Genomic DNA, 1153433 nt, shown 5'->3' with positions numbered 1-1153433 from the left:
GAATACATAGAAGAACTTTTTTTAAAAAAAGACTTTAAAAATCAAATGACAGAGATTGAGGAAAAATTAAAAAGAAAAATAAGAACAATCAAAGAAAAACAAGAAAGTTATGAAAAGAAAGTCAACCAACTAGAAAAGATCTGGAATCTTAAGGAAGAAAATGACTCCTTGAAAATTAGAATTGGATAATTGGAAGCCAGCAACATTGTAAGAGACCAAGCAATAACAAAACAAAATATAAAGAATGAAAAAATAGAAGAGAAAGTGAAATATCTCATAAGAAAAATGACTGATTTGGAGAACAGATACAGAAGAGAAAACATAAGAATAATCGGACTACCTGAAAGCTACAATCAAAAAAAAATCTTGATACAATAATACAAGAAGTAATTACAGAAAATTGTCCTGAAGTATTAGAACAAGAGGGGAAATTAGAAATGGGAAAAATCCACCAATCACTACCTGAAAGAGATCCTACAAGGAAAACCTATAGGAATATCATAGCTAGATTCTGAAACCACTAGCTCAAGGAGAAAGTATTATAAGCAACAGGAAAAAAACAATTTAAATATGACAGAGCCACAATTAGAATAACACAAGACCTAGTAGTGATGACACTTAAAGACTGCAGATCTTGGAACACCATATGTGAAAAAGCAAAAGAACTGGGGTTGTGGAAAAAAAAATCATACCTCACAAAGTTGAGCATAATCCTGAACAACAACAACAGAAAAAAGGACATTCAATAAATTGTCAGACTTTCAGAATTTTGTTGCAAAAGACCTGAAATCAATATCAAATTTGACATATAAGATCAAAGAGAAACATAAGATAAATATCAAAGACTAATTACAAGGGATTCAATATAGACGGACTGTTCACTTTTTATAGTAGGAAATGTAAATTGTATGTCTAAGATTGTTATTAGTAGTTGGATAGTTTGAAAGAATGATTGGGGTACAGTTGAATATGATGTGATACTAAAAAGCAAACTGTCTAGGAAAAGATAAAAAGAATCATTATCCTATACAAATGACACGTAAAGGGAAGAACTGACACAGAAGTAATGGGACCCTACTCTTATTGGGAATGGGTTAAAGGGAACAACACACATATATCTAGAAGGGCATAAAAGTCTTCTAAATTCGGAAAGAAATAAAAGGCTTGGGATAGGGAGTGGAAGAGGATAAGAAGGGATCTGAGGGTGGAAGGAAAAGGATAAGGGAGGGATATTTGTTGAGGGATAGGTTAAGTAATAGGAGGGCAAGGTAGCAGGTAGAAGCAAAGTAGAGGAGTCAGCAGGGATAGAAAATAGGAGATACAAACATAAAATAAAGATCAGGAGAAGAATTTATTAGGGAAAAAAGCAGGGGTAGTAATCATGATCTTGGAGAAAGTTAAAGCTAAAACAGATTTAATCAGAAGAGAAAAATAGGGAAGCTACAGTGTATGTTAGCCATATCAATCAATATTGTCTTAGACTATTTTAAAAAAACTAGACAGTATAAAGTCAGAATATTTCTGTGGTATAGGAAATGATGAGTTGGTGGACTTAGAAAACTAGGGAAAGACTTGAGGAAGATGTTATCCACCTGCAGAGAAATATAGGACACAAGTATAGTATGGTCTTACATAGATGCATATGAACAAATATATCTATATATGAGTATGATTATAGATAGCTAAGTATATGTATTTGTATGTATATATGTATATATTTGTGTATATATGTATGGATATGTATTATATGGATATGTATGTGTATATATGTAGATACACACACAAATATATCCATGCTTAATTGTAGCCTTCTTGGGGGAGGGTGGGCAGAGGAAGGTGGGAAAAAAGAACAAAGTAAAAAGTTCACAGCAGAGAGCAAAAGAAAACTTACGAGGAAGCAAAGAGAAAATAGAAATCCCAGAACACATGTGTAATATTTATTATATAATAGGCTTTCTTGAAATGGAAATTTGTTGTTACATAATTTGAATTCTCTCTTATGCTCTGCTATATGCATGGCAATGCTTTTTTCTTTTCTTATTTTCTATTTAAGGGTTAGGATTTAAGTTTATAATGTTTCTTTTTCTTTTCTTATTGTGTATTTAACTTTCAGCATTCAAGTTTAAAATAAATTAATAAAAAAAGCAAAAGAAAAAAAGAATAATTTCATATTACTTATTTAGTTTGGCTCACATTTAGAGCTATGGACAATTTGTTCCAAGAGCTTCCTGTTGTCACTTCCCCTTATAGGCTTTTCCTTTATGACCCTTAGAGACTACTTTGCTTCTAAACAGGACACCCCGATTCCACCTCATAGCCCAAAGTCAAACTTCTAGGCCAGGAGTTCTCAACCATTTTGTATGTGTCATGGACCCTTTTTTTCTTAAATTTTAAAATTTATTTATTTATGTTTAGTTTTCAACATTCACTTCCATAAGCTTTTGAGTTTTACATTTTCTCTGCCTCCCTACCCTTTCCCCTCCCCAAGACAATGTGCAATCTGACATAGGCTCTCTCTATATATATTCTTATTAAACATATTTTCACATTAGTCATGTTGTAAAGAAGAATTAGAATGAATGGGAGAAACTGTGAGAAAGCAGAAACAAAATAACAAAAAAAAAAGAGAGAGAGAGAGAGAGAGAGAGCAAATAGTATGCTTCGATCTGCATTCAGACTCCATAGTTCTTTCTCTGGATGTGGATAGCATTTTCCATCATGAGTCTTTTGGAGTTGTCTTAGATGCTTGTATTGCTGAGAAGAGCTAAGTCTATCAATATGTATGTGTATCATATGCTCATACACACATAAATATATCTGTGCTTAATTGAAGCCTTCTTGGGGGAGGGTGGGCAGAGGAAGATGGGGAAAAAAGAACAAAGTAAAAAGTACACAGAAGAGAACAAAAGAAAACTTACAAGGAAGCAAAGAAAAGATGGATAGCCAGAACACAATGTGTAGTATTATATAATAGGGTGCACACAATGTGTTTGTTACTGTGTACAATGTTCTCTTGGTTCTGCTCACTTCACTCAGTATCAGTTTATGTAAGTTCTTATGAACCTTTTAACAGTCTAGTGAAGCCTGTAGGCCCCTTCTCAGAATATTGTTTTTAAAAGCATAAAATAAAATAGTGGGGTTACAAAATTTTTTTTAAAAAAATCAAGTTTTTGGATCCCACCCCACCACTGACTTACTTTGTTACCTTGGGCAATCACTTAACATTTCTGACACAGTTTCCTTTTCTGTAACATAAAGGGAGTCATAGATGATTTTAAAAAGATATGGAAAGACATATGAACTGATGCAGAGTGAAGTAAGCAGAGTTAGAATAATTTATACTATAACATTACTATTATAAAAATGAACAATTTTGAAGACTTTGTGAATTGATAATGAAATGAGCAAAACCTGAAGAACAATTTATACAATAACAACACTATAGATGATGTTCAATGACCCTTCTGCCCAGAAAATGCTATGATTTTACTGTCTATAACAACTCTTTTGGTCTTTGGAGAAGTTTTTTCTTGTTTTGGCCTTAAATGTTATTCAATTTCTAGTTGAAACTCACTTGGCTAGCTTCCTAGCTTGAATAACTCTGAAAGGCAACATGTTGTATGGGGAAGTTCAGGGGATTAGAAGCCCATGGGAGAGTCACTTAACCTCTGTGGGGCTTTACTTCCTCATATGTAAAATGAAGAGTTTGAACTAGAAGGTCTCTTATAACTCTAAATCTATGATGTGATCTACTCTCAAATCAGATCTGGTGGCAAGTGCTTGGGGTTAAGAATCAGAATCTCTTGGGAAAGTCACTTCACCTCATCTGTTAAATGTAGGGGTTGGCTGGAACGACTTATATGAACTGATACAAAATGAAGTGAGCAGAACCAGAATATCACATGTACATTTGTTGTTGTTCAGTCATTCAGTTGTGTCTGACTCCACATGACCCCATGGACTTTTGTCCATGGAATTTTCATTGCAAAGATGCTGGAGTAGTTTGCCATTTCATACTCTAGTGTGTCCTCATTTTATAGATGAGGAACTGAGGCAAATAGGGGTAAGGTGACTGGCCCAGAGTTACTAGTGAGTAAGCCACTGAGTGTCTGAGGCAACCATGAAAGGTAATGCCCATCAACTGAGAAATGGCTGATAGGTTGTGGTATATGAATGTGATGGAGTACTATTGTGTTGTAAGAAATGAGGAAATAGATGATTTTGAAAAGACATGTGAAAAACACATGAACTAATACAGTAAAGTAAGCAGAGCCAGAAGAATAATTTATACTATAACATCAATATTATAAAAATGAACAATTTTGAGAACTTTTATTAACTGATAAATAATGAAATGAGCAAAATCTGTAGAACAATTTACACTATAACAACACTATAAAAATAAATAGCTTTGAAAGCTGTGAGAACTATAATCAATACAGTGAATATTCTTGATTCCAGAGGATGAATGATAAAATATGCTATCCATTCCTGAGAGGTGATGGATGTTGCATGCAGAATGAAGCATATGTGTGTGTATGTAATATATACACACATACATTTATACAATACACATATACATACATGTATACATATATACATATTTGCATAGAGGGATTGAAGAAATTTGATTTCTTTGACTATGATTACTTGTTATAAGAAATTTATTTTTTCTTTTCTTTTGTTTTTCAACAAAGTGGAAGGGACAGAAAATATATTTCTCTTAATTTTTTTAATAGAGAATGAGGGGGGAGTGGTATAGATATGAAATATTGCATGTACTTTCAGATGAAGTCATTGATTATTAGGGCTTTTTAAAAACTGTATATTTTGTCATAAAAGATCTCTTAAGAAATTGAAATAATTTGTAGATATTTTGTTAAAACAAAATATCAATAAACATAAAAAAGAAAAATAAGTATGCATAGTCCAGCAAAACAAATGGCCATCTTGACCATGTCTAAAAAAGTATGTCTCATTTTGCATTTTGAGTAGATTATGTCTTGGGCAGAAGGTAGTTAGCATGTTTCACCTTCAATCCTCTGTACTCACTTTGCCAACATTTTTGTCATTTTTTAAACTTCATTAAAATGAGTAATTTGTGTTGTTTTTGTATAAGTTATTGGAGTAATACTTTTCATGCTCTATATCTATTTTGCTTTAAAATTGTAATCAATTTGCTTTCAAACTTGCTTTCAATACAACAGGAAGTGGATTTCACTGTATTTAGGTTTTCTTAAAAATTCCCCTTTGATCTGTATAATCTAGGTCACCTATGTGCCACCTTAAAAGAAAAATGACCAAGTGATTGCAAATCACCCTTAAAAAAAGCCAAAGGGTTATCTTGTTAATGCTAATAACTAAACCTTCTAGAAAGAGAGGGAGGAAAAAGAAAAGATTGTCAAGAACCTTGAATAACTGACTCAGGAATTTGAATTTTATTTGGTGGCAATAAGAAGCACTGAAGATTTCTGGGTAAAGATGTGACAACCTCATAGTAGTGCATTAGGAAGATTATGCAGGCAGCAGTGTGGAGGCTGGTCTGTAGAAAGGGTAGACCTGAGACAGGAAGACAAATTAGGATCTTACTGCAATTATCTAGGTGAGAGTTGAGGACCTGAACCAGGGTGGTAGTCATGGACATGGAGAAGGGGTCTGATACAAGAGGTATTATGGAGGTAGGAATGCCAATTGCATGAGTTGGTGATTTAGGATACCAAGGACTTCTTTACCCACTGGACAAAAAATTAAAAGTCTTCTGTTCAGGCAAAATTTTATTGAATTAAAAATAGCCAAAGTTTAGAAATGCTTAGATAATAGCCCATTGTTTGCTGTAACCAGGTAGATAAATGTTTGAAAAGAAGCCCACAGAGACATACTTGAAATACAAAGGCCAATATTTCAAATAGGACATCCACTTCACAGCTGCATCTGCTGCAGAATCACGCTCATTTATACTTTTGTGTATGACGTGCGTGGTATTACTTCAAAATAATGAAAATGTAATTCCTTAAGAAATATGTTGTGATTCTATCTGAAAAGCACCTCCTCACTTAGCCTACTTAATTGTGGATGGGTGACTTTTATCTACAGATATGGATTATAGCTATGATCACAGATTTAAAGCTAGAGTTCATTTGAGAATCCAAAAACTCTCATTGTTACACAAGAAATTTTCTTGGCACAATTACTCCTATATGCACACTTGTTTTCCACTTGGTGCCAGGATTTTAACTGGTGCTCTCTGGTTCCACATCCAGTACTCTTTTCACCATGAGGTGGGGTTGAAGGTACTGTTATTTTTATCCTTGTGGATTGTGTATGTCCACCTCGATCTGTCTAAACATAGTGTGCAGGAATAGACAAGAATAGACATCTCCTCCCTCCACCCTTCTCCAAAGGAGACTTTGATTCCTACCAGCAAGAGAAGCAGGAGTTTGGGGCCAGAGGCTGGATTCTTGGCTCTCATCAGAGAGAAGGGGTACTGTGCTAGACTATCTGCTTCTTTAAATATTATTAGTTTAGAGGATGCAATTTTTAGGCTCAAGATAAATTCTAGATTACTGTTCCTTACTGGGAAAAGAAATATTCCAAGCTATATCTGAGGCTTGGCTTCCTTCCTACCAGTTCTACAATAGCAACAAAGCAAACATATGGGTGTGTGTGTGTGTGTGTGTGTGTGTGTGTGTATGTGTGTGTGTATAATAAATATAATATATATATATACACATATATATACACAGACATACACATACACACATATATATACACACACATATACACACATAATATATATCATATATACACACATCCATACCAGCCAATATACATTGAAAGAGCTCTCCCTTTGGGAATGAAATAACACAGCTCAACCAAGAGAAAGAAAGAGTCCCAGATCTTATTCAAGGAGAAATTCCCTGAAGTCTCTAATGTCTTGAGTCGGGAGTAGGGACATAATTGAAGTTCTGTATGTTGACTTCTTTCCAGAATTTTTCTCTCCTTTCAGTGACCTGAAGAGAGGTTAGAATTACTCTTGAGGCTAGAAGTCAGAAAAGACTGGATCTCTCTTTTCTCCCACTATCACAAACTCCAACTTTACTTCTCACATAGGTATAGGACATTGAATAATCAATCAACCACTGAGGAGAGAATTTTATACAGTTGGCCCTTTGAGCCAAGAGTTATATCACTATTTCATAGTGTTTGCTCATCTATCTTGAAAACTATTTAAAGCTGTTCTACATACTCTGTCACAGTGCTCCGATCTGTCTTATGGACTATGGTCCAGTAATCTTCTAATACACATTGTCAGATTTCTGAGAGGTTCAGGAAAAGAAAGCCTTTATATTATTGGCATAGAAGAGGATTGAAGCAACTTGTCCAGTGTCAACGTAGAGACTTGGTAGCAGAGGCAGAAACCAAACACAGATTTCCTTATTCCTTTTTAAAGATTCTTTGATTATGAGTCCAAAAAGTTGTTTGTTTAGGATAATATTCTTGATCACAGATTCATATCTACACTCTATATTTTTATGCCGATAATGAACAATAGGGTTACTGCAGCATTGTGTGTGTAATGAAAAGGCTAGGGGAGGCAGGGCAGGAGACCTGAGGTTAGGTCTTGGCTTTGGAGTTTATATGCTGTATGACTTTGGGCAAGTCTTTTAACCTAAACTATAAAAAGAGATAATTGTATTTGTCTTGCAAAAGGATTGAGAAAATGCATCTGAAGGCATTTTGTAAATGACAAAAATGGTACAGAAATGTAGCTATGTGATTTGAGGACAGAGTTTCGTGGTAGCTGCCAATTTTTATGGAGTTATGGGAACACTGAGTAATGATTTCTGTGTCTCTGATATGTTCTAGGAGCAGAGGCTGGAGATGTTTCAGTTCGAGTCGTTGAGTCATTTCAGTCATATCTGACTGTTTCTGACCCCATTTGGGGTTTTCTTGGAAAAGATACTGGAGTGGTTTGCCATTCCTTCTCTGGCTCATTTTACAGATGAGGAACTGAGGCAAACAGGGTTAAGGGTCTTGTCCAGGATCACAGCTAGTAAGTGTCTGAGGCCAGGTTTGAACTCACGAAGAGGAGTCTTCCTGATTCCAAGCCTAGTGTTCTATAAACTATGCCACCTATCTGCCCCTGTAGGTGTTAGAGTAGGCATAAATTACCTGCCTGCAGTCAGTTCCACAGCTTCAGCCTTTATTCAGATGATTCTCCTTTCCAGATTCTATTTCCAGTCTCAACCTCTCTTTCCAGTTCCACCCTATATTTCAACCCACTACCTGAAAGTCCTGCTGGCCTTTGAAGCTCAAAAGTACCATATCCCAAATGGCACTGTTCATCTTTTTCTCTGATCCCTCCCTCTAACTTATTTTTGTTAGTGGCACTAAGATTCTCCCTGTCTTCTAGTCTCAAAACCAGTCATCTTTGATTCTCTTAACTTCCTCACATCCAATCAAGTCCTATTTATTTTATATCCTGTTTGTCACAGCTTTGTCACAGAGAACAAGATCTGTCATAGAGGTTAAACACACACAGATACAGACACACACCCCACACAAGCACACATTGAACACTGAATTATAGCAAGCTGTTAAACTTGAACCTTGAATAAAATAATGTGGTTGGATTAGAAATCCCTAAGGCGTCCTTTAGCTCTGCTTCCTATGATCCCATCGTGATTTTTGTTTTTGACCTCTTAATAAGTCTACTCATAGTTATCTCTGACCTTGATTCTCAATATTCTGCTTAGATCTCGTTGAATCAGGTTTTGATCCCACTTCTACCCTAAACACTATTTTCTGCCTCTAGTGATTCAGCTCCATGAGCTCAGTTGCCAACCTTGGGTTTTTTCCCCCTAGAACAATTCTGGCTTAGAAACTTCTAAGCCATGGCATTCTCCTGCACTCCCAATTGAATTAAATTGAGCAAAATGTATTAAGTTTATATTATTTACTTGGCATTAGGTATACAAGGGTTGAAAAAAAACAATCTTACATTCATTCTACTGGATGGCAACAATATGAACACAGATAAGTAAAGACAAGACACACACACATACACACACACATACACACACACACACACAAAATGAATACAAAAGGCAGTGATGTGCTGGTAAATCTTTAACAAGCAGCTCTCTGGAAAAATTACACACTTTTAAAGTTTAATTTGTATTAAGATTTTCTCCATTACTTTCTTAAGCCTTAGACAACTAACAAAGCAATAAATCAAACACTGATTTTTACCATTTTCCAATTTCCAAGGTAAATGCTCACACAGAAAATTTAACAATCAGGTCTTCTGAGTGTATTTGAGTTAGCTCCAGCACACCCATGTTTGATGGTGTTGGAAAGAGAATTACTAACAACTGAGGGAAATTCCTCTTACAAGAAGTGGCACTTTAGCCAAGCCTTGAAGTAGTTAGGAGGAGAGAGGGAGGGTACAAGGGAGGGAAAGAGAGAGAAAGGGAGGAGAAGGAAAGAGAGAGAAAGAGAGACAGAGACAGAGAGAGAGAGAGAGACAGGGAGAGACAGAAAGACAGAGAGACACAGAGAGAGAAGAAAGGAGGTAAATTTCAGGAGAGGGGAACAGGTACAGACAAGGGAGCTGTAATATGCTAGGTTTAAAAAAATAGTAAGTAGACTATTTTGGTTGGAAAGCAGAATGAGTGAGGGTAAGTAATGTGTAATCAGTCTGGAAAGAGAGAATGAAGTCAGATTATGAAGGGGTTTTAAATACCAAACAGAAGAATTTATACGTGAAAAAGTAGAGCTTACTCCACTTGTGACAGGGCTTATGTGTGATAGCAGTGCTGGTCTCAGACATGGTATTAATATAGATATGTTATAATTTTCTGTTGGAGTCTTTGTAGAGCAGTGAATCTCCCCTTGGTTCCAAATGTCGGTATGTCCTAAGCAGTTTTTAGGATGCTGTTGGGAAGATGAGAGGCATGCTGGATCTCCATAGCTCATGAGGTTCTCCTCTGGTCAGTGTGGGAGAAGGCTCCAAGGTTTCCAGTCTGGAAAACAGGAAAGAATCATAGTGCCACTAACACAAATAGAAAAGTTAGAGGGAGCAATCAGAGGACTACTCGAGAAAAAAAAAAAGATGAACAGTACCATTGGGAATATGGCCCAGAGGGTCTGCTTCTCTGAAGTGTTTTCTTTTTAGCAGGTTATCTCTCCTTTTGACTTGCTTGAATTTTCTAGGTGCTGAACTAGCTATTTGGGCTACTAGGTAGCACACAAGATAGGGTGCTAGGTCTGGAGTCAGGAAGGCTCATCTTTGTGAATTCAAATGTGGCCTCGGATACTTACTAGCTGTGTGACCCTGGGCAAGTCACTTTAACTCTGTTTGCCTCAGTTTCCCCATCTGTAAAGTGAGCTGGAGAAGGAAATGGCAAACCACTCTAGTATCTTTGCCATGAAAACCTCAAATGAGGTCATAGAATCAGATATGACTGAACAATAACAGCTTACATATCAAGGGGAATAAATCCACAAGGAGCAAAAGAACAGTAAATCATCAGAGGATAGTTAGCTTGGATCACCTTCTGGGGAAGGATAAGGAAGGTATGGCCAAAAGGGAATGGAAAAGGCTTTCCTCTCTTAAATCTTCCCCTTAGTGGAAGGGAGAAAAGACAGAAAATGAATGGCATGGAAAATTAACATAGGGCTATTCTTTCATCTGGAATGGAGAAGTATAGCAGGTTGGTTAGGGTCTGTGTCTATCAGCCTGCCCTTAGCTTTCAATAGTCTTTTTGCCTCAGCCTAAGCAGCTTAGATCAACATCATTTGCAACTGCAACCCTTGAGAATATCCATGTGCAGGAATTATAATGGGGAGTGTGTGAGTGTGAGGTGAAGGGCACTCCATATCATCTCTAGCACCTCAACCTAGTATTGTACTTTAGAGTGGCAGGGATGGATTCTTCAAATCTGTGGCATCTTCTATCTTCTCAGAGTTCTTAAAGTCAAGTTCAAATGTTTCTGAAAACTGTTTCTGAGACATCTGAGTAAAAGTCTACTCGTTTGCCCTAGCTCCTTCTGGCATCCTCAGTACCTGTAACAATGCTGAATACCTGGAAAATCTGGGGGCAAGACTACAAATGTGTGTGTGTGTGTGTGTGTGTGTGTGTAAATATAAATATGTATTTTTTTTTGTCCTAGAAATAGCAGAGAGGGGCAGCTAGGTGGCTCAGTGGATAGAGGACCTGAGTTCAAATCCGGCCTCAGACACATAACACTTACTAGCTGTGTGACCTTGGGCAAGTCACTTAACCCCATTGCCTAGCCAACAAACAAAAACAAAACAAACAAACAAAAAGAAAATCCCAAAAGGGCCATGAAGAGTTGGACATGACTAAACAACAACCTTTTTTCCTTCTCTCTGTCCTTAATCCTTTGTTTTCTTTTTGGCTTTTTTTTTTTGATGAAGCAATGGGGTTCAGTGACTTGCCCAGGGTCACACAGCTAGTGAGTGTTATGTGTCTGAGGTCACATTTGAACTCAGGTCTTCCTTACTCCAGGCGGAAGCTCTATCCACTGCACCACCTAGCTGCCTCCCAAAACTCTTTTTGAAGGCAAGATTGTCTTGCATCCCTTCACTTTCTCCCCATGAACTCTTCACCCTTCATTCATGCTTCCCTGCCCCATCCAAAGTTGTCTGAGTTTAGTTCAGTCATCATTCTGTCATCATTGCCAGGATGACTGGCAATGGCTGATGGCTGGGGATGCAGGGGATGACCTTGGCATCTTCAGTGTCTGACTACAGCTGCCTTTATAGCCATTGGAAGAAACTGTTCATAATTATTTGCCCATTCCACTGGGGGAAATCTTCACATGCTTGGGATGGATATCCCCCTAACTACCAGTGGGTTTGAAGCTATGGTCCATGAGGTCAAGAAGAGTCCAACAGGACAGAAAAACGGAAAAACAACAAAACTAATTACTATGAATTCCTGGTTTAATCACTGTGGTGTAAAAGGAAGTTAAAAAAAAGGTAGATAAAAGCTTCAAAAGTGTGACAGTAGAAAGATCACAAGATTTGGAGTCTGAAGCCTTGACATTTAGTCTAAATTCTGCATGTGGTCTGGGACTGGGCACTTCCCTAGGTTTCATTTACCTCCTCTTTAAATGAAAGTTGGACTAGATAATATCTAAAATTTCCCTCTTCTACTCTGCATCTATTTATTGCTTTAGACTTTGTAACATGATCTATATGCATCATCTCATCTAATAATTCACAACGACCTTCTGACACATTATCACACCCACTTTACAGATTAGGAACACGAGACTCAGAGGTTAAAGTGAAATAACCAGGGTCACACAAAATCCTATCACCCTAGGGACGTTAAGGGGCTGCCAACCAACGTTCAGATTGGCATCTGACTACAACCTCCTAGTCCATCTTCCCCAAATATTTTTGGAATGGCAGGGAATAAATAGTTCTTGAGTTACACAACAGAACAAAATGCAAGTGGGCTTGTTCTACCCGGTACATTTAAAACAGGCGCCAAAGAAGAGGGGTACATTTCCCAGGCTCTTCCTCCCTTCTCAGAGAGGATGAATTATTTGCGTGCTCCCCGCCCTCCACACGTCCAGAGGGCGCTGTTCTCTCTCCCAGCTGGGGCAGTGCTCGCCAGCTCGTGCGCGCCTGCCCTCTCGCCACCTCGGGCTCTTGCCACATCCTCCGCCCTCCGACCCAGAAGTCGCGTCAGACCTCGACCTGGACCAATCAGCGCCTTCCATGTATCGGCAGAGGCGGGGCGATAAGCGGGCGGAGGTGGAGGGGGAAGATGGCGTCGGGGGCGAGGTGAGGTGTTGGCAGTAGCTAGGGGCTCGGGCTCGGGGGGGGAGGGGGGCATCCGGAGATGGCTCGCGCCCGCGGCCGGTGAGGATAAGTGGCACTCGCGCCGCAGGTGTGGCGGCCGCAGCGGCTGCGGCGATAGCGGGAGGGGAGGAGGGCCCGGGGCAGCGGCGCCTGACGAGCCCCGAGTTTCGCGAGCATGACCGGGTTGTATGAGCTGGTGTGGCGCGTGCTACACGCGCTGCTCTGCCTGCACCGCACGCTCGCTTCCTGGCTGCGCGTCCGCTTCGGCACCTGGAACTGGATCTGGCGGCGGTGGTGCCGCGTCGCCTCTTCCGCGGTCCTAGCGCCACTCGGCTTTACCCTCCGCAAGCCCCCGGCGGCGGGCAGGAATCACCACCACCATCACCATCACCACCACTACTACCACCACCATGCTCACTGCCGCGGGGCGCACGGCGCGGCCTCTGCGCCCACCCACCACCGGCTCCGGTGGCGCTCGGACGGCAAATCTCTGGAGAAGTTGCCGGTGCACATGGGCTTGGTGGTCACAGAGGAGGAGGAGCCCAGCTTCTCGGACATTGCAAGCCTCGTGGTGTGGTGCATGGCCGTGGGCATCTCCTACATCAGCGTCTACGACCACCAAGGTGAGGCCCTGCCGGTGGGGGTGGGGTGAGTGCGGGGCTGGGACAGGGGGAGGCAACCCTTGGCCTGGGGCTCAGGCACCTTCTTTCTCATCCCGCTGGGGAGGAGCAGCCACCCAGCTTCAGGCTTGGGAGTGGGCATGGCAGAGGGACTGTCAGTTTTACCCTTGAGCCATTCGAGGCGGCTCAGCCTGGACTGGAGAGTCTACCTCACCTTTACTTGTAGGTGAACCCCTTATATTTCCGTAGCTCTTCAAGGTTTACAGAGTGACTTCTTCCCAAAGATTGTACATAGTAGATGGTTTATGATTAAGACCCTATTTTGCAGGTGAGAAAACTGAGGCAGGGAAAGTCGAAGTGACTGTCCGCCCGTGGTCACACAGCTCATAAAGGGTAGAAGCAACATCAAAATCCTAGTCTCCCGACTGCAGATTCAGTCCTGTTTCTACGAAGAAGGAAACACCATGCTAGTGTGTCTTCCGATTGTGAAATGCTATGCACTGTCAGCAATGAATGAGAGTGAAAGCAAAAACTTGCTAGTCTTAGCTCAGGACACGGAAGCCGCAGCCTCCTGAACGTCACTAGGCGCTGTCAGAGGAAAAGCGCGCTTAGCGTTGTAGAAGGCTGGGGAGAATACAAGGAAGTGTAAATCACAGTTCCTGTTCTCCTGGATATTACAGTCCTTTGGGTACAAGACTTAAGCATAGGAAAAGTTGACTGACAGTCCAAGACAGCATATTTTAAGAGCTAAGTCATGGCTACTGACTATACTGGATAGCCATAGGATTTGAGCTGAGGTAGAAAAACCCTGGTTTGGTTTCCTGAAGGAAACCAAGGCTGGGCGGGATTTGGATTGGTGGAGAGTTTTAATGACTGGTCAGAGACTGTGAATAGATCAGTTTGAATAAAGGGTTCTTTTAGAGGGGTAGTGGTATTAGACACCGAGGTGGCACAGTGGATAGAATGCTGGACCTGAAGGCAGGAAGACCTGAGTTCAAATCTAGGTTTAGAAACCAACTAACTGTGAACCTAGGCAAGTCACTTAACCTATCTGCCTCAGTTTCCTGATCTGTAAAACAGAGATAATAATAGCACCTATATCCCAGGATTGTTTTAAAAATAAAATGAGATGACATTTTTAAAGTGCTTTGCAAACCTTAAAGCAACATATAAATGCTAGCTATTTATTATTGTTGTCACATTATTTCATGAAGTTGGGCCTAGGTAACAGAAGTCCTTGAATGGCTGAGCAGTTGAGCCACTTGAAATACTTTAGGTAGTAAGGAGCCATAGAAATCTTATTTAGGGGTGGGAAGAGTGACAACGAAAGATAATTTTTAGAAAGTTTAAACCAGAGCTGGTGATTGCTGGATTCGGTGTAAATCATAAAGATGAGAGGGACTAGATCTGTGATTCCTTGATAAAGGGAACATCCAGATAAGGAGACTCCCTCTATCTGTGCAGATTGGCATGTTATCTGTCCTTTATGCTCATAGTTTGCTAGAATACTGAGAGGTTACTCAGCTTGCACAGAGTCATTATATATCAGATGAAGGAGTAGAACCCAGGTCTTCCTTTCTCTGAGGCCAGTGCTTTTCCCACTATGCTATGCTTCCAGGAGAGAATGTATGTTAAGGGCAGAAGGGGGATACGTTCGTTTTGGGCATCAGGGTAAAAGGACTGATCTGATATAAAGCTTAACAGGAAACGAAAAGACCTGCACACTAATAACTGATAGAGGAGAGGGAGATTAGTGGAATGAAGCAGTCCCTGCATTGTATAAATGGGAGAGTAGATACATGCATATAGAGATGACTCTCAAAGAATCAGGGAAAGGATCTTGGAGGAGGTGGCAAGGAAGGGAGCATTTTCATTATGCTTAGTGGGGAGTCCATACTGAACGTAGAAGCATAAGCAAAGGACTGGAGACATTGAATAGCTCAAACTAGCTGGTGTGGAATGTGGAGAATGTGAAAGGGAATAGCATGAGATGAAACTGGAAAGGTACAGAAGGATGGAGCTAAATTGGAGGGTCTTGAATGCCAGAGACAGTTAAGATTTTGAATAGACCTGATATGATTCTGGGTTTATTGGGAAGCTGACTAGAGTAGTATGGTGGAAAATGAATTGGAGAAGGGATAGGCAAGATAGGGAAACCAGTTAGAAGGCAGTTGAAATAGTCTGTGTGAGTTAGAAATGAACAACTTACTTAGTGTGTTGCAGTGTGAATGGAACAGTTCGAATAACTAATCAGAAATAAATTTGGATTCAGTAAACATTTATTGGACATCTACGTGAAGAGCAATGTGTTAGGTACTGAGGAAGAAAAAACAGTACTAGACAGGAATTACTGTAATGCAATTCACAATCTGTTAGAGGGATAAAATACAGACACAGATAACTACAATATAAAAGGATACATGATCGGTGTCCTGAGAATAGCATCACTCTCATTCTTGGTAGCTAGCCCTGTCTCTAGTCCACCCCTAAGTGCCATGATCCTGGAGAGTAACCCCTGTGAAGAAGAGGGTCTGCCATTCCTGCCACTGCCACCATTGGCTGTCAGCTGACGGCCGCTTCCTTAGCAGGCAGACCTTGAAGATGACAGTCAAGACCTGTGCTCAGGAGCCCTAGGAATTGCTGTGTCTCACCTGGCAACCAGCCATAGTTCTAGCCCAGTCTCTGCTGCTGCTTCTGCTACTTCCCCTGTGGAGAAGAGAGTGCTCCATCACTGATGTCCTTCCAACTATCAATAGCAACTACAGCAATTCATTCCCTAGAAGCCTTGGGTTCAGCATCTCTCCATTCTTCTTCCACTTTCTCCCCACCCCCTTCCCCTCATCTCCCCATCACTACTCTTGTTTCCAGTCTGGTCCTGAAACCATTGTTCAGAGAAGCAGCCCTTATGGAGATGTAATCTCAAAATAAAGGCAGCACAATACAGTGTAAAGAACATTGGCTCTGGAGTCACAGACTTGGGTTAAGTCTCACCTCTGATTACTACTACCTGTATGCATTGGGCAAAGTACCTTCTTCCTCTGGGCCTGTTTCCTTATCTGTAAAGTGGGAAGGCCTAACTAGATGACCTCTGATGTTCCTTCTAACTCTACATTTATAATTCTTTGAACTGCCTGAGGGTGGGATCTTACTATCTCCTGCCTTCTTAGCAGCCATGGTACTAAAAACCCAGGGGGAAAAATTCTCATCACCAAAGTCCTTGGCACTGTCAATTTCAGGTGGAAAAGAATCATACTACATCTAGTTCCTGACCAGAAAGACCATGTACAGGATCTCAGATGGGGGCTTATGTAGCTTCTATGTGAAGACCTAAAAAGAAGAACTCACTGCTTCCCATAGCAGCCCATTCTGCTTTTGTATTGCTGTTTTTACTTTTCTATCCCCAGAGAGTGGCGCTATGCTTTAAACAGAGTAAGCACTTAATAAATGTTTTTTCATTCATTCATAGTAGAGATGTAAACCAAGCATTGAGTGAAATCTGAAGGGTGAAGAATTATTACTAACTGCATGGATTAAGGAAGGTTTCAGGTTGTACAGTGGGTAGAGTTTTGGACTTGGAGTCAGAGGAAGACCTGAGTTCAACTTATGACGTCAGTTACTAGCCTTGTGACCCTCTCTCAGCCTTAGTTTCCTTATTTGTAAATTGGAATAATAATAACCTTACAGGGTTGTTGTGAAGAGTAAATGAGGTAACATGTGTAAAGCATTTTGTAAACCTTAAAGTGATCTAAAATAGTGATGATGATGGTGAAGAAAGGGGGCAGCTTAGTGATACAGTAGTAGATAGAATGCTGGGCCTGGCATCTGGAGGACCAGAGGTCAAATCTGGCCTCTAGATACTTACTAGCTGCTTGACTCTGGGTAAGTTACTTTGTTTACCTCAGTTTTTTCATCTGTAAAATGGATAATAAAAGGGATGATAATAGCACCTGCTTCCCAGGGTTGTCATGAGGAACAAAAATGATAATGATTGTAAAGTGCCTAGAATAGTGCCTGGCATATAGTAAGTGTTCTATAAATGTTAGCTGTTGCTGTTGTTATTTGAGTGGGAGAGAGCATGAAGGCAAAATTATGAGTAATTGCAGGACAGAAGAACATGGTACCTGGGTGGGGGAAGGAGGATACTGGTATTGGGGCCCAGGGGGCAGCATGACCTTCTGGACCATAGTTTACAAAGCCCTTGATTTTGTAGCTCAAATGAGTTTCTGTAATATGGGCTATTGTTTATCTTATCTCCTTACCTGCTCTTTGAGATCTAGCACCATGTCGTACCTAAGCATTCAGTCTTTCCCCAGGACTAGCACAGTGCTTTAGACATAGTAGGCACTTTGTTAAATGAATGGGGATGAAAATATAATGTCTTAGATACCTGGTCTGAGGAATTTGGACTTTATTACTAGGTAGCAACTATTGAAAAATTTTGAGAGGAATTATATGACAAACATACACATATGTATATATATATAGAGAGAGAAATTCTCTTGGAAAAGTTTAAAGAAGTGGGAAAGGGAGACCAATTATATTATTATAATAGTTTAGGTCAGTGCCAATGATTAATAGAGAGGAGAGGACAAATACAAGGACAGTTGTTTGGGCGTGGGAAATGAAAGAGAGGGGCAAGAGTCAAAAGAGTTTCAAACATGGATGTAACTTCATGGTTGGTCCTTTTGGCAGCTATATTGCACAGTGGATAGAGCACTGGACCCTGTGTTATGCTGAGCAGTCACTTATCTTTAACTCTGTTTGCCTTAGTTTCATCAGCTGTAAAATGGGGATAATATCACCTACCTCCCAGGATTGTAGTGAAGATCAAATGCGATAATAATTTTAATGTGGTTAGCACAGTACCTGGCACATAGTAGGCTCTATAAGTGCTTATTTTATTCCCCTTCTTCTTTGGTAAAAATAGGGAAGCCAGAAAGAGGAAGCAGGTTTCAGGGGAAAGTTTGGTTTTGGATATATTGACTTTGAGGTGCCAGTGGGATTTCCGTATAGAGAAGCTATTATATATTAGTCTTGATTCTATTTTTCAACCATTTGACTGCCAGATTAGCAGGTTTAGGTGGAGTTTTGGTTTTCAGAGTGGGGCATGGGTGTGATTGATGATGCGTTTTCCTTATCTTTGTATTATTGATAGAATCCTAATAAAGCTGCCCCCAGTCCCAATATTCTAACTTACTTATGAGCCCTATTGAACAGCAGACATGTCCTGATTTAACTACAGAGTCTGGCTTTAACCACACCACAAGCCTCCAGGCTCAATAGAACAGCTTTCCTTACTTAGCCATTCCACTGGCCTGGCCCTACCCCCAGCAATATCTTAACTTCCTCATATATGCCTCACTGCTCACTAGAACAGCAGGTGTGACCATGGATTCATATTTCTCACAGAAACAGCACAGCATTTCCATGTGATGGGATCCCAGCCACTGCCTCTAGCTAGACACTGCCCCCAGACCCATTCCTCAAGTTTCCCATACAACAGGTATGACCATGCATTCAACTACAAACCATATCCATCTAGTCTAAGACAGGACCACAATAATCAGTCAATCAGAAAGCAGCACTACCAGGATGCCTGAGCAGGATGTAGTCCCCAAAACAATAGAAGGGACTTTGCCTAAGTAGGCACCTGAGCAGTAATAGCAAAAGCTATCCTTTAGGTGAACTTATGACAGAGAGGCTTATTATAATATAATTATCACACATACCCTCCCAAATGGGTTTTTCTGGAGACAGGTAGGTGGCGCAGAGGATAGAGCACCAACCCTGGAGTTAGGAGGACCTGAGTTCAAATATGGCCTCAGACACCTGACACTTACTAGCATTGTGATCCTGGGCAAGTCACTTAACCCCATTGTACACTTACTAGCTGTGTGACCCTGGGCAAGTCACTTAACCCCATTGCCTAGGCAAAAAAAACCAGATAGGTTTTTCTGTATGCATTATGGATAATGAGGCTGGGGCCCCTCTTCTATTACCTAATCCCTTAACAAACCCCGCCTGCCTTTTTGATATTCATAATTCTTGTTGTGTAATTTCATGTTTACCCTATTAAAATCCATTTTGCTTTCACTAAAGTTTCTGGTTCCTGTTGGAACCACTTCTGAGGGTTATCAATCCTCAGTAAATACCTATACTTGGATTAGAGGTGGTCTGGCTCTGAATTATTTGAGATGGTGCTGCCACAACACACCATGAAACCAAAACATTTTATGATATATTAGAATATATTAGAATAATTCCTTTTGTTTAGCACAAACAACAACAAGAAGCAAGATGAAGTTAAAAATTCTTGGTGATTGGCCATTTTATAAAAATAATTGAATGAACCCAAGGCAGTAAAGATTGCATGACTCTTGAGGACAAAGAAATTTAACAATTCCTGGAAGAGTATTATATAAAGCAGAAGTAGAAATTAGGTAAGTGCCTTAAGCTCTTTTTAAAAATGTAACTGGGATTACTTATGTCCAGTTAATATTCTTTTAATAAAGGTACGTTCTCTAGTAGAATAGTTGAAATCTGCAGTTGTATATGTGATTTCCTTGCTTGGCACAGATTCAGATTCAGACAGCTGACAGACACACTTCCTTGTTCAGACAAGTTCCCACTGCTATTTAATTGCTCATGTGATCCTAAAGTGTCCTGTCATCTTTGCTTTACTCTAAAAAAGGTGGGGAAAGGAGAGCATGGAACAAGTGAGACCAATTATAAAGAAAGCAAGGAGACTTTAAGAAACATTTTCAAACAATATAGTTGGGATACTTTTTGCCTAACTTTACTAGAATAAAATCTGAGCTTTCTCTAATTAAAAGAAGAAGTAAACATTTTATTTTTATTTTGTAACTATTCATCTAACTAGTAGAACATTTCACTGCAAGTTTTGCTCATTAGTAGGTTTTGGAATGAAAGCCTTAGTAAATCAAGACTTTGTTCAGGTAACCTATACAAGCTCAGTTCATTTAGTAGTCTGTTTCTATTTATTCTTATATTGATAACTTAAAATTTTAAAAATGAGAACACTCATCATCTCATACTTTTTGCTGGGAATACTAATCAATTAATCAAACATTTATTAAGCACCTACTATGCTCCAGGTGCTGGGGAGACAGTGAAAAAATGAAATATTTTCTGCCTTCAAGACGCTTACATCCATTGAGGGAGATATAATATACATAAATATATAAAAAATAAATACAAGGTAAATTTATGTTAGGGGAAGGGTACCAGCAGCTGGAGGAGGGTCAGGAAAGGCTTTATATAGACAAAGTGGTGCTTGAGCCGAGTGTTGAAAGAAAAAGGATTCTGAAAGATGGAGGTGAAGTCGTTGTACTTTCCTAGGATTTAGAATGGGGAGATAAAGTGGTATGTGTGAAAAGCAGCAAGAAGGTCAGTTTGGTGTGAGAAGGGGAGTAACATATAATCAGGTTGGAAATGTAGGTTGAGGCCAGGTTGTGAAGGGCTTTAAAAAGCCAAACAGAAGAGCTTATATTAGATCTTAGAGGCAATAGGGAGCCATTGGGAATTGAGTAGGGCAGTGACATTACTCAGACATTAGTCAGCCCTTAAGGAAAATCCCTTTGGCCGATAGGTGTATTGGAGTAGAGTGATATGACTTAGGGACACCAATTCAAAGGCCAACTCAGAGGAGATGGGGGTCTGAACTAGAGCAGTGGCCATATGGAGAGAGTAGGGGACGGATGCTATAGTGATATGGAGGTAGAAACAACAAGATTTGGCAACTGGAAGGATGTTCCCCTTAAGGAAGCAGATTTGGAAGCAGAATGAGTTTTAGGGGAAAGATAATTACTTCAGTTTAGGATATGTGTACTGACTTTGAAATCTCCACGGGACTTCCGATTTGAAATTGAGTAGGCAGCTAGAGATGTGGGCCTGGAGCTCAGAAGAGACTAGATTTGGGAGTCATTTGCTTAGAGATAATAATTAAATGACTAGGGAGGGAGCTGATGAGGTCACCAAGTGAGAAAGTGTGGAGAAGATAGATTAAATGTATTAATACATTAAACATGATTTTTGCCCTTAAGGAGCTTATAGGTGGGGAGATAACACAGGTGTTGTTAAAATCTAAATAGGTACCACTTCAGTTGTGTAGATATTAACTTCGGTAGAAGTTTAGAAGACAGAAAGATCACTGTGGGCTGGGGTGGTCAAGAATAACTTCTTCCTAGGAATTAAGACCTGAACTAAGCCTTGAAGGATGAATAGGATGTGTATAAGCAAGTTGGATAGAGAAGTAGAGAGAACGTTTAGGTAGAGGAGTGGGTCAAAGCAAGGACATGTAGGCAGAAAGGTACATGCTATGTTCGAGAGACAGCAAATAGGCTAGTTGGACTGGAATAGAGGATTTGTCTAGTAGAGTAACTGGAGTTAATTAAGTTCATAGGATTAAATTGGAAGTTGACAAGCCAACTCAAGGATACAGTAGGAAGGACTAGGGATATAAATTAAAAATGAAAATCTCTGCTTCAAGGAACTTGCAACATATACATCAATAATAATATACAAAATAAATAAAAGGTAAAATTATTGAAAGTAGAGCAAAGCATCTGGGAGCAAAGCAGCTGGGAAAGAGTCGGGAAAAACTTTATATGATGCTTGAGCCCCATTCCTTCTGTTAAGAATTATAGTTTGACCTACTTTGTATCTCTCCTGATGTTGTGTTCAGAATCTATTTACTTAAGTTGAATATAGAGGCAAGATACTTGCTATTTTGTTTTTATTCACTTATAATGTTTTCTGTTGTATGTCCTATTGTAGCAGTAATTTTCACTTCTGTGGAAGTTGGAGCATTTTTATTTGCAAGAATCACCAGAATGTTGATAGACCCTGATGTGCTAATAAGTAGACAAGGCTGCTGTGTGTCTATGATTGCGGATTCATGAATAAGTAACAGGGAGCTTTCAGAAACTGCCTAGACATGACCATGAGGCTTAAGTAAACCTTGTTTATTTGAGTTGGATTATTCATAAAAATCATCCATCCTTCCTAATGCTCCTTTTTTTTTGGCTTTGTTTTGGTTTGGTTTTTTGGAGGGGTTTTTTTTTTTTTTGGTGAGGCAAGTGGGCTTCAGTGACTTGTCCAGGGTCACACAGCTAGTAAGTATTAAGTATCTGAGGCAGGATTTGAACTCAGGTCCTCCTGACTCCATCTTTTTTTATATTGAGTGTACTCTCAATTTAGCTGTAGTATTAACTAATATATATTTCTAGAAGAAAGAATTGTCTTGGGTGTGTGAGTTGTACAATGAAAAGAAAAAGCAAAAATCATTTTAGTATTGCAGTTTCCAGTGCTGCCAGATAAGTTTATTAGGGTAAGCTGTGTTGTAGTGACAGGGAACATTGGATTTAAAATCAGAAAACCTAGATTTGAACTGAGGCTTTGTCAATAGCTGTGTAACTTTGGATAAATCATTTAACCTTTTTGAACTTTAGTTTTCTCTTCTATAAATTGGAATAATGGTATCTGTCCTGCCTGTTTCCCAAGGTTTCTGTGAGAATCAAATGAGATGGCTGGTATGCCTCTAAAAGTATTTTGTAAATTATACAACACCATCAAAATTTTAGGTGTTGTACACACATTTATAAAAATTATGTAAACATAATTTAGAAGCACACATATAGGAATTTTTTTTAATTTTAGCTTGCAGTTTTATATGGTTTACTTCCCAGGCAAGTTTTCATTGTTTTCTCTTGCTGACTGAATTGGGTTCAAACTCAGCTTCACCTTGAAATTACAGTTCTGAAGTTATGTAGTTAGTAAACTTATACTTTAGCAATATATCACCCATGGCCAAATTATGTAATCTGCTTTGATTTCATTGGTATAGGGAACTCCCTCTATTAATGCCTTTTAAAAAGGTGCCTGCTCTACAATTTATAGTCTTAGAGAGTCCCTTAGAGCACTGAGAGATTAATTGACTTATCCAAGGTTGCAAATAATAATTATTGCTAACTTTATAGCACTTTACATATGTCATTAGACCAAACCATTATTTGTTGGAGGAGGAACTTAAACTCTGGAGGTCTTCTTTCTGCCCTTTTTTTAAATTAATGTATTTTTAGTTTTCAACATTCATTTCCATAAGCTTTTGAGTTTTACATTTTCTCCCCGTCTCTCCCCACCAAGACAATGTGCAATCTGATATAGCCTCTACATTTGCATTCCTATTAAATGTATTTTCACATAAGTCATCTTGTAAAGAAGAATTAGAACCAATTGGAGGAACCACAAGAAAGAAGAAACAAAACAAAACAAAACAGAAGAAAAAAAAGAACAAATATATGCTATGATCTGCATTCCAACTCCGTAGTTCTTTCTCTTGATGTAGATGGCATTTTCCATCATGAGATGTTTTGGAGATGTCTTAGATCCTTGCATTGCTTAGAAGAACTAAGTCTGTCAAAGTTAGTCATTGCACAATGTGTCTATTACTGTGTACAATATTCTCCTCGTTCTTCTCATTTCACTCAGCATCAGGTTTTTCTGAAGTCTGTTTGCTCATCATTTTTTATAACACAGTAGTATTCCATTATATTCATATACCACAGCTTGTTCAGCCATTCCCCAGTTGGTGGGCATCCCCTCAATTTCCAATTCTTTGCCACCACAGAAAGAGCTGCTATGAATATTTTTGTGCATGTGAGTCCTTTTTCCATTTTTATGATCTCTTTGGGATGACAGCTCTAGAAGTGGTATTGCTGGGTCAAAGGGTATGTACAATTTTATAGCCCTTTGGGAATAGTTCCATATTGCTCTCCAGAATGGTTGGATCAGTTCACATCTCCACCAGTGATGGCTTAGTGTTCCAGTTTTCCCACATCTTCTCCAACATTTATCGTTTTCCTGATTTGTCATGTTAGCCAACCTGATAACTGTGATGTAGTACCTCAAAGTTGTTTTGATTTGCGTTATTCTAATCAATAGTGATTTAGAACATTTTTTCATATAACTATAGATAGCTTTAACTTCATCTAAAAATTGCCTGTTCATATCCTTTGACCATTTATCAATTGGTGAATTCTTCCTGCTTTTGAGGCCATCCTTTTCACCTCTATTTATACTTTCAGTATTACAGAAATACTGGATCTTCATAAACTCCTTGTACAGCTGGCTTTATGTGATGGGGGAAAAAAGTGTAAATGGCACTGAAAGGCAAATTGACTGTTCTTATTCAAGTTGATAGAGACTTTAACTCTATTAGCTATATATCCCTGTGGGGACTATATTTTTTTATTTCTCAGGATTAGAATGGAACTGTGGTATGATGGAAAGAGCACTCAATTTGGAATCAGATTTGGTTCTGTCAGTTCCTTAGAAGATGTGTGAATTTGGGCAAGGCACTTCTCTATGTTTGTATTTCCTGGTCTGCAAAATAACTGCTGCAGAGTTGTGTCAAACATACTGTAAACCATAAAACATTTATCAGCTGTTATCAATAATACAATGTGTGGATCTGAATTTTTCTAAATATTAATAAATATGCTTAAAATTCCACATATAAATTGTTCTTATATTTACTTATATGTTCTTATATCTAGCTTTTAAAGTTTAAGCCAAAAGACTTTATATAGTTTCTATACTTAGTAGAGAACACGTTCTTCTCAGGAACATTTTTTCCTGACGATGAGGGATATGATGATTTCCATACAGAGGAGGTTGAAAAAATAACTTTCAAAGGACATATATACAAAGCATGGTACTGGGACTTAGTTTTAGAATGCTTGTCTGTAGCACAGACTTTGACATAGCACAGATCTGTCTGTGATCTTCCAGTTTTCTCTGCCTTTTCTTTTAAGTTGTTAGATTGTAGGGAGCCCAACATGGCTGCTATTTTATCCTATAGCAAATAGGGAGCCACTGAATGTTTTTAAGATGAGATGTGAAATAGAACTGTGCTTTGGAGATTATTTTGGCATCTGTGTAGAGAATGATCACTTAGGAAGTCAAGAGATAATAAGGGTCTGCATTAGAGAGGGGTGTGTGAGTGAGAGAGACTTAGCAGTTAATTGGACATAGGATATGAGAAAAGTTTTGATTGGCTAAGAGGTAAGAACCTGTGGAACTGGGAAGGTGGAAGGTCCCTTCAACAAAAATGTGCATGTTTAGAAGAAGGGCAGGTTCAGGGCAAAAGATGTTGAGTTTGAAATGCCTATAAAATATCCAGGGGGCCACTGATAGTATGGTACTGGAGTTAAAGAGCGACATTAGGACTGAATTTATAGATTTAGAAGTTATCTGCAAAGCGATGATACTTGGAAGGTTTAGAAGTTGATGAAGCTGCCCAGAAAAGTGTGTATTGAGAGAGGTAAGAAGAGGGATCTAGGACACCAAGGGGACTAGAGATGATGATCCAGTACAGGAGACTTTCTTTGCTTGGAAAAAGGGAGGAGTAAGACAGGTAAGAGGACAACAAGAAAAGAGGAATGTTGTGGAAACTGAAGGAGGAGAAGGCGCGCAGGAATGAATGTGTGGTCACCAGTATGACAAGTTAAAGAGATTAAGAATGCTGCTCTCCAAAAGTTGTGTGTGCACGTGTGTGTGTGTATGTGTGTGTGTGTTTTAAAGGTAGGGTATAAAATGTAGCATGACATCTTACAGTTCTTTTACTGAAATTTCCTGCAGCAGTTCTATCATCATGTTTGTCTGTGCCAGTGTGATGCATCCCCTCCAAGGTAGATTGGATTTTGAGAAATTAGTAAATTGTATTGTTATAGTCCTAAAACATTAGGTAATTTATCTTGCATTAGGGAGAATTTTCACTGGGGTAGGATTGCAGAAAGCCTTCTTTGCAGCAAGGTCTGTTGGATTACAGGTTACGATTTGCTAGGCTGTACTCCTGGGCAGTGAATGAGGTTCTAAAACTGTGCTTGTATTATATACCTCATATATATGTAAAACATATACATATGGGGGTGTGTGTATCTATCTATCTATCACTATCTATCTGTAGTAAATTTGAGAGAGAGAACACACACTTTCTGAGTTTCTGCCCTATGTACTATAATAATACAACCCCAAACCTTCACATGTTTTATAGAATCATAGCAGCAGTTCTTTCTACAGGTATCTTTGTCAGATTATTTAATTTGATCCTTACAACAGTTGTGTAAAGTAGTCAGGGCAGTTATTTGCATCTTATAAATAAAGAAAATGAATCTCAGTGCGGTGCTGAAAACACAGCAAATAACAGCAGAACTCAGCTTAAAATTTAAATTTTATCTCTAATTCTTGGTCTAGAATATTATACTTCTCTATACAAGCCTGTTCCCATATTCTCTTCTTTAGCAAGCTAATTCCATTTGAAATTTTATGTTCTGAAACAGCCTGGGGCTCCCGGAAGCATGTGTCCCAATAAAACTATTTATTGGCATATAAAATTTGTTTTGTTGTAGATCTTTTAATTATGTATAATTTTAGTGGTGGCTTTATTGACTATAATCTTGATAATTTAAATGATTATTTCATAACCAGAGGAGTTGTTCTTTTTCCTTCCCCAAATATTTTTCCAAATAGGATTTTAATTGGACTTTTGAATAGATAGAGTGATAATGATAAGTCACTGGGTAATTTAGTCAAATGAGTTAAAAAATTTGTGTATTTTTTAAAAGTATTCTTTGAAGGGTATTTTTATTGATGAGGCAATTGAATATTAATTTCCAGTATTAAGGTAATCTTGTTCTTTGTGATTTTTAATTAACTCATACATAATGGTGACCACAAATTCTAATTCTGTTCTTATTCAGTTATTTACTTTTTATAGTGATGATCTGCTTTTGTAGAGACTAGTTCTTTCTGATTTATTGGGGGTGAGGGAGTTGGGGAAGGAATTCATAATTGTGTCATTAATTTGGTTCAGATTCCAGTTCCATCTCCAGCACTTTCTAACCATGGGACTTTGGGCAAATGTCTCTGAACTTTAGTTTTCTCATCTGTAAAAATTCTAGCAAATACTGTCAATCTTACAGGGTTTTTGTGAGAATCAGAGTCTGTAAAACACTTGGGAATTTCAAGGATAAAGACTTTTCTTAAAAGTCCTTAAAAAAAAGTCCTTTCTTAATATCCAAAATAACATGGTTTTTAAAATTTTAATTGTCTTTTGTTGATTAGAAATGGAACTGCGGTTTTCTTTACTTTTCTTTTTTGTTTTTTGTTTTTTGGTGAGGCAGTCAGGTGACTTGCCCAGGGTCACGCAGCTAGTACATGTCAAGTGTCTGCAACTGGATTTGAACTTGGGTCCTCCTGATTCCAAAGCTGGAGCTCTATCTACCTCGCCACCTAACGGCCCCCCCATTTTTAAAATTTTCTGTAGCACTGTTTTGAATTTAGAATAAATCAATAAACAATGAAAATTTTAGTTGTTTTCTTTATTTTTTGGCTGATTAGCTTATTTATGTCCATTGATCTCACTTCTCCCAGTTAATCCTCTTCTTTGTCTTTCCATTCATAGTACCTGCAAATAAATATCAGATGCTTGAGACACATGTTTGTGAAGAAGGGAAGAGAGCACAATAAAATGTGTAATTATGTATTTTTAAGAGAGACTAAATATGTACTTAGCCAGATTATATAAATTTAACACTCGATTACATTTTAAAAGCAACATTACAGAATACTGATCAGATTTGAGATTTACTGTCTGAAATTTTTTTTTTACTATATTTACAGTCATAGTCAGTAAACATTTACTAAGCACCTATTATGTACCAGGCTCTATGGGATACAAAGAAAGGCATGAGAAAACCCTCCCCTCAAGTAGCTGACCATCTAAGGGGAGGAGGGCGGGAAATTACACATTGAAAAAAGTTGAAAAGTGAAGGGTGGAAGGGAGATAATCTGAGTAGGTTTCAGTTTCAGAGTTGATTTTTTTCCTGCAGAATCATGAGTTTCTGGGGATAAAGAAGGCCAGAGAAGCAACTGGTAGGAAGTAATGAGGTGAATTTCCAGAGAGGCCTCCTTACGTGGTGGAGAATCAGTACAAGCACTTAACTACCTTTATTCTTGTTACCCTCTTTTGGGGGGGGAGTGTTGTCAGTTGCCATCTTTGCGCAGTTCTCAGTCCCCTGTGTACAAGAATCACTGGGAAAGTATGAGTATTGAAGTTGCATATAATTTCCTAAACCTCCTTTTATCCATTATACTAAACTACAGCCTATTTAGATGTCCTTCTGTGATGCCTTGTGTATAGTAGCGATCCTTTCTTTCTCAGTGCTAGGCCAACAGAACATAAGCTCTGGTAGGTTCTACCAGATTGGAAGGACTGCAACCACGGGCACAGTAATGGACAACATGTCTGTTGTTTCAGGGCTAGCCTACCTGTTTGGAGAGTTCACTAGCCAGGTGGGCCACAGGGTGATTAATTTTTTCAGATATGATAGCTTTTCATGACTGTGTTTAAATGATGGATTGTAATCTGCATTGATGGAGTAAGTTACCCACTCAAGTGAAATCATGGCTCTTGAGAGTAGTAAAGTATTAAACACTGAAGATTTTTAAAAAGATATAAAAGATCAAATAAACCTACTCAGTTAAACATACAAGAATATTTGCAAAGGAATATATAAATGCATATTGATATTGGGGAAACTAAGCCTCCAAAGGTTATATACAGTAGAATAATAATTATAATAGAGTAATATGAGGTGGGTATACTTGAGGTTTAGCAATTTTAAGCAATAAATCAGACTAGCAAAAACAGCATTTTCTCAGTGTGAATACCAGCAGTACTTGTCTTACACATATAATCAGGGCTGAAATATCACCATACCTGCCTTTTTTATATAATTTTTTTCAGTGTTGTAGTAGAAAGTGCTGAATTTGAAATCAGAGTACCTTAATGTGTCCTAGCCTTGCCACTTACCAGCTGGTACTTTGGACAGGTCATTTCCCTTCTCTCAACCTCAGTTTTTTCCTTCATAAAATAAAGGCAGTAATACTTGTAATACTAACTTCACAGGGTTGTTGTGGTAAATTTGGATTTGTAAATTGAAAATCTAGTATTACTATTAATTTCGTTGGATTCTTAATAAATGGAATTTAGTGAATATGATCTGATATGTTCTTCCTTAAATTTGGCCTGAATTTATTTATTTGATTGATTATTTGCATGGACAAATATTCAGTTTGTGGAAAAATTAGCCTAAATTTCATAAAATGTATATCATTAGTTTAATCATTTTCAAATATTAGAAATAGAACACTGACATTTACCAAACTTTGTCAAGAGAAGACATTCAAAAGACAAGTCATTCTGCCACAGTGATTATTATCACTACTATTGGTTGTGATAGTAACTGGCAGTATAAATATAACTTAAAGTTAAAAAAAACACCTAAAACTTACTTCCTCACACCTACTTTATTATTCTCTCTCTGATTTTTTTTTAAAAACCCTTTTTTAAAACTTTAAAGAAAAGTTTTGGATGAGAAAGGAGTTCCCCCGTGCCATTTCCTGAGTCATTTAGTCTCTAAGAATAAATTGTTAGTGTGGTAGAAATGCCTACTGAATGTAATTTAGCACAAGCCATTGTTGAAACTTGGCATCTAATTAATGAGGGAGAAACCAGTGGATGAGTCCAGAGAGATTAAAGTAGTTTGCTGAAAAGATTGCCTTTTGATTCTTAGACCAGTGTTCTTTCTGCTACCTCTTCACTGCTCTTTTTTAAAAAATGTAAACACTTGTTAAGCATCAATAAATATATGGCACTTGGTTTTTTTGGGCTCTACTCCTAATACCAGAGCCTTTTAATAAAGTGGAAATAACCTTGGTTTTTGAGGGTTATGTCAGTGGAACAAGATGTGGCAGTTTCTTTTCTTTTTCTTTAGAGGGTTATGCAAGTGGAACAAGATCTTGTCAGTTTCTTTTTTTTCTTTAACATTTTTTAAATTCTGAACTTAAACACACACACAAAAGCATATCCATACACAGCAGAACATAAAAAGAGGATTCTGTTTGAAACTGAATCTATTTTTCATGGAACTTGCATTTAAAAAAAAAGTACATAATAGAATTTTCATTCTACACTTTCAAAATTGTCCTGCCTGACTATATACATCTTCTTTTGTCTTTACATTTTAAAAAATGTTATAATGACCTTTTTTATGACTGTTCCTAATAACCTAACCCCCAATTAAAAATCGAGAGAAATAAAAAAAAATCTTGTAATAGATAAGCATATTCAAACAAAACAAATCCAAACAATGGCCACATCCAAAAATGTATGTTTCTTTCTGCACCTTGAGTCTTTTACCTCTTTGTCAGGAGGTAGGTAGCATGCTTCATCATAGGTTCTTCGGATCATTGATCAGACTTAAATCTTTCTAAATTATTTTGCTTTACTATGTCCTTGTAAAAATTGTTCTCCTGTTTCTTCTCACTTCACCCCATATGAATTTAGAGCATCCAGGATTCTCAGAAACTATCTCTTTTCATTTCTTAGAGTGCAATAATATTCCATTATATTCACATAGTGCAGTTTGTTCAGCTATTCCCTAGTTGTCTGAGAGGCAATCCAAGGCATATCCTCAGATTCTATTTCTTTCCCTCTCCTGTTCCCTGTCTACCTCTCAGACCCCCCCCCCCTTTTAGTTCTCCTTCAGGATCAGGAAGGTTCCTTTGCTTGTGACTATTTTCTTCCTGGTATTATCCTTCCTCTTACCCTCCCCCCCAGCCCCCACTTGTTTACTTGTCAAGTTAGATGTTTTTCCACAGTGAACTGTTTTTAGTCTATGAACATGTCTAATCCACCATTGTTCCAGATGAATAACATATATCTCATGCTCATCTCCATCCCTGCTTTCCATTTTTGTATGCTCTTCTCATGCATCCCAATTTTGAGAAATAGCGAATTCAACCCCCTTCTTTCTACACTGATATATTTCATTTTTCCTTCTTTCTCTTTCAAGCCCTCAGAACAGAAACAATTCATCTCCAGAACCTTTTTTTAAATTTAACTCCTTCTGTAGGGACACTTCTTTCTTCCCCTGTTAGAATGCTGCTTCTCTGGACTCTTCTGTTGGCATTTCAAAATTTTCTATTCCATGAAAGGTCCATTTTTCCCCCTGCAATTTTATACTCAGCTTTACAGGTTAAGTTACTATTCTTGGTTGTAAGACTGTCTTTTTTGCTCTTTGGAATATTGTCTTCCAAGATCTTCATAGTAAAAGCTGTCAGGTTTTGTTTTTCTTAGTTTTCTTGAGTTTCTTGGCCCTTAAACTAATTCTTTCTGGATGCTCGCATTATTTCTTTCTTTGATGTGGGAGCTCTAGATTGGCTATGACATTCATGGGAGTTTTATCTTTTCTATTTCCTTTTAGCTGGATTTTCTTACTTTCTCTACTTTGCTCTCTGGTTTTAATAGGTCTAGGCAATTTTCATGTATGATTTATTGAAATAATAATAATAGCTAACATTTATATAGCACTTACTCTGTACCCTGCACTGTGCTAAGTGCTTTACAGTTATTATTTCAGTTGATCCTCACAGTAACCCTGGGAGATAGGTGCTATTATTGCCCCATTTTACAGTTGGGGAAACTGAGGCAAATAAGTGACTTTCCCAGAGTCACCCAGCTAGTAAATGTCTGAGGCTACATTTGAAATCAGGTCTTCCTGAGCTCTATCCACTGCACCACCTAGCTGACCATCATCATGGTTTTTAGGGAGTCTAACGATTATTAAATTAGCTCTTCTTGACTTGTTTTCTAGGTGTTTATATTAGACATCTTATGTTTTCTGTTTTCTTAATCTTTTGATTTTGTTCTCACATTGTTGCTGTGTTATAGAGTCACTGATTTCTCTTAGGTCTGTTCTGGTTTTCAGGTAGTCTGTTATTTGAGTAAGATTTACCACTTTCTCTTCTTAGCCATTTATCATTACTTTTTTCCAGAGTTTTTATTTAATTTTTTAATCTCTTGCTTCATCTAGGTATTTGTGTATTCCTTGTGGAAAATCTTTTTTTTTTTGTGAGTCTCTGCAGTTGCTAACGGAGTTACTTGCTTGTTATTTTTGAAGTTTTCTAGATTTGCAATAATTTTTTGATACTGGTCATTGTTTTCTTTGATTTCCCCATTAGTTTTAAATTTAAAACACTTTAGTCCTGAACTTGGGATTCTGCCACTTCCAGGTTCTGTTGGCTTTTCTTGGTATTGCCCTAGATCCCCTAGTTTCCTGAGTAGACCTTTGCCTCCTCTGGCTTAGGTCCTTGTGGATCTTTGGGCTTCAGAGCCCTGCCTCTTAGGGAGCCCTTTCTGGCAGTTTAGAACGATGTTAGGAATCTAGGGTTCTAAGAGAGGCCTGATCAGAGTGCTGGACTACCACCTGATTGTTGTTTTCAAGATCTCTATCTTGGGGCTGTCTCAGGAGAGGTCTGCTGCTATTGTCTGAAGTCATAGAGTCTTTGGTCCAGCTAAACTTGATGCTGGCTTTGCTGACTGGCCCCCTTTCTTGCTGCCTTTGGGCTTCTGGCTTACTTTTTTGTCTGATTTTGGTTTGGAAGAAGTCACTTATCTGTGGTTTCTCACTGTATTTCTTGATCATTATTCAGTATGAGAACAGAGTATATATGTGGTGGGAATGAGTGAGAGCTGAGGGATCTGCTTCCATTTTGGGCAACCATCTTGGCTAGAAGTCAATCTAGCAATTTCCTCTAAGTTGGAAAAGCTTTGGGTTAGAGGCTTGAATACTTGCTATGTCTGTTTAAGTACCAGTCTAATTAAGATTGGAGAGAATCATCATCACTCCAATTTGATGGAATTTTTGGCCAAAGACACTTTGACCATCACTGTCTACTAAGTCATAGAGAGGTGGGAGAAAGTACTCATCTTTACATAGACCTACACAAGCCCTTTAGGCACACAAGTTCTGTTTTCAAGTCTCTTGTGTAGTTTTAAATTACTTTTAAAATCCTAGTGAAGTATAAGACATCGCAAAAGTCTTAGTGCATTTTAAACTGTTAAAGCTTTTAGTTTCATTTGAAATTGTGCTTTCATCATTTCACCTGTAGAATATGAAGTAAGAATGTAAATGGGTTCAAAATGTTTATGAAGGATTTGTATGCTTGTCCTATCTGAAAAAAATTAGGAAAAGCAAGCCCCTTTCAAACATCTTGAACACAATAGCCTTATAGTGACTGAAAGTTCAGCACTAGTTTTTAAGTAAAAATTCAATATTGTGAACACTTCGTTCCAATATCTCAAAAAAAATGGAAGGAAAACAGCTAAAAGAAAAATCCAGCATATAAATGTCTATACATGTTATAATATTATGTGTGTATGTATGCATGTATTGTAGAAACCATACTTTTAACTAAAAGATTTGCCCCTGATTGAGCATTCAAATAAAATGTGAATGTATGTAAAATGGCTTTTCATAATTGTGAATTATTGTGGAAAATACCAAATCTGCTGTAGTCTTCATTTCTCCTTGTATTTCATTTGCAATCTATTTTTAATAAACTTTGTACATGTTTTTCAAAAAAGCCTTAGCTTAAAACTGCACTAAGATTTTTAGGATTCTGTGTAGTAAAGGGATAATATTGGCATGGTGTTTCTTTAAATTTCATTTACAGTTTTCAGTATAATTTACAGAGTGTTTTGTCTTTCCCTTTTCAATCTATTGTTTCTAAATTGGTCTTGCTCCAAACCTAGTCTATAAGATTGAGATTTAACCATAGTTTAAAACCATAATTTGCTTTTAATTGGCAAATTCTTCTTTATAAAACACAAGACAAACTAAAGAAGAAATGTCACTGGGAAAGAGAATAAATTTCAAAAAAATTTCAAAAATAAGATGTTTGTATAGGAACTAACTGCTTCTTTAAAATTTAGTCATTGTTGTCTCTGAGTGTACTACCAGCTTAACAAGCTAAATATAATGCAGTATTTACGTTTTAATGCCTAGAGGAGATTGTACAAGTTTTTACATTAATACACGAACTGTAGATCATAATTAGGTTTTTTTAGTGTCAGACCTCAAACACAATAAATCATTTCATTGTTAATCTTGCCATTTCATCATTTCCTAGAATTCATTTTCCTGCCTCTCATTACCCTTTCATTAAATTAGTCAAACAAAGGTCCCATTTGAGATAATTTTATGAAACAGTCAGTTTATTTGGAAAGTACTTTGGAAAAGTATCTGTAATTTCTTTTCCCCTTTTAGTATAATTCTCTCCTGTTTCAAAATCAGGAAATATCTGCATTCTTGGAAACCTGTTAAAAAGTGGGTCTGTAGTTCTGCCCTCACCCCGTCCATTTTAGCCACTAGATGGCACTCACGTATTAGTATGATGAAAAAACTGAAGCCCAAGTATGTATCTTTGTTTAATTCATGGTCAGAAATCAGGAAAACTACAAAATGAGGTGTTAGAAGACAAAAAAATGAAGTACAGTTTTTCTTTTTTCTTCCCAGGATTCATAGTATGCATTAAGTAAACTTGTAAAGTGACAAAAAAGTGGAGATAAAATACAGAATATTCCAAAGGTCTCTGTGCAGTGTTAATCTGTTAGAGTTTAAAACTACACTGAGACTTTTGGGACTCCCTGGTATGTTATGCTACCTTGATCCCCACAATTATCTCTTTATACTTCCTATATCCATATTCCTATGTCCATATACTCCTAGGAAATTTTCATACTCCATCGTAGATACTCAGTAAATATTCTTTGGTAAAGACCAAAGAAGACAGTGGATCATAAGAAATTATCACTTAGGAGACCGAAAATAAACAGAAGGTTGATGAGTTAATCTTTTTTTTTTCCTTATACATATTTATAGTTCCTTTACTTTGGCCACCTACATGGCACAGTGGATAGAGTGTTTGCTGGGCCTGGAATTAAGAAAACCTAGGTTCACATCCTGACTCAAATGCTTAATAATTGTGGGCAAGTCACTTATCCTCTCTCTGCCCCAGTTTCCTCAACTTTGTACAATGGAGATAACTCCCATCTCCCAAGGTTGTTAGGATAAAATGAGATAGTATTTGGAAAGCTCTTTGCAAACCTTAAAGCACCATATGAATGCTGCTTATCTTCATCATCATCGCCTTTCTTTTGAACTTTTAGGCCTGAATTAAAGTCTTTTTTTTCTTTTTCTTTTTTTTTAGGCAATTGGGGTTAAGTGACTTGCCCAGGGTCACACAGCTAGTGACTGTCATGTGTTTGGTCTGAGACCGGATTTGAACTCGGGTCCTCCTGACTTCAGGGCCGGTGCTCTGTCCACTGCGCACCTAGCTGCCCCCTGAGTTAAAGTCTTAACTTCAAAGGTAGCAAATTAAAAAGTAATGGCTGTATAAATTTTAGTGGAATCCCTTTAGGCTTGTTAGCATTGAAAATTTCCTTTGATTATTATTTTACATGTGTTATACTTTATAGACTTTGTATATTATTATTTTATATGTCACATATACAGAAAATAATGTGCACATATTATTTTACACTTATATAATTTGTTGAGTCATAGAAAATAGGATGTTAAATCGTGAAGGGACCTTGGAAATCTTATTCCAACCCTTTTTTGTGTGTTAATTATGTAAAATAACGAGTTCTTAAAGTTGAGAGATATGACTCAAATGATGTATGTAAGGAATTTTGTAAACCTAAGTATTGTATGTTATAATTACTATTATTATGGCATATATGCTAAAGGAGAAAAATAGCTAATCTTATTCTTTTTTTTCCTTGAACTCATGCTCATTATATACATGTTCTATTTTAAGAGTCTGTGGGTCATCTTTTTTGGGTTTTATGCTGAAAACAGAATCTGATAGTAATCATGAGGTTTGATTTTAATACTTACTTTGGTGATTCTAGTTTAAGGCTGGTCTTTGCTATTTCATCCTGAATTCTCCTACCACCCTGCTATTTTCACAACAAGCACATATTGTTTATGGGAAAAGAAAAAAGGAACCCAGTTATGATTTGTGTTTTTTTTTAAAGGTATTTTCAAAAGAAATAATTCCAGACTGATGGATGAAATTTTAAAACAGCAGCAAGAACTCCTGGGCCTAGATTGTCCCAAGTACTCACCAGAATTTGCGAATAGTAATGACAAAGAAGATCAAGGTAGTTATGTGGCTAAAAATGTACATAAAACATGCACATGTGTATTTTGTCTAAAAATATAATTGATCGTATCTTCTTTCTCACTCTGTTAATACCTAATTCCATCAGATTAGTAGTCGTCTTTTTGTATTTGTGTCTTTTTTGCCCTCTATTACCTTAAATACCAAATTGCTCACTGGTTTGCAGTCAGTTTATAGCTGTTGACATTTTATTGTGAAAAATGTAACTCTCTACAATTAGGGCTCTTGCTTTATTCCACATTAATTCCCATATCACCCAAACTCAATGTCAAACCTAAAGACTTTGGAAAGAAGATATTAATATAAATCTAACACACACATGCAGTTGTATATCTGTGTACACAAGTACATGTGTGTTTTCTGAGTATGGTAACTTAAGTGTACTCTAGTATAAAATAAAGTGTTTTCATCTTTTGAAAAATTTGGACCTGAAGTTTGCATTTTTAAAACAACTTGCTTGCTTTTCAAATAACTTTGAAAGATGGTGTTTTATATTTTACTTACTTTTTTTCTTCCAGTTTTAAATTGCCAATCATCAGTGAAGGTGCTGTCTCCAGAAGATGGAAAAGAAGATATTGTGAGAGCTGCTCGAGACTTTTGCCAGTTAGTAGCTCAGCAGCAAAAGAGATCCACAGACATGGATGTCAATGTTTTAGACAATTTACTTAGTAAGTTAACTAATTCTACTTTTAAATAATTGTGATAGACAAATGCAAAATCTGAAAAGTAGTAATAACTAAAAGTATCCCCCAAACTGAAAAAGCAGCTGTTAGTAAAATTAAATACATATCACATAGTGAAAATTAAATATATATCAGTACTAAAAATGAAGTGGATTACATGTAAGCAATGCTTTTAGACTAGACTAATGACAAATATGGATAATTCCTTTGATTGTGGTGGGGGTGGTTGTTATTAAAGAAAACAGTGCTTAGGTTTCTTCTTTAATTATGGCCTCTTTTTTTTATTAATTTATTTTGATTGATCAATAATCACTTCCATAAGCTTTTGAGTTTTAAATTTTTATCCCCCTCCCTCTCCAAGACAGCACGCGATCTGATGTAGGCTATACATATACATTCCTATTAAGCGTATTTTCACATTAGTCATGTTGTAAGGAAGAATTAGAACCAATAGGAGGAACCACCAGAAAGAGGAAACAAAACAAAACAGAAGAAAAAAAAACTAGCAAATAGTATGCTTTGATCTGCATTCAAACTCCATAGTTCTTTGTTTGGATGTGGATAGCATTTTCCGTCATGAGGCCTTTGGATATGTCTTAGATCCTTGCATTGCTGAGAAGGACTAAGTCTATCAATCTTAGTCATCGTACAGTGTGACTGTTACTGTGTACAGTTTTCTCCTGGTTCTGCTCACTTTACTCAGCATCAGTCCATACAAGTCTTTCCAGGTTTTTCTGAAGTCCATTTGCTCTTTCTTATAGCACAATAGTATTCCATCACATTCATATACCACAAGTTGTTCAGCCATTCCCCAATTGATGGGCATCCCCTCAATTTCCAATTCTTTGCCACCACAAACAGCCCCTCTTAAAAACAGACATTTTATATGTGTTTTAGTGATTTTTTTTTGTCCTACACTTAAAAAAAAAGAAATATCAACATTTAAGTTATTTAAAGAAGAACACTTGCATTTAATAAATTTAGATTAGGATTTTAGAGATTGAAGTTACGTATTAGAAATAATCTAGTTCAACCAGCCATTTGATAGATTAGTAAACTGAACCCCCAGTTGTAAGCAGCAGAGTGAGAATTTGAACTCACCCGTAGGTTCTCATCCCAAAGTCCATGTTCACCTGATTATGAGTTTGACTTTGCTTTTTAGGAATCTTTCCATCATATCCAAATCGAGCTTTTTGATACAGCTTGTCATTTCTTTATTAGTGTCTGTGTTTATTTGTTGACTTAAAAAAAAAAAGCAATTAATCCGGAAGACCAAAATGCCACCTTGAAAGCTCTACTCTAAGTATATGCTAAAGTTCTGCAAGTCTTTTAAAGATGTAGCAGCGGATATTATTTTGACCTTTTCATTATTATTATCAAAAATGTAAAATAAGGAGATGTGAGCTTATCAAAGGTGTTTGCTGCTGTGGTGGAGGATGTTTAGGGGAGAGTCTAAATGGGAAAGAATTCCTTATAGATGGGACAGTCTTCCAGATGCTTTGGTTTGTGAGAGACATATTGATTGTGCTAAGCCCCAGAGTATTACAACTCCTTCTGTTTTCATATTCATTGAAAATAGTTTGGCCTAATTATTCACACAAGAAAAACCAAGTAGATAAAGGATATCTGACAGACTACTATATGCAGTTAAATGGACAGGCTATAAAGTTGATCCACTGGTATATTTATATTTAGAAATTTCTCATGGAGAGCTGAGCCTGAAATTAAATAGGAGTAAGAGAATGGGTTGAATTGTCTTTGGGAAATTTACACAGCTTTTAACATCTTCAGACTTCTCCATGAAATTAAAGCTCCTGTTTTTAACACCAATATTCTTCCAGTAATGGCATGTAACAATGAGTCATGGCATCCCATAGTCTCCAAAGAATTAAATTTAAGATCACTCAAACGACTATAGAAAGGCACATGGAATGTATGAGTAGGCTGCAATACATTGACAGCTGAGAACTGCTTAAGAGAAGGAAGCAATCTAAAGGATATCGCCAGAAATATCTATCACCAGAAAGAAGGCAGGCCAGACGTGGTGAGAACAATAACTAACTGATAGACAAACATGTTTTTTATTGGTATGTCATGTCAAAAGAATTGGTAAGGGTGTACAACATTTTTGGTAGACCCATTGTAGAGGACTTATGGGAAGGTATGGATAAAAGCTTCATAGGAAGAGAGAGCATGGATATATTGTGATTTGCTTTCTTGGAAGGAGTACCTATACCAGTGAGATGATTTTTTCTTATTTAATTTAATAATTTATTTTTTACCCAATTACATGTAAAATATTTTTAACACTTTTTTCAAATTTTGAGTTCCAAGTTCTCTCCCTCTCTCCCTTACCCCCCCTCCCATTGAGAAGGCAAGTAATTTGACATAGGTTATACATATGTAGTCATACAAAACATATTTCCATGTAGGTCATGCTGTGAAAGAAAACATAGATTAAAAAAACCTAAGAAAGTAAAGAAAAAGTATCTTTGATCTGCATTCATGCTGCACCAGTTCTTTTTTGGGAGATGCACAGCACCTTTCATCATAAGTCCTTCAGAATTGTCTGGGATCATGATATTGCTTAGAATTGCTAAGTTATTCACAGTAGGTCATCATACAATATTGCTGTTACTATGTACAATGTTCTCCTAGTTCTGCTCATTTCACTTTGCATCATATCATGTAAATCCAGGTTTTTCTGAGCACATCCTGCTTGTCATTTTGTATAACACAATAGTATTCCATCACAATCATATACAGTTTGTTCAGCCATTCCTCAATTGATGGACATCCCCTCAGTTTCCAATTCTCTGCCACCATTAAAAGAGCTGTTATAAATATTTTTGTATACATAGGTGCTTTTCCTTTTTGTTTTTTCTCTTTGGGACACAGACCTAGTAGTGGTATTGCTTAGTCAAAGAGTATTCATGGTTTTATAGCCCTTTGGGCATAGTTCCAAATTGCTCCAGTGAGATCATTTGTGCTATACTTAGTATATATATATATATATATATATGTATATATGACTGTTAAGAACTTTATTCCTTGCTGAGATGTTCCTGGTGATATAATGCCTGGTCAGAGAACCCAGTAGAGGATATTTTAGTTTTGAGAGGGAAAATGCTGACTTGGTAATCTTAGGAGTCAAGCAGTTATTTATGATGATGAATTCCAGGATGTGTTTGGAGTCATGGAGGCTGAGGGGATGTCATTGTTGATATTGCTGTCACCAGGAGGGGATAAGTGAGCAGAAATGAGTCTGTCTCAAGTACTGAATCATTGAAGAAAGGAGGAAATGAGTCCTATATGCAATAAAAGACAGCAGTAATTATTTGAGAAGAGCAGTCTATGTGAATGGCATGAATTTCAAAGGAAAGGCATTATTACATTATTGATTATGAATAAAACTGATTAACATAAGGGGTGTACTTAAGTGGAGCTGAAAGACTTTGCTGTCCACTTAGCCCAGGGATATCTTGCATTCCCTTTTCCTTTCTAAAGATGTTCATTTAATTTAGAGATAACAACCGGAAATTGAAATTTTTTTCTTTTACTGTTTAATCTATAGCACTAAGTACTTACTAGGTATGACTGAATGTCATGTTTCTTGGTTGCTTGACCATATCTCAAATCTTATTTAGGAATTATACCCACCAGTTGTCTGCAAGGCCTTGAGGTGCCTTACAAAATTTAACACATTGGAGGCTGATCAAGATGGCACATTTACTTGAACTTCAGTTTCACCTAAACTTGTCAGAAGAGGGTAGAACCCCTATCTCCTATCCCTCCCACACATATAAAGAGTTTGGTGCAGAAATATATCAACTCAATAGGGCTACAGATAGGAAAGAGAAGAGAGAAAAGGGGATCATGAGAAAAAGGACATATTCAAGGAAGGATTTACTATGAGCAAAACAAACCCTAACCATGGCAAAAGAATAGTGAAGAGAAGATTAAATAGTTTAAAAAAAAAAGGTAACAACTTGAAATAAACAGGGAGTGAGGAGTATAGAAAAGAAAAAGTGTAAGAAAACAGGACAGAGGGAAATAGGCAATTAATAATCATAACTGTGAATGTGAATGGGATGAACTCAGCCATAAAATGGAAGAGATTAGCAGACTGAGTTAAAAAGCAAATTTCGATAATATGTTGTTACATAGAAACAATATTTACAAAATACAAAAAATGTGTTGTTTGTAGGAAACATATTTGAAACATAAAGGGGCAGCGAGGTGATGCAGTGGATAGAGCACCAGCCCTGAAGTCAGGAGGACCTGAGTTCAAATCTGGCCTCAGACACTTAAAGACACATAACACTTAGTAGCTGTGTGACCCTGGGCAAGTCACTTAACCCCGAATGCCTCACCAAGAAAGAAAGAAAGAAAGATAAAAACAAAGTTAAAATGAGGGGCTAGAGCAGAATCTCTCAGCTGAATACAGAAAAGCACAGTTAGTAATTTTTATTTCAGACAGGATAACAAAAATAGATAATTGAAATACATAGAGAAGCTGTATTTTGTTTAAATAAGCAAAGAATTTAAATATTTAATGTATATGGCATAGCTTCTAAGTACTTAAAGGAAAACTAAATGAATTACAAGGAGAAATATGCAGTAAAACTGTAATAGTGGAGCACCTGTCAGTCTTAGATAAATCTAACAAAAACAAACAAACAAGAAAGAACTTATAGACTTGAATAGGATTTTAGAAAAATTAGATATGATACTCCTCTAGTAGTTTTTCAAAGAGAATACAAAGGAAGAATATAGCTATTTCTCAACTGTTTGTGGCACCTTTACAAAAACTGATCATGTTTTAGGAAAAACAAATATCATCCTTTGCTGATCGTAATGCAATAAACGTAATGGGTCACTGGGGAAAAATATTAAAAATCAGTTGGAGACTAACTCAGTCCTAAAGCTTTGTTAGGTCAAAGAACAAATCAAAGAAACAATAGATAATTTCCTTAAAGATGACAACAGTGTTAAAACATGCCACAATTTTTGGGATGTACTCAAAGAGATCCTTAGGAGAAAGTGTTATCTCTAAACATTTTTATTAACAAAAGAGAAAGAACAGATCAATGAATTGAAAATGCAACTAAAATACTAGGAAAAAAAAAATTAAACCCAGTTAAACACCAAAATAGGAATCCTGAAAAATCAAAGAAGAGATTAAGAGAATTGAAAATTTTTAAAAAATCAATTAGTAAATAAAAATAAAAGCTTTTAAAAATAATAGTAATAAAATAGGAAAACTATTAGCAAATTTGATTAAAAAGAGGAAAGAGGAAACCAAATTAGAAGTATCAAAAATTAAAAAATGACAATTCACAAGTGAAGAAGAAACTTTTAGAACTTATTTTGCCCATCTGTATGCCAGAAAAGCCCAACTTAACTAAATGAAATAACTTAAGTTTTATAAAAATATAAAATATTTAAATTAAGAAAACAAGAATACGTTTCCAGAGGAAGAATTGAACAAGCCTAAGAGATCAAAGAAAAAGGAAAAGGGACTTGATGAACAGACATTTTTATAGCAGCTCTTTTTTGTGATGACAAAAAGCTGGTAACAAAAGGGTGCCCATTAATTGAAGAATGGCTGAGTAAGTTAGGGTTAGTTAGTTATATGAATGTGATAAAATACTGTCATGCTGGAAGAAGTGAGGAAATAGATTATTTCAGAGAGATATGAAAAGACTTCAAAGAACTGATACAGAGTGAAGATATCCGTATTATAAAAAACGATTTTTTGAAGCTTACTTTATAAATTGATGTTGAATAAAATAGGCAGAACCAGGAGAACAATTTATACATTAACACCATTGTAAAGAAAAACAACTTTGAAAATTATAAGAATTTGATCTCTACATTGATCACTTGTTGTTCAAGAGAATTGCTGATGAAACATACTATTCACCTCTTGACAGAAGTGATAGATTTAGGTTGTAGAGACATATTTTTGTTTACTGCCAATGAGAGAATTTATTTTGCTTAGTTGTGCATAATTGGTAAAGGGAATTTGTTTTTCTCTTTCTTTTTCAGTGTAGCTGGAGTGAGAAATAATAGATTTCTGCTAATTTTAAAAATGTAAGAGGTACTGGTAGGAGCACTACACATGTGGAATGTTGAATGTTTCAGAATAGGCCATTGTATTGTTTTGATTAATTGTTTTACTGTGTTACAAGAGAGCTCTCATGGAATCAAGATAATCTGTAAATGTAATATAAAAACGAAACACATCAATAAAACCTTTTAAAAATAAAAAAACTTATAAAATGATACAAAATAGATTTAAAAAAACAACTAGTACAACGAGAGAATAGATACCATCCAGTACTTAGGGTAGTTAAGATGTATAAGTAATGAATTTTGCTTGCTCTTTTGCTACTTAAGGCAAAAAGCAAATGTGTTGTGCTACATAGCAGTAGTGATCTGATAAAACAGTATACAGTTTGAGCCCGAAAAAGGAATTTTTTTGGTATTCAGTTTACAGAGGAATTTATCTAGTAGGTTCTTTATGTGTGAGGCCAATTGTATAACCAAAGAGTGTCTTTGCTGTGTTCCTGTAAAAAGATTCAGAGATGTTACTCAAATAAATGTTTATCTAATAAAATTGCATTGCTTAGTGTAAATCTTAAGTCACTGAAACCATGTTGCCAACCTTAACTGGATATAATGGTCTAAGTATGCTACTTTCTGATGGCCGCTAGGTGGCACACTGGGCCTGGAGTCAAGAAGACCTGAGTTCAGCTATGATCTCATACACATGCTAGCAGTGTGACCCTGGGCAAGTCATGTAATCCTGTTTGCCTCGGTTTTTTCATCTGTCAAATGATCTGGAGAAGGAAATGGCAAATCACTCCAGTATCTTTGCCAAGAAAACTCCAAATGGGGTCATGAAGAGTCAGACACATCTGAACATCATCATCAATGTGTATTTTTTGATACTCATCATGTATTTTTGGTACACTTGGGAGGCTGAGTTGACATTCTCTTGTGTAAGTTTGAATATGACCTGTATTCTCACCCATTAAGAGTCATCTCGTTTCCATACAAAATGAACTATAGGAATTTCTTTGGTTATGGTTAGTTTTCCTCAGAAAGGAACTTCAAAGTTGCTCCTTAGGGAAAAGCACTCCTCAACTGAAATCAGAATTCTGTGCTTATGTAAGATTATTTTGGTTTGAAAAATTGGTCATAATAGAATTTCAGTTTAGTGCTTGGAGGATGTTTTGATTTTGAGTAGTACTACATCCTGACATATGTGATAGAATGAGTTAGCTTTAGGATAGAATGAATTGGCCTGTTGGATTTGGGGTTATTTAGTATTTTGTTTAATAATATTTTAATGTTAGAAAATATCTTTGAATTCAGTGGTTTAATTTTAGTGTAATTAATGTTGTTTTTCTTCCTGATAATAATTAGCAAGAGGTTCCACTGCTTTCTTGGGTATTTTTTAGTTTTAGTATAGAAGCTGTTTATCGTCCTGTTGGCCACAGTTAGAGGGTATGCATCTATTTTCAAGTTCATAGAATCACAGAATTTAGAATTGGAATGGACCTCAGTGACTTTCGAGTCCAGCCTATATTCAGAGGGAAACCCCACTATTCTATTCCTGACAAGTGTATACTTTCTTGAAGCCATGAAGTAAGGGACAACCCCACCACTTCTTGAAGCAGCCTGTTTCATTTTTGGACATCTCTAATCTTTAGGATGTTTTTCTTGACATCAAATCTAAGTTTGACTCTTGTCAACTTCTACGCATTGCTTCTGGTATCTATCCCCTGGAGCTAAACAGCCAATTTAGGCCTTCCTTATTGTGATGTCCCTTTAAATGTTTGAAGACAGCTGTTCCCTTTGAGCCTTCTTCTCTCTAGGAAAAGTCTCCAGTTCTTAGATTGGATTTCAAATAACATAGACTTAAAGCCTTTTACTCTCTTCTGGACATTATCCAGCTTTTTAGTGTCCTTCCTAAATTGTGCTGCCTTGAACTGGACACAGTGCTCTAGATGTGTTCAAAGATAAGGAGACCATCTCCTTATTCTTGGAAGCTGTGGCTCTCATAAGGCAGCCCAAGATTGCATAGTTTTCTTTAATGCCATGTCACAGTACTAACTCACATTGAACTTGTAGGGTTTTTAAAACCTTTAGATTTTTCAGAGAAACTTCTGCCTAAACATATTTCCCATCTTAGATTTTTGAAGTTAATATTTCAAATCCAAGCGTATCACTCTTGTACTTGCTTATTAGATTTAGCCCAGTGTTCTGGCCTGTTTGTTTCTTTTGGGATCCTGGCTTGGTCATCCCTTGTGTTAACTATCCTTCCCGACATTTTTGTCATTAGATTATATATTTAGCAGAGAGAGCCCTAGAGGTCATTTGGGCCACACCTCTTATTTTATAGATGATGAAACAGGTCCAGAGAAGTGAAGGGAATTGCCCAAGATGGTATAGTGAATAGTAACAGAGCTGGTTTAGATCCATATCTGTCCTTTGAGTCACGCTCTTACCTGCCAGTTTGACAAACATGCTATTGATGCTTTTATCCAGGTTTTTAACAAAATTTTAAATGGTATAGGGACTGGGTTAAAAAGTTATATATAGGTTATCTATAATTATAAGTTAAAAAGAAGAAGGACTAAGGGCAGCTTAATTTAGATATTTTAAAATCACAGTTTCATCTGTCATAACTTTAGACGGTTATTTATAGAAGTGACAAGACCTTCATTCCATTTATTTGCAACTGTATAAACTTGCACTTTTAAGTTTACATATATGGTCAGACTCTTAGCAATATGAAGCCTATTGATCAGTATGCATAGGGGGAAACTGATCATTTTTAACCTGGCATAAAATGTCTCTCTCAAGAATGCAGATAAGTAGTAAAGGGCTAATTATTAAATAATTAGTAATTCTGGTTAGACATGAAAGGAAAATTCTCCCCATATTTTACCTTTCAACTAACTTATGTAAGTTGGTGATGATAATTGGATTGATTAATTGTTCTTCTCTTTGATTTAGGTAGCTATCCATGGAGAAATGTCCCTTAGTAATTCAGTCTTTTCATCTTGGGTTTATTATGGATGAAACTTTGGCAGAGTCATTGTTAGTCCTAATATTCAAATCATCTGAAATTATTTCCTCAGTTCATGAGAATGACAAAGTTTGGAAAGTTATTGTCATTGCTTTTAAAGATAAAAGGATTCACTATATATATTAGTTGTGTGTGTGTTTGTGTGTGTGTTTAAAGGACATTTATTAGAGTGTAATAGACAATTTCAAAGACACTCCCTGTCTTTGAGGAAAGAGACTAATCTTTGTATTTTCCTCATTATCTAGCATGGTGTCCTGTATACAGTAAATATTTATTTTTATTGAATGAATATTAGGTTAATTCCCTATTCTTTTCCCCCAAGAATGGATCATAATTAGAAAGAACAAGATTTTGTTATATGCAAACTAGGCAGCTCAGAGGCTAACCTGCCTTTTTTTCTGTCAAAATTAGTTTGACAAAAGGCTGGATGAGGAAAAAAGCTGAAACCTTGGACATTGGGGGATTTGTTTCCTAAAAGTGAGATCTTTTATGAAGACTTAATATCAATCCTAAAAAGAAAAGTTAAAGGGTCAGGGCATCTTTGTGTTTGCTTCCCTGATCTGCCACATTTCAGAACAGGATTTCTGGTTAAAGAGAATTGTGTACCAAAACACCTTCAGGATCAGAAAAAGACTCAATTATTTTGCATTTGAGGGTTAGTTGATTTCAGAGGTAATGAATTTTACCACAAGGGTTTGGTATACCTAATTCATCTCTATTAAAATGTTCATTACCAAATATTATGCACTAGTTTACTCTTTCTGGGGGAAAGACTGTTATTAATCAACCAAACTCACATTAAGAAAACTTCATTGTATTCTATGGCTAAAGTGAGTATACTAGGTGAGGTAGGTTAGGTAGGGTCTCATTTACCTAAAAAGCGAGGTTATTAGCTAAAAGAAAATTTGGATGAAACTTATGTCTAACTAAGAAATCACTCTCTTCAAAGTGTTGTTGGAACAAACAGTGTGAATAGGATGAGATTCCCCATCATGTGTGCACTAAAGAAAAAAAACTAGGTAGAGGGCCTGAGATTAGTTGGGAATTTGCTTAGTGAAACTGTTTCAAAGAGGCAGTCATTTTTTATGTCTTATCTAGCTTTTCATCAGAAAGGCCGAAAAGGTACCGTCTGGGACTTGATTGAATACTTTCTCTAGAGATGGCAAAGGGTCTTTGAGAGAGTCAATACCTAGCATAGTGTCCTAAATATTGTAGGTACTCAGTTTTTATTGAATGAATGAATTTATATGAGGTTGATTTCCCCTCACCCCTCTCCCAAAAAAACAAAAAAAAAACATGGATCAGGATTAGGAATAATTAAGATTTTGTCCTATGTACTAGGCAGCTTGGAAGCTAGGCCTTTTCCTCTGCCAAAATTAGTTTGTCAGAAGTCTGTATGAGAAAGGAAGCTGGATGAAGGATGAGGGAAATGAAGCCTCCATTTTTATCCTGCTAGGATTATCTATAAAGTTTCAATGTTTTCTCTTTAAAAATAATAATTATGACAGTGAATATAATAAGTAAAAGATTAAACATAGTTTTATAAAAGAAGAAATTGTAATAAAGTGAAAAAGATCACTAAGGGCTGAGTTTCTGCTAAGATACGAGAGACTAAGGCTATAAAATCATTTATTCATAGGAAAGAACTTTTAGGCCTTGGCTTTTCAGGTTAAGGCTTTAGTAGGAAGTCTTTGGATAGGCAGAATCCATAGGCTAACCTTGCTTCAGGACAAAAGTTTGTGAACTATGGACCTGAAAAGGATACAGGCTGCCCTAAGTCAGTGGGGGAAGAAGCACATCATGTGTCTACCCTCCACAAACAAAAAAGGTATGTCCATTACAGGCTCTTGGCATACTTGTTGATAACACCACTTTATGTACATTTCCTTTTGCCCCAGAATCTACAAACATACTTTCTCTACATTCCACCTTTGCCAGTTGGCTCCACTGGATACTTACATTATCTTTTTAGACATTTTTGTAGACATAGTTTCAGTGCTCATTTCCTCCATTGAGACAGAAGTTACATGTTAAAGTATATTTCTTCACTTTATTCATTCTTTGTTCCTGTTTTCCCTGAGTGAAAAGTTTTAAGTGATCTAAATAAAGACGTATGAGAAAGCCTTCTAATTAAGCATTTATACTATGAGATCTTTTTTTATGCTTGGAGTAAATAACTCATGTTCATTTCATGTATGTTGCTTTATTTTCAAGGTTTGAATGGTTTCCCTGACCCCGATTTAGTATTGAAGTTTGGTCCTGTGGACAGCACATTAGGATATCTTCCTTGGCACATTAGATTGACTGAGATTATGTAAGTAATTAAAGTGGTGTGCTTATCCGAGTTTAAGATAGTAAATATATATTTATGAAATACCCACTCTAAGAACACTAGGTGCAATGGAGTGAGTTCTTACTCTTAAGTAGCTTCAGCCTTAACAAGGAAAAAGCTCATATGAAAAAGAGAACAGTAAGGGACAGTGTGGTGTAGAGGACAGTGACCTGGCTTTGAAGCTTTGAAAACCTGGATTTAAGTCATTGAACCTCTCAGTACTCTAGAAAACTTTTTAAGACTGTAAGGTGCCAACTTGCATTGGTAGAGGGAGTTCTCTATACTAATAAAATTACAGGTCCAGTGTTTATCTTATAGACAAAAAATGTCATAGTTGGTCAGTATAAAGGTAATATTGCAGATGATATTCAAGAAGATTAGCTATTGAACCAGGGAATAACATGGTAAGAAAGTATTTTAGGAAAATTTAAGGGAGGGAGCATAGTATAAAGAATGATTTAGGGTTGGGACACGTTTTATGAGTTAGTGAGGCTTTGTAGTAATGTAGGTGAGAGGAATGAGGACTCAGTTGTAGAAATGAAGATTGGGGTGGGGGTAGGGGGAAAATCCTAGAAACCTTAATAAGGAAGATTGATGAGACTGATTCTATACAAGGGATGAAGGACAGGAAAGAATAAAAAAAAATTTAATAGAGAAAACTTTACAATTAGTGACATCGGGAAATTGAGGGTGCTGCTAAGTTTGCAGGAAAGATAGTCAATTCAGTTTTGGAAATAATGTATAGAATAGAGTAGAGGATGGACAGTTTTTTCTTTAACCAAACATTTTATCACCCTGTGGTGGCTAGACTGGGAATGAGCTGTTTCAGACTTAGTGAGGCTAGTTCTTGGACATTAGAGATCCCTAGGCCTGTAGATGAAGACATTCCATCTTGGCAAGACTTCTAGACTTTATTATCCACTGCTGTAACCTTTGAAAATCTAGAGTCACCTCCATGCGATAGTGAAGCTGGAGTAGGACATTAGTGAGGAGTTTCTATTATACTCTCAAGGAAGTTTTCAGAAGGAAAGGTTGACTGCAGAGTACATTCCATTTGTTAGTTGCGCATCTCACTGCTTCAGGATTCCACCACATGAAAGTTACCCTGCTCATGGGTCCATGACTGAGGCCTGCATTGATGCCTAAGCAAACAGTACTATTCTTAGATTACAAGTATTGAACACTTCATGCCTAGCCTTGAACAAGAAGTGTGTTCTTAGGGAATCTGTAGTTGAAGTGGTTGGACCATGAAAAAGAGAATTTGCCTTTCTCATTTTATGGAGGACACGTGTAACAAGAGATTAACAGTCTGCCAGTACAGTTACTTTAGCATGCCAGAGTTGTCTTTAAAAACTATTTTTTGATATATTTTGTTTTTTACATTACTTTTATTTTTCAATAGATCTCTCATGCCACCTTCTATAATCTTATAACAGTATTGTTTTGTCTTTTGCCTTTTAAACACTGCCCCCATTCTTTAACTATTATTTTCTATATTTTCTTACCAGCTCTTTGCCTTCACACCTAAACATCAGTTATGAGGACTTTTTCTCTGCCCTCCGTCGGTATGCAGCCTGTGAGCAGCGTTTGGGAAAGTGATCATTGATTGCACTGCTTGAATTCAAGCTTTTGGAGGAAAGGACCCAAGGGATTCTGATGTTTACAAGCACCTGTGATCAATTCTGTATACACCCAGTTCACAGTCCTCCTCATAATTTATCGACAAACTAAAAAAAAAAGTGTCTTACTTGAGAGCGAGCGTGTGTGTGTGTATGTGTGTGTGTGCATGCGATTGTGAGTATGAAAGTAAATTTATTAAATGGGAAGTATTAGAGAAGGAACTATATAGACCTGCAGCTTTGAGAAAATAACACTATCCAAGTCTGAAATGTAGGTTTCTCAAAGGCTTCAGCCTCAATCTCTTCCCTATTTTTTGTGGGGAGGGCAGAGGAGGAACGATTGAAGCTGTTTGGTTATTGTTTGGGGACTTTGAAGGAGGGAGGGGAGAGGCAGGGTTTGGTGGGTTTTTTTCCTAGTGACCAAAATTTTAAGTTTTAAGAATAATGTATTGACTCTCTCTATTAAATGGAAGCATTCTAAGTTTGAGAACTCTCCAGCCTAACAGTTTGGCATGTTGCTCACATGTTATAAGCATGCACCTTTGGAGTAAAGAGGGAATTTCACCTATCATCACATGTCCGTCCATTCCTGTCCCTTACTGCATCATGAACTAGCGGGGTCACTTTAGAGCCCTTGACCTAGTGTGCTTGTTTATGGTATGGACTGTGAAGGTCAGGGACAAAAACGTTTTCCAAAAACATGCTGTTGTCCAGCAAATAGTTTGACCATTGAAGGGATAGTAAGTTCCCTGAGACTAGAAAAAGCAGCTTTGGTCTCTCCTTGTTTTGGGAGTAGTTTGTTTTTAAGCAGCAACCAGTGTTTGTATTCGACCTAAAGTGTCTAACTGTCCATTTACAAATAGCAAGCAAGTGAGTAAAGTTAACAAAGGCAGCTGGTTATCTCCTCCAGAAGTGATCCAACATCTTCAGAATTCTTCCCTCCTTGGAGTAGCATATTTAAGTTCCTATGAATGGAGCTATAAACAGTTTTTATATGGCATTAATTGGAATTTTTTTTAAAAGATTGAAGCCTCTGCAGGGAGTTAAATATTACCAAAGTCTACAAAAAGATTGGGCTTAGGTTTTTTGTTTCCTTTCTTGAGAGAGAAAATAGCACTGGTTTCATTTTATTTTTAAATTTATGAATATCCATTTTTTAGGCATTTAATCGTTGCCTCTTCCCTCATTCCTGCCCTTAAATTAGGCATAAGTCACTGTTCGGATTTGCTATGTTAGTTTTGGGGAAAATCTGTCTACAAGTGTACAATATTTGCATTGGAATTGTGCATTTGGAATAGGGTTATTATTTAAAATTTAGGTTTCAGAAGCCTATAAAGTAGTAGTTAAAGACTGGATTTAGAGAGCATGGTCTGTAATTGTCCATTGAGTTCTGAAGCTATGAAGAATAAGTGTATTTCAACAATGGGTAATGAAATCCCCACAAATGATTTGAAAATGCACTTGAAATAAAATCCATTAAAAACTGAAATTTGGTCAAGTGATATTACTTTGCACTTCATGTTATTTATATGTTGAAACACTCTGGGTTTTTAAAATATTAATTTATTGCTGAAAGTTTTGTCTTGATTGAAGTTACAGCATACCTCTTACTTAACCTTTGCTGATGAACTGTAGATTAGTATTCCAATGCTGTGTTCCAGGTTCTCCTGGAACTTTTTTGCCTTCATTACAGATTGTAATACTCCTGTTGACTTGGAGAAAAGCTGGAAATGTTATATTTCATTTTAAAGGAAAAAAGGAAAGTACCAAGGTGAAGGGAATTAATATAACTGTGCGTTGAATACAGTAATAATCAAACATATTATGTGCAGTGGCGCATTAAAATGATGTAGTTTAAATTGATGAAAGTTACAAGGCTGCTCTATTTTCTTCTACTCCTCTCTTTTCTTAAGAACTGTATGTCTTGCATCTAAAATAAAGGATTAAGCTGTGACCTGAGTAGTTTGTATATTCCTTTAGGGAAGGACTAAAGAGATGGCTTGAAGCTCTGTATTTAGATATGGACATCCAAAATCTCATACATGTGAGTTGGACTGTACAACTAGTATATTCTTTTTTTCTTTTCTAGCATTGGCTTTTAATTACTAGTTATTATTCCCATCAAAATCAGAATGAGTTATGCATTCTATGCTCCCAGAAGGAAACAGAACATTTAAAGAAAAGCATTATTTAATTATCTTTCTAGGCAATTAAAGGCATTTAAAAATTGTTCTTTTTAACAATCCCTGCAGTGGTAAAATATCCAAATTAAATCACTCATGGCAATAACTTGGAGCACAGCAGGAAGTTGGACATTTTAATTTAGTTGAGTTCTGGTTGTGTTCTCCAGTTTCTTACAGATTTCTCATTACCAGGTTATGAAGTTAGGGAGCTCTTTTGGGTTCTGATAGCAAATTATTGCATATTGTGACTAAAGCTTAAGAATTCCTGTCTTTGAGAGGCAGATGTTAACTTTACGAACAGTGCCAAATACACTGCGTATATCTACAACTTGATCTTTGAATGTATGTCCTTTGGTTAGCCCTTCCCATTCTGTGTGATGGTACCATGTGTAGAGCCAATTAAGTCCTCGTGATATTCTGTATGGCTGTAGACTTTGGAAACATGTAAATAATGTGTAAAGCAAGTTTTTATGATTAAGGAATCAAATTTATTGAATTTTATTATTGAAAGTTGAACCTGAACCTGTATGACAAAAATAAACCAATAAAAGAATATAATCTTTCCATGGGCTACAGTATTATGTGAACACTACATTTATTGCACTAAATAGCTAGAAATACTAATGGCTAACATTTATATAATGCTTTAAGGTTTGCAGAGCACTTTGTTATCTCTTTTGAGACTTAAAACAACCCTGTAAGGTAGATGGCTATTATTCCTATTTTAGAAATGAGGTAAGTAACTGCAATTAAGTCACACAATTAGTAAGTATCTGAGGCAGAATGATTCACTGGGCAGGCGTCCTTATTCCAAGGCCAGCTTTAATCACTGTGCCATTTAGGTGCCTCTGTTTGTAGGAGTTTGTGCCCATACTCTAACCAGCAAGGCGTTTTCTGTACTCCTGGATCAATAATGTATGTGACCAAACATCAGCGCTATTATAAGTTATAACGTTGGTTCTAAAAACATTCTCATTAGTTTGTAATAGCATGGTATTAGATAGGGTATGTAGCATAGTGCCTGGCACATAGTAGTCTTTTATTAAATGTTTACTGACTGCCAGTGTCTAGACCAAATGTTCAATATTATATTGTAAATTCACATCAACTGGAAAGATGAATCCAAATTATAGGAAATTTTCATTTAGTTTTATTAAATTCATATGGTGACAAATACTGACCTAGAAGTTCAATATGGCTCTATTTTAAATAATTGTGAAATCCGGGTATAACACATTATTGATATGTACACTAGAGGTGATAAACATGCAGCCTGTGGGCCACTTGGCTTGAAACAGTGCAGCCAGAACCAGATTAAAATGTAATTGGGAAATGCTTAACAAAAAATAAAAACAACAAAACATATGTAGTGTTAGATTTTAAAACAAGCTAATATGGTTGCTACAGGGATCCCTATGTATGGTTTACTGGCCCCTGTTTCTATTTGAGTTTGACAGCACTGGTATACACTGAAGACTATTACAAATCCTTTTGGAAGGTGGTACAGAGGTAAAGTTTAGCTAAGGCCTAGTGTTATGAATTATCAAAAATATTGCATTACTGAAATGAATGAATTTTTCTGTATCTTTGTATCTTGCAAAGTAAAATAATGTTTTACAGGATTTTTGAGTAGACTTAAGGTTTTAGGTAGTTACTTAGCGCAAACTCAACTTCATTTAGTTTTTTTTAAGCCTTTAGAAAAAAGGTATTGGAGATACCTTTTTTGTTTTGTTTGTAATGTTAACTTACGGCTTTCTTTTTTTAGATAGTATTTTCCCCCAATTATATGTAGACAATTTTTTGTGTTTTTATAAGATTTTGGGTTCCAAATCTTTCTCTCTCCTCCCCTCACCTCTTCCTAAAATGGTAAGCAATTTGATATAGTTTATGTATGTGCAGTCTTGTAAAACATTTATATATCAGTCTCAGTGTGAAAGAAACAGACCAGAAGGAAAAAACGAAACAAAACAAGAAAATAGAGTATGTTTCAACTGTTTTCAGAGTCTGTCAGTTCTTCATCTGGATGTGGATAGCATTTTCCATCATGAGTACTTTGTAGTTGTCTTGGACCATTATGTTGCTGAGAAGAGTGAAGTCATTCATAATTGTTCATCACGCAATGTTACTGTGACTGTGTACAATGTTTTCCTGGTTCTGCTCATTTCACTTTGCATCAGTTCATACAAGTCTTTCCTGGTTTTTCTGAAATCTGTCTGCTCATCATTTCTTATTGCACAATAATGTTCCATCACAATCATATACAACAGTTTGTTAAACCATTTCCCAGTTGATTGGTAACCCCTAAATTTCCAATGTTTTGCTACCACAAAAAGAGGTGTTTTAAATGTTTTTGCACATGTAGGTCCTTCCCCCCCCCCTTTTTTTGAGGCAATCAGGGTTAAGTGACTTGCCCAGGTTCACACAGCTAGTAAGTGTCAAGTGTCTGAGGCTGCATTTCCTTTTCTCTTTTTAATCATCTCTGGGATACAATCCTAGTAATGAGATTGCTGGATCAAAAGGTATGCACAGTTTGGTAGCCCTTTGGGCATATTTCCAAATTGCTCTCCAGAATGATTCAATGGGTTCACAACTCCACCAACAATGCATTAATGTTCCAATTTTCCCACAACTCCAACATTTGTCATTTTCCTTTTTGTCATATTAGCCAATCTGGTAGATGTGAGGTGGTACCTTAGAGTTGTTTTAATTTGCATTTCTCTAATCAAAAGTGATTTAGAGCACTTCTTCATATGCCTATAGATATCTTTGATTTCTTCAACTGAAGACTGCCTGTTCACATCCTTGACCATTTGTCAATTGAAGAATGGCTTGTGTTATTATAAATTTGACTCAGTTCTCTATAGATTTGAGAAATGAGGCCTTTGTACAAAAACTTTAATGCAATCAAAATTATCTATTTTACATTTTGTAATGTTCTCTATCTTTTGTTTGCTCATAAATTCTTTCCTTCTCCATAGATCTGACAGGCAAACTATTTCTTGCTCTTCTAATTTACTTGTGGTGTCACCCTTTATATCTAAAGCATGTACCCATTTTGGCCTTATTTTGGTATGTGGTGTGAGATGTTAGTCCATACCTAGTTTGTGCCATATTGTTTTCTAGTTTTTGTCAAGTAGTGAGTTCTTATCCCAGAAGCCAGGGCTTTGGGTTTATCAAACATTAGGTAGGTTATTATGGTCATTTACAACTGTGTTTTGTGTACCTGTTATATTCCACCACTCTATTTCTTAGCTAGTACCAGATAGTTTTAATGGTTGCTGCTTTATAATGTATTTTGAGATCTGGTATTGCTAGGCCACCTTCCTTTGAATTTTTTTTATTAGTTCCCTTGATAGTCCTTTTGTTCTTCCAGATAAATTTTGTTATTTTCTCTAGCTCTATCAAATGATTTTTTGGTAGTTTGATTGGTTTGACACTGAATAAGTAAATTAGGTTAGGCAGAATTGCCATTTTTATTACATTGGCTTCACCTACTCATGAGCAATTGATATTTTTCCAATTGTTTAGACTTGAATTTATTTGTGTGAAAAGCATTTTTGTAATTTTCATATAGTTCTTGGGTTTGTCTTGGCAGGTAGACTCCCAAATATTTTATATTGTTTATGGTTATTTAAAATGGGATTTCTCTTTCTATCTCATTTCTGGGATTTGTTGGTTGTATATAGAAATGCTGATGATTTGTGTGGGTTTATCTTATATCCTGCAATTTTGCTAAAGTTGTTAATTATTTCAGGTAGTTTTTTAGTTGGTTCTCTAGGACTCTCTAAGTATACCATCATATCATCTGTAAAGAATGATAGTTTTGGGGCAGGTAGGTGGCATAGTGGAGAGAGCACCGGCCCAGGATTCAGGAGGACCCGACTTCAAATCTGGCCTCAGATACATAACACTTACTAGCTGTGTGACTCTGGGCAAGTCACTTAACCCCATTGCCTAGTCAAAAAAAAAAAGTGATAGTTTTATTTCCTCATGGCTTATTTGCTTTAATTTCTTTTTCTTCTCTTATTGCTATAGCTAACATTTCTAGTACTATATTGAAAAATAGTGGTGATAAGTGGCAACCTTGCTTTACCCGTGATCTTATTGGAAGGTTTCTAGCTTATCCCAATTACAGATAATGCTTACTTATGGTTTTGGATAGATACTGCTTATCATTTTAAGGAATGCTGTCTTTATTCCTGTGTTCTCTAGTGTTTTTAATAGGAATGGGTGTTGTATTTTGCAAAATCTTTTTTAGCATCTATTGAGATAATCATGATTTCTGTTGGTTTTGTTATTGATATGGTCAGTTATGTTGATACTTTTCCTAATACTGAAACAATCCTGCATTCCTGGTATAAATCCCACCTGGTCATAGTATATGATCCTTGTGATATATTGCTATAATCTCTTTGCTGGTATTTTATTTAAATTTTTGCATTAATAGTCATTAAAGAAATTGGTCTATAGTTTTCTTTCTCTGTTTTAGATCTTCCTTTAGGTATCAGTACCATATTTGTGTCATAAAAAGAATTTGGTAGAACTCCTTTTTTCCAAATGGTTTACATAGTATTGGAATTAATCGTTTTTTAAATGTTTGGTAGAATTCCCTTGTGAACCCATCTGGCCCTGGGGATTTTTTCTTAAGGAGTTCATTAATGGTTTGTTCAATTTTTTTTTCTTAGATGGAGTTATTTAGACATTCTATTTCCTCATCTGTTAATCTGGGTAGTTTATATTTTTGTAAATATTCATCGATTTCACTCAGATTGTCAGATTTATTGGCATATAACTGAGCAATATATTTACTATTGATTGCTTTAATTTCTTCTGCATTGGTGTTGATTTTACCCTTCCCATTTTTGTTACTGGATATTTGGTTTTCTTCTTTTAAAATCAAATTAATCGGGGCAGCTAGATGGTGCAGTGGATAGAGCACCGGCCCTGAAGTTAGGAGGACCTGAGGTCAAATCCGGCCTCAGACCAAACACTAGACAGTTACCAGGTGTGTGACCCTGGGCAAGTCACTTAACCCCAACTGCCTAAAAAAAAAATTTTTTTTAAATAAAATGAATCAATGGCTTATCTTATTTTTTTCCTCTTAAAACCAGTTCCTAGTTATATTAATTAGCTCAATAGTTTTCTTTCAATTTTATTAATCTCACTTTTGGTTTTCAGGATTTCCAACTTGTTGCTCAATTGGAGATTTTCAGTTTGTTCTTTTCCTAGTTTGTTTGTTTGTTTGTTTGTTTTCAGTTGCATGCCCAATTCACTGATCTGCTCTTTCCCTCTTTCCTTGATGTAAGGATTTAGAGAAATGCATTTTCCTCTAAGTACTGCTTTGGCTGCATCCCATAAATTTTGATATGTTGTCTCATTGTTGTCATTCCCTTTAATGAAATTATTGACTTTCCGTGATTTGTTCTTTGATCCACTTATTCTTTGGGATTAGAATGTTTAGTTTCCAGTTTTTAATGTATCTTTCCATGGCCCTTTGTCTAATGTAAAATTGTTATTGTGTTATGATCCTAAAAGAATACATTTAATATTTCTGCCTTTCTACATTTGATTTTGAGATTTTTATGCCCTAGTACATGGTCAATTTTTGTGTACGTGCCATGTGCTGCTGAGAAAAAGGTATATTTTTTATTCTCATTCAGTTTTCTCCAAAGGTCTGTCATATCTAACTTTTCTAAGATTCTCTTCACCTCCTTTAGTTTCTTGTTTATTTTTTGGTTGGATTTATGAAGTTCTGAGAGGGGACAGTTGAGCTCCCCAATAGTATATAGTTTTGCTGTATATTTCTTCCTATAACTCATTTAGCCTCTTTAAACAATTTGGATGCTATACCACTTGGTACATATATGTTTAGTATTAATATTACTTCATTGTCTGTGGTACCTTTTAGCAAGATGTGGTTTCCTTCCTTCTCGCTTTTACTTAGGGCTATTTTTTTTTTGCTTTTGCTTTGTCTGAGGTCAGCAATGCTACCCCTGCTTTTTTTTTTACTTCATCTAAAGCATAATAGACTCTGCTCCAGCCCCCTACTGTATTGTAGTTATCTTTATGAGCAAATAACACAAGACTAAAGAGAATGGAAAATAAATTGTTGTAAGGAATGGGGAAGGAAGTTCATAAAAAGAATAGCTAGATGATTTCAAAATCCTTTTCAACTCAGGATTTTAAGATTGCTTATCTTCAAAATAGCTTGAATCTTTACTGCACCTAACCTTACAAGACTATGAGGTAAGTCATGGAAGTATTACTATCATGATTTGGTGAGGAGGTAAGGTGGACCTGTGATTTCAGAGTTATGGGGAACTCTTAATGTGAAACTTTGCCAATTCAGATTAACAAATTGATTGCCATTTCATAGATAAGGAAACTGAGGCTCTTAGAGGTCAAATGACTTGAAAATCACACAGTTGGTCATTGTTACAAGCCAGGAGGATTCAAAACCAAGAAGTAGTGTGATATAGTGGAAGGAATACTTGAGCCCAGGCAGCTGGATGGGGCAGTAGATGGAATTTTGGACGTGGAATTACTAAGACCTGAACTGGCCAATGTTGTATACAGTAACAACAATATTGTATGATTATCAGCTGCGAATGACCTACCTATTCTCAGCAAAACAGTGATCCAAAACAATTCTGAAGGACTTAAGATGAAAAATGCTATCCACCTCCAGAGAAAGAACTGATGGCATATGAATGCAGATTGAAGCATACTTTTATTACTTTCTTTATTACTGGGGATTTTCAGCCTATGATTTTTTGTTTTGTTTTCGCAACATGGCTAATATGGAAATGCTTTGCATGATTGTATACATATAATCTATATCTGATCCTTTTCAAGAATGAAGGACAAACAACGATCTATGTCAAATTGCTTTCCTTCTCAAGGAGGAGGAAGGGGAGGGAAGGAAGAAGAGAATTTGGAATTAAAAAAAAATTTTAAATGAATGTTACAATTTTTATTTACATGCAATTGAGAAAAATAAAAATTTTAAAAAACCCAAATCACATTTCAGATGTTTACTTAGCTGGATGACTCTGAGAAAGTCACTTCACTTCTCTTAGCCTTAGTTTCTTCATCTGTAAAATAAGGATAATAACAATTCCTACTTAGTCGTCCTGAGGATCAAATGTAAACTTATGTAAAGGACTCTGCAAAATGTGAGCCTTATATAATTGATGTTGAGAATATTGATGATGATGATTGTTATGTATTAGTATGGCTCAAGTCAGCTGTGATATTTACCACTTTGAACAAATCACTTCATCTCTCTGGCCTCAGTTCCCTCATCTGTAAAATGAGGGGTTTGGACTGGTGGTCTCTAAGCTTCCATCTAACTCGTAAGTTCATGAATCTCACAGTTCATGATCTCACAGGTTTTTAGCCTGGAAAATATAGCATATGAGGTAAAGAATGCAAAAGAGAACCAGAGTTCTTGCTGTGCTGCATTTCCCTAAAGCCTGTTAGGGCTTGTTTTAAATAATTTTCAAGCCCCTGACTATACTTTGATTAAATCTGTATAAAAGTAAAAGCACTGATAAATGTATGGGGTGTGTGTGTGTGTGTGTGTGTGTGTGTGTGTGTGTGTGTGTGTGTGTGTGTGTGTTTATGTACTGTTACTTGTAGGACTTCAGTGGGAAAAATGTAATATTGGAAACAAAAGACATGTTAGCATTCAGGGGATTGATTAGTGAGGGCACACACAAAAAAATTCTCTAAGCTAATGGTTCCATTAAACATTCATTCATCAAATGCTTGAGAATTGAAGCATATATATGCATAAATATAGATCATGCAAAACCACATGCAAAACCAAGGGCACTTTAGAGTTCATTATCCACCAGCTGGAATATAAAGAAAGCCCTCGTGCTCACGGCTTACCAACTGTGATTTTTAAGGGTGTCTTAAATCATTTAAAGATGACACTTTCACAGCAACCAATCAACAAATTAAATGCCCACTATGTGCCGGGCACTGTACTAGTTACTACAAAAACAAGGAGGTACTTTTTTTTTGTTGTTACGGAAGAAAAACTAACAAAGCAGGTCACTTACATATGGTGGGCTTAAGGAGATGTGTCTTAGTCAATTTATTGAAGGAGAGAGAGAGATTGAAGGGCTAGTGTTAGCTGACCACCAGCTTGTTAAGTGTACTTAGACCAGACTTAATTTTATCCCAGGACGAAACCAATGCTGGGTATCTGGGATTATCATTGAGAATATCTGATATTGGTTGGTTGGTACTTTGTCTATTCTTTTACTTTAAGAGTGTATGTTAGCTGTTCTGTGCAGTGGGTAAAAGGGATCCTCCTCCTCTCCCACTCTTTTTCAGCCTAAAATATTTGACTGAGCTATCTCTAATTTTCCAAACTTAACTGCCATACCTGATTCCATTCCTGTGTTCCCCTTCTCTCATCAGTGAGTTCTTCCTGGAAGTTCTCTCCATTTTGAGGGAGGGCCCCAGATCAGCCATCCCTGATTCTCCAGGCTTAGGCTATATGCCCTCCTTGCCTAGGTATTTTCTCCTCCCCCAACTCCCTATCTTTATCAGCTCCCTTTTATGTGTTGTCTTCCTGCTAGAATGTAAGCTCCTTGAGGGAAGAGACTGCCTTTCTTTTTGCTTGTATTTGTATCCCCGCTGCTTAGCATGTTGCCCAGCTCATGGTAAGTGTTTAATAACTTGTTGACTGACTAACAGTTATCAACATCTTTATGTAGCTCCAAGCCTAAAGATATTAGAATCTTTGGAATACAGAACAGAGCTGGAAGAAAACTTAGAGGTCATTTGGCCCACCTCCCTCATTTTATATTTATGGAAACTGAGGTCCAAAGACATTAAGTGAATTGCCCAATGGCACGCAAATAGTAAGTAGCAGATCCAGGATTTGATTCAGGAACTGACTCTTAAGTTCAATGCCTTTCTGTTATACCATATTGCCTCTGTGAGGGAGGAAAGGTAGGCAGTCATCTAGAATGTAATACACATGAGATTCTTAGCAGTGTATGTAAACAATCTGAATGCTTTTTAATATTACTTTATATAAATGTGGTAGGGGCTTAATAAATATTTGTTGAATGAATGAATGCACATAAATCAATAGAGAATGTACCTTCCAGAGGAGTATCTGGAAAGGAAGCAGCAACATTAGACGAGGTTGTTAGATGATTGTTTTTCATTTTCTCTGCTGGTATACTACTGCCTGCTAAATAATTAAGCTTCATTCTCCCTTACTCTTCCATGCCCAGCAACAGCAATTGGGGAAGTAAAGAGAAATATATAAAGATCAGCAGCAAAATCATAAGGTCATAGGATCACAGACTTTGAGATAGAAGGGACCTTAGAGGTCGTTGCCCCTCATTTTACAGAAGAGGAAATTGAGGCATAGAGAGGTTAAACGGCTTAGCAAGGGTCATGCAGCTGAGGCAGGATTCAAACTCTGGCCTTCTTGATTCCAAGTGAGTGCTCTAGAACCACTTTGGCACCAAGCTGCATCTAGGTGGATTGAGAGGGTAGCTCTCGTTAGATAATTGGATTTTGTCTTGGGTACTAGATTCTATCTGTTCAGTAAATTAAGATTCACTCCTCTTCTCACCCCCAGCAGAAACAGAGAGTGTAGCATCTAAGGAAGTACAATTTGGCCAAGGATTTGACAAAGTCTTTCATATTGTCATTGAAGGCAAGATGGAAAGTTATGGACTAGAAAATAGTGGTGATAGGTAGATTTGGAACTACGTAAGTCATTACAGTTATCCCTCCCACATCTTGGGGATTAGTGATGCAGCTCCTCTATGATCTTGAAAATCTGCATAAATTTTTTTGGCTTTTCCTTTGTACCAGAGAAGAATTCTGAATGTTTTCTTTTTCTTTTATGAGGTGTTTACAGCACCTTATTGTAAAATTTGGGTTAAATATTTGGTCATAGACTATATACAAGTCAAAGCTATATCATCTACAGCTTCTGAAAGCTCCCCCAGTTTACAGCAATTTCTTATGCTGACCTATGAAACTAAGACTCAGAATAGAGGTAAAACATATGAAGTTGAACACTAATAAATGTAAGCTAAGGACCCTACTTTTTACTTGACTGAAATGGGGGGGAAAAAGTTTGTCCCACATTATGACAAATGTTTGAATCCTTTGGGAGACTGCAATAAAATCGGTTTCTTGAAACATATTGTAATCTTGCTTTTTGATCACCTATCCTTAGGCCTTAGGACCCTTTCAAACAGCAAATGTCTAAGTGTTTCTTCTTTATTTGTTGAATATTTCATTCCAATTGGAAAACTACAGAGGAACTGTTCATTCCCACTAAACTTTAATGTAGGCGCCATACACCAAAGCACCAAGGAAGACAAAAACATATATATTTCATCTTTGTGAGCACTAGGATCTAAATAATTGTGAATTTGGGTAGCTTTAATGATACCTGAAAAGAAATAGGAATTGAAATTATGCTGGTTCTATATAGTTATATAGCTATATTAACCCAGGAGAAGGCCGTTGTTATTAATGTGTTGATGAATTTTGGTTCGGCATAGGAGGAGTAGGAGGGGGAGCAAATTTAAAACTGAAAATCTTATAGAAGTGAATGTTGAAAACTAAAAATAAATTAATTTATTTTATATAAAAAAGAAAATTACTTGGATGTCTATGCCGAACCAAAATTCATCAACACATTAATAACAACAAATAATGAAGAAACACTTAGACATTTGCTGTTTGAAAGGCTCCTAAAGGATAGATTTCTTGATTTATAAAATGGGTTCATAATATGCCCACAACCTTCTTCACAGTTATAGTGAGGAAAGCTAATTGTCAACTACGAAGTGCTACATAAATTCAATGTCTTTGGTACTCTGTTTTTCCTTTGAAACTTTGCTCAGTGTTTTGGCACCTGTGAATACAATCTCTACAACATCTTCAACAAATTAGCAATGAATTTTTGTAAGAAATATTTTTCACGTAAAAAACAGAATTGCAGCATACCCCTCATTTGGGGACCATATTTCTTCATGGAGAACAGTCATTTAAATACAAAAAACATTTATTGTTATCTTTTGTCTTTACATCAAAGTACTTTTCAGATATATTCCCTTGCCCTCTTTCCCCCAACACACATAGATGCCAGCCTTCTCTTGTAACAAAACCATTTACACCAAATCAACCCACATAGTGAATAGCATCTGACAGTTGTCAGCATAGATAACATCCCATAGCCATAGTCCCCCTGTCTAACAAAAGAAAGGAACTTTATTTCCTTATCACTTCTCTAGAGGACAAGATTTGTTATTATAATTATATCACATTTGGCTTAGTTTTATTGCTATTTTATTACATACATGTAGTCATTGCGTATAGTGTTTTCTTGGTTCTAGTGACTTCATTTTGCATAAAGTACACAAGCCTTTTCATGTTTCTCTGATTTCTTATATACATTATTTCTTTTTTTTTTAATTTTTAAATTTCATTTTGAACTTAAATACAGAAAGACAAAGAAAAGGACATTTCCATGTACAACATAAAAATAAACACAACACAAAAAGAGGATTCATTATAAAACCATGAATTTCCATTTCACACTGTTTACTTTCTTGGGGGGAAAACCATGTAATATATACATACATGCATGCATACATAATACATATTTTATACACACACGCACACACACACATGTACACTTGTCTAATGGTAGCCATCTTAGGGGGAAAGGAATGAAAAAGAAATTTACATGCTAACTTTATTATACATTTAAAGGAAGTGCATGTTGTATGTAACAGATTTGCAGTTTCATGTGTAATCATCTATTTTTTATACTTGCTTGTTTTATTCCATAAATTAAAAATTAAATAAAAATTTAAAAAGAAAACTATGAAATAAATACTACACATCATTTTCAAAGCTACCCTGATTTTCTGTACTTTCTTCTGAGTTTTGTTTTGTTCTCTACTGTGCACTTTTTTTCCCCCATCCCTCATCATCCTACCCTAGAGAAGACTACAATTAGACACAAATATGTGTATATAAGTAAAACCATACTCTACATACTTCTATTAATCAGTTCTTTCTCTGGAGATGGATAGCATCTTCCTTCATGGGTCCTTTGTAGTTGATTTGAATATTTATTTGAGTATTTGTAATACTCAAAATGACTCAATTGTTCAAACTTAATCTTAGAATAATATTGCTGATACTATGTACAACATTCTCTTGGTTCTGCTCATTTCACTCTTCATTATTTCATGCAAGTTCTTCCATGGTTTTCTAAAATCAACCAGCTCATCATTTCTTATACTGCAGTAGTATGCCATCACAATCATATACCACTACTTGTTAGCCATTCCCCAACTGATGGACATCCCCTCAATTTCCAGTTCTTTGCCATAGCAAGGAGAGCTGCTACAAATATTTTAGAACAAATACATCCTTTTCCTTTTTCCCTAATCACCTTGTGAAACAGAACTAATAGTGGTATTGCAAGGTCAAAGGATATATACAATTTTATAATTCTCTGGGCATAGTACCAGATTGCTCTCCAGAATGGTTGGATCAGTTCACAGTTCACCAACAGTGTCTCAATTTTTCCACATCCCCTCCAACATTTGTCGCTTTCCCCTGCTATCATTTTAGCCAATCTGATAGGTTTAAAATAATATATCAAAGTTGTTTTAATTTGCATTTCTCTAATCAATAATGATTTAGAGGATTTTTTAGTTTTGATTTCTTCATTGAAAAAATACCTATTCATATCCTTTAACTATTTATCAATTGAGAATGACTTGTAGTTTTATAAATTTTAAAAATTCTTTATATATTTGACATATGAAACCTTTATCTGAGAAACTATAAAAAATTTCTCCCAATTTTGTTTTCCTTCTAATCTTGACTATATTGGTTTTATTTGTACAAAACTTTTTAAATTTAATGTAATTGAAATGATCCATTTCACACCTCACAATGCTCTCTATCTCTTGTTTATTTATAAATTGTTCTCCTATACATAAGTCTGATAGGTAATATGTTGTTCTAATTTTCTTATAATATTTTCCTTTATATCTAGGCCACGTATCCATTTTAACTTTATCTTGGTAAATGTTATAAGATATTGGTCTATGCCCAATTTCTGCCAGACTGCTTTCCAGCTTTCCCAACAATTTTTTTTCTGCCAAATAATGAATTTTTATCCCAACGTTTATCAAACACAAGGTTACTATACTTATTTGCTACTGTGTATTGTATGCCTCTTCTGTTCCACTGATCTACCTTACTATTTCTTAGTCAATACTATGTAGTTTTGATAATTACTGCCTTATAATTTCAAATCTGGTACCACTAACCCTCCTTCCTTTACATTTTTTTTTCATTAATTACTTTGATATTCTTGACCTTTTTGTCTTCCAAATGAATTGTGTTATCATTTTGTCCAGTTCAGTAAAATGTTTCTTTGGTAATTTAATTGAGATGGCATTGAATAAATAGATTAGTTTAAGTAAATTTGTTATTTTTATTGTATTGGCTCTGCTACCCATAATTAATATTTGCCCAGTTGTTTAAATCTGACTTTGTATAAAAAGTGTTTTATAACTATGTTCATGTAGTTTCTGGGTTTGTTTTGGTAGGTATACTCCCAGGCATTTTATACTATCTCTTACTCTCTCTTCTTGCAGAGTTTTGTTGGTGATATATAGAAATTCTGATAATTTATGTGGGTTTATTGTATATCCTTCAACTTTGCTAAGATTATTGTTTCCATTAACTTTTTAGTTGAATTTTAAGGATTTTCCAAGTCTATCATCATATCATCTGCAAAAAGAGATAGTTTGTTACCTCATTTCCTATTCTGATTCTTTCAGTTTCTTATTTTTTCTCTTAGTACTATTGCTAGCATCTCTAAAACAGTATTGAATAATATTAGTGACAATGGGCATCCTTGTTTTACTCTTCATCTTATTGGGAAAGCTTCTAGCTTATCACCATTACAAATAATGTTTGCTGATGCTTTTAGGTAAATGCTTCTTATCATTTTAAGGAAAAATCTATTTATACCTCTGCTTTCAAGTGTTTTTGACAGGAATTGTGTTGTATTTTATCAAAAGTCTTTCCTGCATCTCTTGATGTAATCATGGTTTTTGTCACTTTTGTTTTTGATATAATCAATTATGTTAACAGTTTTCTTTATGTTAAACCATCCCTGTGTTCCTGGTATAAATCCCACTTAGTTAGAATGTATAATTTTTGGAATATATTGTTGCAGTCTCCAGCTAGTATTTTATTGAGGATTTTTGCATCCATATTCATTGATGAAATTGGTCTGTAATTTTCTTTCTCTGTTCTTGCTCTTCAGTTTAGGTTTTAGTGCCATATTTGTTTTATTAAAGGAGTTTTATAGGACTCTTTTTTGCCTATTATTCTAAATAATTTAATATTGGAATTAGTTGATCTTTAAATGTTTGATAGAATTCACCTATAAATCCGTCTGGTCCTGATACTTTTTCTTAGGAAGCTCATTTATGGCCTGTTCAATTAATTTTTCTAAACTGGTTTGTTTAGATATTCTGTTTTCTCTTGTGTTAATGTAGGCAGTTTATATTTTTGTGAATATTCTTGTATTTCACTTAAATTGCTAAATTTATTGGCATATAATTAGGCAAAATCACTTTTTGACTTCATCTTCATTAGCAGTATAGTCACCCTTTTCATTTTTAAGATTAGTGATTTGTGATTTGGTTTTCTCTCTCTTTTGAAAATCATATTAACTAATGGTTTATCAATTTTGTTGGTTTATTTTTCATAAAACCAACTAGTTTTATTAATTAATTCCATGGTTTTCTTACATTCAGTTTTATTAATCTCACCTTTAATTTTTAGGATTTCTAATGTGTTTAATTGCAGATTTTTAATTTGTTCTTTTAAAAATTTATTTTAATTTATTTTTAGTTTTCAACATTCACTTCTATAAGATTTTGAGTTCCAAATTTTCTCCCCATGTCTCCCCTCTCCCCACCCCAAGAAGGCATGCAATTTAGTATAGGCTGTACATATACATTCATATTGAACCTGTTTTCACATTAGTCATGTTACAAAGAAGAATTAGAACCAATGGGAGAAACCATGAGAAAGAAGAAACAAACAAAAAAAGAAAGAAAGGAGAGAAAACAAATAATATGCTTTGATTTGTATTCAGACTCCATAGTTCTTTCTCTGGATGTGGACAGCATTTTCCTTCATGAGTCCTTTGGAGTTGTCTTGGATCCTTGCATTGCTAAGAAGAAATAAGTCTATCAAAATTAGTCATTGCACGTTGTGGCTGTTACTATGTACAATGTTCTCCTGGTTCTGCTCACTTCACTCATATAAATCTTTCCAGGTTTTTCTGAAGTCTGCTTGCTCATCATTTCTTATAGCACAGTAGTATTCCATTACATTCATATACCACAACTTGTTCAGCCACTCCTTAACTAATGGGCATCTTCTCAATTTCCAATTCTTTGCCACCACAAAAAGAGCTGCTATGAATATTTTTGTAATGTGAGTCCTTTTCCCATTTGTATGATCTCTTTGAGATACAGACCTAGAAGTGGTATTGCTGGTCAAAGCGTATGCAAATTTTATAGCCCTTTGGCATAGTTCCAAATTGCTCTCCAAAATGGTTGGATCAGTTCACAACTCCACGAACAATGCATTAGTTCCAATTTTCCCACATCTTCTCCAACATTTGTCATTTTCCTGTTTTGTCATGTTAGCCAATCTGATAGGTGTGATGTCATACCTCAGAGTTGTTTTGGTTTGCATATGTCTAATCAATAGTGATTTAGAGCATTTTTTCATATGACTATAGATAGCTTTAATTTCTTCATCTGAAAACTGCCTGTTCGTATCCTTTGACCATTTATCAATTGGGTAATGACTTGTATTCTTATAAATTTGCTTCAGTTCTCTATATATTTTGGAAATGAGGCTTTTATCAGAGACACTGGCTATAAAAATTCTTTCCCAGTTTTCTGTTTCCCTCCTAACCTTGGTTACATTGGCTTTGTGCAAAAACTTTTCAATTTAATATAATCAAAATTATCCATTTTGCATTTCATAAAGTTCTCAATCTCTTGTTTGGTCATAAATTCTTTTCTCCATAAATCTGACACCTACACTAATCCCTTGCTCTTCTAGTTTGTTTATAGTATCAGCCTTTATATCTAAATTGTGTACCCAATTTGACTTTATTTTTGCATATGGTGTAAGATGTTTATCTATGCTTAGTTTCTGCCATCCTATTTTCCAGTTTTCCCAGCAGTTTTTTGTCAAATAGCGAGTTCTTAGCCCAGAAGCTTGGGTCTTTGGGTTTAATTTATTCCTTTTCTAGTTTTTATAATTGCATACCTAATTCATTGATCTGCTTTTTCTTTATTTTATTGATGTAAGCATTTAGAGATATAAATTTTCCTCTGATTACTGCTTTTGCTGTGTCCTACAGGTTTTGATATGTTGTGTCATTATTGTTATTCTCTTTACTGAAATTATTATTTCTATAATTTGTTCTTTAACCTACTTCTTCAAAATTAAGTTGTTTAGTCTCCAATTAGTTTTTAATCTGTGTATCCATGGTCCTATATTGAATATAATTTTTACTGCAATGCAATCTGAAAAGGATGCACCTAATATTTCTGCTTTTCTGCATTTAACTATACAGTTTTTATGCACTGATATATGAGTTTTTGTAAAGGTATCATATATTGTTGAGAAAAAGGTATATTCCTTTCTATTCCCGTTCCATTTTCTCTAGACATCTACTATATTTAGCTTATCTAAGATACTATTTACCTCCTTAACTTCTTGTTTGTGTTTTGGTGATTGGTTTTTTGGTTAGATTTATCTGATTCTGAGAGGGGAAGGCTAAAGTGCCGCACTATTATAGTATTACTATCTATTTCCACTTGTAGTTCATTTAACTTTTCCTTCAAAAATTTGGATGCTATATAGCATTTGGTACATATAGATTCAGCATTGATATTGCTTCATTTTCTATAGCACTTTTTATCATAATGTAGTTTCACTGTTTCTTTTCTTTAAATTTATTTTACCTTTAACTTTGTCTGAGATCATAATTGCTATCTCTGCTTTTTTTTAAAAAAAACCTCAGATGAAGCATAATAAACTCTATTCCAGTCCTTTATTTTAACTCTGTGTTATCACTCATTTTGAAATATTTCTTTAAACAACATATTGTTGGATTCAGATTTTTAATTCATTCTGCTTTCCATTTCTGTTTTATGAGTTCATCCCATTCACATTCAAAGTTATAATTACTTGTGTATTTCTCTCCATCCTATTTTTCCTCACTATTATCCTTCTCACCCTCTCTTTTTAACCCTATCCTTCCTAACATGTCTGATTTACTTTTAACCACTACCTCTCTAATCTGTACCCTTTTAAAGAATCTCTCCCTTATCCTCTCCCCCTACCATCCTACTTCTTGATCTACACACCCTTCTAAAAGTTCTTCCCTTATCCTGTCCCCCTGCCTGCCTATTTCTTCATAGATTTAGAAGACTTTTATGCCCTTCTACATTTACATGTTGTTTCCTCTTTAACTTAGCACCAATGAGAGTAAGGTTCCAGCCTTCCACCTCCAATTACTTCCACTGTAGCAGTTCTTCTATTCATGCCTTGTTTGTATGAATAATTGCTCCCTTTTACCTCTCCCTACCCAATTTTATTTTTTAGAATCATGCCATCATATTCAGCTCAACCTCAAGTCTTCTGTTTATATATGGCTTTGAAACTCTCCAAATAATGATAGCATTTTTTTTTTGAGATAAACAGGGTTAAGTGACTTGCTCAGGATCACACAGCTAGTAAGTGTCTGAGGCCAGATTTGAACTCAGGTGCTCCTGACTCCAGGGCTGGTGCTCTATCCACTGTGCCACCTACTTGCCCTAATAGCATACTTAAGAGTACAGATAACATTTTCCCGTATGAGAAGTAGAGAGTTTGACCTTATTGAGTCCCTTATAATTGGTCTTTAATGTTTACCTTATGTTCTCCTGGATCTTATATGTCAAATTTTCTAGTGAATTCTGATCTTTTTGTCACAAATACTGGAAAGTCTTTCAATTCATTAAATATTCTTTCTTTTTTTTTTTTTTGCAGGATTATACTCAGCTTTGCTGGTAAGCTATTCTTGGTTGCAAACCCGCCTCCTTTGCTCTTTGAAATATAATGTTCCAAGCTCTGCAGCCTTTTAATGTAGAAGCTGCTAGATCTTATGTTATCCTGACAATAGCTCCATAGTATTTAAATTGTTTTTTTTTCTTGTTGCTTTTAGTATTTTCTCCTTAACTTGTGAGCTTCAAAACTTGGCTATGATGTTCCTGTGAGTTTTCATCTTGGGATCTCTTTCAGGTGGTGATTGATGGATTTTTTTTTTCTATTTCTATTTTACTCTCTTGTTCTAGAACTTCTGGGCTATTTTCCTTAATGATTTCTTGTAAATGACTAACAGGTGGATTTCAGAAAAACCTGTAAAGACTTACATGAACTGATGCAAAGTGAAGTGAACAGAACCAGGGGAACATTGTACATGGTAACAGCAACATTATGCCATGATCAACTATCTTCTCAATAATACAATGATGCAAGACAATTCCCAAGGATTCATGATGGAAAATGTATCCACATCCAGAGAAAGAACTAATGGAGTCTGAATGCAGACTGAAGCATACTATTTTTACTTTCTTTACTTTTTGTGTGTTCCCCCCCCTTTACTGTTTCTTCTTTCACAAGTAATAAGGAAATATGTTTTAAATGATTGCACATATGTAACCTTTATCAAATTGCTTACTGTTTTAGGGAGGGTAAAGAGGAGGGAGAAATTTGGAACTCAAAATTTTTAAAAATGAATATTAAAAGTTGTCTTTACATGTAATTAGAAGAAATAAAATACTATTAAAATAAAAACTTAATAATTTCTTGTAATATCATACCTAGACTTTTTTTTAAAAAAGCACAATTTTCAGATAGCCCAATAATTATTATATTGTCTCTCCTCATTCTGTTCTCTAGATCAGTTGTTTTTCTAATGAGATATTTCACATTCTCTTCTATTTTTCATTATTTTGATTTTGTTTGATTATTTCTTGGTGTCTTATAATATCATTAACCTCCCCTTGCCCAATTCTAGTTTTTAAGAATTATTTTCTTCCTTTTGGATCTTTTTTTCCAATTGGTTGACTTTCTTTTCATAATTTCCTTGGATTTTTCTTATTTTTTCCCCAGTTTTCCTCAACCTCTCTTATTTGATTTTTGGCCTTTTTTAAGCTTTTCCAAGAACTCTTTTTGGGCTTGTGACCATTTGACATTTTTCTTTAAAGTGTCTTTTATTATTATCATTATTATTATTATTTTATTAGTAGCTTATTATTATAGTCCAGTTCTAGTCCTGAGGTGTGAGGGATACCTCAGGCTTCAGGTTTTTTTCTACTGTTGTTTTCTGAGCTCTGTTTGCAGGCCTGGCCTCAGGTATTCCTCTCTGCTCCCCAAACCATGGCTAGGGCCCCAAACCATGCTGTCACCACAAATGCTCTTGCTCCCTGTAGTCCCTCCTGCCTCTGCAAACTACAGCTCATCCCTCTGCGCTAGAACTGAAACCAGGGACTTCACTCTCCTGCAAGTGCCCACAGCCAGTGGGGTCCTGGCCCCTCTGCTACCACATGCAGTCCCCATGTGCTTGCTCCTCACCCACAGCTTGGGACCACATCTGGTCAGCACAACCGGACCTGGTGTCCTGTGACAGCAGAGAGTCCTTCAAGCTTCCCCTGCTCAGATGCCTGATCCCCACACTATCCTTGAGGTGAAAGTTCCTGAAGCCAAGGCTGTTGCACAGCTCTTCCTCCCCGACCCCTAGACTTTCCTCTCCCCCGCCCCAGCTTTCCCCAAGGTTTGCTGTTTGTTGATTCAGCAGAGTCTGCTTGGAGGTGTTTGCACTTAAGTCAGGCCAAATCTCTTCCACTGGAGGTTTGGTCTTTCCTAAGGTCCTCTCAAATTGTCTTAGGAGTTCAACTGCTTTACCTTGACTTTTAATTATTTCTACCACTCAAAGTTCACTTTGAGGCAATATTTTATCTCCTTCATGGGAGAAATTTGGAAAGCCTGGTATTTCTGTCTTAATCCACCCTCTTCCCCATCTACATTATTTCTTTTTTTTTGTTGGGGGGGAGAATAAATATTTTTTAAAATAATTTATTTTTAGTTTTCAACATTCACTTCCACAAGATTTTCAGTTTTAAATTTTCTCCCCCTCCCTTTCCTCTCCCCCCCACCACAAGACAGTGTGCAATCTGATATAGGCTCTGCTTATACACTCATATTAATCATATTTTCCCATTAGTCATGACGTAAAGAACAATTAGAACTAATGGGAAGAACTATGAGAATGAAACAATAAAACAAAACAACAAAGGAGAAGGAGAGCAAATAGTATGCTTCCACCTGCATTCAGACTCCACAGTTCTTTCTCTGGATGTGGATAGCATTTTCCATCATGAGTCTTTTGGAGTTGTCTTAGATCCTTGCATTGCTGTAAACAGCCAAATCTATCAAAGTTAGTCATTGCACAGTGTAGCTGTTATTGTGCACAATGTTCTCCTGGTTCTGCTCATTTCACTCAGCATCAGTTCATATAAGTCTTTCCAGGTTTTTCTGCAACATGCCTGCTCATCATTTCTTGTATGACATTAGTATTCCATTACATTCATATACCACAACTTGTTCAGCCGTTCCCCAACTGATGAGCATCCCCTCAATTTCCAATCCTTTGCCACCACATAAAAAGCTGCTATAAATATTTTTGTAAGTGTGGGTCCTTTTCCCATTTTTATGATCTCTTTGGGATACAGACCTAACAGAAATCACATGACCATTTCAACAGGTGCAGAAAAAGCACTTGACAAAATACAACATCCATTCCCATCAAAAAACCACCATAGAGTATAGGAACAAATGGAGTCCTCCCTAAAATGATACATAGCACCTATCAAAAACTATCAGTAAACAAACATATGTAATGGGGATACATCTTTTAACAGATTTTTTAAAAATCTGCAATTTTTAGAAAACCATTTTCTCTGACCTAGGGAAAAATAAAGAAATAAATACATGCTTATCACTTAAGAGGTAAGTAAACTCTTGTATTTTATAATTTCTGCTTGATAGTCATGCATCAGAAAAGGAAGTCAGAAGTGAGAAGACATTTTCAATTATTCCCACCTCATCTTGTTGAAAATAAAAATTCATGGTAAAATTATGAAGTTATGATACAAAACACATTTAACATATTTCGTAAATCTGACCAATGACGTCAGGAGGGTGCATTTTGACGTGCGAGTGAATTGGCTGTAGGTGAGGAAGAGCTGTGCAAAGTCATCAACCTCACTCTCTCCTCCAGATTCACAGGGCAAGACATAGGTCAGGACAGCTGACTCTGGATGCAGTGGCAGACCTTTGCCTTTTTAAGCTAAGGTCTTTCCTGGGAAAAGGTCTGTTTATCTGAGGCAACACCCATCCAGTAATTAAAGGCTAGGTAAGAATTGAGGCAAAAGACGGCCTAGTTTGCCTTCACAAAAGAATCATTCTAGAAGGGTAAGAGTTTCTCTATGCAGTTAATAGAGTTCTGGGAGTGGAATCAGGAAGACCTGAGTTCAAATCCAACTTCAGACACTAGCTAGCTGTGTGACCCTGGGCAAGCCACTTCACCCTAGTTTCCACATCTATAAAATATTATCTATAATAGCACCTGATTCCCAAGGCTGGTGTGAGGACCAGATGAGATAGTCAACATAAAGTTGCCTGGAACACAGTAAGCTCCACGTAAATGTTAGTTCTTAGTTTTTATTTAGCCCATGTACCAAATGACTGGCATTCTCCAAACACAGCTAAACGCTCTCCATATCTCCTGGGTCAGTCTCCTTGACAGAGGGAACACACCCAAAGCTAGCACAGCCTGGCTCTGCCTTCTCCCCATGTCTCTGACCTTCATCCCACAGACCCAGGCAGGGCCTGGCCCTTCTTTGATCCTCAGCTTTTCCCCGACATCTCTTTCCAAAAACACAGCCCAGGCCAAAGCAAAGCCTTCCATCGTCCCAGCTGGTGGCCAGCATCCTCTTGATCTCTCCTGCTGCCCCGGCCCACTCCATTCGGCTCCTCCAGCCTGGAAGCCCCAGGAGGCTGAGCGAGCACCCCGGGCGTCCAGCCCCAGCTCATGGTTTCCTCGTCGCTTCCCTTTATGTCTACGTGCATGAAGTATTTCATGCACACAGGAGGCATTTCATTAGAGCTGCGGCCTGTTGTGACTGGGAGAGACTGCTGGACTAGCCTTGGAGAAGCCCCAGGGCCCCTCAAGGTCTGGGACCCCAATCCTGGTCTACCTTAGAGCATTGCATATCTTAGTTTGTTTAACCATTCCCTAACTGATGAAAACCCAGTATGTTTGCAGTTCTTTGCTACCATGAAATATGATCCTATGAATATTTTGGTATGTAGGGAACCTGTCTTTCTGTCTTTGGTTTCCTTGGGATATATGCTGTGCAGTAGAATAAGAGAAAACACTTTTATCTGAGCACATGAGGTAAGAAGTAATTCCCATCGATTCATTTTACGAGGTGGCCACACATGATTAATAGAACAGGACATCATGTATTACTCACAAAGCTAATGTGCCATGTGAATGCATGCATTCTTTGCATGATATGATTTGTGCCTTACATGACACTTGGTTAACATTTTAAAGGTTTAATTGATACCCTGTTGAGATATTTCTTTAAATCCAAAAGGGTTTCTGACTTCTGGCACTCAGGCTTGCAAAATTATGAAAATGAGTCTCCACCAGTTCTGGAATGTTAGGTCATCTTTTCAGGGTAGACCAAATTGGACATATCAACTTAAATATCTGACAGGTTTCTGGGATCAAGTTAGCATGTGTCTTAAATGTCTTTGTATCTTGTGTCTTGTATTTATGCGCCTTGTATTTATTGAAGGTCCTCATTTCTTTCTTTGATGAACGAAGGATTGAGTGGTATAATGTAGATGGGAAGAAACTGGGTACCCAAAGGTGTGACCACTCTCCCCCATTCCCACTTTTGTACCTCGTTAGCAGTCAAGGTCAGTATGATCTTCTGACTTCTCAAGAAATGACTGCCTGGCTTCTTGGACCATAGAAAGCTCTGCCCCTGTAAGAACTGTAGAGTCCTTTGAAACTGTAATGCATATATCAAGTTTGCAATACAGCTGTACAGATGATCCAGTTGGGATAGCAGGTAAAGATTTAAGCCATCTGTAGGCAGTTTGGAGATTCATAAGCCAATCTGCATTTAAATTTAATGGCAGCCAATAGAGATGATTAATAGTAGTGAGCTTTTTCTTACCTGTGGACATTTTCTTTCTTTCTTTCTTTTTTTAAAGGAAGATCTTCCTCATCCTGTAGGAAATCATTTGGGACTGCTTAAGGCAATCTCAGTTTCATTGTTCAGCTGAAAACCATATGGAGTGGGAATGCGAATCCCAATATAAAAGTGCATGGAAAAATAAGTCAGCAAAGGTTGATTTTCATGACCAGGCAGGCAGAAATAGATAATATGAGGCCTCTATAGGAGGTAAAAGGCTTGGCGCTACTCTCATTTGATGCTGTGCTATCCACCTTTTTTGGCATGGTAGGCCACATTTATATTAAAAAGTCTAGATAGTGGTTTCTGTATACCCGGGTAGTGTTTTCTGTTTCTGGAATTCATTTGTCTCCATTTTCTACTTACTCTCATATTTTTTTCTGCCTGGCCCCGTGCCTCATTCCTTACTGGGCTCTATTCACTGTCTGACTGACTCCCAGCATCTCTACAGCCACCACAACTAGCAGTCAGCTCCTCAAGATTGCTGTATGAGTTGGCAGTGGTGAGGAAAGTGGAATATGTGTGGGGGCAGGGTGTGAGGTCTTTCTTTAAGTCTCTTGCCTACTTCAGCTATGAGAACAATGGTATCTGATTATCTTATCTATGCAATTATCACATAGCTAGTGGCTGGGCTAGGCTGTATTCCTAAGGCATGAGAAAGTGGGGAAATCACTTTTTCTAAATCATAACATTTAGAAATAACCTTAGACATCATCAAAGTCTAAACAACTCATTTTGCAGGTAAGGAACCTTGAGGCCCAGGGGAGTTGAAGTGATTTGCCCAAGGTTACACAGTTGCTAAGAAGCCGAGTCATGACTAAAACCCGTCTTTTTGTTCCTAAGTCACAACTCTTTCCACTACCCCAAGCTATTTTACTCTATGGAATCATAATTTGTTCCTTGGAGATTGGAAGTGAGGGCAGCTAGGTGTAGATAGAGCACTAGGCCTGGAGTCAGGAAGATCTGAGTTCAAATCTGGCCTCAGACACTTACTAGCTGTGTGACCCTGGGCAAGTCACTTCACCCTATTTGCCTCAGTTTCCTCATCCGTAAAATGAGCTGGAGAAAGAAATGTCAAACTACTCCAGTATCTTTGTCAAGAAAACCCCAAATGCAGTAACAGAGTCAGACATGACTAGAACAATTGAACAAGAACAAAAGATTGGAAGTGCATCTTGTGGAAGGAAGGGATTAGGAGGACTGGACAGTCTGGAGAGCCATCAGGAGGACCTCCTTCTATGTATGTGTTTGCATTTTGACATATAAGATCTATTACGACCCATTAAAATCGACTTGAAGGAGGCAGTGTTATGTAATGGAATGTAATGGAGAGACTACCTAAATAAGGATCAGGATTTTTGTTGCTGTTCAGTTGTTTCGTTGTGTCTGACTTTTGGTGACCCTGTAGGCCATACTGTCCATGGAGGTTTCTTGGTAGAGATACTGGACTGGTTTGCTATTTCCTTCTCCAGTGGATTAATGCATACAGAGGTTAAGTGATTTGCCCAGGGTCATACAGCTAGTAAGTGTCTGAAGTCACATTTGAATTCAGGTCTTTCTGACTTTAGACCCAGTGCTCTATCCATTAAGCCATCTAGCTTCCTTTACAACAGGATACCTTGGTTCTAGTTCCTGTTTGGCTAGTGGACAAGCTATATGACACTAGGGAAGTCACTTAATCTTTCTGCACTTCAGTTTCCACATCTTTGAAATGGGTCAGAGTTCCCTAAGGTCTCATCCAGTGCCAAAATACTATGATTTATGCTATATAAAATATATGCTAAGACATTTCCTTTCCCACCTGAAATTTAGATTCTGAGAGCAAAAGGCAGTGTGGCCAACATACTCACAAACTACTTTTCTTTCATTCCACCAAGTTCCAGAGGATTCCTGAATCTGATAACCTGGGAAGTATCTGGAAGTTTAACTGTACTATTTTTTGCCTGACCTAGGAAGATGGTGAGGTAACTAATTATAAGAATTAATTCCACTGATCCTTTCCCAAGCAGAGTGAACAGTCAGGTCTATAAAAACCATGATCTCAGAACTCTCAAATACCTCAAGGGCACATTTTGGGGCCAAAGAACACAGTATTGTGAGAACCTGCTCAATATGTCTATCTAGACTGATGCCATTTCAGTTGAATTTTGTAAAGATGGTTTGTATTCATGCACAGTATAGTTTGAACATGCAAATCGTATGGAATACAGAACAGAACCAGAGGATGTCATTAATAAGATGCTCTTCATGTACAACCTAGACAGAAATCCCTTTTGGTCAGTGGGTTTTACTTATCTGAATAAAGGGAGAAATGTTGAGTTCCAAAGAGCTTTCTGGAATTTTAGGTAGAGGTTTTGGCTCCTTCAAACTTATGTTTTATGTTCTTTTCAGAGTCCCACAAGCAAGGGAGCTTCTCAGACAGATTGTGGAGTTATTTTAATCCTAGGCTGAAGATTCTGTATTTTATTCTAGGAGTAAGGAAGGAAGGAAGGAGATGGAAAGAAGGAGGAAGAAAGGAAAGAAAAAAGGAAAGAAACAAATATTTATTATTATTAAGTGTATACTATGTTCCAGGCACTATGACAAGCAATAGGGAGTCATTGAAGGTTTTGTGCTTTCTTGATTCTGTTTATTTTTTTTTTTAAATAAGGGGAGTGTCATAGTCAGATCAATGCCACTGGAAGATTATTTTGGCAGTTAAAAGGATCAGAGACTGTAGGCAATGAGACTGGAAGCAGGGTCACCGATTAAGAGGCACTTATAGTCATTAATATGAGAAGTGATTGGAGCCTGAACTGGGGTATAGGGGTGGGAACTGGGACAGATTTAAGAGAAGCCCAAGATATAGAATCCATAGGGAGTCAACAGGGTCACATGGCCAGAAATGGGACTGATTAGTCACTTTCACTAGACATTTTGAATTCCAGAAGCCTACAAATTTAAAAAAAAAAAAGGAATTTTGCACCAGATATAGAGCAATTGCAGTTGAATGCACTGGACAAAGAAGAGAAAACCCTGACAGGGTAAAATCCTTATGAATTCACACCCAAGAATGTTCCTATTTAGATATGTGGAATTTGAGATACTGATGAGACATCTAGGTGGAACTGGCTAGTGGGCAGTTGGTGCTGTAGGACTAGAGCTCAAGAGAGATGTTAGTGATGGACATGTAGAATTGGAAGTTATCAGCATACTTATGATAACTAAATCCATTATGAAATCTATAATGAGATTTTAAAAAATCATGAAAAAGGAATATTCACCCATGCTTGGCAGCAAGAAATGGATAGTGACCCAGGGAAGGGAACTGATAAGAAATGGTCGGGCAGGTAGGAGGAGAAACAGGAGGGAATTGTACATAGAAGTCAAGGAATGGGACAGTATCCAGGAAGAGAAGTTAGCAGAATCAAGAGTTATGGGGAGGTCAAGATGGATTAAAAAGGCTATTGGATTTATCCATTAAGAGAGCACTGGTAGATAGGTCTGAGTCACATGGGCAATGAGATGGCAGATGAGACATTTTCTCTGATCCTCATAACCTCTGAAATCTCTCCAAAACAGAAATAATGTGCCAAAGATAAAGCAATTTCGGCTGCCTCCAAAGTCTAGGACACCCAGAATCCAAAAGAAGGTTAAAAACAAAAACAAAAACCCAGAAAAATACTTATTGACCCTGAGTTCACTTAGCATCCCTCCTCTATGTCCTATGCTACATGCAGCAAGATTACATTAGGAGAGCCAAGGGCATGACACAGGCTGATGTCAAGACCCACCCCTATACCTTGGTCCCCTCTCCCTCTTTCCAGTACCATGGAAACCCCAGATATAGGCTGCAAAAGTTTGTTCAAGGCTCTAAAGCCAGATTGACCACAGTCCTTCAGGAGGAAAAACCTACTGGGAGGTTGCAACATGGAAGTATTGGTGTTAAAAAGCTCTGAACTGGAGGTGCTAGGGAAAACAAGCTATGAACTACTGGTGTTGAATCAGAGAACTGAGGAATAGAGGGAGTAGGGCAGCTTACCAGGATAGTACAGAGTGTGTGTGTGTATGTGTGTGTGTGTGTGTGTGTGTGTGTGTGTGTGTGTATGGTGTGTGTGTATGTGTATATGTGTGTGTGTGGTGAGGGCAGGTGGAGCACTCCACCAAGCCTGAGGGAAAGAGTACTGAAGCTAGCTAGAGCCATTTTATACCACCCAAAAGTCAGCTTGGGGAGAGACGTAAACAGGTGAACCAAGTGGGAAGTCTGAGATGCTTTGAGATCCAGCCCCAAGGAAACCACAATTAGAAGGGATGGAGTCAGGAAAATACAGGGGAAACAAAGACTAACAGTACTAAAGATTTCATAAAAAGAAAATTCAAAGACCTTGAACATAAACAGATAAACTAATAGGAAAAACAGAAATAACAGAAAAAATATGGCTTCCATCTAGTAAACATTCAAGCAACTATGAATAAATGTTGCAAAATAAAGGAAAACGATTCAACAATTGATGAAATGGAGGCCACCTATGGAATTTGAGGAGAACACGGAAACACAACATACTGTTCCTGAGTCGTTTAAAAGAAAAAAGAGAATTATGAGATCTGAATTTATATCCTGAAAAGCAAAAATAATGAGCAGAATAGAAAAACTTGAATCTGCAATTACAAGCCTCACCAAAGAAACCAAGGAGAACAATAGAGAGGGAATACAAATACCCAGAAGTAAAGGATAACTTAGAAGAAGAGAAACAAAAAACCAATAATATTTTTAAAATGTGATCATTATTCAAATAAGACATACTGATCTCCCCGAAGATGACAACAGGACAAAACACTTTAACACCATAATGAAACAAATAATGGAAGAGAATTGTCCACTACTTTTGAATATAGAAAATGAAATTCTAATTGTAAGAATTCCAGAAAAAAGTCCAAGGCTGCATTCTCCAAGACACATAATGGTTAAATTTAACAATTCAATTCAGAAACAAGAAGTTCTGCAAGCTATTAGGAGAAAGACCTTCAAATATGAGGGGAAGTACATTTGAATAATGTACTTTTCTGCACCCACTAGAAAAAGAAGAAAGGAACGGAATAATGTCTTTCAAAGACCAGTGGAGGTCAGGATGTAGCCCCAACCTCTCCTGCAAATCTTAGCTTAACCATACAGGAACAAGATGGATGTTCAATAATAAGAGTTTGAAAAGATTTTAGAAAGAAAATGAGAACTGAAGAGATTATTTGTTTCTCCAACAATCCAAACAACAGAAAGGCAGGAGGACTGAATCAATGCAGCAGTCAGGAACAGCAACATTAAAAACTAGTAGGAAACTTCTTTCTGAATGTATACAAGGAGACAGGAGTGAAGGCAGAAATCTGGTAGAGGTAACAGTGAAGGGTTAATGGGGGCCATTATGGACAAGATCTGGTGACACACTGCCTAAGGGTAAATGCTTCTTTTGTAGGACTACATTACAATATGGAAGGTATATAAAAGGGAGGGAGGGGAGCAGGGGGATAGAGAGGATTGAGTGAAGTGCCAGGATCTAATCAACAGCTAGTAAAGAGTTGAATGTAAATCCTGTGGTCTCAGAAAGAGAAGAGCCTACAATGGAGTGGGGGAGGAGGAGGAGGGAAATGGTGAAAAGGGGGGAAAGGAAGGAAGTCTTACTTTGGAGGGGAGAGGAGAGTTTCACTGATGAATAGATATGAAGACCTTCCCATTGGATGAGGCCTGGGGGATTTGTCCCCTGAAAAATCTACTTGTCCTGGGAGAGGGGGAGGTGGAACCTCTGTGGGACAAGTGGCACCAAGAATGGGAAAGTAAGAGCCCAGGGAAGGGATTTCCAGGCAAATGCAGGAAAAAAAGGTTAACAAGAGAAAGTAGAGATAAGTGGGAGGTTGGGATTGGGGGGGGCAAGGCCCTACCATGGGGTATTGTCCTTTCTGACACTTACAATAATTGGCTTTGTTCTGGGAGTGGGGAATAATGGAGAAGGGGAATATGTGTGGTAAACCTTACAAGACAGTGGCAGAAAGCACTTAGAGGGGAGAACCTAGACCGGATACCATGGAAACCTTGATTACATGAAGAATAAAGAGAAAAGAAAGAGAGAGAGAGAGAGAGAGAGAGAGAGAGAGAGAGAGAGAGAGAGAGAGAGAGAGAGAGAGAACAGATAATTACAGGAGTCATGAATCAGATAATGAGGGTCTAGAGTAAACAGAAAGAAAAGATAGATAATGAAGAGGGAGAGAAATCCTTTTTGTAAAGAGGCACAAAAAAAGAAATTTTAAAAACTCATGGGTAGGACTAGCTGAAGGAGAGGAAGGGAGAATATATTTGACTAAGAGGAAAAAAGTTGGGGAAGAAATATATACCAGATAAAAGCAGTAGAAAACAGAGACCAAGAAGAGGACATCAAGGGTGAAAAGAAAAGCGACAATAGGAACAGGGCCACTTAAAAAAAAATAAAGTAACTGAAGGAACAGACTACTGTGTTTACAGCAAAAGAGGAAAAAAAATTAACTTGGAATAAAAACAATTTTAAAAACAGATGGAGGAAAATATAAACCTCACAATTTTAAATGTGAATGGATTTAAAGAATCCAATAAAATGTAAAAGAGTGACAGATTGGATGAGAAAACAAAAACCTACAATCTGTTGCTTATAAGAAACACATTTAAAAAACAAAGACATACAAAATAAAACTGAAGGGATATAAAAAAAAATGTAGTATGCAACAAACGGATTCCTCAAAGCAGGAGTTGCCATCATGCTATTAGACAAAGCAAAAACAAACATTCAAAAATAAAATGGAATAAACAAGGAAGTTGTATTATACTGAAAAGAATCATAGAAAACATATCAATATCAGTTATAAATTTAAATGCTCCAAATACTTTCACATCCAAGTTCATAAAGGAAACATTATTTGAGCTTCAAGAAGACATAGATGATAACAAAATAGTGACAGAACACGTCAACATCCCTTTATCAGTTTTGATTAAGTCTAACAGAAAGATAAACAAAAAGGGAAATATGGAACAAAGAGATCACTGGTAACCTTTGAGAGAATACTTTTGGTTGAGTTGTGGGTTGGAATCTTGATTGCAAGCATTTGAGAAGTGAATAGATCATGATAAATTGGTATGTAGTGTTGGTTTTTTTCTAGGAGTTTGGAAAGGAATGAGAGGTAAGATATCACATTCTTGACAGGATGGTAAGGATTAGGGAGACCTGGACATTCTTGTAGGGGGTGGGAAGGAACCAGTAACTAGGAAAAGACTAAAGATGAGAGAGAGAAGAACAAGTCGTGCAGAAGAAAGGAGGAAATTGGGGTAAGGCCACAAGTAGTTGATTGTGGCCCTAAATAACTCTTGACTCCTAGCATGTCTATGGGCCAGTAGTCGTGGCCCTTTTCAAATTATCTTGGTAATTTCACTTAGCAAAGAAGTGGGATTTTTTCCCCTAAACTCCATTGTGCCCCTGGTTGCTATCAACTCAAGAGCAAGACTCAAGAAAGGGTCAGGTGAGTTGGTAAACTTTGCCCTATTTCCCACCAACAAGCAAAATGACTGCATTTCTTACAATCGTTTGTTGAGTCAAATCAACTACAAGCATTGGTGTTGCATAGCCTGAGGGCATGTACAGTGCAAAGTGTGTATGCTTTGTGTTCAGAGCCAAGGCTGCAGGGAAGATATGGATGTCATTTGGGCAAGTGCTACCAGAAACATCTCAGATTTATCACATGTTGGATTTTTAATTAATTTTTGGCCATTGCACATTCAGAAATGTTTTATTGTTGCCAAATTTTTCTCAACCCCTTATGGGGTTGCTACTCACAGTTTAAGAAGGGCTGATTTCAATCATAAGGCCTTAGATTTACTTCTGGAAGGGACATTAGCAGTCATCCAGTCTGTCATAAATGAAATTTGCAGTAACTGAGGAAATAAAGGTTTGATCTTCTGAGCATATCAATTTATTGGCAAGGTAAGCAGTTGCACAACACATTGGAGTTCGGCCCTCCCAGAATGCACTGGACCTTGAATACAGATTTTATACATTATAAGAAAACAATAAACAGGATATAAACCAAGATGCAAGATTAAGTAATCTAACTTCTTATTGGAGGAATGATTAGGGCTTTCTGAGTCATGAGGGGGAGAGTGAGTTTCAAGGTTTTCCCAGAGTTGGGAGGGGTAAAGCAGAAAATGAAATCTCAGTGTCAAAATGGAGTCAGTTTTATAAGATGGAGTAAGTTTAGTTCACACAATTCCTACAATTCCCCCCTTTGATCCCTGGTGGGAGAAGCCCACCCTATCCCTCCATGGATCATTTATCTATAAACCAGATTTATAGTTTTTTATACGTTCATCATCAGAATTACATACTGTGGAGGGGTCCCCTGAACATATTTTCTTGAGTTGCCATATTTTCCAGGATGAAGCCCTCTTGAGCTAACATAATTTGCTACTTTCAACCCTAACTAAACTCTTAGTGTGCCCTTAAAGTTGAATCAGCTATAAACCTGGCTCCAGCCAGTCTACCCCAGACTGATAAACTGTTTGTACAGCTGGGACCCTTTCAGATAAGCAGAACATTCTCTATGGTCCTACAGTTCCAAACCCTCCTACTCCCTCTTATTATCCCTCCCCTAGTGTTCCTTTCCTACTCCCATGCCACTCCCATTTGGGAGGGGATCACCCTCCATTTCTCCCATGAGACCTTCCCTTTTTGCTGTAACCCATAAATACCCAAGGCTCTGTCTGCCTGTCTTGTGGATTCCTTTGTACTTGGTACAAGGAGTTCCCGCATGCATGTGCCCTTTTTCTTGAAATAAATGAAGTTATTACTCATGTCTTGTGGAGTTGTGACTTTTGGTTAATAGTACCAAGAAAAGACCATTAGGAATCACCTTCTTTCATAGCTTAGTACAACAGCTATAATAATGATCATCAATATTAAATAACATCAGGTTTCCTTGAATTCTAGTAACCTACTCCCAATGTCTGCTTAGTCAGCACATTTCATCTTGAGTCCTAGATATCCCATGTAGTCATCTGGTCCTTGGAAATATCTTCTTTTGGACATTCTGGAGCAGGTCTCATTCTCAGAACAGCTCTGAAGGCTTTGCTTCTTTGGTTTCAAGTCCCTTGTAGAGATTCTTAGGTGATTCTACTAAAATCTGCCAGTAACAAGAATCAATATAATTTAGTATGACCTCCTAAATTTGGTGAAAACCAGCTCAAACCTTATGGTCCTGATCCTATTAACAACAGAGCTATGAGAAGAACATCAAATTAGGAACCCACAATTCATCTGAAACTTCAGAGTTTCAGTTTTCATATACCACTTGCAGTTTCTGTCTTGCTTTAAACCTTGTACTTGATATAAACAATTCTGTCAACAGGATGAAGAAAGAATCTAAAAAACAAATCCATGAAGCCCTGACTTAGGAAATGAGGCCCTCTGTTTCTTAAATCAGATACTTCAAAAGCGGAAAATGATTTAACTTTATAATTATTAATGCAATTTTATACGTAAAATCTTTAATCCAGTTTTGAGAACTTATTACTAAAACATACTCAAAGTCTGAATTTCCCATTAGAAATATTTGGAAGTCAATTACACATGTACTACCCCCTCCTCCAATTTCATAAATGAGGAAACTGAGGCAAGAAAGGTTAAATGACTTATTCAAGATCACATACATAGTAAGTGATGGGGAAAGGATTTGAACCAAGGTTTTTCTGCCTCTAAATTCAGGATTCTTTCTATTGTAATTTACTCCCTCCATGTCTCCTCCTGTATTCTATTACAAAGGGGGGGAAATAGCAGTGTAGAGGAAATTCAGTATATTAAGTAAAAATAACCAGTTAATTCTGGGATTGTGGGAGATGTGACTATAAAGTAACAAACCTAATTTTAAAATAAGTGCACCCAAAGGTTCCTATCCAACTGAGCATTATGCCTTTCAAAATATTCATCTCAGGAGGCTATACAATCATTCCAGTGATGCTTCCATTACTTACAATATTTTCAGACCTGCTCTTTGGGAATCACTTTCAGAATTTGCTGACTATTATTCTGAATATCCTGAGTGGAGGCAAATTTCATTATTTAAGGATGGACTTGATTTCAATAGAGGGTAAAGTCGTTTGGAGCCAAGTATGTTCAAGGCACAAGTCTGACAGTATCAATCCCTGTTCAGAAACCTCCAGTAGCTCCCTAGTGCTTCCAGGATAAAAGAGAAATATTTAGCCTCATATATAGGGCCCACTGCAATCTGGATCCAAGTGACCCTTCCAGGTTTATTCTATATTACTATACTTAGCATATTCTACCTTCCAATATGGAGCAGCTAGATGGTTTAGTGGATAGAGCATTGGGCGTGGAGTCAAAAAGACCTGAATTCAAGTTTGACCTCAAACCCTTACTAGCTATGTGACCCTGGGAAAGTCACTTAACCTCTATTTGCTTCAGTTTCCTCAACTTTTAAATAAGGATAATAATAGCACCTACCTCCCAGGGTTGTTGTGAAGACTAATCAAAAGAATATTTACAAGAGCTTGACAGTGCCTAGCATGTGGGAGGTGCTTCGTAGATGCTTCCTTTCTTCCTTTCAGTTCAAATAGAGTCCTAGATGTTTCCTGAACTCGACATTTAAACTCTCACTTCCATGTGTTTGTTTCAACCAGGCATGCACAACCTGTGGCCTGCCAAAGGTTTTCTGGTGGCCCACAAAATATGTAGAAGAAAACCTTCTACATTTTTCACAGGTCTCTCAAAATCCTTTGGCAGGCCGCAGGTTGTGCAGGCCTGGTTTCAACTATCACCTATCTCTGGAATGTACTTCTTTTTCGTCTTGGCCTTTCATAATCTATATCTTTTTTCAAGGTTCATAGCAGGCATCATTTCCTCTGTACAAAGCCTTTCCTGACCCCCACCCCTCTCCCATTTTTAATGCTGGTTCTGTACTCAAGTTACATAGGTTAGGCATTTCTAGTCTACTCATTTTATTCCTAATCAATTAGCAAACATTTCTTAAGCACTTACTTTGTGCAAGGTACTGTGTGGAGTGCTGGGAATACCAAGAAAGTAAAAAATGTGGTCCCTACCCTCAAGGAGTCTACATTCTAATAGGAGAGGCAACATGCAAGCAACTAAGTTCATACAAGTTAGTGTAAATAGAAAGTAATTGCCAAGGGAAGGCACTAACCATGAAGAGAAACAGAAAGGACTCTTGCAAACAGTGAGATTTGAGCTTAGTCTTAAAAGAAGCCAGGGAAGCCAGGAGATAGAGGTGAGAGGGAGAGCATCCCTGGCCTGGAGGACAGCCAGTAAAAAGCTGTGGAGTCAGGAGATAGAATGAGCAACAAGTCTAGTGTGGCTGAATTGTATGGTGTGTGGAGGAGAGTATAGCATGAGGAGAATAGAAACGTAGGAAGGGACTATCTTTTGAATGGCTTCAAAAGCTAAACAGAAGATTTTATGTTTATCCTGGAGGTAATAGGAAGCCTTTGGAGTTTATTGAGTAGGGGGATGACTTGGTGAGATTGGTGCTATAGGAACTTTATTAAGTAAAAATAATCAGTTAATTCTGGGATTGTGGGAGATGTGACTATAAAGTAACAAACCTAATTTTAAAATAAGTGCACCCAAAGGTTCCTATCCAACTGAGCATTATGCCTTTCAAAATATTCATCTCAGGAGGCTATACATTCATTCTGAGTGGAGGATGAACTGAAGTTGGGAGAGACTTGAGGCAGTGAGTTCAGTCAGAAGGCTATTCAAATAGTCCAGGTACGTGGTAGTGAGAGGCTGTAAGTGGAGCAAAGTCACAGATTGGATACATGGAATGAGTTGAGAATGACACTGAAGTTGTGAGCCCAAGTAACTGGGAGGAAAGTGGTACTCTTGACAGCAATAGGAGAGCATTTGTATTAGATGTGTTGAATCTGAGTTGCCTAATTTGAGAAAGAAACATGCAGGCCAGGTGGGAGACGAGTAAAGAACAAGCTCCGTTTACTAATCTGAGGGTTAGGGTTTTTATATCTTTGACTCACGGGAATATGACCCAAAGTAATAGTAAGTAAAGCAACAAAGTTTACATGTCTTTACCAACAAGCAACACCACGAATTTTTCTCATGCGAATACTAACCAAAGTAACAGCAAGTACATTTCTCATGGCAACATTATCCTTGCCATTTCCTTATCTCATGGGAACATTAACCAAGGAATTATCCTGTCCATTTTCTCTATTCCTTGCAATCTCCAAGAGCATCCTGTTCTCAAGAGACAGAACAAGAGGGTGGGAAGCCAACATACCTGAATTATGTAGCCATCGGATATAGGACAGACTACAGGTAAAACCTGGCCTGAATCCTCTGACTCTTCAGAGCTGGCCCTTTACAGAGATCTTCCTTGAAACTTATTACCTTGGAGAGCTCTCTGGGGCATTGAGAGTTTACATAACTTGGCCAGGCCTACGTAGCAAGAATATGTCAGATGTGAAACTTGAACCCAAGTCTTTGTGACTTTGAAGCTAGCTTTTTATTCACTATATCATGGTACCTCTCTAAGGCATGCTAGGAAAAGTCATCTATTGGAGACAGACTATAGTGTGCTTGTCTGCCAATATCTTCTTTTGTACCTCCAGTGGAAGAGTTCCTGCCTTAACAGTGATCAGGCCTTTTCCTACGACCCTCCTTATCCTCCTTATGGCTCTTGGGTCTGGATCTTTGAATGTCCTACCATCCTGTGACCTTTTAGTCCAACTTTTTTATTTTACAGATGGAGAAAATGAGGCCAAGGGAGGTTAGGTAAAAAGCCTAGGGTCATAAATATCATAAGCATCAGAGTGAAATTTCAGCCTAGACCCTCTGACAGTGGTCTTTCTCCTATACCACAGCGTTCTAACAAGCCACTTTACAGATAATGAAACTAAGTCCTAGAGAGTTTAATCAAGTTGCCCAAATAGCAGCCAGTACTCTCATCACTAGTAGATGCTCAGTAAATGTTTGTCTAATGAATGATGATAACCCCAAAAGGTAAATGTTTAAGGAGATGATAAAGGGAAGATGTTGAAGCTGTCAGAATACTGCCTAATCTTGGAGGTCAAGGGGATGAAGTTTTGAATACATAGTGTGGGCAACATAAAAATCTGTCCTATTTTCTTTTGCAGTCTGGAAGCAGAAATATTTTGCAGTGTGCTATGATCCAGTCTGAACCTTTGGGATATTAGCTTGGTGCTTCACATTCTGTTGCTCTGAGTCGGGCTTGCCCTTGTCTTTTCCCTTCTGTTCTTTGAATTTTTTTTCCTTGCCAGCTAAGTGTTGGCATCCCTGCCATTAAGTACTGTTGAATATCATACTCTCGTGTGAGCCATGGTGGAAAGCTGTGCAATAAAACAAGAGTCCAAGACTGTGAACTATTTTCTTCTCATTACTTTGAACTATTTTTAACTAGAGAAAATGAAGACCAATTTTATATGCACTAATCAAGCTTTTTTGCTAAGAGTTGAAGAAAATCCCATCTCAGAGTTGCAGCCTCAGCAAGTTTCAGCAGGGCTGTTTTTAAATATATTTGGCTGTGATGAAGGCAGATTCATTTCCCTGTGGTCCTTATCTGTCTGAAAATAGCAAGTATTAAATATGCTAGTCTTTGCATCTAGAATATAAAATCTTGCTGCCTTTCTGTGAGATCTCATCACCACTAGGTTTTGCCAAATCAGTCAACTGAGACTGAATTTTTAGGTCACCTTGACTGAAGTTTCTTATTAATATGTCAAACATAATTCTGAGGTTCTGGTAGCATACCACAATTTCTCTAGGGATAGAGATGGGAAAGGCCTATAACATAATGATATGATATAACATCTCCAGCATTACCAAGCTGAAATTCTTTTAATTTTCATCCAGGAGGGACCTTCTTTAGAATGAAAATATATTCCAACAAATGCAACTGAATCATAGTACTCCTGGCCATCTGAGATAGAAATGAGCCCAGAAATTATTATAACTCGGTTTAAAAAAAAACTTTCTCCCTGAATTTGCTCTTCCTCTTAATTTCATTTCTTTTGTCTTTGGCACCATTGTTCATCCAGTCTCTCATGTTTGAAACTTTGAGGTTGACTCTTACCTCTTTTTCACTTCTCATATCCAATCAATGACACTAAGGGTTATAGTTTTCATCTCTAGAATATCTCATGTCTATCTTCTCTATCCCCACTGTCACCACTCTATTATAAGTTCTCATTACCACCTGTCATGTTGTTGTTGTTGTTATTGCTGTTGTTGAGTCATGTCTGACTCTTTTGACCTCATTTGGGGTTTTCTTGCCAAAGATACTGGAATGGTTTGTCATTTCCTTCTGCAGCTCGTTTTATGGCTGAAGAAACTGAGGCAAACAGGGTTAAATGATTTGCTCAGGGTCACACAGCTGGTAAGTTTCTGAGGCCAGATTTAAACTCAGCTCTTTCTGATTCCAGGTGTGGTGCTTTATCTACTGTGCCACCTAGCTACCCTACCACCTATCTAGACTACTGCAATAGTTTCCTAACAGGTCTTTCCACTTCCATTCTTCCCCCCTTTCTAGTCTGCCTTTTATTTAATCTTACTTATGCTCAAAACATTTTAGTGGCTTCCAGCATCTACAGATCAAATGAGATAATGTACATAAAAAAGACTTTGCAACATGAACTTGCTGTATAATGGTGAGCTGTTATTATTACTAAGTAGAATTCAAACTCCTCTGCCTGTGGCCCTCTAAAATCTGTTGTCATGCTATTATACCCTTTAAAATTTAAAATTTTAATTTTTCAATTATACTAGGAGGATTGGAATTTAAGAATACCTTAAAGGACCAAACTGCATCAGTTGATGCAGAGCATTTGCACATGCAAGAGATAGTAAGACAAAATTTTTTATTTCAAAGCAAAATTATAATGTTTGTAATTCTTAATGTACATTTGCACAGATAGAAGAAATTATAGCAAATTATAGTAAAATTATAAAAAACATTTTAAAATTCTTGCATCAACTAATGCAATTAACAATCCTGGTCCTTTTCTTCTTCCAACCCCAACTCTCATTTAAAAGAAAAAAAAATCTTTGTAACAAATATGTAAATTCAATCGAAACAAATTTCTGCATTGTCCTTGGCCAAAAGGTAGGTATTATTCTGCAGCTTGAATCTATCACCACTCTGTTAGAATATGGATAACGTATTTCATTATCAATGCCTTTGAACTGTAATTGGTCACTGTATCTACCGAAGATCTTTAATCTTTCGAAGTTGTTTGTCTTTGCAATGTTGTTATATTATAAATTATTCTCCTGGTTCTATTTATTTTACTTTTTACAGAAGTCTTCCCAGGTTTACCTCAACCAACCTGTTTGTCATTTCTTATAGTAAAATGGTATTCTATTCCATTCATATACCATAATTTGTTCAGCCATTCCTCTGATGATAACTCCCCTTAGTTTCCTTTTTTTTAGACTACAGAAAGAACTATGATGAATATTTTTTGGCTCAATATTTTAAGGGCTCTTTTCCTCTTTCTTTGATCTTTTTGGGACATAGGTTTAGTAGAGCTATCATGAGGTCAGTGGATATACACATTTTAATGACTTTTTATTTACAATTCCAGATTACTTTTCAGAATGATTGTTACCAAGTCACAGCTCCTACAGTGTGCATCAATGTACCTGTTTTTCTGCAGTTCCTCCAACATTTGTAATTTTTTAAAATTGTCTTTGCCAATCTGACAAGTGTGAGGTGAAACCTGAGTAGTTTTAACTTAAATTCATTTCATTATTAGTGGTTTGGATTTTTTTTTCATATGGTTGTTGATAGCTTGAATTTCCTCTTTTGAGAACTGCCTGTTCATGTTCTTGACCATTTATCAATTTTGTTGAATGACTCATCTAAAACTGAATCAATTCCTTTGGAATTGGAAATACCTTTATCAGAGAAACTTGCTACAAAGATTCCACCCACCTTCTCAGTTAACTATTTTCCATTTAATTTTAGCTGCAATGGTTTTGATTGTGTAAAACTTTTCTGTTTTATGTCGTCAAAAGTGTCCATTTTATCTTTGACGAGCCTCTGTTTTTGTATAGTCATGAACTCTTCCCTTCAAATAGAAGTGAAAGGGCATTTCTCCTTAATTCCTCTAATTGTTTATGATATGAACTTTTATATGTAGGTTATGTATACATTTATAGCAAATGTTGTTTATGGTGTGAGGTGTTGGTTTAAACTTACATGGAAGTCTACCTTTCTAACTGTGGGTAGCTAGGGACAGGATTATATATATTATATAGGGAGGAACAAATCCTATGGAAAAGATAGAAGTTCAAGGGGAGCCATTCCAAGGCTGTCCAGAAGGTAGAATTTTCAAGCTCTGATAAAGACTGGTACTCTCTTAGTTCAAGTTCAATGTTGAAAGAAAATGAAGCATTTGTAGGCCATTCAATAGTTAGTGAAAGAAGGTTTACTTAGTTATAGCACAGAAAAGATATTCAACAAGGATACAGTGTGGGATATGGGGTCTGAGGACATCTTAAGAGTACTGATTTCATGTGGGTAGGCATTTTTATATCCTTATGAGACCAAGAAACCACATCAGCATGACTAGAGGGTACTAGGAAGTGACTTTAAGGAAGTGCATCTTGAGCTTCAATATCCTGAGGGCAATCAAGTCCCAGGGACAGCTTTGTTGTCACTTTTTAGGAAACAAACCAAGTAACCCATGTTGGGGGGGGAAGGAGGAGAGGGAGTGGTGGTAGATAGTGATCCTATCAACAGAAGGGAGAGTCAGAACGTGAGTAATAGAGGAAAATAAGGGGAGGGAAAGACTGAAAATTCTCAAGAGGAAGAAAATTCAAAGACCTTGAGCGTGAGCAGATAAACCAATAGGGAAGACATTAATGGCAAAAGGAAATATGTCCTCCAGATCTAGTAAATAAGTTTAGGCATCTATGAATAAATATTGTAAAAAAAATAAAAATTTTGAAAAAAGCATGGAACCAAACATACTGTTACTGAGTGTCTTAAAAGAGAAATGAAAATTGTGAGAGCAGAATTTATGGCCTACACAACAGAAATAATTGGCAGAATATCTAATTTCTCTCTCCTCTATGCTCCAGCCAACATGGTCTATACTCTACCCTCTCTACTCTGAACAAATTCTAAACTCTTCCACTTCTGTGTTTTTGCTCCCAACATTTCTTGTTATTTCCTTCTATCTCTTAACTCACTTGTTGGATTTCCACCCAGCTTTTAAAGTCCAAAGCAAATAGTGCCTGATTTATGAAGGTTTCCTCAACCCTGTGGTTAATAATGACCTTCTCCTTTGAGACCCACATAGCACCCTTTTCCAGAACTTTATAATGCACTTATCATTCGACATTCTGTACTATCTATAATTCTATGTGTCTCATCCTAATAATAGACTATAAGGTTATAGTGGATAGGAGCCATGTTTTATTTAAATTTTGTATCTTCTAAACAGTGTAGAGCTTACAGGGCTCCCTTCATAGCAAACATTTGGTGTTTGTCAAATGAAGGGATGAATGAATAATTCTCATTAACTTGCTATGACTTTGGGTAAGCTGATTAATGTCTCTGAGCACCTTTGTTTCCTCATATGTGAAATTAAGATTTTAGAGTAGATAAACTTTAAGCTTCCTTCCAAGCTGAAAATTCTATGATTTTTACCTTATGTTATTTTTGTATGGCATGCTTTTTGTTGTTTTATTCTAGTCTTTCCTTAGAGGTTGAATTTGATTTCCATAGTACTGAAAGCATTCTACCTTTCCCCATGCCTCTCCTCTTTCTTTATGGGGCATGACTCTGACTTAGTATTTAGAGAAATTATGGGGGTTTTCCCCCTTCTGTTTGTTACCTGAAATATAATGGACTCAGTTCTTCCCTCTGAGATAAGGTACTATAGGATGTTAGGCATGTGTACTGGTAGATGCAACAGAAAGAAAAACCATAATGTCTAGTACATATGACAAGCTTAACAAATGCTTATGGATTGTCTGATTGGTTTTCCTGCCAAAGATTCTTAATCTGTGGTCCCTGAACTTTAAAAAAATTTTGATAATTATTTCAACATGACATAATTATTTACCTTTGCAATCATTTTTATTTTTATGTATTTAAAAACATCATTTTAAAAAGGGATTCATAGACTTTACCAGATGGCCAAAGGAGTCCTTGACATAAAAAAAGTTAAGAACCCTTACTTTAAACACCTTTCTACTAGTTCCCTTCCAAGACTCTAGCACTTATATATATCCTAATGGAAATACCAGGCTAAGTAACTACTTCCCATGTCATCTGATCCCACAATGGGAAGAAAAATGGAAAGAACTTTCTTTCTTTCCTACAAATACTTTTCTTCTTTGCCTTTCACAACCCCCAAACATCCTAACCTCCAAGAATCCACATTCTATGCTCTGGTGTATAAGTATTCCATTTTCCCCCAGGTAAAATTTTCATTGTGCTGTTTCTATGTCACATATATTTTTCTATTCAGTACCTACTTTCACAGTTTTATGGGAGCTCCTCCACTCCCTGACCCCATACTCAAAATATAAAGTCTTTGTTGGATATCTTCAGAAATAGAAGCTAACTAGCCAAGCACCTCCATATACATCTTTTCACTCTTTCTTTGATTTTCCCTAATAAAGTCTTGCTCTGATATTACACTGTGGTATGGAGATGATTCTGGGCTCTTAAAGGTTATGCCAGTGGAGCAGATGTCTAGAAGGTCCTACCAAGTTTGAAAGGTTTTAAATGTCAACCCAGTGATGGACTGTATATCTACCACAAGAGGACTAGTCCAGCTAATTTATGAGAAGAGTATCACCAGGTTGGCTCCAGGGTAATAAAATTTCAGCCCTGGCAACTTAGGAAAATAATAAGACACAGAAAAAGACAAATGGGTACAGTGTATGGAAACTTAGCCTTGAAGTCAGGAAGAGCTGGGTTCCTGCTCCATCTCTGACACATACTGCCTCTGTGATCTTGGGCAAGTCACTTAACCTCTTGGTGCCTGAGGCAATTGGCTAAGAGTATCAGTTCCTGAACAACTGCCAATCTGATCTGGGAGAGGGAGTTTCCTCTCCAGGGAGTTCTCCACATCAATAAAGACATAGGTCTAGGGAAAAAATGGTATGGAGAGGTTGTGATCCATATTCTATGCTGAAGAAATCATGGACAATTGAAGTATATTTTGACTACAGAGGTAAACACTGCCAAGTCTTATTTTTGGACTATCCTTTCTGGCACGTGTTACATAAAATATTCACAATGTTTTTCCATATAGGCTTTTTAGAACTTATTTTTAAAATTAAAATTAAAAAATACGTTAAATATATATTAAACATGAATATATTAAAATAAATTTTATATATATATATACATACACACTTCTTCCCTTCTGTTTAAAAATAAAGAAGACATTGGAGGTCCTAGCTTAATACAAGCTTCCATGTACCCATCAAGGTAGTCTTAGCATATTAGTTTCCTTCTAATTATCTCAGTCCACAGTTGGATATTTAAGAGGAAAATTGCAAGCAGGATACCTTGTAGTACCTAGACTTCCTTATGTTCCCTTTATCCTATTTGGAGTTGCAGAGTCTATGTATTTAAAACAATTAGCCTGTGATAAAACCCTAAATTCAATTTGGACAACAGGTTTTCTTAACAGTTTATGTTGATGTTTTAAAAATTATGACATTTTGATTTCCTTCTTATGGAGGATGCTTCCCTCTGCCACACACTGAATAAGTAACAGCTCTTCTCTATGTGATACCACTCATAGGACCACAGATGCAAAGCTGGAAGGGACTGGCTGGGAGGCCATCTACACTGACCTTTTTTAAGAAGAGGAAACTAATGCTCAGGGAAATAAAGTCACACAGGTAATTAAATGTTGGAGGTGTTTGCCCTAACCTTTAAAGTCCAGGTCATAAAAAAGGAGATTTGGCCTGAGGTCAGGGTATAGCAGGGGACAAAAGTAATAACAATTCAGGCTGCATTATATGAGACAATAAAGACATAGAGTCTTCCAAAATGCTTTCTGTTCGAATATTATAGATACTTAAAAGGTATACTTAGACCTAAAAAGAAGGCATCCAGAAAAAGTAATATTATTGTTTTATTGAAACTGCTTTCCTTTCTATTAAGGAATCCTTGAAAAACCTAAAATATTTACAAAAGAAAAAATAAGGTTCAAGATATACATATACACACACACACACACACACATATATATGCACATGCACACACACACACACACACACACACACACACACACACACACACACATATATATATATATATATATAGACATGTACATATATAGGCATATACACATGCATACGCACACATATGCCTTCTGAAATATCTTGAAAAAGACAAATTCGAAGTGTAGTCAAGTGAATTAAACAAATGTTAGTTTCTACTTTGTGCAGGCACTGTGCCAGGTTCTGAGAACACAAAGACAAAAGCAAAAGTTCTTGTCTTCGAAGAGCTACATTCTACTGAACTTGGAGACAGGAACCTGCGTTCAAATCCTGACTCTACCTCTAACCAGCACTGTGATCATGGACAAGTTATATTTTCTCTGGGCCTCACTTTCCTCATCTATAAAACAAGAGAGTAAAACTAAAGCTCTTGTAAACTCTAAAATTTGATGAGTAACCAGAGCTGTCCCAATTTGGGTGGAATTACCAGGGCCATCTCTAAAAGATACAGGGCTAGTGAAAACCATAATTGTGATCACCTCTACATTTTCCTTTTTTTCCTTTTTAATAGCATTTTATTTTCTCTGATTACATGTAAAGACAATTTTTAAATGTTCATTTTAACATTCATTCAATTTCCATATTAGTCATGTTGTGATAGAAAAAACAGACCAAAAAGAAAAAAAAACCATGAAAAAGATAAAAAAGTGAAAATAGTATGCTTCCATCTGCATTCAGACCCCATCAGTTCTTTCTCTGGATGTAGATAGCATTTTTCATCATGAGTCCTTTGGAATTATCTTGGATCATTCCTATAACATTTTCGTATAAGTGATACCACATTAAAATGAATATTATGATCCTGGAAGAGGAAAGAGACACAAAACACTACACTGAAAGGCTTGTGTTCACTGGGTGAGTGTAAATGTGTATAGAATGAGTGCTCTCATCCCTTTACTCTGGTGATGGTGGGTTGCTTGTACCAAAGGTTAGTAGAAGCATAGTATAATCCCATTCAATGCAATAAGCATTTTATTTAACTTATTATATGCAAAGCACTGTGCCAAATGCTGGGAATGTAATGATTTAAAATAGGATAATTCTTGCTTCAAGGAGCTTATATTTTGCTAGGAGATAATATTTGTGTAAAAAGTGGTGCCTCATACCCCTCAATACCATTTAATGTAACTAACATTTTATATGTATGTATATATATTACCAATAACATATAGGTATATCAATTTGGAAATTATCTGCATAGAAATAGTTGGGTTATATGATCTGCAAAGTTATCTTCCAGCTCTGGATGTTATAAATAAAATGATTTTCTTTTTAAAAAAATCTGTCACTATGTTGTAACTTTTTGTTTGAACTTTAAAATACTAGAGGACTGATTTCAATTGGTCAGTTGCTGAATTCCATAAATCTAATTCAATTTTTTTTAGAATTTGTTTAAACATCACATATTGATGTTTAAACCAGATTTAATATAAAGGCCTCTGCTCCCATCCCATGACACATCTTCATTATCCTTTAAAGCTTCTCTCCTGTGCTACCTTATCAATGAAGCCTTTTGAGCTTCTTGAGGGCATGGACTATCTCGCCTCTTTTTTGTATCCTTAGTGCTTAGCACAGTGCCTGGGACATAGTAGGTCCTTAATAAATGTTTATTGACTGACTTACTATGAGGATTCCCCAACTATCTTCTTCACTTAGAAATGCCTTTTCCTTCCTTGGACCTCATATGCTATTTTATACTTGTCTTAAGCACTTCACATTCAATTTACTCCAAAAGTCATGTGCCACATTGCCTTATAGATTGAAGTCTGTGAAAAGACCCTACAGGCCTTACCTAATCTTTGGAAACCCCCTTGGACTTAGCAATTAAAGTTTGTTGCATTAAATTTTGCAAAATCATTTTCTTACAGGTGAAAAGCTGGCAAAAGTACTAGAACAAATGAATTTTTGGTTATTCAATCTGTTCCTTCTGGTGAATCAAAATGTGGCATACTAGAGGGTGAAAAACATTAAATAATTTCAAAATTGAAATAAAATCTTGAGACATATGTTTCATCATCCTATTGTTTCATGTATTAAATCTGTCATTTCCATTTCAGGACATTTCAAGTTATTCAGGATATGGAGAAGTAACTTCCTTGGCACAGTATCTCAATAGCATCTTCTGCCATGGAGTTTAGTTATTTTTCAGACATAATTCTCATGGTTTAGATGAATAAACATCATGAGGTTTAGGAATTACCTGGAGTTAAGCAGTTGCACCTGTTTATATGGACAAACTAAAACCAAGAATTCTAACTGTGATTCAGGCACTCTGTTGGAACTTTGAAGACTATCTACATTGTCCAAATTACCTGGATTGTTTATTCCATCACACTTTTCCTAGGTAACTCCTCTTCTGTGTTTTGGCTCCTAGACCACGGAGCCAAGGCACTAATATGTAATTGAGTGCATGATACAGACTAACATCTCAGCTATAATTACTCTCCTGGGAGAGAAGAGATGTAACATTTTCCTATTTGACTAACCCCATTATTCCATTTAGAGTTAAAGGCTATGGTTGGATTCATAATGTGTCTTCATATTTAATGTAATTAGGCAGTAATAATCAGTGGGCTACATATTTCATGGTAGTTAGTGACTGGACGGGGACGTGAGAGCCTGAGGCAAATTCATTTCTTATTAAATTACTGAATCCTTTGTTCACTTGTCCCTGTTCACAGCCAGATATCTTGATTTAAGAAAAAAGACTTTCCCTATAAACAACTTTTAGAAACCCTTGACAGCTCATGAGTGGAGATTTCTAGAATAAAATTTTATGCCAGCCTCTGCAGCTCTTGAAACAGTGTGCACGGTAGACGGACCCAGCCTTAGAGTCAGAAAGACTCCAAATCTTGTCTCTGACACATACTGACTTTATGACAGTGGCTAAATTATTTAAGCATTCAATGGCTTCAAGCAGCTATAAGTCTAAATCAGGGGTAGGGAACCTGCAGCCTCGAGGCCACATGTGGTCCTCTAGGTCCTCAAGTGCAGCCCTTAGACCGAATCCAAATTTCACAGAACAAATCCCCTTAATAAAAGGATTTGTTCTGTAAAACTTGGACTCAGTCAAAAAGCAGCACTCAAGGACCTAAAAGGCTACATGTGGCCTCAAGGCCACAAGTTTCCCATGCCTGGAATGATAATGGAATTGTTGATTTGCATTGGTGGAGGGAGTTTCCAAGCCAGATGGTCATAGTAGTGAAGTCACAAGACTGGGTCAAAACCCAAAACTGTAGCAGCTAAGATGGCATGTGAGCAGAAGAAAGGGTAGAAAGTTGCTTAGGATATCTGCATGTAGATGAGGATCCTGGAGCCAGTTTCTGGTCTTTAGTTTTGCAGGTTCTGAAGCTTGATTTTATTAGTTCATGCAGTGGTGGCTGGTATGAATTGATTTCCCTGTAGACTAACAAAATCCATGATAGACTGATTTCTCAACAAGAATCCTAATCCATCAGTTTTATAATGGGAGTGAGAGAAGCAAGCAAACTGCTCACATACTTTTTGGATCCATAGATCCTACTAGTAGGCATATATACCACAAGCAAGTCAAAGACAGAAAGAAAGATTCTAAATATACCAACATATTTATAGCACCACATTTGAGGGCAGCAAAAAACTGAAAAACAAAGTGGTTGCCCATCCATTGGGGAGTACTTCAACACATTGAAATGTAGGAATGTAATGGAATATTATTGTTTTATAGGAATTGATGCACACGAGGAATTTGGAAAAAACAGGAAAACTGGTTTAAACTGATGCAGTGTGAAATAAGTGAATCAGGAAAACAGCATAGACAATGACAAGACTCTAAATGAGAAGACCACTGAAATGAAGCCAAAGTCAAGTGTGATCACCAGCCTTGGGGTCAAAAAAGAAATGACAAAAACATACCTATTTCTTGTTGCTGGAGAGGTGGAGGACTATGGGTTCTGAATGTTATATTCACTGTCAGACACAGTCACCATATTATTTAATTTTACTTGATTGTTTTTCTCTGTTACAAGCGAAGTACCACTGAGTAGGGGTTTGAGTATATTCATGTATTAAATCTGTCACTTCTTCCATTTCAGGACATTTCAAGTTATTCAGTATATGGAGAAGTAACTTCCTTGGCACAGTATCTCAATAGCATCTTCTGCCATGGAGTTTAGTTATCTTTCAGACAATATTGTCATGGTTTAGATGAATAAACACCATGATGACTGATGTAAAAATAGTAAGCATCAATAAGATGTTAAAGATTTTTAAAAAAGTTTCAAAATTTGCCCTGGTAGTTTTATTTAGCAGATTAAGTAAGATTATGCCATTTGCAGAGAATACAGCCTCCTCGTGGGAAAATCCATCCAGAACAACAAATTACAGAGCAACAGCATACTTTGGGATCATATAACCAGAGCAAAAAGAAGCTGATGTACTAAAGCAATGTTTCCATCAATCTGGTAGTCTGGCAAATTCACCTCCTCCAGGACCAAGGACTTAGAACTAAAAAGAACCAATGAGGGCATACAACGAAACCTCCTTATTTTATAGATGAAGAATCTGAGGTCCAGGGAAGTTGAATAAGTTGTTTAATGTAGCAGAGCCAGGATATGAATTGAAGCCCTTGGACTCCAAACACAGTACTCCTTCTGCATTACCATGCTACATCCCATCTATAGATACGTAGCACAAGTCATTAGAACCAGATCATTGGAAAGTGTTGGAGACACACTGCCAAATTTTATTCTTTGGCTCTTCTTCCCTCATTTCCATACCCCTTCTGTTATGACGTTGTCTATTATAACGAATTAAATCACAGTGTAAATTATTATACTTTATTATCCATAACCGACAATTAAGAGGTACTTCAGTTTCATTGGCAGCACCATCACACACCAATTCTTGGGATCACTTCTGTCTATTGCTGATCTTATCCATTTTGTAGCGATGTTAACTATTTCAGTGTTACATTTTCTGAACCTTCTACCGTATTCTAAAGGAGCATGCTATTTGTAGGCAACTCCCTACGCATTTATGATAAACTAGACAGCCTTGATAGAACAGGAAAAAATAGCAACTTCCTTAGATGAACAGATTTCTGGAATGTAGAAAATGGAATGTGACAATCCACATTCATGGAACTCTTTCAAAAACTCGGTTTCTTCTTTTGAAGAAAAGAACCTTAGTCACTTGAAGAGGTCATCTTAAAATCAGCCATCTAGAATCTTTCCACACCTCAGAGCAGGACAATCAACAAACATTTACATGCCTCCTGTATGCCAATACTGTTAAGTACCGGGTACACAAAGACAAAATTAAACAGTTCCTACCCTTAAGGAATTAAGGGACTATATTTATGGTGACTCTGTAGGGCACCAGTTTGCCCTCCATCATTGACTTTAGAAGGAGCCTCAACAAGCAATGAGTATATAGGCCACTATTTAATTATATCTGCTCTAGATTTTATTTAGTGACTATAGAAATCAGATAGAGTCATGATTTTGGTGAGGGGAGACATCACAATAGTGAAATCCTAGTGAGGAATCATACACGCGTGCACAGATCAATAACTGATCTTAGAACTGCCTGGAGCACAGAGATAAGTGACACACATAGGGCCACACATACAGCAGGTGTCAGAGGCAGGTCTCATATCAAAAATATATAAAGACCTTTGTCAAATCTATAAGAATGAGTCATTCTCTAATTGATAAATGGTCAAAGGATATGAACAGGCAGTTTACCAATGAAGAAATCCAAACAATTTATAATCATATGAAAAAAATGCTCTGTTATTATTGATTAGAGAAATGCAAATTAAAACAACCTTGAGATATTTTACACCTACCAAATTAGCTAAAGTGATTGAAAGGGAAAGCAACAAACATTGGAAGATGTGGAAAAACTGGGACATTAATTCTTTGTTGGTGGAATTGTGAATTGATGCGATCATTTTGAAGAATAGTCTGGAATTATATCCAAAGTGTTATTAAACTACCTTATACCCTTTGACCCAGAATTACCACTACAAGGTCTGTTTCCAAAGATGATGAGGGAAAAAGGAAAAGAATCTATATGTTCTAAAATGTTTATAGCAGCTCTCTTTGTGGTGGCAAAGAACTGGAAATTGCAGGGATGCCCATCAATTGGGGAATGGCTGAAAAAGTTGTGGTATGATTGTGTTGGAATATTGCTATGCTAAAAGAAATGATGAACTCAATAATCTTAGAAAAACATGGAAAGACTTACATGAAGTAATGAAGAGTGAAATTAGCAGAATCAAAACAACATTGTATATAGAAACAACAATACTGTTTTAAGAATGACTTTGAGTGAATAAGCTATTTTGACTATTATGAATATCCACATTAGCTACAAAGTACATATGAAGAAAAATGCTATCTGCATCTAGAGAAAGAACTGATAGATGTGTAGAATAATTTCACATACACATACATGCATACATCTATCTGTGTCTAATGGTAGCTATTTCTAGTGCAGGGTGAGGTAGGGTCGGAAAAAAGAAAAAAAGAAATTTACATGATAATTTTGTTGTATATTTGAAAGGAATAGCAAGTTATACTTAGTAGATTTTTATTGTATTATGTTATGTAACTTTTATTCCACAAAAATGTATTAATGTAAAAAAAAATAAAAGGGAAAAAAGTGTCAGAGGAAGGACTGAAACCAGTTTGTCTTGACTTTAAGGCTGGCTCTGTACCCTTTAAGAAAGGCTACTTCTCCAACCTTAGTGTCCTTTAAATTCTCAAAAAGGAAAAAAAAGTGACTTTTAAAAAAACTAGTCACAAGTCACAAAAAAAGATCCCATGATGATAAAAAAACAAAAAAAAATTATGTTAAATGTTTTCTTAACTCTTTCCTTCTTCTGATTGACAGATTGCAGCCCATGAGGGTTTATTGAATACCTGCCATGTACTTGGCCCTGTGCCATGGGTGAAGATGATCTGGTCTTTACCCTCCAGAAACTCTTAGTTTTGTCTCAATATATGAGATAAGAGTAAACAAGGGCCAATGTGGTTTAATGCAGTGGTCTCCAAACTTTTTTGTTTGTGTACCTCTATCGTTAAATCTTTTTTGAGCATGTTCCCAATCTTTATATATATTTATAAATTACATGCATGGACTATTGCTCTATTGATGACATGCATTCTAAAACTTATACAAAAATAGAAATTAAACAAGGTTAAAATAAAAATGAAATAATATTTAGTCTCCAAATCACTATGGAACCATTGGAGTTTATTGAGGAGAGAAAGCTCAGGCCTGCGCTTTAGGAAAATCACTTTGGTAGTTTATGTAGGGCAGATTGGCAAGGTGAAAGAGAGTGATGTGGGGATACCAAGTAGGTTATTCCAGGACAGAGCTGATAGACATAGGATAGAGATGATAAGGAACTGAAGTAGCTTGGTGGTTGTATGAGTAGAGAAAAGGAAATAGATTGCAAGATGTGGAGATTGAACTGACAAGATTTATTAACTGATTGGATATATGGGGCCTGGAAGAGTAATAGTCCAAGGTAATACTAAGGTTGTAAAAACTAAAGTAATACTCCCCAATTGATAAATAATAAAAACAAAAACAGGCATTTTTCAGAAAAAAACCCCACTATCAATAGTTATTTGAAAAAATGCTCTGAATTACTAATAATTTGTTATTGTTTCAGTCATGTCTGACTCTTCATGACCTCATTTGAAGTTTTTTGGCAAAGATACTAGAGTGGTTTGCCATTTCCTTCTCTAGCTCATTTTACAGATGAGGAACTGAAGCAAACAGGGTCACACAGCTGGTAAGAGTCTGAGAACAGATTTGAATTGGAGAGATGAGTCTTCCTGATTCCACGCCTGGCACTCTATCCACTGCACCACCTAACTGCCTAAACTAATAATTAAATAAGTGCAAATTAAAATATCACTTGAGGTACCACCTCATACCCATCAGATTGAATAAGATGACAGAAAAGAAAAATGATAAATGCTCGAGGAGATATGGAAAAATAGATACACTAATGGACTGTTAGTGAAGATGTGAACTGGTCCAACCATTCCTTATTTTTCTTTTAAAAAATTAAAATTTATTGACCAGAATTCATTTTCCCCAAATAAATATACAACCAATCATTCCTTGCCTTGCTGCATGTTGTGATTTTATTTGAATGACAATATGTTTAACCTTTTTTTAAAATTTGAGTTCAAATTCTTTCTGCCCTTTGGTCCCTCCTTCACCTAATAAGAAGGCAAGCAATATTATATCAATCATACATGTAAAATACAATTTTTCACATTAGTCATGTTGCAGGAAAAAAGAAAAAAAGTTAAATTATGATTCAATCTGCATTCAGACTTCAGTTCTCTCTGGAGGTAAATAGCATTTACCATCTTGAGTCCTTTAGAATTGTCTTGCATTATATTATTAATCTGAATAGCTAAGTTTTTCTACAGTTGATCATCATTACAATATCGCTTTTAGTGTACACAATGTTCTCCTGGTTTTGCTCACTTCACTTTGCATCAGTTCACAAATGTCTTTCCAGCTTTTTCTGAAACTATCCTGTTTGCCCTTTCTTATAGCACAGTTGTATTCAATCACAATCATATACTTGTTCAGCCATTCCCCAATTGATGGGCATCACCTCAATTTCCAATTCTTTGCCACCACAAAAAGAACTGTTAAAAATATTTGATCTCTTTGTGGTCATTATTATTGTTGTTCATCCTTCATTTTTCAAAGAGGATCAATATTTTGACTTGCACATGAGTTGACTTTGTGCAACTCTGCCTCATTTAAATCCATCACCCTCACTCAGCAAGGTCCAGTGGCAAGACAAGTCAAGACGACAGGCAATAGCCCAGAATGCAGTGGATGACCTTGGCATTTTTGATGCTGACCAAGCTCCAAGTGCTCCATAACACTTGCTTCAGCTGCCTTCATAGCTGTTGGAACAAATTGTTTTCATCCACGCATTCAGCCAGGAAAAGTTTTCACATGGTTGGTGTAGACATCACCCTAAAATCACCAACAATTGGTTACCCTCACCCTTGTTTAGCCCACCTGCCAAGATTATTTACTGAGGTATGGCTTCTGTACATATTATAGCTTCTTGGAGCCACAGGTGAGAGATGGGTGAAGGTGGCTCCCAAAGGTGAATGAGCAACCCTGAAAAGGGCTCAGAATGCCCTCACACCAGAGGTGTTAGACTTCCCTGAAGACCTCATACATTTCATATAGACCTAGTCTGACCATTCTGAAGAACAATTTGGAATTATGCCCAAAGGGCTATAAAACTGTGCATACCCTTTGACACAATAATAGTAACAGTGATATTGTAATGACAATCAACTGTGAAAGACAGTTCTGATCAATATAATGATCCATAACAATTCCAAAGGACTCGTGATAAAAAAAATTGCTGAGACAGAGCTGATGAACTCTGAGTACAGATTGAATCATATTTTCTTTCACTTTATTTTTCTTGGTTTCTGACCTTCCTCCCTTCCCCTGTAACATAGCTAATGTGGACACACGTTTTGCATGACTTTATAGATCTATAATGGCTATTATATTTCCTGCCTTTTCAATGGGTGGAGCAAGAGGGAAGAAGGAGGAGGGAAGGAGAGAATTCTGAACTGAAAAAGTTTTTTCAAGAAAGGAATAAATGCTGTACTAATGAAAACTACAACCATCTAGAGCTCATCTTGTGTAACTCACTCTTCCCATCCTATGTGAAAAGGAGTAGGGTTCTTATTCAAACGTCACTGTCACTGCCATGGCCATAGCCACAAAGGTGATCTGGGTAATGGAGACAGTGAATAGGGGTGACATTTTCCTAATGGCATCTGTGCAACTTCTGTGGGTAGCAGTTAGTTTGGGTTTTAACCGCCTCTGCAGAACCAACACCTGCCTCAGAAGGGGGGCAGGTTTAGAGCTTGCACAACACAGGGAGGTAGCAGTGTTGAAATGTTGAACTGGAGGACCTCTAAGATCCCTTTTCAGCTCTTAATCCGAGTCAGTGATCAGCTTCCTGGATATGCCAACCTCTTCAGAAGGTGAAGAATTAACTTCAAGTCTCCTCTTCTCAAACATCTTTTATTTTGTAAGTGGGCGGGAACCATATCTACTTAAATTATAATTTGTAGCAAATGCTATATGACTTAACACATATTTACACACTACCTTGAATTGTCCTTGTATAATGTGATCATGATTTCCTAGTGAGACTTAAGCTCTATCCCTTTTGGCATATCATTTAGCAGGCACCCATACTTGTTCACAGATTAATTGCTTGCACAGTAAGATATAAGATACCAGCGCACACTGATGTTTCCCTTCTGAATTCCCATTGTAATCATGACCAGTATCATGATGGCAAGCATTTGGCTCCATTTCTCCTCTTTCCCCCCACACCTCCCCACAGCCATAGTCTACTAACAACGACAACAACAACAACAACATGAAACTATTTCAGTCACTGAAGTTTGCACAGTTGCCAGCTGCTCATATTAATATAGAAGGCCTAAGAAGCATCTTCAGATGTAGTTAGCTACACAACAGCTTAAGACTCAGGGCAAAATAATGCAGCTATGTAGTGCTCTGCTCTGACATTTGTATTTTGTATGTTTAAAAGGATAGGAAGTTTTGGACTTTTGAATTCATATAGTTAAGCCTTCAATTTTTTTTTGCACTAATCAATGGGGTTAACTGACTTGCCCAGGGTCACACAGCTAGTAAGCGCAAGTGTCTGAGGCCAGTTTGAACTCAGGTCCTCTGACTTCAGGGCTGGTGCTGTGCTACCTATGATATCATTGGTCCTCTTCAAAAATCAAAGATGAACAACAGTCTAGGACCAAAGACCCTCTTGAGAAACAATCGCCTTAGCAAATATGTTCAACATTACAACGAAGCCTGGGACAGAGTTGACCTGGTTGTGGATTGTAAGGAAGAGTTCCTCAAGCATACCACATCTTTATGTAACTAAATAAACCCCAGACCTCCACCAGCCTCTGCATTTAGTCAATCAGTATACTCCTAAGGCTGAGATTATGCTTGGAGTCTAGTTCTAAAGATTGATACACTTCACAAAAGCATCAGAACACAAATGATCAAGATTAGCTTAAAGGTAGTAATTCCCTGCATATAATTTTGTACTGTTTGCTAACACACTGAGCAAGTAATGATTGGTTCAACTTTTTCCTTTTTTACCCATTGTTTGAAGTTGGCTTTTTTCCTTCTGCTGATTCCATCTATTCCATTGTCTCACACACCTTCAGTGGAAAATGTTTCTACCTGTCATCTTTCTGAGCTCATCATGAACTGAATTTTTCTACTTTGACTCCCATAGCTAGATTGATTAAATGTGATTAGGACAAGAGTTAGAAGCAGTTATATAATTGCTTGGCTCCAGAGCGGCAGAAGGGTATATAACCCAGAATTGGTGGTGATGAGAGGGAAGAGAATAGCCTCAGTAGTTGTTTCAGAAGTAGCTTTTAGATAGATTCACTTTTTGTGAAATTGGTAAAGCTAACCCATATGGCCAGCTACGAACTTACAAAAATCAAAGATTATTTTTATTCACAGAAATAAAGAAAATCTGTATGAAGTGATAGTGAATGATCATGCAGAGGCTTATTTAAGACTGGTCAGTTTATAAACATTTATGAAGTGCTTACCCTGTAGCAGACAAAGAAGAGGCAAAAGACAAGCCCTTGCTTTCAAGGAACTCACAGTCTAATGGAAGAAACAAACTAGATACAAGATCCATAGAGGATAAATTGGAGATAGTCGACAAATGGAAGGTATGAGAATTATGGGGAATCAGAAGAGGCTTCTCATAGAATATATGATTTTAATTGGGACTTGACAGAAACCAAGAGGCAGAAATAAAGAGGGAGAATATTTAAGGATACATCAATTCTTAATGCACAGTGACTTGTCAGTAAATGCATATCATTCATTTAAAATTGTTCATTCCCCCCCCCCCAACAGTAATTGGCCTCTCCCTCCCATTAAAGAAGAACAAAACCCTTGTGAAAAAATATGCAAGCAAAACAAATTCTTACATTGGCCATGTCTGAAAAGAATGTTTCAAACTGTATCCTATATTGCCTCTCTGTCAAGAGATAGGGAACATGTTTCATCAAGAATCCTCATAGTTGATGGTCCTTAAATCTTTCAAAGTTGTTTGTCTTTATGATATTTTTAATTGTGCACGTAGTTCTCCATTTGTCCAAATCCGTAATTTTAAGTCAATCATGTTCCACTAAAAGTAGGCCCTGGGAGATAGATCAAAGGTGAAATGTCAAATTCTCTTTCTACTTAGAGTTCATCGTGGGAAACATTAGAGGAGCATGATGCCATTTCACTGACTCTAGGCAGGGAAAGCACACCCAAGAGAATGCTGTCTCATCTACCAAGTATCAAGTATTGGTTTTAGAATTTTTTTCAGGTTTGATTCAGCTTGTGTCCATGAGGTACTCCAAAGAGACACTGAAGCACTTTGGTTAATAGAAAATTACATAAGTCCATCTAATATGTAAAGGATTTAAATCTTTATTTACTTTCATATTAAGCAGTACTCTCCAACATCTAGATTAAGTTATTTAATTCACAAATTCTCAAAAAAAAAAAGCTTAGGGGCAACTAGGTGGTGCAGCAGATAGAGCTCCAACCCTGTAGTTAGGAGGACCAGAGTTCAAATATGACCCCAAACACTTACTAGCTATGTGACCCTGGGCAAGTCACTTAACCCCAATTGCCTCAAAACAAACATAAAGGTACTTGTCATGTCCTGAAAGTTTTGTTTGGGCCCAGACTACTTCTTTGTAGAAGGCTGGAGAACCCAGAGCCTGTCTCTATAGAGAAGAAAGAGGACAGGTCCCCAAAACACTCCTATGTGCACACATGAGGACATGAGTGAGATGATCCTCTTCCAAATCCATTCCTGAGAGCTAGGACCTAGACTTCTCACCTCATCTATACTCCTAGCCACTTTTGTAACCACCTCAGCTCAGCACTGGATATTGTGAAAAGGATTTCTTATCCTGGGGTGTGGGTTTGCTATCAAGAAACTCTGAAGAAGTAAGGGCTTTTGTTACCTAACAAAACCAGAGATATGTGGGGGGGGGAAAAACCTGATCAGGTCAGGTTTTTTTTTTTTTTAAAAACACACCTACCCAAGTCCTTTGCTTGGAATAAAACCCTTCAAAAAGTGTAATGACTGTGGGAAAGGCTTTAGTGTTCCTTCATGATTGAAGACTTTTCACATCTTATTTAGGTGTCTCCTTAAGCTGTGGAAGAGGCTAAACCTCCTCATGAAGAGCTTTGAGAACAAAAGCTATGTGTTCAGAAGTTTTAGTGGTCCTTCATATGAGGAAGGCATGGGACAATAGTACTAGAAGGATCTTCCATAAAAAACATTCCAGGAAAATTCATCATAGTCAGTTGTCCGAGTTTTCTAGCTGCTGATGTACATAGCCATTTTTTTTTTTGTTCAATTGGCGACTGTCATGATTTGAAGTAGAGATGGAGCAATCAGGGTGGGGCAATTATGGGCCTACTTTTTTTTTTAAATTGTCCCAGAGACAGCATCCTTCTAGGAAGTAGATTTCTGATTAGTTACCACATTTACATAGATTAAGTAATCATGATCCAGAGCTGATCCTTGGATTTTAGAATAGTTCTATTTGGGAGTTCAAAGAAATTTTTTTTTTGTCTATAGTTTCCTTTAACCGAGATGCATCCAAAAATCCAATAACTTGGTAGCAGCATGGTCTCAGAAGCTTTCATCCTTTATTATAAAGCTCTATTTAACATTGTAGGGAACATCTTCTACTTTTTCCCTCTCATTTTCTCCCTTCATTCCATATAGGCTGCCTGTAGACCCAATTGTTAATTACATAGTCTTGGCAAGAGGATCCTTTAAAACAAGACAGCTTCCACAGGGGGGCAGTAACTGCCCAGTAGTAGTTAGGTATCAAGTTACCCTTCATGGTTTCTGGAGGCTTTCATTTTTACTAGTCATGCAACCTCTAGCATTTTACCTGTAATAAAATGCCTCAGAATAATGGATACAGTCTGAAGGTAGGAATAAATTAATCCAAGCAGCAGGCATCAACACTGCATCCATATTCCTCAATGTTGTAAGTCTTTGTTCTGGAAGAAAGGAAAAAGCTTCAGTCCCTGAAAGCCATAGTACAGATAAAGAATACATATACCTGCACTGTTCTTTTCTCCAAATTGTATTTTAAGACAAGATTAGCTCTAGACACTTTAGTTGACCATGAGTAGTGCAGCAAGAGAAAGAAAATAAGTTGATTATATGTACTCCATCCCAAGTTTATTCACTGATATCCTTCCTATTTTATTCTTTGAAGGCTGGGGTGGGGGGGGAGGGAAGCTTATAAGCTGGTCCGCTGGAATCACTGCATTTTCCACATAGGAAGAGGGGTGCATTTTCACCCTTCTTTTAATGAACTATCCCACAGAAGTCACAGCAGCGGGAATACTCACATCCTATCCCTTCCAGCCTTCAGAGCTTCCTCCTGAACAGGAAAGGTCTCTAGAACTTCACCAAGGCATCATGGCCTAGTGGAGAGGTAGATAGCTAGCCTCTGAGTAGGGAAGACCTGGGACAACTTTTGACTCATCCCGATAACAGACCCTGAAAAGTCCTTCTCTGGGTGGATAGGTGGGAATTTCTGGACTGGGCATTATGGATAGGAAATTCTAGGTCTGTCTTGAAAAACAATGCCTACTTTATTCCTTCTAGTCTATCCCACCTCCCCCACCCCCCCAAATAGTATGTGATGAAAATAACATGACTCAGCTTGGCCCTAAACCAAAGAAAGGAAGACGGGAGTTTTCCTTGGCATTGCATAGAACTGGAACTATGTTTTGATGACTTAGGCTAAATTCTATTCTTCAGTGAGGTGGGGAAAAAAGTGACTCATCATAAGGGATTTCTCTCTGGGAAAGAGAGAGGAAATACCTTGGGAAATGGAGGTAATGTCCATCCCAGAGGCATTCAGGAACAAGGGTTAGCAGTAGGAAGAAGGTAGAAATAAAAGAAAAGGAAAAAGTCCAGTGGAGTTCAGCTCTCAAACCCAAAGAACACTCAGTAGTCACCTTCTCCAACCCTCTCCACCTTTTTTTCTAGGTGAGGTAACAGAAGCCACAATGGGCTAAGGGATTTGCCCAAGGAAGTCCAGCAGAAAACCCTGGGGACCACGCTATAGCCCAGGTTCTGCAAAGGTCATGGAATTGAGAGCTGGAGCTTTCCCCCACTCCCCACTTTGAGGTCACTTCCAAACCTAATCCCTACCTCCTTCCTTTTACAAAGGAGGAAGCTAAACCCCAGAGAGGTAAATTGAATTGCTAAAGATAACTTAAGTTATAAAGTAGGGAAATCAGAATTCAAATTCAGAGCATTTAAGGAGGTATTCCAAGAGTCAGAAGAATCTTAACAGTTCTGCCTGACCAGCTGTTCTTTTATTTGAAATTAATATCTTTTCTCCCCTTTCCTTCACAAAGCTGCAGGCTAGGAATCGAACTTATTAACTAAGGGAGCTTCTTTCTGGAACTCAAGAAGACCAGAGTTCAAACCCAGATTCAGTCACTTGCTAGCTATGTGAACCTGGGCAAGTCATTTAACTTCTGTCTGCCTCAGTGTCTTCAACTGGAAAACGGAAATAATAAGGGTTACCTCATAGGGTTGTTGGGAAGATCGAATAAAATGTTTGTAAAATGCTTAGCACAGTGCCTGGTTACTCCTTTCTCTTCCTAAAGGAGGATTTAGACATGCCTCACCTTTTCCCTACCCTGAGAGTTTCTCTCTATTGCGAGATAAGGCTTACCCAACAGTGGTCAGGAATATAATGTAGATTAATTTGGGGAGGGAAGAGCCTTGGACTGGTCTTTTGTGGCATAAGAATACCAGGGTTCTCTTGGCATAGGGCGGGGCACAGTCTATCCCTAAAAAACTCTGAAATCAGTCATACTATGTTCACACTCACTCTCATTCCCCGCCCCCCAAGTTGGGCGGGGTGGGGAAGGAATTTTGCTCATAAATGCTCTCTCATTTTGAAAGTGATGACCCTCCCGAGGGAAAAGACCTTAAGCATTTCTCACTCAAATATGACCGTGGTCATGAGACCTTGAAGTTTATAAGCCTTGTCCAGGCAGCCATTCACTATTCAGAGCAGCTTTCTAGACATCATGGGACAAAGAGCTGGAAGGAACACAATAAATAATTTCAGTACTAACATTTTAAAGTTGAGGAAAACAAGACATAAGAAAGTAAAACGACTTACTGAAGGTAAGGAGCAGACACAGGCCTCTGTTGGCGAATTTCTTAACCTAGAGGTTCTAAAATCTTCCTGGAGAGCGATTGGGCCATTTGACTTGAGGTCAATAAATCAAGAATCAAAGGTAGAAGTTAAGTTAATTTGTATCAGTTGTTAGAGGAACAGTAACTCCTTAGAACCAAGAGAGATACTTATAGAGGGTTTTAAATAGCCTTCAGCAGGTAGCCGAAGGAGCTTGTCAGGTAAAGCTACTCCTCCCCTTTCCTTATTTGGGAAAGGGAATAAAAAGGACAAGAAGTCAGGTGATATGGGGGAGGGGTGGGAAAGGAGGAGAATGTTTTAACCCCGCGCTTAAATTTAATGTTGCCCAAGATCCGGTCTCTTCTGGGTGGTGGCGGGGAGGGGCCAGAGTATTTCCCCTGGAGTTAGTTTTATCAGACCCTCAAAATGTCTAGGTAGGGCTGGAGGTCTAGTTAATAGTTCAGAGCATCTGGCAAAATCTGCCAAAGATTTCTAATGACCGGGAGACTTTCCAAGATACTACCTTTCACAAGCGTGTCTGTGTGTGAGTCTCTGTGTTTAAATACACAAGACATCTTTAACCAGAAGAGTTCTCTGCCCAAGTTATAAAATTGCAACATTCTAACAAAATAGAGGATTTAACCTCCTAAAGAAATACATCATACTCTTGATAACATGCCATAATCCAACAGCATTTCTATACAAAAATATCACAATGCAAGGAACTCTTAACTATGATACTAACCTAAACCATGAACCACAAATCTAAAACATGAAGCACAAAACAAAGAAAGACTTACCAATACTGTGTCGGAAACAGACCTTTTTTGATGATCTCTCCTTCTGCAGGAGTCTTAAGGGGGTCTCTTGGGCTCGACCTTTTGAATGGTTCTTGTGAGGCTCTGGCCCCACCTCTGCTTCCTAACCTCCTGAGCTCCTCAGGAGAATAGGGAGGCACTTATAGTTAACTAGCTATTGATGATCTGTAACTTTTCTTAATTATAACTTTGCACTGGCCAGCCTTCCTCCAATCACTTCAGAAAGAGCTTGCCTTCTAACACCTTGTTACTTCAAAAGAAACAACACCTGTCTCCCTTAGCCTAAATATGATTCTCATTGCTTTTCTCCCTTCACCCCCATTTATTTATTTTATTTTTAATTTATGGAATAAAACAAGCATTTCCATAGCATAGTAGGATTAAAAACAAAAGATGATTGCATGTGAACTTGCAAATCTTTATGTAAAGCTTTCAATTTCTTTTAAAGATACAATAAAATTGTCACAAATTTCTTTTTTTTTCCTTCCGTTCCCCTCTTCCCCTCCATGGCTACCATTGAACAATTTATGAATAAACAAGACATAGAAAAGTTAGTTACAAAATGGATAATTTTGATTACATTAAATTGAAAAGTTTTTGTACAAATAAAACAAATGCTAACAAGATCAGAAGGAAAGCAGAAAATTGGAAAAATTTTATAGACAGTTTCTCAGATAAAGGTCTCCTATCTCAGATATGTAAAAAACTTTGTTAACTCTATAAGAATACAAGCCATTCCCAAATGCTTTTTTGCTTTCCTGATACAGATCAAAATTACATAAACCTGGCATAGGTTTCTAATAAATGTACTTAGCAACTGCTTATTGATTGATTATAGAGTGACTGATTTCCAAAAACTAAGGAAAAGATTCAACTTGTGGGACAGGTGCTATGGGAATTTTGAGGGTTGAACTGAAGTAAGTAATTTCAAAATATTTTATTAGACCTTTTAGAGTTATAGTAGTACACTGCAAATTTTTTTTCATTGAATTAATGTAACTTCTATTCTCCCTAACATTTATTTTTTTGGTTTATCCTTGAGCCTATCTCTATGGGTTTCACTGACCCCCATAGTAGTGGCAGTTTCCTGCTCCCCCACCTAATAGGATACCAGATTCTTCAAGCTTGGATTGATTTGATCCTGGGCTCAAATCCTCAGGTGTTCCTTGTCCCTGGCAAAGTAGAATATCTTATTTTCAAAATGACTTGCCCTGAGAGTGACTGCTAAGTGGCTAGAGGTGTCATGAGACAAACTCAGCAGGATTTTATCAATCTGTTAAAGGATATGATGAATATCATGCTCCTCTGTAGAGCAATGAACAATCTGCATTACAGGTTTATCTGTATGATGTCTTTAGGCCCCAAGAAAACTGAGGAATAGTGAGATTTTAGAAATCTTGTTATCCTTTTTATTGCATGACTCAAGGGGCTTCCTAGCCTTTAATTCACCTAGTTTTGAAGGGAGAGGGAAAGGCTTGGGTAGTAGTTGTCTCTATTGCCAAAACCCTTCTGTTAAATATTTCTTTCTTTCCTTTTCTCTTTTCTATCCTTTTTCTTTTTCTTAACTTTCTTTTTTTCCCCCATAGAGCACTTTAACAGCAGGACTGATGGAGGAAGGGAGAACACCAGCCCAGAATATTCTGAGACCAGGAAACAATTGGTGATACAGAGAATAAGAGAAGTGGCCCAGTTCTCTGGAAGTGTGTTCTCTTTGGGAAAGATACATTTGCAATATAAAGAGAAATGGGAATGGAACTGATGTTGGGAAGGGCAGAGGAAGAGAGGGTTTATTATGGGCTGAGGAAGAGATATAACTCTTGTTTCCCCAGAGACAGACAGGGTCACTTAGTTTCTTACCAGGGGTCATATTTTCAAGAGTAAGCTTGAAAATACTTTATTCTTATTTGACAGTAGCAGGAACAGGGAGAGGGACCCATCTGCTTAGAAGACAAAGTGTGAGGAATGAATTTCTGGCATAGATAAATAAATTGTGCTTCTGGCTGTCCTTGCACCAGGAACTTTTCACATGTGTAGCCACTACTCCACTCACTACAAGAGAAGCACAGAGTTACAGTGGTAGGAAACCTGAACCCTCAAGGCCAAATGTGGCTAAGTCCTTGGGTTCAGCCTTTTGACTGAGTCCAAGATTTACAGAACAAATTCTTTTATTAAGGGAATTTGTTCTGAGAAGTTTGAATTCAGTCAAATGGCCACACTTGAGGACCTAGAGGGCTACACGTGGCCTACAGGTTCCCCACCCCTGGAAGATAACTGCTTAATTCATCAATTCTCAAAGTGTAGTCCAGTGACCCTAAGGGGTCTCCAGTACTTTTCAGGGGATCTAGGAAGGCAAAACTGTTTTCATAACAATACTAAGATATTTAGACATAATCAACATTAACTAAAGTTCTTTAGAATCCTGAATAAATTTTTAAAAGTATAAAGGACTCCTGACACTAAAAAGTTTGAGAACCACTGGTCTAAATTATACCAGCATTCAACGGACATTAATTAAGCAGTATTTATGTACAATACATTGTTGTAAATACCAGGGAGACAAAGACAAAATGAAATCATTCCTGTCCTCAACAAGCTTAAATTTTCACAGGACTGATGTGAAGTAAGTAAATATAAAATAATTTGAGTAATGAGAGATTACTAACAACTGGGAGTAGAGCTGGTGCAGGATCTGGGAAGGCTTCATGGAGGAGGTAGCACCTGAGCTGAGCCTTGAAAGAAGATCAGGATTCAAAAAAAATAGAGATGAAGTGTGGGGAACAATATTCAGGCACAGTATTAGAAGCCTGCTGTGTTGTGGGAGTAGCTAGTACCCATTTTGGCTGGAATGTAAACTATGTACAGGAGGACAGAGACAAGGACCTGTGATTTTGCTGCTATAGCAAGCCCTCAAAAAAGGAAACTCTTATTACAGATCAGCACTTTCTCTGTAATTGAAATATATAGTCTCCCAAGAATTGCCTGGAGCATACTGAGAGATTAAATTTCGTGGTGTGGGGGGGAGAGAGAAGGATGCCCCAGGGCCATTTGAACCCAGGTTTTCCTGGATCCCAGCCTGGCTATCTGCTATCTCTTTTTAACTCTTGAATGTGGGAGTGATTTGATATAAGGCTGTAAAGGTAGGATAGAGATAGATTATGCAAGACCCTAAATGCCAGACCTCCTCCTCATATCTATTTCTTGGCACTCCTGGGTTCCTTCAAGACTCAGTTCAAGCACTGCCTCCTTCAGGGAACCTTTCTGGATCATCCTCTGATACTCCCTCCCCAAGCTACTTTGTATTCATATTGTACACATTTAATATACATGTGTGTGCACGTATATTTATGCTGTCTCTCTCATCAGCATGTAAACAACACCTTGAGGGCAGAGGTTTTCAAGTGTGTCTTTGTATCTACTGTGTAACAACCAATGCACATAGTAAACACTTAATAAATGCTTGTTGATAGTATTATTATAGAAGTGATGGGCAGCCATTTAAGGTTTTTTGAACTGGAAAGTGACAGGGTAAGGGCTGTTATATTGGCAGCCATCATAGAGAATGGATAGGAAAGAGGAGATATTGGAAGCAGGGAGACCAATTAGGAGGCTATTTCTATCTGGTGGGATGTGGTGAGTACTTAAAGGAAGATGGTGGCTCTGAGAAGATGTATTTGAGAAAGATTGTGGACATAGAAATTGACAAACTTGGCAACAGCTTGGATTTGGGGTTTGAGAGAGAATAAAGTTAGGACCAGTTAACTTAATCTTGTCAACTTAATCTTGAGTTAAGATTAATTCTAAGGTTATAACACTGAGTTGAATGTTACTGATGCCTTCAATAGGAATCAGAAAGGTTGGAAAAGGGTGAGATTTAGGGGAGAAAGGGTTTTACTCTGGACATGTAGATTGAGTCAAAGGTTTGAGTCCTGGAAAATTCCTGGGAGAAGTTTGGTTGAAACAGGAGCTATTTTTCTGGGCTTTTCAGCCTGGGTTCAGCTGAACATTTCCTCAGGGAAATCTGTAAAGACAGCCTTCTTAGAACACCAAAGCACAGAGTACCAAATTCAGAATCAGAAAACCTAGATTTGAATCCTGGGCTCTGATAATGTGGTTGTGGGACTTTGGACATCTCACTTTTGCTCTCTGCTGTTTAGTTTCTATGAAATGGGGGAGTGGGACTAGATTATTTCCTTCTAACCCTAAACCCTTTCTATGATTTTATAAATCTCTTGTTTGTGCCTTTTATTCTGAGTTCAAATATGTGATTAATTTGTATAAATGCAGATATTTGGCAATATAGTGCCATGGAAAGATTTGGATTAAGAAGGCCTGAGTCCAAATCTTATATCTGCCACCTACAGTCTGTGTGACTTCTGTCTTCTCTGGGATTTTATTTCCTTATCTCTAAGATAAAGTTGCTAGGTGTCTGAGATCCTAAATTCTGGCCCTAAAACTATAATCCAAATGTAGGTATTTTTGCATCATGGACTTGGGTTTTTCATTTTTGATCCCTAGGAACCCTAAGTGTGGAAGTTAGCAACTTACTTGGTCCCCACCCTTCTTCAGGTAGTCCTTCATCCCCTCCTGTCTTCATCATGTCTGACTCTGATAGTTCAATTTACTAGCAAGGAACATCCCTTTCAATAAAGATCTTGTAATCTTTCCTATCTCTTCCTGGCAATTTCCATCAATGAACTTGTCCAAAACAAGCTATTTGTCCATCTTCTTACAACAGGGGCCTCTGGTGCCCTCAAGATTATGCTATGTTTCCAGAGGACCCTGATGAGAAGAAAGGTTATGAGTCAAGGTGAATTCTTCTGCCACTGGGGGGAGGTGAGGGCACCTACCATAACCATGTAAGTGTAGCTAGCCTCCTTGGAGGTGGGGGTCAGGGAGAGAGGACCTAATACCCCCCTCAAGGAAACAGTTTTTCAGTTTTGTTAGCACTAGGTGAAGACAGCCTTGCACTTGTTGTTGTGCTTTTGATGATTGATCACACAAGAAAGCAGTCAATATTTCCTTGCCCTGTCTGGCTTCTTCATGTATCTAACTGGCTCTTTTTTTACTGCTCCTTTGCTGACCTGGGTTTTCACTTCTTAGAAGCCGGCTGTTTGACATAAAAAAAGTATTTTTGTTAGTCTCAAGGCTCACAACATTAAAGTAGAGAAAAGCTTCTTGAATCCCGAATGATTAACTACATATGCTTTAGAGGTGCTACACATAGCTACTCTTCTTCAAAGCATACTTTTTGGGGAATCACCAGAACTCTCTCTGGATCTCAAATAGTATCTTGTAGGGTCAGAAGTTACTGGTGTCAGGTAAGAGGACTCTAGCTAGTTAAAAGTTGGTTCAATTACATGGGTCAATTAGTATATACCCAATATACATAGGTAGGTATGGGGACCACCAAGGAGCCCCTGTGAAACCTGGGTGCTGCAATGGCTGTACATTATTCAACACCTATTATTCACTGGCCTTTATGCTAAGCAATGGAGAATACAAGTGATGGTCCCTTCCTCCAAGGATCTTAGATTTTAGTGAGGGATAATAATATAGAAAAGGGGAATTGGAGGGGGTTAGGAATATGGGCAGCAACATGACAGATGGATGGCTTGGAAGGGGTATGGAGACTTGGATCTGAGTGAGTAAGGTAAAACATGGCTTATCAGCACCCAGGGTTGCTCCAGATTTGTAGTCTAAGGTTCCAGTGGGACAGGAATGATCTGGGAGCAGAGGACTTCATACCTGTAATGCCAAGACTCACAGCCTCATTGGGTTAATTCAATAAAATATATTTGTAAGTTTTCAGTAATGATGGAACAATGGAATAAGTGTTGGATCTATTGGTTTAAATCTCAATTAATGTGGCTATAGACAGATCATTTTAACTTCTAGGTCTCATTTTTATCATCTGTAAAAAGGGACTGAATACAATGACCTCTAAAGTTCCTTCCTACTCTAAGCTAAATCTGGGGCAGGTAGAAGGTACAGTGACTAGAATGTGGGGTCTGGAATCAGGAAGGCTCATCTTCCCGAATTCAAATCTGGCCTCAGACATTAACTAGTTGTGTGACTCTGGGCAAATCACTTAATCCCATTTGCCTTAGTTCCTCATCTGTAAAATGAGCTGGTGAAGAAAATGGCAAACCATTCCAGTATGGTGGCCAAGTAAACCCTAAAAGGGGTCACAAAGAGTCAGATATGACTGAAATAACTGAACAACAACAACAACCACAGCCACAACCACAACAACCACAACCATCACCACAATTACATGATGGTAAGCTCCATAAAACCTTGACTTTACATAAACTCTTACTCTAAAAACCCATTGTGTCTGTTGGAGCTCCTTAGAGATCAGTTGCTGAAGATGCTTTAGTTAGCTAGTTATGGGTTAATTACTTCTGCAGTGCCTTGGTCTATCTGGAGAAAGTCCAAAAGACAATGGAGAACAAGGAAAAAGTCACAGCAATCATGCTAGGGAAGAGGTAAAGTGTTTTTCTATTTTCTCAGTTCATGAATATTACTTTCATTGACCCTTTATGAAAGAAGGGACCTGTGGAAAGGCTATTTAAATATGGGGAAAAATCATATTGGCTTCTATATATGTTACTTAATTATCAAACTCATTTTAATGCTTTGCTAATAAGATGTCTCCATATCGTTCTCTGCCTTATTAAGAAGTGAAAAAAAATTAGATGTGGAGTTGACCTGAGTTCAAATCCCAGGTCTTTTCTTGTTATCTTTGTTACCTTAAGCAAACTGCTTAACTTCTCTGGGCTTCCATTTTCTTATTTATAAAATGAAAGAGTTGAACTAGATGTTGTTCATTCTCAAAGAAGAACATAACATCAGGAAGGTGCTTCCATGGCTTGCAAGTGAATTGGATTTAAGTGAGGGAGGGCTGTGCAAAGTCACCAGCCTCACTTTCTCCTCTAGGGCCATCTATGTCCAGAAATACATCAGGATAACTGGAGATGGCCCCAGATGGAGTATTCAAGGACCCTTCAGGCTCTAGATTCTGTGGTGTTAGGAACTTTTGTATGGCCAGATCAAGGTGGTTGCATGCATGAACATGACAAAAGTAAAGGGACATCTCTATTGGGTAGAGGAAGGAATCATCCTTCTCCACTGGAAAACTATTTTATAATTAGAGAGTAAGAGATCCCTTTCCTTTTGTTTTTGTTTTATTGATATTTTTAAAAATCACTGTCACTTTCCAGTAACCACACACACACACACACACACACACACACACACACACACACATACACACCCCAAAAATTTTTCCTCGTAAAGACAAGCAAAACAAATCAGCTCTTTTTCTGGACTTCAAAACTGTGTACCCCATTCCCTACCTCTAGTCTACCCCCTTTCTGCCAGAAGATGGGAGGCTTGTTTCACCATCAGTCCCCTGAAATTATTTTGGCATTGATGAAAATTCTATAGTCTTTCAACATTGCTTTTATTTGTGCTGCTCTGATCCTCTTGTAAGGGGTCCCTTTCTGAAATTCGTCTTCGTGGAAACCAAACACAAACTTAAGTTACTGTTTGGCATACAACAGTCATATCTATATGGACAGACTGGGACAAACTGAAGTGACGGAGATTTTGCATCAAAAATATCTCTGGTATGATTGCAATTTTAAAATTCAATGCAGCTAGCACAAGGAGAGTGGCTATGTTCTGAAACACAATCTGACATTTACTCTCATTTATTCTGAAATGCAAGTGTATCCAGCTTTTGCAGCTTACTAGCTTATTAGTGATCATGCTGATAAGCTGAATTTTTGAAATGCTGTTGCTAAGTGATGTAACTTGAGGCATGTAATGAAGCTTTCCAGTGGCTACTTGAATTGGGGAAAAAATTATCTTGGTTTTACAGGTTACTTGATCATCAACTTCATTTTAATGCTTGGGTGATAAGATGCCTCTGTATACTCCCTACTGCACCTAATTAAGAACTTAGTACATTTACTTCGCACTGGTCTTGCGTATAGATATAATAGTAAAGAGAAATCTCCATTGCAGAAATTATGTCAGTGTAGCACCTGAATAGCCCTGTCTAGAGCTCTCACAAAAGCTATCAGATGTTCCACATTCATTCAAAATTCTAGTTCACAAGCTCTCACCAATGTTCACTTTTATTAACCAGAAGACACAATTAATTTAAAGCAAAAGCATTTAATAGAATAACATAGTAGAGAAAGGAGTCATGCAATATTTCCCCCATAATTCTGTATGTTTCTTCCTGGTCTTTCTCCCACAATTCTACACCATCAGTAATTAGAGCTGTATAAGACACAACCTATCTCTGACAGTCAGTTGTCAACTTAGTGCTGGCCAAAGTCAAGAGATTGTTGTCAATTCATGCTTCAAATTAAGCTCTATGTATGTATGGGCAGGTAAATGACACAGTGGATAGAGTACCAGGCTTGGAATCAGGAAGATCTGAGTTCAAATCTGGTCTCAGACACTTACCAGCGGTGTGACCCTGGGCAAGTCACTTAACCCTGTGTACCTCAGTTTTCTCATCTGTAAAATGAGCTGGAGAAGGAAATGGCAAATCACTCTAGTATCTTTGCCAAGAAAACCTCAAATGGGGTCACAAAGAGTTGGACAGTACTGAAATAACTCAATAACAACAATGTATTCTCAGAATTTTTCAGTAATGATCCATTTCAAAGACAAACATTCTAATTTGTGCAAGGGATAACAAGCATCATTGTCAGAAAATCTTCTATTAGCAGATGTGATCCATTTCTGGTGACCATCACTCTCTTGGTAAAGGCCTCTCCCCAAGCCAACTCTTTTAGACTAATGTGCAGCACAAATTAGTTGTCTTAGAAACAAACACTGGTGCATGAATGAGTCAGTTGGCCAAATCCTTGAAAGATTGTTTATTCTTCTTAACCCAATGATTTCCAAATGGTGTGAAAAGGGTCTGGTTTTTCTCTTCCTTCTCTTTTATCAACAAATGAGATAAAGTCCTAGAAAAAGCTTTAATTCTCAAAGAATTTTTCTATGTGGCCTGTTGATAAGCCATACTATCTTCTCTGGATCATTGCTCATTTCCTGTTGAAACATTATGATTTACACACTTGCCAGAGGCTCTGAAGAGTTGGTGCCTTCATGGCTGAGGAAACAAAGATTCAAGCTTCTGAGCATACTGATATAAGCAATGCAAGCCAATTGCCCAACAGATTGGAAATAGATGCCTTCCTCATCTTTGGCACTGGACTTCAAATATAAGGGGAGACAGATTTTTATACATTAAAAATAACTAATCAAATAAAGCCAATTAATTAAAAGGAAACAATTAACTAAGATACAATGTGAGGTAATCTTATTTCTCATTGGAGGAAAAATTGGAGACTTTCCAAGTTGGAAGGGGAGATTGAACAAGTACAAGTTCCTGAAATCAGAAAAAGAGATGCCCTACTTCCCCCCAACTGTCTGTGAACAATCAAAGGAACATGAAAACAATAACTGGTTGATCACTATGAGATAAGACATATGGATTGCTTGAGGTGCATAGCTGTGAGAAAACTCCCTGCATCACTCTTCAGATCTGACCAGGTCTCTGGTCAACATAACCTATGTCCTTAGTTAAGGGTGTCTAAACAGCAGGTAGAGGCGGTCCAACTTCTCAGCCACATAGGACTGGGTTCAAACAATGCAACAAAGTTTTCTCACAATTCCCACAATTGAATAAATTTTTTTCACAAGACAGAAATTGGACTAAGCCCAAAATTGAAGAGAAAGGGAGCTGAGCTAGCTCCAGAATTGAGTCACAAGGTGGACTCAGCATGGTTCACTCAGTTCCCACCATCACTTGATGTTCTAATCCCCTCAATTGTCAATTACCAGTTCCAGACCAACTTATCCAGGACAATTTAATACTTGCATTAGTTTTTCCCTATGATCTTCCAAGGTATTCCCCAAAACTCTGAAGTCCAGATAAACTAATTAGATAAACCAACTCTTCTACATAGTTTACATCACCAGCCATTTTCTTCAGCCTCTGCAAAGTGGCAGGTAGTACATCTGAGCTAGCCTGGGGTACATGCTAACATTGGTAGAATCCTCCCAGACATTTACTTGAAGGCTATTTTTTCTTTGTCTTTCTCTGCCATAGGAATATAATAATATCTATCAGATAGGTATGGGTTCAAGATACCCTGTGGATTTGATTTCAATAAAAACTTCAGCTTATTAGCTCCTACTGATGTATTTACTTTTACTAGTCAGCTACAATTATTCAAAACCAAAAATATTTAATTTTAAGGGAAGGGGTCCTTGAATGAGTTGATTAATTACCTCACTAAAGTAAGTGATAAGATGCTACATCTTAATAAATTTATTAAATAATAAACACCTCCATTTTTCAGTAGATTTGAACAAGGCTTGGATACCCCCTTAAGTAAGATATGAAATCTGTTTGGATTGCCAGAGGGGCTTGGTCATGCCCTCTGGAGTCTGAATAAAACCACAGAGCTGGTTGGATTCTGAGATTTGAATGAGAAGAAGTCTAAGAGAAAGAATTCCAGAGAAACCTCAGAGGAGGAACTGGTTGGAGGGGGAAGAAAATACCTTGGCTTCCTTTTCCCCTTCCCCTTTTGTCAGAGGACTTTGGGAACTTTTGAAGGGTCTTGGATGATTTTGGAATCCCCATCTTTTCATTGGCATTCTTTAAGTGAGACATCTTATGGTAGTGTCGGAATTGGGAGCTAAGGACAGACTGGACACAGATTTGAAGCTCTACCAAAAGCCCAGGAAAAACCAGCCTAAACAAACAAAAGACCTACACCAGACCTAAGCAGAAGGTTTTGAGGACTCAAGCGAAAGCGCTTCCAAAAGCTTAGAATTATGCTTTTGCTACATGTGCTCTCTAAGCTTGGGTGTACTTTCCTCTGAACTCTGTATATACTTCTGGGAGAGTATGTCACAGCCTTTTGGGGGGAATGTTTATACCAGTTGTACCAACTATATGTCTTCAATAAACACACCTTTCTAATAGCTAATTATCTGGCTGACTAATATATATTAACTGATAATTGTGGAGGGATGCACATTGGGAGGGGCTCGTGAGTTATAGCAATAGGAAAACAACTCCCAGAGCCATGAGAAGACCTTGTAGATATACTCTGGAGACCCAATTCATCTGTATAAATGGGAGGTGGCATAGTAGTTTCAAAGCATGTGCTTCATAATGAAATATCACAGTAAGAAATATATAGGACGTTTTCCTCATAATCTTATGATCTATTCTTCTATAAATATATATTGTCACTGGGAAGAAGGGATATTACTATGAAACATGTATGTAGGGCATACATGTAGGTAATATATGGCTAGGGTACATTCAAAGAGGGACAACTGATTGCTCTAATTCCATAATATTATAAGTGTCTTCTTTTAAACCAGTGATGACATCATGGTGCTCTCTCTGGATCTGCTCCTAACTGGGTGTGTTGTCTCTTCTGTCTTGTCATGTGTCTTCTGCTATTCTTACAGTTGCCAAAATTCTCTTTGTTGGCAATTTCTTATATTTATCTCTTCAGCCTACCTTCTGGCCATCTTGGCTCCAGGGAATGTCAGCAGCTCTAGAATAATGAGCAGCTCTGAGTCACCACACTCAGCCAAATCTGGAGCAAAAATCAGGTGGAGGGCTCTCAGTGTGGGACTAAGTATATTCTTTAATTCACTTCCTATTGTCATTAGAATCAATATCTCTACCCCAAGGATCTATCTGACTTAAAGTTAGAAAATCTCCTGTAATTTCAGTGAGTTTTTAATTATCCATCTTCATTCTCCTTCAATCCATTTTGAGGGCTACCTTCCAAAAAAAGCTCTGTATAGGTTTGAGCTGCTGACTATTTCATAGCTCTGTAAGATCCTTTGGCTCTTGGCCATGCAAATAACTTGGAGCAAGCACAAAAGCAAAGCTAATGAATCATTCAATAAGTATTGAGTATATACTATGTACCAGGAGCTGAGGATATTAGTACAGTGAATAAAACAATCCTTACTCACAAGAAACTTACGTTCCATTGGGGGAGGCAAAAAGTGTGTGTGTGTAGGCATATGCGTGTATGTACATATATGTATATACATACATATACATATATGTATATATATGTATTAGCTATTACTACATATATATATATATATATATTATATATATATATATATATATAACACCTACATATGCATATATGTACTTATGCAGCATAAATATAAAGAGAAAAATTTAAGATAATTAAATGCAAGGTAGTATGAGAAAGATTGGGGGTTTGGGATGAGAATCAAGAAGGGCTTCATATAGAAGTAGATGCTTGGGCTATATCATTTTGGGATGGATTGAGGCAATGAAATAATGATAAGGCAAAAGTACATTCCAGGCACAAAGTCCTACTAGTGCAAAGGAATGAAAATAGATGGTATGTTGCATGTGAGACATAGAGAAAAAGCCAGTGAAAAAGGATGAGTAGTGTCCAATGAAGCTGCAAAGAAATTGGGGCCAGGTTGTATATTGGATTAAAAGTTAAATTGAGAAGTTTCTATTTGATCCTAGAGGTAATAGTAAGCCACCAGATTTGGTTGAGCAGGGGAATCACCTGGTTAGATCTGTGTTTAAGGAAAATTACTTTGGCAGCAAGTGGACTGGTGTGGTAAGGGACTAGAGGCAGGGAAACCAATGGGGTGGGGCTGTTGCATTAATTCAGATAAAGAGTAATGAGGGCCTGAACTAAGTAGTATTTGTCAGGTAAGAGAAAGGGTTGGATTTGAGAAATGTAAAGGTAGAAACAGTAAGATCTGGCAACTGATTGGATATGTGGAGAGTAAGGACAATGCTGAGATTAAGGGCCTAGGAAACTTGTTGAAACGGCAAAGACGTATCTTTCAGACCCCAGTCCACATTCCTGCATCTGCTATGTATGTCTGACTGGTAGAAAAAACCCACCAAAAAACTCCTTAGGCTTTTAATCATGCTTCACACCTGTGCTAAGGGATTTGAAGGCAGACAGCACATAGAAGAATGCATTCCTGGCTTAAGTGATAGAAGAATGCATTCCTTGCTTAAGTGAGCAGATCCAAACACTCAAAGGTATAACTGAACAACTTTGCTTCCTGGAAGTTCAACTACCCACATCCCACTTATTTCCTATTGATTCAGTTTCTTCTTTACATTGAGTTGGGTCAGTAAAATCTATTTTGCTTTCCTTTTCTCCTCTCTTTCCTACTTTCCTTTATGACTTTTTGTCTCATGAATTGTCTATCTGTCTCTTTTTACTAACTAAAAATAAGGCACCTGTTTCTTGTACAGTATTTCCCAGGAGCTCACTGAGATGAACTTTCTAATTTTTACAAATAAAGAAACTAGGTGACTTGTCTAAAGTCTTCCAGTTAGATGATGGCAGGGTTATCCTCTTAGAATGATAAAAATGGTGGCCATCTTGCCACTTGGGTTCAATACATAATCCCCCAAAGAATATTTTGACTTTGATCTGATTTTCTACTTTAAATCTTCCATATAGCCTTACTCAGTGCCTCATGATGGCAAGGAGTTGATCCAGAGGCATGGAAGGCTATGGGGCCCACTCTGTAACTGATTCTACCATGCTGGAAAGACTTTGAGTTCCTGGCAAAACACTGAGTCTGCTTTCCAAGAGCCAAGCTAGCTAAATATAGAGAGACTCTTCACCAGTTTGCTGTCCATTTGGTAATAAATACTTTGGCCATGGTCAAAGTCAAATATGGAATGGCCCTTAGCCCAATGCAATCCCTTCTGCTTTTTTAGTGATGGTGATACAGTGATGTAGTGATGGTGACTGGTAGAAAAATGAGCAGAGGGTAATAAAGATCACTCCGTTTTTAGACCAACTATAAACATTAATTTAGCTGTCAGCATTCTAAATATGAGATAATTGCCCAATAACTGAATGGACATCTTGATAGAATTGTACACACATAACTAGAATAGAATGATAGCTAATAACTAGAATAGGGTATGAATTAGAACATAAGTATCTAAGACAAATATAAAATGCTATGTGAATTCAGAGGGAGATAATGCTTTAGGCTAGAAGAGATCAAGGAAAGCTTCATGGAAGAAGCAGCATGGTACCATAGAAAGAAGACTAGATCTGGAATCAGAGGACCTTGGACTACAACTTGTGTCTGTCACTACCTTGGCCAAGCAACTAGGCCTCACTTTTTTTTAATCTAGAAAATGAGATTGGACTAGACACTTCTAAATTCCCTTCTAACTCTACAGCTAAGGTTTTTTTTTAAAGAGGTGGCATCTGAATTAAACTTTGAAGGATAAGAACAGGTAAATATGGGAGTAGGAAAACTTTGAGAGGTAGGTGCTCTTATGAGCAAAGGGATGAGGGCAGGAAAGGTAAAAGACAAGTTTTGAGGAATAATGTAAAGACAAATTTGCCTGGAGCACTGAGGACATACATGGAGATTGTGTCATATGAGATAAATCTAGAAAGGTAGGCCAGAAGCAGATGACAAAGGACCTTTATTTTTAGGCTAAATAATTTGGATTTTATGCATCAGGCAGTGTTTAGGAGCCATTTAGGTTTTCTCAGCAGGATAGTGGTAAGCTGAGAGTGCTGTACTATGAAGTTTGCTGCTGTGTTGAGTAATGGTAAATCTGAGAGTCAAAGGAGTCAAGGGACTTACCTGAGGAAGTCTAGGAATCCATGGGGGACAGAGAAAGATACTTAGAAGTCTGCAGAGATCAGGCATGACACATTTAACAAGTGGCCCTTTGCTATACTCTGATTTTTCAGTTGAAACCCAATAATAATGATAGTGATAATGATAAATAATAACTATTATTTATTTAGTACCTACTATGTGCCTGGCACTGCTAAGTGCTTCATAAATATTATTTCATTTGTTCCTCACAGTAGCCCTGGGATGTAAGTGCTACTATCACCCCATTTTTCCATTGAGGAAACTGAGGCAATCAAAAGTTAAGTGACTTTGTAAGAGAAACTGAGGAGGATAGATAGTCCCCAGCCCCCTAGTGTAACTGCCTCATGACCTGACATAAAGATAAATGGGAGTTACCATGCATGGCCGAGGTGACCATGGAGACGGAACATTAAATAACCAACAAACTATGTTACCCTGGAAAGAAATTCATCTCAAGGAACATTTTTTTCTTGAGAAAGGTGTGTGACTGTTCAAGGATTTGATCACTCCTTGGAGACTTATACAACAAACAGGTATTTGGGGCTTTGATCAAGCCCCAACCTTTGTTAAGATGTGTGCATGCCTGGACCTGAGTGCTCACCAGGGATACTTACACAAAACAAAATATCAAGATTGTCTTTCCCTGGTTTACATAGATATAAAAGGGATCATTTGGAAGGGGATTTTTGGAGTACTTTGATGCCAGAGATAGGGATGCCGAATCTCTGTTGATCAGAAACAGTCCGTGTGCATGGCTTCTGTTGAATTGGAGTGGGACACCACCCGGTTGCCTCCCTGACCAGACCTCTTGGCCATTCTTCAGTCTCCCCAGTCTAGTAGGTATATTTGAGCTTGCCTGGTCAGTGAGTGTGTATCCTTTCTTTTTTTATTCCCCCTTTTCTTTATTTTGATTATTACTTATTATATTGAATCTTATTCTCATCTTTATGTGTGTGTTTTGCTTAAATCATTATTAATCATTGTAAAATAAATGTGATAATTTGTTAAGTTTATACTGAGGATGTGTCATCATACCTCGAGATCCGAACCTAAATTGAAAGAACTGTGCAGTCCATAATCCTTTTGATTACAGACTTGTCCATGTTTATAGAGTTAGGAAGTATCTAAGGCTATATTTGAACCCAGGTTTCCTGACTCCAGGCCCAGCACTCTCTCCATTGTGCTGCCTAGCTACCCATCCCATGATGGATTATTATTATCCCATTAGGGATGCCTAATCCCATGAGGATTAGCTTCTCTTAGAATATCAGCTTTTTCAGTTCTCAGTCTTTGGCTCTGCCATACACTATCTGTGCCTGTGAGTGACAGATTCAGCCCCTGAAAGTTCAAGACATCTTATGGTAGATAGTGAGCAAAAATACTGAAGTCCCAGCTCCAGCATGTATTAGTTGTGTGACTGGTCATTTAATTTAATCTTTCTGAGTCTCTTTCCTCATCTATAAAATGCAGATAATTAATAGCTGACATACCTACTTCCTTTAGGATTGTTTTTAGGATCAGATGAAATAACAGATGTGCAAATGGTGAACACAAAGCTGTCACTTCTAGTATTCAGTAGATGTACATTCTCATTGTGCTGAACAAAGTTTATTATAAATGAATACATTATGTTTTACTGGTGTTTTTTTTTGGTGGGGGAAGGGAAAATTTGATTGGAGACCACCTGTTCATTTCCTATACTACTCAGATGAAAGCTGAGGCCACCAGGATTTCATCCAACTAGTGACTCAAAAGGAGATATCATTAATTAGTACAAGACCCCCTCCTTTTTTAAGTTCTATATGGTGTCAAGGGATCGTGCAGCTTTTTAATAATTTTAATAATTGTTAAATAATATGTGCTAAAGCATTTTCTTGGAATCATCTTATTATGCCATATTTAGGGTTTACCCATTAGCAGCCTAATGAAGCCCTTCTGTGCACAGGGGGCCTTTGGATGAAGTGCAAAGTGGCTGGCAGAACAGTGATGAGCTCAGAGCTTTGCGGGATTCATTCATCAACACCAGCAACACCGGCCAAGATTGAGCAGCAGCTTCTATTAGCGTCATGCTGACTTTTCTCACATTTTGCATAAGTTAAAACAGCCTTGGAAATATTTTTTACTAAAGCCTCCCTTCTCAAAAATTCAGTTGATTCCTGACTGTTTTTCACATGCCAGCACTATCCTATGTTCTCATCTGATGGGTAAGAGTACTGGGTTTAAAGGAAAAGAAGCTGAGTTTGAATTCTAGCTCTTCTACTTGCTATCTGTGTGACCCTGGACAAGTGACTTCCTCTCTCAGTTTCCTAATTTATAAAGTGAGGGACTTTAGATTAAATGCCTCCAAGATTCCTTCTTGTTCTGGTGCTTATTACCTAGGTGACCTTGGGTAAGTGACAACAGCCCTTGGCCTCAGTTTCTTTATCTGTAAAGTAAGGGATGTAGACTAAATAGCTTCTGACATTCCTTTGAACTTTAGATCTATTATCCCATAACCACCCTGTCTTCCTTAGGATTTCATATTATAGAGATAGAGAATTGTTTTTTGAATTTGTGAGAGACAAGTCCAGGGTTCCAGTCCTTACCTAAGGAAGATATGGAATCTCAAAGCTTTGTGACCCTCAGATCCTCTCAGCTGACATTGGCTAGGTCTCTGGTTGACAGCTGGGTCCTTCCTACAGTTTGCCAACAGGAAGGAATTACAGATCTGAATCAAGAATAGAGATGGTCAAAGTATATGGCCCATGGTCCAAGACAGAGCTGGATAGTGAATGTCATCACATCCCACAGGGTCAACAGTTGCTGAAGGTAGATAGTTCAAGCTGGGCTCCTACCCACGTATAAGCAGAAAGAAAAAGGACTTGGTAAACAATGCAAAGTGGCAGAATGAGCCAGGGTCAGAAAAGCCAGGGAAGCAGGATCCAGATGGGAGCTTGGAGCTATCAACTGAATGACAAGTTTGTGTGTTTGTGCACATATGTGCCTTTTTTTGCTTTAAGGGGACATATCTTTCAGAATGTGGGACCTGTACGGCAGAACTCCTGAAACCAGGGAAGTAAGTACCTGAGGTTATTTTCCTACTATACCCCTTTGAATCCCAAACTGAGTCCCAGACTTGGAGCAGGATTTCTAGCAGAATACCTGGATTGCTTTGATATGATATGATATGCTCTAGTATGAGCTTTAGCTTCTGTTCAAATAACTCTAACAACCCTCTCTTATTTTTCCATATTCTTTCCTTTATAATAAAGAAAAAACAGTCAAGCAAAACCAGCCTGTATGGCAACTGCATTTGTCTAAGTTGGCCACATTCGACATCCATAATCCTTTTACCCTACCCTTCCCCCTTCCCTGCTGCACCTAACTTCCCTCTGTTCTGAGAGGTCAGTGTACTTCATTATCTATCCTCTGAAACCAATATTGGTTATAACATTTAATCTTTCGTGCCTTCTAGTATTGTTTTCATTTTAATTATTTTGGTCATTGTATAAATTCTTTCTTTCTTTACTTTGTATATGTTCATAAAATCCTGTTCATATCTCTCTGAATTCTTCATATTTTTCATTTATTACAATATAGTCACATTCCAATGTATTAAAAATGTAAATATCAGATCGAATGGAAGTGTCTTGATACCAGGGTATACTTACTTCTTGTCTTCGTGTCCCTAACTCCTAGCACAGTGACTGACACACAGCTGGAACTTAATAAATATATATATGTATATAAATACATATATACATAGTAAATATTATTAACTGTTGACAATCTACTCAGCCATTCTCTGATGACAGGTATCAACTTTGTCTTTCTTTTTGTAAGTATCAACTTTGTTTCCAGTTTTTGATACTATAAAAATTGCTTCTATGGATATCTTTGTATACATAGGACTTTTTTTTTTTGTTTCCTGGGAGGACATATGCATTATAGTAGCATTGCTGAGTCAAGGAGGATGCATATTTTAATGACTTTTCTTGTATGATTCCAAACTGTTTTCCAGAATGGTTGTACCAATTTATTACTTTGCCAATTGCATATTAGTGTGCCTAACTTACGAAGTAAAACTCAGAGTTGTTTAGACATCTTAAATTCAACATGTCCAAAAGTCAACTCATCTTTTCTCCAAACTCTCCCTATTAATTTCAAGGACACCACCATATTCACAATCACCCAAGCCTGGCAACCTACTTGGCATCCTTGACTCATCATTCTTTATTTCTCCACATATTCAATCTATTGCCAAGTCCTGTCAATTCTACCTTCTCATCATCTTTCAAATTGACCCTCTTCTCTCTTCTGACTCTGTCTACCCTGGTGTATATGTCATCATTTCACACTTGGACTATTGCAAAGGCCTTCTGGTTGGTCTTTCTGCCTCCAATCTCTCCCCTTTCCAGTTTATCCTCCATTCAGATATCAAAGAGATCTTCCTAAAGTGTAGATCTGACCATATCTTTCTCTTATTCAGTAACCTCCAATGCCTCCATATCACCTGCAGAATCAAACATAAAATCCCATGACTTTTAAAGCCCTTCATAACCTGCTCTCTTCCTACCTTTCTGGTCCTCTTACACCTTACTTCCATTCACATACTCTTAGAACAATGACACTAATTTCCTTACTGTTCCTCACACGTGAGATTCCATCTCCCCACTCTCTGTACTTTCACTGGCTATCCTCCATGCCTGGAGTACTCTCCCTTCTTGTTTCAACGTCCTGGTTTCCCTGGCTTTCTTCAAGCTTCAGCTAAAATGCCCTATTTTCTAGGAAGCCTTTCTTGGTTCCTCTTAAAACTAGTAACTCCTCTCTCAGATCATCTCTACTTCATCCTGTGTTTATCTTGTTTGTATATAGCTCTTAGCATATTGTCTCCCCATTACATTGTGAGATCTTTGAAGGCAGGTACTATTTTTGATTTTGCTCCTGAGAGCTTAGCTAACAAGAATGTATTCAGGTACATCACAAGTGCTTAATAAGTGCTGATGACTTGTTGATTTGTTGGGTTTGATTTGTGGAAATATCAATATTTTGCAAGTAGAAAATTGAACCTATGACCAAACATTGTTATGATATCTTTCATATATTAAGAATTTTAGTTATTTTCATTAAATGCTAAAAACAACTGTTCATATTTTAAATATGTTATTTTATTGACATAGGTTTTCCTTCCACCAATGACGACAACAATTTCTACATGCCTTTTACAAGACGATCATTAAGAATTGTTATGAGTGAAAACATTCAGTGCCTGGTGGCCAGTTTTATGATGCTAAGCCTATCTGAGATGAGTTAGGCTGGGTCTGTGATGACAAGCACCCAGGATATCTCCAAGGATTTTGGCCCATGTGGATTCAAAACTTCTTTAGTTTAGTAGAATATAGCAGATCTTGTGACCCAGGGACAGTTCCATGCCATTATAAGGTATCAGAGTATAAGTTTAGTGGAGGGATACACTGACAAATATAAATAAATTATACCTGGTAACCGATTACTGGCATGAGCATTGTCTTCATATGGTCTAAGAATCATTTCCTGTGCTGAGGGGACCAAATGGAGCCATAGCCATGAAAATGGTTGCTTGCTACCCAGATGGGGTTGCAAAGTGGCCCTCTAGGAAAACTCCAGGTAACTTTCTATGGTTGTCTATTATCTGCTCTAATTGCTTCTTTCATTTACAGGATGTCCCAAAAGTCTGACTGAAGTTTTTACTGACTATATATCCTGGTTTATGGAGAGTTTACTGTGTAGAAAAACAGAATGTTATTCCATTCATTTTAACAATCATTTTTCAAAAATCTACAATAGGCAAGGCCAGGGGGAGGAAACCTGTGGCCTTAGGGTTCCCTACCCCTATGCTAGGCCCTAGGGATGCAAGGAAGAAAAAAAACCTGTTCTTTCTCTCTAGGGACTTATATTCTATTCAGGGAAAAACAGCATGTAGATAGATAAATAATTACAAAACATGTAGAAAGCAAATTCAAAGTAATTTTTGGAAAGAGAGAAGATACTAACAGCTAGGGAATTATAAAAGGCCTTCTGTTAGAAGTGGCTCTTGATTTGAGATTTAAAGGGTGCTAGCTATTTCCCCCCAGGTTACTCAAGTCATTCTCGATGTGGCTATCTGAGGGTTATTATGCATACTTTCAGGTGAATGCAACCAAATTTTTTTCCTACATGACCAGTGACCCCAGCTAACTGTGCTTATGGATCCTTCTATTCAGGTCATGCGTTACTTAGGTAAAGTATGGTGCAGGAACTGGGTGGATAAGGGAAGCTCCAGTCCGTAATATAGAACTTGTGCTCGTGGATGCCTTTGGTTCTAGAATCCTAGACTGTTAAAGACTTAGGGGTCTCAGAGATCCTCTAATGTGTACCCCCTGCCCAGAGAAGTATCCAAGGTCATCTCAAAGCAAAGAGAACCAGGACTTAGAATTCATTTTCTTAGTTTGGCACCAGAGTTGCGTATCTTGTGTAAAGAAGTTTCAGGACTCCAGTGACAACTCAGCCCATCCACTGGTCCCTGCATCCGGGAGAAGAATTCTCTTTTGTGGTTTTTGTTGTTGAGAAAAAAAGAAAAGAAAAAAGATTTTGTTATGAATCTTGCCTGCAAAACTGACTTTGAAACCAGTGGCAGAGCTATTTAAGTGTGATTACAGCCTGGTGCTTGAGCAAAATTAACTACCCTTGGGGCAGTTTCAGGGACCTAATAAATACTAATGGAAATCCCCCCATAGAAGCAGGAAATGTTTTTTAAATTTGATAAGAACATTGTTTTAATCTTCCATCAGCCCCCTGAATCTGTGATTACTGTCTGTATAAGTGCTAATATAAACATCAGTAGGAGACACTGTTGTTTCCACGCAAATCTTTGCAAGTAAATCTGCAAATGCTGTTGAAGCATGCAATGCACTGCATTCTGCAGTGGATGTTTAGCATCATCAGAAAAAAAAAAGAGGGGCCTTTTCCATTTGGCTGGTTCACGTCATTTGTGAATTCCAATGTCAGCTAATAGGAAATATTTTTTTGGTTCCTTGCCCACAACTTCAGTCAGTGCATTTGTTGGAGGAAGAGAGAGCAGAGGTAGATCAATTTTTTTTTCTCTCCCCTTGCACAATGAGATACGATCGATGTTTGGAATTTGAATTTGATGGCTTCCAAATATTCAGTCAAATTCAAAAACCAGAAATTTAAAGAAAGATTGACATTTAATTGCTTCATCATTGAAGTGTGCCACTTGTTACCATCTGTGATCTACATACTTAGCATTTCAATTTAGTGACCCAAGCTGCATAATTTAAGGTTGAGTCAAATGGGAGATGTATTTGAATAAAGAGTGCAAGCTTTAGATTTTGATCCCTGCAGGGGCCAGTTAGATGACATCTGGTCCCATGGACACAAACTATCTTCTTTCCATGAACTGACAGAACACAGGATTATAGACTGGAGCTAGAAGGGACCTTAGAAGTAATTTATTCCACCTCCTTCATTTTACAGTGGAAAAACCAATGCCCTGAGGGGCTTAGTGAGTTGCCCAAAATTATGTAATAGGATCATAGATCAGAGCTTAGAGGGTGGGGGTCTAGTCTAAACACCTCATTTTACAGATGAAGAAACTGAGGCTAAGAGAGAATTAAGTGACTTGTTCAAGGTCAGACAACACTCAATTATAGAGCTAGTATTTGAATTCAGGATCTTGAACTCCAAATCCATAACTCTTTCCACTGCACTGCATTTGTTAGTTATGTGTATCACTGATTAGGGGAACAACGCGGTAACCAGCTAATTTCATAGCCTGGGCAAGAATATAAAATTCTGCCTCTCTCCATCCTGATATTAGAGCATGCTTGGGACAAAAGAGGAATATTGTAATCTTTCTGCCCTTCCTCAACGTTGTGCGTCTGTGGCATGCACTTCCCGTGACTTACCATTGTTATGATTCTTCAGGGGCCCAAACTAGAGTTTATTGGAGCAGATCAATCATGACCCTTGTAGAAATGAATTTTGGTGAAAATCCTACTGAGAGAGGGTCAGTGCAATTATCTTCACATATAAAGGAGCAGATGTTGTCTTGCCAGCATCAGGAGATACATATAGATATACAAACATATGTGATCTGATTTGAGGGTTTAACTCTATCTTGTACAAAGCTATGGGAAAATACTAAATGGATTTACCAAGGCTAAATGGGCAAGTTTTCCTTTCTCTCTTGGATGTTGGCTCACATTAACATTGCCCCTCAGTTAATTAATAGTAATGATAACTCATGTATCGAAAGTACTTTCTGGCTCATAAAACTCATCTTGGCACAGTGGTATAGCCCCAGACCAGGAGTCAGGAAAACCTGAGTTCAAATCTGTCCTCAGACATTTATTTACTAACCTTGAGGACTTGGGTAAATCACTTAACCTCCATTTGCCTCACTTTCCTCATCTATAAAATAAAGATAACACCTATCTCCCAGAGTTGTGAGGATCACATGAGATAATAATTGTATGGCACTTAGGATAGTGCCTGGCACATAATAAGCACTATATAAATTTACTATTATTATTAAAAATAACATACTGTATTATTCAAATATATCATAAATATAAAAACAATATATTATAATAATACAATATTATAAAATATATAATGTTATATTAATATGGTATATAAATTTATATTATAAAATATATTATAAATATGTATTATAAAAATAATGTGATATATACTAATATAACATTATTAAGCTATTATTTTGTACATAAACCTGTGAGAGCATTGTTAGCTCTTTTGAAGAGATTTGGGCACAGAGAGCTTAAGTGATTTGCTCAGGGGTCATGAAGTATATAAATGCTAGGACAAAAACTCCAATTCAGATCTTATGACGCCTAAACCATGGACAGATTGGTGGCACGGTAGATAAAGTCCAGGAATTCAGGAAGATCTGAATTAAAATCTGGCCTGAGACGCTTACTAGCTGCGTGACTTTGGGCAAGTCACTTAGCCTCTATTTGCTTCAGTTTCCTTATCTATAAAATGGTGATAATAAAAGCACCTTCCTCCCAGGTTTGTTGCGAACATCAAATGAGACCATAATTGTAAAATGCTTAGTACAGTATCAGGCACATATTAAGCACCAGGACGTGTTGAGGGCAGTGAGGTGGTACCCCAGATAAAGTACCAGGCCTAAAGTCAGGAAGACTAATTTTCCTGAGTTCAAATATGGTCTCAGACATTTACTAGCTATTTGCCTCAATTTCCTTATCTGTAAAATGAGCTGGAGAAGAAATATGGCAAACTGCTCCAGACATTTACCCTTTCCCAATGTTGTGTTACCTCTTCCCATTCTCTCTGTTTTGTTTGTTTTTTTGCTTTAGCAATCGGGGTTAAGTGACGTGCTCAGGGTCACACAGTAAGTGTCATGTGTCTGAGGCCAGATTTGAACTCAGGTCCTCCTGACTCCAAGGCTAAAGCTCTATCCACTGCACCACGTAGCTGCCCCTCTCCCTGTTCTTTCAAAGATCATTGATGAGGCATAACAATTATATTTGCCAATTCTTTTAGTATCCCAGGGTCTGGTTCATCTAAGCTAGGTAACTTGAATGCATCAAGTGTAACTAAGTACTCTCTTACTAGCTCTTTATTCATTTTATGTATCTTTTCCTTCTTATCCATATTTGTTTTGCCTTTAAGAGACAGCTAGGTGGAACAGTGGAGAGAGCACTGCGCCTGGAGTCAGGAAGCCTTGATGTCAAAAATAGCTACAGACACTTACTAGTTGTGTGACCCTGGCCAAGTCACTTAATTTTTGCTTACCTCAGTTTTTTATCTATAAAAATGGGGAAAATAATAGCACCTACCTTGCAGGGTTATTGTAAAGATTCAAATGAAATAAGATCTGTAAAGTGCTTACCAATAGTACCTTACACGTAGTAGGAGCTATATGAATGCTTGTTCCCCTCCTCCCACTCCTTTCTAATTCAGAGCTCATTCTTTTTTGGCAGAGAAAATAGAAGTAAAATGAGGACTGAGCAACCATCCTTTTTTGCTGTAATCAACTATCGTTGTCCATCCATCCTAAGCAGTTACCCTGTCTTTCCCTCTTCTTTTCCTCAAGATAGTTTACAATAGCATTTTTGTTGTTTTCGGCTTTCTTCAACAATCTCATTTCATTCTGAGCTCCATCACTTTTCACACTATGTTTATAGGAGCAAGCCATGTTTTGTATTCATTCTCTTTTGGCTTCCCTTATTTCCATCTTTTAAATTTAAATTTCATCTTTTTAAAATTTGAGTTTCTAGGTAATTACCATGTGCACCCATATTAGTTTCTAAACAATTCTCCCTCTCCTCTTCATTTCTCCTTTGCCCTGTCACATTCTGTTCTGCAGCATATTTATATGTGCACATGTCATATCTCCTTTTGGACTGTAACTTCCTTAAGAACAAGAGCTAAGCTGTTTTTCATTCTTGTGTGTCACTGTATTTATGGTTTGTTGACTATTAAAAAGCTTTTGACTCAGTAAAACAATAACAACAAAAAAAACCCACCTGAAAGGTTTTCTTCCAACAAAGTATCACCTATGCATACATCAAATTTATGTAATGGAATCTTATTCTGGGACTCTTAGTTCATCAACACAAGGTGAAGTATAACACAGGTAGACCTATACCTGCCAAAGATGGTTACTATTGTCATGGAGGAGATACAGTAGAGAGTTCAAGTTGCAGCGGAATTCCTTTTGGATGGTAAGGCCCTCTAGATGATCCCATTTGTAGGTGACATTGTGCTGATTGTATCAATTCCTGGAATGTTGCAGAGACTCTTAGACACAATCCATAACCAATCAAGAGTTTGGCTCAGCTACCCAGACAAGAAAAACCAAATAGATAAAGCATATGATGTGCAGTTAAATGAACAGTCTATTGAACTTCTACATCAGGAAGTATATATATATATATATATATATATATATATATATATATATATATATATATATATATATATATATATGTATAACGCATGCATATCTATCTATCTTGATCTACTTACATATCTTGGATAAATATTGTAAATAGATGACTCAACAGAAGAAGATCAAGATAGATCGCCTTTGTGAAATTGCAAACCTTCTCTAACAACCCCAAATTTCTCCCTGATGTAAAGGCAGATCCTTTTAATGCCAATATTCAACTTATGTTGTTGTGTGATTACAAGTGATGGAACACCACAGTCTCTGAAGAATTAAAATAGTGTGTAATTCAGAGAGCAATGGGGAGGCACATGTCAGATATGAGCAAGTTACAATAAGGTAAAAAATAGAAACCACAGCTTCTTCGTTTATAAAATAAAGAGCCACTATGATCCTTGTAACTAGATGGACTCTTGGTCCTTTGTAACTTTAAATCTATGATACTATTATCTAAGTCTATGATAATTATGATACTAGAAAGAATCAGAGTATAGGATGTCATAAAAGAAATGTATGATTGAAAAAGATTGGCTGGTTATGTGGTAAGACTGAGGAATATTGTGATACATTGGGTAACTCCATTGTAGTGAATCAGTGGGAAGACATGAACAAGTCATATGAGTTGGGCAGTCATAGATGGCTTCCAGTCTGCATACACATCAGTGAAATTACAGATGCCTTTGAGTATGTGGATAACATTATCCTAGTGTGGATAACACTGTACCTAGTAAAGCGCCTTGCAAATTTTTGTGGGGTGCTCTGGAGTCTAGATATGTGACTTTATTGGTGTAGGGAATTATTGGTATAGAAACTTGCTTCACTGATTCAAATTAATTAATCTGTAGCTTTTAGTCTTCAAGATTTGTCTGGCACATTGAGATGTCAAGCTGTTTGACTGTGGCAATAAAACTATCATGTAACAAAGCCAGGCCTTTAATCCAAGTAGATCATCCTGATTCCAATTCTGTCCCTTTTCCCTCTTGGACATATCACCCACAGTAGGCATTTAATTGATGTTGTCGCCTTGGATTGGACGATCATCACTTAGCAAACTCTTGAGTAGTCCCACAAAGATGGTAAGGGAAGGACACCAGAAAGAGGCACTTCAGAGAATCTTTGTATCACTTGACATTTTAAAGCTTAACTATACCCTCATTTCTCTTTCTTGTTGCTTTCTTTCTTTATCGTACTCTGGTTCATTTCACTATGTACAGTGCAGTGAATACTTATGTAATAGGTACCATATAAATGCCAACAGAGATAGATGAATAAAATTTAGGACATATTTTATCTGACTATAAATTGTAAATACAGTCCCTGCTGTGTGTTGGGAATTTATTTTTGCACCTTCAAAGTTAATCCATAGCATTTTGGTTTAATTACTAATATAACAACAACACAAGCTGAGTGATAGCATGTGCACAGAGACGATTATTAAAGTGAGAAAGATTTATTCTATAACACTTTAATGTAGTTTATTCCAACTTCAGTTATAGCAACTGCTAAATGTGTTTTCTTCATTTTGCATAAGTAATTGGCAGCTCATTAACAGTCCATTAAAGACATTGGAAAAAATCAGGGATAAAAATATACTCACTCATTCTACTTGTAAATTAGGTGAAAAATTTAAAGTTTTTCAAGTTTGCGGCTGGCCCTACCTCCCTATTCTATGTAGTTTCAAACAGCTCAAAAGGCAAAGTTAGTATCTATCCTTTAGGAAGCCTGAATATGGACTATCTGGTTGGAATGGGAGTGTCTTTTTATAACACAATTGCTTAGTAGAGGAAGATATAGCTAGAGTAAGAGTTTTGTTGTTCAGTCATTTCAGTCATGTCTGAGCCTTCATGATCCCATTTGGGATTTTCTTGGCAAAGATACTGGAGTGGTTTGCCATTTCCTTCTCCAGCTCATTTTATAGATGAGGAAACTGAGGCAAAAGGGTTGAATGACTTGCCCAAGGTCACACAGCTAGTAAGTGTCTAAGGCTGGATTTGAACTTAGGTCTTCCTGACTCTAGGCCTGGTGCTCTATCCACTCTTACACCTAGCTGCTCTGAGAATAAGAGTTTTAGTTGAGAGTTATTCAGTAGTGTCATAGACTGAAGGAAATGGTTTTTCTATAAAGTGGAGCAGAATTTCTCCTGTCTCCAATAGCCTTGCCCCTTTCAGAGGTAGGTGCACAAAGGTAATAATGGGGATGATACTATCTTACACTTATGTAGTACTTTAAGTTTGAAAAGCACTTTATGTACATTATCTCATTTGATACTCAACAAAAGCATACTGAGATTAGGTGCAATTATTATCTCTGTTTTACAGATAAGGAATCTGAGTCCCAGAGACATTAAACAACTTGTCCAGAGTCTAGGGCCAGGTTTAAAGTGGAATTTGATACCAGGTCTGATTAAAAGAGCAGTACTTATCTGCTTGGTTACACTGCCCCTCCAAATACTGCCACCAAATCCCAATGAAATGAAGTATTAGCTTTGATCTGATTTTTGCCTCCTTTTTGTATTCATGTTTTAGATAAAAATGGATTAATAAGTTTTTTAATTAGCTAAATTTCTTATAAAAATGAGTTCTATTGTCATATTTTGTCTGAATATTTTTTTTTCTAAAGAAATTAATGTTCATTTAAATCTTCGGTTTTTGGAACCTTGGAACCTTGCAATCTACTTGTGTTGTTGATTGGGGCATGTAACAGTAAGATGTTACGGGATGTGCAGCACTTATCATTTGTTTCACGGGTTCGGATCTGTACCCACAAAGACATGTTCACACTTTTCCTAGATTATAAATGATTTAATAAAGATAATAATCATAAACACACAGGCACATAAATGTGATTACATATAATTATACAATCTTGGAAACAAAGACTATTAACAGAAAGATAGAGAGATAAAGAAGAAGAAATACAATCACCAATCCAAGGAAGCACCAACCCCTGAACATCTGGCTAGGGGAGTCCTGTATCACAGCTGTCAGGGTCTCAGTTGGGAAAGTCCCTACAGCAGAGCGTCCTCTCTGAGGGAGACTCCCAAAATCACTTTCCCAAGAAAGACCTTTTTTTATCATCCTTACACAAAGAAGGCAGGGAGCCAAGGAACAGGCCTTAAGGACCTGAGAGTTTTGGCTGAAACTCTCTGACCTCAAGAACAATCTTTGTTGTGTCAAAGATGTCTCGGGTCAATACCCAGGAACTGGCCAAGTTCCTGGATGTTTACCTTAAGACCTGTTTTTAAGGAATAGTTCCTCGAGGTGGGTGTGGGTTGAAACAAATCCCAGAACAATACGTTAGGGAAGTTCCTTGTCCCTTGGCTTTGGCTGTGGATAGGGAAGATCTTATACATCAACCCTTCAAGGCATAAATGACAAAAATCATGGTTGATGTATGAAAGATCTAGGGACTTACTTGACTAGTTCTATGAGAGAGTATAGGGAACAACCTTATTAATAATTCTGATACCTCTGAAAGAATACAAGTCTTCATGACAGTCATGAATTCAGTGAAAAAGACAGTTTCTAAGAACAGAGGAACTACCATAGTAGACCAGCTCTATGGTCCATACATTAAGTACTCTAACTATCTTGGGAGAAGGCTCATTTGTCCTCTTAGATAACAAAAAGAGACTAAGAATCTATCCAATAATAAAAGCAACGTACTGCCTTATACATAGTTGATAATTAATAAATGTTTTCTTTTTAAATGAATTAGTCTTATCTTCTCATACTAAAGGGCAATACTTCTTTCCATTTTCTCCAACTCTTTGATTATCATAGTCACCCTCCATTAGGTCTTCTCTGTCATAAGGTAGGAGGTATTTAGCTCTTAAGATGCAGAAAACTCATGGTTTTATATAGTAAGTGACATTTATATAATGCTCCAAAATTTACAAAGCACTTTTACACCCATTTGATCTTTATAAGAGCCCTGCAAGGTATCCAGTGCATGTGATTATGCCTATTTTACAGATGAGGAAATTGAAAGAGTTGACTAGTCCAAGTTCACAGGACTGGTAAATGCCATAACTGTAACTCTAACCATTATCTTCTGATTTAAAATCCATTGGGTTCCCCTGTTCCCCCATTATGCCATACCTTCTCAATACTAGGAATATTTTTTTTGTTCGTTCCCCAGCCCTCAATAACCTTTTTCATGTAAAGGCAACATGACATCATGAATAGAGAGTTGGTCTAGCAGCAAAGAAAACCTGAGTTAATTTGTAAAATCTTACAAAAAAGATGATTGAAAATTGTCAATAGTGTGCCTCATAAATTGGCAAAAAGGTGTGTGTGTATGTGTGTGTGTGTGTGTGTGTGTGTAAAGTGAGCTTAAAGAAAACTTGGAAGGAAGCCCAACAGAGCAAAAGATCTTTCTGAGGGTATTTAAGGATGGACTTGACATGAAAACATGAATAAAAATTGAAAAGATATGTAAAAAATTCTTACAACATTTTTTTTCCACTATCAAAGACAGTGGAACTATCATAGTTGGACTCTTACATCACAATCTTAGGTGTACTTATAAAGAAGGTAGAAATGGATTTGAAGAAAACAAAGAAAACAAAGCAACCAGACTGGACCAAATATACATAGAGGAAGTCAATGCTAGAGTCAACACAATTTTGAGGGTGTTGAGATATTAATTGCTAAAGTATCTAAAGGAGACCTCCGCTTCAGTGAGCCAAGATGGCAGAGTGAAAAGGTAGTCACTCTCACTCTCCCCTATCAACCTCTGAGAACACAGAAAATATCACCCCAGAAAAAAAACCCTGGAACATTTGAACTAGAAGAAAGATGGGGAGCTGCAGTGCAGCTGCCCAGCAAACGGGTCTCCCAGTGCCTCAGCAAAAATAAGGGGGGCAGAACTACAAGGGGCCCCAGGCAGATAAGTACCCTGAAGCATTCATCTGAAAGGAGGTGAAGAAAACAACCTAAAGGCTTCCTAAAGCTCCGGCGTTGCTGGTTCTAACCCAATACCAGGTGAGCTGTCGGAGCCCTGCAGCCTCCAATTGTGAAGAAATCCTGAAGCCCAGGTGGTAGAACAGGCAAACACCAACACCTGGACCTCTGAGTGCCTCAGTGAGGGGAGGGGGAACCGGTGGAAACCAGCTCAGAAAACCACCAGGTGCCTGGCACTCTACTGCAAAGGAATCTCCCAGTGCATTAGCAGAAATGAGGGAGACAACACTGCAGGGGGCCCCAGGCAGATAAACACCCTGCAGCACCCATCTAAAAGGAGCTGAAGAAAGCTAAAGGAAAGGAAAAGCAGGCAACCTAGAATTGCCTGAAAGTTCCAGCCTTGCTGATTCCAGCCCAACACGAGGTAAGCTGCCAGAAACCTACAGCCTCCAATTGCCAGCATAAGAGGCCCCAGCACACAAAGCCAGTGACCAAGACCTAGGCTCCCAACACAAGAAGCTTGGGTCAGTACCCTCTGTTCCCCAGCAGGAGAGCTCAATATCTTTAAAGGCCAGGGAATAAAGAAACCATGAGTAAAAAGAAATGTACCATAGATTCATATTATGAGAAGAGTGAAGATCAAGACAGAAATTCTGAAGAGGACAACATTGTCAACAAACCCACATCTGCAACAACAAAAGGGAATATGAACTGGTCTGAAGCCCAAAAAGCCTTCTTAGAAGAGCTCAAGAAGGATTTTAATAGTCAAATGAGAGAGTTAGAAGAGTCCTTCAAAAATACAATTGGCCAATTGGAAAAAAAATACAAGAAAACAAGTCCCTAAAAAACACAATTGGCCAATTGAAGAAGGAAACAAAAACTAACAGAAGAGTACACTGAAGAAAACAAGTCCCTAAAAACACAATTGGCCATTGAAGAAGGAAGTACAAAAACTAACAGAAGAAAACAATCTGTTAAAAACTAGAATTGGACAAATGGAAACTAATGTCTCTATGAGAGAGCAAGAATCAGTCAAACAGAAACAAAAAATGAAAAAATAGATGAAAATAAAATACCTCATCAGTAAAACAACCGACCTGGAAAATGACTCAGGAGAGACAATTTAAAAATTATTGGACTACCTGAAAATCATGATGAAAAAAAGATCCTGGACAGTGTATTTCAGGAAATCATAAAGGAAAACTGCCCTGAAGTCCTAGAACCAGAAGGGAAAAAAACCTAGAAAGAATCCACATCACCACCTGAAAGAGATCCCAAATTGACAATGCCAAGGAATATAATAGCAAAATTCCAAAATTACCAGATGAAAGAGAAGGTGCTGCAAGCAGCCAGAAAGAAACAATTTAAATATCATGGAACCACAGTCAGGATTACACAGGACCTTGCAGCTTCTACATTAAAAGACGGCAGGGTATGGAACATGATATTCTGTAAGGCAAAGGAGCTTGGAATGCAGACAAGGATCAATTACCCAGCAAAAATGAGCATCATTTTTCAAGGAGGAGGTGGATATTCAATGAAGACGGACTTTCTAATAAAAGATCAGAGCTCAGCAAAAATTTGATCTTCAACTAGAGGACTCAAGAAGGACTTAAAAAGGTAAATGGGACAGAAGAGATACAAATGTGTTGTTAATAGGGGGGGGCTGTTTAAACCCCTACAAGGGAATATGAGACTTGCAACCCTTGAGAACTGTATTGTTATTACACCTTGTTAAAGGAGTATACATAAAGAGGGTGGATATTAGTTGACTTTGATGTAATGATAAAAAAAAATCTAATCAAGTGGGTTAAATGGATCCAAATAAGTGGATCAATCTGATCTTAGAAAATGTACTGAGAAAGGAGGAGGCAGACAAGGGTAAATTACATTACAGGAAAAGACACAAAATCCTATTACAGCAGAGTGAAAGAAGGGGGGGGAGCATTGTTTGAACCTTACTCTCATCAGATTTGGCTCAAGAAGGGCATAATATAATCAGTTAGGTATAGAAATCTAACTTGCCCTATAGGCAGTAGGAGGGAAAAGGGGAAAGGGGGGAAAGAAAAGGAGGGGGGAAAGAAGGGAGGGAAGAAGCAGTAAGTAAAGGGGAAGAAAAGGGAAAGGGATAATAAAAGGGGGAGGGACTGAAGGAGGCGGTGGTCAAAAGCAAAACACTAGTGAAGGGGAAAGGAAAAAGGAGAAAGAAAAGCATAAATGGGGGAAAAGGATGGAGAAAAAGACACAGATAGTAATCATAACTGTGAATGTGAATGGGATGAACTCTCCCATAAAAGAAATGGATTGCAGAATGGATTAAAAACCATAATACAATATGTTGTTTACAGGAAACACATTTGAAAAAGAGTGACACATACAGGGTAAAGGTAAAAGGCTGGAGCAGAATATATTATGGGTCAGCTGAAGTGAAAAAAGCAGGGGTAGCAATCCTGATCTCAGACAAAGCAAAAGCAAAAATAGATCTAATCAAAAGAGATAAGGAAGGAAACTACATCCTGCTAAAAGGCACCATAGACAATGAAGTAATATCATTACTAAACATATATGCACCAAATGGTATAGCATCCAAATTCTTACAGGAGAAGTTCAGGGAGTTACAGGAAGAAATAGACAGCAAAACTATACTAGTGGGGGACCTGAACCTCCCCCTCTGGGCACTAGATAAGTCTAACCACAAAATAAACAAGAAAGAAGTTAAGGAGGTGAACAGAACATTAGAAAAGTTAGGTATGATAGACCTCTGGAGAAAACTGAATGGGGATAGAAAGGAATATACTTTTTCTGCAGTACATGGCACATACACAAAAATTGACCATGTACTAGGGCATAAAAACCTCACAATCCAATGCAGAAAGGCAGAAATATTAAATGCATCCTTTTCAGATCATGACACAATAAAAATTATATGTAATAAAGGGCCATGGAAAGATAGACTAAAAAATAATTGGAAACTAAATAATCTAATCCTAAAAAATGATTGGGTCAAACAACAAATCATAGAAACAATCAATAATTTCATTCAAGAGAATGACAATAATGAGACAACATACCAAAACCTATGGGATGCAGCGAAAGCAGTTCTTAGGGGAAGTTTTATATCTCTAAATGCTTACATAAATAAAATAGAAAAAGAGGAGATTAATGAATTGGGCATACAACTAAAAAAACTAGAAAAAGAACAAATTAAAAATCCTCAACTAAACACCAAATTAGAAATATTGAAAACCAAAGGAAAAATTAATAAAATTGAAATTAAGAAAACTATTGAACTAATAAATAAAACTAAGAGCTGGTTTTATGAAAAAACCAATAAAATAGATAACCTTTGGTTAATTTAATTAAAAAAAGAAAGAAGAAAACCAAATTACTAGTATCAAGAATGAAAAGGGTGAAGCTACCACCAAGGAAGAGGAAATTAAAACAATAATTAGGAATTATTTTGCCCAACTATATGCCAACAAATTTGACAATCTTAGTGAAATGGATACATATTTACAAAAATATAAATTGCCCAGATTAAGAAGAGGAAGTAAAATACTTAAATAACCCCATCTCAGAAAAAGAAATTGAACAAGCCATTGATGAACTCCCTAGGAAAAAATCTCCAGGGCCAGATGGATTTACATGCGAATTCTATCAAACATTTAAAGAACAATTAATTCCAATACTATATAGACTATTTGGGAAAATAGGTGAAGAAGGAGTCTTACCAAATTCTTTTTATGATACAAATATGGTGTTGATACCTAAACCAGGAAGAGTCAAAATAGAGAAAGAAAATTATAGACCAATTTCTCTAATGAATATAGATGCAAAAATTTTAAACAAAATACTAGCAAGTAGATTGCAGCAACTTATCACAAGAATAATACACTATGACCAGGTAGGATTTATACCAGGAATGCAGGGTTGGTTCAATATTAGGAAAACTATCAGCATCATTGAGCATATCAACACAAAACCAACAGAAACCACATGATCATCTCAATAGATGCAGAAAAAGCTTTTGATAAAATACAACACCCATTCCTATTAAAAACACTAGAAAGCATAGGTATAAATGGAGTCTTCCTTAAAATAATAAATAGCATATCTAAAACCTTCAGCAAGCATTATATGTAATGGGGACAGGCTAGAAGCATTTCCAATAAGATCGGGGTGAAACAAGGATGTCCATTATCACCACTGTTATTCAATATTGTACTGGAAACCTTAGCTTTAGCAATAACTGAAGAAAAAGAAATTGAAGGCATTAGAATAGGCAAAGAAGAAACAAAGCTATCACTCTTTGCATATGACATGATAATATACTTAGAGAATCCTAGAGAATCAAGTAAAAAACTACTTGAAATAATAAACAACATTACCAAAGTTGCAGGCTATAAAATAAACCCACAGAAATCATCAGCATTTCTATATATTACCAACAAAGCCCAACAGCAAGAGATAGAAAGAGAAATCCCATTTAAACTTACTGTAGACATTATAAAATATTTAGGAGTCTACCTACTGAAACAAACCCAGGAACTCTATGAACACAATTTCAAAACACTTTTCACACAAATAAAATCCGATCTAAATAATTGGAAAAACATCAGTTGCTCATGGGTAGGCTGAGCTAATATAATAAAAATGACAATCCTACCTAAGCTAATTTACTTATACAGTGCCATACCAATGAAACTACCAAGAAATTATTTTATGACTAATATTATTAAACTGAACCCTTCTCAGCATTACAAGGATCTAAGACATCTCCAGAGGCCTCAGGATGAGGCTGTCCAAATCCAAAGAAAGAACTATGGAAGTCGAATTGCTATCACTTATTTTTACCTTCTGTTGAGTTTTTTTTCATCTTTCTGATGGTTCCTCCTATTAGTTTCAATTTTTGCTTACAACTTCACGAATGTGAAAATATGTTTAACGGGAATGTAAATGTAAAGCCTATATCAGATTGTGCGCCATCTTGGGGAGGGTGGGGGGGAGGAAGGGGGAGAAAAATTTTCAACTCAAAAGCATATGGAAGTGATTATTGATAAAGCAAAATAAATTAATAAAATTTAAAAAAAATTTTAAAAATAAAAATAATAACAAGATTCATTTGGAAAAACAAAAAGTCCAGAATGTCAAAGGAATTAATGAAAAGAAATGCGGGGGAAGGTGGCCTAGCAATTCCAGATCTTAAATTGTATTATAAAGCAGCAATCGTCAAAACTGCTTGGTACTGGCTAAGAAGTAGGGAGGTGGATCAGTGCAATAGGTTAAATATGCAAGACACAGTAGTCAATGACTATAGTAATCTATTATTTGATAAATTCAAAGACCCCCAGCTTCTGTGATAAGAAGGCTGATATAAAGGCTGATAACATAAGTAAACTGGGAGAACAAGGAATAGTTTACCTGTCAGATCTATGGAGAATAGAAGAATTCATGACCAAACAGGAGATAGAGAACATTATGAGAAGCAAAATGGATAATTTTGATTACATCAAATTGAAAAGTTTTTGCACAAACAAAGCCAATGCAACTAAGATTAGAAGGAAGGTAGAAAATGGGGGGAAGAATTTTTGCAACCAGTCTCTCTCATAAAGGCCTCATTTCTAAAATATATAGAGAATTAAGACAAATTTATAAGAACACAAGCCATTCCCCAATTGACAAATGGTCAAAGGATATGAACAGTTCTCAGATGAAGAAATTAAAGCCACCTATAGTCATATGAAAAAATGCTCTAAATCGTTATTGATTAGAGAAATGCAAATCAAAACAACTCTGAGGTACCACATTATCAGATTGGGCAACATGACAAAACAGGAAAATGATAAATGTTGGAGAAGATGTGGGAAAATTGGAACACTAATACATTGTTGGTGGAGTGGTGAAATAAACCAACCATTTTGGAGAACAATTTGGAACTATGCCCAAAGGGCTACAAAAATGTGCATACCCTTTGATCCAGCAACAGCCCTTCTAGGGCTATATCCCAAAGAGATCAAACAAATGGGAAAAGGACCCACATGTACAAAAATATTCATAGCAGCTCTTTTTGTGGTGGCAAAGAATTGGAAATGGAGAGGATGCCCATCAATTGGGGAATGGCTGAGCAAGTTGTGTTATATGAATGTAATGGAATAGTATTGTACTATAAGAAATAATGAACAGGATGACTTCAGAAAAACCTGGAAAGACTTATATGATCTGATGTTGAGTGAAGTGAGCAGAACCAACAGGATTTTGTACACAATAAAAGCCATGTTATGTGATCACTAATATTGTTAAACTGAACCCTTCCCCAGCATTACAAGGATCTAAGACATCTCCAGAGGCCTCAGGATGGAAAATGCTGTCCACATCCAAAGAAAGAACTATGGAAGTCGAATCGCTATCACTTATTTTTACCTTCTGTTGAGTTTTTTTTCATGTTTCTGATGGTTTCTCCTATTGGTTTCAATTTTTACTTACAACTTCACTAATGTGAAAATATGTTTAATGGGAATGTAAATGTAAAGCCTGTATCAGATTGTGCACTGTCTTGGGGAGGGTGGGGGGGGGGAGGAAGGGGAAGTAAAATTTTCAACTCAAAAGCATATGGAAGTGATTGTTGATAAATCAAAATAAATTAATAAAATGTTTAAAAAATCAAAATAAATTAATAAAATGTTTAAAAAACAAAGTATCTAAAAGATAGGAAGATATAAAAGTGTGGAAAAGATTTCGAATCTTATTACTGTCCCTCAAAAATGACAACAGACAACATCAATAACTACTGACTTAAATATTTGTATACAAAATTTTATGAGAACAATCTACACACTCACAGTGGGTATCTTTTGGAAAAGAAAAGACAGACTTTCACAGGTGACATTCTGCAGCAGGCCCCAATCTTTATCATCACACAATCAACTGAAGGATGCAAAGAAGACAAAACCCTACTGTGATTACTGTTTGTTGACAATAAAGAAGTGAATGATTAAGTAGAACAAAATGCTGCCTTAAAAAGGTGCCTCCTGATTCAAGGTGCCTCCCATACATAGGTAAAAATTATACAGAACTCCTTGAAAGATATAACAGAGGTATCCTTGTTTGATAAGCCTCTGAGCATCAAGTCAAGTGAGGCATAAAACAGGAAGACGAATGTTCACCAAAGATGTTTTCCACTGTCACGGAGAATCAGTGGAGCAAAAGAGATTTCCTCCAGATGTGAGATCCTCCAGATGCTCCTGTTTGTGGATGATAATTGAACCAAAGCTCTGAAACAGAAAGCTGCCTTCTCAATCTGTACACAACTTTGACAATATGATTCATTGCTGCTGCCTTTCCTAAATCCTAGCTAATAAATAGCTTTGGTACTGAAGTCAGGTGATAGTTTTAATATTACTGAACACTATGCATTGCTAGGGGGGTCCAGACTATTGGTTTATGATCTGTGTGTCGTGTGTGGAAAAGCTCTTAGGGCCTACTTATTTCTCCAAGTATATCTCTTCTAGAGGCTAACCAGCTCCAAACACACGAATCTAGCATCTTTTGCTTCCTCTTGGTTTCTGCTTTGCCTCTCCAGCTGACTTAAATTATTCCTTGCTCTGAGTGGGTGGAATCCCTATTAATCCTTCCCTTCCTCGTGCCTGACAGGGAAAGAAAAAGACCTTGGATCTGGGATAGTTCTAGGTATTCTTGACAAATCATAACTAATCACTTCCTAAAAGCATAATATAGGTCATTTTTCTTCCATTTTCCAATTTTGAATCCCATATGGTCCCTCTTCATCTGATCTCATATCTAAGATCTTTCTGTAGTTTACTTTTATAAGTATGAGATTATATCATCTGGAAGAACTGAGTATTATTTGAATTCAAATAACTTTTAAAAGGCACAGATTTTGGGCAGAAGACTACAAAGACAAAAAGGAGAGAGTCCCTGCCTTCAAGTAAGTTTCATTCTACTGGGAAGATATAACATGTATGCAACTAAATAAATACAAGTTATATAAAAATGTAAACTAATTTTAGGTGCATACTAATAACTGAGAGAATAGAAAAGACCTTAAAGGGAACGGGGATTTTAAGGTGGAGATGAAAAGGGAAAGGATTCCAGACATGGGAGAGACTGTGTAAGGCATGAAGACGTTAGATGGAGAGTCGTGTATGGGTAACGTTGTGTAAGCCAATTTGGCTGGACTATACAATGCATAAAAAGTGTAAGGTGTAGTCACTGGAAAAGTAAGACAGCACCAGACTGTGAAGATCTTTAAAAACCAAAAGGAGAAGTTTGTATTTTATACTAGATAAAACAGGGAACCACTGGAGTTCTTGAGAAGGGCAGTGAAATGATTAGGTTTGTGCTTTAGGAGTATAAATTTGGCAGCTGTGTGGAGGATGGATTGGAGAAGGGAGGTATCAGATATAGAGAAAACTCAGTTAGGAGGCTATTAAATAATCCAGGCAAAGGATGATGAGGTTTTGAAATAGATGGACAGATGGAAGAGAGGCTAACAGAGGCAAAATTGATAAGAAGGCAACTGAATGGATATGGAGAGGTTGGTAAGAATGAAGAGTTGACTCTAAGTTGGGAGGCTTCATGCTGGAAGAATGGTGATACCCTCAGTGGGAAGAGGGCTGTTAGGGAGAGAGGTGAATAAGAAGAAACATATTGAGTTCAGTGTTTAGTTTGAGATGCCTGTGAGATATCTAGGTAGAGATATCCTGTAGATAGTTGTAGTTCTTGAACCGGTGCTCAGGAAAAAGATGAGTGCTAGATATGTAGGACTGGGGGTCCTACGTAGGTATTATAGTTAAACCTATGAGAACTGGCCTATAGTTGACAGAGAATAAGAGAGGTCCCAAGTCAGATCCCAGACTTTGAGATTTCACTCTCTTCTATTTCTTCAAGATAATTATCCTGCATTAGTATTCATATGTGTACAGTGTACTTGTTAAATGGGGAAGAAAAATATCTTTTGGGCATGAAGAAAAATTCATAAATCCATGTGTTAAGAAACAAAGTTTTTCCATTAAAATTTGAGGAGAGACATATATTGTTAGGATAATTGGATAAAGAACTACTCCTCAAAAGAACATACTGAAAGGCTTTGAGGGCAGTGAAATGATAGAGTCCACAATTGCTAAGATAATTTGCATATGACTGTTTTTAGAGTTTGAGAGGTCCAAGTGAGCAAGTTAGGTCAAAGAGTGAGAATGGGGCTGTACCATGTCTGGTCCACCATGGTGAGGGAGTCACCAAGGATCTATTGGGGGTAGCTATTTGCATTGGTAGGGGCCTAACAGAGAGTTTGCTCATCTGCTATTTCTTGGATACCCTGAAGTCCCAGGGATCCACTGGAGGAAAAAATTTAAAATTTAAAGAACAGTTTTCTGATGTATTTTTCCTTTTGCTAGCCAGACAATTTTCTGTGATATAATTTTGATTATATGAATATTTAATCAGTAATATGTGGGATTTAATAATAGCTACCATTTATAATAATAATAGCTAGCATTTATAATATTAATTTAGTGTCTTAAAGTTTGCAAAGCACTTTACAAATATAACCTTATTTTATCCTCATAATAACTCTTTGAGGTAGGTGCTATTATTATCCCCACTTGACAGATGAGGAAATTAAGGCCCAGGGCCACATAGCTAGTAAGTGTCTGAGACAGATGGTCTTTCTGATTCCAGGTTCAGCACTCTATCCACTGTATTACTTAACTACCAGAGCTTTTGGTGGATGATTATATTAAATATGGAAGCTATTACGAATAATCCAGGTGTAACATGCCTGTAGGATTGGTGTTTAGCAATGGTATTCCTATTAATTGAGGTAATTCTACTGAAGAAATAAACATTGAGACCATTTTGTAACATACTATTGAAAATTTGGAGAAATGTGAGTATTAACTAAGAAATATGTGAAGAAAAATAAAATGTCCATTTTTTTTTGGTAAATTAATTGAGTCTATTAGACTCCTAAAATTCCACTTTGGATAGGGATTTCAGGAAATGATTAGAATCTGATTGCCAAACTTCTCACAGAGGATGAGAGATTCCTCCATAAAGTTAAAATGATGTTAATTAAGAAAGGACTATTTGGAGACAATTCATTAGAATTAACTTGGAATAAAAAGCCATTTGAAATACCAAAAAGAACAACACATGCCCATAGACTTCTCCACACCATAGAGTATAATATCATGTCAGTAGAACCACAGACCTGAGTTAGGACTTGTCTTAGGGAAGGAGCTATGTCCCCTAGTTATGAAACATATGACATTTGGTTAATAAATATAATTGAAACCATACCACAGAGTTAGGAATCCAAAGTGGAGAAAACAAGTAGATTGTTAGAAAAAACAAAGCCACCATTTGGGATTGTGCAAAGTACAAAGAATGCACATCCTGAAATTATCTGGCAAGAATGTTTTTGGGGACTAAAAAGATAATTTGGTATTGATAGGACACTTCAGCAAGCATATGGCAATTTTATCCAGTATGCTATTCATTAAAAAGATTATAATTCTTTTGCATTTGTAACTCAAGTGGATAGTTAACTTCAAAGACAGCATGAAAAGAATGGTAAAACCGGAAGAAGCAGATATAATTAAACTGAAACAAGTGTGCTGGGGCATGGTATACCTTCAAAAGTGAAAGATATATTTAGTTGGTCTTGATTATGAACAAAACCGTTTTGAATGTATTTCCCAACTACACACCACAAATCAATTGATTCATGGAAATTCAACTCTATCTAGCTTCAAAATATCAATCCACACGTGTGATACAGACACTTAGCAGTATCCAGTCCTGGATTGCTCATAAATGAGAACAAGGCTTATCAATACCCCAATGAGAGATTGAACAGTAGATAGGACTGCTCCATGTGGAGAAATCAGAGATCCAGAATATTTGATGAAAAACCTCAAACAGCAACACATACATGAAGGACTAGCAGAACTATCTTTTGTTATACATGTGGATTAGATGGACATAGGAGTAATGTATGCCTTCTTCTTATCAAACTCAAAGGGGGCCTGAATTGCGGGTTTCTGTCTCTGTCTTTCTCTCTGTATCTCTCATTTTCTTACTTGTTGGTTGGTTTTTATTCTCACTCTTGCTGACTCTGTTCTCATTACGATGATATAAGATTGTAACTGAAATAATGTATTTGGAGTCAAAGGTGCTGGGTTCAAATCCCAGTTCTGCCATTTGTACCATGGACAAGTCACTTAAACTATCTCCTTGGAGTCAACAATTTTTTACATGTTGTTCTGTGCAAGGTGTTGTTTTAGGAAAAGAAGTGAATCCACTAGTTGGTCTACCAGGGATACAAAAATGATGAAGGAAACTATCTCTACTCACAAGAAACTTATCAGATAGTTCCTGTCCTCAAGAAGCTTACATTTTAGTAATGAAAATAGACAAAGCAAGTATATTAATCACCTACTATGATTGCTCCTTAGGTCCTCACTTTACCCTAATCAGAGGAAATAAAATGTGGGTGTTAGACCTTAAGGTAATTTGAATATATATATATACCTATATATATATATATATATAGGTATATATATATACCTATATATATATACATATATAGGTATATATATATACATATACATATATATGTGTGTGTATATATATATATTATATATATATATATATATATATATATATATATAGTGATGGATATTTTGAGAACTAGCTGAAAATAGATTTCTGCTATACCTGACTGAAGGAGTGCTTCCTGTATTTCTCAGAAGACAGAAGACTTGCTTCAGAGGGAAAACAAAGATACTGTTAGAGCTGACAATAGAAACACACACACACACACACACACACACACACACACACACACACAACACACACACACACACATATATATGCAAACTATCTTCTACAACAAACCCTGGCCAGGAAGCTAAGTGAAAGGAAGAACTGAAACATTTGTTCATATAATTCAGACAGAAAACTTCCATTGTCTGATTCCTCCCACCCCTATCACAGCCACTGCTTTGTACTCACTTTTTTGGGGGAAGGGGGTGGATATTTATGCACTTGTCCACATAGTGTTTCCCTAGAGTAGAATGGTCCTTTGAGAGAGGAACAATTTTTTTTAACTTATATATCCACAGTGACTAGACATATGTCTAGTATACAGCAGATGTTCAACAAATGTTTATCAAATTTAGTTATCTGATTTAATTTGAATTGAATCTAAAAGTTATCCCTATCTATATCTCTTTTTAATGGTGACATGCTTGACTAACTTAGTTCTTACTGTTTTCTTTGTTGTCTCTGTAGTTGACCAGTCTCCTAGTGATGGCTTTGCTGCATTAGTTGGCTAGTTCAGTAACTAGTCAGGGGTCTCTTCTTTGGATGGCCAGGGCTTGGGAATTTTGAGAAAATATTATGAAGAAGATGTGCTCAGCTGCCTTGACTGTATGTTTCTAGTCAGGATTATAATAAATATCACTAATATCACCATCTTCTTGGAATATGGAGCTTGGAAGGAGATCTCAAAGAGTGTGAAGAGGAACTAATTTAGGTTGAGTTCCAACGTATTAGTTTAGACTGAGAATTAGAAAAGACTTAAACAATCTAAACCAACTTCTTTATTTTACAGTTGAGAAAACTGTGGCCTTAAGAGGAAAAAGTGACTAACCTAAATTCATTCATGCTTCTCTTTTTTTAAAAAAATAAATTTATTTATTTTCAGTTTTCAATATTTACTTCCACAAGATTTTGAGTTCCAAATTTTCACCCCATCTCACCCCTCCCCCCACCCCAAGATGGCATGCATTCAGAATATCCCTTCCCTTAGTCTGTCCTCTCTTCTATCTCTTCCCACCCTTCTCCTATCCCCTTCCCCTTCTATTTTCCTGTAGGACAGGACAGACTTCTGTACCCCATTTCCTGTATTTCTTATTTCCCAGTAGCATGTGAAAACTTTTCTTTAAACATATGTTTTTAAAACTTTAGGTTTCAAATCTTCTCCCTTCCTCCCTCCCTACCCACCCTCATTGAAAAGGCAAGCACCTCACACTTCCATAGTCTACATGTTGTGAAAAACTAACTCTATTTCCCTTAATCCTATCCTGACCTCTCATTTATTCTATTCTTTCTTTTGACCCTGTCCCTCTTCAGAAGTATTTGCTTCTGATTACCCCCTTTACCAATCTGCCCTCCTCTCTATCATCCACCTGTAAGGGGGGTAAGACAGATTTCCTTACCCAAATGAACGTGTATATTATTCCCTCCTTAAGCCAAATCCTGTGAGAATAAGATTCAATCATTCCCTCTCACCTTCCCCCATTTCCCCTCCACTGTAATAGCATTTTCTTTTCTGATTTTTTTGTGAGATAATTTACCCCATTCTACCTCTCCCATTCTTCTTCTCCAAATATAATCCTCTCTCATCCCTTAATTTTATTCTCCAGATATGACCCCTTAATCTTCAACTCACCCTGTGCCCTCTATCTATCTATCTATCTATCTATCTATCTATCTATCTATCTATCTATCTATCTATCCATACATATAAATTTTTTTTCCTCCAACTACCCTAATACTGATAAAGGTCTCATGAGTTATAAATATCATTTTTCCATGCAGGAATGTAAACAGTTCAACCTTAGTAAGTCTCTTATGATTTCTCTTTCCTGTTTGCCTCTTCATGTTCCACTTGAGTCTTGTATTTGAAAGTCAAATTTTCTGTTCAGCTCTGCTCTTTTCATCAAGAATGCTTGAAAGTCCTCTATTTCACTGAATGACCATGTTTTCCCCTGAAGGCTTATACTCAGTTTTGCTGGGTAGGTGATTCTTGGTTGTAATCCTATCTCCTTTGCCCTCTGGAATATTATATTCCATGCCCTGCGGTCCTTTAATGTAGAAGCTGCTAAATCTTGTGTTATTCTGATTGTGTTTCCACAGTACTTGAATTGTTTCTTTCTGGCAGCTTGTAATATTTTCTTTTGGAATTTGGCTACAATATTCCTAGGAATTTTCCTTTGGGGATCTCTTTCAGGAGGAGATCTGTGGATTCTTTCAATTTTTATTTTTCCCTCTGGTTCTAGAACATCAGGGCAGTTTTCTTTGAAAATTTCTTGAAAGATGATGTCTAGGCTCTCTTTTGGATCATGGCTTTCAGATAGTCCAATAATTTTTAAATTCTCTCTCCTGGATCTATTTTGCAGGTCAGTTGTTTTTCCCATGAGATATTTCACATTGTTTTCTAATTTTTCATTCTTTTGGATTTGTTTTACATTGTCTTGATTTCTCATAAAGTCACTAGCTTCCAATTGTTCTGTCCTAATTTTTAAGGAAGTATTTTCTTCAGTAAACTTTTGGACTTCCTTTTTCATTTGGCCAATTTTTCTTTTTAGGGCATTTTTCTCCTCACTGGCTTTTTGGACCTCTTTTGCCATTTGGGTTAAGCTATTTTTTAAGGCTTTATTTTCTTCAGTATTTTTTGGGGTCTCCTTTAGCAAGCTATTGACTTGTTTTTTGTGATTTTCTTGCATCACTCTCATTTCTCTTCCCAATTTTTCCTCTACTTCCCTTACTTGCTTCTCAAAATCCCTTTTGAGCTCTTCCAAGGCCTGGGACTGATTCATTTTTTCTTTTTTCTTTTTTCTTTTTGCTTTTAGGCAATTGGGGTTAAGTGACTTGCCCAGGGTCACACAGCTAGTAAGTGTCAAGTGTTTGGTCAGAGTCCGGATTTGAACTCAGGTCCTCCTGACTTCAGGGCCGGTGCTCTATCCCCTGCACCACCTAGCTGCCCCTGATTCATTTTTTCTTGGAGGCTTTGGATGTAGGAGCTCTGACTTTGTTGTCTTCTTCTGGTTGTATATTTTGATCTTCTTTGTCACCAAAGTAAGATAATATAGTCTTACTCTTTTTGAGCTGCTTGCTCATGATCCCAGCCAATTACTTGAGTTTTAAAGTCTTTGTTAAGGTAAGAGTCTGCTTCCAATGTGGAGAATGTACTGTCCCAAGCTTTGGGGGTTTATTTAGCTGTTTTCAGAGATACTTGTAGGGACTCATAAATTTTCAATTCTTGTGAGGTGGTCTGATAAGGGGTGAGATGTTTACTCCTTTCCTGTCCTTTGCTGTGGTCTATTAGTGACCACAAGCACTTATTTCTGCTCTGGACACAGACACTACAAACTCTACCGTGCCAGCGCTCCTCCTCACCCCGGGACCCCTGTCCAGAACTGTGACTCAGATCCAAGCACAGGCAAAACAAGAGATTCCTGCTTCAGCACCAGCAGAGAGATCCCTGCAATCCCCATCTGATCAGCCATTCAATTCCACCTCAGTCTGTGGGCTGGAAGCTTGGGAAGCAGCTGCCCACCCTAGGGCCATGCTATTGGGGAATGGAAATGAGAACCCACCTTCCTCTCTCAGCACCACAGAAACAGACTTTTCCCGCTGACCTTCTAAATTGTCTTCGGCATTAGTGGATTGAGGAGTCTGGAAACCACCACAGTTGCCCACGATTCAGTCCTCTGAGGCCTGCTCCAGGTTTGCTGTGGCCTGTGTGCCCACGCCGCACTGCACTCTGCTTTCAGCATGGCAAGATATACCTTTTTGATCAATCATCCAGGTTGTCCTGGGCTGGAAATTTGTTTCACTCTGTCTTTTTGTGGGTTAAGCTGCCTTAGAATTTGTTTAGAGCCATTTTTATAGGTATTTGGAGGGGTTTGGGGGAGAGCTCAAGCAAGTTGCTGCTTTCACTCCACAATCTTGGCTCCGCCCCATACTTCTCAGAACAAAGATTCAAAACTAGGTCATGTGACTCCAACTACAACATACTTTGTACCACATTAAGTCATTTTCGTTACCTTAGAAGTCCTTAGAGAATAAGAGTTGTACCTATTAATGTACTTATTAATGACATTAATGTCTTTTGCCTTGCAAAAGACTGTGTGCAATTAGACAATTAGTAAGTAGTTTTTGTTTTTGTTTTTGATAATGTTTTGAAAGAATTCCTTGAAGCAGCAATGGATTAACCCAACTTGATTTTCTTCCTAGAAATCACATGACTTTTCCCCAAATCAATTATTTGTTTGTTCTTCATCATCCTATACTTACTGTTGGATCCCACCAGCTTGCCTGATGTGGAAATATGATTTAGTCATCTGTAATTTTCAAGGTCCCCTCTGGAAACTTTCTTATAAATGAAAGTAATGCAGGCAATCCACCAGTCTTCGCTTGGTGGCCATTTGTAATGACAGGTTATATATTTTGACTAAGGATTCCAGAATTTCACCCTTGAGTTCCTTTAAAACTCTGGGGTTAGATTTATCAGCCTTTCATTTGTTGATTAGGGCAGCAACATCAGGCACATTTACCATTTTTTGATCTAGTCTCTAGGTTCTATCTGCTTCAAAAGATAATTTGGAAATCTGAGTCTAAATATATATATATATTTTAACAGTCTTCAACAAATGCAAATATTCAATATGCAAAGAAGAAAAAGGAATGCGTAAGAAATTGAACTTTTGTGATGTACAGCTTGTTTTAAAATTTTTTATATTAAAATTTAACAAAGTAAACAAAGTAGTAATAAAATTGCTTTGTCTGCCTCCTATACTTTTTGTATTTTTTAAAAAGTTACTTAAAAAATTTTTGTGCATATCTCTCCATCTAAGAATGTACATCTCATTTTGTATCTCTGGTTGAGCACTTCTTGTCAAGAGGTGGGAGGTATGTTTCATGATCATTCTTTTGAGGTCTCAGTTATTTGCTGCTTTGATCTGAGTTCTGAGATCTTTCAAAGGTATTTTCTTTCACTTGATGGCTGCCATTAAGTATATTGTACTCCCGGTTCTTCTCATTTCACTCTGCATCAATTCATGTAAGTCTATGTCTGTTTCTTCTTATGGTACAATAATATTATATTACATTCACATACCACATTTTATTCAGCCAGTCTCCAAATGATGGGAAACTATTTTGTTGCCAGTGTGTTGTTATAATAAATGGAACCCCAGAGTTATTTTAATTTTCACTTCTCTTATTAATTAGAGCATATTCTTTAACCATTTATCTATTGAAGAATGGTTCCTGTTCTATATCTTGGATATTAGACCTTAATCAACTAATTTCTTCAGTTAATTGCTCCCTTTCTAATCCTTAGTTCTTCAATAAAGACTGAAATGAAAACCGAATCAACACATATGTCATGAGTGTGTATTATTTGTAAGTCTCTGTGTGAAGAATTCAAGGGATTAATTTGATCTCTCTCTCTCTCTCTCTCTCTCTCTCTCTCTCTCTCTCTCTCTCTCTCTCTCTCTCTCTCTCTCTCTCTCTCTCTCTGTCTGTCTGTCTTTCTCTGTCTCTCTCTGTGTCTCTCCCTCCACCCCTCCCTATCTTCTCCCCTTCCTCTCTGCCCCCTTCTTTTTATTCCAAAAGTATCTTTTGCTTCACAGTCTCCAAATCATCTCAATGATTTTATGTCTGGCTTCCTCTTTTTTACATGTTAAAGAATTTTCCATAAGTCCCTTCAAAGTAAGTTGGGCTCAGCTCTCCTTCCCTGGACTATTCTTCCTTTTTTTGGTGGGGCATACCTTCTTTTCTACAACAGTTTTTTATTTTATTATTTTGTTTTCCTTTGCCAGTTAGGTACCCAAAATTATTCCTTGCTTACCATCCCCCTTCTTTTCCTTCCCCAAAGGCCTGGCTTTTTCTTTGGCACATATTAATTCTGGGTTCCTAGTAAGGTTATTTTAAAATAGTCTTCAAGCTTTTTCCAAGTGGTTTATTCATTAAACTATTTCTTCTGTTTCCCCCTTAATGCCTGCAATTTTTCATGGTTTTCCTTTCTAAAATTGAGTAACTGTATGATAAATCCCTTTAACTTCCCTGTGAAAATGTTGAACTTGGTTGTGTTGTTATCATTTCTGCCTAGTGCTTTCCCCACGTTCCCCTGCTTCCTGCTTTAGTTTCTGTCTTTCTCGGAATAAACGCTGTCGATTTCTTTTTCCTTGTGGATTCTAGAAGCTACCAGTTCTAAGAAGCAGCTGTTGGTCATAACTTTAAACTATGTCCTTTCACATGCTATGAAGCAAAAATTATGTGTCAGTAATGAAAGTCTCCATTGTTGCTACCTAATCTAATACTGTAGCCTCTTCAATCTCATTTAACTCTTCAAACATGAGCTTCATTGTCCTGGCCAGGTGGTATTGATGTAATATTGCATTTGTATTATTTGTTTGAAATTTCCCCGGGCAGAGATTCTAAAGTATTTCTTCTGATCAATATAATTTTTGTACTGTTTATATCACCAATGATGACTTGCACATAAGAAGTGGTATTCATATTAAGTTGACTTTGACAAGCATTTGTTAAACACCTACTCTGAGCAAAACACTGTGCTCTAAGCACTGGGGATTTAAAAACTGAAAACAATCGTTGCCTTGAGAAGCTTACATTTGACTGGGAAATGTCTGGGGGGGAAAAGAGTTGGACTGATTATGTATCAAGAGTTATCTGTCTATACAGATATAGATGGATAATCTGAATCCTGCATTGGTATCCATAGATGTAAAAAAATCTAGAGAAAGATCTCTGACATATGCATTTGGATTCCTTACTGAGGATTGATGGGAAGGCATGGACAAGCCTCATACAGCTTAAGGTGTGGAAGGGTTGTGATCTAGGCTGTTGGAAGGAGTACCAGTATTAGTAAAAGTACAAATCCATTGAAGTGCTCAAATTCATTTTATGTCATTCCTCAGATACAGTGTGTTAGTTAGTCCATTCCCATATAGCTATGGGTGTTGTAGTCAACAGAGTGCTGCACCTGGAGTCAGGAACACCAGAGTTTAAATCTGGCCTCGGATACATTCTGCTTGTGTAACTCTGAGAAAGTAATTTAACCTCTTTGTGCTTCAGTTCACTCATGTGTAAAAAGGGAATAATAGCACCTACCTCCTAGGGCTGTTGTGAAAATAAAATGAGATAATATTTGTAAAATGTTTTGTAAACCTTAAAGATCTATATAAATACTAACTCTTATTATGATCATTGTTGTTGTAAGGAAGAGGAGTCCTTGAACTTTTTGTTTCACAGACCCTTTTGGCAGTATGTTGAAGCTCATGAGCTTTTCAGAACAATGTTTTTAAGTTTATAAAAGTAAACACACAGGATTACAAAGGTGACAATTATATACAGTTATCAAAACACTTAAAAAAATGTTAGTCTCAAGGTTAAGAACTCATAAAATAGAATGTCTAGCCTCTAAATATAATTATCTTCATTCTTATCAAGTCTTTAAGATGCTGATGGTAACTGGATCCTAAATTGACTCTAGGGATGTAACCTGGCAAGGAGAACCAATGAATCTTGGGATAAATGAATATTTTTTAAAATTTACAAAAGACATCATATTGAGGAAAAAAAGTAATATGGTAATAACAATCCCATTAATATTGGGGAAAGATAGATACTTTCTGAAAGAAAAGGAAATGTTCCCACAAATGATCTTAAAAATACCACTTCCACTCATTGCCAAGTGGGTTTTTAGAAGTACCAATGTGTATGGATGTGTCTGTGTGTTTATTCAATTATTACCATTCCATAATATACAATATAATAGCCTAGAGTAGTCAGTGAAATAAATCCTTTATTCTTTACAGTTCTAACTGTTAAAGAATTGCATGTCTTAGCTGTGAATTTTGAGACACAATCCAGAAAAAGAGGGAGGTCAGGAGGTGGAGTGTCGAAAGCTGACAGTCTTTATCATTTCCATTTTTTCTCCACTTATTCCTGGAGGGAGGACAAATATCTTAGGGAGAAAATAGATAAAGCAATATTTTTATTTTCTTGTGAGCTTAGGTTAAATGAAAATTTTTTTAATATATTCATGCTCAAAGTTTTAAAGAGCTTTGTGCCTTCCTTCCTCTTAACCATAGATGGAGCAAACAGCTGGTGAGTAAAATAATATTCTCTGACATTACCTTCTACAACCTCAAGCAAAGCAGTTATTGAGTTATTGCCTTTGGTGACCAATTCTAATTCTGTACAGGTTGTTGTGGGAATGATGCATCCCAATGGTATAAGCTAGGAGGGGGAGGAAACAACCTTATACAAAGTAGCCCAGAAAATATCCTACAGTGCTTCTCTTAAAACACAGTATTTGTTTTCAGAGAGTCCTTCTGTTTGTTAACTCATATGCTTCTGTTAGGAATGCAGAGCACGAAGCCATGAATATTCAGTGGTTTGAAAATAATTTTGCATTGCCATGTCATTGTAGTCTCTAAAAAATTAATTCTATGGCTTGTCATAGACTATGTCTCTACAGAACCTAACCATTAAGTCATTCAGTCAAAGGGATCAAGCATTTCAGAAAAAAAAAGACATTAAAACAAAATCTAGTCAATTTCTTTTAAAAAAAACCACCAATATTACTTGCTGTGATATTATTGTTGTTTTATTGTTGATGCTATCATTGTTGTTGTTGTAGGGTAGATGGGTAGTGGAATTAAAGGCAGGCCCTGTCAAAGATCCTTCTGCCATTCCACCTTGATGTCCTTTACTTTAAATCTTCAATTCCTGTTTCTAGTGGCTGAGAGGTGTGTTACATTCTCTTCATCTCTATGGTTCTTCTGAATTTTGGGGGCTCAATGAGTGGGGCTGATCTGAAGTACAGAGTATTAAGTCATCTGATAAACATAGATATTTGACACCAGATGCATATTAAAATAATAAAAGATTATTTCCAGAGGAAGAGAGTATTAATAATGGGGAAAAGGAAAGGCATTGTGTAGGAACTGGAATGTAAGTTGTGGCTTTAAGGAAACTAGAATCTTTTATACAAAGTGCACAGAGGAAGGAGATGGAATAGTATGTATCAGGAATAGCTAGCAGACTAGTTTGACTGGGTTAGTAGTGCAGGAAAAGGGAGTAAGGTGAAATAAATCTAGAGAAGTGGGTAGGAGACAGATTTGAAAGCTCTTAAATGTCAATCTGAGGATTCTGAATTTTATCCTAGAGGTAAGACAGAACCATTGAAGGTTTTTGAGTAGGGGGATGCATGATGGTCAGATCTATGTTTTAGTGGAGAATGGATTGGAGAGAGAAGGGATTAGAGATAGAGAGCCCAAGGAGAAGGGTACACAAAAGATAATGAAGATCTGAAGCAGGGTAGAAGCTATGGGAGTGGTGAGAAAGAGATAGATGTGAGAGATATTGTAAATGTAGAATTGACTAGGCTCAACATTGTGGTAGCAGCTGATGGTGCAGTAGATAGAGAGTTGGACCTGGAATCAGGAAGTCCTGAGTTCAAATTCAGCCTCAGACACTAGCTTTGTGACCCTGGGCAAGTCACTTAACCTCTGTTTGCCCCAGTTTCCTCAACTGTAAAATGAGGATAATAATAGCACCTATCCTGCATAGTTGTTGTGAGGATCAAATGAGATAACATTTATGTAATAATAAAACTGGCTTAGCATGATGCCTCTATATATACACAAAGGTGTGTGTGTGTATATGTATACATGAATATGTATATATACCCATATACACACATATGTGTATATGTATATGCATATACCTATATACAAATATATGCATACCTATATACATATGTATATATGTGTGTATTCATTTATTTAGCACATATATAAATGTCTTATCCTCTTCCCATCTTCCTTTTTTGATGGGGGAGGCAATTGGGGTTAAGTGACTTGCCCAGGGTCACATAGCTAGTAAGTTTCAAGTGTCTGAGGCTGGATTTAAACTCAAGTCCTCCTGACTTCAAGGCCAGAACTCTATCTACTGCACCACCTAGCTGCCCCGCCCCCACCTCCCTCTTAACAACCAATTGGATATATGGAGTAGGAGGGAGAAGAAAGAATCAAGGATGACTCTGAGGTTACATATCTTAGTGATTATAAGGTTTATATTGCCATTAATAGACATGGGAAACCTTGGAAGAGGATTGCTTTTGAGAGAAAAGATAATTCATTGTAAACATAATCTAACATATTTAGAGCTGACTCAAGTCAGGTCAACAAGCATTTATTAAAGCTCTTACTATGTGCCAGGAATTGTATTAAACCCAGGGGATACAAATAAAACAAAAAGAGAGTCCCTGTCCTCAAGGAGCTTACATTCTTATGGGGAAGATACCAGATGAAAGGAAACTGAAAGATGTAAGCGAGGGGAGGTACCCCTAAGGAGGCATGTAGAGAAAGAAGTCTAGAGAGTCATGAAGCTTAGCCCAGAGATGAATGAAGGAGTTAACATTTCTGGCCTGGGGACCCTTCCTTAAAATGAGCGGGGAAAAGGCAGGAGACTGGAGGGATCTTCAAGGAAGTAAAGGCTGCTGAAGCATGGTAGCAAAAAGAGCTTCCAGGAAGGGACCCTAGAAGTCATCAAGACTAACCCTCTCATTTTGACCAAGAAGGAAACTGAGGCTCACAGAGATTAAGTGATCCCTTCAGTGTTACATGACTAGTAAATGTCTGAGACAGAATTCAAACTCATGTCTTCCTGACAAGTCCAATGCTGTCTCCATTTTGCTACCTAACTACCTTAAATGTTGATTTTGAAATCCCATTGGGAACCCAGCTAGAGATAATCAGAAGCAAATTCATCATATGAGACTGGAATTTAAGATAAAGGTTAGGGCTAGATGTTTAGATTTAAATGTTAAATAAAATGATAATTGAACCCATGAGATCCAATTAGAACACAAGGGAGAGAGTATAGAGAAAGAAGTGAATACGGCACAAGTTAGAGCCTTGGAGGAAACTCACATTTATTGGGTAGGAGGAACATGGTGATGAAATGAAAAAGCCTGAGAAATAGTAGTCAGATAGAAAAAGAACTGAGAAAAAGCAGTATCATGGATGCTAAAAGAAAAGAGAATATCCAGGAAGAGAAAGTGGTCAATTGTAACAAAAGCTGCAGAGAGGTTAAGAAGGATGAGTAGTGAGAAAGATCATTGTATTATAGATATAAAAAATATCTTTGGTAACCTTAGAGCAGTTTCACTAAAGTAGGGTCAGTAGTCACATAGAGAAGTGAGTGAGAGGTGAGCAAATGGACACAATGAGTGTATAGGTAGTCCTTTATGAATTTGGCTATGAAAAGGAGAAGAGATTTTGTCATTGTTATTCATTCCTTTCAGTTGCATCTGATTCGTTATGACCCTGTTTGAGGTTTTCTTGGCAAAGATCTGAAGTATTTTACCATTTCCTCTCTAGCTAATTTTGCAATTGAAGAAACTTAAGCAAACAGCGTTATGTGACTTACCTAGAGTCACACAGCTAGTAAGGTCTGAGTCTGGATCTGAACTCATGATGAGTCTCTTCTTGATTCCAAGCCCAATGCTCTATCCACTGTAGCACCTTGTTGCTGCAGAAGAGATTTAAAACAATTTTAAACATCAGGGTCAAGTGAAGATCTTACTTTTTTTTAAAGGAATAGAGAGACTTGAGCATGTGTATAGATGTTGAAAGAGCTGGTGAATAACGAGAAAGTGATCATCAGGGCAAGGGAGAGAATGATCAAGGAGGCAAGCTTTTAAATGAAGTAGGAAGGGATATTATCATACCAGTGGATGGCAAGTGGAAGGAGGTTTTTTAGCTTTGGTAGGGAGGAAGCTCACTTCTTTATCAGAAACTAGAACAAAAGGAGGAGAGAAAAGTGGAGTTTTCATGAATAAGGGAGAGAAGAGAGAGCTCACAGCAAATAGCCTCTATTTTTTCAATAAGGCAAAAGAGATCCTCCAAAGAAGTAATATAGGAGGTGCAAGGAGAGAAGAAATTGGAAATGATTGCTGGGGAGCACATGACAGAGAGAAAGTCAAGAAATAATAAAAGTCTTATTGGGTAGCAGTGAATGCCAAGTTGAGATTAGATAGCAAATTTATAACAAAAGCAATTATCACCATTGCATAACTTTCTTCAGCATGTGGATTGGAATAAAGAAAGTAGATAACAAGGCAGGGGTGACATAGAGTTGGGGTTTAGCAAGGTATGGCTGGTGATAAGACAAATCCAAGGACAAGGACAAATCAATTAAATCAAGACTGAAGGAGAGATAGTGGAAGAAGGAAGTATGGATGGAAGGGGGATTTGTTGAGTTGTTTCAGTCCTGCCCAACTGTTTGTGATCCCATTTGGGGTTTTCTTGGCAAAGATTTTGGAGTAGTTTGCTGTGTCCTTCTCTAGCTCATTTTAAAGATGAGGAAACTGAGGCAAACAAGGTTAAGTTATTTGGCCAAGGTCACATAGCTAATAAGTATCTAAGGCCAGATTTGAAAGCAGGAAGATGAGTCTTCCTGACTCCAGGCCTGGCATTCCATCCACTGCACCATCCAGTTGTTCCAAGAATAGAAGAGGGAAAAGGGAAGGAAATAAGGATTCGTTTAGCATCTAATATATGCCAGCACTGTGCTAGGTGCTTTTCAAATATTATCTCTTTTGATCTTCATACACAATAGTGCTATTATTTTCCCCATTTGAAAAAAAAAGGTAAACAAAGGTTGAGTGACTTGCCCAAGGTCACAAAGTTCGTAAGTGTCTAAGGCCTGATTTGAACTTAGACTTCCTGATTCCAGGCACAATGTTATATCCACTGTATCACCTTGCTGCCTCAGGGGACTAGTGGCAATGGTAAAGCACAGTTTTATGAGCCACAAGGAAGAAAGAGAGACACTGAGAGGAAAACACAGGTTGGTGACATTGCAATAGGGGAAGGAGAATCCTAAAAGAAAAGAACCACAGTGACAGATCCCATAAGGTGGTTCCTATGGACCCCCATGCAAGTTGTAGGAGGGGGGAGGGGAACAATATGTTCCTCTCACCTTATTCTAGTTACGGATTTGTCCATAAGCAAGGCCCTCTTCTCTCTCCTACCCTCCACCCTAGGTTCTCTTAGGCTCAGGATCTGAGATGACTTAGAATTAGTTTTTCACTTTGCAACTAATAGTTTTCATATTTGAAAGGTAGCCTCCCCCCTCTGTGATTTCTCAATCTGGAATATCTTCCAGAGCTCACTGGGAATTGTGAAGTCAGGAGAGGGTAGGCTAAGTGTTAACTTCAGTAAGCCAAGCAAGTGCTGCATTGTTTTGGCCCTCATTCAAAGAGAAAGAAAAGTTAGTTTTCAAAAACTGTTTTTATTGGTAGACTCCATGGAGAAGAGCCAAGGAAGGGCATTGAAGCAATGCAGATTATTTTCTAGGAAGACAGAAAATTGGCAAAGTTATTGGACTTGGCTAGAAAAAACCTTGCGTGGCTGCTGGGTCAGAAGGCACATGAGCATCTTTCTATGCTGAGTAAGAAAAATCACCCTGTCAGGAGCTTCAAATTTTGTTTGATTGTGGCCGACATTAGCAGCTTTCCAGGAGGCCATATTGAAGATTGCAACCACTTTCCTTCCAAACATTTTTTATAATGCATTAGGTGGAAATTTCAGCTGCCAGCATGTAGTGTTCCATCTGGATCCAAGCAACAGAACAGCTCACATTTGGATACGGCACCATCACTGTACAACCAAGGCCTTAAATTGTCAACCATCATAGATTTGTAAAGACTTTCCACAAATTAACATAAAAGTCCTGTCACCCTTGAAATGAAGAACTTCACCTTTGAGATCATTGAGAGAAGTGTGTAAAAAAAGAATTGTTTCAATGAAGGCAACATTGCTAGTCCTCATTGCTTGCCAGGTCTCCAAAGTTAGGCAAATGCACAGACTTTGTTGAATAGAACTCTTGGGACCCTATTACTGGGCCCACCATGACTTAGATGCCCAATCCATTTCTTTCCCTTTGGCTTTTTTCTCTATAGACTCAGCACATTACGGATGCAAATTTTTGTTCTTGTTTTCTCGTAAAATCTCCTAATGAGTCAAGTAACCTTCTGCTGCATAGATTTTATTGGAAAAAATGGACAGAATTATGCAGATTTACACTGCTGCCTGAGTCTTGACTTTGCCACCTTCAGAGAATTAACTTGATTCAATTCAAGACAGAAAGAAGTCTCTGGGAAACAATGAGATGAAAATGATGTTAATCAGATTGATTTATGCAAAATATGTCAGAGAACTGAATAGACCTGGGTTATGCAAACCAGAGGCAATGTGCATCACAGTCAAGGCCACCACAAATCTTAATTACAATTGTTTTATATTGCAATACACAATCCCAACAGTAACCCGTAACAATGCTGTTAACAATGCAGCTGCTACCGAAATATTTTAAATGAGAAAGAGCAATGAAGAAAAATCAGTCATTCCTGGCTTAGCCAATTACCAAAGCTGACAAAAGGCTGAAAGTTTTTTTTTTACATATTCCTTTGTATTTTACAACATACCTCATATGCCTAGATTTTCAAACTATAACCTTTCCCATTTTAATACAATTCTCATCAGACAAGGAACAGGTTGGATTTAGTAAGAGAGCTATTTATTTAAAAGTAGGAGCATGTTTTCTTCTAAGTAGCATAATCATATGATTTTTAGTATAGGACTACACACACATTTTTATGTTGGCTCTACACCTATGATTTAATCACTGTAGGGTATTCCCAGTGTGGAAAATCCCTCCTATTGCAGATCAGCTACTCATGTAATTTGTGTATTTTTTCAAACATTTATTATTTATTTTTGACATTTTTTTCTTTTTAAATTTGAGTTCTGAATTCACCCCTTCTTTCCCATCCTTCCCTCACATACTGAAAAGGCAAACAAAATTATATTAATTAATTATACATGTGAAATCATGCAAAATATATTTCCATGTTAGCCACATTGAGAAAACAAAAAAAGAAAAAGAGTGAGAAAATTATACTTCAATTTGAACTTAGAGTTCATCAGTTCTCTCTCTGGAGGTGGATAACATTTTTTCATCATGAGTCATTTGAAATTGTCTCAGATCATTGTATTGATCAGAGTAGTCAAGTTTTTCACAGTAGATCAGCATTACGACATTGCTGTTAACTGTGCATAATGATCTCCTGGTTCTTTTCACTTCACTCTGCATCATTTCATAGAGGTCTTCCCACATCTTCTCTGAAACCACCTGCCTTGTCATTTCTTATAGCACAATAGTGCTCCATCACAATCATATGCCACAATTTGTTCAGCTATTCCAGAATTGATGAGAATCCCTTCAATTTCCAACTCTTTGCCATCACAAAAAGAGCTGCTATAAATATTGTTCATATAGGTTCTTTCCTTGTCTTTTTTATTTCTTTGGAGTACAGACCTACTAGTGGTATTGCTGGGTCAAAGGATAAGCATAGTTTTTATAGCCCTTTGGGCATAGTTCCAAATTGTTCTCCAGAGTGGCTGGACTACTTTAATTCTCCACCAACAGCTCATTAGTATCCCTATTTTTCCATATCCTTTTCAGTATTTGTCATTTCTGATAGGTGTGAGGTGGTACCTCATAGTTGTTTTAATTTGCGTTTTTCTAATCAATAATGATTTAGAACATTTTTCATATGACTATGAATAGCTTTGATTTCTTCTTTTGAAAACTGCCTGTTTATATCCCTTGACCATTTATCAATTGGGGAATGGCTCTTATTTTTATAAATTTGACTTAATTCCTTACATATTTGAGAAATGAGGCTTTTATCAGAGAAACTTGCTGTATGTTTCAAGCCCTCTACTCCTTTAATGTGGAAGCTGCCAAATCTTGTCTGATAATGACCATGGCTTCACAATATTTGAATTGTTTCTTTCTGGCTGCTTGCAATATTTTCTCCTTGACCTGTGAAAGCTCTAGAATACTGTAATATTCCTGGGAGTTTTCATTTTGGGATCTCTTTCATGAAGTAATAGGTAGATTTTTTTTCAATTTTTATTTTACCCAGGGCAGTTTTCCTTGATAATTTTTGAAATATGATGCTCTAGGTTCTTTTTTGATTATGGCTGTAGTACTATAATTCTTAAATTATCTCTCCTCAATCTGTTTTCCAGGTCAGTTGTTTTTCTAATCAGATATTTCACATTTTCATCTTTTTCATTCTTTTGATTTTCTTTCACTTTCTTCATGCCTCATGGAGTCATTAGCTTCCACTTGCCCAATTCTGATTTTTAAGGAATTATTTTCTTTAGTAAGATCTTGTACCTCTTTTTCCGTTTAGCTAATTTTGCTCCTTAAAGAGTTTTTCTTCAATGAATTTTTGTGCCTCTTTTTACCATTAGACCAATTCTGATTTTTAAGGTGTTATTTCCTTCAGTATTTTTTGTGTGTCTTTTACCAAGCTGTTAATTTTCTTTTCATAGTTTTCTTGTATAGCTTTCATTTTTTCCCCTCTATCATACTTATTGTTTTCTTTAACTCATCTAGGAATTCTTTTTGAGCTTGGATCCAGTTACCATTTTTCTTAGAAGTTTTCACGTTGCTGCCGTCTGAGTTTATGTCTTGGTCTTCCAAGTCACTTCAGTAGGTCTTTATGGTCAGGTTTTTATTGTTGTTTGCTCGTTTTCCCAGCCTATTTCTTGACTTTCAATTTTATGTTAAAGTTGGGCCCTGCTCACCTGGAGGTGGGAAGACATTGTCCCCAACTTCAGGCTTTTTTGTGCTGCTGTTTTTAGAGCTGGTTTTGGGGAGTCTACAAGTTTTCAGTGCCTCCAAGATGATGTGATCTGGGGAGAGGTGTTTTCTCTGCTTTCCTGGTGTGTACCCAGGAAGGGTGCCACTCCTCTGTAGCTGTAAGAATTAATTTTTCTCTTTGTTTTGGAATTGTAACCAGATCCCCTGCTTTCCTGAAGCCACAAGTGCTAATGTTCCTTTCTGCCTTAGAACTGTGACCAGCACTCCTGATCCCTTGTGACTGACCATAAGCACTCCTCTCCATCCTGCAATTGTGACCCAGAACTGCTATGGGCAATCAGCCATATTGCCAATCAGCACCAGCTGCACCTATAGCCAGCAAAGAGTCCTATGTAATCTCTTTCTTACCAGTTGTCTGAACCCCTTACCATCTTTGGCTGAGAGTTCCCAAAGCTGCTGCTGCTGTTGCAGTTACCTCCAAGGCCCATGGCTGGTGGTATTGCTGTCTGGGGGGACTCTTTTTTTCTGGGGGGACTTTTATCCTGGTGTCACAGACCTCTTCTGCCAACCTCTTATGTTGTCTTAGACTGGAAAAATGTTTCACTCTGATCTTCTGCTGGCTCTGCCTCTAAAAATTTTCATTTGAAGAGTTATTTTAAAGTTGTTTGAAGGGGAATGTTGGGAGAGTTCCCTTGGGTTGCTGCCTGTATTCCACCATCTTGGCCCCATTTAATTTGTGATTTTAGAGAGTTGTCTAAGGGTACTGAGAAGTTATCCACCTTGCTCAAAGTCACATAGCCAGTATATATCAGGGGCAGAATTTGAACTTCTCTTCCTTACTTGAAGGCCAATTCTCTATCCAGTATAATTGGTTTGCCTCCAAAAGTACAGGTAGGACAAAAACACCCCAAACCTGATTTCAATTGTCTTTGCATATCAAGATTTCTTAGAAGTCAGTTCAACAAATATTTCTTAAGTACCTATTATGTGAAAGGCATTATTCTTGGTGTTGAGCATTTAAAGGGGAACTAGGTACTATCTCTTCTCTCAAAAAATCTATAGATAGGGCAGGTATACAAATTGCTGTAATAGAAAAGATAACATCTTAGCTTTGAAATACGTAAGAAATGTACCAGCAGAGTGCTAGAATTAGGTGGACCTGGAAGGGTTTCAGCAAGCAGATTGGGGGTGGGGGTGGTTCTAGGGAACATTACGATCAAGGACATGAAGTTGAAGAAATGTGGACTCATCCTGGGTCTGGTAAATAGTCCAGTGTGGCCAAGCGTAAAAGTACATGAGAGGGAATTAGATGAAATAGAACTGTAAAGATGGATTAGTGTCACATCATAACGGAGTTAAGTTGCCAGACTGAGGAGTCTGAACTTTGTTCACTAGACCATAGGGAGTCATTAAGTTTCATGAGCATGAGTGGTGATGAACTCAGAACTGGGCATTAGGAAGATTCATCTGGCAACAACCTGGAGCATGAAAAAAGGGACAAAAATACAGGTAAGGAGACATGTGAAGAGGCCAACTCTATAATTCAGATGAGAAGTGATAAGGGCATAGTCTAGGGTGGTTTCTTGGAAATGGTAAGGAGGAAATGATTAAAAAGGTTTTGGAGCTAGGACAGGAAGGATTTCAGTGTATGTGTGAGATGAAGGATAGGGAGAAGTAGAAAATGAATGTAGGATTATGAACATTGGTGATTGGAGTATGGTGGTGACTGACTAAGATAAGGAAGTAACAAAGGAGAACATGTGCTTGGTGGGGCAGGGGCGGGGGAGATGATGAATTCTTTGCCAGATGTGTTTGTCAGAGTATAGGCTTACAAGGTTGTGGGGCCTTTAAAATGTTAGAGAGGGCAAGGCCACTATAATGATTCCCAAATAAAAAGAGTTTAGAGAGATCAGGAAAAGAGTGCAGAAGAAGGAGTTCATGTTATTGTTCAGCAGCTTTAGACATTTTAGCAGCTACTCAACTCCTATAGTTCATGATTCCATTTAGGGAACAATGCCCCCCTTCTAGAGAGCCTCCTAGGAAAACAATGATAACTTCTATACACTTGTTTGGACATTTTTCTGAGTTATTCTCAGGAGGATGTTAAAAACCATCATAGAACATAGGTTATTGGGAAGGGGAAAGCAATTTAGCCCCAATATATACCGTATGGGCAACTGGGCGTCACAGTGGATAGAGAACTGGGCTTGGAATCAGGAAATCTCATCCACAAATCCAGCCTCAAACATTTACTAGCTATGTGACCCTGGGCAAGTCACTTAACCTTATTTGTCTCGGTTTCCTCATCTGTGAAATGAGCCATAGGAGGAAATGGCAAACCACTCCAGTATCTCTACCAAGAAAACCCTAAATGGGGTCATGGAGAATTGGACGTGACTAAAACAACTGAACAACAAAAATATACTGTATGTAGTGAGTACTTTTACAGATTCTATGTTTTAAAAAAGACTAAGTAATTAGGGATTAATAATGATTAAAAAAACTGCATTTTACTACTAGTTACTTCTTATTTACTAGAGTAATGAAATTTAATTTTGAACATTGCTAAAACACTAGGTTAGAAAATTGCCCAGCACTCAATGATTATTATCTAATTCCTCCTTTGACCTTCAGTCTATATCTTTTTTTGTTTGTTTGTTTTTGGACCGGGTCTATGATTTCATTGGTTTGAAGAACTTCCAGTATGGAAACTTCTTCCGTTAATGCACATTGGCACCTGCTCTGCCACCTCATCTTAAAGTCTTAGAGAGTTGCCTGGAACACTGAGAAGTTAAGCCATTTGTCCAGGATCACATAGTCAGCATAAGCCCAGTCTTCTTGACTCCAAGGGTATCTATTTATTCGTTACACTACACTGACTCTTAGTCTATATATATATATATATATATATATATATATAATTATTTTCTGGAAATTTCGATTTTGGTTCTTTATATAAAGGACTCTGACCTATGTTATTACATTAAGCCATGGAAGTTTTCCTGTTTCAAACACTTTCTGATAAGGGAAATAATAATCCTATTATATATGTGCATTTATAGATGTGATGTGCTTACTATGTAAAATGCTTTAATGAAACTTTAAAAAACATGACATTATTTCTGATCTTTATTCAGATCCTGGAATCACAAAGGCACAGAATGCAGCTGATGATGAAAACCTCCTTTCCCAAGAGTATGAAATGGTCTTTCACTAACTGTAATGGTAATCCCAAAGGCAGTGGTTTCTCCTTACCTCTCAGATATTTCCCCTTGTCAGCACTCTTATTTGAAAGTAAAAGTGTAGAAAGTTCATGAAATGAAGCCATGAACCTGATGATATTGTTGCATGATGACAGGGATTGAGGAGTGTTCAAACAACCAAGAAAATATGATCATATTTACTTTTCCCTTACTTTTCTGGCCTTTGTCTTAACAGAATACATACTTTTTAATTAATTAATTTATTTTTAGTTTTCAACATTCACTTCCACAAGACTTTGAGTTCCAAATTTTCTCCCTATCTCATCCCTCCCCCCACCCCAAGATGGCATGCATTCTGAATACCCCTTCCCCCAATCTGCCCTCCCTTCTATCCCACCCCTTCTCTTAGCCCCTTCCCCTTCAATTTTCCTGTAGGGCAGGATAGATTTCTACACAGGATAGATTTCCTGTGTACAGAACACATACTTTAATGTGCCAGTGGATCTATGATTTTATTAAAACATCAATAGATCTGTGTTGTCATTGTGCATGCACCTGAAAAGATATAAAATGAAACCTAACTACATCTGTTTCTGTGCTACTGTTGTCCATATTCTCCCATGGTTCCTCTAAGATGGTTCACTTACCCTCCTACGGACTTTTACCTAGATTTCTTGACATTGCATACGTATCCAGCATAAACAATTTACAGTCACTGGTTTTCCATGCTATGACTACACAATCAGCTTTTTCATTCAGACTTGATGTAACCCAGGAAGCAGAGTACATAATGATCATAGCTATGTTCTAATCAATGTGAACTTGTGAACATCAAAGATGGATAAATCCAACTTTAGACACAAATTAATTACTAGCAGACTCCTGTATTGCCCCAAACTTGTATATTTGATTTGTTAGAAGACAAAATGATATTAATATTCACTTGTTGGTATGATAAATATTCTTAGATAATTTTGATCTGTATATCTGTTCTTTTTCCTTAAGTGAGACTATTTGGGGGCAAGAATGATATCTATTTCTTTTATACTATTTTCTTCCCACCCCTCCCATTGGTGTTCTGCACACAACAGTGGCTCAGTTATGTTATTTGACTGACTCCTTAAGAAAGTCTCCCATAAGTGTATGCAAAGGAGACAATGTTAAATAAATTGTCAGAAGATCTAGGTTCAAATTCCAACTCTGATTTCTTTCCTCGTGTGAACTTGGTTAAATAATTTAACCTTTGTGGACCTCAGTTTGTAAAATGAGGGGGGAGTTAGAATTGGTTGAAACCTAATATCCATTCAAAATCCAAATCTATGATTCCATGACCCAATTGGAACGGAGACTCTATTTGTACACTTCCTTTTCACTCTTGCTTTCTATGAAGAATATCTTTTCTATGAGGTATGCCTGTGACTGTTGGCAGTGTAAACCTTGGGTCCCTCTTTCTCCACCCTCCATCTCTGTAGAGCAATGGACTGTCCTTCTCATTATGTTTCTAGTATGTGAGCATCATTCAATGATAGACCCAGAATTGTCGAAACCAATAGCCATGTCGCACATCCCTTGCTTCTGGTAAGTGATTCTTAGCTTGGTGTCTGCGTTCACCTTAATTCTGAGAGAAGGGAAGTGTAAAGGAAAGATATTTGCTGCATGGTTCAATGGGCCTCTTTGTGCAAAGGGGAGCCAGAAGCAGGGAACTGAGAATAACAAAAACACTAACTCTGTATAACTAGAGGCCTGTCTCTAGGGCATTTGTTTCCTGAAACTGTATATCACATCTCCTGATCTCCATATCCCATGAGAGGCAGTTTAATGAATAGAGAAAAAAGAAAAATTGTGCTGATTGATAATTAGCAACCTCTGCATTCAAGTTCTGTAGTGACTTTTTTGCTTATCACAAACCTCCCCATAGTTTAGAAAACAGGTATTTTGGTAGCCTTGATTTTAAAGAACTACATTTTAAAATGTTTTGTGATTACCTTTTGTTTTTATATCAACTTTATTTCTGAATCTATCTCTTCCCCTTCCCTTGCCAAGAAAACCAAGCTGATCAGTAAAATTTACCAGCATATCAACTGATAGAATCTATAATATTCTACACCAGAGGTGGGGAACCTGTGGCCTGGAGGCCACATTTGGCCCTCTAGGTCCTCAAGTGCTGCCCTTTGACTAAATCCAAACTTCACAGAACAAATCCCCTTAATAAAACAATTTTTCTGTAGAACTTGGACTCAGTCAAAGGGCAGCATTTGAAGACCTAAAGGGCCACATGTGGACTCAAGGCTGCAGGTTCCCCACCCCTACCCTAGACCCATAGTCTCCTTTCATGCCTGGCACATTGTAGGCACTTAATGGTTGCTGTCACTTGTTCTTGAAGATGACCAAAATGACAACACTTTGTTGTGGTCAAGGTACAGTGTGCCCGACTGTGGTTAATAAGAGCAATATGAGTTAAGAAGGCTCTGCCACAGGTAGAACACAAATAGTTCATATGAATCTATTAACTGATTCACTTGAATTTAGAAGAAAGGGAGGACATTCATTTTCTCAATCTTCTCCAGGCCCAAATTTCTTGGTCATAATAATTAAACAATGTTTAGTTATGGGATTTTTTTGTTGCTAGTCTTCCTGTTTATTTTGTTCTAGTAACTATATATATATATATATATTTACCCCCTGGTTCTGCTTATATCACTACAAAGCAGTTTGGCTGAGTGAACATGGTGATGGCCTTAGTATCCTTAGCATCAGGAAGACCTGAGTTTGAAACCTTCCTCAAATATTTACTAGCTATGTGATCCTGAGCAAGTCACCCAGCCTCTCTTAGACTCAGTTTCTTCATTTATAAATAATACTAATAAAATGAGATAATATATGTAAAATACTTTGTAAATATTGAAGTGTTATATACATATCAGCTGTTTTGATTATTCACTGCATCAGTACATGTAAGTCTTCTCATGCTTCTCTAAATTTTTCATATTCATTGTTTCTTATGGTACAATAATAGTTCATTAAATTTCTGTGTCATCCATTCCCCCACTGATGGGCATATTTACTTCATTTCTACTTCTTTTCTACCACAAAAATGTTGCTATGAATGTTTTCATGTAGGACTCTTTAAAGAACTAAATTTAAAAGAATACTTATATATGCATATGTGTAGATGTACAAGTCTTCCCTAAAATTTTACTTGAATGCTTGATTAAGGAATAGAAATCATAGATTTATTACCAACAGGCATCTTTGAATCCATCAGTCTCAACCTTCTCATTCTGCAGATGAAAAAACTGAGTTGTTAAGTGACTTGCCATGGATTGCACTGATATTTAGTGTCAGATGTGGAATTTGAAGCTGGTTCTTACACACTGTAAATCCAATGCCCTATTCATGACATCATGCTACCTCTCAAACCAAGTGGTGCTGAATGCCCTAGTTCTACAGCAACAAAGCTTTGGTTCTTACTAGGTTATGGTCCTTCAGTTCCACAGTAATTTGAAGCCCTATCCTTTGATCTCTTTCCCAATAATATCTGTAGTAACTAGGTTAGCTTTGTTTTAAGAGAGGCTCTTATTGGCCTGTAGGCCTTCTACTTCCCACTCTAAAGATATAGGAAGCAGTGTGATACACTGGAAAGAGTGCTAGATTTGGGATCACTGGACCTGGGTTCAAATACTGGCTCTGGTACTTACGACCTGTATGATTTTGGGCAAATAATTTAATCTCTCTGGGTTATAGTTCTTCATCTGTAAAACAAGGGTGGTTGGATTATATGATCCCTAAGGCTACTTTCAGTTCTAAATCTATAATCTTGTGTGATGTAGGTGTTGAAGAGTATTGATAATAATTTAACTTGCCTTAAGGATGATTTCACAAGATTATAAATAGAAGAAATCCCTGCAATCTGACAGAGAAAAAGGATATGAACCTTGATATGCTGCCTGACCAGGCGCAAAGGGCACAAATATTGATAGGGAAATAGGAGGCTCAAGGGGAGACAGGGTAGAGTGATATCTGCCCTTGTCAGGGAAGAAAAATGAGGCTTAATGAGTAGAATCTTGGATCTCAATCAATTAAGCAGTGGGGATGCAAAGACAAAAGTGAAACTATCCCTGCCCTCAAGGAGCTTACATTCTAATAAGAGTGAAAACATGTATATTTAAGGGCAGGTAGGTAGTACAGTGGATAGAGCACCAGCCCTGGATTCAGGAGGAACTGAGTTCAAATTCAGCCTCAGACACATAACTCCTACTAGCTGTGTGACCCTGAGCAAGTCACTTAACCCCATTGCCTAACCAAAAAAAACAAAAACATGTACATTTGTTTTGTTTTTCTTAGACCTGTGATTCCATCTGTAGAGGAAGTTCACGTTGAGGAAAATCCTTTACCATTGCAGATTGGCACCTTTTCTGCCACTTCTATTCTTGAAGTGTTGTTTGGGGTGGGGGTGGGGGACCCCGAGAGTCAGGTGTCACATAGTCAGTATGTATCGAGGCAAGACTTGAAGCCAGGTCTTCCTTTCTCTGAGGCTAACTCTCTATACACATCGCAAACTGTACACACACACACACACATATGTACTTACATGTACACATATACATATATTCATATATAGAAAGTTTAGATAATATACATAAATATATATGGAGTATATTTACTTTTATTCTCAATTATATATACATATTATATATAAGATATTCATTATATATGAAGTATGGCATATATACCTCATATAACACAAGCACACATATGTATGTGTGTATATATACATAAATATATACACACACATACATACATACATACAGATATACATGTATAAAATTTTGGGTAGTTTTGGGAAGGAGAGTTCTAGTTGTTGGAGGTGGGGATCAGGAAAGACTTCATGTTAAAGGCGGTACTTGAGCTGAGTCTTGTAGGAAATCGGGTCTTCCTAGAGTCTAAGATGAGAAGATGGGTCTGAGCTATGCATATGCAAAGGAGAGGAGTTTTTGGCAGCACTTGAGACTGAAGTGTGGCAAAGAGGTTGGAATAAAAACTATGTTTGTACAACAAGTTTCTCCCCCACAGCTGCTAGCCAGAAGTATGTGGGCTAAATAACTATATAATCAGAGGTTTTAAACTTTGTATCACGCATTCCTTTGGCAAGCTGCTGAAGTCAATGGACCAGTTCTCAGAAAAATGTTTTTAAATGCAAATAAAATATATAAGATCTCAATTTGGAGGTGGCTTTACCAACAACACTTAGTTCAGTTTTCATGTTCTGACAAAAGGAGGCACTCATAAGTCATTGAATAGTTAACAAAAGGAGATTTACCTTTCTCTTAGCCAACAAAGATCTGCAAGTAGGATGAAATAGCACTCAGCTTCACTGGAGAGGCATTCCCCTACCTCCCTTGTCTCCACGTGGAAATGCATCTGGTCATGAGGGTAGGATATGGTGCAGGACATGGTGACTTCTATCGTCTTCAGAAATGCACCAAGTTAGAAACCCCTTACTGTACTTGTGCAGGACTTTTTATGCCTTTACATGAGTAGGAAGCTGCATTAGGGAAACGGGCTAATCAGGTCCCAGGATGGCCTTCTGCCCTTTTACAGAAAACCAATCTGTGCTGCAGGAGGGAATGAGGAAGGGTAGGCCTAACCCATGTTGCAGGGAAATACTAGTAGATATTAGTCCCATTACAAAAGGAAACCCATTATGTTGAAATGTAGTTATAAAAAAGCCCCACCAATTTTTGGACCTGAAATTAAGAACACAACGTAGATAAAGTCAGGTTTCCATTGTTATTCTATGATCCTGATTCCATGTGAAAAGTGAGCATCTGGGCAATAATAATCGGTTTTATCAAACTGGAAAGGTCCAAAGTAGGCTGTATATCTGCCATCTGAAGACTAGGCTAGCTAAGTTTGGAGAGGCTTTTCACCAGAAAGTTGCCCATGGGGTAATAATTAATGTCTCTGATCACAACAACGTGCAAAGACTCTCTAGTAAAGCAAAGAAGACTTGTGGTCTATATCACTGGGGAATGGCTATCCTGGAGAAATCACTCATTTGAATGTGTGCATAGGGGACTTGCTGTCCTTGGGAACTTCATCTTCTCCCTTTATCCCTACCCCAACCCCAGTCCCATGTAGAAAATATCAGATGTTAACACTTTTCCCAGTGAGGGCTACAGTTGTAGGTAACCTTTTGTGGCATAACTAACAGGGGGCTGGGGGTAAACTTCCACAAAAGAGATGGAACATGGGAAGATTTGGGAAAGAAGTTGGAAGGGAGGGAAATTTATTTAAGAGTGGATGTGGTGCCAGGAAGCTGCCCCATAGTTATGTCTAATTCTTGTTGCTGCCAATAAGAAGTATCTCTTTACTACCTCCAAATGAGGCCTTTCCTGATGCCTCCAGCTGCTACTGCTTCCTTTCTCCTCGCCTTTCCTTTCTCTACCCAGATTACCTTGCTTTTCCTACTTTTTTGCTAGGAAGTAATAATAATGACAAGGTAGCTATGTGGTGAAGTAGATAGAATACTGGGTCCAGATGTAGCCTCAGACACTAACTGTGTGACTCTGGGCAAGTCACTTACCGTGTTTGCCTCAGTTCTTTATAAAACGAGCTGGAGAGGGAAATCGCCAACCACTGCAAGTATCTTTGCCAAGAAAACCCCAAATAGGGTCATGAAGAATTAGACACAACCGAATAACAACAACAATGACGATGATGAAAACAATAATAGCTACCATTTATATAGTGCTTACTATGTGCCAGGCACTATACTAAGTGCTTTACAATTAGTAGCTCATCTGATCCTCAAAACAATCTTGGGAAGCAGGTGCTATTATTATCCCCATTTTACAGCTGAGGAAGCTGAAGCTAACAGGAGCTAAGTGACTTGCTAAGGGTCCAATAAGTGTCTGAGGAAGGATTGAAATTCAGGTCTTCCTGACTACAGGTGGCTGCAGTTACTATTCCCACAGTTGTAAGATTGTAGTTCTTTGCAGTTTCCATATCAACATACAACCTTTTTCAGATCCTGAGGTCCTGGGTTTGATTTTCTGGGCACATTGCTAATGCTCCTTTGTCCTTCCTTAAGCTGCTGTGGTGTGTCAAACAATAGATTAGGGAATAGGAAAAGCTGAGAGAGCTCTCAAATACTTTTCTTGTTTTCTTAGCTTGTGGAGGGGTGCTAATAAACCTGCTTAGTGGAGCCTACAGAGGGTAATTGATAGAACTCACAACCAACATTCTTTGGAAGTTTAGGAGGTGTAGTTTGGGGAAAAGGCAATGAGGTAACTGATTTTCAGGTATTTTAAAAACAAGAACATTAACTTAAATTTTAGCCAAGCACTGTATGAATAGAAAATAGGCAAATATAATGCAGATTGGGTAGGGGAACAAAATGATTAGCTCTCGTTTCCAGAGTCAAGTTAGAAGAGTATAGAGTAAAAATTAAAACACCTTTCTACATTAAAATTGTCTATAAATATTGTTCTGTAATACAATAATAAAAATATTTACTTAATCTAAGAAGCCGGTGTGGTTGTAACTGATTTAATTAATTTCTCTTCTTGCTTGGGTGTCATTTCTGCGTCTGTCAATAAATTTGTTGCTAGAACATTTTCTTTCTATGCACAAAAGTAGAACTCATTAATTGCTAAGCACATTCTGACATTCACTTTGGATTGTTGCTCCTGCTATTTTGTATTTCTTTGGATAGCATGTAAAAAGAGAACATTACAATATGGAGTACTATCTGTGAGCCAAAAAGTAGGAAATTGCTAATATCTCAAATCTCCTCTAAGGTAGCTTTTTATTATTTCCATAAAGCTTATACAGCTTCAATCATTGTTTCTTTTTTTCCTCCTCTGTCCTTTCTTACATTCTGAAATACATTCTTATCCCAAATAGACTATAGATAGCATGAAAATGTCCTCAAGTAATTGGAAACAATGTCTTTGCTTTCAGGGGTTCTTTTGATGTAGATAAAAGCTTCAATATGAACCCTTCTGTGGCAATTTTAATACCTAGTTCTCCATTTTGGGAAGAATTTAATACAAACCCCAAAAGGCTATGTGATCATCAAAGGAAAACTCTACAGGAAGATGCACAGAGACAGACAGAAACCAACAGAATAGCTGTTTCTTTCATTGAGCAATTTCTGAAGTTACTGAAGACAGTAACTTAGTTTTCTCAAGAACTTGGAAAAGCTTTGTTGTTGCAGGCGAGACAAAAGCGTACTTAAAAGCGTGGGGGAGGATACGTATGAATGTCAAATCACAAAACCTTATAATGCAATGACTGTCTTTCCACTATTTTGCTATTTTGTGTGTGTGTGTGTGTGCATATGTGTGCATGTGTGTGATGTAAAGATGGATTTTTCTTGATGCTGGCTCCAAATGAGCAAATTGTCAAGTTGATCAAGATAAACAATCCAAGCAAAGAGCCTCAACAGAAAAAATAACTACCGGCACCCAGCAATTACCTGTGATTCATTTTTCAGCCAGTGGCACTATTATGTGGATTCCTGGGGATACTCAACAGTTAGAATCTATTCCTGGGGGCAGAATGAAAAATTGGTTTCTTCTTTTCCCAGCAGCTTAAGAGAAAAATGATTGTTTGCTTGTGTTCCATTCCCAGACCACTTGAGGGAGGCCTCTGGGCTGTACTGTCACCACTGTTTGTTTATACTTTGTCTATGATGTTAGTTGTAGAGCACTTCAGGGGATAACTGAGCAGCTTTGATGCTGGGAAAATAATAATAATAATAATAATAAATTTTTAAAATAAACTGTCAAAAACTATTTTTTGAACCTGAAGCATATTTTTGTCTTGTATGCTATGCCCCAAGTATTTATCATAAATAAAACTCAAATGTTTAATATTGCTGTAGTCTGGAAAAACCCAAAGATTTTCTGTCCATACGCTCCTTCCCTTGCCTTCTCATACCCTTTCTGCTCTACTGCTTCTTTTCTGGGGGAAAAAAAACTTTCTCCATGTCTAGAAATGTCTATTCTTTGAAGCTCCTAGTTTTCTATCTAATTGGATCTCCCTAACTGTAACCGCAGAGCGTGGAAAACCAATCCAGTTCTACTAGATTTCAACTGTTCGCCTCCCTGTAAAACCTGTAGAGGTACCCTAGTCCAACCTTGGACATGACACAGGAATCCCTGGGAAAGCTTAGTGAAGCTTGCACCAAAACTTAGGAACAGCATCTTCTTGAGGTAGGGAAAGGGACTGTCTCCCCCTTCTGTGGCCTACAGATCATTCTGACATAGGAGGTCAGCAGTTGCCTTAATTTCAAGTGAGGGCATTGCTCTGGTAATCTTCACTCATTACTTACCTTCCCTCCTCTCCTTTCGCGTCTCACAAACCTCTGTTTTAAGACGAGGGTAGACATTTTTCTGTTTCACTGTGAGCTGAGACACAGAAGGAAGAATAGACATTGATTTTGTTTGGAGTTGTCACAATGCAAAAAAGGCATACTGTAATCATAACCTCAGGTAAATGCATGTTTCCACTAAATAAGCCTTTAAAAGGATGATATATTTTTATATGCACACTCCTAGATTTAACAAAGATAAACCCTTGAAGCAAACTTGAACCCTTGCAGAATCAGACTCATGTAGAGTAGCCTCAGAGAATCTGGGGTCTGCCTCATCCAAGAGCCCGCTTCTTTACCTCAATTATCTCAGTTCCATTTATCACTATTACTGTCACTAAGCTATGGTTTAGAGCTGGCCTCCAAAAAATTTCCTGAGGACAACATGCATTACAAATGGGGCTATTCTCCCTGAAAGGGACACACTAGGGTGCTCAAACTCACCATCATAGAGATAACTCCCATATTTGTGTCTCTAACACTTCACTTTTTCCCAAACTCCATTCCCACAACACAGGTGCCTATTGGACATTTCCAACTGGATTATCCTGTAAGTATCTTAAACTCAACTTGTCCTAAGGCAAACTCATTTGCTTTTACTCGAACACACCACTTGTCCTAACTTCCATATTTCCATCAAGGGCACCACCAACTTCCCAGTAACTCTGATTCATAACCTTGGACTCCTCCATGACTCTTCCCTCTCCCTCACCCACATATCAATTGCCAAGTCTACCTCCACAGCATTTCTCCCATCTTGCCACTTATCTAGCTTTGACTGTAGTTCAGGTCCTTATAATCTCTCATTGGCACTATTGCAATAGTTTACTAACTGGTCTTTCTGCCTCCAGTTGCTTCTCTATCTAATTTAACATCCACAAAGCTGCCAAAGTGATATTACTGAAGTATAAGTCTGACTATGTCTGCCACTTCCCTGCTCAAACAGCTCACTAATGTATCCAGGGCATGTTGGAGCAGCTTTAATGTCTAAGAATTAATGATTGATGTGAAAATAGACTGTAACATGTTTGTTTTTTTAGACTCAAAACATTTTTGTCCTGTTCTCTACATCTCAAATATCTGTTACTACTAAGATTTTGGTGCTTAGAATTAAAGCAGTATAATTATGTTCTTTGCAATTCTGTACCAACCCGGAAATATATGCTATGTCTATATAATGCCAAAAATTTGATTTATTTTATTAATTTAAACAGTCATTTAATTCAGCCATTTTAAAATGGCAATCACATTTATTAAGTAAGTAGAAATCAGTAGTTCTGCAGCTTAGCACTATCCCTGCCACTAACTTGAGGTCTGATTTTGGGCAAATCAGGTAATCTTTCTGGAACTCAACTTCCTTATGTATAAAATGAGGAGATTAGAATCATTAAGGTCTCTTCCAACCACTACTAATAATAGCAGTAGCTAGAATTTATATAGCACCTATGATGTGCCAGTCACTGTGCTAAGTATTTTACAAATTTATCTCATCTGATCCTCACAACAGCCTTGTGAGGTGAGTACTATTATTATCTCTATTTTACAGCTGAGGAAACTAAGGCAGACAGAGAAGTTCATTGACTTGTTCAAAGTTATACAGCTGATGTCTGAACTACACAAGTGTAGAACTCAAAAAAAGCAAGGGCTCACATGCAGGTCAGAAGAAGCAATACAAGGATACTCTTAAGGTAGAAGAGTTTTGGAATTGTGGAATTTAAAATTGTCTAACCTTAGATAAAAGAAACTGAGGCAGAGCTCTGAGCCAATGGCACCTTGTTAAAGTGTCCATGGTCCCCTCTAATGAAGTAGACCCCAGGCCTTCCTCATGATCTAAGATGCTCCTGGTTCACAGGACCTTACTTTTATAGGGTTTAATCCCCAAATATGTAAAAGAGGCATGGTAAAATACAGAACCTCCTTGGTTGATAAACCTTGCTCTTGAGGGCCAAAATTAAGACGGGCAAGGTAAGGGTCATTTCTGGTGACCAAGTGGTCACAAGATGATTTTAAGATGATTACCTGCTCCTCTTGGGCAAGAGAGGGGAGTCTGGAGATGCACAAAGAAGTTGGGGGACTTTCCAAAGAATCAAGGTATTCTACCCATGCTGGGTTTGGACATGAAATTTGAGTAAAACAAAATGGAGATATCTTTGTCAGCATTCTTGTGGTTGCACAAGTGAGCTTCATAACTGGTAAACATGCAGTGAATGTTGGATGAAAGTTTGAGGCCCACTAGAAATGCCTGCTATAAGAACCTATCTTATCTAATTATCCCTGTATGATTTATGTAAAATATCAAACTGAATAATACTGATTGGAATAGAGTAGGGGTCCAAATGAATCATTCCACACAGAATCGATTGCATGACATGGGAGACACTGGCAAAGGACTGCCCAGTATAGCATGTCTGCATCAAAGAAGGCACTGTGCTCTAGGAGTGAAGCAGAATTGCAGTATCTCCAAAAAAAAGTGAAATGCACAAATTTAGAGATATCTCCACTCCAATTGTTCACGTGAACTATTTGTGCCAAATCTGTGGTTTAGCCTTCCAAACTCTTCTTGTTCTGATCAGTCACAGTGGGATGCATTGTACCTTGACTTCAACATAGTGATGTCATTTTGGTTGCCCTTGAGAATGAAGGATGACAACCTTTTAGCTATTAAATCCTATGATTTGATGAGTGGTTATTATCATTATCAACTGGTTATTTAAAAGGACTGAAATTGCTCAGTCAAATCTTCTAATCTGAAGTCCCATGTAGAAAAAGCATTAGTTTCAGTAGAAAAAAAAATTCAGATAGGAATCAGTAAAATCAGTTATTTGAATCAGGTAGAAAAACCCTATTGCTTCCATGCTTTTCCTCATGAATTCCTTATTTCTGGAATGCCCCCCCCTTTCCTTTGTTGGATCGCACTCATCCTTTAAATACCAACTCAAATGCCATGTCTTAATTAAAGATATCCCAAATTCCTGTTTTTTTTTCTGACCTTCCCTTCAGACCTCACATAGAACTTTGTTTTGTGCTTCTCTAATGCACTTATCATATAATGCTATGAATTGTAGTTATATATGTGCTTCATATATGTAGGCCCAGAGTCAGTAAGACCTGAATTCAAATCTGGCCTCAGACACTTACTAGCTATGTGACCCTGGGCAAGTCACTAAACCTTGTATGCCTCAGCTACCTTAACTGTAAAAAGAGCTGGAGAAAGAAATGGCAAATCCTCCAGTATTTTTGCCAACAAAACCCCAAATGGGGTTACAAAGAGTTGGACATGATTGAAACAATTGAACAAAACAAAAATATGTATGTTTTATCCCACTACTAGACTAAATTCTCCTAGGAAATGGACTGACTTTTCTAAACATTTCATATTCCCCAGAACCCAACACAGTGCTTTACACATAGTATGTGCTTAGCACTTGATATATTGTCAAATGAATGAGTTTATCAGTATTCAAGTTATTCACTATTGCCACTATTGTGGCAAGGTATAAATATGGTCAGAAAATTACAGCTAAATCATCACAGGCATATGAGAATTGATTGTATTTATAAAGGACTTCTTTCTAAGTAATAGGAAGAATTATTTGGCTGTAATAGTTGTTTAAAAGAGGGGTGAATTCTAAAGATTTCTTGTAACATTTGCTTCCCTGTTGACCTTTAAAAGCAGAAGAGACCCTTGTCTATCAGGGATACTTCATGCAGTTGAACCAAAAGCAAAGAGATGGAGTTTTTATTAAGGTTGAAAATGGGGAAGAATTCTAGTGGCTTTACAATGTTAGCCCCAAATGTCTTGTTGCAACCATAGATAGGCTATTTTTTCTTGATTCCCCTCTTCTCTTATTGTTTAATAAGGAAAATCAGTATTTATGTTTTCTGAATATTATTGATCATTTCCCTTCAAATTTCTTGTCTTCAGAAAAAAAATGGGGAATAGTTAACTCAGGCTATCACTATCTAATGTCTATCAGTCTTTATTTTTACTTACTTTGTCACCTTTATTTACATTATTGATTGTGTTCTTTTGATTTGGCTTTCTTCATTCTGTATTCTTCCATATAAGTTTTTTTGTATTTCTCTCAATTCTTCATATTTATCATTGATTACAATGTAGGAATATTCCATTAGACACATATGTAGCAGCACGTTCAAACGTTTCCCAATCCTTCCCAATCCATTTTCCAATCCTGTTTTGTTTCCAGCTTTCTGTCATCATAAATAATGTTGCTATGAATATTTTGGTAATATGTCATTTTTTTTCTCTATCAGTAGGTCCCCTTTGGAAGTAGTCCCTAGTTGTGGGATGTCAGAGTCAAAGGATACGGACCAGGAGTGGGGAACCTGTGGCCGGGGGGCCACACGTGGCCCTCTAGGTCCTCAAGTGTGGCCCTTTGACTGAATCCAAATTTGGCCACGGTGTCCTAATCCCTGGTATGGACAATTTAGTAAATGTTCTATTAGTGGTATAATTCTAAATTGTTTTCCAGAGCTAATTTATAACTCTGCAAACAATGAATAAAGGTACTTGCCTTCCACAGTCTCTCCAATTTCAAATTTCCCACTTTTTCCTATTTTTGCTAACTTGGTGGGCATAAAGGTTGTACTTATTTTCATTTCTCTGTTTCTTAGTGATTTTGAATAATTTTTCAGATGGCTGTTATGGTTTCCTTTTTATCTTTTGGAAACTGTTCATATGCTCTGACCTCTTGTCTATTGGAAAATGGCTTTTAATCTTATAGTTTTGTGTCAATTCCCCATAGATTTTGGAAGCTCAACTTTTATCAGGTATATTTAATATAAATATTTTACCAGTCTGTGTCTTTTATTTGGAATCTAACTTCAAGGACTTAATTTTGATAAAAGCTTTTTAATATTATGTAATCAAGATGGCTATTTTATTTTTAATATTATGTAATCAAGATGGCTATTTCATCATTTATGATCTTCTCTATACCGAGTCTCATTATGAATTTTTCCCTTACTAATAGTTGTAAAAATGAAACATTTAATTCCTCCATGTATTATTTATGGTATGACTTTTATACTTAGATCATTTATCCATTTGGAACTTAATTGTGGCAAATGATATAAGATGCTGGTTGAAACATTTTTTTTTTCAGTAGAGTATTTTTCTGTTTTCTCAGAAGTTCTTGTCATATAAAGATTCTCTTCCTCAGGAGTTTGATAAATATTAGGTTTATTGAACACTGTCCTATTGTGCACAATTATTTCCATCTATTTTTCTTTTCTAGTCTATTTTATTTATCTAGTTTTTCATTTTTTTCTTTATGTGTGAGGCAATTGGGGTTAAGTGACTTGCCCAGCATCATACAGCTAGTAAGTGTCGAGAGTCTGAGGTCAGATTTGAACTTAGGTCCTCCTGACTCCAGGGCTGGTACTCTATCCACTATGCCACTACGCCGCCTAGCTGCCCCTTTTATTTTTTTCAGTAATGGCTATTTTGATAATTATTGTTTTGTAGTATAGTTTGAGATCTGATAATGCTAAAACATTCCATCATCTTCTTACTTTTTTCATTCAAACACTTTGATATTCTGAATTTTTTATTCCAAATGAGTTTTGGTGATATATTGTCTAATTATATAAAGTATCTCCAACAATTGATTGGTAAAATGTTAAATCAATAATTTGCATAATATTATCATTTTTACTATGTTGGCACAACTCAGTCATAGTCATTTAAATCTCTATAATTATTTAGATCCTTTATTTCTGTAAATATTGTTTTTACATACATACATACATATATATGTATATACATGTATGTATATATATATACACACACCATATATTTGATAGCCCTGTGTGGATCCTAGTGAGTTAACTGCCATATGTTTAATGTATCATGCTATTATGAATAGTATTTCTTTTCCTATTCTTTCTCCTTGGTTTTTGCTATTGTCAAACGTACTTTGCAAAAATGCATCCTGAATGATTTCCTTGAGGCTGCAATTGTTTGACTGGAGTGGGGGCGGGTAAAGGAAATGGTCCTTGAAATCCCGGTGCCTAATCACATATAAGGAACCAACCAAAAGTTATTAAACTAATTGTAAAAATGGGTCATAAATCCCTTGTGCGAGTCAGGAAGGTTTAACTTCTTTGGATGAATAAAAATTGGATGTGACCCTTAACAGTCATGGTTCAGAGAGTCAGAGGGAGTTCTATCAGGAGTCAGTAGCTGAGGAAGAGCCCAGACCTTGAGAGGGAATCACTCGCAGGGGATAATGAGGAAGTAATTTTTCTCCTGATTCTCCTATCAGCTCTGGTACCTAGCATCAGAGTTACACACCCCAAAGGAGACACGCCATATAGCGGTCGGAGAGTCAATTCAAGAGGGTTTGTGTGCCAGTGAAGGAGCAGGCACACTCTTCTGACAGACATGGATACAGAGAGGTAACAAATAGAGACTAGAATTGCCAGTTGCCTTGGCCGAATATATTTCCTGCACATGTGCCTCACTACCATTGTACTCTAAATTTGTGCTTACTCTTCCAATTGATATTGTGTGTGATTGTGGGAGAGTGATCAATGGGGGTGAATCTTTTATGGGTGGTTTTATTATTATGTCATCTGAGTAAATGCTTTCATTAAGAGTTAATTGTGTCTGCTGGCTGTCAAGAAGAAGCATACCAGTGGGGGCTATTGAGCTATAACAGTAAGAATGCAGTCCTAGAAGGTATCATGTAGTACCCAAGAGTAGTAGCCACCTTCTGGGGACCAAGTGTATCAGTGTGAGTACAAGTTGAAGAAGGCCAAAGTGTAATATACAAAATAACCTAATAATTTTTGTGAATCTATTTTGTACCCTGCTATTTACTAACACTATGAATTTTTGTGTTTTGCTTTGGTTCTCTGGGTAAATCAATATGTCACCTGCTTATAGAAATAATTTTATATCTATTGGGTCTTATAATTTTTTATTTTTTTCTCTCTATTTGCTATGATTTCATGTTGCTAACTTTATCATTTTAGCAATTTGATTTTTTTTTCTTCTTTTGAATAGTTTTTTATTTTTTGACTAGGCAGTGGGGTTAAGTGACTTGCGCAAGATCACACAGCTAGTAAGTGTTAGGTGTCTGAGGTTGAATTTGAACTCAAGTGCTCCTGACTCCAGGGCTGGTAATCTATTTACTGCATCACCTAGCTGCCCCTCTTTTGAATAGTTTTGCTGAAGGTTTCTTGGTTTCATAGTTATTTCCAAGAACAGTCTCTATAGTCATTTTTATTTCCATTTTATCTATATTTTGGCTATTTTAAAAATTTCCTCTCTTGAGCTTACTTTGGGTTTGTTTATTTATTCCCTAGTTTTAAAAACATTCATAATAAATCCATTATTTTTACATTTTATTAATATATGTTTTCAAAGATACAATCTTTTCCTCTGAGAGCTGCTTTATCTACATCCCAGAAATTTTGACTTGTCTTCATCATTATCATTCTCCTTCACCGGTATTGTTTCTATGATTTGTGCTTCTAATTTCTTGTTATTTAGGATGTCATGAAGTCTCCATTTGTGCCTTTTGCTTATGTTCTTTGTATTAATTGCTCTCTTTTTATTATGTTAATCTATAAAGCCTATGTTAAATACTTCTACTTTTGTACATTTATTTTCTGTGCCCTAGCAATGGTCTATTTTTATAAAAGTAATACATGATGATGAGAAATATGCCTGTTCTTTTATTCTCCCATTCAGAAGACAGCATAAACCTTTCAGATTTAACTTTTCTTACAATTTATTAAATTCTAAATATTCTTTTAAAATATTTTTCTGTTACACTTATCCAGCTGTGAAAGAGGTGGCAGCTGGGATAGATGATTAATTAGGTCCTTATTTTATTCCAATCAGTATTAATCAGTTTGATAGGATTCTGTAGAGGTAGTGATTATAAGTTCTTTATATTAGGCCCCAGAGCTGTGGACTGCAGATTGAAAATTCACTTGCTTAATCATAGGAAGCAGACTAGAGAACCTCTACTCTAATTTTTGCCTTGCTATGTTGACCAAGTCCAGTGTGGTGGCAGTGACTCAATGACATGGAAAGTCCCCCAGCTATTTTTGTTGCCCCTCTGTCCCTCATCATCCCTCTATTGCCAACATGAGGAGATGGTCGTGGGCACTTGCCCAGCAAGTGACCCTGTTTGCTGGCCTGTGGCCTGCCCGTTTACTAGCCCATTGGCCCATGTAGTTGTTTTGACATCTGTTTATCAGCCCAGTCCATGGGTTTCTTCATTGGCTTTGTAAAACCTCCTGAAAGGTCAAGATAGGTCTACTAAGGTCTCTTCATCAGGGCCTTTATCAACCAATGGGATGCTGGAGGAACAAAGTCAAGATCTATCACTCAGTGAGGCTCTGTATTTTATGGTGCCTCTTCTGTATCATCTGGGTATAAAGCACTATAAAATAAGGCCCCAAAAGAAGGGGCCATCTTAGATCATGAGGAAGCTCTAAGGTCCACTTCATCGGAGGGGGCCATGGAACCTTTAATAAAGTGCTATTGGCTCAGAGTTCTGCCTCAGCTTTATTAGATTGGACAATTTTGGACCCCATGGATTTGCTGTTAGAGGAGCTAGGTTTGGATTTCAGCTCTGCCTTAAAGAAGTTTCCCTGTTTATTTCTCGAAGTGAATTTTAATGTTTGCAACAGAAGCCTCCAGTTCTGCTTCTTTGATTGGACTCTTAGGTTGCTGTTGCTGCTGTTGCTATTACTGCTGCTGTTGTCGTTATTTAAAAACCTCAAGCAGCAAATGGCAGAGAACTATACGGTAAACTGGGTTTTTGTTTGTTTGCTCCTTTACAGCCTTTCCTGGTTCAGGCTTAGATCTCCTCAGCAAGAAACCTTACTCTAATGTATAGGTACCATTCAGTACATTTCCCCAGTCTTCACCCCTGTAGACTCTGGCTTTTTGTCCAATAACCACCAAACAACCCTGGGGTTCAGGGTGCCATAGGTTTTTAATTCCAAGTTTTTCCTATAGGTCATATGTAAATAATAGAATGTAGGGAGGGGAGAAGAACAAGGTCCTAAAAGCAACTCTTTTGACTCTGTTGCTTTCCCAACTTTGCAAACCAGCTATTCAGAGCTTCAGTTTGTTTCTTAAGACCTACAAACTTGGGGGTAGCTAGGTGGCACAGTGGATAGAGCACCAGCCCTGGAGTCAGGAGGACCAGAGTTCGAATCCGGCCTCAGACATATAACACTCACTAGCTCTGTGACCCTGGGCAAGTCACTTAACCCCAATTGCCTCACAAAAAAAGACCTACAAATTTGTAAAATTTGAAAGGGATATAGCTATACATTAGAAGATACTGACTATATGGAAGCAGAGGCTGTATTATTTTTGTCCTGAGCAATTAGGGGAGTGAGTTAGAGAGAAAAGGTGATGATAATGGGTGATGTTTGAGTACTAATACCTAGGCAATTTTTTTTGGGCTAGGCAACAGGGTTAAGTGACTTGCCCAGGGTCACACAGCTAGTAAATGTTACATATCTGAGGCCAGATTTGAACTCAGGTCCTCCTGACTCCAGTGCCAGTGCTCTATCCACTGCACCGCCTATCTGCCACCTAATACCTAGGCAAGGTGTATTTTATATTTTTTTTACTCCAGAAATGGATCCCTAGTGTCAATTCTGTACTCCCAGTAAGCCTTGAGTTGAGGGCTCAGAGGCAGAGAGTACATTCTAAGGTCACAGGCAGAGGCAGAGATCCCATTCCCGATTAGCTATCTAGAGAGGTTGCTCAGCCCTGGGACCTAGGACTAATCTTTGTAGTGGTGGTGATATTAGCATTCTGGGAGGTATGATGACAAAGCCCTGGAAGACATGACATATCTGACTAGTTTAGCTATGAATTCCCAGTAGTGTTAAGGGAAAAGGAAGTACTAAGGGTGTCCTGAGGGGATGCAGAGCCAGAGTGTCTATAAGTAGGCTCATGACATCAGGAAAGTAGATCGTCATGTTTGCCAAGGTTAATTTGTCTTGATAAGCATAGTCAAGTTCTCCAAAAATGGTTTAGTCAGGGCAGGAGTATTCTACGCAAAGTCCTGATTGAGATTTATAAGGAGCTGGCATATTCTAGTCCCTTGTCTTGATCAGAACTAGTAAGTCTACTGTTTAGCCACCTTAGCCATATGGAAAGAAAAGGCTCTCTAATTTGGTGAAATCCTTCCTCTTTGCTAAGTGAGAGGTTATCTTTAGCGACCAAACAGGTGGCTCATTTGGCTAGTTTGTTCTACCAGGTAGAATATTATGGAAGTAACATTCTTGGTGGTCAGCTAGATGGTACAATGGAGAGTGGGGGTAGGGGTCCTGGAGTCAGGAAGACTCATCTTCCTGAGTTCAAATCCAGCCTCAGATACTTACTAGCTATGTGACCTTGGACAAGTCACTTAATCCTATTTACCTCAGTTCCTCATCTGTAAAATGAGCTACAGAAGGAAATGGCAAATCACTCCAGTATCTTTGCCAAAAAAAATCCTAAATAGGTGACAACAAGTCAGACACAACTGAAACAATCAACCAGCAACAAAACTTTTTGGTGTGTGGGGAATCCCTGGGGCTGAAGTTCTATAAACATCTTGCATTGGGTCAGGAAACATGCTGATAGTGTGGGGCCCACAAGATCAGCAGACAACATAAAAGAGGAAAATGGTAAATGTTGGAGAGTCTGTGGGAAGATAGGTATATCAATACAGCTGGCAGAGCTGTTAATTTGTTTTTGAAAGCATTCAGGGCTTAGGCCTAAAAAAAAAAAATCACTAAACTGTAAGTACTGTATATAAAATATTCTTGCTGCTCATATACCTCAAAGAAGCAAAGACAGAGGGGAAAGTCTCATATATACAAAAAATACACATATAGTATAAAAAACTCCATATATACAAAAATATAGCAGTACTGTTTGTAGTAATAAAAAATTGGAAACATAGTGGGTGCCACTCAACTGGGAAATGGATATACCATGATGATGATAATATCATAAATGAAAACAATAGTGACGGATAATATAATTCTGATCAATACCATAATCATCTTGACTCCAGAAAATCGCCAGTAAAACATACCTCTCTCCTTTTAGGAGAGAAGTGATAGAATGTAGGTGCAGAATGAGGTAGATGTTTTCATACATGTTGTTATACATGTCTCTGTATATGTCAATGTCAAGTGTGTCCCTTTGTTTTAAGTATACTTCTTTTTTACAAGGATGGGTTCTGTTGTTGCAGGGTGGGTGTAGAGGTATCATGAACCCATATCATTTTAAAAAGTGTCAATAAAACAAGAGCATCTGGGGAACTTTAGGTGCTCTCTGGTGCCAGGGTCACTGACTTCTAGGAGTGTCTAAACCAGGAATTTTCTGTCTTCAGAGTTGCAAACATACCTTGTAGCATTGCTAGGTACTCAGAGGTCTGGGAAAGCCATCATCATATCCTTGTGGTCTCTGGGTTTCTCTTTTATTTGATTTGCCATATGACAAATGATTCTGGCATCATCATTTATAACCTGACTTCGGGGCAGCTAGATAAAATGATCCTATCCTGCCTGAGGCACAACAACAACCTGCTTATTATTAGACCAACATTAAGGTGAGGAAAGGGCAACCCTTACTTACCAATGTGAGTCCTAAGCTAGGAGGAGATCTGGTATAAACTGAGAAGTCAGGCATCATTGAGAAGAGTGTAACTGCAGAGAATTGAAATCCAGAGTTTTGAAATGAGCAGGAGAATTGGTTGCCAATTCAGAGATTCATAGTGGATAGTGTGTATTAGATCAGGAAGCAAACTGCAGGGAGTGTCAAAGAGTTGATCACTTGTCTAACTCAAGCTGTCACTTCAAAGTCTCCTTCTTTGTTTGATTACTTTTTGTGCCTCCTGCTTTACCTTGTCCTGACTCAGCAGCTTTGTCCAGACCAGAGCTTTGAATAAATCTCATTCTGCAGAACACAAAGCTACTCTTCTACAAAATGTGTACCGGTGTTACAGTGGGATGGGTCCGTCTTGGACTTGATATGAAAAAGTCCTTCTGTAGGATATTTTTACTCTCTGACTTGTGATTGGCTTCCAGAAGAAGGGAAAGGGATTCTAATTATAAAGATCATTCTCCCAGCTAAGTGGAGTCCCTTTCCTTAACAAGCACCTACCCTATACATTTATTTATGTGTTCTGCAGGTTCTCTGGTGTCCTTTGCTTCTTCCTTTCTGCCCTGTCCTTGGTGCCTGTGCTGTAGTGCCTCTTCCTCATTGTCCTTCCTGCCCTCTATGATGATGGATGAGGTCATGCTATAGTTTCTTTCTACCCTTGTCTTCCTTTTGGTTTGTTCCCTGCAATAATCTCATTATGAAGAGCCATTCCTCAATTGATAAATGGTCAAATCAGTTTTCAGATGAAATAATCAAAGCTATCTATAGTCATATGAAAAATGCTCTAAATCACTACTGATTACAGAAATGCAAATTAAAACAACTCCCATCAGATTGGCTTATCTGACAGAAAAGGGAAATGATGAATGTTGGAAGGGAATGAGAAAATTGAGATGCTAATATACTGTTGGTGAAGTTGTATACTGATTCAACTATTCTATCGAAAAATTTGGAACTATGCCAAAGGGCTATAAAATCATGCATACCCTTTGACCTAGCAATACCACCACCAGGTCTGTATCCCAAAGAGATTAAAAAAAAAAAGGAAAATGACCTATATGCACAAAAATATTTAGAGCACTTCTTTTAGTGGCGGCAAAAGTGAGCAATTCAGGGGATATCCATCAATTGGGGAATGGATGAACAAGTTGTTATAATGGTTGTGATGGAATATATTATGCTATAAGAAATAATGAGCAGGATGTGCTTAGAAAAACCCAGAAAGACTTGCATGAACTGATGCAAAATGAGATGAGCAGAACCAAGAGAACAGTGGGTACAGTAACAATAATATTGTATGATGATCAACTGTGAATGACAGCTATTTTCAGCAATGCAATGTTCCAATATAATTCTGAAGGATTTATGAAAAATGTTATCCGTCTTCAGAGAAAGAACTGATGGAATTTAACTCCAGACTGAAGCATACTTTTTCTTTATTTTTCTTTTGTTGTTTTTTTTTTTGTTTCACAACATGACAAACATGGAAATATGTTTTGCATAACTGTACACGTATGACCATTATTGCTTGTTTTCTTAGTGTGGGGGGGATGGAGGAAAGGAGAGAATTTGGTACTCAAAATTTTTTTAAAATGTTAAAATATTTTTACACATGTTTGGGGGGAAATAATGTCAAAATTTTAAAAAAGAATCTCATTATGATAACGAGAGCCTTCATTTTTTGGACAAATTTTTTGCTTCTTATCACCTGAACTATTTTGCTCTAATGGATGAGTAGTTATGAATGGGCTACTATCTGCATCATTAGAGGGAGGACTGATGAAATAATGGATCCACTGGCATATAAGAGTGTATTCAAATATAGCCACACCTCTGGTCTCTCCCACTTTCTCTCTGTCTCAGTCTCTCTCTCTCTCTGTGTCTCTGTCTCTGTCTCTCTCTCTCTCAACAAACTCTCTATAACTCTTGCATTTTGCCTGAACAACCAGGACTATAGAGGTAGGCTTGCCTATGACAGAAGATACTACTTGTTTCCCTCCCAAAATGGCACCATTTTCCTGGTTGGCTTAGGTTAAGGGTTATACTGTTTGGACCTTCTTTTTCATACTCTGGTCCTACTTAAGCAACTTTTCCTATTGTGTTATCATTGACATTTATTCTTACTGAATTTCTTTACATTTCACTTAGAACACTCCTTCAGTTTGCCTAGTTATTTTGAGACTTAGTTCCTATATGCTGCAACACTAACAGTGCCAACCAGCTGGGACTTTCTGACAACTTTATGAATGTATACACATTCCACATCCAAGATATTTGTAAAGTTATTGTATAATACTGGGCCCAAAACAGTGGAAATCTGGAAATGGATTTTGATAAAACTCTTTATTTGGCCCTGATAATCTTAGTACACTTCTCTAGAGTCAAAGAAATACAAAGGTCAACAATAGATATCTGGGTGATTTCAGCAAAAAAAAAAAAAGGTCACCTGATTTTCCTGGAATTATTTGGAATTGAGGATTATTTTTTGTTAGACAGAAATTCCCCTAATGTTTACCTTTCTTGATACCTTATTTTTTTCTATAGAGATCTGACCAGAGATGATGATGATGATGATGATGATGATAAACATTCATGTAAAAAAAGTTTATAAATAGTTTTATGCACATCACCTCATTTGATCTGAAAACAAAACAAAACAAAATAAAACCCTGTGAGGTAGGTGCTATTATAATCCTCATTTTGCAGTTGAGGAAACTAAGACAAAAAAAAATAGTTAAGTGACTTGCCCAGGATCACACAACTAGCAAGTATCTGAGGCAGGATTTGTACTCAGGCTTTCTTGACTCCTAGCCCAGCACTCTCTCCACTGTGCCACTTAGGTGCCTAAATAGAACTGCCAGGTAGGTCATGTAAGGAATACATAAGAATAGATACAGACATTATATACATATATAATATTATATGTTATATAATATTATTATAATAGATACAGACATTATATACATATATATATACATACATACACATTTACACACATATATACACATATATTAATCCTTTTCATTTAGAACTGTGATTTCATTGTATAATGACTTCTCAGGGAGAAAACTCCCTCTACTAACACATACCTACAATGCAACTTCTAATCGTAGAGAGTTCCCTGATGTCATTAAAAAGTTAAATGACTTACCCAGGGTCATACGGTCATTGCAAGGCAAAGGTCTTATAACACAATTGGTTCTTCCTGACTCTGAGGCCAGTTCTCTATCCATTAGGCAACACTGCCTCAATGTAAATACTGCCATTCTCATTCTACAGATGAGGAAATTGAGGGTCAGAAAATTAAGCAATTGGCTGAGGTCATACAGCTAGTAAGTGTCAGAGATGGCATTGGAATCCAGGTCTCCTGGTACCAAGTCTAATGCATTATTACATCAGTCATTGATGTTAGGTATCAGTTGATGTCTATGCAGAAGTAGAAATGTCATAGCTTAAACAAAGTGTTTTTTGCACTTTATTTTTTTCCAATTATATGTAAAGATAGTTTTCAACATTCATTTTTATAAGATTTTGAGTTCCAAATTTTTCTCTGTCCGTCCCTTTCCTCCTCCCTTCCCAAGACAGTAAGCAATCTTATGTAGGTTATACATGTACAATCACATTAAACATATTTCTGCATTGTTCATGTTGTGAAAGAAGAATCAGAGGAAAAGGGAAAAGCCACAAGAAAGAAAAAACAAAAACAAAAAACAAAAAAAGTGAGAGTAGTATGCTTTGATCTGCATTTAGACTCCCTTTTCTTTCTCTGGATTTGGATAGCATTTTCCATCATGAGTCTTGCAATTGTCCTGGATCATTGTATTGCTGAGAAGAGCTAAGTCTATCATAGTTGATCATCTCACAACGTGGTTACTGTGTAAGTGTTCTCCTGGTTCTGCTCACTTCATCTGGCATCTATTCATGTAAGTCTTTCTGGGTTTTTCTGAAATCCACACGCTCATTTCTTATAGCACAATAGTATTCCATTACATTCATATATCACAACTTGTTCGGCCGTTCCCCAATTGATGAGCATCCCCACAATGTCCAATTCTTTGCCACAACAAAAAGAGCTGCTATAAATATTTTTATACATGAGGGAGTTTTTCCCTTTCTTCTGATCTCTTCGAAATGCACACATAGTAGTGGTATTGATGGATCAAAGGGTATGCACAGTTTTATAGCCCTTTGGGCATAGTTCCAAATTGCTCTCCAGAATGGTTGGTTCAATTCACAACTCCACCAACAATGCACTAATGTTCCAATTTTCCCACATCATCTCCAACATTTATCATTTTCCTTTTCTGTCATATTGGGTAATCCGATAGATTTGAGGTGGTGCCCTCATAGTTGTTTTGATTTGCATTTATCTAATCAATGGTGATTTAGAGCATTTTTTTTTGTATGACTATGGATAGCTTTAATTTCTTCATCTAAAAACTACCTGCTCATATCCTTTGACTATTGCTCAATTGGGGAATGAATTGTATTGTCATAAAGTTGATTCAATTCTCTATATATTTCAGAAATACTGGCCGTAAAAATTGTTTCCCAGCCATCTGCTTTCCTTCTAATCTTGGTTGCACTGACTTTGTTTGTACAAAATCTTTTTAATTTAATATAATCAAAATTATCTATTTTGCATTTCATAATGTTTTCTATCTCTTACTTGGTCATAAAAATCTCCTGTTCTCCACATATCTGACAGATAAACTATTCCTTGCTCTCCTAATTTGCTTATTATATAATGCTTTATGTCTAAATCGTGTACTCATTTTGACTTTATCTAGGTACACAGTGTGAAATATTGGTCTATGCCTAGTTTCTGTCATATTTTTTTCCAGGTTTTTAGCAGTTTTTGTCAAATAGTGAGTTCTTATTCAGAAGCTGGAGTCTTTGGGTTAACAAATAGTAGATTACTATAGTCATTGACTACTGTGTCTAACCTATTCCACTGATCCACTACTCTATTTCTTGGCCAGTACTGATGTGAAAGTTATAAAATATTTAGAGAAGCCTTCCTTACCAGATAAAAATATGGAACGTATACCTTTTGTTAGGTCAGATTAAAAATTCAGCAAAGATATAGAGGCATGTTCCACAAAAGGTTGACAGCCAGCAGCCTTGTGTGATGATCAGGATAGCCAGTCACAGTTGGCCTGAATTTCACATCAACACCATCACTAAAGGATGCTGAAAACAAACACACTGAATAGATGAGCGCTCTCTCCCTCTCTCTCTCTCTCTCTCTCTCTCTCTCTCTCTCTCTCTCTCTCTCTCCTCTCTCTCTCTCTCTCTCTCTCTCCCTCTCTCTCTCTCTCTCTCTCTCTCCCCTCTCTCTCTCTCTCTCTCTCTCTCTCTCTCTCTCTCCCTCCCTCCTCCCTCCCTCTCCCCTTTCTCTCTCTCTCTCTCTCTCTCTCTCTCTCTCTCTCTCTCTCTCTCTCTCTCTCTCTCTCTCTCTCTCTCTCTCTCTCTCTCTCTCCCCCCTTCTACCCCCCCCCACAACTCCAGAAATAGATAATGTTCAGGAAGCAGGAAGAGAAGACTCTTAATGTCTCTAGACAGTGTTATATTTACAAGGTTGCTTAACCGATGAAACTGAGCACTGTTTACATAGCATTCATCAGAAAGAAAGAAAAAAGTACCAGAAACAATCTCAGGGCCAGGGATTAAAGATAGCATTTCTCAGCATCAGATAGGGGAAGCTTTTTCTAACTTAAGGCTGACATGTAGAGTTTGGGACAACATGAATACAAACTGCAGAATAGCAGTAACACAAGATTGGAAGTCAGTGCCCAAGGTCATTCCCAATATAGTCATTTACTTGTGTATAGTTATCATAATGGATATAGTTCCATCAGTTGTAGTATATGTGTAATGTCATTATCAAGTCATTAGAGATGTCAATAATGTAAGAAATGCCATTCTGTATGCTCTATGGTGCTGCTTTATTTTCTTCTCTAAAATGCTCAGTTCTTGGAGAGGTAAAGTGAGAAATGGATCCATGGTACATGGCAAGATGACAAAGTAGCTGAGTTAGTTTTATAGTATAATGGAGAGGGGTTGGCACTCCCTATATGGAAGAGACTGGAGAAGTCAATTCTGGAAAGAGATGGTAATATGTAAAGGAAGCACCCTACTCCCTAATAGCCTTGCTGTTGCTTCTATGTTGTGTCTATTCTTTCCTCTTTTAAGGTAAGAGATTAGAGATGGCTATGACCTTTTGAGCTTTGAAAGGTCAGGAGAGCAAATCACATAGAAGTCCAGAGTGGAATCCATGCTGAGTTTTGTGGTTAGCCCACCCAGCAGCAAAGCACTACAGAATGACCTGAGAGACCCAGCCCAGAAGTTGCCATTTTGTGGCCATGCCACATTTGGAAGTGAATCTGATAGAGTGAATACTATGTAGAAACTGCATCAAGTTTGAGCCTACTCCCCTAAGACCATGGTGGTATAAGACAGATGGTTTTGATTTGAGAGAAGTGTTTGTACTTTTGTTTTTGCTATATTTTGAAATAAATATACCTTTGTAAAACTTAAGTGATGTTGTTTGGTAGAATGGAACTGGGTGCTAATCACTGGTGGTTAACACTGGGGGAAACACCATGGAATGGGGACTTGAGATGAGACCATTACATAAGAGAAGCTCCAATTCTTTGGTGGCATCCATAGACTCCTGAGGGTAAAATATAGCCCTATTTGGGGACTTAGCTGATTTGTGAAAGTAGGAGGTAGGGAAAAGATGCCCCTGATATTACAGAAGCTACACTACAGAGGCTTAAGTTTTTAGGAACATATAAGCTAACATCTACAGTGAATATATCTCCCTCTGTCTAAAGGTTCTATGGAGTTTAAAAGCTAATTCTTATTTGGAGAAGGAGATGCTGATATGAGACCAAGATGAGAATGGATCACAGTACTGACAGAGAAAAGGTTGGTTTTTACAGCACAAACAGTGATTATGTTTCTCCTCATGCTGTGTGGGAGTGAGTGAATTGATCTTGGCTATCAATAAAAACCTCAAGCATGTGCCCCTAAAGTTATCTAAATGATAGAACCAACTTTGAAACTCACCTTTGGATCGAACATTGCTGACATTTTCTGGGGAAGGTAAGATGATGGGTACTTCCAGAACAGAATATGTTTTCTGGTCATGTTTATGCTCTAGAAGTCTCATACCCCAAATAACTTTTTAGTTATTTTAAAAAAGAATTAGCATATAATTTATTTTATATATGAAAAACAAATGAGATTTAAAATTGAGTCTAAATTAGTTTTTTAATGCCACATGATTGTTCCTCAAATAAAATTAGCTCTCACTTTTAAGAAGTTCAAAGAACTATGTTGATTTATTTTTCTGAAGATAAATTCTCACAACATCACTGAGAGGTAAGGAGGAGGTGATTCCATAGCCATCTTCCATAGAAGAAGTAAATCCCTCTTTTCTACCCCAGCACCTGAGTGGTGTTCCTCTTCTTATTGTTCACCTCTAACTGAATCTTTTGGAATTCAAGGAGTCACTAGAGTAGATAGAGCATGGGGCTTACAGTCAGAAAGACCTGAGTTCAGATCCAGCCTCAGATACTTACCAGCTATATGACCCTGGCCAAATTGCTTAACCTCTGTCTACCTAGGTTTCTTCATCTATAAAATGGGGATAATAATAGTAACTATGTCCCAGGATTGTTGTTATTGTTGCTCAGTTATTTTTTAGTCATGTCTGACTCTTTATAACCCCATTTAGGGTACTCTTGGGAAAGATATTGGAGTGGTCTGCCATTTCCTCCTTCAGCTCATTTTATAGATGGGGAACTGAGGCAAACAGGGATTAATTTGCCCAGGATCACACAGCTAGTAAGCGTCTGAGGTGGAATTTGAACAAAGGTTTTTCTAATTTCAAATTTTAGTTATGAATATTTGTTGCAAGAATTTTATTATTTTTTAATTGTTTCATGAAGGAGGAAGTGGGAGGGAAAGTAAATTCTTGTTAAGCAGAAAAAAATAACAGTATTTAATATGTGGAAAGAAAAATAGTAAAGGTATTGAAGACAATACTGAATGAAAATCAGGTGAAAGAAATGAAGATATTTAAGCCCCAAAGGGAAAAGACACATGAACAGAAGAGGCATGCATATAATAGCTGTCTTCTAGTATTTTGAAGGCTTGTTAGACTTGGCTCCAGAGGGCAGAATTGGGAGTGATGTGTGGAAGTTACAGAGGGATAGATCATAGTTGAACATAAGAATAAAAAAAAAAACCCAGGGAGGGGGAGCAGGTAGATGTTACAGTAGATTGAGCTCCAGCCTTGGAGTCAGGAGGACCTGAGTTCCAATCTGGCCTCAGACACTTGACACTTACTAGCCGTGTGACCGTGGGCAAGTCACTTAACCCCAATTGCCTCACCAAAAAAGCATAATACAAAAAACCCCAAAAAAACCAAAACCCATAAACAAAGACCAAAAACCTTCTTAACAATCATTGCTGTCCAAAAGCAGCATGGGATCCTCAAGATGTAGTGAACTATCTGCTCACTGTCCCAGAGTCCAACTGCTATATATTTCCCTCAGGGTTCTAGGCCTACCAGTAAGAAGTTGGGGTGGCTTTTTTTTTTTTTACTGCTATCAGCTTGAACTTCTGTTTTGACTTTTTGTCTCCAAAATGCAAGTCCATTATAAAAATAAAAATGCCTCTCCACAGTCTCCTCATTATGATCAGTTAGGCTTGACAAAGGGCCATAGGGCCGGCAGGGGTGGAGGGAAAACACTGAGTATAGAGTAGTCACAGAATAAATTATGTTTTAATATATGTTTTTCAGAGGTACAATTAGAATCCAAGTATGATTTTATAATAGTGTTTGCCAGACGCTCTTGGAGTCTCAAAAATCATGTATGACTCAAAGATTAGCCGTATAAAAATACATTGGGCTGCTGGGACTTATATAGGCAGGCTTTGTCAGCTTTCTTTTATTTGCCTGGATTTGGAAGTATAGGCAAAATTTGGGTGTCATTCCTGCTAGGAAGATCGTGGTTTTAAAAGTGTAATCTGAGTAAACATTAAATATTTGCTCCATGGATTAGAGGGTGAGGGGGAGAAAAGAGTGTTTATTAAATGTTCTTTTTTTTTTCATTCTTTCAGCTTGGTTTGCTATTTTTTATTTGCATGCCCTTGGTCATAGCTGGTCACCTTTTTTTGTGGTTGTCTCATTATTTTTGTAAAATTTTAATATTGAAGGAAATTAAAGGCAAACAAAATACTTTCCAAATCAAACCTCTTCCTATATTATGCATGACAAAGGAATAGCAAAACTTTATAAAGGCATTGTTTTCCAAGAAAAAAGAGAAAACAAACAAAAAACACCCCCAAACCCTTATAAAGCCTTTCCAAAAGTGCCAGATGGATATTAGATTACACCAGAGACTGAAGCTTCATTAAAATAAAAGGGAGGGGAACTCTAAAAATGTACTCCAGGGAATCATTTGATTCTGGCAGCAGGTGAGGATGGTCTAACTTTAATATCTGTTCTAACTATAATGCCCATGTCAATGGACATCATAGCCCATTTCAATCAACGTTGATTGAAATTCATGGATCAGTAGCTGGCTAAGCCCCAAATGCTACTTTTTGCATTTAGTTTTTCCTAAATGATTTTAGCAAATAGCATGTGGCATAAAGCTTTGTTGTCTTATGTGGACACTTAAAAAAATCAAAGCAAATTAAAAGACCTTAAAATTAGTTGTGGCTATATGCATGGGGAAAATTATAAAAATTCTGGGTTTGATTCTATTTACAACACCAGAACTCTATGACAACTGATACAATTAGCTTTCTCACAGTTTATTTCTTTGTATAGGTACCTGTCATGGCTAAAGACTACAAACATGCCTTACAACAGCATTAGGTTGCGGGCTCCTGCTGATGTCAACATCATTATGAAAAATACTTAATGTTGCACTGGATATGGCAACTGCCAGAGGATATTGCCCTCTGGAAGGGTATGGTTGTTATTTATTATCTTGGATTCTTTCCTTTCTTCCTTTAATATCTAATCAGTTACCTAAGCTTCTTAATTCTTCCCCACAGTATCTCTGACATCTATTCCCTTCATTTTGTTAATGCTGCTAATTCTACTCTAGAACAGACTTTCACTACCACCCATTTGGACTAATCAGATCTGGGATTGCCATGAAAGGCATGGTTTCCAGGAACTGATAGTCTTATACTCATCCTAGTCAGACAACAAGTGTGTTATTTTGTCAATCAATCAATAAACATTTATTAAGTGCCTGCTATGTTCCTGGCACTATGCTAACCACTGTGGATGCAGATATGAAAAAGAAAGACAGTGGAGAGCTAGGTGGTGCAGTGCATAGGGCACCAGTCCTGGAGTCTGGAAGACCTGAGTTCAAATCTGGACTCAGACACTTGACACTTAATAGCAGTGTGACCCTGGGCAAGTCACTTAACTCCATTGCCTAGCCAAAGAAAAAAGAAAAAAAACAGAAAGATAGTTTTTGCCCTTAGAAGGTTTACAATCTAAGGAGAGAAGCTGAAATGCAGTGGGATACTGCTGGGTGAAAGTACCAGTCATGGATACATGATGGAGAAATCCAAAGGAAAACAGTCAGTGGGAAATGAAGATATGTAACTGACCTGGGCTTAAATAGAGGTTGTGAGAGGAGGGGTCTCCAACTTCCAATCAGAGGAAGGGAGCGGCTTTAGGGGCCACAATTTAAGAAGGACTTTGATGAGCTGGGTAGATTCCAGAGGAAGGTAACAAAGATGATGAAGAGATCAAGGGACCCTCTTGTCTAACCTCCTCATCTTACAAATAGGAAACAGAGGCCCGGAGAATTTAGATGACTTGATGAGTGTCACACAGCTTCCAAGTATGAGAAACATGATTCAAACACAGGGCTTCCTCACTTCAAAGCCACCATCTACTGTACAACACTGTCTCATGAGTCTTGGATCCACATCCTCTGAGGACCAGCTGAAGGTACTGGGCATGTTTAGCCTGGAGAAAAAATATTCAGAGGGGACAAGACTGCTATCTTAAGTATTCTAAGGGAAGCTGTTTGGAAGAGAGAGTAGATTTGTTCTGTTTGACTCCACAGGGTAGATCCAGTGGGAGGGAGTTCCAAAAAGGCAAATTTAAACTCAAAGTCAGGAAAAACTTTCTAAGTTTGAACCATTCAAAAGTAAAATAGGCTGCTTCAGGAAGTAATGGATTCCCCTTCATTGGAAGTCTTCATGCAGAGTCTGGGTATCCACTTGTCAGATACATTGTAGTGAGGATTCTATTCTAAGCTACAGTGCTCATGGGTTAGACTTGATGGCTACTGAGGTACATTCTAATCCAGATTTTGTGATTCTATGATTCTTTGACTCCTGTAGTAGTCTCTTAACAAGTTTTACTTGAGCCACTAACTCCCCTCCTGGACCAATCCATTTTTCAGATGGCAACCAGGCACATCTTCTTTACACACAGATCTGGTCATGTTACTTCTCTGTCTCAAATCTTTCAGTGGATCTGAATTGCTGATAAAGTTAAAACTCCTTGGTCTCACACTGAAGGGTCTTAACAATCTGATGTCACCCTATTTTTCCTGACTGTCTAGTACTCATATTTTCTGTAAACACTATACTTCAGGTTAACTGCACCACTAACCATTCCCTACAATATGTCCCATATTTTTCTGCTTCTGTACCTGTTCTTATATGATTCCCTATGTCTGAAATATCTTATTCTCCTCCTTCTCCTCCCTACCATCAACTTAATTCCTTCTTATTCTATAAAGCACATCTCAAAAGGCACCTCGTCCTGGAAGCCTTCTCAGATCCTCCCAGTTGGTAATGAATTTTGGCTTTTTGAACTTCATACAACACTTTGTATGTTGGTATCTTTCTTGTGATGTGCTAATATAAGATATATTATCTCATATCATCCAATTTGCAGGGAGGCATTGTAGTTTCATAGATTAGCTAGTTGGCCTTGGAGTCAGGAAGAAACATCTGGGTTCAGTTCCTGTCTCTGGCAGTGTAACCTTGGGAAGATCACTTAATGTCTCAGTGCCCAGGCAATTGCTAGAACTGTGAGGGGCAGAACAGGCATAGATCTGTAATTATAGAGGGTTCTTCCTTACTAGGAATCCCCCACATTGATGAAACCATAGGTGTGATGCAATTACATTACATTGAGTTGGGTTTTCTTATGTTTTGTCATATTATATTATCTTACATTACATCATTTTCATTTATGTTCAATGACCCTCTGATCAATAAGTATTAGGCACAGCATAACCAGAGAGGTAGCTCACCAAGGATATTCACAATTGAGATAGAAAGTATCCAACATAGGATGCAGTTCAAGGAGGGATCACCTAGAGATAGTAAGATCCACTAGATTCTTCTATTTGCAGATGACATTGCATTGATTACGTAAAGCCCTAAAATACTGCAAAGTCATTTGGAAGTGATCTGTAATCATTTCATGATGTTTGGCCTGTCTGTCCTGCAAGGAAAGACCAAGTGGATAAAGAATGTGTGTTGCCCAGGTTTCAATGTGCATTTGTATGGAGACCCGATAAAGCATGTCCAACAGTATGTATAGCTGTGATAGACAGAAAGTGAGATTGTCTCAGTGTTGAAAAGGAGGAGGGTGGGCTGGATTACTTTAAATGCATTGCAAAGGCTACCTATGAAAGCAAAGACTGTCTTTTTCTATTAACAATTTACCACTGTTGGTCTAAAGCAGCAAGATATGGAACACCACTGCTCCTGAACAAGTAAAGATGAGTATCAAACAATGTGCAAGGGAAAGGTGCATGGTAATCATGAGCAAGCTAAAATATATAACCCACTGAAGAAACTTGAAGAATAGGAGTTAACGATGTCATCAAGGGGTTGCTTGACATGAAGAGAAGAAAGGCTGGTCATACATCAAGAATAAGGCATAAAGGGAATATCCAGAGTGCTCCATTGGTACCCTCATAATGTTGGGAAGAAATGAGGATAGCCTTCAGCATATTGGATGGATTTTGAGGGGCAAACTTTTGGGAAAGCATGAATGAGAGTTGCACAGGATAGGCAGGTGTTCATGGGTTGAGCTCTGCATCATTGAAGGAAAATCCAGAATTAATGAGATCATAGATTGATTTGCATATTCTTAAATATATTATAATATCATGTTATATAGTGACAATATGGGGGGAAATAGTGCATGCATCATCTCCTTCTCTTAAACTCGAAGTGCCATGAGGGTAGGCCCTTTGTTTTTCCCTCGGTGTTTAACACTTCTGCATGCAATAAGTGCTTTCTAAATATCTCTGGAATGTTTGTTGTTGAAATATCTTTCTAGTAAAAACTTGTGCAGTTGTTTGAATGAAGGGACTCTAAATGCCAGAATGATTTTTCCAGGACTTAGGACTATCATAAAAGGCACAAAACACACAAAGTTCTCTGTGGGAGAGAATTTGGGAATGACAGGGAAGAGAAATGTTCGTTTGGAGTTATTCCAGGGTTTCCTTGTCTATAATTCTTTGAAGAGGTAGGAATATCTTGGGGAGGAAACTAGGAGACAAGTTGGCAACCTAACTTCCATTTAGTTGCCCAATATTCTTATTCTTTTCAACAGCCCCAGGTCACCAGGTTATTTCCTTCGTTCTTTCTGAGCCTGAGAAAACTTACCAGGAAATGGAAGACAAAGAGAAGAAAGGACCAGGAAAGATCCAAGGAGAGACAGGACCTTTCTTTTCCCTCTAGTTTCTTCCTTGTAAGAGTTTTTCATTTATTTTTCAGATTTTACTTAGAAAGACAAAAACTTTACCTTGTATAGCTACTCTCCATCCTAAAAGATCACCCTTTTCTATTTTGAGTTCTCTTGGAGAAATCTCATAGCCCTTCATGGGAGAAATAACAACCAAAATCGACTGAAAATATTTCAAAGATTTGTGATTTTATACCTCCTCCACAGCCCCAAATCATAGCCTTTTTGCACCACAGCATATGGTCTCCATGAATTGCTGCACCAGCCTCTCTTTTCTCAGATTAATCACATGGTGGCCAATCTTACAGCTCTAAGCATAAGAATCGAAAAGTGTTCTGAGTGTCTTTTCTAACCATCTGAATTTAACTGGCTTATATGAGCACGTGTACCTCACCAATCTGGGAAGTACTTAAGCTTTGCCTCCCTTTTCCAGAATTTATTCCGGACTTCATTACAGAAGTCTCACTCGATTCTTGCTTAGCAGCAACAATTCTGAAAAAGAGAGCAAGAACATTTCCTCCTTACTAAATTGTCACTATTTCCGTAGATGAAGAGACAAAAACAGTCTAGTGGGAGATATATTTAGTATGACAGGTCTACCTATTTCTTTCTCAATGGACCAAATGCAGAATTACCAAAAAATTCTCCAAGTACTGTGGGGTGGAGAGTTGGAAGAGTTTTGTTGTTGTGGTTGTTGTTTTGTTTTTTATGACACTGGGAAAAAGAGCAAAGCAAGGAAGGACAAAATTATGGTTATTTTCACTTGAATTTCATTTTTTTCATATCTATGCTTTATTCTGTTTCTCATGCAATTAAATTCAAATTGACAAAGATTTATTAAGCACATCTCCCTTATAAGGAATCAAGGAACCAAAATGGAAAAAATAGAAACAATCCCCCTTTATTGAATTGAGCCACTGTCTTTCCCTTCCCCCATTTAATCTTTCCCTTCTTCTAAATTGGTGGAACACAAACCAAAACAACTAAACAACCCCAAACACATTTCCATAATGACCTCATTAGATAATATGCACCAACACCTGGTTGTTTAATCTTGTCAACCAACAGATATTTTTTGTTCTTTAGAAAAAAAAATTTGAATATTTTCCCATCAACTCTCCCCTCCTGCAACTATTTTTAAAGTGTTAGCATATTAGCAATTACAATTTTTTTTTTTGCCAAATGTAATTCAATCTGTCTTCTTTTTAGGAACATTAGCTTCCTCACTTCCAATTTAACTTGCTCTGATTGAAGTGATCCTCCCCACTGGCACACAGTTCAATAATTATGACTGGCTTCCCTATCTGTTTTAGATTACTCAACAATTAAACAAAGACAAAGGTGAGGAGAAAGGCATAGATACTTTGTCAAAATGATCATCCCCATTTAGTGTTTGTGAAGCCCTATACAGAAGTAACCATATTTTACCTATTGGGGAGAATATGGGAGAGGTAATAGGGACAAAACTATGATTTTATTGGTAGAGAGAACTTCCAGAGAAGGATACTCCCTTTACCAATGAAGAACAAAATTATAGTCTTACAGAGTTGCTTGGGTAGAGAGATTAAGCCTAGGGTCACTCAACTATTATGTGGTAAAGGTGGGCCTTGAATCCAGGTCTTCCTGTCTCTGAGGCCAGGTCTCTCTATATCAAATACTCCACGGACTCACTACTAAGTGGTGATTTCTTTTTTTCTTTTTTTTTTTTTTTTTTTTTTTTTTTGGTGAGGCAATTGGGGTTAAGTGACTTGTTCAGCTAGTAAGTGATATATGTCTGAGGCTGGATTTGAACTCAGGTCCTCCTGAATCCAGGGCCAGTGCTGTATCCACTAAGTGGTGATTTTTAAAGAACATATTGATATATATTCACCTCATTAATAGGGGAAGCAAACACAGAATTACAGCTCTATCATTCTATGATATTGACATTATTTATTTATCCAAGGTCTTAGCAATTTCATTCAATAAACATTATTAAACAAGATCACCATGTTATATAATACCAGGAAGGGAGAATGACAGTCCAAATCTATGTCATTTCAAAATACAAGTTCATATGTAAAACATTATAATGGAAGGACAGAGAAGATTCCACATAGTATCACCTCACAAAATAATGAAAAACAGTAGAAAAGAAAATGAAAGTGTAGAAAAGCTTGGCCAGTGACCTAAGAGCCAGATGGACTCAGAGGACCTGAGTTCAAATCATATCTTTCACTTACTGCCTATATGGCCTCAGGCAAATGACTTAAACTCTCTGAGCCTTGTTTTTCTCATCTGTAAAATGAGAAGACTGGGCTAGATGACCTCTGAAATCCTTTGCAGCTCAAAATTTATGATTCTATGACCTAGATTTAATCTTAGCCCTGTTACTACCTGTGTGATCTTAGGAAAGTCATTTAATCTCTTTAGATCTGAGTTCTCTCATCTGTAAAATGAGGGGATTGGACCAGATGACCTTCAAGGTCCATTCTAGCTTATCTAGGAGGATAACAAATCAGTCAAATGAAGTTTGGATAATGTGTTTTCAAATTCCACCTCTATGTGACTGAGCCTCTCTAAGCCTGAATTTCCTTATCTGTAAAATGGGGATAATAATGGTACCTTCTCAATAAGGTTTTTGTGAAGATTAAATATGATAATGTATATAAATTAATTTGCATACTTAAAAGCAATATGTAAATGTGAGCTATTGATGTTTTATTCTGTTATTATGTTCCAGTCATCATTTTGTTCTAGGGATACAAAGAAAAGAAAAATAATATTTTAAAAAATTTAATGCAGTCTACATTTTAATGGTGGTGGTGGGGATCAAAATGCTTACATGACAGGCAGTATGGCATGGTGGAAGATGATGCCAGGACTTGAAGTCAGGAAGACCTAGGTTAGAACATTGCCTCTGACCCTTATTACCTACATGAGTAACATGGTCTTTATGGATCTCAGTTTTCTCATCTGTAAAATGGAGATAGTAATGGTGCCTACCTCACAGAAGGGTTGTGAGGATATAATGAAAAAATGTATGTAAAGCACATTGCAAAAGATAAAGTGCTACTTATATTTCAGCTCTAATTATTAATCATCAATGTATAAGGGTGGGAGTCAATTGAATAAATCATTCACCCTACCCTATCTAAAATGTGCTAAGATATTCACCTGGGCATATATGTCAGGTAAAAATACATATCAGTTATTCAATAGATGTGAATAAGTTGTAGATAGCTCGCTGGGTATGACAAGAAGTCTGTTTGGATTGGCTGAGAGACTTGGTCATGCCATCTGGAGTCTGTTTAAAACCAAGGAAGTAGTTTAAATGCCTGGCAGTGCAGATGAGAGAGCACTCCTGTTAAAATCCTGAGAATGAATAGATTGGGGATAGCAGAAGGGGAGAGCCGTTAGGTGGCTCAGTGGATAGAGCACCAGGCCTGGAGTCAGAAAGACCTGAGGTCAAATCTAGCCACAGGCACTCACTAGCTATGTTACCCTGGGCAAATCACTAAACTCTGTTTGCCTCAGTTTCCTTATCTGTAAAATGAGTTGGAGAAGGAAATGGCAAACCACTCCAGTACCTTTGCCAAGAAAACCCCAAATTGGGTCACAGAGAGTCAGACATGACTGAAATGACTTAACAACAAGGGAGTGGGGGAAACAAAGCCCTGGCCTCAGCTTCAGTCTTAGTCTCCTCTTCTTCCCTCTAGGCTGGCAGAGGATTTAAGGACTTCAGAGGACTAAAGAATTTTGGACTGCTCCCCTTACCCCTACCAATTAGCATTCTAGCAGTATCCTATCCCCTGAATGGGTGATAGTAACGTTGCATTGGGTGCCAAAAACAGACTAGATGAAAATTCAAGGCTCTATAAAAAGCCTAGTAAGGGGGAACCTCCCCCCCTGCCCCTCAAAAAATCCCTGCATACCATACTTAAAGTAAATACCCAGAAAAGGGACTTCTAAGAGCATTGAGTATTCTCTTTGTTATATTTATTCTCTAAGCTTGAAACTGCTTTCTCCTGGAATCTGCATGTACTCTGTTTAAGTGTGTCATAGACTTTGGGGTATTGTTTCTATCAACTATTCTTACCATATTATCTTAGTAACCAACACTATATAAAAACAAATTCAGGCTGACTAATATCAACTGATAATCATGGTGGAGAAACACATTAGTGGGGGTTTATGATGTATCTAATACTAGAAAAACCATCCTGACCCCTCAGGAGTATACCTACTGCCCTGAGAAGTGGTAACTTTGCTCTGGGGACCCATCTTGCCTGTGTTAATAGATGTTTGAAGAATCACTTCAGTGCATGTGCTTATAAAGTATGTGAGTATACATATATATGTGTGTGTACGTGTGCGTGCGCACACACACACACACACACATACGTGCAATTTATACAAGGTAAATACAAAGTAATTTCAACAGGACCCTAGTAGATAATAGACCTAATATATGAGTTCACACTTGAGCTGAGGATTCTAAAAAGTGGAGTTAGGGGAGAAATTACATTCTAGGCACAGAGTGCAAGAACCCAGAGAAAAGAGATGGAATGTTGCATATGAAGGACAGAAAAAAGGGCAGTTTGGCTAGAATGTAAAGGTATGTGGAGAGTAATGTATAATAAGCTTGGAAAGGTTGATTGCAACCAGGTTGCTAAAGACTTTAATAGCCAAATAGAAAAGTTTATAATTTATCCTAGAGACAACAAAAAGCCACTGGAGGATTCTTTTATTTTGTTTTCCAGAAGGAAAGCTCCATGGTCATCTGTGCTTAAGAATGAATGTGTATGAGATTTAGAGTAAGACCTGGGTGCAGATCTTGTTTATGATAACAACCTGAATGACTTGGCCAAGTCACTTTACCTTGCTAGTCTCAGTTTCTTCTCTAAAATGAGGGGATTGGAGTAGATGACTATTAAGTTCCCTTCACCTCTATATCTATGGTCCTTTGGCTATCATTTGCCAGCTATTTGGATGATGGATTGGAGAAGTAAGAGAAGAGAGGCATGAGGAAAAGGCAAGAAGCTATTGTATCTACACAACATCTCTCAACAAATATATTAGAAGGGTTTGGGGTGGAGAGGCAAGTACAGAACTCCTTGAGAAAGGAGAGATAATTGCCTGCAGAGGTAGATAAGCCCTACCAGGATCTGCATAGAGTGAACCTCAAAGGAGGAGAAGTTTGCTAAATGATAGCAGCAAAGAGCAAGCCCTGAGATATGAGGGAGGAGCAAGAGTGTTTCCCCACCTCCTCCTCCTGATCCTGCATTAGGGAAAATGAGAGAAAATGCATCAAGGACTAGGGAGGAGGGCAAAAGATGAAATACCCTCTGGAGAAGTAAGTTCTTTGTGAGTGCCACAAGATGGCAAGAGTATAGGAGGGAAAGGTAGATAAATGTAAATTTGTAAACAATAGAATGGAATTCCAGGGGAAACAAAGGAAAAAGGTTGGACTGGAACTTGATTTGGACTTGGATGGGAAGATGGGGAATGAGAGAATAGGAAGTGATAGAAGAGGAAAGAGGTAAATTTCCTCTTAGACAATTAAAGAGTATGAACAGTAGTAGGACTTTGATAACCATAAGAAAAGAAGTGAAATGGAATATATATGCCAGGATTTCTGTAGCATTCTCTTCTCTTTTCTGGCAGTGAGCTGCCATATTAGTAGTATAAGTTTGATATGTGTTATATGAGGAAGAGAAAATGACACTGGAAAAAAGTGAAATTAGGAAGACTTATTAGAATTAGTTAAATACATACAGAAAAATCTGTCCCAGTGGCCTGATTTGAAAGGCATTCAAGATAAAATATTCAAGAAGGAAAATTTCTGAAAGGATAAAAATAACATGAATAGTATTATTACAAAAAAGTGAAAAGAAGAAATCAGTAATTATTGACAGATATGTGTACTTTGTAATTTCTATAAATTCTTAATGGCAATGGGTAATGCTTATATTGTGAGTATTCTTGATAAAAAATATAAAAAGCAAACAAGCAGGCTTCCAAGGGCAATTATCTATAACAAATACCCCAAAGACTGAAATTTGTAGATAATACAAGAACCCGGTAAACTAACTTGTTGATTTTTCTCTAAGAGTATTTCGTTAGGTAAAAGAAAACTTATCCTCAAAGGAGACTCTCACATGTATATATTAAGATCATAAAATTCTTTGACCCAGATATAACATCGTTCAACAATAACTCATTATCAATATTAAGTAAGGGGGTATACTCATCAAAGAGTTTTTATAGTATCATGCATATATCCTACACGAACCAAAGGGAAAGATATATTCCTTGTAGATGGTGAGATTCTCCAGATGTTCCTGTTTGCTGTGGCATTCTTCTGACTATATTTATCCCCAGATAATATTACCTGGCCTCCTCACTGAGACTCATGATGACCACCAAAAAGACATTGACCTAGCAATCAATATGGGAAAACCTGGATGAAGAAGTAGATATATGCATGCATGCATACACACATATATACACCTACATACAGATATATGCATACATGTGGAAAAATAATCACATATTGTCCAGATTATGCCATGCAGCTGGACAGACAACATAACCTAGTAATCTGCTGCATTTATCTTGAACATACACTGCATATGGGCCGAGAATTGAAGAAGGGAAGGAAATTTGAGATCAAACTTGAGAAATTGCATGGTGTTTTCATTGATCCCAAGATGTTTCTTGATTTAAAGGACTATTTTTTTTAATATCAGCATTTTTTTTTAACATCAAAAGTAAAACTATATTTTTTGAATTATAGATCACCACGTTCTCAAATAAATCAAAATTACAAGTAATTCAAAGGGTAATAGAAAAACACATTGTAGGTGTAAATAGACTGATATTTACTGGTGATGACTCATACACTACAAATCGTATAAATGACATCAGGACATGTAGGACTAAACAAAGGAGGTGGGCTAATCATGAATGGACAATAAAGGATAGCAGATGGATAATATTTTAATGAAATATTAATAGACCAACAAAAAAGCTTCCAAGACATAGAGCAGATGCTCTAGAGAGAATTTACAGAAAGAAATGGATGAGAACCATATAGGACAAAAGGGTATAGATGAGGTGAAATTAGTACCAGTGATGATTTCACACTGATGAAATCATGTAGGTGCTTGTAAATCTTAGGGAATACAATGAAAAGACAAGACTTTGCTTTCAAGTAGCTTGCCATATAAAGGGAGAAAATCTGTACATAAAAATCCCTGCAATAAAAGATGAATATGACATTCAAAAGAGCCATACAGGCAGTATACTAAGATTAATATGAAGATGAAGAGATGACTTTTGTCTGTGGGGGAGGAAAGAAAGGGTAGGGAAGACTTTGTGAGAGTGACACCAACTTTGACTTTGAAAAAAAGACGGGACTTTGACAGAGAAACAAATAAGAATAGTTCTCTGGATCCAGAGGATGAAATGGTATGCCCCTACAACTCCCCTAGCCTGCTTTTCTTCTATTGAACTAGATTTATACCTATTACTCAGGAGATCAGAGTTCAGTCTTGGGTCTGCCATTTAATTACTGTGTGACCCTGAGAAATCCCCTTTACTTATCTATTTTAAAGTTTCCCCTGAAAATGGGAGTAGTTAAACCTACTCTCAACCTTTCTTACTGGGATGTTGTGAAGATAAATAAGATAATAAGCCCAATTCTCTCTCTCCCTCACTCTCTCTGCCATCTTCCCTCCCTCCTTTCTCTCTCCCCCTCCTTTCTCCTGCCTTTTTCTTTATATACATATATACATATATATATATATATACATGCTTGTATAATATGTACACATGCATATGCATGTGCACACATATACATACATATATAGTATAAAAGAAATACAAGAAAAATATATTTATAAGTTCTAAAGTTAGAAATCAATAGTATTGACTTATAGATCATCCCTGAATCACCAAAATATTCTTTCCATATCATAAAACTGAATAACCTCATAAATATATATATGTAAAAAAGTACAACCATTTTGCAGAGGAAATAGGAAAATATAAGTTATTTTTTAAAAATCGTCATTTAAAATCTTTATTTTGTATCAATACAAACATTACTTTGTATAACAAATCTTTCAGAGTCTCATTAATTAAACAGAGGAAACAATACTCATAACCACTATAGTATCTGAGAAAGCTTCTATTTTCTTCTGGGGCTAGTTCTTTTTGGAGATAGGTTGTTTCCTTTCCCTGTCTGGGACCCCCTTCCTTTTCAGGAATCTTATATTCCTGGACTAATGCTAGAAACTTTTTGGCGCTTTCACCTTTTGGTCAAAGTTCCACTCTTCCATATAAAGCTCCTCATCCTTATCCAAGGGATGAAGCTGCCCTAATGCATAGAGTGATGATAGACCCATAAGTCCCACCCATCAAAAGTAGGATGAGTGGCTAGAGGCAGCCAGGTGGCACAGCAGTTGGAGCCCTGGGTCTGCAATCAGGAAGTAGAGTTCAAATCAGATTTCAGACATTTACTAGATGTATGACCTTGGGAAAGTCACTTAAACTCTGCCTGCCTGAGTTTCTTCATCTAAAATGAGAATAATAGCACTTACCTCACAATATTATTTTGAAGATCAAATGAAATAATGTGTAAAGCACTGAGCACAGTACCTAGGACACAGCAGGTACTTAATAAATGCATGTTCCTTTCCCTTCCGCTTGGCGTAACTATGTGCTGAGTGAAATAGGTAGTTTTTCATAGGACCCTTCATAGAAGCTCTTCTTTCTGCCATGACTTGGAGACCTTTGGATCCAAGGCTTTGGTTATGTTCCTATCTCTATCCCTTTATCACCTTTCCCCATTCTACTTTGGAGGTGTTGTTGCCCTGGTTTAGGAGGTAGGGGCTTTCATAGCATCCTTACCTTCCTATCCCAGTGTGCCTAGCACTGGCATTCTAGCACAGAGTAAGCACTTAATACATGCTCGTACTCTCTCTCTCTCTCTCTCTCTCTCTCTCTCTCTCTCTCTCTCTCACTCTCGCTCTTTCACTCTCTCTTTCACTCTCCCTTTCACTCTCCCTCCCTCCTCTTTCCCTCTTTCTTTGTCTCTGTCTCTATTTCTCTTCTACCCTTCAATGTCTCAAGTTAAGCCACTTTGCATATGATTTAAAATGTAAGAAATGAAGGCCATTGCTTTCAGCATTGACTGATTGGTCTAATTCTTAAACAGTCCCAAGACCCCTGAATCTGCCTGGAATAGTCATCTTGTTACACAGTTCTGAGGAAAAGTACTTTCTAAACCCTAAAGTGTAATATAAATATGAAGTGTTACTTGTATTATGATAGCTGTGCATACACACTTGTCCAATTCAATTCAATTCAGTTCAATGTGGTACCTATACCACATATTTGTCAGGCTCTTTTTTTTTTAACAGCAAAGAAGAGCAGTATGAACAGTTGCCTCAGCAACCAGTATACTACAGAATACATTATTTAATAAAACAATATGTTTTCCATGAATCAAAAAAAATCTTAACAATTAGACTTTGCATTTACGTTGTTATAATTAATTTAATTTAATTAATTCTTTTAGTTTACAAGAAGCACAGAATGTTTTATCATTAATCCCAATCCTAGTATTAGTTTTAGTAGTATCCTTTGAGATATGATGGCACAGTTATGGTAATTCAAACTCAGGGGAAAAGGTTCAGATTGGTGACCTGACCTTCCTAATGGGGACAAAGCTGCATTAGGAGAGTAAGCTAAAGAAGAAAGACTAGTTAAGAGGATCTAGCCAATTAGTAATGAAGAAACTCCTCACCTGCTGGCAAGAGGAAGCAGATCATTGAATAAGTAATAATAACACCTTGCATTCGTCTGACACTTTACCCTTACAAAGCTTTCTTTGTACATTACCTCATTTAAGCCTCACATCAACCCCATGGGTTAGGTAATTAAGAGCGTTATTTCTCCCATTTTATAGCTGAGAAAGGTGAGGCTCAAAGAGCATAAGTGGCTTGTCCAAAGTCACATACCCTGTAAGTGGAGGAGTCAGGCCTGAAACTGAGTGTTTTCACTCTAAATACAACTCTCACTCTGCTATATCATGAGTTAGTCTGGGGGATTCAAATCCCCTATTTTCCCCAAAGCCATTTAAAAAAATAACATGCTTCAGTTTGTATTCAAACAGTATCAGTTCTTCCTCTGGAGACAGATAGTAAGCTTCATCATTAGTCCTTTGAGATTGTCTTGGATCTTTGCATTGTTGAGAATAACTGAGTCGTTTACAGCTCTTCATTGAACTATATTGCTGTTACTGTGTACAATGTCCTGGTTCTGTTCACTTCACTTTGCATCAGTTCATGTAAGTCTTCCCAGGTTTTTCTGTGATCATCCTCCTTGTCATTTCTTATAGCACAATGATAATCCATCACAATCATATACCATAGTTTGTTTAGCCATTCTCCAATTGATGGGCATCTCTTTGATTTCCAATTCTTAGCCATCACTAAAAGAGCTGCTACAAATATTTTTGTAAAAATAGGTTCTTTTCCCTCTTTAAAAAATGTCTTTGGGTTAGAGACTTAGTAGTGCTATTGCTAGATCAAAGGGTATGCACACTTTTATAGCCCTTTGGGCATACCTAAAGCTATTTATATTAGGAGGAGAGGAAGGTGCTTGTGGGGGCAGGGGTGGGCAGCTATTTTATTAAGATCATTGTCAGGATCCTATGCATTTATCTGTAGCCACAGGCATAGAAAGGGTCCCCGCACTAAATTCAACATGCATTTGCTGAAATGTCAGAAAGAAGTAAAAGAAATCTTTAAGATATTAATAAGACTTTCTATTTTCAGTAACTGTCAGTTATACCTAGAGAGTTCATCTGTGTCTAGTCAATATTTTTGCTCCCAGCACATGCCAATTGCCATGCCTGTCTGGATTCCTATTACACCAACATTCACCCTGGTCACCTACCTCAGGCTATGTTCTAACCACCTCCTCTGGATTCATTTCAATGGAACAAATGTATAACCTATTGAAGGTTGCTTTTCTCAGACAATGAATACTAAGAAATTAAACAATTTCAGTATGGAAAACAAATAAGTATTGTGCTGAAAAAGGAATTGAATTGTGGGATTGGCAATTATAATTGTTGCATGTTTTAAGTAAACTACTTTTACAGAACTTAGAACTTGAAAAACTTAATGAAGTAGCAAGTGATTTCATTTTACTGAACCCCAAGTCTAACATTTTTCTAGGTTGTAAGCATCTTGAAAGCAGGTGTTTTATACTTTTCTATATTCCCCATTGTGCCTAGTATAGTGCTGAGCTCATGGTGCCACTCAAATGTATAATGATTTATTCTGTAGATTACAAGAGGTGGCTTGGTACAAGAAAAAAGAGAGAGCTGAATTTGGACTCTGAGGATCTGGCATCAAGTCCTGGTGCCTGTCATTTACTAGCCATAGGACCTTGGATAAGTTAACTAACCTCTCTGGGCCTTGCTTTCCTCATCTGTAAAATTAGAGGTTGCCCTAGGTGACCTTTAAGATTCCTGTGTGCTAGAAAGCAGCAACTACAACTGTAGCAATGACTTTTCCTGGAGCAAAGAGTCCCTGGGGAAGAGATGAAAGTTCATGAGGATCCGAAGCTTGATGAGTGATTGAACTTGAGAGATGTGTGAGTACTTCCCCATCAGTGTGAGAGAAGCCCTTTGTAAAATGTGAAACTGTAGAAATGTGAGCTCTTCTTTTTAATTAAAATAGTATTAATAATAATGAGTAAAAATGATACTGAATAAGCTATTCATATAGTATTACTATTATCTCCTTTCCCCAGGAATTTCAAAGCAACTTATGATAGGGTTTTTTTTTATAAGGGGTCCAATTTTTTTTTCTTTTTTGAATATAACAAAACAGGAGAGTTTGTAGACATGATATCTATTCTGTAAAGCTAGGAATACCTGTCGAGTAGACTCAATTATCTGTGCAGCCAATTTCTAGTCCCATGTTGGTTTTTCTCTATCATTCATCACAGTTGAAGGTTGCCTCCTACCACTATAGGTCAGTATGTGCTCAGGGAAGACCAAGTAATTTTAATATTAGCCAAAGGGCAGCATAATTAGGATACTAAATTTGCAGATAAAAAAAATTACATTATATATTCCAAAGCCAAATACAAATAATTCTTGAATTCCTTACTGTTGTGAATTACTAGAACCACTGCTCCTTAGTGATACACACACACACACACACACACACACACACACACACGCACGCAATGGGAAGTTGACTGTTTCGAGATAATGCGGAAGAAAAGGATATTCTTTTATCTTAAATTAAGTGGTTTATGTTTCATTTTACATGACGATTGCACAACTCTATTTTTCACATCATCTTGGTAGATAATATTTTTTGTTTTAAAATTAAAATGCATATATTAAAGTGGCAACGTGAGATCATTGTTAGAAGAGCTATCACAAGGCAGTCCAATCCTTCTCTCTAGTATGAATTACATTTTTACACTGAATTTAAAAGAAATGTGCTTTGCCCTCTGAGTAGGTGGTACTTTAGTGGATACATTTTCTTGCTCAATTGCTGCTGCTGGAGTGTAGAGCCCACTTTCTAAGGGGCCCTGCTACTGCAAATGATCTAGCACTGGGCACTGAGTATGCTGGAGAGTTGGGGTTTTTTTTTTTTTTGGAAGGAGGAAGATTTTCTCTGTGGCACTTGTCCAGCCCTGACCTGGTTATTGGTTTGACTGTAATTGTTCTAAGGGGCTGCTGGTAGATAATTATTAAGATAATTATTGAATATTTGCTTGCTGTCCAGGTCAAATGATTCAAAATTTACATAGAATAACTGAATACATAGGATGTTCCGTTAACCTCCTTATTGAATGAGCAATTTTATATGTAGTACAATGAAAATCTACAGGATTCCATAGCTTTTTTTTTTCAAATGGGAACTATTTTTTGACAAATAACCCATACTTAATGGGAAATTCTTGGCTTTTCCCCAGTGACTTTTAATTTTGATGTATATATTAATTAAATGATTAAAAATATTCTTCTTTGTTCCTCACATCCCTTACCTCTCCCCATTCTGTCTAGTATTTAGAGTTATTGTAAGAAAGGCAACAAAAGATTGATTTTTGATTATTTTATAGGAAAGTATGTGGTAAAAAATAGATGCAATTTGGAAACAGAATAAAAGTGAAAATTGTATTGAAAATTTTCAAAATGGTGGGAAGAACCATCAAGGCAATCAACAAACACTTATTGAACACTTTTTTAAAAAAAATGTCAGATATTATATTAGATGCTAGTAATACAAAGTGAGAAACTCCATGGCCTTGCCTTCAAGGAGCTTTCATGCCCCTCTGGGTTACTTCTGGAAAGGTGAGCTTCTTCTGAGGCTGTCTAGAGTGGCTATGAGAGAAAGCTGGGTCAGATGACTGGGCAAAATGATTTCTTCACAGTTTTTCTATGCAACAATTTCTTTAGATTTGCTTTAGCTGTGATAACTTGTATGCAGTTGTGTGTGTGTGACTGTTCTTTTACAGTTATTTATTTTTTACTTTGTTGTAATTATAAAAATTGTTTTAAAAGCCTAGGGTCCAAGGAATTAACCTCAGAGGGTCATGGACTACTCAATAGAAAGAGGTCTAGCATTCTTGAGTTTCCTCATCCATAAAATGAACAGGAGAAGGAAATGGCAAACCACTCCACTACCTTTGCCAAGAAAACTCCCCCAAAGTGGTCATAGTCAGACATACCTGTAAATGACTAAACAACAGCAATGACAATTTTTGAGTGGCATTACAGGTGTTATAGGTTATGTTATAGCTGTTTCTGAGGGCTTCCTATGTCCCAGCTCATACTGCAAGTGGCCTGAAATGTTGGGAACAAAGACCACATAATGGTTTGATGATGCTCAATCTATGTAACAAGGTTAATCAACAATGTGTCTTGCACAGCACCTTCTGAACCCTTCCCCATCCTTTGGAACATGCCTTCATCAGAAGTTAGACCTAGACACTAGGAAGAAATTAGATCTGATAGTAGACCTGGGTGAAAGAACATTTTGGCGGCTCCCTGTTCTCCCTACCATGACCTTGGGGAGTCTGTTTACTCCAACCCTCTGTTTCTCACAAGGGGCCTAGGTAAGATGGGCTCCCATAAGCATTCTATCAATTTATAAGATTAAGGTTTAATCTGCTTTAAGCTATAGAATATTTCACAAAAGGAAAGATAAATTACAGAGAAAGGCCAAATGGCTACTAATACTTGCAGAAGAGAATAGGCAATAAGTATATGTAGTTCTGTTGTGAAAGTTAAGCTTTCATTAACTTAGGAAGGCTCCCTTTATATCCTATACAACTGCATGTGTTCAACAAGTGTTTGTTATTAATAGTGAGGATAAAAAGGTTAGATATTGAATACAATGGGGTTTCAGATTTGTCTGTGATTTCATTATCCCTACCCACAGATAATTGAGGGATTATATTTAAATCAAGGGAATCTTTCTTGTGATTGTCCCTATACATATTAACAACAATAACAGCAGCAACAACAACAACTCTGTTCTTTGTCAAGAGGTATTGTGTTATCAGCAAATGGTCAGGTGTTCTAACAGAATAGAGCCTAGTGTTTGAGGTTCTCTCTACACCTTTTATCTATGACAGAGTTTTGTGAATAACACCTTTAAAATGGTACCTAGAAGCAGCTAGGTGGAGCAGTGGAAAGAATACTTGGCTTGGAATGTGGAAGACCTAAATTCCAATCCAGCTTTAGACACTTGTTGGTTGCCTTAAGACAAGAAGAAACTCCTAGAAAGTGGTCCCAGTGGCACCCCAGGGCACTCTGCCCCTGGGACACCCTCCCTCTCTTAGAAGCGACCAAACAAATAACTGTTGCCTGAACCATGAGTCACTAAAAAAATAATAATTCATGGGCTTTCTTTTGTCCTCACTATGAATCTTCATCTAGTTCTAGAATCCCTTGGGTGATTTCTCCTCCACTAGCCCTGCCAATCCAAGTACAACCATCTAGGTCCTCCAGAAAATAAGCCCTCTGCTCACCACATACGCTTTAGCTTTCATTCCAACTGCTCCTCCCACTTCCCCACCAAACTATAATCACTAATACTGAGAACTATAGATCTTTGTTGAAGCCACCACCGCTGCAGCCATGTGGAGTTGGAAGTCCCTGCCTCTCCTCCTCCTGACTCACTGCTGTTCACTCTCATCCAGGAATAAGTCAGTCTGGAAGCCACCCTACTGCCATGGCATTAGACTCCTGGCAAGACCCTTGTGGAGCCCAAAGTGGCCATTCGCTGGATCCATATCACCCTCAGCAGCTGCAATATGAAATCGCCGGAGAAAGTGTGTGCTGAGCTAAATTAGAGGAGCCAAAGAAAAGAATTTGAAAGTGAAGGACCTGTTCGAATGCCCACTAAAACACTTTGAATCACAATTAGAAAAACTCCTTGCCGTGAAGGTTTAAAGACTTGAGATCAGTTCCAGAAGAGAATCCACAAACACCTTACTGATTTGCACAGTCCTTTTGACATTGGCAAACAGATCACTTCTCTCAGCATTGAACCAGGTGTAGAAGTTGAAGTCACCATTGCAGATAGATGCCTAATCAGTCATTTCTTTTAATAAACTGATTGCAACTATTAAAATATATTGAGAATAGCTATTTGAATGTTTTTCTAGCACTGGAATGACACTAGCTGAGTGAGCCTGGGCAAAACAACTACTGTCTGCTTCAGTTTCCTTAAATATGAAATAGTAGCTCCTGCCTCCTGATAGGGTTGTTGTGAGGATCAAAAGAGATAATATTTGGAAAGCACTTAGCCTAGTACCTAGCATAAACTAGGTGCTTAATAAATGCTTGTGCCCTTCCCACCTAAAATCAATTATTAGACCTACCAAACCAGAAAAATTAGACCTTAGCCACATTCAACAATGCCAGCTTCATAGCATAATTTCTCTTGCTTCCTCTAAATCTATCATGAAATATCAAACATTATTAGTTGCATATTATGGTCTCCTCACGGATGCTAATTCTCATCAAATAAAACAAAGTAATCCCCCAACTCCAAATAAAGAAGAGAGGTAAAATGCATAAAATGTCTTTAAGTCCTGCTGCCAAATTTCTGCTTCTGTCATTGGCACTTGGTTGGTTGACAAGAAGGAAAAGGCCTGGGGGCTGCTAGGTGGCACAGTGGATAGAGCACTGGCCCTGAAGTCAGGAGGACTTGAGTTCAAATCCAGCCTCAGACCAAACACTTGACACTTACCAGGTGTGTGACCCTGGGCAAGTCACTTAACTCCATTGCCTAAAAAAAAAAAAAAAAAGGGAAAAGGCCTGCATCATAGATACATGATGTAGAAGGAATAGGATAGGCAGCTATCTCAGGAAGAAGAGGTGAACAGGGTCACTGAAGGCATGCAGCAGAAGGTTACTACAACTAGAAATGGCAGAGGAAACTGTCAAGGATGCTGGAGCAGGGGGAGGGGGAACACACAGGGATCCTGAGGGAAAAGAGTAGCAGCTTCAGCAGCATGTTTGGGGCATACCCTCTCGTAGGCTGAAGCCATTGTCTGGTGAAGTCAATCAGCCCATAACAAAAAGGCAATTTTAGAAATATATTGATCTGATCTTACTCTGAAGCTGGCCCCTTGCTTTCTCCATGGGGTGGGAGCAAGTTAACTGAGTGGAGAAGCTGTGTGAAAGTGGTATCAAAGGCTCGTGGAAGACTAATGCTCCCTAGGGGATTGATGCCCATACTCATCTGGGAATCCCGGGCCTTCTTATTTCATATGTGAACTTGTGTCTCTTCCCTAGGCTCTACCCAGACAGAGAAAGACAGCTTGGTGTGCGTGTTACTGGGAGAATTTGGAATCCTGGTAGGATACTCTGGTGTGTGTGTGTGTGTGTGTGTGTGTGTGTGTGTGTGTGTGTGTGTGTGTGTTAAGTTATGGGCAATGGGAAGGAGTCCAGAGTGAGATGATCAAATTGCTTGAGAATTAGTTAACTGATCAACTTGATAAAGTAATAAGCATCTAGGAAGTGCCTGCCATGTTCCAGGTATAGTGCTAGATGGAATTACAAAGATAAAAATGAAATTCTTCTTGCGCTTACAGATCTTAACATTCTATTGGAGGCAGTTTGGAGGGACTAATGACCACAAATTAGGCTAATTTAGGTCTCTACTCTTAAATTTCCCAAGAACTATGTTCTAGCTAGTAGGTCTACCTACTAGTCACCATAGTAGATGCACAAATCTTTAAGACATTGTTCTCAAGGAATTTATAGGCTAATACAAAATATATTTGCACTTTCATATAGTCATTTTTTTTGCTTTTTTATTTCTCAAGTTCAGAAAAAAAATTTAAAAGGAATTTACAGGCTAGATAAGGAAACATGGAAAAATGTAAAAAGCGATTTACTCTACATTTGGGCCTATGGTCATGCATTGATTTTCATTTAAATTCACTAGAATTCACAATGTTAAATTGAAAAGGGATGCCTAATGTTACAGGGTAGGTGAACGTTTCTTCAGAGTGAAGGGGAAGACCTTACTAAGATACTTCAGATAAGTATGATAGCTGAGCCCATACACACTCATCTGTTCATTCCTTCTCCTATCTTCTCTGCTTGAATCCCTGTGTTACTTGCCACCCCAAAAATGGGTAGATTAAATGTAGTGCTTTTACAACCACACCACAGGAAAATACTCACAACATGTTTCCTGAAAGTCTTCTCAAGCCAGGAGATGCTAAGGAAGGTCCAGAGGGCAAAAAAGACTTGAACTCAGGATGGCAAGGTCTTCTATGACTGTAATGGCTCACTTCCACGGAAGACTCCTTTTAACTCTGAGGCTTGCTGTACTAAGTTTGCTGCTGTTTTATTTCATTTATCTAGCTTATTGTTGCCATTTTTCAGGGGAAAAGATGCAGATCTGTAATTTCATCAAAGTAGAGAACTCCTGGGTTAAGAAATTCCCTTTGTTAATGCAGATTAGAATTGTTTAGCAACTCTTGAACTTCAAGAATTGCCTAGGGAAATTTGGAAGTTATGTGAATGGCCCAGGGTCATACTATCACTATGTATCAGAGGTGAGATAGGCCCCAGGCTATCTTTTTTTTTTTTTAATTCTGAACTTAAGAAGTAAGACAGGCATTTCCATAGTATAGAAGAACAAGGGAGGGAGGGCAGGGAGAAATGATTGTACATGAAACTACTAATCTATTATGTACAGCTTGAAACAATTTCATTAAAAAGAATCACAATAATGAGATAACATATCAAAACCTATGGGATACAGCAAAAGCAGTAATCAGAGGAAATATCTCTACATGTATACACCAATAAACTAGAGAAAGAACAGACCAATGAATTGGTTATTTTAAAAAAACTAGAAAAAGAACAAACTAAAAATCCACAATTAAATACTAAATTGGAAATCCTAAAAATTAAAGGTGAGATTAATAAAATTGAGTATAAAAATTAAATTAATAAATGAAACAGTTTGTTGTATAAAAAAACCAATAAAATAAATAACCCATTAGATAATTTTATTTAAAAAGAGAGAAGAAAACCAATCACTAATATTAAAAATGAAAAGTATATATATACCACTAATGAAGATGAAATTAAAGCAATTAAAAGGCATTATTTTGCTCAATTATATGCCAACATATAAACATAAAAATTTAAGTGAAATGGAAGAATATTTACAAAAATCTAAGTTGCCTAGAATAGGAGGAGTGGAAATAGAATATCTAAATAGACCTAGTTAAGAAAAAGAAATTGAACAATCCATAAACGAGCATCCTAGGGAAAAAGGACTAGGACGAGATACATTTGTACCCATGCTATATTGACTTTGAGTCTGGTCCTCTGTTCACTACACCACATTGCATTCTTTTAAAAAATAGTTTATTTTATTCTGAACTAACAAACATTTCCATAACAAAGTCGAATAGAAAACCACAGGATTGCACCTGCAATTGCAAATCCATTATGCACAACTTGTTACTCCTTTCAAATATACAACAAAGTAATCATAGAACTTCCCGCCCCCCCACCTCTTGTTCTCCCAAACTTTGAGATGGCTGCTTTTAGACACGAATCTCTCTCTCCACTCTTTTTCTGGATGTGAACAGCATCTTCCTTCGTAGGATCTTTGCGGTTAATTGGGGGTATTTATAATAGACTGACTTGGTTGCCCACAGTTCTTAAAACAATACTTCTGTCATTTTGCTCTCATGGAGGTCTCTCTATGCTTTTCTAAAATCATTGAACTCATCATCTCTTATAGCAGAGTAATATTCCATAATGAACATATACTACAATTTGTTTAGCCATTCCCCAATTGGTGGGCATCCCCACAATTTCCAATTCTTTGCCACCACAAAGAGACCTGCTATAAATACTTTAGAACATATAAGTTCTTTTCCTTTTTCTCTAATCATCTTGGGAAACAGACCTAATAGTGGTATTCCTGGGTCAAAGGGTATAGGCATTAATAATTCTTTGGGCATACTTCCAAATCTCTCTCCAAAATGGTTGGATCAGCTCACAACTCCACAATGAACTAAGGTCCCAAATTTTTCCACATCTCCTCCAATATTTGTCACTTTTCTCTTCTATTATTTTAGCCAATCTGATAGGTATAAATTGTCATCTCAGGGTTGTTTTAATTTCATTTCTCTAATCAATAATGATTTAGAGCATTTTTTCACATGGCTATAAATTGTTTTAATTTCTTCATTGGAAAACTGCCTGTTCACATCCTTTGACCATTTATCAATGGGAAATGACTCACATTATTATAGATTTGACAAAGTTCTTTATATATTTGAGATATGAGACCTTTATCTGAGGAACTATCTATAAAAATCCCCCCCCCCAATTTTCTGCTTTCCTTCTGATCTTGGCTACATTTGTTTTACTAGTACAAAACCTTTTTAATTTAATGTAATCAAAATTATCCATTTTACTTCTCACAATGCTTTCTATCTCTTGTTTGTTCATAAGCTGTTCACCTGTCCATAGGTCTGATAGATAATATGTTCCATATTTTTCAAATTTTCTTGTAATATCTTCCTTTATGTCTAGGTCATATATTCATTTTGACCTTATCTTGTAAGATATTGGTCTATGCCTAATTTCTGCTGGACTGCTTTTCAGCTTTCCCAACAATTTTTTTTAACCAAATAATGAATTTTTATCCCAAAGACTTAAGTCTTTACACTTGTCAAACACTAGGTTACTATATTCATTTGCTGCTGTAAATTGTATTTCTACTCTGTTCCACTGATTTACTTTTCTATTTCCTATAGAGTACCAGATAGCTTAGATAATTACTTATCTATCTATCTATCTATCTATCTATCTATCTATCTATCTATCTATCTATGTAATTACTTATCATAATATAGTTTAAGATGGTACTGCTAAACTGCCTTCTTTTACATTTTTTCCCATATCACATTACATTCTTTCTTAAATGCCTTAGAGTTAATCATGGATGTCAAGTATGGGATTGCCCAATGTCACTTCCCTTCCCAGACAAGTGCCAGCATTTTTCTTTGTCCTTCTACTTCCAGGGCACTGGGCTTACTAGTTCTCTTCTCTCCTGGCAACAACCATGTTCATTTCAGTGGTTCCAGGAGAATGTAAGTTCTTTGAAGGAAGTGATTATTAATTTTTGTCTTTGTATCTACAGAACTTGACCCAGAAGCCTGTTACATAGTAGATTCATGACAAATCTAGGGTGGCTTAAAGCATGGGCGATTTGTTGTTGACCACATGTATAATAAAGACAGGAATTTAGAAGGAAGAGTTGAGGTAGAGGGCAGAGCTTCACTATTTGCTGAAGTCAGTCAGTCAGTCTGTGTGTGTGTGTGTGTGTGTGTGTTGCACATTTCTCCCCACATTCACTTACATTGGATTGAAGGGAGTGTTAAGGAACCCTACAGCCCTTGATAGTTTACTGAAAGATAGCCCCCAAAGCTGATTTTGAAGGAGGTAGAGGTTGTCAATAAAGACTTGGCAGAAGTTAAAGGGAACTTTCTAACTCTAAGTCAAATAGACTTGCATTCAAGATGTTGCTCAAGATGAGAAAGAGGAAGCAAGTTCAAAGACAGATGAAATGCCTACAGGTTCTATTAAGCTGACAAAGTGTTCTATGTTTTAAAAGAATTCTCTCCTTCTGGAGAAAAAAGTTATACATAACTTAGAGTCTAGCATCTGATAGATTTATCTCCTTATGGAAAGAAACAGATGACTTATTTTTTTCTTTTTCTTATTTTTAGGCAATTGGGGTTAAGTGACTTGCCCAGGGTCACACAGCTAGTAAGTGTCAAGTGTTTGGTCTGAGGCCAGATTTGAACTCAGGTCCTCCTGACTCCAAGGCCACAGCTCTCTCCACTATGCCACCTAGCTGCCCCTGTTTTATTTTTTTCTATACTGATAACTTGATTCATGAAGGACCTGCCTTCATCACTAAAAGGATTCAAGCTTAAGCCTCTGAGTTCTAATACAAAAGAAAGAAGGTAGACCTCACTTCTTCTGTTATAGAGAAGAACTTCATATGAGGACTTCAGCTAAAGCCAGAAGCTGGTATCATAGAGAATCTCCACAACCCAATGTCCAGAGGAGCAGCACCAGGTGATTAACATGGGAATAGCAGATCATCATCTAGTAGTGGTCACATGAGATTAGAAGGGAGTAATTCCCTGAAGGAACTACCTACTTGGCAGACTATATACCAGGAGTGGGGAACCTGCAGCCTTGAGGCCACATGTGGCCCTCTATGTCCTTAAGTGCAGCCCTTTGACTGAATCCAAACTTCACAGAATCAATCCCCTTAATAAAAGGATTTGTTATGTAAAACTTGGACTCAGTAAAAAAGACCACACCCAAGGACCTAGAAGGCCACATGTGGCCTCAAGGTTGCAGGTTCCCCACTCCTGCTATATACCATGCCCAACAGTCACAGTGTTATGAATCACCAGAAGACATTGGAGAACCTACAATGTTGGGGCTTTAACACATCACCTGACCATTCTTATTCTCTACATATGTGCCTCTTCACAAATATTCTCTCTGCTTGTTCACTTTTCCTACTCATACCATGGGTATTTATGGGAAAGCAACTCCCACTTATTGGGGGAAATATTCTACAGCTCCTCATTTTACTATACTGTTTCATTAAATTGCTTTACTTTGTTTAATTGTGTTTTCTGTCTGTCTAGTAAATAGGGGCCTGCAAAACTATAGCTTTTGAGTGGATGTAGACCCATACAGTACCTTGAACATGCGATGGCTTGGAGCGGGACAGAAGACCACACATGAGAGGGTATGACTGAGGTGCTACATTCATATTTGTTGGATTAAATTTGTTCACTTCTCTCACAGCTCATTGACATTTCTAGAATGTAACTCTAAAGTATATTAACAATTTTTCCCTTTTTTCCCCTTTATTCCACCCAAAGAAAAATTAATGAGATGTACTTGTCATATAATTCTTTTTCCTATTATATCTCTTTTCTATTAAGTTCTAATTAGTGAATTAAAACTAAAGATTCTGTATTTTTCTAAATGTCACAAGTTTCATAGTTGTTGCTATAAATGTTCACTTTGATATAAAGGAAAGGGGAATAAAGAATGACTGACTGAAAGAGTTACACAGAGATTGCACATGCCCTGAACAGTACTTGAGCTTAGACTGCACATACAACTTGAAGTGACTATTGGAAGGTTTGGGGATGTGAATCAAATATTTTGGACTGTGCTTTTCTCTAAGATGATACAGCAGGTGTTGGGCATGGAATAGATTAATCACAGTGTTTTGGTAAGATTAGCATTTAAAATTCGGCACAGGTCAAATTTTACTCTTATGCACACACAATTAGAGATTTCACTGAAGTGAGCAGCAACAGGGCAGGTATATAAGAGCCAAATTTGGAGTCCTAAAGGATTTCAACTGTAAGGATGTGTTCAAAGAGAGATACTGGGAAAGAAGCAGAAGAGAAAGAAGCATTTGTCAGTGGAAATAGCAATAATTCTTTGTTGAAACAAAAGCTTTAAAAAATTATTGTCCCACCAATCATTGTTGAAATGTGCAATAAATCCATTTTCTGTGGTTAGTGGCTATGCCAGACACATTCATGAAAGCAAATGCCCAGAAGCAATTAGCATGGACAGTTCTAACATTCATCTGACTATGCTAGCAACTCTGGTAGGTTAACATTGCGAGCACAGTGGAAGGCTGTAGGGGCAAGTACTGTGTGAATGGTGAATGAGCTTTTATCTGACACGGGACAGCAGGTGTTGGATGTGGAAGAAATTACTGTGAAGTAGTGAGGTAAAACAGTGAGTCTGACAAAGAAAGGAAGAATAGAGTGATGGGCACAGGGCCAGGAAGACCTGGGTTCTAATTGGCTTGTGACACTTACTAGCTGCATGTCTATGAACAAGTCACAACCTCTCTGAGCTTTTTTTTTTGGGGGGGGGTGAGGCAATCAGGCAATAAGTGACTTGCCCAAGATTACACAACTAGTAAGTGTCAAGTTGAGGCTCACTTTCCTAATCTATAAAATGGTCATAAAAATACCTGTAGTACCCACCTGAGAGCATAGTTGCATGGCTCAAACATAAGATAATTTATACGAGATTCTTTGGAAACTCAAAGTGCCACATACATATCAAACATTATGTGTTAAGCTTAATACTCACTGGAAGCAGAAGCTGGATGACCATTTTCTGTGAAGTATTTTGTGATCCATGAATGTGTCTATGTGGGGGTAGGAGGTGACTCTCAATGACCTCTAATTTTCATTCCAAATCAAAGGTTTTATGGAAGTAGGAGATGGAGTATCCTGTTTGAGTGTAGGAAATATGTTAGTATGATTGAATAATAAAGTGAGTGGAGGGCAGTAGAATGTAAGAAGGTTAGAAAGGTATGAAAGGTCTGTCACATGGATTCTCTCAGTTGGGTACTGATCTGATCCCATCTACAAGAATACTCTTGAAAGGATTCAGCTTATCTGGGTTTTGTACCAAGCTTCCAAGCTTTCTAACTATTTCTTTCTCTGGAACTATTACTTTCACTTAAAATATTTTATTGATACCTACATTTTTATATTGCCTACATTTTCACTCTATCATTGTGTCTACTCAGTCCTAGAGAGCATCCCTTCTAATAAACACTTTTTTAAAAAAAAGGAAGGAAAAAAAGTTCAGCAAAACTAATATATCAAAAAGTCTGTGTTCTACACCCATGTTCCCTCACCTCTTCAAAGACAGACCAGTCTGCAGGTTCATTTTTTCCTCCATTATTTGAAGTATTTTAAGGTGTCACTGCTTGTACACCCTCACTCCCCGCCCATTTCCACTCTATTATGTTCTATAAATGATCTTGTACCTTGAATCACGTTGCTAAGAAATTTATCATTCACAATTTAAGATAATCAGTTGAACATCTCTACAAATTACTAAAATTCTTGGCATATTTTCTCTTTCAAAATTATCATTTATTCATTTTTAGCATTCATTTAAAAAACTGAGTTCCAAATTCTTTCTCCTTCCAGCCTCTCCTCTACCCATTGAGAAGGCAAGCAATATGATATTAATTATACATATGAAGTCATGCAAAACATGTTTCTATATTAGCCATGTTGCAAAAAAAAAAAGAATAAAAAAATAAAGTTAAAAAGTATGCTTCAATATACACTAAGAGGTCATCAGTTCTCTTTCTGGAGGTGGATAGCATTTTTCATCATGGGTCCTTTAGAATTATCTTGGATCATTGTATTGAGAGGACTAGCTAAGTCTTTCACAGTTGATACTGTTGTTTCAATTAACTGTTACTGTGTACAATATTCTCTTGGTTCTGTTCTCTTTACTTTGCATCCGTTCATATATGTCTTCCCAGGTATTTCTGAACTCATCCTGCTCATCTTGCCATATTTTCTTAACCATTGTCCTCATCTCCCTTCTCTAATCCATGCTATATTCTATTCTCAAACTAAAATTTCCTAAAATACTGTTTTGCTGCCTTTACTTCCCCCATCCTTTATATTTTCCATTGCCAGTAGGATAAATGAAGTCTAAAATCCTTAATCTAACAGACTTTCTCCTATTACTTTCCAGCCAATTTGTTGTTCTTTGAACTAGTTATGAGCATCCTTACTTCTGTGTCTTTTTACATCTGTGTCTCTTTTGTTTCCCTTGCCTAGAATGCTATCTCAGTTCTCCTTTGGTTACCTACATCTTCTATACATACTTATTATTGGAGATCAGAGGATCAGAGGATTTTTAACTGGAAAGGATCTTAAAAGTCATTTTGTTCTACCCTGTCATTTTACAGAAAAGGAACCTGAGAGCAAGAGAAGTTAAATAACTTGCCCAAGGTTATACAAGTAGCAAGTTGAAGAGCTGTAATGGAACTTATTCTCTCTCACTCCAAAAAGAGTGCTCTTTCCACTATTCTTGATATTCAGGCAGAAATTTATTAGTGATGTTGTAAAAAGGAAGGAAACTGGGTCATTTTTGTCTTTGTATCTCCGATGCTAAGCTTAGTGCTTCTTATATATCAGGCCCTTAATAAATGTTTGTATTGAATTGACTTGGGCTTAGATGGCCATTGAGGTCCTGTCTGGTGCTAAACACTATGATTTCTTACACTTGACTATGGAGAGTAAAGTTCACCTTCTCTAATTCAGCAAATAAAGACAGCTCTAGCATGTGAGGGATAGAGGTAGCAAGATCAGCAACAGCACATGAAGTAATGGGGATGAGGAAAGATCAGTTTCTAGGGCCTGGAGGTTTCCCCATTGCATGTTCATTCATATCCATATTAGTACATTCTATAATAGTTAACCTTTCTGCATCTGCTTCTCTGTCAATAACACAACACCTTGCACATTGGGGCTTCACAGGATGATTCAGAGAATAAAAAGGTAAGGTTCATAAACTGCTTAGGGATCCTTAGGTGAAAACTACTCTCAACAAGTACAAAGCAGAATTGTTATTTTACATGCTTTACTCTTATCCATCTTTATCACATTTTTTTCCCTTTTCTAACTCAGAAGAGATATAGATCATTTAGATACAGTAGAAAAATACTGTAGAATCCTTCTTGAGAAATGACTAGGAGTGAATGCAAAATTGGAAGTGCAGACACAGTACCAATTTGTGATGTGCCAAAAATATAAAAAAAAGGTAAAAAAATGAAAGAAACAAAACCAAATGTGAAAAAACAGGGCACCAAAGAACCCAATCGTTCATGACAGACACCTGGTATTACAATAAATATTATTTTAATAGATGAGTTTCTATAATAATCTGCTACCAGGTTAAGCCAAAATGCTCAGTTGAGCAAGGTTTTCATTCTTGTCTCAGAAATGTCAGGTCCTGAAGGCAAATCTCAGTGGTCCTACTGGGATTTTAGTGCCTTGTGGTAGACAGAGTCTTGGGTTCCTTTCAAGGTAAATCTTCAGAAAGTGCTATATGTTATTGAGTTGGAGGAAGTCTTAGAATGGAAAACTAATGTGGAAAAAGGAGGGAAACATGTCGATTAAAAAATATGTTTAATTTGGACTGTTTTGAGCTGAAATAGATGTCATGAGGGAAAACAGACTATCAGGGGGAAAAAATGAGATACATTGAAATACTTGTTATCTACATTCTCAAATTTCCAGTGCCCAAGTACATGGTAGAGGATGACTATTGTTCGAAGGGGGAGTAAAGGCTCAATTTGTTTAGTTTAATTAACTTTCACATTTGTTATTTCCCCATCCCCTCTCCTTGACTATACTTTTCTCACAATTAAGCATGCCCAGTCTTTTCCTTATTGATTCTGCTTCTATACTACTCTTCCAAAAATAAGACTAAAAGTATTTCTCATTTACTCATTCCTGTGCCTTTAATTTTCTTTAACTAACCTGTAGGAGCAGCATTCCCACATCTTCCTAGTCCTTAACTCCCCCACTGCTACATTCTTTATATATGTATGGTAAACAAACCCAGGGATTCACTATGCTTAAGATAAACAAATGAGAATGTTGCTTTAAAGTAGAAAGATAAAGTGTGCACATTATTCAGCAGGTGCATTGTTCATGAAATTTGGATTAAGAGGAATGAAATAATAAATACGTATTTTCCCTCAACTTCCATTACCTTAAGACTGCAGAAATAAATGACATGTATTATTTGGGATCTGGATAAAATCTATATTCTTGATCCCTTAAAATTGTCTCTAAAATATCAATTTGGACATATGTATGTAAAACACTTTGAAAAGCTTAATGCACTATATAAATGTGAGGTATTATTACTATGATACTTATCAACATCAATAAGAAGATGGTCAGGACACCAAACCAGTTTTTTTTTCTCATAAAGATATGATCTATTTTCAGTCTGAGGATACTTTGGATGCAAGTGCATACGTATCTTTCCCTGCTTTTCAAGATGAGGGTTTTTACAATAGAGAATTTCACACATTTCAAAGATTGAGGTTTGGTGTCCAATGTCTTTTTTTCCTCCTGATTTCCAGAGTGAGAACCATGTAGGAAACCGGTTGCCCACCCATGCCCTTAAAAACTTAGTATTTTCACCACAGGAGTTGTATAAAGGCGGAAATAAACGAAGTGTCTAATAGGCAAATACTGCCCAGCTTCTTGCCGCTGTCCGGAGGAAAGTGGTGCTGGAGTTTCTAGCAAAGGAACCTACAACTCCTGACATTTTAGGATAAGGAGCCGAAAACAAGCGAGTAGGGACAACTGAGTGATGAAAGAGGACAGACAGGAGGGGCTGGGGGAAATTAAATACCTCAAGGGCTCCCTCTGCCGAGAGGAAAAAGTGACTATCCCAGCGGAGCAGCATCCCCACATCTCCCTGGTCTGGTGCTGCCCTCATTGCTGCTCTCTTCTTTTCCTTCTCTCTCGGCCCCTTCCACTCGGAGAAAGACTAGCTAGCAGCTCGGCGGGTGAGGAGGGATCCTGCCTGAGTCGCTCCTTGAGGGTGAGGAGAAGCCTGAAGCTCACCTGTGCCATTTTCCCAAACCCGCTGCTCAAACGAAGAAGTAGGGGTAGGGGTAGGTGGTCTTGGGGAAGGAGAGTCAGAGCAAAATAGATCTTGTTGATTATGTTCTCACTTCAACTGTCTGAACCCCACTACCGAACAGGAACGGGAGAGAGAGCCTATCTGCTGACGCTCTGAGTAGTGTGAAAGCACTTTGGAGTCTCTGCGTGAGGAGGTGGAGGAGGAGGAAGAAGAGGCAGCGGAGGCGGCGGTAACAGCAGCAACAGCAGCAGTAGCAGCAGCTTGAGTGAGGGTGCGCGCACTCTGGACTAGAGTGAGCGAACGGTGGGGCTGGGGCTGGGTGAGGGTTTACACGCCGTTCGCCCGCGGAAACAGCAGCAGCCACGCTCTACCTCCCTGCCCCTCCAACAACAGCACCGCCTCTCCCCTGCAGCGTCATCCCGGGGACTCCCTCTTTCTCCTCCTTCTCTCCTCGCCTGGCCAGACCTGGGGCAGCGCAGAATGCGCCCAGCTGCTGCGTTCTGATCGCCCTCCCACAGCCGCCGTCGCCGCCACCGCCGCCACCGCGATGATCTCCCCGGAACAGCAGCAACAACAGCAGCAGCTGCAGCAGCAACAGCAGCCCAACCATGTCGTGGCCACCATCGAGAACCTGCCGGCCGAGAGCAGCGGCAGCAGCGGTGGGAGTCTCTCTGCCTCGTCCGCCTCCAGCGTGCGCCAGAGGATCAGGAAAATGCTGAACAGGTGAGCGGAGCTGCAAGGGGAGAGAGGGCTAGCCTACTGATCGGGAGGGGCGTGGGCTGCTGGGACCCCAGCTGCCGGCAGAAGCCAGAGGGGGCTTCGCTTGCTCCAGGGATTGCATTTGGGCCCCCTTGGGACTAGGCTTTGGGCCCGGGGATTAGGGAAAGGGGGGAGTGGTTCTGCCTGCAGCACTACTAAAGGAAGCGCACCCCATTGGCGGCAGCGTTGTCCCAGAGAGAGGAACTAGGGGCCCCGCTCTGGCTGGCTAGTAGGGGAGGTAGTTTGGGAACGATATTGTGCCTTTGGGATATGTTCTCTCTCTCTCTCTCTCTCTCTCTCTCTCTCTCTCTCTCTCTCTCTCTCTCTCTCTCTCTCTCTCTCTCTGTGTGTGTGTGTGTGTGTGTGTGTGTGTGTGTGTGAGCGCACATACGCACATCTTGGTGGAGAGGAGGAGGGGAATGCCCTCTTCTATTCTCATAAGTCCTCGGGCAGCTCATTACCAAGCCCTGTGCACTAAGCAGCCCTTGAAGGACCAGAGGGGAGCCAGGATCCTTTCTTGTTGGGGTGGTCATATAGAAATAGAAGGCTTGGGTGCAGCCGCGTCCCACTTCAGGCGAGCTGAGCCCCTCATTGTGCAAGCTACAGGAGGGCGGGGGATGGTGTCGCTGCTGCTGTCCAGGCAAAGAAAAGGAGGCAGGGGCAGGGCTTTTCTTTGCTTGTTTCTCGTGCCGACACACTGAGCCCTTTCTGGGGTATAAAGACAGAGGGAAAGAGGCAGGAGGCCTGGAGTACACCCAGGCAAAGTACGAAAATGGAACGTTGAGGAGTTGAGGGACGGCGTGGGGAGGTGAAGGTTGATCACTCACTGGTCCTGCCCAGCAGATCTGCCGGTTCAAGAAAGAAAGGAAGGGAAACATGGACTATGCTCTGTGGTCATTATTAGCATGGGGCATTCGTGCTTCTTTAGCTCTGCCTGCGATTGGGAAAGAATTCGTCTTTAACTGGCTTGAGGTGAATGAATTGTTGCTTCTAAGCATTTACATGGACAAAGAACCTTATCTTTGTGCTTTTGTGTGCCTCTGTAGTGGTGTGCGTTTCTCTGACTTTGTAGGGATAACTCTGGAGACAACCTTGGTCTCTTGTTCTGTTCATACAGGTTTCTCTGTGGTTTTAAATCTGAGTGAAAATGCATTTCGAAGGAGTTCATATCACTTTAACTGACTGGAACCAGAAGTGGGAGTACACAATGTATACCGAAATAGAGCTGTAAAATCAGCTCAGCTGGGGCTCCATCTATTCATTATCTCATTATTTTGCTGTGTGGTTTAGGTATACAAACCCAAACAAACAAACAAAAGAGCCCAGTCTCATGACTGGAAAAAGATGTTAGATCTCTTTGTGGGAACTTAAGCAAGTTTCTAGTATCAAACGAAGAAATGCACTGAAACTGACGTGGATTTGGTGATGGAACCTCAAGCTTTTCTTTTGCAGAGCTTGTGGCAGAGGATGATACTTGCCAAAATGTTAGATTGTAAAAACAGAAGGAAAAAAAAATAAGTCCAGGGGATGTTCCCTGTTTTGCATTCTATGCAAATTTTCTGGTTTCCTAAATGAGAAGTCTACAATGAGTTTTTAAAAAAATAAAAAGACAAAAAGGTAACTGCATTATTCATCAAATTTACATTATTTCCATTAATTTGAGACTATGGGTTAAAAAAAAACATTGTGATGAGAAAATGATTTTCTCAGACCAAGAAACACTCCTACTTTGATAAGCTTTTTGGTAGTTCTGAAGGGAATCTGATGTAAGCATGAATAGGCTCCCCCCCCCCAACTGATGATAAGTACATAGGTTCATTTTCCTTTGTTTAACCTCAGGGTTTTAGAAATTCCAGTTTAGTGCATCACATATGTTGTGCCTTAATGGAGGTAGTTCAGTTTAGTGGAAAGCCTAATGGAGTTAGGAGTCAGGAGAGCTGGGTTCTAGTTAGCTCTGTGACTAAGTTCCCTTGTAGCTCTGGGTGAGGCATTTCATCTCCCAGTTTTTTCATCTGTAAAATGGGGACAATAGTGCTTGCCCAAGCCACTCATGCAGTGGTTACGATTAATCAAAGGAAATTATATATGTGAAAGTACCATGAATAGCATGTCATTATTCAAATGTAAAATGAGATTTTTTGTTTGGTTTTTGATAATGGCAGAACATATTTGGTAATCAATCTTTCTGGCTTTCTATTGATGAATAGTAGTATTTCTGTTTTTTACAGAAGAGGAAACCAAAGCCAAAAGGCTAAATAAATGACATTTAATCACAAATGCATCTATAAATGGGACTTATCAGGCCATGCTTTTAACACTTAAACTAAGATCACTTAACTCTAATACCCAGAAAACTTCTGCTGAGAAATTCATTGGAGCTTTATTATTTCTGTTGGCAGAATGCTCCTATTGTCTTCAGCTAATGAAGTTTCCTTTTCCCTCAAGGACAAGTGTAAAATACATTTCTTCTGGGAAAGAGCATCTTTGGCTGGAGTTTAGAAATATCAGAACAAACAGAAGCTTATCCCTGATGGAATACTTTATTTAGCATGATTTGTTTTTAGTTGACTTTGCCTGGAAGTGAAAAGCCAATATGGCCAGAACATCAATAGTGGCTGCTAAGTGACTCGGGTTCAAAATAGAATGCTGAGTGTTGGTTGAGAGTGGAACTTCAATCTACATCTTTGAAGGAAGGAAATAAGCATTTATTAAGTATCTCCTGTGTGCTAGGCATAGTGCTAATGCTTTACAAACATTATCTCATTTGATCCTCATAATAACCCTGGGAGATAGATGCTATTATTATTATTCTCATTTCACATGCAGAGATAGGGTGAGAGACTTGCCCAGGGCTATACAATTAGTCATTTTCTGAGGTTGGATTTAAACTCAGATCTTCCTGACTTCCCGAACTCAACCCACTGTGTCACTTAGCTAGCCACCTCTTTGGCTTGTTTTCTCTTTCGTGCTTTAACACCTTCATTGTTAAATCCTCAGGCCAGGTCTTATTCCCTAGCAGAAATTAGAGGTAAGTGCAAATGGTGTTTCTCCAGTTCCATATCAAGCAAAAGCAGGTATAACAGGTTTGCCAAGAGTAGATGCAGAGAATATTTACTGGTGATTAGACATGGCACTCTAACCTTGGTCAGCTGTCTTTTCTGTTGTCTTGCTGGGCCAAGGAAAGGATGACTAAGAGAATTCAGATGATGTAGTATGAGCAATTACATTATAATAATATTAGTACCTCAAGCACAACTCCCCTTCCTGGCAGTTTATCTCAGACTAAATAACGGAAAAATCACCTTTTCACTCAAAAGGGGGCAACGTGTAGTAATACACATTAATAGAGTGCTTTAAGATTTCCAAAGTACTTTGTAACAGTGCTATGGGAAAAGGTAGTATGAATATTGTTATCCCCATTTTACAGATGAAAAATTTGCAGCTTAAAAAGATTAAGTAATGATTCTGAGGTCAAACTGCTAATACAATCCAATTTGAACCCAGTTTTCCCAACTTTATGTCCAGTGTTCTTTTCAGTGTATTAGACTACCCATTGTCTATATGTAGAGCAGACTTTCCAAAAAGAAGAGGGTTTTTTTAAAAAAAAATTGTTACTGTTTCTTTTTTTTTTTTACATCAGTCATTTCTTTTTATCCTCCTCCCCAAGCCATTTTATTGTAATAAGGAAAAACAATTAAGCAAAGTGATGGATATTGTAACTGCATTTGACAAGGTGTACCACATTCAATATTTGTAATCCCTACTACTAGAAGGAAAGTGTGTTTCCAGATCTGTTATTCAGAACCAAGATTGTTCATTAAAATCCTTCAGGGTTTTACTGCTTTAGTGTTCTTTTCTTTTACTTTATTGTAGTGATAGTGCATATTATTCTCTTGGTTCTGTTTACTTCCCTCTGAATCAGTTCATACAAGTCTTCCCACATATTTTTGAATCCCCTGTGTTGTTTTTTTTTAAGTGCAATAATCTTCCATTATTTACATATGCCATGATTTGTTCAGCCACTCTGCAAGTGATGGGCACCAATTTTGAGAATAATCATAATAACTAGCATTTATATATTGCTTTAAGATTTGCAAAGTGCTTTACAAATATTATCTTATTTATCTTCACAACAACCCTGCGAAGGAGGTGCTATTATTTCTCCTTTAACAGATTAAGTAACTGAGGCAGGTAGAATGACTTGCCCAGAATCATACAACTATGCTGGATCTGAACTCAAATTTCCCTGACTCCAGGTCCAGCATTGTATCTGCTTCAACACTGAGCAGCCTGGCATTATTTAATATAATGCAAACTTGAATGATTTTGTTTTATTTAAATAATACACAAACATATTTGCTCTTCATTTTTGAGTAATATGTAGATAGGCTGTTGTATTTTATAGAGTATATGGGAGAATTTTCACTGGTTAATTAAGACATTTGCTATCTTTTAGGAACAATGTGAACATAATAGCATATAAAGCGTCAATGCTGAAAGGTTACGAGATAACCTTCTCTTTATAGAAGCTAAAGAGGCCTTTCTCATCTTATTTTAGTTGTACTATTCAAAACAAAGGTATCAGCTTCTGCCCTAGGGTCATCTCTTCTTTATTTTCTGATGATTGGGAATGACATATTGACCCAGATGAGGAAGAATAAAGTATGACCAGCTCTTCTTTTCGTCTTTCTACTATAGGCACCATATTTAGTGCATGTAACCTTTCTCCTATACTTAAGGCAATGATTAAGCTTCACAATATGTCCATCTTATAACGAATATATGGCATAATTTACTTGAAATAATAATACTAACCAATATTGTTGAGGTAATTTAAATTTTGGCAACTGTTTTATATGCATTATTTCATCTGAGCCTCACAACCCTTTTTTGAGGTTGGTGCTATAGGTTAATTGTTCCTATTTTATATGGAATATAAAACTGAGAAAACTGATTAAAAGAGAAAGCTGAGCCTCAAAGAAGTTATATGACTAACTCATACTCACAATCTAATAAGTATGAGAGATAGATTTGAACCTAGGTGTTAATGAACTACAAAGCCAGAGCTTTTTCCAGTATGTTACACTGCTTACCAAGTAGAAGCTAAACAAGTCATGGCCTATCTGTTAAATCTGAAAAAAACGAACAACATTTTTCAGAGTTAAAGATGAGTTTCACTTCAGGGACTCATTTCCCTCTTATAGCCACTGAATCTTTGACTTAGGAAAACACCTGAAATGTCCTTTAGGCCAATTGCTGCCTGAAATACCAAGTAACATTTACAATAAGTGGTCATATAGTTTCCACTAGGCTTCTAGTTATTGAATTGTTACCACTTCCTTAAGCATCCCATTCGCCAGGGTCCTATGACCTCTGACAGCCAGGATCTTGAGATATTCTTGAGAAGGTAAAAATAGGTCACAAGGTATTTTCAAGTCACAGATGTCATTGACCTTGTGATATAGATTAATTTTGCCAGATTCTTCAGTGGCTGCTGTGCACAAGGCCTCACGCAGTTTACAGGGTAGCCTGGTGCACAAGACTTCCCCAAAGACACAACCCCAGGAAAAGACAGACAAACACTATGATGGGTACCCATCCACTTTGTGATTGCACTACTTGCCATGATGTGGTTACACTTTATTTGCCAGCTCCTCCTCCCTTTAAGACAGTTAGTTCCGCAGCAATATAATGGATTGTTGTTGTTCTTAAGTCCTTTTAGTCATGTCTGACTCTTCGTGACCCTGTTTTTGGGTTTTCTTGGCAAAGATATTAGAGTGGTTTGCCATTTCCTTCTCCAGCCCATTTTACAGATGAAGAAACTGAGGTAATCAAGGTTAAATGACTTGCCCAGGGTCATACAGCAAGTAAGTGTCTGAGGTCAGATTTGAATTCATGAAGATGAGTCTTCCTAATTCCAAACCCAGTGGCCTATCCTCTGCACCATCTAGAGCCTCATATGATGGACTAGCCTTTATAAATACTAGTCACGAATTCCTTTCTTTAATTTTATGACTGCAGGTGATTACAGCGTATGAGAGGCACGTAGTACCTTTATAAAGTTCCTGTTCCCCCCTTCCAATCAAATGCCTTATATTCCTTATGTGATACATTGTTTGTTGTGCTATTATTTATAAGGCCATAGATCTAGAGCTGGAAGGTATCCTAGAGGTCATTTAATCCAGTTCCCTTCACTTTATAGATGAAGAAACTGAGACCCAGGGAGGTTGAATGCCTTGCCCAAAGTGAAACAGATGGTGGTGGTAGTGGTGGTGGGAAGTAGTAGTAGTAGTAGTAGTAGTAGTAGTAGTAGTCGTCGTTGTTGCTGCTTGTCATTCATTTTTGAAGAGGACCATGACATCAGGGAGATGATGATACAGTTTGCAATTGAATTGGATTTGAGTGAGGGAGGACTGTGCAGTCACCGGTCTCACTTTTTCCTTCAGAGCCATCTGGGTCCAGTGGCAAGATTTCCATCAGAATGACTGGACATGGCCCAGGATGCAGTGGGAGACCTTGGCCTTTTTAAGCTAAGCTCTTTTCAAATTCTCACTTTGAGAGAGGCAACACCCATTCAATGAATAGGCCTCTTTAAGAAGTGAGTCAAGCGATGGCCCCTTTAAAACAAAAAATCATACTGGGAGGGGAAGACTCTCAGGGTTGCGGGCCAAAAGAGAAACAGTTAATATTTGCATTCACAATGATCCAGGAGAGCCCAAACAATAACCATTAAGCAGTGTTTGGGCAGGGGCCTATTGCTGTCCAATCAATGAGTGGTAGTAGTAGTAATGGTGGTGGTGGTAGTGGTGGTAGTAGTAGTGGTGGTAGTAGTAGTAGTAGCAGCAGCAGCAGCAACAACAGCTAATATTTTTATAGTGCTTACTATATAGAAGGCACTATGCTAAGTGCATTACAATTATGATCTCATTTGATCCTCATAAAAACCCTAGTAGGTAGGTACTGTTATTATCCCCATTTTATAGATGAAAAAAACTAAGGTAACGGTGGTGAAGTGACTTACCCAAAGTCACACAACTAGTAGGTATCTGAGGCCAAATTTGAACACAGGTCTTTCTGACTCCAAGCCAAGTGCTCTATTCACTGTGCCACTTAGTTACAAATAGTAGAGGTAAAGTTTTATTTTTAATACAAGTTTTCAAGTCAGTCTTTAATCTTGAATTTTTTGCAACTGAGGATGATACATGCATTTGGATTTCTTTTGTTTTCATTTTTTGTTTTTCAACTCTAATACTTAACCCAGTAATCAGTGTTTAACAAATACTTGTGGAATTGAACATTTTTGCATTAAAATATTTTCCTCTGAATATCTAACAAATGACCCAGATAATTATGGTTTAAATGCAAGAACGAGAATTGATTGTTTGTCTTCAATTATAAAAAAACCCAAACTTTAATATATTTGCTTTACCATATAGTGAAGATAGGTAAAGATGTTGACAGTAATTATCAGTCTGTCACTTGCTAGGATCTCCCAATCATGTACATCCATATTATACCTACTTTTGTTTCATTTTCCAATGTCAATCTAAGGTTGAAACTGATTTCCAAAATTATGAAATATTTTAATACTAACCTGAGGGCACTTGAGGGGCTACATACACAGGGGTTATTGGATCATTCCACTAGAGCTGGAAAGTATCTTTGAGGTCATCTAGTAATAAATATAACTAATATTTATACAGATCTTTAAGATCTGTAAATACTTTACATGCTTCCTCATCATAAAGCATTATACAAATGTGATGATGATGGTGATACTGATACTAATAAAGAAATTGAAACCCAAAAGGGTAAATGGTTTGCTCAAGGTCACCCAGGTAGGTAAATGCCAGTTCTGGCACTAGAAACCACATCCTTTGGCTCCAAATCCAGTGCCTTTGTTAAGGTAGTCAGTGTCAACCATTTAAGACCCCTGTAATCTCACCGTTGCATTTTTTGAGACAATTAAAAGAGGTAGGAAGGAACACAAAGCTCGTTCAAACACAGATGCCATAAAATAGAACAGTGTCTAAAATTAGCTATTACACCTAGCTAATGAACAACATCAGTACTATTCTGGGCAGTGTTCCCTCATCAGGTGTGAAAGCTTTCCCTGAGAAATTGATAGTAAGGATGCCATTTGTGGCTTTACCTCATCCTACCCAATCTAACAGATGACACAGTAAGGAAGGGGAGTATAAAATAAAAATTGCCTATTAATGAGGATAATCGAGACAAAATTATTACAAACAGTAGCAGGTGGTGTGTTGCAAACAATCATTTTCAAGACCTCTAGTAAATGATGCATATCTGGGGAACATTTTTTAGCAAAGGGCATAGCAGTAAAAATGGAATAAAACACTGTATGGTAAATTTCCTTTTATTCAGAATGGTTAGGAAATGGGATGTTTAGGTTAATTAGATATTTTAGTTAAGGCAAAGTCACCATGTATACCACACATAGATGGACAATTTTTACAATAAAATATTCTTAGTAGACCTATGTAGAATATACTCTTCTGTTTTTGATGATTTAGAAAAGACCTGATTCTTTCCTGTCTTAGTGTAACTACTATGAATATCACTTATTGTGGATGACTGGTAGATCTAGGAGGTATAGGAGTTTAGATAGAGAGTTTAATGAGAAGTCCCAAATATGAGTTCGAAAAGACTACTATATATATGCAGATACACACATGTGAAAAGAAAGATTTCAGCTCGATGTAAATATAATGAATATGCTCTGAGCTCACATCAGAGTGAGACTTACTCTGTTGCTCTGTCCAGGTTCCTGGGATAACCCTTGAGGGATTTGGAATAGCTCCTTCTTTAATGCTATCAGCTTGAGTCCCCACCAGTTCTCTTCCTACCACTGTTAGCAACTAGTGACTAACCTGCCAGTTCCATTTAACCACTTAGCATCAATGAGTTTTTACAAAGAAATATTTTCTTCAAAGATGTAGAAAGAACAAAAGTACAAACACTTCACCCTAACACCTCTGGGACATATTCTTACCTATACCACAGTCAGTCACTGGGGAGATTACGCTCATTTACAACCTAACATTGATCCCAACAATGTTATGTTAATATGTGGCGTTGTAGGGGCAGCCAGGTGGCGCAGTGGATAGAGCACCGGCCCTGAAGTCAGGAGGACCTGAGTTCAAATCTGGACTCAGATCAAACACTTGACACTAGCTGTGTGACCCTGGGCAAGTCACTTAACCCCAATTGCCTAAAAGTAAAAAACAAAACAAAACAAAAAAATAAAATGTGGCATTGCTGCCAGATGAGTCCTTGCCTCAGCCACTACTGGGCAGAGTACTGAGGATCATTTCAGAAAGTCACTCTTTGCTCCTGGGGTCATGAATGATGGAGATCCTGGTCTCCCCTCACCTACAATGAATGAACAAATGCTGAGGCAGGAAAATAAACTGGACTTGTAATCATAGGGCTACATGTTCTTAGAGAGGATGAGGCTCATGGATTCTCCCCTTATAGCATTGGCTATCATGGGACTCTTGAGCAAAAGAGTCAAAGAGATCCACTAAGATTGAACAGCCAAACAGAATATGATAAGGCTCAAGTTGCCAGACTCTTTTGAATGCTTCCACAAGTGATCAAAGATCCTTCTATTCACCACAAAGTAGGCCAATCATAACTAGTTTCAAAATATCTATATCTGCTCCAGTGTCTCTTCAAGGTACTTCTAATATATATATATATTCATTAATAATAATGATAATAATAATAATGAATAAGTAATATCTAGCATTTGCATAGCACTTTAAGGTTTGTGAAGTCCTTTACAAATATTATCCCATTTGATCCTCATAACAACTCTGATTTTACAGTTGAGAAAACTCAGGCAGAGCCAGGGTCACACAGCTAATAAGTATTTGAGGCTGAATTAGAACTAAAGTTTTCCTGACTCTAAATCCAGCCACCTAGCTACCTTTCCATGTGGGGAGATGCCATTAGAGGCTCCTTTGAACGTGCTAATCCCTGTCGATAGATACTTTTGATGAATATAACTATATTTAAAAGTGAATGCGATACCTCAGGTGTCCTTGATGATGTTAAGGGGATTCTTGGTCGGGAACTGAATGAACTAGATGCCCTTCAGATCCCTTCCAGATCCAAATTTCCATGATTCTGTACTGATTCTGAAAGGTGCTCAAAAATAATTTCCTGAAATCAATTTTAAAAATCTTTAAGTTGAATTGAAATTGGCTTATTTACTTTTTTTAGTTGTCTCTCATAAAAGTGTTATAGAGAATATGCAAAAATAAAATACAACGACTGGAGGTTCCTGGTTGTGTTTATTTCAGGCAAGTAGTTTAATATACCTTTAATAATAATAAAACTATTCCAACTTTTATAGTGCTTTAAAATACATGAAGCTTGGGGGGGGGTTGTATGCTGGAAACTCAAATCACAATTTGCTATATACAAAACATGTCAGAATCATACTTTATTCATGTGTGGCAAACTTTGTGACTATGTCCATCTAGTGTTTCTAAGGACTATTTAGATTAAAAAATGGACACTTTGGCCACTTGTATTATTTTTTCTCTGTATGTATGTGTGTTTACATATGTGTACATGTATCACTGAATATCTGAAAATTTCCAAATATTAGGCATCACATTGTTAAGTGTGAGGTTTAAAAATTTCCATCCACATATATTGGCTTTAGCTCTGGAATTGGAGTCAGGAAACCTGGAGTTGAATGCTACCCTCTCACAGTAATATGATCTTAGGAGAGTCATTTAACTTCTTTTGACCTCAGTTTCCTTGCATACAAATGAGGATAATATTTTCACTATTTCACAGGGTTGTTTTGAAGGTCAAATGAATATGAGGAAAGCACTTTGTAAATTTTAAGGCATCATTATAAATATTAGTAAGGTATAGGTAGCCATAGCTAGGAATTCTGGTACCTAGGGTAAATTCAGCTGGGATGGCCTGGGGCACACCAAGTAGAACCAATGGGGTCCATTGGAGAGAGTCTGCTAAGATAGATGCCAGCTTTCTATCTCTGCTGCTCTGTGACTCAACTCCTACTTTTCTCAGGGCCTGCCTTCTCCATCATCCTCCATAGGCATATGGGTTGAGAGAACAGTTAGGTGTTGGTATTATACTCTGTACCACTTCTGGAATAAAGCACACCTCTTATACAATATATGACCCCAATATGATGTTTGTGCCCGAGGAAAGGCCTTGACTATCTCATCCTGGTTAAGCATTGAGCTTGAAAATCAAGAGAGACTCATAAATTAGTTGGCTGCATTCAGGGTGATGAATGTTTTGACCATAGCAACTATTTAAGAAGGCCTACTATATCTGAAGCATTGTGATCTGTATTAGTGGAGAGAATGTTCACATTGATGAAATCACAGATCCTTGAAATACTGATGTAATTATTGTTAGCATGTAGAAACTTGCTTGAATAAATCATAGCCAGGGAAGGAAGATGAAAGCCAACAATAGGACAAAATATTAGGAACTCTAAAAATAATAACTGTGTCAATAGAAAGAAATTTCTTACAGATAAAATTTACTTTGTCACTGATTTATCAGTGGCAGCCTGCCTCAACTCTGTTAAAACAATACAGTATTTATTTTTAATTTTATTCTGAGCTAACCTCTAAGAATAATGCCTATAAACATCCAAAAACATGTCTGCAAAACAAGAAATACATTAGAATATCTATGCATTCATGGTTCATTGCTGCTCAGTAAAAGTTAAGTTCCTTACAAAATACAATTTTGTAATAGCAATGGCTTAACTTTACAAACAAAAGTTACGGGCCACTGATTCCAACTCTATTTACCAAAATTAATTAGTACATTCTACTGTAATTGTTTTCATACCTAGTCTTTTAAGAGCAAAGCACAGAGCAAATGCATAGTAAGATTTAAAAGAAATCATTCTAATCACTCTTAGAATTACAGAGACAGGAAAAGAGCTAAGGGTTACTGTTAATCATCTTTGGCTGAAATAAGGCCCAAAGTGCCCCAGATCTTACTTTATTATACTATGTGGTGAGTCTCACCTCCTGCTATAGACTAGCTGTGTGCCTTTAAGAGGGACAAAATTGTCCCAAGGCTTCTGCCCTTACTGTCAAAGCAGACAAAGATGAATAAAGGAAAAATAAAGTAAAAGCACTTATCTTTCTCTATAAGTGATAATAAACTCCTTCAGTTCATGAACAAAATAGTTCATATAATTCATAGTATTTTTCATCTTAATGAAAAGGCTCTCACTCAACAATAAAACAGAATTCCCACTAGAATCCTGGAAAGTACTCAGTGTCCTGCAATTCTGTCTTCTGGCTCAAAACAGGAGAATGAGCTTTCATTTCATGTTTTGGAAAAGAGGGAAATGACTCCAGATCCAAACTTGATTCCCATTTTACCTTTTGGGGATGAGGCTATTAACAGCAATCATCATATAACCCAAGGACACGTAGTTCACTGAACATCTTAGCATATTGACAGCTTTTAAATAGTGGTGATTGGTGGGTGAGGGAGATTTTAAAATTTGTGAGGCCTATGAGGATGAAGAAATGCAACAGTTTATTTTCCCCCTTAATGTTTGATGCGTAATGATACAAATATTTCAGTAAAATTTAGAATTTGGTCAATGATTGAAAGTCTATGCTTTTGTCTCATACCGAAGACCTGGAGGATGTTAGGCTGAGTAGATAGTGAGAGGGACTTGGAGTCAGGAAGACCTGGGCTTGCATTCCACCTCTGATACTAGCTGTGTGACCATGAGTAAGTAACTTAACCTCTGAGTCACTGCTTCCTCACCAATCATAGAACATAGCTCACAGGGTTGTGAGGCTCAAACAAGGTCATATCAAGAAAGTGTTTTGTAAAACTTATATTTATCTATGTATATATGTGCATAATACATAATATACATATGTATGTACACACACACACACACACACACACACACACACACATACATATCTGGCTCAGTTGATAGAGTACTAGGTCTGGAGTCAGGAAGACCTGAGTTCAGATCCAGCCTTGGGAACTCACCAGCTGTGTGACCCTGGGCAAGTCACTTAGCTTCCATTTGCCTTAATCCATTGCAGATAGAAATAGCAAACCACTCCAGTATCTTGGCCAAGAAAACCCCATACCTGGTCACGAAAAGCCAGACATGACTGAACAACAGCATAACTATATACATATATGTGTGTGTGTGTGTACGTGTGTGTGTGTATATATATACACACATATACATGTATCTATGTCTATATATATCTTGTAGTCATCAGAGTTGGCATAGATAGCCTCTAAGGTCCCTTCCAGCTCTAAATCTATGATTATCATCATTATATTAATGGTATATTATATGTAACATATAGTAATTTTGATCATATTTTTATGTTAAAGTGAGAGGAAGCATGATATAATAGAAAATAAGCTCCACAGTCAGAAAGATCTGGGTTCAAGTTCTGCCCATGTCAGATTCTGAGTGTGGGACCTTGATGATAAAATCCCTTACTTAGGCTTTCAGTGCCCCAGGCAACTCCCTAAGACTTTAGACCCAACGCTTGTAGATCACGTGGCTATCTGCATTGATAAAGGGAGTTTCTTCCACCAATGAAATTGCAAGTTAGGACAAAAATAGTGGAAATAGACCAGTCAATCAGCAAGTATTTATTAAGCACCTACAACGTGCCAGTCACTGTGCTAGATCTTCCACGTGTTTGTCAGGGGAAAAATGAATTTCCATTCAGAAATCAGGCTCATGTTCTTACTTTGTGAAGAGTAATCATTAATTTGAGTAAGACCTTGTGCTTTGTTTACAAGGTGTCAGCACATTAATGTTGTCCTTGCTGTGAAATGTAAGATGAATAAAATTCAAACATATTTCTGAAATTTTAACACATTGTTTTTCACTAGTTGCCATCCATGGGCTTTCATCAAGATATAGCATCTGCTTTAGACAAACAAATCATTAACCTTGACAGAAAAAGTGTAAACAGGAGCCTCTTTCCTGAGTCAGCTAATAGGTTCATTCTTTCAAAATTTAAGAATCCATTTCATATTGATGGAAAGGTTCTTCTTTTCTTGCTCTCCACTTCTACCCCGCAATAAAAGGCATTGTCTGCTTTCCCTGGAACTTGAGGGAAATTCCTTCCATTATGAGATTCCAACAGGATGCTGAAAAAAAGATGCCAGTGAATTAGAGTATGGTTCAATGCCTCCAACTTCAAAGGAAGGAACAAAGTTTTCTTGACGTTGCTGTTGTCATCATGTCTCTCCTAGATGCTCAAAAGCTATGCCAGCATGTGAAGTCTAGCACTAACACTCCTTCATCCTTGTCATTTTCCTTATGGAGCAGCTGCCTTGTCAGTCAGGGTTGAACATTGAAACACACTGATTTAACAGGACATTTCTGTTTACGGAGATACATTCCTTTATCAAAACAGAAAATAAAAGAAAAAATTTTAAAGTGTGTGGGGTAGGGGAGAAAGGAACTAACTAGATTTAATTGTAAAAAGGCATTTCTTGGAAAGAATAATTTGGCACAGCACATATGTTTCTGCTGTCTGTGCAGCTCTGAGTGATGGTGTTTAGAGGGTACCTGTTGTATGTAGAAGAGAGTTTGACAGACCTTGTCACAGAGGCTTTGGGAAAAGGTTAGTGCCTCTTGAACTGGGGAGGTTTCAAAAGAGCAGCAGCCTAAATGGCTCCATAGAGGAATGGGGGAGGGATGGACAGAGTGGCTCTGATGGAATGGACAGAGCAGCTTTAATGTGCTAATGAGGGAAAGCCCAGATGCCAGCAGTGATCAGAGGAGCTCTTTGTGACTCGGGGCCTTTTGAGATGGCTGCAGTCTCTGTCCTTATCGTGGATCCTGCTTCAGGCAGGGAGAAACCCTGGCACTCAAAGAGGCGCTCTCCTTTTTTACTTCGACAGATAGCCTTACCAATCAGCTAGTGAATGCTGAGGAGTGCTGAATGGATTGAGGAAAATCATAGAGGTGGGGGGGGTAGGGGAGAAGAAGGGAAGAAAGGGAAGGAGGCTGGTGCTAGGTGTTGTGTTCACTGAGCTTAAACAGATGGTGGTGCTCTCTGGCCCTGCTGAGCTTGGTGAGAAGAGTTCCAGTCAGTCCAATAGTCAGTGGTCATATCTTGCAAATTGGGAAGGTCAGTTTTTGAGTGGAGATCAGTTAAAAACCAAATAAAATTAGAAATGGCCAGTGTGATTTCTTGAAAATAATTATGAATGCCTTCTATGTTTATATTGTTGTTGTTAAGTCCTGTTCAACTCTTCATGACTCCATCTGGGGTTTTCTTGGCAAAGATAAAAGAATGGTTTGCCATTTTCTTCTCTAGCTCATTTGACAGATAAGGACACTGAGGTAAGTGACTTGACCAGGGTCACACAGCTAGTAAGTGTTTGAGGCCAGATTTGAACTCAGGAAGAACAGTCTTCCTGTCTCCAGGCCCAGCACTCTATCCACTGTGCCACCTAGCTGCCCCTTTATGTCTATATCACAGTCATTTCTAGATATATTTCAATGTATCTCCAATTACACCTTCCCTGGTAACAAAGGAAAATGGTTAAGTAAAAACAACAGATGAAGTGATCATGTCTGACAATGTATGCGATATTCTGCCTCAGTAGTTTTTCACTTCTCTAGTGAGAGGAGTATTGTAACATTTCATCTCCGTTCTCTAAGACCAAGATTTGCTATTAAAATTGTTTAACAGCCAGAATTCAGCTTTCTTTTTGTGTTCTTTTAATTTACATCTTTGTAGCCATTGTGCTTGTCTTTCTTCCAGTCCTACTTTCTTTGCATCAGATTATATCAATCTTCCTGTTTCTCTTTCTTTCTTTCTTTCTTTCTTTCTTTCTTTCTTTCTTTCTTTCTTTCTTTCTTTCTTTCTTTCTTTCTTTCTTTCTTCTTTCTTTTTCTTTCTTTCTTCCTTCCTTCCTTCCTTCCTTCCTTCCTTCCTTCCTTCCTTCCTTCCTTCCTTCCTTCCTTCCTTCCTTCCTTCCTTCCTTCCTTTCTTTCTTCTTTCTTTCTTTTTTCTTTTTTCTTTCTTCTTTTTCTTTCTTTCTTTCTTTCTTTCTTTCTTTCTTTCTTTCTTTCTTTCTTTCTTTCTCTTCTTCAAGGTATATGCCCAATGATGGGATTGCCAGGTCAAAGGATATGAACCAGTGAGTTCTTTGATGGGGAATGCCATGATTAGATACTTATTTCCATCTCATGATTTCAGGTTATTAGATTTTCTGGAAACTTCTGATCAAAGATACTGACCAAAGTTATAATTTTCAAATCTACTTAGTGCTATCTTTCTCTTTAATACCTACATTTTCTTTTCTTTTTTCTTTTTTTTATACCTACCTTTTCTAAATGAATCTTTATGAAAATATGAAATGGCAAACATGACATGGAAGAAGGTCTTTAGCATTCTGTCTGTTCCTCAAAAACCCACATACCTTTAGACCAGTAAAAATATTTTTCTGTCATGGAGAGCATTGGCTATAGGCTTTATGGCTTGGGAATGAACTGCTACCACTACTTTCTGGGTACCTTTTGCATCCCAGCACTCCTCATTTCTCATTTACCATAGCTGGCCCCAAGACTCCCTACTTCCTGAACTAGCACCATTGATTGGTTCTAGCTGTTACTGAGGCCCTTCTTTCTTCCCCACCCAATAGTAGAATTAGAACTATTCCAGAGCCAATGGCTACCAAACATTTTTCTTTGGTTTCAACTACTGCTTCAACTTATTTTCTAATCCAAGGCCATGAATCATGTACTTTGCTGAGACCCCTCACCTCCTTAAGGATGAATACCTAAACTAAGTATTTCTTAACAAAAATAAAATAGGGGCAGCTAGGTGGTGCAATGGATAGAGCACCGGCCCTGGATTCAGGAGTTCAAATCCGGCCTCAGACACATAACACTTACTAGCTGTGTGACCTGGGGCAAGTCACTTAACGCCATTGCCTAGCAAAAATACAACAACAAAAAAACCCCCCAACCCCACCCCAAATAAAATAAAACTAAAAAAGTGTGAATATACACAAGCACATATATATATATATATATATATATACACACACACACACACATACACACACACACACACATATGCAGGATCATATCACCAACTATAACTTCTTAGTGCCTTCTTATGTACAGTCATGCTGAGATCACTTACCATGAGTTCTAGATCTCCTCATTTCTCCTGGACATATTTTCTTCCTTGGAAGAGACTATAGGGAACTCAAAAATATAGTATTCAGATAGAAGCTGCAGTTTCTCATCCTAGTCTCCTAATACTGATATCACTATGAAGGGAGACGCTGGTTGGTTGTTGTCCTTCATTCTTGAAGAGGACCGAAATGACATCACTATGCTAGAGTCAAGTTATGGTACATCCGACTATGGCTGATCAGACAAATACGAGCTAGGAAGGCTCTACCACAGGTCAGGCACAAATAGTCCATGTTACCATTCGAGGTGGATTCTCTAAATTTGCACGTCCTGTGTTTCCTTTGATCTGTCTCAATTCTGCTTTGCTCATAGAGCACAGCTCCTTCTCTGATGTGGGCACGTCATGCTGAGTGGTCCTGTGCCAGTGTAGCCCATGTCACACAATCAGTTCCAAAGTTCTTAAGAAAGACCTTGAGAGTGTCCTCACATTGCTCCTTCTGACCACCATGTGAACACTTGCCCTGTGTTGAGTTCTCCATAAAATAGTCTTTTTGGAAAGCATATGTTTTACATTTGAACAACATGGCTAGCGCATTGAAGTTGCACTCTCTGAAGCAGAGTTTGAATACCTGGCAGTTTAGTTCGAGAAAGGAGACACTAGGACATTGAACAAAAGAGTCTCTGATCTCTCTCTCTCTCTCTCTCTCTCTCTCTCTCTCTCTCTCTCTCTCTCTCTCTCTCACACACACACACACACACACACACACACACACACACACACACACACGCACATTCACTTATATCTAGGCCCCTAACTACAAAATATCAGAGTGCAGCCCTGACACTATTGCTGTAATCTTTTGTGATAAACCTAGGGATTAAAGTCTAATTCCTAGTCTAATCCCAGGGGTGGGGAACCTGTAGCCTCTAGGCCATATGTGGCCCTTTAGGTCTTCAAGTGTAGCCCTTTGACTGAATCCTTGATGGCAGCCTCTTGGTCACTTAAGAGCATAAAAGAACCACACCCTTCTAGCTAGGGCTCTTCTGACTTGGAAAATGTGCAAAGACCACACCAGTCACTATACCACTATATCCTCCCCCACTGACTAGACATATTTCCATAAGGAAAGGCAGTGGTTGAGGAGGAGGGCCTACAAAATGCATCTGTAGAAGCTCAATGCCACTGTACCTTGTTGCATATCTTTGCTGGGTTAGTGCAAAATAAACGTCCTTTTGTCAAATGCTCAATGACTTGTGAGTGCCTCATTTTGTCTCAATATTGAACCTGAACTAACAGGTGCTGGCATCAGGCCCATCTCTAATACTTTCTAATTGGTTTCATATTCTTCAGTATCTTCCCTCTCAAATCTGTCCTCTACAGAGCTTCCAAATTGCTATTCCTAAATCACAAATGTGACCGTGACACTTGCCTGCTCAAAAAAGTCCTCTTGCTTCTAGGATAAAACACAAACTTTAAAAGTTTGGCTTTTAAAGACCTTCACAATCTGACTTCAGTCTGTCTTTTCAGGCTTACTGTATATTATTCCCCTTCATGAAAAGGAAGAAAAAAAATTTATTAAGGACTTACAATGTGCCAGGCATCATACTAAGCTTCATGCCCTTTATTGCATGAAGCCATAACAAGCTCTGTTTGTTGTTCCTCATGGAGTATATCCCATCTCCTGTCTCTGTGTTTTTTGCCTGTGACTCATTCCCCCCTTATCTTTGCCTCATAGACTGTCTAGCTGCTTTTGAAACTCAGCTCAGGTGCTACATACTACCTGAGGCCTTTCTTAAGCCTCTCAGTTGCTAGTGCCCTTCCCACTCAGAAATTATGTTGTATATATTTTGCATTTAATTTTCTATGCATGTGCTATTTACCCTTGATAAAATGAAAGCCCCTCAAGGGAAAGGACTATTTCATTTTTGTCTTTGTGTCCACAGGGCCTACCATAATCCCTGGCACACAGCAGGACTTTAATACATGCTTTTTTGGTGAAGGAATTGCCTCTTATTCACTCAGCTAATTTCCTTCTCTTCTTCCCACCCTACGTGCTGCTCCTACTCAACATCCACTTATAAACCAATGGGGTTCCCAATTTCTTAAAATTCCTTGTCATACATCATATGTTGTTCTCTCCTCTCATTTACTTTTCTGGTTTCTGCAGCTGTACAATCTCTTGGACCAGAATAGCTCTTTCTCTATACCCCTTCCTTCAGCACACTCAAGGGCTAGTTTCTATCACCAGACTATCACAAACACCAGTGTCAAGAGTACATCCTAGTGCTTCTTAATTAAGGGGCATAAATAGCAGCTTCAGGCAGATATATTTCCTCGCCACCTCCAATGCACAGCTGTTCTCTCTTTCATAGTGTTTTCAGGCTCTATACATATCTTTCCTATTATTCTTTTCTTCCATTTCTTTCCAGATGTAGATGGAAACCTATCATGGAGATTTCTGTGAAGAAAATGCCACCACGTTCCATACTGAGAATTTTATAATGTCACATTAGAGTGCATTCTGGCTATAAGTTTTCTCATATTCAATACATTCATGAAGATCAAATTCCTTGGGGTCGATTTGCCTACAATGTGTCTTTCTTGTAAAGTGTGGTTATAATCAATCAATCAATCAATCAGCATTTATTAAGGACTTACTATGCTCTAGGTAGGTACTGTGCTAGTTGGTTCTTGAACTGAGCTCAAGGAAACTATGTGTTCTATGAGAAAGGAGTAAGGAAAGAATATATTCTATGCATGGAGGACAGCTTATACAAAGGTACTATTATTTTGGTATTTATTTCTATCCCCAGAAATATTTCTCTTTCCCTGCCTACAAGTGGTTCAATTACAAAATTTATCTAATACTTCAAACAGTTTGTTTCAATTAGTTTCTCTGCCTACAAACAGTTCAATTGCAACATTTATTTGATATTTAATGCTTCAAATAGTTTGTGATTTCATTGATGAGATTATTCCATTTCCACATGAAGGCCAAAAAAAAAAAGTCATCACCTGGTGTCTAACTGCCTCTCAGAAGTGCAGTCCCTCCCTGGCATCATACTTAAAAACTTTACAAATTATAGAATGAGATAACGTGTGTGAGGTACCTAGAAAACATTAGAATGTAAGCTCCTTGAGGGCAGGGACTTGTTTCACTTTTGTATTTGTAATCTATAAGCACTTTGTGACTTTGTGACATAATAAACCCTTAATCACTTGATTAAAACTTTGTAACATCAAGGTGTCATTATTACAACTGGCCAGTTTGTGCTTTACAAGCATAGCTTTTGAGAGTCGAGGGTCTACCTCCGAGTCAATATGAGGCAATGGAGAAGGACTTGGATGGTGGTAAATCACTCTCCTTTTAAAGATAGTGTTGCTTGGTTTTAAAACTTTCCCCATGTTTATCTCCTGATATTCCAAGAAGCTTGAATATTTTTCCATCAAAATCTACCTTCTTATACTTTTTCTGTATGTTTTATGCTTTCTAACCTTAATTGGACACTTTAATTTCAGAAAAAAAGTGAGTGACCTCCTGATCAAAAGCCAGCAAAAAGTGATAAATTGAAAATATTTCAGGCATTGAAGGTCTTACTTATACAATTTCTAGAAAATAGACCGTTTTCAGCCCTAATGTTGATAAATGGACTCATTTGTGTCCAATACAACAAGACTATAATTATTACATTCCTTGCTCCAAAGTTAATTGTAACCTGAAAGCTGGCAATAGACGATGTTATAAGGAAAGCAATGTCTAAAACATTTATACCAAGGGGCATTCAATTGCTCAGCTTAGATCTGAATTTATAAAGGGAAATGGTGACTTGTATGGGAAAGAGAAAAAGTGAAGAGATTATGTGTAATGCAAATCTATTTGGCTATGGGTTAGTTGGGGGTGAGGTATTTCTTTGCAGAATTGCTTCACTTTCCCCATTCTTAATTTGACGCATCTGGCATGTCCTCCAAGTGAGTGATTCAAGAATTGGAAGGTTTTCTTCCCTTCCATAGACTGTAAGGCAGGTAAAGTGGCCTGTGGGACAACTGCTGCATAGTTTTTGAAAAAGGATGTTTACACAGGCTGGTATGTCTTGCATTTTGTCTTTCCAGAGGGTGTTAATGGGGAGATTAGATACTTAAAGAAAGTGAAGAGTTTGAGAAAGTTGAAAGTTGGGAAAAGATTTTCTAAGAGCAAGTCCTGAATTTTAAGGATCAAGGATTCAAATGCATCTTATTTCCATAGGGACACTTCCCACATTAGGCATTTTGGACTTCAGGTATCACTTATTAAACTCAGCTAAAGATGTATTAAGCAATGTTACATGAAAAGCAAGGACCTGGCAACTAAAAGTTGTCTCCCTCATTAGACTATGATTAACTTGAGAGCAAGGAGAGACTACACTTTGCCTTTCTTTGTATTTCCAGTGTTCAGCACAATGCTTAGCACATAATAAGCATGTTATAAATATTTATGGACTGACTTGTCTAGAACAGGGGTCAACAGACTATCTAGAATGGGATGCCAAGTTATTGACTCTATTTCTGTTGTATACCTAGGGATCATAGGGCAGGAAAGAGGTAGGCAAGGGACAAATATGTTTCCCTAACACACTCTGCCTGTTACAGATTTGTCTGCTGATAATAGGTTCATCATTTAGAAAAGCAAAAACATCCTTGAAGGGTTTATTGAGATCAGGAAGTATTTAATGGGTGCTCACTGTCTACAAGGCACACTGTTAGGAGCTATGGAAATACATTGAAGTTTGAGGCAAGGTCCTATCCTTATAGGACCTCCTAGGAAGAGGTATGTGCCTTAGCTTCCTCATATGTAAAAGCAGGAGGTTGGATTTGATGGCTTCTAAGGTCCCTTCCAGCTCTAGAGCTATAATCCTATGATTAGGTCAGCTTGATCATATTTTGATAATCAAGTGAATATAATAAACCATATGGGGGCAGCTATGTGGTACAGTGGATAGAACACTGGGCTTGCAATCAAGAACACTACTCTTCCTGAGTTCAAATCTGGCCTCAGTCACTTATTAGCTGTGTGACTCTGGGCAAGTCACTTAATCGTGTTTGCCTCAGTTTCCTCATCTGTCAAATGAGCTGGAGAAGGAAATGGCAAACTACTCCAGTATCTTTGCCAAGAAAACCCCAGATGGGGTCATGAAGAGTCAGAACAACAACAACAAAACCATATACATTTGGATATATTGAGGGGAAAAAATCACATAGAACCTGCATTGTTTTCAAATCTCTGCCCAGGAAAATACAATGGAACAATCTTGAGGAGCAAGAAAGTAGCAGCAACTCTTTTTTTAGGTTGTTAAAGATGATGACTCTCTTTCCCTTCCTGTCCTAGTCAGTCTTTTGTTCTTGACTAAGGAAAGTTTATTTTTTTTATCACGTTGGCATGGGGTTGGTAATATGGGGTTCTGTAACTGTACCAAATCTATGCTTACCTAAGGAGAGTCCGTAAAATAATCAGGTGTTTAATCTCATATTGCTAGTATTCCTGCATGGGTGCCTGTAGTCACAGCAGTAAGCCCCCAAATATGAAATGCTGATGTGACATAAATGTGTGCTCATGGGAAGATGATTAACTGGAAGACAAGCTAAACTCAGCAATAAGAAATACAGCCTCACACCCCACAGGAATTGTCATAGTGTTTACAGATGACACATTTTACACTGTGAGATTTTTGTTTTAAAAATCGAATAAGGAAAGGGAAAAACAAAATAGGTATTTGGTGAAGTAAGTGTTCTTTCTTCTGCTCCTCCTGTGTCTTCCCTCCTTTTCTGTCCCACTGGAAGTAGAAGTTGCTTCTCTCATAACCTGCTGCTGGTGCCTTCCTCTCTCCCTCTTTCCATCAAAATGGACGATCTTGTCACCTTCAGTCAAAGGAAAGGGAAAATTTGTCTATTTTAAGAGTTTTTAACCTGGGGTCTGTAAATTTTTTTAATCAATGTTTTGATAACTGTATTTCAATATAATTGGTTTCCTTTGTAATTCTATATATTTTATGCATTTAAAAACACAATTCTGAGAAGTCCATAGAATTTACTGGACTGCCAAAGGGATACATGACACCAAAGAAAGTTGAATTTTTGATCTATTTCAAGGCAGTCTTTGCTGTTAAGGGAGAAAAGGAAGGGAAAAGGAATAGAGGTCATCCATATTGTTCCCTTGGTGTAGAGGGTGATTTTTGGAAGGGAGATAAGTTCATAGAACATGTACCCTATCCTTACAGGATGCAGGGAAAGGGCTTCTAGCCCTGTCAGAGTTCCTAAGTATAAGCTATCTTAATGTTTCCCTGATGTATCTAGGATAGAAAACACATCATTTTGGGAGGGTTTGGATTCATAAGTTTGAAGGCGGGAAGGGACCTTAGAAGCCATCTAGTACAACCCTCTCATTCTACAAATGAAGAAACTCAGAGAAGTTAAATGACTTATCCAAGGTCACATAAGTAATAAGCATCAGAAAGTGGTCTGAAGGGTTCTGATTTGCCTCCACTGTATGATAGTCAAGATAGATTATAATATTTCATCACTGAAAACTCCAGTTTAATTCATAAGAGAAATGTGAATTAGACTTGCTGATAGTAAACATTTGTTCTCAAGAGGGCACCATGACTTTTGATTCAATAAATGTGATTAACAGATTCTGCTAAGGAGAGAAGGGACCAAGCTATTTCACAAACTATTTTGCCAGAATTAAATGATATTGCTTTTACAGCATGTCCTACCAGCTTTGTTCTTGGATTGCTACCTGGTGTGGGTGCTAAAATTCACATGAAAATCAAAGTCATAAAATAGCTTAATTGTAAATTTTTTCTTGCCAGAGCAAGACCATAATTAGTTGGATATATAGCAACATTTCCCTAACCCTTCTCAATAAAAGGAAGCTCTACCATGAGTAAAGGAAGGGGAGATAAAGTAGATTATAGTAATATGGCAGCAAGGATTCACTTCACTAGGTAATAGAATAAGGCATAGAAACTGATGCAACATTGGCCAGGGAGAATGGTTCCAGTTCCCAGCAGGATGGTGAGAATAGGTAGTGATTAGAAGGCACGTAGCTAATAGTGTAGTGGTGGAAAGGGTAGCAAATTTTTGTATACTCACACACATATACTCATATACATATACATAATTTATTTCATTAAATATTTCTCAATCACATTGAACATTTTTAACACTCATTCTTAAAAATTTTGAGTTCCAAATTCTCTCCCTACCTCCCACCCCTCCCCCACTTCTTGAGAAGGTGAGCAATATAATGTCAATTATACATGTGAAGTCATGTAAAACATATTTCCATATTAGCCATGTTGTAAAATTTTTTAAAAGAATATAAAATGAAAAAGTATGCTTCAATCTTCACTCAGAGTTCATCAGTTCTCTCTCTGGAGGTAGATAACATTTTTTAACCATGAGTCCTTTGGAATTGTCTTGGATCATTGTCTTGATTAGAGTAGCTAAGTCTTTCACAGTTGATCATCATTACGATATTGCTGTTACTGTGTACGTTGTTCTCCTTACTTCATTTTGCATTAGTTCATATAAGTCCTCCTAGGTTTTTCTGAAAGTATCCTGCTTGTCATTTCTTATAACACAATAGTATTCCATCACAATGATATATCACAACTTGTTTAGACATTCTCCAATTGATGGGCATCCCCTCAATTTTCTTTTTTTTCCCCTTTTTTCTTTTTCTTTTTGGTGAGGCAATTGGGATTAAGTGACTTGCCCAGGGTCACACAGCTAGTTAAATGTCAAGTGTCTGAGGCCAGATTTGAACTCAGGTCCTCCTAACTCCAAGGCTGGAGCTCTATGCGTTGCACCACCTAGCTGCTCCCCTTCATTCCCCTCAATTGTCAACTCTTTGTCACCACAAACAGAACTGCTGTAAATGTTTTTGTACAAATAGGCCCTTTTTCCTTTTCTTTGATCTCTTTGGGATACACACCTACTCTTGGTATTTCTAGGTCAAAGGGTATGTGCAGTTTTATAGCTCTTACAGCATAATCCCTAATTGTCCTCCAGAATGGCTGGATCAGTTCACAACTCCACCAATAATGCATTAGTGTTCTAATTTTCTCACATCTTCTCCAACATTTATCATTTTCCTGTTTTGTAATGTTAGTCAACCTAATAGGTTTGGGGTAGTATCTCAGAGTTGTTTAAATTTGCATTTCTTATGTTTCATAGGACTATTGATAGCTTTGATCTCCATTTCTGAAAACTGTTCATATTCTTTGAGCATTTATCAATCGGGGAATGGCTCTTATTTTTATAAATTTGGCTCAAAAGGATAGGGAATTTGAAGAAAGAGAAGGTCTGTGTTGAAATTCTACTTCTGCCACTTGATACTTGTGTGATCTTGGGCAAGTTACTTTCTGGGCTTAAGTTTCCTGATCTATAAAAGAAGGTTAGACTGGATAAAGTCTAAGATATTTTCTAACTTAAAAATCTTGTGATTTTATGGTTGTTATCCTTAAAGCACACAACTTGCAGATATACCTGGGATTTGGTTGGATGAGTTAGTCACAGAGAATTCTTATGTAAAGTCCTTGTGAGTTTCAAGTTCTGACAGCAATGTTAGGTTTTATGAGTCACTCCATGCATTGCTTCCAAAGTTGCCTCACATGTTATGTTGTCTTCATTAGAGGAAGCTGATGGATGGCTGCTGAATTCTTTAGCAACACGAAGCTCACGAAAGAGGTATAAAAGAAAAATAATGTTCCTGACTTCAGCTTTGTCAAACCAGTAGGTTTTATAGCTACCCAGAGGCCTTCAGCAGAGTTTTCTTCTTCTTTTCATTTCCTCCCAAATGGGTCAAAGTTTTCTGAAGAAAGGGCTATCATTTGGATGGAATCATAGAAGGGAATGAAGGTCATAAGCTATGTTTCATTGAACAACTCTATGCCTTGCTCTGGATAATAGTAACAACACCTTCTGGCATACATATAACACTTTAGCATTTGCAAGGAAGGTGCTTTTTACAAAGGATGGGTTTTTTCTTTCTTCTTTTTGATCTTCATATAGCACTTTAAAGTTGGTTAAGTACTTTATAAGCATTAAACTATTTGATCTTCACGACAAACCAGTGAGGTAAGGGTTACAGATATTATCATACATTTCCGTTTTACCCATAAGAAAATTTAGGCCTCGGAGAGAGTAAGCAATTCACCTTGACTTACAAAGTTAGTGAGTGCCTAACGTAGAATTTGAATCCAGGTCTGCCTGACTCTATAATTCTCTTTCTTCTATACCAAATATTGCTTTCTAAATTTATTTCTATACTCTGAATCATTAACTTATAATTCTAGATGTCAACAGTTATTAGCTAAGGATGAGTCAACCAGTTTCTTGTGTGGATTGATTAAAAACAAAAAATCCTTCACTCACTTTATCTACTGAAAAATATGTATATATATATATATATATATATATATATATATATACACATATATACTCTCTCAATCTTTCTCTGTCTCTCTCTCTCTCTCTGTTTCTCTTCTTATCTTTCATGAATTCAAGAACTCCCAAACAATACTATATGTTGTAATGAATTTCTAATCATCAGTAAAATTTGTGCTTGAAATATATGTGTGTGTGTGTGTGGGGTGTATATATATTTACTTATTACAATATAAGCTATATTAATGATCTTTGGGCTTGTTGTCAAGAGACTTGGCTTCAAATTCTGCCTGTAATATTAACTTAACTGTGTGTGTGACCATGAGGGGATTCCTTAAGCTTTTTGAGCTTTAGTTTCCTCATTTGTAAAATGGGATCATAATATATCCCAGTACCCAACCACTGTGGGACTTAAAGGAAGCTTCAATGAAGAATTAGAAAAACTATTGATTGATTTGATCTAATAGACATGGCATGTCTTTGGTGTGTTTTAATTTACCATTCAAGGAAATGCTATGTGGTTTCATTTGAGAATACCAAGGGTAGGAATATGGAGGGAAAGACAAAGCAGCAAGATACTTGGTCAACAACAACATCACTAGACATCTCCAAACTAGGGCATCAACTGATAACTCAAAAATTAGGCCAATCTCTCTCCTATTCTCTACCTCATTGCCACCCCCTGACAATTCCTGTACTTTTTCACATATTGTATGGGAAAATGTCACTGAGGATTGCTCAGTCTGACATCTGTATTCTAATACTGTTTTTTATTTTGATCATACATAAAACTCTCTCTTCCTAGGTACAGGTAGAGCTCCTGGAATTCATGTCAATGCATGTTCTGAGTCAAGTTCAGAAAATAGTTGTCATGTGGTCTTTGGTATATAGTTGGTTATTTGTCTTACCTGGTTGCTGGAGATTAGGCAGAAGTCAGTCAATTACTAGATATGTCTTAGAGTTGGAGAAGTCTCAATATGACTCTTGCATTCTATAGTTGTTTACCATGTTCTGATGAATACTGTTGACAAGAAGACCAGGTACACATCAGAGCATGTTGTGCTCTCAACTAGATAGTTCCAAATCTGGATGGCAGTGCAAAATCAGTATTTACCTCATAAATACATTTTTTTAAAATCATGATTCTTTAATTTTTAAAAAAGTATTTATACTTTAACCTATATCTGATTGCTTACTGTGTCAAGGAGTGGGGCGGTAGAGAGTGATAGAATTTGGAAGTCAGAACTTTAAAAAAAACCCCAAATGTTAAAAAATTGTTTTAACATGTAATTGGAGAAAAATATATAAAAAGTAATTATACTTTATTTTAACATTCTTTTTAAAATAATGTTTCATTTCCCCCCAGTTACATGGGGAGATCATTTTTTTAAAGATAAATTTATTTATTTTTAGTTTTCTATATTTACTTCCACAAGATTTTGAGGTCCAAATTTTCACTCCATCTCACCCCTCCCCCATCCCAAGATGACATGGATTCTGAATATCCCTTCCCCTAGTCTGTCCTCTCTTCTATCTCTATCCCCCCCTTCTCTTATCCCCTTTCCCTTCTATTTTCCTGTAGGGCAGGATAGACTTCTGTACCCCATTTCCTGTATTTCTTATTTCCCAGTATCATGTGAAAACATTTTTTTAAACACATGATTTTAAAACTTAAGGTTTCAAATTTTCTCCCTTCCTCCCTCCCCACCCACCCTCATTGAAAAGGCAAGCAACTCAATATAGGTTATACATGTGCAGTTATGCAAAACACTTCCATAGTAGACATGTTGTGAAACACTAACTCTTCTTCCTTTAATCCTATCCTGCCCTCCCATTTATTCTATTCTTTCTTTTGACCCTGTCCCTCCTCAGAAGTATTTGCTTCTGATTACCCCCTTTCCCAATCTGCCCTCCTTTCTGTCATCTCCCTGCTCTCTTGTCCCCTTCTCCCCCTATTTTCCTGTAGGGTAAGACAGATTTCCATACCCAATTGAATGTGTATGTTATTCCCTCTGTAAGTCAAATCCTATGAGAATAAGATTCACTCATTCCCTCTCACCTTCCCCCTTTTCTCCCCCACTGTAAGAGCCTTTTCTTTTCTGTTTTTTTTTGTGAGATAATTTACCCCATTCTACTTCTCCCTTTCTTCTTCTCCTAGTATAATCCTCTCTCATCCCTTAATTTTATTCTCCAGATATGACCCCTTAATCTTCAACTCACCATGTGCATTCTATCTATCTATCTATCTATCTATCTATCTATCTATCTATCTATACATTCAGACAATTATTTTCCCTCCAACTACCCTAATACTGACAAAGGTCTCATGAGTTATAAATATCATCTTTCCATGCAGGAATGTAAACAGTTCAACCTTAATAAGTCTCTTATGATTTCTCTTTCCTGTTTACCTCTTCATGTTCCACTTGAGTCTGTATTTGAAAGTCAAATTTTCTATTCAGCTCTGGTCTTTTCATCAAGAATGCTTGAAAGTCCTCTATTTCACTGAATGACCATTTTTTCCCCTGAAGGATTATACTCAGTTTTGCTGGTAGGTGATTCTTGGTTGTAATCCTATCTCCTTTGCCCTCAGGAATATTATATTCCATGCCCTGCAGTCCTTTAATGTAGAAGCTGCTAAATCTTGTGTTATCCTGATTGTGTTTCCACAGTACTTGAATTGTTTCTTTCTGGCAGCTTGTAATATTTTCTCCTTGACCTGGGAACTCTGGAATTTGGCTACAATATTCCTAGGAGTTTTCCTTTGGGGATCTCTTTCAGGAGGAGATCTGTGGATTCTTTCAATTTCTATTTTGCCCTCTGGTTCTAAAATATCAGGGCTGTTTTCCTTGATAATTTCTTGAAAGATGATGTCTAGGCTCTTTTTTTGATCATGGCTTTCAGATAGTCCAATAATTTTTAAATTCTTCTCCTGGATCTATTTTCCAGGTCAGTTGTTTTTCCAATGAGATATTTCACATTTTTCTTTTTTCATTCTTTTGGATTTGTTTTACAGTGTCTTGATTTCTCATAAAGTCACTAGCTTCCAATTGCTCTATTCTAATTTTTAAGGAAGTATTTTCTTCAGTTAGCTTTTGGATTTCCTTTTGAATTTAGCCAATTTTTTTTTAGGGCATTCTTCTCCTCATTGGCTTTTTGGACCTCTTTTGCCATTTGGGTTAGGCTATTTTTTAAGGTGTTATTTTCTTCAGTATATTTTTGGGTCTCCTTTAGCAAGCCGTTGACTTGTTTTTCATGATTTTCTTGTATCTATCTCATTTCTCTTCCCAGTTTTTCCTCTACTTCTCTTGCTTGCTTCTCAAAATCCCTTTTGAGCTCTTCCAAGGCCTGAGACTGATTCATATTTTTCTTGGGGCCTTTGGATGTAGGAGCTTTGACTTTGTTGTCTTCTTCTGGTTGTTTATTTTGATCTTCTTTTTCACCAAAGTAAGATAATATAGTCTGACTCTTTTTGCACTGCTTGCTCATGATCTCGGCCAATCACTTGAGTTTTAATCTCTTTGTTAAGGTAAGAGTCTGCTTCCAATGTAGAGAATGTACTATCCCAAGCTTCGGAGGTTTGTACAGCTGTTTTCAGTGATACTTGTAAGGACCTGTAAATTTTCAGTTCTTCCAAGGTGGTATGATAAGGGGCAAGGTGTTTACTCCTTTCCTGGACTGTGCTCTGGTCTATTAGTGACCACAAGTACTCCTTTCTGTCCTGTAATAGTGAGGAGGGTTTGCTCTGCACAGCCACTACAAGCTCCACCGTGCCAGTGCTCCTCCTCACCCCAAGATCGCTGCCCAGAACTGTGACCCAGATCCAAGCACAGGCAAAGCAAGAGATTCCTGCAATCCCTCTCTGATTAGCCACTGGATTCCTCCTCAGTCTGTGGCTGGAAGCTCAGCAGGCAGCTGCCCGCCACCCCCAGGGCCACACTCACGGGGGAACTGGATCTGAGACTCCACGTTTCTCTCTTAGCACCGCAGAAACAGACTTTTTCCACTGACCTTCTAAGTTGTCTTTGTCATTCCTGGGTTGAGGAGTCTGAGATCCACCACTGCTGCCTGTTATCCTGTCCTCTGAGGCCTGCTCCAGGATTCACTGTGGCCTGCGCCCCCACGCCGCACTGCGCTCCTCTATCTGTCCAGCGCGATATACCTTTCTGATCAATCATCCAGGTTGTCTTGGGCTGGAAATTTGTTTCACTCTGTCTTTTTGTGTGTTCTGCTGCTTTAGAATTTGTTTAGAGCCATTTTTTTATAGGTATTTGGAGAGGTTTGGGGGAGAGCTCAAGCAAGTCACTGCTTTCACTCCACCATCTTGGTTATACCCTCCATGAGTACATTTCTTGAAGGAAAACATGGAAGCCATCCATCAATGCCTCATTTTCTGGAAGCCCAATATGATATTTTCACTCTTTGAATTTCCATGAACTTATTAATTTGGTCAGGTTGGGGCACCCTTGACTCATACTACAAAAATCATTTTGTAGGAACCCAGAATTTTATTACTTTTGCCAATTTCAAAGGAAAGCTATGAATTGTGCATGGAATTTATTGTAGAATTTTCTATCTTTGATCAAGAATACTAGACTTGGAAATGGAAGATCCAGGTTTTAATGACAAATTCAACATTTTTAAACTGCCTACTCAATTCTAGGCACTTGACTCTGCAGTTTATACTACCAGTGTGCTCTCAGACTAGTCACTTTGGTCATTGAACCTTAGATACCTTACTTGTAAAATGAAAGCATTAGAAAAAATGAACTCTAAAGTCCCTTTCAGCTCCTTGATCTATGATTATATGTGACCCGACTAGGAATCTGAATCAAAGGCCTGTTTTGTTATGGCCTTGCTAAATTCATTTTAATGGTTTGGAGGCTCAGAATCCTCAAAGGCTTTGCTTCCTTCTCTTTCTCCTGAGACTGAGGAGGGAGTCCCCAGGATAAGGAAGGCTTATAGCACCACTCATTGAAAAAAGAACTCATTGGAGTCATTGCAGATAAAAACGACACATTTATATGACTGCTATCAAGAAGACTGACAAATGTTTCTTCTTCAAAAGTGAAGTGCTAGAAAGTTGGCAGAGACCCTAACTGAAGTTTGTAAGAATTTGTTTTGTCTCCTCCTAAGATTGCTGTGCTGCTCCGAAGAGTGCCTTGATCATATTTCTAACGTGTCACATCTATCATTACTTCCTTTGCAAAAGGAGAGAATTTTTTTTTAGGGAAAAAGAATAGAAATCTGTTTCCCACTTTTTTCTTCTGTTTAAGAAAAAAAAACAAGTGTATGTTTGACCATTTGGCAGCAAGTTCGGAGGTACAGAAACTCTGAATCAAAAAGACACAACTGGTTCCTCCAATTCAGCCCCAAAGACAATACCCTTCAAATCACCTCGCCTATTTTCACTGTATGACCCATTTGTCTCAAAGCTAATGGCTAACTAATGGCTTGAGCTCTGTCATATATACTCCCTAATGGTTCAGTTGCTAACTGGCACATCATTTGATAAGCTTTATACACCAGCTGCCTTACTATATCCACTTCAGATTATTTCATGTCTTCCCAGATGGCATTTTCTGTGAGATGGCCCACCTTACGGATGGATACCTTTTTAAAACATCATCTTTTTATCATCAATTTACTGAACACAGAGATTTTCCCCCTCTTCTTTCCACCTCTCTTCCCAACTCTCTCTTCTTCTTCCCATCTCTCCTTCTTCCCCTCCTCTTCTCTCCTCTCCTTTCATTTTTCTTCCTCTCCCTTCCTCTTCTCTTCTCTCTGCCTATCCTGCATCCTTATCTTCTTTCTTCCTTTCTTCCTCCTTCCCTCCCTCCCTCCCTCCCTCCTTTTCTCCTCCCTCCCTCCATCTCTCCCTTTCTCTCTCTCTCTCTAAATACACAAACACACATATATTTATGTATGTGGATAGATAGATTTTCTTGTTACTGTGCTACTAATCCTCATTTTACATAGGTGCTTGAAAGATCTTTTATTATCTTACTAGTAAGAGATCTTTTAACTTCTTCACATAAATGCAAGTTTCCATATACACACACATTATATTCTAGGTTGCTGAAAGAAATTTCAGAAGTCATTCCAAAACCACTATTAATGATCTTTGAGGAAATCATAGACAATGAGAGAAGGAACAGAAGATTAGAATTTGACAAATGTCCTGATTTGCAAAGGAGGGAAATGGTAGATTATGGAATAATAAGCTTGACATTTAGATTCCGGAACAATTCTAGCATAAATTAGTATACAACATTTAGAGGGGAAAATGTAGCAATCACTAGATACCATAAGAGTACATTATGCCATATTAAAATAAATATGCATCTTATCAGAGTACTTGACAATTTCCCATGAAATCCTCATGGATAAGATAATGTCCTGTTCTCTATAATAGTATTCTTAGGTAGAGTCATAGCTGGTTGAACATCTGTACCCCAAAAGTACTGATTAATGGCTCCATGCCAACTCAGATGGCAGTTTCTATTAAATTTTTAAAGAGGTCTATTCTTGGCCTTGCCCTATTTAACATTTTTTTAAGCCAATGATTTGGGTGAAAATTTGAGAGCTGTGTAAAAGATGTGGGAATTGATAATATGAAGAGACTCCTCTTGCAGTGGGACATGAGAGAAGGATTCATGGAGAAGGTGATACTAAAACTGGGCCCTGAAGGTGAGTAGGCTTTAAAAGATAGCTGATGAACGAATGGGGAAAGAATTACAGATATAAGGAACAGTATGGGTAAGCTGTGGAGGTAATAAAGCATGGGGTATGTTGGTATATGCCAAGTAGTCATCTTTGGCTAAAGTACAAAGTACCTGAAGAGAAGAGTGGGGTGCAATAATTTTGGAAAGCTTGGAGATGGTTGGGAACCTTAAATGCCAAGCTAAAGAGTTTGTGCTTTACTTGGTACACAATTGAGAACTATTAAAGGTTTTTTAACAGAATGATATAATTAAAGCTGCATTAGTAAGTTGAATTTGGAAACACTGGAGGAGGAAGAGAGACTGAAGGTGTTGGACTAGCTAAGAAACTATTGCAGAAATCTATGATTTGAAATAAGATGGTAGCCATAGATAAATGGAAAGGAGGGGATGGGTGTGAGAAATATTGTAGAGGTAGCATGGACAAGACTTGATAACTGAGGGGAAAAGGGACTCCTGAGGGTTTTTTTTTTCCCTTAGAAATGCAGGATAATGCAGATAGCTCATCCACACCACAGGAAGCAGATTAGGGGGTAATGCATATGTGTTTGTATGAGACCTAAGTAGTTGTATGGTGAGAATCACAGCCACTTGTTCTTGCTGCTGTTTTTAATAACTTCCCAGGGAGACAACGTCACCAATGACAAGTAGAGATCGAATTGTTCATGGAGCTGTCCTGTGTGGATTTCAGAACATCTTACCTTATTAGAAACAAGTTTTTGCTTTACTTTGGGGAAAACATGTGTTAGTCCTTGGGTTTCTGGCAGTTTGTCAGTTGGATCCATTGGGTAGATAAAGGTTGATTGACTTTGCTTTTACCAATACTACCTAGTCTTTTTACTTTAGAAGAAGTACTTTAGAACCCTCAAAAATATCAGCTCACTGATATCTATGAGAAGGGTGCTATGTCAGTAGGTGAGTAGGGTAGAAATAGTGCTAGATACTGGCATTGTGGCAATATTTCCAGATTGAAATTGGCATCCATTATACAACACTTTGGCAGTGATTGATAGAGGTCTTCCACTGTAGTTGTGGAGAGTTTTGATAAAAGCTAACTTTGATTACATGATTAATTTTTTTGTGTGTGGAAATTGAAATGAAATTTTATTCCATTACCAATTAAATATAAATTTTTATAATAATAATTAATATTAATAATAAACATTTATATAGTGATTACTACATACCAGGCACTGTGTTAAGCACTTTACAAGTGTTTGCCCAGATTAACAAAGCTAGTAAGTGTCAGGTCAGATTTAAACTCAGTTCCTAGGCTTAGGCACTCTATCAACTGTGCTACCTAACTGCCTCTCTTTTAAATAAGTAGATCCTCTTTTTCCTCCCCTCTCCTACATTCTGTTACTTCTTTTGGATATGTGTAGTGTAGTCTTAAGTCATTCCCTAAAAACATAGGCCAGATCTGTAACAAAGGTGGGATGACTAGAGCCTTGGCTCAAGGCACCAAAATCTAGAGGATGCTAACAGCATTCACAGGACTTCGACATGTAGAAATAACTGAGCTTAGTACCTATTGAAAAGACTAGTTAGTTAAAATAGGAAAGAATCATATAGAAAGCAAGGTTTACTTTGTTCTGCTTGCTCCAGGAGCAAAGATTACTAGTTATGGCTCTGTCAGAGACACATACAGCAACATATTCTAAGTAGTAAAAATCTACTATCTTGCCAACAGGAATAAGTAACTTAGTTAACTTTGTAGAGCAGTTTTCTTGCTAATTCACAGTGAGGTTGACTTCATGCTATAAATGAAATTGAAAATGGGAAAACAGTGGCATAAATACAACAACAGTTTTGAATATTCTTCAAGTTTTCACTTCTTCATATATCTTGTGGTCTGGTATTATCCATTCTCAGATGTTTTTCTGTCCTTTCTTTTTACTGTACCCTACTCCAGGTCAACTAAGGAAAATGTATTCAAATGAGACCCCATAAAGTCAATTATCACAAAGCCTTTACTTTTCATTTTATGATGCAACTACTTAAGGAAAGCACATTCCATTTCAGGAATATATTTTCCTAAAAGAAGGTGCACCATAGTTGTATTTCAGAGCAAGCATGTATGTCATGTGATGCAGTGGTTGCCATGGTAATTAATCACCTCCTAAAAGGAACAGAACAGAATACAAATCCATGTAAATTGCCCAGAACACTAGTTAGAATTGCCCCCTGGGCACCTTGGTTTTTGAAAAATTTCCAAAAAAGATAGGATATTCCCTCCCACCCTTCACTTCCTCCCTTGCTTAGAAAAGGGAATAAGCTGCTTTTTGTGCTCATTTTGCCTAGCTCCATCCTCTTTGTCTTGTATACTCCTGGAGATTCAGTGGAGTTTAGGCAGGCACTATTCCCCTTTTATAGATAATAAATAAGAAGATGCAGTTATATTTGGTGGGTTCTATCAATTCACAATTTTTTTTTTGAGCCTACACCTGAAACATCTGGTATATTCTCTGGCACACATCTTGGAACTCAGAACCCGATGCTCTACTGTGTTGGCTACTAATTTTTTGCTTTTCAGATATACACATGCATATTTAAATAATAATAGCTAGTATTTATATAGCTTTTCAAAGTTAGCAAAGCGTTTAGTGCAAATAACGAATCCCCAGAAGTGACCACACATGTTTGAATTTGCACTATTCGAAGTTATAATTATGTAAAATATTGTAATTGGTTCAAGCCTAGTGGAAATATGTAATTTGAATTCAAATAATTCGATTACTTCAGGGGATTCATTATTCTCACTAATCATGACCTGGATATTATATCTCATTTTACCCTCACACCAACCTTGGAAGGTAGAGGCTCTTATTATTCCCATTTTACAAATGAGGAAACTGATACAGATAGATGTTTTGTGACTTGCCCAGGGTTACCACAACTAGTAAGTGTCTAAGGCAGCATCTGAACTGAAGTCTTCCTGATTGTAGGTCTAATGCTCTATTTATTGAATTATTTAGCTAACATAAATGGCAGGAACATTTACTAAAATTACACAAAGGAATTTACTACAAATATACATTTGACAAGAATAAGCAGTGAAGTAATAGTTACAGTTGTCCTTGGAGTCAAGAAAACCTAGGGTCAAGCCATGCCTCTGAGACTTAATGTCTATGTGATCTAACCTCTTAGGCCTCCTAGGCAACTAACTCTCTGACACTTTAAGTCACAAAGGTGGAAGGAGTTTCCTTCCCACTTCACCAGTTGCACCGATGAAATCACAAATCCAAACCAACCTCTCCTTATTCTGCCCTCCCCATCCCCATCAAACACTCTACAGGAATAACAAAAGCAGAACAGTTTGGAAAGCCGACTTTTGTGCATATTTCTTTGGAGACAGAAGAAAGGGCTGGGAAGCTGTAAACGGTACTAAGTAGAGGCAATAGGAAGGAGTCAGCAGTATAATCATGATCTCCCAAACCAAAGGAGAGATGAGCAGTTGTCTTTCTGTGCTGAGAACGGGATTCATCTTCTTAACGTCTCCTTGTAGGTCAAGACCAGAAGCTACCAATCCATTTAAAGGCAATTCCATGTTCCTCAATATATTGTCATGATGGAGAACAAATCTCTTCTGAAGCCTTATACATTTCTGTTTGGTTGGCAGAAAATAAACTCTTCATTCTCAAAGCACAAAGTGAGGGCAAAGCCTTTTCTTCCTTCTATACATTCTGGAAATAACAACAGCAAAAAGATGAAGCTTTTGAAAATTACTATTGCTTTTCATGCCCTTGCTACTTTCCCCCTAAATATCTCTTTTAATGCTTCTTAGAATCCAATTATTCTTTCTTTCAGATTCTAACATTGTACCTATATTTTAAAAAATTCTTTAAAGCAGTTCAGGAAAATTAGAGGGTAAAACACTGTCTTGAATTAAGTTGCATTCTGTGGAGATTTTATTGGAAATGATTCCACCTGGCAAGGCCAGAGGGAATAGAGTTCAGTGTGATGGAGAAAGATGTTTTTAGTTAAGACAAATTCAGAGGCTGTAGAGTCCACCTTCTCCCACCAGTACAACAAAAAAGCATTAGAGTAATCATAATTGACATTTATAGAGCACCTCAAGTATAGAGCACCTGCAAAGTATTTTCCTTAAAGCAACCCTAAAGAGGTAGGTACATTACTCAGATAATATAGTAAGGCAACTGAAACTCAGAGAAGAAAGTCAACTTTTTCAAGGTCATACAATTAATACGATCAATCAGAATTTGAACACAGATTTCTCCCCTCAGGCCAAGGCCCAGAGAGATTGTGTCTTGCTCTTTGTACTTGATAGGTGTATCTGGGAGGGCTTTGAATGAGTGAATTTTAATTAATTCTTGAGGCTACACTTACAGCATGAATTTTACTTAATGAGATTCATCTGTATGGCTTTGCCTTCAAGAAGGTAAGGGCGAAAGGATTCCGTTTGCAGATTCAATTCTACAAGCATTCATTAAGCACTTTCTATGGGGCAGACATCATGCTAGGTTCTAGGGTTTTAGATAGGAAAAGCATTTATTAAGGTTTTACTACATACCAGCTGCTGTGCTAAAAACCAGGAATTTATATACTAACAGGCGAAATAGCTCCTATTCTTAAGGAGCTTACACACTAATGGGGGAAAGACCACACAGTAAAAGGAACTGGAAAGGGTCAAGGAGAAGGAGGCAAGGCAACTGGTGAGGAGGAAGAGAAGTCTGGAGAATCCAGTTAAGAATAAAATGATGCATGGCTCAGGTCCCTCCAGAAATCATGGTGCAGATAGGAAGACATATAAAGACAAATCTGAAAACACTCTTTACTTTCAAGGAGCTTCCATTTTATTGGGGGGAGACAGTATGTACACACAAAGAAATAAATACAAAGTCATTGGTTGGAAGAGAAACAGGGGGTTCAGGAAAGGCTTCCTACAGAAGGTGACATTTGAACTGAGCCTTGAAGGAAGGCTGAGATGCTGAGAGTTGAAGGGGGGAGGGAGAGAGGGCATTCCTGAAGAACTGTATTCACCAAAAGTTAAGTATAAAGTGAATCTTGCACTAAAATAAATGTTTGTTGAATTGTATTCAATTGTCCCATTGACTTTTACTACCAAATAAGAGATGCATTCCCCTATAAAAACACATGGCCTTCAGAAGTAATAAAACCACACTTGAGTACTATTAAAAATAACAATTATATGAAAATACTTTTCTGATAATATTCTTACTACACTAAATCTCAAAATATAAGACTTCTTACATTTACCCAATTACATTTCTATGAGAAGCTATTTTTTTATTTTTGTCTAAGAAAGTTAAAGATCTAAATAAAGTACAATAAACAACACATAATATAATTGAACAGAACACACTGGCCTGAAAGTCACTGAGTATGTTTCAAACCCCATTCTTAATTTCTAAAGTAGGTTAACATTGCTGTAATATTTTCGCTGCTCAGACAGCTCATATACCAGTCCCTCCTTATTACCCTTTTGTAATACCCCTTGCATTACAAGAGAAAAAGGGATTCTTGGAATTAATCCGGGTAGAACAAAAGGAGAGATTTCTTTCTGCACCAAGTTAGCTTGTGAAACTTTCGGTATAAAATGTTATCAAATGGAGTGCTGTGGTTAGTTAGGTATGGATAAATGGGATGGGAAACTTATGATCACTAATAACAACATTGGCATTAAAGGCCAAGGATAGCCTACTTAAAGCCTCTCTCTTCTGGATAAATTCTGATCTCGTGTAACAAGAAGGAGTACAGAGAAATGACCACTCTCCCAGAATAATACTGTCCTACAGAAGCTCTCTATATGTGACATTACACAGTTGGCTGGGTCCATTTTGGCTTCCCTCCTTCCCCTCGCTCCTCACAAAATTCTTTTAACAGGGTCACTAGCAAATGTTGAATACTAGGCTCGATAAGCCAACAGTCTGATCTATCATAGAAAATCAAGTGTCTTAATGAGTTTCAGGAAAGGATTATAAAGTAGGCAAATGTATAATAAGATAGTAGTGTTCTTCTACTAATCTCAAATGAGACTAGTGGTTTCCTGGCCTGCCTCCAGAAACCAATCTAAATGTAAACATCACTGGGGAAATGAGGCTCAACACCAGACATTCATTTCATTTTTAATGCCTTTTCCCCATCTGGTGTGTGGCCTTGCCTTTTGTTTTCTCCTTTTTCTATTCTTCTAATCTTGTGCCATTCTAGTCCTTTTGCTAAGTGGCTCTCTGTGCCTAATTGAGTTAGCAAACTCCTCCAGGAAAGTATCATACCTATTTCAGTGTTACTTACCATGCCTAGTACCCAGAGGACCCTTAATAGTTATTAAGCAATAATGATCGTTCAGACAGTCATTTTAGAGAGAGAAGATAGAATAAGCACAATTGTAGGAGTCAAGAATTCTGAGTTTCATTCCCGAATACTGGTGCTGACTTGCTGTTGACCTTGGAAAAGTCCTTTAGATACTCTCTATACTTAGCCAGTTACAGTTCTTTTTTAACCCTTTCATTACCTTTTTGCTTGCTTCGTGGGTGGGCTAATCTGATGTGACAACATCCTTTCATACAGAAGGATGACGTTTGATGTCCAAAAGGGACATTGGGAACTATGGTTCAGGAATTGTTCCATCCAAGAAGAAGGTGATCCTTTGTGGGGGGGCAAGTATGTGAACTACTATTTAATGACTTTTAGAGACAGAGAGGGTGGTAATATTAGCAGGCTTAATTCGTTCAAATATGTGTGTAGTACCTATTATGTGTAAAACACTATTCTACATTTAACTGCCAGGGATATTGATCTAAACTTACTTGATCTTATTCAAAAAAAGATATAGGTCTCAAAGACTGTCACACTCATCTTGATTAACCTGCTTGAGCAGTGCTGACTCATAAAGAAGTGTGTAGATTTGTGGATACACCTCGTTAAAACTTAGCTCTGAGCCCCTAGATAACGACCAGACCCTGCCTCCTACTTGAATTTGTTATGTTTCAGTCTTAGTCACATGGCCTTTTTATAATGCAGTCAGCTCTCCCAAGAAACAGATGAATTTGTTTAGATAGTTGTTTTTACTCTTAGCAAGAGAATCAATGAGCAAATAAATGGTAATCAGAGAATAATGAATAATAGATATCTGCAAACCACTTCAAGCCTGCCACACTCTCTTAGATCATAAAAGTACTCCAAGACTGAAGATCAATCCAAACCCAGGAGTTTAAGGAAATGTACAATTTGAGTTATCCCTTAAGTGAGAAAATGAGTGAGAACAATGCAGTTTGCACAGAGGGTTCAACTAATGTCACTCAACTAATGTCAGAAGGAGAGCAAGAACTTGGGCTCTCGATGGCTGGGTAGGGAACTTGAAATCTGATGTAGACTCAAATCACGAAGGTTTGTGCATTCCCTGCATTCCCTAATCTCAGCTGTGTTTTTACTTGTTAGGACCTCTGACTGTCTTTGACCTTAGCTAGCCTATCATTGAGCAGATCCAGTGAATTCAGAAGCTAATCTGGGCAAGGAAAAGTCTGACATCATCAGTGCTGTCCTGACTTGACTCTTTCCTAATTTAAATGTGACACCTCTTTGCTCCCACACATGCATCTCACAAATTCTTTTGACTACCTCTTTTGCTCACTATACCAAAGCAGTGGAGAAAATGGGTGAAGGATAGGCATGGCTATATTGCAGGCAAGACTGACAACTGACTATTCTGGGGAAGGAGAGATTCAACCCAACTTCTCACCCCTTCTGATTAATAACACACTCCTTGGATGGGAGACTCAGCCTCCTTGGTGTCATGCTACAGTCCTCAATTTGGAGACAATTATTGTAAAAAGACACATACAGTATTCCTAATACATGTGTGTGTGGGGGCTACCACTCCTAACATACTTGCCTCCCATTCAGGAGGATGCAGAAATTGTCTGGAGATTTCCAGAGTAGCCCACTGGAAAGACTAGATGGACTTGGATCTCTCTACACACTCTACTTTAAAAAACCTTCAAGTAGTCCCAGTTTACTGAGTGTAACAAATTGTGACAAAGTCTTTGCCTAGGACAACTCTTTTAACCCATCTTGCTACCATTTTCAGACTTGTGATTTGGTCCTGTAAAGTTTTGTAAAAAGACTTTGTCTGATGTATCCTGTCCTTAGATTTCCTTGTTGCCAAGAATAGGTTTGGATAGATAATAAGATTAATAGTTCATATTTATATTGTACTTTAAGGTTTGCAAAGTCATTTAAATACATTGCTTCATTTGTTCCTCAAAACAATCTCTTAAGGTAGGTACTGTTATTATACTCATTTTACAGATGAGGAAACTGAGGTTCAGACAAGTTAAATAACCTGCCCAAATTTGCACATAATGTATCAAAGACAGGATTTTAAACATATTCTTCTGATTCCAAGTCCAATTTTTTTTCCTACTATGCCATATTGCCTCTAAATGGGGGCATGCCTCTTCTTTTTGGCCCTGTTGGGACTGTGGATTGAAACCTAGTGTTTGATCTCCTCCTCTGATTAGAGAGACCTGTCTTAATCTCTGGCTTCTCATGGCCTCTGTATCAGCTTTCCCACTACTGACCAGTCTGCTACCAACAAGCTGTATCTTCTGACCTTCCCTGCTAACTGTTGATTGGTTTTAGACTCATGGTACCCTGTTTTGCTTAACCCCAGTAAGTTCTATGGAAGACTAATGGATACCCTGACATAGTTATCACCCTTGGTCACATTCCTGGGCTAGACCAAAAATACATATTGTCTGCATGTTTTTCATGTTTCTCCAGGATTGCATTTGTTTTTACAAGACCTGTGATTTCATTATTGAAGATGAGGAGGCTCCTCTACCAGCTCAGACGTACATCATCTTTGCTTGAGTCAGTTAAGGGACTTGCCCAGAGGCACACCATCGATATGTGGCAAAGGATATGACTTGAACATGATTTTCCTGACTCTGAGGCCACCAGATCTTTATCTACTAAGCCACACTTCCTTTGAGAGGATATAGTATATATGTATGTATATATGTATGCATGCATGCATCTGTAGGCGTATATGTATGCTTGCACATGTATGCACATACCATGTGTATATGCATATATGTATGTATATATAATGTATGTCATATATACATACAGATATACATATGAAACAAATGATCAATGAAGCTAGAATAACATAAATAGGAATAAATAATATGTTTTGTATAAAAGTTAAAGGTGAGCTGTTAATGGGGTAGTGAGTCAGTTTTATGTTTAAAAAGAAGAGTTAGGGAAAATTATCATTTCATTTCTGATTTGTCTGGGAAGGCTTCATGGAGGAGGTAAAATGTTAGGAACTATAAATACACTGTTGAATTTCTTTTTGTTGTTATGTGACTTAGTTCTGAAATATATTGTGGGAAGAAATGAAATGATGTAGTAGGTAGATTGTTGGACTCAGAGTGAGGGAGACCTGGGTTCAAATCCCAGGTACATAATAGCTATCTGACTGCAAGTTAGTTAATGTATCTGTGCCTCAGTTTTGTCATCTGGGAAGTGGGGATAATAGTTTTTACTTCACATGATTGTTATGAGGCTTAAGTGAGATAATATCCTAAAGTGTTTTGCAAACTTTAAAGTACCACAGAAATGTAAGTGGCTGCTGTTATTACTCCTTCTCCTCCTCTTATTATTATTATTATAATTGAAATATATAACTTGAAAAAAATATTGGTGTCTGCTTTTCCAAGTCTTTATGGCAACATTTTGGGCTTAAGGTCTTCTCAACCAGATCCATAGCTTGTATTAATTAAAAATAGGATGAGCTAGGTGATCAAATGATGATGAGAAGAAAACAGATAGGGGCCGATGAACATTATAAATGGTGATGATAAAAAAAGATTAATGGGGGCTTGTAAAGCAATTTGAAGAGGTAGAAAGAATACCGTGTTCTCTGATCTGTCTCACCTTTATAAATGGTTAGGTTGAACTTGGCTATAGGGTGTGTCAGTTTCCACTGATTTTTAATTCCATTAAGCTTGTTTATACATCATTAATTTCCAACAACATGTACTTAATTTTTTTCAGAATCATCAACATTTGCCAGGTGCCTGAGAAAGGTTGTCAGGATAATACAGTAGAGCTAGAAGGTAGTTATCTAGTTCAACCCCTTATTTTACAGACAGAGAAACTGAGGCCCAGAGAAATGAAATGACTTACCCAAGGTCACACAGGTAGTATATGGCAGAACCAGGATTTAAATGTAGGTCTTCTGATTCCAAATCCAGCACACTTTCCACTATGTTAGCATAGATAACTTTTATAAGAAATTAGTTCCAAAAATTATTAGTTAAATATGCACAAGACTATATATAAACACCACAAAATAAATTGTGAGACTTTACTACTTGAGAAGTACCTTATGATAAAAGCTAAAATCCATATCACAGAATTATATTACTGGGCTTCCCATTATTGCTTATTTTAAAATGGATAGCTCTTCAAAAGCTCATTTTCAAAAAATAAATTAATGGTAAATTTAAAGCTATTACCAACCATTAAACAAAAAAATTTCCTTTCATAGGTAGTGCATAATAATCAAACATTTATTTAGGGAAAAAGTAATTAACCTCTCTCCAGGATTTTGCACTCTGAATAAACAGGTAATAAATCATAGAAAACTTGTACACAGCAGTCCTCTGGAAGAGCCAAGAATAGCTCATAAAAGTCTCCCAACACCTGTACTTGAATAGATGTGAGTCCAATTAGGGTGCAAATGAAGAAATATTGCTAGTGAACTGGAGAAATGGGTGGATGCATTAGGGAATAGCAAAGATGTCTCAATTTCTAGTAAACCTTTGTTCACCTTCACGATGGACTCAAAGTTTTGGAAAATTTGAGAAGTCTAGTCTGTATGCTGTCCCCATGACACTCCTGCTCATCCCAACTTTTCTGATTAATCTTGGGCATCTCTTTTTCTCTTTGTGACTGCTAGTCATTGCTTTCTTCAGTAAACAGTCCATTAAACCTTCCCTGAGAAACGACTTCCATGAATCCATAGGAAGCTGGCCAACACCAAAGGAAGTTAGGCAGTTAGGTAAAAATTGGGCAAGAAATCTCAGAAGAAAATTAAACATTGTCTCTCTTCCCTTTCTTTGTACCTTTTTTTTTTTTGCTTAATTCCTTGGGAACCATTGTTTGTGTAGGGAATTTCAGAGACAGGAAATTGTCTTGGGTAAATATTAGCCATTTTAAAATCTAGAGACCTAGGAAGCAAGAGAAGTGATTTTAGAGGTAAGGGTTCAACTTTTGATAAATATAATAGAAAAGGTACTTGATAGTAGCAAAATCAATTCCCCTCTCTTCAGCTCATGCCTAATCCAGCTCCCATGTGTACAAAATGAAGGGGGTTGGATTAGATAATCTCTAAAGTCACTTCCAGTTTTAATGATTTTGTGAAATCCACCTGGATGAGGCCAGTGAATATTTTATGACAGAATTTTTGAGAGCCAAAATGATGTTTCAGAGAAAAATTCAAGAATGCAGTAAACTTTATTTTTGTTTATCCTATTTATTTGTATACATTTCTTGTCACTATTTTCCTGACATGGATAGGGGAGGGAGGGTGGTTTATGTAAGAATCTAGGCCTTGATCCTCTACCCTTTTCAATAACCTTGGTGAATATTTTAGAACAGTAAGCAAAGTTACACAGCAGTGAGTGATAAGGTTAGTGGCAGCCTCCATGAATAATTCTAAGGGGACTCGGAGCTAGAGGGGATAAATGGGGCATTAAAAAAGCTTAACAAGAGTAGCCCTGACAGCTGGGGGCCAGTCAGGGGCAGCAGAGAGTCACAAGCGTCCTTATATGTGCACTGGTGCTTCCAAATAGGTAGGTAGCTGATTACCAGATAGAGTAATCCAGCAAAAACCAGGTGAAGTCTGTGAGCTGAGCCATCCCTGGCAACCTAGAGCCAATCAAACCATAAGAAGGGAGATGGGGATGGGAGCCAGGGTCCCACATCCACAACAGAGAGGCAGACAAGTTCACCAAAAAAGCAGTCTGAATTAGGTCAAGATGAGAAATAAGGCAACTGAGGTATGGCGTGGTCAGACCATTGAGACTGGAGATACCTGTGCTGCTCTAGTCACATTTTGAAGGCCTCATTTGGCTTATACATCTCTCCCCATCCTCCATTCCCCCTTTCCCCCCCACCCCATTCAAGACCCACTGAAAATCCCTACAGGGATTGTATAGGAAGCCTTTTCCAGTTCCTCTTAATTCTAGGGCCTTCCCTGTCTTGATTATTTCCTATTTATCCTGTATATAGCTTGTTTTGTACATATTTGTTTGCTGGTTATCTCCCCATTAGATTGTGAACTCCTCAAATGCAGCAATTGTCTTTTGTCTCTCTTTATATACCCAGTGCTTAGTATTGTGCCCGGCACATAGTAGGTGCTTAATAAATGCTGACTGACATACTTCACAAAGGTTAACTCCACCAGGCCTTCATAGCTGGCCAGACTGACATAATAAAGCCCTTTTCTTTTGTGCTAGTTGCATTCAAAATGAAAGTGTTATTTAGAGAAGGGGAAAATAGATAGATAGATAGATAGATAGATAGATAGATAGATAGATAGATAGATAGACAGACAGATATAGATATGGACATATATAGACATGGAGATTCTGTGACACCAAGTTTCCTAAAAGAGCACCAGATATAGGGAGGTAGAATAATTTGCAAAAGAAGAACTAAAGAATCATAGATTCTTATGACTATACTAGATCTTGGAACTCCATTCCTCTTGTGGAGTTAGCATAAAGTTAGTAGATAGAGCTGGATTTGAAATCAGGAAGACCTGAGTTTGAATCATGCCTCAGAAAGCTTATTAGCTGTGTCATCCTGGAGAATTCACTTCACATTATCTTCATCTGTAAAATCAGGATGATAATAGCTCCTATCTCACAAACTTGTCCAGAGGATCAAATGAGCGGATATATGTAGAGCTGTTTACAAACCTTAAAGTACTACAGACATTTAACTATTATTATCTTGCAGATTAGGAAACCTGAAGCCCAGATGTAATCTAACTTACATTTGTGATTACTTTTCCTTTTACTATTGATTCAGGTCAGGAGCTTAAGCACCTTTAGGAGAAGCTGGCTTAGAGAAAAGTAAAGTTAGAAGCGGTAGTAGAAGGAAAAGTAGACTTGGCCCCAGAAGAGACACCTGAATTGGGTGACCTTGAGTACATTATTTTGCTTAGCCTCAGTTTCCTTACCTGTAAAATGGAAATAATAATAGTTTTAGCTACCTATCTCACAGTTTTGTGGTGTGGATCATGTAAAGTGTTTTATAGACCTTAAAGTGCTATACCAGGAAGAGCAATATGTCCTTAGCCATTGTTTTCCTTATAGAGTTGGAAGTGTATGGGGAACCTTAAACAGATTCCCTTGTTGCCCACAGCCCTGCAACTCCAATCCACAAAAGGTGGATGGAGGTGACAGACAAGGAAAGAGGCCAATGATCAGTTCATTTCTCCCTGGGCCCCAGTCTGTATGTGGCCAGCCTCTGATCTGATGATTGATATTTCTGAAGTCCTTGAAGAATCTCTGTTGTTGTTGTTGATGGTGGTGGTGGTGGTGGTGGTGGTGTGTGTGTGTGCGTGTGTGTGTAGGATTTTGCAAGGAATATCTTTCGATTGTCTTCTTAAAATGAATAGGCACCATAATAATAAAAAAAAAAAGATAGGAAAATGTAATTAGCAGAGTTTTTCTGTATTCATTGCTTCTGATCCCATGTCAGTCAGGGAGTGAGGATTACCATGGACGGTTAGGGTTAGAATGCTTTAATAGAGGGGCTCTTAATACCAAGAAGGACCAGGTGGACAACTGTTGCAAAATTTTGCTTGGTCTTTCAACATATTCTTAAATTCCAGTCTTTCTCTGTGTCATGGACCTCTTTGGCTGTTGAAACTTAATGGACTCATTCTCGAAATAATATTTTGTAGTCTATATTCATAATTGAAAGAGATGAAATTTCAGTTAGAGGTTAGTGAAGGTAAAGACGTAATTTTTTTCCCCAGCCATGCCTTTGAAGAAAGCCTTAGGACTGATAAAGTATAGTTTCAATCATAAGGAAAGCTTTAGAAATGTTATCCCTGTGTCTAATCTGCTTTTTGGCCACTAAAGCTGGCTTTACTTTTTTACCTTTAGATGCCTTTCACTTTACGCCTTAACATTCATTCATGTACTTCTTTAAAAAAATAAAAAGGTAATTTAAATTTACAAAAGCTCTTTAAGTTTTACATAGTACATTATTCATAATGAAAGGAGGCAGCCAGTGCAGTAGAAAAAAGTGTAAGCCCTGGAGTCAGAGACTCTTAGTTACCTCTATGTGATCTCAGCAAGGAATTTAATCCTGGGCAGTTTGCCCATCTATAAAATAAGGAGTTGGACTAGACATCCTCCTAGGTCCCTTCTAGCTCTACATCTGTGAGATTCTATTGTCCTGAGTTGGTAATATAAATATCACCATTCCCATGAGGACACTGAGACTCACAGAAGTAGACCAACTTTCTTCGGGTGACATAGCTAGTAAGTGTTGGAGCTGGGGTAGGAATTTCAAGACAAGTCAGTAGGCTTTCCACTCCACCACATTTCCCCCTCATAACTGAGGGCTGATTTGTACTTAACCTTTTTTTTTTTTCCTATTAGATATCTGATAGTAAAGCCATAACTATGAGGGGCAGAGGGGCATGGTGAGAGGCTGGGGATCCAGCATCTGAAAGAGTAGTTGGGAGTGGGCTAAGGCAGCAGCAGTGGTGGCACGGAAAACAATGTGGGTGGCACCGTTTCAGAGGCAGGTCTGCCAATGGGAGAGTTGTGATGGAAGCAGGTACAGATCATTTCCTGAAAAAACTCTCATATGCTAGGTTTTTTTTTTGTGGGGGTGGGTAGGTAGAGGGTTGAGTTGGAGAGACACTGTCTCTCTTAGAAGAATGATTCAGTAATACTGGGAGGTTTTTTTGGGGGCTAGATGAGGGCACTGGTTCTCATTGTACAATGTGGGAGGTTGGTATCCATCGTGTGTAGGGACTGCTATCATGTCCCAGAAGGGCACTACCATGGAGTCCCTCTGAGGCAAAGTTCCTGATAATTATAGTATATGGTATTTGTTGACTTGCTTTGAGCGATTCTAAAATTTCATCATTGTATACAGTTTGGCTTCTTTTGATGTTTTAAAATTAAAGTTTTGACTTGTTTGCTATGATGTTTAAATTAATTAAAAACAGGGCAGAAATATCCTTCTGATGTGTAAATTCCATACTGAAAAACAAAGGTGTTCCTGAAATAAAATGAAGGTTTTAGTACCTTAAGAGAAAAATCCTTACTTAGAATCAATTCTTTTTAGATTTAGATGCCTCAGGTAATGTGCGTGTGTGTGTGTGTGTGTGTGTGTGTGTGTGTGTGTGTGTGTGTGTGTGTGTAATGTTGGGAAATTTTGCTATTTTAAAATGTATTGAAGCAAATTAACTGCAGCAATTGTCTTTCTTCAAGGTAAATCCCATAGTGTTTTCATTGTTTTCTGCTTCTGTGATTAAGGCAAGAAACTTCATAGAATAGAAATTAGCCTCTCTGCAATTCCAGATCCCAAAGACCAAACCAAAGTTTTAAATCTCAGATCTTATTTAACTTGACTTAGAATTACGGGGCTACAAGATCCTAGTTCATCAGCTTCAGGGAGGTAACCTGAATCCCTTTTTTGGCAAAAGTATCCTATTTGATTTTGGAGATAATGCAACCTTTGGCTAATAATGTACCCAACAGAGCTCTCAACAAATACCTAATGATGATACAAGTTAGTCATGAGAAACAGAAGTATAGCAAGGAGTGAATTATTCATGTACTCATGAAGAATATTTGAGAAATATTTGGACAACCAAACATTTCCATTAAACACATATTTACTTAGGACCAACTATGTGCCAGGAATATTTACAAATATATATTGTTCAAGTGTTTGTTCATTTTGTTTGCTGGAGCCTTTTCAGGAAGTAAACATAGGTATTTTATGTGATTTCTTTTCCTCTGACATCTGGGAACATTGATCATTCTTGGAAAAGGGTAATAAAATGATTAAAAACTCCATAGATGGTATTGAGCTAGTTCCTAGGGGCTGGGTCAGGTAATTTTTTGTCATAAACATGGAACAGGAGGATTTGAGGTTTTGAAAGGGCAAGCTAAGGTTATCTTTCCCATTCAACCATTCAACTACATGTTTGTTCATGCATACCTCCTCTTATTTCCCTCTGCCTCCCTCACTTCCATTTAGCTTTAGTCAACAAAGATTTATTGAACCCCTGCAAAGTATCAGGCACTTCTATATATTGAGAACTGTTTGAAACCTGCCTTTAAGGAACTTATATTGCATTTAGGGAGATGAAATACAAACACACAAAAAAATAACAATTAAGGCACATAATCCTACACAGTTCTCTCTTCTATCTTGTTCACCTTTTTCTATGGATCAGTGTAATTCAACAAGCATTTTTATTCATTTCCTGTGTGCTTTTGCACTTAGTAGGTACTGGGACTATGAAGATGAAAAATACATTTCTGCTCTAAAGGAAGTTACACTCTAAAAGAGAAAAGACCCTAGCTTGTATAGGTAGCATCTATCCCCCTCCCAACTTTGACATAAGTCCCCTAGACAAGACTTCCTCAGATTTAAGCTACTTTGTGGATACATATCTTCCCCAAACCCTAGCTCATAAATCCCCAACCATTGTATTTACTTTTAGTAGTTATGCAGAGGACACAATTGGCTCAAAGAAAAAACACTCAATCTAATGGCAAAAAGGGAAAAGTAGTTGAAAAGTACTAATAAAACAGTTCCTCCATAAGTATGGGGTACACTGTCCCACAAACTTAAATACCATCAGTGGCAAAAGGGCACATGACTAAGGAACATGTTTGGAAAGACATGTGTAAGAACATATATGGCTAATACACATGTGTGTAGGGTTATACAGAAGAATAAATATGACATGAGTGGTGTGCATATGTCATACATACACGGAGTGGCACACGTAGGGAGTATGTGTGGTTAGGCCATTCATATAGAAGGGTACAGATATAGGGAATGTGAACTCCTACTTGTATTTTATAGGGATACAAATATGTACCTGAGTGCATATATACCTGTAGGCACATATATACACATGTGTATATAAACACATGCACGTATGTATACACACATAGAGATATAATATATTCTATATGCCACTCCGTGTGCTGCTCCACGTATGTGCATACACATATGATATATTGTATATCCATATGTATATGTGTACACATACATGCACATGTGTCCTTATATGCATACAGACACACATGTAGAGTGGACCACATCAAGTCATCTTTCATTTACAAATAAGTCATATAGGATCATAGATTCCTAAATATAGAACTGCAGAGAACCCTAAGGACCATTTAGTCCAACCTCATTTTACAGATCAAGAAACTGAGTGCCAGAGATGTTGAAAGACTTGCTCAGTGTCAAAAAAACCAAAAAGTAGCAAGTGAACCACCCCCCAGAGCCCCAGTGGTACAGGCCCTCAGTGTCGTGCCACCCTTAGCTACACTATGTGGACCCAGCCCCAACTGCCCCCCTGCCTCCCAGACTAGGCAAGCCCTTCCCCTCTCTCCTCTCCCTCCTTCCTTCCCTCTTCCCACCCCTGGGTCAAGGTTCATGAATTATGTTGGCTACCAACACAGACCCTCAGTACAAAATGGTTCATTGCATCAGAAGGATAGAGTGCATGACAGTGACCTTGAACCCTCCCTTTCTGGACAGTCAAATTAGGATAATAACTATCCCTCAATGACTGATCCCTACCTTTCCAGTTACTATCCACCATCTATTGGATTTCCTTACTCATGGAAGCACCATGATCTGCTGGTGGTGATGTACTTACTCCATATCTCACCTATGGACAGCTATGGACAGCTTAGTAATGGAGGCTATCATTCCATGTATGATTTTGGTTTTGAACAACTGGGGGTCTGGGAAACAATATCTATCAACACAGGTTTAATTTTTTTCTACAAAACCCTGCATTTTCAACATGGGGAGCAAGTGGATCCCAAGGACAACAAGCTCAAAGTTCAGGTTATGGAAACAGTTATAGCTACCCACTCAGTTCTTTGGGTAGTACTATTGTTTTTGGACAGAGAGAAGTTCATAATGACACTTTAAATAAAGCACCTGGAATGAACAGCATTGAGCAGGGAGTGGTTGGACTTGAGATTGATGGAGATGTGACAACATCTGCAGTTAAGATGATAGGATCTGTTAACAGTGCTGTAATAACTGGTGTTCTTTATGGTGATGGTAGATCAAGCGTAGACTTACCAGTTTCAAAACCAAAGTCTTGGGCTGCCGTTGCCAGCAAATCTGCAAAATCAAAACCTAAAATAATAACAAAAAGTAGACTTACAATTGGAGGTGCTTTACCTCTACCACCTATAAAATATAATATGGACACTGGTACTTGGGATAATAAGGGGCCTGAGAGCAAGGCTCCCACTCCCCAAGATTCCATCTCCTCAGTCTCTCCCACGGCCACAACAACAGACTATTCAACCTATTCCAACTTGGCCTTCTCGTTTGGCCTAGACACAATATCAGAACCCTCACAACTACCCTCAAAACCACTGGGGACCCCATGGAAACCAAAATGAAGCTTTTGGACCAAGTGGTAGCAATAGCAACTCTACTGGAAATGGCCAAACTAATTCTGTTCCAAGTGGAGAATCACATCCTGCCCTTGAAAAACTGAAAGCTACCCATAGAATTTGATTGGAGCCTTAAAAATGGATGTGTTCATACTAAAGAGTTATTCTGAGGAAGATACTTATCCTTCCATTAAATACTCCATGTGGCATGGAACATGGAAACAAACATTTAGACAGTGCTTTCCATTCTATGAACAGTAAGGGTCCTGTCTGTTTGCTCTTCAGTGTCAGTGGTGGTGGACATTTTTGTAGAGTAGTAGAGATGAAGTCACCTGCGGAATGTGGCACTAGTGCTGGTGTCTGGTCTCAGGACAAATGGAAGAGAAATTTTGATGTCAAGTGGATCTTTGTCAAGGATGTGCCCAACTACCAATCTGAAACATCAGGCTGGAGAATAATAGCAACAAACTAGTTACAATCTACCTTAACACATAGGAGGTACCCTTAGAAAAAGCTAAACAAATGCTTACAATTATTTCCACTTACAAGCACACAACCTCCATCGTTGATGACGTTTCTCGTTATGAAAAGTGCCAAGAAGGAGAAGTAGTGCACAAATATAAGAAAACTGGGGTCCATGAGCAAGCAAAGTGTGACATGCTGGTGATGTAGTACAGTCATTCATGTGTGATTCTCTCCAATCTCCAGGCTTAATTTTTCAGAAACAGCAGAATCAAAACAAACAATAAGAACCAAGATAAACTAGAATTGTTCACAAATTTAACTATGAAAAAAAATATTGGTGCTAGGCATCTGGACTGACTAAGGCTTTCAGCTCCAATGTAACTTCTTCTTGTGCAGGGGAAATTAAGTTGTTGTACCTTCAATTACTTTGTAGCTTTATTTTTGGCCCACGTGGATCTGTATTAATTTGTATTTTTCTAAGTACAATGCTCTAGAACTCATGAATAAAGCTGTATTTTTTAAGTCAGCTATTGATCAGACTGACCTAATAAACTATGAGACAAGCATCCTTAAAAACATAGAAAAGACAAGCCTAATGCTTCCCAAATAGTTTTGGCCAAAATTATGTTCCTTTTCTTATATTCACAGTAATTTTATATATCTATAAATATGAGCCTTCATGTACTCCCCCCTTTTATGGTTTTATAGCAAATATAAGAAACCATGCATTGTTTTGTCATGTAAGACATTCTATTAAAATACGTTCTCTTAAAAATACTGAAATCAAAAGGTAAATTAGATTACTTTGAGCAAATGTTATGCCATTTATTTTGTCTGTGATTATACTTCTAAAAAGCCAGAATTGTCAGTTTGATTTTCTACTAAATGGGGAAAAATTAAATTTAAAATTTTCAGATGCTGTGGAAAATTGTTTTGATATCTTTAACAAAAACAAAAGAATCCCTTTCAAGTTCTGTTAACCAGAGCTTTTTGAATGCATTTATTATATCATATCCTGCAGAGAATATTACTTTCACTCAACCATAACTGCTTTATTGTTTATATAGCTTAACAATGATGATGATGTGATGCTATTAACATGCAGGGTTTTTGAAAATGTGTTTAAAGCCTGGTTTAGCTTTCAGGTATTCTTAGTTTATTGCAGACATTTAAAATTTCCCCCTTATCCCTTACTCAAGAATCCTAATGCCATTTTAAGTTTTTATACCAATAATGCTGAGCTTTAATGTAGTAACTAAAAGAATGGAAAGTATGACGAATTATGCCTCAGATGTTTAAAATGGGCATATATATCTATATATATCTAATTTATTTTTCTGTTGAATGAGTGAAAGAAAAACTTTTAAAAACTCAAAAAAGTAGCAAGTGGCTAGGCTTTGAACCAAGGTCCTCTGACTCCAGACACAGAACCTTTTCTATTATACGATATTATCCTCATAGTACAATGTGATAGTAAAGGAGGCTAGACACTTTAGTCTAAAACAGACTGTCAAATGCTGCATCCACAAAACTCCCAGAACCTAGCCAGAACCAGATTAAAATGTAATTAGGAAATATTTAACAAAATAAATAAAATTACAATAAAACATAGGTAGTGTTAACATGTGGGGTTTTTTAAAGTCAGTATGTGGCCTACAGAAATCCAATTTGAAGGTGGAAAGATCACTTTCAACTTGAGGATGGGGAATGGTCTTCTCACAAAGGTAACACCTGACCAGAGCCTTGAAGTAGGGAATAATTTCCTGTCCTTTAAAAAATAAAGTCATTGGCTGCTGAGTTAGATAGAAAACAAGAGGAAGATGTAGGTGGTTCATGCTAAGATTATGTTTGAACTGAGGATATCTGGGTCACATGAGCAACAAGATGGTGGACTATATGTTTTCTCTGACCCCCATGACCTCTCAAACCTCTCAAAAACAGAAATTATACATAAAAGATAAAGAAACTTAAGCTGTTTCCATGGTCTATAACACCAAGAATTCAAAAGAGGGTTTAAAAAATACTCAAAACCCAGAAACTGACCTTCCCTGACCCTGAGCTCACTCAGCACCCCTCCCACACCTCGAATGCTATGGGTAATGAAGCTTCCCTAGCAGACCCAAGGATATGACAGGCAATACTCACACATACAACCTGGATGAGGCCTGGGGGTTTTGGTAACTTAGAAATCTGTTTATCTAGGAAGGGAGGGAGGGAGTTGAAACCCCAGAGGGGCAACTGGCACCTGGAGGAGTGGGAGAGCATGGACCCAAAGAGATTTCTAGGTAAATGTAGAAGAAGAGTGTCTTCTCTGACACCTGCAATAATTTGCATTGTCCTGAGAGAGAGCCACAGTGGAAAAGGAGAATCCAAGACAGTGGCAGAAAATGCCTGGAGGGAAAAACCTAGAATGGATATCTTGGAATCATTGATTGTATAAAAATACGCAGAAAAGTAGTAGACCAAATGATTATAGTGGTCATGAATGTCAGCTCCTTGAGGGCCAGAACTACTGGCATATAGTAAGTACTTAATTGCTTTTTGACTAACTGATTAATTACACACACACACACACACACACACACACACACAAGCATGTAATATACCTATGTACACATACACATACATATAATGTACCTATATACACACACATATAATATACATATACACACACAAAACACACACAGATATATACATATATACACACATATACACATATATACATACACACATTTTATACATATATAAATGAATGAGTATATATTAGCTATATCCAGCTGTATATAATTATCTTTCTATACAGTATGTATATATATATATATACATATACATATGTATACATATATATACATATATAATGTGTATGTACATATATATGTCTATCATTTTGCATGTATATAGGCATTCAGTAAATATTATTTATTGATTAGATATAACATGATCTGTTTTATTTCAAACTTTGGAAAATGTATTGATTCTATAATATGAGGATTAATGATCATGGCAGAGTAAAGGATTCAGGTAAGCTAACTAGGTTTTACAGCTTCTCAGTTTTAACAAATAATTAATTTTGAACTTTTGAGTTGAGATTCTCATTCAGGCATAGCCCTTTTCACCTTTTGCTTGTGATTATGCCTTCTGAAACTTCCCAAGTGGTTGCAGTAATCTTTAAGGTATAAATTCTTGCATAAAAAGTAACCGTATCTGTACTTGGAAGATTTGGTGGGTAAAGGGCAAAATTAAAAAATTCTCATGTCACCAGGTCACTTGGCAGAATTTCCAGGGGCTGGAGACTACTGCTGTACAACTCCCCCTATCCCATTCCCCTAGAATTTGCAATCTGGCAAGTGCCAGATTTCTCCCTGGAGTGGTCCAGTCCTGGATACTGAGGTATAGCACAGCTGTACCCTGTAGGCATGAGTTGATAAGATTAGATTTTGTTCAGATTCTAGCTCCAGGAGAAAGTCTGTTTTTCCCTGGTCTGTACCATTTTTAGTAAGGAGGTATGGATAAAAGTGGCTCTATTTCCAAATAAGACCTTATAGACGGTAACTATTCTTTATCATCCTGTTTGAACAAATAAAAGTTTGCTACCTTTGTTGGAGTAAACAGCAAATGTTCGAAATTGTCACTTTCTAAAAATAAAAATCCCAGTTTCTCCTTCCCATCCCTTGGGCCTTCAAACTTGAAAATGAGTGAAAACATGTTTTTGGTATTGCAGTAATTGAGAAGAATCTCTGCTGCCCTTTGCAGTTGATGTCATGTTTATTAAAGCTGTCATGTCTTTCACAGAGGGCTATAATAGGAAAGGCTTCCCTTCCAGAAAGTAATGAATTAATATGAGACTCTTTTGTATGGAAAGACATTTTGTATTTTGGGGGGAAAACATTGAGATGAGTTGATAAGCATTTATGATAGTTCCTGGAAAGTAAATCTTTGAAATGATGAGAGTTTTCGGAGTGAGCATTTAGGTGGGAGCCAAGGATAGGTCAAGGTTCTAGGAGAGGGGAAGGGGTAAAAAGCCTAAATATCTTTTGAGGACCACAGAATATCTTTAACTCCATTCACAGCCTCAGTTGTTACACAGATGCTAACATGATCTGCTTCTTCCTAAGACTCCTCTTTCCCAGTGACCAGACTTTTCCTTACCTCTGCTTTAAAGCAGAAAAGTAGGATAGGTGTGTATCCCCCTTCATTCTACACTAATCACTCCCTCCTCACCCTGATAACACTCTCTTCTCTGCTCTTGATTTATTAATTTTTGAGAAAAAGGGATAGGAGGAGAGGGTGAAGTAGGAGGGATGTTCCAAAGGACTTTGTATCTGCTTAGAAGTGTGTGAGCTGAATAATGCCTCAAGAATAGAATGTTTTCCCCTTTTCTCGTTCCCTGACCCCAAGAACCAACTGTGTCTTTTATTTTTTTTATTAATTTATTTTGATTTATCAACAATCACTTCCATATGCTTTTGAGTTTAAGATTTTTCTCCACTTTACCCCCCCACCCTCCCCAACATGGTGCACACTCTGATATAGGCTATACATTTACATTCCTATTAAACATTTCCACATTAGTGAAGTTGTAAGTAAAAATTAAAACCAATAGGAAGAACCATCAGAAAGAGGAAACAAAACTCAACAGAAGAGAAAAAAAAAGATAGCGATTCAATTTCCATAGTTCTTTCTTTGGACGTGGATAGCATTTTCCATCACTAGGCCTCTGGAGATGTCTTAGATCCAAGAGTGGGTTCTTATCCCAGAAGCTGGGGTCTTTGGGTTTATCAAATAATAGATAGGAACATATTGTAGAATTATGGTTTTTAATCCATTCTGCTATCCATTTCTGTTTTATGGGAGAGTTCATCCCATTCACATTCACAGTTATGATTACTATCTGTGTTTTTTTCTCCATCCTTCCCCCCCCGTTTATGCTTTTCTTTCTCCTTTCTCTCTTTCCCCCCTCACTAGTGTTTTGCTTTTGACCACCACCTCCTTCAGTCTCTTCTCCCTTCTATTAAGCTTTTCCCTTTTCTTCCCCTTTACTCTTACTGCTTCTTCCCTCCCTTCTTTCCCCCCTCCCTTTTCTTCCCCCCTCCTTTTCTTTCCCCTTTTCCCTCCTACTGCCTATAGGGCAAGTTAGATTTCTATACCTAACTGATTATGTTATGCCCTTCTTGAGCCAAATCTGATGAGAGTAAGGTTCAAACAATGCTCACCCCCTCCCTTCTTTCCCTCTGCTGTAATAGGATTTTGTGTCTTTTCCTGTAATGTAATTTACCCTTGTCTGCCTCCTCCTTTCTCAGTACATTTTCTAAGATCAGACTAATCCACTTATTTGGATCCATTTAACCCACTTGATTAGATTTTTTTTTATCATTACATCAAAGTCAACTAATATCCACCCCCTTTATGTATACTCCTTTAACATAGTGTAATAACAACACAGTTCTCAAGAGTTGTGTCATCTTCCCTTGTAGGGATGCAAACAGTCCACCCTTATTAACAACATTTTGTATCTTTCTGTCTCATTTACCTTTTTATGTCTTTCTTGAATCTTGTACTTGAAGATCAAATTTTTTGTTGAGCTCTGGTCTTTTTATCAGGAAGGTTTGGAAGTCCCCTATTTTGTTGAATATCCACCTCCTCCCTTGAAAAATCATGCTCATTTTTGCTGGTAGTTGATCCTTGGCTGCAATCCAAGCCTTTGCCTTAGAATATCATGTTCCACGCCCTGCGTCTTTTAATGTAGAAGCTGCAAGGTCCTGTGTAATCCTGACTGTGGTTCCATGATATTTAAATTGTTTCTTTCTGGCTGCTTGCAGCACCTTTTCTTTCATCTGGTAATTTTGGAATTTTGCTATTATATTCCTTGGCATTGTCAATTTGGGATCTCTTTTAGGTGGTGAGCGGTGTATTCTTTCTATGGATATTTTACCTTCTATTTCTAGGACTTCAGGGCAGTTTTCCTTTATGATTTCCTTAAAGATACTGTCCAGGCTCTTTTTTTTTATCATGATTTTCAGGTAGTCCAATTATTTTTAAATTGTCTCACCTGGATTAATTTTCCAAGTTGGTTGTTTTACTGATGAGGTATTTTATGTTTTCATCTATTTTTTCATTTTTTGTTTCTGTTTGACTGATTCTTGCTCTCTCATAGAGTCATTAGTTTCCATTTGTCCAATTCTAGTTTTTAACAGATTGTTTTCTTCTGTTAGTTTTTGTACTTCCTTCTTCAATTGGCCAATTGTATTTTTAAGGGATTTGTTTTCTTCATGTGCTTTTTTTCCAGTTTGCCAATTGTGTTTTTTAGGGACTTGTTTTCTTCAGTGTACTTTTTTTCCAATTGGCCAATTGTATTTTTTAAGGACTCTTCTACCTCTCTCATTAGACTTTTAAAATCCTTCTTGAGCTCTTCTAAGAAGGCTTTTTGGGCTTCAGACCAGTTCATATTCCCTTTTGATGTTGCAGATGTGGGTTTGTTGACAATGTTGTCCTCTTCAGAATTTCTGTCTTGATCTTCACTCTTCTCATAATATGAATCTATGGTACATTTCTTTTTACTCATGGTTTCTTTATTCCCTGGCCTTTAAAGATATTGAGCTCTCCTGATAGGGAACAGAGGGTACTGACCCAAGCTTCTTGTGTTGGGAGCCTAGGTCTTGGTCACTGGCTTTGTGTGCTGGGGCCTCTTATATTGGCAATTGGAGGCTGTAGGGTTTTGGCAGCTTACCTGGTGTTGGGCTGGAATCAGCAAGGCTGGAACTTTCAGGCAATTCTAGGTTGCCTGCTTTTCCTTTCCTTTAGCTTTCTTCAGCTCCCTTTAGATGGGTGATGCAGGGTATTTATCTGCCTGAGGCCCCTTGCAATGCTGCCTCCCTCATTTCTGCTAATGCACTGGGAGATTCCTTTGTGGTGGAGTACCAAGGCACCTGGTGGTTTTCTGAGCTGGTTTCCACTGGATCCCCCGTCCTCACTAAGGTCCAGGTGTTGGTGTTTGCCTGGCTCTACCACCTGGGCTTTGGGATCTCCTCCTGGTTGACTGTTGGAGGCTGTAGGGTTCTGACAGCTTACCTGGTGTTGGGTTGGAATCAAGGCTAGGACTTTAGGAAGACATTAGATTGCTTTCTTCAGCTCCTTTCAGATGAATGCTGCAGGGTGCTTATCAGCCTGGGGCCCTTTGTAGTGCTGCTTCCCTTATTTTTGCTGAGGTACTGGGAGACCTGTTTGCTGGGCTGCTGCACTGCTGTTCCCTGTCTTTCTTCTAGTTCCGCTGTTCCAGGTTTTTTTTTTTCTGGAATGATATTTTCTGGGTTTTCAGAGGTTGATAGGGAAGGGTGAGAATGATTATGTCTTTACTCCACCATCTTGGCTCCCGGAAGCAGAAGTCCTGAGAATTCTCCAACTGTGTCTTGCTTCCATATATTAGAGCTTTCAGATTCTTCTGACAGTGAAAGTGTTTTGCTTTGTATCACTTTCTGTTTTTTTTAGTTAGCCCCCAAAAATCTGTCATCCCAAAGGATTATTGGATATATTATAGTAAGTACACATTTCATCATGTTTCCTTAGTAATTGCAGAAAAAAATTGTCTGTTGATAATTCTATAATTCAAATCAAGGATTTAAAGAGAGACTGAAAGTCCTAGTTCATTGGACAACAGCTCCTTCTGAGCTGGCATCTGAGCTGACATCTGACATTTACTGTGTGACTTTGGGAAATTCACTAAACGTATCTGAACCTTAATTTCCTCTCCTGAAAAATGAGGAAGTTGACTTAGGTGATCTATAATGTACTTTACAGGTCTGCATCTATATTGCTTATATTTGTCTCAGCACATACAGCATGAAATAGAAGAGAAAGTGACCTAAGATCTAGGTCCCTGGTCATAAGTCCCCTGGAATCACAGTTTACAGTGAGCTACAAAAAGTATTTCTCTAGGTAAGGCTGAAAATAAGACTCAGAATCATTCAATTTAGAGAAAAAAACCTGAGCGCTGCTATTTGTCAAGAAGCCAAACTCTTAGAAAGAATCCAGGCTCATCACACAATTAAAACTGCTGTCTCCAAGGTTACTAACAATCTCTTAATTGCTAAATCCTATGGCCCTTTCTCAGTCTTCACTATGTTTGACCTCTCTTCAGTTTTTAACACTGTCTAGATAAACTCTTCTCCTTGGCTTTCCTGATACCTTGCTTTCTTGTTTCTCTTCTATTCCTCTAATTGCTCCTTCTCAGCATTCTTTGTGAGAGTACTATTATCTTCTCACTAAGAGCAGAGTAATCTTTGCAACCAAAAGGTGCAAGCTTTTGGAACAAAAACTCATTGTTTGACAAAAACTGTGGGGAAAACTGGAAAACTGCATGGCAGAAACTAGGTATAGACCAACATCTCCCACCATATGCCAAGATAAGGTCAAAATGGGTACATGATTTACATATAACAGGTGATACCACAAGAAAATTAAGAGGAACATGGAGTAATTTATCTGTCAGATTTATGGATCAGGGAAGAATGTAGGACCAAAGAAGATATAGAGAGCATTACAAAGTGTAAAATAGATACTTTTGATTATATAAAATTAAAAAGTTTTTGCACAAACAAAGCCAATGCATCCAAAATTATAAGGAAAGCAGAAAACTGGGGAAAATTTTGCAGTAGGTATTCCTGATGAAGGCCTCATTTGTCAAACATATAGAGAAGTGAGTCAAATTTATAAAAGTACAAGTCATTCCCCAATTGATAAATGGTCAAAAGATATTAACAGACAGTTTTCAGATAAAGAAATCAAAGCTATCTATAGTCATATAAAAATGTTCTGAATCACTATTGATAAGAGAAATACAAATTTAAACAATGCTGAGGTACCACCTCATGCTCATCAGAGTGGCTAATATGACAAAAAAGGAAAATGTTGGATGTTGGAGGGGATGTGGGAAAATTGGGATACTAATGTACTGTTGGTGAAGTTGTAAACTGATCCAACATTTCTGGAGAGCAATTTGGAACTATGTCGAAAGGGCTATAAAACTATGCATACCCTTTGATCCAAAAATACCACTGCTAGTTCTACATCCCAAAAGACATAAAAAATGTAAAAGAACCTATTTGTACAAAAATATTCATAGCAGATCTTTTTTGTGGTGCCTAAGAATTGGAAATCAAAGGGATGTCCATCAATTGGAGAATGGTTAAACAAGCTGTGGTATATGATTGTAATGGAATATTATTGTGCTATAAGAAATGATGAGCAGGATGCTCTCAGAAAAACCTGGAAAGACTTAAATGAACCGATGCATAATGAAGTGGACAGAACGAGAGAATGTTGTACCCAGTAACGGCAATATTGTTCAATGAAGAACTGTGAATGACTTAGCTATTCTCAGCATTACAATCATCCAAGACAATCCCAAAGGACTAAAGATGAAGCATACTATCCATCTCCAGAGAAAGAACTGATATTGATTGAATACAGGCTGAAGTATGCTGTTTCTCACTTTTCTTTCATTTTTTTCTTTCATTTGACTCTTCTTGTACAAAATGACTAATATAGAAATGCTTTATATAATTGCACATGCATAACCTACATCTGATTGCTTACCATCTCAGGGAGGAGGGAGGGAGACAGAATTTAGAACTCAAAACTTTAAATAAAAATGTTCAAAAATTGGAAAAAAAAATCTCATTAAGCGTGGGCGTTCTCCAAGGTGCTGCCCTCATCACTCCTACAATCACTCTGGATGATCTCCCCCAACAGATGACTTGCAGATCTATCTAGCCAGTCTGAATCTCTATTTGGAACTTTAGCCCTGGATCACATATTTGTTGCTAGAGATTTCCACCTGGAAATTAGTATTTCATTTCCATTAGTATTTCAAATTCAGTATGCTAAAAAATAAAACAACAAAATTAGAATTCATTTCCCCCCAACCCTACCCCAGTTCTCCAGTCTTCCTATTTCTGCTGAAAGCATCTCTATACTTCCAGATTCATAAATCCTGACTCTCTCTCTCCTTCATCTCTCATATCTAATCAATTAGCGCATATTATCAGTTCTGCTTCCACAAATGTGTCATGTCCATCTCTTCTCTACTCACACAGTTTTTACCCTAAATTAAATCCTCATTACTTCTCTCATTAACTATTGCAATAGCTTCCTAATTAGTCTCCCTTGACATTAATCTCTCTCCCCTTTTGAACTACTTATGACACTACTGACAAATTAATATTCTTAAGGCAGAAGTCTAATCATGTTGCTCTCTTGCTCTAAAATCTTCACTGGTTCCTATTGCCTCTAACTCCCTAGCCTGGCATTTGAAGCCTACCACAATTTGGCTGCCACCCACCTTTCCAGGTTTATTTTCACAACCCTAACCCTGTTCCAACCAAACTGGCTTGCTAGCTGCTTACCATATCTGTGCCTTTATGTAGTTTATTCCCCCAGATCCTGCCTGGAATGTACTCTTTCTCACTTTTGCCTCTTAGACTCTCTGTTTCTTTCAGGGCTCAGTTCAGGTGCCATTCATAATTTTTAGTGTGCCTTCCCTTCTAGAATTATCTTATATTCATGTATCTATGTTTATGTTGAATCTCCTGCTCCATCCTCCTTCCCACCAGAATTTTTTTCCTACCTCCCACTGGTTGGTACAGTACCTTACAACAGAAGGTGCTTAACACCTTTATGTGTTCATTTAAAAAAAAAATTAATCTGTCTTTTCAACTATTCTTCCTACCAAACCTAAAAAAGAAAGCCCTCAATACATTAAAAATAACAGGTAATTGATCAATGTTTGTTGAGTTGATTAAATGATCAGAGCAATGGTCTTCAATTATACTTCACAATCAACACTAGTTTTCAGCTCCGTTGAGAGAAATGTAAGAGAAAAAAACAGGCTCAACCCATGACTAAGACTATCACTTCACCGTTGCAAAAAAAAAAATCCGTGATTTCATCTGTGTGGTTATATTGTAAATAATGGAGATTTGACTGTAGGAGATATTGAGTTCTGCCATCAAATCTATAATGCAGTTGGAGCACTTTAGTCATGGATAGTGCTTCAGAGAACTGATTAGAAATGTGATTTTTGGAGTCAGTGCTAGGTGAGAACACTCTAATTAGCTCCATAAGGAGTTAATTTCTTGATTAGGTACATAAATTATTGAGAGCTTGCCAAAGGATATCTTGGATTCTCATTCTTTGGAGATTGTTCATTATGTAGTAGTCTCATTTTGAGACTGGGCAGCACTTGATTATTGCTTTCCAATCAGAATGATCTGTGCAATGTGAAGAGCTCCCTGCATCCAGTGCCACTTGTCTAGCCCTAGGAGGCCATTGGTGAGGGATTCTGCTCCTGGAAGCCCCTAAATCATCCTTCAGTTGATGATCTAGGTCAGGATTATATCTTTAGCACTTTCAGCATATACGCTAATGTGCCCAGGAAGTAGGCATCATACATTTATTTAATGTTTGCTGTATACTAGGGATGTAAAGGCAAAAAGAATCAAATGATTATTGTTTTCAAGGAAGTTTTCTTTTGTTAGGGGAAATAAGATGTGTGTATGTAAGTCTATACAGAATAAATATATGCAAAATGTATAAAATCACAGAATTTTCGAACTTCTTAGGACCTTAAGCATTAACCAGTCTGACCCCTTTTTTTTTTTAATAAATAAGAGCAAAATTCAGAGAAGAGCCCAGGTCACATATCTGGCAGATGCCTCACATTCTGTAGACACCCTGGGTTCACTTGTCTAGACCCCTGCAACAATCAGGCATTTCTTTATGTCACCATACATCTCTGCATGGTTATCTGATCATTGTTTAGAAACAGAAAGACCACTAGTGTTCTTGCTTTTAGTTATTTAATATGTTTTCTATGAAAAACTTGTCTCCAGGGAGAAGGGACAACATAAAGTTTCCATTGGGGGAGGGCGAGGAATGAGTGACTGCTTTCAAATTGCTAGTTGAGCTAACTCATTTTGTTCTGTAAGAGAGCCATTGCTGGCCCAAGAGAGTACTCTAACTCATTTGTGTCATTACCAAGGAAGCAAGGATATGGGTACATAGAAAGAATCTTGACCCTCTCGATAATTAGAATGACTTGTTCCCTCAAATATGAACATTAGCTGTTATAGTAACTGCAGCTGTGTGAAAACATAGTCTATGCCTTAGTACCTTTGGTTTCCCTCTTCACAAAAGCAAAATTAGTGCTATGACATTGGGGCAGAGTGCAATATCAGCAGTGATTCAGTGGCAGGGTGAGAATGTTTCTTCATTGTGCTTCTTTACTATTCTTATTGAATACCCTGGGCAAGCCACCTGATCTGTCTCAGCTGATAAAGTGGGACTAATAATAGAATCAACCTCCCAGGATTGTTGCAAAGATCCAATAAGATCTATATAAATTGCTTTATAAACCTTAAATTATTTAGCTACTATGTATGATCCATGGAAAGAATGGTACGTATACCATGGAAAGAATGATAATTGTCATGGTATGTGTGTATGTATGTATGTATGTGTGTATGTATGTATGTGTGTATGTATGTATGTATGTGTGTGTGTATATATATATATGTGAGTGTGTGTATATACACACAATACACACATGTATGTATGTATGTATGTATATGTATGTGTGCATGTATGTGTGTGGTTAGATAGATGCACCATGGAAAGAATGACAATAATTGCCATGTTACATATACTATGGAAAGAATAACAGTAACAATAATCATCATGATATACACACACACATACATATACATACATATCTATGTCTATATGAAAGGATAATAATTATCATGGCACATATATATGCATGCATGTGTATGTATACATATGTAATGGAAAGTGAGAATAATTACCATGGTACATGTACCATAAAGAAAAACAATAAAAATAATTTTCATGGTCTGTATATCTATATAAAAGAATGACAATGATTATCATGGCATATATATGTGTATATATGTGTGTGTATAGATAGGTAGATAAATACATGTGTCTATACATATATAATAGAATAGCTGTCATGGTAATATGCCATGGAAAGCATAATAAGATTAATAATTGTGTGTGTGTGTGTGTGTGTACAATGGAAACAATAACAATAATTGTTATGGTACCATGGAGATAATAACTAGAATGATTATCTATGTATACACAGACACAAAAATTTACACACATATGAAAGAACGGCAATAATTTCCATGATACACACACACCATAGAAAGAAAGACAATAATTTCAGGGTATATATACTATGGAAAGAATGGTAATATTTTTTTAAAGACTGATTGCTTCCTTACCCTTCTACCTTGCCATTTTATATATTGGAGAAAAGTTACTTGTTCTTGCAAAAGCATCTGAAACCTTTGGAAGAACACTTTCTGCTCTGTTGATCTAATAATCTCCTGCTGCTTCCATGGCAGAGCTAACAGAAATGTCAATGTGGTCTCACATCAATGGGAAAGTTATAGGATTGAAACAATACAGTCAAAACCATGTTCTAAGTACCTGCAAATGAACTGAGTTCTGAAGAGAAGCCTGTCTATTCTCACCCAACACTGACTCCAAAATTAGATTTGTAATCAGTTTTCTGAAGCGCCAACCATCACTAGAGTTCTCCAACTGGGTTATAGATTTGACCACAGAACTCAATATCTCCTGCAGTCAAGTCTCCATTATCTGTTGGTGGAATTTTGTCGTTGTTGAATTATGTCAGTTGTGTCTAGCTTTTCGTGACCCCATTTGGAGTTTTCTTGGCAAAGATACTGGAGTGGTTTCCTTCTGTATCTCATTTTACAGACAAGGAATTAAGGCAAATGGGGTTAAGCGACTTGACCAGGGTCACACAGCTAGTAAGTGTCTAAGGCTGGATTTGAACTCAGAGTTTCCTGATTCTAAGCCCAGTGCTCTATCTACTGTGCCACCCCTACCAGGGTAGAATATGTCCTTTAGCTTTTTGAGTCTTCCGTTGACATTCTGTCATCTGCTCAGCTTAACTTAGTGCTTTATTGATACAAGCAGCATCTTCATTAATCTTTGTTGGAAGAACATTCATTTATGGCTTTAAAGTTTGCAAAACTCTTTACAAACATCTCATTTGAGGCTCACAACAGGTATCATTTTATGGATGAGGAAAGTAAGGCTCACAAAACCTGTAATTTACCTATGGTTAGACAGCTAGTAAGTTTTGGGGTAGGATTTGAACCCAGGTCTTGCTGATCCCAAGAGTAAAATGTTATCCTCTACTATACCATATTGCTTTGTCCTTTTTTGAGCTTTAACTTTAAAGAAAAAAACAGTGAACAATCTTTTCCTGTTTTTTCTCACCCCTCTTCACTCCATCATGTCCTAGGAGGTATTAACCAGTCAGTTGGTTACCTCCCTGCCACAGGAAGTGCCATGAACTATCAGGTTTGCAGAGAATTCAAGCTCCATTTTTGTTGCCCCTTGACATTGTTCTGAGAAGTTATGTTTTCCTATCTTAGTATGCAGTGGGGAGGCTGGGATAAAGCAACTAAATAACTTTTCCGGTGTGTTTCATTATTTCTTTTTGGAAACTGTCTTCCCAACAATCTTCCTGTTATCAAATAGAGTTTGAAGTTATAGAAATAGATAAAGTCACTGAAGGAGAGAGCAGAGAGAGAAAAGAAAGCAGTACTGTGGTTTTTCTAATGGATCAGCTATTTTAGTTGTCCTGGCTTTTCTGTCTTACAAATTATTTTTAGGTTTTAGAGCTCATCAAAAGAAGATAATATATAAACAATGAAATTGAATCAGTTATAACTATAGTTGGGATTTTCAAAGTTTCCCATATTCATTTGTTTCCTATAGAGACTTCCAAATCTGAAGGGATTTGGGGGTGGATGCGAGTGGAGTTGGGATGGGAAAAGTCATCTCTCTTACCTCTCTTGCTTTCTTCAGGTGAAATAGAAATAGAACTTTGAATTGCTCTTTTGGACCAAGTTTTGTAGGATTCTCATTTTTAATGGAATCTCTTCCCTAACATCACTAAGATACTTCTCAGTTAGTAATTCTGCATTCCAACCTTCTCTCCCTCACTCCTTAAGATCTTAAACCTTTATGGAAATAAAAAATAACTTCTTAGTACAATGGAAACTGCTGAATTTGCAGTCTTGGGACTTGAGTTCAAATCCTGACTCTACACTTACCATATGACCATGGGTGAGTAATGCATTTAAACTTACAAAATCTATAAAATGAGAGATTTGGAATGGATGACCTCTAACCTTCCTTACATGTCTGGAGCTATGATCCTATGTTCTTTTCATGAAACAGTTGAAGACACCTATCCAGTCTAGCCATTAAAGATCAGGAATCTAGAGGTCATTGAGGTCAAATCACTTGCTCAATTTCACAAAGTTAGTTAGTGGTAAGAATTTGAACCTATGTCGATTTAAATGTAATACAAACACACAAAAAAATCTTAACTCGCTAATATATTCCAAGGTCTATGAATTGTGGGAAGACCCAACTCCAAATTTTTGCTTAGCAGATATAATCCACATCACTAAATTCAACTTCTTTTTTATTATTTAAATGATATTTTGGGACAAGCAAAGTTTATTTGGGGTTTGAAAAGTTTTTGGATACTAACATGATTAATATTTATGATTAATTCCCAGGCAAGCACAGTTTATATTGCTTAGCACCCAAGTATACATGGTCTTTAGCCAATGGGTTTCCATTATCTAATTTTAAAGTGAATATGACTTCATGCAAAATGCAGGATAATTTCCTCCTTAAAGTTAAGATAACCCAGAAGATATTCAGGGGATAAACATTGTTTAGTATTTAATGGAGCTTGAAATTGTTTTATACGTTGTCTACTGTTCAGTTGTTTTTTAGTCATGCCTGATACTTCATGTCTCTATTTGGGGTTTTCTTGGAAAAGATATTGGAGTGGTTTGCCATTTCTTTCTCCTCATTTTACCAGTGAAGTAACTGAGGCAACAGCATTAGGTGACTTGCCTAGCATCATCACATAGCTAGTAAGTGACTGAGATCAGATTTGAACTCAAGAAGATGAGTCTTCCTGACTCCAGGCTTAGCATTCTATCCATTTCCCCACCTAGCTACTCATAAAGGAAACTAATCATATGGAAATAAAGTTATCAAAATATATATTTAAAAAAAATCCATGGACTCCATTCTAAGTACTCTTGAACTAGATATTTTCCACCCAGACAAGAACATTTCTTACTACTTGTATGACTTCGGGGAGGTCTTCTAGCTTCCCTCAGCCTCAGTTTCTTCAACCATGAAATGAAAGGATTAGATTGTATGACCTTGGAGATTTCTTCCAGATCTATACCAATAATCTTATGATTCTACCATTTATTTCAGTAGCATGAATGCAATCTGGGAAGAAGATATTTTATAGGATTTGGAGGAAGAGAGAAAATATCAGGATGTATTAGAAGGAACTTAGTTAGAACTAAAATAGTCAAAAGTCTTGGAAACAAGACTGAATACTTGGAAGTGTCACATTCTGTTATTGCCTGCCTTCCTCAGTGGAACTGCTCCTCTGTGAATGTGTACTCAAGTACTTAGGAAAGCTCTTATATTGACTAAGTTCCTCGAGGTCAGGGACTGTTTCATTTTTATTTATTTATTTTTTGCTTTTGAGAGAAAGAAATGAAATTTCAGTTGTAGCAAGAGGGGAGGTATTTTTCCCCAGTTTTTAAGTAGAAAAAAGTTGTTAGTGGTTTGACTTGGGTTTTTCCATGAAATTATTATATACGGATGCCTCTAATGTTCCTTCCAATTCTAAATCTGTGATCTTTTAATTGTTCATGGGATAAAACTTTGCTGGGAGTTTAGAGATGATGCCTTTCCAGACTCATTTTCTTTACTGCAAAATTAGTAGAGCATTGATCGATCTTGAGGTCAGTGGGAAGTTCACAGAATCTGAATCACAGCATGTGAAAGTTGGAAAGGATCTCAGTGGCCATGTAGTCCAATGCATAATCAAAAAGAATCCCTGCTAAAATATATCCAACAAGTGGCCATCTAGCCTTTGGCCTTGCAGAAGAAGTCTTATGGAAGAAATATTTAAGAAAGAGCCACCTATACTGATTCATGCCTACAATTCTTGTGACTTGGAGAAGCTCAGGTTGCTGGATTGCTTAAGCTCAGGGGTTTTGAGCTACAGTAGGCCAAAGGCTACCAGGCTGTTTAAGAGCAGCAAACTGCTTAAACAAAACCTAAGCACTGAACCTTCAAGAGCTAACTATTGTTATTGTATTATATGTTGTGTATTATTATTATATATTCTAATATTGCATATTATAATACCATATAATGTACTTAAATACATTACTACTCAAACCATGCTGAGCCTTATTTGATTTATTACTATTGACCCACTTCAGCCAAGGTTGGAAAGAAAAACAAAGATGGTTTAGACTTCTTTCCTAATCATTATATTGGGATCAGGCCAGTGAGTAGCCAATATACTGCCAGCCTAAGTGAGACTGGGAAACCTATAAAACAAAGCAAAATTTAAGAAAGAAGAAAATTAGAAGAAACATGTTTGAAGGCAGGACCTGAATTCCTTTCTTTTTTTAAGCCCACGGAGCCACTGAGGAATTTTTGTTTTTATCAAAAAGGCAAGCACCTCCCCTTTTACAAATTAGATAGTATATCTAAAACACTTCAAAAATCTTAAAGCACTATATGAGTGGTAACTATTACAGTTGTTAATATACACTATTAGATTTAATTATATAATAATAATAATAATATTCTGGTAAAGAGGTCATTTGCTAGAAGTTGTATCTTCATTGGGGGTATGGATCAAGGCTGTTTTATTCCAACCAAAACAACTGACCAGGGGTTCTATCCCCATGTTGCTTTGTCCTAGAAGCATGACCCTGGCCTAAGGCTGGCAGTGCAGCAATAGAGGTGGGTGGGATTCAAGGGCAAGGGAGGTGAGGAAGGATTCTGTTCCAGTTATGCACTGGGCCATCCCTAACGTGTCCCATCAAGCTTGGGGTGTCCCCTGCTAAGTGTCTCTCACTGGAATGCAGAGTGTCTGAAAGGAACAGTAAAAGTACAGCTGCGACTGAATGTGGCATGTGTGGTGGTTGCCAGCTGGTGGCCCTGCTTCTGGCTGCTCCCTGTCTGCTGAGCAGCCATCTGCTGCAGCTTTAATGAATGAATCTCTCTCTTTCTTATTTTTGGGCAGAACAATAGCTTTTGCAGTGTGATCTGCATTCCAATGGATGGAGTCACTCTTTCCTCAAACTCCTATGTGGTCTGCTGGGAGTGGGGGATGGAGATTGTGTGTGTGTGTGTGTGTGTGTGTGTGTGTGTGTGTGTGTGTGTGTCCTCCCTTGTAGGTGGGAAAGGATGGCAGGTGTTGAGGCTGTTCATATTCTTTGAAAAAAAAGTCCTTATTTTTATTGATACCTATTGTTTTTATATCACATTTATTTCTGAATGTATTGCTTCTTTCTCCTCTACCCAGTTATGTATCCCTTGTAACAAGGTTGAAAAAGAAAGGGACAAAAACAGTTCAGGAAAACAAACTACTGATGAAATACATGTAATATTCTGCAACCATAGTTCCTGCCTCTGATACGAGAGGAGAGAGATGCATTTTCTCAACTCTTCTTAGGACAAGTTTTGGTCATTATTCAGCATTCAGGTTTTACTTTTGTTTTCCATTTACATTTCTGTAGTCATTGGAACAGATTTACACACATATGGATGTGTGTGTGTGTGTGTGTATATGTATGTGTATATATATATACACACACACACACACACACACACACACACACACACACACACACACATATTACACATAATATATTGTGTACTCTCTGTCCCCTACCCCCATGTAGATATAGATATACATATTACTGTTTAGTCATTTCAGTTGTGTCCAACTCTTTGTGACCCCATTTGGGGTTTTCTTGGCAAAAGCACTGGAGTGGCTTGCCATTTTTTTTTCTCCAGCTCATTTTACAGGCGAGGAAATTGAAGCAAACAGGGTTAAGTGATTTACCCAGGGTCACACAGCTAAGACTCTCTGAAGCCTGATTTGAACTCATGAAGATGAGTTTTCTTGACTCCAGGCCCAGCACTCTATTCACTGTGCTACCTAGTTGCCCCATGCATATGCACATAAATACATACATAGATATAGTTATATAGTGATCAATTTACCTTTTCCCCTTAATGAGGTAAGGATGTGGTCTGTTCCTTTTTCCTTTATAATGTATTGTTCTCCATACCTATTTTCGTTATTTAACCTGTTGGACAGGAAATGTGAGAGTGGGAGTGAGAAGTGAAGCAGGCATCTTGGCTTTTTCTTTTTTTAAATTTTTTGATAATTTATGTTTAGTTTTCAACATTCACTTCCACAAGGTTTTGAGTTTTAAATTTTCTCCCCCTCCCACTTCTCCCCACCCCAAGATGGCATACAATCTGATATAGGCTCTACATATACATTCATGCTAAGCATATTTTCCCATTAGTCATGATGTAAAGAACAATTAGAACTAATGGGAAGAACCACGAGAATGAAGCAATAAAATAAAACAACAAAGGAAAAGAAGAGCCAATAGTATGCTTCTGTGTACATTGAGACTCCATATTTCTTTCTCTGAGTGTGGATAGCAATTTTCATTGTGAGTCTTTTGGAGTTGCCTTAGATTCTTGCGTTGCTGGGAAGAGTCAAGTCTATCAAAGTCAATCATTGCACAATGTGGTTGTTACTGTGCACAATGTTCTCCTGGTTCTGCTCGTTTCACTCAGCATCTGTTCATGTAAGTCTTTCCAGGTTTCTTTGAAGCCTGCCTGCTCATCATTTCTTATAGCACACTAGTATTCCATTACATTCACATACCACAACTTGTTCAGTGATTCCCCAACTAATGGGCATCCCCTCAGTTTCCAATTCTTAGGCACCACAAAAAAAGCTGCTATAAATATTTTTGCATATGTGGGTCCTTTTCCCATTTTTATGATCTCTTTGGGATACAGACCGAGAAGTGGTATTGCTGGGTTTGTCTTTTTCTTAAGTCACTTGACCCTTCTCTGGCATGCCACATTCTGTTCTCCTGCTGTAGTCCCTGGTTGGTGCCTTCAGGAGGTATTAGGCTGCTTTCTTTCACTGAAGCACACTTACAGCAACGTCAGCAATAGCTTTCAATCTTTCTCTTCCCCATGGTGTTCTTTAAACTGAAAAGCAGTTTGTTTTTAATTACAATGAATAAAAACAAACAAACAACAACAACATCCCATGGGACAAACTGAAAACTTTCCCAGGAAAGGATTGACTTGATCTGTGGGTTAATCATTACTGAGAATAATGATGTTTTAGTCTGCTCATCAGTAAAGGTCTCATCACTACAATCTTTAGTTGGCCAGGTCTTTACTAAGGTAAAGCAAAAGGTTTATATAGAAAATAACTGTGCTCATTCTTGCTTTAGAAGAACACAGTTCTAAAGATCATCCACTTTATTCTTCTTTTTAGCCAGAATTCTTCTACTGAGGTATAAGAGCAAGCTATTTGTCTTTGTTTGAACTATCACCAGAAAGAATATCACCAACATTGCTAGCTCTCACCCTCTGATGAGTCTGCATTACTTTAGGGCAATCTGTCAATCATCTGGATGCTTGTTTGATAGGATGCTAAACATCTGGACGAATGAAAATATATGAGAATATCTGTAGATTTATATTTTGGAGGCAAAATAGGCAGACGATTGGGTTTTTCACACTTTTTGCTCAGTGGAATGGTGGTATCTTTAAGAAGTTTTTTTTCTGGGCCCCACTAGCTAAGATATTTCTATTCATTTGTGTTCAGATCTGTTTTTGCTTGCCATGACAGGACACAGATCCATGGAATATCAGAATCTATGGTTGTACTCTCCTTTTTGGTTAGCTAAAAATAGATGAACATAGTAGCTAAATAATATAAGGCTCAAATCAAGTGAATCACTTGTGTTTTACTTGGTGGTTTTGCAAAAATAAAATCATGAGACTGGAAGTGACCTTGAGATGTTATAGCCTTCAGACAGAAAAAGTATAGACAATCAAAGTTTATCTAGAATTGAAACAATGAGAAAGCTCAAATAATCAGAAATTTATTTTCAGCTCCATGCCAGAATAATTGAAGTTTGCAATCTGGACCCTGAGGCATTAGAAGGTCCTGAACTATTTTCTCAGTAATAGGTCAAATAAGGTTCAGTATGGTTTGAATAGCCATGTATATAATAGTAACAATAAACAATAGCTAGCACTTATATAGTTCTTGAAGAATTGCAAAACACTTTACGTGCATTATCTCATTTAATCCTCATAACAATCGTATGAGGGAAGTGGTACTATTATCCCCAGTTTACAAATGAGCAAACTGAGGCTGAGGAGGTTAAATAACTTGCTGATTGGTCATACAGTTACTAAGTGTCTCAGGCCAGATTTAAACTCAGGCCTTCCTGACTCCAAGTCCAGCATTCTTTGAACTGTGCCACCTTACTGCCTATATCTTATTGTATCTATTAATACTTCAAAGATTTGTGATATCAGTAGTATGGCCATGGACACACATTACAACCCAAGCCTTAGTAGGTGGCCTTTATGAGTTACAGTGGCTAACATCTACCATCTAATGGCCAACCTTTGGGATATTTGCCTTTCCAAATTTAGCTAGACTTGGCTCATCTTCACTCATCACTTTAAGTGATGGATTAACTCAGAGTCCATGATCAGTCTGATAAGCAAAACTTTTTGAGCTTATGACCTGTCAAATCTTATACACTGTTGATAGTGCCTTTGAAAAACTATGATTAATTTCCATGTCATGAAGAAGTGTTAGAGTGGGACGTTAGTGAGACTTACTGAAATTTAACGATCTCTATAAATTAATGGTCTCTGACACCACAAACTTGTAGAATCTAGGATTTGAAAGAGATCTTAGGGACTATCGAGTTCAACCCATAAGAGGAAAACACAACACAACCCAACAAAACAAAGCTCATTACAACATAGTTGGAAAGTGCTCATTTAACCTGTTCTTGAAGGCTACTGATGTTCAGGAGCCCACTTTCTCCTGAGGTAGCCCACTTTACTTTTGATCTAATTGTTCGAAACCTTTCCCTTACATAAATGTTAAATTTTTGCTTTTGCATTTTCTACTCATTTGCTTCTATTCTTTCCCTCTAGTACCATTAAAAAAAAAGAATGTAATGTCTCTTCTGCATGAGAGCATTTAAGATGCTGAAAGATCATTATCTTATCCTCCCTAAGTTTTCTCTTCTGAAGGGTAAACATTTTTAGTTCTTTCAAAACATCCTCATATGTTCTGTCAATCAAATAGCTCAGTGGATAGAGTACTGGGCCTGGAGTCAGAAATCCCTGAGTTCAAATCCAACCTCAGACATTAGCTATGTGACCCTAGGCAAGACATTTAACCTGTGTGGTTCAGTTTCCTCACTGGTAAAAAATGGGGCTAATAATAGCACAAGGTTTGTGAAGATCAAATGAGATAATATTTGTTAAGTGCTTAGCACAGTGCCTGGTACATAGTAAGTGCTTAATGAATGCTTATTCCTTCCCCCATGGTGTTGAAGTTCTTCACCATGCTGATTGCCCTACTCTGAACACTCCACAGCTTATCAATGCCCTTCCTAAATTGTGATGCCCAGAACTGAATACAATACTCCAAATGAGCTCTGAGCAAACCTGAAGTATTATACAACTATTAGCTTCTTATTCCTGGAATGCCTGTCTTAATCTAGCCCAAGATTGCTTTAAGTATTTTGGCTGCCATATCATATTTGTTGAACATTCTCGTCTTTCAATCATTCAATCAACACTTTGGAAAAGGTGCTAGATTTGAAGTCAGATTATTTGGGTCTGAATCTCAGTCGTGCTTCTTAACTACCTGTATGACCTTAGACAAATCACTTCACATATCTGGGCCTCAGCTTTCCTCATCTGTAAAATAAGGATTTTGGACTCAATGACCTCCAAGGTGTTTTTTCCAGACCCAAATCTATGCTCCTATGAGATGCTGCTACCACAAAGTTCTTGCTTACTGTTCAAGGCATTTCCTATCCCGTCCTTTAGATTGGCTAAAATTTTCACTAGGTAGTTCTGATAATTAGCTTAATTGAGAAAACCTGTATCATTGTAGAGATTTTTTTTTTTTATGTCCCTAGTTCCTGCACCTATTTGCTCTTAAAAGAACAGGTGAGGATAAAGAATCATTTTCATATCAGAAGGATTATCTTTCAAGCATTCAGTAAGGTTGAGTATTTGGTCTATGTCCTCATAAGATCATAAATTTAGGACGGGGAAGAACTTCAGAGGTCATTTAGTCTAACCCCATCATTTTGCAGATGTGAAAAATGAAGCCCAGAGATTTTAAGTGCTTGTTCAAGGTCATGCAGACATTTAAGTGGTAGAACTGAGGTTCAAACCCAGGTTCTCTAACTCCAAATCCCCTTTCTTTTCACTTGCACTTCCTCCCAAGGCACCTAGGACAGCTCCTTTTATGTAGAAAGCATTTGTAAAAACAAAGGAACGAGTTTACATTTCAGAGTTTAGCTTATCTATTGCTATATAGAAATCCATCTTTAAATGGGCTATATGATGATAAAACTGATGCTTTAATGAAGGCCACCTAACGGCTTCTGAAACCAAGCTGCTGGCTGTTTCATGCAAATGCTGACTATCCCAGCTCCCTGGCAAGTTCTGAGAACCACATTTGTCAGGGCTCAGGCCAGACACCCTGCTTCTGGGATCCTTTCTCTCTGGGAAAAATCAAAGAATCAGACAGTCATGAGACTGGAGCATTTTAAGGAATCAACCTCTTTCCTCCCACTGCTGTCCACTCCCTTACCTCCTAGTCCTCCATTCCTGAGTTTATTGCATTGGCGATAATGTAAAGGATTTACAGGCAAAAGGAGATGCAGCCACTGACCCAGGGAAAACAGAGCCAACATGATAGGCCTGTCTATGCATAGACCACCCTAGAGCTTGGTTGCAGAGGAAATCTGGGAGTAACACCCATTAAAAAGCTGCACTTATCAGTTAACCTCCATTGATACTACAATCCCCTACCCTCTGAGAATATTTCTAGCGTGGTCCCTGCTTCATCTCTCTCTATTGACTTGACTTTGGCCTTGCCACTCTCAGTTGTGTCCTGGTCTCCATGCTGACTCGATTCCCTACCTGTGACTTCGAGGGAGGAGACCTCCACTTAAGTATATGATTCTGCCCCCAGCCCCTGATTATAATTCAACCTAATCCTGTGGAAAGCACTGCAAATCTAAATTCTGAGGAAATAAAGATTGAAAAATGTTCTTGTCCTTATAAAGTTTATAATCTAATATGGCAGATAAGAAACATCTACAAAGAAGCATGATATAAACAGAAATATGGTAAGTACATCAGAAAAGCATAGGGTATTCAGTACTGAGGGAAGAGAAATCAGCCATAGTTTGGAGGGTCAGGGAAGGCTTCCAGGAGGAGATAGCATTTGAACTGCAGCAAAGGTAGAGGTTGGCAGCTATTATAGTAATGAGCAACAGAATGAGCAAAGGTACAGAATGGTGTGAGAAAAATCTGGAAATAAATGTAGATTAGGACCAAATGGTAAAAGGTTTTGACTGTCAAGCTAAGTAGGTCAGATTGTATGCAGTAGGCAATGAGGGCCCAGAGGGTTTCTGAAAAGGATCAGAACTATGTTTTCGGAAGACTGGTCTGTTAGCTATGTGAAGGATGGATTGGAAGGAGTAGAGATTGGAAGGGGGAAGGATAGCTAGGTTTTTAAAATTACCTAACTGAGAGAGGATAAGAACCTGTACCAGGGTGGAGGCAGTAAGAACCAAAATGGTGGAACAAATGGTCCTACATGGGCCTAAGGGACAAAGTCTAAGTCTAGCTCTTCCCAGAGAGTTTTCCATCATACTCTTGGCTCAAGTCTAGCAGTTTACTTGGACATCCCAAGCACTCCCTCTCTTATATCTGCTCTCTCCTCATTTTTTTTTCTTTCTCACCTCATTTATTTACCAGAAATCTAAACTGGGAGTGATTTGGATGAGTGTGGGGCCATAGAGGAGGCCGCAGCATTGGAGGTTGGCTAATGGCTCAGGATGTTTGCTTAGGGGAACCTTTCTGTGATTCAGATGGTAACCTTTCTGACCCTTATCAAACTAAGCCTAATGCATTAGTTACCTATATGTAGCTTCTTTTTTATTCTTGCAGCATATTTGGGAGCTCCTATCAGTGTCAGAAGGTATGGGCAATGAAGTTAGAAGCAAGGGTGAGGCTTCCCCACTCCAGTAACCGAATTCAAGAGTGACCTAATCACAATCTCAATTTTCTCTTTCCTGATGTTGATGGAATTTTTTTGTACTCAAGCCTGGCTGGATCCTGGTTTTGCACTGGCTGGTTTACTGTTAAGCCCTACTCAGGACTCTGTGTATTTCCTCATATGCTAAAAATTGCTCAATTGCAAGTGAGCTAAATAGACACGTTACCTATGATGTACTGAACTTGAGGAGTGGAATAAAAGACAAGAATAGCATTTATAATCAGGAGAGGAGACCAATTGTACATTAAGAGGAGGTTGCACTGGAAGACAGAAAGTTTCAACAAATCAGAGGAAGTTCTTCAACACTATTTTAAAAAATTCTGAATTTGAATACTGCTCCCTTCCCAAGAGCATTTCCATACACATAGTAGACCACAAAAAGAAGATTCTATATGAAACCATGAATCTCCATTTCATACTATTTTTTTTTTGGCTTTGGATTTCTTCCCTAAGTGGAATTTATGGAAGGAAATGAATAAGAATTTCACAGAATGAAAAGGTGTGAACAGACTGTCCTCTCTGTATTTTGGGAGAAAACACCTACTTTAGTATTTGGAAGAAACAACTATGATGGCTGAGCTTTTTATTGTTATTAAGTCATTTCAGTTGTGTAGGCCTTTTGGCTATCGAGACAGGGGCATTTTCCCCACCACGTAAGCAAAATAATATATTGCCCCTGGGGAGGTTTACAAGAAAATTAAAAGCCTGCTGTCAAAGTTGTAATTTAGTCTCTGGCTTGTGACACCATTGTTGTATGTCCTCTTCTTTGTGGCTGTATGGGATGTAGGAATATATTTCATCCTTATCCATTCCCCGGGTTCACAGGCAGGTATTAACTTCTGAGCAGCAGGAGTTCTACCAGTAACAGAATGGGGCACCTCTAGCCCTTTCTTTCTGGTCAGTGACTAGAATGAATGCTGCCCAACCTGCCAGGGGTGGTTGTGAGCTGTAGTGCTGGGGTCCAGGGGTTTCCCATGTGGGAGAGGAGCACTGTTCTTTTTGGCTTTCACAGACAGAAGGGACATATATGAGTTTGCACCGACATATCGCTTCACATTGTTTGATGTGCTATTCGGAGGTATTCCAAAGGGCCAGATTCTGGCTCCCTCCATTGTGGCCTACAAACTGCGATTAAATCCTCAATGAGTGCTTCTTTACTAGGCAACCGGGGAACAGTGCCTGGAATCCCGGCAGTTCATTGATAAAACTAGAGGTTGAAAGCATGACTATTCCTTTTGTGTAAGTGCATCCAGGCCTCGTTAATGGGCTCCTGCCCAGCTCTGCCATCTGATTCAGCCACTGTCTCATCAGAGCCATGGCAGAGGCCATTTTAAAGCATCTACAAGCAAAGCTTTTAATCTCTTATTGGGAAATTTCAGGATCACCAAATGTTATTGAGGCTCTGTGAGTCTGATTTGCTTAAAGTAAGTGGCTCCTGTTTTGCAAACAAAACAGGGCAGACTGTGAAAGTTTTAGACTTCAACAGATTTTGGCAAGAGCCAAGCAGATCTAGGGTTCCTGAAGAGTGGAAATGTTTTCAGCATCTTCTTTAAAAAAAGATGTAAATTCAAAGTTCTGGGCCATCTCCAGTCATTCTGATGAATATCTGGCCACCGGACCCAGATGGCTCTGGAGGAGAAAGTGAGGCTGGTGACCTTGCACAGCCCTCCCTCACTCAAATCAAAGTCAATTGTAAGGCATGCTATCATCTCCCTGATGTCATGGTCCTCTTCAAGAATGAAGGAGAAACACAACAATAACAACAAAGCTCAAAGTTAGACATTTATCATGACCCCCATTGTCAGGATAATAAAAAGAATGGGGGTAGGGAGGAAAGAATATAATGTTTTTCTGATATTTTGTCCAAAGTGTAAGTTAGTATTATTGTTGTTTTTAATAAAACCTGATAGCAGTGACTTCCTTCTCAATAAGCATTTGAGAATTTTTGGAGGATAGAGAGAGATGGATGGTGAAGTTTTCTTTTTTGTGACTGAAGCATGAAGGACAATGTATTCTCCTCTTGCTCATCAACTGGACCACTGATTATTCCTACACCCTCACCATCCCCCTCAGACTCATTTCTAGATGAAAAGAGAATTTGCAAAACAATAGAAAGATCCCAATGTCCATGTGAAAAATGTTTAAAATGCTTTGAATTTTCCTTTTTTGACCTGTTGGGGAGGAGAAGAGAAGGGAATAAAAAAATGTTAAGTGCTTATTATGTGCCCAGGGCTCTATCACTGTAATACCTCACTATTAGAGGCACCTAGGTAGTGCTAGGCCTCAATTCAGGAAAACTTGACTTCAAGTTTGGCCTCAAACACTGACTAGCTGTGTGACCATGGACAGATCTGCCCCTGTCACTAATCACTGTCTGTCTCAGTTTTTTCAACTGCAAATAATGATAATGATAACATTTATCTCCTAGGATTATTGTGAGGATCAAATGAGAAAATATTTATAAAGTGTCTGGCAATAGTAAGCACTATATAAATATGAGTCATTATCTACATTGTCTAGAGAATCCACAGAATTGAAAGTTCTAAAAAGTCTGAGTTTTTCTGTTCAAGTTACTTTGTGTATATGACATGTTTTTGGAAGGTTTTAAAAAGTCAAGCAGATAGATATTTTAAGCCTGATTTTAATCTTTTTTTGTAGTGGAAAGAACACTGACCCTGAAGTCAGTGGTTCTGGGTTTAAATCCTGCCTCCAGTGCTTGCCATCTTTGTTATTTTAGGTAAGTTAGTTTCCCTGGGCCTTAATTTCCTCTTATCTAAAGAAGAAGAAGAAGGAGAGTTAGACTACACAACCTCTGAAGTTCCTCCTAGTTCTGGTTTTGTGATCCTTTGAGCTCATAAGAAAAAAATTTAAAAGCACTTACTAGGTAAAGGAGGGTTTATATTTTGTGAGTAATCAAAAGATGTAAAAAATATAGCTACTACCTCCAAGGATATTATAGATTAGGATGAGAATTATGGCAATCCTACAGTAAACAGCAGGAAAATACAAGGAAATTATCAATAATAGAAATTTAATGTCAGTGTTATAGAATGTAGAGCAAGAAAATGATGAATAAAAAGTAGGGTTATTCAGAGGTAAGTTTTTAAAAATAAATTTGATACCTTTTTTCTTTTATACCACAATTGCTTGCCTATAATCTCTCTGCTTCCCATTCCAACCCCCTATTCAAATATCCCTTGTACCAAAACAACAGACCATGAAACATTTAAGCAAAGATGACTCTTGGTCATTGAAAAGGTCTTTTTAACCTTGTAGCTGAAGGCAGCTAGGTGGCACAGTGGATAGCAGCAGCCCTTGAGTCAGGAGGATCCTAGTTCAAATCTTGCCTCAGATACCTACTAACTGTCTGACCCTGGGCAAGTCATTTAAACCTGTTATCTCAGTTTTCTCATCTGTAAAATGAGCTGGAGAAGGAAATGGAAGCCACTCCAGTATCTTTGCCGAGAAAACTCCAAAATGGCATAATGGAGAGTTGGACATGGCTGAAATGACTCAACGACAGCAGTAATAGCTACCATTTACACATTATCAAGCTCAACACTGTCATCAACCATGTGAGAAAGCTACTGCGGGCATTATAATTTATTATAATCCCTATTTTTGCAGCTAAGGGAACTGAGGCTCAGAGAAGTTGTATTTGCCCATAGTTCCACAGCAAAAGTCAGAGGTGGGATCTAATCCTTGTTCCACTACATTACACTGCCAATGTAAACAGGATAAACAAGATGATTTTGATTTTATTACATATTTTAAGTGCATTTTCCCTCTATGAAGGAAAAGGCTGGATCAGGAAGATTTGTGTGAAGTTATGAAATGTAAAGTAGGGCATGTGGGAACGTCAGTAGACTTGGAGTCAGAAAACCTTGGGTCAGGCTCTCTATAGGTGAGGAAAACAAAGCTGAGGGAGCTTGCTTCTTAGCGTCAGAGAACGCATCAGAACCAACCCAAAGGCCTGAGTCCCTATCCAGTGTTCTCTCAATGGCAAGTGGAGAGTCATGCTATTTTATAGCTCTGTGTGCTATTATGGCAGCAGCTGTAACATTGGAGAGCATAGACTTCATAGGCCGCTACAGCCTCATTCTAAGGCCTCCTTTGGGTCTAGGGCACATAATCACTTGCTAAATTGCTAAATGAAGGTCATGATAGACCTTCATGATACTAAATTTGATTCAGTAACAAATAATGTTACAGCAAGGTTTCAACAAATCATGGCAGAATATTCTGAAGGAAAAAAACAAAACAAAACCTTCAGCGCCAGTGAAATGGGGGCAAAATATAGAATGGAATAATATAGCATGAATTTAAAAAAACCTCCCTACAGTTACATTTGAATATAGGAAATGTGATTTTAGAAGCGAATCCTATGATAAAATAACATGTGAAAGAGCTTTTGGAACTTATTTCTTCTACTTTCATCTAAAAATTGTCAGCCAACATTGGAAAGATTGTAGAGGGGAAACTTTAATTTAATAGGACTGTTGTGAACTTAAAATATAACTAACATCTGAATGGCAAAAGTATGGAAATTAGGTATAAATTGACATGCATAAGTTTGTGTATATATAACACACATAAATTCATGTAAATATGCTATTATGCAAATATAACTATTTTCCATATCTATAATGTATGTGAAATTTATATCAATATATGCACCTAGAGGCAAGTTGGTGCCATGTGAATAAACTATACCCTGATATAATACAGACAACATGCATAATTCTAATGGGCCACTCTGGGCTTCTTACAAAGAGCTTTTTTTTTTTTTTGAGTTACTATTTCTGGTACCTCAAATTAACATGATGGAAAACAAACTAAATTCATTCTCCTTCAGAATCTGTCCTTCCTTTTGCCTTTAATATTTCTATGAGAGATAGCACCATTGGCCTTATTCTTGTACTAAAAGCATTCTTGCCATCATTGATTTTTCCTGTTCATCTCTCATATCCCCTGAATTACCAAGTCCTGTTGATTCTACTTCTGCAGTTTCTCTTGCATCAGCCATGTTTGCTCTGTTTCCACTGGCACTACCTTGGTTGGGGGACCCCATACCCTTTGCCTAGATTTCCTAATGGATCTTCCTCCCTCTGCTTTACTCCCCCTTCAATTCATCCTTCATTCTATTGTTTGACTTATGTTTCTTAAATATAGGTATGGTTATCAATCATCTCTCAAAACCTTTCAATAACTTTCTATTACCTGGTTACCTATTAAAAAGTCCTAATTTAGTTTGGCATTCAAAGCCCTACCATATCTTTCCAGATTTGTCTCAGAATATTCCACTTCATTTATTGGGTGTTCCAGTCACCTATCGTTTCTCATTATGCTTTCCTATTTTGGCTCATACTTCTCTCTGTGCCTGAAATACCTCCTGTCCTTACCCATCCTATAAATACTAGTTCAAATATTGCTTCTTTCATGAATGCTTCCCTGTTTCTCAATCAGGAGCATGCATTACCTTTAAATTTCACCTGGCACTTTATACCTCTCTCAAGTAAATATTACGTTGTACAGTATTATGTATTGTGTATTTGTCATTCTTTCCCAGTAGAGTGAGTTCTTTGAGTATTATGTCTTTTCTAAACATTCCACCTAATCCTACAGGATCCATGAGAAAGGATTGTTATTGTTCAGTCATTTAAATTATACTCAACTCTCCAAGACCCCATTTTGGGGTTTTCTTGGCAGAGATACTGGAGTGGTTTGACATTTCCTTCTCTAGCTGTTTTTACAGATAAGGAACTGACGTGAACAGGGTTAAGTGACTTGTCCAGGGTCACATAGCTAGTAAATGTCTGAGGCCAGATTTCAACTTCAAGATGAATCTTCCTGATTCTAAGCCCAGTACTCTATTAACTCTTTCACCTAGCTGCCCTGATCTATATCTGCCCACTGGACCTGGATGACTCCGGAGGTGACAGTGAGGCTGGTGACTTTGCACAGCTCTCCCTCACTTAAATCCAATTCACTTGCAAGGCATGGTGTCACCTTCCTGATGTTACAGTCCTCTTTTAGAATGAAGGACAAACAGCAGCAGCAGCAATGGCAACCTAATCCTGCTAACTACCATGGTGTAAATGAGCCACCTAATAAATGGTGGCTGAATTGAATTGAATCCCTAGAGGAATTCTATGTGATCCTCAAAAACTTTAGCCTTCCCCCTACATTTGCCAGTGCCACCTATAAAGGGTACTTTTATAGATGATATTAGTGAGTCATAGTCACTAATTAAACACCTACTGTGCCAGGCAATATACTGGGGAAACAAAGGCAAAAAAAAAAATCATGCATGGTATAATTGACAGAGTCAGAAAGATAAGACCTGAGTTCAAATCTGGCCTCACACATTTACAGGCTGTGTGACCCTGGAGAAGTTACTGGTTGTTGTTGTTGTCATTCAGTCATGTCCAACTCTTCATGACCCCATTTGGGGTTTTCTTGGCAACAATATTGGACTGGTTTGCCACTCTTTCTCCAGATGAGGAAACTGAGGCAAACAGGGGTAAATGACTTCCTTAGGGTCACATAGGTAGTAAGTGTCTGACGCTAGATTTGAACTTGGGAAGATGAGTCTTCCTGACTCCAGGCCCTGCTGCTCTATCTACTGCTCATTTACTCAGTATTCCATGGGACTCTCTAAAATTATAAAGTTCCAGAGGAGTTGCTGATCTGTATCAAGGGAAAGACATTTCCACAAGGAGGGATCTCGATAATGACAAAAGAACAGGCCTACTCTCTTCCACTAAAAAAAGATAATGTTAACTTTTGATTCTATTCAACTAAATAATTTATATATGAAACTATAGATTTAGTATTGATGAACACCTTTCGTTTTAATCACAAATTGGGAAATTCATCCTTTATTCATTCAGCAAGTATTTGTTGCATACCAATCAGTCAGTAAACATTTTTAAGCACCTAATATGTACCAGGCCCTGTGCTATGCACTGGGAATACAAAAAGAGGCAAAAAAACAGTCCCTGCCCTCAAGGAGTTTATAGTCTAATGGAGGAGACAACACGCAAGCAAATATATGCAAAGCATATATACAGCATAAATGGGAAACAAGTAACAAAGAGAAGGCATTAGAATTATGAAGGATTGGGAAAGGCTTCCTGCAGAAGATACATATTGAGGGGAATATAAGGATTCTTGCCCTCAAGGAGTTTATAATCTAAAAAGGGAGATGAAACAAGCCAATAACCCAAATAACAAGATGAAATATAAGAAGTGCCATGAGAGTAATCCAAAGTGAATGGACCTTGAACTTTGCAGAGGAGGTCAAGATTGGAGAAGGGAGAGCCCCCATCTGCCTTGGAGTTTACAGTCTTATGAGGAAGGTGAGACCTAAATTGTAACTATAGTCAGGCCAGTTACACTTTGTTACATGTCAAAATAAGGTCCCTAAATATCCCAATCCTGTTGCTGTGCAAGTCCTAGCTAAAGTAATCTAAAATAGATGGGTGTTTATCTTGCCAAATCAGACAAATAAGAGAAAAAAAAGACACTGAAATGAGTTATTCTCTAGTGACTCCAAAAGCAAGTTACAAGCTCTGTGGTCATTAGTGGATGATTTGCAGAAGACATATTTGTTGACAAGAGGAAAAAAAGAAGTATTAGGTTGTTTTGAATCAGCCAATGTTTGGTTGGGACAGGGATAGACTAATATATTAATTGAAACTGATGACAGAGGGTAGCCACATAGAATGTGGAGCTAAAATGGCCCATTGAGAACATATAGTCCAACTCTCTTATTTTGTAAGTGAGACTGAGGCTTAGAGAGGCTAAATAATTTGCCTGTCATGTGGATAGTAAGTGGCAGAATTAGTATTTGAATCTGTGTCCTTTTATTTCATGTGTGGATAGTAGTAGCGGGAAGACACATAATGCTATGGTCCTATATTAAAAGTGCTTTGAAAATAGTAAAATATTACAGAAATACAAGTCAAAAAGTAAGTCTGTTTTCAACTGTGACCTGGATTTTAATCTTTCTTTTATCAGTACAGTGAAAAAAGAATTATTGCTATATGGCACCTCTTTTCTTAGATACCCATCCTCTTACAGCTCTTAGTATCACTTGGCTAAGAGAATACACAATCTGTCCTTAAGTCAACACATTGAATTTCCGTATAAACACAGATTTCCACAAAAACCAAACAACAGAAAAGAAATGGAAAGTGGCAGTGTCCTAAATTATATTAAATTTCATGTGGGCCTATCGCCTGATTTTCTTTTGGCATATATACATGTTTACTTCCACACCTTCTGGAGGGAGTCATTTATGGTCATTGGCTGCCTTTGCTTTCCCACTCATGATCCCCATTGAGGAATGATTACCCAAGGACCTGCACAGTATTCATAAATGATGACAAAGATTGATGTTGACAACGATACTTCAGTAGTGAGATGGGCTGAGAAATGCTATTAACAAACAGCAAGTTCAAAACCCCAGATGTTTGTTGTGATGTTAATCTTAGGTTCCTTCCAGCCCTAACTGACCCTCTGATCCTATGTCTCTCTCCTTTTCTTACCTCAACTTTAAATCAAGAATAAAAATAACTTCTCTCACAAAGGGTGGCTGAAGAATAAGTAAGAAAATGCTTATCATCTTTTGGGAAATTTGGGAATGATAACTTCCACTCAAGTCTTACATCTTATTCTAGCTTGAAGATGACCATATGTTCTTAAAGGCTATTTCAGCAAAATTCAAGCTCTCACAGGTTTTACCTTGTCAAAAAGGTTTAAAAAATATCCTCATTAATGGATTGTATGTCTGTCATCACAAGACAAGTTTAGCTAACTTGTAGATCAGAGGTTCTCAACTTTGATTTGTGTCATGGACTCTGTTGGCAATCTGGGACTAAGGAACACTTTTTAGAACAATGTTTTTAAATACATAAAATACATAGGATTACAGAGAGAAAAAATATTTTAATATAGTTATTATATACACATATACAAGCTTGCATGTATGTGCATATGCATGCATATACGTATGTACACACATATAATATATTATCTATACATATATTTTATGGACCTCAGGTTTGTACATGTAGTATGTGCACATAGACACACACATATATATACACATACATATATACACACATCTGGTTAAGAACTTCTGGCTTTACACATATGTATACACACATACAGGCAAGTTCATGGACCTCAGGTTAAGCCCTTCTGGTTTAGAGGCTTGTTACCAGGTTGGCTAAAGGACGATGACTTTTTTGTTCACAGAAACTGTCAAAGATTTTCTTTTAAGTCGTGGAGAAGGTGGGATCTTTGCTGATAGTGGGAGTACCAATGATGACAAACTCACAGATTTGTGAAATAGACAGGATAAAAAGATGACACCCCAGAGTCAAGGTGATTGTTGCTCCATTGGATGCTGCCATAGTAGAAGGATGTCTAATGCAGATCTCGATGCAAAACTTGGAAATGTGAAAGCTTAATTCCTGAAAGATAAAATAAAAAATTTAAAGCCTCTAGGAATATTTACTTATTTTATGAACAATCATTTCATAATTTTATTCTGGAACATGACTGCCTGAAACTGTTCAGAAAGTCTCAGAATTATTTAGAAGCATTGAACAGAAAGGAGTACACCAAGGCCTTTAGGCTCATGCACAAGATAAGACCATACAAAAACACAGATGAAAGGCTTTCATCCCTTTCTTTTCCCGCTAGGTTTTTCATGCCTTTTGGGCAATGGTCTGATTAACAAAAAGTTCTAAGCCAAAAGCTCTATAGCTTCAGTTTGGTTGGGCATGGAGGGGAAAAAGGATTCCCAAGGATTTCTCAATACCCTAGGGTATTCAGGGGTAGTAGTCAATATTTTTTGTTTTTCCTTCTTCCCTGTTGGGGTTTATGTTCAACTGTAGGGAGTAGGATCCAATGTATTTCTTATGAAGAACGACTATAGCTTCTTACAATGTCACTCATATTTTCTAAACTGAGCCTTAGGCTCTCTTAAAGGGTCATGCTGAGTATTTCATCCAGCACATAGACAGTTTCAACCATGATGTAGTGGAATAAGTTCTGTTTGGAGAGTCAGAGGAGTCAGGTAAACCTCCTGACTTTCTAAGTGTCTTTATCTCTCTAAATTTCAGTCTCCTCATCTTTAAAATAAGGAAACTAGACTAAAACCTAGTGACTAGCTGGTTTTTCCAAAGGTTTTTTCCAGTTCTAAATCCTTTGTTCCATTCAGCAAATATTTATTCAGTGCCACACTATTATAGAATTTCACAAATAATCTACTGCAGAATTATGGATTTATTTGCCTAATTGCATAAATCTTTAATTTTATATTTAAACTAAGCTGGACTAGATCAATGATTAATTTACATATGGACTCCGAGTTAAGCTGTTTTGTTTTGTTTCTTCTTGCTGGACCTATGATTTCTCTGTGTAGGGAGTTCTCTTCCAATATAGACCAGCACCTGCTCTGCAACTGATATTCCTAGAAAGTTGCTTGGGGGCAATGAGATGTTACCTGACTTTCCCAGGGTCACACAGTGTCAGAGGCAGATCATCCTAACTTTGAGACCTGCTTTCTAGCCACTATTCCATGCTGCTTCTATTTATAAACTTTTTTTTTTTGGCCAGGCAATTGGGGTTAAATGACTTGCACAGGATCACACAGCTAGTTAAGTGTCAAGTCTCTGAGGACAGATTTGAACTCAGGTCCTCCTGACTCCCAGGCTGGTGCTCTATCCACTGCATCACCTAGCTGTCCCTCTGTTATAAACTATCAATTAAGTGGTACTGGTAAATGCATATAGGTTGTGAGGTGGGAGAGCAGAAGGAGGTTGGTGAGATACAAATTGTCTATATTCCTTCCTTAGAATGTAAACTCCTTGAGAACAGAAATATTTCCTTTTTGTCTTTGTATTCTCAGTACTTCTAGCAGCTAGCACAGGTGTGGGAAACCTTTGGCCTCAGACCACATGTGGCCCTCTATGTCCTCAAGTGTGGCCCTTTGACTGAATCCAAACTTCACAGAATGAGATTTGGAATTTGTTCTGTGAAGTTTGGATTCAGTCAAAGGACTACACTTGAGGACCTAGAAGACCACATGTGGCTTAAAGGCCAAAGGTTCCCCACCTCTGAGAAGGATTATATGTCAATCAGTACACACAAAATAAAACCAGAGTCTGTTGGGTTTTACTTTGTATGTACTGGTTTATATACATTGTCTCTTCTTTCTCCCTTCCCCATTAGAATGTAAACACCTTGAGAGTAGGAACTGTTTTGAACAGGATCTGATCAAGTTACCCTAGTGTAGATGAAGTGTGCTTCAAGAATAGGGCACGGTCTAAATATTTGTACAGAGGAGGGAGAGAAAATGGAAATGTCATTAAATTAATAAATATTTATTATGCACCTACTATGTGCCAGGCACTATACTAAGTGCTGGGGTTATAGAAAGAGACAAAACAGTTCCTGCTTTCAAGGAGCTTACACTTCAATGGTGGAGACAGTGTACAAATAAATACATACTAAGCAAACTATATACAGGATTAATAGGAAATAATCAACAGAAGGAAGGCACCAGAATTAAAAAAGGTTGGTTCAGTTTGGTTAACTACTATATAAATAGTATTACTAAATAACAATTACTTGCCCACTTCTGTGATTTTTGAGCAAGGAGATAATGACATTGTGATAGAGTAAATACCTGGCCCTGGAGGCAGGAAGTCCTGGTTTCAAATTCTGCCTCTGACACAGGTACGCATCAGGTGTGTGATCTTAATGAGGTCTCTCAGTGTCCAAGACAACTTTATAAGATGACAAATTATAGGTTGGACTGTTGGAGAGGTTTTCCATACTAAGGAGTCTCTCACACCTGACATCATAGGTCTAAACCCCAAACAAAAAGACTAATGACCATTTTTTGTGGCACTGTGTGGTAGGGAAGTAGCTAGTATTGTTCCTATTTCCAAAATAAGGAAACCCTGACTGTCTACATACATGATTCAAAAGATTTGGATATCTGGATATATATATATATATTTGGAGCTGACTTTCTTAGTTTCCACCCAGATGGTTGATGTCCTCAAGATATAGACTTGCTCAAGAGTTCAGTGCTAAGCCAAGATAGGATGAATGCCAAAAGCAAGAAATATACAGAGACAAGGGTTTCTCACTCTATATTTTTAACTATCTGGGCCCCCCTCTCTTCTTGCTGTGATTCTCCCCTTAACATGAATAGGAAAGCATCATTTCTCATGAAAAATTCCTCTACTGTTCTGGTAAAGAAAAACAAAACCCCAGGTGTAATATTTTATGAGGCAATGAGAATTATTTATTTTTCCTTTCTTTCATTTATTAAAATCTCCTGTTGTTTCTTTTTAACTTTAGGCAGTTTTGAAATCGAAATCTCCCCTCTCCTACCCATCCCTGCCCTGAAAAATGCAAAGTCCTTGAGCAGCATCAAAAAAAAAATTTAGTGCTTTAAAATTCACCCGTGTTTGAAACAAAACTACAGGGGCCTTGTATAATCATCTGCTCACCCAGAGAGCAGATGCTGCTCTATTTCCAGTCAAACAAAGGTTGTATAAAAAGGGCAAAATGGTAGGAAGATGTTAACTCTAATCACTGCCCTCCCACCAACATGGAGGAAGCCCTGCCAGCTCACCCTTACTTAGAACATAGGTTCAGACAGCTCTGGGAATGTGAGCTCTTACCAGACAGTTAAGGAAGAATCAACTGATTAGAATGTAGAGAAAGGGGGCTTTTACTAAGGCACATACCAAAAAAATACTGAATGTAGGAGATCCTTGAATACCGCTCATCAGGTTTTGGTGTTTGGGGGTTTTTTGGTTGTTTGTTTCACTTTCATTGTTTGTTTTTGTCACTTTGGTCTTAGTGCAGTCCTTTTCACAAGAAGAATATCATTTTTTAGTGAGGTCATGAGTCTGTGACTCTCATCCCTTGGTTTCATAACAGAATGTAAGAGTTACCTCGGGAGAGGACCGCATTCTCAAAACAAAAGCAACAGGTACTTATTAAGTGCCTACTGTGTGCCGAGCACTCATATAAGGTGCTGCTGGTACAGAGCCTTAAATGAAACCACCCCTGTCCTCAAAGAGATTACATTCTAAGAAAAGGATTCAATATTTATTACTTTTCTCTTTAGAAGCTAAGTACTGGTGGTTTAACACTTTTTTTTTAGGTATTAGGAGAAGAGTTCAATAAAGAAACCGTTAGGCTAATAACTGAACATCAAAGATATGTAGGGGGTGGCATAGACCATCATAGACCCATGTGAGTTACCAAGGCAACTTGATGACCTTAAAGAGAAGAGTCTTGGGGATTTGTTGATTTTATTCTGAACCTACAGTTAATTTTATTCCCTGTCAAGAGGACTAATGACATCTGATTATTTCAGTGACTGGGGCAGACTCCCAAAGTGAGTTGGTTGGCTCAATTCTTGGAGAATGGACTACTTTTGATAGCCAATAAAAAAAAACCCAATATACTATTCTCAGCTCTTTTCATCCTTTTCTCTTTGCCTCATCTGGAGAGCATAGACAATGAGGGGAGCAGGGATAATCCCACTCCTGGGGCTGATAATAGCTGCCTTCAGCAGAAGCACAAAGTGAGTTACATGGGCTTGCCTTTGTGTCCAGAAGGGATAGTTGCTAGACATTGTCATCTTGAATACTAGCCTTCTAACTAGGAAATGGGGATTTCATGACCAGAATCAGGCTTGGGGATTGCCACATAAGAAATCCCAAATTTGAAAGTTCAGAATTCTGACTATCCAGAGGAGGAAGATTTCCCAAGTAGCATGCCTTTTAGAGTAGGGGTGGGGGAAAAGATTACTCACATAGTTTTCATAGCTAGAGAAGCAGAAAAGGACTAAAATTGTGTCAGGGTGATCTTAAAAGACATAAACTTTTTTCTCTGTTATTTCTATGAGTTATTCAGACAGGTGCAATGCCACAACACCAAAGTATGCTTCCCTTCTTGAGATAGAATTCAAGTCCCAAGGTGGCACAATAAATCTATAGGATATGTATAGTATTCTGTGTGCAGGTAATACCCACAGGAAAGGGAGAATGGTTATTTATGAGATTGTTTATGGACTAATATGAGCCTCTATAAGTTCCTTGCATTTACTTATGGGTTCCTATGAATCCTTTCACTGTACTACATTATCTGTAGAGTAAAATAAAAGTCATCTTTTTTCTAATATGCATTTGTTACCATGAGTACTTGCATGGGAACTGAGGGCCTTTTGACCCACATTTCTAGGTCTTCTATAGAGGCCTAGAAATGAATTATACCCAAGTTATATTTTTGGATCCCCTACATTAAGGTATGAATAGGGACATAATAAACCAAAGAGAGTGAATTTTGGGGTCAACCTGATACATTGGAACTAGTATGAGTAAATTCAGAGCTGGTGGACAGGCTGGGAGAGGGAGCTCTACCACAGCTTACGGATACAAGAACACTTGTATTCTGGTTTATCAGTGACAAACATTAGCCAAAGCCAAAACATTCCTTAGGCAGAGATTGAAGCTAAAATCTGTTATTAGTAGAAAATTTAAATAAAAGTGAACAGAAAGGCCTTGTAATTGTTTTGTGGAAGTCATTTTATCTTGCACTGATTTAACTAAGACATTTAAATTCTCTCCTATTTCTAATACTTCCTTGTTTTTATAGCTGTATTTCCCCCAGTTCTTTTTCTTAGGTTGGAATGGCATTTTTAAACCTCTGGTTCTTGAAGTTTCAAAGACTAAAAATACTAAAAAAAAAAAAAAGTTGGGTGAAAATTAGATAGTAGAACGAGTGGGACTAGAATCAGAATTACCAGACATTTTCCAGAGGTTTTTTTTTCAGTAAATTTCTAAATCTATATGGCAGAAAGATTAGACTAGCTTATCCAATCTGAACTTTTACAAACCTAAACCCAAATTTCTTAAACTCTGCAAGCCTTCTTTACCCCTTATAGCATGTGACAGAAAATCAATATTGCATCAAACTCAAGAAATATGAATTGAGAAAATAGAAACCATCTGAATTGCTACATCTCCTTCTTTCCTACTGGATAATCATTTCCTATTGCTAGAGAGAAATGTTCATACTTCCCAGTAGAATGTATGACCCATATTCTTGCCTTAGAAAAAAAAAAGTACATCTTGCTGTGTTATCTGATGCTATTAGAGGCTATGCTTATGAATGGCTTACAATCTTAAGGTTCCATTAATGTTAGAGCTGTAACTATGGCCCTGTATTTAAAGAGCACTGAAAGTATTTTTAGCCCTTCAGCAGCTAAGGAAAAAAATAGAGCTTCTTCCCCATCATAACTTCCCTGTAGCTGTCTCTCTCTCTCTCTCTATATATATATAAAGACAATGGGCAAGAAACATCCATGCACTTATCCAGTGTCAATCTGGCAGTACACATGACCCTAGAACCCCTCTCTCTTTATTTTATGCTGATGGAGAGTAAGGCTCAGACTTAGGTGAGAGATGCCAAGAGTCTGGGACCTTCCTAAAGGTGATAGAAGCAGGTGCTGACTTGGGCTGAATAGATGTCCTTTCTTGTTGATATCAATGGTCTATAACCATTGGTCAATCCATTTGTCTTGGGTCAGCTATCAAAAACACCACCCTGTTTTCTACCCCTACCCCAACTCCATGCAATGCTTCCCTGAGTCCAAATATTGCTCCTTAGGACTTTCCTTATATTTTTTTATGCTAGCTTTCATTTGGCCTCTCTGTGATGGGAAGCCTATTAAACTTAGAGGATACCAGAAATCTTTACCCTTTTAATCTATCTAAACAAAAAATAATTGTCTTGAAAGCATATTATGCCCTCTCATGTAAACTGGGAGTAGTTATGGAAAAGAAAGCTAGGGATGGTAGATTGCCAATTTAAATGATGATTTGAAGAAAGTGATAATTCTAATAGGCACTTTTCCAAACCATTGGAGGGAAAATTGCTTCATGTAGCTAATAAGAAATGTTATTTGTTTTAAAAAACTTAGTTCAGATTTGGATGGATAATTATCTGGAGGAGGAAGATGGGGACCCCAAGTTATTTGTCCATTGGTACCTTTCATTTGATTCTTGCTCCCATGGCCCCTTAACATGCCACTTCCCCTTGGCTTTCTTGACAGTTGCTTGTATTTGGGTCTCCTTACAGAGGCTGGCCAGCCACTTCCCTTTCCCTGAAGTGTTTAATTTTTGATTCTTTAGGATGGACAACCTGAGGAGCACAGCTGATATCTTTTTGTTAGCAGGAAGTTGTTCTTTAGTTCTCATACTGAAGCATTTTCTCCATCTGTCTATCGGTCATGCATCACTATTTTTCTTTTGAAAGATTTGATCCCTTTCCCAGAGGGAGACAAAACATTTAATCTCAAACAATAACTCTTTGAATTGTAGATCAAAGTTTTCATCCACAGGCATCAAATTCTAGACAAATATATGGTCGGCTTAATATGTATATGCATATGTGCACAATATGTATACACATATATATGTATATGTATAATATGTATATTTATGTAGTTATGTATATGGATATATATACACATATGATGTGTGTGTGTATATATATATATATATATATATATATATATACACTTTCTGTTTTTTAGATGGGCAAACTCAGTCTAGAAGGAACAAGATTCCTTTCAGGACTAAAATGGCAATTGACTTAGAAAGTTTTGTTTTGTTTAAATTACCCAAGGAGATATTTATTTCTAGAAAGTTAAAATGATTTAATCTGAATTTTTAATTAGTCCATCTTTTCATGCTCTGTGGTCAATATCATCAGTCAGTTTGATTGGGTAGCTTGCTTAGATCTTGTCACTAAGCTGTCTATTCTCGGTGCTTCAACTTCCTATCTCGTCCCTTGCTTCTAAACCTTTTTGAAGTTTGGATTGACCTCATCATTTAAACTGAAGCCAGTCTTTCTCTATAAAGTTGTCAACTATCTTTTAATTGGCAAATTTATTATAGCCTTCTTCTCAGCCTTCATCTTTCTTTACCTTTCTGCATTCTTTGACACCGATGATCACATTTTCCTTCTAGATACTCACTCTTCTCTAGCTTTCTCTATTTCTCTACCTACCTTTTAAACCATTCTTTCTCCATCTTCTTTGCTGGGTCTTCATCTAAGTCATATCTGCTAACTGTGAGTGTCACCTAAGGCTCTGTGCTGGGCCCTCCTTTCTTCTTTCTCTACTGTTTTGATCAGTGAATCTCATTAATTCCCAGGGATTCAACTATCATTTTTGTAGATGATATTCATATATATATATATGTGTGTGTGTGTGTGTATATATATATATGCATATATACCTATTTATGTATTCATGCATATATGTATACATGTGTAATACATATGTATATGTACATATATGCTATCATATATAATGAATGTATATGTATGTGTGTGTATATATACATATATATTCCATAGGCATTTCAAACTCAACATACCCTAAACTGAAATAATATCTTTCCACCAAGCCCTCTTACCTCTTTCTAAAGATTATAAAATACTTGCAACTGCTAAGCAATATGGTCAGTGAATATGAGGAAAAGATAGCTGGAGAGTAGGCAGTAAAATGAAATATGGGTGGAGTTTTCCTGAAATAGTGGGTCAGGAGAGACAGTCACCGATCAGGACTATGGGGGCACCAGGGTGGAAGTTCTACAAATTAAAGGGTTGAGGAGCTAGGGCTCAGAAAATTTATAGGACTTGTTCATGGTGACATGGGTAGTGTCAGAGTATACCTTTTCCCTTCTGAGTATAGATGCCAATGCATTTGTGCAGATAGACTATTAGATAATTCTTATTTGTTGTCATCAGTATTGAATGATGTCCTTTTGTTTGTTTTGTTTTGTTGTTTATCTGGACCTGTGATCTGATCAGTGCAGGAACATCCTGGTATGGGAGCTCCTTCCACACAGGTTTGCAACTCTTCTGCAACTTATAGTCCTTGAGAGCTACCTGGGTTCACTGAAATAGTAAGTGACTTATCCAAGGGGATAGGTATACACTGGTATTAGGGATAAATATACACAGCTTTCATAACCTCTGAAGAATGAGGGATAATCAAAAGATTCAGGCATGTCAACTGGTTTTGGCCTATCTCCAAATTCCAGAACAGATAGATCACCCAAAAATGCTGGTTGTCACTCCTTCTGTCTTCATAAACCGTGGCAAATAAATCCACTAAATCTTTCAATCACATCAAACTGACCATGTGGAGATCAAACCCAAGGTTGTTCTTCCCTGTGTGTTACTGTTGAAGAATGAATTAGATAGGAGGAGGGAAGTGGAGGCTACATCAGCTTTTTCAGTCCATTAGGGTATAAGTCAATACCAAAATAATTATTTATGATGTAGTGTTGTGTTTGCTCAGTAAATATTGAGTGAATGGAGGAAAGTGCATTTTTTTCCTTTATTTTTTTTAATCAGGGTACTACTGCAGAGAAAAGAAACAATTTTTCTGAACATTGTTTGAATCTCAACAAAAATGGCAACTCTGCAGCAAAGCAGGGGGTTATTTCTGGATGCTAGAAAGTGTAGAATGATATATTGAGTGACCAAGATTCAAGATATAAAGGAATCTTTACAAAATATGTGAGGGATGTGGGATTTATTAAGTCATCAATCAAGATGAAATGGGCCTATGAATTGATAAAAGAGTCTTACAGAATTTAAGCAACTTCTCTGGGAATACACAAATAGTTTGGTCAGAGGATTGGGTCTTCCTGACTTCAAGGAATTAGTCTATCCACTATTATACTATTATCCTCTAAGAATATATAGGGCAAGTCATATGCTGGAGCTAACCTGTAAAGCTGATCTGTTAAATTTTCAGTGTGAGAATTTATGTCTTGAAAATTATTATTTTATTGATTGTTTAGACTTAAGAAAGTGATGGAAAAATGTTAATAACACAGATCAAACTAGCACACCCCTGTGTAAGGTTGAGGAACAACTTTGGTCCATTGCTATGGAATACATCTATTTCAAATTTACAAGAGCTGACAAGATTGAAATCTTTACTACCTTCTTTTGATGGCTAGAGTTAAGTTGATTAAAATGGCTTTTCAATGTTGTATTTAAAATTCTCCAATGGCAATGCATATCCTCAAAAGAAATAAGAACCTACAATAGTTTTGGAAATCTCTTCCTGAATTTATTTGACAAGATCAGAAACTTTTGATTAGAATTAGCTAAATTATAACTGCCAAGAGACAAGGTGCTTCCTTTCCCTAATTTACAGCTCTATAATTGGGGACCTCAATTAAGATTTATGCACGATTGGTTGGCAATGTCCCAGGATAATTACTATAAAGTTGTTGAAGCAAAGAGGCAAGCTCTGGTGTCTTCAGAAGTTCTTACTCATTTTTTTTCTTTTTTAATTTTTTTTTTGTACAGTCTCACCCCTTTGCAATGCTACAGTTAATTCTTGATGCTATGTGTCTCTATTGTCTTTCGGATGCAGTTAATTACTGCAGAAAGGTGTAGGAAATGACCTGAAGAATGGGGTGATGAGAAATTGGAACTTCTTCCCTTGCTAGCATGCCAGAGTTGTGTTCCAATGTAAATTAGAAGAAAATGAATACGTGCACACCTGCTTCATGTGTTACTGTGCTGAGGTAGATGCCCCAGGCATAGTTTCAGAAAACTCTAAGACTATGGACTCCTTTCCTAAGCTAATAGGTTATTTTCATTATTTCTACTTTACATTTAAATATAACTTTTGGAGGTCTTGATTTTTTAAAAAGTAATTAGCTTTTGCCTTTTCTGAAGACTTCTATTTGCTCTTTACTGATAATCCTAAATCTGAGCCATGTGCAAAATCAGGTGTATTTGTCAAAAATGAGTGGACTTTTCCTTGTTCTCATTCACTCTAACCCTATGTCGTAGAGAGAAGGACATTGAGATTGCCAGTAAGATAGACTTAAAAATAAGCTACTTCTCAGTCATTGAGGCCTTAAGCTACCTTATGTTTTCTTCTAATGTGGTACAATGGAAAGAGTACTAAATTTAGGGCCAGAGGATCTCAGGCTTGGCTACTTCTTGTCCATGTGACCTCTTCTGGGCTTTAATTTCCTCACCTATAAAATGAAGCAGTCTGGTTAGATGATCTCCTTGAGGTCCTTTCCAATTTTGAATCTATGATTCCATGAAAGTGAAATGTTAGATGATATTAGAAACCTACATGATTAGGGACTGGAATCATTTGAGTTGAGGCAATATATTTAGTGTATGCCCAACACTATTGTTGTTGTAGTCTTCCTGGTTAAATGTTACAGGCTAATATTTTATGACTTTTACCTCTATTCATCTGTAAAATGAAAATATCAAAGGGGTTCATTGTTTAAACTTCCTTCTAGCTCTTACATTGAAGCTGCCAACTCCTCTTAATTCTAATGCTTTCCCTCGATTAATCATTTCCTACTTATCCTAGATATAATTTGCTTTTTATACATTTATTTGCATATTGCCCCCCCCTTTTGATTGGATGCTTCCTGAGAACAGAGACTGTCTTTTGCCTCTTTTTGTATCTCCAGCACTCAGCACAGTGCTTGGCACATAGTAGGTGTTTGCAAATTGATTATTGATTGCTTGACATTTTAAAGGCACTACATGCTCACAAAGAAATGTTAATTCACATCCATACAAATATAAAGGTGATACAGTTTACACTCCATTTATTCTCTCAGGGTCAAATCAGAAAAAAAAAATCTCGTCTGTAAGAATATTATCAGTTTATTTCTGCACATGATTAGGTTTTATGAAGAAGCAGAAGCAAAACATGACATATTGAATACAAACTCAATTTGAGGGTGGGAAAAGCAGTAGATATATGGTAGCAAGTAAATTCAATCCCACCCAAGACTTGATTGTTTTTTCTGAAAGTCAGCCTTCAGAGTGCTGGACTGCTGACTGAGAGGCCAATTTGCTGCTAGATGCCAAGTACTTGATTGAGGAGGAATATTTAAGGGAAGGAATTTGAGATAGGCAGTTTCCCAGCAGTTAGGCATTACATCTTTTGTATATACAACCCTCAGTACCATACCACTGTCTTGCAGGACAACTATCCATTGGGTAGAAGTAGGATTATATTAACATGGGTTTTTTGGTAAATAATGGGCCCAGGCATTTGAATTTAGTTCTTGTTTATTGCTTAGGAGTAAGGGGGAAAGGGAAGGGAAATAAGCATTTATATAATGTCTACTTGTGCCAAATTGCTTTATAAATATTATCTTGTTTGAGCCTCAAGCAACTTTGAGAAGCAGGTGCTGTTATTATTTCCATTTTATGATTGAAGAAACTGAGGGAAACAGAGGTGAAATGATTTGCCTAGAGTCACACAGCAAGTAAGTTTCTGAGGTTGGATTTGAACTAAGATCTTCCTAACTCCAGGCCCAAAGCTCAATCCACTGTGTCACCTAGCTGCCTCTAAGAATGGTTGAAATAATTAAAGAAGATCACAGAATGGGTTGAGGTAGGCAGCTTGGTATAGCAGGGAAAGTACTAACTTCAATAACAAGATCTGTGTTTAATTCCTACCTGTGGTACCTTAACCTTCCCAGGCCTCAATTTCCCCAGCGGTAAAGTAAGGGAGAGAATAGATGCCTTTCCATCTCTGTCAGGATTTCCCAAAGCTAGAATTAGGAAGGTTTATTGACTGTGTGAAGTTTCTCTTTACTTTTTTTTTTCAGCAGTCTAAATGGTACAAACTATCTTTGTTTTTTCTAGAAGCCCTAAATGACAGAGTTTTGTACTATGTTCAGTTATTTGGTTAGTACTCTGTGGTATCTAAGACGTCATCAATGCAAAGTATATTTCTGAAAACTTTCTCCTTATCTCAGAGGATATAACTTTTAATTTCAGTTTCATATTGGAAAAGGTTTTCAAGGGAAATTTACATTTAAAATCAGACTTTTGGAGAGAAGAAATGAGCTACAACTTCTTTTTATGGGTGGCTTGGGGGTGGGAGGAATCTGAAAAATCATTTCAAGTTTAGAAAAATTGCATGTAGTGTTGCCATAAAGCCCAATCTCCAACCAGGAATAAGGGAATAAAAATCTCCTAGGAAATTTCTCTGCACCAAGCTTTCCTGTACCATGATGGTGATCATCTCTCTTGAATCTATTTAATATCTTTTTCTTTTTTTTTTTTCTCACAGAATGTAAGTTCCTTGGGGGAGGGGTAAGACTTGTTTTTCCCTTCACTGTGTAACCTTGACGCCTAGCAGAGTGCCTTTCACATAGCAGGTCCTTAATAAATGCTCATTGAATTGAATTAGAAATTCATGGTATTTTTGTCTGTTACCTTGTGGTGAATGAAAAAACTCTGAAAGGCAGAGTTTCTGGGTATTTAATAATCAATTTATTGATTGGGCTAGCTGACCATCAATAAATTGATGGTCAATGGTCTCTCTCTATAAACAAAGATGACAAGGGAGCCTCTGAAACACCTTATATCAGGTGTGTACCTTCTGACAGGGAACTCCCTGACAAGTGAAAATCAACACTGATTGGTGGATATTTAATGAGGAGGTGGGCTAGAAGGAGGCTAGCTCCTCCTGTTGAGAATATGGCTTGATCATGAAACTCAGATGTTTCCAGCAATCTGGACAGTGGAATCCATCTCCATCCAGACCATTCTTCTTGGTTTTCTTCTTCATTAGCTGGGTCACCCTAAACTCTAATGGAGGGGTGCAAGGACAGGGGCTCCTGGGCAAGAATGGGTTGGATTCTGTTTATAATCTAAACAGAAGTTAGGTGTCCTAGTTAGGTGGGGTCCCACCCAAGATTGAAGAGCATGTTATTTGAGGGCTAGGAGTAATCTCAATCAGTCATGTCCTTCAGAGACTGACTTTTACAAGAGGTAGTCCTCAATGAGGAAACTGAGGAGAAAAGCCTGGATCCCAATTTAATAATTAGTTCTTGGTATGATAGTAACATAATGATTTATCTCACTTGTTTAATCCCTGTCAAGTAGGAGTCCCTATTTCTTTCTAGGGCAATGCTGTCTTTCTAGTTCCTAAAGTTAGGAGAGTTATCTTACCTCTCTTTTTCCTTACCCACACCCCCATTTTTCTAATAGTTGCCAGGTTCTTTCTACCTCCACAATGCCTCTCACATCCATTTCTTTTCTCTCTACTCACACAGCCAGAACCCTAGTTCAGGAGATAATTGAGTGGAAAGAAGGGAGCCTATATGAGAGATATTGTGAAAGCAGAAAACACAATTTAGCATCAGCTCGGATATGTGTGGTGAGTGAGAGTGAGGAGTCCACTGGGTAGGTGACTGGGTGTATGGAAAAGATGCTGGTAGCTTCATTAGAAAGAGGGAAATTGGAATGAGAAAATGGTGAGGAGAGGGGGAAGTTCTGTTTTAGACATGTTGAGTTTGAAATGCTTACGGGTCATCCAGCTTGAAATGTTCACTAGGCATTAGGTAATGTGAGACTGGAACTTAAGAGAGAGGCTTGTGGGATCGTCAGCTATCAGTAAGATAGTATTTATTCATTCAATCATTTACTCATTCATTCATTTAATTCTTTCCAAGCTTTAATTTGTTCTTGACTACCCTCCCCACTATTCATCAAGCTTCTACTTCCTTCATTTAACCAGTTTCTCATTTCCCATCTCCTCTATGAAAATTTTTCTCTGCCCTAAATTAAATATAGATAGTAAATTTTCTTTAAGATTGCTGCCATCTAAATACACATTCTTCATAACTCTTTACTACTTTCTATGATTATTCTTTTTAAAAAATGGCTATATGGAACGTTCCCAGAGGGCAGTTCACTCATCTTGTACAATACATAAGCCAGGGCCTCAGTTGATAAAATGTTTGGTAAATACCTTGTAATGATAACATTCAGGGTCAGAGCCAGAACTCTTAGGCCACTGTTACTTCCATTAGACTTTTCCTTTCTTCAAGTATATTCCTATTTGGCAGTTCATAAAGAGTTGTTGAAAAATCTTAAAATAATGACAATAATAGCAGGTAATATTTAAATAGCACTTTAAGCTTTGCAAAGTGTTTTACTAATATTATCTCATTTGATCCTCAAAATAACTGTATGTTAGATATTATTATAATTCTCATTTCACAGATGGGGAAAATGAGGCTGAGAGAGGTTAAGATTTGCTAGTCAATCAGGGGTAGGGAACCTGTAGCCTCAAGGTCACATGTGGCCTTCTAGGTCCTCAAGTGTGGCCTTTTGATTGAATCCAATTTTTATAGAACAAATCCTTTTAGTAAGGGGATTTGTTCTGTGAAGTCAAGATTCTTTCAAAGGGCCACACTTGAGGACCTAGAAGGCCACATGTAGCCTTGAGGCTACAGGTTGCCCACCCCTAGAAGTGCTTAATAAGTTAGTAAGTAGTGGAGGCTAGGTTTGAACACCATTCTGTATCCAACATGTAACCCTTGTTTGACCAGGTTTTTTTTCCTTCTCTATTGCTCCTATCCTAAAGGCACCAAAAGGTGGTTGAATTACAAGTTGAATTATACCAGGGCATTTTAATGCCACAGTGCCTGTGCTTTGGGGGCCTTCAAGACGGAAACAGTGCAGAAATAAAGAAAAATCTGGCCAAGCATGAATTCCATTTTAAACAAAGTAATAATGCAGAGGGCAGCTAGTTGGTGAAGTGGATGGAGTGAGGCTTCAGACATTTACTACCTGTGTGACCCTGGAGAATTCACTTAATCCTGTTTACCTCAGTTTCCTCATCTGTAAAATGAACTGGAGAAGGAAACAGCAAACTATTCCAGTATCTTTGCCAAGAAAATCCCGCATAGAATCATGAAGAGTTTGACATGACTGAAAATGATTTAACAACAGTTCATAATTGTGAGTGAAAAGGATTCATGAAGGATTCTTATTTCAGTGGTGGTGCAGCTGAGGAATTCTCAGTGGCACTCTTTGACTTCAACAAAAAGGCTTTTAAAAATTTTTATTGATGCTATTCAGATCTAAATAATCCCTCACACAGGAATCCTCCAGGAAGATTATATGGAGGAATTGAGGTTCTAGATAGAAGCTAGTTGACTGAAGCAAGGCTTGGGACTAGTCCTTTCCACAACTGGCTTTTCTTTTGGAAATAGAAGCAGATTGCATGTCCCTCCTTTCTTTTTGCTTCTCAGTGATCGAAAAGTTGCTATGCCCCTTCTCTCTTTCCAACACAGGTTTTCCTACATCCTAAAGAGCTCTAATCCCACCATGGCCAACCTTGGCCTCAGAATTTTTAAAAAAGAGAGAGAAAGGAGAAAAATTTTACTTGAACAGTTTTCTTGAAGCACAAAGTCATTTCAAAATATGATTTCTTCCTTTTCCTCACTTCTGTTTAGTGTCTTAGCCCAAGATCATTTCAGAAGATCTGGGGTTTCAAGCAACAAAACCACCACTAAAACGTGCTGCTTACTCATCATTGCCTACTGTCCTTTAGGAAGTTTGTAAAAGATACAGGTGTTCTCTTCTTCACTCTTGCAGCCTGTCTCTGCTCAGCAGGATAGGACAATATAGCTTTTATTTATTTATCTTTTAAGATTCCTGCAGGGAGGCAGGCATATTTGTTTAGTGACTTTCTTAACTCTGCAGGCAATCTGATTGCTTTTCAGTTTTATTCCCTTGCTGGGATGTCCCATTGGAGCCTGCACAGTTAGGAGGCTCCTTTGGCTTCCATGCTCTGGGATCAAGGCCTTGAGTTATTTCATCAGAGAACCTTGTGGATTCCCTTTGGTGCCTGTGTGTTCTGATGATCCAGTTATTGAAGGTTTTTTTCCCCCCATTCCATTTCACCCATTGATCTCACTGTTTGAAACAGCTTTTCTAGGTCAATTTCAGAAACCTAAGTTTCTGCCAGTAGTAATCAGTTTAAAAGAATACATTTGGCAGCAAGGGACATTTTCCTATTTCTTTTCACAAGAAACTTATAAAAAGGAATAATTTACATATGTACATATGATTTTTTTTCCTCCTGATTGCTCAATTATTCTGTTCAAGCCCTGAAGGGGACACTGAGGTATTTCCTGAAAGAAAAAAGTACTCTCACTCTTGCTTTCTAGTTCTGTCTCTTGCTCCCTCACTCTCTGTCTCTTTGTCTCTCTCTCTCCCTTCTCTTCTCTGTTTATCTCTCTCCCCTTCCCTCTCTCTTTCCCCCTCCTTTTTTAAATCCCCTCCTCTCCCTTTCTTCCTCTCTCCTATGTTTTCTCCTCCTTCCCCATTTCCCTCATCCTCTCTCCCACCATCTTTTCCTCTTCATTCCTCTTCCTGAAAGAGAAAACCCTCCACTAAGTGTATCTGGTAACTGAATGGCATAATGGAGAGAGTACTGGACTTGGAATCAGGACGACCTGAGTTCAAATCCTGTCTCAGACACTTACTAATTATGACCATAAGCAAGTCATTTAACTGCTGTCAGCCTAAGTTTCCTCATCTATAAAATGGGGATAATGATAACACTTGCCTTCCAAGGTTGTTGAGAGGATCAAATGAGAAAATCTATGTAAAAGCTATGTAAATGCTAGCTATTAGCTATTATTACCTGGGAAAGCTGGATTCTCCCAATCTCATAAAAACCATTGGGAGAATTTCTGTATCTGTCTTAGTCTCTAAGTCAATATTTGTATAATGCAGCTGGATGTCATACTCTTAGGCTGGGCTTAATCTAGGAATACTACCAAGACTGTTTGTTCTTCCAGAGAGAAGAGATTATGTAGTCGCATAAAATTCTGCTTAAAGAATTTCAGAAAAGTCCAAACTGAAACTTGTTATCATAAATAGCTTCTCAGTCATCAGTTATGGAAAGGAAAATATGCTGCAAGAATCATGTGATATTAATATTTTATTACTAGGCCCCAACACTAGGCTTCACATTGGCTAAAGTTTGTTAGAGGGGTTGGCTCTTTGTGTTGAGCTCTCTATTATCATACAGAGGTGGCTACAGTATTTTCCTCTCAGCTTTGCTCTCAGCCCTGTTTTTTATGCCGTGTTTTGCAGAGAGAAAAGCTCAAGGGAACCCCACAACCCTTCATACTCTCTATGAGGCCTTTACTGATTGGTTGATACGAACAAAGTATCATCACTGCATCACTGTTCCTTAAGGGTCTGTTTATCTCTTCTCTCCTCTCTCTCTCTCTCTCTCTCTCTCTCTCTCTCTCTCTCTCTCTCTCTCTCTCTCTCTCTCTTTCTCTCTCTCTAGTTCTGTTTCTTGCTCCCTTGCTCTGTCTCTCTGTCTCTCTCCATTCCCCTCTCTGTTTATCCCTCTCCCCCTCCCTCTCTTTTTCCCCCTCCTTTTTTATTTCCCCTTTCCCTTTCTTCTTCTCTTCTATTTCCTCCCCTCCTTCTCTATCCCTCTCATCCCCTCTCCTGACACCTTTTCTTCTTCATTTCCCTTTTTCTCTCTCTTCTTCCTCTCAATCTCTCTCTCCTCCTGTCTTCCTCTTGTACTCTCTTTCTTCCCTCCCCCCTTTTCCTTCCTACTTATGTCTCTCCTTCACTACCTGCTATAGTATCAGAGCATCATGCTTCTGTATCATAGTAATAACACAGCCAATTTGATTCAAATTGGCATCATGATCAATTATCATCCTTGGATCTGTGTCTACCATATTGACACAAGACTAACCCTTTCACATCACTATGGAAATCTGTTTACTCCCTCTCAGGCATTCTATTGTTTAAACCAAACTGGCCTATTTGTTGTTCACCAAACATCCTATCCCTTGTCTCTCTGCCTTCACTTTGGCTGTTCCCCATGACTTTAATGCTTTTCCTTCCCATTGCATAATCTCTTAGATTTAGAGCTGGAAGGGACCTGAGAGATCATTTAGACTAGCCCTTCATTTTACCAATTAGGAAACTGAGGCCCAAGGTGAAATGACCTGTCCATGCTCAAGTGGGCAGTAAATGGCAGAGCCAGGATTTGAACCCAGGTATTCTGCCTCCAAATCCAATGTTCTTTCCATTACTACCACAATATCAATCCCATTTCTTGGAACCTCTAGCTCCCTTCGAAGTTCAGATCAGGTGACACTTCCTCCATGAGGCATTTCCTGATCTCTTAATGGCTTCCTCCTCCACACGACAAAAAAAAAAAATATATTTCTTTGTATGTGCTTTCTATTGACTTACATGTTTTATCACTATTTATTTTAATTTATTTAATTTATTTTTATTATTGCTTACATGTTTTATCCCCCTCAGCAGAATACGGACTCTGTGAGAACAGAATATGTTTTAATTTTGTCTGTGGATCCCCAGTTTTTAACATAGCACTTTACATACAATACTATATGCTTGTTGAATTTGTTGAATTAACTCCCCTTCTCTGATTCCTCCTTAAACTGATGAGATAGCTTTAAAATATTAGTGATTAAAATAAAAGTTATTTTGGTTATAACCTTACTGTGAAGGAGACAGCATGATATAATGGCTAGAGAGCTGATCTCCAAGTCAGGTGAGTTTAAGTCTGACTTCTGACACATCCTGGCTATGTGACCTTTGACAAGTCACTTAACCTATCAGTATTTTAAGTTGCAGAGAAAGTGCCAACCTGCTTTTGTCCAGGAAGTTCCTCAGTGTGAACTCCAACTCTCTCTACTAAGGTCTGGTCCAAAAGAACACCAGACCAAGAACTTTAAATAAATACCATACTGTAGTATACTTTTGACATTATTTTTGTTTGCTTTCTCTTCCTTTTGGGTTAATGTGTGCTCTTTAAAGATACTCAAATAAGTTGCAAGATGCAAAATGCAGGGAAGGAAACCAAGAAGTCAATGTTTAATGTACATTTGCATTAGATTAGGCATGTTATCTGTAAGATAAGATATTCCTTAAAATATCATCAAATGAGATATTCTTCCTCTTATGCCATCATTTTCTCTTCCCCCTGATAGTTTTTTTTTTAATTATTAAAGTAAGAAAAGCAGAAATTATTTCAATTTTCCCTGAGAATTGCACCCAGGACATTAGCTGTTGTGATTAATGTAGAAAGATAAGTTGACATTTAATTTGAGCAGAATTCACAGCATACTAACGACAATGGGAACCTGAGGAAATAATGACTTTCCAGGCAAGAACTCATGCATTACAAATTAGTTACTGCTTAGATTTTAGACAATTGGCAGCTATGTGATTGTATAGGGCAGCTGGCTGTGGAATTTTAAGGAGGTAACTAGACTTTTCTCATAGAATTGGCAAAGGATAATACCAATATCTATCTATCTATTTCTCTGTCTGTCTGTCTACAGAGATACATGAATCTAGAACTTTTACTCAAAAGGCACTTATGTAGACCTAAAACTAGACAAGTTTCTTGTTTTCCTTCCCCTTTTCTACACGTAATTCCTTGATTTCTTCATATATTCCCTGATTGTTATAATGAAGCAAATCCATGACCATTTGGAGAGTTAGGATTCTGACTTGAATTTTAAAATATTTCCTATATGACCCTTATCAAATTCCTCAGCCCTTCTAACACTCCATTGCTGAACTATGTAGTTACAGTAATCATCCAGAATCAACTGACCCATATGTGGGGAAGGGTGGCACTCAAGCCTAGTACCCTCTGTTCTTCCCCTACCTCTGCATTTTGCAGAGTCCTAGAAGCCACTGCTGCCTGTTATTACAGTTTTATGCAGAGAAAATTCTGTTCCGTGTGCTACAAACCATGTCCTCAAAGCCAGCCAGCCAACTCACTAGGTCCCAAAGGGGACCAGGCGACAAAATATGGCTGGACCACTGCCAATCCATGCCCACTACTGGAAAAAACCAAAACAAAAACTTTAAGGCACATGCTGTCCTGATGTTAGGCTGGCCAGCAGCACCAGCTGCCCATATGAAGCATAGCCATTATTATTATTCTTTGTAAAAATTGGGTTTAATTCACCCAACATTATAAATCTTTTTAAAAAAATGTTTCCTTCCTGAGGTTCCAGTAAATCACTTAATTCACCTGCCTCCACTCGTCAATTCTCTGATAAAGCAGAAATCAGTTATGTTAGACTTTCAGATAATTTAAGAAAATCTTCACATTCTCAAAATTTTCACCAATTTGCCTCTACCTTACAAATATCTTGGTGCTTCTGTATATGAGTATAGGGAACCCAAGTATCCTGAGGGAGTGCAATAATACTGTGTAATATACTTTAGACTCATTTAAAATCCCTGCCTGGTGCAATTTCTATTAAGATGGACTTAAATACTTTTGGACTCCTTGATGGGTAGGTCTAGGCCAACTTGGATATTTGGGCTAAAACCGCAAATCTATTATATACAACTTGCTACTCCTTTTAAATATACAATAAAGTTATGTAAACTTCCTTTTTTCCCCCTTTTTTATTCCCTTCCCTCCCTCCCCTAGAGATGGCCACTACTAGACACAAATAAATATATATATGTATATGCATGTATATATACACATGTGTACATATACGTATACATACGTACATACATATATGTAAAATCATTTCATACATACTCCTATTTATCAGATCTCTCTCTGGATGCAGATAGCATCTTCCTTCATATGTCCTTTGTAGTTAATTTGGGCAAATTTTCTTATGCCTTCCAGCCTGACAGCATGAAGGAGTAAACAAGTTGTGCAAACATCCTAATACGAATCTAGCCTGGAACTACAAGAACCATAGAATAACAGCAGGATAAGGGCTTGAGTTAAATGAGTGCTTTGAATTGGGTCCATATAGCTTGAGATTGTTAAATGAGCAATGATGATGATCATATATCTATATTATTTATTTTTGATAGTATAACTCGGCTAAAAACAAACATTAAACAGTTCATATGTAATAGATACGAGGAACAAGGATGTGGCTGACAAATATCACCAGGGTATAATGCAACCGTGATGCTGTTGTTTATTACATATAATATTTACAACAGTCTTAAAAGACAGGATATTATCTATCTATATGTGTATGTATATACACACATGCCCCATACAGATACATACATATGATATATCAAAGTACAGTTTCTCTGGATATTCAGTATGGTATCAAAGATCATTTGAAGTCATCAAGCATTTATAGTTAACTGCAAAATTACCTTGTTGTCCATTCAGTCATTCAGTGGTGTTCGACTCTTTGTGACCCCATGGACAATATGGTCCATGGGGTTTTCTTGGCAAAGATACTGGAGTGGTTTTCCATTTCTTTCTCTAGCAAAATTATCTAGACGTACATAATTTTAAGACATATATTCCATATGGCATTAAAACTTTTTTAAGGAAATTGTGAACCATGTACTGCTGGTCTTAGACACCTTATCATGATTTATTAAAGAAGAGACTAGTAATCTCATCACCATTTCCACTTTTTCTCCTCCCTAATAGACCTTTTAATTTTGGGGAAAGCAGTTGACTTTGTCTTAATAATCTAGGCCACACCACAGAATGGCTTACCTGTGACATGGAGTGTTGACTAGCTTACTGGGAAGGTCTGTCTTTCTCTGATGGCACTGATATGAAGTAATTATTTTTGATTGTTAGCAGTAATAGAGTGTTCTGTGTATTTCAGATAGGATGACTGCAGCTAATTTGAAGTTTTAAAGTAGCAATTATTGAGTACTTGAAAAAATTAACTAGATTATATTTATGTTGAGGATAATCATTCGTTGGTTTATTTGGGGACTTTTATGTTCTTGTGAACGTGAAGGGGAAGTGATAGTCAAATTGTTCAATTGTTTAGTATCTCTTAGGTTTATTTTCTCCAGAGGGTAACTACTATTGAGCTTGTCTGATACAAATCAGAGAGTAAATGCCTGATTGGATGTGACCATATCTATCAACATTGTTTGCTTCTCTAATTCTATTATGTTTTGAAAGGAGAAGGGGATGGTGGATGGAAGGACACTGGTGCAATGAAAGCCATAAACATGAACTGGCATTGATACCTTTGAACACTGTGCTCCCATACACATAATCCATAACAAAATAAAGGAAGGAAGACCCAGGGCCTCCTTGCTTCTATTAGTATCTCCTATACCCACATACCACACTCCCCAGCTCTGCCTCCCACCCATGTTAATTCATTCATATCTATCACTGTATCTTCCTTATGTTGTCCCACCCTTGATGCTGACCTTCTGTATATATCCACTAAACCAATAAGATATCCCTTTCTACTCCCTGGTACCCCTAAATAATAGAAGTTCCCATGCCATCTGCTTTCACTCACATTATCTGTTCTTGTATGGAAAGAATCATCCAAGGGGAACTAAAGATGGTAGCACTGATACTATTACTATTTTAATTTTCAAAATACTTACTGGTATTTTTGTTTTTATATCACTTTCATTTCTGAATATACATGTCCCTGTGCTACCCCATGAGCCATCCCACATAACAAAGAATAAAAAAGAAAGAAAAAAAGAGTTCAGTAAAACTGACACATCAACCAAGACTTACAGTATGTATGTGTGTCAGGGATCAGCAAACTAAAGCCTGACGGCTAAATCCAACCCACCACCTCTTTTTGGTCTGGCCTCGATAGCTAGAATGTTTTTAAAACATTAGAATAAAAGTTTCCTGAGGACAATGGTTTTAAAACCATTCTTAGCTCTCCAAGCTATACCAAAAAGATGGAAAACTACCCAATGGATTGCAGTTTATTGACCTCTGTATTCTTAATCTCCTCCCCTTTGCAAAGAAGAGAGAGCTAGATTTTCTTAACTTTTTTTTCCCCTTGGGACTATGTATGATGATTGTAATATCACAGCATTCAATTTTGGTTTTCTGTTCTTTCCATTTACATTGTTTTTTTTCATTGTGAATATTTTGCTTAATTTACTCTGAATCAGTTCATATAACTCTTCTCTGGCTATTCTGAGTTCTTCACTATTGTCATTTCTTACATACTCATACTCATTCCATTACATTTATATACCACAATTTGTTTTGCCACTTCTCAGTCGATGGACATATATTTTATTTCCAGTTCTTTGCTACCATAAAAGGTACTACTATTAATATTTTGGTGTGTAGTGGACCTTTCTTTAGGTATATGTCTAGTAGGATACCACTCTTTTTAGTTGTCAGTGATTGCCTTCAGATGTTGGACTTACTATGTAAGCACAATGAAATTTGGATTGACAAATCCTCTAGCGATAAAGCTACTCTAAAGCCATTTAGTCAGTTAACAAACATTTATTAAAACTTTACTATTTGTCAGGCACAATGATAAGTACTGGGAATATAAACACAAGTAGAAAGACAGATGGTCTCTTTGTTGTTCAGTCATGTCTGACTCTTCATGACTCCATTTGGGGTTTTCTTGGCAAAGATACTGGAGCAACTTGCCATTTACTTCTCCAGCCATTTAACAGAGTAGGCAACTGAGGCAAACAGGGTTAAGTGACTTGCCCACAATCACACATCTAATAAGTGTTTGAGGCTAGATTTGAACTCAGAAGACACTCCTGTCACTGTATCTACTGTGCCACCTAGCTGCCCAAAGAAATTTACATTCACTTATGTTCTAGTAGGGGCAGACAACACAAAAAGGAAGCTGAAAAGGGGAAAGGACAAGAGTACCCAACTCTGCTCATTGGGGGCATGATATAGGAATCATGGAGTACAACCTGGAAAGAAATGAGATATGCCTAGCCTGGGCACCCTCATTAAATGGATGTTCGAGGAGGATCCATTCAATCAGAGGGATAAGTCATAGGGATGGAATTTATACTCATTTCTAGTGTATGAACTCTAGGGTGGGAATGAGGCTCCAGAATGAAGAGTGGGGCATGTCAGAGTAGGCCTGGAGTACAGTCTAGAGGGGAAGGATTTGGGGGAAGTTGTTTGGCAAGAGGTTGGTGGTAGTGGATTTGGGAAGGAGTCAGTTTTGGTGAATCAGATGACAGCCTTTTATGATCTTTCAGGGCCTAAAACCCTAGAACCCACTCCAGGTGGAAATCTGTTCTTCCAGGGATTCTATGTTCCTGGCCTTTAGGAGGTGAGCAGGTTTTTAGTGGAGTAAGTCATGCTTATTCTGAGAGTCACTTGACAGTAAACTGTCGTGGGAGATGGGAGGGTCCCCAGAATGGGCTGAGATGGTGAGAGTTGAAATCCACCTTAACTAGAGAGAGAGGCTGAAGAAATACTCCACTGAGATATATTCTGGAACTCACATTCAGAAATATAGTGCTAAACTTTCTATTTAATTACCACCTCTAACAAATAAATTTTTAACAATGAAGCACGTTGTTGGAACACATCCTCTTCATTAATAGAGGTATTCCTATATAATTATGTGATTTCCATAATTCCTTTTAGACTATTTTACAGCTTGGGTAGAAATGTATGGGCAATATCCATCAGACAGATGTTTTCCTTTTGATCAAACTAATAATGAACTACTATACAAATATGGTAATGAGAAAATTGAAAACAATTATTTTCTACGTTATAATCAGAAACTTTAAAAAAAGAATGCAAATGCCTCCTAATAAGAAAATATTCTGAAAGAGAATCTTAATAAGCAAACTTCATCAGTCCCTTCTCCCTCATACAAATTACTACATTTTTGCTCCTTTGTGCAGTGGAAATATATAATTGAATAATACCTTGGTAAACAATACCCCTTTGTTCAGGATTCAGGAGGATGCTGTATCCTGGGGATGCAGATCTTCTGGTCTTCAGTATTTGAGTTCTTTCTTCTGTGGTTGTACAAGGCACATCTTGACTGAAGTCCTACTACAGTGTGTCATTATCATGTAGAAGTAAAGCTGGGTTCTTGAAATGCCAGTAGAGTACAATCTCTGGCAAGTCTTACTAATCTGAGAAGGCTTTCAGTATTGTCTCAGGACTTAGAATGTAAGCTTGTGTGATTAAGGATTATTTTGTTTATTGTATTTGCATCCCCAGTACCAACAGTGCACAGCACATAATAGGCACTTAATACGTGCTAGCTGAGTTTGAAGAAGCTTATCACCAGTTGGCTGTAGGCACTTTATCATCTTTCTGTACATGTTACAAAGAGGTGGTAATATGCCCACACTAATGAAAAAATAGATTCTTAACGTGTTGAAGTAAATACATGGTAGGATTTTGGCTATCAGTGATGATTCTTTATTAGATAGTGAGGATGTATCACTTAGATGTTCATTAACCTTAACTTTCCATGTCAAAACATTGTTTAGCTTCTGAAGTACATTGGAATAAACTTCCAGAAAGAATCATTGTTTGGGACTGGGGATATCAGGAGGCAGACCTGAATTGGTCATTTGGCTAGAGGATTGGTAAAAGATTGACTCCTGTTTAGAACAGAGAGTCCCTGTCGGGTGTTTTCAAGTGGAGGGAACAAGGAGGTGGAAGAAGCTAGTAGGACAATCTTATACTAGAGAAATGAAATCCGTTTATGGGGCATAAGATGTGAGTGATGAATGATAACACATCATTTTGAAATGATTGGCCCCATTGAGTGTGAGAATAGAAGAAGGTAGGGTAGGTTGGTAAAATACTTTTGATGAGCTAGTAGACATTTTAATTTTTAGGTTAGAATTAAAATATGTTTATGTTTGATTATATTGTATAGAAAAACCTGAAATATTTCCTTTTCTCTCAACAGAAAAAATATCGTAAGGCAATAATACCTTGGTACCAATTGGAACTTGGTATTTAAGGAACATAGTAATAAGACATCTTATTTCTTTAAGAAATGAATTATTATGCATTTAGAAGGTGATCAGTGTGCCTTCTACTAGTCCAATAATAATTAATCACTTTATATTGCTTCCAAACTGCATGTATTTTTATTATACAGTATCTCATGAAATAATTAGGTGTCAATCTTTGTCATTCTTTCTTTAAGGATTTATTTCTGTCTTCCTCAAAACTGATGTCTATAGTTTGGATGAAATAATAATTCTACCAAATTGAATTGGGGTGAGAGGTTCGGGGGTGGAGAAGAGATGTGATGAGAAAAAATCTTGTGACCAAAGATGTTGCATACCTAAAGTAGAAAGGCCCAGAGGGAAAAGGCCAAGAGGTTTCTAGCACATTAATTTTAGAGGAATTGTCCCTGTCTGATTAAAAATAAAATAAAACAAAACTAGGCAATCCTGGAATTATTTCTAGTTATAAGTAAGTCACTCATTCAAATGAGGGAATGAAGATAAAACTATATGTATTCAGTTTTTAGAGGTTAGGACTGAAACAAACATCCAAGTACATATATTCCGCTACTCAGAGAAGTTAATTGATTTGCTCAAGGCCACTCAGGTAGCAGAAGCAGAATTCCATACCAGGTCATCTGACTTTAAGTCCAGAGTTCTTTCCACTACATGAATATTTGAATAGATTTTTGATATAGTATAGGGATACGACAGTGCCTTTAATTCTACAATCTAATAGCTACAATACAGTGCAAAATGTGATAAATGCAAAGGAAGAATCCAGGTAAATCCTTCAAGAAGTTTGTAGAGGGAGTGATTTAGCTCCTGAGTTGGACTTCAGGATGAGAAGGAGTCTATTCCAGGAACAGTAGGCAGCATGAATTAGAGGCATGAGGATGTGAGAGGACAGTATGAGAAAGGGGATGGTGAGTGGTCCAGTGTTTCTGGAATGTGCAGTATGTGAAGAGGTCTGATGTGAGCTAAATCTAGAAATGTAGATTGGAGTCACATTGTTGAGGGGTTTCCATGCCTGGCTGAGGAATTGCTGGGTAAGGGAATAGGAAGCTCCTAAAGTTCTTTGATCAGATTAGTGATATCATAGATCATTACACTGGTAGATTATGAGGGCAGCAGAGCAAAAAAAGGAACAAAGAGAGGAGTCATTAAAGGAAGGGAGACCAGTTAAGAGACTATGACAATGGTCTAGGAAAGAGATGAGGAGGATTACATGACCTCTAAGGCATCTTTCATCTCCAAATATACAATCCTATGCCCTTTATTGTCCCTATAGTAAGGTGGATGGAAAGAGGGAAAGACTACCTTTCTTAGGAAGACTCTTCTCAAGGTCATAGGGCCATAGATCTACAACTAGAATGGGGTATTCAGGAAGGACTAGCACCTCTGGTGTGAGGGTAACTAACAGGCCCCAAACTCCATTGCTGAGTTAGAGGGATGTCTACCCAAAGCACATGAAGACTTTCCCTGGCATACTAAGCAGAACAATTTGTTCCAAAGTCCATGAAAGCAGCTGAAGCAGGACCTCTGGAGTGCTTAGAGCTTGGTCAGATACTGAAGACAGCCAAGGTAATCCACTGCATCCCAGGCCATTGCCTGTACTCCACTTGACTTTAATGACTCTGGAAGAGAGAATGAGGCTGATGACTTTATGCAACTCTGCCTCACCTAAATTCAGTTCATGAAGGAGTGAAGACATCACCCTGTGATGTCATTGGTCCTCTTCAAAAATGTCAGACAAACAGCAACAGAAAGGAACTTAGAGATCATCTAGTCTAGCCTCCCCCCTCATTTAACAGATAAAGAAACTGAGGCCAAGAGAACTTGTGTCACCACCTAGGTTGCTTAAGGTCACACAGATAGGTAAATGGCAGAGCCAGAATTCCAACTCAGGTCTGGTGATTCCAAGTTCCTCTTTCCAAGTTCTGTGCTCTGCCTACTACAAAATGCTATCTTGACCTTTAGTAGCATCTGCCCATGATGCAGTACTTCTGAAAGGGTCATTACACTCAATTGCCTCCAGAGCAACACTGATTTTCAAGCAAAGATCAGAGAAGAAAAAAAAAACCAAATCCTTAAATTCCTGTGTCCAGTTACAGCAGTGACACAAACAAAATACTTCTGTCATGCTCAGCAGAGTCCTGTTTTCTTCCACCCTTCCTGTCCTAAAATGGAGTGTCTGCTCTGAGCTGTCAGGCAGCTGCACTATTCTGAGAGAAGCCTGTCAACCCAGAGAAATTCTCCCCACTTGTAGCCTGTCAAACAATTTGGGATTTTTCAGGAGTGAAAGTAGCGGGTCTGAGAAAAAATGCCTCCCACACAGAAGTTATAACCAGATATTCAGAAGTGATTGTTAATTTGATGAGCTCTTATCATAGGAATTTAGGTTGGGGATCCCCTGAAGGTCCTTTGGTGTACTGATTAAGGAAAACAGAAATCAAATGATGATTTCTAATCTTGTAAGCAAAAGTCAATTTTTTTTGGGAGGGGAGGAGGTAGTATTAGTTAAAATTAGCTACTTAAAAACTGGATGTCTTGAATTAGTAGCCAGTAGTCCTCTTGGGACTAATTTCAATGCATTTTCTTCATGCAGATGGATGTAAATGTCTATTATGGCTCACAAGCAGAACTTAAGCCCCAAACCAATACTTCCAAGGATAGTGCTTTAGCAATTAAAAAAAAAAACCTGGTTCAAAGATTTTCAATGAAATCCGTAAGCCACTTTCATTGAATTTATTTTCATACTTGCTTTTCTAAAAAACAGCCAAATTCATTGAGGCTGACAAATGACAATTGTTCTCCCACTTTGCAAGCTGTTTTGTCCTGCCTGTGTTTTTCAGCGGAGCTTAGCCCAATTTAGCATGTGAGTGTGACAGTGAAGCACTTAAATTCAGAATCTTCTTCCTGCCAAAACCTAACTCAGAGTGGCAGCTGACATTTTTTATTTCCTCTCGTTAAAGGCTGTGAGTGGGCCACTTCCTCTAAGAATGCACCTGCATTATTTTAACAAGTCCATCGCGTAATAGGCCTTTATTGAAAGAAGCGTCCACTCATTTCAGTGATTGGTTATAATTCTGGAACTTGAAGTTTTGCAAGACACTTTCCTGCCTTGAACAAATCAATATTCTTAGGCACACTCTTTTCCAAATGGAGGTGACTTAAAAGTGTTTGGCTTCATCTTGATCCAAGGGCAGAGCAGGGAAGTGTGTAGAATGCTGGCCTGGGAATCAGGAAGGTCCTGCCTCTGAAGTTTACTATGTGACCATGGGCAAGTTATTGAACTTTGCTAAGACTCAGTTTCCTCATCTATAAAATGAGGATAATAACACCTACAGTATCTCTCTCACCAATTGTCATGTGGCTCCAATGAAATAATGCATGAAAAACATTTGGAAACTTTAAAGAACTATGTAAATATCAGAATTTATTATTTGGTTTTGCACTTGTTTTCCACACTGAAATACTTTCTTTCTTTGTGTAATAGTAATTGGTGTTAAATTATTTATTAAATGATTCAATTTTGAAAATTACAAACATCTAGGATTTAGTGGGCATCTATTATATGTCCAATTTTCTAATGATGATGATGATAATGATGTTCAGTCGTGTTTGACTCTTTCCAACCCTCTGGACCATACTGTCCATGGAGTTTTATTGGCAAAGATACTGGAGTAGTTTGCTATTTCCTCGTCCAGTGGATTAAAGCAAACAAAAGTTAAGTGACTTGCCCAGGGTCACACAGCTAGTAAGCATCTGAAGCTGGATTTTAACTCAGGTTTTCTTGACTCCGGGCTCAGCACTCTATCTATCGAGGGACCTACCTGTATTCTGATGATGATGATAATGATGATAAATTTGCATTTATATAGTGCTTTAAAGTCTTCAAAGTGCCTCACAAACATTATTTCATTTTATTCTCACAACAATACTGAGAGATAGGTGCTATTGTTATCCCTATTTGACAAATGAGGAAACTGAGGCAGATAGGTTAAATGACTTGCCCAAGACCACACAGCTAGTAAGTGTCTGAGGTTGGGTTGGAATTTGAGTCTTCCTGACTCCAAGTCCAGAGCTCTGTCCAATGCTCCACTTTTATATAACTCTTTATGGCTAAAAGTCATGTATTATTTCATTTGATTCTCATCATAGCCAAGAGAGAGAGGGAGTGTAAGTAAAGTGTTACTATCCCCATTATATAAATGAGGCAACCAAGACTCATGGAGTTAAAGTGACCTTTACAATGCCAAGCTGTGGTAGATGAACCTTCCCAGGTCTTCTGCCTCCAAGTTCAGTGCCATTTTTGCTACATTATACTACTAGGCCTTGTATGGGTAGAACAAAAGTACAGGACATAGAAGAGTTTAATCATTTATTATCACCTCTGTAAACATGTGTTTTATTTAGCTTTATTTTATTTAGATTTTTTTAGGACTTTTTAAAGTCAAGATCTGAAGGTAATTTGCAGAAGAAAGAGATGTAGGAAGAGGATGAGATAGTAAGAATGAAAATACTCTAAGGTTTGGAAGGCTCTTGAAGCCTTCATGCCCTGAAAAGAAATCCTCTCTACAATAAACTTCATATAATACCAGCATCTTGTTTGGATTTTCCACTGATCTCTGGTCCTGCCTACTTCACCTACTAGTAGCATGACCCTGAAGAAATCACCATACCCTTCTGCCCCTCAGTTTCCTTATTTGTTAAAAAAAAAAAGTGGAATCATATTACTTATTCTGCCTTTCTCATGGGGATGACTGTGGAAAGGCTTCATAGGTAATAAAACACTAGGCAAATGTAAGGTTATTATTAATATGGCATCTATGCAGTGAGCTCTAGGTTCTGTCTTCATGTGACTGCATTAAACAAATGATTGGTTACTGTCGGGATTGATGCTTGTGGGCATCTTCTTCAAGTGCTAAAAACAATGCTGACCTTTCTCAGGGAATTGGGAAGGCCCTATCATTGTGTGTATGTGTGTGTGTGTGTGTGTGTGTGTGTGTGTGTGTGTGTGTGTGTGTAGTGGGGGTGGCTCATAAAAGAAGGCTGCCAAGGTTCTAGAGTATTGGATTTGAAGTCAGAGAACCTGGATTTGAGTCCAGTTCTAGTATTTGGTCTCTGAATGACCTTAGTCAAATCATCACCTCTTGGAATTTCACTTTCACGTCCAAAAAATGACAAGGCTAGACTCGTTCTCTGTGGTCCCTCTTGGTTCTTAAACTCATGATCCTCTTGTCCCAGAAATGATGATTTTTAGAGTATGAAGCCAGCAAGTGTTCTGATTTTCCAAGCTGCTAGTGCCAGCCCCACATTATCTTGTGTTTATGTTGTTCATATTTTGTGTGAGGTAAGATAGAAAAGAGAGCCAGAATAAGAGCTGAGAAGACCCAGGTTCAAGTTCCATTCCACTTGAGACTCGTACTGGCTCTGTGACCTTGCTTGAGTCACTTATCCTCTCAGTGTCCCAGGTAACCCTCTGGACTCTAAGTTGCAGTTCCTCAAAGTTCCTCACTGGGAGCCCCCTTCCCTGATGGACTCACACCAGTATCACCCCATATCCCCAAGTTAGTATATACCTGTGTATGTAGATATTGTTTCTATTTTGATTGGTGTAAGGTCATAGAGGGCAGCGACTTTTCTTACTTTTGTCTTTGTATCCAAAGTGCAGAGTACCTTGCCCAGCTCACTAATAACAGGTGTTTAGTAATTACTTATTGCCTGACTAATTTTTTTTCCTGACACATAAGGAATTTTTAAAAAATAGTTCTTGAGTTTGGAAACTTGGTGGCGGAATGTTAAAGGGGAAAATGGTTACAGGGCAAAGAAGGGCAAACATTGCCCGGGTATTCCTTCTAAAAAGTTTTAGTGGTGCCTTTTGTTTTTCCATCGCATTTATTTGCAAACCGTTCTCTGACCCAGTGAGCCTTCCGTTATAGCAAAGATTAAATGTAAAAGAAAGCTATTCAACAAAACCAGATGATAAATGGATCTTGTCTGCTTTTAGCAGCAACAATTTTACTGTCTTGGTTCTGAACAGGTACAGAAAGCTGTTCCAAAACATCTGGCCCAACAGCCAGTATGTCACGGATAAGTGTTGACTTCATGGTGTGGGAACAAATTTCATCTGCCAAATACAAATCATGACTAGTCATTGATAATGACCTAAGGCTCAGCTAGGTTAAAGAGCTTGTGCATGATCTCCCAGCTAGTATGTGTTAGAGGAAGGATTTGGGTTCCAGATTACTCTGACGGAGTCCTCTGTCTAATATGCCATGCTTGTGTCTTACGGATCACAAGTAGAAAAGGAAGGAAGTAGGAAACTTCATTCTTTTGGACCTGATGTGACTTTTCAAACAGAGAGGCAGTTTTTAAAAGTTTATGCTATGTCAGAACTATTTCCTATTCAGTTTTTTTTTTCTCTCAGAGAAGTTTTTCAGGAAATGGGTTTAGATTGTTTTTTAGACGCCTTGGTGAAGCTGCCAAACCTGAAGGCTTCCAAAGAGATGGTAGTTTGGGAAAGAATTTCGTTTCTTATTTTTAGATTAATTGATCCCTCTCCCTAAGAGTCATCTGGCATCTCTAGGAATAGTCTACTTCGGTTGGTTTCTCTGCTTCATAATCTGCCTGAGGTTCCAAATCAGAAAGACAGGATTTCTGCAGATGGCATTAGGCCATGCTTCATTTCTGGTCAAATAACACAATAATGATGTGACTTGTTCATCCATAAAAACTTGTGGAAGTGCTCTGAACATCTGCACATAATGAAGCTATTCATGCAAAGAAAGCTTAGAGTCTTGTTTACCACAGAGGAGCTGTGAGGATCTCTCTTAGCCCTCAGCCTGTTTCAAAAGTTTCTGCTGCCACTGGAGAGAAATGCCAACATACCATTAGCCTCATGAGCCAGGCCATAGAAATTGGTTCTCTCTACACTGGTGAATGGGCAGCTAGGTGGTACAATCAATAGAATGTCAGGCCTGGAATCAGGAAGACTCATCTTCCTGAGTTCAAATCTGGCCACAGACACTTACTAGCTGTGTGACCCTGGGCAAGTCACTTAACCCTGTTTTCTTCAGTTTCCTCATCTATAAAATGAACTGGAGAAGGAATAGCAAACCACTCCAGTATCTTTGCCAAGAAAACCCCAAATGGGTCACAAAGAGTTGGACATGATTGGAAAACTACTGAACAACAACACACTGGTGAATTTCTAGTCTGATTTGGGGCATAGTCAAAATGTTCTCAGGTGTCCTTTAGCCTGGGATGGCAGTGTATTTGTAAACTACCTAAAGATCCTAATATAGAGGGCTGGGCCCATGATGTGTCCATACACACCATACCTTCTTCAGAGTCTGTAACCAAAGTGAATTAAGAGTTCCCCAAAGATGTAAAAGTTTGATCAAGCAAATGTTGCAACTGCAACTTTTATATTACAAAGATTTCAAAAGCCCATTGAGTGGTCCACTCACTTGCAACATTTGATAGGACAAAATTGAAGTATACTGTGAAAGAGATAACCCATACTTCTACCTTAACAATTCCTGATAGCCTGGAATTCTTGATGGAATCAAACAGAAATATGAACTAGATATGAACTAGGCCTTAAATAGCTCACTTGAATCAGTCAGTCGATCAGAATCTCTATACCAGGTTCCGAAAAACCTTTGATCAATTTAGAAATCTTTGCAAATCATTGGATGAAATGAAATGACATTTTATAGGAAGTATGCTTGGATTGATTGAGGTTGTGACTTGTGGGTTTTGTATAAAATTATAAACCCATTTGGAACCCAGGCATGGGTTCCATTTGGAAACTTACTTATGGAAGCTTCTAGTCAAACCCTTGAAGAGAGATTGTTTGGGGAAGGGTGAGAAGAAGAGGCTTGGCCTCAGTCTCAGCTTCAGTTCCAATCCCTCCTACTCCCTGCCATTCCCTCATTTCACTTTGGCTAGAGGAAGACTTTGTGAGCTTCAAAGGAGCTAGAATATTTTGGACTTCCTGTATGCTATCAGTATCTCTGGAATAGCTTATAGCAGTATCTGCATTGGGAAGTGAAGGTAGACATGCCCTCATGATGAGAAAAGTCAGGTTTAAGAGGCTCTGCTGGGCTCTGCAAGGAGTCCAGCAGACACACTACCTTGTGCCCAAGGAAGACTTTATGAGACAAGGAAAGGCCTTCCGACAACCAGGAACTTTGCTCTTTATAACATATGCTCTTTAAGCTTCAAGTTACTTTTGTCTGAATTCTGAATGGGCTGGTAGGAGAGTCTGACACAAATTTTTGGGGTGATTTTTGTACCAATTGTTCTTACCATATTATCCTTTTCTAAAAACAAATTGTATTTGACTTAGATTACTTGATTTTAACTGATAATTATGAAAGGATACATACCAGTGAGGGCCCCTCACTCTAGTCTAGGGGGCTTCTTCCTCATTATTCTACACTCATGCCATGTTCGTTTCTACTATCATGACTTTGCCTGATTGATTCTGATGTTTAGAGTACCATCCATTCTCCACTAACTTCACATGTCACTTTGGTTTATGCATTTCTGATGCATTAGGTGATATCATGAATCAAAGCTTTCTGTGTTTGTGACTCATCTCCCTCCTAAGCTGTAAGTTCCATGAGACTTATAGGATCATAGATATCGAATGTCAGGAGGGACCTTAGAGGTCATGTAGTTCTACTCCCTCATTTTACAGATGAGGAAATTGAGGTCCTAAAGGTGAAGTGATTTTCCTAACATCACATGGGTAGTAAATATCATAGGAAAGATTTGAACTCAGGTATACTAGCTCTGGAGCTACTGCTCTTTTGATTATATCATGAAGACAAGGACTGTGTATCATGTAAGCAGCTCCAGAACCTATCACACAATAAGATGCCTTATAGTAAAGTAGGTGTTGAACAAATACTTTGTTGTTGCTGTGGTTGTTGTATATGCTGGTTTACAGTTTTCAAAGATGGCTCTCCCAGCTCTCCAGCTCCCACTCTGGTCCCAGTTTGCTCCCAGTTGCTGAGAGGTCTCAATAACTAGCATGATCCAGACCTATCATGATGCTTACTGCTTGTTGGAAGCCATCTTCATGCCATACACCCCATGCCTACTCTTCACCTCTTCTGCTTTTCACCTTTAGCTGGGAGAACACTAATGAAATCAGTTCTGTAATTTCTGGAAAGGATATGCATGTCAATCAATTGTTCTACATCTCCTCTTATCCTCCCTGTGACTTCCCAATCTAAAACATACCTTGTTGGTTGCCTCTCACTTACACAAATTGTATTCCCTTTCTTGGTGTTCAGTCACTTTTCAGTCATGTCTGACTCTTTGTGACCTCATTTAGGGTGTTCTTGGCAGAGATATTAAAGTGGTTTACTATTTCCTTCTCCATTTTACAGATGAGCAAACTGAGGCAAACAGTTAAGTGACTTGCACAGGGTCACACATCTGGTAAGTGTCTGAGGCCAGATTTGAACTAGGGTCCTTCTAACTCAAGGGCTACACTATCCACTGTGACACCTAGCTGCCCTTGTATTCCCTTATTAGAATGTAAACTCCTTCCAGGCAGATAGTTTTTCATATTTCTATTTCAGTGTTTAGTACAGTGTCTGACACACCATAAGTATTTAATAAATGCTTTTTTCATTTATTCACTTATTCATTTATTCAAATAACCTTAGCATTTTAGTTGAGCCTCATAAAAACCCTTTGTGTTAGGCAGGATAGGAATTCTTTTCTATCTCCCAGGGTGCTTTGAATGCATGCTAGGCTGTCAATACTGTATTGAACATTTTAAGTACTCTCTTCAGAAACAACAGAATGGCTTTTTAGGATGTCTTCTAGCATTATGGTTCTAGGATCCAAGGTGACAGTATAATTTTAAAAAATAAAAAGTCCTAAGAAATCTTCATACAGTCTTTCCAATTATGGGGTACATTCCCTCCAGCCTCATTATTCCATGCCCATGCCAAGTTCATTTCTGCTATTTTGACTTTGTCTTATTGATTCTGATGTTTATCATCCACTCTTCCACTGACCTCACACGACACTTTCTTTTATAAATCTGGGGCACTTAGGTGGTATCATGTATCATAGCTTTCTGTGTTTATGACCCATCTCCCTCCTAAGCTGCAAGTTCCATGAAATTTGTAGAATTGCAGATATAGAGCTGGAAGGACCTCAGAGTCAGCCTTTATTTAACACTATCAAAAAGAATTAGCTATAATATTTTCCTGTTGGCTAAAGAGCTTCAGCAAAATCAGCTTTTTTAGGCTTATTGTATCTATACATCTGAGAGTTCAAAGGCTTCTTATGGCAGCTAAATCTGTCTTCGAATAAAATTGGATTGCATCCGATTAAAGCTGCCAATTTAGGAAAATCCTTTGTAGAGCCTTTGTTGATGGATTATCCTTTCTTACTTAGTTAGCAGTTTATAAGATGTGACTGTAAAGCAAAGAGACCTAAATATACATACCAAGACTTATGCATCCAAACAAATGTTGACCCCCTTAAAATAGTCACCTTGGGAGGCTACATGCACATTCCAGCTGTAGTCAACACATGCCTGCTGCATATCCTTTGGAAGATCCTCAATCTTGATAGGTCTTCATCCTTTGAAGTTGAGTTTGATTTTTTGAAACATGTAAAAGCATTCAGAGGGGTGACAAGGCTGGCAAATATGTTTTTTGGATTGAAAACAGAAATGAAGTGCAAACTATCAAATGTCACTGACTCCCTTGTATGTCTCTTAAATTGCTTCTGAAGGCAATTCCCCAAGAGAAGTTTTATTGAAACAGTTTAAGCAATGATAGCATCATTGTTGAATAAATCTAGTCTCCTTAGATGATACTTCCATTGGGGTAGTACTCATTTAGATTTGTAACTTAGGGAATTAAAAAAAAAGTTTGTCTTTTTGTCACACTGTGTGTATATAAAGGAAATTCTCTAGGTTGAGAAATTCAAAATTTGAAATTCCCAGTATTGGTTATATTGTCTCTGGTGTCTCTAAAGCTCACTGTAGATTCAGTTACTTCCTTTTTTTCTAATATAGTGCAAGTAGCCCTCACCCTAAGAACCAATGGCTGCTGCTACTATCTATAGATGATATATGGCTGTGGACACATACTCCTTGTTAAAAAGGAGATTAGCTGCTCTCCCTGCTTGGGAAAATTGCAAAGTTTCAAGATAACAAAGAAGTTTTCCTCCATTGTGTGATAATAAGAAGTAGAAGAACATTAAAATAGAGAATTTGGAAAAGAAACATGGTCCACTATGTGAAGCTTATTGTAGTAGGAACACCTTGCATTTCTCTCCCTAGTTCCTATCCCCTGTGAATAAGGGAGAATCACATATCTGTAGAGAGACACACACAACTGCTTTTATTTGATTTTTACTTTAATTCATCAATGGATTAATGATCTCATCAATGTGAGGGGCCTTTACAGTGGCAACAGACCACAATCTAACCATGCTTTTTTATGCAGTGCTATTCTTGTCCATATCCCATAGAAATCTTCCATAGGGACTACACTCAACTTGTTGAGGGTCTGACCATAGATCTTTCTCTTTTTAAAAATATGTTTATTTATTTAACATTCTTTTTCACTTAAGAGCTTCATATTCTCTCCCTCCCTCACACCCTTTTCCTATCTCTCCCCCACCCCTGAGAAGGCAAGCAAAATGATATCAATTAATTATACATGAGAAATTATGCAAAACATCTCCATATTAGCCATATTGCAAAATGAAAAGCAAAAAAAGGGAGAAAATCATACTTCAATTTGTACTCAAAGTTCATCAGTTGTTTCTTTGGAGGTAGATAGAATTTTTTCATCATGAGTTATTTTGGATTGTCTTGGGCCATTGTATTGGTCAGAGAGTAGTAGCCAAGTCTTTCACAATTGATCATCATTACAACATTGTTGTTACTGTGCATAGTGATCTCCTGGTTCTTCTCATTTCACTTTGCAGAAAAAGTTCATATAGGTCTTGTCACTTTTTTTTTTCTGAAACCACCTCCCTTGTCATTTCTTATAGCACAATAGTATTCTATCATAACCATATGCTACAACTTGTTCTGTCTTTCTCCAATTGATAATTTCCAATTCTTTGCCACTACAAAAAGAACTGTTATAAATATTTTTGTATGTGTAGGTCCTTTTCTTTTTTCTTTGATCTCTTTGTAGTACAGACCTGGTAGTGGTATCACTGAGGTATGTACAGTTTTATAACCCTTTGGACACAGTGCTAAATTACTCTTCAGAATGGTTGGACCAGTTCACTATTCCACCAATATTTCATCGTTGTACCTACTTTCTCTCATTCCCTCCAGCATTTTTCATTTCTTATAGGTATGACATGTTACCTTGGAGTTATTTTAATTTGTCTTTCTCTAATCAACAGTGATTTACAGCTTTTTTTGTCATATGACTATACATAGTTTTGATTTCTTTTTCTGAAAACTGTCTATTCTACTCTTTGATGGTCTGTAAATTGCAGAGTCATTCTTATTTTTATAAATTTGACTCAGTTCCCTATACATTTGAGAAATGAGGCCTTTATCAGAGAAACATGCTATAAAATTTTTTGATATTATTTCAATGTTTATGGTATCTTTTAGAAAAATGTAGTTTCTTTGATTATCTCATTTAATTAGTCCTATTTTTGCATTTGCTTTGTCTGAGCTCACGATTGCTACACCTGTCTTTTTTTATTTCAGCTGAAACTTAACAGATTCTGCTTCAGCCCTTTATTTTAACTCTGTGTGTTTCTATTTCAAAAGTGTCTCTTATAAACAACATATTGTTGGATTCTGGTTTCTAATCCATTTTTCCATCCACTTCTGTTTTTATGGGTAAGCTCATCCCATTCCCATTCACAGTTGTAAAAATATACTGTGTATTTCTCAATACACAATATACAGTATAGAAATATACTAACTGTATTTCTGTCCTATTTTCTTCTGTTTATCCTTCTGTCTCTTGTTTTATCCTGTCCCATCTCAAAAGTCTATTTTATTTCTGACCACTGACTACTTCCCTTAATCTGCCCTCCCCTTCATCATCACTCCTTTCCTATAACTTATCCCATTCCTCTCTTATTTTCCAATTTGGAAAGGTAGACTTTTAAACCTAGCTGGATGTATATTTATGTTCTTTCCTCTTTGAACCAATTCCACTAAAAGTGAGGCTTAAGCATGGCCCGCCATCCCTCTCCCTCATTTTCCTCTCCATTATAAAAGCTCTTCCTTGATGTCTCTTTTATGTGAGAAAATTTTCCTTATTCTACTCTTCCTTCCCTCTTCTCCCAGTGCATCCCCCTTTCTCATCCTTCATTTTTTTTAGATCATCCCAACATAATTGACTTTATATGCCTGACTTCTGTCTATGTAAATTTTTAACTGCCCTAATAATGATAAAGTTATTAAGCATTGCATGTATCATCTTCCCAATAGGAATGTAAACAGTTTAACTTTACTGAGTCCCTTATGATTATTCTTTCATGTTTACTTATTTATGCTTCTCATGAGTCTTATTTGAATATCAAATTTTCTATTCAGTTCTGGTCTTTTCATCAGGAATGTCCCTTATTTCACTGAATATCAATTTTTTCCCCCTGAAGGATTATACTCAATTTTGCTGGTTATAATATTCTTGGTTATAAACCTACCTCCTTTGCCTTCTGGAATATCATATTCCCCAGCCCTATGATCTTTCAATTTGGAAGTTGCTAAGTCTTGTGTGACCATGACTATGGCTCTATGATATTTTAATTGTTTCTGGATGCTCACAATATTTTCTCCTTGACCTGAAAGTTCTAGAATTTGGCTATAATATTTTTTGGGGAGTTTTCATTTTGGTATCTCTTTAAGGAGGTTATTGTTAAATTTTTTTCAATTTCTCATTTCCCCTCTCTTAATCTAAGATATTGAGCCAGTTTTCCTTGATAATTTCTTTGTCAAGTGTCTGAGACCAGATTTTAACTTGAGTCCTCCTGACTCCAAGGCTAGATTTCTATCTACTGCGCCACCTAGCTGCCCCTGATAATTTCTTGAAAGATGATGTCTATGCTTTTTTTTTTAATGACTTCCAGGGAGTCCCATAATTCTTAAATTATCTCTCTAATCTATTTTCCAGATCAGTTGTTTTTTCAGTGAGATGTATCACCTTTTATTTTTTGATTTTGCTTTATTGTTCCTTGATGTCTCGTGGAGTAATTAGCTTCCAGTTGCTTAATTCTGATGTTTAAGGAATTATTTTCTTCAGTTAGCTTTTTTACCTCATTTTCCATTTGGCCAATTCTGCTTTTTAAGGAGTTCTTTTCTTCAGTGAATTTTTGTGCCTTTTTTTTAAAAGGTTTTATTTTCTTCACTTTTTTTGTGCCATTTTTATCCAAGCTGTTAATTCTCTTTTCATAATTTTCTTGCATCATCCTCATTTCTCTTCCCAAATTTTTCTCTACCACTTTTATTGCTTCCGTTAGCTCTTCTAGGAATTCTCATTGGGCTTGGGTCCATTAGGGTTTTGGGGTTTTTTTTGGGGGGAAGTGCTTTCTTTGTGGCTGTTTTCACATTGTTGTCTTTTTCTGAGTTTATGTCTTGGTCTTCTTTGTCACTGTAGTGGCTTTTTATGGTCATTTTTTTTTGTTTGCTCATTTTTTTTCCACTTTATTTCTTTATTATGAACTTTATGTTAAAATTGGGTTCTGTTCACCTGGGTAAGCGAAGGCATTGTCCCAAACTTCAGGCTTTTTCATGCTATTGTTTTCAGAGCTAGCTCTGGGAGTCCGCAAGTTTTTGGTACTTCCAGGGTGGTGTGACCTGGGGAGGGATGTGGTCACTGCTCTCCTGGTCTGTACTCTCATCTTTACCCAGGAAGGGCACCTGTTCCCCTGAAGCCACAAGTACTAACTAGCACTCCTCTCCACCTGGAACTGTGACCCAGTATGGGCAACAGAGTATAGGAAATAGCGTTGTCAGTCAGTACTAGGTGCATCCATTGCCAGCAAAGGGTCCCCTGTAATCTCTTTCTGACCAGTTGTTTAATCTCCTTACTGTCTCTGGACTGAGAGCTCCAGAAGCTGCTGCTGCTATTGTTCTTGTTATCATGGCCACCTCTGAGCCTCACTACTGGTGTCATAGACCTCTCCTGCTGACCTCCTAAATTGCCTTGGCAGGAAAAAAAATGTTTCATTCTGATCTCTTGTTGTCTCTGCAACTCCAAAATTTGATTTGACAAGTTATTTTAAAGTTATTTCGAGGAGCATGTTGGAAGAGTTCAGCTGGGTTGCTACCTATATTCTGACATCTATCATCCTCTTGATCTCTTGTCATTACCTTGGTACCAATGATGCAGGCTGTCTCTTGCTTTTAGACTAAGACTGTTCCCTCTTTTTTGGCATCTCTAATGCCCTGGAATGGAGGTGAAAAGAATCCTTTCTTGATGATTGATTTTTGCCATGTAGTCCCTCTATTTGCCTGCTTTTAAAAAAATGACTTGGTTAATAAAACAAAACAATAAGATTTTAACCTCATAATTTTGCCCATTCCATTTTGAGGAAAGTAGAATTGCTAGAAAGGGAGGCTGTGTGGCACAGTAGATAGAGAGTTGACCTCAGAGTCAAGAGACATGGGTTCAAGTTCTACAACTGACAGATATCTTTGTAATATTAAATTGTAACAATGCCTTCCTATACTTTCAATAATTGAAGTTTGCTCTAAAATTTTAGAACCTCTAACTTCCTTTTTCCATTAGTGAATAGTTTCATGGACAAAGGTGTCTGTATAATTATAATATCTCATATGTTTCATGCTGTTGCTTACCCTCTGCTGCTCTCCTCCCTCTCTGTCCCCTTTGTTCCACCCAACCCCCCCCAGACACATCCTACACCCATTTTCTAGAACATATTGGAAATGCTATATGCCTAGAATCCTGACAGATCTGGATTTCTTCCCACTACTGTAGATTTATATCCTGTGGACTCTTTGGAGGAACTTTGGTTCCATATTTTTTAAATGAGGAAATTGAGACATAAAATGGTTAGCCAACTCATCCAAGGCAGCACAGGTTGTAAGCGGCACAGGTAAGACCTGATTGCAGAACCACTGACTCCTGATGCAGTGTTCTTCCCCTGGGCCACGTCCCCTCTCTTAAGCAGTCTTTTTTTTTTCTCTTCCAAAGAATGATTCTACGGTCTGACTTTTTTTTTTTTGCACCTTTGTTTGCTCATGATCCCAACCAATTACTTGAGTTTTAAAGTCTTTGTTAAGGTAGGGGTCTACTTCCAGTGTGGAGAATGTACTGTCCCAAGCTTCGGGGGTTTTGTGCAGCTGTTTTCAGAGATATTTCTAGGGACCTGTAAATTTTCAGTTCTTCCAAGGTACTATGATCAAAGGTGAGGTGTTTACTCCTTTCCTGGACTGTGCTCTGGTCTATGAGTGACCATAAGCACTCTTTTCTATCTTGGAACTGTGAGGAGGATTTTCTCTGTACCACCACTACAAGCTCCACCATGCCAGCGCTCCTCCTTGCCCCAGGACCGTAACCCAGAACTGTGACCCAGATCCAAGCACAAGCAAAGCAAGAGAATCCCGCACCAGCAGAGAGATCCCTGTAATTCCTCTCTGATCAGCCACTCTGTTCCCCATCAGTCTGTGGGCCAAAAGCTCCAGAAGCAGCCACCGCTGGGGCCTGTGCCTGGGGCCTGGAGCTGGGACTGCTCTTTTCTCTCACTGCGGTCACAGACTTTTCCCACTGATCTTCTAAGTTGTCTTTGGTGTTCGTGGGTTGAAAAGTCTGGAAACTGCCACAGGTGCCCATGATTCAGTCCTCTGAGGCCTGCTGTATGTTTGCTGAGGCCTAATCTTTGCCTGGGTGGTTCTCAGTGAACTGCGCTCCTCTTCCAGTCTGACATAATAGAATTTTCCAATTAACCATCCAGGCTGTCTTGGGCTGGAAATTTGTTTCACTCTGCCTTTTTGTGGGTTCTGCTGCTTTAGAATTTGTTTAGAGCCATTTTTAACAGGTATTCGGATCGGTTTGGGGAAGAGCTCAAGCAAGTCACTGCCTTTACTCCACCATCTTGGCTCCGCCCCCTCTCTTAAGCATTCTTTTGATCTCACTGTATTAGTCTCCATTGTCAATCACCTAGATGTCATAGTAGATAAAGTTCTGGACTTGCATCAGGAAAACAGAAGTGCAAATTCCCACTCAAATGCTTAGCATGTTATTGTGAAGATCAAATGAGATGACATAAAGTTCTTCACTTAAAAGTGCTATATAAATGCTAGCTATTATTAATTATTATTAAATATTATCCAAAGATCCTTTCCCTGGGTTTCTGATCCTTCAAGGATCTTGCAGTCACTGGCTTTGCCCTTTCTTTTGCTTTGTTTTTGTTGTTATTGTTGTGGGTTTATTTTTTTGTTTTGTTTTGTGAGGAAGTTGGGGTGAAGTGACTTGCCCTCGGTCATACAGCTAGTAAGTGTCAAGTATCTGAGGCTGGATTTGAACTCGGGTCTTCATGACTCCAGGGCTGGTGCTGTATCTAACTGTATCACCTAGCTGCCTGCCCTAGCTTCACCCTTCCTAAGAGTCTCAGTGGTTTGGGGATCTCTTTGCCTTTTAGGTTAAGAAAATTCCTTTCCTGCCTATACTTTAAATCCATCTTCCTCCTCCTCCCCACTCTGGTCTCCTTTCTTCCCTCTTCTCCTCACCTCTTCCATCTCTTTTCCTCCTTCCTGTCCTCTGCACTCCTTTCCACTTCTCTTCTCTCCTCTCCTCTCTCTTTTATGACCAAATCTCCAAGTGATTATTATGATTGAGTTTATGCCTTTAATGAAGACTTCACAGAATCATAATATCTGAGTTGAAAGGAACCTTAAAGGCCAGCTATTCAAACCCCTTTTTGACCAGAATTCCCCCATGTAACAACCTTGACAGGTGGTCATCCAGCCTCTGAATGAAACTTACAGTGAAGAAACAAGTGACTTCTTAAAGAAGCCCTTTTCACATTCTGATTATTAGGAAGTTATTCCACACATTCAGCCCAAATCCATTTATTTGCAACTTTTTCTACCCACTTTCTTCTGTCCACTAAGGTTAAGAAGAAGTCTAGCACTTATCAGCTCTTCAAAAACTTGGAGATGGCTATCAAATCTCCTTTCTCTCATCTCCTCTCTAGGCCAAATGACCCTATTTTCTTCAACCAGTCCTCTACAGCATAATTTCCAGTTACCTAACCATTTAGATTGCCTGCCTTTGGATGTAGTGTGGCATATCACAGTAATAGCTAAACTTTATATATCTCTTTAAGGTTTGGGAAGGACATATATTTATATATCTCTTTAAGGTTTGGTAAGGAGATTATATATATATATATATATACACATACACACATATATGTGTATATATATAATATCAGTTTCCTCATATATATGTATGTATATATATATACATACACACGTGTGTGTATATATGTATATGTGTATATATACACGTGTGTGTGTGTATATGTGTGTGTGTGTGTGTGTGTATGTATATGTGTATATATATGAGGAAACTGAGGCCGAGAGGTCAAATGACTTACCTATTATCACAAAGTTAGTGAATGTCCATCCAAGGTGGATAATCTTAGTATTTCTTGATTCCAGCACTAATACTCTACTCTATCCAGAATACAAAGGCAGCTTTCATGAATAAGAATGGTGAAGAAATCTCATCTAGACATTTTAGACCCATTGCATATTGGTCAGATTTAAAATAGCACCAACTACATTATTTGCTGATAAGTGTGTGGGTGAAGAAAGGGAAATAAATGTGTTATTTATTCATTTAGACAGGTTCAGAAAAAAAGATACTGTTGCATAAACACCTAATGATGTAAGATACAAGAGAAACTTATTAATGCCATGGCTACTTTGAAAAAGCTAGAATTCGTACTTCCTGGCTTGAGTGAACACTACAGAGCATGATCAGGGAAACTGATTTTGAATTTTTTTTGAGAGCATGTATGATTGGCTCTTCTCAACATGATTCTTGTTTTCAGAATCAGCACAGGTCAAATGATTAATGGAGTTGAGGTTATGAAGACCCCCCAATATTTATCCGTTTGCTTATTTCTTTTAAAGAAGCAGATAAAATGGATCCTTGAAAAATTCTGTTGTGGTTTTGGGCACAAATTACTTCAGAAAAACCATCTTCTATGTATTATTCAGGCTTAGGAACAGTGGTGTGAACAACTGAGTCCAGTAGGAAGAATCTAATTACTCTCTGATTAGATTTTCAGCCACATTATGGTCTATGATTCTGTCTAACTTTTGTCTGATGACTATATGCTGGTGGTAGTACAATCATCAGATAATAAATTGGTTCCATATGGAGAAGGTCCCCAAACCTCTGAATGTTCTATAAAACTATGGTAATCACTACCTTTGTAGGAATGCCCTATTGGCATCCCTTTTTAGTATAACATAAAAATTGTTATTTCTAGTTACAACTGAGGGAGGAGAATAATTATTGAAAGGGAAAAAAGCCAGAAAATTGGAGAGGAAAGAAGAAAGAATATTTATCTTTAGAGAGCTTGATTTGTTGTTGTTGTTTAACAGCCAAATCCTGCAACAATATAAAATATTTTTGAGCGTCTCTCTGTTGGACCAATTCAGGAAATATCCTATGTAAGACCCACATTGTAGAAGGTGTATTAACCTCTTCCTTTCTCTCCTCAATCCATTAGCACTGCTAGGCTGACAATCTTGAGTAGGAGAGTGTGACTATTTTTGCAAAAGCTCTTAGTAGTTATAAAATATGCTCCATGGGTATCATGTGCAAAGAGAATGAGAGGAAGTCCTCAGCACCTTGGCTGCATCTACCAGAGTGAATTTGTGCAAGGACAAGGAAGATAGGTATCAAGAATAAACAAGCTTCACACGAGTTGCAATCATTGGAGGGAATACCCACATTGATGAGATTACTGAACCATGGATTCCTAGGTTGAGCAAAAAGAGACATTAGGGGACATTTAATCCATCTCCATCACTTTTTAGTTCCAGGAAACTGAGGCCTAAAGATATTTAATGGCCTAAATATCAAAACATTCTGATTTTGCAAGAAAATAGAGTATTGTTAGGATTAAAACTTATTATAACATTATTATTTCTCATAGAATGAAATTCAATGTTAGCTGGATCAGATTGAGTCTTCTATAATGGAAAGAGCATTGGCTGTAGAATCAAAGGTCCTGGGTTCCAACCCAGTTTTTGACATTTACCACTTATGTAACATTAGGCAAATCATATAACCTCTCTGGGCCTCAGTTTCCTCATCTGTAAGGTAGAGGAGTTGGACTAAATGGCCTCTTGAAGTACCTTCCCGTTACAAATATTTTACTATGCGATCTATGATCCAAAAGAAACTTGTAAAATAGTATAGTAGAATAAAAGGATCACTTGAATTGGAGTCAGAGGACTAGAGTTCAAATCCTAACTCTTCTACTTACTGTCTGGGTGATTTGGGGCAAGTTAATCCCCCTCTTTCATCTCAATTCCCTCATTTGTAAAATGAGGGGATTCAACTTGCGTTTGTCAAAGATTCCTTACATCTCAAAATATATGATCTTGAAGTCTTAATAAAAGGAGATTTCAGCTTATAGGTGGTTCCACAGCAAGGACACCAAGGACCAGCTTTCTAGTAAGATTCAACTATTACAAATACAACTCTCCATAAAAAAGTGATTGGTTTATTGTATTTAAATAAAAATGTGCTTTTCACAAGAGGCTAATAGCACCTCTTGTACAAGGCCAGAATGTTGAACTGAGGATTATTTCTGAGGCTGTATTGCTTTGTTCTTGACCTTCTCAGCATCATGTCTTGAGTGGCTCTTGTCTATGGAGACTTATACTTGGTAGCACAGAACATGGCCAGAATAAATATGCATCCAGGTCATCATTGGCCCATTACTTCTCAGCTAAGCAGGAGGTCTTCTTGGAGGATGATAATTGCACAGGGTAATTTTATTGTCTAGGAAATGCTATTTTGAAGTTTTTATTTTCATTCATTTTAAATGCTCAAAATGAATAATTTCTCTGAATGTTCTTAGAGATCACATCAACATAAGGCTCACAGTGTTCTCATTTAGCTCACAAAGCTCCTAGCACTATTTCAGGGAGCTAAAGTAATGACAGAAAAGTGGAAAATTTTAAATACACATATGTTACTTGTTGACTGAGACTTAAATTTTTATGAAATAAACCAATATAAAGGCCCTACTAGATTGGGCAACAAAGCTCATGATCTATTTTACATATTAAACAGTGATGCCTTTTGATTTAATGAGTCTAATGCTGAGTTCATCTTACCCCCAAAGGACATCATTCCAATTTCTTTCTTTTTTTTTTTGTGAAGCAATTTGAGTGAAGTGACTTGCCCAGAATTACACAGTTAGTGAGTATTATGTGTCTGAGACAAGATTTGAACTCAGGTCCTCCTGACTCCAGGACCAGTATTATGTGTCTAAGACCAGATTTGAACTCAGGTCCTCCTGACTCCAGGGCCACTGCTCTATCCACTGCATCATCTAGCTACCCCAGTCTTTCCTATTTCTTCAGCAGCATTTTCCTTGATATCCAGACTGGAAACTTCAGTTTTACTTTTAACTCCTCCCTATTCCTTGTCCAAAACATCCATTCTGTTACCAAAGGGGTAAATTTTCCTATATTATATCTTTTTGCCTCCTTTTCAATTCCATTGTTACTATCGTAAGCTAGGATAGTATCACCTTAGCTTGGACTATTGGACTGACTTTCTAACTTCCTCTCTTTGGCTGCAGATTCTCCATTGCACACTCTCTTGTCATCTTTATCTTTCCAAAATACCACTTGGACCATGTCATGGCCTTTCCTCAAACCATGTCCTATGAACCATGTTCTTGAAACACGGCTTCCACATTCTTCTACCTGAAAGGAACAGATATATCAAATGATATAGCTTGGTCCTCTGAGGTATTCTTAAATTCTAGTCCTTCACTAACTCTAAGAAGATTTTAGCATTCCATGGCTCACCATTGAACACCACCAGACAAATACTGATATAAAAAATATAATTTCCCAAAGACAACCCAGCCAGCTCTCCTATTCCTGAACCAACTTCTATAGAGCGGAGAAGAAGCATGAAAACCATTCCCCAAAAATGTGTGGTACAAACTGATGATATGAAGATATTAAAGTTTTAGATTTATAAGAAATGGATAATACACCCATTAAGAGAAGGTTATTTGAAGTTTTTGTTGCAATGGTCATCCAAAGAATCACTAATAGAGACTGAAGCATCAGTCAGGGACTAATCCAGTATCACAATCTATATATTCCTATTGCAAAGGACTCAAAAAAGGAAGGAGTTTGTGGCTTTGAAAACTCACAATGGGTGAGTGATCCCTTTCAGCCAGATGTGCTTGGGGATCAGAATTTCAACTTTTATGAATGGATGAAAGGTGACTTATGCTAACAGATGCAAGTGCTATCAGCATCATTTAAAAAATCATTTTCCAAAATGAAAAGCAGCCCCAAATTTTCTGGTTTTAGTGACCAAGTAACTTTGGAGGTAGTCTTTTCATTCTTCTCCATAATCAATATCTCTTATACTTGCCTCCAACTCTAAGTTAGAAAGCAGTAAACCCTTAGAGATCTCCAGTTGATTCTGTTCAGATAATTATTGCATACCACTGATGTCTTCCTCCAATAACTCATGGTGCCCAGGAGGTGACCTGGGGTCCACAAGCACATGCTCTGGAAGGTCCTACTAAGTTAGAAAGGCATCAGGAAGAGGTTCAGTGATGGCCTATATGTTTTTGTCCAAGGCCAAGCCTAGCTGAATTTACATAGGCCTATTCTTCAGAAGTTTAACCCATTGGAAATATAATGGGGAGGAGGGAGGGCATAGAAAATCATGAATACTAGATTGAAAGAGATGGATGGAAATGCCCAAAGGTACTAGTGACCTCCTTCCCTAACTTTTTGTTTATTTTGTTTTAAAATTATATGTATATATGTACATATATAGTTCACATTAGATTTATATATACATATGTCTGTATATGTCTCCCCCAACAGAGTGTAAGCTTCTTGAGGGTGAGAACTAATTGATTTTTGTATTTATATCTCTAATGCCTAGCAAGCAGTTGACATACAGAAAGGAACTTAAAAAATACTTGTTGATTGATTGATTAATGGAAGGGTTGCCATTTGCCTGAATGGAGGAATCATCACCCTAATAAAAGCAATACATTCTTGAGGTAATGAATAATTCTGTATTTGGGTACCCTAAAAGACAAAAGTGAAGAATCCCTGTTCTGAAAGAATTTAGGTTCTACTAGGGGTGAGTTGGGGGGGGGCAGGGAGTTATGTTATAACAATAAGAAAAATAAAGCCTCAAAGCACTGACAGTCCCATACAGGTATTTAATGGGCAGTCAGAGCAACAAACATGCCAAATCAACAGACATTATTTTATGAGGTACAAGATATTGTCATTTGGGGTCACCATAGCATAAAGCTAAATAATACCTAGTAATCCAGCCCCTTTGGTTTATGAAATCAGACTTTATCCCCAGTCTATAAATAGATGAACTGAAGAGCCAAGAAACTCAAGCTCTTCTGGCTGAGGTCAGAGCATAAATATCCAGAGCTCAGAAGAAACCCCTGTGCTTTGATTGAGCATTCTCACATGGACTCCCTGAAGTGTCCTTCTTTTACAGGTATAATGAAACTGAGGTAGAGTGTTTTTCTACCATTAGTACAGTGAGGAAAACAAAATGGAATCCCTTGCCTCTACTTATCCGTTTCTTCAAGAAGCCGCGTTATATTTTAGATAGAGCAATGGACTTGGAGTTAGGAAGATTTGAACTCAAATCCTGCCTTAGATTCTTAGTAGTAGTATCTCCCCTGGTGAGCCACTTAATTTCTCACAGTCTCCATTTCCTTATCTATAAAATGGGAATATGAATACTCTCAGTACCTACTTCACAGGGTTGTTGTGAGAGTTAGATGAGCTAATGTCTGTAAAGTGCTTTGCAAAGTTTAAAGCATTTTATAAAGGACAATTGTCACTATGATTTTGTCTTAATTGACGTTAGTAAGTCAGAGTTGTATTGGTGCATATGTGTGGGTGTGTGTGTATTTGCTTTTTGATGAGGCAATTGGGGTTAAGGGACTTGCCCAGGTTCACATAACTAGTAAGTCAAGTGTGTAAGGTCAAATGTGAACTCAGGTCCTCCTGACTCCAAGGCTGGAGCTCTATCCACTGCGCCGCCTACCTGCCCCTTGGTGCATATATTCAACCCCATTTGCACCAGACACAGAAAAATAACCTTTCTTTTTATATATTTCTTACCATCTTTGAGCTTATTATTTGTCAACATTAGGATTAACAATAATGATAATACTAATAATGTTCAGACCTATGATTGATGGAAATCCCAATACAGAGACTTCCGTGCACATCTGTAGTGCAGCAGCCTTAGAAAGGGCACTGAAAGGGTGCTTCCTAGGCCATTGAAAAGTTAAATGACTTCTCCTGAATCATATAGATTGTGTCAAAGGCAGAACCTGAACCCAGATTTTCCTGATTCTGAGACTGATCTTCTATCTACTACACTAAGACAGCCTCCATTGTTTACTCACACACACTCACCCTACATGTCCAATCTATTGTTAAGTCTTTTCTACTTTTACAGCATCTCTTGTGGATTTTCCCTTCTTTCTGCTCAAATAAGTGCTACCCCAGTACAGACTCTCATCACCTTATTCCTGGATTATCTCAATAGCTTGGCTGTAGGTCAGCAAATATAGACTTTGGAATATCTTTGAAAATACAACAAATAAATCATCCTGACATAGTATTGGTCCATTAAATGTTTTAGGACTGGATTTTTAATAAATATTTCCAAATACACATAATCGACAAGGTACATGGCACCCAAAGGTTTCAAACTAACAATAATAGCTAGCATTTACATAATGCTTTAACTTTTGCAAAGCACATTGTATATATAATAGCATTTAATCCTTAGAATGACCCTCTAAAATGGGTACTATTATTATTTCCATTTTACAGATGAGGAAACTGAGGTTGTAGCTCAAAGTGACTTACCCAAGTGGCTTGTCACAGGGCCACACAGACTGTAAGAGTCTAAGGTAGGATTCAAATGTAGGTGTTCCTGTCTACAAGTCCAGCTCTCTCTCTATACTGTTCCACTTAGCTGCCTCTGTAGAGACCTACTAGAAGAAATTAAAAGCATATGAGAACAGATAAAGTACAAATCATCCCTGTTGAACTGTCTGTTCTTGGTGTTTTTTCTCATGATGCATTCATTGAGCCTACAGAAGACATCCCTACGTATCAATATTTTCATTCAGTTACCAAAAGCAATTATTTTGTCCATCTGTGCAATATACCATAGAACATCAAATATAAAGCAATACATAGCAGGCCCCAGTATTGTCTACTGGAATTCCATCAAAAATGATGACGCGATAATCATAGCTAACATTTATTTAGCTCTTGAAAATTTACAAAGTGCTTCTATATATATATATGTTGCCCCAGATAATACCCCTTCTAGTGTTCTTATTTTTCCAAGGACAAAGAAATTAAGTAGATTTTTTTTCATACCATTAGAACAGTTATGAAAACAAAATGAAATTACTTGTTTCTATTTAACTCTCTCGGTGAAAGAATAGTATAATGGCTAGAGGATGGGATTCTGGGTAAGGCCATCCAGAAACACAGTGACTGTGTGATCTCGGGCCAGTCACTTAGTCTCTTAATGCCCCAGGCAACATTCTGAGAAGGCAAATTGTCAAGCAGTTGCTTTCATGGATTGGTAAAGTTGAGTTTCTTCATTAGAAGTTAACTATACAAATGAAACCATAGATCTAAGCCAACCAAAAGAAAAAAGAGAAGTCCCTATATTTTGGATGATAAAGTAAAATTATTTGCCCAGTCTATGGAAGATCTGGATTCTAGTGCTAGCACTTTTATGGATATTTTAATAAATGCTTATTGAACTGAATTGAATCCTGATTCCATCTTTCCTCACTGTATAGATTTCTTATGAAGAAAAATGGGAAAGTGCATATGAATACATTTTTAACTATTAAGAGAACAGATACTTTACAAATTTGAGTGACTATTATGAGCAAATTCTTAGGTTCATTGAAACATGATCAATTTCCATATCAGGTTCATCTCTGACACATATGAAACCAATTACAATGAAATAAAAGACAGATGAACATTATATGGGCAATCCCCTCTTCCCAAAGACCTTACTTGTGAAAATCCTGTATATATGATTGACTTCTGTCATGGCTCACTTTGCACAATTCCTTACTCCCTGCCAAGAGAGCAATCAATGATGACTCAAAGCCAGAATGGCTTCACAATCAGGTCTCCCTGCTTCACCTGTCTCCCTTCTCTGGCTTGTCCTCCTCACAGCTGTCAAAATGACATGTCTCCACCATGGATTTAACCACATCATTCCCCTGCTCAAGAAGGTTTAGTGTCTCCTTCAGCATCTGGGATAAAACAAAAATTCCTCCATCTCCAGCTTATCTTTCTAGGTTTATTTTATATACCCTCTGTTTCAATCTAACTGGCTTCCTTGTTGTTCCCTTATGTGACATGCAGTCTACCACCTCCATATCTTTGTTAAACCTTACTTTAAAAATAAAATTCTCCGATGCCTTGAATTAACTCCCACTTCATTTCTAGATCCTAACTTCCTATACCTTACCTCCTACTTGAGACCCGTCCTAACACTCTCAATTTCTAGTGCCCCCCCCAATTACTTTAGATTTACTTTGCATAGATTTTGTTGTTACTTATCTTTCAGAGGAAGCATAGGATGCCCTGGAAGACGTAGTTGTTAGAGTGCTGGATTCAGAGTCAAGAAGATGTGGGTTCCAGTCCTAACTCTGGCAGTTGCTGTGTGATGATAGACAAATCACATAACCTTTCCAAGCCTCAGTTTCCTCATCTGTAAAATGAGGGGTTTGAACTCTTGGCCTCCAAAGTCCCTTTCATCTTTAAATTCATGTTCCTGTGATCCTTATTTATAATATCTCAGAGCCTCTAGTAACTATGAATTTTCAGTTATAACACAATCCTCATTGGTAGAAGGGGTTTCCTCCTCCTTCAGTGTTCACTATAATAATAAAATCATGGGCCCATTTCAAAAACGGCATGCTCCTCCCCTTAATAGAATGTAAGCTCCTTGAGGACAGGAAGTGTTTGGTTGTTTTGTATCCCAAGCCCCTAAACAGTGCCTGACACCTAATTAGTTCTTCATAAAGGCTTGTTGAATACTGAGTAAATGATTACTCTCTCATTTCTAAGTCTATAATGGTGGGAAGTGTATTTTTGATGGTACAATGGAAACATTAATAAATGTGGAGTCAGAGAGTTTGGATTTAAATTCTACCTCTGACACTTTCTGAACTTAGACAAGATCTCTGGTTTAAATTTCCTCGTGTATAAAATGAAAGATTTGCATTAGAGGACTTCTAGGGACACTTTTAGCTCTAACCCTGTTGTCCTATTGATCCTATGGACTCAGAACTTATTTTCCCATAGAAACAAAGGCATAAATGGTAGTTAGCATCTAGAGTACTAATAATTCATGCAGTCATAGGATATTAGATTGGAAAGAAATCTAGAGGTAATCTAGTATTTGCAGGACTCCTTTCTATAAAATTCATTCAATATATATTATTTGAATGCCTACCAATTTATACAAAAGACCTAGACATCTCCATTAAATCAATTCATCAATCAAATATAAATCAGGTGTGAATAAGATTTAACTCAATTTGAAAGTATTATTAGGGGCTTTGGGTCATTGGATGAAAGCATATGATACCACACAGGAAAAAAATCTAGAATTCACCATGCCCTCTAGGGCCGTGGATAGAGCAGCAAACCTATCTAGGAGTCTGACTATGCCACTAGCAGTAGGTTTGTTGAGTTAAATACATGAATAAAGTACTCTTGAAAGGAAACTGCCCAGGTGGGGAAAAAAGTTCTCTGTCTTCTCTCTCTCTCTCTCTTTGTCTCTGCTTCAGTCTCTATGCCTCTCTCTCCTTATAAATACCGAAGTCAGCCCATCTGGGGTCCCCATTGATGCTGCTGACGTCAGTGTCACTCAGATCTGTGACAATGTCTCCAGAGCATCAGTGGTTGATGGCTGTATCTGCATCTGATACTAGGTTTTGATTTTGATCGATCCTCCTAAAGTGCATGTCTGTTCAGGTAACCTCTCAACCTTTATACTTAATAAATTCTAGTCACTCCTTTTACCACTAGGATCAAATATAAATTCTGTTTGTCATTCAAAGTTCTTTCCAGTGCCCTCCATGCACTCTATGGTCCAGCTATACTGGTCTACTTGCTGTTTCTCACACACTAGGCTCCATTTCTCCATTCCCTACTTTTGTATAGGCTGACCTCCAAGCCTGGAACCCTCTTCCTGGGCCTTTTACAATCCCTAGCTTTCTTCAAAACTCAGCTCCTGTACTTCCTTCTGCAGGAGGCCTTTAACAGTTCACCCAGCTTCTAGTGACATATCTGCAAAAGTTGAGTTCTATCTACTTTGTATCTTGTATATACTTATATATCTATAAGTTGTTGTTCAAACTGGAATGTGAGTTCCCTAAGTTTAGGGCTCGTCTTCACTTTTTTTTTTTGTATCTTCATTACTTAGCACAGTGCCTAGAGCATGGAAATCTTTAATAAATGTTTGTTGATGAAAAAGAAAAAAATTAGTTTGCTGTGATTTGTCCTTGTAAATCCATCCTAGAAAGAATCACTCTATTCTTTCATTTAAAAAAAAAAGAATTTTGATAATCTTTTGTTTTCACATCACCTAAATTTCCCCCTGTATCCCTCCTTCTCCCCCTCCCAGAGAGCCATTCCATATAACAAAAAATTTTTAAAAGGGTAACAGAAAAAAGGAAGGAGAGGAAAAAAATCAGCAAAATGGAACAATACATCAAAAACCTGACAATATATGTATCGTTCCATACCCAGGGATCACCTCCCATCACTACCACCTTTGCAAGGAGTGGAGAAGGAGTGTTCTCATATCTCTTCTTTGGGACCAAGATTTTTCTTGATAATATTGAACATTAACTGTTTTATTGTTTTGTGGTTCTATTTCTTTCTAAGTGCTGACAAACAATTTGTTTAATAAACTATTCTCGGGAATTTTACTTGGGATTAGCACAGTTTCCAAACACTACCCTTATCCATTTTTTAAAAAATTGAGACAATTTTGTCCATTTCTAATCCTCTGAATCTCTAGTATCTTTTGAGATTTCTCAAAAATATTACCAAAACATGTTTTGATATCACATCTACAAATTTATTTTATATAATTTGTTTTGTGCTAACAAACCATCTGTTTAATAAATTGTTCTAAGGAACTTCACTTAGGATTAACATAGTTTCCAAAATCTACCCTTGTCCATCTTCTAGAGCAGCTAGGTAGCACAGTGGATAGAGTGCCAGACCTCGAGCCAGAAAGACTCATCATCCTGAGTTCAAATCTGACCTCAGATGCTTACTAGCTATGTGACCCCAGGCAAGTCACTTAACTCTGTTTGCCGCAGTTTCCTTCTCTATAAAATGAGTTGGAGAAGGAAATGGTAAACTACTCTAGTATCTTTACCAAGAACACCCCAAATGGCATCACAAAGAGTTAGACACAACAGAAATGTTGTTGCTCACAGCAACAAAGTCTTCCAGAACTCATATTTTTTGAGGTTTCTCAAATATTTCCCAAACTGGCTCTGATGCCACATCTATAAATTTCTTTTGTGTGATAGACTGAAATTTGCCTGGGCATAGAGACAGTCTCATGTACAAGAGCCCTTTGGTGATATTTTCACCCAAATGAGGTCTCATTTCCCCCTTAAAGTCTGTTCTACCTTTTCAACCACATTATGAAAAAAAGGACAAATGAAAAACCACTTGTTAAATGTTTGCTATGTGCCAAGCACTGAAGATACAATTTCAAAAGCAAAGACAGTCATTGCCCTCAAACAGCTTATATATTAATAAGAAGAAATAACACCCATAAGGGAGAAGTAGCCTGGAAGAGACCTTGTAACCTCTTCTGCTTAAAATCCTTAGTTTCTTTCAAGGCTTATCTCAATCTCCACCTTTTCCACAAAGTCTTTAATGTTCCAACATCAGTAGTTCTTAACTTAGTGTCTGTGAACTTTTAAAAAAAAATAGTTTGATAACTATTTCAGTATAATCAGTTTCCTTTTTAATTCTTTCTTTTATACATTTGAGATCATTATTCCACAGGCTTCACCAGATTGTTAAAGGACACCATTCTATACACTTCGATAGACTGCCAAAAGAGTCATGAAACAACAACCAAAAAAGGGTTAGGAACCTGTCTGCTAGATGTTAATGATCTGTCCCTCCTCAAATCATCTCATATTTACTTCTCTAATTATTATTTTCCCAGAAGATAAAGTCCTTGAGGGCAGGAACTGTTTAAAATTTTTGTCATGCTAAGATGGAGTTTCAGCTAGGAAATAATGGTAGACACTAGCTAATAAACAAATGTTGAGTCATTTCAGTTGTATCTGACTCTTCACGACCCCGTTCAGGGTTCCCTTGGCAAAGATACTGGAATGGTTTACCATTTCCTTCTCCAATTCATTTTAAAGATGAGGAAACTGAGGCAAATAGGGTTAAGTGACTTGCCCAGGGTCACACAGCTAGTAAGTGTCTGAGGCCAGATTTGAACTCATGAAGATCAGTCTTCCTACCTGGCACTCTGTCCACTGTGCCATTCGACTGCTCCCCAGAAACAAACAGCTTTCTCCAAAGTAAATTTGAATTTTAGAGGGTGGAGTAAAACATACTTCCTCCTCTAAGCCTTATCTATTTGGTTCCAAATAGTTGTCCAGCCATGCTGACATTTCAGTCAATTTCAATCAGTTTCAATCAAGTTACTCTTTTAATTTCTTTAGGGAAAAAGTTGAACCCAAAACCCGAGTATGGCAGTAGGACTCAACTGTGCTATTGACTCATGTTCACTAATCTTGGTGTACTCATTAACTTCAATACTTTCGGAATTCAACAAGCACTTACTAAAGTCACTCAACTCCTTTTCACATCTGTCTTCTCATTTGGAAAGGGAAGTGATAACTTCCAGATGAATGGGAAGATTAATTAGTTGGTCATTAAGCTATATGTATGTGTTTTTGTAGTTTATTAACAAGATCACATTAATCATGATAAATAAGAAGTGTCTTCTGATAGTTTAAGAATGAATTCCTATTCATAATTTTTTATTATTTTTTTAATGATTGGATTACAATTACCTACCTGAATGCCAGAAGGCTTTATCATATTAAAACATACAAAAGGCAGAAAATATAGTAATTAAAGTTCTAATGGTAACATCACCTACCCACATTGTGCAAATATGCAGGCTTCTTCTGTGTTTTCATTATTATTCTCCATATATAATTTTTTCTCCAAGAACAAAATCTTTATAGAATGTTTTGTTATTCAAAAATAGTACTTTACAGAATTACAGTATTATTCAGTTATTCTCTTGGTTCTACCATGAAATAAATAGAACTCATTAAAGAAAATAATAGCTCATTCATGCAATTGCTTCATCTTTCCCTGTATCTATTCCCACCTAAACAACCTGCAAAAATGGTAAATGGGATGTGAGAGTAGAAAGAGCATCCTGTCTAGAGTGGGGAGGGGGGATGGGCAGTTAGGAAACCTAGGCCATTCATATCCCACCATGAACAGATAATTCTCATTCTTTATGCCTTGATGTTCCCACCAGCAAAATGGAAATAAAAATAATTCCCTTTCTCATAGGGAGCTCATGAGACTACAGTAATACAGCATATGCAGAAGTATAGTAATTTCAATTCTTAGGCAGAATCACCAATTGTTTTAGCTTACCTGAGACTTTACCTTGTCCAGTTCCCATTTGAGAGAAAGTGAAGCAATTTGCTAAAGGCCGTACCCGTATTCAGTGATAGAGCCAAGCCAGGAAGCCAGGTTTCCTGACTCCTTCATGGTATACTTTCCTATATACCCTACCAGGTCATAGTTTTAGTAAAGGGCCAGAGTAATGACTGGGCCAATGGTACTCATGAAGCAAAAGCAATTTCTTTTAATATCCTCTAACATTATCCATAGGGATACCCTCCTAACTCTTTTTTGTTGTTGTTCCACACTTGATTTTTCATCATTATGGAGATCTCCTAGTATGGAAACTTCCTACTCATAGAGATCAGTAATTCACCCACAACTTAGTTTAACAAAATTGCCTGGGCAACTAAGAGGTTCAGTGACTTACTTCCCTGTGGTCACAGAGTGGCTGTATGTCAGAGGCAAGATTCAAACCCAGGTCTTCAAGAGTCTTTTGGAGGAGGAGAGTGTAGACTCAGAATTATTTTTAAAATTTAACAAACCTAGTAAAATTGCCCTTTCATATTTCAGCAGTGGTAGGAAATGTGATTTATTTGGTGGTTCATAGCTAATACATGTCCTATGTTTCCAGAGGTTAGCATCTACTGGCAAGTTGGTCTCAAATCCACACTTGGTTAGTCTAAAATTCCAAATTTCAGAGAAGGTGCTAACCTGCATTTGCAGAGCAAGTTTCCTCACCTGGGAGTTCTCCATCCCAACACAATCATAGGTCCAGTCCCTATCTCCTTTCATCAAGAAAACTCCTGCTGCTTGTGTCTTCATGTATACTTATCCCTGACTTGTTAAGTGGCTCTTGGCAAATCACTTAACCTTTCTGGAGTGAGAATAAATGCTATTTCTTTTGCTCCCCATAACTCAAGGGAAATTTTGAGATGTTGTTAATGAGTTTTGAGCTCCTCAGAGAGAGGCAGAATACTTCCTGTTAGTAATTACTTATTTTGTTTTATTTTGGACCTGTGATTTTATTAGTGTGGGGAGCTTGTGGTAGGAAAACTCTCTCCTCTGATGAAGGTCAGCCATTTGTCTTTAATTTATAGAGTTAGACATTGTCTTGGGGGCATTGAGAGATTATGTTAGGAGTCAGAGTGGTACAATGGAGAGAACACTGAGTCTAAAATGAGAAGAGCTGGGTTCAAATCCTACCTCTGATGATTACTACCTGTGTGACTTGGGTAAATTACCTGACTTAACCAGACCTCAGTTTACTCGTCTGAAAAATAAAGGGGTTGGACTAGATGACATCTGAGGTCCTTTCTAGCTCTGAATCTGTAATCCTATGATGTATAAATGTGTCAGAGGCAGGACCTAAACCCAGGTCTTCTGACTACAAGGTTAGCCCTCTATCCATTACACATGCTGCATCTTAGTATATTATTTTCTTTTCTTATCGCTATTACATATGTAAAACATGAAAAATAGAAGGTTATACTACTACCATTACTGATGGCAGGTAGGTGATACTTGTGGGGAGAGCCCTGGACTTGAAGTCAGGAACATGTCAGTTCAAATCCAATACTTACTAGCTGTGTGTCCCTGTACATATTACTTAGCCTCAGTTTCCTTATTCATAAAATGGGAATCCTAATAGCATCTATCTCTTAGGGTTGTTGTGAGGTTCAAATGAGATAATACTTGCAAAGTGCTTTGTAAACTTTAAAGTGCTTCTATAAATGCCAGTTATTATTATTAGTTTTTATTACAATAACATATTCAGCTTCCACACTGACTCTTATCAAATGATGCTGAATTGTGGTCACAAGCTTTGCAAACTGCAACTTTGGCCCAACCCATTTGCCCCTTGTAAAAGGTTGGAATTTTAGTGATTTTTTTCTGAGCAATTTGTTCATTAGTGCAGCAGTAATCATGAAAATAGGTCAGAACCCTCTTGGAGTTGAGCTGTTACGTCCCCCTAGAGAACAGCACTTAAATATTAATAGCATCACTGGGAAAACACGGCAGCTATTTCCCTGTTTGCTGCAACTCAATGAGGAGTTGTTCAGTGCAGGCCCCAATGCACTCCCCAGATGAATGGTTGTGATTGTGAGAAAATGATCTCCTACTAATGCGAGACGTGACACTGGGAACAAAGACTGGTTTTTAGCATGATGTGATGAGCTCACCCAAGTTCCCATTTGGGGACTTTGATGCTCGTCCAGGTGCCAGCTTTCTGCATATATGACATACTGGAGGGAGCTTTAGCAACTGGGAAATGGGCCATTAATTGCTGACTTCCAGCGTGTGAATTCTGAGGTCAAATAGGGTGAGATATCATAATTTCTATTTTTTTATGAAGTTTCCCTATGTGGAAAAGAAAAGCTGTTTTTTCTTCCCTTGGGTGAAGGAAGAGAAGACAACATTTTCAACTTTGTTATAAAAACCAAGGCAAAAAAAACCCCAACAAGGTAGAAATCCTAATATTTAATTTTTTGAAAATTCGATAATCCTTCCATGGAGCAAATTCAGTGCAGTGACTCCTACCATACCCTTTGCTGAAACTGTAGCATTACTTTGGGAGCACTACATTTGGGAACTAAGGCTGTCTCTGTGGAGTGCTAAAAGAACCAGTTGAACCCCAGGAATGAACTGGCTGTTGCTTTATGTGATGCCAAACAACTGGTTTGCTTTTACTCCCCCCTTCCATTCCCCCAAACCAATTACACTTCCAGCCAGCATTGAATCAGCTAATTGTTTGTCAGCTCATACTTGTAACCTCCATATGTTGACTATGCTATACTCATCAACTTCCTTTCATGCAATAAATATTTTCTTTATGAATGAATGTTGTCTTGTTAATATATCCTAGTTATCATAGTGATTAACTAACTACTTTGCTAGAAATCTATTTTATTTAAGAGTATACTGACTGGGGGTAGCTAGGTGGTGCAGTGGATGGAGCTCCGGCCTTGGAGTCAGATCCATCCTCAGACACATGACACTTACTAGCTGTGTGACCCTGGGCAAGTCACTTAACCTTGATTGCCTCACCAGAAAGCCAAAAAAAAGTGCACAGTGACTGTTTTCACTGACAGGTCTATTTTATGAAATGTAAATAATGAGTAAATAAGATTTGAGTGATTCTAGAATCCTTTATGAATTTTTCATTGTGTGTCTTCTGATGAATAATAAACAGGATAAATAATAAACAAGATTAATAATGATTTTTATTGTTGTTATTTTGGCTGGAGCCTGGATTTAGGGAATTCCCTGTGTGAAATTTCCTCTGTCAAAACATCAGCACTTTCTCTGCAACCTCATGTTAGAGAGTTACCTGGGGCAATGGCACGTTAAGTGACCTGTCTAAAATTATATAGCCCAGATGTCTCAGAGGCAGGATTTGAACCCAGCTCTTCCTGGGTCCTTGATCAGCCTTCTTTTCTTTATACCAAGCTTCCCCTTAATTATTAAGGAAGAAAAGGGTAAAAGTGGTTTTATTATCATCAGCTAAACTAAAAAGAACTGTCCTATAATGCACATAAACCTAGGAATGTCTTTTCTCCAGTGTCCTTTGGCTTTGGTATGACATGGGCTCAGAGCATATTCTTTCAGACCATACCATCATCAACCTCCAAGAAAAGCCCCATTGTTTAGATTTACAACTATTGAACTTAATTAGAACTAAAAATGACAACATGACGTAGGAGATAGAGAGCAAGCCTTGGATCTAAGAAAAGCTGGATTCAAGATCTGATCTGTCTGTGATATAGACCATCTGTATGTCATTAGCCCCTAGTAACTTTAAGATTGTGAATTTCAAAGAAGGTACCCATCTGCATTGGTAGAATGCATTCCTCTTGGAGAATTCCCCATACCAAAGGTACTTTATTTGGGGTCCATGAGTTTTTTTAATATCCTGCAAACAATTTCAATACATTTGGTTTCTTTTGAATTTTATTTTATGCATTTTAAAACATTGTAGGACTACTATCTACCAGTATGTTTCTACAATATGGGTTAGGCCCACCCCTCCTCCTTCTCTTCAACAACAAAGACTAGTTTTCCATACAAGGAGACAAAGTAGGACAATTTTACCTTAATGGCTCCTCCTGACCCAGCTTCATGGTCGCTAAGAGGGAAAAAAAGTCCCATCCACATGTAGTTGGAGTGTCTCAGACTCAGATTTCTGAAGATTGTGCTAGTCACCATATTCTTCCCTAATGATCAGTCACATTTCCATATGAAAATGATGTTGACTGTGTCCGGAGAAGCATCCTGTCATTATTACATATCCTTTCCATATTAGGGCAAAACAATCCTCCTTTGTTAAATGGAAATTTATTTCTGTTCACTTCATCTCAGTATTGAATCTGAACGAAGAGAATGCTGACCTTAGAGCTGCCTTTGACAAACATTACTCTGAGAAAGGCTCTATAGCCTCTACCAGATTGCCAAATGAGTCTATGACACTCAAAAAAGATTGGGATCCCTTAGACTATGCCAATGAAATCACAAATTTGGTCCTAGTTCCAAAGTGTCTCCTTAACTGAGAGACTGAAAAGGTGCTAATTCTTAGCAATTAATTTTTCCAAGTAGAGGAAACCTCAATTTTTATGCAACTTCTTTCTCATCACACTGTGAATTTCCATGGCATCATGGCTTCCTGATGAGCCATCTCAGTGTTGTTAGAACTTGGAGACTGGTTGTGACATCATTTCTAGAATTCTCTAGACCACACAGGAGCCTCCTTTATTCTTCACGGATACTCATTCTCTAGTTTCTACTGCCTGTCATGTTCCATGGTTATCAAAAGCTCAACTCTAAGTGTCAGGGGATCTTCTGAATAAGCAGCTTGGCAATTACATGAAACTATGCTAATTATGTTTCTTTCACTCATCTGTAGTAAGCTGTGTTTCTATGGCCCTTCTAGGAAATGGCCCCAAGTTCTTATTTCTGTGTATTTATATAGACTACTTATTGAGTAAAGTACTTGAAGTTAAGCTCCTTTTTAATTTGTTTTGCTAATATCATCATAATATGGAAGAGAATGAATAGTTCTCTTTGAAGGAGTCTTTTGAGGAGAAAATTTACTAGCAGCCTAATAATAAAGCCAATGTTTGGAAAACCCCCGAAAGAAAGTCAGTGCATTTTGTACTTCCTTGGTAGCACTTATTATAGTCTACCTTCTATCTTGAGGACAGAGACTGTTTCACTTTTGTCTTTGTTTCCTCAGCCCCTAGGATCATGCATGATGTGTCATGGGCACTTAATAAATGCTTTTAGATTGATTAATCTTATGCACTTTATCTGATTGTAAGTCTCTTTAGGGTAAAGGGACTATATCTTACCTATTTTGATATCTCCCATACTACTTTACTTATTGTCTTGTGAATAGTGTTCAATAGTTGTATTAAATCAAATTGAATCATTAGTTTACATTTTCTTTTAAGATATTTTGGCAATAAAAGTCCATATCTCCATGTTAATGCTCCCAGAAATGCAGTCACATTTGGAACCAGACTGCATTGAGAAGAATGTGCTGTTCTATATATAAGGTATGAAACAGATGCTGTGGGGCTCATGTAAGGGACTAAATATCAAGGTCCTTGAATTTTGTTTCAGAAATTCATATTTCTGTAGATCAGAAATAAACATACTAACTATTTTTAGAGTGGCTTACTTAATGCTTTTCTATTTTAATGGCTATTATTAGAGGCTCTTGGAGCCAGAACAGCATCCTGGATAAAGTGTTGGGATTAGAATCGTGAAGGCTCTAAATCCCACCTCTGATGCTTACCAGCTGTATGCCCCTGGGCAAGTTATTTACCTTAGTTTTTCTCAGGCAACTCATTAACTTAAATGGGAAGGTGGTAAAGCCCAGTGGAATAAACAATGGTTTTGGAGTAGAGGACCTAGTTTGAATATTTGACTTTCAACAATAGAACCCAATGTGTGTGATGACTTGTTATTTTAATTCATCCTTAAATGTTGGCATTTAGAAAAAAAACATCCCTTTGATTAAAAGCATAGACTAGAAATCACAAATGTTGATCTGATATTTATATTACCCAATAGGGCTACATATCCTAGTAATTCAGCTATGGTGCACTCACATTAGAGATTACCATATAAATCAAAAATTGAAGTTGAAGAAAGGTTTTCTACAATAGAGTAATGACTGCCACTTACTATTGTGTGACTGTGGGCAAATCATTTGATCTCTCTGGGCCTCCGTTTTATCAACTCAAGTTAGCAAAATTTAGTGAGGACTGACTATGTGTCAGGTACTGTGCTAAGTGCTGGGAATACAAAGAAAGACAAGGAAAAAAATAAACAGTCCCTAGGCTCAAGAGCTCACAGTCTAATGGAGGATAGAACAAACAGACAAATATGTATGAACAAGATAAATGAGGTAGTTAGACTAGAGGATCTCTGAAGTCCTTTCTACCCCTGAATCAAGGGTCTAACTTCTACTAAGTCATTGACAGCTTTAGTGGAGGGAGTTCCCATCTCAATCCTAATGTAATCACAGACAGGGACATCTCAGATTTCATTTATAGTGGGGCGTGTTGCCAATATGAAGTTCCTTTGACTAACTGTCACCACATAACATCATAATCTGGATTGTTGGCACAATGGATTATTCTGCCCTGATTGATCTTAAACCCTTCTTCTGAAATCTTAATCTGTTTGGAGGGTACACTAGAGTAGATTCATTTTATCCACCACACAAATAATTTTGATGTGAATTGTGACAAATGTGTCCTGTTATATTAGGCTGTCATTGGGCACTGTGGTTATTAAAGGTCCAGCTTTTCCCATGGAGTACATCAGACCACACACATCCCATAAAGCTCCTACTCCTATATCATGAAGCTTGTTTAAAAGTTTTGAGCTAAAGTTTTGAACTTAAGTATTAGTTTGTAATATGGTCTAATTTTTTTTTAAAAGCTTAATGCTTGACTAGAATATAATACTTCCTAGCTCTGAATTTGAATAAATTTAGACTTGGGTATATTGGCATGAATAAACTCAAGTAGAGATTATCCAACATAAACAGACACTTATGAATGGGTCAGTGAGTCCACTTTATTTTAATTGATTGGCTGATAGAAGGTTTCTAGGATGTACATCTCAGACACTGCAAGGTCAGCAATGTAACTGTCTGTATTACTATGTTCATAATCAGGCATTTATTTGTATAGGCACCAAAATTTCCTTTTTCTGTACTCTTTCTTATCTTCCTCTAAATATTCAATGCATTTCCAACCATCTAATGTATTTTACCTTCTCTGTTTTGCATTACAATTCATGAATTATCTCACTGGCAGATTTGCTTCCCTCTTTTTCTAAGAATTTCACAAATGAGTCTTCCTTAATGAAACTTTAGTCCTTGAGAACAGACAAGTCTGGCGATTAGTCAAATGACCATGCATTTGAGGTATGTGGTCACCATTTGTTGAAAGTCTAGTTCCTAAGAACAATAGAATAAAATAGGTACCATGGCTTGTTATTGTATGTGTTCTTAGATATTGGCATTTACTGTAGCAGTACAATATTTTGTCCTTTGATTAAAAACATAGCCTGGAAATCACCAGTCTTTATCTAATGTTTACATTACCCAATAGGGATACATATTGAGGTAGTGTAGCTATGGGGATGTGATGTATATGCATTAGAGATTACCATATAAATCACAAATTGAAGTTGAAGAAAGGTGATTTTCTATAGTAGATGAATATTTTAGTGGAGTAGAAGATATCATCACAGAAATATACAATTGAAATAGAAAGTGGCTAACCATGAGGTAAGAGCGAAGGAGAGAGAACAGTTGTCAGTCCATTCCCTTCAATAGTATCTTCCTTATATCAAGGGAAAGTGGGAAAGTTCCTTTCCCAAACTTATAGGAAGACATGGGTTTCAACATGCGTTATTGGAGTATATTTCCACATTTACAAGATCACAGGTCTATTGAGTTTTCTATTAGTGTCAATTAATAATGCATGGAGTGCTATTAGGCATATGACTTTATATGCTGTAAATACTCAATTAGTTCATCTATTTTTATGCAATGAATGGTTACTGAGTACCTAGTATCTACAAGGCATCATATTGTTCAATCATTTCAGTCATGTCTCTTTGTGAGCCCATTTGGGGTTTTCTTAGCAAAGATACTGAAGTGGTTTACCTTTTCCTTGTCCAGCTCATTTTTCAGATGAGGAAATTGAAGTAAACAGGGTTAAGTGACTTGCTCATAGCTAGTAAGTATCTGTCTACTTTGCCACCTAGCTGCCCCTTCAAGGCATCATAGTGTTATCCAAAGACAAATAAAATATGATCCCTACCCATGAAAAGTTTGCAGTCTAGTGGGGGAATAGGAGAAATACAAAAACAACTGTAGTAAATATAATGTAAAAGAAGTGGCAAGTAATAAAACAAGAGAAATCATGTCTTTTTTAAGAATCACGCAATTATATGCATGCAATCATGCAGTCATAGAGAATAGCCAATGGTATGTAGGGGAGAAAGTTCAGAGCACACTTAGAAAAGAATGATTAATGGAAAGAACCCTGGTATTGGAGTCAGAAAACCATGGGTTGAGATCCTACCTATGACTTTTATTATCTATGTGACCTTTGAAACTCTCTGCATCTGTTTCCTTATCTATAAAAATAGTGATAAAACTACTTCCCTTATCTCTTGTATGTACCTCAGAGGGTAATTGAGGGGATTAGTTGAGTTATTATATGTCAAAATGAGCATCATCAAAGAGTAAAGGACATAGGGTACAAATAACAACATATACATCCATGGTATATACACACCAGACAATTTCCTACATCCTTTTCAGCTGTAAAGCTTGTAAACCCACATACTTGGTCACAGATACACACTCTATGCTTGATATATACATCAAAATAGCCAAAGATTGATACCAAGTGTAGTGAATAGAAAACTGCTGGTGAAAGTTCCTTCTCCTGTGTTTCCTCCAGTCCAACTGACTGACCTTAGGGTCTTTGCAGCAGACTGGGGCAGCAGCTAAAAACCCACTTACCTGTAAATGACTTACTTAGAAGTCGCTATAGGACAGAGTGCCTGGTTTGGGACCTTTCATAGATCTTCTACTGCCAATTACTTGTGCAGCTTTGATCTCATATTGACTACCTATTAATATTTAATGTTCAATTCAATTAAAAAATATTTATTACTACTCTAAGCAGGGTGCCCTTCTCCCTTGCCTTGCCTTCATCTCCTCCCTAGAAATCCTGGCTTTCCAGATCCCGTGGGATAAGGAGTGCCCTTTCCTTTTCTCTTCCTTCACTCCCTCCTTTAACTCCCAGCCTTCCAGTCCTGATGAAGATGGAGTGGCCAAGTGGGTAAAGCAAGATGGCTGCTCACATCTCTTGATGAACTAAGTGCCAGGGTAGAGGTGGAAGTGGATGACCAATTTCAATCCTTCTATGGAGTTGAAAAATCACCAAGTCATCATTTGCCTTGCAACCATGCACTAATATCCTCCTGATTTTACCATCTGTATTGCCTCTGTGCCTTCCAGACCACAGGGAACTATCATCTGGCTTCTTAATGCACCCTAAGGCCCCTCTGATCCCATCGAAACCTCAGGACCTCCGGGCCTTCCCAGCTGTTCTGAAGCTGAATTCTTATGTCATCTTCCCCCCAGATATACTGTGAGCTTCTTGAAAGCAAGACCTGTTTTGGTTTTTTGTTGTTGTTTTTTTTCCAATTTGTATTCCTACTGCACAGAGCTTGGTGAATAATAAGTGCTTTTTAATTATTTTAATTCATTAGACACAGGAGATACAAAAGTTAAAATGACACAATCTTTGCACACAAAGAATTTACTTCTTGGCACCCAGGCCAGACACCTTTTCTATTCCATCTGAGGGAAAAGGTGGTGTCAGTACCTATTATTTCCTAGACATAGACAACTCCCAGGATAAAATTCTTTCTCCTATGTAGACTGGTAGCTAATCTGTAATTTTTATTTTTAGCTGATAGTCTTAATTGCCTGAAGGCACTGAGAGGTTAAGTGATTTGCCCCCAAGGTCAAGCAGTTAGTAAGTCAGAGTAAGTGCTTGAATCCAGCTTTTCCTGATTTGAAGATTAGCCTTCAGTCCATTACTCTGCAGGACCTTTTTTTTGTCCCACCTATGAAGAGAACAACATTTGTTAGCACAATTCATCCACAGCTCTGATGTGAGCACTCAGGAAAGAAGGAAGAGGAGACAGAGAGAGAGAGATTGGGAAGAGAGAGAGCAATTGAGGAGAGGGAGAGAGATTGGGGAGAAAGAAATTGGGGTGGAGAGAGGAACTGAGGAGAGGGAGAGGGAAAAGAAAAGAATTACTGGGAGGGAGGAGGAGGGAGAGAAGGAGGGGGGAGGAAGAGGGAGGGTGAGGAAAAAGGATTGGGGACAAGGAGGGGGGTAAAGAGAGAGAAGGGAAGAGGAGATGGAGGGGAAGGGAGAGAGGGATTGGGGAAAGGAAGATGAAGGGGAGAGGGGAGGGGAAAGGGAAAAGGATTAGGGAGAGAGAGTGAGAGCACAGATTTCTTGGGTGAATTAGCTTTATATGACTGCCACTGTTAATCCTGTAGAAAAGTAGAATAAAATGCAACAGAAGACTATAAGCACATGTTGTGGTGTGTGGGGAGCTCTGGTACAATTTGTTATTCTTCTCACCTGCTCAGTGAAAGGGGAAAATGAACAGAAAAAGGAAACTGTTGCTTTTTTACGGAACAACCTTGGTGTCCATGCCAAACACAGAGTGAATGTGTATTGAAATGTCTATGGATGTGGTTGTTTTTGATGGAGACAGTTCAAGCTTGCAGCTCCTCTTGTATTTCAGTGATAGCTAAGGTATGGTCATGGAGAGTAGATTCCTGTCCTATAAAAGGAATCTTTCTTATTTGGGGGTATCTTAACTTGTCTACCTGAACTATGCCCATGCTGATCTCAGGTGAAAGGTATGTGTTGCCCAAATTAAGGCCCTTCCTCCAACCCAACCAGAAACAGGGTGAGATAGAGATAAAATGAAGTTCACTTAGCATGCGAGTGGCCCAGTGAAAAAAAAGCCGTTTGTATCTTCTGCGAACTGAACATCCACGACTGTCTTACCATTGGCCCATCTCTGTGGATTCCCACAACTAATTGAAAGTATTGATGATAACCTATCTGTCACCCTAACAATATACCTGGTCCTTTCTGGTAGTGCACTGACAATCTCGAATTCCTGCTACTGGGTCAATGGGGCATGTTATGAAAGAAGGTCTAAAAAGGCTTCAGAGATTTTTATTTTTGCTTCCCATCAGTGTGGCCTTAGGTCAGTAGATGCAACTGTTCCTTCTCATTATTTTGGCCACCTATGGCACATTGCCCCAGCAGGTACCTTGACTGCTGTCTTCTGCTGGGCTTTGAGTCTGAGGCCTGTACAATTCCACATCCATTTTGGGAAAGAATACATTTCTTGTATTGTTATTTGGGTACATAGATTGGTGCTGAGGTGAGCATGCCACATACTGGTATGTGCAGTGTGTGGAACAACAGGATCCTTGAAATGCATTTGCAATAAAAGACAGGCATCAGTAACTCAAGAGAGAGGAATGCGGCTTAAGGGTGAAACCATCATTGCTTGTTTATAAGAATGCCTTTCCTGACATTCCAATTTAGTTTGTTATGGAGTTTGTACACAGAATGCTCCAAGGTTAAGGTTTTATGGTCAGCTGCAACTCACTACTTTCCAGGTGATGTTTCCTAGTTGGTGATCAGAGTATATTACTCCCAAGCAAGATGAGGAAACAAAATTAGTCTTTCATAATCTTTTTTTTTTTTTGGTAAGGAACAATTTTTATATTCTTAATAAGAGGACCATTTCACACCTATAATATACATTTTCTCAGACAGCACAGGCTCCCCAAATTAGCTTCAAAATCCTTTCATAATAGCATATGAAACACATAAGGCTGTGGAAATTTTTCCTCCTCACACAATATGCAGCCATGGCTACAAAATTATGATTCTTTTGAGGCAAACGTGATTCTGCAGCTCTCTCTTAGCTGTGAATACTTTCCCAAAAAGCCTCATTTCTTTGTACCTTACACTTAAAAGTTGGTAAGTCTCCTTTTTCTCGAGGTCACTATCTACCTGGTAATACAAGTCATTTGTCCTCAAAAATAATTGCCAAGGTCAGGTTTGGGGCCTGTTGGCCATTTTAGCTCATTTGCAGCTGATTAATTTCAGAAAAGGACTCATACAGTGGCAAGATAGAGAGAATTCTACATCCTGAGTTATTTGGGTAGACCTGCTGAGTTGTTCTACTACCACAAAGGATTAATATTGCACTTGGTTAGTCTAAGGGCTATTTCAAAATGGGGAGATGATGGATGAATACCCTGAAATCTTATTATAGTTATAAACTGAGCATGGCTGGAGTTCTTGCCACCTGAGAAGCTAATTTGAGCAGAAGCAGAGAGGGAGGGGTGTGTGTGTGTGTGTGTGTGTGTGTGTGTGTGTGTGTAGAGGAGGGGAAAAATAGAAAGACTTTGCATGTGGCACTAAGCATATGGATTAGTCCCAATATTGATAAAACATTTGATATGATAGAAGTACAATATCTGGATGATAGACTGAATTTTTCACTTTTCATCCAGATGTTTTGGCATGTGTTAGTTAGCATAGCCACTCCAACCCACTTTGGAGAAGAAATCTTTTTCTGAAACCTCTATGCTTTTAATAGTTAAGAATGGACTAACAAAACAAAAGGAAAAAAGCAATCAATCAGAAAAAAATTAACTGAAGGATAAGAATCAAATGTTAATACTGTATAATAAGCTAATAAAATACCTATTTCTCTCTTACTGTTCTTCTTTGACTTTAAAACCAGACTAGAAAAAGCCAATTTACATTTTATTAATTTTTAAAAAATTATTGTATTTTAACATGAAGAAAAATGTAACAAAAGAGGGAGAAAGGGAAAAGCAGGATGTAGCTACAAATATAGAGCAAAGTGGAAATATGTCACAGATCACAGATTGACCAGTGCATCTACTCATTTAACACATAATTTATTAAATATCCTGCTATACTGTGTATGTCTAACTCTATAAATATTTTGATAATGTAAATGCTTTCCTTTGTAATCATATGTATTAATTTTGTGCGTTTACAAACATTATTCTGAAAAGGAGCGCATTGGCTTTGCCACCCTGTCCAAGAGAGAAAAGGAATTGTGTATTGAACATTTCCTTTGAGCCAGGCCCTGTACCTGATATGTGACACAAAAATACTTAAGGACCTCTGACTCTATATAGAAGCTGAACCTTTGTGCTGTGTGGTGTCTTTGTCTCTCTATGTCTTTGTCTACCTTTTTTCTCCCATTCTCTGAGTTCACGTGCAGTGTAGCTTCATTCTTTTCCCAGTCTGTTTTAGATGTCTCAAGTGCTTCTAGAATGGCTGAGCTCATTGTCAGACAGGTTTGTGAGCGGTACAAGTAGGTATGGCATGAGGTGTCCATACTTTCATAAGGGATTTTTTAGTGTACTTTCCACCTTTAAGCCATCATCATATCTCCATGTCACCATAGTAATTTCTGCTTGAATTTTCTCACATACCGGCAACATGCCTCCTTTCTCAAAAGTACCAAAGATTTCAGCTGCTATTCATTAGGATTGCTTGTTCTTTCCGTGAGGACAGTTCATGGGGAAAAAAAAGTTTTTGTTGTTTTTGTCCTCTGTGTAGTTTCGTAAAGGCATTTTTAATTTAGTCACCACTTTTACCTCCGTGTTCCCTCTGGCAGTCCTGGTTTCCAAGATTATCTTTTCTATTAAATAACTTTGTTTCTGATTACTTCACAAATGTACTCAGACATAATTCCCCCTTACAAATATACTTTTATTTTCTGTTGTCTCCTATATCTAACTTCCTGAGTTTCCTTTTTATAATCTAATGCCCTCTGGACTTAGCAAAGCAATCATTAGTGGCTAAGTAAGTGTAAGCTAATTTTTTTTTAATTCTCTAAGATGCACCTCTTTTGGATTGGGCAATTTTAAAATTAATGTTGGGTGAGAACAAGAATTACTTTTAGAGACACATGAAAACCTCCTGGGCATTATCTTTTCTCAGTGTTCATATATACTAATGTTTTCATGTGGAATTTAACTGAAGGCAGGGTAGTTAGGTGGTACAATGGATACAATGCCTGGCCTGAAGTCAGGAAGACTCATTTTCATGACTTCAAATCTGGCCTCAGACACTTACTAGCTATGTGACCCTGGGCAAGTCACTTAATCCTGTTTGCCTGAGTGTCCTCAAATGTAAAATGGGCTTGAGAAGGAAATGACAAACCACTCCAGTATTTTTTGCCAAGAAAACCCCAAATGGGGCCATGAAAAGTCGGACATGACTGAATAACAACAAATTAGTTTCATTTATAAAGAGGCAATATGACTCTCTGGCTAGAAAGCCTTCTTTTTAAGTCAGAAGGATATAGATTCAATTTTTTTTTTCTGATGCGTGCTAGTGACCTTGTACAAAGCATTTAACTTGCTTTCCTCCGAGGAAACCCACTGAACTCTAAGCTACAGATAAGATGCTGGCCTACATCAGTAGCAGAAGTTTCTTCACTAGGAATTCCCTATATGGGTGATATTAGACATCTGGATAAAAGGGGGGAAATAGTGTAAGTAGACTGCTAAAAGTATTTAAATACCTTGATTCTTTAGGCTTCTGCATACAGCATAAAAGGCAATGGAGATGTCAATTATGCATTTAATTTAGTTCTTATAAACAACCCAACAGGATCATTCTGGTCCCAGCATGGAACTTTTGGCTTGAAGTATTAGGTTTAATCAAGCCTGCTGATCAAATCAGTTGCCAAATCTGCGTTTCTCATTGTGCTGTGTTTCTCTTGTTTGAACATGACTGAGTTCATCCCATGGTCTTTCATAAAGATGATCCAAATATGATAAAAGCTCAAATCTAAATTATACTTGTATGTCAAATCCTATACACACATTTCTAGATTCTTCTTGTTTGTTAGCTGAGGATTTTTTAATAGCAACAATAACTCATATTTATGTGGTACTTTGAGTTTTACAAAATGGTTTCATGAAGAAAACGTTATCAGGAGATAGTAGAGCTATCACTGACCTTTGATTTCTAGTGTTTCAATTTTCACCATTCAGAAATCACAATCACTCAGTAACAGTCTTAAAAAATTGTCTGAGTTTCAGAGAAGTTAAATGAGTCACCCCTGTTGACATAGATCATAAGTGTTAGAGTCAGGACTTGAACATAGAATTTCCTAACTCCAAGTATAACCCACAATCCACGAGGCCATCCTCCTTCTCAAGGGAGGCAGTGTAAACACTATTATCTTAATTTTACAGATGAAGGAACTGTTGGCAGTGTGGACTAGTAGTGCCGGGCTTGGACTCAGGAAAACTTAGGTTTGAATCCCACCTTTGATATTTGTTAGCTGTATGACCGTGGGCAAAACAGTTAACATCTCCCAGGCCCATTCACTCTTTTGAACTGCAAAATGAGTAAGTGGGACTAAGCACCTCTAAGATTCCATCTAGCTCTGCAGTTATGATCCTATGAATCTATAGATGAATCCCTAGGCACAGATGAATAATTGCCATATTAACTTGTGACTTCAGAAACATTTTGTTTCCTGTGCTAGAAGCATAACCTTAAGGAATCATGTCCCTAAAGTCATTAAACTGTGCATATTCTTTAGCTTAGCTATACCATTACTACCCCAAAGAGAACAAAGGATCCATCCATACAAAAATATATTTAGTAGTTCTTTTTGCAATGGCAAAGAAATTGGAAATTGGAGATGCCCACCAATTATGGAATGGCTAAACAAGTTATGGCGTATAAATGTGATGGAATATTATCTTGCTCTAAGAAATAATGAAGGTAATGGTTTCGGAGACACCTGGGAAGACTTATACATTTTGATGCAGAGTGAAGTGAATAGAATCAGGAGAACAACTTATATTATAATAACATTATAGAGAAAAAACAATTTTGAAAGACTTAAGCTCTCTGATCCATGCAATGACCAACTATAATTCCAGATGAGTGATGATGAGACATAGCACACATGTCCTGAGAAAGGTGACAATGCAAGACACAAAATAAAGTGTATATTTTTCAGGACAGACAATGAAGGAACCATGAATATTTGTTACGAGGGTTTTGCTTTTCTTTTTTTCCCCCAATGGATATGGTGGAGAAAGAGAGAAAATAGAGATAAGGCATCAATAAAAAGAAAACAAAGAGAGTCATTGAAGCAATTTTTAAAAGTACATTAAAAAAACACAGAAGAAAGGCCAGAAAGAATCATAAATAGGACAGCTTTGAAAGTTACGTGTTTAATTTTGTATATATTGAAAAGAAAAGCAAGCTCAATATAACATTCTGGGTTTTGTGAACACTCTTCTGATGTACTATGTATGCAGAGATGCCCATTTTATTTTAAGTTCTGAATAAAAAACAAAATAGCCTGGATGGCATGAGTGAGTGTCTTAGTGCTTCAGCAATGCAGTCCAAAATGTCGTCTTCAGACCAAAATGTACTTAACTGTTCTTTACTAGCACTGGTATGTGTAACTAAAATCTGTTTACAAAAAGTTAATAATTTCACATAACAAGTATCTTCATGACTACATAGTAGTTGATGGTAGAATTTGCTTCCCCATCAAAAGACTGAATCAGCTATTCTAAAGCATTTGTTTTAGAGAAGGCAATTAATAGGATTATAACTCTGAGGAAAGGTTAAGTAGACATGGTCTTTAATCAGTCAATCAAAAAGCGTTCTTTAAGTGCCAAGGACTGAGGACAAAAGTAAAACAGTCCCTTCCTCAGAAGAACTTAAATTGAGGAGATGCACATGTTTAGAGTATATATCGTGTGTGTGTGTGTGTGTGTGTGTGTGTGTGTGTGTGTATGTGTGTGTGTAAAATGCAGAATTAATACACAATGATTGAGGTAGACACTGACAAATGGGGGAATCAAGAAAGGTTTTTTGAAGGAGGTGACATTCGAATTGAATCCTGAAAGGAGCTACACATAGTGATGAGGAGGGAGGGCATAAGAATTAAAATAGATGATTCAATGTGGAATATAGGGAATAACAATGAAAAATCCAAAAGACAGAGATTCTGGGTAATCAATAATCAATTTCTTTATTAGGCTAACTAATAATCAACAAATTCATGATCGGTGGTTTCTTTTGATAACCAAAGATCCCCAGTGGAGACACTGAATGCTTTCAATGTCTTTGTAAAAGAGAATGCCCCTGACAAGTGAAAATCAACCCTGATTGGTAGACATTAAATGAGGAGGTAGTCTAGGAGTCTTCAGTTCCTCCAGCTGAAAATGTGGCTTAATCATGAGACTCAGCCACCCCTAGCAATCTGGACCTGGGGAATCCTCTACCTAGGCTACTCTGGTTGATGTTCTCCTCCATGAGCTGGGTCATCCTAAACTCCAATGGAGGTGTGCAAGGACAGGGTCTTATTTCCTTGGGGCAAAAATTTGCCTAGATTAGATTCTGTTTATATGCTAAACAAAAGTAAAGTCTCCTAATTGGGTGGAGTCCCACCCAAGATTGAGGAGCAAGTTTCTGGAGGATTAGAGCAATCTCATTGATCAGCCACATCCTTCAGAAACTGATTGACATATAACAGTAATGAGGATCAATACTTGTCATAGTGCTTTAAACATAGTAGGTGCTTAATGAATGAGGTAGTCAGATCTGTGCCTTATGAATATGAATTTGGCAATTGTAGAGGACAGAACAGAGAGATTGGAAGCAGGAAGACCAATTACAAACCTATTGCTATCATCTAGGAGGTGACTCAAGCCTGAACTAGGGTAGTAGTCACACAAGTGGATGGAAAGGGACCAATGCAAGTTATTTCTTGCAGGCAATTAGCTAAACGCCTTCAATGGCTCTCCACTGCCTGCAGGATAGTGTTATTCTAAAAGTCATTTTTCAACTTTTCTATAGTTGGCTATAAGTTCTTTGAAGGGCCCAAAAGTAAATGTCATCTTGGGCTATATTAATAGAAGGAGAAGAGGACATGCATACTCTGCCATGGCCAGGCTACCTTTGAAATATAATGTTCAGTTTGGAGAGTCACATTTTAGGGAAGATATTCACAAGTTGGAGCTTATTCAGAGGAGATATCTATTATGATAAGAGGCTTAAAGCCATGTCATATGAAGGAGAGTTAAAGGAATTGGATATTTAGCTTGTAGAAGTTAAGAATTACAGAGGGCATCGATTACTGTCTTCCAGTATTTGAAGGGCTATTACATGGAAGAGAGATTGGATCTATTGTTCTTGGCCCATGAGGTCAGATGTAGAATCGATTGCTAGCGATTGTACTTCAATTCAATATTAAAACAAAATAACCTTCAGAACAATTAGAATTGTCTAAAAACAGAATGGGCATCCCTTCTTTTCTCTCTCTATGCTTTCTTTCTTGCAGAACTTGTTAGTTCTCATGGGGTCAGCGATCTACAATGCCTCCCACCTATATATCCACCTATGTGTTGACAGATGTTGAACAGCTGGGGATCTTGATGTATGCTTCAGGTAGTGAGTTGAATTAAATGACCTGTGAAGTACCTTTTCACTCAAAGATTGTACAATTGCACCTTTCTACCCTTATTTAGTTAAATGTAAGCTCCTGAAGGTCAGACACTGTCTCACTTTTGTATTTGTATCCCTAGTGACTAGCACAGTTCATGGCACACACGCACGTATAGTAAGTATTGGCTTATTGATTGCTGACTTCTAGCTACTCGCATATGTAAATCCTTGTCTCCCTTCTGATACCCAAATAGAATCTGTTTTTTTTTTTCATGTTATGCCTTTGAGCATATAGCCTCTCTTCCTGGAACACCTTTTCTCTCCTGTCACCTGATCTCAGGCCTAACCATTTATTAATGCTCAGGTAAATTCCACTTTGTGGAGTCCTCCCTAAATGCAAGCTAAAAGCATTTTTTTCTGTCTTCTGATCTCCTATAACAGGTATTGTCTGTACTAATAATATCCTGTGTCTTTAGCTATATTTTCATATGGATGTGTTTTATCTCTCCAATTAGACTAGAGGTTTCTAACCTTTTTTTTGTGTTATGGACCTACTTGGCAGTCTATAGAAACATAGTCTGGTTGTCAGAATAATGTTTTTAAATGCATAAAATAAAATATACAGGATTGCAAAAAAAAAGTTTATGCTGAAATACAGTTATCAGACTCTTCAAAAAAACAAAACCCAACACATTTATATACCCCAGGTTAACAACCTTAAATTCCCTCAAGATCTAGTTTATTCTTCTTTATATCCTTCTGATCTCTTCAAAAAGAAAGTGTTAATCATGTTTAAGTTAAATGTCTCATAAATATTTGTTGATTGATTCATAATTGAGATTTATATAGTACTTTGAGGTTTGCAAAGTGCTTTATATATATTATCTCATTTGATTCTCATAACAGCCCTATGATATAGATACTGTAAGGATTATTATTTTATAGATATAGAAACTGAGGCTGAGACATACAGCTAGTTAGCAATGTAGTTTTTATCACAACTTTATGGTCTCTGCATGTCTCCACAATGACAGGAATTTATCATACTTCTTTGGGAAAGCCTTCAATGTTCAGAGAATCAACTCTCTTAACCTTCTAATTGAAGAAACATCACATCTGTAAAAATTATCTTCTCTTTGTTCTCAAAATACTTCTGTAAAAATTTCACCTCCTGTACATAGATGACAGTGCCCTATAGGCAATGGCAAGAAATAGCTATGTAGTCCCTTTCTCTGATTTCTGATTTTCCTCCTTGCCACTGTCTCAAAGATTGCTTTTCAATCCAGTCTATTTAGGGAAGCTGATTTGTTGTATTGTATGTGCAGGAGATGGCCTCTCTTTCTGTTGGTTCTGACAGGTCGAAAGCAATTACAGACAGTGGAAGACAAAAACGGACTGTTTATTGAATCATTTGGTTGTTCTAAATGTGGGGAAGTAACAGAGTTTATTTGGGTTATTCAGTGTTTCCTAGTCTAGAACTGATTATGGCAGTGGAGCTCAAACAAGGACCTTACAGGCCTGGAGTCAGAAAGACTCATTTTAAGTTCTAATCTGGCTTCAGATACTTAGTAGCTGTGTGACCCTGGATAAATCACTTGACCTTGTTTGCCTCAGTTCCCTCATCTTTAAAATGAACTGGAGAAGGAATGGCAAACCACTGTAGTATCTTTGAGAAGAAAACCCAAATGAGATCACAAAGAATTGGACATAACTGAAATGATTCAGCAACAATGAGAACAATCACAATTTATTGCTTGGACCTTTATTCTTTTTGTTTGTTTGTTTTTATTGTTGGGCAATGGGGTTAAGTGACTTGCCCAGGGTCACACTGCTAGTAAGTATTATGTGTCTGAGGCCAATTTGAAATCCTTACCCCAGGGCCAGTGCTCTATCTTCTTGGACCTTTATTCTCTTGAATATATAGTAAGGACTCCAGGTGCCTTATACTCTTGATTGGAACCATAATGAGGGAAACATGACTGGGACTTTGCTCCAGGCCACTGATAGAACTTTCAGTCTGCAACCTAGGAACAACAGGTTTTAACACCTTGTAACAAAAACATAATTATTTAAAATAAGCCACTAAATGGGAGATTTGAGTTAGTTCTTCCTGCATTTTACCATACTTTACTTCTCCACACCATGCACAGTAGTTTCCCCCTCAGTAGCATCCTACTGCCAGTGTCCTGAGGCTTTTATCTCCCCACCACAGGGCAGTATCTTTCCCTTTTCTTTGAACCATGAGTGTACCTCATGATGCTTCCTCAGGGCCTGGTTTGTAACACTTGGTCCACGTCAAAAATCCTTAAGCTATGGCTTTGTTTCATCCTCATTTTAATTGATTCAAAATACAGTAGCTAAAATCCTTCTTGCCCATTGGTTTTTGTCAAGTAAGATTTATCAAATCTTCATATGGCTGACCTCTTAATCACTCTTCTACTCACTTCCACCATTTTTTACCTTCTATATGAAAGTCAGCTTATTTTCAGTCAAGTCATGCTGTCTGAATCCTACAATCACCTCTATCATAATTCCATTACTCCTTGTCACACTCTTTAGTGTAGGCAAGTGTAGGCAATTTTCTTTTCAACCTCTCCACCCCACTACCTCATTTATTTCTGATGCAAATGCTTGTTTCAAGTCTGTAGGCAATTCTCCCATCTTAGGCTCAAAGTTCATCAGTAGATATTTTCTGAGACTCATAGAAGAAGTTACCTTTTAGGTAACTGCTTTTAGGTTTCAATTCCAGAGCTCTAGAAAAGCTTTCTTTTATAATTCTCAAGTCACAGATTCTTTGTGCATTTAGACTACAGTTTTCAAAATAAATATCTCAGACTATGGCTTGTGTATCTATAGTTGAACTTTTACTAAAAATATTAACTATTTTAAATAGCTTCAATCAAATGTTTTTGATTGTTTCAAATTATATTATCTTCTTCAAAACTATAGGGTTCCCATGTATTGACTCTGTGTTTGACTGAAATATACCTGAATAATTGACTTAGTTAATGGTGGCATATGTATTTCAAGGCTGATGTCATGAGATTGTGTCTTCCATTATGTGCCATTTTAAATCATTTTAAATGATTTTAAAATCAGATCTGCATTGTTACCAGAAAGGAAAAACACAAGAAAGCAACTCTGAATGACTGCATCTCCTAGAATTACCAAATGCTCTTTTATCTGGGTCATAGTATAAGCACATGAGTGAAGTAGGTGCTTTCCTACATAGGTCATAACAGTTTTTAGAATAACAGTATTCAGATCTCTGGATTACTGGTTGGCACTTTCATCCACTGTTATCTAGTTGGAAGAAACGTGTGAATACTGCCCCCAACTCAAACTCAATTGTAACTTACTTTATGAATAATTAAAATTTAAAATGCTTTAGACTTTGCAATGTACTTTACATATATATTATCTCATATGTCCATTACAGCAACCCTGATTGTAGATATAATTATTATCTCCAGTTTATAGAAGAAATATAGGCAAGGAGAAATTAAGTTATTTACCAAGAGTTACAAAGCTAGCAACTATCTGAGAAAGGATTAGAACTTAGGCCTTGCTATTTCAAATCTATCACTCTACTAAACCACTTCAATTCATCTATTGCAAAAGGAAAATATATATGGTATTACTAAGCATCAAACGACCTCTTTGTGATATACTTCAATCAACAAGCATTTATTAAGTGCTTACTATTTGCCAGGCACTGTGCTAAGCACTAGAGGTACAAAGAAAGGTAAAAACACAGTCCCTACCCTCAGGGAGTTCACATTCTACTATGTATAAGCAAATACATAAATAAATAAACAAACAAACAAACAAATAAATAAATAAACAAACAAACACACATACATATATACACACACAAATACATACATACATATACATATATATACATATACATATACACACAAGATAAATTGGAGGGGGCAACTAGGTGGTACAGTAGATAAAGCACCAGTTCTGGAGTCAGGAGGACTCAAGTTCGGCTGGCCTCAGACACATGATACTTACTAGCCATGTGACCCTAGGCAAGTCACTTAACCCCAATTGCCTAGTCAAAAAATGCTAATAACAAATAAATAAAAAGATAAATTGGAGATAATCTCAGAGGGAAATCGCTAGTATTTATTCACTTTGACCTCAAAAGCAAAAGGTTTATCTGGCAAGAAGAGCTGGTCAATGTGTATCCTTCTGCTCATAGCTATGACCTTGCTCAAAAGAGCCTACCACACTCCCTCACCAATTCCACCCCCCCCAAAAAAAATGCAGACCTTCAAATTAGTCTAAATTCATTTATCTGTAGCTTGGTTAATTGGTCTTACTTTGTTATTTGTTTCTGGTTTTTTGGCTCTCTACTGGTACTGATCAACTCTTGAGTTCTCCTTCTGACAGAATGGCTAAAGCCAAAAGTCCAGATGGATAGAAGGAATGTCTTTTTTGTAGAGATGTGATTCAACCAGATGGACAGGAAAATGTTGTTTTATACAATACAAAAGTGATTAGCCCCTAAATATTTAAAATGCACTAGCATTTTAATGAATCTGTGAATGCTTTCTTAAAATAATGTCAGGGCATAAGATTTGAAGACATCTCATTCTTTTGGAAGATTATTTCATATTTGTAAATAGAGGCTTCAGTCTTTAATAAGAAAATATGTGGTATGGTGGAAGGAGCCTTAGATTTGGATTTAAAGGGTCTGAGTTTAAATCCTGATTCTGATGTTTACTGCCTAAATGATCAAAGAACCATAGGTTTAGAGGTTTAGAGCTTAGAAAGCATATAATTAAATGCCCTCATTTCACAGAAGAGTAAACTGAAGTCCTGAGAGTTTGTGACCTATGTCCAAGGTCATGCAGCTAATATCAGAGCCAGGATTCAAGCCCAATTTGCATTGAGTACAACTGCAGAACTCTCTCCACTATACCATGTTGAACTTATACAAACCACTTCTGATCTCTAAGCCTCAGGTTTCTTCTTACGTAAAGTTGAAGGAAGGTGGACTAGAGGTCAACTAAAGTCCTTTCTAACCCTGAATTATATGATCATATAATCTCTAAAAAAATCTTACTGTGAAACTATTTTGCTATTAAACACAATTTATTTTAAGGCAAGTCTTGTCTTGGGCATCAAGGCATTTAGTTAGTGAAATACAAAATGGTTTCATTATAAGGTCATTAATATGGCAGCCCACAACATAGAACATATAGTCACCCTTCTTAACCCCAGAGAACATTAATAGATAGAGGGAACATCCTTACCTAACTTACTAATTTTTCTATAACCATACCTAGGGGCAAGAATACAAACTAGGTGACATTTCAAATGTGCCAGACATTCTTTTCTGCAATAGCTAGCTTCCCAGCAACAGAGAAAAGCCTCTTTTCCTTCTCTTTGATTTTCCTCTGATATTATCTCATCATGGAATTGTGAAATTGCAAGTATATTTTAACTACATCTAGAGGTAAAATATTCTACTGATTTCAAGAATAATCTAAGTTATCTGACAATATATATACTATAGATCTCTGTATTTCCTTTACCAACGAATTTTTTGAGATGGGGAAAAAAAGGTCTAAAGTTGTGTTCAAGTTAACGTGCATCTGCATTTTTTTATTTAGGTTTATTTAGGTTGAATTACCTAATTAGATGATAAAGAGCTTTCTCTTATCTCTTCTTGACCTTCTCCATTCCCTAGTGCCCAGGAGCCCACACTGTAGTGTCCTACTTAGACTTCTCTGAAACTACTCATGCTTCCTCATCCCCATTAAAATTCCCTTAGGTTCTAAGTCTGCTTTCTGCTAGGGCACAATGGGCAAATGGATTTTAAACATATAGACCAATTTCTTCCCAATCTTGTGTTAACTCACTGATGTGCTAACCTGTGCGAGCAATATTATACCTATCAAAGTTAAAAACACATTTCTTGAAGTAGAGATTTTAGGCAAAATGACAGACTGATGATAATGGAATTTAGAAGGAAAGGGGACTTTCTGAGACTTAGAGCTGATTGCATATATGGGTTTGGGTGGGCCAGGTGCTTTGAAGCCTCCCTTCCCAGAGAGAATGGGATATAAAATATGGAATATATTTCTTTCCTTGACTTCAGGAGATAGGAAGATTCTCATACAGAGCTTACATTTGTACAATGGTTTTTTTTTTAACGGTTCAAGGGGTTGTATATTTTTTCACACATTATGATTTTTTCGGTTATCTTTTTTAAAATTTTATTTATTTTTTATTTATTGAATAAAACATGCATTTACATAACAGTATAATGTTTTTTAAAAAAAGAAAAGATGATTGCGCATGAAAAGCAGAAATATTAAAAGTATCCTTTTCAGATTTAGAATCAAATCTCAGGGCAGGCCAATAGAACAGTGGAGTAGAAGGACAAAGAGATGGATAAGAAGCCTCAGAGGTGACAGTAGGGAGAGTCTTTACTTCTTTGGGGTACCCTGTAGCACCAAGCTCAGGGAATCCTTTATCTCTTCTTTAGAGAAACAAATTTTTATTACTGACACTGGGAGGGAACAGAGGTTAAGGGAGATGATTTTTAATAGTAAAAGCTTTTAAAATATTTTGTTCTTATGAACCATTTCGCTCCAGGGGGGCTTATTCATGTGAAGAAATGGCAACTGGAGAAGAAAATGTCTAGATCTCACTCTACTCCTGTCTTACAGCATAAGAATAAAATAGGCAGGCTTTCATACACACTATTCTGTAGCAGATTTCATCTTTGCAGTCATAAAATTGACTGAAAGAAATAAAGAATGCAAGATTCTATTGAATTTATTATTTCTCTGTTATTTAAAAAAATTATTTCCATATAGTAAAATGCAACCTTAAAGATGGTCTTCCAACTCTTTCTTTTGTGTGTATTAGGATCACATAAGATTACTTGATAGATTTAACCACAGAGACAACTTTGTTTGATCCTCTGATTATCAATATTCAGTGAGACATAAAAGAAGGGATGTCATGCATGCTCACCAAAGATATTTGTGGAGGAATATCCAGTGCAGATTCCAAATGGAATAGGGATTCCCTTCAGATGGTTAAGAGATTCTTTATAGATGATGACATCATCCAGGTATGACATTTTGTGAATGACATTGTATTGATTGCTTCTACTTCCAGAATAAAAGAGAGCTTCTTACATGAGATATCTGGTCATTTGAAGGTATTTGACTTCACAGTCTACAAAGGAAAAATCAACTGGATGAATAATATTTGTAGTCCATACTATGAAATACAGTTGGATGGTAGCCCATTGATGGAGCTGGCCCATCAGTAAATATATCTGGAGCAGACATTACAAAGAAGGCTTAGAATTGAATAGCAGAAAGCAGAGAGTAGGCTGTGTTGCAGTTTGGATATTGTCCAGAACTTTGAGTAATCCATAATTTCTTCTTGAAACAAAAACACTTCTTTTGAGACTGGTCTACTTCAAATGATTCCATATGACTTGTGAATGAATGAACTATTATAGTCACCAAAGAATCAAGATCATGGATGACCCCAAGAACAATGGAGAGATGTATCATGGAATTATGTAAGCTCTAACATATTACCAGTGGCAAGTTGAAAGAAATAAGTAGAATTAAATATGTAATCTAGTTTATGTAAGAAAGGGGCCTCTAGGTGACACAATGGATTAGAGTGTTGGGCAAGTCAGGATGACTCATCTTCCTGAGTTCAAATCTGGCTTCAGACACTTACTAGCTGTGTGACCCTGGGCAAGTCACTTAAACCTTATTTGCCTCAGTTCCCTCACTTGTAAAATAAGCTGGAGAAGGAGATGGCAAACCACTCTTTGCCAGGAAAATCCCGGATGAGGTCATGAAGTGTCGGACATGACTGAAACAACTGAACACAAATACATAAGACAGAAAAGAAGGTATTAGATCGCTAACAGCAAGAATAAAGGATAACAAGCAAACAGCCCCTGTTCTGCACTTGTATGCAGGTCATACTAAAAGATGAAGGACTCAGACATGTTGGATGGGCCATATTGCAGAATTTATGGGAGGACACAGATAAAAGTCATATAGGATGAGATAGTATGAATGAGTGATGACCACATTGATGAGATCATATACCCATTGAAGTATAATAGCTTACCTTGAAACATCCCAGCAGCTAGCACAATGCCTTAGAGATACTGAACATCTATTTGTTGGATATGCATTTGTAACACCAAAGTCTGTATAGTTTTTTTTTCAAACTAAATGTAGAAAAGTATTGGCTAAGTGTAAGAAAAGACAAACCCACACAAAAGCAAATAATTCTTATATACATTTTAAAAACCCAGAAAGCAAAAAGATAAGAAGTTTTGGAATATGGAATACTTTAGCTTTGGAAGCTCTACTTTTCTGATATTGTACCAATTCAAATTTATTGAAAGTCTAACTGCAGACCCATCAAGGTGGCAGGTAGCAATTTTTCCTTCTATAACTCTTGTCCTCTTCAATCCTTAAACACAAAGAAGTTATAGCATCTTTCTCAAATGCACAGAGAAGCTATGTTTGCAGATAGAAAACTGAGTGTTTTTGTCTCACCAATTTTATGCTTTTTATAGGATTTGAGGACCATGAGTGAAGGTTGCAATTATTAAGTCAGTGCTCTGAATATGTGGGTTTGTCAGTCTCCAGAGCACCAGAATTTGTTGGTAGTTTGTGAACCATTTCAGTTTCTGTGAACTTATTATAGTTAGCTTCACCCAAATCTGGATAAGAAAAAAAGAGATGGCTAATAAAATTTCCACAAACCATTATTTTTTTTTCAAAGATTGAGTCAGCTATTTTTCCAAAAGAATTGTCTTTCTTAATATGAGCATCCTTGGTGGATACTTAACTCCTCTCCAGGCTGCACTTTGGGTTTCCTCTACCATGCCCCATCTCTTCATTTTGAAGCCTCATGCCAGGCTTGGAATCCAAACATAGAAAGTTCTTCCTGACCTTACAGCCTCTCTCTTTGATTGCAAGGCTTCTTCTAGAACCTCCATTTAAGGAGACTGCCTAGGCCAGCCATTTCTCATTCTTGTCCAGGTCAAACTCTGGATATCCTCTACTATGCCCCAGCCAATACCTTTGTCTCTCCCTCCCTCCTCTTCACCAAACCCCATTATTCTTCCCTTTGTATGTTATTTTCTCCCCATTATAATGCAGGCTCCTTGAGTGCAGGGGGCTATCTTTCTACTTGTATTTGTGCTCCCAGTGCTTTGTGCAGTATTTGGCACATAATAAATACTTCCTGGCAGATAGAAGAAGAAGAAATGGAAGCAGTGTCAGATGTTATATTCTTGGGCTCAGAGATCACTACAGACAGTGACTACAGCCATGAAATTAAAAGACTCTTGCTCCTTAGAAGGAAAGCTATGGCAAATCTGGATAGCATGCTAAAAAGCAGAGACATCACCTTGCTGACAAAGGTGTGTATAGTCAAAACTATGGTTTTCCCAGTACCAATGTATGACTGTGAGAGTTGGACTATAAGGAAAGTTGAGCACTGCAGAATCAATGCTTTCAAATTGTTCTGGAGGAGATCAAATCGGTCAATACTTAAAGAAATTAATTCAGACTATTTATTGGAAGGTCAAAGACTGAAGCTGAAGTTTAAATACGTTGGCCACATAATGAGAAGGCAGGACTCACTAGAAAAGACCTTGCTGTTGGGAAAGATTGAAGACAAAAAGAGAAAAGGGTGGCAGAGTATGAGTTTGGTAGATAGTGTCATGAAAGCAGTAAATATGAGTTTGGACAGACTTTGGGAGATAGAGGATAGAAGGACCTGGCATGCAATGGAACATGGGGTCACAAAGACTCAGACACAACTGAATGACTGAACGATAACAAATGTTTAATAAATGCTAGTTGACTTACTGACTGGATTCCAAAGAATTTTGTTTTGTCTTGGGCTTACTTACTACGAAAATGAATGTTAGGTACTGACAAAGCTGATATTAGAACTCTAGTCTCTCATTTCCTAGTCCAGGATTCTTTTCTTAACCACCTCACTCTAGAAGACAACTAAGCTAAGCTTAATAGAAAGACTTGTAAGCTCCCAATGGGAAGCAAATCTTTCTATGTCCTGTCACTGTTGTATGGATCTGTGATCTCACTGCTATGGGTATTGCTCTAGTGATGAAAATCATAGACCATTTTACCTTCTCATCCAGTGTGATTCTTGTTCATGTTCTTTCATCATTCCTATAAAGACTCTATGTTTAAGGCCTCTCTTTAGGTGTGTATGTGGGGGGATATATGTGTGTGTGTGTGTGTGTGTGTGTGTGTGTGTGTGTGTGTATGTGTGTGTGTGTGTGTATATGTGTGTGTGTATGTGTGTGTACATACGTGTATGTATGTATGTATGTATGTATATGTGTGTGAGTGTATTTCATGGGAACCAGTTCAGTACTTGAGCTAACCATTCTTTGCTCTTGCTACATGATCAAGTAATCTTTTCTTATTTTCTCTCTCTCGCTCTCTCTCTCGCTCTCTCTCTCTCTCTCTCTCTCTCACACACACACACCCCCCCAAAATGATTGCTATCTTCTATTTTCATATTACTTTTTTTCCTGAATAGATTCTTCACTTTCCTCTACACATTGACCCATCTCTGATAGCAAATAATAAAAAATGAGAAAACGCACTTCTGTAAAACTGAACCACAGAGAAGGTCTAAGAATATATGCAATATTCCACACCTAGAGTTCCCTACTTCTGTAATAAGGGAAGTATATTCTCCCATCTTTTCTGGATGGCCAAGCTCGATCATTATTATAAAATAGCATCTAGTTTTTTGTTTGCTTTTTCTTCTTTCCACTTGTATTATTATAGTCATTATGTGCATTTTTACCGGGTGGTTTTTCCTTCACTCTGAATCAGTTTGTAGGTGTCTTCCCATGCTTCTCTGAATTCATTATTTTTGTCTTTTCTTATTGGTGCAGTAATGTTAATCAAACATTTCCCCAGGGGAATGAGAATCATGGCTCTGTACTCAGTATAAAATACCAGAGAGTGACTACTTATATGGATTATTATGTTGAAACCTGAATGTATTTTCTTCTTCTAATCTACATATGCTATGTATAGGTATTTTGCTACAATATTGCATTGCATGTATAAAGTATAATTTATTTAGTCATTTCCCAGTCAATGTATATCTCCTTTGATGCCAGATCTTTGCTAATACAAAAATGCTCTTCTACATTTTTTCTAATCAATTACGTCATTGATATTTTTATGCCATTTCTCATGTGCAAAGAATTATTGTTATGATGTTATAGCTTATTTATAACTACAAAGTATCTTTTCATTGACTGTTGGGGCATCCACAAATCTGATTTGTGGGTAATAGTGAGAGATTTATAACAATGTGGGATCATAGATCTAGAGCTGTCCAGGACCTTATAGATCATTTTACAAGTCAGAAAACTAAGACTCAGAGAGTTTAAGTGAACTTTCCAAGGTCACACAGATATTCCATGATTCTCAAAGAAGAATACTGGTGTTAAATACTGTGTTTGTGTGTGTATGTGTGTGTGTGTGTGTGTGTGTGTGTGTGTGTATTTATAAACACATGAAAGTTTGGAGCATTGAAAGTGTTGAAATGAAAAACAATTCCTTAATATTTATGGTCAAAATATGAATAAATAGTTGAAGAATTGCTAACTGTTAGCATCCATATAAAAGAACACTCCAAATCACCAGTAAGAGGGAGGCAAATCAAAACAATCCTGAGGTTTCACTTTATACCGTGAAAATTGGCAAAGATGACAAAAAGTGAAAGTAGTCAGTGTTGCAGAGGTGGTAGAAAGATAGGCCCATTAGTGCATTATTGGTAGAACTGTTAGTCAGTAAAATTATTTTGCAAAGCAGTTTTGAATTATGAAAATTATATATGTTATGTTAATTATATAAGATATTATATAGTATAAGATATATGTTATAATGTTAATTATATTTTAGGTCAATATCCTTTGACCCAGAGAGTCTACTGTTGCACACATACCCGAAATAAGCCATTGATAAGAAGAAAGCCACTGTATGCACCAAAACATTTATAGCAAACAGTTTGTGGTAGCAAGGAATTAGAAACGAAGGATATGCCTATTGGTTGGGGAATAGCTAAAGCAATTGTGGTATATGAAAATAATGGAATATTATCATGCTCTAAGAAACAACATATAATGAATACAAAGAAGCAAGGAAATACTTTCATGAATTGATGTAGAGTAAAATAAGCAGAGCCAAGAAAACTATGTGTGTATGCATACATATATGCATATGTGTTTGTGTATGTGCACTAGACTAGACTAGACTAGACAATGTAGCTGGAAAGAACAAAATAATAAGAGTTAAATGTTGTAAAATTACAAAGAATAAGGATGGTCCCAAAGAAGAGCTATGAGAAGATACTCCCACCTCTTTCCTTTGTGGAGATTGGAGGTCCATGGGTGTGATATATTGCATATATTTTCAGACTTTTTCAGTATATTGATCAGTTTTTCTGGGTTTCCCTCTTTTTCTTTTAAAAATATATTGGTTATATGGGATAGCTTTATGGGATGGAAAAGGGAGAGAGGAATATTCTCTCTCTCTCTCTCTTCTCTCTCTCTCTCTCTCTCTCTCTCTCTCTCTCTCTCTCTCTCTCTCTCTCTCTCTCATTTAATTCAGAGTTCAACCCACTGTTCAGCTAAAGTGTTTGTCTAGGCTGTAGGAACTGATGGATTCATTCAACAAGCTTCTCATCCAGCAGTTTGTTATAATCTGTACAATAGTCTGACTTTATCTACCTCTTTATTTTTGTTCCTTTTTTGAATTAATGAGCTGGTTTTTGTTTGTTTGTTTTTGTAATAGTGCTGGATCTCATTCAAGAGTCCCTTATTGTTCCTTGGAATGATGTGATCACCCTACCCTGTCACTTAATGAAATTCAGAGCAACTTACTGGCATTCAATACATGTTCATTGAATTGAATTTGGCTGCTGGAATCCAAGTTTCAGAACAGGGTCACTTTCCCTGAAAGATTAGCTCCTTGGAGCCTTACTTTTGGCTAATTAATTGAGATGTCTTTTTTTTTTTTGGCATGGTACTGGTTTCATAGAAGCTTAGACCTGATTAAAGAACAATAGAAAACTTTATTATAAAAGATATTTCTTTCAGAGAGTATAAAGCACTTTACATTTATTATTGCCTCATTAAATCTCCTAATAGCCCTACAAGGCTTGTATCATTATCTCCATTATCAGGATGAGAAAGTTTCATGATGTACAACCATTTGCCTGGAGTTGAAAATGAGATTCAAGTAGAGCAAAGACTAGAAACTAGGTTTCTTGTTTTCATATAGTCATGTAGAGCACTGCCTAGCAGTTGCTCTTGAATGCTAGGTGGTTTTAGGTACCTGTGGTGACATTAGGTAGAGTTGAGGAAGAAGGAGAGTGAATAAAAAGAAGAGGGCAGGTAATAGTGATGGTCAAAATGAATAGGAGAATTTTATCAGCTGCAGTACTGGGGAAATAATTTTTAGCTAAAGGTACTTCAAGTGTAATTCTTACAGCTATCTGGTGGTCATTCAGAACCTATAACTGGCGTAGGACTTGAGAAACTTTGTATCAGGATTCTGTTATCCTAGTTGGAACATCCTATCTTCTCAGTGAGTATTGGTCCATTTCCTTCTCGAGTGATTCTTTGCTGGCCATGGCTCATGTCTATCCTCCCTGCCCCATCCTATAAATATATTTACTAGTTTTTTCATAATTATAGTGTCTCTTTCAAGAGGTCTTGCCCGCCTTGGGTGATAGCACATAAGGTCCAAAGGTCCCTAGGTGGTATGGTACATAGAGAACTAGGCCTGGAGTCAGGGAGATGTGAGTTCAAATTTCACTTCAGACCCTGACAAGCCACGTGACCCTGGGCAAGTCACTTAATCTCTACCTGTCTCAGTTCCCTCAACTGTAAATGGGGATGTTATAAGGATAAAATGAGATAATATTTATAAAGCACTTAGCACAGTGCCTGGCATATAGTAGGCTCTTAATAAATGTTTATTCTCTTCCCTCCTGCTTATAATCTCATTCCCTTTTTCCACACATAGCACTAGCTTCTTTTATCTCTCTTTGAAAGCTCCCAGTCTTCCTGGCTGGGGTGCTACATGTCCGTAATCTCTGTTATTGAGGAGACTGAAGCTGGCAGACCTCCTGAGCTTGGGAGTTCTAAGCAGCAATGGGCTAGGTTGATCAAGTGTCTGTACTGAGTTTGGCACTGGTGGGTAGGACTTCCAGAAGCAGGGGGGCATCTCCAGGAGCATTGAAAGAGGGATGAACTAGCCCAGGTCAAAAGTAGAGCATCCTGTGATGATCAGAGTAGGACTAGGCCTGAGATTGGCCCCTACACCTCCAACTTCACACAAGGTAAGGAGACAAAGTTTGAAAAATTAAGAAAAGGTCGCCCATCTGTTTCTTCGATAAAACCCTTCTCTGATGCCTAACCATGGTGAAGAGGCTTACCCAGAATCTCAGATATGAAGAGACTCTCTTGTATGAGAGTCCATTTAATTGAACCTGTACCTGAAGAAGAATCCCCTTAGCAGAGTAGATAAGTGGCTGTTCAGCCTTTGCTTAAGAACCTTCAGTGAGGAAGAACCCACCAGCTCTGAGGGCAGCCCATTCCACGTTGGAGTATTTCCAGGGATATGCCGGTAAGTGTTCAACAACTGACTCTCAGGAAAGAAAAAAAAAAGGACTTTTAAGTTTAATTTTCATTATTAACATTTTCTCCATCATTTTATCAAGTGAAGATAATCAACAAAACAATAAATCAAGCCCAAATTTATAGTATTTGCCAATTTCCAAGGGTAAATTTGTTGTTATTCAGTCATTTCAGTTGTGTCTGGCTCTTTGTAATGCATTTGGGGGTTTTTTGGCAAAGATACTAGAGTGGTTTGCCATTCCTTCTCCAGCTCATTTTACAAATTGGGAACCTGAGGCAAACAGGGTTAAGTGACTTGCCCTGGTTCACACAGCTAATGTGTCTGAGGCCAGATTTGAAGTCAGAAAGAGGAGTCTTTCCTGAGGCCTACCACTCTATCCACTGTGCCACCTAGCTGTCTAAATACTTATGCTAAAAAAAAATAACAATCAGCTCTCACCAGCTGGTTCAAGCTGGCTTCAGGATAACTCTGATTTTTAGAAAGCTTTTCTTCATGGTAAGCCTGAATCTACATCTTGGCTATTTCTGCCTATCAATAGTGGTTCTGCTCTTGGGGACCAAACAAGACAGATTTAATCCTTTTCAGTCTGCTCTGCAGGATCATTGATCATGACAGGACCACTAATCTTGAATATTGTCTAAGGCTCTATCTTGAGCCCTCCTCTCTTTTCCCTCTCTGCTATTTCATCAGATGATCTCATACCCTTCAGATACTTGAAGACAGCTATCATCCTCTGTGATCTAGACAAGTCACTTCATTTTCCTGTCTCAATTTACTAATTTTCAAAAATAAAGCAGTACAGTAATATTACCATAGTAAATAGAAAGGGCAGTGATTCAGAATTCAAAGATTTTCATTTAAATCCGAATGCCAGCTCTGCCATTTACTAGCTATATGTCCTTGGACAAGTTGCACCCTCTTCACTACATTCCATTCCCTCCCACACACACATACACATTATTTTTCCCCAGGGGAAATTATTCTTAGTTTAGCTCTGGGATCAGTATAAAATACCAGAGTGTGATGACTCCTATAGATTATTTTATTAACATCTGCATATGTTTTCTTCTAATCTCAAACTTAAAGGAAAAGCAGGGTCATTGAAAGGTGTAAGTTCAAGTTCATAGAATTAGAGGGGTAGAGCTTGAAGGGACCTCAAAGGTAATCTATTCCAACTTCCTCATTTTGCAAGCACAACAAGGCACAAGAAAACCATGTGACTTCCCAAGGTCCATAACCAGTTAAGCAAGCATTAGATAAGGGATTGGAACCAGGTCCTCAGACTCCTGAGATATTTTTCCTCTTTGAATGATAGAGCTTTGCATCTAGAGTTGTCTGTTTGGAGTGTTGACATTGAAAGTAAGAATATTCACGTGTAATCATTTAAGAGTCACTGTTTTATTACTTTTCCCTACTTAGTTATCATGCTGACTATGCTTTTCTAGAAAAGTAGTTGTTTAATTTTCTAGAAATGACACAAAGTAAATTTCCTTTGATATATTAAGCATTTATTAGGTATTATGAGCCTAGCACTTTCATGACAATTGGTTGACTATTAACTGTTACTGATTATAGTTCATTTTACATAATAGGGTCTTGATAAATGTTTATTGAACATTTAACAAATTACTTTATTATTAACATTGTTGAATAGTGGGATGACTTCCAATGGGTCTAATATAAGTGAAAATGTAAACAGATCAATCAATAAATACTTATGAAGCATTTATGTGCTCAACACAGTGCCTGGCATGTAGTAGGTGTTTAATAAATGTTTTTGAATAAATGAATGAATGGAAGACACTGAATAGAATTAATATCTGTCCTCTAAGAGTTTATGGACTGCTTGTAAAGCTCTGGGGAATAATACAAGAAAGTATAATGTGTTAAATTATCTGGTAGACATAAATGCCTTTTGAGTTCAAAAAATGAAATGAATAGTAAAGACTGGCATAGTCAGAGAAAATTTTGTGGAGAAGTCAGTATTTGAGTTACAGTTCCATTCTTTTTTTTTAAATTTCCCAGCCATCCAATTCTTTCCTAATGTTTTATTCTCAGCCTTGAATGTCTTTTTTGAATTTTTCATTAAGAATTTTAGGGGTTTTTTTTCTTATGCCTTTATTCAGTTCTTTACCAGCATTTAGCACAGTCTGGCATATAGTAGGAACTTAATAACTGTTTATTGGCTGATTGATTCTAATCATACTTGGAATTCTCTTGTCCATTCCATTTTCTTTTTTGAGGTTCCAATGTTAGTTATTGCATAATTATTCTCTTTTTGTAGACTTCTTTCTGTAATTCTCTTACCCTCATAGGATTTCTTCATTATATTGAGATCTAGTCTTTGCTGGGTCCTATCTTGGTATCACTGGGTTTTTTTAAGATGTTTCTTCCTTTTCTCTTCATTTAGTTGTAATTCCCTTAATTTATTTGGCACATCTTTTGCTGTTTTGAAGTTGAGTTGGACATAAACACAACCTCTGACTTAATTCTCATAACAGAAGTTTTGAGAAGGAAGTATTTAAATGGGTTCTTAAAGAATGGGAATGATAGCCAACACATACACATAAACATATAAAGTACCAGTTTTGCTATGTAAAATTTTATGCTTGAATATGTAAACTTAATGGCTTGAAAGATATTGAAGATGTCAAAAACCACACCAAAACTGTCAGTGACAGATGAGCAAAGAAGGGCTACAGTTAGGGTGTATCATAGCAATATAGGAATACCTTAAGTTAAGTAGGTAGGTAGCTAATGTTTATGTGGCACTCAAAGCTTTGCAAGGCTCTTCACAAATATTATCTCATTTTATCCTCACAACAACTCTGAAAAGACAATACTATTGCTATCGCCATCTTACAGATGAGAAAACGGAGGCAGACAGAAGTTAATCAACTTGCCCAGGATCATATAGCTAGTAAGTGTCTGAGGCCAAATTTGAACTTGGGTCTTCCTGATTTCAGATAAACTGCCCACCTTGGATATTTCTTGTTTCCCAGCTCCATGATGTTTTGTTATATAAAGAATTTCCTCCAACTTCAGACATTTTTGCACTTGGATTCAGTTTGCAACTGCCTTCCTAATTCTTAGCATCAATAGCATGGGTGAACACCTAGCTTTGATCAGACACCAGATTTCTGTTTATTCACTTGCATCTTTTTTTGGACCCAATTTGCCCTCCACTGCCACTCTGCTCCATGTTTTCTCCTCTAGGCCCAGCAATTGCTGACAATCTCCTTTGGCCCCTTATACCCATACATTCCAATTAAAACATTATTTTACATATATGCACACACATATACACATACATACGTGTGTGTGTGTGTGTACAATCAATGAGCATAGCCATGACTAGGGTGGAGCAAACCATGGCTTTGATCCAGGGTGAAAAATTTAGAAGGTCTATGCTCAAGGACCTGGCAATCTAGCTGAGAAAGACACAAGACCTCCATATATGAAAAGATAACTTATGGGACAGGACAGTACATATTAAGTGGCTACTAGCTGTGATACTGAGAGCTTTAGGGATTGAGGAGGAAAAATAATCCTGGTGACAGAAGGCTTCACAGAAGAAATTGAAGGAACAAAACAAGCATTTATTAAGCACCTATTTTAGGCTAGGCACTGTGGTAAGTGCTTTACAAATTTTTTTTTATCATTTGATCCTCATAACAACCCTGGGAAGTAGATATCATTGTCCTCATTTTACAGTTAAATAACTTGCCTGAAGTAACACAGCTAAGTGAGCACCTCAGGCCTGATTTGGATTGTGGTCTTCCTTATTGCAGGCTCACCTAACTGCCTCTTGAAATATGTGTAATCTTTCACCATCACAGAAATAAAAGAGTTTATCATTTTGTTAGTAAGGATAATTAGTTTAAAAAAAAAGGAACAAACAAGTGGAGGGGCTTTGTTTTCTTCCACACAAGGTAGGCCTTGGTCCCCTCAACTGGGAGGCTATAGGAGGAGTGACAGCAATAAAAGGCCATATTGATCTAATTCCTTGAGTGAAGTAATTGTCAGTCTTGGATATTTCTTTGCTCTTTCCCCTGTATAGGGTCCTCTGCTTGTGCTGAGGTACATTTTGTAGGACTTAACCCAGGTGCCAAAATTCCTCTCTGACAATGAGGGATAGGCTAACTTGGATAACTAAAATTCACTGAGCTTCACTGGCTCCCCATCACTTTTATTGCTTGGCATGACATTCAAGGCTCTCTGTAATATGGTCTTAATCTGCCTTTCCATTCCTCTCTTCCAACATAGAGCTCTTTAGTCTATCAGATAAGCTGCTTGTTGGCTTCTGAAAGTTCTCATTCACTTTTTAGGAACTTTGCTCATTCCTTGGCTCCTAACTAAAAAGTTTTCTTCTCTCATCCAGTTTGCTTATCTAAACTCTCTTCTTCATCCTTTAGAATCCGCAACGAAGCCTTCTGTCACCACTATTATTTCCCCTTCTTTTCACTGCCCAAAGCATTACATCTGTTCCTTTCATTTGGTAATTAACATGTCTTGTCTTCCCCAACTAGACTAAATACTCCTTACCTTACATGAAGTAGATACTCAGGAATATTTGTTGATTTATTTACAATCCCCAAACTTCATTTTGAGAACACATTTGCATGCTACCATGTACTTGCACATAAATAATCCCATTTAATCCTCACAAAAACCCTGTAAGGTAGAAAAGGCAGGTAGGCATTGTTATTCCCATTTCATAGATGAAGAAATTGAATTCTAAGGATTAAGTGATTTTCCCTGAAGCTCATGTAGAGCCAGAACTAAAACCCATGTTGGAGTCACTTGACTCTAAGTTCAATACTTTCTCCACTCTACTAAACTCTCTTAATTTCTTCTTACCCAAATCTTTTGCCAGAATTCCTAACCACTGGAAGAACTAGATGCCTTGAATTTTATTTTTATTTCTTATTTCTTTTTATTTTTCCTGCCTGCTGTCTGGTGAAGATACCAGTGAGAAGTGAAATGTGTAAAAGACAGATCACCATAGAGATAGAAGGTGGGGTCTGTTATGGAACAAAAACTAAATAATCAGTCCCTGAAAAACCGTAAATCAGCAGTCTTTCTTGTTTAGCCACAATATTTCAATTGAAAAAATATTTTCTCAAGAATAAAATGAGGGTGGCACTTCAACGTGTTGAAGCAAGTCCTTTTACTGACCTTCATGATTGTGAACAATGTTTATAATTGTAACCAGTCTGATTTTTTGAGAGAATGACAGCCATATAGGCTATTACAATCTTAGCATTAGAGCTAGAAAGGTTCTGTGGCACTGAGTTTCTTGTTGCTGTCCCTTAATGGAGTGCCCCCAAATTTATATATCCAAGGCTTGACTCCCTTCTCACCAATGCCAGTTCCATAAAGATCATATATTTTTGGTTGAGCCATTTCAGTCTTATTCAACTCTTCATGACCCCATTTGGGGTTTTTTTGGCAAAGATACTGGAATGGTTTCACATTTCCTTCACAAGCTCATTTTACAGATGAGGAAACTGAGGCAAACAGGGTTAAGTAACTTGCTCAGAGTCACACAGCTAGTAAGTCTGAGACCAGATTTCAACTCAGATCTTCCTGACTTCAGGCCTGGGACTTTATCCACTGTGCCACCTAATTGCCCCAAGGTCATATATAGTGAATAGCAAATAAACCCATTTATCCAAGCAGATAGCAAAGAGAAATCAGAGAATGCTTACAGATGAGATTATGCCAGACAATATAGTGTCAAAGATTTCTTCCACTGACAGTGAGATATCTTGGCTCAACTCTCCAAAATCTCTAGTGTAGTAAGCTGAGGATAGAGACATAATTGAGATGTCCCTTTTGAATTTACACTTAAATTGTCCACTTCTTCCCAGAGTCTTTCTCTCCCTTAAGGGAGCTTTCCCTGAAAAAAATTTGGAACCATGTGTTTCAACTTTCAAAGCTGAAAGACCAACTTTAAATTCTCTTAAGCTTTTGCCAACTCCAGCCTTCACTTGGCTATGGGACATTGAGTAATCAATCTCCACCAGTGAGGAGAGTCCCATGTAACTGGGATTTGAGCTGCAGGTTATATAAATAGATTTGAGGAAAAGGAGTTATGTAACCATGATTTTTCTGTTTGATAAGAGTAGCACTGTCCAAATTATTATATTATTTATGCAATAAATATGTTATATATCTTAAGGAAGTAGGGGGACAATGATATAGGAGATAGAAAATCTGCTTTGGAGTCAAGAAGACCTAAGATAAAGTGCCAGTTTTGAGGTATTATGGCTTTGTGACACTGGGTGAGTCACTTAACTTTTAAGTGCCCCCACAAAACTCTCTATAAGTTATAAAGCAGTTCATAGTATCATAAACTTAGAATATGAAGCGGCCTTAGAGAATATCTGGTTCAACCCCTCATTTTTCAGATGAAGAAACTGAAACCCAAAGAAGTTAGGTGATTTACCCAAGGTCACACAGGAGAGTGGAAGAGCTGGGATTGAAGCATCTGTCCTGTATTTCAAACCCTGCTCCCTTCTCATTATATCTGCATTAGTAAAGAGTTTCCTCACTAAGCATTCTCAACAAATCACAAATGGAGCATGGGCAATGAGAGGTGGTGGGAAAATAAGGCAGAATTTAAAAATAAAAAAATTTTAAAATTTTTTGAAATAAAAAATTAATTAAAAATAAAAATAAAGTTTTAAAAATAAAAACAAATAAAATTCTGGATTTGTGACTCTTTCCCTGCTTTTGAAAGGTTTCCTCTAAAGTACAAGGGTGATTTGGAGACTACTTCAGACCCTAAAACAATCTTTAGTCCAGAACTCTCACTAATTTGGATCCTGAACTCTCCTGAGCTTAGATCATGACCTACCTCTTTTGTCTACTAAAGTGGATAATTTAATATCTTCTTTAGCAAATGTGGTGTATTTGATGTCAGCAAATGTTACTTCATCTGAGATCAAGATTTATTAAGCATTTAGATTCTCCTTTAAATATTAAATGGAAAGTTTATGCTACCACACTGGTCATGTTTAAATGACAAGTCATGAAGTGTCTGAGTAAAGGCACTGTTGATACATTGGTGTGACTGATTAAATATTTGAGGCATAAGAGCAGGGCTTTTTTTATTACTGGCAGAATGTTACATTCAGATTTCATGATTTAAAAAGCCTAGCTTGGGTCTCTTAGGAAGAAAAGCCTTTGAGGAGAATATGTTGAATATCCTCCAAAGCAATTTCTGTCATCCTAGAATGTGTATGCTCAGACCAAGGCTACAGTATGAGAGGCTTGGGGCATGGTAAACACTATCAAAGTTCAAAATCATAGCTATCTCCTATTTAATTACAGCCAAGGTTGATTGATCTCCCACAAGGTCAATGAACAGCTGCATGTCTTGTAAGTTCAAATCTAAGTTGGCTTAACTTGCTTTAGAAACAGTCTACAAACTGAAATTCTGTTCCCCTCCTTCATTTTATTTTAAACTCCATACATCTTGAGATAATGTATTTTAGATGATGTTCAATAATTCAACTCAATAAGTGTTTATTAAGCACCACTGTGTGCCAGGTAGAGCACTGGAAACTTTAATGTGCTACATAAGTGTCCATTGTAATTATTACCTTCCTTCTTCAGACTATTTCCTTTAGGATAAATTTACTTTAAACAAAAAAGCAAAACTGTTCATTTCATCCATTAATTTGATTAAAAAATCTTATTTTGTTTGCTTTATTTTAAATAATTTGGTGCTTTTCTTGGTTGGAGGCAGCAGGCAGCTTTAATTTCCCTCATGTAAGGAGACCCCAGTAAGGAATCTCCTCTATAATTACAGATCTGTAGTTGTTCTCTAAGTTGTTTTAGAAAGTTTCCTAAAACACTGAGAAATTTAGTAACTTGTCCAGCATCACAAGGTCAATATACAAAGGCAAGACTTTTGAACCCAAGTTTTTCTGGCTCCAAGATTGGCTCTCTGTCCTATTTCTTGCTGCCTCTTATTTTTCTTTTTGGTCCACGCCTATAATTCCATTGGTGTAGGGACCCGGGGAGAAAATTCTCTATTACTAGGAAAGAGAGAGGGAGGGAAGGAGAAAGAGAGAGAGAGAGAGAGAGAGAGAGAGAGAGAGAGAGAGAGAGAGAGAGAGAGAGAGAGAGAGAGAGAGAGAGAGATTTAATTTCATTCATAAACATTTATTAAGTACTTATTTTGTTCAGAGCACTTTGGAAGTGGAGTATAAACAGCCCAAAGTATAGGGTGGAATCAGACTGTGGAGAACCTTAAAAGTCAAGCTAAGGAATTTGAAGTTTAATCAGTGAGTACAAGGGAGCCATAGAAGAGTCTTGAGTAGGTGACTGACATGATCAGATCTGTGAATAAGGTTGTTGTGGGGCAACTTTATCAGGAATGGATTGGGAGTTGGAGGCAGAAAGATGGAAGAGGGAAAGAGTGGAGGTGTAAAGACATGTTAAAAGAGTATTGCAGTGCTCCCAACAAGGAATAATGAACATATTCGTTTTCATTTTTTATGAGATTCACATTATAGATTTTAAAGGAATAAGAATAATTTCTAAACATACCAGGAAAAGGAATGATGCTTATTTTATTTATCAAAAGCAATTTAAGGTGTGGTGGTGCACTTCTATGATCCTTGCTACTGGAGAGGTTGAGGTTAGTGGATCACTTGAACTTGGGAGTTTAGGGCTGCAGCAAGGTTAAAGCTGATCTGGTGTCTGCTCTGAGTTCAGCAGCAACATCTGTAAAAGTGGGAAGCTACCAGGATGCCTTAAGGAGGGGCAAACTAGCCTAAGTTGGAAATGGAGTAGTTAAAGGCTTCTGTACTTATTTACAGTGGGGTCAAGCCTGTGACCGAAATAGAGAGACCTGGTCTCAAAAAAAAAAAGTGATTGAAAACATTTACTTGTGAATTTAGTTGGAGTTCAACTATTTAAAATTCAACAGGTGAATCCTGCATATTTCAGTGATATTTTTGTCATTTTATATTAAAAAGACATTCTATTTTTCCTTTAACTGAAAACTGAAAGCTTTTGTGTTCTAGAAAGTTTTATTCAACAAAAATACAATATAACAAATGCTTTGCCTGTCATTTTAAATGTAGATTTTTAAATGTTTAGCTATTTAGGTTATAAATGTGAAATTCACATTTTTTTTATAGCAGAAAAAAAGTAAATAAACTTTCATTCCAGGAAATGTGACAAGCATTACATATTGGACTCTGCAGCTAACTCAGTCTCTATGTTGCTCTTTCTATTTATTGATAGACGGAGGTGGTGGGGGGAAGACGCTTTTTCTTCCTTTCTTAATTCCCAAAACCTTTCTTACTTTGAATGACTGCTTCCAAAGGTAGAAGAAAAAAGAAACTGCTGATACTGAAAGCTGAAAAATTATCACATCAAATAGTCTCTAAGGAGCTGAGACATTTATATAGCCTTCACCGGAGAACAGAAGTACAATTTCATCAGCAAATGTATATTTTTATATGTTTCCAATATTTCACCTCCTACACAGAGATAGACCATATTGGTATCATGGAGGGATGATTGTTGGATCACTATAGCAAAGTCTTCATTAATACACATAATGAATCTTCCTGAGGTGGTCATATTATTTGTATTTTCACTGCATATTTCCATTGGGCTGGAACCAATTACCATAGTTAACACAATTATAACTTTGAATCGTGCAAATTCAAATATATGCACCACTTAGAGAATTCATTATTCCTACTAATTGGGGCTTAACTGCATATAATTGCTGACCTTTTTTTAGGAATTAGGGTTATACCCCATCATTGAGGATTGAGAAATTTTTTTATGGGGATCAAAGGAGGTCTACTCTTTTGCTAAGTTTCATATTGAGTGTTGGCAAGAATTTGTTACCCTAAGTTGAGGAAAGCCTGGGAGCTACTGAAAGCCAATTATGAATTATTTCTTAAAAATAAAAAAGGTTGCATGATTACATTGTCTCAAATATTACATAAGAAGTAATCACTATGACCTCAACTTAAAACTATCTTTAATATTTATTTATTTTTCCCCTTTATAAAAAGCATTTAATAACATCAGATTTCAATGTTAATATTCAGTATATTTTAAATGCTTCCTCGTCCCCCCTATCTTGGATTCATTTGTCCTCTTTCCTACAGTAACATTTCACTTCCAATGTACCATATTATCTGCCTCCTCCAGGAAGTTTAGCAAATGACTTTGAGAAGATCCTTTTAAAAGGTTGTTATCTTATCACTTGGTCCATTAGGCAAAAGCAGATGAAATTAAATAAAAGTATTTATTGAGTCCTGTGGTGGTACCTTGTTAGAAAGGGTAGTAACTCATCATTCGAAATGATTTGATGTAGGGTTTTAACACTAACAATGGGTGGACATTCTGCCTGGCATGAGATGCTTACTACTAGAAATGATAAAACACCTGTTACCTAAAAAGATTTATCTGTTATACATTTAGTGCCTACAGAACAGGGGCACTTCCGAAGCATGATTAGGCATCTAATGTCTGTTACAGTATCATATTAAGAAATAATGTATTTAGTATTTTATTTTATAGGAGAGCAAGTATGCATGTTCTTTTAGAATGTAAGCTCCTTGAGAGCAGCAATTGTTTCATTCTGTATACTCTAGCACCTAGTAAAGTGCCTGGCACATGGTAGGTGCTTCTTAAACATTGATTTGTTTGATTCCACTGGTACTCCTCAGTTGTAGGGGACCTATGAGTGAATAAAAACAGGACCCAGCCAAAATGAGAAGGCATGGAGAGGCCACAATATCTGCACTAGTTGAGGGAGAACTAAAATCAATTAAGTTCCAGATCCATCAAAGTATTGATCCTTGTATCATAACTTTGGCGGGCATTATAGGTGGATGTTACAGAAAGGTAGTTTTAGGCAAAACTTAGGTTTAGAAAAAACTTGCTAATAATTAGAAGGAGAGCTGGCAATATATTTCTGCACTCTGCATGGAGATTTTTAGATTAGAAATATTCAGCAAATATAAATCAATTCACAAAGGCTTTAATAGAAGTCAGCTAGGTTTGTATTTCAAATCTTGATATAGTCAGGCAAAAGGAAATGACTGTAGCTGACTATATCATAATAAATGATGAAGTTGATATCTTATATTCCAGTTCAATGAAGCTGAGAATGGTGTAAATATTCAAGCATGGAAGGGAAAAATAGTTTTGTAATATAGAATGATTGTATTTTAAGTGTAGGGGTGTGCACCCAAGCATTGTACTGGATTCCCATTGCCCACTGCCCTTTACCTCTTTGCCATGGATGAGGATTTTGTTCTGGAATTGAGGATCTATTGTACAAACATCTCCATTCACACCACATTTGAGGATGCCTGATCAAATCATAGCTTGTCGTATACATGAACTATGTCCTCATATATGACCTTTACAGAGGAAGGAAAAGAAAGACCAGTATTGCAAAGAGGAAAAAAAAAACCCATAGATAGGAAAGGTGATCCAAATGAAGATTCAGACTTGGGTCCCTGAAGAGGAAACCTAGTTATCTGCAAAGGCCCCTGTAGGGAACTCCATGCTCCCACATAAGAATAAATGATCTAGTTCTAGGAGAGGGAGAAAAACATGTGTGCCACCACCCCCGATGGCAATGACAGATTATGGAAGCTTACTGGACCAAGCCAAGAGTTACAAGAATGTGAACCAGAGTGCATAGAAAGGCAGTAGCAGAATTAAGACATTCTATAACAAGTTGAGGAGTGCCAGTCTTAGTGGTTTCCATATGATGTGAAGTTCATTTCTGGGCAAAGTGGAGAAGTTTCAGAACCACACAGGAAATGAACACAAGAACAGCAAGAGTCAGAGTCACAATGTGTACTAGTCAACTCACACTTTGCCCTTCACTTGTACACTGAATTATATATCAGGAGGATGGTATAGATCCCCAGGAATCAGGTGCAGGTATGAGTGCTTTTTGCTTTGTACTTTCTGTTGGGTGAAATAAAACCTGCGTCATACTCAGTGTATTGCTGTCCTGATTATTTGTATTAGAACTTTAGCTATTTCTGTGGAATTGCAGACACAGCCAAATTACAAGATTCCTTAGGAGAAACTATAGGGGAAGGCATAAGCAACTGGATAGATTTTAGAATGATGTACCCAAAATCAGACCTGATTTGTATAAACCTAGAGCTTCAGTTTGGGACTTTTCAATTATTCAGTATTCAGTTATTCAATTATGTTATTTGTCAGTATCAATTGACAAAGATTGCCTTGATAATTAATACCCTAAAGTAGTAAACAACTAAACCAATTTTATATATCATTTTATAACTGGAAAAACTATGGAACAGGCATATGAAATGGTTTATCTACTAGTTTATGATTATAAAATTACATGTCTTGTCAGTATTTATGAGTAAATATCTTGTGCTATCCACATCCAGAGAAAGAACTATGGAATCGAATGCAGATCGAAGCACACTCTTTTCTCTCTTTTTTTCTTTGTTGTGTTTTTTCCCTTTAGTTCTGATTCTTCTTTCACAATATGACTAATGTGGAAATATGTTTAATATGATTGTACATGTATAGACTATATCAGATTGCATGCTGTCTTGGGGAGTGGGGGGAATTTAGAACTCAAAATCTTATAAAAGTGAATGTTGAAAACTAAAAAAGTAATTAATTTAATTTTTAAAAGTCAAAATACTAGAAACAGTGTGGGAAATATTTAGTGTACTTGCATTGCTTTTGACTGTAGATGATATGGTGATTTCTCATTTGGTTTAAAAGTAAAATATTTGGAAAGTAAATATTTTGGGCAAAATATTAAATCTGTTCATGAAAAATAATTTTATAGCCTTAGTGAATTGAAATTTGACATGAATCAATAGTGTGTCATAGCAGCCTAAAAAAAAAAATAATGCAATCTTGTGTTGTAGTAAAAGAAGCAACGGATTGATCATTTATTATCTGGCAGACACTATGCTAAGAGCTGGGGATTCTATGAAAGGCAAAAGAGTCCCTGCCCTCAAGAAGCTTGCTTTTTAATGAGGGACACAACATCCAAACAAAGGTACCTGCGAATTATATACAGAGTAGATGGAAAGTAATCAGAGAAGGGAAAGCATTAACACCTGGGGAATTAGGGGAAAATTGTAGAGGTGCATTTTGAGCTGAGTCTAAAAGTAGAGAGCTAATAGTCCTATTATCCTTTGCCCTAGTAAGGCCACATCTGTAGTATTGTACTCAGTTCTGAGTACCACAGTTTAGGAAGGTTATTGATAAACTGGGGAGTATCTGGAGGAGGAGGATGGGCTTTGAGATCATACAATATTCTTTCTCCAAGTGTTCATTAAGTATCTATTTGCCAGGAACTGCACTAAGCACTGAGAGCTCTAAGACAAAGAAAAAAGAGAGAAAGAAACAGCATCCTATCCCTTATAGCTCTAAATTCTATGATCCTATGAAGTCATTTAAGCTGAGATTGTTTCTTCAGTAAAATAGAATTAATAATGGTTATACTACCTACCTCAGCTTTGTAGTAAGGTTAGCTTTCAAGCACTATATGAATGAGTTATTAGTATCGTATCATTATAATTATTAATCCAGTGGTGATTGCTATTTCTTTTGTGTAAATTTCATTACATTCCAAAGTCTATGGAAGGACCTAAAAAGTCATCATATCTCTTGGTCCACTTAGCAAGAGCATATTAAATTTAAAAGATAAATTTATTTGATTAGCATTTATGGAGTCACATGCCAGTGCCTTGCAAATTTCCATTCCAAATAAGTCATTAATAACATAGGCATACATGCTTCTTGGGCCTGAAATACTCATGAATGGCATTGAAAATATTTGCCTTATAAACAAGAACCCCTCCTGAATGCCCCAGGTTAACTTTATTACATTAAAAGTAAATGGAATGGATGCAGAGAAATGCTATGAATAATTTTGAAGATTGGCATCATCTTCCAATGGAACTCTTGTGGATGTTTCTCAGGGCACAGATTTGCATTATGAATGTAAGCAAATTGTTCAAGTAGCTAAATTTCATGTCAAGCACATTCAGTAAAGTCAAAGAATCTTTACCCAATTAGACGGAAGCTGAATCTGCCAACAAGGAACTTTAATATTTCAAAGATCTGTAATTTCATCTGTGTGGCTACTCCCTTCACCAAAGTATATTGTAACTCCTTTATCCCTCAGGCAGAATATTGGATGAGTTTCTGAGGTTTTGATGAATGGAGGTAATCAAGGGTAAAGGCAAGAAAAGAAATTTGAACTAAATTGCTGTCAGTTTATCAGTGAAGATGAACCAATTGGATAGCCACTGGCTGTTCTCCCTGCCTGAACAGCAGATAGACTTCCAAAGAGATGAGAGGGCAAAAATGATAGTATCAACTGCAAATAATGTCAGCGTAGGAGGTGGAGTGTAGGGAATAAAAAAGATAAGCTTTATTATACCTCTTCCTGCTTTATTCCTAGTATTGACTTTTTCATAGGGCCCAAGAAAATGCCTTTTTTTCCCTTTCATTATTTAGAGTGGAACTCAGCCAGGGTTATCCCACTGCCCAGAAGATCCAATGTGTGTGAATATAATGTTTTCCAAAGGAAGTCCATCTAGGAATGTTCATGGAATATAGATAAAAAGAAAGCATAATTTTCAGGGTTAAATTTCAGATCCAGATGTTTTGAGTAGCTTTCCTACTTGTCTGAATGTGGGCAGGTGAAATGCTGGCCTTGTAGAGAGCTTGAAGATGCATAAAGTGTAGTGCATCCTTAATAACTGTTTCAGGAGAATGGTTTTTAATGTATGGCTTCACTCCCTTTTATTAAGGATATAGTCATTATGCTAGTTTCTTTACTTCCGTAGTTTATGTGAGCAGCTGGTTACAAAATATAAAGCCTTTGTAAGTTTCCAAGACACTCTAGGGAAGATGGGAAGCTACTTGTTGTAAATGATTGGAGAATATTCTGTATTTAAACCACTATGTCTTCTAAAAGTGCCTTTTCAGTGGATTATTGAATGTTTTTTGATAGGATCTATAAGTAACTTTAATATCCAACTTTCAATATATGCCACTTATGTTGGTAATATTGTTTTCCTCTTTAAGCTTTCTTGTTTTTTGCTGTTTTTTCTGTCAGCCCCTGGCAATATTACATGCATTTGAATTGAAAGAGCAGTTCCTTAAAATAGAATGCCTTTTTTTTGCTATAATTTGATCAGTTTTACTTTAGTTTCAGTGTAATGAAAACGTAATGAAAAGTCTGAACTCCAGAACTTAGAATTCTGAGGTTGCTGTCAACCCAGAGAAGTTATTCATAGCTTTTCCCAGACAACCAAAATATTTCTCTTCTCACCAAAGTTATTTGTGGCATTTTTAAAAATATTCCTTCGATAATAAATATAAGGGGTTACTGACTTAACCAAAGTGAGGTGGTTTTATTGGCACCTATTATTTTATAGATAAGTTAATGAGCTATTTGGGGTGAGGCAGGAAAATACGACCAAATTTTTAAAAAATCAAACCCAATAAAACATACAAACCACACATCTTTGTCCCCACTCACATCCCACTGCAGCAAAGGCAAAAAAAAAAAGTACACCCTGATTGCTACTGCTGTCAACCTTGAAATCAGTCTTAGGTTAAAAAGAAATTCAGCACAGTCTTGCCAGTTTTAGTTCTAAGTTGCTTATTAAACTTGATAAAATGGGCATTTTAGGAGAACTTTCTTCTCTCTGAAATTCAATGGAGGATTCCACAGAAGTGGAAAGGGGAACCATAAGGCAGTGATAAGAAGATGGGGCAGTAGCAATGGCAGTGTGGGGGCGGGGGTTTCATCTCAGGAAGTAGTAATATGTGGCATTGTAAGACTGCAAAACATTATGTTCACATGTCATGAATATGTCCAAATGGAAGTCATCACCTCCTCTCTCACTTTTTTTAATGATGAACTTTTAAAATAGAATAATTTTTTTTAAGTTCACATGAATCCTGTCTCACCCCATCATCAGGCTTTCCTGGCCTCCTTTAATTCTTAGCTGAAATCTCACCTTCTGCAAAAAGCCTTTCCATCTTAATGCTTATGCCTTCCCCCTGAGATTTTCTCTGATTGATCCTGGGTATATCCTGCTTACACATAGCTATTTGCATGTTGTTTCCTCCATTACACTGTAAGGTCCTTGAGAGCAGGAATTGTCTTTTGTCTTTCTTTCTTTGCATATTTTCTCTATTCAAGAAGATGTAAAGTGCCTCCTGGTACCCAATAGGCACTTAGTAAATTCTTGTTGACTTGATTTCCAAGAAAAAAAATCCCATACCTTCAACTGTTGCCACACTGATTTTTCTTCACAAGGTAATATTGCTCTGGAATGCTTTTTATGACTGAAACCTTTGACATAATATGGCCCCGTGCACAGTAAGAGGAGCCATGAAAAACATAAAATCAGAAATGTATTTAGCCAATGCAAAATAGATAATAGTTTAGCAAATATACAAGTATCAAATGGCAAGCTCTTTAGAAGAACATGATTCCACACAATTTGGTCACTTTGAGATGAGATGGTTCACCTCGAAACTCTCAGAGCTACTATGTTGATTGTTTTAATAAAGAAAAAAAAATTGGCTTAAATGAAATGAGTGAAGAAGTGATAGGCTCCCATTTGGATTTACATACATTAAGATAGAAACTAACCATTCATCAAAAAATATTAAAAGACTGATTACCTACGTAATACTGTGACAATCATTTTTTTTTATGATCCACTCAGATCCCCTTAATTTACATGTTACATTGGAAAAACTAGTGATTCTTCAGGCAGAGGACTTGGATTCATATCTCATCTCTGATTCAAATGGTCTCAGGAAAGTCAGTCTCCCTGGTTCTCAATTTCTGTTCTTTAAATTAATTAATTAATTTTTAGTTTTCAACCATCACTTCCCTAACCTTTTGAGTTTTAAATTTTCTCCCCCTGTGTCCCCGCCATCCTCTCCAGGATGGCATGCAATCTGATATAGGCTCTACATGTATATTCCTGTTAAACATATTTTCACATTAGTCATATTGTAAAGAAGAATTACAACCAATAGGAGGAACCACAAGAAAGAAGAAACAAAACAAAACAGAAGAAAAAAAAAAGCAAATAGTATGCTTTCATTTGCATTCAAACACCAAGGTTGTTTCTCTGGATGTGGATAGAATTTTCTATCATGAGACTTTTGGAGATGTCTTAGATCCTTGCATTGCTGAGAAGAGCTAAGTCTATCAAACTTAATCACACAGTGTGACTTTCACTGTGTACAATGTTCTCCTGGTTCTGCTCACTTCACTCCACATCAGTCCATACGCGTCTTTCCAGGTTTTTCTGAAGTCTGCCTGCTCATCATTTCTTATAGCACAGTAGTATTCCATTACATTAATATACAACAACTTGTTCAGTCATTCCCCAATTGGTGGGCATCCTCTCAATTTCCAATTCTTAACCATCACAGAAAGAGCTGCTAAAAATATTTTTGTACATGTTGGTCCTTTTCCTGTTGTTATGATCTCTTTGGGATACAGACCTAGAAGTGATACTCTTGGGTCAAAGGGTATGTACATTTTTATAGCCCTTTGGTATGGTTCCAAATAGCTCTCCAAAATGGTTGGATCATTTCACAACTCCACCAACAATGCATTAATGTTCCAATTTTCCCACATTTTCTCCAATATTTATCATTTTCCTGTTTTGTCGTGTTGGCCAATCTGATAGGTGTGGTGTGGTACCTTAGAGTTGTTTTGATTTGCATTCTCTAATCAATAGTGATTTAGAGCATTTTTTCATATACCTGTAGATGGATTTAATTTTTTCATCTGAGAACTGTCTGTTCATATCCTTTGACCATTTATCAATTGGGGAATGACTTGTATTCTTATAAATTTGACTTAATTCTCTATATATTTTAGAGATGAGGCCCTTATCAGAGAAACTGGTTGTAAAAATTCCCAATTTTCTACTTTCCTTCTAATGTTATTTGCATTGGGTTTGTTTGTACAAAAACTTTTCAATTTAATGTAATCAAAGTTATCCATTTTGCATTTTGTAATGTTCTCTATCTCCTGTTTGGCCATGAATTCTTCTGTTCTCCATAAATCTGATAGGTGCACTATTTCTTGCTCTCCCAGTTTGCTTATAGTATCAGCCTTTATATCTAAACCATGGACCCATTTTGACTTTATTTTGGTATATGGTGTGAGATTTTGATCTATGCCTAGTTTCTGCCATACTCTTTTCCAGTTTTCCCAGCAGTTTTTGTCAAAGAGTGAGTTCTTATTCCAGAAGCTGAAGTCTTTGAGTTTATCAAACAGTAGATTACTATAGTCATTGATTCCTGTGTCTTGTGTACCTAACCTGTTCCACTGATCCACCACTCTATTTCTTACCCAGTAACAAATAGTTTTGATGATTGTTGCTTTATAATACAATTTAATATCTGGAACAACTAGGCTACCTTCCTTAGCATTTTTTTCATTAGTTGCCTTGATATTCTGGACATTTTCTTCTTCCAAATAAATCTTGTTATTATTTTTTCTAGCCCTATAAAATAATTGTCTGGTGATTCGATTGGTATGGCACTGAATAAGTAAATTAGCTTAGGTAGAATTGTCATTTTTATATTAGCTCAGCCTACTCACGAGCAACTGATGTTATTTCCAATTACTTAGATGTGATTTATTTGTGTGAAAAGTGTTTTATAATTATGTTCATATAGTTCCTGGGTTTGTTTTAGTAGGTAGACTCCTAAATATCTTGTAATTTTATATATTTTAAATGAAATTTCTCTTTTTATCTCTTGCTGTTGGGCTTTGTTGGTAGCATATAGAAATGCCGATGATTTCTGTGGGTTTATTTTATAGCCTGCATCTTTGGTAAAGTTGTTTATTATTTCAAGTAGTTTTTTACTTGATTCTCTAGGATTCTCTAAGTACATCATCATGTCATCTGCAAAGAGTGATAGCTTTGTTTCTTCTTTGCCTATTCTAATGCCTTCAATTTCTTTTTCCTCTCTTATTGTTAAAGCTAATGCTTCCAATACAATATTGAACAACAGGGGTGATAATGGACATCCTTGTTTCACCCCCAGTCTTATTGGAAATGTCTCTAGCTTGCTGAAGGTTTTAGGTAGGTCCTACTTATCATTTTAAGGAAGACTCCATTTATTCCTGTGCTCTCTAGTGTTTTCAATAGGAATGGGTGTTGTATTTTGTCAAAAGCTTTTTCTCCATCTATGGAGATAATCATGTGGTTTGTTAGTTTTGTTGTTGATATGATCAATTATGTTGATAGTTTTCCTAATATTGAACCATACCAGCATTCCTGGTATAAATGCTACCTGGTCATAGTGTATTATTCTTGTGATAACTTGCTGTAATCAATTTGCTAATATTTTATTTAAAATTTTTGTGTCTTTATTCCTTAGGGAAATTAGTCTATAATTTTCTTTCTGTTTTGATTCTTCCTAACTTAGGTATCAACACCATATTTGTATCATAAAAAGACTTTAGGAACACTCCTTCTTTGCCTATTTCCCCAAATTGTCCATGTACTATTGGAATTAATTGTTCTTTAAATGTTTAATACAATTCATTTGTAAATCCATCTGGCCCTGTTCCTAGAGATTTTATTAATGGCTTGTTAAATTTCTTTTTCTGAGATGGGGTTATTTAAATATTTTACTTCCTCTTCTGTTAATCTGAGCAATTTATATATTCATCCATTTCACTAAGATTATCAAATGTATTGGCATAGAGTTGGGCAAAATAGTTCCTAATTATTGTTTTAACTTCCTCTTCACTGGTGGTGAATTCACACTTTTCATTTTTGATACTGGTAATTTGGTTTTCTTCTTTCTTTTTTTGAGTTAAATTAGTTCAATAGTTTTCTTAATTTTAATTTCATTAATCTCTCCTTTGGTTTTTGGTATTTCTAATTTGATATTAAATTGGTGATTTTAATTTGTTCTTTTTCTAGTTTTTTTTAGTTGCATACCCAATTCATTGATTTCATCTTTCTCTATTTTATTCATGTAAGCATTGAGAGATATAAAACTTCCCCTAAGAACTGCTTTTGCTGCATTCCATAAGTTTTGGTATGTTCTCTCATTATTGTCATTCTCTTGGATAAAGTTACTGATTGTTTCTATGATTTGTTGTTTGACCCATTCATTCTTTAGGATTTAATTATTTAGTTTCCAATTAATTCTTAGTCTATCTTTCCATGGCCTTTTATTACATATCATTTTTATTGCATCAGGATCTGAAAAGGATGCATTTTTATTTCTGCCTTTCTGCATTGGATTGTGAGGTTGTATGTCCTAGTACGTGGTCAATTTTTGTGTAAGTCCCATGTACCACTGAGAAAAAAGTTTATTTCTTTTTATTCCCATTCAATTTTCCTCAGAGGTCTACTATATCTAACTTTTTAAAAATTCTATTCACCTCCTTACCTTATTTCTTGTTTATTTTGTGGTTAGATTTATCTATTTCAGAGAGGGAGAGATTGGGATCCCCCACTACTATAATTTTGCTTTCTGTTTCTTCCTGTAACCCCCTGAAATCCCTCCTCTAAGAGTCTGGATGCTATACTCCTTGGTGCATATGTATTCAGTAATGATATTACTTCTTTGTCTATGGTGCCTTTTAGCAGGGTGTAGTTTCCTTCTTTATATCTTTTGATAAAATCTCTTTTTTGCTTTTGCTTTGTCTGAGATCAAGATTGCTACCTCTGCTTTTTTTTTAAACTTCAGCTGAAGCATAATATATTCTTCTCCAGCCTTATATCTTTACCCTGTGTGTGTCTCTCTGTTTCAAATTTGTTTCTTGTAAACAACATATGGTAGAATTATGTTTTTTAATCTGTTCTGCTATCCATTTCCATTTTATGGGAGAGTTTATCCCATTAACATTCACAATTATGGTTGCTATGTGTGTTTTTCTTTCCATCTTATTCCCCACTCCCCCATTTAAACTTTTCTTTCTCCTTTTCTCCCTTTGCCTCCTCACTAGAGTTTTGCTTTTGACCACTGCCTTCCTCAATCTGCCCTCCCTTCTATCCCCCCCCTTCTCTTTTCTTTCCCCTTTCCCCTCTTACTGCCTATATGACAAGTTACATTTCTATACCTAAATGAGTATGTTATCCTTTCCTTGTGCCAAATCCAATGAGAGTAAAATTCAAACAGTGCTCATCTCCCTCCCTTCTTTCCCTCTTCTGTAATATGTCTTTGTGTCTTTTCATGTGATGGTCTTTACCCTTTTCTGCTTCCTCCTTTCTTCTTCTCCCATTACAGTTCCTTTTAACCACTTCATTAGATTTTTTATCATCACATCAAAGTTAACTTAAACCCATGCCCTCTGTCTATGTATATCCCTTCTAAATGTCATAATAAAGATAAAGTTCTCAAGAGTTATAAGAGTCATCTTCCCATGTGATTGTGTAAACAGTTTACCCTTACTGAATATCATGGTTTTCCCCCTTTTCTGTTTATCTTTTTATGCCTCTCTTGAGTCTTGAATTTGAAGATCAAATTTTCCATTGAACTCTTGTCTTTTCATCTGGAAAGTCTGGGAGTCCCCTATTTCATTGAATATACATCTCTCCCCTTGAAAGATTATGCTCAGTTTTGCTGGGTAGTTAATCCTTGGTTGTAATCCAGGCTCCTTTGCCTTACAGAATATCATATTCTAAGCCCTCTGATCTTTTAATGTAGAAGCTGCAAGGTCCTGTGTGATCCTGACTGTGATTCCACAATATTTGAATTGTTTCTTTGTGGCTGCTTGCAGCATTTTCTCCTTGACTTGATAATTCTGGAATTTGGTTACAATATTCCTTGGCATTTTCTTCTGCTTCTGGGAGCCAAGATGGTGCAGTGAAAAGGTAGTCACTCTCACTCTCCCCTATCAACCTCTGAAAACCCAGAAAATATCACCCCAGAAAAAAAAAACGCTGGAACAGCTGAACTAGAAGAAAGACAGGGAGCAGCAGTGCAGCAGCCCAGCAAATGGGTCTCCCAGTGCCTCAGCAAAAATAAGGGAGGCAGAACTTCAAAGTGCCCCAGGTGGATAAGTACCCTGCAGCATTCATCTTAAAGGAGGTGAAGAAAGCAATCTAAAGTCTTCCTAAAGCCTCGGCCTTGCTGGTTCCAGCTCAACACCAGGTGAGCTGTCAGAGCCCTGCAGCCTCCAATAGTGAAGAAATCCTGAAGCCCAGGTGGTAGAACAGGCAAACACCAACACCTGGACCTTTGAGTGCCTCAGTGAGGGTGGGGGTAACCAGTGGAAATCACCTCAGAAAACTACCAGTTGCCTTGGCACTCGACCACAAAGAATCTCCCAGTGCATTAGCAGAAACAAGGGAGACAACACTGCAGGGGGCCCCAGGCAGATAAACACCCTGCAGCACCCATCTAAAAGAAGCTGAAGAAAGCTAAAGGAAAGGAAAAGCAGGCAACCTAGAATTGCCTGAAAATTCCAGCCTTGCTGATTCCAGCCCAACACCAGGTAAGCTACCAGAAACCGACAGCCTCCAATTGCCAACATAAGAGGCCCCAGCACACAAAGCCAGTGACCAAGACCTAGGCTCCCCACACAAGAAGCTTGTCTCACTACCCTCTGTTCCCCATCAGGAGAGCTCAATCTCTTTAAAGGCCAGGGAATAAAGAAACACCATGAGTAAAAAGAAACATACCATAGATTCATATCATGAGAAGAGTGACGATGAAGACAGAAATTCTGAAGAGGACAACATTGTCAACAAACTCACATCTGCAACAACAAAAGGGAATATGAACTGGTCTGAAGCCCAAAAAGCCTTCTTAGAAGAGGATTTTAATAGTGAAATGAGAGAGGTAGGAAGAGTCCTTCAAAAATACAATTGGCCAATTGGAAAAAAAATACACTGAAGAAAACAAGTCCCTAAAAAACACAATCGGCCAATTGAAGAAGGAAGGACAAAAACTAACAGAAGAGTACTGAAGAAAACAAGTCCCTAAAAAACACAATTGGCCATTGAAGAAGGAAGTACAAAAACTAACAGAAGAAAACAGTCTGTTAAAAACTAGAATTGGACAAATGGAAACTAATGTCTCTGTGAGAGAGCAAGAATCAGTCAAACAGAAACCAAAAAATGAAAAAATAGATGAAAACATAAAATACCTCATCAGTAAAACAACCGACCAAGAAAATCGACTCAGGAGAGACAATTTAAAAATTATTGGACTACCTGAAAATCATGATGAAGAAAAGAGCCTGGACAGTATCTTTCAGGAAATCATAAAGGAAAACTTCCCAGAAGTCCTAGAACCAGAAGGGAAAATAACCATAGAAAGAATCCACCGATCACCACCTGAAAGAGATCCCAAATTGACAATGCCAAGGAATATAATAGCAAAATTCCAAAATTACCAGATGAAAGAGAAGGTGCTGCAAGCAGCCAGAAAGAAACAATTTAAATATCATGGAACCACAGTCAGGATTACACAGGACCTTGCAGCTTCTACATTAAAAGACCGCAGGGCATGGAACATGATATTCCTAAGGCAAAGGAGCTTGGAATGCAGCCAAGGATCAATTACCCAGCAAAAATGAGCATCATTTTTCAAGGGAGGATGGATATTCAACAAAATAGGAGACTTCCAAACTTTCCTGATAAAAAGACCAGAGCTCAACAAAAAATTTGATCTTCAAGTACAGGACTCAAGAAGGATAAAAAGGTAAATGGGACAGAAGATACAATATGTTGTTAATAAGGGGGGGCTGTTTAAACCCCTACAAGGGAATATGAGACTTGCAACCCTTGAGAACTGTATTGTTATTACACCTTGTTAAAGGAGTATACATAAAAGGGTGGATATTAGTTGACTTTGATGTAATGATAAAAAAAAATCTAATCAAGTGGGTTAAATGGATCCAAATAAGTGGATCAATCTGATCTTAGAAAATGTACTGAGAAAGGAGGAGGCAGACAAGGGTAAATTACATTACAGGAAAAGACACAAAATCCTATTACAGCAGAGGGAAAGAAGGGGGGGAGCATTGTTTGAACCTTACTCTCATCAGATTTGGCTCAAGAAGGGCATAATATAATCAGTTAGGTATAGAAATCTAACTTGCCCTATAGGCAGTAGGAGGGAAAAGGGGAAAGAAAAGGGAGGGCAGAAAAAGGGAGGGAAGAAGCAGTAAGACTAAAGGGAAGAAAAGGGAAAGGGATAATAAAAGGGGGAGGGACTGAAGAGGCGGTGGTCAAAAGCAAAACACTAGTGAAGGGGGAAAGGAAAAAGGAGAAAGAAAAGCATAAATGGGGGGAAAGGATGGAGAAAAAGACACAGATAGTAATCATAACTGTGAATGTGAATGGGATGAACTCTCCCATAAAATGGAAACAGATTGCAGAATGGATTAAAAACCATAATCCTACAATATGTTGTTTACAGGAAACACATTTGAAAAAGAGTGACACATACAGGGTAAAGGTAAAAGGCTGGAGCAGAATATATTATGCTCAGCTGAAGTAAAAAAAGCAGGGGTAGCAATCCTGATCTCAGACAAAGCAAAAGCAAAAATAGATCTAATCAAAAGAGATAAGGAAGGAAACTACATCCTGCTAAAAGGCACCATAGACAATGAAGTAATATCATTACTAAACATATATGCACCAAATGGTATAGCATCCAAATTCTTAGAGGAGAAGTTCAGGGAGTTACAGGAAGAAATAGACAGCAAAACTATACTAGTGGGGACCTGAACCTCCCCCTCTCTGCACTAGATAAGTCTAACCACAAAATAAACAAGAAAGAAGTTAAGGAGGTGAATAGAACATTAGAAAAGTTAGGTATGATAGACCTCTGGAGAAAACTGAATTGGAATAGAAAGAAATATACTTTTTTCTGCAGTACATGGCACCACAAAAATTGACCATGTACTAGGGCATAAAAACCTCACAATCCAATGCAGAAAGGCAGAAATATTAAATGCATCCTTTTCAGATCATGATGCAATAAAAATTATATGTAATAAAGGGCCATGGAAAGATAGACTAAAAAATAATTGGAAACTAAATAATCTAATCCTAAAAAATGATTGGGTCAAACAACAAATCATAGAAACAATCAATAATTTCATTCAAGAGAATGACAATAATGAGACAACATACCAAAACCTATGGGATGCAGCAAAGCAGTTCTTAGGGGAAGTTTTATATCTCTAAATGCTTACATAAATAAAATAGAAAAAGAGGAGATTAATGAATTGGGCATAACTAAAAAAACTAGAAAAAGAACAATTAAAAATCCTCAACTAAACACAAATTAGAAATATTGAAAACCAAAGGAAAAATTAATAAAATTGAAATTAAGAAAACTATTGAACTAATAAATAAAACTAAGAGCTGGTTTTATGAAAAAAACCAATAAAATAGATAACCTTTGGTTAATTTAATTAAAAAAAGAAAGAAGAAAACCAAATTACTAGTATCAAGAATGAAAAGGGTGAAGCTACCACCAAGGAAGAGGAAATTAAAACAGTAATTAGGAATTATTTTGCCCAACTATATGCCAATAAATTTGACAATCTTAGTGAAATGGATACACATTTACAAAAATATAAATTGCCCAGATTAACCAAAGAGGAAGTAAAATACTTAAATAACCCCATCTCAGAAGAAGAAATTGAACAAGTCATTGATGAACTCCCTAGGAAAAAATCTTCAGGGCCAGATGGATTTACATGCAAATTCTATCAAACATTTAAAGAACAGTTAATTCCAATACTATATAGAGTATTCGGGAAAATAGGTGAAGAAGGAGTCTTACCAAATTCTTTTTATGATACAAATATGGTGTTGTTACCTAAACCAGGAAGAGTCAAAATAGAGAAAGAAAATTATAGACCAATTTCTCTAATGAATATAGATGCAAAAGTTTTAAACAATATACTAGCAAATAGATTGCAGCAACTTATTACAAGAATAATACACTATTGGTTTTAATTTTTACTTACAACTTCACCAATGTGAAAATATGTTTAATAGGAATGTAAATGTAAAGCCTATATCACGTTGTGCGCCATCTTGGGGAGGATGGGGGGGAAGAAGGGGGAGAAAAATTTTCAACTCAAAAGCATGTGGAAGTGATTGTTGATAAATCAACATATAAATTAATAAAAAATATTAAAGTATTAGAAAAATAAATTGTAAAGATACAACCCCCCCCCCCAATATTCCTTGGCATTTTCTATTTGGGATCTCTTTCAGGAGGTGATCTGTGAAAACTTTCAATGACTATTTTACTCTCTGGTTCTAGGCCCTCAGGGCTGTTTTTCTTGATGATCTGTCTCCTGAAAGATGCTCTGCAGGCTCTTTTTTTCATCATGGCTTTCAGGTGCACCAATAATTTTTAAGTTATCTCTCCTGGATCTATTTTCCTGGTCAGTTGCTTTTCCAATGAGGAATTTTACATTGTCATATTTTTTTCATTCTTTTGATTTTGTTTTACTGATTCTTAATGTCTCATAGAGTCATTAGCTTCCAATTGTCCAATTCTAATTTTTAACAAATTGTTTTCTTTAGTTAGCTTTGTACCTCCTTTTCCATTTGGCCAATTCTCCTTTTCAAGGACTTGTTTTCTACAGTTAATTTTTGTCCTTCCTTTTCCAAGTTATTTACTCTCTCTTGTATACCTCTCATTTATTTTCTCAATTTTTCTTATACCTCTCTCATTTGATTTTTAGAATCCTTCTTGAGTTCTTTCAAGAAGGCCTTTTGGGCTTGTGACCAGTTCATATTCCCCTCTGAGATTTCAGATGTGGGTATATTGACAATGTTGTCCTGTCCTGAATTTGTGTTTTAATCTTCTTTGTCACCAAGATACTTTTCTATGGTCATTGTTTTTCTGTGTTGCTTCTTGCTCATATTGTTTGCCTTTTTTCTGACTTTTAAAGTTGATCTCTGCTTCTGGGGCACAGGGGGCACCATCCCATGCTTCTTGTACTGGGAAGTAGGGGCCTGGTTACTGATTTGTTCAGGTGGGCTTACCACTGGTTTGCTGGGATGCCTCCCTTCCTGTACTGGTCCCCTTCAGCCACAGAAGAGGGGCCTTTCCCATTAATCCCCCTCACAAGCTAAAAGACTGCTGTATCTGGTCTTTCCGCTGACTACTATTTCAGGATTTTTCCTAGGGCAATATTCTCTGGGCTTTTGAAGGTCAATATGGGAGGGTGACAGTGACTTACTGCTTACTCTACCAGCTTGCCTCCCAGAACTCAGTTTCTTCATCTAATAAATAATAAGGTTGGACTCAATGACCTTTGAGGTCCTCCCTAGCTCCCTAGCTGTGATTCCAAGTCCCCATTTCTTAGAGTTCCAAGGATGGTGGGTACAGTGAAGTAGTCAGCCAAAGTCTTAGATAGAGAGTTGAAAGTCTCTTCTAGTCATCATTACTTTCCCATTCTAAAAAAAGAAAATAAACAGATGAAATAGAACTGGTCTTCAACTCCCAGCAAGCTGGAGACTTCGATCACAGACATGAAATTACTTTTCTTTATAAGCATCAGTCGAAATAACCATTGCATAGGAATTAGATTTAATGAAGGGAAACTGCTGATAGCTAAGACATGTTGACAACCCTGCTGCTGTTTATTTTTAGACAAAATAGATTGCACAACCTGTTTGGTCCCAATCCCTATCCCTCTAAAATTGCTACTTTTGATGGATTATGTTCCTCCTCTTCTTTTTTTCTAAATACTTACAGTAGGCTAGGGCCTCCTAAAGCTGGCTTATTTGATAGATTCAATGATCATCATGAAAACAGAATGGATGATAAGTTTGCATTTTTGCCACATATTGCCATCATGCAGCAAAGATCCGTGATTAAGGTCTACTTAAGAGCCAAACCAGAAACATTACATCATTTCAATCCTCTTTTTTTGGGCTTCTTCCTCCACTTTGCACATAATATAAATACATTAATAGAGATGAAGGTAGCATACTTACAAAACACAGTGATCCTGTGACAGCTAAGAATCTTACATCTAAGTTTTTACAGTTTACATCTCTGGACAGATTTTTTTTTTTTTGCTTTTTGGTGAGGCAATCAGGGTTAAGTGACTTACCCAGGGTCACATAGCTAGTAAGTGTCAAGTGTCTGAGGCTGACTAGACAAATTTTTTAAACAAATTTTAATGTTACAAGAAACTTTTAATGTTTGGCATTGTTAGCATCATTTTTAGGCCTTTATAATTGTTTAGGACTACAGGGAATGGGAAAAATGTTATGTTATTTTTATGTTATGATGTATACTAGCTTTGTGAATATGAACAAATGATTTCACATCCTTGAGCCTCAGTTTTCTCATTTGTAAAATGGGAATAATATATTTACCCTGGCTACATCATGGATGATTGTGAGGGAAAACACTTTGTAAACCTTTAAGTGTTATATGTCAATTGTCACTGCTAAATAAACACATGCTTAAGCAAAAATCAAAAAATTAAAGGCTTCTTCTTTGCAATATTTACAAGTTATTCTTGTTAAAGAACTCCAACCAATTTTTTTAAAGACTCAAAAATAAGAGCATTTTTTCTGTGATTATTAGAGTTAGATTTGAAGAATACTTAGACAGAGGTATGATTGCATACATAGACATTCTATTTGAAGAAAATATCTTGAAGAAAAAAGTACAAGACTAAACTTTATAAGAATTATTTAAAATGCTATAGATTTGGTTGCTATAATTTTAGAAATAGCTGATTAAGAACACTTTCAGAAGGGTAAACACAGATTGGTATAGTCGATGTTAAGACCTATGAATAAGGAGTGACAAAATTCTAAATGATTCATTAATATGGATGCTTTCTCCACTAATTCAGATAGCAGTCCCCTACATACCTTACTTACTGGTTTCATGAGGTGCTAGGGTGGCAGGGCAAAAGGCAGGGAGGAGGGAGGAGGAATCATTAGCTTTAATGATAGCCAACTTTTTGCTACAGAGCCTTTCCACAAATACCTAAGCTGATGTTGGGATGGTAGTTCACCACTAGCCACCAAACCTTAGCAGCTTGTCACACTCTGTTGGTAAGGTTTCTGAGTGCCCAGAGTCATTTCTATTCTAAAAGACATCAGAGTTCAATTTCATTGAAGAAAAAAATGAGGAAAACATCAATAAATCGTTCCATCGTTCATTATACATGTAATGAACTAGAGCTAGAATAAATTTTAACAGAAAAAAATATTGCTGTGTAACCCTTGACAAATCACTTGAATTCTCTGTGCCTCAATTTCCTCATCTGCAAAGTGAGGGATTGTACTCACTAGCCTCTGAGGTCCCTCCCAGCTCTAAATCTACTTTCCTATGATCCAATTTTAAATTTAATAGAGAAGGAAAGTTATTTATTCTTTAAAGATATATCCTAATTATAACATCTTAATATCTAAATGTTTGAAAGGCTTTTGTGTGTCTTGACATTTCCTAATATATGCATATTTATGTTGTGGGGACAGAACAACCAGAAGATGAGTTAAATTTTCCTTTTCTCATCCAGTTGTTTTGATGTTTTATAGACTTAATGTGTTGGAATTGCAGCTTTTTCAGTGGGAAATCTGCTTTGGGTGAGTCTCTTGAACACTTCTATGAATTTAATTTGGCATCAGATTTTCATAGAAATCTTATTGAGAGAAAGAAGCTTATTTGTTGTCTTTCTAGATAACCATCAGAGTTCACTTGAGTCTGAATACCATCAGTAAAGTATTCCAGATACCAATGGACTGTGAAAGGGGATATAGAGCAGAAAAAGTAATAGAAATGAAAGGGTCAGCTTCTAAAAAAAATCTGAATATTAAGAACACAATGCAACATGGATATGTCTTTTTCCAATGCATTTTCATTGTTGTATTTTGAATTTAATGAGGCAAATTGTTTCTTAAATTCCAGGGTAGATCATTTCAATACAGGAAACTGGACCAATTACCCAAAGATTGCCTTTGATTTTCATATTTGAAAGTCAAAGGGTTAGAGGTCATCTTCTTTTTCATAATAAAGGCCTTGTATGAAAATGGGCCTAGTCTTGTCACACAAAGAGGTTATTCTTTCTCTCCAACTGTCCCCATGACTACTTATTGTGAGTCACTGGTGAACATTACCAAATCATAAGAGAAGTCTCATTAAGGAAAAAGATGTCAAAAATGGATGAGAAAGTGATTGCTGCCATCAGTAATGATGGGCTTCCATTTGGGGCTCACACCAGAGAAAGAATCAGCCTGAATGACACTCTTGACAAAGAACCAAATGAAGGTGTTTCATATTTCAAGTTCATTATGTTTTTGAACTAATCTCTTGGGCTATGAAAAGTTAATGTAAATGTCTTTTTTTAATATGTTGAGAGGAGGACGATGCACAGAAGTGACATTATCCCATATCCCCCAGTAACAGAAAATGTGTGGAAATTCTCTCTTATTTCATTAGAAGCTGGTAGGGAGTTTATGGTCATCATCTTAGCTCATAAACAGGTCTTCCTAACCATCATTTAGCAACATTTGAAGAATTTCACGTTGCTTTTTAATATATAATAAGAATACCTAAGGGAAGGTGGAGGGAAAGAATTGTAAGGTTTATAACCGTTATCTCATTTGATCTTTACAACAACTTGAGGTAACTACTATTGGTAATAATATTTATATAGTGTTTTAAGACTTCAAAGTGCCTTATGCATATTATCTGACTTAATTTTCATAATAAGCCTATGAGGCAGGTGCTTTTATATCTCCATTTTACAGATTAGGAAGTTGAAGCTCAAAGAACCACAGTTCTCTGATCATTAAGTATTTAAGTTTGCAGATGTTTAAAAGGCTAGCTATCACTAGGGCAAAAGGTCTTAGGATATAGCCAATCCAAATCCTGTAAGGTATCAATAGAAGTGATAACAATTAAGAGTATCTATTCAAGGATCTACTTCTTTCTCAAGGTTAACTTCATCAATTTAACCTGGAAGATTTATCCAAATCCACAAACCCAGTAAGTATCAGAGATGGAATTAGAATCCAGGTCTCACCTGACTTTTTCCATTACAGCTTGTTGACCTCTGCCCATGCACTAAATATGGGGTAGATAATGAACATAAAGTCACAACACCCAACCGCCACCCTAGCTCAGGCCTTAGTTTCTTTGTCTTCTCTGGGCCATTGCTACCTCATCTCCCTGACTTTAGTTTCTCCCATTTCCAGGCTATCTTCCTAAAAGCAGAATTCTGATCATGTCTCTCTCCTCAGTCCAAGAAGATACAAGGGCTCCTTGTTGGCTTTAAAATACAAATCCCTCTCTTTAACATCTAAAGCCCTTCACAATCTAGCCCCCACTTATCCTTTTAGAATAATTTCACATTACTCTTCCCTTCCCTGACACGTTATGTGTTCCAGTCCACCTGTCCTATTTGCTGTTCTTTATGTGACATTCCATATCCCAACCTTTCTTTCTTTGCACAGGGCTATCTCCCACACCTGAAATATTTTCCTTTATTGCCTCTGTATCTTGGAACATGTAGCTTCCATCAAGGTTCATGTGAAGTTCGGCCATCTATAAGAAGGCTTTCCTGATGCTTCTATTTTTTAGTATCCTCTCTCCCTGGCTCCCAAATTATTTTGTCTCTCATTTGCATATTTCCTTTTCTCCGGTGGAACATCACTTTTTTGAGGTCAGCTACGTTTTATTTATCTTTTCATCTCTTAACATGGTACCTTGCACATAGTAAAAACTTAATAGATACTAGTTGAAATAAACACACCACAATGGCATTTATTCCTTGTATGCTTCCTCTTAGAATTCATTATAGCACCATAAAGTCTAATTAAAAAACTGCTAAGGTAGAACTTTCTAATACTTTAGAAAGCAATATAGAGACAAACGCACATTAGATGTGAGAAGAGCAGGATCTAAGAATATTGAAAGCAGATTAGGTAATCAGAAATACAGTGCCCTCCTTTAGACTCTGCCCCTGAACTGTGGGTCATCCTGGATGAATCTCTCTACAGCCATTTTCAAATTTTTATGGTACCAATGAGTTTATGGAATCTAAGAATTTCCTAGTGGCAAGAATCTAAACCAAAATTTAAAAAATGGACAAGGTCAGGAACATTAAATGCCTTGTCCAAGGCACAACAAAATAGCTGAAAGTGCTACACAAATATATGATAGGTTTGTTGTTCATCTTTCTAGTAACTTTGCTTGATGGGTTTAAATCTAAGAGGGTGCAAAATGGTCTTCTGAAAAAACTTTTTTTTTCAATTCTGCAGTGTGAAAAGACAATGTGTAACATCACAGTACAAAATTTTACTTCAGATTATCAGCACTTGCATGATCTCAGGCTATGCACTTGATGGTTACCCCTGTAGACCTCGGTTTGCTTATCTATGCAATGAAGGGTTTGGCCCTTAAAAATTCCTTTCAGTTCTGTACCTCTTAATCCTATGATTATGGGATATTTGTTCAGCTGTTTCAGTCATGTCCAATTTTTTTGTGACTCAGTTTGGATTTTTCTTGGCAAAGATACTGAAGTGGTTTGCCATGTCTTTCTCCAGCTTTTTTATGAGGAAACTGAGGCAAACAGGTTTAAGTTACTTGCTAGATAATTTAAGGAAAGCAAAACTGCACTTCAGTTTGAATTAGCTCAATTAACTTGGAGAGGGGAGATGGGCAAGAAACTCAGATAATCATGCAATCTTCCACTAGTCTTCACTTGTAGATGTGATGCCCAGGGAAATGGAACTGTAATTCTGGACTTTCTGTTTCTAAGCTCAGTGATATATCCATTGGACACAATTATATAAAGTTTTCCAGACTAGAAGCTCAAAACACAGCAAAAGTATTTCTTTTGCAAAAATAAATTTGGCTAGATATTTTAGAATGAGACAATTAGAATAAGATTTTCAAACCCACATTTCAAAATGTGGTAATATGCTTTCTATACAAGCCAAGAAATAAGATAGAAAGGAAATGATTTATTTTCACTGATTTCTCCTAGGGGTTTTTAAAATGTCATTCTTTTCACTTAGAAGGAGAAAGTGATTATGTCCTCCTACCTGGAAAATAAATTTTGGAAGACTGTTTTAATCCACAAAACTAAATGATGGTTGCAAATTCTAAATAGTAAAGTCTACTTCCTGACATGTCCAGTATAAAAGGACTCCTATGCCATTTTCTGTTGAGCAAATTTACTCTATATTTACTCTGTTCCCAAATTAGATCAATTTGGTTCCCCTTCTAAAATCTGCTCCAGAAATTGAATGGTCAGAAAGTAAGATTTTTTTTAAAAAATGAAAATGAAGTGTCAGATATCTGCTTATACAACAATCCTGTAAGGTAGCCAGATAAAGTGTTATTACTAGTCCCATTTTCCAGAGTAGAAGGCTGGGGTTCACAAGGGCAAGTGACTTAGAGATTTAGCACTGGTAGAAACCTAAAAGGACATGTTGTTCAACTCTCTTCCTTTACAGATTAGGGAGCCACAGTCCAGTGAGATTAAGTGATTTGCTTGAGGTCACACAGATAGTTACATACTCAAAAGAGGGATTTGAACCCAAGTTCTCTGAGTCCAGAACAACTGCCATATTTAGCACTGCTTTCCTTTGACCAAAGTCAGACTGGTAAGAGGAAAAAGCAACACAACTGTGCCATCAGGGGCAGGGACTGGACCTGCAATTGCATTGATATAAAGAACTCTCTAAAGTCAGCTAGCTAGTGCAGTGGCTAGAACACAGGCCCTGAAAGTCAGGAAGACTCATCTTCCTGAGTTCAAATCTGGCCTCAGACAATTACTAGTTACGTGACCCTGGGAAACTCACTTGACCCTGTTTGCCTCAGTTTCCTCATCTGTGAAAATGAGCTGGAGAAAAAAAATGGCAAACCACTCTACTATATTTGCCAAGAAAACCCCAAATGGAGTCATGCAGAGTTGGACACCACAGAAAATGACTGAATAAGAGAATTCCCAGATGAGGAAATTCACTCTAGCAGTGCAGACAGCACCTTCTCTGTAATTTATAGCTTTAGAGAGTTGCCTAGAGCACTAAGAAGTTAACAATTTGCACAGGGTCACTGAGCCAGGATGTTGGAGGAAGAACTTGGACTCAGGTTTTCCAGGCTCCAAGCCCAGTTCCTTATCTACCTGATATCACTGCCTCTAATAATAGTATAATTACATAATGAAAAACCTTAAGTATAAAATTTAAAAAAGTAGATATATCAAGCATATCTATAAAGAACAATGAAAGTTTAGGGAGATTTGTTTTTTAGAACATTGATATGAAATTTGCTTTAAAAAATGTCTAATTAATTACACTGGCATGAATTTGATTTTTTTCAGAATCGATTGGCCTCAGAAGAGCCAGGATTCATTGTGAATTCTAATCACTTAATTTATTGTTTTTCCTTTATTTGTCTTTGAGAGGTAGACAAAGTGAGGGCGTAGTGGTATTGTTATTCATTTGACCTTTTTGGAAATGAAAATAGAGATTTTTTTTTTGCATAAGCACCAAAATAGATAAATAACTGGAAAAAAAGAGCTTTGACCAATAAAGAGAATGTTGGCTTTTTTCTCTGTTTTATGGCATGAGATATTTTATAACTTTGTAAAAGTTTAATTTTAAACCTGAAACAAACTTCATTTTAATCTTCAAGAATGAGTTCTTTATTTCTTATGTTGGGCATGGAAAGCATATTTGAGCAATCTTTAAAACAAAGCCTCCTCATTTCTTTTCTCCCAGGTCAAGTATTTTTAGCCTCTTCTGTGTCATGGACAGACTGATGAAGTTTGTGAACTGAATCTCAAAATAATATTTTAAATGCATAAAATAAAACAAGATTACAAGGGAACCAATTTGAAATATAATTTATATCAGTAGATAGATATAGATACATATATATCTATCTCTCTATCTGTCTGTCTATCTATCTATCTATCTATCTATCTATGTATAATTAAAAAAAAAAAAGTTCAAGGACCCCAGGACAAGAACCCCTGCCCTAGTTGAACACATTTAATTCTGCATGGAAATTCATGGTTTTATCCTGGTTTTTTAAAGCAATTAAAAGCATCTTTGCAAACAACTGGCCCTAACACCTGATCTCAATTTAGAAGACATTGTGAAACTACTGTAAGAAATAAAGTCAAGGTCACACTATCTTCATAAAGCAAACTGGGCACATTTCCATGCTGCCAGCTTGCTAGATAGAGCTTCCAAAGATTTCACTCAAATGTTATTCCCTCCCATTGCCTAAAAGGGAAAGTTATCCACAAAGCCAAAGGCAAATACCCAATTGACCTTGTTGCAGCCCTTCTCTGAAAGCACAAGAGTTAAATCCTGTGCTACTCCCTCTGTACTTTTAAAGAAAGACTAAAACCTCCACGGGAAAATTTGAAGGTTTAAATTTGAGACATTGCCTCTGAATTTCACAAAATCACAATTAAATTGTTCTTCTAGTAAGTCCTAATTTTAAAAATGTTCTCTCTGAAAATTATAGGATACTAAGTAAACTACCTTCTGTGAAATCTTTAGTCTGAATTAGAGATGACAATGAAAATAACTTAATATATACTTTTCAGAATACTTATTAAGTATAATTCTTCTTTTAATGATGGGGAGTGTGACTGTTTTTTATATCTTAAAATGATTATTAAATGTTTTAAGTTCATATATGTTTAATGGTTAGCAATCTCTAAGACAAAATGCCTTTGGATGCAGCTATTTAAAATCCTCTGTTATTCCCAAGAATAATAGCAATGAAAAGAATCTTTTCAAGGATGTACTTTTTATTCAAGTTTAGAGTTAGACCTAGAATATAGGTATCCTCTTCCCTGAACAGAATCTGTACATCAAAATGTCTTTTTTTCCCATGAGGTAGAGTCAACTTCACATCATAGACCCACTCCAACAAAGGATCATTTATTTTAAACTGGAAGGAACCTTAGAGATCATCTAGTACAATCTGTCATTTTACAAAAGATGAAATGGAGACCCAAAGATATTAAATGACTCCCACAGTTATTAAATTATATCCACAGGCTGTAAATGGGAGGGCAAGATTTGAACCTACTCAATTTGAAATCTTCAGTCCTTCCCCTGGACTACACTGCTTCTCATTATAAATGGATTGGAAAAATTTTTAGGTCTTCCCATATTTTTCCAATCTGATTTCTTTCCTTCCTTTCACTGGCAGAAATCTTGTGGGCATTGTTCCATTCCCATCTGTTCATTATTTATTTACTACTTAACCCCCTGCAATATTTCCCACCCCTACCATACAACGCAAAGAGCACATTCTTGAAGATCACCAATGACCTTCTACTTCCCACCTCTGATGGACCACTCTTCATTTCTATTAGTCTGTAGAATTGTGATCTTTTCCTTCTTGTTTTGTTCTCCAATTCAACACTGATCAAGCAACTATTTTATGTGAAGAAATGTTACATCCCTTCCTTAGTGAAACATGCTCTTCCTTTCCACAACTTGGGCTTTTGTCCTCATTCTGATTCTAACTTCCTATGTGACCTTCAAAAAGTTTTAGAGATCCAGATTGTTAGAGGTAGAAAGGCTCTAGTCTAAAATCTTTACTTTATAAATATCACAAAGGGGCTTATCTAAGGATGGAAAGGGCTAAGACTAGAATGGAAGGGCAAATGGATGGGCTAGAACCAGAATCCAAATCTTTTGATGAACCCAATACTCTGTACACTGTCATGCTGTTCTTGAATTTATGCAGCCTCAGTTTTCTCATCTTTAAAATGAGGTTGTACTAGATAATATCTAAGGTCCCTGTAAGTGCCAATAACCTATAAATATTCCATTATAAGAAAAATAGAGATAACCACTGCTTTCAAGAAGCTCACATTATAATGCAGGAGACAACCTGTAAAAATCAGAATATCCAAGATAAATGCAGGGTGGATGGAAGGTAACCTAATAGGTGCTAGTAGTGGGAGGACTAGGAAGAGCCTCCTGAAGGAGGTAGCACCTGAGCTGAGTCTGAAATGAAGCCAAGGCTTCTAAAAGTCAGAGGATGAGTGAAAGAGCATTCAGGCATGGAGAACGTCTAGTGCAGAGATAGGTCAAATAGTAAATATTTAATAAATGTTTGTTGAATTATCCTAGAAAACTTTCTACATATTCTCTCTTCCTCCTTTTATGCCATATAGAATGCTTTCTATCCTGCAGCTATCCAAATCTTCAACTAGAGTTCAATTCATATGGCAGGTCCTCTGGGAAACCTTCCCTGAGCATCCTAATTAGGAAGATCCATCCCAGTTCTAAATACCTACATCACGTACACTCTATAGAATTTTTTTGAGCTCACATCCTTTCTTGCCTTGTATTGTTAGTTACCTTGTCATTTTTATATCATGTGTGGTACTTCCTCAAAGAAAATTTAACTTGAATCTGCTCCCATACCTCATATGGGATAAGATATTGGACTTGAAGTCAAAAGGGCCTGGGTTCAAATCCTAACTTAGAAACTTAGCAGCTCCATGGCCCTGGGCAAATCACTTAAGCTCAGTTAATTTGTAAGATTAATCTGTAAAATGGGAGTGTTTTTATTCTTTGGCCTCTAAGGAACTATTCCAGTTCTAAATCTATAATACTAGGATACTTCTTGGAATTTCCTACATATACTATTTAGGCAGTATGGGAAGAAAAGAGCAATGGATTTGGAGTCAGAGGACCTGTATTTGAATCCCAGCCTTGGCATTTACTTAACCTATGTGACCTTAGGCAAGTCACCTTACTTCTCTGCATCCAAGTCTCTCCATTGGTAAAATGAACTAGGTGGATTCTAAGGTCTCTTACAATCTATGGATCTATCCCAGTGCCTTGAACATCTGAGTAGGTGTTTGATAAATAACTTGCCATTTGGTTGACTGTATTTCCCCAACTGCTTCTCTTTGCTTCTCTCTCTCTCTCTCTCTCTCTCTCTCTCTCTTCTCTCTCTCTCTCTCTCTCTCTCTCACACACACACACACACACACACACACACACACCACGAGAGAGAAATCCTCTAAGCTCACACTATATTTAAATCTTCACTATTTTAAGACTTTATTCTAGCTGAAGTGTTAGAAATTGAACAATTTTTGCTGTATGTAAGGACCACAATAACTACATTCAGCATGTTTACATAACAGTGGAGGACTGCTGAGGAGCCCGAGTATTTTACTACTGTTTAAATCTTCTCTAACTCCCTCCTCCCTGTTGGAAGTAGATGAGATTGGTAATGGTTCTAAAAAAAACTCATTTTATCACCAAAAGCAATCATTAAACAATGTGAAGAGTAGAATGAGGGCATTAAAAAAGAGAGAGAGAGAGAGAGAAGAGAGAGAGAGAGAGAGAGAGAGAGAGAGAGAGAGAGAGAGAGAGAGAGAGAGAGAGAGACAGGGACGTTGATTTTTGTTTCTCCAAGGGAACTGAAAAAAAAAAAAGACTGCATTCATTTTAAAAGAATTCTAGGGTCTAGGGCATACATTTGAGCTAGAGATCCTTGCAAAGAACTAAGAGTTTGAGGGAAATAATAACAACAATAATAAAAAATTATCTATTTAAAACAAGCCACTAACACAATAATGCTAAGAACAATTAATATGAAAGGTGAAATCTTCCAGGGAATCAGTTAATCTTGCTGTGCTTGTGCCAAGCATTAAATCCTTTATCATCATTCCTGAAGAGAATTGAGTGTGGCTTTCAAGTTAAAGAGGAAGCTGTACCGATATATCGAATTAATCACTTGATGTATTATGGATGACATCAAGTTATATGGCTCCACTGAAAAGCACATTAAGCAGTTACTTCTTCCTGTAGATACTTTCCCCAAAGATATCAAAATGTCATTTGGACTACAGAAGTGTAAAATTCTTAATGTGTGCCAGGGAAGAATAGAGAATGAAGGCTCTGAGCTTGAGTCGGGAGGTCAAATTAAACCAGTAGGTAAAGGCAGCATTTTACAATTGCCTTGATCTTCTCCAGACAAGACACATAGAACATAGGACTATCAAAGAGATAGCTGAGATTATTTATGTTGAAAGGATGACTGTCATCTAGAGATAAAAACTTAAGGCAATGAACATATTTACAGTAATTAATACCAAAGAAATACTGATCTTAACATATTATTTGCCTTAGTGAAATGGATACCAAGGGATATATGAGGTGTCCACATAAAAACCCATACAATGGTATCCAGACACAAGGTCCATCACCCCAAGACAACCATGGAATGATTAATACTTCCTTGTCAAAAAGGAGGAAGATTAATAGATGTTCTCAGATCGTGTGATTAATGACTTACAAATTTACAGAAATCATTTTGAAATTGACTTCACAAAATAGAAGACTGATATCAAGGTCTGTCAAGTACAATTGAAGATGGTTTATCTCTAGGTGGAGCCTCTGAAGCAGCTAAGATCCAAGAATGGAATCAAAACACTTTCAATGGGCCACATCTACATAAACTCAATAGACAATATGTCAACAAAGAAGCATCAAGCAAATGATTTAGTCATGAAGGTTTCTTTATAGAGGAACATATAGCTAGGTGGCACAATGGATAGAGCAACAGGCCTAGAGTAGGAAGACTCATCTTCCTGAGTTCAAATCAGGACTCAAACACTTACTAGTTGTATGACCCTGGGCAAGTAACTTAACCTTGTTTGCCTCAGTTCCTCATCTGTAAAATGAGTCAGAGAAGGAAATTGCAAACCATTCCAGTATCTTTGCCAAGAAAACCTCAAATGGAGTCACAAAGAGTTGGACATGACTAAAAAATGGTTAAACGACAACAACAAACTTACACTTGTTGAATTCAAGTCACTTGACCTGGATGAGCTTCATCCTAGGATACTGAAAGAACTGAAAATGTGATTTTGAGCAACTCATAGTAATGTTGAAAGACTAGAAAATTGGAGCAATAGTACAAGATTGGAGAAGGCTAAATGGCCAAATTTTTAACAAGGGGAAAAAATACAAGACCAATGAGCTTGACTTCAATTCCTGAGAAAATTCTAGAATGAATCTTTAAAGAAATGATTAGTGAACATTTAGAAAAGGAAATAGTAATTATAAAAATCCAGTATGAATTCATCAAGATCAGGTCATGGCAGCAGATACAAGATTTCCATTATTCTTTTTTTTTTTTTTACAAACACTGGTCAATTGAGGGGGATATGGAAGAAATAATTTATGAAGATTTTTAACAAAATATTTGATAAAATATCTCATACTACTTTTTGTAGAAAAACGGGAATAGTCAAATACATACGACTCTAATGCTCAAATATAATTAGTTTTGGAATTAGTTAAGTGGCCAGATTAAAAAAAATAGTCATGACTGATTTAATGACAATGTGGCAAAAGATCTCTAGGGTAGTACTCCAGGTATCTGTGCTTGACCTTGTTCTGTGTAATTTTTTTTTAATCAATGACGTAAAGGCGTAAGTGTCATGTTCATCAAAATTTTAGATAACACAAAGCTTGGAATGATAGCTATTATACTGGATAACATATTCAGGATTCAAAAAGATCTTGACACTCTAGGCAGGGGTGGGGAACATGCAGTCTTGAGTCCACATGTGACACTCTAGGTCCTCAAGTGTGACCTTTTAACTGAATCCAAACTTCACAGAACAAATCCCCTTCATAAAAGGATTTGTTCTGTAAAACTTGCACTCGGTCAAAAAGCCACACCTAAGTACCTAGAAGGCCACATGTGGCCTTGAGGCCACAGGTTCCCCACCCCTGCTAGGGCATTGGGCTGGATTTAATAAGATAATATTCAACTGGGGAAAATGTAAAATCTTCAGCTAGGGTTTAAAAAATCAACTTCCCAAGTACAAGATGAGAGAGGCATAGGGAATATCAGTTGTTTATCTGAAAAAAAAATCTATCAGAGACTCTAAGTTTAATGAGTTAGTGGTATATTGGGTTAGTTTTTTTTTTTATAAAAAGAAAGTAATAAGATTTTTAAGAGAGGCATTGCTTCCCAGAATAAAGAGTTGCTAATTGCATCTGGAATATTGCATTCAATTCTGGGTGCCATAGTTTAAGGATACTGATAAGTTGAAGAACTTACTGAAGAAGGCAATGAGGATGGTAAAAGACCTTTAGTCTGCCATGTCATATGATGTTTAGTTGAAGAAACTGGGCATATTTAGCCTAGAGAAGACTCAGGGGTAGAAAGCATGATATCCATATTTGAAAATTTGGAGATGTGTCATCCGGAAGAGGGATCTGACATATTCTGTTTCACCCCAGAGGGTGGAAGTTCCACTAAGACTAGAAGCCACAAAGTGGCAAGGTTAGGTGATGTCAGAAAAGCCTTCTTTGCAGTGAAATTAGTTCAGAAGTAGAATGGGCTGCTTGGAGGAGCAGTAGTAGTTTCTCTGTCATTGAACATCATTAATCAGAGGATGGATGGCCACTTGTCACATATGTTATAGTGGGAATTTTTTGTGTGTCCAGGATGGATCAGCTATTGAGGTCCCTTCCTACTCTCAAATGCTGTTATATTTTGGCATACATATAGTTCCTGAAAATAATGCTGAAATTATCTCATATTCAGAAGTACACATCTATTTTAAGTAAAGATCTGAGTATTTGTGAAAGAGGGAGGTAATTTTCAAGTTTAGACTTAGAATGTTTTTTCCTTTTAAGTTTTAAGTTTGAGTTTTGAGATGTTTAGTCCAGGGAGAAAAAGATCAGACTTAAGCACCAATTCATCCTGACATTCCCTTATAGGATGGAAGATGTATTTAAATTGTTGAAAGTACTGCAGTTCTTTGACCTGATAAGAACAAAGTTAGGGTTTTTTTTTAATAAAGAATGTTTTTTTATAACAGTTTCTTTGCAAATGAAGGGAAAAAAATTAGATATGAGTTGGGGTGAGAATGAGCATGGGACTTATTCTGGGAGATTTTGTTGATTCTCTTCTTAAAATGCAAGGAAAGGGTGCATGGGGCAGGCACTTGAGGAAAAATAGGTAAATAGAATAAAAAGCTCATGGAAATAAATGCTAATTAAATGGAATTAGCTTGCCCCTTGACTGCTAGTGTTTTAAAGGCATTCTATTATGTTATATTCTAATTCTGGTGGTATGACTCCAAGATCACTTCCTGTTATATTTATGTGTAGTCAATCACTTTTCATCTCCCATCTGTCCCCCTATTTTTTCTCCCTGTGTACATTTCTGTACCTTTTATTTTGGAATTGAACCTTATTCAGGTTTTGTTCAAACATTTCTCTCACTCGTTAAGATCATGTTAAATTCTCATTTCAATATGGACTCAGAAAAGCAGTCAGGAGTAACTAAAACCCTTCAACACCACCTCTTGGAAACTGTGAACATTCATATTCATCTGCCACCTGCTGCTGTCTCTATGGCTATCAACCTCCTACACTTGTTATTTTTGATATTCCTGAAATCAAGAATACTTAATATTCTTGATGTTACTCAATCACCAGCCACCTACGAGCGAATCATCCGAAACCCCTACTCTTCTCTTATCCCAGTCTTTCTCAACCCTACCCACACATGTTGCACTATAACTCTATGCACTGCTTTCATTGTGCTCTCTGGAATTCCCATTCCATCCTGAACAAACTTATCTTTTTCTCCCACAATCCTTCCATTTACTTGTCCTCACTGATCCCTGGCATCCCCCAGATAACAATATATTCCTGGCCATTTTCTCCATCATTGACTATACCTTCACTCACTTCTCCCAACATGGTTCCAGTCTTTGCCCTTCCATTTATACTTTGATTCTCCCTTTGCCTCCCACCATCACTCAGAACTCTTTCCTTCTTTGAAGTTCACTCAATAAAAATTTTCTAGCCTACAGATCACAGTGGTTGTTGTGTACCAACCACTACCACTTTCTCCCACTCACCCCAGTGGAAGTATTTAAGGAAGTATTCCACTTCCTTAAAAAAACACCTCTATTTGACTACCATCTCTTTTCTTTCCAACTTTTACATATTTTTTCACACTCATCAAGATCTCTAAGCCTACCATCCCTCACTACTTTCTAAGACCATTACCTCTGCTCTGACTTCACTTTCTTCCCTTTTCATTCTTGATGATATAGCTAATCAACTTAATTCTACTTGTCTGATTGCCTCTCATCTTTTGCCAGACCTCAAGCCTGTATTACCATCACCATCTACCACCTTTTCTTCTGCTCATGAGCTGCTATTGAGCCTGAGGAAGTTGAACAATGCTGCTGAGTACACTATGAATCTGTATAATTACAACTAGGCCCTCACAGCAGCAGGTCAATCCTTTTATTCCTTCCTCACTGAGTACCCATCTCACTTCTCATAGAAGCCATTCCAAAAATTTTCTCTTTTCTCTTCAAGCCCCATGAATCCCCCTCCCTGAAATCTCTTAATTGAAGATTTTGCCTCTTGTATTACTGAGAAAATTAAAGCCATTTGCCATGAGATTCCTCTTGTCCCCTTCTCATAAAAGGCAGCTGGTGGTACAGTGAATAGAGTGCTGCAATAAGGAAGACTTGAGTTCAAATCCAGCCTTATACACTTACTAGCTGTTTGACCCTAGGAAAATCACTTAACCTTTTCCCCTCTCAGTTTCCTCTATTGTAAAATGGAGTTAATTATAGCATCTACCATGCAAAGCTGTTCTGAGAATAAAATTACATAACATTTGTAAAAACAAAACAACAAAACATTCATCACAATGTCTGGCATATAGTAGATGATGTACAAAAGCTTCTTCTTTTTCCTATTCTCTTCATTATATCAAAACCCTTTTTCATCATCCTCGACTCTCTAATTCTTTTATCTAGTCTTTGATAATGAGTTAACCCTTCTCCTAATCAAGGTCAACCCCTCTACATGTGCACTAGATGCCATCCCCTCACATGTTCTCCGGAAGATTTCCCTCTCAGTCATTCTCCTTTCTTCTCATCCTGTTGACTCCTTTATATCTACTGGTTTCTTCTTTACTGCCTTCAAACATGCCCAGGCATCCCTTTAATGAAACCTGTAAAGTTACCAGGATCTATTTCTTCTCTTTTTTCAGCCAAACTCCTAGACAAAAAGATATCCAAATTCATTGACTTCAAATCCTCTTTTCTCACTCTCCTCAGTCATTTGGCACCTGGGATCTGACTGCATCATTCAATTGAAACTGTTCTCTCTCTCCCTCCCTCCCTCCCTCCCTCCCTCCCTCCCTCCCTCCCTCTCTCTCTCTCTCTCTGTCTCTCTCTCTCTCTCTCTCTCTCTTTCTGTCTCTCTCTCTCTCACTCTCTTTCTCTCTGACTCCAACAGCTCCCATGAATTTGATTGCTATGTCAATATATATGATTCACAAATCTGTATATCTAGCCTCAGCCCCTTTCCTAAGCTGTAGTCCTTATCATCATCTGTCTCTTGGAAATCACACACTGGATGTGCTGATGATATCTCGCACTCAATATGTCTAAAACAAAATGTATTATCTTTCCCCAAAAACCTACACCTCCTGTAAACTTCTTATTTCTGTTGATGATACCACCCATCCTTCCAGTCTCCTGGGTCCATAAACTTGATACTTGACTCCTCATTCTTCCTCACAATATATATCCAATGAATCGCCATATCTGGTTGTTTCTACCTCCACAATATATTTCATATCCAATGCCTTCACTCTACGTACACAGCTACTATCTTGGTTCAGGCCCTCAACACCTCTTGCCTGGATTATTGCAGGCTATCTTCCTTTCAAGTCTTATCTCTATTTCAGTCTATTCTCTCTATATTGTTGTCAAAGTGACTTAACTCAGGCACAGACCTGACTATATCACTCCTCTGTTCCAGTGGTTCCCTCTTGCCTCAATGACTAAACATCAGTTCTTCTGTTTAGCTTCCAACACCTAACACAGACTAACCATTCTTTCTGAGTTCATTGCACATTGCTCACCTTCCCACCCTCCACCCTACCCCTACTATCTCCATACTGGCCAATTTGGCCTTCTCTCTGATCCTCAAACCCCTCACTCCATTTATCATGTCTATGCCTCTATAGTGGCTGTCCCTCAGGCCAAGAAGGAAATTCTTCCTTCCTACCAACTCAAAGACTCCATCACTTCCTTAATGACCCAACTCAAATACCACTTTCTACAAGGTGGTGATCTCCCTAATTGGTAATGTCCTTTTTCCTAACTCCTGTATATATCTACTTGGTATCTGTCCTTTTTATATTTACTCTGTACAAATGTATGTATATATATGCATATCATATTTATATATATTTTATGTGTTTATATATGTATATCTATATACATACACACACATAAATACATACACATATTTATTGTCTCTTCCTTTGGAGTGAAGGCTTCTTAAGAGGAGGGATTGCTTCATTCTTTTTCTTTGTTTCCCTAGCTCCTAGAAAAGAACATAGTAGAGGCTTAATAAATTCTTGTTGATTGATTCATTAACCCAGTTCCAATGACTTCCTTATTTTGCGCTTCAAAGCCCTTCAATATTCCATTTTACTCATATCCTTTCTCACAGTTGGAGTTTCACACTTAGCTGCCCTCTTTCATTTCAATATCTTGTTAAATATTTTCTTGAAGAATCAAAAAGATGGTTTTGAAGCTTGATAGCTAAGGGCTGGATACAGCAGCATGGCATTTACAAATCCCTCTATTAGAGTTGGCAGGAGTTAGCTTGTGAATATACCATGTGAGATCATACCCAAAGGAGTCAAATTTTTCATTACAATTAGATTTCCTTCCTCTGAAGCCCATGGTGTCGCTGATTGGCTTTACTACTAAAATTTCTTAGGTTACTTCAAGTCAGTTTTTCTTTTTGAAATTATGGCTTCCCTCTCAACCTTGACAATTTTATGAGACATATAAAAATAATACAGAATTTTGTCAGCCATTCTTATTGTTGGCCTCTTCTGCTAATATCTAGCTATGAAGTTATTCTTTGTGACAGGAACAATCTTACTTAACTTATTTATCATTTGTGAAAAATGGAAAAATACAGTTTGCCAATTTTGTAATCCTTAAACCTGAACTCTGATCCTTCTAGTTAGGAAGAACAGAGACTCCCAGTATAAAACATCCTAAAATGAGATAATTTGTCCAAGAATGTTGATCCAATTAAAGATAATTTAATTCATGTATGATGCATTATGCATTAATGGCTAGGGAATGTTTACCTAAGACAGGCAGGAGGGAAGGGAGGGAGAGAAGGGGTGAGAGAGAGGACAAGGGAGGGAGAGAAGGAAGAGGGAGAGAGGGAGATGGAGAGACAGAGACGAATCTGCAGTCTTATTTCAGATAGGGACAACAAATTAAATTTCAGAGGAGTGGCAGCTTTCCCTAATTCTTATATAGCAAGCTTTATTTCCAATTGACTGTATACATTTTCAGTGGCATAGTGTAGAAGAGAACATAAATCTTAAATCAAGGTTGGTAGTTCAGCTCTACTTTAAACAATTGCAATGAGGTTTGAGTAGATGAGCTTCCTTCAGACATAGTTAAATGCAAAAGTCTAGAAAGCCTTCTTAATGGTTGCCAAGAATTAGAGCTATGCTGCATTGGTCTGGCTCAAGATCTCAAGTAACAATGCTATGCCTGGTAGATTACAAAAGGAAAGCTGCCAAGCATAGCTGCCATTATGCCAATTGCACTCCTCTTTACAATGTGCACCCTTCACAGCTGAGCCCAAGAATCCTCCATCACATTGTTCCTTGAGGTCTTGAACCAAGACCATTGTAGTGGGAAAGACACTTTATTTGGAATCAGAAAATTTCAGGTGGAATCAGAGATTGATTATTATATGTGTACCTTCAGAGAACTCACTTATTCTCTCTGGACCTCTATATCCTCATACTTAAAATCTTGGATTAGATGACCTCTAATCCTTTCTAACCCTAATTCTCTGAACCTATAAGCTATGATCCTATCAGCCACCATTTTAACTTTTTTCTGTCCCTATGTTCCCCATCCCCTCAGAGGGAGAAAGCCTGTATCAAGTGCCACCTGTTCATTTCTCCTAGCATGAGTCAGTTTATCCTTCACTCCAACAACTCCCAGGGCATGTAAGGTACATTACTGGGCTCCAGCAGATTGAAGAAATGGACACAAAAGAAATGCTAAATGATCTCAACCCTGGAAGATTGTATCATTCAATTCAATTCAAGAAGCATTGGTTAAGTACATCTTGTTTCACTGGGACATATGCTGGGTTTCAAGATAGAGATGCTGGGTTTGAATCATTTACTACTCTCCTGATCTTCAGATGAATAAGTCACCTCTCCCGGCCTCCATTTCCTCAAGCTCAAAATGAGATTGCCTTGTTGTTTTACAAGTTCAACTTGAGCCATCAAATCATAAAAGGAATGATTATGATGATTCTCATTCACTTTTCCTCTTACTGGTCAGTATAAACTCCATTCTTGTGCTTTGTTTCTCCTCCCATTATTTCATTAAACTCTTTCCAAACATCTTTTACCCCCCATGTTTGTTGGTCCTAATAATGCCTGGGCTGCTAGTGCCTTCCTTGCCCAAATTCCTTTGTATTAATTTTGTATATACTCTAAACCTCCTTATTAATGTAGGCATCATCTTCCCTGTTAGAGTGTCATCTCCTGGAGGTCAGAAACTGTTTTATTTTTGTCTTTGCATCCCCTATGCTTAGCACTGTGCCTCGGGACACTTAATAAATGCTTGGTGATTGACTAATTGATTCAGATTGAAAAATGGAACTTTTTCTAACTCAGCACATTTATCCTTTCTAACAGTGATAATTTATAAGATTCTTCTGTCCCCTCAAAGGCTCTGCATTGGGAATTAATCAGGATTGACAAAGTGCTTAAATCCCCATTATGAAAGAGAACTTGTGTTCTTTCTCAGAGAAATCTAGTTATTAATTTCATATAGTCATTTCTTTAGCTTTATTAAACAGTTCATCAGGTATTGTGGTCACATCTTCAGGTTTCTCCCCCAGGAACTCTCCATAACTACAACCCAAACTGTATTAGAAAGACTAATGAAAATATTAAAGTGACAGAATAGTATAATTAGATGTGCAAATAACAGCAAGGCCCTAACTAAAAGAATTTTTACAATAGCCTTTGTCTGTTTGTCTTTGAACTGCACAAAGCCCTCATTGTAGAAATGCAACCTCTTTGATATACAATTGTGGTATTTCCAAAACATCCTGATTGCCATTTGGAGCCAATAGTTCTAAGGACATTTTTCCAAGTGAAGTTAGCACCAAGAAGTCCTGGCTTATTCATTGTACTGGACAGTTGAACATTACAGAGGTCTGGGGTTAACTTGAAATTGTATTGTATTTCTTCTTCAATATATGTTAAAGTTTTTCTCAAGAAATGAATGGGAAATGCAGCGTAAAATTGGCAGTATTACCTCTTTGTTGAGCTTACATATACAGTTTAACCTATTGGTGACCCAATGAAATGGGAAATGCTGATTAGTAAAATAGTTTTCCCCCCTATTCCTTCAGTTTGCCTTGTGATATTTAATTTGTGGTTAAAAAACAGCCAAATAAGACTAAGTCCTCTCTAGAATGGAAATAAAAATAAATTTGAAACAGTGTCTCATTTCCTCAACCTTCTCCATCAATATTTTCTACTTTTGCGCTTGCAAGCTTTTCACTTATGAGCCCCATAGCTCTTTCATCCATGAATTCACAGGACTCAAATTAGATCTAGAGTTAGGAAGTTCCTCAGAAGCCATCTAGTCTAATATCTTTATTTTATTATTTTAATTTTTAATTTGTGAAAAAACACAAGCATTTCCATAACATAGTAGAATTTTAAAAAAGATGATTACACATGAAACTGCAAATCTGTTATGTACAACTTACTATTCCTTTTAAATATATAATGAAGTTATCATGTAGCTTTCTTTTTTTCTGTTTTTTCTTCCCCCCATGGACAGCTGCCATTAGACACAAATAAATGTGTACGTATGCATACATATATACATACATTTATATATATACATACACATGTAAAAACATTCTATATGTACTTCTATTTATCAGTTCTTTCTCTGAATGCAAGTACTACCTTTTTATAGCTCCTTTATAATTAATTTGGGTATTTATAATAGTCATAATGACTTAGTTGCTCAGAATTGTTTTTAAAACAATATTTCTGTTAAAGTATACAATGTTCTCTTGGTTCTGCTCATTTCACTCTTCATTATTTTGTAAAAGTCTGTGTTTCAGCCTCTTCATTTTTGAGATGAGGACATTGAGGCCCTTCAAAGTCATGACCTGCCCAGAATCACGCAAGTAGTAAGTGACAATTTGAAGCCATTTCTTTTGATGCCAGAGCCAATTCTTTTTGCCCAGTTCCATGCCCTCTCTTGCCAGTTACATTGCCAAGTATGAATTAAATGCACGTACATTACCTGGAGAACATGTAATGAAAGAACTTAAAATCAAATTAGGAAGATGTATCAGGCAAACTTAGAACCTTATTGGTACCATCTAGAAAGATCTATGCGTATTCCAAGGCAGCAATAGTTTGGTTCCCCCCCCCCAAGTATTATGCAACACAGAGCAGAGGTTGGAGCTTCTGAGGCTATGTCAATATGACATATGACAATGAAAAGAGGTGCTACCACTGGCTTATCACCTAAAAGATGGAAGATGACTATTTACTTGCTGCTTCATAACATACTACTGGAAAGGTAGCCACACTACAATACAACAGAATAAAATTCAAGAAGTATTTATTAAGTACTTGTAAGTTCTTTTAAGGAACTTGAATCCAAAGACTGTTCCTATAAAGTTCCTTGAATCCATTAGGATGGGGGTTAGAAACAACGCGGACACAGACAAGTACAAAATATGTAGAAGGAAGTTCTGATGGGAGTGTCGATATCTGGGGTTTGAGGAAGTAAGAATCGGGAAAGGCCTCGTGTGTGAGGTGACACTTGAGCTGAGGCTGGAAGCTCAGGGTTTTGAGAGTTAGTGAAGAATGAGAGCAGTCTAGGCATAGAGAACACTTAGCAAAGGCATAGTGATAAAAGGCTGAATATCGTATATGGGGAAGAGCAAGGAGGCTGGTTTGGCTGGAATAGTGTGTGAGCAGGAGTAATATGGAACCATCCTGGAAAGATATTTTGCAACCTGATCATGAAGGTCTTTAACTGCCAAATAGAGGAGTATGTATTTTATTCTAGAGGCATTTGGAAACTAGTTAATGGTGTGATGTGATCAGACTTGTATAGAGGTTGAATTGGAGAGGGGAGAAACTGGGGGTAGGGAACCATTTAGGCATCCATTGCAGTAGTCCAGGGAAGAAGGGATGAGGCACCAAATAGACTAGTGGTCCTGTGAGTGGAGAGAATGGGAAGGAGTCAAGAAGTGTTATGCAGATAGACTTGAGAAGACTAGGTGACTAATTGGATATGGGAAGTGAGGAAAAGGGAAGAGTGGAAGATGACTCTGAATACAGTCAAAATCAGCAGGCTGAGGAATAAATTAGCATTTGTTATCCCTTATCTCTTTGTTTCTCCAGTGAGATCTACCTCCATGGTGAATGCAAAGTGGACTTTTCTAGAACTGAACCTCGGTCAAATAGGACAGGCACAGATGCAGTATTGAGTTTGGCAAGGAGATATCAGTCAAGTATTCTGAATTTGCTCAATCATTCAACAACCATTTATTATTAAAAATTACTGCAATGCTTCCTAGTCAGCACTTGAAATGGTGAGGATGTTTCAACAAAAACTCCTTACCTGCCACAAATGATAATTAAGTCACTTGGTTTTCCTGAATAATTTTATACTTTTATTTCCCCTTCTTCTTAGAAAGAGAATACATTGGTAGTAGTAGCACCTTATGAAAGACTTAGTAGAATAAAATATAGCCTCATGGAGTTTGGGATTAGAATTGTAAAACTAGGGTTTGGATTATAATTTGTTGTGACTGTAAGCAAATCATTTAGCTTCTCTGGGTCTCAGTTTCCTGATCTGTAAAAGGAAGGTATTGGATTAAATAATATTTGTGGCCCTTACCTGCTTCTAATATTCTATAATTTCTTCCAAAATTTAATTCACATGGTTTTTCTTTTTAGTGAAAGTGTTAACTAAAAAATTGTGAATTATGAAAAGCACTCCCACTTCATGAATATTTCCATGGTGTTATAGGATTTGGGCTTGCTAGAAAATGACTTGCAAACAGCATAGACCCATGGTTCTCAAACTTCTTTTTCTCAGGACCACTTTACACTCTTGACATTTATTAAGGACCCCAAAGAGTTTATGTTTATGTGGTTTATATCTATTAGAAATTAATATCTAAATATTATTATGAAAATAGGTTTAACCTTGTAGATCCCCTGAATGGGTCTCAGGGATCATACTTGGAGAACTATTAGCATAGACAAAGGATAGTTTATAGACTGTAATATGAAGTAATTTGGCAACCAAAAACTAGAATTTTTTGAGCATCTACTCTAATTTTTTAACTACAGTAGGCATTGTGGGCAAGGAGAATTGGGGAGGAAGTAAAATATTTGGAAAGGCACAGTCTAATTGAGGAAAGAACAATACCACATAATATATAAAGTACTGGTAAAATTGCCAATGGTACAGTCAATTACTACTGACTCCAGAGCTCCTAAAAGAGAAGAAATTTGGAATCAGCCTATGAACCAGCTCCATGAGAGGATCACAGAACTTGAGAGTTTGAATGGAAGCTGTAGACCAGTGGAATCAGACTCAAATAGACACAGGGGCATTAAACATTTAAGAAGAATCCCTGAGGGCAGGTTATTGACTTTAAAAAACACTTTAATATTACATACCCTCCATTGCAATTTTATTTATTTTATTAATATTTGCCAATTATATTTTAATCTAGTTCAGACAACACTTGCCTTCCTGCATTGGCCCAGCCCGTGTTTTACACCTTTGCCATAGATGACCTAGACTAATGACCTCATATTTACAGGAAATAAAATGTAGGCTCAGAAATGACTTCCCTTGGATGACATAACAAAGTGATGCCAGAGTCAGAACTAGTCCCTAGGTCTCTTAAATCCCAGGACTAAGCTTCTTTTGACAAATTGCTAACTTATTTTCAACAAACTTGGTCCTCAATAAATTCCAAGTGTATAAAGAGGCCTGAGAACAAAAAGTTTGAGAATCACTGGACTATGCTATTTGTAAGTAATTTTCTATTAAATCTAAATCCTATAACACTGTGGAAGTATTCATAAAGCAGGAGTGCCTTTCATAGCTTAGAGACAGCTGGTAGCGTAGTGGAAATAGCACTTTGGTCCTGGAGTGAGGAAGACCTAATTCAAATCCAGCATAGTGGCTAGCCAGGAAGAGCTGGGCTGAAAACAGGGGCTGGCAATGTGGTCATTCACTTCTCTTTATCTGTCCCTTTACCATGTCTTCTTCTGAGTTCATTACTCTGGGGTCACCTATCTCCTCAATAGAGGAGCTAGACTCTTAGGGTTTCAATTCTAATCCTACCTTAGATTTCTGAGGAGCAATTCTGTTCTTGGCTGTAGTCTAACTTACTGATAAAGGCAGGGAAAGGCTGAGGAGGGAATAGGAAAGCTTTTTTTTTTAAAGTGCCTGGAGTGCAAAAATGAATTAGGTGTGCAATTCTTACTATTATTCTATCACAGGAAGGGGAATTCCAGGCAGTAAAGAATTGTAGAACAATCAGAATCGGTTTGGAGACTAAAAATATTCAAATCTCACTGGGAGATTTGCAACAGAGCTGCTCATTAGCTCCTGTACATTTCACCTCTACTAAGAAGCCCAATAGGGGGCAGCTAGGTGGCGCAGTGGATAGAGCACAGGCCCTGTAGTCAGATAGGATCGAGTTCAAATCTGGCCTCAGACCAAATACTTGACACTTACTAGCTGTGTGACCCTGGGCAAGTCACTTAACCCCAATTGCCTAAAAAGGAAAAAAAGAAAACAAAAGAAGCCCAATAAAGGTGAAGGTGGCCCTTTCTTCCTGTGTTTTCTCTCTGACAGAGGGAATCCTTCCCTCTTGGCTGACTTGTATCTGCTTCTGTGATTGATCAAGTTGCTGATACTGTTGAGGTTCCCAGGAAGAGGGAAGACACCAGCTGCCTTAGGAGATCTCAGAAGGCTATTTACCAAAGAAAAAAAAGGCACAAAACAGGAGGTGGCCTCATCCCATGAATGGGCTAGCCTAGGAGGTCATGAGCTCATGACTTGCAGACTGGTAGAGCAAATGCCATTCATTCCCCAGCCTCTCCAGAGCTCAGAAAGGCATCCTTGCAACTCAAGGTCAGAGGGAAGAAGGGGCCAGATTGCTCCTTTAATAGAAACATGCAGTTCTACCCCAGAAATTGATGAAAAGAATCTCTAAGTAGTCAGAGGCTAGCCTCCAAGCTCTAAAGGGTGAGGAGGGAAGGGCCCTTCATCATGTATTCCTGGTAGGGTGCTACACTGCGGCTCAGAAGTGTAACCTCCTCCATGCTCCCCAAGACCAGCTGGGAACAGGGGCTGTGACTGTGTTCCACCATTTTAAGTGATAACTGGGAAAATGCCCTTTTTCTGATAGGAACACTATTATGAGGGCAGATATTTCAAAGTTCTGAAGGATTGGATGAAATGGAACTGGGCCTGTGATTTCATTGTTATAGGGAATTACTAATGAAATTCCTTCTACCAGTGCAGATTGGCCCTTTCTCTTTGACTTATCATAGGAGAGTTGTCTGGGACATTGAGAGATTGAATGATTTGCCCAGTATCAGAGAGATAAATGCCTACTATGTGCCAGGCACTGAGCTAACTGCTGCAGACACAAAGAAAAAAAAAACAGTCCCTAATCCCAAGGAGCTCACAGTCTAATGGGGGAGGCAAACAACTACATAAAAAATAAGATATTTGCAGGATAATTGGGAGATCATCTTGAAGGGAAGGCATCAAGATGGAGCACTAGAAAAATCTTCTTGCAGAAGGTGAGACTTCATATGAGACTTGAATAAAATTCGAGACATAAGGAAGTAAAGATGAGGCAGGAGAACATTCCAGGTGTGAAGGACAGCCTGTGAAAATGCTTGTAGCCAAGAGTCATGTGCAAGGAATACCAAGAAGCTACTGGGTTACATAGGACATGGAGGGGAATAAGGTGTAAGAAAACTGGAAAAAACCCTTGTCTTTCTGACTTCAAGACAGATTCTCCTCACTGATTATACAATATTACCTCTTAACTATAAATTTCTGAAAAATAACCTATTGGTAAGTAGAAAGTACATGAAGAAATATAATGAAACATGCCTTAAACTAAATTTTCATTGGGACTGAGGAAAATGAATACATCTTTATTTTAAAAATTTATTTTATTTTTAATTTATGGAATAAAATAAGCATTTCCATAATAAAGTACAATTAAAAAAGATGATTGCATATGAAATTGCAAATCTATTATGTGCAACTTACTATGAGAACTAAAAACCATTTGAAGGGATTTTCTTGTTACCAACATCAAACATTGTAATTGTGCCCAGGGTGAAAGAGGTCAGCCTCGGGAATCAGGAGATCTGGCTTTCTAGCCCTGCCTTGGCTAACAATTCACTGTGGCTCACTGGAAAAGTCATTTGATCTTTCTGGTCTTCAGTTTTATCAACTGTGAAATGAGGACATTGGACTATATAACTTCCCAGATCAGTTTCAATTCTAAAATGTGATTCTTTGATGGAACTGGTTTGTGGAGTACTTCAATTTAAAGAGACATTGATCTCTTCCCTTTGGGAAATTCTGGAGCCAGCAATAATCATCTGATTTGAACACTCTACTACATAATGCCTTGTGCTATTCTCTGGTGTTTCCTGCATTGCTCGTGTTTTCCCAAGTAGATGACAAGCTTACATGCTTTATACTTCTGTACATCTTCCCTCCCATGATTCTACTTGTCCTCTACCACTGTTTCTTAGTGCCTAGTATAATGCAGGAAATATACTAGATGCATGCCAAATGCTAGTTGTTTGATTCCCAAATCACTACTAACATTGCAGCTTGTTTCTGCCTCTTGGCCCCAGCTAAGGTATTTGTCATTGCTAGAACAAGCTTATTGTACTTATGTCAGGTGACTAGAATTGCTTTTTTAGATGCTCTGGGTTTAAAAAACACCCTGAATGCACTTTGCCAAGTAATTTTCATTCGTTTTTGTATTATTGAACGATAGACAAATCCATACATCTGTGATTCTGTTCAGCCGTTCTTTCTTATTTTATAACAGGATGCTCTAATTTAGGGGTTCTTAACCTTTTGAGTCATGGACCCGATTAGTAGGCTAGCAATCCCATGGTTCTCTTTTCAGAATAATGTGTTTAAATGCATAAACTAAAATATGTAAGATTACAGAGGGAAACAATTATATTTAAATACAGTTACCAACACATAAAAAAAAGTTCCCAGATCCTGGGTTAAGAACTTCTGCTCTAATGGAACATTGTAAAACACTGTCTTGTATTCTCAGAAGATGGAAGCTTGTGATTAACTCAGAAGATTTAATATATTTACTATTTAAATGACTTCTATAGATCATTAAAAATAAAAGAACTAGTTAGGGTCAATGATTCCAAGTCATTCATTCAACAGTAATGATCTCTTATCATGTGCACTAAAGGAAAGACAAAGAGGATAGGGTCTGCTCTCAAGTTTCTTGTCTCCTAGAAAAATTTCATTCATTTAACCACCATTTCCTAAATGCCTATAATATGCTGAGCACTTTGCTGGGTGGTTGGAGTGTTATAACATTTTTTCTCCTACCTTCCTAAAGTTTCTAATCTAGCAAGAGGAATATGATATGCGTACATATATAGTGCAAATTGGAGACCACCCCAGGGGCAATACAGCATGGTACTGTTATTGCAGAATAATGACTCCGGCATCAGAAAACCTGGGTTCAAATCCCACTTGTGTGGGATGGGTAAGTAACTTACCCTTTTTGGTCCTCATTTTCCTAATCTGTAAAATGAGGTACTGGATTAGTTGTCTGTTGAGGTCCCTTCTAATTCTAGTTCTGTGACTCTCTGTGAATAATAAGTATAATGAAAAAAAAAATAGAACACTTATGGTTTAGATCATTGATTTCATCCATGTAAGGAATTCCTTGTGTAAAACCTCCCACCACCAATGCAGATTGGCAACCTATCTGTAATTTGTAATTTTAAAGCGTTACTCAGGGCACTGTGAGATTAAGAGACATGGTCCATGGTCTCAAAACCAGTACCTGTCAGAGTTAGAACTTGAACTTGAGTCTTCTCTCTCTCTATCCACCATACTGCCAAATAGAATATGAGAACATAAAAGAATTTCAAAATAGTATTTAAGGTCCAAGGAAGCAAAGGTCATTTCTAGCTGTTAGGGGGGTAGGAAAGGTTTCATTGGGTAGAAGATACTTGAGCTGAAGGAAGAATCACAAGTTGTAGGCACTATATGGTAAATGCAATAAAATACTAAGGATGGTGTCATGATGGGAAAATAGGGGATAGAGTTAGAGAATAGCAACAGTGCACTTTGGTAGGAATGTAGGGACCATGTAGAGAACTGTTAGGAGGCAAAGCTGAAAGGTATTTTGGGGCATGGAGGGACTTTAATGTTAGAACATGATGGGGAATATAAGTGATAATAAAAAAGTATCAATAAAATTTTTTATAAAAATAAAAAGACATTTAGTGGTTAAATATATTTTTCATCAGTTGTCTCTCCCTACTCTCTTCCTGCTTAATAAAAAAAAATTTAGGATTCAATAGAAAATAAGCGTCAATCACTGCATCATATAATCTAAGCCCCAATCTCTGTGGAGATTCCAGATGGACTTCCATTAAGTACAACCCAAACAGGCAGAGCTTCTGAGGGTAAGACTCTTTCAGGAACTAGAAGAGCCTCTGAAGTTACCATCTAGTTAGTGTGAAGCCTTGATGTATTGATCTAAGGCAATAATTGCCTACCCAGAGATCACCAATAGGAAGTTGCAACAGATTTTTTTCTTTTATTGTCTAATTTCCCCATCCTTGTCTCATATAAATAGACATTCTTACAGAGAAAAAAACCATTGTGAATGGTATTGTCATTCTCAAGGTGGAGAAATCATACTTATGTATATTCTTTTGAGAGGTATTGGGGACCCTCCTAATTTCCCTGACTTCCTTTAAGACAGCTCAATTCTCACCCTCTGTAGAAGGCTTTTCTGTTCAATTCCCCCTCACACCCCCATTCCCTGAACCCTCACCTCAACAGTGCATTTGTTCTGAGATTACTTTCCATTCACACTTTATGTATCTGGTAGTATAATTGTTTTATAGGTTGTCTAGATGATTATAATCACAATATGAGTTCCTTGAGATCTGGGACCATGATTTTGCTTTTTTTGTATCCCCTTTCTTTGTATACTTTTTAATTGACTAATTTCATTAGTGCAGGAACATCTGGGTGAGGAAATTCCTTTTACTAGTGCAAATTAGCATCTGCTGGAACTGGAGTCAAGAAGACTTATCTTCCTGAGTTCAAATCTAGCCTCAGACATTTACTAGCTGTGTGATCCTCGGCATGTCACTTAAACTTGTTTGTCTCAGTTTCCTCATCTGTGAAATGAGCTGGAGAAGGAAATGACAAATTACTCAGTATCTTTGCCAAGGAAACCTCAATTGGGGTCATAAAGAGTTGCACAGGACTGAAAAATGACTGAACATCAACAACTACCTACTTTATCTAAGAGTTAAGATGACTTGCCCAGGGTTCCATAACCCACTTGTATTATAACTGGGATTTTGATCCCAGTTCTTTCTGATTCCATGTTTGGTTCTTCATCCATAATGACAAGCTGTCTCTCTCCTTTCCTTTATTCCCTTAAAATCATTGATCTATGCATCTAGTAAAGTGCTTTGCATTTAATAAGCACTTGATAAATGTTTGTTAATTTCATGGCATTTAATTTTCAGTCATTGAGCAAATAAAGGAAATGAGACTAAATGAATATTATTCCTACTTACTCTTAAAGTGATCTGTTTCTTTTCTACTATCTGGCCAGTGCAGACTATAAGACCTTAAGCTTGAAGAATATAACAATTCTTTAGTAGAGTATCTATAGTCTACAAACTTCCTTTGTAATTCTTAATCTTTTGATTGACCTTCAGGACAACTTATGGCATACTCATCCATTTTTCAGTCTAAACCTGAATATGCAGCAGAAGATTCCATAGAATGCAGTGTGTTCTACTAGCACAGCAGGTTGGGGATTTGATGAGAATTTTATTTGGAGACTGTCAGCAAATAAAGGCTGATACAGAATGTTGCAGATATACTTAGAGGTGGAAAGGATAGGAAGAAGCCATAGGTCGAGAAATAAAGTAAGCCAACAGAAATAAAACATATTTATTCTCAAGAAGTAACAAGAAATTACAGTCTAAAGATCTCCATGCCCAACAATAAACAGATTACCTTAAACAATTTGTCATGATTTCCGTGTTTTAATTTTCTGGCTCACTAAGTTCCTTTTACTGTGGTGTTTAGAATTAACATTGGTAGTCAATTTTTACTCTATCTCCATAGGAAGAAAATAAAAATGGTGGAAATCCAATGTCTTTCCTTAATTGATGTCCTGTGATGGGACCAGTTTGGTAATGATGACTGCTTGTTTCACTAACATTATCTTAACAATGCAGCAGAGTCAGGGATATATTTTTATTAAAAAAAATAAAAGCAAAAAACTTGAATAAGTAAACACAGTGAAGTTCATTTTTTTATGCTTTCCTCCAGCTACAAAAAATACAAAGGCAAAAATAGTATCTGTCAGAGTGCCTGGCAGAAAGCCTTGCCCATAGATGGAAGCCATGGAATATTAGACTTGGAAGTGACTGAAAAGGTCTTTAAATCCAAACTGTACATAAGTAGCAGTCCACTTTACAACACTCCTAGAATGTACTTTTGACTGTCTTGCACCTACACGAAGACATCCAGTGTCTGGGAACTTGGTATTTCCTGAGGAAGCCATTCTACTTTTGAACTGTAATTTGGAACATTTGGACAATTGCTAAGTAGTTTTTATTTATGTTGAGGGAAAATCTGCTCTCTGAAATGTTCACTCATTGCTCCTAGCCCTTCACTCCTGAGATACAACCAAACAAGACTAATACCTCTTCTGCATGACTGCCATCCAAATATCAAATAGTTGAAAGCAACATCACATTTCCACTGGAAGTCTTCTCTTCTCCAGGATAAATATCTTAATTTCAAATTAATCTTATATGGCATTCTCATCTCTTTCCTCTGGATGCTCCTCAGCTTTGCATTGTTCTTCCTAAAATGCAATAGAGAGAACTGAGTAAAGTACTCCAGATGTGGTCTGATTAGGACATCCAGGGTATAGCAAGAATATTAACCTCCCAAAGTCTAAACTATCCTTCTATTTGTGCTAAGATTCCATTAGCTTCTTTAGTTGCTACATTATGCTGATGACTCATTAAATATTCAGTGGCCTAAAACCTCCAGGAATTTTTCATGTGAATTGTTGCATAGTCAGGCTTTCTTCTTCCTATTCTTCTGCAATTGACTTTTTGAATCCAAGTATAGATATTCACATTTATTATTATTACATTTCATTTTATTAAGCCCAGAACATCTTTCTAGATTAAGATTTTCCTGGCCGCTGATTTTTTTCTTCCAATGTGGAACTTTCTCTGCTAGCTTTTCATCATCTACAAATTTGATTAGCACAAGTTACCAATTAAAATTATTTACAATTCACTACACCGTAGGCACTCTAATACAAATAATGAATGAATTAATGGTAAAGCATATGTCCATTTATCTATATACAAAGAAAACCAGGGGTAGCTAGGTGGTGTAGTAGATAGGGTACTGATCCTGTAGTCAGGAAAATCTGAGTTCAAATCTGTATTCATGCACTTACTAGCTATATGATCCTGGCAAGCCACTTACCCTTTGTTTGCCTTTGTCTTCTCATCTGTAAAATGCGGATAATAATGGGACCTACCTCCTAGGGATGTTTTGAAGGTTAAATGAGATAGTCTTTCTTTCTTTCTTTCTTTCTTTCTTTCTTTCTTTCTTTCTTTCTTTCTTTCTTTCTTTCTTTCTTTCTTTCTTTCTTTCTTTCTTTCTTTCTTTCTTCTTTTCTTTCTTTCTTTCTTTCTTCTTTCTTTCTTCTTTCTTTCTTTCTTTCTTTCTTTCTTTCTTTCTTTCTTTCTTTCTTTCTTTCTTTCTTTCTTTCTTTCTTGGCAATTAGGGTTAAGTGACTTGCCCAGAGTCACACAGCTAGTGAGTGTTATGTGTCTGAGGCCAGTTTTGAACTCAGGTCCTCCTGATTTCAGGGTCAGTGCTCTATCCACTGTGCCACTAAGCTGCCCCAAGATAGTATTTCTTAAGTGCTTAGTTAGCACTGTATCAATGTTAGCTATAAGATATTATTATTATTATTATTATTATTATTATTATTATATAAAAATCAAAGGCAGACTGATGGAAAATTAAGTAGGTTATGAACAAAATGAAGTACATACAAATATCTTTTTAAATTATGAAATAGTAGTAGTCATCTATTTTAGGGAATAATATCATTGCAGCTTTTCTCTCCAACATTGCTAGAAGTCTTAAAATTAATAGATTTTTAAAAATCTATTTTATAATTGTATATTGTAATTTATATTAATATATTACATATTACAATTATAATTTTAAAACTATTTTATAATCACTTTAGCTTAGATGCCACAGACATATCCAATATGCTAAAAGATGGTTGTCTGGTAAGAGTTAAGGTGCCATATCATGTTATCCCCTTATTTGATGTTAATCTATATAAGCAGAAAGGCCATTTTTAGTTACATTTCCTGCTCTCCTCAGTGCTTCACACTAGGTTCTGCCTATAGAAGATACATAATGATTTTTTTAAAAAACTAAATTTAGTTTAGTGTCTACTCTAGCTAACTCAATTTCCTCATCTGTAAAATGAGCTGAAGAAGGAAATGCAAGCCACTATACTATTTTGGCCAAGAAAACCCCAAATAGAGTTACAAAGAGTTGTATGCAACTAAACAATGGAACAACAATCACAACTAGCTGACTTGCCTGTGTCCTGCTTCCAGTTTCCACATGGTCCCCAGAATTTTCATTGGAGCCCCATTATTGTGAAAAGTTATCTTCTTATAGAAGCACAAGATCATAGATTTAACACAAAGGGACATGAGAGGTCATTTAATCCATGATGAGGAAACTGAGGCCCAGAAAGGTAAAATGGTTTGTCCAAGGTTGCCCCTGACATTAAGTTACAGATACAGTTTTAAATCCAAGGTTCTCTGACTTCACATTCACTGCTTCTTTCCTGAACCACACTGGATCTGGAAGATTGCTTTAGTAGTACTGTTAGCAGATAACATGGAGTATTAGGTTTTGCATTCAAAATTAGGCAGTGCTGTGCAAATCAGAATACTCCCTGGGTCTTCCCACATTTGTCTTTGGTGTCCATCTTGGTAGTGTAATGCAAGAGATGTGAAGAGTGATAAATTGGTTGCATGATTTTTAAAAAGCGCTATAGATGTTCCCATTACTGTTTTGTGTGATTATTCATTTCTAATGGTTTTTCTGGGCCCTAATTGAGCTGTTAGAAGCTGAGCCAGGTTTGAAATGGAGTGAAAGTGCTTGTAGCATATGCCATAAACTCTTCAGAGTTGATTGAAATAGTGGTTGGGGAGACAATGGAAAGCTTTTCAGATTTTCATGGACTCCTGGTGCTTTCATAACTACAAAGTGCATCAGTTCCTTCATAGGATAAATAATTTATTCCATGTAATATTTGCATTTAACTATAGCACAGCAAATGTGGCAACAAAAACTGTTATCCATGGAAGTTCAGTTTTAAAAATTTCCTTTTGTTTGGATCTATTATTTCATCAGTATAAGGAACTTCTCATAAGTGTCTGCAATGATTCTACAATTTATAGTTTTAGGGAGTTATCTGGTCACTGAAAACTTAAGTGCCTTGTCTGTGTTATACAATCAGTGTGTGCCAGGGGCAGAACTTGAACTCAGGTTTTCATGACTTCAGGGCTTGCTCTTTATCTACTACATGACCTCACCTCCCCCTGGAAGCAAACAGGGAACAAGACAAATACAAACAAAAACAAATGGAGAATCAAGTTACCTTTTTCCACTGCAATTTTCTTCCCCTCAGTGCCACTGGATAAAACAAACTGAATTTTAAAAAATCTTATTATCCCCTACTTTTTACTGGGAACAATAATAGCACAACAAAAAATCATATAATTAGAAGGGACATCTAGAGATCAAAGGCAGCATGATAATGGGAGAAAAAAAATGTGGGGGAGAAAATAGTGACTAGAGCACTGAACTTGGATTTAGTGAAGAACTGGGTCAAATCCTGCCTCAAACACTTAATAGCTATGCGATACTCGTCTTTGTCATCCTCAATTTCCTTAAGTAAAAAAAATGAAGTAGTTAGATTTAATAACCCCTAAGTTCCCTCCAGCTCCAAATCTATACTCCTATGAGTATGCTCTTATATGTCAACCTCCTGAAACACTTGGTGGTCAAGTGACCTGTCCAAGGTCCTAGTCCCTCTTATTTCACTGTAATGTATGTTCTGATTGTGAGGATCTTAAGCTAAAAACCATGATACGTTTACTTCTGCCTCTTTCCTTCTTTGCATTTTTTCACAACAATATTTAATATTTAGATACAGCTTTTCCTTTTCCTTTTCCTTACATGCCTTGATTTATTCCAAGGAGATGTTCACTGAGTGTTCATTGTTAGAACAGACCTTTCCAGTTAAATTAACATTTTCCTCTTTCAAGCTATCTCCATGGGAAACTGATTCTTCTCCCATTCCACCGGCATCACTGGGCTGGGGGAAAAAGAATATTCCTTGCTCTTCACTTCTATTTCTAGTTAGCTCCTCTTTCACCAATGCTTAACAAATTTCCCTTATTTTCCCTTCTTTCCCCAATTGACATCATTCTTGATTATTTCAACATTCATGTTAATGACTCACTTAACCATGATCTCTGAGCTTCTTAACTTTTTTGGCTCTTAAACTTTCTTTTTACACTCTATTTCATAATGCCACCAGACTTGAATTCACTATTCTTCAAGTTGCTTGATGATCCAAGACCTTGAAATCTTATACTCCCCTCTCTGATCATATAACAGAAAGCCTGCGTGCTCAATTGGCATGCAAATTATGAGAAATCTAAAGGAAGCCCCTCAGGATGTTGCATTGACTCCTTATAGAGAATGTATGGGAGGAGATAGACAAAAGGCATATAGGATGAAAAGGCCTAATAAGTAGATCGTAAGCCAAGCCATTGGAGGAAGTAACCCCATCAGTGAGATCACATATCCATAGAAGTGTCAAAGTCATGTATATGTATTATCTTTCCTAATACACTGTTTACTCCTCAAGGCTAGATACTAATTACCTTTAGATCTCCATTTTCTAACATAATGCACTACATATGATAGGCATACAATAAAGGGATGTTAAATTTAGCCTTTGTTAAAATACTAGAGAAGCTTGTACACACACACAAACACATGCACACATGTATGCACGTATGTGCACAAGCATATGCACATACACACACAGGCATGCCTACAGAGAAAATTCAGTGATCAAAAAGCTGATCAGCTGTGGAAAAAACTGGAGTTATGCATTTTGTAGGGAGCTTTCTAGGCCTACCTTTACTTTTTTCCATTGCAAAAAAAAAAAATGGTTCTGCTCGATGGAATAACAGACATGTGTTTCTGTATCATGTGCGTGACTATTTACTGTAAGTAAATTCCATTCAGTCCTTAAACCTGTTTAGATAGGTGATCTTTTAGGTCAGTATTTATTTTTCCAGCCGCAGTTCTCTGAAATGGCAAAAGGGAACTTAAAAGAGCATCTACTCTAACTCTTTACCAGCTAGCAGTTAGACAGCTAAAGCAAATCATGCAGACAAGGAACTAGCTTTAAAAATCCCTGAAAAGAGGTCACCATTGATTCTATTTTCAACCAAGGTGAAAAAAAAAGCTGGCTGCCATCCTGTGTGTAAGATACTTAAAGGTAATCATTATCACCCTTCAGTTTTCTCTTTTCCCATGAGTAATCTCATTTCATTGACTTTTCTCTCTTTCTCATTTTCTGATCATTTACATTTGTGGTGTGATTCTATATCCTCTGCAATGTCATCATACTCCACTATAGATATGAACTGGACATAAGACTCCAGTAAGGGTCTGAAAGGTTAGAAGTATCATGGGAAAATTACTTGACATGTTCTCATAGATATCTTCCCAGGGCCATGATATGTTAATTGATGAAGCGAGGTGAAGCAAAAGACTGAGATAAGAGGTGATTGGGAAGGATGTTTAGAAGTAAAAATAAATAGTGATAGAAAGTTAGCTGAAAAAGCAGCAGGGACCCTGATGACATCAATGGCAAAGGATGGAGCGACCTGATCCATTCTGTCATGCCATATAACAACAAATAACATGAGAAGAATCTTAATTATAATCACTGGAAAAACATTATCCTCGGCAAAGCAGTAAATGGGAATTTTTGCACCTTACGTAAGTAACACAGAACATGCTCTCTGTTAAGGGAATGAAATCCATTTTGAGAGACAGAGACACAGAGACTGAGACAGAGAGACCAAGATAGAGACAGAGAAACAAAGATAAAGAGAGACAGAAAGACAAAGACAGAGACAGACAGACACTGGGACACTAGCACATGGATATTTGAGGGGTACCTTCCTATTTGAACCATTTTCCCCTGTATTTTATTTTATTTTTTGTTTTTGCAAGCTAGGAGCTAAGCTTAGTTTTCTCTTCCCTGACACGGAATTTCGCTTGCTACCAGTAGCTTCTAAACTCAGTAGCCTATGGCAAAGTCTTGGTCACTTTACCTCAGTTATTACTCTAATTCAAGGCTGAAAGAGAGTAGAAATTAAATCTCTTCTTCCCTGAGACAAAAGAATCAGCAGATTGAATAATTACACATTATGTTACCCAACTAAGATATTCATTAAAATGTGCAAACTATGCGAAAATATGCATCAGGTACTTCTGACATTCAAAAATATTTACTAAGTATCTACTTTTATGCAAGGTTCTGTTAGGCTTTTATTACACCAGTGACACAAATAACACATCTCTGTTGGCTCCAAGAAGAAAGATGTCTACCTGAAAGGGAAACTGAATTTTTCTCCACTTGTTCCAATGCCATTAAATTGACTGGACAAAGCAAGTAAAAATAACAGCTATTTGGAAGTTGTCTGTGCCCTCCCAATACCATGGGCTGTGGCATAGTCATGGGGCTAATAGCTACTCAAGTAGATATGCAGATTTAGTCGTATAGTAAAGACGTAGCCTTGACCTTGAGAAGCCATGTCTTCCAAAACCTTGCTTGTAATGTGTGTAAAGACAGAACTAATGAGGAAATGTTACGGCTATAAAGAATGAAGCAAAAAAACCTATCATTGTAGAATTCATTAAAATCATCAAAGAGCTTTCTTTTCAGATTGGAAAGCAAATAATTAAAGAAATCCTTTTGGTTAAATTCATGGAAGCCATAATGATACTATGCAGAGTCAAGTTCATGAATGGAATTTAATACTTGGCCTTTCATATGTGTGGAATTTTCCTTGGTGGTGTACTGCTATGTGCTTGCACACATAGATGTCCAAACTTGAGGGAATAGCAAGCAGAAATGTGCAAAGTTGTTATCACAAAATTAGCACCATCAGGGACCAACAGTCATTGACACATCCAGTATGTGGTTGACACTTTAAGCTCCACTAATGAAAACCTGGGGTTTTTCCTTAACAATATTTTAATTGGGCTAATGTTAGCATTAACTGATGTTTAGACTTCAGCCATCACTCATTCTACTTTTTCTATCTTCCAAAGATTTGTAAAACTAAATAGGAACAATAAAAAGATGTGTGTGGTGGGAGGATTTGAATTTCCTTTTCTTCTATTACCAGGTAGGGGATTAGCCACCTAAGACAACCTCTCCCTCCTTGTCCCTCAATGGTTTTTTTTTGGTTGCTGCTTTCTTTTTTCTTTTCTAAGGAGCAAGAGCTCAAAAACTGTATTTTAGCTCTGGTCATATAAATGCAAAATTCTAAATGTGCCTACAGAAAAAAAATCAGATTGCACACTGAGTTCATTCATGCAGAACAAACAAAAAAAACCTGACATATTTATTGAGCACCTGTGTGCAAGCTGTTCAGCGTATTATGGGAGATAAGATCACATATGCCCTGTGCTCAGCTAGCTTTAAATGTAAGAGAAGGTCTATCGAGACCTATATAACATTAACTACATAACAATGTTCTATTTGATAAGCACCATTTGAAAGGTACAAAGAAGTGTTGGGATTCATAAAAAGGATTCATGATTTGGAGAGACTTGCTGGAAGAGGCCACATTTCTATTCAATTCAATTCAAATCAATTCAATTCATTTAAACAAGCATTTATTAAGACATTATGCTAGGTACTGAGGATACAAAGATAGTCCTTAACCTTGGGAAATGATTGGAATTTCATCAGGAAAATTACGTGTGGAGGTTGGAAAGGGTACATTATTGGTAGAAATAGAGTACCACTTCTGATAGAGGAAACACAAAAAGCACTCTATACTACTAGAAATTTTCTTTTTTCTCTAAGGGCCACCATTTTGCTGTGACAATCCCAGTGATCCAGTGAGTGAAGTAGCAGGCTTTCATATGCTGGACATTCCTCGTTCTGGCTCTGATTTTCTGTTTAATTTTTCACTTTTTGCTTCATTTGCCTCACTTATAAGAGGGGTTGCAATCACAACCTTCTACTGCTGCTGCTGCTGCTACTGCTGCTGCTACTACTACTGCTACTACTCTACTACTGGTACTGCTAGCATCTATATAGTGCTTACTATGTGCCAACCACTATACTAAGTAAAAATATTATAAATATTATCTCATGTGTGAGTATCATTTGATACTCACAACAACCCTAGGAGGTAGGTGCTATTTTTATCCCCATTTAACATTTGAGGAAACCAAGGCAAACAGAGGCTATGTGACTTGCTCAAGGTCACATAGCTAGTAAGTGTCTGAAGCTGGATATAAGTTCAAGGTTTCCTGATTCCAAATCCAGTTCTCTGTCCACTGTGCTCTCCAGCTGCTTAGATCTCAGGTTAAAAACCTCTGTTCTAAAGTTTCCTAAGGAATACTAACCCTTCTCTCTTTGGATCTGGGTGTATAGGAATATTTCTATTCCTTGTTATAGATCTCCATTCTAATCAAGCACCTTCATGTGCTTTTATTTTCACTCATTCCCCACCCCATAATCAATCAGTTAACAAATCTGTCAATTCTTCCTCTATATCATGTCTCTATTCTCACAAATAATACCACCCTAGGTGAGGCCCTCATCACCTTTCACTTGGACCATCATAACAGTCTTCTATTCAGTCTCCCTCCCTTATCTCTGCCCTTTCCAATCCAGATTCCACATAATGACAAGTTGCTATTACTCAGACATAGGGCTGGTCATATCACTTCAATGCTGAATAAGCTTCAATGCCTCCCCTTTAAGTCCAGGGTAAAATATGACTTTCCCTGTCTGACAATTAGAAACTTTTTGCAGTCTGGCTCCAACCTATCTTTCCAGGTTGATTTCACATTACCTCCCCATCATGAGCTCTTTTCTAGCTAACCTGGCCTAGTTGTTGCTGTTCCCCATTCACAATGTTCCATTTCCCACCCACCCCTTCTTTCTAAGTTCCCTCCCCACTACTTGAAATGCTTGCTGTCCTCACTTGCACCTTGTAGAATTCCTAGATTCCTTAAAGACATATTGCAGGTGTCTCCTCCTAAAGGAGATCTTTCCGGGATTCCCCTTTGTTATTAGTGATCACCTCCCTATCCGCCCAACTATTTTGTATTTGTATTTGCTCAGCATATGTCCTATATTGTTTTTTTCCATAGTGAAATGTAAGCTATTTGAAGATAGGAATGGCTTCCCTATTGTTTATTGTATCCCTAGTACCTAACAGAGTTTCCGGCACATAGTAGGTGCCAATAAATGCTTGTTGAGCATGGAAAAGGTTTTGAGGAATTATCTTCCTAGTAGTTCTTAGGCCCAACTCAGATTTTTATTAGAATCTCCACAGATAGTTCTTTGTAGGTCCTATAAGCCCATAGACTCCTTCCCTTCCCACTCAATTATTATTCCTGAATTTATAATTGCTTATTTTTTCTCTTGTAAGAATATTATTCTCACTTTTCACCAACGGAGTTTTAACATTATTCCTTTTGGCTTCAGTTTGACCAAGCCCATTTTGAATCATTATCCTGGCCTTCAGGGGGCTACCTTTTCTGTTTAGATGTGATCAGCAGCTTTCTAGGGTGATTAATACCTCCCCTTACCCCCACCTGGTGGTGTTTGACTCTGTGTTACTAGCACAGTGTCTCATATCTCTGCTTATTTCAACAGGCATTTATGAAACACTCACTATATTTCAGGCATTGTGCTAGGTTTCAAAGATACTAAGAACAAAACCAAAACAGTGCCTGGCCCCAAGGAACTTCTACTCTAACCACACTCCTTCCTATTTTGTGTTCTGACCGGTGCCAGGAAGGGAAATTGGAAGTAAATTGCCACACCAGACATATTCTATGCAAAGATCTTATACCTGACAGCTCTATTTAGTACCTTAAAAAATTGATGAATATTTAATTTGATTTTTTTAGTGTTCCGCTTTCTATTGGAAGTTATCCAGAATTGCCTCTCATCAACAAAGTAGAAATAAAAATCTAGCTGAAATGATATAGAAGCACAGTTTTATTACCTCTGTCTTGTCAGTTATATTTAGAAAAGCAATCCCCAAACTCTTAGGCTGCAGATATCCTGAAGCATCACCACTTTTTAATACCAGGCCAATCATTATCCATTGGCTTCCATATTGCCCAAAGTAACACCAATTAAATTCACTGGCTGAGAACCAGATCACAGAAGCAAAGTTATTGACTTAAATCAGCTTTAGAGTTCCACATTCTCTTGGCAAGTTGTGCTTTATTGGATTTGGCAATGTGTCCATTTGAGTTTATGGCTATTAATATAATGATTGGCATTGCTTTTAAAGGTTTTCCTACAAATGCAAGAAAAGATATTTTGCTAAGGTCCAGCACTCTGATATATGGATAGTTAGCTACCAATCTTATCTAGCAAGCTAGCTAAATATTTGGTCCAGTCCTATGATTTCATCTACTTAGGGAAGTCTTAATGTGGTAACTTCTTTCACTAATATTGATTGGTAGCTCATCCATAATCTAGGTTTTTTAGAAAGTTGCCTGGGAACCGAGAGGTTAATGAACTTACTCATGATCACACAGCTAGTGTGCCTCAGTTTCCACAATTGCAAAATAAAAGAATTGAACTAGATAATCATCAAGGTTCCTTCTACCTGAAGTTCTACTGTGTCTGCGGGTCCTAGGAAGCATACTAATGGTATCATATTCTCTCCCCACTCAGATGGTGCTGGGAGGTTGGGGGTAGGGGGAGGAAGATAGTGATAGAAGATTACTGTTTCCCCTCTCTGCATTCTTTTCCACTGTCAGTCTGGCAACCTTGGTATGTTTTCAAATAGGTTTTTCTGCCTGTATCTCTTGCTTTTTAGAAAATGTATAGGTTTTGTTTTAGGGGAGTTTTTGAATGATAAGTTTCTACATTTATTTTTTTATTTTTCTAAACATTTTCTTTTCAATTCATGGAACAAAACAAGCATTTCCATAACACAGTACAATAAAATGATGATTGCATATAAACTGCAAATCTACCATGTATAACTCATTATTCCCTCCAAACATCCTGCAAAGTTATGTAAATTTCATTTTTTCTTTTTTTTTCTTCTTTCTGTTGAGGGTTACTAGTGTCTTGTTACTTTTTTTTTTTGCTTTAAACCATATAATTTTCCTCACTTTATTAGAAATCCACAAGTCTTATTTATGAATGTAAATGATCTCATTGTCCTTATTTATAACATTCTCCATTGTGCTGAAGGTAAAATTTGATTGGTGAAACATCTGATGATGCACCTGAGATTAAACATGTAAACACGTTTGGAGAGAATGAACATTTTGGCATCCCAGCCATGTACTCTTAGACATTATCAATGACCAGAATAGTTGTAGAGGATGTCAGTATACTGCATTATTACAATATTCAAATGTTAATTGCACACAGCTTATCACTGGCCCACGGAAATAAAACAATTCAGTTTGTGAATTTCAGTTAGCCCAAGGTACAGAAATTTAGAAGGTGCCAACATGGCTCTCAGAAATACTTTTTCCTCCCAAATCCCTTAGTGGCCACATACTAGGTTAGCTTTCCCATACCTGGTTCTATACTCAGCAATGGCAGCATGTTTTCTTTCCCTCCCTCTCCCATAGTTCTGTCCTCAGCTCTTAGATTCACCATCTCTATACCTCTATAGCAGTAACCAGTCCTTCAATGGCATAGAAACTTTTTGTGTCCTGGCAGTTCACTTCCCCCAGTTAATGGCTATATCTGTCTCCACTTCTCTGTTCTTTCGGGTAGGGATGATTCTTTTGCCAGAACAGAAGCCCTCTGGTGTTTCTGGCTGCACTTTCTCCCCCAACCAAGTGTTTGTACCCCAGGTCAGCTCTCCTGCTTTCATGCAGTCTGACTTTCCCACTTTACTCCAGATACTAAGATTCTTAATTTCATTTTGAGGGTGGGTTCAACAATAGCCTGTCCATAGGCTAAGGACCCCGCTATTCAGAAAGGCTCATGCCAGAATTTTGGTCACCATTTTAGATGATTTACCTTTGAACAAAGCATTTCATAAGGATCATCCACTGGGAGAAATTTAAGAGGAACATTATTATTGACGAAACCAAAGGTCTTTAAAAGATGGAAAAGATGTCATTGCCCATTCATCTGGATCAGAGATGGTGTATTCTCTATAAGGCAAATTCTTACATTGCAGCATTATCAATGTAATTTGATCTTATAAGAAACTGTACCCTCTGTGTTACTAGGAAGGAGGACATTTTTCCACTATGAATTGTGGAGACTGAGGGCCTGGTTTGGGGTATACTACCTTCTTCTTGTTTGGTCCCCTTGGCTGACCTTCAGATATTACTGAAACACCTAGATGTTCCTCAATTAGTCAAGTACAAATGCCAGTAGTGGATTTTGTGATCTTCCTTCCCATCCTTTGCTGCCAGTTGTAGTGCAGGAGTTTGGGTCTATGCATCACTTTTCATCTAGAGACTTTGAGAGCCATGTGTAGGATAAATGTCAACTGTTATATTCGGGTAGTTTGAGAGCCTGGCTGGGGCCAGGTTTGACAGAGTGACATTTTTCTATGAAGATGACTTTGTATAGGAGATCATATTCAAATCTAATTTAGAGAATTTTTCTTCTGCCAGCAGCAGCCAAGGCAGCTGATAATGCCATAAGGGTCATAATTCACACCAGTTAAACAAACTATACCAATTCATCACAAATAACATGCAGCTGAAACCTTTATTAATCATTTGAAAACAATGATAAGGAAATATTTCAGAATGAACTTTTCAACCTTACTAATCTAAGGAAGTTGGTATTATCTTTGTTTTCTTGACTTATTTCCATGAAGAAATGGTTCCCATTTGGTGGAGTAGAAAGAGGATGGATGTAGAATCAGAAGACCTGGGTTTCAATTCTAGTTTTATTATGAACTTCATAGCCCTTAAACTTTCTCCGCTCCTGACCCCTTCAGTGCTTCTTAAACTGTGGGTCATGACCACATATGGAGTCATAACCCGCAGTTTAAGAAGGATTGATTGAACAGATTCTTTGATTTTCAGAGCCTTGGTTTCCTCTTCTCTAAAATGAAAAACTCTAAGGTATTTCTAGCTCTAAACACTATAATCCTATGATCCATTTCTAGGGATGTTAGGGATTATACTGGGTACTTTTAGACTGTGTCCTCCTCCAGGGTAAGGACTATCTTTTGCCTTTCTTTGTATCCCCAGTGCTTCACACAGTACTGACACAAAGCAGAAATTTAATAAATATTTATTGAATGACTATTATATATACTCTATCTTTAAAAAATAAAAATGAAGAAATATTAAATCTATCCTCTCTGTAAATATCTTATTGTTGTAAACCACCTATGTGATCAGTGCATGGAATTCCCACTAACACTGATAACTTTTTAAATTTATGTTATGAGTAAGGAACCAGTTTATTGATCTAGGAAGTATAATTATTGCAGAGCTTACATAAGAAGAAATGTTTGTGTTTTCAATGATAGTTGTGTTGAACCTAGAAGTAGAGAGATAAGCAATCAATAAGGGAACAGTATATAGAGAAAGCACAATAAAGACTACTTTTTGATAATGCTTTTTAATAAATGCACTTTTAATTTTTTTTTGCTTCCATGTTCCTTCTTTTATTTTTTAAATTTATTTTTATTAATTATCATTATTATTTTATTTTTCCCAATCACATGTAAAAAAATTTTAAATTTTGGTTTTTAAAATTGTTGCATTCCAGATTCTCTCCCCCCCTTCCCCTCTTCCCCCTAATTGTAAAGGCAAGCAATTTGATATAGGTTATACATGTGCAGTCATGCAAGACATATTTCCATGTTAGTCATGTTGTCAAAGAAAAACACAGACAAAATAAAAATAAGAAAAATAAAGTAAAGAAAAAAGTATGCTTCAATTGGCATTCAAACTCCATCAATTCTTTCTCTGGAGATGGATAGCGTTTTTCATCGGAAGTCCTTCAGAATTATCTTGGATCATGGTATTGCTGAGAATAGCTAAGTCATTCACAGTAGATCATTATACATTATTGTTGTTGCTATATACAGTGTTCTCCTGGTTCAGCTCATTCCACTTTGCATTGGTTCATGTAAGTCTGTCTAGGTTTTTCAGAGAGCAACCTGCTCATCATTTCTTACAGCAAAATAGTATTCCATCACAATCATATAAAACAACTTGTAAAGTCATTCCCCAATTGATGGACACCCCCTCAATTTCCAATTTTTTGTCCCCAGAAAAGAGCTGCTATAAATAATTTTATACATATAGGTCCTTTTCATATTTTTAAAATCTCTTTGGGATACAGACCTAGTAGTGTTACATGTACATATTTTATTACCATAAAATTCTACCCCCTATAGCATGTAGATACTTATTTTATATTTAAGGCAGGTTCTAAGTGTTACCATGAAGACTTAAAGTGTGTGGTGGATAGTAACCTACAGGGGTCAAAATTCTAAGAAGTTATGCTTTTGTAGCTTTGCTTAAGACACATAAAAAACCTTGATTCTAGCTCTGAGTAGTAGTAATATGGCTTGAAACTCAATTGAGAAACCTAGTACTCTTGTTGCCCTTCTTCCTACTCCTGTGTTACAATGAAAATCAGCTCATGACAACTCATAGTTTCTTCCTGTATTTTCTCTTGGGTCTTCTTCTATGTTTTTTTCCTTATCTCAAATACCATCCCCTACCTTCATTATAAAAAGGCCTTTTCAATTTTCACTCTCTAAATTACTTTCTTAAAACCTAAGTAAAAAGTATCTTAATGTTTACCTTCTTATAACAGTACTGGAGATATAATTCATTTCTTCTTTAGAAAAAAATGAAAAATGATAACAAATCCAGAAGAAACAAATTAAAACTTTTGAAAAGCAAATTATTTGTTGGGGTCTGGTTTACTTTCTAGGAATGTGTCAAATGTCTCTTTTGTTGAATATCCATCTTTTTTCATTAAAGTAAGTCTCAGATATAGAGTATGTCACTTAAGGATACATCTTCAGTTCCTTATCTTTTTAGAAAATAATATTCCATACCCAATTGCAGAGCGTGGTAGATGCAGAAGTCTCACGTTATTTGCATTTCCTTTCCTTTATATTTTAAGATCCTCTGTTCACTTGTAGAAATCAATTTGTCTTTAGAATTTTAACCACTATTTGCCTTATAGTTTATAGCATAGGGTTTGTTCATGTTTGGGTTTTTTTTTTTCTGGAGTAATCTGTGGGTTCTTTTGATTGATACTTTGTTTTCTATGTTCAGAAGTTCTGGACAATTTTCTTGTATTATTTTGGATTTTTGTGTTCAAGTGTTTTGATTTGTCACATTTTTCTGGAAGTCCTATAATCCTTGATTTGTCTCTATGCATTCTATTTTTGAGATCAATATGTTTTGCTTGAAATTACGTTTTCTTCTAATGTTATTGTTTTTTGCTTCTCTTCTTCCAGATTATCCTTCACTTCTGTGTATTTGCATTTCCAGTTATCCTTTCTTTTGTTTTGGTTTGTTTTTTTTATAAGATTGACCACCATAGATTCACATTTTTTTATCCTGCCAACTATTTCTGCTGTGGGGGCCATAAATTCTTTTTTTACCATTCTTATTTTTTCCCTAAACCAGTCATGAATAAACCTTGTCACTGTGGTTCCTTGCTCTCCTAAGAATCTATAGGATCCTCTGCCTCAAGTGTTGATCCATTTTCCTTCTCTTGCAACATTTATTCATAGATATCTGGACTCTTCTATCTGATCTGGCAGCCATATTCTCTTCTGTTATTAATATCTTCTTTGTTAGTTTACTTGTTTCTGCTCAATGTCTTCAACTGAGTTTCATTCCTTCTAAGATCTTTCATAGTTCAGTCCTTTTCCCCCCTTATATTTCCTTATAACTCACTTTCTGACTCTTTCCACTTTGATTGTGGTTTCCATAAGGGCTGGACCTCAAAACCACTTGAGCCTCTTTCCATTCTGGGAAATTCACATTTCATGGATCTCAGTGTGTCCCCCAAGGGACTTCTTGGGGCTATACTGGACCTCACTAGATTCTGGGCTATTTCCCATAGGCTTACTGGAATGCCACACAGCACCTAAACATATCTTGCCCCCGTTCCTTCCGTTCTTCAATTCTCTGGCTGAGCTGCATTGCACAGCAGACCACTATACACTGGTGTCCCAGCCTGAGCAAACTTACACTTTTTGCTTTTCTGTCACTAGGAAGAGTGAGAGTAGAATTGCGCTTTGTGGTAAATCTATTGGTCAACTTGTACAGACCTGCTGCTGGTGAGTGGTGGGCAATGGGAGAGGCTGTGCTGAGCGAGCACCATTTTGAGTCTTAAATTAGACTGCTCTGCTGTTAGTTTATTCAGTTGTTACTTAAGACTCTTGGTATACTAAACCATGGAGATGGTTGAAATTGCTTTATTTCTTATGCATAATTCCTGTTTTGGAGAGGTTTGGAAGGTTATGAGGGCTGAGGAAATTGTATAATCCTCTGTCTTGTTGGTCATATGGCCCAGAAGTCCAAATTAAAACTTTTGAAATCAAACAATTTTATGTGTAGGTGATTATATGTGTAAATGTAATCCTGTGTGATAGGATCTTCTCTGGCCTGAAGGGATTGGTTACTCTCTGGGGGACTTCTAACTTCTCTGACTCTTTGGCCTCATCTAGATAATCTGAAAACTTTTAATATCTGACCCTGGAGGACAGTGTTTTCTTCAATTCCCCTTAGAAACACTTAAACTAATAAGATTCAAAACATAAACTGGTTCATCTAGAGATTATAGGAAACAAATATAAGAGATCTCACATCAGAGCCTGTAAAAATAGCAATATTCATCAATCACCAACTTCTACCTCTGTGGTCTTAGTCACTTATTCTATTACCTTGAGTTAGGCTTAAGCATGGGGCACATGAATGTTGTTTTCCCACAATGCATTTCTTTTACTTGGATACTGTAGCTATCTCTGTACTGTTGCTCCTTTATTTCTTCCTTCTTTCAGCTTTAGAAAATGTTTTAAATGACCATTCCCCATCACGGACCTTTCCACAGTCAAGGGTTCCATCACCTATTGGCTTAATTTCTATAGTTCTCAGCTCCAAGCAAACGGATCTAGTCACTGTTCTCCACTGTAGATCTTTTGCCATCTGGATTGCTTTTCTGGTAGGCCATGTTTCCTGTATTTCTGTTGTGTTGGATCATGGTCATTCCCTTTCCATGCAGATCTGATCTCGAGCTCCAAACATGCAGGTATATCTGTATCATACTTCAAAAATACAATCCTAGGTGACTCCATTTCTAGAATCCCTTTTGTATCAGGCTGTACCCATCTGGCAATACCCAGTGGCTAATGAATTCCCCCTTCTTCCTAACCCTAGTATTCAAGGTATGAATTTTTTATCTGCATCAGCACTTTCTGTTTATCTAAAGACTTAGGAGAAACACTGATGTAAATTTTTCACAGTCCATTGCAATTTCCCCTGGGCTAATGGATAGTGTTGTTAAAACTACTCCTGAATACTTCTCCCAAAAGAGAGAGGAGCTTTGTACTACCTCCCAACTTTGACTCAACAAGAATTATTTGAAGTCCTCCACATTTTTTTTAATCAATCTTATGATTGTATTGGTATAGAGAACTCCAAGTGAAGAAGCTCCTTTTACCAACTTAATCTTCAAAAGTTACCTGGTACACTCAAAGGTTAGGTGACTAATCTAGGGTTACAGATCCTGTGAGTATTAGATGCAGACCTTAAACCAAGGCCAGCTTTCTATCCACTATGCTATGATGCTTCTCATGCCTTTCATGCTACTTAAACTTTTCCTTCCCTCACATCCTACATCTCTTTCTCTCTCTCCTTCTTCTTGTGTCTTCTCCTCTCTGGCTCTCTATCCCTGCCTCTTTCCCTCATTCTCTCCACACACACACACACATGTGCAAATATACATATGTGCATATTTATATACACATAAAATAAAATCAAGCCACTTTCCTTTACTGCAACAAATTATCAGCCTTCTTTCTGTCTTGGTGGAGATGCTACTAGCTAGAAGCTGTGTTTGGTTCTATACGGAATCTATCAACTATATATTCTGATAAGTCTGTCTTGATGCTGAATGATTGTGTAGATTGACACATAAATTGAAGCATAATAAACCATAAAGAATATGTACATAAGTGGAACATATGAACAGAGCAAGTCCAGAGGCTCATAGGGGGCATTGATTAACATATCAATATTAGAGAAATGTGGGACATTTAAGAAGGATGATGTATTGGGGGTTGGGACAGTGCTTGAAGGGGGAAGTCTTAGGTTCAAACTTCTGTTAACATGCTGTAGAATTACCTAGGGAACAGAGTGATAAGTAGGAAAGATTGGTCAACCTGGAGTCCATAGGATTCTATTCCTTCTGCCCTTAACCATAATACCTTTCTGTACTTACTAGTTAGACTGAACAAGAAAACCTTACCTCCCCTTGTATGCATGGAATAAGACTGACAAAAGGAGTCTATACCAGGAATCCACATTTTCTCTTTGTGAAGTAGATTGCTCATCTGCCTCTTGGGACCAACCCCTACAGACTCTGGTTGAGGCCCATTGGACACTGCTATATTGGCGGTAGGTACTATTCAAGCTTTCTTTAGCCAGGGTGACTTGATAGTTGTGACTCCTATTTTTCATCTTTTATTGCACATGTTGGGAAAGGATGCTGTCTAATTCTGTCCTTATTGGTAGTAAGATGTTGAAATGGGGAGGGTGGAGATGGGTTCATTTATTGTTTCCTTTATTCTGTAAAAACAAAAGATAATGATAGAATCATTGGTCATTTAAATGTCTACCAGGTATGACAAGTCCCAATAGCAAATGAAATGAGACATTACTGATTTACACTTGTCCCTTCCCTACTTTAGCAGAGAAAGCAATGTTAGTTTATAGAATATGCTTATCTATATGAGTGCACCTTTCATGCAGCTTGACAAAATTGTTCGTGAGTTATGGACCAAATATGACACTGAAAAAGCAGAGGACAGAAAGATGGAAGATCCATTAGACCTGTTTGATTTTCAGGGAACTTTATGACTCTTGTTTTTAGAGCACTCTGTTTTTATATCAGGGGATAAATTTGCTTTGGATGAATGGGACAAAACACCCTCATGGTGTCTTCTCTCCATGTAAACAAACACCAAATAGGGTCCAGGGAAGACTGGATCATGAATAATAGCTTGCACAATGGAAAGAGTACTACATAAGGCACAGGTCCAGCACTTGGGTTCAAATCATAGCTCTTCCATTTACTGCCTTTGTAACATAGAACAAGTCATTTAATCTCTGTGGGCCTCCAGAAACTGAAGGTTTGGACTCAATGACTTTGAAAATTTTTTCTAGCTCTAAATCAGTTACTCTATTCTACCACCCTCTTACCTCCCACCCCCTTGGAGAAAACTTAATTGCCATTCCAGCCAAGCTTGAAGTGGGCCAGCTCCTAGACATACCATATGGAAGGGGCCCAAGAGAATTGTTGTTGTTGAATTAGATTACCTCAAACATGCCTTCCAGGGATAGCTGGTGGTTCAGTGGATGGAGCCCTGAGCCTAGAGTCAGGAAGACCTGAGTTCAGATCTGGCCTTAGACATTTACCAACTTTGTGACCACAGGCAAGTCACTTGACCTCTACTTGCCTCAGTTTCTTCAAATGCAAAATGGAGATAATAATAGCACCTACCTTGAAGGATTGTTGTGAGGATCAAATAAGATAACAATTGTAAAGCAGTTAGTGCAGTGTCTGGCACATAGGAAGTGCTATATAAATATTAACTATTATATTATTATATTATTATTATTATTATTATTATTATTATTGTTATTGTTATTGTTGTTGTTAAATCTATGTTCCTATGGCTAACTCTAGTGAGCATACAGTTAATTGAGTTGGGAAACATACAACATATGGAGAACTCCATCCCAAGGAAAGCACTATGCATTTCCTAGCAATGAATACAAGTAAAAATATATGACTGAGAAACCAGATACCAAGTACCAGAGAAAATTTTCCAGAACTAACAGTGGACAATGCAACATAGTTTGGTTGGGTTTCTTAACTTGCAGCATCTCCAAGCTTTTACTTAAAACAAATATAAATAATAGTGCCTGCTGATTTACAAAAATATAAATTGCCCAGATTAACTGAAGAGGAAGTAAAATACTTAAATAACCCTATCTCAGAAAAACAAATTGAACAAGCCATTGATGAACTCCCTAGGAAAAAATCTCCAGGGCCAGATGGATTTACATGCGAATTCTATCAAACATTTAAAGAACAATTAATTCCAATACTGTATAGACTATTTGGGAAAATAGGTGAAGAAGGAGTCTTACCAAATTCTTTTTATGATACAAATATGGTGTTGATACCTAAACCAGGAAGAGTCAAAATAGAGAAAGAAAATTATAGACCAATTTCTCTAAAGAATATAGACGCAAAAATTTTAAACAAAATATTAGCAAGTAGATTACAGCAACTTATCACAAGAATAATACACTATGACCAGGTAGGATTTATACCAGGAATGCAGGGTTGGTTCAATATTAGGAAAACTATCAGCATCATTGAGCATATCAACACCAAAACCAACAGAAACCACATGATCATCTCAATAGATGCAGAAAAAGCTTTTGATAAAATACAACACCCATTCCTATTAAAAACACTAGAAAGCATAGGTATAAATGGAGTCTTCCTTAAAATAATAAATAGCATATATCTAAAACCTTCAGCAAGCATTATATGTAATGGGGACAGGCTAGAAGCATTTCCAATAAGATCAGGGGTGAAACAAGGATGTCCATTATCACCACTGTTATTCAATATTGTACTGGAAATGCTTAGCTTTAGCAATAAGAGAAGAAAAAGAAATTGAAGGCATTAGAATAGGCAAAGAAGAAACAAAGCTATCACTCTTTGCAGATGATATGATGATATGCTTAGAGAATCCTAGAGAATCAAGTAAAAAACTACTTGAAATAATAAACAACTTTAGCAAAGTTGCAGGCTATAAAATAAACCCACATAAATCATCAGCATTTCTATATATTACCAACAAAGCCCAACAGCAAGAGATAGAAAGAGAAATCCCATTTAAACTTACTGTAGACATTATAAAATATTTAGGAGTCTACCTACCGAAACAAACCCAGGAACTCTATGAACACAATTACAAAACACTTTTCACACAAATAAATCAGATCTAAATAATTGGAAAAACATCAGTTGCTCATGGGTAGGCCGAGCTAATATAATAAAAATGACAATCCTACTAGCTAATTACTTATTCAGTGCCATACCAAACTACCAAAAAATATTTTATAGAGTTAGAAAAAATAATAACATTCATTTGGAAAAACAAAAGGTCCAGAATATCAAAGGAACTAATGAAAAGAAATGCAGGGGAAGGTGGCCTAGCAATTCCAGATCTTAAATTGTATTATAAAGCAGCAATCATCAAAACTGCTTGGTACTGGCTAAGAAATAGGGAGGTGGATCAGTGGAATAGGTTAAATATGCAAGACACAGTAGTCAATGACTATAGTAATCTATTATTTGATAAACCCAAAGACCCCAGCTTCTGGGATAAGAACCCACTCTTTGAAAAAAACTGCTGGGAAAACTGGAAAAGAGTATGGCAGAAACTAGGCATAGACCCAAATCTCACACCATATACCAAAATAAAGTCAAAATGGGTTCAGACTTAGATATAAAGGCTGATACCATAAGTAAACTGGGAGAACAAGGAATAGTTTACCTATCAGATCTATGGAGAACAGAAGAATTCATGACCAAACAGGAGATAGAGAACATTATGAAAAGCAAAATGGATAATTTTGATTACATTAAATTGAAAAGTTTTTGCACAAACAAAGCCAATGCAACTAAGATTAGAAGGAAGGTAGAAAATTGGGAAAGAATTTTTACAACCAGTCTCTCTGATAAAGGCCTCATTTCTAAAATATAGAGAGAATTAAGACAAATTTATAAGAACACAAGCCATTCCCCAATTGATAAATGGTCAAAGGATATGAACAGACAGTTCTCAGATGAAGAAATTAAAGCCATCTATAGTCATATGAAAAAATGCTCTAAATCATTATTGATTAGAGAAATGCAAATCAAAACAACTCTGAGGTACCACATCACACCTATCAGATTGGCCAACATGACAAAACAGGAAAATGATAAATGTTGGAGAGATGTGGGAAAATTGGAACACTAATACATTGTTGGTGGAGCTGTGAAATGATCCATCTATTTTGGAGAACAATTTGGAACTATGCCCAAAGGGCATATAGCACTTCTAGAGCTACATCCCAAAGAGATCAAACAAATGGGAAAAGGACCCATATGTACAAAATATACATAGCAGCTCTTTTTGTGGCGGCAAAGAATTGGACATTGAGAGGATGCCCATCAATTGGGGAATGGCTGAGCAAGTTGTGGTATATGAATGTAATGGAATACTATTGTGCTGTAAGAAATGATGAACAGGCTGACTTCAGAAAAACCTGGAAAGACTTATATGGTCTGATGCTGAGTGAAGTGAGCAGAACCAAGAGGACTTTGTACACAATAACAGCCACGTTATGCAATGACTAAGATTGTTAAACTGAACCTTTCTCAGCATTATGAGGATCTAAGACATTTCCAGAGGCCTCGGGATGGATAATGCTGTTCACATTCAAAGAAAGAACTATGGAAGTCGAATTGCTATCACTTATTTTTACCTTCTGTTGAGTTTTGTTTCCTCTTTCTGATGATTCCTCATATTGGTTTTAATTTTCACTTACAACTTCACTAATGTGAAAATATGTTTTTTAATGGGTATGTAAATGTAAAGCCTATATCAGATTGTACGCCAGTTGAAAAATTTTCAACTCAAAAGCATATGGAAAAAATAAAAAAAATTAAATAAAAAAAATAATAGTGTCTGCTGGGTATAGTGGGGATGGCTAGAAGGGTAAATGAGAGAATACATAGTCTTATCAAGTAAACCTAAGAAAAGGATGTATATGTAGTTATAAAGGGACTAGAGCACAGCACCTGTAAATGATCCAAGGAGGGAGTCCTAGTCTTTTGAAATTCATATTCTTAGACACCTTGAGAGTACAATAGTATTCCATTACATTCATATACCACAACTTGCTTAGCCATTCCCCAATTGATAGGCATCCTCTCAATTTCCAACTCTTTGCCACCACAAACAGAGTGGTTCCTTTTCGCATTTGTATAATTTCTTTGGGATATAGCCCTAGAAGTGCTATTGCTGGGTCAAAGATTAGGCACATTTTTATAGCCCTTTGGGCATAGTTCCAAATTGCTCTCCAAAATGGTTGGATCATTTCACAACTCTACCAGCAATGCATTAGTGTTCCAATTTTCCCACATCTCCAACATTCATCATTCTCTTGTTTTGTCATCTTTGCCAATCTGATAGGTGCGATGGGGATTATTCTAAAACAATGTGTTAAATCCAGATTCCCAAAGTGGACAAGGAGAATATGTTAATGAATCTGAACTAAGTTCCCCCTCCCCCTTCTATCCAAGTGGGAATCAGTGTGGTGTGGTGGAAATAGATCAGGAGCTAGAGGCAGGTCATATCTTGTTTAGAATCTAACAGGTCACTTAAGCTTTCCTGTCTGTAAAATGGAGGCAACAACAATTGCAGTAGTATTGTAAGGTCTTTGTGAAGGTCAAATGAGATAACATATATAAAGTGCTTTGTAAACCTTAAAGATTATGTAACTATTAAATACCCAAAAAATTTTAAGTCAGATGGATTGCTCCTTGCCAAACACATACTACACTGATGCTTATAGTCACTAACCAGATAGGCAAACCATTGAGAGACAAGAAGTTATTATGACTAGGAAAAGTCTTTGAGCTTCTTCTTCCTCAGCCTCTTATACAAACTGAGGGCTCATTCCACATGTTTTATTTAGTTCATAACAGTTATTTATAACCAGAATAGAGGAATTTGTTGCTGTATTTAAGGGAAAAGATGGGCAAGCTAATGTAAAGATGCATAAACAAGAAGTGTGATCTTGGAGCACCTATTTCCTTGGATGATGGAAGGATTAGGCAAAAAATGATTCATGCTGAATGACAGTTTTAGGTTGGTAAGGAGTTGCCTTTCGAAAATGTTCAGCCTTTAGAGACAGACACCTCTACTTTGAACTCCATGGCTTCAGATATGAAGGGATGTAACAGATGTATGGCCTTGTTCCTTATCTTAATGGTATCTCTTGCTTCATTCCTTTCAATCTCTCCATATCTTCTTAGTTCTTTCCTCATACCCTGCCAAAATGAAAGCCTTTGCAATAGGAGCATTGGTGGAGGGGAGGGAAGGCTTCTAATTCATATTTGTGGTCTAAAATAAGGAAGAAAAACAAGGAAAGGAAGTTCTTGGACAGCTGAATATAGTGAATATAGTGTTGGAGATGCAATGAAAAAGACATGGCTTTAAATTTTGCCTCAGGTACTAGATGTGTGACCTTGGTTAAATTACTTAGCCTTTCAGAGACTCAATTTCCTCATTTGTAAAATGAGAATAATAATGATACTGCCTCAGAATTGTTCTAAGGATAAAATAAGATGATATATAGATATTCATTTTACAAATGTCAAAGTACTATACAATGTGAGCTGTTATTATTTCTCATACAAAATGAAGGCAATCTAAGTATCTGTCTGTTTCTATCTCTCTCCCCTCTCCTTTCACCTTTCTTTTCTCTTCTTCCTGCTCTCTCTTTTTTCATCTTTTTTCTCTCTCTCCTTTCCTCCTCCTTCTCTTCTTCGTCGTTGTCTTCTTCTTCTTCTTCTTCTTCTTCTTCTTCTTTCTTCTCTCTCTCTCTCTCTCTCTCTCTCTCTCTCTCTCTGTCTCTCTCTGTCTCTCTCTGTCTCTCTCTGTCTCTCTCTCTCTCTGTCTCTCTCTCTCTCTCTCTCTCTCTCTCTCTCTCTCTCTCCCTCTCTCTCTCTCTCTCTCTCTCTCTCCCCCCACTCTTCACAACATGGCCACAGTGCTTTATAAAACAAAATATAGTTTCTATTGTCATCATCCTTGAGAAGTAGAAAGGGGTAGCACCAACTTTGATTATCACTCTCAGGGCTGGAAAGCCTAAAGGATACATATTAGATCCCCTCATATTTCATGCTCTATCAGGAATGGTGGAGGGCTGAGAAACTCAAAGGCAAAAAATCCTAGAGTATATTTACTGATCTGTGAAAATGCTGCCCAGTCTCTAAGTAGGCAAGCAAGTTGTCAGGAGATAATGAGAAGATTCTGTTGGGTTTTTTAATATTTTCTACTTTTTCAGCTTTTTGTTTTGTTTCTGAAACCCAACTGGAGAATAGGTATAACAGCTTTAAAGGTGGTAGCTTGGATGCTGAGGGATTTTTTCCTTCTTTTCTTTCAAATAATATTCTATTTTCAAACATCTACAAGGAATCATACTGCCCATATACATGAAATTATTCTTCAACTTCACTTCTTCTTTTAAGTATCTTCTAAGTATCTAAATATCTAAGTATTACCTCTAAGTAAAGAATAGTAAAATATTCTTTAGTACTTTTAACATGGCTAGTGGGCATTTGTCTGTTCCTAGTAGCACCACTTGAAAAGTTCCTAAAGGTTTGAAGATATTATTATCATGTTTATCAAAGAAAAGTTTTTACTGAAATTTATATTAGAAAAGATATATCATCTGAATTCATCACATTTTTGATGGAGTTATGGATTGATCCAAACTATTCTGGAAAAAAAATTTGAACTTGTTAGAAATGTTATTAAATTGCTCCTATACTTGGATCCAGTGATCCCACCCCTCATTTTATACCTATAGGAGGTTATTGAAAGAAAAAAAAAAGGTTCTCTATGTACCAACATATTCATAGCAAGACAATTTATAATAGTAAAAATCTGGAAATACGTATCCTTAGCTCAAATCTCCTGCCCAAACTAACAAAACCAAGGCACTGAAACACCAGTCTTCTATTCCTTTATCTCCAGATCAACCAAATGAAATAAGTGCTGTCAAACCAGGTTCTTAACTTGGGGCCTATGAATTTCTCTTTTTTTCAATATCAAGTTACATGTAAATTTTTTAACTCTTTTTTTTAAATTGAGTTCCAAATTCTTTCCCTTCCATCCCTTCTCTACCCCTTGAAAAGACAAGCAGTATGATATCAACTATAAATGTGAAATCATACAAAATATATTTCCATATTAGTCATGTTGGAAAAGAAAATACACACATGAAAAACCAAGAAAAATAAAAGAAAGCTTTTTAAATTTTTTTTTTAATTTTTAGGCAGTTGGGGTTAAGTCACACACCTACTAAGTGTCAAGTGTTTGATCTGAGTTCAGATTTGAACTCAGGTCCTTCTGACTTCAAGACCAGTGCTCTATCCACTGTGCCACCTAGCTGCCCCAAGAAAGTTTTAAAAAAGCATATTTCAATCTGCACTCAGTGTTTATCAGTTCTCTCTCTGAAGGTGGACAGCATTTTTCATCATGGGGCTTTTGGAATTGTCTTGGATCATTGTAATGAGCAGAGTAGCTAAATCTTTCCCAGCTGATCATTGCCACAATGCTGCTGTTCCTGCACCGTGTTCTCATGGTTCTGCTTATTTCACTTCACAAAAGTTCCATGAAATTGTTTTTTTAAGAATATACTTATAACTGCATTATCACAAGATATTTGATAGTTGTATTTCAATATACTTGATATTTTTGGTAATCCTCTGTGTTTTCTTTAACGCATTTAAAAACACAAGTATAAGAAGAGGTCCATATGCTTCACCAGACTGCTAAGGGGGTATGTGCCAAGAAAAACATCAAAGATTAAAAACCATTACCTAGGGGCAGCTAGGTGGCGCAGTGGATAGAGGACCGGCCCTGAGGTCAGGAGGACCTGAGTTCAAATCTGGCCTCAGAGCAAACACTTGACATTTAACTAGCTGTGTGACCCTGGGCAAGTCACTTAACCCCAATTTCCCCCCCAAAAAAAATCAAACAAAAAAACCATTACCTAGATTATGTAACCACAGTGTTGCTGAGTGCAGAGAAATTTGAGAATATCTCTATAATAATGCAATGGTTGCACCCAATATAGCTGTCTTAATTATTTCTTTTCTAGATGTGCCATCCCATCCTTATGAAACACTTCTTTATCTGGATAAGAATTACAGAATGTTAAAATAGGATGAGAATTAATCACAGAGACCATGTCTCCCAATGTATTCATTTTATAAATGAAGAAACAAATAACTATAAAGGTTGAATGACTTGCCCAAAGACACAAAGCTAAAATCTTAATCTTGTAGTCTTTCCATTATGATGTGCATGACCTTTTTCTAGGAGACGTAAATGTTCATCTCAGTTTTCTGGAGCTCCAGTGAATTGGGCTAAGAATGTGAAAAAAACCTCCAAATCCTTTGGTAGTTCATTCTAGGATTAAATGAGGAAGCAGTATGGAGTAGAAGAGAGAAAGCTGATCTGAGAGCCAGGAAGATTTGGGTTCAAGTTTCACCTCTGAGGTATAATGACATTATGACCCTGAGTTAAGTGACTTAACCTCTCAGTGGTCTAAGAAACTCTTTAAGACTAAGTTTTAGAGAAGATACTGATATCTATAGATTAGAAGGAATTTCTTCATTGAAGAATTCCCTATACCAATGAAATCACAGGCCCAGTCCATTTCCCTGTTCCTAATTTTTCTAAAGACATTGTAAACTTTAATGATATATGTGACATATGTGTATGTATGCATATACATACATACATAAATATAGATATATGTTAGAAGTGGCAACAGTAAAATATGCATGCAATTTTATTTCTACTCATCTTTCCAAAATGTTACATACTATCAAAGGCAAATTGAAGTCGATGATTTCTTTGGTATCTAAATTTTTAGCAATGTGTTCTTTTAGATCTTAGAATATCCCACTACTTAAGGTCTAAAGGACCCATTTGTCACTTTGTAAATACATATTGCAATGTGAATTTTACAAAACTTCAAAAAATAAAAACAAACTCAGTGACTTTTCCAAATAATAATTGCTGAGGCCAAGTTTTATGTTCTTGAGTTCTGCTACAATTTGATTTCAGTACCATATTGAGATTGTGTGTAAGGGTGTTATTGAGTAGAAGAAAGATGAAATTGCATAATGAATGGCACGTTGGTCTTAGAGTCATGAAAACATGAATTTAAGTTGCACTTCTGACAGATTGTTGGTAGTCCTGCAAATTGTGCTACTGTGAGCAAATAACTTATCTTCTCAGCATCCTAGGCAACTCTCCTCCAAAACCAATCTTCATTGGCATACATGTCCATGTTTCTCTCAGCATTTATCACATTAATGAATGAATGGGTCTGGGCCTAAACTTCAATAAATACATGAAATAAGAGGGAACAAAATGGCTTGGTTTCTTCTAGTTAGATGGTCTTGGTTTATAAAAATAAAAAATATTTTAGTAGAACAGCAGATGAGACAGGTGCATAAAAAAAGATAAAGAGAAAAGTATTAGCATAAGGCAGAAACACAATTTATAAACAGAAAATATGCATATATTTTCACTGATTCTTTTTCCTGGATTGCAAACACAAAGAAGAATCAAACATTCCAATATTATCTAATTGAATCATTATCTCCACAATTAATGCTGTTCATCTCTGCTATTTCCTCCTCCCAGTTACTAGAGGCTGAAACATGCTGAGCAGATGGCTTAGTGGTCTTCCATGGACATCATAGATAGCTGATTCTGATGCTATTTATATACATATACAGCTATACCAGGGAAATAAAGCAGAGGCTCCTGAGATTGATTCCTGTTATGTTGCTGATCCCTGGAGGAGATGAGATTTGACATTTGTTTCATTCAAGCCCGATTTGTGTGCTATTAATATAGGGAACTAGGTAGCATTGTGGCCAGGGTTTAAATCCTATCCCAGACATTTAGTAGTTGTGTGACACAGGGAACATCATTTAACTTTTCTCAGCCTCAGTTTCCTCATCTTTAAAATGGGAAATTATAATAACACTCCCTCACAGAGTTGTTGTGGGCATCAAATGAAATAATATTTGTAAAGCTTTTTGCAAACTTTTAAAGCATTACCTAAATGCTAGCTACTATTATTATTCATATAAAGCATTTTGCAAACTTTTAGGTGTCAGTTGTAGTGGTGGTGGTGGTGGTAATAGTGGTAGTAGCAGCATTAATGGTAGTAGTTTAGAACCTAAACATAGGGTGAATTTTGAATTAACTTTACAACAATCAATTCTAGGTTTGTACCAATTGGAGTTGGTAATTCTAAAGTTCCTTTGTTGTGGAGTTGCCTAGAGAGTTTTCAGTATTGAGGGCAGATAAGTGGAGCAACGTGAATGAGGAGAGCCAAGATATATACTCTAATTTCATGCTTGTGTGTGAATACTTTTCTTCTCATGACTTCTGTGTAAAGTTAGAGTTCTTAACTGTCTCAAAAAGATAGGTAGCAAGAGGAAATCTATCTCTTTAATGACATGCATGTTCCTCAAATACATAATTGGTTTGTACCTTATAATGTGAAGTCCCCATGCTTTCCCTGTAGGGCATAAACTTTAAGTGGAAAATTTAACTGCCAATTTCAAACATAAATAACATTTCACTTTTGATAACCTGTTCACCGGTCTCCATGTCAAATACTTAGCAGTTGACTGAGTTTGGGATATGCTCAAAACTTTATATTACTTAAATTCTCTAGCAGAAAATATTCAACTCAAACAGGAAGCAATTTTCAAAGCATCATAATAATCTTCTCAGTCACTGCGTTTTTCCCATATGTCAAGACAACAAAGTTGGCCCATCAACAGGATGTAGTCCAAAGTTGTTGCTGTGGAGTTATTTACACTAAATCTTTCAAACTCTCCTTCTCTCCTTATCATTTTCTATGTAGATAAATGGTGTTGACAGTGAAGTACAATCTGTGGCAATGGAAGTTTTTTCTCTATTCAAAATCATATAGAAGTCAATTGTTAAAGTTGACCTTGTTGAGAATGGGCTCTACCCCAGCAAGTGACATCACCAGGCTGTCATCTTGAATTTACATCACGCTTTTCCTTTGAGGATAAAGTGGTCTTCTTGGTGTTTACCTTTCTACTTGCAATTCAAATGCTTAGGGTGAATGGCAAGTCATTTTGAATGAAAGAGCACAAAATTGTTTCCTCCAGTATTCTACATTGAAACCAAAACCGTCATCAGAACATATCTTAGAAAATGCCTCTTGGTTTGATACACTTAAGATTTCTGCTTTGACTAAACTTCCTTGTTATATTTCTGTCCTTTGTGAAAGCTAACTCTGGTGGTCTACGAGTCAAAATTTTTATTACTGGACACTGGCCTGTTCTAGGCAGCTTTGCTACTCCAAGATGATCCTCTGATGGCTTCCAATCCACAGTAGTATAAGTAGGCCTTAGAATGGGGCTTCCCTTCTTGGGAACAGAGATATAAGTCATAGAGTTTCCTCCATGTACTTCCTAAAGATTTCTTAAAGTGATTGTCTTTTTTTGCTTGGCCATTTAAGGTCAGCCCCCTCATCTCCTTCTAAATTCCCTGTACACTTCTTCCTCTCCCTCACTTTGCTCCTTATCCTAACTGGTCCCTATCACATTATAAGCAAGCAACCAAAGGCCCTGCCTCTGTGTAGGACACATATAACTCATGAAAAACAAGGAAGACAGTCTGGTTAGTTCCCTGTTGCTGCAAAATTTATTCAGATTCAGGAGTCTTGGTCCAAAGATACTTTGGACAAATAGTCCAGCTTTTACGTTATTACACTGGGAAACCTCAGCAAACTATGAACTAAAAATTTGTAAGTAATAACAAGTAAATATAGAATGTACACAGTTTTTTTTTCTAGTATCTACCATGATGTAGATCAGAAGTTCTTAACTTGGTCTGTGAACTTATTTTTAAAAATATTTTGTGGGGGCAGCTAGGTGGTGCAGTGCATAAAACACCAGACCTGGATTCAGGAAGACCTGAGTTCAAATCCAGCCTCAGACACGTAACACTTACTAGCTGTGTGACCCTGAGCAAGTCATTTCACCCCATTGCCTAGCCAAAACAAAAAAAAAAGAAGAAAAATATTTTGATAACTATACTTCAACATAATTAGTTTCCTTTGTCATCTTATGTATTTTATTTTATGCACTTAAAATGTTATTCTGAAAAGCAGTCCATAGACTTCATTAGACAGCCAAAGCGGTCCATGACACAAAAAAGTAAAGAACCCTGAATGCAGATGGATAGGTGCTGCTTTATTCTTTTTCTTTTTTTTTTTTTTGGTGCTGCTTTATTTTGTCCCACTGATAACTAGAGCTTTCCTGCTGAGAAGTATGTCTCTTAGAACAGCTGTAGCATAGAAGGCTGACAGCTGCTGCTTCATGGGTGGTCTGTTTCTCCCATGACAGCCTGCTGATTATCAGTGCTGAAGAATGGGGCACATCCTTGTTGGCCCCTGCTTTAAGATATAGGAAACTGTCCAACTGCTGCTAATTTAAAGGCAGCTGTAGGGCAGGGTTGGCCTTCTAGGCCACTCATAAATGTACACGTGTACCCTAATGAAGTTGAATGTAGCAACTGGAGAAACTCCTTGTTAAACTCAAACCCCTGCTAATCATGCTACTGCACCCCCCTCTCCTGAAGCCAAACCCAGTTCTATATATCTCTTTACTCTCTCCTTTAAATTCTATTCCTAATATTTGTGCTGTTCCTCCTTCTGCTTTATACTCTGTATTCCATCTTTCTTCCTTCAGCCTTGAAATTCCCATCCTGGTTACCAACTCTGGCTCATCATATAACTCTTTTCACTTCTAGCTGTTTAGGAATTTCCCATCCATGTTTTTTTTCTTCCTTCCCAACCTGGAAGGTTCCGACCTGTACTGTGGACCTTGTGTGACCTCAGTCCCCAGCAGTTTCTTTTCCTAGTCCCACTCTGGGGATAAGGCCAAGAAGAATAGCATATTATCATCCCATGATAGTACCTGAAATGCTGACGGAGAGAAACTTGGAAGTTCCAACCTCGCTAAACTAATTTAACATTAGAAATAACTGAGGAAAGCAGAAATCAGTCTACTATAAACTGGAAAAAATGTAAATAAAAAGCCTCTTGCCTAGAAAATGCCATATAAACTGTTCTAGACAAGCGGGTCACTGATCCTTCAAGAGACATTATTTTTTGATGACTAAAAAGTTAACTGTATATGAGGCCTTTTAAAGCCTTTAATAAAATAACTAAACAACTTTGTGACTTCCTTATTAAAGTTATTACATGCATTTTTGTTTTGTGGTAGGGTGGTAGTTTTGTCTTTGTTGTGTTCTTTTTTTTAACAGTCCACAAATAGATGTTTACAGTTAGATCTGTAACTACCTTTCTTGTGGTTAAATTTCTTTTCTCTTTTCTACTGAGCAGTGCTAGGTTATTTTTCTACCCCAAGATATTCCTCTGATTACTTCCTATTCTCATTCCTAGTCTGCATAAGCAGACCATCAGGGCCCTAGAATGGGGCTTCCCCTCCTGGGAACAGAAGTATAAGGCAAAGGGTTTCCTCCATGTATATCATGAAGATTTCTCAAAGTGTTTGGTGTTTTTATGATTGGCCATTTAAGAGCAGCCCCACTCTTCATCTCCCTCTAAATTCTTTGTATCTGTGTATGCCTCTCCTTCATTTTACTCTTTACACTAGGATATTATAAGAAAACAACAAAAGGCCCAGGCTGTGTAGGGCACATAGAACTTGAGTTTTGTGTGCAAAATACATCAATGGGCATGTTAAAATTTTTAAAAACAAAAAGAAACTAAAGAGCTACTACAGTGCAGCCCTGTATTTGTGGTCCATGCCTACTTACAAGTATATAAATGGAACTGGCAGTTTGGTTTCTGTTTGACAAGTGAAAATTAGGCTCTCAACCAATTGGACACTTAGGAGCACTCCCAGTTTGGCCAAATATATTTTACCTTGGATGACAAGCTAATTTGTATTAACTTAAGCATTTTTTTCTTGGTCTTTCTTACATTTATTTCAGAGAACCAAGCCATGAATCGCCAAAGACAAAAATGGTTCACCTTAGAACTGAAAATTGGAGACTACAGTGACATTCCAAACTAAATTCTGTCTTCATTGTCTTATGAACGCAGGAAAATTTGCTATCAAATTAGAACCAAGACGTATTGATAGTTGGATAGGTAGATATGTACATATAGCCAGATGATAGATATGTAGATAGATGTAACTAAAACTATACAGACATGTAAACCTATCTTGCCATCTATGTATTTATGAGTCAAATTCAGAATCCTTCAAGTCTAAAGAAAATAGTATGTTGGGGAAATCAAAATTATTTTGGAAATTATGTAGAAAAATTAACTTTTTTAGGACTTGTAGATGCCGTTTCAGTAGGTGTGTGGTATTAAGCATGTTAGGTTTAAAGTTGAAGGACATGAGTTTAAATAGTTGTGCTATTTACTATCTTTGTGAACTTGTATTAGTCACAGTCTCTCTAGGATTCATTTTCTTGCTCTGTAAAATGAGAGGCTTGAACTAGATAGGGGTCTCCTCAGCTTTTCTCATATTTGGTAATATTCTAGTTGGCACCTGACACCCTCCAGATGTCGGAATTGGGTAGATGTGGTAGACCAACCCACTCTTTCTGCCATCATGGAACTCTTACCATCATAGGGAAATGTCACCGAATGAATCAGAATATTGAAGTGTAAGTTTCTAATGGAGTTATATGGAAGTTTCCCCTTGATCCAGAAAAGTGGTTGTCAAAGATTCATTTATTCTTGATTGAGAGAAGTGAATTTCAGTACATTTATGAGATCGGTCTCTCTTCATTCCAAACTGACTGCTTCCAATAGCCTTCTACTCTTTGGAATAGAACATAAGCCCTAGCAGCAGAGCATATGACTGAAATAATGTTGTAAGGTTTAGTTGTAGGCAGGGCTTCTTAGAGGTTTGACTCTTAACCTCTTTTCCCTTTTCTCTCTTTTCTTCTGTCAGATATCCTAATGCTGTTCCTATCCTTTCTTTTCACTTTTCATGAAGGAGCAGTTCCTTGACTCTATCCCCACCTTTCTTTCCCTATAACATTCCCTACCTCATCTTGAACAGTAGAGAGAAACTTCTCAAGTATTTTGCCTTTTCTTTCTTATCCTACTTGCCAGAAGTCCATGTGGGCTCATTTTCAAGAATTTCACATGGATGAGAAAAGGGATGTATAATTATCTATTTTATGTTCTTAGCATTTTTGTTGTATACTCTATTTTTATTGTTGTTCAGTTAGTTTTCAGTTGTGTCCAACTCTTCGTGACCCATTTGGGATTTTCTTGGCAAAGATACTAGAATAGTATGCCATTTCATTTTCCAGCTCATTTTACAGATGAGGAAACTGAGGCAAAGAGAGTTAAGTGACTTGACCAGGGTTATGAAGCTAGTGTCTGAAGCCAGATTTGAACTCAGAAAGATAAGTCTTCCTGACTTCAAGCCCGGCATTCTATCCATTGTGCCACCTAGCTGCCCTCTATTTTTATCATATAGAGCAATTTTTGACAGATGTGTTATTTGTTGTTTTATTTATACTTCATTTATTGGCCTGTATTCTCAGTTATCCAACAGATACTGGGCTGGCAAAATGTCAGATTCTTGAAGGCAAGGACTGCTTTATTTTCTGTCTTTGTATCCCCTAGTGCCTAGTATGTAGTAAATGTTAGTAAATATATATTGTTTAATTGCCTGGTGTACCTGTTACTGAGCTAGCAATATTCCTATAGTCAATGTACTGATAGTCCCCAGTAAGGTTCTCAATTTCCAGAGAAAAGCCATGGCAGGCAAGTAGGCAGGCAAAAAAAAAAAACATTTATTAAGCACTTACTCTATACCATGTGCTGTGTTGAGCACTAGGGATACAAATAAAATGAAGAGAAAGACAGTCTCTGCTTTCAAGGAGCTTGCATACTAATAAAGAAAGGCAACACACAAAATGGAGCTGAAAGGGGGTCAGGAGGGAGGTACCCTTATAGGCCTGGAAACAATGACTGCACAGTAAGTTGGGATGGGAGTAAAGCATGGCCAGTCCATGCCCATCCCCAAAATGGAGGCCCAAAAGGAATATACTAATAGGAGAAAGGAGCTGTCATGGAGAAAGAAAGAGAAATGTTCCAGGGTAAGAAGGTCCCAGGTACTAAAGAAAGTTCCAAGGATAGAAATTGGTAACCATGACAAAGTCTGGAGAGTCAACAGCACAGCTGAGAAAGGAAGAAGATTTTTTAAATTGTGTTGTTATTTTCTGGGATTTAGCTTTGTAGGTATTTTATGATTGGGGCCTAATATGATCCCAGGAGTCAGTCAGTAAACATATAAACAATAAACAGGGCTGGTCACCTTGGATGACTTGGAGAAGTCATTACACTTTCCAGGGATACCTAAATTTCTTCCTGTTGCTGCTATTCCTGAATAATCATTTACAACGGTCCACTGATCCATACATAGTTACTACCAGGAGGTAGATGAGGTCCTGAGAGAATGCTTTCAAATAAGCAACCTAATAGTGTTTTTAAGCCTCTTGGAGGAAAGGGACTGACTCTTGCTCATATAAGTATTTTCAGTAGCATTAAATGCAGTGTCTTGCAAACAAAAAGTGCTCGGTAATATTCACTAATTTAAATGAGTGGAAAATGTGCCATGACATGAGTTTGTGGGAGAATCTGAATGTTCTCTTACAAGTGGTAGACAGCCAGCATGACTTAAGTTCTTAGGAACCCCTATCTCTCTATATGTTTTAGGTTGTCCATATAAAACATTGGCCATATGATTAAATGTCAGAAAATAACCTTGCGGGACTTTAAAAAAATTTCCTGAATCAATTGATTATCTAAAAGGCTTTGTCCAACATTATTCTGTGTTAATACTAAAGGGTAGGCTGGGGAACTGTTTTGAAGCTCATTTGTACTGTTCTTTTCAACTGCTGAAAACAATCAGTTCAGCCTGTATTCCATTATTATTTTGTTTATTCTTAGCAAACTTCTACCACAGGCAGAAAAATGAGTTTAGCTCCTTACCTTATAGCGACACCTTGGTATATTGTCTTCTCTCGCTGTGAAAATTAAGCTTCTCATAGGATTAAATTGCTTTACTTATTACTTTATTTTGTTTTGAATCATGCTAAAAGCATATATCTCTGAGTGCCACTGAAGGCATTTTTCAGGGAAGATTATAATAGCTCCAAGTGGAAGCTGAGAAAACACCATGCAACCCAGTGAAAAAGGTTTGCAAAAGGACAGGAATGACGCAAGCTGAAAACAAGTTTCTCAGCATTTAAGGCACCAACAAGGCAAATAGAGAAGGTGCAAAAGAAGGTGGTAACAAGAAGTCAGGCAAAGTCATGCCAAAAGCCTGATTTTTAAGGAATTCGTTGCAAAAACATTAGCTCCATCTGATCAGAGTTGAGAATTTTAGATGGAATTCCTTTATTGTTGCCAAACCTTGTAAATTCTACCTCTACGACATTGCTCATACCTATCCCCATCTTGCCAATTCTCACAGCCACCACCTTAATTTAGGCCTTCATCATTGTGCCCCTGCAGTATTGTTTCCCCTAAAAATGTGAGCAACTTGATAGTAGAGACCATGTAAATTTTTTGCATTTTTGTCCCCAGCTTTTGGCATAGTGCCTGGCATATAGCTGGCTTTTAATAAAATGCCTATTGATTGATTGATGGTAATGGTTCCTAACTGGCTTTTTCTCGGTTCTTATCCTTAACTTCTCACCAGCCTTTGATACTACCACCTTCTTCTCCTTGATATTTTTTTCTCTTTTGGTTTCTGTTATATTTCTCTATCCTAGTTCTCTTTCTACCTGTTTATTTATGCCTCAGGCTTCTTTGCTGGATCTTCCAGGTTATGTCCTAGATCAGGGGTAGGGAACCTGCAGTCTCACAGTCACATGTGGCCCTCTAGGTCCTCAGGTGCAGCCCTTTGACTACACAAAACTTCACAGAATAAATGCCCTTAATAAAAAGATTTGTTCTGCAAAACTTGGACTCAATCAGAAGGGTCCCCTGTGGAAGAATAGACTAATGGCTTGGAAGATACTGAAAGAGGCCAATTGGGCCCCGTCCTCAATTTCAGGAAAGGCCAGACATAAGCCACATGAGACTTGAGGAGCCACCTGAGTTTTAAAGGCGCACAACAAAAAAAAGGGCTTCCACACCAACCTGATGATCTAGCAGAGTCTTTATTAATAAGCTTTAAGAAACTCTGCTTTGTATGTAATTTCTGCTTTTCATATTGTAATTGAAGCCCATATCTTCTCATGCAAAAATCAGTGAGGAGAAGCAGCCTGGTACAAAGAAATTAGTATTGAATATGAAGCCAAAGGACCTGGGTTCAAATTTTGTCTACGCCACACACCACCTGTGTGACCTTAGGTTGAGTCACATCACTTCAATGGGCCTTACTTTACTTATTTATAAAATGATGGGGTTAGACTACATGACATCTGAAGTCCTTTCCAGTTCCAAATCTATGATTTTTAAAAATAGAGAACTAGTTACAATTCTGTAGCTGAAATCTATTAGTATGTCTTTTTTCCCTAGTCTCACAGATTCATGGATTATTAGATTTGGGAGGAATATCAGAGGACTTCTATTTCAACCCCGTAATTTTACATGTGAAGGCTGAGCCATCCAGGCATTTCTCTGTCTGTCCCTAGGGTCAGGTAGATTGAAATTAGTCATGAAGGAGTTTTGTGCCCCAAATGGTTAATTATGTCCATCCCAGAGCCCTGGAGAAAGTATCATAAATCTTGCATTTGCTTCTTGTCTAGGGTTTCCCCAAAAGCAATTAATAGGGTCCTTTTGAGTAAGGGGATTTTAATAACATACAATGTAGATTAGGTATAGGATAGCTATTTGTTTCTTCCACCACAAAAGGAATGCTTAAAATACAATAGTATGTTTTGACAAATAGTGAAAACATGACACAGTAACCTTCCACTCCTATTTTATACTCTGAGGAGACTGATTTTTAAAACATGAAGTACTTTGTGGTACTGCTCAACAGGAATATCACCTTCACCTTAGCTCTGTACTGTCTAAGCAATTCACTCAAAATACCTTCTGGCAAGCCAGGACTTGATTCAGACTTATCCTCCATAACATTGTCCATCTTCTCTAATAAATTGTTTTAGGGATTACTACCTACTGGGAAATCACCACCAAGATCTAAGAGCTCCTGATTTCTCAAAGCAAGTAGGTTTCTGCCAGAGCTAGGAATATTCATCTCAGGATCATAACTAGAAATTCTGCATTTTTAAAATCTGTTCCCAACAGATGTGTTTAGCTGACAATCTGAACTGATGACTTTCTTCTTGGGAGCTCTAGCCTTTGCTTCTTAAGAGGTCTCTCTCATACCTCCAGTGAAGCTGAGCATCATCACTTGTTAGGTTTGGGGTTTGGAGTTTTGTTTTTGTTTTTCTTCTTTGATTCTTAAACTTCTAATACTAGATAATTGTGGTTGTTTTTTTCCTGGCAAGTGCTCAACTGATGTAATTAAGTAATGAAACATAGCAGACAAGATGACCTCATAAAATATTAGATTTTAACCATCTCCTACTCCCCAAAATCTAGTGATTGCTCTGTGATGCATTGTCTGTAATGTCTTATTGGTTTGGAAAAATAGTAACTATATTGCATCTAAAACTGAGAAATGAGGTTATATGTACGGGTTTCTTTCAGGGGATGTAGACATTACTGTACATTGAGGACTGAGAACAGAGGTTAAATGCAAAGGTTGCTCCAGAGTTATGGCTTTGTTTAAAATATTTTGCTGGTCCAGCTGAATTTGTCATTAGCAATTTCATCTATAATTCTTCATTTGCCAGCAGCTGCCAATAAGGCTATCATGAGAGAATTTTGTCAAAAAGCCTTTCTGGAGTCCAGACATATTATGCATTCATAAACATAATACAGTGGTGTAAGGAAGATGATTTGTGTTTAGTGTGTCAGGGTTTGCTTCACTGTAGCTAGAGGGGAAAGAAGGATTAGTACAGATTTATTGTGGATGAAAGAGACCTAAGAGTGCTTGAAGTAGGAAATGCTGTCTGTGTAGTAGAGGCTTAATCAATACATATTTATTAATTGAAGGAAAGGTGCAGAAAGAAAATCAATAAGGGAGGAAGGCTGTGAGATAGTGGAGGTGTAGGGTGGGGAAGGAATGAAAAATGCATAAATGATTCATGAATTTGTATGTGGGAATTATGTGCAACAACATGGACTGTTCAGTTAATTCCTGGTCTGATCTCTGAGGTTTTCCTCTCATCCTTCTCTCCAGAATCTAACCTTGCCTCTGTCATCTTTATCTCCCCAAAGCCATCTGCCAACTCCTTGTATTTCAATCAACCCAATTTCCCCAGACCTTACTTCACTTCCACAATCACTTCCATTCTTATCTTGTCTTTCCTCGATGAGCATTCTAGATCTCACTTCCTCCAGGAAACCCATCCTGATTAAGAAGGCCCAGAATTAATTTTCATTGGCCCAGAACAGAATGGACAATTAGCTATTCCTCTGAGACTTGTCTTAGAACAAAATAATAATGATGAACAAAAAGCTATAAAACCTATGCAAAGAGAAAAGACTGCTTTGGTTCCACCTTGTCACCACAAAAAGGGCCCTAGAGAGTAAGTTGTCCATGTCCTTCCTGTGAGCTGACGAGAAGCTAGTCATTTTGAGGTTATAAATTATTATAAATGATAATTGATTTATGCATGTATGTACCATTTGGCTTACTTTGCATTAATAAAGGAAAATCCTCCTCTTAGAAATGTTTCATATGTTCAGGGGTAACGTGTTACTTGAAGAAAGTGAGGCAAATTCATTTGTTAAGCTGTATCTGATTCATTTAAAATATATATGGTGACTGTGTGGTGGAGTAGATAGAATGCTGGCCCTGGCGTCATGAAGACCTGAGTTCAGATTTGGCCTCAGATACTTACTAGTCATGTGACACTGTGCAAGTCATTTAATCAGTCTGTCTCAGTTTCCTCAACTATAAATTAGGGATAATAATAGCATCTTCCTCTCAGGGTTGATGTGAGAATCAAATAAGATATTTGTAAAATGTTTAGCACAGTGTCCAACACATAGTGGGTGCTTAATAAATGCTTATTTGCTTCCCCTTCCCTGAAGGAAATAAAAAACAAAACTCAAAGGCCCTGAAGATTAAACTTCACTAGGGGAAGCTAGGTGGCAGAGTGGATACAGCTCTGGCCTTGGAGTCAGGAGGACCTGAGTTCAAATCTGGACTCAGACTAAACACTTGACACTTACTAGCTATGTGACCCTGGGCAAGTCACTTAACCCCAATTGCCTAGCAAAAAGGGAAAAAAAAAAGAAAAAAAAGATTAAACTTCTCTAAATATGAAACTAAATTTCAGCTACCTCTTTCTGGAGAATAAGAAAGGAAAATGTGTCATTAGGCTAATCCTTCCTGAATCTTGAAAGCTGAACCTCTGAAGTCCAACTCTTTTGTCATCAAAAATAGAAAGGGTGATTGTAAGTTGGCTGAGTTGATGGAACGACTTAAATAAAAAGACAAAGGATGAGAAGACTGACAACTTTGTCCTTAGCAAAAGTGTCAAAGGGGTTCATTGGTCCTGGAATACTCCCTAATGTGCCCAAACCAAATTAAATATATTTGGGAAATGTTTAACAAAATAAATAAAAATACAACAGAACATAGATAATGTTAAGATGTGGTTTTCTAAGTCAATATGCTATGGAAAGAACCATATATATGATATAGTGGCCATTTCTATTTGAGCTTGACAATACTGGTGTAGAGGAAAGAATACTAGATTTAGAGTCATTGGGTTTAAAATCCAACTTTGCTACTTCCTGTGTAATCTTAGATAAACCACTCATTACCTCTCTAAGCCTCAGTTTTCTCATCTCTAAAATGAGGGTGTTGGTTTCCATTTGGTTCAATGCAACCAATATTTTATTAAGCACCTGTTATGTGCCAAACACTGGTCTAGGCACTAGAAACATAACACAGAAAAATGAAAATAGTCCCTGCCCTCAAGAAACTTCTATTCTACTGGAGCCAGTCTTGAAGGTTCTTTCCAGCTTTTAATTCTTTGATCTATTTCTAGCTCTTGAATATCTTCTATCCTTAAAAAAAACTGTTCTCCTGTAGAAATTTTGAATATATGACTAAGAAGCTAACCATGCCCAGACTACTTTGGATAGTATATAAGTGTGGATCTAAGAGAGACAGCCTGGTATGGTGGGAAGAGTGTTGGAGCTGTTTAGAAGAGATAGATTTGAATCCCAGCTCTGCCACTACCTTACTAGCTATGTAACTATGGGCAAGTCCCTTCACCTCCATGTACTAGAGTTATCCGGTGTTACTTGCCTCCTTGCCATTCCTAGCGCAAGAAAGTCCTCTCAGTTCTGGGCCCCCATTCCTAGAATTCTTTCCTTCCCCATCTCCATTTCCTGGCTTCCTTGACTTCCTTCAGGTCTCAACTAAAATCCCACCTTCTAAAGGTTTTCTTGATCTTCCTTCATTAACATTATCTCCAGTTTCTCCTGTATATGTCTAGTTTGTATACAGTTGTTTGCATGTTATATCCCCCCCATTAATTTTACTGCAAGCTCCTTGGGTACAGAAACCCTTCTTTGTATTCCCTCAACTCAGCGTAGTGCCTAGCATATGGTAAATGCTTAAAAATGCTTGTTGACTTGGATTAAATTTCAGTTTCTCTATTTATAAAATGAAGATAATACTTGGTTATGCTACCTACCTCATATTACCCAAACACACACACACACACACACACACACACATGTGTACCTTATCAGGTTCTTGTGAGGAAAGTGAGTTGTAAACCTTCAAAATGCTTCTAAATGTAAGCTAGTATTCTGCATATCTTTCTTAGAGATAGGAATCATCGAAGATCTTTTCTTTACCATAGGGAGTGAGAATAGGAAAAGCAAAGATGGTAAACTTATCGAGGGCATATTCAGGGACAAACCACACAAAATAATAGTAAGCCAGAACACAGCAATGCATGAGCTTGGGTATGGCGGTGTGAGAACATTTTCCACCTTGTGTAGTGGATTTTATCCTATTTGCATTAACAATGCTATTTGCTTGTTGTTTGACCAAAAATATTAACACCTTTATTGGGAAAATGACCTTTCAAAGGAGAGTCTGGTTTAAAAAATACCAACCTAATTATTTCCTACTAGTTTGCCCCTAGAAGGAAGGGGATCTGCATTCATTAGGCAGCCTCTTGCTTCTCCTGCTATATTGTGTTTACGTTAGATTAATGGGGGGAAAAGGCAAGGACTTTTGTATCTGGTCAGGAAGCTTTTTCTCAGCTCAATAAAGCCATGTGAGGAAGATGGAAAAAGGAGGGGCACCTCTGAGTTATATCATGTTCCATGGGACTGTCAGGGAGCAAGTGGAGAGCTTGGGTTATCTGAGTCAGAGTTGACCTGGTAGATGGTGGTGCTGAGCCAATTTGGGGGCCACCTTTATCTCAGTCAGAAGCAAGAATGAATCACAATGAACACACAGATGAGATAAATCCAGCAGCCCTCAACTTCCTAGGAAAGCCTTTTGTCTGTGGAGGAAGTAGCAAGTCTCAATTTTAGCAGAGAAACAAAACAGGCCTCATTTTGTGGAGGGTCTGGGTGTGGAGATAAGACAGTTCCCACCAGGTTGAATAGCATATTCCTGAGCAGCTGAGCACCAAAATTTTGCTCAGAGCCATAATAATATGCTATAGACAGCATGACAAAGTGAAGAGCATGCTGAATTTGGCATCAAATTTGGGTTCAAATCTGGACTTCCCCACTTATTAGTTATGTCACCTTGGAGAAGTCGCTTTCTTTTTTGGGGGTCTTAGTTTCCTTGTCTATAATATGAAGGGATTGGATTAGATGACCTCTGAGAGATCTTCTATCTCTAAATTCATGTTGATATTAAGAAACAAAATAGAAATTCCTGCAATGAAAATGATGCCTCCAGCTGTTTGTTTGTTTGTTTGTTTGTTTTCTGGCTACTCTTTTTTTTTGGTGGGGAGAGGCTATAGAATTAAGAAAATTATTCTTTCCTTGAGGCAGTGAGATGCTAGAAGCTTCTTTCTTGGCAGAAGTTCCTGCACAACAGTATAAGGCGACCTTCAGAATTATGTCGGTGTGTCAGACACTAACAAAATTATACTACAACACACCACCATAACAAAGTTATGACTGTTAAATCGGGTCGCCAAGACTTGGAAACATGCAGAATAGGTCATCAACAGACTCTAGTTTCCAGGGGACATGAAATCGCTTTGGAAGAAAGTGAAATGTAAGCTCATGTTAATGTTCTGGACTATGTTTAAGACAGAAGTTGCTAAATTTTCCTAAAACTGAATTCAGTGATCTGACCGATGAAAAGCATAGTAGTAAAGTTGTGTTCTTATTGTAAAGAGTATACACATTAGTGCCTGGTCAATAATAATAGCAAAATACACAATAATTTTGTGTCATCAAGTTATCATACAATATTTATTCATTACCATGATGCATACAGTGAGGTGCTCATGATATTTATCAGCCATAATCTCTCTAATCCTTATAATTTACCTGTGATGAGTAAGGAACACATACTATTATCTCCATTTTTTTTCAGATGATGAAATGGAGCCAAAATGGACATTTCAGAGAGACACAGTTTCCCTTTGCCATTTCTCAAAATCAGCCTCTACATTTTGAGTCACAGTAGTTCAGTGGAGATGAAGTTTACAACTGAAACATGTTTGCTTTGCATCAAATGAGAAGATGTGATGGTTGAGGAGTCCAAATAGGATGAGAGAGTCAAAGTAAAAAAATAAAGATAAAGGTGTCATGGGAAAAGTACTGGAAATGGAGTCTGAGGACTGGGAGTTTGAATCATGGCTGCCATCACTGCCTATGTGATGTTATATATGTGCCTTCTCCCACCACCACCCTCATTACTCCCTCCCCAGTTGCTTTGTTTTTATTTTTTTATAATTTTATATATGTATATATTCTCTCCTCTAATAGGATATGTGAACTCCTCAAGGGAAGGAATTATTATAATTTTGTCTTTGTGTACTTACTGCCTACCACAGTGCCTAGAATATTGTGGTTGTTCAGTCATTTTAGTCATGCCTGACTCTTCATGACCCCCATTTGGGGTTTTCTTGGCAAAGATACTGGAGTGATTTGCCAATTCCTTCTTCAGCTCATTTTACACATGAGGAAACAGTCAAACAGGGTTAAATACTTCCCCAAGGTCACACAGTTAGTGTCTGAGGCCAGATTTGAACTAAGGTCTTCCTGACTCCAGGACCTTCAATCTATCCACTGTACCACCTAGCTGCCCTGTATAGCTGCCTAGCATATAGGAGGCACCTAATAAATGCTTATTGAATGATTGGCTTCACTTGTCTAGGCCACAGTTTCCTCATCAATAAAATAAGTGTTGGACTGCCCTTTGTAGCCTGCACCCTTCCCACATTTTCAGTCTTCTCATACCTTCATTCCAGGTATTCTTCAGTCCTGTGACAGTGGCCTAACTGATGTTCCTTGCATAAGACATTCTATCTCTAGACTCTATGCATTTACATGGCTGTCTCTTATGCCTGGAATAATTCATTCTCTCTCTCTGTCTCTATGCCTCTCTCTGTCTCTCTCTGTGTGTCTCTCTGTCTCTCTCTGTCTCTCTCTCTGTCTCTCTCTCTGTCTCTCTCTGTGTCTCTCTCTCTCCCTCTCCCTCTCCCCCTCCCTCCCCCTTGCCCTTCTCCCCCTTCCTCTCCCTCTCTCCCTTTTTCCTTCCCCCTACCCCCACATCTCCATCTCCTGGCTTCCTTCAAATCTCAGCTAAAATTCTCTCCTCTATAAGAAACTACACCCAGTCCTGCTTCAGGGCAGGGAAAGTTTCCATCCCTCTGTGACTTATCTCCAATTCTTCTTGTCTATATGTTAACAGTTGTTTACATATTTTCTCTTGTATTAGAGAGTGAATTTAAACTATTAATACCTCAAAATTACATTAAGATTTTTGGAAATACTCTATATAAGTATTAGTGGCTGCTACTACTGTCACTTTAAGCTGTTAATGGTTAAATAAGTATTACTATTAAGTAGCTGTTAAATAACTGCTACTGTTACTTTAAGCTACAATAATAATAATTATAACTACATATAATAATAAAGCTATAATAATAATAAATTGACATCTTTAATTAATTACTATATTAAGAAATTAATATCTTAAAACTCACTAAGACTTTTAGGGACATATTATATAGCATTTTAAACAAAACATTTGAAATATGGTTGTAAGGACCATATTTCCCTGATCCAAAATACAAAGATGACTTGATTATTTAGAAAACACCTTCTCATTTCAGTAGGTAGTCCACAAAATTTATGCATAAATGTTTCTCTCCCACTGTATCATTTCCTAAACCACAAAGGATTGTACCTAATACAAGCTTTAAAAAAAAACTTTCACATCCGGTTATTAAGAAAAAATGCTGTAGTGTAACAAATAAAGGAGAGGTGGGGTTTGCTGTACCTAAACAACAAAGATAATTCATCATCAGCATCAGCACCAGAATCATCAAATTCAATTAATCACCTAAGCATTTATTACGAATCTGTTCTATGTCTGGAATAGTGCTAGAAATGGGGTAGATGAAGACAGCCAAGAAACTCTCCCTGCTCTGAAGGTGTTTACCCTCACCAAGAGGAGACAACATTGGAATATACAAGTATAAATCGCCAAGGAGGTGATACTTGAGCATGTCTTTGAAGGAACTCAAGGAAAGCTGGAAGTACATTTCAGGCATAGGGCACAGCCAGTACTAACTCATGGAAGTGAGAGATGTGACATTGTGTGTGAAGAACAACAAGCAGGATAGTTTGGCTAGAATGTAATTCACATGCAGTTCAAGACATCACCCTCATGATGTCATTGGTCCTCTTTGAGAATGAAGGATGAACAATGACAACAAAAAAGTGTGTGAAGGGGAGTAAATTAATAAATCTAGAAAGGTACACTGGAGCCAGATGGTGAAAAGTATTAAACTGTCCATCAGAGGATTTCCTATTTTATCCTAAAGGCAAAACAGAGCCAATGGAGCTATTTGAGCAGAAAACTAATGAGATCAGCAGTTTTAGGAATATCATTTTGGTGGCTGGGTAAAGATGGATTGAAGGAAAGAAAGACTATTGCAATAGTCCAGGTAGTGGTGATTAGCAAAGAGGGTAGAGATGAGAGATTTTGGAGAAGTAGAATCAGTAACACTCGGCAACTGATTGGATGCGTTGGATATGTGGGGTGAGGGAGAGTGAAGAGTCAAAAACTCCAACATTGCAAACAAGTGACTGGAACGATGGTGGTATATTCAGTAGAAATAAGGAAGTTCTAAAGTTGGTTGGGAAAGTTGGAGGAGAGATGAAAAGATATGTGCTCTTTTTGCTCATCATCATAATTAGCTTCAGCATCCTTGAACAACAATAAAAAGATTTTTTTTAATATAAATTTATTTATTTTTAGTTTTCAACATTCACTTCCACAAGTTTTTGAGTTCCAAATTTTCACCCCATCTCACCCCTTCCCCCACCCCAAGATGGCATGCATTCTGAATATCCCTTCCCCTAGTCTGTCCTCTCTTCTATCTCTTCCCCCCTTTCTTATCCCCTTCCCCTTCTATTTTCCTGTAGGGCAGGATAGACTTCTGTACCCCATTTCCTGTATTTCTTACTTCCCAGTAGCATGTGAAAACATTTTTAAAAACATATGTTTTTAAAACTTTAGGTTCAGATTTTCTCTCTTCCTCCCTCCCCACCCACCCTCATTGAAAAGGCAAGCAACTCAATATAGGTTGTACATGTGCAGTTATGCAAAACACTTCCATAGTAGACATGTTGTGAAAAACTAACTCTATTTCCCTTAATCCTATCCTGCCCTCCCATTTATTCTATTCTTTCTTTTGACCCTGTCCCTCCTCAGAAGTATTTACTTCTGATTACCCCGTTTCCCAATCTGACCTCCTCTCTATCATCCCCTGCTCTCTTGTCCCCTTCTCCCCCTATTTTCCTGTAGGGTAAGACAGATTTCCATACCCAATTGAATGTGTATGTTATTCCCTCCTTAAGCCAAATCCTATGAGAATAAGATTCACTCATTCCCTCTTACCTTCCCCCATTTCCCCTCCACTGTAAGAGCCTTTTCTTTTGTTTTTTTTTGTGAGATAATTTACCCCATTCTACCTCTCCCTTTCTTCTTCTCTGAGTATAATCATCCCTCATCCCTTAATTTTATTCTCCAGATAAGACCCCTTAATCTTCAACTCACCCTGTGCCCTCTATCTATCTATCTATATATACATACGTATAATTTTTTTTCCTCCAATTACCCTAATACTGACAAAACTCTCATGCGTTATAAATATCTTTCCATGCAGGAATGTAAACAGTTCAATCTTAATATGTCTTTTATGATTTCTCTTTCCTGTTTACCTCTTCATGTTCCACTGAGTCCTGTATTTGAAAGTCAAATTTTCTATTCAGCTCTGGTCTTTTCATCAGAATGCTTGAAAGTCCTCTATTTCACTGAATGACCATTTTTTCCCCTGAAGGATTATACTCAGTTTTGCTGGGTAGGTGATTCTTGGTTGTAATCCTATCTCCTTTGCCCTCTGGAATATTATATTCCATGCCCTGCGGTCCTTTAATGTAGAAGCTGCTAAATCTTGTGTTATCCTGATTGTGTTTCCACAGTACTTGAATTGTTTCCTTCTGGCAGCTTGTAATATTTTCTCCTTGACCTGGGAACTCTGGAATTTGGCTACAATATTCCTAGGAGTTTTCCTTTGGGGATCTCTTTCAGGAGGAGATCTGTGGATTCTTTCAATTTCTATTTTGCCCTCTGGTTCTACTATATCAGGGCAGTTTTCCTTGATAATTTCTTGAAAGATGATGTCTAGGCTCTTTTTTTGATCATGGCTTTCAGATAGTCCAATAATTTTTAAATTCTCTCTCCTGGATCTATTTTCCAGGTCAGTTGTTTTTCCAATGAGATATTTCACATTGTTTTCTAATTTTTCATTCTTTTGGATTTGTTTTACAGTGTCTTGATTTCTCATAAAGTCACTAGCTTCCAATTGCTCTATTCTAATTTTTAAGGAAGTATTTTCTTCAGTAATCTTTTGGACTTCCTTTTCCATTTGGCCAATTTTTCTTTTTAGGGCATTCTCCTCATTGGCTTTTTGGACCTCTTTTGCCATTTGGGTTAGGCTGTTTTTTAAGGTGTTATTTTCTTCAGTATTTTTTTGGGTCTCCTTTAGCAAGCTGTTGACTTGTTTTTTCATGATTTTCTTGCATCACTCTCATTTCTCTTCCAAGTTTTTCCTCTACTTCTCATACTTGCTTCTCAAAATCCCTTTTGATCCCTTCCAAGGCCTGGGACTGATTCATATTTTTCTTGGAGGCTTTGGATGTAGGAGCTTTGACTTTGTTGTCTTCTTCTGGTTGTATATTTTGATCTTCTTTTTCACCAAAGTAAGATAATATAGTCTGACTCTTTTTGCACTGCTTGCTCATGATCCCAGCCAATTACTTGAGTTTTAAACTCTTTGTTAAGGTAAGAGTCTGCTTCCAATGTGGAGAATGTACTGTCCCAAGCTTTGGGGTTTGTATAGCTGTTTTCAGAGATACTTGTAGGGACCAGTAAATTTTCAGTTCTTGCAAGGTGATATGACTTGTTTACTCCTTTCCTGGCCTGTGACCACAAGTATTCCTTTGTATTCTTTGACTGTGAGGAGGGATTCCTCTCTACAGCCACTACAAGCTCCACCATGATAGCACTCCTCCTCACCCTAGCACCACACAGAACTGTGACCCAGATCCAAGCATGGACAAAGCAAGAGATTCCTGCCTCAGCACCAGCAGAGAGATCCCTGCAATCCCTCTCTGATCAGCCACTGGATTCCCCCTCAGTCTGTGGGCAGGAAGCTTGGGAAGCAGCTGCACCCCCCCAGGGCCATGCTCTTGGGGAATGAAGCTGAGACCCTGCCTTCCTCTCTCAGCACTGATAGAAACAGACTTTTCCCACTGACCTTTTAAGTTGTCTTTGGCATTTGTGGATTGAGGATTCTGGAAACCTCCACAGCTGCCCATGATTCAGTCCTCTGAGGCCTGCTCCAGGTTTGCTGTGGCCTGCGCACCCATGTCACGCTGCGTTCCACTCCTAGCCCTGCGTGATACCCCTTTCAGATCAATCATCCAGGTTGTCTTGGGCTGGAAATTTGTTTCACTCTGTCTTTTTGTGGGTTCTGCTGCTTCAGAATTTGTTTAGAGCCATTTTTTATGAGTATTTGGAGGGGTTTGGGGGAGAGCTCACGCAAGTCATTGCTTTCACTCCGCCACTAAAAAAAAGATTTGTTAAAGACCTGTTTTGTGCATAGCTCTGTTTGAGGGCAGGCAATAGGTATAAAGTTTAGATCTAACATAGTCTTTGGTCTTAAGGAACTTACTAGTAAATAATTCATACACAACCTTTTGCTTTTATCTGAATTAACATATCCATTTATATGGTAAGGTGCTAAGAGGCTCTCTGGACAAGTCACTTAATTTCTCAGGGCTTTAGTTTACTCCTTTGTATTAGTGATTGCACTATATCACCTCTAAGGTATTTCTGAATTAAAATGTTGTAGCCCCACCACCTGGGTCTGTTGCTCTAATTTGTATTCCAACTTGTTGATTGGGTTTCCAGAAGGCAAGTAACACTCAGGTTCCAGGTGTGAACCCCAAAGGCTGGATTTCTAACACTATCACTCAGCAATCTCCATTTAACATCAGTCAGCTTGGTTTCAATCAAACTTTAGAAAAGAGTATTTGTGAAGGTGGTAGAGTAAAATAAGTAAGTATAAGATATCCCCCCACCAAAGTCTGGGGAGTACTCTCCCACAAGTACAAACAGTACTCCTAGGAGAGTGGGCTCTAACTATACAGGACCTATGTAGCCAAAGGATTAATTAACAGCCCCTGGTTCTTGGAAAACTTTCCAAAAATCCATAATTGGGATTCTTCTGTGGTGTAAGGAGTTACACTTCTTGAAGCTGCTTCCTTCCTTGTACAACTAACTTTCTGTATCTAACTGTATCCGGTTTTGCCCTCAGTATGTCTTCTGGATATATTGTCTGCTACTGGCCAAGTTTCTCTGATAATATTGTTGATAAGGAGGGAAGGATGCCCCAAGAATTATTCTTTTTTGAGAATTTGGCTAAATTCTCCAAATGGAAGTTCTTCCAGTATTAGGGTCATGATGGTTGAGTAGCTGCTGAAATTCCTCTAGCCATTTAAAGCTCCTACAGTGATGTGTTGCTTATTTGGCCAGCCAGTTATTTGGTTCCCTTCTTAAAGTACTCAATTAAGAAGTGGTAATATAATTAAATAGAGCACAAGGAATAGACTACTTTGTTTACTCATTTTAAAACATAAGCATGTCCATTGATTGATTCAGTTGAGGGGTCTTGGGCCTTCTGAGATCAAGAAACTAACCCTTATACTACAAGCTTATGGATTTATGTTCCTATAAATTATAATGTCCTATGACTGCAGATCTTTGAGTGTGGGTTTTTAGTTTTCATTATCTTTCTTCTTTTTCTCCTTAGTTTCAAAAACTGCAGAGGATTCCAAGCCTACACATAACAATATGTTGAAAACCATCAAAGTAGGGAAATCAACAGAGAAGGAGAAGGGAAGAAAAGGAAAGAAACAAACATTTATTAAGTACCTACTGGACTTTAAACTCAGTGTTTGATTCACTGCACCACCTAGTCACCTCTGGAAATAGGAGAGGGAAGAATAGACAAAGAGAGGAGTGTAGCTAGAGGAGAGGGGAGAACATTGGTAAATTTAAACCTCAGGCAAACAGCAACAACCTCAGGTCCTGTTAATATTTCTCATGCATGCTACATGCACAGAGATAGTTGAACAATTTATTAATTAAAAAAAAGATTCAGGAAGATTAAATTGTGAGGTAGCAGAAAATCATGGGTTAGGAGGCAGTCACAGGAATTTTGTTTCCCTTGTAGGATCTCTTTCCTTATTATCCACATGCGTTGACATTAAAAGAAATATTCCTTGACATGTAGCATTAAACATATAGAGAAACTATTTGGAAATATGAATTGAGCAGATATCCTGCTAGGCCCCGTACATAGTAGATGCTTAATAAACATCTGCTGGTTGATTGAGTGTTATTGACAAGATTTTTCTTGCAGTAAAGAAAGCAGATATTTTCTTTTCTGTAAGAGCCCATATGAACACACACAAACACATACACACACACTTGAAAATAAGAATCAAGGAGTTCAAATATGTTAGAGGCCATCTGTCCTAGATTCTTTGCATTAAACCAAATCACTCAAACCTAGATACCACCAAGATTCAAATCATGAGTGAACAGAAAGATGATTTAATAGAGTTATTTGCATGTGCCCATACACTGTGCTAGAAAGATCTGCCCCCGGGTTGAGAACAATTTATCTAGTATTATTAGCTAGGCTGTAGGCTCCTTGAGGACTTGGATTGTTTTCACTTCATTTTTCATATCCCCACTGCTTTGCACAGTGCTTGGCACATAGCAGGTGATTAATAAATGCTTATTGATGAATCAGTTTTTTGAAAGCTGATTTCTGATGTTACCTTCAGAAACTATGACAAGAAGATTCCTTCTCCATCCAAAATATTAAAAGTGTATATATACATATATGCATACATACACATACATGTAGACATGCTGATGATAGCCTCAGGAAATATGAAGTTGATAAAATGAACTCTTACTTTTGTCTTCCAAAGGTAACATGAAGCCTGTGGGTTTTTTTTTCTATCCCAATTTGATGGAAAATCATAATACTCCAGTATACTGGAATTGAAGAATTTACCTTCTCAGATTGATTCTGTAAAAGTAGTTCCCTCTGATTCTCTCATTCCCCTCGTTCATCTTTTGTTCTGGGAAAATGGACATACAACAATATAGAAACATAAACTGCATTGTTAGCTCAATCCATTAGAAGCTCAGCTGTGGTTAGCCTGAAACAACATGACAACTTATTCCCAATTGAAGACTGTCCCATGCATACCAATATGAAAGGATTGGCTACAAAGGAAAGCTGCTAATTAAAGTGTTTTTGCTAACCCAGGAAAACTTTTCTTTCCTTGACCTGGTGTTCAGTGTGCTCAGTACCACATAGTGCACTTTCAATGTCTGTGGCAATGGAAGATAGGGAGAACAGAGACAATTAGGACACGCCAAGGATTGACAGACTTCATGTCTCTCCCCTAACCACTCACCAAAGCTTTTTACCAGAGCTGCCAAAAAATATCAAAATGGACTCATTTGAATTTCAGCCCCTTTATCTGGGCAACCATTGGCAGAGGTGCTAATGAGCAGACAGCAGCCAGAAAAGGCAGGCAGTAGGAGAGAAAGGCAGGATAACTGGTTAATCCATGAGCTGAATAAAGAGACTCTGAATAATTGAGTTGGCTATAAAATAAAACAGGCCATGTCTAATAAAGGCTCAGCGATGAATAGCATGTTGGATAGGTTATTGGGGGTGTGGAGGGAAAATGGTATATTTATCAGCTGGTGGTGATCCAAGGCTTAAAACAAGGAGCTAAATGAAAACAGGTTCCTGATATGAGCCAAGAAAATAGGCAGCTTCATAGTCACCTGAGAGCTTTAATAAAGTGACTTTCTCTTTTGATGATGAGATCCTAAGTAATTGATATCCTAAAGAGAATTTTTTAAAAACTTACTTCCAACAAGCCAGTATTTATGTTTGTTTACCTCAGGTTCAGCTTGTTTTATGATAAATGCCTATTCCCAATATGAAAATAAAATATCAGGAAAAAATCTTTCACTAGATCTGTGGGTTCAATTAAAGTGCTGGGTTGAGAAAATTTAGAGAAAAACAATTTCCATTTTTATTGAGATAATTCAGCCCCAAGCACTCCCTTTGGCCTGACTCCAGATACTTAGCTGGATTTTTAACAGAAGCGAGGATTAAAAAAAAATAATAATATTTAGTTGTTGCTATAAGGCTAATCTTAAAGTGAAATATCAAATGATACCCCCTCTACTGAGTTGCCATGGGGATGGGAACCATACAAACAGATAAGTTATTTAATAAATGGCAAGGGGATAAATTGACCATGTGTACTTATGCCTTGAAAATGCCAATTTCAGACCCTTCTAGACTTTTGAAAGTGATTGCTGCATGGCATGCTAACATTGCTTCTATTATCCTGCTTCTGTATGTCAAGCATCACTGTAGAGCCCTCCTGGGCCATTGCTTACCGAATGTTTGGCCCTTCCTTCTGAGAAGGACATTCATCATAGGAAGACACCCTGCTAAGTATAAAATGGAAAACAATTCTTTACTGACACCTTTCAGTCTTCTTCAATGGATTTCAGTCCCTTTTCACAACATCCTGCTGTCCTTTGGAATGGACTTGCTTGGAGTGAGCATCCTTTATTTTCCCTTAGTGAGAGCTGGTGTGAATGGGCATGGTTATGCCAGGTTATTCAGGCCAGGGGGCATTTACTTCGGGTGTTGAATAACACACTTTTCTTTTTGACTGGAGTCAGCAGGAGCTTATTCAGCAGGTTCAGGTTTAGCTAGGGTTGGTCAGGTCTGTAGCTGTCTTTTGCCAAGAACTGTGAACCCATCTGTAAAAGCACCAATTATGTATCTATGGTTGCACGCTAATGAATCACAGCTATGCAAAATACTCCAAGGAGAAACTCATACAAGGCCCAAGTCAGAGAACCTTAAGAAAGCTTAATTTTCACTGACGATCTTACTCTCCCTCTGAGGGGGTTAGCAGCTCTCCCTTTCAAGAAGAGAAAATGAATGAAAAAAGAACCTTAGACTACCAATCAAGGTATCTGAATTCCATCTCTCCTCTGCCACTAATAACCTATGTGATCTTGGCTTATGATCACTTCCCCTCTCTGGAACTCAGTTTCCTTATCTATAAAATGAGATGATTCGACTGGACTTAGGCAGGTCATTGATCTTGGAGGGTGAAGCACCCCCTCAATCTGGAAAATCCACATAAAATTTTTGACTCTTCCCTTCATACCAGAGAAGAAGTCTGAATTTTTTTTTCTTTTATGGGGTGTTTACAGTACCTTACTGTAAAATTTGGGTTAAGTATTTTGTGATGGGCTATATGTAGGTCACTGTAAAGTAAGAATATTATTAGCTTTGTGTGTTACTTGCTGGCTTTCACATTCTTTTTTGCAAACTTTAACTTTTTACTTATTTTAACTTCAAAAAAGAAATCATGTATATTAATGGGATTAAAAAATAAAATATATTGATATCGTCAAACACTATACACATATTTTATGCATTTCTGAGTTTCTGAACTTTTTCTGTGTCATCTGTGTCATCTGCTGGCCTACACATGTCTTCTGTGTCTTCTGCAAAACTCCCCCAAAATTCCCATTTAACTTCTTATGCTGACCCAAAATATATGGAAGTCTCAATGGGGGAAAGATGTGATATGGAAGGGATAACTATATTCCACTTACCACCTTTGTGTGCTTTAGTTCAAGCATCACCTCCTGCATATGCCCTTTCCTGAATACCTCCCCTCAATTGTTAGTGTTCCTCCCATGTTATTCTGTATATATTTAGTATTAATTTATATGTATTATTTCATTCTACATATTATTCCAATAGAATATAAACCCCATGAGGGCAAAGACTTTTATTTTTATCTTTTTTGAATCCTAAATGTCCAAAAGGGCCTAGATGGTCAGTTAACAAGCATTTAAGTGTTTATTATGTACCACATACTCTATTAAGTGCCAGCAACACAATAAAAGACAAAGATAGTCTATCCTTAAGGAGCTTATATTCTAATTAGGAAGAAATACTTTAAATCCTTTAAATAATCAGATACATATAAGTATATCCAGAGTAGATGGAAGGCAATATGAAAGGAGAAGACATTAGCACCTGGGCAGACAAAAAAAAAGGGGGGCTCCTGGAGAATTTTGGATTTGAGAAGAGTCTTAAAGGAAGCCAGGGAGACTAAGAAGTAGAAGTGATGGGGCACCATATTGCAGGAATGAGAGACAGCAAGTATAAAGGCCCTGAGAGGGTAGATGGTGCCTCATGTTCTAGGAACAGCATTGCTTGATTGTAGATTTCATGGAACAGGGTAAAATGTGGGAAGACTGGGAAGATAAAAAGTGACTTGGTTATTAAGAGCTTTAAATGCAAAGGTCACTGAGAAGGGTAGGGTGACATATGGAATTTTAAAAACCTATATACTTTTAAAAATTACCTTGGTCATTAAGTGGAGGATGGATTAGAGTGGACAGAAATCTGAGAAAGGAAGACTGCTACTTGGAAGGCTATTGCAATAGTCTAGACAAGAGATGATGAAGACCTGAACTAGGGTTGTGGCAATGTGCATGGAGAGAAGGGAACATAGAGAAGAGATATGAAAGTAGAAATGAAAAGATTGGAAATGTGACTGTGAATCAGAATGAGAAATCAAAGGTGGACAACCAAGATTTTGAGCCTAGATGACTGGGATGATGATGGTGTCCTTTAAAGGAAGAGGGAAAGTCCCATGGGTGTCTTAAACTCAACATATTCAAAAGTGGACTCCTTATCTTTCCCCCAGAAACCTTCCCCTTCCTGACTTCCGAATTACTGCTGAAGATGTCACCATCCATCTCTGACTCTTCACTCTCACTCCCAATAAGTTGTTGAGTCTTGTCATTTCCACCTTCAAATGTCTCTGATATGTGTCCTCTCATCTCCACCACCCCAGTATAGGTTCCCTTCACCTCATGCCTGGACCATTACAATAGCCTTCTAATTGGTCTTCTTGTCTCGAATCTTTCCCCACTCTAATCCTTCCTCTACTCAACTTTCACCCCTACTCTTCATTCAATAAACTCTAGTGGCTCCCTGTTGCCCACAGGATCAAATATAAAATTTTCTGTTTGGCTTTAAAGCACTTTGAAACCTGCCACCTTCCTTACCTTTCCAGTCTTCTCACACTTTACTCCCCTCTGTGTACTATGTGATCTAGTAACATTGGTCTCCTTTCTATTCCTCATACAAGACACTGTATCCTGCATCTTTACTGACTATTCACCCAGGCCTGGAACATTCTCCTCCTCCCTGCCTCTTAAGCTTCCTAAGCTACCTTCTCAGTTAAAGTCCCAAGAAGCTTTTGGCAGTCCTCCTTGATTTTAGTCCCTTCCCTCCAAATTTATTCCTACTTTGTTTTGCAAATGTCTTGTTTGTACATAGTAATTTCCATAGATTTTTCCCCCATTTAACTGTGAGGTCCTGCTGAGAAGAAAGTTTTTGGCCTTTCTTTGTATCCCTAACACTTAGCACAATGGCAGACACTTAGTAGGCACTTAATGTTTGTTGACTAACTAGAAGTGGGGGAGGGTTTGAGGGAGGAAAGATAATGAGTTCTGTTTTGAACATGTTAAGCCTGGATACCTATGAAACATCCACTTCAAGATAACTAAAGGCAATTGGTGATATATGACAGTGGCTTTGGAGAGAGGCTTGGATTCAAATGCATTCATTTTGGAATCATCTGCATAGAGATGATAACTGAAACCGTAGGAGCTAATGAGCTCATCAAGTGAGATATCATAGAATGTAAAGATGCTTAATAAATGCTTTTTGAGTGAATGCTCAGATGATCATTGAAGTTGCTTTCACATTTCAGATATAAAGACATTGGGTTGACATTTTTCAGCCCTCCTTTGGATACATTGGTTAGGATTTTTGGTCAGTTATGTTTGAAAAAAGAAAAGGAACATATGAAGCTACAGCAAGGTTTATAAATGCTTTTTATCTTCCCCCCACCCCGATCTGTAGACCCCAGTTCATTTGTACAACCAAATTTCTGTGAAATGAATGTGGGTAGAGAACAGATGATGGCAGGAGGCCCTAGCAACTGCTGGGGGATGAACTGAAGTGAAACAGGAATTAACTGCTGAAGAAAAGTAAGCAAAAGAAATATGGCAAGGAGGCACTGAAGCTTACCAGTTAATACATACTCTCACAAACTGAGGTGTCTCATCTTTTTAATAAAAAGTACCATTAGCCAAAGATACACAAAAATAGACATGTATACACATAGAAGTGTCAAAAAAGATGAGTTTTACTTTTTTCATAGCTATTATTCATCTATAAAATATCATATGCCTTCATTGTTATACCTTGAATATGCAGTACTCAGTTCCTGAGGTCTCAAACTGGCAACATTTTTATTAGTTTCTGAAATTCAATTTAACCAACATTTATTAAGTACTTACTATGTGCAAAGAACTATGCTAGGCACTGAAGAAATAAAATCAAAATGAAAGCTACTCACAGAATCCTGGATTTAAAGCTGGAAGGGACCTCAGGTCATCTACTCCAACTGCTATATTTTTTTAAGGATGGGAAAACTGAGGCTTGGGGAGAATGTGACTTGCCAAAAGTCATACAGATAATAAGCCCCAGAGGTAAAATTTGAACCCAAGTCTTATACCTCTAGAGCCACTGATTTCCTCATTGCACTATCCCAATGCTATGCCTATAAAGAGTTTATAGTTTATTGAGGTGACACAAAATCCTTACAGGAGGTCAAAAGCATTAAATTGTGGACTTTAGGAAAGGTTTCTCGTAAAATCTGGCACCTGAGCTGAGTTGTAAACTAAGGTAAGGATTCCAAGAGGTAGATAAGAGGAGAACAAATGCATTCCAGGTCTCTGAAAGCGCACAGAGGTGAAATACAGAATGCTAAGTTTGAGGAACAGCAAGTTAACTAGTTGATTTTTTTTGAGGATTGATATAATTTAATTTGTATTACTTATTGGATCCCCTCCTTTGCAGAAAAAAAGCTATAAATCTAATTTATTTATAAATAATTTTAACACCATTGGTCTTTATATTAACGATAACGTTTCAGAATCAAGAATGCAGACATTTTGTTTCCTGGACACTATTGGAAAACTACCAGCTATGACCTATTGCTGAGTAACTGAAAAGCCTCCAATTACTTTCTTTTAAGTGCTAACAATATTTGATTTCTTTTCCCATTGGGCTTCACTGTTAACACAAGACTAACAGTGACACCAGCAATGCTATGGTTACAAGCTCATGAAAAAAATTTGTGTTTGACTTTTCACACATATTTATGATATACATATTGGCTGATAAGAGTAGTGAGAATGAGAGAATTTTTGTCCCATAGAGGACAATCTGCTTAGGAGCTTTTTTTTTTTCCCTGTCCCTATAGGAAATCTAAGAGACCAGAATCACATAGCACTTAAATTTCTATTTATTTTTTAAGAATTTTTAAAAAAATGTTGAGTTTTGAATACTCCTTCTAACTCCTCCCCCACCCATTGAGAAGGTAAGCAATTTTTACTTATACATGTGACGTCATGTACAACATTTCCATATTAGCCATGTTGCCAAAAAAAAAAGTGAAAAAGTGAAAAAAGTATGCTCAATCTGTAATCAGAGTTCATCAGCCCTCTCTATCTGGAATGGATAGCATTTTTCACCATGGGTCCTTTGGAATTCTCTTGGATCATTGTCTTGATCAGAGTAGATAAGTTTTTCATAGTTAATCATCATTGCAATATCATTACTAAGTACAACGTTCTCCAGCATCTGCCTACTTTGTTTTGCATCAGTTCATAGAAGTCTTCCAAGGTTTTTCTGGTCATTTCTTATAGCCTACACAACATTTTTTGAAGAGAATATACTGGGCAAAAGAGTAGATTTGTTTTAAGAAAAAAATTAAATATCCTAACCATCTCTCTGTAAGGAATTTATTCCAATAACATTTACAGAAACAGTTTAGGGTAGAGGAAAGTGACTGGGCTTGGAGATGAGACCTAAATTCTAGTCCTAGCTTCATTCTTTACTATCTCTGTGACTGTTGATGAATTACTTAAACTTTCTCAGCCTTCATTTCCTCATCTGAAAAATGGGGTTAATAACCTCTGGTTTTCTCATATAGTTAATATGAGGATAAAATAAGAATTAAACGAGATTGGGTAGGGGTTATAATAGAATTGGGATTTGGAGTCAAAGACTACATATATGGCCTTAGCCAAATCAGTTACCCTTTCTAGGCCTTGGTTTCTTAATCTGTAAAATGAGGAAATTGGACTAGATAACTTCTATGGCTCTTTCTATCTCTAAATCTGTGATTTTCTACAAAGCACAGTATTACTCTAAAGAACTACATAAAATGCAAACTATTGTTACTATAAAGTATAGAAACTATCCTTGATATTATGTGACCTTAGTTCAAGACAGCATTGGGAATTATAGATAAAAAGGTGTTTTATTTTATTGTACTTGGAGAAAGGAGAAGAATATTAAGAATGGGCTAGAATCACTGCTTAGGATAGATGAGGTGATGATAATTGCCCAAAAGTGAAGGGACCCTGCTCCATTGAGCAGTAGGATGTAGCAGCCTAAAATGCCAAGGCAATCATGGGCTGTTTCAGGAAAGGCATAGCTTCCAGGAATAAAGTGATTAAAGTCTCTCTGCCCTCTGCCCCTTGTCAGACCACACCTGGAATATTGTGGTCAATCCTAAGCGCCACAATTTATTAAGGATGTTAATAAACTGGAGAAGGTCCAGAGAAGAGTTTATGGGATATCGAAGGCCTAGAGCAGGAAGGGGATTTGTTCTATGAAGTTTGAATTCAGTCAGAGAGCCACACTTGAGGAGTTGAGGACCTAAAGCGCTACACATGGCCTCAAGGCTCCCCACCCCTGCCCTCGAGTCTATATCATATGAGGATCAGGTAGAGGAAATCGTGACTGGAAAAGAAAACTTAAAACGGATTTAATTACTATTTTCATGTATTTGAAAGGCCATCACATGGGAGAGGGATCTAACTTGTTTGGTTAGGCCACTGAGAGTGGAAGTAGGAGCAATCATTGGAGATTACAAAGAGACAAATTTTGACTTGGTTTAAAGGGAGACTTCCCAGCAAGGAGAGCAGTCTAAAAGTGGAATGACCTATTTTGGGAAGGTGGCTGGTTCCCTCTCATTGGAGGTCTTGGAGCAGAAGCTGAATGGCTGACCACGTACTGGGTATTTGATAGTGGAGATTCCTTTTAGGTTATGAGTACAGTGAGATGGCCATTGTGGTCCTTTCCAACTCTGACTTTCTGTGATTCTGTGAAAGATTGAGATGGGCTAGAATCATCACAGTGTAATTTCATCACGTTATTTGAAGTTCTATGAACATCAGATATACTCACATTTCAAAGTAAGTTTAAAAGCCTCACAGAGTGAAATAGTATACAGTAACAGTAATATTGTTTTAAGAACAACTTTGAGTGACCAAGAAATATACTAATTAACTAATTACCAAATTAACTACAAAGGACATACGAAGGAATATGCTGTCTGCATCCAGAGAAAGAACTGATAAAGAGAAGTGTATATATAGTATACATTCATACACACACACACACACACACACACACACACACACACATACATATTTGTGTCTAATTGTAGCCATCTCTAGGGAGGAGTAGGGAGGGGAAAAAAGAAAGTTACGTGATAACTTTATTATATATTTAAGAAAAGCAAGTTGCACATAACAGATTTGCAGTTTCATGTACAGTCCTCTTTTGTCTATTCTACTTTGTTATATAAAGGCTTGTTTCATTTCCTATGTTCAGAACAAAAAATTATCTTTTTTCTATCCTATCTATATTATAGATCTCAGTTTACTATCAACTGCTAGGGGATTCTGTATGGCTCTTATATGATGTACTATATATTTGTTATCATTAAGTATATAGTAAGACAAAAGGAACCTGAGCATAGTCGATAGAGTACTGGTTAGTCCTGGATTCAAATCTCGCCTGAGATGTTTATTAGCTTTCTGACCCTGGATAAGCCACTTAACTTTTCTGAGTCTGTGTCCTCACCTATAAAATGAGATGATAATAATCATTTCTGTTGTTGTGAGTGTTAAATCAGATAATGCATTTAAATATTTTGCAAACCTTAAAATACAATATTTTATTTTATGATTATTTATCATTTTTATATATGTTCTGTATTTCCAAATTGATTATAAGTTCTTTCAAAATGTAGGTCCTATCTCTCTTTGTATCTTCAACATATGTCTCTGTTTCCTGGACATAATTGCAGCCCAGTATGACAGACTGCTAAAATTTGTTTCATCCCATGTATTTTTGAACGTTATAATTTTATATTCACATCAAATATGTTGTTGATAAAGAAGACGAAATAATTTCCTTTAACAGGGAAGCATAACACATATTGAAGGAGCACTGGGTTTGGGAATGTTAGATAACATTAATCTCATCTTTGAGATTCCACGTAGAATTATAAGATCATTAATTAGAATCATAGATTTAGAGCAGGAAAGGAATATAAAAGTTATATACTAGAACCCCCGCCCTTTTTTTTTTAACAGATGATGAAACTGAGGCCAAGAGACATGAAGTGACTTGCAAAAGGTCACACAGAAAGTAAGGGGAAGAGCCAGTGTACCACTCTAAGTCCTTCAACTCTAATTCCGTTGATCTTTGTGGCAGTGGATTATAGCCCATCCCACTGCCTAAACACAAAACTTCTAGACTTGAATGAACCTTAGAGGTAATATAACCCAAAGCCCTCAGTTTAGAGATAAGGGAACTATGACCCTGTATAGTACCGCCATGTCTAAGGTCACCTAGCAAGTTCGTGATAGAGCCTTTTCTACTAATTCCAAACTCCAATAGCTTTTTACAGTAATGGCAGAAAAGAAGCTTTACCTCAGCCTTTTATATCAGTAAAGAGTGCCTTCAAGGTATTCCAGTATCAGTGGCCAGACATTAGGCTCAGAGATCCTAGGGCATTTCTGGAATGGCATTAATGCTATGTACTTACCCTTGGGTCAAATGCTGATCTGGCATTGTGCAGCATGTCTGTATTTGGAGTTCAAGGACTGTTCTGCACTGCAGATGAAATGATCATTTCCTTGAGCCAATTACCTTTGAGCTGCCCTAAGGATCAAAGGGGAGGATTTGATTTTCAGAACTGTATGAGAAATATCTCACTAATGGCAAAAACCAACTGCAAAATCATGTGCTGCTAGTTCTGTGAAGAAGCCGAGTGCCGTTGGCTTGATTTGGAATATTTTTGCAAAATTAAGGAGTAGAAGCTATTTTTAGGAGGAAAAAATGTCATTTCCCCCCCAAAATTAGTTTTTGATGTAGGAATGGCAAAATGTCTGGGTAGAGAGGGTGAATTTCCACTTACAGAAAATTTACCGAAAGGTTAATCATATTGAGGAGGTCAAATGGGTCATTTCTCACAGAGAGGAAATACGTTGAGAAGCAGAAAGTATGTGAAAAGAGAACATTTTTCTTTTGCATTCAATTTCTGGAGTGATTTTTATAGAGAAGCTGCCTTCAGATTTCAATTAGAAATTCTTTTGAAATAGTTTTCTCTCTTTCTTCTTGGAATGCTTTTGCATCCAGAATTCTATTCTTGTCTGTCTTCAGATATGATGAAGTCCGCATTTAAAAACAGACTGCTCTGTGTCTCAGTGTTGGACTGCAAACCCCAGGGACTGGTCTCCAGTTCCTTGGCCTCCCTTGTCATGGTCTCTATTTTAGCCTACTTGAGATCATGTTGTCCTTTTCTGTTTGTCTCTGATTTCTCCAGCCTCTATCGAACTAGTTGCTCTGCTCACCCATTCAGCATTCTGCCTCTTGGAAACTCTTAACCTTCCTCTGTCAAGTGCCTTCAGGGACACTGCTAGCTCCTTCTTCACTACTCTCAAGCTGTCACTTCATGTCCTTTTATTTCTACATAATTATAAAACTATTAGGGCAGTCAACATCTATCTTTCACTGGCTATCTCTATCTCCCTCTTTACGTCTCTCTTCTCTTTCTGTCTTTTTCTCTTGACAGACAGACAGAGAGATAATGTGTGTATGTGTGTAAATATATGTGTGTATACATACATACATTGTTCCAAAAGTCTTAATTCAGTTTTAAGCTGTTAAAGCTTAAAATTTCACAAACATGTGGAAAACTACAGTACATATGTGTATATATGTTATATTCAATAATTTTTCATACACATATGCATGAATATATGTAAGGATCTGTATATATTACACATATGAAGATCCATACATACTACACACATATATCTCCTTTCTCTTCTCTGTTTTTTTTTCTTTATTTCCTTTCCTCTTTATCTATTATTTCCTCCTCAATCTAGTTTGATAAGATAAGGTGGATTTTTTTTCTAAGGTAAAAAGCTTTTATTTAGAAAACATAAGTTAATAAAGATCCATTGGGGCAGCTAGATGGTGCAATGGATAGAGCACCTGCTCTGGTGTCAGGAGGACCTGAGTTGAAATCCAGCCTCAGACACTTGACACTTAACTAGCTGTGTGACCCTGGGCAAGTCACTTAACCTCAATTGTATCACAAAAAAGTTTTTTTTTTCTGTTTTCTTTTTTGTGAGGTAATTTATCCCATTCTACCTCTCCTTTTCTTCTTCTCTGAGTATAATCCTCTCTCATCCCTTAATTTTATTCTCCAGATATGACCCCATAATCTTGAACTCACCCTGTGGCCTCTGTCTATCTATCTATCTATCCATACCTACATATAGATTTTTTCCTCCAACTACCCTAATACTGACAAAGGTCTCATGAGTTATAAATATCATCTTTCCATGCAGGAATGTAAACAGTTCAACCTTAATAAGTCTCTTATGATTTCTCTTTCCTGTTTACCTCTTCATGTTCCACTTGAGTCTTGTATTTGAAAGTCAAATTTTCTATTCAGCTCTGGTCTTTTCATCAAGAATGCTTGAAAGTCCTCTATTTCACTGAATGACCATGTTTTCCCCTGAAGGCTTATACTCAGTTTTACTGGGTAGGTGATTCTTTGTTGTAATCCTATTTCCTTTGCCCTCTGGAATATTATATTCCATGCCCTGCGGTCCTTTAATGTAGAAGCTGCTAAATCTTGTGTTATCCTGATTGTGTTTCCACAGTACTTGAATTGTTTCTTTCTGGCAGCTTGTAATATTTTCTCCTTGACCTGGGAACTCTGGAATTTGCTACAATATTCCTAGGAGTTTTCCTTTGGGGATCTCTTTCAGGAGGAGATCTGTGGATTCTTTCAATTTCTATTTTGCTCTCTGGTTCTACTATATCAGGGCAGTTTTCCTTGATAATTTCTTGAAAGATGATGTCTAGGCTCTTTTTTTGATCATGGCTTTCAGATAGTCCAATAATTTTTAAATTCTCTCTCCTAGATCTATTTTCCAGGTCAGTTGTTTTTCCAATGAGATATTTCACATTTTTTCTATTTTTCATTCTTTTGGATTTGTTTTACAGTGTCTTGATTTCTCATAAAGTCACTAGCTCCAATTGCTCTATTCTAATTTTTAAGGAAGTATTTTCTTCAGTAATCTTTTGGACTTCCTTTTCCATTTGGCCAATTTTTCTTTTTAGGGCATTCTTCTCCTCATTGCTTTTTGGACCTCTTTTGCCATTTGGGTTAGGCTATTTTTTAAGGTGTTATTTTCTTCAGTATTTTTTTGGGTCTCCTTTAGCAAGCTGTTGACTTTTTTTTCGTGATTTCTTGCATCACTCTCATTTCTCTTCCCAGTTTTTCCTCTACTTCTCTTACTTGCTTCTCAAAATCCCTTTTGAGCTCTTCCAAGGCCTGGGACTGATTCATATTTTTCTTGGAGGCTTTGGATGTAGGAGCTTTGACTTTGTTGTCTTCTTCTGGTTGTATATTTTGATCTTCTTTTTCACCAAAGAAAGATAATATAGTCTGACTCTTTTTGTGCTGCTTGCCCATGATCCCAGCCAATTACTTGAGTTTTAAACTCTTTGTTAAGGTAAGAGTCTGCTTCCAATGTGGAGAATGTACTGTCCCAAGCTTTGGGGGTTTATATAGCTTTTTTCAGAGATACTTGTAGGGACCAGTAAATTTTCAGTTCTTGCAAGGTGGTATGATAAGGGGTGAGGTGTTTACTCCTTTCTTGGCCTGTGCTGTGGTCCATTAGTGACCACAAGCACTCCTTTCTGTCCTGGAACTGTGAAGAAGGTTTCCTGTCCACAGCCACTACAAGCTCCACCATGCCAGCACTCCTCCTCACCCCAGGACCCCTGTTCAGAACTGTGACCCAGATCCAAGCGTGGGCAAAGCAAGAGATTCCTGCCTCAGCACCAGCAGAGAGATCCCTGCAATCCCCCTCTGATCAGCCACTTGATTCCCCCTCAGTCTGTGTGCAGGAAGCTTGGGAAGCAGCTGCCCACTGCAGGACCATTCTCAGGGAACTGGATCTGAGACCCACCTTCCTCTCTCAGCACTGCAAAAACAGACTTTTCCCACTGACCTTCTAAGTTGTCATTGGCCTTCCTGGATTGAGGAGTCTGGAAACCACCACAGCTGCCCAAGATTCTGTCCTCTGAGGCCTGCTCCAGGTTCACTGAAGCCTGCGCACCCATGCTGCGCTGCACTTTACTCTTAGCCCAGCACGATATACCTTTCTGATCAATCATCCAGGTTGTCTTGAGCTGGAAATTTGTTTCACTCTGTCTTTTTGTGGGTTCTGCTGCCTTAGAATATGTTTAGAGCCATTTTTTATGAGTATTTGGAGGGGTTTGGGGGAGAGCTCAAGCAAGTTCCTGCTTTCACTCTACCCCAAAAAAAAGTTTTTTAAAGACCCATTTGCAGCAGTAGGAGCATAGAGTATCACACTAGGGAAGGGGACACTGTCTGTGATACAGCCTGGAAGAAGATAGTTCTGTTCAGTAGGTTTAAAGAACTTACTGTATACCAGAAGGTATACTGAGATAAAGGCACTAATGTCATTTTCAAAGCTGTGCACTTTTATGCAAGGTAGTAGGCCTCATCTGCGATGCTAGACAAGATAAAAGATTGGCTTGAGGAAAGAAGTCATTTTGCCCATATCTAATTTATTGTGAAATCTTGTGCCCTGTTTATCAGTTCAGGAGAAGGGTGTTTGCATTTTTGGTGACTGCCTCCAGCTTTGCTGCAACACCCTGGGGAGTGTCCAAGAAAGTGGTTCCTTAATTGAGCAGCTCAGAGTAGGAGTTGTTCAGCAAAGGCAGGTCTGCAAACAAACAGCACCAAGCGGGAGCAAGAGGCTCAAGTGAATCCTTAATAAAAATGATTTGGTGGTGACAAATTTAAGGCCAAGATGTACACTAAGGTAGCAGTCTCAAGTCAACAATACAAAAAAAAAAACCCAAAGGCTGTCTCCCTTCTAGGACTGACACAGAAGGGAAAGTATTGCTTTTAGGCTTGTAAAATTGAGAACTGGAAGAATCTAATTACATTTCAAGGAAAAACACTGCAAGGTGTGAACATTTGGGCTCTGGGTCAAAAACTAAAATTGTCATCTTAGAGACCTACAGTCTAATCTGTCCATAAAGCAAACAGAAAGGGGGTGGGGAAGGGAGGTGAAGAGCAGTATTTTTTGTATTTCTGGTTTCATCTTCCTTTGTTTTACTTTTTCTATCTAAAGTTGAGGACAAATTTCCTGGTTCCTAGTTTTCATTGTCAAAATTTAGCTGCCTTCAAATACTAGGGGATGCAGTTTTACTGTTTATTTCTCATTGGAAAGATACCCACAAAGCTAAGGGTGATGAGGGTATGTTTTAGGAGGAGTAGAAATTGGGAATCATATTGCTTCACAGTCCACAGATTCCCTTTGATCTTTTTAGGTTTTGTATTTATAAAATATGTATAGCTTATATTTATAAAGCAATGTAGGTTTAGAAAGTGATTCACAGACAGGGCAGGAAGGGACCACAAAGCCCATGTGGTCCACCCTCCTCATTTTGCAGATAAGGAAACCGAAGAATAAAGGTAAAGTGACCTTTCAAGGTTATACAAGTGGCATTTGAATCCAGATTCTCTGGCTCTAGAGCTAATGCTTTTGCATTATATCAGGCTACCCCTGCATATTATTTCAAAGGATTCTCCCAACATTACTTTAAGGTAAAGTAGTACCATACCCATTTTAAAGATAGGAAATTGAGACTCATAGGATAGTAGTAGTGGTGGTAGTAGTAGTAGTAGTGGTGGTGGTGATGGTGGTAGTGGTAGTGTGGTGGTGGTGGTACTATTAATAATGATAACCAAAATAATAAAAACTGACATTTATAAAGTGTTTAAAGTTTGCAAAATGCTTTATGTTCATTATCTCATTTGATTTTCACAATAACCCTGTGAGGCAAGTCCTGCACCTATTAATATGACCATTTTATATTTCCATCTATAACTTATGTAACTGAATCTCAGAGAATGATTTACCAATGGTCAAACACTCAGTGGCAGGATTTGAACCCAGGTCTCAGATTTAGGGCAGAAAAAACCTTAGCGATAATCTAGTCCAACCTCCTTATTTTGTATATAAGGCAAATGAGGGCCAAGAGAGGTGAAGTGACTTGCCTATAGTCACATAGCTAATAAGTCCCAGTACCAGAATTTGAACTCAGGTACTTTGAGTTCAAGTATAGTTCCCTTGCTTCAATACCATATCTTGTTCAAGGTAACATGGATGGTAAGCTGGAAAGTGGGGACTCAAGATTCAACATGAATTGTTCCAGGTCCAGATACCAGTTTCCTTTCCGCACTACTACATGGTCTGACAAAACAAGCTTCTCTGACATGCTGTCCCACCATCATTTGTTGCAAATGAGGAAACTGAGGTACAGAAAGGAAGGTTGAGTGAGGTATCCCAGGGGACACATCATGTGAAATTGAAACCCAATGTTAAACCACAAAGCAGCCACATTTCAATTGGGCTGCCTAATTAATATGCTAGCAGACTCTCAGTTTTTCCTCCCTTCTGAATCTCTTGCTCCCTGGTCACTACTGCCAATTTCATTTTGTTAGCCATTTTGTTACCCTTTTGCCCACATGGGGCAAGTTTGGAGCCAATCATTCTATTCTGTGTCTACTTAAAGACAATACACTGCTACTTTATTTTCTTGTGAAGTGGAAGATTGTGTGGTTTGTCTTTTGTTCTTGAAGAGGACCATGACTTTAGGTAGATGATGACAGGAGTTGCAATTGACTTTGATTTGAGTGAGGGAGGACTGTGCAAAGTCACCAGACTCATGTTCTCCTCCAGAGCCATCTGGGTCCAGTGGCCAGATATCAATAAAGATGACTGGAGATGGCTTACAATGCAGTGAGGGACCTTGGCCCTTTTAAGCTAAGGTATTTCCTTAGATTAACAAAATATTTAAATACCTCTCCCCAAAAAAAGAGTAGATTATGTCTGTGCTGTACACCCAGGCATGACTTCCTGAATGTGCAAGAGCTATCCTAAATAAAGAAAGGCTTGAGCAACACCTGAGAGGTAAAGAAAAGGGGAAACTTGGGGCAGGTGGGATTTCTATTTCTGAGTGACTTAGGAATATAGATCCATCTCCCTAGGACTATGTGGGAATCTTTTCAGAATTTGTCATTTGGTCTGGCTTACTCCCTAGCCAAGTGAACTGTCCACCCACTCTGCACCCCTATCTGGAGATAAGAAAAGCAGTTCAGAACCTGGGTGTCTCCATGGGCATGGAATGGACACCCTTAGGTCCCCCTATCCTACTCCAAAGACCATTCTGTGCTTGTCTGTGGGTTGAAGTGAGGTGAGAACCAATACTACACAAGTGTATTTTCTGGGCTTGCTGATGGACTTAATTACAGCTGCAGTCAGAAAAGTCATGTTTACTGTGTTTTCTGATATGCTTGGAGAATAGCAACAGAGTGATACCTCATAAGTGTAGACCAATGGTTCTTAACCTTTTTTGTGGCAGGTACCCCATTGTCAGGCTAGTGAAACCAATGGACCCCTTTTCAGAATAATGTTTATGATTAGATAAAATTAAATGCATAGGATTGCAAAGGAAAGCCATTGTGTTGAAATTCAGTTATCAAAATACTAAAAAGAAAACAAAACAAGTTTATAGATACCTGCTATAGACTTTTAGGTTTTGCCAAGTACTTTCCTCACAACAATTCTGTAAGTGAAGTGGTGCAAGTGTTACTATCTCATGGACAAGGAATCTAATGCTCAGAGAATTTAAGTGACTTGTCCAAAGTCACATAGCAAGTGTCAAAACCAAATTTCAAATCCATGACTGCTGATGCCATCTGCCACTCTTTCACTATACCAAGGGCATTCCCATTTTCTGTGGGAATACTGATGTACTTCTTGATTATTTGTGTGCTGAGCCAATCCTGAACCTGATCCTAGCTGTCCTTTTTGGGGTTAGTTTACTTCACACTTCAGCTGGGTACTGGCTCTGTTCAGGTCCATTAATTGATATATGGCAGCTCCCAAAGTCGGCAGGAGCCCCAGAGGAAGGATTGTTACATGTATCATAGAGTCAGGTTCTCAACTCTATGCAAGGGCAGCTTAACAGGCACTAATTTGTCTTAGTCTAGAAACCAAATTCAGTTTTATGGATGCCAAAATCATCCTGGTGACTGGGTATGTCAATTTTGCTCCTTCCTAAGGGGTTTTACTTCTTAAGTTCCATTTTTCCAGTCCTTTGGTTTCATAAGGAGTAATTTGAAACAGGGAACTCTATTAGAGCAGGCATTTTCAAACCTTTAGAAGTCTCAGGAGCATGGTATTTTTTAAAAGTAGAATTTCAGTCGAGTCATAACCATTTAATGAGGTAGATAATTATAGCTGACATCTATGCCCATTTCTGTATTGCTTTTAGGTTTGCAATGTCATTTACATACATTATCTCATTTGATTCTTATAATAATCCTTTGAGGTAGATACTATAGTGTTATTTTTTCCTATTTCACAGATAAGCAAGCTGAAGGGGATATACATACAAAAAATGAAATAGCTGTACTCTCAATAATCTTAAATTCTGATAGGGGAGACAATAAATGCATGTAAACTACATGTACTTCCATAATTATAAAGTTAATAAGTACAAATATATTTAGGAGTTCAATGCAAGTTTGTTTGGGAGGGAGGGCCTAGCAGTTGTGGATATCAGGAAAGGCATCATGCAGAAGACGATGCCTGAGCTATGTTTTAAAGGAATAGAGGGCCTCTATGAAGCAGAGAAAAGGAGGAAGTGTATTCCTGGCATGAGGAAAAGCTAATATAAAGGCACAAAGATGAAAGATGGGGTTATCTGTTTGAGGCATAAAGAGAAGTTTGACGAGATCACAGACTTTGACAGTGAGAGTAATGTCCAATGATGCTGGAAAGAAAGGTTGGGGCCAGGTTGTATAGGAGGAATTTATACCTGATCCTACAGGCTACTCTAGTGGCCACTGGTGTTGGTGGAGTTGGGGAGTCACATAGCCACATCTGTTCTTGAGGAACTACTTTGGCAGCAGTGTGTAGGATAGACTAGAGAAGCTTGAGGCAAGAAGACCATTTGGGAGGCCTAGCAGTAAAAGAAGTAAGAGGTGATTAGGGCCTAAACTGAAGTGTTAGTTAAGTAGGCAATTGACCCTGGTTGAGTTCAGCCAATCTGGTATAGCAGTGGAAGCATGTAAACCCCTGAATAGGGATATAATCAGGTCAGGCCTTTTGCTGGGTGAGTCTTTAAGGGACCAGTAGAGGATGTGTGGGCTCTAATAGCTTCACTCTAGTTATATGTCTAAAAATGACTCAACTTACATAACCTACTATCAGTGAGTTTGAAATATCACCATCTTCACAGAAGCATGATGTCATGTAATTCTGTGAGCTATGATATCTTATTTCCATCTATTTTTATATGAGAAGGATCATGGAATTGTTTGGGCTCCCATTCATTCTGTGGTTCCTAGTGCTATCAGCTATTGTCAATGCTAGGTTAGTCTCAGCCTAATATCTACACTGTCTTCCCCTGTCCCAAGTCTTTGTGTTTTAGAGTAGCACTGACCTGTACTTGATTGGGTCCTTTCCCTAAGTTCCTGCCCATGAAGACATGCCCCTGAACTCCAAAAGTTCTGTCTTACTCAAGCATCTGTGCAGCTCCCAGTGTTGAAGGGTTTCTGCATTGGGATAGCATAAACTTATCCCCTAATTGGCCAGTCTCCATCTCAAGTAGATGCCCCAACTCCATAAATCAATGTCAATCAATATCCACCCTACTTCATACTGTCCAGGGGTTTGTCTGTGTTTGGAGAAGGTTGCACCCATAGCCTTAAAGGGGTGGTTCAATTCCTCAGCAGACTCACTGGTACTCCAACACTTAAAAGTCCTGTCTCAAATAAAGCATCTACCCTATCTCCCACTGTCAGATAAACTTGGTTTTTGGGGTAAAGCGGGTTTTATCCTGACTGGTCCCTAGCCTATGTGCCCATCCCAGCAGATTCTCTGATCACCCTTAAGTCCTGTCTTACTTGTAGCATAGTAGAAGGAAAGGGACCCTGGATTTAGACCCAGAGTCTATGCTGAGAAAGTCACTGTACCTCAATAGGCCTCAGTTTCCTAATCTATAAAAAGTTCTATTGACCTGTAAATCTATGGTCCTAGACAGGTTCCAAAGATAACTTCATTTTTTTTCCATTAAATATCTATGCAATAGTAAAAGGCTGAGTCAGGTTCAAGTCCTGCCTCTGATAACAGTAGCTGTGTGACCATGGACAAATTACTTAACCTCTCAGTGGTGGGGAGACTCTCCAAGACTAACAGCGACAGAGAAGTTGCTTTTTTACATCAGTGGAGGGAATTCCCATACCAAGATTTCTCTGTATGAATGATATCCTAGGAACAGGTCCAACCCCTGTCCCCTCCAAAAGATATTATTGATTACAGTCATAGTTTATTTGTGTCTTGAAAGAGAATGGAAGATGCTAAATTAATGGAAGAAGAAGCAAGAGACAGAGGTGATCAGGTTTTATTTTCAGATAGGGGAAAGTATATTGGCATTCAGTTGGAGTTGCACCTTCTTAGCCAGAAATAGCAAGGAATATGAGAAATGGATGTGAGGGATGCCAGGGAAAAATGAAAATCAATACCACCAGAAAATGAGTCTTACAAGGTATGGATATATTTTTTAAAATGATGGTTCACAGAAAGTAAAAAGAGAGTTGGGAAGTTTATGGGAAGAGGCAGGAAATGGTAAAAGATAAAAGAAAAAACCCTCAAGCAGCCAAAAAAATTAAAACAAAAATAAGAGCCAGGGATTCCTTGTAAAACAATTGGCAATTGTATACAAATATAGGGTACTGGTACCAAATTGGTATTGAGACATAAAGACTTTTTAAGAGTTAGATAGGACTTTGCATTTACCTGCCTGGAATATATGTGTTCAGAAAATGGGTACGTTTCCCAAGTCCACCCCATCAACAAAGACTCTGCAGTTTTATTTTTATGACCCCTGAGATGCTGATTTTTATTACAGGTTCCAAATGCATTTATACAAGGTACACAGACATATACTCTCATACATTTAACATCTTGCCTCCCTGAACTTTAATTTCCTCATCTGTAAAATGAGGTGACATTTGTACTACCTATATCATATGGTATTTGTGCAGAAAATTTGTAAACATTAAAATGCTATATGAATATGAGTTATCATATCTCATATGATTATTTGCATATACACATTAATCCATTTTGCCCTTTTAGATTACAAACTTTATTAGAAAACAGACAATATTATTTTTCATCCTTGCATTCCCCGTTCCTAGCACAAAATCTTGAAAACAGTTTAATAAATATTAACTTGATTTGAGTTAGAATCCCTACTTCATGAGAGTAGGGATTGTTTTACTCTTTGTCTTTGTAACTGTCTTAGCACAGTGCCTGATACATAGTAAGCACTCAATAAAGGCTTGTTGATTGGTTGATTGAATTGAAAGGGGAGAAAAAGTAACTTAGATTCATAGATCAAATAATTGTCAGAGCCAGGATTTGAATTTAGTTCTTTCATGATTCCAGATCCATAACTCTTCTCAATATGCTACCCTGAGGCAGAATGAGATAAAGGTCAAAGACAAAGACTAGTCAATATGCTAGAAGAAATATGAAGCAGGAGATATCACTTTATCACTTTCAGTTGGGGGTTTAGGCATGAGTTCATGGAGGAAGTAGCAACTTGGCTGGACCTTGAAGGAGGATAAGGGTTTCAACAGAGATGAGGAAAGGAATTTATTTCAAGCAGAAGAAGAAAAGAATAGGATGAGCTCAAGGGGCTGGTAGTAGTCTAGTTTTACTAAAATGTAGTTCATGAAAGGGATTGTAGTGAAATAAGGCTGAAAAGGTAGGTGAGGTCCAGGTTGTTGAGAGTCTTAAGCAAGGCTAAGAATCTAATATTTGTCTCAGGAAGTAGGGAGCTTCTGAAAGTCTTTAAGCAAGGGAGTTGCATGGACACTGTGCATGAGGAAGATTGATTTGGCAGTTGAGTAAAGAATGAATTGAAGAGGGGAGAAATTGGAGCCAGAGAACCCAGATAGGAGGTTAGTATAATGGTACACATACAAGGTATGAACTATGGTTATGGCAGTGAAGAGCTTTGAGGCCATGTCATCAGAAGATTGGTTGAAGGAATTGGGAATGTTTATCCTCAAGAAGACTTCAGGGACCATAATAGCTGAATTCAAGTATTGGAAAATGTCCTGTTATCCAAGAATTACATGATCAAAAAGAGAAGAAGAAGGAGGAGGAGGAGGAGAGAAGGAAGAGAAGAAGCAGGTTGAGGAGGAGAAGAAGGAGTTACTCATGTAGGGCTGGAAAACGAACTGATAGACCACTCACATACTCCATTGGTATCTTTGTGACTTCAAAAACATGTATTGATTGCCCCTATCATATTGGGATGGTCACATAGGATAGATAGATGTGGATAAATTGTGGTCTCTTTCTTCTGAGGAAATACCCATGTGAATAAAATCGTAGATCCAGTGACTACTGGAATACTGAGTCCTCCTCTCACTGTTTTCTTGAAGCCCTCTCAGAATAACCCCGAAGTTGAATGAATTCAATTTTAGCTTAGCATCATCATTATCATATGGAATGGAACCTGTTAGGGTAATATCTTTGGAGCTGAATTATTTCTAGCCTAAACACATTCTATTATATGTTAAAAGATAGTTCCTGTTAACCCAGAGCTTTCAGTCTAATCAAAGAAAAAAATGTAGGTACACTGAGACAAATAGACAAAGCAAAATGCACATCAAAATGTTGTTAATGCAATATCCATGAAATAATAATAGCATAAGTTAATTCTCACATGCTTAAGGAAGACATGCCACCCCACCCTGAATGACCTCATCCTACTTGTGGGAATTGGGGGATGGGGATGAAGAATTTCTTCCCTTTACGGTCTTATGAGCAATCCTGAAGTCTGTGTGTTCTTTAGCTATACTTTTGATACACAATAGAGTGTTAACAGGATGATGTAAATGCTCACTGTCAAGAGGAAAGGGGTAGTCTGATAAAGAAGCCAGGACACGGGAAGTTGGGAGTGTCTGCTTCCTATTGTCAGGCCTGTGTATTGAGATTAAATTGATGTATGTAAAGTTCTTTGAAAGCTTTAAGGCCTTATATAAATGTGAGTGTTATTATTTTCATCATCACCATTTCTTCAGTAAATTACATAATCTGTGCCTCAAGTGAACCCATCTGATAAATGGGAATGAATTAGTGCTGACTGTAATGCTGTATATCAGTAGATATCAGTAGATAATTAAGAATATTTATTTTCTATTTTTAGTAAGAAAAAAGTCTATTGAATTATAGATTTTAAAGTTCTTTGGAACATTTCTTAGAAGATTGCAACGGTTCTATTTAAATATCTATTCATTATGTGCTCAGCAGATATTTGTTGAGCACTGAGTATGTGCTAGGTGACATTATTGGGTGAATTCAAAACCATGCATCAAAAATTATCTCAACCTTTAAGATGCTTATATTCATGAAGTAAAACATGTATATAAATAACTATAATGCAGAATAGAATTTGCTAAATGTATATGGAAATTAGGAAACAAGGTATTATAAAATATAAAAGGAAGGCTGGAACACTTTTTATTAAGGGGAATCAGGAAAAGCTTCATGAAAATAATGATATTTGAGGAAGGAGGAAGGAAGACTAGGATTTCAGCTAGTAGAGATACAGTAGATGTCAGGAACAGGAAACAGCACAGACAAAAGCACAGAGGTAAGAAATGAAGAGCCTGAGTCAGGAAAGGGCAACAAGTTTAGTTGAGTTAGAATATGTTGTAAAAGAAGGGAAGTGGTATGAGAAAAAGCTAGAAAATTAGATTAAAGCCAGATTGTAGAGGATCTTGAATGTTAGTTCAGGATATTTAGAGTTTATTCACTTATTCAATAGGAATATTTCTATCAGTAGACAGTTTCACAGTTAACATGAGACACACAGTTTTGCTCTGTTCCCCTGCACCCTCCAGGATAGATTTGCTCCCCCACGGGTTGTGTTCCTTCCCCTCCTCCATATAGTATCACTCACCTGACTGATATACTCCCTTGCCCAGCACCCAAGCAGCCACCCATCTCTCTTGGGACAGCCTTCCCACAAAGATGAGGCAGGCTGCTAACCCCTTATCTTCAGCACACTTCCTAGCCTGGGGCTCAATAGCGAAGGTGACACAGGCTGGCTACTGTCCTCACCTATAGGAAAACTAGCCCTGCCCTTTCTTAGTCCCTATCCTCCCCTGCCCTCCCTTTCACTGGGTCTTCTGGAATTCTTTCATTCATTACTACACTCTCCTTCATTCTAGATCTCTTCCCCTCACATTCTTTCCACCTTTCAGTGCTCACTGAAACCTAGCTTTCTGCAAAGCACACCATACCTTTTCCAAGGCTAGCTGTTATTTCTCTTATGCCTGTCACATGAGGGGCCCAGAGGCTGACTTTTTCAGATCTCTCTCTACCTCTATTATTCAATACACCTCTCCTTCTTTAAATTCACTTCACCCTTTCCAAACCCTTGCTGTTGTTATCTATGTACCTCTAAGATACTCTCTCTTCCTAAGTGATTTTATTACTTGACTAAAGGTCTTCTTCCCACACCAATCCTTACTTCTTTGAATGTTCTAGCCTCCTACTTCCTCAACTCAGTCATCTCTAATTTACTTCAGTTGTGCCAGGAGTGCTGTTACCTAATTGATAGATTTATACTCCCTTTCTGCTCCCTATTCAACTAATTTTGCCCCAGGTCTCAGAATTCCCAGTTACTACTCTGCCAGAAGAATTAACATCCCACTTCAGTAAATGGTGTTGACTTTTCAGGCACAAGAATAACAGTGTTTAACCATGTCTTCATGTTATAACATTCTATGCACTAGAGGATGATGTGGCAATCCTTAAAAAATTATGCAAAGTAAGCATTAAAGGCACAACTCCATTGAGAATCCTCTCTTTCAAGGACCTTGCAGATAATATTGCAGAAATACTTACTTTACAGATGAAGAGACTGAGACTTTTAGAGATGGAGAGATTTTTCCCAGGGTTACACAGAGAGCTGTTGTAAAAGCAAGGACACAAGGGTCCTGGGCTTATGCCACTCTACTGATACTGACTTTCATGAGAAATAATTAAGCGTGAAGACAATGTTGGTAATTTCAGAATAAACATGGTTTTATTGTGTGAGTCAAGGACTCTCAAAGGCTCAAAGAAGTGACCATAGTGGTATTTAACAGATTGAACCATTCTTGAGTACTGTAAGATATATTCAGACAAGGCATATCAGTTCAGACTCAGTTGATGGCATTTCTCTGGTTCAACATCAATGACTTCATAAACAAGAATATACTTTTACAGAGCCAGGAGGAATCAAGCATTGACTAGAGTTTGGACATGTTCCTATGTTTGCAGCACTGTGTGTGACACTGATGACACAAAGCAAAAGCAAACAATAAAAACTACAATCCTGAGAGTCTCTGTCTCATAAAATTACATGCCCTGTATGGGATTTTATAAATTGGTGTTGTCTGTATAAAGCAGAGACAATAACTTATTCTTCTGCCTATACGACTATATTTCTGTTTATTTATTGGGAATGGTATTCAAATGATATTTATGTGTTGGCAGAGAGGGCGCCTGTCTTCCCCTTGCTACACTGTCTACAGCTAACACTGCCTTTATATTCTTCCGGAATCCAAGATTACAACACAAGACTTAGTCTAAATATGGCCCACCACTACGATGGGGTATGATCCACCTGAGATTTCTATTAAATGCCCCCATTAGAATATAATCTCCTTGAAGGCAAGAATTGTTGTTTTTGTTTGCTTTTGCTTTTGTTTGTATCATCAGTGCCACACATGGTGCTGCAAATATAGTAAACACTGAATAAATACTTGTTGATTGGGCCTAGTACGTCAATAGGGTCTAAACTACATGAAATTTCTGTTAACATGCCCAAACTCTAGCCAATGCTTGATTCCTCCTGGCTCTGTAAAAGTATGTTCTTGTTCATGTTGCCATTGATGTTAACCAGAGAAATGCCATCGATTGAGTCTGAAGTGATATGCCTTTACTGAATATATCTTACAGTACTACAGAATGGTTCAATCTGTTAAATACTAGTATGCTTACTTATTTGATCAAAATTGATTAATGACCAACACTGGGCTTATTACTGTGTGTTTTTATTTGAATAATGTTAATTAAACTTTTTTATATTGCTTTCATATTAGCTTTTATATTACTGCTAAAATTCCTATTTTGAGTAGCTAACAGGCTATTATCCACTAATATTATCACTAAAAAACATTTATGAAGCCTGTACACTCATGGATTTTTGATAATGTGTCTATTTTTTAAAATGGAGTTCCCTATTCTAGGACAATTTAGAAATAAAAAAATGAATGTCTCTTATGCCTTCCACTAATGGATCTCAAACAGAAGAAAACATTCCAAAAATGTTGTATTAAACATGTATCACAGTGGATGTATTTTTTTTTCATAAAGGAGCTTCATTTTTACCTCTGACTTAAACTTAGATACATACTATGTCATATCCAAACCAACTCAGAGACATATTTGGAATGTAATATCCCACCAAAGTTAGACAGCTTTCATAGGAACCCCTGGGCTGTTCTACTTTGATTAGGCAAATGTCTCACATCTTGATGTGAGAAGTCTTCCTCATTGTATGTCAAATTTTTTTCTTCATTGTATGTCAAATCCTGTATCTTCTAGTTTTTCATGCACCAGCTCTCTCTATCTAGACCTCAGAAGCCATGATTAAATCTTAGTCAATCAACCTACAGCAACTATAGCTAAAATTTATGTAGTGCCTTAAAGTCTGCAATGTACTCTACTTAATCAAATACCAGGTGCTGTGCTAGGGCATTGGAGATACAAAGAAAAGAAACGAAATAGTTCCTGCTGTCAAAGAACTTACATTCTAGCAAGGGTGGGGCCTTTAAAATTAGGTGCAAATTTTTAAAATTATATTTACAATATAAATATGAGATAATTAGTGAGGAGGGTACTAGCAATTGGAAAAATCAGGAGAGACCTATTAAGTGAGTTCTTAACCCTTTTGAATCACAGATATAGTTGGCAATCTAGTGATACCTTTAGACCCTTTTCATAATAATGCTTTATATTCATAATAAATAAAAATATAAATTACAAAGGAAACCGAAGGTTAGTGAAAATAAAGGAGTAATTTTTCCCACTCAACATCACAGACTGCCCCACCACCAAGTTGAGAATCCCTTGATGTTTGAAATGTGTCTTAAAAGAAGAGAGAGATTTTATGAAACTGGGACCAGGAGGGAGTCAAGACAAGGGAAAGAGCCAGTAAAAAAACATGTGGATAAGAGACGAAATGCTCTCTGAGGAAATGAGAGAAGGCCAATTTTCCAAATGGTTTCCAAAGCAATGAAACAAAATGAAGTTTTCCTGAGAATGATAAGTAACCACCCCAAACAACAAATCTTTCATAAGGAAACAAGAACTATAACTGTGATATTTTTTCTATAAACTTTCTGAAACCTGGGTAAAATAACGAAACAAATCTCTTTTTGATAAAGTACCAGGCAAACATAATGTGTTCAATAAGTGCTTGTTGAATGAATGAAAGGATGGCAAATCTCATTGAAAATTAGCTTAATATTCCCATCACTCAAGGAATAAATGTCAGTATAATAAGGTCACTCTAACTCCTCTTCCTGCAGAGAATGTCACTAACCCAAGTCACTGAGAAAGCATTCTTCTGCCTTCCATTTATAACTTCATAAAGTTTATCTATGATACACTCTTAAAACAGTCTGATTTGTCTTATTCAGAGTCATTTAATTACAGTTCCACTAAATTTCTGCAAAAGACAGGAGTAATTTTGTTGGTTACACCTTGATTCAGAGTACATACATTGTGTTTCTTTTATTTGAGTAATGAAGTTGATCTAAGGACCTTCATTGCTTATTCCAAGATAATCCATTTTATACATAAACTAACTTATCTTCTCAAGAACCCAAAGAGACAAAATGGAATAGGATCTGTACTGTATGTCAGACTCCAACCACTGAAATTTTATCTCTTTGGCTATGTGTGTAGGAAGAGATAGGCACGTCTTAGGAATTCACTAACACTTCTACTGGGGTTAGTTCTCCTTCTTCTTGCTCCATCTTCCCCTGGTTTCCTCTATTCTATGAATACAAATCGTCCAATAAAGGAAAGACCATGCTTAGATGATTTTAAAGTCACTTTCACATTCTCATTTAAAACTCTATTGTGGTGAGGGAAGTTAGAGTTGAGTCTGATTTCCCATTCCTTAGGTAGAACTAAGCATACAGTGAAGTTTGGGAACAGTTTCTCAATTGAAGGAATATTGAAACTGAAACAGAGAGGACCATATGTGTTAGTGAACAAAGTATATGAAACACTTGACACCATGTTGTATAATTACATATGTGAATATCATGCAATAAAAGATTAGTCTTTGATTTCTAGATTTAGCACTGTTGTAGGATTCCTGTGTGCCTTATTTAGCTACGATGCCTCAGTTTGCCCCTTTACTTAAAGTTGTTAATATCTCCCAGGATGAATGTCTTCCCCTCTCAGACTACCTTCCATCTACTCTAAAAGACAAGAACTGGTGTTCGCCTTTACTTATATCCCTAGTGCTCAGCATAGTGCCTGCCATATAGCAAAGACAAGAAATGCTTGTTTCTCAAGGCTTCCAAAAATACTAAGTCTAATGCACATTCTTAAATTAAGGAGGCATTTTAAGGGAGGATGATGGTATGGTTTTGTGATCTCATCCATTATAGGGATCTCCCAGTATGAAAACTGCATCTACCCATGCAAATCAGCAAGGTCTACAGCTTACAGTCTTAGAGGGTTACTTGAAAAGGTTAAGTGACTTGCCCAGGGTCACACAGCTAGTATGTTGGCAGAGGTGAGACTTGACTGCAGATCTCCCTGATTGCAAGGCCAGCTCTTTATCCACTGTGACTTGCTTAACATAGGTTAAGAAATAAAGAATACATGGTCTCATATTTCAATAAATCCTAAGTACAAATAATAAGCATGGTTTCCCTCTTCTTTATGTTTGGAAGGCAGAATCCATAGCAGTCATTCAAAAAAGGAACCTGGACAAGAAATGAAGACAAAAAAAAAGTTGTCAAACATTGACTTAAGTGTCTTCTGTATGAAATCCTTTCTGCTTCATTGTTTCCTCCCTACTTGAACGTCTGTCCACTTCATTGTTTCCCCTGGCTTTTGGTTTTCTATGAGGAGAAAAATAATAATTGACTTTTTGGGGTCAACATTGAGTGTTATGGATTAATTAAGACACTCTTGAAGTTTCATGCTTTTCACCTGCGGGGGTGGGGGGAAGGAAAGTATAGGAATGCAGAATTAATAACCAGTAAATGTGTTGAGATATTAAGTATTGTTCAAAATAGGAATCAAGGAATCTTGCATGATCCCAACATATGCATGGAGATATCTTATTGAAGGAGAGATTTTAAGGCTGCATTTTACTTTGTTGAATCAAATGTTTTTAAGTCAATAAATATAAGCACATTGGAAGTGTATATTCTTTATAGTCAATTGTGTGACTGTGGAAATATAGTTTATTGTTGAATATTGTGAAGGAAGTCCTTGTTCCCTTATCATATTTTCCTGAAGGGTATTGAGACATAGGTATTAATATCTATAAAGATTATTCTCACAAAGATATTGTCCAGATGATAAAATGGTCACATATATTAAGAATGGTGATGATGATGATAGCTAGCATGTATATAGCACTTTAAGGTTTGTAAATGTTTTTAAAACATCATCTCATTTTATCTTCACAACAACACTGGGAAGTAGCTGCTATAATTATCCCCATTTTATAGATAAGGACAATGAGAAAGATAATGGTTAATGACTTGCCCACAGTCATATATCTAGTCAATGTCAGAGGCAGGATTTGAACTCAAGTATTCCTGACTTCAGATTCAGCATTATCCACCGCACCATTTAGCTGCCTAGGTGGTAGTTATTGGTGGCTTCTCAATCACCTTTTGTTTAATAAGTTGATGGTCTTACTGAACATTGATAGTTGATTTCAAATTGACTCAGAACCAGGGAATTTGTGGGTTGTAAGAGTCCTCAGATGGAATACTGTATAAGGCATTCACAAAAGGAATTCACATCATAAAACACCTGATAAATGTTCATACAGCCTTCTACTTTAGGGACTAGTTGTTTTCTTTATATATAAAGAATATTTATTATCCAGATGTTAGAAGATTTGTGGAAGAAAATAGACAAGATTTCTATAGGATGAGAAGATGTAGATAGGCTGTTATTTACCCATTGGACAGAATACTCACATCATTGAGATCACAGATTAATTTAATCAATCAATAAACATTCATAAAGCATCTAAGGCAACTAAATGACTCAATAGATAGTGCCAGTCATGAAGACTCACCTTCCTGAGTTCAAATCTAGCCTCAGACACTAATTGTGTGACCCTGAGCCAGTCATTTAACCCTGTTTACCTCAATTTCCTCATCTGTAAAATGAGCTGGAGAAGGAAATGGCAAACCACTCCAATATCTTTACCAAGAATACCCCAAATGAGGTCATGAAGAGTCAGACATGACTGAAAAATAACTCAATAATAATAATATGTACCAGGTGGTTTGCTAAGCATTGAAATACTGGAATATATATACACATCAGATTCCTCTGTGCTCTTTGACAGAATGAGACGAATGTTAAAGTTTTCACTACATAGTTTTGATGCTCAATTCACAAGCACATATTAAACAGGCCAATGTACAAGATCATTTCAGGGCCTCATGAAAATCAGATTGTATCTTTCTTCCTCCTACTTCAAACACTGTATTTCACCAGAATAGTTCCGTTAGGGAAATCTTTTTTTTCTTATTATTTAAATAGGTTCAAACACAAGATCTTAAAGTTAAAGTAGATTTAGCGGTCTTCTAGTCCAAAACTCATATTTAACAGCTGAAGAAGCTTAGGTCTGTAAAGGTTAAATGACTTCCCCAAGGTCAAATAATTATGTAATTAATGGTGTAGCTGGGACTAGAAGCCAAGTCTCTTTACGGTACTTATAGTGTTTTTACCCCTCAATGTAACACACTGCCTCTATATACTTACTTTATCTAACATTTTAAATAACAGGTATTTGGAAGGGAATGGATTTATGATTTTATAGTATAGGGAATTTCCAATATGAAAATTTCCCCCACTGATGCAGATCATCAGCTCCTTTAAAATTTATATTTACAGAGAGTTACTTGGAACAGAGAGGTATAATGACATGTCTTTGATCAGACTAGGCATCAAGGTGGTAAGGTACATGTAGAGTATTAGACTTACAGTCAGAAAGACCTGAATTCTAATCCTACCTCAGATACTTACTAGCTGTATGACTCTGGTCATATCACACAGCTAAATATTTGTCCTTGTTTGCCTCAGTTTCATCAACTATGAAATAAGGATAATAATAGCACCTACCTTACAAGTTTGTCATGAAGAGCAAATGAGATAATGTTTGTAAAGTACATTGCAAACATTAAAACACAATACAAATTCTAGTTATTTGATGATGATAATAAGATCACTTCCAAAATGTTTAGCTGGACCTGAACTCAGTTTTTCCTGACTCCAAAGCCAATACTCTATCCACTATTACAACCTTTGCTTATAGAGTTGGAATTTCACAAAAGTATTCCCCTTGCCATGTTAGAAGAAAGTAAAGAATGGTCCCAGAATATTAAGCAAACCTCCTTTGCTGAACTTCTGAGAGGATGTGTACAAAAGTAACATAGACAGGCACAGAGGCTTTGGGATCTGCATTGTTGGAAGGATTATTTGAAGTGATAAGACCATGGATATGTTGGAGCATTTGGATACCTAGCTCCCTTACTATTAAAAAATCTATAAATTGACCCCAACATTAGAAATCTGGGCTTCAATTTTCAGTAATTTTTTAAAAAGCTTTGTATTAAAGTATCAACCTGTATAGCAAAAGTTTATTTTCAGAGAATAACTTTCTATTAGAAATAATTTTTGCTAAACAATTGTGAACATTAATTTATATTTGTCTCATGTTCCAGAAGCACTTCTGGATTTACTTTTCACCTAGTAAAAAATATTTTAAACACATGTATTCTCATTGTAAACTAATACTTTCCTGCTCAACAATCTCTCTAATATAATTGTGGGAGACGGGGGACACAGTGAATTGAAGTCTGGGTGTGAAGTCAGGAAGACAAGTTCAAATCCAATCTCAGACGTTTACTAGCTGTATCCTAGGCAAGTCACTTAATCTCCATCAGCCTCTGTTTCTTAAACTATAAAATAGGGATAATAATAGCTCCTACCTTACAGGGTTGTTGTGAGGATCAAATTAGATAATATTTGTAAACTGCTTAGCACAATACCTGGCTCATAGTAAGTGCTTGATAAATTCTTGTTTCCTTTTCTCCTCTACTATTTCTGATCATCCCCCAGTGTGGAAGTAACCAAGAAACATGCTGAGATTTTTCACTCTACATGTATTGTATATCTCTCTACCCAACTTTCCTGTCTTCTCCTACCTCAAAATCAAGAAGGAAACTGGGGTTTTTCTCTTGAGACACCATTCTCTCTCAACTGCTCTTTTTTCTTCCAACTCCTGGACAGAAGGTAACAGTGAAAAATGTTTCTCCTGGCTGAAATTCATTCTGACCACTATGGAAATGTCATCATCCTTTCTTCTTGATTCTTATAGATTTTTTGGTGATAAATTGCCAAATTCTGTTTTTCCATAAAATTATTTTGTTCTAGAACAAAAGCAGTTTCAATGGGAGAGCGAGTCTATGCTTCAAATGTGACAGATGTTTCAGAGATTTTTTGGTTTAATTAAGATTTGAAATAAGAGAAAAGAACAAGAGTGTAATTAGGGTACTGTGGTAGGGTATTGTTGATATGGGCCTCAATGACCATTCAGGACCATGGACAGGACTGACTGTCAGTCCAGTTCTGTCCACTCTTCTATATCTCTGCTCCCAGACCTTTATCATCTAGGAGGATGGCTTATTCAATTAACCTATCAATCTGTGGATCATACCTTTGCTTAGATTTGGCCACCTCCCCATCTTTCCTTCTCAGTTTGTTGTGTCAATCAGTCCTTCTACTCAAAGGTCAAAACTTTAGCAAGCAATTTAATTGGATTAAATAACAGAACTCACCCAACTACCATACTGTTAAAGAAAATATGGCAAAGAATGGAGTGTTTCAGTTACTTACCACAGTCAGTACCACCTGAGAGCTCGAATTTTTCCTTTTGACTTGAATACTGCAGAAACCTCACTTATTAGCTCAATTGAACAGGAACTTATTTGCCCTACAGTAGCCTCCACTGCCCACATAAGGATCTAGCTCACCTCTGTATACAAGTAAAGCTAGAGTAGGGACTTCTCGTGGCCTTTCCCCAGCTACTAAGGAAAAAATGATGCCCTTGATAACAAACTTCTCCCTCATCAATCTCTCTCCTTCTATCTTACAGTCTCCATGAGCTTCACCTTTAAGGTCCATGCACCAGTGGTGTCTGTGACATATAAACCACATTGGTCCCAGGAACATCATTTTTAGAATTCATTTGCTTTCAGCCCTAAAGCCTTCTGAGAGATGCAGTCTGGAAGCAAAGCATGCAAATCCCCAGACACAGGTCCATTACAAGCATCAATATGACTTAGTCCATTGTCAGTTTAAAAAAAGATTTCAATATACTGCTGGGATACTTTCAAAGGACAATTGGAGAATTCCAGAGATTTTGTGCTACTCTGATTTTCAACATGCCAGTTCCTGCTAACAGAACAATTGTGGTCATCTTTGGATATAAAAAAGGGTGAAGAAATACAGCAGCTAGCATCTAATCATAGGTTCTCTGACATAGAATCAATTTATTTCTTAGCTTTGCTCCTCACTGCCCCTAAGCTTCCTGTAAGTACTTCTAAGCAAAAACATAGTCAATAACTCCAACTATTAATTTTTCCAACAAGTTTTAATTTTGTGTAGAAAAGTCCATCACTTAGTGGAATCTAATTTTACCAATCTGCATGACTTCTAATATATTTCATCTCACATGTAGAAACCAGTGAATGTTCAAAGAACAAATATAATTTGCTTGGGTTCTTTGTTTTCCAAGAAGGCAAAGTTCATAATAAATTAGATTTCACATTCTATAAATTTAAAGAGGGTGAAGCAGCAGCCTTTTTTCACATCAATTTCTTTTGAGGTTTTTATTTTTATTTCTTTGATAGATTTTAGATAATTTTCTTTTGCCCATTTGACCTGAGAGTACACTTAATATTTAAAAATACAAAGCTAAAAGCATTTTGCTCACAAAATGCCCAAATCACTAAAAGCTATATGAAGATAGAGATGAGCAACACAGGTCATCTAAAAAGTAACCTCCCTTGTCCAGAGTTTTCAAGATGATGTCAGCCAATGAGGCAACTAGAATCAGAACAGCTTGTTTATAACTAAGGGCAAATAGTGTCATAACATTCAAGGCTTCTAAAATATTTACTTGGTTCTCTTTTATTTCCTTGTAAAATATTCAGAGGACGAGAGCTCCTTTAATTTTGCCAATATCAATTCAATAAGCATTGGGGCCATATGTAAGGTACTATGCTATTGCTATAGAAACAAAGATCAAAATAATATAGTTTCCGATAGGAGCTTAGGATTCTAATGGAGGAGATAGACTATGTATATAAGTAAGGATGATATGGGGAAAATGGAAAAGACAAAAAGTTATTTTAAAAAATTGAAGAAGGAACAGTCTTTCAGATAGGGATAGGCCAAGATGAGGGAGGGAAGAGAAGAATCTGGAAAGGTGTATTGGATGAAGGTAGCACCTGAGCTGGGCTTTTAAAGAAGTGAAAGATTTCAGTAAGTAGCATATGTCCCAGGCATTGTTACAGAGTGGATGGGATTAGAATTTTCTCCAGAGATGGGAAAGGGTAGAATAAGTTCAGAATGGAGCTAGAAAGGGTTGAGAGGCAAGTGGATTTCAGACTGTGGAAGACCTCAAAAGTCCGGCTAAAAAGGTTGTATCAGGGGAGCCACTGGATATCAGGGCTTTTATGATCATAAGCAAGAAATCATGATACAAATATTTCCCCTAGCTACATTCTTAAAGTGGAATAATCCAAGCTTACAAATACTTTTCAACAACCAATGTGGGTCCAAACCACTTCCTTTGCCTTCCTTCTGTGATTACCTTTCATTTACTCTGTACATATTATGTAAGTACATACAGTATTGATTTACATGGTCTCTCTCCAAATCAGATGTGATCACCTTGAAAGCAGACATCATGTTTTCATTTTCCATTGTATCTCCAGCAGTGAGAACAGCATCTGGAACATAGTAAGCCCTTAATAAATATTTCTTTATTGACATCTCAGAAATATCTTCCTGTAATGAATATAAGATCATTGCTTTAAAATGAATTGAAAGAGATCTAAGAGGCTTCCCCCCTCCTTAGTCCAACCCTCTCTTTTAAGGCCACAGAAATAGTAAGTTTCAACCCAGGTCCTTCGATTCCAGAGACAGTACATTGTCCACTGACCCATATTGCTTCCCAGTTCCCCAAGAAGCACAGATATTCAAGAAAAACCTAAACAAAAGACAGTATAAAGAAAGAAAACTGTGATAAATCAATTTTATGCTTAATGCTTATTTTTCACCCCCACCCAACCCTGATTGTTTTGTAGCCATGAGCATCTGGTCCATAATTTATTTCCAGAGAAGGAAGAGCCCTCTGGACAAATGTCAGGTCTCCTGTGTCCAACAATTGACTAAAGTCATTCTTCTTTTGCAGTTCCCTATAGTAGCAAGGTTGCTGCAATCCATTGTTTCCTTCCTGCCTGTATTTTCATCTCTTCACTATGCTCTTCTCTTTTTCATCCTATCCTTTCAATACTGTGTTATCTGAAAATGTCTATCTCGGCTATCCTTTAAGCTTTTTTTGTCACCAGACAGACTTCTTCTACTTTATCATACTTTTCTTTTCCTTGCCAATCCTATCTATACAAGCTTTTCTATTTATACCAATTCTATTGGCACAAGCAATTAAAAAGGAGAAGAGACCTTGCAACAAATAAGGGGATATTCTTCAAAAAAGAGGCAAAAGAGGACAGAGAAAAAGTATGCTCCTTTTCTCAGAAGAAAAACTTAATCAATAGAAGATATTAGAAAGAGTAGCATTTAATGCTATTTATTTAAATCTTAGTTTAACCATATTTGGGGGGTGAAGAAGTTGCTGAAACTCAAGTTTTCTAAAGACCAAAGTAACATTTTTTTAAGTCAGAATAGAAAAGAGGGGTTGAATTGAAGATTACTGAAGTACTCTTAATCTTCTCCATGATTCTGTCCTTTACCACCTCCATGGGAATTGTGTTATATATGCACAAAATGGTTCTTCTAGGAGCCATTTCTAGTGTTTCTAGAAATAAACCCTCTTGTCAATGTTTAAGTCAGTCCCACCTTATTCCAACTTTTTGTTACAAAAATTTGTGTTCTCAAAATTTTTCATTCCACAATCTATGCCACTCATTCCCCCAAAAAATAAAAGTCTCACTATAATTAATGATAAAATGACATTGATTTTGATGAGACACCAAGGAAGCATTCTTCAGTGTTTTAAGGATCCTTGATTTCATCACTCTGGATTAAAAAAAAAACCATGATACAGAATCCTTGCCTTTTGGTGTGTCCCTAGTGTTAATATAGTGTCTGGCCCATAATAAGTACTTAATTTGTTAACTGTACTTATTCCACCAACATGGATTGCAACTTAGCAGATGGTCTGAGAGTTTGTAAAGATGCTTTACATACATTATCCCATTTGAGCCTCATAACAACTTTGTAAGGCAGGTCAGTTAGTCAACAAGCATTTATCAAGCATGAAATATGTGGCAGGTACTATGTGTACTAAGAGCTGGGAATACCAAGAAATGCAAACAATCCCTGCCCTCAAAAAACATAAAATGTAATGGACCATATAATGTGAATATTATTCTTTCCATTTTGCAGATGAAGAAATCAAGAATTAGGGAGATGAAATGACTTACCTATAGTAAGCGTCCAAAGTTGGAACTTGAACCGGGTCTTCCTGGTTCCTTATGTAATTGAATGAGTGCAATATATCAGAGTTGGAAACTATGCAAGGAGTGAATGAATAAACTACTATAAGATAATACTAGCAGTATTAAAATTACTAATACACCATGTTTTCTGCCCCTAAATTTTCCTTATTCATTCAATGCCATGTAGGTTATCAACTTATTTTACCTTGTGCTTGGGTCTGATGTCTTTTCCTTTTTATTTTTGGCCGCATTTACTAATTTGGTTTTCTATACTTGAATATAATCAGCATGAATGAAAATATAGTAGAGATCACATACTATTCCTAGGTGGACAGCCACTAGCTTTCATATTTCATTTATAGCCCCAAATCAGCCAGCACTATTCTAGACTGCTAGTAAGCACGAGAAAGATGCTTTGCGATGGATCATGGAGAAAATTATCTGCACTGGCATGTATTTATGTTTGTCATGTTTTCTCCATAAAACTGTGCAAGCCATTCACATTTGCTAAGCTCTAGAATGTATCTTGATTTTACCTAATATATACACATGCATATGTGCGTGTGCACGTGTGTGTGCATGTACACACTGATCTCTCAAACCTCCATTTCTTTGGGGCTTTATAATGTCTCCTATTGGTATTGCTGGTAAATTTGAAAACCAACATGAGCTCTAAACTGAGAATGGGTTGCTCAGAGCTCTATCTCCTGAATGTGATTCTGGTCTCCCAAAACTCAACATGTGCTATTAACAGAGCTCTAGTGACTTAATATGACTTAATATCTGACTGTCTTCATATTTGACTAAATTGAAAGAAGTTTTCATAGTCTGTAAAGGGGATCTGATTTAATTGAAAGGAGAGGAGAGGACTAAGGGAGAATGAGAACAGTAAAACATTTTAGACTCTTTGTCTAATGGCCATAGAGGCTAACTCAGATGGAGGATTGACATGGCTACAATGTAGAGTTTTCTAGAATATGGCAGACCTTGAAGGAAGAAAAAGTCTAACGAACAGTTTTTTGCCTGTATTCCTGTTTTATGCATTATGTTCATTTGCAAGGCAGATAGACCCTTACTTTTTATGCACTATCAAATAACAGCAGTCACAGTTAAATGACATGGTCACTAATTAAAAACAGAAAATTGAATACAGAAGACTTGGTTTGTTTGACTGAAGACACAAGAAGAGACCTGTGGTTTCCCAGTTGCTAAAGGGACAGTGGTAGAGACCTCAGGAAGAGGACTTCTTAATGACAAGCTTTAATGGTTTCTTAGGTCCATCTTCACCCCCACCCTCTCTATTACATTTCTGGGAATCCATCATCCAGGCCTCCAGGAAAGAACCCCCTTTTATATTGTGGTTTGTGGGGCAGATGGTCTTTTTGGCAAAGCAAAGTCTGTCTCCTTGCCAGCTCAATTTGACAGCAAATTATTTGTGACTGGAAGGGTGGTTTTGGGTTTTGGTTTTAAAGTGCATTGAACAAGTTGGTGCCCACATCAATTAGGAAGTAACCACAATCTATAAAAAAAAAGCACTTTGCCTGCCTACTGTTATCTAATTTTCTTTTTTTACGTATGCTTTTGTTTAATGCAGTACATAAAACCATGGTGATTTTATTAGTATTTTAACTTAATGTGTTGAAGTGTTAGGAAATGGCTATGTGATTTCTTTGGTTTATAATGTGCTCCCCATAAAGAAGCACCCTCTACCGGAAGCATAGGTCAACACTCTCTATGCAACTTAGAGGCAACTTCTTAAGAGTTATCTAAGTCGTAAACGGCTTTCAATCTCTGTTGGCATAGGGATTTCCCATTCCCTGACAAAATCACTGATCTTTCACGTGGGAGAAACTGCTCAGGATTAATGGGCATCTGTAACCTTCTTTAAATTCATGTCATGTACCCACAGAAAAGTCATTTGATTTTTTGCTTTCCCTCCCCCGAAAAGATCTCATATGTTCCTGCCTCTGGATGTTTGTTGCCAGTATTCCTAACATCTGTAATGCCCTTCAGCTTCTTCTTTAGCAATTTTTCACAATAGCAATGGTTATAAGCTGACATTTATACAGAACTTTAGGTGCTTTATGTACGTTTTCTCATCTAAACCCTACAATAACCCCTATGAGGAAGACTCTATAGGTATATAGGACAGACAGTTAGGTGTTGCAGTGAATAGAGCACTGGATCTGGAGTCAGGAAGACCTGAGTTCAAATCCAGCCTCAGACACTCACTAGATGTATGATTCTGGGGCAAGTCTCTTAACTTGTTTGCCTCAGTTTCCTAACCTATAAAATGGGGATAATAATAACACCTACCTCCCAGAGTTGTTACAAGGATCAAATTAGATGATAATTTTAAAGCGCTTGGCACAATGTGTCTCGTGCATAGTAAGCACTATATAAATATTAGCTATTATTACTATTTTCATTTTATAGATAAGTCATGGGCCTACAAAAGTTAAGAGATTTGCCTGTGGTCACACAGCTAGTTATGTGTCACAGGCAACATTTGGATCCCAGGTCTGCCTAGTTTCAGGCCCAATTTTCTATCCTCTAGCTCATGTTGCCTCTTAAAAAAATCAATCATCACTTCAGGTTCTAGCCTAAGGACCACTTTCTCCATGAAGCCCTCTATAACCACTCTACATCACAGTGACCTCTCTCCTCTGTGAAATCCTATGGCACTCAGATGTATGTGACCAGTCTGGACCCTGGTAATCCTAGACACCCAAGCTAGTTAAGTGAATTATTTGTTTCTAATGATGGGTGCCTTTCCTCTGGAGTGATCAGATGATGAGCTGAGTAGGAGTTGTGTGTACTGTGTTGAGATTAACAAATACTGACTCATTTTAATCTGTGGGCAAAGAACTATGGAATAATATCTGGCAAAAGATGAGCTCCTTCACAAAAGACATTTAAATTGACATTCAATGCTTGCTTTCCCAAACCTTTTAAGATCTTTGATTGCTAAGACTGTTTTTCATTTTGTCTTAGTATCCTGGCAGCTGATACAATTTCTGGCATATAGTAGACACAATAAATGATTGTTGAGATTAGATTATATTCTCTTAAAGTTTGTTAAAATAGTAGCCTTGCATTGTTTCTACTTCTTAAATTCTTACAGGATTTCTGCCTCCATAACACTATGAAAACCATTCTATCTAAGATCACTAATCATGGCCATATGGCCAAATTCAGTGACCTTATTTCAATCTTCACCCTCTGTGACCTAGCTTCATTATGTGACTCTGTTGGCCACCCCATCCTCTTTGAAATGTTTTCTTCCCAGGCTTTTCTAACTAGTTCTCCACCTTTGTTCATTTGCTCCCTTTCTGATCTCTTCCTGATTCTGCCCTCTGGCATCTTCTCTCTTACTACAATCTCTCCTTTGGAGATCTTATCTAATACCATGGCTTCAATATTATCTCTACATGGATGAGTCCCACATCTATATTTTTCCAGCCCTCTCCCATATGTCCAACTCTGGGCTAAAACTTTCAACCTGGATGTCCTACCAGCAACTCATCATATCTAAAAGTGATCTTAAATCTTCCCACTCCGCTCATTCTCACCATTCCTTCTGACTTCCTTTTTTCTGATGGTACCACTTTATTCCAATTACCCAATCATCCAGTCTCACAATTCCATGTAATTTTTGCCTTCTCACTCTCCTCCCCACTCCTAAATGGCTGCAAAAATCCTATTGATTTTTCCCTTGAAATGTCTTTCAAACTCATTCCTTCTCTAAAGGGGACATTCATATATTCCTATCACCATAGAAAAGGTCCTTCTTATACTTCTTTTCCGTTCTCACTTCCAGTATCCTTATGTGACATCATAGTTAGTACCTTATCCTTGGATTAGAAATAATAATGATTGCTATTATAGTTAGTCTTTATTAAGCTCTTTAAGGTTTGCAAAGTTCTTTACATATCTGATTTTTTTTATTTGATCCTCACAACCACCCTGTGAGGTAGGTACTATTATTCTCCCTCATTTTACAGTTGAGGGATCAGGCTGTAAGGGACTTAAATAAAAGATTTGTACAGGGTCACCCTATTGGTAAGTGTCTAAGGCAGAATTTGAACCTAGATCTTCTGGACTTTGAATCTGAGTCACAGTACTATATCACCTAACTGTCTCTGTGTCTGGCTTAATTGCCTTCCTAATTGTACTACTTCCTGTCTTTCCTGTACATTCCCTTCAAGTGTATCTTCCTAATTCATCATTATTATATTTTATTTAAAAAAAAACCTTTGATAGCTCCCTATTGCCCACTACATAAGTTCAAATATTTTATTCTGACATTCAAGGCCCTCTATAACCTGACTCTGCCACCCTCAAAACTAGCAAAGGAATCTAAGCTGCAAGTCTCTGAGTTGAAAAATTCCTTTCTATTGACCTTTACTACTGTCACTCACTTTTGCTCATGTCACAGTACAATGCCACAACATCACCATTTGAGAATTCAGTGATTGGGAAGGCCCTATCTGGACTGGTAACTATCCTACCATGGTGAAAGTGACACCAGAAGTCAAAGATGGATCTTTGGGAAAGATGTCTTAATATTCTAAAATCACAACTCAATTATGTGATAGGGTTTCATATGAATCAATGAGTGAGTATGAGTTGTGGATTGATATGAGATCATAGAATAATAGAAATAGAGCTGAAAGGAACCTTATGACCATAGAGGCCATCAATCTATCCCGTTGTCTTTCCAGATGAGGAGACCAAGGCCCATAAAGAATAAATGACTTTCTCAGTTCACAAGACTAGTAAATGCCTAAGAAAATATTTGAAACCACATCTCCCTGACTCCAAATTCATGACTCTATCTGCTACACCTTGCTATCTGCATCTGGTTTTCTTTTTTTGTGTGTTTGTGTTCAGATATTATCAGTTCCTTCTCTGCGATTGATAACTTTTTTCATCCTAAGTCCTTCAGAGTTGTCATGGATCATTGTATTGCTGAGAATAGCTAAGTCATTCACAGCTGATCATCTTACAATATTGGTGTTACTTTGTACCCAGTACATTTCACTTTGTCTCAACCCATATAAGCCTTTCTAGGTTTTTCTGAGAGTATTCTGCATATTATTTCTTATAGTACAATAGTCTTCCATCATAATTACATACCACAACTTACTCAGCCATTCCCCAATTGATGTGCATCCCCTTAATTTCTAATTCTTTACCCCCATAAATGATCTGTTATAAGTATTTTTGTACATATAGGTCCTTTTCCTTTTTGTTTTTTATCTCTTTTGGCATACAGACATAGTGCCATTTGGGCATGGTTCCAAATTGCTCTGTAGAATGGTTTAATCAATTCACAGCTCCAACAACAGTACATTAATGTCTCATTTTTCCACATCTCCTCCAACATTGCCATTTGCCTTTTCTGTCCTATTATCTAGTCTAATAGGTATGAGGTAGTACCTCAGGATTGTTTTAACTTGCATTTCTCCAATCAATAGTAAGTTAGAATATTTTTTCATATGGCTATAGATAGTTTTAATTACTTCACGTGAAAACTGATTATATCTTTTCATCATTTATCAGTTGGGGAATGGCTCTTATTTCTATAAATTTGAGTCAGTTCTCTATATGTTAGAGAAATGAGGTCTTTACCAGAAAAACTTACTTCAAAAAAAATTTGTCTTTTCAACTACTATTGCTACCTGTATTTCCCTCCATTCTATTCCTCCTACCCCTGTTTATCCTATTCTCTCTCTCCTTTCACCCTGGCCCTCCTCAAAAACGTTTTGCTTATGATTACCCCTTCCCCCAATCTGTCCTCCCTTCTATCACCACCACCCCCCTTTTATTCCCTTACCCTTCTATTTTCCTATAGGGTAAGATGGATTTCTATACCCCTTTGCCTGTGCATCTTATTTCCCAGTTACATGTAAAAACAATTTTGAACATTTGTTTTTAAACCTTTGAGTTCCAAATTCTCTCCCTTCCTCCCTCCCCACCCACCCTTGTTGAGAAGGTAATCAATTTGATATAGGTTATATATGTGTAGTCATGCAAAACACTTCCATAATAGTCATGGTGTGAAAGACTAACTATATTTCCCTTCATCCTATCCCACTTCCCATTTATTCTATTCTCTCCTTTCACCCTGTCCCTCCTCAAAAGTGTTTGCTTCTGATTAACCCCTCCCCCAATCTGCCCTCCCTTTTATCACCCACCTTATCCCCTTCCCCCCTACTTTCCTGTAGGGTAAGATAGATTTCCATACCCAATTGAGTGTGCATGTTATTCCTTCCTTAAGCCAATTCCTTTGAGAGTAAGTAAGGTTCACTCATTCCCTCTCATCTTCCCCCTCTTCCCCACCACTGGAAAAGCTTTTTCTTGTCTCTTTTATGTGAGATAATTTACCCCCATTCTACTTCTCCCTTTCTCCTTTTTCCAGTACATTTCTCTCGCACCTCTTAATTTTATTTTTTTGGATATCATCCCTTCATATTCACCTCACCCTGTGCCCTCTGTCTATGTATGCATGTGTGTGTGTGTGTGTGTGTGTGTGTGTGTGTATGTGTGTGTGTGTGTGTATTCCCTCCAACTATCCTAATAACAGGAAAGGTCTCATTGAGTTACAAATATCATCTTTCCATGTAGGAATATAAACAATTCAACTTTAATAAGTCCTTTATGATTTCTTTTTCCTATTTACCTTTTCATACCTCTTCTGAGTCTTGTATTTGAAAGTCAATTTTTCCATTTAGCTCTGGTTTTTTCTCAAGAATGCATTAAATAATTCTATGTCGTTGAATGTCTATTTTTTTCCCTTCATTGATTAAACTCAGTTTTGCTGGGTAGGTGATTCTTGGTTTTAATTCTAGCTCCTTTGACCTCCAGAATATCATATACCAAGTCCTCTGATCCCTTAATATAGAAACTGCTAAATCTTATGTTATCCTGATTGTGGTTCCACAGTACTTGAATTGTTTCTTTCTGATTGCTTGCAGTATTGTCTCCTTCATCTGGGAACTCTAGAATTTGGCTATTATATTCCTGGGAGTTTTCCTTTTGGGATCTCATTCAGGAAGTGATCAGTGGATTCTTTCAATTTCTATTTTACTCTCTGATTCTAGAATATCAGGGAAGCTTTTCTTGATAATTTCTTGAAAGATGATATCTAGGCTCTTTTTTTTATCATGGTTTTCAGATAGTCCAATAATTTTTAAATTATCTTGGCCAGCTCTATTTTCCAGGTCAGTTTTTTTTTCCAATGAGATATTTCACATTGTCTATTTTTTTTTTCATTCTTTTGGGTTTGTTTTATAATTTCTTGATTTCTCATAGAGTCATTAGCTTCCATTTGCTCTATTCTAATTTTTAAGGAATTATTTTCTTCAGTGAGCCTTTGGATCTCCTTTTCCATTTGTCCAATTCTGCTTTTTAAGGCATTCTTTCCTCATTGGCTTTTTGCACCTCTTTTGCCATTTTGTCTAGTCTATTTTTTAAGGTGTTACTTTTTCAGTATTTTTTGGGTCTCCTTTAGCAAGCTGTTGACTTGTTTTTCATGATTTTCTTGCATCACTCTCATTTCTCTTCCCAATTTTTCCTCTACTTCTCTTACTTGATTTTCAAAATCCTTTTTGAGCTCTTTCATGGCCTGAGATCAATTCATGTTTTTCTTGGAGACTTTGGATGTAGAAACTTTGACTTTGTTGTCTTCTTCTGAGTATATGTTTTGGTTCTCCTTGTCACCAAAGTAATTTTCTATAGTCTGAATTTTTTCAGTTGTTTGCTCACTTTCCCAGCCAATTACTTGCCTTTTTAATTCTTTGTTAAGGTAGGGCTCTGCTTCCAGTGTAGAGGGTGTACTGTCCCAAGCTCCAGAGGTTTTGTGTAGCTATTTTCAGAGATGCTTCTAGGGACCAGTAAGTTTTCAGTTCTTCCAAGGCGGTATGATCTAAGGAGAGGTGTTTATTCCTCCCCTGGCCTGTGCTCTGGTCTGTAAGTGACCACAAGCACTCTGTTCTGCCCTGGAACTGTGAGAAGGGTTCCTTCTTCACTGCTTTCCCAAGCTCTGCTATGCCAGTGCTCCTCCTCACCCAGAACTGCCACCCAGGACTGTGACCCAGATCTAAGTATGGGCAAAGCAACAGAATCCTGCTTCAGTGCCAGCAAAGAGACCCCTATAATCTCCTTCTGATCAGTTTTTCAGTCCCCTTGCCATCTGTGTTTTGAGAGCTCTGGAAGCAGCCGCTGCCATCGCCACTACTTCCTTCACTGCCACCTCAGCTGCCACTGCCCTGGGGCTGTGCTGGGGCCAGGCATTCTTCTCTTATCCAGGTCTGACAGACCTTTCCTATTAACTTTCTAAGTTGTCTTTGGAGTTTATGGGCTAAGAAGTCCAGAAACCACCGCTGCTGCCAGTGATTTAGTCCCCTGAGGCCTGCTCCAGGTTTGCTGGGGCCTAGTTTGCACTGGCTCAACCTATACTGGTCTATACTCCTCTCTCAGCCTGGCACAACAAACCTTTCCTGTCAACCTTCCAGGTTGTCTTGGACTGGAAATTTGTTTCACTCTTTTTGTGGGTTCTGGAATTTATTTAGGTTCATTTTTACAGGTATTTGGAGGTATTTGGGGGAGAGCTCAAGTGAGGCCCTGCCTTTACTTTTCCATCCTGGTCCCGTCTCTGTGTCCAATTGTCACTGATATTTTAATAGTGATAACAACATAGCTTCAAATCCAGGTATCCCCTGAAAGGTGGGGATAAATATGGGGATGGAAAATATGTCTAGATGTAGGATAAGAAAAGATGTGTCCTTTGAAAGATCCAGGGGACACTTATTTGATCAGAGCAAAATTTGGCCATGGGTGAACTGCTAAAAAAGCAACTTCTCATCTCTATTTCTTTGCTGGTCCATAATGCCTCTTGGCTCTTTCAGATACAACCTCTTGAATGTGATTTGAGTTATAAAGGCCTTTGGGACCAGTATGTATACCTATGGAACCAATATACATAATAGTAGTTAACAGTAGAAGAAGAAATTATATCCACTTTACATTTTTTTAATTCCCTTCAATCATGGAATTTCCCTTACAGATAACAGTAATTTTGTTCGGTGAGTACCTTAAAAGTGAAATGCTAAGTGGGCAACAAAAACATTTTAACTATATCAGTGTAACTCCTGAAATATGATGATGACTTTGGGCCCTTGGATTTGCTGGTGTCTAGCTAATCAGGCATGTGTTCATGTGAAACTTTATTTAACTGTTCTTTCTTTTCTTGGTTTTCTTTTTATGTTGTTTATTTGTTTATCCTTTATAACTCCTTTCCTTAGTAGAATGTAAGCTCTGTGAGGGCAGGGACAGTTTAATTTAAGTCTTTGTATCTCCAATACTTGGCACAATGCCTTACATACATTCATCCCTTAAAAGTGTTTGCTGAATTGAATCTAGCAAATATTTTATTTCCTTGCATCTGCCATGATTTCACTGTAATAAATAATAGCACCAAAGAACATGATAGTTTTTCTCATTTCAATTTGCTTAGAAGATAATGTTGAGAATTTCCTTCCTCCTATGATACCTGACTACTGACGTCTCTTGTATTTCTCCTTTCCCTCAGGGAGATGATGATCTCTGTGGCCCTTGGACAGGTGTTATCCCTTCTTATCTGTGGCATTGGTCTAACCAGCAAGTACCTATCTGATGATTTCCATGCCAACACTCCAGTCTTTCAGAGTTTCCTTAATTACATCCTTCTCTTCTTGGTCTACACCACAACACTAGCTGTCAGACAAGGTAAGTTGATACGATGGGGGTCACAGATTACAGACCCTTAGATGTGAGTGCTAGCCAGTTACCTTTAAGAAATAGCTAGAATTGGGATGATGAGGGCTAAGGTATTCCTGTTCTATCATATTATCACCTTGGATATCAGCAGAACAAATCAGAGTCCCAAATTCTTTCTTTTCTCTTTTTGTGATGATGCAGCAAACTAAATGAATGAATAAATCATAATGGAGCATGAATATTGAGGATTCAGCAGAGGGAAGAAAAGCATGTGTAGGCTGAATTGTAAAAATCACTCACTCTGTGACTCTCTTTAAATATTCCTAATGCTTCCTCCTGATTCTTAGTGAAAGGTCTCACCAATACGTCTGGACAGATATATGTATATATATATATAAGGAGACACAAAACACCTCTCCTAATCGTACCTTGTCATTCAGGTGAATTCGTGATCTACAGAGAAATAGCCTGGCTTGCACTGACTTTTTAAAAGTAATCATCCGTAAAAAATTTGTTTTAAGACAACTAAGTAAATGTTTTATAAACAAACCAGGATATGTATATAGCTAGGCATAGCATTGTAGAGAGTTGCATCTCTAGGAATTTATACAAGTGCTGTTACTTTTGAATCTATCTGTGTAACTGCGTTCACATGTATGGATTGGGGGAGGGGTATTTATGTTTGTAAGGGAGGCTAGAACTGTGATTTCACTGCTGTAGGAAACTGCAACTGGCTGGCTAAAGCTGGCCCACCTCTCTTTTTACAGTTCGTGAGCTAAGAATAGCTTTTACTTTTTAAATAAAAATTTTAATTATTATTTAATAATTAAATTTACACATTTCAAATTTGTTTAAAAATATAAAAATAAGCTAGAGCAGTAGTATGGCACAAAAGATAGAGTGCCAGGCCCTGGAGTCAGGAAGACCCATCTTCCTGAATTCTAATCTGGCCTCAGACACTTACTAGCTTGTGACTCTGGGCAAGTCACTTAACTGTTTGCCTCAGTTCCTCATCTACAAAATGAGCTCGAGAAGAAAATGGCAAAGAACTCCATATCATTGCCAAAAAAACCCCAAATGGGGTCATGAGGAGTCAGACTTGACTGAACAACAACAAAGATGCATTCTTAGCTCTTGTGTGTCAGGCTGGACTGGAAGGTCATAATTTGCCTGCATCTTTTGTGGGAAATTCCTAATAAGGAAACTTTGTCTCCAGATGTAGCTCTGCAGCTGTTTTACAACTAATAGTCTTTTGCTTGGGGCATTAGATGGTTAAGTCACTTACCCAGAGACACACAAAGTCAATCAGTGTCAAATATAAGACTAGAATCCATATCTTCATGACTCTGAGACTGGCTCTCTATCCACTCTGCTACATTGCATCTGCTGTGTGTGTGTGTGTGTGTGTGTGTGTGTGTGTGTGTGTATCTAAGTATGTATGTATCTGTGTAAATGCTTTTGGCCCAATATATTTTATCATTATGGTTCAAGGAATACCAAATTTTGCTTTATGCAAAATGAGACAAAATACGCATTTGAGCACCCTCTGAAATCCAATTTTATTGTTGTTGGTTTTTATAAGAAAAAAAATATTTGCAGTGGAGAGTCTTATTTTTAAGTTTTTTTTTAATCAACACTGGTTGTATTAATCATTGTGGCTGGCTTTATCATTGTTATCACCTCTCATTGGAATCACCTCCTACATTCAGCTTTAAATAATCTACAAAAGAGGAGACTGAAGGAAGTTAATGAATAGAAATAAAAAATGATTAAGGACAAATTAAAGATTTGCTGATAAGAGAAGATTAAAGAAATGAAGCATATATAGCTTGGTTACATCAAATGAAGAGAGAAAGAATGCAAACAATTTTAAATCACTTGATGTAAGCATGAAGAACTGTGAAGAGGGGGAAATTATTTAGTTTTCTATGAAGGAAAGCATGGTGGAGAATCCTTTACAAATATTTAATGAAATTCTCAGCACTATTTTTTCCATCTGTTTCCTCCTCTCTGTCCACGTATTTCAGCACCGTATTTCAGGCTCTTATCACCTTTCATCTAGACTATGGTAGTTTCCTCAACCACATACCATAGGGCATATGGGGTATTCAGGGATGACTAGAACTGCTGGTGTGAGGGCTGCTGAGCCCTTTTCACCTTTGGTGTCCACCTTCACTCAACTCTCACCTGTGGCTCCAAGAAGCCATATCCTAGTAAAACCATCTTGGCAAATGGGTTCAACCAGATTGAGGGTAACTGACAAACCTCAAATCCATTGGTGAGTTAAGGGGATGCCTATCCCAAACATGTGAAGACTTTCCCTGGTGGAATGAGCAAATGAGAACAATTTATTCCAGTGGCCATGAAAGTAGCTAAAGCAGATGCTATGTAGTGCTTAGAGCTTGGTTAAACATCAAAGACAACAATGTCATCCATTGCATCCTGGGCCATCACCAGTCATCCTCACTTTTGTCTGGCCACTGGACTTTGATAACTCTTTAAGAAAGAGTGAGGCTGACAACTTTGCACAACTCTGCCTCACTTAAATCCCAATTCACACACAAGTTAAAACACCATCATATGATATCATTGGTTCTCTTTGAAACAGGACAAACAACAAAACAACTTGGTTGTTGTTAAGACATTAAACTGAAATTGAGAGAGAGAGAGAGAAGTGCTTTGTTCAAGGCTACACAGCTAGTTAGTATCTGAGGCAGGATATGAACTCACACCTTCCTGACTCTAGTCTAACACTATGCACTGAGCCATATAATTGCATAAGTTGGGATCCACTCAGTTTTCCAGTCTTGCTTCATATTATGTTCCTTTCCATACTCTATGTTACACCCAATAATATACAACTAGGTGCTCCCTGAATTTGACATACAGACTTCTGGCTCTTTGAAGCTATGCCTTCCTTTCTTCTCCACTTTCTTCATACCTACAGCATACTCCCTCCTTATCTCTCCCTTTGAGAATCCTTCCTTTCAGGCAGAGCCCAGATGGCAGAGCAAAATCAGCAACTTGTTTGAGCTCTTCCCTAAACCCCTCCAAATACCTATGAAAGATGGCTCTAAACAAATTCTAAGGCAGCAGAACCCACAAAAATACAAAGTGAAACAAATTTCCAGTACAAGACAACCTGGATGATTGATTGATCAGAAAGGTATATCGTGCCAGGCTGGGAGCAGAACACAGTGCAGTGTGGGCACGCAGGCTCCAGCAAACCTGGAGCAGGCCTCAGAGGACTGAATCAGGGGCAGATGTGGTGGTTTCCAGACTCCTCAATCCAGGAAGGCCAAAGACAATGTAGAAGGTCAGTGGGAAAAATCTGTTTCTGTGGTGCTAAGACAGGAAGGCAGGGTCCCCTAGAACACGGCCCTGGGGTGGGCAGCTGCATCCCGAGCATCTGGCCCATAGACTGAGGGGGAATCGAGTGGCTGATCAGAGAAGGATTACAGGGATTTATCTGTGCTGAGGCAGGAATCCCTTGCTTTGCCCGTGCTTGGATCTGGGTCACAGTTCTGGACGGGGGTCCTGGGGTGAGGAGGAGTGCTGGCATGGAGGAGCTTGTAGTGGCTGTGTACAGGAAACCTTCTTCACAGTTTCAGGACAGAAAGGAGCGCTTGTGGTCACTAATAGACCACAGCACAGGCCAGGAAATGAGTAAACACCCCGCCCCTTATCATACCACCTTGCAAGAACTGAAAATTTACTGGTCCCTACAAGTATCTCTGAAAAAAGCTATATAAACCCCTGAAGCTTGGGACAGTACATTCTCCACATTGGAAGCAGACTCTTACCTTAACAAAGAGTTTAAAACTCAAGTAATTGGCCAGGATCATGAGCAAGCAGCACAAAAAGAGTCAGACTATATTATCTTACTTTGGTGAAAAAGATCAAAATATACAACCAGAAGAAGACAACAAAGTCAAGCTCCTACATCCAAAGCCTCCAAGAAAAATATGAATCAGTCCCAGGCCTTGGAAGAGGTTCAAAGGGGTTTTGAGAAGCAAGTAAGAGAAGTAGAGGAAAAACTGGGAAGAGAAATGAGAGTGATGCAAGAAAATCATGAAAAAAAGTCAACAGCTTGCTAAAGGAGACCCAAAAAAATACTGAAGAAAATAACACCTTAAAAAATAGCCTAACCCAAATGGCAAAAGAGGTCCAAAAAGCCAATGAGGAGAAGAATGCCCTAAAAAGAAAAATTGGCCAAATGGAAAAGGAAGTCCAAAAGCTTACTGAAGAAAATACTTCCTTAAAAATTAGAATAGAGCAATTGGAAGCTAGTGACTTTATGAGAAATCAAGACACTGTAAAACAAATCCAAAAGAATGAAAAATAGAAAGAATGTGAAATATCTCATTGGAAAAACAACTGACCTGGAAAATAGATCCAGGAGAGAGAATTTAAAAATTATTGGACTATCTGAAAGCCATGATCAAAAAAAGAGCCTAGACATCATCTTTCAAGAAATTATCAAGGAAAACTGCCCTGATATAGTAGAACCAGAGGGCAAAATAGAAATTGAAAGAATCCACAGATCTCCTCCTGAAAGAGATCCCCAAAGGAAAACTCCTAGGAATATTGTAGCCAAATTCCAGAGTTCCCAGGTCAAGGAGAAAATATTACAAGCTGCCAGAAAGAAACAATACAAGTACTGTGGAAACACAATCAGGATAACACAAGATTTAGCAGCTTCTACATTAAAGGACCAGGGCATGGAATATAATATTCCAGAGGGCAAAGGAGATAGGATTACAACCAAGAATCACCTACCCAGCAAAACTGAGTATAATCCTTCAGGGGAAAAATGGTCATTCAGTGAAATAGAGGACTTTCAAGCATTCTTGATGAAAAGACCAGAGCTGAATAGAAAATTTGACTTTCAAATACAAGACTCAAGTGGAACATGAAGAGGTAAACAGGAAAGAGAAATCATAAGAGACTTATTAAGGTTGAACTGTTTACATTCCTGCATGGAAAGATGATATTTATAACTCATGAGACCTTTGTCAGTATTAGGGTAGTTGGAGGAAAAAATTATATGTATGTATGTATAGATAGATAGATAGATAGATAGATAGATAGATAGATAGATAGATAGATAGATAGATAGATAGATAGATAGAGAGGACAGGGTGAGTTGAAGATTAAGGGGTCATATCTGGAGAATAAAATTAAGGGATGAGAGAGGATTATATTCAGAGAAGAAAGGGAGAGGTAGAATGGGGTAAATTATCTCACAAAAAAAAAACAGAAAAGAAAATGCTCTTACAGTGGAGGGGAAATGGGGGGAAGGGAGAGGAAATGAATCTTATTCTCATAGGATTTGGCTTAAGGAGGGAATAACATACACATTCAATTGGGTAAGGCAATCTGTCTTACCCTATGGGAGAGAAGGGGACAAGAGAGCAAGGGGATGATAGAGAGGAGGGCAGATTGGGAAAGGGGGTAATCAGAAGCAAATACTTCTGAGGAGGGACAGGGTCAAAAGAAAGAATAGAATAAATGGGAGGGCAGGATAGGATTAAGGGAAATAGAGTTAGTTTTTCACAACATGTCTACTATGGAAGTGTTTTGCATAACTGCACATGTATAACCTATATTGAGTTGCTTGCCTTTTCAATGAGGGTGGTTGGGAAGGGAGAATATTTGAAACCTAAAGTTTTAAAAACATATGTTTAAAAAATGTTTTCACATGCTACTGGGAAATAAGAAATACAGGAAATGGGGTACAGAAGTCTATCCTGCCCTACAGGAAAATAGAAGGGGAAGGGGATAAGAGAAGGGGGGGGAAGAGATAGAAGAGAGGACAGACTAGGGGGAAGAGATATTCAGAATGCATGCCATCTTGGGGTGGGGGTAGGGGTGAGATGGGGTGAAAATTTGGAACTCAAAATCTTGTGGAAGTAAATATTGAAAACTGAAAATAAATATATTTATATTTTTTTTAAAAAGAGAATCCTTCCTTTCCCTCAAGGCACTGCTAAGGTCTTACCTCCTCAGTGAAGCCTTCCCTGTTGTTCCCTGACCTCCTAAAATATTCCTAGTGCCTTTATCAGGCCTTCTCCTTTACTCATACCACACTCTTCCATATATTAGACTTGTCTTAGTACATATCCTACCCCGCACCCTCAAAGAGAGTAAATTTCTTGAAGGCAGTAATTATAACATTCTTGAAATTCTATGTCCCTAGTGTCATGTATATATCTGATCACTGACAAATCTTTATCGAACTGAATTATTTAATTTTGATCCCCTCCCAAACTCTCTAAGTCTGACACCCCCTTCATGGCTTCACATTATCCACATTCTTCAGGGGTGGCTATAGCAACAGTGCAAGCATCCTTAAGATTCTCTGCTTCGAATTTCTATATATAATCTGGGCAACCTGATTAGATAGCCAGATGTAATGATGGCTCGATGGAGGGATGGGTGGTTGGACAAGAATAATAGATAAATAGACAGATGGACAGAGAATCAGGAGAATAGACATATAAATGTATGTTCTATATAGATAAATATTATATGAATATATTATATATTTTATTTTATATCATATCTCATATTGCTTTATATTATATTTCATATGTAGACATATGTAAACATACATATACTATATAAGACAAAACTTAAAATTAGTCTAATCACTTCACTTTTTTAAAGTGTATGTGTTTACAGCAAGTTATAAAGTAAAAAGGGTCCAAATGGTGATAAAGAGATACTCTATGAAGTCTTACCAAAATTTTAACTCAAAAGTTAAACTAAACTCATCTATGAAATACATCTTGAATGGGTGTTCATTTGTCTTCAGCCCATTTCCATACTGGTGCTTTGTTCCTTCTATTGTTAACATTCCATTAAGATTGGTTCTTTGCCATCAGATTACTGCTCTGAATTTCCTACCTTCAAAGTTTTGTATCTAGTCCTCCTTTTACTAAGGGCTAATGCCATGTTGGCTCAGACTCCCTCCAGATGGGCTTATAACTCCAAGAGTCCTAGCTGGCAGCACATGAAGAAACACTGGATGAATATAGCTATCCAGAAAAGGCATCAACTTAAGAAAGGAACTGTGTTATGTTTCTCCTTAAGAGGGGAAGATGAGGCCCATGTTGCAATTTGGAGAAAGTTTGATAATTTGGATGAAGTTCAAATAAGTATTAACTTCAATAGGCTTTTTCTCTCAGCTAACCACTTAGTTCATTAACTGAAGTTTCTCAGACTCATGGATATGCCTAAATAACTTCTCATAAATAGATTTTGTAGGGATTATTTTTCCCTTGGAATTCTCAGAGTGGGGGAATGGAGAGTTCCTAGCTGAATCTTAAAGTGCAGAAACAGCAGAAGTAGAAATATCATGAACAAAAGGGGAGAATGAACAGGGCTGGAGCCACACGCAATTCAGTAAGAAATTATTAAGCACCTACTCTGTGCAAGCAGTTGTATTAGACATAGGAGCTATAGAGACAAAGATAAAGCATTCCCTGTCCTCAATAAGCTTCCATTTTCCCGGGGAAGGAGGAATGTGTATTCTAATAAATAAATATGAAATGTATACAAAGTAAATACAAAGTAATCTGTACTAACAGATGAAGAGATCTGGTAAGACTTCTTGTAGGGGGTGGCACTTTCAGCTGACCCTTGAAAGGAGCAAGGGCTTCCAAAAAGCAGGGGTAAGGAACAATAGCAATCAGGCATGAGGTATGGCCTGTGTAAAGGTATGTTGGCAGAATATAGAATGTCATGAATAGAGAGCAGCAGGTAGGTCAGTTTGACCATCATGTTTAGAAAACTCTCCCTCCTATACTCTGACTACTAACCTGGCTGGTTTTCTTTAAGTCCCAACTAAAATCTCACCTTCTACAGGAAGCCTTCTCCAAATGATCTTAATTCAAATGCCTTCCTTCTGTTACTTCCTATTTTTCTATATATGGCTTATTTTGCATATAATTGTTTTAATGTTGTCTTTCCCATTAGCTTTTAAGCTCTTTGAGGGCAAGGACTATCTTTTGCCCTTTTTCTTTGTATCTCTAGCAATTAGCACAGAGCCTGGCACATAGTAGGTGCCTAATAAATGTTTACTGATTGATTGACTCGAACATAGGTCATACAATAAGCCTAGAAAGGTAAGCTGGAGCCAGATTGTGAGGGGCTTTAAATGCCAATCATAGAGGCAATAGGGAGCCACTGAAGTTTCTTGAGGAGTCCTTGCTTTTCTAGTGATGTGGAAAGACGATGTTTTCAAAACCAACTATGATTTGGCTAAGTTTCTTAACCAGAAAAGAATGGGTATTCAGACCTTTCCTTTAAGCTTCTGACATCAGTAATTAAAAATATCACAGTAGATAAATCTCCCTAGGTGATGCTGTAAACACATATATTTTTTGAAGTGAAATGATTCAATTAATTTGTAATACAGTCTTGTTTCTGTAGATGTATAGTACCCATATTTATGCATACATAAAACATTTTATATAGAGAAAGTATAGATTTGTCTGTTGATATCAATAGGTGGAGGCACAAATGGGTAGGAGACATTTACTAATTAAAGCAGAATAAGATTTAGAGCTAGAAACAACCTCATCTAGTCAGCAAACTGTGACTATGTCTTTTTACATTTATAAACAAAAAATAGTCAGAGAGCTGAATTTTGCCCTGAAGCCATAGTTTGACCAATCCTGATCTTGTCCAACTTGTTCATTTTACAAATCTGAAAAGTGAATCTCAGGTAAATTTACCTGGGCAAGGTCACAGGTACACAAGTGCAAAAACTGAGACTCAAAGCCAGTCATAGACTAGGTTTCATCAAATGAGATATTTAAATAGCACCTGGCATATAGTAGCTGCTAAGCATAATAGGTGTCCATTTCCTTTTGTCTCATGACTCCAAAGACAGTACTCTTTCCACAATCCAGTGCTGTTCTTTGTTTTACTTTTGGCCAATTTCAAAGTCCACACTCACTTTTATTTCTTGGATGGCCACAGTTAGTGACGAACTTTCTATGAAAATATTCCAAAATACTCCTCCCATGTTTCCCCTTCATTGTATTCCTCTCCTCCTCGCCTGTTTCTCTTCTCTTGTTATTTATTCCTCTCTTTCCATTTTTATTGGCACTTTCTCACTGCCACCCCCGGAAGTATTGATTGCAGGGAGGTTGATACTTGAGGTCAGGATGCCTGATTAAGTTTGCAGCAAATAAACCAGTCACTCTGATTCTTTTGTCTTCCTCTTTCAAGCCAGACCCTGACAAGAGTAACAAGAAAGGAGATCAATAATCAAAGCAACAATACACTAAAAAGGATCGACTGTTTTACATAGAGATCTTGGAAAGGAATATTGTTTCCATTACTGAATATCGGTACACTAGTAATACAAATCCCAGTTACAAATATTCTTTGTAACTGGTTCTTCAGGTTTTGGTTTTTCAATGAAAATCACTTTTATAAGCTCTTCCAGTTTAAAATAAAGAGCTTCCCACTGAGTGGTCTTAAGAACGCAGCATGTATTTTGTAGCTCAGCAAATTCCTGAAACGTGGGAATTGAAATAATCATTTTGTATTTTACAGGGACACACAAAAGGTATAAGGCCATAAGAATGAATAATACTGATAGAAATCAGAAATGAATTTCATCCATTGAGCATTCTCAAAACAATAATGAAAGAGGACCTATAGGCATTATTACTCTGAGTAAGAAAGATTTTCAATCAGAACTTTGATGTCTATTAGATAGATACTGCCTACTCTCCTATACAAGCTGTCCTCCAGGCTTGACATGTACTCCCTAAACTTTTCTACCTGTTGAAATTCTTTTCTTGATGGTCTGCTTCAGGTGCCATCTCCTCCATGATCTGCTTCCCTGTTCTGCCTTCCCTACTTATCTATCTAGAAGACATTACCGCTTTTAAAAATTCCCTAAGTCTTTGGATCTTACTCTCACACCTACCCCACTCTACCTTATACTAATACTTATCTGTAAGCATGTTGTATCCTGCCTATTATATTATAAGCTCTTTGTAAAGGAAAGAATGATAAAGCACTTATTAAGTGACAGGCACTAAGGTAAGCAGTAGAAAGAGCTTACCCTCTAATTTTTTGGAGGAAAAGAAGATTCAGCAGCCATGATGAAAAAAAATGCAGATGGAAAGGACCAGGAGTCCTTAGGGTAGCCCACGAGGTCATCTAGTGCCAGGGATCCACATGGCACAGGAACAATGCAAAGATCATGTTATTTTTCAAGATTGTATCTTCGAAAAAAAAAAAAGATTGTATCTTTCACTCAAGATTAGTGGCTTTGTACAGAGTAAGTGCTTTCTGAGTGTTTGTTGGATAGAATTTAGTTAACATCTCATTTCTAAGGGGGAAGGCTGAGGGCATCAAGGCAACTTACAAGTTCTACACCTGACTCATAATGGAAAATGTTATCCACATCCAGAAACTGTGTTGTCTGAATGCAGATCGAAGAATACTATTTGCTCTCTCTTTTGTTTTGTTTCTTCTTTCTAGCGGTTCCTCTCATTGGTTCTAATTCTTTACAACATGACTAATGTGGAAATATGTTTAATATGATTGCATATGTAGGATCTATATCAGATTGCAAACTATGCAGAGGGAGAGGGAGAAAATTTAGAATTCAAAATCTTATAGAACTGAATGTTGAAAACAAAAATAAGTTTTAAAAAAGTTATATATATGAGAGCCAACTGGTTGTTATCTCTCAAGAAAGTTAAGTAATGGAGGTTGTTTGTAAGAAATATAAGAAATTTTCTTGTTACCACACTCAGCTAGCATACCTCTGAACCATGACCCTTTCTGTCACCTTTCAGTTCTTTTAGATACATCTTCATGACAACCATGTGCCAGAAAAATATTCTTTGGAGCAAGTATTTCTGTCCAATGAAATCAGCCTGAAAAATGAACAATGCTACTATACAGAGACCCTTAGCATCTTATCTTCTATTAAATGATCCCAATTGATCACATGAGATTATATAAAATAACTATTTGATGAGAGAAAACAAAGAAAAATATAAGAAATAAAATATGATAACTCAATTAAAACCAACAAATATATGGAATACAACAAAATATGAAAAACTCTTTCTAAGATAATGTAAATTTTTTTAAAAAGCAGCATAAGAAGTATGGACTACACATTGATTATGATCATATGAGGAAAGTAAATGAGAATAAATGGCTAAAGGATTGTTTTAGAGGCTTCAAGAGAATAGTAATAACAATAATGGTAATAATAATAATAATATTGATAACATTTATGTAGGACTATGTACCAGGTATTATGCTAAGTGCTTAAAAACATTATCTCATGTAATCCTTACAGTAACCATGTGAGGTAGGTACAATTATTATCCCCATTTTTGCAGTTGAGGAATTTGAGGGCAGACAGCGATCGTGCCTTGCCCAGCATCACATAGCTAGTGTCTAATGCTGGCTTTGAACTCAGATCTGCCTGGTTGCAGGCCCAGTGCTCTATCCACCTAGTTGCCTGAATGACAGAAATAGTGTTATTATATGTTATACATTGAAATTAACTAATTTTAATGTAAATGGCCATAAAACAGCTACTTGTCATATTGATGTTAGTGTTCAGTTTTTAATTAAAATGCTTCATACAGCATCTTTTGGAAAACCATGGAGTGGTTGGAAACACAATTAAACTGTCATTATCTATGTGCTGATTACAGCATTTTATGTTATACCATATTGGATATTTCTCTCTTTCCCTCAGGTACTCCCTCCCTAATAAAACACTGTTTACATTTAAATAGTACTCTAAATACACAACACCAGGACTCAGCAAAGTAGAGGGCATCAGCAGCAGTTTATGAACTGCCGGCATCATCATCATGGCATGAACTTAAATCGTGTGTCTCCCAAATCTAGTTGATTCCTACTGAAAGCATCATGAGTATAATTGTCACTGCTTTATAGTACTGTGATGACCAATCTTCCTCTGTGACTCCATTCCTTATCCTAATGTCAGTTAATCTTAAAATATAATGTAAATAAATACTGAGGAATAAAGTAAAGAGGTAAAAAATGGAGCCTGAAACAGTGGGGGTGGGGGAAGAACTAAACATCAAATTCAAGATTCCCAGAATTTTATCTTAGTAGAGAAGGGATTCTTGACCTTGTGTCATGGACTCCTTTGGGAGTCAATGAAGCCCATGGACTTCTTTCAGAATAATGTTTTCAAATACATAAAGGACATGCTAAATTTCGGTTAGAAGTAAGTATAATTATTTTTTCTTCATAGACCCCCTGAAATCTATCCTGGGTGAAGAACCTCTGCAGTAGAGAGGAAAGCCCTAAATTCTAATCTCACATCCAGGTCATTTTGGTAACATTAAATAAATCATCCCCTAAAGCAGGCTTAGAGAATCATCAAAATAAGAAAACACTTTGTCAGTGTAAATGATGAGTTACTCATCCTGTGGGAATGTTGAAGAAAATGCTACTGTCATTTATTTAAGACTGATGAAGTAATATTCATTAAAGTATCTAAAAGTTCCCCTGAAGAGAAACCTTTCATAGTCATTGATACTCAGAATCTACTTGTACTTTTTTGGTGTTATTAAAGGGTATGACTTGACATAAAGAAGAATGCTCTGCAATGTTCAATGGATATATAGGAGAATAGTTTCTAAAGCATCGTGGTATGATATAAAGATGGCTAGACCTGGATTCACTTCTCAGACACGACCCTTGGCTAATTGCCCAGACTTTGTTCACCTCTTTTTCCTTATCTGGTAAAAAGGGGGTGATAAGGAGTGAAAAGTACTGCATTTTTACAATCTCAGGGGTTGTTCTCTAGAGAAGTACACATTTTATTTTTTTTAAATCCAGTTGTAAAATATTACAAAATATCTACCGTTGGCTAGATCTGGGTTTAAGGTGATACTTGATAAAGTACACGTTTATCCAATCCTGTGAACAATGAAGCTATTGTAGTATTTACATTGTTTTTGTAAAAATTGCAAGCCCAATTACAGCCATCTAATCAGTTGTTTCATTCAACTATTTAAAAATTTTTCTCTATTTTGTTCTTAAGAAATAAAACAAGCACTTCTGTAACAGAATAGAAAAAAAATGATTATACATGAACATGTGCAACTTGCTATTCCTTTTAAATACATAATAAAATTATCATATAGCTTTTCCCCTCCCCCCATCCTAGAGATGGCTACCATCAGACATGTGAGTGTGTGTGTGTGTGTGTGTGTGTGTGTGTGTGTGTGTGTAAAACCAGTAGTCTTTTGGGTGAAGTTCTAGCTGACCCTTTTTATTATTGGACAATTGATGTGAAAATATATAAATAAAACTCATCAAATTAAAGGATTTCCCACCTGTATCAAAAAAGGCAGCTCACTTAATGCTATTACTTTCACTGAGTGTTTATATTTTTTCACTAACAAATCCTTTGCGATAGCATCACGTGCCTACTGATAGTGGTTCATTTTAGCACATCGTTATGGAAGGGTGTTGAGTGATACTCGTTCCTCAGTGAGTCTCATGTTTTCTTATACTTATATACTTTTCTCTTTCTAGTAAAGGAAAATGGCTTTCTACTTGCTTTTTTCCAGTCAAAACACAGAAACTGATTCGATTTCAATGGCAGGTAACATTGTACGCTTGATGAGCTATGAAGGAGAAGGAAACATTTTGCTTTCTAAAAGACTTGTTGTTTTCTTTTGGCTCACCATCAGAACATAAAAATGGCAGGAATGCCATATTGGTCCAGCTTGGTGGTCCAGCCATTCTGACGCTCTCCCATAGGGCATACATGGCATTCAATACATAGAATTATACTACCAGCTAGTGCTTTGGAAAGCTCTCTTCCCTCATTTTGATCTACTACATCCAACTGAAAGAGTGATTACAGTTCTCCAAAAGACCAATTTAATCCCAAGATTGCATGGGAGAATCTATAAGTGTGGAGTAGCAGTAAACGGACAGGTCTTAGAATCACAGAATTTTGGAACTAGAAGGAATATTGGAGGTCATGTAGTCCAACCTTCCCGTACAGATGAGGCGATTGAAGCTTAGGAAGGTGAAATGATGTGAGCATATTCACACAGGGAGTATCCATGTCTAATCTAGGATTTAAACCCATCTCCTGATTCTATACCCATTGCTCCTTCTAATATACCAAGGTTGTCAAAGAATCAAGTGCAAGTCCTACCTCTGCCACTTAAAAGCCATTTTACTTTGAACAAGTCAATTGAATCTTTGACTCTCAGTTGCCTCATCTGTAAAATAGGAATAATACTATTATACTATCTACCCTGAAATGTTGTTGTGAGGATCAAGTGAGTTATCAAGTGGAAAGCTCTTCATAAACTGTTGAGCTTGTATGAATGGCAGCTACTATTATTATTATTAAATAGTTTAATATTATTATTAATAGTTGAATGAAACAACTGATTAGATGGCTGTAATTGGGCTCACAGTTTTTATGGAAACAATGTAAATATTACAAAATTTACATTGTTAACAGGACTGCATAAACATGTATCACCTCAAACTCCAGATCTAGCTAAGAATATTTTGTAATATTTTACTTTTTTTTTAATAAAATGTGCACTTCTCCAGAGAAGTAACATCTCCCCTCCTCCAATACTCAGTGTCACTCAGAGCAATGAATGCCTTCTGGGAATAAAGGAAATGTACACTAGTATGTGACTCCATCTTCTAGGGCATTTTGTAATGCCTTGAGATATGTCATCTGGGCTCTACACAAGAAACCTAGCCACTCTTTCCTTATAAAACAGACCCTCCATCATTCCCTGTGCCAGATACTTATTAGTAACTAATCTTCCCTTTCAATAACTCCACTGCAGGCAGGAGAGAGGCATGAAGGTTTGGTCATCCTATTTCATCTGGTTTCCATGTTGACTGTTAATTCCTGATTCTAATTCCTGCGTTCATGTATCCAAGTAGAGAGCTGGCACCCAGGAATACCCATTCCTGGCACGTAGCACCCATGCTCATATGGGAGATTTGAAGGGTGGTTACAAGATGATAACTGTATTGCCTGGAGGAGATAAGCCCCGTTCTGCCAGACTGGTGCTTTGTATGTAATTAGTGTAAAAATTCAGAGGAATAGAGTTTATCCTCACAATCATCTTTCTCATTAAAAACGAATCATAATGAAAGAACAAAGCAGTCCCTGCAGTGAGTTGAATTGCTTTCCCTAAGTTTTCATTAAATCAGAGCTCAGCAGCCGCCCATCTTACAGAACACGGTTGCAAGCAGCTCACAAGATTTGCAGTAAAACCCCCATGAAGCAAACAACTATTTTTTCCCCTCTTTCTTGCAGGGTTGGAATTGTCTTGTATTTATCTTAGATCCCAATGATCTTGTCTCTGCATGTGCTTTTTTTTTCTCTCTCTGGTTGCATTGGTTTCCATTTTGGAGATTTTGCCAACCAAGAAGTGGGATCATCTAATTCACCAAAGCTTATGTATGGGCTGCTTCCCACTAGGTGGTTTCTAACAACAAAGTGAAGTAGCCATAGCTTAGCGACCCCTCTTAAGAAACATGAGCATAATGCTTACAGAGAATAAAATAGAACGGGATTGGAGCCAATGTACCTGTCCTTGGGTTTTTGTGTTGTGTGTCTTTTTTTCCTTCCAGAGAGGCAACAAAGTGTGGCGAAAAGAGCTATGGAATTGAAATTATAAGACCTGGCTTTGACTCCTAGCTCTGCCACTTGGAACAAGTTACTTAATATCTCTTATCCTCATTTTCCTCAAACGTAAAATAGGAGTTTAACAATATTTGCATTCCCTTCCCTGTGTCAAATAAGATAATGTATATAAAGTATGTGCAAAACTTAAAGTTCTTTATAACTAGAAGTATTATTATAATATTTCTCTCACTCTTTTTTGTTGGAAATAGCTAGCAGTAGAATCATTTCTACAGTAATGTATATAGGGATGGGGGAAAGGAAGAAAAACTAAGTGTTTGTTAATTTGTTTATTGAGGGGAAATATGAGAGAGGGAGGGAGGAAGGGGAGAGAGAGAGAGAGAGAGAGAGAGAGAGAGAGAGAGAGAGAGAGAGAGAGAGAGAGAGAGAGAGAGAATATGTTTAGGGACCAAATTTAGAAGAATTTCTAAACACATTTTGCTTAAAAGGATATTTGGTCTTTTCTTATTAATTCCATACATATTGCTCAGATTACAAGTTTCATGTACCTCTCAAAGTGTATCAAAGGTAAGCAGATAGAGCCATGTTTCTGTGTTCTTCATCCCAGAACATTTTCCTAGATCACTTTTTTAAGACTTAGGTAATTCCCTTAGCAGGAGTCATGTGAGTAAGGTGAGTTAGAGCCCTTCTAGGCTATGACTGCCCACTTTCCCCTGCTTTCTAGTGGATGATGTAAATGAGTAAAGATGTTGGCATTCCTAGTATTATAGCACCCAATTCCTCAATGCCCAAGCATTTGGACCATATCCATTTGGGTGAAACTAAAGATCTAGCTAGGGAATGATTTTTGACAGCTGGCATTCTAGAGCACTGTAGGGTTCGCAAGGTGCTTGGTATACATTGTTTTTTAAATTTGAGCTTCACAACAGCCCTGTGAGGAGGGCAATATAGGTATTATTATTCCCATTTTCCAAAGGAAGAAACTGAGAATCAGAAAGGTTAAGTGACTTGCCTATGGTTATACAGCTAAGAGGGTGAAGAGGTGGGATTTGAACTAGGTTTTTTTTCTATCTATAAAGCTAGAGTTCTATTCACTATGTTACACTGTGGATTCACTTCTACCAGGAAAATAATAATTGACTTTTGAATCAAGTCTTATAGCTTATAAAAAGATGTTTCTCATAATAACCCTTTGAGGAAATTAGTACAAATATTATTTTCTCCATTTTATAAATGAAGAGACCAAGGCTTAGAAAGATTAAATAATTTTTCCATGGTGATTAAGAGGTAAAGCCTATACTCACACTCACAGATTTGAAGTTTAACATTTTGTCATTACACTGTCATGCTGAAACGAGAGGAGGAGGGGGGACGTTAAACATCAATTTTCTAGAATAATTTGTATGAAAGGAAGCAAGCCCATCCTTCCATTTGGTAGGGCCTTGAAACGAGAGCTGGAAAGAATCTGGTCCAAGCCTCCCATTTTACAAGGAAAGAAACTGAGTCCTAGGGAAGCTAAGCAACTACTGCAAGGTAAAATGTCAGAGATTGGTAAGGGTCAGGGGCAAAATGTGAACCCAAGTCTTCTTTCCCTTATGCTGCAATGCTTCCTTTCAACCATAGCCATTCCCCAATGATCCCACACAACCAGAAATGAAAAAGGAAAAAGGTTAGAAGAGTGAGTTTCTAGGATGGTGCTTCCTATAGTAGGAATTGAAGGATTGTGGTGGTCTGGTCCTTATTTGAAATTCTTTAATTCTACTCCCCAATTCTGGATATGAGAAGAGTATCCTGCAACATCCTTCAAGCCTTTCTCTCTTTTATATGCTGTTATTTTTTTTTCTTCTCTTCCTTTACTACCCATGGCCCCTCCACACACACAACGTATGCACAAGCATAATCAAGCATACACATAAACATATTTCCCTTGTCTATACTTACCCCTAAAGCCCAAATCATGAGTGGGAAGAGAGAATGGAAAGGATAATATGATAATTGCTTTAAATCTATAAAATGAGAACTTTAATTATAAACCCTGCTCTGGCCCAAAGAAAGATTCAGTTTGTTTCACCTCAAGGAAACAGTTACCTTTGTTAAATCCATGGCTACTAATAGCCACTCATTATTTAAAAAGTACCTGGGATTATTGAAGGATGCCTATGGCAGCCTTAATTATAAGGCCCTTTAAAAAATAGTCTATTCACATTATTCCACAACCAAAGAATGTCCCTGCTAATGATAATGAACTCTGAATTAAGACAAAAACAGATCATTGCCACACTTCTGTTTGGCAGTGCTCACTCAGGCACATGCCACTTGGAAAGGCCAGGTAACAGACGTGTTATTTGTCTGAGTTGCCATATCTTTTTGTTTCTGAGTGTCTGAGAACAGGAAGCAATTCCTGGAACTAATGATACTTATAATTCCATTGAGAAGAATGTCCCCATGTGATATCATGAGAGACGCCCTGAAATACTTCAGGAGACTAAGGTTTTAGTCCAAGCTATATTTTTAAATTGGTTATATGACCTCAAGTCAGTCCTTTCTCTTCTTTGGGCCTCAGTTTCCCCTCCTGTAAAATGAATACATTAGATTAAATAATCGTCTAAGGTCTCATTCAACTCTGAAACTCTGCATCCTCTAGTGCAGTGGTTCTCAAAGTTTTTTGGTCTCAAGAATCTTTTACTTTCTTAAAAATTATTGAGGACCTCCCAAAGAGGGAGGTTTGTTTGTGTGGGTTATAACTACTGAGATTTACCATGTTAGAAACTAAAGGATCTCACTAATGCTTGATTGGGTAGCTAGGTGGCACAGTGGCTAGAGTGGAGTCAGACTCATCTTCATGAATTCAAATCTGGCCTCCAATACTTCCTAGCTTTGTGACCTTGGGCATGAGATTTATCCCTATTTGCCTCAGTTCCTCATCTGTAAAATGAGCTGGAGAAGAAAATGGAGAATCACTCCAGTATCTTGCCAAGAAAATCGCAAATGGGATAACAGTCAGGCACAATGGAAACAACTGAACAACAAATGTTTGATAATTGATTCTTAATAGCAAAGTATTTACTTTTATTAAGAAAATAGTCTTGAGGGGCAGCTAGATTGCACAGTGGATAGAGCACCAGCCCTGAAGTCAGGAAGACATGAGTTCAAATCTGGCCTCAGACATATAACACTTACTAGCTGTGTGACCCTGGGCAGGTCACTTACCCCAATTGCCTCACCAAAAAAAAAAAAATAGTCCTGACAACATAAACCCTAAAAAAGGTTCTCAGGGATCCCCAGAGCTCCTCAGGCCACACTTTGAGAACTTTTGCTCCAATCTATCATTATGGGAGTTAGAATTATTTAGATGCTTCCAGTGGTTGTCACTCTTCCAAATAAAAAGTGGTTTTAAGAATCAGTCGCTCAATCAGCAATCTTTTATTAAGCACCTACTTTGTGCTCAGTATTGTGTTAAGTGCTGGTAATAATTAGAAAGGGAAACAATCACTGTTCTCAAGGAGCTTACAATCTTGCCAGAGAAGGCAACATACATATATTTGTGTATATAAAATACATACAAGTTATTTTAGAGGGGAAGGCACAAGCTACCAAAGAAGAATGGGAAAGATCTCCAGCAAAAGGTGATATTTTAACAGAATCTTGAAGAAAGCTGAATGATTTTACATACATATACATCTTTGTGTCTAATGGTAGATATCTCTTAGGTGGAAGGGGGGAAGAGAAGAAAAAAGGGGAAAAGACTTACATGATAACTTTATTATATATTTAAAAGGAATAGCAAGTGACATAATAGATTTGCAGTTTCATATGCAATCATCTTTTTTTTTCTATTCTTCTATGTTGTTATGGAAATGTTTGTATTATTTCTTAAGTTCAGAATAAAATAAATATGTTTTTTAAAAAGCCAAAGATTCTGAGGGCGGCTGTTAGTTCTGGAAACCTACTCTCATCAGGAATGGGTTTAAAAGATGAAAATATATATACATTTAGAAGAGTATAAAAGTCTTCTAACGTTAGAAAGAGATAAAACTAAAGGAAAAGGGAGGAGGGAGAGGATAAAGGAAGGATTTTAGAGGGGAGAGTGTGGGAATAGGTGAAAAGGGGGATATAGAAGGGAGTTTAGACTTAGAGGAATGGGAGGTAGGTTAAGTAATAGGAGGGTAAGGTAGCAGGTAGAAGTAGAGGAGTTAGGAGAGATAGGAAAAAAAGATATGCAACAGAAAAACAAAGATCAGAAGTAGACTCTCTTAGGGAAAGTATATGTTTATATATGTATATATCTATGTATGCATGTGTATATATGTACAAGTGTATGTATATAGCAATACTTATATATAAATATATCCAGTGTTCAACTGTAGTCTTGAGGTGTTGGGTAGGGGGGAAGGAAGGGAAAAAGAGGGGAAGGAAGGGAAAAGGGGGAGAAGGAAGAAAAAAAGTAAAAAGTATACAGTAGAGAACAAAAGGAAACCTACAAGGAAGCAAAGATGAACAGCTTTCAACATAATGCACAGTATTTAATATATAGGCTTTCTTGAAATGAACAGTTATTGCTATATATTTTGAATCCTCTCTTATATTCTGCTGTGCACATGACATTCTTTTTGTTTTTTTCTTATTTTATATTTAAGTTTATAATGTTTCTTTTTCTTTTCTTATTATGTATTTAAGTTTATCAAAATAAAAATATTAAAAACAATACAACCAAAAAGTCAAATATTCTAAGAAGCAGTAGAGAGGAGAATATTCCTGGCAAGGGAGAGCATCAATACAAAGTCATGGCTCTGGGAGAGGGAATATCACATGTGAGGGATATTAAGCAGGCTAGTATGGATGGATTGTAAAGTACAAGTAGAGAAGTGCTATATAAGAAGACCAGAAAGATAGGAAGTGACCAGTTTATAAAAATCTTTAAATGCCCCAAAGAGAAGTTAGTATTTAATTCTAAAGGTAATAGGAAGCCACTAAGTTTATTGAGTAGAAACATAACATGGTCAGACGTGAGCTTCAGGAAAACCACTTTGGCCTCTGGAGGGGATAGATTGGGATGGAAAGTGGCCTTAATGTCTGGAAACCAGGTAGGATGCTATTACAATAGTCCCAGACAAAAGGTGTTGAGAAAATGAACTAGGTTGGTTGCCATTGTCAACCATTACTGAGTTCATTCTAAAAAAGACAACCAAAATTAGGCTGCATGTACAGGTTTATTTCTCTCAAAGCTGGTGGAACATACATATGGATATATGCATGGGAGCTTATTTTGAAAATGGGCCCAAGGACAGATAAATAAAGGAGGTTTTTTATCTTCAGAGTAATTCCCTCTTACCCCTCCCTTTCTTCCTTTCTCAGGATGTCTGTGTTTCTTCTATCATTAACATAACATGATATAATATAACATAACATGTGTCTATAGAACACCAAGATAAGAAGAGTCCCATTATTCAAGGTATTTCTGAGTCAAGGTGTCCTGTCCTTAGCAGAATAATGCTCCTTCAGCTTCATTCAGCCTTGTAGTTGCTTGATGTAGGAAGGAGCATTTTGAGTTCACTCAGAGAACAAAGCATGTCTGTTATGCCAGGACACACAAAGCATTATGGTAGATTAAGCTCAAGCTCAGAGTGGACCAAAATGTCTTTCTCCTCATTGGCCAATCCAGGTTTTAGGCCTTTCTCAGGTGATAGGGTTCAAACTGGTTTGGGGAAGGATTCACACCATGTGAGCAGAAAGAAATGATTCAAGAACTAGTACACAGAGAAATAAGCTGAGCAAGTGAATATTTTATGAAGAAATGTATGAGGCCAAGATGGTGTTAGGTGAGAACTGTCTGTGACTGAAAAGGGCCCTTTATCAAAGGGCCACACTTGAGAACGTACAGGGCTATATGTGGCCTTGAGGCTGCAGGTTTCTCACCCCTGAATTAGGAGTTGAGTCAGCTGAGAAGATGGATTTACTTTTCAACACTTAAAGTCTTTACACTGTTTCTCCATTCAATTCAAGAAACACTTATTAAGCTCCTACTGTTGTATATATGAGGTACTATATTAGGCACTTAGAATACAAAGATAAAAATGAAATAATCCCTACTCTCAAGGAGTTCTCATTCTCCTAGGTAGATGCCACACAGAACAGAGATGAGAAGATAAAAAGTTATGCAGAGTGATTTCAAAAGGGAGAGAACACAAACAACTGAGGGAAGGAGGGAGAGATCAAGAAAAATCTAGTGTGGGAGGTAACACCTGAGCTCTGCTTTGAAGAAAGATGGGACTCCCAAAAGGAGCAGGTGGACAAGGAAGCAATACATTTCAGGCATGTACAATAACACAGAAGTGGATCATAGAACAGGTTATACAAAGAATAACTAGCAGTTTAGTTTGACTAGAATAGAGAATATGAGAAGACTAGGGGGAAATAAAGTTGGAAATGTAGGTGGCGGCCAAGGAATCTACTAAGGCTCATATCTATACAAAAAAAACCATGAAACATCGGAGTAATTCTCCTACTAACAACAATAGCAACTGCTTTCATAGGATATGTACTCCCCTGAGGACAAATATCCTTCTGAGGCGCAACAGTAATTACCAACCTACTATCCGCCATCCCATACATCGGCACTACCCTAGTAGAATGAATCTGAGGAGGCTTCTCCGTAGACAAAGCCACACTAACCCGATTCTTTGCCCTACACTTCATCTTACCGTTCATCATTACTGTAGGTAAATGCCAGGTTGAGAATTTCATATTATCTTGGAGACAATAAGGATACTTGGAAGATTTTTGACTAGGAAATAATATGCTGACACCGATTCTTTAGGAATTTTAATTTGGCAAGTATGTGGAAGATAAATTAGGTAAGAAACTGGAATGTGAGTTTTAAGCCTGTCCATGTGCTAACCATCTGATTTTCTCAACTGGACCAAACTTCCACCATCTAGAGAAATCCTTAAGCAGTCATTATCTTCATTAGCCTCTATAGTATCTATAGGGCTATGGGCTTAATCACACACCTAGTCAGTGGAAACATTCTCCCATGCTGCCCTCAACTTCATTAACCTTTGTGAAATTTAGCAGTGGAGGACAATGGGGGGAGAGCTTTACTATCTAATCAGAAATGAGAGTATACTTGCATTAGTTGTGTCTCCATAAAAAGGAGTCATGCTCCCACTGTCCTCTGATGGTGCAGCTGGTACATTTCTATCTGTTTTATAGATTAAATCCAAAACCAAGATAAAGAGGAAAAAAGAAAAAATCTGGAACAATTAAGGCATCAGGCAGATTATAAGTTCTGGAAAGTCACAGAACTGGTCACCAGCATTCTGTCTGCATATGCTGGGAAAAGGTGAAAAGCATGGCTGTCATATCATGTTGAACCAGCTGTCATAGCCATTGCTCTTCTGGAAGAGCCAGGCAAAAACAAATCCCATCGACTGCTTGGCACCAATTACATCCAAAGCCAGCAAGCTCTGTGGCGTTGAGTACATTTCAGTTTTGTGCTTTAGTGGACTTCATTTGTTGGGATTGAAACATCCAGCGCTGTGCTGAGTTAAAGTCAGAGCCATTATTGCACAGCTTTAAGTGAGCTATTGATTTTAAAATTTTGTGGGCCATAAAGAGGCCAAGTTTGACCTGTCTAGGAAAAAAAAAAAGAACTAGACTTTAAAAAAAAAACACATTCACTTTTATAAATTAAAAAAAAATTGAGGATAATGGGGCTGTGTTGAGTTCTAGAGGTTTAGGGGTGCTGGGACCCCAAAATAGTGACACTTAGGTCCTGTCTGAAAGAATTTGACCCAAGCCTTCTTTTAGCCAAAGACAAGGGCAGACAGTTAAGGAATCTGAACATTTGTGACACTCTTGAGGATGAGAATGAAGTGTATGAGGAAGTCTCAGCCCTTAAATGGTGGCCAGGATGGATCTTATATGCAACCAAGTAGTTTGGGATGACCGGAGGAGGATGTTGAAGCTGGAGTGACTGGGGGAGGAGTTTAGGGAGGATCTTGAAACTGGGGTGACTGGGGGAAGGGTCCTGGGAGAATCCCAATGGGAGTGTCTGGGAGGTTGAATGGGGTCTGGATAAGATCAAGGATGGGAAATATAACCCCAGGTGAATAGGCCAGTAATAGACAATAGAGAACTAAGCTTAATTAGGCTAACAAAGAACTGGGAGATAGGGCCTAGGCTATAAGGAAGAGACCTTTGATGGGAATAATAATAACCTCTGGAGACTGCTAGATTTCCTTGACCAGATAGAAGTTCATCTAAGGTTCAAAGGTTTTCTGGGGCCAGTAGACAAATGGGACCCAAATTCTTTTTGGGGTGAGGGGCAAAGGTCTCAGCTTGGGCCCATACCCCATCAGCTGGATTTCTAATTTCATTGAACTCCTAACATGGAAACTCCTTCCACTGATCAGCAACTTGTCTGCTAGTGTTAGACAATTGTCTGGGCCTGGAATGATTACATGACTTGCCCACGCTCACATGTCTGATATGTGTCAGAGGAAACACTCAAATTCAGATCTTCCTAATTCCAAGTCTGTCTATTATGCCTCACTCTCAAAATTGGCAAAATGCCAATCATCACCCAGCAAAACTGAGTATAATCCTTTATACTGGTCATTCAGTGAAATAGAGGACTTTCAAGGCTTCTTGATGAAAAGACCATAGCTGAATAGAAAATTTGATTTTCAAACACAAGACTCAAGTGGAACATGAAGAGGTAAACAGGAAAGAGAAATCATAAGAGAGTTATTAAGGTTGAATGTTCACATTCCTGCATGGAAAGATGATATTTATAACTCATGAGACCTTTGTCAGTATTAGGGTAGTTGGAGGGGGTAAAATTATATGTAGATAGATAGATAGATAGATAGATAGATAGATAGATAGATAGATGGCAAAGGGTAAGTTGAAAATTAAGGGATCATATCTGGAGAATAAAATTAAGGGATGAGAGAAGATTATACTAGGAGAAGAAGAAAGGGAGAGGTAGAACAGGGTAAATTATCTCACAAAAAAAAGAAACAGAAAAGAAAAGGCTCTTACAGAGGAGGGAAATGGGGGAAGGTGAGAGGGAATGAGTGAATCTTATTCTCATAGGATTTGGCTTAAGGAGGGAATAACATACACATTCAATTGGGTATGGAAATTTGTCTTACCCTACAGGAAAATAGGGGGAGAAGGGGACAAGAGAGCAGGGGGATGATAGAGAGGAGGACAGATTGGGAAAGGGGGTAATCAGAAGCAAATACTTCTGAGGAGGGACAGGGTCAAAAGAAAGAATAGAATAAATGGGAGGGCAGCATAGGATTAAGGGAAATAGAGTTAGTTTTTCACAACATGTCTACTATGGAAGTGTTTTGCATAACTGCACATGTATAACCTATATTGAGTTGCTTGCCTTTTCAATGAGGGTGGGTGGGGATGGAGGAAGGGAGAAAATTTGAAAGCTAAAGTTTTAAAAACATATGTTTAAAAAAATGTTTTCACATGCTACTGGGAAATAAGAAATACAGGAAATGGGATACAAAAGTCTATCCTGCCCTACAGGAAAATAGAAGGGGAAGGGGATAAGAGAAGGGGAGGGGGAGATAGAAGAGAGGACAGACTAGGGGAAGGGATATTCAGAATGCATGCCATCTTGGGGTGGGGGGAGGGGTGAGATGGGGTGAAAATTTGGAACTCAAAATATTGTGGAAGTAAATGTTGAAAACTAAAAATAAATAAATCTATATCAAAAGAAAAAAAATGCCAATCATCCCTATCATAGGCCATAGACTTAGAACTGGAAAGGACTTCATAGGGGTCATCAACTCTAGCCCCTTATTTACATACAAGAAGTTGAGGATGAGACAGGTTAAATGACAGGTCCGGAGCCGTACAGGTAGTAAGAAGTATTAGCAGCAGCTGAAGTAGTAGTAGCAGCAGCACCAGCTAGTATTTATATGGCACTTTAAAGTTTGCAAAGTGTTTAGCAAATATGACATTTGATCCTCACAACTACTCTGGGAAGTAAGTGCTATTATTATGCTCATTTTGCAACTTAGGAAACTGAGGCAGGCAGAAGCTAAGTGACTTGCCCAGGGCCACACATTTGATAAACATCTGAAGCTGGATTTCAATTCAGGTCTTCCTGACTCTAGGTATTGTGCTCTGTACCTTGCCACCTTAGTTTTTGAACACAGGTCCTCTGATTCAAAATCTAGAGTTTTCTGCTACATATAGACTATATCCTCCCCCAAAAGAGATACACAAATTAACATATATGTGTATACATGGTTTCAGAATTTAATTACTGCACTTTAACTTCATTGCTTCAAACAACAAGTACTGTTCATAGACAGTATAACTACAGGGTGATTTTTGGTGCCCATTGATCTAAAACCATCACTTTTGAAGTAGAATGGGGCTACAGAAGAGCAAGCACCATTTTGTATTTGTATTGTATAAAATATGTTTGTTTTATTTTATTTTTATTTGTTTCATGAATAGATGAGGGCCAGTTCCTTACCTAGTGACTAACTTTCTTAACAGGATTCTCCTCGTACTGAGCTAAAAAGTAGTGATAGCCATATAGGCTGTCCCCAGGTCCTTACTTAAAGCCCTTTCAGATGGAACCTGTCTGAGATTGTAATGCCCTCGCCCAACCTTAGAGAACCTAAGATCACCTCCAATCTCTGAGAAAGCATGGGACTTGCACTTTTCTTCAGAAAGCTGTTTCGTCTATTGAAATTAATTATTCATTACATGTAATTAAAATCAACAATTAAGTCGTTTCTCAGAAAGAAGGGAAATTTTCTTAGTGTGAAAGCTGCCCTTATCATTCAATAGGGTACCATGTGGCTGCACACACACACACATCCCTCTCCTTTTGTGCCCTCCACTTGCTAAATCCTGCTTTGAATTAGAAAGCCTGACAGATGTTCTCTTCACAAATCATTGTGCCCTCTCCTGATGTGCTCCTGTGCTGTCTCATTTAGAGACATCTCAAGAACAGATCATCTATTACACCCCCTTAAATTCCACCCCTGTGCTGCATGATTTCCATGAGCTCAGGGTAGTCAACTGTTTTCCTCATCTTGAATGACATCAAAATGTTTTTCTGTCCCAAATGTCTTCTTTCTCCTCATCCATCACCAAGTGTATGTCATAGACTACAGCGTGACACTAAAGGCTGATTGAGGTTAAAATGGCCACTGGAAATAGGAGGATGTGATCATGAACATCTCACCTTTTATCTTTTTGAGAAGTCATTACCTTCCCTGAGTATTTCTTAGATGAAGTCATTACCTCTTCAATCCCCAGTTTCCTGAGTACATAGTGGTATCCATAGTAGCCAACTTACAGGGTTAGTGTGAGAATTGAAGGTAATCACATAAATAAAGTGTCTTGCCAATTTTAAAGCACCATGTTAATGCCAGGTATTATTTCTATTCTGCTCTGTTCTATTATCCTAGCCTAATCTAATCTATATTATCTTATCTTGTCTTTTCCTGTCCTATTCTATTCTGTTCTATTGTTGTATTGCCCTGACACATAGACCATGTTAGTCTCTAAGAAACTGAAAATGATTACCACTCACAGAGCAATGGAGAAGAGCCTGGTGAATGTGGGCAAGCTATAATGTATGATAAACAGAAAATAAGGAGAACCAGAGTAAAAATTGCCATCAAAGAAATATATGAGCAAAAAAAGACAGGCTGCTAATATGGTGAGATCAAGGAATGACCGATGGACAGCCCATGTTCTGTCGGTATACTCATGATATCAACAGAAAGCAAGGAAGGTTACCAGCATGTTGAGCAGACCTCTCTGTGGCAAAGTTATAGAACAGCTTAGACAAAAGACACCTGGGATGGGCAGGCATGGATGGGTTGAAAACCGAGTCATTGGGGAAGACCTCCATAGCAATGAGATCACCAATGCATTGGAGTATTTGAAAGAATATTATTACTTTTTCTGTTATTATTGTCATTTTTGTTAGTTATGATTTGATTCACTCAGGTGTGCTGTTCTTCTGCCTTTGTTACTCTAAGTTTGTTGTTTTGTTTTATTTTGTTCTTTTGAGTTTACCTTCATCTTCTCTTCCCCTGAAAGCATAGGAACCAGAGAACTGTGCTTATTGGAAGGCAAGGTAAAACAAGTAGTGTTAGGTGTAGCAATGGGAGGGTAGCACAATGAGAGATAATTTTTAATTCTTAATGCTAGAAAATTCTGTTTTCCATGGGTGTATAGACTATTTTGTGCTAAGTCAGAAAATTTGTAGGTGTGACAATGAGGGATCAAAGTCTCCAATGAACAGTAACATCCAAGGTGCACATTTTTCCAAAAGGAATGGGAAATGAAACTTTCTACTTGGCCTAAGATATACCAAGTTACTACTGCTAGAGGTAGAAAGAGGATTTTTTTTTTAAAGAAGGGCTTCCTATTCTCTTATTGAGACCTCTGACCAGATAATTGGTAGGAAAGAAGCTGAGTGCCAAAAAACATGCCTTTAAATAAATAGGCATGTTATCCTCTTGTGATAAACAAAATGTAAATATTCTTTCAAGGTTTTAGTTGTTCCCTGATGGTACAAAATCATCTTTGGAAGTTATGCTATCTCTTCCAGGTTATTGACAGGCTATTTAGTAATACATTGAGGTAGCAATTTAATAACTGGTTCTCATGTAGCCTTACTTTTAATGTAGCTTCCCAAAGTACCTGATTTATAATCAAAGTATTGTTGAAATATAGGAAAATCCAACAAATAATTATGAGATGAATGTTAACTTTTAAAGCTCATCAGTAAATTCTGTTTTTCTAAGTTCTTTCATCTAAATCCTTTTATCCAATGTTTTACAGTTAAGGTGAGAGTAAAAGACCTTGTAAAACTGCATTTCCCTCCCAGTGATGCTGTAGGACAGTTTCCATACATCTGACTTCTCATTTGTCAGGCTCTAGGTCTCATTCTTCCCTGCTGGCACCTGTTCTTTCTAATACCCAGCAAAACTAAAGCTTGAAGAAGACTTATAGGAGTGGGCATATTTCAACTGTCCCACATCCTAATATTTAGGAGACCTGAGCTATTTTTGGAGTCCAGAGCTGGTAGAGATGGTTGTGGTTTTTTTTGCCTTTGCTAGGTTCCATTGGATACTCCAGAATCTGCATTCTTTTGTCCCCATTTAAGTCTCAATGGCTCCATTCATATGCCTGGAAAACTGGCAACAGACTGTCACAGAATATATTATAAAATGTGAGCCACATACATACTGTGGGTGCATATGCATGATACCCTGACATAGACCAAGTCTTTCAATGGCACTCCTGTAGTCTGGGACATTTGGGAGGCTTCTAGAGTTACCCCAGAGGTATAGCTCCTGAACATTCCCAGAGCTTAAGATATAGTTGGAGGAGGAAAGGTAAGGGTCTTTCAAACTCTGAAATGGCCTCCCTGTCTCAATCCTTCTGGGTTAAACCTTTAAAACAAACCTAAAACAGTTTTCAGGAGAGGGAACTGCCCTAACTTTCTTATCAAGTACCACCTAGGAAAGGTGACAGAACACAAAGGAGGGAAAATAGAAGGGTAAAAGGTGTTTTATTACTGTTGTTATAAATTACAAAAATGTTAGGGATACTCTTCCCTGAAATTATTGCTTAGAATCCCAGAGTTTGCATTTATGTTATTGCTTGCACTGTTTCAAGGTAGCACAGAAAGCTGTGGATACAGATATTCTATTATAAACGGGACCTCTTTGTTCACTGCTGCAACACTCTGCTCTTCCAGTGCTGCCTCTTGTCATCTCCAAGTATTGGACTGATAGGTAGCAGGAGGATGGATATATGAGCAGGGGCAGGAAGGAGAGAAATAACAGGTCATACAGAGAGATGACAGGTCCAATCCCTCCTTTCCCTCAGGTCACAGTAATAAATTATTTAATTTATTCAAACAAATTATTCATCTCCAGCAATTATTTCTGATCCCATTGGGCCAATACGTTAGCAGGATCCAGAGCCAAGGGCAGAGGGGACAGCCATCAGCAACCACAGACATTTCAATAATTTCTCCAGTAGCCACCACCACATATTTGCCCATATGCTTTAGAAAACCTGCAATGTGGCCCCATTTACCTTATTCCTAGCCTTGCCAGAGCACTGGGCAGAATTTGACAAACATTTCAAGTGTAGTCTAACCTGACAAATGTTAATTAGGTTGTAATTTTGTCAGTGGTTTCCTACTTATGTAAACAGAAAACAACATACACTAAATCCATGTACATATTCTTCTCCAAAATACTTCACATATTGATAAATCATTTTATTTCTTAAGCACCAGTAATAATGCCATGTACTTCTAAATCCCTTAGTTCATGTAGAAAACCTAAAGAGAACCCCTTGCATTTTAAACCTGGAAAGAACCTCAAAGACCATCCAGGCAAACACTTTTGTTTTATAAATGTGACCCATAAAGATTAAACAGCATGGGGGGGGGGGGGAGCCAAGATAGCGTAGTGAAAGCAGTGACTTGCTTGAGCTCTCCTGCAAACCCCTCCAAATACTCATACAAAATGGCTCTAAACAAATTCTAAAGCAGCAGAACCCACAAAAAGACAGAATGAAACAAATTTCCAGCCCCAAACAACTTGGATGATTGGTCAGAATGGTATATCGCGCCGGGCTAGTAGAGGAGCACAGGGAACCTGGAGCAGGCCTCAGAGGACTGAATCCCTGGCATCTGTGGTGGTTTCCAGACTCCTCAGTACACAAATGCCAACGACAACTTAGAAGGTCAGTGGGAAAAGTCTGTTCTGCAGTGCTGAGAGAGGAATGCAGGGTCTCAGCTCCATTCCCCAAGAGTGTGGCCCTGGGGGGAGCAGCTGCCTCCGGAGCTTCTGGCCCATAGACTGGGAGGGAATCCAGTGGCTGATCAGAGAGGGATTGCGGGATCTCTTTACCAGTGCTGAGGCACAAATCTCTTGCTTTTACCATGCTTGGATCTGGAGCACAGTTCTGGGTGGCAGTCCTGGGGTGAGGAGGAGTGCTGGAGTGGGGAAGCTTGTAGTGGCTGTGGAGAGGAACCCCTCCTCACAGTTACAGGACAGAAAGGAGTACTTGTGGTCACAAGCCAGGAAAGGAGTAAACACCTTGCCCCTTATCATACCACCTTGCAAAAACTGAAAATTTACAGGGCCTTAGAAGTATCTCTGAAATCAGCTGTACAAACCCCTGAACCTTGGGACAGTACATTCTCCACATTGGAAGCAGACTCTTACCTTAACAAAGAGTTTAAAACTCAAGTAATTGGCCAGGATCATGAGCAAGCAGCACAAAAAGAGTCAGACTAAATTATCTTACTTTGGTGAAAAAAGATCAAAACATACAACCAGAAGAAGACAACAAAGTCAAGCTTCTACATCCAAAGCCTCCAAGAAAAATATGAATCAGTCCCAAGCCTTGCAAGAGCTCAAAAGGGATTTTGAGAAGCAAGTAAGGGAAGTAGAGGAAAACCTGGGAAGAGAAATGAGAGTGATGCAAGAAAATCATGAAAAACAAGTCAACAGCTTGCTAAAGGAGACCCAAAAAAATACTGAAGAAAATAACACCTTAAAAAATAGCCTAACCCAAATGGCAGAAGAGGTCCAAAAAGCCAATGAGAAGAAAAATGTCCTAAAAAGAAAAATCGGCCAAATGCAAAAGGAAGTCCAAAAGCTTACTGAAGAAAATACTTCCTTAAAAATTAGAATAGAGCAATTGGAAGCTAGTGACTTTATGAGAAATCAAGACACTGTAAAACAAATCCAAAAGAATGAAAAATAGAAACAATGTGAAATATCTCATTGGAAAAACAACTGACCTGGAAAATAGATCCAGGAGAGAGAATTTAAAAATTATTGGACTATCTGAAAGCCATGATCAAAAAAAGAGCCTAGACATCATCTTTCAAGAAATTATCAAGGAAAACTGCCCTGATATAGTAGAACCAGAGGCAAAATAGAAATTGAAAGAATCCACAATCTCCTCCTGAAAGAGATCCCAAAGGAAAACTCCTAGGAATATTGTAGCCAAATTCCAGAGTTCCCAGGTCAAGGAGAAAATATTACAAGCTGCCAGAAAGAAACAATTCAAGTACTGTGGAAACACAATCAGGATGACACAAGATTTAGCAGCTTCTACATTAAAGGACGCAGGGCATGGAATATAATATTCTGGAGGGCAAAGGAGATAGGATTACAACCAAGAATCACCTACCCAGCAAAACTGAGTATAATCCTTCAGGGAAAAAATGGTCATTCAGTGAAATAGAGGACTTTCAAGCATTCTTGATGAAAAGACCAGAGCTGAATAGAAAATTTGACTTTCAAATACAAGACTCAAGTGGAACATGAAGAGGTAAATAGGAAAGAGAAATCATAAGAGACTTATTAAGGTTGAATTGTTTACATTCCTGCATGGAAAGATGATATTTATAACTCATGAGACCTTTGTCAGTATTAGGGTAGTTGGAGGAAAAAATTATATGTATGTATATATAGTAGATAGATAGATAGATAGATAGATAGATAGATAGATAGATAGAAGGGCACAGGTGAGTTGAAGATTAAGGGGTCATATCTGGAGAATAAAATTAAGGGATGAGAAGGATTATACTGGAGAAGAAGAAAGGGAGGTAGAATGGGGTAAATTATCTCACAAAAAAAACAGAAAAGTCTCTTACAGTGGAGGGGAAATGGGGAAGGTGAGAGGAATGAGTGAATCTTATTCTCATAGGATTTGGCTTAAGGAGGGAATAACATACACATTCAATTGGGTATGGAAATCTGTCTTACCCTATAGGAAAATAGGGGAGAAGGGGACAAGAGAGCAGGGGATGATAGAGAGGAGGCAGATTGGGAAAGGGGTAATCAGAAGCAAATACTTCTGAGAGGGACAGGGTCAAAAGAAAGAATAGAATAAATGGGAGGGCAGATAGGATTAAGGGAAATAGAGTTAGTTTTTCACAACATGTCTACTATGGAAGTGTTTTGCATAACTGCACATGTATAACCTATATTGAGTTGCTTGCCTTTTCAATGAGGGTGAGTGGGGAGGGAGGAAGGGAGAAAATTTGAAAGCTAAAGTTTTAAAAACATATGTTTAAAAAAATGTTTTCACATGCTACTGGGAAATAAGAAATACAGGAAATGGGGTACAGAAGTCTGTCCTGCCTTACAGGAAAATAGAAGGGGAAGGGGATAAGAGAAGGGGGAAGAGATAGAAGAGAGGACAGACTAGGGGAAGGGATATTCAGAATGCATGCCATCTTGGGGTGGGGGGAGGGGTGAGATGGGGTGAAAATTTGGAACTCTAAATCCTATGGATGTAAATATTGAAAACTAAAAATAAATAAATTTACATTAAAAAAAAAATTAAGGGGCATGCCCAAGGTCATACAACTAATTAGTAGCAAAACCAGAAGAAGAATCCAGGTTCTGAACTAGCCAGTCTGCTGCTTTTTCCTCTACGTGATGTCTGAACAGAGAAATATCTGTGCAGCATATTAGAGGAATATGTTACCTCTATTATAAAAATATCTTTTTTACCGAACCTGCAGGATTTGAGCTTTTCATCCTAGGGAACTAAAGCAAAATGAAATTAACTTTGCTAGTACAAAGGTTTGATTTATGCAAAATTTTAATGAAATTTCTATAGGTAAAACTTGATGAAAAATGCATTCACTTCAGGTTGGGAATTTATCACTGTGGGAAAATCTAATGAGCTTTTGGATTGTGTTATTGCAGAGTAAATGCAAGTTAAAACCTCTAATTTTAAATTAAAATATAAGGAAGACTACCATAATTTAAATCATTTGGATGCATGTGGCATCTCACTTTGAACTATAGCAGAATAACTCTGAAATAACTTTCTGATACCTTTTGCTGGGGTGACACTGTCATTGTACACCCTTTGGAATAAATCGCCCTCTGCTTCACACTAGTTCTAGGCATAGAATAAATAAAGGCTCTTTAAAAGAGAGTATCATCATTTGTGTTATTGAACTTGAAAAATAACATGGTGAGTTCTTCTGGAAGAACAAAAGGTCAAGAATATCAAAGAAATCAATGAAAAAAATGGGAAGAAAGGTGGCTTAGCAATACCAGATTTCAAACTGTATTACAATGCATCAAAACAGTCTCGGTGTTGGCTAAGAAATAGAGTGCATTAGGTACACAATACACAGTAGCAAATGACTATAATAAATCTAGTGTTTGATAAACCCAAAGATCCAAGCTTTTCAGGCAAGAATTCACCATTTGACAAAAAGTTCTGGGAAAACTGGAAAGCAGTTTGGCAGAAACTATGTATAAAGAAACAGCTCACATTATATACAAAAATAAGGTAAAAATGGATAAACGGTTTAGACATAAAGGGTGATATCATAAGTAAATTGGGGAAGGATAGAAAAATGTACCTATAAGGTATATAGGTAGAAGAGTTTATGATCAAACAAGAAGCAGAGAGGATTATGGGAAGTAAAATGAATAATTTTAACTACATGAAATTAAAAAGGTTTCGCACAAACAAAACCAATGCAGCCAAAATTAGAAGGAAAGCAGGAAACTGGGGGACGGGGAATTTTACAGCAAGTTTGTCTGATAAAGGTCTCATTTCTCAACTATATAGGGAACTGGGCCAGTTTTATTTAAAAAAAAAAGCCATTCCCCAATTGTTAAATGGTCAAAGGATATGAACAGGCAGTTTTCAGAAGAAGAAAAGAAAACTATCAATAGCCACATTAAAAAATGATCTAAATTACTCTTGATTAGAGAAATACAAATTAAAACAACTCTGAGGTACTACCCTCACACCTATAAGATTGGCTAACATGTCAGAAAAGGAAAAGGACAAATGCTAGAGGGGATGGGGAAAAAACAGGAACACTAATGTGGAGTTGTAAAGTGGTTCAACCATTCTGGAGAGCAATTTGGAAATATGCTCAATGTGCTATAAAACTGTGCATACCCTTTGGCCACTCCTAGGTCTGTATCCCAAAGATATCAAAGAAAATAGGAAAAGACTACACACACAAAAATATTTATAGTAGCTCTTTTTGTGGTGGCAAAGAATTGGAAATTGAGGAGAGGTTCATAAATTAAGGAATGACTAAAGTTGTGGTATATGATTGTGATGCAATACTATTGTGCTATAAGAAATGACAAGTGGGATGGTTTCAGAAAACCCGGGGGAAACTGATATGAACTGATGCAAATTGACATGAGAAGAACCAGGAGAACATTATACGCAGTGATAGCAATGTTTTAATGATGATCAAAGGCTTAGCTACTATAATCAAGACAATTATTCAAGACAGTTACAAAGGAACCATGATGAAAAATACTATCCACTTCCAGAGAAAGAACTGATAAACTCTTAGTATACATTGAAGCATCTTTTTTTAAAATTTTCTTTATTGTTCTTGCATTTTTGTGCTTTTCTGCAACATGGTAATATGAAAATATGTTTTATATGACTTTACAGGCATAATTGATATCGTATTGCTTGCCTTCTTACTACGTGAGGGAGGGCAGGTGAAAGGAAGAGAGTTTAGAACTCAAGTTTTAAAAAAATTGATATTAAATGTTTTAAAATGTTATTGGGAAATGTTTAATGAAATAAATAAAAACATGTTTATTTGTTTTTTTAAAGAAAAGTAATAAGGCATAGCAGACAGGGGTCTTACCTTGGAGTCAAGAAGACCTAGGTTCAAGTCATGCCTCTGACACAATTGTGTGACCTTGCACAAGTAATTTACTCCTTAATTTTCCAGGCAGCTTTCTAAAACTATTAACTATAGAGGAGTTTCTGATGTATTAGTGGAGGGAGGGTCCATACCAAAAAATACCCTTTTCTAATGAAATCATAGGTCATAAACTTACATACTCTCATGGTTTTTCACAAACTGAGTGTCAGGAAACCTTTTATTTCTGACCCACAACAACAGCAAATGATACTGAAAAAATAATTCCAATTTACATAGAGCTTTACAGTTTACAAAGCACATGTTCATAATAACCCAGTGAGGTATAGAAGACAAGTGTAATCTCCATGATGTGGATAGGCAAAGAAAGTTTCATGGAGCTGAAGTGAGTACCCAAATATTGAGCAGCAAAACCGGACTTCAAGATCACTTCTCCTAATTCTATATCCAGCACTCTACCCACTATATCACATTAGTCTAACCTCCCAATTCCTGCACAAATCCCATCTATAATATCTCTGATCAATTCATTCTCTTCTGAAAATGTCTGGTTGGGGAAACATCATCTCACAAGGCCTTTTATTTATTTTTTTTTGGACACTACTAAGACAAAATGTTTCTCCTGTTGATTTCCACTCATTGTTCCTGCTTCTGTTTTCTGAAGATTTACTACAATTATCTGTGTTCTCCCTAATATAGATACCCCCACCCCAATGATCACAGCAACATTTATTAAGTAAACAGGCATTTATTAAGCATTTACAATGTGATGGCCACTGTGATCTGCAAAGAGGACTATCTGGATAAACTAAACAAAGTCAACCCAATAGCAGTTAAAGATAAGACTGGAAGAATAAGAAACAAAAAATGGAGAAAATACAAAGATATTTATAACAATTCTTTTTACCATCAAGGAACAGTGGAGTCACTATATTGAGACTGTAATATTATGGCTTTGAAGAGCCTTCTTAATGAAGTGTAAATGTCATTGGAGAAAAAAAGTAGATGGGAAAAACAGCATGCTAGACCATATATACTGGAGGAGATCTGTGCTGGATATGACACAATTTTGATGTCACCAAGGAATTGATTCATAAGATAACTGCAAGAGGGAAAGATGTCAAAGGCATGAAAAAAGCTAACATTATTTTTTAAAGTGATCAAAAGAACAGCTATAGTAACTGACTCATAAGCCTTCTTTCTCATTTATATAAAATGTTATGAGAATAACATATGAATCCTATGAGGATGCTCAAAACAAATAATAATCTCTCTTTCTGAAATCAAGCTCTCTAAGTATCTGAATAGAGGAATTACAAACTGTCTGGGTCTTCTTTTCTTTATCTACACATCTACACTTTCTTCAACCATTTCTCATATTACATAGTTTTAATACTCCTCACCTTAGTTACCATGCTCTGGAAATGCAATAGTTAGCTTTTAAAGTACATCAAAACTCCCAGATCTTTTTTGGAGCAACTGCAGTCTATCCATACGTTTCCCATCTTATAATTCTGAAGCTGATTTTTTGTACCCAAATATAAGACTTTGTGTGTATTTCTATTGATTTTAATCATTTTGGATTCAACTCAATGCTCTAGCCTGTTGAGATCCTTTTAGAGCCTTATTTGGTTATCCATTGTGTTAGCTATTCCTCCCAACTTTGTCTCATCTGCAAATTTGATAAACATATCTATGCCTTTATCCTAGTCATTAATAAAATGTTTAATTGCATTGGGCTATGCACAAATCCCTGTGGTACTCTACTGGAGACCTCCTGGACATTGACTTTGAACCATTAATTACACTTTCAGTCAGCCAGTTCTGGATGTATTTCATTTTATTATTTTTTAATCTATATCCCTCTGTCTTCTTCATACTCACAGTATGAGATACTCAAAGTTTGGTTTCCTTTACCTGTTGAAAGATGAAATTCACTGGCATGTCATTAGCTACTCTATTTTTGGCAGAAAAAGTACCACTTGATGTCTGGATAACTGAAGTTTCTCATCATTACTACCTCATGCCTCTGTGTCAGATTTGTGATCTATTTCCCAAACTCTTCTATTTCCTTTTCTGTCCGAGTAGTCTCTAATGTAATCCATTGACAAATCACTTATTTTCCTTCTTTCTTTGACCTTCACTCAAATACTCTCCATTATACTTCTTTTCTCCAATTCCTAGATTTCCTCACAATCCTACTATACAGAGCCACCTACCCTAACCCTCATTTACCTATCCTAGTTGTTTTGAGTAAAGTATACCTGTCCAGAACCACAGTTCAGCCAGGGGCTTCATTCTACCAAGTCTCAATGATACTCACAAGGTCAAATTTATCACCTTGCATTTGGGTTTCTAATGCCTCTTGTTCCTAAACTTTGATCATTTGAGTATACACAGTTGAAGCCATGGGTTTTATTACTGGCTTTGTATTTGGATTCTATCTCCTATGAATCTGTGGGTGTCCCAGATGTTATTCTTATTCCTTCTTTGTGACTTCTCTTTATAATATCCAAAATGAGAGGCTATAGAGAAGCATTCTTCTCCTGATCCCATGCTTTTTAGTTTAAAGCCCTTCTGATCAACTTTACAAGATGTTTGGCATCTACATTGTTATCAGTTATTGTTAGATACACTCAGTCTCTGGCCAGGAAACTGTCAATACTATATTGTAAACTATGATACAGAAATCCAAATTCCATTGTCAGACATCACCTTCTTAGCTAGTTGATGATTTTCTAAATTAATTTTTAATCTTCAGTATCTCTTACATTCAATGGCCAAAGTGAAGAAAATGTGCTTTGATCTTCAGTTTCTTGTCCAAGACTTCATAATTCTTGGCAATACTTCCTAGATTTCTTCCATAAGATTCATATAAATCTTCTATTCCCTTCCCATTCCCTTCTAAATGGGCAATAAGCCTACACCTGGGGACACAAACAAACAGCCATTGGTCTGTAGCAAAACAACAAGCATCATGATTCAAGTCATGGCACAATTTCCCCTAGTATCCATAAAGGTTGAGACTTTCTGTCTTATTTCTTGAAAGTACTTGTAAGTGTTTATGCCTTACCCCTAAGCATTTGATTAAGTTTTTAACATTAAATTACCAATTTTTAAAAGATTAAACCTTTTTATAATTTGTTCCACCCTCTAATCCAAACTTTACTTTACACACAATTTTTTTCTACTTCCTTTTCCTTACTTACCTTGCCTTGCCAACTATTTTCTCATTATACTTCTTAAATCTACCTCTTCAGGTTCCATTCTCTAATCTTCCCTAATCCTTTTTTATCCTTAATTATTTTCAATCTTGCTTCTCTTATAATCAGGAAGTAGAATAATGTAGACCAATATTTGAGCCTGGAGATCATCCTCTTTCAAATTTTCTTTACTTTTCTGCAAAATCTGCTAAATTTCTCCTTCCCAAATTCAACCTCTTATCTGTTATACTCGTCCAGAGGCCCTCTAAGTCATCTACATGATTTATATCTCCTTACTTAGCTCAATATCTCTCTTCTACTATTCCTTTTATTGCCTTCTCTGATAGAAATCAAAAGTTGAACTTCATCTTTTTTGACACATGCATAGCACAATGAGATTATTACCTCCCTGGTTTTGGATATTATGATTAATTAATCTATGAAATTTATGAAAATCTATGAAAATTAATGATAACATAGATCATGGGACCACAGAGTCATAGATTCCAGGCTGGAAGGGAATTTAGAGGCCAACTTGTCATAGAATCATAATAGCATAGATCGAGACCTAAAAGTGACTTCAGGGACCAGCTAAGTCCACCCTCTCATTTTAAACTAAGACCTAGAGAAGTTATGTCCCTTGCCCAAGGTCACAGAGGTAAAAAGTGAAGGAAGTAGGATTTGAACCCATGTCCTCTAATTACAAACCTAGTGCTCTTTGTATTGAAGATAACTACTTTTTTTGGGCTGCCATCACTATTTATTGATTCATGTTGAGCTTCTAGTTAATGTAAAGTCTGAAGTCTTTTTCAAATTAATTTTTAAACGAGGTCTTCCTCCATGTTTGAGCTAATATGAAGTCTTTTTTTACCCTTATTACATTTTATCTTGTAAATTTCATTTCATTTGAATTGTTGAATAAAGATTCTGTTGTCTAATGTATTAATAATCACTCAAAGTTTCATGTCATCCACAAAGTTGATAAAGCATTCCTTCTGTGTCTTTACACATGGTTTAAAAATGGTGAGAAGTATAGAATTTTGTGGGCATGGAGCAGAACCTACCATTCAGTTATAAATTTATCCATTAATCAGCTCTCTGTACACTAGCCTCCAAATGTGGTATCAAATATCTGATATTTCTCTACATTGTCCATAAGGATACCATGAATAACTTTAAATACATGATTGAAATATGAATATGATATGTTTATGCATTCTCCTGATTTACCAGTCTAGTAACCCTATAAAATTGAAAAGAAGTTGTTTGGTATGATTGGCTTTTAATCACATGTTATGATTAAGTCCTAAAGGATGGGCAAGCATAGATGGGTTGTGGTCTGCATCACTGGAGGGGATATCCAAATTGAGATCACGGATCTATTTGAGTATTTTATTATTTTGAGACCAGAGTATTTAAACTCACTAAATCACTGGGTGTTTTCTTCCTATTTCAATTGTATTTAGCTTCTGTTCAAGGGCAGATATTAACTTTATGGATTTTCTTAAGGATGATTTCCCTCTTCTAAAAGTAGAGGAAGTAAAGAGGGAAACTGCTGATTCTAGACTAGAATCTAACCAACAAAAAGGAATGGGTAGCTGAAGTAGAAATAATGGGCTTCTTGGAGGGAAGTGGACACATGATTTTAGAATTCATTTCAGGGATAAAGAAGAAAACCAAAGTTAGCCTGACAAGCTCCCCAGATTTGGGGAGAGCACTTTTCAAGTTCAGAGACAGGATTAGTAGGACACCAGTGTTAGGATTCTGTGATTCTGCCCTCCCTCTTAACCACATTTATTCTTCCCTTGCCAGTTTGATAATCTTTCTCCTTGACAGGGAAAACAGAAGTAAAAGCAATTGTTCTTTTTTTTTCTCTATTCTTAACTTTAAACCATCTATACTCACAGGTTGTTTTCTCCATTTCTTATTTATCTTCTTGTCCAGAACTTATTTTTAAAGTTCCTTCAATATTTTCTTAAGCATTTTTCAAAAACTTCAACTCATTTTGGGCTTTAATTATCCTAGAATGCTTGTAAGTCATCACACTTTTAATTTTTTAAATCATCGTTTTGTTGTGTGCTTCCCCTACTATTTTTAGTGCATATTCTTTCAAAATCTCATTCCCTTCCTGGACCATTAAAAATTATAAAATGATGTTCACCTTCTCCCAAGGTTCTTCCTACTTCCATTTGGTTAATTAGTTCTTTCTCACTGGTCAGCAGAGCAGTTCTTTTCAGTGCTTTCTCCAGCATCTGAAAGATGAAGTTGTCAGCCAAGGAAGCCAAGAATTTATCAGATATTCTGCTTTTTCTGGAAAGAGACTTCAACAAATGTCTGGGTAATATAATTCCCCCATCATTCTATATCTTGCCTTAGTGCCAATTCTGTGATTTGTTTTATGAAAGAATCATCTATAATCTCTATCTCACTGGGAGTCATACGCTGCCACAATAATAATGGAGCTATAACTAAAAACATTTTCACCAATAGCATGCAATTGGGTGGGAGGGGGACAGTAAGGGAAACAGGAGTGGTATTGAAGAGGACATAGCACAACCTGGATATCTCGTGGAGCTATTCCACTGAGTGGAACAAGTGTACTGCTATTGAGGGTCAGGGCAGAGCTGGACAGGAAAGCAATGGAGCTGGTAGACAAGCCTAGTAGGGGGAGAAGCAGAAGATGAAAGCTGTAGCATGCCCTTCAGTGGTAGAGGAAGAGTCCAGCAGAAGAGGAGGGGCACTCATGGGTAAGGGTAGTTGCCACCAGTGCTGAGAAAGTGGCTCTGGAAAGAAGACTCTCAGTGCCCTCTAAATTATCCATCCTAGGGCAAAGTCCTGGTTGCCTCTGCCCTAGTTAAGGCTCTACATGAAAGTTGTATGTATCTCCAATAGCTCCCTGTTGCTTCTAGGTTCCTCTGCTTAACATTTAAATCCCTTCACAGACTAGACTCAACCTATCTTTTCAGTCTAATTATATATTACTCCTCTTCCTGAACTCTCTAGTCCAGCCAAAAGGTCTTTTTGCTGGTTTTTGGTGGGTTTTTTTGTTTGTTTGTTTTGCTGTTCTTTATGCATGACTTTCCATTTCCACACTTTTGGACTGGCTATCTTCCATATCTTAAATGCACTCCTATCTCAACTCTATCTCTTAGAATCCCTTGTTTTCTTCAAAACTCTATCCAAGAGACATATTCTACACAAAGACCTCCCTAATCTCCCCTAGATGCTAAGGGCTCTGCTTGTAGAAAAAAATTATCTTTATTTGTATATATTGATCTAGTATATATTTTGCACATACCTACATATGTCCTCCCCAATAGTGTGCAAGCTCCTTAAAGGCAGGGAGTGTTTCCTGTTTCATTTTTGTCTTTGTGTAACACTTAGTAGGCACTTAATCAATTCATGTTGGACAAATTGATATGGATTGCATTCTCTCACCTCTTCAATCAGCCCTGTCTCTTGTAAACAACTTCTACCTGTCCATTGCCATATTCCATCCCACCACATAAAGCTATGAAAATGTAATTACTTTTTTGTGATAAAAGGTTTATCATCACTTTCATATTACTCAGGCACCTAGATATATCCAGTCAAAAGAGTACTGAAATTACAATCAGAAAGCTCCAAGTTTGAATCCTGTCTTGGGCATTTCCTAGCTGTGTGACTCTGGGTGAGTCATTTAACCTCTCTCAGCTTCAGTTTCTTCATCTGTAAAATGGAGGTAATAGTAGTACCTATTTCATAGGATTTTTGTTAGTATCAAATAAAATAATATTTACATAGTACTTTGCAAACCTCAAAGTGCTATATAAATGCTAGCTACTGTTAGCATCATCATCAATCACTCATGTATTTTCCTTTGATACATCTAAGACCTTAAGCATCATTCTAAATTTCCCCCTTCCTTGTTATTTTTTTTTTTGAGTCACAGAGGACCATCTTCATGGATTTTCTTTTTATGTCATATCTATTGATCTTTATAGTGTGTGATATAAGAATTTTATATGGGTATATTTGTCTCTATATTCCTCAAAATTTAATTTCATGAACCCCTGCTCAGGTTGTTAAGCTTCCTGCCAAAGAAGCTCTTCTTTATCATTGTGAAACACTTAGGGTTAGCCCTTCTCAGGAATTTATCACCTTGAGCCATGGTCCAAGAAAATTAATCTAATTCTTGCACAAGTTCAATAAGGCCATTTACTTCCCATATATACATTTCTCTTCCCAGTTTCATCTAGAAGAGGGCACATAAATATCCCTACCACCCCCCACTTTCCCACTGTGCCTTGCAATTCTCTAGTTTCTCATCTAGGACTTCACAGTCACTAGAAATGTGTTCTAGGTTTCTTCTATTGTCATCATTCATCACCACAAATCAGCTGAAATGAATAATGGTTGGTAGGTTGGTAGTCATAGCAGGTCTTGTCTAAGATTCTCCCTTCTCCCCTTAGTGTCTCCAGCTTATTGTCAGAAACTTACTGAAACCTAAGTTGTGAGGTGAAATGAGAAAACATATATAAAGTACTATGAAAACTTCAAAAGACTCCATCATTATGGATTACTACTAGTCGTACAACAATCATAATAGTTAACATTTATATTGTACTTACTCTGTGCCAGGCACTATGCTAAGCACTTTATAATTATTATCTCATTTGATCCTCACAACAACCCCAGGAGGTAGGTGCTATCATTATCCTATTTTATTAGTCAGGAAACTGAGGGAAATGGGTTAAATGACTTGCCCTGGGTCGCACAGCTAGAACTTGTCTGAGGTCAGATTTGAACTCAGATATTCCTGACTCCAGACCCAATATTCTTAGCTGCCTAACCATTGTTATTATTATTATTATTGTTATTATTATTAATTCCTTGATTAAAACTTCACTTGCTCCAAACCTCAAGTGTTAATAGATGAGAACTGTGTTCCTTGCACAAATCTCCCTATCCTTCCCTTATTTTTTTTTTTTTGGATTAGAAAGAATCATGAATGGGTAAGATATTAGTAAAAATATGTGAGTCACATACACGGCTGGTAAGTGTTATGTGTCTAAGGCAAGATTTGAACTCAGGTCCTTCTGAATCCAGGGCTGGTGCTCTATCCACTGTGCCACCTAGCTGCCCCAAAACAAAACATTTGAAATATGGTTGTAAGGACCATATCTCCCTGATCTAAAACATAAAGATGACTTGATTATTTAGAAAACACCTTCTCATTTGAATAGGTAGTCCACAGAATTTGTGCAAAAAATGTTTCTCTCCCATTGTATCATTTTCTAGACTACAAAGGATAGTACCTAATACAAGCTTTAAAAAAAATACTTTTAGATCTGGTTATTAAGGAAAAAATGCTGTAGTATAGCAAATATAGGGGAAGTCAGGTTTGCCATACCTAAACAACAAAGATAATTTGTCATCAGCATCAACACCAGCATCATCAAATTCAATCAATCACATAAGCATTTATTAAGAATTTATTATATAGGGGCAGCTAGGTGGCACAGTGGATACAGTCCAGGCCCTGAAGTCAGGAGGACCTGAGTTCGAATCTGGCCTCAGACCAAACACTTGACACTTACTAGTTTTGTGACCCTGGGCAAGTCACTTAACCCCAGTTGCCTAAAAAAAAAAATCAGTTACATTAATTTGATTTCATTTGAGAGTCTTACATAAATATAGATGGTGTGGGCTTAAAATATCTATGCCAGCACCAATATTTGATCCTAAGGGGGCATTTTTATCTGAAATCACTAAACACTGGGGAAAGACCATTAATGGAATGGCAAGGAAGTTTAAAGTAATAATGGTGTCTTAAAGAAGCAGAATGCTGTTGTGGATAGAGCAAGCCTTGGAAACCTAGGGAGACTTGGCTTTAAGTCCTGTCTCTGACATATATTGTCTATATGGTGCTGGCCAAGTCACTGAACCTTACACTTCTATGGGCATTTCACTTGCGGGTCTGCATCCGTGGAAGGAGTTTTCTTACCAGGCATTCCCTATATTCAATCCCCAGTGAAATCACAGATCTTGTTTTTTTAAATCTACATTCACTTTCTTCATCATAAAGTGGAAACTTGAAGTGGCAAGTATAGCAGAGCTTTTGCTCAATTTTGTACTTCATTGGCTAACAATTTCATAGCTTCCCTCCGCACACTTCCTTCATGTATTTTACTTCATTTTCTTCTCCGTGTGAATTAGTGCAAGAAGGAGAAAACAAATGAGTCCCTTTTGGAAAAATGCCACTGCCACAGTACTAGAGTAATAGTGTGGAAATTTATACTGGCTATAAACCTTTTATAGCAACATAATTAGTAGGGCTATTAATACTACCCCAGCATCACCATTGCAAGGGACACAGCTTGTCATCCCATAAATGACATCAGTAATAATGCTTTAGGGCATCATGTAAACTAGGGCACCTGACTCTGTGTAGAACTCCATCTGAATCTCCGTGTAAAAACAAAAATTGGAAAGCACTCAACTTCTTTCCACTTTTCCCTTTGCTTAGGAAACAGGTCATGGGGGAGAAAGGGTGAGGGAGGTGTAAATTTACATCTCCTAAAGATTTTTTTTCCCTCATGTAGAAGTCCTGAAAAAATTGGAAACCAGGCCACTGTATAGTTCAGGTTAGTAAATCAAGCACATTCTGCCCATAACTGTAGTTTATGGAGCTTGGGGGCTTTTATATCTTTGTTTTCCTGATCTTCATGTCATTTTTATTAGTGCCAAAGACAGTGGAAGACAGGAGTTCATTGGCATCTGTGTTTATCTTCTATCCTTCAGAAATAAATTGATATGGAATCAGGTTCAAAAGATTTTGAACCAGTCTAACTAGACATCATAGCTAAGATAACTGAAGTAAGAAATTAGAGTAAAATTGTATTCTAAAACCAACTGTACCATGTATTCATTCTGTTATTACAGGCAAGTTATTGAAATCTCTCCATGGCTCAGTTTTCTATCTTTTTTAATATGCCATCCTATGCATGCCTCATTGCAGCATGGAGGTAACCACTGGTTCTCAAAGGCTATGTCAATACAATGCAACCACTGGAAGAGCTTCCCAAGGTGGCGACATTTTGAACATGGGTCTTTTGTCTGAACATCAGTTGTTGTGGACTGGCAGGAGTGGGGTACTGGCAGCCTGAGTGCCACATGGAAGCTCACAAGGTACTGATAGTTGATGTCAAGGTTGAGTGTCATGCCAAAGAATTCTGTCTCGGGGAAAGCAGGAAAAATGGGAGCAAATATCAAGGAGATATAAATTATTTCTGTTGAGTTAGGGTCATTCATTTTAGAACCAGGCCCTTCATGATCTCAACTGCCCTCCTCTGACAGTTTCCAGCTTATCATTGTTTAATAATGGGTAATCTCTTCCAGAATATCAAAGGGAAATAGCCATGAGAATGAAGGGCCTTGAGTCTATGTCATGTGAGGATTGGTTGAAAGAACTGAGCATGTTTGGCCTGGATGAAGAGAAAACTCAGGGGAGATATAACTGTCTATAAGTATTTGAAGGGCTGGTACATGGAGAAGGGATTAGATTTGTTCCATTTGGCCTCACAGGACAGAACCAGGAGGAACAATGCATGACAGTTGTATGGAAGTTAATTTGGACTTAATGTCAGGAAAAACTTCCTATAATCACATATAATATTCATATTATACGTGTGTGTGTGTGTGTGTGTGTGTGTGTGTGTGTGTGTGTGTGAAAGAGAGAGAGAAAAAAACTTCCTACAATCAGTCTAAAAGTGGAATGAGCTGCATGGAAAGATGGTAGTTTCTGCTTCTTTTGGAGGTCTTCAAGCAGAAGTTAAATGACCACATGTCAAGTACATTATTGTGGAAATTCCTTTCACATCTGGGTTGGACTAGATGGCCAGTAAGGTCTCTTAAAATTCTCAAATTCTTTGATTCTATGAATGTAACCTTCTAGGAAAAAAAATTTTTATCATCCTTTGAAGCAGCTAGGTAGGGGCAGCTAGGTGGCGCAGTGGATAGAGCACTGGCCCTGAAGTCAGGAGGATCTGAGTTCAAATCTGACCCCACTTGACACTAGCTGTGTGACCCTGGGCAAGTCACTTAACCCCAATTCCCCCCCCAAAAAAAAAAGAAGAAGCAGCCAGGTAGTGAATTGGATAGAGTGCTGGACCTGGAGGCAGGAAGACTGAACTTCAAATCTGGCCTTAGATACTTACTAGCTGTGTGACCTTGGACAAGGACCATCTACCTCCATTTCCTCAACTGTAAAATAAGGATAACAATACTACTTACCTCCCCTGGTTGCTATGAAGTTAATATGATTATGTTTGTAAGCATTTAGCATCGTGCCTGGCACACATAGCAGGTACTTAATAAATGCTTATTTCCTTCCTTCCTTTAACCTGGTCCTTAAATATATGTATATATACATATATGTGTATGCATATATACAGATGTATGCATATATATTTTTTCTTTGACTCTTTTAATGGTTTACTAGAGAACTGTATAAAGGCAGAGAGATCCATTACACCATTAAGACTCTGAAGCACTATCATTTGACCTAGATATGTACCCTATTGACCCTTGGACCTTGTCATATGTCCCAATGGGGAAATTTTAAATCTTCCAATCTTTCTATCCTCTCTGCATCTGTATTCTTGTATATAGTTTGTGGTTTTCATAAATTAAAATCGAGCTCCTTGAGAATAAGTCAAATCAACAAGCATTTATTTAATATCCACTGTGTGCCAGGAACTGTGATAAGTGCTGGAGACACAAAGAAAAGCAAAATCAATCCTTGCTCTTTAGGAGCTTACAATATAATGGACAGATGACATGTAAACAGCTATATAAAATTATACACACACACACACACACACACACACACACACACACACACACACACACATATATATGTGAAATGAATTGGAGATAATCCCAGGGGGAAGGCACTAGCGTTAAGGGGGACTGGAAACACTTCTTGCAGGAGGTGGGATTTTATCTGAGACTTAGAGGAAGCCAGGGAAGGTTTCTGGAGGCAGAGATAATAAGGGAGAGAATTCCAAACATGAGGACAGCAAGGGAAAATTCACAGAATCAGGAGATACAGTTTCTTATGCAAGAAACAGATGTCAATATCACTGGATCCTAGAATAGGTAGAAGGGAGTGAAGTTCAAGAAGACTAGAAAGGTAGGAAGGGGCCAATTTATAAAGGACTTTCAAAGCCAAACAGGAGTTTTTTTGTTAGATCCTGAAGGCAATAGGGATTTGCTGGAGTTTACAGAATGAGAGGAAGGGGTGACATGGTTAGACATTCACTTTAGAACATCAACTTGACAGTTGAGTGGAGCATGGAATGGAGACAAGGAGACTAGCTAGAACAATACTTCAGTAGTCCAGAGGTGAGATGATAAGGACTTACCACAGTGTCAGGACAGGATCGGAGGGGAGAAGATTTTGCAAAGGTAAAATTCATAGGACTTAGCATGGAAGATGAGAAAGAATGAGGAGTCAAGGATGACACTTGAGGTTTTGAGACTGGATGACTGAAGATGGTGGTGCTCTTGACAGTAACAGGGAAGTTAGGAATAGCAGAGGGTTTTAAGGGAAAGATAACCAGGTCTATTTTGGATGTGTTGAGATGCCAACAGGATATCTAGTTCCAAATGACCAATAAGTGGTTGGAAATGTGAGACAGGAGGTCAGAACATAAGTTGGGGCTGGATAAAGAGATGTTAGAATCATAATTAAATCCATGGAATCTGATGAGATCACTAAATGAGATAGTATAAAGGGGAAAAGAGAAGAGGGTCCAGAACAGAGCCTTGGGGGACACCCACAATTAACAGTCATGGACTAGATGAAGATCCAGCAGAGAAGACTGAGGAGCGGTTAGAAAGGTGGGAGGAAAACCAGGAGAGAACAGTATCATGAAAATTGTAGGAATGATTCTATTCCTAGCTATTTCCAACCAAAAAGTGAGAAAATATTTTTTTAAAAAGTATCAAAGGCTGCAGGGAAATAAGAGGATTGAGAAAAGACCATTAGATTTGGTAATTCAGAGATCAATGGTGGCATAGAGAGCAGTTTCAGTTGAATGATGAGGTCTTCAGAGTCAGGCTGCAGAGAGTAGAGAGTAAAAGACAGTGAGAGGAAAGAAAATAGAGGCACCAGTTATAAATGGCCTTCTGAAGGACTTTATCCACAAAATGGGGGAAAGATATAGCATAATAGCTAGTAGAGATGAACAGATCAAGTGAGGGCTTGTTGAGGATGGGGGAGAGATGGGCCTGTCTGTAGATAGTAGAGAATGAGCCAGTAAAAAGGTCAATATTGAATATTAGTAAGACAGTGGTAAATGAAGAGACATATATGAACTGATGCAAAGTGAAATGAGAAGAACCAGGATATCATTGTGCCTGGTAATGGCAATATTGGAATAATGATCAACTGTAAAAGACTTGTGTATTTCGATCAATACAATGAGCCAAGACAATTCCAGAGGACTGGTGATGAAAAAATGCTATATGCCTCCAGAGAGAGAACTGATAAATTCTGAGTGCAAATTGAAGTAGAATTTTTTCACTTTATTTAATTTTCTTGCTTTTTTGCAATATGGCTAGTATAGAAAAATATTTTGCATGATTTCATGTGTATAACTGATGTCATATTGTTAGGAAAGAGTAGATTTAGACCACAAAATTTAAAAAGAAAAGAATGTTAAAATGAAGAAATAATAAATTTTTAAAATGCATAAAAAGAGAATGAGGAGGGAAGTGGGGCAATCTGCTAAAATAGATAGGATGGAATGGGATCATATGTGAATAGAGAGGTGTTAGCTTTCTCAAGGTCTATCCCTTCACATGAGATGAAGTAAAGGAGGAGAAAGTGGGGAGTGGCATCTGTGTAATGAGATGAGAAAGGGAAAAGAAGGAGTTCTTAGTGAATTATCTCTTTTTCAGTGAAATTTAAAGTGAGGTTCTCAGCTGAGTATGAGGGGTAAGGGGTGATGAGAGGCTTGAGGAGGGATAAAAAAATTTGGAAAAACTACTGTAATGAGTGGGATAGTGGAGTGATTAAGTCATATAAAAGGTTGCCTCACCACACTGGGGACCCAGTTTAGATTATGTAATGTAAATTTGTAGAGGACATAGTCATCATGGTTTTGTGATTTTTCTCTAGCTTCATTTAGCAGCACATGAATAGAAGTAAAGGCAATAGATGGTGAGAGTAATACAAGGCTGGTGATTGGTAGGGCAAGATTGGTAACAGGATAAGGGAGCAAAGGACTCAAGAGAAGAATCATTGATGGTAACTATGGGGATTTAAGGCTGGGGGAAGGTGGAATGACAAAAGATTGTGACTATGTAAAAAAAAATCATAGTTCATGAACCTGGAAGTAGAAGACTTGTGGGTGATCAAAAGACCAAGATATGACCATCATTGTCAAGAGGAGTAGGTCATGAGAAAGGAATAGTTGAAGAAGTGGGAAGTTGGGATGTTTGAGGGGATATCAGTATGTATATACAAGCCTCCTAGAATTTGTTTGAGAGAAGAGAAAGATGATGAATCCCCAACACTGAAGTCACTGAGAAAAGGAGGAGATCCTAGAGGTTCGTAGATAACAGCAACAAGAATCTTAATTAAGTGATAAACATGCACTGAATGAACCTTAAAAGAGGATAATGGTAGAGGGAAAGTCATAAAGTGACAATGAGGAGCAGAGAAATCTACTTCCATTCTTTTCACTTCCAATTCATACTTCACACATCTACCCAGTTAATATTTCTAAGACACCAGTCTAATGTAGGAAGACTAATTAGGAAGTTTTTCCAATACTATAGTATCTTCCCATCTCTCCATTAGAGTATAAGCTTCTCCAGGGCAGTCTGTATCCTCAGCATCTATACATGGTATCTTGTATATAGTAAGCACTTACTACATGTGGTTATTGGTATTTTTACTTTGCAGCAAGACCACAGTCTTAATTGTGACCAGAGTCAATTCTTAATTATACACATGGATGGAGGGGAACAGGGGCTGCATTCATTTTTAAAAAGAAAACTAAATCAGATAATCCATAAACACTTTCTGGAAGGGGCTTTGGTCTATGTCATATCATAAGATTTGTCTTCCAATGTTGTCTTACTCTCACTAATATTTAAATTAGCCTGCAGTTCCTCAAGCCAGGATCATCCTCAATCTCTGTCCATTCTACTACTTTCAGTTAGACAATCTGACTTGAGATAGTAAGGATGGAAGAAAGGAGGTGGAAGTGACAGATATTGAATGGCAACACTTGGCAAGTACTTGGATAGGAGAATGAACTTAGAATGAAGGATGACTTTGAGGTTGTGACCTAGGCGGCTGGAAAAAAGGTGGTGACCTTTACCAAAAGAGGGATGTGGAAAGTAAAAAAACTGAGCACTTTTGGAGGCAATTTGATTTTGAAGTGCCAATGGGACATTCAAATGGAATATTCACCAGATAGTTGGCAATATGGGAATATGGGACTGGATTACAGGAGTCTCATGGGTTACTATGGCCAGATAATTCTTAATCAAATAACCAGCCTATTTGGTGATGAGCTTCTTACTAGAACTAGAGAAATTAGAGATGGACAGATTTACTAAAGAAGATGGTGAGTTTGTTTAAAACTTGTTGTGTTTGGGGTAATAGGAACCCTGTCTTACTCATCTTTGTAATGCCACCTTTTGGCCTTGCTTATACATGCTTAATAAATGTTTGTTGAATTAATGAATGTTTCCACAACCCTCTAGAAATTTGAAACTAAATTGAATGCTATACTCATATTATTTGTGCTATATGTACTATATTGTACTTTATTAGTATAATAGTACCAATTGTACCATTGCTTCAACATTAAAAATAATTTCTGAAAGAAGTTGATCCATTATAAATGAGTTTCTTTTATTCTTTTGCTATTTTGGACACATTTCATCTCAACATTTTGTAACACTTTCCTCCTTTCTCTCTCCCACTGAATCAGGATTTCCTAGAATGATTGAGAGAGTGAAAAGAATGATTCTGCAATGAACCATATATATTTTTCAAGGTACTTACCAGCAAGCACTTAACTTCCCACTCCAAGGAATATTTATGTATTTTTTTCCTTTTAAGTGCCTACAGTTCATAGTAATAAGCAGTACCTAAAAATGAAGAAGGTAGAATTTGTGAATTACCCTCATTCCTGCAAAAGTCTCTCTTCTCATCTCAAATTCCTGACTTCCCTAGCTTCTAAAATCCCACCTCCTACAAGAAGCTTTTCATTATCCCTCTTAATTCTAGTGCCTTCCCTCTGTTGTTTATTTACAATTTATCTATTTTGAATGAAGTTATTTTCAAATTGTCTCCCCAATTAGACTGTGAGCTCCTTGAAATCAGGGACTGTCTTCTGTCCTTCCTTGTACCGTCATTGTTTAATACAGTGCCTGATGTGTAACAGGTAGTGTTTATAAATGTTTACTGACTAGCTGACTGCATAGTTTGAATTTTTCCTTTGGTTGAAAGATGTGTGATTGCCCTGTCTTGAGTTCTGGATACCTTTTGTCCCCTATTCTAAAAATGTATTGATATTATCATATGTATCATACTACATGTTCCTAGAATTCTTTATTTTTGGAAAATTTGCTTTGGCGTGAATAATTTTTATTTGGGCAGTATTTCCTATATTAGTTGGAGCTGACAATTTTTAAATGTATAAAATTAAAACACTGAATTCTTACATATTGTCTACCAGATGGTATTTTTGTTCTGTTTACCTTAGATCCAAAATTATAAGAATGTCAAACTATCAGATACTTCAATGTTCTATTTCTCTCTTTCACACATATATACTTTCAGCATATATATGTACATAATATATGTGTGTATGCATGTTCAGAGAGACACAGGAACAGATAGACACTGGTAGGATGACTAACAGGAGTGTGTGTGTATATATATATATATAACACATAAATATATACATACACACACACACACACACACACACACATACACACACACACACGTATATGAGACCTTTCTGGTGAGACCAGTATAGCTGTACAGGGAACTAATTGGCTAACTTAAGTTGAAAAAAAAAAGCAAATATAGAAGATGGAGGAAAAGGTAGGTAACGGAGGATGAAAACAAACATATAATGGCCTTTTAAGAACAGTGTCAAATGAATGAAGATTGTTGATGAATTCTAAGGATAAGAAAATACATTTTTAAAAGCTCTATTGGAAGTAAGAGGTATATTATAGAAGGGATAGGATCACACTTAAATTACTGTTATCCTTCCCAAAATGTGACAACCAAAGTTGAATTCAAAAAGCTAGAGCAGGTCTAATGATATCAGCCATTAATAGTTAAGACACTAGAGATCATACCCTTTTGTTGAAGAAAGTCAATCTTAGAGAAGAAATTACCTCTGAGAAAGCCTTGAAAGCTGTCTTCACAGGTAGATTAGATTTCTGCTTGTCCCAAAGAACAGAATTAAGAGCAATGGGTGGAGGATGTAGAGAGAGAGATATTTTGCCTTGATGCAAAGAATTGTTAAAGCTTTCCAAAAGTGGAATTGCTTCAAGAGGTTGTGGGTTTCCCCTCACTGGAGCAAATGTTAAATGAGCACTTATTGGGCATTGTAGAGAGAATTTTAGGTTAGGTAGATGGCCTCTCAGGTCCCTTCCAACTCTGATACATAGATGGAGATAGAGATATATGTCTGTGTATACACGTTCACAGAGAGGTCTTTCTCTGCCCCTTCTCCATCTCCATTCACTAGGAGAAATTTATGTGATTTCATTGAAATATAAAACTGTGAAGAGTTTTTTGGTGCATCATTTTTTAAATTAATGTCAGAAGCATTTAAACTAAGGCTTTTATATGAATATACATGAATCATTCATATAGCCAAATCTCATTTTACCTCATCTAGATCACACACGGGAGATGTTTAATCCCAGGTTAGTTTTACTTTGGCCATACAGTGCAAATGTGCCAGGGGTGGGTAACCTGCAACCTCGAGGCCACATGTGGCCCTCCAGGTCCTCAAGTGTGGCTCTTTGACTGACTCCAAACTTCACAGAACAAATGCACTTAATAAAAAGATCAATTAAGAAAAACTTTTGTGAAGTTTGGATTCTGTCAAAGGACCTAGAGGGCCATATGTGGCCTTGAAGCCGCACCTGAAGTCCCACCCCTGTCTTGGCCTTTCTTCAATTGATTTAAGCATAGAAAAGGTGATGGTTCCATTTTCCAGGGTGATCAAAAAAAATCTTCATACTGTTTTAAACTACTAAAGCTTAAAACAACACTAAGACTTTTGGGATATCTTGTATTCTACCTTGGTTAAACCAGTTAGAGCATTCTTATCCTTCCCACAATGTGATGACCTGAATTGAATTTGAAAAGCTTGAGTATGTCTAGAGGAGAGTTGCCTTCATATTTTTATTATTAATATAAGCACAAAGGTCTCATCTTACTACATATAAGTATGTATTATTATATATGGTGGGTGGATGTGGAGGTTTGTATAGTTACACACTCATAAAAGTATTAAAGATGTATTAAGAGGTAGCTTGGCACAATGGATGGAGAGCCAGGAAGACAGGTTCAAATTCTACCTCTGATACATGGTGGCTATGTGTCCCTAGTTAAATCACTTATCCTCTCAGTGTCCCATGCAACTCTCCAAAACGATAAGTTATAGAATTGTTGCTGCTTAGCATTGTTAGAGGGAATTTCTTCACCAGGAGTTCACTACAACATTGAAAGCCCATGTCAAATGAATGAGTTGTTTTGTGCATGCATGTTTATATGCCCTTAAAAACACCATCCTTCCATCTATCTATCTATCATCCATCTGAGGGTCTAGACTGTGTGTATCTACTGCATTTGGGGAGCTTACCTAAGCAACATTTCCTCTCAATTTACACGTAACAAGTACTTACACACACCAGAGGCCTGGCTATCTTACTTATAGTATTAATATGTGACTGTCTGCCCTCTATCTATAAGAATAGTTCATATAGCAGTAGACATCAATAGAAATAGGACATCAACTTCTTCCTAAATAACAAATAGAAAACATAAATTATTTTTTTATTTCCAAAAATCCTGTAACTCAGTTTTTGGAGTAGATGGGGTGTTGAGGTGTTTGGATTGGTCATTGAGCAGCAAGATAATGTGTCTTCTGGGTAGCATCTGAGCCCTTTTAGGTTAGGGGAGGAGTGGTTTCCAACACCATTTTACAGTGCTAGACTAAACAGAGACCAGAACCTTCTTTAGAATTGTCTTCTTGTGGTTGTTGTCATCGTTGTTGTTGAGTCATCTCAGCTGGGTCCAACTGCGTGACACCATTTGGGGTTTTCTTGGCAAAGCTACCAGTTTGCCATTTCCTTCTTCAGCTCATTTTACAGATGAGGAATTTAAGACCAAGTCCACTACATACACAGCACAATATTCAGTTTGCAGCATGAAGGATTAAAGGTTAAATACGTGAAAGAGTTTCAAGGCACTGAAGGTAATGGAACATTGCTGCCTAAAAAAAAGAAAGAAAGAAACATCTTAAAAAAATAAATAAAAATTAAAAAAGAATGAACATTGTTACCTAAGTAGCACTTTCTTAGGCAGGGTTAAAGCAGACACAAGAATAATACATAATTACATGGTACCTTTAGACTTATAGAGCATTTTCCTCATAACATTACTTGAAGGTGGGTAGAGACAGTATTATTATCTCCATTTACCAAGTGAGAAAACTGAGGCTTAGAGAGGTTAAAGGACTTACTCATAAACACACAACTAGGAAGTATCAGTGTCAGGATTTAAAGTCAAATCTCCTTATTCTGAATCCAGCACTCTTCCAATGTCCTAAAAATAAGGCAAGGGGATGAATTAGATAATGATTAAGTCTCTCAAGATCTCTCCCAACCCTATGATTCTCTATTTCAGTCTTTAAAAGTCAACAAGTATGAGTATTTGCTAAGTTGTTTTTCTTTTTGTTTTTCTGCCTGGGGGTGTCAAACTGTGTATTGAGAGTTGAATATCTGTTTTCTTTCAATTGCAAAAGCCAACATTTCAGCTTAACCTTCTTAGTCATTTTAATCTACTGCAGGGAATTTTAAAAAATCTAATGAAACATAACATTTAATAATGTATAATATTTCCTAAGAAAATGCTAATGATGAAAAATAGGCTCAGAAATTCTGCTTTGTTCACATCAACATTATGCAATTTCATTATTGCTTCTACATATTTCTAACATACATATTTTAGACTTAGCCTATAAAGCATCTAGTTGGCCATTGTAGACTTATCCAAAGCCTATAATACAAAGTTACCATCAAAGCTTTTTATTGTGTAAGTTTAACGTGTCATCCTGCAGCCCTTTCTACTCCAACTTCTTTGTTATTCTCTCAGCTTTACTGTACGGTTTAGATGAAATAGAGCATATTTTTGTTCCTTTGGAAATGCTTGGACTGGTAAGACCAGATCTTTGGCCTGACTCCAAAGCCTTTTGAACACCTCCCTCCAAACCACGTTGCCAAAAACGGAGCTCTATTTAGCAAATGAATGTCATCTATCATAATAGTTCCAGTGGTCTTAAAACACCCACCAGCAGCAGCAATATTGGGGTTGTTTTCTCCAGGTGCAAAAACTACTACTAGCCTGTTTAGAACATATGACAGAGGGTAGAGGCTAAGAACTTCTCATGAATATACAAATGCTAGAGATATAAAAGCAGTAGAGTATTGGCAGTGTGCATGTATATTTGTGTGTGTGTCCATGTAGGTACAATTTAGGCTTATGTTCTTCCCAATGAGATGCATTAGAAGTAGGCTCCCTCCTGGATGTTGATAGACATTATTGAGACAGCAGGTAAAGCTGTGAGAAGGAAAGATTATATAGCAAAAAGTAGGGTGTAGAGATGGAAGAAACTTGGACAGAGTGACTGAAATGTCAACCACAACCACAGAGGCCAGTTTTCATATTAAATACTGTTGTCTCTGAAAAATCTCTTTCAAAAAATTTCTTTCAAGCATCTGCTTCTCGGAAATTATAATTACTCAGAACCTAGTCTAGTGATGAAGATAAAAGAGCAATGACCAATGTACTCAAGTTAAGGGATGCAGGAAGTGTTTTAATGAGATAGCACTATTAGATAGAACAATATATCTGAAGTCAGGAAGACCTGAGTTCAAATCCACACTCATAGATTTACTAGTTATATGACTCTAGGCAAGTCACTTAACTGTCTGTTTCCTCATCTGTAAAATGGGGATAATAGCATCTGCTTGCCAGGGTTGTTGTGAGGATGAGATAATATTTGTAAAGAATTTTGCAAGCCTTAAGGCACTATACAAATGGAGGCTATTTTTAAAAGCATTAGTGTTCTAGAGACTCCTGCTAGGTCTTTGAGACAACAGGAAAATTTACTTAGATAAAACAAATATAGAAGAAACATTTCATATGATTATTATCATCAGCTTTAATATCAAAGTTAAATTCATAAATACATGAGTGGGCCTTCACTTACTACTGGAACAAATTTTGAGCACTGAGTGCCAGAAAATTGGTTGAGACCAAAAATCTTTTCCTACCATGAAGCCTCTGACAGTCTTCAGAATAAAGTTTTCATCTTTTCCAATCTGGTGATCAGTTCCTTCCATCTGCCTTCAGGCTGGCTAATGGCTTCTGATGAGAAATGAGCTTCTCAGATGACTTGAACTAAAGCCAGGTTCCCAAAGGTTTATACTATCTCCAAAGCTGGGTTGAACATATATTTTCTGTGACGTCCCAAATCTACTGTAGGGTCCACTTTTTCACCGTGACAGTTCCTTCCTTGTATGTGTGAAGCCTCAACTCCGCTCTCTCGGATCGTGTAGCTTGAGTAAAATTCCATTTTCTTCTATGGTATAAACCTGAGGTTTTCTCATTGCTGATGCTCTGAATATCAACTGTCAGCGTCAAGCTCAACTCATCCCTCTCCTCGCCCCCTCACACTCACTCAGTGGATGACTATTGTCAAAGATGCTGTAGAAAGATTGCTTTTTTTAATCAAATTTGGATAAACCTGCCTTGCTTCACAGGTCTTCTGAGATTCTGTGATTTTTAACTCTGTGAGGTTGGATAAGTGACTTCACCTTCATGTCCTTCAGTTCCTTTATCTGTAAAAATGAAGGGTACTGAACAAAATGATTCATAAAATCCCTTTTCTCTGACCTCTTATGATCTATCCTATCATCTTATCACTCATTTATTTTTTCTCCCTTGGTATGTCTCTTGAAAGTGATACATGTGTTCATTAGTGCCCCCTCCCAACTTTTCTGGAAATGTGGCACCAAGAAATGAGAATGGTGTTCTCTGATCATGTAATCAAGGCGTAGAAAAGTTTATTTGAGTTTGCTTCACCTTCTAGTCAAATAATTTATTTCACCTATGAGAAGCAAGCCTACGCTTGGATTTATTTTTGGTTCCACCCCATTGCACTCAGCAGAACCTTGATCAGGTTTTCCCTAGTTATGTGGGTGGCAGTGCCCATGCTGAGGATTCAGAGGATGCCTGCTGAAACATCTCTCTGAGGAATAATGTGATAACCCTGTCTTCTATCCCACTCACAGCACAGACCCTAATGAGTCATTTCCATTTTACGTAGCACATTCAACTAAATGCCCTACATGCCAGAAAACAGGGTTTTCTCTACCAACAGTTAAAAATAGTTTTTGTTGCAGCCAACTGAGAAACTCTTCTCCTTCCAAGTCTATCATTCATCTACCATCTGTGGACAGGAAAGACAGGTAGGCACAAGCCATTACTCTAGCTCTTCTTCAATTTGTTCCAAGAGCAAAGACAAATTCCTAGAGATGCAAACTCTCTGAAGGTAGGGACTATTTCATTTTTTTTTCTTTGTAACCCCAGTGCTTAGCAAGAAGCCTTGCCCCTAGTATGAATTTAATGAATGTTTGTTGAATGGAACTGAATTGATTTTGTCTGCTGGAGCTGTTGTGTAGTATTTTCTGTTGCTATTATGTGCAAACCATTGAGCACAGTAGGCTTCCACCCAGGCATTTAATACAGATTGCCTCTGATTGCACTATTCTGTGTAACCAACATCGAATTAAGCAATAAACCCTTTAATGTGGCATAGAACTTTAAAATGGATCCCGGACCCTAAGCACCAAATGCCAACTGGTTTTGTGGGTCTCCAAATCTTGTTATTCAATAAAATAAGGACATCTTTCTTAAAAATTACATTTTGATCCCCATTCTTATCTTTTTTGAGATTATTTCCACCTTCTTGCAAGCAATCTTCGCTCCTAAAGGCCAGTGAGAAAGGAGGTGGTAAAATTCTGCACTCTTATAGCTACAATCTGCTAAAGCTCAGTGGTGCATGAGGATGAACAACTTGGTTAATATTAAGTTGGAGGGGGGTGGGGGCAGTACTGGCAAGAGGGAAAGGGTAGAACATGAAGCAAAATATAAAAATACAGAGCTCTGGATTTCTGAATTTGTAAAATGCATCTTCTTGCTTAAATGAGGCTCTGGCTTGAATAAAAACCATGAGTCGGCCACTGTTCTTATAAATGGCCATGTAGGAACTCACAGTTGAATTGTGAAGACTTTAAATTGTCAGCTTACAGCAGGAAGGGCTGAAAAGGGGGGAAGGGTGGGGAGGGAACCTACTTTACATTTGAAAAGGACATTTTATAAAACAGCTGGTTCCCCACTAGGAGAGCCCCTAACTGACTGACAGTGGGTTTGTCACGGCTTTATTCTAATAAACTTGCAGATAAGATAAAAGCTGCTTTAAATTTAAGGCTTTTTCCTGATCCTGAAATCTGTTGCATCCAAAATTAATCCAAATTCAGAATAGGAAGGAAAATGTATTTTAATTGAGAACTCTCTTGCCAGAGATACTGCCCTTCTGGACTGCCTCCTTCCTTTCTCTTGCTTTTTTTTTTCTTTTTTGGAAAGGTACTATTTTCCTTGAAATCTTAATTTGATTTATGGAATATTATTCACTCTTGCACATTAAAATGACTAGTAAACACTTGGACCAATTTTTCATAAGACTGCTACAGAGCTCTCCCACCAAAACACTAATTTAGACAATTAAATCAGCTCATGAACCCAATTATGTCATTTGTGCATATGAACGTGTGTTTTCAATTTTACAAGCTCCATTGGTGGGGGCCTCATGACAAGCTGGCCCTTGAAACTGATGAATGTGTGTAATTGCTCACAGGTGCCTCAGCTTTACTTTTAGAAGTTTCTTACCTCTTGCTGCACACCATAGGAATGAAATATTTCACATTTTATATCAGACTTCTCATCCCATGTGACTTTGATTTTTACTTGATTTGGTTTTTGAGACTGGGTCACCCTATCTTGCTAGGCTGGAAGGGTAGCAGTCACTCATGGCCCATTCCCAGTGCTGATCCCATTTCTGAACTGAACTTAAGCAGCCTGGTCCAGCCCCTTACTCCATGCTCATCATATTGGTGTTGGACTCAATAAAACATCCCATTGAGCTTTAGCCCTAGCTCAGAATTCCACCAGCTTCAGCCTTTCCCAATAACAGGAACTTGGAGCGATGGTTTGTGCCACCCCTAGCTGCATGTCTCGGTTTTTCTTTAACAAGAACAAATTAGTGCAGAATAAACATGGAATATATATAGGGGACCATATATATGTGAAGTAATATGTCCATGTTCACAACTATTTACTATCAGAGGCAGCATTTGAACCCAGATCTTCCTGAATCCAAGTCTGCTATTCTACCTGCTATGATACATTGCTTCTCTTGTTCCACAAACCAGAGATACTCTTCAGTTAACAAAAGATAATTTCTGAAATGTTTGCTATTTGGGCCATATTTGAAATGTATGCCATGTGTAGGAGGAATTTTTATTCTCCCTACATATGGTTATTGGTATTTTTACTTTGTAGCAAGACCACAGTCTTAATTGTGACCAGAGTCAATTCTTAATTATACACATGGATGGAGGGGAACAGGGGCTGCATTCATTTTTAAAAAGAAAACTAAATCAGATAATCCATAAATAATTTCTGGAAGGGGCTTTGGTCTATGTCATAATCATAGCCTTCCAATGTTGTCTTACTCTGACTAATATTTAAATTAAATTAAATTTGCAGTTCCTCAAGCCAAGATCATCCTCAATCTCTGTCCACTTTACTACTTTCTTCACCCCTATACACATACATTTTATACAGGGAACTTAGGTTAAAATGAACATAAGAGGGGAAGAGATGTCACAAATAAATAATATGCAGCCAGAAGATGCCTAGTTGGAAGTTGGAGGTGGGAGGGAGATGGTGTTGCTAAGCAGCCAGCCCCAGAATTGTTTGGAGTGTCTATAGAAGAGCACCTTAGGGCTTTTTTTTAAACCACCAGCTAGCTGATCCTCTGTCTTCTTTCCCTGAGGGGTCAGTTATGCTTGTGCATTTCCTGAGCAATCTTTGCTGCCTGGTCTTCAAAAATGATGGTGATTCCTGAGCAGTAGCAAGTAAGAGATTGGCTGGACATTGGTGGAATCTGGTGCAGAATTAATTCATGAAACAGAAATTCCCACATGGAAAATCATGATTTGACTGCAATAACAACCTTGGTAACTGCCCATTTACCAGGAAATCAGTACCTAGTGCTTTGCTACCTCCTTCATGTCTGGGTTTCCCAAGGGGAGCTCCATCTCTTATCTCTAGTTGCCAGAGACAAAGATGAGTCCTTTCACTTTTAAGCTCCTTTTCATCATAGCATGTTGGAAAGACCACTAGAGTTGGAGTAAAATGAACTAAACTTGTTTGCTGTGTTATTAAGAGTTCTGTAACTGTGGTCAAGTCACTTTAATTCTCTTAGTTCTCCATTTTCTAATCTACAAAATGAGTACAGTGAAACTTGCATGACCTACCTAATAGATTCAGGATTAGAAGGAACTATAGAGATAACCTACCAAACCTCCATATTTTGCAGATAAGGAAACCGAGGCTCAAACAAATAGACTAACTTTGCCCAAATTCACTCAGGTTGTAAAAAACATAACCAGGATTTGATGCTGGGTCCTCCAACTCTAAACCCAGAATTTATCCATTACATGATGCTGCCACTCAAGGAAATCACTTTATAAAATTTAAAGCACTCCGCAAGCATTATTGCGTTGTCTTACATTCTGATCTGTTCTACTGGGCATGAAACAAAGTAGGGAGTTAGCTCAAAGACACCTTACTCCTCCTTCAAAAAACTGACCATACCACTACTATCCTTGTTCAATAAAACTAAGATACTGAGTAAATTTTTTAAGAGAGTTAAGCCTTGTTCTGAGAGAAAAATTGACAAAATTAATGTAGGCAGCTAGGTGGCACAGTGGATAGAGTGTCAGGCCTAGAGTCAGGAAGAGTCATCTTCACGAATTCAAATCTGACCTCAGACACTTACTAGCTGTGTGATCCTGGGCAAGGCATTTAACCCAATTTGCCTCAGTTTCACCATCTGTAAAACAAGCAGGAGAAGGAAATGGTGAACCACTCCAGTATTTTTGCCAAGAAAACCCCAAATGGGGTCATGAAGGGTCAGACACAACTGAAACAAATGAACAACAAAGGTATCCCTCCCACCTTTACACAGGTGGGGCACTATGGACATGGGATATTTCACAGACTATTAGACACAAATGCTGTGCTAATTTTCCTAAACTGCTTTTTTCCCCTTCTTTAAAAAAAAATTACTCTTAGGATTGGCTTGCTGAAAAGGGGAGAGGGGAGGATGAAATGGGAATGATGAAAAAACAAAAAAGACTAGAAAATTTGGTGGTGGTGGTATGACGTTATTGCCGCTGTTTTTGTTTTAAGAGAAAACTGCTAAGCTCAGGTCCCTATTTCTATTTATGCCATGCTGAGGGGTTTCCTGGTGATGTTTGGGGGGTTTTGACACTACAAAAAATAGGAATCATACCCAAACTCACATGTCACATCCTCAAGACTGCTTCGAGACAATCCCTGCATCAGGCCTGTCCTCACCTTTGCTCCCATCCCCTTTGTACATAGAAGCCAGATGCTCTGGGGTGCCCTGGATCTGAAGGTGATAATTATCTTCAGCTAAGAGCAGGTGCTTCTTATTTCAACAGCAGTGTCTCGTTATGTAGGCTCTCAGCTATCAAAAGTCATTTGTGCAGCTAAACACCAGCTCTGGCTGCCAGACTCACAAGTTGCCCCACCTGAAGGGTTGCTTCACTCATTTGCAAGCTAGAGTGGCCTCTTGGAGCAGAGCACTCAGATGGGTTGATTTGTCTCTAAACTGCCTTCACATTCATTCTCTCTCTCTCCTCTCTCCCTCTCCCTCTCTCCCTCTCTCTCTCTCTCTCTCTCTCCCTCTCTCTCTCTCCTCTCCTCTCTCTCTCTCCCTCTCCTCTCTCTTCTCTCTTTCTTCTTCTTCTTCTTCTTCTTCTTCTTCTTCTCTCTCTTCTTCTTCTCTTCTTCTCTCTCTCTTCTCTCTCTCTCTCTCCTCTCTCTTCTCTCTCTCTCTCTCTCTCTCTCTCTCTCTCTCTCTCTCTCTCTCTCTCTCTCTCCTTCTCTCTCTCATCCCTCATCCCACTAACTCTAATCCAAATGGTTTATGTGAGGATCCTTGAGCATATTATAATTGAGTTCTATGCTCTGCAGAATTCTATGTGTTCCCATCCTACATTAGGTAATCAGCAGGAGCTATCCAGGTATCCCAAGAAGTGGACTAAGCCAAGCTGCTGGGAGAGATGTTTGTAGTTCCTGCCAAAATTTGTAGGAAAAACTGTCAGTAAGAGACTCTAGGGAGAAAGTGGCTATGGAAGTTTGTAAGATAGCCTAAGACGGGCTCTTGCAAAGCTAAAAGGATGCTTGCCTTGCTCACATTAGCTAAAGTAATATTGTTGGAGAGCCTGGTGTTAGTTATTGTCTATTCTGATCCTGCATGACAGATGCATGAATTGGCTTCAACATCCCCACCCCTGGACCTTCACCCCACCTCATCTTAAGTCCTTTTGGATTCCTATTTAGTTCCTGATTGATCACAAGAAGCTTCCTCTCACTGGGTCCTCCTGTGGATTTTTCGATTTCATTTTCAAAGAAATCACAGTCACACTCTATAATGAAACTGGGTGGATGGGCTGTCACTGATGACTAGCCTGCTGCTTTAGCGTGTCACAGTCATGGAATTTGATCAGGAGGACTTACACAGCAATCAGCTGCTGTTATTCACCAAAGCTGTTTGGTTCAGGGTGGTTTTGCTTGTTCCTTCATAATATAGACCTGAAGGAAAACTAAATCACATTAACCATAGACTTTTTTGAACAGGAAAGGTAAGTGGAAGGCCTGTTAGAAAGGGCTGCACTTGGAAGGAAAGACAGGGACAAATGGAAAGTGAATCCTGACTTTCATAGTCATCAGGAAATCCTAGGCTGAGAGAAAAAGAGAGGGCCCCATGACATTCATTCTAAGGAGTTGTTCATTCAACTCAATAAGCATTTATTAAGCACTTATTATGTGCAAGGAACTGGGCTAGGTGTTGAGATTGTGAAGACAAAAACAAAATAGTTCCTGCCTTCAAGGAGCTTCCATTCCATTGTGGGAGAAGAGGAGAAGACGGGGGGGGGGGGGGGGGGGGGGAAGGAGTGTCTCTTTTCACTACACTTCTGGATTCTGCAACAAATATAATAGAGGGGTGAATCCTCCGAGTATCATCCTAGTTTTCACTCTCTTAACTCGTGTATCAACACCTCATTGTAGGGTTTATAGGGGAAGGACAGCTCTGGGGAAGCTCCATAAAACACCTCAAACCACAACATGTAGGACACTTACCCCTGACTCATAAAACAGCAAGACCATATCTGTTACAGTGTGCTTAATGAGAGACTCACTTGGCTCAATGGACTGAAAATGAACAGTACCAGCTGACAGGGCTCATGAATTCTAACCTCCAATGTTATAATAACAGTAAAAGTCTTCAGCAAAAGAACGTACATCTTTTGGTCTTTGGTTTGTCAGTGGGGATCTGTGCCAGGGCAAAGGGGAAGGCATAAGTGTAAATGAATCCTCAACCCAATTTGAAAATCCCCAAACCTACCCTAAAGTTGGGTAGAAAATCCCTATATTGCCTTTTAAAGGAAGAATAGCTAGAAGAATAGTCAGAGTAATTAACATATCCTCTTGAGATGCTTTTACAAGAGAGCAGAGAGTTCCCCGTGTTCTGCTGTGTCTCCCATCAAGAGAAATGAAAGTGCATTTTGAGGTGGCTCCTCAGGGCCCAGATCCACATCAGACTTGTCCTTACAAATCCATGTTTTTCTCATATGGAATAGGAGATTAGATCACGTTCAGAGGAGGAAAACAAGATAGTGAGTCATCTGAAGACATGTCATTTGAGGAAGAGTAGAAAGAAATCAAGGAGCTTACATTTCTAATTAATTGTTTAAAAATATTGTTATTTTTCATAGCCTTCCAAAGGTTACTAAATTGGAGAATTAAAATGATGTATATCAGAAAGTCTAGTGTCTAGAACTTTCCCATTGATAAGTGATGTACAAAACAATTTTTATTATAAACATGCTACCCCCAAAATCCAAAATATGATCCATCTGAATAATGTTGCTGATTTAAGCCAGTCTTTCAACGAGTCCAGGCCATTAGCCTCATTTCAACTACATTCCAAGTTACTGAAAAGTGCTGGTAGATATGACTAAAGACCCAGTCTTAGTGAGTCTGCTGCTTACTACCCATGTGACCTTAAGCAAGTCAGTTCATTGGGTTTCAGTTTCCTCATGAATAAAATGATGAAGTTGAATTAAATGATGAAAGAGGGCCCTTTCAACTGTAAACCTATGATCTTATTATAAAGGATGAGATTCTAGTATAATGGCATGATGAAGCATTAAATGTATAAAAGGATGACGTGTTCTGTAATCCCTTAAGAGGTGTGAATTTCTTTGTTGGATCAAGAAGGGGCTTCTATGATTGTCCAACCAAACAAGCTTACCATATTTCTTGACTGCACAGTACAGCAATGAGGCAGTAAGAATTTAGGAATGCCTTGAGCAGGCAGCTACTTGTGCCTGTACCAGTAGACAGGCATGGGAGGAAGGAAGCCAGAAGAAATGTTATCTTCCTCCACCCTCATTGATCATGTCATTGGAAATTGGACCAGTAATGGATAAAACATCCAACCAGGAGCAGAGACAGCCATAATGAAGAGGGACACAGATGCAGAAAAATAGTCACTCAAGGGAGGAAACAATTCCTTTGAACTAAAAAAAATGCTCACTGTGGATTCAAGAAAGGTTTTCCAGTAATGAGAAGCTATACATTTTCCCCTTTGGTTATGTTCTCTATGTGTGTGACTCACTACCGTCATACTTAATCCCCTTAACTCTATGTGTATTTAAGGAATAGTATGCCCCAGGTTGTAGGGGAAGAGGTACATTTTATACCAGCATACCAGTGGGCAATAGTTCTAGAAACCCCAGTGACCCTCAGGGTTGCATCTAGAACCCTGAGTGAATAGGAGTCATTATTTTCTAGGCACTTAAAGAATGGCTAACTAGTATGGATGGGAATTAGGGATGGAGGGAGGAGAGGGCTGCAATATTACACTATAAACTAGAGATATTTGGCCATGAGAAGACTACAGGAAGTTCCCTGCTAATTGTCTTCAAAAAGCTAGATAGCATTCTCACTTGTACCTGACAGAACAATATAGAATAAAAGTTAGCAACTATGGAAGTAATAAAATTAATAACTAACATTTATGTAGTAAATTTTTTAGGTACCTAAGCTGAGATGTTCTGTGTTTATCATCAAAGAGCAAGACTATATAGTATAGAAGATAACATGACTCATATTTATGTAGCATTTTAAGATTAGTAAAATTATGACCAATGGAAGTATCAGAAAAGGAGGGAGATTCAAGCTCAGTAAAATAATTAATAACAACAACAATTAGCTAGCATTTAATTGACTTTGCAAATATCTTATTTATCATATGTTATTATCCCCATTTTACAAATGTGGAAACTGAGGCAAGCAACAATTAAGAGACTTTCCCAGGGTCACACAGTAAGTGTCTGACATTGGATTTGTACTCACATCTTTCTGACTCAAGGTCTGCTGTTTTATCTACTGTGCCACCTAACTACCATATATGTAAGAAATTACTGTCTAGTGAATGTAACTGTCCAATAATGAGAAAGGCTGGGTAATAAAACTTATGAGTTCCCTGTCTCTGGAAATTATCTAACTGCAGACACTGGATGTCTGTCAGTGACTAGATAGAAAAGACTCCTGCTTCAAGAAAGAGGCTGGAACAGCTAAGGTCTAATGTCCTTCCCAGTTCTCAGACAGTATTATTGCTTTCAGACCAGAGAAACTCTAGAAAGTTGAGTCAATCTAAACAACACTAAAAAAAATAAAATAAATTTAAAAAAAGGTTCTCTTGATCACTACTGCCTCATTCATTCCAGGAAATGACAGATCTCTCCCTATGATCAGGCCCTTGTTGGTCCACCTAATCTGGACCTGAATTTCCTTGCTGAGAGACAAAGTAACGCACAGGGAACCCTTGAGTAACCAGGTCAACTGGCCCATAGGGAAGAGTGCCTTTCTAGGAATAGCATCCTGAATTATAACTCCAGGTAAGTGTTAAAGGACATTTACTTTGCATCTTAGTTTTATTGAGTATAGATGTGCTTCAGTAATAATAACACAGTTATCTGTTGAAGGAAGAAGTAGGTATCTTCTGAGACATTTTCCACTTCATCATTCTGCCCAAGCAAATTACCTACCTTGACCCTTATAATCCAAAAAAAAATTAAAACTAAAAGGAACAAGGGATTATAGGCCAGACTTCTTGGTTGTGTCATGTTTCTTGATGTTGGCTTTGCCAGTTACCTAGATCCTAGTTGGTTCCTATGATGTCTTCCATCTATTGTCTAAACCTACAAAAGAATTCACAAATTCTTAAAGCTTTATGGTGAGGATCAAATAAGATAAAGTACTTTACAAACCTTAAAGCACTACATAAACATCTGCTGTTATTAGCTATTAATGTACACAGTGCCTTATTTGCTATGTTTAAGCAATTCAAGAACTGAAATTTTGTTGACTTGTTACTTTCTTTAAAAGTTAAAAATAGACTTTATTAAGTGATTTGGGCTTTAGTATTTTTAAAATTATGTAGGGCCTTCAGCAACATTGTTTTGAGTGTTTACAATCCAGAATTTTAGTTAATATTGCTTTTTAGTCATGAAGAGAAATTCTTGTTTTCTTCTGTTAGTGACCTCATTACTTTAAAGATTCTTGTGGGCCATCAGTACCCTCTCCACCAAAGTAGACTGCAATTCCTGATATATAGTAAGCATTTGATAAGTGCTTGTTGATACAATTGGTTGATTGATTGAAGGCCTTCATGAGTTTCTTTGACCAAAGAAATTTGTCACCTGAGAGCCAACCTTCTGGTAATGAGCCTCTCTTCACTTAGCTAGGTTGGTCCTCAGAAGACAAACGTATCTTGCCACTCTGCCTCTCCCCATAACTTTGTTAGTGTTTGAGCTCAGTTGACACAGCCCCCTAAAACCAAGGGCTGATGCCATCACACCAGGAAACAGAAGAGTAGAACCTTAGTGAAGTATAAGAAGAACACTGTTAAATGTTTCATAAAAAAATATTGGTTTGATGAGTATCACACTAAAATTTGAGTTTAGTTTCTGTGTATACATTCTCACATATATTCCACCCCCACCCTAGGATAGGGATGGAAGGTAACATCTTGGGTTTCCTTTTAGCACAAAGATGGATGATTCTATTATTTGAGGATAACTTTTTCAGTATATTTGAAAGAATTGATTTATTTTGACTCTTCAGTGCTCAGGGTCCTCTTAAGTGGTTCTTTATTGAGTTTGTCCAATTTTAAGTAAATATTCAGTAACAGATAAAAGCAAACAAGCATTGTTAAAAGTTATTTCCTTTTTCTGCTTTCCTCCCCAGCCTTTAGTAAATCTGGTCCAAAGAGTAGTCCTGCTCTCAGCTTAGCATCTGCTTTGCCCAGTTTTCTCACACGATACTAAAGGCCATGGCCGGATTTCAATATATACATAATAGAAAATCTATTCATCCAAAACAGGGCATCATAGCTAACAATTTGACCTCCTTATCTTATAGAATTCACCCTGTAGTGAGGGGAAGGACATCACTACACAATCCCATAGTGAGGGCAAAGCACACTTTTGTTTAAAGAAGCAGAAGAGAAAAATGCCCTAATTGACCATTTAGTTGACAATGGTTCTAAACCAAAGTACGATGTGGGAGGAAGGATATAGAATTACAGAATGTAAAAGTTGGAAAGGACTTATCATTAATGAGCTGAACATTTTGCTGAGGAACGAGCTGATCTGAAGTCAGCTAAATGTGAAACTAGAAGGAACTATGATACTTAAAATGATTTTTCAGTGCCTGAATTCCTTCCAAAAATGTAGATCACCACAACCAGACAGTGCCTTCGTCCATTAGTCCCAGAGAGTTGCCTGCGGCAAATAGAGGGTAAGTGACTTGTCTGTATTTATATACCTGCTAAGTGGCAATGGCAGTTCTTAAACAAGTCTTCCTAACTCCACATCCTGAAATCTATCCACTATACCAGGCTATCTCAATGAAACCTTTACTACTTCTTAAGATAAAGAAAAAAATAAAACTATGTGTGTGCCAGGAGGAAAATTAGGCCAAAAAAAAAAATAGGTTCAGCCCCTCAGCATTAACACACAACTAATAAATTTCCAAAAAGAATTTTGTCATAATGTGTTTATATTAAATTGAGGAAACACATATCATGAAGCTAAGATGCAAAGTTTAAACCAACGTTCCTGCTTTTTTTAGGTTATAAACAATTAACCACATAGTGTCAGCAGTGAATTTAACATAGTTTATTCATTTTTTAAAAAAACAGTTTATTAAAATTAAATCAAATGAATTTAATATAACAGTATTTAATGAAGTACATACTCTTTATTTTGCCTAGTGCAAGAAGCACAAAATTCCTTTTAGTTGAAGAGGGAGGAGCAAGACACAAATCCATGGGGGCAGAGGGTGGGAAGAAAAGGGAAAGGAAGGATTGAAAGAAGGCAAAGGGTAGCAGTTGGGGGGAAGAACTCAACCCAACTAACTTTCTGGTAGCTTACTATTTTAGCTAATTATTCTTACTAACTAGGTGCTACACAGGTAGTTAGGTGGTAAAGTGGATAGAGTGCCAGGCCTGGAGTGAGGAAGACCAGAGTTCAAATCAAGTCTCAGATAAAACTGTGTGATCTGGGCAAGTCACTTAACCTTGTTTACCTCAGTTTCCTTATCTGTAAAATGAGCTGGAGAAGGAAATGGCAAGCCACTCCAGTATCTCTGCCAAGAAAACCCCGAATGGGGTCATAAAGAGTCAGACACAACTGAAAAACAATTGAACAATGATAAGGTTCTATACTTTGTTATTTCTGAATGGCTGAAGGATCGTAGTTCTAACAGTGCTTTCTATATGACCACTTGATCCACCCTCGTTATAGCCCATGAATAATTAGAAATATAGACATTCTTCAATCTAAAGTTATAACACCTTAAGATATAACTAAAAATCTTTCTCCTGATATGTTCAAACTTTTGGTGTGTCATTTCTGCGTCCCAAGTAGTTTCCCCAAGACCTTTTCCCATCTTTTAGGTATTGGGCCCTGGAAAGGTGTTGGGTTTTTTTTTTTTTTTAACTGAGTATACAACTCAATCTTCTCTTCTGTCTGTGTCTGGCTCTGTGTTAAAGTATTTTCAGGAGAATATATCCCTCATCTGTTCAAGGGAGTCAAGTCAAGTGAAATGATGAGGTTAGACATGTTCTCTAGAGTCAATGGACTTGTTTATTATTGATCATAACCTCTCTATTTCCTCCAGAGAGCATGGCCTCTTCGATCATCCTTTCTCTCTCATTTTCACTTTGTCCCTATGTATTGACTCCTTCCCTCCTGTCTACAAAGTTTCTAAGTTCTCCTCTATTCTTTAATATTTTTTCTTTGACCCTGCCATACCTCAAGTGATCATCCTAGATCCCTCCTCCCTTTTATAGCCTAACTCATAGAAATTGGACTACCTCCATGTTTTTGCCTCCTGCTCATTTCTGATACTCTTCCAATTTGGCTTCAGACTCCATATTAGACTGAAATACTCTGTCCTAGTCTCTCTTACTTGCTGAATTTAATTCAACAGGCATTTATGAAAGTCTTTACCACATTTAACCCTCTCGAGTCATCCTGATCTATATCTTGCCACTGGACCCAAATGACTCCAGAGGAGGAAGTGAGGCTGTGACTTTGCACAGCTCTCCCTCACTTAAATTCAATTCACTTACAAGTCATGACATCACTTTCCTGATGTCATGGTCCAAGGAATGAGGTACATTTAAGGTATTGTGTAAGCGTTAGGCATACAAATACAATAATGAAACCACCTCTGCCCTCAGGGACCTTCCATTCTGCTAGAGTGAATATGTGTCAGTAAAAAAGCAAATACAAAGTAACATAAAATAAAATCAATGATGCATTCTTAATCCTCATCATTTTAGAGCTAGTTAGATTTTGTCCCTATTAACCACCCCCTCCTTTAGGATATTTTCTTTTCTGGTATGTTGTGGCAGTGGAAAGGACCCTGGATTTGGAGTCAGAAGATCTGGGTTCAAATACTAACCCTCTGTAAGATACTGGTCCTACCACTTATGGGTAGCTCTCTCCTGAGAGCTAATCTATATCATCTACTGCCTACTAAACATCTCTACCTGGATATCAAATAATCATCTCAAAAACAATATGTCCATAGAGAACAATCTGGAATTATTAGAACTGAATTCAAATGTTTACATTATCTCATCCCTGCATCTCATTGCACAGTCACAGTAGAAACTGTTTATAATGTGAAAACCTGGGAACTAGAGATTGTTTTGGCCCTGGATCCTGGGAACTAGTATCTATAAAAGAATAACAAAATCCACCTTACAGCTCATCCATTAAGGAATGGCTGAATAAGTTGTGGTATATGATCATGATGGAATACTACAGCGCTATAAGAAATGATGAGCTCAATGATCTTAGAAAAACATGGAGAGCACCAGCCCTGAAGTCAGGAGGACCTGAGTTCAAATCCAGACTCAGACGAAACACTTGACACTTACTAGCTGTGTGACCCTGGGCAAGTCACTTAACCCCAATTGCCTAAAAAAGAGAAATAAAAAGAAAAACGTGGAAAGACTTGCATGAAATAATGAGGAGCAAAATGAGCAGAACCAAGAGAACATTGTATACAGTAACAGCAATATTGTTTTAAGAATGACTTTGAGCAAATAAGTTATTTTGACTATTATAAATACCTAAATTAACTAAAAAGGACATATGAAGAAAGATGTTATCCTCATCCAGAGAAAGAACTGATAAACAGAAGTATATATGGAATAATTTTACACACACACACACACACCCCTATTTGTGTCTTATGATACCCATCTCCAGGGCATGTGGATGGAAGGTAAGAAAAAACAAAGAAATTTACATGATAATTTTGTTGTGTTTGAAAGGAATACCAAGTTGTCCTTAGTAGAATTCGTTTTATATTCAGCTATCTTTTTTATTATACTATGTTCTGGAAATACTTGTTTTATTCCATAAATTAAAAAGAAAATTTAAAATATATGTCCAAAATGAAGCTCATTGTCATCCTCACTAAACTTGAACTTATCTTGTTTCTTTTGAGAATACCACTCTTTCCTGTCAGCTGGGTTTGCAACATAGAAATCACCCTCAATTCTTTCCTCATTCATCTCCCACTTCCTAGCAGTTGCCAAGTTTTGTCAACTATACTTCTACAAGATCTCACACTCATCCCCTTCTTTCCACTCACCCATCCACCACCCTAGTTCATGTCTTTTTCACCTCTCACCAGAATTATTCCAATAGCCTGATTGATCTCCCAATTTCCAATCTTCAGTCCACTCCAATCTTCCTCATAGCTGACAAAATTATCTTCCTGAAAAATAACACTTCTTTTTTCAAAAGTCTTCATTGGTTTCTTAATCCATCTAGAATGAAATAAAGGCTCCTTCGCCTGATATTTAATACCCTTCGCAGACTGGCTCTAGCCTATGTTTCCAGATTTATTTCACTTTAACACACTCTATACATATTACAAACTCCACCAACACTACCTTCAAGCCAAACTGGTCTTCTTGCTGCCCTCTCAGCATGGCATTCCATCTTTTATTTCTGTGCCCTTTATTTAGGCTGTGCCCCATTTCTGGAATATAATCCCTCTTCATCTCTACCTACCTTCTGTCTCCTGATAGGAATGCACCAACCCTGTCCAAGACAATTAATACTATGCCATTTTTAAGCAAGTGAAGAGATACCAGAAATACCTCTAGTTGTCTATCTTACTACCATGTCAGAAAATTCTTTGTCTAATCTAGCTTTCTAAATTGTAATTGAAATCCTCTAGAGGTATTTGAAGAACTAATATCCAGAAGCATATTTGTCCACTAAACATTTTTTTTTAAAAAAAAGAACACACAGGCTAAATTAAATAAATCCAATAGTCTTTTTAAATTGAGAAATTCACAAGGGCATACTTCCCATTCTTTTCAGTGTATCACTATCAGTTTCAAGCCATTTTTTTCACTTAGTTCTTAATCAGAAGCCCCTATATTAATTTCAAAATCCTAAAACCTACAGGCCTACAGGATACCATAATCATTGCTGCTGTACTAGCAATCAGTTAAGGACTGTTGAATTTCATTATCTTAATCAGCAAACATATAATTGATGGGAGATTATCCTCCAGGGCTGTTTTATGAGATAAGAATTCCTGGTGCTGTGTTTTCAGCTCCAGGGGATTTTGCTCATGCTACTCGACCATTTCTCCTATTTATCTTTTCTTCTGAAGGGTTAAATTGCATGGCTTGCCCCTTGGAAAAACTCTCAGGCAAATAAATCACCTTCCCAACTCCATGTGTATGTCACCTGATCCTTTCTAGCTTTCCCTATTGTTTCCTCTCATTCTAAAAACTATGGCCATGCAGTGATGAGGATGTTTGGAGATATATTGAGTAGCACTTTGTACCAGATTTGGACTCTTAACATGTTCTGATCAGCTTTATAGTTATTGCATATTTATATATGTGTTATACTTCCTTGATGTATATATACATATATCTATGTATATGCATATGCACATATCTATATATGTGAATATATATATAGTAATATTATCAACAACAAAAATTAAGTAAAATAAAGTGTTTTCAAAAAACCTTAAACTAATTATTTATATTGCAATGGATAAAATAATCATATAAATTAAATTCTAATTAAATAATATGTTTATAAGATTTAATGTTGGAAGGAACCTTAAAGATGATTTTTTTTTTATAACTTCCTATCTCACAGATGAAGACACTGAGAAGAAGATAGGTGATGTGACTTACCTTGCTAGGATTATATGCAGGTATTTATTACACATCGACTATGTGTCAGGAATTGAGCTAGGCCCTGAGGATACAAGTACAAAGAATGAAACAATCCCTAACTGCAAGGAGCTTACATTCTAACGCATAAATTTGTGGGTGAATGTACCTCTTTCTGTGAAGAACGGAGACATCCTTTTTGAGGAGGATTCAAAATTCAAAGACTATACTATTTTCCTGTTGAAGGCAATACACAGAATGAACTATGGAACCTGATGCTGTGTCTCCACAAATCAGCTTTACAGTCATGATCGATAGGCACCCGTCTCCATAGCAGCAAACTTCATAATGGATGGGACACATGAAAACTAGCATGAGTGTCGCTGGTACCAGGCTTAACTAGTTGATTTTTCTAAGAGTCAGTAGTCCCAACTCTGGGTTGTGACCTCCTTAGCCAGTGCCTTATGATGGATGACTAAAGCCACAAGCAGAGTTTTGCAGCAACATCACAAAGGTCTGAGCAAGGCCCACACCCCGTTCAGCAGAGCTCTCTTTGCCTCTCCTTGGTCCTCTTCCCTCCCTGCCTCTGTGTGAATGTGACTGCAACTACATACTCAGTGCATGAGGGTGTGTGAGCTATGGTCATATGAAATGACTCATATTGAGAATCACAGTAAGAATCAGTTAGAGCTGACATAACCAGGAGAAGCAAGAACGTGGCTGGCAGCAGGCGCTTTCTATTTTGGACCAGACCTGTAATTTCAATGATTCAGGGAGCTCCAAGTGAGGAAACTCCCTCTACCAATGCAGACTGCCACTTGTTATATAACATAGAGTCGTCAAGAGTACCAAGAGGTGCAACAGTTTCTGGGAGCCCAAGTAGACATTTTCACACGCTGACTTTTATTTACATTGGCCTCTGTTCACCTTAGAATGCTCCCAACCCTGCTTTCTCCTGCTGCAAGAGTGGCAGAAAGTTTAGTAAGATGCTAACTTATGTTTTTCTCTCCATGGCAGATGTTAGGTATAGGGAGGTCTCTCCAGAGTATGCCCTCAGATGATTAGGACTGACACCTAGGAGGAGATCCCAAACATATTACTTTAGAAGGCTTTAAACTAAGGAAAATGTGGTGAAATTTTTTATAGCCTTTCCTAGGCCCCTGGCCATGTATATATGTATATAAATACATGTTGTGTGTGTTTGTGCTTTTGTGTGTTGTATATACATATATATACACATACATATATAAATACATATACCCACACACATATATATATACATTGATAGATATATATATATATATCACACATAGATACCTACACACACATGTGTACATATTTATATATATACAGATATAATATATAAATATACACATATATGTAAATATTTTATATATAAATATTTTCATATAGACACATATACTCATGTGTGTATATATATCCATGTGTATATATAATATTATATATGCACATATTGTTGCCAATCAGTTAATTTCAGTTGTGTCCAATTCTTTGTGACCTCATTTGGTGTTTTCTTCAAAGATGTTAGAGTGACTTGCCATTTCCTTCCTCTTCAGTTCATTTTACAGATGAGGAACTGAGGCGAGTAGAGTTAAATGACTTGCCCAGGGTCACACAGATAGTAAGCATCTGAGGCCAAATTTGAAGTCATGAAGATGAGTCTTTTTGACTCGCTCTCTATCTACTGCAACATCTAGCTGTTCCTAATACATAAATACACATATATATGTAGACAAATACGTATGTGTGTATACATGTATATACACATATACAAAATGGCTTACAAACTTTAAAGCATTTAAAGTACAGCTTTAAAAAAAAAGTTGTTACTGGTTGCCCCCCAATCCAAATGGATTTAGGACAGAGTTAGGGGAGAGCCTCACAACAGTTTCTATCCAAAAAAGAAAAAAGAAAAGCCATTAAAGCCATCATTTAGGAGACATCTTTGAACTTGTTTCTTTTCCCACTCCTACCTATCCTGTTACTCCTTTGCCTGTCCATTGAGGCCTCTGTTCCCTTCCTGTGCCTCCCACCCCCAATTTTCCTGCTACCCTCCAAGGTCCTGTGTGAACACATGTAAATAATGCCTTCTGGTCTCCCGCCAGTCCTTTACCAGTGTTATTCCCATTAGTTTGTTCTCACTAGCTTTTTACTAGCTTACACTTTGAGAGGAAAGGCTTTTCACACCTTTGTTAAAGTAACTGTCATCACAACTTTGTCTCGTTAGCATTTCAGTTCTATTACCCTGCTCATTGTCACTTCTTTAGGGACAGTAGTGTTCAATGTGTCTAAACCTTAGGACATCACCGATAGAATACTATTATTTCAAAAATGAGCCTTTGTTTCAGGGAAATGTTTTGGGTCACTAATAAAAAAAAATTTAAACCTTTATAATATATATGTGGGTGTTAATATATGTGTAAGTAAATGTGTACATATATTTAACATATGTATAGGCATGTACGTAGGTATATATATATATATATATATATATATATATATATATATACATATATCTACACATAGGTGTGTAGATATAGATATAGATAGATAGATAGATGCCAATACATACATATACATGTAATAAAACCATTGGAACACCCTGGCATATTCTATGAGCACTGAGCTAAGAGTCAGGAGACCTGAATCCTGCTCTCCCACTAACTAATGTGTGATCTCATGCAAGTCAATTTATTGCAATTTACTTTCCTTTGAAATGGGTGCTATATTACCTTTCCTTAGGGGCAGGCCTGGTAGAGTGAATAGAGAACCAGTCTCAGACCTAAGCAGATTTTTAAAGCCCTTTACAACCTATTACCCAACGTACCTTTCCAAACTTATTATGCATTACTTCCTGCGCTCTCTAATCTGCCCAAACTGGAATTCTTGCTATTTCTCATACACAGCACTCCATCTCTCATCTCCACACTTTTGCACTGGCTGTACCTGTGCCTTAAATGCAATCCTTCCTTGAATCCACCTCCTTTTAGAATCCTTTGTTTCATCCAAAACTTCATTCAAGAACCATGAGCTATATGAAACCTTTCCTGATGTCCCCTAGGTGCTAGTACCCACCTGTTCTTCAAAAAATTTACCTTGTACTTATTTTATATAATTTTCACATACTAATTCATATGCATCTTTTCTCCCCTTGCAGAATATAAACTGTTTGAGGGCAGGGGCTATTTCATGGGGGAGGAAGGGTTGTATCCCCAGTCCCTGGAATATAATCCATGTTCGTTGATTGATCTGTCGTTATTGAGTTGTTTCCATTGTGTCTGACTCTTTAGGACCCCGTTTTTTAATTTTCTTGGCAAAGACACTGGAGTGGCTTGCCATTTCCTTCTCCAGCTCATTTTACAGAGGAAGAAACTGAGACAAACAGCATTAAGTGACTTTCCCATGTTTGAACTCGGGAAGATGGGTCTTCCTGATTCCAAGCCCAGTGCTCTTATACATTGTACCATCTAGCTTCAAATCCCACCTTTAGCACAGACTGGCTAAGTAATCCTGGACAAGCCAAATTCACATCACAGAATCTCAAAACTCAAAGAGGCTATCCTAAGTAATCCATTTAGTTAATTCTGCTTTGTATTATAGATACATCTCCCCTGCCTAGATTAGGCTTCCTGATCTGAATTTATTATCTTGGCTTGTGTTTTCATTGGTTCATGCAGGTGGCAACTAATCGACTCTGGTTGACCACATGCTCCTTGAGTTTGTGGCCAAAGGTAGGTAGTTTGGTGTTAATGAGGATGCTAGTTTAATATCAACAGACATTCATAGGGAATATTTAGTACTGTCAGTAAAAGGAGCAAGGAAAGCAGGGAATCCTTTCTATCCCACTTCTAATGGGAAGACATTCAGATGCTGCATGGACATCTTCAGAGTTTGAAAGCTCACTACTTCCATGCATTATAACATGGATAATTGAAAAACACGAAGAATTTTACTGTTATAAGCTAGTATTATTTTTACCCATGCCCAGAAAAAGCAAATAGGTCATTTTTGGCCCTAATAGTGCTGTGAATGGGGGGGGGGGGAAGAACAATATTTTTGTCACCTACCTCTCAAGGTTGTTGGATTGTTGAAAGAAAAACGACTTTGCAAAGTGTAAATGCTATATAAGTATAAATTTTATAATGATTATTATTAGCATTATTGTTTTGAGCCATTGGCTTTCGTTGCTTGAATAAATACTCCCTACAAATGTCTGCTGATGGTTACTATCAATCTTGTTTACAACAAACTATCTACCTATAGCCACAAACTCAAGAAACATATGGTCAGCCAAAGAGTCAATTAGTCACCACCTGCATGAACCAATGAGATCACGTGCACAGATAGTCAATTCAGATCAGGAATCCCAGTCTAGGCAAGGAGATGACCCTCATACAAGTAACTATTATACAAGGCAAAACTAACTAAACGCCATAAGATTACAAAAATGGGTAGTGGTGGTGATTAGGAAAGGCATGTGGAAGAAGTCACATTGCACTTGGGCCTTCAAGAATGGAGAGGTTAAAACAGGTGGTAACTGAAGAGTAAGGGAGGGGGTTTTGGGGTAAGGGAAGACAGACTTTCAGCCAGAAGGAATGGCATGATGAAAGCTACTGAGGTAGAAAAAAGATGCACTTCATACTTTAGAAATAACTTATCTTAGATTGGTTGGAGTCTAAAGTTCATAATGAGACAATATGGTGTAGGAGAAAGAATGATTTGGGGCAGGGTGAGGCAATTGGGGTTAAGTGACTTGCCCAGGGTCACACAGCTAGTAAGTGTTATGTGTCTGAGGCCAGACTTAAACTCAGGTCTTCCTGACTCCAGGGCCAGTGCTCTATCCACTGTGCCACTTAGCTGCCCCAAAGAATGATATTTTTGAAGTTAAAGGATCTGAGTTCAAATTCTGACTCTACCACCATCTGTATGACCTTAAACAAATCACTTAATTTCTCTGGTCCTCTATTAGCTTATCAGTAAAATAAAGAATTTGACTTAGATGACCTCTGATGTTCTTTTAGTCTTTAAACTGATGATCCTATTCTGCTACATAAGGCTGAAAAGTCAGTCTTGGGGTAGATGTTGAAAAGCCTTAAAAGCCAAGTTAAAGAGTTTAGACTAAGTAATGGGGAGCCATTGAAGGTTTCTAAGTAGGGAAGATGCATAATTACAGAACTGCTTTAGGAAAATTCATCTGGATATGGTGTGCATATAGTGCATATACCTACATATTGGGTTGTATATATCTATTAAGCAAAATTAGGACAGGTATATTAAAATAATGTAGGAAAGAATAGTTAGCAAATTCATTAAATGCCATCTATATTTTGAAGAGTCATTGTTTGTTTAAATATGAATTAATACATTACTTAAGGACTGATAACTATCAGAAAATTTAATTGTGTTTGCATTTCCTAAGTCAGCTTGAATTTCATAAGTCTTACTTTTCAGGGAAACAATGGGTCTGAATAAGAAGAGTTAGTTTCTAAGTTGACTCTGACACTAGCAGTATAAGTGTAGGAAAGTCACTTTATCCTCTAAATCCTCAGTTTCTGTATGTAAAATGGATATAGTAATACTTGTAATACCTATCAGCAGTTTTTTGTTGTATTTTTTTTTGGTGAGGAAAGTTCTGTAAAACCTATGAAAACTTACATAATATTGTAAGGCACTTTTAAATCCACTAATGCCATTGTTAGTTTGAGAGGCGACTTGGCATGACCCATCAGCCTCAGGCTTCAGAAGCCCTGGGTTCAAGTTCCATCTCTGAAGCTTACTGACTGTGTGAATCGAGGCAAGCCACATAACCTCTCAGTGCCCCAGCAGCATAACAAGAAAGCAGATAGTAGACTAGTTCCTATATAGGCTGTAAGAAAGCATTGTTTTCTCACTGTGAGTTGCCTGTACTGATAAAATTCCAAACCTAGACCAAACAAAACAAAAACACTTTACAAATAGAAGTGAAACCCAATTCATTATTTTGCTGATTGTCTCTACTACTGCAAACATCAGTGCTGTTCTTTGATGAAAACAGATGTATTTTACTATGTACCATTTGCTGATTATGCTTTATCTGCTTCTCTCCTTTGCCCTTTATTTTTCTAGCTTTAATATGGGGGCAGGAGCAACAGGGAAAGGTAGGGAAAGTGGAGGGCCACTGGGACCTGCGGGACATTTGCAAGGGGCAAGGGTGGCTGTCTTACCATGCAGCAGAACCAACCATGCTTTTCCCATTGTTTTTGCACCCTCCTTGCTCCTGGGAGCAACTGCCATGGTATGCTTCTTGGCAGAGCCCAAATATCTAACAGGCTCAACTGACTTTGTCCTATGATACCCTTATCTGGTTTTTAATTGCTGGACTAAAAGCAGAACATTTTGGGGGCCACTGGGAATCCCGCCATCTATTAACCCTATTAAAAATGTGTCATTTATCGGGTGTTGCAGGGTGGTAAGACTGGGCTGCCAGTCAAGTGAGTCAAAGAGAGAGATGCAGATTCTACTTCACTTATTAGCTGTGTGACCATGAACAAGCCACTTTTTGCACTTCAATCGACTTATCTGTAATTTGAGATTGGGAACACCTGCAGTGCCTAATTCACAGAGTAATCTTTGGGCTTGAATGAGATAATGCAGTAAAAAGCACTTCGTAAACTAAGCTTAAAGTTCTACATAAATATCAGCTGTCAGTCAATTGGCTAATAAACTTTAAGCAACTACTATGTGCCATGCCTTGTGCTGAGCATTAGGGATACTGTCATTACTACAGCAGAATTTATGCAAAATTGGTCAAAGTAAATCCTTTCCTTAATGCACATATCCTGAAAAGCAGGCTGTAGTATGTAACCTAGCACCAGCTAAGAGGTGCACTGGATTGCACACAGTACTTGGAATCAGGAAGACTTGAATTCAAATCCTGTCTCCCATACCCTGGCAAGTGACCCTGGGCAAGTCACTTAACCTCTCTGTGTCTCAGCATTTTTATCTTCTGGAAAATGGGGATAATAATAGTAACTACCTCTCAGGGTTATAACCTTAAAGTACTATAATGTAAATGCTAGCTATTGTTGTTATCATTATATAACTCCCATCCATCTTCCATTCAGCCACGTAAGTGATTACACCTTAAGGTCCACTTGTGTCACCACCACCTCCCCCAACTCAATAAACTCCAGTAGCCTCCTATTACCTCTAGGAGCAAGTACAAAATGCTTGGTTTAACATTCAAAACTTTTCACAACCTAGCTTCCTCTTATGACAACTAGGTGGTATAGAGTGTTGGGCTTGGAATCGGCAAGACTTGTCTTTGTGAGTTCAAATCTTGTCTCAGATACTAGCCGTGTGACCCTGGACAAGCCATTTAATCTCATTTGCCTCAGTTTCCTCATCTGTAAAATGAGCTAGAGAAGAAAAGGTCAAACCACTCCAGTGTCTCTGCTAAGAATTCCCCAAATGGGGTCACAAAGAGTCAGACATGACTGAACAATAACAATCCATGTGACCTTGGGAAAATAACCTAGCCTCCTCCTGCCTTTCCAGTCTTCTTATACCTTACCCCAACACTATGATCTTGTTCCTCAAACAAGATATCCCACCTCTTGGCTTCAAGCATTTTCTCTGGCTGTTCCCCATGCCTGGAAATCTCTCCCTCCTCAACTCCAATTATTGCCCTCCCTGCCTTCCTTTAAGTCCCAACTAAAATCCTGTCTTACAGGAAGCCTTTCCCAATCCCCTTAATTCCAGTGCCTTCCCTCTTTAAATTGTTTCCTGTTATTTCCTGCATATTGTTCACTTTGTATATATTTGCTTGCATGCTGTCTCCTCCATTAGGTTGTGAGCTCACTAAGGGCAGGGACTGCATTTTGCCTCTTTCTGTATCCCCAGCACTTAGCACAGTGCCTGGTACCTATAGCTGTTCAGTCACTCAATCAAATCCAACTCTTCATGACCCTGTGGACCATTACATGCCAATATGTCTATAGGCTTTTTTTGGCAAAGATACTGGAGTGGTTTGCCATTACCTTCTCTTGCCTGGTACCTAGTAGGTACTTAATAAATGTTTATTGATTGACTGAACAAGGAACTCCAAAGAACAGGATTAAAGGATGACATCAAGGAACTATCATGTAGAAAGAGCAAAGGATGACAGGTGGAGAGCCAGGGTGCTTCAGCAGTACCCTCCTGGTATCAGGAAAATTGAAAAATGAAGGGGACCTCCAAAATTCAAGAGATCCCAAGATCCATTTGAGTTTTTGAGGGTGCTGGGTACTAATGCAAGCTAGATTATAGCAAACCAAAAAGAGAGTTGTTTTTCTTTTTTATGAGGTAGTCAGGGTTAAGTGACTTGTCCAGAGTCTCACAGCTGGTGCGTATCATATGTTTGAGGCTGCATTTGAACTGAGGTCCTCTGACTCCAGAGCTGGTGCTCCATCCACAGCGCTACCTAGCTGCCCCAAGAGAGTTGTTTTTCTTTAAAGATTCACTTCTTCAAAATAGTCCAGAGTGCCTCTTCAGGCTTACTCTGTGTGAAAGGTTTAGGATGTTTTGGGTAGTATAGAGGTAGGGCAGACAGGTGATACTACTTCCCCTTCACTCCCCCCATAGCCCCACCTCTTCAAGGATGGGTATTATTTTGGCAGTGATTCAGCTATGAACTTCCTACAGTTCAGCTGCCGCCATACAAGGTCCAGGAAGGTTGGCAGCCAAGGGTTCTTTGCATGGCCTGGCTGGCAGCTAGTCAGACTTTTCTATTCCCATAATGAAAGATGAGCAACAGCAGCAGCAGGGCATGGCTTACACTCCATCACTTGGAACTGGAACAGGCCCAACATGTGGAGTCGGCCACTGAGAAGTAGCAGCAGTGTGCCAGTGCTGGCATAAAGCATGAGGTTGGTCTCCTATTATCATTACAGTCAATCCCTTGGAGGCAAAGTGGTTCGGATGAGTAAGGGGTAGAGAATGGAAGAGGCTTTTGGTTTATTGCCTGAAATGGAGTCTTAACCATTTCTTTTGCCACCTGCTGCTCTGTGTGCATCGATCTGGGACTTTAACTTGAATGTGCGGGGAATGATTGAGAAGCTCCCGTGGAATGCTGTTGAAAACTCTGTTTGGTAGTCTGGTATTTTGCCCCACAGTTATTTGAGTACGTTGATTAAAATATAATAGAGCAGAATCTATAGGAAGCAGCAGACATGACTGACCCCTTGGGTTAGTTTTACATTTTAGATTACGGGATCATAGATGCAGAGCTAGAAGGGACTTTAAAGGCTGAGGTCAATCCCCTCATTTTACAGATAGGAAAGTGAGGCACAAAAAGCTTAAATGACTTGCCCATAGTCACATAGCTGATGTTTATCTAAGATGGGATTCAAACTTAGGTTTTCCTGACTCCAAGTCCTGATTGTTTCTAACGATGGAATAATAATGGTCAGGTAGTGCACAGGATAGAGCATAAAACATAGAGTCAGAAAGATCTGAATTTGAATTCTGTCCCAGACACTTAGTAGCTGTGTGACCCTAGCTAAGTCACCTAATCTCTGTGGGCCTTAGTTTCTCCAATAATAGCACCTACTTCGTATGTTGTGAGGATCAATTTACGTATAAAATGCTTTACAAACCTTAAAGTGCTATATAAATGCTATTATTACTGGTAGTAGAATGGCGATAGGGATACTTGAAACCAGAAGTTCTTAACCTTTTTGTGTCATGGAACCCCTGAACAGTGTGGTAAAAACTATACACTCCTCAGAATAAGGCTTTTAACTACATTAAATAAAACATATAGGATTACAAAGGAAACCGATCATATTGAAATACAGCTATCAAGATATTTATTTAAGTTCACAGAGCTCAGCTTAGGACTCCCTGCTTTAAAGTAATTTTGCACAGTAAGAAGAATATCTTCTATAAGCTAAAATAAGTCCTATTCAATGAAAAGGTTCTTTATAAACACTCACACCGAGGCCCTACGTCTTCCATCTATATCCTATGGCTGTCATGATTGTACTTCCAGAAAACAAGATTGATTTCTTTGTAAACCAGTGATGTTAATAAATCTTTTCCTTTGTGGGCCATTTTCCAAAGGAATGGAAGAAACCCTGTCATGAAACATCACACTTCATTGATTGAGTTCTGGGGTTAGATGCCTCTTAGACAGCCACTTGGGAAGCAGGGGCCTGTAGTCTGAGCAAGGATACTCAAAGCAGGCATTCTCTGAGCTGTTTCTGAGCAACCCGGGGAATCACAGCCTTGAAAGAATAAATGAAACAGTTTTGGCACCAGAAAGCCAACCAGAGCATTTTTTTTTTTTACTCTGAATCATGAAACATGATGGACTGATGAAATGAAGTTGGGGATTACCCAAAGGGCAGTAGAGAGGCATGTGGTCGACATGAGCAGGCTATGACACATTACAAACAAGGAGTTATCCTGGAAAAGTGGAGCAAAAGATGTCAAAAAATGTGTGAACAAAAAAGAAGATGGACCAGCAATGTAGTAAGAGCAACAGACAACTCATTCACAGCTCACATTTTCCATAGCAAGGCCAAGAGAATTGAAGGAAAGTCCCCAGGTTGTTGGGTCAATGCCCATGTCAAACTTATGGGAGGACATAGACGATATTCACACAGGATGGACAGGTATGGCTGGGTTGCATTCTGTATTCGCCTGAGAGAGTACCCATGTTAATGAGACCACAGGTCCATTTTGAAGGATGAATAATTCATTCACTCAAAAACCACCATATTGAATGAATGCTGTACTGCTGGGGATTGAAAAGGGCAAAATGAAGGGAAACAATGAAGAGATCCATGCAAGCCATGGGGGTTAGTGGAGGGTATCATAGAATATTCTTTATTCAATTTCATTTAAGCACATTTATTAAATGTTTACCATGTGCAGTTACTGCATTAAAGATACAAAAAAAGTCCCTACCTTCAAGGAGCTTACAGTCTTTTTAAGCAAAATATCTGGTACACAGTGGGTACATAATAAATATTGACTCATCAACCCTTGACCTGAATTTTGCAAACATCCTGTGCCCAGACAACCTGGAAACATCAAAAGAGAAATATTAAACTGTGTCATGTATAGTACACTCAACGTGAGTGATAGACAAATAAATTTAAGACTTTTGGTGTCACTTTTTTAAAAGATGTTCTAGAATTCATTTTGTTTTATTAAATCCTAGAATCTCTAATCAAATACACTGGAATTACACAGGACTTCACAGACACTTCTCTTCCATTTTATCTGAAAGATTTAGGGGGTGGGAGAAGACTATGCTTTCTCCAATGTAATTCAAATTAACAAGCATTTATTAAGAACCTACTATGTCCAGTGCTAGGTGGCACAGTGGAAAGAGCACCAGGACCTGAGTCAGGGAGACCTGAGTTTAAACCCAGCCTCTGCTATTTACTAGCTGTATAACCCTGGGCAAGTCACTTAACCCTGTCTGCCTCAGTTTCCTTATCTATAAAATGAGCTGGAGAAGGAAATGACAAACCACTCTAGTATCTTTGCCAAGAAAACCCCAAAATGGGGTCACCAAGAGTCAGACAAGACTAAAACAACCTAACAACAACAACTGTGTGGTGTATTATGCAAAGTGCCAGGGATTCAAAAATTAAATAATACATAGTCCCTGCCCTAACAGAGCTTATGATCTAAAGGAGTAAATGAGAATGAAGCATGTATATCAATAATCATATTATGAAATTAAATAAGCTACTCAAAACAGCTTATAAGCAAATAATTCATAATTTAATACTTCTGCTCTCTAAAAAAGTGGGAGACTACAGATGCAAAATGTGGTATACTCTATCAGTTGGTTTTGCTGAAATGTTTTTTCCTTGTTTCAAGGGAAAGTTCAGTGGTAGAGAGATAAAGGAGGAATGAAGTCAGAATGAAAACAAAGGCAATACTAAAAATTTTTATTTAAAAATAAAATAAGCATCCAAGAGGGATAATATTGGAGTGTTGACAAGAGAAATCACTTCCAGACAGAAAGACAAGAAAATTGAATTCAGGGGGGAGGGGAAAAAAGAAATTTGCATAATAATTTTACTATATATTTAAAAGGAATAGCAAGTTGTAAGTAATAGATTTGTAGTTTCATATGCAATCATATTTTTAGTATACTATATTATGGAAATGCTTGCTTTATTCCATAAATTAAAAATAAAATAAATAAGTGGAAAAAAAATCCTAATGGTAACAAGATAAAGTGTTAAGCACTAGAGATAACATAGCTCAAATAAGACATAGCCAGTAGATTCAAGGAGTTTACAATCTAGAAGGAAGGAGAAGAAAAAGCCATAAGTGAAAATGATACAATTCTTATTTTTCTTTCTCCAAACATTGTCTCATTTGAGCACTTCCATATGATGTGAAGAATTAGAAGCCACTGTTTGCCATTGGGAGTGGGGCAGGGTGTGCAACAGGGAGAAGGAAAGGCTGTTCCTTTTTGAAAAATGGCTTGTTGTCACTGGACTTTACTCACCTAAACCCACTCAAGTTCCTTTTATTTATCATAATGGACTGACTGGGACTTACTTCAGTCTTGGTGAGTAGTGTTTGTCATGGCACCTTTCTTTATGGACTCATGGTATAGGACCATCATTCTCCAGGAAGCATTTGGAGGGAGAATAGTACGAAGCCTAACTATTGAACAGCTCTGGAGTGCTGAAAGCAGACTTTGAGGCATAGTTCATTTAGAAGTTGGGGGAAGAAATAAGCTGACAACTACTTTGTCACTTGGCACTTAGATGTGTTCTGTTCCTCAGGGAATCTATATTTGGCTACACAGCAAGGTATTGAGGCAGATGAGGAAGAAAAGCTCTGAGAATAGCATATTGAATTTTCCTATGCTGTCTTATATCTCAAAAAAAGAGGTAATTTAACATGCATATGAGAAAAGGGCATTTCCCCCAATTTTTAATAATGAAAGAGAGCCCAAAGAAGTACTTTCAAATGCACATTAAAGATTATTTGCCTGCACAGAAAAGATGGAATGTGTTGCTAGGCAACAAAGTCATCCAGACAATGGTGGTCCATGAAGGGTAGGAGAGTTGCATGAGTCTTTCAGAATAGATTCTTGTCATAACAGGAACCAGGCTGACAAGCTCCTTTCAGACATGTGATCATGATAGGAAATGACAGGCAGGTTTTTCTTGCTGTCCAAGAGAAAGTAAACAATTGATGGATTGATAGATATATAAAAACATGATGTTTGAATGCTATGCAGTCCATATTTTATGTGGTTAATTATTTTTTTTAATTCAGGAGAAGTTGGGCTTATTGGAGCAAATAGTTTCCCCACCTCTCAAGCTTGTGTTTGATGGTAAAACATGATGGCCTGGTAGAAGCAGCTGATTTTTACATGTATTAGAAAACTCTTATGAGCTCAGCGTATTACTGAGTCTGTTCCTCTAGCTTCTCCCGAACTAAAGTCTCTAAAATAGAATTTAAAAAAAAAACTTTGGCAATGGTATATCTTTGTCATATTGGGCCCAGTATATCTCAAATGCACAGATTTATCCTTAAAGACAGGGAGCATATTCATCAAACTCACAGGTTTAAAATATACCCTGATTACTTTCAGAGAAATATTAGCTTAAAAAAACCAGAATGCTAGGTAACTTCTTTTTATGAAATATTTTATTCAAAGGCATATGCAAAAACAAATAAAGAATATAGAAAAGAGACCAAAAGGATTTGTGCCTTTACACTGTTTGTTTCAAATCAATTCAACAAACATTACACATCTCCTAAGTACAAGGCACTGTATTGGGTGCTGGAGCTACAAAGACAAAAGCAGAATAATCCCTGCCTTTTGGGAACTATATTAAACTGTGCTTGAAGCTTTGAGTACATGACCAAGGAACCTTCTTGATGAGGCCTGAGCTTCTAGAATCAAAAAGTGGGAAAAAGACAAAGATCCCAGTTGGCAGTTCTTGATACACTGAACTCAGCTGAGTCTGACACTTTCCACCCCCCCCCCACTTTGCTTTCCCTTGACGACTACACTACTATGGTCTCTATGCTGCTTATTTCCATAGCAAATGCATGACATGCCAGAGGTCACTTTTCCCAAGGAATATAAAATATGCCAAGCATTCCATGGGTATATTCTCTTAATCATGATATATAATTCACAGAGCCAAAGGGAACTTACATTCAAAAACAAAAACTCGGAAAGACTTTCATGAGTGGCTTGAAGTGGTACACTAGATAGGGTGCTGGGACTGGAGTCAAGAAGACCTAAGTTCAAATCTAGCCTCAGACACTTACTAGATGTGTGACCCTGGGAAAGTTGGTTACTCTCTGCTTTCCTCAGTTTCCTCAATTGTAAAATGAGGATAATAATATCTTATTTCTCCTTTCTTCTTATATTCTTTCCTTCATACCTTTTTCCTTCTACTTTCCTTCCTTTCTCCCTTCTTTCTGTGCCTCCTTTCCTTCCTTGACCTAGACTTGCTATATTACAGTGCCCTCCCAACTCTCATTTACTCTGGAACCATAAGCATTCATTCTGCTGCTGCAGAATTGTGTTGGCCTATTTCATATTACTGGTGACCATCTGCCACGGAAGTCTACCGTTTAATATTAGCTGGTAGTCATTATTAATAATAACATACATAATACTATCACAACCATGGCTGTATACGTGAAGTGACTTACTGGCATCCTGAAATCAAAGCCCAGTGAGCAGAACATATTTGAAGCAATCAGTACTTACAGAGTATTACTCAAATGGGCACTTTCAGAACTTTGCAGAAGACAGTAATAGATACAGATAGATAGATATAGATCCCAGGATCATTTCTATCTGAACTCCATAGAAAAAGATGAGAATGAAATAACTGTTTTAAAGCTTTCAAAATAAAGTCATAGCAAAAGAAATCAAAACAATGTATAACAGGAAGAAATATAAATTATCCCTACCATCCTACATATTAACAGAACAGTCCCTCAGATACGTTTTCTATCTTCTACAGAAGATAAGCTTACATCTGAATGCTTTGTTTCAATTGTAAAAATCAACTCTTTTATAATATTGATGTCATAGTATAAATTATCCTGGTTCTGCTCATTTCACTCTGCATCAATTCCTACAACTCTTTTCACATATCTTTGAAATCATCTACATCCTTGTATAATTCTGAAGGCTTATATACACTAATACAGAATGAAATGAGCAGAACCAGGAAAACAATTTATACAATAACAACCACTGAAAACAAACCACTTTGAAAGGATAGTGACTTGTCCTATTAATCTTTCTAACTTAACTCCATTGGAAAATATGAAAAGAATAAGATCAACAATAAAAAGAATTGGTACTAATGGGTATCCTCATCAGACCTAGGATTTTGACCTGGTTCAGAGCAGAAAAATGATTTGCCCATGGTCTCACAATCAGTAAATGTTGGAGGCAAGATTCAAACTTAGGTCTTCTTAACTCTAAGCTCAGAACTCCATCCACTGTACCAGGCTCCCACCAGACCAGAATTCCAAAGGGTCATTGCCCAGAGCCAGTACCTGCAAATTCCTTTCTCGCTCTCTCTCTTGCCTCTATACATATGGCCACATGCACCTCAGGCATAAACAATAACTACGTTCTAACTCTGTCCATCAGTTCCTTTGGTTCCGACATGTGGGATGAGGGCTCCATTAGAACATTCTTAGCAGAGACTATTACGTATGGTGATGAGAAAAGCAAAAGGTTCTTGGAAGAGTAGTTGATGCTTATGGTTCATTCATCATGGCCATAGCTGGACATCAGGCCCTTGAAAGCTGTGATGCCAGATCTTGGGGTTGGTCACAGCAGTACTCTGTTTATGAAGTTATAACTTTTTTCTCAATGTCAACTGTCAGAAGTAGCATGTCGCTAATTACTAAATGGTTGTCAAATAGTCTCTTCATCTTCCAATTAATCCATCAGCAAACACTTAGTACACTCTTACTATGTGCCTGGCAGGATTACAAAGTGGAAATAGTTTCTACCCTCAGGGAGCTTATATTACAAGCCTGTAATGTAAGTGCTATTATGATTCCTATTTTACAGTTAAAAGAAACTGAGGCTTGTCCAGGGTCACACAGTCAGTATCTGAGGGTGGATTTGAACTGAACCCAAGTGCTCTATCCACCTAGTTGTCTCTAGGTGTCAGAGGTGGGATTCAAAACCAGCTTTTTCTAACTTCACTCATCTTCAACTCTCTCACATTGCTTGTAGGGACTTTGTAGACACAACTTTGTATATAATTTGGCTGCATGGAACCTCCCCAGCCAACAGAGAACAATGGATCATAGGATCCTAGCTTTAGAATTATAAGGGATTTTAGAAGTCATCTAGTCCAATGGCCTCATTTTACAAAGAAGAAAACTGAGGCTCAGGAAGGTTAAGTCTCTTGCATAAGATTACACAGGCAGAAATTAGAAGCAGGATTTGAACCCAGATCCACTCCAGAGTCAGTTTTCATTCCATTATATAATGATATCTCCATTTCCATTGGGAGTAGTTAGTGGTTTTGGCCAAATGACTTGAGGAAGATGCCAATAAATGATGTAGTACTGAAGCTCCCATCTCTCCCTTGCAACTTCTTGGAAATAAAGCATAGGAGAGCCTTAGCTCATAGGTTGTGCTGTAGGATCACAGACATAGTTCTAGAAAGGAACTAAGAGCATGTGTAATCTAATCCTTTCATTTCACAGATGAGAACACTGAAGCCCAGACATATATGCCCAAAATCACAGAGATGGTAATTAGAAGAACTGGAATTTGAACCCAGGTCTTCTTAATCCAAATCCAACATTCTGCTCTCTGTAGAGTTACATGTGGCCCAATATTTTGGCCCAAGATGCTGACTATCATCTAGTGTATTAGCTATCCCTCTCCCCTTTGTACCATCTGTAAATATGATAAAGATGTTATCTGTGATTTTATTTAAGACTTCAATAAAAATGTGTTCTTGGGGGATTCCAATGAAACCCTTCCTCCAAGGTGGCATTGCACCATCAATGAATACTCTTAATGTCCAGTCATTCAACCAGTCCTAAATCCATCTGATGACAGTGTGGTCTAGCCCATGTAATGCCATCTTTTCCATGAGAATAACACGAAACACTTATCAAATGCTTTACTAAAATCTAGGCAAACTAGATCTACAACATTCCCTTGATCTAACCATTTAATAATATACTCCTACTAAACGGAAGAGCTACTCAGTAGAGGTACATTGACCCAAATGTCAATCAAGGAAATGGTTCTTACCAAACCATGCCCTTGTCAGTCCTAACTTCTACTGTAATTGCTTATTCTGGGCTACTCTTCAAGCATCCTGTCTTTACCCTGCACCTTGAAGTCTGCCTTCCCTAGACCCCAAAATCAAGACCAGAGCCCCCTTCATCTGACCCTTACTCTAGCCTCAAGAGAAGAGTACCTTAAGTATTAAGAAGTATTAGTAGGCACTTTTCTAGTGTTCTTGGCATGTTCCTGACTAGTGTTGTTATTATTATGTCAATTTAGTCATGTCCAACTCTGTGACCCCATTTGGAGTTTTCTTGGCAAAGATACTGGAGTGGTTTGCCATTTCCTTCTCCAGCTCATTTTACAGATGAGGAATTGAGGCAAACAGGATTAACTTGTCCAAAGTCACACAGCTAGTAAGTGTCTGAGGCCAGATTTGAACTCGAGTCCTCCTGACTCCAGGGCCAATGCTCTATCCACTGATCCACCTGAGTGCCAGAGTAGATTAGTAGATTTCCTCTGTTTTGGCTAGGAATTCCTGCCTCATTCACAACTGGCCTTATCTCTCTGTGTCTTATCAGGGCTTGCTAATTCTTTTCTGCCTTTATTGCAGTGTGATTAGGTCATAGGGGGTAGGGTAAATAGTTATAGATTTGGACTCAGAAGAGTTGAATTTGAACCCTGACTTGTCTCCTTAACTATTTGTGTGACCTTGGACAAATCACTTAACTTCTCTGGGCCTCAGTTTCCTCATTTGTAAAATGCGGGACTAGATTATTTCAAAATTCACTTCCAGTTTTAAAGCCAAGATCTTATAATATAGTAAACAAAAGCCTCCACTATTGCCAATATTTGAATCCCCTACTAATCACCAGCAGCAGGAGCTAGGGACTTTCTGTGGTCACCTGTCCCTACTCTCCTGTCTGCTTCCCTAGTCATTTTCCCCAGGTTCTCAAATTTAATAACACTCTTTCCCTCACTCTTTCAGGTTCAATTCAATTCAATTCAATTGTACTGCCATGTTAATTAGGCCAGCCAATTTCTCAAGAATTTGGTGTTCCACTAACTTATCTCTCAGTTCCTTTCTCAGCCTTCACCTTAAATAATGTTTCGAACGGTACTTCTTCCTTCTTGAATAAAATGTCTTGGCTATGAAGACTCAGTATATTTCAGTAGGTCAGGGTGTGTGTGTGTGTGTGTGTGTGTGTGTGTGTGTGTGTGTGTGTGTGTGTGTTATGGACTCCTTTGGAAGTCTGATAAAGCCTTTCAACTCTTTCTCAGAATGTTTTTAACTGCATAAAATAAGACACATAGAAATGCAAATGAAACCTAAGTTTAGTGAAAATAAAGATATACCTTTTTCCCAATCAAATTCATGTTCCACCTGACATTTGGTTAAGAACCCCTGACCTAGGGGCAGTAGCCTTCATGAGTTCTCAGCATCATAGTAGTTATAACATTCTAGCAATGCAGATTCCCAGTTGGAGTTCAGGTTGGAAGCACTACATAGTAATGATTTGTTTCATGGGGGAAAAAAAATTCATTCTGCAGCAGTTGCGTTTTATGGCAGGATGCTGGATGTAAAACCCTCCCTCCTTACCTGAAGTCAATGCTAGGGTTTCATGCATTTATGTAACCTAAACCCCTCATTGTATATATGGGGAAATTGAAACCCAGAGAGGTGAACTAATTAGTCTAAGGGTACATATCTACTCAATGGCAAAACTGGAGCTAGGACTCAGAGTCTTTCATTAAAGAATGAATACTGTTATCCCTCCTATATTGCAACTTTCCCCATTGCAGTTTTGATATATCATGGGTGGGCATAAGAAATTAAATAGGAATGGGGGGGAGTTTTGTGGAAGCCACAGATAATACACAAAAGCTAGCAGACAACACAGAAAATTTTTAGAAACTCAGAAATGCATAAAATATATTTATAGTATTGTATAATATCAACATATTTTATCTTTTAATAATTCTCAATCTTTTAATACCTTTAATATGCTTTTAATCTTTTAAAATACCTTAATATCTTTTAATACACAGATTTTTCCAGATAGCAAGGAGCCATGCCCCTGCCTCCCCCCACAACGGAGAAGGGAATTGATTGTGTTGAATTGCTGTGGGAAGGAAACGGTACAATTTTCTAAGGCAACAGAGGGCAGAATTCAATTTAATCCAACAAATATCTATGTAGTATTCACTGTGAACAAGTCTCTAAAAATTTGAGATTTGGGGTAATGGTAAAGAGAAGGTGAAAATTAATTATTCTCAAGGTCCAGATAGCAAGTGCTCAAGATTTGTTTCAGAGAGATCCTACAGAATAGGGATTAATGAGCTTTATTTTGGATCTGCCACTGATCTAATTACCATAGTGCCTATATTTCCTCATTACCTTCTTTGAAGACTTCAAAACGTGTATCAGCTATTATTGCCACATTAATCCTTATTGTGCCTCTGATTCCAGAGGTTGGTAAGATAGCAAAAGGCGTCAGATTTTACATATAGTAAAAGTAAGACAAGTCTAACTTCTTGTTAAGTCTGCAGCAGATTTGGGATGGGAACTCCAAGTCTCCTGACTATTAATGCAGTGTACCATCCCACATTTCCTGCAGAGAATTAGTTGGGGGGATGGGGCAAAATTGCATGCAAGGGACCCAGTCATTCCCACTCACATTGTCCTAAACCAAGTTTTAGTCTTCAGTGGGTCAAAATTTGTATGATCATCTATTTTCCCAGAGCAAGTGAGTCAGAATACCAAATAGTCTTGCTTCTCCACATCCTGCCCAAGCCACCTCCTTAGGCTTCAAACCTAGAATGGCAAGTGTCTGAGGTAGAATTTGAACCCAACACTTCCTGACTCCAAGTCTAGAACTCCATCTACCACTATACAATACCTCTAAATGGGAACCCACACCCAAATAGACATATGAAGCCCAGATCCTTAAATTAAAAATCTAATACTCTACCAACTGAGATATCTAGTATAAATAGGGATAGGGATAGAGATAATCGGGATAAGGATAGGGCCTGGGACTATGATTTTGCTTGAATAGGGAGTGGCTAAATCACTAAAAGTCCCTGGGATCTCACATCTTGTGCTAAGAATTTAAGGGAGGCAGTATTTCATATCGAAAGGTCACTTGACTAAGAAGCAGGAGAACTGAATTACTGACCTGGCTCTGCTATTTACTACCTGCATCACCTTGAGTGAGTCTCTTGCCTTCTCTCGGTCTCAGTTTCCTCATTTGCAAAATGAAGGAATTGAAGTAGGTGATTTCTAAGGCCCCTTCCAGCTCTGACATTCTATGATTTCTTTGGTTCTAAATTACAAAGTCATCTGGTCTCTTTATAAAGAGCTACTTCAATGAGATTTGCACAGTGTCTGTAGCCTTGGTTCTAATCACTATCTAGCAATCCAGGAACTTGTGACTACAAGTCTAGTGTTATTTGAGTAGCCATTCTGCTATCCCCCAAAATCTTTGGAGGATGTTATAGAGATTCAACCTCTTTATGTGCACACATGTGAAGATTCAGTATAGATACCTCATCATAATGAAGTAAAGGAGATCATCCATGCCACTAGAGTGGATTTCATCTTTATATATATTTGATTTCTGCTCTGGCTGACTGCTTGCAAAGATCGTATCATCTCTCTTAATCAGGTGACAAACTTCTGTGGTCTGGCTAGCCCTTAGTTAATAATGCTACTTTGCCAGTATCCTCAGGAGAAGTGTTTCTTAGATTTACAACTGCATAGGGCTTTCTGAAGTTGCAATGGAAGCCTGGCTCCAGCAAGTACTGCCTGAAGATACTATAAATGGCTCTAAAGAACACAAGACATTGATAATAATAATAGCTAACATGTATATAGCTCTTTATGGTTCTCACCTAGGCAGCTAGGTGATTCAGTGCTTAGAATGTTGGGCTTGGAATGAGGTCAACCTAACTAAAAAAATCCTTTCTCAGACACTTACTACTTGTGTGACTCTGAGCAAGGCACTGAGCTTATCTTCATCTCCATTTCCTCATCTGTAAAATGGGGAAAATACCTACTTCACAGGGCTGTCAAGAGGTTCAGATAAGTGTGAAATGCTTCACAAACCCTTAAAGCATTATATAAATGCTAGCTACCATTATCATTCATGTAACCTAAAACCTAAGAAAACCTAAGGTTTTCTACCTGTATGATTCAGACAAGTGTGCATCATCCCACGTTTCAGACTTGCTAACTGTGCTATCATGCACAAGACTCTTAATCTCTCTGAGCTTCAGTTTCCTTAACAGTACAGTATAGATAATAATGCCTACTACCTCGAGAGACTATTGTGAGGATCAAGTGAGAGAAGAGGTATGTTGAGAGGTTCATGTGAGAAGGCAAACAAAGGAGCAAGAACATTGGAGGTAGAATCAAAAGTCATTTGTCCTTCAGCTGTGTCCAACTCTTTGGTGGCTTCATTAGGCATTTTCTTAGCAAAAATAATGGAGTGGTTTGCCATTTCTTTCTCTAACTCATTCTACAGATGAGGAAATTGGTGCAAACAGGGTTAAGGGACTTGCTCAGGGTTACACAGCTAGTATCTGAGGCCATATTCGAACTCAGGAAGACGGGTCTATCCACTCTGTCCCCTCTATCTACTATACCATTTATCTGCCCTAGAATCAGAAGATTTGAGTATAAATTCTAGCTATAACACTTTACTACATACATGACCTTGTACAAGTCACTTAAACTCTCTGGGCCTCAGTTTCCTCACCTGTAAAAATGTGAATATTAGACTTGATGACTTGTAAGCAACTTTTTAGCTCTAAATCTATGATTCCACCATTAAGTTCTTTGTAAACATTAAAGTGCTACATAGATGCAAAGAATTGTTATTAATTTGACTTAACATTAAGAAGTATTGAGGATGCCAAAGAATGCACCAGGAAAGTGCTTTAATTTAGCTTCCAGCAGAAGGGGCCCTATATAAGACCAGATCTTGCTGATGATTCACCATCATAAGGCTAATGCTTGTTCTGTTAACTGGAACTTTCTTTTCCTCCTCCAGATAAAGCCTATTTAATCACACAAATGTGCATACTCTGATCTCAGACAAAAGACACCCCAGCAGTAGCTGGTGCTACCATTCTTCTCTTCCTTGCTCTGATATCTGGTTTTTAGTGAGGCTAATTGTCAGTAAAGGTGGTGTAAGAAGAAAAGGCATTGCAGTTTATCTTATTAAAGGTGCTATAGAAATTGATTGCATTATTCTTAGCAGATTTGATCTTCGGCATTCCTTTTTTTTTTGGTGTTTAGTGGCTTTCTTGAGATGGACCAGCAGGTCTTTGGAACATACAGGAGGGGCAGAGGAGCAGATCAGCCTTCTCTTCTACCAGGGCTTCTGGTAAATGACAATGCCAGTCCATCTCACCAGCCCTCTGTGTTGGACATGACCCATGTGTGTGTCCCAGAATGGATGCACTGGTGACAGGGCTTAGGGTCAACCCTCAGGAGATCAGCCTGGCACCTTCTGTCATGTTGTCTTTTGAATTCACTCAGTGAAGTGGCATGAATCCTGAGGCAAAGTTGTTGAAGATTCAGCTTTTATATCATGTGACATTGGTTGATACACAGTTCTTTCTCTACAGGGGAGATAAAAGTCACAAAACTGACAGATTCATCTGTTAACGTGTGGAGATATCAGGGCCAATTACCAGGAAATGCCAAAAGATAAATGGGGTCACTTCTTACGTAAATGGAAGAGAAGGGAAATGTTTTTGTCATTAAAAAACTAAGTACAACTTCCTCTCAGTAAATGTACCTCAGAGAGATCATCAGATTATAGACTTAGAGATGGAAAGAATCTGGGAGAATCCACTAATCCAGCCACCCCATTTTACTGATGAGAAAACTGGAATCCAGTGACTTGCACAAAGTCATACAGGTAGAAGTAACAAAGCCAGGATTCTAAAAATTCTAGAAAAGCCAGAGCATTCTCTAAATTAAATGAATGCTATTCTGTTTCTGCTACTGCCAGCCCTAAGCAGGGATTGGTAGCAAAACACAGGGCCATGGACTGAGCCTAAATCTTCCATTGGATAGGCTAAAGCCTCCGTGGCTGAGAAATAAAGAACAAAGAGGTCCTTTTCCCTTTTCTTTGATCTCTTTGTCACACAGAGCTGGGGTAATTCCAAATTGTTCTCCAGAATGGTGGGAACAGTTCACATCTCTACCAACAGTGCATCAGTGTCCCTGTTTTTCTATATCCTTCCAGCATTTGTCCTTTTCCTTTTCATTAGCCAATCTTTGATAGGTGTGAGGTGGTATCTCAGAAATGCTTTCACTTGCATTTCTCTAATCAATAATGAATTAGAGTATTTCAATTAGCTATTGATAGCTTTAATTTCTTCTACTGAAAACTGCTTGTTCATATTCTTTGACCATTTATCAATTGGGGAATGGCTCATTTTTATTTATAAATTTGACTTGGTTCCTTATATATTTGAGAACTGAGGCCTTAATCAGAGAAATTTGCTGTAAAAATCCCCCCCAAGTTCCTACTTTCTTTTGGCTGCAGAAACTTTTTAATTTCATGTAATCAAAATGATCCATGTTACTTCCAATGATCCTATCTCTCATTTGGTCATAAACTTTTCTTTATCCATGCATCTGACAAGTAAATTTTTCCATGCCCCCCTAATTTACTGACAATATTCCCCTCTATCTAAATTATTTATCCATTTTTGATATTATTTTTGGCATACACTTGACAATGTGAGATGTGGGTCTATGGCTAGCTTCAGCCAAACTGTTTTCCAATTTTCACAATAATTTTTATTAAATGTTGAGTTCTTGCCCCAAAAGCTTGGATCTTCACACTTCTCAAACACTAGATTACTCTGGTCATTTACTTCTGTGTATTATGTACCTAAACTATTCCACTGATCTACCAACTCTATTTTTTAGCCAGTACCAAACTGTGCTGATGATTATCCCTTTGTAATATAGTTTCAGATCTGGTACTGCTAAGCCACCTCCCTTCACATTTTTTTATAGTGATCCCATTTATATTCTTGACCTTTTGTTCTTCAATCTAGATGAATTTTGTTATAATTTTTTCTAGCTCTGTAAAATAATTTTTGGTTTGATTAGTATTCACTGAGTAAGTAAATGAATTTAGGTAAAATTATCATTTTTAAAATTTTTATTTACTTTATTCTGAACTTAAGAAACAAAATAAGCATTTCTATAACAGTAGAATAGGAACAAAAAAGATTATACATGAAACTGCAGATCTATTATGTACAACATGTTATTCATTTTAAATACAGAAGTTATCATGTAACTTTTTTTCTTCCCTCCTCTCCCTCCTACCCTAGAGATGGCTACCATTAGACACAAATATATGTGTGTGTGTGTGTGTGTGTACGTGTGTGTGTGTGAGTGTGTGTGTGTGTGTGTGTGTGTGTGTGTGTGTGTGTGTGTGTGTGTGTGTAAAACCATTCTATACAAACTTCTATTTATCAGTTCTTTCTCTGGATGCAGATAACATCTTCCTTCATATGTCCTTTGTAGTTAATTTGGGTATTTATAATAATCACAATGATTTAGTCACTCAAAGTTGTTCTTAAAACAATATTGTTGTTACTATATGCAACATTCTCTTCGTTCTGCTCATTTTGATCTTTATTATTTCATACAAGTATATCCATGTTTTTTTTAAGATCATGAAGTTCATTTCTTATAGCACAGTAGTGTTCCATCACAATCATATACCACAAGTTATTCAGCCATCTCCCAGTTAATGGGCATCCTCACAATTCCCAGTTCTTTGCCACTATAGAAAAACTGCTATAAATATCTTAATATTAGAAAATGATCATTTTTATTATATTGGCTCAGCCTACCCATGAGCAATTAACAATTCCCCCCTTCTTTAAATCTGTCTTTATTTGTGTGAAAAGCATTTTGCAGCTGTTCATGTAGCACCTGGGTTTGTCTTGGAAGGTACACTCTCAAGTATTTTATAATGTCTGAAATTATTGTAAATAGAATTTCTCTTCTTTCTCTTCCTGCTGTTTTGTTGGTGATATATAAAAATGCTGATGATTTGTGATTAATTTTATATCCTGCAATTTTGGTAAAGTTTTAACTTTTAAAACTTTGTTTTAACTTTTTTTTAGTTGATTCTCTAGGGCTCTCTAAATATGCCATCATATCATCTGCAAAGGAATGATAGTTTTGTTTCCTCATTGCCTATTCTTATTCCTTCAATTTCTTTTTCTTGTCTTATTGATACAGCTATCATTTCTAGAATATTAAATAATAGTAGTGATAATGGACATCCTTGCTTCTCCTCTTATGTTATTGGAAAGGCTTCTAGTATATCCCCATTACAGATAATTCTAGCTCTTGGTTTTAGATAAGTATTACTACTATTTTAAGAGAAGTTGCATTTATTTCCATGCTTTCTAGTGTTTTTAAAGGAATTGCTGCTGTATTTTGTCAAAAGCTTTTTCTGCATCTATTGAGATAGTCATATGATTTTGGCTGTTTTTGTTATTGATATGGTCAGTTATGCTCATAGTTTTCCTAATATTAGAACAGCCTTTTCAAGGCTATGTGTACAAAATATTCAAGTGGTTCTTATATATGATCTTTATTTAAAGAGATTCCTATTGTCTACCAAATAAAGTCCAAATTACGTAGCCTGATATTCAAGGCCCTACAGAATCTGAATCTGAATCTGACATACCTTTGCTGCCTTACCTTTTAATGTCTCCCATCTGCTCTCTTTATATCTTTTATTTACATAGTCATGTGTATATTGTCTCCCCCATTAGAATGAGAGTTCTTTAAGGTAAGTAATTGATTTTGGTTTTGGCCTTTTTTTTTTTTAGTATCTCCAGTGCTAAGCTTAGTACTTGGTACATAATAAATACTTAATAAATGCTGGTTGATAGTAGTAATGATGATGGTGGTGATGGGCTGTCAAAACCATCTTCTTAAGGCACAGATCTGACTATCACTCTTCAGATCAAAAACTTCAAGGGCTCTTTATTTTCTTTAGGACAAAATACTAACCCTCCAGCCTAGTGTTTAAAGCTTCCACAGTCTAATTCTAACCTACCTTTCCCGACTAATTTTACATTCCTCCCCCTCACATACTGTACATTCCAGTCAGCATTCCATCATCTGTCTCTTCATCTTTGGACAGTCCTGTCTGGCACATAGTGGGCACTTAATAACACTTGGTTGATTTGTTGATTAGTAAATTTAAACCAAATGATGAGCTTAACAGTTTTTTTCTCTCTTTTTTTTTTTGTTTTTTCTCAATTGTAGTTAAAAATATTCTTAACTGAGCTTAAGTTTTGATATGTTACTTTAGGCACCGGCATATATTTACAAAGAGATATCCTGAAAGAACTGAATATATTGAACAAGTATGTCTGTTAAAAGTGGGATCATACAATGACATGAAATTTTTAAAACTACAGTAGATGGCCAAAGCTTTTTTGAAGCTGTTATTGATGGTGGCTGCCTTATCCTTGTAAGTAGGACCATCCTTTTGTACCTTTATTCTTTCCAAAAAGATCAAATGAGTTTTCTGAACAAAGCATGAAACACTAAAAATTACCCTAAGTGAGTAGTTGCAATCTCAAGAACTATTTTTGGTAAGAGATGTCCTGTGACATTCTCCCCATTCATAGTTCTGGGCCCAAACTAAGCCATTAATAACTGAAGTCCCATTTTCCTACACAGAATTTTAGTTAAGCTAAAGAGTTGTGGTCTTTCTCATTCATATTTTATACAACTGGAAAATATTTATCATCAGTTAGCCAGTTGACATCTAGCACATGGACCTTACACATAGTAGGCATTTAGTAAATGTTTGTTGACTTGAAAGAAGAGTTGGACTGAGGGTGCTTTTGCCTTAGGAGGCACAATAATTAGATTCATTTCACATCAGAATTATGAGCACTTGAAATGCTCTGGAGAAATATAGCACAAAAAGCTGCTATATAAAATTTTATACGTTCACCTCCTGACAAGGGGCTAGCATAAAAAAAATCAGAAAGGGAAGACAATTTTCACAGATTTCAGCTAGCTGACTCTGTGTTAAAGAGGAGTTTTTAACATGAAGCTTATAGGTTCAGAAGTTAAAAAATGTTTCTTGTCAAATCACGATTATTAATGTTCATGGCTCATGAAAGGCCCTGATGGCTTAAGGGTTTCATATTTTGAGCTAGAATAATTTACTTCTTTCTCATCCTGCATGGACTATCCACCTAAAAGCAGTGAAATAAACCCACTATTAAGTCATTTACCATATATGTAATTAAGCCCTTCACATTCACCATTTTCCTGATGTATTTGGCTTAAAATAAATGCCTATCAGAATCCCACAATTAGAATTCCTTTTTTGGTGGGCATCTTTCCACAGTAGCATTAGCACTGCCTCTTTCTCCTTCAGGTACTAATTTGCCTTCCACTGATGTGTCCTGACATTTCTTTCCAACTGGTAAGAATCACATGCCTTTTTCCTGTCCTTGCTAATTCACCTTCTAGAAAACTGCCAGTGAACTCTGACTCGCCACTTTGTTTTAAGGAATCAGATTCTACCAAAAGCATACCTTCCTACCTCTAAGCAAACAGCTAGACTTTTCAAGGTACTACAGACCATGGGCAACAGAATCTTAATACAATACCTTAATACATGTGAGACGTTAATGAGAATCATAGCCCATCTGAACTTAGTAGATAAGACTCAGAAGAATTGGAGGACTTACCCAAAGTCACATAGTTAATAGGTGTCAGAAATAGAATTTGAATCTAGGGCTTCCTGTAGGTTCCAGGTCAAATTTTCAATCCACTGTGCCACTGATTCTTTCAGAACAGATATAGATATATTATACATTTAATATGTTTAAATGAATGAATATTCATGTTCATACATAATATATATTCATTATATATTCATTTGTTACATTGCCTTTTTCAAAATATATATTATATATATTATGCATATAAACACACATATATGCCACACTGATTTTCCACAATATGTATGTATATATGTGTGTTGTAATATATGCATGTATATTATAATACACATATGTAAATATGCATACATGTAATACACACACATATACATACACACCCACACTCAGACACAATTTGGTCCAAACCTGTGGTGTAGAAAACTTCTAGTGAGAAAACTCTGTCCCCTCACATGAACTACCAACTTTAACAGATTGAAAAAGATCAGTGACTTATCCATGGTCATATAGCTAGTTGGTGTCGGTACTCGGGTTCACTACTTGAATCCAGGCCTTTCCACTCCAACACTTTACTTAGACTGTGTTGTTTCTCATAGGAAATAGCACTACCAATCAATTAAACATTTATTAAGTACTTACTGTGTTTCAGATACTGTTCTACTTGGGAAATTAGGCTGGAATAATTACTGTATTTTTAACTGCCTTGTGACTTCTTGTTTAGAATTAGTATTATCCAGATGTATTTTATATGTGGTTGATAGCCCTGTCTTTTCCTCCAGTTCAGTAAATAGATACTTTGAACATAATATAGAGTGCTAAACACAAGACTATTATGTCATATTTAATAGCTGTTTAATATTTTTTTAATAAACTTTCCAGTCATAAACTTTGTCTATATATACTCCACATTCCCTTCAACTCTGGCCTCACTCAAACTACTGAGTTCAACATGGATATTTCAGATGATAAACATCTCCCTCATCTCAAACCCTGATCTTTGCTGGAAGGGGATGGAGAGCAGGGCAGAGAATCTCTAAATTCGTCTGAACTTAGTATCCACCTAGAAGAAAAGATAGGGGATATACATTTTTAAAGTAATACGTTTAATCAGATCTGAAATGCTTAGCAATGGGATAGGAAAGACAACATTTCCACACACACTTTCAAATGACTTGTGAGGAAAACAATGCTTTTTCAATGTGGTATGAGCATAGAAAAGTTGTGTTAGGTAGCAGCAGATATTTACAAACAACTAAATGTATTGAACATGAGTGTACTTCCTAAAATGTGATGTCCAGAAGGAAATACAATATTCCATGTGCAATCTAATCATGGCAGAGTATGGTAGGGCTGTGAAAATCCTTTTTGCTGAATACTATTCTTTCTATCAACCTTAGATGGCATTCATTTAGAGAGCTGCCATATAACACTATTAGAATCATATGAAGGTCCTTGAAAATCCCTAGGCCTTTTTATTATGAACTGTTGTCAAGCCAAATCTGACCCCTCACACTGTACTTGTATAGGCCACTTTTTCTAGCCAAAATATAGAATTTTACAATTATAACCATTATATTTAATCTTGTTAGATTTGTTTATTTTATCCTATCAAGATCTTGTGGAATCCTGACTCTGACATCCAACAAGCTGATTGTCTCCCCAAGTTTCCTGTCATCTATGCCATTATCCAAGTCTTTGGTAAAAATGTTGAGCACTAGGTCCTTGTGACACTCTATATTCCTTCTAGCTGACATCACTCCATTAAGCATTCCACTTTGTATTCACCCAGTTCTGAATCGACATAACTTGTGTTATCCAGTCTCTGAAATTTGTGATCAAGGATATCAAATACCTTGCAGAAATCTCATACCCTATATTGAGAACTAAAGATTAAGCCCTAAAAGCTACCTTCATTTAGTGGGTGAGAAAAGGAAGTAAAGGAGACACAAAAGAAATGGATAAGGAAAATTCTTCATGTACAGAATTCAGAGTATATCCCAATAGGTTCATTTCATTCCAAGATTGCTTTCAAAAAGCATTTATCACTGACCAAGGAGACATTGGTCATTGCCAAAGCAACAAACTCTAGTTCAGTTTTCCCCAGAACTAGGACAGGACAACTATGTCTTTGCCCTAGGGCAGAATATTTAACAGATATCTACAGCACCTTCTAGGGAGTACTTCCCCCCTGCCCATCCCATTGCTGGCAATTGCATTGTACAAATAACACCAATGTGAATTTTCAGCTTTTGGAAAACTTGAAATTCCAAGTCTACTCCACCATCAATCATCCTTCTTAGAGTTATCTCTTAACATTTAATCATTTCCTTCAAAGTTCTAGGAAAGAGACATGGCCCAATGGCCTGAAATGTTAAGCCATGATGAAAGTGTCTATTGAACCAGGCCCCTCAATTGATTCGTATGGCGCCTCTCTTGGTGGTGCCTACAAGTGAAGTGTGTGCTTGCCTCTGATTATGCACAAAGTTCTCATGAATATGAAGGATCACTTTACAATGAGAGTCCTCCATGAAAATGTGGCCAGAGGAATAAGTGGGCCCCTTGTTCCACTAGCAGAGGGCACCTTGGCTAGTACACTCTTGAAGTATTCTCGTTCTCCATTCAGGCAACCCCTGGTGACCTCGTAATGTTAACAAGAACAATATGAGTCAGTGTTATTGGGAGACCTTTCATGACTCTGACCCATGATTTTGGATGGAATGTGGACTGTTACAGCCTTTGTGCTAAAAAATCTCCTTTCCTTCCATCATTCATTTGACAAAGAGTTATTGGATATCCACTGAATAAATGGCACCTCATCAGGTACTAGGATTGTCGGTACTTTCATTAATAACATAGCATATAAAAATATATCCAATAAGCTTTCAAAAATTGTCATTTTCAAACGCCACCTTCTAACAAACAAAGAAATCCCACAATAATATTTCTTTTTCATTGAGCCATACCATTCATATTTTGTTTTAAGACTAGATTTAACAAGGTTGACACCCATTCTTAACTGCTAGGAGGTCCCCTTTATGATCAAAGTACAAGATTCCCTCCCCCAACACACACACCCAAATATGCTGCCCCACCTCACCCTAACTCACCACATATTTAGACAAATAGATGTAGGTCACAGAGCTTAGGTGGAGTCCCTGTCTTAGTAAAACATGTGGAATGTAAAGCTTTGCCTGCCCATACAAAAGTGTATCTGCTGCTTCATTGCACATCAGATAGATAGCAAAATAAAATGTGAATCCTGTGGTTGAAATTGTTACCGATTTGACGCTGTTCTAAATGGCCACTGCATTTCATGTGGCAAATTTTTATTCTTACAAAATCAAATTTTTAAAAATCATAATTTATTACATATTTTTACAGTCCTGCCTATTTTACCTCTGTAATGACTTTCTAGCCTATCCCCTCTGTCCCTTCCCCACTGCTACCACCCTGCTCAAAAAACCTTCGATAGTTCCCAGTATCTACAAAATCAAATCCAAACTGTTTAGTCTGGTTTCCTAGACCCTTCATGCTCTGGCCTCAACCTACTTTTCTAGGCCTATTTCTCACTATTCCCATTTCTGAACTCTTAACTCTAGAAAAACTGAATAATTTGCTGTTCCCCAACAAGACTCCAGGCTCTACTTTTTCCCTACTTGTGCTCATGTTCTCTCTGCATTTGGAATACCCTCCCCACCCCTTTCCATCTGTTAAAATCCAACTCCTTTGTCAAAGAAATATAAACACTTTGCTCTGGCATTTATAACCCCTCCCAACCTGGCTCCCACCTACCTTTCCAGCCTAATTATACATTACTTCTCTTTACTTTCTCTATTGTCCAGCCAAACTGACCTTCTTGCTGTTCCTTACACTTGACACTCAATTCTCTGTCTCTATATTATCATCACTTGTCTGAAATACACTCCCCTCTCACCTCAGCCTCTTAGGATCCTAGGTTTCCTTCCAAACTTGACGCAGGTATTGCCTCCTCTGTGAGCACATTCTTTGCACTTCCCCCTAAAATTAGCTTGGACTTATTTTTATAGAGTTACAAGTATATTTGTCTCACATTTTATCTCCCACTATAGAATATAAGATTCTTGAGTACAAAAACTGTTTTTGTATCTTTGTTGTTGTTGTTGTTTATCTCCCCAGTGTCTATTATGGTACCTGACACATAGTAGGGATATTTAATAAATGTTTGTTGATTCATTGACTCAAGTGCTGCCTTTTAAAAAAGTGTTCAAGCTTATGGAAGTGATTGTGGAAAACTAAAACTAAATGAATGAATTAAAATTCTTAAAAAAGAAAAGAAAAAAATTGTTCAAATGCCCACCTTCTTAATGAAGTATTTTTCTTGATCCCCTCCCTATATGTGGTCTCTCCCCTCAGCCCTTTATCCTTAACTTTTTTACTGTGCTTATTACATTCTTCTATGTAATCTAATTATTTGTGTACTGGTCTTGTCTTATTTTCCTTGTCCTTGTAGACAGAGATGTCAGCCTATCTCCTGCAGCACCCAGCATACTGCCTTACATAGCACAGGTGTTGCATAAATATTTTTGAATCAATTCATATATTAATATTTTTGAATTATTAAGTATTTTACTCCCCTTCTTAAAAGTAGAATGCCTTTAAAATCCTAACCTATAATCCTAATCTTGGCTTTGATTATTTCTTTTATCATATTTTCTCAGGAAAAAGTCTTTTTTTTTCCCCTTCAAAATTTTAGGAAATTCCCCACAATTATCCTGGCACTTCTAGTAATTTCATTATATGAAGCTATAGAAACATTCTGGTGTTGTAGCTCTTAGTAATGCATTTTAAATATACCTGGGAAGGTGTTGATGACCCAGTATGCTTCCATGGTAATAGGAACCATACAACTAAGTCCCCAGGTGGCACTTTAAAAAAAAAATTCCTTTTCATAATTACAAAGAAATAAAAGATATTCTCTCACCTCCCAGGCTTAGACTGTTATATGAGTGCATTACATATTTCAGGTGCTTCAAGTTAAAAAGGAATGTAATAACATATGTTTGGGCTTTTCACACACTGTAGGCTCCATCTTTAGCAGAATGGTAAGAGAAATTAATCAATCCTTTGGGTCCATATAATGTTTTCCGTTGATTGACAGGAGCTTGAGAACATTGTGGAAGCATAATTTCTGCACTGTCTATTGGGATATAATCAAACTATATATTTTATATATATATTGGCAAACTATATATTCTGTTTATTGCATGAATTAATCAGGCTAATGGCAATTTTATAATGAGCGCCTTTTTTTTTTTACTCTTGGATTTGGGATTTAATATACCATTGATTCATTTTATTTTCTGTGTTCAGCTTTTCATATGTGTCCAAAGTGTTTTTCCAGAACCAGTGCTATCATATGTTGAATAAATAAATCTATAATGAAGGCTCCAGATGCTATACCCAAAAGGAATTCTATAGGTTTGCATCCACTCAAAGCCACACCCTTCCAACATGTTTACTTTTACTAGTTAGTCAAAAAAAATACAATGTATTTAAAATAAAAGTACTCAATAAAATAGCTTGTGAAGGAAATTAGTATTGGACTATTTGTCTCATAAACCTGGGTCACACTCTCCAAAATTCCACATACCATCATTGGGCAGAGTAGATATACTTAGAAATCACACATAGGGAACATATATAGCCAGGGCAGATTCATGGAAGGGCGAACATGTCGGAAATATATGTGACCGGGATTCGTATGTGGAGGGGATAATGTATGTTTCTAATGCTGCAGAGCCATCAGTGTTTTCTGGTGATGTCAAAACTCTGTATGTGGGGCAGCTATGTGGTGCAGTGGATAGAGCACCAGCCCTGAAGTCAGGAAGACCTGAGTTCAAATCCGGCCTAAGACCAAACACTTAATACTTTCTAGCTATGTGACCCTGGGCAAGTCACTTAACCCCAATTGCCCCCCCAAAAAAAACTCTATAGGTATGTACCTTTCCCTCACCTTTTTATTCTTCATCTCTTCTCCCCACTAGGGATCCTCTACTTTTCATGATGTAACTCCACTATGATCCTTGCTGGACGTTGTTACCTGTGACCAGCTATCTCAGCTCCAGTGGGCTAAAGTGTATTGACTGGAAAGCCTCTCCTTGAAGAAGTTAGGGGGAGGAGTTTAAGAGGGTTATTATGAGGCTGACAAATCTTTAGTTGTTGTCAGAAGATATCAGTTACTACACTCAGTTAATAAAAGCTAGGCATTCAATTCAACATATATTTATTAACTATTTATGTGCAAGGCATTATGCTAGAAACTATTTTTGCATCTAAATAGCTATATACTAAAGATGATACAGTCCAAATCCATAAATTATCCTTTAAAACTTCCAAAAAATCCAAAGCATTTCTAAACTCTGAACTATGGAAATTTCCCAAATACCAGGAATTTTTTTCAAGATTTCTTATTCTTATTTTGTTTTGATCAGACTTGAGTTCCCAATAAGACAAAGCAAATGTTCTTAAATCTCAGCTGTTCTGTACATATTGATGCAACATAAAACTTCACCCAAAGTAGACACTCAATAAATATTTATAAATTAAAGAGAAAATGGATTTGAATATCTGTGAAGAATTCTTTTCAATTCTTCTTTTAATATTAATTGACTTCTCCATTGTTCTTTCTTAACAAACTTGAAACCAAGAAAAATGTTGATTTGATTTTAGGCACAGATTTGTGAATAGATTTTATTTTATTTCATTTGAGTCACAGATTCATGATAGATTTTGTTTTATTTTATTTCATCTTGTTCACTATGCCTTGTGTGGGCATCATCCTAGAGTTAGCCATGAAACAGATCAACCATAGATAAAGAACTTCTGAACTTGTTCTATAGGACGAATTCATTTCCCTAACAGGTGTGCTTTCTCCATTGAAAATACCAGGATGTAATTAGGGAATGGCTAAACGAGCTGTGGCATACAAATGTTATGAATAGTATTGTGCTGTAAGAAATGACAAGCAGGATGCTCTCAGAAAAACCTGGAAACACTTACATGAACTGATGTAAAGTGAAGTAAACAGAACCAGGAGACCATTACACACAGTAATAGCAATATTGTTCAATGAAGAACTGTGAATGACATAGCTATTCTCAGCAATCCCAAAGGACTAATGATGAAAAATACTATCCACCTCCAGAGAAAGAACTGATATTGTTTGATTACAGAAGCATGCTATTTTTCACTTTCTTTCTGTTCTTTTTCTTTTGAGTCTTCTCTTACAAAAGAACTAACATGAAAATGCTTTATACTATTGCACATGTATAACCTATATCTGATTACTTTCTATCTCAAGGAGGGGGAAGGAGGGAAGGAGAGAGGGTTGGAATTTGGAATTCAAAACTTAAAAGAAAATGTTTAAGAAATTGTTTTAACATGTTATGGGGGGGGGATTCTCTGTGTGTGTGTACAGTGAGGGGAAAGGGAGAGGAGGATGTGACAGTGACTACTATGTCACAGAATTGTTGACTATTCAGTCATTGTGTTTCGAATCACCCTTGCCAAAATACACATCGTATTTACTCGTTTTACTGTAACTCTACTCTAAGCAAGACTATCAATTTAGAAGATACTTGACAGATTTAGATGCTTGACCTTTCAAACTTCCCTCAATTCAAAAGCTCTCCCTGAAAAGTCACTGACTGTTATAACACCACCAAAATGCCATTTTCCTATATTACTAGAAGTGTGTTCAAGTTAAGATTCTTTCTTGGCTTGAAACTACCACATATCCATGTGGTAATCATAGTGGCAGAGTTTTGACTCTAGTTAGTAGGAAAGGACTTGGGTTCAAATCTTACTTCTAATGCTTACTTTCTGTGTTACCTGATACACTATATTGGTGTGACCTTGGTCAAGCCATCTCACTTGCCTAGCCCTCAGTTTCTTCATCTGTAAAATAAGCTCACGAGAGAGAATCTCTGAGATCCCTTTCAGTTCTAGATTTATGTATATGGACTGAAAGAAGGTGTTTATAGCTGGAAGAGTGCAACCCGTAAGTGGATCCTAATGAATGTACTAATGAGGATGAAAAGAAAAAAAGAGGAAGATGGGAACTTTCCTAAGAATCATAAGACTAGGGTTCAAGTTCAATTAATCCACTTACTAGCTATATAATTTTTATCAAGTCATTTTGTGTCATTGGTCTCAGTTTTCTCACCTATCACATGAAGGGGTCGTGTTAGGTTGGAGTTTCTTAACCATTTTTGTGTCATGGAACTCTTTGGTGTCATCTAGAAGCCTATATATACTTTCGCAGAATAATGTTTTATATATTTTTAAGTAAAAATAAAATACACGGGATTACAAATATGTAATTTTTCATGCAAGTTCATGCGAACTGATATATATCTATGGATTCTTTGGGGGTCTGTGGACCCAAAGTTAGGAATCTCTGGATTAAATTATCTCCAAAGACCCTTCTGGCTCTAATGCTTGTGAGTCTGACGATTTTACAAAGTGCTTTACAAAGATTACCACATCTGATCCTCTTAATAATCCTCTGAGATAAGCAGGGCAAGAATTATTGGAGAGGCAGTATGGTGTGGAAAGTCAGCCAATCAGTCAGCAAGCATTTTTAAGCACCTACTATGGGCAGACTCTGCTAAGTATTAGAGGTACAAAGAAAGGCAAAAGAGACCTCTGCTCCCAAGGAGCTTACAGTCCTATTGGGGAAACAACATACAGACAAACTGTACTATATAAAAGGAAGATGTACATTGAATAAATTGGAGATTATCAACAAAGGGAAGGAGTTGACATTAAGGGGGATCAGGAAAGGCTTCTTGCAGAAAGTGGGCCTTTCTTTGAGATTTGAAGGTAGCCAGGGAGGCCAGGAGACAGAAATAAGAGAGGGAGAGAGAGAGAGAGAGAGAGAGAGAGAGAGAGAGAGAGAGAGAGAGTGAGTTACAGGCATGGGAGGACAGCAAGTAAAATGCCTGTAGTCAGGAGACAGGATGTCTAGATGAGCAACAACAAAAAGGCCAGTGTCACTGAAACACAAAATAAGGTGTGGGGTAGAAGGAATAAGATGGGAAAGTTAGGAAGGGGACTAAGATATGAGAGACTTTGAGAGTCAAACAAGATTTTATGTTTGATCCTGGAAGCAACAGGGAGCCACTGGAGTTAATTGAACTGGGGGGGGGGAGGTATATGACTTTAGAAAGATCAATTTGACAACTGAGTAGAAGATGGACTGGAGTGGGGAGAGACTTTGACAGGAAGACCAACCAAGCAGGATATTGTAGTAGTCCAGCCATGAGGTGATAAAGGCCTGTACCAGAGTGGGGGCAGTATCAGAAGAGAGAAGGGGGCATAGGCAAGAGATGTCATCAAGGTAAAATCAACAGACCTGTAGCAATAGATTAGCTATGAAAGGAAGAGAGAGGAGAGAGGAAGCATGCCAGTGATACCTAGGTTGCAAGCCTTGGTTATTAGGATGGTGGTACCTTCCACAATAACAGAAAAGAAAGGAAAATAGGAGGGTTTAGGGGGAGAGATAATGAGTTCAGTTTTTAAGTTAGGAAGACCTAGTCTCTGGTCTTTGATATTTATTAGCTGTGTGACTATGGACGAGTCTAAGCTTATATTTCTTCATCTATAAGAGAGAAATAAAAAACCTGTAGAACATCTCCCATGGGGTTATTGGGAGGATCAAAGGAGAATATATATGTGTGTATGTGTGTGTGTGTGTGTGTGTGTGTGTGTGTGTGTGTGTGTGTGTGTATATATACGTATATATGACTTTTAAAATATTAAAACACTATATAAAATGTTAGCTGTTATTATCTCCATTTTAAAGATGAGAAAACAAAGGCTCAGAAAACTTAACTTGCCCAGACTCACATACCAAGTCAATAGCAAGGCCAAGACTTGAACCCACATCTTAGCACCCCAAGTCTAGTGTTCTTTCCAGTACTGCATGCTGTCCCCAAAGTTGGCTATGTTGCAGAGGTCTGCAGCTAGGCTAGCACATGCCTGAGACTTTATTTTCTTTATCCATCTCTCAGGAGTTGTACTGACTCATTAGCATCCCACTTTAGCGTGCCATGTTCAGAAAGGGAGCTTCAAACCTAAAGGAGGCAATTTAGTATAGTAGAAAGACCCCAAGACAGAAGTGAAAAGAAAGAACTTGACCCTCAAAGATCTTCTTTCATTTCTGCAATTCTTGCTTACAGTAATGATTTATGTGTCTTTTCTAATAAATCTTCTTATTCCATTGCAAGGTGATGTAATGATTTTTTCTTCTATTCATTTCTGAGAAAATGTTTTCCATGGTGAACTAATAACCTGTCTCATTCTTCTCAGGCCTAAAAACTAATTTGGAAAACTCATATTTACAAGAAAGATTGTGGACTAAGTTAAGATTGTGAGTCTCTGACACTTTAATCCATTTGCTCCATTAGGCATTTGGTGTAACACTGGAAAATATTAGAATCCTTGCCAAATGTGAAATGTATGATAGGTCCCAAACCCAAATTCATTTCTGCTTAACTTTTTTTCATCCAGGAGAAGAAAACTTGCTGGCAATTTTGAGGCGAAGATGGTGGAAATATATGATCCTAGGCATCATAGATCTAGAAGCAAATTACTTGGTAGTCAAAGCTTACCAGTATACCACACTGACCAGTGTGCAGGTAGGTGAGAGCTTCTCTTTTTCTTTCACTACTCCTATTTTCTAGGGTTAAAATTGGGAGAAGGGATGGGTTAATGGTGCAAAGACAAATAATCCCATTTTGACACTATGATTTTGAGGCATCCAGGTAGAGATGTCTATCAGGCAGCTGGTAATGTGGGTTTAAAGGTCTGGAGAGAGAAGGCTAATTTAATGGATTTGGAAACCATCCGCATAGAGGTGGTAATTAAACTCATGGAAGCTTATGAGTTAAGCCAGAGGGACAAATCCTGGGAGTGAGCCTTGGGACATACCCACTCTCAAAGGAAGGGATGCAGATGGTGAAACCTACAAAGAGATTGAAAAGGAGCAATCACATAGATAGGAAGAACATCATGAGTGTTCAGTGTCATGAAAGCTGGGAGAGGAGAGAAGATACAGGAGTGGGTGATCACCAGTGTCAAATGCTGATCTTGAAGGAAACAGCTCCAGTTGAGTAGTGGTCAAATATCATATTGCAGGGAGTTGAGAAATGATTGAGAGGAGGTAGAAACAAGTATATACAGCTAACATGGTATTATGCATAATAGGGCACTATTATACTAACATACTTAATATGTCACAATAGGATGCTGCTAGACACACTATTTCTTTTGATTTGATAGATTGTTCTGACTAAAGCCCTGAAGAGAAATATCACAGGAAGTTTCATAAATTCCCTAAGGGAGAGAATGATTAAGGACCCATATCTTCCACAATAACAAAGTGTCTGCAAATATCACTTTTCTTTAAAATAAGGCTCAGGAAGAAATACGTTTTATTTAAGATCTACATTAAACTTCTAGCATATTTGAAAAAAATGTACATTTCAATTGCCAAATCCTATTGATTCTACCTCTATGATATTTCTTTCGTGCATTCCCTCCTCTCCATTCCCACTGCCCCTAGTCCATACTCTCTTACCTCTTTCCTGGACTGAGTTCATTCTTGATACTATCCCCAGAACAATCATCTTAGTGAGCAGATCTGACCCTATCACTTCACTGCTCAGTAATATTCTATGGTTTCTCATTGCATAATATAGAATTATCCCCATAGTACAAAAGACAAACTTTTTAGCTGGGCTGTTCCAATTTACCCTCCTCTCATCATCCTCATCATGAACAGCAACATGATTAATAATATGGGGCAGCTCTGGCTGTGGCACAGCGGATGGAGTGCTGGGCCTGGAGTCAGGAAGAATCATCATCCTGAGTCCAAATCTGACCTCAGGCACTAGCAGTGTGACCTTGGACAAGTCACTTAAACTCTGTTTGCCTCAGTTTCCTCATCTGTAAAGTGAGCTGGAGAAGGAAATGGCAAACCTTTCCAGTATCTCTGCCAAGAAAACCCCAAATGGGATCCTGAAGAGTCAAATACAACTGAAAATGACTGAACAACAATACATAGTATGGACCATCATAATAATAGTAATAATAATTAGCATTTATGTTGTACTTGCCAGTATTTATAAAACTAGATACGTTTCACTAAACCCGTTTCACACATTTTCTCATTTGATATTTATAATCACCTTATGAAATAGATGCTACAAATATTATTATCCCTCCCCCATTTTACAGTTAAGGATCACTAGGATCAGAGAAATGAAATTATTTTTTCATGTTCACACAGCTAATAAGTGTCAGAGACAGGATTCTAAGCCATGTCTCCTGATTTCAAGTCTAGTGCTTTTTTCCACTACATTGTGGGCCTTCTTAACTATAGCCAAATTAGATTGTTCAATTTCTACTCTCTTCCATCTCTATACAATTCTATATGCCCCCCCACATTGCCACATGATAATAATAACAGCTAGCATTTATATAGCACTTTAAGGTTTATAAGACACTTCACAAGTATTATCTCATTTTATCCCCTCAACCCTGGGGAGTTGGTAACATTATTATCCACATTTCACAAATGAAGAAACTGAGGCAGATAGTGGTTAAGTGATTTGCACAGAGTCACATAGCTAATTAAGGGTCTGAGGATGGTTTTTAACTCAGAACTTCTTGTATCTTGAGGCAGCTTTCTCCTTATTTAATCATTTAACTGCTTCAATTAAAATCTTATCCTTCTTCAAGGCCCAGCTCAGGTTCTACTATCTGCCTGAGGCTTTTCCTGATCACCTCTGCTGGAAATAATCCCTCTCTCCTCAAATCTCAAAAGCTACTCTGGCAGTTTTTATTATCATGGCATAATTTGCGCAGTATTAAACTTCTTTAGGCACTTGTCTCATTCTTTCTACTAGACCAGGCATGGGGAACCTGCAGCCTGTGGCCTTGAGGCCACAGATTCCCTACCCCTGTACTACACTGTAAGCCCCTCATGACCAAGGACTATATTGATTATCATATTTTTCATCCATAGTTCCTAGCACAGTGCATTGTTCATGGTAGGTGTTTGATGAACATTTGTTGGATATACTGATGACTTAGGGTAAAGGAACATATATTTTGAATTACCTTCAATTTATATATAGGGCCCCCAAGAAATTTAAAATATGTGCACATTCACAGTGGAGGGGGTGAGAAGAATAGAAAAGGGTCTGTTGTATGATGCAGCATGATACAGAGTAGTACTGTTCCCAAACATGGACAGATGGTAGTGAAGAATGAGAAATGAGGAGCTCCCTCTCACCTCTGTCTTTAGAAATGTACAATACCTGGAGATAAAGGGAAATATCAAACTGACAATTTTTCTTACATTAAAGATTGTAAAAATAGAATCAATTAGTAACTTGCTAAATATTATGCATTTTTTCATTTTCAAACCATTTTATACACAATAACTATTTCTAATGTTGTACCGAGAAATCAGCGAGTGAAACCCAGATGTAATTTAAGATGTGGATTTATTAGTGTGCGGCTGCCAGGGGTATGCACATCCAAATCAAGCAGCCCCCATCAGGGGTCGAGCTAGGGTTTATATAGAAAAGAGCATGGGAAAGAAATGTGAGGAACATGATGAGGTAATCCAAAGATGCAGGTGTCTTTGGGGCTATGGATGGAAAGTACAGGGAGTATACAGGACAGGGAGGGGATGGATCTGTGAAGTTTGGCAAGGGAAGAGTTCTTGGCTGGTCAAGGACACCCTCTCCTCTGTCTTGACATGAGAATGTTCTGCAACAAAGAAAAGCTTCTCACAACAGGAACTTACTGAGGAATTGGGAGGCTTCCAGAGACATGATCTGAGGGCTGGGGCAGCAGCCAGCTCTGTGTGGTGACCAGGGAGAGATAAGGTCATGCTGAGGCCATGCATGAATAACTGCTAGCACAGTGTTCTTGGCTGGGATGGTTGATAGAGAAGTGTTTCTGAGACTAGGGAGAAATTGGGGCACAAGTACAAGCACAAACACCCGAGCACCCCATTATTACGGGTCAGAGATCACACAAACCAGACCAGTTGTCCTGGTCTCTGGCATAAACATAATTATCTAAAGCAATTATATTGCAAGCTTTCTTATCCATTTGTGTTGGAGGTACGGGCTATGCTGAGCTATGCAAGAGTACATTTCACAATTGTTTAGATTTAGGAGGAATGAGGTCTAGGGCAAGATTAAGCACCAACTTTTGCTTTCCATGGCTTAAAGGGCCCTACTACCTAAATGGCAAAATAATGTTCTGCATTACACTAATAGTCGTGGTCCATCTACTCCTCAGATCTGCCCTTTTGGTCCCTTCAGTGTTGACTTCTGCTACCTTTCCTCTCTGCCGCTTATTTCAGATAAATTGTTGGACAGGCTATTCTAACATGATGTATTTGGAGAATCCACTTAAGTCATTCTGCAGTAATTCTGAAAATACAGCAAGTCTTATTGAAATCCTAGCTGTCCTTAATCAGAATTGACTGAACAAGGAAAAAAGGGAAAGGTAGAGAATAAGTTGCTAATTTTCCTAGAAATCCATTCCCACTCATGATAATGAAACCTATTATATGATCATCAAAGGTAGGCATGGGAATGATTTGGTCTGGGAATCCTGAATGCATTGCTGTCAAGTCATTTGTATTCTGATTACTGTTTGTAAATGGAGGGAGCTGAGGAGGTCTCATCCTGTTTCCTTGCATTCAGACCAATTCAAAAGGTATTTCCCAGGACCTACTCTGTTCCCAGTCTTGGATTCCTACACTTTTGATAGTATGAAATTTAGCTTCCATTTAAGGAGGTCTCCCAGGCCAGCCATCACTTCATTTCCCACCAGTTTTTACTACTCACACTGAACTCCAGCATGCCACAAGCTGGGTACCCTCCTCTCTGTCCTGCCCCCACTGCTTTTCAGCTTCCTTTTGTGTGTGGTCTTTCTCTATTAGATTATAAGCTCCTTCTTCGTATTTGTATCCTCAGTGCTTAATAGAATGCCTGGCACATAGTAGGCTCTTAATAAATGCTTACTGACTAACTTAACCACCCCCCTTGGCAGGATGACCAGTTACCCTAGAATTGACCCTAGAATGAATGGGTCTGTGACACCTGGATCAATTTGGAGTAGGGAAGACCTGGTGGGCCCCTTGTCCCATTATTCCTCTCACCCTTTCAGTACATTCACTTCTTCTATGATTTGTGATAGAGAGAACTAACCTATACATGGCACTTGAAAAATGTCATTTCTAGTGCTTCGCCCATCATAGGCAGAAGCTGAAGAGAGTTGCTAGCAGACAAGGAAAATGTATTCAGAAAAAAGATGATGAAAGACAGACATTAGCATGAAGAAATCAAGCTGTTTTCTTTATGAGAAAGTGAAAAGGAAGAGGGTAATTCCTGTCTGAGAAGCTTCTTATGATCATACCGCTATGCTGGATTTAGGAGGATTTTAGTCTAAAGACACTAAGTGCATATGCTTCTCTTGACTCATGGAGAATGAGCACATTGTAACTGGGACTGTGAAACAGATTAACAGTGACATTTGGCTGAATTAGAAAGTCTGCATATATTTTTATAACTCTGGGAAAGAGATCATTTTAGTAGAAAACTAACTTTGAACCATCTCCTCTCTTCCCCCAAGATATTGTCCCTGTTTCCTCAGCCATGTAGAACAGACGAGCAAATATGCTGAAATGATCCCAGATCAAAGATACAAAAATCTAGAGATAGAAGGGACCACAAAAGTCATCTAATCCAACGTTCTCTTTTTTACAAAGGAAGGAACAGAGGCTAAGGGAAGTTAAGTGCCTTGTCCAAGGACACACAGGTATAATTATCGTCATAGATGGGATTTAAGCCCAGGTCCTCTAATGCTGAACCAATGGTGTATGATCATAAATTCATAAATCTAGAGAGAACCTCAAAGGTCATCTAGTCTGACCTCTTTTTACAAAGGAGGAAACTGAGACCCACAGAGAATAAGTAATTTATCCTAGATCACACAGGTATTATTAACATCAGAGGTGGTTTTTGTGAAAGAAAAGAGATGCATATGCTCTCAAGTACAATAAACAGCTAGGTGGTGCAGTGGATAGAGTACCAGGCCTGGAGTCAGGAAGACCCGAGTTCAAATCTGGCCTCAGACATGGACTACCTATGTGACTCTGGGTAAGTCACTTAACCCTCAGTTAAGTGCCTCAGCTTCCTTTTCTGTAAAATGAGCTGGAAAAAGAAATGGCAAACTGCTACAGTATCTTTGCAAAAAAAAAAAAATTCCAAATGGGATCATGAAGAGTTAGACATGACTGAAAAATATCTGAACAACAAATCCAAAGAAATCTCATTTTAAACAGGTATCCATTCTCTTTTTCAGCATTCTTTAGCTTTTATATCAATGCCATATGCAGGAAATTACTGTGATTTCCTGGGCATGTGCTTACTTGTGAGATATCTACTTACAGAACTGTTTTTCAGTTGTTACTGTTATATTCAACTCTTCATGACCCCATTTGGGATTTTCTTGGCAAAGATATTGGAGTGGTTTGCCATTTCTTTCTCCAGCTCATTTTACAGATGAGAAAACTGAGGCACTTAATGGAGGGCCTTATCCAGGGTCTCACAGCTCATAAGTATCTGAGGCCAATTTGAACTCAGGAAAATGAGTCTTCCTGACTTCATACTGGGTACTCTATCCACTGTGCCACTTTGCTGCCCACTCACAGAACTCTAAAATTGGAAGTGACTTCATAAATTATCAAGTATATTCTATACCCAAAAAGAAATCATCTCTCCCTAATCCCCAAAGAGTGCTCATGAAGCATGTTCTTGAAGACCTTCAGTGAAGGAGAACTTCCTGCCTCTGGATGCAGCTCATCCCACTTTCAGTTAGCTCAGATCATTGGGAAGCTCTTCATCATCTGTGTTAAGCCCAACCCTGCCTCTCTGCAGCTTTCATCGAACACTTCTAGTCCAGTGCCATGCAGAATAAAGCTAATACCTCTCTTGCATGACAGCTCTTCAAACACCTGAAGTCAAGACCATGCTGCCACTTGTCCACTTGTCCAAGCTGAACTTCACCCAGTCTTTCAACCAAACCTTTCAATGGTATGGTCTATAATCCCCTCAACATCCTGACCAAACTTCCATATAATTTCCTATTCAAACTTTTTTATTCCATTCCAAATAATATTTCCCATTTCTATTTATGGCTCTCCTTATTTTCGTTTCTTTTCCCATCATTAGGGGGAAAATATACCATGCCTACACTATACCTAAAATCAAGAAGACTTGAGTTCTAATCCAACCTCAAACACTTACTGGCTACGACCCTGGATAAATGACAACTTCTGCCTGCCTCAGTTTACTTATTTATAAAATGGGGTTAATATTAGCACTTATCACACAGAGTTATTGGGAGGATGAGATGAGGTAATAATTTTAAAGTGCTTTGTAAACCTTAAAGCACCACGTAAGTGTTAACAGTTACTATTATGTATTATATCTATGTTGTAAAGATATGTTGTTGTTCAGTTGTGTCCAACTCTGTGACCCGATGAACCATACCATACCAATACTGTCCACGGGAGTTTTCTTGGTAAAGATACTGGAGTGGTTTGCCATTTCCTTCTCCAGCTTATTTTACAGATGAGCAAACTGAGGCAAACAGGTTAAATGATTTGCTGGAGTCACACAGCTAGTTAGTTTCTGAGGTCATATTTGAACTCGCGTCTTCCTGACACCAGGGCTGGCGCTTTATCTCCTGCACCAACCAGCTGCCCCTGGTCGTTAGCCCTCAAAATTACTTTGTATTTATTCTGCATATATTTTTGTGCGGACTTATCTGTGTATATGTTGTTTCCTCCCAGTAGGAAATGTTTCTAAAGGATAGAGACTATTTTGTTTTTCTTTTTGCATTCTCTGTATGCATAGTTCAATGTGTGGCACTTAGTAGGTGTTTAGTAAATGCTTGCTTGATTGAATCACTTCTGAGAATAATTAGATGGCCTTTATATTTGCAATGGGCTTGAATTTCATCCTCTATAGATGAGCTCAGAGAGTGTTTCTATGTACATTTGAAATAGCTCCCTTAGGCTTGAGTTTAAGATTATGAGGTAAGCTTTTAAGACTATATCTTCTTCTTTATCATTGCTGTTTTTACACATCCCTGGTATAGGTCTGTGGAAGTTTAATGACTATTCGGGGGTATGTCTCAAGTACATTTAAAGGCAAAGATTTCAGATGCAGGCAGCATTCAATACCCCCCAGAGGTAAAATTCTATTTGGATTCTCCTCTAGTTTCCTTAGGTCTGGACTTTTCTATTCCCTAGAATGTGAAACTGTCATAAATATGTAGTAACTCAGCTCAAAATGCCATATGTTACACTTCACTTGCATTATAAGGTTTTCTGTCAGCCCCTCTGACCTCATGCAATACCTAGACACACCATTAGAGAAACAAATGTAAACCTGCCTTCTGGCACCATTGCATCCCATTATAATGTCCATCATTGCCTCTCTCCCAAAATGAAATCTGTCAGAAACCCCTCATTAGGGAGGCCCCCCACCCCTTCTGAAATCCATGGGCTTGGACTGGTACCCCCAGGCGCTGTCAGGTGATAACACTTGAGATGTGCGGCACTTGTCTCTCAATAGACTCATAACAGCCATGCTGGCAAGGTCAGGATGCATGCAGCTGATTCTAACCGTACTTTGTATTCACTTCCAAAAACTAGGCTTTGGACAAGGCATCTCAGTCAAACAAGCTATCCCTTAGGATTTACAGCTAGATAAGATCTTACAGGCCTTCTGGTCCCTTTCCCTAGCCCAGCCCACCATCAGTTTTACAATGAAGAACCTGGAGTCAATAGATTAAGTGATTTGCCCAAGATCCCTAAGTTGAGAAGTCTGAGAATCAGGATTTGAACCCAAAACCTCTGACTCCCCAGACCAGTGGTCTCTCTCTGTTATACGACACTACCTTATTGGCTCACTTTTATCTTCTTTTCACTGAGACTTGGAATCATAGTATAGTATAGTATAGTGGGAATAGAATTGGATTTGAAGTTAGAGAATCTGGGTTGAAATTCTGGCTTTGTACTATCTTTGTGTTCTTGGGCAAAGTTACCTAACTTCTCAGAAACTTAGTTCCAACGTCTACAAAATGAGGAATGTTGTTGAACTAGATAAAGCGTTAGTGATTAGAGAGAGTGAGGTGGTGCAGAGATGTAGAGAGCTGGGCCTGGAGTCAGGAAGACCTGAATCCAAATCTGGCCTCAGAAACACACTTGCTGTGTGACCCTGAACAAGTCACTTAATCTCTGTCTTCCTCAGTTTCCTTAACTGTAAAATGGGGATAATAATAACTACTACCTCCCAAGGATAATGTGTCGAATGACATAATATTTATAAGCATTTAGCACTTAATAAATGCTTGTTTTCCTTTCTTAATTTTTTTGGGTCATGGATCCTTCTGGCAGTCTAATGAAGTCTATGGACCGCCCCCCCCCCCCAGCATTTAGCACAGTGCCTGGCATATAGTAGATGCTTAATAAAAGCTTAGCAACTGACAGGCTAACCTCAAAATAATGTTTTTAAATGCATGAAATTAAATCTATAGGATTACAAAGTTAACTAAAGATTAGTGAAAATAAAGATGTAATTTTTTTCCATCCAGGCTCATAGATTCCGGGTGAATCCAAGAACTCCTAGATCAGGGATGGGGAACCTGCAGCCTTGAGACCACATGTGGCCCTCTAGATCCTCAAGTGCAGTCCTTTGAATCAGTCAGACTTAGTGTGTTAGTAAGGCTGCAGGTTAACCACCTGGCTCTAGATAATTCCTAAGGGCCTTTTGCAATTCTAAATCATTCTGAGTCAAGTAGGCATATCACTGTCTCTTTTTGCCTCCTCACAATGGAAGATTCTGTGCTTAGGTTATTAACCAAAAAGAAATGGTAAATGGGTTTCAAATTTTTGATTTGCCTGAGGCTCCTTTTCTGGAGCCTTCCATTTAACAAAAATAACCACGATGACTGTGGTTTATGGACTTCAAGAAACAGACCATAATAGCAGGTCTTCTGTGTACTCTGGTAAGTTTCAGCTCTTAATGACAGTAAATCAGGTAGCCCAAGTGGAAGCAAACCAGGTGCCCACACACACTGCCTGTCCTTGCATATTTTATACCCTATTAATGCGTAGTGTTCTTCTTAGCCTATTTTGAGATGAAAATTAAGAAAAACTATTCCCTTATATTATTCCCTCTCCCCACATACTATTTTTTTTTTTTTGGTACTTGAAATAGCAGCTTTAAAAATATCAGTCCATTTCAAAGCTGGATGCAGAGTGAGAGAATACTGGATCAGAATAAAAAGAGAAGGAAGGATCAGGAGGTCTGGATTCCAGTAAATTTGGCCACTGATTGATTTTTATGGAACTTTGGTTGAGTTGCTCTTCTTTCATAAATAGGGGTGACAATTGCATAAAGATTAATGAAAATTATTACCAGATGTTCACATAATTCCTCCCACCTGGTCTATTTTAAAAGAAAATATTAAGGGATAGGGGGATGGGATGAGAATTGTGCAATATGGTAATATTGTGCAATAAATATGGTAATAAACTATTTAGTTATATATCTTCAGACCCCCCCAGCATTTAGAACTCTTTTAAAGCTCTAAAATGTTATTATCTGACTTAAGACAGCAGTAAATTTGGTTTATTTGAATTAGCACACTTTGTTTTCAAAAACATACGTGTTCCTAAAAAATGGTGTGAAATTCAAATGTTTGCAGTTGAGTTCATATTTTAATTATACTAGGAAGGGTATTCGTTAAAGAAAGTTCATGATGAATCATTTAAAAATTAAAGAACCTTTTCATAATTGAAATAATATATCTGTTGAATGTATTTGTTTAGTGAGTTAGGTTTTCATTTGAATTTGTGTAAAGCAAAGCAGCCCTGTTTCAGAATGTTATGCCCACATAGTGAGATAAGCAATTAATAAGCACTTATTAAGCACCTCCTGTATGCCAGGCACTGTGTTAGGTGCTGGGAGTACAAGACAAACATGAAACCATCTCTGCCCTCAATAAGCTTTTATTCTGTCAATGGAGATATACACAAAATAGATACAAGGTGATTTTACGGGGAAGACATAATCCCTGAGCAGATCAGACTGCTTTAAAAAAAAAAGCCAATTGGTCCTTGGCATTCTCCTTAAATAGTTTCACATGAAAGCAAAGAATTGCTGGGACAACTTGTTCACCTGATATCTACCTAACTATTGTATCCAGCCATCTGGCGGCATCCACCCTTCCTACCAACCTGTGGATCTATTACTGCCAACCTCAATCCCGCTTTGTTCTGTGCTCTGTTCGTTTTGATTACTGCCCCAGCTTGGACTCACATCACTGACTGGCTCTGTTTTCTCAATTTGCCTTCTGCCTGTAGTTGTTCCAACAGATCACCCCATCTGCACCTCCCAGGCAGCCCTGCAGCACCGCCTGCTGGCTCAACCCTACCTACTATGGTGAACCCTTGTATACAATCAGAATTGGGCAAATAGGATGATTCCCCCACAAAGGTTTAAGAAGCCACTTCTTTCTATGATTTCATCAGTTACCACTAGCCACTGTAAATTTCCTTAAGAAAAAAGGAAAAGATAAATATAGATAGAATAGAAAGCATTGGTAAATTTTTTCTAATGGCCAGCCAATTAAAGAAGAAAAAAATAAACTCTGGTCTTTATTTTTTAAAAAATTACCTTATAACTATTTAGTCTGAAAAAAATAATTTTATTAGAATGGGAGAGTACTCAGGTTGACTTTTTAAGGTTTCAATTCTAATCAATGAAAAGCACCTTGCTTTTCAAATGTGGACACATAGCCCATGAACACTTGTTTGAAAGAAAAATTTTAAACTCTATATGCATACAACTATCATGAATGTTTCTAATCTTCAACTACAGTCATTCCCGAAATGCTGTGCATTACTATGCAAAGTCCTAGAAATAAGATGCATTGAAAGGTTATCAAAAACTTTTTCCCATTTAATTATTGTCTGGTCCTGAAAGGGTTCCAGGTCATTTAGTCCAAAGAAGGAGAAAGTCTAAAATCTGTTATGGTGAATTTAAAAGATGACTCACTTTCTTTCTTTTTCTTCCTTCCTTCCTTTCTTCATTCCTTCCTTCCTACTTCCTTCCTTCCTTCCTTTTACTTCCTTCTACATGTGATATTAAACTAGGAGTCTTAAGTTTAGATCATCACACAAAAACATTACACTACTCTAAATTCAGCTCTAAAAATGACATCAATTTTGTAATGTCGCTGCTATTTGTTGTTCAGTCATTTCAGTCATGCCCAACTTTTTGTGACCCCATTTGAGGTTTTTGTTGGCCAAGATACTGGAGTGGTTTGCCATTTCCTTCTCTAGCAGATTTAAGTGATTTACTTGCCCAAAGTCACACAGCTAGTTGGTATCAGGTCAGATTTGAACTCAGGTCATCGTGACTCCTGGCCCAGCACGCTATCCACCATGCCACCTAGCTGCTGTGTCATTGCTATGGGAACCTCAATTGAGGAAACTCTCTCTGCCAAAGCAGATGAGTACCTGCTCTGCAATTTATTATCCTAGAGAGCTGCCTGGGGCATTGAAAGATTGAATGACTTTTCCAGGAGACTTGAACCTGGATCTTCCTGAGGCCAGCTCTCTATCCACCATAAGAATAGTGCTTCTATAAATTACAATTTAAAATGCCTACTCTCAAAAAGATTAGATTCTGACATGACAGCATCATTGCAATAAAGGAGTCCAAGATGACTACTTTGAAAAAAATAACACTTACTTGGATATCTAGTAAGTTCTCAAATTAGGTCCTCCTTACTTACTTCCATTACCTAGTGGCCACCACAGCTACATAGCCATAGGAATTCCTCCTTCCCCCCTGCTGCCTTTTAGGATTTGCTCCCTCTTCCTTCTCCTTAACTCCCTTTTTTCTACCTTCTGCAAACCTGTTACTATTAATTGTGCCATTAAATTCAAACAGATGCGTACTATGCGCAATGGATGCATGGTGATATGTGCCAACAATACAAAGAGAGGAAAGACATGAGCTTTGGGACATAAAACCCATGGGGAAGGACACACCAGAAGCTTTCTTTTATGTATTTGGGGGATGAATAGAAAACTTCAAACGTTGGTGTTTATTAGTGGAGACCTTGAAACCCCATGAGCCCACTGCTGGGGAGACTAGCGGTAAGGGAAGGAGCAAGACAATGCTCGATTTAACCAAGTAAGAGCTCATCCAGGGAACTGCCAATTTGTCTCTGAAGTATTTCGTGATCTCTCTCCCCCATCTGTTCTTCCTTGGAACTTACAAAATAACATGTGTGTACCTGTGTAATGCACTTATACTCAATTTTTTTTAATTTTAGCTATTTATGTACATTATGTCTATCTTCCCTGCTAGATTATAAGCTCCTTGAGAACAGGACTTACATCTTATTCATCTTTTCACCTCTATTAGAGTTTTGCATTTAATAAATAACATTTATTAAGAGCCTACTGTGTGCCAAGCACTGTACTAATCACTAGGGAGCAAAAGACAGTCCCTCCCTTGAAGAAGGTTACAATCTAATGGATAGGTGACAGAGTCGTTATAGTTAGACAGTACAAAATTTTAGAAACTAATCAGATAAGGGAAGGTGCAGTTTAAGGGAAGGTCAACTGATTGCATGGGAAGGGACAATTTGAGGGAAAATGAAGAATCAAGGATGGCTCCAAGATTGCAAATCTGAGTGATTGGAAGGGTGATGGTGCCCCTATTTGAAATTGAGAAGTTAGAAGGAAGGGTGGGTTTGGGAAAGAAACATAATGAATTACATTTTGCACGTGTTGAGTTTAAGATGCCTATGTGACATAGAGGTGGAGGTATCCAATAGGTAGTTGGTGGTATGAAAATGAAGCTCTGGTGAAAAAGTAGGGCTGACACATAGATTTTTGAATGATCTGAGTAGAGATAATCATTGAACTATGGGAGTTGACAAAATCATCAAGAAAGAAGAAATACAAAAGAAAAAGAAGATAATTCAGTACAGAGCTCTGGGGATAACCGTGGTTGGGGGACAAAATGTACATTGATAATCTAGCAAAAAAGACTGAATAAGAAATGCCTGACAATTTTGAGGAAAACAAAGTAAGATCAGTTTCACAAAATCTCAGGAAAGAGAGAGTATCCAGGGATAGTCAATAGTGTCAAATACGACAGAGAGGTCAAGTTGAAAGAAATACCTTATATATGTCTATAGGGAAATAAGATGATTGTGAAGTGAGAGAGAATCATAGTAGTAATAGTGGTAGGAGTAATAAGAGTGACTCAAACAAGAGCTATTTAGCTCTTTAAGGTCACTAAGTGCCATTCATTATCTTATTGGAGCTTTACAACAGTCAGGTTATATAAATACTATTATTCAGTGAACAAGGATTTATTAAGCTCCTGGTGTATACCAAGCTCTATTCTAGTTATAGCATTTTGTGTATACAAAGAGAAAAGTTAAATGATCCCTGACTTCCAGGTGCTTACATTCTACTTTAAGTATTATTATTATTCCCATTTTTCAGTCATAGAAATTGAGGTGGGAGTGCTAAGTGAAAATGAGGGGGTGGGTCAGTCAGTAAACATTTATTAATCACCTACTATGTACCAGGCACTACATTAAGTGCTAAGGATACAAAGAAAGGAAAAAGTCCCTGGTCTCAAGCAGTTCACAGTCTAATAGGAGATAAAATGTGTTAACAACTATGTACAAACATGCTATATACAGGATAAAATGGAAATAGTGGACAGAGGGAAAGTACTAGAATGAAGAGGAATCAGGAAAAGGTTCCATCAGAGGTGATATTTTAGCTGTGACTTGAAGGAAGGCACAGATGAGGAAGGGGATCATCCCGGGATTGGGGACAGCCAATGAAAATGTCTGGAGTCAGGCAATGGAGTATCTTATTCAAGGGACAGCAATGAGGTCAGTGTCACTGGATGAAGATACAAGGTGGGTAAGATGTAAGAAGACTGCAGGTAAAAGAACAGGGTATGAAGTGTTTTGAATACCAAATGAAGGATTTAATATTTGATCCTGGTAATGTCAAGGAGCCACTGGAGTTTATTCAGTGGGGGTGGAGTGAAGCAGAGTGCTGTGGGGGTGAGTGTTAAATGATCAAATCTGCATTTTAGGAAGATCATTTTGATGGCTGAGTTGGGGAAAGACTAGAGTTACAGGCTTGTGATAGACCAACTAAAAAGCTATTGTAATAATCCAGGTGTGAGGTGATAAAGTACTGCACCAGAGTGGTGGCAGTGTCAGAGGACAGACATGTTATAAAAAGTAAAATTAATAGTCCTTGGCAACAAATTGGATCTAAGGAGTAAAAGAGATTCAGGACTGGAAGATGACTCCTAGATGGCAAGGTGGGTGACTGGGACAATGAAGGTACCTTTGATAGTAATAGAGAAGTTAAGAAGAGAGGAAAAATTTGGGCAAAAGATAATGAGTTTTATTTCGGATATGTTAAGTTTAAGATATCTATGGGACATAGAGTTCAATATATCTAATAGATATTGGAAATGCAAGACTGGAGGTCAGCAGAAAGATTAAAAAGATAAATAGCTTTAAGAATCAGTGAAGAAATGATAATTAAATCCATGGGAGCTGATGGGATTACCAAGTGAAGGAGTTCAGAAGGAGAAGAGAATAGGGCCCCAGCAAGGCCCTGTGGGATAATCATGGTTAACAGGCATGACCTGGATGAAGATTCAGCAAAGGAGACAGTGAATGAGCTGTCAGAGAAGTAGGAGGAGAACCAGGAGAGAGTAGTAAGTGACTCACAGCCAATAGGAATTGGAAGTAGAATCTGAACCCTCGGCTTCCTTATTCCAAGTCCAGCACTCTCTCCACTATCTGGAATTTACTGACAACTGCTGGAGAATGATAGAAATTTCAGTGGAAAATCAGTATCACTCTAAAAATCCCCACCCCCAACACAGTTAGTTCCCTCTAACTTTTCATTATTTCATCGTTTTAATGTTTTCTTTTAAAAAATTTTTTTATTAATTTATTTTGATTTATCAACAATCACTTCCATATGCTTTTGAGTTGAAAATTTTTCTCCCCCTTCCTCCCCCCACCCTCCCCACAATCTAATATGGGCTGTACATTTACATTCCTATTAAACATATTTCACATTAGTGAAGTTGTAAGTAAAAATTAAAACCAATAGGAGGAACCATCAGAAAGATGAAACAAAACTCAACAGAAGGTAAAAATAAGTGATAGCGATTCAACTTCCATAGTTCTTTCTTGGGATGTGGACAGCATTTTCCATTCTGAGGCCTCTGGAGATGTCTTAGATCCTTGTAATGCTGAGAAGTGTTCAGTTTAACAATATTAGTCATCACATAATGTGGCTGTTATTGTGTACAAAGTCCTCTTGGTTCTGCTCACTTCACTCAGCATCAGACCATACAAGTCTTTCCAGGTTTTTCTGGTCAGCCTGTTCATCATTTCTTATAGCACAATAGTATTCCATTATATTCATATACCACAACTTGCTCAGCCATTCCCCTGTTGATAGGCATCCTCTCAATTTCCAATTCTTTGCCACCACAAAAAGAGCTGCTATGAATATTTTTGTACATGTGAGTCCTTTTCCCATTTGTATGATCTCTTTGGAATATAGCCCTAGAAGTGCTATTGCTGGATCAAAGGGCATGTACATTTTTGTAGCCCTTTGGGCATAGTTCCAAATTTTCCCCAAAATGGTTGGATCATTTCACAACTCCACCAACAATGTATTAGTGTTCCAATTTTCCCACATCTTCTCCAACATTCATTTTCCTGTTTTGTCATGTTGGCCAATCTGATAGGTGTGATGTGGTACCTCAGAGTTGTTTTGATTTGCATTTCTCTAATCAATAATGATTTAGAGCATTTTTTCATATGACTATAGATGGCTTTAATTTCTTCATCTGAGAACTGTGTTCATATCCTTTGACCATTTATCAATTGGGAATGGCTTGTGTTCTTATAAATTTGTCTTAATTCTCTATATATTTTAGAAATGGGGCCTTTATCAGAGAGACTGGTTGTAAAAATTCTTTCCCAATTTTCTACCTTCCTGCTAATCTTAGTTGCATTGGTTTTGTTTGTGCAAAAACTTTTCAATTTAATGTAATCAAAATTATCCATTTTGCTTTTCATAATGTTCTCTATCTTCCCTTTGGTCATGAATTCTTCTGTTCTCCATAGATCTGATAGGTAAACTATTCCTTGTTCTCCCAGTTTACTTATGGTATCAGCCTTTATATCTAAGTCTGAACCCATTTTGACTTTATTTTGGTATATGGTGTGAGATTTGGGTCTATGCCTAGTTTCTGCCATACTCTTTTCCAGTTTTCCCAGCAGTTTTTTTCAAAGAGTGGGTTCTTATCCCAGAAGCTGGGGTCTTTGGGTTTATCAAATAATAGATTACTATAGTCATTGACTACTGTGTCTTGCATATTTAACCTATTCCACTGATCCACCTCCCTATTTCTTAGCCAGTACACCAAGCTGTTTTGATGATTGCTGCTTTATAGTACAATTTAAGATCTGGAATTGCTAGGCCACCTTCCCCTGCATTTCTTTTCATTAGTTCCTTTGATATTCTGGACCTTTTGTTTTTCCAAATGAATCTTGTTATTATTTTATCTAACTCTATAAAATAATTTTTTGGTAGTTTGATTAGTATGGCACTGAATAAGTAAATTAGCTTAGGTATGATTGTCATTTTCATTATATTAGCTTGGCCTACCCATGAGCAACTGATGTTTTTCCAATTATTTAGATCTGATTTTATTTGTGTGAAAAGTGTTTTGTAATTGTGTTCATAGAGTTCCTGGGTTTGTTTTGGGAGGTAGACTCCTAAATATTTTATAATGTCTACAGTAAGTTTAAATGGGATTTCTCTTTCTATCTCTTGCTGTTGTGCCTTTTTGGTGATATATAGAAATGCTGATGATTTCTGTGGTTTATTGTATAGCCTGCAACTTTGGTAAAGTTGTTTATTATTTTAAGTAGTTTTTTACTTGATTTTCTAAGTATGTCATCATGCCATCTGCAAAGAGTGATAGCTTTGTTTCTTCTTTGCCTATTCTAATGCCTTCAATTTCTTTTTCTTCTCTTATTGCTAAAGCTAGCATTTCCAGTACAATATTGAATAACAGTGGTGATAATGGACATTCTTGTTTCACCCCTGATCTTATTGGAAATGCTTCTAGCCTGTCCCCATTACATATAATGCTTGCTGAAGGTTTTAGATATATGCTATTTATTATTTTAAGGAAGACTCCATTTATACCTATGCTTTCTAGTGTTTTTAATAGGAATGCATGTTGTATTTTATCAAAAGCTTTTTCTGCATTTATTGAGATGATCATGTGGTTTCAGTTGGTTTTGGTGCTGATATGCTCAATCATAGTGTATTATTCTTGTGATAAGTTGCTGCAATCTATTTGCTAGTATTTTGTTTAAAATTTTTGCATCTATATTCATTAGAGAAATTGGTCTATAATTTTCTTTCTCTATTTTGACTCTTCCTGGTTTAGGTATCAACACCATATTTGTATCATAAAAAGAATTTGGTAAGACTCCTTCACCTATTTTCCCAAATAGTCTATATAGTATTGGAATTAATTGTTCTTTAAATGTTTGATAGAATTCGCATGTAAATCCATCTGGCCCTGGAGATTTTTTCCTAGGGAGTTCATCAATGGCTTGTTCAATTTCTTTTTCTGAGATGGGGTTATTTAAGTATTTTACTTCCTCTTCTGTTAATCTGGGCAATTTATATTTTTGTAAATGTGTATCCATTTCACTAAGATTGTCAAATTTACTGGCATATAGTTGGGCAAAATAATTCCTAATTATTGTTTCCTCTTCCTTGGTGGTAGCTTCACCCTTTTCATTCTTGATACTAGTAATTTGGTTTTCTTCTTTCTTTTTTTAATTAAATTAACCAAAGGTTTATCTATTTTATTGTTTTTTCATAAAACCAGCTCTTAGTTTTATTTATTAGTTCAATAGTTTTCTTAATTTCAATTTTATTAATTTTTCCTTTGGTTTCCAATATTTCTAATTTGTTGTTTAGTTGAGGATTTTTAATTTTTTTTTTAGTTGTATGCCCAATTCATTAATCTCCTCTTTTTCTATTTTATTTATGTAAGCATTTAGAGATATAAAACTTCCCCTAAGAACTGCTTTGCTGCATCCCATAAGTTTTGGTATGTTGTCTCATTATTGTCATTCTCTTGAATGAAATTATTGATTGTTTCTATGATTTGTTGTTTGACCCAATCATTTTTTAGGATTAGATTATTTAGTTTCCAATTATTTTTTAGTCTATCTTTCCATGGCCCTTTATTACATATAATTTTTATTGCATCATGATCTGAAAAGGATGCATTTAATATTTCTGCCTTTCTGCATTGGATTGTGAGGTTTTTATGCCCTAGTACATGGTCAATTTTTGTGTATGTGCCATGTACTGCCGAAAAAAGTATATTCCTTTCTATCCCCATTCAGTTTTCTCCAGAGGTCTATAATACCTAACTTTTCTAATGTTCTATTCACCTCCTTAACTTCTTTCTTGTTTATTTTGTGGTTAGATTTATCTAGTCAGAGAGGGGAGGTTCAGGTCCCCCACTAGTATAGTTTTGCTGTCTATTTCTTCCAGTAACTCCCTGAACTTCTCCTCTAAGAATTTGGATGCTATACCATTTGGTGCATATATGTTTAGTAATGATATTACTTCATTGTTTCTGGTGCCTTTTAGCAGGATGTAGTTTCCTTCCTTATCTCTTTTGAGATTTTTGCTTTTGCTTTGTCTGAGATCAGGATTGCTATCCCTGCTTTTTTTTACTTCAGCTGATGCATAATATATTCTGCTCCAGCCTTTTACCTTTACCCTGTATGTGTCACTCTTTTTCAAATGTGTTTCCTGTAAACAACATATTGTAGGATTATGGTTTTTAATCCATTCTTCAATCCATTTTGTTTTATGGGAGAGTTCATCCCATTCACATTCGCAGTTATGATTACTATCTGTGTCTTTTTCTCCATCCTTTTCCCTCCCATTTATGCTTTTCTTTCTCCTTTTTCCTTTCTCCCCTTCACTAGTGTTTTGCTTTTGACCACTGCCTCCTTCAGTCCCTCCTCCCTTTCATTATCCCTTTCCCTTTTCTTCCCCTTTGCTCTTACTGCTTCTTCCCTCCCTTGTTTACCCCCTCCCTTTTCTTTCCCCTTTTCCCTCCTACTGCCTATAGGGCAAGTTAGATTTCTATACCTAACTGATTATGTTATGCCCTTCTTGAGCCAAATCTGATGAGAGTAAGGTTCAAACAATGCCCCCCCCTTCTTTCCCTCTGTTGTAATAGGATTTTCTGTCTTTTCCTGTAATGTAATTTACCCTTGTCTGCCTCCTCCTTTCTCAGTACATTTTCTAAGATCAGATTGATCCACTTATTTGGATCCATTTAACCCACTTGATTAGATTTTTTTTTATCATTACATCAAAGTCAACTAATATCCACCCTCTTTATGTATACTCCTTTAACAGGTGTAATAACAATACAGTTCTCAAGGGTTCATATTCCCTTGTAGGGTTTAAACAGCCCCCCCTTATTAACAACATATTGTATCTTTCTGTCCCATTTACCTTTTTAGTCCTTCTTGAGTCCTGTACTTGAAGATCAAATTTTTTGTTGAGCTCTGGTCTTTTTATCAGGAAAGTTTGGAAGTCTCCTATTTCATTGAATATCCATCTCCTCCCTTGAAAAATGATGCTCATTTTTGCTGGGTAATTGATCCTTGGCTGCATTCCAAGCTCCTTTGCCTTAGAATATCATGTTCCATGCCCGGTCTTTTAATGTAGAAGCTGCAAGGTCCTGTGTAATCCTGACTGTGGTTCCATGATATTTAAATTGTTTCTTTCTGGCTGCTTGCAGCACCTTCTCTTTCATCTGGTAATTTTGGAATTTTGCTATTATATTCCTTGGCATTGTCAATTTGGGATCTCTTTCAGGTGGTGATCGGTGGATTCTTTCTATGGTTATTTTCCCTTCTGGTTCTAGGACTTGGGCAGTTTTCCTTTATGATTTCCTGAAAGATACTGTCCAGGCTTTTTTTCATCATGATTTTCAGGTAGTCCAATAATTTTTAAATTGTCTCTCCTGATCGATTTTCCAGGTCGGTTGTTTTACTGATGAGGTATTTTATTTTCATCTATTTTTTCATTTTTTGTTTCTGTTTGACTGATTCTTGCTCTCTCATAGAGACATTAGTTTCCATTTGTCCAATTCTAGTTTTTAACAGATTGTTTTCTTCTGTTAGTTTTTGTACTTCCTTCTTCAATTGGCCAATTGTGTTTTTTAGGGACTTGTTTTCTTCAGTGTATTTTTTTTCCAATTGGCCAATTGTATTTTTGAAGGACTCTTCTACCTCTCTCATTTGACTATTAAAACCTTCTTGAGCTAAGAAGGCTTTTTGGGCTTCAGACCAGTTCATATTCCCTTTTGTTGTTGCAGATGTGGGTTTGTTGACAATGTTGTCCTCTTCAGAATTTCTGTCTTGATCTTCACTCTTCTCATAATATGAATCTATGGTATGTTTCTTTTTACTCATGGTGTTTCTTTATTCCCTGGCCTTTAAAGAGATTGAGCTCTCCTGCTGGGGAACAGAGGGTACTGACCCAAGCTTCTTGTGTTGGGAGCCTAGGTCTTGGTCACTGGCTTTGTGTGCTGGGGCCTCTTATGTGGCAATTGGAGGCTGTAGGTTTCTGGCAGCTTACCTTGTGTTGGGCTGGAATCAGCAAGGCTGGAACTTTCAGGCAATTCTAGGTTGCCTGCTTTTCCTTTCCTTTAGCTTTCTTCAGCTCCTTTTAGATGGGTGCTGCAGGGTGTTTATCTGCCTGGGGCCCCTGCAGTGTTGTCTCCCTTTTTCTGCTAATGCACTGGGAGATTCCTTTGTGGTAGAGTGCCAGGCACCTGGTGGTTTTCTGAGCTGGTTTCCACCGGTTCCCCCCCTCACTGAGGCACTCGAGGTCCAGGTGTTGGTGTTTGCCTGCTCTACCACCTGGGCTTCAGGATTTCTTCACAATTGGAGGCTGCAGGGCTCTGACAGCTCACCTGGTGTTGGGCTGGAACAGCAAGGCCGGGCTTTAGGAAGTTTAGGTTGTTTTCTCACCTCCTTTCAGATGAATGCTGCAGGGTACTTATCCACCTGGGGCTTTAGTTCTGCCTCCCTTATTTTTGCTGAGGCACTTGGGAGACCCATTTGCTGGGCTGCTGCACTGCTGCTCCTCTCTTTCTTCTAGTTCAGCTGTTCCAGGGTTTTTTCTGGGGTGATATTTTCTGGGTTTTCAGAGGTTGATAGGGGAGAGTGAGAGCGACTACCTTTCCACTCCGCCATCTTGGCTCCTGGTGGTGTTGACTGTTTTAATGTTTTCAGCAATAAAATTTATGCAAGGTAAGAGTGTCATTAATATTCTATCAGAAGATTCTCATTTTCCCTAAAATATGTGCTTTTAATTGTCTCTTTAATGTCATTTTCATGTTCTTATGTTCATTCATCCTTTGAAAAAGAAAAAGAAATCAAGTCTTAATGGTCTTAACTACTTTTTCCGGGTTAACTTAAGACAGCAACAGTATATCACAGGCCTGTTAACAAAAATAAATTATTGTGCTCTTGGATGAAAAAAGTTTATAATTTTCATACAGTTTAGCTTATAACATGCATTAATATTAGAAATACACAGAAATACTTCTAGTCTGCTGTCTTCTTCAAAAAGTCTAATAAACCTTCAAACATGATATAGCACAAAAAAGTAGCTAAGGAAACTATGTACTGGTGACTCTAATGTTCATCCATGATAAATTCCTGGATAGATTACAAAATAATTTGAAAACACTTAGGAAAGAAAACAATAATCACTAAAAGTCGAAATCAGTTCACCAAGAATATGGCGTGCCAATTAACCTCATTTCCTTTTTTGGTAGGATTATCAGGTGAAATAAAAAAAAATTCTGTAGATACTGGATCTCAATTTCAGCAAAGCATTTCGTTAATAATTCATGATATCTTTGTGCAGAAAATAGAGACATATAGGCTAAATAAGAGAAAAGTTTAGTGGATTTGGATCTAGTTGCCAAATGATTTTATATGAAAATATTCCTCCAGCCCATCCTTTCCACTCCAATATCTTATTTTATAATCTTCATGACCTTTTACCTGGGCTATTTAAATAGCCTCCTACTTCAAAGAGAGGTCTTCTCTAATACATCTTTCATAAAGCTATCAAAATAATCTTCTAAATGCTCAAATTGACCATGTCACTTCCTTGATCAGAATCCTTCCGTGGTTCCAATAAACTCTTAGCCTAACATGAAAGGTCCTCCATAATCTGGTACTAATTAATTGTATCTTTCCAGGCTTGTTTTACTCCCCTTCCCTTTGTGTACTCTGCTATTGCCAAACCATGTCCTCATCTTATCCTGCTTTCTTTTTCTTTCAGCTTTGCCAATTTCTTTTTTTTCAAATTTTTATCACTTTAAACTTAAATACAAAAGAAAAAAAAGAAAAAAGTTGCCACATACACAGCAGACCATGAGAGAGGATTCAATATAAAAGAATAAATTTACATTTCAAGAAAACCTATATAAGAAATACTATACATTGTTTTCAAAGCTGCCCAGCTTCTGTTTGCTTCCTTGCTGGCTTTCTTTTGTTCTCTGCAGTCCACTTTTTACTTTATTTTTCCCCTCCCTTCCCCCCACCACCCTAAAGAAGGTTACAATTAAGCGTAGATAGATAGATAGATAGATAGATATACACATATATAGATGTCTATAAGTATACACATATATACACTCATACATACATATATATATATATATATATATATATATATATATATATATATATATATGTATGTGTGTATATATATATGACCATACTGCACCTATTTCCTCCTATCCTCTGTTTCTCTGAAGGTGGATAGCATCTTCCTTCATAAGTCCATGCCTTTCCATGTTTTTCTAAATCTACCAGCTCATCATTTCCTATACCACAGCAATATTCCAACCCAATCACATTCTATCTGAGAGTTTGTCTATGAGAGTTTTTCCCCAATTTTCTGCTTTCCTTCTATTCTTGCATACATAGGTTCTATTTATACAAGAAATTTTTAATTTAAAATAATCAAATTTATTCTTTTTACACTTCAACAATGCTCTCACTTCATAATATAATTTAAGGTCAGATACTGCTGAATCTACTTCCTTTACATCATCCTACATTCTTTTTGTGTTTTTGCAGACCAACCCCTGTGACCGAAGTAACCTCCCTTCACTTCTTCACCTTTTAAAATCCTTTTCTTTCTTTGAGCCCCAATACACCACTGTCACCTCTTTCATAAAGACTTTTCTGATTTCTTCAGTTGAAAAGGAACTCGCTCTTCTCAGATTTGTCAATAACCCTTTTTTTAAGACTTTTCCTTTACTCTTAGGACATTATACTTTATACCATATTGATTTTTGTACTCGTCTTATTCCACTATTAGACTGCAAACTCCTTGATGACAAAGGACTGTTGAATCACTGTATTCAAAATCTTAGTATCATAAAACTAGAGCTGGAAGGAATGTCAGAAGCCATCTAATTTAATGGGTTTTTTCCCCTATTACATGTAAAAATAATTTTAATGTTTGGGTTCCAAATTCTCTTCCTCCCCCCCTTCCCTCCTCACCTCATTCAGAATTTAATATAAGTTATATATGTGCAGCCATGCAAAACACATTTCCAAGTTAGTAATGTTGGAAAAGAAAACACAAACCAAAAAATAAAAACCAAGAAAAGTAAAGGAAAAATATGTTTTGATTTGCATTCAGACTCCATCGGTTCTTTCTCTGGAAATGGATAGCATTTTTTCAAAAATAAGTCCTTCAGAATTATCTTGGAGCATTGTATTGCTAAGAATAGCTAAATCATTCAGAGTTTATCACCATACGATATTTTTCTTACTATATACGATGTTCTGGCTCAGCTCATTTCACTTTATATCAGTTCACATACATCTTTCCAGGTTTTTCTAAGAGCAACCTGCTCATCATTTCTTATAGTGCAATAGTATTCCATCACACTCTACACAGTAATTTGTTCAGCCACTCCCTAATTGATGGACATCCCCTCAATTTCCAATTCTTTGCCACCACTAAAAGAGCTGCCATCAATATTTTTGTACATATAGACCCTTTTCTATTTTGTTTTTTTATCTCTTTGGGATACAGACCTAGTAGTGGCATTGCTTGGTCAAAGGATTTGAATGGTTTTATAGCCCTTTGAGCATAGTTCCAAATTGCTCTACAGAGTGGTTAAATCAGTTTATGACTTCACCAAGAGTGCATTAGTGTCTCAATTTTCTCACATCACCTCCAACATTTGTAATTTTCCTTTTCTGTCCTATTAGCCAATCTGACAGGTGTGAGGTGGTACCTCAGAGTTGTTTCAATTTGCATTTCTCTAATTATTAGTGATTTTAAACATTTTTTTCATATGCCTAAAGATAGCTTTGATTACTTCATATGAAAACTACCTGTTCATATTCTTCAACTATTTATCAATTGAGGAATGGCTCTTAATTCTATAAACTTGACTCCATTCTCTACATATTTCAGAAATGAGGTCTTTATCAAAGAAATTTACTGTAAAAATTTTTTTCACCTTCTGATTACTATGTATTTCTTTCCATTCTATTTTCCCTATTCATCCTACTCTCTCCTTTCTCCCTGCCCATTCTCAACAGTGTTATGCTTGTCAGAAACCATCTTGTCCAACCTCCCCCACTCACTTTACAGATAGGAAACTAAGGCCCAGGGAAGCTAAAGTGACTTGTCCAAGGTCCCACAAGTTCGCCATTTCTGTCAGAAGTTTTTTTATTGTTCAGTCATTTTTCAATCATGTCCAACTCTTTGTGACCCCATTTGGGGTTTTCTTCTCCATTTTGCCATTTCCTTCTGTAGCTCATTTTACAGATGAGGCAACTAAGGCAAACAGGCTTAAATGACTTTCCCAGGGTCAAATATCTAATAAGTGTCTGAGGCCAGATTTGAACTCAGAAAGATGAGTCTTCCTGACTCCATGCCCATCACTCTATCCATTGTGACATCTAGAGGTACTACCTCCTTTTAGTATCTGAAGTTCATAATCTTAGTGTTCTCCTGGAAAGTTTACTCTCCTTCACACCTCTTTCTTACCTACCCATCTCACATCCCCCCTTGATCTATACTCACACAATTATCACCTTAGCTCAGGTCCGTGTCACCTCTCCCTTAGATTATTTCAACAGCCTCCTAATTAGTCTATCCACTTCATGTCTCTCCCTTCTCTGTGCTTTTGCAATGACCATTTCCCTTATCTGGAATGGGTTTCCTCCTTCCCTCTGCCTCAAAGAGTCCCTTTCTCCTTTTAAAATGAATCTCTGACACCATCTTCTACATGAAGCCTTTTCTAATTTCCCCAACTGCTAGTGCCTCCTCCCCCAAATACTTTATATTTAACTATTCTATATATAGTTGCATTTACTGTGTTTATGCTATATATGTTTGTATATGTAACTGCTGTCTCCCCTATTAGAATGTAAGCTTATTGTGATTATTTAATTATTTATACTTGCATTTCCAGTTACTAGCAAAATTTTTTGTCACATATTAGGTGCTTAATCAACACTCTCTGATTGATTGATTAATTGAAGCCTCAGAGGCAGGATTTGAATCCAGGTCCTCTGACTCTAAAGCCATTGCTTTTCCATTGTACCCCAAGTATTTTCCAATGTATAGATATAAACCTATGGAATATGCCTTGAGGCTCTATCTCTTGGTCAACATTTTTATTAGTAACTTGGATGCAAGCAAACATTAGTTGATTTACTGATAAAAAAAAAAGAAAGGTTGGGTATGGAGTAGGAAGAAATAGTAATTTTGTTGTATTGTGGAATCCAGATACCTCAAAAGGCCGGACCAATAGACAAAACCTGGAAATATGAAATTTGGTAGAAATTAATGCCAACTCCCTACAGTTATTTAAAAGCCATCTATACAGGTTTGTGGTTTAGTCACTTTTAGTTGTATCCAACTCTTTATGACCCCATTTGGGGTTTCCCTGGCAAAGACACTAGAGTGGTTTGCTATTTCCTTCTCCAGCTCATTTTACAGAGAAGGAAACTGAGGCAAATAGGGTTAAGTTACTTGCCCAGGGTCACACAGCAAGTAAGTATCTGAAGCCAGATTTGAACTCAGGAAGATGAGTCTTCCTGACTCTAGGCCCAGCACTCTAACCACCTAATTCAGTTTTAGTCAAAAGGGTGATAGGGGCAACTCGTTTTAAGAAAGACATTATGAGACTAAAGGATAGTTAATCTTGGTCAGTTGAAGATTTCTTGAACGCACTGGGGATGATTAACCTAGGGAAGTCTTACTTAGGGTCATAATATCTATTGTCAAGTATTTAAAGAGTTATCACATAGAAGAGGGATAAACTCATTTTAAAAAAAATTTTCAGAAGTGATTATAAGTACCATGTGGTGGAAATTGCAGGGAGGCAGATTTCAATTCAATATAAGGAAGATTTTTTTAAAAAAATAATTAGCTGGGGGCAGGTAGGTGGTGCAGTGGATAGAGTATCGGCCCTGGAGTCAGGAGGACCTGGCTTCAAATCTGGCCTCAGACATATACCACTTACTAGCTGTGTGACTCTGGGCAAGTCACTTAATCACAACAGCCTCACACACAAAAAAAAAATATAATTAGCTGTCCAATAAAGTATGGTAGTAAGTTTCTATCACTAGATGTGTTTCAGTGGGCATTAAAGTTATGCATATCAGGAATATCAGAGAGGGTTTCTGCATGAGATGAGAGGTTGGATTAGATGTCCTTTAAAATCCCTTCTAACTCAAAAATTATATGATTCTCTAAAACTTTCTTCATTAAAATAAGCTGACTTGGCCTTATAAACCTGTACACTAGATTAGTTGAACCTAGTATATGCTTAGTATTTGTTGTTGTTGTTTATCGTTCAGTTGTTTCAGTCAGGTTTGATTCTATGTGTCTCCATTTGAGGTTTTCTTGGCAAAGATACTGGAGTGGTTTGCCATTTTCTTCTCTAGTTCATTTTACAGATGAAGAAAATGGGGCAAACAGGGTTAAGTCATTTTTAGTTGTATCCAACTCTTCATGACCCCATTTGGAGTTTTCTTGGCAAAGATACTGAGTGGTTTGCCATTTTCTTCTCCAGTTCATTTTACAGATGAAGAAACTTAACAGACTTTCTACAGTTATTATAATAATACATTACGTAGGAGCAGCAAGGTGGCACAGTATCTATCATAGTATTTGCACTCTATCTACTGGTTATAGTATTGTTATGTGAATAGGACTTTCCAATTTTGAAAGCTCTTGCATGAATCACTGAAACATTCATTCCATAAAACAAGTATTATTGGCCCAATTTTACATATGACAAAATGGAAGACTGAGACAGCGTTAAGTGCCTTGTCAACAGTCACACAGCTAGCACTTAGCAGAGTCAGGATTAGAAGGTGAGAGAAAGGACTGCATGATCTAGAATTCTTTCTATTGGATCACATCAACTCTTCAAGTGTAAGTTACTCTGGAGGTTTAATGGATTACAGTCTAAATATGAGTCATCAGTGTGATATAGAAACTAAAAAAAAAAGAAATGTTGGGTTACATTAGCTTTAGTGTCAAAAATAAGGAGAACAATATCCCTCTCAGACCACATTCAGAGTATTGTATTCATTGCCAGGCACTACATATTAATTTTTTAATTTTTATTTTTTTAGGCAATTAGGGTTAAGCGACTTGCCCAGGGTAGTAAGTGTGATATTTGGTCTGAGATCGGTTTTGAATTCAGATACTCCTGACTTCAGGGTCGGCGCTCTATCCACTGCGCCACCTAGCTATCCCCGTAGGCTCTACATATTAAAAGATACTGACAAATTGGAGCAAATCCAAAGGAGAGCAGCTGGGATGGTAAAGACATCTTGGAGCCATGTTCATATGAAGACTGGCTGAAAAAAAATGGGACTGTTTAGTGGGAAAAGAGAAGCATTAGGAGGGACCTGCTAGTAGTCTATAAGTCTTTGAAGGGCTATTATGTGAACAAGGGATTTTAATTATTCTGTTTGGCCTTATGGATACAACCAGGATCAATGAGGTCTCTTGTAAGCAGAGGCCCTTAAGCTTAGACTCAAAAGAAGCAAGGGATTCTAAGAGATGAAAGTGATGTGGGAGAGCATTCCAGGCATAGGGGACAGCATATTGCAAAGACCCAGAGAGAGAAGATGGATTGTCTTGTATCAGTCTGGTTAGAATATAAAGCATTCAAAGGGGAGAAATCGAGAATAAGCTTGGAAAGGGAGGCTAGAGCTAGATGTTGAAGAACTTTAACCACCAAACATAACAGTTTGTGTTTTACCTTAGAGGCAATAAGGAGTGTCTAAGTTGAGTCATGAGGTATTAGATGAGCTGCGATGTGTCCTAGTGGAAGGAATTACCATAGTTGGAGTTTCCCATGCTGCCAAAATAACATATCCTTTGTGTATTTGAAAATAACTTGTATCTGCTAGCCTGCAAGAGATTTCTGTTTAATGATCCTAGGCAGTCTTGCACTCCATGTGCAATTCCCTCAATCTCCTAGTAACCTCGATCTCTAAATAATTGTCCCCAATTTTCCATGTCTGAAAATGACCGCTTTTTTTTTCTTTGATAGTAGAAGTGAAGGTACTTCAGTAGCTAGAGGTTTATGAATGGCACCAGAAGATGTAAAGAACTAGCTTGTGATAAATCCTTATGAAGAGTAACAAGAAAATTGGCTAGGCATGAATCACTGTGTAAATCCTGGAAACACACATTTCCTAGAAAATGGATGCCAAATAGCCCAGTGAAACATTTTGTTAGTTTGATTTAGGAGAACCCAAAACAATGCCCCACTGGACTATTTTTAAACAATATAACCCTGAGCAGCTGATAGGTAGTGCAGTGGATAGAGCTCTGGCCTTGGAGTCAGGAGGACCTGAGTTCAAATTTGACCTCAGACACTCAGTACTTATTAGATATGTGACCCTGGGCAAGCCACTTAACCCCAATTGCCTCACCAAAAAGCAAAAAAAAAAAAAAAAGAAGAAGAAGAATATAACCTTGACATTTTGTAAGTGCATACCTACATATGGCTTTAGGTATGTGGTTTACTGAATGTAGGGACAAAAAAATATATTTTTTTAAATAGTCTGAAACAAAAGAGAAGTCATTCTGAATTGGAATAACAACCATAATAACATAATAATAACTAATATACCTAACAATGTATTATCTACTCATATTTACATGGTGCTTTGAAGTTTACAAAGCACCCTGGGAAGTAGGTGGCAAAAATATCAGTATCCCTATTTTACAGATGAGGAAAATGAGTTTCAGAGAGTTGAATTAACTAGGGCTAAAGTCTGAGGTCAAGTATATTCCAGAAAGTCTGTCTCTATCAAAACAGCAGCCCTCTTAGGGATGACATTCTCAGTTACATTTGAAAATGACTCTGGCGTAGTTACATTTCTAGGCCACAGAATTAAAAAGGATAGCATCCCCTGTGTGGCCTGTGAAAGTGAAATTTTCCAATTATAGGAATCTCTTTGCACTTGGCCTTTCAGCTAAGAGACAAGCTTGGTATGTCAGACATTCTGGGGTTTGCTTTTGTTTTTTAAAACCCCTTCCTGATAGGCTTTCAAATTTGCTCCCAGAGAAGGGGCTTGTAAAAAAATCTGTCACCATTACAAGCAACAAGAGATTCACGGATTAGAAGCTGAAGATGGGAGCTCAGTGCTCACCTCCAATTCCCTGAATCACCTTTTCGTTGTAACACCTCAGCTTGGGCCATTGACAGATTGAGCTGGAGTGGCGGGGAGGGGGGGCAGGTTGGGGAGGTTCTTTTCCAGAAGTCTAGCTGGAGGGCAGTGATAATGAGAAGGTGAAAGCAAGAGAAAGAGGTGTTTGAAAGGTAGAAAATTCAATGAACTCTGGAAAGGCAAGAGTAGGTCAATCCCTCATTATTCTGCACTGGACTGGGAGCAGGTGTTTCAGCATTTTTTTTTAAATAATGACACACACTGGCAGCTTTCTCTGTGTAAGATTGACCTTATTCCTATGAATTTTGACTTCTATTTTCCAAAGATTCAGTATGAGTCAGGAAGACCTTCATTTGAGTACTGCCTCTTATACTTACTAGCTGTGTGACCCTGATAAAGTCATTTTACCTCTCTCACTCTCATCTGTAAAATGTGAGTAATAATACCACTCCCCCTCACAGGATTGAGATGAGGATCAAATGATATGAGACGTAAAGAATTTTGCAAACTTTAAAGCCCTATATAAATGTCAGCTAATATTATCAGAATAATATTATATATAATATGCTATGTAATAGTGTTATATATGTTTTATAATTTCCATAGGCAAGTTAGGTGTCTCAATAGAGAGAACACTGGACCCAGAGTCAGGAAGACAAATTCAAATCCTAGCTTTGTGATCCTGAGCAAGTTACCTAACCTCTGTCTGCCTCAGCGTCCTCAACTGTAAAATGGGAATAATAATAGCACCTACTACTAGGGCTGTAATGAAGATCAAATGAGATAGCTATAAAGTTCTTTGCAAACTTTAAAGTACTATATACATGCTAGCTATTATCATTACATGCTAATATATTAGTTGAGAAGGAAATGGCAAGGCACACCAAGAAACCCCAAATTAGGTCACAGAGTCACACATGAATGAATTGACTGAAAAACAAAAAATGTGTAGACTAAAGAACTTCACTCTAAGAGATGTATCTCAGAGTAAATTTCCTTTATATGATATATATTTCTTTATTATAAATCTGAGTAAATTTCTTATTTCAGACATACATGCATGTGTATGATATGCCATGTGTATACATACACATGTGTAAATACACTTTTGTGTATACATTCATGTATGTATGTGTGTGTATTGTATGTGGTGTACATATAGCTTATCCTATGAAACCAGGAAGAGTTATTGCTTAAATGTAAAAATAGAAGGCAATGTTGACTGTTTCCAATTTTTGGTTATTTCTCGTTTCTCCTCTCCATAGCTTCTCTGTACATAGTTATTTGTTAGTTGTCTCCTCCATTACAATGTGAGTTTCTTGAGGGAAGAGACTGTCTTTTTGCCTCATTTTGTATCCCTGGTGCTTAGCACAGTGCCCAGCAACTAGCAGGTGCTTAATAAATGCTTATTGACTCCCTGCTTTCCTCATGTACCATCTCCTACAAAAAGCCTGTCTTGAATGTCTTGTTAGAGCCCACATCTTCTTCTTCCTCAAATTAACATGGACGTCTTCATTTGTGTGCATATTGTATCATCACCCCCTGCACAGAATGAAAGCTCCTTGAGGACTGGCCATAGTTTTCATTTAGTCTTCAAAATCCCAGTGCTTATTGCAGTGGCTTGAAGATCATAAAATCATGGATTCATAAAGGGAGAATGGGAAGAGAACAGAGAAGCCATCAAGCCAAAACTCTTCACTTTACAGGTAAAGAAACTGAGGCTCAAGGGAGATATATGACTTACCCAGGGTCAAACAGCTAACAAGCCTCTCTAGGATATAAATCCAAATCCTCTGACTCCAGAAGTTGTACCTTTCCCACTATACCACACACCCTCCCTAGAGTAGACAATTAATAAATGTTTGCTAAGTTGGGCTCCACTCCTTTAACATAAAGAAACCTGGGCTCATAGAGATTAAGAGACCTGCTCATAGACATACTGTAAGCGTTACAGCCCAGAGTTGAACATGGCTCCTCACTTCAGACCTGGGGCTTCATGCCATCTACCATGTTGCCTTTCTAATGCCGATAGAGGCTCCCTTGTACTACCTGCCTCAGGTGACTGATGTAAAGAAAACTATAAATCTGGAAGCTCTCTAGAAAAGTGAGCTATTACTAAGCCAAAAAGATGCTCCCTAAATATAAGGACTGTTGCATTTCATTGCTGTAATAGAACAATGAATCTGTGATATCACTGATATGAGGATTCCATCTAACAATGCAGATGTAACTGGTCACCATCTTGTAGGACTCATGTACTTGTCATCCTGTAAGTTCACCACAGGAGATCCACCCAATAGGTGAGAGGCCTTCCTTGAGTTCTGATGTTTCAAACATACTGTTGGAGCCCACAGGCTATACATTGGCTATCTCTTTATCTTGTTATGTATATATCCTGCCCATGTCTGAAAGGCATGTTATCCAAATGAAGATGTAAGCCTATAATATATCATTTTGCAAATCAGCTTAAGTGACATAACCCTCACATATAGGCAACCATTGTGCAGTGGAAGGAGAGCCAGCCTTGGTGTCAAAAAGACCTGGGTTCCAGTCCTGCCTCTGACACATAACTGTCAATGTGACTCTGTCCCCACAGTGACTTAACTTCTCAATGCCTCCAAGTAACTTTCTGCTAGTATACGTCTTTTCTAGGTGGCATTGTGGATAGACTTGGTGTCAAGAAAATTTCAGTGCTGATCCTGCAAACAGACATTTGCTAGCTGGGTAATTCTGAGCTATCCACTTATTTCTCAGGCTCAGTTTCCTTACCTGTAAAATGGGGGTAATAATAGCCCCTACCTCATTGGGTTGTTGTGAGAATCAAATGAGATAACATATGTTAAAGCACTTTCAACTTGAAAGCATTTTTTAAATGTTGACTCTGAGATGCAGGGCACATACTGACCTTCCGTGGTAGAGAGAGCTTCTTTCTTGGACAGGTATAAAAAGATTTCCCTTTGGTGGGGTGCTGCCTGCCTAACATGTTTGTAAACACAATATAGCCTCATTATGGAGATTACCTATGACTTTTTATGGCCACTTAAGCATGTAGAGCAATTTCTCCATGTTAGCCTAGTGACCTTGATCCATCTCTTCAATGATTGCAAGGCATCAAAGTAAATGCAATTTTTATAACCCAGAGATATCCTGTTGGAGTCAAAGAACTTCATCAAAAACTGTTCAACCTGCTCTATTCTGAATGAACAGAGTCACAGAATTAGAATTAGAAAGATCTCTAAGTCCTATCTGTACCTGAGAAAGAATACTTTCTACATCAATAATAATAGCTATAATTTATTTGGTGATTTATAAATATTACCTCATTTTATCCTCACAATAAGCCTGAGATGTAGGTGCTATTATTACTCCCAGTTTTACAGGTGTGAAAATCAAGGCAGGTGACTTGGCCAGGGTTACCTAGCCAATAAGAATCTGAGGCTGGATTTAAACTCAGGTCTTCCTGTTTCCAGGCCCACCTTGCTCCCTAACCCAAAAAGTAATCATCTAGGCTCTGGTTGAAAACGTCCTCTGATGAGGAGCCCACCATCTACTCTACTGAGAGAATTCATTCCCAGTTTAGAAAGCTCTGATTGTTAGGAAGCCTTCCATGATGTTGATTATAAGTTCACCTCCATACAGGTTCTACTCAGTGCTCCTACTTCTGCCCTCTGAGGCCAAAGAGGACAACTCTAAACCTTCTCTCACTCAATAGCACATCAAATATTTGAAAGTGAAGAAGTTCTTCAAACAAAAATTCTATTCTCAGATACCATCTTCTTTCCTGGTGTCTCACTTCCCAATCTCCTTTCTCTTCTGAAACCCCTGCCTTCACTTGACAGCAGTGGTAAAAAACACCCCACATCCCTGCTGTCTTCAGTTTCTTGTCTAGAATTTCATGATCCCTATCTATAATATTTTCTGGTTTTATCATTAGTCTCCAGCAGCTAGGTGATGTAGTGGATAATGCCAGGCCTAAAGTCAGGAAGACTCATCTTCCTGAGTTCAAATCTGGCTTCAGACAATTACTGATTGTGTGACCCTGGACAAGTCACTTAACCCTGTTTGCCTCAGTTTACTCATTTGAAAACTGAACTGGAGAAGGAAATGGCCAAACATCCTAGTATCTCTGCCAAAAAAAATGGGATCATGAAAAGTGAGACATGACTGAAACAACTGAACAGCAACAACCAAGTAGGCAGTGGTATCCAGTCTGACAAATTGGGGGAGCTTCTCCATCATGCCCTGGATACATGCCAATAGAGGAAAAACAGCAATAATAGTGACATAGCAATTTAAGGTATGCAAAGCACTTTACATTTATTAACTCATTTGATCCTCATGACTAAAATAAGTCACGTCAGACTTACCTCATTTCTTTTCTGGACACATTACTTGACTTAAAGGGCTGTCATGTGAAAGGTTGATTGGACGTGATCCATGCCCAAAGGGTAGAAGGAACTATGGACACTGTGTGGAACAATGTGTGGAAATTGCAAAGGCAGATTCTGATGTAATCTGGAGATACATTTCCTAGTAATAAGTTTCCTCAAGGTAGCATGGTTGGCCTTAGCCTAAAGAGGGAATGAGTTCCATGTTATTGGAGGTCTATAAAGAGAAACTGGATGACCACATACAGTTCAATATTTTTGTTGAAAATACTCAGTTACAAATTGTTATGCAGTTCCCATGTATGCTAAGTGACAAAGTAGCACAGTTAAGACATTCAGGGTAAGCCTGTCTAGCTCTCTCTGTACCCCTCAGGATGAAGGGCTTGAAACACAAAATCAATTTTTTCTCCATCTGTTATTTTGTACCCATTTTTTCTTGTTTGGAACATTATTAGAGAGGACACCAATGTTTACTTGTACCGTTTGGCTTACTCTATTTCTGCAAGGGAGTAAAAGCAATGAAGCCACAAAACACATGATATAGAGATGTTATAAAAATAACTTAAGTGCCTCATTTTCCGTGGTCATCGGGCACTGACCATACAAGATAACTCCTTACCCGCAATGAGTTTGCCATCTAAAACCACATTTACAAAGGCATTACAAGGATACACACACAAATGAATGAGCATTGAGCAAATTCATATGTGGCTTATATTGCAGAAGCCTGAGGACCCAAATGGCTCCCTGATTAAATAATTGAGGCTAAAGGTATATGGATGTAATTTGAAGAAGCATGTGCTGGGCTCCTTGGGAATTCAAAACATTTTTTATAATATATTATATTCTCATCACCAGCATTCATCATTACTGTGATAAAAATTATTGTAATGTAAATGTATCCAAGAACTGCATACTCAATCCTGGTCTCTTTGGGATAGAGCACTGGGCCTGGAGTCAGGAAGAACTAAGTTCAAATCTATCCTCAGCCACTTCCTAGCTATATGACCTTTAGCCATTGTTTGCCTCAGTTTCCTCATCTGTAAAATGAGGCTAATAATAGCACCTGGCTCCCAGGGTTGTTGTGAGGATCAAATGAGATAATGAATTGTAAAGTTCTTAGCACAGTTCCTGGTGAATAGTAAATGACATATAAATGTTAGCTCTTATTGACAGTATTTCAATTTACTTCTTCATTTTATGCTATAAATATCAGGTATAATTGCTTGTGATCAGAGTTCTTTGACTGGTAAGGAGAAAACCATATCAGGCAACAGTTCTCCTTGCAGTCACTTGTAATAACAATAAAAGTGTCTCTGGGGCAGTTAGATGGTACAGTGGATAGAGCACCAACTCTGTATTCAGGAGGACCTGAGTTCAAATCTGGCCTCAGACACATAGCGCTTACTAGCTGTGTGACCCCCCAAAAAAAAGTGTCTCTGATCAAATTTAAACAGAGTGAAGCCTGTTTCTTCCATAACATTACACGTAAGAAGTTTCTCATATATGTTTCCAGTAGCCAGAGATACAAAAGAGTGTACCTGAAGAGTGTGTCATTAATAACAGCCATTAAACTGTCCTATTGAATTATATGGCAAGTCCGAGAAAGTGGGGTTTCAGTTCAATAGAAGGCGATTATGAAAAATGTTAATGAAAAAGATGAGGCTTGCTCCAAATAGAGAGTTCAGAGCACCTAATTTGGGTCAATCAATGGGTAAACATTTATTGTCGGGCACTGTGCTAAGAGCTAAGGATACAAAAAGAGACAAATGACAGTCCCTGACCTCAAGGAGCTTACAATCTAATAGAATAAACCAGGAATAAAGAAAGTTGGGTTTATGCTGTCAATCAGCTTCTGTGTGACTTCACCCCTCTGGGTCTCTGTTTCACTATCTGTAAAAAGAGATCAGACTAAATGATCTCTGGGTAGTGTAGGGCTAAAGTTGTGTTTATTTCTTTATTGTTTTTTCCTCTAAGGCCCTGTATAATTTGAGGGTGTTCTTGTATATTTCAGAAGGAAGATCATCCACTGTACCACACACAAATGGCTATTGAATGAATGAATGGATGTGGTTGATATTGGTGGTGATTACCAAAAACCTTATCTTTGGTCCATTCCTGTGTAATACAGCAGGGATGCAGACTTTTGGCTCCACTGCCTAAGATCTCCTTTAAAGAATAACAAGATAATAAAATGCCAATAGTGGTTCATGGATCTGAATATTTCCACTATGAAACACCATCACTTTGTATTTAAAAAACAAAACACCGGCTGTTTTATGCTGCTGTGAATGATTCCCTATCAAGCATCATTTTACCTATTAAAGGGGAGTGGCGTCCAGTCCATGCAGACTATCATTAACTGAACTTGTTAATTAACTGTGCTACAACCTCTCTTTACCAAGCATGGTAGCTCCCACTCCATGATACGGCCCCTACTCTTGGCCCCTCCCTCCACTTAATATCCCCACAGTTCTGGCTTGTCATTCAATCGCCATAGCCCTACTTAGCATTCATATAGCCCTATGTCATGTCAGAGTGCTTTACCACCTACAATACCTCACAACACCCTGTGGAGTGAGTTAGTATTCTAGCTTTTCTTTCTTTTTTACAAGAGGGAAAACTGGGACAATGGATAGTTCAGTGACCTGCATAACTCTTAAAAGCACTGGTAATAGAGGAGACATTGGAAACTGGGGAGCCTGGAGTCTGATCTTTGCAGTGTCAGAAAGTTGGTGCATTTTCAGGACTGCTTTGGCTGGAAATAATATTCAGCTTCTAATGGCATGTTGGGGCACATCAGAGGCATACTTGGTTATTTATGAAAATTTCTCAAGGCTGCAGGAAGGCAGACAGACTAATACACTGTTGGTGGTGGTATAAATTGCTCCATATATTCTGTGGGAAAATATTACATCAGAAAAGTGATTAAACTATGAAATTGAACTGAGAAACTATATGAGAAAAGTTATTAAACTTTGACCCAGAGATCCTACTGTTGGCCCCAGGGAGGTCAAATACAGAAAGAAAAGTCTATACATGTCAAAGATTCAGAGCAGCATGCTTTTTGGTAACAAAAAAACAGAAATTAAGTGAGTGCCCAACTGGGGAATGATTGAGCACATTGTGGCATGTGAATATAATGAAATGTTATTGTCCCATAAAAATTAACATAGCGGAGGAAATTGGAGAAAATGGGAAGACTTTTATGAACTGATGCAGAGTGAAATGAGCTATTAGAATGACAATATACACTAGGACTACAAAAATATAAATTATTGCTATTGTTGCTCATCCTTTATTTTCTCAGGGGACCAATGACATCACAAGGGTGATGTCTTGACTTGCCCATAAATTGGATGTGAGTGGGGCAGAGCTGTGCAAAGTCATCAGCCTCATTTTCTCCTCCAGAGCATTCGAAGTCCAGTGGCAAGAAAAAGGGCAAGATGACTAGTTATGGCCCAGGATGCAGTGGGTGACCTTGGCCTTCTAAGTTAAGGTCTTTCCCAGGCTTTGGTTTACCTGAGGCCACACCTATTCAGTGACTGAGGGCTGGGTAAGAGTTGAGACAAAAGATAAATGAAAGGAAGCATCAAATGAAGCCAAGTGGCCTACAAGCTCCTAGGTGGTACAGAGAGCTAGATTTGGAGTCAGGAAGACCTGAGCTTAAATAATGACAGACATTTCCTTAGCTGCATGACCCTGGCCAAATTATTTAACATTTCTCAGCCTTAGTTCACTCATCTGTAAAATGGGAACAAAAAGAGAACCTCCCTCACAGATTGTTGTGAGGATCAAAGGAGATTATGTGTGTGTGTGTGTGTGTGTGTGTGTGTGTGTGTGTATGTGTGTGTATATGCAATATGTATATGTATATATATATGTGTGTGTGTGTATATACACACATATATGTGTGTATGTATATACATATGTGTATGTGTATATATATGTATATGTATATATATACATATATATATATATATACATATACATATATATAGCATTGTGCAACATCTTAAAGGGCCATAGAAATGATTATTATTGTTACTAATTAACACTTTCATTTCCTCAGCCCTGAGTTGAATGGAAGCCCCTTACATGTGACAAATGAATGTTTGGTGATGTACAGTGAATGTTTGTTAATGAAAATCTAATTTCACTGAACTGTACAAACCTGTTAAGCATCTACTCTGAGCAAAGCACCAAACTGACTGTAAAATACCAATATTTTATTCTTGATCCTGTTCTTTCTCTCTAAACAGCTCTTGGACTGCTTTGTCATCCCAGTAGTGATACTCCTATCCTGGTTCTTCCTGCTAATCCGATACAAGGCTGTGCACTTTGTTGGCATTGTGGTCTGCATCCTGGGAATGGGCTGCATGGCAGGAGCTGATGTTCTTGTGGGAAGACAGCAAGGAGCAGGTGAGTCCAAAGAAATTTCTTGCATTGATTTTCTAGATGCAATTCATGTGAGGAGCCACAAAATTTACCTCTTCATTATTTCAAAGTGTCCAATTTCATCAGTGTGCACACTGACACAGATTATGACCCCTTTGACAGTCCTTATGAATTGTTAGGGCCAAAAATTCATCATCTGGTGGCAAATCGTCTATTGGTGAGCCTCTTTAAACTTGACTAGACTAGGTCTTAACAAGCCAGGCATGAAGCCAGGCACTTTATATATTCCAGGCCAGGAGTAGGCAAACTGTGGCCCCTCAAGTCATATCTGTCCTGTCTCCTGTTTTTTTATGGCCTGTGTATAGGGGGCAGGCCAGATTTGGCCTAAGGGCCATAGTTTGCCAACCTCTACTATAGGCCTTTTTCTCTTTAATAGGATCTTCCAGAGTTTGTCTAATGCTGGCCATTAGCCTTCCAAAATATATGGTCACCACCATGCCACTATGAAGTATCAGAGTAGGACTTTCACAAAGGAAAAAGTTTAAGGTTATCAGGAAATGGACCTTGAGAATTTCCTCTTTTTAGTGGAAAAAAAAAGCTGAAGTTCAGTGCAATTGTTGAGTGACTTCAGGAATCATTCAGTCTATGTCTTAAAGGCCAGAGAGATGCAGAATTCTGTCTAGGTATGTAGTAACTATGGTCATGAACTTAGCATCTTCACTTCAAGGTCCTCTACTTGCATGCTTGGCAACCTATCATTTAAGCTTTTCAGTAATGCTCAAGGGAAGAGGAAGTAAGGGCTTTTCAAATTTGAGCTACGAATCAATTATTGATCTCTAGTTAGAGAGCCTTGGTCCACAGCATGATCCCAAAAGTAAATTTTTTGATAATGTTTTTGTTAATGGAGTGTCATTTCTACAGAAATTTCCTTTACAAATATTTTATCTTGATATTACAAATAGATCTGTTAGGGATAAAAAGATGACCCATTTTGTTCAAGTGTGAGAAATGGGTTTGGAATAGGGGGTAAGCTTTTCTCTAAGATTGGTAGTTCATAGGGAATCAGTCTGGGACTGTCCTTTCTCCTACGTGAATGATTTAAGTGTCAAAATGGGAATGGATCTTTCCGTAAGAACAGAACTCTAGTAAAATAAGTACCATGGATAAAGGTTGTTTATTCTGCTATTAAAGTTGCACCTGTAGAATGAATCCTATCAGGCAGAGGGTGACTAGTGCTTGTTTTGGACAGGATTATTATGCTTTCTCTCCCCTCCCTGTCTATAGTCAATTAAGGTACTATAATAGGCTACCTTGGTATGCATGTAGACACAGTCAGTATGTTTTCTGTTTTATAAATCTGGTCACCCTTGTACAATCTGTTTGAACAACTCAGACAATATTGTCTTTGCCTGAAATATTGACGTTGTTGGTCTGAAGGCACTATTTGGTTACACAATAATCATGGGATTATTGAATCATAGATTGAGAGCTGAAAGGGACCTTAGAGATCATCTAGCTTAGGGATTCTTAACATGAGTGCATTGATAGATTTCAGAGGCTTTTTGAACATAGAGGAAGAAAAAAAATCACATCTTTATTTTCACTGACCTCTAACTGAAATTTTTATAAACATCATTCTGAGAAGGGGTCTGTAGGTTTCATCAGACTATGAAAGAGATGCATAACACACAAAAAAAGGTTTAGGAACTCTTGATCTAGTCCAACTATCTCATTTTACAGAAGAGGAAACTGAGTCCCAGGGAGATCAAGTGACTCACTCAAGATCATTTAGCTAGAGTCAGAATTTGAACCAAGAACGTTCTCCTATTTCCTTTTGCACTCCAGTCTCTGATGGCCAGCTTCTTGCTGGCCAGCAACTTCTTGCCAAGTCCAGCTCCTCTTCATGTATCTTTGATTCAATCTCTTCTCATCTTTAATGGTAGCTTTCTCCCACTACCATCCCCAGGTTTTCTCTAATTCATCCCTTTCTACTGTACTATGCTTATTCCCTGCCCTCAAGCACCAGCTTCATTCTCTCTGTGATTGCATAGATATAATAGGCCTGTCCCAGCCACAGACCTGGGTGGCCAGAATCTTAGGAAGGAGAGACCAGGATAAGAACCCTGAGACTAGTTGAAACTACCCTCAGGGTAAAGAGTGAGGGGTCAATCAGCATAACCAAATTAAAATGTTTAATGATAACTATAATTTATGGGGTGCTTGAAGGTTTGCAAAGTTCTTTACAGATATCATTTCCGTGACATAAGGTTAAATGAATTTATTTCATTTAGTTATCTCTACTAATAGCATACCGTGTTTGCTGTTCTTCCTCCACCTCTATCTACCCAACAATTCTCTGTATATCCCTTGCCTGGGCAAATGAAGCTTTAGCCGAGGTGCTCTCTATTAAAAAGGAAAAAACACAATGTATTTGGGGGCCATTCATAATAATCTTCTTTGGAAACAATACAGACATGAGTAAACACATCCCACATCCCCAAGTGAGACTTCAGCTGCCTGTTTATGGCAGAGACTACAACTGGTTTTATGGCACATAAGAGAGGGGTTTTAGAAGAAGGAGACATCATCATTATGTTTTACCTTCTGTGATACTGAAATGGTGCCATACCCAGTTAGCATTATTACAGGACATACCCAAATCTAGGATCCCAAGAGCTCATTTTACACCAGAGTCTTGGCTGGCCACAGCTTTCCCTTCTCATGAAGGCATTTGAGAATGAAGAATGAATAACAACAACCTCATTCAGCAGGTTGAATTGTTCCCTGATCAAAATAGTTAGAAATGCTGCTTGTGAGATGGAACCAGACAGCATTTGATTTCAACCTAGCCTAAAGACCTCATTACTCTTTCTCTTCCCCCGGCCAATCATAATCATAAAGCTCAAATCCCAGGCTGATCAAGTGCTTTTTGGGTAACTCCTTGAAGGGTAATATTCAGCCTATTTACCCTCAGGTAGACATTTGTGATGGCATGAATCATCTATTCTAAAAATAATAATCCAAACTTCATTAAAGTGCATATCGAAAGTATAGTCCAAGATAGATCACTACCCCAGTCCAGAGAGCTTTTCAAGGAAAAGAATGAGTTTGACAATCGATTTTCTGCTATTAAATCCATGCTGCCCCACTTTGGGGTGTTGGGAGTTGTCTGGCAATTTGACAATGGATAAGTAATCAATCTGAGATAGCTTCTTCTTTGTCTCAACTCCAGAAAAGACTTTAATTCCACTTCATTGGAATGTTTTTATATTCAATAAAATTCAACCCCATCAACATTTATTAAGTGTCTACTAGGTACAAGTCATTATCTGCATGGAGATCCTCTTGGAGTGATTTTTGTCCATAAAAGCTGTTGATAGCATCAGGTATTCCCCATTCTGGAGAAAATTCTCAGAGCATAGAAGATGACATTTGTGCCAGAATCGTTGCTTTGGACTGCTGACCTGATGAGTTTGACCTTGTTGAGAGACAGAAATTGAAGACCTCCCTCAGGCCTTGGACCATAGATATAGGGCTATGGGGGCTGGAAGAGCTACAAGAGACCTCACAAGCCCTAGTCTAACTCCTTGTTTTGCACTGACAAAACTAAGGCTCAATGAGGTTTAAGTGATATGCCCAAGGTAACATTTGGAGTAGACAGCAATGTGGAGGGGATGTGGAGCTTTTGAACTCATGTCCTCTGATTCCAGGCTCATGTTCTTTCCATTGAACCACCATCTAAATCCACTTTGGAGGGGGTCTCACTTTGGAGGTTCAAGTCAGAACAAAGAGCAAAGGGTCATAGTTGATGGGTACTGTCTAGCTCTTTGTATGAGAAAAAAAAAAATTGTAACTGCTTATCCAGCAAAGGAAGATTTTAGATTTAGATAGCTCCAGAACTCTTCTAATGCACTTGAAAAGAGTTGGTTTTTGCTGTTGTCATAATTAAAAAATAGATGTCACTAATATGTGTATTTACCTCTGCACCTGTGCTCTGTGTGAAGTACTTCTTGTCAGCAGCACAGCCCAGAATCTCTATTTATTCATGTTTAGGGAGGAGACATTCATTTAAAAAAAAGCTGCTTCAAATATTTTAAGCATTTAGAGTTTGCAAAATGACCTTAACACAACCCCCCCAAAATAGATTCCTGCTATTCTTATGCATCACTAAAATCAAAAGAAAACAAATGTGAGGCTATAAGAAAATAACAAAGCTAAAAGGAAAATCAATCAACTGTTTATTAAGCACTTACTTTGTGCCAGACACTATGCTAAGCATTGAGGCTACAAAGAAAGGCTCCTCCCCTCCCCCAAAAAAAGTTCCTATCCTCAGGGAGTTCACATTCTAGTGAGGGAGGCAACAGGTGCATAAATACAAAGATACAAGATACCTATGGAAGGTAACCTTGAAGGGGAAGGCAGTAGCTGGAAAGACTGGGAAAGGTCTCCTGTAGAAGAGAGATTTGAGCTGACTCTTGAAGGAAGACAAAGAATCTAAGAAAAGAAGGCAAGAAGGAAGAGACTTCAAGTGAAAAGGCACAGTAGCAATGTATTGTGCTAGCAAGTACACCAATATGGCTGAATTGTAGAGTAGATGGAGCACAAGAAAGTGTAAAAAAACTGAAAAGGCAGAAAGAAGGTGGATTGTGAAGGGCTTTAAATGCCAGACAGATGAGTTAGTGTTTGATTTGGGCTCAAAGGGGAAGACATTGAGCTTTGTTTTAGATATGTTGAGTTTGAGATCCAGTTTGGGACATCCAGCTTGAAATGCCCAGCAGGAAGTTGCTAATGTGAGGTTTTGGTTCAAGGGAGAGATTAGGGCTCAATAAATTATCTGGGAGTCATCTACGTAGAAATGATAATAGAACCAGTGGAATTTGTGAGATTAACAACTGAAATAAAGTAAAGGGAAAAAAGAGAAGAGGGCCCAAGACAGAACTTTGGGGGGCACACAGTTAGGGAGCATGACATGAATTTAGCAAAGGAGAATAAGAAAGAGCATTCACAAAGGTAGGAAAAGAGAACCAAGAGACAGCAAAGTCTCACACACACACACACACACACACACACACACACACACAAAATAGAGGGGGTGAAAGGATATAAGAGGAGGTAGTCAATAGTGTCAAATGCTACAGAAGGATGAGGATTGAGAAAGGGCCATTACATCTGGCAATTAAAAGATCATTAGTAATTTTGGATGGTGGCAGCTAGGTGGTGTGGTGAATAGAGTACTGGGCCTGGAGTCAGGAAGGCTCATCTCCAAGTTCAAATCCAGCCTCAGACATTTACTAGCTATGGGACTCTGGCAAGTCACTTCACCCTGTTTGCCTCAGTTTCCTCATCTGTAAAATGAGTTGAAGAATAAAATGGCAAACCTCTCCATTATGTATGCCAAGAAAACTCCAAATGGTGTCAAGAAGTGTCAGATATGACTGAACAACAAAAAATTTGTATGGATCAGTTTCAATTGATTGATGATATTAGGAAACCAGATTGCAAGAGTTTAGAAGACTGAGAGGACAGAAGTAGAAGAATTAGTAGAGACTGTTTTTCAAGGAGTTTAACCAAGATATACAGGAATATAGGTATCAGGGAAGGATCAAGTAAGGGTTGTTTTTGGTTTGGGAGTTTTGTTTTGTTTTTTCTTTTAGGGTGGTAGAAACAGCATGTTTATAGGCAAAAGCCAGTAGATAGGTAGAAACTGAAGATCAGAGAGAGACTGGGAATGATAGTGGAAGGAGGAAATCTTCTGGGGAAGACAGTAGTGATTTAAGGTAGATGGTAGCCATTTTCTAGAATTGGAATTTGGCAACAAATTTTGATCAAAATAACTTGCTTTTACAGAAGGTATCTACTACCTTTCAACATAGTCTTTTTTGCCAAGATATGTTTCTCCCATTTTATTTTCCAATTATTAAAGATTTTAAACATCCATTGTTTGAGTATTCACTATGTATACCCATTTTTTCCCCCTCTTCCTTTAAGTTAAAAAGAATTCAACTAATCACCAACTGATCATCTGTTCACAAATCAAGGCATTAGATCTGATAATTATAAATATCTGACTGATAAATCATGAGTATAAAATGCCCAATTTTCCAAAATTTGTTGACAAATCTAAAAGCTTCCCATAGGTGCCTTTACCATAAAATACTGTCTCACAGGGTTCAACTTGATGAGCACATTTTGCTTAAGTTTGGCCAATTGAAGGCCTCTTAGCACATTAAAGGCTCAACCAAGCCACTGTCTGCTGGAGGAAGCCTTTTCTAATCCCCCTAATCTTAGTTCTCTCTTTTTCCTCAGATTTTCTTAAACTTATCTATATGTACCCAAAGCCCACTGAAAAATAGGTAAAATCTTTAGGGGCTGAAAATGCTTTTTTTTTTCTTTTGGCCATGTATCCCCAGCCCAGTGCCTTTCCCATGGTAAATGTTTTTTTTAAAAAATATATATATATATTGAATTGAATTGGACTCATCCTCACCATGTGCTCTTTGACCTATTGATATGTGATTATGAGGGACAAAATTCATCCCTCAAAAAAATGGTGCATGACTTCTGAAATTTCCTCAAACTTGCCAAAGAAGAGGGCTAAGGCTTTTCCTGCTGAGCCATTGTATTTGCATTAATTGGCATCCCAATCCCAAAATTTATCACCAAGCAAAAGGTAAGAAATACATAGATCAGGGAACTGGGGAGAAGCAGGGAAAACAAGTATAGTTCTGGATTTTTAGCCAGAAAAGGGACCTTAAAGGTCACTCTCTTCAACTCTCTCATTTAAGAGGTTTTGTTTCTCACCCATACTATATAATAATAGCTAGTATTTTTTGTCACATATTAAGGATTGTAAAATACTATAAATACGTTATATCATTCAATTTTCACTCCAATCCTGTGAGGCAGGCAATGCAATCCTTAATATCCCCATTTTATCAATAAGGAAACTGAGACAGAGTACCTTTGCCTAGTATCACAAGGTTAGTAAGTGGAAGACTAAGGTCTTAAACTCCCATCTTATGACTCTATATCCAGAACTATTTCCACTCTTCTATGCTATTTCTCTTAATATTCTGTCATATACATTACAGGAGGATCACTAATTTCCAAAGAATTCAAATTTAATAAAATGCACAACAAACAGCTATTCTTGAAAACAATTTAATTTTTGATGAGCCAGAAGACATTTCAGGATCATGCAAGAACATGACATCATTATGATGAACTTCAATTATCTTTATATTAATAAAGTGCTGATCACTAGAGTTTTCAGTTAATAGAATTCCTAGATAACAGAGAGTTCATTGTGCATTTTTCAAATTTGAGCATTAAAATAAATAAAAGGTCAGTGAAACCATATGATCTGTTTTTAGTATTTTTAAAAGAAAAGATTGGACCTCCCATCCTATAAAAAAAAAATAAATATACATGATAATTTAACTTTTCTGCACAATATAATGAATTCTTTGAATTTGCTAAACATCATTATTTTATAGCTAAAGGCAAAAAAAAAGTTAGCTAACATACATGAGATTACAACAGACATCCCAAGGCCTGGATATTGCAGCACTGCCTCTTCTTAATGACTATTTGTATATGTGTTCTTAAAAGCATGACCTTCTGGACCCCCAGAGAGAATCACAAAAGCGAGCCAGAAATCATGGCATTCTATACCATATATGTCCTTCAAAATGATCCCTTGAGCCTTATTTCTATGATGTTGCCAGTGCTTAGAACAGGCATGGAGTTCTTTCAGAACTGTCTGCCAAGCCCATTTATAAGCTATGCAAGAATATTAAGGGAATGGAGAGAGGCCACGGGAATGGAAAGGCTACCTGCCTGCTGAGAATACTGCTTGTGGCCTGGTGCTCTGATTGCACGCTCCTGCCTTTCTCCTGGAGTTTCTATTTATATAACTGCCAGATCTCCCCAGGGATAACCATCTGCCTACCTGGACCACTACCTCTTGTTTGCTGCCAGACCCCTGCTTGCCATCTGTACCACCAAACTGCTGGGAATTCCAACCATTCTCCAGATAACAGAGAATATTTCTGAGCCCACCCACCTACCTATCGTAACTTCCTTCCTCTACTTGCTGCTGAGACCTGCCCCAATTTCCTGTTTCAACTCAGCAAGACTGTCTAGTTTCCAGTTCCCAGACAGCTCCTGTCTAGCCGGTCCTGCCAACCACTAAACCCCAGTACTGACAAAAATGGATTTCAGCTGTTTTCAAAAACCTAATCCAATCTCAAAAAAAGCAAGGTTTATACCACAGCTACAGATGAGCAAGACACTGGGATGCAATCTCTGAAAGCAATTCCAAAAAAAAAAAATGCCCAAACACATACTGTACTCAAAATTGTTATACAGTATAGTTTCCCAAGTGACTACTTTGAGGAAATCAGCATTCATTTTGATGTATAATCCTGGTCTGTTTCTTTAAAAAACAAACAAACAACCTTCTTATCTCCTCTTAGTGCCTCACAAAATAGAAGCAGGTATATTGGAAAGCATATGTAATCAGTGAGTACTTACTAAGTGCTTTCTATGTGGCAGGCATTGGACTAGGATCTGGGAATATAAACACAAAAATGGCCTCTGGGAGTTTATATTCTATTAGAGGAAACAACCTACAAATATAGAAGCATATGCAAAATACAGGGTGTTCCAGAAGTCTTAGTGCTGGTTTAGATTTAAAACTAAGCTCAGCTGACTAGGCCAGCCAGCTGCTGCAGGGCAGGAACCAAGCAGGCAGGGCTTTCCTGTGTTAACACCTGATTACAAGGAAAAAGAAGGCCGGACTCCAATGTGTGGGGCAATTAAGGACAGCTGCTTTCTCCCTGGCTCAGAGCCATGGGAAGAGAAAATTGTGTTGAGGGGCAGCAGGGGTCACCTCTCCCCAACTGGGCTGGCTGGCTAGGCTCAGTGCTAGCAATGGTCTCAGCTATTGTTCTCCACTGAAGCTTTTCTCAGTGTTTGAAGAGAAGAGCAGAAAAGTCCAGATCCCAGGCTGAGTGCTTGATTCTACAAAGTGTGCCAGGCCTCAGGATGGAAGTGATCCACTTTTTCACCCTAGAGTACAGCTTCCTCCTTCCCAGCCCTCCCTAAGAACCAATTCCAGCCACCTTCTAACACTATCTTCAGGGAGTTTCTGTTCCAAGACATCCACTGCTGTGCATTCTGGGATGGGTGTACCTCCCAAGATAATTTGGGTGGGGAGCTACTAGCTGCTGGAAGGATGAGGAAGTGTCTTTCGGCTGGTTGAGATGAGCTTTAAAGGAAGCCATGCATCCTAAAAAACAGATCATATGAGGGAGCACATTCCCAGGCTTGAAGATTGGCCCATACAAAGGCATGAACATGGGAGATATAACATTGAATGTGAGGAAGAACAAGAAGGCCATGCTGGCCAGATCACAATTTCCTAGGGAATGGCTTCTTAATATTGCCCAGTGAGTTAGTTTGGGGCAGCAAGGTGGCACAATGGATAGAGCTCCGGCCTTGGAATCAGGAGGACCTGAGTTCAAATCTGGTCTCAGACACTTGACACTTACTAGCTGTGTGACCCTAGGCAAGTCACTTAACCCTGATGGCCTCACCAAAAAGCAATTAAAAAAAAAAGGAAAGAATACTGCCCAATGGACAAAAAAAGAAGCATAGCTTTCCTCCTTCCCACCCAACACCAACTACATTTGAGCATGTACTGGTATACTTTTCAGATTCTAATTTATATTACATTAATAATAATAATTAGCATCTATGTGCCATTTTAAAATTCATAGTGCTTTACAAGTATTAACTCATCTTATCCTCATAGCAACTCTGTAAGGTAAGCAGTATTCTTATCCCCATTGCAGATGGGGAAACTGAGGCCAAGAGAGGTTAAATTATTTTCCCGAGGTCACACAGCAAGTGTCTACAGCAGCATTTTAACTCAGGTCTTCCTAACTTCAGGTCAAGCACTGTATCTACGGAGGAAACTGAGGGGCAAAGAGGTTAAATGTCCAGGGTCACACAGCTAGTATCTAAGGGAGGACTCAAGCTCAGGTTTTCCCCAGTTCAGCACTCTATGCATTGGCCACCTAGTTGTTTCCTCCAGGAACCAGGTCTTGTTATATTTGTTCCTCTCTCCTAGGTTGTATGCAACAGGTACTTAAGAAGGAAGGAAGGAAAGAAGGAAGGGAAAGAGAGGGGAGGGGAGGAACAAAGAAAGGGAAGGAGGAAAGAAGCAAGTAAGGAAGCCCTGAGGAACCAAAGTTACCAAGTTTCCAAGAAACCGAAGTTCCCCTTTTATGATCTGCTTTTTAGAATCCATAGCTTCCTTTAATGCTCATCTCAACTGGCTATTTTTTCATAGGTAAAGTTGCCATGTCCACTTTTATAGACCTTTCAGCCCATACTCTCTTTCAGAGATGTACATCTATTTATTAGAGGCAAGTAGATGGCGCAGTGGAAAGAGTACCAGACCTGGAGGACTCATCTTTGTGGGTTCAAATCTGACCTCAGATTACTAGCTGGGTGACCTTGGGCAAGTCACTTAACCCTGTTTTCCTCAATTCCTCATCTGTAAAATGGGCTGAAGGAGGAAATGGCAAAACACTCCTGTATCTTCGCCAAAATAAAATTACCAAATGGGGTCACAAAGAGTCAGACACGGCTGAAACTACTGAACAACCACAAATCCATTTATGCATGTTGGTATGTCTCTGGGACCTATACTCAGTTGGACAAGACCAGAAATTCCTCCCTGGCTAAGCCAGGATGTAGTCATAGAAACCTATTTTCCTTCTCTTCCCTCATCCATTGCACATCCTACTACACTGAGCAGGAAAGTTGAACTAATTATGGCTAATGTTTATATGAGAAACTTGTTGAAATATTAGATTCAAATAAAAAAGCCATATAAGATTTACAGAATACTTTTTCCATAAGAGACAGAAAACATCAGTCTTTCAGTAAATTGCATTTATTTTTCCTGTTATAATACATATATTAAACTGAGAAGGCAAGAACTTGGGAATTTCAACCTGTAGTTTCTTTGGTTCTCATTTCTTTAGAAAGTGTACATTTTTGCCCACTGTTAAATTCCTAGCTGTTGGCTGCTTTGCTCCCATCTTACTATGGAAGGGGGTGAAATCCAGGGCTAATGAGATCAATCTCAAGGGCCTTGTCCCTCAGACAAGTCCATGCAGCATTTGTTTGCCCCATGTGCACAGAGAATTGTTAAGGTACACAGAAGTAGGTGTGTCCTATGCATGTGTGAATGGATGGACATGAGGCATTTTCCCCTTATTTAAGAAAGGCTTCTAAATGAGTGAGCTATAAAAGGTGGTGTCATGTACTTTATTTAGGGAAAGGCTTTGCCCTCAGAGGATATTACAGGCACAAGAATAATGGAAAGAGTGCTGGGTTTGAGGTTAGATGAACTGTTCTGCCATTTAATTCCACATGAACTTGGGCGAATAACTTAACTGATTCATGCCTCAGTTTCCTCACAAGCAAAAGGAGACGGTTGGCTAGTTCTAAGGTGTCAAACATGTCATCTGAGGGCATGAAGTCCACAACACTCCCAAGAGCAGCCCAACTCAGATTAAAATGGACTTGGGACATATTTAACAAAATAAATAAAAATATGATAAAACATAGATAACATTACACTTTAAAGCTAAGTCAATGTATGGCCCACAGGAATCCTTATATATGGATTATGTACATCGGTTTCTATTTGAGTTGGATATCACTGGGTTTGATGGTCTCTGAGGTGAATGCCAGAACCTCGCAGTTTACTGCGGTAGAGGTGGGTTGCCTTCATTGATAATCTCATGTGGTACTATATGTTTTTGGTTTCCAGGAGAAAATAAGCTGATAGGAGACCTCTTGGTCCTAGGAGGAGCTACACTCTATGGCATCTCAAATGTGTGGGAAGAATACATCATCCGAACATTGAGCCGGGTCGAATTTCTAGGAATGATTGGACTTTTTGGTGCCTTCTTCAGTGGAATTCAGCTGTGAGTAGAAAGAAAAAGCATTTTAGAGAGTATAAATCACTGACCAATTCTCTGGCTTTTATATCTCCACCCTTTATTTCTTATATTGAAGGGATTTGGTCACTTCTTGTGAAAATCAGCAATAATGGGTCCCTATCACTCACGCCTCTTTTCAAGTCTGAAAACTAGTAATCAGCACTTTCATAAAATGCAGAGTCTCAGAACCAGAAGGGACCTCCGAGGTCATCCAATTGGCCACCACCTGATGCAAAAACCTTCATTACAACATCCTGACAAGTAGCCTTTCAACTTCTACTTAAACTCCTCCAGCAAAAGGAACCCACTACCTCAGTGGGCAGGCATTCCATATTGTTACAGCTCTAATTGTAAGGAAAGTCTTCCTTTTAATCTAAAATTTTAGTTCCTTTGCATTTAACTTGCAATAGACTTGAATCAAATTTTCTAGGAGACAAGTAGAAGTACATCAGATCTTCCGGACCAGTAGGGTGGTATTTAGTGCATTGTAAGAAATAAATGGAAATGACATGATCCAAAGCACTTGACAGGGTGACAAGGCCTTACCTGTACTGAACAGTATAACTCTTGAGGTATAAGAGTTCTGTTCTTAGCATATATTATCAAGAAACTAATCCACTGCCTAGAGTGCTTTTCTCAATTCAAAGAGCATTTATTGAGTGTTTACTATGTGCCAAGGTATGGTATAATTTTAGTTAAAATTGAATAGCTATCTATTGTTTAAAATCAAATAGCCATCCATGTGTATATTGCTTTAGAGCAGTGATTTACCATGATGAAATATATACATATTATTTTTCTCTTTTAGAAATTATCCATTTTTCTTGGGCCCACTTCTCTCTCTACACTCTTGGTGACTTCATCAGTTTATATGGGTTTAATCTTCATCTCTATGCTGATGATCCCCAGTACTGCATATCCAGACTGCCTTTCTTTACTGAACTCATCCTGCATCACCAACTGCCTGTTGGGCATTTCCAATTGGATATCCCATAGGCATTTCAAATTCAAAATGTCCAAAACAGAACTCATTACCTTTCGCCAAAAACCCACTCCACTTGAGAATTTCACAATTATTATCAAGAGCATCACCATACTTCTAATCTTCAGATTTACAACAGTATCATCCTTAACTCCTCATTTCTTAAGTCACTCCATATGTCTAATCAGTTACCAAATCCTATCACTTCTACTTCCACCACATCTCTCATGTCCATTCCCTCTCTCCATTCATACAACTACCACCCTTGTTCAAGTCCTTATTGACATTTTCCTGGACTACTGAAATAGCCTTCAAATTGCCTCTGGTCTCTCTCCAATTCATCTTCCAAATAGCTATCAACACAATTTTCCTGAAGTATAGGTCTGACCATAGCACTCACCTATTCAATAAACTTCGGTGGCTCCCTATCACTGCAAGTAGCAAATATGATCTCCCTAGCTTGGCATTTAAAGCCCTCATAACCTGGTACCAATCTACTTTTCCAACCGTATTACACATTATTTTTCTTCACGTACACTATGCTCCAACCTCACTTGGTTTTGCATTTTTCCTTACAGTCCATCTCTTTTACCCATGCCTGTCCACAAGGGCTCTCTCTTCCAGCCTATAAGTCAGCCTCACCTCTTAGAATTCCTAGTTTCCTTTAAGGATAAATTTAAATACCCCCTTCTACCCAGAGCCTTTCCTGATCTCCTTAGCTGATACTGTTTTCCATCACTCCCCCCCTGCATAAATTTTCTTGTATCAATTCTACATATTTTGTATTTATGCATATAGAAACCTAGATAAATAAGCACTTGGGATGGGGGGGAAATGCCTTTCAGGATATTCCATTCTAAAGGAGTTACACACAAGTAACTAGGCACATAGGAGATATATGCAATGGAAGGTTATTTCTGAGGGAAGGCATTAGTAGTGAGTTGGGAATGGGAGAGACCAGGGCAGGCCTTCTGCGGAAGATGGAACATGAGGAGGCAGAAGAGAGGAAGGGAAGCATTTCGGGCATAGGGGGAGGGGTAGCCAATGCAATGGTAGAAAGGTGAGAGATGGACTGTCAGGTGCAAGGAACAGCAAGAAGGCTGGGTATCACTGGGTTGTAGAATACATAGAGGAGAATAAAGCATAAGAAGACTAGAAAAAGCCAGGTTGTTAAAGGCTCTAAATTCCGATGGAGAATTTTTTATTTGATCCTGAAAGGAGTTACTGGAGTTTGAGTAAGGAAATTACATGGTCTTACCTGGACTTTCAGAAGATACTTTTAACACCTGAGTAGAAGATGGACTAAAATGGTGAAAGACGTGATTCAAGGAGACTAACCAAAAAAATAGAGGGCCTTTCCCAGAGGATGTTGTGTCAAGGCCTATTTAGACCATTGCTTTCTAGGGCCTTCTGCAGTGTTCCAGAGGCCATCCCTTAGGCCAGATCCATTTTTCCCTGTCAATTCCTGCCTCCTGACCTGCTTCTCCAGAGCCATATCTCCACCTGCTCCTTCCTGTTATGAGGCTGACCTCCTGAAGCTTCTGAGACATAACATCACTTACTGCCATGAGGTTGGACCTTGAAGGGCAACCTTGAACAGCCTAATCACCTGCCTCTCTTAGGTGGGGGTTCTCTCCAACCACAGTAACTCTGTTTTGACTCATTCTTCAATGGTAAGCGTATGTCAACTCCCTCATACTCTTTCTCCCAGTGATTCTGAACTCCTGGCTCTGGAACAGCAAACCTTCTTTCCTATCTCCAGGTGCTTTCTTCCTCAGTCCTATCCTTCTCAACCATTTCCCCAAATGTCCTCATCTTGCTTCTTGCCCTTTTGTCCTCTGGAATGCCCTATACACAATGAACAAACCTGTTTTCATCTTATACTTTTTTTCTTTCCAACTCCTGTCTTCTTGCATTTCCTGTGGCCTGATGACATCATATTTACAGTCACTCTTTCCAGTACTGGTTGTACTTTCACTTGAATTGTCTCCTATTTATAAAGTCACCACCCTCCATTTCTCACCTGGACTATGTAAGTCTTCGTTAGTCTCCCTGTCTCCCTGTCTCATTTTTCTCCATTGCAATCCATCCTCCACTCAGCTGCCAAGCTGAAAGCATGAATCTGATCATGTCACCATATGCCAACCCACCCTCACAGCAACTCCTTATTGCCTCCAGTATCAAATATAAATTTGTCTGGCATTTAAAGCCCTTGATAATCTGGCCCCTTTCTACCTTTCTTTCTATTTTGTTTTGTTTTGTTTTGTGAAGCAATTGGGGGTAAAGTGACTTGCCCAAGGTCACACAGCTAGTAAGCATCAAGTGTGTGGTGTGAGACCAGATTTGAACTCAGCTCTTCCTGACTCCAGGACTGGTGCTCCATCCACTATGCCACCTAGCTGCCCACCCCTTCTACCTTTCCAGTCTTCATATACTTAATTTTCCCACACACACACTCTATGTTCCAGCAACCCTCAAGCTTGCAGTTTCTAAACAAAACACTCTACAGTATTTCGTCTCCAGGCTTTTGCACTCTTTATGCCCCATGACTGAAATTCTTTATTCCCTCACTATCCCCTCCTGGCTTCCCTGACTTCCTTCAAGATTCAGCTCAAAGAGCAACTAGATGGCACAGTAGATAGAGCACTGGCCCTGGAGTCAGGAGGACCTGAGTTCAAATCCAGTCTCAGACCAGACATTTGACACTTACTAGCTGTGTGACCCTGGGCAAGTCACTTAACCCCAATTGCCTCACCAACAAGCAAAAAAAAAAAAAGATTCAGCTCAAACCCCATTTTATATATTAAGCTTATCCCCACCACAAGCCCCTTTTCTTTAAGATCACTTTCCATTTTCATTGTACAGTATGTATATTATATTTTATCTATTTATTTATTTATTTGTGTATTGTTTCCCTCTCCCTCCCCCAGCCAATTAGGATGTGAGTTCCTTTACAGCAGGAATGTGATTTTGCCTTTCTATTGTTAAGACATAGCAAGTGCTTAAAAAAGTTTGTTGACTATTTTTTTTTAATGCAAAACACAATTCTTCATCAATACGACTGGAACCCTTAGCTAGGATGGTGAAGAATGACTTTGGAATTATTCTAACCTGTAATGTAGACCTTAACTATTCTTTAGAATATGTATTGAGCAATTAAGTTATAGCTTCATTGGTTCAGTGCCTGAAATAACCTTCCAAACTAATTTCTTGGTATTAGGGTTCTTTTAAAATTGAAGTAGCTGCTTTGAGAGGTAGTGTTTTTTCCCCAATCCATAGTCACTGGTGGAGCACTGGACATAGAATCAGGAAGATCTGAGTTCAAATCCAGCTTCAGACACTTACTAGTGTCTGGGCAAGTCACTTAATTTTTGCCTCAGCTTCCTCATCTGTAAAATTGAGACAATGATGGTCCCTACCTCCCAAGATCGTTGTGAGGTTCAAATTACCTAATATTTGTAAAGCACTCACAAATCTTAAAGCACTATGTAAATGCTAAATATTATTATTATCTTCAAGATATTCACAATATCTTCAATGTTCAATATAGTCAAGATATCCACAGATGATATTTCTTAGGGGTTGATGCATGCTTTGAGTAATATTTGGGTCTCTGAGGTCCCTTACAACTTTGGGAATATACAATAAGATAATACAAATACAAGATACACTCTTTTTTTCCCCCTCAGGAATTATCCAATTTGAAATATAAATAAAGAAATCCAGAACGGGCAGGGCACTGGAGAAAGAAGACCCTGCTAGAAAACATTTCTTGCTTCCTTGTTCATTTTATGCTTAATGTAGATTTTTAAGAACACTACCACCTAAATTTAGTGCTCTGTCTGTGTGTGAGAGAGTGGGGAGGGGTGGGGTGGGAGGGAGATGGGGAAAGTATCCCATTTCCACTATTTACAGCAAGCATATTGCCAATTAATTGGCTTTCCTGACTATTTTTTTAAAGTACATAGGAATTCAATTTTCGATTAAAAAGGAGCTAACATCTGTATTTGGGTGAAATTAAAAGTATAAGACTAATGGGGGGGAAGAGAACAATAAAGACCACTGGGGTTTGAGAGATTCATGTGAGCTGTCAGGGATTGGAACTGTATGTTCCTTATTGTTCTCTAATTGAGCTTCCTTCTCACTGTTGTTGATTGGCCACCATTAGATTGAAAGCCAAAGTGTGTCATTAGATTAACCACCCCTTTTCTACCCAATAAAATATGTCCTAAATTTAGGAGTCATAAAAGATAGCATTTTGCTAGGGCTATCGTTGAGGAGTGCCCAGTGCCATTTAGATACTTGTAAGCCTTCAGTATAGTGTATCTATCGTTTAGAGCTCACATAATCAAAGTATTATAGGGTGTTTTTTGTTTTTGCCAAGTTCAAGTAATAGTACATTATAAACCCCTCTGAGGTATTGGGGAGGAGGAGGGAGGAAGAGACATCTGAACTCTTCAATGTCCCAGCATCTTCTCACCATCTTCCCACAATCCCCTCTGACTCCTGTACTCTACAGACTGCTCATACAAAGTCATGATTAACCTCTTCAAACTCAGGAGCTTTGAAAATATACTTTTTTAAAGAAAGTTTAACCAATTATATTGGAGGGGGGCTGCAGGGGAAGGAGTGGAGACATTGAATAGATAATTTGCTTCATTCAATCATTACAAAGTATGAGTGACTAAATGACATGCTCTCATCTCTGTGAACTAAAATTATTCAGAGGTAAATCTCATACTGACTAAAGAGGCTTTTCCCTGTGTGCTTTGTAGAATCTTCTTACCTTTGCTTTGTTTTTAATGATATCCAAGGAATGGGTGGTTATTTGGATGAATCAGGACAAAAATACATTCTGCTGTGTTCCTACTTCTTACTCTTCACCTTCTTCTCTCTTCTAGGGCTATAATGGAGCACAAGGAGCTCTTGAAGGTACCCTGGGATTGGCAAATTGGTAAGGAGATAGTTGACCTTATTGAAGATCCTGCCAGTAAGAACCCATAGGTATTTTCTTTAAGGAGGGGATTGTGTTTGTGTGGGAGTGAAAATAATGGTGGTGGTGGTGGTGGTGAGGAATAAAGGAGCAGGAGGAGTAACAAAATAATAAAGACCTTTCGAGTTTGACTCTTACAAAGGGTCATAGGCTGGAATTTTATATTCCCTGATGTCTCTTAATTGAGCTCCCTGCCCACTTACATCACCTGGCCACCATTAGATTGGAAGCCAAAGGATGTCATTGGGTAACACTCCATTTTGCCCTAGACATCCCCCAAAATAGCAATGAAACAGGTCCTAAATTTGAAGGGACAAAAAGGATGCTAATTTGGTATGACCAGGAATATTGTTGCAACAGTGAGAAAACTAATGTGGTCATTAAGAACTAACAGTTTATATGTGAAGGGGAAAAGATAAAGGGGTTTAAGAAAAAGCTTAAAGGAAAACAGACTGTCAAGGCATTCTGAGCCCATAAACTCCTTTTCTGATGGGAGCTGTTTGCACAAAACTAGTTAATTGCTTTTCAAATGGATTTGGTGGAAAATAACAGCCATACTTTGAGCTGGTTTATAGTCATTCTGCACTTCCTGGGCTTCACTTGTTTCTCAAATTCCTTTTTCCTTTTTCAATTCAGAAAATGAGTTTATGATCCAAGGTGATTTTATAAACCTCATATATTAAGTCAATTGGCTAAAAGGAGTAACATTTCAGGTCTTGAAGTCTATAGCATGGTATGCTTGATGTCTGTTTTTATTCATGTTGTCTTAACGCCATTTGAGGTTTAGAAACTCAAGGTACAGTACAATGAAGGGAGAAGCACAGGAGCTAGCAAAGAGAACGTGAAGCAAACAATTTTTATTGAAAGGAAATTCTCGGAATAAGAAGGAACAGGATGGAAACAAGTTAGGTCTTCTGGAATCCCTGCAGAATCAGGAGCCCCCAAAACCAGGAAAGTCCAGTGAATTTTTATAGGGTTCTTATCTGAGTCAAGCAAGACCAATCACTAGGGGAAAACAGTGAGGAGCCTGCACTCAGTATGCAGATTAAGGTTCTGGGACTGATTCGGATTCATTGAGTCAAAGGAGGGGATGTATGGAAAGCCTAGAGAATTGACAGCTAATTGATAATCAGACTTCCCTAGGGACTTTCAGACATTACTACAAGCCTCACTATAGGGGATGACTCAGGGAATTCTAGCTTCCCTGGTTCTTTATGTGGTAGGCCTGGGAGGCTACCGAGGTCCTTATACTTGTGCAGGCAGATCATGATATTGTATGCCCCCATCACTAGATGGAATTCTCTTTGCCATGTTTTAACCATGGGTCCACCTGCCAGAAGTAAGTTGTGATCTAATGGTGTGTAGGAAGCTTGTCTAGTCATGTTTCATGTACATCATTGTCATTCCCACCACCACCAACTCTTGTATCCAAGGTCAACCTGCTGCCTACAGAAATCTCTTTGCAGGCATATCTTAAATTACCCTATTATTTCTGGATCCCTCTGTGGTTTGCATCTATTGTCTTCAGAAGCCCACAGACCTATCAGTTGGCCACAAAGCCTTACTATTTCATTCTTTGAATGAAAACCAGGGTTTTGAGCAATTTTTTCCAAAAGGGGATGGATGGGGTGTAGGTTGGAGCTGAGAAAGAAACAAGCCACAAGCTATGGATGTATTTGCTTTTGATCATCTCAGAACCATGGAAAAATGCTCTGAATGCTTGGTAACCCTTCAAATCAAGTATCCCATGAGTAGGAATTAATTTGATGTTGATGGTAATAATAATGATCAGAAAGAATGTGTCTGCTAATTATATGGATGTCATATGTGCTTCCATGGGAGTTTTTAATTCAGGGTTAGCTGAATGCACCATTAAAAAAGAGTTCCATTTTTGTGCTCCTATGCTGCCATGAAAATGTCAAACCAGAGTAGTTAGAAATGCTCAAGGGAGGTGGGAAGGCAATCGGATGTGTTAGGCTAATCATAGAGCAATCTGCTTAAGGGTAGTGATTGAAAATGGCCTCAATTTGACTGGGAATAGACATATAATGTTCATTGTTTGCTTCTGATTCCTTTAAGTTGTGGGTTAGTAAAAGGTTTGTTTCATTTGGGAGTTTTGGTTTTTTTTACTCCAAGATCTAACTCTTTCACCATTCTCAGAGTGGACAGAAGTAGTCCAGTATAATGGGAAGAGTTCTAGACTCAGAGTTAGGAAAACTTGGAATCAATCCCCTCTTTGACATTTAATGTCAAATGTGCTTTGTAGCTACAGATAAAATTACTTAACTTCCTGAGATTGTTTCCCCAATCTCTAAAATGAGAATAATGCTAATACTTTTGGAACCTACCTTACAGAGTGATTGTGATGGTTACAAAGAGCAATTTATGTAATGATAATTTATGCATCTTTGCAAACCTTAAAGCACTATATAAATATCAGCTATTATTTTCATCCTGACCAAACTTCTCAGCTCTTTAGTCAAGGAAGGAGACTGATGTCCCTTTTTGAATTTCATGAGCAAATTCCTAGAAAGATTTGGGAAGGCAGAGGAAAAAGCTACAAGTCAGATATTTAATTTCACCCTTGGGCATCTGCAGGTGCCATAGCAGCATCTGTCCCACTGTACGAGGAAGAGTTAGGGGGTAGAAAAGGACCTACAACTTCCCTAGAAAGTAGCACTGGAGATGGGCTCCAAAAGAATTGTGTCTGTGTCTTTGTCTCTGTCTCTCCTCCTCCTCTTCTCTCTCTCCTCTTCCTAGTCCTCCTCCTCTTTCTTCCTCTCCCTCCCTCTCTCCACTTCCTTTCCTCTTCAGAGTGTGTCAACTAAACTTCAAGTTCCCTTTCCTCACTAACACTCCTCTGAATTGTTCCCCCCTTTCCCCCTACTTTCAATCCCACTTCAAATCTTACATGTATGTTGTCACCCCTCACATATTTTTAAAACTAAAAAAGGACAGTGTTTAAGTGGGATAATATAAACATCATTTTTTTAACTCCTTGGCAGAAAGTCACTTAATCAATTGCTATTTGTTTCGTTATCCTTTGTCTTCCATTCTATGAGCCAACTGCAGAGGACAATCACTTGAAAGCCTTGTTAAAAGAGTTATTTTCTCTGCTCACTAGAACTAGTTCTGATTAGCTAACTGAGCCAAGCAAAACCTACAATCCACCACAGTGAAAACTTCCTCTCCAAAATCTTCCTGCTCTAGCCACAGCAGGAAGATTAATAAATAACTCATTGAGCTCTCTCCACATCTGCTGTAACTGTGTTAAGAATGCATAAACTAACTTCAAACTGTTCTAAAATCCAAGCGCCGCTGGCTAGAGAGAGCCTGAAATGTCACATCTTACTTGAGTTTGTGGGCTATAGGTTTGTTTTTGTTTTGTTTTTTAAAGGCCAAAAGCATCCAAATGACTTAGCAAACTGAGCCTTCTCTAACAGTTTTCATTCTCCGAGTTGTGCCAGCTTGTCATCATGACCTCATTCTGAGGTCAGGGTTTCTTTTTCCTCCCTTCTTTCTTTCTCTCTTTCTTCCTGTCTTTATCTTTCCTTCTTTCTCTTTTTTTCTTTCCGTACCTATAAGTTTATTGGCAGAGCTATGTCCTCTACCACTGCAATTTGATACCTGCTCTACAACTTATAATTTTAGTGAATTGTGCAGAGCACCAAGGGGTTAAATGAATTATCCAGGGTCGCACAGCCTCTGTTGAGGCAAAAGGTAGGTCCTCAATCCACTATCAAAGTTGTTTCTCAGCAAGACCTTCTTGCTTTGGCTTTCTAAAAATCAAAAACAAATTTTAAAACGTCCAGTCCTTTCAAAAGAGAAGGTGAGACCAATGGGGCGCTCTAATAATAACTCCCATTTATATAGCACTTGAACGTTTGCAGAGTAGTACAGCGGAAATAACAAGGGCTTTGGAGCCAAAGGCCCAGGTTTCTAATCTGATCTCTGGTTTTTACTCCCTGTGTAACCTTGGGTGGGTCACTTAATGTCCCACAGAATCATTTTCCCCATCTGTAAAATGAGAGAGTTAGACCTCTGAGGTTCCTTCCAGCTCTAAATCTATGATTGGATAATTGACCAAACCTCACAACAATCCTGGAGGGCTCAAAAATCCTGGACATCTAAACCTGAAGGCCACAAACATAGACAGATTTTGTTGTTTAGTCGTTTCTGTCATGTCCAACTCTTCATGACTCCATTTTGGGGTTTTCTTGGCAAAAAGACCAGTTTGGTTTGCCATTTCCTTCTCTAGTTCGTTTTACAAATAAGGAATTGAGCCAAACAGGGTAAGTGACTTGCCCTGGGTCACAGAGCTAATAAGTGTCTGAAGCCAGATTTGAACTCATAAAGATGAGACTTCCTGATTCTAAGCCCAATGGTCTATCCACTGTCCCACCTAGCTACCCAGATATAAATTAACTATTTCAATATAATTGTTTCCACTGTGATCCTATGTATGTCTTATTTTATGTAATTAAAAACATTATTCTGAAAAAGGACTCCATGGATTTCACTATGGAGTGTAGGGCATATGGGTGCATATGGGCACGCGGGCGCACATGCACACATACACATACATTAAGAATTTCTACCTACTGTTACTATTATCCTGATTTTACAAATGAAGAAACTAAAGGTCTGATAAGGGTCAGTGATTTGCCCATTGTCACTAAGACAAAAGTATGAAAGGCAGAATATGAATCCAGGTTTTACTGATTCTAGGTCCAATGCTCTACCTACCACACGAATTTTATGCCTTCAGAGAAGAGGTGTGGATTCAAGTGTATAACAAGAGGCACAATGAAGTGCCAAGGCTCCCTCTAGCAATGATCAACTTCCTAAACAGAATGGCCATTTTGCAATAGCTTTGTCATGGGGGTTATTTATGGAGAAAGTTTACAAATAATAACAAGCATAAATAAATTTCAAATTTGCAAGAAGAGGAACCGTCTCAGTTCAGGAAAAGGTCAGAGATCAAAATCTTCCTGTGAATAAAACTAGTTAACTATAATGACCATCAAAACAGTCAAAAAAATCTTGCAATCCAATGTTGTATTGGGGTCTGGCATCAAAGCCAGGAAAATCTGGCTTCAAATGCTGTCTACAAGGCTGTGTGAACCTGGGCAAGTCACTTAACCCATTAGTTCACTCTAAGAAAGTCAATAAATGACACTGTAATTATGGTGCCCACCTACTTTGGATGAAGTAATTTTGTCAATTCTGGGAGTTTCTTGTACCAATGAAATCCCTTGCCCAGTCTCTATTCCCTATCAAAAATTTAGCAAAATTTAGGCTCATCTGTGAGCCTACAAGCTTAAAAGTCCACAAAATAGCATATTAGACAGGCTAAGAAAGAACAAATTAGTATATGCTTTGGCTATGTTAACCTTTATTTACAAGTGAATAATTTATTTTTTCATGGAATGCTGTCCTCATTAAAGGCTCACCAACAATATACTTTGCATCTGACAAAATGACAGACTGGGCTTTTATTTACACTCTTTGTTTTAGGGTTTAAAACCTTTTTGATTCCATAAGAACTCCTCTTAATGAAGAGAGTCAAATAAATACAGCTCTCCTGTCTGGTGGCCACTAACTCAGTATTTACTATGTTATAAATGCCACAGTATGGAGCTGTCCCTGAGTCCTTGAAGGTAATGATGCCAGGGCAGCTCAAGCTCTGGCAGGGAAGGCTTCAGATAAAGTCCTGGTTTTAGATCAAACATCTATCTGAGAGCTGATTGGTATGTGGGCCACAGGACAATGAATATTTTGGTCACAGCAAGTCCTGAAGACCATTTAAGTTATTAAAGCCTAGATGCTAGGCTAGAGGTAATATATTGATGAACATCAGTCATCAGACTTTTGCCATGTGAAGGGGAACAATATGGAGCATAGCTTAGGTGAAAACATTCATTACAGATAATTCCCCCTTGAGATCAGGGAATTTTAGGACTAGAAGGGACCTTCAAAGTCATCTACTCTATTCACCACTCCATGCCACCATTCAGGCTCTGTAACAGATCATCATATTGCATAATATGGCCAGAAAAAATGGATTTGGTGGTGTTTGAGGTATCTGCTCGGTAATGGCAGAGAGATTACTGCATATTTATCTTTCTGCCTTGCTCTTTTACAGCTGCAAGTTGCTATCATATACTTGTTTAAGACTCATTGAGAGTCCATAATGTTCCAGGCACCGTGAGACTAGATGGATAAACATGCAGTCCTTCCTTGACTCTCCCACAGTGTCTCAGAGAAAGCAGAGACCCATTCTCAGGAAGAATGAGCATGGAAGCACCTTGTCTCCCACCAATGATCAGATTAGAAAAGCAATGTCTTCTTGTTGTGTTCATCTGAAATTCCAAAGGTGAAGTCAAATACATTTCCATGCATATTTATACGTTGATCATGCAAGCAAGGTTTTAACTTTTGCATTTTTAATGAGCTGGTAGTAAGGCAAATAAATTATAAAAAGAATGAAACCCAAGGGCAAAGAAAATAATTTTCAACTTTTTTTAAATTAGGGAATATGGATTCTTGAGGGAGGATCCAAAAGCTTATACAGTATTATTAAAGCTGAAACATCCACCATAAGACTGCTGCCATTAGTAGATTTGTGACTAATTCGGCTTCCTCTCCCATGATTCCACCACACTAGAGGGGGCTGTTGGCTTGAGCTTTCCTCCATTAGCATTTGCAGTCATGGGGGGGGGGAGCAATAGCTCTCATGTGACTTGCATTTCATTAAGGGCCCAAAATGTATTTAGGATTCATACTGTGTAAAAAACTCCTCCTATGAATAAATCACATTTTTCTTTGGAAGCCTCATGGGGCTTTGTGGTCAAAGAGATATTAAGTGTAGCTTAAACTGTTTTTCTCCTATTAGAGCCACAGAAGCCCAGAGAATTTGGATTAAGCCATCTGACTATGTCCTAGACCAGAAACGTTTATATTTTTCATTTGGAAATGTTAAATTTGATTTGTCTTTATTCTATCCCCATGTTCCCAGACCTACTGGATTTTATTATCTCTTGTGCTTTGAAGACAGAGGAGAATATTTTCTTAATGGATTTGTTGGCTATTTGAGTCAATATTAGTAGGTGGAGAATGATAAACAGGTATCTGAATTTTAATGCAAAGACACAAATTTCCCAATATAGGGCAGCAACAGCATTAGTATGTTGCTGCAGACTAGGGCTGACCAGGCCAGTGTTCTGCTCATTTTGGTTTGAGATGGGAATGAAATGAGACAGTAATAGTGAATTTAACAATGAGTAAAAGGAGATTCACTTAGCCATAATATTCAGAAAGATACTCAACAAGATATTCAGCAGAGGTACCTTGATGACTTAGCCGAGCATAGTTCTCCTGACTCAAATGTTGCCCGTGGTGGTCCACTATTCAAGCACTGGAGAGGTCACGACTTTTTATACTCAGGTGACCCAAAAGCAACATCAGTTGTCTAAGCCTTTAGTTCTCTATGCCAAATAGACTTTGAAGATGGTTTCAATACTTTTAAGGAAAAGAACTAGTCCAGCTTTCATGGTAGCTATTCCTCCTTCTACTCATATGTATAATTACAGATATACAATAGAGCTATATGGAATGAGAAATTGACCCATAGAGAATTTTTAAAGCAGGTTTCTTTTCATCTTTATCACCTCTATCACCCAGCAGGGCTCACTCAATGAATCTCAGAATTTAAGAACTGGAAGAGACGCCAGCAGTGATATGATCCATCCTATTCATGAAAGGAATCCCCATTAGACTACACCTGTCAAAGTAGTCAAAATAGACTTTGCTTGAAAATATTGAAGGGCTGGAAGCCCACAATTTCTCAAGCTATCTCATTTCCCTTTTAGAGGACTGTAATTGTTAAGTTGCTATTGTTCGTTTGTTTTCTGACATAATGCCTCAAATGGTTTCTTTGTGACTGCACCTTATTGCTCCTGGTTCTGACTTCTGGGGCCTAACAGAACAAATCTAATCCCTTCTCCACAGGACAACCCTTCAAATACTCGAAGGGACCTATTACTTTGCCCTAGAATCTTCTCTTCTCCAGACTAAACTTGCCCAATTGCTTTAACTGATCCTTGTGACAAAGATGGATATGCAATAATTGGAAAAGATTTATTATTTCTTTTCATATAGAAATGGGAAGTTTCTGTTAAATCCCAAGACCTATTGTTTCAATGAATTTGGTCTTTGTAGATTATGTTGCTGTTCATACCTAACTTCTGCTAGGTATGGTATGCTAGGTATGCATGGTACCAATCTAACATTCATTTCACAGGCTAATTGAGAAAAGGAAAAGTCTCATGACCCAAGAAAGAAACTTATAAGTGGAAAACTAAGAGCCTTGGCCCATAATTTAGCTTTTTAATAACTCAAACAATAAACATTAAGTACCTATATGTGCTAGACACTAGGCTAAGCACTAGATTTATGACTGATATATAACACTTTAAGGTAGAAAATGCTTCATATAACATTTTATGCAACAAACTGTGTGAGAAGGTCCTGTAGGTTTTATTATTCCTGTTTTACAGATAAGTAGACTGAGGTTCTGAGAAATGCTGTGATTTGCCCATGGTTATATACTTAGCAGGTGTAGGAGGTGGGATTTAATAAAGTAGCTTAGATATGGAGATGGAAATGACCTTAGAGGTCATCTTGTCCAGCCCCCTTCATTTTTGCAGATGAGAAGACTGAGGGTGGAAGAGGTTAGTGACTTGCCTGAGGACATACAGCCAGAGAGTAGCAAAGCCAAGATTTGAACCCTCCACTCTGGGTTCATTCTGCTACACTATACTAACTCCTGAACCAAGTTTTCCTGTCTTCCAGGCTAAGACTCTAGCCACTCTTCAGGTATCAGGCAGCCATTCTTTCTTTTCCTCAAATCCAACACACCTTCTTCCATCACCAGGACTCTACATAGGTTGTCCTCCCATGCCTGGAATGTGTTCCCTCCTCCTCTCTATCTCTCTTAGAATCTCCAGGTTCCTTCAGGACATAGCACAAACACCACCTCTTTACATAAGCCCTTTCTGATTCCTCTGCTTCTAGTGTCGTCCTTCCAAATTTTTTATGTATTTATTTCATATTGATTATTTCACATGTATGTATTTATTTCATATAGATCTTCATATGTACATGTCTTCCTGGGAAAACTGTAATCTCTTTGAGGGAAAACACTTCGGCTTTTTTCTTTGTATTCTCCAGTGGCTGCAAAAAATATATACATGATTTATTATTAGAAGTAGTAAAGAAGTCCTCATTCAGAAATTAACCATTTTAATAGTCAGTCTTGACTCTGTACTAAAAAATAAAGGAAGGAGAGAAACAGTGGAGAAAAAGTTCCTTTTAGGGATGATAGAATAGGTCCTGAGTTTTTCCTTCATTGGCTTTTACCTTTCGTGCCTCCTGAACAATACTTACTGCGACCCTGGAAAGGGTACCTTGGTTCATTCATTCATTCTGCCCTGTGCTTGCTCCCACAGGGCTGTTGTACGTTGGCTTCAGTGCCTGCATGTTCGGCCTGTACAGTTTCATGCCAGTAGTCATAAAGAAAACCAGTGCAACATCTGTCAACCTCAACCTCCTCACTGCAGACCTGTACAGCCTGTTCTGTGGATTGTTTCTCTTCCACTACAAGGTGAGTGGAGCTAGGAACCTTGGGAAGAAGAACTCTGTTGGGCAGATTGATAACTGATGGGAATGAAGCCATCCAGGGAATTTTCTATCACCTCAGTGGTGGATCGCCATACGTGTGATTATGTTTCCTGGAACTTTTGTCCCAAATTATATACCTCTGCCTTTTTAGGCTCTATGAGGCCACCAAGAAAGCTCATCTAGATTTTTGGATGCATAATGATCTACAACTTCCCACCATTTGCTACTTATTAATTGCCAGGGGTGACTTGTATCAGAAGGCAAGAGTATAATCTTCCTTCCCTCTCTCAAATTATTTTGATATATCCATGAATCTTGATTTCATCAGTGTGAGATGCCTTCCACTGCACATATAGTGTCCCCATATATATCTTTTCATATTATATAATTCCTTTTTATGTTTTCCCACTGTCATTCACAGGGGGGCCACGCAAAGCTCTTCTCTCGGTTTCTGAATGTGTCATCTGGAGATGGGTACCCTAAAGGAGCCCTTCTTTTCAGTGTTTTAGTATCCAGGGGTACCAGTAAAGCACCTGAGATTTCATAGGATCTGGAGTTAGAAAGAACCTTAGAGACCATAGATTCATATACTTACAGCTAGGTGATTTAACTGAGGTTAAGGGATTTTTTTCAGGTTCATGCTGGAGGTAAGAAGGGCACCCAAAGTGTTCTGAATTCTAAAGCCAATTTCTAAATTCTTTCTAAAGCTAACATTTACATATTTTGTATAGAGCTCTAAGACTTTCAGAGAACTTTACAAATTTCTCTCAATACTCACAATAACCCTTTCAGACAGGTGCTATTATTATCCTCTTTTTACAAACTGAGGCAGACAGAGGTTAAGTGACTTGCCCAGCATCACACAACTAGTAAATGTCTGAGGCCAAATTTGAACTCGTGTCTTCCAGACTCCAGGTCCTCAAAAGTAACACTGTCCTCATGACTTAGTTTTATAAAGTGTTCTAGACACATTATAGACAGGTGCAGAGGGTATTTTGTGTGTTTCTGAGACAATCTTTCATTTCATATTGACATTTGATCATTTTTTCCCAGTACATTCCAGGGAAATTGAATTCAAGCGTATCATATACCATGCTTGCTAATAGTATTTTATTGAAAATGTATTCCTGATTTGGAATGTGACCCCCAAATGACTAGAGTCAGTGAGTAAGCATTAATTAAGCACCTGCTATGTGTCAGGTACTGTGCTAAGTATTGAGGATACAATGAAAGACAAACTATATAGTACTTGGCCTCAAATAGCTCACAATTTAAAGGGAGAGACAACATGCAAAAAACTATATGCAAACAAGGTATATATACAGGACAAATAGGAAATAAATGCCAGAGGGAAGACACTATAATTAAGAGGGATTGGGAAAGAATTTCTACAGAAGGTGGGATTTTAGCTGAGACTTGATAGATGCCAGGAAAAAAAGGCCAGAGATAGAATATCATATTCATGGAAGAGCAAGAGGGCTAATATCCATGCATTAAAGAGTATGTGGAGGAAAAAATAAGGTGTAAGAAGTGTGGAAAGGTATTGCGGGGATGGGCAGGGGTAAGTTATAAGGGCTTTACATACCAAAGGAAGAATTTTAAATTTTATGCTGGAGGTGATAGGGAGCCATTGACATCTATTGAGTATGTGGGTAACATGGTCAGACTGGTGATTTAGGCAAGTCACTTGGGTGGCTGAGTGGAGGAAGGAGGAAGAAGAGTCTTGTAGCGGGCTGACCCACCAACAGGCTATTGCAATAGTCCAGACTGAGGTGATGACAGTGTGCACTAGGGTGATGGCAGTATCAGAGGAGAAGAAGGGGGCGTATTCAAGAGATGTTGCAATGGTGAAATTGACAGGCCTCAACTACTAATGGGATAGAGAGAGTGAGAGCTAGTGAGGAGGCAAGGATGACACCTAGGTTGTAAGCCTGAGGAACTGGGAGGATGATGGCAGGGATTGGGGAGAAGAGGAAGATTGTGAACCAGGTATGGAATGCATTGAGGAAGCAAGAAGAATGCCCTGAACACCTGTGGACAGCAGCAGGACTGGAGGAACATATTAGTCCAAGAGCTGCACCAGAGAATGATATATGTCAAGTGTTATTAGTATTACTATTAGCCAAAAATTGAACCTAAATGCCATGGAAAGAACAGTGGGTTTGAAATCAAAGGATCTAGGTTCAAATCCTGGACCTGTGTGTGGCCATGGACAACCAGGGGTGGGGAACCTGTAGCCTCAAGGCCACGTGTGACCCTCTAGTTCCTCAAGTATGGCCCTTTGACTGAATCCAAACTTCACAGAACAAATCCTTTTAGTAAAGGGATTTGTTCTGTGAAGTTTGGATTCAGTCAATGGGCCATGCATGAGGTCCTAGGGGACCATATGTGGCCTCGAGACCACAGATTCCTCACCCCTGGACAAGTCATTTAATCTCTATGACTCTCAGTTTTCTCATCTGTAAAATGAGAAGATTGCCCTCGCTCATCTCTAAGGGCTTTTCCAACTCTTAATCTATGATCTTGTGACAGGAGTATAACTTTTCCCTTAGCATCTTAATGCTGGAAGGGAGCTTAGAGATCAATAGCGGCAACTGGTAGCACAGCGGATGACATACTGAACCTAGATTCCAGAAGATCAGAGTTCAAATTTGACCTCAGACATTTACTAGTTGTGTGACGCTGAGCAAGTCACTTAACCTCCGTCTGCCTTAGTTTCCTCATTTCTAAAAAGAGGATAATAATAGCACCTGCCCGAAAGGGTTATTGCGAGTATTGAAAGAGATGTTTGTAAAGTGCTCTGCAAGTCTTAGAGCTCTATTTAAAATGCCAGCTGTTCTTATTGTTACACAAAGTACAGCCCCCCTATCTTTCCTGAGTTACTACATTCACAGTCCTCCTCACTGCATGTAATTATCTAAAGGATGCTGGATTTGAATTTTAGAAGACCTGACTTTGAATCCTGGCCCTGATACTTTTAATATTCATGTAAACTTGTTTAGTCATTTTTCAGTTGTGTCTGACTCTTTGCAACCCCATATGATGTTTTCTTGGCAAAGATACTGGAGTGCCTTTTTTTTTTGCCATTTTTCTTTCTCCAACTCATTTTACAGATGAGGAAACCAAGGCAAGCAGGGCTAAGTGACTTGCCAAGGGTCATACAGCTAAGACTGTCTGAGGTTTGATTTGAACTTGGGAAGGTGAGCCTTCCTGACTCCAGGCCCAGCACTCTATCCATATCATATAATCTCTCTGGGCCTCAATGTCCTCATCTGTAAAAATGAGGAGAGTTAGATTACGTGTCATCAAGGTTCTTCCAACTCAGTGATTACTTAGGATTTGATAAACTGTCTTGTACCGTTATCTCAACATTTTCTGTAGAGGCAGCTAGGTGACAGTAGATAGTGCAAGGAAAATGAGAGTTCAAATGTGACCTCAGACACTTTCTAGCTGTGTGACCTCGAGTAAGTCACTTAACCTCTGTCTGCCTCAGTTTCCTCAACTGCAAAATGGAGATCATATAGTAACTCCCAGGGTTGTGAGGAGAATCAAATGAGAAAATACCTGTTAAGCACTTAGCACAGTGCCTGGCACATAGTAGGAGTTTAATAAAAGTTTTTCCTTCCTTCTATAGATTCATCTTACCTATCTCTGATAAAACAAGTTAATGTCTGTTTAGTTTTCTATTTTTTTTGTGTTTTATTTTTAAAAATCTATCTCATATCTTATAACTACTTCTGAAGGAACAGACCAGAGGGATTGATGTCTCTATTCAAACAGTAAGTTTTAAAAATTCTTGAAGGTATGGGATCTTAGATTTAGAGCTGGAAAAGACCTGAGAGGCCATCTAATACAATTTCCTCATTTTACATATGAGGAAACTGAGGCCATTCGTGGTTAAGTGACTTGCCTGAGGTCATCCAAAGAGTACATGGAACAGTTAGGGTTTGAACCTAGACTTCTCGTTCCCAATGTAGCATAATTTCTACTGTACACACTGCCCCTCAAGTCAGAGGAGAGGGAAGTCTTATTTTAGTCCTCTGGTAGAGAGAGAGAGTAGTAGAATAGCAAAGACATAAAACACTGAGCTGCCACTACATGTCACAGAGCTATCCTGTTGGAGTAATGGTTTGATTAGGGATAAATCTCCCCCTAACAGTATTCCATTTTGGTAAAATTATATCAGTGATTCTCAAATTTTCTGGCCTCCCTTCAACACTATTAAATCTGTACGGGTTATATAAAATCTTGGTTATTATTAATTCATTATGAAAAGTTATTATTATTAAAATAATTTTGATCTTGGGAGCCCTCTCAAAAGGGCATTTGGGACCCCCAAGAATCTACAGGTCACTTTGAGAACCACTGTATTATAGCATTTGCCCTGCAATATTTATATGCTGCCACCAGGTGGTAGGAGAGAATCACAGTCATCCAGTCCTTATGGAAGAGCGTTCTAGACAAGTCAATAAATTTACCCATTAATTTTTTATAATGGATTTGTAATCAATAAAAATTACTTAAAATTAATTGGTAAACAGTACAACTTATGAAATTTAACCATTTAAATACAGTAGCTAAAGATATGTAGTACTAGAGCTAAGTATCTTTTGGTGTGTTTTGTTTTTACATTAAAGCATTTACATGTTCGCCCTGATTCCATGAGAAGACTTGTAACAAAGTAAAGCAAGTAAGAAAAACTGATGCAGTGAACGCATCTGAAAGTATACGCAACATTCCACTTCTGTAAGAATGCCCCACCACACACATACAAAACTTCTCTTATTTTATTTTTTTTTGGTTAATAGAAATCTATTTTCTCTCCCTCCCATCTGTACCCCATTGAAAAAAGAGAAAAGCAAAACAAATTATTTGCAACAGCTATGCATAATCAAGCATATAGCCAAGAACATGTGTAATATAATAAATATATAATAAATTTTATATAAATATATAAAAATCTATATAAATCCATCACCTCTCTTTCAAGATGTAGATGGTATGTTTTATCACTGATCCTTTTAATCATAGATGGTCATTGTATTGAGCATAGTTTTCACAGCTTTCCAAATTGTTTATCTTTACAAGGTTGTTATTATTTTACAAATTATTCTGGTTTTGTTTACCTCACTCTGCATCAGTTAATGTAAGTCTTTCTATATCTATTTCCTCATTTCTTACATCACTAATAGTAACCATCACATTCATATTGTACAACTCATTCATCCATTCCTCAACTGATGGGCATTCTTTCATTTTTTGCAACCACAAACAAAAAACTGCTACATAGCATGCATATATATATATATATATATATATATATATATATGTGTGTGTGTGTGTGTGTGTGTGTGTGTGTGTGTGTGTGTGTGTGTGCGTGTATGTATGTATATAGATGTATATGTATAGATGTATATGTGTGTGTGTATATATATATATATATGCTATGATATATTCAGATATACATGTATTATACATATAGCATCTTTTCTTTCCTTGTTCTCTTTTAGGTATAAGCCCTTATCCTCTGTGACTTCAATATTCACAATGATGTCCCCTCAAACACCCTGACCTTACAGTTTTCTTGAATACTATCTCTTCTTCCTCAGCCACACACAGGGGTTATCACAACTTTGACCTCGCTATCACCTCAAACTTTTCTACCACCATGATTTTTAATTATGAATTTCTCCTCTCTCGAAACAATCGCCTGTCCTTTCTATCCAATGAGATAATATTGGTAAAGTGCTTAGCACATAAGAAGTTTTATATACTTACGCCTCCCATACACACACTTCTCTCTCTCCTTCCCTTCAAAGCCTATTCATAGCACTATTCTTTCTTGAAATGCAATTTATTATCATCCACTGTGACACTGGACATCTCCACCTGAATATCCCAAATGCAATATATATAAATGGAACTCATCTTCCTTGCCCCCTAGGAAATCTTCCCCTTGTACAAACTCCTCTATTTCAGTTGAGGGTATGAATATCCTTCCAGTCACCCAGGTTTATATTTCAGAATCATCTTTGACTCTTCCCATGCCCATACCCAACCAGTGGCCAAGTCTTGTTAATATTACCTCCATACATTCTACATTCTTCCCCTTCTCTTTATTTACTATGGTTCAGTCCCTCATCATCTCATCTAAACTACTTTAATAGCCTAATTGTTCTCCTTATCTTCTCTCCAAGTCTCTCTCTCTCTCTCTCTCTCTCTCTCTCTCTCTCTCTCTCTCTCTCTCTCTCTCTCTCTCTGATCCATCTAAAATAGCTGTCAAAATAATCTTCCTACACTAGAAGTCTGACCATGTCATTCCCTTGCTCAAAAAATTCCAATGGCACCTTATTGCCTCTAGGATAAAATAAAACTCCTCAGCCTGGCATTAAAGGCTCTCCTCATTCTGGCTCCCACCTGCCTTTCTAGACTTATTTCACATTATTCCCCTTTGTCCACTCTACAATCCAGGCAAAATGGCCTGTTCGCTGTTACCCAGAGTAAATAAACCATCTTCTCTCTCCATGCATTCACACATCATCTGCTATTCATAGAATATATTCCTTCCTCATCTTTGCCTTTCAGAATTCTTCTTTGCTTTCAAAGTTCATTTCCGGTGCCACCTTCTTGACAAAGCCTTGAATATCTGCAGATATTCTCAGAGGTCCGGTGTCTCCTTTGCACCCTTTGTTCCCTACTTTGTATTGTACTTAACCTGTACACTTCTTGTATCCCTGTAATAGAATGGAAGTTCCTCGAGGGCAAGGACTGTATCCTTTTTGTCTTTGTACCTACAAGGACTTTTACATAAAAGGCATTTAATATGTCGAATTATTTGAAATTGAATTGACTAGATACAGATACTTGTGTAACATTGCACAATGAAACAGCACAGCCCTGGATTTTGGGGTCCAAAAACCTGGGTTGGAATCCTGAATCCACTAGTTATTATCTCTATGACCTTTGGCAAATCATTTGAACTTTCCCAAATCCTATGACCCTATAAGCAACTTGCTAATGTTAACATTAGGAAAAAGCTCCCTGGGAATCTGACTCTACCCACATATATAATTCTGGCTTATCCTTGGGTGCAACCCACTCAAGGTTAAATTGATTGCAACTTGCTACCTTCCTAGCAGCTTCTCATTTTTAGCAATGATCTGTAGTTTTTCCTTCTAAATCAGAGCATCAGCATAGGAGAGATGAGGCCCCTTTTCAAAGCATCCATGCTTTTGAATTCATTTTCTGCAACAAATACCTGACTATTCCTCACGTGAGATGAGATTTACTTCATTCTCTCTTACAGTCACCAGGGTTTGTTCTAGCTACCATCACTTTTTCTGCAACTCTGATATTGTATTTTCAGTACAGCATTTGGCTTATTGAATGTTTGTGCTTTAATTGGTTTCTCTGATAAATATGAAAAATTGAAAAGTTTAAGGTGTTCATTTTCTGGCAGTGTCTTAGAGTCAAAAATTTTTTCCCCATTATGGAAACATACAAAAAAATTCAGGAGATGTGCTTGTAGTTTTTTTTTAATCTGTGATTGTCTCAAAAGTGTTCCCAAAATAGGCTTAAAGGACATCTGTTTTCCAGTTGTTTTTCACTTAGTTTAGCTTTACCATCACCGACAGTGACACTCTGTTCTGTCACCTATTCATTAATTGGTTTCCTTGGAGCAAACTGTCCCTCCAATATTAGAGAAGTCCACATTGAGAGGTGAGGGCCACTGTTGCAGAGAGAAAATTTCCCTAGCCTAAATTAAATGACTAAATGAAGTTCTCTTGTCTAAGATTGATTATTTACTTCGTGTTGTTTTCTACTTGTGGAAAATCCATTCTATCCCCAGCCCAATGGGGCCTGCCCTGTTCCTGGGACTTATCAACACATTGACCAGTCACTGAAATTTCCTGTCCCTGGAAAGTGAATGGCCTGGTTCTAAATTAGAATCATCTGAAAGGTATAGTGCTCCTTGAAGACTATCATTTTATGAGACTTTCAAGAAACAGTTTGATTTTTTTTTCTTATGCTACAACTTTTATCACCTGGCAGTGATATTGAACTCAGAGCAGTAAATCTATAAGAAATCCATGGAAAGTACAGGAAATGAGCTTTACTGGGCTTTAGAGACACCAGAATCAAATGTAGAGATTTACATTGGAGCTTTTTTCAAAATTTTGTATGTCAGCTTCTAGCCAAGAACCTTGGCAATTACTATAGACAAGCCCATCAAGACAACCCTGGCTAGAAAATACACATAGATCACTTGAAAAATCCTTGTTTTCTGTCTGTACAGTCCCACAGTACAGGTTTATATGGACACTACGCTTACTTAATGTAATTTAAACAGAGTTCTCTCAAAATGCTTCATTATAGCCTGCCAGCTATGTTAACAGAGCAGGTTCTAGAAAGATAACAAAGTCTCTTCCCAGGATTATCCTAGCTAAGTGAGCAAAAGGTTGGCCACCAAGTGATGAATTGTATGGTAATAACAATTCATGAAAATATCTACTAAGCCAGAGAAGGTTTAGACTTTGCATAGGTTAAAGGATGACCTTTATCATTGAAATCACAGATGTTGTCAAGGTCACCTCTACAGTATGGATGTTATGAGAAAAGAATGAATTAGGGAAACAGTATAGCACCTTCATGAGAGAAATTGATTTGGAATGAGAAGACCTAGGTTTGAATCCCAGCCATGCCATTTAACTGCATGACACCCAGGGCAAATCACTTAATCTCCATGGGAATCAGTGTCTTTATCTGTTAAAAAAAAAAATACAGAGGAGAATGGGAACTGGACATATAAAGTTCCTTCTAGCTCTAAATCTGTTAATTAAGTTTGGGGAACAACTTCAGGCCTTTGATGCTGAAAAGAATTAAATGCCTGTATAATGCTATGTATATCTTATCATTTTTTTCATCTCTAATGCTCTTAAAACAAAAAAATTCCTTTTCTTCTTCACCCTCAGTGAAAGTGTATACTCAATACTCTGGTGTTAGGGAGATTTTCAAATTTTCAATCAGACCTGATTTCATTGGCATAGACAGATGCTGTTGTTTGTCATTCGTGCTCAAAGAGGAATAAAATGACATCGTGGTGTCAGGGCCAATGTACAGTATGTCCAGCTGTGGTTGATTACACCAGTACAAGCTTGGAAGGCTCTACTACAGGTCAGGCACAAATAGTCTGTATGACCATGGGAGGGAATGAGTATATAAGTAAAGTAGATGACAGGAAGACAGGTAGAACAAGCATATACTAAGGGCCTACTATATGCTGAGTGAAGAACACCACTGGAGGAAACCAGTCAGTCCTGGTCTTGGAGTTTCTATTCTAATGGAAGAAGAGAACATAAAAAGGAGCTTGAAAAGATGGGGAAAAGGGAAGAATGGATACAGAAATAAACTATAATGGAAGGTTAGGTTGACTCTCTCCAACAGTGAAGGTCATAAGAGTGGTGTTTGAGAGCACTTAGCAGTTAAGTGATTTACCCAGAGACACACAGACCGTATATATGTATGAGAGGCAGTGACTCAGATTGTCATGGTTCCAAGTCTAGCCCTCTATACACTGTTCCATAATGCCTCAAGTGTGAGATATGGAATTAAAGTACACTGCCACCATCCTGAATTTTTTTAGCCAGGAGTGATATAACCCTTTGCTTATACTCACTGTTCAGAGGCAGCAATCCATCCATTTTTCATTTCTTACCTTCCATGTTCTGACCCTTAATCCTGCTTCTAGCATCATGAACTTTATAGTCGGCCTTAATGATTTTGGTAACTTCCTCTGTGTTTTTCAACCACCTGCTTAACTGAAAGACAATATTAGAGCTTTAGAATTAAATATAGAAAATACAGATCTATGAAGTTTGGATTCAGTCAAAGAGCTGCACATGAGGACCTAGAGGGCTGCATGTGGCTTTGTAGCTGCAGGCTCCCCACCCCTGCACCAATAAGCCAACTTAAAACTCAATCCTTTATATGTAAATTGGGAAGTTCCTAGATTTTGATAAAGGAGAAGAAATGAATTAAAATAATAATCCAGGAATTGATTATTCAAGTAAAATTATTAAATTTCTCCATTAACATAGCACCATCCTACCCTTTCATTCAAAATAACTTACCTTTTTAGGAGGAAGTAGAAGTTAATATCCTATATTGCCTGATATTATTAAGGAAGGTAACTAACTTGAAACTCTCTATTACCTTATCCACAGTTCAGTGTCATTGCTTAAATAGCCATGGTTGAGAAAACTAGAAAAGATTTGTGTTTTAATTGTATTCATTTAAAGTGAAAGCACCAAATCTTAAAGACTTGTTTCTCCTTAAGCTCCCCAGAAGCCTGCCACTTAGTCAACCAGCATGGTGGTTCTGATTTCTGAGTAGTTTCATTCCATTGGATCTCCCACTTGAACTATAATATGTAAGGATGAAGAGGTCATCATAACAAATTTAATTCCCATGCTGGAACTTCATTTTGTTAACTCAGATATTCATTACTGACAAAAGAGAAGCCACTTGTCCCATGCAAAGAATTTCTGGTTTTCAGGAAAATGTAATTAACCCAAGAATTTTAGCATTTCAACAGTGTTAGTTTTCATCAGGAAACTTTCTGTATGTTTCAGTCTCTTCATTTTTGTGCTATATGTTTTTTTTTCTTCAGATATTTTAAGTGTTTTTTTAATCTAAAGATTTTCTAATATTCTCCACTCCCTTGGCCAGCAATTCTGGTTACACACTCTGCTATCAAGTCCAGAGACATCATATTCTATCATTTGTCATTGTGCCAAGCACTCTAAATTGTATTCCACGCTGACAAGCTCATCCTACTATTTGTTACATAGGATTTGGCAGTGAAAATTCAATTGCCTGGAACGGGGCAGTAGTTTTATTAAAATATTATGCACTGAATTTGAAAGGCCATAGTTCTTGAGTTACAAATACAAATGGCAGAGACAACAACAGAAAAGGAGACTCATAAATATAAAGGATGAAAAGCCCAACCAGTTCTGAAAGGGAATAGATTAAAGGCTCCAACTATAGCTAACATGTGGTACACAAATCAGAATCTCCAATCTTACCATCTTGGACATTCCCGAGATTTCATAGGTGTGGGTACTCTCCACTGATAAATTGGCATCCAAGAATTTCCATAAATCCCCTATAGAGTAATCATTCATTCATTAAATCTGTCAACAGAAGTTTATGAAATAGCTATATAAGGCATTGTACTAGGCTCTGAGTGTCCACCCAACAGGATCTGCTTCTTTTCATATCTTAAGAGTATCAATACAGCACTAGGTTTTTTGTTGTCTCTCCTCCATACTTCATGACTTAACCACCTCCTTTTTCCAGTCATTCCTGTCCTTAATGACATCTTCTATTCCATTTCTTGCCCAGAAGTCATCATTGGCCATATCTTATCATTAGAGTCACTTACAATTTTGATTCTTCCAAGATAGTGGTTAAAGAAAGGGCTCCCCATAGCAAGAGGTCTTCATGGCATTCAACAGTTTAGAGTCATGCCTGTCCTGACTTGTAAACCCCATAATTCGCATGCTATAATTGCTTATATTTGCCACAAAATCTCACTCTTCTTAACCTTGGGTGCTATTTTGTGGGTTGCCACTGAATAAAATTATAAGCAATTTTATTTGTGGAATTATGGGAAGTAAAAGCCAGACAGGACATAGCTCTAACCTGTTCAGTGCCATGAGCACCACTTCATTCTCAGGGCACTGCTACCCTTCCCTACTTGGTGATAGCCATGTAAAAAAAATCTGCTGCACATTCTGTTTTGAAGGGGCTATTTTTAAAAAGCTGTAGTCTTTGTGCACATGCTGCCCTTGTACATAAATGTAACTATAAATGGAAGATTTCAGAACTAATGCTTAGACTCTCACTGCCTTTTCTCATATTTATCACATGCTTGCTTACTCAACACTACAAATGCAAAGGGGAGAGTTGAGAGAATTATAATTAAAGCCCAAAGACCTTTCACCTGGAAATATCCAAGAGAAAGAGGTATAAGTACCTTTGGCCTTGATTTTCTGCATCCCTCACAGTCTCTCTCAGGCAGACCTTTTGAGTCACTTCATTGTCCGGAAGAGAGATACAGAGATGTTAGGGGTGACATTGTGAGACTGAATTGTAATTAGATCCTGACTGATTTCCACTATCTCCCCTCTGGTCGTCTCAATGCTGCCCTAGCATCCTTTTCCTATCTCTATGAGAACCAATCAGATTACTGAGCTCTATACCCTAAATAAGTGCTCAGGACTCACAGAAGGATTATAGATTGTAAAGAAAAGTCAATAAGAACCATGTGGAACTATTTGTTTTTATGTCCTCTTTGAGTCTACAGAGATGGGTTTAGAACCCTATATGTGAGGCCCCACTATTTGGAAATGGAGCCAAACTGCTTCTTTTCATATCTTAAGAGTGTCAATACAGCACTAGTATAGTCTATTTTTCAGTGTTAACAGAAAAATAGGAAAAATGCCCAAGTAAAAACAAGGATGTCTCTTTATTTTGATCATTATCATAATGTCATAGCTATTTTGCAGCTAACAAAACTGTCTATCCCCTTTAAAATTCCAGATACCTATTTATAGTTATTGGCTACTTCTCTGTTACTTGGTTTTAAGTTAGCTTTTAAGGTCTCCAACTTTGAGAACTGTATCTAGGATATGAATTTTTCTGTTAGCTTCCCCTCAGATTTATTCCTGAAAATGATGTCAGGAAGGCCAAATCACACAGAAGGAGGAGCAGTGTTCTGCAGTTACTGTGTGATGTTCTCAGCAGGACTGTCTTTCATTTGAAACTTTCATGCCAAATGCCCCATAAAAAATAGTTAATTTTGTTCTGAAACGGAAGGATTGAGTCACCTTAAATAGCAAGAAATCTAGTAAAACTTTTAGCAGAATTTTATAACTCAAAGGTAGTCCTTGAGTCTGTCATTGGTTTTGACAGGACTTTTTCAGCAAATTTTCAAGGGAGAACCTATCAAGCTCTTGAGAAATTACATCCTTTTAGAACCCATCTTGGCAAAATTAAAATAATTGGCTAAAAAGTGAGATTGTTAGTCTTCACAAAGTCTTCAGTTCATGATTCCTTGACTAAGTCAAATGCTTATTTGACTATTATGAAGATAGGATCTTTGGAAGGTCTTCAAAGAAACTTACACACAAGGGGCAGCTAGGTGGCACAGTGGATAGAGCACCAGCCCTGGAGTCAGGAGGACCTGAGTTCACATCCAGCCTCAGACACTTGACACTTACTAGCTATGTGACCCTGGGCAAGTCACTTAACCCCATTGCCTAGCCAAAAAAAAAAATTTTACACATAAACATATGCATACTATACACTGGATATGTATGTGTGTATGTTAGTATCTTAGAATACTTATGGAATAGCATTACTTTATGTGATGACATACACACATAAATTGAATCTCAGAGTTTTCTGAGATTATGTAACTCACTTACTTTCTCTCTGTCGAAGCCATACTGAACTCAGATTGATTATTCATAAATCGTCAACCAATTAATTGTGAAATAAGTTACACCTGGCAATAAAAATGAGTATGCTGTATAATAGACTATAACAGTCCTCCCCAAGTTAGTCCCAAACCTTCAACCTCAAGAAATAACTATGTCATATGCTAAGTATGTCATAAACGTTAGTCATAAAGGCTGCTAAAGGCTATAACATGATTTTATAAATTGCTTGCATTTTCACGTCTGTGGATATTGTTTTAAAAGGCTGATCAAAGTTATTGAAGAACAACTTTAGAATATGATATCTCTAGGTTTAGTGATAAAAAAAAAAGACTGTATATGTTCATCTTTGGTCTAAGGATGTCTGACACATATGCCCACTGTAATGTGCAATCCTATATGGGGTATCATCATTAAGATCAGTTTGTCTATTCATCTGGCTCTGCCAAATAAAGGGAAAGCATAACCAATAAATCAACTAAAACAACAAACATGACCTAAATAATGACCTCTGCCCAAACTAGAAAGAAGAAGAAATTGATCAAGCAGTTATTGTTGTTGTTTTCAGTCATTTAATTCATATTCCACTCTTTGTGACCTTGTTCTTGGCAAAGATACTGAAATGGTTTGCCATTCCTTTTCCAGCCCATTTTACAAATGAGGAAACTGAGGCAAATAGGGTTAAATAACTTGCCCAGGGTCACACAGGCCAGATTTGAACTTAGGTCTTTCTGACTCTAGGCCCATAACTCTATCCACTGTGCCACCTAGCTACTCCAAGCAATTATATCAAAAGAAAAAAAAACAAAAAACAAAGCATCACAAGGTAATGAGAGGCTCCTTCCATGCTTTCAGACAGTGTGGCTAAGGGGTGAGGAATCTGCGGCTTTGAGGTTAGATGTGGCCTTCTAAGTCCTTCAGTAAGGCCACAGGTTACCCACCCCAGTATGTGCTTTGGGGATGGTAATCATTATGTTATTACTAAATTCTTTTCTCTTATGGCCCCAGAGCTATAGTATTTCAAATGAAATTGTGATCTTGTATACTGAATGCTTTGAAGGAAATTAGTCCTTTTCTATAAGAGATCTTTGTATCATTTGGTCATTTCCTTTCCCATATCCCCACCCAAATATACATATTCTCTTTGCCTTCTTCCCTACTTCCTTCTCCTATCCCTTTCTACATACATATGTTTGAGAGAGAAAGAGAAAGAGAGAATTTGTTTATACATGTATATATGCACACACATGTGCATAAGTATTTATTTGTATATATTTTAAACATTTCAAAATATTGCATACCTATATGGAAAGTGTGATTTTCCTGTACTAGGGTAGCTCATTTTTAAAGCCTTAAAAAATTATCATCTGAGTGAATTGTACTAGCAAGACAGTTCAATGTGAATTGAGAAGAAAAAAACAAGCAGAGTTCTCAAGGACTAGATTACTTATTACAGAACAGAATACTTATGAAATTGTAAACTTTCACTAGGGAATAACTGAAGAAAAACTTGAGTCTGATGCCAGACACTTGGTGATATTTTATAATCAGAGTATAAGAAATGTCTCAGAGAAGATGACCACCTCATGAAAGGTATCAATCTTCATGCTTGACTGAAAAATGCATTTTTAATTGCCTGTTTTGGTCAGAGTCTGGAACCATACCATAATATTCTTTGGGAATATATATCTCATTCATTGATTTTACTGCTTTCTTCTGTCCCTTTTTCCAGTATATATTAGAGAAGAAAATATAGAATTCCAATATGAAGGAGAGTTGATATATCATCTTGTCAAAGGGTCTATTCTCTTCTTTCATCATAATATCTAATGATGATTGTTCATTTCTGCAACTGAAAAAGAGCAGCTTCCAAGTTAGTCAATAATCCATTAAGCTTGTTTTAAGTCATGTTCAGATGGTAGTATTGTTGTTTGGTCATGTCTAACTTTTCATGACCCCATTTGGGGTTTTCTTGGCAAAGATACCAGAGTGGTTTACAATTTCCTTCTCCAGCTCATTTTCAAACAAGAAAACTGAGGCAAAGAGGCTTAAGTGACTTGCTCAGGGTCACGCAGCTAGTAAGTGTCTGAAGCCAGATTTAAACTCAGGCAGAAGAGTCTTCCTGACTCCAGGCCCAGCACTCTATCCACTGTATCATCTAGCTGCCCTGTTGAGATGATAGAGATGTCCTTAATCTGTATAGAGGAATTCTGAAGTAGATAAGCTGTTTTTGAAAAATGTGAGTGTAGTCTATATGGGAAAAGAAAAAAGCAAAATACCTCCACCTAACAGAGAGAAATTATTAGGTTATTCCCTAGGGAAAGTTTACAGTTTCATCAGAAAGGGAGGTAAAGAGAGACACCTGAGGTCAAATCCAGCCTTGGACATTAGCTAGCTATGTGACCTTGGACCAGTCACTTAACCTCCATTTGCGTCACTTTCCTAATCTGCAAAATAAAGATAGTAATATCATCACCTACCTCACAAAGTTGTTGTGGGGATCAAAGGAGATAACATACATAAAGTGCTTTGCAAACCTTAAAGGAATATATAAATGCTAGCTATTATTATTAAGTGGCTGACCCAAGGTCACCTATGTTATATCAAAGGAAAAAACTGAACACATGTTCTCTGACTCCAAAGCCAGTGCTCTTCCCACTTTTATCATAGTAATAGCATTTTAGAGTGTTTTAAGGTTTACAAAGCATGTTACAAATATCTCATTTGATCCTAACAACCGTATGAGAAAACTGAGGCAGGCAGAGGTTAAGTGACTTGCCCAGAGTCTTACAGCTTGTTAATTATTTGAGGCTGGATTTGAACTGAAGCTGACTTCAGGTCCAGAACTCCATCTACAATACCATATAGCTGCTTCTACCACAATCCCTCCTCTGCTGTAAGGAGGCATAATTTCAAATGAGATCATGTATTTGAAATGATTTGAAATTAGATAGATAGAGAGAGAGAGGGAGAGAGGGAGAGAGAGAGAGAGAGAGAGAGAGATACATATCACCCATATAACATGGTATTCATAATCAATTTAGAATTTGTATCCTTCTGGGTTCTACTTGGATTTATTAATTCTCCTAATACTAGGGAAGGGAGCAAAAGAGAACTTTGTGGTAGAATTTTAGGCGTTCACCCAGGGACAAGATTCTAAAGTCTGAGAAACAACTTCACATTTAGCTTTTCACTGATGCAAATACAGTCAGTTCCTCTATAATGCATACTTTGAGAATGCAAATGTGTTCTAACACAAATGATTTATTACAGAATATAGGGTATAATTCAAATTTCACATTTCTTCCTGAGAAATAGTGAGAATTCAGAAAATTTCCCCACTTCCCAGTAAGTCACAAGACACAATCCTTCCTACTCCAACAAGCAAACTTCAGGTCTTTTTTAAGGTAAAACTGCATATTTGTTATATATCTTCTGGAATAATAGAAACTCTGGGCAATTGAGGGCTGGTCCCCACCACCCCTCCGCCACCTTCTGCCCTGGCTGAGATGCCCCGAGGACCAGTTTTGGCTGGCCCAACTTGTCACTCTCCTGACTTTGACTGTTCAGCCCAAGGCCAGGGATGCTGCCACTATTTATTATAGTATTTATGTATTTCTTCACCATTTAATATGAATAAAACTGTGCTATCATCTTTAATTAGGTGCCACGATGATGTTTTTGAACATTGTGGCCCTAACCCATTCTTCCTCGTAAGGTTTGTAGGTTTTATTGTGTGATTTTGTATACCATGGTAGTTTTTGAGAACACATATACCACATTATAGCACAACTGACTGCAGATGATATCAACACTAATGGGAATCTTGGTGTAAATTTCCATTTACAAAAGAGGAAAATAATAACTTGCATTTATATAAGACTTTATAGTTTGCAGTAGTTTCTTCCAATAACAAGGATGAAACAAAGAGGCATTAGGACATGCAGGCACATCTAATTAGTAGTGAAAGTGTAAGTACAGGGTCTAAGATTAATAATGGACTCAAAATGTTAACTTCAATTATGGAATGAAGAACTAATTATTTGAAATAGTTGGTACTTTAATGTATCGCTACATACACTCATATGATTTATGGCCAGTGAATAAGTAGTTGATGTAATTATTATCAAACCTACTGAACTCCAAAAACTGTTGAGGGCCACTATTTTCTGAATCTTCTAACAGTGTCTAGTGAGTCTTTAAATAAGCATGTACAATTTTGCTTGAAAGAAATAGAAAGCTTTAGTGGGGACTACCTAGCTCAATACAAATATGCAAATTTATATAAAATGACTCCCACAAATGATAAAATTGTTAACTGTAATCCTAAAATGTGAAACCAATTATTTCAGAAAAAGGGATATAAATTAATTATCACAGTACTATTCCTCAGCCCAAAGAGACCTACTATTCAGTTACCTTAGAATGGAAGAATTAAATAGTGCTATAGCATCTATGAAAAAAAGAGAGAAGAATAAACCCAAGCCTTAGCTATCCTTCCTGAATGATAAGGAAAGAGAGAGGATAAACCAAGGTGTATCTTAAGAAGAGAGTCTTAAAAGTCCCACTGACAATTTCCAATCAGGTCAGGTCACAGGCTAGAATCCAGGCCTACACCACCTCCCAGAGCATGAGAGGTAATATCCCCTGCATTCCATGCCCTGCCAGACCTGAATATCCATGGATGTCTAACTCTTTCCCAAGGGATGTAAGTTTTTAATCAAGAGAATCCTGCCTCATTCAAAATGGAAAGGCACTTTCTTAATCTATACCACCAGATTAGTCAGGTTAACTTCTCTAACTGGAGCCAGTCGAGGAAGGGCCAGCTCACTCCAGCCTCATCCCATTCTCAGCAGCTAGAAGATAACTAACTGGGTGGCAGCTAGTAATTCATAATCTAGCCAAGGATGGCCAAGCAAGTAGCCTCCAAATATAACGAATTGTTACTTTATCCTGTTTAAAAGTCAATGAATGAGGGAGAAAAGAATGAAAAGCTATTGTGAGCATTGACACAACCTGCACAAGTATTCCTCATGATGAGAAAAGCTAATATACAAATTCCAAAGTCACCAGAGCAATAAAATAGGTGATTATTGCAACTCTGATCGAGGAAGCATGAAAATTGAACTAGAGGAATAGGAAGGTAACAACTGCTATCAATAACACAAATGAGGGTATCAGCCACTTTCTGAGTCTAAGGCTACCTTAAAGCAATGTATAAAATTAGAGAGAACCTAGGCCTCAGAACTAATGTTATTAAACTGGCCCAACTATAGAGCTGATGGTGTTGGAATGAGGGAGAGCAAAGATCCAGATGAGACCTTTTTGTAGCAGAGCATTGTGACTCAAGACATATGGTTACTTGGATGGCTTTCCCTATACTTCTGTATTTGTACTCTTGTGTTGTGGGAAAACCTTGTGTATTGGGCTACACTGAATCTGCCTGATGTCTTAATCATAACAAACACAAAATAGCTAAGTGATGATGACTATCACAAGCTAGATTCTTGCTCACCTTCAGAGCCCCCATTTTTTCTACTTTTGTCAGATATAACATCTGACAGCCAGAGATCATGTAACTTTGGTGACCATTCACATTATTGAAGATTTTTATTATAAAAGGATTCACTGCAGCATTCCAATACCTAGTAATCTTCTTACTGCATTGCTAGCTATTCAGAAACCTGTTACCTTACCTATAGAAGCTAGATAAGCCTAGATTTATTTTAGCAAATCCAACTTGTGACTTAATTCATTTCAATATATGTGTGCATGTGTGTTTATGTGTATGTGTAATATACATACCCAAATTGCATTTTTCCCACTCCCACATCCCCATTATTTGGATGCCTCCACTTAAAAATCTTCTGACCAAATAGTTCTCTATTTTATTATTGATATCAATTCCTGATCTGCTTCCTGAGTAAAATATGAAAATAGAGACACATGGCTAACTTCTTCACTTTGAAGTCCTGCCATCAACCAAATTATAGAGAATACTCTAAAGTGACACTATAGTTAAAACTACTTCTTCAGGTAACCCTGAGGCTACCAGGATCTTTCCATTTCTAAGAAGATGGCTGCAGAAACATCATGCTCTAGGGTAAGCATTAATGAATAGGGGTGAGAAGAATGAAAAGGTCAGCAGAAGACCCCCTTTGACATCCATTAATATTATCACCCATCCATTTATCTCTGGAGATGTTTCTACCAAGATTGCTTTGTTCATTCAGCGGTAAGAGCGATGTTCTGGTTTCCCTAGAAAGTTTCAAATCAAATCACTCAGGTATTTCTGTAAAAAGAAAAGAGTAAAGGAAGATGAATCTGTGGATTTGCTGAGACCTGTTATTTTTTTCTTAATGGAATGGGCAATAGTTTTCAGTTCTAAAGCCCCCAAGCTATACTCTAAGCAAGTTTCACCAGCTTTAGATTCAATCTTCTGCAAAACCTACCTAATCCCACCTGAACAATTGCTGCTCAGTAATGAGCTTTAAGAAACTGGGCGTTTTGTGGTGTCCGTATACTAACACTGGAATGAGGGATACTGATCAGTATGCAGGCCATATAAGTACAACTCAGCTCCTTTGACTTTGAATTGTATAACATTTTAAGAAGGAGATTTATAAACTGTAGAGTATACAGAGGAGAGCCATCCTGAGATGGTGACCTCATCAGCTCCTTGATAATCCCATAAAGGTTCAGCTACCATCTTTATCCAGATGTTTCCCATATCTATATATTCATCCCGAGTCTTTCTCCTGGGTACCTGTCCCCCATCATTGCCTCTTGAACATTTCTAAATGGATGTACCACAGGCATCTTAAATTCAATACATCCAAAACAGAAATCATTCTTTTCCCCAAAAACTCATCTCTCTTTCAAACTTTCATATCACTGTTGTGGGTACCACCATCCTTCCTGTCACTCAGGTTTATAACACCAGTGTAATCCTTGACTCATCACAGCTCCACAAGTATCCCCCCCCCTCAAAGAACCTATATCATGTCTGAAAGGAATTTCTTGGGGGGGGGGGAAGTGGGGAAAGGACTTCCACAGAACTAGGAGCTATGAGTTATCCCTTTACCACATGTGCTTTCTAAGGCTGAGCCCACTTTGACTTGGACTCTGTATATATTTGTGGGACAGGCTGTCAGACATTTGGGGAGAATATTTTGTATTAGTTTTTTATTATATCACTTCAGTAATATTTCTTTCTGAAAAATACTCCTTTCTGAAAGCTCCTTAAGGCTAGCTGACTGATTTTCAACTGATAATCTTTAAGGGAAACACATTGCTGGGGCTCAAAGCCAATTGCATTGCAGAATCACTCCCCTGAGAGTGATTCTAAAACCAAGGTGGGGGAGGAGCGAAATATAGGCAGGCTAGCTCTGGGAACCTAATTTGTCCACAAGAGTGAGAATTGGGATAAGCATGCCCCAGAGTTTAGATGGACTATATACTCAGGAGTGTGCTGATAAATGTTTAATGACCAACTCCCAAAGGGGAAAAAAAGTATTCATGCATACTTTTAGATTTAATTCACATTTTCATTTTCTTCATCAGTATCTTAAGTCTACACAATCAACAAAACAGTAAGTAAAGTCATTATTTGTAGAATTTTCTGATTTCCTGGGTATAAATGTTCACTGTAAACATTTCACAGTTGGCTTACCCTAAGCCAAGCCGGTTCAAGCTTGGCTCCGGCACATCTATGACTGTATTTACATGTGTTCATGTTGTCTCCTCTTTGAGGGCAGATACTATTTCCCATTTGGTTTTGCATCCCCAGGCTTGGTAGACTGGCACATTCTAGGTGCTTAATAAATGCTTGTTGGTTGATTGCTTGAGATACCTCAAGATCATGCTTTCTAAAGATTAGTTAAAGGAACTAGAGATGTTGTGCTTAGAGATGATGAAATTTCAGGAGGAAGTGGTAACTGTCTTCAAACACTCAAAGGACTATCACGCAGAAGAGTGATCAGACTTATTATAGTTCATCCTAGAAGGTAAAACCGTAATTGATGCTTGGAATGGATAGAGTCGGATTTTGAATGGATGCAAAAGACAAACTGTCTAACCATTAGAGAGATGATAGAATTATACACCCAGAGCTGGAAGAACCTTTGAGGGTATCTGGTACAATCCCTTCATTTTACAGATGAAAATCCAGAGAAGTTAAGCAACTCACTCCAGTTAGTAAGTAAGAGAAATGGGATTAGAATTAAGGTCCTATATCTCCAAGTTCAATGTTCGCTATACCCCATCAATCCCCACCAATCTCCTAATGGACAACTACAATCCTCTGAATTTCATGATTCCTCCCCTCCCCATCTTCCTACAAGATCATATCAACCCTGGAACTCACAGCTTGTTTGTGCCCCCTGCTCCGGGGCCCCTACTTCCCCTCTCTGCTTGAAAAAGGTGGAGAGTGGCAAACTCCTCCCAGATCCTCCATTAAAGGAGGGGGCCCAGGCCATCTATCTCTTCATTTCTACCCAGCCACTCTATTCTGGACTTCATTATGCCCTCTCCCCAGTACTCTCTCCTTTCTTTCAGCTTCTTTTTTTATATTGTCTTCCCCCATCAGACTGTGAGCTCCTTGAGGGTAGAGACTATCTTTTGCCTTACTTGGTATCCCCATGGCTTAGCACAGTGTCTGGCATGTAATAGGCATTTAATAAATGTTTATTGACTGATTGCAAGGGAAGAATGAATGACCGACTTGTTATGGATTTATAGAGGGGATGCTTGGTCAGGTATGTGTTGGGCTAAATGACCTTGCCTTCCACTCTGATTCTTTGATCTTATAACTTGGAAGAGATGCATGAAAAATGGTAGCAGAAATAAGCAGAAGCAACACTTTGTAATAACTAGATTTATCATTAAACCCTGTAAAACCCTTCAGCACAACTTCTGGTTTTGTTATAATGACCTTCATTTGCTGGGCTACAGAAAACAGAAAGCTGTGTGAACAAGTATTTCGATCAATTTATCAAACCAAGTGGAAATGTCTGTTTGGCATATAAAAGATAATGGCAGAAACTCATTTTAGTTCCTTGTTTTGGCCTGTTCCTGTACTCATGTGTGAAATTACCCAAGGCGGGGTGGACATATGACCCTCTAAAAGCACTCTTATGGGCCTTAGATGTGATCAGCTGCACAAATTAACCTGCCAGATGAATTGGTTTTGCAAACAGAAGGCCCCATAAGGCTATCCAGGTTTGCTGCTTAGAATGAAACCTTGCCCTGGAGTGGTAGCATCAGACACAGGCACACACCCAAAGAGGCCACCACAAGAATTCATCCCTGCCTTCATGCGTTTTCTTTTCTTTAGCTACTGGACTGCTTAGATAACTTGTTGTGATTTGTTTTTAAATCAGATTCTTAGCAACTTCTTGCTTTCCTAACACAGACAGAGAAGTCAGGCAAAACTAACCAAGTCATTCATCTCTTTTTTCCCCTTAATATATTTAATTTCATATTCACTGTTAACTAGTTAAGGGGCAGGAGGAGAAAAAGCAGGGGGACTCCTAGTCTATATAAAGCATGAGCACATTTCAGTGAATTGTTCTGGGTAGCATCCTAGAAATACAGATTTAGAGTTAGAGGGATATTAGAAGGCCATCTAGCCTAATCATTTTACAGATGTAGAGGCTGAGGCTGAGAGAAGTGATACACGTGACAGGTAGCAAGGATGAGATTCAAACCCAGGCTTTCTGACTCCAAATCTAGGATTTCTTTCACTCTACCACACCATATGTCTAAGGTAGCAATTTTCTGACCTTAAATTGTATGCTCATTGGTATATTCTTGTCAATCGTCATCAAATCTGCAACCAAATCAACATTGCCATTACTTCTGGAAGGGTCAGGTCAATCCTCTTATTTCTCTCATCACCCCAGTAACTACCCAGACCAAAATATCCTTCCCAAGCCACCACTCTGAGAATTTCTCAGCTCTCCTCTCCCCTTATCTAGACTTGGTATCTATCATGCTACTGAGAGATTTCCTGCAAAAACACTTGGCAAAGGCCTACATATGGATTCTCACTTAGGCCAAGATGGGAATCCTGGAATTATAAGTAACCCTAAGTTTGAGAGTTTAGTCACTCAACCTTCTAGGGAGAGAAGAGGATTTCCGAAGAGAGAGTGTTCCTTGGAGAAAGACTGTCTACTCAGAGAGCTGAGTCAATGATTTTCTCAAACACTGAAAGGAAGGGGATTGCTTATTCAGTAGCCCCTAAAGTATTTTAGCCTTCTAGGGGGACTTTCTTGAAGGGTTGGTGAATGATAGTGATAAAAGAAGGGGGTACCAAAATTGCAATTCCTTTTCTGGGTGAGCTGATGAGTTATTTAAGTGATTCATGGGTTTTCTATACCTGAATGTGAGTTCCCATGAATCTTTTCCATCTAATGCATTTTCTGGGAGATGAAATAAAAGTTGCCCTGATTTTGATATCTTAGCATTGATACAGCAGGTAGGGATCCTATCATATACTTTTGGGAGACATAAACTCAAAATATACTCTGAGTATTCTAGGAAATTCTGCTAAAGAAACTGCAGCTGAAAGCAATTAACCAAATAGGGGAAAAACAGATGCTCTTAGGGTCAAGCCCCAAGGATCTGCCCTGATCCCTTTGAGACCAGAGTCTTAAAGGGTGGTTATACTATAATTAGAAGGCCCTAAATTATCTTGGGAAAAAAAAACCTTCACTCTTCCTTGACAATTTATTACCAGTTCAGTAAACCACGAAACAGAATGTTTGTCTTCTTGTATAACCTTTGATACTAACGGAACTGGTCACTGTCATCTCAGTTGAATGCAAACCCAAAATGAGAAACTCAAGTTATCCCTTTGTTTGTTTGGGCTTTTCTATGGAGCCAGGTTTGTCTGGTTTTCTTGTTCTGGATAGTATTTAAGCCCAGAAGCTGGCAACACCGTAGCTATATCAGTCACAGTCCTTAGCTAAGGAACCCCCACCATGTTTACAGTCTGGTTTGCATTCTCTAGATTCTCAATACTCTTCCAACAAGTCCATACTGACTCTCGAGGCTTATTGTCTTTTCTCCCTAAACCCACCCCTTCTTTCCCTCCTCTTTAACTTTCTATTCTTCTCATGCACTATCTTTCTAGCCAACCAGGTTCACATCCTCAACTCATAATTCTTCAGGCCTACCTTCTATATTCAACTACAGGATTGGGGAACCTGCAGCCTCGAGGCCACAGGTGGCCCTTTAGGTCCTCAAGTGTGGTCTCAAGGCCACAGGTTACCCACCTCTGTCCAATTACTTGCCAAATCTTCCAATTCTATCTCTGCAACAGTTCTCACATTCATCCACTTCTCTCTCCTCACATCAAAACCACCACATGGATTGTATTACAAAAGGCTCCCCTGCAACCAATCCCTTCTCTACAAGCCATCCTCTACAATTCCAAAACTGAGATTACTATGAGTTTGACCACATCATTCCCCTGGTCTAGAAGCTTGAGTGCCTCTACACTACCTCCAGAGTAAAATACAAACTCGTCCATTTAGCATTTAAAGTTCTTTGCTCTCTAGCTCCAACCTATTTTTGAAAGGCTGAAGTACACACACACACACACACACACACACACACACACATATATATGCACTTACACATGCACATGCACACACTGCTGTACATTCCAACCAAACAAGTCTACTTTCTGTTCCCTATACAGGACATTTTCTCATCTCTATCCCTTTGCATGGGCTGTTCCCTAGGCCTAGAACAGGGATGGAGAATCTACGGCCTTCAAGGCCACACTTCTAGGTCCTTGGGCATGGCTTTTTGACTGAGTCCAAGTTTCACAGAACAAATCCTTTTATTAGGGTGATTTGTTCTGTGAAGTTTGGATTCAGTCAAAGGGCTGCACTTGAGGCCAAAGGTTCCCCATCTCTGGCCTAGAATATTCTCTCTCCTCACCTCTGCCATTTAAAACCTTTAGTTGCCTTGAAGGCCCACCTCAAATGCCATTTGTTCAAGAGGCCTTTTCTGATTACCCCAATTTTAGTCACCCCATCCCACCCTACCATTCTGAATTAGAAGAGAAGGGAAAGGAAGAGACAGGAAGGGACAGCAATGGACAGGAAGAGACCAGTGATAGAAATTTTGTATGGGTTTAGCTAGGTAAATGTTTCCCTCCATATAGGATCCTAGAGAGCAAGGTTTACTTATTTTTGTCTTTGTACCCACTACCTACCACCATTCCTGGCACATGGTAGGTTTTCATGACAAATGCTTATTGAATTGATTTTATGAAATGATAATGTCCATGGGGCAGTGAGCCACTCATACCCTATAAAACTAACTGATCCTTGTTGGAGTAAATTCAACTTCTTATTTTTTAAAAGCAGTTTCTCTCAAGGCTCAGGATCAGATGTAGCCTTCTCCACCCCACTTCCAAGATCTTCCTCATTAATCCATTTGTCATTGTTTTTATCTCAAAAATAATAAAAACAATATAACAATTCACAATCATATAGCTGAATAGGGCAAGAAGATCTGTGACATTCTTTCCTTACAACAGTCTGGATTTGGAGTCATTGGACCTGGGTTTGAATTTCAACTCTGCTAATTGACAACTTGGGTGACCATGGGCAAGTCACTATTTTTGTCTTTCAGTTCTCTCATCTTTAAAATAAGGGAATTTAGAAAACAGGAGAAAGAAGGAGCATTAATCAGCACATAATGATCCCGGTGGCCTGCATATTTAGTTTTAAAATGTAATGTTTTATTGTATTTTTATTTATTTTGTTAAATATCTTCCTAATTATGTTTTACTCAGGTTTAGGACCCACTAAGGCATATATATTATGGGCTGGGTGGTTGACACCTCTGTGCCTGGTCACTGAAGTCAGTCCTAGCTCCAAATCCTGTGGGAAAATGTAAGGTCCCACCGCTTCAGGCAAAGGAATTTAATTAGCGATTTAGAGGACATAAGCCTAGGAACCAAGAAAGAAACCTCTTCTCTTAACTCCTAGGAACCAATATATAAACCATTTAATTCAATTCAGCAAAACATTTATTAGGTGCTTTAGGAAGCAATGAAAAGAGCCCCAGTTTCAGAGTCAGAAGGCTCTGTTTGTAGACCTTACAGCACTATAAAAATGCTAGTTATTTTCATTATTATTGGATGAAGTGTTCTCTAAGTTCCCTTGCAACTATGTGCAAGCACTGTTCTAGGCTCTAAGGAAGAAATAAATTTTAGATAAGATGCATTTCTGCCCTGGTAGTCCTTATGGTCTAACATTTGAGCATTTAGAAAGCTCTCTGTCTCTAATAACGTTAACCTTGGTTAATGATTCACCATTGTACAGTGATGAGTAATTTACGTTATTTAATGACTGATAAAGCCACTTACAGCCACTAAATTTTTTCAAGTGTCTAGGGCTTCCACATTACCTAATACAAGCCCCTGTCATTCAATCTTTAGACAGTACAAGTCTAAAGTATCTCCAAAACATGATTGCTTCTCCAAAAATTACTCACATCTCTCTGGTCTAGAAATCTTAGGAGAAGAGTCCTCCTCCAAGATTTCCTGACTTTGACATGGTTTGCTGAACCAATAAGCTGACACTTTTTCATACACTTCAACCAACAGTCAACAAGCATTTATTAAGTGCTTATTAAGTGCCAGACATTGTGCTAAACACTAGGAATGAATATGCAGGCAGAAAGACAGCCCTTGCCCAGAAGGAGCTTACATTTACAAAATACAGAAGTACAGAATGGAACAGATTTTAATAATGATTTTCTTTTTCCTCTCACTAAAAAAAAAAAGTAGTAAATTTTACTCTAGATTCCACAAACTCACCTTGTCAAAAGCAGAATTTTGCCTCGCCATTGGCATTTCTGGATCAATCCTGCCACAGAACATTCCTACTGGGAAACTCTCAGACGTCCTTTCTATGCCGTTTAGCAATAGAAATTGCTAACCCCCACATTTTCGGATTTTCCTGAAGCATATTCAAGGACTACCCCATATTTCTGAGCTTTAAGTAGCTACTGGATTCATAGCTCTCTAGGTCTTATCCTTCATAGGCGTCTCTTGCTGGATAATAAGTTGAAGATGAACTGATAAGTACCTTTTGCTTTCACAGCAGCAAGCTGAATGAGGGCCAAACAAGAAAGGGTGATCCTTCCTAATCTTTCAATAATCTGAATGCATTAGCATCAGTGACTGATGGTCAGAGCTTCAGAGAAAGTCCCTTCCACTTGCTCTGGGAAGAGTCAAGAAACAAATAATGTCTTTCTATTATGCCTGGCTTAATTATGGAAAGTTGACCTCAAAGTTGGGAAAGGCTGTGTTCAAGTCCTGACTCTGATGCATACTGGCAGCATGACACTGGGCAAGTAGCCTTTCAGTGAGTGCTCTAGGCAGCTCAGGCTTTAAGTATTGTTTCATCACCTGGAAGTTCCTTATACCAATGAAACCAAAGGTCTTATCCTTGTCCTGTCCTGCACATGACTCTGGAGGCATTTTCATCTCCATCCACCATCACGTTCCAAGGGATATGTAGAGTTAGGTTCATTCAAGGGCCTGGCTCTAGTCCTCCAGTTGTTTAAAATGAGATAACAGTAGAGTGCTTTGAAAATCTTATATTCAACATATATACCAGCTGTTAAAATGTCTCCTTTTTGGCAGTCTAAGTTAAAATTGCAAGTAATATTTTTTCAAGTTTTTTAATTTGCAGCCATGGGTCAAATAAATTCTCATTGTTATCTAGATAGTTTTAAGGTGATCTCTAAACTGAATCATTCATATCTTATTATACATTGAAGATTGTTACACTTTGTGTTGATCACATCAAACTTCCACCCTTTGTTAGCATTGTTGTTATTTAGTCCTTTCAGTCCTGTCCAACACATCATGACCCCATTTGGGGTTTTCTTGGCAAAGATACTGGAATGGTTTGCCATTTCCAACTCCAGCTCATTTTACAGATAATGAAATGGAGGCAAATGGGGTTAAGTGACTTGCCCAGGGTCACATAGCAAGTAAGTGTCTGAGGCCAGATTGGAATTTGGGAAGATGAGTCTTCTTGACTCGAGGCCCAACACTCTACTGTACCACCTAACTACCCCATCACTTAAGGCCATTTCCTATGAATGTGGCATCAGGAATATAGCCTTTAGCTCCATCTCCTATTCCCTCCCTCATAGCACTGGACAGTAACACACTCTTATATCACTCAGCTTGAGTGTAACAAATATTACTTTACTATGGAGATGACATTAGATTCTTTCATCCATCCACATCTTTCTTGCTGCCATCTAGACGTTCAGGTCTTTCTTTTTTCTTCTTCAATGAGTGTAGTCTGAATGCCAATATTACTTCTTTTTTAATTTTTTTTCAGACCAAGGCTTTTATTTATTCATTTCTTGCATTTAAAATATTCTTCAATGACATCTTTGGCCTGAGATTCCTTGCCATAGTCCTTAACAACAACCCAACTGCAGCCAATCACTTTATGGGGCTTTCCCTCTCTGTCAATTTTATAGAGACCTACCCATTCCCTAGGTTCTTGTTCTCATCAACCTGATCAAGTTGATTCGGTGCTCAGCACACAGAGCCTCAACCAACTTTACATACATACGTTCATCACAGTTGGAAGCAAGAATACAAAGATGGGCTTGGCATTTGTCCACAGTTTTGGAAGCTTCACGAGTTCCACAAGCTAGGCCATCATGGATGAGTGCAGTCTTCAGCACTTCTTGTAGAGCAGTGTTAATGTCCATTAGACCTCCAGCAGCAATGCCTTCCTCGGCCATGGCAGCGATTCATGGGCAAAGCTAAATTTTGAAAACACTCGGGAGCCTCAGTCTCCCATTCGACTCAGAGGAGACAGAGAAAGAGAGCTCAATATTACTTCTACATGTGAGTGCTAGACTTGGAATCAGGAAGACCCAAGTCTGAATCCCACATCACTTACTAGCTATTTGACCCTGGGAAAATAATTTAACTTCTTTCAGCCTCAGTTTTCTCATCTGTAAAATGGAGATAACAGCACCTACCTTACAGGGTTCTTTTGAGGATCAAATGAGATAATATTTGTAAAGCACTTTGCAAAACTTAATATGCTGTATAAATGCTAGCTATCTGGCAATCACTTCAAAAATCTTTGCCTTCATCCTTAATGTCTCTTTAAACACCTTGGACCACTGGAGTTCATCAACCTTCTCAACTCCCATGACCCTAAGCCAACCACCTCCAGGGATACCTACATCAAACTATGAAGTCCTCTTCCCTTTCCTCACTCTTACTATTTATATCTGCTTGGCAGATAACAGAGTGGCTATTCGTCCAAGGACCAGCCTAGCTAAATTTGGAGAGGCTCATCTGATAAAGGTCTCACGTCCAAGATACATGAAACTGATTCAAATATATAAGACAAGAGCCATCCCCCAATTGATAAATAATCAAAGGATATAAACAGGCAGATCTCAGAGGGAAAAAAACCAAGTTATCTACAATCATATTTTTAAAATGTCCTAAATCACCAATGATTAGAGAAATATAAATTAAAACAACTCTGCTGTTCAACTTCACATCCATCAAATTGTCTGAGTTGACAAAAAAGAAAAATAGGAGGCTCAACACCAACTTGGCAATAGGGTAAGGAATTTTTTGTACATAGTAATGCTTTAAGATTACTAAGTCTTAGAGACGTTTATTGCAGACTACCAGTGGAGGTGTGCCATCAAAATAAGTTCTTGATGTATTGGAGGATACTGATGTTATTTCTCCACTCTTAGGATTCCATCCTTCTCTGTTTTTCTCCCAAGAGAGGCCACTGAGCATCTGAGTCCGTATTTTGCTTTCCAGCACTCTCTGAATTTTGTTTTAATGGATCCTCCTTCTACCCCTTCTCTTAGTTCACTGAACTGTGCCAAGGTCATAGTTTTCTTTTTGCCCTATTTACAATTTAGAGCTTTGCCAAAAAAGGTAATCTGTCAAATCCTTTATCTTTCCTTTCTAGAACTTTTTTCATCTGTGGCAGCAACCTGAACTTAAAGATCTTGGGGGTTTTTTTGTTAGTTTGTTTTTCCCCACCCACGTATTCTAGATCTCAAAGACTCCCCAGCTTACAGACAGGAGAATTCTGATCAGTTCTTTGCCATATTGGAGTCTCTTTTAAGTCTGGAACCCTTGCAGCTCTTTTCACCACTAAACCTTGGGACTGAGCCCCTTTTGCCCAATAGTGAATAGCTGACTAGTGGGAGAGGTCCTAGACCAAACTTTCTGTGGAAGAAACATTATGAGCCAAATGTCCCATCAAAGTAAGAGACTTTGAGCCAAATGACTAGTGCTACCACACTGAAAACATTGGCTTGGGTGGGTACAGTGTGGTTTGGGGGCCTCATGGTGGAACTAAAATGTCTGGCTCATCCTAGTGAACTAGTCTCAACTCTCTCTTCCTTTCTCAAAGTAACACTTCCCTATTCCAACCCCAATACCAGTTACAGTAATGAGGCAAGTGATCCAGGGACACTTTCAGGCAGTCATCAAGATTTGGCACTTTGAGGATATAAAGAAATGTAAAAGCACAGCTTCTACCCTCAAGAAGTACACCTTCTAAGGGGAGAGACAACATGTAAATAATTAAGCATGTACAAGATACATTCAAGATGGAAGGTAATTTCAGAGGAAAAGCACTCACAAGAGGAGACCCGGGAAAGGCCTCCCACAAAAGGTGAGATTTGAGCTGAGTCCTGAAGAATTTATCAGCTGCTCTACTTTCAGAGGAAAAGAGACGGAGTAGAGAGGATAGGTCCCTTATCATTATTATGTCCTATATCCAACCTAATTTTGTGGTCTGTTTCCCAAACTCATTATTAATTTTTCTTCCTTCTCCCTAGGTGGATACTCCTACCACATTATTACATCTGTTTCTCTCTTCATTAATCATCACTTAAGAGCTCCCCACCATGCTGCCCCACTCCAGTCTGTAGGCTTCCCCATATAAATATATATTTGCAATATGCAGTGCTACTACATAGTTCCTTTTATCTAATCTGTTCCTCTTGGATAAATTATACTCTTCCATGACTATATTCCAGTCATAAGCCACATCCTACCAAGTTTCAGTGAATACTTATGGAGCCAAATTTATCTCTCTGCCTTTAGATCTATACTTCACTTTTTTATTACCCATATTTTATACATAAATGTGAGGCCTTGTATTTTTATTAAAGTCCCTCTTCTTATATTTTGTCTCATAAGAATTGCTGGTCCACTCCACTGACACTCTTCTACCTTTGTTGCTACTTTCTGGCTTGGCAGATGTACAGTTTTCTCCCTTAACCATTCCATTTTCAACAAAGTCCATTTAATCAGATTTGTAAATCCAAGGCCAAGGGTATTTTCACTTCAGGTACATTCCATCCCTGCCCAAGACATTCCTACCCCAAAATCTAAAGCATGATCTCAAGCACCATCTTTTTCACCAGCTATTCATTTCTCACAACTCATTTCTCTTCTGGAGTCTCTACCTTCAGTTAAAAGCAGTGATGAAAGCAATACTTTTGCCTCTAAGGTCTTCAGTTCCTTACTCACCTCTATATTCTCAGCAATACTTCCTAATTTTCTTCGGGAGTTTTTTCCCACCATTTCACAAATCTGAGGAGACTCTCCCTAGTACAGAAACCAACCTGTATTTTGCGTACGTATAATTGTTACATGACAAAAGCACACATTATAATCTCTGAAACTCTCCACAAAATTCCCCCTTGCTGGAACAAAGAGCCTCAGTTCTCCATAACTCTTACTTCTATCTCTTACAGGTAACTTTGTCTTATTTGCTCCAGTGGGAGTGAGAAAGGAGAGAGATGTTTTGGATTGAGCCTTGCTCCAGGCAGTCTAGTGATAGTTTGTGTTCAATATTGGAATGAAACGAGAATCTTGTAGGTCACTCAACAGTTTAGGACATTCATTCAACAATGAGAAATTTACTAAGCCACAGAAAAGGAAAGTCAACAAAACATGCATTGGACTCACTCTAAGTTGAATTAGCTGAGCAAATGTCCCCTGACACTGAGCTGCCCATTGTGGTATACCACCCAAGCATCAGAGAGCACCTGGAGTTTTGTGTGGCTATTTTGTAATCAGTGATATTAACATCATGAGTCTTTAGTCCCTGGAGACAATCAAGTCTTAAAAATGGTTTCAGTTTTCTCAATCCCACTTAATCTTAGTACCTTTCTTCTTGGATTGTCTCCAGTTTAGGCTGTATACACCTTGTTTGCACATAGCTGTTTGCATGTTGTCTCCTCCATTAGATTGTAAGTAGCTTGAGAGCAGGGATTGTCTTGCCTTTCTTTTTATCCCCAGCACTTAACATAGCACCTAGCCCATAAGAAATAATAAATGTTTATTGTTTAAGGGAAAGCTAGCCTAAATTGCATGGGGGGTGGGTAACATACAGAGGAGAGATTAGGATATTATTCCTACTACAAGTAGGGTAGGTATTCTTGAACCAAGTTTTGTCTGATGCAATTTCCTCCTTCTTCCAGGAGTTTTCACCTTCTTTTCATGAAATATGGTGGTACTCTACCCCTTGTTAAACTATATTCGATCTTCACTTTGGACATTCCAAAGATTCCCAAACCCTAATGTAATTAGGAGCTTCCCTCAACTGTTGTCTGAAAGAAGGTCTTAAATAGAAATCTGGCTTCCAATCCCTTCTCACCTTTTCCATCCTCCTCCATTTACACATTATGACACCTTCCATCACCATCTTACTTCACTATGTCAACTTCTTCTGACATTGGTGTAAAGAATTTTGAGAACTTTAAAGCACAGTAGAAATGTGAGTTATTATCATTATGTTCATTATGTTACATATCATTATATTAGGATCATTATGTTAAATAGCCTTCATATATAAGCATCATTCCTCAGCTTTGTAAAGCTTAACAATCTGTCCCTGTTAGGAGTTAGATAAAGGAGCTCACAAGGGCATGTTGGGAACTTATGACAGTAATCTGGGCCTAAGGGGAAAGACACCACAATTTAGACTTAACAGCAGCTCTTTGTCCTCTATTTTTGTTGTTCAAAGACATTTCTGGAATGGAGATGCTAAGTGCTGTGCTCTGCTCTGACTAACAAGGTGTTTTGTTTGTTCTTAGAGCTTCCCTCCCTTACGGTAATGTGGAGCTCTTACCTGATGCTTTAGTGACTTGTCAGTTCCAATCTACTGAGAAGAACTGAAAGGATTTCAGTCTATTTTCTGTCCTCTTCTGTCTCTCCTATAGAGTTTACATACCATTTCTCTAATTTTTTTTCTCAAGAAGCCTAAGCTCTAGGATTTATTTGCAATTAATGATTTCACAGTAGCCATAAGTCTCCCAGTGATTTCCCTGTTCTTGAAATGGAGACAGTATTTCGAACAAGTAGGGACTCCATTAATAAGACCTGGTGCAATTGTCTTCTTAATATCAAGCAAAAAGAGAGGACACAATGCAATGAAATCATTTTTCTTTGCATTTCCTATTTTAAAAATGGTTGTAATTGTTTCTCATGTTCAAATCTTTTTCTGAAGGCATATAGATAGTATAGGATTATAATACCCCAATGAACTCTAAATTTCTCATGGCAAATATATGTTGGGGTCTCTTTATATGGTTCTTAAAGTCCATTGGGGTGGGTAAAATCATCTTTCGATTAAAGATTATTGTCATGAGGCTCTCCATGTACTTTCATCAATCAGGTATTTACAGGGAAACTCTGTAAAAGAAGAATTAGGCTTATTCTGTCAGATCACAGAAGGCAGATGTTGAAAAGGAACAAATTTAATCTCGTTGTAAAGATTAAATTTATTGGGGGGAACTTCCTAACAATTAGAGTTATTCATAGGTAGAACTGGCTACTTTGGGAGATAATGGGTAGCCCATTTACAGAGGCCTTCAAGAAGAGTCTGGATAACCACTTATCAGATATGTTAAAGTGGGGGTTCTTCAGTGGGGTATTAGACTAAAATGGCTGTTGAGGTTCCTTGCAAGTCTGAAGTTCTGTGATACTGTGAAATGCTCTTGAATGAAGTCCCCTTAGATAGGTTTCATGATAGATACTTTCCCCCATACCCAAATCCATGCCATAGTGAATTATTCTTGATGAATTTTTTGTAGAGATTAAAGAAATGTTTATTAGAAATAAAGGGATCTTTATCATGCTATGTTTGAAAAAAAATAGTATGCTCATACTTTGATCACTGGGGCAGCTAAGTGGCTCAGTGGATAGAGCACTGGGCCTGGAGTCAGGAAGACCTGAGTTCAAAACCAGCTGCCTACACTTACTGGCTGTGGGACCCTGAGCAAGTCACTCAATGCTGTTTGCCTCAGTTTCCTCATCTGTTAAATGAGCTGGAGAAGGAAATGGCAAAGCATTCCAGTACATCTTGGCCAAGATAACCCCAAATGGGGTCACAAAGAGTTGGATGTGACTGAAAAATGATTGAACAACAACATAAGTTTGATCATCAAGCAAAACTGAAAATCCACTCATGATCAAGTTAATTTTTTGTTGTTACCTTCAACACTCTGGAACATTGCCTTATTATCCATTCTTCCCCCATGAACAGTACTCTACTGCTAAATATATGAGGTGCCTACCCACTCTCCTCACATACACTGTAGGGAGACAAAATCAGAAAGGAGCTTCTTTCCATATAATTTTCTTTTAAAATTATTATTAATAATAATGTAATAATCATTATTTCAAGGGTCTATGATTTCCTCAATGTGGAAATTCCTTCCACCAATGCAGATTGGGGAGGGGAAAAGGGAAGAGAAGGAAATAAGCATTTATATATACCTATTATAGTTTCCTCATTGGTTACTACAGTGCCTAGCACATAGTCAGTGCTATTATCATCCTCATTTTATAGCTGAGAAAACCAAGGCAAACAGAAGTTAGATGACTTCCCCAGGGTTACACATTTAGTAAGTTGTGTGAGGCCAGATTTGAATTCAAGTCTTCCTGACATCAGGCATAGCACTCTATTTACTATACTGTCCAGCTGCCATCTGTAGAATACACTTTAAAAGATGCCATAAGATTCATAGAAGACTTACTCTGTTCTCATAGCAACTAATAAGATCAGAGGCTGCCTTGAATCCAGATCTTCCTGACTCCAAATACAACATTCTATGCACTAATACTATGCTGTCACACCAGGAATAATAATAGCTTAACTTTATATAGCATTTTACAATCCCACACAACAATCCCAGGAGAAAGGAATTACAGGCATTATAAAAGCCCCACCCTACCGATAAGGAAACTGAGACTCCAAAAGATTAAGTGGCTGGAGAAAAAAAAAACATTGGTAAGAGAGCACTGGTAAATAAAATGTGGTTATTTGTTTTAAACAAATCACACATTCTCTTGCCAGAGGCTCATAACTGTTAAATATCACAAGCAGGATTTCAACCCAGATCTTCTACCTCTCAGTCCAGCATTCTTCCTACTCAACCACAAAGCATAGCACAATCATTTTTACAGGGAGAAAGAAAATTAAATATTTAATAGTTAAATAAACACTATTATTCTAGTTAGCATTTATATAATGCCTAACTATGTGCAGGTACTGCACTTAAATACCTTACAAATGTTATCACATTTGATCCTTACAACAACTCTGGAAGGTAGGTGCTATTATTATCTCCATTTTACAGTTGAGGAAACTGAGGCAACCAGAGATTAAGTGAATTGCCCAAGGTCACACAGCTAGCAAGTATCTGAGGCTGAATCTGAACTCATATCTTCCTAACTCCAGACCCAAAACTATGTGCTACCTAGATTCCTCAGAAAGCAAGGTATCCCTGAAAGTGAGTCTAGAACATGACTCTGTTTGGAAAAAGTGGCACAGAATGAGTTTTTACAGCTTGACAATAAAGAGGTTCAGAATTTAGAAGAGAGAGGAGGAATAAAGGAGAAAGAAGATGATTTTTGTTCTTGATTCCCAAAGCTCATTCTGTCTTCTGTAATGAAACACAATGCAACAAATGCTCCTAGCCCTTGCTGCAATATTTGCCTTTTTCTAAGAGCTAGTTTTTGAATATGCCATTTGTAAGACTGTCCTCCCCCTCACTAAACTATCCAATGGCAGATAACATTAGATTATCACAGGCATGCACCAATTATCTAATTTGCGTCTTCTCTAGGCTCCTTTCCCCGCCCCCCCACCTCACCCCCTTCCTATTCTCAACTTCACTTCTGGCTCCAAAGCTGTTTATTAGCATTTAACCTCTAGGGCTGGCTAGGGGAAATAGGATAAAATGACTCAAAATAGCAAATTTTCCTTTTGGATTTAATGTTTTGTTAAGGCTGAGAAAGTTACCACTTGGCTAAAGTGAAGTTTCAGAATTACCTACAAATTTCAATTATTCATTCACTCCCTGTGTTCCCTTCTGCTAGAGAACACTGACTGCACACACTTGCATTGGTTAAATGAGGTAAGAAAGGGTATAGCCAGCAGTGGGACAAAGGGGCTCTGATAAATCATTGGAATCCACAGATACTCCAAGGATCTCATTTCTGACTCGCTTCCTTCTAGAAAAACAGATTAATTTGATTTTTGTCTATCTTCCTTCTCCCTCTTTTCTGGTAGTCTAATAACAAGCAAGATGGTCAAAAAGATAGCTCACAGAAAGAAGAAGAGAAGCAAAAGATTAGAATCACCAACCATTCCTACCCAATACCTGATCTGGAGTGATCTAAGGTGATCATATGGGCTCCAGCCAGCCTATACGCTAGCCAATAGTGTGAAGGGTTTGGGAGAATCCTAGCCTCTCAGTTCTATGTCTTTTTTCCATCTTTTGACTTCTTGCTCTATCAAGACTGGAGAAAGTATCTGAAACTCATTCATACTTATTCAGTAAAAACTGATAATAACTTAGTCTTCTTTTCATGAGGTTGGGATGGCAGTACATTTACCTCAATAAGGCTTTGGCAGGGAGAAAAATGTTATATTAGACCTAACAATCTAATCTAACACAGAGGGTTCCCAAAGTCGATAGCAAGGCCAAGTCTATAGACAAATAGCCTTCAGATTTGATTAAGGTAAAGTATAAGTGACCAAAAACAGCTACATTAATCAGGAATCAGATTTAGAAAAGAATGCCTTTGGCTGAAGGAATGAAGTTCTAGTTGAGGACTGGCAGGTCCCAGCCAGCAGGCAGAGGATGTGTCCTAAAATCGGGACAATGGTCAGTGGACTCCTCTGCCTACAAGTCCAGGACTTCGTACAGTACAGAAGAGGAGGGGTCACAGATTTAGAGCTGGAAAGATATTAAATATCATCTAGCTCATCTACCTCACTTGACAGATGGAAAAAAAAACAGACCCAAATATTCTGCCCAAGGTCACAAAGATAGGAAGTTAGAAAGGTGGTCTCAAACCCAAATGCTCTGCCTCCAAATCCTGTGGTCTATCCTGTCTGGAACACCAGACTTATTTTTGTATAGAAAGGAAAGTATTCATTGTCTTGCCAAATGACTTCCAATGAAAATTTTCAAATATTTCAAGGGCCTAGAAGAATTTCCTGAATGCATTGAGATTCCTGGATGCATATACAAAAATAAATTCATTTTTTATCATCTTTATTCATATCCATACTCCTTTTTTTGGAGGCAATTAGAATTAAATGATTTGAATAGGGTTGAACAGCTATCAAATGTCTGAGGCCAGATATGAACTCAGGTCTTCCTGACTCTCCAGGGCCAGTGCATAACTTACTTTTAAAACTAGGACTACCTAGAAGGCCAAGTACGTTAGAAAAACAACAAGCAGTATATTTAACCCAATAAGGTTTGGGTAGGGAGAAAATGTTATATTAGACCTTATGTACTTGTGTCCTAACTAGCCCTCTCCCCACGTTCCTGCTCCTTACTCCCACACACTTATTAATGATTTATGCTTCATCATTTGGGCTAAAGGTTCTAGCAAAAGATATACAGGATTTATGAAAAGAAAAAAATTGGAAAGGACAAAATTCATTTTCTAAAAAGAAGACAGGAAAAAATTACTAAAATACCTGTTCAAAAGAAACTGTCATCCAGAGCTATACCCAGGGCAAGAAAACTGCGGCATTGTCCTAGGATACAAAAATGTAGATAGTATTGATAGCAGTTTTGCTTCTTCAGAAAGATAGAAATAATTGAGCTTACTTCCAAGTCACCTGACCCAACAAGATGGAGGACTAGACATCTTCTTTGATCTTCATAATCTCTCAGACCTCTCCAAAACAGAAATTATGCAACAAAGATAAAGCACTTTCAGCTATCTCCATTATCTAGGAACAGGAATCCAGAAGAAGGTAAATATTTCCATAAACTATTATGTAATTTTAGCTCACTCAACAGTACCTCCCTCACTGCACACCATGCTATTGGTAGCAAGGTTGCCCTAGACCACTTGACCTATAAGCTCAACAAAATACATCCCTACACCCTGGTCGTGCCCCACCCCACCTTCTATCGCTATGGAGATCCAAGCTCCAAACAGCAGAAATTTGCTGAGACCTCAATAGCTAGCATCATAGCAGCATGCTGTGCTGCAAAAGATCTCTATAACAGACCAGAAGAACAAAAGGAACAGGGCAGAACATATGCCTGGGCTTGAAATAGAGCTCAACTCCACACCCTGGCATCCTCCTGATCCCAAAGCTTCAGAGAGCCAAACAACAGAAATCAACCTAAGCTGCAGGAGCACCAGCATGGTAGTATTCTGTTCTGCCAGGCCAGACCACTAAGAAACAAAGGGAACTAGATACAACACTGGATGTAGGGGATGTGACAATCTATTAAGCCTGAGAGAAAGAGCTCAACAATTGAGAAACAACAAGAAGCAAGGAGAAAGATTGTTAAACACAAAGAAAGGAAATTCAAATAACACAAGACTATTCTGTACTCATCAGAAAATGCAGGAGGGAATGGAATAATGTATTCTGAAAAGCAATGGAGCTCAGGATGCAATCCAGGGTGAACTTCCGTGCAAATCCAAGTTTAACCATAAATGAAAACAGATGGACATTCTATAATAAAGAGGTATTCAAAACCTTAGAAAGAAATTTACACCTGAAGAGATGGTTTGCCTCTCCAACACTCAGATAACAAAAATGTAGAAGGAGTGAACAAATACATCCAAGGACAGCAACAGCGTGACAGCAGAGGACCCAGTAAGAGATTTCTTTCTAAATGTACGTGAAGAGACAGAAGTGAAAACAGACAACAGATGAAGGTAGAGCCAGTAGCATTATGGACAGAACCTTGTGGCACCTCACCTAGAAGTGAATCAATTTTTTTGCTGGAGTAAATTACAAAAAAAAAAAAAAAGAATAAGGTACATGGAAGAGGAGAGGTCAGGAAGGGGACTGAGGGGAGTGTGTGATGCACCCTAGTCAAGAGCTAGCAATGAGGGGAAGATGATTCCTTCAATCTCTCAGGAAGAGAAGAGCTTACATAGGAGTGGGTGAGGAGGGAGAAGGAATTTGAAGGGGGAGGAGTGAGAAGGAGACCTTGTTTTGGTGGTGGGAAGAGGTTTTACTGGTGAAAGCTTCTATGGGTGAAGAGAAATGTTCTATGAAGGAAGATGGGGACCATGTGCTGGATGTTGGCTGCAGGGATTTGGTGCTCGAAAAGACCATTCATCCTTCCTCAGGAGGAAGTTGAAGCTCCTGAGGGCAACTGGTAACTGGAGAAATCAAAGGGAATGGGGCCAGGGAAGAGATTTTAAGGTTAGAGGTGGATTGCAAAACTGGGGGCACTGTTGAGGAACAGAGTAGTACCCTCTCTTGTCACCTAAAAGAATGAACATTTTTCTGGGAGTGATGCACAATAGAAAAGGAAAATCTATGATGCAAGTTCTACAAGGCAGTGGCCAAACTTCTTGCAGGGGAGAGCCCATAATGGATATCTTGGGAATTTTGATTCCATGGGGAATAGAATGAAAATTTTAATACTAATGAATGGGATTAGTTAAAGGGGAGGAAAAGAAGAGGGAATCTATTTGACTAGCTGAGAGGAAAAAAGAGGAGAAGAACTAAACAGCTAGATAAAAGAAGGGGGGAAAGGAATGAATAAGCAAAACTCCAAAGGGAAAAGTACGAAAAATGAGAAGGGACATCAAGGGTGAGGGAAAGAGAAACAGTGGGAATATGGCACCTTAAAAAGACTAAGCTAAAGTAACTGAAGAAATATAGTATTGCGATTCCAGTGGAAGAGGGGAGAAAATCATAACGGGGGGGGAACATTAAAAATAAATAAATGGATCAAAATATAAAACTAACTCTCATAATTTTAAATGTGAGTAGATTAAGCAACCCCCCAAAAAAATGAAAAAAGAGTAACAAATAGGATAATAAAACAAAACCCTACAATCTATTGCTTCTAAGAAACACAAAGTAAAACTGAGAGGATGGGGAAAAAAATGTATTATGCATCTTAATCCAAATAATCAGGAATTGCAGACATGCTCTCTGACAAAACAGAAACAGACATTCAAAAAAAGAGATAAACAAGAAAACTACATTATGCTGAAAGAAACCATAAACAACAAACCAATATCAGTAATAAACTTATATACTCCAAATATCTTAGTGTTTGAATTCCCAAAGGCAACATCAGCTGAGCTACAGGAAGAAATAAGACAGTAATACAATAGTAGCAGTGACTTAAATGTCCCTTCTCTCACTATTTGATAAGTCTAATACAAAACAAACAGAAAGGAAAATATGGAACTGAACAAATTGCTGAAGAAAATACAGCTAAAAGCCTTATGGTATCTTCTAAAAAGGATTATAAAAGAATATCCATATTTCTCAGTATCACATGAAACTTTTACGAAAAATAGACCATGTATCCTCATACACAGAGATACAAATGTAAAAAGACATAAAAAGTAAATACATCTTTTATAAATCATAATGAAATAAAAAGAGTCATTGTTTGGGGAGCCATAAACAAAAGACACAGAATAAAGTAGACATAATAATGAACTCTTAAATAATATGTGGGTAAAAGAACAAATCATAGAAATAACGAGTATATGAAAGAAAATTATAATGATGGAACAACATAACAAAATTTCTGAGATGACAGGTGAAGCAGTCCTCAGGGAGAAAAAATCATATCCCTACAAACATACATTAACAAAATAGAAAAAAAGAGAGGCTTAATAAACTAAATGTACATTTTTAAAAATTAGAAGCTAAACAATAAACAGCTAAAATAAACATGAGTAGATATGAAAATTAGAAAAGGAAACCAAAAACAAAACAGAGAAATAAGTAAAAGCGAAAGCTAATTCTCTGAAAAACACTAATAAAATTGACAAACATTTAGCTAGTCTGATTAAAACGAGGGCAAAAAATAAAATCAATGAAGTAGAAAATGAGCAAAGCCAAATCACAACATAACCAGGAAAAATAAAAATAATAATCAGAACATATTATACATGGCTACATGCTAGCCAAGACACAAAAGAAAGAGACGAATACATTAAAAAGTACAAAGTAACCACACTGTCAGATCAGACAGAGATGTTTAATCTCAGAAAAGGAAATAGTACTCTTGATCCTGATGGATTTAAAGGAGAATTCTATCTAACTTTTAAATAACCTTACAAACTCTTCTCAAAAATTAAGAAAGCACCCTATGGGAATCCTTTTATGAGTTAAAGATAGTCCTAATACTTAAACTAGGGAATGCTAAAACACAGAAGGAAAACCATAGGCCAATATCATTAATTAATAAAGTTTAAACAATATCCTGTGATTTATCTAAGATTACAGTGATTTATCTAAGAAATTCATTATGACCAAGTTAAATTTATACCTTGGATTCCAGGATGAGTCAACATTAGGAAAACAATCATATTAAAAACCAAAACCTTTAAAGCCATGTATCTCAAGATACAGTAAAAACCCTTTAACAAAGGGAGGGAGGGAAGATCCTATGAAGTATAGTTATAAAGGGACATTTTTTTAAATTTCATAAAAAGCATCGATGTAAAACCAAACACAAGCATCATATATAGTGGGAAATACATTAGAAATTTTTCCAATAAATGTGGGAGAAAAGTAAAGATGTTTACTCTCTCCACTATTATTTGATATAGTTCTGGAAATGCTAGCAACCACAATAAGAAAAAAGTAAAAAGTAAAGAGATAAAGATAGGTAAAAGGAGATAAAAACTATTCCTATTTGCTGATGATATAATGGTAAACTTGGAAAATCATAGCAATCATCAAAGATACTAATTGAGACACTTATTAGCTTTAGCAAATTTGCAGGCTACAAAATAAATCCTCGAAAACAATTACATTTCTACATAATGATAACAATCCAAGAAATAAAATACCATTACAAATAACAACAAAGTGCATAAGAAACCTAAGGATCTATCTACAGAGGCATTCAAAAGACTTTATAGATTCAATTACAAAGTGATCCTTAAAGAAATAAAGAACAACTTAAATAGCTGGAAAAAATATTCAGTGTCGATGGCTAGGCCTTGCTAACTGATACAATTTTATTTTATGCATTTTAATACATTATTCTGAGGAGAGGTCCATCCACAGGTTTCACAAGAGGGGTCCATGGCACAAACAAGATTAAGAATCCTTGATCTGGTCTAACTCTCTCATTGTACTGAGAAGGAAACTGAGACCCATAAAGAGGATGTGACTTTTACAATTTCTTTTTTTTATTCATAACTTAACAAACACCAAATAAAATCAGCATTTTCATGTATGATGCAGGTCAGAAGGAGAGAATTGTACATAAGCTGCAAGTCTCTATTATAAGATTTGAAGAAAAAGAAGTGAGTTTTCTAAGGTCACACAACTAGTTAGTAGCAAAACAGACTAGAATTCAAGTCTCCTGACTCCTATCCTGGTGCCAGTTATCTGAGAAATAAATCTATACAAAGGGTTTAGTAGTGTTAATAGAGTTAATGGGCTTCCAGGAGCCAAGATGGCGGAATAAAAAGGTAGTCGCTCTCACCCTCACCTATCAACCTCTGAAAACCCAGAAAATATCACCCCAGAAAAAAAAACCCTGGAGCAGCTGAACTAGAAGGAAGATGGGGAACAGCAGTGCAGCAGCCCCACAAAAGGGTTTCCCAGTGCCTCAGCAAAAATAAGGGAAGCAGCACTACAAAGGGCCCCAGGCAGATAAGCACCCTGCAGCATTCATCTGAAAGGAGCTGAAGAAAGCAACCTAGAGTCTTCCTAAAGTCCCAGCCTTGCTGATTCAACCCAACACCAAGTAAGCTATCAGAACCCTACAACCTCCAACTGACAACCAGGAGGAGATCCTGAAGCCCAGGTGGTTGAGCAGTCAAACACCAACACCTGAACCTCCAAGTGCCTCAGTGAGGGTGGGGGAATGGGTGGAAACCAGCCTCCGCACTCTACCAGAAAGGAATCTCCCACTGAATCAGCAGAAATGAGGGAGGCAGCATTGCAAGGGAACCCAAGCAGATAAAGACCCTGCAGCACCCATCTAAAAGGAGCTGAAGAAAGCTAAAGGAAAGGAAAAGAAGGCAACCCAGAATTGCCTGAAAGTTCCAGCCTTGCTGATTTCAGCCCAACACAAGGTAAGCTGCCAAAACCCTACAGCCTCCGATTGCCAACATAAGAGGCCCCAGCACACAAAGCCAGCGACCAAGACCTAGGCTCCCAACACAAGAAGCTTGGGTCAGTGCCCTCTGTTCCCCAGCAGGAGAACTCAATCTCTTTAAGGGCCAGGGAATAAAGAAACCATGAGTAAAAAGAAACATACCATAGATTCATATTATGAGAAGAGTGAAGATCAAGACAGAAATTCTGAAGAGGACATCGTCAACAAACCCACATCTGCAACATCAAAAGGGAGTATGAACTGGTCTGAAGCCCAAAAAGCCTTCTTAGAAGAGCTCAAGAAGGATTTTAAAAGTCTAATGAGAGAGGTAGAAGAGTCCTTCAAAAATACAATTAGCCAATTGGAAAAAAAGTACACTGAAGAAAACAAGTTCCTAAAAAACACAATTGGCAAACTGGAAAAAAAGTACACTGAAGAAAACAAATCCCTTAAAAATACAGTTGGCCAACATTAAATTGAAAAGTTTTTGTGCAAACAAAGCCAATGCAACTAAGATTAGAAGGAAGGTAGAAGATTAGGAAAGAATTTTTACAACCAGTCTTTCTGATAAAGGCCTCATTTCTAAAATATATAGAGAATTAAGACAAATTTATAAGAACACAAGCCATTCCCCAATTGATAAATGGTCAAAGGATATGAACAGACAGTTCTCAGATGAAGAAATTAAAGCCATCTATAGTCATATGAGAAAATGTTATTGTTATTGATTAGAGAAATGCAAATCAAAACAACTCTGAGGTACCACATCACACCTATCAGATTGGCCAACATGACAAAACAGGAAAATGATAAATGTTGGAGAGGATGTGGGAAGATTGGAATGATAATACATTGTTGGTGGAGTTGTGAAATGATCCAGCCATTTTGGAGAACAATTTGGAACTATGCCCAAAGGGATACAAAAATGTACATACCCTTTGATCCAACAATAGCACTTCTAGGGCTATATCCCAAAGAGATCAAACAAATGGGAAAAGGACCCACATGTACAAAAATATTCATAGCAGCTCTTTTTGTGGTGGCAAAGAATTGGAAATTGAGAGGATGCCCATCAATTGGGGAATGGCTGAGCAAGTTGTGGTATATGAATGTAATGGAAAACTATTGTGCTGTAAGAAATGATGAACAGGCTGACTTCAGAAAAACCTGGAAAGACTTATATGGTTTGATGCTGAGTGAAGTGAGCAGAACCAAGAGGACTTTGTACACAATAACAGCCACGTTATGCAATGACTAAGATTGTTAAACTGAACCTTTCTCAGCATTATGAGGATCTAAGCCATTTCCAGAGGCCTCGGGATAGATAATGCTGTTCACATTCAAAGAAAGAACTATGGAAGTAGAATCGCTATCACTTATTTTTACCTTCTGTTGAGTTTTGTTTCCTCTTTCTGATGGTTCCTCGTATTGGTTTTAATTTTTACTTACAACTTCACGAATGTGAAAATATGTTTAATGGGTATGTAAATGTAAAGCCTATATCAGATTGTGCACCGTCTTGGGGAGGGTGGGGGGAGGAAAACGGAGAAAAATTTTCAACTCAAAAGCATATGGAAAAAATAAAAATATTTAAATAAAAAAAAATGTAAAATCAATTGGCCAAAATATATATATACAATTGGCCAACTGAAAAAGGAGGTACAAAAACTAACAGAAGAAAACAATCTATTAAAAACTAGAATTGGACAAATGGAAACTATTGACTCTATGAGAGAGCAAGAATCAGTCAAACAAAAACAAAAAAATGAAAAAAGAGATGAAAACATAAAATACCTCATAGATAAAACAACCGACCTGGAAAATCGATCCAGGAGAGACAATTTAAAAATCATTGGACTACCTGGAAATCATGACGAAAAAAAGAGCCTGGACAGTATCTTTCAGGAAATCATAAAGGAAAACTGCCCAGAAGTCCTAGAACCAGAAGGTAAATTAACCATAGAAAGAGTATACCACTCACCACCTGAAAGAGATCCCAAATTGACAACACCAAGGAATATAATAGCAAAATTCCAAAATTACCAAATGAAAGAGAAGGTACTGCAAGCAGCCAGAAAGATACAATGTAAATATCATGGAACCACAGTCAGGATTACATAGGACCTTGCAGCTTCTACATTAAAAGACCGCAGGGCATGGAACATGATATTCTGTAAGGCAAAGAAGCTTGGACTGCAGCCAAGGATCAACTATCCTGAAAAAATGAGCATGATTTTTCAAGGGAGGAGATGGATATTCAACAAAATAGGGGACTTCCAAACCTTCCTGATAAAAAGACCAGAGCTCAACAAAAAATTTGATCTTCAAGTACAAGATTCAAGAAAGACATAAATAGGTAAATGGGACAGAAAGATACAAAATGTTAACAAGAGCAGACTGTTTACATCCCTACAAGGGAAGATGACACTTGCAACTCTTGAGAACTGTATTGTTATTACACCATGTTAAAGGAGTATACATAAAGGGGGCGGATTTTAGTTGACTTTGATGTAATGATAAAAAAAAATCTAATCAAGTGGGTTAAATGGATCCAAGTAAGTAGATTAGTCTGATCTTAGAAAATGTCCTGAGAAAGGAGGAGGCAGACAAGGGTAAATTACATTACAGGAAAAGACTCAAAATCCTATTACAGCACATGGAAAGAAGGGGGGGAGGTGAGCATTGTTTGAACCTTACTGTCATCCCGATTTGGCTCAAGAAGTGAATAACATAATCAGTTAGGTATAGAAATCTAACTTGCCCTATAGGCAGTAGGAGGGAAAAGGGCAAAGAAAAGGGAGGGGGGAAAGAAGGTAGGGAAGAAGCAGTAAGAGCAAAGGGAAGAAAAGGGAAAGGGATAATAAAAAGGAGAAGAGACTGAAGAAGGTGGTGCTCAAAGGCAAAACACTAATGAGGAGGGGAGGAGAAAGGAGAAAAAAAACATAAACGGGGGAAAAAGGATGGAGAAAAAGACACATAGTAATCATAACTGTGAAAGTTGAATCGCTATCTTTTTTTTCTCTTCTGTTGAGTTTTGTTTCCTCTTTCTGATGATTCCTCCTATTGGTTTTAATTTTTACTTACAACTTCACTAATGTGAAAATATGTTTAATAGGAATGTAAATGTATAGTCTATGTCAGATTGTGAGCTGTCTTGGGGAGGGTGGTGGGGAGGAAGGGGGAGAAAATTTTAAACTCAAAAGCATATGGAAGTGATTGTTGATAAATCAAAAATAAATTAAGAATCCACAAAAAAAAATAGAGTTAATGTCTTACATTTTTCCCCTCCTCTTCCATTGGACAGTTTTCTATCGTGATGGAAGGCCTTTGAAGAAAGGCACTGAATTCCCACTAGTCCTGGTCTTTCCTGATTTCTTTGGAAACCATCTAGGGTTTTTCCAAATTCACTCCTGTGTCCTGTTCTAGCTGTTAGCAAACCCAGGCTCTGGGGCATTCTAAAGGCAACTGTGTTGCTGCAGAAAAGGCCTGCATAAGATTTAGGGTCAGAGGACCTCAGCTCAAATCTTGCCTCTGTTGCTCATTACCTGTGTGATAACCTGATATTAAAAACGACAATACTACTATATCAATGAAATTACCAAGGAGCTATTTTATAGAACTTAACAAAATTCATTTAAAAAATAAAAGATCTAGAACATCAAGGGAAATGATGAAAAGAGGTAGGGACAAAAGGGAGCCTGCACTTCCAGACCTGAAACTATGTCATAAAGCAGCAGTCATGGAAACCATCAGGTATTAGGGTGAGAGAGAGGAAGAGAAGGAGACAGGTGGAGAGGGAGAGAGAGCAGGCTCAATAAGGGAGAATCAGAAACTATGGAACTTGGTAATTCAGTGTTTGACAAAGTGGAAAACAAATTACCTAGGGAAAAACTCGTTATTTGATTTTTTAAAAACTATAAAGCAATCAGGCAGAAATTAACCTTAGACTAATATCTTACACTGTAATTCTATAATATATCTTAGTTACATGACCTTAATATTAAAGATCATACTATTAAAAATTAGAAAAGAAGCAGATAATATACCTCTTAGAGCTGGGGGTAGGTGATATCTTTTTAACCAAACAAAAGATAGAAGCAATTACAAAAGGCAAAATAAATATCTCTGATTATATGAAACTAAAAGCTACTACACAGACAAAATTTATGCATCAGGATAAGAATGGAAGTAATTGAATGGGGAAAAAAATTCTACCAAATATCTCTAAGGGTTTGGTATCCAAGATAAAAAATCCATACACACACATATATTTACATATTTATCCAACATAAATAACTTGTATATATGTATGTATATATACACATATATGCCATTCCTCAATACATAAGTGGTTAAAGGATATGAAAAAATGATTCTCAAGAATTGCAAAGTATTCATAACCATATGAAAGAATGCTCCAAAGTCACTAATAAGAAAACTGAACATCAAAATTACTCTGAGGTTTCATCTTACTCCCTACAAATTGGCAAAGATGATAAAAAATGGCAATAGTCAATGTTGGAGGAGTTGTACAATAATGGGCATTGTTGTTGGAACTATGAAATGGTACAACTGTTTTGGAAAGTGGTTTGGAAAAATGCAAACAAAGTAACAAAAATATTCATGCCTTTTGAACCAATGATGCCATTACTGGAATCATACCCCAAAGAAGCTATTGATTAGAAGAAAGTTCCCATATACACCAAAATATTTTAGCAGTAATTTTTGTGATAGCAAAGAACCAGAAAAAAGTAGATGACCCTTGATTGGACGATGGCTAAGTAAATTGTGGTACACGAATTCATGTGATATATGAATTGTAGATATTATTGTGCTATAAAAAAATAATCTATGTGATAAATATAGAGCAGCATGGAACGATATACACAAACTGCTGCTTTACGAAGTAAGCAGAGTCAAGAAAGTAATAGGCAAGACTACATCAACGTAAACAGAAAAAACAACCATACACACACACAAAATCAAAAGTGAATAATGTAACAAAATTACAAAGATTACTTTAGTGAAGAGATGAGAGGACATCTCTAACCTACCCCTTCATGAAAGTGAAAGGTCCATAAATGTTGCCCATTATGTACTTTTTCAATGCATTAATCAGTTGTGCTGATTTTTCCTCTTTTATGATGTCTTTAACGACTACTATTTGTTATATGGGATAGCTCTGTAAGAAGGAGAGGAGGTGAGATACTAGGAAAAACTATGATAATGTTAAAAACCCAAAAGGTATCAATAAAAATTTATTTTTTAAAAAAAGAAATGCCTAAATTTAGTATCTGATCAATATGAATTATTACATAAAATAGGACCACCCACCAAAAAGGAGAACATCAGTCCAGCCCCCTTTTTCCCTATTATCTTCATAGTATCGTGGTCCTGGAATCTCTCCCCACAAGTGAATTTTTCTTAAAAATTTAGTTTGGGGGGGTGGAGCCAAGATGGAGGTGTGAAAGCAGTGACTTGCTTGAGCACTCCCCTAAGCCCCTCCAAATACCCATTAAAAAAATGGCTCTAAACAAATTCTAAAGTAGCAGAACCCACAAAAAGACAGAGTAAAAAATTTCCAGCCCAAGACAGCCTGGATGGTTGATCGGAAAGGCATATTGCGCTGGGCGGGTAGAGGAACGCAGTTTGGTGTAGGCATGCAGGCCTCAGCAAACCTGGAGCAGGCCTCAGAGGAACGAATCACAGGCAGCTGTGGCAGTTTCCAGACTCCTCAATCCACTAACACCAAAGACAACTTAGAAGGTCCGTGGGAAAAGTCTGTTTTTTCAGTGAGAGAAGAGCTAAGTCAGAGCCAGTTCCAGAGCGTAGAGCACAGAGCACAGGCACCAGAGAGGTGGCTGCCTCCTGAGCTTCCAGCCCACTGACTGAGGGGAAATCAAGTGGCTGATCAGAGGGAAACTGCAGGGATCTCTTTGCCAGTGCTGAGGCAAAAATCTCTTGCTTTGCCCATGCTTGGATCTGGGTCACAGTTCTGGGTGGCAGTCCTGGGGTGAGGAGGAGCACTGGTGCAGTGGAGCTTGTAGTGGCTGTGGAGAGCAAACCCTCCTCACTGTTTCAAGACAGAAAAGACTGCTTGTGGCTGGTCACTCAAAGACCAGAGCACAGCCCAGGAAAAGAATAAACACCTCGACCCTTATCATACCACCTTGGAAGAACTGAAAGTTTACAGGTCCCTAGAAGTATCTCTGAAAACAGCTATACAAACCCCCACAGCTTAGGACAGTACATTCTCCACATTGGAAGCAGACTTTTACCTTAACAAAGACTTTAAAACTCAAGTAGTTGGCTGGGATCATGAGCAAACCTCGCAAAAAGAGTCAGACTATATTATCTTATTTTGGTGACAAAGAGATCAAAATATACAACCAGAAGACAACAAAGTCAAAGCTCTCACACCCAAAGCCTCCAAGAAAAATATGAATCAGTCCCAGCCCTGGAAGAGCTCAAAAGGGATTTTGAGAAGCAAGTAAGAGAAGTAGAGGAAAAACTGGGAATAGAAATGAAAGTGATGCAAGAAAATCATGAAAAACAAGTCAACAGCTTGCTAAAGAAGACCCCCCAAAAAAAACTGAAGAAAATAACACCTTAAAAAATAGCCTAACCCAAATGGCAAAAGAGGTCCAAAAAGCCAATGAGGAGAAGAATGCCCTAAAAAGCAAAATTGGCCAAATGGAAAAGCAAATCAAAAGCTTACTGAAGAAAAAACTTCCTTAAAAATTAGAACAGAGCAATTGGAAGATAGCGACTTTATGAGAAATCACAACACAGTAGAACAAATCCAAAAGAATGAAAAATTAGAAAACAATGTGAAATATCTCATTGGAAAAACAACTGATGGGGCAGGTAGGTGGCGCAGTGGATAGAGCACCAGCCCTGAAGTCAGGAGGACCTGAGTTCAAATCCAGCCTCAGACCCAACACTTGACACTTACTAGCTGTGTGACCTTGGGCAAGACACTTAACCCCAATTGCCTAAAAAAGCCAAAAAGAAAAAAGAAAAACAACTGACCTGGAAAATAGATCCAGGAGAGAGAATTTTAAAATTATTGGACTAGCTGAAAGCCATGATCAAAAAAAAGAGCCTAGACATCATCTTTCAAGAAATTATCAAGGAAAACAGCCCTGATATTTTAGAACCAGAGGGCAAAATAGAAATTGAAAGAATCCACAGATCTCCTCCTGAAAGAGATCCCCAAAGGAAAACTCCTAGGAATATTGTAGCCAAATTCCAGAGTTTCCAGGTCAAGGAGAAAATATTGCAAGCAGCCAGAAAGAAACAATGCAAGTACTGTGGAAACACAATCAGGATAACACAAGATTTAGCAGCTTCTACATTAAAGGACTGTGGGGCATGGAATATAATATTCTGGAGGGCAAAGGAGATAGGATTACAACCAAGAATCACCTACCCAGCAAAACTGAGTATAATCCTTCAGGGGAAAAAAATGGTCATTCAGTGAAATAGAGGACTTTCAAGCATTCTTGATGAAAAGACCAGAGCTGAATAGAAAATTTGACTTTCAAATACAAGACTCAAGTGGAACATGAAGAGGTAAACAGGAAAGAGAAATCATAAGAGACTTATTAAGGCTGAACTGTTTACATTCCTGCATGGAAAGATGATATTTATAACTCATTAGACCTTTGTCAGTATTAGGGTAGTGGGAGGGGGAAAATTATATGGATAGATGGATAGATAGACAGACAGACAGACAGACAGACAGACAGACAGAACAGACAGACAGATAGATAGATAGATAGATAGATAGATAGATAGATAGATAGAGGGCACAGGGTGAGTTGAAGATGAAGGGGTGATATCTGGAGAATAAAATTAAGGGTGAGAGAGGGTTATACTAGGAGAAGGAGAAGGGGAGAGGTAGAATGGGGTAGATTATCTCGCACAAAACAGACAAGAAAAGGTTCTTACAGTGGAGGGGAAACAGGGGAAGGTGAGAGGAAATAAGGAAATCTTATTCTCATAGGATTTGGCTTAAGGAGGGAGTAACATACACACTCAATTGGGTATGGAAATCTGTCTTACCCTACAGGAAAATAGGGGAGGAAGGGGACAAGAGAGCAGGGGGATGATAGAGAGGAGGGCAGATTGGGAAAGGGGTAATGAGAAGGAAGTACTTCTGAGGAGGGACAGGGTCAAAAGAAAGAATAGAATAGATGGGAGGGCAGGATAGGATTAAGGGGAATAGAGTTAGTTTTTCACAACATGTCTACTATGGATGTGTTTTGCATAACTGCACATGTATGGCCTGTATTGACTTGCTTGCCTTTTCAATGAGGGTGGGTGCAGTGGGAGGAAGGGAGAAAATTTGGAACCCTAAGTTTTAAAAACACATGTTTAAAAAAAATTACATAAAATATTTCCACATGCAAAACAAAAATTTAGTTTGAGGCCATATTTCATGCTCGATAACTAGAAATGTTTTAGATAGATGACGTTTGTTAAGCATTTAGTATGTGTCAGACACTGTGCTAAACAAGAACTGGTTATACAAACTACATTCTGTTTTGTACTGTAGTTATTTGTCCTGTCTATGCCTTATCTCCCTTTCTAGATTGCAGTTTTTTAAGGATGAGGGAATTAGGAGTATATTTCACATGGAATTTTTATTTCCAGTTTCCTCATCTGTAAAATGGGGATAATAATAGCACCTAACTCACAGGGTTGTCATGAGGATCAAATGGGCTAATATATATAAAAAGATTTGCAAACCTTAAAGTGCTATATAAATATTAGCTATCATTATTTATCCTTATTCCTCCCTCAATGCCTCCCTCAATTCCGTGGCTTGTATGCAATAGGTACTTACTAAATGTGTGATGCATGAATAACTGAATGAACCTATGGTCTTACTATGTTAATGACTCTGGTATTATGTCTGCTTTAGTTTTCAGGACTTTATCTCCTGTCCTTCTTCACTATCCTCATCGGGCTGGTTCTCTACTCTTCCACCTCCACATACATAGCCCAGGACCCTCGAGTATACAAGCAGTTTCGAAATCCATCAGGAACTGTTGTAGACTTACCAGCCTCTGGGCAGGTGGAACCTTCAGTCGCCTATACCAGCCTAGGTCAAGAGATGGAAGAGGAGCCCCATGTGAGAGTTGCCTAGGATTAGGCCCTCCCAAGCCACTGAGGGTGACTCAGTGGCCACGTATACGCCCATCATCTCTGTATTGTACATAGAGAAAGGTATTTACCAGGTGCAGTTTACACAGGTGGACTGCAAGGTAGCAAATTTGAAAGCCTCTTACAAAGAACAAACTCATTGTTACTGGAGACTCAGACTCCAAAACATCTTTCTTGGAGAGTTGTCTATCTAGGGTGTACACTGACCGCAATTCCCTCTGCATCGATTACTGTGAAAAGTTTTGAATCAAAAGCTAGTATTATTATTGTTTTTATTATTATTACTGTTATTATTATTGAATGAATATTCAAGAGGGGATTTTGCACACCACCCCCACCCCAAATACAAATCAAATTCTACCAGTTCCACAAGCAGTCGCATAAATCCCACTTTTCTACAGCAAGTCACTTTTTTAAAATCATATTTAATTTTTTTTTTGCATAGACTTTGAGAGTGATGCATGCTTACAGGAGCTCCACCCCAAAAAAGCTTAGTTGGCCTAGGAATTTGGTGGTTAACGGTTAATCTACCGCCTGTTGGATTGGCTCAAAATGTCATCTGTGCTGTCACCCTTATGGGGAGGGGCAACTGACCATATAATTCTCTATTCTAGGAATAGATGTAAAATGAGCATTTTAGCCTTTTTATATTTGCAATCACTACATACTCCTCCAGGCCATTGCCTTCTGTTTTGCCATAAGGTTTCTGCCAACCAAGTCTCTATGATAAATAATAGGGTCAGGGATGTATCATTGCTATGGGTTATGGGGAAACTCCAGAAACCAAGTCATTTTTTTCCAGACATTTGTTTTCACCCAAATCTATATTCCCTCATGCTTCCTCTTTCCTCCCTACCCCACCAAAAACAAAACAAAACAACAACAGTGTTTTTTTTTCTTATTTTCCTCCTCCTTCTAGATCTTTTTCAGTGAGATAATATGGAACAGATTCAAGGCACTGGAAGAAGCCAATGCTATCTACTATTTGTGAGGCTTCCTTTTTTTTCTGAGTGTACTTATACAGAAATTGTGTTCATTTTATAAGTTTAATTGATTGTACCACCCACCTAAAAAGTTTAGGAACAAAGGCAGTATAGGCCTCAAGAGCAATTCAGTTGACTTCACATCATCACAATGGTATAGATACCATCATTTTACAATTACGCATTTAAGGAATGTTTGGTATCCATCTGGTAAGATATTACATCTTTTATCTGTCTTTCTTTTTTCTCTTTGGGTAACAAGAATCTGATGGAACTTTCATATACATTTTTCCCCTGAAAATTACCCTTTTTTCAAGGACTAAAAGTCAAGAATCCAAAAAGGGCCCACCTAATTTCCCAGTGCTAGCCGTAACCTGTGAGCATATGAAATATCTTCTATGTTGGGTTGATGCAGAGAAGGCATTCATAAAGGCAAAGGGCATAGAAAGAAAAGGTAAATGTTTGTGAGAATTTTAAAAAGTCAGATAAACATCTGTGCAAATATTAAGCACACCAACTAGACCATAGGGTTTCTTCAATGTAGAAAGGAGCATTTGTACTACTTTTGACATACTAAAATAGCAAGACAATTCTAAAGAGGTTGAACCAGGCCAGTACTACGTACTAAAGTGGAAAGCTATGCCTTAGTATTAATCTGAAAGTGTGTGGATTGGTTCTGTATTTTTGAAACATAGAGTGAATAACCTGGCCATACCCTCACTCCAGGAGGAAGATCCCTTGGGACAGGAGAGAAAAACACTTTTATTCAAAATCCATTGTTTTCTCAGATAACCCCTTAAAAGAATATGTTTATTTTCTGGAAAAAATCACTGTGCTAAAATTCTCCCAATCCTGAAGAATCCTGCCATCTCCTGTACTCTCTGCTACCTTTTAAACCAATTAAATACCTTTCTCTGAGCATTATGTCTATTTGGGTCTAAAGACCTTTAAAGACTGTGGTTTTATTTTTGTGTTTACATTCCTTCATTTTGCATACTTTTCTTGGTTTACCCTGTTTTTAGTATTTATTTTTTAAGCCAAATCTTTGTAGTCTTCTTTTTTATTCATTTTTATTACACTAATTTGTAGATGTTTAGTAGTCTTATTAGGAACTGGATTGAAGGTATTTCCAAGTCAGTTCACTGGCTTGGGAGTTTTTAAAAATTTAAATTTAAAAATAAAAAGGTTTGCAATCAACAGATGGCTTAAATCTGCCATTTGAAACATTTTTATAGAATATTTTAATTGACTCCATTGTATGGAAACCAAGTGTGAATGTTTAGAAATGCACCGTACACCCTTCATCATCACTCAGCAAGCTTTCTTCACAAAGACCTTCCCATCACTGGAGTCACATACAGTGTTGCTTCCTTTCTGCTTCAGATAAATAGGTGAATAATGTGTTGAACTGACCCCCAAATCAGAAGGCTTCAATGGGCCCCCAAGACAAAACAGTGGCATATAAGCCTTCCTGTTGTATACAAATATTAATTAGTCTCATAAGGAAGGATGAGAAGGGGGAAGGTAGGGAGGATAATGTTACTCCAGGTCTTCTTTCCTACAATTTCAGAACCTCTATAGACACCAGCAGCAATTCAACTCTTCAGCTCACAACTCTCTACAGGTCGAATGAGACTTTAGCAGTGTGGAGCAGTAGTTATATAAATAAACCAGAGCTCTTGTCAACACCATCACCACTTGGGAACTGAGCAAGATAGGGGGTAATTTTTAGCAACTGAATGGAAAACCTACCTAACCCCTCCCCACCTGAGGGAGGGCATGGACCTCCCAGAATCATGATTAGGAGACAGAGCTATCTTGGTTCCAGCTTTCCACAGTTGCAAACTTGGAAACACACAACATGGTAGACCAAGCAATTGAAAAAAAAATTGCATCACTGTGTCATAATGGAAAAAGTTTCAGTGTTTAGTTTAGATATTGCTAACTTGTGCTATTAACCTTCTGACAGGCGTGTAGTATGTTTTTTGTTTCATTTTGGTTTTGTTAAAGCCATTTCATAATCCCAAGCTAGCTAAAAGGAAAGACTTTACCCCATGGGTAGGATTCTACTGGTAAACCCCATCATAAGCACACTAACCCTGACCATTGCAAATGGGAATCTAAACCAAAAAGAAAAGAAGAAAAAAAAAAGAATCTGCACCAACATGCCGAATCAACACTTTCGCCATTTTTGATATTTGCATGCTCCTATATGGACTGGCTGTGGCAATGTAATGCCTGTATAATGTTTTCAAATAAAAAATAAATGCTTTATGAAAGCAAAAGGTTATTGGTTTCCTTGCCTGTTTTTTGCTGCTATGATGTCAGTTGAGGCTCTCTTGGGAGGCTGAAAATAGCAAGAAAAGCAGATAGCAAGCAGAGTGCGCCCCAAAATAACCACCCAGGAGAAAGCATTTCCAAATTAGGTAGGAATACAGTGGGCCCCCAGAGATTTGCCTTCAAAGGCAGAACTGATAGTGTTTCTAATCTGTGGAATTAATTATTTATCCAGTTATTTAAGGAGCTTTGTCAAAGTCCTCCAAGCCCCCAAGGAAAAAAAAAACAAATCGAACAGTTAAATCTTGCCCACCAATTAAAGTTCTACATAAAAATTATAAAGGTCAGAGGACACGGTCCTTTGGATTATGCTGAACCTAAAAGAAGCATCTTCTGCCTGCACACAAGTTTAAAAATGAAAGAGAGGTAGGTACCTCGTACATCTCTACCCAGCACCCACTTCTAAGATTGTTCCATACTCATCCCAAATGCCTGCAAACTTGTGAGAAGCTCACTTTAGGCCTTATATAGCCCTAGAGTGAACAGTGCAGAAGTTTACATGGTTTTTACCTCTATGTTTATAGTAAAACCTCACTAATTTGGACTGGTTAGTAAGAAGGCCCAGCTATATTGTAGAATATTTATTTTTAAATGATTTACAAGGAAATAGAGTAATAAAAGTGGTTAAAGTGTTGTCACATGAAGTTCTCTCTGGGTCTTCTTTTATGACTACAGAAGGTTTACTTGTAATTAGTACATTAATCATTTATATCCAAATATGTTACCAAGTTTTAACAATTTGTTCCCCTGAAAATAAAATATTTCTTGTTCCCATTCACCCCAAATGTTAACTTGCTAAGCAACTTTTTTTTCCAGAGTATAGAAGTAAACCAGCACAGCCCATGTCCAAATTCTTAGCAATTAGAGGAGGCCAAATTAATAAAATGTGAAACAGTTTAATATACTATCAGATTATAAGCTTCTTCAGAGAAATAATTCCGCTTCAAATCCTTTGGACATTCCCTATCAACTTAGGACTGTATTATGTATAAAGAGAGCATTCAGTCAATTTTGTTCATTACAAGATTGGAATGAGAGTAAGGTTGAGGAAAAAAAAGTAAAAAATTAAGTAAGAGATCTTAAAGTCCCATTATTACCCTGATGATTCATAGGTAGAAAAACAATCTCTGAAAAAAATTGGTATTCAAATCACAAGCAGGCTCAATACTAGGCCCAGAAATATAAGACACAGGTGTCAGACCTTGAATTAAGAAATGTTCACATTCCCCCCCCTTTTTTTAAATTCCTTTCCTAAAGGAATGGGGGGGTAGGGAGGAGCAGGGAAGAAGAGCTTTGTGAGCATCTAAATTGACCTTTTAATTTTTTTAATTTTAAGAAAATGTTTTAAAATGTTAGCTCTTCCTTCTAAAGCCTAGCAGGCAAGACAGCAATTTGACTATTTTATGTGACTTCTAAATAGTGTCTTTCAAATAAATGATTTGTGAATTCCATGTAATTTTTATCTCCTGGTCTTGCATACAGACCTCACTTGAGCCATTTGTCTAGCAGGCCATCAAATGCTTGGCAAACCAATTAGCTCAGTCAAACAAATAAATTATTCATTATGATTTTTGCCTTTTATTCCCTTTGTTGTCAGGAGTGTTTGAAATGGATAGTCAAAATGCAGCCTTAAAGCTCATCCTCATATCAGACCGATTTCTATCAGTCACTAAATTCATATACCATTGTTTGAGGGGAAAATCTCTCCTGCTTAGTATGGCCTACTAGGTTTAGCCATGATTCTGCCAAGATTCCCAAGGAAGCATCCTAGACTTTACATTCTAGACTTTACGCTTTCGACACAAGTACAAACCAGCAGATAATATACTGGCAATAATAGATCCCATTTGCTGTCTACCTGCCTGATTTCATTTAATCCTCCCTTCAACTACCTCTAGTAAATAATGATAATTTATTAAAGTTTATAAAATATTTAATAATGATAAGAAGAATAGCTAACATTTCCTATACACTAAGCACTGTGCAAAGCACTCTATAAATATATCTTCTCATTTGAGCCTTACAACAACCCTGTCAGGTAAGTACTTTCATTAGACCCATTTTACAGAACAGGAAACTGAGGCACAGACCAGTGAAGTGACTTACCCAGAATCACGTGGAATTGAGATTTCAGGTCTTCCTGGCTCCAGCCTCAGCACTCTATCTACTGCAGCACATAGCTGCCCCAAATAAATGCTTTACTTAGGTTCACTCATTTAATCCTTATAACAACCCTGTGAGGTAAATACTATTATTATCATCCCCATTTTACAAGTGAGGAAACTGAGGCACAGAGCAGCTAAGTGACTTGTCAAGATTCACACAGCTAGTAAGTGTCTGAGGCAGGATTCAAACTCCAGCCTTTCTGACTCCTACTCCCATACTCTATCCACCATCAATATCCTTATTTTTTACAGATAAGGAAACTGGCTCAAATGACTTGGCTAAAATCCCACTGTTACTAAGTGACAGGACTAGGACTGGACCATAGGGTTTGGTCCCACCACAATACCCTTACTTCCCTTCATCTAGTGGTTATTGCTGTCCTGCAAAGGAGGACCAAACTACTCTGCTCATTTCTTTGAGCCAAAAACTTGACCCTCTTAAAACTGCTTATTCCCATATATATGGTAAGAACAGTCTATTCAGATGGGATGTGATATCCTACAATCACCACTCTGCCATCTGTCAGATGATATCCTATAGCAGTGCTTCTTAAACTGAGGGTCAACACCTAACATGGGGTCGTGAAAAATTTGGCAACAGTAAAATGTTTCTGAATGGGCAATGACCAAAAATTAATTCAAAATCAAACACATAATGAATCCAAGGTGTTTTTGGCAGTGCTTGCCCATGTTGCATCATGCAACTTCAGCTTTGAACACAAAGCATGCACACTTTACGCTGTGCATACCCTCAGGCCACACAATGCCAACAATGGCTGCCGAAACCCAAAAAGCGGTCATGAGTGGAAAAAGTTTAAGCCCTACCCTCTAGCATGACCAGAGCCTGGAGGGCACCATAGTACTTCACTGATGAGTCCAGCAAAATGCAGCACAAATACAGCCCAGGAAGGATCAGAGACCATCACAGTGAGTAGGACCAGTGCCAGAATGTCTTTTACATTGTAAGAGCAAAAATTTCCCCCTAAGCATTCCAGATGGTTTGAACAGAACACAGGAAAAGAGTATTTCATTTAGAGTAAGGACCTGGGTCCAAAGCCCACCTCTCTCACTATCTGGGTGACCTTGAGTAAGTCCTCTAGGCCTCCATGTTCTCATCTGTAAAATGAGGACATTGGATTAGATGGTCTCCAAGGTTCCTTCCAGCCCTCAGTCTATAAGACTACGGATGCTATCTTCTCCTTGAAAAAGGAGATTAGAATGATCAAAGGGATGGAGGTCCTGCTAATGGAGAACAGATAACAAAGGTGAGCAGCTGAGGAAGAGGAAGTGTGATGAATAGGTTAGCCAATTAGAACACTTCCTTCAATACTTCAATTGATGGCTATAATAAGTCTCATTTATATAACCTTATGGTTTATAAAGTACTTTCCTCATCACAACTCTATGAGGTAGATAGTTTCAAATATTGCAGCCCCTGTTTTTAAAATGAGGAAACTGAGGCTCAGACAGATAAAAGTCATTTGCCCAAGGTCACATAACTTGTAAATGTCCATCAAAGCCAGGATTTGAACCCACATCAATAAAAATCGGTGGTTGGAGTGGATGATTTCTACTGTCCTGTCTAGCTATGATTTCCTATAATTTGTTTCTTATTTCCAACTCCAAAGTTCTTTCCACTCACATCACTTCCCCTAAGTAGAATGGCAATGAAGCTGCTCACCAAACTTCAGACAGTACAAACTAGCAGTACTGCTTAAAGTTTGAAGGAGTTAGTTTTAGAATGAATAAAAGGAAATATTTATTATTGTTGTTATTGTTGTTTATTCGTTTTCAGTTGTGTCCAACTCTTAATGAAGACCCCTTCTGGGGTTTTCTTGGCAAAGATACTGGAGTGGTTTGCCATTGCCTTTGCTCATTTTACAGATGAGGAAACTGAGGCAAACAGGGTTAAGTGATTTGCCCAGGGTCACAAAGCTAATGAGTGTCTGAGGCCAGATTTAAACTCAGGTCTTCTTAACTCCAGACCCAGCATTGTATCCACTGTGCCACCTAGCTGCCCTTTATTGTTATTAGCTATAATAATAACTAGCATTTGCATAGTGTTTTAATGTTTAGAAATCCTTTACATACTTGATCTCAGTTGAGTCACCCAACAACCCTGTGAGGAAGGTACTATTGGTATTCTTCTCCTAATTTTACAGGTGAGGAAACAGGCTCAGAAAAGTTCAGACTTGCCCTAGTTACATAACTATTAAGTATTAGAATCAGAATTTGAACTCAGGTCTCCTGACTCCAAATCCAGCACTTTAACCACTATGAAATTTATGTGACACATTATTCTCAAGCACTAATACAAGCTGAAAATACAAATAAATCTTAGACAAATTTTTGGATGAGATCCTTAGAATGAGTTATTAAGGGGAGCTTAGGTTTTGAGATTGACATAGTGGAAGGGAGCCTACTTTTCCACAGCTTAATGCTATTGAATTCAAAACAGACTGAATGAACCAAAGCTCTGACCCAGTACAGTCTCTGTTTTTATATAGTTCTTTCTAGGATTGCTAATCTACAGGTTCATTTTTTGGGTCCCACTATGAATAATCATTCTTTTTCATAAGTCGGCATTTACTATTTAAGTTCAAGAACAGGTTATGAAAAGGGGGGCACGTTCAGAACAGAGTCCAAGGTGGAGCCCTAGGGGAAGGGGAGGAGGGAAGAGACAAGAAAACCAGAGCTTCTTTTCTGTGTCTGCTCTGGATGGGATTGATTCCAATTTCTAAGCCTTGGTCCAGGCACACAATGAAGCACATAAGATGAGGTTCCAGGGACTACAAATTTAGGAATAGATCAAGTGGGGGCCAAAGTTACACAACCAACCAAAGATGGGGGCTGGGACTCTCCTTAGATTAAATAACCCCCGAGGTCTGCTCCAGTTTTAATCTATGATCCCATGTATATGTTAATCTATCAGCATTTATTAAGCACCAGACTGTGGGGGATAAAAAACAAAAATGAAACAGTCCCTGACCTCAAGAAGCTTACATTCTATTGGAGTAAATAATATGTATACAACAATGGATGAATTACATATACTAGGTAACTATTACATCTGTTCAGTTTTAAATGAGCTCCTCAGAGGCAGGAGATGCCTTTTTTATTCTTTAACATCCAATGGTTTTCATAGTAGACACTTAGCAAATACTTTTTTAAAAAAATGCATGAATAGATAAAATAAAACAGAGCAAGTAAGCAATGCTTCAGTGTTCAAATAATACAGTACTTTTTAAATTATTTGATTCATGTACATATATGAGTTTAGAAATCCTGCCTGGAAGGTTAATTATAGTAGAGGCATATATGCATATTTGGGCAGCTAGGTGGCACATTGGATACAGCACTAGGCCTAGAATCAGGAAGACCTGAGTTCAAATTCGGCCTCAGACACTTACCAGCTGTGTGACTCTGGGTAAGTCACTTAGCCCTGTTTGCCTCAGTTTCTGCATCTGTCAAATGAGCTGGAGAAGGAAATGGCAAACCACTCCAGTATCTGCCAAGGAAACCCCAAATGGGGTCACAAAGAGTTGGACATAACTAAAACGACTGATATACACACACACTTAAAAAAAAGAACCCCTGTGCTGAAGAGAGTTGGATTTACCTGGGGAGACACAGCTGGCAACCCATGGAATGGCTTAGAATCTGGCTGGACCTGACATTTTCCCAGCCTGCTGTTTTCTACTCCCTTGACATTTCATCAAATGGTGGTGAACTGCAAGTGGTTACTTCGCCTATTCTGGCATAGAAGTATGAGAGACCTCTTTGGGCCTTCTTCCTCATGTGTAAAATGAGGGGGATGAACTAGATGATTCTGGGGGTCCCTTCCAGCTCCAAATCTAAGATCCTAAGACACCCTGGTCATCCTTTGCCCTTCCTGGTTCTCTAACTCAGAGAAGACCATGAAGCTGCCTTGCTGTAGCTTGTGGCTGGTACCTGCAAGCTCTGTGGATTGATGCATGTTAAGTAATAGTGATAATTGCAGTTTCACAGCTAGCTGGCCCTTTGCCAATTTCACAGCAAAGTAGCAAAATAATCAAAAAAAAATCTGCCTGCTCTTAAAATGATTACTTTTCCTAAATGAAATGACTGAAGAGAAAGGAAACAGGCTAATCACCAGAATAATCAAAACAGTCTCATTATGGGGCTCCCTGTGAGCTTTTGTTTGAATTCTCTAATGTAGTTTCTGGTATTAAATAGAATTTTAAAAAGCTAAATAGGTCACATATGTACACAAATGGTTGGATGATTCTTAATGCTCCCCAAGATTCTGCCTACCAGCCTATGTTTTAATTAAAAGGAAAATTGTCAGGAAGAGAGGACAACTCAGCTCAGTGAGTTGGATGTCACAGCTTCCAGGGTCCTCTTCACTTTGCCTTCTTTTTGTTAAAGGTATGAGCTCACTAAAGACATGACTCCTGATGAGAATGCCACTCATTTCATTTTGAATTATCTCAAGCTTTTCATAGATAAGCTTGTCAGGAGAAAGATGTCAAATTCTTGGAAGACCTGTAGACTTCATTAGCACCAAGGTTGAGCTTTTGAATCAGCACAACAGGTGGTCAAGCATCATAGAAAGATACTCTTCTGAGGGGCTACATGGTATGATGAAAGGAAGTTGGACCTGGCGGGAAGGGGTGTGGATGATCAGGAAGACTTACTTTTTAAACTATTTCAGATACTTGCCATGGGCAAATTACTCAACTTTTCAGTCTTGGTATCATCATCCCAGCACTTAGCACAAGTGGCTGGTACACAGTAGGCACTTAATAAATGTTTATTGATTGATTGATCATCTATGAAATGGAAATTAATAATGGTTGCTATCTAGGATCCTAGGTAAAAAGCTAGAATAGAACTCAGAGGCCAACTAGTCTAACCCCCTCACTTTACAAATATGGTAAGCAAGGGACATGGAGGCAAAGTGACTTGCCCAAAGTTATACAAAAAGTAAACATATATATACATATATATATATATATATGTATATATATATATATATATATATATATAGAGAGAGAGAGAGAGAGAGAGAGAGAGAGAGAGAGAGCCCAAAAAGCTGTAACTCCAAATGTAATGTTATTTCCACTGTACCAAGCCACCTCAAAGAGTTATTATGAGGATCAAATGAAATAATATATGTAAAGTACTTTAGAAAATTTAAAGGGCCACAGAAACATCAGCCATTATTAGGGGTTTTTTTTGTTACTGTCTAGCTGTAAATTTGTTCTTTGCTGGAGACCAGAGCATTGATTTGGGTACAACTCTGGACAGATAAGGTGATTCAGGGCAGGTAGGTGCCATAGTTGATACAGTGCCAGGCCTGGAGTTAGGAGGACCTGAGTTTACTAGCCATGTGACCCTGAGCAAGCCACTTAACCCGGTTTGTTTCAGTTTCCTCATCTGTCAAATGAGCTGGAGAAGGAGAATTTCAATATCTATACCAAGAAAATCCCAAATCACCCAAAGTCAGACAGGACTAAATTACTAAATTTACTAAACTAATTGACTGGTCAGATAAACTCCTATGCTCCAGCTGAGCTGGGCCACTTGCAATTCCCTAAATAGCAACTGTAGTTACTCAATTCTGTGAACCTCTGCATCCTCTGATCTCCAAAATCCTTTCATTATGCAAGGTCCAGTCTAAGGGATGTCTCTCCCTAGAAGTCTTCCTTGATTCCCCAACCAGAAGAGATCTCACACTCATTACCCTTGTATTACTTATATATCTTCTATTTAGGCAAACAAAAACAAGTAGATCAGATTTATTAAACTTTAGAGCTGAAAGAAAACTTAGAATTCATTCCAGCCCAAGCCATTCACTTTACTGATGAGGAAACCGAGGCCAGAAGTAATATGGCTTTCCCAGAAATTACACTTTTATTCAATAAAAGAAGTGAACCTAGAACCTGTTCTCCTGACTTTTAATCTAAAATCATTTCCCACTATCCCTTGCTACCTCAACCATTTATTACGCTATTTGTTTTAACAGTTATTTATGGAGCACCCTAATGTTACCTTCAGGTTACTCAAACTTCTTTAGGTACACTATTTGAAACCACTACTCTTTTCCCACTGGACCTCTTTAATTAAATGCATGACACGGTACTTTTAAAATAAGCCTTAAAAAGATGAGGGTTGTGAAAGGTGGAGCATGACTTCTGGAAGGTCCTACCATGTAGGAAAGACTCTGAGTATGGTACCAGTAATAAACCAAATCTGTTTTCTGATAAACAATATAGCTACTTATAGAGAGGCACATCACCAGAAGGCTGGCCACCTGCTGCTGAGATTTTGTTGGCCGTAGCAACCCATGAAACAAATTTTAATGGCCCTCTGTCCTGTAAGGCCTTCTTCTGTTTCTGCAGTGGTGGTGATAGAGTCTAGGGAAGGGAAATAGTGGATGCTAAGAGTCTCACAAATTTTAGAATGCTGATAAATTTCAATTTGATTGTTGGTACCCCAAATCTGAGATCCCATCCAATTACCAACAAGTGGACACATTGTTAGAGGAGCTGAATCATACCAATCTTGACAGCAGAAGAAGGAGGAGGAGGAAGAGGAGGAGGAAGAGGAGGAGGAGGAAGAAGAGGAAGAGGAGGGAGGGGAAGGGAAAAGGGGGAGGAGGGGAGGAGGGGGAGGAGAAATAGCTAAATAAAAGAATGGCTCACAAGTGGCAAACAAAAGAGTTGGCAGAAACACGCTCTTGCCTAGAGGCAACAAGAAACATTTCATGGTATATTTTGATATTATGTGTCAGGTTTTAATATTTGCAAAAAGGCTACCATGTAAATTACTGTTTCTTATGAACAAATATTTGTTGTTGTGAATGAACTAGTAGAGAATTAGTAATACTTTCCAATATAAGTCAAAATACACAGTGATACTGGGTTACTTCAGTGCAAAGATGAGAAAAGGTGAGGATAGGGAAAAATACATGGGAAAACATTGTTCAGGAAAGAGGAATGAGGGAGGCAAAAGACAAGTAGAATGAACTGATACCTCATGACACTGTATCATGAATGCTTTTTTTAAAAAATTGGTATTTCTTAACACCATGGCACCTTTTGAAAAAAAAAATTTCTCATGTATTAGGACTCAGAGATACTGCTAATAAATGTAAAAAGGCAGAAATAGTCAACATACACTTTAAAGACCATAATGCAATAAAAATAGCAATTAGCTTAGGAAATACAATCAAAAGACATAGATCTAAATGAAGACTTAACAATTAAATCCTAAATAACTAGTGGATAAAAGAAAAAATCATAGAAAAAATCAATAATTATGTAAAAGAAAATTATAACGATGAGACAATATAAAACTTCTGGTATACAGCTAAAGCAATATGAGAAAAAATACATACTTAAAAATATACATTAACAAAATAGGAAAGAGAGCATTAATGAATTAATTATATATTTTTTCTAAATTAAAAAGACAACAAATAATTGCAAAATAAGCACAAAATAGGAAATTTTGAAAAATGGATACATTGGAAACCAAAAAGACTATAGAATTGATTAACCACACAAAAAGCTGGTTCTTTGAGAAGACAAACAAAATCAATGTTTTAGCCAACCTGATTAAAAGAAGAGGGGGGGAAATCAAATCAACCAAAGAGAAAAGTAGCAAAGTGAAAACCATAACAAAACTAGAAGAAATAAAAAGAGTTACCAGAATCCATTATGCACATTTACAAACCCACAAAACTGAGAACACAAAAGAAATAAAGGATCCACTTTAAAAATATAAACTCTTCAAACTAACAAAACACCAAAGGAGATATCTTAAATAATCCAATCTCAGAAAATGAAATGGAACTAATCGTCAAAGAACAACCAAGAATGAAAATGCCTTGTCCTGAGGCACTTACAGTAGAATGTTACCAAACTATTAAGAAACAATATATACCTATACTATACAAGTTATTCTCAAAAAGAAAAGAAAGCACTTCATCAAACTCCTTTTATGAGAAAAATATAATCCTAATCCCTGAATCGTGGAAGTATAAAGCAAAAGAGGGGAAAAGGCTATCAACCAATATCATTAATGCATATCAATTCAAAAAGTAAAATTCTGGCAAAAAGACTACAATAGTTTATCCTCCCCAAAATCATCATTATCAAGTCAGATTTATACCAGAGACTCAAGGTCTATTCAGCATAGGAAAACAATCAACATAATTAATAATATTTAAAACAAAAATAATCCCAAAACTACATGATTATCTTGATAGATGAAGAAAAGTCTTTGACAAAATATAAGCAATTTATGCTAAAAATCCTACAAAGTATAAACATAAAAGCATCCTTATTAACATGATAAAAATTATCTCAAATTATATGCAATCACTGTATTCAATAGAGATACATTGGATCCTTAACCAATAAATATAGGAGTAAAACAAGTATACTCCATTTCCTTATTATTGTTTGACATGGGTCTAGAAATCCTACCACTAGCAATAAAACAAGAGAATGAAATTAAAAATCATAAAGAGAAGATAAAACTATCCCTATTTGCCAATGACATAATGGTTTACTTAGAAAATCCTAGGAAATCACAAAAAAATTACTGAGATAATTAATAACTTTAGCAAAGCTTCAGACTACAAAATAAACAAACAAAAATCAATAGCATTGATATATAACAATAACAAAATTCAGGACACAATAATAGAAAAGAAAGCTCCATCCAAAATAACTACAAAACTGCATAAAATATTTGGGAGTCAATCTACCAAAACCCACTCAATACTTGTGTACATACTATTACAAAATGCACTTTAAATAAAAAACCCAAATAACTAAAGGAATATTCAGTTCTCCTCATGGTCAATCCTTAACGATATAATAAAAATGATAATACCACCAAATTTAATTTACAGATTTAATGTTATACCAATCAAACTACCAAATGGATAGTATATAGAGATAAGTAAATCATAACAACAACATTCATTTTATGGAGCAAAAGATCCAGAATACTAAAGAAAATGATGGAGAAAAGATAGGAATGAAAAGAAAATAGCATTTCCAGACCTCAAACTGTATAAGAAAGCAGCAATAATGAAAACCTCTTGGTACTGGTTAAGTTGGAAAAAGTAGAGCAATGGAACAGTCTAGACAAGTAAGAATCAGAAAGAACTGAACTCAATAACCCAGTATTTGAAAGCGTAATTGTCCTAAGAAGGAATTTCCTATTTGATTAGAAACTCTGAAGAAAACTAAAAAGCAATCTGGAAAAAAAAATTAGGCTTAGGCTAGCATCTAACACCATATTCCACAATAAACTCAAAAACAGATACATGATTATCAACAAGTGTACCACAAAAAAAAAAAAATCGGAAGAGAAGCAGATCATATGCTTTTCATGGATAGGGGAAGAATTCCTCACCAAACAATGGATAGAGGCAATTTAAAAAGATAAAGAGATAATTTCAATTACATGAAAACGCAAAGCTTTTGCTGAAATAAAACTAACACATTCTGGTAAGAGAAATGGCCAATTAAAAAAAAAACTTTGTATCGAATATCTGTGATAAGAGTTTGATGTCCAGGACATAATGGACAGTGAATGGACCTATATTAAACAAAAAGCCATTATTGTTCAGTTGTGTCTGACTCTTCATGACCCCATTTGAGGTTTTCTTGACAATAATATTAAAGCAGTTTGCCATTTCTTCCCCAGCTCATTTTACAGATTACATTTTATACAGCTCGAAAGTGTCTGAGGCCAGATTTGAACTCAAGAAAATTGGTCTTCTTAACTCCTGGCTCAGCACTCTATTTACTGTACCACCTAGCTGCCAAGTGATTACCCAATGGTGAAGTCAAAGGATATGAACAGTGCTCAAAGGAATTGCAAATAATTAACAGACATGCAAAGGAAATATCCAGATTACTAATAAAAAGAGAAGTACAAATCAAAAATCAAAACAACCCTCACGTTTTACCTCACACCCAGCAAACTGGCAAAGATGACAGAAGACAAGAATAACCAACGTCACAGATGTTGTAGAATGATAAACATGCTAATATATTGCTGGTGAAGCTGAGAATTAGTACACTTCTGGAAAGCAATGTGGAATTATCCAAATAAAATTACTAAAAAGGCCATATCCTTTAGCTGGCAGATTCCACTGCTAGATATACCCCCAAGGAGGTCACTGACAAAAAGAAAGGCTCCATATATATCAAGATATTTATAGCAGTGCTTTTTGTTATAACAAAAAATTGGAAACAAAGTAGATGCCCTCTAATGAATACTCTTGTTGTAGCCTTTATGATTTTCCTATCCTAGTTTTCTTAAGCATCTCCTTGATAAACACATCTGAGACTGCCATGTTAGAATCCAAATGTGGTGGATCCAAATCCATTGTCATGAATAATGAAAAAAAAATTATGATCAAAACCTTTACAGATCTTTTCCATCTTTCAACTGTTTCTTCCTTCTAGTTTCATCCTTACATGCCCTTATGACAAATTTGCTTAGTTAAATATCTAACCACATTTTCTTTAAACCAGTTTTTCCCTCCTCTGCTTTTCATTGTTTTGTAAGGTAATCATACTCATAATCTTCCACCATGCTTTTATATAAAGAAATATATGTGTGTGTATATATGTATATGTGTTAACACACACATACACACACACACACACACACACACACACACACACACACACACACATTCTAAGGCAGCAATACCCTTGGCTGCTATGTATCTCTACTTGGCCCATCAGTCTGGTGTTTTCTTATGAAAGCAATCTTTAAGCCCTCCTCATTTTGGTAATAGATTTATATTGGTCAAATTTCTGTAGGAAATTAGTATAGTTGTGTCAATAGGTTGGACTTTATTTTTTTATGCCACACCTTTTTTTCCTCCTTTTTATTCTTTCTTTTACCTTTGTATTGATTTTGATCTTTGCTCTAACAGATCAATAATTCTGACACAGATGGCCAGTTTTGGGAATGACTCACACATCAAGGCATTTCCTATCCATTAAAATATAATCATTTTCTTTTTTGTGATTTTATTTAGGGTTTTCCTTATCTAATGCCTTCCAATTCTTTTCTCAGAGAAAGCATGCATTATGCATTGCCATGAAGCTTTAGTACAGTTTGCAATTTTTGGCCTTTCTCAGTATTTACTCCTGAACTATGTTTTCCAACACATTTTTACTATCATCATTCAGTTGTTCAATCATTTTCAGTCATGTCTGACTCTTCTTGATTTCATTTGGGGTTTTCTTGGCAAAGATACTGGAGTGGTTTGGCATTTGCTTCTCCAGCTCATTTTACACGGGAAGAAACTGAGGCAACCTGGGTTAAGTGACTTGCCCAGAGTCACACAGCTAGTAGGTATCTGAGGCCAGATTTGAACTGAGAAAGGTAAGTCTTCCTGACTCCAGGCCTGGCACTCTATCCACTGTGCCACCTAGCTGCCCATCCTCATCCTATTTTCCCCTTTGCATTGAAGTCACCAATTATCAGATACACATTAATTTTATTTGGAAGATCTTTTCAAATGCTTTGTAGGATTCCTGTACTTCATTCTCTGAAACAGATGTTGGTACACAGGCTGAAATTATTTCTGGGGCAGTCATCTTACACATACTTTTCAATAGTAAATACTGATCATAAGAATACATGACAACTAAACATACTGTGAAATTGTAGGACCTCCACAAAGACCTATTCTGCTGTTTTATCATAGTATAAAGGTGATCTTGGTTTCGCAAAGGTTATGCCAGTATAACAAACTCTGTTAGGTTCTACTATGTTAGAAAGCCTTAAAGTACATTTCTGGCAACAGACCATCTCTACTTTTTTGAAGTCCATGTCTAAGTGTAGAGAGGTTCATAATCAGTAGGTTGACCATTTGGAGGCCACCCAAATTTCTTCCACATCTATAGTGACTGTGGCAGAGTGGTCAAGAAGCAAGCAGACAATCCTGTGAATCATAGTATTTAAACTTTCTATAAATATAAACTTAGTTGTTGGGTCTCTCAATGTGAAGATTTTGTCTAATGACCAACAAGTAGATATACTTGTATTGTATTGAACTGTATTATATCAATTTTGATACTCTCACAATAAATGAGACCAGAAGACTGAATGAAGTTGTATCTAAATAGAAGGAAGGACCACAAATTCTTCTTGGAGAGGCATATAAGAATTGGAAGAGTTGGACCAAAGTTCACTTAAAAACTGACAGTTACATAGCTTTGGTTTTATAAATCACTTTGAAAAGACCATCAGTGGCTCAGATTCTTAAAATCTGGCCAGCTTGCATTAGCAATGCAAATGCTTAGATTCCTTAAGAGTCTAGCCAATATGTCGGATTCTTAAAATCTCGCTTACCATCCCACCCCCCATCAGTGTTCTAATAAACCTTGTCTTTGGCTGAAATGGGTTGAATTCATTCAGGCAGGATCCATGTCTTTTGCTCTCAAAAGTTTGAGGTTCCAGCACTCCTAAACCTCAACATTTTGGTGGCCCATACCAGGGAACTGCCTAACCCCAAGTTCTTCTCTAGCCAACACTTGAAGGTATGTAAGCCTCCTCCCTCTTTCTTGCCCTGCAGTTGGAGTCACTTTCCAAGCACCTACGAAGACTTAGAGGCACTTTTGGGGCAGATAGTTACAAGGTTGTATCTCACTTGACCTGACTCTCTCAGGCACTCAGACCATCAATTTGGCCTGAGGCCATGAACCTGGACACCCCTTCCACAGCATAGAGGAGAAAGATGGACACCCTATCTGGAAGCATATGCCCAATTCTATCAATCCTCTTGGTGCTAGGGAATTGGGGAAACTTCAGGTGCTTTTTGGTTCCCTAGGGCTTACTTACTCCCTTCTCTCTACACCCCTGAATCCCCCGTCATGGAGGTTATAGGGAAAACTTAGAACAGCTAAAAACATCTAGAGGTTTTATGATAGATCATAAAAGAGTTTTAAACATCTCCTTGCAACCCTGGTTGCTTCCTTCTCCCACTCCCTTCCCTTGAATCAAGAGGGTTTTTCTGTTAACCCCTCTCATCCCAGATCAGAATAGGAGGAGAGAGTTTCACCCTTCCCTCCCTTCAAATTCACCCTCCCCCATCTGGCAAAAGGAAGGAGGGAGAGGGGCAACAGCTACAGCGTGGGCCCCACTGGCAATAGTCTAGGTCCCTGGGACAACTCAGAAAGCCTGGAAGCATCCCCCAGGTTTGGCGCATCCTGCTCACCCCCACCCTACCCCCACCTCAACCCCCAGCAGCTGTGGGGAGAGAGGGAAGTAAGATGGGTCAAGGTAAAGAAGCCAGCCAGCCTCCGTACTTGGGTAAGCCTGTTCTTTTAAAGTTGTAGCTTTAACACATTAATGATGAGATGCTGATGCTCTGTGTAAAGCAATTTGGAAATGTGTTCAACAAAATTGAAGTCACGTCATTGGTAATGCGTTTGTTTCATATTTCAGATTGGTGAACTTTTTGAATCAGTTATGTCAAGCAACTTTTCATGATTTGGTTACAGCTAAAACAATTTGACTCTTGTTGTTTATTGTTTTAATGTATAAACCTGCCAAAAAGTTTGTTTGGGTTATGGAGTTCCTAAACAATGAATTTGGCTTACTGAAAATTTACAAGTATGTAGAAATAGTCTCTAACAATTGGCTTTTATGCCAGGACAAATTTAAATTTCAGATGTAAATACTGGAAAAGTTTTCCCTAAGCTATGATTAGTGAAACTTGCTGTTTGAGGTAAAAGCTCATAGGACCGTAAATGATTTTATTTTGAGTTGTCTGATGGATCATAACAATTCATCAATAATCAATAGTTAATAATCCACCATCTGAGAGAAATGCCACAAGCTACTCAGAGAGAATGTGATACAGGTGGGAAGTCTACATCAGGAAAAGCTGAGAGGACAATTTTAGCCTCAGTCTAAGGGGAGGAATCCTCCTGGCTCGGTTTCTCCACTGTGTTCCTTTGAAAAGGAATGTTACCCACCTGGCTATTCCTGAGACTGGCTATGAGGTGGATTTGATACTGCTTGGTTGGAAAACTAACAATTATCTGAATTCAAGCAGAGCTAAGGATGTTTTATCCTGTCATATTTGGGCCCTAAATCTTGTCCCTGCTTTATACCTTTATAGCAAATTTCTATAATCAGAACAAGGGATCAGTAAAATATATAAGCACAATGCAAGTGTGTGAGATCTTGCCATGTTGACCTGAATGTGCAGGCATTCCACATCCCAAATTATTGAAATTAAATCAGAAACATCTTTTTTTAGAGGGAAGTAACCTATTTGGCCTAATCATTATTTAGAGGGAGGTAACCTATTTGGTTTAATCATTATTTAAGTATCCTCCCAAGTCTTCTGTTATAATTGCAGTAAAATTTAGTCTCTGGCAAATTCATTTGTGTAACCATTGAATCTAGGGGTAGACAACTTCTACTTGCAAAAATGAAAAGATCATCAGTGCCTTTGATGCTCACAACAACTCTATGAAACATTCAGCATAATTATTATCCCCATTTTATTGATAGAGAGACAAGGCAATGGGAGGACAGTCTAGACCAGGCATAATCTAGGCCACCCCAGTGATTCAGGTTCAGGGTTAAAATGTATTGAGGCACCTGCTGACTATAGAATGAAATAAAAATAACTTTACTGAAAAGAGTTTAAAAGAACATAATTTCTAAACTTAAAAAAAAAAAGATAGAAAAGGCTACTCCCTTCTGACTTCACAGTCTCCATGGCAACACTAGGTCAGAAAAGCATTCTCCAAAACAGTAGGAGCTGTGATCAAACTTCCAAAATGTATTGTCTCCCTAGGTTGTACCCTTTATACTTCAAGGAGAAAGAAAACCAAAGGGTCTCCCATCCCTCTTAAAGAATCAGAGCATGCTACATGCCTCTGGAGTCGCCATGCAGTATGTGGGGCAAAGAGTAAGGTTGACAAAGAAGAAGGGGAAGGCAGAAGAAAGGAACTGAGCAAAAAAGAAAGGAGAAGGAAGAGTATCAGGCAGAAACAGGGACATAAACACAATCCTGATCAGCACTGATGATCACAGTGCTATAGCCAGCACAGAATCTTAGCCTCTTTTTTGGGGATACATCTATGCTGGACCTACTCACATTCCCAGCAAGTACCCGAGGAGCAGCAGCAGAGTGAGCTCCTACTGTGGTGAACAATCAATGCATCTCTGACTACACATCATGGCAGATGGTGAAATTAGGAGTTCTGAATCCGAGCCCCATGAACTTCTCAGTCAATTGCTTTGAAGGGTGGGGAGAGCAGGTTTTTTATTCAGGCTTGTCTGGGATACATTAGTACCAGTTCTTATAGATAACCATGAGCTCCTTTTGGCCCTACAGTAATAAAATGGACCACTGCCAAAAGCTCAAGGGGTGGGCAATGTTAGGATGTTACATGAAAACACATTCTCATTCTAGAGCAAGGAGGTGAATAGCCAGTTTTATTTATTAATGCAGTTTCCTTTGATTCAGCTCTTAACATTGTAAAGAACCTGGTGTCCTTCACCTCCTAACAAAATATCCATCTATTTAGATTGACATGACAAAGTTGACATTTTCTGTCATGACATAACATAATTCCCTTCTGTTTCTAATAAAATTGTAATGGCATCTGCTCTTTCAAGTCTGGATAGCTGCTGAAATAATTTACTAAGCCTTCATCACAGTGTGCTCCATTTCCTATCATCCTATTAACTTGACCTCTTAATACTGAGGGTTTGTGTCTCAACACTGTACTACTTTTGACACTGGAGCAAAATAGTTTTCTTTGCTTTAGAACTGAGATGGAAGTGGCCTTTTATATTACAGGCCAATGTTTCATCCATAAAGCCTTTTAAGAAATGGAAGGAAATACACTGAGCCTGAGTGACCTGTTCCAGATGCTGTGTCTGGTCCATGCATACATTTTGCTTGAGGATGAAATCCAATTAGGTTTTCTTCAATGGTATTGTGTATATTCATTAAATAGAAAATCTCAGCCTACTACAAGACAATACACTTTAAAAATCAAATCATAATTCCCAGAGATAGCATATTAGTCATTTTTCTTCCAGTGTCCTTACCTGCCAACTCTTAGCACATTGTGTGTTCTGAATTTCCAGTACTATCAGCCTCTAGACAAAGATTTCATCAATATTAGGGTGTTGGGGGGGGTCTCATTCTTTGTGGTCAACTCACCTTGCATGGTAAATTGGATGCTATCTGGGATTACAGTCCAAATTGTTTTCTTTTTCCTATATTTAAATATTACATTTATTTCAAGGATTCAAATTGAGAGGCAACTTAGACAATGGTTAAAGAGGTAACCTTGGAGCCAGGTTTAAGTCCCATTCCTGACACATACTGACTGCATGACCCTAGGAAATCCACTTAATTTCTCAGTGCATGGAACTCCCTACTAGTGTAAATTGCAGAGAAAGTACCAATCTGCAGTGATAGTGGGAATCATAGGATAATAGGAATTTCTTTGTCTGGCAATTCCCCCTACCAGTGAAATCACAAGCCCAATCACTGGTATCTAAGTACTTCCTCACTGATGTGCTGCTTTAACAACATTCTTGAGGGGAAAAGAGTGACACTGTATTTTCCTCCACAATATGGCAAAGGAATGGTCAATATTATAATGTAGGATAGCTAATAACCCTGAACTGAGAAATATCATGACCAAATGGTGAAAGTGTGTCTGAGAGTTAGAAAATCTGAGTTCAGGTTCCACCTCTGATACATACTCTGTGAACCTGGGCAGGACAAACTTCTCCCTGCCCTCAGGCAACAACATAACACTGTAAAGTGGAGATCAGATGCACCTTAGACTGTTAAATGGAGTTTACTATCTAGGAGAACACCAAACCAAGAAAATCATAGATCTAATCCAAAAAAACCCCCACCAAAACCAGTGGACTAATATTGCCCTTCTGACAAAGAGCTTAGGGCAAACCGAAATGATTAGCGTAATGTCAGACGCTTATGTGCAGATCTTCATAGGACCAAATAATTGGATAGTTAAGGCAAATACATGATTGTAATGAAAAGAGCCCTGCCTTGGTAGTTGATGGCCTGAGTTTAATGCCCATTCTTCCTATTTATTAACTGTATGATCAGCTTCACATCTCTAGGCCTCATTTTCCTGATCTATAAAATTACAAGGTTGGCTCATACGATTTCCAAGTTCCCTTCTAGCTCTGATATAATAAAAAATGTGTTTGACAGTGATTTTCACCTACAAACTCAAGTTTGCCAATACCCTTGGGATGCTTAATGTCTTACTAAGGCAACATAAAGGATTTACCCCAAACTCATGGCAAGGCTGAAGCTAGATCCCTGGCTTTTGATGCCCAGTCCAGGCCTTCGCCTGCCCACAGGTTAAATTGGTAGGAGTAAAATTCACATTGGTTAACATCCAGATGTCTGCACATTAGAATACCTCGACTTCTACAAATGATTACACTTAGATTCGTAGTCCTAGACAGTTAGGTGGCATAGTGGATAAAGTGCCAGGCCTGGAGTTAGGAAGACTCATCTTCCTGAGTTCAAATCTGGCCTCAAACACTTACTAGCGGAACGACCCTAGACAAGTCATGTAACCCCGTCAGCCTCAGTCTTCTCATCTGCTGGAGAAGGAAACGGCAAACCACTCCAGTGTCTTTGCCAAGAAAAACCTGAAAGGGATCATGAAAACAACTGAACAACAAACAAGAACAGATTCATAGCCCCATTGAATCTCACAAGATCTTTTAATTCAGTGGTTTCCAACACAACCTAGTTTTGTAATTATTGCCTTCATTTATTTGCACACTAACATCTAAAATGTTGTTTCTTTTCACAGAGACTATTGGAACAAAGGGATAAATGGTTACACAACATATTAGAAGGGCCAAAAGCAGCTCTATAAATGCAGGGTTCCTTCCAAATCTAAATCTATGCAGTCTATGAATTGAAAGGCCTTGTATTTAAGAGAAGGTGTTTTCTTTCCCTAAATATGACCCCTTTCCATTTTCACCCAACACTGACTCCCTGCCTTGACTGCTTTCTGGCTTTCTAGCTTTGAAGGCTGATTGTTCCTCAGGCACTCCTGCCCAGTGTCATTACTCCCTCATTGATCCTTTCCTAGTCATCCTGAAGTGCCCATCTAAGGCAGGCCAGAAGCACCTGCCAAGTCTAATCAAATAGCCCTAATGGCCCTGGGTGGCCACCGCCTATTCTCCAACAAGAGGCAGCAAGGTTCACAGTGGAAGGACAGCCCCCTCCCCCCACTCTGGGGGATTATGAAGCAGCAATAGGTGAGAAACCTTGCTGGGACTTCAGTGTAAAAATGCCCTTGAAGAGAGCTGCAGCTAATCACCCCGAGAAAAGTTTGACAAACTGAACTTCAGAAGAATTACCTCAAACTACACGACTTGTTTCCAGCAGAGCCCTCAGTACCATCACAGCTATTTATGTGCCACTCATTTTATATATGTAATATGATTTACAAACATTTTTATTTCATCTCTCCTCCCAGAGATAGGTCAGTACTGTTGGCCCTGTCTTATAGATGAAGCACAAGCAGGTTATGTGGTTTTCCTTCAACTCAATTTGCTTCTATTCTAATGGCCACTTTCTATAGACAAGTACTCTATTGTGCACTGTTGGGGACCCAAAGATGAATAAGAGAGCTGCTTTCCTGAAGAAGCTTACAACTGGACCACAGAACTTTATTTCTCTCACTCTTATACCTTGTGGACTATGCCCTTCAACCTGAACTCACAGGTTAGGTCCTCTAGGAGGCAACTACCCTCATGTTTAAGGTTTTCTGTGAATCTGCATTCTTCCCATAGCTCATGAGCCCCATCTATGTGTTTTCTTTTAATAAACATCAAGTAGACACCATTACCTCAAAGCAAAGGCATTTACCAAGATGGTATAGTAAGAAAAAAGTAACAAAATATTCCCTCCATAAACCTGGGACACACTTTCCTGCAACTACATCTAGCATCAGCAGAAGAGTAGGGATACAAACAAGAGTACACTAGTCTAGAGGTATAGACATAGGGAGATAGGAAAGAAATGACTTACCACTGAGTCACTGGCAGCTGCCTGAAGCACAGGGTAGAAAACTTAGAATGCATAACAATAAGGATGATGGTTAGAGTATTAGATACTACTAGAGTGGGAAAGGTAGCACTTCAGACTGGAAAAGATAGAACAAAAATGTTTGGCAGGAAGTTAAAACTCAAGAAAAGTGAGAGGGCATGGTTAAAAAAAAAACACATGCTTAGTGAATTCAAGTCACCAAGCATGTGAATTACATCCTACTATACCAGAAGAATTTCTTAGTTTGATTGTCGCATTGTTGTCATTGACCCTGGAACAACAATAGAGAATAAGAGAGGTGGCACAGGACTGAAGATGAGCAAATGTTGTCCCAAATTTCAAAAAAGGAAGACCGAGGAGTCTCTTATCTGTGCCAATGGATCTGATTTCTATTCCTGACAAAAAATTGTAGAAAGCATTTTTAAGAGAAGACATACTACAAGCCTACAATACCAGACAATTGTTTTCTTTGTGTTACTATATGCTAAATCACTACAATGCCATCAAAATAATACACATTAATTTCAGCAGAGTTTCTCCTACTATCCTTATAGACAAGATGAAGACATGCAGCTTAGATGATAACAGGGTAGGTAAATTTGGAATGGCCCAATCCAATGAATAGTATTTTAATGGTTTCATGTCAGGATGGAAGGGGATCTTAAGTGACATGTTCCAGGGACTTGTGCTTGGCCCTCTGCTGGTCAACCTTTTTGTCCATGATTTTAATTAAGGCATTAGTAGAATTCTTATTAAATTTTGAAGTGACACGAAACTGAGATGTCTACCTAGCAAACTAGATGACAACCAGGATCCAAAAAGATCTTGAAGCGAGAAGAGTAGACCAAATTTAATAAGATGAAATATGATAGGGATATATGCAAAAAATCTTAAACTTCACAAGTCTAAAATGGAGACCATATAGCTAGAAAGCAGTGTCTGAAAAATCTCAGCAGACTTTAGTGGACTGCAAGCTCAGTATGAAACCATATTGTGATGTGAAAGCTAATGTAATTTCAGGCTGCATTTAGACAGGTATAGCTTTCAGGAATAAGGAGGTGCTAATCATGCTGACTTTGCCCAGGTCAGAACATATCTGAAGTATTGTGTTTATTTCTAGGTGAATATTGATAAGGTCCTGGAAATCATGCCATATGAGGACAGATTGAAGCAACTAAGAATGTTTAATCTGTTGAAATTAAGCCTTAGGAAGGACATGATTAAACTGTCTATTAGAAGGGCTGTCATGTGGAAGAAGAATTAGCCTAATTTTACCTTTCCTTTGAGGGCAGAACAAGGAACAATGGGTAAACTTTAGAGTTATCATTGACAGGAAATGTCTACCCTATCCCATTAAAACCATCTAAAAGTGGAATGGGCAATCTTGAGAAGTGTTGGGCCAACACTAGATATCTTTAAATAGAAGTTGAATAACCATTTGTTAGCAATATTGCATGGGTGATTCCCATTCAGGTACCAGTTAGAATAGATGGCCACTGAAATCCTTCCTAACTCTCAGATTCTGTGATTTGGATTAATCAGATTGATTCTGAGTCTTTTTTAAATTGATCTATTTAGAGTTAATTGATTTTGTCCTGTAACTGCCCAAGTCACAGTTCTTTGTCTCTGAACTTAGTTCAGAAATTCAGCTGCCCTGTAAGTTTAGAAATCCAGTTCTCCTGTTAATCACTGTTCTAATCTTGTAGAAAGTGAATCTATTACCGTTGAAGGAGGCAGGTGGACACCAGGGTTCCTGGTCTAGTATCTTTACGCTACCAAGCTATCTTCCAAGAATCTGGTTTGTTATCCAAAAGAATCTGGGTTTTGCTATCCCTGTCCTTTCAGATGCAGCTGGACTCAAACAAGGAACATTTCTTAGTCACAGGAGGGAAGGAGGGGGTTGTTGCTAGCCCCCATTCCCAATTTCCATCTAATAATATTTTCTCCCATCTATGATCCTAGCCTTCCTATTTTATATACTCCCTGAAACTATAAAAGAGAGCTGTTCCCCCCATCCCATTTGGTGTCTTAGCTTAGCTGGGGAAACAGATCCTATTTATTGGTAAATTCATGCTTTACTAAGAAATTGATTGTACTTAGAACTTTGTGCCTCAGTTTCCCTTATTTTGACCATAACAGATTATGTGATGAACATGACCAGCAGTGTGCTGGCAAATGTTTAACAGTTAGCTCTTTGAAAGCATGACACACACTTTTCAATTTAATCTGCATTAATTATTAAGGTTTCCTCTCCTTTGGGCAAAACAGAGAAGTTATATCATCTCTCTGGGTACCTTGCTTTTGAAAGGGGTGTAGGAAGATGGATGGACTAGTGACGGCTAAGGGAGTTTTTTTTTGTCTCTAATGTTCTATGATTTATAACAACAGTTGCTTCATGGTGTTTTGGGTTTTTTTTTTGTGGGGGGGTTGCATTTGCCTTTTAGTGGGAAGGGGAAGGGAATAAACATTTATTAAGTACCTACTATATCCTAAGCATTATACTAGGTATTTTATAAATACTATTTTATTTGATCTTCACAAAAACACTGGAAAATAGGTGCTATTATTATCCCCATTTTACAGTTGAGGAAATTGAGGCAGACAAAGGTTAAGTGACTTGCATAGGGTCACACAGCTAGGAAGTATCTGATACTAGATTTGAACTCAGGCTTTAGACCCAGTGCTTTATCCACTAATCTATCTAACTGCCTTATATTGACACGTTCTATTCCAAATTCCCCTTTCCAATAGGGTCAGTGAGATTTCAATAACTAGGACCAATTTGACTTTCTTCTATACACTCTCTCCTTACAATTCTGGAACTTGCCAACTCTGTTTTCATTTGACCGATTTCCTTGACCAGGGTCTTTCCTTATGCTGTTACCTAACACATCCCAACAGTCCCTTCTAGACCCTAAAATCATTTTAGTCAATTGGCCAATCTTGCAGGCCTCTCAGCACAGTGTGGTTGGTATTTAGGGGTGCTACTCACAGGCCGGTGGTTGCAAGGTTTGCATTGTGCATGGCCCTAAACTTATTTAAAAACATAACCTCCCTGGGGAGACTCAACCTGACCCAACTCTAGAGCATATTCTCATTTATGGGCTAAAGAGGCACAGCAAGAGTCACATGTATAAGACAGGTTTAAAGACAAACATTTCCAGAATGTCTTCTGAAAGATGGAACTCTAAATAAAAATCATCACATTTGTGAAAATGAAAGACTCAAAGAATAGAGGCTACAGTATTCTTATGCAAGATGGATTATCTGTTATCACAATTGTGGCCCATAGGGACACAGAAACCTGTGTACCCAGAACCTGGCACAAACTGAGTTGAGTCAGGGAAAGGGGACAAGGGAGAGAGTTGGAAGGGGAGAGGTGCAAAGGTACTCCAGAAGAGACAGTCGAACCAGGGATGTGGGCATGCCAAGAGTGGGAATATTCAATTTCTTCCCCCTATTCTAGTCTCTGCAGCCTATAACCCTACTCCCTCACTCTCTCCTGTGGCCTACTTTTTTTTTGGGGGGGGGAATTGGGGTTAAGTGACTTTCCCAGGGTCACACAGCTAGTAAGTGTCAAGTGTTTGGTCTGAGGCCAGATTTGAACTCAGGTCCTCCTGACTACAGGGCCGGTGCTCTATCCACTGCCCCACCTAGCTGCCCCACCTGTGGCCTACTTCTGTCTTAATCCTTTGGGAGTCACTGCTGGGCTGACTGAGTACTGAGAGTATACCATTCCCCAGTGTTGGTGCCTACACCAAAACTCTATTCAACCTGCCTTTGTTATGGCCCTGGCTTTGTTCACAGGTCATTTCAGGAGCAAAGGATAGGAAAGTGACCAGAGGAATCAAATAATCAGGTTTTTTGCCTACTGAATCCTTTATTTCCAGCATATGAGGCAAAAAGGAATTGATGTAGAGAGGGGAAATGATAATCAATGCATTAAGTCTAGGCTAAAAGGGAATATTTAGTGGCTTCAGAAGCATCCCCACTGCCCAATTCCACCAAGTGTCTACTGATATTTTATGTTTAAAGTTAGGGGCCAATCCCTAATCAGCCTCAATGTTATTCAAAAAGTCTTTAGAGATTAAAATTTGGAATGTAAGTGAGGGGAAATAATGGACCTTTAAATAAACACAAAACTGACACAGCGTTTGCATTATTTTAACTCTCCAGAATGTGGCCATTCATCATGCAACAAACAGCTGTCTGAGGGCCTACCCTCTGCAAAACTCTGTCTCTGTTGCTCTTTCTGCTTCCTTCTCCAGAGGAATTCCTTCCTTTAGCCAACCCTTTCAGTCTGATTTTAAAAATCCATTCTGCTCTCAGTGCCACAAATGCTTTTGAGCCCTAAATCTTGGTAAGCAGTCTTCTGAAGGGTCTCCTGCTGACAGCTATAGGTATCTCTGCTCAACAGTCCCACGTCTTCACGTCTACCAATTGATTTGAGAGCAGATGATGCAATCATTAATGGTTCAATGTCAACTTGTAAGAGTCTCCAGTCTCCCAGGGATATGTGGTTGGCCATGTGTTGTTTAATATTTTTTTATCAATAAGTTTGTCGAAGACATAAGTTTCATATTTATCAAATTTTTAGAAGACACATAGCTAGGAGGGTGAACTAATCTGATGAATGTCAGTCAGGATCCAAATCAGAATGTATCTAATGATATGAAATTCAGTAAAGATAAACCCAAAGTCTTATACTTGGGTTAAAAAAAATGGACTTCACAAGTACTAGATGAAAGAGGCATGTTTGAACAAGAGTTAGTCTGGAAAATATCTGGGGATTTTAGTGCTTGGCACACTCAATATGAGCCAACAATACCATATATTATTAGTCATGAAAGCTGATGCCATTTTAGGATGGATTAAGAAAGCCATAGTTTCCAAGAACAAAGAATCAATTGCCCCTCTGTAATGTACCCTGGTCAGACTACACCTGGAGTATTGTATATAATTCTAGATACCACAATTTAAAATAGGATAGAACAGTTTTGAATGAGCTAGAATGCAGAGCAAAAGTCAGGGAATTGTTGCTGGCAGAGAGAGCTAAAGTCATAGGACTAGTAATTGTTAGAACTTGGTAGCTAGCATTTGTATAGTGCTTTAAGGTTTGCAAACACTTTGGTTGGTCGATCAGCCAAATGACATTTATTAAATTTGTCTTATGTGTCAGGCACTATCCTGAGACATAAAGATGGGTAAATAAAAGACGGTTCCTGTTCTCAAGGGGCTCACAGTCCAATGGGAAAAACAACATGCCAACCATGCACAAAGGAGATAGACAGAGGATATGTCGGGGCTAATCTCAGAAGGAAGACACTAAGATTAAAGAGAATTGGAAAAGGCTTCTTGCTGAAGATGAGACTATCATTGAGATTTGTAAGAAGCCAGAGAAGTTAAGAGGAGGGAGAGACAAAAAAAGAGAGAGCTCTAGCCATGGGACAGCCTGTGAAAATACACAGGGAGAGAAATGGAGGGTCTAGGGTGAGGACCATCAAGGAGGCCAGTGCTACTGGATTGCAGAGTACTCAGAAGGGTTTAAGATGTATGAAGACTGGGAGGATAGGAAGGGGTGAGGCTATGAAGGGATTTTAAAATGGGAGGATTTTATATTTAATTCTAGAGGCAATAGGGAGCCACTGGAGTTGATTAAACTGGGGGCAAGAGCAGGAGGGTAAGGGTGACTTGTGCTTAAGGAAGATCAGTTTAACAGTTGAATGGAAGATCATCCTCGCAACAACCCTGAGGTAAGTGCTATTATTATCCCCCTTTTACTGCTCGGTTAAATGACTTGCCTAGGATGACACAGCTAAGTGACTGAGGGAGAAGTCTAAACTTAGGTCTTCCCGACTCCAAAGTACAACACTCTATGCACTGCACCCACTACCTAGCTGCCTAGAAAATAAAGGCAGTGGGGCAGCTAGGCAGTGCAGTGGATAGAGCATGAGCCCTGAAGTCAGGAAGAACTGAGTTCAAATCCGGCCTCAGACCAAACACTTGACACTTACTAGCTGTGTGACCTTGGGCAAGTCATTTAACCCCAATTGCCTAAAAATAAAAAGAAAAAAAAAGGCAGTAATCTTGACCAGGAAGGGTAAAAAGGTTGCATTCTTGTTGCCTTCACTTAGTATTTGTTCTTGCTGAACTTTTATTTGCACAACACTAGGAGAGGATCATGGGAGTGAAGCAGATTTCATAGACCCAGCTTCTATACAGTTTCTGTGGATTTTGTTTTGCAGAATCCTTAAAATGGATTTTGAAGCCATGATACCCATAAGGGATTTAAATGGGAATTAAAAGGAATTTTTTAACCCACTCTAAATTATCCAATCAATCCAATTAATCCAATCAATATTCATTAAGCACCTACTATGTGCCAGGCTTTGTGCTAAGTGCTAATAAAAAGAAAGATAGTCCCTGCCCTCAAGGAGCTTATAATCTAACAGGAAAAATGGTCCATGCATTTTGAATAAGAAGCTGATAAGAGCAGTCAAAAGGCTTAACATTTTGGGGCTGGACTGCTCCTGGTTTTCGGTATCTAATCTTGTCTAGGTATGATAGTTCCCTGTAATGAAGAGTCTGGGACCCCTATCCCTAGCTGGGAACACAGAGTCAATAGATGGTAATAGAGAGCAGCTTGATGACCAAAAGAGACCACAAGGTGCTCAGTAGGGGCACAATACCCAGCACGGAGATGTTGCAATCTGCATATTGTCCAGCTGAGCTATGTTATTCAGCAGAACAATCTGCCTAAAGTCATAGGACTAGTAATTATCAGAACTTGGAATCATCAAATAGAAAATAAGTCCCTGAAAATGTGTGGGGATGTGACCATAGAACATTGTATATATTGTCAGACTAAGTTGATAGGTTAGTCAGTTTTGCTGAAATGCTTTTTATTCTGTGTTACAAAGAACTGAAGGAATAATGAAGATGATTTGAAAAACATAAGATACTCATACTTTTTAAAAATGTAAGCTGTTTCCTGGCTTATAGTAGGCACTTAAATGCTTGTGGAATTATTGAACACCAAATTCAGTACACTTTTGCTCATGCCGCCTCTCTGGATAACTCAAAAACTTGATGTTAGCCAATAGTTTCAGCTTCTTCCTTCATCAAACTTTTTTCCCCTCGAAATGTCTAACAAGCATAACATGAACTGATTTGCATTACTTCTTTCCTTTCCCAAACCACCCTCTAACAGAAGAGCTAATGAGCAGTGAAATACAGGCAACCTCTAGTCAAGAGCTGCCTCTAATTTAAACACCCTCTTCTTCTCCCTCTTGAAGAAGTTATTTTAAGGAACACTTGATGCTGCAAAGGCACCACACTTTGCAATTTCCTCTAAAAATGAATGTCAGAGCATGGAAGTCAATCTGGCCCCTTGAAAGCTAGTTCAAGTGTTTTTTTTTTTAAGTCCAGCCTGGGAAATGGAGAGGATAGAAAACCCAGGAAGATTCTGCCTCGTGAATATAGCACTGTGAAGTAAGACAAAGAAAATTTCAAAAGCCTAAGGAGATTGTGCTCCCAAACACAGTGAAACAAATGGGCATTGAAGATGTGACTGGAATCCACCCCTGGATCCCAAATTAATAAGGGCGGCAGGATGAAATTAAAGTCAAAAATGCCAAAGACAGCCTTCCCAGCAGTATTTAAGGAAACCACTGAATAAAACAATCATGGAAATTAAGCACTAATGAGAAGCTTGCAAAAATTGCCACTAACTAAAGGTGGGAAGGCAGTAATTAAAAAATATGAACATAATGAGCTTTACCTTTCACAGGAAGGAGAGGACAGCAGTTAATATCCACTGAGGATCAAAGATCTATGTCTGTAAGAGATTTAGAAACATTCAGTGACCTCATTTTACAGCTGAGGAAACTGAGGTCCAGGGAGTTTAATTGACTTGTCAGTTTAATTGAGGCTCAGAGAGGTTAAGTGACTTACCCAAGGCCACAAAAGTAGCAAAATTAAGGGTAGAATTTAGACCTAGATCCTTATGTCTAGAGCCAGCACTTTTTCCACTGTCTTCAGTGGAAACAGAGGAAACACCAAATAACTTGCTTCCTTCAGCACCACCTCTCCCTAAAACTTTACCTATAGCCATGACTTTGCATAGAGTTAAGAAATTATTTGGGGCTATTGTAGGATTTTTAATACTCTATTGTTACTCCATGTAACACTTAGGTTGCCTAGATTACCCTTTCTTCTGAAAAGGAAAAGAGAGAAGAGAGAAGGAAGGAAGAAGGAAGGAAGGAAGGAGGGAAGGAGGGAAGGAGGGAAGGAGGGAAGGAGGGAAGGAGGGAAGGAGGGAAGGAGGGAAGGGGAGGGAAGGAGGGAAGGAGGAAAGGGAAGGGAAGGGAAGGGAAGGGAAGGGAAGGAAGGGAAGGGAAGGGAAGGGAAGGGAAGGGAAGGGAAGGGAAGGGAAGGGAAGGGAAGGGAAGGGAAGGGAAGGGAAGGGAAGGGAAGGGAAGGGAAGGGAAGGGAAGGGAAGGGAAGGGAAGGGAAGGGAAGGGAAGGAAAGGGAAGGGAAGGGAAGGGAAGGGAAGGGAAGGGAAGGGAAGAGGGGAGGAAAGAGGGAGGGAAGAGGGAAGGGAAGAGGGAAGGGAAGAGGGAAGGGAAGAGGGAAGGGAAGAGGGAAGGGAAGAGGAAGGGAAGGGAAGGGAAGGGAAGGGAAGGGAAGGGAAGGGAAGGGAAGAGGGAAGGGAAGGGAAGGGAAGAGGGAAGGGAAGAGGGAAGGGAAGAGGGAAGGGAAGGGAAGGGAAGGGAAGAGGGAAGGAAGGAAGGAAGGAAGGAAGGAAGGAAGGAAGGAAGGAAGGAAGGAAGGAAGGAAGGAAGGAAGGAAGGAAGGAAGGAAGGAGAAAAAGGAGAGTCCCAGTTCTGCACTGCTATCCATAAAATATGAAAAGAACTGAAGGAAGACCTTCATCATGTTTGGTGACTCTTCTGTGGAGAACTTATGGAAAGATTAAGTCAAGAATTGCCCAGAATGACCCTCTAGGGCCAAATGGAACAAGATTGATTTCTCTTCCACATTATAGCCTTGCAAATAGTTGAAGGCAGTCAGCATGTCACCCCCACCCTCAGGCCCCCACAGTCTTCTCTTCTCCAGGCTAAACGTGCCCATGGTTAAAAATTTGAACAATTTTCATTTGACATGGACTCAGGTCCCTTCACCATCCTGATTGCCCTCTTTTGAACACTCTCTAGATCATCAATGTTTTTCTTAATCTGTGCCTCCCAGAATTGAACATCATATTTCAGATTGAGTCTGACAAGGATAGAGAATCAGAGAAACTGTCACCTCCCTGTTCCTAGAAGCTACATCCTTCTTAATACAAACAAAGATTACATTAGGGTTTTTGGCAGCCACATCACACTACTACTTTCTATTGAGCTTGATGTCCTCTGAAATGCCCACATCTTTCCCTCAGGATAACTGCTATCTAACCATTAATCTCCCATTTTGGACTGTGACCTTGATTTTTTTTTTTTAGGCAATTGGGATTAAGTGACTTGCCCAGGGTCACACAGCTAGTAAGTATCAAGTATTTGGTCTGAGGCCAGATTTGAACTCAGGTCCTCCTGACTTCAGGGCCACTACTGTATCCACTGAGCCACCTAGCTGCCCCCTGTGACCTTGATTTTTATACCCAAGCACAATATGAATTTACATTTACCCCTATTGAATTTCTTTTTATTAAATTTTGCTTGATGCGAGCCTATCAAGATCCTTCTGGATTGCCAACAAGTGATCTCTAAAAAAAAAATCAATATGAATACACAGGAAATTCACCAACCTACTCAGATTGTTTTTCTTAACATGTAGAGAAGGCAGAAGAAAGAGCAGGTGTAGAATAGGATGGGGACTAGACCTCTGATTTCATAGGTGTAATCCCAGCTGAGGTAATTCCATTTACCAATGCAGGTTAGCAACTTCTAATCTTAGAGAGCTGCCTAAGAACATTGAACAGTTAATTGACTTACCCAGGATCACACAACTAGTATGTGTCAGAAGTGAGACTTGAACCTCTCTCTTCCTGGCTCCAAGAGTAACTCTAAGTAACACTAAGCTACTCTCTTCCTTTGGTACAAGAATATGAACTTAGAAACGTGGTCTGATCCTATAGCAATAGTAACCAGGTGCAAAGTTCAGAATGAGTAAAGATAGAAAGAATTAGAAAACATGGTTGTTGAGCTATTATCAACTATCTCTAATTATGGAGAACAAGAACAGTACCACATGACTGTAGAAGAGGAAAAGATTCAATTTTTTAAAAAAAAGGTACAGAATATTATCTAAAAACTAATAGGCCAGGGAACTTGACTTAGAGTGCTAGCTAAATTCTAGAATGTTTCTTTTCCACAGGAAAGATGGTATCTTTCTGGGGCAGCTAGGTGGCGCAATGGATAGAGCACTGGCCCTGAAGTCAGCAGGACCTGAGTTCAAATCCAGGCGCAGACCAAACACTTAACACATATTAGCTGTGTGATCCTGGGCAAGTCACTTAACCTCAATTGCCTTAAAAAAAAGGAAGAAGAAGATGGTATCTTTCCCAACAGCAAGGCTCCAAAAGAAAGAGGTACCTGTGACTTGCATTGTTTTGGGAAAGTAGCATAAAAGGAAGTGGCAAAAAAAAAATGGTTATGGAATGTGATACTTTGTTATTGTTCATTCTGTTTCAGTCATATCTGACTCTTTGTAACCACATTTGGGGTTCTCTGGGCAAAGATACTAAAGTGGTTTGCCACCTCCTTCTCCTTCTCATTTTATAGTTGAGGAAACTGAAGCAAGCGAGGTTAAGTGGCTTGCCCAGGGTCACACAGCTCGGCCTGTCTAAAGGCAGATTTGAACTCCTGACTCCAGGCTCAGCACTCAATCCACTGCTCCAGCTACCTGCCCATGAACATTTAAAATAAAGAACAGAATGGTTTTTGGCAAATGTCTCAGAAGAGGACCAGATGAAGACTCTGGGAAGCTAGTCTGAGATGCAGCCAGGACAGCAAGAAGACAAGGTGAATTTTGAGAGACCATCAGCCCACAAGGAACATACGTGATGATGCTTGATGCTATCAGAAATCCCTTCCAGTGACCATAAAATAATAATAATAGCTAGCATTTATATAGCTCAGGTCTTCCTGACTCCAGGGCTGCCACTCTATTCACTGGGCCACCTAACTGACTAGTGATCAACTAGGAAGCAGATGCCATCTCTACAGGAGTAGAGGTAGAGCTTGACACACACACACACACACACACACACACACACACACACACACACACACACACACACACACCCTCTTTATAACTTTGATGTCAGAGGGATTTTTGATTACCCTTTTCTGCAAATGGCCTCTGCCCCATTGAGAAAGTAAAAAAAAAAATGAGAGCTCATGACTTAACAGAATCAGCTGCCACCACTGAGAAGTAGGGAGTCACTAAAAGCCATAGGTTGCCACCCACTCAGGAGTATTAATGTACTGCTATTTTTAATTCCATTCAATAAATGCACTCTTTCTATAATTAAAGGCTGTATTCTTCAGAGCCACTCAAAGTTGGAAACGATAAAATCTTAATGGGAATAGGGGCACAAACCAAATATGTGATAATCTTAGACTAAATGAAGAGAGATAGAACCTGGGCATGCACTAAAGGGTATGAAAAGAGGAGACCCAGGCCAGGCTGTTCTTATTGCTTGTACAAAGATCTAGATAGGCAGTCTTTATGTGTGCATGTGTGTGTGGTGAGTGAAGGGCAGCTGGAGAGGAGAGTCTTCTGGGGGCTTATGCAGAAATTGCATTGTAACTCACCTAGCTTTGTACTTTCTGTGCCCATTAAACAAGTGGACGTGTAAAAAAGTCATCAGTGCACTTACATATTATTAGTGTTAGTGATTATACATATGATACATATAATATATTATTAAATAGTTAGTGAACATCTTGAAAAGAAAGCGGTGACTACAAAGAGCCAATATTGCTTCATCAGGAATAGGTACCATGTCAAGCTAGTTTTACTTTCTTTTTTTCACAGGGTTATTAAACCGGTAGATGAAAGTAGTGCTGGAGGTACAGTTTACCTAAATTTTATCAAAACATTTGATAAAGTTTCTCATGTTAGCTGTGAGAAAAATATGAGAAGACACAGACTAAACAATATTGCAGATGGGTGGATTCACAACTGGTGATAAGACCCAAATAGAAGCCATTAATACTTAGATGTCAGCTCGGCACGGGGTCTTCCTTGGAGTACCTCATGGATCTGTGGTTGACCCTCTGTTGGTCCATATTTTTCTCAATGGCTTGGTTAAAGGCAGAGATAACATGCAATTAGCGATCCAAAAGGAAAATTCACTACTTTGGGAGGTGGTAGCTTCCCCATCTTTGGAAGTCTGTGCAAAGGCTAGATAGCCACTTCTTGGATGTGCTGCTGTCTGTTGTAGTAGATAATCACTAGTGACCCTTCTGACTCTGAGATTCCATCATTCTGTTCAACCCCAATGGCCCCCCACCCCTCTTCTATGATTTTAGTATACTTATCAAAGAAGATTGGCCATAGAGCCAGAAAGAACAGAAAAACGGGGACTCTGCTACGCTTTCTGTCCTGTGGTTGGAGATAGGTTCCTCTCTCCAAGACCCCAGAAGTTATGCCAATTGCTCCCATGTGGCAGCAAAAGTCCACAAACTGGCCAAGACATTCTTGAGACTAGGCCTGGAGCGGACTTGGGCCGCCTCTTCTGCTTTGTGCTTCTTCTCCTGGGCAGAGGTGACTGAACAAAGATCAGGAATGGCTACCTCAAGAGGTCAAGAGTTCCTAGGTGCCTCGGTCAGAGCAGCTGGGCTCTGGAGTTTTTTGTAACTATATCCCACTCAAAGATTATGACCCTTACAGGAAGATAGACCTAAGCCATTGCCTTGTCAGAATATATGGACCTTGAGGGAATTTTTTTGGACAGTACACAGCTGACATAAAGGTGAAATGATCGTTCCACAAAATGTTACATGTTTTAACATTTTAAGTATCAACTTTCCAGGGAAGTATAATAGGACTTACGGATTCTAAAACTTTGTCAATGAATGCTTAATAGTCTCTTATGCTTTAAAATTTTCTCTCGTTTGGAAGAAATAAATAGCTGTTATAAAGCTGATCCACACTGAATTTTGAATATCTTTCTCAGTCGAGCATTGCCCCATTTGGAGCCACCCTAGACACGAGCCACATCTAATCTTTTAATGATTTCCCCCAGGGCTCTGGTATAAAAAGCTAGAGACAGAAAGAAAGAACTTAACCCCTCTTTTTAGAGGCAAAGCTCCCTCTGGATTGAACCCAATCCACACATGATCCTAGGGCTGGGACCTCTTAATGGGAGAATCCTAATAGTTCTGTTATATCTATGATCCTAAGAATAAACTGAAAGATTTTTTTTAATCTACATTCCACTCAATCTTATGAATAAGGATATCTGAGAAAAACACATGCTTACCTGAGAGGTCAAATTTAATTCTTCACTTATTGGTGAAGGAAGAACAAGGTGGCGGGGGGGGGGGCAGGAAGGGAGGGGGGCGCGGGGAGGTGTACATACCTCTGTTTTCATTAGTGTGGGAAACTTCCAGTGGGGGAACTCCCTTTTCCATAGCATATTAGCAAATGTTCTGCAATCTGCAGTCTTAGAGTGGCTTGAGCACTAGGAGTTTAAGTAATTTGCCCAGGGACACTCAGGCAGTAAGTAGCAAAGCTGAGATATGAACCCAGGTCGTAGCCAGGTAGTGAGTGTGCGGCCTGTACTGATTATGTATCTTTCCCAAATGCTGGCATTTGAAGAACCTTCACTTCTTTGGAATCTCAGCCTGCCTATAAGCACAGCTTCATTCTGGCCTGTTGTCAGCCTGAGTCATTTAGGCCCCTCTCCCTCCTCCTCTCTCCATTCCACAATCTTCTGATCCCAAATCCCCCGTCTCTTCAGCTGCCATTGCCACTCACTGAGTGGGTTTTTCCGAGGAAAGCCCTCATTTTTTCTTTGGCAGGTTCTTCCTCCCCTGAAGACAAGCCCCATTAAAGGGCTCCCGGAGAAGACTCTTTACCAGAAAGCAGGATGACTCACAGTGTTGCATCTTCATCAGAATCCTTTCATTTCAGCTCATCAAATAATAAGCCAAGTAGACAAATGCCTTGTTTTGGCCCTGACAGTGATAAGAGAGCAATTCTCTTTGCATCCCGTACATTCTTATTGGTTATGACTAACAATGCGTTAGGCCCAGACCTTGTTCAGGGCTTACAATTTGCAAGGTTGGAGTGAGAGGTTTTCATACAACCAACTATCCCTTTTTGAAAATCTTTTGTCCACACACCCACACAAGCACATTCATAGCCACCTCTGTCCATTATCAGAATAGGCAGTTTACAATCTGGCTGTGATGTAGGCTCAAATCCCAGCTCTGATACTTGCAATCTGAGTAATCTTGGGCAAGACACTTAACTTCTCTAGGCCTCAGTTTTCCCCTCTATAAAATGAGGGGATTGAATTAAGTGACCCTCCTTCCAACTTTAAATCCATGGCCCTAAGATTAGAAGGGGTGGAGAAACAGCAACAGCCTGGTGTAATGAATAGAGAGCTGGCCTGGGAGCTGGGAAGTTCTGGGTTCAAGTCCTCCCTTTGGCATGTATTGGCTATGTGGTCCTGGACAAGTAACTTATCCTCAGTGCTCAAAGCCATTTCCTAAGACTAGTCACTAATCTTCTTTAGAAGAAGGAGTCCTCTACACTAAAGGTATCAAGCACCACCTGGCATGTGACAGTACTTCCTAATGGGCAGAACCAAATTCAAATGTAATTGGGAAAATATTTAACAAAATAAATAAAAATACAATAAAACATAGACAACATTACATTTAAAAACTAAGTCAATATGTTATCCCACAGGTATCTGTTTGACACCACTGTCCTATACCAATGAAAGAACAATTATAGTCAAAGAGCGCCTTCGCTATCATTGAGGCAACACCCTAGAATTTCTTTACTACTTAGGCCTTTGGGCTCCAGCCTAGAAAACCCAGAATCTACAACAGAGGATATCTGGGAGGGGTAACAGATAAATCATTCTCCACCTTGAAACCTTAGCCCAAACCAGTTCATCAGATTAGACTAGCTGAAAAGGCCCTAGCCAGGTAACCCTAGAGCCAAGATGAGAAATATTGGGAAGGTTCAAGAAGAGCAATGTATTAACATCTGGCTACAGTGGCCAAAAAACATTCATCGTCTGGTGACCAGCCTTCCAATAATAAGCCTGTTCCTACTGCGCTACACAAGTCTTCACACTGCAGACACGTGTATTTATAATACCATACGGGGGGGGAGAAGGGGAACAAACAGTTCTCCATGGCATAGTGGGTCATTTACCACATCTATTTTGTGCTAAATCACAAGTTTGACAGTGAATCATAACAATAACAAAACTAATAATAATTGCTAGCATTTATATAGTGCTTTACATATTATCTCATTTGATTCTTACAACAACCCTGGGAAGTTCATGCTACGTATTATCCCCATTTTACAGATGAGGAAACTGAGGCAGAGAGAAGCTAAGTAACTTGCCCAGGGTCATACAGCTAATTAGTGTCTGAGACAGGATTTGAACTCAAACCTTCCTGAGTTCAGATGCAGCACTATTCACTGTGACCAGGCTGCCTCAGTAAAGAGGCAAAGCCTCCAATGAATGGTAACACATTAAAGCCACAATTTTCCAACTTGGTCTGGAGTGTACACATTCATTGTCACATGACTACTCCCCTTATGCACATAAGAGTGTCCAGAATGCTCTAGAACTGATACTTATAAGATACAATCTAGGTACTTTTTACTAGGAAAAAGAAGGGTATCCAGAATGATCTAGAACAGAATTGCTACTTGGGTATGATGACCTGCCTGAGATTCCTTCCCTACAACAGCAGAAGAGCGCTAGGCTAGGGTGCTAAAGGGGAAAAATAGAATGCTGGATTCAGAGACACAATTTTACCCACCTCTTAATTTTGTATCATTTGGGTTCTTGAACCTTGATCAAGAACTCAGGCTAATTCAGGTCCTAATGAGGCTTGGCCCTGGGCCTTAAAGGGGAAAGAAGAAAGAGAATAAGCATTTATATAGCCCTTACTATGGGCCAGGCACTGCGCTAAGTACCTTACAGATAGTATCCCATTTGATCTTCACAACAATCTTGGGAAGTAGGTGCTGTTATTATCCCCATTTTATAGTTGAGGAAACTGAGGAAGTGACCAAAGCATAAGAGAAGCCTCCTGTGCATCCTTACCATAGAAATTCAGCCTCCCAGCCATAGATTTAGCCAATCAGACTTCCTAGCTCATTCATCTTGTTCTCTCTTGGTGCTGATTCCTTCATGCCTGACTCCTTGGCTCTAGGTCCCCAGTATTACCTCCCTTGTTACCGTTCAATTGTTTTAGTCACGACCAACTCTTTGTGACCCTGTTTGGGGTTTTCTTGGCAAAGACACTAGAGCGGCTTGCCATTTCCTTCTCCAGATCATTTTACAGTTGAGAAAATGGAAGCAAAAAAGGTTAAGTGACTTGCCCAGGGCCACACAGCTAGTGAGTGTTTGAGGCTAGATTTGAATTCAGGAAAATGGGTCTTCCTGACTCCAGGCCCATTGCTCTAACTTAGTGTGTTACTTCCTAGGTCACTCTAATTAGAAACCTTTGCCCTTGGCCCCTATTTTCCTCTGGAAAGCTGTCCTTGCTATGAGTCATATGTGAGCCTGATGCCTTAGCTTGAACTATCGGCATCCTCTGAGCTGCTCTGTAGATGAGGAGGGGTGGGACCACAACACTACATCTCCCTCTGCTTATGCACTAGACCCATTCCACTGGGAGAGGCCAGGCATCTGTAATAAAGACCATCAATTACTACATAGTTCTTCCTCATTATGAGTTCTAGTTATGGGCAGCCAAGAGGTACAGCGTTGAATGTGAAGACAGGAAGACTTAAATTCCTAATCCTACCTCAAGACATTTGCTTTCTGTGACCCTAGGCAAGTCACTTAATCTTTCCCAGTCTCAGTTTCTTCTTCTGTAAAATGGAGATAAAAGCAACCACCTCACACAATTATAAGGATCCAATGAGACAATGTATGTGAAGCACTTTGCCAACTTCGAAGTGCTATAGAAGTGCTGCTTCTTGCTGTTCATGATGATGTTGTGCAGCATGCGGTTGTAAAGAACCTGCCTCAGAATCAGGGAGACCTGGGTTCAAATTCTACCTCTGATACATACTGTCACATTGTCTGGGTAACCCTGGGAAAATTACTTAACTCTGTGTGTGTGTGTGTGTGTGTGTGTGTGTGTGTGTGTGTGTGTGTGTGTGTTTAGTCATCTTTGAGTTGTGTTCGACTTCCCATGACCCCATTTGGGGTTTTCTTAGCAAAGATACTGGAGTGATTTGTCAAGTGCCTCCAGGCAATTCCAAAACTATAAATTGCCAAAACTATACGTACACAGAAAGAGTCCTTGCCTTAAGCTCCCTACACTGATGAAATCATAGGTCTTGTGTTTTTCCTTCTTTAAGCTTGCAATTTGAGGAGTGCCCAAAGTGCCTCCTGTCCAGAAATATTTCCCTTCCTAACCTGTAATATGCCTAAAATTACTATCAGAGAGAACACTGAACTTAGAATCACCAGATACGAGTTTAAATCCTGTTCAAATCTGACTCTGCTGTGAACAAGTCACTTCATTTTCTCTGGACCTCAGTTGCCTAATACGTAAAATGAGGGACTTAGACTAGATGATCTTTAAGATCTCTTCCAACTCCAGAACTATGATTTTGTATCACCCCTCTGGATTAAGGCATTGTCTCTAGAAGGCTCCTATCAATTACTCAGAAGTAACTGCCCATCAAACTCTGAGCATGAATTGAGTTCTCAGTGTGATGAATCCCAAGAATGAGAAAAGATTTGATTGGGGTTTCAGGAAAAGGAGAAACAGGGTTTAAGCAAAGTCTGGCATCCTAGGCCTTGCCCAGGGAGAACAAAACTAAGTGAGATGCCACAATGTATAAATCCTGGGGAGGCAGAGGCCTTAGGTGGAGTCCTATTCATGAATGTGGATTAGAGAAGATGCTGAAAAGTGGGAAAGAAGGCTTTGAAAAAGGAAAGGTGGAAATAAAGGCAAATACCACATACTTCACACATTTACCTGGAGTTAGTATAAATCATGAGAAGTCCCAGGGAATCCACAGACTAAGAAGCAAGCTGAACTTGAATCATACACTTTTGGAGTTAGAAGAAGCCCTAGAGGCTACCTAACTCAAACTTTTCATTCTACGGATGAGAAATCTGAGTTCCAAGGAAGTGGGGTAACTTGCCAAAGGGGACACAGAGAGTGGGTGGCATATTTGAGACCAGAATCCAGGTCTGTCTTCCATGCCAGCATTCCTTCCATCCCCATGTACTGCCTCACTAGACAAAGAACAGGGCAAGCTTTTATTTTCCTGACTTTTGCTTGAGGGTGTGAGTGTAACAGTCAACGTGCAGATGACTTCTCAGGGCAACACAGTATTGAATGCATAACAGGTTGTGCAAGCTTATGGTGATGTGTGAGAATTAAAATTACAAACTGTATCACATTGGCTGACAGTCTGTGCCAACTCAGGAATAATGTGTGTAATCTTTCCCTGACAGGGTGGGTGATTCATTTACATGTCGGAAGATGCTTGGCAGCAGCTGCTGACACTCCACAGTAAGAGGGCTCTCCTTCCAACCCAGTTTCCCGTTGGAAATCGATCATGTCAGACCAAGTTGGTCTAAAAATACGAGAATAGCAGGGGGCCAGCATATGCTATTGCTATTTGCTCCAATGTTATCGGCTCATTAGCAGTTTCTCTACCTGGCTGGGTCCGTGAACTTCGCAGGCAACCAGCAGGTAGCTACTCTGTCCAGCCCTTATGCCCAACCCCCCCCCCGCATCTGTCTTTGCTCCTCTGTTTTCTCTGCCTCCCAACAAGCACTCAAGTTTTGGCCGCTATCCAGTCCTTTTCCTCTCCCTCCTCTGTCCTCCACCTCCACCTCTCTTTCCTGCAATTTCTACATTCAAGAAACCTGTTAAGGGTTTTGTTGATGAATCACACTCATTTGAAATGATGGATTCATTCTACCACATTTGCAGGATCTGAGATACAGCACATGGAGAAGCTGAGGATGGGAAGAAGTGTTGTGGGGATGAGCAAAAATATGTTGCTTCCAAAGGTCTGTGGTTGGCAATATGTAGTTACCTTTTATAGGGATTAGACTGACATGTTTTCCAAACAAGAGATAGACTGGTTATAGGTGAGTGAGACGCAAGAAATACACAGTAAAACGATATGTTGCTTGTCCTAGAAATATTAAAGGAAGCAAAGAAGGGTCCTTCAGTGTAGTGAAGAAATCATCTATAGAGGATTTTTAAAAGACCTGGAGAGGATGAGAAAAGGCATAAGTTGGCCACATTAATGAGAGGATATTTCCATTGAAGTGTTGAAATAAATATGCTAAAAGCTCATATACCAGCTCATGCAATCCTCTGAACATTTGCGAGAAGTCATGAAGGCAAGTTTCATGGGATTACAGGAATCCCTGACAGCCTTTATTGGGCACCTCTAGTGATGGGGCACATATCCCTTCCTGAGGCATCTCATTCTACTCCTAGACAATTCCAATTATTTTTAAAAAAAAACATTTATACATTGAGTATTACTATCATGGGAGCTTAGATCTAGAGTGGGAAGGGGTCTTAGAGGCCAACTGGTCCAACCTCTTCATTTACAGATGAGGAAACTGAGGCCACATAAAGTCCCATAAGCAGTAACTATTATCTGAACCCAGTGATTATACAAATCCTGTGATTCCAGTGTTGCTGTTCATCCTCTAGTAGGACTTTGACATTTCCATCCAAGTTTATTAGTTTGGCCCTCTGGAGCAAGCAGAGTAAATCTCTTTCATGTAGTAGCCATTCAAATACCTGTGATTATTTCCGCTCTAAGTCTTCTCTTCTCTCGGGTAAATATCCCCAGTTCCTTCATTCTGTCCTCAGATGGCATGGTCTCCAGTCGCCTCCATCCTGGTGGCTTTTCTCTAACCATGTTCTGACCTGTCACCAACACCAAAAATTGAATGCTCTACCTGTGATATGTCAAGGGCAAAGTGCAGCAGACTCTCATTTCCCTCATTCTGAATACTCTGCCTTTCTTCATTCAATCTATGATCACAGTTTTTTTTAGGTGCCAGGCTACATTATTGACTCAAAATGAGCTTTCCATCTACTATCACCTCCCAGATCTTTTCCCTAGGAATTGTCTAGCCACACCTCTTCCAATTTGTGACATTGATTTTTTTTTTAAATCAAAGTGGCACAATGAAAAGAGAAAGGTAGTGCAGTGGATAGAGCACTAGCCCTGGAGTCAGGAGGACCTGAGTTCAAATCTGGCCTCAGACACATAACACTCACTAGCTGTGTGACCCTGGGCAAGTCACTTAACCCTACTGCCTAGCCAAAAACAAAAATAAAGAGACGCAAAATTGTAGTCAGAGGACCTGGGTTCAAATCTTGTCTCTGTCATTTATTATCTATGTGACCTTGAGCTCATTACCTAACTTCCTTAGGTTTCAGTTTTCTTATCAATAAAATGAAATCATCTCTTAAGGTCTTTCCTAGCTCTAAATCTTTGAGTATGACTGTCACATTACATTCATCATTATTAAATTCATCTTTTTAAATTTGACATCTTTCTGGACTGTCAAAAAAAAATTTAAATCCAACTCTGTCATTTAACACATTTACATATCCCTTACTTACAGCTTCATGTCATCTATTTATTTGACAGGTATGCAATCTATACTTTCATCCAAGTTACCGATTTAAAATTCTGTTCAGGGCAGAGCCAAGATGGTGGAGTAAAAGCAGTGACTTGCTCCCCTAAACCCCTCCAAATACCTGTAAAAAAAAATGGCTCTAAAACGTTGCTCAGTACAGGACAGATCCCCCAGGCGCACTACTAGTACCTGCCTCCATGTTGATATTGACCTTTGATAATGACTGTTCTTTGGATTCAGGTATTCAATGAGTTAAGAATGAAGCAAATTATACTGTAAAAATAGCCCCAAATTTTCCATCTAGCCCACAAGAATAATACAAAAGAACTTTTTAAAAAAAAAAATCAATCTTGTTTTCAGTTCTGAATTCTTCTAGCTAGCCCTTCCCCACCCTTTGAGAAGACAAGAAAAAAACAAACCTATTGCAAATATGTATAGTCAAGTAAACCAAATTTTCTCATTAGCCATATCTGAGAAAAGAGAAGATAAGACAAGAGGCTTCAATCTGCAATGAGTTTATCAGCTCTCTAGCTGGAGGTGGATAGCATGTTTCATTAAGAGTTTTTTAGAATTGTAATTGGTCATTGTGTTAATCATAGTTTCTAAGTCTCTTAAATTGTTCATATTTAAAATACTATTATTACTGTACAAATTGTTCTCCTGGTTCTTCTGACTTCACTTTGTGTAAATTCTTATAAGTCTTCTTGAGTTTTTTTTTTCTGAAATCATTCCCTTCATCATTTCTTATAGAACAATACTATTCTATTACATTCATATACCATAACTTGTTCATCTGTTCCCCAACTGACGGGCATCCCCTCAGTTTCCAAATCTTTGTCATGACAAAAGGAGCTTTTATAAATATTTTTGCATTTATGGGTTATTTTTTGTTTTCTTTGATCTCTTTGTACTTTGTAGTAGCAGTACTGCCAGGTCAAAAGTTATGCACAGTTTAATCGCTTTGGGGGCACAGTCTCAAATCGCTTCCCAGAATTACTGGTCCGGTTCACACCACCACCACCAACAGTGCATTAATGTACCAGTTGTCCCATAGTCCTCCAGCATTTATTGTTTCCATCTTGTCAATCAGATGGGGGTGAGGTGGTACCTCAAAGTTGTTTTAATTTGCATTTTTCTAATTATTGATTATTTAGAGCATTTTTAATATGACTATTGCTAACTTAGATTTCTTCCTTTAAAAACTTCCTGTTTATATGTTTACAAAAACTTTTTCAAATTCTTTATTGAAACACCTGTGGGTTAGGGGGATGTGATTCTGGCTACTAACAGTGCACTCAAGGATAGTAACAGCAATATCCCAACCCTTCTATCTGCTATTTACTCATCTCCTTATAAATCTTCTCTCACCAGGTTCAGGGCCACTTTAGTAAATATACAAAGGACTAGTCTCAGAAATTACCAAAGTTATAAATGCTCTTTCTTTTATCATCTCAGCCCTTACCCTGAAGCAAAATTAAGGAAATTCTACCTGAGCTACTTCAATCTTTCAATTTTAAACCACAAAAATCAGGTTAAACAAAAATCACTGAGTATCAATTGATAAATGCACATAGTTAGACAAGATGGAAGCTCTGTTAGGGCTCACTGTTAGACTCCTCTCTGTTCTCTGGGGAAAGAACAGAAAGAAGTTTGGACGAAGTGAAGGCCATACTTGGTGATCGTCATTTTCCTCTCCAAATGTTCATAAGTCATTCCTTGAGTAATATATTCTAGAAATTTGCCAAGCATGCAAATCAAGGGGCAGCTAGGTGGTGAAGTGGATAAAACTCCAGCCTTGGAGTCAGGAGGACCTGAGTTCAAATCCAGTCTTAGACACTTGACATTTACTAGCTGTGTGACCCTGGGCAAGTCACTTAACACTGATTGCCTCACCAAAAAGAAAGAAAAAAAAAAGGATCCAAATCAAGACTTGTAGTTTACAGTCTCCACTCTCTTCCCTTTCTTGAAATCAGAACATTAATTACCCTTTGCCACAATTTTTCAGCCATCACCTATATTGGCAACCTTTTTTTTTTCAGTACCCTTCTATATAATTTGATGAGTTGAGCTCATTGAAGGCAGCTAAGAGCATGTTGTCTCCCTCATTAGAATGTGAACTCCATAAGGGCAGGTACTAATGTTTGCTTTTTTTTGTTTTTCCAGTGCCTTGCAAGGTGTATTGTAAGCATTTTTAAAATGTTTTTGAACTGGCTGACTCCATTTAGATGCATCCTGAAATCTCAGCAGTAGACTTACTCTATATCCACTTGGTCTTTCCCATGTGGATGGATCAGCCAAATTCCTTTGAGAGATTGAAGATCTCTTCCAGGAGGCCATGCAAGGCCCAGGAGCTTGAAGCAATCAACACAACTTCATTGGCAAAGAAGAACATCTGGAGGACCTTGCCACCTACATGGAATCCCTCCTTAATCTGAACTATGTGCTAGATCACTTTCATAGAGTAGTGAGTGTTTTTAGTGAGCATACATCTCCCTGTTTTCTATCTCTCCTAGTGTTGGTTATTAGAGAGTTATTGAATGGGGTTATTCCTACTCTGTCTTACAAGGAATCTTGAATAAGCTTGATGTAGCTATAAATCTATGTATTTCACAACAAGGAGACACCTCCTACTAAATTGAATGGGTTTTTTTTGGGGGGGAAGGGGGAGAATTTATAATCAACAAACAATAAGCATAATGGGATCTTACATTCTCTACATTTCAGTCAATCATAAGATGGTAAAGATGTGGTCCATTTTGACTGCCATTTGCAAAAGATTGATTTTTCACTATTAATACTCTGATCAAGGATGGAAGAGTAGGTATATAGGTCAGTAGCTATTTTCTTGGTCACCTTTTTTTTTATTTTTTGTAATTACTAAGGTTCAAGATTTTTTCCCCATGCCTCTAATATAGATATCTTCTATATGAGCTTGATCCAGCCCAGCTGTTTCTCCCACCTTTCTTCTCTTTAGTTTTATTTCTACTTCCTCTAAAGAAACTCAGTGGCAGTGTTGTTAGGATTCAGGTATGGGGATTCCACTATCCTTGATGGAATTAGTAGTTAGTCATTTAGCATTTATTAAGCTCCTACTAGATACCAAACACTGTGTCAAGTACTAAGGAAAAAGAAAGACCAAAAAATTAAAACCAAAAACCTGTCCCTGCTGTCAAGGAGTTCAAGGTCTGATTGGGGAGACAACATATAAATAACTGTACAAACAAGATATGTACAAGATAAATTAGAGGTAATCAGAGGGAAGTAACTAAGAGTAAAGAGGACTGGGAAAAGCTTCTTGCAGAAAATAGGACTAGATGGAAGTTAAGAGGCAAGGAAGAGGAAGAAGATAATTCTAGGCATAGGCAATAGCCAATGAAAATGCCCAGCATTGGGAGGAGTGCCATGTGTAAGGAACAGCAAGGAAATCAGTATCACTGGATGATAGCATATGTGGTGATGGCAGGGAGTGGTAGTGGAAGGTATAAGGAGACTGGAAAAGTAGGAAGAGGCCAGGTTAAGATAGAGAAAAGTTTGTTGTAAAAATCTTTTCCATTTTTTTTCTTTTTATACTCCTCTTTCCATTTTCATCTTAGAATGCCATTGAGATAACTTTGCTTAGTTTATTATCTTGGAAAGCTTTCTTTAGACTGGTTTAACAACCAGCATATCTTTTTGCTTTATGAGATGATGCTGCTCCTAATCGTCTATGATCTTTCTGTAAGATTTTCCGAAGAGTTTATATTTTAACCCAATGTTGCCTTTGTCAGCCATCTCTCTCCATTCAGTAAATGTTTGCTAACTAGGATGTTTTCTGCACCCTTTTGGTCTCCTTGATGTAGCAATTAATTTACATGAGTTTAACTTCTGGATGAAATTATTACTGTTGTTTTACAATGTTATTTCTGTTGTCCACTTCCCAGTTTTTATTTTTCAACAGATATTTGAATAATTCAGCTACATCATCTGAGTTGTGTGTCACATCTTTTTCTCATTATGATTTTTATTTAAATAATTCAGTTACATCATCTTAGTTGTGTGCCACATCCTTTTCTCATTATTATTTTATTTTATTATTTATTATAAAATCTGATCTAATCCTATCTTTTAAAAATTTGTTTTTATTAACTACCCCTTCAATCTCTTTGAAACACTTTCTCTTCTCATCTTAATCATTTATTCATAAAGTATAATCATTCCCATTTTACAAATAAGTAAATTTAGCCTCAGAAAGATTAAATTTCTTCCTCAGGCTCACATAGCTAATAGATAATCAAGAAGGGATGTTAGTCCAGGTCTTCTGACTCTAAGTACTAAAAACTTAAAGATATAACAGCCAACAAAAGTAATGCAATCTTAAGCTACATTAAGAGAGATAGAGTGGCCCACAAGTAGAGAACTGATTGTTCTACCATATTCTGCTTTGGTCAGACCATATCTTCAATTGTGACAGGCACATTTTAGGAAGAACACTGATAAGAGTGAAAAAGCACAGGGCCTGGCACATAGCAGGTATTTAATAAGTGATTTTTGGCTTGCTGATTTGAAGGGCCTCAAGATCATGCTACAGGAGAACTAATTAAATAAATTGTAAATAATTTGCCTTAGGAAAAGAAGATTCAGGATAAACATGATAGCTGTCAAATATTTGAAGAGCTGTCATGTAGAAAGGGAATTAGACTTTTTCAATCAATGAACATTTATTGAGCACCAACTATGTCTCAACCACTCTAAGTACTAAGGATATAAATTCAAAAAAGAAAGAAAATCCCTACCTTTGAGGAGCTTATAACAACATATAAAAGGTAGCTGAAAGGAGTGGGGCAAGGAATTTATGGAGGAAATGGAGGCATGGTTGAAAAGCCAGAGAAATCCCAAAGTAGTATAGCCAGGTAAGAAACGAGGAAATGTTCTGAGCCGAGTTCCCTCCTTAAATGGAGATTTTGGTGTTCATGGCTCCAACTCTACAATCAGAGGGACAGAGAGGGTGGTGGGTGATTTTCTGCTTGGCTCTAAAGGGAGGATCTAGGGAAAAGGGATAAAAGTTGTAAAGTATCCAGAAATGGAACAGGCTACATCAAATGACTGTAGATAGCCTCCCTGTCACTAAAGGCCTTTGTGCAAAGGCTAGGTCACACTAGCCAGGACACTGAAAAGGTTTTTATTCAGATATGGATTGGACTGGATGTATTTTGCGAAGTGTCTAAAATCAGCTCCTCCCTCAGATTACATGTGAATGCATGCCACTCAGCCCAATATATGAGAAGATATGAGGGAAAACAAATGAGTTGATGGTTTGAATTGTCAGATATTTCTTCTGTGTTACTTTGAGGTCCTTTCAAACCCAGGGACTTTGTGATACTATACTATAGTTATTCCAGGGCTGTCACAACTATATATAAAGTAACAAACACATCGGTAAACTACTAATTTGATCTTATGCTAAAGAAAAATATATATATTTTTAGTAATGCTATAAGGTATTTTTTGTAGTCATGCATATAGTTCACCTGTTCTAAACTGGTTTATTACCCTGGCTCAGCAACAAGGGTATCAGCCCATATAGCCCTGAGGACACAAACATGGTAGTTAACACAGAATTTACAACTTAACTAAGACAGGGACACATTCACTGATTTGCTCCAGGCATACCCCAAGGCAGGGCACAAATCACACATTACTTCTTCCACAGTTCCCAACAGTCCTTCTCTTTTGAAATCTAGTCTGTTTCCCTTGAGTGCTGATAATCTTAGAGTAGGACAGGATTTGTGAGATGATCTAATCTATTCCCCACCCAAATCCTAAATTCCTTCTGCAACACAAGTTCTAGATCTTTTTTGTGAACTGGATCCTTTTGGCAGTCTGGTTAAGCCTATGGATCAACTCTTCAGAACAATGTCTGTAAATAATTGAAAGAAATGCTAAATTTTAGTAAAAGGGTTAGTGAAAACAAAGATTTAATTATCCCCCCTCAAAGTCCACAGAGTTCTCTGAAATCTGCCAGGTCCCCGAGCTCTAGATCAAGAGCTTCTGATCAAGAAGCAAATCTTGAATTCCCTCTATAACATCCCTGACAAGTGACCATTCAGGTTCCTCTTGAAGTTGTCCGGTGACGGAATACCCACTACCAACAGAGACAGCTCACAGCTCTAATTGTCAGAAAATATCTCCTTTTAGGGAGCCCAAATCTTCCTTCCCACAACTTCAACCCATTGTTCCTAGCTCTGACTGCCAGAGGCAAGTAACACAAGCCCAATCTTTCCAAGAGCCAACACTCCAAATACCTGAAGGCAACTGTCATATAACTCTCAAGTCTTCTTCTCCAGAACCTTCCAGCTCCTCCAACTGGTCTTTGTGCCACCTAGTTTCTAATCTTTTGACCATCTCATTCCAGCATGTCCACTTATTTCCTTTCTAAATAGAACACTTAAAACTGGACACAACATCCCAAAAGTGGTCTGACGAAAGGAAAGTGAAATGATCCTTCCTCAGCTTTCTAGATTTCTATTAATGACCAGAATGTGAAAATTACTTAACAGTTTTACTTGACTTTCAGTTCAATGTGAATTAACAGTTTAACACTGTTTGACTGTTTGAAAAAAAAAAGTTAACTCCAATTTGTATTACATTAATAGAGATTTAGAGAACAGAAAAAGAAAGATATAATCCTCTTGTACTCTGCCCTTGGGCAGTTAGGTGGTGGTAGATAGAGTGCTGGGCCTAGAGTCAGGAAGATTCGTTCATCTCCTGAGTTCAAATTGATGCTAAGACACTTACTAGCTGTGTGACCCTGTGTAAGTCACTTAACCCTGTTTGCCTCAGTTTACTCCTCTGTAAAATGAGCTCTAGAGGAAAATGGCAAACCGCTTCTGTGTCTTTGCCAAGAAAACCCCAAATAGAGCCATGAAGAGTCAGATACAACTGAACAATGCTCTCCCCTAATCAGACTATATCTGGAGTATTTTGTTCAGTTCTGAGTGTCACACTTAAAGAGGGATGCTGACAAACTGGAACAAACTCAACAGAAAGCAATCAGCCTAATGAGAAAATCATGCCATATAGGGACCAGTTGAAGAAACTGAAGATGTTTAGCCTGGGGAAGAGAATACTTGAGAAAGATTTGAGAGTTCTCTTTAAATTCCACAACTTCCCTAACAAGGGGTAATCCAGCCTTTGCTTGAAGACTGTTACTAAAGGGGAGCTCACTGTCTCCCAAGGCAGCTCTAATTGGTAGCAACTTCCCCTTATATTTGCCTCACAACAGAATAAGAATCTATTCCTATATGAAAGAATGACAAAGTCAAATGGCAAGCCTTAGGACACTACTCTCCATAACTGTCCTGGGAAGAAAATAAACTTTCCTATTGGAAAAGCCTAGCACACAGGAGGTACTTATATGTGCCTATTAAGGTTGGAAGGGTGTATGGATAGATGCATGGATGGGTGAATAGATTGGTTGATGTATAGTGAACAGTTGTGGCAGGGCTCCTCAGTAGAGTCTTCAGCCACCATTTCTTATCTTTTCTTCCTCTACCCCTTTGTGGGTGATCTCTCTCCTGACATAATTAGGAAGTTGCTTCTCCTTAAAGGTCCAACTCCTCTCTACTAGGACAATCTCATTTCTATTACTTAGCACTGAGTCTTCAGTTGTCTTTTCTCTTCCTGTTCTCCTTCGTGTGACATTCTTCCATCTTCCACCTTTCTGAGGTCAGGGTTCCCCAGTCTCTTCAGGACCCTTTTCTTTCTTTTTACCTTGAAGCCTTTCTTCCATTAAAAAAAAATAACATTTTATTCCTCTTGATAACCTAGAAACTGGACAGGTACTACTTGAGGCCCTTTACCTTCTCTTCCAAGAGGGAGACCAGACTGCATCTAGAGCATAGATGGTACTTGGCAAAAAAAAAATCCTCTCTCTCTCTCTCTCTCTCTCTCTCTCTGCAAGTCACTACAGAATTCTCTCTGCTCTCTGAATTTGCTGGATTGAAATCCTTGGACCTCTTACTAGCAGCTGTAGTTTGAAAATCCATAGTAATCTCCCTGAGTACACTGATATCTTAAAATCTTATATTAACTTTCCTAGCTTCATTAGCACCTCCTACTGTCTTAATACCTTGACAGACACATCCACTTTTTTTGAGTTCTCAATTTCCTTCTTCTTAGATCTAGAGTTTGAAGATATATCAGAATCCATTTAATCTCACCTTTTGGTGTTAGAGATGAGGAAACTGAGACCCTGGGAGGCTATCAGTCAATGAACATTTATTAAGCATCTACTATGTGCCAGGCACTTTGCAAAGTACTAGGGATACTAAGTAAGGCAAAAGACAGTCCTGCCTTCAAGGAGCTTATATAATAATGGGGGGGATACAATACACAAAAGGAAGCTGAAAGGGGGAAAAGTGGAAGGAAGGTGTGGGGTGGGGGAGCGCCTAATGGAGAAGTCCAGAGGATTGCATGTAGCCAGGTAGAAGAGATAGCTGGCCTGAGTGCCCTCCTTAAATGGAGATTCTGGAAATAGCTCTCCACCCAGCTGAGTAACTTGCTCAAGGTCACAAAGGTAAGTATCAGTAGTAAAATTTTAACTCGGTTCCTAAAGTTCTAGAACCACTTCTCTCTCTATTATATTCTACTTTCTCCTTTGGGGATCTGGTTTTTAAAGGTCTTCTAAATCTACTCAACAGTACCATAACCTAGTCCACATTTCTTTGTCTCTCCACAAGGAGATCATGAAAAACTATGTCAAATGCCTTTTTGAAATCCAGCATATTCTTCATCTTTCAGCCTAGCAAACTTGTTGATAAAGGAGATTAGATAAGTCTAGTATGACTGGTTTTTAATGAAATCATGTTAGCTTCTAGTAATCACCACACTCCTTTTAAGGGTACGTACGCAATCATCCTAATTAATTCTATATTTTTTGCTGGGGTAGGAGGGGAATGGTAGACATCAAGCTCATCAGTTTCTGTGTAACAGGTCTGAGGGCAGGGAACAGCATCCCCTTTCCTGTTACTCCTGTAGACCTAGCTCAAGATCCAGATTCAAGTGGCTCTATGTTGGCTCATTTTCCCCTCCTTTTTAGGACAGCCCAGTGATACAGGTCTGGAACTGGATCAAAATGAAACACTTGTCGATAATCTAATGGCTAACAGAAGGAAGTTTACTTAACCATAGCATGGAAAGGATGGTCAGCAAAGAAGCCACATTGACTCAGTGGAGCACAGCAATCCTGTCTCCATGTTGGCCATGATGGTGCACCAGCCAGAAATATGTGTCAAGCATCAGAAAGGAGACCCTGACTACTCATGGCCTGGCTTTATTTAATCCACTAGTAGCTACCTCTCCATTAAGAGCCTTTTTATATCTTTTTTAGAGGAAAAACTAGTCTAACCTTCATGGCAGGGACCTTCATATGTGTTAATCAATCAGTCATTATTTGTTAAGAGATCATTTGCTAGGTGCTGTGCTAAAGCACTGTGCTAAGCTACTACTCCCACAACACTGACAACTCCTCTATTCATAGCTATTGTTGGGCAGCTAAGTGGCACAGAGGATAGAGGGCCAGGTCTGGAGTTAGGAAGACTTATCTTTGTGAATTCAAATCTGGCCTCAGACACTTAATAGCTGTGTGACTCTGGGCAAGTCTTGCCTCCATTCCTCATCTCTAAAATGAGCTGGAAAAGGAAATGGCAAAGCACTCCAGTATCTTTGCCAAGAAAATGGCCAAACGGGATCATGAAGAGTGGATACAACTGACATAACTGAACAATAACAATAGCTATTGTTAACACATCACTTAGATTTCATACTGTATTGAAGGAACAATAATTAACTTAAAATAGCAAACATTGAATTATCAAGAAAATCATCAGTCAGCAGCCCTAACACAGCAAACCTGACTCTGGGGTCAAACTATGGAAGCTGGAAACTTTGGGATCACAATATGCCTACTACCACAGAAACACCAGGTCTTCAAAATCAAGAAATTTCTACTTCTGCTTGAAATAGGAACTTGGTTCAACATAAAACTCTTCTGTCATGTAAAGGTGCAGTCTACCCAGGGCGTGGAAAAGCACAAACCTCATCTAGTTTGTAAGGCAGGAGTCAGTAGGACTGATGCAACCTTCCAGTCCTGCATCAAAATGTCAAATCAGTACCTAACATCTAACCCTAGCATGGGGAAAAAGAATCACAGTCCCTCAAACCCCAAGGCAGGACACAGCATTCCACATCATTTTCCTTCCTCCTCCTTGTCGGTGTTTCATTTCTAAAAACCTCGCTACTATAGGCTTATCTGTTAAGATGCCATGTTGCCCCTAGCTAAGCAACCTGGGACAAAAAGAACAGACATATCTTTATCCAATCTTTTGGAAAAGTAGAACATTTCCCTATATCTAATTCTCTGACACTTCTATTCCTCATGATTCCTTGAGCATTACAAAGAACATGATAGCAATGAAATCTCCAGTTGCACCAATACAAATTCACCCCAGGTCAGGAAACCCAAACTCACTTTTAGCCACAAGTTCTGTCTTTCTTACTATCGACTCACTTTTCTACATTTTCAGTTCTCCATTAACCATTTACAATTCTCCCTACCACATTGCAGGGGTTAGGGGTGTGGAGCCCCCTATAATATGGAAAATCTGTATGAAATTTTTTGGCCCTTCCTTCATACCAGAGAAGTGTGAATTTTTCCTGTTTCTTTTATGGGTTATTTCCAGTGCCTTATGGTAAAATTAGGGTCAAGTATTTGGTCATAGGCTCTGTATCACCTACTGGCTCTCATGTGTCATCTGCGACTTCCGCAAAATTCCCCTTTAATTTCTTATGCCAACCCATGATATATCAAAACCACAATGGGGAAAGTCACGATGGGGAAGGGATAATTGTGTATTCTCTCCTTGTCAAGCCAAAGATCACTTCGTATAGAAAATAGTGAAGCAAAATAGGAGTTGAACAATTCTGATGCCATCTGTTAACAATGACCATCTGATACATTAGCCATCCCTTTCATGTTTTTCTTGTCCTAGATACACACACACACACACACACACACACACACACACACACACACACACACACACACACTTTATATTGATCTTTGCATTTATTTTGGTCTAAAGATTTCTTTTTCCCGCACCTTAAATGTCTTCCCTTCATTTAAGTACCTTATAAGTCAGTAGCTCGATGCCTTCACAGTTGAGTTGCTTCCAGTATAATCTCCTCTCTATAGACTTGATTCAACCTGGCTGCTAATTTAGTTCTCTTTAGTTCCATTTCTACTTCCTTTACAAGCACCTCAGGGACTGCTGTTAGAATGATCTTAGAATGCATGTGTGATGTTCCATTATCCTCAATGGAGAAAACAATTTATTGTAAAAAAAAAAATTGCAAGTCTTTTCCATTTTTATTCTGTTTATAGTCCTTCTTACATTTCTTGGGTTGAATTTGCTTAGGTGGGTATGTTAGAAAGTTTTCTTTAGTCTGATTTAAAAGCCTTAAAGCTCCATAAAATTTGAGTTATTATTACCCCTTGTTACATGCTCCCCCTCCACCACTCTCCCACCTCCCACTCCTACCCAGGTTCCATCTTTTCTACATGTCTTTAAAGTGTAAACCTTTTACAGAGCTATCTATGCAGCCACACTGATCTCTCTAATCCTTTGCATTTTCTACTTCATCATGATAATGATCATCAGGAAATTCAAGATATTTTGATGAATTTCATTCTTTCCCTCTTAGTAGATAATTTGACATGGTGCCCACTATATACCAGACACCATGCTAAGCACTTTACAAACACTATCTCATTTGATTCTTACAACAACCCTGAGAGGTAGGAGCTGTTATTGTCCCCATTTTGTAGATGAGCAAACTGAGGCAAACAGGTCAAGTGACTTGTCCAAAGTCACATAGATAGTGAGTGTCTGAAGCTGGATTTGAACTCAGGTATTTCTGACTCTAAGCCTAGTACTCAATCCAAGCTACTTCACTTGAGCTGTCTTTCCTTTTAAACAGTGGGGTTATAATGACCTATCATTTTCCTAACTTTTTTAAATCCTAGGGGTCATGTGTGACTTTGCCCAGTGTTCAGCTCCTTAGTTATCATGAAGTCTGAGATGCCATGGTCACTTTTCCTTTAAGTTCCCATAATTTTGACTTCACAAATCAATCAGTTGATTGTCATTGGAAATCAAGTCCCTTTATCATTTCTAACCTCTAAAAGACGAAATCATCAGAATAGCAAGTCAAGAATCTATTAGATGGTACATTTTTAGCAGAAAGAAATTTATAGGAAAAACTCGGACTTAGAAGACTCACCCCTCACCCCCCCACCACCTCCTTCACCACTACAGCTTGCCTGTGGGCCAGTTCTGTATTTTGTATCAAGAACTGTCATTCATTTCTTCTACCTAGCCATGGACTATCACCAAAAAAAAATGGATAATCTAAACTCTTTTTATATTTGCCCTCAAGACAGATATATGCATATGGTCAAGGCGATATAAATACATACAGAGATTGTAACTAGTTATTTACCTAATCCCTGATCTGGCTAAGGACAAGGACAGGAAATGAGATATAGTATATTTATGGTAAATGTTAGAAGGGACTTCTTAGAATAATTAGTCCAATCTTCATTTTACAGTTGAGGAAACCAAGACTCAGAAAGATTCAGTGATTTGCCCAAGGCCACACAGGTATTATGTGGCAGAGCCAGAATTCTAACCCAACACCTCTGTCTCAATCCTCCACTTTTTCCACTATATTTCAATATTTCAGAAGAGCTGGGATTTCATTAGTATGAGTACTCATGAGTACTCTCTACACCGGCACAAAATGCAGTCCCTCCACACAATGATAAATGATGTCAAGAGCTGCTAAGAAAGGAAGAGTTTCCTTCCAGCTTGGTATTTTTTATCCTAAAAGATAGATACAGGGGGCAGCTAGGTAGATAGAGCACCAGCCCTGGAGTCAGGAGGACCTGAGTTCAAATCCAGCCTCAGACACAAAACACTCACTAGCTGTGTAACCCTGGGCAAGTCACTTAACCCCATTTGCCTAGCCAAAAAAGAAAAAAAAGATAGATACCAGGTATATATTTTTCTAGGGCAGCTATGTGGTACAGTGGATAGAGTGCCAGGCTTGGAGTCAGGAAGACCTAAGATCAAATCTGGCCTCATGTCTGAGGTGATCCTTGGGTAAGTCACTTAACCCAGTTTTCCTCAGTTCCTCATCTGTAAAATGAGCTAGAGAAGGAAATGGCAAACTACTCCAGTATCTTTGCAAAAACCAACAAACAGACAAACAAAAAAAAACCCAAATGAGTAATGAAGAGTCAGACACAATTGAAATGACTGAACAACATATATTTATCAATAACTACATATAGATGTACGTATCTACCTCATCCCAAAAGCCTTAAGCTTTAATAGCTTAAAACTGCACTAAAACCTGTCTCTATGTATATATACACATACATATACACACATGCATATGCGCACGTGTATGCATATGTATACCCTACACGTGAATACATATGTATTTTCATGTGTATATGTAAACATGTACATGCATGTGTGTATTGTGTATTTGTCTATCTATATGTCTACCTCTCTATCCATCTAGCCATCTGTCTATTCACCCATCTATCTATTCAGTCCCAAAAGTCTTAGTACAGTTTTAGGCTTCAGTAGTTTAAAACTCTTTAACTATTTAAAACTATTTATTAAGTTTAATAGCTTAAAACTGCACTAAGACTTTTGGAGACTGGATAGATGAATGAACAGATGAATAGATAGATAGATGCATGTGTGTGTGTGTGTGTGTGTGTGTGTGTGTGTGTGTGTGTATACACCTAATATTTATCCTTTAGGATCAAAAATACTGAGCTACAAAGAAACTCAGAGGCCATCTAATCCACCTTTCTCATTTTACAGATGAGGATCCTGGGTCTCAGAGAGGTTAAGTGATTTGGCCAGGGTCATACAACTCCTAAGTGTTTATTGGGTAATAATCCACAGAGGCTGGATCTGAACTTATGCCGTCTGACTCCAGTACCCATACTCTGTCCCTGGTGTTCTGCTCCCTCGCCCTGAGTCACATCAGATGATAGGCTCAGAGTCAATGGCCAGGCCCATCCTTCAAGTCTTTCTGCCTTGATGAAATCTGTGCAAATTTGCACTTTTTTGGCCACAGCCTTAAAAGAGCTTGGCATCACATTCATGCCACAATAAGAAATTAGAAGTTCTTCCTTAATGTGAATCCCCAAAGAATTTACAGCTGTATGCTGTGAGCATTTAACATTTGCCAACTGACTCTACGACTGACTGTGGTATATAAGGTTTATAGATATTATAGAAACACAGATATTTTTCTTTTTATAAAACAACCTGCTGTCACACAGTCCTTCTCACCTGTCATGCTAAAAGCACCCTTATTCCTCATCCCTCCCATTAACTCACCCTGGAGGCATAAGGTAGACCCCAAGGCAGTCCTAGCTTGCTTCAAAATGAGTGATGCAACTACTTCTCATGAGTCTTTCTCTAGGAACTCTATTTATAATGAACAAGTACAGCAGAATACCAATAAAACATGGTTCAATTTTGCCCAAATACAGATACCCCATTGGTCAAATCATGTCCCTTGGAATATATCAACTGCATGCAGCAAAGGTATGATATGATATGGTTAGCATATGAAGACCCCATTCAAAATATAAATTTTTTAAATGTTCCTTTACCTTATTTTGCTTTCTTAACCCTACATTCCTTTAGTATACCTTAAAAAAAATGAGTATTGGTTTAACCCATTATGATGACAGAAAATGTGAATGTTATATAAACTTATTTTGTCAATGGTGAAATGCTATGTTGGAAAGAGCACAGAAGTTATAGACAGTTAAAGTGGGTTTTGAATCCTCTCTCTGTCATATCTTCTGTGTGAACTTGGGAAGTCAACTTCTCTGAGCCTCAGTTTCCTCATATTTAAAATGAAGAGGTTGTACTATATGATCTCTAAGTTTCCTTCCAGTTACAAATCTATGATCTCATGATACATAATCAAGCATGGGCCTTTTGACTAGCATTTTAGGCAAATAAATGCTGAAAGCAATACAATTTAATTCAATTCAACAAATATGAATGAATGAATGAACTCTGCCACTGGACTCTGATATGTGAGCTCTCACCTTATCTGGCCTAGAAACAGGACAGTATACCATACCACTTTCCAGACATTTCCAAGTCCTTCAGTCACACACATGCCACTCTTCCCTATATCTAGCTTGCCTTTGTATGTTCTCTTTCTCTATTAAAATGTAAGCTTCTTATGGGCTGAGACTGTCTTGTTGACTTGTGTTTCTATCCCTATCACTTAGCACAGTACCTAGAACACAGTGAGTGTGATTTTTTTTTTTCATCGATTGATTCATTCTCCACTCTTAAGAAGCTTATATTCTACTGGGAAGAATTAAGGCATATGTGGATAAGTAAATACAAAATACATACAGGGTAACCACATCAGAAATGGGGAAGGAATTCACAACTTAGGGAATCAAGAAGAGCTTGCTGTAGGGAGTGGCATTTGAAAAACTAGGGATTCTAAAAGTCAGAGATGAAGAGTGAGTGCATTCCAAGCATGAGGGATAACCAGGGCCACGGCACAGAAAGTAAGCAGAATAGAAAATAGGCTAGTCTGGCTGGAACATAAAATGCATGAGGAGGGTTATACAATAAGCCTGGAAATGTAAATTGGAGAAAGGCTTCAAGCACCAAAGACAAAAGTGTATATCTTATCCTAGAGGCGATCAGGAGCCACGGGAATATTTTGAGCTAAGAAGTGACATGGTCAGATCTTTGCTTAAGGAATATCAATTTGCGTTTGTGTAAGAATGGTTAGAGATGGGAGAGATTGGGCTCACAAGGAGGTACCAGTTAAGCATCTGTTACAATAATCCAAGCAAGAAGTAGTAGCTGTGTGAATGGAGAGAAGGGGATGAATATGAGCAATGTTGTCAAGGTTAGAATCAAAAAGACCTGGCAAATAATTGGATATGGGGAAGGGAGGGGAGGAAGAAGGAACATGTGGCGATGACTCATAAACCAGGGTGACTGAAAGGATAGCGGTAACCTCAACAGAAATGGGGAAGTTAAGAAGAAATAAAAGTCTGAAGAGAAAGATAATGAGATCCATTTTGGACATGTTGAGTTCGAGAGGCCAGCTGGAGGAATCAGTTAGAAATGTTGAATAGGCAATTAGTGATATAGGGCAAAAGAAAAGAAACTATAATTGGATAGATAGATCTCAAATCAAAACACATGGGATTAGACCTGTGGTTTTTGGTATAGATATAGTAATGGTGGGATAGGGTTTTTAGCATAGTTTAGCCAACCATATTCAACCTCTGCCCTACTATTGCTCCACTGCCTAGATGGGTTGCCCAGCATAAACTATTTTCCTGCTCTCAAAAGTTATAACAAGACAATCTTTATTGTTATTTCTTTTTTTTAAGTTCCTAGCTCTTAGCTAGAGACAATGCTCTGACAAAACACCTCAGTTCTAACTCGGTCTCCACTATTGTGAGGTTTCTCTCAATTGTCTCCTCTCAACTGTATTCCCAGTAGATACACTCAGATTAGTAAATGTCTCTCATCGATGCTATCTATAAAGACAAAATAAACTTTTCAAACAGACCAGCCAGACTAGCCTATTTTCTATTCTGCTTACTTGGTATTCAATCTTCTGTTTCTGTGCCTTGGCCCTGGTTATCCCTCATGCTTGGAATGCACTCACTCTTCATCTCTGACTTTTAGAATCCCTAGTTTTTCAAATGTCACTCCCTACAACATGGTTGTTTCCTCTGCCTGTGCTTCTGCTCTTACATCTCCACAAGAATTTCCCAGACTTTCCCTCCTCCAGCTCCATTAAGATCTAAGTCCCTCTGCCTAGGCTATTATAGATCTAACAACCCCAGCTTTTTTGCAGGAGCCTTCAGGGCATGGCCCAATCATTTCTTGGCTAATGAAATTGCTCCTTCCAGTTCAATCAAGAAAAAAACTTGTTCACACTTGAAAGGGATACAGGACATTATTGTCTTCTAACCCACTATGATTAGTTCTAGGTTTCCTGAAATGGGTGGTTAGTCAAAAACCAACTGCTCTACACAGGAAAGTCCCAATGAAGAATTTCCCTCTACTAACACAGAGCTGCAACCTTTCTTTAATTCATAGTCTTAGAGAGTTGCCTAGAATACTAAGAGGTTAAGTGACTTTCCCTAGGTCACTTGGGCCAATATCTGTCAATCTCCCATTTTTTACTCCAGACTGATGATAAAGTGATCCATCTCCAGCCACTAAGTGTCAGAGATACAACTTGAACCAAGGTCTTACTGAATCTGGGAATGGTTGTCTATCCATTATGCCATAGTGGCACCTGCACAGAGATGATAAAAAAGCATTAACGAAGTGCTTACTGTACTGGCACTGCATAGATGTCACCGACACAGATCAACCTTAAAGAATATTCACTCCTCTCTTGCAGTTATAAAAAGTTTCAAGAAAAACTGTAATTTCAGGATCAGGAAAAAAATAGAGGGAGAAAGGAAGCAAGAGAAGTGGAGAAAGAAGGAAGAAAGGTCAGAGGTGGAGAAGAGAGGGAGAAAGAAGGAACAAACAAAAGGAGAAAGAAAGGAAATGAGAATTTATTAAACAGTCATGCCAGGCACCATACTAAGCACTGGGGCTGCAAATGTAAGTAAAAAGAAATATAATCCCTGCCCTCAAGGAATTTATATTCTAATCTAAGGTGACAACATAAAAAGGGAGCAGAAAACTGAGGAGACATGGTCTTGCAGGTAACTGGTACAGGGGCATGGTTTTGAAATTTAGAAGCCAAAAACAGGGCCAGGAATAAAGGACATCTTGGTTCCCTCCACAAAAGGGAAGCCCTAGGAGGCATTCACTAACAGTTTGGTCAAAACAGTTTGGTCAAAAGTTTGCAGAGGTGGTTGGATGTTCCAGGGCAAGGAGGCCAAAGAGGAGGGGAGGGAGGAAGGGGAAGAGCAAAGGCAATGGAAGGAGGAACAGATTGCCACATCCAGAGAATAGCTGATTAGTGGTCTGCTCTTAGAATGTACATTAAAAGAAAGGGATTGATTTTAGAGGTTCTGGAGCATTTGGTCTGAATTAACTAACAGACAAATATACACAATGAAAGCTAGCACAGAGTTGAAAATTACCCCAAGACAAAATTAACTGTATGACTTTGGGTTAGTCACTTAACACCTCTGGGTCTCAGTTTCTTCATCTGTAAAATAAGGGAGTCAGCTTATGATTCCAAGGCTCTTCTCTCTTTCTGACTTAAGACCCTGTGACATCCTATCCAGAAGGTTGTTGTTATTGTGCGATTACTTACTGTTAGAAATGCTATATTAGTATTCAATATTTACCATGTTAAGACTGATTTAGTTATTTGTGTTAGTGTCTAATATATCTTACTAAGCTTTCTTTCATTCTTTTGAGTCTTCTTGTACAAAATGACTACTATGGAAATATTTTATATAACTGCACATGTATAAATTATATCAGATTGCTTACAGTCTCAGAAAGGGGGCAGGCACGGGAGGGATAGAATTTAGAACACAAAACTTTAAAAAATATATTTTAAAAATTGTTTTAAGGTGCAATTGGGGAAACAAATAAAATATTGTATTATTTAAAATTAATTAATTAATGCTATGTTAGCACCATAGAAGCAAATAAGAAGAGGTGATTAAACTCTTCAGTCCATATTAACCTACCATTTAGTAGCAAATGTTATTCTAGTTTAGTGATGTGTGTGTGTGTGTGTGTGTGTGTGTGTGTGTGTGTGTGTGTGTGTGTGTGTGTGGTAAAGTGATGTTCATGTCAGGAAAGGAGAAGAGAGCCCTATATCAGACGTAGGGATCTAAATGATATTTATTGAATTATGTTCTTTATGGCCAGTTAAGACCTCAAGAGGAGGCAAGGAAGTGCAGAAAATCTTAAAGCTTGTGCCCTGAGGTGGGTCCCCCCAGCTGACCACCTTCAGGGTCAGAAAAGTTTGCAGCCAAGATGGTTACCCAGCTTTCCCTTTTTATAAAGAAATGTGTATTGGTGATGTTCCACCAGCTTTCCTTATTTCCCAGGGGTTATGGGTCAGTTATTAAAGGGGATTTAAAGTATTATTTGTCAGCAATAACCCAAAGATGATTGACTGTGAAAGACTTAGCTACTCTGATCAAGACAATGATCCAAAAATATTCCGAAGGACCCATGATGAAAAATCCATACACCTCCAGAGAGAGGACTGGTGAACTCTGAGTGAAGATTAAAGTATACTTTTTTCAACCTCCTTTATTTTTCTTGCTATTTTGTGTCTTCTTTTGCAATATTGCTAACATGGAAATATGTTTTGCTTGACTTCACATGTAATTGATACCATATTGCGTATCTTCTCGAGGGGTAGGGAAAAGGCAGGAGGGAGGGAGAGAATTTGGAACTCAATTTTAAAAAAACGAATGTTAAATTTACATGTAATTGGAAAATATTTAAGAAAATAAAATACATACTTTTAAAAATAAATCATTATTTGTTACTCTTCCTCTATACTTTGGGATCTGTGAGCATTGTAACTGGCTGATGGAACAAAGGAGAAAAGACAGGGTAAAGAGTCTGGCTTCACCCTTGACTGAATTTCTAGATTTATTGGGCAAGTACTCATGGTTGGCCTTGATTGGACTCTGAAAAATATTTTTCCATAAACTTCTAATAGTCTAATATATCTTATAAATGGAGCATTTGACTTGGTTCTATGAGAGATCTAGAAGCAGGCCTCTATAGCCCAGAGGCTCCATCTATACACAGATGCTATTAATTTGGAAGAACTGCATAACAAAATAAAGAAAAAAGTATCATTAAATTTGTTCATGGCCTGTATTTCTGACTTAATTCTGAACTTATCTGATGATATAAATAGGGTTTTTTTGTTCAGTATTTTGTATACTGATGTGTCTTACACCTAAGGACGTAGGCCAGCAAGCAATTACCTGGGGCCAGAATAAGCCTGCAAGAGCATTACCTACCATTGACCCAAGGGAGGAAAATCAGGTTAGACAGGGAGAACTGCACATAAACTATTTATAGATGATAACAATGTTTGGAAATGGATAACATCCCAAGAAGAACAAAACCACTGGAAATGGATGATATAACCAAGAATAAAGCTATTGAAAAACGAACTAAGGTCCTAGACAGTAGACAAAGAAACACACCTCCCATCCTTCAGTAGAGAGGAAGTCTAGTAAGACAAATTGTCTAACACACAGTAAGATGTGATCGCCATATTGGATATTGTTGTTTAATTTTTCTTATTTGATATAAGAAAGCAATCAACATGGAGCAGGGAGTGGTAGGAAGTGGCAGTATTTCTAGAAATGACTATGATGTTTTTAAAAAGTATAAATAAAACTTTATAAGAAAAAAATCAAGACTAATGTTCTCGGACACTTACATGATCAGCAGAAGGTAAAAGAGTAAGGAACCTTCCAGTGGGGTTTGCTGGAATTATCAGAGAGATCAAAGGGAAGTAATGAATCTTGGAGATTAAAAGGTGATTAGAGACTGGGAAGGAATAAGTGGTGATCCACTGTGTCTAAAGCTTAGTAGATGTAAAGGCAAATGGGGCAATAGATGGCATTGGTGATTCTGGTGAGGTCAGTTTTGTCTCAGTTTTACAGTTGGGGAAACTGAGGCAAACAGAGGAGTGTTTTTTAAGTGACTTGCCCAGGGTTACACAGCTAGTGTCTGAGGCAGGATTCAAAGTCTACATCTTCCTAACTCCAAGCTTAGTGTGTTCTCTACTGTACCATGAATGTCTGCTCAGTTATTGTCTGATCTTATTCTCCTCTCTCTTTATCTTCCTGCATTCATTCAGGCTTTCCCTTGAACAGGATATATTCCACCTTCTCACTTCAGCCTACTGACATTCTCTTCCTCCAAGGTCCACCTCAGGTGTGACCTCCATGAAGCCTTCCCTGATGCCTCAACCACAAGAATTCTCTTTCCTCACATTTTCCCAGAACATTTTGTTCTCCCTTTTTACCCATACCACAGTCTATCCTGCACAATACTTATTTGTGACCATTTTCTATAACCTATGGGGCTTTAAATTCTCCACAGCAAACACAATTTCATTTTTTCTTCTCTATCTCCCAATATATTATCTTGTACATAGGAAACGCTTCATAAATGTTTGTTCATTTGAACTGAGGGTAAAGTAGGTGGCACAGTGGATAGAAGTCCAAGCCTAGAGTCAGGAAAACTCATTTTCCTGAGTTCAAATCTGGCCTCAGACACTTAATAGCTGTGTGACTCTGAGCAAGTGACTTAACCCTGTTTGCCTCAGTTTCCTCATCTACAAAATGAGCTGGAGAAGGAAATGGCAAACCACTCCAGTATCTTTGCCAAGAAAAGCCCCAAGGAGGTCATGGTCAGACATGATTGAAACGACTGAACAAACAACAAAACTGAATTGGTCTTCAGTTTTCTCATCTGCAAAATAAAGAGACTGAACTATATGACCTATAAGGCCCTTATTATTCTAAATCTGCATCTGTAAATTGAATTTCAAATGAATGAAAAAAATGATCCTTGATTATCCTAAGGCCCCTTTCATATTCATAGACCCTACTCCAGTTGGTGGCCCTGTATCTGTCAAGCTGAAACTTGAGCCAGTAGTTAAAATGCAAGCTTATTAAATATGATGTCCTTTACTTTTCAGAGTCAAATGTATTAAAAACCATGCTGATTTTGGTCAAAATTTTACTGCATTTCAGCCAGTTCATAATTAGAGATAAAGAAACTGGAGGAGAGGGGAAAGAATCCATTTAGATAAAAAAGGAGAAAATGTTGGCTCCGTCTAAAGGGCTCACTTTCCCCTGAGGATTACATGGCTGTTTCTTTCATTTTCTTAATGTTCAGTACATTATGAGATAGTTGCCTGCAGTAGAAAATTTAGAAAGCAATTGAATTTTAGGAATTAGCTTGTCATTTGTGGTTATTCAAACAGCAGAGGATTTATTTCCCTAAGAAGCCTATTCCTGGGGATACCAGCATCTCTATTGGTTAGAAGTGCCTTCACCGGAAATTCAAGAGAAGTCTTATATATGTACATATCAAATCTCTTCTTAATGGAACAGGGAGCTAGAGTTCTTTATGTCACTTAGAGTGCTTGAGTGAGTCAAATGCCACGCTTAAGGTTGGGTACATGTGCTCAGCAACAGGAGGGTTCTAGGAATCATCCCAACTGTGTTTTTGAGCCCCCATGGGCTAAAAGCACACAACAGCATAGGTGAAGAGGTATTGACTGTGTTTCAGTTTAGAGCTCCTAGTAGCCCAGCAACTGCTAGTCAAGTTCATTGATGTGAAGGGGATGGAGAAGGACAGTCAGCATAACCCCTTTGACTTAGGTGGGCAAACTTCTGTTAAGATTTTGAACCCTAAATAGTAATTTAGTCTGGTGCCAGATGGTGGAGGCCCTTGGACACTACTACCCATACAAACTTACCTAGTCATTTCCAGCCCTCCCCAATTAGCTATGCTGGAAACCCAAATGCTGCCTGGACCATGAAACCCTGCCTATGAATTTGCTCATTGAATTTGCTCATTGCATTAGTTTGCTTGTAGCTTATTGTCCTAATTGCCCCCCTACCTATTAGTGTCCATTCATTTCATCACACTATCATGGCTATATGAACCTGGGAGGCAGCTAGGTGGTGCAGTGGACAGAGTGCCAGGCCTGGAGTCAGAAAGACTCATCTTCCCAAGTTCAGATCTGGCCTCAGACACTTTCTGTGTGACTCTGGACAAGTGGCTTAATCCTGTTTGCCTCAGTTTCCTCCTCTGTAAAATGAGCTGGAGAAAGAAATGGCAAACTAATCCAGCATCTTTGCCAAGAAAACCCCAAATGGGTCATGAGGAGTCAGACAGGACTGAAGCAACTGAACAACAACAAATCTGTACCTAAGTATCTATTTATACATTATAACCCTTCCAACCTACTTGGGGGCAGGAATTATTCATTTTGTCTTTGTCTTCCTTGTGTATAGCACAATGCTTTGCACATGATAAATGCTTGTTGGATTGAGTTGATTGGATCTAGATTAGGTCGGGTTGGGTTAGGTTGTCTTCTGCAGTACAACCCCATCTGCCTAAATAATAGGACTCTGAGTTTGCTCTTGACCTTTTATTAGTTACTTTTGCTACACCACACCTTTAGTGATTCTTGGACTATTACAGGATGCCAGCCATACTACAGGGTGGCTGGCTGGCTGGATGGTAGCTGATCAGTTTGGCCAGTTGCATGTAGAGCAGATTTTAGAACTGTCCTGTCACCAAGGATATAGACATTGCCTAAATCATTCTTTTTTTTTTACTTTTGTTTAATTAATATCAAAACTTAGGGATATGATTGCTATCAATATCATTTTTGTTGTTATTCAATCATTTCAGTCGAGTCCAACCTTTTGTGACCCCATTTGGGACTTTGTTGACAAAGATCCTGGAATGATTTGCCACTTCCTTTTCCAGCTCATTTTATAGATTGTTGAGGGCCAGAGCTGAGGAGTCTAATATGGGATAAGGAATTTAGGTCAGAGCTTGACTCTTTCCTTTTCCTACCCTTAAGGGCTCACGTACTCAGAATGTTTGGCTCACCAATCTCCCATGCCTGGGAGGTGTTAAAATACTCTGACCGATCTTTGAACCTTGATAGCAAGCATGTGTGTATAATTAAAGTAGTACGTTAGGGCTGGGGTTAGTCACATAAGAGTCATGGGAACACCTCAGGGGTGATTGTTAGCTTTTACTATTTAAACTGGACCTTCAGATTAATAAATGGCCCAGTCTTCACTGACCTGCCTGTCCCACGTCTCTTCATTTAGCACTCCCCCTGTGAGGTGCCTCACTTAGTTGCAGGCGACAATAGATGAGGAAACTGAGACAAATAGGGTTATGTGACTTACTCAGGGTCACACAGCTGGTAAATGTCTGAGGTCAGAATTGAACTCGGGAAGATGAGTCTTCCTAACCCCAGGCCCAGCACTCTATCCACTGCACCAGCTAGCTGGCCCAATATCATATTTACACATTTTGCAAAGTGTTTTCCTTCCTAAAACTCCATAAGTTAGGGAGTAATTCCAATTCCAGTACTTTATCCACTGCACTATACTGCCTCTTCATAAGAACTTTATCTTGAGGTTAATGGAGAACCATTGAAGATGTTAGAACTGAAGAGTAACATAATAAACATGGCATTTCAGCAGAAATTAGCAAGATAGACTAGTTTGAAGAAGAGGAATGAATGAAGAGTTGTCTATTCTGGTTCATCAATTGGCCAGGAAGTTGGATTAGACATCTAAGGGCCTTTCTAACTCTAAGATTCTGAGATCATTCCTAGAAGTATTTCTCTTTCAAAAATAGTTAGAGATTATTAGTGCTGTTCCAGGAAAACTCAACCTGAATATCTTCCCTTTTTTTTTTCTTTGCCTAGAATAAGTTTTGCTTTTGTTGGTGCCCATCTCTAAATGGACTCAAGAGGTACAGACCTTTCAGAAAAACAAAAGCAGCAGATTGTTAAGTCACTTGCCAACTGGCAGTGAGAATATCCCTGGAACTGAGTGCCTAGAGTGAATATAGGGGATGATGCAGAAGGTAACAGCAATAGAGCCATGCATCTTTAACTTCCTTCCTGGCCTTCATGTAAAGGAAAGGAACAATCTTGCCATGTCTTGCACATACCTAGTTCTCAAGAAGTTTAAAAAATTGGGTTGTTTCATCCTTTCTGTCAGATAGAAATTATAAAATTACAGAACCTCAGAGATGGAAAAGACCTCAAAGGTCATCAGAAATCGTGTGGCATAGTGGAAAGGCTGCTGAACTTGGAGTCCAGAAGACCTGGATTTAAATCTCATGTCTGTTATTTAATAGTTTGTATCCAGAGGCAATCTTCTTCACCTCTTGGAAACTGTTTGCTCCTCTACAAATTTCCTGTAGTGAGGCAAGTATCAAATCAGAGTAAATATGTGTAAGATGTGTAAGTGTCTGAGGCCAGATCTAAACTCAAGAAGCTAAGTCTTTCTGACTCCAGGCCCAGCACTCTATCCACTGTGCCACTAGCTGCCTCTAAGTACCTAATCCAGGTAGGTTACTTGTAAATGCAGCTTGCAGGGAAGCTTTGCTTCCTCATGCCTCTCTAGGAAACTTTTATTCCTGCCTAGAGAAGAGCAGGGGATTGGGGTCACTAGGCTACATGCTCTGTCTTCTCAGAGAGAGGGTACCAACTTAGAATTATATCTACCCGGCCCTCTATATATTGCTAGTTTAAAGGGATATGACCACATTCTTAGGTTAAAGAATTTTTCCCTAGTTGCTATCCCTTAAGGGAGAAAGGGTACTCCAAGCTTATATCCTATGACTTGACTCCTTCCCATCAAACTCTACTTAGACAAAAGACCATCACAAACAGCAAATCATGAATAAACCCAATTATACAAGGAGACAACAAACAAAAATCAGAAGTTATAAAGAGTAGAATATACTCAACAATGCACAGTGAACGAGCTCTCCCACTGGGAGTGAAATATCTCGATTCAACCAACAGAGAAAGCATCCTTAATCTTCCTCAAGAAGTAAGTCCTCTAAGTCTCTAGCGATGCAAGATGGAAATCAGGGACATACTGAAACATTACTTCCTCTGCAAGTCTGACACTCCCCAAAGTCTTCTTTTTTCTTTTTCTGTGTTTCTTCCCTCCCAAAAAAGAGTCTGGAATTATATTTGTCTTCTCTTAAGGCAGAAAAGAAGTGTCTCTCTCATCTCCCAAGTTCTCATGCCAACTGTGACCCTCACACAGGCAGGGGGCTCGAAGTCAGCATCCTCTCCACCAGCAAAGAGAGTCTTATGAAAATTATCCAGACTTGAATCCTGAGTTATAAATGTAAAGTACTTTGTAAACCTTGAAGCACAATATAAATACTATTTATAAATAAATAGATAATTACATTATCTAATGACTAGATAACTAGATTCTAGTCTGACCCTTACCTGGACAAGAATCCTTTCTATGACATTTCAAACAAATGGTCATCTAACTTCTGTTTGAAGGTCTTCTCCAGTGAATAAGGATGCAGCACCTTTGAACGGCCCTAACTGTTGAGAAATTTTTCCCCACTATCAAGCTTGTCTGCCTCTGTAGAAGCAGCTGTTAATCCTTCCTTATTGCTACCAAGGTCCAATTGCATGAGGCAGTTAGATGTTCATTTTAACAAAAGATAAAAGGCTGAATTTTTTTTTTTTTTTTGGTAATGCAAATGCGTGCTTCAGATGAAGGAAGTGCTTGGATTGCCCTACCAAGGCCTCTCCCTGGCTAGTCTCCTTTCGGACTAGAATTTCCTGTAAATAAGCCACATTAAAACTCCTTCGGTGTTATACTGATTTAGTCTTTAAACAGAGGCATAATGGAAAGGATGCCAGACCTAGAGTTAGGAGAGACTGAATTCAAGTCAATTTCTGGCATTTACTAGCTGTTTGACATGACAGTTTACTCATATGTAAGATAAGAGGTAGCCTGGTGTAGTGGGATAGAGCACCAGCCAAAGCTAGGAAGACATAGACTCAATTTCTGTTTCTGACATATACCATCTGGATGACCCTGGCCAAGTTCCACGAACTCTCAGCAGTTTAGGCAGCTAGGACTACAAGTTGCAGGGCCAGGGCTGATCTGAAATTTCCAGAAAAAATTTCCTTACTGGGAATTTCCTATATCAGTGAAATCAGCATGGGTAGTAAAAATAGTAATAAAAATAATAAAACAAAAAAACCTAATAATCATGGGGTTATTGTGAATATCAGACAGAATTACATAAAGTACTATACATATGATCAGTAAGTTTGGATACCATTCCTTAAAGAAACAATGAATTTACAATATTTTTGTTCAACATTCTTTCTATTCTGATGGAAATACTTGGTAAAGGGCCCATTTCTCTTTGGCAGAGACAGAGATTATGAGTCTATATCTAGTCACCTCATGTTGATAGGCTGAAATGCTCTCCTGATAGCCTTCAATCTCAGACAATTTGGGGTTTCCCTGTAAGTCTGAAATGTCATAACTAAATCTTTCTGTACAAGATGGAAATTTACCATTGAGGGAGCTTCAAGGACAAAATTAGGTCATGGTCTCCTCACACTTGACTTTATAGAAATTCAATTGAGTTTCACTGCTTAAATCAGACTCACTGTACAGATGAACAGCTCCAGAAAGATGTTGGAAAATGTTAATTTAGGAGAAAGGGGTAAAAATAACTATCGGGCTCTTCTGTGCAAATCAATGTACTTTATGAAAATCTGCCCTATTCTGACTTCCTTTCATAGGTCACAAACCTTACTTTTGCTGATCACATGACAAGATTTCCCCTGCAACAAAGGGAGTTTCTATATTTCCAAAAGAGCACTGTGTTTTTACAGTAAATGTAGTGGTACACTCATTGCACTGATAGAGGGTAAAAAAAAAATCAAATTTTGTTCTTTTGCTCAATTTTTCACTATTGAAAGCCACTATGGTATTATGGACAGAGGGCCAGGCTTGGAGTTAGGAGACAGGTTTGAAGTCTTGCCTCAGACACTTGCCATATCATCATGAATAAGATTTTTAACAAGAATAGCTACTACTTGTATAGTGTTTTACAGTTTGTAAAGTGCTTTTCCGTTATTATTCCACTTGATCCTAACAACCCACTGAGTTAGATGTTATTATTATCTTCATTTTAGATGTGAAGAAACAGAGGTTCACTTGTTTGTAGTCACATGGCTAATAAATGTCTGATGTAGGATTTGAAATCAGACTCTCATTTCTCTAAGTCTAGTGCTCTATCCACTATACCGCCTAGCTCAGAGCCTCAGTTTCCACACCTGTAAAATGGAAATTATTAAAGCCCTTTGTAATCTGATTCCAATCTATCTTACCAGACCACTTTCACATTCCCCCATACACATTCTGTTTTCCAGCCAAACTGATATATTTACTATTACCTGTCTACAACATACTGTCTCCCATCTTTGTGCCATTAAATATATCCCAGACCTGAAATGTTCTCCCTCCTTACCTCTAACTTTTGAAATCTTTAATTCCCTTCAAAACTCAGCTCAAATGATGCCAGAAGTGCTCTTTCTATATCCCCCACCAAAAAAAAAATTACTAAAATAATTCCTATTCCGATTTCCTTCATGGGTCTCTACCCCTACTTTTGCTAGCAATATAACAGAATGTTCCCCTTCTTGAAAGTTCTTTTTTTATATATATTCTCAAAAGAAGACTATGTTTTCCCTGTAATTGTACTGATATCACCATACCCTTTGTATACATTTTCTTTTGGCTCACCTGTGTGCCTGTTTCCCTTTAGTAGAACATAAGCCCCTTGAGGGCTGGAATAGTTTTACTTTTCTTTTTGTATCCCCAGCACCTACTAAAGTGTCCAGTACATAAGAATGTTTAATAAATGCTGTGAAATTGAATTGACTTTCACTGTCAAAGTCCCAGGGTTGTTATAAGGAAAGTGAGCTAACATTATTCTATTCCCCGCCCCCCCCCAAAAAAAAACCACAGGCACTGCCATTAAATTCTGCTAACTGGGAAAATGTTTTAATAGAAACAGTGAAGGGCTCTTGTGAGCTCTAGCTAACTTCAGCTGGTCCAGTCCCCCTGTAGTAGTGTCCATTTGAACAATTTTCCCAGCAGGTAAATGAATGGAAAAATCTCTGGACATGTCATATTCCCTCCAACCAACCAACTGTTTTAACCTTAAGAAAGCTTCCTAATAAGTGTTGAGAAGTTTGGGAAAACAGCCTCCAGCATTAATACTAATGCTTTCTACAAGGCCTCCCTCCAAGGCAATACTTTTAAAAGGGCAGATAACTAAAGTAAAATCTCACCAATCTTCCAGGAGACATATTTAGACCAGCAAATGGGAAATAGATTAGTTCTGTTTATCCACATTGACTAGATGACCTCTATAGTCTCTTCCAGCTTGGAATCCTATGATCCTATAATCGACAAAACTGTCCTAGCCCTGATGCAAAAAACCCATTAAGAATCAACAGGGGACTAAAAGGCTCAGCGTCTGTCTCCAAGATGATCAAACAACTTAAACTGGCCAACTTGGTAGAGTAAACCAATGCAACAAAGCAGTGGACTGACTCAAGGTTTCTCTGTCCAATTGTTTTGCTACAGGGCATACACCATTTGTACCTGATGTACAGGTGTTATCGGTCCACATCCCTCCCTGCTCAACATCCACAATAGTTTCCTCATTGACTCCTGAAAAAAAAATTATATCTGTATATATCTATATCCCCACCGTCATTTTCTTCTGTTTTTTGGTGAGGCAGTGGGGTTAAGTGACTTGCCCACGGTCACACAGTTAGTAAGTGTCAAGTATCTAAGGCCGGTTTTGAACTTGGGTCCTCTTGACTCCAGGGACAAGACTCTATCCACTGCACCATTTAGCTGCCCCCTCTGCCTGTTATTTTAAACTCTCCTCAATATAGCTCCTACCTACCTTTCTAGTCTTATTTCATATTAATCTCCTTCAGGAACTCTCTTCCAATCAAATTGCCCTGATAGCTATTCCTCAAATACAACATCCCATTTCCTAACATCATGGTTATGCATAGGGTGTCCAAAGTATTTGGACTGCACTCTTTCCTCACTTCTGCCTTGTGGAGTTCCTAGATTCTATGAAAGAATGGCTCCAAGTCATTTCTGATTCTTTCCTGCTCCGTTACCTCAATTCCTCCCCCAGCTGCTGTTGGCATATTCACTCCCCTCCTCCCTCTCTTTCCTCCCTCCCCTTCTCTTTCCCTCTCCCTCTCTTTCCCTCTCCTTCTCCTCTCATTTTGTATTTACTTATCAATTTCTATGCCATATCCAGGGATATATTGGAGCCATCTCTAATATTGAGAAAGCCCATTATTAAATTTTCAGTGCTTACACCTCAAAAATGGCAATAGCTGCAAATCAGGGCCTAATTTCTTGTTTTATTAATTATGTAGACTTAGCAAAATATTAATAATATGGATTATATTTTAAAGTGTGTATACATGATTATTTTTTTTCCTGGAGAGCCCAGTTGTTAAATATTTCCCAACATACCTCTATATTGCTCTATAAACATCCCTTGAGCTTAGCAGGAATGCATTAGAAGACTCAGGGAATGAAATCATCACTAGACTGGAGGCCTGGTAACTGTGGGCTAATAATAATAACAACAATAATAATAACTGGCATTTATATCAAGCTTTAAGATTGCAAATTGCTTTGTATTCATTATCACATTTGAGCCTTACAACACACCTGCATTTCCCAAACCCTAGCAGAATACAAGCTCTTTGAGAACTTTTTGCTCCCCCCACTCAAAAAAAAAGAACTACTTTTCTTTGTCTTCTTAGCATCCATCACAGGGTATAGCACACAGTAGGTGCTTAATGAATGATAACTGAACTAACGCCAAAATACTTATTCTGCATTTCAGCTTTCTGTAATGAGGTTTTTCATTTTGAGCCAGATATTGCCTGTGAATGCATTGGTTTATGCCTCAGCTAGGTGGTACAGTGGATAGACTGCCAGGCCTAGAGTCCAGAAGATTCATCTTCCAGAGTCCAAATCTGGCCTCAGACACTTACTAGCTGTGTGACCTTAGGCAAATCGCTTAATCCTGTTTGCCTCAGTTTACTCATCTGTCAAATGAGCTAGAGAAGGAAATGGCAAACCATTCCAGTATCTTTGCCAAGACAACCCCAAATAGGGTCTGGAAGAGCCAGCAGCACAGTAACAGCATAATCTAAACTCTTGATTTAAATGGACATGAATATTCTAGAGTGTATGGCATTACCAAGGATCTTCCTAACATTCTGGCCCTAAAGGATCCGATTTCCAAAACTGATGTGACTCATGCAATGACACTAAATTAGGTGGCTTTGAACATCCAGTGGTAACTGTAACTTGTTATCCATAAATCAGCCAGGTTAATTTTTCACCCGACTGCATCTCCTGTTGTAGCAGACCGTGTGTGGCATTTACAATTCAAATTCAGGACCTCCTCAAGCTTATCTCCCCTTTCCCATCTCAGATGAAGAACAGAATTTCTACTTCATGACATTTAACTGATCTCTGACTCCTGTAGAATTAGAGGAAGGATGGGGCAGGGGAGGGGGCTGTAGGGAAAGAGAAGGTGCGTTTTGTTTTGGTTTTTTTCAGATCCTGTCTCAGGAAGTCTATCAGGCATGGACTTCTTGGATAAGTTTAACACAGCCACCACAAACTGGGCACCAAGACAAAGAAGTGCTCTCATTTATTGAGACAAAAGGATCGAGCATACCAGAGGGCTAATTTTTATGAGATTAGAGAGCTTCTAGATTGATTTTTCTTGGAAACTCAAAGCTGTGAGCCACGAATCCAATCATTACTGTTGGGGGGGGAGTCTACTTTTAGCATCTTGATTATATCCAGCCTGCTGATTTTGCAGACTTGCCCACAAGCACTTTATTTTGTGACTCTCTGATATACCTATTGTGTGACAATAGTAGATAGTAACAACTGGCATATAGAGAGAGCTTTAAGGTTTGCAAAACACTTTATATACTTAAGTTCATTTGATTCCCCACAACAATTCTGTTCTCCAGTTCCCACATATGCAATTATCACCAGTTCATTTATGAAGTTAGAGAAAGTGAAAGACAGTCAGGAAAAGATGGTAAGAAAAAGGTAGCTATGTGCTGAGCTCCGGTGATCCTCTGGTTACCATTCTGAGAGAAACAATACCCTCAAATGCTGCTCATTTCTCCTTCCATGAATAACGTAATATACACTGTGCCTGATGTGTGACAGAATCAAAACAACTGACCAGGATTCAAGACTAGTGTTCTCTGAGATACATGTATGTGCAGTGAGGGGGAGTGGAGGGAGTCATTTGGGAATGACTGTCAATATCTCATACCTGTCAATTCCCTGTTATTACCCAACTATTCTGTTTTATTAAATGCCTTTTCTTTTACCTTATTTCAATATGGCTTGGTGTGGAAAAGATACCATATGAAATGAATAGAAAATGGTACCATGAACCTCTTCCAGCTGCAAGAGAAGCACATCAAGGGGAAACTCCAGGCTAGAGAAGCTAAGAACTAGAAGGGGATTCCATCTAGTCTAAATCTTATCAAAAGCAAGAATCCCCAGCAAGTTGTCATACCGATTATATTTGAAAATCCCTAGTAATAGGAATCTTACTACCTCCAAAATAGTAATGGACAGCTAAAAATTATTGGAGAGTTTTCCTTATATTGAGCTGGAATCTGTCTCCTTCAAACATCTATTTTAGGCAATTCTGTTTGTATAAACATACATATATGCCTAAAATTGTCACAATTAAAAAACAATCTTAGCTATATCACAGAGATATTAAGTACCTAATATAGGTAATGCAATGACACAAACTTCTGGTATCAATTCAACAAACACAAAAATTCCATTAGGAAGTACATTTTCCATGAGTCCACAGGCCCCTAAAGTCCAGTCAGATGATGTAGGACCTAAACTTTTAATTCCCATGGAATTCTGTGCTGGCAACAAAGAGATATCAAAGTGAAGAGATTGCTAAGAGGAGGAATTAAAAGCCAGTTCACACAGCATAAAGGACAAAAGATCCTAAGTCATGGGGCTGATTAAGAATAGAGCCATAGGGATGTAGTGGATAGAGCACCAGCCCTGGAGTCAGGAGGACCCGAGTTCAAATTCAGCCTCAGACACGTAACACTCGTTAACTGTGTGACCCTGGGCAAGCCAGTTAACCCCATTGCCTCGACAAAAAAAAAAAAAAATAGAATAGAGCCATAAATGTGCTAGATTATCACCATGACTTAAGAGCCTCTTGAGACTTTTACTCTATAGCATAACTTCTACTTTCTCCTAGTTTTAGCCCAAATCCCAAAAATTCGAAGTCTGATTTACCCAGTCTCCTGAAGAAGGCAAAAAGGTGTGGTTAAGAAAGCTTAATCCCACTGACCCACTCTTTCTCAGACTCCAGCTCTAATCAATTACCCTCCCCATGCCCCTTTGCAATAGATCTCAGTACTTTTCCATTCTATGTCTCTCCAGGCACAGCAATCACACAATTTCCCCATCTCTGGGCAGTCTTGTTTGTTTGTTGAACAATAAAGTTCAGGTTGATTTGAAAGTTGTTATATCTAGCAATATCTTATACTAGAAGTTAGAGAATTCTTGATTAAAAAAATGTCAGCCCCTATTCCCATCCTCCCTCCCAGGATGGTGCAATTTCTTTGTTTCTTGCCATCTGCTTCATTGCCTTCTCCATTCTACTGCCTACCAACTCCAAACTTCAGGGGTACCACCAATAACTTGGAGTCTACTGTCTCCACACCTCAGGTCTGTTAGTATATTCACCAAATCTCACCCAGGGTCAGTCCTATGACAGTCTGCAGTCTTTGTACAGACCAAGTTTATGCTTTTTAGTCTTCACTTTTGCTGCCTAGTATTATTTATAGCATTGCTTGCCTTGGAATTGACTCTCAAAGTATTATTTCACCAAAAAGTATTTTTTAAAATATATTTTATTTTTCCCCAATTACATGTTAAAACAATTTTTAACATTTTTTTGAAGTTTTAAACCCTCCCTCCATCTCCTCTCCCCTCCCTGAGACAGTAAATAATCAGATATAGGTTATACACGTGCAGTCACTAACACATGTCCATATTAGCCATTATACACAAGACTCGAATGAAAGAAAGTGAAAATAGCATGCTTTAGTATGTATTCAAACAATATTGGTTCTTTCTCTGGAGGTGGATAGTATGCTCCATCATTAGTCCTACCAAGAGGGATGTTTGAGGGGAAAGATGTTTGGTAGACTATGTCTGTTTTTGAAAACAAGGAAACTGAAAATTCACACCAACTCTGGCGTTCTTCCTACTATTTCTTGACAATGAAATTAGGTGTCACTTTTCCCCACCACTGATAATTAATTACAAATTGTACAACTCTAGGATAAGTGACTACCTCCCTGAGCATTGATCTCTCCTGTTTAAAAAACAAACAAACAAACAATACTTAGGCTAGCTATCTCACTAGTTTAGAGAAAGTGCTTTGTAAACCTGAAAGTGCTTTCAAAATGTGCATTATCATGCATCAAGGGCTATTTGTCCAAGGCTGGCAGGGTATCCCAAACTATGCTCCGGTTTGTTCTCATTAGACTATGAAAATGAATAATCAAACTGCTTAATTTATGCAGTGGCTAAGCTATGTGGTCAGCAGCTCCTAAGCAGACCTGTTTTATTGGTCTGTCTTCAATTCTACTTAGTCAGCTTGAAGACAGGAGAGGTTAAGTCTCAGAAACCTTGCTCCTGCTGACCAAGGTTACACATCAATTCTTTCTCCTCCCATGGTGCTGATGTTGGACACTGTAATTCTGCATCCTGTATTCACCAGTTACTATGTCTCTAGCATTCAGTGAGTTATGGGGAAAAGAAAACTACTCACTGGAGGATTTATGGCTTATTGAACCTTCTGAGTGAGTTATTGCTTGATTTCTAAATCCTGCCTCTCTTAATGATCAGGCCAATGACTCCATCACCATTCTCACGGTGAGTCCAGTGTCTATTCTTGGTCCAAGTATTCCACAAGAGTATGCAAGGTTTGGGGCAGCTAGATGGTGCAATGGATAGAGCACTGGCCCTGGATTCAAGAGGACCTGAGTTCAAATCTGGCCTCAGACACATAACACTTACTAGCTGTGTGACCCTGGGCAAGTCACTTAACCTCATTGCCTAGCCAAAAAAAAAAAAAAGAGTGTGCAAGATTAGAGCATATAAAATATTCTTTGGGACGTATAATAGTTCAACCACAGAAAGCATCCCAACAGGAATTTTCAAAAGACAAGTGACAGCAACAGAAGCTAGCCAAACAGAACAAAAATCTTTGGTCTGACCACAGCTTTTACCCAATTCAGAACAGTAACCTCAGGAAAGGAAGATGAGCTGAAGGCTGCCCTTGTTTTCAAGGCTTTATGGAGAGAAACAGTGCACCAACAGATTCCAGCTGAGATTCGTCATGATATAGCAGGAGGCAATGGAGGCATGATGGGAAGAGTACTCACCTAGGAGTCAGAACACCTGTGGTCTAGCCCTGGTCCTGCAACCACGTAGCTGTAGGAAAGTCATTGACAATTTCTGGGATTTGCATTCTTCATCTGTAAAATTAGGGGAATAGACACTGGCTGGTCTCCTAGGTACATTCTAGGACTAAATCTCACACAATGAACATCACATCCTAAATCACTTCGTGCTCCGTGGATATAGAGAAGAGGTGGGGCAGAGTAGATATTGTGAAATAACCATAACCCAGTCATTTTCCTTTCAGGCTGTGGTAGTAGGGTCTCTAAATTCCTGGAGTTTTATTTCCACTGTGAACATGTTGGAAAATAATGTCTTCCTATGCATGTGGGGCTCCAATGCTCTAAGTTTCATAGTTTCAGCCCACTGGCATTCTATCTAGGAGCTTCACTAAAGGCTGTCTTTGTCTTTCTTGACTACTATTAGCATAACATTCAGAAAGCAACAAGATCAGGTTGGCCGGGGTATGATGGTAAACCAAAGTCTCTCAAAAAAATGTAAGCATAAAAAATAAAAATTAAAAATTAAATTAAAATCTAAAAATAGAAAGTAAGCACCAACCACTTTCAAGTTTAATCTGCATTATTAACACTTTCTAAAATCTAGACAGCCAACAAAACAATAAATCAAGCCCTGATTTGTGCCATTTTTCCAATTTTTGAGGTATAAATGCTCACACTGAAATTTTAACAATCCACTTTTCTAGTTTGAGTTGGCTCCAGGCTACCCCCAGGTATTGAGCACCTACCAAATGTAAGACACTATCCTAGATTCAGACTCATAGGATCAGAGATTTATAGCATGAAAAAACTTTAGAGGTCACCTAATCCATCCCCCTCATCTCAAAGATGACCCAACAAACAGTATGCTGGTAAATATTCAATAACTAGTTCTTTAAAAAAAAATGTACACACAACACAATTTCAAATTTAATTTGCCATTGTTGAAATTTGCTCCCTCACTTTCTAAGTCTAGGCAATTAACAAAACAATACATTGAGTCCTAATTTGTAGCATTTGCCAATTCTGAGGTACAAATGCTCACACTGAAAATCTAACAATCAGTAAAGCCTGTTCAAGCCAGCTCCAACACACAAGACCCTGAGGCCCATAGGGATTAAATAACTTGTGGGTAAAATGTCTTACCCACAGGTGATGCCCACAGGTTGAAATGTAATTTGAACTCAAATCCTGTAACTCAGCATTGTTAACTCTTGTCTTTTCTGTCTTAGCAACATCTCTTTTATATTCCCCCTTCCTTCCTCTGACAGTTCCACCCCCTTGGCACAGGTGCTTATCATCTCACACCTGGACTATTAGAACAGCTTTCTTGTTGATTTCCCCATCTTAAGTCCCTCCCCATTCCAATACATCTTTCTCTCAGTTGCCAAAGTAATCTTCCTAAAGCTTAGGTCTGATCATGTCACTCTTACTCAATAAACTCCAGTCGCTTCCTATTACTTCCAGGATCAAAAATGAAATCTTTTTTAACTTGAACCTTCCTATCCTTCCAGTCTTCTTACCCTTTACTCTCCTCCTCTCACTCTATGATCTATCCACTGGCCTACTTAGAGTTCTTCCAACATGAAATTCCATCTCCTATTTCTGCACCTTTGTCCTGGCTGTCCCTCATGTCTGAAATGCTTTTCCTCCTCAATTCTGGCTTCCCTGGCTTCCTTCAAGGCCCACCTAAAATCCTATCTTCTGCAACTGGTCTTATCCACTAATAGTGTCTTCCCTCAGAGAATATGTTCCATTTATACTATTATATGTGTATATGTGTGTTCGTTGTATATATATACATATACACAATTATATTCCTTTGTCTCACTAAATGTTGTTTTGTTGTTCATCCTTTGTTCTCGAAAAGGACCAATGATACCATGAGCATCATGTCTTGACCATTAGAATGTGAATTCCTTGAGAGCAGGAACCATGTTTTTACCTTTCTTTTTATTCTCAGAACTTAGCTCAGTGCCTAGAACATTGGGAGCACTTAATAAATGCTTGTTGACTGTATATACCTATAAACAAACAAGAATTCCCTCTATGACATACTCAACAAATGACCATCCAATCCTTGACTGAAGACCTCTCGTAAGATGAAAACTACTAAGTATCTCCTGAGGTGGTCCACTTTACATTTTGAAATCTCTTAACTATTAGAAAGTGCTTTCTTATGCCAAGTCTAGGTTTGATTCATCACAATTTCTATCCATTGCTTTTAATGCTGTTCTATGGGACTAAACAGAGTAAGTCTGTTTCCTCTTCCATATGACAGCACTTCAAATACTTGAAGACAATTATTACATCCCCCTTATGTCTTCCCTTCTCTAAGCTGTGTGTGTATGTATGTGTGTAGTTCTTACAACCAATCCTCCTTATTCAATCCATCCATCACATAGCTGCCAAAGATTTCCCATGAGCTTAGATCTAACTCTATGCCATAATCTCCAGTGGCTCCCTATTGACTCCGAGATAAAATACAAATGTCTCTGTCTGACTTTTGTTGCTGTTGTTTAGTCATTAGTTGTTCTTGTCCAACTCTTCATGACCCCATTTTGGGTTTTCTTGGCAAAGATCCTGGAGTGGGCATGCCATTTCCTTCTTCAGCTCATTTTACAGATGAGAAAACTGAGGCAAACAAGGTTAAGTGACTTGCCCAGGGTCAAACAGCTACTGTGTCTGAGGCCAAATCTGAACAAAGATCTTCCTGATTCTATGCCCAGTGCTCTATCCACTGGGCCACCTAGCTGCCCCATTTGACATTTAAAGGCCTACGCAAGCTTGACCCAACCTATATTTTCCAGATTCGTTATGCCTAGTAATATTTCCTATACCCTTTCCTATACTCAATGAGTCAAACAGGTTTTTTTCTCTGTTCTCCATACCCAGTACCCCATCTTTGATCACTGTGTCATTGCACTGGTCATTCTCATGCCTGGAATGCTCCCCCTCCTCACCTCTGCCTCACTGAATCTTTTTTTTTCCTTTAAGACTCAGGTCAGGTACCATCTTCTACATGAATTCTTTCTTGATCATCCATTACTAGTGCCCTCTCTCCCTAAATTACCTATACTTTATTAAACTAGTGTGTTAAACAACCTTATGTTTTACATTTATTCTCCAGGCTTCAAGGCAGAAGTTTTTTCCAGGGTGGAAAGGTAGCTGGTGAAGAGGTAGAGGAGTCCAGAGAGAGATCTGAACTTAAGTGAAGCAAGTTTGGCTGGAAGCCCTTCATGAAACGATGGTCTAAAGCATTTAGTAGTTACTTTTAATAAATGTTTGTTGATTGGCTTATTTATGTGCCATCATCTTGAGGCTTTTTACCATCCTGGTTACCATCCTCTGGATACTTTTTAATAGAAGAGATTACATAAAGGAGAGACTCCGAAGCAAGTGAGGACTCATAGAAGACCATTTAAGAAGGAAGCTATGAAAATAGTCCAGAGAAGAGGTGATGTGAATCTGAATTAGAGTATAGCAGTGAGAGTGGAAAGAAAGGAATAAATGTGAAAGATATCATCTAAATAAGATTAACAGAATTTGCTTGGATATTGGGAGGAGAGAGTGGTGAGGGAGAGGGAAGAATAAAAGATTACTTACTCCATGGTTTCAACTTTACATGACAAAGAGGATGGTGGCACTATCGATAGAAATAGAGAAAGTTTGGGGAAAGGCAGATTTTGAAAGAAAAATGATTGGTTCACTTTGGGACCTATTGAGTTTGAGTAGCCAGTATAACATTCAAGTGGAGATATCTTGCAAGCGGTTGGAACCAGGTCAAAGTACAGTGAGACTATCACTTCCACCCCCCAAACTTCTTTCCACCACCTCAAGTCATCGACATTATCCAATTCTTAATACAGCCTAACATCATTAGCTTTGTTTGCTGCAATATAGTTTACTGTGAAGAGTAAGAAAAACAAGCAAACACACAAGCTTATTCCACTGAGACTACATTGCAAGAAGGAAAGAGTCTATCTAGATCAAGAAAAGTAATAATCTCATTGTATTTTGCCTTGGTTGGATGACATATGGAGTATTGTGTTTGTTCTGGGCACCACATTTTATGAAGGACGTTGAAAAAAATATAGTATATTAAGAGGACAACCAGAATGGTGAGGGAACTGAAGACTATACAAGAATCACTTTAGAGAATTAGGAATGTGTATTCTGGATACAAGAAAAATCAATGGGACAGAAGAGTTGTCTTCAGGTATTTGAAGGGCTGTCCTACAGAAGAAGGATTGGATTTATTCTGTTTGGCCCCAGAAGGCAAAACTAGGAGTGGTGGGTAGAAGTTTCAGAGAGGCTTCAAGCTTATTGGGCAAGAAAAAAAAACCCTTCCTAACAAATAAAGCTCTTCCAAAGTGAAATAGATTGCCCCAGGAGGCAGCTGGCTACCTCTCACTGGCAAACTTTAAACTCAGGCTGGAAGACTACTTGCCATTTATGTTCAGGTTTGGATAGGATTAAACTCTGTGTGTGTGTGTGTGTGTGTGTGTGTGTGTGTGTGTGTGTGTGTGTGTGATGCAATACTGAAACTCACAGAATGAGGGTGAGTGTTTGAGAAAGGAAAGGAAAGGAAGAAAGGGGAAAGGAAAGAAGGAGGAAGAAATGAAGAGGAAGAAGAGAAAGAAGAAAGGAATGAGGATTAGGCAAGGTAGAGAAGAGAAGAAAATAAGGGAAGAGGGGGAGGAAGAAGAACAGGGGTAAAGAGAAAGACTAGGAAAAGGTGGAAGAAGAAGAGAAGAAAGAAAAGAATCAGATGGCTATGTTCCTAGTCTCTCAAAGTGAGAGACAGTTAGAAATGAACTAGCTCTTACAGGGTGGTGGAGATAGCCACATAATCTGTCACCCAATATTCTCTGAGAGATAAGAAATTCCCTCTTGACTTTCCATTTTATTTTTCCCACCAACAGAGGTCACCATTCCCATTTCTACTCCTCTCCTCAGCCTACATACATTGGGCATTTATGAAGGTATGTATTCATGCCTTAAAATCATAAAATCACAGATTTAAAGCTGGGAGGAAACTGAAAGGCCATGTATGCCAGCCCCCTTATTTTGCAGATGAAGAGCCCAGGAAGTGATTTGCCCAAAGTCTCATGATCATTGGCAGAGCCACAATTTGAACCCAGGGCCTCTGGTGCCAAAATCTATCACTCGCCCCACTACAGCCCACTAGTCAGAATACTATCCGTAGCTTAGGACCCTCAAGCAGAAGAGCCAGGTTTTAACCCAGATCTTTGACTCCAAATCCAGTGTTCTTTCCACTGTACCTCTCTATATGTTTAATAGCCACACATGTTTAATGTACCAAAACATGGATGTTCATGTAATTGTCTTTTTCTAATGTCAGCTCCTTAGAAGCAAGAGTATAGCGATAACCACGACCAATGTTCTCAAACGTGAAGTGGGTTGAGCACTAGAGCAGTAGTAGATCAGATTATGTTGCCCCAGTACGTTGGGGCCTGATGAATTCTAAGGGAACTTCCAGACCTAAAGTTCTATGGATCTGTACCAGTGGTGTTAAATAGAAATGAATCCCTGCAGGCTGCACATTGACTTAGAAAACCACAAATTAACATTATCTGTGTTGTATTGTATTTTTATTTATTTTGTTAAACATTTCCCAATTATATTTTAATCTGGTTCAGGCCATACTTGGGAGTTTTGAAGAGCCATGGCTGAGGGCCATGAGTTTGACAACTCTGATCTATACTACAAAGTCAGAGGACCTGGGTCCAAATCCTACTTCTGTGTGACCTTAGGCAAGTCATTTAACCTCCCTGGCCCTCAGTTTCTTCATTTCTAAGACTAGGACATTGGATTAAATGGCCTTCAAGGCACCTCTTGGCTCTCAAATCTATGTTCTTATGATCTATAAGCATTCCTGAAGAAACAACTTAAATCATCTTAAATCATCTGTCCTCCTGACAGTGATGGAGAATAACTCTGATGAGTCTTCATCATCATTGTCATCATCTAACAGTTAAAGCAACAGAGTCTTAGAGTCGAAGTCCTAGAGGTGCCCTTTGGCCACAAATCCACGATCTCTCCTATAACATTATCTGCCCGAGTGGCCAGGTATTTATTAGGGATTAAACCTCTTTTTGCCAGCACACTTAATGTTCTTATTTTCTCTCAGGAGTGCCTTGAAATCTCAAGGTAAAATGGTAGCTTCTTTCTAGCTTGGCAGAACATGATTTTAAAGGATTTCAGAATGTGTTTGGGGTTTTGTTTGCTCCAGCTTTCAAAAGCTTCTAAAATCCACTCTGAAACGATGGACAGCCCCGTCCAACTGCAATCAGCCCCCTAGGGGGCATTGGTAAGCTGTTATCTGTGCAAGCCCTGGACACGTCTTTGAAACACCCCAGGCCTGGCCCCTGTCTCCTTAGGCAGTTGGTTCCCAAGGTGGGAACCCTGTGTCTGTGTGTGTTTGGGACTGGGAAAGAGTAAGGTAAGGGAGACACCACACCTCTAGGCACAGGGGGAAGTTGCTGGCATTTCAGTAAAGTATCAAGAAAGTATTAACTCTGATTTTGACCACTCTAAGGGTTTTCTCCCTGAATTGAAAACTGAAATCAACCCTGGGCTGGCTTTTGTTGATCTGCTGTTCCCCTCCTCCCTCTTAGAAAAATAAGGAACAGCATGTGCAAAGAGGCTATTTAAGGTTTTGGCTAGGGTTCTGAGAGAAATCGGAGTGCTCAGCTCCCACTGAGGATTCTGAGATGACCTTGGGAAAGGAGAGTCAGCTGAAGGGACTGTTTGGCATCCCAAAATCATTGGCTGTCAGAGCTGAAAGGACGCTTCAAGCTCCTTCCACTCCAACCTACTAGTTTTGCAGAAACCCATGGACGATCAAATCTGAGCTGGAAGGGACCTTAGAGGTCTAGACCAAACTCTTGATTTTACACAGGAAGAAACTGAGGTTAAGTGAAGGTTAGTAACCTCAAGTCTAAGTGACTTATTCAGTGTTGCACAGTTAGCAGGAGCAGAGTCAGGATTTGAATCCAGATCTTCTGACTACAGAATCAGTGTTCTTTTCCTTATACAACACTGCCTGCCAATGACTTCCCTAAGAACAGACACTCAGCTAAGCAGGACTTGAAGCTAGGTCTCTTGACTCCCAAAGTAGTATGAGCACTACCCCTACTACTACCTTCTCATGGGTATATTTGTCTTCTCAGGACTAGATGCATGTTTGGAGACTCAGCGCTCACTCAGATAGTTGTCTCCAAAAATCTGAAGGGCTGTCACATAGGAAAGAGATTAAGCTTGTCCAGGGTGGCCCCAGAGAGCAGAATTTGGAAGTAGTAAGGGAAAGTTGCAAAGAGGTAGATACAAGTTTGTGTAAGGGAAAATTCCCTTAAGATAAAATCTGTTGAAGAGAAGGCAGTAGGTTCCCCCTCACTGAAAGTCCTCAAGCAAAGGCTATAGTGTATCTATAGTGTATCTGTGTTGTAGAGGAGGCTGTTCAGATACAGATTGGACTGGATGGCCTCTGAGGGTCCTTTCAACTCCGGCATTCTGGGATTGCTCCACACTGAGTTTAGTTAGGCCAAATGGGAAAAGACAGGTCTTCAAACCTGACTCCATAAGGCTCATATTTCCCCCATTAGAATGCAGGCACTTAACAAAACAGGGATTCTTTCTGCCTGTATTCATACTCCCAAAACTCAGCACAGTAACTGGCACATGGTAAGATTTTAAGAAATACATGTCAACTTGACTTGACTAGATGAAACATGGTACCCACCTCTTGATAGAGATATGATAGATTCAGAGTGCAAATCAAGACATTTTTAACATGGCCAAGGCAGGAATTTGTTTTGACTAAACATCTTTACAACAGCAGTTTTGTTTTTTCTTTCTTTCTCAATTAAGAAAGGCAGAATTAAGAGGGGTGGAGCTAAGATGGCAGAGAGAAATCAGGAAGTTGCCTGAACTCTCCCCAGTTTTCCTCAGAAACAATGTTAAATCAAGCCTCTAAAAGAATTCTTGAGTGACAAAATCCACAAAAAGACAGAGTGAAACAATTTTCCAGCCCAAGGCAACTTAGAAGGACTGCAGGACAGGTTTGTCTCACTTGGATAAAAGAGAGCCAAGCCCAGCGTAGGCAGGGTCTGGGCAAGCCAGCAGGAGGCTCTTAGCCACAGCACAGATCAGCAACTGAGGCCCCACAGTCCTGGTTCAGCAGGTCAGTGGCACAGCAGGCCAGCTGTGAGGCCTTCAGCCCCAGTGCAGTAGGCAAACTGCCAGCCCTGGAACCCAGGACACAACAAATGCAACTAGGCCTGGCCACCCTAGCACAGTGGGCAAGCTGCCAGCCCCAAAGGCCTCAATACAGAAAGCCAGCGACCAGGCCCCTGGCCTCCAGTGTAAGAAGCTTGGGACAGTGCCTCTATACCCCAGGAGCAAAGCTCAACTTTAAAAAATGAAAAAAAAAAAAAAAGAACCCTGACAACAGAAAGCTGCTATGGTAACAGAGAAGATACAAACACAAACTCTGAAGAGGATAACAATGTCAAAATGCCTACATGCAAAGCCTCAAAGGGGAATATGAATTGGTCTCAAGCCCAAAAAGTCCTCTTGGAGAGCTCAAAAAGGATTTTAAAAATAAAGTAAGAGAGGTAGAAGAAAAATTGGGAAAAGAAATGAGAGTTATGCAAAGAATTATGAAAAAACAGTCAGCAGCTTGGAAAAACAAAAGCACAAAAATTGGCTAAAGAAAACAACTCCTTAAAAAATAGAACTGACCAAATTGAAAAAAAAATCCACTGAAGAAAACAACACCATTAAAAGTAGAATTGGCAAATGGAAAAAAGACGTACAAAAGCTAACTGAAGAAAATAATTCCTTAAAAATTAGAATTGGGCAAGTAGAAGCTAATGCCTCCATGAGACATTAAGAATCAGTCAAACAAAATTAAGAGAATGAAAAAAATAGAAGAAAACATAAGATACCTCACTGGAAAAACAACTGACCTAGAAAAGAGATCCAAGAGAGATAATTTATGAATTATTGACTACCTGAAACCCATGATCAAATAAAGAACCTGGGCAGCATCTTTCAAGAAATAATCAAAGAAAACTGTCTAAAATCTAGAACCAAAGGGTAAAATAGTCATTGAAAGAATCCACCAATTACCTCCTAAAAGAGAGCTCAAAATGAAAACTCCAAGGAATATTATAGCCAAATTCCAGAACTATGAGGTCAAGGAGAAAATATTGCAAGCAGCCACATACCAACAAGCCACAATCAGGATTACACAGGACTTAGCAGTTTCTACATTAAAGGATCAGAGGGCTGGGAATATGATATTCCGGAAGGCAAAGGAACTTGGATTACAACCAAGAATCAACTACCCAGCAAAATTGAGCACAATCTTTCAGAGCAAAAGATGGACATTGAATGAAATACAGGACTTTCAAACTTTCCTGATAAAAAGACCAGAGCTGAGTAGAAAATTTGATCTTCAAATATAACACTCAAGTATAAAAAGGTAAAGAGGAAAGAGAAAAAAAAACACATGGTATTAAATAAGGTTAAACTTTTTACTCCTAACATAGGAAAATTATACCTGTAACTCTTAAGAACTATATCTCTATTAGGGCAGTTAGTAGGAGTATACTGACACAGAGGGTCTGTGCATAAGTTGACTTTGATGTGATGATAAAAAAAAATTATGAAGGGGTGAGAAAAAAAGGATGTTACTGGAGAAGGAGACAGAATGGGGTAAATGATATCACATGAAAAGGCATGAAAGACCTATTACAATAGAGGGAAAGAAGGGAGGGGGTGAGCACTGTTTGAACCTTACTCTGAGGGTTGTTGACTCAAAGAGGGAATAATATACATACTCAGTTGGGTAAAGAAATCTATCTTACCCTATATGGAAGTAGGAAGAGAAGGGGAAAAGAAAAGTTGGGGGGGGTGATAGACAGGAGGGCAGATTGAAGGAGGCAGTGGTCAGAAGCAAAACACTGGTGAGAAGGGACAGGGTAAAAGGAGAGAGAGTAGAGTATAAACGGGGGAAAATTAGGATGAAGTGAAACACAGTTAGTAATTACAACTTTGAATATGAATAGGATGAACTCTGCTATAAAATGGAAACAGTAGAGTGGGTTAAAACCCAGAATCCTACAATATATTGCTTACAAGAAACACATTTGAAGCAGAGACACACACACACAAAGTAAAGGTAAAAAGCTAGAACAGAATATATTATGCTTCAGCTGAAATAAAAAAAAAAAACAAAGCAGGGGTAGCAGTCCTGATCTCAGAAAAAGCAAAAGCAAAAATATGCTTAATTAAAAGGCAAGGATATTATATCTTGCTAAAAGATATCATAGACAATGAAGTAATATCAATACTAAACATATGTGCACCAAGTGGCATAGCATCCAAATTCTTGGAGGAAAAGTTAAGTGAGTTTTAGGAAGAAATAGACAGCAAAACTATACTAGTGGGAGACCTCAACCTCCCCCTCTCAGAACTAGATAAATCTAACCACAAAATAAACAAGAAAGAAGTTAAGGAGGTGAATAAAATTTTAGAAAAGTTAGATATGATAGACCTGTGGAGAAAATTGAATGGAGATAGAAAATAATATATCTTTTTCTCAGTGGTACATGGCACCTACACAAAAATTAACCCTTTACTAAGTAGGGTATAAAAACCTCACATTCAAATGGAGAAAGACAGAAATATTAAATGCATCCTTTTCAGATCACGATGCAACAAAAATTACATGTAATAAAGGGCTATGGAAAGATAGATTAAAAATTAATTGGAAACTAAACAATCTAATCTTAAAGAATGAGTGGCTCAAATAACAAACCATAGAAACAATCAATAATTTCATCAAAGAGAATGGCAATAATGATACAACATGTAAAATTTATGGGTTGCAGCCAAAGCAGTATGCAGGGGGAAATTTTTTTATCTCCAAATGCTTACATGAATAAAAGAGAGAAAAAGCAGATCAATAAATTGAGTATGCAATTTAAAAAGGTAGAAAAAGAACAAATTAAAAATCTCCAATTAAACAACAAATTAGAAATTCTGAAAATCAACAAAGAGATTAATAAAATTGAAAATAAGAAAACTATTGAGCTAATAAATAAAATTAAAAGCTGATTTTATGGGAAAAAATAAAATAGATAAACTTTTAGTTAATTTGATTTTAAAAAAGAAAGAAGAAAACCAAATTACCAGTATCAAAAATGTAAAGAGTGAATTCACCACCAATGGAAAGGAAATTAAGGCAATAATTAGGAGCTATTTTGTCCAACTGTATTGCCAATCTGACAGTCTAAGTCAAATGGATGAATATTTGCAAAAATATAAATTGCACAGATTAACAGAAGAGGAAATAAAATTCTTAAATAACCTCATTTTTGAAAAAAAGAAATTGAACAAATCATCAATGAACTCCCTAAGAAAAAATCACCAGGGTCAGATGGATTTACAAATGAATTCTATCAAACATTTAAATAACAATTAATTCCAATACTATATAAACTATTTGGAAAAATAGGCAAAGAAGGAGTCCTACTAAATTCCTTTTATGACACAAATATGGTGCTGATACCTAAATCAGGAAGACCCAAAACAGAGACAAAAAATTATAGAGCACTTTCCTTAATGAATATTGATGCAAAAATTTGAAATAAAATATTACCAATGAGATTACAGCAATTTATCATGACAATAATACACCATCACCAGGTGGGATTTATACCAGGAATTCAGAATAAGTGACCATATCAATAAGAAATCCAAGAGAAATCAAATGATTATCTCAACAGACACAGAAAAAGCTTTTGACAAAATGCAGTACCCATTGCTATTAAAAACCCTAGAGAGCATAGGAATAAATGGAGCTTTTCTTAAAATAATAAGTAGTATCTATCTAAAACCATCAGCAAGCATTATCTGTAATGGGGATAAATTAGGGATAAAACAAGGATGTTCATTAGCACCACTATCGTTCAATATTGTACTAGAAATTTTAGCTTTAGCAATAAGAGAGGAAAAAGAAATTTAAGAAATTAGAATAGGTAATAAGGAAACAAAACTAACACTCTTTGCAGATGATATGATACTATACTTAGAAAATCCTAGACAATCAACTAAAAAACTACTTGAAATAATTAACAACTTTAGCAAAGTTGCAGGATATAAAATACACCCACATAAATCATCAGCATTTCTATATATTACCAACGAAGCCAAGCAGCAAGAGATAGAAAGAGAAACTCCATTTAAGATAACTGTAAACAATACAAAACATTTGAGAGTCTGCTTGCCAAGACAAACCCAGGAAATATATGAACACAATTACAAAACACTTTTCACACAAATAACATCAGATCTAAACAATTGGAAAAATATCAATTGCTCATGGGTAGGTCAAGCCAATATAATACAAATGATAATTCTTCCTAAACTTAATTATTTATTCAATGCCATACCAATTAAATTACCAAAAAATTATTTTATACAGCTAGAAAAAAACCAATAACAAAATTCATCTGGAAGAACAAAATGTCAAGAATATCAAGGTAATTAATGAAAAAAAAATTTAAAGAAAAGTGGCCTGGCTGTACTAGATCTAAAATTATATTATAAAGCAGCAGTCATCAAAGTTATTTGGGACTGGCTAAGAAATAGAATGGTGGATCAATGGAATAAGTTAGGTACACAAGACACAGTAGTCAATGACTATAGTAATCTACTGTTTGATAAACCCAAAGACTCCAGCTTCTGGGATAAGAACTCACTATTTGACAAAAAACACTGGGAAAACTGGAAAACAGTGTGGCAGAAAGTAGGCATAGACCAACATCTCACATCATATACCAAGATAAGGTCAAAATGGGTACATGATTTAGACATAAAGGGTGATACCATAAGCAAATTAAGAGAGCAAGGAATAGTTTACCTGTCAGATCTATAAAGAAGGGAGGAGTTTACAACCAAACAAGAGATAGAAAACATCATGAAATGCAAAATGGATAGTTTGTATTATGTTAAATTTAAAAGTTTTTGCACAAACAAAACCAATGCACCCAAGATTAGAAGGAAAGCAGAAAGCTGGGAAACTATTTTTACAGCCAGTGTTTTTGATAAAGGGCTCATTCCTAAAATATATAGAAAACTGAATCAAATTTACAGGAATACAAGTCATTCCCCAATTGATAAATGGTCAAAGGATATGAACAGGCAGTTTTCAGATGAAGAAATTAAAGCTATCTATAGTTATGTGAAAAAATGCTCTACATCTCTATTGCTTAGAGAAATGCAAATTAAAACCAACTCTGAGGTACCACCTCACACCTATCATTTGGCTAATATGACAGAAAAGGAAAATGATAAATGTTGGCGATGTGGGAAAATTGGGACATGAATGGTTGAGTTGTAAACTGATCCAGCCAATGTGGAGCGCAACTTGGAACTACCAAAGGGCAATCAAACTCAATCCCCTTGATCTAGCAATACCACTAATAGGTCTATATCCCAAAGATATGATAAAGAAGAATGGAAAAGGACCCACATGTACAAAAATATTTATAGAAGCTTTCTATGTGGTAGCAAAGAACTGGAAATTGAGGGGATGTCCATCAATTGGGGAATGTTTGAACAAGTTGTGGTATATGGATGTAATGGAATACTATTGTACTCTATGAAATGAGGAGCAGACAGATTTCAGAAAAACCTGGAAACACTTACATGAACTGATATTGAATGAAGTGAGGAGAACCAGGAGAACATTGTACATAGTAATAGCAACACTTGCAATGATCAGCTATGATAGATTTAGCTCTTCTCAGCAATACAATGATCCAAGACAATTCCAAGTCTCATGCTGGAAAATGCTATCCACATCCAGAGAAAGAACTATGGAGTCTAAATGCAGATTTAAGCCTACAATTTTCACCTTTTTTATGTGTATTTTGTTTTTTGCGGCTTCTCTTTTTTATTCTGTTTCTTCTTTCTAATGTGGAAATATGTTTACACAATTGCACATATATAACCTGTATCAGATTGCTTGCCATCTTGGGAAGGGGTTTGGGAAAGAGGGAGAAAAAATTTGGAACTCGAACTTTTATAAAAAATGAATATTGAAAACTATCTTTATGTGTAATTGGAAAAAAAAATACTATTTCCAAAAAAAAGAGGCAGAATTGGTAGGGAGAAGATAGATTTTTGTTGATTAAAAAAATTTAATTTAAACAAAAAAGGAAGTACAGGATTAGATAAAATGAATCCGAAGGGATGGGGGCATTAGTACTGAGGAAATAAGAAATGAAAAAGGCCTCTTGAAAGAGGAGGCCCTTAATCTAAAGCTTAAAGAGAGCTAGAAGTTCCAAGAGGCAGAGTTAGAGAGTCTATTTTGAAAGAGAAAACAAAACACCAGGCTGATACAAGGTTCAAGTGTGTCCGTCACAAGACACATTAAGAAATAACCCTGAAGGAGCAGCTAGGTGGCGTAGTGGATAGAGAACCAGCCCTGAAGTCAGGAAGGAGGACCTGAGTTCAGATCCAGAATCAGACCAAACACTTGACACTTACTAGCTGTGTGACCCTGCACAAGTCACTTAACCCCAATTGCCAAAAAGAAAAAAAAAGAAATAACCCTAGAGAGCTAGCATCCTGAAGGATCCTCTAGGTCAGGGTTTCTTAACCTGTTCATGTTATGAACCCTTTGGCAGTCTGGTAATGTGTATGGACCCCTTCTCAGAATGATGGTTTAAAACAATTGAAAGAAATGTTAAATTTCAGTTAGAAGTAAGTGAAATAAAGGTATAATTTTTTCCTCATCCATATTTACAGATCCCCTGAAATCTATCTATGGTGACCCATGGACCCCAGGTTATAAACCTCTACCCTAGAGAGGCTCTCCCAGGCCTGGGCAAGTCTGAAGTCACATTGTGGGATCAGGGCTTTGCCTAAGGTAGTTTCTATGAATAACACAAAAGCAGCAGAATTGACTTCTCACTTAGTTTTCCCCTGTATAGGATTGGAGCAGAGAACTCAGTGGCCTCATCATGTGGCAATACAATTTTAGGGCTGAGTAGAACCTGAATCTTCTGGATCCTCTGTCCAGTGGTCTGGCAGAAAAGAGTAGCCATACAGTTCATGGAGTACTGACTGACATATGCAGCTCCAGTCTATGTCCTCCTAAGCTCTCTTCTTCAAATTGAGGAAATCACTGCATGCCTTTATCCAAATCTTTGCCCAAATACTAAATCATACACTGACCTAGTAAGTCTTAGTCTGTACCTCCATGGAAGCTTTCAATTCAAGTCAATTCAGCAGTCCAACAAGCATTTATTAAGTGCCTACTATGTGCCAGGCACTGTTAGGTGATAGGGAGACAAAGAGAAACAAAGCAGTCCCTGATTTCAAAGAGCTTACGTTCTCCTGGGCAGTCTTAGGCAGAGCACATCTCATAAGACCACACGGGTTAGGGGTAGAATCTCCTCTCTCAGACTACTCTATAAAATATGTTTAGGACAAGGCAGACATTATGATTTTTTTTTTTGGACAGCAATTTAAGTTCACTCTTCAGGCACCTTGGTTTTATGAGGTCAGAACAAAACCAAGGGTCCATCTATAGTCACCATCTGCTGTTTAAAAGGCTGTGAAATGTCCTCTTGGCTTGTTTTAAATCCCAGGGTAATAGTTCCAGCAGGCTTTCAGCAGCCTCCCACCAGTTCTATCTCTGAGTAGTTTGCCTTGTGACTCGCATACTGGAAACCTGTCCCATGTGCCTTTTCCAGATAATGAGGTATCAAAAGATTCCAGGCCTGGTACCTGATAGCAGTGCTATTAAAAGACCTGAACAAACTATAGCACTTTTGATTAAACAAAACATCTCTACTGGCTTCTCTTCCCTTGTGTCCTAAAATTAACAGGCAGCTTTTCTGCTGATCATTCCTGTCTCTGTTCTCTGGGTTGACTCTAGTTCAAGAAAATGGGGACCTGAGTGACTGCTGGATGGTTGTCATAAGGACAGTTGTGGGTTGGTTTTTTTGTTGTGGTTTTTTTTTTGCTGGATCTTAAGTTCATCTTTAATTTAAACTGTCTTTGTTTTATTTTTCTTTTGGAATAATCACTTCCTTAGAGAAGGCAGTCCAACAGGAAGGGGTCTAAGGCTAGGACTAAAGAATCTCAGTTCTATTCCCAGGTGTGCTCTTAATTTGCAGTGTGATCTTAGGTCACCTCTCTGAGACTCAGTCACCTCATTTGTAAAATGAAGATAATAATATCTGTTCATCTGACCTCATGGGATTTGGATGTGGACCAAAGGAAAGGTAGCTGATACCTTTACATAGCTTTTTTCATCTTTATGATGATTCTTGGGCCCCACAAACCACAGGATCACAGGATCGCAGACTTAGAGTTGGAAGGGACTTAAAAGGCCATCAAATCCAAACCTTTCATTTTACAGACAAGGGAACAGGCTCAGAGAGACCAGTTGATTCACTCAGCTCTTGTATCTAGCGTCTGTGAAAGAATATGAACTCAGGTCTTCCTTACTCTAATTCCAATGCCTTACCCACGGAAACAGAATCTGTCAACATCTCTGTCAGAAGTGAGACTGCCGCATCTCTCTGAGAGAAAGAGAAAAGACAGCAGGAACTGTTCTGCTAGGGATGAGGTAGGAAACAACATAATAGTATAAGGGGATATTATCTGTGTATTGTAGTATTTTTTAATTCCATATCCTTTTTCCTATGACCTTGCAATTCATACTCCTAACAAATGAAAGGAGAAAGGCCAGTGTGACAAAAGACCAAATGGAAAAGGTATGGACACTATGATTAGATCTGGCCAGAAGACATGTACAATAAGATCAATATCTACCAGGTTGACCCACCTCCCTGCCTTCTAGGTTAAGCTAGTTCTTTCCCTAAAAGGTAGCTGTTCCCCGGCATTTGATAGGCCCAGGGAGGTAGGGGTCAAGCCACAGCCACTTCTGCCCAGGCCCAGTGCTCTCTGCATTAATCGAGTATCCTTTCTATGTTATAGCTAAGGAAATTCCTTTTGTCAATTGTTGACAAGTGTCTCATTTCATTACAATATTAGACCTAACCTACCATAAACCCAGACCATGACAACATGGAGCACTGATGGTCACCTGGGAAAGCCCCAAGGAGAAAAGAATCAGAGCTACAGAAACTGCCAACCCTCATGGATCCTTTTCAGTCAGAGAAGCTATTTCTCTTTTTGTCTGTGAATCTGAGATGGAGAGTGAATGCTCCTCAACATCTTTTCCACCTTCCTTTTTAAGTCTAGGAGTCTAATATGGAGTAAGCACACCCTTTCCACCTATTCCTTTCCACAAGTTGTAGGTTTGTATGGTTGGGATTCCCCTCTTCCATATATAAAGATCTAGAAGGGTAATGGGAGAAAAGCCAGAAGAAGCCCTTATTCTCCAGAGAGAACTGTTTGGCCTGGTTTTCTTTTCACATTATTTTATATACAATAAACTATATGGTCATGGCTTTAAATCTATGACTGCACTGGGAAGTAATCTGAAAAAGTGAAATCCAGAAGAGTCTGATCTCCGAGCTAGGTAACATAGCCAACTTCATGTTTTAATATTTTGAGTAATATCCTATTCTATATCTTAGATTAAATTCAGATGTGGCTAACAAAGGGTTAACTAAAGCTGCAGTCTAAATGCTTGAAACTGAGAACCTTCTGGTGACTAATAGGGCTACTGAAGCTTCTTGGTAATGGGCTCATAGACCTCAAATGTCATCTAGTGCCACACCATCTTTTTACATATGAGAGAACTGAGATCATAGAGAAGTGACTCACTCAAAGACACACAGGAAGCATTATTTGGAAAGGCTTAAAGTATCACACAAATGTCAGATATTATACCTGTTATTAGAATATTAGTAAAAAGGGTTATATAGATTAGAACAAGCATTCTTACTCTGGGGAGTGAGGCGACAGGCAAAACGTTCATGGATAGATTTCAAAGAGTCTGCAAACTTGGATGGGAAACAAATATATCTTAATTTTCATTATTGTTTAACTGAAATTCAGCATTTCCTTAAATTGTAATCTAAAAATATTATTCTGAAAGTTTAAAGAATAGAATAGTATGTGATCCATTTTGGAAGATATATTACGTTTTACTTAAAAATTATAAACAACAAGAACAAAAAAAACTTACAAGGGAGCAAAGAAAAGATGGACTGCACTGAACACAATATGCAGGGTTTATTATATAGGCTTTCTTGAAATGGAAATTTATTGCTGTATATTTTGAATCCTCTCTTAAGTTCTGCTGTGAACATGGCAATACTTTTTTTTCTTTTCTTATTTTGTATTTAAATTTATACTGTTCTTTTTATTATTGTATATTTAAGTTTTAGTATTTAAGTTTAAAATAAATTAATAAGAAATTATAAGTGACAATGAGAATTTCTTCTGTCTCAGTATAATCTGAGAACATAACAGTAACTGGAAATTTTCTCTTGCATTGTTTCTAAAGTCTTCTTCAAAGATTAATGATTCCACCTTCCCAATACCTTTCATATCTGTCCACTTCTCTCCACTCACACCCCAAACACAGTGATCCAGACTCATCACTTTTCACTTGGATTGTGGCAGTAGACCCCTTATAAATCTTCATATTTCCAGCCTCTCTCCTCTCCAATCTATGCTCCAATGGCCAAATCTAATGTGCAGGACTGACAATTATCAGGTCTTCCTGACTCCAAATTCTACACTTTATCCATTATGCCACCTAGCTGCCCATATGATCAATATTTAGCAAGAAGGCTTTCCTGAACTCCACAATTGCTAAATATTGATGGGTGGAAATTGTAGAGGCAGACTGACTCCATTGTAAGGAAAAACTCTGAAGGTGCAATTGGACCTTGGTTCTGACACATTGATGTCATCCCTTCAGGCAACTAGAGATATCCTGGTTATATATTCCAGCTGGACAGTGGATCAAGAGCTCTTTATATCTTACTTTTTTGCAGTGTTTTCCATATAACACCACTGTGAAGCAAGGTGCACAAATATTATTAATCCCATTTTAAAGACCACAAAAATACAATTTAAAGAAGTGTAGTGACTTGCTTATGGTCATATGACTTTAAAATGGCAGCACAGGATGTGATCAAGGTCTTCTGACTCCAATTCCATTGTTTTTTCTACCATACCCCATTCTGCAAAGGAAGGAAGGGGAAAGGGAATGCCCATCAGTCAGTTCTGCTACTTGTTATAATTCTAGTAAAAGAACTATTCCATGAAAAGGAATACTGGGATTATTGGATAAAATGAAGAGGCAGAAAACTCGTATAATTTTCATTTGTCCTCCTTATTCGGACTAGCCCTGAGTCAGTAACAACTTTATAGCAGGTGGGTTTTTTCCCAGTTCATTAAGCATTCTCAGGGCTTACCAGGCATTTTGTAAATCATTAGAGTCATTAGCTATTTAAAATGGAAGACTGGGGAACAATTCCTACTATTATAAATGTATACCTCCAAAATGAATTTTAATCTTTCCTAACATAACATTGCGACATCAGCATTGAAGTACAAACAACTATATTGAGGAAGAGATGTCACTCTTGGAAGCATGAGAATCCGTCAAGGATCATAGCTGTCATTCAAATAATATTTACTTAAAGACTAAACAAATGCAAATCTGATGGATAAGTAACGATCTAACATACCAGATTATTTGTTTTACTTAGTGGATTACATACCACAAGAGAAACTATAAGAAATACTGTTCAGTGTTACAGTGAAGACTTCCCAGAACAGCAAAAGAAAGGTTATAGAAATTCCAGAACAATATATAATTCCAGAACAATATTAATATTTGAGAACTGTTGTCAAGGGTCACACAGCTAGTAAGTGTCTGAGACCAGATTTGGACCCAGGGCCAGTGCTCTATCCACTGTGCTACCTAGCTATTTGAACCACACTCAATCTTTATTGAATTTTTACTTACTTACTGATATACATCCCAAGCAACTCACATGTTTCATCTGGAAACTGTCTATGTGCCGCAATTGTGTCCTTCCCCATTTCATGGAAACTTCCCATGTGCAGATTAATCAGCTGATTGTGTTCTTATACCTTTGCTTGAACTCTACATAATGTAAATCTTACAAAGATTTGGAAGGAGTAAGCCACACCATTTTCTGGCTCTCCCTTCTGGGGAATGACTTAATAAACTTCTTTCTAAAACTTTCTCAGGTTTGGGTTTTGTTCTTAACTGACAGTAGAATTAAGTCATCCGCAATTTTTCTTCATCTTTTTGTTAACTCTAAGCCCCCAGGCAGAGACAATATTTCTGGCCAAACATGTCAGCACATAAATTTTCTCTCTCTCTTCTCTGAGGATGTTTCCTTTTCAGTTTCCTTATCCCAAATGCATTTCCAATAAGTACACCCAGACTAGCAAAGGACTATGACTAAAGACAAAGTAAATGTCTAAAACAAAGAAAGCTAAATATTCAACCAACCCAGGGAGCCCCATTTCCAATGTCCTGGTTCCTTTCTTTGGGGTGGTTACCTCTGCTTGTTGTGTTTCCTCTCTCCCAACTCTATATGGCTTCTTATAGCTTCCCTTTCTCCAGCTCTATGTGTCTTCTACTTGTTTAGTCAAGTTATTCTTTAAGTCTGTCACCTGAACTAGTTTTTAAAGGTCATCTTGAGGCATGGTCTATCATTCCTCATCCTATTTCACTGCTTCCTTTTTTTTTTTTTTTGATTCACTAAAGAGACTCAATTTGAACTTCAAAAGAGGAATCACCTGGTATGGCTACATCTCTTATAATTACTCATTGTCCCTTTTTCTATGATTAGCACCTAGGTTTTCAAGAGCCGTTCCTTTACACATACATGGGCACAAAAGAAATGCCCAGGGATTCAATTGACCAAGGTATTGACAGAAAACTGACCTGGTACCCTTTTAAAAATAATTTTGAGGACAAAGGCAGAAAGGTAAGGCCCAGTACCTTTGTATTGATTATCAAGGAAAATCCAGAATAAAAAAATGCTACTTTTGCTGAAAAAGAACAATAGGAAAAGGAGAATCTGATGTGCTTTATTTCTGTATTTCTCTTTCCCCCTTTGTTCCTTCTTTCCCTTCGATTCTCCATTCCTCCCTCTCTTCCCTATCTTTCTTCCTTTCTTCCATGCTTCCTTTTCAGTATTAAAGTCCAAAACCGAGTCTTTACAAAGTTCTCAAATACATTTAAGTTTTGGCAATTTTGCCTGTGTGCCTGAGAGAAGTAAACTCTCTCTGTTATTTACTCATCAAAGCCATGTTGTTTAAGAGAATGTTGGGGCAAGATTTTGAAAGTAATTTATAAAATCACTCAGCAGAAACTGGAGAATGTTTTCAACGAGTTGGAAAATTGGATTGAACGGTATCATGAAAAGTGGTTATATCACAGCTCAGAAATATGAACTGAGTTCTGCTTTTGTATGCCATTTGCAGTTTCCTCCTATCTGTGTGTGTGGCTGAAATTATTAAAGCTTAAAGTTACACAAGAATACAATTTCCTGTACTAAAGTGAAAAGGAGAGGGGAGGAGAGCCATAAATAGCTACAGGTTGAAAATGAGTCACATTTGAGTCCTAAACTGTAAATGTTTTTGAAAACTTTGTTCCAGTTTGATTAAAGGAAAAACACAGATGGGGAAGTCCTTGTGATTTTCATGTTTAACTTGTATTTATAATTTTCCACTCAGTTTCTCAGAGATAAATGTCAGAGTTGACACCATTAACTTTATGTAAGTCTCCCTCCTAGCTAAGTCTGCTTCTGAACACGTAATGAATGACCATCAGAAGTGCCATAGAGCCAAAACAATCACTTGGGCAAAGGCGTGAACAGAAGAACTGACCTTTGAAATTAATTCATGATTGCTCTCTACACTAGATCAAGGATTCTTTGCTAAGCACATGAATTCCCAGTCTAAAAATGGGAATCTGTAAAGGTCCAACAGAGACAAACTAACGAAGGAGGTGAAATTTGTCATCTGCACCCTCCTCACCCTCCCCAGTCACCTGGAGGAGAAATGATCACAAATGATGTGCACAGGTACAAAGGGTTAGACAAGAATTCCTCCTGAGTTTTTTAATTGAGTGACAGTAAGACAGCTTGAGTTGTTGGAGCTCAAGGGAGGTTTCCCTTTCATTTTGGCAAGCTGTAGGCAAGTGGAGATGATGGGGAGTCAGGATACTGTGCCAGCAGGGCATAAAGGCAATTGCAATTAAATTTGTGTCTGCTTCCAATGGTCAGAAGGGAGACGTCTGAGGCTGAGGAGAGAGGATATTCCTGTCAACATGTTAAGCATCCCCATGGAGGAAGAACCAGGCTGGATTAGCCTGAATCATTCCACCACTTCACAGGTATAACAGGTGGTGCAATGGATAGAGTACTAGACTTAGAGTCAGGAAGACTGAATTCAAGAGTTCAAATTCCCCCTCAAACACTAGCTGTGTGACCCTGGTCAAGCCACATGAATTCTCTCAGGTTCAGTTTATATGCCCATCTTTCAAATGGACATAATAATAGCACCTATTTCACAGGGCTGTTGTAAGGATCAAAAGAGATATCATTTGTGTAATGTTTTTAACCTTTGAGGGGTTATAAAAATGTTAGCTTATAATAATAAAGTTACTGTTGTGCTGTAAGAATTGTGATGAAAAGGATGGTTTCAGAAAAACATGGTAAGATCTACAAGCTGATTCAGAGTAAAGTGAGCAGAACCAGGGGAACAATTCATACAATAACATCATGGTAAAGACAAGCAACTCTGAGAGACTTAAGACCTCTGACCAATGCAATGATCAACCATGATTCCAGAGGACTCATAATAAAATATGAAATAAGCCTCTTGATCAAGAGGAATGAGACATATATTTTGGACATATGGCCAATGTGGGAATTTTTTTTTTGCCTGACTATATTTATTCCAAAGGTGGGGTTTTTTTCCTCTTTTTTTTTTTTCAAATAAGAGAATGAAGGGTAAGTGACATGAGAGAAAAAGATCTTTGTTTACTGAAAGAAATATAATTTTAAAAATAAGTCAAACTACTGTCTCCTCGTATGTTATATCCTTTAGCTCAAAGCCATAGTAAAACAAAAGCTTCCAAAAGAATTAAAAATTGAAGAATAGGATATACAATAAGATTAAGTTCTTCATAAATACTTGATTAATTGATTGGTGGAGTTATTTCTTTGATGCATCTCAGAAACCATTCCCACCAGGAACGACAGTTGAAGGCTATAGGTCAGTGAAGTCATTGTTGTATGATTTATTTGGCAAGTTTCTCCCACTGGTTGGAGAAATGCTCTCTAGTTGTTCATAGGCAAATGGTGATGTCATTCAAGCAGAATAGGTCACCTCATCAGAGAAGGACTAATTTATGTCCACTAATTTTGTCAGGAAGAATAGGTCACCTCATCAGAAAAGGACCAATTTGTGTTCAGTTAATTTTGTCTTTTTGCATTTTGGGTTACAATCATGAATGGGAATTCCCCCTCAGGATCCAAAGATACAAAGGGCCAGGCATATTGGCACCTAAGTAGGTAACAATTTGTTGAGGATGTGATACAATGGAAATAACACTGCTTCTAGAGTCAGAGGACCTGGGGTCAAATCCTACCTTTGATTCTAACTACCTCTGTGATCTTGGTCAAGTCACTTGCCCTACTTCATCCTTAATTTCCTCATCTGTAACATAAGAAAGCTGGACTAGATGGTCTAAGAAGCCCTTTCCAGCTCCATATCTATATTCCTATGATCCTATGAAATCATATGGCTATATTCCTAGTTAGAGACATGAATAAACACTTCATCCCCTAGAACTAAATAAGGGTCATTCTTCCCTGATTTCTACCTAGTGCTTCATAAAAGAGCATGTCACCCTTGAGTATCATAGGAGTTACCATCCATCATGGATTACCTAACTGTCATTATAGCACTGTATTCACCACTTCCCTCTAGGTAAAATATAGGCATATAGTTTATATATAAACTATGGGACAACTAGATGGCTCAATGGATAGAGTGCTCGGCCTGGAGTCAGGAAGATCTGAATTCAAATCTGGCTTCAGAAACTTATTAGCTGTGTGACCCTGGGCAAGTCATTTAACCTCTACTTGCCTTAATCCTTCTGGAGGAGGAAATGGTGAACCACTCCAGTATCTCTGCCAAATAAACCCCATAGACAGTACGGTCCACAAGGTCACGAAGAGTTGGACACAACTGAACAACAACAACAAAAACCTGTAGGCATGGTTCATGGTCCCTACTATCCTAACGTGAGAATGAATGCAACCTGATCCCCCACCACACAACTGAGTTATCTACAGGAAGACATAGCATCTAGAGTTTGAGTACACAGAACATCCAGCAAACCATATCCAATACCAAATGTGGAAGTACAAGCTCCAGGATGTGGATCTTCATGATTTAGTAATGTAGGTCCCTATCATCTTGCAGGAGGTATATTATTAGCCAACCTCATATTTTTTTTTATTAGACTTATGATTTCCTTGTTTTAGAAAACTCCCATCAAGGGGAAACTCCCTCTATCAATGTAGATTAGTCAATCAACAATAATTTATCAAATATCTTCTGTGCACCAGGTCAGAATCTTCTTGGCAACTTATAGTCTCACATAGTTGCCCAGCACCATAGAGCCTTTCAGAGGCAGACCCTGAGCCCAGGTCTTCCTGACTGCAAGTTTGGTTCTCTATCTAATATGTCACCCTACCTCTAGCCAGCTCCTAATAAAACTTTTTCTGCTTACAACTAGGGTTACTCATTCCTTTACTTTCTCCACAGTAGGCCTGGTATTCTCCTGGCCCTATGTAACAGATCTGTTGTTTTTGCCCAAATAGGATATCCCATGAATCATATTATTCTTCTAGCCAAATGTCTGTCCCAGTTGTGTTTATGCCATTTGGAATGAGATTTTCTCGCTTTCTATATTTACCCCGAGTCTGACCAGGCAGAACCTGCGACCAGGAAAACTGGAATTTCTGCCATTGGCCTACCTCCCATACAACAACATGGCTCCCACAAATCTCCAAGTTGTACACTCAATCAGGACTTTTATGGTTTTCACCAAAACTCAAAATACAAAGTCCCTAATGGATGGGGTCAGGGCAAAGATATATGGGATAGCTATCAACCCTCTGAGTCACTTCTGTAAATATGTCTGGATTTCAGAACATGATCTATTAAGGCTAAGTTAAAAATTAGGTTAAAGTTAAAAACATGGACAAGGCACAGCAGTTTGGGCTGGGCATTTGACAGAACAATGGGAGATTTGAGGTGGCTAAGGAGAAAAATCTCTGGCCCTGGTTTTTTACTTTTGCTTTGACCACATGGGATTCACGGAGCAAGTGGAGAAATGGCAAGGCCCTTATAGTTAATCTGAAGTCTGGAAAGAGAATATAATGCTTCTCTTTTATTAAGTTTACAGTTTAGCTGTCCCAGGTGAATAGACCTCCTTCAGCTGTGTTGAAGAAAAAATATTGACAGTTGCAGACCACTGAGAAAGAAAGACATGAAGATTCTATCATTCAGTCGCCACCTGATATCTATGCCAGGATAGCAACCTCCACCATTCAAAACTAAATTCATCATCTTCCTTAAACTGTTTCTTCTCCTAGCTTACCTATTTCTGTTGATGGCACTGCCATTTTTCCGGACACAAAGATTAAGTCACAGCTGACCCTTCCCTTCATCTCCCTCATCCTCTAATCTAATCAGTTGAAATTAAGAAGAAGATAATCAGAATCACAGAATGTCTAAATTGGTGGCAACCAAAGTCTTTATGTATGAGAAAAACAAGGATAAATAGAAGCAAATGTCCTACCCAAAGTCACACAGATAATATCTCTCATATGCATTCCCTCTTTTCTAAGCCCACAGCTACCACCCTAGTTCCATCTTCATTACCACTCAGCTGGACTATTAGAACAGTTTCCCAACTGGTCTCCCTATCTACAGCCTTCCCATCCCTTATCCCATTTAGAAACTGAGAAAGATAAATTTTCCAGATGCACATCTCTGATGATATCTCTCCTCAGCTCAAAAACCTTCAATAGCCTTCCCATAGCCTACAGGATAAAGTCTATACTCCCTAGCCTGGCATTCAAGGCCTTCTTTAAATGGCTCTAACCTACCTTTTCAGCTTTATCCCACACTATTGCCCTCCCTTTCACATATTCTGCAACTCTAGCCAAACTAGAAACTCCCTGGTTTCTGAATTCTCTCACTTCTGTACCTTTGTTCACACTGTTGTCTCTGCTTGATATGCTCTCCACATCACCCTCATCCCACCCCCTCCTACTGAAATCCTACTTATCTTTCAAGGCTTGTATTAAATGCTAACTTTTCCACAAAGCTTTCTCTGATCCCCAGAGTTAAAAGTGTTAAAGCCCTTCTCTGAACATCCTGAGTATTTTGTTCATGCTTCTCAAGTGACATTCTAACTTCTATTACAGACATTTGTGTACATATCTCATCTTCCCTATTAGACCTTAATCCACTTGAAGACAAAGACCAAGTCTTCTTTATCTAAGGATCCCCCACATCACATTGTGTTGTGTGTAGTAGTGTTCAAAGTTTATAGAATGATTGGAGCCACCAACCAGGCCTAGGACAGATTTGACTCTAAGAACAGACCATGTGAACTAAACATACCATAACTCTAGGCTCCTATCTTGAGGCATAAGTAAAACTCTCATTGGTTAAGCCTATAATCCTAAGCACATAAAGCAATAGCAGATGTAGGAGTTCATAAACACCCTTGAATCAGTGTATTTGGGTTTTTTTATATCATTCAATAAGCACTTAGCTTGTGTTTAGCATTGAATTAGTAGAAAGAACATTTATTGGTTGCAAGTGACAAGTCATTACATCTAGTCCTAACTCTGCCACTTTACTGGCTATCAGGCAAAGGGCTTAATATCGCTTTACTTCATTTTACTAATATTTTAAATAAGACTAATATTTACCCTATTTGCCGCAAAGGAAGATGAGAATGAAATGAAATATTTCATTCATTCTAGAAATACTTGTTAAGAATCTATCTTGCAGACTACTAAAGAATTATTTTATAGAGCTAGAAAAAATAATAACAAAATTCATCTGGAAGTAAAAAAGGTCAAGAATATCAAGATAGTCAATGAAAAAAATGTGAAGAAAGGCAGCCTAGCAGTCTCAGATTTCAAATTATATTACACAGTGGTAATCATCAAAACAGGCTGGTACTGGCCGAGAAATAGAGTGGTAGATCAGTGGAATAAATTAGGTATATAATACACGGTAGTAAATGACCATAATAATCTAGTGTTTGATAAACCCAAAGATCAAATTTTGGGGGGCAGGAATTCACCATTTGACCAAAAATTGCTGGGAAAACTGGAAAGCAGTTTGGCAGGAACCAGGCACAGACCAACATCTCACACCATATGCCAAAATAAACTCAAAATGGGTACATAATTTTGACCTAATGGGTGATACAATAAGAAAATTAGGGGAGCATGGAAAAATTTTACCTGTCAAATGTATGGATCAGGGGAGAGTGAGTGTATAACTAAACAAGAGATAGAGAGCATCATGGAAAGTAAAATGCATCATTCTGATTACATGAAATTTTAAAAGTTTTGCACAAATAAAACCAATGCAGCCAAGACTAGAAGAAACCGGTTGGGGGGAGGGATGGCAATTAATAGCACATTTCTCTGATAAAAGCTTCATTTCTCAAATATATAGGGAACTGCACCAAATTTATAAAAATAAGACCCATTCCCCAATTGATAGATGGTCAAAGTATATGAACAGGCAGTTTTTCAGATGAAGAAAATAAACCTATCAACAGTCACATGAAGAAATGTTCAAAATCACTATTGACCTGAGAAAAGCAAATTAAAGCAACTTTGAGGTACTGCCTCCCACCAATCAGACTGACCAACATGACAGAAAAGGAAAATGATAAATCCTAGAGGAGATGTAGAAATATAAGAACATTAATGCACTGTTGGTAAAATTGTGAACTGGTCCAATCATTCTGTAGAGCAATTTGGAACTAATCCCAAAGCGCTATAAAACTATGTATACTCTTTGGACCAAAAATGGCACTGCTAGGTCTGTATCCAAAAGAGATCAAAGAAAAGGGGGGAAATCCTGTATATTCAAAAATATTTATAGAAGCTGTTTTTATGGTGGGAAAGAATTGGAAATTTAGGGGATGTCCATTGATGGGGACTGGTTGAACAAGTTGTGGTGTATGATTGTGATAGAATACTATTGTACTACAAGAAATGATGAGCAAGATGGGAAGACTTACATGAGCTGATGCAAAGTGAAATGAGCAGAACCAGGAGAATATTGTACACAGTAACAGCAAGATGGTTATGATGATCAACCATGAAAGACAACTACTCTGATCAAGACAATGATCTAAGACAATTCCAAAGAACCCATGATGAAAAATGATATCCACCTCCAGAGGGAGAATTGATGGACTCTGAGTATAGACTGAAGCACACTTTTTTACTTTATTTACATCTCTTGCTTTTTCCTTTGTTTTCATTTGCAGCATGGCTAACATGGAAATATGTTTTGCATGCCTTCACATGTATAATTGATAATGTATTGCTTGTTTCCTCAATTGTTGGAGGAGGGTGACAGAATTTGGAACTCAAAATTTTTTAAAATGAATGTTAAAAAATAAACAAATAAAATAAGAGGGGAGGGGGAGGTGGAATCTATCATGTACATACCACAGTGACCTTGGAGAAGTTACAAAATTTAGATAAGATTAAGTCCCTGTCCTCAGTTTATAGCCTAAGTGTATTAGAGACTTGCAAATCAAAGTGTTTTTTGATATCCTGAGGGGGCTATTATTACCAGGGTAATAGATGTGAAAAGGAAAATGAAAAATGTTTGTGAGATATCATCATAATTGTTACCATCATCATCATCATCATCAGTAGTAGTAGTAGTAGTAGTAGAAGCAGCAGCAGCAGTAGTGGTAATAGTCATTGTCATCATCCCTGTAGTTGTGTTATTGTTGTGATATAGTGGGCAGAGCACTGATGTGAGTGAGGGGCAGTTGAGCCCAAATCTCAACTCTGGTATCACTTGAATAATCTTGAACAAGTCACTTAATGCCTTTGGGCTTCAGTTCCCTCAAATATAAGATGAAGGACTAGATGATTTCTAAGTTTCTTTCTGGTTTTAACTCTGTGAGTTTGTATGTCCATAGTGTGTGAGTGTGTGTTCCAAATTCCAAGACAACACATAAGCCCATTACCAACGTATAAGCCATGATTAGGAGAAACAAAAAGGATGCTAAAAAATGAAAAGTATTGAAGGCCAAATAGATCAACTTGAACAGAGAGGCTTAGAAAATTTTTTCTGGAGATTAGCACTTTAAGAAAATGTGCAGTTCCTCTTGGACTTAGAATCTGAGAACCTGGGTTCAAATCTTGGCCCCCATATCTATTGCTTTGTGACCTTAAGCAAATCATTTAATCTCTTTAGGCATCAGATTGCTCATCTATAAGATGAACTAGATTGTAAGCTCCTTGAGGGCAGAGACTGTCTTTTCCCTCTTTTTTATCCCCAGAGCTTAGTCTGGCACATAATAGGCCATAGTAAATGTTTATTGAATTGAATTGAACCTCTGAGATCTCTTCCAGCTTGAAATGTATGAACCTATGACATTCTGTTTTGCCATGTGGAAAAAAGGTAGAGGGGACTCAAATAAAAAAGACATATATTCTCCAAGTGAGCCTATGCAACTGTAAGGGCTTTTTCCCTATCTGAGACTATGTTTAACAAAAGAGAAAAACAATTATAAAAGAAATGTTATTATCTGAAAAATGAAGGAATTGAATGTCATTTCACTGAAATCTTCCAATACTCTACAAAACCCACAAGCTTATCCTCGACCTCTCCAGAAGGGTGCATTTGTCTCTCCAAAGGAAGTCAGTGTCTTCCTTGAGAACAATTTCCTGGGCATAGCAGATATCACCGATAACTTTTTCCTTTCAGTAACTGACCTTCTGAGTGAAAAACCTGCTTATACCTTAACCCCATGTACCTTTGTGTGAAACATACTCTATTTAATTGCTTCCTTCACTTTTATGTCTTCTATGTATGCATATATGTCTCGTGTGTGTGGTGTGTGGGTGGTGTGTGTGTGTCTGTGTAAAGGGACTTATGTTCCCAGCTGCCTATTCAGTGTCATTAGCAAAAACAGAAATGTTCTAGATGTAAAAGATTTTCTACACAGATCTGAATGCCTAGTTTGTGTGAAAGTCAGAGCATTTCAATGGGTCTGGCATCTGAAGCTGTGTGGGCAGCAGGCTGCTGATGTGGCTGAGATAGACAAAAGTGACTCGTCAATCAGAAGTAAGGGAGAGAAAGCAAAAGAAATGAAAAGAATAATGAAAGAAGATGGGGGAGGTGATCAAGTCAGAGCCTTAAATGTTGTTTGTAACCAACTTTTAAAAACAAACAAGATTGTCGTACTTTGGCGTCTCTATCCTTGACCATTTTGTCAACATGGGAGTTTTTTAGGTGACTTGCATTTGTTGGCAGCTCTAACCATTTCTTATATTAAGATCTCCACCATGCCAACATAAAAAGTCACGTTCTACTGTTAGGAGCGGCAAGGAAATCATGGCTTCTTTCTTCCTCACTTACAACTGGTGTTTAGGGATTGATGACTGTTCTCTTCACTAATGTCCCACGATTTAAGGAGGAAGCTGACCTCAGGGGGAGCTTTGAGGTAGTTCCAACAGAGAATGATCAGTCACTGATTTTCTTATGCTACTACTGTCTCTTGTCCACCCCACAAGGTTCCTTTTTCTAACTTGCACAAAAAAAACCCTTTAATTTTATTTGTTAATAGATAGGCATGTTAGGAAAATCAGTGAAGACTGTCAGTTTCATTTTCTTCATCCTTTTCCCTCCGCTTTTTTCTTATCTTGATTCCTCCTCTCCTTATAACTGGGCAAGCTGCTCTTTCATGGAACAATGTTGGTCAAATGAAAATACTATAGATCCTAAGGGTTCTTCATTATAATAAAACTTGATTTGCTCAATTCCATCATATTTCATTTAAATTTTTTTTACAACCTTGTTTTCATAGATTTCATAGACTGATAGAGTGTTTGTTAAGCTATGTACCATGTCACTGTGCCATGCATAGATACTTGTGTGTATATTCAGAACTTCAGTATGCAATGGATCCATGACCTCAGCAATATGGGTATTCAGTATAGCAACTAATATATACCTCTTCTTATATAATTGCTGTGCATGATCTGTCACAGAGCTGTCTAATCTCCATGGACCGTCCAGTGAACTTGAAGGCTTTCCTATAGGTCTTCTCATAGCTCCAAGGGTTCCAGAGCATTACTGGGATTTTCCATATGTCAACCCTCATTCTTACTACATGACCAGACTACCTCTTTTTCCAATCATGCATTACCTGGATGTGAATTTAAACCTCACTCCTTCCTTGTAAACTCACACACTTCTATGGACCTCTTATACACTTTCCTGTACCATTATGTGTTTATTATGTGTATATGTGACATTTCTCCATACTTAATTATAAACTCCTGGAGGGCAGGAAATATGTATTTTTTTTCCATTTCCATATGCCATCAGCAGCCTTTATATTGTGGGTACTTAGAAAAACTTGTTAACTTGAAAATTCCAGCTTGTTCTATTATTTTGTGAGAGGCTAGGGCACTCAGGAAAGGTTGAATGAGAAATAAGAGCCAGATAGAGAATACCTCTGAGATGATTAGGCCAGTTTTAGCCAGGAAGAACATATTTCTGACTAATTAGTACTAAGGGGACCCAAATAATTAGATTTATGTAAACAGCAACTGACAGGTTGCATATATGCTATGAAACAATTTTGACAGGACAGTGTTTAGAGAGAAGCCCTTTGAATCCTTTCAAGAACTGTCTTCCAAGTAGCTAAATTAAGTAAACAAATACTATTCCTGTTCATAGACTTGTAATTAGACCCACAGAATGTTAGCACTAGAGCAATGTTAGAGATTATGTAGTTACACTGTTTCCATTCTGTGTTACAGATGGAGAAACTGAGGCCCTGAGAGGAGAATTGACATCCCAAGTTATATAAAACTGTCACTAGCGAGCTATATGGTCTTTCTCAATTCTTCGTCCTTTGTTGTTTTTCTACATTTGCCCAGTCTCTTTGCCTGGGACTTTTTTTCTCTCTCAGTTTTCCTGATACTGCTCACTTGGTTCTCCTACTAACTCTTTAACTGCTCCTTCTCAGTCCCCTTTGCTGCATCATCATCCATAGCATACCTCCTATGCACTCTTCTTTTCTTTCTACGATGTCTCAGTGACCCTATCAGCTCCCACAGGTTTAATTCTCATCTCAAAGCAGATGACCCACATATCTCTATATCTACCCCAGTCTCTCTCCCACATCACCAAATGCCTAGTAGATATTTTCTATTTCAAGTTCCAGAGATATATCAAAGTCAACAGGCCCAAAATAGAACTCATTGTATCTATCCCCACCACCACCAAATCTACCCCTCTTTCAAATTTCTCTTGAGTGTTAGATACTACATTCCTTCAAGAAATCTAATTATTAGTCAAATTTTTCTACCTCCATACTCCTTCATCTGTCCCCTTCTCTCACAACCTCTAGTTCACATTCTTCTCATCTTTCAGCAAGATTACTACAATAACTTTCTGATTGGTGTCCCTGACTCAAGTCTCTTGCCACTCCAATAGATCTTCCATATAGCTGTCAAAGAGATTTTCTTTTTTTTTTTCCTTTCAGCCAAAGACGAGGTTTATTAGGTGGGGGTGAGATTTAAAGATTTAAAGAATCTGCCATATTGGCCATACTCTTAAGGAATCTAACCATTTGTATCACTAATGCAAGTGGGCCAGATTTTAAGAATCGGAGCATTTGGCTAGACTCTTCAAGAATCTGAGCACCTTAATGGAGGCCAAATGGATCTCATATACAGAAAGACTGTGAGAAGGATCTGGATGGGAGTGGCCAGTAAACTGGAGTGACTGTGAGGTAACAGAACGCCAGGGACCAGGACCATGAGGTCAAGGGAGAATGGAGCCTAGATAGGATTGAGAGTAGGAAATGGCCATAGAGAGGTAAGACAATGGAGGGCTAGACTAGGTTAAGGGTAACAGACGATTGGGAGATTGGGTGTAGGTGATAATGAAAGGCCAGTTAATAGGATTATAGCTTCAGGTGAAGAATGCCTGAGATTTGGCCTTGTGGGAAAGTCCAGGGCTTTTCCTTTTTGGGGTCCAGATCCCAAAGACATGGTCTTTTCCTTTTAGGGGTTCAGATCCTATCCCCCATCACTCCCCCCTCGAACAAATGGGACCCAAATTCTTTTGGGGTAAAAGGCTACCCCAAACTGCTTCCTGCTGGCAAGGGGTATAGAGCTGTCCCTGCCTCGAGGGGGTCCCAAAGAGGAGATTGACTGGAACTGAGCACAGACTACACCCAGGGGATGATGGGGGGACATTGGCTGGTTAGCACCCACTGTTTGCCACCAACTGTAGGTGAATGGCCTGTAGTCTGGAAGACACAAATCTGACAGAAGACTGCAGGACCTTGATATAGGGAGAAGTAAAAGTGTTAGAGTGTAAAATCATTTACATTTGACCTTCTGGATTATCAGGTCTTGTTACTTTTACAAAAGTTTAAGTAACACTTTTGCAGGTAGAAGTTTTCCACTCCAGGTTCAATAGTTACACAAATGAATCTGCCAGAGACTGACTTTCACTTCAATCATCACTGAAATTCTCCTTCCCCAACCACACTGAAGATGCCAAAGAGATTTTCTTAAAGCACAGGTCTCATTCCTCTACAAAATAAGTTCCAGTGGTTCTATATAACCTCCAGGATCAAATGTGAATTGTGGCATACATAGCTCTTTCCAACCTGGCCCCGAATTACCTTTCCATTCTCATTACTCTCCATGCACTCTATAGTCCAAACAAACTGGCCGTCTTACTCACATCATACACTTTGTCTTCCATCTCCATGTCTTTGAACTGATTATCCTCCCTGCCTGGGATGCACTCTCTCTTTGCCTCTACCTCTTAGAATCCCTAACTTCCTTCACGATTCAGATCCACTATCACGCTCTGTAGAAGTTCTTTCCTGATCCCCCTAGATGCTAGTGCCTCCTCCAAAACAATTTCCTTCTAGTTCTTTTATGGATACCTGCTTATCTCCTCTAATAGGAGATGATAATAATTAGCTCCTTAGGGGCGAGGAATGTTTCACTTTTATCTTTGTATCACAGCAACTTGGACGATCTATAACAAACAGTAGGCACTTAATAAATGCTTGTTGACTATCTTGCTTTGGATAGTCACTGGAACTTTCTGGGTCTCAGTTTCCTTGTGCCCAAGATCAGGTGTTTGAACTGGATAATATCAAAGATCTTGAAATAACTAGTACATGTGTGAATCTCGCTTGCTCCATCTGAATCTATGAAGGATCAGCCTCCTTTAGTAATATATCTTATTCAAGAAAATATTCTGAAAAAAAATCTTTCGATTTTTCTCATACCTTATATTATACTACAACTCATTACACTTGCAAACAGCTTGCAAAAATCATCTCATGCCAAAAATAGTTTGAGCTGACAAATTTGAATAGATACCACCCATCTTTAGCAGTGTCAGCTCCATCTCTTGGACATGCCTATATCCTCTACAAGGCTGGGAAGACGAGCATTATATGCCCTTACCAGCCTTGTATATGGTAGAGATGTAGTAAATGTTGCTGAAGTGAAAATTCTGGCTAGATTCATAACTTTGTGAGAGGCGGGGGCAGTCAGGCAGGGACAGAATGAGAAATAAGAGCTAGAATGAGAGTCAAAGAGAAAGAAAATATCTGATCAAGGCAATTTTAGTCAGAAATAGCATTTCGGACTAATTAGTTCAAAAGAGGCCTAAATAAATGGATTTAGGTGAAAAATCCTATTTTAAAAATATACCAAGATTTCCCCAAGAATCCTATGTGATGTTACAGAAAGAGCTTGGGTCTGGGAGGCATGGAAGGTAATCCCAGCTCTACCACTAATTAGCTGTGTGGCCTTAGGCAAGTGCCAATTTTTTGTGTCTGTTTTCTCATTGATTAAATGAGGGGAAAAATAACATCATTTCTATTTGCCTCTAACAATTCTTTAATGAATCACCCAATCTCAGATTTAGAAGGGACTTTAATGGCTATGTAGTCCGACTGGCTCCTCCAATTATTCTCTCTACAACATGTCCAACAAGTGGCCATCTAGACTTTACTTTTGAAGACCTCTTGTTGAAATGTTCAATCAGGCTAACAGATGTCCTAGTCGTAGCTGACTCATTCACTCCTCTATGGCTCCACTCCTAATTCTTCAGATTTCACTATGTCTTGGCACCAAGAACTTCACCTCTCACATTTCAGCTCTCCTTTATGTGTTTTCTTCCCTCATTAGGATGTAAGCTCCTTGAGGACAAGGATTTTCTTTTTGCTTCTATTTTCATCCCTAGTGCTTAGCATAGTGCTTAGCACAGAGTAAACACTTAACGAATGCTTGTTGATTTGACTTCTATATTAGGCTGTAAGTGATAATTCTCAATGACTCAGTAGCAAATATAAGTTCATTTGGTTTATATGTTTACAAAAGAACATTTTATCTTTTTGTTCATAAGCCAAAGCCTATTTTGCCAAACGATTGGCATCATTTCACATCTGTTAAGGTGCTAGCTGGAGTTAGTAAAACTCAAATTGGGAATTACTCTAAGCCTCTTAGAAATTCAATTAATATTAGTCATTCATCAAGAATTTATTAAGTCACTATTATGTGCTAGGCTTTAGAGCTACAACCACAAAAGTAAAATAATCCCTAACCTCAAGGAGTTTATATTTTGTCAAATAAGAGCTGACAAGAGATCATCCAGTCTCTGCTTGAACATTTTACAGTAATGGGGAATGTATTTCCTTCTTCAAGGGCAGCTAGGTGGCACAGTGGCAAATCTGACCTCAGATACCTATGTGTGACTCTAGGCAAGTTACTTAACCTCTACCTCAGTTTCTTCATCTATAAAATGGAGATTATAATAGCACCCTTCAAAGTTGTTGTGAAGATCAAATGAGATAATATTTATAAAGGGCTTAGCACAGTGCCTGGAACACAGTAAACACTACATAAATGTTAGCTACCATCATTAGTCTTTCTCAGACAACTCCTTTCACTTCTGAGAAACCCTCAACACTGAAGTGTTTTTCCTCATGTCTTCTCTAGGAGATGGCTGTTACCCTAGTTCAGGGGCTTGAATTTGCCCCACTTTCAGCCAGGCAAGTGTGCCATCTGGGACTCACAACCCCTGCATGATTGCACCTAACTCCTAAATCTGGCTGTCCCCCAGGCCTGGAACGTTCTCCCTCCTCCTGCTCTACCTACTAACTTCCCTAGTTTCCTATAAGTCTCGACTTAAATCCCTTTTTTTTACTGGAAGCCTTCCCCAACCCCTCTTAATTCTAGTTCCTTCCCTCTCTTAATTACTCCCTATTCATCCTATATAGAGCTGGCTTTTTATATATTTGTTTGCATGTTGTCTTCCCCATTAGACTGTAAGTTCCTTGAGAGCAGAGACTGTCTTTTGTCTCTTTTTGTATCCCCAGCACTTAGCACATAGTAGGTGCTTAATAAATATTTGATTGATATTGATTGATTGATGCAAGACAGGATGAAAAAGAACCTATTAGAAAGGCAAAGACATTAAATAAAGATCACATACTTTAAGAATGAGGGAAAAAAATAATAATAAATGAGACCATTTCAGCCATGTCAGAAACCTTAGGGGAAAGAAAAATGGTCTCATAATTATAATCAAGTAATCATAGATGGCATTTTACCTAAAGCTTTTCTAGTTAATTATGACAGTAAAGTCAGTGGATGTCTCTGTGGGTGGGAAAAGACTAGGTAGGGTGGATTAAGATAAAAGTAGAAAATGAGCTTAAATCCCCTGAAAGCTGTAGAGGCTTAACTTTAGATGCTTGATTCTTTGACAAATAACCAATGAATTTTTTGAGTGGGGAGAGGGAGAATAGAGCAATGCAAGCTAGACTGTTTCATTTGCTCAGTCCCCATGGGCTTAATACCTTAGGATTTGAGAGCCAAAGTCAAAAAGCATATAGTGTTCCTGGTGGACTGCATCTGCAATTGTTTTCAAATGGAATATACCTGTTGCCATTCTTTTCCATGGAATCCTAAGATGTGAGCTGGACTGGTCACTTTCACTCACAGCCAGACACGGCCACATGACTGTCTCATGAGAAAACTACCAAGTACTTCCTGGGAGCTCTGGCACTTCAGTGTCACAGGGCAGACCTTGAATTCCTTTGTGAGATGACACTCGTGGTCACTTAGAAACAGTCTATAAATACAGTATCTGGCCTTTCAAACACCACTTCATCAATCCTCACCATGCTATGTAGATGACAAGGACAATAAAACCCCATTTAAAAGCTGTTCACAGTCTACAGACTGAGATGAAAGGTCACACAGTGTCACCTATGTGCATAGTGACATAGGATGTATGTATATCTCTAACACAGAAAGGACATAACAGACTCTTCCCACAACTCTAGCATCATAGACAGTCTTATTCCAGGCCATATAATAATACCCCATACAATATGTTGCATGGAGAGGGAGGAAGAGGGGCCTATTTATAGTTGGAAAATGGAAAAATTTTTTAGACTTTCCAGTCTAGGAAAGGATATATGCTGCCCCCTCCTTCAAGTTCCAGCTTAAGTCCCAAGTCCTCCATGAAGGTTTCCATGACTCCACTAGTCCTCATCATTCTCTTTCTTCTCTCATTCCTATTGAGGAATAAGATGGTATGATGGAAAGAGCACTGGATTTGGAGTTAAAAGACCTAGGTTCAAATTCTACCCCTGACACATAACTACCTCTGTGACTTTTATAGCTAACCATGTGACTTTGGACAAATCACCTAACCTCTATCCAAGTCTGGAATGTGAATAGGAACAAAGTAATTCAAGGCTGCAGCTAATGTCTATTTTTTTTCTAAGTATTTATCCTCTCCTCTTTCAAACAGCTTGAGAAGTGATCCCTCAATGTCTCAAAATTATGACCCCAACACAGGCTTCTTCTGCATACACACACACACACACACACACACACACACACACACACACACACACACATATTAGGCAATTGGGGTTAAGTGACTTGCCCAGGTCACACAGCTAGTGTCAAGTGTTTGGTCTGAGGCCAGATTTGAACTCAGGTCCTCCTGAATCCAGGGCCAGTGCTCTATCCATTGAGCCATCTAGCTGCCCCTCTTCTGCATGTAAACTTCTAATTCTTTTATGCTATTACAGTTTTCTATTGGAGCATCTTGGAGACCTTGATGTGCAGTAAGAGTCCAAAAGTGATGGCTGTACTGACATTGATGGAAAAAAAGAGTTCTTTACAAAAATCTGGACAGATCCTCTCCATTTTTATCTGTTTATTGTCTCATTTCAGCTGTTTATCTTTAAATACCCTCAGGATGACTTTGCTTAATTGGTTTTCTTGACAAGTTTTCAGTAAACTTGCTTTTTTCCCCTCTACTGCTTCTTGCATTTCATGAGATAATACTGTTAAGAACTGTCCATCATCTACCTCTGTGAGATTTCACAAATGAGTTTATATTCTAAATTAGCATTGTCCTTGGTTGTTATATACCTCTGCTTGGCAAGGACATCAAGAATGTGATGACCGAGGCAGTTTTTAGGCTCTTTGGGTTCCCTTATCACATCAGTTTATTCACATTAATTATACTTCCTGACAAAGAATCTTCCTGGCAAAGAAAAGAGTTGGTCATGAATATTAGTCAAACCAAAGAACATGGAAATATATACTCTGATAGGAGAGATCTAGACTAGACTATAGGCCAAAGAGGGATCCCTGTGAATAATGAGGTTCTCCAGATGCTCCTGCTGACGGATGATAGTGCTAGCTACATCCAGGTCAGTAACATTACAGAGCCTCCTGGAAGAGATTTCTAACTACTCAAAAGATTTTGACCTGACCATAAATACAAGAAACACCAAGTGGATGAAGAATGTTTTTTGTCTGATGCTGACATCCAGTTAGATGGACAATCTATAGAGCTTATCCAGCTGTGTGTATATTTGGGAAAGACAGTAGGAATGGACAATACATTGGGCTCAGAATTGAACAGGAGGAGGAGTGAAGGCTGGATTGCATTCAGGAAACTGGAAATTACCTTTCATGTCCCCAAGACTCTCCTGGAAACAAAAGCCCGCCTTCTTAATATGAACATTCTACTAGTGTTGCCAAATGGTAGCAAAACTTAGAAAACCATAGACTCTAAAGAATTGAATATGAATGTCATGCAAAAGGCAATTAAAAGGAACATACTGAGTGTAAGCAGGCTAGAACATCATAAAACCCATAGAAGAAGAATAGAACTAAAGGATGTCTTCAGAAAAACATAGGCTAGGAAGAGATGTATTAGTGAATGAAAAGAGCAAGGAATGAGAGGTGGACAATGAGAGTGCTGTATTAGTATCCTTGAAATGCTGGAAGAAACCAAAGAGCACCTCTAATATGTTGGGTGAATCTTCTGTTCCAAATTTCTGGGACAACATGGACAAGAGTTGGAAAAGAAAGACAGTCATGCTTGGGTTATACTTATCATTGGAAGAAATACATGAATTGAGATCATATGCCCATTTGTATATTTGAGTAAACTTTTTAAAAAATGGTGAGACTCTGTGTTGATATCTGTTCTTTAACTCATATTCCATTTTTTTTCACTCCAGTGGTACATTTCAATAAGTTGGATTGAGGTTGCCTCACCTTCATGTCTTGTCTTCATTTTTATTCTTCTGATTTAATACTGATTCTGATCTCCACTCTAACAAGTCAAAGATTTAGCTATAAACAGGAAATTGGATCATAAATGACTTCCACGTTAGCAGTCAGTCAGTCCTTTCCTGTTAGAGTACGATCAATTTCATTTTTATGATGTTATTTGATGCTGGCATCTACCAGTTCTCTTCTTGAACAAAGTATTCCATTCTTTCTGGATCATGCTCCTTCCTTCTGTGTCCAGAGGATAAAGCTGATAGTTCCCCCAGAGTATGGATGTTATGAACTGAACCAGTGAGAGAAAAAGAAAATGGGTCTGGGGTCTCTATTCTGTTTCATTTATCCTTCTCAGTTTCAGGTGCCAGTGATGATTCCCACTGGACTCGTGGGAAATTTGAGCCATGGTCATCTTGGACCCAGTATCCCAGACGGGATGTTACAGTCAGCCAGCCTGACAGGAAAGTCAAGGTGCCTAGAACTCAAGCCCAGAGGAGGGTTTTAGACTTGGAACTGGAACTATGCTATATAAGAACTGAGATAGGATATGAACCTAATCCCCTGGCCCTGCTTAGAGACTGGGGTGGTATAGGGATGGGAGACAATATACCTCTCATGTGTTGGGGACTGTTTGTATATTTGTGATTATATTTTTGAAGTAAATATTCCTGGGTAAAAGCTGTTTTTTAAAAAGTATTCACAATACAAAGGTGTGAGATTTCTGTCTCGTCTATAAACCTGTGATGGCCCTCATTTCTTATTCCTAAACTAGGTTTTCTAATGTATTTTTACCATCTCCTTTCCCATGTACACCTTTACAATGAAGCCATTGAATTTTAAAGTATATGTTGATTTAATTTAGAGGGTCTTAATGAGTTCTGGATATGATTTGCCTACCTCTTCCTCTGCTACAACAGATGTTGGCTCATAAGTGGCAGTTATCTTCAAGCTGATTTTTTTTTTTTAGCAAATGATTCATCACGAGCACTGCAATAAGAAATGACAAGCTATTTCATTAAATAATTTTTCTCCTTGTCTTGGGACATACTATGAAACCAATTCTGCCAAATTCTTTATCTGACTCTCCAAGGAGAACCTGTGAGTCATCTTTCCATTTAGCTATAACTTGCTTTTGTCTTCTAGTTTCATATATAGTGAGAATGTCAAAAATGATATGATTCATCCATCAGTTTAGCAGCTCATTGGTCATTGGACAATATTCAGAGAATATCTGAAATGAATTTTAGAAGGCACAGTATCCCCATTAGGGGTTAAACAGTAGTTTTATGGAATTTTATAACCATAAATCAAATCATAGTCTGGGACGCTAGACTTTGAATTAGTATTAGCCATAGAAAGTCCAAAGAATAGACTTATTCATAGCCTGGATGAGTTCTGTTGGTTGCTTTCAGTTAGGCATGGTAGCTCCTAGTCCCAGGAGCATCTAGAGGACCTCATAATCCATAGGAAAGCCCTCTTCAATTTGGACTCTAGGCTGTATGCCCTCACTTACAGTGGCAAGCACCTTTGGTCCACCTCTCATCCCTCTGTGACTTTACATTTAAAATCACAACAGTTAAATTAATGTTTATAAATAATCTAAAAATGATTTGATTCTTAGCACCTTCTATCTATCCCCTTTTCTACAACTGTACCACTGTCATTACAGAAAGGAAACTACAGAGGATTAAGGGCCACTTTGGGTTTTTTGTTTGTTTGTTTTATGGGTTGCCACAGCCAACAAATTTATAACCAAAGTGCCTTTTTGCTGGTGATGAGCTTTTCCATGCTTAGCTAGACTAGTGTTTGGAAAGCAGACAGTCTGTTGCCAGGACTCTATTTGAAGCCGTTCCAGTAGGATAGCATGTACCAGTGCTTGTACTCTACTTGAATCACTACTTTTGTAGCCTCTATGAACATCCTGAACATGAAAAAGCTACCCCAGGCTTGAGGTTCTGGATAGGGCTGTACCCACTGAAAACCATTAAACACAAACCCCCAATAATGTGTTCCCTTTCACCAGCCAACAAGAGGACACATTAGTTCAAAACTAGACACTTAATCAAACAAGATAGTAAAAAAAAAAAAGATGATACGAAAAGGTTCCCCTGTACATGTGGGGTATACTTGCCAATATATTATCATGCCACCAGTGGAAGAAAGTATATACACAGAAAGTACAATACCAAGGAACATTTATGAAGGGCTCACACATAGGAACAAGTGAGACCAGAGAATATTTGTGAAGAGGCACATGTAAAAACTCCTGTGGCCAGGACACATGCTTGGCCAGTGCAATTCATACCCCCAATATGGAAGAACATCCCTCTGATGATGTCATCATGCTACTCTCTGTAGAATATCTCTTTTTTGTGCTGAGCATAATTTCTCTGCCCCCCTCTCCATGAGGAATTAGCTCTATGTTGGGTGTCATGCTCCACTGGACTTTAGTTTAACAGACCATCTACTTGACCTCTCTTCCATTTACTAAGGTGTGGTAGCCAAAAAGTCTCACCCTAACAAGAGTAAACTTTTTTTGTGTCTCAGACTATATGCCTCACCAATGACAGCCAACAGAAACCAGCCAGAATGCTCCCAGGTTAAGAATAAGGTTTTGGGGGGGGGGTTACTTCTTATGTTTGATAACGATTCAAAGTCTGTGGTTCCAGACAATAATCTGATTTAAGATTAGAAAATTCCTTAAAACTATTATTAAACCCCTGGAGTAAGGTAAGTATATAGAGGCTAGGGTAATTAAGCCCAATTCACTCCCAGCATCTTTTTTGATTGGCATATAAATGAAGTCAAGCAAGAAGAAAAACTAAAAGAAGAAAGCCTAGTCATATTCCTCCACTTCTCATCCACATATTTATCATTACTATGAATTTCTACCAAGAATAAAAAACTTGACTTTTGTGCTTGATCATATCAATAAATAAGTCGTGTCTCCCTATATCTCCTACATTGTAGACATATTCATAGGCGCACAGTGAATAGAGTGCTGGGCCTGGAGTTAGGAAGACCTCAGTTCAAATTTAACCTTAAGACACTTTCTAGTTGTAAGACCCTGGGCAAGTCACTTAACCTCTGTTTGCCTCAGTCACCTCAACTATAAAATGGGAAAATTAACAGCACCTACCTTACAGAGTTGTGAGGACCAAATGAGGTATTTATAGCACAGTGCCTGACATATAATAGGCTTTAAACAATAATAAGGAATGACGGCTTATTCTCTTCCCTTTACTTGCATCTCTTTTACATACCTATTATATTTTATTTTTCATTATAATTATTTGTGACAGATCTTCCTTCTAGAATCTAAGCTAATATTTGTGTCTTCACCAGCATCTATTCTAGTATCTTTCCTGAGCTCCAGGCCTGCATCATTTTGAACTAGATGTCCAATAGGTGTCTCAAACCCAACATGTCTAAAAAAGGATTCATTATCCTACCCCCGGAATCCTTCTCTCTTCTGAAATTCCCTATTACTGTTGAAGACACTACTATACTCATAGAAACCCATATTCACAACTTCAGGTTCATCCTCAACTCCTCAATTTATCTCACCCAACACATCAAATGTATTGATAAATCTTATTGTTTCTACCTTCATAACATCTCCTCTCCATTCACTCAGCCACCACACTAGTTAAGGCTCTCATCACTTCTTGCCTAGACTATTCTAATAGTCTTCTAATTAAGTGGTCTGTGTGCTTCCTGTCTCTCCCCACTCCAATCCATCCTATACTCTGCTACCAAAGGGATTTTCTGATCCTATCACTTCTCTTCTCAACAAACTCTAGAAGTTGTGTTGCTTCTAGTATCAAATATGAAGTCTTCTGTTTAGCATTTAAAGTTCCTTCCTACCTTTCCAGCCATCTTAAACTGTACTGCTCTCTGGGCAGTCCATCATACAGTTTTACTGAACTATTTTCTGTTGCTTGTACATAGCACCCTATTTCCCGGCGCTATGCCCTTGTACTGATTGAATGCTCATTTCTGCCTCTTAGTTCCTTTGGCTTCCTTGAAGATTCAGCTCAAGTCCCATCTTCTTTAGAAGAAGTCTTTCCCATTGCTCCTTGCCACTAATGCCTTCCTAGCTAATTTTACCTTTCATCTATTCTGTGTATATCTTGTATGTAACTAGTTATTTATGTGTTGTTTCCCCACTACCACCACCATTAGAATGTTAGCTCCTTGTGGTCAGAAACTGTTTTTGCCTTTCTCTGTATCCTATACTTAGCATAGTGCCTGACACATAAAGCATTTAACAAATAGTACTTGATTATAAGGCTGCAGGGTTGGGGAACCTGCGGCCTGGAGGCCACATGTGGCCCTCTAGGTCCTCAAGTGCAGCCCTTTGACGGAATTCAAACTGTGAAGTTGCTCTGACTGATTCAGTCAAAGAGTCGCACTTGAGGACCTACAGGGCCACAGCTGGCCTTGAGGCCACAGGCTCTCCACCCTAAGCCCTTGAGGTAATGAGGACCTGCATCAGAGGAGAAAATGAGGTGTATGTGAGAGATGTTACCAAGGTAGAAATGGCGAGACAGAGATATTAAGGACACCTGACTCCAAGTCCCATTGCTATCACTCAAAACAGAAAGCTCTAAATCTTCTTTTCCCTGCAGGTACACATTTTCCTCCCTTGTGGAGACTACAGCAACCTCAGAAACGTGCCGTTTACATGTGGAATATAATCAAGTCATCAATATGGACTTTGTTGTTTAGGGGAAAGGGAAAAGGAGAGAGAGAGAGAGAGAGAGAGAGAGAGAGAGAGAGAGAGAGAGAGAAGAGAGAGAGAGAGGAGAGAGAGAGAGGGAGGGAGGGAGGGGGAGAGAGAGGGAGGGAGGGAGAGAGGGAGGGAGGAGAGAGAGAGAGAGAGAAACACAGAGAGATAGAGACAGAGACAGAAACAGAGACACAAAGAGAGAGACAGAAAGAAAAAACAGAGAGACAGACAGAGAGATCTAAGGTGGTTAGGGACCACTCCTACTGTCTACACTCTCATTTACTAAGTCTCCACAGACTAACTGAAGCTATTAACTCCAATACCCACAGAGATTTTCTCATCCCAACATGCTCTGGGCCAAGCTCCCAGATACTCTCTCATCTCAGTCTTAGACACACACAGACTTACTCCTCCTACACCATTCATACTGGGACTCCCAAGTTCTAGGCAGCCCATTCATTACACATACCAAACTGACTCAAGCTACACTTCTTCATCTGGCTGTCATCCACAGTACCTTTCTCACTGATTCAATCACTGTGACACAATGCTAGTTTTCAACCAATATTCCTTCCTTCAACATATCCACAGTATGATGGTAATATTTACCATCATTCCTTTAAGGAGGCTTCCTAAAAAAAGGCACAGGAACAAAATGATGCTTGAAAGCAGCTGTGTGCCTTTGCTGTGTGCTTTTTGCCCTCAGACAGAATTCTCAGACTTTACCCAGACTCTAGGTCCCAGAGCATTGCATCTGATGACCTTGAGAGGTCCCTGTGAACACGTTAGTTCAGTGATTATTTTTCTGAATATTTCTATAATTAACAAGATAATGTACTATTTTCTCTTCTCTTAAGAAACTTTTCTAACTCTTAGCAGCACTCTCTTTTGGGCTGCCAAAAGTTTAAAACCAACTCTAGCCATAATGAAATGGAAGCAATGAAACTCGTCCATGTCCAGAAATATTTTTCTTGGCTTATTCTCCTTTAAACCCTACAAAACCCATCCCAGCAGATAAGAGATCAAGCACAAAAACTTCCATGAAAGGAATAAAGTGGTTTTTTTAAGGGACCAGAAAGGGGGGAAAAGCCCATAGCAAGTCAGAATACGTACTCTTCAGTCACATCCACAAAATAAAAATCAAAACAACCCCACTGCTCATTTGGTTTTCAGAATTCAAGGGGAAGAAAAAAGTGCAAAAGTTCAAATGGGTCCTACTCATTGAAAGGACAAATAGATTTCATGCACGGCTTTGATCTGTCTCAGACACAGCCTATTATATGTTTACAGGTCCATGTGATCTGATAGAGAATGTGTAACAAAAAGAAAGAATCTAAGAAGACCTATAAAATGTGGTAGAGCAGATGGAGTTGACCTTCAAGACAGGAAGAACTGAGTTCAAGTCCCACGTCTGAAACATACCATCTGTGATACCAGGCAAATCACAGCCTTCCAGCGCTCCAGGCAACTCTCTAAGATTGCAAAGAAAATGAAGACCTACTCTGGTAGAGGAAGTTGTAGCACCCAGGAGTTCACTATATTAATGAAATCCCAAGTACAGTTCCTATCCCTCTACTCATATAGCTGAGTTATGCAATTTCCAGGCTAAAAAATTTGCCTGGAAGGAAGCAGAGCAACTTTTTTTTCAGCTAACAAGGGAATTCACATCCTGGCTGCTGGTGCTCACATGCCAGTTATGTACACTCCACTAGTTCTCCCTACAAAGCCAGCCAAAGCCTACAGTTTGTCCCTAAAATCTGAATAAAATTAATAACAGCCTCAGTAGGAGCACACATAAGATACTATGTCCTTTTGGCAGCCAGATGCTGTTATCCGGAACACTTATTCTCAAAACTGAGGAGCAGTACTGAAGCCAGAAACAGAAACACTTCTCTTAATGGATTTTGACCAGGGTCACTGGATTATAAAGCAGCATTTAATCCACCTCTTCTCCTGCTTCATGGATTTGCCTTTCCCTAATGCTCTGTTTATAGCAGCACAGTGTGTTGCTTGGGAAATGATTATGAAGTTATAAAGATAGCTCTGTGACTTCACCTTAGTCAGAGGAGGAAAGATAGAGGCCATTGAATTAGACAATCCCTTTTTAATACACATTGTCTCTTAGGAATGTGTTGTAATGGCAACCATATGAAAAACTTGTCCCACTAAAATATTACAGGGTAATTAGCTTGAGGTGCTGAAGGGGATTCATCTCCTTTGTCCAAGCTGCCATGTTTTGGGACTATCCCAGGGTATACAACAAGGAAACCCATTTTTGGTCAGGTGTTCTATGGATTGAAGCAGAGGTAACTTGTGGGAAATATATGGGAAATCATGAGTCATGAGTAATGGAAGGGAAATTAAGGATAAATTTTATTGAGATAAGATCACTTTTGGTCTTTTGTCACCACTGAGGATACAGAGGTAGGTGGGGATCCTTAATCATGAAAGTGAGGCAAGGTTCATTCGACACCTAAGCCATAGACGGAGCCCATTCCCCTTCCCTGTCACTTCATGGTATGGACAATTACCATATAAAGAAACAGTGCCATACGATCTCCCACCACCTCCACTACAAAGACCCCTGTAGATGGAGAAAAGAGAGAATATCACTATCCCAGTCACTGACCGAAGTCCTTGACTCTGGCTTCGACCATGCACTTCAGTAGAATTATAATATAGTCCAAGAATTCTTAATCTTTGGTCTGTGAAGCCCTAATGAGTTTACAGATAGATTTCAAGGGGTCCGAAATCTTGGTTGGGAAAAAAAATGACATTTTTGTTTTCACTACCCACTAACTGAAATTTAGCATTTTTTTCAATTACAAATGTAGGCAACAAACTACAGTAGTATTAGCAGTACCTATGACTTTTTCACCAATAGAGATCATAAATATTTTCATATTTATGTAACAACATAACAGTTGTTACAGGTATCTTGAAATACCACTTATGCTCAATACCATGTCACAATTTCTACAGTTATTAGACCCGCCACTAGATAAACATGATCACAATGTTCTTGTCTAGAGACTATATTTCAATATAATTGTTTTCCTTTGTAATCCTATGCATTTTTTAAAAAGGGGTCCATAGGTTTCACCAGACATGCTGTCTGGGACTAGAGAGAGGCTTCCTTTTTAAGAAGATTTTTGGCTCCATTACCATTGATCTCCAAGAGATCTGATTCTGCCAAAGAGGAAAATAAGAAAGAAGTGGCTTTCTTTGATATATATATTCCCCACCTTAGTGGTCTCACTCACCATACAACTTTCCAGACTGCCATTATCATTGACCCTCTTGATCTCTGCTCTGATCAACTGAATATTCTGTCAACCAATAATTCCCCATCACATGGCTTGCAAACTCATCTGCCAATCTTTGTAATGTCTCCTCACAGTCAAATCCCCATACAGCTTAGTCCAACTATGCTCTAGTCCCTATCCTTCTCTGACTTCCCCTTCCATTGGCCCTCCAGATTCCCCACTCCATCATTAACAAAATCCTTTTCATCCAAAGGTTCTTCTTCTCACACTCACTGTGTCGTCTGGTGCTCATGGAACCCTGGCTTTCCCCTGATAACACTTCATCCTGATAACACCCTCTCTAGTACTAATTATTTTTTCTATCATTCACCCTGACACATTCCTTGGTCCCCACTGTCACTTTTAGACCCTCTCTGTACTATCATCACTTAACAATCTCTCTTCCTTTGAGGTTCACCCTAGCCAACTACAGCACCTTGTCCAGACCCTTGCTGCTATCTTCAACTGTCAACATTACTTTCTCTCCTTGCTTTAGGAGTTCAGTTTTCCTTTCCACCCAAACTTTGGCCCTTCTACTTGGGGACTTGATGTCCCCTCAAATGCCTTATCCTCTCAGTTTATCAACCTTATCAACACTATGACCTATATCTCAGGTCTACCTCAAACAACCACAGAAGTTAATACAACTTAGAACTTACCATCATCCAAAATTATACCTTCAACATCTTGAATTCTGTCTGATCATAATCTCTTATCTTTATGTGTCTTTTGCCTTATTCCATCTAAGTCTATTCTTTATTCTTACCAAGACTTCCATCTCATCCTATTTTCCCATTCTATCAATCAATAAAATCTTATTAAGCACCTAGAATGTACCAGATAATATGCTAGGTATCAGGGATACCTATTTTCATAGAGCTTATATTCCATCATTCCTATTTGGATAGACCTTTCCTCTCTTCACAATCTTAACACTATAGTTAAGCTTTTCAAGAAAGTCCTGTCTTGTGGATAGAGCATTGACCCTGAAGTCAGGAGGGCCTGCATTCAAATCCGGCCTCAGACTAAACACTTGACACTTACTAGCTGTGTGACTCCAGGCAATTCACTTAACCCCAATTGCCAAAAAGAAAAAAGAAAGAAAGAAAAAAGAAAAGAAAGCCCTATCTTTCGTATTTTGAAAATATCATGTCCCAAGTCCTTCATCATTCATGATCTGCTAATCCTGATGCCTATCTGCTTTTACTCTTGGGAATATAGATATCAACTACCAATTGAGCCCTCACTGCAGCAGGGCAAATATTTTATTCTTTTTAAGACTGGCCACCATCATCCGTATAGTAGCTATTCCAAACCTTCTCCTCTCCAAATCCTTAGCACCATCCTATTCTATATTTCTCAGCAAATACTCTTGTCTTCTGTCATAAGTTCCCTCATCTTCCTCACTCCACATCTCAAAACCCCTTCACATATTGACCCAGCCTTTGTGCTGTTCTCTGAGGAAGAGATAGACATTCATCTTGCCAAGGCCAATCTCTCTATTTGTGTCCTTGATCCCATCCCTTTGTGCATTACACATTGTTGTTAGCATAGAATGTTTGAAAATGGTTTTGTATAAAGAAACTGATAGCCACCAAAAACTTGCATTTGCCAGTTGAGGAGAGTAAGACTCATTAATCCATACACAAATTATAGTTCTTGGCTTTGTTATTAATGCAAGTGGGTTGCATTAATAGGTTCTGAGACCCTACAGAACTCAATTTCAAGTGTGAATCACCAACAATCTACCAACTTACATTTTCAAGAGTACCCGTTGGATGCTGCCTACCCGAGATGGGTAGTGGCACTAGCCAATTAAAAATTTAGCTTGCACCATCAGCCAGAGAAGACTAATATAAACAGAGATGTTCTATCCTATATGGATTATATGAGTCAAAGCAAAGGTAATACCCTTTGAAAGAGTGAAGGTAATTTGTGATCAACAGGAAGCCCAGTCTCTTTCATATGATAGGACTGCTGAAGTTTGGGTCTTTGACCAAGCACTGCATGCAAATGAATATGGACTTGTAGCATTGAACAACATTGTCTCTTTTACTTTTGTCAACAATCAATCAAAAAGCGTTAGTATATGGCGCAGTGGATAGAGCACCGCCCCTGAAGTCAGGAGGACCTGAGTTCAAATCCGGCCTCAGATCAAACACTTGACACTTACTAGCTGTGTGACCCTGGGCAAGTCACTTAACCCCAATTGCCAAAAAAAAAAAAACATTAGTATGTCATCTGTGCCATATGGACCAGTATACTAGATAGAGAGTGGGTGGCATACAAAGACAGGATTGAACAAGTCCATCATCTTAAGGAGTTTACTATCTAAACAGGGGATATAACATGTACACATATAAAGTATACAAAACAGACATCTGCTAGATATGATGTAAATTTGGAAAAAAGACTAGCAGCTAGAGACAGCAGGAAAGGCTGCTTGTAGAAAGTAGCATTTGATCTGGATCTTGAGGGAAATTAGGGATTCTAAGAGATCAGAGTGAAGAGGGATTGAATTCCAAGCATTAGGGGCAGTCAATGCAAGGGCACAAAGATGGGAGATGCACCATCATGTGTTAGGAATGATAAGAAGTCCAATTTGGCTAGACCACAGTGGATATGGATAAAGTAAAATAAGGCTAGAGAAGCAGGTTGGTATCAAGCTGTGAAAAGCTTTAAATGCCAAACAAAGGAATTTGTATTTGATTCTTCAGGTAATAAGGAGACACTGGAGTTTGTGGAGTAGAGTAGTAACACAGTCAAGCCCAAGCTTAAATAAATCACCATGGCAACTCTGTGGAGGATTGATTGGAGTGGGATTGAGATGAGGTAGCGACAACAGTTAGGAGGCTGTTGTAAAAATAAGGAGAGAGGTGATGAGGGTACAAATTATGGTAGTGGCTGCATGAGCAGAAATAAGACTGATGCTAGAGATGCTGTAGGGATAGACATGACAAGATTTGGTAACTGATTAGATATCCAAGGTTTAATGAGGAGTCAAGGATGATGCCACAAGGTTTGCAAAACTTAGTCACTAGAAGGACGATGGTACCCTCAACAGTAATGGGGAAGTTCAGAAGAGGTTCATTGGGAGGGAACGATAACAAATCCTATTCTGGACTTGTTGAATTGGAGGTGCCTGTGGAACATTTAGTTAAAAGTATCTGATGGTGAGTTGTTGATACTCAACTGGAACAAAGGAAAGAGACAAGGGCTAGATCCTAGATATGGAATTCATCTGCTTAGAGATAATTGAATCCATGGGAACTAATGAGCGCACCAAATAAAAGAACAAATCATGTGTAACAACAGGAAAAAATTATGCAACTGTACAGTGAATACTCTGTGACTGCTGAGAGTTCTAGGAGAATAGTCCATCTCTGCAGATATAAGTGAGGGAAGAGGAAGAAAGGGGAGATGACTTTAACTACTTACCATCATAGTCAATTTGGGATGTATCCACTTCTGCTCATTGCTTGTTGTTCTGACTGCCACATCTCTCTGTGACTGGGACCCATTTGCCTGCAGTTGATATCAGGTCTCCCTCAAACAGTCTCTGCTTTCTCTCTGCCTACCTCTCCTATCCTCTTGGTTGCTCCTCTAATATAATCATCTTTACTTCTGGAAACAGTCCACAAAGCTCTTGCCCAAGGTCTGAGATCAGGTAGGTTAATGTAATGGAAAGTGTAAGAACTGGAGATTGAGAACTTGGATTCAAATTCTGTCTCTACCTTGGTTTCTTCATCTAAAAAGGGAAAGGGTCAGAGGAGACAATTTTAATAATAATAGCTGGCATATATATATATAGCACCTTAAGGATTATGAAGTGCTTTACAAATATCTCATTTTATCCTCACGACAACTCTAAAAGATACATGAAGAAACCGAGGCAAACAGAGGCTGTGATTTGCTCAGGGTCACACAGCTAGTAAGTGTCTAAGGCTGGATTTGAACTCAGGTTTTCCCGACTCCAAATCCAATGCTATAACCACTGCACCACCTAGCTACCTGCTTAAGAGTCATTGTAGCTTTAAATGTATGATCCTACAAGTTTGTAAGGCCCCTTCAACTCTATATCTATGAGACTATTACCTTAAGAGTTGTAAAAACTCATATTTGGGTCCCTCAGAACAAACCACCACGGGCTGAGATTGTATCCTGGTCTTGGTCATGTCATTTTCCAATCCACTATGGGTCTCTGTCATTTGGGTCATGTTATAACTGAATATACATCTATTAGTACTAACAGCTGTTAATGTAGAACGGAAGGCAGGATAACTCCCTAGCCAAACTCCTACTCCTCAGCAGGATGGTTATTTATGATTTGCTTCTTCTCTATTTGTTTAACAAAGACATAGGTATTTCATGTCATGTCCAAATAGGGATTTCTCATCACTACTTAACCCTTGTCTATTGACTTTGCTACCCTTTCTTGTGAGAAGAAAAAGGGTCAGGAAAAAAACTGGTAGGGAAAGTACAAAATTCTTGTGTTATCCATCAAAATATCAATTTATTAGCTACAACTCATACTTATGTTTATTTTTTTTTAATGCAAACTAAAAGGAAAACAATTATTGGATCAAGATAAGCCAACCACCCGGAGCTGTTTTGGCTTAGGGGATCACTAAGCTTAGGGGATATGCAAAGTAGACAGCTGCCTTGGACACAATAGATAGAGGTCAAAAAGGCATGCTTTTTCATATTAGTTGTTACAAATACACAATCTTAATGAGGGAAAATTCCACTCTTTCTGGTATGTAGGTATTAATTTTGTGATTAGTCAAGGCCCCTAAGTTATGGTGAAAGCTCAGTATTGGACAATAGTCTGCAAGAGACATGCTATCCAAATGCGGGAGGGGGAAATGGGGATTGGGGGATTAGAATACAGTTTTCAAACAGCCACAGTCACAAAAATGCCTTATCCCAACTTAGTTTATGGATATGTCTATGTTCACGCATTCAGCTATGCAGCAACTCTCATGACAACCAGCCCCCTGGGAAAGAGGACCATCTCCTGGGAGCAGCTAGCCGAGGATTCAGGCCCTATTTGTTGAAGGTCAATCCAAGGAGTGAGCCATGTGAGTTTATGAGGTGCTTATTTTCATCTAAGTATCTCAAAGCCCACTCTTCATTATTCTTTACAACATCTGAGTCATAATTATTAATAGCTTTGATCAAGTGCTATAGTTTAAGAACGCTTGTCAGGGACACATAAAATTGAAATATCACCAATAAAAGCATCAGGAAGTAATGTCATCAAGTCACATTGCCTTATAGAAAGCTGACAGTAGTCTCCTTCCTGGTTGGCCTTTTCATCAGCCATTGCCTTATTCTGACTGCCCACACAGTTCGAGGTGCTACCAATGTATTAATTTCTGAGTGTAAGAGTGAGGCTAAGTTATGGAGAGCAGGCCCTCCTATATTTGCCCTTATAGTTTATTGAAAGTGAAGTTGCACCCTCTCTCTCTCTTGCTCTCTGCATCTTCCAGACTGTGTAGTGTCTTGTTAAAACAGGTGGCCATGTAAAGAAGGCGAAGTATAAGAACCATACCACCCACAAGCAATCACGAACATGGCATGGAAATGGCATCAAGAAACCTAAGTCACAGACACATGTTTCTGAAAGGGGATGACCCAAGTTTCTGAGAAACATGTATTTTGTCAAGAAACACAAGAAGGGGCTTGAGAAGATGCAGGTCAACAACACCAATGTGATCAGGGCCAGAGCAGAGGCCATCAAGGCCATGAGCACCAAGGCCACCAAGGCCAAGTTCCTCAGGCCCGAGATCCCCAATGCCAACAACCAGCACACCAGCCCCAAGATGGCCACCAAGCACCCAGATCCTAGGGTTGGCACCAAATGCCCAAGCCCCAGGATCACAGAGCCTGACTTTAATGTTGCCAGAACCACTGACCCAAATGTTGCCAAGCCCATGGATACCAAGGTCACCAAATCTGATTCTAAGGTCACAAAACCCAAAGAGCCCAAGGCTGCTAAGCCTGCTGACCCTAAGCCTGTGGAGTCCACTGAACCTAAGGGCAGCCAAACCCAAAGATGCTGGGCCTAAGGCTACTAGTCCCAAACCTTTGAAACAGATGCTTCAGGACAGAAGGACTTGTTTAAATCCTAAAACACCATTTTTTTTCCCAGCCAGAGGATGATTATCTGCTATTTTGTTCAAATAAAGGAAATGGTGAGTTATAAGAAAAAAGAGTGAAGTTGAGACCCTGTCATGCAGATAGTGGCAGAACCCAGACTAGAACTTCAGTCTCAGTGTTAAGTAAATAGTACCTCATCTACCTTTCCATGCAATGCTTCCGCATTCCAAATCATCCACCCCATTGCCCTGGACATGTTCTATTCTCTAATACAGAAAGCAACAACACTTAGAGTTTATGACAAGTTTGAAAATTTTCCAGTCCTGTATCCCATTCCTCAGCACTCAAGGTGTCAATTAAGTAATCTAATAAACAAATCTTCACTGTTTCACTAATGGAGGACACCTAGAAAGCCATTCCTAAGTAATATATGTTATTTTTACAGTGACCCTCTGGAAACAATGACTCTTTCCCCCCAGTTTCCTAATCCACACTGGACTTTAATATTGAGAATTTCAATCCGTGGCAGATTATTAGGGGAGATGTATAACGCTGAGGTGGTGGAGAGGAGGGGGTAGAAAGGAAGGAGATAGTCAATGAAAATATTTGCCATAGATGATCTCTAGGTCTCTTCCAGTCCTAAAATCCAACGACTTCCCCTATATCACTAGTTCTGTATCTGTTTAACTCTGCCTCTGAGCAATGAAAGCTGTTATTGAATCGTAATCTCCAGAGGCTACACCATTAAAAGCACAATTGTTAATAAAGTGGAGAGGGCTAAATATCCTAGCAAACAATCTTACCAGAGGGAATTCACTTCTTCACTGAATGTGTGGTGGGGGTTGAAGCGTGAAAGGGGGGAGAGGCAGTTAGAGGCCAAAGTTTCCAAAGTACCATAATCAAGGACTCCAACCACCTAGAGTTTTAAGCTCATTACGGTATGCAAATTTCTTGATTTTTCTCTCTAGCCTGATTACATGAGTAAAATATTATTTCTAGGTGCCTCCTTTATTCCCTCATCTACTGCAAGGTAGCATCCAGGCACACTATTATTCATTTGACTTTGGTGGGAGAATGATGTCCTTTTAAAGCATTTGTTGCTCGTCCTGTTGTCTCACATTTGTCTTCCTTTCAGCAAAAAATAAAAGGATTTTTGAGGTGAAGATTGACTTCAAGTAGGAGCTGATGCTTTACTTTAAAATTAAAGAGTAGGTGTGGTCAGCAAAGAAGACATTAAGTATTGTAAGTGAACTCTCACAGACAGCCAGGTCTGGTCTGTTCCAGTTTTTTGAAAACCAGATATATATTTTTTTCAGTTTACTTTCTTTTGAGGCACATTGCAGATTGGTGACTGGAGAGCCAGCCTCTAAAGTTAAGAAGACCTGCGATATGGTACCACCTCTGGCAACTACTAGCAGTGTGACCCTAATCAAGTCCCCTAACTTCTCAGTGCTCTGGGCAATCAAGACCAGAAATTGCAAAACAGTTGCTGATCTACCAATATTGGTAGATAGAGTTTCCTCAAAAAGAATTCCCTGCATCAGTGAAAAAACAAGTCTAAATCAAACTCACTTCATTTAATTCGGTAGCAGGAAGAGGTGTAAGGAAATGAATCCTCAGGTGAACATTGTAAAAATAATTGGGATGACAGGTTGTTTGTATAACAGAGATAGTGTGTTTCATTTTTCCTCTCTCCTTCCTCTGGCTGCAGAAATTCTACAAAAACATTTAAGTTCTCCTGTCATCTGATATGTGGTAAAAACCAGGCCCAAGTAATTTTAATAATCCACCTCAGAAGGATTTGAAAAATAACTGTAGAGAAACTGGGACTTTTTTCTTCCAGCTTCTAGACCTGTGGGGAGTGCTCCCTCAGAAAGGATGCACATCAGCCGAGTGCATGAGGGAAAAATTCTATCATCGTAGTCATCACATCCTAGCCTGTTGCCCATGCCAAGCTGAAAAGGGCGGGATGTGGTCCTGACTGCTGTGAGGCCAAAAGTCAGCATGAACTATGATGAAAAGACAGTCCTTCAAACTTCTTCCATCTTCCACTACAATTGTCTCCAGCCCTGATCTTCAGCCTCCTTTGGGAAGAAGAATCGCGCCTTCCATTCAATGCTGAACATTCTCACACCTGGTCATATCCTATATATCCCAGTGATTCTGAACCCTTGCAGGTCATCATCCAAACCCTATCACTTGATCCTAATCTCCACCCTTTCACCCTAAAGTTCCAACCAAACACCCCCCCTTTCCACTGTGCCCTCTGGAATGCTCATTCCATAGGCAATAAACTTCCCTTATTCCTAACTCTATTCCTCTCCCACTCCTTGCATCTACTGGCTATCACTGAGTGTGTATGGGGGTGTTCAGGAAGGACTAGCATCTCTGGTGTAGGACTTACCGAGCCCTTCAGGGCTACTCATCCAGCTTTAGTGCCCACCTGTCACCCAACTCTCACCTGTGGCTCCAAGAAGCTCTAGCATGCACAGTAGTATTGGTAAACTGTCTTGGCAGACAAGCTAAACCATGTTAAGGGTAACCAATAGGCCTCAAATACATTGGTGAGTTAGCAGGATGTCTATCCCAGGCATGTGAAGACTTCCCCCAATGGAATGGGCAGATGAGAAAAATTTGTTCCAAGCTATGAAGGCAGCTAAAACAGGTGCTGTGAAGTACTTAGAGCTTTGTCAGACGTCAAAGACGCTGGATCCCAGGCCATTGCCAGTCACCTTGACTTTTGTCTTGCCACTGGACTTTAATGACTCTGGAAGAAAGAGTGAGGCTGATGACTTTGTGCAACTCTGACTCACTTAAATTCAATTTATGTGATGTCATTGGTCCTCTTCTAAAATGAAGGACAAACAACAGCTATTACTGAAACCTGGCTCTCCACCCCTTCTCCCAATGACACAGCCTCCCTGGCCACTCTTTCCAATACTGACTTGAGACATGAGCCAAAGGAGTTGGAATATTCTTTGCCACCTGTTGGAAAATTCTCTCCCTACCTTCATTACCCAATAATTTCTCCTCCTTTGAGGTTCAGATCATGCATCTCTACCACCCAATCAAAATCCTGATAGCTTCACCCCTTACCATCTGGCTTCCACCCTTATCATTCCACCCAAACTGCTCTCTCCAAAATTACCAGTGGTCTCTTAATTGCCTAATCTAATGGCCTTTTCTCAATCTCCATTCTTCTCAATCTGTCTGCAGCCTTTGACACCATTGATCACACCCTCCTCCTTGATATCCTCTTTTCTGTCTAGGTATTTAGGATACCACTCTCTTCTGATTTTCTTCCTAAAATCTGACTGTTCTTTCTCTTGGATTCCAGATTACACCCTCTAACTATGGGTGTCCCTCAGACTTCTTTTCTGGGCCTTAATCTCTTCTAGACTGTTTACTTGGTGATCTCATCAGCTCCCACGGATTTAGTTACCACCTCTATGCTGATGATAACCTCTCTCTTTCTCTGCTAACCTCCAATCTCACATTTCCAACAGCCTTTCGGACATCTCAAACTGGTGGCGAGAATTCTCAAAGGTTCACAGGGTATTATCATCATCATCATCATCATTATCATCATCATTGTAGTTGAGACCAGATCTCCCTCTACACCAGTGTCAACTAGCATAGAAGTTTTGATCTGCTCTGCTTCTAATCTTGGCCATTTTTACCTTTCCTGGTGGTGAAACATTTAACACACCTGGTGGCAGTCTGGCACCTCCCCACCCCCTTCCTGCTGGCTGTTGGGACCCTTGGACCACTTGGGATCTTTGGGACCATTGGTTCTACTTCATCTTATGTACTTAGTTCACTAGCTATAGATGATGGACCAAGAAAGGCATGTAAAGTCTTACTTTTCTAGAATAAGTTTTTAGAATACCTGATGAAGCTATTGGTCTATGAATATGGAATTGCCCCCACTCCCAACCCTAAAAGAAGTGGGCCAAAAAATCTGCCAGCAGTTCTCCTATCCCTTGGGCAGTCTTTTTCCTATTGCCTAGGATTCTCCTGTCCTGGAAGGAAAATACATTTTAATTAATTTAATTTTAAAATATGTTATCAATAAAAATTCCTCTTATTCTTGTATCATAATTATTTCTGACTAAACATCCTACCTGCCCCTCACCCCTAAGAATTAAATATTCCCTTGAAATAAAGAAAAAGAGTTAAGCAAATGATACAATGACAGGGTATACCACATTTTGCCCTTGCAGACTCCTCCCTCTCTGCCAAGAGAAATGTATTTCATTATCTCATATTCAGTACCACTACTGCCTTTTCAGTTACTCAGAATTGGGCTCCTATTAAGGATCTTTTCATTTACAACACTATACTTGTAAGGTTGTATGTGCCCCGTGTGTATCCAAATGGATTATCTAAATGTGAATCATGAGAAGTATGAATAGATATCTCTGGAATCTTGCTTACTCCTCTCCAAGGGAGACTGCAGTTTCTGCCTTGAGCATAGCAGAAGGGTTATGGGGTCGAGTACTATTTCCTTCAGGCTCTTTGAGGGGTACTAGACTAGAATAATATCTGCCCCTTCCCCACCTAAATCTAGAGGCACAATAGTTTGAAAACAGAAACTTCTTCCTGGTTGCTAGCCAGCTTACACTCACTTGTTTGACATCTTCCCACTAAATACTAGTTACACAAAAAGACTAACAAATAGTGGAGCTTAAATCCATTTAGCCAATCAAAATAGTAAACAGAAAATGGAGAAGTTACACAGATTAGAAAATCCCAGGAAATATACAAGAATGAATGAGCTCTTTAGATGGGAACAAGATGCGATCTTAGCTACAAGAGGAACTCTGATCTCACCCAGGTGAAATGCCTCCAAAACTCTAAAGAGGCAAGCTAGAAATCAAAAAATAGCTTCCCCTACAGATTTGCAGCTTCTAAAGTTCTTTCTTACCATTTTGGAATTGATACTGAAGAGAGTCTGCAACCATGAATATCTCTTCCTGAAGCTTTTATACCAACTTACAAAGTCATGTAACATCCATCAGACTCTCCAGCACTCCAGTTATGCTTCCATGTAGAACATGCAGCAAAACACCCCAGAGTTGGCTGGAAACCAAAGTTACATACTTATGATGTGTGCTGTCCTTTTGGTTTTGCTTATTTCACTCATACAAATCTTTTCATATTTCTCTGAAATCCTCGCGTTTATCATTTCTTGCCATCAATGGGACCATAGATTTAGAGCTAAAAGGAACCTTAAATTTCATCTAGTCCAACCCTTCCTTTTACAGGTGAGGAAATGAGGCCCAAAGAGGATAAGGGACCTGCTCAAGGTTGCAAAGTAAGTGACAGAGCCAATATTTGAACTCAGGTCCTTTGATTCCAATTCTAGCCCTCCTTCCACTATAGCACACTGCCTCAATCTTTCATATGCTACAATTCATTCAACCATTCTTCAATCGTATATATCAAGGTAGAATTGGCCAATAAAGGCCACCCCGTGCAGCATGCCAACAGTTGCCATTTGTGGTTCTGATCCCCCACGGGGAGCTTTGGGTGCTGCTTCTGGACATATTTGACTCTCAACTAAAGGGTTTTAAGATGACAAAAAGTCTTTTCACTGGCTACAGAGCCAGAAGAGCTAATGAACTCAGTGGATGTATAAAAGGGTACCAATGCCTCTTCAGCCCCTCTCCCCTTCTGACTACAAATCAAATCAGCGGTGTTTCAAGATGCCCATTTAGCTATAAAAGCATATGGCATTTAAAACACATCTACTCCCTAGGCAATCCAGAGCCTAGGTTTGGGCTGTTTCTTTTGTGTTTGCTTTTTGCTGATCTTAGGTAAATGAGTACCTATCCCGAGATAGATTGGATATGTCTAGGTTTGAGGTGACTTTGTGGAGTTTGAGAGGTCTGAAGGTTTGGAGTCCTTTCAGATCATAGATGAATAGAAGCAGCAGAAGAGCCCCTGACAATTTGGTGGACAATTTTTATTGTTCAGTCATTTTCCAGTCATGACTGACTCTTTATGACCCCATTTGGGGCTTTCTTTTTAATGTTGTGAATCTTTTGTGCTTAGCACTTCTTTTGTGTCACACTCCTGGTCCATATTGTGAATTTAGTCCCTTACTACTCTCTTTTTAAAAAGGGAAACCCTAGATAACATGAGCCATAACCTAAGCTACAATTATAGTATGAGCTTTAAGTATAACCTAACCTATAAGCTATAAGTGTCTCTGGGTTGCAAAATGGGGTGGGGGAGGCTGAGGTAAAGAATATTAGAACAGGGAACCTACCAGGTCCCCCAGGAATGAGCATAGTCCAAACTGTGCCTGCATATGGACCACAGTGGGTATGATACCTCAGCCTCTGTAGTGACGGTTCCTAAAATTTAGACATATATCATTGACTTAACGTTAAAAGGGACCTTAGAGTCTTTAGTTCAGCAGTCCCTTAGAAAAGGATCATCTGGTCAAACTCCCTTAATCAATGGGTACCAGCCATTGCTACTGCAAAAAGTGTTGTTATTGATATTTTGATGTCTCTTTTTTACCTCCTTGAGCTATATTCTGAATAGTGGGGTTGCTCAGAGTATGAATAAACTGTTTTTCCAGATAGTAGGAAATAATAGAGCACTGGCCCTGAAGTCAGGAGGACCTGAGTTCAAATCTGGCCTCAGACCAAACACTTGACACTTACTAGCTGTGTGACCCTAGGCAAGTCACTTAACCTCAATTGCCTAAAAAATAAAAAAGAGAGAGAGAGAGATAACAGAATAGTAGGAAATAAATAGTAGGAAATATTTTTTTAAGGATCGTTGCAGTTGCTGTTTTAACCTGATTATTGTTACCCCTTTCAAGAGAATTTGTATTTTAAAACAGGGCAGTAAAGAGATGATAATGCTTAGGCTTAACACAAAGGAAGGGGCACCTAGGTGGCAGCCAGTGGATAGAGCACTGGGCCTGGAGTCAGGAAGACCTGAGTTCAAATTTGACCTCAGACCCTCACTAAATGTGTGACCCTGGACAAGTCACTTAACCCTATTAGACTTGATGTCTTCATCTGTAAAATGAGCTAACGAAGGGAATGGCAAACCATGCCAATCTTTGCCAAGAAAACCCCAAACGGGGTCATGAACAACAACGAAACACAAAGGAAAGAATTTCAGACATTTGTGAGTAGCATATGGGGATATTACCTTTTTTGGGGTGGGGGAGAGAGGGAGAACTCTATCTGAAATCCAGAAACTTCTAGTTCACATTTCCAAGATGGCCACCAATTCCATGGGTAATGTGATTCTCTCTGGAAGTATGGAGAAAAGACAGCCTCTACTCTGCTGTGTCCTCCCTATTTTTTGGTTCTAGACCCACTTGTCCTGAATTAACTGGCCCAAAATGTGGGCACAAGATAGACAGATACAAATATGTTTTACTACTCCCTTTAATTATATCTACTGGACCTTGGCTTTCTCATCGTACTTGGCATTCCATTGTAACTACTTCTCCTGTATAACATTTATCCTGTGTTTTGTTTCCAGCTCTCTTTCAGGGTTGGTCTGACCTTTTAGTTATTACCTTGAATACTGCTTGCCACCAGACATCATTACATGAATACCGAGTAAAACTTTCCAAAAATGCAAAACAAACCCAATTATTTTCAATCTCTGATTTAAGTAGTTGCAGAAAGGTTATTTGCGGGAAAGTATGAGAGGATGATTGCTTAACTTAACGTGTACTGGAACTAAATATGGACAATTCAGTCCAACGTATCAACATCATTGACTCTTAAAGCCTAGATTCTACTCCCTAGGTAATTTAGTATCCATTTTCTCCAGATACTTGGATTAACAAGCTGGTGTGTAGCGCTGGTAACCCTTTCACATGATTGCTAGGTACAATGAGATTTGTAGATGAAAGGTCAGAATGCTTGAGATAGTAGGATTTTCTGCGGCAAATTATTATTGGTCTTGTTACTTAGCTTGACAAAAATAAAACAAAGGAGATTTAACTTCACTTTGTCAATAGTCTGAAAGGTCTGGAGCAGGGCTTCTTAACCTTTTTTTATGTCATGAACCCCTTTGGCAGTCTGGTTAAGACTATGGAACTCTTCTCAAATATTGCTCTCAAATACATGAAATAAAATACAAAGGAAACCAAAAATTGGAGAAAATGAAGATTTTTTTTCATTCAAGTTCATTAATCCCTTGGGGGATCCATGGACCGCCATATAAAGAGACCTGAAAATAGCATCTCTGTCAGTCAAAAAGTCAGTTTCAGTCACCTCCTCATCTCCCTAGTTGAATTCTAAAGGCCACTACACTTCTGGAAATATGAATAATTTGAGTATCAGGTAGTTGGAAGGGAAGCCAATAGTGACAGCTATTTCTATTATTCTTTCAAAATCCCTAAAGAATACTCTGACAAAGGTGACAAATCATATTGTCATTCTGGGAAAAAAAATAAATTGGGGGTGGGAGAGAAAGGTACAGAGAAGTCATCACAAGACACGCTTTAGGATCCAGTTCTCATTTTGTGCCAGCCAATCAGGCAACAGACCTCCTGCACAACCAGTTCCTGCTAATCTTGGTGATATTGTTTTTCAGCCATGCCCAACTCTTCATGACTCCATTTGGAGTTTGCTTAGCACAGATACTGGAGTGGTTTGCCATTTCCTTCTCCAGCTCATTTTACAGATGAGGAAACTGAGGCAAGCAGAGTTAAGTGACTTCCCCAGGCTCACACAACTAATAAGTGTGTGAGGCCAGGAAGATGAATGAGTCTTCCTGAATCTAGGCACTGTGCTCTATCCACTGAACCATCCCTTCATGCTATTCGGGGAATCCAGAGAAAGAAGACAGGAGTCCTTTCCTGCCCTCCATTCACCATAAGCCCTTAGCCATTTCAGGGTACAGACTTTTCCCCTTTAAATGTAAATTCCATCCTCTCACTCTGTGTCTTGAATGGATGTCAGGTGTACTATGCTAGTTCAGATTATTTTAGCGAAGTCCAGTTTATTTCTACAGTGTGCACATTTGTGCTTTTTCAGGAACACTAAAATATAGGTCAAGTACCTTTTTTGCAATTTGTTAAATTGATATTTTACTTCTATTTTAAGTCATGCTGCAAACTCAGATGCATAGAATTCAAATTGTTTTCTCAGAGCTCCTTCTCTACCCCCCCCACACCCAGGCTACATAAAACTGGTTTGGGTAATAAGCCTAAATAAATAACTCTAGTAAAAACCCTGGTAAATAATCAGTAGACTTATTGAGCTCCCCACTTTGTGCCTAGCATTAAGCTAAGTGTTGGGTGGGACTTCTAAGACAAGTGAGGTAGACATTTGAAAAAGCCATCAGTGGCAGAGGCCTTACAAGAAGAGATGAGTTAGGGTCAAGTACTTACTGCACGTGTGTTTTAGTAATCGTCTTTCAGGGGTTTGGAAAATGGGGGATGGCACACAAAAGGGACAGGAATCTAAAAGAAACTTCATGGAAAAAGAAAATTGTATTTTGCAAGATAAATTTTCTGAATTCTAATTCTGACCCCTTATCTATTTTTTTAAAATCTTTGTATATCTAGTGCCTGTCATAGTGCTTGGCATCTAATGGGCACTTAATAAGTTCTTGTTGGATTGAATTTGGAAAAGTTTCAAACTTCTCTTTTTAAAATTTTCAATAAAGTACACAGAACATAATTCTCTTTTCAAAATAACATGCTAAATACCAAAGATGGCTGTTTTTATTTTAGGGCAAAAAATAGAGGTAATAACTTACTCCCAAATTCTCATTTACAAAATTTAGAAGAATTATGTTTATGTATTTGAGGGATTATCTGTGGGATTTTCTTCTGAGCTTTTTAGAGAGAGGTGGTGGTGGTGGTGATGATGATGATGATGATGATGATGATTACTGGAATGTCATTAAAGAAATAACCTAAGATTTGGAGTCAGAAGACCTAGGTTCAAATTCTAAGTCTACCAATTATAACCTAGAAGAACTTTAGTCACATGATTAATTTTTCTGAGTTGCATCCATAAAATGGAAATGATAATAATAATAGTATTTGTCTTGTGATGATGAAATGAGACAATGTTTATCTTGCAAATCTTAAATTGCCATGTAAAAAGTCAGTTCTTGTCATACTGTCATACTGTGATTACAACTAATACTAACATCTTACAACTATGTTGCACATTATACTTTATAAAATATTTTCATATATGCTTTGCAATTTGAGGACCTAACAATAATCCGATAAGATAGGTAGGGCAAGTGGTATCATTCCTATTTTATAGATTTATAAATTTTATAAGAAATTAAAGTTTGGAGAAGGTGAATTGACTCGTTCATTGTCACCTGGCTATTAAAGAGAACAGAGATTATAACACAAATCAAATTCTTCTTTGTCTATTAACTAAGCCATCAAACCAAACTCTTTTTCCCCATAAACTGAAGGTATAGGAAGGAGAACACTGAGTGGGATTCAGGAGACCTGGTAGTCTGAGCTTTGCTATTAACTATCTATGTGACCTTGATGTCACCTCTCTGCCTCAGTTTCCTCATCTTACTCTTTCTAATCTTTGACTATTGGAATTCTCAGAATCCCATCTAATCTAACCCAAGCCCGGTGAGATGAAATGTCTTGTCCAAAATTATGTAATAAGTTAATATGGTAACTTTCTATATTACATAGGAAGTTAGAGGCAACTAGGTGGCACAGTTGTTCCTGGAGTCAGGAAGATCTGAATTCCATTCTGGCCTCAGGCACTCACCAGCTGTGTTACCCTGAGCAAGTCATGTATATATCATTTGCCTCAACTTCCTCAACTATAAAATGGGTATTATAAATAGCACCTACTTCTCAGAGTGGTTGTGATATTGTGAGCCCAAGAAGGGGAAGGGGCTGAACTGTGTTTAGGCAAAGGCTATGCTTTCCTATGGGGCCCCAGAAACTTATTATCTGTATGACCCTGGGCACACTTAACCCTCTTTGCTGGAGAAGGAAATCCATTCCAGTATCTTTGCCAAAAAAGAAAAAAAAAGCCCAAATGAGGTCATGAAGAATAGGACACCACTGAAACAACTGAACATGTTTTCCTATGATACTCCATGGAAGTACCACTTTTCTGGGATCAGACATGCTTGCAGGTGCTATATTCCTTAGGGGAGCACTCTGACAGGTTTTTAAGCAACTCTGTCCTATTGCAAAGTGTAGCCTTTTCTTTGAACTATGTCTTGGTAAGTTTCAGTTAGATCTTGATGATCAGTCAGGATAACCCCCAGCTCGTAGGCAAAGGCAGCTGGGATGGAGGACAGCTGTCTATTCCTAGCCTTCCCAACCAAACAAGAAGAAACTAATTTGTTCATGAGTAGCTTCAGGGAATTGATTTCCTTGATGAAGGAAATCATCAATCTTTCATGGATATAATGAGATATAATGTGGCATCTCAAATCCAAAGCTCCAATCATTCAAAACCATTCCATTTGGAATTAATATTTAGCACTGAGAGAGACAATGAACAGTGAGGTATATGTTCTTAGTTCCATTTGTATGTTTTCTTCTTGTCTGCTAGAGTTGAAAATACAGTTCAACCTCACTTTGCAATACATTTCCTCCAGGAAGGTAAGATCACAGGACCATGGATATAGAGCTGGAAGGAACCTTAGAGATCTAGTCCAACCTCCCCCATTTCACAGATCAATCAATAAAAAGCACTTAAGCATCTGCTATGTTCTAGACCCTGTGCTAGTTTCTTGAGAAAACAAAGAAAACAATGAAAGTCTCTGGCCTCAAAGAGTTTACATTCTATTGAGATAGAGAATATGTACACATATAGACAGATACAAACATATGCAAAATAGGCGAAGTGATTTTTTTTTTTGAGAGGAGGGAGGCATTCATTCATTAGCAGCTGGGGGACCAGGAAAGATTTCATGTGGAAGATGGCACTTGAGCTAAGTCTTAAAGGAAACTAGAGATTCAAAGCCACAGAGAGTACTCCAAGCATGGGAAATGGTCAAAGCGAAGGAATAGAGGCGGTAGAAAGCTACACGTGAAGAACAGTAAGAATGTACTTTTGGAGAGAAAAGTTTTAGTTGAGTGATGAGGTCAGAGGCTCAGATTACAAAGGAATAAGAAGCGATGACAGAAAAGTATGTGAAGGCAACAAATATAGAATTGTCTGAGAAAGGGAAAATATAAGATAGCTTGAGGAACTTGAGGTAGGTAGGGTTTTAGTAAAGCTTTTGTAAGGATAGTGGACTCCTGGGAAAGTTTGTAAGCACCATAGAAATGCCTACTATCTCCTACTAACTACTAGAAGAAAAGGAACTAGTAAGATAGAGATACTGAAGACCAGAAGTGGGGGAGATAGTTAAGGGGGAAACTTGCTGAAGGAAAAGGAAGAGGTTGAGATCAAGGGCACATGTAGAAGGTTTGGCCTTAGCTAGCAGAAGGGCCACCTTATCATTAGATTGAGTAAAGAATGAGTGATTAGAAAATGGTGTGAAGGGGTTTTCAGACGAAGAGAAGGGAATAAATGAGATTGAGTTCATGGTGAAGGACTTTTATTTTCTCAGTAAAGAGGCAAAGCCCTCAGCTGACAGTGTGGATAGAGGGGTGCTGTGGGAGGTTTGAGGAGAGAAATTTTCAAACATATGAAGAAAGTCAGGCCCAGAGAACATTTTGCTTTCACACGTACAATCAAACACAAAAGTGACTGAGTTTACTTATTGCGAATTCCAGGTCATGGAAAGAGTTTCAAAAGAGCACAGTTAAGTGGGATCTTTGCATGTTTATTTAAACAGTAACTGATACTTAATTGAGTAATCTCTTTTCATATATTGTTTTCGTTATAACAGCACTTAGACAGGAGCAAGCCTACATTTTGTGGTGTGCTGTTCGGCAGGTACAAGTGAATCTAATAAGGAGCTACATTTCCCAGGAGACCTCAGGCTCCAAGAAAGATTACCATTGGACCAACATATTGGGATTGTGTACCTATGAATGAAGAACAATTTCATCAGGAGCACAGTACAGACTTTTAGGAAAGAAGAGTAGCCATATAATGCAGGAATCAGTGACACAGCCTGTTCCCTGGCAGGTAAGGACAAGTGGAGGGTTAAGTGAGAGGAGGAGGTATATGGAGGGAATGGAAAAGGGAGAGGGAGCTTAGATTCTTAAAATCTAGTCACAGCTTAGATTCTTATAATCTAGCCAATAGCTTACTAATGTTCAGACTCCTTATGAGTCTGCCCAATATAACTAATGTTCCAATAAACCTTGTCTTTGGCTGGGGCAAAAAAAAAAAAGGAAAAGGGAGAGGGAGACGGTAAAAATGAGCAGAGGTTGTGAGTAGAGATGCAGTTGTGCCATAAACAGATCTTCCTAGCTCTCAGGCTAGTCAGCAAAAGACATTTGTCATGCTATCTACACAACAGACAGTGAGACCAGATAATCTCAGAGCCGAGTATTTCTCCCCCTGTTTGCTGAGGGATGAAACCTTAATCTCATGTGTGTATGAGCACCCATCAAGTGTCTGTTTTCCTACTCCCTTCAGTAATTGTTTTGGTCTGAAATGTTTCTTTTAAAATACATGTTCCTTGTCTGTTTCTTGCCTGCCACAAGTCTCTTCCCATTCCAGTTCATCCTCCATTCAGCTGTCAAAATGATTTTCCTAAAACAGAAGTCTAATAACTATGACATCCCCCTACTCAATAAACTCCAGTTGCTCCCTATCACCTTCAGGAGCAAATGCAAAACCATCTGTCATTCAAAGCATTTCATAATCCATCCTTCCATTTCCCCTACTTCTCAAGATTTCTTACAACTTACACTTCAACCCTCCCCACCCAATGTCACTGGCCTTCCTATTCCTTGAACAAGACACTCTCTTTACTCTGGACATTTTCTGTGGCTATCATCCATGCCTGGAATGCTCTCCCTCCTCATCTCTGCCTCCAAGCTTCCCTGCCTTCTTTCAAGTCCCAGCTAAAACCCTACCTTCCACAGGAAGCTTTTCCCAATCCTTCTTAATTCTAATGCCTTTCCTCTATTGATTATGTTTGCTTGTTGTCTCCCCATTGTGAGCTTCTCATAGGCAGGGACTTTTTTTTTCTATCTCAGGCACAATGTCTAGCATAGTAAATGTTTAATAAATGTTTATTGACTAACTTCAGCTAACTGGTTAGAAAGTGAACTTAAATAGCATTAGATTTAATGTCTTAGCTGAGCTCGGATGAGGTCTTCAGCAAAATGTTATTTATCATCTAAATACTCCACACTGAACATTAATTGATACAAATATAAAATTAAGTGACACCCAGAGTACAAAGTGTAATTAGTCATGAACTTACTAGGTTGTAAGCATAAAAACTATTCTAGAAAAACTTAGTCATCAACAAAAACATTCAAATACACAATTTTTAAAATGCTATTTTCCATGACACTACAAACTTCTGTCATTCAATATGTGCTTTTGCTTTAATAGGATAATACCAAATACATCCTATTTCTTTCCATTTCCTTTGTCTTTCTTCTTTGTGTTTTAATGGCTTTTGTTATTTTTTAAACAGTCTTGGTATGATTAATGTACTGATTCTTCTTCATTCTTCATTACTTCATTTGATTTCCTATACTTCTTTGAATTTAAAAAAATAGATCTTATTAATATTTTGTTTTTACATTACTGAGATTTCCTTGTATCTCCTCAGGAAGCCATCCCCTGTAACAAATAACTTTAATAAATAAAAACAGAAAGAGGAAGATGAGAAAAAATAGCAAGACTGATCAATGTATTAAAAGTCTGAAAATATATGTAATATACCACACTTGTGGTATACTCCAAAAGGAGTAGAGTGAGGATGTCTTCTCATATTTTTTCTGGAGATCTGTGCTTGTTCTTTGTAATTTTGCAACATCCACTTTAAATTGTTTTGTGGTTGTTCTTTTTATAGTCATTATGCATATTGTTTTCCTATCAATGTTTATTTTACTTTGCACTAATTCATGTCTTTTCATGCTTCTCTGTATTCATCATGCTTGTCATTTCTTACAGCTCAGTAATATTCCATTACATTCATACACCACAATTTGTTTAGTGATTCCCCAATTTATGGGCATTTATTTTGTTTCTAGTTCTTTGCTACCACAAAAAGTCCTGCTATAAACAATTTGTTGTATATGGGGACTTTTTTCTTATCAATGACCTCCTTAAGGTATATGTCTTGCAGTGAACTCTCTAGGTTAGAGGGCTTAGATATTTTAGTCCAGTTTAGTTAGCAATTATTATTTCTAAACTGCTTTCCAGAACTTTTGTACCAGTTCACATTCCGACAACAATGCATTAGTGTACCTATATTTCATTGTATTTTAGTAGTTTTACTGACTTTAAGTTTCTTCTTTTTTTAAATGGACAATGTCACTTTATTAAAATTCTGGTGTGTACACTTTAATAGCATGCTAGTATTTTGCTCCGCTTCTCAGATCCCCAAAAAGGTCCTAACTTGGAAGTTGGGCCAGCAGTCTCATTTCCGATGATTCATTGAAGTATTCCTTCCACAGTATTGAGGTTTTTGCTAATGACTGTAAGTTTCTTAAGAGTAAGCAATTCTTTCTATACCTCTGTATTCCTCACAGTGGCCAATACATTGTAAGTACTCAGTAAATATTTGTTAAATGGATGTGTACTTGGTTATATTGCTGAGCTGCTACCTCTAAAATCATAGAAAAAAAATAGAGGTATTATAGGACTAGAGATAAGCAAATGTCTCATTTTTCAAAAGAAAGAAGGGAGAGAGAGAGAAAAGGTGGTATCTTCAAAGTAGGCACCAGTGAGTCTCACTTCAATTCTATGAAAAATTCTAGCTACAGGAATGGGAAACCTGTGGTCTTGAGGCCACAGGTTCCCTACCCCTGTATCTACTGTATATTATGAAAGGAATGGTTTGTGATAGAAAAAGAAACATGGTGAGCACTAAAGTCCAGCATCTGTTTGTCAAGAACAGGTCATGGCAAACTAATCTAATTTTCCTTCTTGAAAGATTTATTAGGCTGGTAGATCAGAGGAAAGTTATAAACATTAAATACGTGGATTTCAGCAAAACATTTGACAGTCATGCGTGCTATTATTATGGACAAGACAAAGAAATGTGAGTTATAGTTGGGTGGATTAAAAATTGGTTGAATGAATAGACTCAAAGAGGAGTCACTAATGAATCAATAGCAGAGATCTGATAGTTCCTTGAGCTATTATCCCTTTACTTTCTGAATCAAACCATTCATAAATGAGTATAATATATAACACTACAGACCTATTATTGTTTAAGTTCAGTGTGAGATAAGATTTCTATGTGCCTCTCCCAGCTAATGAATTTTGCTACATATTGAATAAGAAGACAGAATTGGTCAGATGGCTTAACCATTTACATAATATAGAGTCAGTGAGATCCCCCAAAGGAATGGTAATTAAATGCATGATGTATCACAGTATGTGTATGCTTTTTAATCACAGTGCAAAGAGGACATAGATTGATTATCCATTTGAATAACTCTTCTTACAGGGGTTATATAGGATTATGTATGGACAAAGGTAAAAGTCCTTCTTAAAGTGAACATTTGGAACTATGATTTTAAAAAATTAACCTTGGGACTTAATATAATTTTTGCCCCTGTGGAGATAAATCATTGAATTCATAATGAAAGTAAATGGAAAAATATCACATAGATAAAATATTTTTATTCTATGCACTTTTTCAGGAAATGAACCTAATAAATGCAGGAAAGCCAAGCTCTATTACTGTTCATAAAATTTCCTGTCCTTGGAACATTAACTCTTTATTCTTCAGTTACATTCACCTCTAGAAAAACATACCTTTTTTTATTTCCCCAAAAGGAAGGGAAACAGCAGGTATTAATGTAAAATGATCTTTTGTGAGGAGAAGTCCCTGATTAGAGGTAGTCCTGATGGAGTATAAAGCAAAACCACTGGTGGGGTAGAAAGTGACACAAAGAAAGCTCTACATGAAAACAAAACAGCTACAGCTAATTAACCAAAATGGGAGAGCAAATAGGGAGAACAGTGAAGGGAAACATTTTTTTACAGACATTCAGTTGAACCAGGAGGACAACAAACAGACAAAAAAAGGAAAAGACTTACCAAGATTTCTTTTAACAAAACATTTTTTTTTCACCAATGAATGGCACAATGAAACTGCAACATTTGAACTCTTGTATTACAGAAACCGGTTCTATGAAGAGGTAGAAATGGCATTAAAGAGGACAAAGACTGGAAGATCTGTGGACCTAAACCCTAGTTCCTCATCACTTCTCATAGACTACGGCAACAGTGTTCTACTTGGTGTCCCCCTATTTCAAGATTCTTCTCATTCCAATTCATCCTTTAATTCTTACCACTGATTTTCCAACAGTGCAAGTGTAATTATGTCATTGCCTTATTATTCAATAAATTCCAATGGCTCCTTACATACATACATACATACACACACACACACACACAGAGAAGTGTGAGTAAATATACAATTATCCCTTCTACATCATGACTTTCCCCAGCATGGTTTCAATACATCTCAGGCTGGCATAAGAAATTAAATGGGAATTTAGGGGAAATTTTATGGAAGCCACAGATGACACACGAAAGCCAGCAGACGACACAGAGCCTATGCCCAAATAACCCAAATTTTACAATAAGGTACTGTAAAACATCCCATAAAAGAAAAAAAAAAGCAGTCAGACTTCTTCTCTGGTACAAAGGGAGGACTGTATTAAAGTATCCCTCTCACTCAGATATTTGGACAGTCATCCTTCAATACCTTCAAAATGGTAAAATTTTCAGTACAGTACACAGTATAGACCACGTCTGTGGTTTATTGATATTCAATCAACCAATAAGCCTACCATTGAAGGCCTACCATGGCCCAGGTACTGTCTTAAGCACTGAGGATACAAAGACAAAAGTGAAACCCTCTCTGCCCTTGAGGAACCTATATTCTCTTGGGGAAAAGAACATAAATGTATAATGGTATCTAAAAAGAGGTAACAGGTGGTTTGGGGAGGGGGGTGAGGGGGAGGGCACAAGCAGCTGGGGCTTCCTATAGAATGAATTGATCCTTGAAGTTAAACCAGAGATTCCAAGAGAGGAAGAAATATTTATATTCCAGACATAGGAGACAGACCACACAAAGGCATAGAGATTGGAAATGGAGTACTATGTATGAAGAATAGTAAGAAGGCCATTTTGATATAGACTGTAGAGTATATGAAAAGATGTGGTGTGTCATGCTGAAAAGTTAGGTTGGGGCCAGAATGTGAATGAAGAGCACAATGGGGGGGGGGGGAGAAATATATAACTCATGTAATATGTATAGCTATATAATTAAATAGTATATTAATAATGATAAAGAAAAAAATTGGAAGATCTTCTGACCCAAACCCTAAGTCATCATCACTTCCCATATATAATATTTGGTATGCATTGGTGTCCCAAGACTCTATATCCTCAACTCCTCTCTCAGTCACTCCATATATCCAATCTGTTACCAAGTCTTGTTATTTTTACCTTCATAATATATATACGCCACATTCTTTCCATTTATGTAGCCACTATCTTGGTGCAGGTTCTAATCACTTTATACCTGGACTACAGCAATACCTACCGGTTATTTTCCCTGCCTCATCTCTCCCCACTCCAACCTATCCTCAACTCCGTTACTGAGATTCTTTTTCCTAAAGTGCAGGTCCAACTATATCCCTCTCCTCAAACTCTAGTGGCTCCCTATTACCTCTTAAGATAAAATATCAAATCTTTTTTGGCTTTTAAAGCTGTTTACACCCTAGTCTCCTCCTACCTTCCCAGTCTTCTTACACCATTCTCCTATTAATGTACTCTACAATCCAGCAACATTGGTTTTCTTGCTGCTTTTTACAACACCCCATCTCCTTTTCACTGGCTATCTGCCATGCCAGGAATCCTCTCGCTGCTCACCTGTGCCTCCTAGCTCCCCTCAAACCTGGCTCAAATCCTACTTTGTACATGAGATTTTTATCAAGCTCCATTACCCACGCTTGAGGCCACATTAAATCTGGGCTTCAATCAAGATAAGACCAATGACTTCACTGATCTAGAAAACTCCCAGATGACAGGTCAGTACCTTCTCTGTAATTTATTGTCTCTTAGAGTTGCCAAGAGCACTGAGAGATTAAGTAACTTGTCCTGAGTCATACAGCCAGTATGTATCAGAGGTGAGACTTGAACCCAGGTCTTCCTGGCTGTTTCTATATCCTCTATGCCACACTATCTCCTCAGAATTGGGGAACTTAGGAAAACTTATATACACATAAAAGTGTGGCTCTGAATATGAAATTCTTTGTGAACAGCCTAGAACTATTCAGTTTTCATTGTTCTTCAGACACAGAGAAAACGTTATTCAAGCTCACAGACCAACAAACTATAAACAAATTTCAAGCCATAGTAAAATGATACTCCTTCTTAAAAAAAAAAAAAGCACTCCATTAACTAGGATCTTATCCAGGTAGAATACCATTTCAAATAGTTAAGGGTTGTTAAAGGGTCTCCGAAACTTCTTTTTGAGTTGCCACATTTTCCAGAAACACTGAGATCCAGAACATGCAGGAAGCCCTGAATGTGTCATGGATAAAGCTTCTCCTGAGCTGACATAATTTGTGCTCTTGGGAGGCAAAACAGGTCCCTAGCCAGTCTGTACCAAGCTGGGATAATGCTTGTATAGCTGGGGTACTTTGTAGATAAATGGACCCTCCTATCTTCATAGTCTAGCAGTTCCCAAGGGAAAAGAACGCGGCTTTTGCCATCACCTAGCTTCTCGTGGTGGGGAGTGGTCATGTCTTTTTTCCAACCTTTGATGCACCATTTCCCCTGCTGTGATATACCCCTTTCTGGTATCCCCTCCTTCCTTTGTCCTGCTATTATAAAAATGTAAAGTTCTATAAGGATTGTGAACTCTTTGCTCTGGCTTTGATTTCCACATGCATGTTCATTCTTCTTGTAATAAACCTAGTTTTCATTCAAGTTTTCTGAATGTATGATTGTTAACTAGAGAGAGTTTGTATAATTTTTCAATGCAACAATGTAAACATTTGTACTGTACATTATTTCTGTATCTACTTCGTCAAGATGTATGTTTATCCACCCATGTAGTACAACTGAAATATCGATGACAACCTCTTTCTGCCTGGAGCTCCTCTTCATGATATGCTTGTTTTGGGGGAAGAGGTCAGAAAGTCAAACCAGGAAGACTGGATTTCAAATCCTGACTCAGAAAACTTACTAGTTGTGGATATAAGCAATTCACAACTTCTCCCAGCCTGTTTCCTCATCTGTAAAATGAGAGGGTTTGCTCAACGGCCTCCAAGGCGTCCTCTAGCTCTAAATCTATTATCCTACATCCCAGCAAAATATTTGGTTGCAACCCCCGGGGTTGGAAAAAATTTTCTCTTTTATATCAAGTCTTTTTAGGAAAACTAGGGTCAGGAAAGTACAGTGGAAAGATGGATGGATTAGAAGTCAGGGGAAAAGGGTCCTTAACTCTGGTTCTACTATTAACCATCTGAGCAACTTTGGTCAATTCATCTAGCCTCTCCAGGCTGCAGTTAATTCAGACATTCAGTGACCCTCTACATAAAATACTTATCATGATCACAGTCCTTTTCATTTTAAAGAGCAAAGTCTCCACACTTAATCAGATTGGCTAACATGACAGCAAAGGAAAATAACAAATGCTGGAAAGGATATGGTAAAATAGGTACACTATTACATTGGTTGGTGGTGGAGCTGGGAACTAGTCCAATGACTCTGGAGAACAATTTGGAACTGTCTAAAGAGCTGTAAAACTCCGAATACCTTTTGACCCAGCTGGGTCTACAGCCCAAAGAGATCAAAGGAAAAGAAAAAGGATCCATATGTACAAAAATATTTGTAGCAACTCTTTTGTGGTGGCAAACAGTTGGAAACTGAGGGGATGCCCATCAATTGAGAAATGGTTAAAGTTGTGTATATGATTGTGATAGAATACTAATTATGCTACTGTAAAAAATGACAAAGGGGATGGTTTCAGAAAAACTTGGGAAGGCTTATATGAACTGATGCAAAGTGAGAACTAGAACAGTATACAACTATAATATTTTAATGATAATCAACTGTGAAAGACTTAGCTACTCTGATCAATACAATGACCCGTAGCAATTTCAAGTCTCATGATGAAATACGCTACTCATTTCCAGAGAGAGAAACGATGAACTCAAGTACAGATCGAAGCATATTTCTTTCTTCATTTTTGCTTTTATAATACTGTGGCTAATGTAGAAATATATTTTGCATGATTATGAATGTATAATGGATGTCACATCTTCCTTTTCAATGGGTATGGGGCTGAGGAGGTGGAGGGAGAGAATTTGGAACTGAAAATAAAAATAAACCAGACGTTTATAATACAAAAAGCGAACCCCTTCCCAATATTACCCTGAAGAAAGAGGATTTTGTCTTTCCATTCTGGCAAGTCATTTTTATCATATCCACTGAGGAATCTGTGATAACAGGGTTTACACAGTGCTCAGAGGTTGCAGTTAATTGAATTGAGATGCCCCATTATAGGTTTACTCAGAATTAGAGATCTGGCTTAAGAACAAGACATCTCCTAATTAGTGTCTCAGGTGAGTGGAAAGTTATAACCTATATGTGCTAGAATAAAGATTTAGGGTGCCTTCTGCAATACCTTTTACATGTAGCCCTCCTTACCAAGCATGCTGCGATGCCCCAGATGCTGAGTTAAGAATCCTTTAGGAGCAGTCTTAATTCTTTAGCAGGACCTATTTGAAAATGAGTATGATTCTCTCCTTGACACTAAAGGAAAGAAAATATAGACAGATCTTCCTCACCAGGCTCAGGCTTTCATCCTAGTGGGACTACAAAACTGAAGAAAGAAACTTTGAGTTTAGGCATTTTGAGAACTTAGGCAATATAGATCTAACTGACATGACTCAAGACTAAATTTGTGCTTGTTTTACCTGTCTCAAAAGATCTCAGGGCTGCTTATTGTTTTAATTTATCATTTAAAATAATGACAAGACTATAATAAAGCTCTAAGTTATTGTTGTTGAAAAATTAATCACCCTCCAGCCCACCTCAGCTAACAGACAGCCATCACCCAGCCCAGATTCGTAGGTCCTGCCAGAGTTTATACTCCCCTGGTACAACCTTAAAGAACTGTCACATCCATAGGATTTGAGTTTTTAAGGAATAATAACAATCATGACCAACCCCACATTTATATGGTGCTTTCAGGTTTACATAGCGCACTGCTCACAATTTTGTGAGGTGAACAATTTTACTAATTGAAGCTTGATGTAATTCAAGTGATTTGATCAAAGACATACAGTGTTCAAGTGTTCAAGGTCATATATAAGCCTGTATTCCTTACTCCAGATCTGGAGACATAATAAAGTAATAGCTTTTACTAGGTACAGGTTTTTTGGTGTTTTGATTCCACAGAAAAAAAAATACTAAAATGGGAACCAAAGAAAGTTTCTTGTCAGTATTTAAATTAGTAATTTAAATTTGAACATTTCAAAGAAAACTCCTGAATCACCAATTAAATTCTTATATCAGTTACTCAAAGGAAGCAAATATTTTTGTAAAAAATTTATTTCTCTGTAAATACAAATCCAAACATCAACAAACAATACTCCAGTGGAAAAATACTAGCCATTAACATTGAAAACTTTCTTTTTATTTAATAAATAGAACTTTGGCATTCAAAATTCTAGCTGTAAACCCTATTTTTTAAAATATAAAACCCCCCCAAAACACACACACACAAACAAAAACAACCCCTTTACACAAAGAGGCAAGAATGATAGGCCTGAAGGCATAAGCCATCCAGTGGCTTCACTTCCTTTTTTACAATGACTGCATTTCAATTAAGTCATGACAACTGTATTTACACATGAGGTATTCTGAACGGTTCAAAAACTGAACCCAATTTACTAAAACTACCAGTCATAGAGACTGATCTAATAATACACACTGCTGTGCTTTTAATGTAACTGCCTAGCACCCTACTTCTCACACCTATGCAATACTGTAACTAATAGATACAAATGAATACATTCTGATGGAGATTCCTGCTCACTTCACAGGGGTCAAGAGCTCAGCTCCAAAGACAAATGCCTAGGACCTACTCCTATATTTATTAAATATTTCTCTTTGTTGGAAAAAAAAAAGCTTAAGAAAGTCTAATTAGAGAAGAAACAAGGTGCAATAATTATCGACATTCTTAAAGCTTACGTAAAATGGAAATGAACACGTATACTGCGGGCAAAAAGGCACAAGGGTGCTGACTGTATACAAATGTGGAATTAATATTGCTAATGAGTTATCGATTTGGAAATCTAACCATATTCAATATTAATATTTTAATTAAAAAGGTAAGTGGATCCCAAAATTTATTTTTCCCCTTTAAGACAAATGCCTTTATGGAAAAACAAGATTAAAGACAAGCAAAATTCCACAGCAAGATCATTGGGGGTTAGGACAGGTACAGCTGTCTCTTTATATACCAAGTAGGAAAGCTCTTCTCTTGCTTGTGGAGAATAGAAATAAACTGCCAAAAATGGAAAGAGAATTAACTTTGGCTCTTGTGGCTGCATCTACTGGCAGTTTCAAATTGTTTAGCCTGAGTGTGGGGATCATTCTAAGAATTGCTTATTACTTTAATTACAAATATACAATGATACAAACCAATACAACAGATGCCAATGAAACAAGCTAGATGCGTGCCGAAGCAACAGCTACACTACATAAATACGTACAGTTCAGGGCCTCAGCTGTTCGTTGCTCAAAGAACAATTACTGATGTTTTAAAGTACATTTTTAAATACAGTAATTTCTGTAAAAAAATATGCTCACCAATTCCTACAAATTAATCATAAAGCTATACATAGGTTAATAATTAAGTCCACTAAGACAGAACTGTACAGTATCCACCATCATCAACTTTTTTCCAGCCCTTGAGATTGTCTCTTAATCGCTACTGAAGAAAATTATCATGACTAAAGCACTTTAACAAACTGTCCATGACTAAAATTATGTCACTGTTAATATTAAACAACCTTGTTACATATGTGAAATGGGTCCACAAAGTGTTTTCAATCAGGTAAACAATCCAGCATATCTTACACCATCAAAGCCTATTCTTCTTCCAATCTGATAGGCCACTGTAAATGAATATAGATTTGCCAAGAGCTCAATAATACCAAAGAGTATTTGCTGACATCAAATGAATGATAACTATTGTGCCTGTGAGGTCAGGAACTTTGATATGCAGAGATTAATTTAGGCCTTTGATTGAGATACCTGCCATTTATCTACCTGTTTTAAAGTGAAGGAAGCAGACTAAATCCACATTTCAAAAATTAAATGACCAATATTCAAAGGTTAATACAGTCTGATTATTAAAAGGCCATTTCTAAGAAGCAAGTACATTTACAGTCACAATAGTGCATTAAAAGGGTTTTTCACACTAAAGAGAACCTTCAAAGTAGGTTAGATTTAAATTCTAAATATTTTCTTTTCATATACAATTGCAATAACTTCTGAACATTTACAATTCCAAAGTAATATTATTATTTCAACAGGCTACTGCAGCATTTCTGGCTGGCCCAACTCACTCTTTTTCTTGAGTCTTCCAGGAAAACAAAACCAAAATCACTATTTTTTTTAAAAGTGTGGAGAAAGTAGCACTATACTAGAAGGGGTGGCCAGGGGAGCGGTGCCCCGTGGCAGGGAGGAGTGCACAGCACCAGAGGTGTTCTTTAAGAAATAGTCTAAGATGATTTCAGTTCTACAAACTGAAGGCAACAGTACTAGTTTGCCAGTTTTCCATTAAATTTACCTTTTAAAAATGCTCATGACAAAGTTACTTTAGTGCAAATTAATTATACACTTTAGAACATTAACTTATTAAAATAATAATACCCTGAAAAGATTTCATGACAACTAAGCCAAATGAATAAACAGACCTGGAAAAAGGTTGACCGTTAGGATTAAAAAAAAAAAACACCCAACAATTTATTATTAAACAGCATAGGAGACAGGTGATGTAATTTGGTGATTGTCTACCCCAAGTCCAGTGACTTTCCAGTTCCAAGAACTGGGAGTGGTCTATCCCAAGGGACTGTACTTATTCTATCTGCTTTACTGTCAAGGCATTTCCACCAATGCTGATATTTTAGAATTTCAGTTCTATAGAATAGAGAGATAATTTAACTATTCTAAAATATAATACCCACTCATTCTAAAGTTTCATCTTTGCATCATGTATTTAGATACAAATTTACTATTTTAGTGCCTTATACTAGAGGTGGTATTTTTGTTTCCCTTAAAAAATACAAATCAAACACATCATTTGTTCTCTCTGGTGCCTATATCACTCCATACTATATTAAGATGCAGACGAAGATATCATTACTGCACTGAATTAATGATCCTTAGTGACTGAGTCAGTACCTCCTTAAATCACCTCAGTTACTAGCAAGGGAGTATTTTACACAGGCACTGGGCAGAATCCAAGTTGAATATATCAACACTGTTACTTGAACTAAACTGTAGAATAATTTATACATGAGGCCTGCCTCTAAAAATAATGTGACCAACAGTTTAAAAAAACCAAAATATTATCAGATTGAATACATGAAAATAAATGTTGTCTGAAAGCAGTCACCTCGAGTGGCTATGTCTCTATTCCAGTGATGCTTCCATTGCTCAAAACATTTGTGGACCTACTCTTTTGTAGATCTTTGCCTTCTAGTTTGAGAGCTACAAAAATATTATACTTCACTTATATTGTTTTTACAAAACAATTCAATACTAACCTTTTAGTAACCACATTTGGCTCTAAATAACTTCCAGTCATTTCCTAAAATTAAACTCCCCCTCCAATAATCAAGATTTCTCACAATGAAGTTATTCAAAGAGGTGTGTGCCATAGATTCTGAAGGAATCGTCAAAAGAATATTTTCAAAAGCATTTTAGGCAATGGCTGCATTTTGGGGTTAAGTGCATAATTTTTGAATTAATTTGGATGCATATAATTCAATTATGCTTATTAAAAATTATTTATGTTACCTTAGACTCACATATAAGTTAGAGAACTAGCATGGTCAAGGGTTAAATGAGAAACTGTCTCAATGGGTGCAACTTGGTACAACAAGGAAAAGAAACCAGCTAAGTATGGTTTGTATCTTTGTGTTGGTGAACATCCAAATGTGACACTGAAGACTGCAGCTAATTTTTTCAATAGCCTTCAATTTGAAACTTTCGCAGACAAAAATTTTTATATGTTAAGAATCACAACCAAAGCTAGTATTCTTAATTTCCCTTTTTGGTGATCATCTGCAGTGTTTATGGATGTCTTAACTTTAAACAAAGCTTTATGTTCACAATGTTCTTTTCAGATAAATAACTTACCCTACCTCCTCAAGAAAAAACCAACAGGAACTACTATGTAAAGATACAAGCACAAACTAATGCTAAATATCTCCTTTGCTGGAAAAGAATTCAAATGCTGAAACACTCACTCATGATGTTGATATGTTTCATCATATTAAACTTTCCCAACTGTAACAGGTAGCTTGAAAGCATACTAAAAAGTAGTTCACTTGTCTACATACTACTACAGTCTAATCCCTACAACTACATCTTTCAACAGCATGATTGTTCCAATAACAAAAGCATCTTCCATGCCCCTAGTAAAGGGGGAGATGTTGTAAACTTTGCTTCAGTTAGTCCTTGAACATCCTAAATGTGCAATACAAACTTCTATTGGAAGAAACAATAAGTGGAGATACAATCAGTACCTTCCTTGTAACCTTTGCTTTAACTCTAGAAACCTTTATAAACATTAAAATGCCATGGGAGTAAAAAAAAAAGGAAAAAAAAACACAAAAAACAAGACACCAACCCTACCTCTTTATCTGAATAGCACTCTTCACAGCTTGGTCCTACAATCAGTAGTTTGAGAATAGAGATATTTTTTGTGTAGACTTTATCGTACTTTTCAAATGATGATTTGAAACATGTGGGTTTTTTTTTTGCTTGATTAAATAAGTTCCATTGTAACTATCTCCCAGTCCCATCCTTCCCTACCCGAAAATAAAACAACACACAGAAAAACCTTTATGCAGGTCAAATAGAAATGCAATCTTCCAATATGGTTCCTGAACAGAAAGATGAAGAATAGTTAACACAGCAGCATTGGGCAATGAGTCATTATTGCTGTGGGACCAATACTTTATCACTGGGTAATGCAGTTGTCTCCCATGTCCTGAGCATAGCGGTCTGATATCATAGTCCTTAATTCATCAATCTCCTTCCGTAACTGGCACAGGTCTGATAGTTTTTTAGTCAGTGATTCCGGGCTGTGGTCATTCTCAGTCTCTTCAGTTGAAGAGCTCATAGCTGTGAAAATAAAATGAAGAAAAGTAGAACTTTCCCACGTTTTCAAGGCTATTTTGGAATTTTCAATTTTATTACCTCCACAAATATAATGCTATGTGTTAAAAAGTCAAAACTCAGGTAAAAATTATGCATCAATTTTGAATCTGTAAAGAAATTAAAACATCATAACCATTAATTAGCACTTATAGACCCCTAAAATTTTGTTTCCATTTTAAATACCTTTCTAGGGTATTCAGATAGTTGTTACACTCATATTCACATATTTGCTAAGTGTTTTTAGTAAAGTATCTGACATAATTATTCTATCTTTGTGAGAATATATGATAGTGCAGATATATGAAATTCAGAACTGGCTGAAGACTAGACCCCAAAACTTGTCAATACTGACATGGTCAACTTGGAAAGGTCTCTGTCAGAATACTCCAGGGATTTCTACCTGACCCTCTACCATCTAATATTTTCATTAATGACTTGGATAAATGTAAAGATTAAATGTTTGTAAAATTTGGAGATGAAATATAAAGTCACTAGCCAAGATGCTATACGATATCTAGGATCCAAAAATCTTTGACAGGATAGAATGATAAGCTGAATCAAATAGAATGACATTTAAAAAGGATCACATTTTATTCTTGGGCTGGAAAACAAAACAAAACAACTGTTCCATTACAAAATAGGAGAGGCATGGCTAGACTGTAGCTGGTCTGAAATGATGTGGGTGTTTTTATAGACAGAAAGCTCAATCAATGACTCAACAGTGTCATCTGGCAGCCAAAATAGTTACTTTGATCTTTGGCTGCATTGAGATGCATAGTATTCAGAACAAAGAAGTGACAGTCAAAGTGTACATTGCTCTGGTCAAAGTATATCTAGACTATCATGTCCAGTACTGTACACTACACCTTAGTAGTGAGCTGGTGAGAGATAAAGTGAGGGTGCTCATCTTAGAGATGACTTGAGAAGACATAGTAGGGATTAGATTTCTGCTTGGTGGAGGTTATAGAAAGTAAGATTTACACTTAATGAAAATAAACACTTGCTAATGACTACAGCTGTCTAAAAGTAGGATGGGCTACTTCAGGACAGAGGTTCCCACTTACTGTAGGTTTTTAAGCAAAGGATGACTGCCTACTTGTCAAGATAGGCTGGAGAAGATTTGCTCAGGTAGAGGTAGGACTAAGTGTCTTCTAAGGTATCTTCTAACTCTGAAAATCTGTGCTACTTCACAAGTGCTCTGAACAGTAGTTCAATGTATTAAAATTCAGAAAAAAACATCCTTCTCTGTCTTCTCTCTGTACTCAAGCACCTGAATCTTTTATTTGGTGCAAGACAGATAAAAGATGTACATGCAGAGTGGGCAAATCTGGCATGTAAGCATCTTACCTCTTAAAATGATTTATGTTCGTTTTAGACATCAAAATGTTAACTTCCAAATTAGCTAAGTTATTTCCATCATATTCAAAGAAAGAATTGCAAGGCAGTGCAGGAGAGTAAAAAGAACAATGGTGCTAGTAGTGAGAAAGCTGAGTTTGAATCCTAAACATGAGGCAGAGACAGATTAAATAACTACCTATTAAAGTCAGTTTCCTTAGCAGTAAGATGGAGATTTAAACAACAATTTCAACTACTCATCTCACAGTGGTGTCATGAAACTGCTTTGTAAACCCTAAAATGCTCTAAAAATGGGTTATTTTAGTCACAGTTCAACTGTAGGTTTTCACTACTCAACAAGAACAGGACAACAGACTCATTCTGAAAGGGAGAATTATTTGATTTTTAACACAGGATACAGCCCTTCACTTGGGTAGATAATTTTGGACTCATTTACTCCAGTGTTCCTCTGTATATGTACAGAAAAATAAGAATTGCTCCCTCATGTCAATTACACTATATTAATCCAGACAATCTCAAATTAAGTTGTGGTCTTTTTCATTTGACTTTTCATGTATATATCATACCCCTATTACATCATGGTCAGTACTAGGACATGATCTATCTTACCTGTTTCATATCCATTCTATATCAAATCCTATAGGACCCAGGAGCTTTAATATAAAACACTGACCACCATCATCACAAAGATTTTTTTTGGGGGGCGGGGGGCGTGAGAAGGTAGGAGGATCAGGGAGGGAAACTGATGGTAAATGGTTAGGAGGCCCAGAGAGCATTTGAACTTTTTACTCAGTAGCCTGTGGCATAACACTCCTTTGTAAGAAAGTAGCTGGTTCACCCACTTACAACTTCTTTCTCTCATTACACAAGAAAAGCTGTGTTTAGGACACTAAGGAAATACCCAAATGCTCTTTGGGTTCAGAAGTTCACAAAGAGACAAACATCACCCTTCCAGTGAAAGAATACCTTTGTTTCCTCCTCCTTGATCACCTTCAAGCCTCTACAGTTTCCCTGATAAAAGCCTCCCCTTACAGCTTAGTGGATACGTTTTGAAAATTACTATGATCAAAAGCTTCATCCCTCTGCACTCAGCATGGAAATAAGCTTATCCAAATGTAACTGTGCTGGTCTTCTAACAAGAGAGACAGGTCTACTGGACTCACACTCACCTATCAATCTGCAAAAAATTAATGCATATTCACTGAGAAGGGAAACATTACCACCAAAGATCTATAGGCAAGAGAGGCCAATTCACTCAATGTGACTTCTTTATTTATTTATTTATGGTTAGGTCATCAATCCATAAAAGTAAGACAGGAAATTAATGACAACTATTCTCAGCATCCTCTTAGAAATTAATAAAATATAATGTTTTAAAGTGCCTTAAACAAGGTCACTGGCCATATCAGAAAAGTAAGAACATTTGATTCCCGTTCTGTACCTTTGATTCCCTTTGTGCACCTTTAGCTTCCAGATAATCCTAATTAGTCTGAGGCAAGCAAGAAGATTTCCTAGTTCTGCAATACTGAAACTGGTCTGGATTTGCATCAACTATAGACTGTCAATGAAATGAGAAGTCACATACCCATCTATATCCACAGAATAGTTCATGGGCTAGAACTTCAGAGACTGAGCTCAAATTGTGTGTGGATCTGTTGTTGGTTTGTTGTTTATGACTCTGTGTAATTCATTTATGTCACAAAGATATTGTGCACCATAGCAAGAGTAAAAAGTGAAAAGAATCTAAACTAAGGATGAGGAGATTAAAGAATCAGAAAATCTTAACAGCAAAAGTGACCTCAGACATCACTTAGAGAAATCCCCTTCACTTTAAATATGAAGAATCTGAGATCAAGAGAGATTATAAGGTATGTGTGAAGTTAAGTGGCCAATATGAACTTAGAACTGAAGTCTAATTCCTTCGATAGTTCTACTATACCATCCTATGAGGAATATGTAGTTATGTCTACATAACTACAGCAAATTAATTTCTCTATGCTTTAGTGTCTTTCCCATAAATCATAGGTCATGCCTAGTTTCATCTTAATTTGAGGATAAAATGAAAAAAGGGAGTCATTTTTGTGTTATATAAACCCAAAGTACTATAAGAGGAAACAGAGACCAAATATAAGCATTCTGTTGTAGTGGACAGATTTTCTGTTTAAGAAGAAAAATGCAAGAATAAGATGTTACTTACATCTGATTCCGAGCAATAATGAAAGATTAGGCTCCTTGCCCTGGGCTCTCTGGTTAAGAATACTGCACAATGCTTTCAAGTCAAACAAACAATGGGTCATTTCCTTGAACAACTGATCAACCATGTTAAAATTCAATAGTGGCTGTAGAGATAAGTCGGCCTGATGCTTGGACTGTTTCTCTTGCTGTTCTTCTAAGACAGGAGAATATTCTTCACTTAGTCTTTGGTTCTGCATTGGGGTAAAAGAACAAAATAAGGAGTTAAATGAAAAGAGATAAACAATTAAAAACACAATAACAATTTTAATTAATAAAACATATGGGATATATATTCTAAAACAACTACATTTTCTTTTTAGTTGTGAATTTAATAGTAATCGGCATAATAACATTAGCTGCGGATGGATTGTCTTCACCAAAAATTAAGAAAGGATCATTTTCATTTATTTTTACAAAAGGTAACACTTCCTTAAATTAAAATAGGTAACTTATGTTTCAAATGTAATCTGCGGTTTTTCTACTCACTTCAAGTAATGTTTCTGTTAACTTCATTATAATCTTTTCTTTTTCTTCTAGCTCTTCCTCCATTTTCTGAGTTGCCAATTTCTCTTGACAAAGTTTCTCTTGCATAGACTAGAAAAGAATCAGGAAGGATGTCAATACTGAAAGCTGAATATCAAAACTAAGCAATGAGGATTTTAAAATTAATTTGTTCTTTTTTATGGTCCTCTACCCTTCTTGCACTCTTTAGGTCATTATTCCACATAACCAGAACAAGACCACTCACTGGAGAGGTAATATACAAAGCTTTTTCTTATATAAAGAAAGAAAGGGTAAAAAAAGCATGAAACCTTAAACTGTTGTTTAAATATTTTATTCCCAAAAGGCCCTTTTCAATAGCAAAAGTATCTTAGCGACTAAAATTTGTGCTAAGTTTTCTTTAGCTAACAAGGTAAAGTTATTTTAATCTTTATTTTTCCATTATCAACAATGCACCAAATCTTGCCTCCTCTGTAAGTACTATTTTCAGCAGCCGATTTTGCTGCTAAATTCACAAACCAAAGGCCTATTTTAGATCTTTGAAGTCTTATATTCTTTTGTTTTTAAAAATTAGACTATATAGGCATAGGACACAGAAACATGAAGTAGTGTTATTTTTTAAATCTTCTTTACAGTAGTAGGAAGGACATTTTAATACCATTTGGGTCATTCCTCCTAATTAGTTTAATTTTCAACTATAAACCTAAGAAAAACTTGTCACAAAATTTGCAGTAATTAATGAATGCTGTAGGGCCTCTCATTGACTTAATTCATTGACTATCAAAATCAATACATGTACAAGTAGAATTCCTTTGAACTATTTTTAGAACTATATTCAGTCTCTTTAAAAATACTTCAGAAAAATGACTACTTGAATACCAATTAATCTATTATGAAGGAAATTCCTCTCTCCCCATCCATGACTCCATCTCTGGATTAAACATAAACACAGACAGAATGGATATTAACACTGATTAAATAAAGGTTTTTGGAATATCAATGCCTTTACTCATTCATCTGAGTGAGTGATATAATTTGAGCAGTTCATAACTTTTTTGGTGTCACGGACCTTGTGGGTAGTCTGGTGAAATCTACAGACCCCTTCTCAAATAATTTTTTAGATGCACAAAATAAAATACACAGGATTTCAAAGGGTAATGATTACAATGAAACACAGTCAACAAAAAAATTTTTTTTATCAAGTTTATTGATTCCAGGTTAAGAATCCCTGATTTAGAAAGTTCATTGTAACCGTTTACATTCAATGAATTATAAAGAAAACAAAAACATTCTAAAAGGCTTACAAATTGTGACACATAGGAAATGTAATCCAACAAAGTCTTAGAAATTTGGGTCAAAAGGAATACTACCTATCCAGGAACGCATACATTTGCAAAGCATCCTACTAAAAGTGAATCTTAAAACACTGAGAGTTCTCCTTTCATGGAAGTTTATACTTTTAGATACTGGAATTCATTTATAACTGTAGTCATCTACACTGTCAGTAACATATGGCATAAATTCACCAGCTGATAATTACTCAACTATATGTTACATGCCTGGCATATTATTTGGATAAAATTCAGAATAGTGTTCAAAATGCTAGCTTCTGATTACTCCTAACTGCATAAAGATGTTGCCTGTATATACTGAGATAACTAGATTTTTATAGTTGTATGAAACTTAAATAACATTTTCCTTAATCCTCTTATAAGGAACAAGTTTAGTAAGTTTGTAATTTGCCCTTCATAACAATTTAAAACCATAAATTTTTACTGGTTTGAAATAAGAGTATGCAATACTTGTAACTGTGCATAGTTTTCAATTTAATATGGTGCTAAACTTATTCAATAAATAGCAAGAGAGTACATCTGTGGTTAATATGTTGACATGTATGACTATCCATTCATTATGTGATACACATTCAGTCTTCTCTTGATCAAACAAAAGGGCTTATCAAACAAAAGGGGGTATTATTGCTGGTAGTTGTAAGTAGGACAATTGGATTTGGATGATACATCAAAACCAGGCAAGCAAGATTCAAGAACACTTTGCAAAAAGCAATTTAATAATGGAAAAAATCATGTACATGAGATACCTCTCCCTGAAGAACCAACTGCTATATGATTTCTAGCTAAGAAAGCTTTTTTCTTCTCATAGATATTATGCTTCACTCAAAGCATCAATGCTTCTCCATTCTGAACTGTGTGAAAACTGCATATAATTTCTTTTTTAAAAACTCTACCAAATCTATAAGCTTCACCAAATTCAAATGTAATGTAATTTAAATATAAAACCAGGGCTCTCTAAAATAAAATTGTTAAAAACAAAGCACCATGCTATTACTCATTTAAAACAAAACAAAACAAAACAGGGTATTTCTGAATTAATGAAGAATGCTTCCAATTTCTTGTGCACTCTTTACACATAATGTAGGAACAATGTGTTTAATTTTACTTTAGAAGGCATATTTGTGAATGTGTCTTGCTTCTGACATCATATGAACTAAGTATTTAATCATTTCTTAGTTATACAGGAAAGATAGACAAATGAAGATTTTATTTTTCTCAAAGATTTACTTGCTAATGATCACCGATTAATTAAAAAAATTTTTTTAAAGATTTCATGTCTGCTGCAAACTAACTTATTCAGGTCTCCATTTAAAAAGTATTATAATGAATGTTTTAAAAACATTATTGATGAAATTTACCTAAATAAGGTATAGCAGTTAGTGCTAGACCTGTAGCCAATAAGTCATAAACTTAAATCCTGCCTATGGTACTTGGAAGTTGTTTGACCCTGGAAGTCACATAAAATCTCTCAAATCTCAGTGTCCTTACCTGTAAAATGGGGATAATAACAGTGTCTATCTCTCAGGGTCATTGAGTATCAAATGAGATAATACATGTAAAGTACTTTTGAAATCCTAAGGCATTATGTAAATGTTAACTGTTATTATTATTTGTTCATGAATAAAATGATCCATTAAAATAATTTACATATAAATCTGTAAAATACAGAAATTTAAATTATCAGTCTATTCACAATATTTGTCATGCATTTCTAAAACTGAAAACTTAAACACTGTTTACCAAACACTATTCTAAATATCTCAAATCTCCACTGGCCTTACATTTCCCATCTTACTAGCGTATTCAGAAACAAGTTTACTAAGTTATTAGATGCAGATATCTATTTGGACCATCATTTTCTAAACAGTTGAAGCTCTACATTAAAAGTGGATGACATACTAGATTTAACTTAGATAACATTCTGTGTAAGTTTATTCTTCTATTTGAGAGTGTGTGTGTATATATACATATATATGTATACGCATGTGTGTGAGTGTGAGAGAAGTATATACATTCAATTTTGACCTTTCCAAGTCTTTTTACATATTACTCCTCTCCATGCACCATTCTATCCAGCTATCCAGGTTATTAGCTACAAAAGCTAACAACTGCACTGTGACTTTGGGACACCCTCTATATCAGCAAAACTGAGGAATAAAAGTATTACTGAACACATAATGCATTTCACTGAGAATATGTGAAAGATTTTGAAAATATATGGATAGAGCATAAAATATGTGAATATTTATCTTCAAAATGCTAGCCAGATGCTGACTCCTGCCCAGGAACCCTTTTCCACATCCTTACCTCTGACAGAGATAGCCTCTCTGAGGGCCACTTCCCCTTCACAACAGTCAATGGTTGCAGACCATCTGCCTATGTCATAGTTCCCCCAAGGTTCTCATGGCCTGCCATCTGCCTTCTTACTTTGCCTGTCAAACCTTAAGTGCCACTTGGTTTTTCTATCTGCAATGAAACTGAATGCCACCTTACATGTTATCTCACAGAATCAGAATTTGAGCTCGTTTACAATAGGGACCGTCTTGGTTTTTCTATCTGCATCCCCAACACTTAGCACAGTACTTGGCAAAAACTAAGTACTTAACAAATGCTTTTCCATTGCATTCAAAACACTTTAAATAATAACAACAACAATAATAAAAACAATAATAATAAACATTAATAGCTAACATTTATTCAGTGCTTTAAGGTTTCCAAAGTGTCTTACCTATTTGATATCATTTTGATCCTCACAATAACTAATCTCTCTGAGGTGGGTGCAATTATTCTGATTTTATAGGATGAGGAAACAGGTGAACAGAGGTTAAGTGACTTGCCCAGGGTCACACAAATATGAAGCATGAGTCAGGATTTGAACACTGATTTTCCTGATACCCAGTCCAGTACTTTACCCAGAATGCCACCTATATGCCACTAATCTTATACATGAAACAAAATTTAAAGATTAAATAAAAATGGTAAATTGCCTAATAAAATATTAAATCTTTGAAATTTTAGTCTACTGTCATTTCAGCCTTCTTTTTCCTTCTTTTAAGTGGGTTCATGCTAAGTCAGATTTTAAGCATATATTCTAACTAGCATAAAAATTATTATTATCATAATAGTTCCTTGAAGCAATATAATATAAATTTCCTTTTAAATGACAGATATTTGCATAAAAGCATACTTAGGAAAAAACGTCTTATTCCTCTAAGATGAGCTTCCAAGTGCTTATTTAGTAAAAGCAAATACCTAGTTCACTAATTACTGAAACATAAGTTTTGATATGAAAATTGTAATCAAATTAAATGTGGGAAAAGACTGAAAAGCTCAAGAACAGAAAGTAATTTAAAAAATATAAGAACAGAATTATCTGAAGAATAGTGTTATGACATCTTTTGATGAAGGACTATAAAACTATAAAGAGAAATTAGTACATAATATTTATTATTTAATAATATGTACATATATAATGTGTTTGGTTTATTAATTATGCATACATAACAATAATTATAGCTACAGAGATATGATAAAAAAGACATCATGTTAGATGTTGTATTGTTATATCATATCATCATATTACACTACATTATGTTAACTTTTCATAAAGTATTCTGTTATGTAAAATATTTACTAATAATTATAATCATTCCAGTAAAATAATTACATTTTAACATGCCTCCTTTAAAGCTATTACATTTGTATTTTAGCTTTCCAATTTTGAGATTTTATGCATTAAATATCTTTTTAACATTCCCTCATTCCATGATTAAAATCAAATAGTCTATAGCCCGACAAAATGGAGAAGAGTAATGTGTAAAAAGACAAGAAAGGTAAAAATGGGATAAATATACAAAATATGTATGGAATAGAGGCAAAGTAATCTTAGAGGGAAGGCCATTGCAGTGAGGAAAAGTGGAAAAGGCCTCCTGCAAAAGGTAGAATTTGAGCTCAGTATTGAAGGAAGCCAGAGAAACACAAAGGCAGAGAGGCCAGAAGAAAACATTCTGGGAGAGCCAGTACAAAGTCAAGAGTCTGGGAGTCAGAACATCGAATGCCATGAGAAAGGGACAGCAATTAGGCCAGTGTACCTGGATCTATGAGTGATCAGAAGGAAGTGAAAGTAAGAATACTGGGAAGGTAAGAAGGGACCAGGATATGAACAAATTTTTTTTTAATTAAAAAGTATTTATTTTCTCTCCTTTCCATTCCCTCCCCAACCAATTTAGAAGGAAAAACAAAGAACAAAACTCTTATAACAAAGTCCATGATTCTGATTGGTTTTGGCTTCTTAAGATTTAGCAGTGAAGAACTTAAATGGGTCCAAAAGAGTACCACACAAAGATTTTTAAAAGGTTGAACAAGAAAACTTAACGTGAAAAAAGTTAAAGGAGCTAGGATTATTTTGCTCAGCTGTTAAGTTGTGTCTGACTCTATATGACCCCATGGACTTCTTGTCCATAGGGTTTCTTGGTAAAGATACTGCAGTGGCTTGCCACTTCCTTCTCCAGCATGCCTCCATTTTACAGATGAGGAACTGAAGCAAGTAGGGGTAAGCAACTTGCCCAGGCTCACACAGCTAATAAGTGTCTCAAGCTGAATATGAACTTATATCTTCCTGACTTCAAGCTTGGAGCTCTATCCACTGCACCACCTACCTGTCTCTAGGAGTATTTAGCCTGGGGAGATTTTATAATTTTATTCTCATATGGCATTAAACAGTATGGTAATCCACAGCCTTTAATTTCCAGTGAAACAACTAAAGCACAAAAATTCAAAATGCATTATTTAATTTACACATGAAACATTGCAATAGAATTAATTACAAAACAGGTCTATGGAAGCTCCTTCTCTAAAGTCTTTAAAAATAATACAGATTTCTATTAGTCTTGAATAATTAATTCAGATCCTACTAAGGAAGACAGAATCACAGAATAACTTTAAGGAGTTGAAAGTGATCTTCGAAGTACAGAACAACTAATTGTAACATAAACTGTTTCTGCAGTGTTACTGACGAGCAGCTGACCCTTCTCCACTGGCAGAGATCTCAGCATCTCATGAAGCAGCCCAGTCCATTTACAGACAGTATTTATTTTGTTTGAAAGGTTTTTCTCATATGCTAAGCTAAAATCTAACTCTTCTAAAACTATAAACAAGCCTAATTTCCCTTTACCATGAGACTACTTCAAACATTTGAAGAGGGTGAACATAACATCCTTTCCTACTTAGTCTTCTCTAAACTAAGCATACCCATTTCATTCACATGATTTCTAGTCCTTTTCACTAGCTTAAAGTACTTCTAAAATTGTGGCCCACAATACTGAATGAATATTGTCTATAACATAAAAATCCCTCCTAGTATCTGATTTTATAATCATCTCTTACTGCAACTAAATACAGACAGGCTATTAAAATGCATAAGTTAAGGTCTCTCAATAATAAATCATTTTTATCTCACAATTACAGAAATTCATACCTAATGAAACTCTATGATCCTATGTCCTCTCTGCCAAAAGATTACAGTGATTATAACAAATTAAGTTAATAACTCACTAAAAACAGGTTTATGGAAATTTTAGCGTGCTTCTGAAAAATTATGGGAAGCAATGAAGGCTTCAAAAGTATCCTGACTGCAGCCACCATCTTCTTTGTAAGGGAGAGTTCTATAGAAAAATGACTTGGGTTATACTGATATAAGGAAAACCATAGAGAAAATATTAACATACTTTAGAATCTTTATATACACATATGTATGTTGCATACACACATTTCTCTACATAGAAAAGACACTTTAAGACAGATGAGAAAAAACAATACTAACCAAAATCTTGACAGGAAAATAAAATGAGTGATTTCTAAAAATATAGCACTGTTTAAATGAGCTACATTGAGGTAACTGTGGAGGTGAGTTTCACAAAGCAGCTCAGGGATTGTAAGAGTAGAAGGTAGAAAAGGAGAGCATTTCAGTCACTGGGACCAGTCAGGGACCAAAAAAATAAAAAAAATTTAAAAATGGCACTGAATTGAGAGACAGAGCTATGTATGTGAAGCACTACAAATAAACTAATATGGTCTGATAATATAATGTGAGGAGAACAGAGTACAAGAGGACTGGAAAGATTGGAAGGGACAAAGTTGAAAAGAGCATTAAATGTCCAAAAAGGATTATGGAGGTGGGTGTGTGGTGTGTTTCATATTTGATCCTAAAGGTAACTGAGAGACACAGGAGATTTTTTGTTTTGTTTTTGTTTTGGGGGGGAGGGGGTACGCTACAGGGGTTACTCTTGAGGGAAAATCACTTTGGTAGTTATTATGGACTGGAGTGCTGACAGATCTGAGACAGGGAGATCAATTAGAAAGCAAATATTGCAACTTCTGGGACCCACTTTTCATTTAAAAACTATTCACATACCATCTTCTGCATGAAACCTTTCCTGATTTCCACAACTTCTAGTGTCCTTTCTCAAACTGCCTTGTATGCCACTAACTGTATATATTTATATTTATGAACTTTATGTCTGTGCTGTATATTTTCCATATACTTCTTGTCTTCCCATTAGAATGTAAGCTTTTTCCAAGTAGGATTATTTCATACTTTGTAACTTGTATCCCCATCATTTAGCACAGTACCTGGAACACGTGGCACATGTTGAATGATGGATAGTGTCAGTCAGTCAAAAAGTTGATAAACATTTATTAAGTGCCTACTATGTGCCATTCACTGTACTTAAGCACTGGAATAGTGCTTAAGAATGGTTTTAGGGAGAAAAAAACCTGTTGGCCCCTCAAAGAACTCACAGTTTAATGGGGAAAACAACATGAAAACAAGTATGTACAAACAAGCTATACAGGATAAATTAGAAATCAGCAGAGGGAAGGCAGAATTAAGAAAGTTTAGGAAAGGTTTCCTACATAAAGATTTTAGCTGAGACTTAAAGGAATCCAGAGAAACCAGGAGGTTGAAAAGCAGAAGAGCTTTCCAAGCAGAGGACAGCCAATGAAAGTGCCCAGAGTCAGGAGATAGAGGGTCTTGTTCAAGGAACAGTGAGACCAGTATCACTGGATCTCAAGTCCAAGGAGTTAGGGAGATAAGGGTGTAAAAAGGCTGTAAAGGAGGGGTGGGGTACAGAACTAGGTTATGAATGGCTCTGAATGACAGAGGATCTTTTTATTTGATCCTGCAAGATGACAGGAAGCCACTGACACTTAGTGAATAGGAAGGTGATATGGTTACACCTGTGTTTTAGGAAGATCATGATGAAATCTGAGGGAAGAATGGATTGGAGTGAGGAGAGATTTGTGGCAAGAAGACCAACAAGAAGGCTTGAGGTGATAAGAGTCTACACCAGAGTGGTAGCAGTGTCAAAGGAGAAAGGAAATCTGAAAATGCAAATACCTTACTGGTCAAAGCATTGACAACATAGATATAACCTTTTAATTACATTTTTGTTACTTTCACCCAACCTAAAAATACTTTAAAGAAATAAAAGGAGTGCCATCCAACCAAAAAATACTTTAAAGAAAAGGAGTGTATTTCTTCATTTTTTTTAAAGTTCAGAGAACATAAAAACTATTTTTTCCCAAATAATATTTCTTCATAGACATATATAGAACTAATGAATTCAAAACTTTACCTCAGTATTCCATATTAGGATACAGATTCCACATTAGGATACATATACAGATAAACTGCACTGAAGTCATGTGCATTTGATTTTGAAAATATGTTTCCCTTTCACATTGCAGGATATTAGAGTCACGGCACCTCGCAATCTGGAAAGCCTCTGTAAAATTTTTTTGGCACTCCCTTTGTACTAGAGAAGAAGTCTGAATTATGATATAAAAAGATAAAATGTTGATATTATAAAATATTATATGTATATTTTATGCACTTTTGAGTTTCTAAACTTTTTCTGTGTCATCTGTAGCTTCCGCAAAACTCTAAAATTCCCATTTAGTTTCTTATGCCGACCCACAATATATCAAAACAACAAAGGGGAAAAATGTGATGTGGAAGAGATCACTGTATTTTGTATATTGAACTATATTGAAATAAGCATAAAATACTCCTTACCTGAATTTCTAACAACATTCTGTCAATCTTATTTTGCTGGCTGGCTATTACCTATATAAATAAAACACAAATCAGTCTATAAGTTTGACCAATGCAACACTTCTAGACCTCATTCTCTTTTATGAAAACTTTAGTGGGATTATTCCCATTGCTAAAGGGTATATTTGCCTAGCAAGGTCAAATAGCTCACTTAAAAATATCATTTTAATCATATTCAATTTTAAACATCTTTTTAGAAATACATTTAATGCATAAAGTTGTATCATCTTTTTAAATTACTAATATTTGTGATCTCTAATTCTATCCCAAGTTTAACTTGGTATAAAGAACTCAAGATTACAAAGAAAATCATTGTTCTTTTGTTTAAGCTGAGAAATAATAGTTTTTTTAAAAAAATGAAACATCCTATATAATTTCCTCTGCATGTAGAAAAGCTGATTAAATGTTCCTTTCCAAAGAAGAAATAATGAAACAAGACATTATCTAATATAATTACATTAAGTAAACAGGACTTTTCACTTCCCACTCCCACCATTAAGGCTACAGAACAGAACTCATTTTTCATATTTATAGTGGAAATGTATTGCCTGACCTTACTGGCATTCTCATTTTGTTCTTTGAGGTGATCGTTTTCATCCTGAAGTTGTTTTGCATCTATTATGGGTAGCCGGATACCATCTTCAAGACACCTTTCAACTTTCTGTTGTAAACTGTATCAAAATTTGAAAGACAATTAATGAAAATAAGATTAAATGGCTAATTTTAGTCAAGATCTCTAAAACAAGGTACTTCTTTAATGACTATGGCATTTTGTACAATTGTAGAATCTAGAGCTATGGACAAGGAAAGAAATGCTATATTTGGCTCCAAATATACCAATACAAGGCAGCTAAAGTCCTGAAATTCTTACATGCTTATTATGCTTCTTAGCATTCTCTTTCATTGTGGCTTTCCTGTTTTCTTTTCTGGACAGCTAGATGGTATAATGAATAGAGTGACAGGCCTTGAGTTGGGAAGACCTGAATTCAAATCTGACCTCAGACACTTCCTTACTCTGTGACCCTGGGCAAGTCACTTAACCCTATTTGCCTTGGTTTCTTTATCGGTAAAATGAGCTGGAGAAGAAAATGGCAAACCACTCTAGTATCTCTGCCAAGAAAACCCCAACTGGCATCATGAAGAGTCAGACACAAGTGAAAAATTACTTAAACAACAACAGATTTTCTTTTCTAAATACCATTTCTAATTCCCAAATATCTTCTCCTTCATCTGTACCTATAATTCCTACCCAGTCTTCTAGTTTTCAAGACCCATTACAGGGAGCAATTCTTCCATACTGTTGCCACTGATTGGTGAATATTAGTTGTGTGCAACTCTTTGTGACCCCCTGTGGGTTTGTCTGTTTATTTTTTTGACAAAGCTACAGGGATGGTTTCTATTTCCTTCTCCAGCTCATTTTACAGATAAGGAAACTGAGGCAAACAGGGTTCAGAGACTTGTCCAGAGTCACACAGCTAGTGTCTGGGGCCACATTTGAACTCAGGTCCTCCTGACTTTAGAGCTAGCACTCTATCCACACTGCACCACGTGGCTGCCCAAAAATTCTTCCATGAGGTCTTCTCTAATCCCCTTGCCAAAGTGATCTCTCCCCTCCTATTAATTCTACTTTTTTCTCAAGTTCCAATTTGTTTTTGTTTTTAATCTTCATGTTTTCTCTCTCCCAGAACCATAAGCTCTTTAAAAGGAGGGACCAAATCTTAAATATCTAGCCTTCTCCCTAAGCACATTGTTTTGTGACAGCTAAAAGAATTAATCCATCTGCATTACTCATATTATATATCCTGGTAATTTTTCCTCCTACCTAACTCACAGATGTGGCATTTTCTGCCACATCAAAGCAGAAAGAGGATGGAGATAAAAAAGGAGCAAGGAGGTAGCCCACTTTAATTGAATAAGGTGCTATTCTTGGCTTTGCTACTTAGCTAGATGGACAAGTCACTTCTCTCTGACCGCAAAATGAGGGGCTATATACTGGGGAAGTAGGGGAAAGAGAAATGGTGCCATTGACAAGGGTGAGTAGTAAAAAACAAAAAGAAAAAAAATGGGTCCAGTCTCTTGCTCTAGCTTGTAATTCTTTGTATGTGTGTTGCAAAAAACTACAAAGAAAGAGGAAAATGTATGTTCTATTCTAGCTTGTGGTGAATTATCCTCCCTTTTCTTCCAGTCAATATAGCAAACATGAGTCTGTCTTCTTTTCCAGGAAAGAAAAAAAAAGTGCCATACCTAGAATCTACAAGATAAATAATGGTCCTGAACTGCACGATGACATCAGCAAGTTAACTTGGCCAGGTCACAAATAAAAAGTGATAAAAAAGAATGCACCAGAGAGATTTTATTTATTGCTAACATAGTACTGCTTTGTAGTTACTTTATCACCTGTCATAAAAAGGTTTCCACAATCAGTCTAAAAATAAAAAGCATAAATACTTTATGTTCTAGAATGGCTTGCTTCCCCCTAATTTACTATCAAGAGACTACTTATAAGTATTTTTAGGATTTCAAAAGAAACAAAATCCATTACCAAGATTAAAGCTTTTCAGATGAATAGGGTAGTTGGCTGTGAGAATGAAAAAAAAAAGTCTGTACCAAGAAGCATGGTCAAAGAGCCCTGGATTTGGAATCAGAGGCTGGAGGTTCTAATTCTGACTGTGTTACTTATTAGCTGTATCAAGGTAGGCAAGTTGCTTCCCTTCTCTGAGTCTCAGTTTCCTAATCTGTAAAATGAAAGGTTTGACTAACTGATCCTCAATATCTCTTCCAACTACAAAATTCTATAATCCTATTTTTCTAAAGGCAGAAAAATTTTTGAATATTTTTATATAATGAGTAGTATGACTAAGCAATTGTTTTGATTAACAAAGATATTCACTCTATATTATTGTTTCAGTGGCTTTTTAATATATTTATTCTAATAAGCAATTTCACAACATAGATCTTTAAACACCAAGAGATTTCAAGAGTATTACTTAAATGAATTAGTTGTTGAAATTGATCAAGGGATCTGAGAAATATTTAAGGAAACCAAATAAGCCACATAATTGATATTTCATCATACAACTGACAAGTCACAGACTATCACAGAATTTTAGAACCGCAAGAAGCCTTAGAGGTCATCTAAGTCCAACACACTCATTTTACAGATGAGGAAACTTAAGGTTTAGGAAGTTCATTTGACCAAGTTCACACACTTTTAATGGTAAAGCAAAAATTAGAACACAGGCCTTTGGAAGCCTAAATAGTGTTCCTCCCAGTATGCCATGCTGTTTCTTCTATTTGTGCAAATTTAGGAAAGTTACTGACAGACTGTAGATTGTAAACACTTTCCCATTTCAGAAAAAGATGGTGGATTCCATGATCATTGCTGAATACTACTAAATAAAACAGATCTACACAAAAAGGGTACTTCAGTTTACACTCAATTCAGAGACTAACAAAATAGTTCCAACAAGATACAAAATCATTTAAACACATCCAAATGTGTTCATTCAACAAATGAGTACAAAACTCATTTCAGTGGGAATCAAAAAGAAGAATAAGACAAGCTCTTTGGCTTCACCGATCTTACATTTTAATAAGCATGATAATGCATATACTTTATTACTTATGAAAATGAAACAAGATACAAGTACTGTGTTCAGAAGCAGTAGAGAGTACTTAGGGAAGAGGGCAGGGAAAGCTTCAGGAAGAGGCAACATTTGAACTTATTGTAAGTTATACTAGAAAGTACGATGAGAGATTTAATCATGTTCCCAAGACCCCACAGCTCTCTAACCTTCAAAAAAAAGCAGGGTAGTTCGGGAATTATGGACAGCTATACAGAACAACCATAGCTGAATCTATGAGGAAAAGAAGAAAGAATCCTGATCAGAGAAAATCCTTATGAAGCAACTGTAAGCCTTAATGTGTTTGCTCAGTACCCCTTCCCCAATGGGTTCCATGTTCCCATTGCAAGGATAGATGCAGGCTTCTATCCTTGTGCTTAGAACTGGCAAGTACTCATCCCCTCTCCATCTGCAGCAGAGACTTTGCTGGCACACTTCCACCCTCTGCCCATCCTAAGGCAGGCAGAGAGAGAGTGAGAGAGAGAGAGAAACTAATTCAGCCTAGGTTTGAGGAGGAAAGGAGACTTTCTTACTAAAGCTAAGGATATTGAAGGACAGCTGGGCCCAGCCCTGTTTGCTCAGAGGATACCCTGTATACTCCATTCAGTAAATGACCCTTGAACCTCACAAACATAAAAGAACATAAGAGAAGTGTAAACATAGTGCTCTGTTGCTCTCTAATTTTAATTACCTATGTATGTGTCAAATGACCCTTTCTTATATCTAATAGAAGCAGTTTTACAAAACAGCAAAGAGAAAAAGGATCAGAAAGTAATAGGTAATGTTTGTTTTTCGTTTTTGTGAGGGAAGAAAACCCTGGAACAGGGTTTTAATATAAACTATTAAATCTTGTTGTATATTTTGGAATAGCACATGCCCTACCCCAACCATCAAGAGAGAACATTGTGCAAACTTTCCAAACATTGAAACTGCTTACCCTTGCCAGGCTAACATTTGCAAAAACAGCTAATCTTGCAAAATCACCTTGAAACGCCCAGATCCTGTTTTTGAGCCCAGAGTAAACAGCTATTAAAAGACTTCCCACCTTTTCTTGTCTCCTGGCAAACCTGTGTAACTGCCTTTGTTCTTTGTTGCTAGGGAAGATTTCCTTGAATAGATTATGCACCCTGAAGCCCAGCCAATGGGATAAGGGGACAGGGGGTTAGGGAGGGGGAGGAGCTCAAGTTAGGGAATAAGAAAACTTGCTTTCTCTAAACAATTTGCACTTCCTGGCCAGTGCTTCTCTATCGAGGAGAGGCATGCCCTTTCTCATGAGAAAGTAATAAAACTCTTTTCTGCTTTTCAATAACTCAGCCTCTGAACATTTTATTTGAGTAGTGGTCTCTGTCCCACACAATAGGTAATGTTTGTTTTTTGTTTTAAAGGCTCATGTACCAAAATTTTCATGAGAAAACCCCTAAATAAAAGTCCAGAACACAATTAAATAAATCAGCACAAAAGCTCTTAGAATCAGAAGGATGACTGCTCAGAGAATACAAAACTCTCAACAATTAACAAAGCAAACCACAGGGGAAGAATGCCTGATGAAATATAGAATCATCCTACCACCCACCACTACCCATTTCCAATTCTAGGGCCCAGATGAACCAGTCTAATCCCTCTCCCACTGCTCAATCCTTTAAATACTTGAATAAAGTCACCAAATTTCCCCCTCAGTCATTTCTTCTGAGTTAACATTGTGGTTTTCTTCAAGTGATCTTGTTATGACGGACTTAAAGTCCCTTCACCATCTGGGTCACTCCTTCCCCTGAATATACTGCAACTTATCAATTCTCCTCCTAAAAAGTAGCATCAAGAACTCAACACTACACTCAAGTGTGGTTGTTCTAATCAGGACAGAGAACAGCAAGATCATCTTCCTTATTCTGCCACCTGTTCTATTAGTGCTGCAATAACTTTCTTAGCTGCTTCATCAAAGTGCTGGCTCTTATTGAGCTTGCAATTCACCAAAACTCCCAGGGCTTTTTCTACACAAACTACAGTCCAGCCATATCTCCCACATCTGGTCTTGGGGTTTAAAAAAAGCAACAACAACAACAACAACATAAAACCAAACATACAAAAATCATACAAGTGTAGTCCTCCAGCTTTATCTCTATTTAATATTATTAGATTCATCCCCTTATTCTAGCTGGCTGCTATCTTTCTGGATGTCTATTGTCATCAAACACATTAACCCCTTCCAGATTCATATTTCTGACAACAAAACAATTAAAAATAAATCCCTGTGGCATGTCACCAGAAAGCTTTCAATTGGCATTAATCTTTTAATTGCTACTTTTTGGGTCCAGTTATTCAAGCAGTTTCTAATCTACCTTACCATAGGAGCATCTGGCCTGTATCTCTCCACCTTACCCACAAGGATATCATAAGAATCTTTGACGAATGCCTTATTAAAAATTCAGGCATGCAGCACTCCTCTGACCTACTAGTCCAGTTACTCTGTCTAAAAGATATTCAGGCATAATCTGCTTTTTTTGTAAACTCATGCTAGCTCTTAATGATCACCAGTTCCCTTTTTAAGTGCTTATGAGCCAATCCTTTAATAATACACTCTAGAGTTCTGCCAAGAACTAAAATCAAACCTCTTACTATATAAAGTCTATGTCTTGCCTTTTCGAAAATCTTGACATACGCTTGTAAATCAGCCTTGAGACATTGCTCCTGACCAAGTTTAAATACCACCAAAAGCAGCTCAGCAATAATACAAAGGCTATTGGAATAGTTTTCTGGCCTGGTTACTGATCTGAATTACATTAGCCAGGCACTATTTCATCATATCCTCATTTAACTTGGGCCTTTCTTACCCTACAGCTATGTTGGTTTTGTTATAAGCATTATAACAGTATAACTTGGGGTTATCAAGAGAAGGAATAGACACAGCCCTGAAAGAAATCAAGTAGTTTACAGAAGACTTGCAGCAACCCTTAAACAGATGAATGTCCCAGTTGCTTTAACCACATAAAGAAAGTGAAATGAAACTAAGATGAACTGTGTAGTAAGATATGTGATTGGGTCAAGGTTGAAAGGATGAAGGTAGCAGACACCAAGTAAAATGAGTGTGCGTTAGACTGCTGAGATGGATATAAAAGAATAAATTTGTAAGAAATGGAATCCTTATTTTCTCTGGTGAATGTCTAGTATCTCCCAAACCAGTGAAATAAGAAGCCTGTGTTAGCACTAGAAAAGTTATAAATGTTAAATTAATGTTTCTTTTCTCTGCTAAACCCAAACTCTTGACAGCACAACAATGTTGCATTCTCATCTAAAACATTATGCAGATGTCAGGCTATGAAACGCTGGCCAATGATAGAACTTTCCATAATAAAATCATACCCCTCTTTAGTAATGTCATATCTTTACCATTAGTACATAAGCAGTGATTATTTGTATTTGAATTACTTTATCCAAAACTTCAACTTTCATATTTCAAGATAATCTAATCCCACACTTTAAAAAAAAAGACACATTTCATACCTTTGCACAGTGGTAACCAACTCCTTTTCTTTCTTCCGTTGACAAGCCAGCTGCACCTCTTTCTCTTGATACTGAGTTCTGATCTCTCCAAATTTTTTCTCCATATCTTTTACAGTCTCATGTAAGTTCCTGTTTTTTTCTTCTAAAATCTGCAGCTAAGAGAAAGTGTTTATACCACAAAAGTTAGGATATAATTTAATAGAAGACTATTAGAAAAACTTAATTTTAATTTAATTTTCTCATGAATATTATAATGTGCATACTAGTTTCACTTTTCATTTCTTAGAATTTCAGGTATGCTTCATAGGAAAGGGAGCATAAAGTATGAGAGGTGGAGTCAAGGCTGGGGAGAAAGAAGAAACAAGAAGCAAGAGAACTTATGGCAGAGAGATAGAAAAAACCTGAGAAATTTCATCTACTTGGATCTCTACCATCACCACTTTTCATACAGCCTCCCATGGAATTTTCTTAGCTTCTTGATTCTGTCTTATCCTCTAACAGTTATACAGCTGTCTAAACCAAAGCATATGTCCTCACTCCAAACATACTCCATACATACAACACTCACACCTTCTTGTGAAAAACATTATTTCAGGGCCAGCTAGGTGGCACAGTGGTTAGAGGTCCAGCCTTGAAGTCAGGAGAACTTGAGTTCAAATCCGGCCTCAGACACTTGATACTTACTCGCTGTGGGACCCTGGGCAAGTCACTTAACCCCATTACCAAAGCTTAAAACAAACAAACAAACAAACAAACAAAAAAGCCCATACGCACATGTGCATATACACATATAAAATTTCACTCTGGAATAAAGGACTGGGTACGGTTTAGGAGGAAGGCAAAGTGAAGAACAATGACAAAGGGCTTGAGAATAGTGGGGATTGGGATTGCCTCGAATTATTTTTATAATTTTTAAATTTATATAATACATTGGAAATTCACCCATTCACCCATTATAGGAGATAGAACAATTTACCTCCTTTTATATAACATTTAAGGTTCATTATTTCCAATGATGAACATTCAAGACAACAATCTATATTATCCAATAATCCAGGTCAGTGTCGCTCAATGATTGTCAGAACATTCTGAAGCAACAATTTGGGGAAGGAACAGAAGCAGACAGATATAAGCTAGGTGGAATAGTGACAAAGGACCAGACAACTGGCTGGAAATAAATTACTTGTTTGGGATAGTATTAGCAAAAACTAAAGAAAGGGTCATGAGAATAGTTTTAAAAAATCAGGGCTACTGAGAGGAAAAAAAATAAATCTGATATTCTTCGGAATGGAATTGGGGCTCAACAAGAGCCTTATGAGCATTTGTGCCATATAAGTTCATTTGAAACAAAGCAAATTTTTGATAGGATGGAAATACTATGCATGCAAATGTGTGAAGCCCATGATATATTTTAATCCAACAGGAATTAAACAAATGAGGTTAACTCACAACCAGACAAAAATATTTCACTTCAATATTTAAATCCATTAATTCTCAAGAAGCCAACTTAAAGCCTAGTTTCAAAAAAAATGAGTAAAAAAACATAGTTTCAATATTTTATTGTTCATCCCAATAAAAAGCAAGAGTCCCTCTTTACCTGTTGGCTCTGGTTCTGCACATCATCCAGAGTTGGCAGGTCAGCCAAGTACTTTTCCAAGGTCTCAATTCGTCTTTGTTTCTCTTTGTTTTGTTCAGATTCCTTCTGACATTTCTTTTTCAGGCTACTAATATATCTATCTCTGGTTTTCAGCTAAAAAAGAGAATACATGTTTAATTGGTGTTTATATGTGATAAAGTTGCATTAGAATAAATCTATGTTTCAATATTCAAAATCACTGGATCCAATAAGTCCACTTATTTTACTTAACAATAAAAACATTAATACAACAATTAATACGTGTGTGTATGTGTACATATAGATACCTTTACTTACTTTAAGCCAACAAATGCAGAAGCTAAATCAATAAGGTAACAAGTATTTGCACAAACGTGTATGTTTTGTATAGTTGCATATAAAATTTGCATATGTATTTTGCACATGTATACCAGTTATATAATACTATTTGAATACAATCATTTCTGAAAATTCAATAATCAGCAATAGATGACACAATAATTAAGATCAATAACAGAGATGAGACAGAGAAAAGATAACTAAATGATAATGTAAAAGGAGGTGATCACTCCTACCACCTAAAGCTCCTAAGGTATTTCTGTGGTTTTTAAAAGCTTATCTATCTACCCTCCAAAAAATAGTCTCTACCTATACTCAACAGTCTGGTATTTTGTTTTGGTTTGTCTTTGCTCAAAAAGGCAAATAATCCCATTTTTAGATCACTCTGCTACCAAGTTTTTCTCATATGAAGCTGAAATTTGCCTCCCTATAATGGCAGGTAGGTAGTGCAAGAAAGAGAGCACTGAATCTGAAGTCAAGAAGACATTAGTTCAAATCCAATCTCAGCCACTTACTAGCTGTGTGACTCTGGGCAAGTCACTCAACCTCAGTCAGACTTAGTTGCCTCATCTGTAATATGCTTTTATTAATAGAACCTACCTCCCTCACAAGGTTGTTATGAGGACAAAACGAAATAATATTTTAAAGTGTTTTACAAACCTTAAAGTGCCATATAAATGCTAGTTATTGCTGTTGTCATTATTACTGTATCTATGACTTCCATCCTCTGATCCTATATTCTATCCCTTGAGTCTAAATAGAATAAATCTAATCTCTTTCACAAAACAGACCTTTGTCTTCTGAAAGCTAACTATCACAGAATCAAAGGATCTCAGAGTTGTAAAGGACACTGAAGAACATCAAGGCAACCCCTACACAAATAACAATCCTCTCCAAACCACAGCCAAAAAGTAATAATTCAGCCTATAACTGAAGGTGAATGGGAACCTATTATCTCCTCAGGTATGTCATTCAACTTTTAGACAGCTCTAATTGTTAGGAAATTTTTCTCTGTAGTAAGTTGAAATTTATTTCTTTCTCATTTCTATATGATGTTTTTATTTCAGTTTTCCTGGGCTAAACAGAACAAATCTAATCACTTGTCCACATCACACCCCTTTATATGTATATATTTTTTGTAGGAGAAAAGATCTGGCTAGTAACCTAGCCTAATCCTGGGCAAATTTCTTCTTGATTCCTATTGCTGTTACTTCAAATTAGGTGCACTATCATCCATTTATATCAATCGATCTTCAAACTGTACTGCATTATAAAGGACTCTCTAAACTCTACTGGCTCTGCAGTCTGTCAGAACAGTGCTGACCCACAAGGAGTTTACATTCTACTGGATGATCTGAGGTGGGAAAGAAAATTAAAAATGGCAAAAGATCATGAAGTTTCCTAATAGAGGTAGCAGTTAAACTAAGCCTTGAAAGAAGCTAAGGATTCTAAGAAGTGGACCTAAAGCATGAATGTGATCACAGCACAATAGGGATTTGAGACATGGAATGTTCAGTGCAGGGAACAGCAAGTAATCTTGGATGGCTGGATATGAAATCAGTCTGTACGGGTAGGCTGAAGCCAGTGACTGGAGGACTTTTTTTTAAACATATCAAAGTGAAGACTTTATATTTTGCCAATGAAGATTAATGAATGGGAAAATTACTTGATTAGATTTGTGGCAGGTTATTTCTGTCAGCTGTGTAGAAGATGTAATAAACTGGTAAAAGTAGAAACAAAAGATCTCTTAGGACGCTATTGGAGTAGTCTAGGTGACAGGTGATGAAGGTGGTATATAGTAGCCATGAGGGGAAAGAAAGTGAAATTTGCAAGAGATATTGTAGTAGTGAAATAGTCAAACTATGGCTACTAATTGGCTACTGGTACTGAGGGAAAGATAACAATCAAGGAAGTCTGGGAAATCATGAACCTGAGTAAATGGAATGAATGTGCTGCCCTAACAAGAAATAGGAAAATTTGGTAGAGAAGCAGTTCAGAAGAGAAGATAATGAATTTCATATTAGATATGTTAAATTTGAGATACCTGCAGTACATCAAGGTAAATAAACAGATAGCTGGTGGTACAGAACTAGAGACCAAAAGAAAGATTAAAAGACTGAATGCTGGATATATGGATTTTGGAATAACCTACACAGAGATGATTCCATGGGAACTGATGGTGTCATCAAGATGGAGGTTTGTAGATGGAAAAGAAAAATCTATCACACTGTTTGTTGGCTCACATGAAGGTTAAAATCTACTTAAAATACCCAGTCAGACCTTTTTCACATGAACTATTGTCTAGGAATGCCTCCTCACCCTTGTACTTGTGAAATTGACTTTATTTGGGGGTCTAAGTATAAGACTCCACATTCATATAAACTAAATTTGGCATATCATTCCAGTCTGTCACAGTTTCTGGATTCTATCGCCTAACATGTTAAACTAATCTTTCTTTATCTGCAAATCTGACAATGACATGTATTAAGTCACTGACAAAAAGGTTAAATAGGAATTGATGAGATGACATAGAGAGAATACAGAGAAGAAGCCAAGGACACTCCATTCAAGAGTTTCCGCTACATACTCTTCATTAAAAAATAGCATGAAAAATTCTTTGCTGAAATATAGTTATATACTTTGTCTACAGCATACAACTTATCTACCAGTTTATCAGATCTCTCCAGTCAAAAATGGAAGGGAACTTAGTTTGGCATGAAATGTTCTTGATGAAGGAATGCTACGTCTTTGTAATCACCGTATTTCCCTTCTAGATGACTAAAAAAAAGATTCTTTTAAAATTGCATCATAAGATTTTTTGTTTTTAGGCAGTTGGGGTTAAGTGACTTGCCCAGGGTCACACAGCTACTAAGTGTCAAGTGTTTGGTCTGAGGCCAGATTTGAACTCAGGTATTCCTGACTTCAGGGCCTGTGCTCTATCCACTGTGCCACCTAGCTGCCCCCATCATAAGATTTTTAAAGGAACTGAAAACAGCCTCACTGGCAAATGGTTTTGTGACCTATAGTGTCCATCACTGTTGTGCAAATCTAGACATTATCCAGCTCTGTGGTACCTTTCCTTTTTTCCATGATATTCAAAATCACTGACAGTGGCTCAGCAATAATATCCTTCAGTTCTTTCAGAACCCATGAATGAAGTTTATCTAAGCCTGGTTACTAATAACTCAAATTTTAAGTTCTTTCCATTTTAAGGGAAGCTATTTTAACAAAGTAGGGTTCAGGTAAGGGAACCAGTTTTTCTTCCATGCTTTTCAGAAAACATTTCTGTTTGATATGCCCAGGAGATAAAGAATCCAAGGAGTTTCTCTATTGTTACTGATGTCAGTCCTCATAGGAAAAACATTATTGGAGATTCACCCTACAAGATAGATCACAATTTGCCCCATATGTTGATTAGTAAAACTGTATTTAGCCGATTGGTCATAAAAAAAACCTTGAGTTAAAAGCAGCATGTAGATGATGAAACCATTAAGTGCACAGACTATTGCTTCTACTCTCTAGTTACAATGTGTACACCAAAGAAAATATATGATAGGACCTTCTAAGTACAGATATATAGGTTTACTTGTGTAGGTGTGTATTACTTCATGGAATGCAAAAAAAGAGAGAGAAAATAGCTTCAAGTGTACCATGAAGGTAAAGCCATGTTGTGGGGGAGCCCAAACCTGGTTGAATGCAGAGACTACACTGATGCCTAAATTCACTATAACTTAAGAAGTTTAAAAGAAAGAGCAATGGTTCAACATCAGGAAACCTGACTCTAAAAATCAACTCTGCTACTAATTATCTATGTAGCATTAGGCAAGTCATTTAAAGTTTCTGTAGGCTAACCTTATTCAGATATAAAGTAGGGATATCAACACACAGGGTTAGGATAAAGATGAAACAAGATCAGAAATGTGCAAGTGCTATGAAAAAAAAGTTTAAATCCTATACAAATAGGATAAAAGGAAAATAGATTTAGTACTGGAAGATATTTTAGTGCTCACCTAGTACAAGTCACTCATTTTACAGATGAACAGACTTGAGGCCCAGAGGTAAAGTTTACACATGTATCAAGTGGCAGAGATAAGATCTGAATTTAGGAAGTTTAAATCAAAATATACTGTCCTTTTCACTATGCCGTATTGTCTTCTTATCTCAGAAAATAAGAGTTTCTGCGTGGCCAATGATTTCAAATGGATCTAAGCAAATCTTACACATGGAAAACTTAGCCTGATTTCATTCTTCCTGGAAGCAAGACAGAGATGGAAAATGATGACAACAGAGGGGACAGATTATTATTCCTATAAAGGAGGAAATAGTTTAAGGGTCAAATTTTGGCCCTGGCAACCAACTTTAAAAATGATACATACTGGTTACAAAGAAATAATTTAATATTTCTATATGTCCAGGGTGTACCAAAAGTCTTAGTGTAATTTTAAGTTTTAATAGCTTAAATATTGTACATTCAGCACATTTTATAAAATAAGCCTACTATATGCTCATATATTACATAAACACATAAATATGTGGGTTCTTACTCCCAAAGGAAGATTTCAAGATTTCTCTCAGGTCTTGGAAACCAACAAGGCAAATCAATTCAGTTTAAGCAGCCACTACACTAAGAGACAAGAAAATAAAACACGGGAAAAAACGTTTACCTTCTCTTCCAGCTTCTTCTTCTCTTCATTAGATTTGCTTGCACTTTGCTTGAGAAACTCATTGAGTTGTGAAAGCTCTTTTTCGGCAGAAGCAAGCTTTCGTTCAAGTTCCTCATGTTCAGGGCGAGATATTGATCGGTCAGGAAATGGAGCCTGAAGTGAAGCATTATCATATTGTGGTTGCTAGATGAGAAAAACAAAAGAGGGGTTAAAAAGATTTATTTATTATTGTCTTAATGACCCAAAATGAATCTGGAAAGAAAAATACAAATCAGTTTTATCTTATGCTTTAGTATATTCATATAGAACTCAGAGTTATATGAAAAATGGACACAATGAATGGGAACAGTTTTTCTCTCTGGATGCAATGTTAAACAGTACAAATAATTCAACAGAAACAAATGTAAGATACAAATATTTCTTCAAGATAAATCATAACTCCTAACGGAACCTCACTAGAGTATGAATCCGTAGAAGCTAAACTTCAGAGTCCAACATCTGGATTCAGACAACTTGGGCTCAAAATCTGGCTGTTATTCACTAACCATGTGATGTTGTGCAAGACAATTAGCCTTTCTAGGTGGAAATCGACGTCCCTTTCAGTTCTAAAATACTATGACTCTACTACATTACTATTTTTTAAAGTACAGAGAACTGTGATTTCATAAAATACAACTGAAAATAAACATTAATCCAAATCACTATGAGAACTGAAAATAGGTATTAAGTTTCATCCTATAACCTTCAAACAGAAAAGATAATACAAGACTGAAATGGTCCATGTTGGAGGGGCTGTGCGAAAACAGGAAAACTAAGAAACTTCAGGGAGACTTGCCAGACTATCTGGAAAACAACTGTAATTACTGAGCAATTAATAGACATTAATTGGCTAGGTGCCAGGTGCTAGAGACAAAAATACAAACAGTTTCTAGCTTCAGGGGATTAGAAAAATACAAAGCATCTAACTAGGGAATCCACTGCATAGAGTGGTAGACTTATAGTCAGAAGACCTGAGTTCAAAGCCTACCTCTGATACTAGCAAGTCACTTAAGGTCTTTTGATCTCAGTTTTCTCATCTATGAAATGGTGATAAGAACACCTACCTTTCAGGTTTGTCGTGAGGAGCAAATGAGATAACAAACGTAAAGTACTTTGCAAGTCTTAAATCACTATATAAAAGCTACTTTTCATTATCATGTACAACACATTTGCAAGAAAATTCACCAAACTTCATATTCTTTGATCTGGCAATCTCACTATTAGACATATATGTCAAAGAGGTCAGAGAAAGGACAGGTAACATATACACCTAAATACCTATAACAGCATTTTATACAGTAGAAACTAAAAACAAGATAGGGCTTATCAACTGACATTAACAAATATTAATATGGCTAAACAATTTGTTACATGAATATAATGTAGCAATAACTACATGAGAAGAAAAATGACTAGATGAAATGATGCTGAATTAAGTAAGAGAATTACAAGAACACCACATAAAGGCCATCAAGCTCTTATTAATTTTATTTGCCAATACTGGTTCTGCAGAACTAATTTTCGAAGCATCTTCTTCTTCTTAGTATAAGGGGTTCCATGAGTGAAGACTCATGTCATTTTGTCAATTGCTTTTATATAAATATTCCTCATTAATTTGAGGGTTAAATGGGAAGTTTAATGGGCAATGGTTCGTTGATTTGTGAAAAGGAAAAGTAACAATAACACTTAAAAATATAACTAAAGCAATCAATCTTCAAAAGAGTCAATATTACTATTCTATATGAAGTTACCTCTGCTAAAAATTAACAGAGTATAAAATGCCAGGCTCAAATTATATGGAGAAAGAAGGTCCCCCGATTCATTAACAGCTATTAATGAAGAACAACAAAGGTCACATATACTGTTTGAAAGGAAAGACAAACAAAACAACCTCCTTTCCCGCCAAAAAAAAGACAGAAATAGAAACTGGCTTATCAACAATTCTTAGCGATAAGAATTGGTAAGCTTTTTGCCTTAAAAGTAAATGAAACTTTTATCACCTACACCAAGCAAACATTTTTTAAAAAATAAAATAAAAAATAAAATTAAAATATGCCATTTCATCTCTTCATGGAGGCCAAATTTGGTCATTATTTCACAATTTGTGGCCAAAATATTCACCCCAATGTGACCAACCAGGTTATGAGACTCCCCAGACACAACTAGGCTGGCACACTGATGAGACAAATGTACTTTCTCCAAGGTCTTTCTACCTTGGTAGGATGTACCAGAGCTTGAACCTATGAAAACTCTGGTGTCAGTCATTTTTACACCATAATGACACATCAGGATAGGATCTGAGTGGAAAGACCTTATATATTCTCCTGTAACAAAGTGTGCCCTTAAGATTTTTAAAGGAAGGCCTGTAATTTAAACAGTTATCGGCAATATACCTACCACTTGGTAAATGCTGGTAAAAGGCATTAAAAAAATCAAAACCTTTTCTTCTTTAGACCTATCCACCACTAAAAGAACATAAGAATCTTTAAAGCTTTAGGATGAAAGCTTCAATTCTCTACTGACCCAAAAGGTATGGTTTCTTTTGTCTTTCAGATACATAAACGTTCTGCTTTCCTCAATCTACCTTAAATTAGCACTGAGTGGCACAATGATAGTGTGTTGGACTTGAAATCAGAAGACCAGCATTCAAATCCAGCATCAGCCACGTTATAGCAATGTTAACACTGGGCAAGTTACTTAACTTCTGTCTGCCTTAAGTTTCCTCATCTGTACAAAGGGTATAAATAATAGCCCCTACTTCCCAGGGCTATTGTGAGAATCAAATAAGATAACATTTGTAGAGTACTTTGCAAACTTGAAAGCACTATATAAATGCTAGCTATTTAAAAAAATGAAATTTTAAAAATACAATCTTAAAGGAACTCACAAGACTATTTATCTTTTACAAATCATATTTAATGAAAACTACTCTAGATCAAATACATACTATTTCTTTCATCAATCAACATGGTCACTTTTGCTTTTAGAGAGAATTAATCGAAGGCAATAGAGAATTCTAAAATCACATTTACGCTCTTACAATCATGCTTTTACTTAGTTTTTAGTGAAGAAAATGAAATTATGCTAGGTTGTAGATAATTTACCAGACACTCAGTCCCTAGAATTATTCACATGATGATCTTCTGACCTTAGTAAATTGCTCTTACTTTTCCAAAGGGGATTTATTTATAACTTCTCCTAATTTCCCAAGAAACATCCAAAATCCACCTATCACATTTTTTTGAAGGCAATCTTTTTTTTTCCAGTATTCTTTTGGGGCATCCTCCGCACCCCATCCCATCCTCACCCCCACCCCACAACTTATCCTTGCTTCCTATCTTAGAGAGCCCTCTGCTGGATGGATGCTATTAATGCCTTTAATATTTTCTTCACCCTTCAAATTACACATTTACCATCTTGATTGCCTAATTGTGATTCAGTTTTAGAATACTAGTATAAAAACACTGAATCAAAATATTTAGAAAAGGTAAAATCGTTCTGATAAAGGGGGAAAATGGTTGCTATTGTAATCTAAACATATATATCTAAGTACATTATCACGGAACCTCCCTAGTGATACCTCCTTAATCAATTCAGTATACCACTCACAAGAACAACTACTTCAAACCTTTTCATCTCTCAAACCTGCTACAGAACTTCTTTTTACCACCCTCTTAGCTAAAAACTTTGCCTCATACCTCATCAAAAAAAAAAAAAAACTTTCTCTTCTCCCACGACTCAAACTTCTTCTACCTATCCTTCACTTCTATCTCATGTGAAAAGAAGACCCTTCTTGTGATCCCCCTACAGATACCCCTGATCCCATCCCTTCTTCTCTGGCTGATTACTCTACTAGCTCCATTGTCTACTCTTCAACTACTCCCTATCTGACTCTTTGCTGCCTACAAACCTGCCTATATGGCATCCCATCTTTAAAAAACTCTCACCTGATCCACATCCATTAGCTATTGTTCTCTATCTCTCTTCTTTCTTGGCTACAACCCTTGAAAGAGCTGTATATACTAGGTGCCTCCACTTCTCTCACTTGATCCTAAATCCTCAAGTTAACTGGCTTCCAAACTCATCATTCAACTAAAACTGCCCTCTCCAAAGTTACCAATGATCTTGTAATTACCAAATCTAATGGCCTTTATTCAATTCTTATCTTCTTGACCTCTTTTCAGCCTTTGAGACTAGCGATTTACACTCTCCTCTTTGACTCTTTCCTGGTGCTCCTTCTCCTATTTTTCTAACTGTTCGTTCACAGATTCTTTGCTGAATCTTCATCCATGTCACACTCACTAACAGTGGGTACCTCCTAGGCTCTATCCTGGGCCCCCTTCTCTTTTCCTGCTATACTATCTCACTTGCGGTTCTTAGCAGCTCCCATGGGTTCAACTATCATTTATAACAAAGTGTTTGTGTATATGTCCTACTCCTTCTAGGCTCCCATCCCACCATCAGAGAATACCTAATGGATATCTCAAAGTAAATGTTCCACATGCATTTCAAAGTCATTGTGTACACAATACAACTTACTATCTTTCCCCCAATCCTCTTCCTTTCTTCCAAACTTTCTCAAGAATGGAATCCAGGCTCACATTCCAGTGTTATCATCCAGCACTTGCTAGCCTCACACCCAATATCCAATTTCTTTCCAAATCTCATTATTTCTACTTATACAACATCTCTCAAAGAAGTTTCCCCTTCTTTCTACGATCCCAAACCTAGTGAAGGTCCTCATCGTCTCATATTTATACACCAGGGCCATCCATCCAATCTCACTCAGCCGCCAATGTGATACTCTTCAAGTGCAGGTCTGATCATGTCACCCCATCCTACCCCCAAACTTGATAAATTTCACTGGCTTCCTATTAACTCTACAGGATCAAATATATCATTATCTGTCTGGCATTCAAGGCCCTCCACAACTTGGCCCCTTCCTACCTTTCCAATCTTCTTACCAGTAATTCCTTTCCATATACTTTAAAATTCAGTTACTCTGGCCCTTTTTGTTGTTCTTCTCCATCCTTCATCAGTTTTATACAAAACAGTCATAAAAAATGTTTTCTATTTCTTACCTGCAAACCTGCAACATAAGAATCTTCACAATTCACGTAATGACCCAATATGGCATGTTGTGCTCGTAATTCATTATCCTTGATCCTCTGATGTAGATTGGAAATTTGTTGTTTCTGCCTATAAAACAGAAATTCAAGTCTGGTTATAAAAAAAAAAGAAAGAAAGAAAGAAAAAAAAAGAGTAAACATTTCTCAAGGAAAGTTCTCATTTTACCCTAGTTACAAGGACATAAAATCAACTTTAAAAACTTTTTTTATTAAACTTAACATAAAAATTTCCACACACAAAAAAAGATTGCACATGAAACCATGAGTTGATGTTGTATACAACTTATTTTTAAATTATATGTTAAATTTAACACGATAGTACCAATATTCCCTTGGCTTGCCTGTGTTCCCTTCTCAACTTCCTTCTGTTTTGTCATTTTTAATGTTCCATTGACACTTTTTTCCTCTTTCTCTTTTGGCATCACAATTACTACCTACTTAGTCCTTCAAAAACTACCCCGCAATGCATCAAAGAATAAAAAGTAAATAAAAACTAAGGCCTTCCCTTGTAACAAGTAAGCATAGTCAAGAAAAACAAATTCAGATATTAGTCATGTCTGAAAATGTATGTCTCATTCTGTACGTACAGTTTATCACTTCTCTGCCAACACCTAAGACTTACGCTTTATTATCAGTTTTCTGGAATCACTAATCAAACTGTTTAAAACTTTTAAGAGCTGTTTCCTTTTCTATTATTCTAAACACTATTCTGGTGCTGCTTCACTTCACACAAATCTTTCAAGGTTTTTCTGAACTCATTCCTTTCATCATTTCCCAAAGCACAATTACACATCTCACATCCTCTGGGAAATATATTTCTAATTTAGTATATGATTTAGCATCTTGATTTACCTCTCAATAAAATGTATATCCAACAAACAATGGAGAAGAGAAAATAGAAAAATATATTTTTAAAATAACTAAATCATCAATAAATAAATTCAAGGGACAGCTAGGTGGCACAATGAATACAGCTCTGGCCTTGCAGTCAGAAGGACCTGAGTTCAAATCCAGTCTCAGACATATGACACTAGCTATGTGACCCTGGGCAAGTCACTTAACCCTGACTGCCTCACCAAAAAGCAAAAAATAAATGAATGAATGAATGAATTCAGAATTTTTTTTAATTATTACATTCTCATTTTTGCTACATGGAAAATGCTGCTAAGTTTAAGGGTATATTAAGATTTAGATCTCTGTCGAGTCAGCAAACCATTTATTAAGTGCCTACTATATGCCAAGCACTGTGTTAAGTTCTGGGGATACTAGAAAGGCCAAAATAGTCTCTGTCATCAAAGAGCTCACCATCTAACTGGAGAGACAACATGTAAACAATTATGTACAAGACATATATAAAATAAAAATTGGAGATGCCAGAGGGAGAGTATTAGCATTAAGGAGGACCAACAAAGGCTTATTGCCCAGAAGGTAGGATTTAATATGAGACTTTAAGATAATTAGGAAGCAAAAGTGAGGAGAAAATTCCAGATCAAAGAGACAGTCAGTGAAAATGCCTGTAGACAGAGATCAAGAGCTACTGTGCATGGAACAAATAGGAGGCTGAAGTCAAAGGATCAAAAAATACTTGGAAAAGAGTAAATGTAAGAAGTCTGGAAAGGTAGAAAGGGGCCAGATTATGAAGGACTTTAAAAGCCCAACAGAGGATTTTATATTTGATCCAAGAAATTATAGGAAGCCACTGGAGTTTATTGAGTAAAAGAATGACATGGATGCATAAGTAGATCTGAGGATCATCAAATCCACATTGATGAGATCACCAAGTAAAAGAGTAAGGAACATTTCTCAAACTCTGTGCTTTCAGAGACCCTTTGCACGCTTAAAAATTACTAAGTATCCAAAAGAGGTTTGGTTTCTTGTGGTCATATCTATAGATATTTATTACATTAGAAATTAAAACTGGTAAATTTTTAAATATTTACCACCTCACTTTAAATAATCAACTCATTATATGTTAATCATAAATAATATTTATAAAACATAACAATTCTCAAAAAAAATTAGAAGAGTGGCATTTTTTTCACATTTTTACAAATTTCATGTCAGGCTTAATAGAAGGCAAGTGGAATCTCATACATGCTTCTTCATTCAATCTACTCTATGTTGTTTTGATTACAGTACATGAAGAAAATCTAGCCTCACACAGAGCTGGAAAAGGAAGGAATATTTTAAAGATACTATACCAAAAACAAACAAGTGGTACATTTTTAAAGTTTAGTTGCCATATGGAATCTGAAAGCACATCAATGTACTTTTCCTACTCAGTTAAATTAAAATCCATTGGTCTGCCCTGCACTATAAATGGACCTTTTATTCATGTGTAATTTGTACCATCATGCATTGGTTATTTGAAAAATACAGGTCTGCTTACTTATATACCATTCAATTGTTGACATGGTTCACTTTTTTTAAAAGTCACTTTTATTAATATCACCACCAATCTCAGCAGAAAAGTTTTTAAGTATTGGGAAGCTGTCAAGCTTAGGGTAATTGATATAAATTTTCCAAATATGATTTCTGTTTTGAAGTTCAACTATTAATAACTATTAGCAAATACTGTCAGTTGTCTTCCCTGAAGTGACATGGCTGTTCATTCATTTTTGAAAAAATGCTAGGGTAAATACCCAAATCTGAATAACCATAGTTTGTATTAGCCATTCTTCAATGTAAAAATGGTGTTTCCATGGAAAAAAAGATGATAGGTCAGTTCACAACTCAACACATGCGCTTTTCCTTAAGATGAACTTCCCGTTTTGTCCAACAGATTACTAAAAAGGTCTATATTTGATGATCAAGAAATAATAAAATAAGTAACTTTTATTTTCTTCATCAAGAGCATTCAAGTGCAACTAGTATTTTTTTTTAATTACCAGTGCACGGTGATGAAAAAATACAATGACTACTGATACAGTTTGGGGTCACTGCTTTAATGCAAGTAACAGAGCCAGCAATTTTACCCACCTTTTACACCACTGAATCATTGAAAAATGTCAAAACAATTGTTAATTAATCATAAAATTTTAAAAATTGATTAAACATTTTGAATATTTCACTACTCTGTGTGTGTGTGTGTGTGTGTGTGTGTGTGTGTGTGAGAGAGAGAGAGAGAGAGAGAGAGAGAGAGAGAGAGAGAGAGAGAGAATGTGTCTGTGTGTATCTCTTAACCTTCACTTCTTCTGTGATTGCTGATACTGGATGAGGCAAAATACCAAGTACAGCTATATCTGTAAATGTGTCCTTTTGGAAGGCCTTAGTACAATTCTGCAGATGAGATATTAATTCAGTTTTAACGTTTGAGGCTAAACCTTTAAGTTACAAATCATATGGTATCTAGAAAATTCCACTGTAGACTCATGAAGAATGAGAGAAAATAGCATCTTAATATTACTATGAAAATAGTTTTCACAGGCGCCAAGTGTCAGGAACCCAAGGGTCTGTAGACTACACTTTGAGAATTGTTTGTACAGAGGTTTTAGGATTAGGACATAGCCTTGGTGAACACCTAAAATTAGCAGGAGCAGTCAGGATGAAGGTTTAGCAAAGGTGATTAAGGAGAAGACAGACAGGTAGGAGGAGATGCAGGACAGAAAGTGTTATTATGAAGATCTAGAAAAAAGAGAGCATTCAAGAGAAAGCCAAACATTAGGGAAGGACATTCACTAAAGATCAAGTAACACAAGAAATTAAAGATGTGCTAAGAAGTAATAGTGGGGGGAAGTCTCGGCGAAGAAATAAAAAGTTCAAATTTTCATGAACAAAGAAAAACAGAACTAGTTGTGACAAAAGGAAAAGAGGCATTAGAGACAAAGGGAAAAATAATTTCAATATTCTGAAATGAATCCAGGGAAGACAGCTAAAAGGTGGGAAGATCAGGAAAGAGAAGTTTACAGACTAATAATTGAGAAGAAGAAAGCAAAAGCAAGAGATGAAGATTTAGTAGAAGACAAACAGGAAAGGAAATATTTTACAAGACATTGTGATCTGACAGCATTAACATAGAAGGGAATCTTCTTTCTCCAAAAAGTTTTTAAATAAGGTGATCTATCAACTGCCTCATGGCAGCTGACATAATAGTACAATGACTCTATCATTCCCACTATCTGAGATCAAAGAAATGTATGAAAAAGAGGAAAGATACATCACAAAAATTCACCGCTATCTTCAATTTATGCATGAATTTAATTTTTTAAAATAAGGATACAATCTAGATTCGTTTTTCCTTTCTTTTTGTTTTTTTTTTCCTTTCTGAGCTCTATTAATACAAGAGAATTGAATGATTACATAGATATAAAATTGTTATTTAGGCAACAATTCATGCTGTAGATGCAAAATGAAGTTAGAATAAGAGGCAGGAGCATTAGAGGAGGAGCTAATAAAGTTTGCAAAGCCTATGGAGACTTTCATTTTCCATTTTTATAAAAAAAGATTACTTTTTAAAAAAAACTATTGTTATTTTGTTCTTACATTACCCACATTTCCCATTATATTACTTAGCAATTATATAGAACAGGAGTGGGGAACCTGCAGCCTTAAGGCCACATGTGGCCTTCTAGGTCCATAAGTGTGGCCTTTTGACTGAATCCAAGTTTTACAGAAAAAAAGCCTTTTTTTATTAATATATTTTGTTCATTTTTTATATTTATTTTATTTTTAGAATGAATGTATTTAAAATACCAAGGAATAAATTAAGTTTCAACAAAATAATCCTCCCAGATTGACCCGCACAATTAGAACATTAGTAAGCCATAAGGGCTAAACCGACCACTGCTACGCTCATTATACTTCCTCTATCTGACTGGTGCTACTACAACATCAGGCCAGTTGGTGATATTTTATGGGTTTCGAGTAAGCCAATCTGTTATCAGCTTTTGACAATAGTACACTGTGTTTCTGTTTGAAGTGGAATTTGTGAATAGTTGCATAGCTCAACAGTATTTTTTAATTCTATCTCCTCAACAGCATGTCACATCAAAGAAGACCAAACGAATGCTGAAGGAAAGAAAACAGATTTTTTTTTAAATTTTTTTGGCTAGGCAATGGGGTTAAGTGACTTGCCCAGGGTCACACAGCTAGTAAGTGTTATATGTCTGAGGCCGCATTTGAAACAGGTCTTCCTGAATCCAGGGCTGGTGCTCTATCCACTGCGCCACCTAGCTGCCCCAAGAAAACAGATTTTTAAAATGAGGATTGGGAATTGCAATATTATCTCTCTTCTGCTAAAGATAAGATGATTTTCTTGCTCTGTGATGCTACAATGTCAATATTAAAAAAATTCAATGTTCATCAGCATTATAACACTCATAAGGACAAATACCTCAAATTAGAGAGAGAGGCACAAAATGTTGTACTGCAGAAATTAAAAGATCAAAAGCAAAGACAATTCTTCGAAGCAGCAATAAGACCTGGAAATAATGCCACTGAAGGAACTTATAAAGTAGCTTACATATACTCAGGAAAAAAAGGGAAACCATTCAGTGATGTAGAAATTGTGAAAGAATGCATTGTCGAAGTTGTACAGTGATTAGACCCTGATAATGTTTCAAAGTACAACTACCTCTTTCAAGAAGAGCCACAATGGATTGGCAGCATGAATTAATCTTCAACTTAACAAGAACAACTTCATGCAATAGCTCAAAAGGAAAATATATTATTATTCAATCACTTTGGATGAATCAACTGAGGCTGCTGACTCAGTGCAGGTTTTATATTTCATTCAGGTCACAACAGAAGATTTTCTTTGCTATGAAGAGTTACTTGGTTGGGCACTCTTACAAACAGAACACAGGGAATAGATATCTTCAACAACTTTCAAGATCAATGTCATTAAGTTGGACTGAATTTGGTAAATTTAGTGAGCGTATGTACAGATGGTGTACATTCCGTGACAGGAAAACATGAAGGGTTTATTGCACAGATAAAAAAAAAGTATTAATTAACAGATCCAGAAGCTCTCATTTCTTTTCATTGTATCTTGGATCACTAAATCACTATGTTAAAGCTACTTTTTTTAAAGTGACACTTTGCAATAAATTATGAGCATTGTTAACTATATTCATGCAAATGCAAGACAGCATCATCAGTTTCGTAACATGCCAAAGGTGAATGGTGAGGTATTTGGTGTGGATTTGCCTTACCGTCCTAAAGTGCATTAGCTATTGCAGGGACAGGTGTTAGCCAAAATTTTATCTCTGCAAGAACAGATAGTTAAATTTTATGAAGAACAGAATCAGCAATGTGAATTATTGAAAGAATATTTCTATAGGAATGCTGCATTTCTGTGACATGTCAAATCAAAACGAGTCTATATATGACATGTGGCAAAAAAAAAAATCCAAGCATTTTGAAAAAAGCTATCTTTTTGTCAAAACACTTCTTCTTCAAAAGGGTATTTCAGATGAACATGTTCCAGTTAGCAAAAATGAGCATGATGATGTACGTGAATCATTTGAAGAACATATAGCTGTTATAAACCTATTAAGTGGAGAACAGAATGAGAGGTTCACTAACTTTGAGAATCATGGCATCACACTAAACTAGCATTTCAGCCTCATCTAGTTGATATTACCAAGGCACTTAAAGAACTACAGATAAAAGTGATTGAGATCTCAGTAGATGACATTTTAAAGTCATCATCTGATGCTAAGAAAGGTCCATTTGAAATATGGAAAAATGAAGTAGAATGTCCAAGCCTTTGACAACATGCCCAAAAAATGCTTTCTTGCTTTTCAACCACTTATTGCTGTGAATCTACACTTTCCTACCTAAACCCAAATCAAGACACTCTTAAGGTCACAAATGACTGATATCCATCCCATCTAAAGGATCAAATGAAATGTCAGATCTCCATGCTGCAACCAAATATTCAAATGCTTTCCAACAAAAAGCAGATACAAGAAAGTCATTAAAAGGTTAGTTAACTTTAAAATTAACAGTTTTCATTTTTTGAAATTATTGAGTACGCGTAGTTAAAAATGTACGTTATTTTGTAAAAATCTAAGTATATCTAAAGTTTCTTTAATGCAGCCTTATTTGATTACAGCTAAATATTAATGCAGCCTTACAACATCAAAAGGTTCCCCACACCCCTGATATAGAACTTTAAGATTTGCAAAATGCTTTACAAATATTATCTCATTCGATCCTCACAATAACCCTGGGGAAAGTGATGGCATTATGATTCCCACTTTATGGATGAAAAAAATAATAAGGCAGACACATATTATGTCTCTTGCTTAGTAAATATCTGAATAAGGACCTGAATTAAGTCTTCCTGACTCCAGGCCCAGCACTCTATCCACTGTGCCATCTATTGGTTTTTAGCTTCTCCTCTTAGACAGCCATCCATTATAAGAAATAAAAAAGGTAAAAAAAAAAAAGTGGTTCAGCAAAAGTGACCAATATAGCAACCAAGCAAACATATGTAGGACTCCATACCTATAGTCATTCACTTTGGTAAAGAAGGAAGGTAGACACATTCTCATCTCTATTTTGCAGCAGGCCAAGCTTGGTATTATAATTTCACAGCAAGGAGTTCTGGTTTTTTTAAATTGATGATGTTTCTATTTATATTACTGTAGTCACTTTGTTTAGTGTTTTCCTGATTCTGCTTGCTTCACTTTAAATCTGTTCATTCAAGTCTTTCTACATTTCTCTGTATTCATCATATTCTTCATTTCATACAGTCCATAATATTCCCTTACAAGTTTGGTTAACCATTTCCCAGTCAATGGACATTTACTTTATTTCTAGTACTTTGCTACTATAAAAAGTGCTACTACAAATATTTTGGCATACATCAGATCTTTCTTTTTATTATTAACTTCCTTGGGGTATATGCCTAGTACTGAAATCTCTGGCCCAAAAGGGTATTTTAGTCCCTTTCTTATAATAATTTCAATCTGCTTTACAGAATGGCCAGACCAATTTACACTAACAACATGCTATGCTGTCTTTCCACAACCACTTTATCATCATACTAGTCTCATCTTTATCTTCCTTGCTAATTTACTCGGTGTGAAACGAAACTTGAGATTTGTCTCTTGGTTTGGAACATTCTTTCAAATATCTGTTAATTTGTTAATGAAAAGGTTTTTTTTCCCAAATTCTTTTGACCACTTCCTAAAATTAAAGCAATTAAATCATCTGTATGTTATATACTACCTACATATAAATTAAATGTCAAAGGGAAAGGAAGACATAATAGCAATGAGTGCATTATCAGGATGAGAGATAGCCTCCTCTAGTACCACAAACTGTGACTTTTCCATCTATGGCCATCTATGCCTTTCTAATTCCCAGGGTCCTATTAGAAAAAAGACTTTTTAAAAATGACTTTATGAAAGGATTGTATATGCACAGTTTTGGGGTTTATTTTTTACTTTGCTATTTCATCAACCTATCCCACTTAGTAATAATTCCTAACTGAAGGCTTACAAAGTACTTTCCTCCCAATAATCCGGTGAGGGATCAAGAATGGAAACTCAGAGAGGTATAGTGCTTTGTCCACAGTCTTAGTAATTCATGACTTAAGCCAAGATTTCAAGACGGGCCCTCTTGTCAAAATGAAAACACACGGCTTTAGACCAGGAAAGGGTTTTGGATATCATTTAGAACAACCTCTCATTTTATAGAAGTGAAAATGAAGTCAAGTAAGGTTAACCAACTCACTTAAAAGTTAACTCAAGTAGGAACAATGTCATATCTTGATCACACCTTCTGGTTGCTCATTAAAAGTGGTCTCTATTTGAGACATGTAAACATAGTTATCTAAGATAGGTTCTACCTTGGTCATAGGCTAATCTATCAGATAATGAATAATCAACAGACTTAAAAAAAAGGATGAAGTATTCTTTTCTATCATATTAAAGATTAAATCAATGATTTACATGGTAAAAAATAATAAGCATATATACATATATAAAAATCAAAATATAAGTATGTTAGGAAGACAGATTTTAGTATAAATGTAACAGAAATAATAGGAGCAGTATAAACATTTTTAAATGTTTTAAGACTTCTAGACTCTTCATATACTTTTCCTAATTTCCTTCAAAATATAAAAACACTTTCAACAGGAAGCTGTCATATCCAAAACATTCTACTCAATTCTAATGAAAGAATTTTCTAGGCAAGGCAGACTCATGCTCTGTGGTGAAATTCAATGAAATAAAGTGTTTTTCTTCTCCTACGATTTTTTAAAATGTGTAAATATATATAAAATTTCTTCTATAATTACCTGAAAGAAACATAGCCTAAGATTTAAAAGTTGAAACATGCAATCATAAATTTTATTCTGTTGTTTTTAGTCATATCTGACTCTTCCTGACCTCCTTTGGGGTTCTTGGCAAAGATACTGGAGTAGTTTACTATTTATTTCTCCTGTTCATGTTAGAGATGAGGAAACTGAGGCAAACAAGGTTAACAGACTTGCCCAAAATCACATAGATAATAAGTGTCTGAGGCCAGATTTGAAAGCAGGAAGATGAATTTTTCTGACTCCAAGACACGCATAGTATCCACCATGCCACCCACCTGCCTTAACTATAAATTTAACTTCCTATAAAAATGCATTAGTAACCTCAATGTTATAACTACTTTATAATCTATTCTTTTACTAATAATGGCTATTTCTTTTCTAGCAACTTACATTTGTCTTTAAAAAGAAATCCTAAATTGCGAGCCTGGAACCCAGCTACATGATGGTGTAAGTGGCCTATCAAAGCCCAGGGAAGTTTCAGGGAAGAGGTCCAATTTTGCATTACAGATTGGACTTCCCACGCAGGAAAGACCTGAACTGAAATCCTGCCTCTAAGATAATCAATAGATGTGACCCTGAGAAAGTTCCTTCCAAACTGATTTTTTCTTTTATAAAACTAAAAATATCTTTTTAAAAAAATTCTAATCATGACCTATACATAAAAAAGTCACATTAAGGGGCAGCGAGGTGGTGCAGTGGAGAGAGCACCCGCCTTGGATTCAGGAGGACACAAGTTCAAATGCGGCCTCAGACACATAACACTTACTAGCTGTGTGACCCTGGGCCAGTCACTTAACCCCATTGCCTAGCCAAAAAAAAAAAAAGTCACATTAGGTTAAATGCTCCAGTACTTTCAAAAGAAGTGCAACTTCACCTTCTCAAGGAGAGGGACTATTTTGTAAATACAATAATCCAATTTACTACAAAACAGACACTTTTTCTACCTCAAACTGAAACTTAATTTTAAAATCACCAAAAGGACTTTCAGCTAGTTGTAAGACAAAGATATTAAAAGCTGCAACACTTAAAAAAAGATCTCTAAGAAGCACAAATTTTGAATATCGCTCAAGAGATGGCCAGTTTTGAGAATCAGGAATGCTGTCAACTAAAGCAAAGTTTCCAATAAAACGAACTTACTAATTATGTTGGTGTGGTTTTAAAAAGGTAAAGAAAACAATCTAATTCAAGGTAGTGAAATTTAAAGATTCAAGCTGCTAAAGGGGGTAAAGGGCTGGTAGGTGACAGGTTAACAATTTTTTGACAATTGTGCTAACAATTTTGAACTCAGAAACTACAGTTAATAACTAAATATTAACTATATTTATATTTCTTCAAAAATCTATGTAAATGTCCTCTGACTTTCTAAAAATTAAAAAAAAAAGGCCATTGGGAATTTTTTAAAGAATTTGTCATATGTTGAGATTATACAGTATTTGTTGCCTTTTTCTATTAAGTTTTATTACAAATCTAATAATGGATACTAATAAAACAACTACATACATTTAGTAACTATTTACATTTTGATTAATTTCAACACAAAATAACATGACATTTCTTGTCTCCAAGTGTACCCATCTAAGATCCTTACTTATTCATCCTCCTTCACTTTTCTTCTCTGAAAAGTAAACAGTATGTATGACAGTATTCTCCTCTTACTTCCCATTTTCTTAATATTCCTCATATTTGTTGATACTACTTACATTACACTATTCCATTATATTAATAATGCACCAAACTTTTATCATCAGCCTATCACTGCATTTCAATTGCTTTCAGGTTTTAATGCAATTTTGTGTAATACAGCTATGTAAATCTTTTAACAAAACTGGCGAAAGTACAAAACATGCAAACAGTCAATGCTAGATGTTAGGAGAGTTGGGGAATGACAAGCACACTAATACACTGCTGATGGAGCTATGAAATTAACTGAACCATCCTATACAAGCAATCAGAAATTATGTTAAGAAAAGGACCAAAATGTGAGTGTGACCTAGAGATTCTACTATTAAGTATATACCTTAAGGAGGTCAAAGAGAAAACGGTCTCAAAAACACCAAAATATTTATGGCAGAATTTTTGGTAGTAGGATAAAATAGAAACAACATAGATGTTTTATCAAAAAAAATGGAAGCAAGAAAACACCAATAGCTACCAACCTATATGTCTTTTCCATCGCTATGGAAGTTTTACAAGAATCATCTAAACCTGCCCTCAAGGGCATCCTTGACGAAGAAGATATATGAAAGGAAGAGAAATTATACAATCATATCATGACTAATGGAGAGAATACAATATCCTAATGTGTTTACCCTTTAAGTATAAAAATGACTTTAAGCTGCTAAAGCAAAATGCCACTTTAAATGCATATATATGCTTTAAAAGTGTGTACATACTCCAAAAGACTCATGACGGAAAATGCTATCCACATCCAGAGAAAAGAACTTTGGAGTCTGAATGCAGATGGAAGCATACTATTTGCTCTCTTTTTTTGTTTTGTTTCTTCTTTCTCGCGGTTCCTCTCATTGGTTCTAATTCTTCTTTATAACATGACTAATGTGAAAATATTTAGAACGAATGTATATGTAGAACCTATATCAGATTACATGCCATCTTGGGGAAGGAGAAAATTTAAAACTCAAAATCTTAAGGAAGTGAATGCTGCTGAAAACTAAAAATCAATTTTTTTTAAAAAGTGTATACTTAAGTATGTGTATAACTTACCCAACGCATGTCAAAAATCACATAAGATTACTTGGAAAAACAAATAACTGTGTTCTATAACCCTCTAATTATGCATCTCCAACAGTGAAAAGTATGCTCAATATAAGTTTCTGTCACTGTCATGGAAGATGTCCAATATAGAATCTAAACGGAAGATTTATTTCCTATATATCACAAATTTGCAGATAACATTTTACTGTGTCAAAACCTGAAACTTCATAGAACCTTCAAACTGAGATCCATAATTACTCAAACAGTGTGGATTAAATATCTGCAAAGGAGAAACTGAATGGAAAAATAACGTGTTTTTGTGTTTTATCCAAATAATAATATGTAGTTAAATGGATAGGCCAGACCTCACTAAGCGAAAAAAGAAAGGGCCGTGGGGAGGGTGGGGAGAGGGATGATGTTGAACACATGGATGAACAACAAGTTAAAACAGAAGAGGAAGATTCAGTCAGGAAACAAGCATTTATTAAGTATTTACTATGTTGAGGGTAGGGGTAGCTAGGTGGCACACTGGATAGAGCACTGGCCTCGGAACCAAGAACACTCATCTTCCAGAGTTCAAATCTGGTCTCAGACACTTACACACTGTGTGACCCTGGGCAAGTCACTTAACCTTGTTTGTCTCAGTTCCTCATTTATGAATTGAGCTAGAGAAGGAAAAGGAAAACCACTTCAGTATCTCTGCCAAAAAAAAAAACCCAAAAAACAAATGGGATCATGGAGAGTCTGAAATGACTGAAACTGCTGAGCAACAATAAAAATGTTACAGGTACCACGCTTGGAAGGGAAAAGAAAGCTAGATTATGGGTGTGAGTATTGTTGTTACTGCTGCTGTTTGTTTATTTTATTTGGGGGAGGGAGGAACTATGTGGCATCTATAAGGACTCTAAGCTTCTCTCTGAAACAAGACCTGTCATTTGGACATGAATATTCATCCGGTGATATACGGCTTTGTGTTATGAATATCACTTTATCTAAAGAATTAACATTACTGGCCAACCAAAGGCCAACAGGGATATGTATAAGCATGATGTAACATATCACCAATGAAGAACTGTGCCAGAGAAACAGTACAAAGGATGTTACCAGAGAGATGCACAACCAGAAAAAGACACCTGTTTGTCATAAAGCAAGAGCAAAGCACAATTTGTAAGCAACCATGATGCTTTGTTGGTATCTACAAAACCATCTAAAACAAAGCACCTAGCATAAGGAGTGGATCACTTGTGGTAGTTATTTGTCTTTGTTTTTGGAGGGAACATGGGCAAAAGTTATAAAGACTGAAAAGCTATAAATGAATGCAATCTATACCACTACAGATAATGTACATGTTGATAAGATCACAGACTTAAGTTTGTAAATGGAAAATTTAACAAGTATACTACTACTTAGAATTGTCGGAGGAAAAAAACTCAATTCAGTATACATTTTATATGCCACTGACAACATATAAAACAAGGCGCTAAAAGTACATAGATAAAAACTGGCATAATCTTTGCCATCAAGCAGCTTTACAAGCTAACATATGGATGAGATAGGTACACATCTAATTTATAATACAAGTCAGACAATACAATAATCTTATCAAGAACCTACTGAAGGGACACTTCAGATTTAGCGTAACATGAAAATTCAAATATATACTGACCTGTCAATTACAATTTCCTTCTGCCTTAACAATCCTTCTTTAATTTTCAATAAAGATTCCCATCTATTGAAATCATGGAAGCCAGAAGAATAATTTTGACGAGATCCAGTCAAAACCTGAATAAAAATTATACATAATTAGAACAGATCTACAGCAATATTAAAGAAATAAACATTTGAGGGTTCAAATACATATTTTAGAGTTCCCATCAAGATGGCTGCTGGACTGTCCAGTTTTCCCACATACCTACTCTAGAAAGCTTAACATTAAATTTGGTTGATCAAATCAAATAACGAAGAAATCCGATAAAAAACTACAGTGACATGTTCTACCCCAGAATTGCATAAAGTCAGCCAAAACCCTAAGGGGCATATGAAAGGGAGCCCCCTCCAGCCAGTTAAGCACCACTGTGTACAGGACAGTGAGAGAGGACACCTGTAGCCTGGCAACGCTCTGCGTCTAGAAACCCTAAGAGTAGAGGGCAAAGCCCTAGGATGAGGATCTTGGAAGCCCTTGGGAGTAGCAGCAATTGGTGACCAACTTAATGTCCCAGAACTCGGACTGGGACAACTTAGGTATCCAAGGGTTCTGAGGTCCCTAATACATTGTCCTTAGATCCCAGACAAGGCTCTGAAGATCCAGAGCTATATTTTTCAAAGATTCAGACGGAACGAACCACAGAATATGGAGGTCAGCCCAAGAACCCAGCGAGAGAATCCCTTTCTCTCTGAGAGGGGATGGGAGAAATTAACAATAGTGATATACCCACTCCCCCCTAAAAAGAGGGTCCTGGTAACATTTTTTTTAATGCACAGAAGAGAACAGAAGAAAAGCACACAAGTAGGTCATTTTGAAAGTCATGTATAGAGTTTGTTTTCCACATGTTTTGGGTTTTTTTTTAATGTGGTATGAAACAATTTCCTACAGACTCTTCTTTGTGTTCTGCTACATAGAGGGAAATAACTTTCTTTTTTTAGTGTTTGATTTCAGGCTTTTCAGTGTTTTTTTTTTTAAAACTTTTTTTCACAACCCTTCCAAAAATATATTTTAGTCCCTAAAACATATGTGCAAAAGTCCTTTTAATATTTAAATCTTTCATAATTCTAAAAGTTTTGACCATCCCAGATAAATTTAGTAAGGCTACATTACTACTTATAGCCAATCTTATGTACCAGTACCCAAGGTATGCTCTATCTTAAAAATCCTTAGTCAATACCATGTTTATAGTATGTTTTTCCCCCCTCCAGTAACGGCAAACTGCTACAAAAGTATCTTCATAAGATTCTTATGAGATGGGTACTATAAAAGACTAATAGGAGAATAAGAAATATACACTGTCCTTTGAGTGGTGTACATAGCATATATTGCTTTATGCATCTTTAATTAATGTGTTTCTAAAAAGCTGTCTGTAAAATTAATCTCCAAGTATCTAATCTTATTTTATGAATGAATGATTTTTCCCCCCCTCTATTAAGAAACTAGCTCAAAAATATTCTGAAAGCATACCTAATGACTCAGAAAGCCCTTCAGAATCACACCTAATTTCTGGAGGAAATAAGTTTTTAAAAACTCAGAACAGTTAAAAGTTAGAATTATCCTATAAAACCCCATTTCAATGAAACTTTCAGTCAAGACTACAGTCCATTATACATATCTTGCCTTGACCTTCTAGTGTCTCCAAACACTCATCTCTAAAATGGATTCCCTTCTTAACTTAATTAATTAAAAAATTATTTTATTTCTTCAAGACCCAGGTGCATGTACGCATCCTATCTTCAATGAAGTCTTATCTGTTTCCCTAGGAAGTGATCTCTACTCCCCAATCTTTAATCTTTTTCTTCTTATCTCTCTTATGTAGTTAACCCCCCTTTTGAATTACAGTTATTTGGATATATGTTATCCCTTGTTACCAGAGAATAATAAGCTCCCTGAGGGCAAGATTTGTGTTGTTTTTTATCTTTAAATTCCCAATGCCTAGAACAGTACTTAGCACACACTAGGCATTCATTTCCTTAACAAAACTTTAATCTAACTTTGAATTACTGGCTGGATTTCTACAAAGGAATCAATACTAAAGTAGTTTTATCTATACAGATACCCTAAACAAACAAATAAACAAAAAAAAAACCATTCAGTTTAGTAATTCGAAGGGGACTTCCCTTTCTATTATTTCCTCCTGTTCTAGAGAAATGCTGTTACTTTACTGTAACAGTGTCTTAATTGGAAAATTTCAGTGAATTTGCAAAGAAAAGCAAGTGAACCATAATGTAACTCACAAATAGGGAATAATAAATCTATTTCCTGCACACCTGTGCCTTCAACGTCTTTGCTTCAGATATCTCTGATAAGGGTATGAGATCCAAAATATATAAAGAACTGCAATTAGGTCCCAATTAGTGTGAATAATGTATTTGCCTTAATTTGTGTTGTTATTCAGTAGTTTCAATTGTGTCCAATCTTCATGACCCATTTGCGGTTTTCTTGGCAAAAATACTGGAGTGGTTTGTCATTTCCTTCTCTAGCTCATTTTAGAGATCAGAAAATTGAGGCAAACAGAGTTAAGTAACTTGTCCAGGGTCACACAGCTAGTGTTTGAGACCATATTGAACTCAGGTCTTCCTGACCCCAGGTCCATGCTTCAAATTCAAATTACAAATTCATAATGGATATTACTACTGGGCTGAAACCAGTATTTCTACTTTACAGAATCACTACTTCAAATACATGCAACCACTTCAGGAGGTTCATTATTTGTACTAATCAGGATCTAATACAAATAAACAAACCAAAGTTATTCCCCAGAGGGTAAGTGGTCAAAAAATAAACATCTCCTTTTTAAAACTGCAAACAACAATAAAATGAAAGAATACTTCAAACAATTAAGAGAAATATAAATCAAAACAAAACTCTGAGGTTGGCCATCACACCCAGTAAATTGGCAAAGTTGATAAAAGAGTAATTAATGTTGGAAGGACTGAGGGAAGGCAGGCATACTAATGTCTAATGATGGAATTGGTCCAATCATTCTAGAAGCAATTCGGAATTTGACTAAAAAGTCTATACCCTTTACTCCAGATCTCATTGCATGCCATATACCCCAAGGAGGTCAAGCACAGAAAGAAAGATCCCATATACACCAAAATACTTACAGCAAGACTTTTTGTGGTAGCATAGAACTGTAAACACCTGGGGAATGGCTAAACAAATTATGGCTCAAGAATATACTAGAGGGGCAGCTAGGTGGCGCAATGGATAGAGTTCTGGCCTTGGAGTCAGAAGGATCTGAGTTCAAACTCAGCCTCAGACACCCTGGGCAAGTCACTTACCCCTGATTGCCTCACCAAAAAAGAAGGAAAAAAAAGAGTATACTGGAATTTTATAGTACTATAAGAAATGATGAATAAGAGGATGGAGAGGCAAAGAACTGATACAAAATGAAGAAAGCAAAACAAGCAAACAATATATACAGTGACAATACAATTAAAGTAAAACCAAATACTATGAAATTATAATGACCAAACTTGACACCAAAATAGAAATATAAGAATGTACCTCTCCACTCTCTTTGCCAAGATGGGGAACTATGGAGGTGGAACACTGCATATCCTGTTGAACTTGATTATTTGTAATTTGCTGAGCTGCTTTTTTTTTTTACCTTTCTCCATTCTTTGTTTTAAGGGAGACTGCCTTCTGGGTTAGAGAGGGAGGATATATTGAGAAACGTAAATGATGTAAAAACAGTTTATCAAAGTAAGGTTTTTTTTAAAAAAACTGTCTGACCAAGGGATTGAGAGAGACAAGGGGAACAGCTGCCAAGTTTTATTATGTATAGAAAATTAGACACATAAAACAAAAGGCAGGGATCAGTGAAAATCTCCTAATGGAGAAGTAGAAACAGTTTCTTATTAATATTTTATTTCCCTCCCCCTTCAGTGGTATTTAGCGTGATCAAGCTATCACATGAATAATCTAATTCTGATTGTAACTGCAGGATGAACTTGTACCAAAAGCTAAAATGAAGTAAACTTCGGACAAATAAAAGTACTACTACTTAAAACATATGTTTGGTCAATCTGTGAACTTGTCTTACTTAAAAGTAGGGAGGCTGTAATTACAAATGGGTTAATGATTTATATAAATTCATGGTTGGTAAATTCACAACAGGAGGAACAAAGGATGTTTGGTGATCATAGCCCTTACCTCTTGAGGTTCATTAAATATATTTTCTTCAGATTCTCTATGTGTTAAGACCTAGTCAAATGTCTGGCTTTTAATTTTACACAACAAATTTTCAAAAAGACTTATGCAGTCACTTAACGACTAGTTTTAATCATGGAAAGAAATTCTGGAAAAACACTGTGTACTTCTGTGTATATGTACATACATATGCATACATACACATACATGCATATACTTATTGATTTCAGTATGCTATTACTGATATGCTATAATTTCAAAGTGCTATAAGTTAACCCAGCAACCAAATTATTTTTCTACTTCCCAAACTGAAGTTTTAAAACATATCAAGTACTCAGTAATGTCTAGAACAAAAAAACTATGCTTTATTCCTTTAAGATAACTTCTGATAAGGGGCAGCTACGTGGTGCAGTGGATAGAACACCAGCCCTGGATTCAGGAGGACCAGAGTTCAAATCCGGCCTCAGGCACATAACATTAGCTGTGTGACCCTGGGCAAGTCACTTAACCCCATTGCCTAGCTCCCCCCCCAAAAAAAAAGATAATTTGTGATATTACACAAACAATTTTGTAAGATTAATAGAGTAACAAGGTCCAGATGGAATAATTTCAACAAATCATCAAATAATGAGTATAATATTCATACTTTTACCACTACTCACTCTATCAGTCTTTGTAATGACTAAATTATCAGTGAGAAGCAGATTTTTTTTTAGTTCCCTCTCCTCCCACATAGTGTGCTCTTAATGGTTTTGTGATGTTCTTTAATATACATAATTGATTAAAAACATCTCTTTGTTGAAATAGTATAGGATAGCATTTACAAGAACCTTGGGTTCTGTGCTTGACTTTGGAGGAAGGAGAGAAAAAAGGAGGAGGGAGGGAGGAAGACAGGGAGGAACCCCAAAACACTGATAATATTTGACTTCTAAAACATTTACTTGCCTGGGACTCCTATCATATCCTGAATACCACCAGACCTTCTATCAACAGAAAGTTCTTTACACTCTCTAAAGAATTCTATTTGTGTAACTAAAACAAGGGCTCCAGTTTTCAAGGCCTCTTAAAATTTCTTTTGTCATTATCCTTGGAAACCAGATATAGTACAGTAATAAAAACAATTACATGCTTTATTATCATATCCTGTAAATACCAGAGGCTATTTTAAGTAAAGAAATGTTTTAAGTTGTGCTTACATACTACGTGTGTGTGTGTGTGTGTGTGTGTGTGTCTATAATTATTGCAGCAAAAACAAAAATTAAACTTTCAGGTTATCTATTGTTGTTAGTATCAATTAGTGAGCTGTTAAAGAGCAATGTGAACCACATATAAAGGGATTTACAGGCAATAAACAAAAATCTGTAAATACTTCTGGAAAATATGTAATAAAGTGAAGATTTGCTAAAAGTAAAAATCTGCTTTTAAAAAATGATCATAGATACATATTCTATGTCATCCTAATAGACTCATAGGCTCGGTTCTTTTACTTTACCAAGAAAGAATGTATAGAGAGCCATGGTGAGGGGCACAATACAGAAAAAGAATGAGCAAAGGAGACTGAGAAGTCAGACAGACAGGAGAACCTAGAGACAAGAGTGTCACAAAAACCCAGAGAGGAGAGATTATACAGAAGGTGATCAAAAATATCAATGTTGCAGAAGGGTCAAACAAGATGAGGACTGAGAAATTGGATTTGGTGAGTAAGATGTCACTAATAATGGAAGACAGAACCATCTCATTTAAGTGGTAAGGTCCCAAGCCAGATTTGAGGAGGCTGAAAAGTGAGTAAGGGGAGAGGCACTGAGGTATAGAAAGCAGACAGTGTCCCTGCCCTGCATCCCTCCTCAAGTAAAACTGTGAAAGAGAAGAAAGATATGGGATGAAAGTCTGAAGGAACGGTAGATGCACATATCTTTTTAGGAAAAAGACCTGGGGCACTGTTTGGAGAAAGGAGAAAATGGTAGAAGTCTGAGAACAGCTAAGAGAGAAAAACATAGGGACTGGGAACAAGGGTGTATGTAGAAGGGTTGACATTGGCAAAGAGAAGGACCACAAAGGAAAAAATGCAACTGTGTTGTACTATCTGCTTTGGACATTACTATGAAATAGTAAAATTAACTTTGTTTACTTTCTAATCCTGCCTGCAATAAATCAAATAAAGTATCTAAACTAAGTTTGTTACTGGATGAAACTATAAGCAGGCAGCAAAAAACACATGAAGAAGTTGGATACTGAATGTATCCTTCATGCAGAATGCACAGCCTATTTCACTAGAAATCTTAAGTGCTTGCAACACTTATAGCTGGCAGCTTGATATCTATTGTAGGCCTACAGGAGAATTAGTCATATCTGTATACTGAAATGTTTTCCTTCATTCCAAAAATAGCATGCAGGCAGGCAAGAACCACAATGATGGTGGATCAAATTCCTTGAAAACAAGTCATAAATTAAAATGATGTAATTAGAAATAGATTTTCCCATATTAAAAAAAAATAGAAGATGGGGGCTAAGCAACTAATATGTAACTTTATATAGAAATTACAAAAAATACAGTGTAAAACTTCCTAAAATGTCTGTAAGTAATGAATCCACATAAAACAATAAAAATTTAACATGAAAAAAGTATTAAGTTCTTATTTTCATAATTCCTGTTTGTTTTAAACTCCAATCTGAAGGTTAAAAAACACAACTTCAATAGATTTACAGAATTTTTATAAAGGCTTCTTTATAAAGTTTTCCATGGATTCTGTAAACAGATTTTGGGAGAGAACTGAGGCTACTTGATAGCTTTTCAGAAACTGAGTCAAGAATACTTTTTTTAATCTTTCTACAGATTAGAACCCCACAGCCTTAGAGATCCAATTATTCTATTGCCTTCATAAATCTTTCCGATTTCTTGAACATCCTCAGGGATTCTTAACCTGGGATCTGTTAACTTAGTAGGATGCCTTCTTCCTGGCCCCTTTCCCTTTATGTGTTATCTTCCCTATTAGACTGTAAACTCCTTGAGGGCAAAGACTATCCACCCCATTTGTAATCCCAGTGCTTTTTGTTTTTCTACCTCTTAGCACAGTTCATGGCACACAGTAGGAACTTTAATGTTTACTGACTGATAACTGCATTTCAATATGAATGGTTAACTTTGCAATCCTATGTATTTTATTTTGTGCATTTAAAAATGCTATCCTAAGAATGGGCCCATAAGTATCAGTAGCCTGCCAAAGAGATCCATCATCTCTCCCTTGCCCTCTTCCTTTTCCTCTCCCCCTGTCTATTGCAGAATCCTTGTTGAGGATACGGCCTTACCTTTAAAACTGCATGAACTCACTCACTCTTCCACTTATTTACACCAAGTCTGCTGTTTCATAGTTTCAAACACTATCAATGCCTTTGGTTTAAGAAGGGATCAAATTCAAATTACAAAGCATGACAGTGTGCTTGGATCCACAAAATCCTGGTTTTTCTACCTCAGTTATGAGACTGGCATTTTGTCTTTCAAGCAATAAAATGCAATCATCATTAGAATACTGTTTTTCCCTTTTGCAGTTCATTCTAGAAGGCTGAGCATACCATAACTTCGAAGTAAGTGAGAATTTATTTTCCCTCATACAACAAATGCTTTAAAACTTTAATATCACCTGATGTGGTACCTCTGGGAGGTCACTGAAAATAGTTTTGGTGGGGCAGCTAGGTGGCACAATGGATAAAGCGCCAGCCTTGGAGTCAGGAGGACATGAGTTCAAATCTGACCTCAGACACTTGACACTTACTAGCTGTGTGACCCTGGTCAAGTTACTTAATCCTGATTGCCTCACAAAAAAAAAAAGAAAGAAAAGTTTTGAAACTCCTCTTTTAAGGCTTTACCTCAAAAAAAAAATTGCTACCTGACACAAAAGAAATCAGTCTCAGTTCTTAACAATCATGGGGTACACCTCCCTTGGTCAGATATATTTTTCTTCCTCAATCCCACTTCGTTCTGTCCCATTTAGTTTAGTTCTGCCACCTCTTCCCTCTTTCCACCCAGGAATAAAGACCTCATGTGAGGACCAGACTAAGGGATAACAACTCAACAAGAGTGCCTTGAGAAGCAGATTTGTATGCACCTGGCTGAGTGCCATAAATGAAACTTCATAAATGAAGTTACTTAAGTATTGAGCGATATTTGAGAAGCTTTGGTTGCAGAGCATTTAATAGCAGATTTTAAGGACTCGACCCAGGAGGACAGATAAATTCTCATCTTCATGTTATTAAACATTACTGCTAAGTTCACAACAACTGAATATCAAAAACACCAAGGCAATGAATAAACTGTCAATCAGAGTAAAAATCTCCATTCCTTTCTCATGGCAGTGCAGGATTTTAAAAAGCAATTTTTATCTAGTATTTTCTAGCTGAACATTATTTTACATAGTTTTGTTGTACCATTGTGTTCTCAGAAAGATAAGAAGGTACTTATGTGGTTTCAAAAATATTACAGTACAATACAGTAAAGATAGAGCAGTCCCCCTCTTTGCTGTTCAGTCATTCACTGGTGTCCAACTCTTCATAACCCTGTCTACCACAGAATGCCAATACTGTCCATGAGGTCTTACTGGCAAAGAAAATGGAATGGGCATTTCCTTGCCTAGTGGATGATGGCAAACAGAGGGTAAGTGACTTGCTCAGGGTCACATAGTTAGCAAAGTGTCTTAGGCCATATTTGAACTCAGGAAGATGAGTTTTCCTGACTCCAGGCCTGATGCTCAATCCACTTAGCTGCCCCATGATGAGTTTACTTACTACCTATATAGCTTATATATTATGGGCCACAGGAACTCCCCATTCTTCTACTACTGATAGAGATGACCCTCCCTGCCTCTTCACTATTCAGTACTCACAACGGCTTCTGATCTCTCTGGGCTGCATTTTCTACTTTTCATCAGCCATGTAAGCTACAGGCCAGGCAGGAGATGAAGCAGAAAAGCACAGAAATCTCCTATCATTGTATTTCTACTCACTGTCCCCTTCTTTAATTTTCTCACTCTTCACATTTCAAATTTTTACCACCTGGTCCTTGCTCCAAGTACTCTCCCTCTAACTAGAGCCCTGACCCAAGATGTGAAAGCCATTATCCATGGATTAGAGCTTTGAAAGTCCCCATTCCTGCTATTAGAATAGGAAAAGGGCAAAAGTAAGAAATATCTAACATCCAGTTTGTCAAGCTGAATATATTTGTCTACAAAAGCATTATTTATAGTACTACTAGTACTGCATTTCTGGTACATTATGGGTTGAATTTTTTTTTTTTTGGTAGACCGGCATTATAAAATAATCAAGAAATGTTTTAAAGTTTCAAACAAGTCTACCAGGCAACTTTTTAAGTCTGGCCTTAGATGGGAAACTTTATAAACATTATATGAGATACTTAAAAATAATTATAGGTCATATACCTGTTTTATTTCACATTCCTCTATGAGGCAAATTTGAAAAGAAGTGAAAGAGGAAAGAGTACATAAAGTAGTCACACACAGTGTAGATGCTTCAGTAACATAAGTATAATCTGACTTATGTTCTCTTCTTCTTTAGTGCTAACCTAGAACTGTAAATTATCAAGGGATACAAGAAATGCCCAGATGACTAGGCATAACACACCAACGCCGTAGGAATAGATGAACAGGTTGGTGTCAAACAAGAAATTTGCTCCTAAGAGGTGTCAACATTGTAACTCCAAGACAAATTTAGGAAAGCACTTGCTATGAGGTAGTAACCTTGTGTTTACAAAAGCATCCTTGAACTAATTTTGAAATCTTAATTTTGAAGAAAAAAAAATTTATCTTATAGTCAAAATAATATTTCAATTAATATTATCTTATCTCACTAACAATTACATTCGGCTGATGTTTTTTAGCAACTAAATGGGGATGTGAGTTCTCAAAGGCTCTAAGCTAGTGGAGCACAAGCTCTGGAAACATAAACTGGAAAGGCTTTGGGGTTTAGGACTATGGGCCAAGCTAGATCAATTTTCAGTAGTTCTTCACTACAGAGTGATGAATTTTTGGCCATGATAAACTAACACAATCTACTAAATCACAGAATGGTCATGATCTGCATCTATAGATGAAGTACCCACATCTAGGGATTTATAGATCCTTTAAATACAGAAAGAAAACCAAGGATTTCAGGATAAGTGCTTAACTGATAACTAATAGTAAGTACTTTATTATGTCTGACACATATTTATTATAGAATACCTTTGCTACCATATTCCCAAGAAATGAAGTACAATGATGATAGCAGCTGAGTAACAAATGCATTTAGAAGATTTGTGAATATCATGAACCAAAAAAAAAAGTTATTTTTAAAACCAAATATATTTTCATTAAGAAAATCACTGACTTTACACAAGGCTTAATTTTGAAGTTAATAAACAGATACTAAGTTTCATCTGAATGTTTTAAAATACACTAAATCAACAGCTTATTTAAGAAATAAAAGCAATCTAACCAGAACCCTGAGGACTTCTCCATATCTCTCTAATTTATTTTAACATATCTAGCTGACAGTAAAATATGTGGAACATATCTCCATACCCTACTATGCAATAATAAATAACTTTAAACAGGGGAAACAGTTACATGAGAAGATATTTTTATACATACACACACACACACACACACACACAGAAAATAAAGCATGGATTTTGCTGTTACTGTTATATCTATGTTGTCTTTGTCATAGTGTTAAAAATTCTTTAAAAACATTTCAAGTACCCCATATCAAAGTAAAATAAGAAAGGAAAACTTAACTGTAAACGTCAATGGCTGCATGTTACAGAATTGTTTATTTGTATCCTTTGATCACCTATCTACTGGGGAATGGCTTTTGAATATATGTACATATAACATACATATATATATACACATATACATATACATACACACATGCATACATGCATGCATACACACATATCTGTTAGGTGGTATTTAGATACCAAAACTTTATATGAGAAATCTGATACAAATATTTTCCCCCATTTATCTGCTTCTCCTTTATCATAGATGCAGTAACTTTGTGCAAAAGCTTTTAATTTTCAATGTCAAAATAACCTATTTTATATTTTGTAATTGCCTTTAGCCTTTAAGAAACCATCTCCTACCAATAACATAAAAGGTAAAAAAAAAAAAGCCATTACCCAGCAAAAGTGGCCAAAAGATATATACTGTCCTCAAAAGAAGAATTCCAAATTATTAACAACATATAAAAGAATTTTTCAAGTCACTAATAAGAGAAAGCAAGTCAAAACAACTAATAAGATTTCACCCTCATACTCAGCAAATTGTTGGAGTGATCACAGTAAGACAGACACAGTAATGGATTACTAATGGCGCTGGAAATATTTGGAAAGCAATTGGGTATCATGAAATAGAATGGCTAAAATCCCCATATACTTTGACTCAGAAATTCCACTACTAGGTATATGCTCCAATAAGGTCACTAAGAAAAAGGATCTAATTAAGATAACAATAAAAATGCATCATTGATATAGCTATAGAACTAAATGCAGTTTATGGCCCTAGGAGTCAAAATGATTTGGGTTTGAAACTCACCTCTAACACTTTTCAGATTTGTGACCACTGGCAAGTCACTTAAGCTCCCAGAATTTCAGTTTCTCATATGTAAAGTGGAGCACTTAAATCACAGGCCTAGTTTGAGATTCACATGAAATAGTATATGTGTATACTTTAAAATTTTTAAAACACTATATAACTATATCATTAATCAGAAAGTGATTGATTACATAAAAATAGATGCATAACTTTAATTTAATGGACACTAAGTACCTACTATATAACAAAGCGAGGTGACAGTCATTAATGAAAATGCAAATAAAAATGAGCCCCTATACTACCCTTCAAGAAGTTTATAGAAATTTCAAATCAAGTATATACAATCAAACTGACCAAATGGACCAAAATAAATCTTCCAGGTCCTGCCAAACAACATGATGGGAAACACAATGGCTAAATAGGAATTATCAAATAATTTAACTAGTTCACTAGTCAAAAAAGCACCACGTAAGTTCCAATATGTAAAGCCAATATTTAAAGCTTTAAGAATATGTGGTCCTTGAAGGGAAGGAACAGTCCATATTTAGGGATTATTTCCTAGAGCCAGGCATCATTTGTAAATATTGGCAATCTCTGCTTGTACCAACATATAACGATGGTGACAACAAGCAATAATGCCCAAATGCAAGATAAGATATAAGACCCAAAAGCCATAACTAGATGCCAACATGGTTCTCCTTCACTTTACCAAAGGTACATTTAGTCTTTTATACAAAGTTTATTATACTGCTGGTGAAATAAATTCGTTCAAATCCAAACCAATCTAGATTCAAATTTAATAAATGTACATTAGATAATCCCAACCCACTAACTTTAGCAAATGTAATATAACCTTTGCTGTTCTTCATGTGTGCTATCTCTCCTTCATATGCCTTTGTTCTGAGCTCACTCACCATTCACAACATATCAAATAATACAGCTAATCTCCCTGTGTTTCCTGGAATAGTCTATCTGAAGAGACACTCCACTAATGCTTTTAGATACAAGAATCTTCTTACATCATCTAATGCAAATAAACTAAGACCAAAAGAGAAAAGTGATATAAACCAAAAATTACAAAGCACATGAAGGGCTTCACCAAAAGAAAACCAATTCACCAAAGAGTGAAACACTATGTCACAAACATTTTATCAATTCAAAACAAATGACCTTAACAATCTCATTGTTTTGTTTGTTTTTTCTTTGCCATATTCATATTGTTTTAATAAAGAAACCAAGTTGTTTCAATGGTGAGAAGACACTGGGCATTAAATGAGGTAGGTTTACATCTATATTTTATTGTTTCAGGCATACACAAAGAGACACCCCACACAACCTTCAATACCTGGTGTGAATACTTCCTCGTTCAAAGAATTGTAACTCAGTATTCTTTAAGTGGTGCTGTAGTATAAATAATTGATCATTTTGTAGCCAAACTGGATTTTGGTAAATCGACATTTAGGGCTGCTACACTTAAAAACTATGATCAACAACGAGGCCAAGGAATGATGAAGAATTCAGCTTACCTCCTGGCAGAGAAATGACAGACTAAATATGTAGAGGGAGACATTTTTGGAAGTGGTCAGGACTTCCTGACTCCGAGTACAGATTTCTATCCACTGTGCCTCTGATACAGAAATGCGGGATTAAAGTGGAATGATAATTTTAAAGCTCATTTTAAAAGCACACATTTTAGAAGGGCTAGCCCTTTAAAGGTAGAAACACATTCCCTTTCCAGGCCATTTTTGAAGCTCTTCCAGCTTGACAAACTGACAGCTTCAAAGCTGGAAAGGATATCAGCAGCAGTCATCTAGTTCCCACTATAACATAACTGACAACTGATATGTCCTGCCAGACTCTGTGCTCTGACAAAGTAATCTTCAAGAACCCAAGGTTCACTTCCCTAGCACGATGAGGCATCAAGTAAGATTTTCTGATTTAGTGGACAGAGCCCTGGACCAGAGTTCTAAGCCCAGCTGAGACACTATCTTTCGGATGATTCATGTAGGACAAGTAATACCATCAGAGGACTTAAGCAAACACCGTTAAGTATTAAGAAATCCTAGGCAATTTTAAATAATTAAAACTCTCCACTATACCTTCTATGACTCTCTCTATTCCTTATTTGTTAATGATGAACTCTTTCCCTATCTATATATCTGAAAGGTAACGTCTTCTTTATTCTTCTAATACGTTTATAACATGATCTTTTTATATCTAGGATATGTATCCATTTTGATCTTACCTTGATAAGTAGTATGAGATGTGCTGCCAGATGGCTGTCTAGTTTTTCCAGCATTTCTTGTCAAACAATGAGTTCTTATCCCAGTAACTAGGTTTGTCAAACTTGGGTTTGTCAAACAGGAAGCTACTAGGTTTATTTGCTTTGGTATGTTAAGTACCTAATCTGTTCCCCTAATCAACCTCTTCTTTTTCAACTAGTACCAAATTACTGTTTTACAGTAGTATGCTGGGGCAGCTAGGTGGCGCAGTGGTGAGTTCAAATCCAGCCTCAGACACATAACACTTACTAGCTGTGTGACCATCACTTAACCCCACTGCCTAAAAAAATAAACACAGTACTATGCTATCCAGTCTTAATCAGACCCCTTCGTTCTAGTGCCCTACTGTCTCCCCACCCCCCACCATTATTTCCCTTAAGATTCTTGACCTTTTTGTTCTTATACACCAACTTCTTCATTGTTATTTTTACTATTAATTTTTCTAGTTCAAAAAAGTAATTCTCTGTCAATCTGATTGGCATAGCACTGGATACCTAAATAAATTTAGGTGGTACTGTCATTCATATTGTATTAGCTCAGCCTACTCATGAGCAATTACTATTTCTACAATTATTCAGGTCTCTTTATTTCCTTAAGTAACATTTCATAGTTAGTGTCTGATTGAATCCTGGAAGATAGACACCACCCCATCTCCATCCCCATCCCCATCCCTATCCTTGAAGTATTCCGCATTCTCCAAGTACTTTAAATGGAGTTACCTGTCTCTTCTTGCTGGGGTTCTCTAAGTCTTTCCTGGACTTTCCTAGACTTCATCACCTCCAAAAACTCATCATTCTGCATGACTTCTCCCACCCTTTTCAGCTCCTTTTTATGTGCTGTCTCCCTTATTAGACTGTGAAATTTTTGAAGACAGGGACCATCTTGTACCTTTCTTTGTATCCCCAATGTTAGTACACTGTCTGGCACTTAACAAACGTTTACTGCACTTAACAAATACAGACTGACTCTGACTCTAAGCACACCATCATTTCATCTGCAAAAAAGTAATAATTGTGTTTCTTTATCTATGCTTTTTCCATCATTTCTTCTTTTATACAATTCCATGATTTTATTTTGATCACTTTGTTATTAACATGATCAATTATGCTTACATTAAACCCTGTATTCTCAGTATAAATCTAACCTAGTAATACTGTATAATCTTTCTGATGTTGCTATAGTCTCTTTGCTAATATTTAAAATAAAATTTTTATATCAGTCTAAAGAAGTGGAGAAATATTAATTGTTCATGGGTAGGCCAACACAATATAATAAAATGACAATTCTATCCAAATTAATTTACTTATTCATCACCACACCAAACAAACTACAAAAAAATTATTTAATAAGTATGAGTTAGAAAAAAAAAATCCATCTGGAAGAACAGTCAAGAATAACAAAGGAATCAATAAAAAAAAATGCAAAGGAAAGAAATGAAAATCCATGGAAAAAAAGTATAGTTCTAGATTTCAAATCACATTACAAAGTGGTAATCATCAAAATAATCTGGTACTAAGAAACATAGTGGTAGATCAGTGGAACAGATTAAGTACACAATAGAAAAGAGTAAACAACTATAATAACCTAGCTTTTGATAAACCCAAAGATACAAACTTTTGGAAAAAGAACTCAGCATACGACAAAAATTGCTAGGAAAACTGTTAAGCAATTTGGCAGAAACTAAGCATAGACCAACATATCACACTCTATGCCAAAGTCAAAATGGATAAATTATTTAGACATAAAGGGTGATATTATAATTAGGGCAGCATGAAAAAATGAACCTGTTATGACCAAACAAAAGAGAAAGGATCACAAGAAATAAAATGGTTAATTCTGATTACGTACAATTAAAAAGGTTTTGCAAAAACAAGACTAATGCAGCCAAAACTAGAAGGAAAACAGGAAAAGGAAAAAGTGGTAAGTTTTTCTGATAATGGCCTCATTTCTCAAATATACAGAAAACTGAACCAAAATTAAAAAAAAAAGAGCCATTCTCCAGTTGATAAATGCTCAAAGGATATGAAAAGGTGGCTTTCAGAAGAAGAAATCACAGCTATTCTTGGTAACATGGAAAAATGCTCTTAAACCAGTATTTATTAGAGAAATCCAAATTAAAACAACTCTGAGATACCACCTCATACCCATCAGACTGACTAACATGATGAAAAAGGAAAAGTACAAATGCCTAAGGGGATATAGGAAAAGAAGGGCACATGCACTGTTGGTAGTGTTCTTAACTAGTCCAACCATTCTGGAGAACATTTTGGAAATATGTCCAAAGTGCTATAAAACTGTGCATTCCCTTTCACTCAACAATACCACTAATAGGTCCAAATCCCAAAGAGATTAAGAAAAAGGGGAAAAGACATTATTTGTATAAAAAATATGTTTAACAGCTCTGTGGTGGCAAAGATTTGGAAATTGAGAGGATGCTCATCAATTGTGAAATGGCTAAACAAGTTGTGGTATATGACTATGATGGAAGACACAGGCATTATAAGAAACCAATAAAAACCACTTTTTTTATATTGGTCATCATCTCATAAATCTACAAACTTAGTCAAGTTTCCTTCTTTTCTACAGCTTCATCATGTACTTTTGTTGTTTAGTTATTTCAGTCATGTCTGACTCTCTGTGACCCTATTTTGGGGTTTTCTTGGCAAAGATACTGGAGTGGTTTCCCATTTCCTTCTCCAGCTCAGTTTACAGATGAGGAACTGGGGCAAATAAGGTTAAGCAACTTGCCCAGGGTCACACAGCTAGTAAGTGCCTGAGGGCAGACTTGAACTCAGGTCTTCCTGACTCCAGGCCCAGCACTTTAGCACTTTCCAGAGCAGCCTCATATATAGATCAGAAGTTCCTCTTCCTTTTTCTGGATGTACTGTATTGTTGACTCATTAACACAGAACTCATGACCAATAGCACTATAGCTCAGGCCTGAATGAAGCTTTTCTAATACATGCACTTTCTCCATATGGTACATCATTGCCTTCTTGATTTAAGAATATTAAACAGCACTACACTGGGGGCCATTTTAAATTATGAAATCACCAACCATGAAAATGACACTTGTTAACAGTGTGAGAGCTGAAACAAGAAGGCAGAGTATTGCCTTGTTCAACCTCAGCAGAGAATATGTGCTTTAGGGGCCTCAAATTTTTTGCGGCTTTGTGCATGAATGAGTAAGCACGAGTATTGATTTGGGGGTTACAAATAAATTTTAACAAGTAGGCAAATTCACAAATACAGAATCCACAAATAAAAAGGACTGACTATATAAGCCTGGGACAAACGTCCTGAAGAAAGCTCACATTGTCCAAAATTTTCATTGGTATCTTTCTGTTTTACATCACCTATATTTCTCAGCATACTCCAACATTTTGAATATAGAAGCATGGGAACACACAAAAATTGACCTAAAGTGATATAAGCAAAAGCAAGGAAACAATATAGACAATGACACCAACAATGGAAGTGGAAAGAAAAACAACAAAACAATCAAAACTGAAGGCTATAAAATTATAACCACCAAGCTTGGCCCTAGAGAAGGGATACGAGAATGACTCTCCTTCACTTATTTGCAAAAATGCATGGGCTATATTTGTAAAACATGACAAAAGTCAAGCTTTTTTATCTGTGGGTTAGCCTTCCTTCCTTATTCTTTGTTAAAAGGTGCTGCTCTCTAAGATCAGGGAGGTGAAATTCATTGGAAGACATAGGTAATGTTGTTTGAAAAAAGATACCAATGAACATTTATTTTTTAAAAAATCCTCTTGCTGCTATTCAAATGCTGCTGAATGGAACTGAAGGACTTTCTAAAAACTGTCCAGTGTCCAGGACCATTTTCAATTATCTAATCTTACCTGGGCCCTCATTACAGCAAGCCAATCAATCAACTCTTCCTTAATCAACCTATTCCATTCACTACAAAATTTCAAGCATTCCAATCCATTCTCAAATCTCACCCAGTACCCATTGCATAAAACCTCTAGTAAGGATCTTGATTCATAAATCCCTAAGAAAACTGAAGCCATTTACTGATTTCCTTCTCTCATTAAAAGCTAATCCCATTACATTCACTCCATCTTTTCCAGAAGATTGTCCCTACCATCATCTCCTCTTTCCCTCATTTTCAATTCTTCTCTATCTTCCTTGCTATCTGAAAATGTCTAAGTAACTCCTAATCCTTTAAAAAAAAGCCATCAGAAGCACTGGCCTTGGACTCAGGAGGACCTGAGTTCGAATATGGTCTCAGACACATAACACTTACTAGCTGTGTGACCCTGGGCAAGTCACTTAACCCCATTTGCCTAACCCCCCCCAAAAAAGCCATCAGATGGTCCAATCATCCTTACTATCATCCCATCTCTCTTCCTCTTCCCTGCGAAACTCCTTGAGAAAGCTGTTCACACTGGGTGCTGCTTCTGCTCAATCTCTTCTAAACTCTCTGCAATAGGGCTTCAGACCTCAGCATTCAAATGAAATTGCTTTCTCCAAGATGACCAATAACCTCTTAAATGCTGAATCCCATGGGCTTTTCTCAATCCTCATCCTTGACTTTTTCCACAAATCTTAATACTGTTGGCCTCCTTCTCCTCTTAGTTAATCTCCCTTCTGAGTTGGTATTCCTATGTACTTTACTTTGTGTACTAAAAAACATTATTCTGAGAATCAATAGGCTTAACCAGACTGCCAAAAGAGTCTATGACATTAAAACAAAACATAGCAAATGATTCTAAGAAAATAGCCAGAGGGGATGATGAAGTCAATAGAGGGTGGTTTTGTTTGTTTGAAAAAAATGGTTGAAGGGAGATCTTGAATGTTTACAGGCAGCAAAGACTGAGCCAGGTGTCATTGTGACTTATAAATATTAGCCAGAGGGACCCCACTGAGTCCATATTCTGCTGTCAAATATGAATGGGGAATCAAATTAAGAGTACAGCCAGAATGTGGAAAGGACTGGACCAAGGGTGGGGAACCTGCAGGCTCAAGGTCACACTTGGCCTTTTAGGTACAGCTTTTTGAGTCCAAGTTTTACAGAACAAATCCTGTTATTGAGGGGATTTGTTCTGTGAAGTCTGGATTCAATCAAAGGACCACACCTGAGGCCTCAGGGCCACAGGTTCCCCATTACTGGACTGGACATTAAGCCATATAAAACAATCAATAAATATTGATTAAATGCCTTTAGAGACAATTTCACACAATTTATGAATCAATTCACAAATATTTATTAAGTGTCCCCTTTCTGCCAGACACCGCTAGATGCTGGGAGTAAAGTAAAAACAACGGAAATAATCCACACTTACAAGCAGCTTCTATTCAAATGAGAGTCAGCTGAAAGAAATGATTTATCCTGGAGAAGAACACTTAAGATGGACATGATACCTATTTTCAAATATTTGATTAATTATGAAGTGGTCTTCCATAAATAGTCATTTTGTTTTGGCTCCAGGAGGCAAAACCAATAGGTGAGAGAACTGCAGTGTCAGAATTAGAGATGATATAAAGAAAAAACTCTTAATTACAAGTAGGATGGGATCATCTGGGAAGTACTGGGTTCCCCTTCACTAAATGTTTTCAAGTAAACAGTGGATGACCCACATGTTGAAGGAATCTTTGTTCTGGTATGAGTTAGACACAGCCTACGAAATCCTTTTCAGCTCTAAGATTCTGTAACATGATCTCTCTCAAAAAAACATTTGCTTTTAAGAAATACAAGAGTATGCAGTTTGGTTGCACTTTAGGCATGGTTACAAATTGCTCTCCAGAATGGTTGAATCAGTCACAACTCCAACAACAGTGCATTAGTGTCCCAATTCTACTACATCCTCTCCAACATTTATCATTTTCCATTTTTGTCATAGTAGCCAATCCAAGAGGTGTGAGCTGGTATCTCAAAACTGCTTTAATTTGCATTTCTCTAGTCAAAAGTGATTTAGAGCACTTCATCTGTCTATAGATAACTGCCTGTTCATATCCTCTGACCATTTATCAATAGGGGAATGGCTGGCAGTCTTATAAATTTGACTCAGTTCTCCAGATATTTGAGAAAGGAGGCCTTTGTCAGAGACACTTGCTATAAAGACTGTTTCCCAGCTTTCTGCTTTCCCTCTAATTTGGTTACATCAGTTTTGTTTGTGCAAAAGCTTTTTAATATAATCAAAATTATCTATTTTATATTTTGTAATGCTTTCTCTTGTTTGGTCACAAATTCTTCCCTTCTCCACACATCTGACAGGTAGACTATTCCTTGCTCTTCTAATTTGCTTATGGTGTCACCCTTTATATCTAAATCACATATCCATTTTGACCTTATCTTGGTATATGGTGTGACATGCTGATATATGTTTGGTCCCTATTGTTTTCCAGTCTTCCCAGCAGTTTTTTGTCAAATACTGAGTTCTTATCCCAGAGGCTGGGGTCTTTGGGTTTGTGAAACACCAGGTAATTATGGTCATTTATTACTGTCTTGTATACCTAATCTATTCCACTGATCCACCACTCTATTTCTTGGCCAGCACACCAAGATAGTTCTGATGATTACTGCTTTATAACATAGTTTGAGATCTGGTACTGGTAGGCCACCTTCCTTTTTTTTTCCCATCAATTCCCTTGATATTCTTGATCTTTTGTTCTTTCAGATGAATTGTTATTTTTTCTAGCTCTGTCAAAAATTTAAGGGAAGTTTGGAATGGCACTAAATAAATTAGTTTAGGCAGAACTGTCATTTTTATAATATTGGCTCAGCCTACCCATGAGCAATTTATATTTTTCCAATTGTTTAGATCTGATATTATTTGTGTGAAAAGTGTTTTGTAATTGTATTCATATAGTTCCTGGGTTTGTCTTGGCAGGTAGACTCCTAAGTATTTTACATTGTTTACAGTTATTTTAAATGGAATTTCTCTATCTCTTGCTTCTCAGCTTTGTTGGTGATAGAAAGAAATGCTGATGATTTATGTGGATTTATCTTATATCCTGCAACTTTACTAAAGTTAATTACTTCAAGTAGTTTTTCAGTTGATTCTCTAAGTATACCATCGTATCGTATACAAAGAGTGATAGTTTTATTTCCTCACTGCCTATTCTAATTCCTTTGATTTCTTTTTCTTCTCTTATTGCTACAGCTAACATTTCTAGTATTACACTTCTGAATAACAGTGGTGACAATGGACATCCTTGCTTCACTCCTGATCTTAGATCTTATTAGGAAGGCTTCTTTGTAGCTCATGCCCATTACAGATAATATATATCATTTTAAGGAATGCTCCCTTCATTCCTATGCTCTCTAGTGCTTTTAATAGGAATGTGTGCTGGATGATTTCTGTTAGTTTTCTTATTGACGTAGATAACAATGTTGATTGTTTTCCTAATAGCGAACCAACCCTGCATTCCTGATATAAATCCTACCTGGTCATGGTGTATAATCCTTGTGACATATTGTTGTAATCACCTTGCTAGTATTTTATTCAAAATTTTTGCATATCCTTTGATACAGCAGTACCATTACTAGGTCTGCATCCCAAAGAGATCATAAAAAGGGGGAAAGGATCTAGAAATATAAAAAATATTTATAGCAGCCCTTTTTGTGGTGGCAAGATATTGAAAATTGAGGGGATGCCCATCAATTAGAGAATGGCTGAACAAGTTGTGGTATATGAATGTAATGGAATACTATTGTGCAATAAGAAATGATGAGCAGGCAGATTTCAGAAAAACTTGGAAAGATTATATGAACTGATGCAAAGTAAAATGAGCAGAACCAGGAAAACACTGTTCACAGTTATCAGCAACACTGTATGATGATCAGTTATGAATGACTTAATTCTTCTCAGCAACACCATGATCCAAGACAAGTACAAAAGACCCATGATGGAAAATGGTATCCACATCCAAATAAGTAACTGATGAACTCTGAATGGAGATAGAAGCATAGTTTTTTACTTATTTTACTGTTTTCATTTTTTTTCCCTTTTGATCGGTTTCTTCTTTCACAACTATGACTAACATGGAAATATGTTTTACATAACTGCACATATATAACCTATATCAAATTGCCTATCATTTTAGGAAGAGGGGAGGGGAGGGAGAAAAACCTGGAACTCAAAATCCTATAAAAATGAAAAATTATCTTCACATACAATTGGGAAAAAATAAAACACTATTAATAAAGAAAAAAGAAAGAAAAGAAAAAAGTTAAAAAAAGAAAAAAGAAACCATGAATCGAGAAATGGCTAAACAAATCATAGTAAATTGATGTGACAGAACATTACTGTACCATAAGTGTGATGTACATGAAAATATTAGAAAGCATATGAATTGACACAGAGAAGTATTCAGATCATGGAAAACAATAGAAATGTCTTCGCTCTATCGGTTACGCTTACACTTAATTCCCCTCCATATACCCCACAATAGGTGACACTGATCTCCTTGATGTTCCTTCTTATAAAGCACTCCTCTGGACTCCATTCATTTTCACTGGCTGTTCCTCGTGCCTGGAATTCTCCCCTTCCTTGTCTCAACCTTCTAGTTTCTTCGCAGGCTCAGCTAAAATCCCACTATCAACAAGAAGCCTTTGCTGGTCCCCCTAAATGCTAGCGCCTTCCATTTTGAGATGATCTCCCCAATTATCCTGCATATCTTGTTTTAAGCCAAAGTTTAAAACTACACTATGACTCCACTCCGTATATCTTGTTTGTGCCTAGCTTTCCGCATGTTGTCTCCCTCATTAGATTGTAAGCTTCTTGAGGACAGGGGCTGTTTTTAACTTCCTTTGTACAGTACATAGCACAGTGCCTGGCACATAGGAAGAGCTAAATAAATGCTTGTTGACTTGGAAAGAACAAAAAATTCCAAACAAAATGCTGAGGCAATCCTAATGATTAATCTCAGCCTTTTCTTCTAACAGGAATGCTGGAGGGCAGAACACTAAACCCCACCCAAAGCCTTCCTTTATCCACCTCTGCTGGGTCTCAATTACATAGAACAAAATGTTCACCTACCCCCACCCTCTTGCCAGGTGTACCTTCTGCCCCCTGCAATCTGTAGGGCCCAGGCAGTCAATCCTTTGTTCCTGCTTCTGACTCTGTACTTGTCCACCATGGAGTACCTTCCCCCTGGACCTACCTCTACTCCCTGTAGCTCTCTTTTACATGTTGTCTTCCTCAATCAGAAAAGATTTGTGGCCTCCGTGCTTAGCACAAAGCTTGGTACATAGTGAGTGCTCAGTCGGCATCTCCTCCAACTCCAACTTCCTCCTGCTCCAGTGGGAAAGTTCCTCCTCAGAACCTCTACTTTAGGAATGCTCATACCAGCCATGATTACTTCTGATACCAGCTAAACCCTCAATTCTACTGACTACTTGCCATTCTCCATCCTGTGCCACTCCCCCCCCACTTTCCAGCCCCCTTTCACCTGTTGTCTTCTCCCATCATAAAATAATGTAATTTCCTTGAAGGCAAATCGTCTTTCTTTTTGTATATATTGCTGTTCAGCACAGTGCCTGAACACATAGCAACTCTAAGTTTCAGAACACACTCAAAAGCACACTGACATTTCTTAAGTGTTCCAACTCCTTGTTTTTTAAAAAGGGGCTCATACTCTAAGACAAGAGTATCCCAAGCACGGGCATTTCTTCATACTTAAACAAAAAGAGAAGGAATTCTTTGTTTGGATTGTTATTCCTATATACTATTACTGCTAACTATCAGAATCCCTAGGTAGTGAATAGACAAATATATAACGGGCATATTAGAACCAAGCATACAGTAAACTTCCTGGATTATCAAACTAAGTTACCACCTAACTCCACTGCAAACTTTCCTCTCTTCAATGACGTTAAACTTTTTCTTCTCCCAATAAAATGGATATCCATCCAGATACATTCTGATTTTAATAGATATCATACAGATTTAAAACATCTTTTTTTTAAAATTATCAAGAGTCTGTTGGCTTCTGTCTCTCCCCATTTGTCATAATATTAATATGTACTGTAAATCTGTTTTAAATCTCCTATATTCTGAATCTTCTTCTCTATGAAAGTTCACAAAAATAAAGAAATATACCATCAAATGAATAGGATATCAAATTTTAGCTACATAAGATATTTTTCATCTGGAAAAAGTATTAAATGACAGACTTTGAGAACAAGAGAAATTATATGAGACTTTTAAAGGAAACAACTATTTATTTCATTCATTTTCATGCATACTTTTCAGCAGTATTCCATTTTTGTTTTGTTATGCTCATAAAACATTTTCTCCCAAAATATTATTTTTAAATCAGTTTGCATTGGTTCTTTAAATAAAAGGAGAACGAAAAAACGCTCCCAGATATGGATTTTTATCTTCCTCTGGAGGAATACCAGATGATCTCCATTTAAGGACACATAAAATAGCGGCTGCAGATTTTAGAGGCTACTTCATTTGCTTATGTGAAACTAATGTCAATGCATATTAAAATACAGAGTAAATGAATCGTTTTTTAAAATTTCATAGTTATACACTGAACACAAGCAGAAATAAACAAGAAATCTCTAAAACAATAAATCACTTTAAAAAGAGATTTTGGAATGCTTTTGTACCTTACAAATATTAAACTTAAGCTTTTATTTCTGAAAGTAGAAATAAAAAAGTTTCAAGCAAATAATTACCTAGAAGAGATATATACACATATAAAACACACATTAGTAAAAACCCTTTAACTGTTTTAACAAATTTGAATTTAACTGTATATATATCCGTATTAAGCATATATTTATAGATCCCTCCATATATGTAAGTAAATTAGAGAAAGGCACAACCTTTGGGATCCAGCCTAAAGGTAGCTGAAATAAGAACTAATCCAGCAGAGATGCAGCATTTGTATGTGAACTTCTTGGTGAAACCCATGCCATATAGAAATGTGCCAAGTCTGTGACTATTCTCCCCAGACACCAAGGTAGAACAGGGGTGTTAAAAGCAATGGCTTGTGTTTTTGTTCTTGATTAACTTTCAAACAAATGTCCTTTTACAAAAGCATTAATGAATGATTACTACTAAATGTATATGTGCGCATTTGTGTGTGCACGTGTGCATGTGAACACCTGCTAAGGGTGCGTCAACTTGTGTTTAAATGAAAAAATTCAATTCCTTGTAATTTTTAATATTATGCAATTATAGGATTAAATATAAAACTGTACAGAGATAGCACTTTGGCCCAATGACTCAATGGAAATGCTTCTAATTACAAGCTTCAAGTTCATTATTGTTACTGCAACTTTAAAGAAAAGTTCTGTAAACAAATCATTTACTACTTGAAATTTTACAATATACAAAGTGTCTCTAAACTTGCAAAACTTTACAATACACAAAAATATCTTTAAGCCCAAGGGGGGGGGGAAATCCTTTAAAAGCTTTCTGAGCAAAAACAAAATATCAAGAGCAAATAAGGCACTCTCCTTTATCCAAGAACCAGCCTTATAGTTGACTATTTGCTTTTTTTCAGTAAATAAATGCTGATGACCTTTACATTTCTAAAATAATATTAATCACAGTTCCAGTGAGTTTGGTTGGATAATTTCAGTGTTGGGATATATGATAACCAATCACAACTTCTCAATTACTATATGACATCATGCATGGGTCCTCCCCCTGAAACTCCTGAGTTTTTTCTTTCTCCACCGACTTCAACTGTTTTCACAAACGTGGTGACACTCAAAAAAAGTTGCCAGCAAAACACCAGGACTTCAGACAGCCAAGAGCACACTGCCTATGTGCTCATAATTATCTGAGCAGCCAAGGTAAGAGACTTTTTTTTTAAACTATCTTTGGTAACTCTTTAATTCACTACTCAGATTTTAGTCTTTTTTATATATGTTGAAACAAACCATGATGATGTTTTCGAATGATTTGTGTACTTTAATCATTTTAGTTCCGAGCCAGCCAACATCATGTAAAAATCTAATTAAAAAATTTACTTCTAAGTAAAAACACTTTCCCCGGAACACATTAATTAATGCATACATCTCAGAAAAGTATTTTTTCCATCTTTGAGAGGGATAAGTCCTTTAAATACACATACATACATACACATACACACACACACACACACACACACACACACACACACACACACATTTCAAGGTCAAAAAGTCTGCAGGACTAATTAACATACCTTGAACAGAAATTCATTTTTTAAATATCAAATATAAATTTATATTCATTTTAGCATCTTTCATAACACTGCTATTATATGCCTCCTCCTTCCTCACTCCTATTGATTAATTTTAACTGAAAAAATTAAGTTAAGAGGTAGCACCAGGATGATTTTTACTTGGATCTTATTAAATTGCAAACATTCATGTGACTATAAAATTGACAAGATTTATTTGGTTGTTTCAATGATAGTTGCAACTCTATACTGAAATTAACAAACTGAAGAGTGTATAAGCCATAAACTTTTAAAAAATATTTCAAGGCTTTTTTTTCTTCTCAAAAGAATTTCTTTTTAAAAAGAAGCACTTCTACATGACCTAACATCATGTTAAAAATCATGATCTAAGTGAAACTGAATACCAAGCATTAAAAGCTGCTTGGTGATCCTCAAAATATTTATCAAACATAGAGCAAAATAGTCTTTACTAATTATATAACAATCACTTGCCTTTAATAATGTAGGGTACTTTCTGTTAGAATGAATTTTTTTTTCCCCTTCTATGTTCTTATCTTCACTTGGAGTAAAATATGGTTCTAAGACATAATTTTACCTACATGCCCTAGGATTTTACTTGAAGCTTCAAGCATCACTGATTTTTTTTTTGGGGGGGGAGACCTTGTTTTCACTAGAACAGGAGTTTTTAACCTTTTTTGTGTCATGGAACCCATTAACAATCTGTAGAGGCTTATGGATTCCTCAGAATAATGTTCTTAAGTGTGCAAAAATTAAATACATAAGACTATAAAGGAGACAGTTACTTTGAAATAAATTTATCAAAATACTAAAAATCAGGTTCGTAAGCCCCAGGTTAATAACCCCCGATTTAGAAAAAGAGCACAAATTCCATCCAAAAGTCCCTTTCCACCTCTAACATGCCATTTTTCCCCTCTGATATTTTACCTTAGTTTGTAGAGCTGCCTGTGCAATTAAGAAAATTTTAGGAAGCATTAACTATGGACTAAATAATCTTTAAGAAAGAATATGAGCTTTGGAGTCAAAGGACCGGGGTTGAAATTATTACTCTGCTACTTACTTATGTACAATCGAAAGCTACTTAACTTCCAAGGCTCAGTTTCCTCATCTCCAAAATTAAAGAGTTGGGAGACCCCTTCTAGCTTTAAACTGATGAACTAATGTGTCACTTATTTACATAATGATGCAACTCTTTTAAGAATGTGCTGTTTATTTCTATAAACCACCTATTAGGTACAAGAGTACATATAATTCTGTTTTAGAAATTATCAGACCAGTTCAAGATTAACTTATATGCCTTATATTTTAAGTTGGTGAGTCCCCATTAGAATTCAAAGAGCTACTCTCTAAAAGATTAACAAAATTTAAAATCCATGCTACAACAAGGAATTGAGAAAACCTTGGATGAATAAATACACTGCTAAAAATCAATATGTTCTATTTTCATAATAGATTTTTATTTATACATACTCAAGCTTAAAAGGCAGTTTTTTAAACTAAAACTGGAGCTTCTGGCTAAAAGCTGAATCAACAAATATAAATTAATGCCTAGAATGACCACTTTGTATTCCTAGCATTCCATAGCTTGGTTCCCGAGTATAATTTAAGATGTACTAGAGAGAAAAAAAAAAGATGTACTAGAAAAATGCAAAGAATGATAGAATTTATTAAACTGATGGCAAGAAGGGTTAAGTGGCTTGCCCATAGTCATATAACTTCTTACTATTAGAAGTAGGACCAAAAAAAAAAATCTAAGTCTCCTGATTCCAAAGTCACCACTCCTTCCTGAGATTACTTTGCTATTCCCACTTGCTCTGTTGACACCTGAAATTACAATAACATGGAACAAAACTTTTCACTCCACCATAAGATATAAAGCTTAAAATGTAAAATATTTGAGACAGCTGACTTAAATTCACACTAACGTATATATAACTAAAAGCTGATTTTTATATTAGGTTTCAACTGGAGAATGACAGGAGAATGCAGGGGTACTAGTTACCTGAATAAGAAACACAGTAGATGTTCCTTGAAGAGAGAGGAAACAAAAGAGGCCTAGAAAGGAGAGGTTGAGAGATTCCAAAAAAATCAAAGTTCCCAAACACAGCAGTTCATGATTATGCCTTGATTCAGCTGAATGCAATTAATTCAGTCCCATAAACATTAAGCACTTATATGCAAAGCACATGCTAAGAGCTAGGGAAGAGAGTTTAATTTCACTAATGTCATAGAGGGCCCTGCATTTTGATAAGGGCTCCAATTTGAGCAATGTAGGTTTCTCATGTGAATTTCCTCTTCCTAAGCACTTAGTGAAATGATTTGGCAACAATATCTCCATCATCAGACAGACAGTGAGTATTCAAGTTCTTTCACTATATTGGCACTTCACAGGATAATAGAGAGTATCATCTACAGGGCTGAAAAATATCATAAAATTCTATTATGAAACTAGTTTATCACAGAATAAGCTTCATTATATTTTGAGTCAAATCATGTGCCTTTAGTAGGTCAAACTGCAAGGCAGCATGACAACATGTGTAAAGGCCCAGTCTTTAAGTCAGAAGAACTCCTGGAATTCCTGTCCTTCCTCTGATAAACACTAGCTGTGTGACCATGGAATGTCACCCTCTGTCTGTATCAGTTCCCTCATCTATAAAAAGAGGATATTAATAGCACGTACCTCCCGGGAGTTGTTGTGAAAATAAAAGATTTGTAAAGTGCTTTACAAATCTTAAAGCACTATATAATTGCTAGCTATTTTATTGCTTTTATTATTATTTTATTCCCTTGCCAGGTAGATTATCAAAGGTCCATGCCACCACCACTACTATTGATCACCTCATTTTGTTCTCCACCCCTTCCCATTAAAGTGTGCATGGAACCTATTAAGTTTCAGAAAATTATGACATGTTTACTGATATTAATTACTTTTAAATCTCACTGTTGCTACTTTAAAGGGAGAAATTAAAAGTCATTTGCTAATTCTTGATGTAAATACACAAATAATATTTTTAAATTTGGCATGTACTGATGCAGGACATTGTAAAAACAAAAGTAATAAAACTGTTAAACAGAAGGAATTAAATCTTCTAAAATACTGACATCAGTTGGAAGCTCTGAAGAGAAATCAGGGTTTTCAATTTGTACAATTTCACTAATTAAAATTCATTTCAAATGGTTTTAAATTTTAAATTTCAATTTATTAAATTTGAAATCTGAAACTTAAATTTATACAGAGTATTATTTTCTTAATGGACAAAATGTTCAATGTCTAGCACCATAGGATACAGCGATGTGATTCCTTTCCTTAGATAACCTACTCCACTGAAGATGTTACTTTGAAAGCTGCCTTTTTTCAGTGAACAAATATAAATGTGCATATGATCCCTCATGACTGGAATGCTCTATTACTTCAACTCAGCTCAAATCCTATCATCTGCTGGAGGTCCCTTCCAGACACAAATACCTTGCTCTCTGAGAATACCTTTCATATGCTTTGTATAGATACTGGGTGTACCGTTATTTACATGTCACCTCATCAAAATGCAAATTCCATGAGGGCAAAGGCAGTTTTTACCCTTTTTTGCATCACCAGTTCCTACCAGCACAACACCTCCCACACCGCAAATCCTTAATATGCTCTTGTAAACTGGCTGGCTGATCTTAAATAGGCACTCATTGCTCATTTCTCAGGATTCAAAAGGCTAAGTTTGAGATGGGGGTGGCTGGGCCGCAGAGAGGAGAGAGGTGGCATTGGAGAGTGCAATGGTGTTGCATGCTAGTCCTTTTGGGTCATTTATGCATTGACAAGTTAAAAAATTCAAGTAACCTCTTTCTTAACCCTCCTTCAAGCTACCTCTTCCCCAGTCACCCTTGATTTCACTGTGAGATCTGGTGACATGAGAATTCTCTGTGAAATTTCTCTACAACTCTTATTGTACTGAATCAATCAATTTTTCCTGAAATATCAGGCACATATTTGACCAGAGGTGATCAGAAGTGCCACAAAGCAGATGTGTTCTTGAAGGGAAAGTATATTCAATTAGCTACAGTATCATAGCTAAATACCCAGGCCATATACATGGCCTTTGTGGCCATGGGCAAAAAAGGAACACTAATACTCTCCTCTCTTCTTTTTCAACTATTATTTGTCTGCAGTAAAAAAAAAATAATAATAATAATTAAGTCAAACATTAAACATTAAGACTAGACAAAAAGAAAATTTATACAGTAGTCTGAGGGCCTCTAGTGGTCATGTATGCTACCATCCAAACTTCAACAGTTTAAAAAAAAAAAGTAAGGAATCCCTCTTCTTTATCCCACATTTAGGAAAGAAGGAAAGAGAACAAGGGGGAAGGCCTAATGGAAAGGGAGACAGAGAGAGGGCAAGGGGAAGAGAGAGGGGGATGGAGAAAGGGGGAGAAAGGGAGAGAAAGAGAGCTCACACAAGTTCTGCTTCCCTGAAGTTAGAAAAGATTTTTCAAATTGATTCATATGAAAAGGAGCAATTAAAGTTCAATTAAGAGTGAGGGTGACTACAATGGCAAAGACATACCTTTTTTCATCTGTTTTCAATAGTTACTAGGATAAAAACACATATAACAAGGTCAACAGAAAATATGAAGCAATAAAAGATCAACAAGTGTTGCTTTTCTAACTAATAGATTAGCTAACTACAGTTTTAAAGTCTAGAGGAGTCAGCTCGTTAAAAGGCCAATTCAATTGAGGGTAAAACTTTATGCTTCAAAGATTTCATTCCGAATAAATGAATAAATAAAAAAAAATTAAACACTGTGCTGCTGTCAATGAGCTCACACTCTAATAGAGGAGACAACACAAAAGACAGGTAAACTAAAGTGGGGCTGGTGGCAAGGCCCAGAGGTCATCAGTTTACTCAAGAATTTAAGATGCTGGTGAGACAGTCTTCAGGGCTTTAAGGCAGGACAGATGGTAAGCCTTGTTGCTCTCTAGAAGCAGCATAAGGCTGTGTGTTAAGGTCTGATTATCACCAGGCAATCACCAGATAGGTAATATTACAGAAATTACAAAAGAACTTCTTGAAGGTATGGTTTAGATTCGTAGATCTGTAAAATGCTGCTCCTCCATGGCAGCCTTAATTAAGTCTTCGGTAGTTTCCCATTTAAAAATATTGAAAATAAAGTGAATCAGCCAAAACTGCCTTCTAGATACAGACAAGAGTAATGATATAATAGACTGCAGATGACTCTTATGGTGAATTCCCTTAATATCAACTTACCCAAAAGCAGTGCAAGGATAATCAACTCTATAAAGTTGTTAGTAATCAAACAGATTTTATCCCAAAAGTATCCAAAAACTATTATCTACATCCCTTTCTCTAAATTGATTCAATTTGTAAAATAGGCATAGTAGCAAAATAAAATCTTCAAGCCCAGATTTGTTAACAACAGAAAAATCCAGGCAGAAATAAAAAGGAAGTTTCATAAATTAGAGCTGTTCAGTCAGGGGATCCTTTGACAAGAAATTCTGTTTAATTGGGATAGAGAATGGTAAATTGCCAGGAAATTCTGCAAATTCTAAGTACTAAAAAGGAAAAGCGAAATTCTAAAAAGGACTACAAAGTAGAGCAGAAATAATACAACTGGCATAACTCTAATGCATAATGTACTGCAGAACTCATCACTATCCTTCCAAACAAAAAATTTTCATCTATAATCTATTAGTATTTTTTTCAAGAATACTCATGGGGCCTGGAAGCTTCATTCAAAAGCAGAGAGGCTGAACAGCCAGCTGCTGAGTAACTTATGTAGGGGATTCTTATAAATGCATGAATTCAAGTAGATGAACTATGAGAGCCTTTTCAACTCCTGAGACATGGAGAATGCTGTCATTTCATAATGTGAGCAAACGGAATTCTCTTTTCAAGTAAATTTGTTGATAATACCCCTCCTGCCCTCAATTTTGGTACTTTGGTGGGACTGAGCTATCCTGACTGGTGGAATCAGTGAGTGAAAACTCACCCAACCACACATCATCTAATAGGTCCAAGATTATTCCTTCTATCCTGTCCAACCATCCACAAAGAGACCAGTAGACACATAGCCTACAACTTGTCTCCACCTCTTTCTCTTAGAATGAAAATCAGTACTATAATTGCTACTGTAAAGGCATGATAATCTACTGTCCTATAGTTTTCATTCATAATCTACATGAATGCCGAGACCAAAACACCCTTCCCTGCAAACCACTTCCCATGTGTTTTATCCTTCTAAGGACACTGCACTATATTAGTATGCTGTAAGTTTCCTCAGGTTTCTTGCAAAATTTCTCTCCGTACCCAACCACTTCTGAAACATCCACATTTCCCAAGCTCCTACCCTCAGCTGTAGTTTCCTGCTTACTCTTCCAAGTTTGGTATGGCAAAGAGCATAATACCTCTATTCCATAAGATGCAAAACTGCCTGCAGAATTAAAGAAAAAAAGAGAGACTAGAGTGGGGTAGTAGAAGTGGAGGCCTGGGTAATGGATAAGGAGGCTGAATGCCCAGGAATCCTTCTCAGTTACCAACTTGAACATTCAATGTGCCTCAATTTTTTCACCAAAGAATACCAAACCATGAGGAAAAAAATTTGCAAGCACAGCTCTATTAAAATATAACTTCCTTGAGGAGCTGGCACATAGTATATTTAAATGATATACTATAAATAAACATTTATAATTCAATTGATGATAATATTTAAATATTATAAACTGGCTGGCTGATCTTAAGTAGGCACTCATTGCTCATTTCTCAGGATTCAAAAGGCTGAAGTTTGAGATGGGGGGGCGGAGATGGTACTGGAGAGTGCAATGGTGTTGCATGCTAGTCTTTTTTGGTCCTTCATGCATTGACAAGCTAAAAAATTCAAGTAACCTCTTAACCCTCTTCAAGCTACCTTTTCCCCAGTCACCCTTGATTTCACTGTGAGATCTGGTGACATGAGAATTCTCTGTGCAATTTCTCTACAACTCTTATTTACAAATATTTAATAAATATTTAAAATAAATTCTGTGAAGCGAGGGTTTATTCTGTATTTTCAAACTGAAGTCTACAGAAAGTAGTAAATTATTTGGTTTTAAAATCATTTCCTCTTCCTTCCCATTTATACTTTCTATTAATAAACAAAAGGTTAGAGAACAACCAGCAAAAGAAACAAAGGTAACCAACAGGCTTAGAAAACCCATATCAAAAAGTGATGATTAACTGTATTGCCTTGAAAAAATTTATGTACTCCTAGAATAAACAAGGAGTACTTTTTTCATATAAAACTGCTACCTATTATTTGGATTTCAAAAGATTATTCCACAATAAGAGTGTTCAGATTCTAAATGCTGAGATCACAAATACCCTTCTTTTTTTTTTCCCATGTACCTATATAATACAAATTCACATTCAAAAAATAGAGTGTTACATGAGATAACAAGGTCAGGATCCAAAATATAGTCCCATAACTGATTATCTCAAGAGTTTAATTTTTAAATAGCAGGCAAAACATGAGTTTTTATCTCCTCTGCTAGACTCCGTCAAAGATCACTTATGGCTACTAACAGGCTCAGTTGTGGGAGATAACGAAAAGGTATGCAAGCTACAGCCAGTATGGCTGTTTGTGAAAAGAAAAACAAATACCAACCTGTCAACCATGGCAAAAATTTAGCTATAATGTAATGTAGGTCAAAAAGAACTTTCAAAAACAGAAGTCAGTTGAGAGAGAGAGAGACAGAAAGAGAGAGAGTGCCCTACCTTTGTGGATAAAAATCTGATTTCAGTAGCAATATGTGGTTACTACTATGTTCTCAGTAACCTACTGCAGTTGTCACTGATCACAATCTGGAATTTGCCACCACAAATATAGGTTTCAGTTAATTGGTTACATACTAACCAACAGTTCAGTATTTAAGTCACACATGTTTTTAACCTAATCATATTTATAAAATACATTTTTAAATTATTTCAGAAATATGAACATGAGACAAAAAGATCATAGGGAAGAAGACCCATCTTTGCCTTTGGCTCCCTTAATGCCAATCTGCTGCTTCTAGGGCCAAACCTCCTCCTTTCTCAATGAACCTGGACAATTAACGAGGTCAAACTTTTAAGGCACATTCTCATTAGCTCTAAAATTCTATGACTTTAAGACACATTATTAATATTAATATAACAACTGATCAATTATACTTTCTTAAAAGACTGTGAGTATATTGAGAAGCAGCATAGTATACTGGATAGAGAACTGGCCTCTAAGACAGAAAGGTATGAGTTCAAGTCCCTCCTCTAATTTATATTCACCATGTGACCCTGGGCAAGTTATATACTCTATCAAGGTTCCAAGACATCTCGTTAAGACTACAGATTGCAAAAAGGTACCAACTTAAATTAGTAAGGTATGTTCCTCAAAGAGCTCTCCCTATACCAAAGAAGTCACAAGTCTAATCTCCAGCTCCATTTTTTTAAAAAAATCATTCTTTATTCAATTCTACGCAAAATTCTATGCAAAAACAAAAGTTTTTAACCAGACTTTTGCACTTGCTTTCTTTAAAGCTGCTAATTTCCTTCTTGTTCCATATCATCTTGCTCCATACTTTCTAACTTATTTATGTCTGGTGCAAGTTTTGTTGTTGCCACTCAGTCGTTTCAGTCATGCCTGATGCTCCACAACCCCATTTGGGGTTTTCTTGGCAAAGATACTGGACTGGTTTGCCATTTCCATCTTCAACACATTCTTTCTTTCTTTTTTTCTTTTGTGAGGCAATTGGGGTTAAGTGACTTGCCAGGGTCACACAGCTGATAAGTGTCAAGTGTCTGAGGCCAGATTTGAACTCAAGGAGCTTGGCCTTCCTGACTTCAGGGCTATCTCTGCTCTATTTGCTACACCAAATTTCCATTTACCTAATTATGTCCTGACAATAACCGAGAACCTAGTTCCCCAGCAAATGCACCACTTATTATCTATTCCTATGTCCTACACAGTGGGGAGAGCACTGGCTACAGAGTCAAATGACCTGCATTCAAAATCTTACTTCTTTTTGGGGGGAGTTAAGTGACTTGCTCAGGGTCACACAGTGTCAAGTATTTGGTCTGAGGTCGCATTTGAACTCAGTCCTCCTGACTTCAGGGCTGGTGCTCTATCCACTGCACCACCTAGCTGCTCCCTTTTTTTTTTGTCAAGGCAATAAGGTTAAGCGACTTGCCCAGGGTCACACAGCTAGTAAGTGTAATGTGTCTGAGGCCAAATTTGAACTCAGGTTTTCCTGACTCCAGGGCTGGTGCTCTATCCACTGCACCACCAAGCTGCCCCTTCTCCAAAATCCTACTTCTGACATCACATCCATACTTTGTGACCTGGGCAAGTCACATAAGCTTCCAGGGCCTCATTCTTCTCATTTGTAAGATAAGAAGGTTGGCCTAAATGTCCTCTGAAGTCTCTTCTAAGGCCAGGTCTATGATTCTATAAACCTCACCCTGCCTTGACCATCTTGTTTTTCTCTGTCCAACCACTGACATAAATAATCATTGGTGAGTTCACTCTACTAACACCCTGACCTATTGAGTCACCAAGCTCTTCAAACTTCCACACCTCTACCCTCATCATCATCATCATCATCATCATCATCATCATCATCATCATCATCATCATCCAGTGATTTATGGTTTGCAAAGTATTTTTTACAAATGTCTCATTTTATCCACACAACAACCCTGGGAGGTACTTTATCATCCCACTTTGGCACACAAGAGGTTAAATGACCTGTCTAGAGTCATACAGGGAAACGTCTGAGACTGAATTTGAACTCAGGGCTTTCTGACTTGAGACCCAGTACCCTATCCACTCTGCCACCTAGCTACTGCTATCTAGGATAGCCAAAGAGGGGGTCACATAGACCACATGATCACCCCAAACCGCTTCACTTCTACAGTTTTGAACTATAAGTTTCTCTTATTTAATCACAATTCTGTCATTCCACTGCCTCAACTCTTCCTGAACTTGCTTTTGCCACTCATGACAGTTTTACTTTCCCATCCTGTTCTTCTAGTCCACCACCTCTATTCTGATTTCACTTCCCTCACAGCCTCAACTCAGGTCAACCATTTCAAACAAGAACTGCTACCTAGGAATGAACATCTTCCCTTTTACCAATTCAATTCCATTGTTCCTGCCCCTGTAATACACAGACCTGGGTCGCTACCTCACCTATGCTCCCCAGCTACTGAAAACTGCAAAGAAATGAAACCGTACTGACTGGATATCCTACAAATGTTACGCTATCGAAGCTTAATCAGGCCTTCCCAGATACACTGTATCTTTTATTTGTAATTTTTATTTGACCGATTCTGTCAGACTCCCATAATGACCCATCTAAACATTCTCTCTCCTCAAGCCCTCAACTCTTAATACCTCCTCTCTTAACAGATGACTACCTTCTACAGAGGACATCAAAAGCATCCGAGAGCCACTTTTTCTACACCTTGAAACCTTTCTATGATGAACTGAGTCAAATTCATAAAAAATACAAGTCATGCTCCCAATGCTCTAAGTCATTACTGATCAGAAAAATGCAAATTAAGACAACTCTGAGGTACCACCTATCAGATAGCTACTTATCAGAGTGGCTAATATGACAGAAAAGGAAAATGTTGGAAGTTGGAGGGGTTGTGGGGAAATTGGGATACTAATGCACTATTGGTGGAGATGTAAATTGATCCAACCATTCTGGAGGGCAATTTGGAACTATGCCCACAGGGCTATAAAACTGTGCACACCCTTTGATCCAGCAAAACCATTGCTAGCTCTATAATCCCAAAGGCATCCAAAAAGGGAAAAGGACCTATTTGTACCAAAATATTTAGAGCAGCTCTTTTTATGGTGGCTAAGAAATGGAAATCAAAGGGATGTCCACCAAATTGGGAAGAGCTAATGAAGCCATGGTATATGACTTTAATGGGATATTATTGTACTTTAAGAAATGACAAGCAGGATGATTTCAGAAAAATCTGGAAAGACTTACATGAACTGATGCATTGGAAAGGGAACAGAACCAGGAAAATGTTGTACACAGTAACAGCAATATTGTTTGATGAAGAACTGTGAATGACTTAGCTTTCTCAGAAGCACAATGATCTAAGACAATCCCAAAGGACTCATGATGAAGCACACTATCTGCCTCCAGAGAAAGAACTCATATTTACTGAATACAGACTGAAGCATGCTATTTTTCCATTTTCTTTCTTTTTCTTCTTTTATTCAAGTCTTTTTTGTACAAAATGAGTAATATGGAAATCTCTTACATAAACTGCACAGGTATAACCTATACTATTTGACTGCTTACCATCTCAGGGACAAGGGAGGGGAAAAAGTGGGTGAGGGAAAAAAATTTGGAACTCAAAACTTTAAATAAAAATTTTAAAAATTAAAAAAAAAACACCTTTCTATGGATTCATCTATCATCTCCTTTCTTTCAGTCTCAGAGGATCAAGTGGTCCTTTTCTTGGCAGGAGTAACTTACCAGATACATCCTTTGATACTATCCTTCTTCAAGCCCCTACACTATCAATTAATCCTCTCATATCTTCACAGTCTCTATTTCAATCCCTCTGACTTGTAAACATGATGGGTCTCATCAACATGACAAAAAACCTTTCCTAGACCTTACTGCGTGGCTGAAGCTTTCTCCTCCTGCCTCACTGATAAATATTTAGAAAATGTAGTCAACATTGCTTCCATTTAATCATAAGCTCACTTACTCCTTAATTTCCTCTAAAGTTGGTTTGTCTTTACCCTTCTAATAAAGCTGCTCTCTCCAAAGTTAGTAATTATGTCTTAATTAGCAGATCCAATGGCTTTTTATCAATTCTTATCCTCCTTGATTTTTGATCTGCTTACCCCATCTTTTTGATATCTTCTTTTTTTCTCCTCATCTTTAACCTACTTCTCTCCAGACTCTCCCTGTCTAACCCACTCTCTTTTTCTTCACTGGTTCATCCTCCTCTCACATGCATACCCAGTTCAAGTGTAGTTGTCCCTGAAAGCTCTGTTCTCAGAATCTTCTTTATGTATGCTCTCTCTTTTAATGGTGTCATCCACTACCTTGTCTTTGATTATCACTTTTTATGTAGTTAACATATTCAGAGTTCCAATGGAAAATGCTAGAAACATTCTGCTTTCCTGCCCCCAAAAGCTCCAAAGGAGAGGGAGAGGGTGCCATTAAACCTTACCTTAATCTGAACATCAAGCTTTTAAACTGGGGAAGAACCTAAAAGGATGGGAGGAAATGTTACAGTTGGAGCTATAGCATACTTATGACACCAACTTATAAGTCAGAAACTGCCTATCACAGAAAACAATTCAACTACCTAACAAAGCTAGTAAAATATTTTTTGTACTGATAAAACTATAGCATTAAACTGTGTAACTTATTAAAACTTAACTGTTTAATAGCATCTAGGAATATATGACCATTAAAAAAAAAACTGAGTCTACCTTGCCAATTAACATTTTCCAATTCAGACATTTTATTTGGGCCCACTTCAACATACACCACATTGATTTCTATTGCAAACATTTATTTTAAAAAGAGAAAAAAGGCTCCCTGATTATCTTATGAGAAACAGCTATTTTCTTAAGGCTGCTAGAGAATCAATTGCTTAGTAAATCACCATTTTCAATGGTCAAATACTATACTGGTGAAACAGAGAAACATTTGCACACTGAGGCAGTCCAGTATTTCACATCCTGGCTTCATAGATACTTGAGAGATCTAGGAAGCATTACTAATTTTTAGTACATCCCAAATGTTTGCTACAGCAGACTCAATTGTGATACTGGGGCTTTGTTTTATGTAGTAGTAAAATAGTATTGTAAATAAAAATATCAATCCACATTAAAGTAAGATGGCAAGAGTAAACCTTAAAGAAGAAACCTTCTTCAAAGAGCATTTATACATGTTTCCAACATTTTTCTTCTTTTATTAGGTCCAGATTCTATATGCAAAAAGAAGATCAAATATCCAAAGACCAACATCTGTATAGATATTTTAAAATCTGAACAAACAGAAAACTACAGACAACTACTCTTTGCCTTCCTGGTATCATGGAGAAAGTCCAGTATCTCACCCGCTCTGCCATAAGAAGAGCTTCAACTATTGAAATGCCCCAACAAGCACGTCAAAATCTCCAGGAACTCTTTATAAATTTTTGTCTCATATTAATATGTCTCTTGCTTATATGCATTATTGTGATGCTTCTCTGAAGTTCTGATACTACTTCTGATTCCGCTGTTCATCAGCGTGGATCTAAAACCTGTCATGCAACAAGGAAAAGAAACTGAAACTGTAGAAGCAACCATTTTCTGGGCGCAAGAATATATCCATGAAAAGAATGTAAACGACAATCAGCTGATATATTCTCCTGCTGGATCCTTCAAACTTGGAAAATGTTTCTTTAAAAAAGTTATTTTCAAAAGCAATAGTCTAATTATGTGTGATGTAATGCTATTTGCTTATTAGGCACTGCTTATAAAAGGCTATGTTTTCTAATTCACACTATTAGTCAAATCCACTCTATATTCAAACCAAGTATTTCACTGTTTGGGGGTCTGTGTAATTTACATTTTATTGTTATACTCAGATATTAGATTTTTCAGTGCTTTAAAGACAATTACAAAAATAGCAATTCAAAAAAATGTTTCACCATTCAAATCTGGAGAGCTTCTTACAATCACTTCAACTTTAGAGTATTCATAAAATTGCAGGTATACTTTCATTTTTGTTATTGCTTAGAATCACAATCTACCAAACTAAAAGAAAAAAATTTTAATGAAATGTTAAAATAGAAAACTAGATTTTATTCTACACTGCTCTTCACCCCTATTTAAAGAAAGGGTACAAGAACAAAGAAAGACTGTAAAGTCCTAAATTTACCTTTTAGTAAAAAGTTTTCTATTACTTGCAGCTCCAATTAATTCAATATAACTACATATTGAATATACAAATGAGTAATTCAGATTTTTAGGTCAGTCAAATCTATTCTTCTTCCTAGGGTGTTATGTTCTGGTAGATAACGGAGAACAAGTCAATCAACACACTAGACAGAGTGATTAGCTGGAGATGTTCCCAAGACATTTTACTTCAAGGTATTTCTGCCAAAGCGTACAACTGAGACACAGGTTCACTGAGTACCATATATATCACATGGAAAAAAAAAAGATGTCATGTGTATCAGGATAAATTATCCCAGATTTTGAAAAATGAAAGGTAGCTATTTTATGCCATATATACTTATTACGCTAAACTTCTATAGACTATTAACATTCACCCCATATACTTCTTAAGGTGGGATATATTATCAGTAGTTCATAACTAAGAGACGTTTATTAAGCTCCTCTTTGACCTCAACTGAATTCAGCATCTACACTGACATTAAGATCAGAGGTGGACATGGTAGAGTACTTTTTAATTTGTTCTTTTGCTTAAAGGGTTTTTTTTAATCTTTAAGAAAATTAAGTTTTCTTTAAACCATGACAAATGGTCATTAAATTCTATGCCTTACGCATTAATATTTTAAAAAAATTTAAACCGGGATTTTATATTTATTAGTGCAAACAATTTTTTAAAATTTTTGTACCTTTGAGGCATATTCATAAACCAGCTGTTTTTGTGGTTTTAAAACAGGTCAACTTCTAAATAATTAATTCCTATCCAAAATACATGATAGCCTTATTATAGGTGCAGAGCTCCTACAAAAAGTTTTGACAATATTTTTCCTGTGGGAAAACTGCTTCAAGAATCATAAAATGCAACGGAAATAGGAGATTCTGGGATTACAGCAAGCATAGGAAAGACTGTGTCAGGAAAGCAGTGAACCAGAAAGTAGGCATGTAGTGACATCTGCTGGTATAGTAAAATACTGGACATGGAGTCAGAAGACCTGAGTTCAAGTCTCCTTTCAACTAACTTGCTCATTAGCTATGTGACCTCAGAATGAAGACATTAACTATTTTGACTTATCTCGGAAAATATAAGTAATGGTTCAGTGCTGATTAAGGGTTATGAACAGGCTAAACTGATCTTGTAAACCAAGTGTAAACCCTGAAATGTTAAGCTGTTTTCCTTCCAGTTGATTTGTTCACTGTGCTGATATTAAGTTTATTTTTTTTTAATATTTGAGAAGAATTCACCATAGTTTCTCCTAAGGAAAAGCTGTTTTATTTCCTCTCATGAATATAAAATGAACCTATACTGTCAAAAACCATAGAATATTATTACTTCTACACAGAAACTAATTCCTTCAAATCAAACTCTTAAGATCTTATACAGTGATTCAATGATAAACTACGTAAGGGAAAATAAGAAAGCTGTTGCATTAAAAATGATCAGATAGCAGATGTATAATACAATATGATTCAAGAAGAGAAAATTCTAACATTACAGTCTGATTAAAATTTTTAGAGAATTAGCTAATTTAAAAGACTATTTTGTATTATCATTTATATTGTGGTTGGTTAAAAAACTATCTGATAGCTAAATATGATGTTTAATACAGTCACAATCACCTATTTAAAAAAGAATGTTTTTGCATTTAATTACATTGTTTCTATAATGTGCTCATTTTAACATAACAATAAAACAATCTAAAATACTGAAGGTAGATTTGGCTTTGGAAGGTTGTTTTAAATACTGTATAGGAGCAGCAATGATTAGAGTCAAGATTACAACCTATGCTCACAAGAGGGCAGACTTCTATAAAATACAGGATGTTTTCCCCTAATAACCATACCTGAACATGCTACTAAATAAATACTCATTAATGTAAACTAAGAGTATGCTTTCCATTGCCAAAATACTGTACGTTCACCTGCATAAAAATTAGGTGCCAAACCCATACATACTTGATAAATTAAACAAGATATAAAAACCTGAAATGAATGGGATAAAGAGGATGGTCTGGAATGAGCCAGGGAGAAAACCACAAACAAAAAAAATCTGCCACCTTCAGTGGCAATAGGAAAATCAATTAAAATCTGCATTATTTGCAAGAATCACCTATACATTCATGCACAAAATGTCTTTGTTTGCATTCTTAGTTTTAGTGGATTCGAAAATAAAATATGCCAACATAAAATAATTATCTAGATGAGATATTTTCACAGTGAGCCCCTATCAGCACTCAAATTAGGTCTAACCTTACCTTAAAAAAAAAAACTCATTTATTCTTCCTAACAAAGCAGCTACTGTCTATAGCACAGGAAAATTCTAGGAGGAAAAAAACGTAAGTAGGCATGCAGCCTTAGCATAAAAAATTTTTTTTACTCTTGTCCCTTTCACAGGGACAAAAGATTATAGTCATGATTATATTTTTCCGCTCCTAAAGGAACTCTTTGATCTTAGAGAAATACGATGGACAAAATGGATGGGGGGAGGGGTAATCGGGGGGAACCAATGCTAGGGGATAAAAAAGGTCCCTTTCCCTTAGAGAGGCAGGAGTTTAAGGAACAGGATTAACTAGCATATAAGACAGATTCTAGGAAGAACAACAGGCTAATAGTTGGTAAAGCCTTTGTTAAAAATACCTTATTAAATGAACACCAATCAATCTCCTTTCAGGGTGAAGGTGAAAGTAAGAGTGGGAACTGTAATGGGCTTAAGAAAGTTTGTTGTCACCCAATGCATACTCTAAATATCCATGTAATGAGCTAATTATGAACACAGCAACTGCCTGGTCCCTCTTTGGAATCACAGTTGTTAAGGGTGACCAAAACTTGAAACTTGAAAGGAAATACCGACTGTAAACATTACTTTTTGGTCATCTGCAAATCCCCTATTTCTCTCTATCAATCTATTTTTGACAAGGTACCTTTTCATTCTATTCTGACAGAAAAGTTGAATGTTAGTAAATCTAGAGTGCCTAACTTGGCCACTGATCAATGTTAAATGTAAGTGATCATCTCAAGATAAAGATGCTGCTGCTAATGGTGGCAGATTAGAATCGAAAAGCAAGTTAAATCTTAAATTTTAAGGTTTTTTGTTGTTGGTTTTTTTACTACCACTCTCTCTCTATCCTAAGCCATGTTCAAGCCTATTATAAAACTGGTTTGGAGTACTAAAAAGCTGCTAAGAGTGGTACTTATCAAAGCATTCCCTAACCTTTTCCTAGACACCCTAGAAACAAAAAGTCAGGTGGACATTTCATTATCAAACTCCAGATCTACAATCCTGATTGTAAGAAAAGTACCAACAATGCCTTTGTGGAATGCACAGTTGTCAGGATCACTTGACTCTATCTTTTTGGGTGAAAAGTAAAATATTCATGAATCAACTACTTAACAAGGCAGATATTTTAAAAGACAACAAGAGGAATATAAGATTAAACAGAATAGCATCCAAATCATTGTAAAAGGTCAGAGCTTAAAATGACAACTGAAAAAAAATTAAAGATCTTATCAAAAACTGTAACTGAAACTGTATGAAATTTTTATTTTAAAAAATTAATGTCAAGATAATTTTAAATGTTCTTTAGCTTAACGGAGAATATAAATTTTACCCTTTACTGGCAGCAGACGATGTTGATCTAATAAGGTCATTAATTAAAAGAGCTACTGATATAGTAGAGAGAAAAGGGTGCTGGGTTTAAAGTCAAGAGGAACTAGCTCATCTCTTGACTTAGTATCTAAGACCTTAGTTAAATCGTTTTACTTGTCAATGCTTCCTTCTCTGTACAATGAGAAGGTTGGACCATATGATCGCCAAGTGTTTCAACCAAACCTAAATATATGCTTCCTTGAGGCAGCTAGGTAGCACCGTAAATAGAGCTGTATGACCCTGGGCAAGGCACTACCTGTTTTCCTCAGTTTCCTCACCTTTAAAAAGGAGGTAATAATAGCATCTACATTCAAAGGTTTCTGTGAGGACCAAATGAGATAATATTTGTAAAGTACTTAGTACAGTGCCTGGCACATAGTAGGTGCTATATAAATACTAGCTACTGTTCTTAGTGATTTGCTTCAGTCATGTCTGACTTTTCATGACCCTATTTGGGGTTTTCTTGGCAAACATACTGGAATGGTTTGTCATTTCCTTCTCTAGCTCATTCTGCAAAGGAGGAAAGTGGGGCAAACAGGTTTAAGCGACTTGTCCAGGATCACACAGCTACAGTGTCTGTGGCTGGATTTCAACCTAGAAAGATGAGTCTTCCTAACTCCAGGCCCGGGATTCTTATCCACTATGCCACCTACCTACCATTACATTCTAGACACACAGGAACATAAAATGGTGTTCAGACAATGTCAAAAAATAAATCCAACACAATAAATGCACCAAATGTGTTTTATGGTTCAATCAACAAATATTTACTACCATGTGCACTGTGCTAGAGAATGGGAATACAAATTAATCAAACAATCCTTATTTATTATTATTGTCAATAAGGAACTTGTTCACTACAGAGACTACTTTTCACCATCATAGAAGTACCCCCTCTCCCAGTCAGAACAAAGTGCAGAAATTCACATGCCTTCCCCAAAAAAGCAAGGGTCCTTAAGGTGCAGCATTCTGGAGATAGCAAATGGTAATCTAGAGGAACTGCTTCCCAGCCCTCACTTTGTTCCCTGGTAGAATGTACTGAGAGGACTCTAAAAGTGCCCACTCTAGTGGATCTCAATTCATCTGCTAAATTCTTGCCTTACAGAGTATTCCAGGAACATGTTTTATGTGTAGAGCAAGGAGTAGATACATTTCAATTATTGAGTGCTCATTCTGTAAAAGTCAGTTGAAGTTCAAGTCTTAGATCTGTTCTAGCCAATCTATCAGGGCTGAGCTTCTATAATCATGTACCATACACGAGTCAGTTCAACATATAAGTGAGTTTTCCTGGCTATAGAACTAAAGAAGCTTATAGTCTTATGAGAGATTCAAACATACACTCAGAAAAGTTATTTTTGAAGATGGAGAGAACACAAATGACTTGGGCAGGTAGGGGTGGAAGAATAAGGCAAAGAGATCAGACATGAGCTTTGAAAGAAGCTAGGGATTTTAAGAAATGATAATGAAAACATCTGGGGGGGCAAGGAGAGGAAGAGGTTAGAGACAGAGGAGATGGGAGATATTTGGATAGCAATTCAATCTTTCTTTAGTTCAAAGAAAGCATTATAACAATGGTGGAATGATGATTGTAAGGAAATCAAATTATATGGTTAAATGACAAAGTGGGCAAAAGGTATTAACACATAGAATAATTCATAAAAAGTAGATTGGCGTTAATTATGGAGGGTTTTAAGTAATAGACAGCAAGTTTATAATTTTAACATCATTTCAAAATAGGGAGCCAAAAAAGATTTTTTTTCATCAGGTGAACGACATCTGTCAGACCTGTGCCTTAGCAATAGTATTTTTTGAATTATGTTGAAAACAGACTAGAGAAAGGAGAAAATGGAAGCAGGGACAACCCAATAGGGGGCAATTGTAGAAATTGGGGACAGAGGTGATAAGGATCTAAATCAGGTAGTGGTTGTGAATGGAGAGAAGTGGAGAGGTTTGGGTTTTTTTGTTTTGTTTTTTTTTGCATGAGGTAATCGGGGTTAAGTGACTTGCCCAGGGTCACACAGCTAGTAAGCATTAAGTATCTGAGGCTGGTTTTGAACCTCCTGACTCCAAGGCCAGAGCTCTATCCACTGAACCACCTGGCTGCCCCTGGAGAGGTTTTGAAAGATGTTATGGAAGTAGAACCAACAAGACTTGATAACTGGAGGCTGGGAGGACAAAGGGAGCAGGGGAAGAGAGGGTTAAAGAGAGGGAAGGGTAATGGAAAAAAACACTGGATCCGGAGTCAGCAGACCTGGGTTTAAGCCAAAACTCATCATTCATGTAACTTTGTGAAAGTCACTTGGGGCTTCATCTGTGAAATCAAGGGTCTGGACAAAATAATCTGAGATTTTTTCCCACTTCTCAAATACAATGATCCAATAAAATATACTCCTAAGCACCAAAACTTTTAGAAACTATTTTTAAAATGAATTACATATTGTCTTGTCTTTTTGGACAGAGAATAACAAATTCAATTTCGCCTATAACTAATGTCAAGAAACTACAAAGATTTTGCTATCAAATGTTCTTAAAAATGTTTTCTTTAATTCCTATACATTTAACAACTTTATCTGTCAAAAGCTAAGAACAACCACTATAACTAGGTTAAGTAGACACTATGGTTTAAAAGAAAAAATAACATTTAACAAGGGTTCTGTTGTTATAGCATATAGCATCCACTTGAGGGAAGCAAACACCAGATTTCCAGTCTTACCTGCATAGGTGGCTCACTCCCTTGTCTGAATTCTTCAAGTTGGTGCTGTTGCCAGGGAGCTAAGGTGAAAGCCTCATCAATAGGCCTACAATCAGGAGGATTTGCATGTAATTGATCAGTAAGCCACATTTGAGTTCTAACAGAAGGCTGAATAGGAATTCCACCCACAGCCTGCTGGCCTAGCATTAGATATTTTTGTTCATAAGGCTCTGAACTTGTTATAGAAGACTTGCTTTCAGGTAAGGCACTGTATGTCTTGTCTAAGGCATGTCTCCTATGAGCAGGAGAGATTCCCAAGTCTTCTTTGCTACAGCTCTCAAACTTATATTTACAATCCAGAGTTGAAGACCGTATTTTATTTATTTCCTTGTCTTCGAGTTGAAGCATCTCCATACTATCATGTAAGCAGCTGGGACCATTTGCCCTTAGTTGTGCTATCAAAGCCCTGTCTCTCTCTGACTTATCTAAACTACTCCTGGATTCCTCAGATCGAACACTGCCATCCTGACTACAGTTATCTGGGAGGTTGAGTTTAGACAAAGATGACCATTTTCGTATAGGTCGTATGTCCTTCATGTCAAGTGAAGAGTCCAGCTCTCGATTTCGGTTTCCCATCGTCCGTATGAAACCTGTACTCCATTTGGACCCATCAGATGTCAGTGCTTCCCTGTGTTTGGAAACTGAAGAACTAGAATGAGACGGCATCACATGGGCAGTGGGAATTGTGACCAGTGAGCGGCTGGGCTTGAATGATGATGTACCACTTGAAGTAGAATGGTCTGAAAAAAGAAATTTATGATAAAATCAAAGATAAGAAGTCAAATTAAATCCCACTGGAAAAAAAATTAAATACTGTTCAAAGAAAGAAGTACAAATGGGTTGTTTTTCCTAACACAACTTCTTATTTATTTCCTGTGGGCAGGAGTGATTCTCCTTAAGTGAAGGGTTGAATTGTTTGTTATTTTTTTTAATTCCTTCTATAAAACTGAACTAAGTTAAAATTTCTATCAAATGCTATTCGCCAAATTCTACTATTGTACTATAAAGCCACGTGTGTGGCCCTGAGCACTTGAAGGCTGTATCAACAGAGGTCAAGTTCTAGAATAGCCTACCAAACAGAACAAGAGTGGAACTAGTAACAGATTTCCTAACATTCAGGGACTAGCCTTGATAAAACTCAGAGAAGCTGATCCTCAAAAGTCTGGCAATCAAGTAAAATTTTGTTTTAACCCATAATTATTCATGATGATCACTTATTAAGGCACATATAGATACCACTATGCTCAGTGGAGGCAATTACTCCAACGATATCTTAGATCTTTGAAGAATACTGTTCCATAGTTATACAACTGATGATCTAATACAATGCCATAAACCTAAGGCACCTCAAAAAGTATGTATCAACACTGATGGTACAGACATGCAAAACAAATAAAAATAAACATTTCTTGCCTTAGCTATTTTCCTAGCTCTTGTCCTCCTATTGGAATTATTTTTTTTAAAAAGCCAGATACATAAATATGGCCACCTTGAACTATAAAAAATGGGAGCATCAAGGAATACAAGGAGATTCTGTTCCTTTTTTGTTTTCTGTCAAGGGGGTACATAGTACATTCCCGTGATACTAATTACTTTCTAGCTCCATTGTCCCCTAAAAGGGGCTACTCTCATCCCTGTATTTAAAGAGTACCAATGTACTCCCATCTCCATTTTTTTAAAATAGATGAAAAGTATTTAGGTAATAACAAACATTTTCAAAGGAAATTTATCCTGCCAATCACCAAAATATTCTTCTCATAAAAAAAAAATCAGATTTCAGTACTGTGTGAGTGTTAATTGGATAAGACCCATATTTGCCATGAGAGAATCAACTCTAGGGTTTCCAAATTTCAAAGCTTTAAAAAGTAGAATTAAGCAATGTTACATACTTCCTGCAGGACTAAAAAGAGAGCTTCATAGACAATTAAGAAAATACACTTATACAAAAAATGAACTTCTAAACAATTATACAAATCAAATATCAATCACCTAAATTTACTACTACAAAATGTATTTTAATTATAAAGCTTCTTTTCTCATAAGTGTTCACTGTGTTTTGTATCACATACTCATTATAGTACCGTTAAGCTGGGCAAATATTAGTACAATTTTACAGATGTGAGAACTGATCGCCAGAAGTTACATGACATGCTTAAGAATCATAGAGAGCCCCTATCTTTTTAACCTTTACATTACTGTCCCTGACCATGAAACAAAATTACTTCTCACAGGATAGTATAGCTTGAGAGGCTCTCAAAAAGGGAGAGGGATGAGGAAAAGGAGAAAGGGAAAATGAAAACAAAGAAAGTCCTATACCTGAAGTCTTAAAACAGGCAAGTTTTCAGTTTTAAAAATATGAGTTGCTTCTTTAAAAACAATCAACAAAAGACCAAGATAGATGAAGAATTTTAAATTGAGGGATAATTCAGTATAAAAGGGAAAATTAAAATCACTATGAAAATACCTTCTCTTTGATTACAGCCAGCATTAAGTAACCTAACTGTACACTATTAATCTATAGAAATGTAGATCAGGAGTCTTCAAGGGCTCAAACAGATAACAAAATACACACAAGCACTGAAATGAGTGTACAAACTACATACAGGGCAGCCACAAGGAGATTTAAGGACATATAAGTCTATTCTTAAATGGAGTTCTAGCTAATTGTTCAGAGGGCTGCTTTTGTCCAGTTATTTGTACACATTAAAGAGGTGCATAACCTATTAACCTCTTTCAGACTCAATTATTCCTTGAATCACAGAATATCTGAGTTGAAAGTGATCAAGGGTTCTCCAACCAACATGACTAAGAATCCCCTGATAACATACCTTATAAAGGGGTCAGTTAGGTGGTACAGCGGATAGAGTACCAGCCCTGGAGTCAGAAGGACCTCAGTTCAAATCCAGCCTCAGACAGATGATACTTACTAGCTGTGTGAGCATGGGCAAGTCACTTAACCTTGACTGTCTCGCCAAAAATAAAAACAATAACATACCCTACAAGAATTCATCCAGCTTTTGCATAAACACCTTGTACAAGGAGGAACCTACTATCTCCTAAAAGCGATCCACATCATTTTTGGATCGCTCAAATTGTTAGGGCTTATGCTTTCTTATACCAAGTCTCAATTTGCCTTTTTGCAACTTCTATCCATTAATCCTAGTTCTGCCCTCTGATGCCAAGCAGAACAAGTTTAATTTCTTTTCTACCTGGAAGACTTTCAAATACATGAAGACACCTACGTATCACGTCCACACTATGTCTTCCTTCTTCAGATTCAACATTCCCAGTTTCTAAATAGATCCTCATGACATGACCATGTCATAATCCTTCCACTGAATGCTATCCAGATTCTTAATATCTTTCCTAAAATGTGATAGCCAGAACTTATCATGATACTCACTATGGAGCCTAACCAGTACATCAGTTGGTTGTATCCTTGTATTCACATCCATCTCTTAAATTTCCTTTTTTACTTCTCATCAGAAATATTTCTTTTTATGTTTCCAAATTTTCATTCTTGAGAGCTTCCCAGAACATCTGGGCTGACTTTCTCTATAAACATTTAGACCATAGCATCCTATTTATACTTTTCCTAAATCTTTTCATATCTGCTCTCCAAAAAGCCAGGGTATATTTCAGACTATGCCTGGGTTTCCTCTATCTTACAAATTTTAAGATGGCGAATGGTCACTTCCTCCTAATGTTCCTTCCCAGATTCACAAAATAAGTTTCAGAACAAGAGTTTCCCTTTACTGATAACTCTTATTTTTTAAAGAATGAAATTATTATTAAAGTAAGCTAAGAAATTCTTAGTTGCTCTGCCTTTGGAACAGAGTTCCAACAGATGTCTAAGCAATGGAAGTTACTACTATATAAATAATGTTTCTGTGCCAGGCTTGTGATATTACCCAAATTTCTGTCCAGGTGGTACATAGTTATCCCTTCCACATCATTTCAACATATGAAGGGTTGGTATAAGAAATTAAATGGCAATTTTGGGCAGTTTTGCAGAAGCCACGGAAGACACACGAAGGCCAGCAGATAACACAAAGCCTACAACCAAATACTTAACCCAAATTTTACAATAAGGTACTGTAAACAACCCAAAAAAGGAAAAAAAAATTCAGACTTCTTCTCTGGTATGAAAGGAGAGCCAAAAAATTTTACACAGATTTTTCCAGATCCCAGAGGTGCCCTGCCCCTGCCCCACCACACTCCAAAAGATGTGGAAGGGATAAGTGTAGCACATTCCCATCAAGCTACCACTTGCTCCTTTTTTTTTTTTCAAGCTACCACTTTCTGGCTCCATAACCTACTAACAAGAGCACACAATGCTACTCTCATCACTGTACTTTCTCTACATCTCTCTTGAATAAAGTACACTCTTCCAGAGTAATATTATGTTCTAAGCAAGGGTCACATTCCTAGTTTTAACGATGTCAAATGTTAAGATTTCTAACTCACCCTGTCTGTTACCCATACTTTGATCTTGTTCCACATCACACCCTCTAACTGAATACTTACAGTCCTGGCTTCTGTCCTGGGCCTCTTCTCTTCTCCCTCTATACTACTTCACTTGGTGATCTATCAGCTCCCATGGATTTAATTACCATCTCTATGCTGATGATTCTCAAATCTACTTATCCTGCCCCAAATTCTGCTTACCTTCAATCTCACATCTCCAACTGCCTTTCAAACATCTCAAACTGAATGTCCAAAAGACATCTTAAACTCAGTGTCAAAAAGAGAACTCATTATCTTTCCTTGCAAATCCTCTCCACCTCCTACTTCCCTATCATACCATGGAAAGCAACATACCATCCTCCCAGGCCCTCAGGCTCACAACCTAAGAGTAATCTTGGATTCCTCCCTATATCTCATCCCCCATATCCAATCTACTGCCAAAGCTTGATGTCCTCTTTTCAATGTCTCTTGAATATCCTCCCTTTTCTCCTCTGATACTGCCGCTACTCTAGTACAGGTCACCATCACCTCACATTTTGATTACAACAGCCTGTGGATAGGCTTGCCTGCCTCAACTCTTTCCTCACTCCAATCCATCCTCCATTCTGTCACTAAAAGTGATTTTCCTAAAACACAGGTCCAATCATATTACCCTCCTACTCAACAAACTCTTCCATGAGCACATACTAAAATGCTGTTTGACATTCAAAATCCTTCACAACCTAGCCCCTTTGACCTTTCTAGTATTCTTACATCTCACTTCCCTAAGGTACTCTTTGATAAAGTGACATTGGCCCCCTTGTTGTTCCACAAATAAGACACAGTCTATCTCTCCACTCCAGGGATTTTTTCTGGCTATCCCTAATGCCAAGAACTCTCTCCCTCCTTTGCTCAACCTTCTTGGCTTCCTTTAAGTCCCAACTAAAATTCCACCTTCCACAGAAAGCCTTCCTCAACCTCTCTTAGTTCTAGTGCCTTCCCTCTATTAATTATTTCATATTTATCCTGTACATATCTTGATTTGTATATATCTGTCTGCATGCTATCTCCCCCATTAGATAGTAAGCCCCATGGGGCTCAATGATTATCTTTTGGCTCTTTTTGTATCCTGACAGTAAGCATAATTCCTGATACTTAACAGACACAACATATTTTTATTGATTGATTGGTTGCATTTGAGTACATATATATAATCATAGATTTAGAGCTGGAAATGACCATTGAGACCACTGAGTCCAACTCCCTCAGTTTACACATTGAGACATACAGAGATTAAGTGACTTACTTAGGATCTCATACCTACTAAATGGCAAAAGATGGATTTGAATCCAGGTCTTCCCCATTTTCTGCCCAGCAATCCAATCACTTCATCACACTGCTTCACATGTCAGGCCATGAGTTTTATTGTTCACTTCTTTCATTGATTTTGTCTCTAAATTCCATATTCATCTTTAATTTCATATTAGTCATATTTTCCAAGTTTCAATCTTTAAACAAAGCTAGTCTAAATTACAAATAACATTTACATAGTGATTTAAAGTTCACAAAGCATTTTGTATGTATTATTTAATTTCAGTCCCACAATAATCCTGAAAGTTATTATTAGCCCCACTTTCCAAATGGGAAAACAGACTCAGAGATGTAAAAGAACTTCTCCATTATCAAGTGTCACAGTGAAGCTGAACCCACACCTTCCTGACTCCAGGCCCAGAGGCACTTTCTCTATTTCACCACACCATCTCTCATGAAAGAATTTACAATACCACTGAACTAGTATTAGCACACTTTAAAATCCACTTACTTAACTGTTTAGTTTTTAAGATTCTGGAAAGAATTATCGATTTCATGTCTATCTTTCCACAAATAGAGGCCTCAAATTTTTCTGAAGCATAAACTTTTTAAAGTCACCAATTTTTTTAGAAATAGAATTATAACAACACTCAAAAAAGGAGGTTTTATATATGCTAGTTTGGAAATTACAAGGAAATAGAATAGAGGGGAGTGAAAAAGAATAGCTTTCTATAAATTTTATATCCCTCCTCAACCTACAATAATTCAACAAAATTAATAAACCAAATATTTATTAACATTTCTATAGACCATTAAGTACAGATAGACTACTGTGCTGAGTGCTGAGGGAAATACAAATTTAGTTATGATTGACAGTCTCCACCATTAAAGAAATATGCTTAATTTTAACCCAAATAGGGCAAAGACACAATTACTACAATCTGATTGATGGCTAAAAAACCTATTCAATTAGTTGCTGTATACAATATCAAATAATAAACAATATTAGAGAAGGTGACAAATGAACTAGGCTTTGAAGGACATCTAGGAATTCAATAGAGAAGACTGGGAGTAGGGGAAGAAAATGTGGAGGGATGAGAAAGGGACATTCCAAGCCTAAGGACCAATATAAATAAAAGGCAAAGAGCCAAAACAATGTGCCAAGGTACATTTGTGGAGTGAATAGTCCAATCTGATAGAAGTACACAGTTCACAAAAAAGCTTACTATGAAATAAAGCTGACAAGCTACAACCACTAAAGACTTCTGAACATGATTACAAAACTAAATCTATTGGTTATAAGCTCACTCTTGTAGTGATATGCAGGATTAGCTAGAGATGTAGAGAGAATGCCTCCTTTATTCCCAAAACAACCATAGCCCTGCTCTTGGTGAATTCCAAATGACTATTATTAGATTCATCAATGTTCCAAAGGACATATGGGAATTTTCCAAACAGTGTTAAGTGCTAATAGTTGAGACTCAAAAAGGTAAAGTGACTTCTTGTCATACAGTTTCTGAAGTCAGAAATGGAACTCAAATTTCTTCCTTATTCCAAGTCCAGTATTAGTCTTGTTTCAATAACAATCCCAATAAAAATGTAGGATGGGGCCCACACTGCTCAAAAACTCCTTTCTACCCTCAGATTCACTATGGAGGGTTCTGGTAATCATTATTATGCAAATGCAGCTCAAATTCCTAGATCTAGTATACTCTCTATCAAAAAATAAAGAACTTTATATAAATCAACTATCAAAGCTTTAATTTGGATAGCCCCACTCCACTACCAGACACAAAAAGGACATCATCTTCCAGAGATTCCAAGATTGCCCATAGGAGAAGGACAGGGTAGCAACTCAAGCTTCCCTGCTGGAATCACAACTGAAACACCCCTTACAGATACTTTGTCTCCAATCTACCTCTAGGGAATCATCTTACTACTGTCCCACTCTTCTACAGAGCTGGCTCCTTGAGCCTATTGCCATCTGCTACAGGTATCATCTATCACCGAGGCTGCTTCTCTACTCTGCTGAAGCCATCTGTAGCTAGAGATGTCATCCGCTCCTGGGCCTGGATCAAATCAATATATTTTCAACTCTTGATAGTCAGCCTCATAGAGGCTCAGGGCTGGCACACAAAGGATCTGTCAAGACTTCTTTTCCCTCTAACCACACCACTCAATAATAAGTCACTCAGGAGGTGATGCAATTTTTGTGGGGGAGGCAATCGAGGTTAAGTGACTTACTTGCCCAGGGTCACACAACCAGAAAGTGTCAACTGTCTGAGGCCATATTTGTACTCAGGTCCTCCTGATTCCAGGGTCAGTGCTCTATCCACTGTGCCACCTAGCTGCCCCTGGTGATGCAATTCTTCTCCACACCAATCATACCTCAAGTAACTCTCTTTAAGCCTCAATATGCCACAAGTAAGAGTAGAGAAGGATGCAGCTGAGGACTATTTGCTTCCCATGCCTGCTATTTATTAGACCCAAGTTTCTTCTTCCTTATGCATCATCCCCACCCACAAAAATCTGTTATGGGTGGAGATGGGGAGAGAATTAGCCCTTTAAAAGAGGTTCTTCATCTTTTTTTGTGTCAAGGACCATTTTGGCATCCGGGTGAGCTCCTTCTCAAAATAATGTTTTTACATACATAAAATGCATAGGATTACAAAGGAAACTAACTATATTTAAATGCTCATCAAAATAAATTATTTTAAAAATTAATTCATGGGGGCAGCTCAGTGGCACAGTGGATAGAGCACTGGCCCTAAAGTCAAAAGGACCTGAGTTCAAATCCGACCTCAGACCAAACACTTGACACTTACTAGCTCTGTGACCCTGGGCAAGTCACTTAACCCCAATTGCCTTCCAAAAAAAAAAATGGATTCATGGACCCCAGGTTAAGAAATTTTGCTTTCAATAAACATTGTTTAGATTAAGACACCATTCTGAGACACTTAACTTTATGACCTATACCACAGGATTTAAATTTTATATTAGATGGTCTAATAACCTTGTAAATGTTATAAATCTAAAAATCACATGTATTTAAAATTCAGGGCAAACTCTTAATTTCACAGAAAAAGCCAGAAAGTCATAGTTGGAAACTGGAAGAAGCTGGAGAGAGTCATTAAAATGAAAAAATAACCTTATTTTTTTAAAAATAATTTATTCAACCTTAACTATACTTGGTATTATTACAGCAACGAGGTGGCACAGTGAATAGACTGCCCAGCCTAGAGTCAGGAAGATTAATCTCTTCCTGAGTTGAAATCTGACCTCAGACATTTCTTGGCTATGTGACCCTGAGCAGGTCACCCTGTTTGCCTCATCTGTTCCTCATCTGTAAAATGAGTAGGGAAAGGAAATGGCACCACTCCAGTATCCTTATCAAGAAAACTCCAAATGGAGGCATAAAGAATCTGACACAACTGAAACAACTAAACAACAATGCTTGGTGTATTATCTTGAAGGTTACAAATAAGAGTCCACTGAAAAACAAAAATTTTAAGGAAAATGTTTAAGACAATTAAGAAAAATATCACTGCTCTAAAAATCATGACGAGGGGGAAGCTGTATTAGTTATGTTTCATGAAGTTGTGATTTCTGGTTGACAGTTAAGAGAAGCACATAATTTATATAACACTTCTCTGATACTGCAAAAGGAGCTGAGATCTCATCAAAAGGGGCATTAGGAACCCTGACAATATTCCTTTATAGTTTAGTAAATGGACTTCAAGCACTGAAGGTCCCTAAAGCTTCAAACCAACCTGGTGATTCACCTTTCAGATTTAGCTAAGCAGTACATCAGAAATAAGACACAAGAGCCCACTGCTGTGCCCATGCTCAAAAGTCCCCTATTTGGAAGGATAAGCATTTATTAGCAGTTAGGATGTGCCAGGTACATGCTTATAAGCAGTGAATAAAGACAGGTAAAAAGTCCTAATGCTTAAGGAGCTTATATTCTAATGGGCAGAGACACATTTAAAAAAAAAAAAAGAAGAAGACCCTGGTTCACACTATAAACAGAGTAGAAGTAAGAGTCATCTCAGAATGGAAGACTAGGGCAGCTGAGGGGAGAAACAAACATGAGAAAAGGCTTCCTGAAGAAGGTGGGACACGATCTTAATCTTAAGAGAAACTAAAAGGCGGAGGTGAGGGGGAATAACATTTCAGGAATGAGCTATAGTCAGTGTACAAGGTCCAGAATGTCTGTTGAAAAACTGCAAGTATGCCAGCATGTTGTTGGAAGTGTAGAAGGGGTAGATGGGGAGCAAAATATAAGAAACCTGGAAAGCAGAAAGAGGTCAGGTTGTGAAGTCTTGGGTTTTGTGTTTTTTCATCTATATGTATGTATGTATATATATATGGAAGCCACCAGAGTTTACAGGGGTGGGGAAAGAGACAAACCACCAGAATCACTTATAAATACTGTAACTACTTTTGATACCCACTGCTGCCACGGCCTTCAAAACTCCAGGTTCACTTCCACTACACAGAGAGGCATTATACCAAGACTTGAGTGAAAGTATATTACACCCACACCACAAATAATATCTGTGGATTGTTTGAATTAGCTTTATTCTTTCTACTCCACACTATATGTTGTTTTTTTATCACAGGAGCATAGATTTAAAGCAGCAAGGGATCTTAGAAACCTTGTAGCCCAATCTCTTCAATGAGCAAATGAAGAATGAAAGATGCAAAGGTAAAATTAGTTGCCCAAAGGTGGCAAGAGCATAATTTAAAGTTAGATCCTCTGACTCCAAATCAGCCACTGTTTCTTCTAGATCTTTTAATAATTCACAGACTGGTACCAGTGAAGTACTGAATGCTCATTTTCAATGGTCAACTAACCTTTTTATTTTTTTAATTTTATTGCTTCGGCCACTTCTTGTACATAGATCATTGTTGGAAATGTGAAACATCCAACTACAAGTTACCCTCCCACCCCCAAAAAAGGTCAAGAAAAATTTCAAAAAACTAATGATCCAAAGCCAATTTCTCATCTCTATGAAAGTTACATATCCTTAATGAAAATATGGCTGTCTTCACAAGCTAATTTCTACAACAGATCATATTGCTTGAGTCACAACATCAAATGAAAAGGGGGCTGTGAAGTGGTACAGTGGATAGAGCTCTGACCTCGGAGTCAGGAGGACCTGAGTTCAAATCCAACCTGAGACACTTGATACTTACTAGCTGTGTGATCCTGGGCAAGTCACTTAACCCTGATCGCCTTTACCAAAAAGCTTAAACAAAAAAAAATCAAATGAAAAGTATAAAGCATGCCAGATTTCCCTGTGTTTATTTATTAAGAGAAATATTTAATTTGGTAGAAGGAAATGTAGCCTTCAGGGCTCCCACATACAACAGGTAGTCTTTCATTCATTTAAGAGCACAAAAAAATTCCTTGAAAAATACAATCACAGTAAGAAATCTATTCATGACCTTCACATTATTGCAAGTGAGGCACAAAATAGGATATACATTCACCAAACATGTGCTTATATGAGGTTTAAATGGAATGGTGAGTCCCTACGGATAGTGAAATCCTTGATTTATTTGTGGATAACATTATGTTCCCTAGATAACACCCCATGACACCGCAGAGCCTCCTCAATAAAATCAATGATAATTTCAAAGATCAACCTGACATTCAGTCTACAGAGGAAACCCTATTATCCTGACAATGAAATTCACCTGGCCACATATAAATATAAATTTTACTTAAATTACATTGCCAATATACACATAAACCCACACTATATGCAAGAATGTTTATTTATAAATGTACATATATTTTATTGGTACATATGTAGCTATGTTAAGATATTTGCAAATGTAATCAATCATCAAGCATTTATTAGGTGCATACTGTGTGCTAGGCACTGTAGAAGAAAAATAGAACCTGGCCTCAAAGAGCTTATATTATAATGGGGGAAGACAACATACATAAATTAGAACAGACAAGATAAATGCAAAGCTAAAGGAAGATAACCTTAAAGATGGCACTAGGAGCTGGATTAACTTTACCAAGCATTCAATGTTCTGTATTATTTCTAATACAAAGGTTTTATAATTTACAAGAGCTTGGAAAACCCTTTAACAATAAACTAAGAACATAAATAATAAATCAAATGTTTCCTAAAACATACTGCCCTAGCTAAAGTCCTTACCCATAATTCTAGTCTCACTGCCATTTAGATATAATTGTATACCATTTCTTAAAACTGTCTTCAGTGATGTTTCCGGCTTAACATTTCCCAATCTACATAGACAAACAGTACTACTAGTCAACATCAATGCACAACCTAGCATGGAGTTTATTTCTGTAGCGATAAAGGAGATGGAATATATTGTTAGCAGGGAAGCATAATGGGCAAAAACTCATTTGGGTAAGTAACGTTACGGACTAAAATGCTAGAGGAGAACTTTGTTTTTGAGTTATTAAAACAATACCAACATCATCTCTATAAGTTTGTGGCTTAGTTGCAGTGGGATATCTGCTAAAGCTGTTAATACTTAACAGATGAAAAAACTAAGAGATGACTTGCAATTACAGTCCTGAGAAACCTTGATCAAACTCAAATAATGTTCATTACAAATGATAATTCTAGATAAAAGTTTAAAAGTTGTGATTCCAGGAAGATAGTAACTAAATCAAAACTGAAAATTAACTCAAAATTTTTTCAAGCAGCCCACACCCACCTACATCAGGTATCCTTCGAAAGTAAAATGCTCCATACTTTACAAAGTCAATTATAAAATTAAAGGAACTTATTACTGTTACTAAACATCTTCCATAGAGACTTTAAAATAACTATTTCTTCAAATTAGACACCTCTCTCTATTGCTAAAATAATATGACTATGGCCAACTTTTGAATTGTTTTCCACTGTTTATCACAATTTTTTCCTATAGACTTCACTTACAAATATATTGTTTCTTTAATTTTCATCACAATGATGCAGGCCTGTAATCTAAATAACTGCATTTGGAATAAAAGGATCTGGGTTCTAATCCACTTACTTCCAATATAACATTGTGCAAGTCACTAATCTGTAGACTAGTTACTTCAACTACAAAATGTGATCTAATTAATTTAGTTTCTTTACAACTCTAAGTCTTAAGATACCTTGTTCAATATCACTGTTGCCATGATGCAAGATCTAAAAAATACAACTTCTGAAGTCACAATTTGTCTCATATTCAAGAATTTTATACAATTGGTGTCCCAGGTCATTTCTCATGTAGACCACGGAGGTGAGAAGACACAAGGGTGTGAAACTCAGAGTGTAAAACTCCAGACTGAGGAACTAACCACCTGAAAACTCAACTGAGACTATATTGCCTTCTCCCTTAATATCCTCTTCCTCCTTCAGCAAGAACTTAATTCCAGAGACACACTGAAAGTCACTCTTGGGAAAGAGAGGAATGGAACAATTCTTAGAAAAAGAAACTGATACAAGCATTGAAATAGAACGGCTTCCATTTCCTCCTTGACTAAAGGAAGAAACAGTGCCTGGTCCAACAGTAGGTAGTTAATAAATATTTGTTAAACTGAGTATGGAAAACTTTTGCAAGAAGTCGTAGTAAAAAGAAGAAACTGTAGAAAGTAGAAGCTTACAGGAGCATCAGGAGAGAGGTAAGTTTGCTTTTATCTTTAAAAGAAAAAGGGACACTTACCTGCAGCAATCGTAACATAGTGACAAGAGTGCTGGACTTGGAGTCAGGTAGACCTGGGTTCAAATCCCACCTCTGACACTTATTAGCTCCATGACCATGGGCAAGTCACTTAACCACTCTGAGTCTCAGTTTCTCCATCTGTAAAATGGGGATAATAATACCTATAGTACCTACCTCACAGGGTTTTTGTGAGGCTCAAATGAGATATAAAGCTTTTTTTTTAAACAAACTCTAAATCACTATACAAACACTGTTATTAAAATTAGTATCATCGTATTTGTATTTGCATTTGTATTAAGAGGGGAAGAAGCCAGTACAGGGGAAACAGACTGGAAACTAGAAAGGGAACTAAGATAACTGACAGAGCAAGGAACTAGAAAAGGGAGGGAGAACAGGATCAGGAACATAAGTAGAAATATGGAAATCTCATACTCTTAAAAAAAAATCAAGAAAGTTATATAGTCCACAAGATCATAGCTAGCTCTAAAAGCGGACTCGCAGATCACTCATCCCCTCATTTTACAGAGGAAATTGAACCCAGAAAGATGGCTTGCCCAAAGTCACCTGATGGCATAGCCTAGTAGAACCCAAGTCCTGATTACAAAGGCAACCAAAACTCTTTCAATTGTACCACTCAGAGTCCCAACAAGGCAGGGTCCAACTCTTATGCATGGCATCCAGGAGTCTCTCAAGCCAGGAACCATCCTAGCTTTTCCAGTGTACTGTAGGAATGCTCCTTAAGGGATGCTCATTTGATTTAATTACGAAGTAGGTTAGTGTCCAGGCCCTAGGTTTCTCCTTCCTGCTTCTATCTTTTGGCCTTTTCACCATTCCTTAACACAGAAGGAGAGAAAAGTAATTAGTCCCTTTGGTTACAGCGAGCAAAAGTATGTTGAAGAGAAAAGGCTACTGTTGCAGTTTAACTAAAACGTGTTTTTGTCTCATCTGAGGATTTAATTCACCATGCTCTTTCCTTTCCCCATTACCTTGACAAAAACAGTCTTCAGACAGTGAATTTGCTTCACCAGTATTGTAGGGTGTAACTAATATCCACCTCCCTCTTATGAAAACACTGTGGCCTACATATCAGCAGAGTTTTGGTAAGAAATTAATCTAATTTCAGCACACTAGTTGACCTCACTCTCACCGAATAAGGAAGCAAAGTCAGGGGGGGCGGTGGGGAAGGCTTGGAGACTTAAAAACATTTATAATACATATCTTGGACAAAGGGCTAGTCCTAGAGTAAGGAATAACAGCTGTATGACCCTGGGGAAGTTACTTTACCTCTCCCTAAGCCAGATGACTGTCACAACAGCAATAAATTTTTATACATACACACAATATAAATACATGTGATAGATATCCATGATGACAACCTAGAACAAAGGCAGAAGTGAATATATAGGTGCATGTATAATGTAATTGTGTAATTATATTATGCATATATAGGAAGATATCTGTAATTACATATTTTTATATATATGTGTGTGTATATATATATATACACATATATACATACATATATATATATGTATATATGCATAAGTACATGGAGACATATCAGCTCCACCTTTTTGTTATCAGTTGAGTTCATCTGATCCACCTCGCAGTTTTATCCTTTCTTTGAGACTTTCCCCAATATCACTCCTCCCACATAGTCCTTATCTTTGCTTATGAGCTTCTGATCAAAGTAATGACACAGTCATTTATTTCAATCTGTTGTCTATTATGTACAAAGTTGTATAGATAAGATTAAATTCTATGAGAACTCCTTCAATATGTAGCCTGAAGTTTACCAAACAGTTATCTCATTATCTCAGGTAATTTAGCACAACTGATTAGAAGAAGAGACTGAAAATTCTCAAATGTCTTATGCATGTACTTTTATAAATGAATATGTACATGTAAAAACATTTGTTATAGAATACACCAGGGGTGGGGAACCTGTAGCCTTCTAGATCCTCAGGTGCAGCCTTTTGACTGAGTCCAAGTTTCATAGAACAAATCCTTTTATTTAGGGAATTTGTTCTGTGAAGTTTAGATTCAGTCAAAGGGCCTCACTTGAGGACCTAGAAAGACACATGTGGCCTCGAGGACACAGGTTCCCCACCCCTGGATAAACAAATGTATTTAGAAAAAGACTAGAGACAGACAGAAGCAGAGGGGTAGGTGGGTAGGTGGTTGTCTGTTAGTATAAATGCAGTGGATCTCCAAGTCACCGTTTCATAAAAATGAGCCTGATGTCAATAAAAGCAAAGAAATTAGCATAAACAGAAAAGCTAAGCTCTGAAACAGGAAGGTGAATTAAGTTGAGCTGTAGTTATTATTAACAAAGACTATGGGCTTAAAAAACAAAGTAACAGAGAAGAAAACTAATGATCCCCCTAAGAATCATGAAATCATGTCTCTGGACTCTTCAGTCTTTAAGGATTACAGATGGTTGCAATTATTCATCCTCTCCCAATTCTATTCCATTCCTTCTACCCAATAGCACAGATGAGAGTCTGCTGGATATTTCAGTCTTCTTTCTCTATGAGCAAAGTAGCCACTGAGATGTGGCAAAATGTTTTAAGTAAATAGTATTATAATACAACAATAAAATTTATGGTTTGCAAAGCAGTTATGTCACAAAAGTTAAGGTGGTATAATTGTTATCAGGAGGTTATTGACATCAACTTAAATATCAGGGGTGAGATTGTAAACCAGGTCTCCTAAAGACTCCAAAGCCAGTACTATTTCCTTTGAACCATACTACCTCTAGAATATGATAAGGAGAAATTCTTGTTATACTTGAAAGGAAACTTTAAAACATATATGTAAAACATAAAACATCAGAGGTGAAGAAGCAAAAACATTGATATACTGCAGTACTAAGAAAAATCAACAGCCCTTTCCTCTACAAAAGAAGCTCAACAAAGCTACTAACACTTTTCTTCAGTCAACCTGAGGGAGAAGGGAGGAGAGAACACGTGTTAATTAGGTACCTATTCAGTGCCAGGCTAGATAAAACAGAGGATAGAGTGCTAGGTCTGGAGTCAGAAAGACTCATCTTCCTGAGTTCAAAGTTGGCCTCGAATACTTAGTAGCTGGGTGACCCTAGGGAAGTCACTTAAACCCTGTTTGCCTCAGTTTTCTCATCTGTAAAATGAGTTGGAGGAAAAATATAGCAAACCGCTCCAGTATCTTTGCCAAGAAAACCCCAAACAGGGTCACAGAGAGTCAAACATAACTGAATAAAAACAACAAAATATGCCAGGAACTATGTTAAGCTTTTTACAAATATTTGATCCTCACAACAACCCTATAAGACAGGTGATATAACTGTTGCCATTTTACAAACTGAGGCAGACAGCAGTTAAGTGACTTGCCCAGAGTCATATAGCTAGTAAGAGGCTGAGAGCACATTTGAATTTGGTTCTTCTTAACTCTAGGTCTAAGCAATCTATCCACTACACTACTTACCTTAGCTGCTTCTAACTGAATAATAAACAGAAGTTTAAGCAGTCACAGAGTGCAGAGTTTATATATTATATATATATATATATATATGTATATATATTATATATATATATATAGTGCACATATACAGCACCCTAAAATATATATATAGTGCACATATAGAGCACCCTAAAATAAGTCAAATTGAGTTTTGCCAGTGTTGTAGTCTTATAAAACTTTGCTTTCCTGGCTAGTCTTTCTCTGTCCAACAAACTGCCTATGCCTAAACCATGCCACCTCTTCCTGCCTAGTAACTCTTCATTGTGCCTCGCCTTTTTGTTAGAAAATATTGCGCACACACGCACACACACACACACACACACACACACACACACACATATATACACATCTGGATTTTCTATATGCCTGAAAGCTTTTAGGCTTAAAAAGTCCAGTTTCCTAGCTTCCTAACTTCCTAAAGGCCTCCTACCAAGTAGCATGTACCCTCGAGCAGAAAATCAAGTAGACAAACATGAACAAAACATTCTACAATTACGACTACCCCTATAAAACACCTGAGCTACTCTAAGGCTTGCAGTGAAGAACAAGCCCAAGAGTCCCAGTGAAGATTTGGTATAACTATATACCAATAGCAGAGTGAAAGTAGTGACTTGCCTGAGCTCTTCCCAAAAACACTCCAAATACCCATAAAAAATGGCTCTAAACAAATTCTAAAGCAGCAGAACCCACAAAAAGCAGAGTGAAACAAATTTCTAGCCCAAGATAGCACGGATGGTTGATCGAAAAGGTATATCTCACCAGGAAGGGAGAGGAGTGCAGGTTGGTGTGGGTGCGCAGGCAAAACAGGCCTCAGAGGACTGAATCACTGCTGTGGCAGATTCCAGACTTCCCAACCCAAGTATGCCAAAGACAACCTAGAAGGTCAGTAGGAAAGGTCTGTGACTGTGATGAGAGAGAGAGAAGCTGGATCTCAGCCCCAGTGCCCAAGCGCGGCCCCAAGATACCTCCAGAGCTTCTGGGAATCAGGTGGCTGATCAAAGGGGGATTGCAGGAATCTCTTGCTTTGCCCATGCTTGGATCTGGGTCAGAATTCTGGGTGGTGGTCCTGGAGCAAGGAGGAGTGCTGGCTTGATGAAGCTTGTGATGGCAGTGCAGAGCGAATCCTCCTCACGGTTCCAAGGCAGAAAAGAATGCTTGTGGTCACTCACAGACCAGAGAACAGGCCAGGAAAGGAGTAAACACATCACCCCTTATCACACCACCTTGGAAGAACTGAAAATTTACAGGTCCCTAGAAGTATCTCTGAAAACACCTGCACAAAATCCCCAAAGCTTGGGACAGTACATTCTCCACATTGGAATCAGACCCCTCCCTTAACAAAGAGTTTAAAACTCAAGTAATTGGCTGGGATCATGAGCAAGCCTCGCAAAAAAAGTCAGACCATAGAATCTTTCTTTGGTAACAAAGAAGATCACAACATACAACCAGAAGAAGACAACAAAGAAAGCTCCGACATCCAAAGCCTCCAAGAAAAATATGAATCGGTCCCAGGCCATGGAAGAGCTCAAAAAGGATTTTGGGAAACAAGTAAGAGAAGTAAAGGGAAAACTGTGAAGAGAAATGAGAGTGATGCAAGAAAATCATGAAAAACAAGTCAATAGCTTGCTAAAGGAGACCCAAAAAAATATTGAAGAAAATAACACCTTAAAAAATAGCCTAACCCAAATAGCAAAAGAGGTCCAAAAAGCCAATGAGGAGAAGGCCCTAAAAAGAAAAACTGGACAAATGGAAAAGGAAGTCCAAAAGCTTACTGAAGAAAATACTTCCTTAAAAATTAGAATAGAGCAATTGGAAGCTAGTGACTTTATGAGAGATCATGACACAGTAGAACAAATCCAAAAGAGTGAAAAAATAGAAGAGAATGTGAAATATCTCAGTGGAAAAACAACTGACCTGGAAAACAGATCCAGGAGAGAGAATTTTAAAATTACTGGACTATCTGAAATCCATGATCAAAAAAAGAGCCTAGATATCATTTTCAAGAAATTATCAAGGAAAACTGCCCTGATATTTAGAACCAGAGGCAAAATAGAAATTGAAAGACTCCACCGATCACCTCTTGAAAGAGATTCCCAAAGAAAAACTCCTAGGAATATTGCAGCCAAATTCCAGAGCTTCCAGGTCAAGGAAAAAATATTGCAAGCAGCCAGAAAGAAACAATTCAAGTACTGTGGAAACATGATCAGGATAGCACAAGATTTAATAGCTTCTACATTAAGGGACCACAGGGCATGGAATATAATATTCCAGAGGGCAAAGGAGAAAGGATTACAAAAAAGAATCACCTACCCAGCAAAATTGAGTATAATCCTTCAGAGGAAAAAAATGGACATTCAGTAAAATAGAGGACTTTCAAGCATTCTTGATGAAAAGGCCAGAACTGAATAGAAAATTTGACTTTCAAATACAAGACTCAAGTGAAATGTGAAGAGGTAAACAGGAAAGAGAAATCATAAGGGACTTATTAGGGTTGAACTGTTTACATTCCGGCATGGAAAGATAATATTTGTAACTCATGAGTCCTTTGTCAGTATTAGGGTAGCTGGAGGGAAAAAATTATATATATATGTAGACAGACAGATATAGATAGATAGATAGATAGATAGACAGACAGACAGACAGACAGACAGACAGACAGATAGATAGATAGATAGATAGATAGATAGATAGATAGATAGATGGCACAGGGTGAGTTGAAGATAAAGGGGTGATATCTGGAGAATAAAATTAAGGGGTTGGAGAGGATTATACTGGGAGAAGGAAAAAGGGAGAGGTTGAATGGGGAAATTATCTCACGTAAAACAGACAAGAAAAGGCTTTTACAGTGGAAGGGAAGTGGAAGAAGATATGAGGGAATGAGTTAATCTTATTCTCATAGGATTTGGCTTAAGGAGGGAATACCATACACACTCAATTGGGTATGGAAATTATCTTACCCTATGGGAAAACAGGGGGGTAAGGGGAGAAGACAGCAGGGAGATGACAGAGGGGAAGGCAGATTCGCGGAGGGGGTAATCAGAAGCAAACACTTCTGAGGAGGGACAGGGTCAGAAGAGAGAATAGAATAAATGGGGAGTGGGATAGGATTAAGGGAAATACAGTTAGTTTTTCACAACATGACTACTATGGAAGTGTTTTACATAACTACATATGTATAACCTGTATTGAGTTGCTTGCCTTTTCATTGAGGGTGGGTGGGGAGGAAGGAAAGAAGAAAATGTGGAACCCAAAAATTTAAAAACACATGTTTTAAAAAAAAATTATTTTCACATGTAACTGGGAAATAAGAAATACAGGAAATGGGGTATAGAAATCTATCCTACCCCATAGGAAAACAGAAGAGGAAGGGGATAAGAGAAGGGGGAGAGAGATAGAAGGGAGGGCAGATTAGGGGAAGGGGTATTCAGAATGCATGCCACCTTGGGGTGGGGGGAAGGACAAGATGGGGAGAAAATCTGGAACTCAAAATCTTGTGGAGGTGAATGTTGAAAACTAAAAGTAAATAAATTTTAAAACATAAAATAAAGAGGCATAACCATACACCACACCCTGAAAGCAGACTCTCACAAGACCATCAGAGACTCCTTTATCTTGCCATGGCTTGAAGACTATCACGCCCAAGACTCTATATACATCTGTCCCCTACCTTTGGAGTTCATTATCAAAGCCCTAATATGAGAGTGGAATGAGCCTCAGTACCTACCCTTCCCTTGTTGCTCATGGGAGTCTCTATATAAGACACAGTCTTCCTAACTTAAATAGAGCAAATGTAAAGGATTATTAGTTTCAGGACTGTCTGGTTGAATCAAGTATTTTGTGAAGCCCCTTTGCTCTTAACAATAGCACTCAACAATCAGAAACTTAGTGTTATTTTGTGGCTTAGCCCAAAAAGCAAGCATAGACCACACACACCCTACTATCCTCTCCAATATGAATCCATAAATATCCAAGGGAAAAATGTCAGATTCCAAGGATCTTTCAAAATATCTGACTTTTCATTTACTACAGATATTATGAAATACAATGTGAAATGGCATATTCTGAAGTAAAGTAAATGGACTACAAAAGAATATGATACATTTTTTTTGAACTATGGATCAAATTTCCATAAACTTACACCAAATGAAAATGAAAAACGTTAAAATTAACAACTTAATACCTTAAATGGCTATGGGCTTTTGAGAAATTAGAAAATAACTTGTCAGAGAGCTGACAAAAAAAAATCTGTACCATTCAGCACTAAAGATTTTAAAATTAAAAGGGTTGCTGTTGTGCTTCTGTTGGGGTTTGCTGTTGTGTTGTTTTGCCAAGATGAAACATAAAAATCACTTGGCAAAATTCAATTCCTAATGTGTTTTCGTGGGTTACCTAATAGTAGCAGCAGATCCCCGCAGATCCCCAATGGGACCCATGGCAATGACACTTGGACTACATCCCAGCTAGTGAAACCTGAAACCAGCTGGGAGTAGTGTTTTGTTTTGTTTTGTTTTTAATGCCATAGAGTTTATAGCATCAGTGAGGGTACAGACTGGTGACAAGTTCTTGCTAAATGAGTGTGTGTATATGAATATATGAAAGGGGCACTACGTGTAATCTGAGAACTCAACCAAGTTAGTTGCACTTACTATAATCAAGTTTCCAAATCCTGAGCCAAAAAAAATCAGTCTCCCACCCCATACTCAAATTGGATCTGGAATAGATTTAAATTTGGGGCATCATCCTTTGTTTCTGGGAAGGGAATATATTCTCTCCAGTCTGCCTTCCTCTCTTCACTAAAATTATACGGGAAAATGGTCATCACTTCCAGAGCTATTAATCTTACATCCAAACATATTCTCTAATAGAGAAGGAAATAGAGCAGAGAGTCGGGGGGGCACTTAATTCAATCATATCAAAGTATTCTAATTTTGATTAAAATGGTATAAAAAATATCTAAAGCTCTTCCAACTCATAGTTGGAATAAAACTTGTCTAAAATCAAGTACAAGAAAATTTATTTCAAATTAACTAAATATAAAAGATCTTTAAGGATAATTGCATGACCCTTTTTCTTTTTGTCAAGGCCAGCATTATTTTGTAGTTTGAAAAAGTTATATTTTGGGTTATATAGGATCATCTGAAAATTATAGGTTGCGCTTCTAATTTTTTTAGACAATGATCTAAAAATTAACTGACGTGACAGATTTAAAATAATCAAGAGACTAAGTAATAGAGGGCCTTTGATCAGGTTTTCTGTGTCACAGCCATAAAAGATTCATATCACTCCATCAATTATTAAATCATCTACACTAAATATTTATATCATCAACTGGAATATTTTTCCCCAAAACAAAACACTTGCTTCAGAGTCAACCTTTCCAAAAGGAGCTAATGTGCAATTGTTTCTTACAAAAAGTTCAACGTAGGGGCAGATAGGTGGCACAGTGGATTCAGGAGACCCAAGTTCAAATCCAGCCTCAGATACATAACACTTACTAGCTGTGTGACCCTGGGCAAGTCACTTAACCCCCACTGCCCAATAATAATAATTATTATTATTCAATGTAGAAAGCAAAAGCTTTCCAAAAATTAAAAATTCAGGAATGCTTAAAATGGGAATGGGGGAAACGAGGGGAAACACAGCACTCTTCAAGCACCTGGAAAAGAATTGTTCTGAAGCGGTAAGTTTAAGTTTCAGAGAGTCAGTTTTAGAATATAAGGAAAAACATTTTTGAAAAGCAGACTTTTTCATTCTTTTTATCAGTTCCAAATTTTTTCTCTACTAGTCCTCTACCAGTCCACTACCCACTGAGAAGAAAAGAAAAACAAAACTCATTGCAAACAGACATGCAAAACAAATTTCTGCTTTAGCCATGTTCTTCCCCCAAAAGAGCAAGAAAAAGAAAAAAACAAATATTCTTCAATCTGCACTGTGAGATCATCAGTTCTCTTCCTGGAGGTGTACAATATGTTTGATCAGGAGTCCTCTTCAACTTCAATAGGTCATCGAGTTGATCAGAGTTACTAAGGCCTTGATTATCTTTACAATAATTGCTGTTGTTGTATAGATTGTTCTCCTGGTTCTACTCACTTCACTCTGCATCAGTTCATACAATCTTCTTAGGTTTTTCTGAAACCATCCTTTTCATTATCTCTTTCTTTTTATTTTATTGAAACAATTTATTTATTAATTTTTAGTTTTCAACATTTCCTTCCATAAGATGGTGAGTTTTAAATTTCTCCCCCTTCCTCTCCTCCCTCCTTCCCAAGATGGCATACAATCTGATATAGGTTCTACTTATGCATTCATATTAAGCATACTTTCACATTAGCCGTGAGATAAAGAACAATTAGAACCAATGGAAACCACAAGAAAGAAGAATCAAAACAAAACAACAAAAGAAAAGGAGAACAGATAGTGTGCTTCCGTCTGCATTCAGATTCCATAGAGCTTTCTCTGGATGGGGACAGCTTTATCCATCATGAGCCTTTTGGAGCCATAGTAGACCCCTGCATTACTGAAAAGAGCTACGTCTATCAAAGTCAGCCATCACACATTTTTCATTATTTCTTACAGCATAATAAAATTGCATCACATCATGTAAAACTTCTTCAGCCATTCTCCAGTTGATTGTCATATCCTCAGTTTCCATTTCTTTGCCACCAGTAAAAAACTAAGAATTGTCCAAGAAAAAAAAAATGAGCTGATAGACATCCAGGAGCCAAGATGGTAGAATAAGCAGTAAATTGCCATAACTCTCCCATGTTCACCTCCAAACGACTATAAAATAGCACCCCAAAACAAACCTTAGAACAGTAGAACCAGCAAAAACATGGGATGAAACAATCTTTTAGCCCAAGAAACTTGGAAGATTGACAAGACAGGTCTATCTCACTCAGGTAAAACGGGAACACAGTCCAGGACAGGAGGTATCAAACAGCCAGCATCAAGTCCTACTCAGCAAACCAGCAGTAGATCCTGACACCCAGTGTGGTGGAGCAGGCAAACACCAACACCAGAACCTTCCACACACCTCCACAGAGCCAGAGGAACCAGGAGACTACAGCTCCAGGAGCCAGCACGTGCTTCAGCACAGCCCTAGGCAAATAGGCATCATGTAGCAGCCAGATCTCCAAGTTCTTCAGTACAGCCAAGCCACTGGGAAACACAGAAACATCCCACCAGGCCTTTGCACATGCCAGATACCACCACGAGGACCCCAGCTCAGCAACTGGTAAGCTGCCACACTCCTATGGCCTCTAGCAGTGCCAGACACCAGGGTCTCCCGTGGGCCTCAGAACAATATCAGTACAGCACCAGGTAAACAGCCAGGACCTGTAGCCCCTGGCACAAGAAGCCTGAGACAGTGCCCCTTCCACCCTGGGAGCAGAGCTCAAATGTGAAAGAAAGGAAAAAAACCAAAAAAGATGAGCAAAAAAAACAAAAAACAAAAAAACATCTGACCACAAAAAGCTATTATGATGACAGGGAAGACTAAGACACAAACCCAGAAGAGGATAATAATGTCAAAGCACCTATGGGCAAAACCCCAAAGAAAAATGGGAAGTGGTCTCAAGCCCAGAAAGAACTCATGGAAGAGCTCATAAAGGAGCTTAAAAATCATATAAGAGAGGTAGAAGAAAAATTGAGGAAAGAAATGAGAGTGATTCAAGAGAATTATGGGCGGAAAAAAGTCAACAGCTTGGAAAAAAAAACAACTGCTTAAAAAGTAGAACTGGCTAAATGGAAAAGAAGATACAAAAATCCACTGAAGAAAACAATTCCCTAAAAAGTACAATTGGCCAAATGGAAAAGGAAGTGCAAAAGCCAACTGAAGAAAACAACTCCTTAAAATTCATAATTGGGCAAGCAGAAGCTCATGACTCTATGAGATATCAAAAATCAAACAAATTCAAAAGGATGAAAAAAACAGAAGAAAATGTAAAGTACCTCATTAGAAAAACAACTAACCTGGAAAACAGATCCAGGAGAGACAATCTCAGAATCATTGGACTACCTGAAAGCCATAATCAAAAGGAAAACCTGGACAGCATCTTTCAAGAAATTATCAAGTAAAACTGTACTGATATTCTGGAACCAGAGGGCAAAAATAGGCACTGAAAGAATCCACTGATCAGGGGCAGCTAGGTGGCACAGTGGATAGAGCACTGGCCCTGGAGTCAGGAGGTCCTGAGCTCAAACCTGGCCTCAGCCACATAATACTTACTTGGCTGTGTGACTCTGGGCAAGTCACTTAACCTCAATTGCCTCACAAAAAAAGAATCCACTGATCACTTCACTCCAACTCACTCCAAGAAACATTATAGCCAAATTACAGAACTATCAGGTCAAGGAAAAAATACTATAGGTCACCAGAAAGAAAGAACTCAATGTCAGGGAGCCACAATCAGTACTACCCAGGACTTGGCAGCTGCAACATTGAAGGACCAGAGGTCATGGACCATGATATTCTGGAAGGGAAAGAAGCTAGGACTACAATCAACAACCTGGTTAAATTAAGCATAATACTCCAAGGGAAAAAAAACGGTAATTCAATGAAATAGAAGGATCTGAAACTTTCATAAGACTGAACCAAAAAATTTGATCTCCAGTATCAAGACCCAAGAGAAGCCTAAAAAGGTAAAAAAGGAAAAGAAAACACAAGGAATTCAGTGGAGCTGAATTCACAGGATCTCTACACAGGAATACAATACTTTTTCATTCTTAAAAATTGTATCACTAATAGTACAGCTGGAAGTAATACACATAGAGGGCACAGGTATAAGGTGAATTTGAGGGAATGACAAAAAAAATAAGGGATGAGAGAGAAGAGCACACTGGGTGTAGAAGCAAGGGAGAGGCAGAATTCGGTAAATTATTTCACATAAAGAGGCACAAAAAGTCTTATATAATGGAGGGAAAGACGGAAGGGTGGGCGATAGGCATCAATTGAACCTTACTCTCATCAGTGTTGGCTCAAAGATGGAACAATATACAGTTCAATACAATACAATATACAATACAATACAATATACAAATCAGTTGAAGAGAGAGAAATCTATCTTACCTGGCAGGAAAGTAGGTGGGGAAGAGATTAACTAAAAGTGGGGGGAAGGAGGGAGAACTGACAGAAGAGATGGCAGGGGAGGCAATAGACAGAAGCAAAACACTGTCAAGGAGGGAAAGGGTGAAAGGAGAGAGAGGACAAACAGGAGGAAAAATAGCATGGAGAGAAATACACAACTAGCAATCATAACTGTGAATGTAAATTCTCTTATAGGATGAAATTCCCCATAAAACAGGAAGCAGATAGCAGACTGGATTAAAAACCAGAATCCTACAATATGTTGTTTACAAGAAACACACTTGAAGCAGAAAGACACACACAGAGTAAAGGTAAGGGGCTGGAGTAGAATCTATTATGTTTCAGCTGAAGTAAAAAAAAAAAAGTAAAACGAAAATCAGGGGCAGCAATCCTGATCTCAGACAAAGGAAAAGCAAAAATAGACCTAATTAAAAGAAATAAGGAAGGAAACTATATCTTGCTAAAAGGTACCATAGACAATGAAGTAATATCAATACTAAACATATATGCACCAAGTGGTATAGCATCCAAATTCTTAAAGAAGTTGAGTTACAGTTCACGATCAAATAAAAGACAGAGAGCATTACAAAATATAAATTAGATAATTTTGATCATATTAAAAAGCTTTTGTGGGGCAGGTAGGTGGTGCAGTGGATAAAGCTCACGCCTTAGAGTCAGGAGGACCTGAGTTCAAATCAGGCCTCAGACACTTGACACTTACTGTGTGATCCTGGGCAACTCACTTAACCCTGATTGCCTCACCAAAAAGGAAAAAAAAAGCTTTTGCACAAACAAAACTAATGCAACTAAGATTGCAGAAAGGAAAGCAGAAAGCTGGGAAACAATCTTTACAGCAAGTGTCTCTGATAAAGGCTTCATTTCTAAAATACATAGAGAACTGAGTCAAATTTATAAGAACACAAATCATTGTATAGACTGGTGCTGAGTGAAGTGAGCAGAACCAGGAGAATGTTGTACACAGTAACAGCCATGTTTTGTGATGACTAACTTTGATGTCGAAGCATGCTAGCCACTCTCCTGAGAGAGAAATGATGGACTTCACGCGCGAAATGAGACACAAGTTTAGATGTGGCCAGTGTCAGAATTTGTTTTGTTTCACAATGCATCTGTTTAACAGATTAATTTTTTTGGGGGGAGGGGAGGTGCGTGAGGGACTGGGGGGTAGAGGGTAAGTACGGGAAAAGAGAAAATATGATGCCAATGGGGAAAAAAAAAAGGAAGACTACACAAAGGCAGGAGATGGAAGGTTGTATACTGGAAACTGCAAGCAGACAAGATGGATAGAACACAGGAGTGAAAATAAATCGGTCTGGAAAAACAGATGAGCTACATTATGAAGCATTTTAAATGACAAGTGAAGTAGTTTTATTTTATCCTAGAGACAATAGAAGCCACTGAAGCTTCTTCAGAGAGGAGAGATTTGTTTTGGGAATATCCCTTTGGGAGCTATATGGAAGGTAAATTGAAGAGGGCAAAGATTTGAGGAAGGAGCAACCAACAGAGTATTGCAAAAGTGCAGGTAAAAGGTTCTGAGGGCCCGAATTAGGATGGTGGCTGGATGAATAAAGATAAAGGGACAGATACAAGAGATATTACTGAAACAGAATCAATAAGCCTTAAGAAATAATCGGTGGTAAGGGAGAATAAAGAGTAAAGAATAACTACAAGGTTGCAAACCTAGGTGACTAGGGAAGATAGTGATGCTCTCAAGAGAAACAATGTAATTTTAAAAATGGTCAATTTGAGGGGTGGAGGGAGGGAATAATAAATTCTAGTTTTGGACATTAACTTTGAGATGTCAAGGTAGAAAGTCCATCAGGCAGTTTGGCAATCTGGGAATGGAGCTCAAGATAGAACTAAGGCCAGAGACACATGTGGAGGAAAAGTTCAGGGTGGGGGAGGCTCAGGACAGACATGGAAATAGAAAATCCAACAAAGAAGAAAGCATGGCCAGGCAAATAGAAAGAGAACCCAAAGTACATAAAATCCAGGCAGGAGAGAAGGGGGCGGGGGGGAGACAGAAAGAATCCCAGAAAAACATAGATATAGACAACATATACATACATATATATGTATAAATATATATATATACTTGTGTAAGTATATATAAACGCATATGTGTATATACATTATATTATATATACTTAGATATACTTATAAGTATGCATATAAACATACATATATATACACACACACACACACACACACACACACACACACACACACACACTTAAAAGCAAATGTCATGGAACAGACAGTTTCATGTGCATTCCTTTCCTGTTTGATGTTACATATGTAAATGTTCATTTAATCTAATAATGTTCAATTCAGAATAAAAAGAAAATGGAGAGAAAAGAAAAACTATGAAGGAAAAAGTAAGCAGAAAGAATGAAATGGCCAATGGTATAAAAAGATACAGAAAGAGATCAAGGATGAAGACTGGGCTCTCCTGGCATAAGCTTTCAAGAATTTAGAAACCTCTCCAGTCAACCTCCTCTTTGGGACCCCCTCGAAGCAGGGACAGCCCCTTGCCAGCAAGAAGCAGTTTCAGAAGCCAAGACCTTCGCCCCTTACCCCAAAAGAATTTGGGTCCCATTTGTTTGAGGGGGGGAATGATAAGGATGGGATCTAGACCCAAAAAGGAAAAACTGTGGACTTTCTCACAAGTCCAAATCCCCGGTGTAAGTTAGCCTGAGGCTATAGTCCCATCAACTGGTCATTAACAAACCCAACTTTCTAATTCTGTTACCCTTAACTTAGCTGCCCCAGTGGGGGTTATTTCTAATTAATGTTTTTATAAACCTTGACTAAACTGAACATGAACACAGTTAAGATCATTGATACTTCCTTTCTGGGCAAAAGTTGTTTTTTTTTTGTCATGGTACATAATTACACATTTGTTGCTGAGGTCTTCAACTTTAAGGTTTTGATAGCTACATTTTCAGACATAGTGTAGTATTTTTTGATGGCTTAGCCTTTGTAGAACATTTTAACAACTTTCCTGAAACCTTTTTTCTCCTCAGTGGTTCACAGAGGTTCCTAAATTCTTTTTTTTTTCCCAGCCAAAGACAAGGTTTAGTAGAACATCCATCATATTGGGCAGACTCTTAAGGAGTCTGAACATTAGTGAGCTGTCCGCTAGATTTTAAGAATCTGAGCATCTTAATGGAGACAAGATGGACCTTATATACAGAAAGACTATGGGAGGGATCTAGGAGTGGCCAAGTAGTCTATGAGGTAATAGAGCTCCAGGGACCTGGACCACCATGGCCAAGGGAGAATGGAGCCTTGATTAGGATTAAGGGTGGGAAGTGGCCTGGGGCCATAGGGAGGTAAGACAATCGAGGGCTAGGCTAGGTTAACCCCCACTGGGGCAGCTAGGTGGGTCAGTGGATACAGTACCAGCCCTGAAGTCAGGAGGACCTGAGTTCAAATCTGGCCTCAGACCAAACACTTGACACTTACTAGCTGTGTGACCCTGGGCAAGTCACTTAACCCCAACTGCCCCCCCTCAAAAAAAAAAAGGAAAAGGAAAAGAAAGAAATAACCCCCACAAAAAAATTAACATTTAAAAGTCATACAAAATTTTAATACAACTTTTGAAATTTTTCTAATATATACCATCTTAGAATAAAAGGTTTATTAGGCTTCAAAAAAATTTGAATACTAACTGAACATTAGTTTAAAAGTTCTCATAGATAAATTCTTAATAAAGAAGCATATGAACACTTCTATGTCAAAAAAGGAAGTCTGCCAACATTATTATTCATACTAACATCTCAGGAAGTATAAATAAATTTATATATACTTCCCATGTGGGTTCCCCAATTATACTGCTCCCTTAAAGGAAGAGAACATACCAAATAATCCAACATTACATGTTTCATACTCTCTTCCCCAAAAGTCACAAAAATCTATCTTTCATAAAGCACAGATACTTTCCTATTGTGAGTTACATATAGTGTCTGGTCTCTTAGCAACAAAATACTCCTGAGAAGCTTCTTTCAATATGCCTATATCATACATGAAAAGAATTCAGTTTTTTAAAAAAAGCATTTCTGACTGACATCCAAAATAATTGCCATTTAATTAGAAAGACCTGAATTCAAGTCCCACATCGCATGTGACTCTGGGAAAGTGTCTAAAACTCTTTAAGTTGTACAGAGGCTGCCACTCGAGTGGAGACAAGGAGTTTCTTCAGTTTTGACCTCCTTCAAGGGTGAAATGTTAAGTCCCACCCCAAAAAAAATTTTCTACAGGCTTCTGTTTATATTCTAAGCCCATTAATATCAAGGATTGTATTTTTCTGGGCACATTTTGCTTTTACCAAGTATAATTACCATCAACTGTTCCTTCCATCCATAATCATGCTTTAGATGCACGAATTTTTTAAGATGTATCCTCTGAATGGTAGATTAAACCAATTCTTAAAACTAGGGTGTTATCTCAGTGGAGCTTTGAGGACCCAGTTGATCATTAGCTTCCTGTCATTCCACGTACCAAAGAAGAGAGAACTCATAAACAATAAAGAAAAAGTGAGCTTTAGGGCATAAAAGCTCCACATATAGTGTAGGCCACCATGTTTTAAACTGTGGGCTGCAACCCAGTATGGGGTCGCGTATCTGAATGTGGGGCTCGCAAAAAATTTGGCAACAGTAAAAGGTTTCTGAACGTACAATGACCAAAAAATTCAAAATCAAATGTGTAATAATCTGAGGTGTTTCTGACAGCATTCGTCTGTGTTGCATCATGCAACTTCACTGCAGCCTTGGTTCTGAACACACAACATGTGTACTTTGCACTGCGCATGATGTCATGCCACGCAACACCAACAAACACTGCCAGAAACACCTTGGCTCAGTTTCGAGACTATTGTATGTTATGAATTGCAGTATTTTTACTGTACATACAAAGTTTTCTACTCTTACAGAAACATAGTTTAATTATGGAAAATAATGACTTTAATATATTTCTACCATCATTCTTCAGCATTTAAATATCAAACTAGTATGTATTTGGATTATATTGTGTTAGAATATTTGATTTTTAAAATTGCTGTTATCTCCTTCTTTTACAGAAACATAAGTGTTTCACTGCAGCAAGTAAAGACAAAAGCCCTTTAATAATATTTCTCTACCATCACCACTGCATATATGTATAAGTGTAAAGACCAATTTTTTTAAGGCAATTGGGGTTAAGTGACTTGCCCAGGGTCACACAGCTAGTAAGTGACAAGGGTTTGGTCTGAGAGCAGATTTGAACTCAGGTCCTTCTGACTTCAGGGGCGGTGCTTTATCCACTGCGCCACCTAGCTGCCCCTGAAGATAAAGTTTTTAAATTAAGCACAAAAAAAAATATGTAATTTCATAAACTAAAGCTAGTATTAATTTGAGAAATTATTAGCAAAATTTATTTACATTTTAGGACAAAATTTTTTGTTATGGGTAAGTGGTCATATTTAGACAGAAGAGGTAAAAATACTGATGACAATGTGGCACAGCAGAAATCTGATTTTGTTAATTTTTTTCATAATGACTTATGGCTTTCAAAACTTATTTGTTGGATTTTTTTTTAAAACCCAATGATTTAAATATGCCGCTTCAAGGAAAAAATTGTAGCATATTTATCTTAAAAGATAAAATTGAAAGTTTTAGTAAAAAAGTTAAGAAAGGGTAGAAAAATCATTCTTTAGAAATGTTTACAGCTACAGATGATTTTATAATTGAAAATAACCTTCCCAAAGATTTAATTGTAAGAGTTATAATTGATCACTGAAGTACCTAGAGATAGAGTTTCAGAAATACTTCTCTTCAAATTTTGATTCTAAAAAACGAAATTGGGTTCATAAACCATACTCAATTGAAATCAAATAGATCAGTCATCTGCCATTAAACATTCAGGAAGAATTTGCCAAGTTATCAAGTGACAAAGGTTTAAAACTTGAGTTTCCTAAAAAAAAAAAGTTGAATTAATTTTGGCTTGGGATTAGGATAGAATTACCAACAATTTCTGAAATTGCCCTAAACATACTTCTGTCATTTTGTACTACATATTTCTGTAAAGCTACATTCTCAGCATTGAGGATTATAAAATCAAAATATCAATCAACTCTGAAAAACATCGAAGATGCTCTAGGTCCTGCAGCATCAAATATTCCTCCAAGATTTAATACTTTATGTAAAAATAAACAAGTGCATCCATCTCATTAGTATGCAAATTTGCTTTCCTCTTTAACAAATGGTATTATATGTATACCAAAGAACTGTTCTAAAATAAATTTCTTTGTCATTTATTATCAGTAAATGTTTGATTTGTATACCTATTTTACATGCCTATATACCAGGGGTGGTAAACATTTCTCGGTTAAAAAGGGGTCACAAGCAGAAAAAGTTTAAGAATCCCTGGTGTAGGCTACCACTGTGTGGTAGCTATGTAACCCTGAGTAAGTCACTTAACCCCAACTGCCTTTTAAAAAAAAAAAAGATCACTCACTTTTACTCACTTCATGATCCATTAGTAGGCACTCAAAGCCAAAAGAGAAAATATTACCAGAGTAAAGCCTCCAAGGTCCATCAAAGTCTAAAAAGCACATAATATAGTCTGCAGAATCATGGAAATTTTGGAGGGATGATATCTTGAAAAGTATATGCACCATTCTAAAAAAATCTAGGTGTGTTTTACTTTTAAGCAACATAACATGTGAGAATTACAGATTTACAAAAGTCTAACATAAGTTAATCTTTATAAACTCTCCCAACAGAATGTGCATTGTCCCAGGTAGGCACTGTACGAAGTCAGTCAACTAGTATATACTACACGCTTATCATGTGCCAAGCACTATTTAGAAAGAATATAGTTCCTCTCTTCAAGGAGCTTACAGTAGAATCAGGAAAGACAATATATCAAAGGAAACAAAAATGGGGGGCAAGGGGAAAGGTAGGGAAGAGGAGAAGGTTTGGAAATGACAAAGGTGGGAAATGAAGATTGGCTGCCCTGAACACGCTCCTTAAAGCACTCCTTAAATGGAGATTCTGGTAGGAGCCATCAGATCAGAGAAAGAGGCCACAGGGGGCTCAGGGTTCTTCCAATGTGTTGAATTCCTTGTGTATATACAACCATGTGTGTCTGTGTGTGTGTACGTGTGTGTGCGCGTGTGTGTGTGCGTGTGTACATATATAATGTATATTATATACACATGTGTATATAAGTATATATGTGCGTAATGTATATGTGTGTGTGTGTGTATATATATGTATACATATATATATAAACTTTCATTGTCTTTTATACATTATGAGAGGCAGTATGATACAGATAATAAAGAACTGACCTCAAAGCTGTGAAAACCTGAGTTAAGAAAAAATCCAAAACCAAAACCAAAGCGTTGAATTCCAGTGCTGGGCTGAGGCTTTGGAGTAAACAGACAACTCTGAAAAACTGAGAACTACAATCAACACAGCGGCCAACCAGGATGCCAAAGGAGAGACAATTAAACATGCCATCCACCTCTTTAGACATAAAGATGAACTTTGTACAGACTGCGATAAATCTTTCGGTGTGATAAACAGAAACTTTTTTTCTTGCTTGACTGCCTGTTGCAAAGGTTTTCTTTCTTTCTTTTTTTTTCCCCCAGAATGGGCCAGGGGAGGAAAGGAAAGAAAATGAAATTGTTAATTAAAAATTTAATTTTTGCTAAGTGTCCTTTTAAAAGTCCCCTTTTTGAACTTTATATCCATTAGAATACCTCACAGACTCCTCAGAGACTTGTGGTCTTTCTATACAAGTTATAATAAAATTCTTGAGAGAAGGATCAAGTTATTCAACCTGAAGAAAATGACAAATTATAAAGCATCAATAGACATGAAGCAATTTTCTCACTTCAGTCTATTATCAAGTAAAAAATATTAATAACAAAGAAGAAATCACCTTTACGCTTCTCAAAGATGAGATTATAGCAGAGGTGTCAAACCCCACCCCTACTCTTACTCTCTACCACCCACATCTACAAAACTCCTTCCAGTAGTACAGACCAGAACAAGATTAAAATGCAACTGGGGAATGTTTAATAAAATAAACAAAATACAACATAAATAATGTAAACATGTGGTTTTCTAAGTCAATAAGACGCCCAAAGGGATCCTTTTTTTAAAATGAATATTTAATTTTTTTTCCAATTACACGTAAAAACAATTTTTAACATTCGTTTCTTAAAATTTTAAGTTCTAAATTCTCTCCTTCCCAATGTCCCTTCCCCCTCCCCAAGAGGGTAAGCATTTTGACATCGGTTATACATGTACAGACATGCAAAACCTATTTCTATATTAGTCATGTTGTGAAAGAACACAAACCAAAAAATAATAATAATAATAAAGTAAAAAACAGTATGCTTAAATCTATATTCAGACACCATCAGTTCTTTCTCTGGAGGTGGATAGCATTTTCCATCATGAGTCCCATGGAACTGCCCTGGATCATTGTATTGATGACAATAGCTGAGTCATTCACAGTTGATCATCATATAATATTGCTGTTACTGTGCACAATGCCTTCCTGGTTCTGCTCACTTCACTTTGTATCAGTTCATATAAGCCTTCCCAGGTTTTTCTGAAAGCACCCTGGTCGTCATTTCTTACAGCACAATAATATTTTTGTGCGTATAGGCCCTTTTCCCTTTTTTTTTTTCAATCTCTTTGGGATACAGACCTAATAATGGTATTGCTGGGTCAATAGGTACACAATATACAGTTTTATAGCCCTTTGGCATAGAGTTCCAGATTTCTCTCCAGAATGGTTAGATCAATTCACAACTCCACCAACAATGCATTAATGTCCAATTTTCCCACATTCAAAGGGATCTTTTGCTATTTGAATCTGACACCTGACACCTCGAGAATGCAGATTTACTTTATAAATTATTCAATGAGAAGGGGAAGTAACACTACTTGCAACTGAGGTAACTGCTGGTGGTGGGAATTGAGTGAACCACACTGACTCCAACTTGTGACTTAATTCTGGAGCTAACTCAGTTTCCATTCTATTCAATTATAGGTCTAGTCCAATTTCTGTCCAGTGAGAAAACTGTATTCAATCGTAGGAATCGTGAGAGGGCTTTGTTACTCGTTTGAACCTAGCCCTACATAGCTGGGAAGCAGGACAAGATTTTCCTGCTGCTTAAAGACCTTTAATTAAAGGACCTAGATTATGCTGACCAGAAACTCAGTCAGATCCAAAGAGGAGTTTTCTCACAATTATACATCTCAAACAACTCATATGCCTTACCTAAAAATTGGCCCCATACTGGTGTTCCTTTGATTGTATTCAGACACGTGGGGGGAACTGGGCAACCTCTTTTTCTGATCTCAGAAAATTGTACCTGTTTGCTCTCCCACTCTCAACTTGGAAAGTCCCTAATCTTTCTTCCAGTTAGAAATCACACTACCTAATTTTTATCCTGGTTAGTTTTCTTTTAATTAATTAGCCTTATTTGATTGTTTTTAATGTAAAAAAAGTCTGTCTCTTCCAGTATTCAGGGTCCAGTGCCAAAGCTGAGGAAGGTGACTGCTCCTGATTTGTCAGGCAATTGGCATGTACTGCTTAATAAATCAATATGCTCCAAAGCTCGAACTTTTGTTTCCTCAGTCATTTATCTTTCACCCACCACATAATCACTACACAACTCTACTAAGTCTTTAAATTCAATCTACGCATAAAGAAAAAGAAAGTCATAACTATATAAAGATATTAATATCTCTTTTATAATGTCTCACCTTTTCTAAACCTCTACTGCTGATTACAGGAACCTATCATTAAGAAAATAGTGACTAACCAAGTAACTTGAACAATTTGTCATCTAGGCAATATACTGAGGCAAGGTGAGGGGGTGGGGGGGATGTTGGCACATGATCCAAGATGCCCAAAATGGGCCTATATCAACAATTAATCCTGATAATAAAGAGATGCTACAGTACTGTATAAGGCTATCTGCTTGTAAGAAAAGATTATTATCCAGCTTTAAAAGCCAAGGATTAGAAAACTAAAGAAACTGCTTCTAGATTTTAGCTTTAAGTTGAGATTATTGATAGTATAGAAAAACATTAGTTTTCATAGAAATAAAAATATATGTTTTGTAACATTCTATTTTCAAAAGAAACATTTAGTACACTTCTAGGAATCTATTTCTAAATATATAACAAATGACAGGGAACTAAAATATTTCTCTGGCCTTACTTCCAAATCCACTGAAGCTCAAATTACTCTTATCTTTTTTTACATTTTGTCCTTGTAATACCATAGTCTATATATTGGAGTCTTCTGACCATGACAAGACAGTGAAAGGATAGAAAATAATGGTCCATACAGAGAAAGAGATGTCCTAATAAATGGATGTGTGATGCTAAATAAATTCTTTTAACTCTAAAAATGTTTACATGGGCACTATCTTGACAAAAAGAATTTTAATCAAATGTCAAACTTGCATCTGATCTATGAACATTCAGATTGCAAAAACTATTCTATCTTCATAGAAAAAATTAAATCACTATGTACAAAGCAAAAACTGACAATTTTAGGGCCTCTATGCTAGTAATCTTTCCCTACACTTTTTTTTTACCAGAAATTATCTCTTTTCTTTAAATACTGTGTCTTCTTATGTTCCCTACAGAACATTCAAGAGAGTATGACTAGTGTTTTTTAAATCCTGTAGCTGAATGGAATATATGAAACAATGTCATGATGGCTACACATTTTTAAAAGTAGTTAAAACCAATTTTATATACTGCATAGTATGGAAGAATTTGCTGCACAACATAAGCATTTAGTTCAACTAAAACAATACATATCATGGCGCCCCAATTTTACTGTGAAAAAATGTGACCATTACAAAGGTGGACCAAAATTCCAAATCCTCAGCTTCCATGAGTAACAACAATGATGGCAACTACTACGACTAGGAAATTACTCTTCCTTCTTCACTCCACCTCAGCCCAAAACAAGGATGGTCATATCCTTGATCTTGCCTCACCTAAATTCCCCTTCTAGGAACAAGAACTCTGAAATTCCATTATCTATTTTTCTTTTCATTCCATCTCTATCTACCTCCCCCCAAGCCTATCTGTTATACTCTCCATAACCTCCAATTTCTCCAACCTTCAGCACTTACCCAGGGGCAATTAGGTGGCACAGGGGATAGGGCACTGACCCTGGATTCAGGAGGACCTGAGTTCAAATCCAGCCTCACACATATAACACCTACTAGTGTGACCCTGGGCTAGTCACTTAATCCCACTGCCTAACCAAAAGAAAAAAAGAGAGAGAGAGAGAGAAGAAGCACTTACCCGGACTATCATCACCTCTCTGGCTACATTCTCCTTTTTTTTCCCCTATCTGAACCAATTTAACTTTATAGTAACCCCTACTCCCCATTCCCTCAATCCTGTGTCTTATGGTGACTCACACTGTGCCAAATTCCAACTGTGAATTATTTTCACTTTTCACCTTCTACTCTCTTATTATTAACATGTTGCAGAGCCGAGCTAAAATAAGTCACACAACCATGATGACAACTTATGTTATCTAATCTCTCCTGGGCCCTCACTTTAGCAAAGCAATCTTTTCACTCTTCCCTAATCGATTTTATATCCCACACTCCACAGCGACTGTTCTAAACCTTCTCTTCTTAACTCCAACAGCAACCCTTCCAATACCCTTCTCAACTGAGGAGTTTACCTCCTAAGGCTATTTTACCATGAACACCCTCTTCTTCCTCATTTCACAATCCCTTGATATCAGTCTTCACAATCTCTTCAGTCTTTGATGAAAAGGTGCTCCTTTTCCTCACCAAGATCAACCAATACCCTTGGATCTTAACTCCTTCTGTCTTTTCCTGCAATTACTCCACTATGATCTTCCTTCTCCCCATCTAATTTTTACTCTTCCTATCTATTGGTTCATTCTCTCCTTCCTAAAAACATGCTGAGTCTCCCACACTGAGGAATGGTGACCTCTCCCCTGTCACTTTCCCTCTTACCATTCCTCAGCCTTATCTGCTGGTTTATCATCCATATTATACTTCCTAAACCATGTGCATTCCCAAGACCTATTTTGAGCCGCCTTCTATTTTCTCTCTACATTTCTTTACTTGGTGAGCTCACTGTGCAAACTGCTTTAAATATCCTTTCTATGGATATAACATCTAAATCTATATATTCAACCCTAGATTCTCTCCTACACTCCAGTTCCATAACTCCAACTGCCTATAGGGCAGCTTTAAAAAAAATAATATTTTATTTTTCCCCAGTTACATGCAAAGACAATTTTATCATTCATTTTTTTAAAATTCTGAGTTCCAAATTTTCCCTCTCCCTCTCTCACTTCCCCCTCCTTAAGTCAGTAAGCAATTTGTTATAGGTTATGTATGTTCAATCATGCAAAACACATCACCATATGAGTTATATTGCAAAAGAAGACACAGACCCAATGGGGGGGAAAAAAACACCAAAAGAAAAAATACAGAAAGTGAAAAATAGGATGCTTTGATACACATTCAGACTCCCATCAGTTTTTTCTCTGGTGATAGATAGCATTTTTCATCATGAGTCCTTAAGAACTGTCTTGGATCATTGCTTTGCTGAGAATAGCTAAGTCATTCACAGTTGATCATCACACAGTGTTGCTATTACTGTGTACTATGTTCTCCTAGTTCTGCTCACTTCACTTTGCATCAGTTCATACAAGTCTTTCCAGCCTTTCCTGAAATCTGCCTGTTCATAATTTCTTGCAGCACAGTTAATATTCCATTATAATTATATACAACTTGTTCAGCCATTTCCCAATTAACTTCAACTTCCAACTCTTTGCTATCACAAAAAGAGCTGCTATAAATATTTTTATGCAAGTTGATCCTTTCTCATCCCCACACCCCAGGTGTTAAGTAAGAAACACAAAGAATGTAAGAGTGGACTGGTTCATTTCTGAGTTTTAAAACTGGAAAGAGAATGGAGGGTAGAAAGAAGAAAAGAGGAATACAACTTGCTATTTCTCATGATAGAGTTATGTGAGAAGAGTATAGAACTATCAAGAAAGGGGACGGGGTTTTTAGATAGATAGGATAATTACGTGAACCTCATTTTTATCTTGACTGGACAATTGTGGACTGAATACATATAACAGTAAATGCTAGCACAGTATAGGACACTTTAGATTTGCCAAGGACTTTAACAAATATTATCTCACTTGATCCTCACAATAATCCTGAGACATAGGTGCTATTAGCATTCCTATTTCTGTCTGCCTGAGGCAGAGTTCAAGTGACTTGCCCACAGTCACAAAGCATCTTATACCAAATTTTAACTTGGGCCTTCCTACTCCAGTTCAAATGTACTATCTACTGTATCAGCTAGCTGCCTCTAACAAACATACCCAGAGTTTACTGTAGAAATACATCAAATTAAAAAGTGGAAAGAACAGTCACAAGCCAAACAAACTTCCTGGTGCCCAAGTGGGTACTAAAAGAAGAAAAAGATGAGGAAAGGGGGAAAAACTGGAAAGTAAAAGAGTGACTATCAGTTGGAAAGCTACTTTAAAAGATTATAGTAAGTTAATAATAATAAAAATAACACTTATATAGTTCTTACTGTGTGCCAAAAATTGTGTTAAGCCCTTTACAGTCATTATCTATTTCATTTGATCCTCACAACAACCCTGAGAGGAAAGTGTTATTAATTTCCTCACTTTACAGATGAGGAAATAAAGGAAGACAGAAGTTAAGTGATTTACACATGGTCACACAGCTACTAAGTGTCTATGGCCACATTTGAACTGAGATACTCCTGACTCCAGGCCCAGTACTCTATCCACTGTGCCACATAGCTGCCCATTATGAATGTAAGAGAATACTAATTTACCACGAACGCCCTTTTCTCCCTCATCTCACAATTGATATCAGTCCTCACAATCTCTTCCACTGTAAGAAATAACAAAAGATGATTCCAAAGAATCCTAAGACTGAAGTAAGCAGGGCCAGGAAAATAATTTCTACAAGAAAAACAACTGTAAAAAACTTTAATTGACATAACACATCTCTACAGGACCCACAATGAAGCCTATTACTCACTTCCTGGTTCATTCTCGATGTTAGAGTCAAGTTACAGTGTGTCCAACTGTGGCTGATCAGACCAATATGAGCTCAGAATGCTTTACCACAGGTTGGGCACAAATAGTCCATGTGAACATTTGGGATGGATTCTCTAAATCTGCGCATCTCGCATTTGAGACTCACTTCCTTACACAGAAGTGATAGAAGGTATGGAAAGGGACACATATTTTTGGAAATAGCCACTGTGCAAATTCATTTTGTTTGACTATGTTTATACATTACAAGTGATTTTTTTTCTATTTTTTGAATGGAAACAGAGAAGAAGTATATGGTAATGGTGATGCAAAAGGGGGGGAGGCAAGAAAAAAGGAGCACCACTGAAATGTTTTTTACAAATGCTAAAGAGTAAAAAGTAAATTAAGAAGGAAGCATAACATAAGGACAGTTTTGAAAATGATGGGCTAAATGTAGAATTTTTAAGTAAGCAGTAAGAACAATGATTTCACATACAGCTTTTTTTATCTCCTTTGTATATAGAAATGCTTTTTTTTTGGTGTTTGTTGAGTTAAAAATGTATTTATGGGGCAGCTAGGTGGCGCAGTGGATAGAGCACAGGCCCTGGAGTCAGGAGGACTTGAGTTCAAATCCAGCCTCAGACACATAACACACAAACTGTGTGACTCTGGGCAAGTCACTTAACCCCAATTGTGTCACCAAAAAAAAAAAAGCATTTATAAAAGTATTTTGTGAGTCTTAAAACACTTTATGAATGTTAGTAAGTATAATTATTAGTCTTTTAAACTACAACTATCAGAGTTAAAATTTAAAGAGAACAGAAAAGGGTAGATTTTTTTAAATAAAGACTATCACATAATAAAAATCATTTTTTCTTATCTTTTCTTCCTTCCCCCCTCCACCCCCAAAAAAAGACTGGCTCTCCCTAAATCACTGAGGTTAGAGGTGCAGGGGCTAAACTCATGGTCCCAGTCCCACTCTGACTGATATAGGATCCTTGGCCTGCCCTGTTTCCAACCTGGGCTGGTCTGTCCATTCTTCGGCAACTTGGTAGAACATGGCTTGGCTGTGGGAAGGGTCATTATTTATTGTTAAATTTAATGCAAATACTGGATCAACCTAGACCATTGCAGCTCAGACCTTCCAAGCTCAAGAGATCAGCCGGAGTCAGCATCCTCAATACCAGAGATTACTGGCATTTGCCACCATGCGTGGCTTTAATTCATTTTCAAAAATTTTTGTCGACGAAACTAAGATGCCGGGTTTCTTAAATCTAACTCAGACTGCCACTCTCTTGATTTACTCATTCCTGATCTTTGTATAGCACCACATGTACTCTGCCTTGTACATATTTCGCTTCTTTCCATATTTATGTTTTAGAATGTCTGGCAAATTTACAAAAATATAGATTGAGTCCATAATATTTATATTCTATGTAATTGCTAGCCCAGCAATGGCACATTAGGTTAAACAACAGATTCTGTCAAAACAATCACAATGTGCTAAGAAACTTACATTATCCATTTTGAATTCTAGAAAAACTTCTCACATTTCTATTGCATACATTTAACATAATATTAAATTTAACAAGACATTTTGTAAGATCTGTCAACGGATATTATGATAATCAGAATAAAGAAAACTAATTTTAATAAACTATCAAACTAGGCTATCAAATGTTTTAAATCGAATGTTTCTAAGAAAAGAACATAAACAAAAATATAGCGGAAAAAATGACTTCATCTTACAAGCCAAAGTAATTATACATGAGATAAAGGATCGTTAAAAATTACTCTTGCAAATTAGTATGCTATTAGTATTTACCAATATATCAATTAGAAATGATGGAACAGATACTCTTTGAATTTTCTCAGGTCATAATCATCATTAAGTAGTCTAATAATTTCTTATGGCTCATCAATTTAACTCACCTTCCACACTGTCAGAACAGGAGGTTCCAATGCCAGTGTCCCCACTGTCAGAAGCTATGCTATGTCGTCGGGTGTGGCTACTACGAGTGCTTGATGGAACAGTTGTGGCCTGCCACAAAGATTCAGTACCAGATGACCATGCTGTGGAGGAGTAATCTTGGCCTGCAATGAAAGAAATCTAAAATTTAGTATATGTAGAGAGTCCAGTGATGGACAGATTAATTAAGAAAGCAAAAGACATCTTTCAAAATCTCATTTGTATCCATTAAGTCTAAAAGCTCACCAAAAATTCTTCAGAAATGATAAAAATTTTTTAAATGGTCAATGTTGGAGAAGTTGTGCACACTACTACATTGTAAGTGGAGCTATGGATTGATAACAACCTTTTTTGTTTTGTTTTGTTACAACTATTTTTAGAAAGCACTATGAACTATTCAGAACTATGTAAACAAAGTAACTAAATGTCATACTTTTTGAGATTCCATTGTTGGACTTATATACCATAAGGAAGCCACTGATAAAAGTCATATATACCAAAATACTTATAACAGCACTTTTTGTGAAAGCAAAGAACTCGAAACAAAATAGATGATCGTTGACTGGAGAAAGGCTGAAAAATTATATGTGAACGTAATGGAATATTACTGTGCTGGAAAAATGATGATTGTAATGAATACAGAGAAGCAAGGAAAGATATACATGAACTGATGAACAATGAAGTAAGCAGAGCCAAGAAAACATACACAATGACTCCAATGGAAAGAACATTCAAACCCAAAAAAGTGAACACAGCAAAATTACAAAGAACAAGTATGGCTCAAAAGAAGAAATATTAAGGGAATACTCTCAACCCATTCCCATCTGAAGGCGGGAGGTTTACAAGTGCTGTACGTTCCATGTGTTTTCAGGTTTTATCAATGTACTAGTTGGTTATATGGATTTCCTCCCCTTTTTTGTGTTTAAAAAAAATACTACTTGTTTTAAAGAATGGTTTTAGGGGAAAAAGGGGTACACTTCAGAAACTAATGATGTAAAAAACAAGAGACATTCAACATTAAAAATTCATTAGAAAGATGCTTTTAGGAATTTATACCTCATGAATGTTAAGGTATCATTGATCTCTCAATCCACAAGGTAATTTAACCTTTTTTAATTTGAGACATTATTTAAATTTGAGACATTATTTAAAAAACCAATACTTCATAATATCTAATTATATTTAGATTTATAAATTACATATTATAACTTTATTTATAAATTTGTATTAAATATTTATAAATATTTAATAATTTATTTTTTAAAATAAAGCAAACTTTAAAATGACAAATGTATTTTCAAAAATCCAGATAATTTTACATACCACTGTTCACCCAGAGCTATAATATCTTATGTAACTCCACAAAATTGCCTTTTTCTAATGTGATGTGAAAGACAGAGCAAATTGTTCTGAGAATTAATATTCCCAACTTAGTGAATCTTTTCATTCTGTTAACATAGTTGTAAAAATGCAAATAACTTGGAACTAACTTATTCTCAATATTAATACTTAATAGTCAATCAAAAACTTCTGGTAAAAATGATGACCTACACCAAGGCAGACAGATGAAATTCCCTATTTCAGGAAAAATCTGAAAATTGCACCAGGAAAAATAATTATCAATATTTGGAACTCAAAAACTTGTGGAAGTGAATGTTGAAAACTAAAAATAAATAAATTTATATTAAAAAAAAGATATCCAATAAGCTATAGAAAGTTACTTCTTCTATCCTCGAACTGAACTTGAACTGAACAAAAAGCCATCCAGAAGCCAAGGAAATAGTAAAGGGGGCAGTCAGCAAAGCAAGCCTGAGTTGGAGAATGACTGAATTAATGAAAGAATGCTAGCATTTTTATATGATACCTACTATGTGCCAGTAACTTTGCTAAGCGCTCATACAAATATTTCTTTTAATCCTTATCACAACCCTAGGAGGTAAATATTATTATCCCCATTTTATCAATAAGGAAACTGAGGCAAACAGAGCTTAAGTAACTAAGAGGTTAAGGGTCACACAGCCAGTGAATGTTTGAGACTATATTTGAACTAGGATCTTCCTGACACTAGGCCCAGTGCTCTATCTACTGTACCACCTAGCTGCCTCTAGAGATAATCTCTGAGGAAAGGCACTAAAATTAAGGACTACAAAAGATCTAGGTTTGGAAGAGAAAAGGAGAAGAGGAGGGGGAGATGAGGGAGGAAAGGAACAGGAACAGGAGAGAAGTGTAGAGGACAGAAAGAGAAAGGGAAGAGTGATGGAGAGATGTAAAGATCTGATGACAATTTACTTGGAAAACGCTAGTGGATTGGCAAAAGTAACTGAGACAATAGGTTCAGGAAAACTGGCTACAAAGTTTACCCACAAAAATCAACAGTATTTCTATATAATAATAACAAGATCCAAGAGGAAATAATAGAAAGGGAAATCCTATTCAAAATAATTACAAAAGGTATAAAATATTCAGGAGTTTATCTACAAAAGCAGACTCCATACTTGTATAAATTTAATTACAAAGCACTCCTTAGAGAAATACAAGATGAACAAAAGCAAAGAGGAAATGCCATCCCTATTTGCTGGTCATCCCAGTATACTTAGAAAATCCCAAAGAATCATATGCAACTGAAATAATTAACCAAAACATTAAAGAAGCATTAATTGGGTAACTAGGTTCCAGGCACAGTGCTAGACACTGGTGATACAAAGGATGGGATAATCCCTATTTCTATGCTAATCACTCCAGCAAAGTATTGTGATTGTAAAATAAAGCCACAAAAATCATCTGAATTTCTATGCAGCACTAACATAAAAGGAAGAAATGAGAAAATTCACTCAAAATGACTATAAAATGAAATATGAATTAGCCCATAATGACACATGCAAGATTTATGTGAAAATTATTACAAAATATAGTTGGGACACTCCAATGATAAAAATGAAAATTCTACCTAAATTTTCAGATTTCATGCTGTACCAATCAAAACTGACAAAACTAAACAAAATAACAACAAAATTGATTTGGAAAAACAAAAGGTCAGGAATCTTGATGGAAATATTGAGAAAATACAGAAATGAAGGGGGCATCGACAGCATTATCAGACTTCAAACTATATTATATTATATTCAAACTAAATTATGAAGCTATGTTAGGTTATACTCAAATGATATTATAAAACTATTTGGTATCAGTTTTAAAAAAGTAAAAATGATTCACTTGAACAGACCAGATAAGGAATAAATGCAAATAGTATATGGGCACATGATAAATAAACAAACATAAATTACTCAAGAAAGGGTCACTTTTTCTATCAGAACTGGGAAAACTAGAAAGCAATCTGGCAAAAATTAGATTTAATCCAACAAATTACAGCTCAAAAGGAATATAAACATGGAAGATAAAAAGAAAGATCGTTCTGACTAAATAAAATTTTAAAGTTTTTGCACTAATAAAAGTAAAAGAGAAACAACAGAGTAGGGAAAATTCTACAAATATCACTCAAAAGTCTAATAACCAAAATAACTTTTATATATAGTTATATATATATGTGTGTGTGTGTATGTGTATATATGTATATATATATATATATATATGCGCGTGCACACACACACACACACACACACACACACACATATATATTATATATATACACATCTCACAAATACTATTCTCCAATAAATACATGGTCAAAAGATGAATGTTTTCAAAAGTATTTCAAACTATTAATGACCATATGAAAATATAATTCAAAAAATAAAAAATGAAAGAAATACAAATTAAAAGAATCCTAAAATTTTATCTCACATCATGACAATTGCAATGGAAAGTCAATGTTAATAGTCCTATGGGAAAAGAGGCATAGCTGGTGGAGTCATGAAGTGGTCCAATCATTTAGGATTTTAATTTGGAATTTTGAGGGGGTGGAGAGGACTTATTTAGGTTTTCTATATACTTCAACCCAGTAATGCACTTACAAGGCATGTACTCCCAAGGAAGAAAAAAGTGAAGGCCCAATATATGCCAAAATATTCATAGCAGCATTCTGTGGAAGCATAAGATGGATATCTACTGCTTGAGGAATGACTGAAAAAAGCTGAGATATTAATATAACAACACTATTTTGCAAAAAGAAATGACAAATGAAGGATTCAAATAAATACTGGAAAATAATGAACTGATAAAGGGCAAAATAAGCACAATCAAGAGTGTATAAACAGTAACTATAAAAATGCAAATGAAAAGACAGCTAAAAAGGATGTTGAGCTTTGATGAAATGAAAAACCAGTAAAGGTCCAGGACAAAAGATAAAGGAACTTATCTCCCTCTTCATGACACAGATGTCAGACACTATCAGGTCAGAATATTGTATAAGTAACAGAGTGGTCATGGTATCAAACATTTTCACTAAACTGTGATGGGACAGTTCATAAGGGAAGGTTCAATCTTCAGACTGCAGGAAGAAATGAATGTGGTATAAAGACAAAAGGAGTCAGTAAAATATTTGAGCTTTTTTAAGCCTAGGAAATTTAGGATGAATTCCAAGAAAAAAAGATCATGAAGAACTGACTTTAGAAGACTATGGGGAAGTGATTAGAGAATTAACATGATTTCTTTAAATTAGATACCACAAGTAAAAGTTAATGAAACAAGGAATGCTTATTTTCTAAACCACTTTTTTATTTGATATACTCTAATATTCCAATGGACCAGTACGGATATATCTTCCAACTGTGCAAATTGCAGCCCATCCCTGGGTAATTCATGTGCTTCTAATACCCCTGAATAAATCCATTCACAAGTTGTCAATTCATAAGGCCAGAAGCCTTCTTCATGATCTCTTGACATTATGTGCATACCAGGGAAGAATATGCTTTTTCTACCAGTTATTCCTCCCTCTGTTTACATGCCAGGGTCATCTTTTTTGAGTCAAACACTTTTCCAATGACTTTCTTTACACTGCTTTTTTTGTATAATCCCTTGTTTATGGTGTGTTGCAATTTCTTTATATCCAACCTGTGTCCCTCCATTGCCCTTTGGGGGATTCTCAAATCCAGTCAGTGGAAACTGTTGTCTTCTATAACACGTGGCCATAAAGCTTCACCATGAAAATACCAGCTTTTAAAAAGTGTGCCTTTCTCTCCAATAGAAACCTGAAGTGTGCCAAGAACTCTTAATTTCACAAAGACAATCTTTGAATACACCCCTATTGAATTCTGGGCTCAACACATTGTCCCTATATGCAGGATCTGACTAAATTTATTGAGCTGTCCCAAACTGTGATTCATTGCATGGACAGTAGGCATTACTTCATCCACTTGATTTTTCCCATGTGAAGTCAGGCCAAAATCTTAAAGGATTATAGATCTCCCTTAGAAGCTTTACAGTATGCAAGGGCTTGATACAATCTGTAAAATATCACCTGAAAACAGAAGCATTGGAGGATCTCACTATCCATAAGAAGTTCTTAATCTTTTTTATATCATGGACTTTTTTTTTTGCAGTCTGATCAAACCCATGGAATCCATTTCAAAATACTGTTTTTAAATGCATAAAACAAGATACATGGGATTATGAAGTAAACTAATCAAACTGAAAAGCAGTTATGATTTTTTTTATTTTTTAATCCACAGACTCCAGGTAAAGAACCCTTAATACACAAACTCTCTTTGAAGAGGATTTGGCTCTGACATGCTTTCTGACAGGGGCAAACAGCTTAAGCAAGCAAGTACCCCCCTATTTTATACCAATTAATGTTTTATTTAATCAATATTTTATACAAATTGATATTGATCACAGGGTCAGTAAAACAAAGTTATTTCTGTTGTTATGGTCTTGGCAAAGAGTTAAGAAAATGTACATCTCATACTTCTTTACATGGGAAACTATGAATACAGAATATTTCAGATACTGCTGATATGTTGTTAGGTTCTACTGAACTTTACCACCACCACCCCTTTCTAGCTTTTATTTTTATTACAAAGAATGATTCACTGGAGTAGGAAAGAGATAACTGAAAATGAAAGATATATAAAAACGTAACAGTAATAAAAGGATTTTAAGATTTTAACAATAAATGTAAGATGTGTCTTTGGTGTGGATAAGAAAGAAGGGGAGGTGATTAAGATTGTACTGTTACAAAGTAAGATGCTTTATCTCCAGGGAAAGACATAGCTGTGGATTACTACAGAGGGATAATAATACTAGGCCATTAAAAAAAAAAGTAGACATCATGGCATTTGTGCCATAAAAAGGAAAAAACAGGATCTCAAAGTAGGAAAAACAGATTTAATTATAACCCCAAATGTTAATAGGAAGAATTCATCCATAAAAAGTGAATTTTAGAATGTATTAGAAAACAAAGCCCAAAAGTTGCTGCTTATACAAAATGCATTCCAAGAATAGAGAATCAAAGCAAGACTGGAATAAACTATATTAAACAGCTAAATTTTTAAAAGTTGCAATGACAAGTGCAGCTAGGTGGCAAAGTGGATAGAGCTCCAGCCTTGGAGTCAGGAGCCTTGACTCCGGCCTCAGACACTTGTTACCTATGTAACCCTGGACAAATCATTTAACCCTGTTTGCCTCAGTTTTGTCATCTGTAAAATGAGCTGAAGAATGAAATAGAAAACCGCTCCAGTATCTTTGCCAAGAAAACCCCATATAGCATCACGAAAAGTTGGATACAACTAAAACAAATAAACGGAGATAATTTAAGAATTTTTTTGACATTTGTGATTAATATGTATTTCCCTCCATTCTGTTTTCCCTATTTATCCTTGTCTCCCTCACTCTCCTTTCACCTGTCTCTTTTCAAGTGCTTTGCTTCTGACCACTGCCTTCCCCAATCTGTTCTCCCTTCTAATAGCCCCCTCCTCCTTGTCTTGGCCCCTTCCTCTCCTACTTCCTCGTAGGGTAAGATAGATTTCTATACCCAACTTCGTGTGTATGTTATTCTCTCTTTGAGCCAGTTTCAATAAGAGTAAGGTTCAAGTGTTGTCCATCATTCCTCTTTCCTCTCCCCTGTAAAAGCTCTTTTGTGCCTCCCTCTTTCTCACCCCTTATTTTTTTTTCAGATACCATCCCATTATAGTAAACTCATACCTGTGCCCTCTATGTATACACCTTCCAACTGCCTTAATAATGATAAAGTTCTGAGGATTTACAATTATCATCTTCCAATGCAGGAAGGTAAACTGTTTAACCTTATTGAATCCCTTATCATTTCTCTTTCCTGTCAACCTTATTATGCTTCTCTTGAGACTTGTATCTGATGGTCAGATTTTTCTATAAAGTCATTTCTATTTCATTAAATGTCTAATTTTGCTGGGTAGATGATTCTAGGTTGTAATCCTAGCTCCTTTACCCTCTAGAATATCATATTCCAAACCCTCTGATCCTTTAGTTTAGAAGCTGCTAAGTCTTGTGTTTTCCTAACTTTGGCTCCCATGATATTTGAATTACTTCTTTCTGGCTGCTTTCAGTATTTTGTCCTTGACAAAATTTGACTCTAAAATTTGGTTATAATATTCCTGGGAGTTTCCATTTTGAGATCTCTTTCAGGAGGTTATCAGTAGATTCTTTCAATTTCTATTTTACCCCCTGGTTCTAGGCTATCAGGACAATTTCCCTTGATAATTTCTTGAAGTATGATATCTAGGCGCTTTTTTTTTTTTGGATCATGGCTTTCAGGTGGTCCAACAATAAGACTTTCAAGTATTTCTGAAGCAAAAGAACAGGACTGAGTAAGGAATTCTGAAATAAAACATGAGTCCAAAGAAACTCAGAAAAGTAAAATTATTTAAGCAACTAGAAGCTATGAGAATGCACTGCTAGAATTCTAATAGAAGAAAAAAATGCCCACTTTAAAGCTTCATGTCTTGAAAGTGTGTTAGGAAAGCTAAACAAGAAAAATAAGGGATCTCTGGAGGAGGACTGGCTGTATTTTTAAAGTTAAAAAGGGAAAAGGATAAAAAGAGGAACACATTAGTGTAAAAAAGGAGGAAGGGAGTAGAACTTATGATTTCTTATGTTTGGGATAAGTAGGAAGATGAGTTTACAAACATGGAGAAAGGAGTGTGAGGAGCAGACAACAGAAAAACCTCACTCTCTTATCTCCTTAGACAAAGGAGAACTGAAAATATACACAGAGAGAAAGTATTTGGTATAGAAATACATGAAACTTAACAGAAAAACAAGGGTAGGGTGGGGGGAGACAGGTTGAGAAGTGGCAGTTAAGAGCAAAGATAAAGACCACGGAGGTAACCCTCACAAACAAACCAAAATTCATAATCCTGAAGGGAAGACTAAAAGAGAAAAGAAGAAAATAACTAAAAGCTATGGTGATATCTTAAGATTGCCTCTTAAAACAGCTGGGGGATGGAAATATTACACTAAAGCATAATACATTAATGTAGGACAATATTATTATACCACAAGAAATTATAAAAGAATTTCAGGCAATAGTAGGTAGTATGAACAAAGCAATTTATGAAAGTACAACACTGCAAAGAAAATAGAGTAATGAACACAAGGTGCAGAAAGAGACATATTTTTGGACATGGCCAATAGTATTGGTTTGTTTGCTTCACTATGTTGATAAATCAAAATAAATTAATAAAAAGAAAATATGAATTGAAAACAGAAGGTACCTCAGTCAGTAATCAATAAACATAAATTAACATTTATTAAGCATCTACTGTGTGCCAGTCACTGTGCTAAGGAATGCTAAGAGGCAAAAGATAGTCCCTATACTCAAAGAGCTTACAGTCTAAGGGTGGAGACAACAAAGAGATAGGCAGCATGGCTTAATGAGCAAGTGAGTCCTTGGATTCAGACAGACCTGCTTCAAGTTCTGCTTCTGACACATACCAGCTATGACTATGGGCAAGTCACTTAAATTCTCAACATCCCAAGAAACTATCTAAGATTTTAAGTTATACCAGCACTGATGGTGGGGGGAGTTCCTCTAGAGATAAATAATCACAGTTCAAATATACATGTTTTTTTTAAAAGTCTGAGCATCTATGGCTGCAAGTGTCCATATTCACACACTTCATTTTTCTCCTTTCCACTTTTCATCTTTTACTTACGCTTAATCATAAAAATTCTCTCTGGCAAGCATCTATTACACAATTCTGACTCCTTTATTCTCTTCTTAGTCACATGTACAATCTCCAATCTTGCAGCAACTCTTTCTACTTAAACTTTCACAACTTACTACCCCTGGTGGCCTAAATAATAGCTGCCTAGTATTCATTTAACAAAGAGCATCTAAGTACATATCTTATAAACAGAAAGAGGTGCAATATATGAGGGAAAATTATAAAAACCATTAGGACAGGCAGAGGATGGGAGTGAAAGCAAAGACAAAGAGGAAAAAGCATGCCAGCCCATGCTTGTGTACCTCCAACATAAAACCTAAAGCTTCATGACACAGAGAGCTCTTATTTAGTCATAAGCAGTAGTAGTGGTTTCTCCATAAACGCTGTAATTAAGGGAATGACGACTAAGGAAGGAGCCAAAAGGGAGGTCATGTTGTGGCCAGGAGGTAGCTGCCAGGAAAGAAATAATATCAGGTTATCAGATTCTACTTCATGAATAGGAAATTTAGCTATTTGGTAGCAATGGCAAAGATTATTGATTCAACTAGGATAAAGTTAACAGCATCAAGCCAACCACTATACTTACAGAAACAAAAATCCTGTATCTTGTTCACTGTAATTACTATGTAGACAGCTATTACATCTGCCTAAGCTTATCGGCATCCATATTTGTGGATCTATGATAATTTACCTGCCCTCCCCCACCAACACATACAGGAAGTGTAGAGCAGTGGCATCATACTCAAATAGAAAATGGGCCACTATACCATATATAAGGATGCCTGCAGGATATATACTTAGTTTTAAAATGTAATTATTCTCTATGTTTTACTGTATTTCTATGTATTTTGTTACATACTTCCCAATTACATTTTAATCTGGTTCTGGCTGCACTCCAGACTGTTGTATGCCTCACAACGTCAAACTCAAACTACTGGCTTGCATATAGACTCAGAAAACCACAAATTAACCTCATCTATGTTGTATTATATTTTTATTTATTTTGTTGTTGCACTTGGCAGTTTTGCAGACCTCCACAAGTTTAAGATCTCTATTACAGAAACCATTCATTTCCTTCAATAGAATGTGAGATCCCTGAAAGCAGGGACTATCTTGCTTTTCTATTTGTATCCGCTTGGTGCTTAAAAAATGCTTTATTCATTCATTCATTCATTCATTCATTTACCTCCCATTGCAAGTAAACAGCCAAAGAAGAGATAAAAAGAATATAATCTTCAGGCTTAATTCCAAATGTCTTCATTATTATGGGAAGAAAAGTGACAATTCAATGAAAATCTTAAACAACATACACTAAATCTGGGGTAAAGATTTCTTTTGTTAAAAATAATACTTGGAGGGGCAGCTAGGTGGCGCAGTGGATAGAGCACCAGCCCTGGAGTCAGGAAGACCTGAGTCAAATCTGGTCTCAGACACTTGACACTTCCTAGCTGTGTGACCCTGGGCAAGTCACTTAACCCCGACTGCCTCACCAAAACAAAAAATTATGATAATAGTAATAATATTCACACTTTCTTGGGGAGTGAGGGGAAGAAAAATTTAAAACTCAAAAGTTTATGGAAGTAATTGATGATAAATCAAAATGAATTAATACTCAATAAAATTCCATTACATTTATATGCCACTTGGCTTGCTTAGCTACTCCCCAACTGATGGGCAACTATTTTGTTTCTAGCTCTTTGCTACCATAAAAAGTATAGCTATAAGTATTTTGTTGCATATGGAACCTTTCTTTTTGTCAACGACCTCTTTATAGACATTTTTATTCACTATTTGCATAATTTCCAAATGGTTATTCTAACTCACAGATCTAATAACAATCCATTAGTGTACAAGTTTTTTCACATCACCTCCAACATTTACAATTTTCATTTTCTGTCATGTTTATCAAGTTGCTGGGTGTGAGGTTTTGATTGACATTTACTACTGGAGCATTCTTTCACATGGCTAATAGGTTTGCAATTTTTCTTTTGAGAACTATTTGTTCTTATTCTTTGACTACTTCTCTACCAGGTAATGGCTTCTGGACTTAAATATTTCTGTTTGTTGTCGATATTGCTTGAATACAAAGTGTTATCTGGGCAATTTTATATAAAGATTTTTTTCCCCAATCAAAACGTTTTCAATTTCATATAATCAAAATTATCTATCTTATCCTTTTTAAAGGTATCTATCCCTTATTTGGTTAGAAATTCATCTTCAACCTATAACTATGAAAAGTAACAGAATATTACTATGCTGTAAGAAAAGACAAATATAATGAATAATACAGAAAAGCATGGAGACTTACATGGGCAGTTAGAAAATGAAGTAAGCAGAGCCAGGAAAATAATATTCATAATAATTCCAACAATGCAAATGGAAAAATTTCACAAACAATCAAAAATTGATGATACTAAGTTACAAAGTACAAGTCTGGTTTCAGTGAAAAGATATGAGAAGATATCTCTCCTCACTCCTTTAAAGGGATCTTAAGAAGGAAAGGCATGAAAATACATTACATATATTTTCAGATCTTTTTGATGTATTAATCTGTTTTGCTGAATCTTTTAAAAAACATCTTTGTATAAGGAATGGCACTCTTGAAGAGGAAAGTGGGGAAATCTAAGTCATATAAAACCAAAAAATACCATAAATAAGTACTACTCAAAAGGAACAAAGTAAAAACTTAGTTTTTACAATACAAGAATAGTCAACAGGTTCATTGCAATTTTTATTACTCACAAAAACAAAGATCCAGTACTAGAAGAGACCTTAGAGTCTGTCTATTCCAACCCTCTCTTTTTTTTTAAGGCTAGGCAATGGCGTTAAATGACTTGCCCAGGGTCACACAGCTAGTAAGTGTTATGTGTCTGAGACCACATTTGAACTCAGGACCTCCTGAATCCAGGGCCGGTACTCTATTCACTGCACCACCTACCTGCCCCCTAAGCCGCTCATTTTATAAATGAGGAAAGGAGTTCAAGGAGGCCCAAGGACTTCAAGTGACTTGCTTGCCAAGGTCACACAGAAGTAAATTGTCTGAGATAGCATATGAATCCAGGTCCTCTCATTTTAATGCCAGTGCTTTCTACTGTTATTAGGCACATCCTTAAATGAAAACAAAGTAGCAAAGAAAGCAAGAGACTATGCTTAAGTCCCATCAAACAAATCTAGTATATTCCTACAACAAAATAACAAAAATAACAAACCTGTTCATTTGAAAGTAAGTAACAGATACACAGGCAAAATCTTCACCCAGATGGCCAGGTAGTACACAGTGGGGCATGAAAAGGTAAAGAAAATTATGCTACTGCTAATTCTACTAAGGTAGCATTTTACTAACTATCCGGTGGTCTATTTTAATGAACACAGCAGTACCCCTGGCCAAAGACTGCAGCTAAGCCTGAAGCCAGCAGTGGAGTCTACAACTGCCATGAGAGGACCAAACCCATCGAAACCAACAAATACTGTGGTCTTTCAGGAACACGCCCAGACTAGAAGCAGAGCAACCAGTCCAACACATATACTATGACCATCAAAAAACATAACAGTGACATGATGACGGTGACAAGCTGAATATGTTCAAAACTGATCTCATTATCTTTCCAAAAAAACCTGTCCCCTCTTCTCTAGGATATCACCAGGCTCCCAATCACTGAGGTTTGAAACCTAGGTGTTACACTAAACTCACTTTCACTCTCCACATCCCATCTGCTGCCATATCTTGTCATTTCCACCTTCTTCACAATTCTCATGTTCACTTCCTTGTCTCTTCTGACACTTCAACTACCCTGGTACAGGCCCTTACCATCTTACACCTGGACTGTTTCAAGAATCCTCTGCCTGGTCTCCCTGCCTCAATTCTCTCAGTTCTCACAATCTAACGGAGGGAAACAACAAGCAAACAAATATATACAAACAAGTTACATATGGAATAAAAAGGAAATAACACAAGGAAAGCAGTAGAATTAAGAGGGGTTGGGAAAGGCTTTCTGTAAAAACAGGATTTGGGGGGCAGCTAGACGATACAATAAATACAGCACCAGCCCCAGAGTCAAGAGGACCTGAGCTCCAATCTGCCTTTAGACACTTACTAGTTGTGCGACTCTGGGCAAGTCACTTAACCCCAATTGTCTCAAAAAAAAATGGGATTTTAGTTGGGACTTAAAGGAAGGCAGGGAAGCCAGTAGGCAGAAATAAGGAGGGAGAATTTTCCACTTATGGAGGACCCAGAAAAAATGCCTGGAGCTTACACATTGAATATCTTGTTCATGGAACAGCAAGGAGACCAATGCCACTGGATAAGAAAAGTATATGGAGGGAGACTAGGTTATGAAGTTCTTTGAATACCAAACACTGGATTTTGTATTTGATCCTGGAGAAGGCAGGGAACCAGTGGAGTTTAAAGTCAGAAACTGGATTATAAAGGATTAAGAATAGAATAAGAGGATATCGCGAGCACCTACTGTAATCAGCCTTTGGAAGGAATGTATCCACAAAGGGCAGAAGACACAGAGGAAGACAGTTGACAGGGGTGGAATGATCATGTGAGAGTTTTTTCAGGATGGGGAAAGATGGCATGTTTGTAGACAGTAAGGAAGGAGCCAGTAGACAGGGAAATTTTGAAAACAAGTGAAAAGCAGGGATTGCAGAGGTGGCAATCTGTCAAAGGACAGTAGAGAAGAGGATCATTTGAGCAGGTAGAGGGGTTAGCCTTGGTAACCCTTATCATGTGCTGAAGGAGGAGAGGGTGGCAGAAGGCATTTGAGTGATAAGCAACAAGAAAGAAGGAGCTCACAGTGAATAGCCTCAGTTTTTTCTGTAAAATATGAAGCAAGTTTCTAAGCTGAGAAGGTGGGGAGAAGAGAACCACAAAAGGTTTGAGGAAGGATGAAAAGGTTTGGAAAAGGCACAACAAGAAGCCTTCCCTAGTTCTCCTTAATTTTAGAGCCTTCCCCCTATTGATTAAATAATTTTATTCTATATATATTTTCATTGCACATAGTTTTTTGTATGTTGTCTCCCTTATAAACTGCCTTTCTTTGCATCCCCAATGATTAGCACAGTTCCTGACACATAATAGGTGCTTCATATATGCTAGCTGACTACGAACTAAACATGAATGCCAAACACGTTTAAGTGTTGTTTCAGGTTTGTCCCCCCATCAAAAAAAAAAATAGGCCTAGCTGGGTGACATTTAGATTTTCCAAAAAGTGGAAAGGATTTTTCTTTCCAGTAAAATCTTCTGTACAGAGGAAAGGTACATAAGTCTTACACTGAAGAGGTGTATTATACTAACAGAATGTGCAGTGGTAGGAAGTTTCAGAAAAGGGAAAGATTTCTCAAGAATGCAGAAGGCAAAGCAATTGATATGGAAGACAAGTGAAACACTATAAGGCCCAAACATGAGAGTATCAGTATGACCACCTGCTTTTAAACTTGTTATTCCAAGAGCATGGAAGAATAAAATCTTTTCCTTGACTTTCCTCCTAAATTGGTTATATATTCCATTGGAAAAGTAATATGTTGGCATAAACTTTAACCAATTAGTTTTAACTTCAGATCTTTTCATTTTTATAATTGATAACAGTATCTATCAAATAAATATTTAATGAGTCCCTACCATGTATGTGTAAGGTAGTAAGTGGGCTAGGCCTTATTAGGGGTACAAAGAGTTTTTTGACCCTCCAATCTCAAGGTTATCTACTCAATAATATTTATGATGCACTTACTATGCATAGGCACTATGCTAAGGACCGAAAACTTTAAACATATACTTGATGGTTTGAAGCATTTTTAATTATATGATTCTATAACTGGGATAAGACCAATGACTACAAACCAACAGGCATGCATGGGGTAAAGAGATGGTACGTCAGTTGAGAGGACCAGAACCAGTTTGGCCAAACTGAATAATACCTGAAAGGAAATGATGTATAACATGGCTGAAAAGGTAGGTTAGAACTAGGATTTTAAATGCTTTTATGGATTTAAATTAAATTCCAAGATATCATTAGCTGATTTTCAGAACTGTTCTTCCCAAATTCACACAAGAATCCAAAAGAATTTATAATTCACTAATACAGTCACAAAATATGTAAAGACTGGCTAATTAAGGAAAAGTTTTAAAGTGGAATGGTTGAGTCTAAGTGTTAATTAAGAAAAATGTTCAAGTAGCTTCTCATTAGAGAATGGCTAAACAAATTGTGATACAGGAATAGAACACAACTTTTTAAATTTTTATTGGTATTTTTTGTATCATCTACATTTCCCAATGTACAATTTATTATAACAAATAAAAAAGAGAAAAATACAATTCAGTAAAATTAACCTACCAGAAAAAATCTTACCATCATAGATACTTATATTCCCCTACCTCTGTAAAGGAAGAAGAGAGATGGAAGTGGAAAGGAAGGAGGTATAGGTATTTCCTCATATCTCTTTGTGGCTGAACTGTTGTTGTTGCTGTTGCTTCTGGAAGAGGACCATGACATTAGGAAGGTGATTATCATGACTTGCTAGTGAATTGGATTTAAGTGAGACAGAGCTGTGCAAATTCACCAGCCTCACTGTCTCCTACAGAGCCATCTGGGTCCAGTAGCAAGATATAAATCAGGGGGGCAGGTAGGTGGCACAGTGGATAGAGCACCAGCCCTGGAGTCAGGAGGACCTGAGTTCAAATCCGGCCTCAGACATATAACACTTCCTAGCTGTGTGACTCTGGGCAAGTCACTTAACCCCAACTGCCTCACTTAAAAAAAAAAAAAGATATTAATCAGGATGACTGGAGATGACTCCCATGTGACCAAAAACTCAATTATAATTATATCATTCAGGTTTTTTTGTGTCGTTGTTTTTCATTGTTGTCATTATTGTGAATATTGTTTTACTGGTTCTGCTGACTTAACTCTGTATCAAATGACATAAGTCTTCTGATGTTCTCTGTATTCATCATATACATCATTTCTTACAGGATAATAATACTGAAAGGAATAGAACATTACTGCACCATAATTAAGAATGAATTTATATTTATATTTCAACAGAACACATAGATAGACATGAACTAATACTGACTTAAATTGGCAGAATTTTAAAAAATATGTGAATACGCAGTAAGTAGAAAGAATTTTTCTAAAAAGGCATCTGAAAGCTGAATTATTATAATGACCAAGCTATATCCTGAAGACAACAGGACAAAAATATATCTTCCTCCATGCTTTGCAAAGACTGCAGACTATGGGTATGGAACACTGCATATTTTAACTCAACTGATATGTTGGTTAATACTACTGAATTTTTTTCTTCTTTGTTTCTCATCTTTGTTATAAGAGATGTAGAGGAGAGGGAAAGGATATGCAGAAATAAAGGTCAGGATACACAGCAATTAGCTGAACAAGTTGTGGTATATGAATGTAATGGAATACTATTGTGCTATAAGAAATGATGAGGGACAGCTAGGTGGCGCAGTGGATACAGCACCGGCCTTAGAGTCAGGAGGACCTGAGTGCAAATTTGACCTCAGACACTTCACACTTACTAGCTGTGTGACCCTGGGCAAGTCACTTAACCCCAACTGCCTCACCAAAAAGCCAAAATTAAAAAAAAGATGAGTAAGCAGACTTCAGAAAAACCTGGAAAGACTTGTATGCACTGATGCTGAGTAAAGTGAGCAGAACCAGAACATTGTACACAGTAACAGCCATGTTGTACAATGACTAATGTTGATAGACTTAGTTCTTCTCAGCAATGCAAGGATCTAAGATATCTCTAAAGGTCTCATGATGGAAAATGCTATCCACATCCAAAGAAAGAACTATGGAGTTTGAATGCAGATCGAAGCATACTATCTGCTATTTTTTTCGTCTGTTTTGTTTTGTTTTCTCCCTCTTGTGGCTCCTCCAATTGGTTCTAATTCTTCCTTACAATATCACTAATGTGAAAATATGTTTAATAGGAATGTATATGTATAGCCTATATCAGATTGTGTACCATCTTGGGGAGGGAGGTGGGGAGGGAGGAGGGAGAAAAATTCAAAACTCAAAAGCTTTATGGAAGTGATTGTTGATATATCAAAATTAATTTTTTAAGAATTAAAACATAAAAAAATGAAGGTCACGTTAAAAACAAAATAAAAAATTTTACATGTTCAGGCTTAGTTTTTAGACATTTTTTAGTTTTTAGGTAGTTTTTAGATAACATGCACTTTAGATAGGTCAGACAGTTTTTAGAAAAGAGGTATATAAGTTCAAATGCATAAAATATTTCTTCTTAAAATCATTCTACATTCCACAAATTAAAGTGACTCCTCTAAAACAAATTTTAACATCACACAGTTTTTAAAGTTACATCTTGCCAAGTATAAAGTATGAAAAGCATTTCATTGTAATCAGAATAACAATAATTAAGAATGATGTTTGCCCTGATGTTAAGTATTCTATATATTCATATTTGTTTTAATCCTAATATGAACCACGTATTCCTCACTTTTGCTATACAGGGGGATTCTTAATTTGAGGTCCATGAACTTTTAATAAACAGTTTTATAATTGTATATCAACAGAATTGGTTTCCTTCGTAATCCTATGGTTTTTTTTATTTTATGCATTTAAAAGTGTCCATAGGCTTCACCAGACTGCCAGGAGTCCATGACACAAAAAATGTTAAGAATCTCTAGTCTTGAGTCAGTTCAAGTTCATAATCAGGAAAATTACCACACTGTATGATTTTCCTGTACCTTTATATTCACAACATACTAATAAAGGAGACATCGACTCACCATTTATTGCCTTGTTTCAACAGATTCACATACCTTCCATTATTCAAGCCAAGTTGCTGAATTCCAATTACTAATGGATAAAAATTAGTTCCAGAATAGTAAGGACTTTGACACCCACCATCCCTACCCCCTAACCCCCACCATGAAAGAACATATACAATTATTCCTGCTTAGGCTAAACTGAGTCATACTTTATTGTTACCATAGTACTTTGGGGCCCCTCTAATTTAGAACCATATCAGAGAAGCTTATTCTGTGATGTAATCACACTATTTATCATTTCTGTAATTATGATATCACTACATTGCTTACATTCATACATCAACTAGATAGACATAAAAAAAAAACCTGGGCACTAGCAAATGAATCACAGTTCTTGGCCTCAAATCAATTTTTCTGTACTATATTATTTTGGCCCTTTTGTAACAGATGTTATCCTATCTTGAAAAAGTTTTAGTATTAGAGTAAACTGGTCATTTAAGAGATTAACTGATCAAAGTTGGTTATGTAATTAAAGTCATAGATTTAACATAATCTATTCAGAAAGTACTATGTAGCAGTGGAAGGGGCACTGAAATGAGAGCAGATGGGTCTGAATTCTGGCTCTGACATTTATACTACCTTTGTAATCTTGGACAAATGACCCACTCTAGACTTCAGTTTTCTCATTTGTAGAATAAATATGTTGAAATCCATGACTCCTAAGGTCCCTTCCAACTCTAAAGTTATGATCCTTTCATATCCAACTATTTGCTAAATAACTTTAAAGTTAGGAATCATTTGAATAACCTCAAATACAATAAAACTATCATTTATTTTAACTACTTAAAATCTGTTGTATGTACAGAGATCTACTTATCTTTGTGGAAGGAACACAGAAAACAATATTCACGTTTTCTCAGGCTTGTATGGTATCATTCTGCAAAACCGCTGAAAAGCTGATGGTGAGGTCAAAAAGACCAAAATAAAATCTTTTAGAGACAGCTAAAAGTTCAGAATTTTCCATATCATTCTGGACACTATTCATATTTGTTTTTCATTTCTACTTCCTTTAACTGAAACTAGTTTCCTTTGATTTCAGTTTACTGGCTCTATCTTTTGCTCTCCCTTAACTCTACTTATCACTGCAAAAACACATAGAGACCAAACTTTAAGATAATTCTAATTTAGAATGAACTGATTCCTTTTCTAAAGGTTACATGTTAGCTTTTATAACTTTAAAAAGTTGAAGTAAAATATAGTAACCACCAAGTATGTTTAGTAATAAAAAGAATGATTTTAAACTCCTACTTATTCAGAACAAGTACCAAATCTATGGATCTGTGACCCTGTGGTTTCATTTAGCATAGGTAAGTAGACAGTAAAGAAACTCCCTTTACCAATGCGCATCTGCTCCTTCTCTGAAACAGCCTTGCTGAGCTGCCTGACACAGCAGAAAACTGACCTACCTGCCCAGGGCCTCACAGCCAACATGTCAGTGGTGAGACTCCTCCCAAGGTCATCCTGGCTACAGAGCTGACATCCAGCAGACAACACACCTGTTTCTTTTAAATAATGGAATATTAAAAAATAGAGCTACTGCATATACAAATACTCGCTCCTTGAAAGTAAACTCAGAGATTAAGACTGTACAAATCACTTACTGACTTCAACAAAGACACAACCTATTGAAAATGCCAGGTATTCAGCTCTATGCAGCCTCCTCCAGCTTCCAAAGTATTAGTGATGTAATGGCAGAAAGGGGGCAGACAGTGCTAAGAATTGCATAGTTCTTAGACTATCGACCAAATGCCAGTCCTAACATGCACTTTTTATTAAATGACCAACAAGCCGAACTATCACCAGAAGAACTGAATCACATTCACTGACATCCTTACTCCAAGTAAAACCAGAAGATAAAGAAGTTGCAATTAATTAGAATATTTCACATAAAGGAGTTTCATAATGTGCCTAAATGTACTTTAAAAAAAGTGAGGCCTCCAGTTTATATATGTCATGAATATCATCAAATAAAAAAATCAGAAGATGAGAACATGTTAGGTACAACACATGTTTTTAAAAAAAGATTTTGTCTTAACATAAAACTGGCTACAGATGTAGCAGTCATTCAGAATCAGTGGTCTTTGTACAGTTAGATCAAAGGTCAAAGTAAATACCAAATTAGAAGAAAGCCGAAAGATATTGTACACAAATACTATAGCTCTAAAACAGACTTGTTCAAACAAAACTATCAATTCAAAAAAAATGACAAAAGACAAAAGTAGAGACATTGACTATCTCCTTTTCTTTGGATATTTAACACAATAAGGAGCCTGAAAGAGCTATCTTAGCTAGCAAAATATATGATCTTGACAACCAGAGGAACACAACAGCCAAGGAAAACACTAATTTAAAGCACAACCTAATTTATAAAACACTATCCAAAAGACAACATAAGACTACTAGTAGTATTATTTCACAAAACACTGAAAAGTAGTTGGGATGGAAATGAGCCTTCTAAGAACTTATGATGAAATATAATGAAGCCAGATCATATGCTCATAGCCTGGAGATTATTTGTAAATGAAACTGGAAGGAAGACAACAGAGAGAGGTTTGCCAGTATTTCAATGCCACTCTATTCTCATCAAATTTTCATTCTGGAACTACTTTATTAGGTCATTGTTGTCATGGTATAGAATGTACTACTATGTGAAGAAACAGCAAAAGTAATTAATGGAAAAGGAAACACTGCTGGACCTAACTCAATACACATAAAATAAAACATTTACAAGCAATAAGCTACCCACTGGAAACACTAAAACAAAAAAGTCAGACAAGTCACTTGCCCTCAAGGAGCTTAAACTCTATTCCATTTGGAGATTACATAATTTTCAAGATACTCAGGGATTGATTTCTAATATCCCAGAGAGAAAAATTCCAAAAGAAAGGGGGGGAAACAGGTACCACTTTTACCAAAAAAAAAAAAAAACATAAGCCACCACCTACACAAATGGCTACTTTCTCATTTCTATAAAATTGCTTTGAGAAAGGTATATGCAATGATCTAGCATGTCCTTAAGTGAAAATATATGAATGAAAGGACAGGCTCTCAAAGATATTACACAACTAAGAGGACTATAAATTATGCCTGTCTACTGATTTTGTAAAAGACTCTTGCTTTTAAACAAAATGCTGCCTTGGAAGTTCCAGACAAGATGCCTTCCTTCCCACACATCAGTCAGTCATTAAATCAGTCAATACATGTTTATTAAATATCTACTATATGCAGGCACTGTGCTAAGCCTTGGGTATGCAAAAAGAGGCAAAAAACAGTCCCTGCCCTTAAGGAGCTCACAGTCTAATGAGGACAGGCAATAAGCAAACAAATTCATACAAATAAGCTATATACTGAATAAACAGAAAATAAGTAACAGAGAGAAGGCATTAGAATTAAGAGGGATTAGGAAAGGCTCCCCACAGAAGATGAGATTTTAGTTAGGACTTAAAGGAAGGTGTGATCTAGATGAGGATTTAACAAAGGAGACAAAAAGCTCACATGATGTGAAATTACAGAAGATAATGACAAATGCAACTACAGAAGTAATTTTGTTCAATGTTCCAATAAGTACCAACTGAGGTGTAAAACAGAGAGAAAGAGAAAAAAGGAACACTGATGGAAGGTGTTCATCAATATTTTGAAAGATGGCCCAAGCTGAGTCCAAACAAAAGGTGAGGATGATAAACAATGAGATTATCCAAATGCTCCTACTCATAGATGACACTGTATAAATTACAGCAAGTAACTGCATACTACAAAACCTCATCAGTGAAATCCACAGTACTGTGTAAGAGATAAGCCTTAACTATCCACAAGGAAAAAACCAAGTGGATTAAAAATACTTGTTTCCCAGACTCTGGCATGCACCTGTTCAGGGAGCTGATCAAATTAGCCCAATACTGTGGATAACTCAAAGAAAGCAAATCAAAGGTGAGCTAGAGCAGTAATCCAATAAGGATACTGACATGAAGTGACTTTAAGAAAATGAACTATGCTTACAATGATGACAAAATGGCCACTTGACACAAAAGATCATTTCTTTAACAATATTTTCCTGGAAATGTATTATAATCAAGAGTCACAGGACCTGACAATCTCAGAAAAATCAAAATTACAAGTAAACTAAAGAACAAATGGAAAGACACATGGCACTATAAGTATTTACTTACTAAGTGCATGAAGGGAGGCAGTATGACCATGGAGAGCCAGCTAGCTTCAGGACTTTGGACAAGACTGCAAGTTGCAGAGAAAGTGCCAAATTGCAATGAGATGGAATTTCCTTACTTGAGAGTTTACTATCCTAATGAAATCACAGATGCAGTCCCTATCCTCATCCCTATATGCACAAGGCAATATATGCTACAGAATATTACCAATGATACCTCAGGAGTGAAAAAAGACCTCATCAATACTATGTATAATTAGAAAATAGAGAATAGATCAGGCTCACAGGAAAAATAAGACAAGATATAGGCAACCCAAATAATAAATATGTACCAAGAAGATTTTTATCACAAGGGTAGCCCTCTAGCACATTAGGTGGATCATCTATGGAAGATTTATAAATAGAAATAAATGAGCTAGGATGTAGGCAAAAAAAGAACTAGATATGGCATCAGAAGAAGTAGGTTCCAACTTCAACTATAATACTAGCTACCTATGACACCTGGTAAGTCCTTTACCTTCTTGGGGTCTCAGTTTCCTCTTCTATAAATGAGGGGCTCAGACAAGATCAGTAGTTTTCAAAGGTTGGTCTGCAAATTCCTGGGGCTCCCTGAGACTCCTTCAGTTGGTCCATGAGATCAGAACTATTTTATAATACTATACAGTAATTGCCTATTTAAATATTCTTCCCTTTTCCAACTACATACAGATCTGTATAAGGCTGGATTTTCTTCATATACTTTAACCAAAACAACATATTTCAATATACTGAATGTAGAACACAAGATAAAAGAATTCAACTGTCTTCTACTAAGCTACACATTAAGACCAATTGCAAAAATATGTAAAACAATGTCATTCCTCTTTTTTTGTTTTGGAAAAGTTATTTTTCATAAAAATGTAATTTATGTTAACATGATAAGAGTTTTATTGTTTTTTGGGGTTTTTTCTGCTTTTTTTTTTTTTAGGCAATTGGGGTTAAGTGACTTGCCCAGGGTCACACAGCTAGTAAGTAAGTGTCAAGTGTTTGGTCTGAGGCCACATTTGAACTCAGGTCCTCCTGACTTCAGGGCCAGTGCTCTATCCACTGCGCCACCTAGCTGCCTCGAGTCTTATTGTTTTTAAATGAATTAACAGATATTTAAATGTATCCATTTTAATTTCTAATACAATAAATATTGATAGATATAACTCAGAGAAACAAAAGCTCTTTTAATTTCTCAATTTTTAAGAATATAAAGGCGTACAGGTATAAGGTGCATAAGTGTTGTATACTGCATATATTTTCTGACTGCAGTGATCAGTTATGGTGATTCTTTTTTCCTCTTCTTTTTCTTTTCTTTTTTTTTTTGTTCATTTGTTACCTGGGATGGCTATCTAGAAGGGGAGGGGGAGAGATACTAGAGCAAACTATGGTGATATTAAAAAAAAAAAACATAAAATTTATTTTTAAAATAATAGTTTGAAAAAGTGTCCTGAGACCAAAAAGTTTGGGAACTGCCTGGACTACATGATCTCTAGTTCTGAATCTTCTAATTCTATGATAAGAATGGCACAAGATGAGAAATGGAGAGATTGAGATATCTACCTATCTGAGGGATAAAATCATGGCCATAAAAGCACCATACCATCCCAGAACAAATATCAATCTTGAAAATATATCTAAATATTTATGACACAACAGCAACCTAAACATCAGTATGCTACTAAAATGCTACAATTCTAATTGAATCAAGTGCTTCATTTCAACAGTTTTTTACCAGTGAAGAGCGTGTGTGTGTGTGAGAGAGAGAGAGAGAGAGAGAGAGAGAGAGAGAGGAAGAGAGAGAGAGAGGGAGAGAGAGAGAAACTGGTAAAGAAAAGCACTTTAACAATCAATATTAACCTAATATTACAAAATTAGTTTGGATAACCTAACATACCACTGACAGTTTCAGGCAGCGATCTAGATTTCCCACCAGAGCGGTCTTATTTTTTTCCATTTTCATCTTCCAATCCCTTTTCTCTTATTCTTTCTTACTTTATAGTTATTACTTAGTCTGGTTGGTGGCAATCAAAACTACAGACACTACTAACTGATGTTGCAATAAAATCCTGTTTGGGGGACAGTTTTAAAGCTTGCTTTTAAAACATTTTTTTAAAACAGACATTTTTTCTAAAAATTTCCTACATGGATCAATACTGATACCATATCTTGACCTTCACCAGCTGTTCCTATTTTTAAAGCCATGTTTTATTCTTAAAACCAAAAACTGTTTTAAAGGAAGACATTAAATATTTTCCTCTTAATAGAAGACAATTAAAAGGTGAAAAAATATACTATCACATTATTATTTACTCACAGATATTTTCTACATTATCTTATACCACAGTCTAGATTTTACAATAGCTGGGACATGTCTTCCTGACAAAATTAAGGAACAATTTGCAGGCATATCAATTCAAACCCTGAAGTAAGACATATACTTTTACCAAAGTTAAAACATTTACATTTAGTTATATAATCATGAGTTCCCTTATTTGTAAAATGAGGGAAATAATATTTGGATAACCCATTTAACAGAGCTGTCCTGAGAAAAGTGTTTGAAGTCCCAAAAGTCATAATACAGTTTCAGGACAACCTATATAAATGTGAGTTAACTGCTATTCATTCATTATCTCTGCCTTGGCAAGGACTGGTATAACCTGATGGCATTTTAAAATGTCATCACTAAAATCAGTCACTTCCTTTCTTCTCCCACATCTCATGAAATGTGTTACCCTCCTATCCCTTTACCCTAGTAATTCTCTGGTAGAAAACAATTTTTAATGGACTCAATATTTCTATGAAACTATGCACATACAACAAAAATTAAAAAACCTCTATTTCCCCCAAGAAATTAAGTTATAAAAAGCATACCAGATGGCATGAGACTCTTCTACGAGTAAATCTGCAATTAATAACTATCATTATTATTTACAGATTAACAGTCTTCTCTAATACTAGGGTATACATACATTTCAAAAAATGGTAATTGTTGAAAAGAACTGCAGGAACCTCAACTACAATCTACACTAGAGCAAAACATCAACTTCTGTAACATAATTATTTCATCCATATATTGTCTGTAAAACCAAGAAATCTAAGGCTTCTGGATGTTTCAAACAATTATTTGACAATGAATGTCCAAAACAATAAAAGCATATAGTTTTCAAAACTCTTGTCTTAGTATTAATACTCACATATAATTGTCAAAAAACCACACCCCAAATTTCTGATCTGACTTTTAATTATTTTATTTGAAGTTCTGATTTAACTGACATACTGGTTTTAGTCCTGGCTAAATTTTGCAAAGAAAGGCAAATACTTCAGGTTTTATTTTGTAAATATAAGCTTGAAGTTTTACTGCAAACTCTTACCTGCAGTGGGCAAAACAACAAACCCATTCTATACAGAAGCTCAGGACCAAAGTCATCTACTGCTTGCCCAAATTTAGATGGCAATAAGAGACTTTTTTAGGGGGCTAACTCCAACTTGGATCCTACTTAAAATTCAGTGTCACAAATGACACAAGCAAGTAGAAAGTAAACGGTAAACCTGTACCATGTAGTCACCCAAAAGAGTTCCTGCAGCAAGCAAGAGAGAATGCAAGGTACAAATGACTTCGCTCCCTTATTATCCATCCCGGAGAGAGGCAAAGAGAGGGTCCAACATCTTGATTCAAGGTCGGTGGCTTTTTTAGGCCCCAGGGCCCCCCTTGCGAACCCCTTAGGCACGAGGAGAAGGGGAGAAGGGAAAGCACAGTTCTCAGATTGACTTCCACGTCCCTTCAAACGCTGACACTGAGGGCCGCCTCGCCTGCCCCAGAAACAAGCCCTCGAAATAGCGGTTTTTTCTCGCTGCCTCCTCCTGACATAAGGAGGCTCAAATTACCACCCGGCCGTTCCCGGCCACCAGGGGAGAAGCGGAGAGAACCCGCCTCCCTAAGGCGCAGGGGAGACGTTACTTCCTCTTGCTAGGGGCGACTACAGAAGCCTGGGGGCTCTTTCTGCCGTTCCCCCCCCAAAAAAAATGAAACACACCCACAAAGAGCCACACCATTAACTGCATTTCCCGCCCCCCTCCGCACTGCAGCAGCCCCAGAGCAGAACCCTTCCCCCGCTTCCAGGCCGGGGGCTGGGGGCACCCCAACTCCTCTCCCTTCCGCAATTCCTTCTTGGGGGAGGATCATTTTAAAATCTACTCCACAACCCAGAATGGGGCAATGAGGGGGCAACAAAGGCAGCGACCGAACCAGGAGGAGGCCCCGCCAAGCCTGGAATTGGGGGGTTGGGGTGGTCTGGAGATTTGGGGGGAGCAGGCGGCGTTAAGGCTGAGGCGGGGGCGCTGGCCCCAGGGGCGGGGGGAGAGCAGAATGCGTCCAGGGGCCCAGCCAGATGTCACTCGTGCAGCCTCAAGCCGACAGGAGGAGGAGAAGAAGAGGAGGAGGAGGAGGAGGAAGGAGGGATGGAGAGAACTGGGGCGAAGCGTGAGAAAGAGCGGGTGGGGGCACTCCACTCGGCCCGGCCGGCTAGGGCCGGGCAGGGCAGCCGCGCGGGGCGCCCCGGGCCTGGCCGTTCCCGGCCGCTCGGTTCTTACCCGTGGGGTAGCTGCGGACTCCGCCGGGGCCGCCTGGCTCCAGGGACAGGAATCGCCCCCACATGGCCAGCTGGCCGGGGACTGCGGGACCTCGGCCCTTAGCTGGTCCTTCCGCGGCTGCTTTTCTAGGCGGCGGAAACTTGTGCGGAAAAGGAGTAGGAGCAGAGAAGCCCGAGCCGCGGCGGCGGCAGGGACGGCTAACGCGGGACTGCACGGCGGATCGGGGGCTCGGCGGGCTCGGCTGCTCAGCGTCGGGCCGGCGTCGGGGTCGGCTTCAGGGGCGGGGCGCCGGCTGCCATGGCCCGCTCCGGGCGACCGAGGATCCGGGGCCCGGCTTCTTGCGGCCGGGCTTCGCAGTATAGTCTGAAGTTGGCTGCGGCGGCGGCAGTGGCGGCGGCGGCGGTACCCGCTTCTCTCCGCCTCCTCCGTCCTCCGCCCCTCGGAGGCCGGCAGGGGCGGGGCGCGGCGAGGCGGGGCCGGCGGTCCTTACATAATCCGCGGGGCGCTGGGCGAACCGCGAGGAGGCGGGCTGAGGCGCTGCGGCTGTATGACCGACCAGCGGTCCGAGCGGGCAAGGTGGGATCGCGACTAGGATTTCCGAGACACCCGAGGACCCGCGGCCTCGACCTAGCGACCGAGCCCCCGGCGGGAGCGCCTCCGGCTCGAGCATCCTCCTCGCTCCGCACTGCCGGCCCAGCCCGGCCTCGGGAGGCCGTCCAGCCAGCACCCTCCCGGCCGTCTTCCCTACGCCGGCGGTGTGAACCACGTGACCGTTGGGAAGCCCTCTCCCACCCCATGCAGTTCTATGCCCTGTGAGCATCTAGGGTCCCCTCGTCGTCCCCCGCACCCCAAGGGCGGGCAGGCTCCGGACCTCCCAACTCCTGCCTGAAGTCGTTGGAGACCAACCGATCCTGGTCTGATTTGATATATCATGTGACTTTGGACTTGAATGAGAAAAACCTGGCTTCAAATTCCAAGCCTAAGGTTTACCAGCTTTTGTTACCCCTCCCCCCGGGCAAATGACTGAACCTTGATTTCCTTGTCTGTAAAAGAGGAGGGGTAAGGATAATGACCTAACTTAACAGGACTAATGTAAGAATAAACCAGTAACCTGGTAGATTGTAAGTTCCTTGAAGGCAGGGACTGCTTTGCCTTTCTTTGGTATGCCAAGCGCTTAGCACGAGGCTTGACACTGAGTTGGAGCTTAATGAATCATCATTACCTCATCTGTAATGTGAACTGGAGAAAGAAATGGCAAACCAGCCCAGTATCTTTGCCAAGAAAACCCCAAATGGGGTTTCTGAAATGACTGAACAACAAGAAGGGCGGCTAGATCTATGATTTCATGTGTGTAGGGAACTTTGGGAGTTGGAAAGCCCCTCGACTAGTCCCTACCATTCCTTAACTTCTTAGTACCCCAGGCCACTCTGACTACCTGGGGCAGGATGGTTGTCAATATATGTAGCTGAAGGGAGTTTCCCTCACTGCAGAAATCACTTCTGAAGCTAGGCCTCCAAGAAGTGATAAGAAAATGTACTTCACTGAAGAGGGGAAAGACTATGGAAGTGGAATATTTTATTTCTGGTCAGACTCAATTGATGGGTTGGTTAGAGGCTATATTCTAAAATTACAGGTTGTGCAAAACAAAAGATAAATACTTTTTTTTTAATCAATTCTGAACAAAAAAGTGGAAAAGGAACCTGGAAAGCACACTAAATGAAAAGCAGTCCAGGCCTTCTTAGAGGTGACATGGGAGGGACCAGGGGGAGGTCTGTTTTACAAACATTTACACAGATGAAGAAATAGAAGATAATTGTTAAATTGTTGATTTAAGGAAGAAAAGACCATGGTAATAAATCCCATCAAAGTTCAGAGATGAGCAGTAGTGATTAGAAACCTTTATTCTACTCTCATGATGAGATCTTTGTGATAAACAGCAAAAAGTAGGCAGAAGAGGGCCAAATTGCATAGAGAGTGAGCCAAATCACCTCCAGTTTCCTGCCCATCTCCTGGAAAACTGCGTTGTCTATTCTGCCTGGGAAATTTCAATTTCCTCCCATTCCTCTGCATGTAGCAATTAGGGAAGCACAAATAGTCCCAAAGGAAAAAACAAGGCTCCAGGGAGAAAAATAGAAGGTGTCAGGAATAGCCGTGCCTCCTTTTTTTTAATCTTAAAGATCATGTATAATAGGATAATTACTCCTTAGATAGTTTCCATGGCAGCTGTATGTTAATGTACATCTATTAGGACCATTATTAATAGAAATTTTAATTGCTCTAACAGTATTTAAATGCTTCTAAGAAGAATTGTATTGAGACTACATCTTTCAATTCATATTAGCCTTATGAACCTCATTACTAGAACTCCTGACACAAAATCAGGTTTGAGTTTTATCTCTGTGGCCTACTGGATTGAGTCCTTCCTCTGACACTTAACTAGCAGAGCAAGTCTTTTTAACCACTATAAACCTCCATTACACAGAGACTAAGTGAGAAAGATCGTACTTTGCACGCTCACCTCCAGCAATCAAAGCCATCTGCTTTTCATGGTATAGATAACTACTAGGGGGTCAGTAAATAAAGTTCAAGTCCCTTGTCAAAGCATTCAAAGACCTCCTCATTCTGGAACTACCCAATTCAAATGCCACTCCTCCACAGAGTCATCTTTCCTGATTCTCCTATTGGCAATAACCTTTCCTCTTGGACTTCACACAGCATTGTTTTGCAACTTTCTAGTGAACTTATTTAATATTATACATTATAGCTATCTGTGTTTGTATCTTATCCATCTAAGTAGTCAAGAATTTGTGAGTTCAGGGACTATCCTTTATCTAAACTTTGTATATCTGACTGCACCTCGCACAGTGATCTGCACACAATAGGTGCTAAATTTTTGTTGAATGTCTTGAATAAAGGTTGAAACTCAGAGAGAGAAATCTTTGGAGGCCAGATATAAAAGATCTTTCTTATCCAGAGAACAGCAGAATAAGGACAGTAGTCTGTGGATCTGAGGTGGGAAAGGTGAATAAACTTGCAGGTCTGAAGTTTAGGAGGAATACTTGGGGGGGAAGGAGGAGCCACAAAGTGATACCTGCTCCAGGCCTGGACTCACAGCCAAAGCTATAGTTACAGATTCTAGAGGAAGTAAGAATATGTAGGGGATAAATTCAGCTTGCATGTGCTTAGAAGGAAAAAGACCATTCTTGTTTGGGGCCACTTCTAGCTCAAAAGGGGATCAGGATGTTCTAGCTAGGAACTTGGGTAAAGGATAGCTTACAAAGTTTGGGGCAACCTGGGGAGGTTTCTTTTACTTGTATTTCTAAGCCCTTGGTGATCATTAGCATTAATTCCTGTAAATACAAACTGAGATGTATTCATAGTTTAATAATATACCTCTGATTTTTCTTGGACTTCATAGGGCTATTTAATTTTCTTTATCACCACCACAGTAGTAACAAAATCTCTTTTTGGGGAATAATGATTTGGGGAACAAATCTCATTGTTTTTGCTTCTTAATTTAAAAAGAAAAGGTAAATATCAATGAGGTCAACATTTTTAATTCTCATATATAGCTGCATTTGTATATACATATATACATATAGCTGTTATATATATAAAACATTTAATTATTATATAAGATTTCCATCCTCCACAATTGTTAGAGGATGGATGGATATTTCTTGGAGCAACTTCTGACTTTCTATTAAGAAAAGATGCAGAATGGTACAAAGGAAAGAATACTGGATTTGGAGTAAGAAGATCTGAATTCAGAGCCTGCTTATCCCATTTATTACCAGAGTGGCCTTGCGGCAAGTCATTTAATATCTCTTGGCCTCAATACAATAAAGGGATTGGGGCTAATGGTCTAAATATGTGATTCTGTGAGTGTATGACCTTTATCTTTTACTTTTTGGTATTCTCTAAAGCTCCTAGCACAATTCTATGGATGTAGAGATTGCTAAATAAATATTTACTAAATAAACAAATACTATGATATTATGTAAATCAATGCTTCATTATATTTTATATATTTATATAGCTACATATATTCATCAAGTATATATACATACATATATAAATGTACATACGTATATATGTGTGTGTGTGTGTGTGAGTATGTATTTATGTATTTGTTTATTTCCAGCATCAAATTTGTACAGTGGATAGAGTGCCAGCTCTAAAGTCACAAAGATATCTTCTTGAGTTCAAATATGGCCCTGTGACCCTGGGCAAATTCCTTAACCTTGTTTGCCTCAGTTTCCTCATTTGAAAATGAGCTGGAAAAGGAAATAGCAGTGGATAGAGCATCAACCCTGGAGTCAGGAGGACCTGAATTCAAATCCAGCCTCACATACTTGACACTTACTAGCTATGTGACCTTGGGCAAGTCACTTAACCTGGATTGCCTCACCAAAAAGCAAAAAAAAAAGAAAAGGACATAGCAAAGCCCTCCAGCATCTTTGCAAAGAAAACTCCAAATGGGGTCACAAACAGATACAACTGAACAACAAAAATATACACACAAGTATGCCCTACTGAGAAAATCCAAACTAGAGACAGGCAAAATAAAGATTACTTATATCAGAAAAGGCCTCTATTGCATACTAAAATAACAACTACTGTATAAAATAACATTTAATAGTTATAAATATCATAAACATGATAAATAACTATTACATAGAGCAATATATTTCCATTCTTCAAGGATTTGTAATTTTATCAGTTTGGATACCCTTTCTACAGATACAGACTGCATATGATATGTAAAATGGTCTTTCTTTGAGAGTTGCCATGATCCAAAGAGCCATCATCCTCTGGCCAACAGGGTAACAAGCCTTTCCAAATTTAGCTACACTAGTTCCTAGTAAGACAGACATAGACTTCATTTTTGGGCCCATACTCAAAACCTTTCCAACATGGTAGAACCTGCCAGAACTTGTGTTGTGCTAGCATAGCCTTTGAGAGCCCAGGGCTCCCTCCGTGCCATAGTGAAGCATTAGATTAAGGCTTCCGTATATATTTATATATGAAAATAATGCTAAGTTATAGTCTCCCTGGAGAAAAAAAATCATGCCTCTAACCTAAATAATTTTAAGTTGCTTTGAATTTACTTTACAAGAGATATAAATTTACTGGTCACAATAACAAAAATAAGATCTCTACAAATGCTATTTTAAATGGAATATAAAATCCAATGACAATGGTTAAGTGTTGTTCAGTCGTTTCAATTGTGTCCAATTTTTCATGACCCCAGGTGGGCCTTTCTTGGCAGACACACTGGAGTGGTTTGCCACTTCCTTGTCCAGCTCATTTCACAAATGAGGAAACTGAAACAAACAGTGTTAAGTGATTTGCCTAGGGTCACACAGTGCCAAATTTGATCTCAGGTTTTCCTGACTCCAGGCCTGGCACTATATCCACTTCAACACCTAGCTGCCCCACAACTGTAAGGAATAATTAATAAGAATTTCATGTTTACAAATGTTTTTAGCCCATTTAAGGGAAATTCTATTAAATAGCTTTATGATTTTTAAGTTCACTAATCACTTCAATTTTACAGTTAATTAAACTAATAGAAGAAAATTTATTCAAGGTCATAACAAAAAACTAGAATAAAAGGCAATCTTTGTAATTAAAATATTGGACTAGGAACCAGGGTTCCTAGTCTTGACTCTACCATTTTTACTGTGTGTTTGGGCAAGTCATCCCAGCACATCATTTCGTCATCTACAAAATACAAGGGTTCAAATGGATAATCTCTAAAGTTCCCTATCAGATTAAAATGCTATTATTCTAAATAATTTAGAATAATAAAATTATTTTTAACAATAATAATTGCACTGAAAGTACTCTCTGCCCCTGTAGTCCCCTACTCTGATTGGCTTCTCAAAGAACCATCTTAAAGAAAGTGCCCAGGTCATCCATGTATTTATTCTTCTCTCCACTCCATTTCTGACTTTCCAGACTTTCTCCACCATGCCACAGCAGCCTCTCACCCTGGAAGTTCAAACAACCTTGAGGCTTCTTCACCCAGAAAGTTCATTAAGCACCAGGCTTTCTAACATAAGATGTATACTCCACCCCAGAGGATCCTTCCTCTGATTGGTTTATTCCTCCAAGAATCTCCATTTTCAGAAAAATGGCCCAGACCATCTATGTCTTCATTTCTCTCCAGACCCTACTCTTGACTCTATGGACTTTTTCCACCATGCTTGCCTTGTGACTGGATACCTTCACCTCCTCCCCTTCCCTTTTCATCTCCCTTTTATGCTTTATCCCATTAGATTGTAAGCTCTTTGAAGGCAGGTACTATTTGGATTTGTATTCCCAGCTCTTAGCACAGTGCATGACGTATAGTAAGATCTTAATAAATGCTTGTTGATTTAATTTATTGTAATTAGAATTCATTTTTATTGTCTTTTAGAGCTTTTATTTCTCTGGACAAGCCATTTAAGTTTATGATTCCAATCTTACTCTTTGTATTATGAAAGTAAAACCTGCCTCTTTTTGAGAGCCTCTGTTACATTTACTTTTTACAGAAAGAATTACTTCTAGGGGAAGCTAGGTGGCGCAGTGGATAGAGAACAGGCCCTGGAGTCAGGAGGACCTGAGTTCAAATTCGGTCTCAGGCACGAGATAGTCATTAGCTATGTGACCCTGGGCAAGTCATTTAACCCCGATTGCCTCGCCAAAAAAATTAATAATAATTACTTCTGTGTATCATTGGGTTTCTAGTGGGAATTTGCAGGCCATATCAGTTGGAAAATGGCTAAAAAAAAAAACGATACTTGAATGTTACCACCATTCTCAGGCACTATCTTCTACCTGCCTTTGAATAGAAATGGTGTCATTGTCATCATCATCATCATAGCATTTAAATAACATATTAAGAGTTACAATGTACTTAACAAATATTATCTCATCCTCACAACAACCCTGAGAGGTAGGTACTATTATTTTCCCCATTATATAGGTGAGAAAACTAAGGCAGGCGGGGTTAAGTGACTTGACTGAGGTCACAGAGCTAGATAAGAGTCTGAAGCCATCCCATTCTGAAGGCAGATCACCTGCCATTTTAGCACAATAATTGGGGGGCAGCCCATTAAAGCAAGGCCCTAACTCATTTGCTAATCCTATAGCTTGAGAGAAAATGGACCCCTACTTGTTCCTGTTTACAAGAGATTAGGACTCCCCCAACTAGTGGGAGAAAACACAAGTAGAGAAGTGGTAAAGGAGCAAGGACACTTTAGTCCTGAAGATTACAGGGCTATGGAATGGGTTCCAAGGGGACTAGTCTGACATACTCATGAGGAACAAGGCTGAGGTGATTAGAACATGGTTCACTATTCCAGAACTGTGAGTGGGAGGAAAGGGTACAACTCTTTATGCGGCTACAGAGGAGATGGTGGAAGAACAAGGAAATATCTGGGACTTTTCTGAAATAGGGGTCAAAGAGAGACAGTCACTAATCATGACAACACGTCCTCGGGATGGAAGGTTCCTGTTGACCACGGCCATGAACCCAACTTGGTCCCCATATTCCTTAATCCAAAAGACCACTGAACTAGCTAGGTCTTTTCATCTGGTAAGATTTGCAGAAACCAAATATCCTGAGAATAAATTGTTCAATTTCATCATTTAGAACATTTCTAAGTATTACAACCAACAGTAAATGCTTTTTCCCAACTGAAAATAGGTAATAAAGATAGGAACTGGCTCTGTGATTTCATTGGTATACCTCTTCCCCCTCTACCTGTCCAAGTCAGCACCTTCTCTGCAACTTACAGTCTTACAGAGCTTACGGGCAAGCTAGGTGGCACAGTAGATAGAGCACTGGCCCTGAAGTCAGGAGGACCTGAGTTCAAATCCGACCTCAGACCAAACACTTGACACTTACTAGCTATGCGAACGTGTCCATTTGTGTATGTGTGAGTGTATATATATATATATGTGTGCCTATGTATGTATGTGTATATTATACATACACAGAGACATAGATATATTATGCATACATTCATGCATATATGTATAATTGCTGTCAAAATTCATGGATAGAAACTATCAGTCTCCAGTCCTAACACACAGGTCATGGTGTTACATTTCCAAAACAGGCGCTGACTAAGAGCCAAGACAAATAAAACCATGTGACAATGTAACTGCAATTGTTTCCTCTATCCGTGATGGTCCCATGGACTTTAAGAGGGTAAATCCTTGAAGCTGACTGACATAAAGAAGGGGTTCTAGTGACTTGTGTCTCAAATTCTGCCAGATAGTAAGGGGGTTTGATTTCCTAGGTTCCTAGTGCTGAGCCCCATGAAGTAATCTCAGGAGGCGTAGGTAGACTGTGACAAGTAGCCCCGGCTCATATTTAGTCTTATATCATCTCTTTAAGTTGGCATTTCTGAGTTCCTGTAGTCAACAGATAACAAATATGATGTAACCAATGGACCCAGAACTTAGAGAAGGCTTGGGAATGTGGGGGGGGGGTGTTCATGCATGTGTATGTGTGTGTCTAGAGGTACTGGACACAGTTATAAATTCACACTTAAAGCATTTATAACCTACCAACAATGCAGTCCTTCTTCCATCCGATGAGCTGCTCACTCAAGAAACCTTCCTCATTTTCCTATTACAAAAGCCTCCCTTGCCCAGTCTCTTACAAGTGCAAGGCTGAATTTTAAATTATGGTTCACGCTGGTCTCCTCCTGTGGGCCTTTAAAGATGGGCAGCTTTACTTAACAGAGAGGACTGCCCAGAGGAGACTGCTACAGCTGTCTGTATTTGAAGAATGGCCAACGTGACATTAATAGTCCACTCTTACTATGACACCAACACACTTGTAAGTTAGTCCTTTCAAAGTGAAAGGAGTGGTTTCCATGATTCCCAGGGCACCGTAATTTCAAAGAGTCTCAAGCACACCTCTCATAGGTTAGGAAGTCAATCAATAAGCATTCATTAAGCTTCTTGGGAACACAGAAGCAAAAACAATCCCTGCCTTCAAAGGGTTCACATTCTAATAGGGGAGACAACATGCACAAAATTATACATAAAAATTGGAGGTAATCGCAGAAAGAAGGCACCAAGTAAGGCTTCTTGCAGAAGATGGAATTTTTTTTTTCTTTAGTGAGGCAATTGGGGTTAAGTGACTTGCCCAGAGTCATACAGCTGGGAAATATTATGTGTCTGAGGCCAAATTTGAACTCAGGTCCTCCTGGCTCCAGGGCTGGTATGCTATCCACTGTGCCACCTAACAGCCCCAGAAGGTGGGATTGTAGCTGAGACTTGTAGGAAACCAAGAAGCCAGTCTCAAATCTCTTTCACAGATACATGGTCTAGAGCTAGGCTATATCAGAATTTTCACGTTATCAAAAACTCACCCTTCCAGTAAGATGATCACTGCTCCAACACAGGTACTAAGCACAACCTAGGGTAAACAACATGCACAAGGTGTGGAGACATGTGACTATCACAATTCCTCTTCTTTGCAAAGCAAAAATGAAGTGTTCCCAGGGTAAACACTTTGCAGATGCACCTGCATCCTTAACCAGTTCTGCAGCAAGATTGCAGCAAGTCTTAAATGCAGGAACAATTGCAACTACTCTCCCTTCTTCAATATCTCAGCTGGCCATCACTTTTGCAAGCCAAAGTGGAGACGTAATTACTTCTGATGCACTTCATCTGCTTTGCTAACTGCCACAACTTTAGTGGATTTTGTCACCTTGATAGAGGTTACTCCTTAAAGGAAGTCAGAAACTTCTGGAAACTGTAGAATTAATTGAAGACATTAGGATATTATTTCATTAGTTGTGCTTCTCTGCACAAATGACAGAAACTCAAAAAATTCTACTACTATTACCTTCCCCCTAAGGTGCCAAGAAAATGAAGTTCATTACATCTTGTTTAAGATTATTAAGTTTCCTATCAAAAGAATTTCAATACATCAGATGGTAGACAAATATGATGATATCTGTGGTCCAGGGGTTTAACTACCATCTAAGCAGCCTCTGAAGTGCTTAGGACCCCATGAAACACTCTTTTGTGATATTTTGCTTGAGGTCGTGTAATTTAAACATATGCCCCTGCTGTGTCCAGATATAATAATATCCAGAAAATCTGATAAATATTTTCTTATACAAACTTGAAACATAGAAATCCTACTTCGATGTCTCATCTTGACATAGTTTTCAAAAGCAATATATTTCTATCAATAATTTACAGGTTTACAGGAAGTGATGCAGAGTGAAGACTACATATACAGTGACATACACACACACACTGACTAAAAACTGCATGGTTAAAATGATAATAGCAACAAGTTATTACACTATCAACAATGTTATCTGTGTGGTGCCCCAAAAGTCTTAGTGCAGTTTTAGGGTATTAAAACAATCCTTTTTTTCTTTACCTCTGTAAAGTATTCCAAAAGTTTTAGTGTCTTTTGAGTCTATCTTCTTAACAACCAATAACAATCAATAAATAGTGATAGTTTATAGACACAACTTCTTGGCTCTGTGGGTGTCATTTTCATCTTGCTTGCTCATTTTCCTTATTTTTTTTTCCTTATGTCCTTGAGAGATTGCACGGAATAGTGGCTTTGGCTGGGGAAAGGGAGAATACCACTTAAATCCTGCCTCTGACACCGGTCCTTTTTGGGCCTCAGGCAACTCTCTAAAATCAGGTGTTACAGGTGAGCTGCCAATTTTAAGAGTCACAAGCATTTGCTCCTGTATATCTTTCCATGGGATGGAAGATAAAATGCATACTTAAAAATGTATAGGTTTAAGAGAGAATTAATTCCTGTTAAAAAAAGAATAGAATAGGACATCTGGCACATTGTCAGTTCTATAAGTCTAAAAAAAATTTTAAATAACAGTAGTTCTTAATGAAATGTAACTAAATAGCTCATGATGACACGGATTCAGTTATACATATTTTCTAAACACTACAAGCAAATACAGTATAAATATGCTACAACCTTGTAAGGGAGAAGTTTACTTACTGGGCACTGTGGCTGTGTTATTAGAACCTAAGCTCTAGCAAGCCTTCCCAAGCTGGCAAGAGTTTCAAGAACAGGCCCTAGGATGAACTGTGTCTTTGTCATCTGAGGACTGAGCTAGCTAAGTTTAGAGAAGCTCATAACTGGAAATATAGTTACCAGGTAATATGTTCTTTTGGCATGGAAGTTTAGTGATCTGCATCCACAAAGGGAGTAGCCACATGAGATCCCACATCTTTTGAAATACTGAAATACAGGATGTCCCAAATGTCTTAGTGCAGTCTCAAACTTTAATAACTTCAGAAGCACAAATGCTACAAATTTACAAAAACAAAAACACATTTTAAAGACTAATTATTTAAAATTGTAAAATGAGAGGTTTTTCTTATTAAATTTTGACATAACCTCTGTCTTGGGCTATACATCACTCTAGTTGATTTTGAACTTGGTAAAAATTTTAATCAGCTTCCACTCTGTGACTGAAAGGATCATATGTGTAACCCTTGCATTAACATCAGCCAAAGAAAGAGGTTTTGATGCAAATGTGAAATTTTTGATGCAACTTCACAACAAAAAAAATCAAATAAAGATAGATGAGATGAGAAAAGTGACCAAGCAAGACTATTCTTCTAGAGGTCCCCCAGTCTGAAAAAGTGTCATCCAGAAACAATACCTAATAACAAGGTGCCTGGAATTATTAAAATTAAAAATTTTTTATTCAAAATTCACAAATCTAAATAAGTATAAGATAAATTTAAATACTTACAGTTCCAAGTGATGTTTTGTTCATTTGTAGCACTCATACTTCGGAAGTTATTAAAGTTTAAACCTGCACTAAGATACACAGAACTTTACTGGAGCTGGCCTCTCTGTTCAGTTTTCAGTATGAGTATTTATAGCTCAGATCAAGCCTTGATGTACTGTTTTGTTGATTGTTTAGGCTTAAGAAAGTGGGAGAGAAACTATTAATCATGCTGATTAAACTTAAGAGTGTGTCATGCATTTTTGTTTTTCTGGAGAACAACTTCCACTTGGCTATAGTGTTTACAGCATATGAATGTCTTAATTCATGTCACTATGAGCCTTTCATTTATAGCTCATTAAGAGCTGCTTTTAGAGGCGGAGCCAAGATGGCAGAGTGAAAGCAGTGACTTGCTTAAGTTCCTCCCCAAACCCCTCCAAATATCTATAAAAAATGGCTCTAAACAAATTCTAAAGCAGCAGAACCCACAAAAAGACAGAGTGAAGCAAATTTCCACTCCAAGACAACCTGGATGGTTGACCAGAAAGGTATTTCGTGCTGGGCGGGGAGAGGAGCTCAGTGTGGTGTGGGCACGCAGGCTGCAGCGAATCTGCAGCAGGCCTTGGAGGACTGAATCATGAGCAGTTGTGGCAGCTTCCAGACCTCTGAACCCACAAACACCAAAGACAACTTAGAAGGTCAGTGGGAAAAGTCTGTCTCTGCAGTGAGAGAGGAGCTAGGTCAGAGCCAGCTCCAGAGCTCAGAGCATGGGTGCCCGGCGGTGGCTGCATCCTGAGCTTCCAGCCCACAGACTAAGGAGGAATCAAGTGGCTGATGAGAGGGGGATTTCAGGGATCTATTTGCCAGTGCTGAGGCAGGAGTCTCTTGCTTTGCCCGTGCTTGGATCTGGGTCACAGTTCTGGGTGGAGGTCCTGGGGTGAGGAGGAACGCTGGTGTGGTAGAGCTTGGAGTGGCTGTGGAGAGCAAATTGTCCTCACAGTTCCAGGACAGAAAGGAGTGCTTGTGGTCACTGACAGACCAGACTAAAGGCCAAGAAAAGAGTAAATACCTCGCCCCTTATCATACCACCTTGGAAGAACTGAAAATTTACAGGTCCCTACAAGTATCTCTGAAAACAGCTGTACAAACCCCTGAAGCTTGGGACAGTACATTCTCCACATTGGAAGCAGACTCTTACCTTAACAAAGAGTTTAAAACTCAAGTAATTGTCTGGGATCATGAGCAAGCATCACAAAAAGAGTCAGACTATATTATCTTACTTTGGTGACAAAGAAGAACAAAACATACAACCAGAAGAAGAAAACACAGTCAAAGCTCCTACATCCAAAGCCTCCAAGAAAAATATGAATCAGTTCCAGGCCTTGAAAGACCTCAAAAGGGATTTTGAGAAGCAAGTAAGAGAAGTAGAGGGAAAACTGGGAAGAGAAATGAGAGTGATGCAAGAAAATCATGAAAAACAAGTCAATAGCTTGCTAAAGGAGACCCCAAAAATACTGAAGAAAATAACACCTTAAAAAATAGCCTAACCCAAATGGCAAAAGAGGTCCAAAAAGCCAATGAGGAGAAGAATGCCCTAAAAAGGAAAATTGGACAAATGGAAAAGGAAGTCCAAAAGCTTACTGAAGAGAATAGAGCAGTTGGAAGCTAGTGACTTTATGAGAAATCAAGACACTGTAAAACACATCCAAAAGAATGAAAACAAAATAGAAAACAATGTGAAATATCTCATTGGAAAAACAACTGACCTGGAAAATAGATCCAGGAGAGAGAATTTAAAAATTATTGGACTATCTGAAAGCCATGATCAAAAAAAGAGCCTAGACATCATTTTTCAAGAAATTATCAAGGAAAACTGCCCTGATATTTTAGAACCAGAGGGCAAAATAGAAATTGAAAGAATCCACAGATCTCCTCCTGAAAGTGATTCCCAAAGGAAAACTCCCGGGAATATTGTAGCTAAATTCCAGAGTTCCCAGGTCAAGGAGAAAATATTATAAGCTGCCAGAAGGAAACAATTCAAGTATTATGGAAACACAATCAGGATAACACAAGATTTAGCAGCTTCTACATTAAAGGACCAGAGGGCATGGAATATAATATTCTGGAGGGCAAAGGAGATAGGATTACAACCAAGAATCACCTACCCAGCAAAACTGAGTACAATCCTTCAGGGGAAAAAATGGTCATTCAGTGAAATAGAGGACTTTTAAGCATTCTTGATGAAAAGACCAGAACTGAATAGAAAATTTGACTTTCAAACACAAGACTCAAGTGGAACATGAAGAGGTAAACAGGAAAGAGAAATCATAAGAGACTTATTAAGGTTGAACTGTTCACATTCTTGCATGGAAAGATGATGTTTATAACTCATGAGACCTTTGTCAGGTTTAGGGTAGTTGGAGGGGGAAAAATTATATTTATGTAGATAGATGGATAGATAGATAGATAGATAGATAGATAGATAGATAGATAGATAGATAGATATAGATATATATAGATATAGATATAGATATAGATATAGATTAGATATAGATATAGATATAGATATAGATATAGATATAGATATGGATATAGATATAGATATAGATATAGATATAGATATAGATATAGATATAGATATAGATATAGATATAGATATAGATATAGATATAGATATAGATATAGATATAGATATAGATATATAGATAGGTAGGTAGGTAGGTAGAGGGCACAAGGTGAGTTGAAGATTAAGGTGTCATATCTGGAGAATAAAATTAAGGGATGAGAGAAGATTATACTAGGAGAAGAAGAAAGGGAAAGGTAGAATGGGGTAAATTATCTCACCCAAAAAAAAACCAGAAAAGAAAAGGCTCTTACAGTGGAGGGGAAACAGGGGAAGGTGAAATGAATGAGTGAATCATATTCTCATAGGATTTGGCTTAAGGAGAGAAAAACATACACATGCAATTGGGTATGGAAATCTCGCTTACCCTCAGGAAAATAGGGGAGGAAGGGGACAAGACAGCGGAGGGATGATAGAGAGGAGGGCAGATTGGGAAAGGGGGTAATCAGAAGTAAATACTTCTGAGGAGGGACAGGGTCAAAAGAAAGAATAGAATAAATGGGGGGGCAGGATAGGAATAAGGGAAATAGAGTTCGTTTTTCACAACATGTCTACTGTGGATGTGTTTTGCATAACTGCACATGTATAACCTATATTGAGTTGCTTGCCTTTTCAATGAGGGTGGGTGGGGAGGGAGGAAGAGAGAAAATTTGGAACCCAAAGTTTTAAAAACACATGTTTAAAAAAAAAGTTTTCACATGCAACTAGGAAATAAGAAATACAGGAAATGGGGTACAGAAGTCTGTCCTGCCCTACAGGAAAATAGAAGGGGAAGGGGATAAGAGAAGGGGGGGGCAGAGATAGAAGAGAGGGCAGACTAGGGAAAGGGGTATTCAGAATGCATGCCATCTTGGGGTGGGAGGAGGGGCGAGATGGGGTGAAAATTTGGAACTCAAAATCTTGTGGCAGTAAATATTGAAAACTAAAAACAAATAAATTTATATAAAAAAAGAGCTGCTTTTATTTTTTTTAATTAACTAATCTTATAGAGCTGACAATAAGCCATGTGTTCTATAGTATAAAAAAAACAATCAATTCCCATTCAAACTGATACATTTTAAAATATAAATTTCATTTTCCTTTTCATGGAACAATATACAACAGCAAATGGTTGTTAAATATTTACCAGCAGACCCTCTGCCTTTGGAAAACCCAATATCACTACCAACCTGACCCCCTAACTCCATAAGACAATGTTATAGTAATTTTTATAATAACAAATGCGGCTTTTTCCCATAGTTTTTCTTCTTGTGAGGTGAAAAAAACCTCACCAGGAAACCCCCATCTTTTAGTAAGCAAGGTATAAAGCTATTATTTCGTTATTCCAGTGAATCCAGTGTTTTTCAGGAAGTGGCAAAATTTGCACACCGATGTTTTTAAAAAGGTTGAGAAATAAGGCACAGGACATCGTTTTATCAAGTCATATATATAGAAAATATTCCTAGCCAATGAATTCCTACCCAATAGCCAATGAATCTGTCGTGTCATCAATATGTATATTAATTCCAACATATAGATCATAACCTACCTAATTCTATCCATCTTCTGAGACTCTTATTTACATTCTCCCATAAGTTGACCATAGAGAAGCTAACCAATGTGCCAGGGACCTTATTCAAATTTATAGTCTACTCTATGTCAAGAATATTGAAAGTAGGCTTGTAAAATATTCTCACTTTAGCAATACATTAGCTTATTTCTTGAATAAAACCAACCTATATCATATGCTGTCATTACAGCATCATCATCATCATCATCATCATTATTAATATTACCATTTATGTAGCACTTACTATGTGCCAGACCTTGTGCTACATGCTTTACAAATATCTCAGTTGATATAATTATAAAATAAATAAAATATTATATATTAGAAATGATGATATACCTCAGAAATTATAATACAATAATATGATAACCTATCATGTATCTAATTTAAATAACTATAATTCAATGATATATAATGATAAAAGGTTTGTTGAGTTAAGTTGAATGAGGTCCTTTTGATAATTGATAACTCAACTTCTTTGGATGGGGATCAAAATGGCCATTTCTTTTTTTGTTTGTTTTGTTTTAATATAAATTTATTTATTTTCAGTTTTTAACATTTACTTCCACAAGTTTTTGAGTTCCAAATTTTCACCCCATCTCCTCCCTCCCCCCACCCCAAGATAGCATACATTCTGCATATCCCTTCCCCTAGTCTGTCCTCTCTTCTATATCTCTCCCCTTCTCTTATCCCCTTCCCCTTCTATTTTCCTGTAGGGCAGGACAGACTTCTGTACCCCATTTCCTGTATTTCTTATTTCCCAGTAGCATGTGAAAACATTTTTTTAAACATATGTTTTTAAAACTTGGGGTTCCAAATTTTCTCTTTTCCTCCCTCCCCACCCACCCTCATTGAAAAGGCAAGCAACTCAATATAGGTTATACATGTGCAGTTATGCAAAACACGTCCACAGTAGACATGTTGTGAAAAACGAACTCTATTTCCCTTATTCCTATCCTGCCCTCCCATTTATTCTATTCTTTCTTTTGACCCTGTCCCTCCTCAGAAGTATTTACTTCTGATTACCCCCTTTCCCAATCTGCCCTCCTCTCTATCACCCCCCTGCTGTCTTGTCCCCTTCTCCCCCTATTTTCCTGTAGAGTAAGACAGATTTCCATACCCAATTGAATGTGTTTGTTATTCCCTCCTTAAGCCAAATCCTATGAGAATATGATTCACTCATTCATTTCACCTTCCCCTGTTTCCCCTCCACTGTAAGAGCCTTTTCTTTTCTGGTTTTTTTTTTGGGTGAGATAATTTACCCCATTCTACCTTTCCCTTTCTTCTTCTCCTAGCATAATCTTCTCTCATCCCTTAATTTTATTCTCCAGATATGACCCCTTAATCTTCAGCTCACCCTGTGCCCTCTATCTATCTATCTACATATACATACATATAATTTTTTTCCTCCAACTACCCTAATACTGACAAAGGTCTCATGAGTTATAAATATCATCTTTCCATGCAGGAATGTGAACAGTTCAACCTTAATAAGTCTCTTACGATTTCTCTTTCCTGTTTACCTCTTCATGTTCCACTGGAGTCCTGTATTTAAAAGTCAAATTTTCTATTCAGTTCTGGTCTTTTCATCAAGAATGCTTGAAAGTCCTCTATTTCACTGAATGACCATTTTTTCCCCTGAAGGATTATACTCAGTTTTGCTGGGTAGGTGATTCTTGGTTGTAATCCTATCTCCTTTGCCCTCTGGAATATTATATTCCATGTCCTGCAGTCCTTTAATGTAGAAGCTGCTAAATCTTGTGTTATCCTGATTGTGTTTCCACAGTACTTGAATTGTTTCCTTCTGGCAGCTTATAATATTTTCTCCTTGACCTGGGAACTCTGGAATTTAGCTACAATATTCCCGGGAGTTTTCCTTTGGGAATCACTTTCAGGAGGAGATCTGTGGATTCTTTCAATTTCTATTTTGCCCTCTGGTTCTAAAATATCAGGGCAGTTTTCCTTGATAATTTCTTGAAAGATGATGTCTAGGCTCTTTTTTTGATCATGGCTTTCAGATAGTCCAGTAATATTTAAATTCTCTCTCCTGGATCTATTTTCCAGGTCAGTTGTTTTTCCAATGAGATATTTCACATTGTTTTCTAATTTTTCATTCTTTTGGATTTTTCTACTGTGTCATGATTTCTCATAAAGTCACTAGCTTCCAATTGCTCTATTCTAATTTTTAAGGAAGTATTTTCTTCAGTAAGCTTTTGGACTTCCTTTTCCATTTGTCCAATTTTTCTTTTTAGGGCCTTCTCCTCATTGGCTTTTTGGACCTCTTTTGCTATTTGGGTTAGACTATTTTTTAAGGTGTTATTTTCTTCAGTATTTTTTGGGGTCTCCTTTAGCAAGCTATTGACTTGTTTTTCATGATTTTCTTGCATCGCTCTCAGTTTTTCCTCTACTTCCCTTATTTGCTTCTCAAGATCTCTTTTGAGCTCTTCCAAGGCCTGGAACTGATTCATATTTTTCTTGGAGGCTTTGGATGTAGGAGCTTTGACTTTGTTGTCTTCTTCTGGTTGTATATTTTGATCTTCTTTTTCACCAAAGTAAGATTCTATGGTCTGACCCTTTTTGTGATGCTTGCTCATGATCCTGGCCAATTACTTGAGTTTTACACTCTTTGTTCAGGTAAGAGTCTGCCTTCAATGTGGAGAATGTACTGTCCCAAGCTTCAGGGGATTTGTAGAGCTGTTTTCAGAGATACTTATAGGGACCTGTAAATTTTCAGTTCTTCCAAGGTGGTGTGATAAGGGGAGAGGTGTTTACTCCTTTCCTGGCCTGTGACCACAAGTACTCCTTTCTGTCCTGTAACTATGAGGAGGGGGTTTCTCTCCACAGCCACTACAAGCTCCACCACGCCAGTGCTCCTCCTCACCCCAGCACTGCCGCCCAGAACTGTGGCCCAGATCCAAGCACGGGCAAAGCAAGAGATTCCTGCCTCAGCACTGGCAAAGAGATCCCTGGGATCCCTCTCTGATCAGCCACTGGATTCCTCCTCAGTCTGTGGGCCAGAAGCTCAGGAAGCAGCTGCCCCACCCCCCGGGCCACACTCTTGGGGAATGGAGCTGAGACCCCGCCTTCCTCTCTCAGCACCGACAGAAACAGACTTTTCCCACTGACCTTCTAAGTTGTCTTTGGCATTGGTGGATCCACAGCTGCCTGAGATTCAGTCCTCTGAGGCCTGCTCCAGGTTCGCTGCGGCCTGAACGCCCATGCCGCGCTGCGCTGTGCTCCCAGCCTGGCGCGATACACCTTTCTGATCAATCATCCAGGTTGTCTTGGGCTGGAAATTTGTTTCACTCTTTTCGTGGGTTCCGCTGCTTCAGAATTTGTTTAGAGCCATTTTTTATGAGTATTTGGAGGGGTTTGGAGGAGAGTTCAAGCAAGTCACTGCTTTCACTCTGCCATCTTGGCTCCGCCCCCCCAAAATGGTCATTTCTTATATTGAATTTTGCATCCAAGTGAAAATGATGAAGAAACACCATGATAGATTGATAGCTGGCCTTGAGTCAGGAAGATGTGGGTTCATGTCAAATACTGGCTGTGTAACTCTAGGCAAGTTGCTTAGCCATTTATTACACCCTCTCCTACAGCCCCCCAAGCACCTCTTTAAGATCTAGAGTTGCAGATCTACATTGGTAGAGGGAACACCTTTATCAGAAGCTCACAATATTAGTGAAATCACAGGTCCAACCCAAAAACCAACCCCTCCTCCATAAAAAGAAACAAAGAGAGTCATAAAAAGATTACTCTATAACAACTTCATCTGCTAACATTAAATCCATGTGATCATAATTTAAGATCATGTCATCTTGAGATGACCTTTATCAACTTTTAATAGAAGTAATTTATCGTGATTTTCAGTGTAATTCAGATACTTGGCCTTTACTCATTCATTGCCTCTGCCAAGAAATATTCTCTATCCCCAACCACTCAAAGGCTACCTTCTTCATAAAGTTTTACCCCTTCATTATTTTTTTGTATTATAATTACTTGAATATATGTAATATCTACCAACCATAGGAGACTGTAAGTTCCAGGAGATCAAGGATTGTATCTTATTTAAGCTTTATATCTTCCCCAGAGCCTAGCACATGGAAGACAATTAATAGTTGTTTAAATTGAGAAGTGTGAAAAGCATGGCTTTAGCAGATGTTAAAGTTTATATATCTGTGGATATGCAAATAGATAGATAGATAGATAGATAGATAGATAGATAGATAGATAGATAGATAGATAGATCGATCATAAGAGGCAGAATGACATAGTTAATAGAGGGCCAAGCCTAGGAGTAAGGAAGACCTGGGTTCTTTTCCCACCTCTGACACATACCAGCTGGGTCATTTAACTTCTCAGCACTCCCCAGGCAACTCTCTCACAGTTACAAAGGAGTTGCTGATCTACACCATTTTGGGGGAATTCCCTCCTCCAGAATTCCCCACACAGATGAAATCACTGTTCTAGTCATTATAGAAATGCCAGACAATAGATTTTAGTTTCATAGCACAGAAGATAACAGAGAGTTTACTGTATCCTCATTTGGATTTGCATAGGTCAGTGTTTAGAAAGATCACTTTAAAACTAAGACAGTGATAACAAATTGAATATACTCACCCATAATGTTTGCATAGCAAAGGAAAATTTTTGTATTTCCACATTAGGTCCTACCAAACTCTCTAATAACTGCTTTTTATTACTGACTCTGTCAAGTTCAGGATTTGAGATGAAGCCTTTCCTGATTCATTCAGCAGCTAGTGCCTTCCTCAAAAATTAGTGAGTGAACAAACAGTTATTAAGCATCTAACTATGTGTCAGGCACTGTTCTCAGCTCTGAAAATACATATACAAAAAAGAAAGACAGACTTTGCTCTCAAGGAGCTAGCTTACAATCTAATAGTGGAAGACAATATACAAAAGGAAGCTGAAAAGCAGGATGGGAAGAAGGGACAGAAATTAACTTGTATTAAATAAATAAACAAATTGGACAAAAAAGAAGAAATTAACTTGTATTTATTTTGAATATATTTACATAGGCAAATGTTGTCTTCCCTAATAGAACGTAATCTCCTTGATGGCAAGGACAT

General features: G+C 37.6%; 4 protein-coding genes, 2 long non-coding RNA genes and 2 pseudogenes across 11 annotated transcripts; 4 read left to right on the top strand and 4 right to left on the bottom strand.

Annotated features, from left to right (window-relative positions):
- The first annotated feature begins 12917 nt into the window (after window positions 1–12917).
- On the top strand, window positions 12918–53059 carry NUS1 (NUS1 dehydrodolichyl diphosphate synthase subunit). Its single transcript, XM_020971622.2, has 5 exons — window positions 12918–13463; window positions 36430–36555; window positions 37094–37243; window positions 48576–48675; window positions 50202–53059. Exons 1-5 carry the CDS (start codon window positions 13016–13018, stop codon window positions 50290–50292), a joined length of 915 nt encoding a protein of 304 aa, XP_020827281.1. The 5' UTR covers window positions 12918–13015; the 3' UTR covers window positions 50293–53059.
- A 29768-nt stretch (window positions 53060–82827) lies between these two features.
- Window positions 82828–112796, bottom strand: LOC110197608 (uncharacterized). 3 transcript variants are annotated; one of them, XR_002321534.2, is made up of 4 exons: window positions 112550–112796; window positions 110282–110393; window positions 108302–108514; window positions 82828–85107 (listed from the first exon to the last, which is right to left on the bottom strand). It is a non-coding gene; the product is annotated as an uncharacterized LOC110197608 (long non-coding RNA). The 3 variants fall into 3 exon arrangements; XR_002321535.2 differs by lacking the exon at window positions 82828–85107 and adding an exon at window positions 96740–97047; XR_002321533.2 differs by lacking the exon at window positions 82828–85107 and having other exon boundaries at window positions 107868–108514.
- A 125597-nt stretch (window positions 112797–238393) lies between these two features.
- SLC35F1 (solute carrier family 35 member F1) lies at window positions 238394–811846 on the top strand. Its single transcript, XM_020971644.2, has 8 exons — window positions 238394–239277; window positions 575439–575614; window positions 688284–688411; window positions 727435–727594; window positions 739422–739578; window positions 745477–745529; window positions 755078–755232; window positions 808332–811846. The coding sequence occupies exons 1-8, from the start codon at window positions 239102–239104 to the stop codon at window positions 808554–808556; spliced, it is 1230 nt and encodes a 409-aa protein (XP_020827303.1). The 5' UTR covers window positions 238394–239101; the 3' UTR covers window positions 808557–811846.
- LOC110197603 (YTH domain-containing family protein 1 pseudogene) lies at window positions 290495–292082 on the top strand (annotated as a pseudogene).
- LOC110197605 (uncharacterized) lies at window positions 738521–766424 on the bottom strand. Its single transcript, XR_002321532.2, has 3 exons — window positions 766337–766424; window positions 764965–765067; window positions 738521–739576 (listed from the first exon to the last, which is right to left on the bottom strand). It is a non-coding gene; the product is annotated as an uncharacterized LOC110197605 (long non-coding RNA).
- LOC110197604 (small ribosomal subunit protein eS12 pseudogene) lies at window positions 784156–784552 on the bottom strand (annotated as a pseudogene).
- A 154199-nt stretch (window positions 811847–966045) lies between the features above and the next one.
- On the bottom strand, window positions 966046–1132590 carry CEP85L (centrosomal protein 85L). 4 transcript variants are annotated; one of them, XM_020971597.2, is made up of 13 exons: window positions 1132434–1132590; window positions 1105699–1105860; window positions 1063572–1064350; window positions 1017028–1017143; window positions 1003328–1003445; window positions 998208–998390; window positions 993187–993339; window positions 991590–991744; window positions 985022–985139; window positions 984430–984480; window positions 974989–975096; window positions 974465–974693; window positions 966046–970875 (listed from the first exon to the last, which is right to left on the bottom strand). In XM_020971597.2, the coding sequence occupies exons 1-13, from the start codon at window positions 1132495–1132497 to the stop codon at window positions 970712–970714; spliced, it is 2400 nt and encodes a 799-aa protein (XP_020827256.1). In that variant the 5' UTR covers window positions 1132498–1132590; the 3' UTR covers window positions 966046–970711. The 4 variants fall into 4 exon arrangements, with proteins under 4 accessions (XP_020827256.1, XP_020827258.1, XP_020827259.1 ...); XM_020971599.2 differs by lacking the exon at window positions 1132434–1132590 and adding an exon at window positions 1077057–1077194 and having other exon boundaries at window positions 1105699–1105787; XM_020971600.2 differs by lacking the exons at window positions 966046–970875; window positions 974465–974693; window positions 974989–975096 and adding an exon at window positions 981078–982018.
- Window positions 1042772–1058927, top strand: PLN (phospholamban). The gene is made up of 2 exons (XM_020971601.2): window positions 1042772–1042880; window positions 1056255–1058927. Exon 2 carries the CDS (start codon window positions 1056373–1056375, stop codon window positions 1056529–1056531), a length of 159 nt encoding a protein of 52 aa, XP_020827260.1. The 5' UTR covers window positions 1042772–1042880; window positions 1056255–1056372; the 3' UTR covers window positions 1056532–1058927.
- Window positions 1132591–1153433: the final 20843 nt, after the last annotated feature.

This window comes from Phascolarctos cinereus, unplaced genomic scaffold (assembly GCF_003287225.1).
Source record: "Phascolarctos cinereus isolate Bilbo 61053 unplaced genomic scaffold, phaCin_HiC Scaffold_5;HRSCAF=322, whole genome shotgun sequence".
Taxonomy (NCBI): domain Eukaryota; kingdom Metazoa; phylum Chordata; class Mammalia; order Diprotodontia; family Phascolarctidae; genus Phascolarctos; species Phascolarctos cinereus.
The sequence above is the reverse complement of the archived record's forward strand: the minus strand, read 5'-3'. Positions and strand labels throughout refer to the sequence as shown.

Coding starts and splice junctions, on each gene's coding strand:
- NUS1 (XM_020971622.2), top strand. CDS start 13,016: ATGACCGGGTTGTATGAGCTGGTGTGGCGCGTGCTACACGCGCTGCTC. Junction 37,244..48,575: donor TGTTTTAGACAATTTACTTA/GTAAGTTAACTA, acceptor TTTATTTTCAAG/GTTTGAATGGTTTCCCTGAC. Junction 48,676..50,201: donor ATTAGATTGACTGAGATTAT/GTAAGTAATTAA, acceptor TTTTCTTACCAG/CTCTTTGCCTTCACACCTAA.
- SLC35F1 (XM_020971644.2), top strand. CDS start 239,102: ATGATCTCCCCGGAACAGCAGCAACAACAGCAGCAGCTGCAGCAGCAA. Junction 575,615..688,283: donor AACACTAGCTGTCAGACAAG/GTAAGTTGATAC, acceptor TTTTTCATCCAG/GAGAAGAAAACTTGCTGGCA. Junction 745,530..755,077: donor ACCCTGGGATTGGCAAATTG/GTAAGGAGATAG, acceptor TTGCTCCCACAG/GGCTGTTGTACGTTGGCTTC.
- PLN (XM_020971601.2), top strand. CDS start 1,056,373: ATGGAGAAAGTCCAGTATCTCACCCGCTCTGCCATAAGAAGAGCTTCA.
- CEP85L (XM_020971597.2), bottom strand. CDS start 1,132,497: ATGTGGGGGCGATTCCTGTCCCTGGAGCCAGGCGGCCCCGGCGGAGTC. Junction 1,064,351..1,105,698: donor CTGTTCTGACAGTGTGGAAG/GTGAGTTAAATT, acceptor TTCTTTTTTCAG/ACCATTCTACTTCAAGTGGT. Junction 970,876..974,464: donor ATTATTGCTCGGAATCAGAT/GTAAGTAACATC, acceptor TTATTTTCACAG/CTATGAGCTCTTCAACTGAA.